We start from the raw sequence: 1033213 nt of genomic DNA on the forward strand, positions 1-1033213 counted from the left end.
AACCCTCATGATTTATACAACGTAGTGTTCTTGGCCTTGCTATATACATAGACCAATTCTACCAGCTTTTACATCCTTGTGGCTCCCTTCCCCCACTGCAGCCATTTAAGGAGGAGTTCTATTTGGGAAGATAGAACAAAGCTATCTTTATGCTGTGAACAGTGTAGGGCTCCCAGGGGTGGGGGAGGAGTGAAGAGGAAGGAATAATGAACAAGGAGGAGAAGGTGGTACTTAGTTCTTAAGTTTTACTCAGTAAGAATTCTTTCTGTGTCATATGGGAGGCATACCTAGAATTTTCAGTCTATCAACTCTTACCTAATGTCTTCAAACAGATCCTTGGGAGCACAGTCCTCGTTCTCAGGAAGCATATTCACCTAGTAATACATTAGCAGACATTAGGACCAGCATGGACTAGAAGGTCCACAGTTACACTGGGCTAAAATTAGGAATTCTTTTCCAGGAATGAAGTATTCTCATTTCCATTATTCTTTTGAGTGGAGTATAGGCGACAAGATGGTTTGGGGAAAGAGTCGGTGGTAGTAGATGTTGGTTGTGGATGGAAGATGTTAATGCTGGGAATTTTTTATTTCCAGTGCAAAAGTGCCTAAGATGTTCCTTCTGTGAACCCCATCATTCACATTTTTTGAAAAATGTTTTGAAAGGATTCTGCATAGCCCTATAATCTCAGTAGACATCTCAAGCTGGATTTCATTCCACTGAGTTTAGCTCAGTGGTCTGTTCAGTTCTTCTATATGTAAAGGGAATCAGTAGGGAAACAGCCTCTTCAAATGTTAGCTTTCAGACCCAGAAAAGTACAAATTCTCTGCAATCCAGCAAGCCTTAAAGTGAATGGAATTTCTTTGGTGAAGTGGGTTTTTTTTTTTTTTCCAGCTACAACTCTTTCTGGGGCTAATGCCTTACTCATGAAACTCCAGCTGTAGACCTCTCACAGTCCGTCTTGATGGTATGTGCTCACCTGGGCCGTTGGTCCTTAGTAGGTAGACGTTTCCTAATTTCTTATTCATTAAGACTTAACTGTCCCACATTCATTTTGGGAGATTAAATGGAAGTTAAAAGTTGTTAAGCATAATTCATTCCTGATAACAAGTTTTGAATCAATATGTTTATTTGGATACAGCAAAAACATAGTTCTCTCTTAGGCTTTGAGGACATCAGGAAATATTTAGAAGTTAATTCCTCTTCTAGAGAGCAATCAGGATAGCTGGGAATCAAAACTCACACTTTAAGTGATGAGTACTAATAAAGAAAACTTTAAACAGTGCATGCTAAGGATCAAATGAGTGTTACATTCAGTGAGCCCGGTAAGAATTAGTGGAGCCATGTGGCTGGAGCTGGTGTCATGAAGGCTTTCAATACCCCACCAAGGAACACATTCTTTCAGGTGACACTGAGCCTTGGTGCTGTGCTCCTGGTATGGCACAACCAAATACTGATGTATTTCACTCTCATACAAATCAAGACTAGTTTGACTAGCAGGAAATGGCTCATATCTATGCAGTCTAAAATAAAAACCATGAGCATAGCTTCATGAAAAATAATCTGGCTATCAGACTAGGCCTGGGCAACTGTTTTTGAGCTTTTTCAATAATATTTTTTTCCTGCTCATCAATTTCCTCCACTCACTAGCACCAAAATTATAAAAACTAATGGAATGAATATTTAAGTTTAAAATTTCTATCCATTAATTTAATTTGGTCTGAAGTTGGTGAAGAATGGGCACAGGGAAGGCTGTCATTTTTGGATTTTAGCAGTGAATTACGCTGGCCCAGCTCCTGAAACACAGGCATCCCCTGAAGCATACTTTTGGGACCATTTTCAAACTCAAGAAGTAGTCAGAGGTAGAATGTCAGGTACCATGGCAGGTTGAAGGAAGATGCCTTTTGGCACCTTTGTGATCCTCCTTCTCATCATTGTCATCATTTTCTAGCTGTTGTTCCTGAGTTCACTGATCTAAGTACTTTATATATGAATTCGTTTATTCTTCACAATGACTCTAAAGTCAGTATTTTAATCACCTCCTGTGATGGCTAATTTTATGTGTCAACTTGACTAGGCTAAGGGATGCCCAGATAGCGGTTTAGACATTATTTCTGGGTGTGTCTGGGGGGGTGTTTCTAGGACAGATTAGTGTTTGAATCAGACTGAGTAAAAAAGATAGTCTTTACCAATTTGGGTGGGCATCATCCAGTGAACGGAACAAAAAGGCAGAGAAAGGGCAGATTTGCTCTTTTCTTGAACTGAGGCATCCAGCTTCCACCCTCCAACATCAGCACTGCTGGTTCTCGGATGTTAGGACTTGCACTGAATGACACCAGCGTCTTTCCTGTTTCTCCAGCTTGCAGACTGCAGATGGTGGGACTTCCCAGCCTCCACGGTCTTGTGAACCAATTCCTATGATAAATCTCCTCTTGTCTCTTTCTGTATTTATTTATCTTGTTGGTTCTGTTTCTCTAGAGAACTCTAATCAGTACACCTCCATTTCACATGTGGGAACACCGAGGCGCAGAGAGTTAATGGCTTTCCCCAAGTCTCACAGCTGGTAGGGGGTAGAGCTGCTGTGCAAGCAGCGTCCTTAGTTGGGATGCGTGCCACCTCTGAGTAGATTGCTGACCAGCCCTTTGAGCTAAGTCCTCACCTTTGGGTTTAACTGAAGGAGCTGGACCAAGAGAAACCCAGTTTGGAGTTGGTTGGGGTTCCTGCCACTCAGAAGCATCAGAAAAGCCCCAGAAGAAGAGATCTCTCAAGCTCAGGGACAGCAGTGGCCACACAGGAGTGGCATGTTTTTGGACAGGTGTAAGATTTGTCAGGACAAACCAGATCTGCTCTGGTGCTTCCCTGGCATTTTTTTCTCCACTTCCAGTGTTTAAGGAAATTGAAACAGCTTATGGCAAGACTTGTTCTTTCCCAGGTCCTCTCAGCCTCCTGTGGAGTTAGTTGGAGGGGGCAGGTGTGGGCTTTACCACAGGGGAGAATAGATGTTGGAGAATGTGCCTGCTAGCCCCTTCTAGGAGAGGGAATTTCAGCTCCCTCTCATCACAGATGATAACTCTAGGAGACTCCCTTTTGCCCTCCCACTCCTGTGTCCTTTCTATCCTCTTGGCCACCTCCCTCTCCATCCTCCATCCCCCCCCCCCAGTATGGGACCCTTGGACACACTTATTGAAGGATATCATTATGGTTCATTAAGATTAAGAAACTGTGTTCCATCTTTCTCTTTTTTGTTTCCTGCCATCCTGAAGGTCCAGGCTAGCTCTCCTGGTGCATTCTGAAGATACTTAGATTAATGAGATAAACAGGAGTGGGGAGCCTTCATTAGGAGTCCTGGCCCTGGACCCATCTTTCTCTACAGATAAACCAGAGATTGCCGATTAGGAAGCGGGGAGGCGTGGGAGCTTTGAAGGCACTTGCCGGCTAGTTCTTTCTTCCCTATTTGGCTGTTGTTCAGGGTGTCTGGTCTCCCCTTCAGCAAAGATCCCTGGAGGAGTAGAGAGGGTGGTGACAGGAGCTGGACCTCAGTACTCTTTCCTGAACTTCTAGTATCAGGAGGACAATGTTAGGTAATGCTAAGCCTTCAATATTAGCGACTGAGACTGGCTGAGGGAAGAGAAGCAAAGCATATAGTCCCAATAGAGCCCACAAATGGACTGGTTGTACCTTTGTCAATATTGAATCAAGAGCCATAAAATATTTCATCTTCTCTAATCCAATAATCCTACTGCTGGAACTGTGTCCCAAGGAAAGAGTTCGATGGAAGACAAGATAATTATAAGTATACCTGGTGCCCAGATCTTAGTTTATTAATACTATTATCCACAAATAGGTACCAGAGCTCCTTGGAGAAATTGTTCACTCAGATCTGGGGCAGGGAGACCTCTCATTCTCAGCAAGTTAAATGATGCTCAGAGGATGAAGAGTTTGGGGTGGAGAGGTTGTGACTTCTGCTTTGAATTGAGTTTGAGGTACCTGGAAGATACAGCTGGAGATGTTCAATGGGGGCTACACAGAATTGGATGTGGGTGTAGATCCATGTAGACATGTAAATATAGACATCGTACAAATGGATAACAGGGCCAAATAGGTCCCTGCATCACTTTGCAGAAAAATTCTCTCTGGTACTTGTTGAACATGCATATTTCTGAGTCCCACCTTGGGAAGCAGGACAAACTGCATTTTAAGGTGTTCCCCAAATCACTTTTTATGCACATATCGGTCTAAGAAATACTTACTCAAAGGACTGTAAAAATGCAAGGAGCCGTAGTGAGACTGAGAAGACAGAGGAGCAAGGGGTAACCCTGGATAATGTGGCGTGCAGAGCCAAGAAACAGTGTTTTTCTCCAGAGCCCTGTGTGATGTTGCTGAGAGGGCAAGGGAATTTCTGCAAGCATAAATGTAAAAAAGGAAACCATAAAAGAACAGAAGAATGTATAGGTAAAGTTTCGCCTGATCATAAGATAGAGAACTTTGTAAACATAAAAGCAGAGGAAGAAAACAAAGTCTTGCCACATTTGACCACGCGAACGTTAGCTTCAGCATGTCAAAAAAATCATGAAAAACATTAATATGAGAAATAGGAAAATCTTGTAGCATATATGATCAAGTAAAGTAATATCATCAAAATGAAACTTGTAAAATCCATTCAGGAAACTAAGAATAGCCTAGTTAAAAAAAAATTGAGCAAACACATGAATAGGTAATTCCTAAAGGAAATGCAATTGTCAATATATATGAAAAAATGAATATAAAATACATAGTAAAACAAAAATGAAATGCCTTTAAGATTCCACATACAAATGAGATCATGCAATATTTGTCTTTCTTTGCCTGACTTATTTCACTTAGTATAATGCCCAAAATGCCATTTTTAACTCCTCAAATTGGCAAATATTTTTACCAAAAAGTATAGTAACGCTCTGACGTAGAGAATTAGGAAAATAAAGTTCCTGACTGTTAGTAAAGTATATTTGGTGCAATTTTTCTGAAAAGCATTTGGATTTATATATCAAAAGTTTGAAAATATTCCTTCCCTTCAAAAGCAATTCTGCTTCTAGGAACTTACCTTTTACAGTTATGTAAAAAGATGTTTTTAAAAGTGTAAGTGAAATTATAAACAGTAACTGACAATGTCAGTTGGAAGGCAATAGAGAGCAGTACGGACTGCAGTAAAGTGGAAAGCACAGGCCCTATCTCACAGGGTCAGCTGAGTTCCATGTGATTGATTACCCTGTGACCCAGTCAAACCTATTTATCGGCTACCAATTTACAACCTTTGCTGTAAAATTTTAGTTGGCAAGAAAATGTTTATAATTGTTATGTGAAAAAAGTAGGTTTTGCAGTAGTAAATGTGTAGTAGTAAATGTAGTATATCATAGTATGATATTGAATTGGATAATACATGTATGTGTTTGTGTGTGTGTTTGCATCTTAATATATGCACAGAAAAAAAGCCTAGAAGGAAATAAGCCAAAGTGTGGCTTTATGTAGGTCTTATGATCACAGGCTATTTTAATTTTTTCCTTAATATTTCTGCATTTTTAGTATTTTCCATAACAAATAGATACATATTACTTTTAAAAACAACCAAACAAACCAACAGTTTATTTTGGAAACACGTAGATTCAGTTTTCGATGCTTAGGATGTTCTTAAGCACAGATAAAGTCCTCTCTAGCAGTGGTATTGTTGGCTCCTGATCTGAAGCTGTGTCTGGTAGCCTGGTTGTTGTTGTTGTTGTTGTTGTTTTTATTATTCTGTCATTTTTTTAAATATTCACTGGCTTTTGGTAACCCTGTGCTCATCACCATTGCCAAGAAGTTAATGGAATTGTGAGCCAGTGAGAGCTTACCCATTCTAAGTTTTGGAAGAGTTCTATTTCTTCATAGTTAGAGATGTACGCTTTAGGAAGATAACTATATAAATATGTACTAGTGACCCCAGACCTGGCAATACTACATTAGTTTAAACCGCAAAAATCCATGCACTACACTTTAATTGTTCAAATGTCCTTACAAAAACAGTTATGAAAAAGTCGCTGTTCACACTGGTACGCAGGGCAGTCTTAAACATAGATATGTTGGCTGCTCCCCCCCCCAACCCCCCAGGACTGGAGAACAACGGCTGATTCACACTTTGAAAGTCAGGCCAACAAGTCTAGAGAAAGCAAATAGAGAGTTGCAAACCTATGAGCGCTTTTATTCCTTCTGCAGATTTACAGAGTGAAATGGATGACTTTGCAATTGTGAAGGGGAAAAAGAATAGAAAAGAAGAAAAGAATGTGTTGGCTTTGTCTGCCAGTGGTTTGAGTAGTAGAGGGTTTTTTTTTTTTTTTTTTTTTTTGGATGAAAAGTATGCTCTCAATGGGCGCTCCCAGTTGCCTGAGGCGGCCTCTGAAAGCTCCTCTTGTCAGAGGAATCCGGGATAGAAGGAGCTATTGTCTTCCCAATCTAAAGTTATCACTCTTGCCTTTACCCTTTCTTTTGGACCTTTTCGTGTTGGCTTTATCAGAATATTTTAATCCAGACTGTGGTGACTCGGTGTAATTTATCTCATTAAGCCTCTCCTGTTTTCTTCTGTTTACATGACTAATATTATTATGTTTTATGGAGCTTATGCCAACAAGCCGCTCCTTTGTCCCATTGTTTCAGCTCTCAGGCCAAAAATCAACAAACCAAGTTTTATCTTTCCAATTTCGGACCTCACCTACTTGTCATTCAGTTTGTACAGGTTACATGAAGAGCATGTTCCTTTGAAAACAAAGCAAGGCTTCATTTTTATGACCTAAAACCAAACAATTACCTTTCTCGAAAGGTTGGTCATCTCTTTTTATGAGTATAGACTGGCAAAGACTCACCTTATGAGGGAGGAAAAAAAGCAGATACTTCCTCGTGGGTTGAAAGCCCAAAGTCCCCCAGCAATAACGTCCTGCTCCCTAACTTGTGTTTCTTCCATAGTGTATAGAATAGCCACGAAGCAGAGAACCTGACCACTGGAAGACACCTGGTCAGGTTATCTCATCCAAAGCCCTGCCTTTCAGCAAGACCACACCCAAGCCAGACAGTTGGACCAGAGGAGAATCAGCCTTGCTGTTAAAGGCATATGAAGGAGAGCCTTCACTGAACCGCTCACATATTTGAAATATCATGTCAGAAAATTCCTTCTCTAAAAAAACTAGCCTCGTGGAAGCTTTAATTGTCATTTCCTCAATTACTCTTTCTCTTTTCCAGATTGAAAATGACCAAGTACCATCCTCAGGGAATCAACAACAATTTAATGGGCAATAACTTCCTACAAGACAGTGGTTCTCAAACATTAGCACACATCAGAATCGCCTGGAGGCTTATTAAAAACACAGATTGCTGGACCCCATCCCTCAGAGTTTCTGATTCCTGAGATGGAGGAAAGCTTGAGAGCTGGCATTTCTAGCAAGTTCCCAGGTGATGCTGATGCTGTCAGACCAGGAATCCCACTTAGAGAACTGCGGATTCCAGGCACTCTAAAGTAGAAAGATGAGGCTAATTAAGAGACAGAAACAAGTGGATTAACGGCAAGTTAAGTTAACTGCTACATAGAAGATGCTAAATGCCTATCAGATACATTCTTTGCTGTCAGAGTTCAGTGAAGGGCGGGGAGGCTGACCACGAGCAGTAGTTTAGGATGCTAGCCCTTAACACAGGGAACTGTGGGAGCACAGATGAGGAGCGCAGCGTCTGGGTATAGGCAGAGAAGAGGTCAGGAAGGCTACCCACAGACCTGGAGACCTGCAGCTTAATTGCTGAGTTGACTCTTAAAGAAGGGAAGGTATCCAGACAGAGCAGCCTAGGCAGGTGCTCTTCCAGCAGAAGGAACTTGGAGGAGACGTGGAGTTTTTGTAGAATAGCAAGTCATCCAATTTTCTTAGAGCGGAGACGGCAAAGAGGTGGTAATGACAGAACTGGAGAGGTAGGAAGGGGCTAGATCGAGAAGGAACATCAGAGCTGGTTTAAGGAGTCTAGCAGTATTCTAACACCATTAGTTGACATAGAATATAAAGAACAATTCAGTAAGGCTCCACAAACATCAGAGATGAAAAGAGAATAGAAAACACAGCTATCCCCAATCTTTGTACTTCCTTCTCTGTAACTAGGACTTCTCTAATGGGCTAACTCTGGTTTCCAGCTGATGTCAGGGCCTTGCTAACCCTCTAGCCTACGTGTAGACAAGATTCCCTTTCCTTCTAGTCTAGTCAAGATCTTTTATAGTTTCATAAAGGGAAATTTGTAAAGACACTAGGCAAATATAAAACCAGAGTGAACAATAAAGTTGGGCCTGGAGGCTTCTAGCTCCATCTTTCACTAGCTATACAGCCTTGAGCATATTCCTGAACATCTTGTGCCATAGTTTCTATATTCAAATAGAGACCCAGTTCCCTAACAAGATCCGCAAGATCTTACATGGTCTGGTCCCTACCTGCCTTTTTCAGTCTCATATCCACTCATATTTTCCACTCCAACTGCAGAAATCTTCTTTCAATCTTGTGTTTGTCATGCTCCCTTTGACCACAGGGCCTTTGCACATACTGTTTCCACTGTCTGCAATACTCTCGCCTCCCTCTTCAGTAATTACTACATTTAGATGTAAGGCTCATTCTTCCTAGAAAATCTTTCATCTTCCTAAATAGGTAAAATCCCTCCCAGTATAGGCTTTTTTAGTAGGAGGAACTTATTTGATAGCACTTAGTGTTATTTGTGTAATTGTTGGCTTAATGTTTCTCTTCTCCTAGACCAGGGGTCAGCAAACTATAGCCAGCTTTGGCCTGCAGCCTGTTTTTGTCAATAGAGTTTTATTGAAACTCAGCCACTTAATGACATATTATTTGTGGCCGCTTTTGGACCACAGCGGCAGAGTTGAGTAGTTGCCGCAGACTTTATGGCTCACAAAGCCTGAATAATTACTCTGGCCCTTTGCAGAAAAAATTTGCCAATTCCTGTACTTGACTATATTCTCCGTGAGAGCAGGTACAGGTCTGTTTTTGCTTACGTATCTTCACCTAGCACAGTGTGTGCTCCATGGAAGATGCACCGTAAATACAAAAATATTAGTAAATGCAAGAAGATGTTTTCAATGCCTATTTTACTGGAGTGTGGAAAGGGTTAAATAAGATACTATATGTAAAGAACCCAGCAATAGTGTGCCTGAAACACAGCAGCTGGTTGATAAATGGTGGCAGTTATTATTATTCTCAGTCTTTCCTTAGTACATTTTAGTCTTCTCTCTGGGTCTGGACCTCAGCTGTCCCCTGGCCCCAGGCTGAGTTGTGTTCCTGTCCTTCACCTGTCCTATATCTCTTGTCCTCAGGCCTTTGCTTCATGCATGAGAAAAGCATTTCTGTTTACATCCCCAGGATTCTTAGCAACGTCTTCACTCTAGAGATTTCTTTCTAGGATGTTCAGTCTGAAGCATATTATTCTCAAACCTTGTCATAGCCTTAGGGTGACCCTCCTTTAACCTGTCCCCTGGGGCTTAGTTTCACCAGGGTCATCTAACTGATAGGACTTTCATCTTATTTTATGGCCACCTCCTTCAGGGACAGCAGACAATTTCTTCTCTTCTAGTTTGACAGGAGAAGCTATAGGAGTGGAGGCTTGGGAGCTGAACCTTTGTGGTTTCAAGGTAGAAAGCTGTTCAGCCTGGACACAGGCCCACCTGGTGCAGGACCCAAAGGGAGGGGGTTTAGTAAAACCGGAGGTCAGCAAACTGTAACCTATGAGCCAAATCCAGCCCACCTCCCATTTTTCTGTGCCTCTCACGCTAAGAAGGATTTTTACCTTTTTAAATGGCTGGGGGGAAAATATCAAAAGAAGAATAATATTTTGTGATGCATGAAAACTATATGAAATTCAAATTTCAGTGCCCATAAATAAAGTCTTGCTGGAACACAGCTGTGCTCATTCAGTTACTTCTATAGCTGCTTTCACGTCACAACAGCAGAGTTGAGTAGATGGCATCACAGACAGTAAGCCAAAGATGTTTACTGACTACCCCTTTAGAGAAAAGATTTGCCAACCTCTGAGTTACACTTTTAGCTTGAGCGGTGACAGTGACTTCGATCTGAGCTCATCAGAGCGTGTTCTGTGTTCAGTGTTGCATGGCCTCTACAAACCCACTGGGTCCCATCCCAGGGTGCAGCTCAGGGTGCGGCTGGGAGAGAATGTGTTCATCAGATGGGTTAGTTGGAGGAATCATTCCTGAAGGAGGTGGGAAGGGACGAGATAAGAGAACACAACAGTCTGGTTCAATGCTGGTTTTGCCACTTAAAGCAGTGGGAGCTTGAGCCAGTATCTTACTTTCTCTAAGCAGCAGTTCTCATATTTTAAAATCTGAATAATTATACACTCAAATATATAGTGATGTAGTGAGTACCAAGTAAGCTAATACACACAACAATGCCTGTTGTGCAGTCAGCACTCAATAAATATTCACTCCTGTTACTACGTTTGGCTGGAGGACACCCGTGGAAGAGTTGGCTTTGGAGAGGAGAAAGCCATCTCAACTTAGTGCAGCGCGTAGAACAGAGTGGAAAAAATAGACATTGGAGACAGACAGACCTGGATATGTGTCACTGCTGTGTGATCCTAGGAAAGTTGATTAACTTCTCTGAGCTTCAGCCCCCCATCACCTCCTTTATGTAACTCATATGTCAAGTGGGACCTTCCTACTCTTTGATTTAGGTAACATTTCCTTAATGGAACCACCTGTCACCATCTCAGGTGAAACACATGGAGCTTCTGTTTCATCCTTTGCCAACAAGCCCATTGAGAAAATTCTTTCAGCATTCTCTCTGATTCTTTCATGAATTTAAATTTATTGGAGATTTGAAGTTACACTTCTGAGAGTGGGTCAGATTGTGGCTCACACAGTCTTTTTCTAAACCTCCTGCTCTCCTCTTGCCTCTACCTCCCTTTTTTCTAAAAGAATAAATTTTCTCTATCTCCTAGTAAGCAAAATAGGGATAATTATGACACTCTCACAAAGTGTTTGTGGGAATTAATCGAGGTAATGTATCTGCCAGCTCCTGGCATGCTGACAGCATCCCCACCCCTCTGGATTCTTTCTTTGGGATTTGAAGAAACAAAGAGAGAATTTGAGAGCGATTTTGAGGTGGGGGTGAGGGTTGATAAAGCAGCCAGGAAGGTCATCTCCTTGACCATTACCCTCCAGTGAAGTTGAAGAAGAGATTATTTGCCAAGAGAAACTGGGAGAGGTGGAGGGACTCGGGGCGGAAGCCAGACAAGTCTGGTTTATCTTGGAGCCCATCCAAAAGGGTTGAGTTAGTAAAACAGCAGTTCCTCTACATAAATCCTTCAGGTTCTTGAAAAATATTATTAAATCACTCCTGCATCATAAATAATCCTAATTTTATTAATCTTGCCTTTCAGGCCAAGGCGCAGCTCGTGCAGGGCCCCCTCTCCCGAGCATGCAGCTGAAAGGGGAAGGTCCCCGGGCAGGGGGGCCGCGCCCGCACTCTGGGCCGAGTGTGTTAGGTGGCCTGCAGTTTAAACTGGCCTTCCCTGATGTGTTCCAAGCGCTGTCAGAGTGGAGCCTTCTTAATCATCTTTCCTGAGGTGTAGGACTCAGAGTGGGAGGCTTACTGGCAAGTTTCTGCGTGCAGAGGCCTGGGAATTCTGTCGCTTGTCTCCTTGGACTTGTCTGATGTCCCGTTTGCATTAGTATTCTTTTTATTTTTAAACCGCAGAGGGTTTTGTTTTGTTTTGTTTTTTACTTCTTCCGAAAGAGCTGATAGATGGCCCTCTTCCATTTTGCTGTGGGCCAAGGATGCTTCTGCCCAGTGTTGTGAAAACAAATGGTTGTGATTAATCAATGCCAAGTTGTATCCTATACCTTAAGAGGCCCTTGCTATCCTCCCTAACTGCCCCTGCCCACCTCTCTCTCTCTCTCTCTCTCTTTCTCTCTCTTGCATTTTTCTAACTGAGAGACTCTCATAGTTTTCCTTTCAAAGCAAGAGTTGAAGAGTTAGCAATACCTGTCGCTATTATGTGGTGGTGTTTGGGGCTAAAAAAAAAACACTAGGAGTTCAGCAAGCAGGTTCAGTTCCTGTTAGTCCGCTGTGTGTCTTCTGACAGAGTCTTTACTAAGTGTTTTGGCTTTATGACTAAATGTCTTCCCCAAATATAAAAATAATTTGTGTCTGTGTGTAAAACATGGAGACACCAAAAAGTGCATAGAAATGTAAACAAAAACCGTGTGTTGAGTTCTTTCACCCTCGGATACCCCACTGCTAACAACCTGATGCATTTCCCGGGACTTTTGCTTTCTCTGCGGGTGTGGGTACATAGTTATCAAATGTAGTCCCATTGGACACACAGCTTTGAAGACTGCTTTTCTACTTACATTTATTTCATGAGCATTTTCTCATCAGTAAAAATTCATCAAAAGCAACCTTCTTAATGGCTGTATAGTATTTGTACTGCTTGCTGCCCCTGACTTAATCATTCTCAGATTGTTTCACACGTAGTCTGGGTCCAGTTTTCCACCATGTAAATAATGCTGCAGCAAGCTTCTTTGTACCTTGTCCTTGTATATCTGAAAATTGCCGTGGAAGGTACTCCTAGAAATAGGATTACTGGGAAAATAGAATCCTGGAACCTCACTTAAGTCTTCCCTGACTTTAGTCAGCCCAAGGGGTTTCACCTTGGATCACAAAGTGTTTAGTAACTAAAAAAACAATAGGACTGGCTAATTTTTGCCTATTGGTGGTTTCATGGCATGCAGCTTGGAGACAATATAATAAAACGATGTGTCATAATTATGATTTGGAGATAGTCCAAGGGGATAATAATAATAATAGCTAACATTTATTGGGTGGTTAATATGTGCTAGGCTCTGTTTGAAGTCTTCTACAGATATTAACTCATTTAATCTCACCACAACTCTGGGAAGTGTATGGTCTTATTATCCCCATTTTATAGATGGGAAAGCTGAAGCCACAGAGGCTTTAAACTACAAGGTAAGTGGCTGAGCTAGGATTCAGGTCCAAGCATTTTGGCTAGGAGTCCATGCCCTTACCCACTTGATGACCCTGCCTGGAAATAACCGAGTGGGTAAGATCCACAGCCCCCTCCTCCCCCCACATGCTAAGGCTGAAGTGCAGCTGGAAGGGAGTGGGGAGTCCACTGCGCACTGCTGAGTTACAGCCCTCCTTTCCCCAGCTCTCATTGCCCCATTCACTAGCTGTGCATCTGCCTGGGGGAGGACAGGAGAGAAACCAAGCTGCAAAGTGCCCGGTTCTGTATCTGAAAGGGAAGAGGAATGTATATCAGGGTGGTCTCAGGAAGCTGCTTATTCAGGAAGGGAGGAAAGAAATAAATGAAAATAACACAGCTTCAGGGTTTTGGCTTTTTTGTCTTGTTTTCGGTTTGGGTTTGGGCAATCATGAGCACATTAGGCCTCCCTAATAGAAACAGCGTATCCCTGACTGTTTTCACCAATTTGGTTTCAGTGGCTCCCAGTCATCTGCTGGTGCAGCGGCAGAAGTGAGCTGCAGAGTAGGAGATACTGGAGACGCCGGTGACCGTGAATCCTGGAGCAGGTAACTAATCATTTTTGATCCTGTCCACTGCTGAGCGCCTGGGTTACAAATGACCTCCAGGCAACTGTTCAACGTGGATGGTTCTAAAGGTACCTCGTTGTGGAGAGTGCTGCCTAGACTGGAGTTCTGATTAATGGCCCTTTTCTTTTGTCCCACCTCCTTATGCTTCCTTAAAATAACACTGGTGTTACAAAAGACTACACAGGGCATTTCTATTTAGGTGAGGTCAACCAGCGCTGGGGTGAAACAGAACACAGCCACCGCAGCAAAACACAAACACAGAGCAAATCTGTCCTGCTTCACCTGCGCACTGGCCAGGTTCCTCGTAGGGAAACCCAGCCAGAGGAGTTCCCTCTGTTCCCACTGGCTCAGGATTGAAATGTGGAAAATTTCTGAACACCAGCAGTGACCCAGGGCAGAAATGATTCCCCACAACCATTCATGGATGTCGCCGGCAGAGAAATCCTCCTACAGGTGTATGTCTCTGCAGTGGGGGACCCCAAACAGCCAGAAACTTGTTTTCAGTTTCTGCCCTGCCCGGATCTGGCACATAGAGGCATTCAACCAACGTATGCTGCTGAATTGCAGTGGGTTCTACTGAGTTGAAGTGGATAGAATAGTAAGAGGCAGAAATAGAGATGCTTTTTCCTTTTATTTCAAAATAAATTTAATTGCACTAATAATAAAGGTAGTAATGACAGTAAGAGTTACCATCGTTTCCTAGGGGCCAGGCCCTGTTACAAGCAGTCTCTCCTTCCCCAAGGGATAACCTCTATCTGACTTTTAACACCAGAGGTTACTTAGCGAAGGGAAATTTTTAATAGGGGGAACATTATCAAAGTTTACCCAGAGTCCTCAGTTTCCCTGAGTGCCTCTGGAATCTCTAGTTGGCTTAGTTGCAAAAAGAAGCCCTAACAGCTAAAAGGCAGTAAAGTAAGGAGTCAAGTTCACATTAGGAATTAGACCTCAAAAAGCAGAAATGAAATAAAAAAGATTAATCATTGAGTTCGGTCTCCTTGAGGTCTCATCAGCCTGATCTACTTCCTTTGTTGCTATAAGACCCTGCAGTGCCCTTTCACGTAATTGTGAGGATGCAGTGGAGAGGGGTGGGGGCAGGAGACTGGGGTACACCTACCTAAGCCAGTTTGTGAACAAACGAACAAGCAAGTTACGGGGAGTCCATGGTAGTGTTTCATGTACAACTAAAAACATCCAAAATGCCTTCTGCCTTCTAATATTGTGTGTGTGTGTGTGTGTGTGTGTGTGTAATATATAAAGAATTATATGAGGTATACTGTTATGTGTAGAAGTCTTGGAGCCCTCCTCCTGAGAATTCTCCCAGGAAGTTGGGGACTGGGAGTGGCAGCCATGCTCGTGCAATGTGGCCCTTCCCCCTGCTGATTGAAGGGACCAGTAGCAGACATTGGACTCAAGACCAGCCAGTTAGAACCTGTCTCCCTGGAATTTATCACTGGAATGAAAGGATGCTAGTTGGCACAGGGTGGTCTCTTAAACCAAGAGTGTACAACTCAAGAGCTGTGTTGCTGCACTATAGGCAGCACAAGCACACAACACCTAACTGTAGAGAGAAGGGAGCAGACGTGGGAGACAGATTAGGGTTATGAAGTAAGAGACCGGAGAAGAAGGCAGAAGGAGATGGAGAGGTGACACTGGAACAAAGTAGCTGTTTTGGCTTCTGCTGGTTTTTGTTTAGTTCCTAGTCAACCCCTTGTGAGACTCGGCTGTGTCTCTTCTTCTGGGGCACCATTGGCTACTCTTGAATGTTTATACTTCAACCTCCACTGTTTTGATAATGCTAACTTGAAGGGCTTCTGCTCCTTGTTGTTGCAGCAACTATAGCTGTGTAACAAAAACCACCCTCAAAATTTAGTGGCTTAAAATAAAGATACTTATTTTGCTTAAAAATCTGCATTCTGAGTAGGGTTTAGCATGGACCAGCTTTTTCCACTACCACTTGGTTTCAGCTGGGGCAGTTTGAAGGCCAGGGGCTGAAATTGTCTAACTCTTACCTGTGCCTGGCCTGGGAAGACTCAAGCAGTGGGGGACTGGAAGAAGTGGGACTATGTGGAAATCTCTCTATCCATGTTTAGTCTCTTTATCATGGTGGCTTCGAGGTAGATGGACTTTCCCCTGGAGGCTCAGGTCCCAGAGACAGAGGGCCAGGTGGAAACCATATTGTCATTTATGACCTAGCTTCCAAAGTCATGCAGTGTTATTTCCACCTCAGCCTGTTACTGGAGGCAGTTACAAAGAAGATCCACCCAAGCTCAGAGGGCCCTTGCCTCTCCATGAAGGAATGTTACCATCACATTGTGAGAACATGTGGCTGGAATGTATATTAATGTGGGCATCTTTAGAAAATAGAATCAGTCATACTTGTAAACAAAAGAACCTTGTTTAACACACAGAATAATCCTTAGAACTCAAAACATATCAGAGTTCCCAGAAAATCATCAGTGTTGTGATGGAGAATATGCTGATTGGTGGATACAATGAGAATTCTTTCTTTTTTTTTTTTTCCAATTCTGAATTAATGAACATCAAATTTATCCATAGGTGGTCTCACTGGGTTCTACCCCAGAAGCGGCATTTTCCAGGTGACTTGTCTCTTCAATTCAGGATCTTATCTTCTTTTTGCCATGTAATTAGGAGTGGATCAAGTTCAAATCCCTTGCTGTTTGTAGTGAAAGGTTTCTGGTCATTTGGTTTTTAAATGTCATTTGTAAGTACATCCTTTCTTGCTTGGTGAATGAGATTTTCCCTCCAACTGGACTCTTCTCATACTTTTTATAAATAATGATCTAGGTTTTCAGGGTCCAAAATATTCCAGAGCTGTAAAGCAGGCACGGCTGAAAGATGTGTTAACTCCTTCAGGCCTCCAAGGTGCTATTTCAGATCTTATTGCTTCATATTCCATAATGGAAGCTTGAGCCTTATTGATGGCTCTTCTCTTGATTGTGTGTGCAGGGTGAAGGCCAGGATTGAAAGAATTGGTGACCTGGAACAGGAAGCTGAATTAACTCTTTCCACAAGGCTTCAAAGAAGAGATTTTAGTCTTACAAACTCGAAAGCCTAAAAGATACTGAAGCTTCCAGAATAAATCAGTAACTAAGACAGTGTTATTAGATACAGTAATTACTGGAGTGCTAAAATCCTTGTTGATGTTGTCTGAAAATAGGTACATTCTATACTTAATTTATAGCAACATTTCCAATACTGTACTAAAATGAAGTTAACTATAAAAATATGCACATTCTATATGATTACATATAGAAAACTTCAAATTGTCATCTTTTTTATTATTGATAAAGGTCACTTGGGTTTGTGCAAAAATCTTCAATTTATGGGTTTGGCCTGCTATTTGTTATGTGGAATAGAAAGATAAGACCATTGATGGCAAGTTTTAAAAATTCTACCTATCATAAGTAAATATTTATGAATATAGGGGCAGCCTGAATAATAGGTATATTTTGGATTTTGTACAACTGGTAGTCTGATAAATATTTAACAGCCAGCTCTCCAGGGCCAGCATTTGCCAGTTTCTGTAGTGTAAATATTTCCACCATGGCTGATCTCACGCTACTAACATAGCATCACAGAATGCAGAATTGGGAGGAGATATGCTCAGTGGGCTCTTGTGAGCTATATGAGCCAGTCCTGCACACCACTGTTAACAATTTTGGGAAAGCTAGTTGGATGACTCCTGGATAAACCTTGTTATAATACTGAAGGGAAAAAAAAGACAAATTTTAGATGCAGCAGAGATATTTAATGCCATTGAATCTCTGTTTACTCTGCCACATTTCTCATTGACCAAAGGACTGGGAACAGAGATGAAAGTATTTAAAAGTTGGTAAGCAATTCTCCAGCTCTCTCTTCCCTTGCCACTGCACCACTGCAGTAGGGGAGGCACATAGTCCCAGTGATGCAGATACAAGATGGTAGAAACTGTATCAACATGGTTCCATGAATGTCTGTGGCGCTCAAACCCCATATACCAACATTGGATGGATTGCATGCTTCAGTTAGCAATTGATGCCCAACAAGCCATCCCATACAGAATGGCTTAAAGCAACAATTTATTGTTCTGTCTCACATTTCAGTGAGTTGGTTGGGCTCCACTGGGCAGTTCTGCTCTTCTTATTCAGGGTTTCATGTGATTATACTCAAATGGTGGCTGGGGCAGGAGTCCTTGGAAAGCTTGGCTGGTGCTGAACTGAGGATGGCTTCTTTGCTCAGGTCTGGCACCTAAGCACTCCTCCACAGGGAGTCTCATTCTCTAGCCATCTGCACAGGGCCTCTCTTTGCAGTAGGGTGGTCAGCCTTCTTATATCATGAGTGACTTCAATTGCAGAGGCTGTCAAGATCTCCTAAGGATTCTGTTACATTTTCTTGGTTAAAGTGAGTCATGGGATCCCTGTAGACAGAGTGGGAGGTGACTAGACAAGGGTGTGACTACAAGGAGGTAAGAGTCATTGGGAGCCCTCTTTGGAAACTAGCTGCCACATACCACAAGTAAAAAGTAAGCCTTTGTTATGTTAAGCCATTTAGATTTCAGGGTTAATTTGTTCCCTTGGCAAAACCTAATCTGACTAATCCAGAAATTGGTACTGTATTAGTGACGATAAGGTAGACTGTGGTGCAAAAATAAGCCTCCAAATCTTAGCAGCTTAACATATGGGCCTTTGGGGGTCTGATGGCTCTCCAGTGGTGACTCAGGGGTCTCGGTCACCAAGTGATGACTCAGGCCACTTGCATTTTGTTGGGACACCATCTGAAACCTTCCAGCACACCTGGGCAGGAGGAAAGAGGGCAAGAGGAACTCATGGCTGTTAAGTACCTACTGGCCAGGACTAGTCATATGCCTCTTGCCCCAACTGTAAGGAGGCTGGGAAGTTTAGAGGAACACATAGATATTTGGTGATTAGTAAATGTCTCTGTCATAAAGTTATATGGAGCTCTTTGCCTCTTTTGTTTTTCCTCCCTTCCCCTTACCTCATCCTCTATAAGAAATCTAAGAAAAAGAGAGAATGCAGAGTGGAGCGGGAGAAGGAAGGAAACATACCAGAAGGAATTTATAGGATGCAAAATACCACCACTAAACTATTAACAAAACTATTAACAAGTACTGCTAAACAAAATCTATTAACAGATAACTGTAATAGCAGAGGCTTGCACTGTGTTTTTAACTTTTTTTTTCCTTTTTAATCAGCAATGATAAGGAAGCTAAACCAGATTAAGTGCTATCTTATTGGAGATACAAAGGCAAACAAGGGGAAAGAAGTGATTGAAGAGCACTTCAGAAAGCTCGGTGCATTCAAATCAGCAGGGCCTGATTACTCACTTTCCAGGGCACTTAAGGAATTGGCAGTGTAATTGCAAGACCACCAGCCTTTATTTTAGAAAAGGAAGATTGGATGGGAGAAGGTCCTGACAAGTGGGATCTGCAGATGGAGTACATTTTTTTTTTTTTAAACAGGGAAAAGCACAACCATAGTAATTATAGACTATTCAGCTTATCTTGGATACTGGGGAAGATACAAGAACAAATCATCAAACAATTTGCAACCACCTAGAAGAGCACAAGGTACTGGGTAGTAATCAGCGTGATTTTGTGAAGTACAAATTATGCCAGGCCAATTTAATTTTACCAAGAGAGAGTGACAAGCCTAGCAGAAGAGGGGAAAGCAATACCTACAATTGGACTTTAGTAAGGTCTTTTTCATTTGTTTTCTTCTGTTTCTTTTTTGTTTTTGTTTTTAAATTCCATCTCATGACATTTTATACATCAGCTCTCCAAAAGGATGTTACCTGGGTCAACAATTGGGAGGGACCTACTCTGGATGAGGCACTCAGAATAGTAAAAACAAAGATTCAGCTCCAGGTTATCACAGTGATTAGTCATAGTTATTGTTATTTTAATCAGTTAATGTGGACAAAAAAGATGATGTTAGTGGTGGAGATGCTGAGATACAAATAACATTCTCCACTACTGAGGGAAAGTATGAGAAGAAACAGGAGATACAAAAACCAGTCTAAGAAACCCAACAGCTAAGTAATACTGAATCCAGAAAGGGAGAAAATGGTGAGAGAGAAATTACTAGAGAAATTGTATAAGAAAATTTCCCAGAAAAGGACATACATGTTTATAATAAAAAAGGCCACTAAGGCTCAACTACAATAGATGGGGAAAATAACCCACTTGGATACAACTTTGTAAAGTTTTAGAAGTCTGAGAATCAATAAAACTTATAAAAGTTTCCAGAGAGAAAAATTAGGCCACCTACAGAGGAATCAAAATTGAGCAGCCAAATTCTCATTAACATCTCTGGCTGCTAGAAGATAATAGAGTAGTCCTTTTGATTCTGAGGGAAATTGAGTTTAAAACTAATTTCCCTAGTCAGCCAATGTATCAGTCAACTGTGAGAGTAAAATATAGGCATTTCACATAAACCAGCACTTAGAAAGTTTACTTCCCAGGGCTCATTTCTTAAGAAGCTACTTGAATATATATTCCATCAGAACTAGAAGGTTATCCAAGTAAGAAGAAAGCAAAGGTCCTAATACAGAAAACGCAAGTAGAGTATGATACAAAATCTTCCATTTTGGAGCAGGAGAATGAAGAGCTTCAAAGGGAAGGACTCTGGGGCGAAAGGGAACTCCCTACATTTCATAGTGAGAGTGAGAGAACAAAAAAACAAAAACAAACAAACAAAAAATTTGAGTGTTCCGGTAGAGTATGTATTTCGACAATAAAAAAGAGAGGCAATTAAGAATTTCAGAAAAAACAAAAAGCTAACCGAGAATGTTATGGTCTAGTTTTGAAGAATAATAAAATGTATGATTTTCAGTAATTTATGTACTGTAAGAGAAAGACTAGTACATGGTACTCAAACAGTCTCCTTTGAGTAGATAAGGGGTTATGATGTTGCCTTCATAGAAAGGGAAATGGCAATTTGAAAATGCTCCTTAGCTTGGCAGTGCACAATGTTGCTGAAGTCTAAATAACGTTAAGTACTTCGGCTTTAAACTCTTATAGTCAACCTAAAGACTAACCTAAAGAGTAAAGAATATCTTGGTTATGTTGCAGAAATTTAAAATAAAAGGTAAACATGAATCTTCATAATGTAAAAGTATAGCTAACAGAAGATGGGAAGTGGAAAATGAAGGAAATATGAAGAGAACAGTATGGCTGAAACTCTCAGCGTCTATAATGAGAAGTCAAGATGCTCAAGTTTTTAGAATGAGAAATTGAGGCATAATGTAATATTCAAAGTTACAAGGGTAACCACAACAGAACTTTAAAATAATAATAAAACTACCCAAAACTAGGAGGAGTTGGGAGGAAGAGGGAGATAGCATAAATGAACTAAATGCTCATCTTTTGTAATGGAGGCCATTCATAACCAAGAAATTGAAAAGGGGAATCATTTTCCAAACATCCCATATATGGAATTCAAAGAGTGCATTCATGAGTTATTTTTCACAGGCATACATGTAAGGTAATGGGGCACAACCTCAGAGCACAGGTATCAACAGTCTTAGTTTAGGGACACATTATAGTGCTGATGATATTGCAACCATGGCCTTTTTTTTTTCTATTCCGTTATCCATCCCCAGTTATAAGATTATATTTGCAAACTTAAAGTCATACCTGCTTTAATGCTTTTTAAAATTTTCTCAGAATGATCTCTAATGTTTCACTGACTATTCCCTCCAAAATTAATAGCATGGTATTTGGCCATGTGGCCTCTTTATGGTATTTTATTACATCTAATTTCTGTTCTCAAAGAATACATTCTCAGAATTGGGGTTTGCTCCCACTGAATGAAAACTTCGATGACCTTGTTATAGAATAAAAACTATTTAAAAATTATAACTCTAAAAATTAAAATAATATAAAAGTCACTTGAATCACTTCTGGTTGTTCCCGTGCATTTAAGTAACAGCATGGTTCACAGGCTCCTGTTAAGTGATGGCAGATGCAAGTAGAACTCTGTTGTATCTTCATAATTGAGGTCCAGAAAATTCAGTCGTGTAATGTGTAGGGCCAACTTAGTACAGATAATGAAATGACCAATGTGAGCTGGCTGCAGGAGGACCAGAGCCATCACCAAACTCGTCATACCCAAATTTCCATTGTCAAGGCGTGTATAATTACAGGTTCCACTGTACTTCTGATTACTGGCTTGAGTGGCATGCCACATAGCCACAGAGATAAACACAGTTGCCATACGCCCTGCCTGCTAGCTTTAAATTGTGCAGTTCTTGATTACTCTTGGCAAGAGTTAAACGATTTCAAATTTTGCACAAAATTGGTACTTACCTAATAGGCCAATTACACTATTTCAAATATTCATTATTCTAATTTATTTAAAATATGAGTATATTGTAAAAGAGCAGTATTTACTTTTTTAAATTAGGGGAAGTCAGGGGGGTATTGAAAATTAGAAGAACCCAAAGCAGAAATCTTGAAAGGAATGTTCACAGGACTAGGGCTGGGGAGGAATCATCATAACTTCTCTGTATCATTTGATCTATACTGTTCAGTTTGTTGTAAGGGACATTTACTACTATAACATAGCAAGTATTAAAGTAAGTAAATTCATAAAAACAGTAACAGTTGCCTCTTCTAATATTTCTCAAAGACTGGACCATGAAATACTTGTTAAAAATACAGAATACCTGTTTCCAGACAGAATCCTAATGAATTTGATCCCTTCTACTGGGGCCCAGAAATCTGCATTCGGACCATTGGCTTAGACACGGATCTTACTAACAACTCACTTGTACATCTTCTTCAAGTGTATTTCAGGATTGAACTTCTTGTGAAACCATCACATGCTGTATTGCCTTCTGCAGTCTTAACCATCTCCCAGCATCCTTCCTTCCCTTCCTTTATCACTAGAATAAAGAAGAAACCAAAACGACCTCACTCACTCTTTCTCTCTTTTTGCATATGGTCTTATGTAGGGCAACGGTTCATTTTAAGATCGTTTAAGCTGTACCACCTCTTGAACATGAACAGCTAAGGAAATCTAAGTGGTAAAACTCATGACAATGACTGGTTTCTTCATTATGTACGGAGAAAGATTTTGAGACTGTCTTTGTATCTTCCTTAGGTGCTAATCACTTTTTTCTCCTTCCCAGGGCTGCAGGAATATTGATCTCAGTGTTGTTTTGACCATTAATGAATTATGAAGGCAATAAGCAGAGACACACACCTCCAGCCTCCTGGGAGCTTAACCTTCTGCTACAACGTTTGCATTTGTAAGTCAGCACCTGTGCAATCTATATTCTGACTATTTGTTATTCTCCTTTAATTACACGGTGGTGGTGGTCCATTTGTAGCCTGAGAGAAACCAACTGGAGAGTCAAAGAAATTATTAAAATATTGACTTTAAATTAAAGGGCCAAAAGGAAACATGGCTGGGTTTGTTCCTACTCATTCCAGTGTGATGGTTCAGGGACAGTTATTCCCTTTCACGTCAAGGGAAGTTGGGTCTAAAAAGTTAGTACAGAAATTCTACCTTAAAAGAATTTTTAACCTTAAGTATTTCCTGCGTCGCCAATATTTCTGTTAGCATTGGCTTTACCTCGTCTATCAAACACTGTTTTGTTTGGCAGGTGATACATTTTTACATCCTGTACTTCATACTTGGTCCTGATAAATCACTCAAGTTAGGGTTTGTTGGATGGTCAAGTTGTGGATGTTGTGGATGGTCAAGTCAGTCCCAGAAAACTTTTCCTTTTAGCATTTTGGTAACTTTTTATTTTGATACGATTTCAAATTTCTGTAAAAGTTTCAAGAATTGTACAAGACACCTCCATTTACCCTTTACTGAGATTTATGTTTATTTGTATCTTGACCATTCACTACCTCTCTTTTCTATGAATCTATGTATATTATACACTCTTTTTCTTTCCTGACCCATTTGAGAGTAAGTTGAAGACATTGTGCACCTTTACCCTGAAATTTTGGCATTTTCCTTAGAATAAGATTCTCTTTAATAACCAATGTTGTTAGCAAACTCAGGTATATTAATATGGATAATAAGCCACAGTCCAAATTTAAATTCATATTTTCTTAATTGTCCTAGTGATGTTGCAATAATTAGTTATAAGCTGATTTTTACCCCAGACCAGGATCCAATCCAGGATCATGCATTGTATTGAGTTGTAATACCTCTTTTGTTTTCTTTATTCTGGAAAAGTTTCTAAGCCTTTGTCTTCTGAACTTGACATTTTTTAAAGAGGGTACTCCTTTTATTTTGTCTTTCTTTCTATTTTTTTTTCCCCTTTGGAGAAGGCTCATCATTCTGGGTTTGACTGGGATGTCCTCATGTTTAGACTTGGGTTAGGTATTTTTTGGGCAGAGACACCATTGAAGTGAGGAAGTGTCCTTGTCAATGTGGCATATCTAGCATACCTGATGTCCGTTTGTGATGTTAACTTCCATCACTTGGTTCAGGTGCTTTCTCCACTGTAAAGTTACAGCTTTTCTCTTTAAAAATTGCATGTGTTTTGTGGGGAGATACCTTGAGACTGCGTCAATATCCTACTTACAAAATTTTCTCTGACTACTTTAGCACCAATTGATGAAGGAACTCCAACGTTTCTTCTAGACTTACTAGTTGGCATTTTGCTGTGAGGAAGAGCTTGCCTTCTCCCCATTTAATTTTTTTTTACTTATTTAAGTCTGAACTTACAGATTCCTATGTTATTCCTATGTTATTCCTATGTTATGTGAGTTACAATCTAGTACTGTCTTTTTTTATTTTGATGCTCAGATTTTTCCCAGATTTGGCTAGTGGGCAGCTCCGTCACCTGTTTGTCTTTTTGACGTATTTCCATGATGCTTCGAAACACTGCCTTACTTTCTATAGTAACTGGCTCATCTTGTATTTTTTTCTCTGCCTCCTCCCTAGAATTAACCATTTCTCCAATGAGCCCCCAAGTAAATTTTGGTAAGAAAATCAGATTTACCCTTTGTGCCTGCCCCTCCCCATTTCCCGTCACCTTTCAGCAACCTGTCCCATGTGTCCCTATTGTAACCATGAATTTTAGTATCTCTAGTTAGAGAGGAAATTCTGATAAATTTGTTTACCTTAAAATTGTTTGGGAATGACTGCATTACCTTTCTTAGAAATGTTTGTGTTTTCAAAGAGGAAACAAGTTAGAAAGCAATGCTCAATTTAAAAAAAAAATATATATATATATATAAATCATAGAATGTTACCGGTGAAGGAGACTTTAGATCACTGGGTCACAAACTCAGCCTCCTTCAGTGCCCTAGTAGTATGAACGTGCACGAAAGCCCAGTGGCGTCAGCAACAGAGTACAGACTGGGCTGAGCTGGAGGGTGCAAGCCCACCGAATGACATTTAAATTAAGATAAACAAACACTGAGCAGACCAAGCAAAATTTGTTTCTAATCCTTATTTGCTAGAGGACCTCCTGCTGATGACTTTTGTGTTAAAGTAAAACTAAACAGTGGTTTTAACACTGTGCCTGGAGGAGCTATCAAGATGCTTTATGGAACTTTCCTGGGGGTTCTGGAAACACTGTGGACCTCCCAATCCTCTTCAACCAGATTCACTTCCTTATTATCTGTTTGATGTGACAGGCGCCATGTGAGACTCTGTGTGAAGGAAGGGATCTGTGGATGTTGAAACAAGCTTGGAAAGCACTGATGTAGTCCAGCCACCTGATCATGCAGATTCTTGCAGATAAGCAGACTGAGGCCATCCAGGGACAACGGTTATTGCCGGGATCGTTAGTGGCAGAGTGAAGGCTGAAACCCAGACTTTCCGATGCTTGGTCCAAACTCTTTTCCCTGCACAAAGTTGCTTCACCTAATGAAGGAAAATCAGGTGCTAGTGAAGCAGGTTATCCTAATGTAGTACCCCACACACAGCAGGCTGTCTCTGAGTGAAGATGTTGATGTCCCTGGGTGACAGATCCGTTTGTATGCTCTGAAGACAAATATCCACCCTGTTCTAGAGCTCTAGAAAGTAAACATGTGAGTGAATATGCAGGTAGAAAATTCAGGTCATCAGACACCATAGTCACTGATTGACATGTTAAAATGATACTTTCATCCATAAGGAGATAATATTTCTAATAAATACACTGGTTAATGTTTCAAGTATATTCGTAAAACTCCTAGAAGATGTTCTGTTAATTGACAGAATATCAAAGAATATTTCCTTTTCTGTTCTTATGAAATCATCCATTTACTATGATAAAGTTTATTTCTCCAGTTAAAATTTATAAATTTTGAAGAAAATAGTAAGATTATTATAAATCATTACATAGACATCATAAATCATTTTAAAGACTACTGTTTTAGTTAATGTGGTATTCTACCGAAACTTCTAGTTTTATTACAGTATAATAATTAACAGCTGGCAAACTCTTACCTAAGGAATTTAGATTTTAAATTTTTAGCCTTTATCTATGCAGAACTGAAAACTGGAGTCATTATCTGAACGCTCTTGCTAGGCCAGTTCAAAATTCCTGCATCTCTTTTGTTTTTCAGTGAAACTGAACTTTATCTTCAATGGTCTGCTTTATTTTTCCCTGGGTGGTAAAAGTAGAAATAATATTTCTCCAAATTTTTAGAAGGAAAAGTATTTTAAAAATATATGTTAAATGTTGATACTTCTGACTGCTTCTAATATCCTGAGATGGTTAAAAGAGGACAAAGAGGGCTGGGAAACATTCAATTTAAAGTCTTTGCAAACTAGATTTAAAATAACGCTCATTTAAAATCTAAGATCAAATGTTCAAATATAATTTACTATTGGTAAATGCTATGTTGTTCTTGAAGCAAGCATTACGTCAACGTTTTGTGGATTATTTTCTTAAATTTTAGACTTGACCAATCATTACTTTCACTTTTTATTCTGTCATTATTCCCCTTTTTCTTATTTTGCAAGAGGAGAGTTTTTTTTTTTTAAAGGAAATACTAGACATAATGAATGAAAATGCAAACAGTCACATATTATTACTGAGCCTGACATAAACTGCATTGGCATTACTATCTTCTGCCTAATAAATACCTAAATATACATGCTTTCCTATTAAGATGTTTAAACTTGTGGATACTTATATTCTAATTAATGTTCGGATTTTTTTTTTCCTATCAAATAATTTATCATTGGATTTGTCACTTTGCTAAGCCAGTTTCTTATTGGATGTGTCCGTTTTCCTCTCTTTTTATTAATTTTTGTCACCCCAAGACTGTATGCATAATTACTCTGTTTCACCAAGACAGAGTTATTAAATGCTCACAGAGGTCATGGATGTATCCAGTTGTTTGTTATTCTTTCTTTCCTTTCGTTTCCTTTCTCTGCCTTGACGTTATCTTTACCTTTTAAGAAAGCAGGTAATAGGGAATAGACTTTGTAAAATATGATGCCTGCCTCATGAGACTGTTGGGGGAACTGAATGAGATGGTGGATATGGAAGCTCCTAGCTTCCACAGCGTGACATCAGTACTTACTTTTACTTTTTGGTCCTTTAAGGAATCTTTGACAAGCCTGACATGTCCTCAGAACTGCTCTTCTGGACAAAATTTCACATTCAGTGAAATGAAAGCCTGTAAGTAACTAAGTCCAGCTCTTGTAGGGGTTACATTTAAATTAATAACAGGTAGATTAAGAGTTTTGCCACAGGTGGGAGCCAGACAGTGTGGTGTGAAGGAAAGAGCCTTGGTCATGGGACAAGGACTGCGACTCAGTCACTGACCTGCCAGATGACCTTAGTCACTTTGCCTTTGGGCTTCAGTTTCTTCAGCTGTGTTAGAGTGTGAATGATCTCCAGGGTGCTTGTGGTTCTAAAACTTGATTCTACAAATGCAACACTTTAAAAAATGGATTTGTCCGTGTGGTGAAGAAAGTCCTGGAGGACATACAGCACCTCACTCGTGCTGGGAGTGCCTGGGTGATGGCGCGAGGGTGGCCTTCTTTCCTCCATCCCTTCCTCTTCTCTTCCTCATCTGCCTCCTTCCCTTCTTCCCCCCCTTCCTGGTCTTATTTTTCCTTCCAACAATTACTTATAGCACCTTCCATGAGTCAGCCATTATATCGAGGCCTTGGGATAGAATGATAAACAAGAATGTCTCAGTCTTGCATTTATGGAGCTAATAATCTTTTTATCTGTATCTTTTTTTCCATAAAAACTGTGAAACATTTAGAGAGCCTGAATGAACAGTACCTTGAACATCTGTATCCCCTAGATTTACCAACTGTTAACATTTTTCTCTCTCTCTGTGTGTATATACACAGATATGTATACATGTGTATACACACACACATTTTCCTAAACCATTTAAGAGTTGCAGACACTATGCTTCACCTCTAAGTAATTGAATGTACATCTCCAATAATCAGTGTACTCTCTTAAGTAACCATAATACTTTTACCACAGCTAACTTAGGTGAACCCCCACCCCCAAATTAGCACCAATCCTATAGAATTATATAATGCCTGTTCCATATTCAGATTTCTTTCTTTTTTTTTTAAATTTTGATGGGGAAGTAGTTAGGTCTCTTTATATATTTTTAGAGGAGATTCCAGGGATTGAACCCAGGACCTCAGGCATGCTAAGCGTGTGCTCTACCACTTGAGCTATACCCTCCCCCCAGATTTCTTTAATTATTCCCAAGAATGTCTTTTATTGCTCTCTTCACCAAATCTGGGTTTACCCATCCAGGTTCAGACATTTTGTTTGGTTTTCATACCTCAGTCTCTTTTAATGTAGAATTGTCCTTTATAAATGACATTTCTTTTTTTAATGACATTGACTTTTGTGCAAAGTCCAAGCACCTTGTCTTATAGAACATTCAGCATTCTGGATATCTCTGTTCCCTTATGGTATCATATGACTTATCTCTGTATTCCCTGTATTTATTGTAATCTAGAAGGTACGTTTGATTAGATTCATGTTAAAAGTTCTTGGCAAAAATATTTTACTGGTGGAATTGTGTCTCCAGTTGAAGTTTTCTAGAAAGATCATTTATGCTTATGATTAAGAAACAGAAATAAATTCAAATTTACATTATACAATACATTGAAATATAGTAGAAAAAGCGTGAGTTTGCTAGCAGAGGCCTGGATTTGAGTGCAGATTCTGTTCTCTCTAGCAACTTGACCAAATTAACTAACATAGTAATTGAGCTCTCTGCAAAAGACCAGAGAAGACAGTCACTGAAATGTGCATGTTTGTCCCTCTGCTCCACTCCTCACTATTTGTGTAAAACTGAGGCTCTTTTATACTATCCCTCATCCTTGCCACCCTTCTCACCCCCACCCCAGGCTTCAGTGCCACCAATTCTCTGTGCCAGATGTCCTTCCGTGAGAAATCTGAAAAATCTCTACCTTGCAGGGTTACTGTAAGAATGAAAGATTAGGAATAATATGTGTAGAGTACACCACACAGAGTCTGCCGCATTGTTATATGCTCAGTTCACCACCACTGTTACCGTTCCTACAGCAGTAATGTGTAAGGAAGGGAGAGAGAATTTGAAAAGGGCCAGGGAAGTGGTATAGTCCAGAAGAGAGGAATATCCAGTTTTTAAGTGATGACTTCTAAAACCTTCCAAGAGTGTTTGTGCTTATGCAGTGACCTCCATAAAAGTTCAGCTGGGATGGTGCTACGACACAGTAATCATTAACATTTATGCAGCCCTTTACAGTTTACAAAGCACATCCACATTCATTATTATGTTTGATATACACCCTCTTTCACGAAGATCAGCTGTGCTTCATGCTTCGCCCAAGGACACTGCGTAATCAGTAGGGGAGCTCAAATTAGGAGTTCTGATTGTAGAACAGACTTCTTTTGCTGAAAATTTGCAGCCTGGAACAGACACCAAATGTCTCCTTTCCAAAGACCTGACCAAGGGACTCTTTCCTTATGGTGTAGGTTACTGAAGTGCTTAGTTTAAAGTTCTTTGAGTCTATTTTAGACCTACAGCCCCTCATCTGTCATCTTTTATCTGCATTGGGTGACATTTCCTGTACTGTCGTGTGTTGTTACTCAGCCAGAATGCTTTAGTTATTTCTTGCACTTTGCCCTAACAGAGAGAAGTGCCAGTTAATGAATCTGCATTAACACCATCACATGCATATTAAAAATGCATTTGAACCCTTCAGCTGGACTAACTTCCTTCCTAGCATTGTATAGCATTGGGCAAATTAAAGGCTCATCCAAAAATTGGCTCTTGTGTTTTGAATTGTTGTTGACCTAGATATTTTTCACCTGGTCCTGGTTTTTTTTTTTTTCAATAAGAAAATTATTACTATTTTAAACAAAAACTGACTTCTTTTGTTTTGCAAACTAGAGTAGCAGAAAACATCTTTGAGGGGATGACTTATTCTTTATAATTCAGTCTGAGGCAGTTTCTAGTTTCTTTTGTGATTTCTTCTTAGCATCACAAGATATTTAGAGTTGTATTTCTTAATTTCCAAATATTTGTGAACTTTCTAGTTAACTTGTTGCTAATGATATCTATACTTCTGTTCATGTTGACATTTTAGCATAATTCTGTGGTGTCCAGGGAACAGGTGCTGAAAGATTTCAGTCTTGTGAAAGTAGCTGAGACCTGCTTTGCTGTCCAGCATACATCAGTTTTGTAAGTGCTCCAGGTGCACTTGAAGATGGAAATGTTTTCTGTAGCTGTTGGTAGGAATGGTTCTTGTATATCAGTTACATTATGTGTTAATCTTGTTCAAATCATCTGTTATTTACTGATTTGCTTATTTTTCGCTTGACTGTTTGCTTACTCTACTATTTCCCAAGAGAGGTGTGTTAAAAAAAATTCTCACTTAAAGTATGAATTCATTTCTTTCTTCAGTTTTTGCTATATATATTTTTTGGAGGCAAAGTTATTAGGTGCATACAAATTTAGAATACTCTGTCTTGTGAATGTAACCTTTTTCTCATAATGAAGTGTCCCTATTTGCCTCTAGGGATACTTTCTGCTTCAAAGTCTGCTTTGATACTAATATAGCTGTATGTGTTTCTTCTGATTAATATTTGCACCCTTTTTTTATTATCATTCTTTACTTTTTTCTATCTGATTATTCTCACTCTATTTAATATTTCATGTGTCTCTCCTTAATATTTTGCCATATTTCCTTAACACATTTTTGCTCATCTTTTAAAATTAAATTATGGACATTGTGACTTTAGCATATATTCTCCCCAATAATCACCTAATATCATCTAATACCCAGTCTATACTCAGATACTCGCAATTGTTCATAAGGTGACTTTTATAACTGTGTGGGTCAATTGCATTTGACTGTGTGGCTCTTGGTCTCTCAGAATCTAGAGTAAGCTAACTTAATTGATGCACAGTTATATCAAGAGTGACTGTAAGGAAATGAAACAGACATTTTAAAGGTTATCCTTTAATATATATATAAGAAATACAGTCAATACATCCCATTTATAATAATAATCTGAAAAACACAGAATGTAGAAATGAAAAAATAACAAATATTTTTATATCTTCCACCGATTGTGAGCATGGCTATCTTCCTGGTATATTTATCTATTTCTGATTTTTGAAGAAATCTTAGTCTGTTTCACATTATATGCTAATTATAGAGGCTGAGAAGTGAAATTTCTGAAGCTAAAGGTGTAACCTCTTTTAAGACTTTCCAGGAAAGTGTTCCAAATTTCAACAGTCCCCGGGTGCCTAAGCTTACTGCACTAGAAGGGATGTCCTCTTCAAAATGGACACCACATGGGTAATTAGTTATCATGGATATTTAGTTATTGTGGAAAATTAGCTATCATACACCTGTAATGGCTACTTGTCTTTTGCCCACCTGTGATAAAAACTGAAAATGCCAGATACTTTCCCAGCCTCCCTTGAAGCTAAGTCTTTGACATATAACCTGGGATAAACCAGTCAAATCGCCCTCTTTCAGACTTTGAGGTTGAAGCCATTTACGCAAAAAGAGCAGGCACAGTGGAGAATCCCTCCGGGGGATGTAGTGGCAGCTGCCGGGAGCAGGTCAGCATCTGATTCGCAGTGCTGAGGTAGTAGCTCAAGCCACGCGGTCCAGCATTCACTGGTGGTGGCAGCAGCGTCCTCACCAGAAGGGCTCTGGCAGGAGTTGGACTGTGGTCCTGGCCATTGTCTTATTCTTTCCCATTCTTTGAGCCTGGTTGTCCAGCTTTCCCTGATCCCCTGTCAAGTCCCCATATCCTTTAATAAATTACTTCTCTGTTGAAACCAGCCAGAGTCTGATTCTACTGCTTACAGAAAAGGAACTCGACTACATTTCCTTGCAGGGATTCTCCCGTGTAGGGCGGGACCTGTTTCAAATGGCAGGAGAGTCAGTGTGTGCACAAGGGAGGTCTGGAGGAAGAGAGAGTGCTCAGCAAGTTAACTTCTCAGGACTGGGAGTTGGGAAGAGTCTGGCTGAAACTGGGTCAATATGGGAAGGAGGGCAAGAGCAGCTTCTTAAGAAGGTAACATGTGTCATTCTTGGGCACTTGGTCCCACTGTCAGCAGCGTGATTGCAGGGCCAGTTCAGGAGCCCAGCCCCTATAAATGTGACACCAGAAATGTTAGGCCTCCAGATGGATAGTAAGCCAAGCGGCCTTGGTTGGGACCGACTGTGCACCTGAGACTCTAGGTGGGGTAAGGGACAATAGCAGATGAAGCTGTGCAGACTTGAAGTGGAAGCCGACAATTGCCATGGGAGGCCATGCCACCACTTTTGGAAATTCTCTTTGGCAGTTTATTTAGAATCAGTGTCTTTTTTTTCTTTTTCTTTAATTGAAGTATAATTGATTTACAATGTTGTATTAATTTCTGGTGTACAGCATAGTGATTCAATTGTGTGTATATATATATATATATTCCTTTTCATATGCTTTTTCATTATAAGCTATTACAAGGTATTGAATATACTTCCCATTGCTATACAGTAGAAATTTGTTGTTTATCTATTTTATATACAGTCGCTTGTATCTGCAAAACCTAAACTCCCAATTTATCCCTCCACTCTCTCTTCCCCCCTGGTAACCATACATTTGTTTTCTATGTCTGAGTCTGTTTCTGTTTTGTTAATAAGTTCATTTGTGTTTTTTTTTTTTTTAGATTCCACATGTAAGTAATATCATATGGTCTTTTTCTTTCTCTTTCTGGCTTATTTCACTTAGTATGACAATCTCCAGGTCCATCCATGTTGCTGCAAAGGGCATTATTTTATTCTTTTTTAGAACTAATTTTCAAGTAATACAACCAAAGCAGCCCATTTTACATAAGAGGTTGACTTTGTGTCTGATCAAAGCCAGTATTGCCCCAACTCAGTCACCTTTCCCACAGGGATAGGCTCAGAATTAAGTAAAAATTTAGATAAATTTTGGCCACGTTAAAAATCTGGAAAACCAAGATAGTAACCACTGGTGATATATATTTCCAAAGCTATACCAGTGCTTCTCATCAACCATCGTCTTTAAATCTGTCAACCACCCTGAAAGTAGGTATTAGTAACCTTCTTTTACAGGTGAAAGCAGAGGCTGAGGAGTGAATTACCAGACAAGACAGCATGTGAGTGGTAAAGTGAGAATTCAAACCCAGGCCTGGTTCATGCTAAAGCACATGCTCTTTCTGGAGGCGTGTTGCGGGAGGACCAGAAATACGTGAAACAATTTTAGCATTGCTGTTGTCTCCCCAGGAGACTGCTTTACAGGGACCAGTGCACACCTGACTCCATACAGTCCAGACAGTGGGTAGACTAACCCACAGGATTCCACCCAAAAGCTGCGAAATCTTTGATTAAGGGCTGAAAAACAGTGGAAAGTAATCAACGGTAGATCTGACTACAACTCAAGTTGTAAAACAGCGTCACTGATTTTCATACTCGGCAGAATTATTTTTAATGATAAAAAAATAATCATAATCCTCACTCTGCTACCTCAGTGACACATTGAAAAATTAGCCTTGCTTGTGAAGGGCATTCTTTCTGGGCACTTCTTTTGTTAAGGACCACACACACACATAATACTAAAAATCCAACCCTCTAGAGTTCGCTTGGCTAACAGCAGGCTGGTCTTCAGACTGCCGCGAATGCCCAGGAGAAAGGAGAAAGAAGGGGGGCCAATCACTTAGTGGCAGTGCTTTCACAGTTCCTCCCCACAAACAGACAGGGAGGGACTGTTGTGTAGGGGCTAGTGAGGGGCAGGTGGGGGGCCTGTGGTTGGGCTGGAGGCGGTGAGGATTTCAGATTTTCTTTTTTAAAATAATAGTCTGCTGCATGGGCATCAGCAGGTGGTAGGGTGGCACTTGTCCCACCAACCCAGTCATTGTAGAGTTGTCTCTGTGTCGTTTGGAGCTGGGTTGGGGGCCAGGGCAGGGGGTTGCTAGGCAGATCAAGTCTTAAATTGTCTTTGTTCACCTTGGGTCGTGCTCTGTTCTCTTTACCTCCCAATCACTGACGGGGTGGGAGTTGTTCATGTGGCACTGTGTTGTCTTAGGTTTTGCTAAAAACACCAACCACTGCCGCCACCACCACCACCAGTCAAACAAACAAAAACTGTCTGCTTCCCAGATCTGTCCCCCAGGGAAGATTCAAAGGCTGTTCTGAACCAGATGGGCACTGCTGTCTCTGCTCTCATCTGAATGTAGGCTTGGTGGTGAGAGGCAGGCAAGAGCCCAGCAGAGGGGTCTTCCATGCCGTTGCCTTCCTGCTAGTTGTTTCAGACGTTCCCAGCTCCAGCCAGACATCCTAGATGGTCTCTGCACAGCAGGCAAAAAAACCTCCTGTTTTGTAAAAATAACTCCTTTGATTTCCCCGAGCCTGGGACCCTACTTAGTTAGGGGCAGTGACCAAGAGACGAGTCATCTCTGGCCATCCTGGGGAGTGAGGAAGGGACCACCCGTGGCTTCCCAGCTGCACTGCCTGTGGAGCAGAGGCTTCAGAAGCAAAGGATTTAAAAAATATATATAATAATATTTTTTAAACAATGAAAAAAGACCTCTCTGAAAATCCTTGCTGTTTCCTACTGTCTCTTAGAGCAATTGCCCTTTCATTAGTGTGGTGTAACAATGTGGAGAGTTTTTTTTTCTCACTTTGATATCAGCCTAATTCTTGAGATTAAGCTTGTGGCAAGCCACCTACCACGAGGTAGCTGAGAGAGAGTTGTAACTGGGAATCACCACCTCTCAGCTATTAGACCTTTAGCTATTGTACATTTTCATGTCCATCCTTTGAGGAGTGAGACATTAATGTATTGTTTTATTACTCAGGGTTCCCTTGGTTGTTGGCAACCAAAATGCAAGTTGAACTTGGCTAGGAAAAAGAGAGGATTTATTGGCAGGATATTGGGATATTTTAAGTAACCGAAGGCAGGATTAGAAGTCAGTCTGCGGGAAAGACAAGGAAACAGGCAGAAATTTAATACAAAACAGTAAAATTAGGAGCTGAAGTGCTCCCAGGATTTTCCTCCTCAGTCTTCATCTCTGTTCCTCCTGGTTGTCCAGGTCCTTCTCTCTCAGTGTAGATCTTGAGTTTCACGATTGTCAGTTAGAACACCTAAGGGGCACTGACTTTATTTCTCAATTCCAGATAGAAAAATTTTAGGGAATGTGCTGATTGCCCTGGCTTGACTCAGGGACCCCAGCCTGGTCCAGTCAATTGTGTCAGTGGGTGGGGTTATCTCAGAATGCGGTGGCCCAACCCTCTTGAACCACATGTTTGGAGGGTGGAAAGGAGCAGTTCCAAGAAGGGAGTTTCTTTCTTGGAAGGAGAAGAGGAGGTTCTAGTCAAACAAAATAGCGAATACCTACTATGAATATATGTAATATACTTGCACATAGGTCTGTAAAGGATTCTTGATCTGATTTTGACCATCTTGGCAACCAGAGTTTTGATAAAAGCCAGAAATTAAAAACTTAACCCAGATACATATATATGGTAAGAACTATAGGATTCATTCATTCATTCGTTCATTCACTTTAACATAGGACTCCAAAGAAGACAAAATATTGAGAATGACTGGATTCACATTTCTAAAGAAAACCAAATACATAGTTTACACTCGTATTTACACACACTATTGTGTAAGAGACTTGAGTGAGTTTTTATGTTCACCTCTGGTTCCTCCTCCTGAAAGAAGCAGTGACCCCTGCAGATTCATGTGGCTGAGGGAATTTTCTGTGCTCCTCTGGACCAGATTCTCTCCTGCATGTTCTCCATTGTTTTTGTCTTCTTTGACGTCCACTATTTGCCTTGGGGCTCTTATTTCTGAGCTTTGCCTCTGCCAGTCTGCTGGAACAGCCATGTTCACTGTGGCCCCTTGGCCTGAGTGGGTTCTCCCCATATACTCTCACGGGGATCCACTGTCATCTGCTGAGGTGGCTCCCTCTCCAGGTGCTGATGGTGGGTGGAATATTTGAAGCCCCTTCAGCGAGGTGCACCTCCTCTTGACTGGTGTCTGGGGAGCACATAAATAGATGGCTCCTTTCCTCAGCTCCTCAGTGTCATCTTAAGCATGAAATGGCCCTCCTCCGCACCACCCATCTCCCTGACTCTCCCTGCCACGATATGTTGCCAGCAGCTTAGATATTAGTGTTCATTAATTCATGCCTAACATGCAGTGGCTTATACTAGGTGTTATTGAATGTCTAAAAATAGGCACGGAGCCTGGAAGTGAGAAGGGAAAATTGCAAAATGGCTAGGGGGAAAAATGATGGGACACAGAGCAGACCTTCTGATATTCTTCCCTGTGGTTATCCTTTGCTGGTTAAATAAGATTAACGTTCCTGGTGAACCAAGGGCAATTAGCTACTTCAGATGTTTTACTTTTTAGCCTTTTCTAAAATCCGTGTTACTTATTGAATTTAACAGAACTTTGCCTTGATTGGGGCCATTCGTATAAGAGGTTTGCTTTACATGTTTGCAGGCATGTTTGTGTGTTCGCATTTATCAAGTTTTGCCTATCAAATCAGGCAGCTCATTTCAGCAAATATACTTCCATGTAAACATGACCATAATCACGGCATCAGACTGTACTAAAACAAGCCCCCCAAATGGTCTTTAGGAGTAAAAGGTTCTGTGCTTTCTATTTATAGGAAGAATTTGGGGAAAGGGAGGAGAATTGGGGTTTATTTTTAAAATAGTGTAACCAAGTATCTGAATGAAATGCAGGATTGTAGGCTAGTATTTTCTAACTGTAACCTGAACACCTGACAGGGCAAAAAAGATTGCAGGATTCCTATCCACAATGATTGCTGAACAGCAAAGCTTTCAGCTTTTTTTTTTAATTGAAGTATAGTTGATTTACAATATTAGTTTCAGGTGTGCAGCATGGCAATTCAATATTTTAATAGATTATCTCCATTAAAAGTTATTACAAAATAATGACTATGACCTTTCTGCTTTTCTTTCCTCTTCTGCTTCCCCGGGATACCACTCCTTGTTAAGTGTTAGCCCACTGCTTCCTCTCATCCCTTGTTTTCTAGGAAACCTGGCTAAGGCATCTTCTAACATGCTGTCAACATGATTTCATTAATAGTCATATTACTGCGGTTTTATTTAATCTTTCTAACAAATCTATAAAATAAATAGCTGAGACCCACTCATTAGAAATGTCAGGACTGGAATGTGTATCCACAATTTTTGATTTTAAGTCAAGGACCTTTCTCGTCATCCACAGTCCTCAAATTAGGGTCTGAGGATCCTTGAAGTCTGCAGTTGTATTTTCAAGGGGCCTTGAGTTCTCTGCAAGAATTTAATTTTGTGTGTTCATTTTGATGGTAATAATAAATGACTATCAACATATTTTGGTTCCTTTGGATGATCAGCTTAATAGAGAGCTACCATGTGCTTTCAGGACCTGCATTTTTGTCTGTGTTTGAGATTTTGTTGGTGCCAGGGAGTGCCACTTGAATTGCTGGAGACAAATGATTTGGAAAATATGCGCGTGCGCGCACACACACACAGGCAGTTAATACATGAAGGTTGCGTTCTCACCAAGTGAAGGCCAGATGACTTCATCACAGGATGTATGGAGGATGGCTCTGCGTAGTTTAAATGGAGACAAGAGGTGGAAGCATTGAGTCATTACACAGTGTGTGGTCGACACACTGGACTCAGAGGAGCCTGCACATCATGGGGAGTGCCACATTCAGGTCACCAGTAGAGTGGCCATCTGCATGTGTCCCATTAGATTAAGATTGTTGGCTTGAATTTTGAGTCCTATATTTGTTGATCAGCAACTTGATTTTAATATTATTGTTGTATGATCTCTATGTGGACATTCTTTAAGTCTAGTTTCTCACTATATGAAGTTATTTTATAATTTGTTTATTGTCTTTTGTTTGTTTGTTTGTTTGTTTTACAACTGGGATATAAATGTCTGGAGAGCAAAGGCCTTACTTGTCTGATTTGCTTTTTCATGACAGTTGGAGCCTTGGGGATGGAAGGAATCTAGGGGGACCTTGTAGACCAAGTTGTGTCTAGGACATAACTCTAAGGAATTGTAGTATTTGAGAGGTGAATAATAGAGGGTAAGCTGGCAATGGAGACCTAAGGAACATCTAGGCAGAAAGAAGAGTAATATCATGGAAGATGCTGGAAGACAGTGTTTCAAAAAGGAGGTCAGAGTCAACAGTATAAACTGCTGCCTGGAAGATAAATATGTAAGTGTCTCTTGGCTGTGGTGACTTAGAAGACATTGGTGACCTTGGGAGAAGTATATTTTGTTGGAATGATGGGGTGGAAATCCGCCTGGAGTGGACAGAGAGAGGCATGAGAGAGGAAGAAGTTGAGGCAATAAATGTGAACAGCTCCACTCCTTCATGACACGTGGCTGTGAGAGATCCAAGGATGTAGCTCAGGTTGGACATGGAGATGAGGGAGGATTTTTTTTTTTAATGGAATATAGTTGAGCTGATTGACTGAAGCTAGAAAAGAAGTTGAAGTTGAAGGAAAAAGAGAGATGGGGATAATGGATGTCACCAAGTCTGTGAGACGCAAGAGGGATGGAGTCTGAAGACAGAAAGAAGTGGGCTTTAAAACGAGTAAGGCATCACTTCCGTTATGATAGGTGAGAAGGCAGGGTATTTACCCAACACCTGCTACTAGGAAACATCAAGGGGCTTGGTCCCCTTCCTGGAGAAGCTGTAGTCCAGTTGGAGTGGCAAGATGTTGCAAGAGAAAAGAATAATAACTCAGACTGATAAGCCTCCAGGCAATGAGTGCTGTAGCGTTTCACAGGAGAGCAGGATCAGCTCCGGATGCTGTGATCAAGGAAGTTTGCACAAGAAGTGGCATTTGATTTAGAACTTGAAAGCAGAGTAGGATCTTACTAGCTAGAGATACAAGTGTTGAGAGAAAATAAAGGAGAAGAAGGGTGCATTTCATGTAGAGGAACTGGCGTGAACAAAGGATTGAAGTAGTGTACTTCAATCAGTTTATCCTTCAGCAAAGAAACAGGAACTTCTTCCTTTTTTTTTTTTTTTGGATCTGTACTGTGATGGAACATGACAATTTAGAGGAAGAAAGAGACTTTAGAGATGATCCCATCTAATGTGCTTGTTTTTCTAGGTATGAAACCTGAGATACAGAGAAAGAGAAATGACTATTGAAAGTCACAAAACTCTTAAGTGAGAGGCTCCAGCTCACAAATGTAGTTTCCATAATAACATTATTATACATGCTGTAAGGGTAGAATACATTCAGTAAAACCATGCCTAATTTTATTGAATTCCATCAGAGGTGCAAGGGAGGTAAAGACCATAAGAACTTGAGTTTTTTGTTTTTTTTTTTTTTAAGAGATATAGTTACATAGTCATGGTGATTATAAGGATTCTAACACAATTTTGCTATGGAGACATTTCATTGTTACCTGCGTTAATAAAGAGATAAGAATCATTTGTTATTAGGAGATTAACTGACGATTGCTTTCATTTCACTAAACTTACTCTGGTCTCCTATTGCGTTGGACAAATTAAGCCCCAATTGGCCAAAAGTGTATTTGAAGAAAAATTTATGTCAACTCTAAGTATGTATTTATAATATAGGAAGAGGAGGGGCTATTAGTTTTTTATGGTAGCTGTAACAAATTACCATACACTTAGTGGCTTAACACAAGTATACTGTCTTACAGTTCTCAAGGTTGGAAGTCCAGCATAGGTCTCACTTGGCTAAAACCAAGGTTTTGGCAGAGCTGTGGTGCTTTGGGGAGACTCCAGAGTAGTAGCTGTTTTCTGGTTTTTCCAGTTTCTAGAGGCTACTTACATTCTTTGGTTTGTGGCATCCTTTCTCCGTATTCACAACCAGCAGCATCGCACCCCTCTGGCACTTCTCTTGTTATTGGAGAACTTGATCTTCCTCTGACCACACCTAGCAAAGATGTTCTCTGCCTTGAATGCCTGTGTGATTAGATTGGGCCCACCTGGTTAATCCAGGATTATCTCTTCATGTCAGGATCCCTAACCTTAATCACATCCGCATCCTTTGCCATGTAAAGTAACAGATTCACAGGTTCTGAGGTTAGACTGGGACATACTTGGGGGGAGGGGCATCATTTGGCCTACCACAAAGAAGAAGGAGGAAAAGAAATATTACAGATTATCAAAGAGATGACTTAGATAATTAGAGAGGAAAATGAGCATCAAGAGCCAGTATAAATCCACAAAATCATGGCAAATACCATTTTCTTATTTGTTGGAGTCACTGGGCAAATGGATGTGGGGATGCTGGGCACCAGTCTGTCAGCCTGGTTTCTCTCTTAGGATGTTCTTGTGGAAGGATGAAGGGATGTGTGTCAGATGTCAGTGCAGGAGTTCCATTCACAACTCATTAAACAGCCGATGAAAAGTGGGAATAGATGTAAAACCTGGATGAAGGCCCCCTGATGTGTCACGGGGCTTTGTGTCCTTGGTCCCTTTTTAGTCACAGCTTTGTCAGTCACTTGGATAAGGACTTAAAGGTCAAGTTTATCAAATCTGCGGGCAACACAATAGGATCAAAAGTTAGAGAAAATCTTAATAAACTGGGAAGAGATGATGAAAGCACATGAACCATAACAATAGTAAATGTGAAATCTTAAATTTCAGGGAGAAAATCAGTTAAATACAGGATGGATGGTACTAGGTTTGTACTAGTTTTATAAGGCAGGGAAAGAAAGAAAAACAATGAATGTGTCTGTGAAAGTAGAAGTAACATTCAAAGGCATCAATTAATGATTTTTGAGCATTTGCTATGTATTGGGTGCTGTCCTAGGGGCTTTACATATGTCATGCATTTTCACCCTAAAAAAAAAGGACAAACACCTTAGATCTGTCTCAGATAAATTTAGGGTTTGGAGATGTAAAGTGACTTGCCCAAGATTACAAAATTATCTATAAATACAAATTTTGAGTCTGACTCTAAAGCCATACTCATATAATAGAATCACAGGATTATTTTTTAAAAGCCAAGGAATTGTAATTGCGGAGTGGAAATACGGTGCCTAGATCATTACAGAAGAAATCTTGTATGTGTCTTCCAGTTTGAGCTTTTCACAGTAAGAGGGGACTTGATAAACTTGAATGTGCACAGACAAGTATGACCAGGGTGATGAGTAGCTTGGACACAAAGCCTACGAGGAGTGATGGAAAAAACTTAGTGTATTTTGCCTACAAGACACTTAGGCTGTGCTGGTTGGCACAAAAGTATAATTGCTCTCTAAAAATATTTGAAGACAGAACAGTTTTCTCTTCTGGAACTTGTGTGGAGGCAGATTTTATTCAAGAGAATTTATGTGAATGATTTATGACATGAAGTCAGCATTTAAGGACAGGCTTGGTGTGAGTTCTTTGGAAGTAGCAACGAAAGTACTTTCATATTTGGGGTTAAATGATGCTTGGCAGGTGCTCAATATGTGCGTGCTGAATGCGTTAACAAGTGATTTTTGTCAGGGACATATAAGAAATTAGTGACTTAAGAAGCAAGTTAGAGAGGTGGACTCTAGGGTTATTGCCAAGTTTGGGATTTTTCTTTGATTTGATTTGGTTTTAGATTGTCAACTTGAAATAAGAAACCCACAGCCCTGGGTCTTCTGCCTCTCTGCCTAACTGGTAAGTCATTGCAAAGTTCCAGTGGCCTGATTAACACTAAGTTCTAATGACCTGAATGTCAACATCAAAAGTATTGCATATTTGCATTACTAATAGGTCTTTTTCTAAACATGTTGACATTTTAATTGCTCTTGAGTAGCTTCCATTATTTTTTCCCTTGCATTTTGGCAAGATTGATGGGATAAATCATAGAAAAACAAATTAAATTTGCAATCTAGCCACTTTCTGTAAACAAGCTAGCAATGTAAGGGTCACTGAGGAGTCATAGCTATGACAATAGCTGCCTTGAGTCAAGTGGAATTGGTTTAGAGGATTCATTTAGAAAGTGAGCCATAAACTGTAGAGCAGTAAAGATGGCCAAGAGGATACGGACATGGAAGGAGATAGCACAGAACTAGGGCAGAGTCGGCAGTGGCCTATATTGTATACTTGAAGAGCCTCAAGAAAGGCTGTTGTCCAGCTTTAATGTGTTCAAAAATAATGTTGAGGCCATACATGTATATCAAAATGCCACCTTTAATAAACCAGATAACAAGATATATAAATGTTACTCACCTGTGGTCCCTGTGGAGTAGACAGCCGAATTTTCCCTAACATTCCTGTATTTCTTTTGCTCTGTTCTGATGCCCAGCTGCTGGACTCAAGTGAGGTTGATGTCACTGGGTTGGCAAGAGTGCAGTGCTTTTAGATCCACTTCCCCAACCCACCAGCATTTTATACCCAGTTGTTTGTAACTCCTGCCGTTATTAAGTCTCATAGAGTTCATTATAATGTGACACCATGTCATCACTGACACTTACAAGTGACACATTTGTATAGTCATTCAGCCCTTTGGAAGATGCCCCACTGAAATTTAATTTTGGTGATTCCCAAGTCATTTTCCCATTACAGTCATCCTAGCTACCAACTACTTAACTCTTAGGTAACTGAAATTGTTTTTTTTTCCTTAGGTGCCTGAAATTCTCACTATTAGAGTTGTTAGCTTTCAGAGAAGACTGTTTAGGAAAGATAATCTACTAAATCACTTGAATAGAGTTAGTTTATCAGATTAGTTTGGCTATCTTTACTTTCTTAGGATCCCCTGTGTATCACTCAGGGTCCCTTTAGGAAATGAATAGCATATTCAAGCTCGGCAATTGAGAAGAGTTGAAAGAAGGGGTTATTTACAGATTGTGTGTGCCTTAGGAACAGCCCATGCAGGTGACACATGGCTTCATTATCATACCTAGCCAGGATGGGGCGAGGGACAGTTCCTGGGACCTGGAGAGGTGGTAATGTATGAAGAGGCTCCCTGAGGGTTGCTGTCACATTTGGTGGAGGGATGAAGCAGGGAGCAAGCTGGAGAATAAATACCCAGCCTTCACTCTCCTCTCTCCTTCTATACACTGTTGGTCTCCCACATTGACTAAACCCAAACAAAACTAGAGGACAAGGAAGCCCACTGGAGTCATCCACAGAAGTAGGTCTCCTGGGGCAGGGTGGAGAGTGGATCTGGAGGGTCAACCGGAAGAGATCCAGGATAGTCTGTAGTGCAGTTGGTGTTCCCACTGTGCTCCACCTCCTTACAGTCATGGGTCCGTTGGGCCCTCCTGGCTGTGGTTTCTGCTCCTCCCTTCGCCCTGCAGCTGATGTCCACATAACCCCATCTGAATCTCCCACAGACACCTCCCCCTCAGCATGCCCTGAATGAACTCATCACACTCACCGTCTTTATGCCGTTTATTCAACCTGCACCTTCTCTTATGATCTGTCATAGTTAAGATATCACTAGCCTTGTGCCCAAATCGGAAGTCTAGGAATCCTTTTATACTACAGCCTTTCTCTCACCCCAACATCCCATCGCCAGTTCTGCTGATTTTGCCATCAAGATACTTCTCTGTCAAGGACAAGGCAGCTCTGCAGCTGAAGCAATCCCTGAAGAGGTTGACAGCTGAAGGCCGTCTGCTGACGGCACTTTCTGTAGCTAGAACAACACCTCTTTTCCTGAAGGGGGATGGAGCAGTGCATTGCAATGCTCACCACAGGCCAGATAGTTTTCTTGGCATTTCTAGAGTCTGCCGTCCTATGTAGGACCTGCAGACTGTGAGCGGGGACTGAGCAGTGGTTGTCCTTCTCAGTCAGGCTTGTGATCTCTGGTTCTCCCTGCTCCCTGCTCCGAGTGTGTGGAACACTGCCTGCTACATGTATTGACATTTCTGGTAGTCCTTAGGAGATTGCCACCCTGTTAGTGACTAACAAATGTTTGTTGAACTGAACAAAAATCAATATTGCTGAATTACACTTCTTAAGAACATTCATATATATTTATTTAATCCTTTAAAACAACCCTAGGAGTTAGATATACTGATCACCCCCATATTACAGATGAGGGAACTGAGTCCCAGAGTGGCTCAGTGACTTGCTCAGGATTATGACTTATGTCAACTGTTCTGATTTAAAACCTCATGCTCTTCCATGATGACATACAAAGGTCATGGGATGTTTCTGCTGGAAAGTGACTGGGTCTGACATGATTGGGACATAGATCTTGACTAGTCTTGGCTAGATGGGAAGAAAAAAATATCTTAACAAAACGCAGAATATTCAGGGAGAAAGAAATTGGAAAATTCCTAAGCTGGCAGCAAGGACTGGGAAGGGAGACTATTCTTTTAGGACCTTCTTTTCTCAGATGGTTTCAAAGGAGGAAAAACAATTAGAGCTGCAAGGGGGAGCAGGAGACAAGACAAGGTTGATGATCAAAGAGGAGAACAATGTAGGAAAATAGCAACATTTCAGACGCAGCGACACACACGCTGAAAATGTGTCAGCAGTGCGAGGTCACTGTTAACTGCCAAGAATAAGACTGAAATAGATTGTTAAATGAGAGTCAGTATTGTCAAGGCTGAGTTGTTTGCCTGCCTCAAAAGGACAAAATTCTGAGAGGTGGGATGAAAGAAAATTTATCCAATTGACTCTAAAATGGAAATATGATGGCTCCAGTGCTGGGTATGGATTAGAACTTTGTTTTTTCATTACACTAAACTTGAGTAGTCAAAACACTTTGGAAATAACATTTTTCTTCTCTACATAATTTTAAATGAAGCATTTGTTTTTTTCAAAAAGAAATGCCTTTTATTAAAAAGCTGGGAGACAAAATTCTTGTCTTCATCTCAAATAAAGCTATTTTAAAGTTCAATTATTATGGTTACAGAATACTCATTTCAGACAGAAGAGATTTAAGGTATAGGGATATAAATATGAAGAATATAAAAAACATACAATTTTCATCATTGTGAAAACCATATTATAAAGTCTCAGAGGTGACTTTTCTACTTTGTAGCTTGGAATCACACAGATTTTTCTTTAAGTTTGGAAACATAAGTGGAAACAGTATTGATAAAACTGGGAGTTTTGGTTGAAGAAGGCACAATTATTAAGTGGAAAATTACCAATGGCAATTTCCTTAGATTTCATTAGTTGAGGTAAATATATATGCTTAAATCATCTTTCACCATAGTGTCTATCTGTCTATCTACTTACCTATCTATTTTTAGGGATCAAATGACTGGTAATTGAGACACAGAAAACTATGACAAAAGGAGCAATATACATGGTTAATACCTGGATAAACAGAATATTTTTCCTACTTAAATTCTTTAAAATACTTACAACTCTTGAAGGCAAAAATTATAACATGTCTAACGGGGTTTTCAGTGTAAGTGGATATAATGTGTATGACAGTGGCAACATAAAAGGGAAAGGGACCTCATATGGTGGTAAATTTCTACATTTCACTTGAAGTGGTAAAATGTCAATTCTAAGTAAACTGAAGAGTTGGGTATATTATATTTACTAGAAAAAATTCTAAAATACTTATATAGCAAAATATAGCAAAAAGCCGGTAGGTAAAATAAAATGCTAAAAATATTTTTAAATCCAGTAAAAGTCAGAAAAGGGGAGACAGAGGAACAAAAACACAGAGAACAAACAGAAAACAAATAAATGGTAGACCTAAATCCAGCTAAATTAATGACTTCATTAATTGTAAATCCTCTAAACACATCAATTAAAAGACAGGTTAAAAATAATAATACAAGACCTAACTATAGAGTATAGGCAGGTTAAAAACAAAGTAATGCAAACATGTATACAATATAAATACTAATAAAAAGAAAAGTGGAGTGGCTTTATTAATATCAGATACAGCTTTCAGACCAAGGCAAAATACCGGAGACATTATATACTTATAAGAAATATCAGCTCATCAAGAAGATACAACAATCTTAAATATGTATGTACTAAAAACAGCTTCACAAGCACAATAAGAACTAACAAAATTATAGAAATGTACAGATCTGTTATACTTAGAGACCTCAAAATCCCTCCATAGTCAACACAAGTAGACAGAAAATCAGCAAGTATACGGAAGATCTGAACAACACTATCAACTATTTGACTGTGGTGGGACTCTCCACACAACAACAGAACATACATTCTTTTCAAGTACACAAGGAACATTCACCAAGATATACCATATCCCAGGCCATAAAACAAACCTTAGCAATTTTAAAAGAAATCATCTAAAGTATGTTTTTCGGGTCATAGCAGAATTAAACTGCAATTATAGAAAGATATCTGGAAAACTCCAAAATATTTGGAAACTAAAAATATACTTCTAAATAATTCATAGGTCAAAGAAATTTACTAGGAAATTATAAAATATTTTGAACTGAATGAAAACCAACATATTAGAATCTGTGGAATATAGCTAAAACAGTGTAGAGGAAAATTTATAGCACTAAAACTATAGAAAAAAAGAAAAATCTCAAAGTAGTCATCTAAGGCTTCATTTTAAGAAACTAAAAAAGGACAAACTAAATTCAAAGCTAGCAGAAAAAAGAAAATTATGAAGAACAGAAATCAATAAAATTGAAAAAAGACCAACATTCAAGAAAATTAATAAAACTAAAATTTAGTTTTTTGAAATGATAAAAAAAAAAAAGGTAAACCTTTGGCCAGGCTGACCAAGAAAAGGAAAGAGAAAAATGGCACAAATCACCAATATCCAAGAGAGGATATCACTACAAACCCTTGAGACACTGAAAGTATGATAAAGGAATGCTGTGAACAACTTTTGTGTCCATGGATATGACAACTTAGATGAAATGTACCAATTCCTTGAAAAACAAATTATGAAAGTCATGAAGAAATAAATTACCTGATAGTTTGATTTCTATGAGAGTTGACAAATTAAAATCATAAGATGAACTACATACCTATTAGAATTACTAAAATTAAAAGAACAACTGAAATACAAGGTCTTGATGAAGTCGTGGAACAACTGAAACATTTCTCTGAGAATGCAAAATGGTACAGCCACTGTGAAAAACAGTTTCTTGGCAGTTTCTTATAAAAGTAAACATACACTTATCATACGATCCAGCCTTTCCAATCTTGGGTATTTACCCTAGAGAACTGAACACTTAAATTCACACAGAAACTTGTACAAAGATGTTTATAGCAGCTTTATTCCAACTTGCTCAAATCTGAAACAACTTAAATGTACTTTAATGAGTGAACGGATAAACAAACTGTGGTACATCCATACAATAGAATACTGGTCAGCATGAAAAGAATGAATTATTTGATACATGCAACAACTTGGATAAGTCTCAGAGTCATTCTGCTAACTGAAAAAAGCCAAGTTCAAAAATTACATAAGGTGTGACTCCATTTATATGCCATCCTGGGTAAGCTGAAACTCTAGGGATGGAGATCCAAAGCAGTGGTTTTCTATGGTTAGTGGTGGGATGTTTGACTAAAAGCAGACAGCCTAAAGGAATGTTGTGTGTGTGTATGTGTAAAGGAACAGGTCTGTGTCTTGAGTCCGGTAATGGTTATATGACTATGCATTTGTCAAAATTTTTAGAAGTTTGCACATCAAATGAGTGAATTTTATTGTATGTAGATTAAAAAATAAAAATTTCAGAAGTGACAGTGTGGCGTCAAGTTAGAAGTCCACACGAATGCACTAAGCTGGGAGGAGAGGATCCATCCTCTGTGCCTCTTCCCCCAGTGAGGACTTCAGGTATTTCAGATAAGTATGTAGGTAGGTAATGGAGTGTGTGCTGTTGGAAGGGTTATACAGTAGAGGGTCATTAAAGAGTCTGGGCTAGAGAAAGCATTGATTAATTAGAGTGCATAGTGAGGGAGGACTCACATGTGTGAAAGAGGTAGTGTCTTACCTAATGGATGTCTTCATCTTTTTGGGGCTGCTATAACCAGATACCATAGACTGGGTGGCTTAAATGACAGAAATTTATTTCTCACTGTTTTAGAGGCTGGAAAGACCAAGATCAGGGTTCCAGCAGGTGCAGGGTCTGATGAAAGCGCTCTGTATCCTCACCTGGCAGAAAGGGAGTGAGGAAGCAAGCTCTCTCTTGTCTCTTCTTACAAGGCACTGAGCCCATCATAAGGGCTCCACTCTTCTGATTTGATTACCTCTCAAAGGCCCCCAACTCCAAATACCACCACAATAGGGATTAGGGTTTCAACATACGAATTTGGGGGGCAGAGATGGAATCATTTGGTGCATAGCCATGGACTTTCCTGAATTGCCCAAATTGGGTTTGCTTGTGTTAGTGATACCTGGCTAGTTCCCTTGGTCAGGTTCATGCTAAGTAGAAGAAAAGGGCTAGTAAACTTTCTGGAATTATGCACAGATACTGGCTGCACACAACCCACTGGAAACAAAGCAGGGGCAGTGTTCTAGCTACCTACTCAGTTACCTGTTTTTCTAGGCAATACCTGATATTCTTTAATTTGAGATGCACATTTTAGCATTAATGGAATTGGACTTCAGTCTTGCAGTAAATATAAAATTTAATGGAGTCTTTCTCCTTCTCTTCATTCTCTTTCCTCTTCTCCTTTTCTCCCCCTGGAAAACCTGTATTAAAGAGCTGGTGCATTGTACAGAAAATGGTGTCCTAGAATTGAGATAATGTATTTCCAATTGTTTGAAGTCCAAGTAGAAGTCTAGTGTTTCAGTTTAGTTCTCCCCACTTGGTTCCCAAAGTAGACTCGGATAATTTGCTCACCAGGACTGGAAGGAACCTTAATGGGTCTGTGCTCTGATACCCTCTCAGAGCTCAGCTCTCTTATCAGAGGTATGTCCTAATAAGATCCTGGGATGACTGAGCCTGCCAAAGGCCATGTGATGTGCTGGCGGATGCCAGGTTCCAGAAATGAGCACAGTGACCTTGATGGCGATACAATGTAACATCTCTTTGTTTCAAGTCTATACAGATTTATATTTGTGTAAATATAAATTTCAGAGAAAACTTCCATTTTGCCAGATAAGGTACACTGGTATACACACACACACACACACACACACACACACACACACACAGACACAGGTACACTGGTATGTGTATACATATATATATATTTTTTTAAACACAAAAAGTAAAAGCTACCATCTCATTGTAAATTAGAATAAAAGAACATTAACTCTAAGTCCCTGGAATATATTAAATAACTAATTACATCAAGAATAGTCTAGAAATTAGTCCTCTGGAACAATTGGCTTCATAGATTAACATGAGAGCTTATTTGCATATAGGCTGTAGACACATTTGAAAGAGAGAGTGTGTATGTATATGTAGCATATATGGTATATATAGTGTTTTAAAGAGGAAATACCATGTAGTTAATTCCTGTGGCCAAAGACATTTTGAATGTTTTTGCAACATTTGACAATCACTTCATCTTTGTAATACCATCTAAATTAGCATTTTTAAGAATCTCATATATTACTTAGCAAAAAAGGCCTAAGTGGTATTGAAAGAGACTGGAGGCAAATTAAGTTTCCTTTTGTCCAACTTTGTGTCACTTCCTGCCTCCATAAATAGGGAAAGCAAAATATCTGTGCTTCTTATTCATGTACATCTGCCAAACCAATTAACACCTCCTGAATGTTATCTTAATTGCATTTATTAACATAACATTAACATAGCAGGGAGATAACATTCAGGAGGTATTAATTGGTTTGGCAGGCACTCTTGAATGGGAAGCAGAGAGAAGGGCCCTTCTCAGTATCTCATGTGTGGGGTTTTTTTTTTGGTGGTGGAGAGGAAATGAGATTACATTGAAAGAGAGAAAATATATCTTAACCAAAATAGGAGCCACATCACAGGGTCACTTGATTCTCCTTTCTAAAAGCTGCAAAGAAGCATCTGCTCTACAGCCTGCCTGTTTGACAGTTTACCCAGATACCCTCTCTGCCCCATTGTCCCTGTGCATTTCTGGCTGAGAGGGCACAGATATGCTTCTTGGGGATGTGCTGAGCTACAGCCGTAAATTTTTACAGCACCTCCGCTGCTTTAAAAATAATTTGAATGTGGTCGTCTGATGAGAATTTAGTAGGGCTCCTACCCTTGTAGAAACACAGAACCATAGAGTGCTTTAACTAGACTTATCTCTTCATTAACTCGTTCAGTAGCACCTCCTGTAGCCCAGGGCTGTCAAATGCTGGGGTAAGTAGATGAATAAGACTCAATACCTGGCTCACGGTGTCTCACTGACACTGGAATTGGCCATGGAGACGATGATGGCAGGTGAATGATTCAGAATAGACACCCCATACATCTTTACTGAGTAAATGATTAATGAAATGTGATCATTGTGGTTTCCTTCTGGTGGTGATATGGACGGTGGGGAGTGTAGGGGTGTAGGGATATATGTATAAGGAGGCAAAACAGAAGACAGCAGATAATTATGATGAATTAAAATGAGGAGGGGCTAAACTAAGGCAGAAGCAACGAGGGATGGAAAGGAGCGCGTAGGTCAGGAGATCCACGTGATCCAGATGGCTGCTGTTATTTACTGAGGGTTTCCCTTGTGCCAGGCAGTGCTCTTAGCATTTGGTGTGAATTTCGTTTTCTCAAAAACCATATGAGATGGGCCTATTATTACAACCATTTTAAAGATGAGGAAGTTGATTGTGGGAGACTGAATAATGGCCTGCAAGCGATTCTGGGATTCATCCCCAGAATCTGTGAATATATTATGTTACATAGCAAAAGGGACTTTGCAGATGTAATTAGGTTAAGGATTTTGCAATGGGGAGATTATCTTGGATTATCTGTGTGGGCCTGAGGTAATCACAGGGCCTCTATCTGAATGGGGCAGAGGTGGAGCCAGAGTGAGAAGATAAAAGGACAAAAGCAGAAGTCACAGAAAATGCCACACTGGAGACTTTGAAGATGAAAGGGCCACAAGCCAAGGAATGTAGGTGGCCTGTAGTGGGGGTTCCCCTCACCCTCTGTGTAATGAGACTCCTTTCAGTTACCCATGTTCTCCATTTTCTTTCATTTTCATTTTCTTTGGAAAAGCACCTTGGCTACTTGTACAGTATTTTTCTTACTGAAAAACTGTTTCCCTCATTCCATTGCCATTTCCATGAAAGCTGTTTCTGTGTTGTTCACCGTTGACCCAATGCCTAACACTGTGCCTGACCAAAAATAGACTCAATAAATGTGTGTTAAAGGAATGTAGGGAGGGAAGAAGTTCTCAAACTTGCTCAAGGCGGTGTATTTCTGGGTTGTCAAGGTGTCTTCCGAGGGCCTTGATGCATTGAAATAGCAGACTTAGAGTCACCTTGTGACGTGGAAGTGTACCTGCCCAGATCTCCCTGCAGTGAAGAACCTGTTGACTCAGCTGCTGGAGATGTGTGCAGACCGCCTTAGTTTTAGCCCCTTCAGGGGTTACTTCACTTGCAGACAAGTGCCTTGCCCAAGGTTACACCCTTCTTGGGGTGGCCCGTATGCAGTGACTGATTTAGATGGGTATAAAGGCCTGGCCATTTCAGTCCAGCATGGGACAACTCTGGCAGGCCAGTTTAGCTTCAGAGTTCCTGGTGGAGTTGTCCAAGGTTGTCTTGGGGCCCACACTGTGCTGGATTTCTGCTTCACCCAATCCTGTTTCCACTTCCCTTCCACAAGTATTGATTCCAAGGACACTCCCTAATAAACCTCCTGTGCACTAAACTGTCTTAGAGCCTGCTTCCTGGAGACCCCAATCTCAGACAATCACTCAGCATAGAATTATTTTGAGCCAGGTAGTTATAAATAATCAGAAATGGAATCCAAAATTTAAGAAAAATGCATAGATCTTAATATTAAGGAAACTCTGTGCATGATAATGATCTTTTCACTGCATTAGGAAGACCAGTGTTACTAAAGATGTATCAGTCAAATCCCTTACATGCCAGTGCCCTCCCCACAAGAACGTGGTGTAACAGTCACTTCACTCTCCTATGTATCTCTTGAATTTGTCTCTTTAATCCATCACCCTCATCACTCTTTTGTTGTTGTTGTTGTTACGTAAATTAACCCACTTATTATAGGCTAGCAATGTTTCAAATGGTGGTGCTTCTACTAGTCCTTCAATTCCTTCAGTCTTCTGATGGCAGACTTTACTGTGATGGCAGAAGTGGTGTTGTAGGTCCAGGCACCACCAGCTACCTTTTTCATGCAGGAACCACAGTGCCAGATGCCCATGGCTCGTCTCTTCATCTTGGTTTTGCCGCAGAAGGAGCAAGTGTACTTTGCGTGCTGGCTGACTTCAATTTTCTTCACGATTTTCTGGAGGGAGGCACCATAACGGGTCCTGTATTTACCGACGATTCCGATCTTCTTGGTGCATTTGGCCATGTCGGACCAAACAAGACCGAGCCCAGACAGCCACCCTCATCACTCTTAATTCAAGCCACCCTTGATTTCTCTCTCGGTTTAATGAACAATTCTGAGTCCCATGTTTTGTCTTCCTCCCATTTTTCTCCATGCTGGAGTGGCCATTGCCCCACTTAATGCTCTTTAGTAACTCCCCATCACCCATAGCAGAAAGTCTAACTCCCAAAGATGACATCCAGAGTCCTCTCCAATTGGGCTTCTCCCAGTTTCTAGACTAATCTCTGCCATGCCCTAACCAGCCTCCCCCTTCACCACTGTCTCTGTTGTTTTGGTCCTGCCAGAGTTCTCTAAACTGTCCATGCTGGTGCATAGACCCATCATGACCTGAGTTCTCTTTAGAGCTCTAGCCTTGAGTTTTACCACCACTCCTTCTTTCTAGTCTCAGCCATACTGAGTGACATGCAGTTCATCAATATGCCTTGTTCTTGTTTGCCTCTGGGCTTTTGCACATGTTGTTTCCTCTGTCTGGACTATTTTTCCTTTCTCTGCCTACCCAGCTCCCAGGCCTTCTCCTTGCCAGGTTGATTTCTACTGACCCTTCTCTGATTCCCTGAGGGTGAATTTAGTGCCTCTCCTTTGTGCTCTCCTGGCACCCTGTGCTTGTCTTTTTGATAACAGATGTACCATCCATAATTGCCTCTAAACTTGACTATCTTAGCCACAAAACTAAACTCCTTATTCATAGCTGCGGACACAGCAATGAATACAGTGCACAACACACAGAAAGTACTTGGGAAATAATTTGTTGATGAATGAACTTGGGAAATATTTGTTGATGAATGAATGAAGAATCAAAGTTTCATGATAACCCTAATGCATAGGCAGGGTAAACATTTTTGGCCACATTTTAGGATATGGAAATTGAGGTTGACTTCACCAAGGTTATGTTGCATTCTGACTGCAGATCTAGTGCTACTTACTATAAATGCCTCAGTCCTTCATTCATCCCACATTATATCGTTTCACAACTTTTCCACAGATTTGAAGGCCTGCTGTGCGGCTCTGTGTTGGGCTCTATTATAGGTGTTGGATTGACATAGTCTCTCTTATAGAGCTGACATTCTGGAAGAAAAGATTATCAATCAACAGGTAACAAAACAGTGTTGAGTAGAGGTCAGTTCTGTGAAGGAAATGTGGTGATGTGGTAGAGTGGTGATGTGGAGAGTGGTTCTTTAGAAATGGAGGTCAGGCAGTGCTCCTTGAAGGGAGTGACATTTGAGTGAGACCTGAAAGATAAGGAGCCGGTCATGAGATAAGGAGCCGGTCATGAGACAAGGCAAGGGAGAAGGAAGAACCCTCCTGGCAAAAGGAAGAGCATGTGCAAAGCTCTGAAAAGGGGAAGAACTCTGTGTGTCCAAGGACCAGGAAGCAGGCCAGAATGGCATGATCATAGTGAGTAATGGGGAAAGTGATGAGAATAGCGTCAGTCTGGGTCATGTTGGGCTGGTAGATCCTGGCCAAGAGTTTGGAAATGGAAAGCAATGAAATATTTAAAGAGCAGGGATTGGCAGTTACTTAACCTGGACTGTGATAGAGCAGGAATCCTAATGATCCAGGAGATTTAGATGATGAGGATTTCAGGAGATAAAAATCCCAGGTAATTTGGAAAATATAGTCTCATAGGATAAGAGCTCTAGAATCAGTGTCAAACCAGTGATTCTTCGCTAGAGAAATTTCAGCTGCTTTTATAAACCATGATTGTGGTTTCTACCAGTACCTTCAGTGACTGCTGGACAGCTCTTTCATAATGTCCTGCAATTTAGGTCTAAAGATAGATCTGTTGACTTGCCCACCTACCCCACCATGCAGTGGTACCCTCCTTCTTTATTAATGATCCATTTAATTTCTTAAGTTATAGGCATCCTAAATGACAGCCCAGTAACAAAAACCCAGCTGACCGCCAAGTCCTGACATTTTCGACTACCCAAGTGTTTCTCAGATTCAGCTTCATCACCCTTGTCTGTCTTCAGATTCTCATCTGCTGTCACCAGGACTTTTGCAGCAACCTCCTAAATTATCATTAGTCATCTTCACCCCAGTCTCATTTCACACTACCAAATGCAAACTCTTTTATATTTGTTTTTTACCAAATGCAAACTCTTTTATATTTCATCTCCAATACAAAGGTAACACTCTGTTGTTAAATAGCCAGATCCTACCACTGAATGAAAATCCAGTGTGTATCCTTCTATACTTTCTTCTATGATTATATACCCATTTACATAAATTGGATTATAATATAGTCCTGTTTGGTGATTTGCCTTTTTATTTAGCAGATTGTGAGTATTTTTCTTAATTAATAAACACATAGCTACATCATTTTTGGTGGTTTTATATTATTCCATTATATGGATGTACTGTTATTTACTGAACTATTTTCCTTTTGAAAGCCATTCAGATTCTTTTGCATTCATGAATGATATTATATTGAACATATTTCTATATTTTTCTACTTGTATCTCTTTCTGTCTCACTTTCTTCAAAAGATTTACTTAATACAGAGCTCTTGATCACATATAATTTCTTTTAATATTGTTGTGGTTTCACAATGTATAATTGTTTTTAACTGGAAATTTTTTGGCATGAGGTGTGAAACAATGTTTTGAATTTTATGGTTCCTAAAATGGTTGACCAGCTTTCTCAATATTATTTACAATTTAATCCCACCTTTCTCCAATGATTCAAGGTGCCAACGCTGTCATACACTGAATTCTTTGGGTCTGTTTCTGAGCTATCTATTCTATTCATCAATCAGACCACACATTCTAGTGAAAATGTCCTGTTATTTTTAATCTAGTGGCTTTGAATAGGTTTTAATATTTGATAGGCCAAGTCCTCCTCTTTGCTCCTTATTTGTTTATTTACTTTCGTGTGTGGCAGAGGTTTACTATTTCTCCCACATTTTATTTTTCAAATAAAATTTAGCATCATTGGATCAAGTTTCAAAAAACACTTGTTGAGATTTTTATGTTGATTGTATTGAATTTATACATTATTTTGGAAGAATTTGCCATCTGCAGAACTATCCTTCTAAACTAAATCTGGTCTTATCATTATCCTGCTTAAAAAACCTATAATAGCTCCCCTAAAGGGAAAGTCATATTTTTTTGCATGACCTGTAACACATTTTTAAACTTTACATTTACATAATACATTTTGACCCCTGCGTAACTTCCCTTGTGCTTCAGAGATTGAGAAAATCTTTCATTACACTACCTCAAAAAATATGGAGTAGTCATTGGAATCTCAGCGTTAGGGCAGTTGGGGAGGTGGGTGGCAGAAAATGTACTGGCAGGTTGAAGATGTCATTTGGAAATCTATATTTACCTAATTTGCAGTTGTAACTGGAGCCAGGAGCTCCTAAACCTGATTGCATTTTGGCCTGGAAGTCCATCCAGGGGAAGATCATCAGTTCTAACGTACAAGCATTCCAAGAAAATGTGCGTGATCAAGGCTATCTTTCTCTTAAGTCTTGGGAAAACTGTGACTTTCTAAAGTTTGGCTCCAGCCTCTTGACATTGAAGAAGAAAATTCCACTAACTGCAGAATAAGTGATTTGGCTGCTTTGTGTTTAGCCTGTGGCTTAATCTCTAAACCCTGGCCCCAGTAAAAGTTTCTGTTGGCTCTGTTTATCTCTCCTCACCCTTCGTTGTTCTCCATGTGTTTCCCCGTTCTTTGCCACGTACAAATCTGGTGGTGGAGATCTGGGTCAGTGATAGTTGTGAGCGAGAGGGAAATGAGGGAACAGGCAGAGACATTAAGAAAACTAAGTTGGCAATGTTAAAACTGAGAGAAGACTTAACAGTCTTTTTAAAAATTTAATTTGTAAAGTTTAAAACTTATTTTTAGTTAATTAAATTTTCAACTGTCCTTGGAGACATATTATAACAAGTAAGAATTCAAATGAAAACACTCTTGTGGGATATAGATAATGATTTTTTAGACATCCAGCTAGATCTTGGATACTCACAGTGTACTTGTTTATATAAACCCTGTTAGCTGGAAAATCTTATAAAAATTCAGTCACAGTATTTGAGAATTGGATTTCGTGATTATCTTGTTAAAGTTGGGATATGAAATCAACTCCTTCATTGCCTTCAGCATTGGGAGAAGAGTAATTGCATGGGTCTTCAAACTCTAGAGACTTAATTTGGTCAGTCATTTCAGATTTCCAAAGAGTCTTATTGGAGAGGTGCTAAAATGGGTACAAAAGATAAGCTTGTGCTTTTTTCTTCCTTCAATTTTTTTTTTGCCTTTTATTTCCTAAAGTTGATATTGATATTGAGTAACAAAGTAATGAAAAGATGAACAGAACAAAAACAGGAATAAGAGAAGTTGGATGCAATTTATAAACTTGATCATCATCATTAAATAATCAAAAGCTTGGTATCATAGTCTGTATAAGTTGAAATTGAATTGCTGTTAAGTCAAAATGATGCCAAAAAGTTTATTGACCTTTATTTCCAATGTATGTTGTTTTCTGGATGTCCTACCTGTGTTTCTGCAAAGGGGATACTCCTGCTTCACAGTCACTTTTAAGATGAAGTTGTGAAGCTGTAAAACTATTAACTGCTAGGGGAATTGACATATCTTGGAGACTGATCTTTCAAAAGTCCAGAATATCTATTTCAGACCAGTGAAACTATGATCATAATTTATCAATTGTTTACCATAACAAGTAAAGGAAGAAATGGAAAGAGCACGTATAATACGGCTTTCATCCTTAGAAAATGTTATATACGCACCACAAGGCTGGTTTCCCCTTCTGAGTACAGAAGCTTAGTTATATAAGCACGAATGAAAAAAAAAAGTTAACCAAGCCATTTGGCTCTCCCAAGATCATGAATTATAGAGCAAGGGGTTCAAGGACACTGATTACCCATATAACCCTGCAGGGTGTTGAACTGAGCTTGGCTGGAGGTCCCAGCAGGGCAGCGGAGGACAGAAGGTAATGAGATGCCTGGGCAGTAGGGTAGCTCATCAGCTGCTCAGCTGAGAAGCCCTGGTGCCTGGATGAGGCCGATGTGACTCACTGATTCAACTCGAAGCAGGAAGAACAGTGAACGAGGAAGGGACTGAAGAGCAACAGAAGATGGTGGGAGACACACGAGATAAAAAGCAGTCTTCACAGAGGGTTTTATTTAACCAGGACTGAGAGTTAGAAATACATATGTATATGCCATTTGTCCACTTATTTGAAGGGACTTTCTAGTAGAAATTGGAAGGGAATTTCATGCAGTAGAACAAGTACATGCATAGACACACCAGTAAGTCATGCCCTTTGCATAGAGAAGATGCAAAGTTATCAACATTATAGAACCTGTACTCAAATGTAGAGACTTTTTTCCATTAATAAAAGAATATTTCAAATATACACTGAAGTAAAGAGGAAAGTGTACTCATTGCCCAGCTTCACCAATGATCAATTGTGTCTGTATAATCTTGGAGAAAATTCTTTTTGATGAAGGAAGTTGGCATGAGAAGAGACCTGGAAAACACACTCTGACGAGGGGGTGGCTGAAGCCCACGTTGTCGGCAGGGCTCCCTGAATCCCTCCAGGGTGACATTATTACAGCATTACTGTGTTACTTGCTAAATGAAAGATATTAGCTTTCTGGATAATCAGGTAATCAAAAAGTAGTTACTGCTTTGACTTTTTATTACAGGTTCTTCAGCCACTTAGATTTAAATTTTTTTAATATATCATTATTTTAAACACACATCATTATTTTAATTATATCCAATTAAATATACCTGCATCTCCTCAGCATGCATCATTATGTACTTTACTAAAAAGCACTTTAAATCAAATTGCATACCAACGTTCTTTATTATAATTTATGTGCACATATCTGAAACAGATATATATACATTTTGGAGATTAATTATCAAGAAGTTTGTTTAGACTTTCAGTAAATGTGAAACTTAAACTTCAGTTCACTTGGGTATTTATAATATGATGACATTATGTTACTGTTTCCTTATCTAAGGAGAGTATGAGTACATGAAGAGGAGTCATTACAGTTACCATACCATTCATACCATACTAAGTCCTTACAATTTTTTTCATTTTTTTTGGTTCCCCCTGAAACTCACTCTTTTTGGATTCTGCCAAATAGTGGACTGAAAGATTGTTTGTGACTCAGTCCCAGTCAGATGAAAACAATATTGCTGTTATTGGAATAGAAGAAAATATAGCCTTTAGTGACTGCTTTTAGCTCCTGTTGAAGAATCTTAGCTCTTTTTACCCAGTAGTCTGTCACTTTTTATATCTGCTTTTGCATCACTCAGAGCTCGACATAAGTTAGTCTTACTGCTGGTGTTTGACATATGATGGAGTAGTGCAAAGATCCTTAAACTAGAATTCAGCAGGCAGTTCTTATGTTCTAGCCAGCAGTCTGCTATCCACTGCTACCCTACCCCTCTGGCTGTTTGAAACAAACTGATCCACTAAATAAACTCAAGCGAAGTCCTGGTCTCTAGCGTTATTGGAGACAACCAGTTGGTCCAATTTGCTAGTGTCTTGATGAATTTCCATAGTCTAGATTCCAAATCTTGAATCCTTACTTTTCCCCAATCCATATTCCCTGGTTTGGGTGTATTTCTTTACTTCCTCCAGTATATGAACAAAAGCTTTCCTATACGGTTTCTGGATTAACTCATGTCTCAAGCCCTGGCACCTCTTATTTTCTCCAGGGAGGCTGCTTGATGTCAGAGCAGCTCTGCACTGTTCCCCACCGCCCTCCTTTAAGTGGGGGTTAGGAGTTAAAAACTGGATTACTCTGTGACCTACCTGAATGTATCAATTATGTTCTCTAATCTCAGCTTCATCCCAGCTGAGGGATCTGGGACTCAGTCATCTCTAAGGACCCTTTGGTAGCATCCTGTTTTGTTTGTTTGCCATATTTGCCGTATTTTTTTTAATATTATGCAATTATGTATGATCATTTTCTCATTGTAAAAGTTTTACACAGCACACACATACACAGAAAATGGTTACAGAGTCCCTTTAACTTTCCTGCCCCTCCCACCTACTCCCTTTTATAGCCAAAGATAACTGCCCATATTAACGTTCCTTGATTAGTTTGTCTAATAAAACTTTGCTTCCTCGTGGCCTTTTCTCAGCTATGATTTGTACATTCTATTTTGGATGCGGTTAGTCATTCACGAGGCTGTGCTGGTGAGAAACGGTGTGGGTGATCTAAAAGGCACAAGTGTTCAGCAGAAGATTTGAAATATGAAAAACGAATTGTTCTCCTTGGCTTGAATAAGAATTTGTGAAGTTAGTTCTCTCCTTTTCCAATGATAGGGAAATCGGGGTTGGGGAAAGGAGATGGTGGTGAGAAGAGTAGACAGAGGGGGAAAAATGTTCTGTCACCTTTCAGACACCAGTGTGTAAAACTCGTCATTCAGAGATTTTATTTTCTTCTTTGCAGTAGCCCATGAAACTTATGTGGTGAATGGTATTTTTTGGATTATGTTTTGTGATTCCAGTGACTAAATTTTCCATTGACTGGAGTGAATGATAACCTAGACTGTGGTAAAATTCTATATAAATAGATGTCTCCTTTAAAAAATGTTCTCTATTAAACTGATAAAATATGACAATTTCTAGTGGCAAATTATTATATTAACAAAAGAGTACTTTAGAGCAAAATTTAAAGAAATAGAAATACATTCGTATGCTCTGGTTCCCTTGTTAGTAGTGTTACCTATTATCAATAGCTATCGATAGTACTATTGTAGAAAATAGTTTTTACCTTACCCTGAATCAGATCCCTTCTAGAGTGAATGTAGTTTTAAGACTTCTTGGAAAGTGATCAGAATGGCATTTGAAGCTCTTGAAGTTTCCTTTATGTTGTTAGCCTCTTTGCTTTCACAGATGGTACTTAGAACTCATTCTTCATAAGCATTTATAAGAATGAATCCCATTTTTGGTTTCAGTTTCTTTGCTTCCTTGCCCCACGCAAAATCAGAGGAAAAGAAGACAGTTCCTATGTATATTAAGCATCAACTTCAGTAATTTCTGCTTGGTTAAGCAGACCAGTTTAACCCATTTTTTCTTTCATTAAAAAAAAAAATCAGTGACTAGTACACAATGCCAAAATACTAAAGATTATCCATTACTGAAAGCAAAAAATTTTGCACTTCAGATTCTATACTCAAGAAAAGTTGTGGTCCAATGAGAGGACAACATAAAGATTTGTTGATCATGACCACAGACCCTCTTTGAAAGTAATTCTCAAAATATACTGCTGTAAAACAACAAGAAAACCAAAATGAATACAGCAATGAAAAAGATCTAGACCAAAAAACACTAAAAGTATAGCTGAGTCTGAAGGACTATTGAGGCATATATAGAAACAGTTGCAGTAATGATATGTGACTGAGATCCCAACCCGTAAGTAGGAGATGCGGGAGTACAGGGGCAAGAGACTAGGAAACAAAGCTGGGGCCAGAACTGAAGGTGTCTTAAGAGTTTTGCCAGGAGAATAATCAGAGATACTGGGTATTTCTATACATTAAGATATATACATTTAAACGTGAATGTTAAAATTTCAAGGCAGTCCATAAGAATAATAGGAGAATATGTACTTTTTAAAACATTTTAAAAAGAAGGAAAAAATAGAACAACTAGATTAATTCCACAAAAGGCAGGGAACAGAAGAGACTGAATACAAAAGAATGATAAATAGAAAACTAAAAATAGATGGTCAGAAATAAGGCAAACATATAAGTGGTCACTTATAAATGTTACTTAATGTGACTTAATGGCTTAAATTTTCCTTTGCAACACAGACTTTAGACAACATGAAGGAAAAAAATCAATTTTGTGCTGTAAAGACATGTGACATCCCCAAAGAAAAATAATACAAAAAGTTTGCCAAGAATATGCAATAATCATGAAGTTGTGTGCAGGACAAAGTTATAAAATATAAAGGAAAGGAAAGGAAAAGAAAGAATAATGAAATAAAAAGAGAAATGAATAACTCATAGTCGTAGTGGGAGAATTTAATACAACTTTCTAAAAAATGAATAAATCCAGGAGACAATTTAAAACACATTTAATAATCCTACTGTAAAATATATAATTTGCACATTTTAAATATTTATAAACTTCATCAAATAGAAAATTTCATGGATGTAATCCATGAAACATACACAAATTTGACCATGTGTTAATCTACTAGAAAACCTCCATAAATTCCAAAGAGCAGAAATCATAGTTCATATTCTCTGAATAAAATGCAGTAAAATTATAATAATAAAAGGAGACTACTCTAGCCCTAATCTACCCGTTTCAAAAAAAAAAAAGGATGCACTCTTATAAATAACTCTTAAACAGGGAACAAAGACAGAAACTATTAACCATTTACACATAAACAAAAATAAAAGCTCTGGCAATCAACACTTGTTGACTATGGCTAAGGAAATTTTATAGCTATAATTCATTTATTAGAAAATAAGAGGGGATTAAAAACAGCAATTGAGAAAAGCAGCAGTAAAATAAATAAGAATGTATAAAAATAGAGATAATACATTAAATTAATGACATAGAAATAGGAATTAATGACATAGAAATAGGAAAAATAAACTTTGTCTATAAAACTGAAAGCCACTTCTTTGAAGTGATGTGTAAAGTAGATAAAACCTTTGATAAGTCTGATCAAGAAGAAAAGAGGAAAGGTGCAAATACAGTTTAGAAACAGGCAAAGAAGCCTTAACTACAGATTCAGAGGAAAGAGAAAAAAATATAAAAGTATAATGTATTTGACTTTGAAATAAATTCAGAATCTATTTGAAAAGAGAGGACTTTTATAGGTAAGTATAAATTACTAATATTATTTCAAGAGGTGGTAGAAAACCTAAAAAGAGCAATAATCATAGAAAAAATTGATGAGGTAACTTTAAAAAATCTACCCCCAAAAGATAAAAACTTTGACTATGTTATGGGCTTTAAATCTTCAAATACTTAAGAACTAGTTAGTCCCTACTATAAATAAATAGAAGGAGTTCATCCCAACTCAACTATCATTCTGTATAGTTGAGGTACCAAAACTGACGATGACTGTGCACATACACAAAATGACCACTTTCAGCCAATCTGCCTTGTGAACATAAATATAGAACTCTAAGTAAAATATTATCAAATTGAATTCATTGCCAAGTAGTATTAATCCCAGGAATGAAATAATGATTGAACACTAGGAAATCTATTAATCTATTTTACTACATTAAAAAGTTAAAGTTAAAAATACTACTCAGCCATAAAAAAGGATAAAATAATGCCATTTGCAGCAACACGGATGTACCTGGAGAATGTCATTCTAAGTAAAGTAAGACAGAAGGAGAAAGAAAAATACCATATGATATTACTCATATGTGAAATCTAAAAAAAGAGGACACTAATGAACTCATCTACAAAACAGAAACAGACTCGAAGACATAGTAAGCAATTATGGTTACTAGGGGAAAGGGAGTGGGAAGGGATAAATTTGGGAGTTTGAGATTTGCAAATGTTAGCCACTATATTTAAAAATAGATTAAAATTTTTTCTTCTGTATAGCACAGGAAACTATATTCATTATCTTATAACAACCTTTAATGAAAAACAATATGAAAACAAATATATACATGTGTATGCATGACTGGGACATTGTGCCGTACACCAGAAATTGACACATGGTAACTGACAGTACTTCAATTTAAGAAAAAAAAAGCTGAGTTGTAAAGGGATGTTAAAGGTTTGTCCAAGTTTCTTTACATAACTTTAAGTACACTGTATTAGTGCTAACTTTTGATTTTGAAAAAGTATGAAGAGATGCTTAAAGTATAAAAAATTACATTCTTCACCACTTGTAAACACATGAGGAATAAATATTTACTTGGGAATAAAAAGTGAGAGGAAAAACCATTGGTTCATCCCAGTAGTGCTAAAAAACATATATGTCAACAACAATTTGTGATTTAAAATAATTAAAACAAAATGACTTCTAGGCTAGTCAGAGAAAGAAACTTCCTTAACTTACTAGAGGGTGCCTACCAGAAATCTAAAGCAAATTCAAATATTTATGATAAAATAGAGCATAGAATTAAAAGGAGGAACAAAACAGGAAGGCTTGTCATCACTGCTCCTACTCAAAATTGTAATGGAGGTTCTAGCTGAAGCTTTTAGGTAAGAATAAGAAATAGCATATGAAGAAATGAGTAGGATTTTGGAAAGGAAAAGACAAAATATATCACTGTATTGTATAATCTGTTTACAAAGTCCAAAAAAATCAACTGAAACACATTAGAACACTTAAGAGTGTTTAGCAACGATTATCATATCAATTTATAAAAATCAAAGCTTATCTGGGTCTCCAGTTAAGTAATCAGAAGCAACATAAAAACCCTTCATACACAAAAGCAACAAAAACCATTATGAAATGTGCACAACTGTGTGAAGAAAAATATAAGATTTAACTGATGGACATAGAAACTCTCTCTAAATGTAAGAGAAATACTATATTTTTAAAATCTGGGAACACTTAATATTTAAAAGACATCAGTTCTCTCCAGGTAATCTATAATTCAGTGTAGTCCCAATCATAATTCCAGCATATTTTTTAATGTACTTAGATATACTGATTAAAACTTTTTTGAGGATGTTTTGCATTTGTCTTTATTTTGTTGTTATTAATATATCTCACGTATGTTTAAATTAATATTTATCTCTTTGATGTGTAGCAAAAGTTTTAAAAGAAAGAGAAAGTGTCCAATGTTAGCTATGAAGACTTTGAAAAAAGAACAATGAAGGAGGACTTGTTCCACCAGATATCAAAACATGACCTGCAGCCGTTGAAATGGGGTTGAAATGACTGGAGAAGAGATTGACAGATAAATTGTGACAGACGTTAGAGAGTCCAAAGCCCATGCAGGTATTTAGTGTACGGGGAGAGGTCACATTTCAGATTAGAGAGCAAAGTGTGGGCTATTTAATAAGTGGAAGTATACATCAATAGATATTTTGGCAGGACCTACTGAAATTAAAACCAGCCATTTCGTTCAGCGTAGTGTTTCCACCATGTGCACCAAATAGTAGACGCATGAATGTTTATGGCATTGTTGGTTATGATAGCCCCAAACTGAAATTTATGGACCATTTATATTCTTGAATGCTAAGTGGCAATTTAAAAGAATGATGAATGGAGAGTTCTGTCTACCAACCTGATTTTTCACACATAGCATTAAAAAAGAATCATAAAGTGGTAAAACCATGTATATATTTTAGTATATATAATTATACATTATAATTGTATATATTTATATGTTTATATAATACTTAAATATTTATGTACTTATATATAACTGAAAAGATATATATATCTCATAAAAAAGAATGGAAAGATACTAAGCTCTAGAGAGAATCCTGGAGATGAGGGAAGGGAGATTGTGGGGGATGGAAGGTGAACTTTCATTGCTGGTACTTACATAAACTTGCAGATAATTTGAAATGTATTGTTTACTGTATCCCTTTCATTTTAAAAACTTTTATGTTTTCAAACTTCTAATTTTGAAAATGGAAAAGTTATATTTCACTGGCTTATATTTGATGCAGTTTGTAGATGACATACCATTACAAGAGAGACATATATTTTTATTACGTGTTATGCTTATTATTTTTTCACTTGATAATCTGCACTGGTGGCTGATGTGGACATAGAACACTGGCTTCTGGGGCAGCTCCTAAGGGGCGGCATGTTCTCCCTCCAGGATCACTCTGGTTTGCTAGAAGACCATGTGCCCCATGACAAAGTGGAGGCAGAAGCACAGAGCATCCTGCCCTGGTGCTTTTGGAGACCTCCCTGGTCTACTGAACAGAAATTCCTTGCCATGAAGGTCAGCCCCTTGCTGTTTTGGTGTGGCAGAGGAAAATGTCACTGGACCTAAGAGCTTCTCTGAATTTCACATGCAGAGAATTGCATCTCTTTACCCTTCCATGTTTGCAAGATCTGTCATTCAAAGGAGGAAGTCAAATCGTCTGAAATAACTTGCTCCACAACCAGCCATGATGGTTATCAATGCTTTGTCCTCTTCCCTGGGATGATAAAAAATTTAAACTGACCAGTATACAATTCCCAAACCAATTTCTCTATTTCTCTCTTCCTCTCTTAAAAGATAGGCACCCATCCATTTCTGTCCACAAGTTGTAAAGCAAACAGTAATTTAACTTCAGATTTGTCAATATGAATACACAGAGCTTAAAAAACAGCCCTCCACCATCCCTGTCCCGTAGGGGAGCATTTCTGTTTTGGAGCAGAGACGTGCGACAGAAAGGGGGCTGCACTGGGAGGCAGAGGATTTGTGTTTGAGGCCTGCCCTCTAGGACCTTCTGTAACTTCTCCTAGGCCTCCCTTTGTGTCAGCTGTAAAATGGAGAGATTAGGAAAAACGGAGAAATTGGGGGTGTGGGGAGACAGGGAGAGGAGTATCGGCAGTGAAGGAGAAGGGACTTTGGAAGGTATAAGGCGGCAGGCCAGCATGAGACTTTATACAAGCCCAGTGCTCCTCCTCTTACACACACACACACACACACACACACACACACACACACACACACACACAGAGCTGCACACACACTTTGGATTTCTATTCTCTTTCATTTATGTTCCCTTTAAAGTAAGCATCTGAATCCCTCCTAACACAGGGAGCTCTGTTTTTTGTCACATGTACCCATTGATCCCACCAGCACCTGAGGCCTTCGATTTACTTCTACCTTCCAGGCAGCACCTGTTTTCTCCCAGGGGTGCATTTAGCTTGGTGTCGAAAGCACAGTGTGTTCCCTTTTTGTTAACTTAACCTTTGTGTTGTTTTTAAAGAGTCGGATTTGAAAGAACAGGGACCCTAGAAAGCCTGTGATATGTAAATATTTAGCCGGGCAGATAGGGATAGTAAGCATTTTCTCTCTTAACACAAAACATGATTTTATTTGCTAAAGCGGTAATCTTGTTTGATAATCCATCAGTTTTATTATCAGCTGTGTATTGAGACATAATGCCACCGGGAGATAATCAAGAACCTTCACCTGATGCTACGGGGTTGGTTACAGTGGCTGGAGGAGACAGAGTCTTCTGGAGGGGATTTTGTTACACATAGCCCTCTATTTAGTTTGATTTCCTCCAAGTGCTTTAACCATTCTGCTCCCAGCCTAGGTAAATAGGTCATCTAAAAACCTTCCAAGAAGAGGAGTCTTTGCAGGTATAGAACAGCTAAACCTGTCTCTTTACCAGGTTCCCTTAGTCATTGTTCCATGCTCAGTGAATGAAACAAAGGAAACAGAGATATGAAGGCATTCCATTGAAGACAGTATTTAAAAAACAAACAAATCAAACCTGGAAAAGTCCAGTTTGAAAACAGAACTTCCACCCCGCAGGGAACCTCAGGACCCCAGCTCTGAATACTAAGTCCAGTAAACTAGGCTAGTAAACTGAAATTTGAATGTAACCTTGATCTGCAGGACTCTCAAGGATGTAATGTAGGCTTTCTGAATCAGAGGCAACGCCCCTGTAGTGTATCCTCAGAGACCCTCCCGGCCAGGTCAGTTGGAATGTACAACCCCAGGGGGCAGAACTAGAGTTCTGGAAAAAGGCAATGTGACTTCTGACCCTGGTGGGTGGCAAGGAAGCATTCCTTTCCAGCACTCATCTTTGACAACCCCATTCTCCTCTGCCTTGAATTGATCTGCTTGGGCAGACCATGCAAAGCATCTCAACCTGAAAATCCAGTCCCCAAGTCAAAGGCCTGTGAGGTTACCTGGTTGATTTCTGGCTCCTGAAAACAGGCCTTGTGGCCCTACAGCGCCCTGCAGTTAGAACGTATTCTCACATATCATCCCATGCGAGCCTTTCCTGAATAAGCAGATGAAGAAACTGAGTTTCAAAAATGTAAGCGTCCTGCCCGAGTTGGTGATTTCTCCCCAACTTTTGTTCCTTTCTGATCTTCCTTTTCTCCTCCTCTTTCTCCTTGAAAGACATTTTCTTAAGAATGTAGATTCCAGCCAGATACGTGGTTTTAAATCTCTGGCTCTGCTGACCTTGGGCCGCTTACTTATTTTGGTATGCCTTGGTCCTCACCTGTGAAATGAGAATAACAACGCTTTTAACTTTGTATGGTTATTGGGAGGATAAAGCTGGTTGATACCAGTGTAGGGTTTAGAATAGCATCTGGCACATGCAGACATACAGTAACGTTTAGTTATTGTGGCTACTGCTGTTGCTGTTTCCTTCCACTCTCCTCTTTGTCCTTTTGTCAAACATTAATTGAATGTCTTCTCTCTGATGGGCATTGTGCTGGGCCGGGAAATGAGTAAGAGGGCGTCCCTTTTCCAGGAGACTCGCTGTTTACCACAAGATGGGCCATCAGATAAGCTCAGGGGATGGGCCACGTAGTAGAGGTGTGTCACAGCCTCCGTGTAATCACAGATGAGCTGCTGGGCACCCATGCTTGGCTGGGAGGGCCGCCTGAAAGAGAAGACCTGGCATTTGACTGGAACATTGGAGATGAAGATGTGTCCACGAGGCCAGCGGGCAGGCCGAGGGGCCGGCGTGCGGGGCTCCAGGGCTGTGAGAAAGAGCGCGGCTTGGGAACGAGAGGCTGTCCTAGTTAGCCAGGACTGCTGTAACCGCATAGCGCTCATGAGGAGGCTTACAGAACAGAAATGAGCGTTCTTACGGCCCTGGAGGCTAGATGTCCCGGGGTTGGCAGGTTCGTTTTCCTCTGAGGTGTCTCTCCTTGGCTTGACAGCCGCCTTCTTGCTCTATCCTCACATGGTCTTGTCTCTCTATCCTGATCTCTTTTTCTCATGAGGACACGAGTCATGTTGGATTAAGACCCGCTCCTATGACCTCATGTAGCATAATTACCTCTTTCCAGGCCCTGTCTCCAAACATAGTCACATTCTCAAGCACTGGGGGTTAGGGCACCCGCATATGAATTTTTAGGGGGGCACAATTCATCCCGTCACAGAAGTCATCTGCTAAGCATGGGTGGGGTCAGGTGTCCATGGATGAGTGTCAGGAACTGAAGCCAGAGTGGAAATGAAGCGATGCCCACATCTTGAAAAGCTTGGCTTCTCATCAGGCTGAGGAGGATGCCAGTGGGTGGAAATGGACCTTACCACCACATTTCGGCTCCCTCAGCCCCCTCCGGCTGCAGTGTGAAGGGCAGACATACTGGAAGGAGCCACACTGCGACATGTCGGAGGAGACACTGGCTCGAATTCCAGTTCTCTCCGGCCACCCTCCAAGGCTTGCAGGGCAGATACAGGGTGGCAGGGATTCCCCAGCATCAGGAAGGTCCCAAGAACAAAGATGTGCGGGTGTTGGGGGACAGGGGGTGGGGAAGATGGAGGCACTGTAGCCGAGAGTCTGCCGTGGGAGCAGCCCTTCTGCCGTATCAGCATCCGTCAAGGATTGCCAGGCTCATGCGAGTGAGTGAAGCAGCCCCCAAATAATGGATGAAGCAGGCTCTACTTTCTTCTTTTTACCCCAAAGGCCCCTCAAGTGTTCCTGACAGAACCACACATCTTACTCCTGTATTTTGTAAATGAGAGAACAGCCTCCCTTTCATCCTCCTGCCAGGTAGGAGCGCCCAGCAGCAACTTGCCGTTGACAGTCAGAGAATGAGATAATTACTCCTCTACATTTTTAGAATCCTGCTCAAACTCACACATGTCAGTGCAGAAAGAGATGCTGTGTTTCCTGTAGTTCCCGTGTGGCGCAGAGGCCTGAAACAGAGGCGTCTCCTTGGTTCCGTAGGAGCTGCTGGGGCACCCCACGTCTTCTCTCCAATCCTTGGGTTTTCTCTTGTAAAATGGGGATAATATATAAATGACTAGGACAGTGATGAGGATTCAGTGAGAAAATATATATACTTGAGCCCTTTGTGGGCCTTAAAGCTTTATGCAAATGTTAGTTTTTAGGATTAAAAAAAAGTTTCAAGGTGTTTCTCATTTGTCATTTTGGTAACTTGGTAGGAAAAGTAAACACTTTTTCTTCTAATTCCAGCTCTGTCCCTATGTGTCAGGGCCTTGAGCAAAGCATTCGCAAACCCTGCTTTGTCAAGTGGGAAGGGGTCTCTCTCCCTCTCCCTCACCCCCTCCCTCTCCCTCTCTCTCTCCGTCTCTCCTTCATTTCCTCTTCTCGCAGATGTAAAGATTCACTGGACAGGGTCCATGCTGTCTGCCAGGAAGATGGAACGTGTGAAGTATCATCTGGATGCGCTTGGTAAGTACTATATTCTCCTTCCTCTGCTTTTGACAAACAGAGTGACAGCCCATCGCTGTGTTTAAACAAGTTAATATGTATGTTCCCTGACATAAGGAAGCGCTCTAATCATGAAATACAGCTTGCATGTCATTTGGTTTTGAGATTTTATTGAGTACTACTAATCTTGACATATTTTGGTTGGCACCACATTCTCGGTGTAGTGGGTTAGCATGGAATAGTTTGCAGACTTTGTGAAACAAAATCTTCATTTAATGGTTTCGTTTGGCTACATTTTGAAAACAAAAACATAATGCACTTCTATTTTATAGGGTTTTTTTTTCAACCTGTGGATTTGGTTTGGTTTTGGTTTCCTTTTTCCTTTTTCTTTCTTTCTTTCTTTCTCTCTCTCTCTCTCTCTCTCTGCCTCTCTATCTTTCTCTGTCTTTTCCTCTCTTTTCGTGTTCCAACTGCTGCAACCTACAAAGAAAGCTCCAAAGAAAGGCGAGCTTGTGAACTGACCGAACTGTGAGCAGAAGAATCCGCTTTGTACTACCCAGTGTCAAAAATGTGTTTACACCCTGGCCTGAGGCTCTGAACTTTTTGCGTGTGAGTTCAGGGATTCAGAACATTTGAAGGCCACTATGCAGTGGAGTGACAGGTCTGCAGCTCCCCCATAGAAGCACCTGTACTAAATGTGCTGTAAGACTTCAGTCACCACCAGCCCTCGAAATCACTGAGCTCTGTGACATCATGCCCAGGCGGGAAGAGTCACCAGGCCTCTGGCAGGCGTCCTCCTCCCTGCCTTCCCTCTGCCCTGCCCCCCTAGTTCCTAACCCCAGGACAGTGTTTAGAAAGCAGAGCTGGGCTCAGGCAGCCCTCTCAATTACTTTGGCCAGAGCCTTCCTGAGTACATTTTGCTATCTCTTTGTGATGTAAACAGGGGCGCTCACAGTTGGCAGGGGATGTTCTTTCTGTTTTAATTATGCGAGGCATAATTATAGTCCCAGGGTCTGGAAGCAGCACAGAGTTCTTTGGAGAACTTCACAGAGATTTTTCTGTTATGACATAGTTTATCTGGGGGAAAAAAAAGTAGAGCAAAAGTCATTTCTAAAGAGGAAATAATAACACTATTCATGCTAGCGTTCCATTCCATATTGAGTAGATCACAAAATCAGAGGAGACTTTTTTTTGGCAGGGGGGTTGGGGGTGGGGAGAGGGTAGACTCAGAATGTTGAACTCATATAACGGTGGGAAAATCTGAATAAATACTGATGAGTGGATGCGGATGGAGAAGGATATAAAAATCAATGTTTTTACTTAGGAAAGCAATAATGAAGCATCCAGCTGTATCTGAGTGACTTTGTTAGTACCCTGGGCCCCGGGGATATGGAAAAAGATGTCACCATAGTAATAGTAATCTGGCCTGAACCTGACTCATAAAATTCCTTCTGCCCCCAGATGTTCAGTTAGAGGGCACTTCGTTACTCTGCTGATGTAGCGAGAAATCGCCCAACTGCCAAGGTAATGGAGAGAACAGCGACAGAGGTGGAGAGCTAGGGCTGTTTCTCTGTTATGAAACGTGTTTTTATAGGTAATTCTGATGTACGGTAGGTATTAAATAGAGCAACTGAAAGATGTTTTATTTTAGATTAGTGCTAGAGTGATATTTCCCCCATGGCACTAATAATTCGGCGGCTTTCACAAGCCCATCTCGCCTCTGAGTTCCTCTCAAGCTCTGTCTATTCCAGCATTAAGGGTGAGCCCTTGAATCAAAATTCCTGCCTTACAAAAGGCGAGAACCACCTTTACTGCCTGTGCTTGTGATATTTAGAAAAGAGGGATATGATACTACTTTTTTTTTGGCAGGGGAGAGGGGTGAGATGTCAATCTGTTCTGCTGCTACAATTTACAGATAGGGATATATATATATATATATATATATATATACAGGGGCAGCCGCAGGGGGAAAAAAATAGCATTTCAAGAATTTCAGGAATGGCGTTTTGTAATTGAGGTTATCATTTGAGACACTTTTCTGCGTGTATACTGGTTTGAAGTCCAGGGGACATACTGTTTCAGCCTGACATCTCAACTGTCTGCACCGCGGAGGACGCACAATTTTCGTCTAATTGTGTGCTGCTTGCATACTTCAAGGGCTGTCACAGGAACAATAATAAGAGGCCTGTTGTTGAAACCACATCGCTTCCATCACAGTGGGGGAAAAAAAGTAATAATAATGTCCCTGTGAGCTTAGCGCATTGTTAGGTTTGAGCCGGCCTAAATTACTTCATTCATGTTAACATTTAAGGAGATGAGGAACATATTGCATAAGAAGACAGAAGTTATTTTACATCTGTCCCTTCCCCCACTGCAATATTGGGGCACCCGCCTCTCCCCCACCTCCTTTTAGCTGGAATGTGGGTCCCCACTGCCACTCCCCCACCCCAACCCCTACCCCACTCTACTGGTTGGGTTTTTTGGGGTTTTTTTTTTTCAATTTGTTAAGATGCTAAAATCTGCTTTGTGTGATTTATGAAGGAACTTGAAGCGATTAGTTTCACAGTGCATGAAAATTCCTCAGGTTCAGGGGGGATGGCCAATCTGTTACACTGTTTGCCGTGGACTGGATGGGAGCATGAGCAGCTCGGAGCCATAAGGAGATTGTGTTGAGTTATTAAACACTTGTGGTAAAGCTGCTTATTGTTAATTCCCCGATGTCCTGCTGAAGCGATAGGATAAAATCAGATCGGATTAGATCAAAGAGCCTGGGAGCCAGCCTTTGGAGCAGATTCATTTAATCAATAAAGAGACCTCCTGAGCAAGGGGGAGAGAGAGCAGGGGCGGTCCTGGTCGCCCAGGAGATTAAGGTGGGGGTGGGGGCAGTGGTGGGAAAGAAACAACAATTTATATGTATTTATTTCCCTCTTTCCAAGGTGTAGTGCTCCTCTCAAACGTTTTAGCCACACTCACCAAAGGGTATGAACATTTCTTTAAGATTTCATTACTCTAATACTGCCTTACTCCTGTAATGCCCTGTAAACCTGGAGGTTATTTAAAAAGAAAAAAGAAAAAAACAAAACAACAAAACAACTTCTGTTCCATAAAAGGTATTTGCACAAAAGCAATTTAGGCTTAAATGATTCCCCAAGAAACATTAATCCCTTATGAGTTAATCTGCAAAATTTCCTATTGTCCCTTTGTGAGAAGAAATAATAGAGAAACACCAAGAGGCCAAAGTCTGTCCCCACCCCTCTCTTTGTATTTTCCCCATGCCCACCTCCCAACCCCACCAGTAATTATACAGCATTGTGCATTAGGAGGTATGATGCTGCGTCCTTCATCCACGATTAACACTCAAACCGATGCATATTCATTCATCTCCTAGCCTTACCAAACCCTGCTAAAATGAGGACTTGCCAAGAAGGAAGTGACACCCATTAGAAAGTTAACCACAGAAAACGAGAGAAAAAATGAAGGATGGAGCAAATTAAGGATGCAAGTCCCTCAATGGTTATTGGCCTTAATGGTGTTATAAAAATGATGTCGGCTTTTACCAGGAATAATTTATATTCTGAATTAAATAAGGATATGTATCTATAAATCCATTCTATAAAACTTAATTTTCCATCTAGATATGCTGATTACTTCAGGCCCGGCATACCTTTACCGGTTGTTAATTACCGCGGGATGGTTTAACACTATTTTCCAAATCAGCATGCATGCATAAAATGACTGCAATCCAATTTGACACATTATTAGTGATGATTATTGTCATAGATAAATTAGATTGAACAGAAAATAACCTTCATCCTTAGCATGTTTTAGCTCTCAGAATTAATGTGATTTGGTGAACACATATAAATAAAAATCTGATGAGTCCCTGCTGACTGCAGGGCCTGCTGGTGCTGAAGTGTATCAATTTCATGCAGATGATGAATTCCTTAAGCATTCAGTGATAATCATGCTTGATTTGACAAGACTTTCTCATGCTATTTTAGGGCCTTAATTTTCTGTGAAGTTCTGTCAAGTGCTCATCAAGCACCCACTTATCTCCATATCTTAACCTAGCAGCCAATCACAAGGTTGCCTAACAGTACAGCTACAGAGTGCAGCCCATTAATATTCGAGCCACGTGACTGTCCGAGGAGAGAAACCAATCAATGGCTGATTAACATTCAGGTCACATGACTCCCGAGGAGAGTAAATGAGTTACACAGTAAGACATCAAACAAATTTTCATCTTGAAAGAGTGATTGCTTTTTCTGCTGCTGTGATGTTTGTCAAATTCGCTTTAGCCTTGTCCAATTAAGCTCCATGAGCTGAATTAATAATGAAGAGATGTAAGCACCGTGCCAGCCGTGAGAGCTGTGAGTGGTGCCACGGAATAAGAACTGCTTAAAAAAAAAAAAATTCTTAGAATGATTGAAAAATCACATCTGGATAACTGGAATAATTGCTTTTGCAATCCTGATGCTGTTTTGTACTCTCCAGTGCCAAGTATGAACTGGAGTATGCTGGGATAGGGTACTTGTTTTGTGTTATACTTCAAAGATGAATGTGGTTTTGAGTTTAGAATGATTTTCAAGGCATTACGCAAATACATGTTAATTGGATTGTTTCTGACCCTGGTAATGAATTTCATTTGCACACTCAATTATGTTTTGGGGGCCTTCTAGAGATAGGATCTCTCAAGATTTTTAAACTCTCTGTAGAAGGGAAGGAAATTATTCTGTATTCTCATGTCCTGGGTGGAAGAAAGGACTAAACTAAGTATTTTAGAGAGAATTTGTGTGTGCTGTTTATTAACATTCACAGGTCAGTAAATTAAATTCACTGAATTATTTCAAAATGCACAGGTGAACCTAATGAGAATTCAGAAAAAGGCAGATGCTCTCTTCGTGTTGATAGCCAATGACAGCTTTCTTGTAATTTCAGGGAGAGTTCTATTCAATCACAAAGTCAATTGCATTTCAGCACAGATGCCCTACTAAATTCAGGTGACATGTTTAGAATAGAGACCCTCTGACTAATAAAGCTTTCATTCCTTCCCTGAAGGGAGTGAGACTTGACTAATGGTTTATTGGAATTATCAAAGAGTGTCAAATCCCACTTAATAAGTTCCAGCATGAAATTAGCCAAATTCCCAAAGGCCTTTCTAAAACAATATAGTCAAATAAAAGGTGTTGGGCGTGCTGGAAAGAGTGTTAAAACCAGTTACTTGGAAGTGACGAGAAATAAATCTAACTGTAGGCAGGAGGCAATGTTTATGTGTACAGTTAATAACCTTCTTAATGGGACTTCTTGGCTTGGTGATTCCCGGATGGGGAGGAGAGTGAGATGTGGAACACAGGATAGGCGAAGGGCCATAAGTCAATTCCCAGCACTGTTAGTCAAGGATGGAAATTGCAAAGAGAGAAGCAGTGAATTTAAAAGCCCCAGCAAGCAGAGTGGAGGGAGAGATGAGCTGTTCTAGGGGAGGAGGTGGATAGGGAATGATTGAGAGTCCAAGTTGGACCATCCTAATGGAATGAAAACCTACTTAGCCCTAAGGACACGGAGCTCCACCAATTCCCGGAGAGTGATTCCTTTCTGACTGTTCCTAACTAACGACTTAGAAAGTAATGTTATCCTTAATACGTTTGCAGGGTGTGTGGGGCTGGAAAGGGGGCATGTTCTAGAAATGTTTTGTTTTGACTTTTTTTTAAAGCAAAAGCAGAGATCCCAACCCCAAGGCTCAAACGGAATTTCAGATACCTGTGAAAACACAGCTCTGAGTTTGTATGAAAAGATCTCCGGTGCCCAGGGTAATGGAAGTTTAACGGATATTCTTTTCCGAAATATTTTACCCATGACTTGCTCTGCAGCAAACTGGCAGGCTGGAGCTCTGCTTGCATTCAGCCCACATGCGATGGAGCCGCTTCCTACAAGCACCCCACTTCCTGACACTTGAGAGCCCTGGAGTGGAAGGCGGCTCAGTGGCTGTAGAAGGCCCTGAATAAAAGCGTATTCCACTTTCTGCATAACTTTACATAATTAATAGTTTTCCATGCAAACTATTGTTTGCCTTAATTGTTGTTTCAACAGCTGTTTTCATTAAATTGTAAAGCCCGCTGTGTCTAATCCTTCGAGCCCACTATTGATAACAAGAACCGCTCTGAAGCTTGCTCTGGGGGAAGAGCTTGTTCCCTGCCAAGCTGGAAAACTGTCCTGAACTTACTTGAAAAATAAGGCCTACAGTGGGACTGGTTGTGTAGCTAATCCATTAGGCTTTTCAAAAGAGCCGTGCTCTGTACCCTTATGGCTAAATTGACCCAACAACCAATCAATGCCTTTATTTGCTGCGTGGCTGCCCCTGAAGAGTCTTAGAGCTGGTCCAACTCGTCATCAAAGCCTCCATCAGTACCGGGCCCTGATGACATAAATGGCCAAACTTTCAACGCGGCTGGCCGTGGTCCAGTCACACCATTTTGAAGATACAAAGAGGCTGTGTTGCGCGGTGGCATTCATTTTCTTGTTTACTTCCTCCAGAAACAAGAGCATCATCAGCACGCTCAGTGCATCGGATCAGACCGCGGAGTTGTTGACAGAAGCTTGGCGGGGCTCGCCAGCGCTCCACACGGAATGCTGGCTTCCTTCTCATACACCCCCTACCGTTTGTGTCTCTGCCAATTGTAGCACATCAGAGCGGCCATTGAGATAATGACCGTGAAGTCTCATGATACACTTTGATGAAGTGTAACATTTTTTAAAGGATTTTTGTCTGTGCCAAGATGATCGAGGCAGCTGACTAAAAATCGCCCCATCAAAATCAAGGCTGATTGATGAACAGCAGGCGGAGGCATGAGCCTCCCCAGAGAAGATGGGGGAATTTTGCAACCAAAGTGTCTTTCTTTCCGTGTCTACACGCAGCACAGATTTCTTTTTTAAAAAGTCATCTTTGTTTCAGATGAATTTATGTCAGTGGCTGATGCTTCAGCCGCCAACATTTTTTAATTCTTTTTTCTTCTGTCAACCTCTGAAAGATACAAGGAGTGATTCCTTTCTGACAGTTCTTACTAACGACTTAGAAAATGACGTTGTTAATAACCCGGTGTTGGTTGGGAAAAGCACATTGGGCATTTCAGGGCAATGCAGAAGTTTTCAGAGTCTGACCCTGGTGTAATGTTCAGGTAAGCTTGGATTTCTCTAGTTTAGCTGGAATTGAGGGTATCATACATAAAGATGGTTCTGAGCTAATGAAAACCAACATCAAGCCTGTGTTAAGAAAACAAAATTCAGTGGAGTAAATTTTAAAGATCTTACTGGCTTTATTCAACAATTCCTGAATGGGGCGGCATCTAATCTGGCAGATAGGAAGGAGCTCCAAGGGGCTGTACAACACGAAGGACTTTCGTAGGCAGACGGGAACAGAAACAAAGTAACTTCTTTAAGTTACAGGAGCAAAAGGCAGATTGGGGAACAGAAACAAAGTAACTTCTTTAAGTTACAGGAGCAAAAGGCAGATTGGTGGTGGCAGGGCTACTTTCCTGTAGGGGATGGCGGAGTCTGTCAGGCAGATGACCTCACTAGGGCTGATGAGTCAATTCCTGATTGACTGGTTTAAGATTCCGTCTCTGAGAGAGCCCCAGACTGTAATTAAATCTTGGTTTGGTGATGCAGGGGTTAGCATAAGCCACTCCATTTTGGGCTGTCATCTTGTTTTTAACAGTAGTAACATCGTATGCAAAGACTGTGAGCTTCTTTGGGAGAAAAATCATGTATTTAATATACTGCCCAGTCTGTCATGACTACCATTTATTGGATACTTGCTGTAACCCAGGGGTAGTATCAGGTGACTAAGATATACACAGATAGTGAGAATTTTCTCTTGGTGTCCATGATCTTCGTTTTACCATCCCCACTTAAGGTGAGGCAACTGAAGTCCAAATGAGGGACATGAGTCCTGGGGATGTTGAATAACTTGGCCAAGCCCAGAGACCATGTGCTTACTCACAAGGTGTGTTCTCTATGCCCCTGTGGTTCACTGCTTCTATTGTATACCTGATAGAGCTCATTAAACGGCACTCAGTGGGAGAAGAGGAAGCAGTTTGTGGTTGAATTGGTAAAGGCAACGAATAAAAGGGAGTTACGGTTTGCCATTTTCACGTCTCAGCTCTTCAGAAGGGCATTAGGTACATGGTGTCCTCTCATACCAGTTAACCAGCGCGTGCTCAGAAGCCAGGGCTGAGTGTGAGGGAAGCTGCGGGGATGTTCTGGCTGACCTCTGTCTGTCTGAAGTTTACCTTATCATTCAAGGTTACAGCACAGGACGGGTCCTACCCTTTGGAGGAAGTGTGGTTGGTGAGCTCTAGGACTTCTCAGAATGTCACAATTCAAGAGACACCTGTGCTTAAGCAAGTGCAGAAACCACAAGTGCAAAGGGGGTTACAGTTCAGTTACTTTTCGAATCTTTGTTTCTGCTTCTGGAGCAAGAATATTATGTCAGAGTAGGGTGAAGGGCGGTAAACTGGGGCAAGAGTGAGCGTAAAGGAAGTCAGGGGTAGGGGAATAATGATAAAGAATGCTTGTGTTTGAATGTGCAAATGAGATTCCCTTGGGCTTCTTTTAAATGTCTTCATACTGTTTCTGTAAGTACAATCAAATAAAAGGTGACAAAAGCTCAGACAACAGAACAAAGGCACCGAGCTAATTTTGTGCATACATTGCAAGGAATAAACTGCAGGGTTTCATTAACCCTCTTTCCAAAGAAAACGTAGTTCAGGAGTCGAGATAGACTCATCCCAGCTTGCACGCGATTTTACTAATTATTTAGACTTTAAAAAGAAACAGAACCCCAAATCCGGGTTTTGCAGAGAAGTTCTGGCAGCTAAATTTGGCCTCGTGAAAGAAAAAGGACCACAGAGGCTAAGAGAGGGCAGAAGTATGGGGAAGGCAGGTAGGAGTTACATACATCCATTTGCACATGGAATAATGGACCCAGAGGTGTTCAGAGAGTTCTTTCAGCCTTCCTTCCGTACCAGAGGATGGGCATATGCATTTTATAGAGGGCGAGTATTCTACTGGGAGAGTGGATCACAAACTCATTAGCTTATTTCATGTAGAAAGCACTCAGACTCCAAAGGAAGAGCGCTCTGGTCTGGTTTCTTTCAGGAACCCTTGAGTGAGGGAACCACAAAAATCCACCTGATTTTGAAGAAAACTCATACTATCTGTTTGAGCCCATCCCTTAACCTCAATTTCCTCATTTGTAAAATGATGGCTTTATATTCTCTGAATCCTTTCCACCACTAAAAGTGGATAGTTCGGGGATTCATTAAGTACAGGCTAATGCCTTTCATTTCCACTGATTCTAAGAGGATCTTGAAACTAATTGAATCAGTCCAAATTGACAAATAAAAAGATCTATTTGCTACTTTACAAAAAGACTACTACCCAAGCCAGAGTTTCTCAAAGCGTGGTCCCTGGACCAGGGACCAGCGTCGCCCGAAATGCAAATGATCAAGCCCCTCCCCCACCACGTGCTGAATTAGAAATGCTGGAAGTGGGGCTCAGCTGTTTGCATTTCAACAAGCCCTCCAGCTGATTTGGGTGCTTGCTCGGTTCCCAGACCACTTGCTCTAGCTGTCCTGGCTGCCTAAATTGCTTTTTTTGAGGTCTGTTTGAAACCTAGCTCCAGTTTTGCTTTCGTCAAGAAACCTTTCCAGCATCTCCCAAATGGAATTAAGTTCTTCTCCTCCTACTGTCTTGGAGTGTTTCCCTTCTACCGTTGTCAAGCTTCTTTGCATCTGCCGTTAACTGTACATTTGCATTTGTGTGTGCTTGGCCACGATGTGGAGCCTGGCAGGGTGTGGGAGGCAGCCTCTAAAATGGCCCACAGTGATCCTCATTTGTTTCCTTCCTCTTGGGTGTGGGTTGGTCTAATAAAACGTCTATGGCAGAAGTGATGGGATGTCAATTCCAAGATAAGGCTATAAAAAGACTGACACTCATCTTGGTCATGTGCTCTTGCTAGTCCTGCCTCCCTCCTCCTTTCTCTCTCTCACTGCCTCCTTCTCTCCCTCCTCTCCTCCTCCTCTCTCTCCTCCCTCGTCACCCCTTTCACCCAGCCCAGCCACCATGTAAACAAGCCCTGGCTCTCCCAGACTGCCCTGCCAGGGAGGCCCTGGAGAATGAGAGGCCACGTGGAGATGCGTGGAGCCAGCCCTGTGGAAAGGCACACGTAAGCCTGTAAGTGGATCCTCCCCGCGAGCTGAACCTCGAAGTGACTGAAGCTCCTGCAGACGCCTTGATCTGCAGTCTTCCGAATGACTCTGAGCTAGGACCACCCAGTTCAGCCTCTTCTGGATTCCTGAGCCACAGAAACTAGGAGGGAATAAGTTGCTGATTTTTGCAGTAATTTGTTGTGCAGCAAAGGATAACTAAAACGCAGGACTGGCGTATTTTTGTATTCTCCAAAGCGTATAATAGGATCCTTTGGTCATAAGAGGAGTTTATTACATGACTGTTGGAATCAGAGGAATGTTGCCTTGAGAAATTTTCAAGAGTAGTTGATTTCTAGGTTTGTAAGGGTTGTATTCACTGTAGGTCCCAGGGAAACTATGTCGGAATAAGTTATTGGAAAAAACCAAAAAGGGTGGAGGTTAGGGGAACCTCTAATGGAAAGAAGGGAAAAACGTGGTAAGTTTGAGGAAAACACAATTAAGCTTCCAGACAATTTGAGTTTTCCTGTGGTTGTGGTTTTCTACCTTGATAAAGTGAGTCTTTTAAAAAATAACCATTTGAAAAGAATTGAGGTCCAGCTACCCAAATAAATATGTACAGTATGATAAAGCCCAGAAGTGCCAAAGTGTCAGCCAGAGGCCACTATTTGAGGACCAAGTGCAACGTTGAAAAGTCTGCGTTTGCATTTGGCCGAGACAAGGACCCAAAGGACTCTGCCTCACATCTATTCTTTCCCCCAGTACATACCTTCTTCTCAACATCCTGACATTTATATTTTTTCTGTTTTTTATGGAGGTATAATTGATTTACAATATCATGAGTTTCAGGTATACAACATAGTGATTCACAACTTTTCAAGGTTATATTCCATTTATAGTTACTATAAAATATTGGCTGTATTCCCCGTGCCGTACAATATATGCTTGTGGCTTGTGTATTTTGTACATGGTGGTTTGTACCTCTTAGTCCCCTACTCCTGGCTTGCCATTCCCCACTCTCCCTCTCCTCACTGGTAACCACTAGTGTGTTGTCTATATCCTGACATTTATATTTTCTTTTCCATTATAGTTTATGACAAGCTATTGAATATAGTTCCCTATGCTACACAGTAGGACCTTGTTATTTATCTATTTTATATATGGTAGTTTGTATCTGCTAATCCCAAACTCTATCCCTCCCCCTCCCTTTCCCGTTTGGTTACTGTAAGTTTGGTTTCTATGTCTGTGAGTCTGTTTTTGTTTTGTAAATAAGTTAATTTGTATCATATTTTATTTTTTTTAATGGAAATATACACTTTATTTCTTTTCATGTCTATAAATGCACAGAAACCTCTCAGTTTTATTTTTTTTGTTGTTGTGTCAAATTCCAGTGTTCAGCACAATTTTTCAGTCATTCATGGACATATACACACTCATTGTCACATTTTTTTCTCTGTGATTTATCATAACATTTTGTGTATATTAGATTCCACATATAAGTGATGTCATATATATTTGTCTCCCTCCATCTGATCTATTTCGCTTAGTATGATAATCTCTAGGTCCATCCATGTTGCTGCAAATGGCATTATTTCATTCTTTTTATGGCTGAGTAGTATTCCATTGTATCTGTATCAACATTGCCTTGAATGATCTTCTGAAAGAAAGAGCAACAAATCTTGCTGGGATTTGGGTGTAGCTGGAGTTCTTTCTTCCTTCTTTTATGCAAAGTACATCTCTCAGCGTCACTCCGGTTTCTTTCTCCTTTCTTGTCTGAAGGAGGGCTGAGAGTACCTGAGGGGAAGGAGAGGTGGTTGAAGAGCAGCCCACCTGCTCACACAACCAGAAGCTTGCCCACAGAGCAATGCTCTGCTGTTCATGCCACCCTTCAGGATTAGGATCTGAAATGCTCCCTGGGTGTTCTTTAATGCTACTCCTAGCCCCTTCCACCACACACACACACACACACACACATGAGTGTAATGCTCTCCTCTGAAAGGTCTAATTTCAGAGAGAATGCAGCCACCTGGACCCAGCAGTGGGACATCCTTCTCCTGGTCCTTCAGGGCATAATGGAGACTGACCTTCTGGGAGATGGCTGATGGGGTGAGGAATGAAGACTTTGATTTCAAATGAGCTTGTTTGCACTTCCCTGGAGAAAAACCTTGGCTTGGATGACACCCAATGTAATACTTTTATTTGGTGTAAGTGCTAGAATTTTTCTTTTCGTTTTCTCATTTCCTGAACATGGGGCTTGCTTTTTGAGAATTTCTTTTTTCTTTCCACTGTTGTCATGTTTGGCTTCATTTTGAAGAGTACAAAACTAAGAGAAAGGCTTAGTTAAGTTTTATATATTAGCTTGGCTATTGCTTGTGTTACGCAACTAGGAAAAAGCCAACTAAAACTCTATAGTTTTGTGACTCAAGGCCCAACACTTGAGAAGAAGTGTCAGACGAAATTGTTCCTCTTATGATCTGAGGGGTGGCCCAAGCAGACTATTTTGAGTTTGGAGGGATCCTAAAGTTGTTGCTTTACAGAAACTGTGACCTTGCAGGAGAGATCCTTTGGGCTGTGCAACCTGCAGTTTCTTCCTTGTCCCTTTCTCCGCATGCCTACTTCACCCTTCCCAAGAGCTGTCTTCTCTGAGGGGCATTGGGCAGAAATGGCTGTCTCCTCTCACCTCTCCCGGGCTCTCCTCACTGAGAGAGGAAACATGGGATGATGAGCGCCCGGCATCCATTGGTCCCCATCACTCAGGTGCGAGAGCTCCTTGATGAGGTTGCTGCTCCGTGTGGCTAGTTCCTTGTGAGACCTCAGTGGATCGGAGTGACACCACATCTCAAAGGATGTGAGTTAAGTTAAATGACTGTTGCTCTGCAAATCTCACTCTCCCCTTGAGGATTTACCTAAGTCTCCATTTTTGAGGAAAGATGTAAAAACCATATTGGTCTCTGGTCCAAGTAGTTATCACTAAAATATACTTGTCAGATATAAAAAAATAATAGTTTGACCCCACTTCCTCCCTTGCGTCTGGGTCTCAGTTGGCCGAGCAGGCAAATCTTGGGTGACAGCCACCACCTTCTTTGGCTGCTCCAGCTCTGAAGGCTCATTCTAGCTCGTCAGCCTGCTTGTTCTAACCTAACTGCTTCCAATCTTGACTCCTTTGGTTCTGGAAATACTGAGCTGTGCTCTGTTGTCCCCTGTCCCAAATTTGTTCCTGCCAAGGAAGGTGTTGAGCATAGGGAGAGGCCACCCAGCTGTGGTTCGCGCTGATGGCATTGGAAGAGGGAGCGCTCCCAGCCCTGCCCCGACCCTCTGCTTATCCTTTTGTTGGCTTGGAAGACATTTGCCAGGGAAGAAAAGCCACGCATTCCTGGTATAATTTATAGGGCACTGTTAGGCAGATGGTATAAGTGGTTTATTTTTAAGGAGGTTATTACTGGTCACAAAACTTCAAGTCAGCTATTTGCGGGGAACCCTGATGAAGGAGGCCCCTGTTTGTGGCGTCCACCCTCCAGAGCATCTGACAGAGGGCTTACTGTGCTTTTGCACCCAACCACATTTAATCCTTTTATAAGACCCCTTTGTATGAGACGCCGTACCAGAGGAAATTAATGTAGGATATTGCAAACAGCTTTTAAGAATGTCTTTTCTATAGAAGAACTGTGTCGTTTTGAGAGCAAAGTGGGCTTTTTTCCCCTTGCATTGTTATGACTTGACATCTCCGATGTGGAATGTTTCCAGCCAGTTATGATAAGAAAAGGCTGGACTTTTCACTCTCCTGGAAACCACAGCAGAAGAAGGCTATTAGATTATCTATTCACTTAACTCTCCTCCTGTAAATATAAATGCATTTAATTTGGGGTCCCCCAAGTTTGGGGAAGAGAAGTGACAGCACTTAAAAATCAGGCAATGAAAAATTGAAGTTCAAGATGACAATGGCTAGTCACGTGGACAACAGAAGATAAACATGTGCCTTACAGAAAGGAAGATATTTTCTCACCCAGTAGTAAATTTCTGATTTTTAATTTCTGGGAATGAAAACAAATTTTTAAAATTAAAAACTGATATGAGATGCCAACGTTTTGGGTTTTTTGTTTTGTAAGTAGGGCATTGTGAAGAAAGTAACTACCATCTTAATTCATCATCTCATAAAATAAGGACAGTGTGATATAAAGAAGAAGTAAGACATAATCCCATAAAGAACCATTCTTTATTTCATAAAGCTGTCTCTGTGTAAAGTGTCACAACGCTGGTCTTTTGGGGTTTTGTTTCTTCCTTTCACAACAGACAGTGGACTTGCCCTTGTTGCCTGGCACCAGTTCAAGACCTGGTGCTGGGAACCCTGCTCTGGGCACTGGCATGCATCGGCTGTGAAGTCAGATGACCTGTGGTCAAGTCTATGCCTTGTTACGAGTGGGTGTGTGACATTGGGCAAGTTATTTCCCCAAGTTTCCATTTCTGCCTGTACACAGTGTGGATAAGAGTGATACCTACTCTTCATAAGGCTGCTGGGAGAATTACATGAGGTAAGGGAAAGTGACTTGGTGCATATTGAGTGTGCAGCACTTGGCAGCTGTCATCAAAGGGCTGCCATAGCCCTCTGGACCATTGTGAGGACAGAATACAGAGTTAAAGCAGAGATTTTAAAAGGCCTGACATTAGAGGAGCATGATTTGTTGTATGAACCTTGTCTTGTGGCAAAGGAGCCAGTATCCAACTGCAGAAATGTGAAATTGCCACATTCTCCTGTAGGTGAAATGCAGAGAATGGACTCAGTTCAGGTCTTTTTATGAAAGGTCTAATTCTTTTTTTATTGTCCCACAAAGTTAAACCTAGTAAAAACAAGTTTTAAAATATTTTTTTCCTCATTGAGAATTTCTTTACTAAAGCACTATTAACTAGCTTTTAAAAATCTGTATTTATTAATGGAAATACATTTCTTAATTATACCACTAATTACAATCTTATAGTAATTCCAAAGTCTAGGAGGCAGCTATTAACTGGAAATGCAACACAATTTAGAAAATAAACCACAGCAAAGTTCTGGAAGAATAAAAGTACTTTGCCACAAATGCTCTTGACCTTTTATCATTCCTTAAATGTCCGCTAACTTTCTTGAAGACTGGGTTTGTGTTGACTATTACTTTCATATTATCCACAGTTTCCAGCAGTGGTTGAACTGGATTGAATTCTAATCTTCTCAGAATTGATCTAAATATCGGTTTCCTTTGAAGTCAGTTTTAACTGTGCTTTTGGAATGGCAGAGGAGGATCAGGCCTGTTCTCCCAATTTTCCTGACCAGAGCCGCTCTTGGCATATTTTAATGTGCAACACCTGCCTTTTTGATTTTTAAAGGCATCCCAATGAGCCAAGAGTTTGGTTTGAACAGAGAAAGATAAGTGCTATATGATGTCACTTATATGTGGAACCTAAAAAAGCCAGACTCGTAAGAACAGAGAGTAGAATGATGTTACTGGGGCTGGGGATTAGGGAACCAGGCAGATGTTGTTTAAGAGTAAAATCTACAACTAGTAGATAAGTAGGTTCTGGAGATCTGATGCACAGCAGAGTGACTATAGTCAACAATGCTGGATTATGAACTTCAAAATTGCTAAGAGACTAGATCTTAATTTGTTCCCATTACAAAAAAGAAATGACAATTATGGGATGTGATAGAGGTGTTAGCTAACACTAAGGTAATCATTATATTGCAATATATAAATGTATCAAGTCAACATGTTGTACACCTTAAATGTATACAATATTATTTATCAACTGTATCTCCAAAAAATAAGAAAAAAATAAGAGTCTGGCTTGAAATCCATATGTGACATGGAAAAATGTGATTTTAACCTTTAAAGACAAAGGAATACCCTTTATCCTCCACTGTTCTAATTTCTTGGGGGGAAAAGATTAATTAATCGCAAGGGGGAGAAGTGTGCTGCCTGCAGTTATGTGGTATGTGTAAGAAAAGGCTAGGTCAAGTGCATAAATACATCTTCTTTTATAAAACAAGACATGACTTGAGCAGATAAAAGCAACAGTGGGAATCAGACCAGGGAAAGAAATCAACCCAGATGTCACTACTTTTTATTATGAAAGTAACAATAGCATGAAATCACTTTTCAAAAAATTTAGAAACAACCTGCACTTATTCTCAGTTAGGACTCATTACTGGTCCCTAGTTGAACTTTAAAAAGATTTAAGCTGAAAGAAACCAAGTATTCAGAATGTACCAGCGAAATTCTCCTTAATTTAATGATCAGAGAAGAATAGGATCAGAAGAAGGTTAGATGTAGATCAAATCCTTAAAAAAAAAAGAAAGAAAGAAAGAAAGAAAAAACTTAAAAGGCGACACATTGTCACATCAGCTGGGACTAGGTATACCACTGATTTCTTTCAACAGAATTGGGTAAATATTTGACCTCCAATGTCATTATGGTTAATGTATATTCTAGACCTCAGAGGACACTGAGATGGAAGCTTTGCTTTCTGATTGGCTCCCTAATAGCCTTTGCTTGCTTGGGAAAGACTGATAATATACTAAGTCCTTAACTTGGTGCAGTTCAACTCATAGCTGTTCAATAGATAAAACAATAATGATCTCATCTTTTGATGACTTAAGTTCATGTGATTTGTAAATCAGTACATAATAATAACGTCTGGGTTAACTATTAACTCTCAGAAAATACTCAGGGCTGATACCATTCCTTTAATTCTGAAAAGACTGAAAATTCTGGTGCACATACATGAATGCTCCATTAAATAAAAGTTGATGACAATTACACTAATGTTTCTAGGACTTGTGTCTCTCTTGAAGTTCCCTATAAGGATTCCACATACTCCCCTATGTGAAATTACTCATTTTGATAACTGAGAAGAAGAGGCACAGATGGTATTTCTGAGAATGGCATCAAAGCATTTAAAATGCTCATTGGCAGCATACCGCATATTTATATGTGAGTGGAAAGTCATCTTTTGGCTACATTAATGCTGCAAAAATAAACACACTTTGGTCTCTGATGCAAAGTTTAAAGTTCTCACGGCAATGTCTGTTTCTTCACTTTGCTTACCAGGTACAATAACATAGTCAACATTTATCTGTCAACTGCACGTATTGAACACCCACTGTGTGTTTAGCATCAGGTGCTATGGAGCCTTAGAGAGAAAGACATTCAAGGACTTTATAGTTTAATGGGGGAGAAGGAGAAACACAAATGTGTACATGTAAACAAGCAGAGCTGGAGATGTATAAACACATACACAATCCTGACCATCTGTGCAGAGACAGAGATGCAAACTGACTGGAAGGATGAAGGTGGGTGGGTGGGGGGAGCAGAGCAGAGCAGTGGAAAGGTGAGTCTTGTTTTGTCAGGGCTGCGTTGGGGTTTGGATGGAATGTGTTTTCCATTTCTCCCAAACTTGAGGAGTAATGTACATATGTGAACAGAATTTTTCATTCCATTTTTGGTGCAGCTGGGAGGGGTCTATGGAATTTGAGGAGGAAGTAGATTGAAGTGAGAGGAGTGCCCGGGGCCGTGGTTTTCAAAGTGTGGGCCTGACCATCAGCATCGCCAAGGCACTTGTTAGAAATACAGATTCTCAGCCTCCCCACCACCCTTCCACCACCACCAGACTTCCCGACTCAGAAGCTCTGGGAGCGGCCCAGCCGTCTGTGTTTCCACAAGGCTGCCAGGTGTTATGTGGCTCCCCCAAGTTGAGGACTGCTGCTCTATCAGGTGGTTTGGAGGCTGGAGCCAGAGTAGTATCCTTTAAAAACGGCAAGTCCAGAGGCCACTGTGTCCATAGGAAGAATCCAGAAGACAAAAGCAGCTGGTGAGGAGCAGCCGCAGGTGAAGGCCTCAAAGCTCACCAGCGAGAACTTCGCGAGGCTGTGTTTGAACCCCCTGAAATGTGTCAGAGCTGTGATTCTGAGCTAATGTCTTCAGAGAATTCTAACTTTTGCATTTCCTGACTTTTACGAGCATGCTGAGTGTTGTAATTCCGTAAGGCTCTTAAATGTAATTTCCTTTGCTTTTAAGGAAAAGTTGAGATGGTGGGGAGAGGGTTTATAAGGGTTGGGTGGTGGCTGGTAGTGAGATGGTAAAAACAGGGAAACTATTTTCTAAAGGAGTAAAGCTTCAGCAAAGTTATTCTGTAAAGACGTTGTATCCCTTTATTAAAACATGATCAAATAAATAAATAATAATAAAAGCTAGTATTTATATAGCTCTTACAATGTGCCAGGCATACTGTAAAGTATTTACATATATTGATTCATTAATCCTCACAGCAAATTCTGAGGTAGTGCCTGCCATTGTTCCCATGTGTTAAAAGAGGCAGCTGTAGCACAGAGAGGTTAAGACACTTGCTCAGGGTTACACAGCTAGAGCTGAGACGAGAACTCGTGTGTTCGGGCTGTGTTTCTAACCAGCACACTGTGTTATGCTGAAAGAACTTAAACACTGCATGACAACTGTTTCTATTTTGAAAGAGTGACTCATTGTTCTAAATTGTTTGGCATTTGAGGATTAGGCTTCAGGGCCTGATGACTTTCTTATTTAATTTTCTGGTTGGCCAGCCGAGTATTTCCTGAGTCTACCCAGTTCTCACAGAAGGTAGCCGAAGCTGACTTCTGGGCAGAGTCAATCAGTTACAAAAGAGAAGATTAGGCTCAGAGCCAGAGCAAGGCTTGGAAAGACTCTGGAACCCCTCAGCCCAGAAAAGTGTGGCCCAGCCTAAGCAGGCCCTGAGGGCTAGGAGCCCCTACAAGGCCGGGTTCCCCTTTGAGTGCATGGTGAGTGGGCTCCCTGGGGTGGACAAGGGTAGCAGGAGGAGAAAGGAAAGAGTCCATCAGTTTGCTGATAGCCTCTGGTCTTTTGTGGGTCATTCTCAGGACGAACATTTATGAGTAAAGAGCATGGGCCCCGGGGCTGGATGATGACCGGGGCTTGGTGGCTTCCCTTGCTAGATGTGGAAGCTTCCTGCGGTGCCTCCGTTTTCCTCACTTATAAAACGCAGATAATATTAGTTCTTGCCTTTGTGTTGTTGAGAAGATTGAACAGATGATACACTTCAAGTTCTTTAACAGTGCCTGGCACCGAGCAGGCACCGACTAGGTGTCAGTTCTTTTCCATGTTTACTGGCCTCCTGCTGCAGGCCCCACGCAGTTCTACGAGCTTTTGAAAACACCGATGGCCAAGTCCCGCTGTTTCTCACAACAACACTGACTTAGGTACCTCCCATTTTGCAGGTGAGGAAACTGAGTCTCACTGGAGTCATTTGCCCAAGGTGATACAAGCAGGGGTTGACACAGTGAGGCTCTACCTGAGGTGGGCCTGAGCCCACGGCTTGGTAGCACTGCCGTCCCCTCTCCCACGGGCAGCCATTGCCCTGACACACACCCTCACTGGATTGAAATCACTGGCTCTGGGCTCCTGGGGAAGCTGATACTGAATTGCTGCTTTGTTCACACTTTTTTAAAAGCTGGATTCGAAGCTGCTTTTAATAATTTTACTCAGACTTTTACCACTGTGGAAATCCGCTTTGTTGTCTTACGGCTATATCAGCACAGAAGTGTTTGATGGGGTCTGTGATTTGCTTGTGATTTTCTGGCCAGGCGCATGATTTGTGGTTTGAGTCACATGTGAATGAGACTTTCTCTGGGGGAGCGAATGTAGACACAGCAGCCACAGCCCTGACACTCCTCTCACCTGCCCTTGCACTGTCACTAACACGCGGACGTCATAAACTGGGAGCTCTCGCTCCTCTTTTTGGGGGGTGGGGGGATAGTTAGGTTTATTTATTTAAATGGAGGTACTGGGGGTTGAACCCAGGACTTTGTTCATACTAAGCACGTACTCTTCCACTGAGCTGTGCCTTCCCACCTGGGAGCTCTCCGTGCACTGTTTACATACAAAGGACTAGCTGGTCCAAGTCGGGAGAGAGGTCAGCTATGACCTCTGACCTCTTCCTAAGCCTGGGTTGCTATCAAGGTCATTGCCAGGCATGGCACCCAACCTTTTGTTGCTGCAAATTTAACTTGCTGTTCTCTGACTAGTTGTGCAACAAGTTTGGATTTCTTTAGAGGATTAATTTCTCCCCTTGGGGATTTACTGTGTCTGTGTCAGACAGGAATATTAGAGACCCCAAAATAGGTACCCTAGATGTGTTGTGAGAGAATGAGATTCAAGAGGCATATTAATGAGCGTTTAGCTTATATCTGTGCATGTTTTACTGCTATTTACACAGTAAATCTCTTGACTTTACAATATTTACTTTAAAGCGTACTGTATGCCAAGAAAATACAGAAGCAAGAAGCAAAACTCACAGTACCAATGACTACATAAGCCGAGAAATAGAGACTAGAGTTGACATTTGGATACCAAGTTGAAACATATAAAATTGCCAACATACAATATTTTTGGCCTATAAAAACAGAATGTTCCTGGGGAACAAAGGAGTTAAAATCAGGTGAGAAAAGAAAAGATTCAAAAATATCAAAATAAAAGCCCCCTCCCACCCTCCATATATTATTAAGACAGATGATAAACTATCTGAGGAATTTTAGCTGGAAAATTTAGCAAGTCTTTATTGGAGAGGGATGGGAAATCTTTTTACTTTGGGAAAGATAAATTTGATAAGACAAAATATCAGAGGAAAAATATTATTGGGGCACTGACTTAACCTATCCAAGTCTCAGTTTTCTCATCTGTAGAACTGGATGATTTAGTGTGAAGAGTCTGAGACTTAATGGACACTTGAAATAAGCATGGGATTTAGAAAGCAACTCTCCATGAGTCAGGATGCTCTGAAACCGATAGACAAAATTTTTTGGAGATGTATAGAAAAGGCAGATCACTCTGGTATTCGTATCTTTATTTATGTTTCCAAGGCCTGTTTAAGCTTAACATTAATCAGAAGCTTTCCTAAGTTGCTGTGTTCCAGCGGATTTTAGACATACACAGATCTTATGCCCATCATCAAAAAAAGGGGGGGGGGGAATCCACTTGTAGCTTTGATCACAAACAGGAGATGGTTCTTGTTACATCCCCCAGCACAGTGTGGCAAAAGGCATAGAACACACACCCTCACCCTCCTCAGAGGACACCTAGAAGGTACAGGGGACCATGGGCAAGAGGGAGCATTTTTGTGGGCAGTTAATGAGCCAATCAGAGAAGAGCATTTTACAGATGCTTTGGAGAGAACCAGTCTCCTTGGCAATATCTTGGCAATAATGTCCATTTTTTTTAGCAAATCCATCAATAAGGACTAAAGTCAGTTCTTCAAATAGGAATAAGATCCCCCTTCAAGGATATGGCATGATGTTAACAGGTACCATTTCCAGAATATCAAGAATATGTCAGGCACTCTTCCAAGTTTAAATCCATGAATTCTCTTGATCCTGATAACTCTGTGAGTTCAGTGCTGCTTACGCAGATGATAAAACTGAGGTACAGCTGGGATGTAAAGGTTAGCGGTCCACACAGAAATGGATTAGGATAGGAGAAGCTGGATAACCCAGGGAGAAGAGAAACTTAACAAGGACCAGAAGCATTCTTTTAGTTGAGAACAGTGGGAGGGACTGGATGGTTCTATCCTAGTCTATGTCTATGATTCATTTACTAGAACCATGATACTGTATGTCATTTGATTTTGTTCACACTCACACACACACATACGTGCAGTTCTTATTCTTAGCTACTCTGTCGTCTTCATAAATCCTAAAATAATGAGCCTTTCTTATATTCTAGTGGGAGGCAGATAACTGGACAGGTGGGGCCACACCTGATGTTGCGGTATCATTGCCAGGTTTGGTGTCCTTCCAACCTTGGTTAAAATCCCAGCTCCACTGTTCATCAGCTGTGTGACCCAAGTACATCACCTGATGTCACCTATATGTAAAATGGAATTAGCAACACCCACTTCACAGAGCTGCTGGGAGGCTTAAATGAGATCATATGTATAAAGTAGTTAGCACAGTACTAGCACACAGCCAACACGCAGGAAACTGTGACAACAGTAGCCGTTTCTAGAGCCATCTAACAAAGTAAGCCACCTCCTCTCACATTGCTCACTTTCCCAGGTTTAACTGTCTGTGACTCCCTATAAACTTGCTTATCTAGGTACCTCAGTGGACCCAACAGATAGAAATATATTTGAAGTCATGAACTTGTTCATTATCTTGCTAATTTTATAGGCCAAACAGGATCTATACTGATCCTGGGAATAAAGTGATAAAGGCAGTGCTGCTCAGCTCAGAGTTTTGTTGGGGCAGCTCTTCCCATAAGATGCCTCCACCAGATTTCCCTTTGCTTTTTCCACTCCTGTGCATGAAGCCAGAGCTATGTGTATTTTCGTTCCTGGTGTTCTCATATGTTGATTTTTTTTTCACCTACTAAAATGTAGTAAGCTTAAGAAAAGTTCAATTAAAATGAAACATAAATATTTTCTTTCTTACTGTGTCATTAAAAACTCTCCCCCTAACTCCTGAAGTTACTTGGCTTCCGCCCAAAGGAAACGTTTTCCCCTCTTGTCCCCCAGTGTTTAAAAGCATAGAGGAAACAGATCTGCTTAGTCTGTCTCGACAGGATCCTTGCATGGGGAGAGGAGCAAAGGTTTCAAAGGACTGGAAAATAGAGCACAAAGTAGAAAAGTAAGCCGAGAGCAAAAAGATGGAAATGAAAACTAAAAGTGGGGGAGAAGAGAATGATTTCATAGAACAAGCCTAGAATGGAGAATTTCTAGAAGAGAATATCTTACCTTGGGTTTCTGCATCGAAGGTATAAAGCTCACCATTAGGTGATGACCTTCTCCAAAACAGAGTCCAATACAGCAGAATTCCTGATTTTTTTATGGTGGATTCCAACATTGTTCAATATGGCTAGTACTTGAGGTTTACGTTATGAGGTGATAGAGCATATTCACCAGTAACACTAATATTTATTGAGCATTTACTGTGTGCTCTGAAGCTAATAAGGATTACTTTCTTTAATCCTTAAAAAGAATCTTATGAGCCAGATACAATTATAATCCCAATTTTAAAGACAGGGGGTTTAGGGAGATTACAATTAGTAGAGGGTGGGTCCTGGATTTAAATCCCAGCAGCTGGACTCCAGCACACGTGCCCTGTATCATGTTCGGGTGTCCACTCCATCTGGTCAGACACCTTTTCAGAGTTCTTCCTGCTGTAGCTTCTCTCCTCCCTCCTCCTTCTCCTCCTCTTAATCTTCTGCCTTCCCCTGTTTACATGGATTCCACAGATAGAGTCAGGTTCTATTTTGTCAGTGGTGAATCATCCAATTCTATTTCTTATCACAGGGTTAAGGTCTTCCCGGTCACCTTTCCAATAGTCACTAGTCCAGTGGAATGAGTATTAATCTCCAGAAAAAAATCAAACAGAGGGAACTGCTCCATCTAGAGTTCCATTTTGCAAGTAAGTTGTTTGTGATTTCCATGCAGTGCCCTTCCTCCCTTCCCCAGAAGCCTTCTCCTTGTCTAAACATGAAGCTTCTATTACAGGTTAGGCCTCAAATAAACTGATCTATGGTGGTGCTCACAGCGAGCGGCTTCCTGCCAATGTTGGGAGGGCAACACATTCCTTTTCATCTTCACTTTTCTAAACAAATGTATCTCTGTTTCCATCATTCTTTCTATATGCTGAACTAACTTTTTTTTCTTTCCTTTCCTTTCCTTCCTTCCTTCCTTTTGTCATTTAGCATGTCGATTTCTATCCTGCTCACTCGAAAGCAATGAAGTCAAAATTGAGGTGAGGATGGGCTATTGCTTTACACTGTGCTTGTTTGAATCAGCCCATCCTTACATTCATGCAGAACAATTGCATCCTGAAAAGTGACACAGAGGCAGCTGAAATCCAGATGAGTGTCTCTGATCTTCATCTCTTGAGGAGTTTGACATCTTTGTAAAGAGGACGCAGAGTTTTTTTTTTTTTAACTTTCAAAGTCTAATTCCAAATAAGATAAATCCCTGACCCTTAAAAGCAGTAGTTGCTAAAACCCTTAAAAGGGGTCAGACCAAAATGTTCCCAGAGCAGATTGGCTTCTTGTGGTTATGTACCATCATAATAGCTCTTCAGTTAGGAGATTTAGCACATTTGGTAGCTGTGTGATTTTGAGTAGTTAATTTCTATGTGGCTCAATTTCCTCATGTATAAAATGAGACTAATAAAAATAATGACCTCATAGGGTTGTCATGAGGAAGAAATTATAAATGTATCTTAAAACTTTAACATTGGAAGTTTCATATGGGTTACCTATTATTATCATTCATTTAAGATGCTAGACCTCCTCTTTCTTATTTTAGTAACATCAGTTTGCCACTCATACATTCTTCCTTTCTTCCTTCCTTTCTTCGAAACAAATGTATTTGTTTAGTACTTTGTGTGTGCCAGACACTATGCTAGGCTGAGGAAGACAACGAGAAGCAAAAAGAGATAAGTGTCCTTGCCTGTACGGACCTTTCAGTCCAGTGGGGAGGCCGGGTAGAAATTAAACAATCATACAAGATTATGGGAATGTCCTTTGATACGTTCTGTGAAGGGTTCACGTGCCGGTTGATGGTGTCAAGGAAACTTAAAACATGGGAATTTGGCTAAGCAGGGAGGAGAGGGTTGGTGTTCCTTACGTGTCCTTCAGGAGCTGATACGGGTTAAGAGCTAACAGGTGAGTAGGAGACAGCTTGGTAAAGCAGGGAGGGAGAAATGTTCCCGGTGGGGGGATCTGGGTGAGGAGAGCAGAAGGAGTGAGCAGGGAGGAAGGTGATGCAACAAGAAGACGGAAAAGGTGTGGGAGGCACAGAATCACAGAGTTCTCTCAGCCAAAGCCACCAGCTAAGTGTTCAGAGCAGTGGGGAGCCAGAGAAAACAGTTAAGCTAGGCTTTATGTGCATGTGTGGGGTATTTGGATTTTAGTGGCTTAATCTGCGTTTCCAAAAGAGTGCTGGGAATGAATTACCATGAATTAATACTGTGAATTAATGACTCACTATCAACTAATGTAAAGAAAGATTTGGGGGGCTCAACAGGATGCAAGAGACTAGTCAGAAGGTGAAGGCTATTGCAGAAAAAAAAAGGCTATTACAGTTGTCTATGAGGGCGATGACGTCAGCTCAGACTACGCTGGTGGTGGCTGGGTGGAATGGTGTGGATGGACGTGAGTGGTATGTGACAAGTGAAATTCTTGACATTTGGGAATGGATGAGGCTAGGGATGGGGGAGGAAGAGCTGGGTGCCACCGATGACTTCATTCATTCTAATGATATGGAACATTTTACCTTTTGTTTCCCTCCAGTGCCCAAGACGTATGGCTGGGTAGAATATGTGGGGTCATTTATAAAGCTGAAATTGTCAGCAGATCTGAAATATTTGAGCAAGGTCTCTTTAGGTGTGCTGATTAGCCAAAATAAAAGAGGAAGAGGACCTTCAACCCTTGCCTTTGTTCTGTTCCAGCTGCAGAAATCATTTTCGGACGTTCTGTGACTCGAGTAAACAACACGCCCTGTCACCTTATCCCTTTGACGGTCGGTCCCCGTCTGTGTTTTCACTGGAACATGATTCTCACTGACAGTAGAAAGTTCAGCACCCAGACCTGCAGCTGTGAAAATACTTGCTCCTCTCCAGAACTATTAGTACTTCTGAGAAACACGTCACCGTGCCAACCACTCACTGGTCCTGAAGTGACCCTGTTATTTTGGGAGGTAGTAAAGGAAATGATATTTTAAAAACCCCAAGTGGCACTCTCCTTGGGCATTGAAAGGTGTAAGTGATAAAACACTCACTCTGCTTAAAGACCAGAGGAGTAAACGGGGGCTGGATGCTCCCCAGACTCTTTCTATGTGTCAGCAAAATATATCTGAACTTGGTGAAATAACCCAGGACCGAAGTGTTCTCTCCAGTTGAGTAATTAGACAACAAGAAGCAGTCAATTTAGAAAAACCAACTATCTTCTTCTGTACCCGCTTTAGAATTTTTATTACAAACAAAACACAATCGTTAGGCAGACTTAAGAGCGTAGGAAGAAGACTGGTTGGTTTTGCACTGCTCTAAGTGGAGCCTGTGTTTTATTTATCTTTGTCTCCAAGCACATCCGCGGCGCTTGTCATGCAGTAGATACTCGGTGAATGTTGGTTGGATAACGGATTCGTTTGTTTTCGTGGGGTATTTGTATGGTATAGTGAGTCAGTCATTTCCGCCCCAGTCTGTAGAGATAGGTGCTGCCTGTGCTCCGTATTTATTTTGAACACTATTTTGCTATAAGGATATTCTAAAATGAAATAATAAGGAAATCAGCTTTAGTATAACTTTACATATACAGAAACACTTGCTGACCAGGTACAACTGTGGATGCTCTCCCTGGACAATGCTTTTGCAACTGAATTACACTCGAATGAGGTTGTTGATGTGGGAGGAAGGGAAAGTAAGACAAAACTCACAGCTTAATTTCTAGACCGGATTGCCATCTTAACAATGAGTTCCAGGTGCTTCTTGTATACCTAGCATAGGCACTGAAGAGTTACCAACGATTTGTGATTTGAAGCAACCCAGAGCAGGTCCAGTGGTTCCCCTGTCCTTTGAAGTGGTTGATCTGTCCTCTCGCTTGCTGTTCTTACTCTCCCACCATCAGCATCCTAGTCAGGGCCCCACGCCTTCTGATCTGTCCTGTTGGAACAGCCTCTTGACCTCTTTTCTCATATTACTCTAGTCTTGACTCCTTGTTGCTAGATTACTCTGTTAATGGCTCTCAAGTTGTGGTTCCCAGACCAGCAGCATTAGCATCGTCTGGGAGCGTGTTAGAAATGAAAATTCTTGGGCCTCACCCTCGACCTACTCAAAAAGAAACTGATCGCGGGGCCCAGCAATTTTGTTTTAACAAGTAGGTAATCTTTAGTGTGAGAACCAGTTCTCACATTGGAGTTCTGAGCATATCACCTCTTTGTTCAACACCCTTCATTGCCTTCCTTGTCAGCAACCATGTTAGCATGTATTTGTACGTTCTTCTGCAACAGAGCGACAGCTTCTGCCTCCTGATCCATGTGGCTGGAGGTGTAGTCCACACTGTAATTCAAATGAATTGCTTTTTCTTCCCTCTGCTCTCCTGCCTTCTTTCTCTGTCAATGTTGGTTCCTCTGCTAGGAATGCCCCCTTGCTTCCCTCTCCTTGTAGGAACCTTACTCATTCTTTGAAGGCCATTTAAAAATTAATATCTGTATAAGTAATTCATACCTGTGACTTTAAAATCAAATAGTCCTGCAGGGTTTATGGAGAAACATGACAAGCCCTACCCCACCCACCTTGCAGCCCCAATCCTTTCTATCCCCCTCGTCCCATTCCCCAGGGAAAACCATTTCAGCCACTTCTGTTTTAGTTCTTCTCCTGTTCACTTCTATTTATGTAACTAATATGCAACTACTTCTATTTGAAGGTAACTATACAATATTATCTATTAAAAGTGACTTTTGAATACCTAATATTAAATATTCCATTTAAAAGTAACTTTAAAATATTATCTTGCCATGGTAGATAAAATTTGAATAGATAACATTTGGCAGATAAAATTTGGTCAGCGCCCCATTCCCTTCTTCACTCTTCTCAGTGGATCCTCAATTAAATCTTGATTTCATGCCAATTTAATTTTGGGATGAAGGATGATTCTTTTCGTGGGATGTTTTCAGATACTGCTCTTCCCATGCTCCCATTGACTCTGCATCTTTCTTAGTACATGCCACATCCTTTCCTTGTATTACAACAGTGTCTATGTGTATGTGTCTCCCACCTTAACTAGGTTGTAACAACCAGGGAAATCTAACTTATCTTTGCTTTCTCTGCAACCTCCAGGGCAAAGCACAGGTCCTGGGATATAGTACACACTGAGTAAATGTGGCCAATTTAACCATAAAATAAAATATTTACCTGACCTTTGAAACTTGGTGGTGTGACAGCAGTACTAGGAATGATTCTTCTCTTTTCCATGTGTTTTTCTAACATGATTGTGGAGAATATTAAGCTGGAGTCAGGAGACTTGAGCCAGACCCGTCTTCTTGATGACTTCTAAGACTTGGGAAGGCATTGAATGGTTTTGCTTTCATTTTTTTTTTTCATCTGCAAAGTGGCAGCAATAATATCTATGGACAGAATTGTAGTGAGGACCAAATATAAAGAACACATGTTATCAAATATAAGGTATTCGATTGATCTGTTATATTTAAAACAAAAAAGCAACCCATTTTCTGTTGCACACAGGACTATAAAGAACATTAAGAACAACCTTTAAATGGAAAACTTTATTTTTAGATTATCCAGAGGGTCTTTCTTCTAAGATCAGCCTAATACTATTTTGGGGGGAAATTGTACTGTCATTGTCTGAAATTTGAAGCAAGAAAATACAAATGTTTCATACCCCTTATCTATTCTTACTTGTTGATGAGAAATCAGTATTACTGCCAACCTTTCAGGCTTTGAAGGGATTTCAAACTTTATCTTGATTTAATAGTTGGAAAAAAAAAATCAACCAAAGGCACATTTTCTAAGAGCTTGTCTGGTCCTACTCATTAGAAAAGTGTGAGCTACTGTTCTATCAAAACTAATTAAACCTTAAATGTATAACCAACTCTCAATTACCAAGGTTAATGGGACTACATGCATACATAATTATATCTTACATTTATATAGTGCTTTTAACTTCTTCAAAGCACTTTTCACCATATTGCATATATAACACAGATAGGTTTTTTTTTAATCCACAAATAAAGTAAAAAAAATCTTGGAATCAGTAATTTCAACTTTGTACCTTTCCAAAGCTATTAGAACCAGTAAAATTGTCTAATAGGACTTTCATTGCTCTAATCTCTTTTTGACCCCTCTGAACTAAAGGTGAGAAATAACTGAAAGGTCTGGAGGGATCTCCAGAGGAAAGGAAACCAAGGGCCTGGGCCATCCACAAGCTAGATCATTAGCGCCAGGGTAATTAAGAGTAATGGACTGTGTGTGTGACTATATCCAGAAGGTCCAGAAAGAGATGAAGAGGCGTAGGAAATGAAGCTTGAGTATCAGTACTTACAGGGCTCTTGTCATTGTCATTCACGCTACAAGCATTATTGAGCACCTACAGTATGCCACGTCCTTTCAACACAGAGGATGGATGTGGCAATGAACAACCCAGGCAGGACTGCTGTTGCCATGGAGGTGACCTTCTTGAAGACAGACAATAAATGAAGACATAAATAGACAAATCAGATAACTTCAGGTAGCACCAAGCACTGAGAAGTCCATAAACACTGGAATGTGGTAGGAGTGCTTTGAGGAGGCGATGCTGTTTTAGATAGGGTAGCCCTTCCGGTGTAGCTGAGGTGCGTCCTGCAAGAGGAGCCCACCCTGTGTAGGTCTGCTAACCAGAACGACGGAATAACTGAACTCACCAAGTTCAATGCTAGAGGGAGGCCCCATCAGTTCTGTGGTTATTCATTTTGTGTCCTTTTGTGGATATTCCTTAAGTCTTTCCAGGATGCCTGATTTTTTGCCTCTACAATGGAGGTTGCTAATACTGATCACCTTGACAGGGGTGCTCCGAGAAATAATAGGTAAACAGTTGTGAGGAGCTATATAAATGCTAAATAATGATCACAGTAATAACCTTTTATTAAAGTCAGCACCGTGATCGGCAGCTCACACTCGGATGCCCCGGCAAATGTGGAAATCGATGCGGCTGCTCCCTGTGCGCCCCAGCACCATCTTTTAAAATAGAAAAAATAAATGAGCCGATGATCATGATATTCAAAGTGGTTAGTGATCAAATAACTGTCTGGAGAGAAAGCTGGTGTGTAAAGTATAAAGTGGGAGTAGCAAGATAATGGCACATTCCAGCCCAGAGCAGGTAGGGGGAGTGTAACTGGATGCTTGCTGGTACACACGCCACCCGCTGCAGGCTGGTAATTCTAACCTCATCAGGACCAGGCACTGCCACCACCAAAAGCACTGGCAGACGGAAAGTGGGATGAGAAAGAGCCGGATCAGCAGCATCTCTGCCAGCAGCCCCATCTGGCCCTCTTGGCCTTGGTAAGCCTCCCCGGGGGAAGGACTGAGAAGCCAGCACCAAGGGGCCCTACCTTGGAAGGGCACCAAAGAAGCGGGGAGGGAGGGAGTGAGGCGGGGAACGGGCGTTGCATTTTTTCCTTTCTGGAGTGAAAGATCCGAAGACCGGGAAAGACTTCAGTTGTCTTCGCATCCCAGCCTCCCTGTGCAATTACAGATATGAATCCATCCCCCAGCTGCGCCCCTTCCTTCCCTTCAAACCGCTGCCCAGAATACAACATTCATACCACAAAATAAGGAATTCTTTTTTGTGGGCCCTGTCATCTTTCTGATATAATCGTGCATGTGCCCAAACTTTCTGTCCTGTCTCCCACCTCATATTGGCACACACATTGTGTGAAATGCACATGTGCACAAACACACATGCCCGCACAAGCACATGCACACGCATATACCCACCTGCACTGAAATCCTTTGTCAGGCCCTGGCTTGGCTCATACAGTGTCTATAGAGTGTAGGTCACATAGAAAAGTTTAAATCACTATTGCTGCTTCTCTGAAAAGCAGAAAAAGAGAGAAGACAATGAAAAAAATACCCACTTATTTTAATTAAGGCTGATACTTAGCACTTTGCTCCATAATGACTGAGCAAGTCACCCCCACCACGGGACCGGTGGAACCGAGGTGATCTCTGAGGTGCTAAGAGCTCCCAGTGTGTAGCTCACTTTTTGAGGTTTGACTAGAAATTAGCAAGGTTAAAAAGAATATGGCGAGGTAATCCTAGCCTTCACGAAATAATGGACTAAATTGGGGTGGGAGAGGATCAAGATCCTTACAAAAATGTAATGGATTTTAATCAAATGGAGAAAATTTTTAATGTTAAAACAATTGGGATATTAGACCGAAGTGGTCTTGTGGGCATGCTGTGTGGGACATAGTAAGAGTTCCGTAAGTTTTCTGTAGGTGAATAAGGCATTTCCATCCGCCAGTGTCTCAGGCTGCTCCAACCTGAACTCACTTATTTAAGCGTACCATTTCTTCAGGAGCTTTTTCCCAGAGTAATCAGTGGGGGAATCTAGGGAGAACTGTCCTCAGGACATGTGGTCATTTTCATGGCCAAATCAGCCTGGACTAAGCTGGTTCATTAGCAAGGTTACCTCAGTGGCTTCCAGATTTTGTCTGGTCATTGAGTTTAATGCCTTGTTGAGAGTGGAGTGTCGGTAAGGTGGGGGATAAAGTCAGGAGAGAAGGTATCTGCTGAGATCCTGTGCTTTTAAATGAAGCTAACTCACACTCAACCAAATCTAGTGTCAGACTCCAAGGAATGGTTCCCAGTTGTTGCCTTGGACTTTTTATTTCACTTTACTTTGTTGGGTTTTTTCACCCCCCAAGTCTCTGTTCCTGCTTTTATCTACCTCTCGACATTCTTGACTCCCTTGTGCTCCCAGCTCCGGGCTCTGTGCTCTCCTCTTTGGACTCGATGAGTAATTTTGGCTTTCCTACTTTTCACCTTTGGCATTCCTTTGAAAATGGGTTATGTTTATCTTCTGGCTCTTTCTCCTTTTGGCTGCTCAAAACTTTTGACCCTACACAGCCAAGTTTTGATCCCAGGACCTTTCCCTAGCTTTGACCTGTCTCAGGGATGGTATCCACGCTGGGCTTAACTCCTCTGGGGTGGGGAGGCATGGGCAAGAGGCAAGAGGAAGCAAAGAGCAAGCAAGGAAACAGGAAGACTGTCTGGCTCAACGTAAATTGTGCAGGGCACTGAGGCCTTGCTTGTTGTGCAATCTCTGCCTCCTTATTCCTCTGCTTTTTAAAAATTTCCTACTGTCTCTGACTCTTTCTATTTCAATTTTTATTAAGTTTCCGCCTTCTAATTGGCTGGTCCTCTTCTAGTATCCCTTTGTAGGACTTAAATGAGAATGAACGTAAGTGATATCCACTAGCCAAAATAAATTTGATAGCTGGGAGGAATGGCTGAATCCCGAGTGTCTTTATGGCACTTATCAATGCCATTTTACCATGCTAGTTGACAAACAGCTCTGGCTTTCCAGAGAGTCAGTTGATAGGTGAGTCAATAACTGTTGAATGAATGAAGGAATGCATACTAGTTGCATAGCATTGTATCAGGTTCTTTAAATAATACAAAGTATAAGACTTCGTCTTTGGCTTAAGAAGGACATCTTCTCATGTCCACTGACAAAAAGACTGTTTTGAAATATCACCAGGGGCCAGACCAGGTATACTATTTCTTCCGGAAAACAAGACGTCATCTCTTAATGCACAGCCAGCTTCGGGGCAAAAGGGTAAGAGAGCAAAGCACTGGGCAGGGCAGTAATAGACACCTGTGAGCTAACGAACTGTAGAATTTGAACATTTTATTGCTGTCAGTGGATTTTTAACGTTTCATCTTCAAGATGCATGAAAGATAGTAAGTAGAATGAAGTGAGCACCCAGAGAACCACCACCTGTGTCAAGTAATACAACTTTGATGCCACTTTGAAGCCTCCACTCTCCTGTCTCATATAATCATCTTTTACTTACGTTTCTTTATAATTTTACCATCTTTATGAACTGCCACAAAAAGTTTAGTTTTACCCAGTTTTGAAATCAAAGTAGATTCAAAAAAGAAAAACAACAACTTGCATGCACATTCAACATTGGGCATGAAAAAGAAAACGATTTTTAAAATAAGACTTTGAAGGGATCAAGACATTTACTCTGTTTTAGAATTGAAGTACAGTTGAACAACATAGTGATTCAATATTTTTGTAGATTATACTCCATTTAAGCTTATTACAAAATAATGGCCATATTTCCATGTGCTGTACAATATCGCCTTGGTGCTTATTTATTTTATACACAGTAGTTTGTATCTCTTAGTCCCCTACCTCTATCTTGCCTCTCACCTCTTCCCTCTCCCCACTGGTAACTGCTGATTTGTTCTCTATATCTGAGTCTGTTTCTGGTTTGTTATATCCATTCATTTGTTTTATTTTTTGGATTCCACATATAAAAGACATTTACTCTTCAGTTCACTTTTATGTTTGCTCTTGCTAGTCATTCTACTCCTTAATACTTCAAAGCTATTCTTCCCAAAGCTGCCTTTGGTCTTACACTAATTCTTTCCTGGACTCAGTGGAACTTTGAAGGATACTGAGCTCATCTTGGTGAAATGGATGTTGACATTCCATGATCATCACTGTAATTATTCCTAATTTGTACTTTGCTTCAAAAAGTCTCTTCCCCTGCCCCCTAAATCTTTACTTTTAAAATGGTATCTACAGCTTTAATTATACTTGACAATAAATTTCTTTCACCACAAAATCTGTTTGATCATGCACATACCCATCATTATCTTCAAATATCCTATTTTTAAAAAATCCATTTATATCTGGCTCCCAAAGAGTTATAATATTAGCAACGGTGTTTTTTTTTAACTGTTTCTGTAATTGCTGTTTGTACTTACTCCAAATCAGATTTGTACAAATGATTAAATGCTGATTGAATTATCTATCAAACTGCGGTGAAACAGTCCTGTAAACTACTGTATACTGAACAAATCTGCAGAGTAAATCTGAAATGGAACTTGGATTCCATAAGGAATCAAATCAGATGCTGCAGTGTTGACACATTTTTAGGGTCCAGAGTAATCCTGCTAATCGCACTTCCAAATTAATCAGCTAATGTCAGTCTCCGTGAAGAACAGGTCTTCTTGTGGATCCTGGTGAGGTAAGATTTGGGAAGGCAGAGGGCAGCAGGAAAAGCTCCTGGTGATAGGATCAGTTAGAGCAAAGGATAGAAGATAAAAATGAGAAGGCTGTTATTTGTAGATGATCTGGACCATAAGTGCCATAATTTTAAACTTATAATTTTGCCACACTGCTTTGGGAAACATTTTATTATTTATTCAGATTTTATGCTTTTATGTCATAAATGATGAGATATAGTCTCATTTTCCTGTGTGTTTGGATACAGTGAGAAGAAGAGCGCTCTGGCTGAATGAATAGGTTCGTGCAGGGGAGATCTGAGAAACAGTACTGGCAAGAAAGGTTAGGTCAGATTATGACAATCCTTAAAATGCTTATATTGGACTTTATCCTTCAGAAGTCATTTAGTGCTTTGTTTTTAAATTGGGAGCACCATGAGGAAAACAGTGTTTTTGATGGTTTCTAAGAGGATAAAGACTCGAGGCAGGGAGATTAGGTAAGATGATATAGCAATACTTCAGGCATTAAGAAGTAAAGTTGGACTAGGCCGGAGATGGTGGCAGTGGATTAAAAAGGAAGGGATGTGTGCAGCATTATAAGGGGGGAGGGACACAGCAAAGGCAGTGCTAAGAGGGAAGTTTATAGCGATACAGGCCTTCCTCAGAAAAGAAGAACAATCTCAAATAAACAAGTTAACCCACCACCTGAATCAATTAGAAAAAGAAGAACAAAAAGCCCCAAAAAGCAGCAGAAGGAAGGAAATAATAAAGATCAGAGAGGAATTAAATACAATAGAGATTAACAAGACCATAGAAAAAATCAACCAAACCAAAAGCTGGTTTTTTGAAAAAGTAAATAAAATCGACAAACCTCTGGCCAAACTCACAAAGAAGAAAAAAGAGAGAGCACAAATTAGCAAAATAAGAAAGGAAAATGGAGAAATTACAACAAACAAAATAGAAATACAGAATATCATACGAGAATATTATGAAAAACTATATGGAACCAAACTGGATAACCTAGAGGAGATGGACAAGTTTCTGGAAACATACTGTCCACCAAAACTGAATCAAGAAGAATCTGAACACTTGAACAATCCGATCACTAGAAAGGAAATAGAAATAGCAATTAAAAACCTCCCTACAAATAAAAGTCCAGGACCTGATGGCTTCACTGGGGAATTCTACCAAACATACAAAGAAGAACTCATACCAGTCCTTCTCAAACTCTTCCAGATGATTGAAAAGGAGGGAATACTCCCAAACTCTTTCTATGAAGCCACCATCACCCTGATACCAAAACCAGGCAAAGACACTACAAAAAAAGAGAATTATAGGCCAATATCACTGATGAACATAGACGCCAAAATCCTCACCAAAATTTTAGCAAATAGAATCCAACAACACATAAAAAAGATTATACATCATGACCAAGTGAGGTTCATCCCAGGGACACAAGGCTGGTTCAACATACGTAAATCAATAAGTGTAATACATCACATCAACAAGAGAAAGGACAAAAACCACATGATCATCTCAATCGACGCAGAAAAAGCATTTGATAAAATTCAACACCCATTTATGATAAAAACTCTCGCCAAAGTGGGTATAGAGGGAACATATCTCAACATAATAAAAGCTATATATGACAAACCTATAGCCAGCATAGTTCTCAACGGTGAAAAACTCAAAAGCTTCCCACTAAAATCTGGGACAAGACAAGGATGCCCACTATCACCACTCCTATTCAATATAGTCCTGGAAGTCCTAGCCACAGCAATCAGGCAAGAGAAAAAAATAAAAGGGATCCAAATTGGAAAAGAAGAGGTAAAAGTGTCATTATATGCTGATGACATGTTACTATATATAGAAAACCCTAAAAGGTCCACAAAAAAGCTACTAGAGCTGATCGAAGAATTCAGCAAGGTAGCAGGTTACAAAATTAATGTTCAAAAATCAGTTGCCTTTCTTTACACTAACGATAAATAAACAGAAAAAGAAAGTAAAGAAACAATCCCCTTTAAAATAGCACCCAAAGTAATAAAATATCTGGGAATAAATCTAACCAAGGAGGTGAAAGAATTATACACAGAAAACTATAAACCATTGATGAAGGAAATTAAAGAAGACTTTAAAAAATGGAAAGATATTCCATGCTCTTGGATTGGAAGAATCAATATTGTTAAAATGGTCACACTGCCCAAGGCAATCTACAGATTTAATGCAATCCCTATCCAATTACCCAGGACATATTTCACAGAACTAGAACAAATCATAATAAAATTTATATGGAACCATCAAAGACCTAGAATTGCTAAAGCATTACTGAAGAGAAAGAATGAGGCTGGAGGAATAAATCTCCCAGACGTCAGACAATACTATAGAGCTACAGTCATCAAGACAGCATGGTATTGGTACCAAAACAGACATATAGACCAATGGAACAGAATAGAGAGCCCAGAAATGAACCCACAAACTTTTGGTCAACTCATCTTCGACAAAGGAGGCAAGAATATACAATGGAATAAAGACAGTCTCTTCAGCAAATGGTGTTGGGAAAACTGGACAGCAGCATGTAAAACAATGAAGCTAGAACACACCCTTACACCATATACAAAAATCAACTCAAAATGGATTAAAGACTTAAACATAAGACAAGATACAATAAACCTCCTAGAGGAAAACATAGGCAAAACATTATCTGACATACATTTCAAAAATTTTCTCCTAGAAGAAATAAAAGCAAGAATAAACAAATGGGACCTAATGAAACTTACAAGCTTCTGCAGAGCAAAGGAAACCAGAAATAAAACAAGAAGAAAACCTACGGAATGGGAGAAAATTTTTGCAAGTGAAACTGACAAAGGCTTGATCTCCAAAATATATAAGCAGCTTATACAACTCAATAAGAAAAAATAAACAACCCAATCCAAAAATGGGCAGAAGACCTAAACAAGCAACTCTCCAAGGAAGACATACAAGTGATCAAAAAGCACATGAAAAAATGTTCAATATCACTAATTATCAGAGAAATGCAAATCAAAACTACAACGAGGTATCACCTCACACCAGTCAGAATGGCCGTCATTCAAAAATCCACAAATGACAAATGCTGGAGAGGCTGTGGGAGAAAGGAGAACCCTCCTACACTGCTGGTGGGAATGCAGTTTGGTGCAGCCACTATGGAAAACAGTGTGGAGATTCCTCAAAAGACTAGGAATAGACTTACCATATGACCCAGGAATCCCACTCCTGGTCTTGTACCCAGAAGGAAATCTACTTCAGGATGACACCTGCACCCCAATGTTCATAGCAGCACTATTTACAATAGCCAAAACATGGAAACAGCCTAAATGTCCATCAACAGGTGACTGGATAAAGAAGTGGTGGTATATTTATACAATGGAATACTACTCAGCCATAAAAACCGACAACATAATGCCATTTGCAGCAACATGGATGCTCCTAGAGAATGTCATTCTAAGTGAAGTAAGCCAGAAAGAGAAAGAAAAATACCATATGAGATCGCTTATATGTGGAATCTAAAAAACAAAAACAAACAAAAACAAAGCATAAATACAGGACAGAAATAGACTCATGGACAGAGAATACAGACTTGTGGTTACGGGGGGCGTAGAGGGTGGGAAGGGATAGACTGGGATTTCAAAATTGTAGAACAGATAAACAAGATTACACTGTATAGCACAGGGAAATATACACAAAATGTTATGATAAATCACAGAGAAAAAAATGTGACAATGAGTGTGTATATGTCCATGAATGACTGAAAAATTGTGCTGAACATGCTGAACACTGGAATTTGACACAACACTGTAAAATGATTATGAATCAATAAAAAAATGTAAAAACAAAATAAGGGGGGAGAATTTGGCTTCTTTGTCTTTTCAAACACTTGCGCTTAATACTGTTCATCTCCTTGATTTAATTTCCTTTCCCATTTACATTTTCCTTCTGTGTTGATAAACACGTTTTTCTTTACCATTTTTTATCTCTTCATTCCTTTGCCTGCATTAAAAAAAAATTCTCTTATTCCCTTCCTACATAGGATGATGACTACCCCAGTCAGGCAGATGTCAAATGAGAGATATGGGTAGAAATAACCACATGATTTATTAACTAATTAGAATATGTTGGTGCTTATAAAATATGTATATATATTAAATACATATATGTATGTTTACCTTTTATCTTCAGTTGAAAAGAAGGAAAGAAAGAGAAAAAAAGTAGAATGGGAAAATGAGAGATAGAAACTTCCATTTATTGACTCATTCAAGAAATGCTGTGTTTCCAGGGAAAGAGACAGCCAAAGAGATGGAGAAAATACAACAGAATAACTTATGTTATTGTAAGTTTATTATCTATTTCCCCTTTTCACTCAGTTGGGCAAAGTAGAGATGCCAGGATGGGTAGTCTCCTTCCCTCCCATTATGTGATGTTATTTCTCATATCAAAAGTTGGAGTCTAAATCGCTACTCTTAGGCCCTCACGACTGGCTCAACAAACAGGATGCAGTGGAAGTGTCCTTTCCAGACTTTTTAGGCTACGTTGTAAGAAGCCTGGGTCTTCTGAAACATTTGCTCTTGGGATGCTCCCTTTTGGAACCCAGCCACCACTTTGAGAGAAGCCCACATCACGTGGAAAGGCTACATGTAGATACTCCAGTTGGCAGCCCCAAGTAAGGTAATTGCCAGCATCCCCTGTAAGTCATGTGAGTGAACCATCTTAATGTCCAGCCCACCTGAGCCTGCAGATGATTGTGATCCCAGCTGACATCTGACCGCAATTCCTAGGAGACCCCAAACAGGGCTGCCTAGCCAGTCCCAGTCAAGCACAGAATAGTAAGAGACAAGAATAAAGTACTCTTTTAAGCTACTGTACTTTAGTGTGGTTGGTTATATAACAACAGAAAATTCTTTCATCCTTATTTGAGAAATGTATTATATCAACTGTTTGAAAGATTCATCATGCCATCCAGAATGCATGTATTTTTTTATTTAAAAAATTTTTTTAGGAATCACTTTATTAGTCATTAGCCATGAAAGTGGAATTTGAATTGATCTTGATCAGAAATCTTAGGAAATATTTAAGCAAATGCTTTAAGCACTATCATATTTTGAGTACTAGTTTAGGATTCAGTGACCTAGACTGGACAAGAATAATTGATTTGTAATGAGGAGATGGGGTTTAAATTCTGCCATTTATCACTGTGTGACCTAGGGCAAGCTATTTAATATCTCTGATTTCTAGTTTCCAACCCTACAGTGTATTTGAAAATATTTAATGTTACCTGAAAAAGCACAGATAGTCAGTGGATTTCTATTTCTTTCCTTCTTATGAAAATCTGCTCCTAAGTGCAACCATGTAGAAGCTTAACATATTATCATACTGCTTGCTAACATTGAATATTTTATTATTTATCAAATATTTCTCTTCATAAATATTTCATAGGCTTCCATAGTGTTACCTTTTAGTAGTGTGGGGGTACTTTTCCTGTGGGGTAACTTGTTTAATAGATTTTGGGGACTCACTCTGTTGCTAGATTCTCACACTTTTGTGGCAACCTTCTTTGGTTTTCAAGGACATGACTCTGTTTCACATCTTGAATGTGGTTCCCTACCCTAGTGCAAATGTTAATAAGTTAAGTGCATATCAAATAGAATTTTAATTTAGCTCATTATATGTTTATGTATTTAAATTTAAGAATCAAATTGATATAATTGGTAGCATTTGCTTTGATTTGAGATGCCAAGTGATTGAAAAATTTTTTAATTTAGAAGAGAATTACCTTGCTTATTTGAATTTATCATTTTTGCATAATTAGGATGAACTAATTTAATTTACAGTTATCCTTTTAAATGACTTAAATGATATCTGCTGAGATACTCAAGACCGCATGATTAGTGGAGTCATCCTGAATATTACTCAGTCTCATAGGGTTGGAAAGTACAAGTGCAACTAGTGAAGCTTGGAGATGGAAGTTGCAAGTTTGATCTTTCCTTCATTAATAGGTATTTTTTGTTTTGTTTCCCTCACCTTACTCTAGGCTGCTTTGTGTTTTCTAGGGAAACCACACTGTGCATTCAGTGATGGTTCTCCTTTTCTAACTCTGTTCTGATTTTATGTCATTTTCACTCGATGTTCAGCTCACATTTCAGTTATGCAAAGGGTAGGCTGATTAGTCACTTGGTGAGTTATGGTAAAAATCCCTAAGAGAATGCTTTTGATAGAGACTGTTTCCTTCAGTAAACACTTCTTTTTGATGATGCATTTTATTGAGCCTTTAAAAATTTTGGACACAAGAGTACTGACTGAAGTAGCTGGAACCTATAATGTTAGTATAGTGTTTTTCAAAAGGCAAGTCTTGACCCGTTAGTGGATTATAAAATAATTCTGGGGGTTGTGACAATCACTTACAAAATAATTAAACAGTGTAGAATAGATAATATTAGAATGCATTATGTGTAAAAATGGTAAGATTTCATGAAACTTTTATATTAGTTTGTAGGTGTGTGTGTGTGTGTGTATTTATACTGGTTTATGATAAAAATTATCCTGTATATTTTGTTGTGAGTTGCTGTCAAAAGAGTTTGAAAGCCACTGCCTTGGCTTTAAAACTATCTGAAGCAATTTTACAATATGGCAGTTTGAAATGAAGCCCCAACAAGATACTTGAAATATGAAACTATAGATAGCCTTTAGTTACATATTTTAAAGGGATTGGCAGGTTATTTTTACCTAAGAAGTCTAGTCCTGGCATCAGTGGGCATTTTTAAAAGGCCCAGGATTCAGTATCCCAATAAATGGTGGGAACCCAAGTTCTTCATCACTGGAAGGATCTGAGGTAACAGATTACTCCTGTAGTCCATGACACTGCTGTTGCCTTGCTGCAGGTGGCTGTTGGAAGTATTGTCTTCCCTAACCAGATTAGAAACACCTAGTTTCCCAAGGTCTCAGTCTGCCGGAATGATGGCATCACACTTCTCCCATTAGTGGGACCTGTACCTGCATGGAGAGCTGGAAAATTCTAACCCTTAACTCCCCTCTTTGCTGAAGCACCTCATGTTTCTTCCCAACTGGGTCTTGGGAAGCTGGCATGCAGCATTAAAAGTTGTGTTTTATCCATACTACGGGAATCTGTGTTTTTGTGTGAAGGTCTACTCCTTTGGAGGAGAGTTTCCATACCTGGAATTAGAAAATTAATCCTTAATTAGAGTAATGCAGTGTCACATTTTCAGTCTGCTAACGAGCTGTGGAGAGAGATGGCACATCTTTCTTCAGTTGATGGATGCCCCTTTTAGAGGATATGTGATCTCACCAGGGTTACTCAGCTGAGAACACACTTCTGAACCAAAAGAATCCTTAGGGCAGGTAGGGACCCCTTGCTTTTCTGGCTCTTGCCCCTTTAAGCCTCCCAACCTCTCGTTTTGCAGTCTACTTTCTCTTCCATTAAAATACTTGCTTATTAAACTCATTAGTGAAATCTACCCTTTCCCATCTGCTTATGGTTTAAAATTTTTTTTTCATAGAATACCCTGACCTAAATCCTCTGCTCTTCTTTTGACCTTACTGCTGCTGAATATCAACCGAACTCCTTTGTCACTGCCCTTCCCCCAATCTCCATCAAACGTTTCCTGTTATTCAGGTTTTTTTATATACACTCAAGAGACAGTCAGCAAAGATGGACTCAAGCTTTACAGGGGATCTTTTTCTCCCCCCACATGGGACATTTTCAAGACTAGGGGCTTTCTTCCATTCTTCTCAAGCAGCTTTCAGATGAATTAATGAAACAAAGTAGATAAGTTTGTTACCATCATTAGAATCTTTTTTTTCCCCAACATATATTTATTTATTTAAGTGGAAGTATAGTCAGTTTACAATGTTGTGTCCATTTCTGGTGTATGGCGTAATAGTTGTCATACATATATTTGTTTTCATATTCTTTTTCATTATAGGTTACTGCAGGGTATTGAAAACAGTTCCCTGTGCTATACAGTATAAACTTGTTGTTTATCTATTTTATATATAGTAGTTAGTATCTGCAAATCATTAGAATCTCATTCTAAAATATTCTCTAAAGCTCAAAATATGACATAAGGCAGATCCCTATTTAAGTAGAAGGGCCTTATTATAAAAACATCTTGAAGACCCTGAGATTATCTTTAAGAGTGATGCCATGAGAGGATGTGAGGCACAACCCAGTATTTAATTTAAATGAAAAGTGAGATGGTCTCCCAAAGCACTGGACTTGATTTTGTCCTGAGCCCCTCCTTAGTTTTAAATTCTCATAATCATAGAATATAGAGAAGGAATAAAGTTGGTGTTCATTCTGTCTCATTTTACAAATGAGGAAATCAACACTCAGGGGCACGAGGTCATTAAGATCATTCAGTTATTTATTTAGCTGGTTATTTGGACTAGGGTGGTTTCTGAAAGGATGCAGAAAAGTAGAAGCACTTGAGAGCTATTTAGGGACTGTAATAATCAGCACTGACTGGTTAGGGGCAGGCTGGGGGGTTGGATACTGAGGGAGAGGAAAGATTCAAAGATGGTGCTTGAGTCTTTAGTCTTGGCATCCATGCACATGGGAGGCATTCGTTTTGGAGGAGGACACACAGCAGGAAAAGTGTACATGCAGAGAAAGGTTGTGAGTTTAGTCTCGAAGTGTTGAGTTTTGGGTGTCTTTGGTAAAACCAAGACATTATGTTACAATTGAATATATACAGGAGGAAAACCATGAGACTGTTGGGTTATGAAAGTTTAGTGAAGAGAGTATTTCCAAGAGGAAGTCTTTATTATCCATAGCTGCTGTGAGGCCAAGTAAGACCAAGATGGAAAGGTGTTCATTAGGTTTAACTTGAAGGAAGTCATTGGTGACCTTGACAAGTTTCAGCGGCGCAATGGGGTTAGAAGCCAAACTGCAGAGGGCTGGGAAATGAGTGGGAGGTGAGGAAATTTTAGAAAAAGTGAGTATAAACAATGATCAAGAAGTTTGGGGCATGGGGAGAGGGTATAGCTCAGTGGCAGAGTGCATGCCTATCATGCATGAGGTCCAGTGTCCATTAAAGATAAATAAATAAGAACCTAAGTACCTGCCCACAAAAATTAAAAATTAATTAATTAAAAAAAAAAAGTTTGGGACCAGCAAAGGGAGAGTAGAAGTAGGGTAGTACTTGCAGGGGAAGATTTAGATGCAGGATTTTATTTGATATGGGAGAGGGTGGGCATGTTTAAGTGCTAATGGTAAGAGGCCAGTTTTTCCGCTGAAGTCATTTTTCTCTCCTCTGGCTCCTGCCTTCTATCTAAAGGGCTGTGTGGTTCCTGGAAATCTCAGAGCAGATCTTTTAGGAGCAACAGAATTATCTCTTGCTAATCCATTACCAACTAATTCTTAACAACCAACTTTTGTTATCAGTTCATAAGCCCACATTCCCCTCTGTTTTCCAGATGCTCACACTCACATTAGATAAAAACATCTCTCGCATTTGTTAATGAGGGTAAAGGGAGGAAAATGAATCCTCCCACGTTCCAAATTGACCTGTATGAATTCAAACTGAGAAATAAACATTTTAGACCAATTTTTAAAGATTTGAGGAAATTTATGATCAATATTGATCACAGATTTGGTCACTGACTTGTTTTATATTTACTTCACTATTATTTATTGACTGCTTAATATATAGCATGTGTTTGGCTTGAAACACCCAAAGATGACCTGAAAGTCTTAGTTTTTAAGTATTTTACAGTATGAAGATAAATTTCTGGGATTTATGACGATTTTCTTCATTTTTGGTACAATGCTTTCATCTGTGTTCAAACAGTGTTCTTTAAGGTACAGCTGAAACTTTTTACTGATATCCAACAAAAATTCCCTTTCTATTTCTAAAATAAGGACTTCTGTGTGATTGTTAGTAAGAGAGAGGGCCCTTCTTTCTACTGTAGGGGTTGAAGAGGCCAGATACCATCTCTCAACGACCACTGGCCTCTGAGATGTAGATAGTTCACCTAGAATCAGCAACAGGTTCCCTCACCAAAGCTGTTACACCCTGAGGGAGTGGTGGAAAGTCTCAGGGACATTGAGACCCATGCTTGACAATGGCATCCATGCTGAGTGCCCAGTGGTGACGGAGTCCATGGCATTGACCTAACCAGACTGCTCCGGGAGCCGACCCTCGCTGTATCCTCGGCTGTCCAGCCTCTCCTGGTTCCTGCCTCTACTCTGAGCCTGCTTCCTGTTGAGTCATTGAACTCTCTGAGACCCTTCTAAGAAATGTCTCTTCTGCTGGGGTTACCTGGAGGCAGTTTCTGTACTTTGCCGTCAAGAACCTTGACTGATTCAGAGGGTCACAGTGGAATAATAAAACAACCAACAAAAATGTATATGTATACTTAGCTAATATTTGTGGACTGCAGACATTGTGCTAAATGCTTTCAATGAGTTATGTCACCACATCATCAAAACAGCAGGATGAGGCAGGTATGTGGGTCTGTTCTTTTTAAGAATTGTTCCAAGGGCCTCCTCTGGTAAGAAAGCTTTTCTGACCTCCTTTCCCTCTTGCAAGTAGATTTGAGTCCTCCTTTGTGTCTAGTCTGTGTCCTCTAAAGAGGAGAGAATGTGTATGTAGGTATATACACTTATATATATATTCATATGTATACATATATATATACACACACATTAAATATATACCTATGTACACATTCTCTCTTTAAATATATTTCATACATCAAAGTATGTAAATATACATATTACAATATCTAATATAATGTGTAATATATAAAATGTAGTATATAATATATAATATATATTTTATTTCCTGGCCATTTATTAAGCTCTTACCATGCGTCAGATACAGTGCTTAGCCATTCACTCACATTATCTCATGTCATTCCCACCAGAACTTTATGGATTAGATTTATTAGCTATTTTACAAAAGAGGAAATGAGAACAAGAAAGGTTAAATAACTTTTTCAAGATGTTACCTATGAGCCGCAGAATGGAGATTTGAACACGGTCCATTTGTTGTGTTTTGAATTCCAGCGCCTCTGCTCTTAACACTCTACAAACTGCCTTCACTGCCTCCTTAGACTTACATGGAGCTGCTTCCGCCTTGTACTGGATTGAGGCAGAGTCTGCACTGCATTTGTCCTTTTTTTCCCCCTACTTACCTAATAGGGAAGACAAATCTCTGTTCTTCGTGACATCTCGCCCAGTCCTCTGTGCCGGGCGGACAGTTCCTGTTGATGATTCTCCTCTGTCCCAGTGAGCTATCTCAAGAATTCCTCTCCCCCTTTTCTACAGGAAGTCACTCCCAGTTGGTTAGAGATGAATCCTATTGCTATTCCTGGCCTAGAACAATGCCTCTCACGTAAAGGTACTTAGAAAACTGTTGTTAGAGTGTTACTATTTTTTTCATTTTACAGATGAAGAAATAATAATTAGAGTATTAAATAATAAGCACTCACCTGGGGATATTAGCGTCTACTTCATCAGGTTTTCGTGAGGATTCATTGAATGAATGCACATAAAACTCTTCAAATAGTGTGTTGGCACAAAGTAAGTTAGTTATTACTACTACCACTCGAAAGCGCACATGTTGTATCCATAGAGATAGGAGGGCAGCTGGTGGTTGCCAGGGGCTGGAGGGAGAGGATTGGGGTGTGACTACTTAAACGGTATGAGGTTTCCTTCTGGGGTGATGAAAATGTTTAGAACTGGATAAAGGTGGTGTTGGCACACGTTTGTGACTCTCCTAAATGCCACTGAGTTGTACACTTCCAAATGATTACTTTTATGTTGTATGAATTTGCCCCTAATTAGAAAAAAAAAAAAAAAAGAAGGCACAGAGGTTGTAATGGACAGCGCAGGCCCAGGGAGACCTGAGAGTGAGTGCTGCCCTCAGTGTGCTCCCCATGCCCCTTCCTCACCTCACCCCGTCCCAGCCCTGGTCACAGAGCCAGAATTTGGACCTACGCCTTTGGTCTAACTGAAGTGTTCCTTCCGCTTGAATATGTCGCTTTAGAAATCAGAGAAAGTCCATCCTCATGGGTGGACAGTTGTGATTTGTGTGCTGATAGTTGCAGCTGGAGGAGGAGTGTCCCCACCTCAGGCTGGAAAACAAGTAAATTCTTAAAGCCCTTTATAGTTTGCAAAGCAGTTTTAGAGAACAATGGGTGGCAAATAATAGGAACTTAACTGTACTTGAGTAACCCATCTAATGAGCTTAGTAACCATGACTCAAGGGGAGGGGTGGGCAGGAAGGGAACTCTTGTCAAGTTCATAGAAACTTCTCTTCCTGCACTGCGGGGCGGGGTGGGGGGGTCTGTCTTTACTGACTGCAAAGGAAATGCAAAGACTCCAGAATGGTGTCTATTAAAAACAAAGTGACATCATTCTCCTCCCTGGTCTGTAAGCAGCTCCACCGAGCTTGCTGCAGCATTAATGGGGCTGGTGACAGCCGCTTAGTCTAGGCTAAATAGACCTTGGGGTACAGTCATGACTTTGCCATAAGCGTGAAGCGACTGGGAGAGTCCTCGTGAAAACAAATAAAATCTCAGATCTTCCACAGCTAATCTCTTTGCAGTTTGCTTGATTTATAACTGTGTAAATGTGTTGTAGCAACAACCCATTTTGTAAAACAGCCACCTCATTGCTCATTAATAAACAGGAAGGTATTAATGAACAGCCAGCTCTCATTTCAAGGTAACTTGACATAGAGAACGTGGCTAAGAATTAAGTAGCAAAAGATGGTTTTAATTTATTCATGTTGTTCTTGTCTTTGTATTAAAGGGATTTTGAGGTGGCCTTGAACTGATTTCTGGGTCCAAGGGGAAGCCAGTGTCCAAGCGGGAAGCTCATATGGCCACTTGTAGCCCTGGCACCAGTGCACCAGTGGAGCAGAGGGGAAGGCACAGGGGTTACTTGTATTGCTTACAAAACCTTAAAGATATCTTGAAGAGCTTTCAGATTTTGTTTTTCTTTCTTTCAGGATAAACCTTCTCCCTCTAGCCCTGGAGATACAGAGATAAATGGCCTGGTTTTTGCCTCCCAGGTCTAACAGTCTAATGGGAAGATGGTCACTGAAAGAGCTAACTATTATGTAGGTGATAAAGACCATTTAAATAATAGATTAATAAATAATAAATTATTAAATAATAAATAATAAAGGATAAAGTTTGGGGACTAAGTACCAATTGAACTGTATTGGCAAGATTTGGTGTGGAGGATGCAGTGTGGGGCAAGATTAGTGGGTGGTTGAGAGAAGAGAGAACATTTAACCTGGGCCTTGAAGGATTTCCTTGAACAGTGGAGTGGTGGGAGGAGGTGTGTGTGTGTGCGTGTGTGTGTGTACACGTGTGGTGGAGACAGGAAAGTTTTTCAGAGCAGTGAGAGAACACTGAACTCTGCACTTAGTTGAGTTTAGAAAGAGAGAGTTGCATGGTTGGAATGTGGGAACCAGCTGGAGGGGTAGGTTGGGGAAATGAGTTGAACAAACCTTTCTTCCCTATTTCATCAGTGAGAAAAAACAAAGATGTGGAAAAGTTAGGCTCCCCACTTTAAGTTTACAAAGATAAGAATGCAGAGAGTAGTGGAAAAATGATGCCAAGGGAAAAAATGATCCTTTGAGATGCTTTAACAGGAACAAAGCTTTCTGTTTTCCTAGGAGTATAGATGATTTTATCGTGATTTTAGACTGCAGATGTCCGAGCAAAGATGTTAAGAGGTAGGACTTTGATGATCTGTGCTGCCGGGTCAGCAGGGGTGAGGTGGGCCTGTGGCTTGGGGCCTCTATTTGTGATCTTACAGAAGGTTGCTGTGTCTCTGGTTTTCATTTTCAGCTTTTTCATTTCCAGATTTATTTTGATGATTAACTTTTATCACATATTTAGGTGAATTTTAGGTGGATAACATTTGTGTTTAAATACATTCTCTCTACCTTTAAGCATGATTTCATTGGCCTGAGGTTAATTTTTTCTCCTTGAGGAATGTAATCCCATTTTTGCCAACAGACTCAATGGGGAGATTCTACTCTATCACCAGTTTTAAGTACTTTGAGCATTCTGTATTATCAGTTACAATGATTTTTGTCAAAATTTAGAAATTGAAATATGGGATATATGCTGAAAAGTCACCCGCTGCCAATCACAGTGAGCTTTCCCCCGTCTCCATCCTGTTCTGTGCTCTGCACTGGCTGGGCTTCCTTGCCTGCTGCTGTCCAAGGCACCAGCACTTCGGGGAGAAGCTCAGCTCCATCCCTCTCTGGGCTGGGGCCACCGCTCCCTCCCCTTCCCCCTGTAGGCCTGGGGATGCTAAGGCTCTCTCTGGTTGCTCCTCTTGGTGCTTCGCCACCTTTGGTTTGGTTGCTGCCTTAGCCCTGCTCGTATCTTTGCAAACTCCTCAATTGCTCTGAACACCCCGCATTTCCTGCATTATTTAGGTATGTTCACAGAAAGTATATTGAAGATGCATGTATGATAATTTGCATTTGTGTAGTAAGTTTATTATGTGAACTGAATTCATTGGGGGTACAATTAGGAAACAGCTTTTTTCTTTACATTAAAATGTAATGTAAAAAAAAATTTTTTTAATGTTCCCACAACTAACAGTGTGCTTTAGGACTTTTTCTTCCTCACTTCTTGAAAACGGCTTAGGCAGAGTGATGTTTGGCTATTATTGAAGACTTATATTTTCAAGTATTAGAGAATCTAATTCAACCTAAACAAACAAACAAAAACCACGCACAATGACTTTCCATCCTGCATACAGTTTAAAAGTTTTGCCCAAGTTCTCTGCCGTCTCTTCAGCTCATTTCTGACTCAAAGCTGAGATTTGGCAGTGGGAAAGATGGGCAGAGATCTATGCTTTCACTCTTTCCTCTTCTGTCCCACCAAACTCCAATATTGTGGATTTTCTTAAATATTCAGCTTGGGAGGAAGATGCCAGCCTCCCTTATTTGATAAGCTCTGGCTTCTCCAAGTTATTCACTTGAAAGCCTCCTCAGCTGGCTCCAGGCTGGGTGAAAACATCCTTCTCTCGTCTCTATAAATTTACCGTTGAAGAACTTCTTTCTAATGAATCTCAGTTTTCTCTTTCAGATGCTGCTGGGGAGGTAAGCAATGGATAAGTCTGCCCTCCTTTTAATAATTTCTGAGAGGACATGTCCCTAGAAGGACACTGTCATCTGTTTCAACAGCTTTGAGGTTTTAGCTAAAATTTCCTGGTTAGACATCAGGAAATGTCTAATCTCATATCCTGTTACATTTGTGTTATAAAAGACATATTAAGAAAAGAGAAAATGAATATGGACGGGAGGAAGAAGTGAGAAAAAGAAAAAAAATTAGTGAGAAAATAGAGGGAAACAAAAATAAGGGAAAGTTGAAGAGAAAGAAAAATCAAGAAACAAGACCCCTCACCTGGATGTCCGAAAATTCCTGCTGATGTCTTTCTTTGTATTAGCTGACTCTCAGGCTAACGTTGCCCTTGGATGCTGAAATATGATACTTTATTTGAAAAGAGTTCAGTGTAATGAAGTAAGTGATAATTTCACAGAGGAAAATAGGCATTTAAATGGAAGACTGTACTGAATTGCTCAAATTTATTTTTAATTGTAGCAGACATTAAAACTATCCCTGTAACATCCATTTCAGCTTCCTTGAATGACAACCATGAAGTTTAGGAGGGACGAACTTACCTTCAGATCCAGAGGAGGACCCTGCTTGATCTAAGCTGTCAGAATAACCCCATTTGCTTGTCGTAGTGATTGGTACAGGTTTAAGTCAATCAGAGCACAGCATTTTCGGTCCTACAGAGGTTGTATTAGGGCAGTCCAATAAGAGTGAAGCTTTGGACTTTTGTATGGTGATATTTCTGAAAACTGCCCTTGGCCTTTGTTCTGCCCTTGGATGTGAACACGGAACCACCATGAATGCTGCTGGCAGTCATTTTATGAGGCTAGCTCAAGAAAAAAAAGGCAACATTTGAAGACAGACAAAACTGAGAGAACTGCAGAAAAACTGAGCCAAAGCCTGGACCAAACCATGCCTGGGACCAAGCCAGGAAAAGTCCTATGGACTTTTCGGTTACAAGAGTCAGTAAATTCCCTGAATTTTTAAAGCCAATTGAATAGCTTTTCTGTTATTTGCCACAGAAATAATTTCGGTTGGTAACGCTTTTGTTGCATTTGAGTAATTTAAACTGAATTAAAACAAACACTCCTCATTAAAAGACAGTATACATTTATAGCTTCAGAATATTGAATACATTTACAGTTTCTATTACATGCACATTGTAAAAGATCAAAACAAAAATCCCAAAAGCTGAACCTCACTGCCTCATTCACAGGGAATAAGGGCTTTGGAATTTCAAGGCAAAAACACTTTAATATTAAAATTGTTTGAAGATAAAGGAAAAAATTATAGATGAGCTGCAGCTGAAATAATTTGAAAGAACAACAGCTATTTGGACATACATTTCTGCCAAGATAGGTAGGGCAGAAATGCAGAAAAACTGATACAGTTTAAAGTCTACTGTCTGCCAGTTACTTTCATATACGTGCTCACACTGAATTCTTACAGTAATCCTCTGAGATTGCTATTATCCTCTCCCGCACGTCCTCCCCCATTTTACATTTGTGGAAATAGCTCGGAAAGGAAAAGTAATTCGTTCAATATCATATAGTTATTTAGTATCAGAGTCAGGATTTGAGGCCAGATTATGCTCTTTCTACAGCCTCACTTTCCTTTATAAGACATAGCTGGAAACTACAGGGGTCTGTAATGCTAGCCAGGGTTGGAGCAACTTAGAATGCATTTAGTAGTTGCTTTGTGTGCTGGAGGTCTGTTACGTTGCAGACCCTAGGTTTTAGCTTTTTGGGTATTATCTAATTTACAAACAAGTCTGGCCTTTTGCCTTGCGAATAGCAAACACAAGGGAAGAATTGGATTCAGTAGTGTTTGCTTCCACATAACCTAGCCAAACATAGGACGCCTTATTCGGATGCACTGCTTCCTTCTCGTTTTCCTAAAAAGATTCATGAGCCCTCTGCCAATATGAAAAGTGTTGGGGGAAATGAGTTTCTGAATTGTCATTCTAGGAATTGCCTTTTGCAGCTGAAACTTCACCACTTAGTCAAGACTTCCCCTGCCATCTGCTCAGCTCCAAAACTGCTGCAGAGGTTGAGAGGATCTGCTTAAATTACAAAGAACCATATCTATGATAGAAATTCCATGCCATGAAATCTCTCATATTTCCAACCTGTCAAACACTGGCTCCAGAGGACCACACTTTTAGGATGACTGGGGTACTGTGGTCCTATCGCAAGGCATCAGGTCTTCAAAGGCAGCCTGTCATCACCAGGTCATCGCTCACAAAAATTCTTCAGAACGAACCTCATAATCCACACTTGCGAACTCATCTGGTCCCCAGCTCTGGGGCCAATCATGTCCAAGAGAATTTAAGGAAAGCACTATCAGTTTTGATGGCTTTTAATGTCATCTTAGTCTGTTGGTATATGTGAAAGTGACTTCCTAGGCACACAGCAGGCATTGTTCTTCACATCTAACTGTTAGAGACTCTTCTCCTGTTTTTGTGAGCAAACCTGTCTATGCCATTGTTCTAGAACCTATGTCCCAATCTTTTCTCCCTGTGCTCAAGCCATTTAGTTTAGTAAGGACTGAAGTTCTTTTGTTATCAATTCAGCCCTTGTAAAGGCCTGGGTAGGTCTTTGATACTTGCTTCCATGTCCCTCTAACATTTACTCCTTCATTTGTTCATTCATTCACTATGTCCATTTATTGGACCGTTTTTGCCAGTTCGTTAATGCTAGTCATGGCGATTCAAAGTGCCTTAGGTCGTGCTCCCTAGGAACAGAGACTGAGATGGGGATTCCTAGCAGGCCATACAGTCCTGAGGGAATGCTGTTAAGTTGGTAGGGAAACAGAACAGTGCAGGGGAGAAGCTAGGCAATGATGTGATTTCATGGGCCACTCTGGAGAGTGAATGGTACCATACAAGTTATTCTCCTCGTCAGCAAGAGCCCTGGGCTGCTGTACCCCTGCTGTCAGTCACTGGTTGGCTATGGACCACCCATGGAGGTGGGGATGGGTAGAGGCTCATGTGGACTCCCAGGCACCTCCAGACAGTCTTGGCAGGCAAGGACAGATCCTCTGGGAGACGTGGAGTGTGAGCCATGCACCCATGACATCTGGGGAATGAGTGCACTACAGTGACAAACTGGATCTGAGTGGAGCATCAGTAGTGTCTGCATCACAGTGATACCTGATATTTGGTCTGGTCTCTGAGTGACTCCATAGAAATGTGGCATTGTATAACAGCGTGGAGATGGAGTGATGGAGCTGTGCTCATAGGGAGCACATAGACCAAGCTAGGTGTGAGCATGTGGTGGGGATGGAGTAGAGGTAAGATTGAAGAGGAAAATTTCTTCGAGGAAAATTTCCCCAAGGCAATGATTCATAAATTGAGTCGTGAAGGGTAAGATGGATGATGGAAGAGGAAGGAAATTTCAGAGAGAGAATGCGTAAATGTTGGTGAATAGGGCTGCATGAGGACTTCTGTGTGCCTTAAGCATTTTGGCCTCTCCTGGGCCCCTTCCTCCATAAAAAATATTAAAAATTGTATTTTACAATTGCATTGATATAAATATCAATATCATCCAGGTTGGATTATATTATTTTTTCTTTAGGTTTTCAAAGAGATTGAAGCATTTTCATGATCCAGGGGGCACACTTTGAGAAGCACTGTTTTGTACTATGAGATATCAAAGCCACAATGTGAGTTACTTTTTATCTAATGTCTTTGATTCAACATAATTTTCTCCATTGTGGATATCCAGTTATTCTAGCACTATTTGTTGTAATGGCCATTCTTTTCTCACTTCTAATAGTTTCATTTTTTTAATAAATCAAATGTCCATATATACATGGGTTCTGAACATGACCTTCCTTTTTTTAATATAAATAATTCTTACTATCACCCACTGTAAACACTGTTTGAGAAATTCCACTCTAGACTAAAGGGCAAGAAACCCTGGAAAATCCCATGGATCATTTTGTGACTGGACATAGTATCTGTGAAATTTAGATATTTTAAAGCAATGCCCAGCATTTCCTGGGATCTGCATTTAGATATGTCTATTTGGTCTACCAAGTACAATTTCTGACATTTTTAGAAATCTGTCTACAGTTCATAATTGTAGTCACTTGGGGAGAAGCAAATGGATTTGCAGACCTGAGAAATCAACCCCTGTGCTAATGGAAGAAGTTCATGGACTTTCTTCCTTTTACACAGAGTCTAGTTTATCTTTTGAGCATAATTGGCTGAAAATTTCCTCCAGTAGCGTGTGCAGTTCTACCAATGATATGCTGACTGCAATTTTTCCTGTGCTAGCACAGTCATATTTTATTGCTTTATTGGAAACAAGAATCATTATCTTAATTACTAATTGAAGTTGATATTTTCTTGGACAGCCACATTCTTTACAGGTCAGTGGACAGTGCTGGGGAAAAGTCTGGTGAGCCTTCCTGAAGGTAGAGTAGGAGTTCCTTTTGAAAATGGCTCTCAAGCTTCCCTGAAATTAGAAATACCTGGAGGGTTGGTTAAATATTCAGAATTCCAGGTTTGTCTGTTGGGAATGCTGATTCGGAGGGGTTTGGGAATATATCCTTGGAATATGTATTTTAACAGCCACGTGATTGTTGTTATTAGGGAAGTACGGGAAACACTGCCCTAGGAAGTATGATTTTGAAGATGTGGTCAGAGACGGGGAATCCATGATTCCCAAATGTCCCCCTACATTCCTAGGAAGGTATCTCTTTCTCAGCACTTCTCCAACCTTTGTTCTGTACCTCCCACTAATAACCATTCAGTCCCAAGTGGGTGTGTGGTTCCTACCTCAGATTTAGCATATTCTCATCACTTCACCTCAGGCTACAATTCCCATTTGAAGTCTTTCCATACACTCTCAGTCACAGTGGTACCAAACTGTTTGCTCTTCCGTGCCTACCCAGAGCTCTTCAAACTTTTTGACCTTTTTCCCATTTCATTTTCTGCATGGAATGCCTTCTTTCACTATTTTGCACTTTTTTTTCTTCTTCAAGAACTCAAGTGTCACTTCCTTAGACGTCTTCTTCAGCTTCCCTAAGAGTTAATTCTTGCCTGTGTTCTCATAGCACTTTGGATTTCCCTGATCTATACTGCATGTTGTGCTGTGATTATCTGTTTCCTTGCCTGCCTCAGTAGACAGCATGGACAATGTCGTCATCTTTGTATTACAGTGCCTAGCAGAGTGCTGAGTACATTGTAGGGATTTTATAAATATTTGCTGAGTGAACTTTAGACTTTTAATAACTATATATGAAATGATTATTATCAAATAAAAAGATACAAATTTATTCAAGAAGTCCAGGTATTCATTCATTTATTCAGACAAATATCTATTGAACCACTCTTCTATACTAAGCATTCGTGATTCAGTGATAAACAAAAAACAGACATGATCTTTGCCTTCATGGTACTTTTAGTAGAGAGAAATATATAAATTAAATAATTATATAATGGATAAAAGATTTTCTACAACGAAAAATATGAGGATAGGCATATGGGGGCAATGAAAGCATATAATGGACAGTGGAGGGTAACAGCTGATCTGAGTGCTGATAGTGAAAGGACTTACCTGGGGAGAAAGGTCTTCCATCTTCCAGGCTCAGGAAAAAGCCTGAGCCTGGAAGAGGCTGGCCCTGGGGTAAGGGAGGGAGAATGGTAAGAATAAGGGACTGAAGGATGGATGGCATGTCTAGAGCAGAGGCAGCAAGTGGACTGATGGCCAGAGAAAAGGCTGTCACCTTGAGCATATGGCTTTTCATAGGCCTTTTAAAGTTCTGTCTTTATTTTAAATGCAGTGGGAAACCAGTAAAAAAACAGCAGTTTTGGTGAGTATTACTACATTTTTGTGGGGATTTATACAAATGATGATCTACTTTACTATTTATTTTTATTTTGACCATGTAGACTTCTTCAGGACAGGAAGCATATCTTGTATTTCTTTGTGTTCTTAGAATCTGGCTCTACACAGTGAATAGAGAGGGTGACCAAGAGATGTCTGCTTCTTGTTTTATTTCAGGTTCTTGAGAGTGAGGCATTATGTAAACACACTTAGAAAGAAACTTGGTTAATCACATTCATTGGCTAGCTTATCGTGACACAACGATTTGTGTTAAAATTGTGAAAAACATGTTTGATGTGATGAGTGGACAGCTGGTTGTCCACTACTGCCTTAATCAACAAAGACTGTCTCTTAAGTGTTTGAGAAACAAACAGTTAATTTCAAAAGACCTTTATTCCCATTTCCAATAAAGTTATTTTGTCACTCGTAATGCTGGAAGTTTTACCATTACAGAGTCGTTGCTGGGATCTTAAAGACCCTTTGGTCTTCAAGAGTCCTCTTTGAAAGTGTAAATAATGAATTGGGGATAAGAGATATATCAATATTTATCAACTGTTGTCTTTGGGATATTTTGATGGCAATTCAAATATAAAGGAAGTATATTTGTTGGGGACAGAGCAGGGGCATTGGTGATGTGGAAGTGAAGTTTGCCGTATGGCCAGGCCCTCAGTTTTACTTCCATTGTCACCGCTAGAAAGTAAGTCGTTTTGTGAATGCTGGCAATGATTGTGTTACTCACTGTAGCCAAATCTGTCTGGACTTTGGTTTCACAATAAAACAGAGAGTACTTTTCTCTGTAACCTCTCGGACACTGAAGTTTAATGATACCATGAGGGACGGTGCAATGAACTTGGGAGATAAGTTGCTCTGTCATACAAGCTGAGCCAGCGGCACTATCTACCTGAAGCCTTTGCGTTTCAATGAACTTCTCCTATCAGCTTTTCAGAAACAAGTTCTTTTTGTAAGGCCAGGATTTCATTGGAACATCCGTGTCCCTGATAGTAAAATAGTACTTTCTGATCTTCCATCAGATTTTCCAGACTTCTTTATGTGCCCCACTGCTCAATAAATTTCTAGTTCCTGGAGGGGACATGAATAAGAAAGGAAGCCTTTGTTGAGATTTTTGGGGTAAGGGTGGTTTTTTTCAGAATGTTCCATGATGATTCGAAAAATTAAGAACTCTATGCCTGACAGGGGCACATTTCCTCTGAACATATTCTATGAGACTTTTCTTATTTCCCTCTAGGACTTTCTCCACTCTGCCCTGTAGATTTCTACAACATCATTTTCATATTTAGCAATTGTTCCTCATGGAATGAATTATGACTATGGAAAATCTTATATTAAAAATATTTTAAAATAAAGCCATTCTGTTATTCAATGTAACTGCTTTATTTCCTCACATATTCATAGGAGACGCCATAGATCTTACTGGGAGTTTTAGGAAATTAAAAAATCACCACCAAGAAATAAGATTCTGATTACTCAAGTGACCACACTAACTAAAGACTGATCAACGCATTTTTTTTTTAATCCCTTCTTCTGAGAGATGCTCATCTCAGGTCCTGATTCATCTAATAGAGTCTAAGTCAGGGATCAGCAAACTATAGGCCAAATCTGACTAATAGACTTTTGCTATAAGTGAATTTTTACTGGAACATAGCCATACCCATCTATTTAAGCACTGTCTGTGCTGCTTTTGTGCTGCAACAGCAGAGTTAAGTAATGTATGGCTTGCAGAACTGAAAACATTTGCTATCTGTTCTTTTATAAAAATAAAAAAATTTGCCAAGCCTGGTCTAAGGTATGTGTTTGTATATTCTTTGACCATCAGTTAAGCTAAGAGCTCCTTGAAAGCACAGACCAAATATGATTTCTCTTTGTCCCTTCAGTGCCTATCACATTGTCTTGCTGGAAAGAAGTGGTCAAGTTCAGAATGAATGAAAGTAGACTAGTCCATCTGTGTAAATACTCATGCCCTCTGTTACTCCCTATCTTAAAGAATATGGGAACCATTGAAAAGTAGGCATAGGGAGATTTCCTATCAGGACAATTTTGGGTTGATTTTCAGGAAAATCTGTGTCAGTAGGGCAAACTCTGATCTCGGTGTCCCGCGAAGGGTTGCTGCTTGTCTCGTTCTAGCAGTTCAGGGGTGGGAAGGCAGGGATTAAAGGGAAGGACCAATGCAACTCTTCTGCCCCAAGAGAATTTTCATACCTGGTGATTTCCCCAAGTATTTATAAGGATGTCCCAGTGTCAGGTGCTGGGCAGCTCGGCCCAGGAATAGCTAAGTAGGAATGCTGGGGATACTTGTATTCCCCGCTCACTCATCCCAGCAGGTAGATTCTGGTTTGACATTTGGTATTATGTGAAAAAGCAGGTTTGGGGAAGCAAATGTAGCTTGCTTTCTATACTCTTTCTACCTTTGAATGCTCTTGATTGACTTTCCCTATATATGTAAATCTGAGAAATGCCTAAAATGTAAAGTAGTTTTTAAAGAAGTTCATAGGTCTGATACCTTGTTTGAGTAGGCATTGGAAAGGGTTCAGGAACATATTTTTGGCTAGTTTCCTTAATAATCAAGCCAGAGGTGACAAATATGTACTACATTTATTACCGTTTTGACCCCTTTTCACCCTTCTGTCAGATATCACTAATAGATCATGGTGTTCTTTCAGAGAGCGTCAGAATCCTTCTTAACATATTCCAAGAAGCTACCACTAATTAGCCATGTTTGGCATATGAGCTGAAACCTTACTTTCCAAAGCTGGTTTTACATATGTCTAAATGTGGGAATCTTATTTCTTCCTTAGCACCTCATCTAGTAATTTATCCAGGCCTTGAAGGTAGTAACTGGGGAGGCCTGGCTAACCAAGACCTTCTCAGCATATTGCAAACAAAGGTGTGAAGTGACCAGATGGAGTAAAGCAGAGTGTGCACTGAAAAGTCTCATGAAATGAATTTAGAATAATCAGGAGAAGCCAGATTTAGGTGGACATTGGCATCCAGGCGAAGACATTTGAATGAGTTCTGTAAAGTCAGTGTTCCCAAAGAATGGTTAAGGTTCTCCAGAGAAACAGAACCATAGCATAGAGTGTACACACACACACACACACACACAGAGACAGAAAGGGGGGCGAGGATTTATTTTAAAGGATTAGCTCATGTGATTTTGGAAGCTGGCAAGTTCAGCATCTGTAGCGCAGGCCAGCAGGCTGGAATTCCAGCAGGTCTTGGTGTGGAGGTCTTGAAGTGGAAGGCAGTCTGTACGCTGAATTCTTTCCTTTTTGGAGGACTTCAGTCTTTTCTCTGAGGTCCTTCAACTGACTGGATGAGGCCCCACACATTATGGAAATTCATCAGCTTTACTCAAAGTCTACTGATTTAAATGGTAATCACATCTTTAAAAAAAAACGCACCATAACTGTGACATTGACTGGTGTTTGACTAAACAGTGGGGCACCATAACCTAGCCACATTAACATGTTAAAATTAATTGTTGTAGTCTGCATAAGTAATTTTCAGTGGTAGACAGATTCATGTCTTAAAATTTGTATTATACATATTAATGTCATTTACCTGAAACTTCTGATTTCATAGAAACTATTGGTTAGAACAAAGCTAAATTCATTTAAGTAAAACTGAGTTTATTTAAAGAAAATTATTAAATAGATGTTGGGTACAAATGGTATATGGATATGGTGAGTATATGAAGGTTGTTTTGAAATGACTGGTATTAGAGAGTGGTAAACGGCAGAGAATTGCTGTACTCCTGAAACAAGGAAATGTCATAAGGAAACACGGTTTTTGAAAGATTAATTCTGTTGCCCTGAGCAAAAGCCATGGGTAGAAAAAAATTCATCAACAAATAATAAATGTGAAAAAATTCTCCTTTGCTGTAGTAGTAAAATAATGCATTTTCTCAATCTGCTTTTTTAAAAATTGCTTGTGCTAGTCTTTTTTTTTTTTAACAAATAGGAGTTTTAAATTATATGTAATCTGAGCAGTTGGTCTTTGTTTTATGATTTCTTAAAAGGATTTTAAGCTTAGGAAATCATTCTTGGTTTGAAATTCACAGACCTAATACACTGGGCATTTGGAAAAGGATGCTTTTTAATGTATCTGGGGTTTATTTTGTTATACACTATGAAAGATGGGTCTAAATGAATTTTATTTCCCTTAAATTCCTTCCCAGTTATTCCTGCACGAATTAACGAATAGTTCCTTCTTGGTGATGTCATTTTATCTTCTAGCAAATTCTTGTAAGGAACAAAATCAATTTCTGGACTATCTAGTCTGTGTTCTATATCTTTATGTTTTTTCTTCTTCAGTAGTATCTTATTTTAGTCATCATAGGCTTTTTTTTTTTTTTACACCATAGAGAGTTTATTTTACCTGTAAAAGGGCAGAGGTTAACATGTGGACAAAAGGGTAAAGCGTGGAGCTCGTGTGGGAGACTAAGACAGTGACCTGAGGCTGAGAGTAGTAAAGGTTGGTCGAGGGGAGCGTTGGAGGTGGTGATGAAGAGACAGATCAGATCTAGGACCTGTCCTGCAGGCAGAGACCATGAGACCTGTTGATGCCAAAATTTATGGGATATAGCCAAAGCTGTTATAAGAGAGGTTTCTCATAAAAAATACCTGCTTGTCTTCAAGAGTCTCCTGGAGAGGTGGGTGGCAGCTGGGGACACAGACACTGGCAGCAGCCACTATGGGAGCTCCCCCAACTATGTGGACACTGGTGCTGGTAGGTGCCACTGTGGAAGTTTCCCTCCAGCTCTGCCTTATATTTAAATGTCTAGTGTGGCTTGTTCCATTCTGTATTCTTCATTCAAACATTTCTTTGATAAGCATCAGCTTTTTCTTCCTGAGAACATCAGCATCTAGTCAGATTCTCCAAAATTTTCATAGAATGTTAATTGGATTTTGTGTAAATTATTATGAGGATTGTAATGAGTTTACGTGTAATTCATTTATGTATGAATTTATACCCATTTTCAATCAACTTTTGATGTTTGTGACGATATAACAGAAGTAAGATTAGAGTCAATGAATTAGTCTAAAATGATAACAAAGACATTTTATCTTAGCTGCCTCCTTCACTTGAGCAATTTAGATTGTATAAATAGCCAAATGAAATTTAATTCCCTTTCATTTTTGCACCTAAATATCTGGTGGAGATGTAATCCAACAATTAAGGATCCAACGTCTGGCCTCAGGGAGCAGAATAAAAGAAATAATGATGAACAATGTCAGTGAATGGATTTCCAAGGGTAATTCACATTTCAACTTTCATTTTAATTCCTTAGTATTTCAAATGGAAACCCATGATCCCTTTCCAGGAATTTTCACCTTGGGTGTTCAAGTTTTTTTTTCTCTCACTTCCTTTGCACTCTTCATGCTTGCGGTATCTGTACAGCAAATTCTTCTGGCCCTGGCTAATTCTTGGTACCCTTGGATCTTTCCTGACAGCAGAAAGCAGTGATCAGACAGGCTGAATGATTCAATGGAAATTTAATCTGATCCCATTTTAGCCACATGTAAGAAGCAATCTGCTGTGAACTAGAATTGTAATGCTGGAAATTATCTGATTCCTGCAGGCCTCTCTTCCTTCTCTGCCCTGGTGAATGACTGCTAAAGGAATTTAAAGCATGTAAAACATGATAAATGTTGATTTGTTGCCTGGCCATTGAACTGGACATCTTGCCTTCTTGCAGGTAAAACTAAGGGGTATCACAGATTCTAGATTTTATTTATAAGGGCAAAGCATTTACATTTATTTACTTAAGTTGCTTCTTGAGGCAGTACTGCCTTATTTCCTTTAAATTAGACTTCCAACTTTGAACCCAGTTTGAAAAGCAGAGCAAAATGAAACAACCACCAAAACAAAGGAACTTCTGTCAATAGAACACTTCAGCTGCAAAGACTGACAAGCTGAAGAATAGAGTTGATGAGACGGGATTGGTCAGTTCACTGATCTGAAGAAAAGGCATCCTCTATTTGTGCTGGCTAGGGAAGGCCAGTTACAACACAGAAAAGCTGAGAAATGGTAGGAGAAAGTGGAAAAACAAACAGGAAAAAAGTGAAAACCTGGTCATAAGAAAAGTAAGGTACAGAAGATATAGCAACTTTTAGAGTTGGTGATGCCAGTGTTTAAGAAGATTACCAATGTGACCACTGTTACATTGTTGGCCCCAGTGACCCACATCTGCCAATAGTTGCCTCTGTGTAGCACTCTCTCTTTGAACCTGAGCTGGGACTGGGACTGTTTTAACTAACTGGAAGTGGCAGAGTGATGCGGTATCAGTTCTTGGTCTAAGTCTGAAGAAGTTCTGCTCTTGTTTTCTTCAGAGCCATGAACTACCTTATAAGAATTCTGTTAGCTTCCTCAAGCTATGTGGCAAGGCCACTGGAAAAGCCACATAAGAGGGAGAGGCCCTGAGAGACAAGTCTGGCCATCCCAGTGTCCCAGCCAAGCCCAGGTCCCTGCTGACCTGCCAGCTGGATGAATCCACATGAGTAGCCATTGGTAAGATCAGCAGAAGAGTCTCACCCAGCTAAGCCCAGCCCAGACTGCAGAATTATGAGCAAACAATGTTAATTACTTTAAGCCACTAGGTTTTGGGGGAGGTTTGTTATACTGCAAAATATAGCTGTTGGTGTGATAATGAAGAGTCAGGGATCAAGATGCAGGGATTCTACTCTCTGAGACAGCATTGGGTAGACTGAAGATGCACGCCTGGGACCAAAGCAAGCTTGTTTCAAATCCTTACTGTGTCATTTTTTAGCTCTAGTGGCCTTGGGCAAGTTATTTAATCTTTCTGGGGCTCAGTCTTTTTATCTGTGAAATAAGAGAAAGATTTCTTCTCTCACAGATTAAGAAATGAAATGAGTGAAAGTTTGGCGCACAAATTAAGTACCCACCAAATCTTAGCTCTATTCCATTTCTTCCCTGTGGTTCCCTCACCCCTCGAGGGGATAAAGGTGATCCAAACTACATTAACTCTTTAGGGTAGCCCTGTGACCTGCTGAAGGCAGTTCTGTCATGGGTCAGTTTTGCACTGTGTCTATGTAGTTGATAAACAATTTTTGTATTTATAGGAAAAAGAAGTAAACTCCTAAATACAGGTGATGGATCTTTTTAATGATAGCAGGTCTTAGGGGGCATGGCTGGAGTCAGTGCACATTTGTGTCTGTGTCCCAGACCGCCTACACCTGCTCCTCTGCAGTACCACAGCTGGTTATTAGACTAAGCTGGGGTCATCAAGGGATATTAGAGTTACATTCAGCTTATTTTATTGCAGAAGGCATGAAGACATATAAGTCCATTCGGTTTTCACAGAAAAGCATTACTATCTCAGTTGTTTGTGAAGTTCACATAGGCAAAAATGGCAGATTTCGAGGTAGTAGTGGATTAAATTTGGTGTTAGTTGAGTCCTTGCCTTCATACTGAAAAGAAGTCCCATATTGAGTGTCTAAATTATGTGCAGACACCAAGTTTCCAAGCCTTCTGAGAGAAGACACACACATACAAACATACGCATGAAAGAAAGGATTAAGGAAAAAAGAAATAAACTTGCCCTGGCTTCAGTTTCCAATTTGTCAAATGAATGAGAAAGCCAGACTCAAAGGCTCTCCAAGGTCCCAGCTCTGAGCATTAGCAGACATCTCAAAGCCTGTGCGTATATTAGCCCTTGGTGGACAGTGAGATTAAAAACACAGGTTCCTCTCCAGCAAAACTTTAATTGCATAGCTTTAATTAGAAAAAGAATCAGAATACTCTTTCAGATTATGTTTTTTAAATTTTATTTTTAATTGTGTTTTTATTGTTTCCATTTTATTTTAAAAGAAAGATGAAAGCTGCTGTTTGCCAAATTGCTGCACACGTTTCCTTGCCATGCAACTGCCCTAGCAAGTTAACTTAAAACAATTTTCTAAAATGCATTTTTAATGAGAAACGTAGATCCCTGAAATTTGTCTTAAACATTTTTTTGTTCCTTCAGACCTCTTATAGGGCTCTAGAGTTTCCATACCTCTGTGCCAAGAGCATGGAAAAGGAATTTGGCTCAGCTTAGTAATTACCTTGTGTTAGTCTAGCTCAAAGTTGTTTTTGTCTTAATGGCTTAAGAGAGCCATTCGAATGCTTTGATTCTAGTAGTAAAAGTTCCAATGGGCAGGGTAGGTGAATGCTCATGTAATGTTTAGCCTATTAAAATGGCCATATCCAAAGCTTATGCAGAGTAAATTCTTACTAGATACTCTGAATAAGAGCAGGTCAGCATGGAAAAAAGCATGAGAAAATAAGAGAGCTAAAGTAGTCTGGGAGTGTCCTTCCTCTCTCCAAATTAGATCCCATGATTATGGTGGACATTTGTTTTTGCCCTCTTTCATGGCAAGAGGGAAGGATCTCCCTGAAGTCTCCCTGTGTGCTTCCAGAATGCTGACTCATCCCCAGACTTCACAGTGGAGCATGTCCATGAGACCACAGTTTCTCAAACTATCTGTGGTGAAAGACCAGTTTGCTTCCTCTCCCACAACCCCATCCACTGTGCACTGGTACTTGTATAAAATATAATAAAAATGAATTGCTGGAGAAGTGGCAAACAATGATATATAAAATATAGGCCTTGTTTTTTTATTATTAGATTTAATTATGCCATCAAATTGCAGTAAAAGTTTCTAACCATCCTGTTTCTATACTTATCTTGTTGCAGATGGTAACAAAAATGTGGAAACAGGCACTGGTCCACGGACCACACTTTGAGGAGCACTGACTTAGACTAGGCCAGTAACATTCTCTGGTTCCCGGTAATTATTTCAGGGGTGTTCTTACGACCTGAGCTGGTCCCATTCACTTGAATGTTGGGGCTTTAGTTGAGAAACTGGGACAACAATTCTGTTTTTCCTGGCTGGATACCATCTTGGGACTATAAGAGTCTTGGCTTGAGAATGAGTCAACACCGAGAAAGCAGAACTGAGGGATGGCGAGTCAGAAGCTGAATCTACTCTTGTATTGTGCAGAAATAGAAGCCAATAAATGAACTTTTTGCATAAGCTAGAATTCATCAGGTTTTCTATCATCTGCAAGAGGAAGAGTTTATATGATTCAGTGACTAATTTGTATTTTCCCCTCTGAGCTCTCTTTTGCTTGCCAGTCATCTTTCCAAAACAGATCTGGGCATGCCTTTCTTCTGGTTATGAAAACCTTAGCTTCCCATTGCCTTGGTACAAAGTTCAAGCTTCTTAAACTGTCATTCAGAATCTTTAACGGTTGAGTCTCCTTCTTTTTCAGCCTAATTTTTTTCTCCTGTCATCCTCAGACACATACATGCCTGATGCTTTAGTGTGACCAGACATGCACTTTTACATACGTTATAGGTTTGCTCATGTTCATTCACTTTGGCTGGATTGCACTTCCTCTTCCCACACCCTTTTCTGATTTTCTAAGAATTCTTGAGAACATAAGGTGTTCATTACTTTTAAATGTTAAGCATTATACATCACCATCATTCCTGCTGATTCAAAGCCTAATTTTGAGAGTGTTGGCAGGAGGGCAAATTGATGCACCGAGACATTTGATTAAAAACTACATTTAGACACTAAAGATCTCATTTCATAGGGAATCTGATATGGTTATATTACCACAATCTCAGAAAACAACAAGCTTAGACAAAGTGTGACTTTTAAGTTAATGTAAAAATGAATAAGCAAGGAATGATAAGTTATGTCCACACCAAAATGTGTACACACATGTTTTAGCAGCTTTATTCATAATAGCCATAAGTGGAAACAACCCAAATGTTCATCAACTGATCAATATATAAGCCAAATGTGGCATATCCCTACAATGGAATATTATTTACCATAAAAAGAAATGAAGTAGTGATACATATTACAATATAGGCAAACCTTGAAAACATTATGCTAAGTGAAAGAATCCAGATGTGAAAGGCCACATATTGTATAATTCCATTTACATGAATGTCCAGAATTGACAAATATGTAGAGGAAGTAGATTAGTGGTAACCTAGGGCTGAAGAGAATGAGATTGAAGGGTGAAGGCTAAGGGGAACAGAGTTTCTTTTTCAGAGTGATGAAAATGTTCTAAACCTTACTGTAGTGCTGGATGCACAACATTGTGAATATACTAAAAACCATCGAATTGTATGCTTTTAATGGGTGAATTGTATGGTATGTGAATTATGTCTCAGTAATGTGGTTTAAAAAGAAAAGAATTCATAGGACCTTTATTCATAGGTGCCCAAACTGGGAAGCAACAACTATGTCGAAGGTGAATGGATAAATCACCTGTGGTACATACATTCCAGGCAATGGAATAGTGTTTAGCTAAAAAGAAATGAACTATTAAGCCAGAAAAATACATGCAGGAACCTTAAATGCATATTACTAAGTGAAAGAAGCCAGTCTGAAAAGGCTACACTGCATGATTTCAACTATATGACATTCTGGAAAAGGCAAAACTCTGGACACAGTAAAAAAAAAAATGGTGGTTGCGAAATGATTGGGTTTGGAGGAGGATGGGGTGAATAGTCAGAGCACAGAGGATTTTTAGGGCAGCGAAACTACTCTATATGATACTGTAATGGTGGATACATGCCATTATACACTTGTCTCAACCCATGTAAACTATGATCTCTGGGTGGTAACGGTGTGTCAGTGTAAGTTTGATTGTAACAAATGTCCCTCCGTGGTGCTGGATATTGATAGTGGGGTAAGTGTGTGTGTGTGTGTGTGTGTGTGTGTGTGTGTGTGTGTGTGTGTGTGTGTGTGTGTGTGTGTGTGTCTCTGTCTGTATGTGTCTGTGTGTGTGTTTGTGTGTAGGGGTGTTAGAGGAGGTCAGATGACTTATGGAAACTCTGTGCTTTCTCCTCAGTTTTACTGTGAACCTTAAACTGGTCTAAAAAACAAAGTCTAAAGAAAGAAGAAAAGGAGGAGGAGGAGAAAGGGGAAGAGGAAGAGAAAGAGTGTCAAGGGGAGAAGAGAGAGGAGGAGGAGAACAACTTTGAAGCTTTCCTTGTCCCTCTCTAATCTCCCTCCTGGCAGAAGAATTAATTGCTCCTTTATCTATATTTTCATTGTCTTCTTATTCCTACTTTTTTTTTTTACAGTTTATGTCTATTTTAGTTGTTTCCAGGTCTCACTTACCGAACTATGAACTGCCTGAGGGTGAAGGCAGTGCCTTATTTTCTTGATATTTCTATTAGAAATACTATACAACAGAGTTCAGTAAAAGTGTGGTGTGTGAATGAAGAACGTCTTACAGCTACTGTTTTAAATGCAGTTTGAAAAGATTTTGCCCTAAGAATCCATTTTACTTCAGGCTTTTTGATACCTTAAAAATAGCTACCTCCATGTGGCTTATTTCTGGGACAGTGGCCAGGATGTGAATGAGAGAGCACTGAGGACATATGAGAATCCTAAACTAATGACTTATCTCCACTGAGTCGCTAATATTATCCTAGTGGAGCTGTTGGAAAATACTCCTCCTTGGGGATAATGTAACTCAGTGCAGCCTGAAATCCGGGACCAGGCTTCTGTGTGGTGGCGGTGAGAAGATCTCACGCTCCTAAAAGCTACCACTGCCACCTCCGGATGGCTGCCGGAAATGCTCTAGTGAGAGCTTTATCACAAGGCTTAAGGGTTAGATGTATGTAAAATGTGTGAAATGGGTTCCTGGGAGGGATGACATTTTCAACTTTTATTATTCACTTATACCTGAGTGAGAGTCATATGTAATGTTCTTGAAAGCAGGTTGTAAGAGGGCAATAGAGAAAACCTGTCAAGACACTAGTGCTAAGAATGAAAAGGAAAAGTTATCGAAGAGGTGATAGCATGCCAAAAATCGCTTTTCTTTACTTTTCAAATTTGGCAGCATTTAATGGACAACATGAATATTCTTAGTCATATAACTGATTTAATTTTAGAACCAGGGCATACTTTTAATTTTAAGAAGTCATTTATGTTGTTTGAAAGAGAAGCCTTGAGAATATAGGGAATTTAGAAGTCAGGGCTCTACGACTCGTTTGCTGAATGACCTAGGGAAGTCGCTTCCGCTTTCTGAGCCTCAGTTTTACTCACTGATAAATGGGCACAATGACACCTGTTGTCCTATTTACATTACAGGATGTTGGTAATCACTGAAATCACTAAGAGCAATATGCTTTATAAAGAGACAAATAAATTTATAGTTTATAGTTGATGTTAATTTGAGAAGGATAAGTGCTATGAGCCTCTCCTGCTGAACATCAGTGGAGTTTATTTGTGGTGGTACAAAAGGAAAAAAACAAAAGCCAAAAAAACTTGTATACTTAGTATCTTGTTTTTTCAAATTCTGAAGACGCTTCTACAAGTTTCTGAAAAGGAATCTTATTAACATTTGGGGAAAAGCCTTTTTATTGAAACTTCATGTAGGTTTTCAACGCAAGACACACAAATGTATGTAAGGATATCTAGCCAACACATGCCCTTTTAAAAGAGAAAAGCTGCTCTTTAACCATCTTCTCAAAGAATCATTAATTTGTATCAGAAAATTGGAGAGGGTAGGCATGCAGGGATGCCTTCCCAAGTTGCATAATATGTTTGAGCAGTTGTCACCCACAGCATCTGTCCCTTCTCTGATCTATTCCAGAGATCAACTGGCAATTCACAAATGCCGTGGGCCCTCTCCTGTGTGGTTATGTAACTCTTGACCTGGTAGGGCTGTTCCCTAAAACTGCACCATGAGGTCCTTCAGGACAGAGACTGCCACTTACAGGTACTTGTGTCTCCTAGTTTCCAGCAGTACATATTTATTAAATGAAAACTCAGCTGAGGCTGCAGATCAAGGCAGGAAGGAAGTGGTGCCTCTCGGCAGATTTTATCCTCAGGGCAGGTTACCTGTGCCTGCATAATTGAAAGAAGACTCTGCGGGCTTGAAGGTTGTCTTACGCTTTCACAGGAGATCAAGTAACTGTGCTAGGCCATGGGTGTCAAATAAACGGCATCACAGTATAAGAAAGATATGAGGCATTAGGAGACAGTTCAGGGGATGGCTGTCATGAGGATAAAGGGTTTAGAAAGGAAGATGTAGGAAGAGGGGAGGGAAATACTGGGATTATTTAAACCTGACAAGTGGAGCCTGAAAAACATGTGACAGGTAGCTGATTTTTGAACACATGTGGGGATGATTATATACAGCAGAGCTTTTTTTTGTGGTAGGGCACTCTGAGGAAAAGATTATATTTATAGGGCCTACAAGGATAATCAGGTAAGGCTAGATTCCACCCTACGGCTTTGACACTCCCAGGTCCCACCCTGCCACCAGAGACTTAGCTCAATGGAACCTATCCAGCCTTTGGGGACTGTTATGGACATTGTGTCCCCCCCGAATTCACATGTTGAAACCCTAATCCCAATATGATGATATTAGGAGATGGGGCCTTTGGGAGGTGACTAGGTCATGGCAGTGGAGCCTTCATGAATGGAATTAGTGCCTTTATAAGAGACCTCACAGAGCTCCCTTACTCTCTTTTTTTGCCATGTGAGGTTGCAGGGAGAAGATAGCTGTATGTGAACCAGGAAGTTGGACTCACCAGACACAGAATCTGCTGTGCTTTCATCCTGGACTTCCTACCCTCCAGAACTATGAGAAGTAAGCATTTGTTGTTTAAGTGACCCAGCCATGGTATTTTGTTACAGCAACCCAAACTGACTAGGGCAGGGATTTGTACACCTGTTAGAATATTGATGAAGAGTGCAGGGACTGTCTGTGTTTTAGGCAGAGTGAGAATTGGAGTCAAAATAAAAAATGAGAGACTGAAGAAAAATGAGAAAACACTTTATTCTTAGATTTGAAAATATCAGCTTGGTTTGTCAAAGGGCAGGCATGTGTGTGTGTGTGTGTCTCTCTCTCTCTCTAGGATGTCCTGAAAGTCTTTATGCAGTTTAAGCTTCATTCATTTCAGAAAAATTAGTGCCTCAGACTTATCCACAAGATTATTTGAAGGTTTAATTATTTACATTGATTTTATAGTGATTTTAGTTTAGTGAATGTTGAATAATGAATTACTCATTTTAATTATTTGAGTCAGCCCCTCTGGCTGAAGATGGTAAAGGCAGACTGAAACAAAAAGCAAAATTTGTTATTCAACATTCACAAAACTAAGAGTGAAAGAAGTTTAAGTTCTATATCTGGGTTCATGTAGGAAAAATATTCTATAGGAAAGATGGATTTCAGGATGTATATAATCCTGAGTGTGAATGTCTGGCCACAAGTGAAAATCCCAGACTGTATTTTAGACTTTCAGGGCAGTGGAACTGGTGAGACTCAAGGTCAAGTTCTCCAAACAGTAAAAGGGGACCCAGGTAACATCTAGGTTACAGATGGAACTAGCAGAAATTTTCATTAAAGTAAATATATGAAACAATGAAAGAAAGGGTGGAGTCGGAAAACAGGATGGCAGGGTAGGGCAGAGAGACCTAGAGGGCCCAGGATGGGTGGAGGGGTCTGCTGGGCTGGTGGGTGGGGGAGGGGCTGTGAGCACGCTACTTCATGTTGTCCCCTCCCCCGCCCTGCCCTCAGAAACCTTTGTGACTCTTCAGTGTTCTGTGATGCACTGATCTATAGTCAAGCGCCTGCACTCTCAGTGCTCAGAAACTTCAGGCAGCCTTGCGATTCAGACAATGGAATTCAGAAAATGGAATGTTCTCTCATTTTTGAACAGCCCTACGGACCCATGTCTGAGCTTTGGCTCAACATCCTTGGATATTGACCCCAACCTCACCATCCTGTGCAGCTTGGGGTTGCTCCTTCTATTCCTATGCTACCTGGTGGGGTTTCCATCTTTACCAGCCTTCTGCAAAACCAAAGACATCCGAAAGGTAAGTAACCCTGGATGAGCCCCCAGCAGATATCCTTTACTGTTGTTTCCATTTCTCAATGAGTTTGGGTGGCTCAGAGAGATACCTAAGATGTGCAGTCTGGGGACAGGACAGAACACCATCCTTCTAGGGAAATAGACCAGGCAGGGCTAGGGGTTCAGGAGGACTAAGGCTTCCATTTGAAGCCCACACACCGTCTGAGTGTTTCAGAGGATTCCAGGGTAAAATCCCAAACAGTAAGTTCCTGGCCCTGGGTTAGTGAGAGTTTGGGATCTCTGCAAGAGAACAGAGTTCCCCAGCACTTGATCATGAGTCACATTCCCATGTCAGGAATCTCTCCACCAAGCCTTCCTTTGTGTTGGGCTGATCAGGGCAGCAGTGCTGAGCCTCTGAACAGAGTCCGGAGGTAGGGCTCCAGGATACAGGGTCCTATCTGAGGGACACGGATGTGACTGTTGGCCTCAGATTCTCTGCCCTCCTTGAGCAGATGACTTCTGACTGAGAATATCAAGTGTGGGCCTTACAGACAAAAGTCTTTGAGTTTTTCAAGGAAGGAAAATGAATATCTGAGTGTCACAGAGGAGAGATAAATGAGTCTCAGCCCCTCATTCTTTTCTTTTTGTTCTCAGTGTCAGGGCAGAGCCAAGAGGAGAAGGAAAGGTGGAACATCGAAAGGTAAAATTCTGCCTATTCCACCTGATCTCTCCAAGGGTGACCCTTCCTGTCCTTTCCATGAGGTCCCATGTCCATGATCTCTGAGGACGTCACTTGCTAGATACAGTCCCTGTCAGAACCCAGAGCTCTCAGAGTAGAGGTTCATGGGAAGGCAGTTGGAGCCTGAGACACTTCTCAGATTCCCTGCTCTGCCCATCGCTGGGCTTCAAGCAGTAATGGACCTGGGCAATGGGTGTTTCCCAGCAGGTGGCCATGTGAGATGTTGAGAGTCAGAACTTCTGTGTCCTGGATGATCAGATTGCTCTCTGAGGCAACACTGATTTCTGTGCTTCACATGGTGATTTTGAGCATCACATGAGATAGTATATATGAAAGTACTTTTCAAATGAAGCAGCATACGTAGGTGAACTTTGTTAATATCACTGACCATTTGACCTCATCTACTAACCCTTGAGTCTCTCAGAGTGTAGTATCCCAAGAGTTTCCCATAAAGGGACTCCTATATAATACCTATTCTTCTACCTTCCTTACATATAATTCACTCTCCTGGTTCCTCAGGTTGGAGATGTCACCAGAGAGAAACAGAGGAGAAAACGAGGCTGATTTCTATTCTGAAAAGGTGACTAGTCTTTCCCCTTCTTTCCTGACCCCTCTTTAGCATGTTCTATGTAATTCCAGGGATTCAGTGCAGCCTGCTGTAGTCATAGGAAGGGGTAGCATAGGAGTAGGTATGTGAATAAAGACCTTCAGGTGAGTACAATTGAGCATATTGTGATGTCATGAATGTGGAGCGGTGTGAAGAGGCAGCAGGCATCAAGTGACGCCACCCCTGCCAAGTCAGCAGATCCTTTTCCCGTTGTTCTGGTCCTGGTTGCATCTTTGTACTTCCTGTCTCCTGCAGCCCCCTGGGCCGGCATGATGATACCACCCGCTTTCGTCAACTGTTATGTCCAGACCCCTTCTGTGAGGTGTGTAATAATGCAACGGCTGAGGTCAACTGGCTGCTGTACCCGGAGGCCCTGGAAGATGCTACTTCCTCTGCATCCCCTTTGGTTTCTACATCTCCTGTGACTGAGTCATCATTTACTCTGTCCCCTGCCTTCTCAGTAGTCCCTCTAGGAGACCTAGCACCAGCCTCCCTGTCTGAACCTTCCCCACTGCCCCCCTCTAGTCTCTCACCTAACCCAGTGACCCCCTTAGTTGACTTTTTTTCACCCTCACCTCTGGGTCACTCTCTGGCACCAGGGCCTTTTCCTTCTTTGGATTCTGAATTCCCAGTGGACTATTCCTCACCCCAACCCCTTGCGTTTCCCCCTCTCCTAGCACATGACACTCAGACAGCAGATCCTGTTGTCCCAGCAGAGGGCACGATGCCTCTGAATACCATCTTCTCTCTTGATCCCACCTTTTCCCAAGATATCAACTCCTTACCAGTTTTGTCCCAGGCAGTGAATCCCCCTGATTCATTTGCTTGTCATCATGCACCACCAACCCTGCCTGTTTCACCACAGCCAGACTGCACTTTAACTGTCACTCAGTCTAAATCGTTTGCCATCTTACTGAAGCCTATTCCCGAGAACTCACCTGCAGATAGCCCAGATGCACTGTCCACTTATGTCCCAACAATCAAAGGCATTGACCATTCAAGCCTGTCAGTCTCAAACTTCTGGTGGCAGGCTCATGCCAAAGACTTGTTCCCTTCGACCTTGGCACAATGTGATTTCAATCAGGAGTTTCTTGCTCTCCATTCTTCAGAGGCCTCTTTTGAGGGAGACCCTGCAGCCAACCTTGTAGAGCCTGGTAACCTCTCATTTCTCAGCCCTGATGTCCTGGCACTCCTGGAGAGACAAGTCCAAAAAAGGAGCAATTGCCTGACGTGGAAGGAAAAGGAAAAGGAAAAGGAAAAAGATTCTTTTCCAAAACAACTTAGCCCAAACTACCAACTAAATTCTCCAGGGAAAATGTTAGAATCAGTGGCTGATAAGCGTGACTCTGCCGTCTCCCTTCCTTTTTGGAGCAGCAGAGACAAACCAAAGGAGCTGCATGTGCCTCAGCAGTATCCTAAGACCTTAGAGGACCATTTACAGCAAAAACGTATCCAGCTCTTCTGGGGTCTTCCATCTCTGCACAGCGAGTCCTTGCCTTCTGCTGTTCGTGTCTCAGGTGATGGTTCCTCAATCTTTATTTTCAATGGAATCTCGAATACCTCCACAGGCCAAGAATCCCCACTACTTCCCCATCCCCTACCTTTGTCCTTGCCTGAGATTCAGCCTGAACCCTTGCCTCAAACTGTACCTGAGCCACAGCCCCTACCTCTCACTCAGGCCCAGCCCCAGGCCCAGTCTCAGTCCCCACTCCCAGTCATACCATCTAGTCCTTTACCCCAGATTAGGATCTGTGGAGTGTGTTTCCATAGACCTCAGAATGAATCGGAGTCTCTTGCCTCATCTGAAATTCAACACCTGGAATGGAACATATTGCAGAAACAACAGAAAAGTTTGTGGGGTTTACCCTCTGTGGTCCAAAGATCTCAAGAAGAGTTTTGTCCATCAGCTTCTGATGCTCCTCACTCCCGGCCCTCCCTGGCCCATGTTTCAGTCTCCATCCTTCCTGGAAAGTTTCCTCTCAGTGATGAACTTCGGAAGAAACTAGAGCATCACCTTCGGAAGAGGCTCATCCAACACCGGTGGGGCCTGCCTCGCAGAATCTACGACTCTGTGTCACTGATGATGCCTCCAAGAGAATTTTCAGAGATTTCTGAGTTAGAGAGCAATGATGGAGTTTCACTGATCTCTGTGTTTAAGGGTCAGAGTAGCAAAAATCTAAATGTTGGATTGAGCAAACCTGGAAGCTTCCATGAGAAGGACTCAGAAATGCTCCAGCTAGAGGAAGATGTGGGGAAGGATCAGGGACATAGCCAAGAGAATGGCCCAAAATATCATCTGTTGAATGACCCAAAGAGCTCTCCAGATAAGGATCTGGGGTATGACTCTGAGAAAGACCTAAACAGTCAGATGGAGAGTCCCTCAGAGAAAAATTCAAGGGAATTAGCAGGGAGTCTAAGTCAGAGACAACTTGAAAATGTCCTGAAAGTACATTTGAGCAAGAAGTTTGAGGAAATCAGTGAGGGCCGGCTCCCTGGGACTGTGCATAGTTCATGGCATGCTATTAAGCAGACATTGTTTCTTTCTGTGAAATCCCACACTCAAATAAAACAGAGAAGTTTGTCATCATCAGTGGATGAGAGCTACTCCCTGAATACCTGCCAGGATCTTTCCTTTGTTGATTCCAGTGCACACCAGATGCTGGAAACCCATATCAAAAGGTTTCGTATGAGGATGGTGTGGGGACTTCCCCCTAGGGTCGCTGAATCCATAGAGATCTTTAAATTGAAAGATGCCTCATCCCAGTCCTTGTCCCATTCCAACTTCCCTTCTTCGACCGATGTGATTTCTGAGGTGGACTCCAAATCTGGGGGCTTCAGGTCCTTTAGAGGAAGCTCTAAATCTCTTTATGGAGACATAGTGGAAACAACAAACTCAGCCTCTGTTCTGGATCATTCTCTCCCTGCCACCTCACCTGTGGACAAAGAAGGACAGAAGGTCCTGAGACAATCACGCTCTGAAATCAACCGTGGGCTTGCAGAGGATGTTCAGAGACTTAAGAATGCCAGACAGACTCCTCTACCTGTCACACACTGTGTCAGAGGGAAAGCAAGTCAGAAACAGGCTCTACTAGCCAACAGACACCCCCCAAAGCAGCCTGCAAAGCAAGCTGGGGCCAGAGATAAGCCACAGTGTCAGAGTGTGAGTTCCAGTGATAGAGCAGAAAAGCAACAGGGCAAAAACATGGAGAAGTCCCAGCCTGTTTCCATGCCCAAAGTGTCTAGGGAGATATTCAGGGCTGAGGAGCTCGAGACTCTTCAATTAAAAACTAATGGTATGTTGACAACCAGCAAGCCAGGAAGCTCCCAAATGATAAACCTGAATGAGAGTAAAGTAGAAACTACTGTGACCACCAAAAGCCCCCCACCAAAGCTAGCAGTTCCCCCGGATCCTAAATCATTAGACCTTAAAGAACAACTGTTTGGTGAGTTAAAATTTAAATTGGAGAACAGGGAACCTAGCCAGGCTCAAGGCCAAGCTACTGACATGTCCCTTGCTTCAGATAACTTGACTTACAAAGCCTCACTGACTCATACCCAGGGTGTCTCAGGTGGAGACATGGGCACTTCCCAGGTGCTGCATGTCCATTTAGGTGATAGAGGACTCGGGATGGAGCAGCAGCAGGAGACCTGGGTCCCTAAACATGTCTTAAGGAGGTGCCAGGATAAGAATTTCCCACCAACTGCAAAGAGAGTGAGCCCTCTGGGACCCAAAGCAGAAGAGCTTGGTGGAGGCGATGCAGGGCTTGGGACATCCCAACCTGAAAGTAAGAGTTTCCCTACTCAGGAGATGGCAGTTGAAGAGACAGTTGGGAGCAAGTCTTCCCAGACCCTATCACAGAAGGGACAGCCTCCTCCTGAAAGCCTTATCAAAAAAAGAATGAAGCATTTTTTGCAATGGCTTTATCCTGGGGTAAAATGCAAAAGGCAAGAAGATCCCCAGAAAAAAGTCAGCCCCATATTAACTGCCCAGAGCAGAGGCCTCGTTAAAAGTAAAGCTGCCTTTACAAGGACGACTGAAGCTCAGAAAATCATGACAGACATTGGGAAGTTCTTAGAGGAGAAACTGGGGTGTCAGCATGCAACTGATGTCACCTGCTCTCAAGAGCCCCTTCCTTCCCCAGTGCAGTTTGGGAAAACTCAGCAAAAGGCAGAAGTGCAGATCCGGGCAGAGCCCGTTCCGGGGCATCCTCTCAACTATGAGGCTCCCTCCTGTAAAGTGACAAATACCAAGTCTTGCCGTCAAGAAGCTATCTTTGCTGGTCCAAGTCATCCTCCAAGTGCTAGACGGATCAGAGACAAGAACAGACACCCCCAGAAAGTTGTGGCATTTAAGGACCAGCTATTGTGTCAGAAACGTCCCCCACCAGTGCCCCGTAGGGATCCTGTGCCCCATCTGAACCCCACCTGCAGGCATCAAGCTGGCCAGGGCCCTCCAGCTGCCGTCACCACTGCTGAAGGCACTGTGTTGAGGGATCTGTCTCTACTGTTCAGACAGAAAATGCTTCTCCAGGATTTCCATGGAGGAAAATTTCCCACTCCAAAATAATTCCTTCTTTGTGGAGAATATTCATTCTTCCCAATAAATGTTTCTCTAATATATCTTTTCTGTGTATGGTGTTGGGGGTATGCATTTGGGGTAACTCGGCTTGTTTGTAGGGGAAGGAGAGTTCAGTTCTTACTGCTTGCTTCCTTTGACTTTGGCTAAAAGGTGACCAGTGCCCTGGAGCTGTTGTTGAGAAATAGGTATCATGTGCCCTAAAAGCCCATTTCCTCCCTGATGAAGCTTGAGGAGACAGGCTTCCTCTCCTGCCTCTTAACTCAGCCTTAATGAAAATGCATAGCAGTCTACACTCCCCCTCACTGAATGTTTTATATCCTTTAGAGAAGGAGGGATGACAGGTCTTCTATGTCTGAAGAGGGTTAAGACAGGTATAATACTTTCTGAAAATAAAGCTGAAGAAACAACAGCTTAATCGTTATTTAGAACCCAGTGACCAGAGGCTCCTACAGGTGGCTGAACTCTGAATGGCACTGTTTGGGCAGGGGTTATTGCTGTACTGGGTCCTGGGCTGGTTGTGGTAAGGTCTAGGCACAGCATAGAAGCTGCTTAAGAATCTGTCATAAAGCTGAGTGTAAGGAAAAGATGCCTTAAAGTGAGTGGGATAGTAAGAAAAAGTGAAGGAAAGAACGTCCTTCCTGATGGAACAAAGGTTTATGCCTCATCATTCCCATATTGGGACCCTGTCCTGCTCCCCCGTTCCTCAGCCTGATCATGTCCTTGAGGCTGATCAGAACACTGCACACCACACCCATGCCTTACACCAAAAAGGAACGGGGGTATCCTTGAGTGCTAGAACAATATATCCAGGGATGTCATCGAGCATGGCATCCCCCTCTTTGAGGAAGGTGAACTTGGTGCTTTCCTTCTATCTATGTTTGATAGCAGTATACAAGATCTTGTGTACAGTTCACCTATCAGGATGGAGGGCGACCTTTGATATTAATATCCTTGGTGGAGGCATGGTAGACCTCCCCCAGAATACCTGCAGCTCATGAACCAGAGGTGAGTCCTAGACTATGCACTAGGGTTACAGATTTTTGAGGGCTCACCATGGGCCTGCTTTTTTTTTTTTTTTTTGACCAAAGCTGCACACATACCCATCCTTATAATTGAGGTCTAGACGGAAGGCAACTCCACTTGTACTGTCTGCGACTCAAAAATAGTGTGAGTGTCCTAGAGAGCACTTGAGGTAGTTCTTCCAAACAGACTTATGGATGCTGGCTGTTAAAACGACAACAACCACCAAAAAATAGATGACCACTATAGCCTTCTCTCCCTACTTTCATCTTCTTATCCAGAGTTAGGTCATTGATCCTACGTTATCTGACGCTTATGGTTGCAGAAGGCAGATTCTCTGGAGGCCCTGGGAGGGACAAAAGGTGGGATGGGGCCCAGGGTGGGGGACGTGAAGAGGTATACTAGGGAAATGCAAATCAAAGCTGCTAAGATAACACTTCACACACACAAGGAAGGCCAGAATCAAAAAGTCAGAGTAAAGCAAGTGTTGGTGAGAATTTGAAGAAACTGGAACCCTACTACATTGCTCATGGACATGAAAAATGGAGCAGCTGTTTTGGGAAACAGTCTGGCAGTATCTCAAAATGTTAAACATAGAGTTGCCATTATGACCCAGCAATTCCACTCCTAGGTACATACATGCAAGAGAAATGAAAACATATGTCCACACAAAAATTTGTAAACAAATGTTCATAGTGGTATTATTCATAACAGTTAAAAGGTGGAAACAACCCAAATATCCATCAGCTGATGAGTGGGTAAATAAAATACGATATATCCATACAGTATAATATTTTTGGCACTGATAAATGCTACAACATGGATGAACCTTGAAAACATTATGCTAAGTTAAAGAAGCCAGTTACAAATGACCATGTATGATTCCATTCATAGAAATGTCCAGAATAGGGAGCCCTAGAGAAGACAGAAAGTGGATTAGTAGTTGCTTAGGCCCGGGGGATGAGGGGGATAATAGCTAAAGTTTACGGGGTTTCTTTTTGAAGTCAGGAAAATGTTTTAAAAATTGACTCTAGTGAAGCAGATGTCTGTGAATATACTAAAAATCCTAGAATTATTTTAAATGGGTGAATTCTATGGTATGTGAACTATATTTCAATAAAGTGGTTAAAACAAGGAATTTAAAAAGAGTAAGCACTTCAAGATAACAAGAAGGAGAGAGGATACAACAAAAGATGTCAACACATTTTTGGAAGATGGAAATCTGGTGAAGGAGTGGTCGCTGACAAGCAGAGCAGACAAAGCACTGGAAAACCAGTTCACACCACAGAACCCCAGAAGATGAATGATGTGGTGGCACCAGATAAGAAAACAAATTGGGGGTCCTTTTTCATATTGTGAATAAGTTTGAAAGACCTTTTTTGTTTTTTAGGTGGTAGTTGCTATTCTCCAGCATTCTGTAAAACTGCTGAAATGTGCAGAGGATCCCAGATTCCTTGCCTGGGACAGAACCTGAGATAAATTTTATAGTTGGCATTAAACCCTTCTGGGGTCTGGATATGGTGGTGGTGGCAGCTGCAGGAATCAAAGCCAGAAATCTCAAAGGTTATGCACAATTCAGAACAGCAGTCAATATATTTTTTAAAATGTATTCATTTGAAAATAAACTTGTGGAAAAGTTGCATGGTTGGTAAAGCCATCTACCCTTTATCCAGACTTACCTATTGACACTTTGACCCATTTGCAATCTCTCTCCTGTCTCTTTATGTCTGTTTCTGTCTCCTTCAGTCCCTGCCTCCCTTTCCTCTCTATATGAATAAACACACATACACATATATATGAAAAATATGCATACATTCCTGAACATCTGAGAATACATTTCCTGTATCATGCACCTTCTCCTTGAGTATCATTGTGTATTTAAGAACAAGATTTTCTTACATACAGTAATTTATCCCCTTCAGTAAATTTAACAATGGCATAAAACTTTTAATTAATATCTCATTCATATTCCATTTTTGTCAATTTATTGAGTAATGTCCTTTGTGGCTTTTTAAAAAAACCTCCATTACAGGATTCAGTGTAGAATCACATATTGCATTTAGTTGACATGTGTCTTCTGTCTCCTTTAATCTGGATCAGTGTTTCTCAGTCTTTTTTTATAACAAGGCCATTTTTTTAAGAGTATATTTGATGTGTCATTTTTATAACCCCTACTCACCTGGAAAAATTTTTGGTGGAGCTTATCTTGCTCAGAGTTTAAAGGATGGTTTTACAGTCATGAAACATAAGAACCTTAGGGACAGTCAGGACTAGACTTTCTGTTAACAACAACAACAACAACAATACCAGAGATACAAAGATATGTAGAGGGATTTTTTCTGAACAGACACATCTCCTGCAGGCAAGGGAGGAGGGTATGTGAGATGGGGTGGGCTTTTCTTTTGGGTAGCAAAAATGGTGGAGCTGTGGATGCAGAAGACAGGCAGAGAAAGAGCTGTCATTACTGGTAAAGCTTCCTCATATGGGAGGGAAAGAATGGGGATGTCTGGGTCAAGACTGATTCATTGGAATCAGCAAGGGAATGCAGGCATGCAAAGCAAGGAAATGACACAGGGCTTAATTTCAGCAGTTTATAATCTAAATAATGAAGCTATAAGGGTTACAACTATTAAATGACTAGCTAGCATAAGGAAATAAAGTCAATACATATACACCAAATGTAACAACAAAAATGACTATTGTTTAAAAAGGTATAGCCATGCCAAAAGGAATTTTGGTGAAAAGTTAGCAAATAGATGGGGAAAAAAATCATAAAACTTTTCATGAAGAAGTAACCATACCTGTGATTCAAAAAAGCCAAAAGCTGTCTCTAAATGTAACTGCTCATTAGAAGTTATGCCAAAGAGAAACCTACTCCCTAAATCAAGATGAGTTTGGTCCTGCAGGTTGTGTCCTGCACAATAAAGGAAAAATGTTAAATGTTGTGGGGAGAGACAGGATTTGGCAGAAGAAAGGAGGAGCAGTGGGTTGAGACACTATGGGTGAAGGGAGCTAGATCTGAGGACCCTTGGGAGCTGAACAGCCTAAGTGGGATTTTTGGGGAAAAAGAAGTACTAAGATTTTTAAGTTGCTTGCCGTGGGTTCATGGGTGTGCCATGCCCATTTCCCTTTTCGTCATGCTTCCTGTTCACTGGTACAGGCTACTCTGTATTCTCATGCTTTTTGGTAATGTGGATTCTTTCTAGGAGATGTGGGACGGTGTGGGGCTGCTGCTGGGTATATTTCTGACTTCACACAGGTAAAAACATTATGTTTGAGAAGAAGCTGTAGTTGAGGGCAGAGTGGATCTTGAGGTGTAAATCCCTGGGCATAGCAGACTTTTAAAGCTTATGTGGGGTCCAAAGAGAGATCACCAAGCAGTAAAAGAGTCTCAGGTAATATCTGGGTAACAGATGGAATAAATAGAAAATTTCACTAAGGTAATATATGGTCTGGGTCTGGGGAATGTATGGAGGTGGAAGGTAAGTTAGAGGTATCTAAAGGGCCCTGGAGGGATGGACAGATATGGTGGACTAGGTGGTAGGGGAAGGGTTGTGGGTTCATCTCTCCTGTGTTGTCCCCTCCCCCACCCTCAAGAACCTTTGGAGTCTATGCTAAACCTCTGTGATGTGGGCCTAGAACTCTAGTCTAGAATGTGCACTCTCAATGCCCAGATGCCTGATGCAGCAATGCACTTCTGATGATTCAGACCATCTTCTTTCTGAGAAGCCTTATTACATCATGGCTGAGTTCCTGCTCAACTTCCTAGGTTTTCCCATCCTTGCCTTTGTGTGTGGGGTGGGGTTCCTTCTTCTTTCACTGTGCTACCTAAAGAGGAATTCATGTTTCCCAGTATTTTGGAAACAGCGAAACGTCAATCAGGTCAGTAAACCAAAGCCCCTCAAAGGTATTAAGTCTTTCTTTTCAAATTGATGCATTCAATCCTATCAGTTTCTTTCTAAGTACTGCTTTTGCTGTGTCTCACAAATTTCGACAAGTTGCATTCTAATTTTCATTTAGTTTAAAATATTTTTTCTCTTGAGATTTCTACCTTGACCCATGTGTTAGTAGCATGCTGTTTATTCTTCAAACATTTTGGCATTTCCAGCTATCCCTTTGTAATGATCTCTAGTTTAATTCCATTATGGTCTGAAAATGTACTTTATGATTTCTATTTTATGTGTTAAGGTGTGTTTTGTGGCCCAGAATGTGGTCTGTTTTGGTCAATGTTCCATGTGTACTTGGGAACAATTTGTATTCTATTGTTGAATGAAGTATTCTATAAATGCTAATTAGATCAAGTTGACTGATGGTGCTGTTCAGGTTATATCCTTACTGATTTTCTGTCTGCTGAATCTGTCCGTTTCTGATAGAGGAGTATTGAAGTCTCCAAAAGTAACAGTGGATTCATCTATTTCTCTTTGCAGTTGGGCCAGTTTTTGCTTTACATATTTTGACACTCTGTTGTTAGACAGTATACATGTTAAGAACTGTTGCATCTTCTTGGAGAATTAACCCTTTTGTTGTTATGTAATGCCCTACTTTATCCCTGATAATTTTCCGTGTTCTTAAGTCTACTTTGTGTAAAATTAATATAGTTCCTCTTGTGCTCTTTTGCTAGTGTTAGCATGGTACAGTTTTCTCTTTCCCTTTACTTTTAATCTATCTGTATCTTTATATTTAAAGTGAGCATTTATAGACAACTTTTCCCCCTCCCCTCTTTTTCTGCCTTTTCTGGTTTTAAACAAGCACTTTATATGATTCTATGCTCTCTCTTCTCTTAGCATATCGTTGTCTTCTTTAAAAAATATTTTAGTGGTTGCCCCAGAATTTGTAATATCCTTTTATAACTAATCTAAGTCCACTTTCCTATAACATATACCACTTCATAGGTAGTGCAGGTACCTTATAACAGAGTTCTCAATTCCACCCTCTTGTCCCTTGTAACATTGATGTCATTCATTTAACTTATCCATATATTGTAATCACCCAATACATCATCATTAATATTATTAGATCAATTGAGAATAAAAAATAAAAGTTTCATTTTACCTTCATCTATTCCTTCTCTCCCCTCTTTGTACGTAGATCCAAGTTATCATTTTCCTTCTCCCTGAAGAACTTCTTTTAACTTTTATTTCAGGGCAGGTCTGCTGCTGATGAATTCTCTGGTTTGTCTAAGAAAGTTTTTATTTCTCCTTCACTTTTGAAGGATAATTTCACTAGATATAAAGCTCTAGGATGGTGGTTTTTTTTTTTCCTTTCAACAGTTTAAATATTTTACTCTGTTCTCTTCTTGTTTGCATGGCTTATGACAAGCCCATAATTCTTATCCTTGTTCCTCTAGCAGTAGGATGTTTATTTTCCTCTGGATTCTTTTAAGAGTTTATCTTTCAGGTTCCTACAGCTTTAATAAAATATGTCCAGGTATAGACTTCCTTAGTATTTATACTGCTTGGTGTTCTCTGAGCTTCCACAATCTATGGTTAATCTATCATTAATTTTGGAAAATCTTAGGCCATTATTTCTTCAAATATTTCTTCTGCTCTGTTCTCTTCTTTTTGGTATTTCAATTACATGTATGTCACATATTTTGAAACTGTCTCACAATTCTTGGATATTCTGGGTTTAAATTTTTTTAAATTCTTTTTCTTCTCACATTTCAGTTTGTAAAGTTTCTATTGACATATATTCAAACTGACTTATTCCTTCCTTGGCCATAGGCAATCTACAGATGAGCCAATTAAAAGCATTCTTCATTTCTGTTAGTGTTTTTGGTTTCTAACATTTCCTTTTGATTCTTTCTTAGGGTTCCCCTTTCCTCTGTTTATTGTTAATCTGTTCTTGCATGTTTCTACTTTCTCTCTTAGAGCCCTTAGCATATAAGGTTATTTCGGATTCCATGTGTCATAATTCAAAAATCTGTGTCATATCTAAATGTCGATCTGATGCTTGCTTTATCTATTCAGACTGCTTTTTCTTGTCTTTTACCTTACCTTGCATTTTGTTGTTGTTGTTGAAAGCCAGACATGATGTACTGGGTAATAGGAACTGAAGTAAAGAGACCTTTAGTGTGAAATTTTCTGTTAATCTGTCTAGGTGTTGGGTTGTGTTTAATATTTACTGTAGCTGTAGGTCAGAGAATTCAACTTCCTGTAGTGTCCTTGTTTTAATCTCCCCCGGTGTCTTTAGGTTTCCCTAAATCTCCTCTTCATATAGAGCCTATGTCTTGCAGTTCTCTCAGCTATGATCCTCTATTATCATCCTGGAGCCCTGTTGATGTGTGATAGTAAGCGGCCGGGGAAGGGAATATTATTAAATGCCTTTTAGCGGGCATGTGTTCCTGGGTTTTGATGTTCATGAGCATTTCTAATTGTTTCCTCTCTTTCTTTCTTTTCACTCTTTAGAAGAGACAGGAAGGCTAGAGGGAGCTGGAGTTGGATAATTTCCCTTCTCCCACATGGGATAAGACTCTGGTTGTCTTTTCCTCTGCTGAGTAAGCTCCTGTTATGGAGAACATTCAGGGAATATTTCAAAATGCTTTCAGAATTGTTACCTTTTTTCCCATTCCTACACTCCCCCACCAGAAACATAAGCATTTTTCATGGCTCTTTACTTTGAGAATCTGGCAGGGTTCCTATAGGTAAAACCCATGAATATGTGGAGGTCCCCCTAATATAGTGACTCTAGGAGGTTCTCACTCTCGTGCTAGCCCACATGCATCCTCTACCAACTTGTCAAAGTGTCATTTTAAGTGTTCCTACCAGTTTTGGCTTCAGTGGCTTCTGCTCCAGGTAAGGTGACTTCAACTACAATTCTCTGCATTTATCCTCTCTGAAGATTTTGGAGAGTGGTTTGCTCTGCAGCCTCAATCCTCTAATGCTCCAAGGAAAGTCTGATTTTCAATTTGTTCAGCTTTTTGCTTCTTCTCAAGACTGCAGGGATGACTCCCAGGCTCTTTAAATGTTGGAGCTGGAAGCAGAAGTTACCCCTCAAAGGATGAATCTTTATTTTCGTATTCCTTTTCTAACATTTCTCAATGAGTTTGTTTGGGTCAGAGAGATACCTGAGTCGGGAAGTCCAAGGAGAGGACAGAACACCATCCTTCTAGGGAAATAGACCAGGCAGGGCTAGGGGTTCAGGAGGACTAAGGCTTCCATTTGAAGCCCGCACACCGTCTGAGTGTTTCAGAGGATTCCAGGGTAAAATCCCAAACAGTAAGTTCCTGGCCCTGGGTTAGTGAGAGTTTGGGATCTCTGCAAGAGAACAGAGTTCCCCAGCACTTGATCATGAGTCACATTCCCATGTCAGGAATCTCTCCACCAAGCCTTCCTTTGTGTTGGGCTGATCAGGGCAGCAGTGCTGAGCCTCTGAACAGAGTCCGGAGGTAGGGCTCCAGGATACAGGGTCCTATCTGAGGGACACGGATGTGACTGTTGGCCTCAGATTCTCTGCCCTCCTTGAGCAGATGACTTCTGAGAATATCAAGTGTGGACCTTACAGAAAAAAGTCTTTGAGTTTTTCAAGGAAGGAAAAATTGAAACATTTTAAACCTTTAAAATTGGTCGAAGGATAGAACACAAAGTTCTATTAATTAAAGTAGAGACTCATATTAACCATGGGTAATGAATATCTGAGTCTCCCAGAGAGGAGAGAGAAATGAGTCTCAGCCCCTCATTCTTTTCTTTTTGTTCTCAGCATCAGGGCAGAGCCAAGAGGAGAAGGAAAGGTGGAACATCGAAAGGTAAAGTTCTGCCTATTCCACCTGATCTCTCCAAGGGTGACCCTTCCTGTCCTTTCCATGAGGTCCCATGTCCATGATCTCTGAGGACGTCACTTGCTAGATACAGTCCCTGTCAGAACCCAGAGCTCTCAGAGTAGAGGCTCATGGGAAGGCAGTTGGAGCCTGAGACACTTCTCAGATTCCCTGCTCTGCCCGTTGCTGGGCTTGAAGCAGTGATGGACCTGGGCAATGGGTGTTTCCCAGCAGGTGGCCATGTGAGATGTTGAGAGTCAGAACTTCTGTGTCCTGACTTTGTAAAAGTCCTTTGACTTCCTGGATGATCAGATTCCTCTTTGAGGTAAATAACCATTGAGCTATGTTTCTCAAAGGGTGGTTCTGAATATCACATGGGATAACACTTATAAAAGCCCTTTGTGAATGATAAAGCAACATACATGTTTGAGCCTTGTTATTATTATCATTGACCATGTGATCCTGTATCCTAATTCTTGGGGCTCTCTAAGTCCAATCCACCAAGGGTCCCACTAAAGGACATTCTACTCAGCCTCCTGTAAGGTCTCTTTTTCATCACACTCCTGGTTTCTTAGGTTCAAGAGCTTGCCAGAGCGAAGCAGAGGAGGAAAGGAAGGTGCTTTCTCTTCTACAAAGGTGACTAAACATTACCTTGTTTCCTGTATCCCTCTTTTTAATGGAGTATTTGAATTTCTAGAGCCTCAGTGAAGCCTGGGATTGACATGGGAGAGAAAATCCTCAGATTCAGAATGGGAAAGCCTTGGAGAAAGGGATAAAAGATACACTGTGAGATTAAGGAAGTAAAAGAATGTGAAAGGATAGTATACACTGGGCAGCCATATTATTGCCAGAACTGCCAGGGTTTCATGTTTGTTCTGGTCCTGGCTGAAGCTTTGTACTTCCTGTCTCCTGCAGCCCCCTGGGCCGGCATGATGATACCACCCGCTTTCGTCAACTGTTATGTCCAGACCCCTTCTGTGAGGTGTGTAATAATGCAACGGCTGAGGTCAACTGGCTGCTGTACCCGGAGGCCCTGGAAGATGCTACTTCCTCTGCATCCCCTTTGGTTTCTACATCTCCTGTGACTGAGTCATCATTTACTCTGTCCCCTGCCTTCTCAGTAGTCCCTCTAGGAGACCTAGCACCAGCCTCCCTGTCTGAACCTTCCCCACTGCCCCACTCTAGTCTCTCACCTAACCCAATGACCCCCTTAGTTGACTTTTTTTCACCCTCACCTCTGGGTCACTCTCTGGCACCAGAGTCTTTTCCTTCCTTGGATTCTGAATTCCCAGTGGACTATTCCTCACCCCAACCCCTTGCGTTTCCCCCTCTCCTAACACATGACACTCAGACAGCAGATCCTGTTGTCCCAGCAGAGGGCACGATGCCTCTGAATACCATCTTCTCTCTTGATCCCACCTTTTCCCAAGATATCAACTCCTTACCAGTTTTGTCCCAGGCAGTGAATCCCCCTGATTCATTTGCTTGTCATCATGCACCACCAACCCTGCCTGTTTCACCACAGCCAGACTGCACTTTAACTGTCACTCAGTCTAAATCGTTTGCCATCTTACTGAAACCTGTTTTGGAGAAATCACCTCCAGATAGCCCTGCTGGGTTGTCCGCTTGTGTTCCAACAATCAGAGGCACTGATCATTCAAGTCTGTCAACTTCAGACTTCTCCTGGTGGCAGGCTCATGCCAACACCGTGTTTCTCCCCACATTATCACACTCTGATTTTCAGCGTGAGCCTGTTTCCTTCCATATACCAGAGACCTGTCTCTGGGGAGACTCTATTACCAAGCACATGGAGGCAATGAGCCATTCTTTCCTTGGCCTTAATATCCAGGAACTCTTGGAGAGACAAATAAAAAAGAAAATGGCCTTCCAGCATTTAGAGAAGAAAGAGAAGGAAGAGGCATCATTCTCAAAACAAATGTGGTCTGAGTACCAACAGACATCTTCAGAGAATTCACTGCAGTCGCTTGACACACAGGATAGTACAGCCCTCCAAGCTGGCTGGAATACTGAAAGCAAATCAGAGCAGCTGCACATTTGTCAGCAGCTCCCATATGTCAAGACTTTGGGGGAAAATTTGCCACAGAAATATCACCAGCTCTTCTGGGGTCTTCCCTCCTTGCACAGTGAGTCCCTAGTGGCTACTCTCCTGGTTTCTAGTCGTGGTTTCCCACTAGAGCCTCATTTCATCTTATTCAACGGAATCTATAATACTTCTGCAGTCAAAATGCAGGATCAAGAATCTTCGCCACTTCTTCATTCTCACCCCCGCCCCCTCCCCAGTGTACATCCGCAACCCTTGCCTCAAACTATGCCCCAATCCCAGCCCCTAATTTTCAGTCAGGTCTGGCCCCAGGTCCACCTTCAATCCCGACTCCCAATTCTACCGTCTTCCCCATCCCAGGTTGGGGACTGTGGAGTGTCTTTCCATAGATTCCAGAATGAGTCAGACTTTCACATTGCAACTGAAAATCAATACCTGGAACGGCATGTATTGCAGAAACAGAAGGGAAGTTTCTGCGGTTTAGTTCCTGTGCTCCAAAAATCTCAAGAAGCCACTTGTCCTCAAGCTCCCAACCTCCCATTAGTCAGCCGGTCTCCCCACACCTATGTACCAGTCTCCATCCTTCCTGGCCATTTTCATATTATCCCAGGAGAACCCCAGGAAAAATTGGAGCTCCATGTTCCAAGGAGACTAATTCCTCGCTGGTATCTCCAAGCCTGTAGGAATCTAGAGTCAACAACATTGACGGTGCCTCAGTGTAAATTAACAGAAGTACCTCAGCAGAAAAGCACACATGTTCACTTACAACTCTCTGAGCTTCAGGGCCAGAGTAGAAACGATGTAGGGAAAAGTCAGTTAGGTCTCCCAGGAAGTTTTCATGAGAGGGTTCCAACACAGTTTCAGCTAAGGAATGACATGAGGAAGAATCTTGGGTATATTTTAGAGAAGGGCCCAGAAGACAGCCCACAAAGGGTTTCAGGATGCTACCTAGTACACAATCTAAGGGCTGCCTTGGAGACAAAAAGTAACTGTGTGTGTCACTCAAGGAATCACCTGGGGAATGAATTATTAAATGTCTCAAGGAAGGACACAGACTGGAATCAAACAAAAACCATTCTTAGATTACATGTGAGCACGAAGTCTTGGCAGATCACTGCGGGTAGGATTCCTATAGGTGTGTGTCGTTCATGGCTGGCTGACGACAGTACATGGCCTCTTTCCGGGAGTTCTCAGACCAATATGGAAGACACAAATTCAAAAAACACAATGGTAGGTAAGGTCTACAGCCAGATTAGCACTCTAGAGCTTTCTTTTCTTGATCCCAATACCCTAAAAGTACTCGAAGCCCATATTTTAAGGTTTCGTGTGAGTCAGAGGTGGGGACTGCCTCTCAAGGTTCTTGAATCCATAAAATTCTATATATTGAGAGAAACCAAAACATGGCCTCTCCCCCAGTTTGACTTTCCCTCCTCAACCATCCATATTTCTGGGGTGGATTCCAAAGGTGAGGTTTCCAAGCTCCTTGAAGGAAGCTCTAAAACTTCTCAGGGAAGCAAGGTAAGAACTACAAATTCAGTCACCATGCTGGATCGTCCTCTCCCTGTTATCTCATCTGTGGGCAATGAAGGACAGGGGACTCTGCAACCATCACACTCTGATATCGACCAGAAGCTTGCAGGAAACATCCAGACAATTGAGCGTGGCAGACAGACTTTTCAGCTCCTCACACACAGAGACAAAGACAAAGTGAGTCAGAGGGAGACTGTACGAGACAACAGATGCACTTCAGAGGTGCCCATAAGGCAAGCTGGGGGTAGACATGAGCCAAGGGATGAGAATGTGAACTCCAGTGATAGAGTGGAAATGATTCAGGGCCAAAAGATGTGGGAGAAGAATTTAGAACATTCTTTCATGTCCAACATGCCCAGTGAGACATTCAAGGCCAAGAAGCTGTGTGCTCTTAAATCACGATCTTGTGACATCTTGACAACCAGCAAGTTGGAAAGCTCCCAAATGACAAATGTCAATACAAATAAAGTAGAAACTACTCTGACCACTCAATTTCCCTCACCAAAAATGTTTGTTCCTCAAGACTCTAAAGTATCAGACCTGCACAAACAGCTTTTCAGTGAGTTAAAGTTTAAACTGGAGAGTGAGAAGCATAGCCTGGCTCAACACTGTCCCACTGACATGCCCCTGACTTCAGACAGCTTGCCTTCCAAGTCTTCACTGACTCATGCCCAGGGTATCTCCAGTGGGGACACAGCGGCTTCCCAGGTGCTGCATGTCCACCTGGAGGACAGCGGGATCAGCACAGAGCAGTGGCGGGATCCCTCTAAGCACGTCTTATGGAAGTGCCCAGATAAGAGAGTGAGACCTCTGGGCTCCAAAGCAGGGGAATACAGAAGTGAGGATTCAGGAAAAGGGACATCTAAAGCCAGAAAGAAGAGCCACCCTGTTGAGAACCAAGAATTAAAGGACACTTCCCCATCTCTGTCACAGAATGAACAGCTTCCTCCTGAAAGTTACTTCAAAAAAAAGATGAGGCAATTTTTTCAGTGGATTGATTGTAAAAGAAAAATCAAAGACCAGGAAAGTCCCCAGCAAAAAGCCAAATTCATGTCAACCTCTGTGCAGCATCAAGACTCAGTTGAAAGTGCAGCTGTCTTTGTGAATTATGGGCCTCCTGAAGCTCAGGAGCTCATGACAGCCATTGGGAAGATCCTAGAGGAGAAACTGGCACATAGGTTCGAATCTGAGACCTCGGAGTTAAGTCAGCACAAGAAGGAACTTCAGACCCAGGGAGAACCTGACCAGGCACATCCTTTCAACTGTGGGGATCTCTCTGACTCACAGCAAGAGGAATGGGCAAGTACCAAGTCCTCTAACCAAGAAGATGTTTCTGCTGACCAGAGTTGTCTTACAAGTGTCAGACAGAACAGAGACAGGATCAGACATCACCAGAAAGTTGTGGCCTTTGAAGACCAGGTATTATGCCAGACTCAACCCTCTTCCCTGTCGTCCAGGGAGCCTGTACTCCATCCAAGCCCCACCTGCATGCACGAAGAATGCCAGGTCCCTTCGGCCACTCTCACCCCTGATAAAGGCACTGTGTTCAGAGATTTGAGTCTTCTATTCAAACCGAAATTGCTTCTCCAGCACTTCCAGGGAGAAAAAATTTCCCCATAGAACTCATTCAGTCCTTGAAAAAACTTGCAGATTTCATGATAACACATCTTCTGATGAGAACAATTTTTCTTTAGTATACAACCGAGAATATTGATCCTCCTCAATAAATGTTCCTTCTAATAGAGAAACATTAGCATTCTCTGTGTACTGCACTGGGGGCATGGGTTTCGGGTATCCTGGGACTTGTGTGTAGGGAAAGGAAGAGGTATAGTTCAGCTCATACTGATCTCCTCTCTTGGCTTCTAAAAGATGACCAGTTCCTTGCAGGGATCCTGACAGTGGCCTTCTCAGTTTTATCTTGGGGTCCTTTATTTGATCTTGCTCAGATGTCCTGTACTTAAAAAAACTTTATTTTTCTATAAAAAGTACAAAACCTTTACTCTAAAAATTTTCAGGCTTTTCCAAAATGAGAAAAACCCTTAAAGTCCAGAACTTGCCTCAAACTATCTCTTTACTCTAATCTCAAACTATCCTGCACTATATATAGCTATAGGGTGGGATGAGATACTCTGGCATAATATAACCAGAATTCACCTCTGTTGCCTCAGAGTTTTGGAGGATGTTTAGTCCTTACGGTTAGTGGTAGAGAGAAATCTTTTTCTTGGTCTCTTAGTGAGGAATAAATGTCACTTGCTCCTAAGAGCCCTTCTGTATCTTGTGAAGTTTGTGGTGATGGGCCATGTTTCCCATCCCTTACCTTACCCTAATGCAAGTGGGTAACACTTTGCCCTTCCCCTTCCTCTACCCTTACTGGAGCAGTAGGGAAGACTGAATTTGTAATTCTGAAAAGGACAAGGGATATGAATATTTTCCTGAAAATAGTGACTTACTTTCCTTTAGAAAAAGTTGCTGAGTCCAGAGTGTCTCACAGGTGGATGATCACTGAGTGGGGTGTGTATGGATGGGTTTTGCAGCTATGGACACTGGGCTGGCCAGGGCAGGGTCTAGGAACTGAGTGGGTCTGGTTGAAGAATCTGTTATACATGAGGTGCTAATCTGTCTGGAAGGTACATTTTGAATTCAACAATGAGGTCTCCCTGCTTGTACGAGCACCTAGAAGAACAGGAAGAGCTGCTCCTGAGAGAAATCTCTTCAGGATACTTAGCTTGATAGCACTATCCTCCCACAGTGCGATCTGTCCTTACTTTTTAATTCACAACACTTTTCACACCATGTGGAACATATCTGGCTTATTTATCTACCATCCCAGAGGACAGAGACAGCATTTACCTCATCACGGCGGCGACGGCGGCGAGTGTGCAGTGGAGCTCAGAAACCCCTGGAGAAACGGAAAAAGAAGGGATTTGTACCCAGTGTGCTCTGGGGATGGGATCCCGTTCAGGGGCGGGAATCCCGTTCAGGGGCGGGAATCACGTTCATGGGCGGGGCCTGAGAAGCAGTGGCATTTTGCTTTGTAATGGCGACCGCACCGGGCAGGTTGCTTGACGTTTCACCTCAGGCTACTGGCTCCTGTTTCTGTCGCTTCTGGAAGACAAAAGTCGAGGTTTAACTCAAAGGCAGGTTATAACGAAAGGTTTTGGATCCCTTCTGCCGTGCCTGAAGAGTCTTTGCCTCTGTCTGCCGTTTCCATTCCGGCCTGTGGGCCGCGCGGCCTCTCAGCCCCTGAGTGTGAGCCACCACACCAAGCCGCCTCGGAAGCCCTGGGGATCGGGCTGCGCCTGTCGGACATCCGCCCCCTTCGCGTGGTGGGCACTCAAGAAACTCTGTGGAGGTGATCTTAGTAACAAATTTAGTGCCAAATTTGACGACTGTTAAGGCTACACTTTCCACTGGCTGCCTGGGCTTGCACAAGTGACCCAAGTCTCAGATTTCGTCCATGATGTGCGGAGATGCTAGTATGTAGTAATGGATTGGCCCTGAGAACTGGAACAGACAAGAGTTTGAATGGTGTTAAGGGCTGATGTTAAGGAATGGGCTGGGGGCCCCGCTGCAGTTAACCACGTGGGCCTTGCCAGCCCCCAGAGAGCCCAGTGCCTTGGAAGTGGCACTTCTGCACAGGTCAGAAGGACGGTGAGACGTCAAGGTGCCAGTCCAAACGCTAAATTAACAAGTCACCTCTGATTCTCTGCAGGACCAGTGACTGAGAAGGATACTCACAGTCCTAGGGTGGTTGTTTTCAGAGGAGCCAACCAGAAATTTAATTCCCTCTAGGACTCATCAGTGAGTCTAATAAGAGTGGTTTGTTGGAGCCCCAGGTAAAAGCCTATCAAGGCATTAATGTCAGTGGACAGACAGGGTAGAGGCAGAATGATTTGTCACGCCCTGCAAGATCCAGGACAGCATAACATGAGGCTCTCCCGCAGAAAGGACTGCAAGCTTTTTAGGAAGCAGAAAATCTCAGGTAACATGCTTTAGTTGGAGGTATTGATACATTCATGGATTATTGTGGGCCTGCTGTACGTCCAGGTTCTGGGTTTATCAGTAATGGTAGCCATGTTTATCTTAAGAGGGAAGACAATCCTTTTTTTTGTGACTGTTTTCAGTATTAGAAAGTATTATTTAGTGAACTGGAAAGGTAAGGAAAAATAAAAGGAAGAATCTAATAGATTCCTGCCTTCAAAATAATTACTGCTAACATTTTGATGCATCTCTTTCCAGATTTTGCTATACCTATTTTTACATTGCTTAAATAATACCTGCTTTAAAAGAAAAACACCCACTATCATAAACATTTTTATGTTATTATAAAGTTTCATAAATAACATTTTTAATTATAACATCTTAAGTGCTACAATATTAAATTCTACTTTTTGTTGACATTTTGGTAGTTTCTAATTTTTTGAAATTTTAATATTTTGCTTTCCATATTTGGTAATAATTGTACTTGCTATTCCAGACAGCATTAAGATTTTCCTAAATATCTGATTAAGCCATGTTTCTGCCATAGGCTAAATGCTTTTTTCTTTCTCCAGCCTCTTTCAATGAGTAATCCACTCATGTGGTTAGCTATTTAAGTGCTAGATTCTCCTCTGAGTGTCAAGCCAGTGAAATATATATGCTAAACATCCTCAATGTAAAATCTAAATTTAATCCATTGTCTTCCTTTGTCCTCAACTTTCTCTCTCTTGTATCTTACCACCATCAATTAATAGTATCTGGGCACTCAAATATGACACACAGGAGCCATTCCATACTCCTCCCACTTCATTTTCCCTATCACTAGTCAGCTACTACATGGATGAACTGATAAAATGTGCAGGGCAGAGAAATCCTAGAGTTCTCACAGTAAACTACATCCCCTGCAAAAGATTGCAAGATTTTTCAGTTTAAGAGCTGAATTTTTGCAATCAATTTAAAAATATCTCATTCCAAAACAAAACAAATATCTTACTCCACGTCAAAGTTTCAATTTATTTATTTACTTACTTAATTATTTGCTTGCTATTTATATCAATATAGATTCTTGATTTCTATTTGATTCAATTCGGTTAATGTTTATTTTGGTGCCAAATTGTCACAAATTTAGCTAATTACTTCAATCTGATTTCTGTGTTCTTTTGATTTATTGCTATCATTTCCTTCGGACAAAAAATGATCTTTCAACCTCATTGTATATGTTTCCCTGCACCAGTTCTGGGTTCAGCTATTTCCCCCAAGTAACCCTGCTTTCTTTAGTGGGGAATGGTATTTACAAGACAAGGTCACAGTGTTAAATGTGCAATTTATTATCAGTGTGCTGCTGCTTCTAGGCCCTCTTAGTGGGCAGAGCTAGGGATATGTATATGCATATGTACACAAACACACATTCACATATTTAAATCTTAATTTATTTCTTTACATCTATATATGTTGAAAGTCATGAGTTCACCAGCACCTCCAGTTAAAATCCAGTACCATAGGGTTCATGCTAATTTTCTACCTGTCCATGTTTGTTTCTTTCTCCAACAATGAGAAATCTAATTCCATTATCCTTAATATATTTACTGTTCAATCAGTGTTCCTGTGTGTAAGCAATCTCTCATTGCCACCACTGTCTCCTTCATTTATGGTTGTCTTTTGCTATATCAGTATTCCTGGCATATAGACACCAACATCCTGTATTTCATTTTTATAATTTTGTCATTTCAATAATTTTAGAGATATATATATATATATATATCTCTATATATATCTCCATCCTGCACTCTACGGGAAAACACTTTACTTGTGATATATAACTTGTTGGGATTTTTTTTTTTAACTCAGATTAATCCTCTGGAGATTCATCTAGGCTGTTGTGTGTATCAATAGTTCGTTGTTTTTTTTTATGCTAAAAGATGCCTGGGAGTGGGATTGCTGGATCATATGATAACTCCATTTTTAGTTTTTTAACTAAAACTGCTGTTCCCCATAGTGGCTGCACTAATTCACACTCTCTCCAACAATAAAAGAGTATTCTCTTTTTTCCACATCCTCTTCAGCAGTTATTATTTGTAGATTTTTTGATGATGGTAATTCTGACCATTGTGACGTGATGCCTCACTATAGTTTTGATTTGCATTTCTCTAATAATTAGCGATATTGAGCATTTTTTCATGTGCCTATTGGCCATCTGTATGTCTTCTTTGGAGAAATGTTTGTTTAGTTCTTCTGCTCATTTTTTGATTGGGTTGTTTGGTTTTTTGACATTCAGTTATATGAGTTCTTTGTATACTTTGGATATTAACTCCTTATCGGATATATTGTTTGCAAATATCTTCTCCCATTCAACAGGTGGCCTTTTCATTTTGTTGATGGTTTTCTTTGCTGTGTTTTTTAGTTTGATGTAGGCCCATTTGTTTATTTTTGCTTTTGTTTCCTTGCTTGGGTTGTTTGTTCTTTAAATCAAACCTTATCTTCTCACATTTTCCCATATTTCTATAAGTAGCAACATCCTTCTTTGAGTTTTTGAAGTAAAAAAACTTTGGAGTTAGCTTTGACTTTTTCTCACTCTCATATCTATAGTTTGTCCATCATTAAATCTTTAATAATATATCCAGAATCTAATGATCTCTACCTGCTTCCTACTCAGTCACAGTGGTTCAAGTCACTGTCATCCCTTGCCTAAATTCTTCTGGTAGCCTCCCAATTGTCTTCCTACTTCCATACTTTCCTTACCATTTATTCTCCACCTTGAAGCCAGACTGATGTTATATATGTTATATCATGTTACTTCTCTGCTCAAAACTTCTAACAGCTTCTCTTTTTAACTCCTGGAAGTTTCTTGTGAAAGCCCAGTGGCCTCTGCATACCTTACATTTAACCTAACTTTCTTACACTTCTGTGATCTCATCCCCAACCTTCTTTCTTTCGTTTGTTCTACTCTAGCCATGCTCCTGGCCTTCTTGCTGTTATTTGAACATACTAATCATTTGCCTACCTCAGGGCCTTTGCATTTATTACTCTCTCAGGCTGCAACACCAGCTACCAATTGGCAGAGAGAAGTTTTAATTTTAAATGAAGTAGGTGTTTTGATTAATATGTAAGACTGGACATTATAATTACTGAGCCAGATTATTCTTGGCACTGCAAGTAACTTGAACGTCTAAGAAAATTATGGGACCTTCCCTCACTCAACATTTTCTTCAAAGAGCAAGAGGGAAAAATTGAGCCTGCAGATTGTATAAAGGGCCTATAAGGGAGAATGAATGGAGTTGTTGTTTGGAGTTTTGTTTGCTTGCATCCTATGGAGTGCTGTTTATTCAGTAATGGTTATCCTTCTATTGTGCTCTTTATCACAGTGGTTAGTAAACTGTTTTTTACAGGTCTGTCTCCCTTACTAGATTATGAGTTGAAGAAGAGAGGACCAGTGTTGTATTAATGCTGTTTATCTAAGACCCACCATGGTGCCTGACATAAAGCAACCATTTAGTGTTTGTTGAATGACACCACCCCCTAGACTCTCCAGCTTGCCACCTCAGTTCAAGGGTTGCCTGAATTCCAACATACTTTGAGTATCAAAAATTCAATATTTGATGATACAAAAGAGGCTGATTGATTGCTTACATATTTAAAGAGATTATACTACATTCTAAGATTTAGATACATTTACCATGATGAAAATTTAACATCACTCCATTCTGCACTCTACGGGAAAACACTTTACTTGTGATGTATCACAGGGTTGCCTTTATTCTTACCTTCTTGCTCAAGCTCTCAGCCACCTAATCTGTCTCCCCTGTTGCAGCAGGGCATGCGTGTGGCTTTTATGAACCCCAGTGTTTGGAATAAATGCTCAAAATAATCCCCTTCACTCTACATCTGGTATTGCTGTGATTCCTCTTTAAAGGCAAAGCCTGAATCCTTATTATTTAAAAGTTTGAAAGCATCTTCTGTATTCTTGTGGCAAATGCAAAAAATTTGACAATGTTTTAAAAGACTGTGGAGAAGGTCTGAGTTTTAGTATAAAAACTGCAGCATTATTGTCACTATGATCCAGAGATGAAAAGAGAAGCCACATGAACTTAATAATTTTCATGTGGATAATCATTTTCCAAACAAACTGTAGCCATGACTTAATCCCTCCTAGAAAGACAGGAGTATATCTTCAAACAAACTGCCTAAGCTGTTTGTTCACAGTTTGCTTTTTGATTCAGTAAGATGGATTATGAAGGGTAACAACCAGAGCTGTGACAGCTTTGGCTAAATCCCACCTGGCGTTCAATCCCTTTCTCCTTTAAAAAGCTCTCCAAGTTCATAATTCTACAAAAGGCTTAATCAAAGTCATTGGAGGAGTGCCTTGGCTTAAAGGTGGTGGGGAGCGGGGTGGATGAGGGATTTAATATGCCAATTTAAAAATCCATTGTTATTGAAAAATTCTTGGGTTGTTTTATTTGCCTAGCGAAAGCAACCCAAGTATGAATCCTATTTGAACAATGCCATACTTAGGGTGACAATGAAATGAAGTAAAAACATTTAAGGCCTATGCCACTGCTTTTTTTTTTAAATTAAAGTATAGTGAGTTTACAGTGTTGTGTCAATTTCTGATGCACAGCATAATGTTTCATATACATAAATATATTTCTTTTCATATTCATTTTCATTATAGGTTACAGCAAGATATTGAATATAGTTCCATGTGCTATACAGTAGAAACTTGTTGTCTATCTATTCTGTATATAGTAGTTAATATCTGTAAATCTCAAACTCCCAATTTATTCCTTCCCACGCATTTTACCCCTTGGCAACCATTAAGTTTGTTTTCTATGTCTGAATCTTTTTCTCTTTTGTAAATAAGTTCATTTGTGTCTTTTTTAAAGATTCCACTCATGAGTGATATCATATGGTATCTTTCTTTCTCCTTCTCACTTACTTCACTTAGAATGGCAATCTCCAGGCCCATCCATGTTGCTGCAAATGGCATTATTTTATTCTTTTTTATGGCTGAGTAGTATTTCATTGTATAAATATACCACAGCTTCTTTATCCAGTCATCTGTCGATGGATATGTAGGTTGTTTCCATATCTTGACTATTGTAAGTAGTGCTGCTATAAACATTGGAGTGCATGTATCTTTTTGAATTACAGATCCCTCTGGATATATGCCCAGGAGTGGGACTGTTGGAAATCTGACCAAGGGGGTGAGAGACTTATATATGGAGAACTACAAAACATTCATTAAGGAAATTAAAGTTGATTTAAAGAAATGGAAAGATACCCCATACTCCTAGATTGGAAGAATTAATATTGTTAAAATGGCCATACTGCCCAAAGCAATTTACAGATTTAATGCAATCCCTATCAAATTACCCAGGACATTTTTCACAGAATTAGAACAAATAATCCTAAAACTTACATGTAATTACAAAAGACCCAGAATTGACAAAGCAATACTGAAGAAAAAGAATGAAGCTAGAGGAATAACCCTCCCAGACTTCAAACAATACTACAGAGCTACAGTAATCAAAACCACATGGTACTGGCACAAAAACAAACATATGGACCAATGGAACAGAATAGAGAGCCCAGAAATAAACCCACACACTTAAGGTCAATCAATCTTTGATAAAGGAGGCAAGAATATACAATGGAGAAAAGACAGTGTCTTGAGCAAGTGATGCTGGGAAAACTAGACAGCTGTATGTAAATCAATGATTAGAACACTCCCTCACACCATACACAAAAATAAACTCAAAATGGCTTAAAGACTTAAACATAAGATGAGACTATAAGCCTCCTAGAAGAAAACAGGCAAAACATTTTCTGACATAAATCCTATCCCACTGCTTTTAGTGAGTCTTTCCTGGTGAGTGACAGCCCAGTGAACCTTCTTGGAGCACAGTGAGGCTGCCATTTTTCCTGGCCTCTAAACATTGTTTTTTCCATAGCACTTATCCACAGTCACATTATACATATAATACACATATGAAACTTCCTCCATCACATTTATCAGCCTATATCCATTGTACTATGGTTACTATCACCTTCATTCCCCTCATGCTGGCTAAAACTGTTGGTGGCAAAGAAAAGAAAAGTTATAATAGTCTTCCGTTGCATGGGAGAATTCCAGACAGAGGAGTTGAAAATACAGGACTAAATGTCTACTAAGTATTTTTCTTTCAGTTCTAGGATGCCATGCTAGATATCCCACAGTTCTTTAGTTCTTTTGTTAGAATAGGCAAATAAGTGTTAATTGTTTGAGGCCACCAGCTGTCTACTTTGGGATATCAACATATTCGTCAGTCTTTATCACTCATGAAGTGGGTAGCAGATAATTTGTCGTTAATCATTAAAAGGCTGACATTTAAGAATAAATTATTTAACAAATGGGAGCTAAATCAAAACCCTCCTTATTTACAGTAAAATCATTTTTCCTTTACTTGCATTGAAGCAGCAGAAGAAAGGGTAGAGTTGGCATGGAGAATTGTTGACAATGTCTATGGGAGTGCGACATTCCTGGGAGGACAAAATGTTAGGAAACACTAATTTCGGCCTCACAACCCTAAAAAAGTAGAAGCAATAGATAGTAAAATTAGATTACTTTATACACTTTGATTCCTTGTCACCATACTCTGTATGGAAAGTAATTGTGTACCTGATGCTACCTTCTTAGAGTTATCTTCGAGACTTGGTTACTAACGTATAACTACTTAGCATGCATTCGATCACATATACTAACAAGGAAGGAAAACAGTAAAAACTGTAAATCCAATCTTGCTATGAGAATGAACTTTGGATTTCAATGACTATATCAGACTTTATACCTGAGTTGTTAATAAGTGCCAACGTTATTTGCATCTAACTTCCTCTTCCTTTATCTGCATACTTATCATGGAAGTGCTAAGCAGGAGTACAGGGCCATAGGGGTTGTCAACGTATGGGAAATGGAAACAAATTTTTAAAATTTGGTGTTTGGTCCCTGGACCGTTTAAGAGTGGAAGTCTGTTAAAATGTTGATGTATGCATATGGTGTCATCTGTTTATAATATTCCAGTAACAACCTATCTGAGTCTCAGAGCTTGAAGTTTAACAAAAGCATGAAATGAGAATATGGAATTATATAAGTCTTTTTCCTTCTTTTGATCTTTGATGAGTGCTAAGTACAATAAACTTGAAGCTTTTTTTGCCTTTTGATTAAACAGTTTAATTATTGTATTAATATTTTCCTGTGGTTGCAGTGTTTTGCACATTTTGCACCATCACTTAAGGTCTTCTGGACCTAAGATTCAAGTACAAGTTGTTGAAATTACTACATTTTTTAACAATTGTTTAGGAATATATTAAAATATGACATAATCTTATTTATTTTATTATTTTATGTTCAGATACTTAGTGATGTCAGTTAGAAATTATGGTCTATATATACATTTATTTATCTTAACATATATAAATGCATTTATAAACAAACATTGAAAGCATATTTATTTCTAGTATATATAAACACATATTTGTTTTTTAGTCTGTACATATATAAAATTTATTTTCACTGTATATGTATGTAGTCACAAATATTTTCCAGTGGCATTTGAAATGAAATTTTGATTTTTCACTCAGTTTTTTTCTTAAATTGAATAGTATAATTGATTAAGTAATCAGCTTTAATCATTTTGTGTATGAAATGAATGTTTTCTGCTTTTACCTTGTAGATACTTTTATGGTAACTACGATTTAGGGATGGGGAAGCAGTAAGGAGTTCCCAGAATGAAGGTTTTAGCTCCCTGAAGAAAAAGAACTCTGAAGAAATGTAGTGACAATTGTTTGGCACTAGCCTAACACAAGCAGGTTTTAACATGCAAATCCTGTTTTGTTGCTCTTGTTTTCCTCGTACCCAAACAAAACCCAGATAGTCATTTTCACTCCACCCACATCTGCTCAAAATGGGCTCTTATTCAATAGAGAAAATAAAGACACTTTTTAAATTTATTTTTGAGTCTGAGTTCTGTAGAAATACTCAGGTTGAAAACAGGGGGAGGAAAACAAATATTTGTTAAATGGTAAGCCTATGTCTAACATTATATTAAATGATATGATATAAAAGAAAAGTGCTAATAGTTCTATAAACAGGAACCTATAGATAAGGCACATGTAAGAGGCAATTAATAAACATGGCACTGTTTTCTACAGGATTGGCATTATGCAAAATTTGGGGTTATGGACCCCTTGAAAATCTTTTAATAGAATAATACATAGTTACACAAAATTTGTATGCAGTTTTACAGGGACAGGGAGTCTAAGAATATATAGAATAGAGAGCAGGACAGTGATTTTAGGTTGTTTCTTCATTATTTATTTTGAGAAATCCTAGATAAGGACATTTACTACTTCTGTTCTTTCACAGTGCCATTTGTCTCACCTTAGATGTTCGTAGTTATAAATTAACATTTATTTGTGTGATTATTTGCTTAATATCTGTCTTTATCTTGACTGTAAGCTCAGTGGCAGAAATATCCTCACTCACTGTTTCACTCCCTGTGATGAGCACATTCCTGGTACATAGTAATCACACAAATATTGTTTTTGAAAGGTGGGAAGTTTTGAAGGCCACAGAGGCAGGTAAGAGGCATCTTGGGTGAGTAGAAATAGCAGGCTTAAATAGTGGTGTGGAATAAGCACAGTTGATGAGAAAATTAGCATTGCTTGTAGATATTGGGTATTGCAGAAAACATGGTGTGACCAGTTATGAAACAGTTTGACCAAGATGTTGGGTTGGATTCTCCATAAGCAGACCCTGTGATGAGGATTTGTGTGCAAGTGATTTCTTAGAGAAGTACTCCCAGGAGAAATGAGTAAAGGAGTGAAGGGGAGGGGAAGAAGCCAAGTAATAGTGTGTGTGTTTTTTTTAAGCAAAGTCCCAGTTTCAGCCTGAACCTGCCAGGAAGTTCTGAAGTGTAAATTACACCTCAGAATATGTCCAAATCCAGGCAAGGAAGCTAGGCATTCACACTCCCACATTATTTAGGCATCGACTACTGGTTACTCCAGGGGTTGGTTGTAAACTTCCAGGCCCTTCCTGTTTTCTCTGCAGGAGCAGGGACAAAGTAGCTCTAGTAGCTCAAGAGCGGTCATTGGAAGAGAGTAGCATGTGGTGATAGCCATTAGAAGCTAGTCACACCAAAGCTAAGGGATGAACACACAGAAGGGTCAAAAGGGTCAGAAAGCCTGTGGGCAGAGTACCTGCAATGTCTGCTACAGGAGTTCTAGCTTGACTTAATAGGCAAGAAAGATTCATCACAGTGGTTCCCAAATCTTGCTGCACATTAGAAACACCAGAGGAACTTTTAAAGAAAAATTAATGACTTGCTCTGTCCCAGATGAATTAAATCAGAACCTCTTAAGGTAGAACTTTGGCATCAATGCTTTTTTAAAAAGCTCTTCTCCTGGAATCAAAGGATTGGATTACAGACTCCTGGGCAAGGATGTGACAGGATGGAAGTAGTATTTTAGGGAGATAAATAGGCAGAATTTTATAGGCTGGGTTAAGGGGGAAAAACTAGAGGAGACAGAGTTTCAGCAAAAGATGATGATATGGACTGTGATGAAAATGGAGCTAACAGAACAAATTTGAGAAAAATTTAAGGAAAAATCCAGGAGATTTAATAACTGAATGTGAGGGCTTAAAGAGATGGAGGAGTCAAAGGTGGCTTGAAAATTTCCAGGCTGGGAATTTGGCTTTGAAGCAGTGTTCTTTGAAGTACTATGATGTTCAGACTGTGTGGAAGATTATATTAGCATAGCCTTTTTACATTTTTGCTTGGAGAAGGAAAGGTGCTTATTATTAATAAGGAAGCTTGTCTTTGGGCCTAGATTTTTCTTTGGTCAAAACTTAGACATTCTACTCTTTCAGACTAAAAATGATTGTTTAAATCATTATGATCCATAATATAATGAATATTATCTCATGTGGCCTGAGAATTTTGTTCCCATGGAACTTGGAGCTTGGGTATTTAGAAATGATGTTCATAATTCTTTCGTGTTCTGCTAGCATCAATATTCCTGTTGACAGGTTTGGCACTGGTTACTTCTGCTATTAATACTGCTAAATATATAATTTTATAGTCATCGATCTTTTCTTATATCTTAGTCATAAATTGTAACCCTTGATATAACATATAACTAGATATATCTTTAACATTTTATGCTTTTCATAATGTGATAAGGTCTTTCCTGTGTTTGTGGAGTAATAGAAACAACTTTTCTCTCTTGACACAATAATTATGTAAGCAATTAAAGTTTACATATATTGCCTTACTTGTGTAATATTTCTTTACATATAGAAAGCAAAATATGGTCATTTTGTATAATACTTTCTTAACATATCACATGAAGAATCCAGTAAGATAGTTAAAAAAAAAAGTACTATTAGCCTCATTTCAGAGATGTAAAAGTTAAGGCCAGTAGAAGTAAAGTGACTTGCCCATGGTTGCTTAGTACAGACGGTTGTGGGAGAGAAGCATAAAGTCAGGACTTTTGTTCTCAGCTCTAAAAAGCGGTTCTTCTGAATTCTGCTTTTCCTAGATAGTGATCATTCATATTTGGATATCTCACTGCTAGATATGAGCTATGACTCTTAATTTAGAGAAGCAGCAGTGGCAACAACAACAAGTATCAATTTGATATTACCTATTAGATGCCAGATACTGTGCTTGGAATTTTACAAACATTTCTCTAATCCTTTTAATAATACTATGTGGTAGGTAAATAATAACTTCATTTTGCAAATAAGAAAACTGAAACTTAGAGTGATTTTTTTTTAACAAATAAAAACAGTTGTACTTACTAGGCATTACAGTTCAGAGGGTAGAAAGGAAAAATGTATTCTAATTTTAAACTTTGTACTACAAACAAATATTTATGGAAACCATACTCTTCAAATAGCTTTCTTTACGCATGCCTAATGTTTACTTAGAAAGATTGCTATTTGATTAGTTTCTAATCATAGGGTTTTTAGAATCATTTCTTTGTATTTCCCCTAAGGCTCCTGTTAGTTTTTGAAGTCTGAATATTTTTAGATAATAAAGTAATATTTGTGACTAGTTGTAGAGGACATCTGTGGCTAAAGGTTATGTCTGTTCAACATATGTATCATCCTAGCTTTATTTTTTTGGTTCCTTCTGGGAACTTCCTCTCTAGCACTCTATTCCTGCTACTGGGATGTAAACAGACCTAGTTTGGCCTATCAGATTATTTCATTCACTAAGCCTTAGTGATTGATTCTTTTGAGGATGGGCAAGTAGGGCTGTGTAATAAAGAATATGGCCTCAGCTCAAAGACAAGTCTGGCCTTTGTCTCCAGTTTCTAGGAGGTAACCTCCAAACCTTTGGAATTTCCTGCCAGGAGTGTCTTTATTAGTCGTGGTGGGCTCCTCAGACCATGTGATGTCAGACTGACCTCTGGGAAGTATGTGGGCTGGAGATTGAGCTAAACCACGTAGGTAATTATTCAATCAATCAATGCCTACATATTACAAGTCCAGTGTAAACCCTGGGCATGGAAGCTTGGGTGAGCTTCCTTAGCTGGCAGTACTCTTTGAGTATTGTCATATATTGATGCTAGAAAGAATGTATGAGGATGATGAAAGCTTTGCATCTGGAACCCTTCCAGACTTTGCTCTATACATGTTTTCCTTTGGCTGATTGTAATTTGTATCCTTTTGCTATAATGAAAGGATAATAATAAATCTGATGTTTTCCTGAGTCTTGTGAGTTGTTCTAGTGAACCATCAAACCTGTGGGTGGTCACGGAAACTATTCTGAATTTGTAACTAGTTAATCTGAAGTGAGGGTATCCTTTTGGGACTCCTGAACTTGGGGCTGATGTCTGAAGTGAGAGAAATCTTGAGATTGTCCCCTCTGATTTTGCACAAGCTGTCAGAGGTCTTGGGCATACTTGGCAGTCTGGAGGACTGTGCCCTTAACCTCAAGTTTGACCATCTATGGGTAAGGTCAAACAGAGTACTGCCCAGGATTGATACATGGACAGATAGGGAAGTTCTATTTCTGGAAATGTTAAGCTGGAAAGATGTAGTTGTCTTGTTGGTGGCCATGTTGACTACCATAAAATCATGAAGTGGAGAAAGAAAGTGTGCTCTGATAATGTGGTTTCAGCCCACTGATTTCTCTGTGTCAGATGCTGTATGTATCCATGACTTTCTGGTTCAGTAAATCATTAAATTTCCTTTTTGCTTAAATTAGTTTGCAGTCTAAGAGTTTGTCAAACAGCTGTTCTTGGGACCCAGTGTTTTTCCTGGAGGATCACAAAGCTCCTCATGTATTGCTGAATGAAATTTTGATCAGGAATCTCCTTGTTATCATGTAACCCTGTTAATCACTTAGGATTTTGTTTCAAATATAATTTATACTTTATTTGTTAAAGAAGAAACCTTGTCTTTATGAAAACATTTTATTAGTGAATGCCCAAGTTTATCCCCCTGAATTATATTATCTAATTGTGTTTTTTGGTATGGAAATTGAGAATAAGGGGGAAAATACAAAATCAGAATGATTCTGGAAATTTACTTTTAAAATATTCTTTGTTGAGCAAAGGAAATAACTAGTAAAAGTTTGATGTTCTGGGTGCACAGACTTGAGTTTGGGAGCAAGTTCTTTTGGATTAAAATTTTACGATGCATACATTTCCATATACAGAAATTAGCCCATTAACAAATCTACATAGAATTTATTCAAGTATAGATTATATACATATACACAAATTTTAAAATAGTGATTGAATTTGTCCCATTAGAAAGTGATAAATACTTACTTTAGAAAATGGAAAAAAATTAAAATATTCATTTAAGATACATTTTTAGCACCTATTATATATGAGACATTCTCAAAAGATTTCAGTGAACAAGACAGATGTCTTTTTGCTCTCATGGAGATTAAATTTTCGTGGTATACAAGAAAACAAAAATTACCCATAATCCTACTGTCTGAAAGGACATGATTAATATTTTTGTGTATTTCCAACATATGTGCTTATGTGTAGTGCAGTTGGAATAATGCTCTGCATACAGTCTTAGATTCTGCTTTTTACCTTTAGCTTTTTGTCTTTAATTTTACCTTAAGTTATTTAACATTCTTCAAAAACATTATTTTTCATGGCTACTAATATTGTAAATCATATTTTTTTACCTTTTAAAAAATCTTTTTAAAAATGGTCACACTGTGATCAGTAGTTTTGTCTACACACATTTGTCTAGACCATGATAATTTCATTGATACATTCTTGAAGTGAAATGAATGGTTAAAAAGACAGAAATATCTTAAAGTTTCACTTTAATAAATCTGAATTTTCCTCTACAACGAATGTAGTATGTTAGATTCCTACCAAAGAAGAGTTAGAAAATGCTTGTTTCATTTCACTTTTGCCATCAGGAACTATTGATGTACATTTCTTGCTAGCATCGTTTTACACTTTTGTTTTTTGTTAAAGGATATTACTGTGCAGTATAACTTCTAACTAGTTGTTTCAGACATATAGGTAATCAAGTGATATTTTCTTGTGCAGTGTCCTTTCTCCAGCAATGATGTTGGTTTTGGACAGCAATTAAACTCACAAGATACAATAGACTTCACCCATCTTTAAGTTAATCTAACATTAGGAAAAGATACAGATAGACAAGAAAACAACATGCACAACAACATCATAGAAGAGGGTTTATGATTTTCAGGCATAGATTTCAATATTTCAATTACTTGAAATGATATATGCATAGTGATAAGAGGTGAGGCTGTGTGGTAGACTATCTTAACTTTTATATAGAGTCCATTCTCCAGGGAAGCTGCATCTCATCGATATAGATTTCTCACTATAATTTCAACAGTGAGGTGCTTGGTTGGCACAAATTTTTAGCTGAAGATTATTATTTATCTGCAGTCACTGTAGATATACTCCTCACAATTCCTTGAGTTAGTGGTTGCCATCCATGAGGCTAGATGAAAGGAACCAGCTGTTAACTCTTTCCTTTAATCCTGTATCTAGAATTTTTATTAAACAGTCTTTGTAATTCTAAGACTGTTAGATTTTATTATCTTGTGTATGTCTGTGTTTTGTAGGTGAATAGTTGTTTTGTGTACAATTTATGAAAAAAGGTGTATTGTTAAGGCTATAGTCTCTGGAAGCAATGTGCCTGGAGCAAATCCCAATTTCTGCCTTTACTTAAGTTACTTGAATTCCCCTTGCTCTACCTGTAAAATGAAGATAGTAATAGCATTTACATCATAGAGTTGTTTTATGAATTAAGTGAGTTAATGTATGTAAGGCAATTAATTCCTGGCACCTAATGACTGTAGTAGATACGATTTTATATTCTTGCTCAACAGTTGTAGCTCTTATTTCTACTTAATGTCTTAGTGCAAGGTTAGTTTCCATAACAATTTAAGACAGTGATTTTCAATAATAAGCATCTTTGCTCCTAATTCTTGTAGAGAACTCGTCAGTGCTCATTGTTAAATAAGTTCATTGTTACGTTTAAAACATAGGTTGGTAACAGCAAAATATCAAATCAGATTTCTCTGCCTCAGCCAAAATAAAGGTCTTTTTTTTTTTTTTTTTTTGCTTTCCCAGACATGGGGTTAGCAAGAGAAAGATGACAATTGGGCAACAGCTAAGTGATTCTCTGTGATAAGGTAGTATGTAAATGAGGTCAAATTAACAGAAAAAAATGTAAAATGAAAGTTATTATTGTTATTATTCCTCTGAACCATGTAGAGTAAGTATATTTGTTAGATTGGTTTTGGCTGCAAGTAACAGAAACATCAACATACTGGCTAAACTATATCACTATAAACAAAAAACACTGCTTTCCTAGCACTACTGTTCACTGCATACTTAGATTGGTTTCCCTCATAGTCTGATGATGGCTTCTAGTCATAACACTGTACATATTCACATTGGGCAAATGAGAGAAGTCAATTTCTTGTGACCCTTTTACGAGTGAGAAATTTACTTTCCTAGTAAATTAAGATTTACCTAACCTGAACCAATCATCGACCAAAAGGAAGAAATTGGCCTAAATTAATCAGGGTCCAAATTATTCAAGAAAGTAAGATGTAATCAGTGTTAGGAAGTCAACCACAGTGATCACTGCCAAGAGAATCCACATATGCCTAATTAAAAACAAAGTTTAAAAAAACTATATGTTTATTTATTTTGATCAAATATGCTTCTGATATCTAATGAAACTTAAAAATAAACTTGGTGAAAATTTTAATATGTTTCTAATATTAAACCATCCTTATCATCTTGGGATAAATTCTATTTGGTCATAGTGGTGGTTCATACATAAATCAGTTACATTTCTTCTTTTAGTGTTTCTCGTAGGATCTATATTAATGAATGAAATTGATCAACTTGTGTATATGCTTGCTGTTTATATTTTTCATAGCTTTACTGAGATATGCTATATATCTCTCTCTAATATATTCAAATGCTATATAATCTATCCATTTGAAGTGTACAGTTCTATAACATATTAAATTCACAGTTATACATCACTTATCACAATCAATTTTGGAACATTTTCTTACCTTATAAAGAACCCACTTACCTCTAGCTGTCACCCTCCATCCTGACCCCTCTATCCTAGGCAACTACTAATTTATTTTAAAAATTTATGTAAGATTTACTCTCTTAGCAACTTTTAATGTTTCAGTACAATATTATTAACTATATTCACCATCCCCATAGCTTATTTACTTTATAACTGGAAGTTTGTACCTTTGAATCCCTTTAACCCGCTTCACCTACTCCCTACCTATCACTTCTGGCAGCCACCAATCTGTTCCCTATGTCTATGAGCTTGGTTTGTTTTTCCTTTTAGATTCCTTCATAAGAGTGAGATTATACAGTATTTCTCTCCTTTGTTTGACTTATTTCGCTTGGCATAATGCCTTTAGCTGCTGCCACATGGCCCAAAGCACCGTCCCCTCTAACCATAAATAATATTATTAGCATAGACTATGTGCCATGACCCAAGGACCCCACGTAAACAAAGACACTTCTGTCAGGCAGGGATATGCCAGAGGTTTGGAGGTTACCTTCTAGGAGTTGGGGGCAAAAGGCAAGACCTTTCTAAGGACAAGGTTAATCCTTTACTGTGCACCATGTATAGCTGAAAATCTATGTAAGATTTTTGTTTCTTAAGTTAATTTTGCTCATATTTTCCCAGATAATTTTGTGTTTTGTCAACTTTTTCAAATTTTTGGTGAAATGTGGTCTTAGGTATTTTCTTATGTATTTTGTCTTTCTCTTTTTTTTAAAAAAATCAATTTTCTCATTTCTAAGCTTCAAATTTGTATTTTTAAGTAATGTTTCTTAATGAAATTTGTCAGTTTTAAAATTGTTCTTTCCTTAGATGTAAAAAAGTTAATTCAACTGTTCCTATAGTAACTTATTCATTATTTTTATGTTTATTTTTAAATATCTGCTGTTTCTTAAGTTTATTTTACTGTTATATAACTCTGAAATTCTTTTCAATTATCAGTAATTGTGCCTCAGATAAGCCTCATTGGCTATAATACTGCCACTTTACAAAGCTGAGAAATTCCAATTTTATGCCTTATTTATCCTTTTTCTTATTCAATAATAAAATTCTTCATGATTATGAAATGTTCTAGAATATCATACATGTTTTTTCAAAATTTTAATCTTGTTTTAATTAAACTATTAAAATTTTGAGGTAATTGTAGATTCACATGCAGTTGTAAGAAATAATATGGAGAGATCTCCCGTGTATACTTTGTTGAGTTTGACTCAATGGTAATATCTTGTAAAACTGTAGTACAGTATCACAACCAGGATATTGACATAGATACATTCAATATACAGAACATTTTCATCACCACAAGGGTGTCTCATGTTGCCTATTTATATACACACCCACTTCCATCTTGTTCAGCACCCTTAGCTCCTAGCAACTACTATAATTTCTGTAATTTTGTCATTTCAAGAATGTTATATAAATGGAGTTGTATAATATGTAACATTTTGGAATTGATTTTTTTTCACTCCTCTTAATTCTGTAGTGATTCATCCAAGATGTTGTGTGTATTAATTGTTTGTTCCTTTTTATTGCTGAGTAGTATTCCATGGCCAATGAGCCACAGTTTGTTTAACCATTCACCTTTTGAAAAACATTTCAGTTGTTTCCAGTTTTGAGCTATAAACTACTATGAACATTTGTGTATAGTTTTTTGTGTGAACATAGCCTTCATTTCTCTGGGATAAATCCCCAGGAATGCAGTTGGTAGGTTGTATCATAGTTAAGTGTTATTTTTTAAAATCCTTCCCCCCACTTTTTTTTCAGGATGTCTGTACCATTTTATGTTTCTGCCAGCAATGTGTTAGTGATCCGGCTGCTCTGTATTCTTGTCAGCATTTGGTGTCGTCACTGTTTTTTCTGATAGTTGTATAGTGATAGCTTGTTGTGATTTTAATTTTCTTTTTAAAAAATTTTTTTTCTGGGGGGAGGTAATTAGGTTATTTTATTAGTATTAGTATTAGTATTAGTATTTTAGAGGAGGTACTGGGGATTGAACCCAGGACCTCATGCATGCTAAGTATGTGCTCTACCACTTGAGCTATACCCTCCCTCCTGTGATTTTAATTTTCATTTCCTGAATGACTAGTAATGTTGAACATCTTTTCAGGTGCTTATTTGCCATCTGTGTCTCTCTTTTGTGAAATGTTTCTTCATGTCCTTTGCCCAAGTTCTAATTGGATTATTTAATTTTTTACTATTGAGTTTTCTGAGTTCTTTATATATTTCAGATACACATCCTATTGTTACATATGTAGTTTGCAAATATTTTCATTCAATCTGTATCTTGTCTTTTCATCCTCTCAGTAGGTTCTTTTGCAGAACAAAAGCTTTTTAACTTTAATGAAGTTCTACTTTTTTTTTCTGTTACAGATCATACCCTTTGTGTCAAATGTATGAACTCTTTGCCTATCTTTAGATTCCACAGACTTTCTCCTATGTGTTTTTCCCAAAACCTTTATAGTTTTATATTTTACATTTGAGTCTGTGATCCATTTTGAGTAAGATTTTATGTAAGGTGTGAGATTAGGTTGAAGTTCTGATTTTTTTGCTTGTTTCGTTTGGTTTTGTTTTTCACTCATGAATGTCCATTTGCTCCAGCACCATTTGTTGTTGAAAGACTGTTTTTTTACTCCATTGAATTGTTCTTATACTTTGTCAAAATCAATTGGACATATCTGTGTGGGTCTATTTCTGGGTACTCTATTCTGTGCCATTTATCCATGTCTCTTCCTCCAGCAGTACCACACATAGTCTTGAATATTGTATATACACACACACACACACACATTTACATAATACATATGTATATATATGCACATGCATATATACAGTTGACCCTTGAACAACACAGGTTTAAATTGCGCTGGTCCACTACACAGTAAATACGTACTGCATTACTACATGATCTGCAGTTAGTCGGATCTGAGGATGAGGAACCAGATATAGAGGGCCAATTATCAAGTTATACACAGACTTTCAACTGCACGGGGATCGGCACCCTTAACCACTACATTGTTTAGGGTCAATTGTACATACACACACACACACACACACACACACACACATATAAATTGTGTAACAAAATCTGCGATCAGATAGATTGATCGCTATCACTTTATTCTTCTTTTTCATAATTGTTTTAGCTATTCTAGTTCTTTAACCTTTCCATATGTATTTTAGAATAATATTGTCTAGAAGATATCTTGCTTGGATTTTGATAGAAATTGTGTTATGCAAGTGTATCAAGTCAGAGAGAAATAACATCTTTACTACAGTGAGCTTCTAATCCATGAACATGTTATGTTTTTATTTATTCAGATATCCTTTGAATTTTTTCATTAGTGTTTTGTAGTTTTCAGCATTACAGAGCCTGTGCTTTTTCTTGAGCAGTTGTAAATAAAATTCTAATTTTGGGATTCATATGCTCATTGCTAGTGGAAATACCAAAAAATGTTTATTTTGTATCCTGTGACCTTGCTAAACTCATTTATTCATTCTAGGAGTTTTTTTTTTTTTTTCGGTTCCTTGGTATTGTCTGTGTATACAATCATATCTTCTGCAAACATAGATAATTTATTTCTTCCTTTCTGATTTGTATTCATTGTTTTTGCTTACTGTACTGGTTGGAATTTCCTTTACTATGTTGAGTAAGAGTAAGGTATATGGACATCCTTTATTCCTACTTTTTTTTTAAATTGAAGTATAGTCGGTTGCAGTGTGTCAATTTCTGGTGTACTTAAAATGTTTCAGTCATACATATACATATATGTAAAATTGTTTTTATATTCTTTTTCATTATAGGTTACTACAAGATATTGAATATTCTGTATAGCACTATACAGAAAAAATTTGTTTTTATGTATTTTATATATAGTAGTTAGTATTTGCACATCTTGAACTCCCAATTTATCCCTTCTCACCCCCTTTCCCCCCAGTGACCATAAGTTTGTTTACTATGTCTGTGAGTCTGTTTCTGTTTTGTAGTTAAGTTCATTAGTGTCTTCTTTTTCTTTTTCTTTTCCTTTTTTTTGTTAGATTCCACATATGAGTGATGTCATGTAGCATTTTTCTTTCTTTTTCTGACTTAATTCACTTAGAATGATGATCTCCAGATCCATCCATGTTGCTGCAAATGGCATTATTTTATTCTTTTTAATGGCTGAGTAGTATTCTATTATATGGATATACCACTGCAGCTTCTTTATCCAGTCATCTGTCAATGGACATTTAGGTTGTTTTCATGTCTTCTCTATTGTATATAGTGCTGCTATGAACACTGGGGTGCATATATTTTTTGAATTTGAGTTTCGTTTCTCGGTATATGCCCAGGAGTGGGATTGCTGGATCATATGGTAGGTCAATTTTTAGTTTTTTGAGGAATCTCCATACTGTTTTCCACAGTGGCTGCACCAAACTGCATTCCCACCAGCAGTCTAGGAGGGTTCCCGTTTCTCCACACCCTCTCCAGCATTAATTTTTTGTGGACTTTTTAATGATGGCCATTCTGACTGGTGTGAGGTAATATCTCATTATAGTTTTGATTTGCATTTCTCTGATAATTAGTGATACTAAGCATTTTTCATGTGCCTATTGTCATTTGTACGTCTTCATTGGAGAATTGCTTGTTTAGGTCTTCTGCCCATTTTTGGATTGGGCTTTTTTTTTTTTTCTTATTAAGTTGTATGAGCTGTTTTTTGTATTCTGAAAGTTAAATCTTTATCAGTCGCATCATTTGCAAATATTTTCTCCCATTTCATAGGTTGTTGTTTTGTTTTGCTTATGGTTTCCTTTGCTGTACAAAAGCTTATAAATTTAATTAGGTCTCAGTTTTTAATTTTTGCTTTTACTTCTAATGCCTGGGTAGACTGCCCTAGGAGAACATTGCTAAGATAAATGTCAGAGGATGTTTTGCCTATGTTTTCTTCTAGGAGATTTATTGTGTCTTGTCTTATATTTAAGTCTTCAAGCCATTTTGAGTTTATTTTTGTGTATGGTGTGTGGGCATGTTCTAACTCCATTGATTTACGTGCTGCTGTCCAGTTTTCCCAATACCACTTGCTGAAGAGACTGTCTTTTCTCCATTGTGTATTCTTGCCTCCTTTGTCAAAAATAATTGACTATAGGTCTGTGGGTTTATTTCTAGGCTCTATTTCATTGATTTTGCTAGTAGTTTTATTGTTTTCTTTCTGTGGTTGCTTTGAAGTTTCCTTTGCTCTTCTTTTTCTGGGTTCTTGGGTTGGGAATTTAGATTGTTGATTTGGACATTTTCTCTTTTTTGATGTGTGCATTTAGTACTGTAAATTTCCCTCTTAGCAGTGCTTTAGTTTTGTCTCATAAATTTTGAGACATTTTAATTTTCTTACATTCAGTTTCTTTTTTATTATTCCCCTTGAGATTTCCTTTCTAACCCACAGTTTATCCAGCTGTATGTTATTTAAATTACAAGTGTTTAGAGATTTTTCTTGTTATCTTTCTTTTATTGATTTCCAGTTTGATTCTGTTGTGGTTGGAGAATACACTCAATATGATTTCAGTTATTTTAAATTTGTTGTAGTTTATTTTATGGTCCTGGACATAGTTTATATTAGTACATGTACTGTGAATACTTGGAAAGGATGGATAGTCTGTCTTGGTTGGGTAGAATGTTCATCAAGTCCTATTTGTTGATGGTGTTGGTGAGTTCTTTTGTATCCTTGCTGCTTTTCTGTCTAGTTGTTCTGTCAATTACTGAGAGAGGAGTGCTGAAGTCTTCAGCTATAATTGTACATTTTTCTATTTCTTTTTCAGTTCTAACAGTTTTTGCTTTACATATATTGCAGCTCTGTTGTTTGGTAATACACATTTAAGATTGCTAATCTTCTTGGTGGATTAATCCTTATATCATTATATAATGTTTTTCCCTATTTCTGGTAATTTTTTTGCTCTGAAGAAAGATAATATTTATTTGATATTAGTGTAGCCCTCTGTTTTCTTTAGATTAATATTTGCCCATTATATCTTTTTTTTGTCCTTTTACTTTCAACCTGCCTATATTGTTATATTTGAAGTGAACTTCTTACAGATCGCATATAGTTGGGACATGTTTTTTAATCTGTCCTAATCTCTGTCTTTTAATTGATGTATTTAGACCATTTACATTAACATAATTTTAATATATTAGGACTTAAGTCTGCTGTTTTACTTTTTTCCCTTATTCTTTCTTTTTTCCCCTCCTTTTTCTTTTTCCTGTCTTCCTTTGTTACTTAAAATATTTTGAGAATTTCATTTTGATTTATTTATGGTGTTTTTGTTTTGTCTTTTGGTGCTGTAAACATGATATTTATAGTGGTTTTTGAGTGTATCTTTCTACATAGCTTTTTAATGGTTGTTCTAGCTGGTACATTACCTATACATAATTATCAGTCTAGTGGTGTGATTATTTATACTAGTTAAAAAACTAGTTTCCATGAAGTGTGGAAACCTTATCTCCGTTTAATCTCCTTTTGCCCTTCACCATTTATAATAAATACTAAATACTTCTTGTACATACATTTAGAACCATATCAGGTAGTGTTTCAATTTTGTTTCAATCATCAAATATACTTTAGGAGACTCAAGGGGAGAAGGAAAGTCAATTTTATATATCAATATTTTTACTTAGTCTTTCAGGAAGACATTCCTGATGTTTCATGATTCCTACTTTAATCATTCAGTTTCATTTAGATAATGTCTTTTTAGCCATTTTTTAAAGGGTATATCTGCTGGCAACAAATTCTCTTAGTTTTCTTTCCTTTGAGAATATATTTATTTTCCTTTCATTCCTGAAGGATATTTTCACTGAATATAAGATTCAGATTTCAGAGCTATTTTGATACTTGAAAAAATGTACCACTTCCTTGTGGGCTCCATAGTTTGTGATAAGAAATCCACTGTCATTCAGATTGTTTTCCCCCTATAGTTAAGGTGCCGTTTCCCAGTTGCTTTGAAGACTTTTGTTTTGTCTTTAGTTTTCAGAAGTTTAACTGTGTTTTGTCTTGATACGGATTTCTTTTGGCATTTACTGTTTTTCAGATTCTTCAGCTCCAAATTTGGGATATTTGAAGCAATAGGAAAACCAAGGGAACTCAGCATCATGTCTTTCCTTCAATCCTGTGGTCCCTATCTAGTCTGCCTTCTATTCTCTATTTTCCAGAGTGCTTTTTATATTTCTTTTGTATGAAACACAACCAGTATTTTTTAGTAGTACTTATTAGCAAGCAAACTAGGGAAAAGTATACATGTTCCCCGAAGTGGAAGTCTACTGGCTTCATTTCAATAATTCTTTTCTTTTTTTAATTTCTTCTTGGAAAGTAATATCTAATCTAGTATTTGTCAACACAGTATATGTGAAGATAGATTTTTTAATTGTCTACTTGAAAGTTGACTAAACCCACATCTAACTGCAGATGGGTACATATATTTAGTTTGCAGCATAAATTCTAGAGTCTAGATTGTAGGCATTTACCAAATTGGTTCTAACTAAACCATGATAGTAACATCTCTTAGCCCCAAGTCTGATTCTCTGGCAATCTGAGTTAATAAAGTATGTATTAGTCTCCTAACCATAATTTATAATGGGCTTTTCTAGTCTTTTCTCTAACACATAAAACTATGGGGTTATACCAGGATATAATATGTGACTTCTGATCCTTATGTACTCTTTGCCTTCTCTGTTCTCAAACTTTTTGGGTGTTGCAGGATGTAAAAAGATGTTGAGGAGTGTGAGAAGGGAAAGTGCAAACATTATTATGGTTTTATCATATCTTCTTCCACTCAGTTGAGAAGTAGTTAATTATTTTTTCTGGTTGGTTGTAAGTATGTCTCTCTAAGCCAGAGGGTCAGAGAATGAGTGAGAAAGAAAATTCTTCACCCTTCAGGTGGGACATCCTTGTTTTCAGAGTGATGCATGGATCAGTCATTGCCTGCTTTGCTCATTTCAGCTCCATTGGTTTAATAGTTAAAGGAAATTCCCTCCAAATTTAGACAATAGTTAGTCAGTTTTTAGTGTTGCTGTTTTTAATCTCTTTTTTCTGGGTCTTTATAGGTATTTTAGGAAAAGAGACGGCAGCCAGCCAGATGCCATTTAAAACTAAAATCTCCCAGACTAAGTCTTAAGGGAAATTTAAAAGTAAGTCAAGTGAAAGCATGTTTAAAAAAATTGAATTGAACAATTAAGTTGCTAAAATAATCTCTTCATTTAACAACCAGTGACATACAAAAATAATTTTATTGTTTGAGGTTTTAAACCTTTTCAAATCTTTGAATCAACCTCCTCTTGGTACTTGAACAGGGGCCATCTGCTGATCTGTAACTGAGCCAGTTTTTGCATTTGGGCCTAAATTTAATACTTAATTTCAGTAGATGAAACATGCAGATGTTCATAAGCAACAAATCATTTGTAGATTTCTATTTTAACACTTGCCTGAAACTTAGATTTATTTATTAACAGTCAATTACATAGATTTCTTAAAGATACTTGCTTTTAATTACCTACACTATTCTGTCATTTTAACGAGGAGGTCAGTTGAGTAGGCTAGAGGTATCAGTTAGCTATTGCTACGTTAAAAAATAATTCCAGTGTAGAGGCTTAGAACAGCAACTAGAAGCTTAGAACAGCTAAGTCTATAACTCAGCTGGGTGGTTTCTGCTAATTTGAACTGGACTTGGTGAGGCTCACTCATGTGTCTGCTGTCAGCTGTGAATTGGCTATTTGACTTTGCTAATCTTGGCTCTGTTCTCTCATATGGCTGGGGCCTCTCCTGGGTCACTGAACTGATTTATCTCTGCTCCATGTGGCTCATCCTCCAGCAGGCTAGCCCAGGTATGTTCTTGTGATGAAGGGGATGTGTGGGGTAGAGCACAGAAAGTGTACCATATTTCTGGAGGCCTAGATTTGGAGCTGGTAGAAATACATCTTTCTTTGCATTTTATCAGCTAAGCAAGTCACAGGAATTGACAAAATAGACTGTCTGTTGATGAATTACAAAGTAACATTTAAAATATTGTAGATATAGGGAGGGGTAAATAATTATGGCCATTATACTCAATCCACTATTTTAGAAAAGGGTGGGATTGGGACTAGGACCCTGTTTCATGCCTCCAGACCAGGTTTCTATTTATTGTACTAGCTTTCTTTTGACTTGCCCATTCAATGAGTCTGAATGTTTATAAGGGAAAAAACATTTGTGCCTTCGGCTATGTCTTAGTCCTCAAGTGTTGATCTAGGTAGCTGTGATGAGATGAATTCACATTCTTTTTATTTATTGAGTACTTAGTAGTTCTTCACAAGATCAGGTTCAGAGAATCTGAAGAAAATAGATTTTATACAGTTGGAAATGTCTGTTGTTTTCCAAATGATATCAGTATTGTGAATCTTCTGAAGGTTAAGAAGAACTTTTTGTATTGCTTTACCTGTTTATTCCTTTTGACTGTAAGTCTCAGGGAATCAGAGTGATAACATCAGGATTGTATTACTCTAGTTATCAGTCTTAAGTTTACGTCACATCTTATATCCTATAAAAATTATTACTATTTGTGAGTGCTTCTTTTTGGAAAACAAAGTTATAGGGTAACATATAAAACTTCAAGGTATGTTTTACCTCATGTTGAAATTTTATCAGAGCCCACTCACCCCTTGTATTGTCCTTGCCTTTGTGGATCTGGAGGTAGATTAAAAAAAAAGATAAAACTGTTACGGAGTTGTGGCAGCTTCAAGCTGTCCTGTTTGTTTGTCCCCAGATCTTTCTATGTCAGTTCCAAAAATCCCCTCCTGCCAAAATTAGGCTTGGAAAAATAACATATTTCGTATATGACATATGTTTGAAATTAGTGGGAAATGCAGCCAAGATTTGGAAATTAACAAGGAAAAAGTTATTTCTGAAAACATTTGGGAGCCAAAGAAGAGTGTTTGGCTTAAAACATTAGGGCATTTTATTGTTTAGTAAATTAAATAATTTTTTTAAATCCCAGAAGGAAAAACATAACGTTTCTTTTTTTGTGTGTAAGAATAATTCTTATTTAAAAACTCTTTGTCACAAATTAAGTAAGTAGTCCAAAGCTACCATATGTAGGATAACTAATATTCTAATAAGCTGTTAGATCTTTTTCTGTATAAACTTTTTTGAAATCAAGTGCATCAATTTTCTCATACGTGAAAGGGATTTCTGTTAATCTGCTACCTGCAAATATGCAGGAATAGTTGAAGGGATCAGAACAAACCTTCCCTCTCTAATGCAGAGCACTGCGTAGACCTAACTTCTTGGTAAGTACATTATCATATCTATGCTGAATGTAGAATTGTCTTCTTTGTCAACTTTTCTGCTTAAATTAATCTAATTCAAGGCAAGGAAATTTCACTAGGCATTGTCTGTACAAGGCAGTGAGATGCTAAGGAGAAATATTAGAAAATTTACAAACCGTGGTCCCTGACCACTGGAAACTCAAAACATAGTTGAGAAGAACAGAGTTTCTTAAGTGGCAGGTATTGTTCTTGCCAGGGCCCTATTTATAGGAACTTTCATTCCTTTAGAATCTTACAGCAGTTTATAAGAAGATAAAGGCCTATCTGGATTAAGAATCTCAGAATTGATTTTTGATTCCATGATTCCAAGCTGGACTCATAGAAATGAGGCCATATGTGTTTTCAAGCTCCTCAGAATTACACATTTTTTTTTTACATTTTTTATTGATTCATAATCATTTTACAGTGTTGTGTCACATTCCAGTGTTCAGCACAATTTTCCAGTCATTCATGGACATATACACACTCATTGAGAATTACACATTTTGAATAGGCTTTTATAAAGTAGAGAAAAAAATCTGTTTTGTCATTATAGTGTTTTGCCACATCTTCCTAGTTTGTCTCTCCCCATCATTATAAGATGGGATATTATCAAGGAATTATCAGCCTGGCAGTATGACCTTTGCCCCTGAAATAGAGATGTTTGTTTTTGGAGGTTGCTTCCTAACTCTTTTTTGTTAGCTCTTAGCATCCTGTGACTTTGAGATGAATGCAGAAATAGGCTAGACAACTCACTATAATTATGTAGATATTAAATGTCAACTTGGGAAAAGGTGAGCTGTTTTCAACCAACAAGAGTGCTGGTTTAATAGATAAGGAAATTCAAGACGCTAAAGACTGTTGTCTAATTTTGTAGCACAATGAAGAAGAAATACTGAGTGCAGAGCTTTACCAATCACTTTAGTAGGGTATCCCATAGAGGGCCTACAGTTTTTACTGATGACACACTATTACCAGAGAGTAGTGAGTGGAATTTACAAACTGGATCAGCTAGTTACCATTGTATGACATTCATCAGGCTCCTTAACTCTGAGTTCCTTCATCTGTAAAATAGAGCTAATAAAAATAATTTTCTTTCAGAATTCTTCTCAGGACTAAGTGAGAAATTACATTGAAGATTGCAGAACACTATATATTAGTTGTTTTCATAATACATGCAATACCTAGAAAAAATGTGCAAAAAATAGAAGAGCTCAAAGGCCAGACTTAGCCAGTGTTTCCTCTGAGATGGCTATGGACAGTATCTTTTGCTCATAAATATCCCAACTCTCAAAGAGCTTTCTGTCTTATAGGAATACTAATTGAATAATATGAAAAGCTGAAGTTCCTGATGGAAAGTGATGTGAGAACATTACAAGCAAAGATTTCAAGCATTTAGAGAAGCAAAGTCATTGGAGAGGGCTTCTTTGTGAGGCAATACTTTGGCAGGTAATTTGAAGGTAGACTTCTAAGTACTGGATGGATTTCAACAGGTGAGGATGCCAATGGGAGGTAGAAGGACATTCCAGACACAGGGATGGATATGAATAGAGTTGTTGAGCATAGACTCCTTTAAAAGTCAGAAGAAACAACATTATGGTTTGTGATCATAGCAGTCCTGCAATCCCTTGTTTGGGAATTCTAGGAGTGGGTTATAGGTAGGAGGGAAGGAAAGAATGAAGGTGCAAGAAGAGAAGCAAATGTGATAAGAAGCGAGAGGAGTAGGGGCCCAAGAGTTTGGGTAAGACTGCCAAATTATAAAATAAAGATCAAAATAACTTTAAAAAACAAAGATGAGTCTATCTGTTTGTCAAGCAGAGAACACACACCTTTGAAGAAATTCACTGAAGTGGACACAGAGGGCAAGGTGTGTTATAAAGAGGGTTTCATGTGGTTATGCCAAGGATTGAAAACTAGTGCTCTGGGTAGGATAGAATTTTCTTTGGTCTATGCTTTTTGTCGGTCATTTTGCTGTTAAAATGTCTCCCAAGCATAGTGCTGAAATGCTGTCTAGTGTCCTTAAGCACAAGAAGGCTGTGATGTGCCTTATGGAGAAAGTACATATGTTAGATGAGTTTTGTTCAGGCATAAGTTATATTGCTGTTGGCCATGAGTTCAACATTAGTGAATCGACAGTATTGTATATATTAAATGAGGTGTCTTTAAACAGTAACACACATAAAACAAGGTTAGATATTAATTGGTTGACAATAATGCTCACAGGAACCTAATCCTGTATTTCACTTAGGGGCAATGATGTAATATTTACTAGTTTAGTATTTGTGGTGACTGTATAGAACATAATTACCGCAACTAATGAGAATGGAATATATTTTCTCTCATTCTGTGAATCGCTTTTACATTTTTCTGATGGTGTGCTTTAAAGCATAATTGGTTTTAATTTTGATGAAGTCCAATATGTTTTTTTCTTTTATTGCTCACGCTTTTGCTGTCAAATCTACGAATCCTTTGCCAAATCCATGGTTATAAAGATTTACCCCCATGTTTTCTTCTAAGAGTTTTTTTTTTTTTTTTGCTAGTTCTTTTTTTTTTTCCACATTTTTTTCTCTGTGATTTATCATAACATTTTGTGTATATTTCCCTGTGCTATACAGTGTAATCTTGTTTATCTGTTCTACAATTTTGAAATCCCAGTCTATCCCTTCCCACCCTCTACCCCGCCCCCCCCCCGTAACCACAAGTCTGTATTCTCTGTCCATGAGTCTATTTCTGTCCTGTATTTATGCTTTGTTTTTGTTTGTTTGTTTCTTCTAAGAGTTTTATACTTTTAGCTTCTACATTTAGATATTTGATCCATTTTGAGTATGTGGTGTGAAGTAAGGATTCAGTTTCATTCTTTTGCATGTGGCTGTCCAGTTGTTCCACACCTTTTATTTGAAAAGACTATTGTTTTTCCATGGAATGGTCTTGGCACTGTTGCTGAGAATCAGTTGACCATAAATGTAAGGGTTTATTTCTGAACTCTCTATTCTCTTCTATTGATCTGTGTGTCTGTTCTTATGCCAGTGCCATTTGGTCTTTTTGTCTAGTTTACTGTTGCTTTTTAGTGAGTTTTGAAATCAGGAATTGCAAGTCCTCCTACTTTGTTCTTCTTATTTAAGATTGTTTTGGCTGTCCTGGGTCCCTTGAAATTCCATATGAAAATTTTAGAATCAACTTGTCAATTTTTATAAAGAAGTCAACTGGGATTCTGGTGGGGATTGCAATGAATCTGTAAATCAGCTTAGAAGAATATTAATGTCTTAAGAAAGTTGTCTTCCTATTTATGAAAATGGGATATTTTCTCCATATATATATAATTATACATATATATGTAATATATGTAATATATGTATAATTATATATATATAATGTTTTGGGGGTTTTAGTATATAAGTTTTGCACTTCTTAAATTTATTCCTAAGTATTTAAAAAATCTATTTCCCATTTGTTTATTGCAGTCCATTCATTCTTAATTGTTTATAATCTCTTAATCATGCACTTTTGTTCTATGCCTCTTAGACCTTCATAAATACTGTTCTCTCTGCCTGGAAGTTCTCCCCACCCCAAGTCTCATTGTTGAATTTTTACGTATCATTCAAGACTTAGTTCTTTCCCTATAAAGGATTCTATGATCCTTTCCACTACCTTTCTTTTAAAAAAAAGGTCAAAGGATTTAGAAGTTGATTATGTTTTTTTTTTAAATCAAATATGAGTATTAAGGTAGCCTAGCTCAGTGGTTAAAGGCATGGATTCTTTCATCAGACACATCTGGGTCCAAATCCCACTTATACTATCACCTTTGATTTTGGAAAGTTACTGGACCTCACTGACCCTCAATTTTCTTATCTTAAGATGAGTGCAAGGTATGTATCTTTTTGTATCAATTCCCTTACTTTACAAGCTGTTGAGAGTGTTATATGTGTTAATACAGAAAAAGTTCTTAGAACAGTTCCTGGCTCATAGTGAATGTTAATTATTTTTATCTACCCGGTTCTAAAACCCATGCTTTTTTCACCAGTCCATACTGTTCACATAAACTGTGCTTGATAACTATTTTTTACTGGAAAAGCGATGGTGATGGTGATGATAGCAGTTATGATGGCAGATGTTTCAGCTGAAACTCAGTCCTGAAGGAGAACATCAAGTGCATTTCTTTTCTAATTAAAGTATCAGGAAAAGACCCAATTACCTCATCATAAGCCAAATGTCAAGCTTTTCTAGCGATCCTCTGAGAGTTGCCTTATTGGAAATGACTGCCCTTTCATTAAATACACCTTTATGCCACAGTTTCTTGATTTTCTTTTTTATTGTCAGCTGTGGTGAGAATTCAAGTGGCTATTACAAGCCAGTAAAATCTGCAGAGCATAAATGTTTTGAGGTCTAGTAATATTCACTTTCCGTGAATATTTTATCACCTAGTAGAACCATGGACACAATGAGATTAAAACATGTGATAATGATTTAAGTAAGGAGCCATAGATGTAAGAGTCTTAAAATAGTCTCAAGAGCATGTAATTTGAAAGTGCACTGGAAAATATGCCTTTTCATAAAGGAAATCAAATTTCTTTCATTGTTTAATAATCATCTCATTTTTTCAGTAAACCTAAGACTTCTAAAGATTCTTCTCTGTCCCTGTTCAAAAAAGCAAGTTGCTGCAAAAATTATAACTGATTAAGTTCATTTATAAAATACATTTGATTTACACTGACTGTGTGTGATTTATACCAAAAGCTGTCAAAAATGACTTTGACACTTTTTTGGACAGCAAATGACAAAAATGTGCCAAAAGGGGTCTTATTATTACATGCTACAAACATTATGCAAAATGTACTGAAGAGATGACCTAAAACACCTTTGTTTTTGGAAGCAAATTTCAAAATAGCATGTGCAATGTATTCATGAATTCAGTAAATAAATTTAGGTAAACATTTGTCCACCATTTTTTTAATTCACAATTTTTTAAAAAACTAGGGCACAAGTTTTATACCTTTGTAGTTGTCTAGAGCCCTGTGGGCTATAAATTACAGATTGCATTTGTGCAAAACAGTTGAGTTTATACTATCCTAGAGTACCACACCACTAGGAGCATGATTCTTGTAAGTAGTATAACCAATGTAAGTGGCTTTTATACCCCTGAGATGTATTCACTCCCTCCTCTGGTTCTCATGCTCACTCATGTACCAGTTTGCCCCTTTAGGCCCCTACTTTCCTTTCTCTCAAGATATTCTTATTCATCTGGACATCATTTCCTATGACATTTTAAATTTTCTTGTCCAAAGGCTCATTTTACAATGATCAGGTTAAGTCACTTCTCAACAAGTGTTTGTGTACCTTATGCTATTTCTTATTAGGGTGTTAATGGCAGTGAAGAACTAGATCATTAGGTTTTGCCTTATATTTATTATTGCACCCTGGAACAAACTCTGGAGTTTCTATGATGCAGATTTCTTGCATTTGTTCATTTATTCATTCATTCAATCAGTCTCCCATCACAAATACTTACTGTTGTGTACCCTATACCAGGTATTTCTGCAAGGCTCTGAAGACATGTTGATAAATGAGAGAAAACCTTTTTTGTTTACTTTGTTAGTTATTTACCTGTAGGGGTCTGTTTTCCTACTAGACTGTACATATTAGGAAGGCAGAGACCATATTTGTTTTGTTCCTTCTGTGTCCTGCCCTGAGAATGTCACCTAATAAATGATTTCTAGGTTGAATGAGTTGACAGTCCGTGGAGAATTACTCAATTTTATGCATTTTAAGGAACTAAAAAAGGAAAACAGTTACTCTGTAATTTATTAAGAAGGGCAGATTGGGCCTAAAATAAAAATAATCTTACACACTTTCACTTGTTAAACTGCACAGTTATCTTTGGTACAAAACTTGAAAAAGAATATTAGAGCTGGGAGTATCTTAGTAATTAACTAGGAAAATCCATCCCTCCCTTTCGAGTGAGGCTAGAAAAATTGAGGAGATCCATGCAATAGATCTGAGACTTAACACAGGTTTTAAGAGTGTCAGATCTTTGATCATCTTATTACTATGACACTGTGTGAGGGTCACCTCACACTGTCTGAGGGCACCTCATACAGTGATTCTGTATTTTATACTTTAGCCTTTAGACATCAAGGTGAAATTATATCAACCTAGATAAAGATCTTAACCCTGGAGAAATTTGCTTAAGCAAATCAGGATAATCAAATGCGGCAGATGTTAGTTGGCATCACATTTCAGGAAAAAATAACTTGAGCTGGCTGAGTCCTAGAGCTTTATACTTGTCTTTTACATGAAAATGTTGCATGAAAATGTGTTGGGGCTTTGACATGTGTGGCAACCAGTTCTCAAAAGAGTGAGTCACACCTCCTCCTACTCTGCAACTGTCAGAGCTGGCTTCCCGCAAAAGATTGGAAACACTGCAGTCATGTGGCTTTGCTTGCTGGAAGAGAAGAGGCCATAAGCACTAGAGAAAAGTCAAGAAGGATATGGGACAAAATGAGGGTAAAAATGGAACCCCACAGAAAAAGGCTTACCATTGAACATAGAATCTAGGAAGGAATGAGGCTAATATAGAGCATTTTCTAAGATCTGTCAGCTTTGATTCCAGCAAAGAGGAAATGGAAATGCAATCCTGAAAATGCTTGGTAGAGAGAAAGGATTTTAGAGTGGGTGTATTAGCCAAAGAAATTTGTTTGTAGGCCAATAAGAGAGAATAGGAATGGGGCAGGTAGATTGATTCTAGACAGAACACTGGGAAACAAGGTAGAACACCTCTTAGGGAATAGTGCTTTGGGTTGGCTTTCACTGGATGGTTTCTTGGGAGTGCCTGGCCATCACTCTGTCAGGCAGAAACAATGAACTCATTCCACTCTTGCTGCTTGTGGGGCATACTGCTAGGCTACTGTCACCAGGTTCCTCACTGGTTCTAGGGTAGGGTTATGATGGGTACTCATGCCAAATAGCTGAGATATGGCTAAGGTAGTATGAAAGCTGGCTATATAGCACAAATAATAATTTTGAAACATTTTGGAGTGAGGTTTCCATGGCTATTGTTTAAGAGGTCATCTGAGTTAAGATCTTGGGGGAAAGTGTGAATTTTTAAAAACTATGCACAGAGGGATAAATTTGTATATATAGGTAGAAGCAAGTAGTAATGATAGCCTAACTGCCATGGAGTAAAGTGGATGAGGTAATGGAAGAGGAGTAAACAATTAGGAGGCAACTGCTACTCATATTCAGAGGCAGCTGAACAGTAACTCAGGCAGAAGCATGTATTTTTGAGTAGAGGTGGCACATATATATGATTTTCCATATGAGGAAGGAGCCAGAATTATGAGACTGGGCACATAACATAAAGGTAATAATTCATCACACTTGTGTAGACTTTTGATATTTACAGTTGTTTTCATATGCTTTCTCCATTCTTCCTTGTGCAAAACATATGAATAGGTATTATTTTATTCCTGTTTCACAAATGAGGATATTGAGCCTCAGAGTCATATATTATCATCCAAGGCCATGCAAATACTGAGTCAGGGATTAAGCTCAGGTCTTTTGACCCCAAATTCTGAGTGTTCTCTCAGATTTTACAGGTTCACTCAGTGAAGTCTAAGCATTGCTCTGGGTGGTCTTGCCTAGGGCCATTGCTATCTTGGTCACCACTGTGCAAGTGCCTAGTCTGATGCTTGGCATGTGGCAAGCACTCAGTACATGTGCTTAAGGGAAGAATAAACAAACAAATGGTGAAAGAAATGCAAAAGATGTTTAGTGATGATGTGAGTTAGACATTCGTTCTAGTAAACTCCAGTCCTAGAAATAATGCCTTTTTATCAGCCACCACTGTTGGCTACCTGACCCTTTTCTTTTCAATTACAATGAGAAAGAAAACATAAGGGCATGAACAACTAATTTAAAGTTCAGCTAGTACCTGCGTCAAATTTGGGGCTAAATGTTAGCCTAAATTAAACCACATCATGGATCAACTTAATCTGTTCTATGTTAAACACCACCAATACAGAATAGTTGTGCTTTTTTTTCTCCTTCCCCCAACCCAGTGAAGTAGAGTGATAGTTCTACTTATTTTACTAATGCTTTTCTCCTACTTTATTTGCATTAAATACTCCTTAATGTTATTGTATAATAATACACATACTTTTGGCATTTTTAAATTGTTTTGAAATCTACTTAGGAAAAGGAAGCTTGTTTTCTGCTTCTTTATTTCTCCACAATTCTGAATACAATACTAAGCACTTAATTAACTCTTAATAAGTACCTGCTGATGGCATCGTTATATGAAAAGGAAGTGAATTATTGTCCTTAATTTTGTTCTTGTCTGTCATTGCATAAAAGTTCTACATGCCTTAGAAGTATGACTTTGTCTGTTATGGGAGAAACCTGGTTTTCTTATCAGACACAACTAGGTTTTCATCCCTTCCCATGACTTATAATACTCAGAGCCTCAGTTTTGTTATCTGTAAATGGAAATAATACTTTCTATTTTATAGAATAGTTATGGTAATTACAGGAACTAATGAGAAAGCACTAGACTACTGTATAACATATAACAATCATTTCATCTTCCTTCTACTCCATGCTTAAGTAATATTCTATGTGAAAGACCAGTTTTAATTAACCTTAGCTTCCACATTTATAAGATGTATAGTTGTGGACAAGCAACTTGACTTCTTCAAATTTAGTTTTCTGTAAAATAAGATCAAGAGAGAGGATCAGACATAATAGTTAAATGAGAATTTTTTAACTGTAAATTCTATACAAATGAAAGGTATTTACTACTATCCATATTTTACTGACCATGATGAGGCAGTAAGAAAGGAGATTGTGTTTTGAGTTTTCCTGAGTAGAAGAAACTTGCTCCCAATGAATTGAAAGACTCTCCAACCTAACTCATTTTTAGGACACCTGGCCTCAAAGTAGAGTATTATCCTTTACCTCTTGTTCACAGTGTCTAAGTACGACGGAATTATAGTTGTACATTTTTTAATAGAAATATTAAGTATAATATTGTCAGTTGATTGCAGCTTATGCCAGTCTTTTTTGCTGCTAGGTATACTTTCAGTCTATTGACCTAATCCTAGAATCACTTTTTCTCTCCCTCTTACTGTATCTTCTAAAAATGATTTTTGTAGTAAAAATGACTTTTGATTATAGTAATAAATACATTATAAGAGCTAATAGACATCAAACATGTTATAAAACACATATATTTGTAAGCTTTAACTTCAAGAATGGAATGAACAACATTCAGAACAGTCATTCATAAGAAACATGAAAAGAAGGTGAATACATAATGCATATTTCCTTAAGGCATTACAGGAAGACCTGTATATGGTGCTAATGCAAGGTTAGTATTAGGCTTATCTCCGTTTTTTAACTTAAATGGCAGCATGAATATTTGGCTTCCGTTCATTGAACCTCCAGAACTTCCTTAGCAAGATTTATTTTTTCACATGAGGGTATTAATCAAGACAAATTCCATCACAACTTTTGCCACACATTTCTTGCCATGTGCTGTGTAGTTAGTTTATCCAGAGCCTACTTCAAAGGATTATAATTTCAGCATTTCATCACTTCAACATTTCATCTATCATTCTGGCAATATTTGATGCCTCTTTTATCCTTCAGTTTTTTTCCCCCATATAAACTATTAATATATATGAAAATGCATGTCTCTCTCTTAGACTCTCATTACCATCTTGCCTGCACTGCTAGTTTTGCATGCAGCTTGCAGTAAATTCAGTATGAATGGTCTAAGTAAGTTATGGAAAAGCCAAATGTGATTGGACAGATTCATAAAATGTAGTCAGGTTGTACACTAGTGAATATATATTTCTTTCTCCTTCCTCTATACCCACACACAAGGCAGTGTGTTTGCATATATACATGTTCTATGAGAGAAGTCTTGGCCACACATAAATAAGTTGATAAAGTCCAGGAGTCACATAGCACTTACCAGACATTGAGTTGCAGCTCATGAATCAGCTAGAGCAAGCTATAAATAAATGGCCATGGGCTCATTACTGTGCTGGTTATGGGCCTTTTCCAATGATTGGTTTTTAATCTAAAAATAGGGACCAGTGGGCTGTTTCAAATATTTCATGTCAAGGGAGTAAATGTCCATAATCAGCTTCCTCCTTTTTTTCTTCTTGAATCAGGACTCACTGTTAATATATAATGGCTAGGAAAAATCTCTTCAGGATTTCTGGGTTGTAAATTCACCTTAGATGCCAGAGCACAAAGCCTTATGTGACCCTGAATTAATGATTTATCATTCCTTTGTCTCTGTTTACTAATTTTGTGAAATGAATTTGCAATCTTGTCATAATGTCATAAAATTAATCTCAGCTAATTAGCTGGTTGGTTTATTTTCTGGGAGCCCATTCCATTTTTCATGATTCTTAACTTCTGCTTTCTCAGTGTGCAGTGTATTTCTCAGAACTCTTTTGGTTGCAAGTGACAGAAATGCAGTTTCAAGAGGTTTAAACAGGGACTTGATTGACTTACTTTCTTCCTTCATCTGATGGTGCTCCAACCAAGAGCAGGGCTTTGGAAAGCAGTCATGTGATCTTCCTTCCTTCCCCTTCCTTTCCTTTTTTCCTTTCCTTTCCTTTCCTTTCCTTTCCTTTCCTTTCCTTTCCTTTCCTTTCCTTTCCTTTCCTTTCCTTTCCTTTCCTTTCCTTTCCTTTCCTTTCCTTTCCTTTCCTTTCTTTCTTCTTTTTTAAAAAGGAAATTCTTACTTCATAGTTCTCTTGAAATTTACCATTTCTGAGTTCTGCCAGGTCTTCTTGGTGGTTCTCCAGAGCTTTATCCTAGAATACCCAGGATGTCTAAACCTTTTATATGGGAACTTTCAGACAGAGGAAGCAGACAGCAATGGGGGAAAGATTTTCCTTGCTTCCTTCTGTGGGAGGAAACAAACCATTTTTCCTTCTTCTAACAAGGCCCCTGTTGGTCTTGAATCAGTTAAGCTTATTAGACATGGTCTGTAAGGGACTAAAAGTAGGACTCTTTCTCCGTTTTTTAGAATGATACACCAAAATTCTAAGAGATATTTCAGCTCCATCAGATTATGTGGTTACACAGTTTATCCCTTCAGGATTATATTTACTGGTTACTTTGTTTCCAAAGGAGTTCTAAAAATAGGATGAAAACATTAATTTTGGTGACCAGTGTGCTTTTATACTCCCCATTACACTCTTTTCTTTCCCATACCATTTTCAGGTTCAGTTATAATTTTGTCTGGTTTATGATGACAGATTGACAGATGGAGAATGGGCCACATGCTTTTCTTCTAGGACTCAGTATCTGTTGTCAACAAAGAGAAGATCTCCGCTTCCTTCTTATAGCTGCTAGTGTTATGATGTCTTTAACAAATGTCCTTTCATTGCCTTTTGGTTAGGAGTCGCCATTTATATCCCCAGCCAGGGAATCTTTCTAGTATGGATAACTTCTCTTAGAGTTGTTTCATACCCACCCTTCAGCCTACAGCTGCTTCACATTTGGACTTTATATCTGAGACCAGATGGTCTCAGGTGTGATTTGCTTCATCTTAGGTTTCCTTATGTAACTGAGGCCTTTACATTAATCTAAGTAGGGATTCAGTTATGTCTAGGGAATGTCTAATGAACTGGTGGGGCAGCCTGCCAGGAGACTGTTTGGATGGGTCACTTTGCATGAGATTTTTCTTTTTGTTTGTTTGTTTGTTTGTTTTCTTTTTGGGGGGGGGCTAGAAAAGACTGAAGAAGTATATATTTGAGATAGAAACCTAGGGAATGAGAGAATGAGGACTATAGCACAAAGTCTTTTTTTTTTTTTTTTCAGATTGATCCCTAGGCCTGGCCTCATGGATATTTGTCTAAGCATTGTGGAGAGAAAGAGGCAGAGAAGGAGAGAGAGAAAATAGAGAGAGAGGGGAAGAGAATTGATTTTAAAGAATACTTGACCATAGAACAATACTAAGTTTGGACTATTTTGATGTACTGTCATCTCTTTATTTACTATTTTTTAGAGACACATGCTTTGTATAATCACAGGTATTTGGGAATATTGATGTATAGTGGACTTGCATTTAGTCAACTTTTGATTTTCTGTATAGAAGATAAGCTGTGTATGCTCCAAGAAATATTTTCTAGTTCCTAGGAATTTTTTTGAGGTAAACCACATATCTAAGATCTTCACATAACTGGGATTTGGGGAGAAAGGGGTTATTTTGCTCTTTTCCCTGTGATATGAGTCAGGACCTTTGTCTTTATCATCTACCTAAATTCTTTCCTTTGGAGGGGAACTATTAAAAAAAAAAACTGATGGCAAAACTCCATAGCTTCATGAACTTTATCTAATTTACAGTATTTAATACCACTCACTAGAAGTGCTTGATTTGTTTCACAAACAAATCTGTACTAACCCATCTCATAGCAGCTCTTTTCCAAAACATTCTTGGGTTCTGATTTAGTCAGCCTATTAAGTAAGTCACATTTGCAGCCTGACCACTGTTTTACAATCTTAGCAATGTCATCTTCATTATTTATTTACTATGGAAGCTCCAAGAGAACATGATATTTTTGCTGTGGTTGCCTGGAGTTTGTGTTTGGACACAGTGAACTGGTTTCTACTTCATTGGCTGTGACTTGCATTTATGTGAATTTTTTTCGTTAGATATTCCAAAGATTTATATAAACACAGCCAAGACAAAGCCTTCCTTTCTTAAAGGACATCCTCTAGGAATAGTAATATTTATGCTTTAGCTCATTCCCCTCTCTTCCTTGGTAGTATGCTGACAGCCATGAGAAATGTGTTTTCTTTAGAAGGATCAGATGTCATTCTTCTCAAGTCATCAGAGTCACCTCCTGCAGAACTTTGGCTAGTTTGCTTACCTTGAATTTCCCATTGATATTTTATTTAACTATAACTAGGTCAAGCAAAGCTGACGGGGTCTAGACAGGACTTCATATTTTCCCCTCCTTGGCATGCCTACTTTAAAAGTTTTTATTAACAGGTATTTCTAAGTCTTCTCCTGTCTCTTCCAACCTCAGATCATATATGTCTTTTGAGAGATATAAAAATAAATAGAAGTAATGAAAAAAAAATTTTGTAAAGTTTGGAAGTCATCAAACACAGAGAGTTTGACACAAGAAACCAAAAACCAGTCTTCCTATATTCAGAGATTTTTGCTTATAATAAAATGTGGCTTCCTGTTTGTAAGACTAATCCAAGCATGTGAAAATCAACTTGTTATCAGAGGTCTCTTACCAAACTGTGTTTTGGGTGATGTAAATTTAAGTGATTGAAAGATAGAGTCATAGATATACTTAGTTAAATACGGGACTGGAATATTGAAATATTCTTTGGTGAAATATATTTGAACAAACTGTTCCTAGAGAAATATACATCATTCTAGCAAACCCTAATAGATATTAAAACTATTAACATATTTTATTTCTTTATGTGTTTCATTTTATTTTGAAACACAATACTCTGATTTTTTTCAGATTCATTACTTAATGTGTTGAGTAATCAAACTTCTGCAAGAACAACTTATTGTTCATTACAAATGCAGGTTTTGGAAGGAGATTCTTTTAAAGTTTGTCCCTGTGCAGACTCAAAGCAAATAAAATACTTGAAGTTCAAAATAGGGTACATATATTTAACATTACATGTACAAATTCTATGTTCAATGTAAAAAATATTATATAAATAAATGCTTCAAAATGCATCTGATAGTCAATAATCATAAATTAACCAGTTTGGTTTTCATGTGCTGCCTTTATATTCCTAGGCTGGAGTGATCTTAGGGAAACCATACCCAGCTGACCTGTGGAAAATAACACATCTAAGCATTTTACAGAAAATAGATGACCTTCTAGGGGCAGGCAAAGGACTCTTGGGATGTTGGGAGAAGTCATCATGTCTGGATAATCAGGTAACATGTCTTAGTGTTTAATTCTTTTATTTTAAAATCACATTCATTGAGATATAATTCACATGCCGTAAGATTTACCCAAAGTGTACAATTCGCTGTTTTTTAATATATTCACAAGATTATGCAACTCTCACCAGAATGTAATTTTAGAGTATTTTCATCCTCCCTTAAAGAAATCCTGTACTCATTAGCAGTCATTTGCCATTGTCTCATACTTCCTTTTACCATCCTTAAGCAACATTAATCTACTCTCTGTCTTCATAGATTTGCTTATTCTGGACCTTTCATATAAATGGAAGTATACAATAAATGGCCTTTTCTGATGCTTTCCAGGTTCATCTGTGCTGTAGCATGTATCAGCACTTCATTTTTATTGCTGAATAATATTCCATGGTATAGATACACCACGATTTATTTATTCATTCATCAGTTGATGGACATTTGGATTGTTTCCACCTTTTGGCTATTATGAATAGTACTTATATAAACATTCATGTACTGATTTGTATTTGAACATCCAGTTTTAATTCTAACATCACCTGTTTTTGTAAATAAGGTCTTATGGAAACGTACCCACACCCGAGGCATGGAGACACTCTTAGTTCCAAATAAAGTCAGTCCCTTCAAGCAGAGCTCTTTGACCTTATGGCCTGCCTTTCTACCTGGCCAGAACCCCAGAGCTACTGTGCTGGAGCTAGGGCCAGGGACCTGCTTTTCTAGAGTGGCCCCTTCTCTCTACCCTCTCTGTAAGTGAAGACTGGTAGCAACCCTTGGTATTATTGAATGGAATCGCCATCATATGGATGAACTAGGGTGAGGCAGTTGTTGCTCCAGTACCTTTGGCCTGCCTAGAATAGAGCTTCTACCCTAAGAGTAGGGACTGGTTGGAAAAATAACCTGGTCTTCTTGTCTGTCCTACCTGGAAAAGATCTTCTACAACACATGGTTGAGGGTCATGAGAAATACCAGCAGCCTGCTTAGCATGAAACTGTATCCTCAGACTAGGAGCTGGGGGAGAGAGAGTCTTTATCTTCTTGGGAGCACATGCCTGGTGTAGACCTTCTGTATAACCTGGAGGTGGAGGGTGGTATGAGTGCATAATGGAGTGAGTTGGGGCTCAAACCCCATAGACTTGCTGTTCTTACTAAAATTTAATATATTTCTTGAATGAATATTTCTTCATTTGCTTTATGCCCTTAGGGCAATTTCCAGGGCTTTTATATAATTTCTTTTTATAATTTTCACTAGTTGAGTTATTTGCTGATGAGTGGGTCTCCTGAGCTCCTTACTTCACCATTCTGGAATTCCTGCCTCTCTCATTTATATTTAAGTGTAAATATTCAAGTAATTCTGACAAAATGGTAATACTTACATATTTTACTCATCATAACTTTTTTGGTTTCCAGTGATTTTTCTTTTTTATTATTTTTTTATATGTTTTGACACATGGAGCCTGAAGAGTTTAAATTTACCTGTCCTGTTGTAGGGCAGGTTCACTTTAGGCATGTGTGTTTGCCAAGACAGCATTCTTAGTATTCGTTTACCTGTACTTAGTCTTTTTGAGAGAAAACATGACAATTCTACAATTATTTCTCCCCATATGCATCATTTGATTCTGAATAATAACCGATTATTTCTTTAATGGCAAGTGATAATCTGTGCTTTTCTATGAAAGATAACATACTATTTTTTCCCCTAAAAAGACTGAAAAGCAAAAATAAAATGATACACTTGTAGTGGAAATTTCTTCTCACTGCTTTAGTATGAGATAAAAGAAAATAAAAATGTCATGGCTAGGAAAAACAAGATAAATTATGATTAGTAACATTATTTGAAAATGTAAATGGCATGGGGAAATAAATTGTATGACAGGATCTGGCATAGTTAGTCCATGACAGAATCTTTGGAAAAAACACAGACCACTGAGAAATGATTTTCAGAATGTTTGCTTACTGACTTCATTTTGAGTGTATACCTTCTATAAGACCCTAAAATCATAATCCCTCAAAATCATCTTTACTGTTCCTGGTTCTACATAGCAGCTCCTAGAAATGGGCCTTAGAAGTGTCTAGATTATAACATGCAGGCTATTACTATGTATGTGATATTTTTTTCCAGGTACTTTAGTGATTCTATATTTGTAGATTCCCTCCTCCATGAAATGATGAAAACAGTGATTTTGTAACCACAATTCCCCAAGAACCCTTGTTTTTGTGGACCTGAGAATCTGTGCTTAGGCAGTCAACCACCATCCCAAACAGGCTATGCAAATAACATTTGCTCTGCTCTTCCATATGAGGTTATTGCCCATTTCTTTTACTGTACTGGAATAAAAGTGTATTTCTGCCCATGAACTTTTTTTTTTAGAGTGAATGTATTCTAGTATTCTCTTAATACTTTTAACCTTTCCTAGGAATAATTTCAAAAATATTTGGAAAAAGTTTATCCTTTTCCATCTCCAATCATGAACCTTGTTGCAGAGATAAAGCTGTTTATGAATCACCTTTGGAGAGGATTTGCAAATGCCAGTGTCTAGTGGAGCTGGTGACTACAGCAAGAAGAGTTCTAGAATCTCCCTTGGTTCCGGACTTAAAAGGGGTTTAGAATCACGGAAGGTAAAGGAAAGGTAGTAGCTGGAGTTCCAATAATTTTTGTTTTGATTGTGTTACTGCACCCTCTTCAGTGTTCTTCCCCAACTGGGAATGCCTGTATATTGAATAATTACTGTGTGCAAGATAGTGTATCTCTGTATATGTGCATTCTAAATATACTATTTTATTGCATTCTTAAAGGTAGCTGTGAGGAAGGCATTGCTTTTCCTTTAGGAGAAGTAGCCTGACCATAGCCATACAGAGAAGTAGTAGTAGAGCTGGACCTTAATTCAGACGTCTTATTCCAAATTGATACTCTCTTCACTGAGCATAGAACAAGAGTGGAGGGTGAGGACAAGGGCATCCGTGGGATGTAGGAGAGGCAAATGGGAGGAGAGGGATCACACAGATTCCAGAACGTGAATGAGGAGGAGATAATATAAGCATGAAGAAGAGGAGAGGGTCTTTCCCTTTTTTATTTCTTTGGCATGAAATGCACTTCGCATAGAATCTAAAATTTTAACTTTCTGAATCACTAGAAAGCAAAGATTTAAGTTTACTAGTACTGATATTTCTTGTTGATTTAATGAAGGTTTTCATCCTTTTGGGTTATGAATGTTACAAAAGTTCACCAGACTTTGTTTTTAAAACATCTTTTTAACCTAAAATTGGGAAGTACAGATGGTTTGGGGAATCTTCTTTGTACTTTACTGGTGTAAAAAAGAAAAATCATTAAAATTATGTGTACATAGTGAAGAAAACTAATAGAATAGAAGAGTTTTCATTATTCCAACTGTTCCCACCCCAGTCTCCTGCAGAGCAGTCTGTTTTTCATTTTATACATCTAAGTAAATATATATTAACCGTAAATTCTTGAGTTTTCATCATTTATCTGTATTCTTCTTACCATGACAGGTACTAGATAATATATGATGCTTGAGATCCCTTATTTTATCTCCCACCTTTATTTTTCCATTTTCTTTTGTTAATAATTATATCTTATTCAGCTATGTTACCTTTGTAGCCACACATTTTCATATAACCTTTATTTATTTGTCTTAGTTCTTTCTTTTGTTAATGTTAGACAGTATCTCTTGACTCCTTGATTTATATGGTGAATGTATTAACGCCCTACCTGTCCTTCCACCTGTCTTTCCTCTTTCTATCTCCCAGCTTCTGATAGCTCCATTTTCACAAGACTATTAACATTTTCATTTCCTTCTATAGCTATTGTTAAATCATGCATACTTTTTGAGTGATTCTAGATGTTGAAAATTAATAAATATCATTAAAATTTTGTTTTAACTTATAATGACTAATATTAATTGAGTGCTTACAGTGTATTGGGGACCATTCTAATTGCTTTACATATAATAAGTCAAATTTATTTACATGTATATTTACATATATTAATCCTCACACCACATTATGAAGTAGATAATATATTTTACTAATATTTTGAAGTTATGGAAACTGAGGCATTGGGAAGTTAACTAATCTAGTCAAGTTAAATAGCTAAAAGTGGTGAAGCCAGGATTTGCATCAGTGTACTCTTGCTTTGGAGTGCATTTCTGCTTGAATTAGCTTTTGCCATTTACCAAATCACACCAAAATTTCAGCAACTAAAACAGCAGCCATTTGTTTAACTTACGATTCTAAGGTCCAAAAGTTTGTGGTAGCCTTAACTGTGCAGTTCTTCGGGTTTGGCTGGTTCATTCCAGTTATCTATAGGCAGTGAGGTAGCCCTGCTTCTGGAAGTTAGATGGATGTTGGTTGGGGCCAAGAGGATGACTAGACCATGTGTGTTTTATCACCCAGCAGGCTAGTTTGGTCTTGTTCACATGACAGCTGGTGGGGTTTGGGGGTGGGGAGAGGAGAGAGAGAGAAAGAAAGAGAGAGAGGAGAAGACAAGGCCTAGGCTTAGAAATGGTACACTGTCATTTCTGCTGCATTCTATTGGCAAAAGAAGTCACACAATCAGTCCAGATACACGAGGAAAGGAAATAGACTCCACCTATTATTGGGAGTTCCTGAAAAGTTAGTTACAGTGGTATGCTTACAGAGAAAGGTGGATAATTGTGACCATTATTGCATTCTACCACAATTCCTTTGACCATCAGATATACTGCTGTCTATTATATAAGTATGATTCACTGGAAAGCCAATATGTACTATGATTACATTTCATTCTCTACAATTCTAGTGTCATCATGTAACATGGAAAAGTAGAATTTTAAAAAAGAGACCTTTCTTAGACTCAATCAATTGCTTAATTATTATATTATGTTTTAATTTGTTTTATACTAGGCCATTTCCTGTGTGTTTTTTCCTGGGGTTTATGATTGTCATCTCCCTCTTAAGACATACATACTTACTTTTATTTACTTTTTCTAATGCTTATAATCCATTCCATGTTTTCCTGTAGATATTCCTGGATCCAAATTATTCTGGTTATAATTTGCAGATTGCTTTGTAGGCTGTCATCCTGGGATTTCTTTTCATGCATTTTTATGGTTTGTTGTTTGTTCTTTATATCTTACATCTCCTTTCTTGGTTTTCACTCTTGTTTTGCTAGGGGATATCTTCAAGAAGCTTCTGCAGAATACATGTAAGTTTTCTAAGGCCTACATGTCAGAAAATGGATATATTTCCCTTTTACATTTACCTGAAAATTTGGCAGGGTGTAGTTTTCCAGGATCAAAATATTTTCCTTCAGTATTCTGAAAATCTTGCACAGCTGTCTTCTGGCTTCTATTACTTCTAATGGAACCTAATGGCAGCATAACTCTCTTGTTCCTTTGTAGGTTCTCTATTTTCTTTGTTCTTTCTTTTTCAGACATTGGGTTTCTGAAATTTCACAGAGATGTTTTTAAGCATGGATCTTCTGTTAATATCTGTGGGATCCTTAAATTTTAAATCTCAAGCTCTGGGGAGTTTTCATTTTTTAGTATTTTGATAATAATTGTCCTTTAGTTTTTTCTGTTCACTCTAGAATTCCTATTAGTCAAATGTTTGACTTCTTAGATTTATTCTCTCTATTTTTAAAATCTCTCTCTCTCTTTTGTTCCACATTCTGGAAGACTTCCTCAGCTTTATCTTCTTAGCTTCTGATTGAATTTTTAATTTTTTAATGATATTTAAAATTTTAAGAGTGTTTTCTCCTTTCCGATTTTTTCTTTGCATTTTGTTCTTTCATAGATCATATCTTCTTGAACATTTCTGAATATATTTGTGACAAATTAAAAAAAATTTAAATCAGTTTTTTCCAGGTTCAATTTTTCCATTTATTTACTTTGGCCTTCTTTTTCATGTGGTTAGTTTTCTTTAAGTGACCTCTGATTTCTGAGTATCTGTTCATTTGTTAGAATGAGGAAATAGGTGGGTCCTCTGTGAGCTCTGTGTCTACAGGGAATACTTGTCAACTAGCAGGCTTAGTTCTCATGTGAGTGAGTGGGAAGCTTATTGTCCCATATGAAGCTGTAAGAGGAGTGAAGGGTTAATCATTCATATATAGAAACCTGGTATTCATCAGTTTTATTCAACCAACTTCCAAGTTCCATCCAGTCATCTACGGATTTATAATTTTATAGTAACTCCAGGATTCTATTCTCTCCACCATTGAAATCCCCTCCACAAATATGTCTAGTCTTCAGCTTTCTTCTTTCTGTTTCATCTAGTGACATTCTTTTCTCTTCTATCTTAGATATTTGTTGAAGTTTACTCCCCCTAAACATGTTATTTTTTAGATTTATACCTCTGTTATTTCTTCAACGTAATTTTAGTAGGTTCTGGAAAGGGAAGAGGAGGAAACGTGTAACCTCAATTAAATATTTTCACCCAGAAGTTTTCTCCATACCTTACTTCTGGCTTTATATACTCTGCCCAGGAGGAATATCCATTCTTCTTTAACTGATGAAGGGATCTTCTTTATGTGATAATATCTATATTTGCTGTATTTTCAGCTAAAAACTCTTAAAGATGTTGTTTATGGTTAGCATCTACTGGGATAGAAATGAAATGCTCATATTGGTGTATTAATATACTATCCAGATGTCACTATATTATGGAATATGGTAGGATTGTTATATTCCTCTCTCCCAGCTGTCCTGGGATTATCTGATATATGGGACAGGAACTCTTACCATACATGCATATAAATATGCTTAATTAACATAGACAGATTTCTTGTCAGTGGTTGGTATATTAATCTGGCAAATCCTCCTTCTCCCATCCTGCCAAATTTTTGATTCCTTGAAAGTCTGCCAATCTAGTTCTTAATGGCTCTAAATATGGGGAACCCTTCGTTTAGACTTCTTTGAAACAGTGACCTATCTTCTTTTTGCTCTCATTGTAATTCTTTTGGAATGTTCTATCTCTTGTTCTCCCCTGTTTGAAACCCTAGAAAGTCACTCCCTTCCTCAGTGGGTAGATTGCCTGGTTTACTCTCATATTACAGATCATATTTTATTGAGCTGTCTTTGAATTTTCCAGGGTATATGGTTTGCATATCCTCACCTTCTTTTCCTCTCTCTCCTGGATATACATCTAGCTCTGTGACTTCACCATCAGCCAAAGTGTCCCTTAGACTCCACCTGAGAGTTTTCACATACACTTTCCCTGTGTCACTTCTCCCCATGTATGGTGAGGAGGTGTTTTCTTTGTTGTTTATAGCAGCCTCTCAGAAACACAGATTATATAAACAAGAAAGGACCTTAGAAATCATTTGGACTTTCACTGTCAGAAATCTTAGATCATTCTGAGGGGGAATCAAGATGTAGAATTAATATTTTTAAAAGTCTAAAGTAATTTCATTCTATTAATTTTACATATACTCATTCAAGAATATAGATTGAATTGTACTGAATCTTTATATACTAAGTGTATAATGGTGGTCAAAGAACGTATATGGGTTCTGTTTGTATATTAATAAAATAATCACACAAATAAGTATAAAATTGCACAAGAACTATTATGTAAAGTCAGTGCCATGAGAATCTATCATGGTCTTGGAGGTTAGGGGAGAGACTGTTAGGAAGTGATACTTGGCTGTGGGAGAAGTTTCATGATTACATTTGCATAAAAAAAGACTATTCAGATTGGCTCTGTTGGATGGAGGGTCAGAAAGGCTGTGAGAAGAATAGTCCAGATGAGATATGATCGTTCGGATGGCAACACTGGAAATGGCGAGAAGGGGAAGAATGTGAGAGCTACTTAGAAGTAAAATCAACACGACCTGATGATTTGTTAAATGGTGTCAAAGTGGGAGAGAAAGAAAGGTGTCGAGGATAATTTAAAGGCTTGAGCATGTAGATAATGGTCCATTCACCGGGGTGGGTAACACAGGATGTGAAGGCCAAGTCTGGCAGGGAAGGAGAAGAGATCATGTGTTGAATAATGGACATGCTGAATTTGAGGAACTGTTTCAACTTCTAAGTGAAAATATCATGTAGAGATTTAGTTATAAATAGACAATTAAAGCTGTGGTTCTGGTCAGGGTCCTAATTAGCTATTTAGAAAAGTCACCTAAAGGTAGAGAATTTTCCTAGGTCATATCAACTAGTGAGTGACAGAGCTGGCGTTAGAACCCAGATAACCTAATTTATAGCAGCAAGTTTTCTGGTATGATCCCCATAATTCTCTATCCAGAGGTATTCCTTTACACACCTTTCTCTTAACTTGCAATCTCTCATGATCTATATTTTAGTCACATTTTTTGTTCTCAAAACTCAAGGTTCATTTTTTAATAAAAAATAGAATTAATATTTTTAAAGAAGTTTTGGATTCACAGAAAAACTGAGCAGAAACTACATAGAATTTCCATATAACCCCCTACCCCCACACATTCACAACCTCTTCCGCTATCAACATCCTGCACCACAGTGGTACATTTTATAATTGAAGAACCTGCATTGACACAGTATTATCACCCAAGGTAAATACTTTACATTAAGATTCACACATTGCATTGTACGTTATATTGATTTGGGGATATGTCTAATGACATGTATCCACTATTATAATATCATAAAAAAGTGTTTACTGCCCTAAAGTTCCTCTGTGCTTTACCTATTCATGTCTCTTTCCTTCCTAATCACTGGCAACCACTGATTTTTTACTATAGTTTTACCTTTTTCAGAATGTTATATAGTTCAAATCATACAGTATGTAGCCTTTTCAGATTGGTTTCTTTCACTTAGCAATATTCATTTAAGGTTCTTCCATGCCTTTTCATGGCATGATAGCTTGTTTCTTTTCAGCACTGAATAATATTCCATTGTCTGGATGTACCACAATTGATTTATCCATTCACCTGCCGAAGGACATTTTAGTTGCTTCCAAGTTTTGGCAATTAGAATAAGCTGCTATAATTATCAAAGTGAAGATTTCTGTGTGGACATAAATTTTTAACTCCTTTGGGTAAATACTGAAGAGCATGATTGCTGGATGGTATGATGAAAATATGTTTAGTTTTGTAAGAAACTGTCAGACTGTTTTCCATAGTGGCTGTACCTTTTTGCATTTCCACTGGCAATGAATGAAAGTTTCTATCTCTCCACATGTTCCCCACTTCGTGTCAGTGTTCTGGGTTTTGGCCATTCTAATAAGTATGAAGTGGTATCTCACTCTTGTTCTGGTTAGCGTTTGTCTAATGACATTTGATGTTGGGCATCTTTTCATATGCTTATTTGTCATCTGTATATCTTCTTTGATAAGATGACTGGTAAGGTTTCTGGTCCATTTTTTAATCAGGTTGTCTGTTTTCTTATTGTTGAATTTTAAGAGTTCTTTGTAACTTTGGATAACAGTTCTTTATCAGAGATGTCTTTTGTAAATATTTCTCTTAGTCTGTGGCTTGTCACCTCATTCTTTTGACATTGCCTTTCACATCAAGGCTTGTATTCGATGTAGTTTTATGTTCTGTGCTGTCTGTTGTATTTTTCTGTGGTGGCTCCACACATACTTGAACCTATGCCTCAATGTTTATACACAACCAGCACATATTTCAAAGTCCTTTATTTATTCAACATTCATTCAAAAACATTTATTAAGTGCTTTCTAGATGTCAAGTATTGTTAGGGATAGAAGATAAGTTCTCTGCTGTTTGTATACTGTTCAGTGGGAGAAGACAGAAAATAAGTAAACCAATAAGTAAATAAGATACTTTATAGCTAGTATATACAAATCCTAAAAAAATGAAATGGGTATTATAATGTGGAGCGTGAGATTGGCAGAGCTAATTATATAGACTAGGCATCTCGCCTTTTCAAGGAAGTGACTTTAAGCTGAAGTTTTGGAAGAAGAGATTTCCAAGGCAGAGAGAACATAATCCAAAGACTCTGAAGGATTTAGTATGCTGAAGAATCAGAAAGCAAGCCTGTCTGGCCAGAGTGCAGAGATTAGGGGTCAGAGTATGAGGGAAGACTGTGCAGGGTCTTGAAGACTATGATTGGGAGTTTGGATTTTATTCTAACTGTATTTGGAAGCTACTGGAGTATTTTAAGTTGGGGATTGACATGATCTGCTTTCCCTTCCATCTGGCATTTTCTTCATGTGCTTTTTAAGGCACCTAACATTCAGCTTTTCCATCAGTTTTCTGAGTCAGTATTTCAAATAACTATTCTCTGGATAGTGCCTGTCATATTTGGAAAATAACATTAGAGAAAGAACTTTTAAGAAGGGGCTTAAGTCAAAGCTAAAAGACAAAGAGGCTGGGGAAGCACATTTTAAAAAGCCAAAGGTAAAAGCCTGGAGAGCAGCATTCAGTGTATGTGGTTCATGGTGTTTGGAAAACTGTCACATTACAGAGAGCTAGAGGGATCTAATAGTTATATATAATGAACTCATATTTTAGGGGTTCAAATCCCAGATCTAATGCTTTTTAGGTGTATGACCTTGGACAAGTTACTTCTCTGTAAAATGGGGATAAAAAATAACTTTTTTATAGTGCTGCTTTGAGGATTAAATTATCAATACAAGTGAAGCACTTAGAACAATGCCTGTTACTTAATAACATTAAGTATTAGCTATTATAATCATCATCCTCACTTTACAGATGAAAAAACTTGACAGTCGAACAACTAATGTTACCCAGGAAGTTAATGAAAGAGTCAGATCCTGAGACCACGTCTTTTAAGAAGCTCTGTTAGAGATAAGTGTTTCAAGAATAATTTGAATAATTTGTCTTGGTTAAATTTAAAAAAATAATTAAAAATAATAATTTACCTCTATTTAGTCCAAAGTTTTATCTAAATCAGCAGTTTCCCTTTTTAAAAAAAAATTTCAAGATGCTTTAACATTCTTAAAAATTATTGAGGACTCCAAAAGAACTTTTGTTTGTGTGGGTTATGTCTATTAGTATTTACCATATTAGAAATTAAAGCTGACAAATTTAAGAAAGTTTACTCATTAATTCATTTTGAAAAACCAAAAATAAACCTATTACAAGCTATCATAAATAACATATTTTTTATGAAAAATAACTATTTTTCAAAGCCAAAAATATTTAGTGAGAAAGTGAAATTATTTTACATTTTTTGCAAATCTCTGATGTGTGGCACAATGAGAGCTAGATTCTCATATTTGCTTCTGCATTCAATCTGTTGCAGATTTATCTTTCTGGAAAACTCCAGTGTACATGTATTTCATTATTTATGAAAGTGGTTTTGACTTGACAGACTCTATCATAGTCTTGGATACCTCCAGAGGTTCTCAAACCTCTGATCTAGATAAAAGTGAAGATTTGATATGGGAAAGATACAAATCCTTCATAATTCCCAAAACTTCCCTTAGAGGTCGAAACTCAATGGCCAAGAGCAAACCTTTCCCAGAAACAAACACCAAAATCAAACATTTGTTGCCTTGCATAAGATTAATGACTCCAGTTATGTATCATTACAACAAATGCCCACAGCCACCCCAAAATATTCATTGCTTTATCTAATTATGTATTATTGTCTCTCTTAACACCTCCCTGAAAATTATATGTCTGAAAGAGCTTAAGTGAAATAGAGATGGTGCTCAATTGCTCTGAAGTAAATTAGTAAGTAAAGAGCACGTCCTTTGAATTCACAGGAAAAATGAGAAATATTCCATGCACTCACATGTCTTCCTTTTTGTCCTTCCAAGCTTCCTGACCCTCATGAGTGTTGTATTAGTTTGCTTTGTGATGGGAGTTGGGTAACTACATGGCTCCTTTCTGCAGTTTATGGGGATAGAGCAGGTATTTGAAACATAATTTCTACTTGATAATGACCTATAAAGAATTCAGTTCTCTTTTTATCCATTAGATCCTTACAGTTCTAAAGACTGTTTATTACACTGAATTTAGAGAAAGAAAATTATTATTATTTTGTATATATATGTTTTTATTGAAGTATAGTCAGTTTACAATGTGTCAATTTCTGATATACAGCATAATACTTAAGTCATTCATGAGTGTATATATATTTGTTTTCATGTTTTTTTCACCATAAGTTACTATAGGATATTGAATATAGTTCCTGTGTTATACAGTGTAAGCTTGTTATTTATGGTATTTTATGAGAATCGTGTATTTCAAAGCAAGAGACACTCTGCCAGAGTTCAGTAGGTGTTCTGTACGATTCATTGGGTTTGTAGATGTAATTCTTGGTATGTGTGGGAGAGGACATACTGTGAGTCTCTCTACTCCACCATCTTGGCACCTCCCCCCAACAAAATGATCAAGTAAATTATTTTTAATTAACGAGCAAAGCATTGATTTTTTAGGCTACTACATAGAAAAATCTTTGAATGAACCATTTCCTGTAATGCAGTTTATTTTGTTGAAGTTTGAGTACTTGTGGACTCTTCAACAGGCCAAGTATTTTATTTCTTCAGATGAAGCTTGAAGTCCCACATCCACCCTGTCATCTGTAATGCATTCATTTACTCATTTGACATTTGTTGTCTAGTTGCTATGCCAGGCATAGTGGTAGATACTGGTGACTTAAAGATGAATTAAAAATTTATATATTTGAGAAATTCAGGAGATAAATATATAAGTATATTATTTAAATAGATATGATAAAACACTGCAATAGAGACATGAACATAGTACTTTGGGAGACTGATTCTACCTGGGTGATTTGTGAAAAGTTATTGGATAGGAGGTCTGGATAGGAGGTCTGGATAGGAGGTACAGGCTTTCAAGGCAGGCAAAGGAAAGGCATTGTTAACAAAGGGAACAGGAGGGGTGGAGGAGGCTTGGAGTTGTGAAAAAGCATGAGTTGTACAGGGAATGATGAAAAGTTCCATGAGACTGGAATGTGGGGTGCACATGAATGGAGGTGAGGCAAGGCTGGAAAGGAAGGCTGTGGTCACACTATGGCAGGTCCTAGGGGCTGAAAAAAGGGGATTTACACTTTACCCCTTAAGCCATAAGGAACCCTCAGTGGGCTGTTTTCTGCTGAGATGTATATTTTAGAAAAATTTCTCTGGTAGTGAATGGGCTGGAAGGTGAATAAGTTAGGGAGTAGAAGCAATGGTCCAAGTGATATAAGATGATTTCTGTCACTAAGATATTCACTGTGGGAACAGAAGGAAGGCAATGAGGACAGAATTGAGAAGCATTTAGAAACTAGAATCAACTCATGGAGACTGAATGCGGAGAACGAGCGTGACAGTATTAAGGACAACTTGTAGGAAACTGAACTGATGAGTTAAAGTTAGAATGCTTACTAACCAGATTCAGAAAACTGGAATAACAATAGGAGGTGGTAGAAATGATGATAATTAATTTTAAACATGCTGAATTTGACCCACCTGCGGTTGTCTAGGTGGCACTTGGAAATACAGATCTCAAAAAGGAGTTGGAAGAAGTTTGTTTTCCTTCTAGAAATTTCTGGACATGCTCAGTCTATAGTATATATTAAGTTGACGACAAACCTTTTGCTGTCATTTCTTGGATGTCTTGTGTCTGCAGCTAGAAGTAAAAATTTCAAAGCTTCCAAATATTTTGGTCCCCAGTAGTAAGCTTTTAAAGGACAGGGATGATGAATGAGTTCTAGCTCTTCTGTTAACCACCCACCCTGCCTGATAGAGAGCGAGGCACAAATTGGGAAAAAAAACCCCGAAAACCTAAAGACTTCCTTTAAGGTCTGAAGACAGAAATAGAGACTGAAGACAATAAAGAATATTTTAGAAGAGTGAGCAATTAAAGATATTCAGGGAATTTATAAAAAGAAACAAAATCCCTCATAAAGATTCTTAGTGAGAAGTGGGAAGGAAAATGGAATCCAGAAGATATGAGGAAAGATGAGGAATATGGACAGTGGTTTTCTTAATATTTTTGATACTAACACTGATTGAAAGAACAGTGGTTGCTAGGAGGGAAGTTTTTTAGAAGTGAATTTTTAAAACGTAAAATATTTGTAATATTACATAGAGAAAACCTAAACAAAGACGTCATTGAGGATTAATAAGATGATTGAACTTGATGATTTCAGAAAAAAAAATCTTGGTTTTTAAACAGACACTAAATCTACAAAGGTGTTTTTATACTCCATAAAGAGAGGATAATGACTACTGATTGTCTGAAGGGTAAATTCTTACTGTACAGAGATAGATACAAGCTCTATGGAATATACTAGGGTTTTTTTTTTTTTTTTTGCTTTTGTTGTGATGATGACTGTGATAAGTTTTTTATTTGTTTGTTTTATTTTATTTTCAGGCTGTTTTCTATCTCCTGTCCATATATCATAACCACAACTATAGCTATTTTGTAAAATTGCTTTCTTTATTATAGACACTGGTTTGCTTCAGAAACCGTTAAAATCTAAGTTCTGATCAGCTTTGGGGAACACAGTCTTTAGGTGATTCCTATCTGATCCATGTCATTTCTTTAACTTTGTTTAGCTACTATTACTATTCAAGCATAAATAGCTTAACAGAACCTGACAGATGAATGAGATGGTTTCATATCTCTTTTAAATAAAAATCTTGCTAAGGCTTGCACCTGGGGAAAGGCTAGTGAGATTAAAATCACTGACTCTTTAACCTCGCTTTGCTCTGTCAAGCATAAGAGGGGGAGGAGCTAGAAAGCCTTGACAAGGAGAGCTTAAGCCCTGTTTCCTAATTATAGATGTTTCTTCCAACATCAGAGGTGAAAATCCAAATACGTTGCAATTTATTAGAGGCTAAATCCCACTTAAATAAAGGACCATTTAATTCAAAGAAGTTTAGAAGACTTTTTTTTTAGCCAGATACCTACATATTATATTCTTATATTCCTGAAGAATCAAAGATTTTGGATGTGGAGCTGCACTTTGCCATTTTTTCCCTTACTTGAATCTTTTTTGGTGTGTATGTGAATGTGTTATCTATATCTATATCTGTATCTATATCTATGTCTGAATATGCATCCACAATTTCAGCATAAAGGACAGATTCCTGATGATCAGCACTCTTCACTCCTAGTTACTATAACATATATAAATTTTATAGCTTTCATCCTGCCATTTCAATGAATAAGAAATATGATCACAGGGCAACTGGAGTTAATAACCAATTTTAGGAGAATATCGCTTAAATGGTTTCTCAATTATGTTCCAATGAGTTCCTTGTGTTGATAAAATGAAAGCCTCCTTAACAGTAGATTTCATGTTGTAAAGTTGAGTTGAAGTTTGAGGATTCTTTCTATCATTTAACATTTAATGGTGCTCAATTTTCCCTACTCATATTTTTGACATAGTGCTTCATGTTTCATCTGTCATAGATACTTTCCTAGTTGGGCCTCTGAGCCAAATGAACTCCACCTATTAAATTTTGTGGTGTACAGTTCAACTGTTCTTTTATTTAGTAGGTCATTATTAATTTAACAAATCTGGTCCTACTCCCTTTCACTCTGGTACCATAGGTGGAGGAAGGATTCCCATACTATTGACAAAGATTTTTTTTGTCATATGAGTGCCACACAAGCAGCTCTGCAGCCAGAATTCTCAGTAGCCAAATATAAAGCCTTCTAATTAGAAGTATGTGATGCTATAATGAAAACATTATCGAACCAGCTGTACTGTGTGTACAGATTTTCTGTTTTTATTCATGTGTGTGCATCTATTACAAACATAGCACAAATAGAATATAAAAATAAGTTAACACTCACAGCCAAACCTGTTAAATTTAGTTCAACAAATTGTATGAAACCCTCCATCTGTTTGCTACATTATCCTCACAATGATAATAAGCAAGGCAGATTTGCTAACTGAGTTTTATAGAGAGAATGGCTTGTTCAGAAATATAGAATAAGCTCCTCTAAATGAAACCAAACCAAGTAGAATTATTTTCTTTTCTGTGGCTTTGAGTGTTTATGTTGTGATATTACATTTACACAGATGTTATTGTTCATCTGTTGTGCCGAAGGATGATTTTGAAGCTCTTGGTATCAATAATTATTGCTTTGGCCAGTATGAATGTTCCAACAGAGCGAACAAGTATGAGGAGCAGATCTTATGATTTCTTTAGTAATGGTCATGAGTTGTTTTCTGCCTTTTGTACCTTTTCTCTACGATTTGCTCTTGGTACTGCAGATACATTTATGTTTTCAACAATACAGAAGGGCCACAAAGGTCTTTATCATGTAATAATTTGTAAATTAAATAATATTCACATTATAGGATTGTTGAAGGCTACTTGAGACAAAGAAGTTCCTAGCATGAATGCTAATTTCTTAGCTGATAAAGAACTTTGCTTGCTTCCCAGCACTCACATCTCTGTTAGTGGTAACTGGGAATAATTGGAGACATCTGAGAAAACCCATGACATGTCTTTCTAGAAAGTCAAAATTCTTCTGACTATAGTCTTGTGAACAGCTAACATAGTTCTCAGACATCTCCCTCATGATAATTTTTAAAACGTTTTTCACTTTAAATGAACAATTAGCTAGCTCCATTATGTGTGGAGCCACCTCTGTGCTGGGTATATAGGGACCAAAGATGAATGAATCATACAGTCTGTGTAGGTTCAAATGTTTGTTCGGAGCTCTGGGCACACTTTCATTCCATAAACATTGACTTCTCTTTCAATTTTTAGATGTTTTGATTATGTACCTGGAAAAACCTTAACACTTGTCAAGAAGGCATAGCTATGTATGTCACACATCTAACACTGTTCATTGTTTTCATCATTTTAAAATTTATTACTGTTAGCTTTTTTATTACATAAATAGTATTGGAGACATTCCATGGAAATAAGAACTATATGGGACCAAAGAGTTTTCATTGGACACTATCTTCATTACTGAACCAGTGTTCCTAAGTTCTCAGGAGTTAGGGCACGTTTCTCTCTTGCATCAAAATTCTAGTAGTATGTCCCCCACCATCCCACCCATCATAACCACGGGAATGCTTGTCTTCAGGTTTTCATCCCTCACAAATCTGAGAATTCCTAAGGAACACGTACATGTTCTTCAAATCCCATTCTGGGGGATGTTTGCTGCCCTAGCCTCTGTTCTGGCTTTCTCAAGTCACATTTGGAGGTCTTGTGGCAAGCTTCTCCAAGCTGCTGCCCCTTTCCCTTTTTCCTCTGTTCCACATGTGAACACAAGCCTGCCATCTGACTTTCTGTAGCGCAATTATAATTAGACTCCAACATTTTGCAAACTTTGCTGAAGGACTGCAGATAACTTAGGACAACACAGAAAAGCTTTTAAACTGTACACTGCATATTATAACTCTTAGACTTAACTGGACATATTTCTCTACAAGGTGCTGTCTACTGGTTTTCCTTCTTCTTAGCCCCAAATGAGTGGCCATGTTCACCTTCGTAACAGGAATGAGTACCTTTGGCTAGGTTTTTTTCTATTCAGAATCCTGACACCCAACTTTCTCTTGGGCTAACTGAGAAGAAAAAAAAATTTTCTCTTTATTTCCAGACTCTGGTTCATGGCCCAATAGATTCATAACCTCATTCTTGGTGCAACATTTCTTCCATTTAAGAAAGCCTTTTATATTATTAGGTAGAAGAGTTTAGCATCTGGTTTTTTCAACCCACTTATTTCCGAAAAGCAAGACTTACAAGCTCAGCTATCTTTGGAACCTGTTAAATATAAATGGGCGAGGTAGGCTGGATATAAGAAAAAGTATACTGTCATCCATTTTTTCTTGAAATAAATGGGTGGGCCTCTGGGTATATCTCTTATTATTCAACCTTTAATAGAATAAAGTATAAGAAGTATTAATCTTGAATGTGATTACAGTTGTCATTTGACACATATAGTAAATAGGGAAAGAAAGATATGACTGGTAGATGGAAAGCACATACTACATCTTTGGATGGCTTGGTGACTCAGCTTCAGTTGATTATAGTAGGAGAGAGCATGGTGTCAGTGTCCCCAACTCTTCCAGTGTTTCTGAGAGATACCAGAAATCTATACTTCTGTGTGATAACTGCTTATTAAAATGCTGCTACTTTTTAATTGTTGAATTTCAAAATTTAAAAAATGGTAGGAGATTCAGTGGTATATATTTCAATTAAATGTATTGGCAGGCCAGATCTGACTTAAGGCTGCCATCTTGCAACCTCTGTTGAAAAGAATTTGGGACTTCACCTTTGAAAAACCAGAAGGGCAAAAGGTCAATGAAACCTTTTGTTTTGGTTTTGCCAAGTTATCTACTCATAAATAGTGTTTTTATTCTCCTTTGAAGCAATAGGAACAAACAGCTGTGGCATTATAATAGCATTTTGTTTCTGCTGCATAGACAAGATGAAGATTTTGGAAAGAATGGTGGTTTACCTGAAAATGCTTATTAATACGGTAGTAAGAACCAGTGTGGAACACCAGAAAGGACATGAGGAGTTTGAAATGAGACAGATCTGGGCTTAAATTCAGCTCTGACATTGAGGTGTAACTTGGTATAAAAGGCAAACTCTATGACTCATCTTTCTTATTTGTAAAACGAGGATAATAAAGCTTACCTTAAAACTTGGAGCAAGGCCAGATAATTTATACAAATGACTGGTTCATAGTAAGCATTAAAAAATCACTTCCTTCCTTTTCACCCCTGATTTGTTTGTTGTTTGTTTTTTTTAAAATTAATGTCCATTTTATTAATGGCATTTACCTTAGTTTCAATGCCAGGACTCTTAAGTTTGCTTTCTTTCCGTGTAAGTTTTACAAATGTGTAGAAGTGGGATGGCTATCTCAACAAGTTCCAATGAATTATTAGTTAAATCAAATAGCAGACTTTCTAGTCTCTTGCCCAGGATCAGTTATGGCACTTCCCCAGTACATTTTGTCATATTCCGAGTATTGAGTTAATCCATCGCACTGTGCTCACTTGATGTCTAATGGGTAGTCCTGCTGACATAACCTTAGCAACCTTATTCTGCATCCAGAGCAGCCAAGGAGCACCTCCACCAGTTATACATTTAATTGTTTTCCTAGTTGCATGCATTTCTCTGTTGCATTGTCTGCTGTTTATATCATTCCTAGTGAAATTTTGGGCAGAAAGGCTGCCATCTTTTTTCCTCTTTGCTTGTCACTATTGGTTTGTATGAGTTAGCACAAAGCAATCTGGAGGAAGCACAGGTTGGGTATCAGGAACTCTGTGTTCTTGTACCAGAAGGTCTGACATCAGCTGTATGCCATTAGGCAAATCACCTGATTTCTTGGGTGCTAGGTTATCTCTTTTGTAAATCAGAGTTAATAGCTTTTGCCTTGCTTATCTCTCTGGATTGTCACAAGATAATAGACACGAGGAATTTCATTGTACAAATGTAATGTGATTGAAAAATAAAGGTCATCATTTTAGACTTTTAAGGAATAGAGCAGAGGTTCTCAAACTTTGCTGTAGTTTTATAATTGTCTGGGGAGCTTTAAAAACTCCCCATGCCCAAACACAGCTGTTAAATAGTCATTAAATCAGACCCTGAGGATGGCAGCAGGCATTGATATTTTTCTAAACTCCCCAGGTGATCCAGTGGGCAGCCAAATTTGATAACTAGTGCTTTAGCGTCTTGTTCTTAGAGTGTGGTCCCTGGACCAACAGTTTTCAGTATCACCCGAGAGCTTGTTATAATTGCAGAATGTCAGGCCCATTCTAAACCTAATGACTTAGAATCTGCATTTTAACAAGATCTTCAGGTTATTCATATGCATATTGAAATTTGAGAAGCAATGCTTTAGAGGTTATTTCATGTGTTTTATTTTTCAGTTGAAGAAATCTAGAGATGTTAAGAGATTTATAGAGGATCACAATTCTAGCTAGTGAAGCCAGGACTAGAATTCAGGTTTCTTGAATTTTAAATCTGTATTTACCCCACGCTCTGGATGTGGATGAGCATTATTCTCCATATGGAAGAAAAAGATATAGATAAATTGTCATTTAGTGTGTACACTCTGACTCTACTTTGAGTCGTTTTCAGATGTGGTTAATGGATTTGCTTCTTATCTTCCCAGACCCATGACCTTTAAGAATGATGTTCATGAAATGGAGAAACTGACTGAAAGTTACACTTAGATTGTTTTGAATATTTTGGGAGAGAATGAAGCAATTGTCAATTTGATTGTGCTTGTTATAGAGTTCCTCACTAAAATCTCCCACTCCCAAGCGCAGATTCTAGTAAAAAATATTTTAAAAAAAGACTTTTCTGTTCTTTATTAGCTGATGGATTAGTCTCAAAAGACCATGGCATGGGATAGTAATACTAATGTGGCATGTTTAATAAAAAATTTTTTTAGTTACAAACTTGAAGCTTTTGGAAAGGGGAAAAACTTGGGAATTTCAGGATGTGAGTAGCTCTGTAAGTGGCTGATGAAGATTCTGAAGGTAGAGTTTGTACTGGGCTCTGTGCTCTAACTGATCTAGCCAGAGTGTAAAGGAAGCTGGAGAGAAAATGCGGGCTGGGTTGTTGTTCATCTGTCCAATCAGACACCATGTGGATATAGCAGATATATGCCATGCACATTGAGATGTGCTATTTTAAATTTCCTGGGGCAGTACTTGTTGGAGACAAGCAGTATGTTGGACTCATCAGGCTTCTTAGTAATATGTACCTAGCCCTCTTCTCCTCTCTACACCTGCTGTGCTGCTGATTATACTGTAAATAATGGCAGCTTTGCCTTGGGAGGTTATGGATACGCTACAGATGGGGGCAACCCATATATGAAGGTGTATAAATTTCAAATTGCTAGTTGCAGCTCCTTGCAAGGTGGGCCATGGGGAGCTGGAGGGAGAGAACCCCAGTGGGAGTGACACCCAAAGCCACAATAATTTCTGATGATTAACCTCCCATTTTTCACATCAGCTATTATGTGTGTTTTCAGGATCATAGACAAAATGACTGCTTTGCTGTATAGAAAGTCTGGTACTGTAAAAATATCTAATTTTCCTGACAAGATATCGTAATACCTCTAGTAACACTACTTGTAGCTAAAACTTCCCTATCTTTCCCCGTCCTCCTATTTTTTCCCTCTATTTGATGTCCCTTCATTTCATTCATTAATTGCCAAGGGACATCAGCCTAAAGTAAGGATGTTGAGTAGTATGATAGCAGCAGCAGGCCTCAGAGCTTCTTGTCCCCGTGGTAAGAAATGTGTGTGTGTAAGGAAAAAAAAAGACAGCAACTTCAACCACGTAAACTTCTTCCTGAAGATTTATTCTAATTAAAATAGGTCATCTGGTAAATTAAAAAAAAAGAAAAAAGAAATATATATGTGTATCTAGTTGAGAGGATTCCTGGAGACCGAGAATGGTGTTATTAGAACTAACGTGCATTTAGAAAACCCTAATCAAATGGATGTAAGGACTAAGGCAAGTAATATAAATGAGTGACTGGGTCAAGAGAAAGCAGTAAGTAATAGGGATGAGGTGGCCTGGATAGCACCCAGTCTGTTTTAGCAAGCCACCAGCCAGCTCCACCAATTGTTCCTATAGGGAGTGACAGCACAGTGCTGTGAGATCTTCTTCTTTTTAAAGAGAAGCTGAAAATTCTAATTTTATGTGATACTTTTTGATATTTAAATGTTCATAATTAACTGAAGTTTCATTTTAGTACTATGGATGCTAAAACTATGCAGTCCAAAAACCTTATCTGGGGGCTAGATTTGGGCCTGTGAAGCAGCAGTTTGCAAGCTTGATTTAGTCTGATGTTCTTATTTTATAGAAGAAAAGGGAGTCCAAGCTCATGGCATTGGTGAGGTGCAGAGCTGAGAAGAGTGCAGGTCAGGAGGCTTCGCATTTCTTTCACTTTTCAAAATACGTACAGTAGGATTTATGTGTCAGGTACTGAGCTGGGTCCGGGTTGGGTTACAGACATGGCTCCAGCCCTCAATGAGCTCACAGTCTAGCAGAGGTGACAGACAAGCAAACAAATAACTATAATTCCTTGGGTATGTGCAACAAAGAAATAGCTTCAACATGCAGAAGCAACATCAGGAGGGACAAGTATGTTTTGTCTGAAGAAAGAATGGCATGGGGTGTAGAGTAGGGGATGGGTCTCTAGAAAAAGTGATACCTGAGTTGGGTATTGACACTTAAATACTTTAGTATTAGTTATGGTTTTTGTTTGTTGCTGTCTCTTTTATGTTGTTTTAACAGTTGGTTTAGTACTGTGATACTGATAAATTTGGGGAGGCAAAAATCAATAATAAATTATCCTCTATTGGCCTTTTGACTTAAAGCTCATATATACCATCCTACATGAACTTCAGAAATTTGGGGGGATAAAAGAATAGACAGGGATTAATTCCATTTTGTAGATGAGGAAATTTTGGCCCTGGATCACTACATAGTAGGGCAGAGGCAGAACTGGGCAGAATGGAAGTCTTTCTTGTTTGGAGTTGGTGCTGTTCAGACTCTAGGTCCTGACTTAGTGTGGGCCACTTGGTCTGGGCATACACTATCCATCCTATGCCGCAAACCCACAGGAGTCTTTGCCTCAGCTGTCCAGCGAAACTGCGAAGTCTGAGAGCATAATTCCTATGCCAGTGGTCACAACTTCCAGTTTTAAGAGTGCTACTGTGAGGTCCAGTTCTTTCCCGTTTTTGTGCTAAAAAGCTGAGGAGACATTTTCTGAGTTCTTGTTAATAATAACAATGATGCCTATACAATTCTTTCTTGTAAATAGGATTTGAAGAGTCACCTTACTACTCAATGGAGATAAGGTATAGACAAAGTTTTGGGAAGGCTCAGATTCAGAGTTCAGAAACACTCAGGCTTCCCTTGTTTGATGATGCAGCTGGTGCATTGCACAAAGGGATCTGGGCAAGGGGTTGTCAAATGGGAGATGCAATCTAAGCCTTGTTCCTCTCCACAAGTTGTTGGCCGATAAGGCTGTGTGCATTGGAGATGGGGGTCAGGATAAAGAAGGCTGAGGGATGGTAGGGGTCCTAATTTTCACAAAGGCTCAGCATAGGCTGGCAGAGACCTTGGGAATGCTGTGGGGTAGGGTTGAGCTCACAAAAGCAACTTCAAATTTACAACAGTTTATCTTAGAAATTCTTTGGAATAGGGCTCAACCTTTCAGAAGAAAATTTAATTGGAAAAATAGGGCACTTATATTTAATGTTCACTGCATGTTTACAATAATGTGGGTATTTCAATATCTTTATCTATATATATCATCCAGCTCAACCATCCCAGGAAGTCTGAAAGATGAGCATCTTCAAATCCATTTTCCAAAAAAAAAAAAAAGTACTTCTTTTCTCAGTCTCAGAGAGGTTCTTTTACTTGCCAAAGGTCACACATATGGTTACTAAATTGTGGAACTGAGATAGAATTTAGGTCTGGCTAAGTTCAAAGAACAGATCATAAGAAACCTAAGTTATAGAAATAAATTTTCTGTATAATGGAGAAGACTTTATTTCATTTCATGGTTTCATTTTGTGTGTATGTGTGTGTGTGCATGTGCGTGTGCACATGTGTGCACATGGATATTTATGATATGGTGAGATGGCAACAGAATAAGAGAGGTGGAAGAAAGAACCAGATGAGTGAAATTTACCTCTAGACAAATTTACTGTGTTGGCTAGTCACCTTCAGTTTGCCTGCATTAATGGAGGTAGAGTCTCAGGGAAAATCTCAAAAGTGGATAAATGAAATTATTTGTATTTGGTATTGAGTGTGAGTGTGTATAATGGTTTAGAAAATTACAAAACAAATAAAGAGACCATTTAGTCAATATTCAACTTGGGAGGAATAGGAAAGCTGTGCATTTTATCAACATTGCTAAATAACATCTCTCTATTTCCATCTCCCACATAGCAATGTCTCATAGTCAGGTGCTAGTTATCCTCACAAAATGAACTGGCTTATCCCTCTTAATTTGCTTTTTGACTTTTTCAAAACTTCCTGGAGGAGTTAAGGTAATTAAATAGCTTGATGTACGTGAGGAAATTTCCAGCCTTCATTTCCAATTTCTGTTAGACTTTAGTCTACGTTTAGGAATAAGAAAGACTTCCAACTAATTCAATCTAACATACTTTTTTTTATTCAACACCTAACATGTGCAAAGAATTGTGCTGACTTCTGGGGAATGCACATATGCAAATGTCACAGGCAGATATGCAACTAATTACATTGTGGTTGGACTGTACAAAACAGGCCCAGGCCATACCAGTTGGAAATTCTGGGAAATTAAATAATTTGATATCCTTAAAATAAATATTTAAAAAATATTTTTTAAAAATATCATTTAGCAGAGAGAGGATTATTACTAGCCAGGATTTTTTCTTTTCTATTCAAGTTTACCATCAGCTTTGATGAGCAAGATTAATTTATATGTTACCATGGTGGCGTTTTATTCCAGTGGAAGCCCCCTTTATAAATTATTGTTTTGGGCCACCACCCAACTGGCCCAAACCTTTATTCTGCTTTCCAGAGAAATGGGAATGGGGCTTATAGAGACAGGGGAAGGAGACAGAAGACGGAAAGACTAATTCTGACTGGGGACTGAGCCAGGCCTCAGACAATGAATTAACATTCTGAAAGCTGGGAAACTCAGGGCCAGGGGAAGATGGGTCTGTCAGGAAGAGAGGGCAGCAGGGACAAAGGCAGGCCCAATCAAGCTAAGGTTCTAGGACTACAAACTGAAAGCAAGATTTAGATAGTCTCTTGCTAACTACAGAGATAGTCCTGATGAACTCTTTCTGACAGATTCAAAGGTTTTATTTAAACTGTGATACAATTCTGTTCTTGAAGGGAAAAGGGTTGACATTGAGATAAAGTGGGTGAGGGCTAGGCTGGAGTGTTTCTCTTATTGGTAGTCATGGTCATTTCCTTTAGAGTATGCCTGTTCTTAAGCATAATTGTTCTGGGCCAGCTTTCAGATTTTCCCAACTGCCCTTCGCCTTGCTTTTCTTAAAATCTTTTCTTGAAAGGAAGTGACATTTGATGGCCCTCTGTTAGTTTTGTTTCATGTTGCTGATTTAGGAAGTGGCAGATTTTAAGATTATTGAGTTTGCTATCTCTTATGACAATTATACTAATTGGACTAATATAGGAAGTTAATCAAAGGGCAGGGAAAGTACCAGGCCTGAGGGCCTGGAAGAAGTGAGATGATGTCTGTTGGGTTTGCTTGAAGTAGACGCTTTCCATGTAGAGACTGCTAGGAACCTCAGAGAAGTTCAGCCTCTAGGCTGAAAAGATGCCTGGAGTTTGGGAATGCAGACATAAGGAGAGGCTCCCATTTTAGTCTCTTGGCAGTCACCTTTAGGAACAAACAAATATTTGTAACATCTCTTGGTTAAGCATTAATGGAACCACAGTTTTAGCCTTATACCCTGGCCACAGGTACAACACAGACACAGTAACTGAGGATATTTAGAGAAGAGGGCATTTAAAGAGGAGACTATTTAGAGAGCGGGATTATATGAGGAGTTTTATCCCAACTATGTGGGAGTTGAGAAGTTTTGTTCAGTCACCTAATTTTCTATCATTTTTTATATTTTTAGGACATTTTATTAGCTCAGTATTTTTTCAAAGGGTATTTGGTAGAACAATAAGTGGTATTTTTTTAAATAAAAAGTTCTGCAGCAAATAAGTTTGGGTTAAAAAAGTTAAACAATTTTTTTTAAAGTACAGGACTTAATCAGAGCTTTGAATATAGTAACGTGCTTTTTGAGTTTATAAGAAGAGTATATGGCATTCATTGTTTCCTATTTTATAATAAACCAAGATCCAATAGACACAACATGCAAAGTATTGCTTGAGACCATAATTGACACATACTTTCTTAGAGAAGCTATTTCACTGCCAAACTGTAGTTTTGAAATAAGCAGATTGACAATGAGAGCACTTAGGATCATATGAAGACCAAGTGAGATTTTTCAAACTATAAAGTGCTGGACACTGTTAGTTAGTATTAGCCTACAAAATTTATTGCTCAAAAGTAGAACATTCTAGAATTATTATTCAGTGCTGTAAAATTTGAATGGTATTCCCACTGTGTCTTATTGATTACAAAAAACAAAAAGGTAAGAGTGGAATTTAAAGACTACCAGTGCAAGTTTGAGCACCAAGCCATAGAGTTCTGTTTTTTCCATAAATTTAATAAAGGAGGTGCTCTAAACTGTTTCAAGATAAAGTTTATTTAATATAGGAAAATATTAAGTCTTCTGGGCTGGAAATAACTTATAGGTATTACATTATAGCAGGTTTTAACAGTAGAATTTTAGGGAAACAGAAATACTAAGAAGTTCAGATGTTACCATACAATCAAACTCACCAATCCAGAGATTGCAGAAGATGCATCTGTATAAATTGAAGGAATATAGCATAATTGGACAATGAAAAAGAGAAATAAAAGAGAACCCCTAATCTCCCTGATTATTAGTGTGAAATATTGTGTGTTTAAGCTATTTTAGACTGGGGATTGGATCTTACATCATCTTGTAGTGTTTGTTCTTCCACCACCTGGGCTAGTGCTAAGCAGCTTCTATCAATCAAATTAAAGGACAGATTTGATACCATGTCTGCATTCCTGGAGATACATGGTTTAAATTAGATTACTATTAAGTGGGTTTATACCTAGTTGTCAATGAGATTTCTAATGATTCAGTGTCAATATAAGAGTATTTATTAGCTGAATGAAACTCCACTGAAACTCCACAGTAGTCAATCTTTAGGCAACTCAGTGGAGATCCATTCAGACTAATTCACTTAAAGAAGGGAAAAGAAGCTCAATATCAAGAAGATAAATTCTTCACTGTTTTTGAGTAAGTATGTAAGAAAAAGTAGCTGAGTATAAAACATCCCATACTGATGATGGGCAACAAAGCTGATTGTTACCAAATCAAAACACTTAAGATACAGTTAATGGAGGTCTTTGTCTGTAAAGGTGAACTTCTGAGGCCTTTGAATATATTATTTGCCCAGAATATTGATAACTCTGTCTAGAGCTGCATTCATTTATCTGGGCCTTTTTTATATTAGGCTAGGGTAAAGCTTATATTTTATTTATCTTTGTTTGTATAGCTAATATGCTCCCACGTCATTGTCCCCACTGGCACTGTGGTGCTATGTGTAAAATCAAATAACCTGGCTTTTGGAATCAATTAGGTCTTTATTGGGCTATTCTCTGCATTTGGGGGATACTATAATGAAATTAGATGATTAGGAAATGAACACTGTCCAGAGCTGCATCATCTAGTATGCTAGCCACTGGCCATATGTGTCTATTTAAATTTGTATATAAATTAATTAAAGTAAAAATTTTAGTTCCTCAGCCTCACTGGCCAAATTTTAAATGATAAGTGGTCACATGTGGCTAGTTGCTACTGTATTGGACAACAGAGATATAGAACATTTCCATCATTGCAGGAAGTTCTATTGGACAGTGCTGTTCTAGAGACTAGCAATGTAACTGTCGAGATGAAACTGTGTGTGTGATTATTTGAGTTATTTAGCCTCAAGAAGAGGTATCTGTTATAGAGGGTAAATTAATAGTCATTGGCTATATGAAGAGCTATGGTAATCATCTTGTAACTTCAGAAATGAACAATAAATTAAGCTCAGGTAAAATTGTAGCAGGAAGGATTTAGATTAGACTCTGAAGTTCTTCAAGCCTATAAGGATTAGGAAGCCCTGGAATCAACTGAATATGCAGAATGTGCCGATGTTTTCTGGGTTGTTGATAAAAATGTGTAAAACAGTAATTTCTAACATTTTAATGTCAAAAATGTTCATATGTATGGATGCTATTCTTTTATAAAAAGTTAATTTAAAAAATTCAATATTGGTGTCCCCTGCCCCCAAACCTGTCTGTTTGAGAAACCATCTGAGGAAGAAAACTGCTGTAAAATCAGTAATGCTTTGATATTAGTATCTAAATACAGTTAAAAATGGTATTTTGTATTTTGTGTGAGACATACTGTTTAGTTAGCCCCAGCTAATATTTGCTCTCGTGTAGATTCCTTGGCCTCTTAATAATTCTGAGCCCTGCCACCCAGAGGCCTGTGGTTCATGCCTTTGGACCACTGGTGCACACATTCACCTCAGAGCAGATTAAGGGGAGTTAGATTGGAGGCTATAGGCAGAGGCAAATGACTTTTTAGTGCTCTTTCTGGACCTCAACTTGATGATTAATTACTTCTGCTCATATGTTTGAGTTTTGCTACTTTTTTTTTTTCTGGCCTGTATCCAGATTTTTATCAATTCAATCTGAAATGAAATTTTTCATTTGATTTAAAATCAGGCCATTGTAGGCTTTTGGAAGCTCAGTGATATCTTCTCATGTCTTATCTTTAGTACCCTGAAAGATCATTTTATTAAATATAAAGCCAGATGATCTCCTTTATCTAGGATGCCCATTGGAAATAAGCAATGCGTACACATTCTACATCCAGGAGGACCTTCAGTTATGAACATTTAAGCATGAAAATGTTGAGTTCCCTTTTCAGTCATACAATCTTGAATTCCTTGAGAATGTGATCTTTCTTTCTTTCTTTCTTTCTTTCTTTCTTTCTTTCTTTCTTTCTTTCTTTCTGCCTGCCTGCCTTCCTTCCTTCCTTCCTTCCTTCCTTCCTTCCTTTCTTCCTTTCTTTCCATTCATTCATCACATATGTCTGTGAAATCTTACTGAAAAGAATTAGCCCTTAGGAGAAAAGGTATTTGGATTATTGATTTGTGCTCATCAGCCTAGGATGGGGAGTTCGGGACCGTTGGTCACAACTATGGGAAACTTGGCCATCCTATGTGTAATCCCATGTGGACAACGAAATCTGTTGGGGAAGCAATTACGAGCATTAATTTTCTTTTAATCGTGCTTTATTCTGGTGGCAGGCAAACATTCAACAGTTTAGCTGAGGCAGCCTGCATCATGGTTCAGTGAAACCCTAAGTCCCTTCAGTTGCTTTAAGAACAATGTTTTTTTCAGAAGTGCCAGAGGCAGTGTTTAGAAATAAACATTCAGGTCATCTAAGCTATAGAAATAGCCCTGTCTATAACTGAAGATGAAACATTTCTTTTCCTATGGCTCTGGTCTAGTCTAGGAAAAGGGAAATTCTTTTACAAATTGGAGGCAAAGACTTGCTACTGATGAAGACACATCATCTTTTAAGTTTTTAGGGTCCATAAATTCTTAAAAATAGGGAAGAAAAAATATTTTAAATATAGTGCAGTTTAAGGAGCACTTACTGAATATCAGCTCTTTACCAGACACTTGGGATATGACATTCTTTAATGGGAAAGCCAAACAAGTCAACATGCATTTATAACATAGTGCAATAAGTTTGGTGTTAGAGTGGTACAGATATTTCCATAGTAGCACAGAGGAGAGACATCCAACCCTCTTGTGTTAATGAGTGGGGTTAGGATTAGGTAAATCTTCCTAGAAGATACAGTATCTAAGCTAAATCATGAATGATTTTTTTCAATGGTAAGGAGATAGAGTTGGGAGAAATTGAGGTCATAAGGTGTATATAGTATGTGTGCAGAGGGCTACAAAGAGTTCTGTTCTGGTAGAATATAAATAGCAAATTATTACATATCAGGAGGTTTAGAAACAAACTAAATCTCAGCAAATTTTCCTTGAATGTCACATGATTATCTCTTTGCTCTTACCTCAATATCCCAAAGGGAGATGACTGAAGTAAAATACGTACATATGCATATATGCACACAGTTTTCAAATATAAGGAAAGTGGGTGCTTTGAAACCAATAAAGACAGAATTTGAAAGAGGCTTAGTTGAGGTCAGAATTAAAGCCATCAGCCAAGAAACCAGAACTTCTATCTTGTCAGAGACAAAAAGAGCAAAGAAAAAAGTTTCAAGTTCTGATCAACTCTTAAAAACCAGATCCCCCCCCATACTCCTCTAATGGCCTAACATGTATTTATGGGCTTATTGGTTATTGATTATTGATTTTGATGATTGTGATGATTGGAACCAGAATAATTGATCCCTCAATTAGTAGAGGACAAGCTTTGCTCTTTTGATGATGAGGGTCTCCAGAGCAGATAGCTAACCATATCCATATTCAGCCTCATTTAGAGCTTGCTGCTTGCTGGGCTCAACTAACATAGTGTTGGCTTGAAACACTCTTCTCCCCCTGGAAAAATAAAAATAAAAGATATTCTTTATGTAAATAAAATGCCATCCTGTTGCTTAAAGGATTCAGGCATTTTAGTCCTTCATTAACCAACTCTGAAATATGGGTCCTACCACATCTGTAGGGGGTCCTAAGCTTTTCTAAGGCTATTTTTGGATTTTGAACAAATTTAATAATTTCTACTGTATGAATGTCTGGTTGTTTTTAAAACCTTAGGATTAGAAAAATATATCACTTTAATTTTACTCTGTTTTAGTCAAAGACTGAGATATTCATACTAGTCAGAAAAGAACATTTCCCAAAAGCAACAGAGTTTTACAAAGCCATGGATAATTTTTATTTTCTTTCTCAACACAGCATGAGGAGAATTGGAAAACTCATATGAGAACTGATAAAGAGTACAAAGAATGTTCTTCGTTTCTTGGCAAAAGAAGCTTCTGTCCCAAATGCTGTAGTTGAGAGAAACATAAATCCACCCCCAAAAGAGCCAAAATCATATTTGGATTCAAGTGGGAAACCACTTTCCTGGTTATGCTTGGGTGGCATCCTTTGGCTGGTTCATGTAACACTCCCCACAGTGGAAGGCTTATGAGTTCCTCTAAGTGGGTTGAATATGCTATGTCTTTTCATTCAAGGAAACTCAATCCACATATTTTACAGAAGCAAGAGGTTGTCCTTTGAGACTGCTTGGGAAAGAATGTCTTGTGGTGAATATCAAGCCACCTGAACAAACATGAGCACAGTACGGGTCTCCCCACAAGGGCTTTCTCAGGATGGAAGGTGGAGAAGCCACTGTTTTCATCTCTAGAAAAGCTGAGAGGAGTTTACTTTCTTAAGAGAGATATGGCTCCATCTGGGCCTGACTTGTACCCTGTTTAAATCTTTGGAGGGAAAGAGGTGGCAGTCATGTACACTAGATCTGCTATTATGAGTCACAGAGACTTACTTCAGGAGGGATTGCAATGCCAGATTTAGGAATGAGCCCATAGACTCTTGTTAATTTCTCGCCAGCCCCATTTTTGTTGCCAGAGAGGAAAAGGAATGGGGAAAGTATAATGGACTATTGCTGGGAGGGAAAGAATACAGACTACTGTTTATTTGTACAACTGTGAAAAACCAAAGAAGAAGCAGGCATGAAACACCACAAACTTTTATAATTGGGAGACTTCTTGGGTTAATATACTTTTATGCTTAAGATAATTGTGGCATTTGTCCATAGGCCTTCAAATGGAACAACACTCTAATTCTCTAGGAAACAATACTTTTAGTTTGGGGTTGGTGCTGCTTCATGGAACCACATTACGTGAGAAGGTCCTTATAATAAGTTAATAAAAGCCTCCCCCCCCCCAGAAGATATCCACTTCCTAATCCCTGTATAGTATAAATGTTAAGTTTATTAGGAAAAAGAATCTTTGCAGATATGATAAAGTTAAAGATCTTGATATGAGATTATCCTGAATATCTGTGTGGGCCCAAATGCCATTATAAGTGTCCTTACAGGAGAGAGGCATAGGGAGATTATACAGACAGGAGGGGAGGAGGCAATGTGACCACAGAGACAGAGATTGAAGTGATAGGACAAAAGCCACTGGAAGAGGCAAGAAATGGATTCTGCCTTAGAAACTCCAGAGGGAGGAAGACCCTACCAAAATCTTGATTTTGGGGCCAGTGATACTGATTTTAGACTTCTGGCCTCCAGAACTGTAAGAGAATACATCTCTGGCATTTCAGGCCACCAAGTTTGTGCTTTTTTTAAAATTTTTTATGTAAACAACAACCATAGGAAACTAATACGGTCCTAGAATCAGATCATTGACAAATTACTGAGAATTCAGGGCCGTTGATGTGGAAATGTGTCATAAACTAGGGAGAAAAGCAATTCTTCAGGAGTTGGTCATCCTGTTCTCCTAGAGCCCAATATCAGGGGCAATAGGCCAGCAGAGAAAACTGGAAGAACTGAGTGAGAAGAGAAGTGGTGGGGTACAGCTAAGGAATAGGACAGGATCATGAGAGTACTGGATTTTGGCAGCCTGTGTGAGTAGTTTGGTCTGTCCCTGTAGGACTGGGAGAAGGTTCTGATGTCACATGCTATCATCTCTAGACACTGGATTCATAGGTCCTTGTGGAATACAAAATAATGCCGTCTTTCCTTGATTGCCACCAAAAGGAACAGTGCAGCAACAGGATAAGAGGGAATTTGATGTGCCTGAAATACTCATAGTTCTTTTACTTTCTATTGTCCAAACCCTGTCCTCACTATCTTCCTCTATCCCCACTGCTAGAGAAGAGTGAAGGAAGCAACTTTGATGCTTGAAGACAATTTGGGCTGAAACCACTTCATCCATAAAGTGAGCCCATGACTCTTAGGTTGCTTGCATATTTTCCTCTGCTACTTTCATTCATTTTCTGTTTCCCTCACTTCATGTGGTTTATTGCTACATTAGAGGAGCTGATAGAGAATATGAAAACGAATATATGTATATTCATGTATGACTGAAGCATTGTGCTGTACACCAGAAATTGACACAACAATGCAAACTGACTATACTTCAATAAAAAAAAGTAAAAAAAATTTTTTTAATGTATTATACAGCACTCTGAGTTGTTTTAAGAGAAGACATAATATTTATATCTATCATCTATCCATTGATTATGTATCTATCTATAATGAAGTCCTAATGAAAATGAAATCCTTTAGACAAACTAACGTAGGGATTGTTATAAGTTTGGAAGGGTCTCAGAGACACAGTTTTGGGAACAAAGAAACTGAAATGAGTGAGGCTTACCACCTCCCATACTGTGAGGGTACAATCTAAAGTGTGTGTTTCAGCTCTCCCACTTTGATTTATTCGTTTACTCTTTGTTCTTTCACTTATTCATTGATTTAAGCACCTACTAAGTGCAAGTAGTGTGCCAAATGTGTGGGCTGCAAAGCCTGAGAAGCTGCCATTCTGTCCTTGAAGGCTGTGACCTGGTGGCCTGCTCAGCTTTTTCTTTTTAAATTAGAATTTGCATGCTTTCTCTATTTTACCATAGACCTCGTCTCTCCCAATGTTCACATTGATGGCTTTATACATTTACATTACCTGCCTGATCCCTGAAGACAACAGAGTTTTAGAAACCTGCCTTGAATTTTATTTGGAAAGAACAGTCTCAGGGGGCTACCCTCATTTCAGACTTTAATTCTTGAATCATTGTCAACCTTCTATGGTAACTGGAGACATGGAGTCTGGGAACCAAGACTAGAATGAGTGAGTTGATGGGAAAGGCCTGTGCACTGACTAAATGAGGATATGGCAGCAGAACTGTATATCCTGGTTGGAGACGAGCCTGGGAACAAAAACTCAGAGTGCTGCAAAGTCTGATTTGGGGTCCTGAGAGAAAAACATGATTCCTTAAGGGAGAATGGGAGTCAATACTTACTCTCTTAGGAGTGTAAGAACTCCAAGGACAGAAAACTAATCCAGATCCCAGATGGGTGGCACTGGCATGGTCACCTGGTAACTACAAGGACAATAAAGAGCCAATTCCTGAGGATTATTCATGACCTGAGCCAAGTTGGCAAAAACTTGGCCCTGTCAGGTGACACTCCGCAGAATATTCTGGGTGTAAGGAAAGATGACTGATATGTATGAGAATTTAGGTTTGAACCAATGTTGTTCTTGTTATAATCAGTGGCTGGAACAGTACCTGGCACATGGTAGGTATTCAATAAAATATTTATTGAATTGAGTCATTTTGTACACTTGAGGTGGGTGAGTTGGAGGTAGATGAGGCAGGGCTGTGGTTTGGAGCTCATGGAATTCTTTTCTCCTTTTTTTTTTTTTTTTTTTAAACAAGCATTTACTTCTAAAAGACAGAAGGGCCAAGGTGGGTAACTTAGTCTATTGTTGTCCCAGACTTTTTGGGTGCAAAGACAAGCACTGGCTTAACTTCTTTGACCTTCAGTTCCTCTATGTGTCATGCTGGCTAAGAGGAAGTTACTTAAGAAGGCTGCTGCAAACTGTGACTTTCAGCGAAAACATTGGAGGTTGGGGTAGGTGAAATGGGTGAAAGTAGTCAAAAGGTACAGACTTTCAGTTATAAAATAAATGAGTCCTGAGGATGTTATATACAGCATGGTGACTATAGTTAATAATACTGTATTGTATATTTGAAAATTGCTAACAGAGTAGATCTTAAAAGTTCTCATCACAAGAAAAAAATAATTTGTAACTGTATTTGGTGATGATGTGAACTAGACTTATTGCAGTGATCACTTAGCAATATACTCATGTATTGAATCATTTGTTGTACACCTGGAACTAATATAATGTTATATGTTAATTATATCTCAATAAAATAAATAAAAAATAAAAATCAGTTCTCCAGGAATGTGCAGCATACTTACAAAACCTGTCTTAGTTATAGTATTAGAGATTTATGAGTATTAGAGGCTTGTACTTGGGAAATAGTGTTTCTGGTATCTGATTTTCTAACTCCCAACAACTAAAAAATAGAAGAAAGTAGCTCTACATGTTACCCAGATTAAGTGTAATTCAGTGTAATTTACTGAACAGTAGTGGTGGAGGCCAGGACAAAACTGGTTGCAGAACTACCCTCAGGTAGCTCAGAATCTATAGTTCTGAACTATCCATCTAACTGTGGTATGGAGTAAGTATTATAACAGAAATATGACCTGTGGAAATAAAATAGACAAATAAATAAAAGGAGCTGTCCGGAGAGAGCTGACTGACTATGTTTTGGAACACAGTCAGTGTGTTTATATAAGGTGGTATTATCTTGGAAAAACATGTCAGAATCTGGCCTTTGGCTTCTTGAAAATGTTTCTCAGACTGATTTTAAACAAATCTACAGGACTACTCTATAAACCCAGAATGGCAAACTAATTTTTTGTAATGAGGATCCTAATGTCTTAGAAAACTAAACCTACTTTTGTAAAAAAAAAAAGAAAGAAAAAAAAGAAAGAAAGAAAAAAATAGTAAACATTACATGTGTACTTTATAAGGACAACAAAAATTGCCTCAGTTGGAAACCTAATAGAAAACAAGTTAGAGTTTAGAACTGTCTATCTAGTTATTACCTCTAGGTTTTGATAGATCAGGCCCATCAAGAAATAACCACCATCTATATAATGATGGCAATAATAACAAAGATAATAAATATTAGTAGTAACAACAACCACTCATAATATGGAGAGCTTTCTCTAAGCTAATTGCTATGTTAAGCTCATACCCGCATTCATCACTGTGTTTAAATGTTACAGGAACCTTGAAAGTTAGGAGTAGTTGTTCATCTTCAATAAATATGGAAACTGAGACTCAAGAGTAATTAAAGAACTTGTCAAAGGCTACAGAGCTAGTAAAATACAGCCAGGTCATAAATGCAGGTCAGTGTTTTCCAGATATATGGTTCCTACCCTTTATCACTTTCCTTTGCCACCCCATATGCGTAGGCAGGGAGAAGTTGATAGCATTTTTTGGTGTGTGTGTCACATAATTTATATAGGGTTGTATAGGATTGTCTAAGCCTCAAGACAGCTTTGTACGGTAGATAGCATAGTGGAAATAAATAGTATTTTCACTTAACAGAGAAGGAATCTGTGTCTCAGAGAGGCAGTGTAATTTCCCTAGAGTCCCAACAGGCCTGGGATTAGAGCTCATGTCACCTTGACTCCAAAGTCACCCTCTTTTCATTATACTAATAGATTTTCTACCTATTGAGCATCTTCTCTGTGCTAGGCATCTTCTCTGTGCTAGATGATTTTTTTTTTTGCAATCATCACTAATTCTTACAAATACTCCATAGGGAAGATATTTTGAGATCCATTTTGTTAATGGGGAAGCTGTTCAGAGAGTTTAAGTACATGGCCTGTCATCAAAAGTTAATAAACACAGTTATGCAACATTGTAAATCATTTTTACTTCAATTAAAAATTCTTTTTAAAAGTTAATAGACACAGATCTGGCACAATCCCTGAAGCCTCCCATGTAGCCATATAAAGTGATTACATATATGACATGATTTGAAAGGTACTGAGGAGTCTCTTATACAGTTTTCACTCTCCCCCTATGCTTGCTGCAAGGATCATAATTCCACCATTAGACATTTATTTGTGCTAAGTAATTTCTCCCTGGTGTCAAGAGTTGCTATGGAGATTCTGATGGAGAGACAGAGAAAGGGGTCTTTTTGGAATATGGGGTCCAACTTTCAGAGTACTAGCCTGAATGGGGAGCCCCAAAGGGGAGCTCTAGAAAGCCAGAGGCCAGCAGAAGGCATGGCAATGTTGTGGGAAAGTGTGAAAGTATCTGACTCTGCCAGTGGGGCATATTGGAGGTCATGTTGGTTAGAGCAGTGATTCTCAAACAGGAGAGTCATCTGGAGGGCTTCTTAAGACAGAGAATGGGGAGCGCCACAGATTTCTGATTCAGCAGGTCAAGGTTGGTGTCTAGGAATTTGCCTATCTAACAAATTCCCAGATGAATCTGAGGTTGCTTGTTTAGGGACTGCACTCTGAGAACCATGGTTCCATAGCTTGTTGCTGAGAATCATGAAGTAGAGTGGAATCTGGAGGGCAGAAATGCCTGGCACTATGGTGTTTGGTCATCTTCTGCTTGGTAATGTGTACAAGAGGCAGTAGAGGAAGAGACATTGGGGAGCAAGAAGCCAATAGGAATTTAAGAATGTCTTTGCATTAGCACCAGATGTTTTACATTATCTCTCATTTTTTAGTTTGTAAACAGCAAGACAAAAAATCTGTAAGGAAGACACAGTTAATATTGCTTCTATGAGCATATATTCAAACAAAACAAAACCAGATAGAATTGGCATTTATTGTGTGTATTAGAAATAACTCAGAAGCAACATACACACTCCTGAGAAGAAATGAAACATTCATCTATTAATTGAAAAAAATCCCAAATTCTTCCTTTTGTATATAGTCTACAAGGTAGCCTAAAAAGTCACAAAATGGACCTCAATGATAATGCATTTGTATAGAAACATAGATTAATTTTCTGTTCAATTATATCATCTAAATTTAGCAGAACTTTAATTTGGTCCTAAATTTCAAACACTTTGCTTGACCATGTGAATTTAATGTACAAACAGGTGGCTCAGAAGTCTTGGCTGTTTATTTCCTGACTCCCAGGAGTCATGTGCTTAATAACTGATGATGTGTGGTGAATTTTCAGTGAATACTTCTGGGTGGACTGTTCTGACTTGCAACTCAGAGAGAAGCTGGAACAGAAAGCAAAGGAGAAGGTTGCAAATCCCTTAATGAAATTTTTAATAAAAGCAGCTTTGAATGCATGCCTTTTCAAATCATTGCATCAGAACATTTTTGAAAGTCGACATAACTGATCAAGAGAGTGAGTAGTAAGAATGCAAAAAGAGCACAATTAAAGAGAGAAGCACACCTGGGTACAAGTGAGGGCCAGAAAGTAGCTTTGAACCAGGATCAGGAAATTTTCGTGGTGGTCAGTTCTCATGGAGATTTTTGGGATGCCTATCTTTCAGTTCCTTAACCTTGAAGAGTAAAAAGTGTGTGGTAGAACTTTGTACTTACCACTGTCATGTCACACACCAGTCTATCCCTAGAGTTTTCATACTGAGAAGAAGAAAATTTTGTGCAAGTATATTACAGGGCCAGCCTTTTGCCAGGAGCACAATGGGAATTAGGAAGTAAGCTGTGTGTAGGTACTTCTTGAGAGCTCAGTGGCCAACCTCACTTCCCTCCCAGTTTGTCTTTGCTGTCCACTCCACTTAGAGTCTCTTTTGCAGATGGCACTGAGGTCACCTGATGGACTTCATTATTGCTGGTCAAATGTCAGGCTCTCCCAGTCAAAAGGAATGATGAAAAGATGTCAGGGGTCTATTGGACAGATAACTGTGATACCTGGACCCCTAAACTGCTCTCACATCTCACAATGAGAAAGGCAGTGGTCTTGTCTGAAGTGAGTGTTAACAGCCACTTTCTTTCCTTTCCTTTCTTTAAAAAATAAGTATTGTTTTTAAGACTGCCTCAGAGCTGGGACTCAGGTATGCACTGACATTAAAGGTCCTCATGATATTCCCTAAAAATGTAATTAAAATAAAAAATCAGGGGTGGCAAGCCCACTGAATGAGAAAGATAGTGAGGGCAGGCACAATTGTCTTCTTAACAATTATTTGCAGGTATCATTAATAAATTCCCCTCTGAAGCAGCAATCAAGCCAATTCTTCCCTTTGGCAAAATGTTTAACTGCTACACAGAAACAGCTGTAATCAGACCAAGATTAAAACAGAGGGAGGCTTACTTTATATTGCTCCTTCCTCTTGTAGTTTTTGAACAAGCTTATGTGGTTCTAGGCAAGTAGGTTTCCCAACAGTCCTGTGTATATGCCCCTCAGGAGTCCTCATTCATTGACATATTTATTATATGTGCGGTGGAAAGTTTCCTCTTGCCCCATTTTTGAATCTTTTATGTTTTATGAAAAACAGAATGAAATACCCTCTCTGTATGTTTACACTGAATGTGTGTGTAGGGGGGTGTTTCTCAAAAGAACCCACTGAGATGTAATTCATTGCAGATTGTTTTACGGGGGAGGGAAAATAAAGGGGATGAGGAGAAGAAAAGATTTTTTTTTCCAAAAAAGGATTTTGTGGCTTTTGGCACTGTTAATAATTTGTGTGGAAAAATAATGTTTTCTTGTGTGTTTAATCCTGTGCCAAGGCAGCTGCCGGTGCAGTAGCATTCTGCAACAAATTAGAGGGCAGTTAAAGCGAGATTTTCCACCTTCAAGAACAAAGCAAGGCCAGTTAGCATGAGGACAGCTTGTTCTAGTTGCTAATGTGCTTAAAAACTTGCTGCACATAATTTGAAACAGCTTTTGTGTGAGGATGCTGTGGCTCTGGTTTCTGAGGTCTAGTTCTAATTCCAAATCAAATGGAAGCAGCTGAATTAGAAAATGACAAGTTATGCAGTGACATCGTCTGCCCAGCCTACAAAGATAATTTTTTTCATCATTGCTATTGATATGAAAGTTAATTCCCCTCAATATTAAAATATTTAATGGATGACAGCTGTCTGAAATATGAAGCCTGCAGCCCCTATTTACCGAAGGAGTGCTCTCAATAACTATGTGGCGGCTCTAACACACTTACAAATTATTTAAAGATGTATTACCTTGGCTGGTAAGGAAGCAGATGTTAAAAAGATTCAGGGCCTCCTTAAAAGTTGATCTGAATCTCAAGAGTTTTAATCAATGTAGCTTTTTATTTCACTGGCTTGGAATTAAATGGGATTCCTAGGTTGAAATTCATTGGAAAAGAGCATGCTGTAGTCCAAATACCTTTCAGTGCCTAGAATTTAAAACTTTCATTTGTAACTCCGGTAGGCTGTAGAGAATTAAATCTAGGTGGGAGAGAAACAGAAGACGGCAGATTTTTCAGTTGGAGTTTTTGCCTACTTAAGCACGGGCTGGGCACAGCTGTAGTGTTGAGGTTTCAGACCCTGTGTGAGCAAGGAATGAAGATTCAGTTCCTAATTCACATTCATCAGGATGAATATTAAGTTCTTCTTAAAGGCCAAGTGCACTGCTGACACCCTCACTAATAGGATTTCAAATGCAATAATTGTAGCTATCCTAAAAAATATTAATGAAGGACATTATGGTCCAAAGAAGGCCTTGAAGAGATCTCAGAGGTCAAAACCTCTTGGGAGAGTGGAAGAAAAATGGAAAAAACTCTGGAATAAAAATAAGAGAATTTTGGCTAAAATAAATTAAATAGCAGAATTTTATTCAAAGGAAGCTTGGGAAATGTATCTTTCATCTCCATTATACCATTAGCACCTGGGGTTAGAAAATTATATATATATGTATATATATATACACACACACAAACACATACATACTTTTCTGCTTCTCTGGATTCATTTTCTTTTAGGGAAAATGTAAATTGACCACATATTTAGTATTTATAAACATTTATTTATCTCTAGTTGAACTGAGGTAAACCAGAAATTAGAAATTAGAATAGAAAAAGTGGATTGCACTTTTTAACATACAGGAAAAATGAGTAGCTGCTTATTTGGCAAAGAGCTGCTGTGTGTGGTTGTACGGGTTATACACTGGACAGTTGAAGAGGGTACTGTTCAGATTGTAGTCTCTGTGAATGGTATCAAAGAGTTATGTAGTGTAAAATTTGTATGGCCACCTATGGTCGTACCTGAATTGGTGTGATTTTAAGACACATGGACAGACTCATCTGTCCAAATCCTCCCCTGTGGATAATTCAAAGTACCTGATTACCTTGTACAAATAACTTTATAAGGATAAGATTTAAATAGTTTATATCAGGGATAGTAGGTAGTAAGGATCGTACTTTGACGAGCTAACACATTAACTTCCCCAGACTCTCTTTTTGGTAAAAGAGACAATATCATTGTCTCCATTAGGACTCAGGATGCTAAAAGAAAGGAACACAGGAAAGGTCAGTTTTGATGGTGAAATAAGAAAATATTAGAAGTGTAAGGAGCTATTTGGTCTAGGAAGAAACATATATGGTATCCTAGGCAGCAAAGAAAGAGTTTGAGAGCATTGATGACCTGGGTTGAAATGATATAGAAAGAAGGAGTAAAAGCTTGGCATATTTCAGTATTTTTCATAGGGCTATCCTAATTGAAGGAACAAGTATTTATTTAAAATTTCCAATTATTTCTGCTTAGTAGGAAAAGGTCTGAAGAAATATTTTAAAATAATTTATCTTCTTATCCATTTCCACAAAAATCTTCTGCTTTTCAAAAAATACTTTTTGGGCACTTCTTACTGGAGAGATGTGATGGAACATGCAATGAATGGTACATGTTGTAGTTCCTGATCTCAGCTTGCTAACATTTAAGTAAAAAACATAATGTAAGCTAAACATGTTGACACCAACATAAAGAGTTCTGAGGATTTAAAGAAGGTTGAGATCACATATGATTGGGAAGAAGATCAAGGAAAATTTTCTGGTGAAGGTGCTGTATTAGATGGGCTTCAGTGGACAACACAGATAGTCACTGGGGAGTAGAGCTGAATTCCACAGCTCTGAAAGTCCTGAGAATTGTAAGAATTTAGGTGGGCTGAAAAATTTTCTGATATCTTAACATTAAGTTTGATTAGAATTCCGTTTGACTTGCTCATGTTCTTATGCTAGCTATTTTTGTTACTGTTAGGAGAGAAGTAGTTTAAAAAATGTAATGACAAGGGATAAGGGTAATTTCAGCATAAGATATTTTGTGATATAACCTGAATTGTCCATTTCTTCTCAGGAAAATATAGTTACATCTTTTCCAACCACTTTCATGTTGAGTCTTTAGCCACCTGAACTTCATCAGCAACATCATTCTGAATAAACAACACACAAGCTGTCTTTAGTTATTTTTGATTTATTTTGTTTTATTCAATCCTGATGAGACCCTTTGAGATACTTACTGTGTGGAACATAACTCTGAGTTATCCTGCTGAGGGGTGAGGTAGTTGGAGTAGTTATTTACCAACTCCTGTCTCTGATGGGTTACTCCAGACAGTAATTTCCTGGGGCTTCCTGAACTGGTGAGATATGCTCCAGGGGCCAGATAATTCCTCCAGGCAGAGAGTTGTAGGAAGCCAGTGGCTTGGAAGGAGAGTATCCACAGGTGATCTCTTGGAGGACTGATGGGATATAGGAGAGGCAACAACAGTATCAGCGATGGTGTAATCCTTATAAAAAAGAAAAAGAAAAACACAAAGAATAGAATTTTGTGGTCAGTGAGGAGTTGAGTGGAGTAAAATAAGTTTCTTTACCATTAGACTTCTCAGTAATTTTAATATTCATTATGAATATTCTAAAAGGAATTATGCAGGTTTTATCAAGTTTACTTGAACATGGAACACTTTTTTTTTTAAAGGAAACATTTTGAAAGACTAATTCATGGAAGATATTTTGTAAATATTTGTAAATATTTTGTAAATATCTTATTCCTGCAATTACGTAGTGTCTCTATGTTCAGGTTACCCTCCTAGACCCTAGATGGGACTAGAGAGATGTAGAAGTAAATCTGACTTGAATCTTGCTTTTAGTTTGCTTATTAGGGAAGATAAGATATGTATGACAATTATCACCCAATGTAAATTAGTAAGGGATGGATGAGATATGGGACACTGAAGGAAAGAAAGATTATTTCTAGCTGGGACATCCTTCCTGGATGCAGTGGCATTGATCTGAACCTTGAATTTATGGTGGGCTTGGGAAATTTTAAGCGACAAGATAATAACAAGTTATTCTAGGCTAAGGAAGCAGCATAAGCAAAGGGCATGGAGGCTGGAATTAAGGGAGAATAGTGTTGAAAAAGTCTTTTTTTGTAGATGCTCTTAAAGTCTACAAAAAGTAGACATGAACTAGAAGGCATGACCAACACATTATCTAAAACTTCTCTCAGTAATGAAGTGTGTGTGTGTGTGTGCATACATTACACACAGACAACAATTATGAAGTTTCTGAAGAACCTTTCCATGTTGAAATATAACCTTGTGCTCTTGGTTAGTGAATCTAGAAAATAGTTTAAAATGTCACAGACCTGTCTGGTTTTCTATAAACAATTCCCATGGGATCTTTTACCACTCTGATTACATCTGGATCTGTTGCAGCTGCTGTTTCAACCCTGCAGAGGGCTTCCCTCCACAGAAAACCACAAATTCCAGAAACTACTGCACTGTACAATCTGTTCATTTAACTCTAAAACTGAAAAACATTGCTTCTACCCCTTCAACTTAAGCAAGTTCTTTCAAATACTTAGGTGACTACTTGTAATGAAAGGCCAAGGTGATTCATTCAGTTCTCATGTCAAACAGAGGATGAATGATGTATTGCAGTGAAGCTCTCTGCTCCTGGTAAAACAATTCAAAACATGTCTAATTATATTGTTAAAAATATACCAAAAATTTCAAGGAAAAATCTTATTAAGACTACTTTTCATTTTTCAAATGTTACCTTCTAATCCTTGTTCAGATGTGTACATATTTTTCTTGTTACCATAAAGTGATTCCAATTTTATATTCTTATTATAGTACCCTATTTTTTATGTTTCTCCATCTTCTTTTTAATTTTTATTGAAGCATCTATCTTTAAAGAATGATTTGATTGCATTTGAAAAAATTATAAGTGCTCCTTATAAAAATGTTAGTCAAAATTGAAAGCTATGAGAAAATAAAAAAAACCCTCAAAATTTCACATCTGAAAACAACTATCATTACATTTATTATACATACTGACATTGTGTTTTAGCAAGAAAGGCTGAAAGTGAGGTAATTGCTGACCTTTAGGTAAACCTCCCTTTAATACAAATATGGGCTTCCTAAAGTGTTCCTTTAACATTTATCATCAAAGCAGCATTGATAGACTATAAAAGATTGGAGTATTTTTTTTATTCTGTCTTTAAAGATGAGAAAATTAAACTTTCCATTTCCCCCTCTTACTTTTATCATTTTATTTTTATATTATTATTTTGATATCATCAAGTTATAGTTGCATTCTGTTCTGTAACCATAATTTTCACAGTCCTGAGTTTTTTCTTTTGGTTCACCTCTTTGTTAATTGGATAAAGGGCCCTTGAGTTTTATATACCTGAGCTTTTTCATGCTGCCCAATACAGTAACTACTAGCCATACGTGGCTGTTGAATACTTGAAATGTGACTAGTGTGATGAAAGAACTGGATTTTAAATTTAATTTAATCTTAATTTAATTAATTAATTTAAATGTGAATAGCTACTTGTGGCTAGTGGCTACCATACTGGATAACAACTCTGTCTTTAATGCTTTAGCATATTTTCATACCTTTTATATCTTAATATCGAATGTATAAAATCTTGGAATACAGTTTTCCTTAGAATTGTTTAAGCATTAAGTGTTGCTATGAAAAATTCTGAGACTGTTCTGATGTTTTCTTCCTTATTTGACAATATTTTACATTTTGAAAGATCCTAGGGGCAGGCAGAGGAGGCTGCCTAGAGCTATTATAGTGGGCAGGATCTGTTATATTTTTAACTATTTTCCATATTTACCAACCAATACTAATAAAAAGGTTGCATGTCCTCATGGATATGTCAACATAGAAAGTTATTATATCTACAAGTTACTGGTTATTATCCCAGTTTCACCAAAGAGAAACTTAGAGAAGTTAAATAATGTTTCTAATGTTATACTGACAGTAAATGGCAGAAATAGGATATAAATCCAAGTCTGTTACTGCTTTTCTAACCCCCTAGTGATTTAACTTTTTAACAGCAAAAATTCTTTCCTAAAAATGAAATTTTGTGTAGGATTTTAAAATGTAACTATTTAAAATTGCTTATAATTCTACAATATATTTTAAATTCCAAATTTAAAACATTAACTAGTAAAAAGCCAATCCATGAGAATAATGAGGCTGTTTTAATCACCACCAAAATTTGAACTCTAAGTTCATGACTAATATTTATAGCTGTATATTACCCAGCATCCAACTTATTTCCATCTGGTTTGGTTTGCCCTGTCATGGAATTTATGACTCATACAGACACATAGTTGTAATGGTCACTCTTTTTTTTAGTGGCATGCATTTGACTCAGGACATTCCTCAAACTGGATCCAGAAACTGAAAAGAGAAGCAATAGAAAATGTTTGGGTTTAAAGTTGAATCATAACCACATCTAATAAGTACTTGCATTTCTTAAATTCAATAGAAAGGTCAGCCCAAAACTTGCAGGAAACATCAAAGCTTTCTGTAATATGCTCCATGTCCCTAAATCAGTTATAATTGATTAAGTGACTACTGCGATATGCCAATGCGCTTGAGCCAAATAGACATGTGTGAGTCCTTCCTGGTACATGACTGAGTATGGTACATCCCATGATATATTAGGTACTTACCTGGGTGCTTTTTACATGAATAAATTTTTTTAAAAGATGGGTATTGACCTATAACTTTTCTGATTTATAGTAAATTTATAAGTTCACAACATGCATAAAGCTAATAATGGAGACTCTCTTTTGCTACATGTAAAAAGTAAAAAATGAATTAACCTGGAATCATGAGTTAAATTTTTGTGATCTTCAGTGTCATGTAACCTGATAATTACATATTAAGTTCTGCATCTTATTTTTCTTCACAGTTTAAATTATTTAAAATGAGTAAAAAATCTATTTGTACCAAGTAACCCACAACATACTGTTCAATACAGTTGACTTAATTTTGTAGCCTCACTATCAAGCCTCATAGGCCTTCATAGTTCTGAATATTTATATCTAGGTAGCATCTATCAAAAATATTGCCACAAGCTTTTATGATTTTGTTTCTGAACTCACTATTCATTTTCTTTCTTTTGTGGCCAAGGTAAAAAAGGTAGCCCCCTTGGACCTCCTTGCTCTGACTTGGCAAAGAGATAAGAAGGAGCATTCTTCCTGGTCCATATCTTGTAGACCTTGGAGCAAGCGGTGTGTGTGTGTGTGTTATAAAAAGCTGGCATAATGACAGGGGCCAGTGGCCCAGAAAATGGTCTAGGCTGATTATACTGTATATTAACAAAAATCTTGTGTAAAGATCCTTAGCTGGGAGGGGTGCCCAAATTTTTTTTTAACTAGCATGAATAAACTTTTGGCAACTCTGGAAAGGAATTCCAGAAGTGGACATTTCTCTTGTCTGACTTTTTATTTAGTTGAAATTCCATGCTTCTGTGCTTCTTCATCTGATTTCTAATCTGTGGCTGTTTCTTATCTCCTTTACTAAAGTAAGACAAATCTATGCAATCAGAGGAAACAGGAATCAGATGTGTGCAGACAGTAGAATTTGAAGTATGCAGAAGACAAATCACACACCCTAATTTCATGTATGTGTATGGGAGAAGGCTTGCTATTCTAAATTTAGAAACAGCCCAAGTATTCGTCCAGATTATGAAGTCTTTTTTCAAAATATGGAAAGAGTAAGTTATTGAGGTGGGGCACCTAAAGAGAGTTAATATCCCTTAAAGATGTCTCGCATGTGCAATCTGAGATATGAGATAGATTCATTCATTGAATGAATGAAGATAGGGACCTTAGAGGAACTGTAGTTCACCATCTTCATTGACCGATGGTGAGAGTGAGGCCCAGGGAGTTGCAATGGATTCTCCAAGGCCATAGCCTAAGTTAGTGCCAAATCAACTCTCACTTAAGTACTTACCATTTAGGCAGACATTACCCTTCACTCTGCAAAGTAGACATAGTCCCTGTGCTCAAGCTGCTGATTATATAGTGTGGGAGCAGACACTTGAAGAGAAGTTTTACTACAGAGTGCTAAGGATGGAATAGATTTTCCTAAAGTGATTTTTTTCCGCTTTCTTTATTCTCCTAAGGACCTACTGCTATAACTGGTTCTACATCTATAATTACCAGCCAATATTTATATGCATGGTTATTTTACTCCTCTGAAATCCTGTTTAAGGTAGGTACTATTACTTGCCTCCTTTTATGGATAAGTAAACTAAGGCTAAGGAAAACAACCTGCTTGTCTGCAACAGTTTTATTGTACAACATCCTAAGATAAAAGCATGTGACTACCTCAAATCAAGCAAACAAATGAAAACTGTAAAGATAATGAGAAGATAAGCCACAGACTTGGAGAAAATATTTGCAAAACACAACTGATAACAGACTATTTAAATAGACAAAGAACTCTTCAAACTCAACAATAAGAAAATGAACATCTCAATTAAAAATGGATAAAAGACCTGAATAGACACTTCACCAAAAAAGATAGCAGATAAACATGTGAAAAACATGCTCAATATCATATGTTATAAGAGAATTACCAATTAAAAACAATGGCATACCACTACATAGCTTTTAGAATGGCGAGCATTCCAAACACCAAGTGCTGGAAAGCATGTGGAGCAATAGGAACTCTCATTCATTGATGCTGAGAAAGCAAAATGATACAGACACTGTGGAAGACAGTTCATTTTCTTGTGAAACTATGATCCAGCCATCACACTCCTTGGTAATACCCGAAGAAGTTGAAAACTTACGTCCATGAAAAAACTTGCACATGGATGTTTATAGCAGCTTTACTCATAATTTCCCAAACTTGGAAGCAACCAAGATATCCCTTAGTAGGTGAATGAATAAATAAACTAGTACACCCAGACAATGGAATATTATTCAGCACTAAAAAGAAACAATCTATCAATCCATGAAAAGCCATGGAAAAAACTATTCTGTATAATACTGAAATGGTGGGTACATGCCATTGTACATTTGCCGAAACCCATAGAATGTATAAGAGCAAGCATGAACCCTAATGTGAACTATGGACTATGTGTGATGCTGTCCCAGTGTAGGTAACAAATATACCACTCTGGTGGGAGATGTTGGTAGTGGGGAGGTTGTGCATGTATGTGTGTAGGGAGTATGTGGGTACTCTCAATACATTTCATTCAATTTTGCTATAAACCTAAAACCTCCGTAGAAAATAGTCTATTAAAATACTGTTAACTTCTTTGTCCAGATTGATCAAGATTCATTGAGAAGGTTAGCTTATCAAGCAACTGGCCCCAGATCCAGTGTTTTCTTTTGATCCACGTTGGTGGGTAACATTTTATTCAGTAGAGCTCTAGGTATCCTTTAGCCTTCTTATCTGGAGAAGAAACTAAGGAAAAAAGCCCTCAACCAAGAAGAAAAAGTTTATGTACCTTAAACATTTTTTAACGTCGTAAACTCTCACTGTATTAAACTTAGTTATTTGAAATGTATTGAGTTTTTTTTAACATTTTTATTAATTTATAATCATTTTACAATGTTGTGTCAAATTCCAGTGTAGAGCACAATTTTTCAGTTATACATGAACATATATGTATATATTCATTGTCACATTTTTTTCCTCTGTGAGCTACCATAAGATCTTGTGTATATTTCCCTGTGCTATACAGTATAATCTTGTTTATCTATTCTACAATTTTGAAATCCCGTCTATCCCTTCCCACTGTCTGCCCCCTTGGCAACCACAAGTTTGTATTCTATGTCTATGAGTCTGTTTCTGTCCTGTATTTATGCTTTGTTTGTTTTTGTTTTCTTTTTTTTAGATTCCACATATGAGTGATCTCATGTAGTATTTTTCTTTCTCTTTCTGTCTTACTTCACTTAGAATGACATTCTCCAGGAGCATCCATGTTGCTGCAAATGGCGTATGTTGTCGTTTTTTATGGCTGAGTAGTATTCCATTGTATAAATATACCACCTTTTCTTTATCCAGTCATCTGTTGATGGACATTAAGGCTGTCTCCACATCTTGGCTATTGTAAATAGTGCTGCCTTGAACATTGGGGTGCAGGTGTCATCCTGAAGTAGATTTCCTTCTGGATATATGCCCAGGAGCAGGATTCCTGGGTCATACAGTAAGTCTATTACCAGTCTTTTGAGGAATCTCTATACTGTTTTCCACAGTGGCTGCACCAAACTGCATTCCCACCAGCAGTCTAGGAGGGTTCCCCTTTCTCCACAGCCTCTCCAACATTTGTCATTTGTGGATTTTTGAATGATGGCCATTCTGACGGGTGTGAGGTGATACCTCATTGTAGTTTTGATTTGCATTTCTCTGATAATTAGTGATATTGAGCATTTTTTCATGTGCCTATTGATCATTTGTATGTATTCCTTGGAGAACTGCTTGTTTAGGTCTTTTGCCCATTTTTGGATTGGGTTGTTTGGTTGTTTCTTATTAAGTCTATGAGCTGCTTATCTATTCTGGAGATCAATCCTTTGTTGGTTTCATTTGCAAAAATATTCTCCCATTCCGTAGGTTGTATTTTTGTTTTACTTATGGTTTCCTTTGCTGTGCAGAAGCTTGTAAGTTTCATCAGGTCCCATTTGTTTATTCTTGCTTTTATTTCTATTGCTTGAGTAGACTGTTCTAGGAGAACATTTTTGAGATGGATGTGAGATAATGTTTTGCCTGTGTTTTCTTCTAGGAGGTTTATTGTATCTTGTCTTATGATACAATTTGTCTTTGATCCATTTTGAGTTTATTTTTGTGTATGGTGTAAGGGAGTGTTCTTGCTTCATTGCTTTACATGCTGCTGTCCAGTTTGAAATGTATTGTTAATGGCCATTTCCCTCCCACATTTGAGGGTGGGCAGATTGTTACTAGGTTACGCTGACTTTGAACAGGGTATATATTATGAGAAGGCCCCACTGAGCTTATTATTAATCCCTGTATATAATAGGAAACAAAGCAAAACACAACCCTGACCCTTTGTTTCCTGTTTGCATTATTGTTTGTTGTGGTGTGCCACTGCCTGACCTGATGTAAATGCCAAGTTCACAGCCCCTTCTTTGAATTTAACACTGCGGCCATAAATTGTTTGTCCATTTATAAATAAAATAAAATGTGGGAGATGATGGAGCTTGAGAGAGCACATTGTCTGAAATTCTTGGATCTCATTCTGAGCACAGATGTGCCAAAGCTGTTTGGCAAAGTATAAACTGAACTGGATTAGGGCTGTTCACAGCCCTCTAGGGGCAGGTGGGCTGCTTACTTGGCTGCGATGGCCTCAGAGCCTTAGAAAATGGCAATTCCCTGAGACTTTTCATGTTTTCTCCTGAAACATTACTCTCTTCCTGGTTCTCTAGTATAACAACTAGGGTTGATTTGGAATAGCCAGGAGTATTACTGATTGGAAAAAAAAAACAACTTAGAAAGTATCATATTCAGACAGTGCATAAAGAGGCAACTTCTGTCTTCTCTATAGGGATATGTAAAGAGAAGGCAAAATTTATTTTTCATTAAAGTTTACTCTTCCAATTTTATTCACTTTGGAAATGCTAAGAGGCTTTTGCAGATTAAATTTCACATTGGATGTGCTACTTCTTTCTGTTAGTGTTTTTTCCCATGGAAATAGAACAGGACATGCAACTTTATGAGTGAGTGCTAATTGGTCATTGAACAAGAAAGGTGTAGAAGTGACTTGAGAGATAATCTTGTGTCCTGGAAAGTGTGGTAGTGTCTGGAGCCCTGGATGCTGCTTCCATTTCTGCTACTAATTAGTGTTCTGAACTGAGTGAGACACTTCAATTTCACACCCTCTGATACCTCTTTTGTGAAATCTAGGAAGAGAGGAAGATTGAGTAGTGTTAGCATATGGTCACCAAGGTTCCTCCTGGTTCTGACTTTTTATAGTTCTGTGAATATGAACTGGGACATGGGAGGGTGAGGGTCAGCTTTGGATGTTCTTCTTTGAACAATTTTCTTCATGATTTCCTGTCACCTTTGTGACAGGGGGTCTACAAGAGCTGTTGACCTTCCTCTGTCTGCCTTCTACTACCGAACAGACCACATGAGAATGCTGACTCTCCAGCCCTTCATTGGTTGATATTTTGTAGTTTAAAAAGCAGTTCTGCATATATGACCCTCTCAAAAATCCTCTGATATGGGTACTGTTATTGTCCAGCACTTAGAAGTGGGAAAACTATCTTAGAGACAAAGCATGCTTGCCCAAACCATATAGAATCATTCCAGGCTGTCATGAACTGGTAGTTAAGTCTAGCCTTGGGAGTAGAAAAGACTGGGGGTTTTTTTGATTTGTTTTGTTTTGTTTTTTAAGAAAAGACTGTTTTTGAATCCTGACTCTGCCATTTATTCTTTGTGTAATCTTGGGCAAACTACTTTATCTCAGTTTCTGCTTTTATTCAAGGGCGATCTTAATACTCAAAAGAATATTTTAATGTAATGTGTGTGAGGAGGGGGCAAAGCAGTATTTTTATATAATGTACGAAAAATGCTTTGCACAATACCATCCATGGAGTAAATTCTTAAAAATGATAGCTCTGATTATTATTTTATTTTTGAGTAGAGGCACCAGGCCTTCTGATTCATGATCTTTCTACTATACTAGCATCAATTGGTAGTAGAGACATTTTTATAATCTTGATCACATTAATGTCTGGAGATCAGTTTCTCTAAAGAGTGTTAATTTATGGCCAAGAAGGTCCTGTGTGAATCAGGACCTGCTGGGAGGGCTGCATTTGCCTGCTTCTTTTTTTTTTTTTTTTACATTTTTATTGATTCATAATCATTTTACAGTGTTGTGTCAAATTCCAGTGTTCAGCCCAATTTTTCAGTCATACATGGACATATACACACTCATTGTCACATTTTTTTCTCTGTGATTTATCATAAAATTTTGTGTATATTTCCCTGTGCTATACAGTGTAATCTTGTTTATCTGTTCTACAATTTTGAAATCCCAGTCTATCCCTTCCCACCCTCTACCCCGCCCCCCCCCCCCCGGTAACCACAAGTCTGTATTCTCTGTCCATGAGTCTATTTCTGTCCTGTATTTATGCTTTGTTTTTGTTTGTTTGTTTGTTTTTGTTTTTTAGATTCCACATATGAGCGATCTCATATGGTATTTTTCTTTCTCTTTCTGGCTTACTTCACTTAGAATGACATTCTCTAGGAGCATCCATGTTGCTGCAAATGGCATTATGTTGTCGGTTTTTATGGCTGAGTAGTATTCCATTGTATAAATATACCACCTCTTCTTTATCCAGTCACCTGTTGATGGACATTTAGGCTGTTTCCATGTTTTGGCTATTGTAAATAGTGCTGCTATGAACATTGGGGTGCAGGTGTCATCCTGAAGTAGATTTCCTTCTGGGTACAAGCCCAGGAGTGGGATTCCTGGGTCATATGGTAAGTCTATTCCTAGTCTTTTGAGGAATCGCCACACTGTTTTCCATAGTGGCTGCACCAAACTGCATTCCCACCAGCAGTGTAGGAGGGTTCCCCTTTCTCCACAGCCTCTCCAGCATTTGTCATTTGTGGATTTTTGAATGACGGCCATTCTGACTGGTGTGAGGTGATACCTCATTGTAGTTTTGATTTGCATTTCTCTGATAATTAGTGATATTGAACATTTTTTCATGTGTTTTTTGATCATTTGTATGTCTTCCTTGGAGAATTGCTTGTTTAGGTCTTCTGCCCATTTTTGGATTGGGTTGTTTATTTTTTTCTTATTGAGTCGTATGAGCTGCTTATCTATTCTGGAGATCAATCCTTTGTTGGTTTCACTTGCAAAAATTTTCTCCCATTCTGTAGGTTTTCTTCTTGTTTTATTTCTGGTTTCCTTTGCTCTGCAGAAGCTTGTAAGTTTCATTAGGCCCCATTTGTTTATTCTTGCTTTTATTTCTTCTAGGAGAAAATTTTTGAAATGTATGTCAGATAATGTTTTGCCTATGTTTTCCTCTAGGAGGTTTATTGTATCTTGTCTTATATTTAAGTCTTTAATCCATTTTGAGTTGATTTTTGTATATGGTGTAAGGGTGTGTTCTAGCTTCATTGTTTTACATGCTGCTGTCCAGTTTTCCCAACACCATTTGCTGAAGAGACTGTCTTTATTCCATTGTATATTCTTGCCTCCTTTGTCGAAGATGAGTTGACCAAAAGTTTGTGGGTTCATTTCTGGGCTCTCTATTCTGTTCCATTGGTCTATATGTCTGTTTTGGTGCCTGCTTCTTAATGAAGTGAAAATGAGCCATAGGTCAGCAGCCTTAAAGAACTGGAACCACCTTTTCCATACTCCTCAAGGAAAACAAAAGCAAAGAAATAAACCCCCCATTTTTAAAAAACTTATTCTTATAAAAATAACATAGCTTATTTTAAATATTTTTGGAATGATAGTGTAAATAAGGAAGAAATTAAAACATATTGCATATACTTATATCCCTGATAAGCAAATACTGCTCACCTAATGGTATAATTTATTTGTTTTCCTTGCAGAGCATTATTGTTATTTTCATTCTTGTTGGTCACAGTTACTATCAGCTGTAGGTATAATAAGTGTCCTAAAAATATGGGCTTTAGCTCTTGCTAATCTAGTTACTAGTGACCTTTTCATCTTGAAGGAATGAAGGAAGGTAGGAAACATAGTGCTGGATGGCTATCTTGGCATTTTTTTTTTTAAGGTTTAAATTTTCTTTCAAAAGGAAAATCCATAAAATCTGAAAATGAAGCTCAGGTCTTAGAGTTGGAAACCTGGTTCCCACCTGTTATTGATACTCTGCTACCCTAGAGAGGACACTTATTTCCTCTGAGTCTCAGTTTTTCAATCTAAAAATCATAGAACTGGGTCTAAGACTTCCCAAAGATTTATTATTAATTCCTAAAGTCTCCTGATGTGTGACTTCAAAAAATGGTGCTTATCAACCTCACAGGTCTGATTAGATTTCACTTCTGTGTGGCTGTAGATGCCTTTGCTATTCTCCAAGTCCTAGATACCAAAGGCAACCTTATGGATACTTCATCAGTTTGCCTTTGTCACAAAATATGGCGTATGAAAACATGTCAAACTGTGTCTAATACACCAAGTATTTATTCTTACAGACCTGTGTCAATTGAGGGTTGACTGAAAGAAGCTGATCTTACTAGCAGGGTAGCTCGGTGGCTCTTGGCTAAACTCATTCAGATGTCTGGGGGTCAATTGGCTAATGTAAGCTGGGCTCAGCTGGGCAGTTAGACCTTGCTCCCAAAGTCTCCCACCCTTTTGCTGGAGCCAGACAGCTAGCAGGGGCACGTAACAAGAGGCACAAGCAAGAAGGCCAGCCAGGCAAGGGCTTTTTAAGCATTTGGTCACAACACACCTGCTAACATTTCGTTGGCCAAAGCAAGTTACATGGTCAAACCCAAAACCAAAGGGTAAGGAAATATACTTTGCCTCTCTAGTATAGAAAGAACTGAAAAATAAAATTGTATAAAGAAGGTGGATATCAGGAGGGCTGAAGAATTGGACCACTGATACAATCTGCTTGGTATTATCTTTCTTTTGGAATAATGAAGCTACACTATTGCCTCTCTGACACATTTGCACTGGTTGGTCTCAGGAAGAAATTTTCTGCACCTGATACCTGTCTCTTAGGAAATGGAAAAATTCTCTTCCTTGAGATTAATTTTTCCTGCTAATTAGGTATCTAGGATTGCATAGATCAATGCTGCTCAAAGTGTGGTTTGAGGGCTGGCTGAATCAGCAACAGCTAGGAGCTTACTGGAGCAAATTCCTGGGCCTCATCTCCTACCTACTGAATCAGAAACTCTTAGGGTGGGGCCTAGGAATCTGCATGTGACAAGCTCCCCAAGCAATTCTTACGTTTACTAAAGTCTGAGAACGACTAGAATAGATCAACTCAAATCTTTGCTGTAGTGTTCCTGGTAGCCTTATCTCTATGTGACTGTGCCTTCTCTTGCTTTACTGAGGTGCCATCATTTATTACCTGACCCTGCTATTAGGTATTCAGGATAACAGTTAATATCCCAAAGTAGCAGCCTTCTTAACTGAACCTGAGGCCAAAATGGGCTTCCTGATACTTCTATCCCACCCTAAGTCTGGATTCCTAGAACAGTATGTGTGGGAAAGAACAGATCAGACCACACTGAGACTTCATATCAAGCATAGAGAATGCAGAAACAGGAGGTCATAGGCATATGCAAATCTTAATTTTTAACTCTGCCCGATTGATACATATGTGCCAGTAGACATCACATTTGTGCTATCTCACTAATTACATGAATCATTCAACTTCATAGCTAGAGGTGAAGAGAATAAAAGTCTGCTTCTCAATAATTCTAAAGGAGTGAAAGTCATATTACATGTGGCTGAAAAATTATTGGAGAGGTAGGTAGAAGAGTGTGGTTCCCCTCTGTCAGAGAAGCTCCTGGTTGAGACTGTATCAATCTTCTTAGTGGTTTTCTGACTCTTCCAAGATGAGAAGTTTCATGGCTTGTTTTTTATTTATTAATTAATGTAATTATATTATCTATTGAAAAATGTTATATAAAATGATATATGTGATAATATAATGTACTATAATATAATACCTAAAGAAAGATAATGCTTTCTCTGTCTCATCTCACTTTGATATAGCAGAACTTAGTTTGCAAGGTTTAGCATCAGCACTTAGCATTCATAAGATGAAAATTTCTAAAGTGCCATAACTCAGCACAACTGTATGTTAACTGTACACATTGTGTATCATGGGGAAAGAAACAAAAAGAAATAAAGGGAAAGTGGGTAATTGCTCACGTGATACAGGAAGATATTATCCTGTCAATTCCTTCCTGGAACTGTATGCATCATATCCTGTGTTTGTGATATGGCACAGGGAGTCATTGCTAACAATGAATAACATTACTAGGATGACAGCAGTTTAAGTGCAGAAGAAATCTGAACTGAGTTCTAACATACCAGGCAGACACACAACATGAAAAATGTATAATGCATCACCATGGCTGGTTGTGTCTGTGGTGGTTAAGATACTGATACTGATTGAGAGGCTCATCTGTTCATTTGATTGTCTTATGGTTTGAATCTCTCTGAAGAGTTGAGGGTGGTGGAAAGAGCTAGTTTGCTGTGATTGATGGTGCAGAGAAGGGGATTTTGTCTGCTTCTCATGTATATGTAAGCAATAAGCTTCTCTGAGATTGCATTGACTTTATTATTAGAGATAATAAATGGATGAATTCTAAAAAGTAAGAGGGAATGCAAAAGCCTTGAAAGCTTTGAAAGTTGCTGTGTTAACACAAAGCCAGATACTGATACTTTTGCCAGTGTTGCATCACTGTTTATTTGATAATTTGATCCTTTATTCAAGAAAAATGGGGTCATAATTGATTCTTCACTTTTCTCTCACACCCAAATCCATGGAACCTGCCATCTTTCCATTCTCAACTCAAAACTCAAGTCCCAGCTCTGTTACTAACTAATTGTGTGACTTTGTTCAAGGCACTTAACCTTTCTGAGTCTTTGTTTCCTTCCCTCAAAATATAGGAATGAGGCTAAAGGATTTTTAAAGACATTGCAAACCTATAATTTGATCGTTACTCTGTGTATTACTATCTAAAAATAAGATTTATTTTCCTATAAGTGGAGTTTATTCTTTTAATTACCATAAATTTTAGAAATATCCCTATTTTTGATAGGAATTTTTATTTAAAACATTTCACACTTCCCTTACTTCTTAAGCAGAAATTTGAACATAATTTGACTTTATCTTGCTGTTTTAGGATCATTAATATATGATTCCCTATTGCACTGTCTTCTTACATAGTATTAACTTTAAGTGCCATTGAATTATGCATTTTATTTGCCCCTATGCTAAATGGTTCCAGACTGCTATCATTTCAAATTCTCTTGCATGACTTCATATATTTTTCCTTGGTACCAAGTTGTTAATTGGTACTTCATACTGCTTCATTGTATAGACCCTCCTCTTCCAGTCTCACAGTTTTCAACTTGCTGACTGTAAGGTATCATGGACTGGGAAGAGAGACTTATGGTTAAAGTAATAGCAGTTACAGAACCATTTAATCACAGTACCAAAGTACAGGGTGAAGGAGTTGAAGGAAGACTGAGGTTCAAGTCGTACTAACTCCTATATGCTTTGGTATCCTCATCTGCTAAATGGGGATAATAATAGTATGCACACCAAGGGTCATAAGATACTGCTTACAACAAGCTAGGGTACTACCTGGTGGTACTAAACACTAACACATTTTAGCAATGACAATCAATAATGATACCTATGTTTATTAAATGATCACTATGTTACAGTTACTGTACCAGGCACTTTATATAGATCAACTCATTTAGTCCTCACAAAACCCCATGAGGTTGTATCTCACATTATTTCCATTTTATCTATTAGGAAATAAAGATTAGAGATATGAAGTAACTTGCCCCACATTGTGTATTTGGTTCACCAAAGTTACACACCGGGCTGGCCATCACATGCAGGGAAGGTGCTTTTTCCACCACTCAGTATCTTCAGCCAGGATTCTGCAGGGCTGGTGGATCCTCCTTGATCTTTTATTCTCCTCAGGGCTAGTTGCTCTCTTTCCACTGCTAAACACCTGCAGTGATAATGTAGTTGCCAGTTTAAAACTCGGAATTGTCACTTGACAGTGAGATGCTCAAAGCAGGGTCTGTGTTTAGTCGCGTCTCTAACCTCAGGAGTAGAAAATTGTCCAGTTTATGCCAAAAGTTCTGAGTGGGATGGAACTTTTAAGTTAAAGTCAGTTTCCATATTTTTTTTCCTATGTTCTAAAAAATTACTTCAAATATCTTCAGTTCTTGGCATTACAAGAGATTGAGGAAAGTTGGGATCCCAGAAAGAAAGCTCAATTAGGAAGCAATGTTGTTCACATTTTTCACTGTGGGATCCCACTGTTGCTCCTAGAGGACAATGAATAATTCTCGGAGTAAGAGAATGTCTCAGACAGCTGTTTTCCAGGCTTTGGTCTTGATCCTTTGGCCAGGGAGGAGAAGAAAGGGGGAGAGGGAAAATTTGAAAGCCTCTGTTCAAGAATGTATCATATTTTAGAATTGCTATGCAGAATGCCATGTGAGCCCCAGGTGTTACAATGTAGAATAGTTTACATCTGGACTTGACTGACAGCAAGATATGGTTAACTATTTTAGGGGGTGAAAATTCCTCTTGGTATATCAGTCCAGAGCCTGATAACATTCTCTACCTGCCCTTTCTGTTGGAAAGCTAAAGAAGCAGAAAGGAGGCTGATCCTACTTGCTCCCTGTAGGGAGTTGCAAATAGAGAATGAAATAGGCAACATTAACTGTAATATAGTGAGCTTTGAGGAGTGATATGCTCAGTTATTCCCCCCTTCTCTTTCTGTTCTCCCCTTTCTTTTTTCCTCCCTTCCTCCCCCACTCTCTTACTGTCTCTTCTGTCCCTCCCTCTTACTTTCTCCCCAAAAATAATTAAATGCAAAAGCTGCTAGAGTACAGTGACAAGTTACAAATTTAAACCCACAAGAGTCAGGAACTGTGGAGCTGGAAGTCCTTAGGGAGACGTTAACTTTGCCACTTTTATATCATTATAGTAAGCTATTCATTTAATAGTCTAATTTGTAATCACAAATAGCCTGGGAAATTTTGCTACGCCAGCCTCTGGCTTCAGTTTTCCTGACTTGGTTGGTGATTTTGGACATTGTAACCTTCAGAAATGCATATTTTTAGCATTTAGCAGTGCATATCACTGGCAGACTAAGTTACTTATTACCCACATTCTTCTCAGCTCTGTATCCTTCCTGATATGTAATAAACTTGGCAAATTAATGAGGACACATCTATAAAGATAAGATTAAATAACCCCAATTGTGCCATTCCCATTTGTTTAACTGATGTGTGGTATAATGAAGGCATATTTTTACCTAGAGGATAGTCGCAGGGAGTCATAACTTAACCATTGTTAAAGATTTTGTTTAGAATTAGTCCCTAAAAGATCCTTTGTCCATTGAGCGCACTAAGGGCCCCAATTAATGTGTCCCTACTCTTTGTCCTGTGATTTTATAGCTCCTTCTCACTCTGACAGTGGACTTGATCATGTGATTTACTCTGAGTAGTGATTTGCTTTGGCAAATGTGACTCAAGCAGAGGCTTGAAAAACACTTGAGATTTCCACCTGTTCTCTAGAGAACGTGCCTGAGCTAGTCTTCTGAATTTATTAAAGAGCCAGTCATCTCAGCTAAGGCCACCTAGACAAGCCAGCTCCCAGCCCATACTGAGCCTGGCCAAGACCACCCAAGCCTGACTCAGGTCAGCAGAATCACCCAGTCAATCTGTAGACTCAGAACAAGTAATAAGGTAGTATCTTAAGTCAAGTATCTTTGGCACATTTGGAACACAGTATTATTATGACAAGAGATAACCAATACACCTCTCTGTAAACTTTTTAACATTGGAAAATGAGTTGAGGAGTATACTTAACTCACTTCTTTAAAGCAGTTTCTTTGAGGTTATGAGCCTCCTGTGGTGGAGTCAAAACTTCTGTCATTAATTCCTTACACTGTTGTTCTACAACTTCTGATCACATGTTGCATTACCCTATTATATTTCTGCTATCTCATGAGAAGAGAATTGCCATTCAAAAACACCTAGCAGGAGCTCTGCTTCCCACAGTCTGTCCCCCAGACCCCCACCTTCTGTTTTCATTCTCTCACTTTTGAGATTTGGCGGCAGCTCTATGAGTCCTAGATACTTTCATGAATGAGGTCATCAATTCCCCATCTGAAAATGTGTTAAAGGCAAAAGCATTTCCCGGCACACACCAGTAAGGAAGAAAGCCCTGTAAGATGCAGCATTCCACTTGACAGTGTATCTTGCAAGGCTTCATCAACAACCCACAATTACTGCTAAGAAGCACCCTATCTCTTTGGAATGAGGACAAATTGTCTCCTCTCAGCCTGATTCAAAAGTCCCAAAGCACTGGATTTATACACCAAAAAATTCATTTCTGACTACAGAAGATTTTAATGATTTTTATTACGTGCCTCACAATCTGTTCCTAAATCTGTTCCCATGTAATTTACATTCACCAGTTAATCACTGATATTAAGGACCTCTGTATGGGACATTAAAGATGATAATGGGGAAATAGCTCCATCAGAATGATCAACTTTCATGAAAATGTAAGTTGAGGATGTCTGATTAAGTATACTAGATTCATTGTTGTGTATATTATCTGAGTCAGGGGAAAACCCCAGCTTGGACAAAAGTAAACATCATTTTTAATAACCAATAGTAGATAGCAATTGGAAATCTATGGCAAGTCTCTTTATTCATTTATTTATTTATTTTTGATTGAAGTACTGTCATTGTAAAATGTGTCAATTTCTGGTGTACAGCACAATGTGCCAGTCATGCATATACATACATACATTTGTTTTCATAATTTTCCATTAAAGGTTATTACAAGTTATTAAACATAGTTCCCTGTGCTATACAGAAGAAACTTTTTTAAAATCTATTTTTGTATATAGTGGCTAACATTTGTAAATCTCAAACTCCCAAATTTATCCCTTCCCATGCCTCTTTTCCTGGTAACCATAAGATTGTTTACTATGCGAGTCTATTTCTGTTTTGTAGATGAGTTCATAGTGTTCCCCTGTATACATATACCATAACTTCTTTATCCAATCATCTGTCGATAGACATTTAGGCTGTTTCCATGTCTTGGTTATTGTATATAGTTCTGCTTTGAACATTGGGGTGCATGTATCTTTTTGAGTTAGAGTTCCCTCTAGATATATACCCAGAAGTGGGATTGCTGGATCATATGGTAGCTCTATTTTGAATTTTTTGAGGAATTTCCATACTGTTTTTCCATAATGGCTGCAGCAAACTATATTCCCACTGACAGTGTAGGAGGGTTCCCCTTTTTCCACACCCTCTCCAGCATTTATTGTTCACTCACTTTTGAATGATAGCCATTCTGACTGGTGTGAGGTGATGCCTCATTATAGTTTTGATTTGCATTTCTCTGATAATTAGTGATATTGAGCATTTTTTCATGTGCCTATTGGCCATTTGTATGTCTTCACTGGAGAATTGTTTGTTTAGGTCTTCTGTCAGTTTTTGGATTGGGTTGTTTGTTTTTTTCTTATTAAGTTGTATGAGCTATTTATATATTCTGGAAGTTAAATCTTTCTCAGTTGCATCATTTGCAAATATTTTCTCTCATTCCATAAGTTGCCTTTTTGTTTGGCTTATGGTTTCCTTTGCTGTGCAAAGGCTTATAAGTTTAATTAGGTCCCATTTGTTAATTTTTGCTCTTATTTCTAATGCGTGGGTAGACTGCCCTAGGAGAACATTGCTAAGATTCTTGCCTCCTTTGTCAAAGATTAATACTGTGGGCTTATTCCTGGGCTCTCTATTCTGTTCCATTGATCCATATGTCTGTTTTTGTACTAGTACCATGCTGTTTTGGTTACTGTAGCTCTATAGTATTGTCTGAAGTCTAAGAGGGTTATTCCTCCAGCTTCATTCTTTTTCTTCAGTAATGCTTTTGCAATTCTGGATCATTTGTGATTCCATATAAAATTTAGGATTATTTGTTCTAATTCTGTGAAAAATGTTCTAATTCTGTGAAAAATGTCCTGGGTAATTTGATAGGGATTGCATTAAATCTGTAGATTGCCTTGGACAGTATGGTCATTTTAACAATATTAATTCTTCCAATACAAGAACATGGGCTTCATAGAATGAGTTTGGCAGTACTCCCTCCTTTTCAATCTTTGGAAGAGTTTGAGAAGGAACTGTATGAGTTCTTCTTTGTATGTTTGGTAGAATTTCCCAGTGATGCCATCTGGTCCTGGACTTTTGTTTGCAGGGAAGTTTTTTTTAATTGCTGATTCTATTTTGTTACTAGTGATTGGTCTGTTCAAGTGGTCTGTGTCTTCTTGATTCAGTCTTGGTGGACTGAAAGTTTCCAGAAACTTGTCCATTTCTTCTAGGTTATCCAATTTGTTTCCATATAGTTGTTCATAGTATTCTCTTATGATATTTTGTATTTTTGTAGTATTGGTTGTAATTTCTCCATTTTCCTTTCTTATTTTGTTTATTTGTACTCTTTCTCTTTTCTTCTTGGTGAGCCTGGTCAGAGGTTTGTCAATTTTGTTTACTCTTTCAAAAAACCAGCTCTTGGTTTGATGGATTTTTTCTACTTTTTAATCTCTATTTTATTTATTTCCTCCCTGATCTTTATTATTTCCTTCTTTTGCTGACTTTTGGTTTTGTTTGCTCTTCTTTTTCTGATTCTTTTAGGTGATAGGTTAGGTTGTTTACTTGAGGTTGTTCTTTTTTGAGGAAAGCCTGTATTACTATGAACTTCCCTCTTAGGACTGCTTTTGCTCCATCCCATAGATTTTGTGTGGTTGTGTTTTCATTGTCATTTGTCTCAAAGTATTTTTTAATTTCTTCTTTGATTTCTTTATTGACCCCCTGGTTTTTTTTAGTAGCATGTTGTTTAATCTCCATGCTGTCCTTTTTTTCTTCTTTGTTTTTCTATGGTGATTTCTAGTTTCATGGCATTGTGTCAAAAAAAAAGATACCTGAAATAATTTCTATCCTCTTCAATTTACTGGGGCTTCCTTTGTGCCCTAGTACATTATTATCCTAGAAAATGTTCCATGCCCACTTGAAAGGAATGTATACTCTGTTTTTTGGGGATGTAATATCCTAAAAATATCAACCAAGTCCAACTATTCTAATTGTCATTTAGTTTATTCATTGATGTATTGATTTTCTGTCTGGAGGATCTGTCCAATGATGTTAATGGAGTGTTAAAGACTCCTAGTATGATGGTGTTCCCATTAATTTCTCCCTTTATGGGTGTTAGTATTTGCTTTATGTATTTAAGTGCTCCTATATTGAGTGCATATGTGTTAACAAGTGTAATATCCTCATCTTGAATTGCTCCTTTAATCATTGTATAGTGTCCTTCTTTAGCTTTCTTTATAGCCTTTGTTTTAAAGTTTATTTTGTCTGAAATCAGTATTGCTACTCCTGCTTTCTTGTCAGTTTCTATTTGCATGAAATATCTTTTTCCATCCTCTCACTTTCAATCTATGCGTGTCCTTCTCCCTAAATTGGGCCTCTTGTTTGCAGCATATTGTATGTAGGTTCTTGTTTTATTATCCAATCTACAACTCTGTCTTTTGAATGGAGCATTTATTTAGTCCATTGACATTTACAGCAATTATTGATAGATGAGTGTGTATTGCCATTTTGAAGTTTTCCAGTTGATTTCGTATTTCCTCTTTGCTCCTTTCTTTTTCTTTTTGTGATTTGATAATTTTCTTTTGTATTATCTTGGTTTCTTTTTGGTTTTGGTGAAGAGTCACCCTGTTTTTCAAGTATATTAACCCATTACTATATCTGTTTGCTTTAAACTGATAGTCATGTAAGTTCAAACACATCCTAAAAAGAATGAAAAATGAAAAAAACTGTATTCCCTTGCTCCCCTCTTCCACCTTTAATGATTTTGATGTTCTCTTTTACATCTTCATGTTATTCTGTTGCAACTCATTGTAGTTATCACCCTTCCAGTTATGATTTTCTCCTTTCTATAACATCCTGCTTTTTTCTATTTAGAGTAGACCTTTAAATATTTCTTTTAGCATAGGTTTAGTATTACTAAATTATTTTAGTTTTTGCTTGTCTGTGAAATTCTGTATCTCTCCTTCTATTCTAAAGGATAGCCTTGCTGGATAAAGTATCCTAGGTTGCAGCTTTTTCTCATTTAGATCTTTGAATATATCTTGCCACTCTCTTCTGGCCTGCAGTGTTTGTGTAGAAAAATCAGCTGAAAACCTTATGGGGGTTCCCTTGTAACTAACTCTTTGTTTTTGTCTTGCTGCCTTTAGAATCATTTCTTTATCTTTAATGTTGGCCATCTTAATTATAATATGTCTTGGTATATGTCTATTTGGATTCTTCTTGTTTGGAACCGACTGTGCTTCCTGTACTTGGATATCTGATTCCTTCTTTAGGTTTGGGAAGTTTTCAGTTATGATTTCTTCAAATACCTTTTGAATCCCCTTTGCTCTTTCTTCTCCTTCTGGAACCCTTATTATGTGTAGGTTGGCACATTTTATATTTTCTCATAGGTCCCTTATAATGCTTTCATTGATTTTTACTTGCTTTTCTGTATTCTGTTCTGATTGGGTGGATTCTGTTATCCTGTCTTCTAGGTCACTTATTCATTCCTCTGTATTGTCTAGTCTGATTTTGACTGCCTTTAGCTCAGCTCTTATCTCAGCCATTGGTTTTCTGTTTTTAATTGGCTCCTTTTTATAGTTTCAATTTCCTTTTTAAAGTCTTCTCTGTCGCTATTAGTTCCTTCAGTGCTTTGATCACTCCCTTTTTGAAGTCATGATCTAGTAGACTATTCAGGTCTATTTCACTGATCATTGTTTCAGGGGGTTTCTTTTGTTATTTTAACTGGGAGTCATTCCTCTGCTTCTTCATTTTACTTATATCTCTCTGGTACTATGGATTATGGAGTGTCAGTTGTCTACTGTGGTCTTGAAGGGATTTTTCTCTTTTTTTTAAAGAAGATGAGTACTTGTGTAGACTGTCCACCCCTAATAATTTTGTTGTGAGGTCTGTTTTCAGTATGGGTGGTTGCCGTGTCCTTCTTCCATGTGTGTTGGCTGCTACCCCTTTGATTGGGGGTTTTGCCCATGTTGTGGTGACCAGAGCCTGCTCTGGTTGTTCAGTGGGCCTCCTTTTTGTTCTGTGGTTGTCACATCCCTGACAGGGGCTGGGTCTGTTCCCCTTTTGAGAAACAGAGGCTTCCAGACCAATTTGTGAGCTGTGGTGTGTAGTAGGTGGGATTGGAGCTCTTTTTTTTTGAGACCCTTTTTTTTAATATATATTTTTATTGAAGTATAGTCAGTTTACAATGTTGTGTCAATTTCTGGTGTACAGCACAGTACTTCAGTCATATAGGAACATACATATATTCATTTTCATATTCTTATTCACCATAAGTTAATACAAGATATTGAATATAGTTTCCAGTGCTATACAGTATAAACTTGTTTATCTATTTTATGTATATTAGTTAGTATCTGCAAATCTCAAACTCCCAATTTACCCCTTCCCACCCCTTCCCCCTGGTAACCATAAGTTTTTTTCCTATGTCTGTGAGTCTGTTTCTATTTCGTAAATACATTTGTTTGTCTTTTTTTTCCCTTAGATTCCACATATAAGTGATATCATATGGTATTTTTCTTTCTCTTTCTGGCTTACTTCACTTAGAATGATGATCTCCAGGCCAATCTATGTTGCTGCAAATGGCATTATTTTATTCTTTTTTATGGCTCAGTAGTATTCCATTGTATAAATATACTACAACTTCTTTATCCAGTCATCTGTCAATGGACATTTAGGTTGTTTCCATGTCTTGACTATTGTAAATAGTGCTGCTATGAACATTGGGGTGTCTTACTGAATTAAGGTTTCTTCTGGATATATGCCCAGGAGTGGGATTGTTGGATCATATGGTAGCTCTGTTTTTAGTTTTTTGAGGAATGTCCATAGTGTTTTCCATACCAGCTGTACCAAACTATATTCCCACCAATAGTGTAGGAGGGTTCCCTTTTCTCCACACCCTCTCCAGCATTTATCAAAACACTGATTTAGGAAGTTAAAGATGACTTAAAGAAATGGAAAGACATCCCATGTTCTTGAATTGGAAGAATTAGTATTGTTAAAATGACCATCCAACCAAAGCAATCTACAGATTTAATGAAATCTCTGTCAAGTTACCCAGGACATTTTTTTTTCGCAGATTTAGAACAAATAATTGTAAAGTTTATATGGAACCACAGAAGACTTAGAATTGCCAAAGCAATACTAAAGAAAAAGAATGAAGCTGGAGGAATAAGCCCCCCAGACTTCAGACAATACTACAGAGCTACAGTAATCAAAACAGCATGGTATTGGCACAAAAACAGACATATGGATCAATGGAACAGAACAGAGAGCCCAGAAATAAACCACAAGCTTTTGGTCAATTAATCTTCGACAAAGGAGGCAAGAACATACAATGAAGTAAAGACAGTCTCTTCAGCAAATGGTGCTGGGAAAACTGGACAGCTGCGTGTAAATTTATGAAGTTAGAATACTCCCTCACACCATACACAAAAATAAACTCAAAATGGCTTAAAGACTTAAACATAAGACAAGACACCATAAACCTCTTAGAAGAAAACATAAACAAAACATTCTGTGACATAAATCTTAGCAATGTTCTACTAGGGAAATCTACCCAAGCAATAGAAATAAAAGCAAAAATAAACATATGGGACCTAATTAAACTTATAAACTTTTGCACACCAAAGGCAACCATAAGCAAAACAAAAAGCAACCTACAGAGTAGGAGAAAATATTTGCAAAAGATGAGACTGATAAGGGCTTAATCTCCAGAATATATAAACAGCTCATACAACTTAATAAGAAAAAACAAACAAACAAACAGACCTATCCAAAAATGGGCAGAAGACCTAAACAAGCAATTCTCCAGTGAAGACATACAAATGGCCAGTAGGCACATGAAAAAATGCTAAGTATAGGTAATTATCAGAGAAATGCAAATTAAAACTACAATGAGGTATCACCTTAACACCAGTCAGAATGGCTGTCATTCAAAAGTCCACAAATGATAAATGGAGCTTTTTAAATACTCTTTGTTGGCTCTGCCCTTATTCTCATGTTAGCCATGGATATGTCAGTGCTCTGCTCTGATGTCCCCCAGGTTCTCTGCCCTCAGGAGTATCAGTGCAGTTCTGTCGACTTCTGGGTAGCACACCTGAATTGTGGCACACTATCAGTTCAGTGCCCTCCCCAGTGCCAGATGCTACCCCTGCGCCTGCCCTGCTGCACAAACTCTGCTCTGTCATTCCAGAGGCTTCGGGTCACACCACCTGGTCAGCGCCATTCTTGGCGCCTGCCAGCGCACAGTAGGTGGGCTTGCAGAAAAGGCTGCACTAGCCATTGCCCCTGCTGTGTGCCAGAACTCTGCTCCTTGCTCGTTTGTCTTAGAGGCGTGGGTCCACAAAGGTACCTGCAGAGCAAAGATGTCCCCTCTGCTTGGGGCTATGAACCAATCTCAATCCCGCCTATGAAGTTACAACCCCCTGGGTATGGATTCAGGTTTCAACCCCACCTCTGCCTGGGAGCCAAGCAACAGCGAATTTGGTGGCTATGGCTGAGCCCTGCCTCTCTTTTCCTCAGTGCACGAGAGGTGGTGCCACAGGTTTGCGGTGCCAAAGGCTACAGCCCAGCTGCTTTGTGTCCCTCCTCTCAATATGCACCAGCAATGTTGCTTGCTTGCTTGCTTGCTTTCTTCCTTTCTTTCTTTTTTTTTTTTTTAATGGGGGACCCAGGCTATTCTGTTCTATATACACTCCCAGCCACAGTGCCTGAGGCTGTCTGTGCGCAATAGGCCCCAGTTTTCTACCTGGGTAGCCATTCCCGGTCCACCCCCGCCGGCTCACATCTAGGGCTGGGGGGGTAACAAGGACTCTTTGTGCTTGTTTCACTTTGTTTCGTCGGCCAAGGGCTGTGGTGCACAGGTCTGAGCCTTGGAGGTTCCCCCTCAAGTCCCTGCTGACCTCTCTGTTGGCGAGGGGGAGTCCCAGTGTAAGAGCACTATCTCTCCTTTGCTGCTCCCTCCCTCCCACACTAATTTTCTTCTTTTTCTCCTCCCCCCTCCTTTTCCTCCTACCAGATTTGTAACTAATTTTGTCTTTTAAAGAAGGCGATGTTCTGTCAAAGTTCAGTAGATGTTGTGAGTGAATAGGTGGGTCCATGAGTGTCTCTCTTGGTGTATTCATGGAAAAGGGTGAGCTAAGAGTGTCCTTCTACTCCGCCATCTTGGCCATTTTCCTGATAAGTCTCTGTTTAGATAGAAGTCATCTTTCTTCTATTAGCCAAGAGTGTAAATACTTGAAGTTTAACATTGTTTATAAAACCATGAAAGTGCTCCAAAAGATGAGTGTGTAAGGTGCTTTGGCCTTTGGCTGGGGAGGTTGCTAAATGCCAGACACAGGTAGGCTAAGGAGGAAAGAGTGGCCCATGGACAGGTTTGGAAGTATGTTCCTACAAAATATAGGAGTTTTGTGTTGTCTGATTGAACTTTATATATATATATATTTTTTTTTTCTTGCTACCAAATCATTAACTGGTACTTCCTACTGCTTCATTGTGCCTCCTTTCCTCTTTGTCTCTCAACTTTGTATTTGCTGACTGTAAGGTGGCATGGGCTAGGAAGAGAGGCCTATGGGTTTGTGCCCACACAGAGCTGACAGGTGGGGTGTAGATTTAGCCAGACCTGTGTTCAAATTTACTCTTCACTGTTCATTAGTTGCATGACCTGGGATGGCTCAGAATTTTAAGAATCTCATTTGTAAAATGGTAAAATAGGAAAGTAACAGCTAATATGGTTTCTTATAAGGATTAAATAAAGTAATACATGTGTATGTGGGGGTGGGGTCTGGAACAGTGTAGGCATTTGATAAATATTCAAGTCCCATCTTACCTCTGCCTTCCCTTGTGTTCTAACATTTAAAGAAATTCATAGTATGCTATGACAGGGAAGATTGGAAGCATGGGATATTTTTTTAGTACTCAGAATCCTTAGGGCAGCTCTATATGAAGCCAGTAGCTAGCTAATGAAGCCTGATTTCTAGGGCATTTGGCTTTTATGGCTGACTGACTTGGTAACTGAATTATTCAAAGATTTTCATAATATGTTTGAATTTCTTACATCCATTCAGTGGCTAATGATTCCTAGCCAGGCCTGGGGCCTCAGTTGAGAGAGAAAAACAGCTCTGTTTGAAAGAGGAGGCTTTTTTTTTTTTTTAAGTTTAAGAAAATGATTATAATACCCTGATGGATACCTGCAAGTATTAGTTTGGGATTTATTGAAATTGGATGATTGGACAGTGACAGTGATTCTAGACAAAAAGCCTTGGAGAGAGGTTGGTCTCTTCACTTATTTGACTTGTTTACACAGGGATTCTAAGAGCTGATGATCACAAGACTAGTGTATTTTCAGTCTTCAAGAGGAAGAGTTATGCTGGTCATTTTTAAGCCAGAAAGCACAGTCTGGACCTTTTCCACTTGTCTAACCTCCCACTAATGCCATTACTTTGTATTACCATTAAGGTTAAAAATGTCATCTATAAAGATTTATTGATTTAGGATGTTTCTGTTATAGGCTGTTATCCCTTGTGCTGAGCTCTGGACTACCCATCAGTCACCAGGAGGTGCTCCTTAGAGTCCTCTAAAGTGTTATGTGCCTGTTTTTAAATACAAATATATATAAGATACTCCTGGGGTTATCTCCAGAGACTGTGCAACTTAAAAATAACCCTATTTAATGTGGACCCTCCTGGATCCACATTAAAAATATAGTAAGGAGAAATTGTTTCTAACTTTGTATGGGTAACATTTTTCTATTTTAATAAGAAGGAATAGTGAATTATATATGTTATCAAGAAAGAAGCTATTCCCTTCTCTATCTTAATGATTTTTTTCTCCCTATCAGAAATGGTTAGAGATGCAAAACAGCTCCCCCTTCCCAAAGTCTTACCTTTTAAATTCTGGCATACTCTTATACCAAAAATAACTCATTGTTTCCATTGGTGGGCCAGTTGGCCAAATAGGAAAAAATCTGTCTGTAGATACTTTCCTATTTATAGGAAGGATGAGGGAAAGGGAAGTTCCCAGAATGACAGTATATATATATGGTTAACCATTAATTGAATTGATGAATAGCTTCACCTCTGTAATTCAGGTGCTTTGTTAGTAAAACATTTATACCAGTCTGTGACTTATTCCTCTCCAAAATGCTGATTTCTCCTATGGCCCTGTCCTCCAAAAATTGTTGGTTTCTTGGAATTTAAAAAAATTTTGTATTTATTATGTCTGTTCTCAGTGGTATTATCTGTCCTGAGCTACAATGTTTTCCAGATTGTTTCTCTTTCCCAAGAAATGTATTTTGGGAACCACTTCATTGCAAGAGAATGTCAAAGAGAAACATGTGTGCCATCTAAGTGGCTTCTACCCTGTGAGACTTGGACTTTGAAAGTGAGGAGCTATGGACCAAGGCCAAATGTTTGTAAACTTCCTAAGTACTGGATCAGTAACATGCTTCTACATGGATGTTTTGTTCTTTGTTTTTGAATGTGTGTCTGTGGTTATTCTGAAGAATAGACACATGTGCTTAAGGTTATCGCTGAGTTCTTAATTGCTTTTTGCCAGTGTGTGTTTTACTAAAAGTACACCTATTACATGCAATTTATTAAGTAAAAGTGAAGCTCTCATGTTTGAAATGTTGGGCAGCCCCTACCCGAGAAAGAAAAAAGTGGAGGTAATTATATTTAGAAAGTCACCTAGAGTAAATCGAGAGAGAGAGAAAAGAGGTTTGTATAAAGACTAATGAACTGAAACAGGAAAAATAAGAGAACCAGGCTTATGAAATGGGAATAACCAAAATAAGCTGGTAAACTGATTAGAGTTTTAGTTATCTACTACTATGTAAAAATTACCCTGAAACTTAGTGGCCTTATCTCCTTTAATTCTGTGGGTTGACTGTGCTGAGAATGGCTATATTCATTTGAGCACCAAACTGGGATGAACATCTAAGATGGCTCCCTCACAAGTCTATTTTGGCAGGGACAGCTGAACTGCTGGGCCTTTCTTGTTCTTTGTTATCTTAGAGTATCACCCTCTACCTGTGCTCTCTCCAATAGGGTGACCAGACTTTATATATGGTGGCCCAGGGTTCCCTAAAGAACAAAAATGGAAGCTTCCAGGTCTTCTCAAAGTTTAGGTCAATTACTGGCACAGTATTGCTTCCTTCACTTTCTGTTGGTTAAAGCAACTTCCTTCACATTCTGTTGGTTAAAGCAAATCATAGGCCAACCCACATTCATTGTAGGAGAGGACTATGAAAGAGGAGTAAATACCTGTAGGCAAGGTTTATTGGGAACCATTTTGTAAACTAGATACCACACCCAGTTATAGTCATATCAAAAAAACAATGTGGCTAGGGGGATGTTTTTGCTGGCCCTAGAGCAACCAGACACTCACATATCTAGTAGTGACTAGACTCTTAACCTTAATTTGCTACTGCTAGTAATATTTTTTAACAGCCAATACATTTTTTACATCATTTCTTCAAGGAGCATCTGACTGAACCAGTATATATGCCTGTGCCCTAACTGTCAGGGAGCAGGGAGAGGGATTGTGTCCATCTTGATGATTTCTGTTGTAGAAAGCAGAGACTGCCTTTTTTAAGACTTGGGTGACACGATGTCCTGGCTTGCCTGGAGCAATCCTGGTAGATGTTGATTGTTCCAGCATGGTTATTAACTTGTCTCTTTAACTCTTAGCTTTTCAACGTGGATGATAAATCATCTGTTCATCCTATGGCCAAGATCCACACAATGGAGGATTCTCTGAAACAGGGATGCGGATTCAGATTGTAGGCAGCCAAAAAATAAAATAGGCCCATTCTTGCCCTTTTTTGGCTGTCTGAAATCCATATACACTATTCTTCCTGCACTTACACCCTAAAAATACAAATACATCCACTTAACAATGAATCTAACTCTTCCTTGTAGAACTGGCAATATAGCCCATCTTTACATATAAGGCTCTGAGTCTTGTCAGTTGCTTCATCCTGCTTCAAACTTAGAATCTCTAGGGGTTGTCCATGCTTCCTCTTAGCTCTGTCCTGATCCTCCTTCTATTTTCCACAAGGAATAAACTATAAAGTTAACTATTTCCACATGGACAGAGAATACAGACTTGTGGTTACCGGGGGCGGGGGGTAGAGGGTGGGAAGGGATAGACTGGGATTTCAAAATTGTAGAAAAGATAAACAAGATTACACTGTATAGCACAGGGAAATATACACAAAATGTTATGATAAATCACAGAGAAAAAAATGTGACAATGAGTGTGTATATGTCCATGAATGAAAAATTGTGCTGAACACTGGAATTTGACACAACACTGTAAAATGATTATGAATCAATAAAAAATGTAAAAAAAAAATAAAGTTAACTATTTCCAACACAGTCCATATACAATAGTTAGGGAAAAGGGAGAGCAAAGTAAAAAGAAAATGAGTTAAAATGTGTAAGTATGAATATGACATAACAAAGAGGGAAGAAGACATATTAGAGGCTACACTGCTTATATCTGCAAGTGGCACTTTACCCTGGACTTTCAGTCCTGGGTTATGAATACTCTCTGACTGTCCTTTCATATTCACCTCCCTCCCTAGAGACTCAAAGTATGAGGCAAGATTGGTGGAGCCTACATAATGAGCAAATGCCTGAACTGCCACAGAGAGAGCAGTATCTTGCCTTACTTTCTGTCCAGTGGTGGAAGGCAAGGTACTGCTTTGTGTAAGACTTACATAATAGTGGATGCTCCCTGGATAGGAAAGGGAACAAATGTTTATCACACTCTTTCATCTAACACTTTATTGAAAGTTGATTAAAAGGAGATCGATAGGAAGGGGTGAGGTAGTGGCTCTAACTTTTTAAACTTGGTATCTAGGGGAATTTGCAGGCCAATTATTAGCTGAGGTCTGGGGCTACTGTCTTGGATAAGACAAGATGTCTTTGCCAGGGGAGGAGAGTCTTTGCAAGGGCAAGAAATGTGAGAAGTGTGATAAAGTAAGGGAGGAGGCAGTACGAGCCAGGCTGGGAAAACAGAGGCAAGGAGTGTTTTGAGGGGTGTGGATCAGCAGAGTGTTTAGAGAATGATGTGGATGTTAGGGGATATGTCATAGAATCAGGGTATATCTCTCCTTCAGTTTAATAACTTCCCCTCTGAGCCAGGCTGAGGGCAAGGTGAGAGTATTGGCTGGTGCCAAGAAAAAGTGGAGGAAAACATGGGTCAGATTCTTGTAATGGGTTGAAAAATGATCTTAACACCTAGTGGAAGTCCCTGGTATTGAATCATGAAAACTGAGTCCTAGTCTAAGCCTGCTTCAGATTGAATATGTTATCATGGATAATGCTTATTTCTTAATTCATAAACTAAGGGATTTAGATCAGATCAGTGAGTGCAACATGGAGCCTCCAAATTACAAGAGATCCTCAATTATAGAATTGAGGTGGGGGGAAGTCAGGCAGAAGTCATTTTATTATCTACAGTATGGATTCATAAGTTAAATAAAAGGTTAATTCTGGTTGACAGACATTAAATGTGGTGAGAAATGCTATGGGGGAAGTATCCTGTGCTATGTAAATACACTGTGGGAGACAACCTATTTCAAGGGTCTGGAAAGGCCTCGTGGAGGAAGTGATGCTTAAATAAAAGAAGAAACCAAAAATGGAGCACGTTCAGTTACGGTTAGAAAAAATTCTGTTGTATAGCATGACAAAAATCAACATATTTGGAGAGTAGTATTTCTCTGTAAGTGTCCTAGTTCTAACTGAGGAAACAAGGTTGTTTGAGAGAAGTTTTTTGCTGGTGAAGAAATGCTGCACAAACTATGCAGGAACTTGGATAGCTCTTGAGACTTGGTGATTTTTTCCAGTTCCTGTCTTCTTTAATGAACCACAGTCCCCACTTATGAACAGAGCACTTCAGCCCTGAGGTGTAGCCCATACAGAAATGTACCTTGATTTTGGACTTTGAAGGCATTACAAAATAATTGTTTTAAATAGCTCTCATTAAGGTTAGTATATGGCCCTGTGCCTTTCTGTTATACCTATGGTAGTGAAGGATGGTTTTAGATGTATAAGTATAGTTATTCCAGAAAGCATGATGAATCAGTCACTGATTTTATTAGAACTTCAAGAACTTTGGCATAGAAAATAGACCTTCCTTTGCCTTCTTCCTGCTGCCACTTCAATGAAATTTATTTTATCTTGGATATTTTGCTGCTGAAACTTGGTGAAGATTCTGTGATTTGTCCATTTGAGGTACTATTATAGTAAGGTTGCTATAGGAAAATACTCTTCCTTCCCATTAATTATTGTTTAGCTTTTGTTGAGGAGAAAAGATTCAATAATTATTAATCCTGGTCTCCCAAATTCACATCTTTCCTACAAATCTATTCTTGAATACAATCCTATGTGACTAGGGAAAAAAGACACTTCCTGTGTCTCTCCTATAAAACTAAAAAGCCCAAAGTATCAAAGAAAAACATTTCATGTTTTTATTAAATGCTAACTACTTTTGGTTTTATGTCTCTGTATTTTTACAGTATTGAATACCCATTATCTTTTCTCTTCTGTTCAAATCTCTTTCCTGACTTTATGCATTTTGAACACTCTGGATCAGCTGTGACCAGTATTTCCCATTTTGTTTGTCAGGGCAGTAATAAGTGCCTGTATCATACTTCACTGCCCAAACTGTGGACTTTCTGCTCAGAGGGACAAGCAAGCATAATGATACCCATCTGGGAGGGAGCTTAAAATAATGCCCATGCGTCATTTTGCAGTTAGGAATCTGGATATGGCTAATGGGGTGTTATCAATCAGGAGATAAAATTAAAATCCTACATTAGGAACTGCTCCTGTCAGAAAGAGTGGATTTTCTAACAGCTGTTTTCTATTAGACGCTATTGTGTTCTTTAGCAGTAAATTACATAGATCAGAAATGTACGGTTGGTTAACAGTTTCCCCAAGTGAGGTTGTAAATGAGCCTGTTGTCCCCTTAACTAAGATATTGCAGGAAGGAAAGGAAGCTCTAAGCAGAGTCTTGGTGAACTTCATGGGGGCAGTTTTCTACCCCACCTTAGATGCTAAATAGTTCTCTCAGAAGGGAACAAATATATTTTTGTGATCCTAGTAGGGAAGTGACCTTTTGAACGCTGAAAGAAATGATATTAAAACTTTTACCTGGCTAGTGTCTCCTAACAACCTGCATTTGATTGGTTCCAGAATTCATTAAATCTTAAGAGGGGAAAATTAGCTGGGGGTGGGGTAGAGGGAGGAGAGAGAGAGGAAAACACTGTATCCAGCAAGCACCAAGTGTCTTAGCTCCAAATGAAGATAAGTTGTTTGAAATGAACAGCTAAGAGGCAATCGGTGCATTCTCCTGCTCATTGCTGCTCAGTAAATTAGACTTAGCGTGCTCAAAGCCTGCTTCTATACTGATGTTCTTGCCTTGTGGAAAATACGTGCTTCCTCCCCATCCCTTTTTTTTTTCTGTCTCTAACAGATGACAGTAATAATGAGAACTAAAATCACTCAAGTCAGCATATGAAAAGGAACTGTCTATTTAAAAAAATAAAAAGACATCTCTCAGCCATCTGCTGAGGTACAATAATGTTTTGTAACAGGTTTTGGAAAGCACATCAAAAGGCTTCATCTGTGCTTGTCCTTTCCAGTTAGTGAAGATATAGTTGTGTCTCTCCTGTCTGATGTGGATTCTTGAATCATGTAATTATTTCTAATTTATCTCTAAAATTAAGCATCTCAAATACAATTTTAATTGGGATTTCATTAGGTACTTATTATACCATGTGTCAAATAATAGTTGATTATTCTGTGCATGGATATAGAATCTGAAAAAGACAGTAGGAGAATGATGGGTACCTCTGAAAGCTGATAGTGCTCAATAAATATGTCTTAAAAATGATCAGTTGATATATAATTAACATAAGTAATTACTGCAATTAAACTCTGTTTATGGAACCCTGCTGTGTTGTTTCCCATCCTAAGCTTAAACATGATTGTTGTTCTTTTGCCCAAATAAAAATAATATAATGAGAGAAAAACAGAATAAATACAGACCTGGATAACAGAGAGAGGAAGATATTTTCCCTTTATTAGAGAAGGATAGCATGAAGAGAAAAATTTCCTTTCATAAGGAAAAGGTATATAAGGCTTTAAAAATACTCTTTTCACCTAAATGAATTAGGCACATTCAATGCACAGAGAAGTACAGGAATAACTTTGAGATACTGTGGGTTTGGTTCCAGGCCACTGCACAAAAGTATATATCGTGATAAAGCAAGTCATATGAATTTTCTGGTTTCCCAGTACATATAAAAGTTACCTTTACGCTATACTTGAGTCAGTATAACAAAGTGTGCAATAACATTATGTCTAAAAAAATGTACATACCTTAATTTAAAAATATTTTATTGCTAAAAAATGCCAAACCAATTACAATAATAACATCAAATATTACTGATCACAGATCACCATAACAAATATAATAATAATAAAAAAGTTTCAAATATTTTGAGAATTACCAAAATGTGACACAGAGACATGAAGTTAGCAAATTCTGTTGGAAAAATGGCACCAATAGACTTGCCCAATGAAGAGATGCCACAAACCTTCTATTTGTAAAAGAATGCACTATGTGCAAAACTCAGTAGAGTGAAGCCCAATAAAATATGGTATGCTTGTAATAGGCCTAGGAGGTGGGGTAAAACTATATGGATCTAGCTGAGGGAAGAAGAGAGAGATTACTGATCTGAAAGGCTTGACAGTGACAAACTAGGTTGGTCACAGACACCTCATCATGTGGTTGCTGTTTTAATTTGTCTCTATATCCTCAGCACTTAGGACAGTAGTGAGTACAGATGGTCCTGTACTTATGATGGTTCAACTTACAATTTTTAAACTTTATGACTGTGAAAGTGATATACCTTTAGTAGAAACTGTACTTCCAATTTTGAATATTGATCTTTTCTGGTCTAGCCATATGCAGTTCCATACTCTCTGATGATGCTGACAGCTAGCCATAGCTCCCAGTCAGCCATACCAATATGAGAGTAAATAACTGATACATTTACAGTCATTCTCTACTCTGTTTTTTAGTTTCAGTGTAGTACTCAGTAAATTACATGAGATATATGTTATAAAATAGGCTTTGTGTTAGATGCTTTTGCCCAACTGTAGTATGATGTAAGTGTTCTAGGCATGTTAAAGGTAGGCTAGGCTAAGCTATGATGCTCAGTAAGGTAGGTGTATTAAATGCATTTTTGACTTAACAGTATTTTCAACTTACGGTGAGTTCATCAGGATATAACCCCATCATAAGTCGAGGAAGATCTGTACTTAAAATAATACAATGTTACCTGGGTAAGACTAGATCAGGTCTGCCTTGAGTGACAATGAACATGAGTGGTTTATAGGAGGGTGATGGAAAAGCAAATAAAGAGAAAAAAAAATTAACAGACTCAACTAAATGTGTTCCCATGATCAAAATAAGCATTTCTAAGTTCTGCTTCTGGGCAAGATGGGCCAACAGATACTGAGTTTACTCTCCTACCTGGATCAACTTGAAAAAATAACAGACAAAATAAATGAAACAATGGTTTCAAGACATTGAACGTTAAGCAATAAAGGACAATTTCCTGAGAGATGAGAAGTAGTTGCAGAAGGCCATATTATTGCCCCAGCTTGTGGCCTAGAGAGAGTTTTCACTTTGTGGCACAGTGAGGAAGAACTCAGGAAAAGCTGGGTAGTCTCCCTGAGTTAAGAAGACAGAGCTAGGAATCTAGGGAAATCAAGGCAGCTAGAGTTTGCAGGGCAGGGGACAAAAGGAGAATCTGTATAGAGAAAGAACTTCAGAGGTCTGCAGCTCTCCTTTGAGGCTTCAGCTGAATAATTGTCAGTACATGCTATTGAGGAAACTTCTGAGGCCATGGAAAGCACCATCTGAAAAAATCAGAAGGAATAATCACTAGACAAACATAGGGCTGGGTATAGTTCCTGTTTTATCAACTAAAATAGTTCCTCTTATTACTTACCCTAGAAAAGGTGAGAATGTAAGGTCATTGGATAGTATATTAGAAAGGTTTTAATTCAATAATGTGGCAAAAGTAGCTGTAGACTAAATTCTGCTCTGTTCCCACATAACAAAATTCAAAAGAAAGACCCAAGAGGATCATATCTTACTTCAGACTGCTATGACAAAAATACCATAAACTGGATGGCTTAAACAACAAACATTTATTTATCACAGTTCTGAAGGCTGGGGAGTTCAAGATCACAGTATGATCAGATTTAGTGTCTGATGAGAGCTATCTTTCTGGTTCACAGATGGCTGTCTTCTCACTATTTCCTCAAATAGCAGAATGAGAGAATTCTTTGAAGTTTCTATTTTATAAGGGCACTATTCCCATTCACAGGGCTCCATTCTCATGATCTAATCACCCCTAAAGCCTCCAGCTCCAAATTCTATCACATTGGAGGTTTGGATTACAGTTTACAAAGTTTAGGGACATAAATGGTTCAGTCCATAAGAGATCAGATTGTTTCCAATCAACTTAATTGTTTCTGAGAACAAAGCTGAAGACTGTATAGAGGAACACAAAAATATCTAGCACCTAACGAGGTAAAATTCACAATGTTTGGCATCCAAATAAGATTACTAATTATGCAAAGAAGCAGGGAAATATGACCCATAATAAACAGAAAAGTTGATCATTTGAGAAGCCTAATTTATCTTATTGCAAAGTGAGAAAAGAGGCAAATCCGCTCCCTAAAAACAAGTATAAAACTGGACAGTGTTGTCAAAAACAAACATTTCATGACTCCTGACATCAACCAAAGGAAAAAAAACAAATTGAGATGCACTTATTCATGAAAAACTGCTGAACTTCAGATAAGTATAGTGGGAATCAATCACATTCTTGCCTGGAGTTTCTTCCATATTTCCTAGTTTGGTTGGTATGGTAATTTTACTATGTGAGGCAGACTGTGAAGGCGAGTAGTTTTGCTACCAGAAGGGACTCCGTTGATTTTGAGTGGAAGGTGAGAAATCTACCATTAACAGTGTTCTCAGTAAAAATAATGATTATGGCAGCTTGTAAATGAGGAAGGCCAACAACTTCTCATTAGAATTGTAGTCCATTTGGGAAAAGCAACAGGTCAATGGACTAACCAGAAATTAAAATGAGAGATCTTAGATATGAGATAGCGGTAGATATCTCCACACATTCTGGGCTGCTTTCATTCTGCATGCACATGTGAGACCAAAGAGAGTCCCACATATCCAAATATCCCTGGCTAATTGAGAGACTATACACCTGTGCAGAGTAGATGCAAGAGGACCCAGAAGAAAATTAACACTGGGGTAGGACAGAAAATCTTGGAGCTTGGAATGAACCCACACACAGAACCAGTAATAAACAATTGAAAGCTTATTGGCTAAAAGTGATTGAGTATAACCCCTGATGAATCATTGGCTGACTGTGCAGCTATACAGACACGGGGATGATCTCAAGGAAACCAAACTTAAAAATAAAACAAGAATTTTAAAAATTATTTAGAAGAGACACCAGGGGCTGCACATGGTGGGGGAAACCAACTCCATAGATTTACAGTACGTAAATTTATAAAATAAGTAAACACAAAAAGGTCACCACCAACAGCAAGTCTCAGGGAAAATATCAGAATCTAGAATTACTATAAAACATTATCTAAAATGTCCAATTTTCAACAAAAATAATGAAACATTCAAAGAAACAAGAAAAGGTGACCCATACTCAGGGGGAAAAAAGCAGTCAACAGAAACTAAATAGGTCCAGATGTTGTATTTATCAGAGAAAGCTTTCAAAGCAGCTGTTACAAATATGTTCAAAGAATTACAGGAAACCATGCTTAAAAATTAAGTGAAAGTATAACAAGACATACTAATTAGAAATACCAGTAAAGAGATACAAAATGTAAAAGAGAACTAAATGGAAAATTTGGAGTTGAATAACTGAGGAAAAGTGCATGATATGGGCTCAGCAGAATATTTGAGAAGAGTCAGCAGACTTTAAGTAGGTTAGTAGAAATTATCCAATCTGAAGAACAGAGAGAACAAAGATTGAAGAAAAATGAACAGAGCTCCAGAGATCTATGAATCAAAAGCAAGTTAACCAATACAAATATAATGGGACTTCCAGAGGGAGAAGAGAGAGACGAAGGGGTAGAATAATGGCAGAAAACTTCAAAAACACAACTCTAGAGATCCAAAAAGCTCAAAAAATACCAAATAGGATAAACACAAAGAGATATATACCTAGTCACATCTTAGTCACACTGAAAGGCAAAGACAGAGGAAATCTTGAAAGTAGCAAGAGCAAAAAGCCTCATCAAATACAAGGGAACCTTGATAAGATTAACAACTGTTTTCTCATAAAAAATAATAAAGGCCATGAGGCAGTGAAATGATACATTCAAAATGCTAAAATAAAAAAAAACTTATCAACCAAGAATTCTATGTCAAGGAAAACTATCCTTCAGAAATGAAAATGAAAGAAAAAGTACTTTCTTACATCAGTAAAGGCTGAGAGAATTTGTTACTAGCAGATTTGTCTTATAAAAAATACTAAAGGAAGTCCTTTAGATGGAAAGGAATAACATTAAATTGGTAACTCAAAGCCACAAGAATAAATAAAGAGCATTAAAATATTTAAATATGTGGGTAAATATAAAATGGCATAAATATATTTTTTCTTTTCTTTAATTCTTTAAAAAGTATTAGAGTATATAAAGCAATCATTATAACTGTAATGTTGGGTTTATAACATACACAGGTATTATATATGTCATATATTATAATATATGTCATTATTATTACAAAAATGGAAAATGCAATGAAGTTTCTGCATTTTACCAGAATTAAGTTAGTATTAGTTTGAAGTAAATTGTGATAATATACATATTATAATATCTAGAACAACCACTAAGAAAAAAACTAGAAATATATAGTAAGAAAAAAATCAACTGATGGACTTCTGCTTTTGCAGAATATACAGGAATGTATAAAAGAAACAGGGACCAGATTTACCCTGCCACTCGAAATAACCAAGGAAAAAAACCCTACCCAGTCTAAATGATTGAAACAATGATTTTCAAGACAGTGAACATCAGGAAGGAAGAATTATAATAGAGTATGAGCAAAATTTTGAGGGTAATGGATATGATATGTTTATTATCCTGATTGTGGTGGTGGTTTCACTTATGTATATATATTCAAATCTTATCAAAGTGTCTAACTTAAATATATGCAGTATATTATATGTCAGTAATATCTAACTAAATTATTAAAAAGCATGTATGCAAATGATGAATCCTTAAATTTAAAACACATATACACAAACATGTACAGTACATACACAACTTTTTGGGGGGAGATTATAAAATTAATCCATGTTAACTTGAAATTCTCCTTATGGAACACTTTTCCATTATTTGGAAGTAATTTTGAAAATATTTGGAAAGTGGATACTTTGAAAGATATGGAAAAGTAGATGCAGATTATATCCTGGTAAGTTTAGCCTTTAAATCTATGAATATATTTTAAAATATCACAAAATATAATTTGAAAAGAAAATACTATATAATAACTCCACTGGCTTTATAAAGAATAAACTCTCTCAAAATCACCTAATTTCCTCTTTCAACAGAATAATATATGGAGGAAGAAGGAAGGACTGGCCTAATTGCAATATATTTCAGGTAAGAGTCAGTGCTGGCTATGGTGATTGAGGTTGGGGAATAGATTAAAGAAGGATTGGAAGAAAAAGAATTTCCATGGCGTAGTATCTAATTGTAGTTCTGGAAGTTAATAAGAAGGATTCAAAGGATTCTGAGCTCTCTATCTTGGATGATTGGACAGGTGTGTTGTCATGAGATGAAATAGGGATTATCAGACAAGCACGAGGTTTGAGGGAGGAAAGAGATAATGATTTTGGTCTTCACATTACATAGGGATTTTCTTTTGCATTATTTATTTGAGAAATATATAGGCATTAGTTTTTCAGATTTTTCCTCTGAAAATGTTCATTTAGAAATGACTTTGTACATAAAAGGGTGTTTTGCCAGATCCTGAAACTTTGGTTCTCTTTTGTAACAGTGATGGAGATTGATGATCTGTAATTGTACAGATCAATCTGTAATTGATTTAGTAATCAATCAGTCAGCATATATTTATTGAGACTTTCTCTATGCCAGAAATAGTGCCAAGTTCAAAAAAGTGAGAAATACAGACAATGTTGCTACCTTCATAGACCCTTTTCCTGGAGACTTGGAAATTGCGGAAGTATCATTCTGAATGTTAAAATGGAACACTTCCATCCTTGATTTTACAGTCACTGTTTAGAGATGGAGACAAGTAGTTTGGGGGCAAGATCCAGGAATACAGAATTGAGGTGCCTCATGTGGTCAAAGATGTAACTCATTGGGGCATATGACAGCTCTGATTCTGCTTCACTCAGCTTCAGGCTTTGCTTCATTAAATTCAGGAAAATGCCTAGATTTCCTAATTACAGAAGGCAGGGGAGAGTATGTGGAAATTCTGGGTACACTGAGCATTTGCTTTAGAATCAAATTATGGCATAAATGCTACCACAAAACCAGGCTGTAGTTACAGCAATTACAGTGACAGTTCTTTGAAAGACAGAATGAATGTGGTGCTCTCTGGTTCTCTGCAGTAAGTTTTTCCTCCACATTACTGACTTGCTATTTGTTTGATATGAATGGTATCAATGTTAAATTTGTGTTAAATTTTTTTTCAATTAGTGAGACACTCAGTTCTAAAGGATTTTCTCTGAGACCTTCTTGAATTTCTTTAATTAAACATCCACCCATGCTCCATATTCTGGGGAAAGAAAGGTGGTGTCATTATTTTAAATAATCTAACACTCATTACTTCCTTGGAAAATTTAATAGCACAGGGGCAATTATTACAATATTGCTTCTGTACATTTTTGACTCAGTAATTTAGAGAGTAAACTATTGCTTTAAATAGAGTTCATCTAACATTTAAATTAGATAAAGCAGGTTTTATTTATTTATTAAGTGCTAATTATTTCAGACATATTTTGGTTGCTTTAAGAGTGATATATGATTACCAAAAATCAGTCAGCCTACAATAAATGTTGAAAACAATATATTAGCTTTGAATTTATCAATGCTTTTTTAGCTATCCTGAATTTAAAGGCATTTAAAAAAATGAAATTTTGTGGCAGGTTTTTAATACTTGAAAACCACAGTGATACTTGGCAGCAGTGAGAGGGTCACATAGATGTGTAACTCTGAGAGTTAGTTGTAGTATAAGTTTTGAGGTTTAGGTCATAAGTTCAAGCCAAGGTCAACTTTATAATGACCAGTGTTGATTACTATTGTTGGTGCTTGAAATGATTGGATGGTCTCAAAGTAACTTTTCTATTTCTTTTTTTAACCTATTTTTAAGTAAAATATTCTACCTGAAAAATATTAAAAAGCCACTTATTTTTTCATTATTTAAAGATCACAACTGTAACTTGGAGAAAAATAGAATAAATAAGAATCATTTATTTGTTCCTATTTGAGAATTTTAAATACTACAATTATTTAGACCCAACTTTTATTTAAATACTACAATTATTTAGGCCCAACAGTCTACATCATAGGGAAGGGAAATACACCTAAAATTACTTCAGAAACTGTTATAATTTCATCCTAGTCTCTTTTGAATTTAGGGGTGTAAGGATGCATGAGTACAGCCTGGAAACCAATGTTTGGCCTCTTAAAGCATTAGCCACTATTTAAATCAGAATTGGCACCTGAGTTGTTTGGGACTTGACTCATTATTGACAGGAAAAAAACATATGCATAGTCACAACAAGTAGGGTGGCCACTCATGGCTGCACAGGTTATTCAGTCAACAATTCCAGGGGAGCTGTTCACACAGACTGGTAATGGCATCCTCTGGAGTTGTTCATTGCTGTTCAGTGTTGAACCTCTATAACTCTAACCAGTGGCTTTTACAAGGTTTTCATCTTGTGTGTTATTTCATTTCTGTCTATTTAGTTTTCTCTGCCTGAATTTATTCAGAGATTCATAATCTATTATTTAGCATTATTACACACTAGCTAATTATTTTCACCCCCATTGCTTCATTGGTATGAATGATCTGATTTCAGTTTTTTTACACAATGCCTCAGATAGTGAAAGTACTCTTCACCTACCAAAATACCACCCCGACTCCCCGCAACACACACATACTGGTATGGGTACACCAAAAGTAATGTTAGTATTTCTGGAACAGACATTAATATTTAAAACAGGGCTTCATTCAATAGAATTGTTTTGTTTTCTTCCTTCTATCATTTTTTTCTCTTCTGGTGTGTAAGAAGTTTATGGCAACTGAGTAGCTAAATATTGATTTGAAATCACTAGGTTATTATACAACTGAAATCATAGAAGACAGAATTTCAGAAATACTAACCTACACCTAACCTTTTTTCATTCAATATGCTTACATTCCTAGTGTTTAAAGTTGCAGCTCCCCAAATTAGCATATGACAGTTCACTTGGAGTTTCTTTTTAAACCCATGGTTTCTAAAGATTCTCTCATTTTAACACATCTTTATAATTGCATAATTTGTTTAGCTCCAAGTAGGAATTTTTGTGTCTACCTTGGGTGATTATTTGTTATTTGCACAGTTATAAGAGATACAGACCTAAAGAAAAGCACATGAAACCGTTTATTGTCAATCTCAGTCAGTTCTCAGGGCTTGAAACCCACTCAGAGTTATTTATTTCCTTGCACTTTCCCAGGTCAACTTTCTGTATAAGTTCCTCCCATAAACTGTAACGTTAGTTATTCTCGTAATGATTGGTTTAGTCTTTTATATCATAATTTCTGTTATTCCTTTTTCCATTTGTCTAGGGTTATAGGTAGTACTTTGCTTCTTGGTTTTCTTGGCTATAAATTACAGATTTTCCTCCTGAGACTCAGGAGAAATTACACTTGTGTTCTTTTTCAATCTTCTTTAAATATGTCTACTCTGCTTCGGTGTTGTATGATTGATTTATCATTGCTTCCAACTGATACTACTCCAGTTCAACAAAACCATTCCCTTAGCTTTGCTGAGTTCATTGTTGGATTCATACTTTTATCAACTGGGAGAGATGCTGGGAGGCTCGACTGTGAATGCAGTGCTTGGTCTGTGTGGAATTGCACTAAGCCTTCTAGAGAGTGCAGTTTTTCTAGAAATTGTGTGTGTGTGTGTGTGTGGTTGATTGAGGCAAACCAGCAATATCACAAATAAAACACCAATTTCAGTATGAGAGTTGAGAAGGCAATATGACTAAAGTCCATGTCAGTTATCATATTTACTGTATCATTACTGTGAAATTTACTGGTATAGGATGTATTTGAGAGAAATTCATAGGCCTGTACCAGATGTCATAATATAACAAGGAAGAATTTGAGGAAGTTAAGGTAGGGGAGATGGTCACATTAGAGCAGGAGCCTAGCTTGTCATTCCAGTTCCAGCCATACCAATACTTTCTCTCAAATTCTTTATCCTTCTGTCTTTTGAATATCCCTTTTGAAAGCTAACTGTTGTTGGGAATAGTTTGGGCTCTGGCAGCTGAACTAGTTTAAGTGGGGGCAACAGGTTAAACTGGGGAAGGTGAAGGTTGTACTTTTACAAACCATTGTCTCTCACAAAACTCTATGTCTAGTACTGACATGTCTTTTAATTTATAGTCGTCTATCTCCACATGCCTCCTGGGCATCTTCGCATGGATAAATGCCACCTCAAACTCAACGTGTTGAAAATAGCTCACTATGTTCTTTTCCCACTCAACTTTTCCTTTATTTCCCTGTTTCTGTAAATGATATAATAATTTTTTATACACATTGAGGATGAAAACTTGTCACATGTAACCCCTCCTTATCTTTCAATCACCATATCCATGCTATTGAAAGTCCTAGAGATTCTCTTAAAACATTCCTTCCATTGCATGTTTTACATTTCCCTTGCCAGCTCTTTATTTCAAGTCCTTAATACTTCTCGTGCAGACTCTTTTAAAAGTTAGGTAAAGAGTATCAACCCTCATTTGCCTATTTCCCTTCCAATCCATAATACTCAAATAGGCAGATTAATCTACTTTACTAAAACGTGGCTATTTTTCTACAACTCTTTTTAAAAAACATTTAAAGACAACAATTGCCTACCAAATTGTCAGTTTCCCCATCTTGCATTTTAGACCTCCAAAATAAAATTGCAGCTTACTCTTCTAGTTATATCTTGTATTTCTTCCTTATGTCAATCTTGTGTTTTAGCTAAAACAGACACTTTGGAATGGTTGAGAGACTGATTATGTAGGAATAAAAAGAAAATGGAACAAGAGGAAATGGAGGCAGTGGCTAGAGCTAGAGTATAAAACCAAGTTCATATATATTATATTAGCACATTTTACTTATCATCTATTAAATACAAAAACTTATTTACAAAGCAGAAACAGACTCACAGATGTAGAAAACAAACTTGTGGTTACCAGGGGAGAAGAGGGTGGGAAGGGATAAATTGGGAGTTTGAGATTTGCAGATACTAACTACTATATATAAAATAGGTAAACAATAAGTTTATACTGTATAGCACAGGGAACTATATTCAATATCTTGTAGTAACCTATAATGAAAAAGAATATGAAAATGAATATATGTATGTATATATATGACTGAACTATTATGCTATATACTGGCCATTGACACAACATTGTAAACTGACTATACTTCAATAAAAAATTATGTGCTAGTAGATACTATGTGATAAGAGAATATGAAACAATATAAGGTAGATTTTCTACCCATGAAGAATTTATATTTTAATTAATGATATAAGATCATATGAAATGTTAAATAATAATAAAATAGTTAAGTTGACAAGAGATGTCCTAATACAAAGCATAATTGCTTGCTTGATGAATTTTACAATTTCTATAAATTTTAAAGGACATAGGATCAGCTTGGGCTGAATGAGCTTTATAGAACCGATAGGACTTGAATGTTTCAGAAGCAGCATATTTTGATTTGAGTAAAGAGTAAGAATAAAGGATTGGTACGATAAAGCAGGAAAGGCAGATAGGAACTCTCAGAATAACTGTGTGGGGCCACAGATTTTCAGCTAGTTACATGGCCATGGATGGGGTACTGAGTGAGAGCTAGGACTTACCTTGTTGTTCATCCTTAGGTATTTCATTTTTGGTTATTGCAAATAGGCTTTTTTCCTATTTTATATCTTCTATCTGATTGTATAAATGCAGACTATTGATTTCTATCCATTTGGCCCTTCTTGTCTGCAGGCTCTGCATCTGCAGAGTCAACCACCTGTTAATCAGAAGTATTAAAAAAAAAAACCCATAAATTTCCAGAAAGCAAAACTTGTATTTGCCAAATGCCAGCAACTATTTACATAGCATTTATATTATATTAGGTATTATAAGTAATCAAGAGATGATTTAAAGTATGTAGGAGGATGTACGTAGGTTATATGCAAATACTATACCATTTTATATAAAGGATTTGAGCATCTACGGAGTTTGGTATCTAGGGGGAGGGTCCTAGAACCAAATACCCATGGACACCAAGGGATGACTCTGTATTAATTCTGTAACTAGCTATTTTGCAAATTTTTTATTGTAAATAATAATTCTGAGATTTTACTTTAAAATATTAGTCATCACTTCAGTATACATTCATAGAAGGGTTTTTAGTAAATTCTGATTCATTCACAAATATTCATTGAATGTCCACTATATGACAGGGAATCTTCATAGCCCTAGATATCAAGGCCATCATTAGCAGAAGGGTTTTTTGGTGAGAATTATCTTCTTCAAAAGATTTTTCTTAAGGAAAATTTTCATCATATCCTGATTTTATTGAGATATACTGCCTGTGCTGGATAAGTTTGGTAGTAAACCTGTAAATCTTTATCTACAAATTGAATCACGTCTTCTTGGATGTGGTACCATTGTGTAGTGGATAACCTGCATGTGCAAATACAGCAGCCAAGGAAAGAGCTATGAATAAGATAGTCAAGGATTCTGCTCTTACAGGGCTTAAGCTTCTGCTGAGGAGATATGTTTTGGGCCAGTACAGTGAACTTGTAGGGGTCATGGAATATATTCCTAAAATCATCTTTATTTTTGTCTCCTGATGTCTCTTTAAACCTACTTAACAGAGGTCATCTTTTCCCTGACTTCTTCCTGAACCCTCTGGCAGTCCTATGACCTTTCTTATCACACTCAGGTAATAAAATGTTTTAGTCATTATAAGCTGAGATCATAGTCTCAGCTTATATCTTCTCCATGTTCCCTAGGTGGAAACCCCATCTGAGAGTGTGATTGGCTTCCTCTTTTTCTGTTGTTCCACTTACAAGTTAGTTGCTGTTCTGACTCCACCAGCATTGGAGCATTGAGATGGAGGAGAGGAAGTGGGGTCATGAAATATTTACCTGACTGATACTGTTGTGAGACAGCTTCTTTTCTACCTGTGGCCCATTTCTCACACATTCTTTTTTCTGACAAACTGGGAGTTTGGGCTGATCTTCATAGTTACCTCTGTCATCAGAGCAGCCAACAGCCAGTCTGTAATCTACTAGGTTTCTCAGATGACAGTCAGACCCAATTCATTCATCACTCAAAATCTAAGGGTCACATATCAAACTCCAAGAGCTTCAGTTGAAGTCTCTTGCACTAGGCTTAGGTTTGGGAAGCAGTGTTTCCACACATACATATCTCTTCCTTGGGGGTCCAGGAGAAGGAATAATCATAGTTCACCTCTCAATAAAATAATCCTCACAAAATCCTCTCTCTCCGTTCTTTCATTTTTTAATTTCATTGTTTTAAGTCTATCATCTTATCTTTTGCTACTAAAAACGTGGTCTATGGACCAGCAGTATCAATATTGCTGTGAGCTTATTAGAATGTAGAATCTTGTGTCCACCCAAGACCTGCCGAATCAGAATTTGCATTTTAACAAGATCTCCAGGTGATTTACATGCACATTCAAGTTTGAGAAGCACTGATCTAATCTATTCTTAGTCTCTTATTTTACGGTTTCCTTTGGTAATCTTCCTTATACTGCATGTAGATATATAGTATCTATCATATCTTGGTGCCTCAATGGAAACTTAAAATTTACCATCTTGTTATATAAACAATAAGCAAAAACATTAAAAAAAATCAGATTGGGATAACATCTATGAAGAAAATGTATAAGGGTAATTCTTATGAATTGATTTGTGCCTCTCTCCCCTAAATTCACATCTTGAAGTCTTTATCCCTGCTATCTTATTTGGAAATAGGGTCATTGTAGATGTATTAGATAAAGATGAATTCACACTGGGGAAGAGTGGGCTTCTAATTCATTATAACTAGTGTCCTTATAAAAAGGGGAAGATTTGGACACAGACTCACACCCAAGGAGCAAATCATGTGGAGATGAAGGTTCAGATCAGGGGTTCAGATCAGGGCAATGCTTCTACAAGCCAAAGAATGCCAAAGCTTGCCCACACACTGCCAAAATCTGGGAAAAAAGCATGAAACAGATTTTTTTCTCACAGTGCTCAAAAGGAATCAGTCTTGCTGACGCCTTGATCCTAGACTTCTAGCCTCCAAAACTGTGAGACGGTAAATTTCTGTTGGTTAAGTCACCCAGTTTGGGATAGTTTGTTATGACAAACCTAGCGTGCCGTGTGACTAGCACCACAGTGAGTTAGAGCTGGGAGGGAACACAGGAGTTGATCACAGTTCACAGAGGGAGGTCAAGGAACGGGGCAGGGCAGGGGTTAAGTTAAGGCTCACTCAGAAGAGAGGGAGAACCAAAAGTAGAATCTGCTTCTTCTAATTCCCAAAGGCATGCGGCTTCTGCTGGTCCCACTGCAGACTCCTTTAGAACCTTTGTGGGCAGTGGATACATATTTGTTGATGTGACAACATCAAAATATTGTCTTGCTTTGGAAAATGTACAGTGAAGGGGAAAAGGCAGTTTCTGGTAAATGGAAGTAATTCTCAGTGGGCTGAATTCTTACACAGTTAGTGCTAAGGAATTTTGCTTAAGTAGTGAGAATGAAAACATATTGAAACAAATAACCCAGGTTTTCCATTGTAGTTCCAGAAGATGATAATTTGGCTTGTTATTAATATTCTCCACTTGATTGCTTCTTTCTTTTGTGCTGAAGATGAAAGTGCCCTGTGGTCCTACTCAAGCAGCTGTTCATTAATTTGCAGACAGGGCTGGAGGAGTGACCACTGTAGTGCAAAGCCTAGCAGGCTGGGGACATATGGGGTATTGGTGGGAAGTCCAGGGATACACCAGCAAAAGTGTGAGGCAGGCAGAGTTCCCTTTGCATGCCCTCTGTGTTCTCTTTTCTGCAGATACCTCACCTCTTTAAGAAGGAAATTAGTTTTTAATACCATGCATATTCACATTGAATTCTCACAACACAACTTAATATAAGTATTTTTATCTCTAGTTTCCCAAACAGGTCTTTGGGGCTTAGAGCTAAGTCACTCACTTTATGGAACATCATAAAGTTAGCATCGTTTTTTGAGGATGTGTACTCTTCCAGACAGGCTGCCTAGGCTCAAATTCCAGCTTTATTCATTACAAACTCTAGGACCTTGAGCAATTACTTAAACCTATTTGTACCTACATTTTCCCATCTGTAAAGTGAAGGTAATAATGCTAATAGTTCTTATGTCCTGGAGTTGTTGAGAAGATTAAATGGATCACTGTGTATAGTATTTGAAATATCACCTGATATATGAGGATGATGTAGGAGGAGCATGAACCCAGATCTATTTGACTTCAAGACCTGTGCTCTTTCCACTGTGCACAAGCTACTTCTCTCAGCTGCCCTCATGACATTTGTCTACTCTTCAGATCTTTCTCTACTTTTCCTCCCACCAAACTTGCCTCCTCTGAATTCCAGTTCCTCATGAACTACCAGGGGTTTGACTTATTTGATAAATCTCTGGAGGCTAAGGTGTTAATGAGTGCTCCTGGCTTGATGGTGTGCTTTGTGGTATGGTGGCTATTTTAGTTGTGCAGACTTGGAATGGGATATCTTATAAAATAGAGGTTGGACAGTCAGTAGTAGAGGGACTGGACAGAGGATATATGAGCTGGGGGAGGATTGACTCTACTTTTCTATGAAAAGGGAAGACCAGTATGGGAAATGCAGCCATTACAGTGGACCCTGGAAGCCAGACCTTTGTGCCATCAGGGCTTTGTTTACCTCTCAGATCTCACCATTTGTTAGAGACCTTTTTCACTTACACATATAATAGCCAGACCTGGTTGGGGGAGGAGAAGAGCAAGACTTGCAAATAAAGCTGGATTCAGAATCCTTGTAGAAACTGATTTACTCTTTCAGTAGTTTTTTTGTTGTCTCAGCCATTCAAGGTTTCTATTCTTGGATTAACATATTTTGGGGGTAGTTTTCTCAAGCAAAACTGATAATTTATTTTAAATTTATTTTAAAATTTATCTCAATCTATTCTTCAAGAGTAGATGTTTGAATTTTAGTTTGCCAAGTAAACAATTCCTTGTTCAAAAGATTGTTTCTGCCTACATCTTACCAGTTTAGAGAAAATTTTGAACGCAAACCCAGCCTGACCTCCTATAATGGTGCAAGGAGAGTGCACTGGAAAGAAAAATCAGGGCAGGAATCAGAAAAGACACAAAATGAGTAGCATCATCTGCTGCTAAAAACTGAACTAAGAAAGGGAATAGGCAAAAGAGCCACAGATCTTTTTAGGAAACAAAGCTTGTGTGTGTGTGTGTGTGTGTGTGTGTGTGTGTGCGCGCGCGCATGTGCACGTGCACGCACAAGCATGCATGAGCATGCTGCATGCTTTATTTCTGTTGACAGATGGGTTTTAGCTACCAAACTTGGAAGAAATGTAGGCAGTAAATAAGTTTTCCCATTTCATGACAGACTTTATCATGAAAGATGATTCTAAATGTAAACACATCGGGTAAAATGCCACTTAGAGGGAATTTAATAAACATACTAATTTAGACCTCAGCAAGAGAGCACCTAAATATCAAACATAATGATATACCACAAATCAAATATTCAGGATATCTTTTTTAATCTAAGAGGAAACAGAACTCTTTATTCTAATCTTGCTGTAAAGCCTTTGGCTTCCTAAAGTATGTGATCTTGTTAAATTAAAGGATTAAAGTGAATGCATCCTTACTTTGGTATGTACTTACAACTAAATAAATAACATGCTTGTTATGACTGCAAACAAAATGAATTAAGTGAAACAAGACAGACAGCATGGACTTGCTGATGTCTTTGTTTTTGGCAGCCTCTAATCCTGGAAACAGGAAGATACTGAAATGAATAAACATTCCTTGCCTATGTGAGCTCCCAAGTGGTTAAGTCTAAGCCCGGATTCGTGCTAAGAAGTTCAGAAACTGAAGCATCTGGAGACCTTGCATATGTATAAAGGAAATCTCTCCTTCCATTGTCTTCTCTGTTTCCTGCTTATCTGAAAACCATTAATGCTTTAGCATTTGGGGCCCTCAAGTAGAGTAGGGGAGATGGGGGTAGAGAAGAAAAATTTCTCATTAGATGCTTTTGAAGAATTGTCCCCTTTGAACAGCTGTCCCAGTTTAGTCTCCATCAGCTGTCACTGAACCTTGCAAAAAAGAAAAGGAGACCTGGTGCTTTCAGTGAAACCCCGTTCCCCACAACATTTAACCCAGGGGCCACAGATGTGTCCCCTTTCTTTACAGAATGTGGTCCTGAACCAAATATGCTAGCAGTTAAACAGCCCACGAACACACCACAAATATTTGTTTATTGGGAATCAAAATGTGGAGTGGGCTACAAAACTGGGGGCTGGATTATTAAGACCAGATTGGTGCTGCTTGGGTAAATATCACCAGTGGTACAATATTGAAAAGATTGGGAAGTCATCAACCAGCCCTTCAGAACTGAAACATGTGATTTAACCACAAGCTATACTTTATGAAATCTTAAACTGTAACACGAAGAGTGCCCTAATTTAATCCATGTGGGCTCCATGTTTGATGTCAACAGACTTTTCTTTTTAAACCATTTGGGGAATGCAGCAGAGTCTTTAGTCTTTAATAAAATCTGGGCTGTTTCCTCCTAAGTCACTTATCTTGAGGGATTAATTATTTTATTTTATGATTGATATTCCATGGATTCCATGGGTTTTCCTGTACCTTTTTATGCATATCCTCTTTGCAAAGGACAATTAACTATAAATGCTAAAACATTATTCTCCCACAGTTATAATGGATGTGGAAGTAGATCCTGGGGCAAACAGTGCTTCTCTTTCACTGAGGAGCATGTAAGAGACAGAATGAAGACAATAGTTTCTGTCATAAGTCATATACATGATACTTGCTTCATACAGAGGCTACTTGTGGACATTACAGATACGCACATATTATAGAAAAGCCTCTCCTAAGCAACTCTTCTTTAAACTTATTTGAGACATGACTTAGGGGCTGGAGTTTCCTCTTGAATTAGATCCACAAAATATTTTTTTCACCAGAATGAAATTGTCTCAACATGATTATAAGTTGTTTTTTTCTACCAGATGGACAGCTAGTTAACCCTCCACTTTTTAAAAAATACTGTGACCATTAGCTGAAAATACTAGTTGGGCACATTTCACAAGTGTGTCTTTTTAAAGGCTCGTATCACTAAAATTTCTGAGATGGTGGCCTTAGTCCAGACTGGAATAGTTGAAGATGATAGAGTGTCTTCCTGCAAGTAGTTCTGAGGATTGGTATGTTGATAAAAACAGGGATAACATAACTAGCAACATCATATGAGGATTTGTTAGAAATGCAGTCCAACTCAAAGGCTTCTCCCCAGACCTACTAAATCAGAATATGCATTTTACTAAGAATCCTAGGTGATTCCTAGGTACATTTAAATTTGAGAAGCACTACTTTAGAGGGTTTTGGGGCATGGTTATAGAACGCCTTAATTAGCTGAGCTGATTCTTTAAAAAGTACCCCATAGAAGGGATATTTCCTTTCCTGGATTCTGAAACATCAGAGACAAAGAATTAGCATCAGGTTTATGTGTATACATAAAACCATATTTCTAACTAAATAGTGAAGGATGGTGTTAGGTGCCAAACAAGAATAAGAAGAGCCACTTATCATCTCTCTAAAAGCCTGAAGTTGACTACAGTAAGAAAAGAAGTAGATTGGGGGTATTCTTGCCTCAATTTTATAACAACTTCAAAGTTGAACTCTGCTCTTCACCTTTGAACAGTTAAATTTTCTGGACCAGAGGATCCTTACAGTTTAAAGTTTTTCTTCTAAAAGCAAACAGGAGAGGACCTTTTTCCTGGGGCCAGGCCTTTAACAGCTTAAAACTACTTTGGTTCATAGTATGTAAGAAAACACACATACTACATATTTAATCTTCAATCCAAATTATACAATATGATTGTATATACTAACTTTGACATTTGTCTTGTATAAGAAAATGGAATGTACTCTCATCAGATACTTTTCTGACTTTTAATTTATTGAAAATAAACATAAAGTCACAAGGTCAAATATACAAGCTATAAAGATAAAAAACAAAAACAAAAACCTTTCTCCTTACTTCTTCAGGCTCCTCTTCCAATACTGAAAACTTAATTATGGTTAACAGTTTTTCAATATCCTTCCAGAAAAGTTATTTTATTTTTCATTTGTCTCATTCTCTCTTTCTTTCCCACTTTCTCCCTCCTTCGCTCTCCCCTCTCTCTGATTTTAATGATTTTAAATGTATACAATAGAATTATATCTTACCGATTTTATAGTGCTTTGCTTTATTCACACAATTTGTTTTGCATAACTTTCTGTGTCATCACCCTCAGATAAACCTCATTTTATTTTATTTGGAAATAATTTCAAATTCACAGAAAAGTTGCAAGAATGCAATTGTCCCTGGGTATCCGCCAGGAATAAATTTCAGGGGCCCTATGTGGATAGCAAAATCCGCGTTTGCTCAAGTCCCTTGTATAAAATGGCTGGTATAATGAATACAGTTGGCCCTCCACATCCATAGGTTTCACATCCCCAGATTCAACCAACCCGGATCCCATGGTTGAATCTGTGGACATAAAGATAGGAAAGCCAACTGTAGTACATTATACCCTTTACCCAGATTCACTTAATTGTTAACATTCTACCTCATTTGACTTCTGATTTGAACTCTCTGTTGCTCTGTATCTTTATCTCTGACTCTGTCTTTCTGTATATGTATGTATTTAAAGTTTCTTCATGTCTTTTAATGACTTGATAGCTCCTTAACCTTTTTAGAGTGAGTAATATTCTATTGTCTGGATATAACAAAGTTTACACTTATACCTACTGAAGGAAATATTGGTTTCTTCCAATATTTGGTAATTGTGAATAAAGCTGCTGTAAAACTCTGTGTGCAAGTTTTTATGTGGTCATACATTTTCAGCTCGTTTGGGTAAATACCAAGGAGTGCTGTTGTTGAACTGTATGATAAGAATATGTTTAGGTTTGTAAGAGACTGCTAATCTTTCAAAGTGACTATACCATTTTGCATTCCCATCACCAACAAAAGAGTTCCTGTTGTTCCATATTCCTGTCAGCATCTGGTATTATCAATGTTTTGGATTTTGGCTACTCTAATAGATATTTGGTAATATTTATTACTGTTTTAATTTGCAGTTTCCTAATGACATTTGATGTTAAACATGTGTTTATATGCTTATTTGCCATCTGTATTCCTTCTTCGGTGAGGTGTTTATTCAGGTTTTTGTTTTGTTTTTGTTTTTTGCCCATTTTTAATTGGGTTGTTCATTTTTAATTTTTGAGTTTTAAGAGTTATTTGTATATTTTCAGCAATAGTACTTTATCAAACATGTATTTCGCAAATATTTTCTCCCAGTCTGTAGCTTGTCTTCTCATTCCCTTGATATTATTCTATTTATATATTGCTGAGTTTGATTTGCTAACTTTTTTGAGGGGTTTTGCATCTGTGTTCATGAATGGATATTAGTATGCAGTTTTCTTTTCTTTTGATGTCTTTGTTATTAGTGTAATACTTGCTTCATAAATGAGTTAGAAAGTGTTCCTTCTTTTTCTATTCTTTTGGAAGAGATTTTGTAGAATTAATATTATTTACTTTCTTGATTGTTTGAATGTTTCACCAGTGAAACCAACTGGGCCTAGAGTTTTCTTGTTTGAAATGTTTTTACTGTGAATACAGTTCACTTAGTAAATATAAGACTACTCAGTTATTGATATCATCTGAATGAATTTTCTTTTTTGTCTGATTAAGACTCTGTATTTTTTTTTTTCTTCAGCTCCACTGATTTCTGCTCTTATCTCTACAATTTTCTCCCTTCTGTGTGGTTTGGGTTTGCTTTGCTCTCCTTTCTCTGGTTCATAAGGTAGAATTCTAGGTTATTCATTTGAAAACTTTTTTCTTTTTTAATATAAAAATTTGATGCTGTAGATTTTCCTCTTAAATATTGTTTTAGCTATATCTCACAAATTTTGATATATTGCATTTTAATTTCTATTTTCCATTCAAATTATTTTTTAAAGTTGCGTTGATAGTTCTGTTTTGATCCAAGGGTTATTTGTAAATATGCAGTTTAATTTCCAAATAATTGGGGCTTTTCCAGATATTTTTCTCTTATTGATTTCTAATTTAATTCAGTTATGGTCTAAGAATATTCTTTGTATAGTTGATATTGTTTTCAATTTGGCAAGGTTTATTTTATGGCTCAGAATATAATTTATCTTTGTCAGCATTCCGTGTATACTTGAGAAGAATGTGTATTGTGCTGTTTGATGGCATGTTCTCTAAATATCAATTAGACTAAATTGGTGATAACATTGTTCAGGTTATCTAGATCCTTATTGATTTTCTGCCTTCTTAGTGTATCAGTTACTGAGAGGAATGGTGAAGTATCAAGTTATAATTGTGGACATATCTATTTCACTTTTCAATTCTATCATCTTTTGCTTTATTTTGAAGCTGTATTGCTATATTTTGAAGCTGTATTGCTTAATATATACAATATAGGATTGTTATGTCTTCTTGGAGAGCTGTTCCCTTTATTATTAGGTAATGCCTCCCTTTATCCTTGATTATATTCTTTGTTCTGAAGTTTACTTTGTCTGTTAGTATTATAGCTATTCCAGCTTTCTTTTGGCTAATATTTATATATTCCTTTCTATCCTTTTAATTTTACTTTATCTATATCTTTATGTGTAAAGTGAGTTTCTTTTAGATATCATATAGATGGATATTATTTTCAATATGATACCTCTTAATTGGTTTGTTTAGACCATTCCCATATATGTGATATTTTTAAAAATTGAGATATAGTCAGTTTACAATGTTGTATTAATTCCTGTGTATAGCATAGTGATTTAGTTATATGTATATATATTCCCTTCATATTGTTTTTCATTATAGGTTTACAAGATATTGAATATAGTTCCCTGTGCTACACAGTAGGACCGTATTGTTTATCTATTTTATATATAGTAGTTAGTATCTTCAAATCCTGAACTCCCACTTTATCCCTCCACTCCCCCCACCCTACCACCAGTAACCATAAGTTTGTTTTCTGTGTCTGTGAGTCTATTTCTGTTTTGTAAATAAGTTAATTTATGTCATTTTTTTAGATTCCATGTATGAGTGATAGCATATGGTATTTTTCTTTCTCTTTCTGGCTTTCTTCACTTAATATGACATCTCCAGGTCCATCCATGTTGCAACAAATGGCATTATTTTATTGTTTTTTATGGCTGAGTAGTGTTCTGTTGTGTGTGTGTGATATATATATATATCACAACTTCTTTATCCGTCATGTGTTGGTAGACATTTAGGTAGTTTCCATGTCTTGCCTATTGTAAATAGTGCTGCTTTGAACATTGGTTGCATGTATCTTTTTGAATTAGAGTTCCCTCCGGGTATATGCCCTGGAGTAAGATGTCTGGATCATTGGGTAAGTCTATTTTCAGTTTTTAAAGGAATTTCCATACCATTTTCCATAATGGCTGCACCAAACTACATTCCCACCAACAATGTAGGTGGGCTCCCTTTTCTCCATACCCTCTCTAGCATTTACCACTTGCTGACTTTTTAATGATGGCCATTCTGCCCAGTGTGATGTGACACCTCATTGTGGTTTAGATTTGCGTTTTTTTGATAATTAGTGATATTGAGCATTTTTTCATGTGCCTGTTGGCCATTTGTTTATCTTCATTGGAGAAATGTTGGGTTAGGTCTTCTGCCCATTTTTGGATTGGGTTGTTTGTTTTTTTGTTATTGAGTTTTATGAGCTATTTGTATATTCTGAAAGTAAGCTCTTATCAGTCACACTATTTGCAAATATTTTCTCCCATTCTGTAGGTTTTCTTGTTTTATTTATGGTTTCCTTTGCTCTACAAAAGACTGTAAGTTTAAGTAGGTCCCATTTGTTTATTCATTTACTTATTTATTTTATTGATATGGTTGGACTGAAATCTACCAACTTGAGATCTATTTTCTATTTGTTCCTTTGGTCATTTATTTCTTTTTTTCTCTTTTTCTTTCTTCTCTTAGATTGATTAAGCATGTATTATTCCATTTTATCTTCTCTAATGAGTTATTATTTATAGCTCCTTAAAATTCTTTTAGCAATTACACTCAGGTTTACAATATACATCTCTAATTAATTAGAATCTACCTTTTAATATTTTAATGCAATTTCATTTGTAGTATAAGAATCTTACCACAGTACATTTTCAGTTCCTCCATCTAATTCTCTGTAGTACTGTTGTGCTACATTTTACTTTTATACATTCTGTAAACACATAATTCATTGCTACTATTTTTTTTTGTTTTCCACAGTTATATTTTAGACCAATTAAAACAGGAAAAATGAATTTTATTTTGTTCTATTTCAAGTACAGTTTATTTTTTTGTGTATATACAAGTTTCTGTCTTGCATCATTTCTTCTGTAATGTTTTTCCCCAATACTATTAAGAAATTGACACATAACTGGATAAGTGCAAATGTACAGTGTGGTGATTTGATACACATGTTATTGCAATCTGATAACTACAGTAACGTTAACAAATCCATCACCTCGCATAAATACTATTTTTTTTTTGGAGTCAGAACAATTATTATTCTCTTAGCAACTTTCAATTATATATTACAATATTGTTAACTATAATCACCATGCTATATATTAAGTTCATAGAACTTATTCATCTTATAACTGCAAGTTTGTACCTTTTAATGAAAATCTCTCTATTTCCCCCACCCTCCAGGCCCTGGTAACAACCATTATATTCTCTATGAGTTTGGCTTTTTTATATGCTATATATATAAGTATATTTGTATTTCTGTGTCTGATTTATTTCACTTAGCGTAATACCCTCAAGTCTATCTATATTATTGCAACTGGTGAGATTTACTTCCTTTTAAAATCTGAATGTTTTCTTTATCCAATCATCCACTGATGGACACTTAGGTTGTTTCTACATGTTGGTTATTGTTAATAACAGTGCAGTGAACATGGGGATGCAGATATCTCTTTGAGACAGTAATTTCATTGCCTTTGGATATATACCCAGATGTGAGATTGCTGGATCATATGGTAGTTCTATTTTTAATATTTTGAGAAATGTCCATACTGTTTTCTATAGAATGTACCAGTTTATATTCCCACCAGTAGTGCACAAGGGTTCCCTTTTTTCCAAATCCTTGCCAACTCTTATTATGTCTTGTGTTTTTGATAATAGCTATTCTAATAGGTGTGAGATATCTCATTTTGGTTTTGATTTGCAGTTCCTTGATGATTAGTGATGTTGAATATCTTTTTTTATACCTGTTGGCCATCTGTATGTCTTCTTTGGAAAAATATCTATTCAGGTTCCCTGCTATTTATTAATTGGGTTAATAGGCTTGTGTGTGTGTGTGTGTGTGTGCTATTGAGTTATATGAGTTCCTTATAACCCCTTATCTGATATGTTTTGCAAATATTTTGTCCCATTCCGTAGGTTGCCTCTTCAGTTTGTTGATTGTTTCTTCTGCTGTGCAAAAGCTTTTCATTTGATGTAGTCTCACTTGTTGATTTTTGTTTTTGTTTTTTGTCCTTTGGTGTCATTCAGAAAAATCATTGCCAAGACCAACATCAAGGAGCTTCTTCTCGTGAATTTTCTTCTAGGAGTTTTATAATTTTAGGTCATATAGTTGCTCTTTAATCCATTTCAAATTAATTTTTATGTGTGGCATAAGATAGTAGATCAATTTCTTTCTTTTGCATATGGATATCCAGTTTTCCAAACATCACTTATTAAGACTATCCTTTCTCCATTGAATCTTTGTGGCTCTCTTATCAAATATTAGTTAACCATCTATGCATGGGTATATTTCTGGGCTTTTGATTCTCTTCATTGTTCTATATGTCTGTTTTTATCCCAGCATCATACTATTTTGGTTATTGTAGCTTTGTAGTGTAGTTTGAAATCAGGAAGTGTGATAGAAGAGCTTTGCTCTTCTTTCTCAGGACTTCTTTGACTGTTTGTAGTCTTTTGTGGTTCCATACAAATTTTAGGATATTTTTTTCTTTTTCTGTGAAACTTACCATTGGAATTTTCATAAGTATTGCATTGAATTTATACATAGGTTTGGGCCATATAGATAGCTTTATGCCATTTTAACAATATTTTTCTAATCAATGAACACAAAATATGTGTTCATTTATTGTGTTTTCTTTATTTCCTTTATCAATGTCTTATAATTTTCAGTATACAAATCTTTCACCTCTTTAGTTATTCTTAGTTATTTTATTGTTTTTTTGTTACTGTAAATGGAATTGTTTCTTACTTCTTTCTCAGATGGTTCATTGTTAATGTATAGAAATGCAACTGATTTTTGTGGGTTGATTTTGTATCCTTCAATTTTACTGCATTTCTTGATTAGTTATACCAGTTTTTTTGGTGGTGTTTTTAGGATTTTTATATAAGATGATGATATCTGCAAGTAAAGACAATTTACTTTCTCCTTTCTGATCTGATGCCTTTATTTTTTGTCTTACCTAATTGCTCTGGCTAGGACTTTCAGTAGTATATTGATAGGAGTGGTGAAAGTGGGCACCCTTGTCTTGTTCTTGATTTTAGAGAAAAAACTTTTAGCTTTTCATTATTGAGTATGATATATGCTGTGGGCTTGTGATATACAGCCTTTATTAGTTGAGGTATATTCCTTCTATACCCAATTAGCTAAGAACTTTTATCATTATAGGGGGTTGAATTTTGTCAAATACATTTTCTGCATCTATTGAGATAATTATATGATTTTTATCCCTCCTTTTATTAATGTGCTGTATCACACTTATTAATTTGCTTATGTTGAACTGTCTTTGCATCCACGGATAAATCCCATTTGATCACGATGGATGATCCTTTTAATGTACTGTTGAATTTGGCTTGCTAGTATTTTATTGGGAATGTTTGCGTCTATATTCATCGGGGATCTTGGACTGTAATTTTCTTTTCTTGTAGTGTCCTTATCTGGCTTTGGTACCAAGGTAATGCTGGCTTTGTAAAATAAATCTGGAAGTGTGCCCTTCTCCTTGATTTTTTGGAAGAGTTTGAGAAGTATTGGCATTAATTATTTAAATGTTTGAAAGAATTCATCAGTGAAACCACCTGGTCCTGGGATTTTGTTTGTTGGGAGGTTTTTAATAACTGATTCAGTCTCCTAGTTGTTATTGGTTTGTTTGAATTTTCTGTTTCTTCATGATTCACTCTTGGTAGGTTGTATATTTCTAGGAATTTATTTCCCCTAGTTTATCTAATTTGTTAGCACGTAACTATAGTTATAGCCTCTTACGATCCTTTGTATTTCTGTGGTGTCAATTGTAATGTCTCTTTCATTTTTAATTTTCTTTATTTAACTCTTCTTTCTTTCTTTTTTTCTTGGTTAGTCCAGCTAAATGTTTGCCAGTTTTGTTTTATCCTTTCAGAAAAACCAACTTTTTGTTTCATTAATTTTTCTATTGTCTTCCTAGTGTCTATTTTATTTGTTTCTGCTTGAATTTTTATTATTTACTTCCTTCTGCTAACTTTGGGCTTAGATGGCTTTTTTTTTTTTTTTTTTTTTTTGCCTCTTAAGTGTAGGTATTTATCAGTATAAATGCCTGGCTTAGAATTGCTTTTGTTGTATCCCATACTTTTTGGTATGTTCTGATTTCACTTACATTTGTTTCAAGGTACTTTTTGATCTCCTGTTTGATTTCTTCTTTGACCCATTGATTGTTCAGGAGTGTGTGGTTTAATTGAAAAGCATTTGTGATTATTGTTTCCAGTTTTCTTCTGTTACTGATTTCTAGTTTTATACCATTGTTGTCAAGGAAGATACTTGATATATTTTCAGTCTTGTCAAATTTGTTAAGGGTTCCTTTGTGGCCCAACACATATTTTGTCCTGTAGAATGTTCCATATGTACTTGAGAAGATGTGTATTCTGGTGCTGTTGAATGAAATATTCTATAAATGTCTGTTAGATCACTTCAGTCTATAGTGTTATTTAGGTCTTCTCTTTACTTATTAATTTTCTGTCCTGATGATCTACTTAATGTTGAAATTGGGGTGTTCAAGTCCCATGCTTTTATTATATTGCTGTTTATTTCTCCCTTAATTTCTGTTAATATTTGCTTTAACTTTTTAGGTACTCCAATGTTGGCTGCATACATATTTGCAGTTGTTATATCCTTTTGATGAATTGATGCCTTTATCACTTATATCATTATACATGACCTTCTTTGTCTCTTGTAACCAGTTTTGACTGAAAATCAATTTTTTCTGATATAAGTGTAGACAGTTCTGCTGTCTTTTGGTTATCATTTGCATGGAATATCTTTTTCCATCTCTTCACTTTCAGCCTGTGTGTGTTCTAAAAAGCTAAAGCAAGTCTTTTGTAGGCAGAATATAGTTGGATTTTGTATTTTCATCCATTCAACCACTCTTTGTCTTTTTTGGAGAAATTGATCCATTTATGTTTAAAGTAATTATTGATAAATAAGGACTTATTATTGTCACTTTGTTGTTTTCTGGTTATTTTTTTAAAAAGTCCATTTATTCCTTTCTTTCTTGCTGTCTTTGTAATTTTTTGTGGGGTGGGTGGTATGCTTTAATTCTTTTCTTTTTATCTTTTGTGTAGCCACAATAGGGTTTTCCTTTCTGGAACCTCGAGGCCAACATAAAATGCTTTATAGATATAAAAACTACTTTAAGCTGATGACAACTTACTTTCAAACTCATACTAAAGCTCTATCCTTTTACTTCTCCTCTTCTATATTTTATGCTATTGATGTCACACTTTATACATTTTTATATTGTGCATCCTTTAGTAAATTATTGCAGCTATAGTTATTAATACTATTTAAAAATTTTTATATGAGAAATAAAAGTGCTTTACACACCACCAGTATATTATTAAGGCATTCCAAGTTTGACTATATATTTACCTTTACCAATGCAGTTTGTACTTTTATATATTTTCTTATTGTTACTTTGTGTTCTTTTATTTCACCTTGAAGAAACTCCCTTTAGCATTTCTTGTGAGGCAGGTCTAGTGGCCATGAACTTCTTTAGGTTTTGTTTATCTGGGGATGTCTTTATCTCTTATTTATTTCTGAAGGACAGTTTTTTAAGGTATATTATTCTTGGCAATTTTTTTATTTTGAGCACTTTAAATATATTATCTCACTGCCTTCTGACCAGCAGAAAAATATGCTGATAACTTTATGGTAGGAGGAATGGATGCATCCCCTCTATATGATAAATTGTTTTTCTCTTGTTAATGTCAAATTTTTCTATTTTTGACTGTTAACATCTTTATTATAATGTGTATTAGAATAATCTTCTTTGGGTTGATCTTAGTTGGGGTCCTTTGAGCTTCATGTACTTGATTGTCCTTATTTTTCCCAAGATTTGGGACATTTTCAGGTATTATTTCTTTAACTAAATTTTCTATAGCTTTGTCTTCTTTGGGGACTCCTATGATGGGAATGTTGGTCCATTTCATTGTGTCTCATATTTCACGTAGGCTTTCTTCATTTTTTTTCCATTCTTTTTTCTTTTTGTTTCTCTATCTGTTCAAGTTCAGTGATTCTTTCTTCTGCACAATCAAATCTGTTTTTGAAGCTCTTTATTGAACTGTTCAGTCTCGTCATTGTTTTGTTCAGCTCTAGGATTTCTGTTTGTTTTTTTCTTATGGTTTCTGTTTATTAAACTTCATTGACATTTTGTTCATGTATTGTTTTCCTAATTTTATTTGTTTGTCTATGTTCTCTTGCATTTCACTGAGTTTCTTTAAGATTATTATTTTGAATTCTTTGTCAGGCAAATCATAAATCTTCATTTCTTTAGAGTTGATTACCAGAGCTATATTAGTTTTCTTTGCTGTCATATTTGCCTGCTTCTTTATGATCCATGTAGCCTTGCATTGATCTCTGTGCCTTTGAAATCTATTTTTTAAATCCTGGTTTTGGGAGGTGAAGATCTTCTCTTTTTGGTTCCCTGGGTTGGTAGAATTACCTTCAGAATCTTAGTTTTGCTGGTTTGGCACTGGTTCTGAGGCTGTCACAAGTTCGTGGTGGCATCTGTGGCTAGTAGGTTTGTTACTAGGGGCTCTGGTTGATGTGGATATTGTCTGGTCCTTGGGTGGATTGGACTGCCTTTAGAACCTTGTTCAGTAGGTGGTACTTGGACAACGGTTTGCTTCAGGATCCACAGTTGGGTTCCCAATCATTGGGCCTATTACCAAGTACATGAACAGGTGTGGGTTCTGGCAGATTCCTAGAAGGGGTCCTGCCTAGTCACTGGATTGATCTCTGGATAGGCTGGGCTGATCTTGGACCATGGCTGAGAGGGATTGGGACCAAATCTCAGGGCTATTTCAGGTTCCACAACCAAGACTGAGGTCTCCAGACTTGGCTCTGGAGCCATGGATGAGCATGTCTCCCTTTCAGGCCCCTGTATGGGCTTAACTGCTTCCTGACCATGGCTGGAGGGGCTGGAGCCAAGAACAAGACGCTTTCCAGATCCCAGAGTTTCCCACTGGGTACCTGGGCCAGCAGTGCTGCTTGTAGACTGTGATTGAATGGAGCTAGAGACGAGCATAGGGCCCTTTAGTGATTTTTAGCAGCATGGACAGGAGTTTCTCCTGCTTGATCCCTGTGTTCACAGAACTACTCAAGGAGTGCAGCTGAGAGGGGCTGGAACTGAGTATTGGGACCTTTAGGATCACTGGGAGCACAGACAGTAGTGTTTCCCACTGAGACCTGGGATGCTCAGGACTATAGACAGACTCTAGCTGTGAAGAGGTTGAAGCCTAGTATAGGGCCTTTTATGAATCTTCCAGGTTACAGATGGGATTGTTCCCCACCAGATACCTTGACCTGCAGGACTATTGGCAAACTGTGGTTATGAGGGGCATGGAACCAATTATAAGGCCCTTTCAGGATCTCTGGGGGCACAGATGGAAGAGTCTCTTGTCATGTACCTATGCCAGCAGGACTGTTCACAAAATGTGGCTGGAATGCACTGGGGCCCAGTTTTGGGCCCTTTTAGAATCTATAGTCTGACCACCTTTGGTAGCCTTGTTTCCAGGTGCTTCCAGACTGTGACTGAGAGGATCTGGTTCATGAGCTACTTCGGGGTCCACAGCTGGGACCACATTCTGTATGCCTGTTACCTAATGCTTGGGGTAGGTGTAATTTCTGCTGGGTCCCTTGGTGTATGATGCTTGTGACAGGACCAAGCCAAATGGGGTCCTTGTCCTCAGCAGGTAGAGATTTTTCTGGATCTATAGTTGAGGCCATGGGCAGTGAGTCAGCTGCTTGGGTGTGAACCTGCCTTTTCAACATGGCTCTTCTCAGTCTTGGACTTAACTATGGTTTCACAATCTCCTACCTGGATTCCAGCACTCCGAGAAAGGCACTTTTGTGTGTGAATGGATGCCAAATTGTTTTTCAGAGGGGATGCAAGAGGAGGACATCTTATTTGGCCATCTTGCTGACATCACTCTCATTATTTCTTGTAGAGTAAGTTGACTGGCAGTAAATTCCTATAGTTTGTACCTGTCTGTGAAAATTATTATTTCTTCATTTTTGAAAGTTATTTTTGCTGAGGATTGAATTTTGAGTTGACAATTTCATGTTTCAATATTTTAAAGATACTGTATAATTATTTTCTAGCTTACATAGTTTCTGAAGAGAAATCTATTGTTTATATCTTTTTTCCTTTCCATGTAATTTTTCTTTTTTTCTTCCTTTAAAGTTATCTCTTTGTTTTGATTTTAGCAATTAAAAAATTTTTTTTCTATGTGTTTTGGGTCTATGGTTTGGTGTTTATCATTAATCCTGAAAAATTCTTTGTTACCGTTTTTCAAATATTTCCCCTGTTCTATTCTCTCTCTTTTCTCCTTCTGGGGCTATAATTACATGTACATTAAACCTTTTGTTGTCCTACAGCTTTTGAATGGTCCATCCTTTTTAATTCTCTTTTTGTCTCTTTGTATTTCTGTTTGGATAACTCTTTTTGACCTATTTTCTAGTTCACTGATTCTTTAGTCGCCTGTGTTGACTCTGCTTATGAGCCCATTGAAGACATTCTTGTTCCCTCATACTATGCTTTTGATTTCACACCGTCCTTTGATTCTTTCTTATAGTTTCCACCTATGTGCTAAAATTACCCATCTGATCTTAGCTATTGTCCATCTATTCCATTAGACCTTTTAATGTATTAATTCATAGTAATTTAAAATTTTATGTCAGACATTTAACATCTTTGTCATATCTAACTCTGGTTACGATGATCACTTTGTCTTTTGGGAGTGGTTTGTTTCGTACATTTTTATATGCCTTGTCCTTTTTTGTTGGAAGCTGAATATCTTATGTAGGATATTAGAGATGGAGGTAAACAATTTTTATCCTTTGAAATGAGTATGCATCTCCTTTAGCCAGGCCTTTAGTACCAGGATTTGTGTTAATCTAATTAAGAGTTGGATATTCTCCATTGTTTAATTTAAGCCTCAGTCTAGGCAGTCACTGTGTCCCTATATCTTGGGGATGTGGCCTTGTCATTGGTCCTGCCCCTCTCCCAGTGATGTTCTGAACCTTGCAGGTATTGCTACTCCTCCCTCAGGTGTCTCAGTTTATTTCCTGTTATCTTCCCCCAATTTCAGTGGGATTTTAGTAATTTACTAATTGGGATAATGCTTTTTTCCCTTTTCCCCACAGATTATAACTTTTTTTCTCTTCCTCCTTCTTTTCTTTTTATTTTTGTAGGTAAGAAAAGAGAGAAGGGTCTGGACCAATTCTTGCCTATCCTTCAGTGACTGCTGTTATCCTTTTTTAGTTCTAAACTAGAAGGGAGACATTTTCAGGATTCTCCCAGTTGTTTCTGTGAGTGTTCAGTGAGGTTTGTCAGTGGGGAAAGAATTTAAATTTCCTGCCACTTAAGCCTTAACCCTCTCATCAATGTACTGTTGGCCTCCAGAAATTTGCCTGTCTCTCTAGTTGAACTCTTCTTACTGGTGTTTAGCTTCCACATTAATTAAATTAGATTAACTTCTTACTGACATTTGACCTAGCTAAGTTACTGCTCATATCTTCTCTCTCCCTATAGACTCCTCTTTCTCCCTAGATTCTGGGCCATTGGTTGCTCCTTGATATTAGCACATTGATAGATTCAAGAATAGTCATGAGTTTTTCTCCAGTTTTTTTTTTTTCACTAAAATGCTAGGAGCAACGTTCTTTCCTGCTTTTCTATGTCTCCAAGCAGAGATTGGATATCTACTGTTGTTTCAAAAATTTATATTTTCAAAAAGAATCAACATAGGACAGACTGTGCATGTTCCAAAGGCAACCTTCCACTGTCAGTAGGAGCTGAAGTAGAGAATGAGGAAAGCAGATAGTGAGTACAGTCACACTCACATAGGTGTACAAAGATTGGATAGTGTGTTCTGAAATACCAAAGTAAAAAATATATGCAGCACTAATTCTTTCTTTGAGGGCTATTCTTAGAAATTAGTGTTTTGCAACCATGTTGACAGAAGCCACAAAGGAGGTAGGACTTTATCATTGGCTTCCCAGTCTACATTATTTATGATTCAGTATTTTTCTGCTTTATTTTCTGATCTCTAAATTATCATCAAACTCTAAATAATAAATGCTATTTATTGTTGTTCATTAATTCGTCTGTCTTTCAAAATCAAACATGAACCCTTTAACATAATTTAACATAACCCTTTAATTAAACATAATGTTAATGAAGAGAGATCCCAAGATATGGAGGCAGTAGAAGGAAGGATGGAAGATTCATTCAGAAATACATATACTTTTACACAGCAAGAATACTTCTCAAATACTGAGTGAATCTGAATCATTATTAACTAAGAACTGGTGTGTTGTTGGCTAGTTGAGGAAAGACTGGCCCAGGAACCGGGAAACTGGAGTTTCCTTCTCTGTGTAACTTAAAGCAAGTTAGTTAATATTTCTAGATCTCGGTTATCCCAAATATCAAATAAAGGGAGGGTCGGTTGGATAAAAAGGTCTTTAACATTCCTCTTACGCTAATGATTGTTGGAGTATAGATTGTGTTTCCTGATAGCTGATACCTTTCCAAAGCATGCGTGGATACCCATAATAGGTTATTAACTACAATTCATTTATGGCTCCAGGAGCTCTGCCAGATTCCTAGTCTCTCCCATATCAGGGTCTCCTACCTCATGACTCACCTGGTAGCGCATTAGGTATTTTCAGCTCTCAGGACATATTATTTTAAGGCCCTGTATATCTGGCTCTCATGGCAGTAAAAATATTCCTGAGATGTCAACATCATTGTCTCAAAAACCTCAGGTTGTCCCTAACCACTGGGTATGAACCACTTATACCTATGTTCTTGGTCGATGCAGGAAGGTTCTTCCTGAAGTTAGACTCTCACTTAGTTCAGAAGCCAGCTGAAGCTGAATTCCTTACAATTGTGAAGAACCTACCTCTAGTGGTACTGAAAGTGCACTGGAATTACTTCACTGCCTCAAGCCTTTGGGATAAAAAGACTGTTGGAGCACATATGTCCACATGACATAATAGTTTCTAGGTACCCAAATCAAACATATAGAATTACAAAGAAACCTTATTTAAGCACTTTCAAAGGAAAGTGAACCCTCTTTCCATGCTCTGAAACCAGATAACATAATCTCAACTATAGAAACACAAGGACTGGGTTGTATTATCTGCAGACCCAAAGGATAATATTAGAGGCTATGCAAGGTAAATATGTACGAGCTATTTGCTAAACTTGAGGAAAGTGAGTGCTCTTCGCAGGAGAAGGCCAGAAGAGCAGGCATCACTGTGGAGAGGGGGAGGAGTTGGTTTTGCTGTAGATACTCATAGTAGAATCAGGAAGGCAGCAGAGAGGCAGCATCTTGTTAGGAAGCAAAGAGAAAACTGTAGTCTTTGATTCATGCAATGAGTGCTCAAGTTTCAAAGCTTTGCCAAATTTATATAGAAATATGGACTCCCTTGAAAGAAAAGCTGAATAAGTGGCAACATTCTAGCTCGACTTACAAAAGGTATTATTTCATGTGTCTTGTTTGGAGTGGGGCTGCTGGACATTCTGTTGAGAACGTTTAAGAAGTTGTGGTGGGTTTAGGAGGCTCCACTGGGTTGAGTGTGAAGAAGTTAATGATCAGTTAGTAATGCCTGCCATGAGTCTAGGATAGAGACCCTGATTCCTAGATCACTGAGTGTCTCTGAGAAGGTTGCATTTCATTATTGAAGGAAAGCTTGGTACATTCTTGTAAGCCAGCTAGAGGTGAAAAATCTGTTTTAAGAAATCTTAAATAGTCAGAGATTTTATCTTACCTGTACCACTGAAATTTTTCAATGCTCAAGTTCATTTTACCTTCTTGATATCTGATAAACTTTTAAAATCAAGTTCCTTGCCCACCACCACACAATTTTAAAATGTGCTTTCTCTTTTTATTCTTCTCTTTAGGCTTGATTGTAGAAAACCTTATAAAATACCCATTTGATACAGCCTTCTCTTACTTTTTTAGCTGCTGTACTAATTTGACTGTGAGTTCCTTATTCACCTGGGTAATATAAAGCTTTGTATCTGCAGAGAAAAAGGTGAGAACTAGACTCAGCAGAAAATAGCAGAGAAAACAATAGAATGTTTGCCTTGCTGTCTTGATATCCATCAAGCCAGAAAATTGCACCAGGGCCACACCTGTTGTTTTGAAGATGAGAGGAAGACTATTGTTTTAGCAGTTCAGACCACTTCCTGGAGTAGTGTTCAGTGGTTAGGGAGAACCTGAGGTTTTTGAGACAATAATACTGACATCTCAGAAATATTTTTAGTGGCATGGGAGCCAGTTAGACAGTGCTTTACAACAATATCCCCAGACATCTCAATCTCTCTTTATTCCTTGAGTTTCTGTAGTAGTTTTTTTATCCCACCCTGTTTGCCACTGCCGTTTTCACTCATCTATGCCTTCATTTGCCTCATCATTTCCAATGGTCTATTTGCTTATTTTTCTTTCTTTTGGCATGAAATTTCCCCTCATGGATAGTTGCAATTCCCTAATTGCATATGCCCAGTTTATCTGTCTGGATTTTTTTTTGTATGTGTGATGTTTTATCTAGTTGCCTATCCTAATGTTGCCTGTCATTTTCCTTCCCTAAATTGATTACTCTATTACCATCATTCTTAACCTTTATTGTACAGAAAAATTCACCAGAGATGCTAGTTAAAATACAGGTTTCTAGACCTTTCCCCTAAAGAGTCTAATTTACTAGGTCTGATGGGGAGCCTAAGAATCTGTATTCTTAACAGATCATTCAGGTAATTTTGATGCAAGCTGATCAGAACTCCAGCATTAGACTTTGAGAAATATTGCTCTTTAATATCTAAATTATTTTAGAAAACTTAAATTATACATATAAAATCAGATAAAACATTACAGCCACCTTGAGTCAGTGTGAAAACTCAAAATGCAAAACTTTGACTACACTTCAGCTCTCTCATCCCAATGTACCCCACTGAGTCCAGAACCCCAAATATCAATGCCTTCTCTTACCTCAACCAACATTATACCAGCCAACCTTAAGATCCTGTTCCATTGTTGTAACTGGCTATCTCAAATTTCAGCTCTCCAGTTTTTCTTGAAATTACTTGATAGCTCTGTGAAATAGTACTATGGGATCTGATTTCAAAAACATTACTTCTAAGCTTTAAATACCATTTACTGTTCACATATAATAAGGAAAAAAAAGAAAATGTATTTCTAAAAGCTGCCCTCATTGCCCTCCCAAAATGTTTGTTATTCTTATCAAAGTTCCAAAGATGGGAAAGGCCTAATTCAAAGCTAAAAGACAGCAGAGCAGTGGTACGGGTCTGGCAGGAGCTATAGACATTGTAGAGAGTACCTGAGGTAAGTCCCCCTATTAATATGTTACTTCAGCATGACAGATAAGTAGAGTGAAAAAAGTAGGTCATTAGTCATGAATAAACTAGTGGACAAAATTCTAAGTCAATGATCAGATCTTAGCTTTATCTCTGCCATTCTAATTAATCCCTTGAAAAGATTTTAATGCTTTCTGTTCTCATTTGTTGGTTCACAAACAGAGCAAAGAACATTTCTGTGTAGAGATATGGCTCTTTAGGAATTTGATATTTAATAGACAGATATTTGATAGTCATAATGATAGCAGTAAAAATAGCTATAATTAGTTTAACAAGAAAATAAATTGTCAACACTACTTGCCAATTATGAAACTATTATCTGCAGTTCTTTTAAAACTATACTTTAGTTCAAAAACATGTTTAGAACTCTGTTTTAAAAAAATTATTTTCATTATTTGATGGGCAGCCTAAGTTCAAAAATTTAGAAGCTATAATTCTCATAAATCTCCTAGAAGCAATTTTATTATACTAGTGGGCTTTTGATTTTAAAAGGTGTTGAACTCAATATTTATTGAATCAGTGTAATCTGTTATATAGTAAAATATTGGTAGTGTGCTCATGTGCCCCAAATATCATTTGGAGGCAGCATTTTTTTAGACTTGATCATGGAAATAAAAGAAGAAAATACTTTAAGAAATTAGGGTATAACAATTCACAATGAACAAATTAGTATAAATTAAGTAAGGAAAGTAAGGAAATTAAGGAAGATATTAGAAGGTTTTTACTTAATGGAACTAGTAATCCTTGAATATACTGCATGTCACCCTATCTGATCTCCTCTCCCATGGCACTTATCTCAAGGAGATTGTAATTATTTGTCTGCATGTCTGTTCATGCATTAGATAGCAAGTTCTCTGAAGGGAGGCACCATGCCTTATTCATCTGTACCTCTTAATGACTACTGCAATGTGTAGCATATGGAAGATAGTAATAAGTCTTTATTGATGAATAAATGGATCTAGGGGCACATGGGAGAATGAATAGAAAATAAGTCTAAGGAATAGAATATAAGATGTGAAGGGGAAATTATTAGATTGGCAATAAGAACTTTCTTTAAGTCAAATTAAATTACAAATTCTAAAAACCCTGTAGTCTGGAAGCTAAGAGTAGATAAAGGGTCTGGAATTTCCAGGAAAAGCAATATATTGTACAGAAGGTAAATTTTCTCAATATGAAATGATTTCTTTTATATCATATCATTGCATGATAATTTGGCTGGTGGTGGATTTTAATCTGAAAATAATTTTTCCTCAGAAATATAAAGTTACTGCACCGTATGTTGTAAAAATCGGATTCCGGTCTGATTCTCATTTCTTTGTTGGTTGCATTTTCTCTCTGGAAACCTTAAGGTTCTTCTCCTTATTCTGAATATTTGGAAATGTCATGGTGATGTGCCCAAGTAGATATCTTTTGTTGTGCTGTCTACTGTTGTGCCCTTGCATTTTGAGGACTTGAGTCCTTAAGTTCTAGAAAAGCACCTTGATTGAGTTCTTACTTGATTTTTCTCACTTTCATTTTCTCTATACTCTCTATCTGTGACACCTATCATTTGAACTTTAGACTCATAGGCTCGTTAGATTCTCTCTAATATTTTCAGTCTTTCGGATCTACATTGAGTGATTTATTTTACTCTACTAATATTTTTGGCAATCATATTCTTTATTTTGAAGAGCCTGTTTTTCCTCCATGATTGTTTCATTTTCATAGAATACGAATCATGTTTTATATGTGGTTTTTCAAATATCTGAAAGTGCTAATTCAATTTCTTAAAAAAACCCAACTATCCTTAATTCCTTGAGTTGTCTGTTTCTGGTCCATTTCTCTCTCTCTCTCTCTCTCTCTCTCACTTTCTTTCTTTCTCGCTGTAAGAAAGTGAGGCAGTATAAGATTATTAGGAGATTATATACTGGTGACAATATCAACTAGAATGTCAACTTCTCTTTGGAATGATGGCCTGGAAGAAGATTGATACACTGGGATTCCTCTACATGAATGAATGTGGAGATCTTTTCTTTAGTCATCCAATATCTCTAAGAAGGTCTCTAACTTTTTTATATTGAACCCTATTTAGAAAAAAAAAGCATTCTCCTTTGTGTCTCCTCTACTCTCAATGCTCTACTACAACACTACTTCATTTCTAACACCAGATGTTTGAATTTTCCATACATCAAGTAATTCTGCCACACCAACTGGGTATTTTATAATTTAACTCAATTCTGACACTCTCTACCTTGAGGTAGCATCATACGCCACAGGTTAAAGATTTAGTCCCACAAGATGCTTAACTCATCACTTCAGACGCCAATCACAAGTTTAGGTTGTCACCTGTGCTTCTGACCCACTCTACTGGCTGTACCAGCTATAAATTGGAGGTTCCTATGACCCCTACCTTAGGTTCAATTAATTTGCTAAGACAGCTCACAAAACTCAGAAAAACAGTTTACTTTCTGGATTACCAAGTTATTACAAAAGACATTAAAGGGTAAAAATGAACAGCCAATGAAGAGATACCTAGGACAAGGTGCAGGAGGGTCCCAAGCACAGGAGCTTCTGTCTCTGGAGTTTGGGATTTGCCACCCTCCTAGCACATGAATGTGGTCTTGTTTACTAACCTGGAAGCTCTCAAACCCCGTAGTTCAGGAATTTTTATGGAGGCTTCATGAAGCAGGCAACTTGATTAAATCATTGACTGTTGGTGACTGATTCGATCTCCAGCCTTTCACCCCTTCCTGGAGGTGAGGAGGAGGGGTTTGGGGGGTCAGAGGGCAAGGCTGAAAGTTTCAACTCTCTAATCAGTTAGTTTCCCTGGCAGCCAGCCTCCAGCTCAAGTTACCTAGAGGCTTTCTGAAAGTCACTTCATTAACATAAACTTAGGTGTGGTTGAAAGTGCTTGTTATGAATAACAAAAGACAACTTTATGGCTGCTCTAATCATTTAGGAAATTACAAGGGTTTTAGGAGCTCTTTGCCTAAAACAGGGATGAAGACCAAATATATATTTCTTACTATAAATCACAATATCATAAACCCCAGTTTATGTTGTATGTGGGAATGAGATGTGGCTGTTGAGTATTTCATATAGAAATCTTCAGTTAATCTTCTGTTTTTATTTCTGTATCTCAGTTCTGTGCTCACTCATCCCTCCTTCACAAACGTAGTATGTATATTTCTAAGAGCAGAGCCTCTTTGTGGTTCTCTTGGATCAGAGACAGAATCCACCGCTGGATTGTTCTTCATACATTGTCCAGTTTGTGGCTTCCCTTCACCTCTTCCAGTATTCCTTCAACTGCTTCGATTATATTCCATAAATTTGTTGAGAACTCTTATTTGCTATTGGCCCTTCTATTTTCTTTATCATTGAAGGTTTAACCTAAATTGTTTTCCTTTAATAATAATTTAAGCGAACTTTCAGGAGAAGAGAGGAGATAAACATCTGTTGTATATCCATTATCTTTAACCTGGAATGATGGTTTCTAGATAAATGTGCTTGATGATAGAATTGGAAAGCACTATGTGCTATGCGGCCTTTTCCCTTTGGATATCCATGAAGTACATTTGCATATTAGTAGGGAGGAGAAGTCCTTCTAGAAATAAACATGTTTAGCTATGACTAACCCAGTGTTTCCCAGATTCATTTTTTACCATGGAATGCTTTTTGTGAAGAAAACCTATTAAAATCTTGCTGAACTCAGTGTTCCACAAATGATAATTTAAGAACTTATGCTCTAGCTAAGCAACTAAATAGATTAGCAATAAGAAAAAGATAATCTAAATAATTAGAACAACTAATTTTGGAGCTAGAAGGGATTATAGAGAACACCCCCACCCACCATTCTCCTCCTTTCTGACAGATGAGAAAACTAAGTTTTATAAAGTCTGATCACTTGCTCAATATCATAACTTACTTTATTCTGCCAAATATGAATCTCTTTCTTCTCTCTGAACAAGGCCATGCTTTGATTATTTGATAACAGTGATTTGTAAGCTGTAGGACACCATGAGATAGAGCCTATTAATACCCATCCTTTGCAGTGTTAGATGTAATCATTATGCTGTTTACCTGGAGGTGGGATTCTTAATTCAAACAAACTATCTCAGAGCCCCAAGCTGGTGTAGAGTGAGCTTGCTTGGCAGTAGGGCAGGTAGCAAGAGTTTCTACCGACGGCTTTTGTTCCAGCCTCTGCAGGGCTAGCAAATAACTGTCTATAGAGTTGTTTCAAAGAAGACTATTTCTACCTGTCATCATCAGTTGTCCTGTCTTCTTCCTCTTCCTCTCCCTCCTCAACTTTCTCCTCCTTTCTCCTACTTCTTCACCCCTCCTCTTCCCCCTTTTCCTTTTCCTTTTCTCTTCCCCAAACCCTCATTCTCCTTTGTACCTTCCTTTCCTCCTAATCCTTCTTTATTTGAGACACTGATGGAAGAATTTTTCTATATTCTTTCATAGAAACTTAGAACAGTCAACTGAGATTTTTAAAGGGATGAAGTGCTACTTGATGGGGGATTTGTAAGCATTATAGGTAGCCTTTTTCTTGGAAGGGACACAGAGATCTTGGCATACTTTGCTTAAAAACAATAGTCATTATCTATTAATTCTGTGTAGTTTTCTTTAGAATGAAAATCGTTTTGTGGATGTATTGCAGGCCTCAGGTTGTATAGAAAGGGAGATTTTCTTGAGGCTATCCATATTACATAAGGGTTATAAAACATGTTTGAATCCTAGTCAGGATGTTCACCCAGGTTTCCCAAATCTCAGTCTAGTTTACTTTCTCTACCTTATATTGCTTTTTGTATTTCTTAAATTCCTAGGAAATTAAAGTGCATTTGCCCAAATTACCCAAGCATTATAACCTCTTTTTTGTTTTAATTTAGGCTTAGTGGTAGGATAATGTTCCTGCCGTGATCTCTTGGGGTTTTGTATGTTTTAAAATCTTGGAGACAAAAACTTATCTTAGTTGTATATTCATTTATCAAGAAGGCACTTTTCTAGGTGCTGGTATTATAACAATAAACAAAACACAATAATATTCCTGTTCAAGGAGTTTATATTCTGGTGGGGTGTTGATAGAGAGATATACAATGAATAAATATACAAATTAATATGTAGTTTAATATGATGAATTGGTATGTTTTATGAAGAAAAATAAGTTAGGATAAGGGAATGAATATAAATGGATGTGCTGGAGGGTATGGTTAGACTTGTTATAGTGTATGATGTGGCTGAACATAGCTGCTTTTTTGGATAAGGTAGATAGAAAAACTCCAGTGAAATGAAATTTAAGCAGAAACTTGAATGAGGTGAGAGAATGAGCCATGCAGATCTTTGGAGGAGGAGGGTTCTGGGCAAAAGAACTGCAGTGCAAAGGCCCTGAGATGGGAATATGTTTTGATATGTTTGAGTATTAGCAAAGAAAGTGGTTTGAACTGTAGTGGAATATACAAAATGGAGAGTGGTATAAGATGGGCTTAGGAGGTAGAAGGGATGAAGCTCATGTATGGCCTTGAAAGCTAGGGTAAGGTCATCAGAATTTTCCCCCCATCCTAAGGGAGTTGAGAAGCCATTGGAAGGTTTGAGCTTAGCAATGCCATGATCAGATTTACTTTTTAAAATACCCCTCTAGCTCCTATGAGAAAACCAGAATGCAGGGGAGCAGGAATGAATGCAGTGGACCAATGAGGAGGTTGTCACAGTAATTTAGGTGACAGGTGATGGTGGCTTGGCCAGGTCATGGAGGAGGAGTTCTATATTAGGGGCACATTTTAAAGGAAATCCAGTAACATTTGCTGATATTTTGGATATGAATTGTTAGAGAAAGAGAGGAGTCAAGGACAGTTGCAGGGTGTTTTGCGTGAGGTACTAGATAATTACATTGAGATGAGTAAAGCAAAAAGTCACTTCTTAACACATTAAGTTTGAGATAACTGTAACAATACAGATACCAATACAGAAGGCTACAGAATTCTGGAGTTCAGGCAGGAGGTCAGTGCTAGAGATACATTTGGAAGTATTCAGAGTATTGATAGTATATAAAGTCCTGAAACTGAATGAGATCATCTAAAGAATGAGTGAGATAAGAAGGAGAAGCTGTGCAGTGACTGGGCTGGGGCACTCCAGCAATTTTAAGGTCAAGTAGGTGAGGAGGAGCCAGCAAGACATGAGGAATGATTGGACAGGGAGGTGGGAGAGAAACCAGGGAGGGGTCATCTCCCAGAAGTCAAGAGAACTCTGAGCTTATGTATAATCTTGGAGTGACCTTTGGTACAATTGATGTAGTCCTTTCTTTGTTGTAAATACCACCTTGTGTTTAAGTGTCAAGTTTGTGGTTCCGAATGAACTATTTCTCCTGGTAGTCAGGGTCTTTTATAGTCCTCTCCCACATAGGCTCTGGAGTTAGCTAACTTGATATTAGTAAGTGTCATGCAAGCAAAGGTTTGATAAACACATTTACATGAGGTTTGTCCTTTGGGAACACTTGCTCGGGATCCAGCTTACATGTAAAGATGTTCCAGCCAAGGTACTAGACATATAAATAAAGTCATTTTGGATGTTCCAGCTCTAGTTGCTATTTGACTGGAACTGCATGAATGACCTCAGCATGACCTGCTGAAGATTCTCCCAGCTGAGCCCCAGTTATTCCACAGATTTGTCAGCAGTTATAATGATTATTGTTTTAAGCTACCAACTTGTGTTTTGGTATGCAGCAATAGGTAAACGAAGCAGCATGTAAGTACATATTGATTTAGTGTTTGCAGCAACATTGGTATATCTGAATATGACTATATATGTTCCTGTTTTGTATTTCTTAAATCAGTATTTTTAGTGAGGTTGAATCATATATGTTTAACTGCCTTTGTTTACCATCCACCCTTGTGTTACCTATATAAATATGTGAATATGGATCAAGATATAAGTTTTAGTGGAGTTGGCTCTAGAAAGAAGTTGTGTGTTGATTGTGTTTTCTGCTGAATTGATAGAATTTCCTTTCCCTCTGCCTCCCACTAATTCCCTTCTCCTTATCCCTCTGCCACTAGAGCCCCACCTCCCAATTTGGCTTTCTCACCAAAGAGTTCTTTCATCTTAGAGGTTATTTAATTCTTTTTTTGGTTTTGGTTTTGTTATACAAAGAATAAGAATTTTTTTTAAACCCTACTTACCTGGCATAGTTGTTTTTTTTTTAATGTTAAAATGAAATACAGGCAAGTTACAAACAACTTACTTTTTAAAAGTGAATGTGTAAGTTTTTGAAAACCTAAAATTTCCCTCTTATAGAAACAGTGTTATAATTTGGGGGGTTACTGTTTAAAATGTCTTTTCTCTTGGTCAACCAGTATTTTGATCATTCATTCATCATTTAACATATTTTGAGACTTTCCAACTCTCTTGGTCCAGTGCTAGGTACTGGTGAAGCAAAAAGAGAGATATTATGGCCCCTGCATTTATGAAATCTTAGAGTAATCAGACATCAACCAACTAACCAACTATGGAATTAATTATTTGATGATAATGATGATAAGTACCATGAAAGAGGAGCTCAGAGAGCTGTGAGCTTGCATAGTGGTAGATCTGACCTGCTCTGGGGGTCAGTGGGGTCTTCCAAGGCTATTGTATCTGAGATTTGAATGAAAAGGCAAGAAAATTCAGATCTGAAAATCTCAAGAGAGTGAGGCTCTGGACACGTGTGGGGATACAAGATAATGAGAGCAGAGAAACAAAGGGATTTTTAAACAGTGTTATGTGGTTATCTAAGATTTGATAGTCTTCCATGTTCACCTAAAGATGCAAACACAATTAGAATTACTTTTTAATTGCTTGATGCTTCATTGGATGTGAATCCTTTCCTTTCTTAGGCCACCTGAGCTCCCATCCAACATTAAAATGCCTGTAGTCACACTAAGGTTTTCTCACAACCTGTGAGAAATGGTAAGTGATCATTACTTCTGGTTTTGGGGGCTTGGGGTTGAAGAATCAAAACTTTAATCTTTTACCATATGCTCTCTACTTTTGGAATTTTGAAGATCTTACCTTGGCCATGTGTTACTTTTATACTTTTATAATTATTTTTAAAGGCAATCTTGTTACATTATTGAGAAAGGGTTGGAAAGAGAATTTGGGGAGTTCTTTTGGGGAACTCTTATTCCAAGGAGGATAGCTTAGACTAAGAAGTGGAAAAAGAGAACAATGAGTGGTGTTATTGAGGAACATGTAGGAAGCGAAATCCACAAAAGCCTGGTGGAAGTGTCAGAAGGAAAACACACCAAAGATAACTGGTATGTTTCTGGGGTGCACAGTTGGATGAATGGTGGTATCAGCCACAGACATGGAGAAGGTTGGACAAGGCAGAGAGAGCAGAGATAGCTGAGTTCAGTTCCTTTCTTGCTGGCATTCCTGCTTTTGGTTACGAGCATCCCATATGTTCCAAGGGGCTATCATTCTGTGATAGGTAAATTAAATGAATCTAAGAATAAAAGAGTGGCTCATGTAGAATATAAGAATAGTCAGCTGGAAGCTTCCAAGTAGGAACATTGTGTCACAGTGAGGGCATTTTTAAAGTTGATGTTTTAGCACGGACATGCATATTTTCTTTAAAGTGTCGTTGCATATATACATAGCTTGTAGTTACACTGGGAGATTTATAATGTAACTTTAACTAAATTTTAAGCCTCTTATGGAAAAGAGCCTTGTTTTAGACATCCATATATAGTGGCATCTTGTCCCGAAGAGGTCATCCCAGGAAAATTCACTTAAAGATTAGACTGAACAAATGAAAAAAATCTATGAAGAATTATATCATATGAGACAGTAGTGAGAAGAAGATGGGGTTCTTTATGAACTTTTGGGGAGAATACAGATTGCTTCTTAATAGTACATGGTCAAAAAAAAAACCCCTGAATAATTCTGATATCTGTCACGTTAGGAATTGTCTATAATTTAGGCAAATTAAATCAAAGAATCTGGGTTCATTACCTACAGCCTTACATACTATATTATAATGCACACAGAGATAGAAAAATGTAACAAAATTTAATTATGTTTTCTATGCATTTCTGTGAAAAATAAAGATAGAATTTCAGGTTGTGCAGAACGTTCGCCCATATTCTCCAGTCCAGACTGACATAAATCCACATAGAGAATCTGCGTTCTTACTTTTGGAGCTGAGGCTAGGAAGGAAAACTCTTCTTGTGTGCTGTATCACTGTATTTAACACTGGCATGCATCATGGAGATAATTCTCAAATTTACACTCTGGAGTGCTAAAGAGGGGTAGAGCAGGATACTTGTAGTAGTTAAATTTTATCTCGACATGTTTTGAAATGGCTCTGAAAATGTGCTATGACTTTGTTTTGGTCATTAATGATAGATGTCTCTGACTAAGCATTTGTTCTTTTCATCCTGTGGTTGATTATATTAAAACAGAATTTGAGTGATATGGGGAAGGATGCTTTTCTTCTGTTTGTGGTTCTAGAGGGTTTCTGTTGCACACTGTGCAGGGGCTGCAAAGGAAATCATACAGGTTTGAAACAAAAGGAACTTCAAATGTAGTGCGAATAAGAGAAACAGAAAAGAAAGAGTCAGTGTTAATCAAACATGTCTGAAAAAGTCCCCTACATTTTGACTGAGCATAATATCTATGTCTAGATAGTAAAAGAAGGTGAAATAATACAGTGCTATTATTTTTTTAATTTAAAATTTTAAATAGAAGTAGTTTTTAATTATAAATGTTATACATGTTCAAGATTAAAAATTCAACTATTAGTTGAATTTAAGGTAAAAATTTAAAAAAATTTGACTCTAGGTCTATACCGTAGGCAATTGTCTAGAATTTCTTGTATTTAGTTATTTTTAATGCAAAATATACCTATATACATAGTAGAGGATTCTTTTTCTGGGAGGCTATCAGAAATACTCAACAGTGAAATTCATGAAAGTCTTACTTTTTTGAAAAATCTGCAATTAAATGATGGAAGAATGCTAGGCTCAGATTTGTTACTATTACCTTGTAATGGAGTGATCTACTGGATTGAAATGATCTATCAGTGATATCAGAGACCCCAAGCTATAAGATGTAGATCACATGTTATATATCACAGGTGTCGACTGAAATAAATGCGCGCCTAAAAGTTGAGAGTTATGTTTTATTTGACGGGAGGACTCGAGCTGGGATGACAGCCTCAGATCACTCTGAGGGACTGCTCCAAAGAGGTAAAGGAGGAGCTAGGATATATAGGAGCTTTGCAACAAAGACTAGGTAGTTGGAACAATAAAAGATTACTTGTTATCTAAAGAAAACCAGGCATCTCAAGTCAAAGAATTTAGCGCTTTTCTATGTATGGGAGGAAGCAAACATTTGGGCTCATTGAATTCATTCCTTTGAGAAGCACCTAGCTATCTAGGGCCAATATCTTGTCCTTTATTATTCTGAGTCTGCTCAGAGTGCACCATTGTGAGTGGCTGCAGAGGCTGGGCTGCAGGCTTGTCTTTACTGGGGGGTGGCGGCAGCTGCTAATGACTTGATGGTTTCAGCATTCTTTGTTTACTGATACAGTTGGCAGTAATTTTCGTTCACACAGGGGAAATGGTTATAGCAACACTAGCAACCTTGCTTATAATGCATGAGTTGCCACACTTTTCAGTCATTTATATGTGTTGGTAGGTTAGTCAAATTGCAATTCAGTCACTTATATATGAGCAGGATTGCTATCTCTCTTCTGACATTCTTAGGTAAGTTTTATACCATAGTTAAAATTTTTTCAGATTTTTAGAAAGGCAGAATAGTATACATACCATATATTTTGTAACATCCACAGAGGAATTGGGCCAAAATCATGTAATCAAATACATTAATATTTCTTCAGTGAAATGTAAGAATAGGATTTGCTGTCAAATTATGAAGCAACTTTCAAGTTTCAGAACATTTTGTATTTCAGAATTGTGGACTAGTGAGGTATCGTATTCTTTAATCCTGATAATGAAAAGAAAAATTAAGAACACATCCAAAAGATGTTGGCACTAGACTCAATCTGTTTTTCAAAAAGTGTGTTCTTTTGGAGTTAAATGTGAACTCCAAAAATACCATTATCTAGCATAGGTCATGTCTTATTCATTCAGGTAAATTACTGTATGAATATACAAAATAGTAGATAAACACAAAATGGGTAAATTCAGAAGCGTGTAGTGAGTAACTGACCTGGTAGAGAATTTGAGTAGCACAGAGGAAGATCTTTTTTAAACAACAGAAGCTACTCATGATGGAGTAGCTTGAGGTATTATCTGGAAATTAAAGAAGTTCCTTCTGTGAGGATTTTTGGGTAAGAACATTGAAGTTCTTAATGGAGAATTTTCTTAACTCTGCTTTTATAACTTAGACCTAGTGTGGCACATGTTTAAATGGAATGTCTCATATAAATCTGAAGCTTGCTTTTACACTTCAAGTAGCTATTTAGATACCTGGTCTCTATTGTATGATCCTCTGATTTGAACATAGTTCGTCTTTCATTTCCATCCGGTTTCCATGACTCAAACCCTTATATTAGGCCAGAATGTGGTAATAGAGGCAATTATGCCATTGAGTATGTGGCCCAGCTTTCAGATTAACATTTCACACCTGGGTATCATTATTCTTTTCTGTATCAATTTATTATTTAAGGACTTACTATTTGAAAGCCCTTGTAGCACATAAGCAATTAGAGTAGCTGAGAATCTGTCTGTATTAAATGTATTTATTTTGCTTTCCCTAGCTTTTTATGCCAGAATAATTAAATCCCCTTCTAATGTGTCAGCAGCAGACTGTTTTGAAAGTGACAGCACTCTTTCCTCTCCTCAGTAAGAAAAGAACCACAGAGACCTGGTAGATAAATAATAAACTTTAAAAAAAGGAAAGAGAAAACTGAACACATATTAGTTGAGAGGATATTCCCCCTTCCACCAATAAGCAGCAATTAGTGAATATATCTGATTTATTATTATCTTTTCAAAACTGAGTTTACAAATGCTGTTTTGTTGCCTGCATAAGAAACAGCTTACTCCTTGGAAATGAATATTTCATGTAACAAGTTTGTCTAATGTACTGTGTGAGTAACAAGATATTATACTGAGGGTATAAAAATGAAGTGACCTATTCCATAGGACACTTTTGGGAGAAGGAAATGGATTGGCTTGACCTCACGGGAATACTTATTTGCATATGCTTCAATGCAGTGAGCACTTTGCAAATTTTGAGTCTTACCATGTGGCTGTTGTAGCAGAAAAGCTAGTCTCTTTCTGAAGAGTATATTTACATATGATAGCTTAACAGCTTTTCCCTTTGTTCCTAGAAGATTAAGTCTCAGTCCTAGGAGAAAATAAATTAAAGGTGATTCCTTACAATTTGAAAAAAGTATAATTTGAAGATAAGGGCAAACTCTGAAATGCAGCTTTTACTTCCAAAAGCTCAGGCTAAGAAATCCTGTTTTTCTCTATACATGCCAGCAGAACTGTCCTTGATTCTTGGTTGTGGATGTGTCACTAGAAGCCCCGTGCGGTTGCAATAACTCATCAAAATCTTCCCCAACTATTGTTTGTCTACCTAGTGAAATTCACTCTTCAGCATTGCACTCCTTTGGTTTAGGTTTGGACCCTTTGTTTAAAATTCAGATTTTCATGGTGGGTAGATGGAGGAGCACAGAGATGAGTGCTTTCCAAACAATAGTGATTACCTTAGATAGTACATAGGGAAAAGGCTCTGGGCTTAAAAGAAGATTAGGAAAATGCAAAGTGCACACTTTTGGAGGGTCACAGTACATATTAGCACATTAAAAGACCCTTAATCTGTAGGGGAAAAATCCTTTTTTTCCCAAGTGTTTCAAAATATTTGATCTTGGGATCTTCCCCCCTTCCCCATGTAATACCCCATGTAATGTAAAATTATAGTCCTTGGAACTAGTATCCCCTGGAATACATTTTGGGATATTATACAATTTTCTGGGTAGTATCTTAGAATTATTTACTGATTGATCAAGGATATTCATTTTAGATAATTTCCTTGGAATTCTACATAGTGCTGGCTCCCATTAGACTGGCCATCCAGGGACTATAGAATTCTCTGTTTCACTGTAAGGGAGCAAATAGATGGGACCTGGAGGCACTGGTCCTAGGTCACTAATCAGGAACCTGACTGAATGACATTTTCAGTTTTGCTTATACTTTGACAAATGTTATCTAGAGAAACCTTTGCTAAATTTTTGTCAGAATCCATATTCCACAAGAGCACTTCCAGTTCTTTGGGATAACATTGTTTTTACCTTTTTACCAAACTTTGTCTCCTTAAATATTCTGAGAGACAAAAATGATGTTTAGAAATAGCACGCAGAAACAGGAGGATTACATTTTAAAAATCTCACATAGGTTTTCTTATGTAGATATTTGTCATTATTTTCTGCTGATGTTGACTCAGTTGTTGTTTATTTCTCTGATTTTTTTTCTTTCAAATCCTGGAAAAGAAGGTAAATAACACTGCAGCAATTTTCGTATTAACTGAAGTAAAGGGACCAGCAAAGTTCATCTGTATTTTGTGATTTGTTTTGCAAAGGTACTTAAAAATAATAATTTTTCCCAGTTGTTGCTAATTAGGCCTGCAGTAGATGCAGAGTCCTTCCACAATAGCAGGTTAAACAATATTGTACTTTTGAAAGAAATTAGGGAATTGAGGACTCAAATTGGCAACATAACAAAAGCCTATTATCTCTGAGGAAATTTGTGCTATTGATTCTAACTAAAAGTAAAAATTGTACACACTGGGATACCAGGAGAACCGTTTAAAAACACATTGGGGTGGTGGTGGTGATGGTGTATATTTATTCATGATATAAAATTATAGAGTGTAATACTTTGGAAACACCTGTGATTTTTCTTGACTATTTTAGTTAAAAACTGCCGTTGACAACACTGTTGTTCTCTGAGCAAGTTATTTATTATATTGTTAAAATATAATACAGTTGTGGCATGCTCTTAAGGCATCTATTCCCCCAAAACAAACAAATTACGCTTAGAGAGTTCTTTCTAGCACATGTCTGGGATTTAACTTCTTTACCTCTTTAACCAGTAAAATTAGACTAAGCTGTATCCATCAAATGACACATAGAATCAAACGAGTTGAATATGTAAACAGTGATACCCTCCTCTACCCATCACTTCTAAATGAATGCAAGTGAGCATTTCAAGAAAAATAATGTGGGCCACATGAGCAGTGTTTCCTTTTAGGTCCAGAATATGTTTGTAGGATACCAAGCATCTATGGAAATTTAAAATGTGGTCATGTAGTTAGATACTAGAAATCATTAGCCCTGTTAGGACAGACATAGAGTCCTTCGCTCACGATTGTATTCCCAGCATGCAGCACTGTGCCTGGTAGGTAGTAAATGTTTATGGAATGGCTAGGTCAGAGGATGGATGGATGAATGGAATATTGGATGTCTCCTGTTTTATGTCTGATATTTGGCGTTGTATAAACACAAGAAGAGTATGGTTTCAAATGGATGAATTGGTATTACGGGGTGCCTGCCGACCAAAGAAATACCTTCCAGACTACTGAAATCTTTTTCATTTGGAGAAAAAATGAAGAAAGCCCTAAAGATAGGGCTCTAAAGAAAATATGGGATGCATGGGACATGCTTATACTAAAAAATTATTTATTGTTGATCTGAAATTCAAATTTAACCAGGCATCCCCTGTTTTTATTGCCAGTTCTGCCAATCCTACATAGAAAGAAGGGTGCTGCTAGTGTCCAATTCGTTTCTATAGAAAACTCTTTTGGAGCTCCATCCAGATCGCCTTGAGTCACTCTGTGTACTCATCCCCCAGCTTTTCCAGGGTTTGCCGCTAACTGTTGGCACCAGATTGCCCTTGAGCGCTGGCTCCTCCTTGGTCTTTAGGACATTTCCTCCAGGATCAGGGTGTGTCAGACTCCGAAAGGAAACCTCAGCCTTGTTTAGCTTCTTCCTCTGCCCTGTCCCGCTTTTCCCACTGCCTTACTGCCTTCTCCTATCAGTACCTCCTTGATAAATCAGCTGCAGGCTCAGGACCTTGTTCAAGGAGACTTGATCTAAGACATTTTCTTAGACTACTTACCTCTATGTAGAAAAAAAGAACTGCCACCCAAAACAGGCAATCTAGATCTTTAAAAGTTTTCCTAGTTGAAAGAAGTTTTTTCTTTTCACCGAGATTTAAATAATAAGCGAGTACTCTACTTACAGCGTGTGATCCTAAGGAGCAGCAGTAGAACTCCCCTCACTGAACAGGCTGTGGTGAAGATACAGTAGCCTGTAGGAACTCTCTTTGTCAGGGAAGACTCAGAACTACAGCCCAGATGGAATTGGGCTAACTTGACAGGGCTGTAGTATGGACTCCCCTGAAGATGAAAAATGTGATGTGATAGGTGAGCTTGTTTATGGAAACTTTCCTCCGGTATGATATTTTTACAAATACCCACTTTAGTCTTACTTTTTTTTTCTGGAAAGATTTGTGGATTGAGGTTGTATCATCTTGTTCCCAGAATGAAACTGGATTACCATCTAATTTACATAGTCCAGAGATTCTTGGCTTGGTATGTTCTGGTGAAGAGCTGTATTTATTTTTTATTTTTGCATAGTAAATTATTCCAAAATTTAGCAGCTTAACACAAAAAGCATCTATGATCTCACACGTTTTCTGATGGTCAGGAAAGTGGGAGTTGTTTAGCTGGGCTTCTGGCTCAGGGCCTTTAGTGAGGTTGCAGTTAAGCTGTCGGCCAGGGCCGTAGTCTCTGAAGACTTGACTGGGGCTGACAGATCCAATTCTGAGCTCATTCACATGGCTGTTGGCAAAAGGCTTCAGTTCTTTACCATGTGGGCCTCTCATAAGGCTACCCACCACATGACTTCCCCTAGAGTGAGTGATCTGAGACAGAGCAAGAGAAAGAGAGCGAGCACACACAAGCACCCAAGGTGGAAGCAGCAGTATTTTATAACCTAATCTCGGAAGTGACATATCATAACTTCTACCATATTCTATTCATTAGAAATAAGTTACAAAGTCCAACTCATCCTCAAGGGGAGGAGAATTAAGCTACACTTCTTAAAGGGAGGAGTAGTAGAGAATGTTTGGATATATTTTTAAAACTACCACATGAGCTGTTCCCCAGAGTAACATTACTTGAATGGATCCTTTTCATTCAACACATATTTAAAGAATACATATTATATACCAATCTAAGAACCTGAGACAAGAAGATGAACAAGACAAACTGACAAAGCTTCTACCATTAAGATACTCACAGCCCACTGGAATGGCGAACTCCGTATCATCACACTACTGCTATGGGAACACACTTCAGAGAAGAGGTTCTCAATCCTGGCTACACAATAAATAGAATCACCTGGAGAGCATTTTAAATATACTGACCTCTGACCCCACACAGACCATTGAACCAGAATTATTGGATGGGGCCCAAGCATCAGAATTATTAGATGGGGCCCAAGCATCAGTATTTAAAATTTCTTTTCAGATGATTATAATATGGGACCAGGTTGAAAATTCTGCTTAAATTTTAGTTCAAAATTTACTCAGGCACTAAACTATAGTGTGACTTAATTTGAGTTCCTCTAGAAGCTGACCCCATGACAAGGATTTTAGTACATGTAACTTATTGGGATGTGATTATAGAAAACATTGACAAAAGAATGAGGAAGTGAAGCAGGCGAAGCAAGTAAGTCAATATACATGCTTTAGCAAGCAAGTTACCGCTACGGTAGGGAGTGCGGGTCACTCCTCAGTATTTGGCCCATCCCTCTCACTGTCAGGGGCAGGAAGGAGGAATATTTGACTACCATTTCCATCAGTCAGTGATTGAGGCTGCTTCCTGGCAGAGTCACAAGTGATTGTAGCTGAAAGCAGTCAGGTTACTGTCTGAGGGAATGGTGAGGACTAAGAGGGTATTTGAAGGGTACCGAAAATTGTCTGGTATACTCCTTAACTTTTTAATTTGTAAAACATGTTTACTGATACCTCCTTTGTGAAGTATTTGTCTACATTAAATGAGATAATTAACAGATATAAAGTACCTAGTACAGTGGATAGGGCATAATAAGACTTCAGTAAATCTTGGAGGGGTGAATAAGAATTTTTATGTAATTTAGAAGTTTTATGAGTAACAGATATGAAGATATGAAGATGAACCAGGACACTTAAGTCAAGTACAGGCATACCTTGTTTTATTGAGTATCACAGATACTGCTTTTTTTTTTTTTTTAAAACAACTTGAAGGCTTGTGACAGCTGTGTGTTGAATAGGTCTACTGATGTCATTTTTCCAACAGCATTTGCTCTCTTCATGTCTCTGTCTCGTTTTGGTAATTTTTGCAATATTTCAAACTTTGTCATTATTATTATATTTCTTATGGTGATCTATGATCAGTGATCTTTGATGTTACTATTGTAATTGTTTTGGGGTGCCATGAGCTGTGCCCATATAAGACAGCAAACTTAATTGATAAATATGTGTGTTATTGCTCCACCGACCAGCTGTTCCCCTGTCTCTCTTCCTCTCCTCGGGCCTCCCTATTACCTGAGATACAACAATATTGAAATTAGGCCAATTAATAATCCTACAATGGCCTCTAAGTATTCAAGTAAAAGGAAATGTCATGTATAACTTTTTAAATCAAAAGTTAGAAATGATTAAGCTTAGTGAGGAAGGCATGTTGAAAGCCAAGATAGGCCAAAAGCTAGACCTCTTGAACCAAATGGCTATCCAAGTTGTGAATACAAAGGAAAAATTCTTGAAGAAAGTTATAAGTGCTACTCTACCAAACACATGAATGATAAGAAAGCTAAACAGCCTTATTGCTGATACGGAGAAACTTTTAGTGATCTGGATAGAAGGTCAAACCAGCTACAACATTCTCTTAAACCAAAATGTATGCCAAAGCCCAAACTCTGTTCATTTATGTGAAGGCCATACTTACCTGGCAGGGGAGATACCATAATCACAATTCTGTGAAGGCCAAGAGAAGTGAGGAAGCTGCAGAAGAATAGTTTGAACATAGCAGAGGTTGGTTTGTTGGTTCATGAGGTTTGAGGGGAAAAGCCATCTCTGTAACATAGAAGTATGATGTAAAGCTGCAAGAGTTAATGTAGAAGCCGCAGCAAGTCATCCAGAAGATTTAGCTAAGATAATTAATGAACATGGCTACACTTAACAACAGATTTTCAATGTAGATAAAACAGCCTTTTATTGGAAGAAGATGCCATCTAGGACTTTCATATCTAGAGACAAGAAGTCAATGCTAGGCTTCAAAGCTTCAAAGGATAGGCTGACTCTCATGTTAGTTGCTAATGCAGCTGATGACTTTAAGTTGAAGCCAGTGCTCATGGACTGTTCTGAAAATCCTAGTGCCCTTATGAATTATGCTCAATCTGCACTGCCTGTGCTCTATCAATGGAACAATAAAGCCTGGATGACAGCACATCTGTTTACAAACTGGTTGACTGAATATATTAAGCCCATTGTGAAGAACTACTGCTCAGAAAAAAAAGAGTCTTTCAGAATATTACTGCTCACTGACAATGCACCTGTTCACCCAAGAGCTCTGATGAAGATGTACAATGAGATTAATATTGTTTTTATGTCTGTTAACACAACATCCATTCTGCAGTCCATGGGTCAAGATGTCATTTTGACTTTTAAGTCTTATTATTTAAGATAGAATTTGTAAGGCTATAGTTACTGGAGACAGTGATTCCTCTGATGGATCTGGGAAAAGTTAATTGAAAACCTCTGGAAAGGATTCACCACTCTAGATGCCGTTAAGAACATTTTTGATTCATGGGAAGTGATTCAAATATCAACATTAATAGGGATTTGGAAGAAGTTGATTCCAACTCTCATGGATGACTTTTAGGGGTTTAAGACCATAGTGGAGGAAGTAACTATAGATGTGGTAGAAATAGCAAAAGATCTAGAAGTGGAGCCTGAAGATGGGACTAAATTTTTGCAATCTAATGGTAAAACTTGAATGAATAAGGAGTTGCTTCTTACTGATAAGCAAAGAACATGGTTTCTTGGTATGGAATCTACTCCTGGTAAAGATGCAGTGAAGTTTGGTGAAATGACACAAAGAATTTAGAATATTACATAAACTTAGCTAATAAAGCAGTGTGAGAATTTGAGAGGATTGACTCCAATTTTTAAAGAAGTTCTACCATGGGTTAAATGCTATCAAACAGCATGGCATGTTACAGAAAAATTGTTCGTGAAAAGGAAAGTCAATGGTGTGGCAAACTTCATTGTTGTTTTATTTTAAGAAATTGCCACAGCCATTCCAACCTTCAGCAGCCACTACCCTTATCAGTCAGCAGCCATCAACATCAAGGCAATAACCAGCAAAAAGATTATGACACACTAAAGGCTCAGATGATGGTTAGCATTTTTCAGCAATAAAGTATTTTTAATTAAGATGTATACATTTTTATAGACATAATGCTATTGCACACTTAATAGACTACATATACTACCCTATATAGTGTAAATATAACTTTTTTATGTACTGGGAAACCAAAAAATTGTATAAGTTAATTTATTGCAATATTTGCTTTACTGCAGTGGTCTGGAACTAAATCCGTAGTATCTCTGAGGTATACCTCTAAGTGCTAATTCTATATTGTTTAAGGTAGGTCCAGAAACTAAGTGGGTGTGAGCACTCATAAACAGCAAATAACAAGGATAAATAGTTATGTTTGGGACAGAATTTTGTCTTTAGATATAGGCAGGTCTGGGTCCAAAACTTGGCACCAAAGTTTATTAGCAGTTTGGCCTTGAAGAAATCACTTAATCTTTCTGATCCTCATTTGTAAAGAGGGAATAATACTGGTAGCTACCCTAGAGAATTGCTGTTGGAAAGAGATGAAATAAAATCTATGAAGGGTATATAGCATAATGCCTGGCCTATTATAAATATTTAGTGACTAATGGATCCCTGTCCTGTGCTTGGAATCTTACTCGCATTAATACTACTTTTTTGCTAACTCTAAGCTCTGACTCACAGAAAATTTGGCAACTTGCAGAGTATTTCTGAGAATCCCCAAACTTGTAACTTACATGTATCCAGTAGTCTTACTGCTATTATGGCCAGGCATACAAGGACTCCCAGACAATGACCTTGACTTAATAGTAAAAATCTGTTAAGATGAGAATGTTGGGGCAAACACAGTGGAAACAACTTTCCTTTTTGCTGGTTTTCCTTCCCTCGTTCCTTTTTTTATTTCTTTATTCCTTCCTTCCTTTCTTAAATCCTGCTTGGTGTTCTCTGTAGAGTTGTGATTTGGTGTCTGTCTTTACTTTTCAAAAATTCTCAAATATTTCCTCTACCTTGTTCTATTATCTCATTTGGGGATTCTAATTACATTTGTGGTAGGCGGTTTGATACTGTTCCTCAGCTCTTGAATCCTTTGATTGTTTTTCTACTCTTTTTTTCTATGTGTTTCATTTTGGGTACTTTCTATTGACTTACTTTCCAATACACTGATATGTTTTTTCCCCTTGACTGTGTCAAAACTAATGGTGAAACTGGCATTCTTAATCTCTCTTACTGTGTTTTTCATTTCTAGCATTTCTATTTGATTTTTTCCCAATAGCTTCCATTTCTCTGTTGAAATTACCCATCTGATCTTTCATGTAGTCCACCTTTTCTATTAGTGACTTTACCATATTAATTATAATTATTTTAAATTCCTTGTATGATAGTTCCAATATCTCTCTATATTTGTACCTGATTATGCTAGTTGCTTTGATAGTGTGTTATTTTTGCTTTTTTAATTTGCCTTATGTATGTTTTTTGTTGTTGTTGAAAGCCAAAAAACTTATGTAGAACAATAGAAACATAGTTTTTATGCTTGGAAATGGGCACATCTTTTATTCCCCTTTAATATGGAAATGGGAGTAGTTGAACTAAGTTTGTTTTTTGTGGCTATGATTACTTAGTGTACCACAGGCTACAGATTTCTCTGGCATTGTCTTGTGTGTTTAAACTGGGGACTAACCAGAAGTTTTTCTTAATATTTGCTCCATTCTTAGTTTTAGGTCTTCCCTTTGTACTGTGTCTCAGACATGTCCTCTTTTCACGTTCTTGCCCCTTCCAGCAGGACACCAGGGTTACTTGTTATTCAACACTTGTTAGTCTGGTTGTGGGAGAGAGATGAGAGGAGCATTGTCTATTATGATTAAGCCTCGGTGTTAGGCAGGTACTGTGTCTCTGAGTCCCAGAGGTATGGCTTTCTAAGGACTCCTGTCCCATTTCCAGCTGTAGGTCTAGGCTAAGCCTGTATTCCTGTCTCTTTACTATGGATAAAGGTATTTTTTGTTTACTTCACCTAGCAGAAATGGGTTTTCATCAGGGTCCTAATGGTGACAGTGTTTATCGCTCTTTCTGTAGCAATCTAAGGCTTTGGTTCTGTAGGGGAGACTGGGAAAAAGAATCTGACTGCTGTTCTCCTCCTCAAGTCTGCACCATGAGGAATTCTCTCTCCAGACTCTCTCCAATCTTTTAGTGAAGTTTGTGGCAAAAACCTTGTTAGCGGGTGTAAAATACTCTCATATCTACAGCCTCTAGGACATCTGTATTCTCTCATGAGGCCATATTTGGCCTTTATCAATTTATTAAATGCTTTTGTTGAATTCTTCCTAGTATCTGGCTGCATTTTCCTTAGGTAATAAGCAAGTGTTGGTGTCCTGACTTTCCTCGAAGTCTCCTGTCTTTCCTTAAATTTCCAGTTAGCTGGTTGCCCTGAAGTCTCAGCTCTGTGATTAGTTCAAGTGAAGTTATGAGTTTTCAAATTCTTCAGTTTTTTTGTTTTGTTTTTCTGAGGGTAGGAGCATGTTCTATCCAGCTTCCTAAATCCCAAGCAGGAGTTAGAAGTCCCATGCATCTCCCAGGGTCACTTTTTACCTTGTTGATAAGAGGTGGAACCAGGATACAAGTCAGTTGACTCTAGGCTCCATATTTTAAACTACAATGCAGCTGAGTTGCTTTACCTTGATGACAGTGAAGCATCACCAGCACTTTTTATTGGCTGGTGATACTTTAATGTGTGCTGTCTAATACAGTAGTCACTAACCACATGTGACTATTTAAATTTAAATGTAATTAAAGTTAAATAAAATTAAAAATTCATTTCCTTACTTACACTAGCCATACTTCAAGTGTTAATTAGCCACATGTTCTAGTGGCAGCCATCTTGTACAGCACAGATTAGAGCATTTCCATCACTTTAGAAAGTTCTGTTGATCAGCTCTGCTCTAGATACTCATGACAACATGACAGTCTCTTGAAATAAGAGAGAAAAACCCACCTCTCCTTCCTCTGGGGTATGCTTAAACCAAAAGTATTACAGAATTTATTGAAATGGTTTGTTCATTTGATGAACATAAGTCTTTCTCTTTGGCCACCCATATGCTACCAGGGTATGGGCACAACAGAATGGATTTCCAGGAAGGCTGAAACATTGTTCTTGAATCTACTAGCTGCTTATAACATTAGGCCACTTTGATGTACTGTGACTTTTCTCCCATCAATATAAATTCTCTTTGAGGGGCCCCATCATCCCTGACTGAAATTTGGTTTTCTTCAGGTTTCCAGCAGTCAGTCAGATACATGGATATACACATCTATCTGTGTTTCATATACACATGAAACACATTTGTATTGGTCTGTATTGCAACTGTGCTCTGAAGTCAAGTAATTTTACCAATAGCCTCATTAGCTGACATGCAAATCAGTGGACCCATACAGGCCCTGAGGAGCCTTTTTCCTAACCCCACTCAAATACCAAGACTACTATTATAACTAGATATCATCTAAAATGTGACAGTCTGTTCACTCAAGCTTTCTCAACTAAGATTTTGTTAAGGGTTCTTATAACACATATACCTTTAATTTCACCTCTGAAAGTTAGAAAGCAACACAGAACTTGGAATTTCCATTGAATGCTTTTATCACTACCTAACTGTTGATAAGCTCAGCTGATTTAAAAACTTGCTTGTGCTTAGGTCTCTTTTTCATTGTATCACCATCTGCTTTAGATATTTTTCTTTTTCTCAAAGCCTCCATATCTTTTGTGCAAAATAATAATAATGATAGCAGATATATAGATAGCACTCAGTATAGGCATATACCTATTTACTACTCAGCACAGGTCTCCAAGAGAGATACAATTAATATCATTCCTTTTTCTAGGTTCGGAAAACTGAGGCATGGAGAGGTTAAGGTTTGCACTGTTAATATGGTAAAGCAGGGATTTGAATCAAGGTTGTTTGGTTCTTGTCTAGAGGCCAGGCATTTAACCTAAATGCTAATTATCTAAAGTTACTAATTACCTGCTTAACATTTCCCTGTTTTTCTTTAGGACTAATTGCTCTGAGCATCTTCCCTACTAAAGGAAACTACTAGCCGTGTTTTCCTATCTAGGATGTTCCTGGTCTGTTAGTCAATTACTCCCACTTTTGCTCTGACCACTTAGCTTTCACACATCACTCAGAAAATACTTTCCCTAGGTCTACCCTCTGACTCTCTTTCATTTCTGTTGTTGCCATGCTCCAGATGTTTCTTTTACTGGATTTTTCTTTTTTGTTGTTGTTTAAAGAAACTAATTCCCAATATCTCCAAAACACACTCCTCTTCTTAATACCTTAAACCCTCAAACTAAATAGAATTATGGTGTTTTTTTCCAAAGTAGGGAAGGTGTTTTTTTCTTTCCATATATATAAAAAGGTAAAAATATAATCATGTAATTAAAGTAATATTAGTTTTCATATCTTAGCTAAAAAACTTGAATGCTATGATTGAGGATAAATTATTCATCTGTGTATTCAATTCTCTCAATTCTGACACCCATAAAATAAATTCTTTTCTAACCCATCATTTTCCATCTCTCCCTTCCACCACCTCTAGTTTTTGTACATCACACACTTTGGTTGCATTAGAAATAACCTTTAGAGGTTATTTCTAATAAGATTATTTAAGTGCAATATTTATTATGTTAGCAATATAATGTATAATAATAATGTGACCTAATGAAGAAAAATGGCGCAAGTAAGCTGTAGTCATACATTGCCTTTTAAAATGAATAAATACTAAGAGAATTGAGGTGCTAAGCATGGTGGTTTATACTTACCGAGTATGTGCACTTGGTGACATTGCCTTCTAATACATATTGAGGCTGGATTAGTTACTGTGCTGTGTCGTTTATCTAAACATGATTTGTGACCTTAAACTTGCCGTTTGTTCTCATCCAAGCTCACCTTAGGAGCCAAATTTAATATGTTTTTTTCCCTAGTACTATTGCTTACAGAAACCCATATTCTCTGACATTTAGAAAACACTGTTGCCCACAAAAGCCATTAACATCTAAAGAGATTAAATTAAAATTCATTAAAAGGCCTCACACATCCCTGAGACATTCTTATTTTAAGGTTTCAGTTTAAGGGGAACTTTTCCCAAATTCCTGATAAGTTTTTTTTAATCTTTTAAGAGTTAAACCTATCTAAACCCAGTGTTTCTTCCCCTCTTCTTCTTCCTAATAGATGCTGAAATAGCAGCCCAATTGGGAAATTTGATTAATTGTACAGATAGAAATTCTGATATTAAAAAATGCCCTTATTAATCAAAGTATAGCTGGGAAACTAGTCTCCATTTTCTTCTCTTACTTTTGGCTGAGAGGAGCCATTGAGCTAAGAACCAAAGGCTAATATCTCAACTATTAATCTACTTACTTTTTAAAACAATTCTGAAAGTATTGTGTATTCACTTTTGCCAAATAATTCCTGTAGGATTTGCCTAGGCCATTAAAATGTCAAAAAATAAAAACCACCAAAACAGATCAAGTTAAATATTTATATCTTTATTCATATAGAAGTGGACCTAAGATCATATTTGAAGAATGTAATAATCACATCAGCTAAAACCAATAGGAGATTGAAGAAGAAATTTAGATTAGACCAAGTAGAGACATCATTTAGGTGACATTTAGGTGATGTTATATCCTAGGATCAGAATGGGAGTGTGAAATATGTGCAGTAAACAATCTGGCTAGAAATGCTGTCTCTGCCACAAACATATAAATAGCTCTCTTGTTCTAGGGGTCAGAGAATTCGAGTGAGAAGAATAATACTCTTTTACTAAAGGGCACTGGTTGTAATTCAGAAGATTTTAATATTAAAATATGCACTCGGAATCAGATCTGCATTCAAATTCCGTCTGTCTTTTCTAATTGTTCAACTTTTCTAATAGTGCAACATTCCTAATGACTTTAGTTTCATAATCTGTGAAGTGGGGATGAAAATACTACCCACTTCATGTGGCTCTTGTGTAGAGTGCTTTACTTACTGCCTGGCACTTGGCAAACATACCATAATGGTGACTGCTATAATAATAACATTAATGGTCATAGCAATTATAACAATAGTAATGTATATCACTATTAAAATCCTAAGGTGAAAGAATTACTCATTTTCTTTTTTTTAAGTGTATCAAGATTTTCTTACTCTGCAGGACTCTATCAGCTGGAGTCCTTTGCAGTGCTAGGATAGTTCTACCATCATTAGCCAAGAAAGGAGCAAATGGGGAATTAACTCTTGGGACTGTACTGGACCATCATCAACTCCTAAATTGGTGCCCTTTAATAAAATTTCTATCATTGAATGTATATTCTGCCAGACTCAGTTTTCATGCCCTCATTTTGGGAACTTTAAAAAAATTTAAATTAAAGTCTGGTTGGTTGTTTTTTGTTTTGTTTGTTTTAAATCAAGGAACCAAAATGATCGAAAGGCAAAAAGGCTTTCCTCCCTGTTTCTGGTTCTCTTGTCCTGAAAATATCCTTTCCTACTCTTTTCTCCCATAATCCTTTCTGTCTTTTAAATCTTAATTAAAGACTTACTCCCTTTAAGAAGCCTTTCAGTCTACACAGTTGGATTACATGTCTCTTTTCTGATTGACTATACCAGTGCACTTATACCCTAGATCTTAACCATTTTTGCATTTGTATACCTCTCTCTTTAAATTGTGAGTTCTTTGAGGGCAGAGTATTTAATATGTATATCTCTTGTAGACTGCAGGTTCTTAATAGACATTTGTGGAATTTAAAAATGTTAGAGTGAAAATAAAGGTGAAGCAGAAACCAAAATAGCCAATAAACATACTGATGTTTATTGATGAAAAGGTCAGTATCATTTCTCATTAGAGAAATGCAAATTTAAGCCCAATGAGATACCCATGCACACCTCCCAGAATAGCTAAAATGAAAAAGACTGACCATATCAGGTTTTAGATAGGATGTAGGGCAACTGAAGCTTTTATATACTGCTGGTGGGAGTGTAAATTGGTTTGGCCACTTGGGACAACTATTTGGCAGTACCTGTTAAAGCTAAACATATATCTAAGTGTCTAAGTAATGATTCAGCAATCTTACTTCTAGGTATATACCCAAGAGGAATGAATGAAAAGACAGTCCGAGAATGTTCATAATATCTTTATTAATAATAGTCCCCAAATGGAAGTACTACAAATGTTCATCAGTAGTAGGATGGATAAAAAGACAATGGTATATTCTGACAACAGCAGAAAAAAAAATGAACTCCTTATATACTCAGCAACATGGATTACTCTTAAAAACACTATGTTGAGTGCAAGAAGCAAGGCACAAAAGAATAAATATTATAGGATTTTATTTATATGATGTTCAAGAACAGGACAAAGTAATATATAGTAATAACTGTGATAAAGTTAAAATCATGACTACCTTTAGAGAAAGAGTGTAGACAGGGGACAGGGTTGGAGGAAACCTTTGGATGTTTTTTTCTGTTTTTGTAAATAAGCTCATTTGTATCATTTATTAGGATGCCACTTATAAGTGATATCATATATTTTTCTTTCCCTGTCTGACTTACTTCACTTAGTGTACATATATGGGTAGATTGCCTATCTCTACTTCACTTAGTTCTTCTTCTGGAATTTTATCTTCTTCCTTCTTTTGGAACATGTTCCTCTATTGCCTCGTTGTGCCTAATTTACTGTTTTTATTTCTGTGTATCTGGTAGATTGCTTACATTCCTGACATTGGAGAAGTGGCCTTTTGTAGGGCATGTATCACATGCCCCAGCAACTCACTCCCCTCTTGTCACCAGAGCTTTATGCCCAAGTGGGCTGCATGGTTCCTCCTGTTTTGTGGGCTGACTACTCTTGGCCATCTGGTAGGCTTGTTTGGCCCCCAGTCTGGTTGGTTGCCAAGCCTTGTGCAGAGGCTACTGGCCACTGGTTGGCAGGGCTGGGTCACAAGGCAACTGGCTATAGAACCCTGGGGGGCCGTGGGGCTAGTGCTGGCCCACTAGCAGGCAGAGCTGGATCCAGGGTCTTGCTACAGAGCCCCTGGGTCCCAGAGCTGGTGTTGGACTGCTGGTGGATGGGGCTAGTTCCTGACACAGCTGACTGAGGAGTTGAGGGTGTCCTAAAGCTTATGTTGGCCTACTAGTGGGCAGAGTCAGAGCCCAGCCAGTCCCAGGGCTGGTGGGTAAGTATTTTCCAGGGGCTATATCAGGCTCACTTGTGGGTAAAGTTAGGGCCCAGCTTATCTCAGGGCAGGATCTGGCCTGATGGTGGGATGGCTGGGTCCACAAACTGTGGGGTTGCATTTGTCTTGCAGTTGGCATCCACCCACTGGTGGGTTAAGCTGGTCTGGAGGTTTGAGCAGGCTAGCTCGTGGACACTGCTAGCTAATGCCTGCCCACTGGTGGATGGAGCTGTGTCTCAGTTTCTCTGGCTGCAGGACCCTAGAGGTCCCTGGTCTAGTCCTTGCACATTGGTGTGTGAGGTCAGTTCCTTGTCCCTCTGGTGGGTCTTTGGAGGTGGCCATGGGGTCAGAGGTCTTAAGACAGCCTGTCTGATTGTGAGTTGGGCTCTGTCACCACCCAGCTATTATTTGGCCTGAGGTGTTCCAGTACTAGTGCCTACAGGTTGTTGGGCAGGGGCAGGGGCAGGGGCAGGGCTGGGTCCTGTGGCTAATAAGCTAGAGGGAGGATTCCAAAATGCCACTTTCCAGCAGCAGTGTCCACATGGTAGAATGAGATCCCCAGAATGGCTGTTGCCAGTGTCTGTGTCCCCAGGGTAAGCTGTAGTTACTTCTTGCTTCTCCAGGAGTCTCTCCAGATTAGCAGGTACATCTCATTCAGGCTTCTTTCAGATTACTGCTTCTGCTCTGGGTCTTGGGTCGCATGAGATTTTCTGTGCACCCTTTAAATGTGGAGTCTCTATTTCCCCCAGCCCTCTGGGAGTCCCAAAAGTAAACTCTGTTCAAAGCCAAATGTTCTGGAGGCTTGTCTTCCCTCAGACCCCTCACTTCTTTGGGAGAATCTTTACAATTTTAATTATTCTCTCATTTGTGGGTCGCCCACCCAGAGGTGTGGCACTTGGCTATATCACAGCTCCACCCCTCCTATTCATCTCATTTAGTTTCTCCTTTATATACTTAGTTGTAGAAGATCTTTTTTGGTAGGTTACAGCCTTTTTAATTGATAGCTCTTCTGTAAATAGTTGTAATTTTGGTATGCCCTTAAGAGGAAGTGAACACAGCATCTTTCTGCTCCATCATCTTGGCCTATCTCCCAGATAACATTATCTTGCTTGAGAAAATCCTTTGAAATCCACAAGAAAATCATTAGAACTAATGAGTACAGAAAAGTTGTAGGATTCAAGCTCAATACACAAATATTACTTGTAATTATTTTACTCCAGCTGTGAACAATCTGAAAATGAAATTATAAAGACAATTCCATTTGCAACAGTATCAGAAAGAATAAAATATTTAGGAATAAATTTAACAAAAAAGTGTAAGATTTTTGTACATCAAAAATCTGTAAAACATAATTTTCAGAACTTAAAAAGGGCCTAAATCAATGGAAAGACCCATGTTCATGGATTGGAAAACTTAATAGTTCTAGATGGTTATAGCCCTGAAATTCATGTATAGATTCAATGCAATCTTTGTCAAAATCTTAGCTGTCTTTTTTTCATAAATTGACAAGCAGACTTTAAAATTTATATGAAAATGCAAGGGACCCAGAATAACTTGAAAATCTTGAAAAAGAATCTTGAAAAAGAAGAGTAGAATTGAAGGACTCACATTTCTTGATTTCAAAATTTACTACAAAGCTACAGTAATCAAGAGTAGGTAGCTCTGGCATAAAGAAAGACATAGATGAATGGACTAGAATTGACAGTCCAGAAATAAACTGTTACATTTATGTTCAGTTGATTTTTGACAAGGGTACCAAGACAATTCAATGGAGAAATAATATTCTTTTTAATAAGTGGTAATGCAAAAAGTATGTCTTTGGACCCCAACTTTATACCACATACAAAAATTAACTCTAAAATGGGTCAGACACCTAAATGTGAGAGCTAAAATTATCGAAGTTTTAGAAGACTTAGACATAAATATCTCTGACATTGGGTTGGGTAGTGGTTTCCTGGACATGAGACCAAGCACATAAGCACAGAATGGGTGAAAATATTTGTAAATCAATCATATACCTGATAACAGACTTGTATCCAGAATATATAAAGAAGTCTCACAACTCAACAATAAAAGAATAAATAACCCAATTTAAAATGATCAAAGTAACTGAATAGACATATTTTCAATGAAGATATACAGTTGGCCAATAATCACATGGAAAGATACTGAACATTGTTAGTCATCAAGGAAATGAAAATTAAAACCCCAATGTGATATTTCACAGCTACTGGGATGTTTATAATAAAAATAATAGGTAATAACAAGTGTTGTCAAGGTTGTGGAGAAACTGTAGCCCTTATATATTGCTGCTGAGAATGTAAAATGGTGCACCTGCTTTGCAGAACAGTCTGGTAATTCATGAAAATGTAAAACATAAAGTTTGACCCAGTAATTCCACTTTTAGATATAAACTCAAGTTAGTTGAAACATGTCTACACAAAAACTGGTACACAAGTGATTACAGAAGCATTATCTGTAATACCCAAAAAGTGGAAATGATTCAGTTGTCTGTCAACTGAAGAATGAATACATAAAATGTGGCTTAGCCATATAATGAAATATTATTCAGCCATGAAAACAAATGCAACAACATGATGAATCATGGAAACATGCTAAGTGAAAGAAGCCATTCACAAAAGGCTACATTTTGTATGAATTCATTAGTATCAAATGTCTAGAATATAAAAATCCATAGAGATGGAGAATAGATTGGTGGCGATTGCCTAGGGCTTTGGACTGGGGAGAACTGCTAATGTTACAGGTTTCTTCTTGGAAGATGAAGAAGTTCTAAAACTGATGTGGACAACTCTGTGGATCTGCCACAAACCACTGAATTTTCAGTTTGAATGGGTGAACTGGATGGTATGTGAATTATATCTCAGTAATGCAGTTTTAAAAAGCAAGTGGACAAAGCATTTGAATAGAATAGGCATTTCCAAAGAAGATATACAATGGCCAATAAGCACATGAAAAGGTACTAAACATCATTTGTCATTAGGGAAATGTAGATCAAACCACAATAAAATACTTCTTCGTAACTACTAAGATGTCTGTAATCAAATAGATGATCAATAAGAAGTATTGGTGAGCATGTGGAGATTGTGGAAACTTCCTACTTGGCTGCTGGAAATGTAAAATGGTGCAGCTACTATGGAAAATAGTTGGTAGTTTCTCAATAATCTGAGCATAGATCTACCACATGATCCAATAATTCCACTCATAGATACATACCCAAATTAATGGAAAACCTAACTCTATGCAGAAACTTGTATATGAATGTTCATGGCAGCATTATTCATAATAGTTAAAAGTACAAAGGACCCCCAATTGGCCAATAACTGAAAAATGGATAGGTAAAATGTAGTTTATTCATACAATGGAATATTGTTCAGTCATAAAAAGAAGTAAAGTACTGATACATGTTACAACATGGATGAATCTTGAAAACCTTATGCTAAGTGAAAGATGCCAGACACAAAAGGCTGCATATTATATGATTCCTTTTACATGAAATGTCCAAGGTAAACACATTCATAGAGACAGAAAGTAGATTAGTTGGTTTCTAGGTGCTGGGGGCATGGGGGATGAGTAAAGGTTGCTAATGCTTACAGAGGTTTCTTTTTGAAGTGATGAAAATGTTCTGGAATTGGATATTGGTTATAATTGCACTTTATATGTATGCTAAACCCCACTGAATTGTAGACTTAACAGGGTGAATTTTACAGTGTATTTCAACAACAACCGCCAAAACAAACACACTTTAAAAACACAACCTGCTGCTGGCATAGCTTGAAGCCACCAGCCTGTATCTATCTAGATCAAAATCTGAATTCTAGCCTGTGTGTAAAGAGTTCTCAGTATAATTGACTGTAGTAAAATAGTGCACTAATAAATAATGTTCTTTTGGGTGGCAGGGTGCCTGAAGTGTCCAGCACAGTCTAATTGTGTTCTGCCAGTGAGTTGGCAGAAGAGAGTATGAGGGCAGAGTATATTATGGTTCAGGTTTTTTATTTTTTAATTTTTTTTAGTTTTCAATTATTTAATAATAGTCATGGCATTTCTGATATCTCCTTGTTCAAGGAGTGTGGCATGAAGAATGATTGAAAGTTTGCCCAGTGAATGTCTTTCCAAGTAATTGCTATCCCTAAAAGTGTTGTACTTTTTTTCTTTTCTTTTCTTTTCTTTTCTTTTCTTTTCTTTTCTTTTCTTTTCTTTTCTTTTCTTTTCTTTCTTTTCTTTTCTTTTCTTTTCTCTTCTCTTCTCTTCTCTTCTCTTCTCTTCTCTTCTTCTTTCTTTCTTTCTTTCTTTCTTTCTTTCTTTCTTTCTTTCTTTCTTTCTTTCTTTCTTTCTTTCTTTCTTTCTTTCAGAATTTTTTTTACTGAAAACACAGCAAGGGAAGTGGGAAATCATACAAAACCTAGTTTGAGGTACTTAAATTTTGATCTAAATTTTTGAATTTTGTTAAAGTTTTGTTACATTACAAACTGTTGAAGCATATTTGTTTTTAGCTTTATTTCTGGAATTAATTTAGAGAATTATGAATTTTCCTCAACAGCCAATCAACAGAACCACCAGGTATCCAATGAACAAGGTTCTGGAGGGAACACATGTAGCAGCAAAAAAAGGAACTGAGTCCTGGTCTGCCAGTTTAGCTGCCTATTTGAAAAGAATATCTGTTAAGCCCTCTACTTGAAAGCAGTTATTATGCTTACAGTGGAAACTTGGAATATGCATTGCAGAGCCCACTTTAAAAAAATCCATTAGAAGTTACTATTCACATTCAGTATTATATACATCACTTATTACTTGGCAGTCATAGGAAGGATCATCCCAATGGTAAATTTGATATATAGGATGGCCTTAAGTATTTGTCTTTATTGCATTTAGTAGACATTTTCAAACCTGTGATTTTATGCAGTTTGAGACATAGAATAGGATTCACTTATTGTTATTTTTTAAATTGTTTAAAAAAACTAATGTTAGTTGAATTTCATTTATAAATGTAAAAGTAAGAGAAACATTAGTCTAGGATTTCAGGCTGAAAATGAACTTGAAATCCTAGGCTGAACAAATAAATAGGGATAACATTAGTGGGTAATTTCTAGTCAGGAATCTCTGTCCTTTGTGAGAAATTCAAGACAACAACTGCTAGTTTCTCTAAATGCAGCCCATTCATTGCAGCCTACAAAGCCCCTGAGATAATGTCAGGCTTTTTCTTTTCCTTGGAATAATAAAAAATTTCCCCAAAGGAAAGGAAAAAAATGTGGCTCAAAATGAAATTGAAGTCTCCATTCAAACCCTTGCATGTAGTACCTTTCAGCTTATCATTTTACCTATTTTTTCACCAAATGACAGTTTTAATAGCTTAGAATCAACTCACCTGATTTACCAGTGGTGTGTGAAGCTGTAGAATCATAAAATGAATCTAAGAATCGTAGGATTTGAGGGAGGGGATTAATAATGCTTTAAGGGTTAACCAAAAACAAACAAACAAAAAAACTAAACCACCCAGAAAAATTTAGTTTTCTCTTTGAAAAATTACCTCAAATAAATTCAATTTATGAGCATTTAAAATTTTTTTGATAATTGTGTGAAAGGCTAAAACAATTTTTGATAACCGTTGTTATTCAAACTAGGTGGAAATATCCAACAAAATGCAGAGGGATTACTATTCTCAGGAATAGTAATGCAACTAATATGGGAGATTAGATGTCAGTAGTTAGTTACATTATCATGTTAAATATTTCTTACTTTTCTCATGTTTTGAGCCACTTAATATTAAAGTGGCAAGGTGCTAATAAAGCATAAAATCAGAACAAATGCAAAGCCAAAGAGTCAGAGTGAGGAAAACCAAGTTGTTGCCAACATAAAATTCCTAACAGGAAAGAGGCTTTTGTCACACATCACTTAGAGACCTTTCTGACATACACTTGCTATTTTCTCTAAAATTGTATTCCTACTATTTTGTTTCTAGAGTTTTCCATTATGTAAACCCCACCTTCTGCTTAAATTATTGTGCTATTGGAAATATTTTTAATCTTGAAAATTTTTCTTAAATTTCTAGATTATGGTAAAAGGGTATTATTTTTGCCAATCTCAAATGCCAGAATCAAATAGAAATAGATCAGGCTTGGGATGTTCAATTAAACAGATAATGGTCTTAACATATTCTTCCCAGAGAAGACTGATGGCAAAACCATCTTTTCTTTTCTGCTCGCACCTCACTAAACTTTCTCCCTTTTAAAAGTATTCTCTTGGGGAGATTTACTTTTCACATCGGAACTTTTGCCATAGAGATTTACCATTTCCTAAATGCTCTCATCTATTAAAGTCATTTTAATGTTTCCTTCTTCAACATTATGAAATAGGTATTATCCTCATTTTACACATTGGAAACGAAGACCTAAAAGGTTAATTGAATTGCTCAGGATCACATAGTAATTGACATCCTTGCGATTTAATTCTTTAGGCATGATACTAACTTACCTGAAATATTGACTGTAGTGTAGATCTTTACAATTTTCAAGCAGCAATATAATCTCTTGGTTCCTCTTATTCGTTCCCTTTCTTTCTTGTCCAGTTTCTTTGAATTCTCAGCTTTCACCCATGTCACATTTCCATTTATTGCTTCTTCTGCTTTTATCATTAAACAAACTCTTTCTACTATTGCTTTGATTACTTCATCCAGGCAATTTGGCTTCATAATTTCTGTACAGAGTGTTAAGAGAGCAAACCTCAGGGTTCTGAGTTTGGTCAAATACATTGCTTTTTGTTTTCATCTCTTCTAAAATCCTCTTTGTTCAAATCTACTGAGATTCTTCAAAATCCAGTGGCTTTTTGCTTTTGTACCACAGGGAAACTTCCCCTTTACAGCATCTAGGTGGTTTCCCCTCTAAAAAGGATGCATCTTTCAGGATTCTGCCATGGACCTGTGCTTACAAGTCTCTCCCCATTCCCAATCTCAGGTAATATTTTCCTCTGCCTTCCTGCTTTAAAAAGGAGCTTCTCTCTAGTCTCCCTCCAGGATGCCTACCTAGCTTTCAAAATGTATTGAAGATTAAAAATTGTTTTCACTAGAATAATAGATTCACATATTTTTAAAGCAGTTATTTTTTCAAAAATTTATGAAGAGAAACAAGAAGTCCTTATTTCCATCCCTTCCTCCCCCCTCAAAAACTATTTCTTCTTTTATTCACCTAGATATTTCTAACTAAGTGATAAGTACTGCTATTTTCTGAATTATCAATATTTGGGTACTGTATACTAACTTCTGATATGATAGTTTAGCATTTATCTCTTTTCATTATTCTTCTAATTTCTCTGTTTCCATTATCCTATTACACTCTTCTACCACAACTTCGGTTAAATCAATTGTTAGTATTTCTAATATTATTACCTTGTAAGTATTGTACATTGCATAGCTAGGGAATATTCTGTGACTTCTTTTACTTTAAGGTACTTTTTGTGGTTAAAAATTTTCTCAAATATTTATTTATTTAATTCTCTATGAATCTATTGCTACTTTTTGCAAATAGCTCAATAGTTGTTGCAATGGTAAAAATATTTCTACATGCCAAAATATCAAATAATATATTGGTTAATTTTTTTTCCCAAGAACCCTCCTTTGACATCCCTCTGATTTATTCCAATCTAGTCTTTCATATTCTCCTTTTGTCAGAAAAATAGCTGTCATTCTGGGACATTCTTCTACTACCCTCCTGTATTTCAATCCCTGTTTCCTGGATTTCATTTAGGTAACTTTCCCATATTCTATAGCATATCCTTCAGAAGCCTTCTAATAAAAGGTGCATCAAAATTATTATTATTAGTTGAGTAAAAGGTACACTCAAATTATTATTATTCCTTGCACGTCTAAAAATGTTGATTGGTAATTTGGCTACATAGGGAATTCTAGCTTGAAAATAATTTTCCCTTAGAACTTAAAAATACAGCTTTATCACATTGTAGATACTATTGGTGTTACTAAGTTTAATGCAAGTCAATTCCTTTTCATATATATATATATATAATATATGAAACTTTTTATGACTTTTGCTTTATTCATGATGTTGTGACATTTCATGATGATGTACTTTGATACTTTTTCCATTCAATGTTCTGGGCTTTTTTAGTAGGCCTGTATGATTTGAAGTGCATGTCTTTCAGTTCTGGGAAATTTTCTTATATTGTTTATAGTATTCAGCCATTTTTTTCCTTTTCTCTCTTTTTGGAACTACTCTTAGTGAGAAGGTAAAACTCCTGAATGAATTCTCCAATTTCTGTTATGTTTCTCATTTTTCCCAGCTCTACTTTTTATTTTATTATCTGAGAGATTTTTCTCAACTTTGTCTTCCAACACTTATAACATTAACATGTTTATTTTGGTTAGTGTATTTTTAACTTATAAGAACTCTTGTTCTCCCAGTATCTCTGCTTTTCTGTTTTACATACCATGCGGTTATTGTTTTATAGACGTAATATTTCTTTTTATTATCTGAATATTTGAAAAGTTTTTTAAAATCTCACTTTTTTATTTAAAAATTTTAAAAATCTTTCTTTCATGTTGGAGCTTTTCCTCAAACACTTGGTGAAACATCAGTGTCAGTGAACAAAAGCATCAGAAAAGTAAAATTAATGGGCTGCTGTATTTGTCAGAATCTTCTCATTTGTGCTTTAGAGAAACTCAATTTAAACTAGGTCAAGAAAAAAGAGAAATCTTTTCTCATACACAATCATAAAACACAAAGCAGTCTTCAGATGTGGTTGGATTCACAGCTAATACAATGTTGTTACAATTATCTCTTTTTTTGTTGTGGTGGGGTCACCTCTTCTTCTACCACATGAAAGAAAAGAGGGAAAGAGGAGGGGTTCTCTTATCAAAAGAAGATTGTAAGCAAAAGGAGTACTTGAAAGAGAAAAACCATAACTGTCCCCTCAAGCCTCTTAGAATGACAGCATGGGAGACTCAGGACACTAAAAGAATCACTTTATTTTATAGATGAGTTATTATTGCCCCCAATAACAGAGCAAAATCTATTCCTATCTTGGTCTATGTTCTGTGATTCTCCCACATACCTCACTGAATAACATCTACTCCTCTCCCCTATCCAAATGTGTTTGAGATGTGTCCTAAAAGACAGTGTAGGCTTGACCCAGAAATTCTTTGACAGTGCTTCTCAAACTTTAATGAGCATGTAAGTCTTTGGAATTCTTGTTTAAATGAAGGTGCTGATTCAGTAGGTTGTAGTTGGGGTCTGAAATTCCATTCTTCTGAAAGCTCCCAGGTAATATTGATGCTCTTGGTTGTTGGATCACATTTTGAATAGCAAGATTTAAAGGCATTTGGTTTAGCTTCTCAAGTTGCCATTGGTTAGAAACTTTTCAAGAAAATCTGAAATTTAACCTTGGCTACAGGATGCTTTCTTAAGCTTCAAGACCAAATTAAGTCCTTCATGGCTTAGAACTTTATGTAGGTAGGCTTATGCTTCCAGGATGAATAAATTCCACTGACCACAGTGAAAAACCAAGAGTGGAAAAAAAATAAGACTTTCTGAGAGAGATAGACATTTTATAACATTCCAGTACCTCAGGCTTTCTCTGCTTCTGTATGGGCATAGACCTCAGAGGAAGTCTCTAGTCTATAAATGTGACTGCAAATGAATGTTAGATCGGCCAAAATCAATCTCCTGCCTAACAGATGCTAGCAAAATGGTTATTTTTATACAATCTGAAATTTATGAAGTAATCAGAAAAGCAGATAAGAATTAAACCATAGGCTCAATATCTGATAAGTGAATTGCCCCATCATGAGGGCACGAGTATATTTGCAAGTAGTAGGAAATCTACGTCATCCTGTGGCAGGGGTCCCTAGTTTATACACATCTTTTGTTATTATTGAATACCATTGAGTTGTATTTCAGTTCTACAGTATTGTTACTCTCAATTTTAGCTATGTGTTTTTCTCTGAAATAAGAACAGAAACTTGAATAATGACAGCATGTATTTTTTTAACTGAAGTCCCCCAAGTCTTTTCCATATCCTTATACATCTCTTAGAACGCATGTTTAACCATTCCTCACATCCCTGAAATCTTTAAATAATAAAAATGACAGCACTGCTGTGTGTAATTTTGCACCAGAAACAATCCCAGCTTTGACTGAGAAGTATGAAATGAGCACAAGGCTGGGGACTAGGGGAACCCAAGTGCTAAACCTGGCTCTGATATAACCTTCTTCAGGAACTGGGGCAAATGCTTAGCTCAATTGCCCCCAACTGATATGGTCAGGAGGCTAATAATACTTAATCTGCCTTTCCCAGAGAGAATTAATTAACTGGCAAAGCACTTTAGGTGGAATAGGGGAATGAAATGCCTATAAATACCCAAAATACTACCTTTAAGTTCTGTGAGAATGTGTTCACTAGACCTCATCACCCCCAAGACTGGTTTGCAAGTTTGTGTCCAGTGAATAATTGCTAAAATTTGAAACAGCAGTCAACATATTATATTAGAATTACAATAATGAGTATATTTATACTTTGAATGCATATTTATGTAAACCACAGGGTTATTATGAACACTTGTGATATCCTTTCACAATTCATTGATTTATACATGGAACCAACCTTAAAATTTGGTTATGTCCATTTTACAGAAAAGGAAGATAAGACACAGGTAGATTAATTGACTTAGCCAGAGTTATAGAGTATTTATGCTTTATGCCAGAGGCAGGACAAGAAAAAGAAAATAGAAAAAAAAGAAGAGAGCATTTGTTGAGGGTCTCCTAACTGCCAGATATCCTGCTAGGATTCTTTACATAAATGAATTAATTTAATGCTCACAGTAAATCTTTAGGGTATTATCCATATTGGTTTTATTTTGTCCAAGTTGTCACAATTAGCAAATGTAAGAGCTGAAGTGTATGTCTTGTTGGTTGAAAGAGCATGTTTTGCTTCTTTATTTCATTATACCTAACTATCTCTCTAAAACAGGATTGCCAATGGTTGAAGAATCTATGTTTCAGTGGCAAGGGGCCCAGTGAATCTGAACCCAGTCCTCCTAGATGTGTTCCAGAACCTTGAATGGAGAGTCCCTTTTCCCATAGCAGGTCCCATGCTCTCCATTCTAGTTGGTTCTGGTTTTCAGGTACAGTTATGCAGCATCATGATGTTCCCATTACCACCTATTATTCCTTAATTTGTCTGCCCTTCATCTGTCAACTTCTCCCAAAATTCTTTTTGAAATTTCCCAAAATATATCTTTGAACTTCTCTTTTTCTTGGACATTCCTGAAACTTTTCCCAGGTTTTAGAGACCCTCCTCCCCCTTATAAATAAACTTTATAGAGTTTATTCAGTGTTTCTTAACTGGTAGAGAGTAACTATCACATTTGTAAGATTATGAATGAACCAGATATTCTACAGAGAGAACACAGAACCTATAATGACATTCTCTGCTTTCCACAAACCACACTGCAGTGTAATCTATATCTTACCAACATATTTATGAAAACGTGGTATCAGAAAACTCAACCCAAGTGCAGAGGCTTAACTATTTCAAAGCCTATAATCCATTAATGGGTGTATTTCACTAATTCTAACTGGTAACTTTTTAGTAGTGTTGTAGGCCCTTGTCAGTCAGTTATAGAAAATCAGTTTTCCATGTAAGAGCCTTTGTTTGTGTTTAGAAGCTAAGAAAAATTTAATTTGTCCTCTGAATCTCTTTTTACGAAACTTCATATATGAAGCACGTGTGCTCCATGGTATTCTTGGTTGTATATATTCTCAGACTTATTAAGAAGGTTTATAAAATTATGTGATCAATGGAATTGGATTTTTTGTTGTCTCTTAAGATAAATGTATTGGCAATATTGAGCTTATTAAGAGGATAACAGTCTTGAAAATGGCATATAAAAGTTAGAATCATGACTCATAAACTTGGGACATAATATATATATATATATATATATATATATATATATATATATATATATATATATATATATATTCACTAACCATTTAGCGTAACAATTAGTTTGTTAAGTAAAACTCCACTTAGATTTCATGTTTGTAAACCAAAGGGAAGTAGTTTGAGGAACCTCAGTCAGGACAATCTGTTTACAAACTAGCTATTTCTATCAGTTTTTCTATATATCATCATCATGGAGCCTTTTTAATTAAGGAAAGTGGAGGTTTGTTATGAATTAATCAGTGAATCTGAGCTATGTCTCATAGCAATTCTGAATATTCAGAAAAATATTCAAAAATGGACAAACACAGTCCATTTGGTTGTTAGGACAATCCAGAAATTTAGAATCTTCCAAACTGACTGCTTAGAAAGCGACAAATTCACAAGTTAAATACATAGCTCATTCATTTCTTGCTTTGGTTACACTAACAGAGCAAATATGTTTGAGACTGAGTGTTTGGGGGTTTTGCACTCCTGGATTACTATATCATTTACCTATGACTGTCCACCAGCTCAGCCCAAAATATAATGGTTTAAAACAACCCACCATTTCTTTGCTCATGAATCTGTGGGTTGGCAAGTAGGGCTAGGCTCAGCTGAGATAGCTTGGCTCTGTACCACTATGTTTTGAGCTAAACTCAGTCTTGTATTTGGGCCATGGCTGGGGAAGCTCAGGCTGCTCTCTGTATGCGCTCCCATCCTCCAGGAGGCTAGCCCATGCTTTTCTATATAGTAGTAGAAAAGCAAGAAGAGAGCATAAGCCCCAATGCACAAGCCTTTATCTAGCTTCTGCTCACATCATATTTGCTGATATCTCATTGGCCAAACAAGTCACATGGCTCAGCAAAGTCATTGTGGGAGAAGACTAAACAGGGAACAGATATGGAGATGAATAATTCTCTAGAATCATGTAGAATGTAATAACAATTGACCACAATTACTAACACAAAGATCCATGGAGCCATTTCATCTTTTAGAAAATGAATATTAGATCAGATCAGGTGTGGGAAAACCATGGCCTGTGGAACAAACCTAACCTGCCACCTGTTTTTGTAAATTCTATTGAAACACAGCCATACCCATTCATTTATATATTGTCTATGGTTCTTTTGTGCCACAGTGGCAGAGTTGAGTAATTACTGCAAAGATAATATGGTCCACAGAGCCTTAAATATTTACTCTCTGGACCTTTACAGAAAATGTTCACCAACTCTGAATTAGATAATTGACCTTTTTTTTTCTATCTCTAAACTGTAAAGCAACAGGATTTCAACAGAATACTTTTTACAGTGTTACTGAGCTCTTCATCAAGATGGTAGAGTAGAAAGAGCCTGAACTCATCTCCTCCCATGGACACATGTAAACTACAACTACATGTAGACCATTTTTCTCTAAGAACAAACTGAAGACTAGCAGAATATCTCTTCTACAGTTAAAAGAAAAAAACCATTGGGATATGTAGGAGGGGCAAATATGTAATACAGTCAGGACCCATACTCCTAATGCAGAGACCCACAAACAGAAGGGGATATCACAAACTTGGAGGTCTTCCCTGAGGAGTGAAGGATTTAGCTCCATACTGGGAACCCCGGCCCTGGGGTCTGACACCAGGAATATGAACACCCATTACTGGCTTTGAAAACCAGTGGAGTTTACTTCCAGGAGAGCCTGAGGGAGAGTCTCAGGAAACTGAGACTCAATACTTAAAGAGGTTATGCATAAACTCACTCTGTCTGAATCCCAGCACAGAGGTAGCAATTTGGAAAGCGCCTGCTGCTCTAGCTTACCTGCCAACACTGCCCCAGCAACACCCGCTGGCCTGCATCTAGATCAAGCTCCAGCCCTCATGCCAAGGTGGTGGACTCCTGTTGCACCCTGAGAAAATCCCGGGTCCATGCCCAGCTCAAACTCCAGCCCCCCTGCCAAGGCAACAGCCCCCAGTGCAACCCAGGAAAAGCCCTGGTTGACATCTGCTCCAGCTCTGGGGACATGTGGTTTTCATAAGGATATTCCTACACAGGGTCACACCTTCAAGACTTGGGGAGGTCACTGTTTCACATAATTCATAGAAACAAATACAGAAAGTCAAACAAAATGAAAAGACAAAGGAATTTGTTCAAAATGAAAGAAAAGATAACCCTCCCTAAAAACCCTAATGAAATGGAGATGAGTGATTTACCTGGTAAAGAGTTCAAAGAAATGGTCATAAAAATTCTTACTGAATTTGGCAGAAAAATGGAGAAACACAGTGAGAACTTCAACAGAGAGTTAGAAAATATGGAAAACAAACAAACAAACAAATCATAGATGAAGAATACAACACCTGAAATGAAAAATGCGCTATAGGGAATCAATAGTAGATTAAACATAATAGAATAATACATAAGCAACCTGGGAGATAGATAGTAGAAATCACCTAATTAGAAAAGCAAAAAGGAAAAAGAATTTTTAAAAATGAGGATAGTTTAGGGACCTCTGGGACAGCATCAAGCATACTAACATTCATATTATAGGAATCCCAGAAGGAGAAGAGACAAAGTGGGAGAAAACTTATTTGATGAAATAATGACTGAAAACTTTCCTATCCTAGAAAAGAAAAATATTCAGGTCCAGAAGGTATAGAGAGTTCCAAACAAGATGAACCCAAAGTGATTACCAAGACATATTCCAATTAAAATAGCAAAAGTTAAAGATAAAGGGAAAAATTTAAAGGCAGCAAAGGAAAAATGAGTCACATACAGGATAACCCCAAGAAGGCTATTAACCAATTTTTCAGAAGAAACTTTGCAGACCAGAAAGCAGTACCATGATATACTTAAAATACTGAGAGGTAAAAACCTACAATTAAGGGTACACTACCTGGCAGGATTATTATTCAGAATTGAAGACTGAAGGAGAGACAAAGAGTTTCTCAGATAAACAAAAATTGAAAAAGTTAATTACCACTAAATCTGCCTTATAAGAAATATTAAGGGATCTTCTTTAAGTGAAAAAGAAAGGGCCATACCTAAAAATAAGAATATATATGAAAGAAAAAAAATGTCACTAAGATATGGTAAAGGCAGTGGCTCAACCACTTAAAAAGCTACTAGAAAGGTTAGAAGACAAAAGACATAAAATCAACTATGAGTGAAAAGTTACAATGAAAAGTTAAGGGATACACAAAATAACAAGATGTAGAATATGACCTCAAAAACATGAAGTGGGGAGTAAAAAATGTAGAGCTTTTAGAATATGTTCAAACTTAAGTGAACATTAGCTTAAAACAAATAGCTATGTATATAGGTTGATACATATGAACCTTATGCTGACTGCAAACCAAAAGCCTATAATAGATAACATAAAAAAAGAGAAACTAACTGAAACATAAAACTAAAGAAAATACTAAACCACAGGAGAAGAAACTAAAAGGAGAAAGGAACAGAGAAGAACTAAAAAAAAAAAAAAAAAAAAAAAAAAAAAAAAAAAAAAAAACCAAAACCAAACAAACAAAAAACCCACCATAAAATAATGAACAAAATGGCAGTAAGTGCTTAGCCGTTAATAATCACTTTAAATGTAAATGCAATTAACACTCCAATCAAAAGACACAGGCCAGCTGAATGGATGGGGAAAAAAAAAAGACCCATCTATATGCTGCATACAACAGATTTACTTCAGAGCTCCAGACTGGAAGCAAGAGGATGGAAAAAGATATTCCATGTAAATGGAAATGAAAAAAGCTGGGGTAGCAATACTCATATAAGAAAAAGACTTTACAACAAAGACCATAACAAAAGACAAAGAAGGACATTACATAATGATAAAGGGGTCAATCCAAGAAGAGGATATAACACTTGTAAATTTATGTGCCACCAACAGAGGAGCACCTAAACACATAAAGCAAATATGACAGGCACCTAAATACATAAACCAAATATTGACGGACGTAAAGGGGAAATTTGACAGTAATACAATACAGTAGGGAACTTTAATATCCCACTTACATTAATATATAGATCAGGCAGAAAATCAATAAGGAAACACTGGCCTCAAACAACACATTAGACTGGAATGCCCAAATAGATGTCTATAAAACAGTCCAATCAAAAACATGAGGCTCTTCTGCCGTGGCAGCCATAGGAGAGAGGCAGCCATGGCTTTGTGTTACCCCATGGCCGTGGGCCTCATCGAAGGCCACAAGGTGACCAAGAACGTGAGCAAGCTGAGGCACAGCCGCTGCTGTGGACGCCTCACCAAGCACACCAGGTTCATGCGGGACATGATCCAGGAGGTGTGTGGCCTCGCCTCTTATGAGCAGCAGGCCATGGAGCTGCTCCAAGGACAAGCAGGCCCTTAAGTTCATCGAGAAATGAGTGGGACACACATCTCTGCCAAGAGAAAGAGAGAGCTGAGCAGCGTCCTGGCCACCATGAGGAAAGCGGCTGCTGAGAAGGACTGAGCCCCTCCCATCTTCACATAATAAAACATTTTCAGAAAAAAAAAAAAAAAGCAAAGCAACCACCAAAAAAACTCCATGAGAATATAAATTCTTTTCAAGTGCACCTGAAACATTCTCCAGGATAGGTCACATACTGAAACACAAAACAAATTCTCAATAAATTTAAGAAGATTGAAATCATATCAAGCATCTTTTCTAACCACAATGGTATGATACTAGACATTAATTATAGGGAGAAAACGTGGAGACTAAAAAACATGCTATTAAAAAAAAACAATGGAACAATGAAAAAATCAAAGAGGAAATCAAAAAGTACCTTGAGACAAATGAAAGTAGAAATACAACATTCCAAAATCTTTGGGATGCAGCAAAAGCAGGTCTAAGAAGAAAGTTCACAGAGACACATGCCTAGCTCAAGAAACAAGAAAAATCTCAAATAAGCAACCTAACTTTACACCTGAAGGAATTAGAAAAAGAACAAGCAAAGCTCAAAGTTAGTAAAAGGAAGGTAATAATAAAGAACAGAATGGAAATAAATGAAACAGGGATTTTTTTTAAAAAAAGGAAAAAAATTAATGAAACTAAGAGCTGGTTCTTTGAAAAGATAAACAAAATTGACAAACCTGTAGCCAGACACATCAAGAAAAAAAGAGAGTCTAAATAAAATTAGAAATGAAAGAGGAGAAATTACAACTGATATCACAGAAATATAATCATAGGATAATACTATGAACAGTTATACACCAACAAATTAGGCAACCTATCTAGGAATGGATAAATTCCTAGAAACATACAGTCTTCTAAAGACAGAGTCAGTAAGAAATAGAAAACCTGAACAGACTGAATACTAGTAATGAGATTGAATCAGTAACCAAAAAATTCCCAGCAAAGTTCAAGACCATATGGCTTCATGAATGAATTCTATCAAGTGATTAAAGAAGAGTTAGCACCTATTCTCAAATATTCCAAAAGATTTAAGAGGAGAGAATGCTTCCAACTTATTCTACAAAGCCAACATCAAGCTGATACCAAAACTAGACAAAGAAAAAAAGAAAACTACAAAAAAAGAAAACTATAGGCCAGTATATACACCTGACGAACATGAATATAGATGTAAAAATTCTCAGCAAAATATTAGCAAACTAAACTTTAAAATACACTAAGAGGATTATCGTTTATCTGTGATACATTATGATGGTTCAATATCTGTAAATCAATGTGATACACCACCACATTAACAAAAGGAAGGACAAAAATTACTTGATTATCTCAATAGATGCAGAAAAAGCATTTAACAAAATTCAAAATCCATTCATGATTTAAAAACAAACCTCTCAACAAAGTAGTATAGAGGGAACATATCTCAACATAAAAAAGGCCATATGTGATGGGTAAAATTTAAAATATAGCCATGGCTAACATCATGCTGAATGGAGAAAATCTGAAAACTTTCCTTCTAAGATGAGGAAAAGGACAGGATGCCCACTCTTGCCACTGTTATTCACCATAGTGTTGGAAATACTAGCCACAACAGTCAGACAAGGAAAAGAGATAAAGGGCATCCAAATGGAAAAGGAGGAAGTAAAACTCACTTTCACTATTTACAGATAATATGATGCTGTATATAGAAAATCTTTAAAAACCCACCCAAAACTATTAGAAGTAATAAATAAATCTGGTACAGTTGTAAGATACAAAATAAACAGAAATCTGTTGCATTTCTTTATACTAATAATGAACTATCAGAAAGAGAAATTAAGAAAAAAATTCCATTTACATTTACATCAAAAAGTATAAAACACCTAGGAATAGATTTAACCAAGGAAGAAAAAGACTATAAGGCATTGATAAAAGAAATTAAAGATGAAACAAAGAAATGGAAAGATACACCATGCTCATGGGTCAGAATAATTAATATTGTTAAAATGTCCATAGTACCCAAAGCAGTCTACAGATTCAGTGCAATCCCTGTCAAAGTACCCATATTATTGTTTACAGAATTAGAAAAAATAATTCTAAAATTTGTATAAAACCACTAAAGATCCCAAATAGCCAAAGCAATCCTGAGAAAGAAGAACAAAGCTGGAAGTACGATATTCACCCTGACTTCAAATTGTATTACAAGACTATAGAAATCAAGCCATTATGGCACTGGCACAAAAAAAGACACATAGATCAATGAAACAGAATACAGAGCCCAGGAATAAACCCATGCGTATATGGTCAATTAGTTTACAACCAAGGAGGCAAGAATACACAGTGGGGAAAGGGGCAGTCTCTTCAATAGTGTTGGGAAAGCTGGACAGCTACTTGTAAAAAAAAAGTGAAACTAGACCATTTTGTTACATGATGCACAAAAATAAACTCAAAGTGAATTAAACACTTAAAAATAAGATCTGAAACTGTAAAACTAGAAGAAAACATAGGCAGTTTGCTCTTTGACATCAGTCTTAGCAATGTATTTTTGGATCTGTCTCCTCAGGCAAAAAAAGCAAAAACAAACAAATTTGACCACAGCGAACTAAAAAGCTCTTGCATAGCAAACGAAACCATCAACAAAAAGAAAAGGGCAATCTACTGAATGAGAGCAGATATTTGCAAATGCTATGTTTGATAAGAGGTTAATATTGAAAATATATAAAGAACGTATACAACTCATAATAAAAAATCTGATATAAAAATGGGTAGAGGACCTGAATAGATGTTTTTCCAAAGAAGACATACAGATGGCCAACAGATGCATGAAAAGATGCTCAGTATCACTAATCAATAGGGTAACGCACATCAAAACTGCAATGAGATATCACTTTGCACAAATCAGAATGGTTAGTATCAAAACAACAACAAGTAACAAGTGTTGGTGAGGATGTGGAGGAAAGGGAACCCTCTTGCACTGCTGGCAGGCATGTAAATTGATATAGTCACTATGGGAAACAGTATGAAGGTTCCTCATAAAATTAAAAATAGAACAACCATGAAATTCAGCAATTTATGCAAAGAAAATGAACACTAATTTGAAAAGATATATGCACTCCAGTGTTCATAGCAGCATTATTTATGATAGTCAAAATCTGAAGCAACCTAACTGTCCATAAACAGAGGAGTGGATAAAGAAGATATGAGATATACATCCTCTTGGAATGGAATGGAATACTACTGAGCCATAAAAACAATGAAATCTTGGCATTTGTGACAACATGGATGGACCTGTAGAGTATTATGCTTACTAAAATAAGTCAGACAAAGACAAATACTGTATTTTTACTTATATGTGGAACCTGGAATACAAAACAAATGACCAAATATAACAAAACAGAAACAGTCTTGTAAGTACAGAGAACAAACTAGTGGTTGCCAGGCGGGAGTAGGGTGAGAAGATGGACAAAATAGGTGAAGAAGATTAAGAAGTCCATACTACCAGTTATAAAATAAGCCATGGGGGTGTAATGTATAGTACAGAGAAAATAGTTAATAATATTTTAATAACTTTATATGGTGCATAATGTATAAAAATATCAAATCATTATGTTGTACATCTGAAACTAATATAATATTGTAAGTCATCTATACTTTGATTAAATCAGTCAATCAATAAAGTATACCTGAGTTTCAGAGGTTAAAATTGAAGCGTCTTAGGAAATCAAAATCTAGAATGGGAAAAACTATATTCCCAGCCAGGACCTGAAATCATGGCTCTTTCCCTAGGAATGGAGAATATTTAAAAGATATTACCAAGAAAGGCTGTGGGATATTTAGAGAGAAAGATAAAGAACTAATCCTTTCCCTGTGTGTATGTATTGTATGTACGTATTATCTTTGTGTATGTATGTATATTTTAAATTTTATTGACTAGCACAGAAAGCCAATTCATAAGTGAATTAATCCTCTCCTCCGTCATCCCAATTTGAAGAGTTTCTAATGCTTACAAAATTACACAGGACATAACTGAAGCCAGAAGACACTGCCAAGTAATCTCACTAGATTCTATATTACAAGAATAAAGAGCTGTTAGAAAAAGTGAGATATCCATACAGGCATTTATATAACTAGCTTTTTGTTGTTGTCTGTATATTCTTAGTTTCAACTGGAGATATTTCATATGCAAGAGAAATAATTTTTCATATACATAAAGCAAGCATAATATAATTTAGTATAGTATATAATATATGTAATAGTATATAGAATAGTATGGAATAATACATATACACACACAGCCTAATAAACAGATAGATAGATAATGTAGTAATAACATAATGTTACCAGACCATAAACATTTCCCCAGCCCTTTCTCATGCTTACTACCATCATTATAAATGTGTATCTACACACACAGCCTAATAAACAGATAGACAGATAATGTAGTAATAACATAATGTTACCAGACCATAAACATTTCCCCAGCCCTTTCTCATGCTTACTACCATCATTATAAATGTGTATCTAATGATAGTCTGTGAGAAAAAACTGGTTTTGTAATGTATAATCTTTATATATTATGGAAATTTTCCATTGAATGTCACTTCAGATATCTTTGACTCTACCTATTTCTGTCAAGCTTGGAGTCTTGGGCAACTATAATTTGCTTAACACTATGTATAATAGGTTAATATTTGATGCTAGGCTAATGTCAACATTAGGCTGAGGAACTGTTCAATAATCAAGGGTCAACAGAATCAGAAAAGCAGAAAACACATACTTTAAATGTGACCTTCGACCCATGACTATTTTATTAATCTTAAAATTTTAATAATTAACATCATTAAAGTTTAGTATGGAGTTTGATTTAATTCGATGTTGCTATTGCCGTCATGATTAAATTTGTTAGAGTATGTAAAGTGTTTAAAAGAGTGCCAGATACATAATGTTTGCTGTTATTATTATTTAGTTTGCAGTGGACTTTAGTCTTGTCATTTCATGTTGACTATATTCAGTATTACTGTGTTTATATATATATACACTTGTTGAGTTTAATATGTGTACACATAGATACATACATACGTACCCCACCCTATAAAAATATAAAAACTCAGAGAAATAAGGCTAAGAGTTAAGTCAAAAAGATGAAGTGAGGCTAAAAAAGGAGAGAGGTGGGACTATATAGCTCAGTGGTAGAGTGTGTGCTTAGCAGGGGCAAGGTCCTGGATTCAATCCCCAATACCTCCATTTAAAAAAAAAAGGTAAATAAAAATAAAAATAAAAAAGGAGAAACAATGTATCATTGCATCTGGAAGAACTACAGGCAGGGTGGAACATACACAAGGAACTAATGTTGTAAATACTGAATATTTGTGGATGTCCTGTATTGTGAATGGATGTAAAAATGAACACGTGGCTTAAAAACAGGTTTGGCAAAATTGAGCATAGAATTTTTCTATCAGTTTTTTTAAAAGGCTTTATTTTTAGAGCAGTTTTAGGTTTACAGAAAAATTACTCATTAAGTATAGAGAATTGCCATATACCTCTTATCACTTTACCTTAACCCCACAGTTTCACCTATTATTACGTGTTGCATTAGTGTGGTGCTTCTGTTACAATTAATGAACCAATACTGATACAGTTTTATTAACAGAAGCTCATAATTTACATTAGACTTCACTCTTGGTGTTGTACATTCTATAGGTTTTGACAAATTTGTAATGTTATATATCCACCATTACAGTATCATACTGATTAGTTTCTCTGCCCTAAAAATGCCCAGTACTCCATCTATGCATTCCTATCCCTTCCCTCTGAGTCCCTGACAACCACTGAAATTTTTACTGTCTCCATATTTTTGCCTTTTCCAGAATGTCATATAGTTGGACTCCTACAATATGTATACTTTTCAGACTGGCTTCTTTTACTTAGTAATATGCATTTAAATTTCTTCCATGTTTTTAATGGCTTGATAGCTCATTTCATTTTAGCACTGCATAGTATGCCATTACATGGATATACCACAGTTTGTTTATCCATTCACCTCATGAAGGATATGCGGTTGTTTCAAAGTTTTGGCAATAATGAGTAAAGCTGCTATAAACATTTATGTGTGATTTTTGAGTGTACGATTCAATTCACTTCTAAGAGTGTGGTTTCTGGATCTTATGGCAAACCTATGTTTAGCTCTGTAGGAAACTGCCAAACTATCTTCCAAAGTGGCCGTATCATTTTGCCTTCCTGCCAGCAATGAATGAGAGTTCCTGTTAATATCCTCACCAGCATTTGTTGTCAATGTCTTGTATTTTAGTGATTCTAATAAGTTTAATTTTCAATTCCCAAAGAAATATGATGTTGAGCATCTTTCCTTATGCTTTTTTTTTTTGCCATTTGTGTATCTTCTTAGATCAGGTGTCTATTCGGGTCTTTTGCCATTTTTTTTAATTGTATTGGTTTTTTACTGTTGAGTTTTAATAGTTCTTTGTATATTTTGGATACAAATCCTTTATCAGGTATATGTTTTGCAAATATTTTCTCCCAGTCTGTGGCTTGTCTTTTCTTTTTGTTAACAATGTCTTGCACAGAGCAGAGGTTTTTAATTTTAAGAAGTCCAATTTGTCAATTTTTTCTTTTATGGATCATGCATTTGATGTTGTATCAAAAAAATCATCAGCAAATTGGTCACCTAGATTTATTTCTGTGTTGTCTCCTGAAAGTTTCCTGATAGTTTTTTAGGAAATTATCCTTTCAGTGCAAAAACCTTGCTTCCTTAATGCTTTCCTCTCGTCATATAATGGCTTTTTCCCTGCTTCTATTTACTTATCTAGAGAAATCTTAACCATTCTTCAAAGAGTCAGTTCAAGGCTCACATCCTTTAAAGCTTGCCCTGACTACATCAGACCACTTTGATCTCATTCTTCTTTGAACTCCTAAAGCTATGGTAATCTACACTACATTGTTTGGTACTGTATTATACTCTGTTTAGTGCTATTTAAGAAATTATTTCCATGTGTTAACCATACCTTACAGGCAAGAGAAGTTGGAAATTATGCATTCTTTATAACCACCAGCAAACTTAGTATGGGTTAGACCCCAAGCGGATTCTCAAAAATGTGCCTGGAATCAGGAAGCTGCAAAGTGAAATAGTTAAAAGCCTGAGTTTTGAAGTCACACTGACAAAATCTTATTTCACCTATGTTACTGATGCCTGTTATGATCTTTGGCAAACAACTTACCAGTCCTCCCTGACTTGAGTATGTTTATCTGTAAAGAGAAGGATAAGATAATACCTACCTAATATGTTTGATGTAGATATGAACAGGAGATAAGTGCAGGTAAGGATCTTAGCAGGCATTCTGACACATAGCATGTGCTCTGTGTTGCTGTTATTATAATATTCTTTGTATAAGTAAAGTAGACTGACTAGAGTATGAATGAACTAGGTTAGTTATAATGAAGATGTAAATATAAAATACTTTGTAACCTCTATGTGTCATTACTACTTTTAATATTATTAAGCTTAAAGGTCCATGTTGTATAGAAGAATATTCAGCTGAACTAAGAATCCTGGAAAACCCATTTCGTATCCTGACTTCACCTTTGTTCTTCCAAATTGGATCCAGCTTTCATAATTGCCACCATATATTCAACTTAGTAATCACATTTACTAGCTCTGTAATCCTGGGACAGCTATGTTCCTCCTTCCATTCTCCTCCCTAGAACTGTCTCCTCCTATTAAAAACCTATCAAAAACAATCTCTCAAAATTGTTGTAAGGGTTAAAAGATTATTATGTGAAAGTAGCACAATGTGTCACATTTTGTGGCTGTTCAATAAAAATTACATTTTGATTTCCTCACAGTGGGTGTCCTTTAAAATATCTTCATAAAATTCTCCCTTATACTCCATCTTCCACACAGTTGTCAAAATGGGCTACGAAGTGCCAGATAGGCTGAGCTGCTTCTACTTCCATGGCTTCCTGCTGTTGGCCCTATCACAGTACCTTGCAGCTGGAGACTTCAGCTCCTCTCTTCCAGTATGGTCTCAACTTCTGCTACTCTGTCTCATGTTAATAATATGAAGTTTCAATAATTTCTGCTTTCCATGTTCTATTCTTCCCTGGTTTTATACATGGCTAATTCTTTGAGACTCAGTTTACTTATCACCTCACCCAGGAAGATCCTTGGTACATATCTTCTTGCCACCAAGCTGGTATAAATCTGTGTTTTCCCTTTGTACCCTTCATTACTTGTAGGTCTTCTTCCCAGAACTGTAATCTACTCAAAGACCATGATGATGTCCTTAGTATATAACATCTAGTAGGTGTTTGTTAGTGAAGAATAGTTCTTTATTGAATTCTTTTAAAAAATATGTCTTAATACAGTGTCTTGTATGTTCTAGTCACCTTATAAATTTAATGAATGAACAATGAGTAAATATATGAACTAATACCCAAGTAAATGTGAAGATGAAAATTTTACCTGAGGACAGGATTCAGAGGACTCTCGAGATTTTCACAACTCTGTTTTTATATAAAAGATCCACATAGTACCAATATGGTAGCCACTTTAACATTAAACATACAACAGAATAAGTATATGCAATAATTATATGGCTATATAAATTTGGGGCTATAATTCTATCTTCAACAAAAGCTCTAGAATGTGTAACTTCTTAGGATTAGACAACATGTTTTATGTAAATAAAATTATATTTTTATATGTCTACTCAATGAGAAGAACTCTAAAGTGCTTCATAAACATTTATCTCACATACTGTATGCTGTTAGTTCCTTTTCTATATAACTTGAAATTTGTTAAAGTATCCACTCCCTAATAGCTTATGTCATTCAGGGATCATTATCTCCAGCTCCAGGGGTGGACTTAGATGAGTCTAAACTGGCCAATATATTCTCAACACCTTTTGCCATAATTGGTCCTAGAGACCAAATATATGTCTATCTACATGTGATATTCCCCTGGGGACTGCTAGTGATGAGCATATGACCTTAGTAGCTAAGTCAAGCTAGAGGCAGCCCCTTTTTCTCCTTAGTTGAGGGGAGGTTTTCTCTCTCGCGCATGCTAAACAGAAATGAGAAAGAACAGAGCCTTCCTTGTTTGATCTTAGAACCTTGAGGGGAACCAACACTATGGATTGCAGAATAGAGAGGTGAAAAGACTCTGCATACTTGACATTACTGAGTGTCTGCATAGGCCAGATAATTTTGCTTATTGTTTAAAATCATTTTGAGACAGATTGCCTATCACTTGCAACTAAGAGCATCCTAATTGGTACCTATTTATAACTTTTTTATGCTTCATATAAACTAAGATATAAAATAGTCTCTTTCTGATTTAGCAGTGAATTGGTTATAAAACCATAACCAACTCCCTATGGAATGAGGGCCTAACTTACAGGTATGTGTGTGAAATTTAATCACAGAACATCAAATTCTCCCCTGAAAGTGGGAGCCATTGTTAAATCAGCAGTCCACTGACCTTAAGGGAAGAAGTGTAAAGAGGAGGCTTTGCACGTGAAGGTGATAAGAGGAATCACTAGTGGAGAGGAGAGAGTGATACATCTTTTCTGGTAGCCAAAAAAGCTGAATGTAGTCTGTCTTGAGGTCATTTCACTTTTTCTCTGGATTGTCTAATGGTAGCTGAGAGCAAAATGTCTCCCTTAGGATATAACCTCCCATAAGCTGAGGAGCCAAGCATTAACATGAGGGAGAGAGAGCAGGAAAGAAAGACTGTGTGCTTTCCTGGAGCTGTTAATAATATACTGGACAAGGGCAATAAATAATTGATAGTTGTCACCTTGCTGCTTCTTGGTTATTCATGGGCTTCAAGATGGTCCTTTATCTTAGTGCCATCTAATCGTGTTACATCACATGCATTCCTTGTCGCCAGCATTAATATGTCTGCCAGTGACATGTGCTGCACACTGGCTTTTCAGAGCTATCACAAACTACTGATCTGCACCAATAAAGAGCAATGTAATTGTCACTGGTAGACAGAAATATTACCACCAGACAGAATAGTGTAAATAATACAAAAAATAACCCCCAACACCAATGACAAATCTCCATAATTAGGGAGAAGACTCTTCCATCACATCTGCTGTACGACTCCCCTGAACGAGAATTGCTATAATCTGGAGGGAAGCAGGCTCAATTCAATCAGGCTGAGCACCTGCACTCCTTTGATTATGTGCATTGCAGAGACAGAGTAGATGTGGATTCTGGAGCAAAGCAATGGGAGACTGCAAGTGAGTGTTTTAGATTTTTGTTCCTGATACCTTTACATACACCTGCAGAGGCACCACAGAAACCCAGCAGTGATTGCCTTCATTGGCAGTGTGGCTGCATTAACCCTCATATGGCAATTCCCAAATTTTGATTATAGGCAGAGTGAGAGTACCAAGTACAGAGGGAATAAATTCAGAAAGAAAGAGGAGGCAAAATATGTGCTTTAGCTGGCAGCTAAAACTATCTATACATTACATAGCTCATTTTATTCTCAAAGTGTTCAAGGGAACATTACCTAATGAATTCTTTTTATCAGATGCTGCAAGATCCCCCATGCACCTGTGGCAAACACGATCCATTCCTCCTTCTCCTTGCCAACAGAATCCCAATTTTGAAGAGGATGGCAGAATGCCCAGCTGAAGAGTAACTTCCTCAGCCTTCCTTGTAGCTAGGAGAGGAAGTGGCAGAGTTCTGGCCAATGAGACATGAGTGGAGGACTGTTGGAGATTTTTGGGATTTTTGTTTTCCTAATCAAAGGGACAGATGTTGCTGGAGCTACTGTTTTCCTTTCCATCATCTCCCTGCCTTGAATGCCTGATGTTAAAGCAGCTCCAAGTACAGATCAAGAGATGCACAGACGCAGCCCTGACCTCAGCGAGCCATGAATTAATGCCAGCAGTCACCTAACTCTAGGTTTCTTATTTGAGGAAAAAACCCTCTATTTTACTTTATTTTATTTTATTTTATTTTATTTTTTAGTTTACATGGGTGATGTTTTGTATTGTTACTTTCTAATGCTCACATTCCTACCCAGATCACCCAATCTAAAAAGTCCTTGCTACATGCCCAATAGTAAGACAAAACAGAAGTTAAAAAATTCTTTTAAAAGTCACATGGAGAAATCAAAAGAGGCAGTAAGGAATACAGCAATAAAACTAGCAACTATTGAGGAGGTACTCTGTGCTAAGCACTTTTGTAGGGCCGTTACATGCACCAACTCATTCAGTTCTCACAGCAACCATATGAAGTGGATACTTTATATACCCATTTAATAAATGGAGCAGAGGCATATTAAGGTCAAGCAGCTTGCCTGAAGGCCTACATCTAAGAGGGGATGAAGCCAAGACTCCAGGTTCCAGAGTCTAGGCTTTTAACTACCAAATTTTCTGGCTTACATTTTCCATTTCATAAAAGGAGAAAACCAAGTCAAAGTTTTAATTGATGAATCCATGGTTACATAAGGCTCTTTTTTGACATACATTTTTGATGTGTCTTGAGTATTACTAGGAAAGATTCTTTTGTGAGATATGATTTCAGGCAATTTTTGCTTGTGTAGTATTTTGGTTTTCAAAAGCTGAAAACAAAAATTTAATCTATCCATCCATCCATCATATGGAGATTACTATGGCAACTGTCTGTGCTGCATCTAACATATTTGCATTGATATGTATTGAACTTGCCCAGTTCTTGAACTATGGCATTTAAAACAACATGTTCTTTAAATTTGGATCACCACAAAGTGGATTTGAAATCCAGCTATATTTCTGTTAGGTTTTGTTTTGTTTTGTTTTCTCCAAAGGCTAGTACATCTGTTTGTTTATTCATTAATTATCATTGAAAATGAGATAATGCATGTCAAAATATTTTGGAAACCATCAAATAAAAATACATATAAATTTAAATAGTTATTATGTTATAGAGGTATTTTGGAGAATTAAGAAGCCTGAATTTTTCTTCTGGCTGTGTCTCCTTAATTACTGTGTGACATGGGGTGAGTTCACGTATCCTTTCTGGGTATTGTTGACTTGACTTTTGTTCTCTGAGTCAATGAAACTCCCTTGTTCTATGTACCAACCAAAAAATAAAAGTAAGCTGAGAACATTAGTCTTGTGTTTGGAGGCACTCGTACAGGACCTCATCCTTCCTTGTTTGTATCCATCTTGCTTTTATTTGATCTCATCTAACTCCAAATCCAAATGTGAATGATTCCATATTTAATTTCTGTTTTCAACATGAGTTCATATTTATTGAATGCTTGGCCTGTATCAGGCACAGTGGGCAATGCTTTGCTTGTACTATCTCATTTAACATATGCTAGAACTAGGAAATTTACCTATAGGCAGTCATATGACTGGACTGATTTTTTACCTCTGGTTCAGACTGGCTAGTGCCTGTGTTCTTCTGGTTGCTAATATTTTTCATATCATCCACACCACAGCTTTAGCAAAGCAGGTACAATTCTTATTTCTAATTTAGAGAGAAGGAGACACATCACTATTTGAGTAATAGATATCTTATCAAATTGTATTTTTTTTTCTTTTAGTATGCCTTGTAATTTTTTTGTCCAAAACAGGAGGACATGATGTAGTGGGTAAAAACACTGAGATAAATAGGCCTTTTCGGAGGTTTTATATTTTTCTGGCTAGGGGTTAGGCTGTGTTTACTGTTTACTCTAGCTATTATGTGAGAGGTTAAAATTTCCTCTGTTGTCTTTGTTTTTGTCTCCCCTGTTGTCTTTGAATTTCTCTAGAGACTTCTTAAAAATTGGGAATGGTTTGGGATGCATGGTTCTTTCATTGTTTTGCAGGGTCCCAAGTTGATATGAATAAGGTAAAATGGACAGGGAAGAATTCTATAGTTCTTTGGTTAGGTTTTAGTCTTTTAATGAGCCTGTGCCCCTAAGCTGTGATTTTCACAAGCACTTCTCAGTTTTGTTTTGTTTTTTCCTCTTTTGCTAGGACAGGAAGGTTAGGGAAACTGTAGTTGAGTATTTCCCTTCCCCCAGGATGATTAGTCTTTGGATAAATTCCCAGTTGAGTAGGCTCGGGTAAAGAAGTTTCTCTTGAGGGCAGGCCTTATTAAAGAGAATGCTCTGGGCATACTTCAAAATGACTGTTTTTCCCCTCCTCTTACTAGAAGCAAGAGGATTTTTCTCGAGTCTTCACTGTGAGAGGAAACTGGTAGGGCTTGTGGAGATACACTCATGAAAGTGTGGAGTTCCCCATTAAAGCTGGACCTCCCTGAGTTTTAAATTCTCAAACTTGTCAACTTTGAAACTCCAGCAATTAATTAATTACTGTTTAGGTTTTTCTTCTCTGGCACTGGTTTCTGATCTGGTAAATAGTGATTCTCTGTATCTGCCTGTTTGTCTCTTCAATTTTTGGGCAGTGTTAGCCCTGGGACCTCAGTTCTCTTATAAATCTCTTATAAATCTAAAAAGAGTTGATTTTTAGGTTTTTTTTTTCAGCTTTTTCCTTGTTATGTGGTTGGGAGTGATAAATTCCAACTCTTTACATGCTAGACAGATTGAAAACTAGAAGTTTCCACAGTTTAGACTATAGCTGATAAAAGTGCCACAAAATAAGAGAATATAAAGAAATTTTTATATTGGCCCTCTAGAAAAAAACACAAACAAAACCAAAAATGCCAATACCATAAGGATAAATTGAAAAAGCCCAACTTTTAAAAACCCCAATAAGTGTGTTAAGATCATCTACACACAGATTCTTAAAGAACCAAAGAATATATTTTAATAAGGAAGGAATATGATATACAAAACAATAAAAATAAACTTTCAAGCTCATTCTGATCACTGATGACTTAAAAAACAACAGGTTTTCCAAATTGTTGGAATAATAGAAACTTATAATAATAGAAATTATTATTACTATTATTAATTATATCTAATATTATTAATAATAGAAACTTTTAGATTAGTCCTGTTCTACCTATTCAAACATATTTCCATGATTCTCCAATATACACTCTCTTCCCATCACACAGAACTCCTCCCCATCTTCTTCTTATCCCCATCTGCCATGCCTATTGTCACCAATTCATTCTGTTCCTTTACCTTGAATAACTTATTTCCCTCTGAATTTCTTATCTATACTCATACCTCAAGGTTCAGGTCAAGTTCTGCCTCCTCTATTTGATGCTGAATCATTTCCATCCCTGCAGATGAAGTGAACGCTTCTTGAGTTTAGGAACCATGATTGATTGATTGATTGATAAATATTGTAAGACTTGTCTACCAATATCATAAAATGGGAGCAGTTGTCTAGTTTTCCTTCTGTGACTAAAATCCGACATAGAGACCTCAACCAAATGAGTTAGATATTTGCCTGCCTCAATATTTGGTCAGATTGACTTTAGGCTAGTTGAAATTTAAAGTACCATAGTGATTGTTAAAATGCAGTGTCGGCTAACATATTGCTTCTTAAACACACCCTTTTGACTACAAACATTTACATTAATATTTGTGAGAATGAATTACTCTCCTTTGAATGGGCAATTGGCAACAGATTAAAAACTTCTTCCAGAGAATGACTCAGTTCTTTTTTATATGAGTTGAAGGATTTGAACTGCTCTCAAAACTAAAAGAATACCCACCTATGGCCACATGGTAAGAAAACAAATATTCAAGTGCACATATACAGAGTATTTTTTAAGCTTGAAATCCACATTAAGCCACACACACACACACACAATTAAAAGCTTGTTCATATTTGTAATCACTTTATATTATCTACATATTTAGATGACTGTTTGAAAATGTGGGTGTCTTTTTCTTAATTAAAGAGATGCAGAGTGAAAATCAACCACATAAGCCAACATTGAACTATCTATTTTATCCTTACTTCTCAGGAGTAGATAATGCCCCAAACTGTCTCTCTCTGGCTTTTCATGATTTTAATGAGTAATTTCTTAGACCTATGGGCAATTGTAAGATGGGATGTAGTGGGTTGATAGGATGCCAGTGTGATTACTGATTCTAATGTTTAAGTTATTTATTGATGTGATGTCACCACAGAGGTGCTGACCTCACCACCCTGGCATCCACATTGTTCCTCTTTATTGACTTTTCTACTGCAGTTGTGCATATTTACCTCGATGTTAATAGAGTTTTAATCGAGAGGTCTCAAGGTCATGGACTGTTCTTGCATTGTTGTCTGGAGTCTTTGATTCAGGATTTCCTTCTGTATTCTTGAAAGACTTCATTTTCCCCCAGACATCTCCATTACCAGCCTCCTTTCCCCTACATGCAGTATTGTAAGGCTGTAGGATTCTCATCAAGAAAAGAAGTGTCTGCTTATTTCCTGCTTTGCCGAACTAAAGATGTTAGTATTATTGTTAAAGGATGCTTGATTTACAAAGAAGGTTTACTACTGCACTGCCAGCTTTAATGTTTATTGGCTACTTGATCAATCACTAAGAAAGGAGATAAAGCACTTTTGAAGGTTGGGTCAATAGAAAAACAAACAAACAAACAAAAGTGGTATCAGTTAATATGTGGCTTCACAAATATGTCAAATCAACTCATAACTCTTTCAAGAGAACATCTGTTAAACAAATCAAGATTAACATATATTCAGAGTAATGTCCATTGCTTTAGTGAGAAAATGACTTTCTAACTTATTAACATTTTCTAGTTCAGTCTGAGAATTTATCTATATTTTCTTTCTGTCTTTCTTCCTTTCCTTCATTTTCCATATGCAGCCTCTAATTATACACATTAAGTTTTATTTCAGTAAATAAAATTTTAACAAGCCCTTGAGAATAAAATGTCAGAGAGAGCTTAGAAAATTAAAATTTTGCCTAAGATAGTTTGGGTCAAGTCTACTGGAAATAATTATGCACAATGCCAGCACAAGTTTAAATGATCTTTTATCCGGCAATGATTGTTTAGAAATTTGAGAATTGCTTTTCTTTACACTGATTAAATCAGAATTAAAACTTAAATAATTCTTAATGGGCTAATATATGGAGCAACTCTGTGGTTAAGCCCAGTATGGCATAGTGTTTTTGAGTGTGCCTTTATAGGCATGATGTCTATGCATGTAGCTACGAAGCTAAATTTTATGGGTTCAAATCTTGGCATTACCCTTTATAAACTGTATAAGTTGGGCAAATTACTTAACTTCTTTGTGCCTCAGTTTTTTCATTTGTTATATAGGATAGATGACAACTTATACCAGAGGACTATTCTAAGGACTCATGGACTAATATCTATAAATTACTTAGAGCAGTGCTGGGAATATAGTAAATACTCAATAAATATTAGCTTAAAAATCACCATATCATAGATCAGTATGCTTTTGAAGACTTTCTGTTTTTCCTTTGGTACAGTTAGTAACTGCGAATCTTTAAAATATATTTGGACTTTGCTAGCTGACAATTTCTATGACAATACTTCATATCATTATAAATTGTGATCCTATATTGTGAAATATAGAAGGCACATAAAAGCTTAAAATTTATAGGGCTATCTCAGGTACCTATCAGTAATACTATAGACAGCATAGTACATTAAAGTGACAGCAAGCTTCCCTGTCTCTATAGTAACCATAGAATTCAAAGTTGTCTAAATTTTTTAAAAATCTACTTACTAGTATTCATAGAACTGTATATGTGGTATTGTGGCAGGTCATTTTAGTAGAATAAAAGGTCTTTATAAGAACTTTCATGGATAAAAAGGCAAAAACTACTCTAGATACTAAACATTTTTGTATAAGTTGAAAATATACTTTCTGCAAAAAGCCGATTGCTGTATTTTGAATCTTAAGATCAGAAGCTTGAGTTTGCTTTCTGGGTCTACCTGTATCCATAAACCTATCTAAATGTCTGTTTTTCTTGTCTGTACAATGGAGATAATAATACCTGGTTTTTGAGACTAAAAATAGATGATGTGTGTGAAAGCACTGTTCATATTATAGTGCTCATTAGAGCACTGTATGGTTTCAGTGTTTCCAAGACAATAAAGTTCTAATGTAAATTATTTAGTGCTCCATAAAAAAGGAATCCTGTCGTCAGATTAGTTTAGGAAAAACTGTGTACTTGTAGCAGCTGCTGTTAGAGATCTGCACATATTCCTAGGCCTTCCCACTTCTATGCTGGGCTTGACTTCTCACTGCCTGTTTTTGGAAGTGCCCAGAATTCATACCTACTAGAACAAGTCCATTCCAGTACCTGACAGCAGTGGGTGTATAAAATGAGAGATTTCCTGCCCCTCAGATGTGGTAGTTCTACAGTGTAGATCCTGCCTTGTGTCCCTGAAGTTCCCTGTGGAATTATGCTCCAGTTGTCCTCAGTACAACTGTTTTAACACTACACTCTTAATTGGCTGCCTTCTCTTCCTTTCTCACTTTCCTATTCCCTACCTGTGATTTCTGCATCTCCCCAAAATGCCACTAGTATTCGAATATCTTCTTAGGATCTGCTTCTGAGACAAACCATGACAATAGAATAGCTTCCCTTGTGGAAATTCACAATTACTTTTGCTTATTAAAGACATTGAGAAGCCCAGAAAGACTGATCTTTCACAGTGTCTTAGTCTTTCCAGCCTTTAAAATCATTTGTCAAGGGAGGAGTTTGGATCATATCAGTGGTCATTTTTAGCAGTATTGAACCCTTTAAAGACTGAAATCTCATGTGGAGTTGCAAATTACAAAAATTAAAATCCTTTATCATATATATAACATTACTTTATGCTTATAATTTATAAAACTAATTTGTTATAAAGAAATCAATGAGAACAACCTAGCTATTTGGACTAACTTCTATATTTAAAATTGGGGGTTTGAATGATAATCAAAGTCTTTTATCAACATCATCACCCAGTTTATTTCTGCATTTTGTTTGTTTCCACAGTATTGCAGTCATAAAATTAGATACTTACAAGTAGTAACTATTAAATGGTTTGCTTTGCAATTTCAGAAGTGTTTTCAGTTGAACTGAATCAAAACCTTAAAAGAGGTGTGGTAGAAGCTGTTAGCACCAAAGATAAATCAATGACAATGTATAAAAACTACTTACACACTGTCATTGGTAAATGTCCAATTAAGAGGAAATTCATACTCGTGCATCTAAATATTCACTTTTATATAGGGAAATATTTTTTCAATATCCTTTATAGCAGTAAAAAGATGTTTAAAATGGTAATTTATTACATTTTAGATACTTAAATGCCTGCCTTTGTCAGAAAGTCACAAATTTTCAACCAGTAAAATTTATAGGTTTATTTTGCTTGGCATATTAAGATAAAAGATTTAGTTTGTTTCATTACTGACAGTGTATCTGTAGTTGTGAGCACCGTGACATCGTAATCCTTACAAACCAAACTGAACTTATCCCATCTATTAAAATTATCAGGTAGTGGAATCATATTATGTTTGAAATTTATTTGTTTAATGAGGTTTATTTTATAAACAAACAAATGCATTCTCATTTAAAATATTCATACAATAACTACTACTGTTTTGGTCCAGAACAGCCAATAAAATTTAATATAAAAGGCAAACTATACTATTCTCTGCCACTATAATTACAAACAGTTCCCAAACTATGAAATATAAAGTGCACATACTTTGTGTGGCTTGTCCAACTCTATTTTGGGATACCCTGGCATTGTTCTAGCATTGGGGTCATCTGCACAACACATATTTGAACCTTTTTAATAGGAGCCTTAGCTTCTGTGTGTTTTGTTTGTGCCATCCTTTTTGACTATCATTACAGATCTCATGTCACTTTTCACATTGATACTATGGCAAAAATGTGTCTAAGTGCTTAAATTTTTCTTTTCCTATTGTGTGTGTGTAGTGTTTGTACAAAGCTACAAATCTATCTTCTGTTTTCCTCCATGAACTTATTAAAAATGAGTAAGAGCTCTGAAATATCTTTATTCTTGGCCACTGATTTGTAAAGAAATACACTAATGGGGACTTTAATTCTTCATGTACTTTTTTGAATTTTGGCCTGGATTTTACTTTTCATATAAGGATACTAATTATATTATTCAGCCCTCTGTCCCCAACATAACATGCATTGGAATGCCAACACAGCAGACTTAAATAAACTCCACCTAGATTACCTCGATGCTGTATATACTTCTTCATGTGCAGTGGGATTTCTTACTTTGAATGATTATTTAAGTGCATTTTCATTGTCAGATTTTAGTTTTGCTTGTGTGTCTACCCAGGCACATCTACAAAACATACCCACGAAGTCCTTGGGTTCCACAGGAACAGTTTAAGATCTCTTTCTTATGAGGAATTAGAAATGGAATTGAAAGTCAGGATTTCCTGGGTGATCACTTTCACCCTTGCTGTTCAGAGACTACATTTGGTTTTTTGGGTCAGATGTAGAAAGTTTTGCCACAGGCTCGTCATCTGTGAAATGGAATTAATAAATCAAATACAGAGAGCAGCAAATAAAGGCCTTATATAGTGCCCTTTGAAGCCACAAAGGAACCATCTATAATTTTTATAGATTAGGGGACAGAGATGGCTAGATTGTTTGGAGGGTCTGCAAAAGTTACCCAGTACCAATTTCGGTAATAGAGTTCTGAAATAAAATCTATTTATTTATGTGTGTATTCAGCAAATATTTGTTATTTATGCCATGCCCTGTCTAGGCTCTGAAAATACAATTGAGAACAAGATAGTCACCCTTCTTCCCCTCTCAGATCTTACATTCTTCAATGTTATGATAAGGAAATGCAAACTACTATGGGAGCATATAGGAGGAGAAAGTGACATGATCCAGTTGGTCAAGGTGACAGGGAAGATTATTTCAAGTGGATCAGGATATTTACACCATGAAATTTTATTCACAGCAGTTGGGATCCATATGTTAGAAGCAATTTTTCTCAGATATAAGGAAAGAATCACTATAGATCTTGGTAGAGTCAAGGGTTTTGATGTCAGCACTGTGTCTGGGTTCACTTATGTTATTAACTCAAAACTAAGTTCTACGTTAAGGACTGATAATATCAGTGGCTCTTGGAGATAACTTAGACCTGTATTTCAAATGCAGATCCCAATCACTGTCTACTTTCCATATACTCTGAAAATGAGTGATTGTGAAATAACTATGACTGTACCACAACAGTCACCCTAGAGACAGAGATCTGCTGCATAATAGTTTTAGTACAAAAAGATCTTTACTTCTTCTATCAGAAGACAAATAGGCTTTCCCAGAATGAGTTGTTTCAGGTTCAGGCTATGAGGGACATTATGAATCAGAAAACTGGCTTTGGAAAGAAGTCTTCAGTAAATATTTAATCTGTGTGATGCTGATGGCACTGGTAGTAATTTTTCTCTCACTTTATTAATCAGGATTTAAATATGTAATAAAATGTCTTACCTTACTCCTTCCAATTTCTGGTCTTATAATTTTAGACTTAATTCTTGATGCTTTCTGATTGTCATTAATCAGTTTTTTTTAAAAGCCCACATGACTTCCTATTTATGAAAGAGATCATCACATGCTGTGGTTTGGTCCTTAGTATGAGTTCCCTAATGGACTACTTTAGGCTGTCAGGGTGAAAATGAGGGCAGAGGTGCTTTGTGGTGGTGTTCCAGTGGAGGAGAGGGGGAGAAAAAGTGAGTGGGTGGGTACTTGAGACTCATTTTCACTTACTTTGAGTTTATCCTGGGGTGAGGCTTGGATATGGGGTATTTTAAAGCTCAGCTTTCAGATCTTGTAATTACTGCTGGAAAAATTTGCATATGCCCAGATTACAAAAAGAATGATGAGGGGGAGTAGCAGAAGAAAAAAATGGTCAGAGAGTAAAGACATTTTTGAGCATTTCTGTGCTCAATCAATCCACTGCCCACATTTTAAAGATGAGAAAACTGAGGCCAACAAAATAGATATGTGTTTATTCTTGAAATCAGAAATCAGAATCAAAAGTCTGTTGTTTATCTTGAATCACCAATTGACTTTCCTTCCCTTTTCCCTTCTTCTGAAAACATTAGAGAAATCATTTGTTGAATTAATCTAACCTTGGGTAAATAGCTGTGAATCTCCCATTGTGTGTGGTCTCCAGGAATCTTACCATTTCTGGGTCTCTAGGTTATGCAGTGAGTGAATGTTTGTATGTGTGTATGTGGGGGTGGGAGTGTTAATGGTTGATAGCCACACACATGTGTTTAGAAAATCCAAAGTGCATTTGGCCCTAAGCAGTTTCCTCCTCACCTTGTTTCTAAACCCATGTGTATTTCAAGAGAATCTTAATCCATATGTTCCCGATTTACTTTCACTAAGTCATCTGCATGTTGTTGGTAAGAGTCCTTTGATGTCTACAAAGACTTATGAGCAATTTTTATGGCCTCTCTGAGCCTTTGTTCTTTCAAGAGGCAAGATGTGCTTTGCCTGCATGGATGGTGCTCTCATTGTTAACAATCAAAAAGTTTTCTAAAATTTGGAAAGGAGGAAGAGTGAATCCTAACCTTGACCAAAGGCCAATTCTTTTTCCCAATGCCAAAAACTATAGAGAAAAAGATCTTGTCTGACTCAAGAAAGGAATATGCTGTCAACATTCCAGCATCCCTTTATTTTGTGCCTTGATCCTTCTGTGTTCAGGCAAATCAATTCCTCTTGACTTGTTGGATAGGATAGTTTATTAAAATATTAATTTGTGCTCATTATTCTTTCATTTATTTTCCTTTCCTCATCTCACACAGGCAGTCAGGTCCTTAATAATTCCCTGCCTCAGAGAATTTTTTTTTTTTGTAGTACTGAGAGCAGAATCCTAAACTTACTAAAGTCATTCTGTAGGTACCCTATTAAAGTTATTATTATGGGCTTCAGAGAGTAAGAGAGGGAATTATCTTCCAAGGCAGGGAGTTCAGGGAGGTAATTCTTTTGATTGACATGGCAAAAGAGAATGATTTGGTCCTTCTGAATTGGGGCTCATGTCTTACTCCTGGCAAAGTCTTGGGTAGATGACAAAATTTCAGAAGTGATGGCCAACTAAAACACTGGGAACTGTATATACCCTGAGTTCAGGCGTTCCAAATCTAGTCCAGTTACCTACATTCAATGCAAGGTGGAGAAGCAGCTAAGCTGCCTATGACCTACAGGAACCATACAGGCTGGGTCACTCGGCGTCTTCGTAGTAACCAGTGTAGAACAGTGTGAAAATTTTCTGATGTTAAGCAAGACCCTGGGACTTTTCCTCTTGGGATAGGTAATCATAACTGACACTGTATTTCCTTCAGTAGGATGAAGCTGAAGTCAGATTTAAAACAATATAAAGAAAATGTGGGCGTATGATAATTCTGGATTACCTGAGTTTGTGTACTAAGATTCATTCTGCTATGCTTACCTATTTTTATTTTAGAGTACCATAAATATTAATCCACAACAATTCTAGGTGATGATATCCTGTGTCAGGTTCTGGAGTTGGGGAAGTGGTCAATGATATAAAAGAAGCTTCCATCTCTGTCAAGTTGCTTACAACTGAACTGTAAGCTGTCACACTGGTTTTTATTAACTTTTAAAGAATGCCTTAATAAATTCTAAGCACTGTACTAATTGAGTTAAGTAGATTATCTTTTTAAATCTTTGCAACAATTCTACAAGGCAGAAACTTTTATAATCCCCATTTACAGATAAGGAAGCTGATGTTTAGAAAGATGGCAACTTGGCCAATATCATACTGGTAGTAAATAATCAAGCTAGAACCTGATGAAAGTGTTTGATTCTAGTTTCCTATAAAATAGTTCATATAATTAAGTGTGGGGTTAAAAAGAGAGACTGACCAAGTTCAGAAAGAGGCATCAGTGAAAGCTGAAGTGATCAGGGCTAGGCTCAGGAAGAGGTAGAATTTAAAATAAGTCATAGAATAGTAAGATTACAATATAACTCAGAAATCATTTAATCTGTTTCCTGCCCTTTACAGATACGGAAACTGAGCCTGCATACATTGACTAAATTTAGATAAGCAGAGGGGAAAGGCAGAACAACATGACTGAAGGTATGCATGCAGGAGCGATTTTAGTATAGTCATTTTTCTAGTAAGAAATCAAGCCACAGGACAGCAGAAAGTGATGTGGGGAGAAAAGGAAGTTACAGTGGGTATCAGGAGAGTGTGGAGTGCAGAAATTGTAGAGATCTGTGAATTCTAGGTTATAACTCTGAACTTTATCTCAAAGTATATATCCTATCTTAGTATCTTGAATGTTTGTTTAAAAGACCTATCTCTGGATACTGTGCCATATCTAAATCAGACATTTTATCTTGATAGGGGCTGGGCTTCCTCATTTGCCACAGGCCACCCCTCTACCCCCGCTGCATCTCAGTGATTCAGATATTCACTGAAGTTAGAGGGCTTTTTCTGTAGACAGTGGGGATTAGGTGCTTAACAGACACTGGAGATTGCAGAACAGAGAAGAGGTCTATGAGGATTTATTAGGTTGTAGAACATGGACTGGATACCAGAGAGATTAGCCCAGATATGGATGTTAGTCACAATACAGCACAGGGCTTATCATCATGGAAAGAATCTTCAGTGGCTGTGGGAACAAATGGGAACAACTGAATAAGGCTTAATTTGAACAAAGAACTAATAGACTTGGTGACCAGTTAGGTTAGAGTGATCAAATCAATCACTAATCCTGTCATCTCTCCCTCATAAATAGTTCTCAACTACTTACAGGTTTCTCTGTCTTCACATCTCATGCTGTTATTGCCCCTGCCTTCTTGTAGTTTCCCCGACTTAATCCTTGTCCCATCCCTCCTACCATCCATTACCTACTATTGTGAGAGTGATCATTCTAAAATGCAGAATGTGCCATGTCACTGTTCTACTTAACAGTGTTTAATAGTTCCCTATTGCTCTCGGAATAGCTTAAATTTCTTTATAAAGCATACAGGGCCCTTCAGGGTCTTGTCTCTATTGCTTGTAAACTCCTTACTCTCTTACCACTCTCTGCTCCTGCTCGTCTCAGCTGTACTAAACTTGGATCATGTCCTTTTTACAGCCCTGAATCTTTGCACATGCTCTGCTGTCTTTTTCTAGAACAGTTTCCCTTTCCTCTTCTCTGGTGAGCTTAGGTTTCATATCCTCTTGGAAGCCTTTCTTGACCACCACTGTCCTGCCCAGACTGGATTAGGACTCCCGCTTATGTGCTACTGTTGTACTTTACTTTTCATTTACGGTGCAAGCTTCTTGAGGGAAGGCCACGTCTGATTTAGGGTTGTAACCCAGCATCTAGCACAGAGCTTGGCTCATGGTAGGTCCTCATGACATGTTTGTTGAATAAATGAACATACGATGATTGAAAAAGAGGGAAGAGCCGAGAATGTTACTAAGGTTTCACACCCGATTACCTGAAGGAGTGGTAATGTCAGAGCATTCATTTACCTCTTCAAGAACTCCCACCTCAACCTTAAGGAGACACAGGGTCCTTTTCTTTCTCAGGACAGAAACAATAATGACCATCATTCCGAGATGTAATATATTATAATGGAATCGATTTCCTTGACACTTAGAAGTGGACAGCAATCCCTATTGGGCAAAAAATGATCAGACTGTGCATAACAAGATGAGAACTAGTATTTATCAACTCTGTATTGGAGCAGTCACATTAAGACAGAAGGTATGCAGTTGTTTGTTAAATGGCGGGTTTTGCCATTTAAAAGGGACCTTTGTTCCACTGTGAGAGGGAGAGACAAGAAACAGGGTGTCTTGATCCTGGGGAGAAGCAGCAACCTACTTTGTGTGTTGACTTTCTGTTTGTGAGATATATAGTCAGCATTTCTAATGAATCTGCTGGAAGCGGCTGGAATATTATGATTTATAGCACCTTCCCACTCTCTATCATAGCATTTTATTAGATGGATGGGAAGCTGGTAGTAATGAGGTTAGGAATGAGAAAACATCCATCAAGCTCTGCTACATCTTCTCAGGAAAGACAACACACTATCTCATATGTCACAGGCAGTGATCTAGGTCACGATGATATAAAATGCGTGATTAAAACCAAGCATTTGACACTAGATAATAGGCATCTAGTTAAAAAATAGCTCTAGTGTTCCTGACTTTTAATTAAACCCAACTCGTAAATATGCACTGTGGTAAATATACTGCAGAATGGGGCTTGTTTATATTCAGCCACATAACAATTACCTCTAGAATGGGTGCTTTATTTCACTACATGGTGTTATTAGTCAGGCGATGGACTGAAATACAAATGTTAAGCCAGTGATGTCAGAGAGTCATGCCACAGCAGTGCCACCACTCGACTCCTGCTCTTCCCTCCCACCTGCCCTGGTTTTCCTGCCTTCCTCTCACCCTCTCCACCAGAGTTATCAATCTAAAATAAAACACATTTAATCATTTCCAGCAATCTCTCACAGTACCTTTTATTGCATCAGTAATGACTGGAAGAGAGAAGATCTTTTAAATACATAACCTTGGCATTCAGTAAATCTGCCCTGTTATTAGGTTTATTCTTTGACAGAAGATTTATTTATGAGAAAGTTTTCTTTTTTAAATACCAAGTCCAGTACTAGAATAATAATAAAAAATCAAATGAGGAAGTGTTAGGAAACAGACTAAGCAGATTTGTTTTTTTTCATTTCATTGGGTATTTGGAAATTCTTGGATGATAATATGGATCATGGACTGAGCACTGGTCTAAGATCTAGATTTAACTCTGACATTAATTCATTTTCTGACATATATTGCCTCTTAGCCATGCAACTTTGGTGAGTGTTCACATTTGGAAAGGGAGTTTAGGTAAGACCTTTTCCATGATCTCTTCCCCTCTGGTGGTCTATGAATCTGTTAAATCAATGTATCTCAAACTCAAATGTCATAGAAATCTCTAGATCTTGTTAAAATGCGGATTCTGATTCAACAGGTGTGGAGTGGGGCCAGTAATTCTGTATTTCCGACAAACTCCCAGTGAATGTTGATGCTGCCGGTCTATGGACCACACTTTGAATAGCAAGATGTTAAAATACAAGGATCCTTTCTCACCATTGCAAGCTTTAAAGCTCTGGGTCTTTTTTCTCTCTCCCAGTATACTTATTTATTATTTATGTAGTGCCTATCAGTAGAACACCTACCTCCTTTGAGCAGCATACTTATTGTTAGAACTGCTTTCTTTTGGCTAATGGTTTTATGCTAAGATCACTTCTGAATATGCAACTACCCTCATGGAGTTCAGTCCAATTCAGTTAATATTTCTCCAGTGTCACAATCTAATTTAGTAACCCATTCCTGTGATCAGACAACTCCCTATCAGAATGATTCTTAATCCCTTTAGATCCCACATGTTCACATTTAAGCTCTTCTTCCTTTCTCTGATCTCAGAGGAGATGAGGAACAGCTGATCACCTGTGGAAGTAATTTATCCTAAATTGGCATGGACAGACCACGTGCCTCAGAGCAAGAACATTCCTAATAAACAGGAAGCCAAACAGGCAAGCTTCTCCCCCAAGACTTGTGTCTCCCGAGAGCCAGGGAGCAAAAGATTTCATACCCAGGGCAGTTAAGCAGTTAACCAGCCACAAGCAGCTGTGAATGCATTGGTCTGAGTGCCTGTGTGCATTTGGAAGAAGGAGAGTTTCCTCTTGCATGCAATTTAACTTATTATTTTATTTGCTTTTAATATGAAGATCAGACCTCTATTCTCTCTCCTTTATTTTCATTCAGTTTTGATGTGATTGTTGTAATTATGTGTCAGCTATTACCAAGCACATTCTAATTACTCCATTTATTGCTAGAATTGCTGTTACTACATACTGTTTTGTTCATTAGTGAACTCTGGGGGGACTTCCTTGTATATGTCACAGCTTAAAGACAGTCGGATTTTACATGTTATGTGATGCTTAAAAATCATTGTTATTTTTAACAGATCCACAAAATTAATGTGTGATTTTCAGTTGGGTTTTCTTGACTAATGCGGTTCAGCATTTCCCATTTCTGAACGTGTTGTTGCTAGGAAAAACAACAATCTCAGTATTTGACAGGACTACAAAAAGGGAAAAGTTATGAATCAATATTTTGCTTTCAACTCTTAAAGGTAGCACCGTTGTGTTTTAATTTTCAAATCATTAAACTCCTGTATTGATTTTTTGTTTCAACTGCATGAATTGGTAGGCTTTGTGATTCTAAACCCAGCTCCTCTATTGACTTATATTGTCAAGCAACTGGTCAGAGTTGAGCCTCCCTTTATCCACCTGTAAAAGAGTGTTAACAGAGATATCTTTATATCCTAATGATTTTGTAAATTTAACAGATTGTTTTATATGTGAGAGAGTCAGTATCCCCAAATCTTGGGAAAGCAAAGGCTATTAAATTCAACAGATTTTTATCTGTTACATAATATATTACAAAGTAAGTGTAACAGAAAACATAATACCTATAAAAGATGAAAGTGGCTCTGACAAATGAAAGCCTCTACTGAAACAAAAGGATTTATTATAATCCAGAAAAATATATTCAGTGAGAGAAACCTCTAGGCATTTTCTGAAGAAATGGTTAAATTTAAGTATAAAGACATCCTGGAAGTATCTCACCAGAGATAATAAAGTACTTTCAGATGTGTTTCAGACTTTTACTCTACAACAGTGTTAATGACAGGAGACTATGGAGTTAAGGTTTCATGAGAAAAAGGTTCTAATCCAATAATTTCAAACCAGTCAAACTGTCTTCATAAGGAAAAGAAAAGTACCAAAGAGGCAATAAGTGAAAAAGTAGTTCAGACATGTACATTTCCGGGAGGTGGGGGTGGAGGTAAATAACCAAACATTTATAGCAGTCAGCTGAGAGATGAATTGAAAACAAACCATTTAAATATAGGGAAATCACACTTTGAGGAAACCAGAAATAAATTTAAAACTAGGTACATTTACCATTATAATAATTTGTCATTAACAGTCACAAAAGAAAATATGAATATTAAAATTAAGTAATGAAAGAGAAGATATAAAATGTGAAAAAATGTGACTTACAGGGTCAATTATATAAATTAAAACAGAAAATAGTTGGAAAAAGTTAGAAAGGATTAGTTTCCTTATTTCACATAAGGGAGTCAATGGATACTGGTAATTAGAGAATTATCAACTATGCTTAGAAAAAAACTTTGACTTGAAAAAAGATTGATAACATAAGTTATTAAAGAAAAAAGACTTCAGAAATGTCAAAAAATGAGGAACAGAAAGAGTAAAACAAAACAAAAATCATTTATTATTCAAGAAAATAGATGAAACTAGGTAAAATAACACTATTAAAATGACTGGGATAGAAAAAATCAGCTCTATGCTTTATATAAAAACTTTACTTAGAATAAAATTACAGGGAAAGTTAAAGATAATGGCTGTGTACAGTTAATAGGCAAATGCAAAAGAATAAAGCAGTTGACATTAAATTAATATTAGTGTGGATTTCAAGGCATTATTTCATTAAACGAGTATAAATGCAAGGCAAAAAAACGTTGTCTTATTACTCTACATTAAAAAACTGACATAATCTACAATGAAGTATGGATGTCACGAACTTTGATAAATAACTTATAGTTTAAAATGTAAATAAAAACTATTAGAAATGCAAAGAGATGCTGACAAAAATATTACCATATTACTTTTGGAATGGAATCTATTTAAGTTCTTGATGGATGAAGTAGGAAAAATCCAACTAAGAAAATAGAGGATGGATAATAAAACAATAATATCGATTTAATAGAAACATATCTAACTCAACAACTTACATAAATAAAATATATTTTCTTTTGCATTGTCCTAAATATTTTTACAAAATTGAGCATGTGTTATACAACAAAGTCTCAAAAAATTTCTCAAATCATAAATTTTGTAAGACTGAATTAACCTGGCCAAAATGCAATGTAAGTATTAACAACATCAATAATAAAGAATACAAACAAACAAAAAAGAAAATTTAGGCATTTAAGAGACTTTCTTAAATATGTTATAGTCAAGAATATGTAAAAAATGAAATTACATACTTATTAGAAAATTAAAATAATAAGTTTTTTTACATAATATTTCCTGATAAGTAGAAAAATTATAATCCAGAAGTAAATTTTAAAAATTTGACGCATAGAGTAAAGGGAAACAAAATAGTAGCAAAGTGAATTGCTAAGAATAAATTTAAGAATTAACAACTATAAAAGAAAAAAAGGAAATAAATTCAAGAAGTGATTCTTTAAGGAAAAAATATTGATGGCCCCTGACTAGCAAGATAAAGGTAAATGAAGGAAAAACACTCAAATACACACAATTTGCAATTGATAATTTCCTCAAAACTTTCTTCATTTGGATTACATAATACCCACTATACTGAATTTCCTTCTAGCTCCCTAGACACCCTGTTGTTTCCTTTGAAATTTGCTTTTCCACTATGAATTCCAAATATTGGAGCTGCCCACAGAGAATCCTTAGCCCTCTTCTCCCAAGGCTTTGAATAGCATTCACTTATTGGTGATTTCCAAACTTACGGTTCCACTCCGAATCTGTCCTTCTATTTTGAATTTCTTCTTGGAGATGTGACAGGTATTTCACCTTCAGCAGATGTAAAATTGAAGTCTTGGTTGCCCCTTTTCCCTCAAATATATTCATCAGCTCTTCTTCCCTATCTCGATAAATGGCAGTGCTATCTCTCATGTTCACAGGCCAGAAATCTCAGGCTTTATAAAGTTTTACCTTTTTGTTTCTCTTTTTTAAGCAAGTTCTATCAATTCCCCTTCCATATTATGTAAGTCAATACATTATCTTCACTCCTCAGCCCCATGCTGGTCCAAGTTGTGAGTCTTTCACCTGGATTATTGCACCAGCATCCTTACTAGCCTCACTTCCACATGTGTCTCCTCTGCACTGTTCTTCTCTCAGCAGTGACAGAGGGTCAGCTTTTTAATAAACACATATTCAGAATTCTTTGATGGATTGCCAGTGCAGGTAAAATAATATCTAGTCCACACAGAAGTTTGTACAAGAATGTTTATATCAGCTTAATAAATAAATGCCAAAACTCGGAAGCAACTAAGATGTCCTTTAGACAATGGAATCTACTTAAGTAATAAAAAGAAATGAACTATCAAACCATGGAAAGACATGAAAGAACCTTAAATCCAGTCTGAAAAGGCTACCTATTGAATGATTCCAACTATATGACATTTCTGGAAAGGTAAAACTATGGAGACAGTAAAAAGATCAGTAGTTGCCAGAGCCTCAGAGGAAGGAAGGGTGGGAGCAATGGATAGAGGGAGTACAGGAAATTTTGAGAGTGGTGATACTATCCTTTATGATATTGTAATGGTAAATACATGCCATTATACATTTTCCAAAACCTATAGAATGTACAACACAAAGAGTGAACCCTAATGTAAACTATGGATGTTAATAACAGCGTATCATAATTTATTCCTAACTGCCAAAACAAATGTACCACACTAATGTAAGATGATAATAATAGGGGAAACTGGTTGGGGTGGATGATGTGAGGTGGCAAAGTGGGAGAGTGAATGAGGGTGGAAGGAAAAGAGATTATAAAGGAGCTTTCTGAACTTGCTGCTTAATTTTTGTATAATCTGAAAACTAAGGAGTAATATCTAGTAATTTAAAAAATTTATCTAAACTCTTTACTATGATCCACAAAAATGCTTATTATAAATTATCCTATTCTTGGATATGGATGACTGAATTATTCTCCGTTTTACATAAAGAACTTGGCAAAATCAGTTATAATTTCTCCCTTTGATTGGATTGCCAGTACCTAATCTCCTTAATAGAAATTCCCCAGCAGCCATTGAAAGACCTGCATTACCTGCCGAGTTCTCCAAAAGCTTCTCAGGGCCCTCTCCATATCACTCCCTGTGTTTCAGCTATCTTATACTTCTTTCAGTACCTCAAACACAGCAGGATCTATTCTGCATTGGAATATTTTGGGACTTTTCCTTCTTTTTCTTCATAGACCTGGTTTTTCCTACTCTTCCAGGATTGGATTTAAATGTCACCCCACAGTGAGGTCTTGCTATACTCCTCTATCTTAACCCTGTAGACCTGTCCCAATTATTTTCTATTATTGTATTTTATTACCTTCATAACACTTATAAAAATTTGTAATTACTTATTTGCTTACTTGTTTACCATTATTCTTCCCCATTAGACTGTTTAATCCTAAAGGACCTGAAACCATGTATGCTTTGTTGGTCAGTAATTAGTGAGTGCTTGGAGTAGTGTCAGGCACAAAGCAGAGGGTCAACAATGGGGCAGTTGGTGGAGAAAATGGTTCTAAGATCAGATACGGAGTGAATGTCATGAACAACTTTTTATTCTAATTAATTTGACAAACTTTATAAAATGGACAATTTACTAGGAAAATATGAATTTCTGAAAATAATTCAAAAGAGAATAGAAAATCTGAATATTCATGGAATAAATTGAGAAGATTGTTTAAAAACTAATTCTGTAGAGGATACCAGGCTAAGAATATTTTAAGGGTGATTTTCCCCAAACCTTCAAGAAAAAAGCAATTCCTATATTATTTAAAATGTTATTGAACTTAGAGAAAGATTAATTGATCCCCAATTTATTTTGTGAATTGTAAAATATAGCTAGTTCACATAAGAATAAAGATTCAAAAACCCTAAATAAATAATGGCAACTCAAATACAGAGTGTATTAAAATAATGTGCTATGAACATTTTATTAAGCTTAGAAAAAGATGGATTTATCCCCGGTTCATTTTATGAATTACAAAATTAGCTAGCTCGCTTAAGAATAAAGATTCAAAAACCCTAAATAATAGCAACTCAAATACAGTATTATACTAAAATATGAACATGTTGGCTTTATCACAGGCGTGCAGAGAAATTTTAAAAGTAGAACATTTATTAAAACAATTTATCATATCAAGAGATCAAAGAAAGTGGAAAAATTATGTGATCATCTCAACTGATGCTAAAAAGACATTTAAGAAATTCAACTTCAGTATATGAAGAAAAGTTTTGTAAAGTACAAATACAAAGCTGTATGTTTAGAGTGATAAGAACTGTTGTAAACCTGAAGTAAATATTTGAACTAAATGTCAAAAATTTAGAAAATATATAGTAATACTTGAGAGTACCTTTTACCTCTGTAAGTCTCAATTTCCATATCTATAAAATAGAGATAAATGATAGAATTTGTTTTTTGGAGTTATTATAATTATATCATGTATTTGTAAATAGATTTACACAATACCTAGCACAGTAATATAAATTAAATTTGTGTTTATTTCCCTTCTTTATCACGAAAATATTAACCTTAGTTTCATTTTGTATGATGACTATGTAGAAGCCTAGGGCAACTTACAAGTAAAGAACTGCAGCAAGATGGTGCAGAAAAAAGTGTGATATTAGATTTTGTGTTATGAGAGCTCAGATAGCAAAGTTAAGGAAGACAGGTCTTGCTGGGATCTAGAGGGTCACATTCCCAAGTTTCAACACTGAATGGCCTTGTGATAAATCCATGACCTTGGAAAAGCTGATGCCAGTGGACTAGAGAAAAAACTGTCATAAAGGTTACTCTGAGAGAGTCCAAAGAGCTGAATCTCTCACTTACCTGGCCCCGTTTTACATGGAGTGTACCATGAGACCTCATTTGGCCAGGCTTTCTGAAAATCAAAAGTCATTTACCTTGCCTTGAGATATTGCCTGATAGTCATCCTCTTAGGGTTTGAGGTAATTTTGTGTCAATTGATGCTTTGAAATCTCATACTCCAGTTGATTCAGTTCTCTAGGGAAGATGCTTCTATGATATATCCCAGGATGCTGGTTAACTCTAAGAGGACTAGTGAATACACTATCAAGTTAGGGAATGGAATAGGTCCCATTCTAAGATTTTTAGGTTTGAGGCTGGTCTAGGGCATGTTGAACTCGGGATGATGGGTAGTTGACACTTTTGTGACAAATGTTATATGCCTGTTAATAATACAAGCGCACATTATAATTATTACTGTTTAGTTTTGTCTATTAAAGTTTCTTCTATGTTATTTTTATTATATTTTATATTATTATTTTAAACTATATTTGGACATATAATTATTTTTAAGTAGTAAAGTTACCTAGAAAAATCTTAAAGTATTGACTGTAAAGCCCTGAGGACTAACACTGGGAACAGAGTTCAATAAGAGGACTTCTCACAAAATACATATACATAAATTCACATAGTTCTTATAGATTACCAATGACCACTTATAAAATATAAAGGGAGAAATACCATTCAGAATAGCAATGTAAATTTAAGCTTAAAACAAAATCTGGAAGGTATACCTAAAAAATTCTATAAAACATTTACTGACAGACTTAAAAAATTAAACTATTGGAAAGGCCTACCCTGTTCTCAGATAATCAAGGTTTGAAAAACGTCAGAGTTCCCCAAATGTATCATAAATTATATAATGCAAATAGTGCATTGCATTTTTGGCTGTATTTGATAAAATGATTTTGAAATTATGAGATATAACCAGCTATAATAACAAATAAAGAAACATTAATCTAAAAAGAATAATATATTTGATATTTGCACTACCAAATATTAAAATGATTGATTAGATTATAACAATTAAAACAGTGTGCTGAAAATAGATCTATGAAACAAAGTAAAAATCTAGAAATAGACTTAATTGTATGTTAAATACAGCATAGTATGCAGAAATTACATGAAAAATGATGCTGGAAATTTTAATTAGTAAGGAAAACAAAAAAATTAAACCATATATTATATTATATAATGAAATAGATTTAAATTTTACATAGTTTATATAATAAAAAAGAATAAAATAATGCCAGAAAAGCTATTCTGATTAGATTTGGCAGCTGGTAAATCTCAAGGTATCCCATGCTTTCTGGCTCTGGGATGCATAAAATGTGAAAAGAGAATTCACAAAGGAAATACTTAAAGCCAGTAAATATATACAAAACTTTCAGACACTTTTGGTGCAAGTTAAAACAATAGTGAGATGCTATTTTTCATTTCTGACTGGCAAAGATTAAAAATATATATTACTCATTGATGGGGAATGGGAAATGTGATCTTTGATTGCAGATGGAACTGTAGTTTGGTATAAACTTTTTGGATAGTAATTTGAAAATCTATCTTGTCTCTTTAAAATGTCTATACACTTTGACTTAGAAGCTCTACTTTTCCAAATTTATCTTTAGAAAATACCCATAGATTTACTCAGAACTTTATGTGAGCAAATAGTCATTATAGCCTAATGTTAAAAATAATTAACTAAATGTTTAACAAAGTGCTAATTGTTATGTCTATGAGAATAATATCTATCTATTAAAAATAATGCTAGAAAAGTATTTTATTTACATGAGAAATACTCATTAGAGAATATTAAGTGGAAGTATATATCACCATAGAAAAATACTGAAATAAAATATCTCAAAATGTTAGTTGTAATTAACTCTCAATTGTGGATATATAGGTGGCTTCGAGTATATATTTTATATGTTTATGTAGTTTCCAATTTTTTAAATAATAATCATGTATAATTTTATAATAGCAAAAATTAATAAATGTTCTTATTCAAAAGATAAATAAAAGACAGTATAATAAAGCTAGAAAACTTAAAAAATGGTAATAATAATACTAATTTTTTTCTCCTAGCATCCAAAACTATTATTGTTGAAATTCATTTTTCATTATAAGAAAGCATAAAGAAGGAAAATATAGGCCAAAAGAAATCAGTATTGGAAGAAATATGAAAATCTGTTTCAGCTTTTTCTGAGGGTTTTTTTTTAGTGATTATTGTAGGTGGGAAATATGGATAATTTATTTAGAAGGAAATGTATTTTATGAAAAATAATACTAGAACTGACAAAATTTTATAATTATAAGCGCTAAAGACATATCCCTGTCTCACCCACTCTTAATTTATCATGAATGTACAGATTTCAGACCTAACTTTTCACTAAAGACAATATGTGAAAATTCCAGCATAATAAAGTAAAAGTAAATCACCTAGACTCAAGATTCTCAAACTTTAGTGAGTATGTGCTCGTCTAGGGGATGTTATTAAAATGCAAATTATGATTCAATTGTTCTGGATGGGGCATGAGATGCTGCATTTTCAGTAAGTTCCTAGGTGATGCCCTTGCTACTGGTCTGTGAGCCACACCTAAAGTAGCAAGAGCTTTCCTTACTCCTTGCTCTGCAACTTACTCGCTTTTGCCACCTTTCTCTATGTAAAACTGAGACTAAAATTTCAGCCTTTTTAGATAGGGTTGGAGTGAAATTAATTTTTTTGTTTGAAACAGTGAATTTCAAAATATTTGTTAAATTTAAAGTCTTACACAACAGCATTCCCAGTACTCTACATAATTGTTTTGTGGAGGCATTGTTTTGTTTTGTTTTTTTAAGTCACCAAAAAAGATTTGTCCTCCTCCTGTGTTATTATTAAAACAATAGCAAAAAAGAAGTCAAATTGTCAGTAAGCAACTTTGATATTGTCGGTTGCCTTTTTTTAGTGACCTATAGAATTATTTTTCCATATATGTCCTAGACCATTGTAATACATGTGACATTTGGCCACTAAATGAGTTAGGACAACAGTTGCCTATTATGTTTGTTTTTATTTAGATGGGAACAGTCCTGCAACCAGTGGCTTCCAGTGGGTGACTACCCTTAGCAAAGCTTATTAGTTGTTTTCTGTACTTAAAAAAGTGATACAAATATACCACCAATAGCACTAAGTGAAAACGTCCTCCTTGTTGTGAAGAGGAAGCAAAATGAGAAGAGAAATAAGTTATTGAAAACACTTTCTTTTCATGAGTTGTAGGAACTGAACTGAAATAATTTTGCAATGTGAACACTTTTCTCCACATTAAGCAGCAACTTCTTTCACTGTAATCTCTTGCCTTCTCAGCCAACCAGTCACCTCTTTCCACAAATATCCCTAAATAAATAAGCATAGCATGTGTTTCTTCAAGGACTTTTTTTTTCAATAGCTATAGAAAATGAAGATTAATAGTGTATAGAGAACACGAACAACCAACATCTTTGTCATGGATCTTTTGCTCTCGTCTTCAAAGTTGTCACTTAGTGCTTAATTAGAGGACTGAGGGAAATCCGTAGTTTTCCTGACTAGCTAAATTCTTAACAAAAAGTCTCAGCTTACTTTTAGAACTCAGTAATTATCCAACAGAATATGTAATTGTGTTATTTAAGTAAAAACCTTTACATTTCATTAAAAAATATAATACAAAAATTAATAACCTACTGAGGTTTATTTACCACTCAGCTTAAGAAATAAACTACTACTAGTATTGTTGAAGCTCCATGTGTTTCATAGTACATGTATTTTTCTACAACATTCTTTTTTTTCTAACAGTACATTTGTATGATTTACCTGTGTCTCCAGTTCATTCATTTTTACTTCTATAAAGTATTCCATTATATGAATATACCACAATGTAGTGATCTAGTCACTTATTGATGCACATTTAGATTGTGTATTCATCAGGATGGAATATAGTAGGCTACACTCAAACCCCAGTGGCCTAAAATAAAACATTTCATTTTTATTGGTTTGAATTTTGCTTATGCTACATGTCCTATGCTACCCAGCCTGGGTAGGACCTAAGCTGACAGGACCTCCACCACCTGCAGTGTTATGTTAATACAGTAGGGGAAATCACTGAGGTAAATCATATATAGTCTCTTAAAAGCTCTCACCCAGAATTGACCCAAGTTCCTTCTGTTCAGATTTTTTTGACCATAGGAAGTCACATGGTCACACTTTATTTCAAAGGAGTAGGTTAGAACTCTGTAATCCTGCCATGTACCCTCAAAGAGGAGATTCATAAATTAGCCAACAGCTCTATGATAACTGCAAGTTGTTTTCAAAGTTTTTCTTGCTGACAATCCTGATATGAATATAGATGAACTTAATTTCATGTGCACATGTGTAAAGTTCCTCAAGGCTGTACACTTGAAAGAGGAACCACTAGGTCATGACACTATAAACATTTCAGCTTTACCAGAAATTATCAGGATGCTTTCCAGCGTAGTACCAGTTTACACTCCCACCAGCAGTGTATAAAAGTTATCTGTGTGCTGTATCCTCACCAGCATCTTCAGACTATTTTCTGTCATTCTGATAGTTATGAGATGGCACTTGTGTAATATCCATTTATCTTATTACTAAAGGGTTGAAGTATCTTTTTGGATGTTTATTAGTCATTTAGGTTTGCTTTTCTGTGATTTGAATATTCAAGTACTTTGTCCATTTTTCTTTGTCCATTATTTTTTATATTAGTAGTTTATTGGGGTGTATCAGTTAGTTTTAAATACTAACCCCTTGTGATTATTGGTGTTGCAAATATTTTTCTCTAGTTAGTGGTTTCTTTTGATGCGTTTAAGTATTCTATTTTATTGTAGCCAAATTTATAAAAAAGTTCCCCTAATTTTGTGAATTCTTTGTGTGGGTCTATGTCTATGTATGTATGCCTTAAAAAATTCTTATCATTCTGATATTGTAAAGATATTTTCCCTATTTTATTTAAATAATATGTAGTTTTTCTTCTACATTTAGGTCCTTATTCTGCCTGGGATTAATATTTTTGTGTATGATGTGAGGTAGGGATCTAGTTTTGTATTTTTATATGATTAGTCTATTATCTTAGCAAAATTTAAGAACAGTGCAACCTATTTCATTAATCAGCATTGTTTTGAAATATATGTTTGATACATGTGTGGCGATCTTTTAGGCTTTTTATTTTGTTCCATTTGTTTATTTCTCTAAATCTTTACCAATACCACTCTGTCTTACTACTTTAGCTTCATAATGTCTTGATATTTGGTAACAAGTGTAGATTTTTTATACTCCTTCAAGAGGGCATGTACTCTGTCCCAGGTACTTTGCAATATACTGGAGCTATAAAATTGGAAAAAATCTCCCTCTCTCCAGGAACTTAGAGAGAATCCTTTGAGATAATCTTCCTGGTGAACAGATGGACAACACAAATATTAATACTGTAACATATGTATGTAATAAGTGCTCTAGACACTTTTTACCTGAAATAGGAGAAAAGCAGAAGCTATGTGTTCAGAATTCCTTTGAATTTAGATCAGAAATTTCCAAATCTGTTCCCAATAAATTTTAGCCTTCTCTGTAAAATCAAGGGTTGGGTTTGAGTGTGTTGAAGATGGACCTGAGACCATAATTAAGGTATGTCTGATCTAGAGGTGAAGAGGATGTTTTTAGGAAGTGAATTTTGCATCCAGTAAAGTCAGTTTGTCACAAAGATTTCATTCAAGATCCATTTGCTGATCTTTTGACATTTGGTGGCTTTTGCTCCACAATCTTGCATCCTTCACCATGGTGAACCCACAGTGCAAGGCTCTGAAAGAGTGGTTATTTCTATGCCTGAATAGAATTAGACCTATAGAATTAAATAATTTATATGAAAGGAATACAAAACTCAAATTTCATTTGGTTGAATGTAACTAGAGTTGCTGCCTAAGACACTAACAGAATGATAGACTACATCAATGATGTCACATTATCTCAACTAAGGGAGGTAATGGTTCTAATCTCCCTCTTTGTACAGATACACCTGTAGTTTTGTGTCCACTTCTATGTTCTACCCTTTAAGAGGAACAAAGGTAAACTGGTATATTCTTGGAAGGGAGTTCCAGATAAGTGTGGACTAAAAACTCAGTGAATGGTAAATGTGGAGGAATGGGATTGTTTTGATTGGAGTGGTGGAGTGGTGGTGGAGGGGGCTATCTTTAGAAATGTGTCTCTAAATGGCACCAGTAAGAGGAATGGACCATGCCTGAAGGAGGTTATTTCTTGCTAGCAGTGTTCAAGGATGGATTCACTAGCTGATCTGTTAAAGGAAGTTTTATAGAAGGGATTCAATGCAGTGGTGTTTTGTCAAAATAACTTTTGTGGTTGCATATATTTCTTGAGACATTATATTTTTAAATTTATTTTTTAATCCATATTCCCTTGATGAGTAAATGGTACTGTATTTTGAAAGTCTTATTATATTTTATTTTTACTTTTGCCCTGTATTATGAATAATAACACAGTTAAGTGTCCCCCAGTCTCATAGATATGTGACTATAACCTCAATCTAACCTACTAATTTCATGCTTGTCATGCATTGATTACCAGTACTCACCAGCCAACCTGTTCAGGGCTGCAAAAAGCAAACTAGGATATGTGATTGCAATTTGATTATATTACTGAGCTTATGTTTCTCCAAATAATAGTTTTAGAAACAAGGAAGAGCAGTGGAAGTAGAGAGTGAAGTCTTTGGGTTAGGGACCACATCTTGTTTGTCCTACCATTTATGTCTGTTGCTTAGCATATTGCCTGGAAAATGAAAGTGCACAATTAACATTGATTTAATTTAAAGAACTGCTATTTCTCAATAATCATAGAAACTGTCCATGTCATCTGTAGTAAAGATGACTCTAGATTCATGTTCATAAATTTGTTCTTTGTGTACAAATTTCATATAGTCAACACTTTATTGTAAACTGCAGGGAACTGGGAAGCAGTATTAGGTGCTGGAAGAAAATAGATTCAGAAGTCAAAGGTTTTGTTTGAGCATGTGATAAACACATTATAAATACTTTACAACTCTACAAAACAAAACATATCTTTATCCAGAGTGTAGGTGCATTCATGAGATACAGCAAAAAGGAATGATTAGAAATCATTGTTTTAATAGCCTTTAATTTCTGACTTTTGACAGTCAATTCCTCTTTACTCCAAAGGATAATACCAGTAATTTATATTTTGAATTAAATATTATTTTAAATGACTTTCAAGCTAATAATTAAGGTCTACTCTGATGACTTTGAAAATCAAGTTTTACCCACCTTGCCACACTTGGGAAGTGTGGCTTTCAAAAAAATTTGGACATAAAGTCCTCTTTTTTGGAGTTTACTGACAAAAATCATTAATGAAGGCAGGTATTCCTGTTAGTGTCTAGTGACATAAGTTAAGTGTTCTTGATTTCATTATGGGGCAAGAATAGTTCTTTGCAAAGAATAAGTAAATTCCTACAGCGGGTGCAAATTTCTTTCTTCATGCCACCATGGTCCTCACAGCAAGAGTGATTTATTATATTGGATTATATTATCTGACTCTTTTTTCAAAGGAATAAGTCACATGCTTCTATTACTCTGATAATATGTAAGCAACTATGACCACTGTTGAGTGCTTTCTCAGCTACATCTTTTATACTGTGCCAATTAAGCAGAAGGTGGGGAATGTTGGCAGGGGGATTTAAATGTCTCATCTAAAGGTCAACACCTAACAACAGGACAGCATTTATCCTGAATTGGACTGTAGAGTCAGCACTAGGTTTGAGCCCAGTTGCTATTGGGGGACTTAAATATACAGTCCTCCAAATGAGAGCAGGTGGTGTCAAAGGAGCTATACTTGTGTTCACGATATGTCCTAAAATAGCTTTAAGATTCTCCATGACCTCATTTTGCCATGCTGGCTTGCTTACGAGTGTGTTTTTGGGTGGTGTTAATGTTCTAGCGTTAGCCATTATAATTTATGGACTGACATAGTATCATTAACACTGAGCATGGATTGTACTCAGTAGCCAAGGCATAACTTTTTCCCCTCTATTTTTCCTGCAGCTGGCCAGTGTTTTGTAACCAGGGCACCAACTCTGGAGCCAGTTGGTAACTTTAGATGTTTGATTGGGTGTGCAGTTGGCATCACAGACATGGTTAACCAAGGATAATATTAGAGTATGCGTGACAGTTTCAAGATTTCATACTGTTAGACAGAAGTAGTTTTAGCACAAGGTGAAACCAGATAACTGTATCTGTAGTAAGATTTTATTTAATAAGAATGTTTTATGCAAGGTAAAAGTAGCTGTGACTATATAGTGAATGAGTTAGTAATTTTTTAAATTAAAATTCTACTTTTTAAATCAAAGTTAGCCATGTATATGGTATTTGTAAAAAAATTAATGTTGTAAGACTTACAGTCCCTTGACCTCCCTCTTCTTCTCTGCCTTAAGTCTCACTTCCAAGGGCAACTATTTTCCATTCTTTTTGTTGTTTCTTCAGGTATTTGCTATCATATTTCTAAATAACACGGTTATACTTGTGGTTCTTGATTCTTCTGTTTTAGAAATTATAGATTGCATTTTTATTATGAAAGATGAATATTTAACTTTTAAACCCCTTTGCCCCCAACATAGACTTTTCCCTTCCTCCTCTCCTCTTTGTCACAAATTCTGATGAAATCATTATTAGATATTTTTCTCATGATGACTATATAAATCATTGGTTTCCAATGAGTACAGAAATAGTCATTAAGAATGAATAGTCATAAAGAGATTATAATAATTTAGGTTAAGGGGTTTGATGCTGTCAAAGTGATGCCCTGATACTACTGTAGAGACAGAACAATACACAGAACATAAAGAAATTAGCTGCTTCCTGGGCCTAAATGGAACAAAGCAATAGCATAAAGACATGTGCCTACAAAGAGAAATCAAAGGTGGATGCTCTGCTGGAGACCTAGGTGACTCTAGACACTTTTGTTTTAGTTTTATAATATCTATAGAATCTAAAGCTTGCTGCTTAAAATGGTCTCTGACCATTTATTTATGACTCAGTCTGAGTCCACGAAGCAATTTCTTCTCCAGTTGTTAGCAAACAGGGAGGAATGGTGAAGTCAGCTATTGATTGAACTTCAGGCATCAGTTAAAGACTGGCACTGGCTGGAACTATTACATCCTTGGATAACATTTTGTTATTGGAAACTAGAGAGAGACTGAAGAGTTGAAATTAAACATTACAAATGTTCACAAGGTTACAATAATCCAGGGCAGAGGTCAAGGTGGATATGTCATCAACGTGCATTATAAATAGCAAACCCTCCACAATTTTAAGGTGTATATTGTGTATATCTGTAAAAACTCCTTGGGATAGCATTATGGACTCTTAACAGTACTCTCACGAGCACATAACATAATCCCTATCCCATGCTAAGAAATAAATAATAGTGGTTTGTTCAAGTCTCAGCCATTTGGGTATAACTGTGTAGGGTGTAGTTTAATTTACTCTAGAGAAGCAGGTCTTATTCAGGCTCCATCCTTTCATTAGGGCTGTTGCTTACCTGGTGTGCCCACTGGAGATGTGAGACCCTTGGTGGTAATTGTCCTCTGTATCATCCGAACAAGGTAACTATACCGAAAAGGCTCTTTTACTTGGAACATTATATTGACGATAGAAATGGTAAGTCAAGAATGAGTGAACACACAGGAGTGAATTATAGCGTGAAATACTTTACTTTAGCAGATATATACATAACAAGAAGCTACAAGTTATATACAAAGTGGTTTGGATATTTAATTTATCCCTACTCTTAAGGGAATTGGTGAAATACTTACCTAGATTACATTAAGAAAAATCTTTGATTCATTTAGATCTTTTTCTTCTTTCTTTATCCTTTTCTTACCTTATTTGTGATTTTTTTAATTTATGCCCTATATTGGTCCACATCCTGCATCTATTTGTCATTATTCAAGTTTAGATATTAAGCACTGAATCATAATCTGCCTATGTCTTTAGGTAAATATTTTATTTAATAGCTTTTTAAAATAATTCAATGTTGTGTTGAAACCCTAGAAAATGAAGAAGAACCAGATGATCAAACAGAAAAAAAAATCATAATCCTCCTGCCCTAGAAAAAGCTCGTTTAACACATTGGTGTAGGTACTTCCCTTCCCTTTCTTTATATGTGCAGGTTATTTGTATATGTGGATGAAAAACTGGAATCATACTACTTTGTAGTTTGCTTTTCTTTTCTTAGCATTTGGCCATTATCAGAAATTGTCTTTAATAGTATTAATGGTCTCGGGTGCATTTTGTCTGTTTGTATGAATATGCAACAGTCTTGAGTAATAAATTCATACTGATGTGACTTCAGTGTATTTCCACTTTTTTTTTGTCATTGTACCTCTAGCCTCTGCTATTCTTATTCCTGTGTATTATTGCACAGCTTGGGCAAAACTGAGAATGAAGAGGTTTGCCGTTCTCTCTCTAATGTACAGGCAGCAAAATAGGCTATGATTCCTAGGTACCCTGCATGCATGTCTCCATTCTCTCTCTCTCTAAGTCTCACTCTCTCACTCTTGCTCTCTCACTCATTCTCCTTACGATAAGGTGGTAGGAGGACTATAAGTATCTCCCAGGATGCGTTTAGAAAGAGTAAAACTTCCTGGTTGGGTTTTATTTAAGAGCCCCCCATCCCCTTTGCATAACTATTATTAGCTTTTGAATGGTGATTTAACTATTTCAAGCCCAGACATGTATATTGTTCTCATGCTTACAAGACTGGCCTCCATGGCAGTTTGGTGCAGCCACTATGGAAAACAGGGTGGAGATTCCTCAAAAGACTAGGAATAGACTTACCATATGACCCAGGAATCCCACTCTTGGGCTTGTATCCAGAAGGAAATCTACTTCAGGATGACACCTGCACCCCAATGTTCATAGCAGCACTATTTACAATAGCCAAAACATGGAAACAGCCTAAATGTCCATCAACAGGTGACTGGATAAAGAAGTGGTGGTATATTTATACAATGGAGTACTACTCAGCCATAAAAACCGACAACATAATGCCATTTGCAGCAACATGGATGCTCCTAGAGAATGTCATTCTAAGTGAAGTAAGCCAGAAAGAGAAAGAAAAATACCATATGAGATCACTCATATGTGGAATCTAAAAAACAAAAACAAAAACAAACAAACAAACAAACAAAAACAAAGTATAAATACAGGACAGAAATAGACTCATGGACAGAGAATACAGACTTGTGGTTACCCGGGGGGGGTAGAGGGTGGGAAGGGATAGACTGGGATTTCAAAATTGTAGAATAGATAAACAAGATTACACTGTATAGCACAGGGAAATATACACAAAATGTTATGATAAATCACAGAGAAAAAAATGTGACAATGAGTGTGTATATGTCCATGAATGACTGAAAAATTGTGCTGAACACTGGAATTTGACACAACATTGTAAAATGATTATAAATCAATAAAAAATGTTAAAAAAAAAAAGACTGGCCTCTATGGGCTACAACCTTTCCTTATCAACAGTGGATTGTAGTGAATCTGCAAGGAGACACTTATAAGGTTCAAGGGTTGGAGGATGCTGTGGAAGCAAGATAGTGTAGTGAACAACCAGCCTGCCAGGACATTTTCAGGCTAGTTATTGCCTCTCAACCTCTATTTTGTCATCTGGAAAATGAGTATAATCATAAGCAATTATCAGGTTTTATGAAGATTAAAAAGGAAAATGTATTTATTGCAAACTTAGCACAGTGTCTTGTACAGAGTATTGATGATAGCATTGTTATGTTGTTCTGGTGAAACTGCAGATGGCAAGAGATATGCTGGTGCTGTGTTGAGGAGCACAGCCAGATGGACTAAGCCAGATGGAAAAGGATCCTTAAAACAGATCTTCCAGAGTCTTTATTTGCCTACCCTCCTTCATACATCTTGGAAAAAGCAGGTCTTTTTGATTCCAGTATTTTCCCTGTCCCGAGAGCCAATAGATACTGATGAAAAGAAAAAAAAATCACTAACTGCCTGAAAACTGAGAGTGCTCCTGAGAGGCCAACATTTGTTGGAGCTTTCCCAGAAGATCAGTATTCATTTCTTCTACTTCCCACCATCCCCAGACCCCCCTACCAGCTTTAATTTTATTTTGTTATTAACAAGTAAGGCTTTGTTCACGAACAAAGCAGATATGGGCTTGGTCTTAACTGATTTGTTTAACCCTCACTTAAAATTATTGCTTTTTGCAACCCAGGGCATTTCTGGTATTTGAACAGGAAAAATTCTGAGCAAATGAATCAAACAGAACATTGTCTTAAAATGGTTCTTTATTACCAATGAGCTAGCTGACAAGCATAGAGTGGCATGAAAACTGGGGTTATATTCCTGACCAAGGTTGCCACATTTAATTACTCAAAAGTGTCATCAGCACAATGTTATAAATGAAGATACTCATTATAAATCTAAGTAGTAATTTCAAATGGTAAAATGTTTCAAGTCCCATAAAAGGAGCATAAATATACCTTATGCATTGACTATCCAAGGGATCTTTATGAACTACAAAGTGTACATATATCATATAAAGTAACATGCTGTTATAACTTCGGCCTAGCTCAAATTAATATGTTTGCTATAACAAATACTAACATTTATGTTACAATTTTAAGTTCAAATTCATTGGGAGACATTATCTGAATGATCAAAATAGTTTTCAAAGCTATCAAAGGAATTTGATCATTTTTAAAATAAATACATTTTTTTCACAGCAAGTAGAAGCATTTGGAATCATTTCATTGACCTTAAAGCTGCTCTCAAATTTTAGATGTTGATTTTTTTTTTAAGAGGCATTGAGTATCTAAATATTTCAAGGGCTCTCCAAGGATTTTCACTGTGAGAGTTTGAAGAGCAGCAGTCTCTTAAATCCGGCCCTTCTGTTCATCTTTCTCTCTTCTCTCAGCAACTATAAGGGCAGAATGGAATAAGAAAAGAAGTCACAGAAAGGCCTCTGAAGCAATAGGAAAGATGGGATTGGGGAAGTCAGTCATACCTCTTTGCTCTTCAGGTTGGAAGTATGTATTGACTGATCTATGTATCTGTATATCTGTCTAGATATATAACAATATGAAACTCTGAGGCTGAGATACATATACATACACACACATATCTATATACATGTGACATATCATATGTTATATGTATGTGTGTGTTTTTGTGTGTATGGATATATTATATACACATACAAACATACACATATATCATGTGATATGTCATATATATGTGTGTGTATCTATCTATAATATGTATATGTATATATGGGTGTGTGCCCATCTGGCAGGATTGCTGTCTTTTTCAGACTTAGTTGTCTTCTGGTTTTATACCATGTTGCAGAAACTCTATAAGCAGGTGTCACTGAAAAGTAAAAAATGTTGTGACAGATCAGTTAATGCCTATTCTATTACTTGCTAACTCTTTGAACTTAAGGATATCATTAATCTATTGAGCATGCATTTATTCATCTATGTAGTTGAACTCATAATACAAACTTTTTAAGGTTAGAGTGAGGATTACATAAAATAATACATTAAAAAGTACATAGCACCGAAACTGGTCATGATAGACAAATGGTCAAAAAAAGTTGTTGTTGTAATTAACTTTTCTATTATGACTACTTCCATTACTAATAGTAAAGTTGAATTAAGTGGAATTTATCAGGCAAAATGTTGACTAAAAGGGACTGACTTTATTATGGTTTAAATATTTACTTACATTACTCAAGTTTCTTGACACTAGGCATGCAGAGTAATTACTATTTATTTATAAATATACTTCTAACCTGAGTCCTAAATTAGAATTTTTTCCCTAAGCAGTTACTCTAATCCACATTGGTAAGGATAAGCAAAGTCAATATGGATGAGCAGAAAGGAGTTAGACCATCAGAGCCTAATCTTTTTAGCTTTTGACTATACTCAGCCCTTAAATATCTTAGGGGAGAGGCTAGGAAGGAGGGAGAGATATTCCAGAGGTTGCCTAAGAAGAGTCTGGAAAGAATTGTAGTCTCACTTGTTCTGATGTTTATTAAAATATCACAAAAATCCTCCTCCTACTTTAATCTTGACTAAGAGAATGTCACGAAATTGGCAACAAATTAATCAAGTCAACTCTCTATTTGTCCACTTGGGTGCGTATTGCAGGCAGGTGAGAAAGTGGAAGATTCAATGACATACACCTTTTTTGAAAGTGTAATATCAACTAGATGTTGGAAAGAAAATACAATATATACCCTGGCATTACTAGTCAATGTCCATCTAATTATAAGAGCTTCAGGAACCTGGTGTTCTATTTGACTTCAAACATGTTAAAGTCTCAAGTCATTCAACCTGGTGTAATGTTTTCTGAGGATTTGGTCAGATCATTTTCTTGCCTCAAATATTTAATTGAACCAGTTGTGGGTAATGAGGTCTACTTCTTGACAACTCACAAGTAGTTTTCACACTGAGTTATCCTTAATCATAAGTTATATGTCGTCTTTGGCCTTCAGCACAGGCAGATTGGAATTTAGTGGGACAGTCCGTGAAAATACTGGCCCACAAAAATGTCTTGACTGTTTCACAACAGGCTGCTTTTCAGAACACTTCATTCAGGCCCTATGTCAATGTAAATATTAGAAGACTTGGGAGAGTTTGCAATCTTTTGGCCTGTGCTTAAATTATTATTTTAACCCTTCCTTTTCCTGAGTGCTACTGATGGAAAATTTTAGTTCATTTGTTTGTTTTTCTTGTTGTTTTCCTAAAGATATCCCCACTTACTAGAAAAGGAAACCTAACAAAATGATACAAAACACAACACAATTCAACAACAAAAAACAGTGTGTAATCCATTGGCATACTTTGGAGGTATGATTTATTAATTTTTTTAATCTCAGAAAAACATTAGCACTATTGCCTGGCTATAGAGTCCTGTAAAAGCCCTAGGCTTGCTGTGAGCAAGCTTTTTCTTTTATAAAGGAAAGGAGATTACAGCAAAGAATACCAGTTGGAGAAAAAGGATAGTTGGAGAAATCTTTTAAAATAATTTGCATATGAATAATCCCCAGGGATGTTATTTAGGTATAAGAGTATAGCAATTTCTCCAAAATGAAAGCAAATCCAAAAAGGGAAGTATAATTTTTATAGATTGAGTTTGAGAGGAAGTAAAATAGGAAAGGAAAGATGAAGACACTGATTCCTTTATAAATAAATCTTAGATGCTTGGATAGTAAACACATCAGTAGCAATTCTGTGTTTTTTTCCTTCAGCCATGCATGGTGCTGTTTTGGATGCATTGTGTTTCTTTCCTGATACTGTCAGTCCCAGTTCAAACCTTCATATCCCAGATTGCCTGTCTCACATTGACTATGTATTAGAATTGCCTTATGTCACACACTCTATGCAATTTAAAGAAAGATTTTCATTGTGGAACACACATGAAAAAAACAAAATATTTCTGTGAAAAGCAATTTGCTTTGCTAGGCTTGCCTGTATTCCCAGTACAATTACTGTAGATTATATGAGTTTGAAAATGAGCTTTCTTCCTTGCAGCCCACTCCTACCATTGTTTGATTCTCCCATGAAGTCATAATTCTCTGTTTGTGCAGTAAGCCTGTTACCATGGAGATTAATATGATGTTACAAATTTGCTATTATTTATGACTTCATTGTAAGATGGATCCGAATGAGAAATTAATCTCTGATTTCTTCACCAAATATTTGGTGAGTCATATGAGAACAGGTGAAGGCATTTCAGCTTTCATTTCTTAATTGGGAAGTGAAAGTGCTTTTACTGGTGAAAAATAAAAATATCTAAGAAAAAATAATTTTTTATTAAATAAAGATCTTGAAGAAAAGTTGAAATGTTAAATACTAGGATAAAATATATATTCTATTTACATAATATCTTCTGAGAGCTACAAAATAAGCTCCACCTTGAGAAGCCTAGCTTGTCAGTGTCATTCTCTGAACAAGTTTTTCTTTGATACTGCCATGTTTACTTTCTTAGCAAAGGAAAGCTAAACAGTGAGCACTCTGGTGCATAAGCCCCTCAACCATTGAGATATTGAATTCTGATCTTTAATAAACCAACATTGATTTACTTCACTGCTTCTGTTTGCTTAGCTAAGCTCCATTGGCATAGGAAAAGGCACATATAATTTAATCAGATTGCTTTTTTTTCCCCATTTGATTTTTTATTAGTGCACAAAGCAGGCTCCAAGCATTTGAAATTTATTTTTACCAGTAAAATGTCATTCTTCTCTCTTGGAGGAGAAGTTTGAAATTACAGTTAATTTCATTCCTCACTCTCCATACATATAAATGTAAAATGCAACCAAAGATCTTATTTTTGAGTGTAAAATTTATTTTTCTTTCTTGACATCAGTGTTGACTCTTGAAGAATCCATTATAACATCTAAACAGGTTGAGCTTTGAGATTTCCAGGTTTCAGATGCCAGTAAACAATTCAGTATCTTCAACATTTTTAGTTAGCAACAGTTTGTTTTGTTAGAACTAAATTTTTCCTGATCATCTTGGTTGTCCATTAATAGATGAAAAATAAACTTGTAATGGTTAAGTGATTTGTCAGAGGTCAGGAGGCTGATTGATTGACAATTTCAGGTTACGCCCAGGGAGATTGAGAATTTAATTTTAGATTATCAATGTTACTTGAAAAATACTCTTATTTCTTCTTTTAAGTTTATTTCAGAATTAGAGTGTTAAAACTCACTTGCTGAAATATAAAGGTTAATGTGAATCATATTTTTCATATCTAACTTTTGTTTTTTTTTAAAACGCTGGGTATTTAGAGTTTTCAAGTGAAGGTCCTAGTTATTTCTGTGGGAAAGAAGTCAATGAATTATTTTAGAGTGTGAGTGGGATTCATGAAATAGCTTGTGATGTTGCACTTTGAGAGTCCTAGAAGCACATAGACTTGCCAGCTTTATTAGAGAATGACGAGGTCGAAAAGCTGTGAATAGTTTTTCTGCACAACACACTTGTTTTTTTCTGACTCCCTAGTGTAAGGTTAAAAAATTTAGTAGTATTACTTAGATTTATGAAATTAATCTAACCAACCTTTATACATTTTTTGGATATAATTCTTCCAAATTATACTGAACTAGAGGTATTTCTCCATTAATGGAATATATTCTTTTCTTATCTCCCGAAGTTTGAAGAGTGGGGAAGAGTTCTTCTCTCTGTTGCTTAATGCAGACAAGGAAGCATTTTTCCTTTAGCCAGATGACAGCCACCTCCTTACTGTGTGGAGAACTAAGCTTGAGTGGATGGAAGGCAGCATATATGGCAGAATGGAGAGATACAATCTGTCTGGGGCCCTGATGAATGTATTAAAGTGCTAAGTTAAACAGTCCTAGAACCCGAACTACTTTTGGACATACTTTTATATGAGATAATAGATATCCTTAATAGTGTACTGATCAGTTTAAGTGTCTACCACATCTGCCCAGCCCCATCTGCCTCTCAGGCTTCAACCACTGCCCTGATTCCTGGCCAGAGTGAAGATGAGGCTGTGGCAAAGGTTCTATTATGTCTTCCATGTCTGGAATTCCAATGCACAAGGTCAACCCAACTGGACCCACTAATCACAGGCTTTCTTCCCTAGTATCTGCCTAGAGGGGTAATAACACAACCCATATATGAGAAGGTGTTAGACAAAAGATGAGAAAGAGCTGGTAGATAGATTGCTGGCCTGTCCCCACTGTACGGACTACTTAAAGAGTAGTGGTTCGATATAGCAAACACCCCACATGATTAAGCAAATCAGTTATGTTTTTATAAGGCTGTGGACAGCTGGGTAATGTGCCACCTCCTAATACTCTTCCTCCTGTGTGCTTTGTTCAATTTCCCACTCACTCTTGCTTCCCTGGGATTGTATTTCCTAAACTGAATAAAATTTTAAGCAGATAAACTTCCTCTTGGGTTCTCTTTTCTAGGAAACTAAGGCCAGAGATTCCCTTAGAACCCTCGTATCAGAAGTCCTAGACAGCAGACCCTCAGGGTGTTGGAGTGCCTGCCTAGCAGAGGGCAATAGGGGTCAGGTTGCTGCTGGTGTGATGGGGGTCATCGTAATCTCTGTCATGCATGTCCTCACAATTGCTGAAGTTTCTGTTGGTGGTGAACTAAGATGAGGTGCAGAGGCAAGTCATTGGAAATGAAATGGCTACTGCAGTTGATTAAGAAAGCAGAAAATAATGTAAAACTTATGGCATGAGGCAGCTGCTTTTGATGGCATTGGGGGCCTTACAAAAAGAAAGTGATATAGTTAGGTCAAATAATTATTTATATAAGGTATGCTGTGAATGCCAGAGGAAGTCTCTAGTGGCCCTAAAGAAGACTAGCTAAAAACAAAGAAACCAACAAAGTAGAGAAAAAAAAAAAACAGGCTAGGGATCTAATTATAAATGTGACAGACACCTAAAAGGAAACAAAATTAAAATCTGTCCTTTCTCCTCTGTCAAAGTCAGGGCTCTGATAAAGAAAGAGTAAGATACTGAGGCTAGCAGTTTAAGTGGGTAAGCTCAGGAAACTTGAATCCTTTTGCTTCTCTGAATCGCTGGTCATAAGAAGCAGCCCCTTTTCTCTTTCTAGAGGAGAATGGCCTCACAATACCTGGAGATGGCAATGTTTTTACATAAAGCAGTTATCTAGCAAGATGATGTTTGTTCTCCTTGCTGTCCATTACTCCTGCTCTCGTTTAGGCAGCTAACCCAAGTTATTCTACAGCTAATATTTACCGGGAGGCAGTAGGGGTGAGAGATGGGAGGAGTAAGTCCCAGTGGGCTCACTGGATCCACTGAAACTCTCGCTTCTCATTCAAGTGGCTCCTCAGAGGAGGTAATAACATAATCTAGAAATGAGAAGAAGTTAATTTACCATGGAGTGAACTTTAATCAATGAGAGATAGGAAATGGCAAACAAATGTCTGTTCCATTCTCCCCTGGATGGATTGCTTGTGATGCAGTGGCTTCACGTGGCAAAAATCGTGCACAACTGAGCACACTAGCTGTGTTTTCAAGAAAACAGAAAATTTGTGTTTGGGTGAAGCACTTCCACCTCCCAATTAAGAAATAAAAGCTGAAATGCCTTCACCTGTTTTAATGTGACTCACCAAATATTTGGTAAAGAAATCAGAGAAACACTATGGATAGTGACTAGAATATTGCTTGCTTTTTATAACACAACAACGATAATAATAATAACCCTGAAAGTGTTGAGTGCAAGGCTGACACCTACCACCACAAAGGAAAATGGAAGCTTTTCATTCTGTTTCTAGATATATATTAATTTACTGACTCATAGCCCATTGGTTGAAGGAAAAAATGGGTTTCCTTTAAAAGGACTCTGCAATTCTGCCAAAATATATGTGGAAAAATATTTTTCTGATTATTTCCCAGAGAGTAACTCCTTTTTTTGAAAGAGGATATCAGACTCTTAAAGGATTGTTAACTATGAGGTCTGTGTAGACACTTATACCAGGAGACCTGAAATGTTATCACGGCCTGACTAGGGTGAAGACTAGGAAGGCCACATGACAAATGAAATTTTCTGGATCTATTGGTTTTGAAGATCCATTCTGTGATTATTTTCTCAGGCCAGGAGAATATAATTGGAGTAGATATACTATACATAGGAGCTGTCAGAACCCTTACATTGGTTTCCTGACTTATATAGGAAGCATTGTGAAAGCCCCTAAAATTGTCCCAACACCTGTCATACAGCCATAGCAATAAATTGGAAGTAATACTGGTCTTGGAATGAATTGCAGAGATTAGTACCATTATCGAAGACTTGGAGAATGTAGCAGTGGTGATCCACGTTTCATTCCCTTACCTGAACTCTGCAAAAAGCGGATGGAACATGACAGCAGATAGTGGAGTACCATAAACTTAGCCAGGTGGCACCTCTAATCGAAGCTACCAGGCTGAATGTGGTATCTATTCTGAAGCAGATAAGCACTGCCTCTGTTATTTACTATGTGGTTATTGATTTGGAGAATGCTTTCTTCTTAACTGACATTGGTCAATTACAGGTACAACTTCACATAGTAAGGACAGCAGTACACTGACACTGTCCTTAGGGCTCAATTAACTCTCCTGATTTCTTTCATAAAGGGCTTTGATCACTGTGTCTGTCAGTGTTCATTTAAAGGACAAAAACCATATGTTAACATAAAGAATCGTTAACCTACTACACGATAACTGAAAAGGCAAAAGGACCATGAAGTATCACAAAAGTAGCAACTATAGGAAGCACTTATTACTCCTAGAGTGATAGTAAAATGGAAGACATAGGGATTATTAAAATCTGGAGGCTTGAACAAGGGACTCACACCTCAAAGAGGGGCCTTGCTTGGCTGGTATAAGTGTTTAGCAGCTCAGTGGAAGGACCTTGAGGAGCTGGGATTTAGACCTGTGAGAAGGGGGTCCCAGCTGATGTGCTAAGTATGAAAGGGCATGATAAGGCTGGTGCTACCTATGTGGAAAAACTGCAAAGTGGAACTAGCTCCTGATACTGGAAACAGCTATGAACAAGGTGAACCATGGACATGAGAGTAAAACGTATCATACTACCAAAGAACTCCCAAAGAGGATGGTCTCAACAATAGGTGAATAAAATGATACTTCCTGAGAATACTAACCAGCCTCTCTCCATGGCCACCTCATCATCACGCGATGAGATCACATATAGAGAAAACATGGTGTCAGGGCTGGAGGCTATTCATGGATTCAGTAGCATAAACTCTTTCACCAAAGATGATATAGCTGCTGCCACTGCTGATTAGCCAAACTGAGAGTAAAAGAAACTGCTACTCTGTGGGTATAGCCCTTTGAGATATCTGCTTTATATAGAGCTATCTTATTAGAACAACCCCCCTCTTGAGCTGGTCCTAGGCTTTGTCTCCTGTTCCCAGAACTCTACTTCGTCTTTCATTTTTCCCTCTTTTCCACTCCTTCCTTCCTTCCTCTTCCTCCCTCTCATCCTCCTCCTCCTTCATTTTCTTTCTACTTTCTTTCTCCCTTTGCTTCCTTATCATTCACTGTATCTTTATTTTTAAATTCCCCATGCCTTTTATAAAACACACATATCTGGACCTTGGCAATAGATTTCTCTGTCACTCTTTCTTTATGCTGTGGTTGTGCATTTTTTTTTTCTAGTGCTCTAATATTTGGAATTGATCCACAGATTGGAAAACCTTTTACCCAACTCTCAGGATATGTTGGGGACAATTATAATATAAAAATTAAGAGAATCATTGGAAAGGAAGTCTCCTTCCTGGAAAGTAAATATCAGCAAAAAATTCATCAACTAAAGGCTACAATAGAGTACAGAAAAGCAGTTGCGTATGTTGCAGTATTTCCTTCCTGTTTGTGGCTTATAAATTCATTTTCTTCATGATATTGCTGGATAAATGGCAGTTGTTAATTTTATAAATCTCCTCCTTTATGGTTATCTCATTCTGTGCTCTGTTTAAAAAAATCATCATCCTAAGTTCCTAAAGATATATTTCTTTATAGTTTTCTGAAAAGATTTATGGTTTTATCTTTCACATTTAGTTATTTAGTCTACTCAGAATTTAATTTTATTTTTTATTCAGGTCCAGGTTCCAATAAATTTTCAGCAACACTTATTGAATGTTTCAGCAACACTTACTGAGTAGTTCCTCTTTTTCCCCGATTATTTACAATACTAGCTCTTTTCCTGGGATATCTAGTTTATTTGATTGATCTTACACTAATTACAAATGTTCAGTTTTTACAGTTTTATTATAATTCTTGATACCTGGGGAGAGCCAGTCCCTCAAACATGTTTTTCTTCTTCAGTAGTATTTCTACAAATTCCCTCTTTCTCTAACAAATTCAACTTCGCCATTTTACAAACTTTTTTCTTTAGTTATATGTCATTCTTTTATTCATTTATTAATTTTTAATTGAAGTATAGTTGATTTATAATATTGTGTTAGTTTCCCAACTATCTCAGGATATGTTAGGGACAATTATAAAAATTAAGAGAATCATCATGTAGTATGCAGTAAAGTGATTCAGTGTATATCTGTATTTTTTTTTTATTCTTTTCCATTGTAGTTTGTTACAAAATATTGGATATAATTCCCTGTGCTATACAGTAAATCCTTGTTGTTTACCTGTTTTATATATGGTCGTCTATATCTGTTAATCCCATACTCCCAATTTACCCCTCCCCACCTCCCCTTTGGTAATCATAAGTTTGTTTTCTATGTCTCAAATCTGTTTTTGTTTTGTAAATAAATTTATTTGTACTATTTTTTAGATTCCACATATAAGTAGTATCATATATTTGTCTTTGTCTGACTTCACTTAGTATGATAATCTCTAGGTCCATCTATGTTACTGCAAAGGGCATTATTTCACTCTTTTTTATAATTGAGTAATATTTCTCTTATTCATTTAAATATTGAATATACTTATTTTTATATTATGAGCCTGATATTTTCCATTTCTAGAGTCTTCTTGTTTGTGTTGGCTCTCTTTTTGTAACTTCTTTCCCTGTGAGTTTTGAGATTTTTGAATCTGAACTACTATTAAGGGGAACTCTATCTGCATTGCTCCTATGAGCAATGGTATGTTCATCCAGAGGATTTGCTTCTGCCAAAAGCCCAGAGCTACCAGTAATCCAGGACAAATTTAACATAAGTCTTGGTTTAAAGTTGTTGGGCTTATCCTGAAGATATAGCTGTCTCATGATTATGAATTTTCAAAGGAGACTTTCATTCCACCCAGAGCCAAGGCTGAGAATGGAAATCTTTCTTGTCTTTTTCTAAGGGTCTTATTTGTTTCTGTTCTACTGCTACAACATGGGTATAGCCCTTTGGGATAACTCCTCTTGTAGCTGTGTCTTTCTAGAACTCCCATCTGGAGCTGGTCCTACACTTTGTCTCTTGTTCCCACACTCTACTTACTTATTCATCAAAACAGAAACTCAGTGTACCCAGGACTGAGTACATGTGCTCAGCATGAAAACTGCTTTGATTTATTGTCTCTTCAGATTCTGGTTTTACCTCATTATTGACCTTTGAAATTTCCCTTTCTTGCCAACTCAGTAATTTAAAATGTCTTTCCTTCCTCTCTTTTTTCTTTCTATATTTTTTCCAGCATTTTTGTTGTTTCTAGAACAGAGGACTTAGTCTACCATGTTTCAAAATGGAAATCTCTACAAGATCAATTTTTAATAAATGTGAAAGGATAACTTCAAGGTTATAGACACACACATTATCAGCTCTGCCACTTACTATCAGATTGCCCTGACCATGTGATCCAATCTTTTGGTTATTCTGTTTCTTCTCTGTAAAATATGCTCTTCTGTCAGGGTTGTTGTGAGAATTCAAAGAAGTTGTGGGGGTGGCAGCACTAAGTATTGGACTAACTGACATATGTTGGGCTTTCATAAATTGTTGTAAACCTAAGTATGATGAACTCTATACCTTTCCAAATCCATATATATAAGGATTCTTATATGAATCACAGAAATATAAAGAGATAATCAGGTAGAATATACTGTGGCTTGTAAAACAGCAGCAGCAATACTAGAATTTGAAAATAAGGGTTTCTCTTTAAAATGATGACTGTTAAACTGAACCACTGGAAATTAATGGAAATCTCCACAATAAATATACATTTAAGACAAGTTTTATAATTCGAAGATAGATTCTATTGCTAAGACAACTCTGGAAACAGAGGAGAACTTGTCCTGTTAAAAAATATACAAAATTTCTATATTTGTATAAAAAATATACAAAATATACAAGCACCTAATAGCTCTGTGATGAAGTGTTAGCAGAAACTAATAGCAGTGGCTGTAGATTTCCCACCCAAAAACTTGGTTGCTTTTATAAATTCTTGCTAGTGTACCAACTGTGTAGAAGATTGAGCATAAATTTAGTGTACTCCAATATTTTTAGCCTCCAGATTGTTTTTTAAAATATTTATTTATTTGCTTACTAGTTTACTAAATTCTCTTAAGTTTTTCCTCTCTATTTAAAAGTAAGAACATTTTAATGATCACTGATTAGTTCTGGAGCAGTTAATATGCTGTTAATTGCAAAATATACCTTTAGGAGAAAATTGTTTTGGTTTCCTGATCGATAAAGCTTAATAGTGTCTTGACACAAAATAATTACATATATATGTAGAATACAAATTAAAAAGTATGCAGTTATTTTGAAAAAAATTAGCTAGGTAGTTTTGAGTTCCTTTAGTTTCATATTATTAGCTCTAGAGAAAGACAGAATTTGACTCATTGTAACCAGAATGATCTAGCTACATGTCTGTTTTCTAGCAATATTGAGTAAGTCTTAGTTAAAAAGATATGTCTATCTAGCTTTATTGGTTTCTGCATTAGCAGTGCATCAGAACTGTTTTTATAATGATTTCCCACTTAGAAATTAATGAAGTATATTCAATGCAGCCTTATGAGTAGCTTTCTTATATTTCAAGAAATATGCTTATTTACCAGAATACCATTATCTTCTATTGTATAGTGGTCCCAATATGCACAAAACCCATATTATTTTTGGCAATGCTAATGAATACAAAAAACTCTCATATATAGTTTTTCTTATTTCTGCTAAGTAAAAACTGAAGTTAAAGAGCAAGGATTTAATGAGCTAGGTGTTGTGCTACATAAAAATAATAACCATAAATATAAATAAATTAGTAATGCTTACTGAGAGCTCGCTAAGTATCAGGCACTTTACTAAGTGGTCTCTATATTATATTGTTTAAAACAACTGCCTATGAAGTAGATACAATTATTGCCATATGAGGAAACTAAAGCACACTGAAGTTTGATAATATATTTAAGATCATATAGCTTGTAAGTGGCAGAGCCAAAATTTACCCTCATACAGTCTCTCCTAGTCTCAACTTCTTAGCTCCTCCACTATATGTTATTCCATATATATACTCACACACATATATGTATATATATATAGAGAGAGAGAGAGAGAACAATCTTTAACTCTAAGTTACACAAAAGGAGCTAACTTAGAAGTAGTGAAGTAACTTGCCTAAGGCTAATTAGCAGACACTAGAGAACTGGGTTGGACTTTCAGTTTTCTTCCTTCTATAGCATCAAGCCTCATTTATCACATAGTGACATGAATTACAAATTGCATGCTCAAGTCTCAGTTTATGATGTTAGTTTGGTCTTTAAAATGTTTTGGAGTAAGTTATAAAAACTGCTATTTCCCTGGCAACTTGAAGGAGATTTTGTGTGTGCGTTTATGTAGTTTTAACTGTGATTATTAATTGATGCTTCTTTTCCAAGTGTGGAAGTTACCAGCTGTTAACCCTTCAGATATAAACTTTTATGTATAAACATTGCCTGATGTTCTATTTCAGGCTGATTAAAGTTAGCTGCAGTAAGGTTTGTATGATAACTCTGAAGCTTCTAATATATGAACTTAATTATAACAAAAGACTATTTGTAAAGGTTCAGGTATGAATGTTTCTTTCACATCATCCAAGTAAGAGCTCTTAAGTGATTGTTCTTAATGAGAGTTCCAGAGTGAGCAGTTGCTTCTAATAACTTCTATGGCCTGATTTTGTTTGCCTAGAATAGGTCACAAAAGAGAAATTAAAGGGCACTGCATAATCTCTGAAAATCTTCTTCAGATTTTACTAAGATTTATCTGGCAGAAAGGCTAACATTCTAATGTCATTTTGGGAAGTTGTATACAAAGCCTGATGTTTAAGAATTGGAGGGTGAGGAATTACCACTTACCACTTTTGTGATTCTGATCAAGTCAGAGAATCTTCTAAAGTCTTGTTTTCCCATCTAGAATTCTTGTTGTTCCTCTATATGGATGCTGTTGAAGGTATTGCATAAGGTAATATATATGGAAGCATTTCATAAGTGATTAAGTGCTATACAAATAATAAGAGCATGGGTAATGCAAGAGCAATACTAGTTTGGTGCTGTGAATTTTGGAGTGATTTGTTTATTTCAGTCCTTAAATAGGTATTTCAGTATCATTCTTTAAGCTACAGAAAAATAAAGAAAAAAAGATATAGAAAAGTAGACTTGTGTAGATTGAGAAACTCATTGTATTTCAAGTAAAAATCCTTACCATATTAAAGTTAATCATGGGTCTCTTAGTCAATTACTGATTCTAGAAAGAATGGGGGAAGAAGGCTTAGAACAATACACTAGTGTTTCCTCCATCTATGAAAGGATGAAGGAAAGACTTTTTTGTGTCTCACTCTAACTTACTTAATTGTCATTTATATAAATGGCAAAGTTCTGTTTCAAAACAAACTGCAATCTTCAGCTGAACTTGGCCTAATGTGTCTTTTTGATTTGGCTGGAGAGTGACCATTATCTTTATTTTTAATAACAAATTATAAATTCTATCCTTTTACTTCAAATGTAAAAATCTTGATGTTTTCTTGGGTGCCTTTTTCATGAACATAGCTGATGTATAGACAAAAGTAAAAAGAATTTTCAAGAAACTAAAATGTCAGATTTCCCTACAGACTAGCTGACTAGTTTCTTTTTGGCAACGACCTTGCTGTAAATCTTAACCCTGCTATTGAATCCACTATCTTCCTCTCATGGGAAGTGCGCTGATGGGAAATCCAGATACAATTAAAATAGTGTTTCTTGAAGGGCAAGCTAGAAGTGTCACAAAAATGAATCACAAATAGGTATTGGCATTACATTGGAATGGGCACATATCTGGAGGAATTTAACCTCCTCAAGTCCAGGACTGTCTCTAGGCATTGTAAAAGGCTTTGGCATAATTCTTCAGTCAAAATTCACTCTTAGTCAATCTTGTGTGAAAATTGCATACCTTTAGTAGTTTGGACAGAGCAAAGATATTACCAAAACATGCAATATATGAGGCTTTGAATTTAATATAAATTACTCCTAAGGAAAAACCACTGGCCTTAATTGCTGGAGAATAAGGCTAGTTCTGACTTTAGCTGGATTTCCATATGACTTAAAGTAGCAACTTAAATTCTCTGTGCCCTGGTTTTCTAACCTGAAAAATGAGAGTTTGGATTCCCTGCCCCCTTTCTTCTGTGATGATACCATTTATGTTTATAACATGCTCCATTTAGTACCATTTCTTATTCCATACAGTGATTCTTAATAGGAGTGCTCTCTGTCCTCACCAGGTTGAGAATCACTAGATAATCTCTAACATCACTCAGAACTCTTAAATTCTTTGTGTCCCAACTCCAGAAAAGTTGAGAGCTCAATGAAATGTTCCTTAAGCAAATACTTATCTTTCATATTACTTTCATCTAAGAATGATTAGTGCTTTTCTGAGAAGTATGTTTCTGTTGTTAAATCACCATTTGGTTGTATTAGAATAGCTTAATTTTCTCTTTAGGATGTCAGATACAGGCACCAGAAGTCAGCTTTAAGGGTTCCTTCTGTATAATGTCAGCAATTTTGGATCTATAGAGCTGATTCTCCACATGAATTGGTATGAGAAATAGCTTATTCACGGCCTAAATTAGCATTGAGAAATTTCTACATTTATATAGTGGGATGCAGGGAACGTGTAAGAGGACATTATAAACTTTCATTAAAGAGTTATTTTAGCCAGTACTTTAATTTACATTTTTAAAAGTATTTTAATTTTGGGGGGTGGAATTTGCAGTGAAAATACTGTTGTTAAAATAAGTGATTTCATTACTAAGTCCGTCTAATCATAATTGTAAGCTATTGGTTGAATGTCCGTAAATGAATTCTAATTACTGCTGTGAAAAGAGGAGGGAAACAGAGCTATGTTGTCATTCATTGGGTATCTTTACATGAAAGGGTACTTGGGAAGTGAGCCAGCACTGCTCCACTGCCATTAAAAGAAAGCAGTCAGTTTGACTTTGTCATTCAGAAAGAAGAAATCATTGGGCTTTAAGATTTGCCTTGCCTGTTGTAGACTGAGGTGCGCTTACCCTTCCCTTCTCCATCTCCCACACTCTTAACATTTCCACGGAAAGAAGAAATTTGCACTCTCCAGAAGGGATGAAAATGGAAGGAACCCCTTTGGCCTCTTTTTTTATACACTTGCATTCATTTCTTTTAGGAGACAAAAGGAGCAATTTCCCTGAAGAGTGGTATCTGGAGATGTGTTTGTTTTCTCTCATTTAGAGCAACTTGGCTTCAGGAGTCTGGGCTCTGTTTTAGGTGCCCAGTGAGTGGATCAGAGTCCATGTTAGTCTCGGTTTCTACTCTCAGGGCCCAGTGGGTGTAAGGCTGCAATTCTGATTAAGTGGGTCTACTCTGTAGACCTTCGTTCTTCTTTAAATAGATCTCTGAAAGTCCAGACTATGGGATGAGAGTGAGAGAGAGGGGAAAATATTAAGAGGCCACAGTTTGGTCACATGTCTAAGTAACACAGATTATGTCTTAATTTCCATCAGTCTGATTCCTTATTTCTCAACTGTTTTGAAATTTAGATGGGATGTTAAGAGTGTGAACAATTATCATTCTTAAAACCTAATAACCTCTTTTACTAAGTTATGAACAAGAGATAAGTGATTATTATTACAGATGTTTACATTTTTTGTTTTGAATATATGCATTAATCCATTTTAACTTTTTGTTTTATTAAGACTTTACTTTTTTAGAGCAGTTTTATGTTTATGACAAAATTGGAAGGAAGGTACAAAGATTTCTCACATATGTCCTACATCTTCATCTGCATATCCTCCCCCTTTATCAACATCACTCACATTTTTTACCAAGGAGGAACCTACACTGAAACATCATAATTGTAATCACCCGTATCCATAGTTTCCTTTAAGTGTTGTACATTCTGAGTTTGGACAAAAGTATAATGACATACACATATTATAATACCATATAGAGTATTTTCACTGCCTTAAAAATCATCTGTGCTCTGCCTGTTCATCTCCCTTGCAACACTTCTGGCTACCACTGATATTTTTATTGTCTCCATAGCTCTTCCAGAATAGTATATAGTTGGAACTGTACAGTATGTAATCTTTTCAGGTTGACTTCTTTCATATAGTATTATACGTTTAAATTCCCTCCATGTATTTTCATAGCTTGTACCACAGCTGATTTATTTGTTCACTTACTGAAGGACTTCTGGTTGCTTCCAAGTGTTTGCAATTGTGAATAAAGCTGCTGTAAACATTCATGTACAGGTTTTTGTGCAGACAGAAGTTTTCAACTCTTTTGAGTAAATGCCAAAGAGCATGATTGCTAGACTGTTTGGTAAGAGAGTATGTTTAGTTTTGTAAGAAACTGCCGAACTGTCTTCCAAAGAGGCTGTACCGTTTTGTATTCCCACTGAATGAGAGATTCTGTTGCCCCACATCTTTGCCAGCACTTGATGTTTTCAGTGTTCTGGATTTTGGTTATTCAAATAGGTGTGTAGTAGTATCTTGTTTTAATTTGCATTTCCCTGATGACATAAGATATGGAGTATCTTTTCATATGTTTATTTGCCATCTGTATATCATCTTTGATGAGGTATGTTTTAAGGTCTTTGGCCTGTTTTTAAATCAAGTTCTTTGTTTTGTTATTGTTGAATTTAAAGAGTTCTCTGTATATTTAGTATATTTATCAGGTGTGTCTTTTGCAAATATTTTCGCCCAGTTTGTGGCTTGTCTTTTCATTCTCTGGATTTTCCTTCTCTCTTCTGCTTTTTCACAGAGCAGAAGTTTTTAATTTTAGTGAAGCCGAGGTATCAATTATTTCTTTTATGGATTAGGTTTTGGTTTTATATCTAAAAAAGCATCACCTTGCCCAAGGTCATTTAGGTTTTCTCCCATGTTATCTTCTAGGAGTTTCATAGTTTTACACTTTACATTTAGTTCTGTGATCAATATTGAGTTAATTTTTAAGAAGGATGTAAAGTGTGTGTGTAGCTAATTTTTTTGGGCCTATGCATGTTCAGTTATTCCAGCACCATTTGTTAAGAGACTGTTTTTATTCCATTGTATTGCTTTTTCTTCTTTGTCAAAGATAAGTTGACTGTATTTACAGGGATCTATTTCTGGGCTTTCTCTTCTCTTCCACTGTTTTACTTGTTTATCCTTTCTCTATTACCACTGTCTTGATTCTGTAGCTTTACAGTAAATCTTGAAGTTGAATTGTGTCAGTCCTTCAGCTTTATTCTTTTCAGTCAATATTGTGTTGGCTGTTCTGGTCTTTTGCCCCTGCATGTAAACTTTAGAATCTATCCATTGTAGACATCCATAAAATAACTTGCTGGGATTTTTATTGGGATTGCATTGAATCTATAGATCAAGTTGGAAAGAGCTGAGATCTTGACAAAATTGAGTTTTCCTAAGTATGAGCATAGGGTATACCTTCATTTATTTAGCTCTTCTCTGACTGTATTTCTTTCAGTCCTTTTTCTTGCCTTATTGCATTAGCAAGCACTTGTAGTACAGTGTTTAAACAGAAAGGCAAGAAGGGACATCTTTGCCTTGTACCTGATCTTAGTGGAAAAGCTTATAGAGTCTCTCACCATTAAATATGACATTAGCTATAGGGGTTTTTGTAGCTAGTCCTTGCCAAGTTGAGGAAGTTTTCCTCTATTCCTAGTTGACTGAGAGGTTTTTTTAAGCATGAGTGAGTATTGGATTATGTCAGACACTTTTTCTGCATTTATTGATATGACCGTGTGATTTTACTTTTTTAGTCTATTGGTGTGATGGATTATGTTGATATTCTTATTGAAGTATAGTTCGATTTACAGTGTTATATTAGTTTCAAGTATACAATATTGTGATTCAGTATTCTTACAGATTATACTTCACTAAAAGTTATTACAGGATAATGGCTGTAATTCCCTGTGCTATACAATATATCCTCATTGCTTATCTATTTTACACATAGTAGTTTATATCTCTTAATCTCATACCTTTAATTTGCCCCTTCCCCTTTGGTAACCACTAATTTGTTTTCTGTATCTGTAAGTGTGTTTCTGTTTTGCATATACATTCATTTGTATTATTTTTTAGATTCCACATACAAGTAATATCATACAGTGTTTATCTTTCTCTGTCTGACTTACTTCACTAAGCATAATATTCTCTAGGTCAGTCCACATTGCTACAAATGACAGAATTCCATTTTTGTTTATGACCGAGTAATATTTCATTGTATATATCTATCCCACATCTTTATCTGTTGATGGACACCTGGGGTGCTTCCTTATCTTGGCTAGTATAAATAGTGCTGCTGTGAACATTGAAGCACATGTATCTTTTCGAATTAGTGTTTCCATTTTTAAAAAAATATATACACAGCAGTGGAATTGCTGGATCATATGGTAGTTCTGTTTTTAGTTTTTTGAGAAATTTTCATATTGTTTTCCACAGTAGCTGCACCAATTTCCATTCCCACCAGTAGCATACAAGTGTCCCCGTTTTTGCACATCCTTTCCAACATTTGTTATTTATAGATTTTTTGATGATAGCTATTCTGACAGGTATGAGGTGATATCTCTTGTTGTTTTGATTTGCATTTCTCTGATAATTAGCAACGTTGAGCATCTTTTCACGTGCCTGTTAGTCATCTGTATGTCTAGGAAAATGTCTATTCATGTCTTCTGTCCATTTTTAAAATTGTTTTTCTGATATGAGTTGTGTGAACTGTTTGTATATTTTGGGTATTAACCCCTTGTCAATCATATCATTTGTAAATATTTCTTCTTATTCTGCAGGTTGTCTTTTCCTTTTCTCTGTGATTTCCTTTGCTGTGCAAAAGCTTTTAAGTTTAAGTAGGTCCCATTTGTTTATTGTTGCTTTTATTTCTTTTGCCTTAGGAAGCAGATCCAAAAAAAAATTACTACAATTTATGTCAAAGAATATTCTTTCTATATTCTCTTCTTGGAAATTCATGGTTTCGGGTCTTACATTTAGATGTTTAATCCATTTTGAGTTTGTTGGGAAGGATAAAAATCACATAATCATCTCAATAGACATAGAAATAACATCTGACAAAATTCAACATCCATTTCATGATAAAAACTCTCATCAAAGTGGGTGTAGAGGGAACATATCTCAACATAATCAGGACCATTTATAATAAACCAACAGTTACATCATACTCAGTGGTGGAAAGCTGAAAGCTTTTCCTCTAATTCAGGATTGAGACAAGGATGCCCACTCTCACCACTTCTATTTAATATAGTATTGGAAGTTCTAGCCACAGCAGTCAGACAAGACGAATAAATAAATGGCATCTAGATTGGAAGTGAAGATGTAAAACTGTCACTACTTGCAGGTGACATGATACTTTATATAGAAAATCCTAAAGTCTCCACTCCAAAACTACTAGAACTAACAAATGAATTCAGCAAAGTTGCAGGATACAAGATTAATATACAGAAATCCATTGCTAAATTACATCATAAAGAGTGAATGCCTAGGAATAAACTTATCCAAGGAAGTGAAAAATATATACTCTTAAAAATATAAAACATTTATGAAAGAAATTGAAGATGATACAAATAAAGGATAGCTCATGCTTTTACATTGCAAGAATTAATATTGTTTAAATGGCCATACTACCCAAAGCAATCTATACATTTATTGAAATCCCTGTGAAAATGACCATGATGTTTTTCACCAAACTTGAACAAATAATCCTAAAATTCATATGGAATAACAAAAGACCCCTAATTGCCAAAGCAATCTTTAGAAAAAAAAAAAAACATGCTCCCAGTCTTCAGACTATAGTACAAAGCTACAGCAATCAAAACAGCTTGATACTGGCACAAAAACAGACACATAGATTAGTGGAAGAGGATAGAGAGCCTAGAAGTAAACCCATGTACCTATGGTCAATTAACCTATGACAAAGGAAGGAAGAATATACAATGGAGAAAAGACAGTCTCTTCAACAAGTAGTTTCTAGTTGGGGAAATTGGACTGCTACATGTAAAACAATGAGATTAGAACATTTCCTTACATTAATTGATTTTTTGTTTATTTTTTAATATTTTATTTATTATTATATTATTTAATTGTTTTATTGTGGTAGAGGAGAGGTAATTAGGTTTGTTTATTTTTAAAGGAGGTCCTGGGGATTTAACCCAGGACCTGGCGCATGCTAAACATGCACTCTACCACTTGAGCTATACCTTCCCCCCTTATTAATTGATTTTTGAATGTTGAACCAGCTTTGTATACGTGAGATATATCCCACTTGGTTGTGTATAATTCTTTTTATATTTTTTGGATTTGATTTCTAATACATGGTTGAGGATTTCTGCATCTATGTTCATGAATGATATTGGTCTGTAGTTTTCTTTTCATGTCTTTATCTGGTTTTCACATTGGTGTAATGCTCTCCTTAAAGGATGAGTTAGGAAGTATTCCTTTTGCTTCTATCCTCAGAAGATATTGTAGTGAATTGGTATTCTTCCTTAAATGTTTGGAAGAATTCATTAGTGAACCCATCTGGACGAGGTGCACTCTGTTTAGAAGGTAATTAATTATTGATTCAATTTCATTAATGCAAATAGGGCTATTCAGATCATCTGTTTCTTCTTGTGTGACTTTTGGCAGATTGTATCTTTCTAGGAATTGGTTCATCTAGGCTATCAAAGTTGTGGGTATAGTGTTTTTCATAGTATGTCTAGTCCTTTTAAAATTAAAATCTGTATGATTTTTGGTAATGTTCCTGTTTCTGATAATTAGTAATTTGTGTCTTCTTTCTTATTTTCTTAGTTAACCTGTCTAGAGGCTAATCAATTTTATTGATCTTTTCAAAGTAGCAGCTTTTAGTTTAATTGATTTTTCTCTGTTGATTTCCCGTTTTTGATTCCATTGATTTTTTCATTGAATTATCATCAATTTACGATTTTGTGTTAATTTCTGTTGTATACCATAATGATTCATTTATCTGCCTATCTATCTATCTATCTATTCCTTTTCATCTTCTTTTTCATTATAGGTCATTACAAGGTACTGAATATAGTTCCTGTGCTATATAGTAGGACCTTGTTGTTTATCAGATTTTATATATAGCAGTTAGTATCTACAAATCTCGAACTCCCTATTTATCCCTCCCCATCCCCTTTCCCCCTGGTAACCATAAGTTTGTTTTCTATGTCTGTGAGTTTGTCTCTGTTTCATAAATAAGTTTATTTGTGTCCCCCCCCCCCTTTTTTTTAGGTTCCACATATAAGTGATATATGGTATTTTTTTTTCTCTTTCTGGCTTACTTCACTTAGTATGACAATCTCCAGGTCATCCATGTTGCTGCAAATAGCATTATTTTATTCTTTTTTATGGCTGAGTGGTATTCCATTACACACACACACATATAAATATCTGTGAGATGTGTGTGTGTGTATGTCTATATATACCACAACTTTATCCAATCTTATCGGTTGATGCTTCCATGTCTTGGCTATTGTAAGTAGTGCTGCTATGAACATTGGGGTGCTTGTATCTTTTTCAATTAGAGTTTCCATTGATTTCTGCTCAAATTCTTATTATTTCTTTTTTTCTGCTTATTCTGACTTTAATTTGCTCTTCTTTTTCCAGTTTCCTATGGTGGAAGACTGGATAACTAAATTCAGTTCTTTCTTCTTTTCTAATATATGCGTTCACTGCTAAAAATTTCCCTCTAAACACTCTTACTATATGCCGCAAATTTTGATAAGTTGTGTTTTAATTTTCATTTAATTAAAATATTTTTGAATTTCTCCTGAGATTTGTTTTTTGATTCACATGTTATTTTGAACCCTGTTGTTTAATTTCCATTTGGGGGTATTGTCTAGCTGTCTTTCTGTTATTAATTTCTAGTTTAATTTCATTGTGGTCTGTGAGGAGACATTGTATGATTTCTATTCTTTTAAATTTGTTACGTTGTATTTTATGGTCCAGAATATGGTCTATCTTGGTGAATGTTCCATGTCAGCTTGAGAAAAATGTGAATTATGTTTTTGTTGGGTGGAGTAGTCTATAGATGTCAATTATATATGGTTGATTGATGGTGTTGTTGAATTCTACTATGTCCTTACTGAATTTCTCTCTGGTTGATCTGTCCATTTCGTGAGAAGAGTGTTGAAGTCACCAACAGTGATAGTGGATTTATCTATTTTTCCTTACAGCTCTATCAGTTTCTGCCTCATGTAGTTTGATGCTGTTTTGTTGGGTGCACCATGTTACAAATTGTTATATCTTCTTGGAGAATTGACCTCTTATCATTATGTAATGCCCTTCTTTATCCCTGATAATTTTCCTTCCTTTAAAAATTTTCTCTGTCTGAAATTAATATAGCTACTCCTACTTTATTTTGATTAGTATTAATATATTTTTCTCCATCCATTTACTTTTAATCTGTACATGTCTTTGTATTTAAGGTGGCAAGAGGGATGTTCTCTGATCATCATCATTAGCCTGATGGTCTGTAGAAACACAGAATGTCATAAGTGTCTCTCTCTCTCTCAATATATGTATTTACCAATGCAGGGGGCAGATGTGGTGCTTCCACTGGAATTGACAGATGTCTTTTTTGTGTGAAAGTTCTAAATGCCACTTTTCAAATTTCACTGACTGCAGCAAGTCATGTGGCCATGTCTAATCTGAAAGGAGGTGAGGAAATCCAATCACCAAGGCCTAGAAGGAGGAGTACTGGAATATTTATGAACATCCCTAATGACTATCACAGAAAGCCTCTCTAAGGAGGTGACATTTTAGTTGAGACCTTATCAGCAAGAATGGGTCAGTCAAACATAGATGTAGGCAGTGATTTTTAGCCCTTGCATCCTGCTGAAATCACCATGGACAGTAATATGTGCTTTCAGGCATTAATTCAATTATCTCACAGTAATTCTGAGATTCTGTTTTTATCTTTATTTTACAGAAAAAGAAACTGAGGTGGAGTGAGGTTATATTACTTTCATCAGGTCAAAGAAATAATAAGTAGAGGAGTCAGGATTTGCAGTCTGACTCCAGTACCCACAATTTTAACAGCTCTAATATAGTCCCTGTTTAAATTATGTAAATTATGGCCTTATATATAACTAAATGAAAATTAGTTATATGCTACTCTCTTGTACTCACCATCTCTTCCCCTGCCTCAGATGTGTATGAATGTGTGTGTTTGTGCGTGTGCCCACATATGTGCTTACTTGCATGCACACACTCCAACCCTGAATAAGCTGGACTGCTTTGTGTCATGACTATACTAGTTTGCTCTACTCCAGAAACACTGGTCTCCTTCTTATCCCTTGGATCCTCAAAATACCTTTCAACCTCAAAACCTTTTCACTGACTCTTCCCTCTGTTTAGAAACCATATCCCCCAGATATTGAAATGATTCACTCCCTCACTTTCTTCAACATTTTTGTTCAAACATCACCACTTCAGGGACACCCACCATACTGTTTAAAATTATAACTCTCCCTCTGGACTCCATATCTCTCTTACCTGCTTTATTTTTCTTCATAGTATTTATTTCCATCTAAACAAATATATTTTATTTATTTGGTATGTTTATTTTCTATCGTCATGTACTAGGCTCTAAGACACTGCAAACTACATTAGGACAAGAATTCTTTTTCCTGTTTTTATCCTTAATATAGCCCCAGGGCCTAGAAGAGAGCTAGCACATAATAGAAACTTACTCAACATTGGTTACCTGAATGCCTTGTGAGAACTCAGACCCAAGAGTTGGCCAAGGAGGGTAAATGAGATTGGATGCCACAGTCTTGCCACAGCATATGGAGGCTCAGTGGAATGCCTATCTGGGAGATATGGCATGATGTGGAGTGTGCTTCTTATTAGGGGGACTTTGTAGGGCTATTTCCATTCCAAAGAGTACATAAGCAAACCTGATCAGCACTCATTACAGCCAAGGAGAGGAATATAATCCTGACCAGCCAAGAAGGAAACCTTTATTTTTCCTCTTTGTCTCACCCTTGCCTAACTCCTGAGACATCAACACAGGGAAGGGGGAAAGTGAAGGAGGTTGGATGGATGGGTGGGACAGACAAAGAGCTGACTATCCTCCACTCAACTTCAGTCTACTAGAGTCATAGTCAGTCCTACCCTGGAGGCAGAGAGAAATTTGAATCAAATATGAGATTGAAATTTAATACTGAACAGGATGGTATCTTCCAACACTGAAATAAGTAATAAGATTTTTCTAATAATCAAAATTCACTGAAAAATTGTGAAATCTGCCACAGTTTCATTAAGGGAGTCAGTACACTGAATGAAAGTCTGTTTCTGCATAGCTGACTTGGAGGAATGTATTGAAAAAACCATAAAACACTTTATTGTTTATTATTATCCCATTAGAGAAGGTAGAAATTAAGGCTTAGAAAGTTAAATGATAATTTAAGATCACATCACAGAAAGTATTAGCTGGGATTAAATATCAGGTTTTGCTGGGTCCAACATCTGTTCTTTACTATTGAGCATGTTTTCTCACCTGCAATGAGATGGAAGGGAAAAACAAAGGAAAACACACACCACCTACATGCACACGCACATCTTCTGCTCAAGCCATTTTACATTGTTCTTATGAAAGTGATAAATGTAAATTGTCTCACCATGGGAACTTTCTTAAGCAGTTTGATATCCCCAAAGTTATGCAACTGGAATATTATGAAGCAGCATCAAGAAAATATTGATGTAATTGGGTGGAAACTGGTTACACTCACTCCTTCATGTAGTTTCCCTCCCCCCCCTTTTTTTCCCAAAGTAACATTCAATTAATAACTAGCATTCAGTTAAAAGCTGGAATTACTTCATTAGCTTAGCCAAATTATCTTTTTATGCTGGTGATAAATAAGCAGCTATTAGCAATGATTCACATTAGTTCCATGGTTTAAAACAGCTAATTTCCTCCTGGATGCTTTATAACACTCACACCGATACTTTTGTTCAGTGTGTTTGTATTACAGTTCTTGTACTAACAAAGTCACCCTCTTCTGTTGAACAAGACTATAAATTTCTCTTCTCTGCAAGCCTAGACTTGGTGGAAGATTAGAGCCAGGTATTTTGTGTTTAGATTTCTGGGTTGGTTCAAAGTCCTAGGGTGAGATACGGAAGACAGACTAGCTGTTTCAAACATTGGATAAAATTTCAAGGACACATATAGTGCATGTAGGGGAGGCAGTCATGCTGTGGAGGAAGGGGTGGAAGGTCCCACAATCTTGTTTCCTCTTTCTGTTATCCCTTCTCTTGTCCTTTGCCTTATCCTTCCATTGTTTCAGCAAAAACTCAAATAGGCTCAAAATGGACTGTGATAGCTTCTTTTTAAAGTTTAATATGTCATCTCTGGAATGTAATCATCTTGCCTTTGGTGCTTAACCACCAGTAAAATGACTGGCCCTGAGAGTTTTACCTCATTTCCTATCAGAGCTTAAGCTGATGTTCAGTTAGTTATCAAACTCAGCGTATGGTTGTTTTATCTATAGAACATTGAAAATGATCCTTACACAAGTGTGTACAAATGTATCAGGAGGAAATCAGCAAATAAAATTTAATTGGAGGAACCATTCTTCTGTGTTGATTGGTGGCTTTGTGTTCATTATATCAAGTTCAGAGGTTAAATTCTTATATGTGACTATGCTGTTTACTGTTACTTTATAGATTTACACTCGTGATATTCTTCCTTAATAACTGAAATATATTTGGCATCAGTTGAACAGTGGTCTCATGGTCAGATTCTTAGAAATTTCTCAACGGAAATAGTCCATACTTTAAATTTAATTTTGCTTTTCTATAAAAACAACTGGTTTTTAAGCAGCTAAATATAATTCTAGTTTTAAAAAATACATTTAAGAAGAATTTTAGAGGAAACTCTTAAGGAAATAAATGCTTGGATGTAATTTAGTACTTCTTACTAAACCATTACTGTTAAATATAACCTGGGTTTCCTCCTGGTAGTAGTGGTAGTGTTTTCTTTAATTCATAGAAATAGGAATCATCTGCTGTTCAAAAAGAATTAGTTTAAGTCTTGCCTGGCTGTAGTATTTAAGGTTAGTCACTCATTGAGTACCTACCATGTACTAGCCCTTCTGCTGCTGCTTTAAAAAAACCCTTAGTATGTGCATTGGGTAATAAATGTTTATAATGGAATGGGATAAATGGTCCTTTAAAGTCTGTGGCATTCCAGAGGGTGAGGTGACTTGTGATTACGTTGGAACTTGGGGGATGCTAGACAATGAATCAGAGAGAAGAGCATGCTAGGCAAAAGGAGCAACATAAAAGGCAAGCCAGGAAAGTAAAATAAAAATTATGTGGGAATGCCATAATCTAGGATAGAAACTGAGGAGAAAAGTCTAGAGTTATACAGATGGCAGGCTAATTGGGGATATATTTTCAAGGTTATAGAGGATCATTCTGAAATATTTATAACCAATGGACAACCATTAATAGGTCTACAGATGCCCTGGAATGATCCTCTCTGACCTTGACAATGCCGTAGTACTGCTATGTAACAAACCCCAAACTAAGTGAGCATCTTGCTCATGCCTCTGCAGATCAGTTACAGTTCACCTGACGTAGATGAATACAGTTGGGCTTGATGCCACAGTGTCCCATCTTCCTTGGACTAGCAGCTACCAGAGGCATTTTCTTCTCATGGCAAAAGGCCAGGGCACAAGAGAGCAAGCCCAGTGTTCGTGAACATTTTGAGCTTTTTTCCATGCCATGTCCAACCCATTAGCCAAAGCAGATTACATGGCCAAGGCTCCAGTCAAGGGGTAAAAGGTATATTCTACCTATGTGAAGCCATGACATAGGTATGGAAGTATGAAGCTGTTACAGGAGAGTGAAATATTGAGATCAATCTACAGTACTCTGTATGGCTATTTTTGTTACCCTTGGAACTAAGATCCCATTTTTGCACTGAATAAATTTATTTTTCTGGTTAACCATAAAGGGTGATGAAGGGCTATCAGAAAGGAAGCCTCCAATTGACCCTGATCCAGCACATGTGTGTGATGTTGCTGAATTTGTGTGAATGTGTGTTTTTCAGTAAATAGGTGTCTAAGTTGATTGGGCATGTTCCTTGTAGGCATCCCACTCATCAGAAATCCAGCAGCCATAGCTACAGTCCCTTTCTTCCACTGCTGTAGTAAATCTTAATATCTTCCCTAGAAATCAGCCAATTCCAAGGTATTGATTGGCCTTGATTCTGTTTAACTTATGAGAACAATCAAATTCCTCTCTTGAAGTGATACAGTATCTGCAGTTCCTAGGAAAGAAAGACTAAATAAATGTCACAGAAAGGAAGTGGCAGGAGGCAGTGTCTGCTTCAGTCCATAAAAGCTGTGTGTGTCTTTCTGTCCATCTCCACTGTCGGCTGGGATGCTTGCACCTCGGTGGTTTAAAGGTTTTCCACGGTAGTCTCTTTTTGCTATCTCTTGCATTCCTTCCCATAAGGTAGTCAGTTTACAGTAATAGCTAGGAATGAAGCTCTGCTTCAGGCAGGAAAGGTTAAACATTTTTAAAATGCAAACCAGATAAATTTTTAAAAACCTCAAAATAGTCTTGGTGCCACATCGCCTCTATGCCATCCTCAGCCATTCTCTTAACAAAAGACGCTCCTCTCTTATGCAAGCTTCTCATTTGTCAGAGGAGAGATTTCCCTGTCTCCTCAGCGGCACACTCTGTATAATTTAAGGTGACTCACTGTACAGGAAAGTTCACCTTCCATTAGCATGTTTTCTTTAGTAAGCACTCTCTTGCAAGTGCTGTAGTGTAAACATGAGTGCCTACGAATATGAACATTTATTAAATAGCGCTGATGAATATTTCAATACCTCGGGGAGAGCAATTCACAGCTCAATCATTCAGCCTGTTTTAAGTGCAGCACAGGACAATTCCACTACATCTTCCATTAATATTTAATTGCCCATTTTATTCTGTTTACCTTTTTGGTTAATATATAATTTAAAACCCTTCTACTAAAAAGGGGGGAAAAGAGAACAGCTGTTCATCTGCTTTTAACAAATCTCTGGTGAGAGCTTTTATCTCATTTAAAATTCATTGCAAAGAGTTTTTATTTAATATCAGTAACACAAAACCTCAGGTATTAAAAGTAAAACTTGCAAGCGACTCTCATGCAAAAAGCCTAGCTGGTGACTTGGTTTGATTACACATCCATTCCTGAGTGGCAGGCATTGACAGGAAACGTCTGAATTGCCAGCAGTGGCGCCATGTGTCACGTCGTCATGAAATAGAATCACAGTAACTCGACCTGACACATTCTGACAACATGTCGGAAAGTTGTTATGCACCCTGCAGAAAGTGAGTCCTGTCATCTCAGCAATGCAGATTTTACTGACGGGATAAAACACTTCTCTGCTTGCTAAAGGGCAAGGGAGTCAAATATGTGCGTGGCCTCCAGGAGCCAGGGAATTCCTGATGCACTAACCATTTGTTTCTCCTAGGCCCTCCCTTGGTTGATGCTATTGGCTTCTCTTTTTGCTGTGCCCAGTCCCAGGGCCTATCTCTTGTCATTTTAGCTTTTCTTTCTTCCCAGTTGTTTGTCCCAAGTCTGCCCCTAAACCCTACCTGGTGGCAGGGATCCTGACATTTACTGACATATCTCCGTGTCATTGGGGGCTTCCTAGACTTCTCAGGCCAGCCAGTAAAACCAACCCCACATCCACTCCAGTGACAGTCACCCTATCCCTTCATCCTCAGTCACCCGGAATCAACTGCTTTCCAGGACAGTGAGCTGCAAAATCTCCTGTTTTTCCTGCTCTACTTGATTTCTGTAGCAGATTCATTCCTTCCTGTCTACTGAGCTATGGTCTGTTTAAGTATTCCCTGCATGGCCAAACCGGCAGCAGCAGGAACCTCAAAATACCATCACCACTGTTGATTTAATTCAGTTCTGAAATTTCTTTTCTAGGGTGGATTTCTCTTATCTGCTTTACATCACTTTATTACTGCTTTCCTGAGTCTCGTGTTCAGTTTGGTTCACTTTCTCCTTCTGACTCTGTTAATAGAATCTCTTACATAACACTTCCCTTCACTCATTTATTCATTCACAAATATTTATTGAGCATCTGAGCCAGGCATTGTTTAATGTGCTGGAAATATAGGAATATAGTAGGGTGTGAAGGAGAGAGAGGGAGAGAGGAGAGGGACAGAGAAAGACAGAGACAGAGAGAGACAGAGATTTTACCTGACTTTATGTAGCTTACATTATTTGAAGAGGAGTCACTGATCTTGAACTCTACTGATGGTGAACACAGGCACAGTGGCACTCCACCTTTGCCCTGGATTCTGGGATGCCTCTCTGTATGTGCCCAGAATGCCTTAAGATTCAGCTTAAAAAGGAAAGATATTAAATACTGTTATAGATTTTTTGCAAAGTCATCCCCAATTGTTCACCACTCCCTGTTTCAACACCCTCTGAAGCTTATCTTAGTCACCCATATGTTGAATCTGGGCTGTCCTGTGACTTGCTTTGTCCAGTAGAATTTGAGTTAAGGTAGTAGTGTGCCAGTTCTGAGTCTAGGCTTTAAAGACCTGTTTGCTTCTGTTTTCATTTGGACACTGCCTCTGCCTGGACTAGCTTGCAGGAGAACAAGAGGCCAGATGGAGCAGAGATGAGATATCCCGCTGAGACTACCCTGTATTAGTAAACAGTCAGTCAGCCCCTATGTATGGGAGGGAGCCCAACCAAGGTCAGCAGAGTGTCTCTCCAATACATAGCTGACCGCAGATGTATGAGTGATCCCAGCTGAGACAAGCAGAACCACACTGAGAAGAAGGCCAAAAGGCTAGCCCTCCCAGATACTTGTGGGCAACAAAAATACATAACGTTTTAGGCCATTTCACATAGGGGTGTTTTGGTATGCTTTAATAGCTAACTGATAAACATATTCTCTGAACTTCTTCTATGATCCAGTTAGGTGAGATATGCAGTCCTTTATCCTGTGGCAAACCCCACTCCATCAGATCTTAGGATTTCATAATTTAGGTTTATTTAAAATTTTTTTCAAGTTTCAGAGCCAGCAGTTGGATCAAATCCCTTAACAATTGAGCTTAGACCACAGTAAGCCAGAAATGAAATGAGAACCAAAGGCTAAAAGGACAGGAAAGATATGGTTTAAATTTATTGGAAGGGAGAATTGGATAACTGTTTGGATTGATTTATATCTCATCAGAAAGGGCTCACATATCTCTGGGTGTAGTCATTTACCAGCTTGAGTGGAAAAACTGATGCCATGATGTAACTGTACATAGCTTAAATTGTGGTTGCAACTCACATTTCCATCCTTCCTCCCCCATTATCCTCTGTATTAATTCAATCACAGAAGTTAGGTGGGTGGTAGGGAGACCTATTAAGTCATCATGCTTTTCCCCAAGAGCCGTATCTGAATTTCTACCCATAGTATATTTTCAGATCCTTTCTTCAATAAAGTTGAAAATGGCTTGAGCAATGGTCCACCCTAAAAGCTTTAACTGGAAGTATATTCTTTAAGCACTTTACTGGAAAAGAAATTAATGCAGAAAAAATAATTGGAGCTTTGTTTGACCAAAACCCACACAAGCAAGGACATTCAGTGCAATGGTCAGAGTTTTCTTTCCTCTCTGCTCCTTTTTTTGCTTTGTGATCTGCTACGGAGGTATCAGATACCTCTTGCTTGGGCCTGGGTTGGGTATGATTCAGGGACTACCTGAATTACATGGCTCATTCCAATTTCTTAGATATAGCCAAATCCTCAAAAGTTTATCAAGATCATAAATCCAGATGATATGCAAGAAGGGTAATTTGAATCAGAGAGAATCACAATATTGCATCTTGTTACAGCTGAGCCCATGTAGTCATCTTATAGTTTGCCAATTATGGCTTTAAGGAGTCTCAAATCCTAGGTTATTGCCCTAGTGTCATTGCTTCAACTTTATACATATAGAATATTCTTCTTCTGAAAATATTAAAGTGGAATAAGGGAATCCATTATGGAGTGGAGATGAGTGGATTTTCATAGGTCTCTGCAACAGCTGGTGTGAACTCTAGTTGGGAAGACTCAGGTATGAATCCATCTATGAATAAAATGATCTTGGTTAAGGTTACCTAAATATTTGAAACCTCAATTTTCTTATTTTTAAAATGAAGAGAATAAGGTATTTTCCCTAGAATTGTTATTAGGATCAAATGAGATAACATATATAAAAGGAGATAGACCAAGTATGTTCTGCCTTATGTTTATAAGGGTTATGAATTTAAAAAGTACTCTGTTATCAAATAATTGTGGGAAACAATGTCAAGTGAAATTAAACAGTTTTCTATACTGTAAGATTTCTCAGTGTTTTTAATATACTAGTAGTCAGAGTAAATCTGATTTCCTAACTTTATTTGACTGTGGTACTATAATACCAGAAGTAAAGGTATTGTGCAGAAAATAGCAAATGTCCAGAAATGTTAATTTCTTTCCTTGTTCTCTTTATCATGAATAGTGGTATTCATGTGGCTTGAATCCCAGTGGCTTGGTAAGATCTGAGAGAGAGAGCTTTTTCTAATTCTCTCCATCCCTTTCTACATAAGACGACCAGATCAAACCTGCTTATCCCTTCAAACATAAAAATGGGTCATCATTCTCTCCCAGATAATGTTTGTTAGCATTCAAAAAAGGCCCATGATTAAAAGATTCAAATAATACTGAATGATAGATATAAAAAGTAAAATCCCCACTATATACCAATTAGAAAGACCAAAATCCAAAATACTGACAATACCAAATGCTGACAAAATTGGGAGCAACAGGAACTCTCACTCATTGCTGGTAGGAATGCAAAATAGTGCACTCACTTTGAAAGATAGTTTAGTAGTTTTGGACAAAACTGAACATACTTTTATCATATGATCCAGTAATCACGCTCCTTGATTTTTACCTAGATGAGTTGAAAACTTATGTCCGCACAAAAACCTGCACACAGAGGTTTATAGCAACTTTATTCATAATTGTCAACACTTGGAAGCAACCAGGATGTCTACCAGTAGGTAAATGGATAAATAAACTGTGGTGCATCCAGATAATGGAGTACTATTCAACACTAAAAAGAAATGATCTGTCAAGCCATGAGAAGACATGGAGGAACCAATCTTAAAAGCTACATACTGCATAATTTGAGCTATATGATATTCTGGAAAAGGCAAAACTATGGGACGATAAAAGATCAGTGTTTGCTAGGGGTTGGAAGGAACTGAAGATTTAGACTCTTTTCATATGAACATTGTTCATTTGCATTTATTTCCTTCTGTGTGCTCATCCTTTGCTCATTTTTCCAATGAGCTACTCTTTTTTAAAAAAAAATAAATATTTGTATAAGCTCTTTGTAAGTTAAGAAAATTATCTCTATATTTAACATTATATAAGTTTGAGGAAAATATTTTTACAGCATACACATATTATAAAATGTTTCTTATTTTACCATTATCTTTTGTTTTTACCTCATAGAAATTAAAAATTTTTATACTGCTAAATTTATTATTCTTTTCCTTTTATGTGTTTTTAATCATATTGCTGGTCAGAAGACCTTCCGTATTCTATGATTGTAATTTTATTTCTACTTTTGCTGTGAATGTTTAAAGATTCATTTTTTTCCCATTTAAATCTTTAATATAGCTGGAATTAATTTTGGTATAAAGAATAAAAGAAGTATTCAGCTTTTATTTTCCAAACAGCATTACAGTTGCTTTAACCTCATTTATAGGTAATCCTGCTTTTCTCTATTGATAAAAAATACCACATTTAAATTAATTTTGCACATGTATTTGGTTTTATATCTGAATTCTCTATTCTGTTAGTTTGTATACTCCTATTCACAACAATTCTTATCATTTTCCTAGACTGGGTTTCCCAGGAATGAAACAAACATTTTAATAGAATAGCTATGTTTTATATTTATCATAAGATTAAAATTTTAAGCCTAAGAATTTCCTATTTAAATATTTAGTCTTAATTATTAAATTGGGAAATCGTGTGTGTATGTGTGTGACAGAGATAGAGAGAGGGTGAGACGGAGAGACAGAGAGACAGAGAGAAGATTGTCATTTCATTGATACAAATACTTTAACACTTGCAGTTAAAAGGAAAGAATAGTAAAACTGGTTATTTTCATACATTCCAAGCCTTAGTAATTAACAGGGTAATTTGTCAGTTTGCTATAATTCTAAAACTTAAAGTAAAAATAAAAAGTAATGTAAATTATCTAAAATAAATAATATTTTCTTTCACAAACTGGAAATAGCAAAGTCAATGTAATTTACAAAATTATCCTCCTAAAATTTCTGGGTAGTGAGCCAGTCTTACTCTCATTTATAGATGGATGGGAAAAGGTAAAAAGAGTGAAATCTGATTAAAACAAAAAATGAATCCATATAAGGACTGGAAACAAAGTCCCAAAGAAATGAGTACTCTCTCTCTATATCTTCATTGAGAGAAAAAAAGTCTGGACACTTGTTTGACTTACATTCTTTATTGTTGCTGTTAACAAGAAAGAAATTTAGAGACTGTAGTTGACAGTGAGACTTGGAAGAGCATGTTAAAATTTCAACAAAGCTTCCTCAAGTGGCTTAATTTTACTTCCGGCATTCAACTGCAGGTAAAACAATCCCTTTCAGATGATTAAATCAGAGAAATTTTAGATAAATCCAACTGAAACTTCAGAACTTTGGGGTAGGGCCAAGAATAACCACTTTATCTTTGTTTAGTTGCAGTTATAACTGTGATTTTTTTGTTGTTGTTGTTGTTGTTGTTGTTTTTTACCATTTTCAGATAGGAACTTGGGAGTAGATTCTAATCTAATAGCTCATTTCATATACCAAAAAGGCATAGTATATATGTTATTTCCTTTCTGATTGCATCTTTCCTAAATGTTCTTCTTCTACCAAAATTAAATTGCCTGTTTGGTTGTTGCCTTTCTCGAAGCAGAGGATAATTCCATGCAGGTATTATAGTCACTATCTAAGCTCCTTGCTTTTTATGAAAATGACACAAATTCAGAAATGAATCTCTTTAAAACCTTGGCTCTTTCTTTCCTATTTCCCTCTGACGCTTCTTGTCTGGATTTATCAGATGAAAGATACTCTATCTTTATCAGCAGTACCGCTATTATCTACCCACTTCCGAATTCTCATGCTTTCAGTGAAAGAAATCTGATCCCCAAATGGGAGAAATCTCTAGTCTTTTATATTTGTAAAGACAGCTGCAAGTAATTGTTTAGTGTCTCTGTTATTTCCTTTTTCATTGTCTCTAATTTCCCCTGTTATTATTATAAATACACACAATTTTTCCTTGATGTTTGTCCTCTTAAAAACACATAGTGCTTACAAAACATTAAAAAAAGTTCTTGGTTATAATGTTCTAATTATGCTTACTATTTAATTTTCATCCTTTAATTTTTTAATTACTTGTTTCAGTTTTCCCCTTTATAAACCAGACTTTTTCCTTTTACCTTATAATGACTGATGTTTTTTTTTTTCCTTTCACAACATGGATTATTTAATATTCAGAAGAAAGGTACAAACGCTGCTCTTATTTTATCTTAACTTCAGCAGTTTTTGTCTTAATTCAATCCCCTCTTGACCCTTGGAAGCCTCCTTCCAAGTGACCAGCAAAAGCACTAGAGTTCCGAGGCTCTAGAGGAGCTCCTTGTCCTTCTCATTCATCTCCACCAGCCTGAGTATGCTGAGTGTGCTGGCTTTGGCCAAAACTTAGCAAGACCAGCATTGCCACATACTCACATTCTTCTATCTGGGGGCTCACTCTGGCTTGCTTAGTTCTGGAGGTGCTTGCTCTGAGCAAGATTCTCCATAACTCTTGCAGTAAGTAGTTTTGTAAATCTTGTGCTTCATTTGAAACACTAGACATATCTTACAGGTTGAATAGTTCAGTTTGGTTCAAGGTGTGCTAGGGAAGCACTGTGTGTCCCAGATTGTTAACACCCTTGGCACTTCTTCACTTTCCAACACCTACGTGACAGATGAAGAAGTAGAAATCTCAAAGAAGAAGAGATGTAGAGACCTTCCAATAAGTCAGTCTTGATATTTTAGCAACATGCTTCTGCTTGTAGTCCCCTACTCTACAAAGCTGTGGGTGTCTACTTTGCAGCCTTTTTCCATATGACACCCCTCTGTTAGTAATGTCCTTCCTCCCTTAACATTTCACTGAGCTCCTACTCATTTTCTGTTTAAAGACAATTTTCATTTTTATCAAATATACATATACTTACTTGAAAAGATCAGCTACTTCTACCGGGTATGTTAAGGCCAATTACAGTCTCTGCTCTCCTTTTCCTAATTCTCCCTACCTAGAGGCAATCACTTTCCTCTCTTTTGCCTTATTCTTTTGATGTTTGTATTTTAGGCAGTATTTGTTGACATCCCAGTAAGGAAGGTAAGAATTTGGCTTTCCCTTCTGCACCCTATGCTCTAATATTTATGATATCAATGGTAAATTCTTATGGTGCCAATACGGTAAAATTCTAGTTTAGGTTGGTAAATTTAGTATGTGCATTATTATTATATAATTTAGATCTGACTCATGTAGTAAACTATGATCATTTTCCTTAACTGTGCACCTGTTTTTTTTCCTCCTGTATATAATAATTTCCCTTTTTCCTTTGCTTATTTTTCTATATACTTTATAGAAGCCAATCCTGAACATGGTGCCAGTTGCCTAAATTGCCTCTCAATACTTTCGTTCACATCTGCTGTCCTAACAATTTCATCTTCTGCAGTGATCTCTCCCAGAACATTCTGACCTCCTTCAGTCTGCACAAGTTGCCCTCCATACCTGGTGCACAGCTGTTACTTTCAGATTCTCATTTGCCACCATCTTGGGGATTCTCTTTGCTGCTCATCTATGTTGGATCCCCTGCTCTTGTTTCAAGGTTGCTTTAGCCTCTCTTATTACTCTGAGGACACTAAAGACAATTTTTTGACACTTTCTTCTTTTTGCATAATCTGTTTTCTCCAAGTTGTAATTTTTTTCTGTTTATTTCCCTAGAATATTTAATAGTCCTGGATGTCTGCTCATATTTAAGAGTAGGGGAATATAACTTATTGGAAGCCCTGAGCACGTGAGTGGGATAAATTGACAGTAGTATCATTGCAGGGTGATCTGGCTCAGTTGGTGTGGGAGAACTCTTGATTTCAGTATCTTTTTGTCTTTTCTCATTGGCTAAACAGTTTCTCCAGAAGAGACTCTTGCAATCTCCTGCCTGGAGGGTGAAGCCCCAACAGTCAACATTTGGAAGCTGAATGGAGGAAGCAAACCAGAGTATGTAAGTATTTCCCATTTTTAATAACGCATACTTTGGTTCCTCCCTGTTTAGAGACTCCCTATTTTATCCTTTCCAGAAAGTAAATCTGTTTTCTTCAGGGTAGGATGGTATAGAATGGTGATGGGTTGGGGCTGGAGAGACAACTTTCTTCAACAGCTTTAAGCTAGTTTTCCTTTTACTAGCCCATCCATACTCCTCACCCCATTTGAGATGATGTTGCCAGTTACTGGACTTACTAAGGATCTTGGCTTCCTGCATTGATGGCATAGGAATGCTCTTTCTCAGGTCTTTTTAGTTACCACTCAGCCAGCTCTTTTCCAGCCTCCAAATTTTGTTATTGTCTTCCCTCCTTTCCCTCCTTTTTATAAATTGAGGTGTAGTATAAATACAGAAAGGCACATAAGTTATAAATGTGTGGCCTCATAAATTTTGACAAAGTAAACACACTCACGTTAACTACTGCCTAGATCAAATTGTAAAACATTACAACACCTGGGAAGCCTTCCCGTCACTCCCTGCATCTACCCAAAGGTAACCACTTTTCTGCATTCTATGACCTTTGTCAGTTTAAGTAGTTTGAGCGGTTTTTGAATTTTAGATAAATTTCATCATTTAATACATACTCCTTTGGCTTTATTTGTTCATCATAATGTTTGTAAGATTCAACAATATTTTGAGTAATTATAGTCCTTTTTGTGAAATACTACAATTTCTTTATGTGTTTTCATGCCGATGGATATTTGGGTTGTCTTCAGTTTGGGGCTATTGTGAATAATGCTGCTTTGAATATTGCTGTATATCTTTTTGGGGAATACATATATGAATTTCTTTGTATATATAGTCAGAAGTGAAATTGTTGGATCATAGAGTGTGCATTTGTTCTACTTTGGTAGGTACAACTAAAAATTTTTTCTGAAGTTTTTGTAACAATTTATGCCCCTATGAGTGATATAAGACAGTTCCAGTTGCTCCATGTTCTCCCCAGCTCTTCATATTAAATATCAGTCCTTTCAGTTTTTGCTACTCTATGTGTGTTGTGATAGCTCATTGTAGTTTTAATTTACATTTTTCTGATGACTAATTATGTCAAGACCTTTTTATATGTTTATTTGCTACCATCATTTCTTAAGTGCCTTCTCACATTCTTTAGAAGAATTTTTTTAATTGATCTGTTTTTTCATATATACTAAGCAATCTTGAATTCATTGTAATATACTATCCATCTTTATAAAACTGGACTCAATTTGCTAACATTTTAATTAGGATTTTGTGTCAGTACTCCAGAGAGAGATTTGACAATTTTATGGTCTTGTTTTGTTCTTGTCAGATTTTGATATCAGCTTTATCCTGGGCTAGGAAGTGTTTCTTCTTTTTTATCTCTTGAGTTTGTATAAAATAGGTGTTATTTATTTATAAGTATTAGGAAGAATTTTTATTACAGATTCAGTTTCTTTCAGAAATACATAATTATTCATATTTTTTCTTTTTTGTGTCAGTAATTAGCTTTGTTTTGTGGGAATTTATTGATTTCATCTAAATTTTCAAATTTATTGGCATAAAGTTTTTTATACTATCCCCTTATTATTTTTTTAATTCTGTAGGAACTGTAATGATGCCCCATTTTTATTTCTGTTGGTTCTTTTCTACTTTTTTTCTTTCTTATCTTCACTCTTGATAAGATGTTTATAAATGTTATTATCCTTTTCAAATAATCAAACTTTTGGTTTCTTGACCTTTTCTATTATATGTTTATTTTCTTCTTTATTTGTTTCTTCTTTTATCCTTATTATTGTCTTTCTTCTACTTTTAGGGTTATTTAATGTACTATTCTTTTTATAACTTCTTAGGGAGGTAATTTAGGTAATAGATTTTAAGGATTTTTTTTTTTACATCCTAATACAGGATTTAGGTTCATTCTGTGGGCTTTTATATATATATATTTTTTATAAATTTTTGTTTAGTTCAAAGTATTTTCTTTTCAGTTGGTTTCTTCTTTAACATATGGGCTATTTATAAGTATACTACATAAGTTCTAAACATTTGGTGACTTTCTACTTATCTTTCTGCAATTAATTTCTAATTTAATTGCATTATAATCAGAAAACACAATACAGCCATAGTAAGCCTTTGCAAAATTAGTTGTTATGTCAGTGTGTGACAATGGTTATTATTTAACTGTGATCTGCCCCTACTTTGTTCATTACTCCTTCATTTTGACAGCTGTGAGGACTTGGGTAAGTCACTTTACTTCTCTCGGGCTTAGTTTCATGAACTTTGAAATAAAAAGATAACAGGTCTAAAATTCCCTTCATAGCTCAAATATTCTATTATTCTAGGTTTTCTTTTATCCTCTTAACTAGAATTCAGCAACATGATAGTAAAAAGGAATCCATAGAACAAACTTCATTGTTTGTTCACACACCAATTAGTTGTAATTGGCAAAATAATTACCATTTCACCAAAACATGGATTGAATTTTGTTTAATTAAGAATAAGGCATATACTTACATTTTTTCAAATGGGGTATAGTAGTTAATAATGTTTGCAGCTCCTGCTTTTGAAGGTGTGCCTCATTTCATGAGAGATCATGAAAGAAAACATTGAAATACCCCCAAGAAAGCTACAATCTTATCATGGAGAACCTGAGGAAATCTTAGGAAATTGCAAGAGGAAAATGATTCTATCACAAATTTTAGCTTCCGGTTAGAGTGTTCTCTTCCAAATGCAGCTTGCTCTTGACACTTCTCCCAGTTTCCCCCACCCTAAACCCCAACTCCTGACAACCAGTTTTCTGCTCTGTGATGTCTTCCAATTGTTATCTAGAGTCCTGGTTGACTTATGAACGTTCCAAAGTGGTTTAACCTGGGAGAATCTTGGACACAGAAAGGCTTGGGTTCCATGTCAATAAATAAAATACTAGACCTTTCTGAGATTGGCCCAATGATTGGTCCTATATGCAAAAACATTTTGTTTTCTTAAGAGAGAGCTTATTTTTTCCCTTAGTGGAAGACAAAGAAGTTTTAAGCTTAAAATTTTCTGATATTTCTTATCACCAACCTCAAAACAGGATAATGAATAATTTCTAAGAGTTTTCTCACCAAGGGGCATACTTACCCTTAAAAACTACACTTCAGTTGTTTATGGCTTCAGGATTGATTTCCTGAACTCCTTCTAGCCTGCCTGTCCACAGTGGCATAAAGCTCTATTTACCTTTGGTATCTACTTTGTTTCTAGTCTCCTATCTTCTTTCCTGAACTTAACATTATGAACTGTACCTTTCTTCCCTGGTCTACCTTTGCCTGGGACTTAAAATGTCATTTTCCCTTGTCTATGCTCTGTGGCTCTGGTCAGTAAAACCACCTCCATCATTAACATTGGTTGCTGGAGCACATCTTTCCAACTGTTCATTTCAAAGTCCATGAAACTAAGTCCCAAGGAAGTAAAGAATCTCACCTTTTAGGACCTCTTCTCTCCCAGGAGAAGAACTTAGCCACAAATACATCTGTCTTCCTACTGGCATTTTTTATAGTTTAAATGGAAGAAAGTTTAAGAGGAAGAACCTAGAGGAAAATGAGGCTGGTTTCCTTTACTTTTATGGTCCAAAGCTAGCTACCACCATGCACCATTAATTTAAATTCTGGAGTTTAAGAATCTGTGACTCCTTGTCAAATTCTTTTAACTTACTCTAGGGATTCTTATCCTCAGTATTAGGAATATTTTTCTGCCTAGGTAATTTGAGAATATAAATAACAATAGCAACAACAACAGCAAAACCTTTATAACATTTATTGAAAACTAGCTATGGTTCTAATCACACACATACACACACACACACACACACACACATATATATTCTCTTATTTAACACAACATAATAAGCTAGGTCTTATCATAGTCCTCATTTGCAAGAAGAGAAAACTGAGGTTTAGAGAGGTAAATAAATTGCCTAAGGTCACATAGCTAGTATATATTGAAACTTATAATAACATTCAGGTCTGCCTGATTCCAAAGCCCAGCTTTTAATCATCAGGAAGTTTACCTTTTTCTTTGCTCTATGGTTTAACATTACAAAATGATTTCTGAGATTTGTGGTTCAGCTTTCTATTAATGCCAAATTAGATAGTTTGCAATAAAAAAGCTTTCTGTTTTGGTAGGATATGATCAAGAATGTCTAAGCAGTAATAACATTGTACACCTGGTACAGTGTTTTGCTATATGGGACACATTTTCAGTATTGACCCTCTACTGATCCTATACGGATGCCTCCTAGAAAGATGAAAAGATTGATTTTTAGAGAAATCATGGAATTTGCCCAAGGTCACATGAGAATGGCAGAATTAAAACATGGGGCACAGTCTTTTGACAACTATGTCATTCTTCCTAACAGACGATGCTATGTTACTGCTTACCAGAATGACTCCAAAGCATCTCTGAGATGGAGTTTCAGCTGTGTGCTACAATTAGTACTTTCTGGAGATGATTAGAGGAATCAATCATAAGAACATTTCCAACATTTTATACACAGTAGAATTCTAGCTGCCATTCATGATCTTATGCTTCAAGAGGGAAACTGATATCCTATAGGATTTCATAAAGAACTCTCCTCTTAGTCACCAGGAGAAAGAGAACCTCTGCTGTCTTTATACCCACTATTCCTACCACATCCCCTGCACATTATTAGAAAGTCAGCCTTCTACAGGCTTCCAATTACAGCACCTTCTGGTGTAGCATTTGGTTCTACTCCACCGAATCTATGGTAACTTCTATGTCACAGATTTCATATTTTGTCTAGTGTGATATGTTGAATTGCACTGTCAAATAATTTTAGTAGCATTTTATGTCTGTTGGGAACACATCAGTTTTCCCAACTGTTGCAGCAGGGCGGTGTGATTTCTTGAGTCCTTTGATTAAAAGGAAAACTTTTTTTGGTGATTCCACTTGAGGCTCAACAGACAGTGCCAGCTCCTCAGTAGAACCCAGGCAGTTAAAGACTCAAATGCAGCATTTATTAGCTCTGCTTAAGCAAGTATCAGAGATCAAGATACCAGAGCAGAGTTTCATTTGGCATTTAAATTCTAATCAAGATCATCCTAACAATTAGGCTTGTATGATTGTCAAAAACAACAGCAAGGGCAAATCCTTAACAAATGACTGATTATAAAGTGAAATTGTTACTCGAATTTTCTAGATATGGAAGTAAAGCTGTCTGCAAACTCTTAAAGACAGGAAAGGAAAGAGCTGGATACTCTGTTAAACATTTTGCGTGTTATACAATTTTCAGTAATGGGCTAGTAAACCAGGCTGCTGGGGGGGAAAAAAAGAAAGCCTTGATTTATAGTTTTTGTCAATTTCTATGGCAAATATTCTCACCATGGCTGATTTCAGGCTACCAACATGATGTCAATGCATGGAGAATTTAAGAGAGATGCACACATTTATTTCTCAGGAGCTGTAACAGTCAGTTATAGCACACCACTGAATCCTCACAGTAACTAACTCTGAGGTAGGTGTTATTATCAGAGATGTTAAGTCACAGTGCATGGGAAATTGTGGCAGTTGAAATTGAAACTGGACTATCTGGAGTTCTATACTTTTTTTTTTTTTTTTGCTGTATTCTACTATGCTGAAAAAAAAGTGTATATAGAGAGCCTTCCCTGTGCCAAGTATTGGAAGACACATGGCCCTGGTAATACCTAAAAATAATGAAGAAGAAATGCATGACGCCTCTAAACTTGGCTTTATGTTTATTCTCTACCCACCCAAATGGGAAATGTAAAAGAAGTTTTCAGGATTTCTAAGCAATTTACAATAGAGATTTACGGAATTCAAAAATGCAATGTAGTGGAAAGAAAACATCTGATGTATCTTCTAGGTTTTTTGTTTGTTTGTTTGTTTTTCGTTTTTTGGTGTGTACATACTTAAGTTACTGCTTAAAATAGTTGGGAACAGAATCATGGTCCATAATATTCTTGAAATGGGGAAGAATTAAACATAATTATGTCTCCTCTTCCCTGCTATTCTTCTAAAGAAACCTGAGCCCATTCTGCTTTTCTAGTTTGTCTCAGGAAGAATTTGATAATGCCACAGGATCATATAAGACAACAAAAAAATGGGCCCATTCTCAAATCCCACCCAAGGTGATCAAAGGTGTTTCATTTTATTTTGATTGATTTCTCATCTGTTTCTATTCTCTGTTTAATTGGAAAGAATTGGCAGAGAGTACTTAGTGTCTAAACCTATTAGAATCAATTCCAAATTTTGTTTACCAAACTCAGATGGATACTCAAGACTCATACTCTTAAAGATGCCTGCTATGCCTTACTTCTTCTAATTAGGTTACCTAGAATAAGTGATTTTTCTAAAATTGTGCTAAAGTAGAGTTTCACAAGAATTTACAACATTGTCTGGTAGATGCTCATAGAGGTTTTAATGCCTCAGTAGCCTGAAAGAATGAAAGGACCTCTCCAAATAGCTAATTTACCACCTGCCTAACGCTGTGTCCCTTACAGTTACACAGTCAGTTGAAATAGAGCTAATTACCTCTTTGCTTACAGTCCCTGGTCAAACTGATTCCATCCCTAGGCTATTAAAGCATTGTGGAGAGACAGGCTTAGAGGCTCATAGAATTGAAACTGTTAATGAAAAATTATGATGTCTCAAAATGACTGCTGGACTATCTGGATTCTGAAAAGAAATTCTAGGAAATGCAGAGGTTTATGTGTGGACAGCGTGTGGGAGGCAAATAGGGAAATGTCTCTCCTGCATGTCTTCATTTCCTGATTCTGACTGCGTGTCTTGGCTGACCTTTGGTAACAAGGTCAAGAGACACCAGAGGCTACTCTCTTTGGAGTCAGTCAGAGTTAATGAGGAAGGAGACACCATACCTTTTCTTAGAGCCCTAGTGAAAAGCTCTCCCAAAACCCTACTGTTCCTCATGTGGGCTGACCAGCTCCAGCTATAGTGGAGGTAACATATCAAGATGAATAAGGATGTGGAGAATGTGGACTCTGGAATCAGAGTGCTTAAGTTCAAATTCAAGAGTTCTTGAGTTCAATTCCAGCTTGGACAGCTCATTTAACCTCTTTGTGCCTAAGTTTTATCATCCGAAAAATGGAGATAGTAGTAATACCCAAGTCACAGACTTGTGTGCAGTATGCTTAGATGTAAATGCTACATCAGTGCTCACCCAAATAACACTCCCCAAACTGGGTGCTGTAGCACATGATGTCAATGTGCTGGCTGTATCTTCCTGGCATTCACTCTGCATGCTGAAGACTGCTATGGCAAGCACCAGCCAGAGGTCTGTTTTCTGGTCACAGGTTGGCTTGCATGAAGGAAGACCTAGACGTTCTGAAAAGATAATGCTCCTGGAACAAGCCCCACACCAGTGACAAAAAGGATGTTGGTGGATAAATACTCAGCTTCCTTGTCCTTCAGTTGAGATCATTCTGGAGTGTGTTCTACACTGTCTCCTAAAAGTCCGCAGGGAGATTAAGCTCCAGTTGCCCACTGTGGTAACTGGTTTGATAACATATCCTTTCCTGACTTTCTTCTCTCTGTCTCTCTCTTTCTTTCCCCTAGCCCTCTTTCCCTTCCTCCTCCCTCCTTGGCTTCTTTCCTTTTTTGTCTCACTATTTTACTTCCCTAATGTTGTTTCCTGGGATCACCTCCCGAATAAACTACTTGCAATTGAATCCTTTACTCAGGGTCTGTTTCTGGGGGAACCTAAATCAAGACAGGGGTCTTGGCTTTGTTGATGTATTATAAATAGCTATTGAATTGAGTACATTGCTTTTAAGAATTTCATTGAGATAATATACTTTCTTTAGAATCTCCAATAGGCATGAAGGTTTTTATGTTCTATATTTCATATACACAGATTTCTTTTTTAAATGGGCAAAAGTTCCGGAGTTAGAGACAGGACCTAAGCTACTCTTGAATAATTAGATAAATGCATTTTTTAAAATTCTTAGTTTTATCATGTGATAGTAATATATATCTCACATTGTACATAAAATAATTCTGCAAAGACTACATTTATTATATCACCAGCAGTCTTCTCAATGAGGCTTTGTTTTGTTCTTAGAATTTTTGCCACTTGACAAAGATTCCTCATATGAAATTCTGCAAGGTATAAGTATATTTATTAATATTAAAAAATATTCTCGCCATCTTATTACAGCCTACCTTCTGTTACTTAATTTTGATTAATATTTTAATTTAAACTTTTCAACAATCTTATTGTCCTTCCATTTTGGCAGCTGCCTGATGACCTAGATATAGTTTGGGTGTCTTATAACAAGCAGGGCAATGGATTTTTGGGCTGTGTACCCCAGATTCTGGCCTCTAGATCTAAGTTGCAAACTACATGAGACATTTTGATTAATTATGTTAAGAATATTTACTTTTCCATTATGCAAACAGTTCATGTGCTGTTTGACTAATGTTTATGCCAAGTATGAGTTTACCAAACTACTGAGCCACAGGCAAATTCAAACCATATAGCTTTTTTTCTTGTGACTCAAAAATAATGAAAAAGAAATGCATAGCCATGAAAAATAAGGAACATTACATTGCTTTTTGTATTAGCTAGTTTAGAAAGCACTGATCACTAAGAAGTTAAACTACTTACAATTAACTTATAAAGTTAAAAAGCAAAGCATAATTATTTTGAAATTTTTCCAAAATAGCAAGAAAAGAGTAACAGGGAGGGAATGGTCTGTATTCCCACCATTGAGGGAGAACAACAATTGCTACTTTGATGTATTTCCTTCCTATTTTACGTGTATATATATATATTTATTTTACGTGTATAAATATATATATTTATAATGCTGATTGTATCATGTAATATGTATTTCACCATAACAAATCTATTTGGGCATGTGTCTGGGGATATTCAGTGGGTGTGTCTCATGGCCAAGCACTTTCTCCCAGGTTCTCACTTGCTTTTTGGCTGCCCTGACACTGCTGGGCTGCTTCTCTCCTTCCGCTCTGGTTTCCTGCTCCCAGCTGCGCTGCTAACTGCAAACCTCTCAGAATGCTGCCCTCAGGCAGCTATGTGCCTGAGTTTTGTCACTTTGGTACCAAGGCCACAGCCTGGAGACTCAGCTTCTTTGGGCAGACTGATGTGCTCTCATCCCCGGTACTGGATCAATTTAGGGATCTAACTGTACACAGGCTTCACTGTAGCTGTGGGACCCTCATTCCGCTTCAGTTGTCCCTGTTGTAACAGTGCCAACAGTGCTGCTCTGTTAGTGGTTTTCCCTCTCATTGAGAAGAATGGTGGGAATCCTCTGGCCTAATAATTGTGACTGGGGTGACATGCCAATATAGATAGGCATGTGGATTTGTAAGTGATTAATTAGAATAATAAAAGGATGTGGCTATGTTTATACCTCCAAACTGGTGAAGCAAGTTACTGTTACTCAAGCATTTTCCATGTTATTACAAACTTTAATGCCTGCCTAACGGTGTACTGAGAGAATATACCACATCTTATTTTCTCATTTCTCCATTATTGAACATTAAGGTCTTTTGCATTTCTGACAGAATCTAGTATTAGTGCAACAGTAGTAGGAATATATTTTCTGAGTATTAAAAATATTCGGCTAGAGTGTGAAATAAGCCATTTAGAATACAAACATTATTCATTGGAACATGATGAATTTAGCCTTCTTGTCTTCTTGTGTTCAAGGGGCACTAGGAATCTTTGCCAAGGGTGGGGCATGATAGGGAGAGGGGCTTAGAGAACCAAGAGTGCAGTCCATGCTTGAGTTCCATCTTTTCCAGGGCACCTTTGATCCAAAGGAGGGTCAGGGGTAGTATTGTCTACTGGGTGGAAGGTCCACATCCATTAGATGTAAGAGGCCTTGACTCTCCCAAGTGAGTCCCTAGCAACAAGCAGGGCCTAATACACTATAAGTGCTTAGTATGTATTTTGTGAGTGTTTGAATGGATGAATATTTCCACTAAGCACTCAGGGAACAGATTACAAGACTATGTAAGCATTCCAGAATTAAAGGATCAAATTTGTACAAACTCGCCATGTAATTTTGAAAGTGCTATTTAACCTCTGGAAGTTCATTTTCTTGTATAAAAAATTGGTAATGATAACTGCATTTACCTGTATAAAAAGTATGATATTGTAATACAAATAGGTCCACGTGGTTCCTTTTCATATGATGTTATGAAACAAGATGTTATTATTCCTGATAGTGGTTATGTGAACTACACCTGGGTGTAAGAAACAACAACAACAACAACAGCAACAACAAAATGAAACAAAACACCACTAAGATTCCAGAGGAAATAATCATTATAGTTCATGGCCATGAATGATACCTGTAGTAAATAAGGGACTACTGTAGGCCTGTATTTCTGAGTGCACATTATTACTTTTACTTGACTGTCCTCCAGCTTCCATTCATTTGAGAACTGTGGCAAAGTGAGACCAAACTGGAGAGTTTGGGGAACTGTAGAATGGGTTTTGTTTTGCCTTGTTTCCAGAAGACATTTTCCATTGTGCTCTGGGAACATGGTGGCCTGTGGAGTAATTCATCCAATCAGGCCCCAGCTACCTCGTTTTGAAAGAGGGGCCCACTAGGAGCAGCTGCCCTGAGAATCTTGACTCTGTGTCCATCTTTTTTAAAGTTTATTTATATTTTGAGTAGATACTAGGAAATGCAATTTCTGCTACAACATGGAGAGTGAATTTAAAAGTTCTGTTTTTGTGGGCGTTAAAAGGAAACTGTTTAGTTGAACAAGGAGATAAAGCTCAGGACACAAGATAAGTGGTGATAAAAACAGTATCTTAAAAGGGATTAGCCCTCTACGATCAACAAAAAGCAATTAACATATATTATCACATTCAAATCTCAGTACAGTCCCTTGGGACAAGTTGAAGAAGAACTATTATCCTTCTTTTAAAATTTAGGAAACTGAGACTCAAAAAGTTTGGGGGCCACATCCATGGCATTAGAACTCCTAACTGAGGACTAGAGTGTGGGTTTTCTCACTCTCCTACCACTTCTCCATGCTGCTGTTAAAGGTGCCAGAATCTTGGAATCTTTATGTCTTTCTCTCCTGAGTCATTCAATCATAGTTCCATAATATCTTTGCAAAAGAAATGAATGTCCCTTCTGAAACTCAGTGCAGTTAACATATTTATGTCATCAGTACAGCTCCATCTACAAACTCTTACAAATAACATGAAAGTTTGAGGCATTTCTTTCCTTTCTTTTTTCGCTGCCCTTTTCCTTTATGCATGTCCAGAGGGTATTCTTTCTATAACACCATTTCCTAGGGGAAAGGAGCATAGAAATTCTTGTTTTTCATCAAAGCTAATAGTCTGACTGCTTTTTATTTAAATTAAAAAAAGAAAAAATGCAAAAATCCTTTCTCTAGACTTGACAGGTTATCCCAACTCTCTCTCATATATGCTCAGAGATTTTAAAGTTTTCTCTTATATTTTCTGGCCACAAGGCTTCTTGATAAAAAATTGCAATAAGAGAAAGGTCTGTTCCCTTTTGGAATGCTCCCCACACAGAAAGCCTGGGAGAAAAGTTGTAGCATATGTTGGAGACCCCAGCTTCTAAAAGCTGGGCCAGAATAGGCAGCATGCAATAGGAAAAGGTGATTCTCTCTACTTTCAGGCTTTGGTTCCTTTCTTAATGAACTCCATTCTTGTGGCCAGGAAAAGCAAATAGATTTGGTCCTGAAGCAGATGCTGCTCAGACTTCCTGGTTGTCAGAGCAGAAGTGAGAAAGCAAAATAAAGGGAGACAAAATAAAAGAGTGTGTGTGTTGGGTGCACACACATGCACACGTGCATGGGCACACGGGGATAAAGAGTCAAAAGTTCAAAACCCTTATAATCTGCAAAACAAAGCACATCTTCAGTTTCAAGTAAGAATGAAGAAAACTGAGTCTATTTCTAGAGCAGGGGCCAATAAACTTTTTCTGTAAAGAGCCATATAATAGTATTTTAGAGTTGGTGGTAGACAGACATCGTCTCTATCTCAAATATTCAACTCTGCTGTTTAGCACAAAACAGCCTTAGAGTACACAGAAACAAATGAGCATGGCTATGTTCCAATAAAACTTTATTTATGGACACTTAAATTTGAACTTATATAACTTTCACATGTCATAAAATATTTTTATTTTGATTTTTTTCCAAACAATTTAAAAATGCAAAAGCCATTCTTAGCTTGTGGACAGTACAAAAACAGACAATGAACCAGATTTGGCCCATGGAGCTCTAGAGGAAGGGTAATACTAGTATAGGGGTGGTGTGAAAATGTGGAAGAAATTTCTTTTTATCCTTCTGTAAGTAGCCAATAGATGAGCACATTTCCCCATGTGCCTCCTCATCCTTCTTATGCAGAATGAAAAATTACAAAACTTAGGTCGATTATAGTCTCATCTCTTCGAAATTTACTTAATTCTGAAATTTCAGCAGGGCCATGCCAGAATTTACCAATGAGCATTTATTGAAAATTTAGTTGCATAGCCAGCTTTATATGTAAGGCATATAGGCTACAAATATTTTAGAGAAATCTGGTGATCAAAGGAAGAATATCTTATTTCAAGATAGTATTTATTTTGAAAGAACCAGCCTCTCAGATGGAATTGTCCCAAAAGTCCATTCCAATATACCATTATGTTAATTTTCTGCTTTATGGTACAGTGAAACTGTCCTCTTAATACTGAAGACATAGACACGCTTGTAATCAAATAAAATTAAGTAATGATAAATAAAATAAAATAATGATAAATATGTCACAGTGTTCCCCATATGTGTGAGAAAACAATCTGTGTTTCTAACTGAATTCTAAAAAAGAAATAACTCCTTATGAAAGCAAAGCATTTCTGATGAGGGGAACATAAGTGCACATCTATGAATCTTTAAGGTATTTCCCCCACCCCCTCGCTTCCTGTCCTTACTTTAATCATGTCTGTAACTATGGGGACTCAGATTTAGTTGTGGTATAATTTGAAAAGAATGTTTTATTATGACCATAAACAAAATCTTTCCACTTAATCATCACTGTGAATCCCAGATATGGGCAATAACATAAACATTTACTTGTGGACATGAGAATCATCTGGATCTCTGCTTTTCAAGTGTCATCTGTAGACCAGGAGTATCAGCATCACCTAGAAGCTTGTTGGAAATGCAGAGTGTCAGGCTCTACCCCAACCTCACTGAATCAAAAATCCATATTTTAACAAAATCTTCATATAGTTAATATGCACATGAATGGTAAAGAGGCATTCAGCTTTAGGAATGGTTTTCAGCCTTGGCTATAAGTTAGAATTCCCTGTGGAGCTTCTAGAAATCCCAGTGTTCAGTCTCCATCCCAGACAATCAAATCAGAACATCTGGAGGTGAGACCTACACATCAGTACTTTTTAAAGCTCCCTACGTGATTCCAACACACAGGGAAGTCTGAGCACCCCTGGGCTAAGTGATGAACCAAAATATCACTGCTCTAAGGATAAGAAGAGACTTCTTTGATTATCAAGTGGAAACAAGGGCCCCAGAACTAGAAGACTTATTAGAAGTGTTAAGAAAGTTCAGCTTGTTATTATGTATTTAAAGAGTGGCTTTAGGAACAGTTTCATTGTGTGAGGGATGAAATAGCAGCACATCACACACCAGGCAACAGGGTCACCTACTCAATTTCTTTACTCTTTTTAGCCATTAAGTCTTTGCCCAACATCTTTAACTGATTCTATCCTGTCACTGAGATACCATCTGATCTTAACAAAGCTTTATGAAATGGATCTCATAGAATAATGATTGTTAATCATATTTTCTTGTTGAGGATGAGGATAAATTACTGGTATGTGAGTTTTGGTAGCATTAGTTTTTACTGGAAACTGATCATGGAGGTGTCCTGTCTGTAGCTTAGAACTGGAACCTGAGGAAACAGATGCCATTCAAAAACCCTCTCTGTCCTTGGATCAGTGAGAGACCCATCAGATAAATTCTCAGGGCACAAGTGTAAGGGCTGCTGTATGTAAGAGGAAAAGGCATTATACAGCATCTAATGTGATATCACATTGTCAAGGTACCAGAAATGATCAATTCAGTTTACTGATTTGGTGTCCCCTCCCCATTACTACTATCAGTTGTTATGCCTTTAAATAATAATGGTTAAGTTATGCCTCTAAAGAGACAGAGCCCTCATAATGAGATAAAATGTTCAGGTTACTAAATAGTTAACTAAAGCAAACAAAATTAATGATTAAGTTCTAGTAAAGGTCTGTTGGGTGCTGGTACTTACAGATTCTCTCTGAGGAGAAGTCTGCCTAGAGTCCAACAGATTTTGAGTTGGGTCCTCTTCTTCCTACTTGTTACTAATTATGCATCATCTTTGGACTCCCCCAACCCCCATCTCATCCTAGTGTTTTAGGTTCCTGGTACTAGAGTTTATCTCCTAATTGCAGGGTTCTAAGTTTCAGCTTGCCATTGCTCCACACAACCCATCTACTTTATTTCTGTAGCTCCAGCTATTTCTGTGCTTAATTGCTAATTTCACAGACCTGTGGAACACTGGAAGTGCAATTATCCTCCAGTGTAGTTGCCTTCTGCAAAAATTGCCTCCCACAAAACTCCTACCAAAATTGTGTCCTGTTTGTTACTACCTGTGAATGTATGGATGCCTTTTCAGTTCTATAGATAAGTATTTTACAAACTTCTTTGACTTTAGAGAAGAACAAGTTATCTCTATAATTAGAACACCCCCTTTAATTGTAAGCCTTTTTATGATGGTTATTTCAGGTGCCCCATTAATCTGACATCCCTCCTGGGTATAGCAGTTGATGTTAAAAGTGGTCTGGTTGGTATCACTTGGGAGCTTTTGTCTGTTTAAATATTTCATGTTCACTTATTAAAAAGTTAACACACATTAAATAGCTCCTCAATTCTTTAGTGTCACTTGAATACAGATACTACAATACCAAATACCCTCTTCAGCATTCAGTTATGCAATAATTGATTTACTTCATAAGTATGAACAAAAGGGCCTACTCTGTGTGAGGTAGTATCCCAGATTGTTCTGTGAGGAGTTAAAAGGTTCAGAAAGTGTTTCCTGTTCTCTTGGAGCCCATGGGTAAGAAAAGCAACACAAATAATTATCCCAAATCACATACTGTTGGTGACTAAAACTAACAAGCAGTAAGTGCTATGGGAGTTTCTGAGAAAAGGAAGGGCAAGATCACATAGGGAAAAAAATTTCAGCAAAGGCTTTGTGAAGGAGATGGCTTTGGAGATAAATCTTGAAGATAGGTAGTTGTCAACAGGAAGTTCTCAGGACAAATGGAAAAGGAGTTAACAAACATGCTCTCTCTAAATGCATGAACATTCATGCAAGAATATTTATCACATGGAAACGGCTATTACTTCCTTCATCCAAAACCCCGTGTGATCTCATAGCTAAGCGCTATATGCTTGGTAATAATGTAAGGCAGCAAAATGTTCCTGATATCTTTTGACTGAGGTAGAAAGGAGATGCTCATCAAAAGTGAAAGGAATCATCAAGGGCTCACATCCCTGTCACAGAGAAAACCAACTAGAGCAATTGAATTAAGCCTAGTTGTCCTGATTTGAAATCTATTAAGCATGCCCTCAGATTTTTTTGTATCTTTTAATTTGAATTTGCAGAGTTACTCCCACATGAAGAAATCAGGGACAAATCAAAAGGAGTTTTGGTCATTGTTGATAAATATTCTAATTAAATCCTTCATTGATGACTGCCAAGAGTCAGCAGCAGGTGGTAACAGTTCCTTTGTAATCATTATAATTGTTTGAAATAATTCAGCGTTCTGTTCCAGGATGGTTTTTGGAGAAGAGGCCTAAGAGAGACAGTGCAGATGGGCCTGATTTAAACAGTATTCTTGTTAAAAGTGCATATTATATTTGCTGGTTAAGTTATTGCAAATTTAAATACTTAGTAGATCAAACTAATCATTTGTTGCAAAATAATAATAGCCACAGATGTTCTCCCTTTAATTTTAAGAGTGAAAATATCATATTCACTTAGTTATGCATATCTGACATGACATATTTCCTTTCTTTCACACTCAGGGTCTCTGATGTCACAGTGTTTCTTTATCATTATGAATAGACATCTTCTTGGGCTTTTTTCTTCTTTTAAATTTATGGAACATATGCACTATCCACTTCACCCAAAGCTATAGAATAATGACGCTATTATTGTAGCCATCTGTCTCTTCACATCAGTGTCTTCTGTGGTTTTATAGTCCAGTTTTAGGGCTCTGTAAGAAACAATATTGGTTAACATTAATAACTGCCTTCATCTGACAATTTACATCTCTATTTGGAGACAGCTCCTGAAAGCATCTTTCCCAGCTAAGGGTGCAGGGCATTGAGGGCAGGGAGGGGCGGCTGTCTTGAGGGAAAAGGAGGCAGAGCCGCCTATTTTGCTCCACTTGACGGACGCCCAAAGGAAAAGGTGAGTCAGTCTCCCACTTGCTATTATAACTCTGCATTTTCAGTTTTCCACCTTGACAGGCAGTAACAGTTCCAGCCAATGCTAATTTGGGTAACATCTAAAAGGCTTGCCTGACAAGGCAGATTCAAATTATGAAGCAAACCCCTCACATACTGAGACCTTGTTAGCTAGATTAGTGGCGGATTGGCTCCTCATGACAGCTTGTTTGCTAGAGGTGAGCTATCTGCATTTCCAGTGCAGGCAGGTTATATCATCATTTAAAGAAAAAAAATAAAGATGTCGTTTTTCTTGTTTGTCACGGAGTTCATGTAATATTCCCTCTCGATTTTTTCATTGTTGACTTCAGAAAGAAATAGCAGCAAGTGTGTACCTTTGAGTGCGACAGCTAATTTTGTTATGGATGAACAGAGTATTGTGACAAAACAGTGGCACAGCTGTCATAACAGCTGTCACACATTAATCATGACAGTGACAAATAGCATAATTACCTTATCTGGAATTCCTAGCATGAACACTCAGTATGCCCCACTGCCGAGCGAGCATATCACGCATGGTTTAATTAAAAAGACATCAATACAGGTTAGTTAGACAAGGGCTAGAAGACATTGATCCAAAATGAAAATAAAATTATTTATAGGTTAGTGTTTAGGGACACCCAAAGACCAATTACTTAGCCGACATGATAATTTGAATCTATTTCCCTAACTGGCCTTTCTCAATGTGTAGATCACGTGGTAAATTGGCTGCTCTTCCCCAAACCAGCAGCCCTTCCTCCGTGAAACATTTGATCCCCTCTTTTTCCAGCCTCAGCATGGGTCCTTGGGAGCCATCTTGATGTGCTGTTAATTGATTGAAGGGACTCTGTTGATAAATATGTGACTACCAGTAAACAAGTTGCAGCTTACATTTTAGTTAACTTGCTTTTTCAGGTCAGATACTGAGCAGGAGAATGAAATTAAATTGAGTGATTTTTGTTTTATTTGGAAATTCTTCTTAAGTAAAGAATATAGGCAGGTGAGTCTGAGTTTAAGGCTAGAAATGACAGTCTCTTACATGTGCTGTTTTAACATGTATGCCTGTATTCATGTGCATATACGTGTCACATCAATATGTATAAATATGCACACATGCCAAATGTATGTATATTTTTGCCCCCCTGGTATTTTAAGCTTGACAATTTATTGAATTTACTGATTGAATTCCTGGGAGCTGGTTCTTGAATTGCTCTGAAGCTGCCTCGATGAAATATTAATGAATCAATTTCCATAGACATGGACTCATTATCTTGCTGGATGCCATTGGAAAACACAGTCCTGCCTGCGGTGTCCTTCCACCTGCCTGTGACAGGATTTGATTTTCTCTCACTCTTTTTTTAATTAAATAAAAAAATTGCTATCAGGAAATTTTTGATAACTTTAGAACAGACATTTCCATTTCTCTTGATAGGCACCTAAATGGAGGTGAGCCGTTTAAAATAAATTTATGTACCACTTAAGTGATATATTGAAAAGTGGGTCCTGGAAATTTTAAAAAAAGGTGGCCAGTATAGTTATATGGTCTCTGTAATGCCCTTTGGAAAGGAGGAAACTGCCATTCTCAGAATAATCTACTTTGGGAAATGTCTGCACTTAGGAAGCTGGGCGAAAACCATCCAATTGTTTACAATATTATCAACTTTAGAAAATGTTACTAAACACAAATACTTGTCACACTAATTTAGGACTGATGGAATATAGATGGAATTATTCAGACTGTGTCTACAAAATGCCAAAACAGCTGGTTAGAACATGAAAAATTCAGGCAAGCAGTGATTATCTATACACAATATAAATAGGTGGTTTTAGGTACTTGGTTTTTTTCCCCTGAAATCAACTAGTTTCAAGTCAATCCAGGGATATAATAAAGCACATTAAACTACAATTATACCAAACAGAAAGTTTTTAGCTTCCTTTCTTCACCTTCATTCTGTTCCAGTAAAGATTATTAATGCCTGCTTTGGGTACCATCAACACCCACTTTATAGAACTCTAAAAAATCCACTCGTAAATGGTTGCCAACAGTGTCAGATAAAGACTAGGATTATGTTCTGGAATTCAATGACTTTCACCATTCTGATTTAGAACCAGAAGTATATCTGAATGTCATGTGATCTAGGGACAATATTACCATTTCAACACATACATATTATATGGCCTGAGAAAATATTACTGTTTCAACACATACATTCTTTTAGGGAAGAGGTGAAAGCACAAGCCTGACCAAGGCAATCTCAATACAAGGCAAGAAAAAAGTATTTTATCTTTGTTGAGAGAAACCCTGGCTCCCACGACCTGATCCCATTTTGGTCTAAGCCTTGGGGAGCCCACTAGGCTCCCATTCTCTCTTAGCTGACCTGTTTCTGCACTCCAGATCTGAGGACTGCCTCAAAGTAGCTCCTGGCTTGAAACAGTTTGATGAAAGCTATGAAAAAAACACAAAGGCACCTACACATAGCATTTTTGCATATCATGTCAAGGTACCCATTAAGGTGGGCAGCCCATGTGTGGACCCTCAGTAATAAATCCCTCCTTAAGTACAAACAAGGTCAGAAATGACCTGGAACTACTCTCAGAGGCTGGACACCATTCTAGATCTTTAGTCTCAGGGTTGGGCTCCTATTGAAACTTGAGGCAGAAACAAGTTTCTTGAGAATGAACCTAAGATTCACTTACTCCACTGAGAGATATTCAAGGAGATTTTAATGAGAAAGAATCAATTTTAGGTCAAGTCATAAAAGTGACAGGAAAATAAAAGCAGTTTTAGTCTTCCTTGATCAAGCCTTTTAGATGGAACCTCCCTCCCTCTTTTCACTGTCTGTGGTCCTTTTTGTTTTAGGGCATGTATTTTCTATAGTACATTGCTGCTTTTTATGTGGTGTCATCTCTCTTAAGCTCTTTGAAGATTCTTTCTGTGTCTAATTCTCCTTTTTCTTCCTTGTGGCACCTAGGATTGTACCTACATGTTGTAATTGCTTAATAAATATGCACATAATGAATAACAATGTGTTGGCTGTAATAATTAAAACAAAGGCTTGGGTTTGCTCTGAAACGTTCAGGTTGTTTCTTGAATTTTAGCATACATAATGCTTGACTGAAAACTCTAAGAAGGTTAAAGTGTTTATTTTTAAAACAAATTTTCTTCCACATTCTCTTTGTAGAATGGTTTCATTCCACCCCACTCCCGCCCCCTCCTTCCTTCTAGTATAAGAACTGGCCTTTTACCCAAAGGGTGTGTTGATTTCCATTGGTTCAAATGGAGTGGGATATTGATCCACTGGCTAGGATACCAACCCTTTTTTTTTTCTCTCTCTCAAATTTTCACATTTCTGATCTTTCCTGACCTTTCCTGACCTTGAGGGACCTTGTGTATATTACACATAACAATGTTTTACATATAGTATAATACAAGGTTCCCAATTGTTCTTTGCCTTCTAAACTTGCTCCACACACTACCTAATGAAATTCAGCAGGCTGGCCTTATCTATCTTGAGAAAACTGATACAAGCAAAATTTTGTCTCTCTGCACCCCATCACCCCCTGGATTTGTAACCAGGTCTTTTACCCTCTGTGCCTCAGAATATTTCAGTAACACTTCCTGTGTCCAACAGTGACAATCAGCAGCTTTTCCACGTAAGTACTAGCAGCAGCAGTTGTGTTTTATCTCCCTGACTAAGAGGTTTCCTATTTATCTTCCCTGAGGTGGTGCCCGTGTGGCTGTCCTGATATTGAGCAGCTGGACAGATTACACCCTGGAGCCACATCTGTGGACACATAGATCAACACCATTTTCATTGCCTTAGTACCCAAGAAGTTTATCTTCTGTCAGTGAGATTTACTGCTTTCTTCATGAATTGTTAAGACTTTCTCTCCTCCCCATGTTTCCTTTCCTCCTCCACCTTATTTGGTTTCAAACTAAATTAGCATAATCTGATCTGGATTGTTAACAGCTGGTTTGTTAGTTTTTATTTCCTGTTGTTATTAACAAGGATTTCCAGTAAGGCTTCTGTAGAGGAATCTTGACTGGTAAAATATATTAAAATAAAATTATTAAAATAAATGCAATATATTAATATATTATATATTTTAAAATAACATAAATATTTTGCATAGCAAGAAAATGACTTTAATTGGTAAGTGTATATCTAATAGGGTTGGTTTTACTTGCTATGTCTAAATGGACAGTAAAGACACTGCTTTGGACATTGTTCACAGGATGAAATATTTTTGCTGATATTGCTTCAGCTGTTAGGATATAATCCCTCAAATTTGTGTTAGAGTTTTTTAGTTTACAATACACTTTCACTAGTGCTTTCTCCCCTGATCCTCAATAGAGCCCTGAAAGGTAAAAGAGGCTTTATATTATACTTTGAGTTTTATAGATGAGAAAACTCAAAGTTCAAATAGATAAGAAAATCACAAAGTCAGCTGTGAAGCCAAGACTCAAATCTAGGAAATTGTATTTGCATTTCAACTTCTCCCCACTTAACTTCAATGCCACCTCCAAATAATTCTCCTTATGACTGTCAATTTGACTTTCTCAGGTTTTCTCTTACCTGTACTAAAATCTGATACCTTTCCCATCTCCAAAAGTCTATGACTTGCTGACAAGATTCTAGCAAAAGATTTAAGGGGTTATGCAAGTTATCTATCCACTTATCTAAACTGTAAAGTAAAACAGAGGGAAAAAAAGGGAGACAGTCCTTTGGAGTATTGATTACTTAAATGTTTTCTCATCTGCCTGCATATTTGAATTACGTGAGGAACTTTAAAAATAAATAATGATGTCTGGATTCAACCTCCAGAGAGTCTGGTTTAATTGCTCAATGCCCAGACATAGGATTTTTTTTAAGTTCCCCAGATGATTCTAATATGCATCAAGTGTTGAAAACCACTGAGGAAATTCCTTCTCTTCACCCCTTTTAGGATCCATCCCTATTTTTCCCCACAAAATTTGAGAAACACCATGATTTTTCAAATAAAATTAGAGTTCTGCATCTTGGACAACATAGATGGTGATACTCCAAAATTTAGAATCTAAATGAATGTATATGTCTGTGTATGTGTGTTTGCTTTGGCTACTCTAGGAGAAGGAGAATAATCATGGAGAATGCTGTTGCGGAAGGAAATCATGGGCTAGAGACATTTTGTGGCATAAATTTATAGCCACTAGAATGTTGCCCCCACCCACTGGCAGTGATTGGTCTATTTTGGTCACTACTCTTTCCCTAGCAGGTTGAACAATGCTAGGCATATAGCAAGTACTCAATAAATATTACCGATGCATATTTCCCCAACATCTCCCTCACTCATTCTAAACTGGAGCTTAAAGGAACCCCTTAAAGTTTCCCTATGTTAGAGGAATCCCAGTTTGGGTGCCTATTCTCAAACCGTTTGTCCATTTGGAAGACTTGCCTCCCCATCTCTTTCTCAAGTCTAAGTCTTATCATTCTTTAAGGCCTAGCTTTAGTGAACTTTTCTTCCACAAGTCTTTCCTATTGTTCTCTGAGCTATTAAGCAATTATATTTCACTCGCACTACTACTTACCACTCTTATCTTATATATATTATAGTTATTTATATGTTTTCACTTTTCTTCTAATCTTGATAAATTTTATATTTGCATCCCTCTCACTACACATAGAAAGCTCTCAATAAATATTTGCTTGGATGAATCTATGTTGCCTCTGATACGTTAGATTCATATGTTACACAATGACGAGAGGTTAAATAGCATATGATGCTTGATTTCATTTCATGCTTTGTATTTTTAAAAGTATTTCCACATACAGTATCTTATTTGCTCCTCAACACAACTCTAGGGAGTGAAACAGATGGATGTTGTAAATTTAAATGAAAAGAAACTGAGGCATGATGATGTTAAATGATCTTTTCAGTCAAGGGTACACCCATCAAAGGCAGAATGTGGATGGAGTGGCTAAGTTTCCAGCTCCTAGTCCACACAGCCGCAGTGTGTTTTTTTTACCAAATTGGGTGTGCTAACTAGCATATTTTGCTTTTGTTAACTAAATATTAAGTACCATAAGTCCACACCTCCAGCCCAGTTATAAAAACCTAAGTTCACATCTCAGGTAAGAAGTGGAGAGTGTCTGTTTTATTTGTGATAAAAATCTCTGTGCTTTTAGGCAGAATGCAATTCAGGCAGGCAGTTCTTTTTGTCCTTATTGATATTTTGCACATTATGTTCTTGTTTCAGTGTGTCATGGCTTATTTATTTTACTTTTCATGTACCCTTCACTTTGTTCAGTAGATCAAAATCATACTAGAAAGCAGGATGCATGTTTATAACATTCTGAGTAGATGAATAGCCAAGCTGTGAGAAGTGCCCCATTGAAAAGAACCAGTAGAAAAGCAATGAGAACCCAATGGTATGTGGCTTCCCAGTTGGTTTTCTGTGTGTGTTAGTTTAGAACATTTAAACTCTTGCCCTTACCTATTCAGCAGTTTCTAAACACCAATCAACAGCATGAACCTAGGGTGCAGGGATTTCCTTTATTCATATATTTTAGTCAGGGGAATCATTGAGAATCCATATTAAATGACCCGAGATTTTGTTTTTTCATAAGTATATAACACATGCATCAATGAAAACATCAAATCTAATCATGTGCGCAAGACTCACCATTGATTTATCCAAAATGGAACTAAGCAATAGATTTTGACAACACAGGGGGTATAAATAGTTCTTCTTAATATGATTTAAATTTGATTATTACATATTTTTAATGATAATTTGTGAGCATTTTGTTCAGTTTCAAGTGCATTTATTTTCCAGGGGTAGAAATAGAACATTGTCAAATACTCTGGAATGAAATAAAATTGTTTTTCGGTTTCTGTAAGATGTAGTTACATTGAGAGTTGTGCTTGACTGTAAGGGATAAAATAGTCTCATGATACATTTTTCCATTTACATAAATATAGTTCAGGGAATATTACTAATGAAGTGGATGTGGGGTCACCTAGTCACCTTAGGAAAAGGTTACTACTTTATTTTAAGTAGCCCATCAATCATTATGAATTAATGTCGTATTCCAGGTGAAAGTACTAATCATAATAAATTCATTTTGTATTCATGAGGGTGTCAAATGTACACCCATAGGAGTCCCATGTCATTTGTCAGTATGGAAAAAAAATTTAAATATGACCTATTCACAATCTCTTTGCTGTAGGGCTTATACCCAATTACATGTTGTGGTACTGATGGACATGTGATGTGAGTGGGGGAAAGCTGGAAACTTCACTAAGATTATTGGAAATGGAATGAAACCTGTGTCAGGAATAATGACATTGGGCTGCTGGCTGACATTTCCATGTCCTCCAAGGGATGCCAAAGGGTCAAGAGGGTGCCTGAGGGTAGGTTATGAGTGGGAATTCATGAGCCCGCAACAGAACTGCCTAATTTAATTCACTGCTTCCAAATTCTATGCCCATTTCCCATTCGAGACAATAACTTGGCATCATTATTACCATCACTTTATCCATTACAAAAGCAACATAAGAACCTTTTCTGGGTGGTTTCTAGACACTAATAATTCAACAGGGCGTTGAGATGGTGCGGGAAGGTCTTTTCCTCTTGAAAAGGAGAGAAACCCTCCTTCTTTCCTCTTCTCATTAAGGAGTAATAGAAGTGGCATATGGGTGAAAGAGTAAATGTCTAACATCAATTGGAAATGTGTCTCTATTGGATGGAATTAATGTGTTAAATGGCCTGTTTATATTATTTCATTATTGTTATTATTGTTGCTGATATTATTATCTCCATTTTAGAGAAGAAAATTAGGCATAGTTGGCTCAGTAACTTACTACTGTTATATAGCCCAAAGTGGTGGAGTCACTGTTTGAACCACTATTCTGCCTGTCTGTGATAATAGTACCTACTACAAGCAATTGTTTTGAAAACTAAGTGAGGCTAGGGGTGTAAATTTCTCAGGAGAGTGTTTAATTAACATTAGCTAATATGATTAATTGTATGGGTTGGAGTAAATCTTCCCCCAAACCCAACCTCATTGGGCCTGAATTTTTCCTCTGCAAAGAAGAAAAGACATTAAACTCACGGCTCCCTTTTTAGTTTGCTATGATTGGCTCTGGTACCAAGATAGCAATTTGTCGTAGTCACGGATCTACCTCTCCTCAAGAGGCTCTTACTGCCACTGCCACCATTGCTCAGCTATTTCTGGATCCTCTGATGTTCAAGTCCCATGTCTAGAACTAAATAGTTCTCTGCACTTTCTATTACTCCTTAGAGGTGGTAAATGGAGACAGCTGGTGCTGCTCTGAGGCCTCTGAACCCCAGAGGACTTCACCTCTCACTAAGTTCCTCTATTTTTGGTACCAGGAAAGAATCCTCTTGCACAGCATTTTTACCGTCAGGCCTAAATGGTTGATTTGGATACCATGGAACTCGTTTCTCTCATTTCATCACACTTTCTCTTCCTTTCTACCAACAACTCTCTTTGATGAAACAGAGACAGTCTTGTATCAGAAGAGTAAGACTCAAAAACAATGGAGCTTCAGAACTTCACACTGCTAATCCTAGGAACCCTTTTATGTTCACTCCCCTTCCAAAGATTTAATAGTAGAGAACTAACCTGAGGCAGTCTGTGTGTAAGAGTTCATTTCTCTGGCAAAAATGTCCTATGAAGTATTAGATCAAATGAGAGGAAGTACAGCTCAAAGGACTTGTCAAATGGCTAGATGTATGATTATCAGTTCTTTTTAAACTTCAGCTTTGCCACTGAAATTTCTAAGTGGCCTTGGTCAAGATATGTATTCATGCTGTTTTCCAACAAGGTAGAAATGACTCCCACTCACATTTATGAATATTCAAATCCCATTTTATACTCAACTGGCCTCCCCTGGACTGTCTTCTTGGTTTAGTCTATACCTAATAATTTAAATCTTTAATCATATTCTGATTTTATTTATTATTATTGTCTAGTATTCTATATTGCAAGTTCCTAAAAAGTATAGCATATGTCTTAATTTAAAAAGCAATCTGGTGTGATGCAGAGAACACTGAATTTTCTCCCAAGGGTAGTGTAAAAGTTGTCAAATGGGGAAGTTACTTCATCAGTAGGTAATAAATTGCAGGGATTTTTGATCGACACCTATCTGGGGAGACTGGAGTGTGACGTTTATGCAACATGTTTTGAGTAACTTTTTTTGAGGGATGTAGGCATTGCCTTTGATGAGACAGTGTATCCAACACATTGTTCATTCTCTTTATGATATGTAAATGTCTAATGCTCAAAGAGAATGCTGGTGAAAGGGGCTCTGTAAACAGTTCCATGTATTTATGAAAAGAAGATAAAACAGAGAGGAATGAGATATCTCATTCAAGCCAATGCTTAAACTCTATGGACTAGCTCAAGCAAGAACAGTTTTTATAAAATTTCTCCTTTACTCATTTCATATAAAGATCCCCTTTACTCATAAACTCTAAGAACCAGATTTATTGATAATAAAAATCTTCAGTATGTCTTAAAGCATCCAATTTTTTGTAAGATTACTGATTTTTTAAAAAACTAATACCTCAGAGCATCAGTTCTTACCTTTAGGGGAGTTACATATTGTACTAATCAGGCACGAAAGGCAAAGGATATCCTCCTCTGTAGCTTTAGGTGAAGATATTTTAATGAAGACAGTATCTAAAAGGCATGGGCATGATTAAAGTGACCAACAACAGAGGGTGACGCATCTTGAGACTAGCAACAATGGAAAGCCACTACCACTTCTAAGTCTGAATGGGCAAATGGAAGGAATGATGTTTCCAGAAATGGGAAGGTGGGTATGCCCAATAGGAATTGTGATCATAGAGGAATGCTGCCACTGCCAAGGTCATTCAGAACTGAGGAACTGAAATCTTGGAGATAAGCATGGCATAAAGAAGTGTCATATACTTCATGGTTCTGAATTCTTAAGTAACATAGAGAAAGAGGCTAAGAAACTAAGCAGAAAACTACTGAAAAACAGAGAGGAATATTTAGCAGTTTCATGGTTTTGAGGAAATAAAAATTTAAGTTCAGCATCTGTCAGGCACAGTTGGGCCCCTAAAGAACTATATCCCAAGAATATATCCTAGGAACTATATCCTAAAAATAAGAACTATATCCTAAGAATATATCCTAAGAATAAGTGTGAACCAGAAGTAGACCAAGGTTTATAAAAACGGCAACCCAGTCTTGACTCCTGACTAGATTAAGGTAATTATCCAGAGAGTAGAGTAAAAGCTCACTGGAGTAAGATAAAATCATCTAGAACCTCTACAATTATTAATACAAAATATTTAGCATTCAAGAAAATTACCACGCATTCCAAAAAGGAACTCAAGAGAAAAGGCAACTGAACAATTTATTGGTGTTACCAAATACACACATTTAAATAACTTAAGATTAAAATGCTGGAAAAAAAATGACAAAGTGGAATATGCATCAAAGAAATGGAACTTACTAAAAACCAAATGACAACTATAGAATTGAAAAATGCAATAATAAAATTTAAGAACCTAATGATAAGTTTAATAGCAGTTTGGAATAATTTGAAAAAGAAAGCATTACTTAGTGAGAATAGATCATTAGAAAATACTCAGACTGAAGCATGGAGAGGAATAAAGAATGAAAACTATAGAAAAATAGTAAGAGACATATGAGACACGATAAAAATGTCTAACATAGATATAATTTGAGTCCTAGAAGAGGAGAAGGGGAATAGGCAGAAGCAATATATAAGGGAGATAATTGGCTGAGAATTTTCCAAATCTGATGAAGACACCTAAGCCACCAATTTAAAAAGTACTACGAATCCAAACCAAAATAAATACAAATAAAACTACACCTACCACATCTTATTGAAATTATTGAAGACTAAAGGCAAAGAGATGATATCAATGGCAACTAGAGGGGAAAGAGGCACATAACTTTAAAAGAAACAACAATAAGACTGTTCACTGACTTTTTAACAGAAACAGTGGAAGCTGAAAAATAATGTGATGGTTATCTTTGACATGCTGGGGAAATACATTCTGCCAACCTAGAATTTTATACTCATTGAAAATGATAGCAACATAAAGATATTTACAAACACACAAAACTGAAATTTTTAACCTCTTGATTGAAATACAAAAGGAGATCTTCAAGAAGAAAATTTCAAATTGAAACAGAAAAAAAGGGATGAAGAGTAAGAGAAAGTGAAAATATGTGGACAGGTGTACATTAATATCATTTGAACAGAACAACACTACTGTCATTTGGGGGTCTAAGTCTATTGCAAAATTAAAATACATGACAACATTAAAGAAAAGGGTAGGGGGACAAATGGAGTTGAAATGTTCCAAGACTCTGACATTGTCTGGGAACTGGTAAAATTAATAATTTATATTAGACTGACATAAATGAAAGCTATGTGTCAATCTGTAGAGAAGCCATTACAGTAATAGTGAAAGATTGTATTATAATTATGTAATTATTAGATGAGGAAAATTGAATAACAAAAATATGGATTAATCCAGTAGAAGAAAAGCAAGGAAAGAGTATAAAAGAATATAAAATATGTGGACAAATAGAAAAAAAATAATAAGATGATAGATACTAACCTAAATATATCTGTAATTATAGTAAATGTAATATAAGTATTTTTCAAATTGAGTTAAACAATGTTGCTTATAAGAGGCATAGCTTAAATATAATGACACTATATGATGGAAAGTAAAAGAATGGAAAGATATATACCATGCAAACAGTAACCAAAAGAAAATAAAGTGTAACCATATCAGAATCCAAAAGGTAGATTTTAGTATAAGAAGCGTAACTATAGATAAAGAGAGACATTTAACGTTGATAAAAATTTAATAGAACAGGAAGATAGAATTTTAAATTTATATGCACCAAGTAACATTCCCAAAATATATAAAGCAAGAAATGACAGAACCGTAGAGACCAAACCACAGTTAAAGAGACTTTAACACATCTCTCTCATAAATTAATGAAATAATCAATAAAAATGAGTAATGATATAAAAAATTTGAAATTTGAATAGATGTTTGTTCTGCTCTCTATATAACCAATATAAAAAAAATATTCATCGTATTTTGACCTGCATAACATGGCTAAAATATTAGTCTGGGCATGTCTTTATAGAAGAAATCCTTTTGCCAAAAAATTTGAGGTTTCCCACATTAATGAACCAAACCATTGAAAGGCTTCATATTGAAGTTTTCCTTGATATAACCTTTTAGTGAGCCTATATTTTAGAAAATAGCAGTGAAAAATCTTGTCTCTCTCTTTGTTGGTTGTTAAATATAAATACTTCATTATCATGGGAAAACAGGAGAAATTTCAGAATAAATGATGACTACCCTCAGGTACTACTTCTTGTCTCTATACACTACCACAGTATTGTGTGGCACATATACATACTGATTATCTCATTTATCATTTATGTTTACTTGCATTTTGATGATACATATAATATGATAATTTTTTAGCACTGTGTAAGTAATACCTTGAAATGTTCTGGGTTTGAATTTTGTTTGCTATTTGGTTATTATTGTTTTTAATCATCATTATAATTATTATTATCATTATTATGCTTCCTACATAACAGATGAAGTGTCAGGAAAGCACATATTTGGGCTTAATGACAGAGAATATATTCTTTGTTCAAGAAGATATTTAAATTAGTGGCAATTAGAGTGAATGGTATATGTCATAGGTTCAACGTTTAAGTGACTCTTAACCTTGGTTTTATGATACCCTAGCATACCTCCAATTAGCTTAACAGATATGAAGACCTGTTTAAAAATTCCCAAAGATAATTTATGTTAAGCTTATTTTAATTAAATAAATAACACTCAGCATGTTTACAGTAGCTGACACAAGATGGGAGGATTATGAATTTTAGGAAACAATGACAGGGTTTAATACACTAATAAAAGTAACATTATTTACAAAACAAGGGAAAATAATGAGCTTATCTTCTTTATCCTTCTAGAATCCTCCCCTCCATTTCTGAGTGTAATATAAAGAAATGCTTAATACAGTATCATTCAACATAATTAAGCCTCACGAAGGCTAACAAGGTATACATTTTCTGAGTAAGACTATCATTGAGGGATACATTTACTTGATAATAATAAAACCAAGATTGTGATTCAAAGGAAATTAGAAATATATCAAGGTATGAAATATTACTCTTACTAAAGAAAAGAAGAGAGCATCACTTTACAAAATTATCAGTCATTTTGCAGAAAAAATTGGTCTCCATATTAAAAATTAAATTCATGATTTAGTAAGCTGACTTTAAACTACAAGAATACATTCTCTCTGATGTGACTGGAATTTATCCAGATATTTGATTAATTCTTTATCCAAATGGTGTTTAAAGGTTTTCAAATATACTTTTATATTTCTTGCAAACTCAAATATCCATTATCCCTTAAATATTTCTGAATAAAGGATATATTATGTATTTTTCATTGTGAAACATTTATCCATATTTACCTGGCAGTTTAGTTTTTTGCTATCTGAACCACACACCATTGAGATGACACAGATTTAAACTGCAACAAAAAAATTAAACACCATTAATGAAAAATTTCTGATACTTTAGTGAGTAAAATGCAATAAATTCTAAATATGTTTCTTGCTTTATATGTGATTTAAAAAAAACTCATAATGTTAGAAGCTACATAATTAAGGCAGTACTCTAACATTCTTAGAGATTATCTAAGCCAGATGTCAGTAAACTTTTTCAGTGTAGGGCCAGATAGTAAATACTTTTGGCTTTGCGGGGCACTCCATTTCTTTTGCAGCTACTGAATTCTATCATTGCAGCACAAAAGCAGAAATAGACATTACATAAATGAATGGGCAGGTCTGTGTTCCAATAAAACATTATTTACAAGAACAGGCAGAGGGCTGTATTTGGTCTGTGGGTCATATTTTGCCAACTCCTTAAAGTTAATAACATTGGTCAGTTAATCATTAATTACTTACTATATATGCCATGCCCTGTGCTAGGCATAGAGATATAGAACTGTATCTGACTTGGTTCCTGCCCTCAAGGAGCTTTTAAACTGGTAAGAGTACGTATACATGTAAGTAAGTAAGTGTAACATATTGTTTTGGGTAGCATGACAAATATATATAGCATAGAAGGGAGAGACAGAGACAGAGAGAAAGAGAATTCTTGATTTAGGAGCATGGTGAAAACTTTTTCAAGTCCCCAAAAATTGAATGGCACTTTGGGAAGAGAAAATTGTATACAAGTTACAGAAGCATGAAAGAGTTTAGAAAGTTTGAATACTGAATAATGATTTAGTATAGCTGAGGCATAGAATGGAAAGTGGCGCACAGTAAAAATGAAGATAGAAAGATTGGTGGTCTCCAGGCTTCTTAAAGCCTCTGCTAAGGACACTGGATTTTTCGCTAGGATGGAGGGAAGATGAAAGTGTTTTAACTGAGAAGAAAGATGATTTTATTTGCATTTTGGAAAGATACTCCTGGCCGTGTTGGGAATGATGCATGAGAAAAAGCAAGACTCGGGCAAGGAAACCAAGTTGTGGAGTATATATAGTGGTACAAACCCTAATTATAAGGGTTTGAATCAAGATGAGATCACTATGTGCACAGTGTTTTGTTTGGTATATTTTCCTGCCAGGTCTTATATTTGTCAGAGAAGGAAGCGTTAATACACAAAGTGATTGAAATCTGTCTAGGATTATTTAAAGGAAATACCTTACTGTCAAATGTTATAAAATATTAATGAAAATGTGTCCAAGATTACCTGGTTAGTGTATTACAGTATTTCTAACACTTAGGGAATAATAAAACGTGGTTTCTAATCTCAGTTTTACCACTTAGAGTCAGATATGTTGAGGCACACTTCTTAATCTGAGCCTCAGTTTCTCTTTTGAATAAAATTAACTTTTCTATTTTCTTTTCAAGATTTTTTTTTGAAAAATACCTTTCCTTCCAGGATCATAGAGAAAAATACATTAATGATTATAAAATCACTTTCAAACTATCATTTTATCATTCAATGGTAAGTTATTATTACAATATGAAGAAAGCACTGGAGGAAATTGATTACTGTTGATTCCCTCATCTACAACAGATAGGACAGAGATGAGACTGCTAATGTGTTGGCAGAAATCCACACCTTTCACAATTTTAGCCAGCTCAAAAAACCAGACCTATGGAAAAGGAAGCCCAGAGGAACCCATGAGATTAATGATCCTTGTGAAATGGCCCACCCTATGCTTTCAGACTCCTAGCATTTTATATGTGTGAGTGCACGCCTGCATGCACTCCCACACATCACACAGATGCATAGTCCATTTAAAATCTCATCCTTCACGCTCAGTCTTATTATTAATGCTACTTGCAATCTCCATGGATGCAACTTAAATGTTAGATATGTACCTAGAATATCAACATTTTCTTTCCTTTTTTGCCTCTGCAAAAAAAAAAAGTCTCTATTTGACCCAGCTCCCCTAGTACACACACAGATACACACACAACTACAACATACACAGTATAGCACACACACAAAATACAAATAAATTCATACAGAACACTTAATGCACACAACACACAAATACATGTAACACACAAATATGTGTAACACACATAGTCAACACATAGTCAGTGATTATACTATACATGCGAAATACATGGCTACCACATAGACAAATGCATAACACAAAATACACACACAGATAATATACTATGTACCATATATAAAATACATATAATATACACAAAGCCATAGACATTACCCAGAAAGAAATAACCACTAGGCATAGAAGACTTCTCAGTAGCAACAACAGAATTGAAATAACAGTGGAATAATATGTTAAAAGGATGAGAGGTAATAACTGAAACTAAAATTATGAACACAACAAAACTGTCTTTTAGGACTGAGAAAATAATAGATATTTTTCTGAGAAACTATAGTAGTTTACTATGAACAAATCTTTTCTAAAGGAACTTCAAAGGATGTACTTCAGGGTGAATAATAATGACATAAGAAAAAGTTTCAGACGTAGTAAGGGATAACATTGCAAAGAAATTGGTAAACACATAGTTAAAGGTAAATATTTTCAATATTTTTAAGATTAAAAAGAGAAGTATTGGACAAAATATTGGACTATGTAGATAGATAGTATATTCAAAAGTACTACAATTCTTTTGGAGATACATTAAATCAATATATTTATTTACTTTTGAATCCATTGAGATATATGTGTGTGTGTGTATATATATATATATATATATATATATATATATATATACATACATATTTATAATGTATAAATTTCAAGGGTAAAGGAACAAATTAGAAACAGATCATTTGATTTCTAATCCAGTGGAAGGAACACATGGGGAAACAAATCAAAAAAATAATTAATTCCCCCAAAATAGGTGAAAACCAAAAACATGGGAAAAATTGACAAATGGAAAGTATAACACACGATACTAAAAGCAAGTTTTATCATATCAGTAACCCTAATAAGTGTGAGTGGAACAAAATCACTAGTTAGAAGAGATTGTCCCACTGGAAAACAAGAGCTATATCTGAAACATAATAATATGGAACAGGTGAAAGTAAAAGGATACCAGCTTAAAATAAAGGAGAACATACAAAAAAGTTGTGATAGTTATATTTCTTTCATTTTAATGTATTTAAAGACACATTGCATGAAGACAAAGGGGCTCTCCACATAGTACTGAATTCACTTTCCAGGAGAATAAGATAAGTCTCAATGTCTTGAAACTAATAATACAGCTTAAAAATATAGAAATAAAAAATCTTACAGGAAGACGGGGAGAAAAATCTGTCATCATTTTTGGAAAAGTTTAACAAAACTTTCTCAAATCTTCATAGGTCAAATAGACAGAAACAAGTAAAGATGTGGAAGAGATGAGCAACATAAGTACCAAGCTTCATTTAATAGCCATCTATAGAACCCTGCACCTAGCAGGATTATGTGTGAGTTTTCTTTTTTCTCAATCACATGTAGAACTTTTATCAGCTTTGACTATGTATTAGCCATAGATAAGTCTCCAAAGAATAGAATCGTGTTCTGTGATCATAGTGTAATTAAGTTGGAAATCTATAAGAAAAAGATAAAATTAAAAAAAAATTTGAAATTGTAAAACATCTATAAATAATGTAGGAGACAAAAGCAATCATATTGAAACATTTTAAGTACTTCTAACTGAATTATACAAAAATTGTATTCAAAACTTGTAGGATGTAAGTGAAGAGAAACTTGGAAACATATAGTGTCAAATGCCTATATTTGTAGAGAAGAATGGCTACAAATTAATAAGATTAGCATCTAATTAAGACATCTAAAAGAATAACAACACAATTTTAGATGAATGTAACTATCAACATCTTTGTTTTTCCCTTCATAAAATCATACACGAGGAACAAAGGGAATTCCAATCCTATTCTTACACACACACACACACACACAAAAAAAAAATTAAGACATTTTGTTAAAAAGTAGGAAACATAATTCATACAATAAAAACCATATAAAAGCTGAAATTGTGCAGAAACCACATAGGGGAAGTAAAGAGAAATAGCATATTCAGTGAAGTTCCAGTGGCAAAAGTATCAACAAAAAATATAATTCGAGAAGGTAAGGAGCCTCTTTGTAAAGCAAAATCTTTCCCTGACCATTTTTTTTTCCCAAAAATGGGGATAGGAAATGTCCTGATTACAGCTCAGGGGCAGAGGACTGAATAGTTTATATCCAAAAAACTTAGGAAATAAGGCTATGCAAATTGTCATACAAAGTGGCCAAATGTGGGGGAAGCAATCTATGCAAAAAAGGTAGTGAGTTGTGGAAGGCAACCTTGGCCTCTTCCCACTCCTTACAGTGAAATCTAACTCACTCAATGACAAGTAAGAAAAGGGTATTGGCACATTGTCAAGAAAAAGATACTATAAGGCAAAAATAAGCATATAAATAAAATGGAAAAATACAGTATCTATCATCTGCCTACAGTACAACTAGAAAAAATATTACCAAGGAGGCTATAGAAATTGTGATTAAACCATTCCGTGTTAAATCACAGGAAGGTGAAATGTATAAACTAAAGCAAAAATTAGTGATACAATAAAAGATGAAACACAAACTGGCAGAACTCAGGAAAGAAGGAAAAGGAACAGTTAGGTAGGTAAATTTGATGGTAGGAAGCATTGTACCAGTTGCATCTCTTAGTAAAAATAATATATTTGAGTACAGAAAGTAAAGTATGAAATAAGTCATCTTGGAGATGAGGAGAGTGATCAGTACAGGACAATCAGCACTTATTTGCATAGTTTTTACCGATCAGTCCCTATTACACCCATGGAGCAGGCCAAGAGTTAAGTTTAACAGGGTTGGTCTTTTCTAGGCAAAGATGAAGGAAGTAGAAAAGGGAAAAGATAGAAAAATGTATGTAAGGTAATGAGTACTATACTGCCTGGAAGGAGAGTAATGAAGGACTGGTTCAGTACATTTTGAAAAGTCTGATGAACATAGTTGTAGGTACGTCCTGGAGTTAGAAGCAAGGAAGGAATGGAGAGGAGTATTTATTGCCTAATTTTATATAAGCAGATTCTCTTTCTTTTTTTTTCAGCTATAGCACTTATTTTGCTTTTGTTTGTTTGTTTTATTTTTTTTAATTGAAGTATAGTCAGTTACAATGTGTCAATTTCTGGTATACAGCATAATGTCGCAATCATACATATATATATGTATATATAATGTTTTCATATTCTTTATCATTAAAGGTTATTACAGGATACTGGATACAGTTCCTTATGCTATACAGAAAAAAATTGTTTTTTTAATCTATTTTTATATTTAATAGTTAATATTTGCAAATCTCGGACTCCCGAACTTATCCTTTCCCACTCCCTTTCCCCCAGTAACCATAGATTGTTTACTATATTCGCAAGTCTGCTTCTGTTTTATAGGTGAGTTCATTAGTGTCTTCTTCTTTTTTTTTTTTCAGATTCCACATATGAGTGATGTCATATGGTATATTTCTTTCTCTTTCTGGCTTACTACAAGCAGATTTTCTACCCTGTTATTGAGTCTTGGCCAGAAGCTATTAGCTTAGATAGGATCAAAACTTTTAAAGTGAGGTTAATAGTTACTACCATGTTGTCTCAGACTTTTAACAAGGAAAGAGAGCTGACTGTGTGTGGGAGGACTGGAAAATGACCTTTGCAGATAAATATGATTTGGAATAAGGATACAAGGCTTGTAGTAAGATTGAACACATATTAGCAAAGCTTAATGTATTAAAAATGTTTCCAGTAAGAGAGTGTGGAGAAAAGGGAACCCTCCAGTATTGCTGGTGGGAACGTAATTTGGTACAGCCTCTATGGAAGACAGTATGTCAAGTTCTTAAAAAACTAAAAATATAGTTATCATATGACCCAGCAATCCCACTCCTGGGCATATATCTGGAGAAAACTCCAATTCGAAAAGATACATGCACCCCAATGTTCTTAGCAGCACTATTTACAATAGCCAAGACATGGAAGCAACCTAAATGTCTATCAACAGATGATTGGATAAAGAAGATGTTACAATAGAATACTACTCAGCCATAAAAAAGAATGAAATAGTGCCATTTGCAGCAACGTGGATGGACCTAGAGATTATCATACTAAGTGAAGTAAGTTAGACAAAGACAAATATAATATATCACTTATATGTGGAATCCAAAATATGAGACAAATGAACTTATTTACAAAACAGAAACAGACTCACAGGCATAGAAAACAAACTTATGGTTACCAAAAGGGAATGGGTGTGGGGAGGGCTAAATTAGGAGTTTAGAATTAGCAGATACAAGCTGCTATATATAAAATAGATAAACATTAAGGTCGTATGATATATCACAGGGAACTATATTCAATATCTTGTAATAACCTATAATGAAAAACAATATGAAAAATAATATGTATATACATATATATGACTGAATCAATATACTGTACACCATAAACTAACACAGCATTGTAAATCAACTATACTTCAATTTAAAAAAAAGAAAAATGTTTCCAGTATGGATGGAGGTTCTATAGGCTTAAGCAACTACTACAAGCACAGAATTTCATCAATGTTCTAAAATTAATGACTCTGAGAAATCAGTGGAGACACTTTCTCTGTGTTAGAGTCACATGGAATGCTTCCCAAGACTACTCACTTTGAAATCCTAGCAGAATACTTTTAAATTGTTGTATATTGTTTAATACAAATAAAGTTACGTTAAGAAGCATAAAAAATTAAGACTTATGATCCTACCTCCAACTTATGAAATAGACTTTACTAGTAAAATTGAAGCTACCTCTATAGCCTGCCCTGAAATATGACCATTATTCTGTACTTTGTGTTTACTGTTTCCTCCATTTGAAAATATAGTTTTTCACTTGATTGTATCTTTACCGTATATTATTTGTTTACCTTCATTTGAGTGGTTATACCATGTGCATTTTTCTGTTGCTTGCTTCTTTTGCTCAGCATTTTGTTTGTGAGATTATTTCATTACACTGAATTCATATATGCTCGCTGCTGTATAATGTTGCATAATAATGTCGAACATTTACTTTCTTCCTATTATAATGGATGAATTGTCTTGCTTCTAAGAGCCATCTCCTGTTTCTTCTCTATTACTCAAGGACTTTGCTTCTACAATTATCCTGTCTTTTTGCCTTCATCACTATTTTTTTCTCTACTAAGCATTTCCATCAACTTACAAACATGCATAAATATCTGTCTTTAAAAAAATCATAGCTCAAGTTCCCCTCCAGCTATTATCCCATGACTCTGCTCCTCTTTTGGCAAAACTGCTGAAAAGACATGTCTAACTACATTATCTCCACTTTATCTCCTGCTCTCTCCTAAGCCACTCCAATCAGGCCTTTGTCCTTATTACCCCATCAATCAAGGTTTTCACTATTCTAAACAGGATTTTCATTTTTTCTGATGCCAGTGATCAATTATTTGTTCCCATCTTTTCAATCTATTATCAGCATTAGGCACAGTTAGTGACTCCCATCCCTACCCCTTCTTCAGAGCAGTTCTGACTGCTTCAATGCATTCCAGACTTTTCTATCCTAGCTGTTCTTCACAGTCCTCTCCTGGATGTTTAGGAAGCATATTAAAATTAACATGACCACAGCATAAGTCTTGATTTTCACCATTAAGCCTTCCTTCTCCACCTTTAGTATTCCTTATCTTAGAAAAGAGCATCACTGTTCAACTATTTGCTCATGCCAAAAATCTAAGATTATGTTGTACTCTATTCTTTTGTTCATTTTCCACATCTAATACCTTCAAAGTATTGTCAGATTCTGATTTCCTCCTCCCCCTGCATCAGCCACCTTGCCCAAGCCACCATTGCAAGGTCTCCGACCTGGCCTGCATTTCATCTTGGCACTCCGCAGTCAAGTCTTCACAAACCAAGTGAACTTGGTTCTGGTGATCAGGTTCTGTTTCTTCTGTGCTCAGCAAGAAAAAATGCTAGACTCCTTAGCAGGGCCTACAAGGATTTATGTAACTGGCTCCCTACATATCTCTTCAACCTCTTCTCTGGGCCCATCTCCTTCCTTATTGCACTGTAGACACATGGTTTTCTTGTCTTCCACAAACACACCAAGGTTATTCCCACATGCTGGTTTTTTTCCCCCTCTGGAACACTCTTCCAAAGAACTTTACATGGCCCACCCCTTACCTCTTTCACATATGCTCAAATGTCACATCTTCAGAGAGACTTTCTCTGCTTACTCTATCTAAAAATCTACCCTCTGTCACATTTGATTCCCTTACATCTTTCCTCATAGAATGTATTTACTACATAACACTATTACTACTATATTACATTTTTACTAGTTTATTATCTACCTCTCTAACCAGCATGTAAATGCTGTGAAAGCAGGAACTTTTATTGTTCTCCACTGAATACCCACAACCTAGAACCTGGTGGAAACATAGGCTCTTCCACATTAGTTCATTTATTTTAGTAAGCCTCATTACCATCTTATTATAATTAATAAGGTCATTCAGAGTTAGCATATTCCAGGCGGTAAGAGTTTAAGCTATATGTATTCAGTTTTATTCCTGAATCTTTTTGGTCAGTCCGTCTTCTAGTGACACACTGGTCATTGTGTATGTGCACTTGAAAGATCCATTCTTACAATTCAGCTTATAGGTCATACCTTTTCAGGAACTCTTTTACTTACTCAAAATTTCCAATGTTCACTCATATATAATATATGCACACACACAAATGTACACTTTAAATAAAATTACATGCTTAGAACAATTAAGGCAGGAATATATATATCTACTCCTACATCAGAGGTAATAGCTAATTAGCTAATAGCTAATATGTATTGTGCATTTAGTATGTATTGAGCACTCAGTGTGTGCCAGGCATTATTATAAGCACTTTATCTATGATTATTTATTTAATCTTCACTAAAATCCATGAGGTCCTATTATCTATATTTACTACTAAGGAGACTGAGGCTGGAGAAGTGAAGAAACTTGCCCAAAGTTTTAAGATCTATATTATGACCTTTTGTGTCTATAAATGGTGTGACATAAGCATCTGCAGCTTTCATCCAGGATACAGGGCAACAAATGTGCCAGTTTTCAAGGACAAGTAAATTCATTAAAAATGTGTTCATCCAGATCCTTCTGAGCTGCACTTCTCTCTATGACACTCTCCCACCTCCGTCCCCACCCCTCTTCAAACTCCTTGTGTGGAACTCTCAAGGCTCTGTCTCTTCATGATAAATCCTTTATCAATCCAACATTTTTTTTTTACCTTTCCCTTATGGAATGTATGAGACTCCTCTTTCATGTCCTTAACTAGAACATCAGTGAGATCCTCTGTTCCACTCTGTGCATTATTTTCACACCCTTCTTGGAGAAGCCTTTACCACTGCCAAGCAGTGTGACCTCGAGCAATTTATTTAACTTCTCAGGGATGTTTCCTTAACACTGTGAAAGAAAGAGTGGATTAGATGAACTGATAAAGCACCATAACCTTAAGGCTCTTATTTTTTTATTTTGATAATATATAAAACATATAGAAAAGTTGTAATAATAATGTGAAGAAATCTCAGATACCAATATTCATTACCCCAAATCTTTAATATTAGCATTTTACTACATTTGCTTTATATCTATCTATATTTTTTCTAAAATTTTTAAAGAGTAGGTTATAGACATGATGCCCTTTTACTCATTAAGTAACAAGAATTTCTTTCACATTATCACAGCATAATTATAAATACCAGGAAATTAGCACAGATATAAAACTATTATGTATTCTTTAGTCACTTCAAGGATCTTTTTATTTTAAATCAAGTGATTGAAAGTTGATTGTTTCTTCTATTGTGCTCCCAACAGGGATGATTTTTAAACCTCCCAGCCTCTCAACAAGACCTTAATATCATCCCTCTTTTCTGTGAATTTTATTTCATAGTGATATTCCCTATAACCATCTGGGTTCTTGGTTACAAGTCACTCAAACTATTTTTGCCTATCTTCAGTAAAATATCAAAGTAAAAAGGGGAGTGTAAGAAATATCTTAGGCCCCATAGGATCAGTAAAAGACCAGAGAACCAAAACGTAAGAATATGCAGGAAACAAGGATAGCTACCCAGACAGAACCACAGCTAGCTTCTTACCACAAGTGCATCTGCTGAGATGTGGTCTTTGGAACCACTGTTCTCATTAACGTCACTGTCACCACTGTCATCAGCATCACTGCTCTGGCAATGATTTGACCACCCACCATCCCATGTCTTTGCATCACACACCCAGGATTCTAGTTCTCAGTTTCATTGTTCATGTTTAGGCTATGTGTTCATTTTCTGGCTTTAATTGTTAGGGAAGAGGCCATAGTGGAAGATTGGTCTGACCAATACCTATCTCCAAAGACCATACATGAAGTAGCAGAGTGCCAGCTTCCTATAACCTAGTTAGTTGCCTTATAGGGTATTCCAGGAAGGGAGAAGTTGAGGAATGGTGTGCCTATAGATTCATTAACAAGAAAAAATGTACAGCTCAAATTAAATTGGACATGTGAATATTTTCTACCTAGATTTTCGAGACTTAAGTAAAATCCAAATATGATCACAGATAACATCTACCCCAAAAATCATAAATGCAAATGCTCATGGCAATCAAATATTTATCTCAAAAGAATAATCCATTTGCTTAGAGAGGAAATTTACTTCAGAAAAGAGGTTTGCTTGTGCAGATAGTTTTAATATATATGAGCAGCATTGCCTCCCCTATAGTTACCCCTCTAGCACAAGAAAAGTAAAATGGACTCACTGAAGATTTATTACAGTTGAGTTTAAATGTACAAATGAAACATCTGACCCAGTCAGCAATGATGTCCATTAGTTGATTTATGTAATATTTCAGGGGAGTAATATCTTGAACATTAAATAAATAAATTGAAAAGATTTCATGAAACCATGAATTCTAAAGAACCCGACCAACCTCTCGTGGCCTCTTTGAACCAAAAGACCACATATAAAAAAATTAATGGGACAAAGAAATTGGAAAGGAAGGGAAATTACTACATGTAACCACAACTGGGGACAGATTGTATCACAAGATTATTAGAATTTGGAAGAAAACATTATTATTTTTAAAATTGAATTGGATTATTTATTACAGTTCTAAAAAGTATTGAACATGAGGAAGATTCCTAGCAAACATTAGATTATACTAGGAAATAATGTATATGAGGAGTGTCTCAGAGATAAATCTCTATATACACATTACAAATATTAAATTTTTCTTCTTGTAGCTCCAATCTGATAAGAATTGCTCTTATATTTTATAAATAGCAAGTACCGTAATGCTACTTCCTTACCTTTGTAGATAGGTGCAGTAATGTTTTTCAGAACTGACAATAGTGGCAGCACTTCCTGAATCTGGCCAAGTTGGTGACCATTGTGAGGGAATTTGAATACCAGAACAGAAGAACTCTCCTGTGGGCAAGTGTGGCTTCTGTATTTAGTTGTAGGGTTTCAGCTAATTAACTCCTTCCACCCCTGTTTTGCCTGTCAAAATCTTGTTCAGCCAAAGTTTCGTTTCCTCTAGGAAGCCTCTCCGAATGCCCTAAGTGGATTTTTTCTACACATGCCCCAGGCTTCCCTTGTACTTTTTGATATAAATGTATCATGGTGGTATGTATCATGGTATAAATCATGGTGGTTTTGTTTTGTCCTACACGAATAGAGCATTATGGGTATCTATGTTCTCTATAGATAATAATTTCTTGGAAGGCAAATACTGCATACACACACACACACACACACATACATACGAGGAGAGAGAGAGAAATAGCAGGCTCCATCTTCATGTAAAGTCTGCACGTTCTTTAAATTGTAATAGAAATGCATGTTTTTTCCACTCTTGCCCTTCTCACCAGAAAAAACCCAAATTGCCTCACAGGTCATAGTAACTATGTAATCCTGATCTAAGCTTCTTATGCTTTAAGATATACTATGGTCCACAAGGATCCAAGAAGCCAAACAGATTTACTTCCTGCCATTCCTTGGATATTAGTGATATAAATTGCACCTCTGCTCCTTGTATCCTGGGTGTGTGGAAAATGCAATCTAATATGAAAACCTGGGCACAGTTTTACAACACTGCAGAAGCAAGTCTAGTTTCCTGAGAGTATTGAATAAAGAAGAGGGAGAGAATTTAAACTGGTGTCGGAGAGTCTTGTAAAATGAGAGGTCTTTTAAATGAGAATGGGACAAGTTCATTAAAACAAAACCACTTCAAGCCACATGGCTCCAAACACTGCAGAATGAATATATATCTGGATAGAAAATCCAGATGGTTTCCGAAGCTTTTGTCTTAGATTTCTGTTTTTAGGCCCTAAAGAAATGTAAAGTCTTTTATAATACTCAGACCAAATAAAACCACTCTGGGCATCATTTTGTACTTAGAATTCATGGCAGAAAAAGAATACAATAAGTGTATCCTGCTTATTTGCTAAGAAGCACAACTAGCATCGCCCAATTACCTAAACACTTAATTGAAGACAATTAAGTTTTTAGTTAAAAGAGGAGAAAGTTATTTCCCTCTTTAATACTGTTAGATGTTTTTTATAAGTGTGACTAATTGGAAAATTTTAACACTGAAAGTATCCTATGAATTTTTGGTAGTAATTATGGTGTGAAGGTCTGACCTTTTCAGCATTCTTATATGCTGTGCCTTGAGATCCTTGAAGGTTAATGCTGTACATCACTGGTCTCATAAAGCATTGCTGGAAGATTTGAGGGCAGAATTTGTGCACGGGTATTTCTCATTCTTGTAGGTTTAAAGGCTTTGAGTGAGTTTTCCTTCTGATGCTGGTCTCAACTGATTATGTCTACTGGCAAGCGAAGCAAAAATATGTTATTCACATACTTTTCTGGAGGCGGACCCCAGGAGATGCTGGTCCTACTTGGACCAGTCTTTCTCTTCCTTCCAGTGTTGTTGCTCTGATATATTGGGAACCGTGCCTAGGGGCTACCCTTCCAGTGTCTTATTCCTGCCCCCTGCCTATTGGATGTATGTGATAAAACTGGTGGTCTGGAAACATTTGGAGTAAAGCTTTGTGTCTACTCAGCCAAGCTGTTTTATGCCATTCTAATGTGAAAGCAAGCTTAAGTTTGCATTTTGTTTTGTAAATGTAATAATTCTGTAAATCCAAAGCTGGAAGTACTCCTAGGTTTAGACAGAGAACAAAGCTGGACATATGCATCTAATTAAGCTAAAATTCTACCCACAATTTAAGCCTGGAATTTATTCTTTTTTTAGATGAGCAGGGGGAAATTTTTGTCAGTATTTTGAACCCTCAGTAAGGCAAAATTTACATCAAATGTTTAGAAGATAAATAACCTTAAGTATAATTTTGCACATAAACATTGTTATAAGGGCAATAATATTTATGGGAAGGGGGTGTGGAAAAATTCAAGATGTGTATTTTTTCACCATGTTAAATTTTAAAACTATATAAGTAAGTTTTATAAAGAATACTAAAGACTAGATTCCTCTTTCATTGATTTAACTTCAAAATTGGGTGAGGTTGAGTACAACTACATTTAAGAGGCATTTCACATTAATTTGGTGCTTTGTCTTTCAGTTTACTGAGGAGTCAATTCAGTTTCACAAATCATGGAGGCAGATTAAGCTCAATGAGTTCATGCTGACCTAACAGTCAAGGCTTTTGAGTTTCACCTGTAACTAGTTTCTGTACTTCTTATTGTGGTCATAGTATGTTCAGCTGGGAAGGAGCCGTATCTGAATGTAGTGAAGATTTTATTTTTCTTTTAAGATAGAGTACTTTAACCACCAAGTATGTGCCCACTGAATTGCTTTGAGGTTTGTTCTTTATATACTATATGGAACTGTGGGGAAAGGAGTTTCTATTGACTTGAGCTAGCAAAACTGATATTTTAATTCAAATAGAGCAATCACCTGGGAAACTGGCAAATTTGGACCACAGCCCTTACCCCAGCCTTGTTTTCTTTCTTCTCTCTCCCTCACTATAAATTAACAAATAATTGACATCCACTTAAAGCTTGCTGCCTTTTTAATTGAAAGCAGTGTGTAACCCTATTTCAGTTATGTATTTGAAAATAGAGGAATAGTTTAGTTTTTTTAAAATGAGGAGGATTTGGAAGAGGCCTTTACATCTGTAACACTAAGTTAATTAAACCTCAAATTGTTATGTAAAACATTTTCTCAAATTGCCTTCACAAAACGGCAGGTTTATTTTAACAAGTGTTTAATTGTAAATAACAACACCAAAACAACCACTACAGTGTTTTATGTTGTTTTATATTTTATGGTGCTTAGGGAAAAAAAACATTAAAGTAACTTTGCAAAAAACATGATGAATCTATACCAGGAGGATGAAATTACAGAACTTGAAACATACGGGCTTGTTAAACTCTTTCTCCTTAACTCACTCATCACTCAGGAAGCTGCCTTGATCGCAATCTAAAATTGACCATTTCAGGAAAAGCAAACCTCAGCCTTCTCCAGAGGGTCCAATCTGGGTTGTGGTTGCTATTTTACTACCAGTAATTTTAAATCTTCTTGGAAACATTACCTTTCTAATTTACTGTAAATTTTGATGGATCTGTGAAACCACACTTGAGCTGTTGGTAAACAAGATAGCTAAGTCAAGTATGGATTGAGAGGAATACAAGCAATACTAAATAAAACTAAAAAAACCTGTAGGGTGAACCTGGAAATCATCTGGCTTCACATTTTTTCATGAATTGCAATCCATCAGAAAGTCAATCTAGGCTTTGTTTTGTATTTTGTTTCATGTTTATCTATGGACCCTTCAGCAAGTTATAATAGGACCTAATGCTACCAGAAAGTCATAAATAGTGACACCTTAAGAGAAAATAAGATCTCATATTCACCCCTCAGAAATGCAGGAACCCTGGGGAGCTGTTCAGAGAGACCAAGTAGGCAAAGTGGAAGCATTTGTCAAAGTATGTTTCTTCTTAAATAAGGATCAGTCTCATGATCTCCTGTAAGAAGTTGGAACACTGATTATTCTCTAGGGCTGTTCTGACTTTACAAAGCAAACTGCCCATATTAGGGCAGTTCTTGGTCATTAAAAATGAACTAAGTCTCATCACTGTGACTGGGAAGGACCAGCTGAGTTTCCCGTGATTGGCTTTATAATGGAAAGTCTAAGTTTAAGAGGGCTCAAAAATCTCAACAGGTGTTTGTTAAGCATATATTGAGAGACATTCAATAAGCTTGGAAAATATGGAGATGTTATTGGACAGTATAGCAGCCATTATCACTGATTTTTTTTTCCACATAGGGGAACAACACTAGAATATGTTTTATTAAAATATAGAAAAAACAAATAATAACAAAAAAGAAATAGATCCTTCTTGACTATAGAACTTTAACAGAGGAGGTTTTTAAAAAATCCCTTTTCAATATATAGTTAGCAATTAGTTATAGAGACTTCTAGTTAAAAGTGGAAAATGGAATACATGCATTTAATTTCACTCCTTCCTAACTTTCCACTGTCAGTGGTAAAGATATATATCTTTAAAACTATAAACTCACGATGATAAAGTAAAAAGAGAAGAGGCATGTTTAAAGATAAAATTCAGATAGATAAGTGGTGTAATGTAGCTGATCGGAGAAAATGAAATCCTAAACTGTCAATGGGGAAGGGGAAAATCTGATTTATACCAAAAAATCTCTAGTATTCTCAGAAATTTGTAATGCCAGGTAATTCTGGATTTGGGAGGTGAAGGTGGAGCTGCAAAAAAAAGGAGGATTAGTTGAAAGACTATTTAAGGTAAATAAGCCCCAAGACTCTCTTCCCCAATGTGAGCAAAGGACTAGAGGCTTTTTCTCTGGAGAAGTAAAACAGAAGGTCTCTGCACTGGAACACACCAGACATAGTTGGGGGTAATGTTTTATACTAAACAAGAGGATTAAGTAAATGTTATGAGCTTTGGGATTTGTTTAACAAAATGACTTAACTTTACCATTCTGCAGTGAAATCCATAGTCAATGAGCCTTTACCCATGAACACAGAACTTCCAATCAGCTTCTTATGCCCTTTTCTTTAATAGGAGCAGACTGTAAAAGATAACCAAACATTTGAGGAAAATATCTGATATAAATGGCAATAATCAGAACAAGTAGACTAAAGCAGCAAAGAGAAAACAATATGCAGGGAGAATGAAATTAAAACCAACAATGAAGTTTATTAATATTGCTTATTATAGACAGAAGATTAAAATTATAGAAGATGAAATACTATATTTTAAGGAAAATTCAGAGGACAAAAAACATTTGGAGACTTAAAATGGCAGAAATAAAAAGAGCAAAAATAATTAGAAGGACAAAGTGAAGAATTTTCTAGAAAACAGAGAAAAAGCAGATAAGAAATGAAAGAATGAGAGAAAGGGAAAGACGACCAACCTACAAGTTCCAATAGCTGAGTAACAGAAATTCCAGAAGAGAGAGTAGAGACAATGAAATGCAGAAAATCATTAAACAAATTATTCAATATTGTTTTCCTAGAACTTAAGTCATGAGTTTCCAGAAAGAATGGACACATAGTGCCTTGAAAATAGGTGAAAATGGTACCATACCAAGGCCACTGTATCACTGTAAAATTTTAGAATATGTTGGATAAAAAGAAGAGTCAAGTGAATTCCAGAGATAAACAAGCAAAAACAGATACACAATAATCAAGAATCAGACTGACTTCAGACCTCTTAACCTAACATTGGATGGTAGAAGATAATAAAACAATACTTTTAAAATTCTGAGGAAAAGTGACTTCTGATTTAGCATTCTGTACCTAGCAAGTTAGCAGTTAAATGTAGAGGTAGAATAAATTCATTTCATGACAGATACAATCTCAAAAATTTACCTTCCAAAAATTATTGAAGTTATGGAATTATGTGCTTGACAAAAACAAGTGAGTAAACCCAAAACAATAAACACATGAAATCCAGAAGACGTAAGAGATGGGCAAATACAGTCCCCTGAGAAAGGATGAAATAAAACTCCTAAAAGGCTAGCTATACAGAAGGTCTAGAGAGCAACCAGTGCAGACTGGAGCTGATCAGAGGCTCTTTAAGAGATTTATTTAAGCAGGTGATATTGATCAAACACCTAACAAGTTTGAACATATGAGAATTTTTCAACCAGAGGAGAGTCTGGGTGTATTAATGGTAAGTGTTTATAAACCTAAGAAAATGAAAAAAAGTTATTATATTCAGGAAAAAGAAATAACAACAACAGCAAAAATTAGGAATTTAGATGTGAAAAATGTAAAAGTAATTATACCACGTGGCTCAACTGTGCATAGCAGTTGCAAAGTCATAATAATGTAAGCACTGGGTCAAAGTTATGACTTGATTTTATTGTGATGAATGGGGCTGAGGACTTGTACACATGTGTCAAGGCTATGGGCTGAAATAAAGCTGCCTCAAAAGTATTGTCAGTAAATCAAGGCAAAACAGAAAAAACTGTAGTAGTATAATATGTTAATTATTTTAAAATATGAAGAGAAGTGTCAAAAGAATAAGCTAAAAATTTTAAAATGTTTCTGGTGAGTGGGAATTTAGGGGAAGGGGGTTGGCTGGAGGTCTGTTTTTCCATATATGTTTTAGCATGTAATTAACTACTTGATTCCAACCATGTGTGCATACAACTTAAATATATTATATCAAAGAATTTACCAACAATTTTGCTAATGACAGATTCATCATGAACTGTTCCAAATTTGCTTTAAAATCTACCATGATTTGCCTTAAAAGTTGCAGTAGTTTTAATAATAAATTTTTCATCAATACTAATGTTATAATGTTACTTGGTTAATAAAGTTATTCTCCTTTTTTGCAGGAAAATATTTTTATCTATTTATAACTGAAATTGCTAATAGATAATCGTGATCATCTAGGCTTGTTATTAAAAACTAGAAATAACAGCATTATTATATGAAAATAAATGCCATAAATCATCACACAATCTGAAGCCACAAATACAGATCCATTTATTCACATTTTAGATATAATCAGATATATCATACCTTGAAGATTTAGAGTTCAAGAATTCTAATTTCTTCTTTATAAACAAGGCTACATATATGTTGTATAAACAATGAGTGTCTGTGAAAAACAACTAAAATCTGTCAGACACTGTGATAAGGCTTTAGATGAGAAACTAAAGCTTTAAGTAGCTCAAGACATCCAAATGCACCACACTAATCAGTAGCCATGCCAAGATACAGCTGTTCCTCCAGAGATAGAGTCTTTATGGCACTAAGAAGTCAAACTTCTCATTACCCCCTTCTTCTGGAACCTTGCCCTTAATGTCAGTTAACTGTGACAATATTATTTTGAACACAGTCCCTTTAGGTAAATGGTCACAGTCTTGCCTACCTAAATAAAGGCTTCCACCAAATTAATATAATTCTTATGTAATACAACATGGGTTTGAACTGTGCAGATCCACTTCTACTTGTATTTTTTTCAATGGTAAATACTACGTTACTATATGATGCCACACTGGCTGAATCCTTAGATGCAGAACCCTGGATATGGAGGAACCATGAAAATGGAGGACAGACTATAATTGTATAGGTAGATTTTTTACTGTGGAGAGGTTGGAACAATGCTCTTGCATTGCTCAAGGGGCAACTATACAATATAATTCATTTACATTGTCTTTCCTCTAAAACCCTAAGCCCTTCCAATATGGCTTTTTATACCAGTATGATTCTCATAACGTAGGTAGACACCAGTCTCATCTATATCTGGTATCTCATTTTTGTTATACTGTTTAACCCGGAGAGTGAAACTTTTAAAAGCTAAGTCTGAGGAATTGATAGGAATTTATGAATATAATAAAAGTGGCCTTAACCAAATCCAGTGATTTTTCTTTGTCCAGACACTCAACTTGATTGTTCCTATATTTTGATTCATTCATCCAACACATTTATTGAATGAATACAATGTGAAAAATGCTAGCCTAAGTACTAGTGATGGTCTGATTGGTAAGTTTCATTACTAAGAGAGGAGTGAAATAATTGTTTATTGAATTCCCTCTGTGTGCTATGCATCTTATATATGTTATCTAATTTAATCTGTATGAATGGCTGTAAGGTAGGTATCATTTGTTTTAAAAAGAAGAAAATGTTGGCTCCAAGATGTTGACTTCCCTAAAGTCACAGAGCTAGTAAGGGGAGAAAAAGGGATTTCTACCTAATAGTGTCTGATGTGCATTTTACTTATTGAATATTCAGTGCTAGGTTTTGTAATTATTAAAAGTTAAAGCTACAACAATGTGAATATACTTACTACTTAACCATTTAAAAGTTTTTAAATGGTTAAGATGGTAAAAAAAAATCAAATTATATGTTTATATATGTGCAGTATATTGTATATTAGTTACATTTCAATAAAGCTAAATATAGGAAATCATTGTTTTATTTTTATAGTCCCTGTAATTTAATTTAGTTCATGTGCCTTATATGTGGATAATTTAGGAACTATTTAGAAAACTATTAGATTATTTCAGAGGCAAATAACAAAGCACAGAACATCAGAAGTACAACATGATGATAATTTTGTCTCTTAATTGTTGTCTCTTACTTTGCAAATGAATAACTTAAAAATACTGAGAATTTAGCAATTATTTACCAAAAGATCTTAAGAAGATGTTAATCATCCATTAAAATGACATAGAAATTCTTGAAAGGATGTGGGCCATTAGGGATTGAAAGAATGAAAACAAAGAAGTGGATGGATGTTTTTTAACTGAGGATAGAATAAATTACTCTCTGGGGGAATGACATCACTTGGATAAGATTACCCAAATGATTAAAGGGTTGGAAAATGTCCCATTGGGAAAAGTCTAAACCATCTGAGATAGCTTAGTGTAAAGAATGGAAACTATGAGATTATACATTAGTGAATAGTTTTTGAGTTTAAAAGAGGGTATCATTTAGAGAATTTTTCTGCCTTAAAAAGTCTGGGCAAAGAATTAGCTGATGATATAGCAAAAAGAGTATTTGCTAAATATGATGGAGGTTATTAAAAACTGAATTAACTTACCAAGCAATGTTGCAGGCTGTCTTCAAAGGAAGTTGTTACAAACATACTTTTTTCAGCCATCTGGAATGGTTTCTATGTGATACTACAGAACACCATGTGATGCGAAATAAATCAGGGTTCCCCTTAAGTACCCTTCCAGCTTTCTAATTTAAGGCTCAATATGAACTTTCCACTTTGCTTCCTTTTGCAGAGCTCTGCACCTGATGAGTCGAGCAGTGCTGTGTAAGGTACCAGATTTAGATGTGACTGCCAGTGGTCCTCTGAGCCCTTGCTGCTCACAGTGTGATCCAAACGCAGCAGCATCTATATCAAATGGGAGCTAATATGCAGGGTGGCAGGCTCACTGCAGACCTCTTGAGTCAGAATCTGTCTTTTAAAAAGATCCCAGGTACTGCATATGTACACTGAAGTTTGAGAAGCATTGGTCCAGTCCATTCTTTCTATCCCCAGAATAAACTCTTTGCCTTTTTCCTGAGCAGGTTTCTTTCCAAATTGTCCCAAAAGGTAATATAGAAGGAAAAAAGTTCTCCCTTGATTCAAACGATTTTAGTGATGAATATGTATTGATTTTTATTGTCCAGTTTCTATTTTATTGAGAAAGTTATTCTCCAGAGAACCAAAAAAGGAGACTCAAAGTAGTCTTACTCAAAGGCATTAAAAAAAAAATCACTTGGCCACCAGACTTTCCACAATAAAATGGGACAATTATTTAACATTGTGAAGAAACTGAGGCTTGGTATAATAGTTTCTATTTCATAGAAATCTAAAGGCACTATTTGTCTCTCTTTCTCCTTTGTTTCTCTCCCAAACAACACCCTCCACCTTGTGCTTTCATGCACTCTCTCTCTCTCTCATTGCATGTTCTTTGTGTGCCTATGTGTGCACAGCTGTGTTTGAACAACTAAAAACTTTGGAAATTTTTGCTGTTTTAACTTCAGCATTCTGATTTTATTTAAATCAAGATGGAAAGCAAGCTCTTTAGTCTTGAAGCCCAATAGAAATTAAACCGAAAAAGTAAAGCTTTGTAAAATATGGTGCAAATCAACCACAAACATTTCAAAGGCCAGCACTATTAAGACAACATGGAAGTGTCTCTTAATTCCATAGCACAGGGAATTGTAGCCATTATCTTGTAATAACTTTTAAAGGAGTATAATCTGTAAAAATACTGAATCACTGAGCTGTACACCTGAAAATAATATAATATTGTAAATTGACTATACTTTAAAAAGACAACATGGGGAGAGAGTATAGCTCAGTGGTAGAGTGTGTGCTTAGCATGCACAAGGTCCTGGGTTCAATCCCCAGTACCTCCATTAAAATAAATAAATGAGTAAACATAATTACCTCCCCCTAAAAAATTAAAATTAAAAATTTTTAAAAGGCAACAGTGGAAGTGGGGGAAACAACTGGATGACATTATGGAGTACAATGAAAATCAACTGTATTAAGAGGGTAGGGAGTTTTACAAATATTATCCAGATTTTAAGCTTTTGTGAGGAAAACAAAAGATGTGTCTTGGTTTTAATTTTTCCATTCAGCCTTCCCAAATTTATTATGAAAATTTATTTTAATCATTTCTATTTCCCACCTCTTCTCCATATAGTCTATGTAAAAGAAAATTACTTTAGGTGACATTATGCTCTGCTCTCCCTCCCCCTTACTTGTCCCAGAGCCCTTGTAAAGAGAGAAGGATTAGACTGAAGGAAAATGAAATATTTGATGGTAAGCATCATTCTAAAGACAGCATGTAATGCAGTTTAAAATATGGAACATTCTCCCTAAATTAATTTAGAAGATGATTACCACTAGAGTGGCCAAGTTAACTCAAACTCCTTTAGGCCAATTTGTTTTCTCTGAATGAAGCATGAACTCTCTAGAATGGGAAGTTTGTTGTAATTTTAAAGTGTTTAAATTTTTTATTTAAATATCTAAGGCTTTACTGTAAGCCCTTCTGTTTCTACAAGTGACCTTTCTTTTTCTTCAGTTTATAAACTAACAGATAAGAAATACCTCCCATATTATGCTGTGCATTTGTCTTGTGCTTCTGCAGTAATTAGTGAGGTTTCTGGTTGAATTATGCTATTTAACATCTATTATTAACTATAACCACATCTATTGCCTCATAAGAATATCATTACAAAGGAAAGCTGTGCAAATGAGAAGCATTTCTTTGTAAACCCTAATAAGTGTACAATGTGTGTGTAAATATTTACTTTTCCGTAATTCTCTCACTGTTTAATTGTGACTCTGCATTCAGCCATTTTAATTAGGTTGAATTTCCAACCCTTTAACATTTAGATATTTAAGTTTAATGATCTGTTGATGAAGTTTTCTTGCTTTTAATATATACTACATGTTCAAGAAGCTCTGTCTGTGCATCACCAAAGCTTTAAACAGGAATTAGGTGAAAGGAAAGTTAGTGATGCAGTTAGAATCCATTCTGGGAGCACTGTGGCCACTGGAAATTTCAGTGACCTGCCAAAGTATTTCTTTAAAATTATTACACTACCTGTCAAAAATAGGAAATATACTAAACTTGACATCAGTACATTTATGAGGAGTTTGAATCACATTCCTTATCTTCCTTGTCTTTAGGTAGAAAAGAAACAGTTGAATTGGGGGCAAGAACTGGAGCTTCAGTCACCTGGCTGGGATAAAACAGAAACAAGTTAGTGGATAAGAAGAGTCCCTCTTTGAGCATTGGGAGCCCTGCCAGAGGAGTAAGTGTTCAGTTAAGTCTATGTGATTTCCCACTTCAGTGTCCAAGGAGTGCCCTGTGTTTAATGTTGGGGTGGGGACAGATATGGGTAGAGAATATCTACTCTAGACCTTGAGTATTCTGCTTCTTAGGAGTGGAAATAGAGGTGGTTTGAGGCTTTCTGAATTATTCTGCGGTGATGATGATGGTGATGGTGGTGGTAGTGGTGGTGGTGGTGGTATTGTGAAGAGGGTTAGGAGTCCAGGGTGGAGAGGATCTGATTTAGAGCAGAACATGTGCTTGCATCCTTGGTGAGCTGTAGCTGAGCCCTTTACCATCTTTTGAGATAACAGCAACAACAATAATAGCAATAGAATCTAACACATATGCATCACTTAATATGTATGTGTCGGGCACTCTTTTAAGCACTCTCCATATATTCACTCTCTTAATACCCATAACAAACTGATGAGATAAGTTTTATCATCATCAACATCACTGTCATCATCATCACTATCATCATCACCATCATAATCATCATCATCATGCCTGTTTTTCAGATCAGGGAAGAGGCACAGACTGGTTAAATAACTTGCCCAAGGTCACAGATTCCAGTCTTGGGTGCCTGGCTCCAGGGTCTGTGCTCATAAACACTGCTGTCTACTGTCTCCCTTGATGACCGTGTCAATGACTCATATTACTTATTGAGACATTACCATGTTCCACACCCTGCATTAAGGCTTTTTAATATATTTTCTCATTAAACCCTTATAATAACACTGTAAGGTGGGTATGGTTTTGTTTAATTTATAGGTGTGAAGATGACAGTGGGTAAGCTAGAGAACTATCTTTTGTACTGTGACCCAAGCCTACAGCTTGTTTTTGATTGCAACAAGATTGGGTCTCCAAACCTTTCTTTAGAGAATGGCCTCTTATGTGTGGGAGCTTGAGAGGAAGTGCCCTGTTATACACAGTGAGTGTAACACTGGTATCTTAGGCTAAGGTGGCCACAGGGCAGAGCTTGGAAATAGATTCTCTGCCTACAGGGTCCAAAGGAGCAGTGTGGACAACTGCCCAGGGGAGGATATTGAATTTCCAAGTACTTCCCCAGGACAGAAAGAACTTAAGCAAAGACCAAGTTATCCTGATTATAGTAATAGAGTTTGGATCCAGCAATTTACATTTGGTTTTAATTGTTTTTGCAGTTGGTAACCACATGTCCTTTAAATTCTGGAAAAACACTTTAAACAGTTATATTGTTGAGTTATTTGTAATATTATCACCCTTTCCCCACCCTTATTCTTATGCAGAGAAAACCAGACATAGTATTTGGTGATGGGCCCTGGGAAGGAAAGGAGAAGAAAGCCAGGAAAATAGAGTAAGACCAAGCACTACAAAGTGAAAGTGGAGAACATCCAGCTAGCTTTCTCCCAGACCCTTGAAGCAAGAATAAATAGCTGAAGTTATGGACAGAACCACTTCTGTGGTCAAACCTGCCACAGTTCCTGGGGGGAAACTCAGTAGGTAAGAATGGAAGAACTTATCTGTTGATAGAGGGTCTAAGCTCTTTAAGGCAAGCAGAGAGTTGACACAGACAGAAGAGTATATTCTTGTGAGGCAGAAGAGGAAGGAGGGTGCTGAAAAGGTTATTGCAAGCAGTGATGGCCAGGATGACCAGAAGGGGTTCACAATGGAAACAAAAATTTGGAAGTAGTCTCCAAGCTCAGTTCACTAGTATATTGAATTTTTCGTAGTCCAACAGAAGCTAGACTTCCAGATACTGTCTATGTCTGAGCTCCAATCTAGATCACTAAGGACAGTGTGAGTCCTTTGGGTCCTTTCTCTTTTTGGAGAAGAGTACAAAAAGGATCTGCAGAAAAAATATCTTGGTCTTGACAACTGTTGAGGTGGTAGAGTGAGGGAAAGAGATTAAAAGGTCAAATAATTGCACATTTATGTAGCTAGAAGAAAAGTAAGAGGAGGGAGCTTATGTTGGCAAGGAGATAGCATGTTCTGATTTGTATATGGTAAATTTAATGAGTCTCAAATTGTGTGGTTTCTCTTCCCAACTAATTTACATGTACCTTCTAATCCAGTCTGATCTTATCATGCTGATGTTCTAGCTGTAAACATGAAGGGACAATTATGATTTCTGTTGCCTAGGCCAGCCAGGTGCTGATCACCAAGAAAAGGGAAGCAGTACGCAATCTGATGCAAGACTTCAGACATTAGCCTCTTAGCTACAGCATCTTTAAAGCACTTCTTTTATGAATCATTAAAATTCAAGGCCAGTCTATACAGTTAGCTTCTATTACCACATCAAAGTTGCAGGTTCATTAAGTTGGAAAACCTGACAACTCTGTCCTGCAAAAATTTCTGTTCTTAAGAGGAAAATTCAAACCTCTTACTTTCTCATCACTTGAACCATTCAGCAAGGCCCTCAAAGATCATTAATATCAACTTCACAACCTCATTTCCTCTCCTAAACAGATATCATCTTAACAGGCTTCTCTTTGGCCATCACTAGTACTGGTGCTTATATTTATATAGCTCTATTAAAATATTAGCTTAGTGCTTATGCATTATTTCTGGATCCACACAGCATCATTTAGCAGAAACAGTCTAACAGGAGTGGTGAGTAATGTTCCAATTTTAAAAATCAGAATTCTGAGGTTCAATTGAGACCCAGTGGCCCCACAAGACCACTTGTAGGTGGCATAACTAGGTCTGAAATTGGTTTTCTGATCCATGCACTGATGATTTTTTTCACTTTGCTACTTTTGGACTCAACTCCAAAGCTCAAGAACCATTAAAACTGTAAAGACAAAGGCAACCTTCTGTCTCTCTGGAAGAAGATGCACAGTTCCCAAATTAACTCAGATATAATGTAGGAAGACTTCCACTCATCCTAGAGGTGAGGAAGTTTTTACACTTCATCCAGAGAGATTGAACAACACTAGACTCCACTAACAGCTCTTCATAACTTCTCCACAAATCATGTGAGCCTGTTTCTAAGAATACTTATATCTGGCTGTCACACTTGATTTCCTCCTCTCATGGGTAAAGTGGCTTTCTTTTGTAATCCTCAAATCACTTTGCTTCCCACTCTTAGAAGTCATGAGCAGGGCAGTTATAGCCCTATGACATAACTTAAGGTTGAGAACCACAGGGTGGTAATGTGGTACTTCTTACAGTTTCATGAGTACTATTCTTGGGCCTGGGAATTTCATTGACCTGAAAATATCATTTAAGAATAGCTGACAACCTTAATTTAACCTTAATTTAACCTCCTTGCCCAATTGTGGAAACTTCATATAACAAATAACAAATTCTAGGGACTTGCCAGTAGGATGATTTTTACAAAGCTTAGTTGTTCTCAACAACTATTACAGTGGGTTCCCTCCTTCTTCTTCATTAAATGAGACCTAGAACTAGATTTCCTATGAGTGCTCCCAATAATGGAGTCAGAAAAATAAAAGATCCCATGAATGGCCTCTCTGTACCATCAGGTAAGAATAAAAAAATATATATGTTTTTTGAGTGGTTAATTTTCTGTTCCTCTGGAGATCAATGTCTATTTACATTTACTTATCTCAAGAGATCAGGGCTAGAATTTTCTAGAGGGCCAGGATTAGAGGTCAGGAAGTTACATAGTTATATTCAGAAACTTCTGAGAAAAGCGTTGACATTTTTGTATTAAGGGCACTTTCAAAGGCTACTGAGAAATCTTATCCTAACTAATCAATATGATGGGAGATCTATTGGCTCTGACAGACTCATTGCTAAAATGTGTTCCATTGCTGAAAGTTTGGACATGTCATTTCCTCCTAAGAACTTTTCATATCTTCTTATCATCTATAGGATTAAACTTAACTCCGTAACATTTTAGTAATCTGGGCTTCATCCATCTGTTCTCCTGAATCTCTTGTCATTGACTTTCCTCAACCTCTTGTATCTAACAATTTATAATTCTCTGAATACTCTAAACTTCATAGGCCTCCCTATATATTCTTGTGCTGTACATTCTGCCTGAAATGACTCTCTCTTCACCTTGGTTAAGTGGAAAACATGGACCCTTGTTTCTAAATGCAATTCAAATGACACCTGCTTTGTGAAGTTTTCCCTTCCTTTCCCAGGTGATGTAGAGGTTTCCACTCCTATGCCCTGTGGTATCTTGTACACAGTGCTTACCCTTATCATCATCATCATCACCACCACTACCATCATACTATATTGAATTTGTCTCTTTCATGGCTGTCTGCATACCAGAATACAACTTCCCTGAGAGCAGATACCATGTAAGAAAATTAATGATTGCATCCTATTCCCACAGTGCTTTACTCTATATATGGGCTCAAATGTGGGAGAGTATAGATAGCAAATGAATCTCATGTGCATTTTTCTTTCAGTGAAAGATTTTGTGCCTTTAGTAAATCTTTTCTCTTTGATGTAAGCTTTAACTTTTTAACTTGAGATGTAGGTTGAACCCAAAGCAGGTTATGAACTGTTGTGGTTCTTCTCTTATACTTTACCTACACTTCCTATCATGCTCCTGTCCCTATTCCTCCCTATCCATGCCAACTCCCCCCAGAGTGAGAACAGTTAAAACTATCTTTATAACCTCAGAGCAAAAATCAGAACCAGTTAAGACTTCATAAACCTACCCCCCAAAACAAAAAATACAGATGAGAGCACGTGTATAGATATATAGATCCTAAATATATTTTAAAAATCATTTTCTTTGTTTCCCTCTCTCTTGCATTTTTGGAATTGGTCCAAACTTCTTTTTAGAATACCTTGATCTTTAAGTCCCCAAATAAGTCTAAAACTTGTCTTGCTTCAATCTGTTGCTGTTTCCTTTTTCATGACATTATAAGAATCAACTAAATTTTCAAGAGTCCAGAATGTTGCAGCTGAAGAAGGGCTTTCATATTTGAAGAAAGCATAATCAAAATTCCTTCCCCATATGCTACCTTTTCAACAGGGCTGTTTTTTCATCCTTAGAAATTTATAGTGTCAGAATTCCTCAAAGAAGTTAAGAGTTGACAATTAAACCCAGAATGATCTTATAACTGCATTTCAGAGGAATTGCCTCTTGTCCAGATTCCACTCTAGGGTCCCTGGATTCTCCCACACTCAATTCTCTGCCATAGACCTGGCCCAAGCTTAAAAGAATTACTGTTCAAAAAGGACACAAGTTTCTATTTTCATCCAATTCAACATGTGGTCTTAGATGCATATTGCAGAGCAGGGTTTTTTTTTTTCCTTATGATATTTAAAATTTTCTTGATACCATCTGGAGACAGGTTTTCTTTAACGATGTCAGTCTTGTCTCACATTTCTCTAGTTCTTGTTCCCTTTCTAGCTGTCTTCCAATATTTCTTGGTTGTGATTGGAGAGACTTTTCCGTGTGCACACGTCCATTTGGTGAGCTCTTCCTCAGGCTGTATGAGGCAGGGGTGGAGTTGCAGGTAGATTTCATCTCCTTCAGCAGTTTCCCCACTCAGCCCTACATCTTCCAGCTCACACCACCTAGGTATCCCTCTGTTCTACTTGCCTCTTCTCAGGCTCTTCTCTGTATGTCCTGGGACCATATCTACTTTCACCTTGGTATCTTGAAACTGTTATGCTTCTTGAAGGGCAAGCAGCTCATACAGCTAACTGGGAAAACATAACTGTATGTCAATAAATACTTGAACGAGAGAAAGAGTGAATGACAATTACCAACTATGCTTTTCTTTCGCTGGGCTGTTTGCTCTAACTTTTTCTGTTTCCTGAAAGGAAATACTATGTCTAGATTTACTAAATCCTTTCTCTTGCATTTTTTTTTCATTTTTCACCTTTTTTTCTGGTAAAGTAGCTTTGGCTGGTAGTCAGGACAAATTCTTTCGTATAAAAGAGGTGCTGATGTTGAAACAAATATATGTAGCTCCAAGTAGGCAGCCTGAGTGTGGACTGATTCAACATCGAAGTGCTCTATATCTATAAAATTAGCTCATTAGAAGGCTTTTATCTTGAGGCTGTAATACCTCTAATTAGCATAACTTTGAAGTCTTTCTTCTATGAAGCTGCCCATGTAAGTGATTCTTAGTCTTTGTGTGTCATCTTTTAGCCATGGCTTTGTTAAAGCAAGCTAACTTAAGCTTAGTCATAATTACAAAACTTTTGGGGAGTATAGCAAGATACTTTGATATTTCCACTTTACTGTCCGAAAAGAGTGAGGGAAGATGAGCTCATTATGAGGGAATGAATGTCAGTGGCCTTAACAAGATGTTACCACTAGCGTTCTCTGGATATTGCACATCACTTGGCCCTGGAAATTATGAAATTAATTTTAAGAAGTCCACCTTTCAAGAGAATCCTTTGGCTTGTACATGGGCTTTCCTGTCTCTGAATTCAGGGCACAGAATTTTCTACACATAAGCATTCAAGCAGGAGCCTTAGACCTTGGGGCAAGTTTGGCCTGTGACTTCTGTCTGTGCTTCTTTTTACGTGGTCTTAATCCGGAGCACCTGGCAATGTGGATGCGGTTCCCTGGAGTTGGGGAGTTGCAAAGACTTAAAGTAGTTGCAGAAACTAAAGCCAGGTATGGCTTCCTTGCTTATCTCCTGTTATCTTTATGGCTGGAACAGTTAACCTCAATGAGAAGTGCAAGACTCCTCCCATCTTGGTATCCATTGCTGGAGCTTGGAACATATTTTCATATAGAAATAATAAAGAGAGGTGTGTGGTTGGAATAACGCTGTTATTGCTTCCCACCACTTGAACTTAGGCCCTTTGTGGATGAGACCAGGACTCAAGCTTCCAGTGATTATATGCCTGCAGGACTATACAGCTTAAAAGCTGGGGATGTAACTCATTTATACAAATATAAATCAGGGTCTGGTCAAAACAGAAATAAAAGTTCTTATTGTTGGTTATACAAGAATTACCCAACCATGCAATTCTTCTGTGCCAAGCTAAAACTTAATACTTAGAACTGGAGATAATTGCCTGAACATTACTCACCAAGGTTGGAAGAAGTATTATATTCTTTTCAGCATTTAGTACAAGAGCTGGGTAATACAAGAAAAAATTACTGAAACTTTAGGAGGAAGCAATTAAAATAAGGTTGCAAGAAGGAGGGAATGTTCTCTCACTGCGGGGGAGTTAGATTTGAAACTCTTCTGCTATAATTTCAGCCTCAGTCAGCCTCCTTGACAATTTTGTAGGCAGACATAAATTCCTTTCAAACTTGTACCTTTTATCATCTAGTTATTAACGAGGAAAAGGTAGATTTTTTAAAAGTTATCCTCTAGAATCTATGGAAATAGACAATAGCCTGTTGACTATTTTCCTGTTTCTGTTGTGGTCCCTATTTACCTTCACAAGTAAATTGAAGAGGGAGAAAACATGCAGCTGGATTTTCCAAAATCAGTTTCGTACCATAAAGGTTGAGGAGAAAACCTCAGGAAAAATCCATCCACTAGAGAGAGAATAGTTCTGTTTATTAATTCTCTATTTATTGAGTGCCAGCCCTGGATCTGAGATGCAAAGCCAGACATGGCTCCACCAATCCCGTGGGGTGGGAGAGGTATAATTACATATTGAAACAAAAGCTGGAAAAGAAGTTTCACAATGTTCACAGTATGAGTGCATATAGCAGGGGAGCTGACCTGGCATAGTGATCCAGAGGCATCTTTGAAGAAGCCAGCATCTCGAGGAAGGATAAGAATTAATGAGGGGAAAAGGAGTAGAGTGGGAAGAAATTCCACAGTGACACACAAAGTTTAGTGTGAGAGAGTGGAACCCAGAGGGGAGAGTGAAGGAAGTGTGAGTACACAGAGGAAGTAGGTGGTAGGGGAAAAAGAGCCAGGAGACCAACCATGAAAGGCTTTCTAAACCCCATTACAGATTTAAACTTTATTCTAAAACAAATGGTATGGGGTTACATGGTGGTGGTTGGTGATCTGATCACATTTACATTTTCAGTGCTATCTCTGGCTGGAGAACGGAAAAGAGAGAGAGAGAAATGCCAGAGAGAAAAAGAGAGAGAATATAGTGATATTAGAGACAGAGAGAAAATGGAAAAACTCAAGGTATATTTAGTAAATAAACTCAGTGTCATTAGCGAATGGGTTTAATATAAAAGGCAAAGTGACGTGTAGGTGTTGGATTTTAGATTTGAGTGGATGGTAGTGCCACTGGTATAGAAAATAATGTAAAATTCCCAGGTTTGTGGATAGGAAATTTTCATGATTTCTGTTTTGGACATGCTGAATTTTAGGTTACTTTGAGATGTGGTAGGAGATATAACAGGTTTTAAAATGTAATAAAATTGATTCAGATATATAGAAAACATTTGGCTTCTTTATTTTCTATGATTGATTCTTTCTTCCTCATAAACTCTCACCTCACCTAGTAGCAGAAGTGCTGGAGTACTTTAACTTGACAGTTAATGTATTTCAGTTCCTCTTCTGGTTAAAATAGTATCTTTTATTTTCCTCAGTCTCTTTGGAGTAAATTCAGTCTTACAGATTTCTGCTCCCCTTCCTGTACTTCCTAAGGTGGTATCTGGGTATGGTGTTCAGAGGGGTTTATGTGAGGTGGTGACAATGGACAAAGGAGTTTGGAACTCACACTAATCTCTGGTTCTCACTGGGATTTTGCCTCAGGGGTGACCGGTCAAGTCCAGGCTGTGGACTGATGCTGCATTCCCATTAGCCATTGGGGACATGACACAGGCATCCGGTTCAAAAGTAAACTGAACTGCCATACATTCTCTGACTCTTAGGATAAATTACTTTGTTTTTTCCTTTACCATAGCACCTTTCAAATTTTTCTACTTTCAAATGTTAGATTGTATTCTGATTTCTCCCAAATCTTTCCACCACCCGTCAGAAAATTTATGAAGGGAGGGACTTGGTCACTTTCTTCTTTGCATCTGAACCCTGAGCACAGTGCCTGACATACAAATAGGCAAAGAATAATTATTGAATTGAATGGGATCTCTGACCTCCCAAAGCTTGCTAATACCAGTTTGAGCTGCCAAAATTATTTCTATTTGTTTTTTCTTTTTTTTCTTTTTTTTTTTTTTTAGCCACAAAACCAAGTTTATTATGCTGACTGGTATGAAGGAGAAATAAGGCAGTCTGAGTGAAAGAAGACTTCTTATGATATTGAAAACTTTTTCTAAGTCTCCTTCTTTGTCTCCTCTTGAAATAGTTACCCCGTCTTTTACAAGTGCTGGAAGCAATCCTTGTCCAGTTTAGTTTAGAAGAGGCCAGGCTTAAGAATAGCCATGTCTCAATGGCATTTTGAGCCTTGTGCTGGTGGGTCAGGATGTAGAAAGGAACTGGGTGGAAATGGGTCATCTGAGGTACAAAAAGGAAAAGATACTCACCGCCTTTTGGTTTTCCACTCCATACCTGTGCATAGACATTCCTGTGTTGTTAATTGTAAAAGCAAGATAAAAGAGACACAAAACATAAAGCTACTAAAGAAACCCACACCCTCTCTACCTTAATTGCTACCACTTCAAGTTCTCACCTCCTAACAAGCTCTGGAAATAATGAAACACTGAATCCCACTCAGTTATGGGAAAAACTTCACAGATTAACTAGACGGAAGGTTCTAGAGTCTAGAATTTAGACCAGCCTAGAGCAGGGTCCATGCTTTTTCTGTTCACTGAAGTGTCCCCAGAACATGACTGTGCTTGATGCAATGGGAGCTCAATACATCTTTGTTGAATAAATGAATGAAATTTCTCTCTTTGAAATAAGAAAACTATAGTTGAAAAAGGCAGAGTGACTTGCCTAGGGTCACATCACTTATAAGTAGTAGATCAGGAGAGGAACCCTCATCTCCTGGTGTCTCATTTGCTGCACTTTATACTACACAGAAATATTTCCTGCAGCTTAAACCACAGAAGTACTCACCCTTGAGTGCTGTAATAGGTTTCTAGAATTTATTTAAACCGTAAAAAAATCAGGATGAATGGTTGTTTTGGTTCACTTAACGGATCAGATATCCAGGAATGCCAAAAGCATATTTATTTACTCACAGGTAGCAAAAACACCATATAATTCTTTTTGTGGTTGTCCAGTCAATGTAAATTTTTTTCTGTTCCAGTAAAGTGTACATTGATTAGAAATTATTGTGGAAAAAAGACCACCACTCAAACAGAGGTTCTGAACTAGGCAAGATGTATGAACCCCCAAGTACCTGTTATGGTGCTGTGAAAATGTATGCCCTCCCTTTATTTATTTTTTTAAAAGATTTGTTCCATGCAGAAACGGAAGCTCTCTCCTGTGGTTATATTCAGCTGGTAAATGATCTAAGAGGAAAGACAAGGTAAATAATCTTAAGTGTTTGGAAATACAAGAATCAGACATCACACCGTATGTGTGATAGGAGGTTACATTTTTAAATATTAGTGAATAAATCTAACTTTCCTTTATCCCTTTGCTATGTCCTACTTATTCAAATTGGTCTGTACCATGGATTGGGATTAAAATCCCTGAGTTAAATATTAGGATAATAAAGCACTAACCTTTCTTATATCTAAGTTTATATGCATAGAACATTCAGGACGACTCTATTTTTAATTTAGTATTGAATCATTGCATCTTTGCTTCGGCTGCACTTTTTGAAAAGGTGCTCTTTCCTGGGGCTCCTTGGAAGTAGAATCTCCACAGACTCTATTAAACATTCAGGGCCAATAATTGTTGTTCCTCATAGGGGAGAGAATTTCCTCCAGCAACGAAAAGAATAATGTTCCAGGATTTTATTAAAACAATCCTCGGGAAATACCTTCAATTCCATCACCTTGTTAGGCAACATCACCTGCTTTACTATCTGTGTTGTTTCTATGCAATGAAACTTGAAAACCAAGCAGATGTATACCTTCCTGATCTTTCTGTGCCAACTATCTTCTTGTAAATAAGTGTATTTTTAGTGGAAATAGAGAAAGAGAAGAGAGAAAAGAAACTCTAAACTACGTTTCTTTCTTAAACAAATAATCTCATAATTTTAAAGTCCTAGATAATATCAAAAGAAGCACAGGCTCAGTGTAGTCATTTATGCTGCTTTAAATAGCTCTCTACTTTTACACAAGTTCCAATTTTTTTCTGACTCCTGCCACGTTTCTGATATCACCCAGCCATGAGCACCGCTGCCTTGCAGGCATGCCACATGGAGGGAGCAGAGCTGAAATTAGACGCAACAAACGGCATAGTCTCTTATTCATGGACTCAATAAAAGTGCTTCCTTGGGGAGATATTATATTTCCATCTTTAAGTCTGAGAGTTTGGGCACCCAAAAGTGATTGTCAGCAGCCCAGTCAGAGCAAATTTAACCTTGCTCTGAACTCTGGTGGAGCTCCAGCGGGACTGTCATGAAAATGTCGACTTTTGGCTCTGAGTCTCCAGCTCCAAATAAGGTCTGGAGAGCCAAAGAAAACAGTCATAGCCTGAGTTAAGAAATGAAGAGAGAAAGGGGCCAGCAACTTCATCTAAAGGACCCTATAGCTCAGCAAACACAATGGGAGCCGAAGAATTGGAAGCAAGGCCTCTCCCGTGTGCTCTGCACCTCCTAATGCCTCTGTTTCTTCTGTAAAATGAGCATCATCAACACCCTTTCTAATTGTGGTCCTCAGGCTAACAGCATAGGCAGCACCAGGGAGCCTTATTAGAAAAGCAGCATCTCAGGCTCCACCCTGGAGTTACTGAGTCAGAATCTGCATTTTAGCAGGATCTTCAGATGATTCCTTTGCACATTAAAGCTGGATATGCTCTAGAGTGAAAGGCCCAGGTCCAAATGCCCAGCAGCAAATCCATGGTGGTAGACCCTCTTTTAAATACAAAGACTATGACTGTGAAGTAAGCCTGTCACTCAGATTGGGAGCACTTCACAGCCTTGATCTGCATAAACTAGATCAGTGAGCATTCACTGAGCTCTTCCAAGGCAAGGGAACCCCCACTGAAGGCTGACTACCAGAGTACCCTCAGGGGTTTGAAATAAGACTATAAAGATGAGATAAGCAGAGAAAAAAAATCTATATATATATATACACACACATACAGGCACACAGGAATACAGCCCAGAGGCACTATTAAAACTGAGTTTGCAAATCTATCTTGGGAAGGAACAGGATAACAGAGACTGTTCTGGGAGTTCTGTTTGCATAAATGTTGAGTCCTTTGGAGCTTTATGCAAAGTGGGATTTGGGACTTTTACCAAATCCCTATTCGCCTAAAGTACAAAGTTCAGATACTGTCAGAAGGGCAAAGTTGTTATCCATCCTCTGGGAGAAGAGTCTGATGGAGACTGGAAATTCACCTTAGCTGTGACACTCAGGAGATCCAAGTCCTGCCCATAATTTACCCCCATAAGACTAAGGAGACGTGTGGCACCATCATGGGACAAACCTTTTCTTCTCTTTTAATGCTACTCTGGGGCCCTCTCACCAGTTCCTTGAAGGCTGATGCCACCTTGTCACTGCTCTTCCAGGGCTCAGCAAGAACCAGAAGGCTGATAACAAAAAGAAATTTGAGTTTTCCATCTGCCTAGAGTTCTCCAGGGAAGCAGGAGTTACCAGGGCACTCCAGAAGCCACAGGCAAGAGAGGTACTTGGCATAGCTAGATATAGTTGATGAAGTAGCTGCTAAAAGCCCTGGAGAGCCATTTTTGGACAGGTTTAGGCTCTTGACAAGAGACATCAGCTATAGGAAATGATGCTGAAAGTCTTTACGCAAAATCCCTGCTGATGGAGGTTGCTGCCACCCAACGCAGACACCACAGTACTGGACTCTTGTCAGGCACTTTGTTATATACACTGTAAGGGAGTTCTTAGTATCTGCATTTGACATTTGAGGAAGCTGTGGCTCAAAGAGGTCAAATAGTTTGTACCCAGTTGAACCAGGATCAGATTTGAATCCGGGTCTCCCAGGCTCCAAAGCCCGTGCTCCTTTTGTTGTGCTGTGAACCTCACTTGGGTAGATGGGACTTGCCAACAAGAAGCAAGGCAGGGCTTTGCAGGGAGTCATTAGTTGCCCAGATCTGTACACTGGGAAAAGCGGATAAGAATGCCAAGGTGGTGGAATTTTCCCGTTTGGACCTCTGCAGCCCATCCCATTTGTGGCCTACAGAGAGCATTTGGCTTTCCATGACCATCCCTTTCTCTCTGTCCTGCCAGATACTTTACAGCTCTTGGATGGGAAGAAGCATTAACCTGGATGGGAGAGTTTTATGGGCTGCAGCAAGCTTCACAGACAAGCAATCAATGCAGTCATGTGGGGCCTTCACTCATAAGGGCCCCACATTTGGGTTTTAATGTTCTACCATTGCTGTTTTGAAATTCTTAATAATTTTATCTTTGAACTTACGTTGTGTAAGTGAAGTCTGGTGGGACAGTGGAGCATGTGCTTAGGGCTTGGAACCTTGGCTCATACCAGTCCCTCTTCAAGCCTCCTGCCTACCTGGGATGGGTTAGCTGTTGTCTGCTCCCTGCCTTCTGACTTCCTAGGCCCTGCCCAGTGCCCACCCACCCCCATGACCCATTCTTCACACAGAAATTCAGGTACCCACTGAGTCCTGTGTGGAGACTGGAAGCCTTGGGAGTTGACTGGCAGCCATGGGTTGGAGCAGTGCACCTGTAGAAGGGAGATCTTGACTTGCCTACCTCTGGCTGAGGCCCTACATATTCTTTTTGCACTGAGCCCTGCAAAATATGAAGCCAGCCTTGGGCTGCAGTGTTCTAGGGTTGGAACTCAAAGTGACTATCAATTCAGTACATACAGGCAGGGGGTCTCTCCCTTCCTTCCCAGAGGGCTGAGGGGAAGCCGTCTCAGCCATCTTTCTTTCTCCTTCCTTGTCCTGCCACACGGCTCCCAGGACTAGGACCACTGCCCTGTTTATATTAGGTCAGCTGGACACCAGGCTATAAGAGCAAACTTTCTCTTACTCTTCTTTTCTCCTCTAGTTCTAGCTTCTCAGGCTTTGACAGGTGAATTCTGGATCAGCCTTAACATAGTGGTACAATCTGACATGAGGGTTTACATATGTTAGGGGTGGAATAGATGTAGCAATTCTCTAGAAGTGCTTTCCTTCAAGGTGGTTTGGGTCCATTTAACTGAAGTAAAAAGAGCCTTCCCACATGGCCCAACTCACAGGTGTCTGGGGTTAAAGTCCTGCAGATAATGGATTGTTATTTTTCTTTAGTTTTTTGTGAATGTATTTCCCTTAGGGAACTTGTCAACAAGAGAAAGCCCTGAGCCAAGACAGTATTCGTATACTGTTGATCTCTGGCCAAACATCATATTAATACCATTCCAATAATACCTAATTTTACTCCAAGTCAAGTGATGAGAGGAGGGGTAAAGACAGAAATTTGTGATCTTTCAGTTAGGTCTCTTTAGTGACAAAACAATACATTTTTCTTTCAAGAATCTTTAGAGACCAAGTACATTGCTAAAGGAAGCTTTAGCTACTTTAAGTTATAATTCAACCACAAAATCCCAACATGGTAGAATGAATGATCAGGAAAGAATTAGGAAGTAATACAGACAACATTCAAGCAAGGTCACACTGTCACTTATAACTAATAGTCACATTTTTGATACAGGCGACAATTAAATTATAAAGCCATAACTCTTGAGGACTTCAAGCAGCATCAGAGATTATACATTTAAAAACCCTCAATTTTCAAATTAAGAAACTGAGGGTCTAAGAGGTGAAAGACTTATGTACTCCCATTCAGGAAATCATTGTAATAATTGGTATTTAGATCCCTGTCTCCAGCAACTGAGACCCTGATCTTTTCTAATATAATTTATCCATAGAGGTTTATTAACCATGTTGGATAATTATGTCTAACAAAGGTAAAACTATATCCAATGTGAGATGACCATTTCTTATAAAATTTTATAAATTAAGACTAATCTTTTAACAAAGTATAATGGAGAAGTGTGTATGTATATATGTGTGTGTGTGTGTGTGTGAGAGAGAGAGAGAGAGAGAAGGGGCGTATACACACATGCTCATGCACACGCACACATAACTGTGCCCTGCTTTATTACATGAGCATTCTTTACCAGTAGGTGGAATGAGACAATAGTCTTCATGGCAAGATTTGGGGATTTTGGAAGGACTCCATATTACCTCTGTAAAACATATCACCACAGATAAAGAAATACCTAAAATTCTAAAATTAGAGACTCAATCCCATGAACAAAGCAAAAGAGAGCTCTGGCCTGGTAAGTTTAGTCAGTTCAAGCATGAGACCCACAAACCTAAGAGGGCAAAAGGGCCTTACCAGTCTCGTAGTCTAATCTTTGTCTTACACAGGACTTCATTATATCAACCTCAGGGGAGTAGTAGCCTGTTCTATAAGAAAATATCCACCCATCCATGCAACCAACCATCCCTGCTATTTGTTTATTCATTCATTCATTCATTTAGTGAATATTTTTGAGTCCCTTTACCCTACCAGCGTGTCAGATATTATCTCTTACCTGTAACAAACTCACCCTCTTTATTCTATTTAGATTTTCCCATTCAGAAGCATTTTTGTGAGATTTGGAAGGCAGGAGAGAAGGAGAAAGCATTATTTTCTATGGCAGAAAGTGCACAGGCACTGGCAGATGGAAGAGGGACACTGGGTTTCACCACCATGCTCTTGAAGATCATCCATTTTTGTGCCACAAGCAGCTGAGATTTTTGGTAGGAGCTTCCCTACACTTCTGGTACTTCTAGACTTCCTCAAAGCCAGCAGAGGCCTCCCTGACCTTAGCTCACCAGCCACCCCAATGGCTGGGAAAGCTTCTAATTCCCTGTATTAAATCTGTTATGTTCAAAACACCTATAGTTGCTTCTCTTTTCCTGAAAAATCCTGACAGAAACAGCCAAGTACCAGGCAATGAACAAAAGATACAAAGCTGAATCCACCTGCTTCATTCTCAGAAGGCTTTCCTCCTATTGAATAGCATCCTGTCTCTCTCGTATGTACATTGGTCCTTTTCCTGCCCTAGGTAGGAACGCGTAGTATATCTTGTTCATCCATTTATGTCTCAGTTCAGGTTAGCCTTCTTGAGAGCAAGTGTCCACATGGAAGAGAGAAAAAGGTAAGAACATGGGTGCATGATTGAGGGTAGAAAGACAAAATGTGTTCCTTTATAATTTTCCTGACTCTTAGAACATAAAGGTGTATTTTATCCTTGAAGAGGCTTGGATAAATCCCATTGGCTTCAGTGAAAGTTATATATCTTTAGCAGGACAAGGGATCAGGATAGAAGGTCTTAGGAAACCTCACTCATCAATGTGATAGCTCTAGGGAATCCCTCTTCTAGTGAGCTGTGCATGCAAGGCTCCTCATTTTTGCCTCTAATAATCACCAAGGAGATGACTTTAGGTGCACTTTTGTTCTCTAAGATCTTTTCTCTTCTTTACCAGTTTGCTAATGAGGAAAGATGCCATGAACTCAAAAGGGGCCTTTGCATTCCACAGGAACTATTCCATAGCTGAGTCATGAACCAACCTTGAGCTTGACTACTCTATCCTTCTTAAGCTGCTGGAAAACTTTGTGGCTATGAGCTGCGTTGGTCATTTTTCATAGTGGCCAATTCTTGGCAGTTTGCTTGATGGGAAGAGAAGTGGAATTAGGTGGATATTACTTTATAAGAATTAAACTCTTTTAAGCATAAAGTTATGCTCAAGGAGGCTCTGAATCTTCTATATTTATTATCCCAGAGAAAACTAATACTTACTTAACACTTATTCAGATCTTATTTTTCAGTGTGTTTGTGTTATAGATACGGGGTTTCTAAAGAATCTGTTACCCAAGCAATAAGTTCAGTGTGTATACATGTGGTAGTTACACTATGCTCCCTAGTAGTATGTAATACTTAATGGAATTGACAAACCATGGAGCCAGTTGTATGGTAAACACTGTTGTGATTTAAAAGGGTCTCAGTCTAATCAGGCAGTAGATGTTGTAAAGAGTGTAGTCTGTGCTGTTCCTCAAACTTCTTGTTGTAATAAAGACAACCTAGATAACGTTGGTTGGGGTTGGAATATAATGAGAGAGATGAAAGATGGTTCAAAGATTCTGTCCAATGCTGAGTTTCTATGACTGCATGCTCTCTTTGTGTGCTGTGAAGGGGTAGCAGTTAAATGCTGTAAGGGAGTAGCCGAGAAAGTACCATGGAAACCTGGAGGAAACATTGATAAACTGGCACTAAGATCACTACGAGCTATGAAATAGTATCTGAGGAAGAGGAGATTACCATGATAAGGGAAAACTTCACACAGTAGATGGCACATGGAGAATCTTTATTTTATCCATTGAATTAGAAAATCATTAAGTGGGTGAAAATCATTAAGTGGGTGCTGGTGAATCTTCCTGAGTTAAAGCAAAGCCTGTGGAATTTTAGCCGTTCCATATAGAGCAGTGCAACTTCAGGACCTGACTTACCTGTAGGAGTTAACCTGTGTACAATGCCAAATGTCCCCACGTAGTCTCTGTGGAGACCTCGTGTCCACTTTAGGATATCTAGGGTCACCACTTTTTCTGCTACAGCACACACTTCTGTTGCCTCTAGATTTCCCATATGATCCCCTCTGCCTCTCATCTCTCATGACACTGGATTTCCCCAAACTAGCAAGACAGCTCAAAGACTTCTTTGCTGATAATGACTGAGACTCTTCTAGAAATGAATTTGAATATTTAAGAGAGCCTCACTGTGTTGTTCAGGAAGAGAGGGCGATAACATGCTGGATAGGGACTCCTGGAGATAGAACTTGGGTAACTGCTAATTAAGTTGCTGTTTTTGAAATTTTATTGAACAACTACTGCTTCTTGGGCACAATGGTGACCAAGCCCTCAAGGAACTTAAGTCTAGTAAAAGAAAGAAAAAACTAAGAATAGTATTTTAGTCCAATGTTGTAAGCATTGCAATATAGTACTGCATATGCCTGGATTATGGTGGGAACCCAGAGAGCCCACATAACTCAACTGGTAGGTGGGTGGGCTAGGAAGGAGTCAGAAAAAGCTTCCTATATGAGACAACGCATGAGCTCAGTCAGAAGTGATGTACCAGAGTTACATGAATAGGGAAGGGAAGGATGCGCACACCAGTGAGAATAGGATGACTGAAGCCTATGAAGTTTACAATAGCAACAGTTGTGTTTGAATTGTGTGTCTATGTGTGTGTCGTGTGAACAGAGTGGCTTGGTGTATTAAATAAATAAATACACAAAATACAAAATAAAATTGGAGGAGTACCATATTAAGGGTTAATTTGGCCTTAGTGGTCTATCCTGGGAACATAACCACCCAAGATAGTCAAATAAGTCTGGGAAAGGTATCTAATGTCCATCAAGTCAATTTATGAAGGAGATTGTGAGTGTATCAGGTGGATAAGTTGGGGCTCCCTGTGCAGCGTTATTTCCCACACATCTCCTGGCAAGGGGCCCTGGCAAATAGCAACAATAAAAGCTTCACATCTTTCAGTCAATATGTAATGGAATAATGTAATTCCGTCCGTGAATGACTTGGGAATCATACCGTCTTGCCAAAGATGGGGAGACTGATGCCCCCAGCCGAACTAAAGTCTGTGTGTCAAGGAAGGCTTGGTGACCTGCTCTTGTGGTTTTCTCTGGGTTGTGGAATTATTCCTGTTTTTCTCCCCTCTTGGTTTTAACAGGTGCCTGAGAAATACTCTGACTCTCAGGGCTTTGTAGGAAGAAAAAAAAACAGATTTAATGTTATTCTAAGTCTTTAGACACATTTACACATCCTTCATCTGCTTGGGAGGGAAGAAATTCAGATTTCAATAACAAAAATTGTACAGATCTTCCTTGAGGCAACAGAAAATGCATGTGATAAGGGAATAGCCATGAAGTGCAAAGGAGCATTTAGGTCTTAGCGCTTATCGACTGGAGCTGCAAAGAAGATGTGAAGGATGTGTGAAAAATCCCAAATAAAAGAGCTCGAGTAACATACAATATGGATAAGAAAATGTGCTTTAAAGGAAATGCAACTGTCACAAATGAACATGGTGGGGGTGGAAAAGAAAGGGGCTGAGGGAGGAGAAGAGTATGACAAGAATGAAGATAAGCAACAGTCTCTTCTAGGAAGCTTGGCTCAGAGAAACAGTATTCTGTTCTGCAATTATTGGTGTGCATTTCATTTATTCAAAATACGATTTAAAATGCAAGCAACCTGAATTAGATCTGCTCTACCCCTCCACCTTGCCATCAGTGAGGCAGATTTCAATCTTACAAGAACTGAAAGCTGTAATCAATGTGAAAGCTGATCAGAACAGCTGCGACATGCTGTCCTGAGAGGAGGCTGGGGACCACAAAACCCTGCAGTTCCCTGTCAGGCTGGGGCACGGCATGTTGCGCCACAATCACATCCAGGGTAGAGATTTGATGAGAAGTATATTAAATGTGTGTTGCTGCTCATGAAGACCTTCTGGGATGAAGTACTGCATGTGTTTTGGGTTGGTTTACAGCCAGTCTGGTGGACTTGTGCGGCACATTGTGAAATGTCACTTTTCTATTTAAACTCTGAAAGGGCATTGGTTTCACATGTTTACCAGTTGTCAGTTTCATGCTATTCTACAGCATAAGCCCATCTGACTTGTAGCATGTACCCTGTGTAGCAGCTATATATAACAGCCCTTAGAGGAGTGCCTGCCCAAGTGTCTGCAGTGATCTTAAAGACATTTTAAAGTTCCTCTCTCCCTCTTCCTGTCCACAGTATTTAAACCATAGGCCTAGAAGATGTAAGGAGTGGCTGATTATGTGTTCCATCATTTTAGGGTGTGTATTTTTATGAGATTTCAGCAATTGGGATTCGTGTCAAATCAGAGAAATTTCCATCAACCCACGCACTTGGCTTTGGGAAACACAGTCTGGGCAAAAGGACTATCTTGGCCAACAATAAGCCTCCGCAGACATAGGCCACATCTCACCTCCTCACATGATAGACACCTTTTGATACTAGGGCTCCCTTGCTCAGGACTCCCACCTGCTCCCTGGCACCCATCCCACTAGCACCCCCGGCATGACTCAGCCACTTTGTCACCTCCAGCACTGAGCACTGACATGGTCACTCTTCTTGTCTCTTACACAACTTGGTGATCCCACTAGCCTCTACTACAGACTTCTGTGATACTCTCTGCCAGGAATGATGTCCCCATATGGGGACACACATCTCAGTTTACTTGGAGTCTAGGAACTCCTGCAACTGGACACTGTCTACACTGGAAGCTTAGTACTACATTTCTCTCTGCTGTGTGCACAGGACTAAAGGAAGTTTCCTGACCTTGAATGTATGTTCTTAGTATAGACATGGGAGTTTTTTTAGTAGCACTTAATTCACAAATATTTATTGTACTCTTATATGCACCAGACACTGTTAGGGTTATAGAATGTAACTGAGGCATGACTGCTATTCCTGCAGTGTAGTAGAGAAGAAGAAGGGTACAATTCAAAGAGTGTTGCTGTCAGTTTACTATCCTAAGAGATAAACCTCTAAGGAAAAAGGAGCATAGAAAAGGGAGCCATCATTCCCAGCAAAGAGTATCACAGAAGTCTCTAGAAGAGGCAGTTTTAAGATAGGCCTTGGAGGATGGATGGAAATTCCAGAGGAGAAACAGAAAAGAATGTGCATTAAGGTAGCAGAAACAGGGCAGACAAGAGCATGAATACAGGACATATTTAAGTAATAACAATTGGGATAATTTTGCTGGAGCAAGGGCTACACACGGAGGAGATGAGACAGGAAAGATAAATTTGGAACATGTGTCCTGAAACACATTGAGCCAGACAGAAACACTATCAAAGCATGAGTGCTTAACTATTAGTGGTGATAGGATGTATCAGTGGTTCTTAGCTGCTGATGATTTTACCCCCCAGAGACATTTGTTAAGGTCTCTAGACAGTTTTGGTTGTCATAACTGGGTGGAAAGAGGGAGTAGAATCTGGTGGGTAGAGTCCAGGCTGTTGCTAAAATCCTACAGTGCCTTCTACAACAAAGAATTATCTGTCCCTGCCTGTCAGTGGTGCTGAGGTCGAGGAGCGCTGAGATGGGATGAAGGGGGATTTGACTGCTGAAAGGGGAAACACAGGTTAAGGCACTATTGAAAGGAAGGAGGATCTCAACGGGGTAGTGGCAATAAAAATAGAAAAGGAGAGACAGCTGTACCAAATATTTAAAAGTAGAATCAGCAAAAAGTTGGCAACGAATTGCCTGTGGTGAGGAGGAAGGAAAGAATAAAAAGAGAATCCAAGACTTTGAACTGGTTTCTTTTTTTCTTTTTGGGGGGGAGAAAGTTTAGGATCTTCACAGAAATGAAGAAGTCAATGAGAACTGTCTGGTAGGAAAAAGCAATATATCCTTTTGTCTAACAACGTAGAATTAGAATGATATAAATCTCAGTTCAAATCCCAACTTTTCCATTTACTAGTCGTATGGTTTGCACACATTTCTTTAGCTCCCTGGGGCTATTTTCTCATTAATACAATAACAATAATACCATCTCCCTCACAGGTCACCATGAAAATAAATCAGATAATGTTTGTAGAACACACTGCCAAACTTACAGTTTTGCTCCACAAATATAGCTGTTGTTCTGCTACTGCTGCTCTTGTTAAGTATTGTCCAGCCTGGAGAGATGTCAAATGCTATTTGAGAAAAACTGTAACTACATAGCTACCTTTGATTAACACTGATTTCCAAAAAAGCCAAAGCCACTGGTTTCAGTGATTTGGAAGACATTTCAGCAGGTAACCTGGCTCACATGAAATCTACCATGTCCTTGGACTGGAGAAACAATATAGAAGTGGCCTATAGTGGTATGTCTATGGTTTCTGATGTAACTCTTGGCAACAACAGCTCTACTTGAAGAAATGAAGATCAGAGGGTGTTGTAGAGACTTTAAACTCCACTTGCATGGCCTAATGATGCCAGAAGACTCATCAGATTAGTGTATATTAAGTACCTGCTCTAAACAAACACACTGGGAGAAGCATAGCACTCACTACATTGTTTGTACCATGAATAACAAGAAATAACAATTTAATCATAAATATTTCGTTGTGGTCAATGAGAAGCAAAGACGGCACTTAAAATCATATGAAAAGTAATTGGACTTGACTTCAGTCTTTGAAAATGTGGTAGACTTGAAAGTTTTTCTTTGATGTAAAAATACTGCTATATTAAAATCATTTGTTATTTGAAATGTATAATATATACCATTTTTGGTCTTGCTAGTTGACTTATTATTTCTTAAGAAAAATGTGCTCTCATTTTCTGTCAGTCATACATACATGTGTCACCGTGAGTTTAAGAGGAAGAGTACATCTCATGAAAGGAAACTTCTGCAATACGCCTTTGAGGGTTTTACAGTGCTCCCTCACAATGACCTGGGAAAAGTGAAAGTGTTTTCAGCAGCTATAATGATCAGGGTAACATACGGACTTCTAAGAGTGTTTGGATTAGGTGGCCCTTTTTCAAAATCTGCATTTGTTTTCTTCTTTTAATGTCTGTCTTCTGCCGCTGTTCCCCAAGATTTTATGCATGTGTTGGTTGTATTATAAAGTGTCTTTATATAAAGATTTTTAGGTGCTACGCAGAAAATGGATCTTCAGTATAATAAAACAGAGGAATTATCAAACCAGAAAAAAAAGAAGAGAAGAAATAGGTGGAAAAGGGTAACAAGGGGAAAAAGAAGTACTAGGTAAATGGAAAGAGTAGGTAAGAGGAAATCAAATAGCTAAGTGGTTGGGTGAAAGTGCCTATTATCTCCAAGACAAACTAAATTGTTCTGAAGGTGTTGAGGACACGCCACAGATCCTTTCAGTTCTTCTAAGAACAGTGTTCCCTCTTCACTTTCATCATCTTTTATTAGTTATTGTGATATACGTGTCTGTGCAACTGTTTACGGGTACCCACTGTTTCTCAAAGTTCACTTTTCGGCACTTTGCTATGACCAAGGACCTACATTAGTACCTGTTTTCGCTAACCAAAAGGAATCCAAAGAGGATTTCTCTTTTATTGAAATAGGCTAAAAATGAAAATAGCATTCAGTGTTTGTTTTGCAGCTAGTTGATATAGAGGCAGTGCGCACCCCGAGCTCCTTCCCTGGAAACAACGTTCGGCATCTCAGCCTCAAGCTGCCATAGCTTTGAACTGTGTCTCTGAGCATCTGTGCTTTATCTCAATTTATTTGGTGCATCTGTTAGCAAGATGGATCCTCAGGTAACTGATTCTTTGCTTTACACCATTTTGGCTTATGAAAGGATTCGTAAGAAAACTCTACTTTTGGATTGTAGGGGAAACCTATAATTCTTTAAGGCTTAATTGAGTACAGAGAGTACTTGGAAAGGTATGGTTTGAAGTCATAACTAAATTAGGAGGAGTTTTTTCATCTTTTTCACAGTTACATAAAAATGAGTAAACAGATACTTTTTTTTTCCATTAACAATCCTTAACCATGGAACTAACATTTGCCAAAGAAAACTCTTACTGAGAATTTGGGAAATACTGTTCAGCTATTTCTTCCTAAAAATCTTCTACAGAAGGTGACACATTCTTTTTGTTACAAAACATCATCTCCTTTGCAGCTCCAGTGCATTGGACATTGTGTGCAATGTGGCATGTAATAGATAGTCAATAATTTTTTTGAAGAAATAAATGAATTAATTCAAAATTAGGCTTTTAGACTTGTCAAGGCAGGCATCTCCCAATATTTTAAGCCCCTCGTGAAAACAATTCTTGGTTGTATATTCACACATCTGAGAATCTATATATGCATATGTATGCACATTTATGCATATGTATTCCTATAATTATATGCATGCACACATATTCTGGACTTCTTTTGAAAGCTTTATGTGTGATGATACACTGTATATAAAGTGTGTCTTTATGTTGCTACCATTCAAGGCATGTATATCAACTGTACATATGTTGCGCCATATGGCAGAACTTCAATACCCATCTCTCAGCTTTATTCTTAGAGTCACTAAGAGATGCCTCCTGAGATAAGACAGCCTTAAAAATAGGTCAGAGACCTCAGGAGTCATTTTTTCAATGGTAAATCACATCGTGGGGGAAAAGGCTGAAAGTGGGAAATACCCTTGCTAATAATAAGCTAGCTTTCATAAGCAAAATTCAAGCGAGATTCTCTTCCCTGACATACTACCTTTACAAATACCTTTCCTACAGCCTCTTACTTGTTGATATGACCCAAGGATTCATATTTTTAAATCTTCTAGAATCAGGGTGGGTGTAAATTTGAAGGGTCCACAGATTCCTAGTTTTATTAACTATGTAACATTAGGCAAATAGATTGAATATTTTGTCTTTAATACAAGCATATATAAAGGAAAGTGTATTTACGGCTATCTTAATATTACTTTAGTTCATACTTCAAGAAAACTAAGTTTAAAGAAAACCATGCTAAGTGGCCACTTACTGATTCATTTCTTAAACTAATCATTTAGCATTATAATATATTCACCACTGATAGGTTGCTGCAAGTTTTGTTTCATTCCATTTCAAAACTACCTTACTATGTAGATATTACTATTCTGATTTCACAGATGAGTAAACTAAAGTGAGGGACATTAGAAATTAACTAAGCTTACTCAGCTAGTAAGAAGCAGAGATGGTGTTCAATAAATATTTTTTAATGAGTAAATGAATTAAATAATAAGGTTGCTTGGAAAGCATCTTCCAATTTACCTGATTCTTAAGACTAATGTCTGTCTGGTACATTGTAGTGATAAAGCAAGGAAAATATGGGATTTGGGAGGAAAAGACTTCAATCTATGAGATAGGTACAGGGGGATGTCAGGATGATGCCTGCGCAACAGATGTAGAAAGAATCAAGTCCAGACTGAAGCAAGAGGATCAAAATATCTAGAAGGAATGTCTTTAAGAAAACAAAAGGAACTTATCACCTGATGTAAGGCCAGGAGTCAGCGAACTATGGCCTAGGTCAAATCTGGCTCCTTACTTATTTTTTTAAATAAAGTTTTATTGGACTAGCCCCATGTCCACTCACTTAAGTTGCTAAAATGTTAGAGTTGAGTAGTTACGACAGAGACCATGTGGCCCACAAAGCCTAAACTGTTTACTCTGGCCATTTATAGGAAAAAATTTCCCTATTGCTGTATTAGATTATTGAAAAAAGTTTTGCACTCTTGGAATGTATTAAAGATAGATATTTGGAAAACACAGAACAATTATTAACACTAGAGAAAATTAAAAGTTGAACAAGAGAGATACTAACTATGGATATTCATTTAAAATTGTGATATATTTATAATAAAAAGTTGGTGTGTGTGTATATCTGGGAGTGGTTATGGAAAGAAGCTGATGAAATAATTATTTTCCCACAGTAGGAAATTGAAAGATAGTGTTTAAAATAGAAAAAAAAGGAAGGACATTATTTAGAAATATAGAGGTACATTTCAGGAGAAAATGCTGAAAATGTTCCTTTAAAACCAAGAATAGGGGATAAGAATTGGTAGGTCAGCAAACAGCTGTTTTGTAATATTATTTAATTATGTAAATTACTCACCACTTTGCTCAAAATAAAAATCAAATTAAATGTATGGCAAATGGTTTTAGAGAATCATTAAAATGCACTGAACCTCAATAGTGGTGAATTATTTGAATCTTGGTATGCAGTTTGTTTTAGCAAACATTTATATTGGAAGGGCCTGTCTCATAAAAAGAAAACAAAGGACACACAAAGCATTGCTAAGGGCTTAAGGTGTGGCTCAAATGACACAATTAAGCTGAAGAATCGCCGAATTGACAGCATTCAGTCCAAGGCGAGCTCCCCATACACATGTTCTAACATATGGTAAGCTTTCAATCTCTTATCTCTCAACACTGTTTTTCATCATCAGAGTCATCAAGGGGCTGTTTTATATAAGAAGGATCTACTAAAATGGGCCACAGACTTGGTGGCTAGGAATCAATCCATTTTTTTTTTAACATGGAAAAAGCATATGATTCAGTATTCTGTAAACAAACAAAACAAACACAGTTCCCATACTCTTTGAATATATGAAACAATTATTTAAGTAACGTGTCACTTTTTATATTTTGAGAATATTACATCTGTATTTTCTTCTGTATCTTTCGTATTTTTGGTTTATGTAGCCAATATTCTTGATCAGGGAACAGGATCATTCATTTTAGTTTATCTGGTTTTAAAAAATAAAAATGGCTAAATTAAAACATACATTAGTCTCATCACAGGTGAAAATTAGTCACCATTATCTGCCAGGTTTATGATTTTTCACAGTGAGCCTGATCAAAAGGAAATCATATATAAAGAGCTGTGAATCTTCCTGTGTGAAGAATATACATTTGGAAATAAGTGTGTGTGTGTAAATCTGTATGCATGTATATACATATATATGCATATACATGTGAACATATGGACGTACACACACACATACATATATATATACAGTGTGGGGGGGTCTAAGAAGATTTGAATAAATGGCTTCTTTTACTGACATATGATGCCAACCTTAATTTAATATTTCTATTAAAAATGTTTTCAGCAATAAATCAATGTGCAGAAAAAAAATAACAAATAAGTGAAATTGGAATTTCTTTTTCTAAACCCCACATGAAGTTGGTCTAATGTTGTGAGCTTACTGGTAGAAAAGGAATCTGAATTGGAGTCCCCACAGGACTTTCAAAAGGTCAGAATAACACCTGACTTTTCATATGTGTTGTGCCTGGACTTTGTTACTCTGGTGAAATGTCTTTGTAGCACAACAAACTCCAGTAGTTCATCTTGAAATCTGCAGAGGGGATCACAATGCTGTTCACCAGAGTGAATGATGGTCTTGCTACTTATCTTGCTTGACACTTCCAAAGGACTCATCCAAGCATTCATTTCTAGGGATGATTTGCTCCATTTTGCCTTTTTTTTTCTTTTCTGAAAGAGTGAACCAAAAGAGAGCCCCATATGTAATATCATATACCCACCTCCTCAGCTTGGGGAGGGTCCACCATTCATTAATCGGACCACTGTGAGGGCCTGCATTTGTCTTCCATGCACAGATATGTATAGCAAGTTGCAAAACATTCTCTTTTTACTCACAATCAACTGCAAAGAACAGATTTTCTTTTTGGCAAAATGTCCTTACGTTTTCTGCGTGTTTTGCTGTCATTGTTCAGGTGCTAAAAAGTAGTAAATGTGTCACCTAATAACTGCTTGTGTAAAGGTGTCAGGAACTCAGAAACTAACAATGAACAGTCAGGCAGGATGGATGTTTTGCCTTGTCATAGGGAGACTAGTTCAAAAGTGTCATAGGGAGACTAGTTCAAAAGTGGGAATGTATTTGCCAATATAATCTACACTTTCAAATACCCATTGTTTACCTAAACTTTGTAGGCATATGCTCAGTGGAGGGCATAAAAAAGACATTTACAGAGCTCATTGAAAGCTGGCTTTCAGCAGCTCTTGCCACGGCAAAAGGAACATATTAATCACATTGGTGATCATAATGCTTTCTGCACAGGGACAGTGGATGGGTTTGACTGAACTCCAGGGTAAATAGCAGAAAATATTAAGCTTGCTGAAGACTTAGCTGCAAGCCTGTTCTCTGCTCCAGTGTAGAGGGAGTTTCCAAGTCCTACCCGAAGCTTTGTTTACCTGGGGTATATAATGGAAAATTCTAGTTCTATAACTTGTTGATTCAGTGAAGCAATGGACCTGACATTCTAATCAACCATTTGTTTATTGGGTATTCATAGCATGTGAGAATGGATGATTGTACAGTAGATCAAAACAGACCCCTGTTCCAACTTTTTAAGTCCTTTGTACCTTGTAGCATTCAAGGTACAAGACAATTGCCAAAATAGTAGTTGTGTCCTCCCAAGGCAGATGTTCACCTTAACAATATATGTAGTTTTTAATTCGGAAACTTAGGAGAGCATCAAAAGGCTGCTTGGAGAATTAAACCCACATTATGAAATGATGTAGTTACACTTTACTAACAAGAAACTTAAATGTAAATATTTGCCATAAATATCAGATTATGCACAATGTGGTTCATGTTAACTAAGCATCCTCCATGTTAAGGAGCTGGAGAAGCTCTGACACCAGGATGATGAGAGAATGTGTGATCCTGGTTCCTAACCCAGTCTGGTCTAAATCCACCTTTCAAGACATCCTAGTTCTCCATGACTCTGCATTTAACCACTTTACCTGCTTCTGTGTCACACTCTGGACGATGTTGGATGGTAACATCAGAGAAGTTAGTAAGATACCTACTCCCTCTGTCAGCAGCTGCTTAGGGTAAAGAGCTTTTCTGCCTCATTTACACCAAGCTTCACAATTATATTTCTGTTGCAATCACTAGTTTTGTTCCTGACTAAGAATCCATGTAAAATTGAAAGGGCAAAGGAAGAGTGACTTATGAATACCTTCAAATGCCAGGAACTCTTACTTCTCTTAAAATGAAATATTATCTATTTTCTTGTGGTATTGGGTGACTCCAGCTCATTACACATGCTCGTTAAGTCTTCGGTCAATGAGTGAATGAATGAATGTTTCTTAGCAGATTATTCATTTCCCTTTTGGCTGTGTTCTCTTTCACTTCAGGTATTTCCAATGCTCTGTAATACTGAGATAAAAGACTTTGTACTTGCCTATTCCTCTAAGGCCTCTACTATTTATGCACTCTTTGCTCACTTCCTTTAATTACACAAAAGCATTGTGCTGGATAATTTGAGGGGTATGATGAAAACATCTAAACCATGAGCTTGTCAGTATTCAAGATATTTAAAATGTGTCAGGAAAGCAAACCTCATATGACAAAGGCAATGAAAATAAAATGAGAAGCGTCACTCTTCCTGATTTCAAATTATATTACAAAGTTATAGTAATCAAAGCAGTATGGTACTCTGCAGTTCTGGCATAAAAATAGGCATATAGACTAATGGAACAGATATAAACCCATCCATATATGGTCAACTAATCTTTGACAAGAGTTTCAAAAACACATGATGGGGGAAGGATAGTCTCTTTGGTGTTAGGAAAACTGGATATCTGCATGCAAAAGAATGAAACTGGACCCCTATCTTATACCACTCACACAAACTAACTCAAACTGGATTATGACTTAAATGTAAGACCTGAAATTGTAAAACTCCTAGAAGAAAACAGAAACATCCTTGATACTGATTGGTCTTGGCAATAATTTTTTTGGATATGGTACCCAAAGCATAGGCAATAAAAGTAAAAATAAATAAGAGGGATATATCAAACTAAAAAGTGTCTGGACAACAAAAGAAACAATCAGTAAAATGAAAAAGCAACCTATGGAAAGGGAGAAGATATTTGCAAACCATGTATCTGACAAGAGGTTGGTATCTGAAATATATAAGGAAATTAATAGCAAAAAACAAGATTAAAAAACAAATGATTTTGATTAAAAAACATTTAATCTGATCAAAAAATGAACAAGGGAGCTGAACAGGCATTTTTGCAAAGAAGACATACAGATAGCCAATAGGTACATGAAAATGTACTCAACAAAGAGCTTATAATGAGATAAAAATACAGAGATTAAATTTCATGAATTCAAAGCTGATAGTAACTTCTCATCTGTACAGAATAAAACAGAAAGGACTTACTATCAGCTGCAAGCATTACGGAAGTCTAATACAGGCTCCTTCTCTAAACTCGCTTACTACCACTCTACCTGGTGCTCACTCCTGGATGTCTTTAACACTCACCAGGCATCCTTCCCTCCCGGCACATTTATATTTCTGGCTTCCTCTACCTAGAATGCTCTTCTCCCAGTTATCTGCATGGCTTGCACCTCACTTAATTCAGTACTGCTCAAGTGTCCCCTCACCAAAGAGCCTTGGTCTGACCATCCTATCTGAAATAACAACTGCTAGCCACCCTGTTCTTTTGCCATGCGTTATGTTTTCCCCCGATTTGTCTGCTTATTGTCTGTCTCCTCTCCCTAAAATGTAACTCCTATGACAGCAGACTTAGTGCCTAGCACATAACAGAGACTCAAAAAAAATTTACTGGATGAAAAAGTAGAATATTAAAAAATAAGCAGAGCTAGATCTGAAAGGTGAATTCTGAAGTATGAAAGCATTTTAATGAAAAGTCGTAGTTTGTAAAGGTTTGTCTTGCAGTGGCATGCAGAGTGGATGGAATGGGAGATATCCAAAAAGCAGGACGGCTAATTAGGTAGCCTAGGTTGAGTGAGCCTGGCCTGGGAGAGAAGCTTTGGAGCAAAGAGGAATGTTCGTTGCAATCAGGCCTAGTAACCACCAGGTAACCACTAGTAGGTCTGAGTCTCTTGGCATTTTCCCTGGATATTCTGTGTCAGCTTTTTCCCTTCTAAAAGATTAGTGACCTTTCAACAATCCCAGGTTATCTGAAGGTATTCCCCTTTCCTCCAATGTCGTTATGCACCATACAGCTACAGAATTGTTCCATTAAATGCCTATCTTTAATCATGAAATTTGCATGCAGAATGCACTCAGCTCATCTGGAATGAACTCCAAAGGCTAGAGTGAGCACTTAGCAAGTTAGGCAATCATAAGCTTTAAGAATTATGTTGAGTTGCATTATGCATATTTGAGTTCACTTCCGGAATACAATTTAAATCTTCACCCTCAGACTAAGATATACCCTCTTCAGACCTTGTGCCTAGCAAGCAGTCTCAGATCTGAGCTTCCCTGGATGACAGTAAACCAAAGTTCCTAACAGGTAATCAGAGGATGTGGAAGGTGGTGCTGAAAATGCTCTCTTCGTATCTCTGGTACCTTGAGCTAGCTCAGCATGCAGCCATTTTCACCACTAGGCCTAAAGAAGGATTGTGAGTTTGTTATACCGTAATTCCAGCTTCGCCTTATAAAATGCTTTGTTTTAAGCTTGCTTGAAAGCAGCACAGTGCAAGTAGATTATTCATTTGCTATCTGTACCTCACTGAATTTTCTTTTTAACAGAGTGTTAGTTTGGCCTTCTGTGAGGTGTTTCTTTTTTCATAAATAAAAGGCACAAGGAAAGAAGTATGACTACCTGACAATGTGAAAAGCACCCCAAGTGGATTCTGCAGATGAGCTAGAAATGACAGGTGAACACTGTCTTAAAGTCACCCCAGGGGATTCTCTCTCTGATGTGAAGGAAACAGCAGGGTCCATCCTTTCTGATTTAGTCTTTGACAGGCTGCTTTTCTGACAGTGGCTGCAACGTACTAAGTGCTGGATTGGGAAAAGGATAATGGCTGAAGGGCGCCATTTGCCAATGGCAAGGGAAAGAAGGGAGTCTGAGGAGCTAACAAAATGAAATATGTGAGAGGTTAAATTAGGAAAATCTCTCTAAAAGCAGACTTGCACTTACCTTTGCAACATCAGAAATTTCACCCTGGTGATAATGTTTTGGGAATGAATGAAAAGACTGAATTATCATGCATCTCTTTGTAGATACAGTTTTAGTTAAGAACTAACACCCTCTGACAGATACGAACTTTGGGGGTTAAACAGTGGGAGTTAACACACCTTTAGTAGGTTGACAAACAATAAAAACAGTTATTTACCTGTGAGTGTCTATGTTTTTAAACTTTTTAATTCTGCCTGTGGAGAAGTAAGAATATAAGAATCAAGATTTTCCCCAAATGCTCAGGAAAAATGATGTTTCACACCAAGGAAGTGTAGGAACAGAATTTAACACAGTTGTTAGAAATGCATATACACTGACTACTTACCTCAAAAACAAAAATTCTAGGACAGAAATATAGACATCAAAGTGGCAATGGAAAGATGGCTATAATTCTAATTTGTATCTAATGTCTTTTCAAGGGCAATCTAGAGACAGCAAAAGAATAGATTTGCCCCTTTGATTATCTTAGGTCAAGATTTTGAGACACAGCTCCCATTCTATTTCTTTTCTATAGATTCAAAACTCAAAGTTACCTTAATACCTTGAATGAATTTATTTAACCCAGGGCACACAATTTATTCTTAGAAAACAATGTACTTAGGTTTCTTCAACATAGCTGTTAGTTAACTTACTATTTTATTGGTTATGTCTTTTTTTACCCCATAGTTTTCCTTCAAATGGGAATCAGTGAACTAGATGATATATTTAAGTGCACAGCCAGCAGATGGTCAGGCTGAGATGAGAACATATGGTTGAATATATTGTTTGGTTCAATCTTGCATTGGCACAAAAAGCATATTTGTCTTAATATTCCCCTTTAGCACCTGGATAAAGAGGGTAAAAGATTTCCCTTGATTCTAGGAAATATCTATGACCATCAGTAGAAGAACTTTACTACTCCGCATCTAAAAAAAAAAACACTGGCATTGGACATTTAAAAAAACTAACCACTAAGAAAGCCTAGCATAAAGACTTTCCTCTCCTTTTAAAAGTCAACTTTATTGAGGTATACTTTACATGTAATAAAATTTACCAATTTTAAGTACTTCAGTTTCAAAGAATTTTGACAAATGTATAGTCATGTAACCACCTCTTAAGTCAAGATATGGAACAGTTCTATTATCCCAAGAAGTTTTTTTATTCCCCTTTTCAGTCAATTCCTTCCCATTATTTTAGCCTCTGTCGGCCTATGAAGTGCTTTCTGTCATTATAGTTTTGCCTTTTCTGAAATTATATATAAACAGAAATCATACCATATGTAGTCTTTTGAATCTGGCTTCTTTCACAAAACAGAATGTTTCTGAGATCCATCCATGCTGTTATCTCTTTTTATTGCTAGATAATTTTCCATTGTATGGATATACAACAGTTTGTTTATATATTCACAAGTTGATGGACCTTTGGGTTGTTTCCAGTTTTAAGCTGTAATACTGATATGAACATGCACTTACAAATATTTGTGACTAAATTTATTTTTCAGTTTCCTTGGATATATATGTAGGAGTGAACTTGGTGGGTTGCATTAAATGTCTTTCTCTTTTTGATTTTGAGGGTCTTTAAAAATTGAGGTGAAATTCACATAACACAAAATTAACCATTCTAAAATAAACAAATCATTAACATTTACTACATTTATCATGCAACTAAATGTATATATAATGCACATATGTTATATATGTTTATATAACAACAAACTCCCTTAGCTTCATATTATTCAGCAAGAAACAAATGTTTATTATCACAAACCACCAAATTTTAGGAATGTTTGTTAAGCAGCATTATTAAAGCAAAACCTTATGCAAAGATTGGTAGTAAGAATAGGATGTAGCCATAACATCAACCTAAAATATGTGGCATTGTCTTTGGAATAAGGAAACTGTTGAAACGAGCCTGGAAATGGCAACTCATGTCATTTGCAGGGTAAACATTTGGTAAATCTGTCTTCTAATGAACTTGTGGCATTGGGCATGGAAATTTTGAGACAGACAATTGATAGGATGAACTGACTGCTACTTGTTTTATTTGATAAGGTGCCTCAAGAAAAAGAGGAACTCAGGATAAAAATATTTGAAAGGAAATGTAGAATGCTTAGAAAATCTAGAATTTTTAAGGCTGAAAAGTGAAACTCAAGTCTGCACCAGTTGAAGGTAAAATTAAGCAATATTATGAGTTTAAAAGACCTTTCCTCATGGCAAAAACCAAACTGGGGGTTGGTTTTAAAGACAGCCTCACAACAAAGACGAAATAAGGATGTGGCTGCAACACTTCCGGTAAAGAACTCTGAACAACTTAAGATAGGGCTCAGTAGATCATTACAGTTGGACAAAATATTCCTATAAAGGAGACTAAGTATAAATATAATCCCACTGAAGGAGGATACAGTGAAAGGACCTCTAATCTAGAGAGAGAGGGAGAGAAAGACATGCCCCCAAAAGAATTATGGATGTAACATTTGGCATATAGGGCTGACTGATCAAACTCATAGATTTTAAAAAGGGGGTAGGGTGGGTTTCAGAAAGCTGTATTGACAAAAGTATATCAGCCTGGATTTTAAAATAAGCAATGAAAAAGAACATTGGGATTACAACTTTATACAAGCTGGAAACAGGCTGAGAATGTTGTTCAAGTTCTAAAAAAGGCGTATCGTCTGATGGTCTTTTCAGATGTGGCGAAGGATAATAAGAGGGTGGATCCAAGAACCATGGAGAGCAATAGACTAGGAACTTACTCCTAGGAACTGAATCTAGGGCCTAATCAGGACATATTTACTGCCTTCAGTGGGATTTTGGTAACTTCTACGTAACTCTTAGCTAACTCCTAAGAAACTGTTAGCCTACTCCTAAGAAAAGTTATTTTCTTTTCCAAATTGGGGTGTTAATTGTGATTACCCTGCCTTTTTTCATCATTGTATATGTATGTATAGAAGATGGCATGTCATTTTAATTTATAAGTCTCTAGGTCATGAGTTGCTACATTTTGGCCTGAGATAGATACTGTCATAAGATCCGGGAGTTTAACCTTGATTGAATGTGACTCTTGAGGCATCAATGACTTGCATTTGGGAGGGAAACTGTGACAACACGGAAGATTTTGTTATATTGCAGGGGTCAGAAAATTATAGCTCACAAGTTGCCTAGTACACAGCCATACCTTTTGTGATGCTCTTTAATATCTGGTGTTTTTAGAAAACATTTGCAGGCCTGTGGTGTATTGTATTATTTGTAAAAAAAAAAAAAAAATCCTTCTCTACCCTCTTTTCCCCCCTAGTTAATGCCATATGGGCAGATTTACTTCCCTGACTCACTGACTTTTAATTTGACCATGTCTTGCTTTGGCCAGTTGAACGTGGGTGGGAGAGAGTGTGCACCAGTTCTAAGATGAAGCCTTAAGAACATTTCTGTTCACATTTCTGTTCACCTCTTGTGTTTTGACCATCCACCATGACAGAACGTAAACTGAGTAACTGCAGAGCCCAAAATGAGAAAATAAACAGAGTGTATTTCAACCCAAACCACAAGTGGGACCAAGCTCAAATGATCCCAGCTAAGCTCAGCAGAGTTCCAACTGACCTTCAGGAAGATCCATGATATAAAGAAAATTATTTATTCCTGTAAGCCACTATGGTAGAATAAAAAATAAACACTTGATCCTTGTCCCCAGTTTCTGGGGAGCACAGAGCTCCTAAAACTCTTGGAATTTTCTGTCTTTTGCTTGCTAATTGTATGATTCATAGGGGTGCCCTGGATAGCTTCAGAGTGGGTCTGGTCACCAGAAAAACCAACCATGAGATTAGAGGATTAGAACTTTCAGCCCCAGTCCCCAACCTCTGGGGAGGGGAGAGAGGCTAGAAATAGAATTCAATTACCAATGACCAGTGATATAATCAATCATGCTGACATACAGAAACCTCCATAAAACTACTAAACAATGAGATTTGGAAAGTTTCCAGGTTGGTGAACACATTGATGTGCTGGGAGGGTGGCACACTGCCCTGATACCTTGCCCTATGCCTCTCTTTCATTTGGCTACTCCTGAGTCGTCTCTTTTATAATAAACTGGTAATCATAAGCAAAGCACTTCCTGATTTCTGTAAGTCAGATCACAAACCTAAGGAGGAGGGGTTATAGGAACCACCAAATTTGTAGTCTTCTATGCAAAAGTGGGGGTAGCCTGGGCACCCCATTTGTGGCTGGTATTTGAAGTGAGGGCAGTCTTGTGGGACAGAACGCTTAACCTGTGAGATCTGCCGTAGCTCCAGAAGTTAATGCCCTAATTGAATTGAATTGTTGCATACCCAATTGGTATCAGAGAATTGTGGAGAAACAGAATGTATTTGGTGAGAGCAGAAAAAGAACATGCACTGAATTTGGGGGGTGCTACATGGTATTATTATAATGTAAACCTGACAAATACATAAACTATTTATCACATAGAATTTCAAAAAAAAGAGCTATGTATTGAAACAAAACATTTGGCTAACTAATCATAAGTTTAGGCATAAATTTCTAGTGTTTTTAATGTGACTCCAATGTACATAGATTTATGCAAAGCTAGCTGATGCTTAGTCCAAAAAGGCAAAATTATGGGAGCTCCTAAGAAGCTTTATTTCACATAGCTAAGATTCAGTGATGGAAATGTTTTGTAGGAATAATGAAACTGAAAACAATTTTTGACATTTCTATCCTAGAATGACTAAAACTTACGACAGTCTTGTTAAGTGCTTTTATTTTTTAAGGAATGAAGGGACTTGGCAAGCACTAGATGTTAGAGCAGGTAAAGCTTACAGAATAGGGAAAAGACAAACTTTATTTCTAATTTATGCTTAAGGTATAAGACATAAGCCATGGTATTTTATATGGAACCCCACTGTATTTGGCAGATAATCATCTTAATTTTCTTTACTTTGATTTTTTTTTGTTGCTTTTCTTCCTGTGAGATCAATTTTTCTGAGATATTAAAAGTTTTTCATAGACTCTTAGGGACATTTTCATAGGTAACTGCTAGTGTCCAAAGCCAGGTCTAGCAGAGTTCAAGCCTAACTGGAAGAAATCATAACTGCAAATGACTCTGGGCTATGATTATCCAATCTCAGGTATACTGTTCTGTGGCATAGCCATTTATATCCCTGTGATAACTGGTTCAAGAGAATTTTCTAGACACAGAAATTTCCTTTAAAGTCAGTATTCTCAGCAGAAATTGAAAATTCTATGCAATTTCCAAAAATCCATTGGAAGAAACAGGAATGACAAAGTCAAGTTTATCTTTTCCAAAAATACCTCAAAACAGTTTGTTCCATACAGAACGGAATTTCCTATAAATTTGGTATGTCATGGACTCTATTTAAGGCATCATTAAATAATGAAAAATCAAAATGGCATATTAAAAAGTGGCTTTACCCAAATAATTGTGACATGTCTTAATAGCATTCTTAAGTATTTGGGCTGGATATTATATGTCTCAAGAGTGAGGCTTCTGAATATTTTATGTGTTCTTTATAGGATAACATTGCATATGACACGAAATACATTTAAGTATAAGGATTAGTGACAAGTAACAAGTGACTTTTGGTTTTGGAAACACATCCCACCTTACTTAGTCCATGAATAGATGTACTAAAAGGTCTGAGTGAAGATGGTTCACATCTAATCACACTTTTGTATTTCAAAATTTTGAATGGGTTTTGTATCCAAAAGCTACTTAAGATTGAATTTATGAACAATGTTTTTTACTCTTCAGATTCTATGGAAACTTCTTTGCTCCCTTAATTAGGTCTTGATCTTTTGTTTGAACGGCCTGCCAGTGGTTTTTTTAATCCCTTTTTCTGCTCTTTGAAATGGTTCTCTTAATCTCATACTTCTTTGGCTTAGGCCAACCCCTTGTGGGTTCCTTTGGAGAATAAATTCCAGTCCCCATTGCAGTGGCTGCTCACAATCAGAAGAGTTGGGCCTCAGTTTAGACATCTGAATCCTTCTTGAGCAGTATTGCTCAGTGACATCTACTGTAGGGGTGCCCCCTAGTAGCCACTCTTCTGTGACCCAAGAATTCAGTATTTGCAAGAAGTTTGTGAGAACCAAAACTGAAATTTAAATCAGTTAGGTTCATTTTCTTCTTCAGAAATCCAGAGATTTCTGCAGATTGAATCTAAGGCACCATTGTTATTTCCTTGCCACAGTTAGTGGGCTTGGGTTGGCTTAATTCAGCCTGGGTCAACCATTAGCTCCACTGTAGTCTTACAGCCATGTCCCTAGCACCCCCTCTAGGTTCTATGCAGGGCACTGACAACTGGCCCTCTATGCCTTTGCATGGAGGGAGATTATTGACTCTTATTTCCAGAGACATGTTGGGATTTTAGAGACCCTAAGGGTAATGGCCAAAGAGAGCCTCTTCTCCCATTTGAATCTCAATGCTGTGTAGACCCACCTGTGTGCAAAAGGGAGGCCTGAGATCTTTATCTTGTGTCTGCCCTGACAGCAGTTTTCTCCATCTGCTGTGAGACACAGCCTGCTTATCAGAAGGGAGGCAAGACCCAGCTAGTTTTTGTAGATTTTAAGCAGGTAAGGGGTGATTTTTTACCTTAAAAAAGTTTTAATTTGATAGTTTAAAACTGGCATACAGTCTCCATGGCCAGAGGCTACTTTATTCCTCTGACATAGATGACTGAGAAGCCTTGGAACATAAATATATGCAATAAGCCAGTAATTCTGCCTGCCTTTCTGCTGCTCCTACAGGGTATCTCAGTGCTGGCAAACAGAAGGGTAATGGGAATTAGAAGGAGGGGAAAAACAGCAATAAAAATATAAATCAAAGAAAGAAGGAAATCCATTTGCTCCTTGGCAGCAGAGACAGTGCTCGGCTAATCCTTGCTGAGTGCAATCCAATACTCCTTTATATAATCCTGTGCCGGTGGAAGAAAATTAAAGTTTAATGCAATAACGGCTGACACAAATCATTTTTGTTGCCCAGAAGCAGATTAAAGAATAGTTAAAATCATACAAATCTAATTTCTTTTTTGTTGTTGTTGCTTTATTCTGTAACATCTTGATGCTTTAATCCCTAGCATCAGTTTTTGATTATTAAACATATATTACCAACATAAGAAAGATTGTGGGAAAACAGTGACAGCCAGGAAATGATTTGTGCTCAAATGGTACATGTTAAAGCTCTTTCAAAATCCATAAATTTTTTATAGTTTCATAGAGGTCTGTGCCTTTAATCAATCTGTGTCAAGGGAATTTTAAAATAAGCATAAAGGTAATGGAATGCTATCAATCATAATTGGGACTGGAAAGAACCATCACAGTCCATCAGCTATCACTCTTGCATTGCGTGTGTGTGTGTGTGTGTGTGTGTGGTGCACACATGCATGTCAGAATGGTGCATTACCATTCTCTATTTTTGATTACTGCCATCAATGGGATAATTAGAGAATCTTGTAAGAGGACCATGTCTACCTATAAAGATAGATGTGAATTTTAAAAGACAACTTAATTGTGGCTACAATTTCCCTCTTTCCCTGCTCCCTGTCTTTGCAGAGACAGTGACTTACTTCATCAGAACAAAAGTGTTTTTATAAATAAAACTCCTACACCTTGTAACCTATATAAAATATCCCTTCCTAGATATAGTTGCTACAAAGGGTTTAGAATTTCCCTGCTCTACCCAAAGACCCAGGACCAACACAGTGAAAGGCAAACTCACACAGGTTTCTTCAAAACAAAATTTTGATGGGATGGGGCAGAAAATTTTTTTGCCAAAACTTCTGCTGGACTTAAGTAAAACTTTTGCTTTGATGCCATGGGTTTCCAGTAACACTCTCTAAGTGTTTTCCATAGAAAGTTCTAACATCATCTGTATTCCATTTCATGAGAACTTTGTGGTTAATAGGCATTATCTATATTTAGCTTATAGTGTCAGCAAGAGGTTTCCAAGGAAAGAGAATTCTGGATACATGGTTCCTATTAGTAGAATTTTTTTCTCTCCCTTTGACCTGAATCTTTTTATGTGTGTGTGTGTGTGTGTGTTTTAACTTTTATGATGGGAAGTTTCAAACACAAAATCAGAAAGTATAGTATCCCTCAACTTAATTATCCAGTAAGTCCAATTCCAGTGGATCTATACCTTTACCCATTCTTCCCCACCCCTGATTATTATGAAATTAATCTCTGATATCATATCATTTAATCAATAAGTATTTCAGCATATATCTCTAAATATAAGGATTCCTTTCAAAATATAGCCAAAAAGCATCATAGCAACTCAGAAATTACCAGTAATTTTAAAATACCATTAAGTATTCATTGTTCAAGTTTCCATGATTATCTCATAAATGTTATTTTTTATTTGATCAAATAAGAATTGAAAGAATGTTTCCAACTGCAAATGATTGATATGCTTCAAATACTTTTCATCTATAAGTTTCACCGTTTATTATATTTTAACCGCTCCCTCTCTCATTCTCTCTTCTTTTTAATACTTGTACAAACATCTGAATTTCACTGATTGGACCACTTGGTGTTATTTAACATGTACTTCTCCTTGGTATTTCTCATAACTTGGTTGTTAGGTCAATAGGCTTGATCTGTTCCAGAACAGATCCTCCTGGTTCAGTCCTCTTACTAGTTCAAATATTGATGAAGTTTGATGGAAGGTACTTTTGGGCCAGTCCTAAATTGGGTTTAGACACAATCATTCAATGGCCATGCCAGAAATAATTACAAACATTGGAGGCTTTGTATGGAAGGGTTTGTTTCAGAAAAGCCATACTGGGTTCCAGTACTCAGTGGTTGTCCTATATTACTCATTTCTTATTCCCCTCACCTAAGAACACTGTAAGCCCATTTTTCACTAAATTTATAGACACTTAGAATTTTGGATCTGGATATGATAATAGAAATTCTAATCTATCCTAAAATATTTACTTTTAATAGGACACTGTGGCCAAGAGAGAACATGTAACTTGTGCAAGATTGTATGACTTTTTGACACAAGCTTACTCTGAAATTCCCACCTTTACTAAATCCAGAGTTTGGCTTCAGTTCTATGAACTCTGTATCTTCTGCAATGTATTGTACACACTTTCATAGGGCCAAAATTTCATTCAGGGTGCCTTGCAACTTAGTGATCATTCTCCTATGGGAATATTATTGGTATAACAGGATTCAGTATTATTCTCCAATGAATTAGGTGATACAAATTGAATTTATTATTAAAGTTGAAAAACAAAACTCTATAAGCAAACGTATATGGTCAAAAATTTACTTGTCCCTCCATCATCAGGGACATTTAAAAAATCAGCGGTACTGTTGCATCACGTAGATACTAACAAAGCCTTGTGATTTATCATATTTAAAACTAAAACCCTTTTTTTTTTTTTGCCACCCATATCTAGATGGCTTGAGCTTTGAGAGTGGACCATTTCTGGTGGTAATGCTGACAATTTATGCTCAGCTGGTTCATAAACACAAGTGAAATGTGACTTCAACAAGTATAAAAAAAGAGCTTCAATTGATTAAATGCCTATTATATGCCATGCACTGTACCAGATTCTTTACACACTTGGTTTAAATTCACAGATGAAATGACTGTAAGAGGTATGTTTTTGGTGTTGTTATGATTAACATTTTATGTGTGAAGAATTGAGCCTTACAGAGTTTAGGCAGAGTTGCCTGAGCTTACACAGCTAATAAATGGAAATGCTAGGATTTAACCAGAGTTGTCTAAGTCCAGATCATATGGTTTTCTGCCGTGATACACTGCCTCTGTGATGGTGGGACTTTGAGTCAGAAGATATAGCTCTGCCTCTAATTATCTGTGATAAAACTGAGCAAATCACTTGCTCTTTGAACCTCAGGTTTATCATTTCTGAAAATAGATTAAAGAAAGAAATTATATTTGTCATTAGAGTCAAAGGGCTGGTATATGTGAATAACGCTTTAAAGATGGTAACGTGTTATACAAATGCCCGTCATTCTAATTTACCTCCTTATCTCTATCACACTCATGACAATCATTTTGCCTGGGTGAGTGATTAGAGGATTAGAAAAAAAATGAGAATCTCTGTCTCAAAATCTGGGTTGACTTCCCAAGTCAGTAACCCCTGAGAGTACTTGTGAATCTGGTGCAGAAGTTTGTATGGTTTTGCATAGAATGTGCAGTGGGTAGAGAAGCACTGATCAGATTCCCATTTAAGAAATGATTTGTTGGTCAGTTTCTGGGAGTGCTGTTGACAGTCAACAGCCAGCTCTCAGCCTCTATAGGATTGCCCCAGCTGCAGAAACCTGTGTCACCCAATAGTAAATCTTCTCCGGACCAGCCCAAATACAATGCCTAGTTGTAGCAAGGAAAGAAAGCCCAGCCATTCAGTCCATTGTAGGATCCTTTTATGCATGTACAATCCAGAACTACCATGTGGTTAGACAAGGTTTTGTGGGTCTGCACACAGTTTGACTTCTCTCTTAGATCAATCCTGCTTTCTCCTTCTCCCTTCCACAGGTATGCATCCCTAGTCATACCTAATCAATATCTGGCATGCTGTACACCATTTCATTGTCACCTTTCACAGAAACTAAACTGTGACAGACATGTATTTCCAGAAATATTTTCTTTTCATGTTGCATTCTAGGAACACAAACTATAATATGCCTGCCTATTACAAACAAAGTCTTTTTCGAATGTAATTCCTTTAGACTTCTAATAAAGTGCAATGTGTTTAAAAAAATGGCAAATACTTTCCAGTTTGGGTAGGGCATTTGGGGACTACTTTCTTTGGATAACTTGAATAGAAATCAAAAAAAATTTTACTGCTGTTTGCTGCAATGCCTGAATGTATCGACTGGATATCATCAGTAACAATGCCCACAACACCCAGAGCACGTCATCATTCAGTTCTTCCTTTCTTGAGAAAAGAGGAAAGGGTCTTTGTTGGTAGATTTAATATTTTACTTGAGGTTGTTTGGATTTGACTCTAAGAATTATAGTATTGTGACTGAGAACCAAGCAGTGAAGGTGATGATTTCCAAATACAGTGGAGGAAATGAAACGTAGGAAAACGATAGAATTAGAACCAGGCTAGAACCTTGTTGGTGCTCCAAAATGTGCCTAAAATCAGGTAGATGGGATTAAAGAGAAAGAAATCATTGCACAAAATAAGGAAAAGAGATTATGCTAATAAAATATGGTTGGAAAGTGTATATTCTACTTTATTTATTTCTTAAATACAGAAGTTTATTCATTTATTTGTTTCTAAATACAGAAAAAAAAATATTATAAGGAAGGAATGGCTTCTTATTTCACCATCACCTTTTTTCCTAGCCAAAAAAAAAAAAGAAAAGTAAAAGAAAAACTTTGTAGAACAGCAATTATAAAAAGCAAATTTTAAAAACTCAGAGTAAAGACAGCCATATTAAGAAAAGGAAAAGCTTACCTTTCCTTTAAGCATCTGTCCCTTAAAGAAGCAATCTTTTTGGGAAAAAAATTAGACATATATCATTGTGTATGTGCATTTATGTGTTTAGCTATCTGTATTTGTATGTGTGTATGTATATATAAATATGTATATATTATTTTTTCTGATTATATTACTAAAACAAACTACCCCAAAATTTAGTGGTTTAAAACAACAATAATTTTATTATATCTTCTGATTGTGTTTATTAGGAATTTGAGCAGGGCTCAGCTAGGTAATTCTTCTGCTCCACATGGCATTGATTGGGCTTCTAGGAAATCTTAAGTTGGTGGCTGATCTGGTCTGATGTGCCCTCTTACGTGGCAGCTCAGGGATTTCAGTGATCAGGACAGAAGGCAGAATTGGAATAGGGTTACTCTGTGTTCTCTATTGGTTAGCACAGTCACAGCTAGCCCAAATTGAAGAGGAGGGAAATAAGATCTCACTTATTGATGGCTGAGTGTTAAAATTGCCATTTGAATTTATTTTAACTGAGTATTATATATATTATGTACCTATTATATACCTATGTATATGTACATTCTGTATTCATTGATGCATTTATTTATATTCCACAAAAAATGCATATAAAAAGATCAGGCATTCAGTATTCATACAACCAAAGAGTATGTATGATGTAGGATAAACTATCAGAAGTAAAATTCCTCTCGATTTTATAAGGTATCATAGAACTATAACTTCTTATTTTAGAGTATAAGCCTCAATTACTCTTCATGACATTAAAGGAACATACAGTTCAGGACTTGAGATTGAACTCTGCCTAAATGTGGAAGCATTTTCTGCCTGCAACTATAGAAGACGCCTATTAAACTACTCATCTTATTATTCTGGATGTATTGATCATTAACACAAAGCAAACAACAGAACACGAATAAAGAAAAGTCTCATTATTGATTTTAAGGATTCTTTTCTGTTCCATTTGCTTTTCATTTTTTTAGCATGCTGTTACATGATACTCCTACAGTTTGGCTCTAGGGAAACTGTGATAAATCACAAACAGTAAGTCTCAAGTCAGTATTTACTAATTTAGGCAGTAAGTTGGCGTGTCTTAGCTAGCTGTAAGGGAATTATCGGAGGTGAGAGTATAAGAGAATAAATTCTGTGTAAAAGTGAATTGAGTTTTTCCTCCCTCTCTTATAAATCTACTCTAAGTCTTAAGTACTGCCCCTCCTCTTCACTCCTTCAGGTCATTCTAAATGGTAACTGAGCTGTACAGGACTAATGGGACTGCCTGATGACAATTTAGAGAACTGTCTCTTCCTTATTGTGACCTTTCTTCCCCATCCTTATCATCAGAGAGGGGGTTGTGTGTACTCAAAACTTCTCTTCTTGTCTCTAACCTCAATGACTCACTCCCTGAATCACACACAGACAATACATATAGTTTTGTCCATCCTCTTCCTCTTTCATTCCTTCTCACTGTCTTAGTTCCATTTGTTCATAAACACAGCAGATATACAGAGAGCTTTCCATATTTGTATGAAAGACAATGCACACATTTTAAAGGAAAATCATTTATATTCAAAGAAAGCACTGTTTTTAAACTCTGATGAACTATATAGAAAAACAGTATTTCTAAGCTCTATTGCACAGACTTCATGGCTTTATCAGATAAATGGACTACTACCATGATTTAATAATAAAATGTATGCTACTACCAATGTACTTGAAAAGTAATGAGGCCACCCTCACTCATTCATCAGCAGATATTTATTTGAATGCCTCTTACACACTGGCTACTGTTTTAGGAACTTGGGGGTATAATACTGAAGAAGCAGACATAGTTCTCAAAAAACTTATATTCTATTGTTTATGTGCATGTAGTTGGCTAGTCAAGGAGAGCATTAAGCTTCTTTCTTAATCTCTGTCCAGGGCATTTAGGTTCTAATCACAATGGCCAGCCAGCATTCACAAGGCCTCAAATGTCATCATTTGGTCTAATCATGGCCTGGGATTCTGAGGTACAACCCACATGCCTCTGTATTGTCTTTTGCTTCTGAAAACATTTCAGATTTTATATTTTTCTAAACAACATTTGGTGGACAACTTTGCATGTGTCTCTTGTGTTTCTGCACATCTTATGAGTGAGGCATTTCCTGCCCTTTGTTTCAGATTGTCTCTTCAAGGATATTTATATAGAGAAGAACCTTAGCCAATAGGGATCCAATGTCTCCCTCAGTAGCAGAGGACAGGCATGCTTCCTGTCCAGTATAATAAAGATGATGTCTCCCTCTGGAGTAAAGGGCAGGCACGCTTATTGCTCATTATAAAAGATTCAAGTTCCCTAAGTTCAGGGTTCCTTTCTCATAATGCAACCCTCTGTGTGTGCAGGTGTCTTCTGGCTTTCTTCATATTCCCCTATGAGAATTTGGCTTCATGGAATTGCTGCAGAAATGCTCTAGGCAAGAATACTCTAGCTACTGCAATTGCTGTGAGTTATAAGCTGTCCTTCATCTATGACCCAGGAGTCTTATATCTCCTGCCATCATCCATGAAATTTGGCAGGATAACTTGTTAGCTTGAAAATATGTAAAAATCTCAGACCCTTCACCGTTCTCGAAGGCAACTTTGCCAAAGAAACGATATTGAAATGAATGCTATTCCAAAGGTGTTACCAGTAAATGATTAGTCACTACTCCAGAGTTTAATAGAGAATGAAGCAGGGAGAAGTAGGGGTGATGTTCCCTACCTTCCAGTTCTTGAGAAGTGTTCCCATATGTATGCTCCACACTCAGAGAGGAGAGTGGAGTCATAGCTCTGAGGACTAAAGTAAAATGTTGATATAGTTCCTTTGGCACTATTCTTTTTTGGATTGACTATCACCATGTACATTTTAATAAAATAGGTTCTCTAGTTTGATGCCTTCTTGAACACAAGTTATTCAACATGATTACAGCTTTCTGCAGAATGCAAGCCCCTCATTACTAACATAACTTACTACATTAAATGAGTGCTGTACTCTGGCTGCATTTCAGATGCCTTGGGAGCTGACAGTGAACTCTGCTGTCTCCTTCCGAGGTGTTGAGGGGCCACTTCACCAGAATGTGGTCTTATTCTTTTGCTACTTCCAACCTACAGACCCAGGTTTGTAGATCAATCAACTGAAGTTCATACAAACCCTGGGCCTCATTCTAACATAAAGAGGAGGGTGGCCTCTCCACATAGTAAATTGCACTAGCTTTGTGTCTGTTTGGCATCTCCCCGGGACTTTCACACTTTGGGCTGTATCTGACAGAGAGACGCGGTGGGTGTGATGTGGTACTCTCTTCATTTTCTAGATGCCTGACTCTCTTTTCCAAGTTTTACAAATGGCCTTGTGTATCATTTTTTATTAACCATAGAGTGAATCACTTTTCTGTGTATGCTCTGTTGTCTTTTTGGCAATGGGTATACCAATCATGTACTAATTACTAACTGATTTATTTTCTAAATGATGAGACTACTGATTTCTTCAGATTGTGTTTATTTTATTTCATTATTTATTTTACTAATAGCAATTATATAAATTATATTAGTGTATTATATTAATTACATTTTATATAATATATATTATATATTTTATGAAATATTCATTTATTATTTATATAACATATACAAAATAAAATGACACATGTAAAATAACATTTCTACCATATATACAACATATAACTAAAGATAATATGTATATATTTATATAAATTCAGATCACAAATATCTGTATATAAAATAATTATACATGAATATTTGCCTAGATAGATAGCAAGATGGATAGGAAGGTAGGTTTTGTTGTAGTGACAAATTTGCTTCCAAATCTCACTGACTTAAATCACAAATAGTTATTTATTATTCACACTCTGTGTCTAAAATGATTGATGAGAGATCCTCTTCTGCACAGCTTCTTGGGTTTCTAGGTTGAGCCATCTTGTGATTCTGCCGTATCCACATATGGCTTTCCGGGTGGGCAGTTAAAGAGAAGAAAGTCTGGAGAACTTGCATCTTCTCTTAATTGCCTCTGACCTGCATGGCACATGGAACTGCCACTCAAACTATTGGCCAAATCTAATTATGTGGCCCTCTGTTAACTGCGAAGGAACTAGGAAATATAGGGAAGCACATGAGATATTTGGTGGGCATTACTGCATCTGCCACAGTAATAACTACCAGAGCTGCCTGAGCAGTAGAGCAGTCTGCACGCCTATCTTTGGTATGGCGAGGATGTGTGTTTCCTATGGCATTGCAGTAAGTAGCTCAGCTTGAGTCTTTTTCCTATAAATCCCAGGAGGGATGCTCACCAGACAAGGTGACCCCAGAAGCAAGAAGGCCATGCAATACTGCTAGGAGTGGGAACTAAGGGGAGTGAAAATAGAATCATGAAATGGGAATTTGTTAGTTCCTAGAACTAACAAATCTGCCTCATGAGAGTCAGCATTTCGACACCTACCACATGGATGACATTGAAGCCAGGCAGTGTCTGCCAGAGAAGCAGGGGCAAACGGCAAGAAAGAACTGCAGTCCCATGTCCAATTAATTGACAGGCCCATGTCCTTTGCTCCCTTATTCATTCTCTTGACACCTGACATGAGTGGAGTAGGGCTTTGTAAAGAAGAGAACAAATGACCCCAGACCAAACCCATTTCCCAACCAATCCTGACTGCAAGATGCAGGTAGAGGGGATGAGCAGAAAAGCACATGCATGCATGCACACACACACACACACACACACACACACACACACACACACACTCTTTAGTGTTCTAAAGCTAAAGCCTCCTTGGCCATGGGGAAAGGAACACTTTAAATCAGATAAAGTATAGAATTTTAAACTAGACAGAACTCTTATTATGGTTGCCTGCATAGGCAGATGGACCACCCACCAAAAATTTAGTTGTGATTTTGAGTGATGACAGCAAACAAAAACACACACCAAGAAGGTGTGAAAAGATTTATTACTTACATAATTGAGGTCCCTGAAGGGAACAGGGCAGGTGCCTCAAACAGGTTCAAAATGTCCAGAGAACCAGGAAGGGAGACGGGCCTGGGTTTTTATTGTGGTTAGGGACTGTGGTTGGGTGAGAGTTCACCCATATATGTGCAGGTAGGGGCTGGTGTGATTTGACTCTCCCTCCCAGGTGCCACAGCAGAAAGCGCCCAGGCTTTCTTATCCACTTGCCCAGATGTGGGACACAAAGGGAAGAGTGAAGGTAAGCTTAAAATCTGTCACAAGCATCAAACATCAACAAATGGAGTCAGAATCCTCACTGCTACTCAGTAACTGAAAGTGATGGGGTATTGTGGAATCTCCCTGAGGCATTCACTGGTTGAGGGTCAGAGGAAAGGTGATATTTTGCAGCTGAAGAAAGGAAAGATGAGAATGCACATGTCACGTCCCCTCTGTGGCAGAATGACCCCTGGAATAGATTGAGACACAAAAGGCTGGCTGCCAGTTCTCATTGCAGACTTAGTCTATAGGTCAGTGCATGTCCTTGTTCCTATTGCTACTTAAGTGAGTTCACAAAGTTGAAGAGATCCTAAAAACTACTGTGTTCTTATTAAAGTGGAGCATCACCATATCAGCACCTGTCTGACCAAACCAGGACAGGAATGACCAGTGCGTAGGACTTGGGTATAAGGCCTCCATTGACCAGCCTCAAGGTGATGCCCTCCCACTAAAGCGTCAGATGTGATGTAGTCCTAGGGTTCGTGGAAAGCTGGCACATTAGGCCAGTGGCTGAGAGGTGAAAGACATCAGGGTATCTGCAAGCACGTTATGAACCAATGGCACATTTCTTCATAAGCGTTAGTGTCATCCTCAAATAAATTACTTAATTTAACATTTAATTAGCCATGTAGAATAGTTAAAAGGCTCACAGTGGAATTATTTTAAAGAAAACCTAGGTTAGAAGAGAGGAGATACTTCGGAAGGGGAAAAAGCCTGTATTATAAAATACAGTGTCTTCTTTTTTCCAAAGCGTTCAAAGGTTATTCCCCATAACCTTAACTTAAAACCTTCAGGTTTTTGGATTAAAGTGAAGTTTTATAAAAGCACTGTATTAAAGCAGGGATTCTTCCACCCCACTTCTTTTGTGATATATATATGTGATATATATGATATATATATATATATAGCAGTGGTTTTGAGAACATACGAACTGGCCGTAAGAATTCGTCTGGGTTTTGTTCCACTTAGTTGATTCTATTTTGGACCAGCTGTGAAGAGGGCATAATTTGTTGGTTAATACTCAGCTCATTGTGGTTGTTTGGTGAAACTGTCGGTGTCCTTTCCTCTTTGTCTAACAGCACCCTGTTTATACCACCATTAACGCACAATTCACATGCTATTGCCCCTTCAGAAATACATCTTCCCCCAAACAAGACTGAGCTTCTAGGAGGCAGAGAGGAAATGTTTTCTAAGGTTGAATTTCACCAATTAGGACAAGGATTATTTGTTGAACAAATGTAAGAATTAATGAGTGAATGAATGCATAGATACATAAATGCATGAATGTGATAATTACATAAAGGAGTTCAAAATAATTATGAAACAGGCAGAGGACCAAAGTCAGTCAGTAGTTCTTTTTCAAAGAGAGCTTATATGACCATTATTCCCAAAGAGTTGCTAACACATCCAACACCATAAAAATCTGAGCAGTAAAACTTACATATAATGAAGGGGCCGTAAAAACCTCTGAAGATCTTTAGTGAAAAGCAGCTGCTAAAACATTCTTAACAGAGAGAACATCCTAAGAGAGAAGTGGTAAAGCATGCCATATATGTAACCAAAAAACACATATGTGTCATATGAGAAAGCTTTTCAAGTAGAAACTTGTTAAACATTTGTACTATACTTTTTACTCATTTATTAACTTGGATTCCTGCCTAACACGGCCGTATTTCTCTTCTTTGAAGAGTTTTATGCTTGTCTATCTATTTATCTGAATATCTATGTTCATACCACGTTTGTTTTTTGTTTTCTGGGCTGTTTTTTTAACTCTATATAGTGTCTCCTCTACCACATCACACACATTGGTATTTAATAAAGATTATTTGAGCATGAAAATTTGATTACTGGCAAATGGCAGTTGAATATTCAATAGAAGATGACATCTTTGCATTTAGATGTACATTCGTTTTTAAAATGCTAACCAGAAATAGTTGGGGGGGGAAAACTTTAAAGAATGAGCTATCATGTTTCTAGGTTATGTCGGCAATAATTCTCTACTATATTAGTTCCTTCAAAGGTGAATGGTTTTTGATTATGATATAACCTTAACTTGCCATCTGTTATGAAACGGTGTATGAAGCTTAAACTTAGGCTTTTCAGCTTCACAAATTCTCTAACAATTATGAACTCTTACTGACTCCATAATTAAGTCTAGACAAGGTTAACAATCACCTGTCATTCTGTTCATGTAATTGTTCATCTGTGAACCTCACAAATTCTTGTAATTGTGATATTTGCTTTGAAAAACAAACATTCTTATAACCTTTCAGGGAGTGATAAATCCTATGACAAATCAGGAAGACTTTTGGGGCTTTCCAAACCATCTAATTCAACTCTCTGACCAATTCCTGGAACAGAACCCCAAGTTGAAGAACATAAAGATTAAGGAACTTTTTCAAGATCAACTCTGTGTGGGGTAGATTTGGGGTTAGAACTCATGTATTTATAATCCATAATTCTTGGCAGTGTCCCACACAGGTTGAACGGGAAGATATTTTATAAACGAAGATGAAATTTACCCATGGCAAAGCATTGAAGGGCTATGCTTATATGAAGCAATATTCTTGTGATTATGCTGTTATATGACTTTTACACAGTCAGATAATTTACAGAAACTTGCTGCTGTGGGCAGCAACTGCCATTGCTATATATGATTTGCTGAGTGTTTTTCTTAGTAAAATATATACTTTGATTACCAGATAAATTGTCAGTATCTTATGAATTATATGCTCATATATAGTTCTTATGAACTGTAACTTATTTTCCACATAGTGCTCAGTAGTGACCAGGAATTTAATAATAGTCACAGGTGTTTGCCTCTGATATGAGGAGCTTTTACTTTTGGAAATGTTAGACCTACTGCCATTAATAAGGAAGCCCTTCTTAGTTCAGCCCAGCTCAACTCAGCTCAGGATCTCTCTCTCTCTCTGTGTCTCTCTCTCTTCCCTTCCCTCCTCCCCTCCCTCCCTCTCTTTTAGTAGAGGCTCAACTAGTGGCAGGTGGAAAGAAATTCTAATACAGAAATGTTTGACCCCAAACTCTGTGCTCTTAGCCAGTTTTCTGTACTGCCATCCACATGACCTGCTCCGCCAGCCTCACCGGGCCAGCCTGAGCTAACAGCCACCTCCAGTAGCCTGGTGCATACAACTCAGGATCCTTGCTCAAATGCACCACAACCTAGGACTCTCTCTGATCCTGTCCCCATCATGCAGAGTGGGAGACAGAAAGCTTCTTGTCATGAGTGTTCAACATTTCCTTGATCTTCAAGATTATTTTCCCCCTGAATGAAAGCCTTCTGGAATCAAATTTTCAGAGTCACCAGCAAGCAACTCTGGTTCTCTAAAATATGTTCTTTCATGATGAAAAGCCCCCTTTACCACTGAGACCTTCCCTTCCCACATATACTAAATACAATCCAGTTTAATGAGAACAGGTCTCGCCAATCACAGGTCATAAGTGAATAAGTCTTTACACTGGGTGCATCTGACATATTAGAAATTATTCTCAGAGGAGGGTTATCAATTTAAAATGTACAATTTGCGGAGATATACTGCTGGTTCTACTGCTGAGCTGTTCTTTCTGACACAGTCAAATGTGTCTTTCCAAAGAACAGGGCTTCACATTGCAGGTCAGGGCATGGATATGTGAGGTCAGAGAATAATCAAAAAGCCGCCCCGTGATGCAGCCTTTCATTCTCTCATTTGGTCATTGTCTTCCCCTTTCAGCCTTTCAGAAGAAGAAAAATATTATTCCTATATCAGTGTCTAAAAGAATTACATTGGGCCCATTTAGACAGGAATTCCAGCAGTTCGGAGTTTTCTTGCCACTATATATTTTTTAAATACTATTTTTATTCTGGAATTCCTTCCTACCTATCTCCTTTTCCTCACCCCCTTTTCTTTCATTGTTTATTCCTCTTCTCCTTTGTTTCCTCACTCGTTTCTTCCTTTTGCAAACTTGTACTGTGTTATCGCCTATATTCTAATCCCTAAGGAGATGCTGGCTTACCCCTGCCTTCATGTGGGACTGCTTATGGGTAACACATGGTGTCACAGGAAGAAAGGGAGAGAATGGGGAGGCTTCAGAGCAGTGGTTCCCAATCACAGCTCCAATTAGAATCACTTGGGAACTTAAAAAACAAATTGCTAGGGATAAACCCCAACATCAAATCAGAATTTCTGCAAAATGGTGGCTGGGTGTTTTCTCAGGATTCAGAACCACTGCGTTCAATGGAGAATGGGAAAGGAAAGAGGAGTTCGAGAAACAGGGTAAGCGAACCTTCTGGTGTTTCCTACTTGCCTATATTTCCTGCAGGTGGCCTAATAGCCTTTTAGATCAGGAGAAACTAGCAACACAAATATCAGTTGGCTTTCCTAAAGTTAACAAGGCAAAATATCTTTAATTCTTCTACCAATTTACACTGTGGTGATTACAAAGCAATCTATTGTCCTTTGGGAATGCGGGTTACAGGGTCCCTGAGCTGGCTGACCTCTGCTATGGTGATTGTCCTCTATATGAGTAAGCAAGGCTCACCTGACATCTCTTAACCCAGGCAGCCCACTTGCTTTCTGGAATGGTAACTTCTGTTTCATGAATTTCAAATTGTAAGGACTAAGCTTCATAGGGAAAAGCAAGTGTTGGAGACTTGAAGGGAAAGCAGTTTTCCCTTAAATGGGTAACAGAACTCCAGGTATCGGTCAGAAAATATTTGCACAATAGAGTGTCCAGCCCATTTTATGGAGGAAATTAAGGCAGCGTTTAAGTGACCCCCCCAAACCATTCTAAGTCTTCCTAAGACTCAGATCTCCACTTTTCGTGTCTCTGTTTTGGTGCCGTGATGCCTAGTTATGGAACAAACCATGTTTTTAATACACTACAAGTATCAACCATGAGAATGGAGAAGGCAGTCTCCATTAACAGGAAAAAATGTATTTATTTAACCCGTATATATTGGAACACAGAGACCATTAAGCTTAAGTCAGAGTATAACTAGGAGGGCAAAAAGCATGATTTTGGACTTGAGGAAGCAAAGTAATTGCTCGGCTCCAAGGAAGGAATGGAAGGAAGGAAGGAACGAAAGGAAAGGAAAAAAAGCAGTAGTAGGTAGTTTTGTGGACTGGCAACAACCCCAAGGTGTTTTGTGGATCTACATTGATATGATAATGACCACAGTTCTCAAATCATAGAGTGGGTAGTGCCAGCACAGTAGAGCCATGGTTGCAAATGAAACACAAGTAGAGGCAAACAGACACATTCCTTAAGGGGATACACGAGGTATTAGCTGAGAAGCTATGTGCTTTGTTCGGTAATGGAAATTATTGGGTATGGCTGAGTTACAGTCGAGACTATGAAATGCCCTTGCTATTTTCAGGCAGGGTACAGGATGTAGGAGAGAAGGGGAAGGGAAGAGATGTGACAAAGAGTGGCTAATGTGCAGATCTCTTGGCTGTAATAAATTCACAGTGCCAGTTTCTGTGGAATTGGTTTTGTTCTTGGTTGAGCAGATAATACAGATGACATAGGTAAGCACTAGAGGAAGATGCTTGCAGATGTGATTTTAATGTCCTGCTTGGGGGACCGACTGTTTAAAGGTCTTGGCTCTTTCCAGCCTGAATTGGGTTGCTCTGATGATGTTCAAGGTCAAGTAATCCAGAACATATTGATGTTGACTTTCATTGATCTCTGTAAATGTCTTACTGGGGCTATAAGGCAAGATCACACTTCAACTGGCACACGTGAAGTTTTCCATCATGGAAGTGGGTATTCCTATTGTCAGTAAACTGGGAATAGATAATTACTAGGGCAGGAACATGGCTTGAAATAAATCATTAATCATGAAAAAGAAAGATACTCCTTCTTTTTCTGGACTCTGCCATGGATGGTCTTAGACTACAAAGCCTAAGTACTCAAAATATTCCTTTGAAATGGGTGAACTGATCTCAACTGGGTGGAAAGAATGTATAGGCTAGAAAGAAAGTGATTTTTTGGGTGAACCAGAACATTTTCTTTTCGTAATACTTGCTGTTTAATTAAATCATTTAAAATCTTACAATCTGGTCTTAAAACTACTGTGGAGCATTAAGGAAAGAGCTTGCTTAATGCATGGAACTGTGACGACAAATGGAGATGTGCAATCCCCCCTCTAAAGACAGAGTGGTGATAGCAGAAACAGACATTTTTTACAGGATGTCCATACCCAGCAGAAGGTTGGTCTTGTCACAAGGGAACAGTGAGAGCAGAAATAGAGGACATGAGCCAAGAGATATGAGGGCCCTGAATCTGAACAACAAGGAAGCAGCAGTGGGAACTCTCCAAAAGAACTGGTAGGCAGTGTGCAAGCAATGGCTCTGAGTAATTATAAATTGGAGTATGCATGGAAATATAACTCAATTAGAGCCAAACCCGTGAAGTTTCTACTCTGATTGGCAAATATCCTTATAAGATGATCCAGGAACCAAGCAAGTACTCTGAATACACTGCCAAACATTGTCATCTGCTGTCCTTACAAGCCAGGCCTGGTAATAAAAACTGCTAACAAACCTGTATTACATGCTTTTTATGTGCCACATAGAGTGCTAACACTTTAAAATTCTTATGATAACATTTTAAGTTTTAAATCATGAGCCTTTTTTTGTCTGTGAGGAACCCGAGGCTTTAAAAGGTTAAAAAAATTGCCCAAGATCAACAGCTGGTAAGTGGTGGAGCTGGGAATCAAACAGGCATGACTTGTTCTAAAGCCTGAGCTCTTGACCACCATGCTATGCTGTCTATTAAGGCACGAGGGTAGCGGGGAGGGGAGGAGAAAGATGGATGGAACTAATACAATACAATGCCACAATTTTAGGACATATCATCATTGTAATCACATTTTAGGGCAAAGAAAGAAATAAAATTTAAAGTGTTTCAATTACAAGATACCCCCTGCTTTCCGAAATATTAAAGTGAGAAAAATGAATTTCATCGAATGTGGGACATATGGTATATTAAGCGCTTCCCATATTTCAAAGCCTTTGCATTTTATTTAATTTTCATAATGATTCTCAAGGAAGTAAATGACTCACTCAAAGTTGTATAACTGGTCAGTGATAGCAACAGAATTTAAACCCATATCTGAGTATTAACTTAATATTTAGAAGGTACAGAGCCTCCATTCATATTTTTTTTCTCCTTTGAAAGAATCCCATGGCTCCACACTTGAAAAAAATGTTCTTAGCCGTGGTCTCTGTAATTGCTGCTCCTGAAAGCAATGTAGGTGAGAGTTCTACAGTCACCTTCAGACGTTTTGGATGCATTAGAGAAAATGATAATAGCTTCTGCAATTTACCTAGTAACCACCACTTTTAGGAGCTTTCCTTTAGAGACAAGTTACTTATGCGATTTTCAGCCAGTTTGCTTTGGAACCTAACACTGAGGTTGTTCAAGGGATCATACGTGAAGAGTTATTATTACTTACCTAGAGAAGATATACATATATTTCAATGTGCCAGTTTGCTTCAATGTGTAATACTCTTGCTGGGGTATATAGACATAGGAAACTCAAGAAATGCTTTTGGAAAAAATAATTTAACTTAAATTGGTATTTATTACCCTTATGGTTAAAAGAGTTAAATGTAACTTCTTAGAAGTTGCTTACTTGTAATGACTGCATTATCTTAAATACAAGGAGTCTTGTCACACGGAGTAACAGAATTCTGGAAAATTTAATTGCCACGGAAGAGTACTTATTATAGAAAGTCCAAATGGATTGTTGAAAACTGACTACATCATATATGTATGTATGTGTGTATGTATGTATGTATATACACACACATGCATCTACATGTACATAGATATAAACACATACCCACACATACATATACACACAGAGGAAACATTTGAACTCCAAAAAAGGTAGTGGATATTAAAGTCTCCCTAGATAAATACATGCATACCATATCACAGTCATAAACACATGAACTCATATGTATACACATGCATATACATGCACACCCCCATCAAAAAATAGTCCTGAAAAATTGACTGTAAATTAAAATTTTTATTTAAATTGATTTAATTAATTTGATGAGCCAATATTTAATTGAATGACTTCTCATTTTAAATTTTTCTTGCCCTCCCTTCTGTTTTAGTTTTTAAATTTTTAAAAATTTTATTTGAAATATTTTAATTGAGATATAACTGACAAAATGACTTCTTTTTTAAAATGTTAAAATTCTTTGGGCAATTTATATGATTTACAAATAGAAGTGTATGTTTAGTCTTCTCAGAGCAAGGAATCCGTATTTTAAATATATACATGTATTACATTTGTTCCATCAATGTCAGTCACTCACGAATATTTATTTATTCCTATATACCGACCACTCTGCCAGGTATTGGAGGAGCTTTGTGTGTGTGTGTGTGTGTGTGTGTGTGTCTATATATATATATATATATATATATAGACACACACAGAATTAAGGTATGAATTTGTAATGAGAAACTTATTGAAATAATAAAAATTCTTTCGTCTCCCAGCAGTCTAGTGGTCCTTGGGAAGCTATTAACTACATATGGAACTGAGCTCTCCTGGGCACTGTTAGCCCAATCTGTCCTTAATCTCAGTCCTTTTGTCTAGCCCAGACATTTATACTTGACTCCCACGTTCAAATTCAATTCCATAGCTAGATAGTCCAATATATTCGCTTTAAAGTCCACCCTCCAACTTCAAAGTCAAGACAGATTGAGAACATTATTCCAAGCAGAAAAATACATGTTTGAATCTTTAAATTTTTTATTGCTACTTGTGACTGCATAGGAAATTTAAGGATAGGTGAACTAAAGACACCTGATGAAGAATGCTTCAATGCAGTTTAGCCATCACTTCTCTGTGTGTTCCAGATTGTATGCTTTTGAAAATCCTTCAACAGTTAAGTAATACCAAGAAATTGGCCCCCTCAAGCAATAAATTACTTTGATATTCATCACAACACAACAACAAACTGGCTGTCAAGTTTGGCAACCATTTGAAAAGAGACGGGCCTCTTCTCTGAACTCTGAATGGAAACATTATTTTCCCTCCACTAGAAGCCATCATCACTCTTTCACCATAAGGAAGGTCACACCATCTTTCACAGAAGATTTGCCTGCTTGTAATTACTGCCTGCAGCGTACAGACAAATGCAATCTTTTAAAATGCTAACTGTGTTATACTTATACCCAAGGGATCCTAGGTACAAATGTAACACGGCCTCACCAGTTTGTCTTAGCGAGACCTTACAGTGCTGATTGAAAACAGCTGAACTAAATCAACAGTTACCTTGAGCCAGGGGCCTTTGGAGAGCAATTAGAGTCAAGGCTTGGGTTTTGAACCCAATATGCTCTGTCAGTCTCAATGATTTGTGTTTGTTGTACTCAGTCTCATTTCCTGCATGAAATATGAGGCCGTATAAAGAGGAAAAATTCCCAAGATTAAAAAATATTTGACCTCAGTGCATTTGTGAGCATAGAAGTACACATGTCTAAATGACCATTTGGGTTTGTAGTACAAAGTTCTATTGATGTTGGCAGCCCGAGCTTCCCAGTCTCAAAGCCACATGAATGGTTTCGAGTTTCAGCCAAAAAATGTTTTCCACATGCTTTAGTGTGGGCCAATTTACACAGTAGATTTTGTGGAGACTGTGGCCAAGCGCTTCATAAAGGGCTGCCTTCTCTGGGATCAGGGAAACCACAACAGACACATTGCTAATGCAATCTAATTATCTGCTTGAATATTTTTCCAGATGTATCCAATGTCTAAAAATACTGCAATAAAAAAGGTATTATTTGGCTCTCTCAACTGAAACAGTGGCATAAAGAACCTGTTTGTCTAGAGGGAAAGTTATGACATTCTACTTCAATGACTGCATTTAAATCAGTCGAACAAAACAGTACCCACAGGGTGGGCCTTGCTTTCTGTTTGAATGAGGCTTCTAAACTGAGACCTTAGTATAAGAGCTCATTCTTTTATATAAAGGGGTGACCCTCTCACTTATAAGTTAATTCCTCTCATTTGTGGTTTCCTAATTTGATTGAGGTTGGTTAGTGTAATTCATGACAAAGATATCCCATGCTTTTTCTACTCAGCTCGTGGTACGCCTCACCCGACAGGACAGCAGACCGTTTCCTTCCTGTCAGAGGAAAAAAATCATTTGACTAATAAGTTGAGATTTTTACCCTGTCCCCTTACAAAAACTGGCTGCTCTGAAGGTCTTAATGTTTCCCTTTTGTTTTCCTTTGGCAGAATTTATTTTGGTATAGCAAGCCCCATACTTCAGCCTCGTTTCCTTTGTGTCATTTGGATCTCAGCTTGTCCAGCAGATACATGATGTTATGCCAGGTTATTGTTCAAGTTGTTGGCAACAATGCTCATTCCTAACACATCCAGCGGCCTGGGAGAACACAAGCACATTCAGTAGGAGTTTGTTGAACTAAATTGAGAGGTCAGTTTCACCAACCCATGTCAGTACATACCCTTGTTTTAACAGAGACTTTAAAATGAACTCTAACATTTGGAATAAATAACCAAGGCTAAACAAAACACACACACACATTTTTCCAAGAAACTGAAAAAGTTACGAAAAAATTTTATCTTTGGCGTTTTTTTCAAGCCTCCTTCTAGCAAAAAGGGCTGGAGGGGCGATGCATTCTGCATTACACCTTTCAGGAAGTAATAAATCAGAGGCAAGACATACCTTCACGGCTTTAAATGGTCTCAGTCACAACCACAAAACCACTTTGCCAGCTTCTCTCATTCCCATACTGCACCAATGGGTGAGCAGAGATACCCAACACGGAGATATCTTTAGTTACACGCTGAAGTTGTGGCTGAAACTAAAAAAGAAGAAAGCAGGGTGCCAAGAACTTCTGTGAGCTAATGGTGAGCAAGCAAGTCTCCCCAGGCTGGTTCATTCCATTTTCCTTAATTGAGCTCTTCTCCTTGCAATAAAAGTTTTCACTGATTGATTTATCTCTGTTGTTTCTTGAGAAATCTTGAAACCGTATCTTCATTCACTCCATTGTTGTTGTTTTTTATTTTTTTTCCCCCTCAGCTGGGATATGGTTTCAAATTATGTTCATAGTTCCCTAAAAGATGTCCTTAGGGAATGAAGTCACTTGGGTTTTCCAATTAGAAAAAATAAACGGTTTCATTCCTCTGGCAATCCTTTTTTGTTATATGACCCCTCCCCCCATAGCAATATATGATTATCTTATTTCCGTGTATCATCAGGATGTTCTCAGGGAAGTTGGAGGCAGGCAAGAGATGGAATGAGAGGCTACTCACTTTGGTAAATAGAGAACATTTTATTTAAAAGTGGAGTTTGTTTCAAATGTTTATTTATAATTCAGTTGTTTGAAATTCAGTTTGTGAATTCTTATAGAAGGAATGTTATAAACAGGCGCTAGGTTCTCACGAAGATTTTTTTAACCCATAACGAAGCCTGTAATATATTCAAAGTATTGTATTAGGATAAAAGGTCTTCGGTTTATGAAAAAATAGTTAAAGAAGACACTTTAGATGATACAAACTTTATGTAACACTTCATGAAGTGGACAGTCTCCTTTCAGAGAACTGCAAAATGGGGTGGAAGGCAGGAAGCTTTTATAGGATAAAGAATAAGGAAAAGAGAGACAAATAGAAAATACCTGATTGGTTGGGGCCACGTAGTCAACCTTATTTGGGATGAGAAGGCCCAGAGTTGGCTTGGGATTTGGGGATTGGCTGACTGGATATACTGCATTTCTGAGCAAGAGGCAGATTTACAGAGACACAGACATTATCTAACTTGCATTTGCTAATGTGGCACTCCAGGCAGGAGCAGCTCCATCTCTGGACTGGAAAGTTATTTCAACAGTTTCAAGATGCAAACCTGTATCCCATTTATATAGGAGTCTTGGGGCATGAGACCAAAGAGTAAGGGAATAAGAAGGGAAAAAAAGTTTCTTCTGGCATTCCTGGTTGGGTTATCCCAAGCAACATTTTGGAAGAGACAAAGCTGATTTGGCACCCTTTTCCAAAAACTCATAATTTTTCTCTTACTTTTTCACAATAATTTTTCAGGTCTTAGTTGTTTCATGTTCTCTTAGACTTTTTTTTTTAAATTGTGAAACCCTCCTTTCCTGTTGTCTTAAGTGTAGAGCCAGTTATGTACAGTTTTTCACTTACCTTGATCCAAACAGTTTGGTTTCATCAGAAGGAATGCCTAGTGACCAAAATAATTTGTGCTAGAAAGGAAAGGATCAATATGGTAGAGTAAGAGGACATGGAGCTTATCTTCCTCCATGAACACATCAAAAATACATCTATATGTGGAACAATTCTCACTAGAAACTAACTGGAAACTGGCAGAAGGACTCTGATACAACCAAGGCTTTAATAAACATACACATAATCATGTAGGAAGGGAAGAAAAATGATCAGATAGAGATCTCTGGGAGGGGAATCATAGGAAAAGGGAGTATACGAGGGGAGTGAGCAGTGAAAGCCACAGGTTGAGTGCCCCAGTCCTGGGGTCCTACTTGGGGGAGATGAGCCCCCTTGGCTGGTTGGAGGACTTGCTGGGCTAACGGTGGATGATGGGAAGCCTGGACTCCACTCCTGAAGAGCACATGCATGCTGACCTGCCCCCGGGGCAAAACAGCAGATTCACAGATATAGAAAATATCTGTGGTTAACAGTGGTGGTTAACAGTGGGCAGACAGAAGGCAGGAGGGGCAAGATAGGGGTAAGGGATTAAGAAATATAAACTACTATGTACAAAATAGTATATATTTTAGAGCACAGGGAATTGTAGGCATTATCCTGTAATAACTTTAAATGGAGTATAATCTGTAAAAATATTGAGTCACTATGCCTGCTGTACACCTGAAACTAATATGCTATTGTAACCGAGCAGGATCCTATAGAACCTTCCTTGGACAGACTCCTCCCCCATCTCCTTTGCTGTAGCTCCTCTCTAAAGCACCCAGATAATAGTATTTCATGCATATTCCCTGAGTTTTTCAAATGCTAAAAACCACCACCAAATGGAAGAAATTAACTGCTTTAGGATCATGAGCACGTAGCCCCCAGACATTCTGGCACCTAAAGATTGATCACAATTAACCAATCTGAGAATTGTGCACAGCTGATCACATACCTTGGTATCCCCCTCCCCGACTCGGCCTTTAAAAAGGCTCACCTGAAACTGTTCTCTGAGTTCTGGGTTTTTGGGCCCAGGAGCGATCCGTTCCCGTCGCGCAGCCCTGCAGTAAAACTTCCACTGCTCGGGGCTCGTGGTTTTCAGTACCATTTGGCCTCAGTGTGCTTCAGACACAGGAACTTGTGCTCGATGACAAAATTGTAAATCAACTATACTTTAATATATAAAACCGTACTGAGGTAGGAATAACTTCTTAATAATCTCATGCTATTTGTGTTTTTAGGAAGTGTGCAAATTAATCCCAGATGATCTTTAATTTGTTCATTTCAGGCAATGAGATAAAAGTGAAAAAATGCAACAACTTCGGAAAAATAAGATTTGGTGTCTGGATCCCAACTCAGAGGCGGGGCCGGCCCAGCTGGCAGCTTTGCTCTTGAGGTAAGCGTTCCGACTTTTCACATATGAATCTCACCTTAAAGTTCTGCATTGCCAAGAAGGGAGTTTTTTAGGGAAGCTGTTCCCATCTCTGAGTTCCTTTATCTGCTGTGTTATTAGTACATAGGACAACTGTGAGCCCAAGACTGACTATAGCAGAAAGTAAGGTGGAGCTCTGAGATCTAAATTTCAGTTTTAGAAAACGCTGGCCATAACCTTCATCATTGTTTTGGGCAGAGCCATGATATATATATATATTTTATTAATTTGTCATAGAACAAGCTAAGAAATAAATCACTTTGAACTGAATTGCTAGGAACTAGACTTCCATGGGTCCTAAAATTGGCTCTTTTGGTTTTGAAAGTTTTGGTTTTGGTTTTCATGGTTTTAAAGATTGTAACGTGATACGAAGCAATGCCTCCCAAAGTGTAATCCATAAATCATTTGTGTCCTCCGGTGGGTTTTCAGCAAATTGTTTAGAAATTTCAGAAGAAAGAGTTTTTTTAAAAAACTTTGCTTACAGATATTTAACAAATTTAAAACGCAAGATTAAATTTAATTCTCACTGAGGTCTGCTATGTTCTTAGGTAGTCATTAGTAACCTGAAGGTAGCCCACAGGTTGCAAGGATTTTGATAATGAGGACTTAGCCTCCAATCAATAAATTGGCTGCAGTGCGTTCAGGTTAATTTATTTTCACATAATTACCACGTTACTGTTCACATTTGTTATATTTGCCTCTTTTTAAATTGTTACTATTGGGGTTTATTATTAGATTTCTAATTTTATTAAAGAAATAATAACATAAAAGTTTATGCAAATATGAAGATAGTTGTAAAAGTAGAGACAGAAATACAACACCACCATTACCATCTTTAGTGACCAGGTTTCAGAGTGAATGCAGAATATGATTACATATGTGCTGAGACAAGGGAAAAGCAGCCAGATATAAAAAGTGAAAAAAGGAAATCCAAAACTAAACAATGGAAAATTTTATTTAAAAAGACTAGCAATCATTTAATCCTGGTGTATAGTAAATTGACTTTTATAAAAAAACTTGGTTAAATAGTGGCATGAAGCCATCAAATCTTTTCATATAAGTATTATGTACCTCTCTGGTTTTAAAAATGATTTTTTCCTGTAGAAATATTTTCCAGTTTTAAGTTGCTAGATTTTATTGCTAAAGAAAATGGGGATATCAAAACTACAGAGGCATAATTCAGAAGTTGCATTCCTTGTGGCAAAAACAGGTATAGGTGCAAGTCATATTTTTTCAAGACAGCTGGTAAAACTAGCTAAAAGTTAGTAACAAATAATGAGTTCAAATGGAAAGCATAGGTACTGGCAAAATTTCCCTATCCTATGACACTTGTACATCATGGAACATTAATGGCATGTACTGTTTGTGGTCTGGGAGATAATTTTGCTTTTAAGTTGGCAAAACTACCAGTGAACAAAGTATGAATCAGGTCTTTGTGAATGTGTGACATGTACATAGAGAAGTGCTTGATGGTGTTTTTTGTTCTGTTAATCATTCAAATCTATACTTTGAGGACATTATTAGTCTGTCATTGGTGTTTTTCTGAAGCATGAGGTACATGGGGAAAAGAGTATTGGTGCTGTTACTAATAAGGTATCATGGCTGATGATCAACAATATGCCTCCTTATCTTGGTTTTGTGTTGAAGGAAATACAGAAATTGTGGGTATAATCAGATGGTGTATGTCTTTTTAGCTTAGTCTGAAAAACGAGATTATTCTTTTCCATACTGAAGTATATATGCTGAGTCCCAAGAGGAAATTCTCATAACTTTTAAAATGCTGAAATACAAATAGAGAAAGGTGCATAGCACATAAATGTACAATATAATGAGTCATTAGAAAGTGAACACCCTTCTAACCACTATCTAAGTAAAGAAATAGAATCTTGCTGACTCTGAAGAAGCACCTCTCTGCCCCTGGGTATCCCTTCTCAATCACATTTCCTTATGCCTTTTAGATTAAAAAACACTATCTTGATATGTATGATAATTCTTTCCTTGATATTCCTTAACTTCTATTGCTTTTGTATATAGCCTTAAATAAGATGGCTAATACTGACTGGTTTTAAACTTTATATAAGTGCATTATTTAAAAAAGTTTTCTTTCATTAAACAATATCTTTAAGATTCAATCCATTTGTTGTACAGAGCTCTAGTTTAATTGTGGTACAAAATTCCACAATTAAACTAGAGCTCTGTACAGCTTTACTTGTGGTACAAATTTACATTATATTAACAACCACAGTTTATTTACCCATCCTAACATCCTTACTTCCTGATGGTTGTTTTCAGCTATTGCAACAATTTCTGCCATGAACTTTCTTTTACGTGTTTCCTGACACACATGTGAATGTATTTCTCTAGGTATGTGCCCAGGAATGTAATGTTTGGTATTGTTTGGTCATAAGATACTGTTTTGTCAATATGGGTGTATGGGTAAGGACAATACTTTTTGAAAGTGGTTGAACCAGTTTTTATTCATATCAGCTCTGAGAATTTCTTGGTCTGTATCTTCAGCAACACTTGGCATTGTCAGACTTTTAAATTTGCCCACACTCATAGATATGTAGAAGGACATCATTGTGGTGTTAATTTGCATTTCAAGATGGAAATTATCAAGACAAATCCTTGAAATAATAAGTAAAATTTTAAATGTCTTCATAAAATTGATAATACCAGTAAAAATCTTTTCTATTTGAAATGGTTCATTCAAGTGACATAACTCAGTATATTCTCTAGTAGATTGAAACTATTATTTTAAAGTTGAAATGTCATCACTTTTAATGTTAACTATAACAGTGATATTTATCTGTTACAAAGGTAGTATCTGTTATTTTGATACTTTCTCAACACTTGATATTTTGCTTCATTTGTTAGAGAAATAAGTTAATGATTAATTTACTTCTTTTGAAAATGACATTCAAATAACAGAATATAAACACTTTCCAGATGTTGATATAGCTAAAGGATAGGGATAATAATCCTTTTACTTATGTTGCAGTTTGAAACTTTGAAGCCTCCAGTTTGTGTTCTGCTCACTGACCTCATTGGTAAAAGAGGACTGAAAATTGTATTCAGAGAATTCTTTCCATGTTTTTGGTTCAATGTGTAATAGAAATATCTCAAATTCTCTGACAGAATCTTCAAACGAATGCTAGCATTCTCAATGATGCAAAGAATAGTCTAGCATAGTAAATATAAATACTAAAAAAAGAAAACTAGGTACAGAACTTATGATTTGAAGTAAAAGAGTAATGTTTCTCTTTGTGGAGGATGCCAAACAAAACCATCCCAATCTTCAATAAGAAATGATACATTAATGATAATTATATCTTATATATCATGCTTTATATTTGTTTAAATTATTAAGATGACTTTTCAGAAAAAATCAATAATTATAATTATTCAGAAACATGATTAATTGGTCTATTGATGATTAAAATTTGATAGTCACTGGCACTTTATTTTATACCAGTGTTTAATAGCTGATGACAAGGATTCTAGGACTGACTTGCAGTTCAGTTTACTGACAATCTAGGGGAATCAATGCTTCTAAATTTCCATTTCTTGATCTGGAAAGTAGATATCACTACAGCTGCCCTAAATTCCTCATACTGTTTTGTCTAAATGAGATAATACAAAATTATATGTTAAGGACCATTCTGCTGCCAATTATGATGGAATACCTGGCATCTGAATAATTGTCCTATAAGAAAACTTTGAAAGTTGGGTAAAGTGAAACAATAAAAACAATTTAAAAAAATTTTTGAAGGCATTGGAGAACAACCAAAATAGCCAGGACATGAATGCTAAGATTCTAGAGAGAAGAGAATCATAGAAAAATGAGACCTACATTTTGTAGGCAACGTCCCCTCAAGGCATTTTGTGACCACTAATCAATACTTGAACAGGGCAAGATACTGAGAAATAGGTATAAAGTAACTACTAAGCTAATGAGAGATTATCACAGCTTCAGTATTTCCTAAAGAGGAGGAGCTCTAATAAACACCCTAGGATTTTAGCAGAGAACCCTGAAAGCCTGCTCCCTAAGAATAATAGGAAACCAGAAATAGACTAGCCTTTACTTAATCACGGCAGTATACCTCTATTCCGTGTGCCTGAGAGATGAAACCTAAACCCTCTCTGGAGGAGGTAGCATCACCCAGCAAAACTATGTAATTCATACACATCATTTAGCATTCACTCAGAAATTACTAAGCATGCCTAGAAACATAACCAAACCTACAAAAATCAAAAGAAAATAGAAACAATTGCAAAAATTATCCAGTTGTTGAAACTGACAGATATGAACTTTAAAATTATGACTGTATTCAAGAAAAAGGGGATGGGGATGGTAGATAATTTCACAGTAAATTAAATGAATTATAAAGATTTTTTATAGTTTCTTAACAGCAGATTAGACAAACATAAAAAGAATTAATAAACTAGAAGATAGGTTAGTAGAAAATATATAGATTGAAGCAAAGAGAGAGAGAAAAGATACTTTGAAAACCATAGGAGATATATAGGACACAGTGAAAAGACTGAACTTCTGTGTAGTTGGTATCCAGAAAGAAAACTGATACAGAATGGGAGGGAAGTTTCTTTAAAAAGATCATGGCCTAGAACTATCCAAAATTATTGGATGGCCCACTGAATCAAGAATATCTATAAATCAAAAACAAGGCAAAATCAGAGAACATCATAGTAAATCTGCTGAAAGACAAAGATAAAAAGTAAATCCTAAAAGCATCCATAGGATAAAAAGATACATTACCTTCAAAGGAACATTAAACTGATGGCTGAATTTTCAATAATATGATTTCTTAAGCGTTTGTAAGAATTCACCAAAGGATCTCCCAAGGCATGAAATATTCTTTGTGAAAAAGGTTTAAATTTATAGTAAATTTATCACAAATATAAGAAAAATTAGATTTTCTGTTCCTTCTGTCAATTTTGATAGTTAATTTTTAAAAAGGAATTTGTTCGTTTCTTCTAAATTTTAAAATTATTAGCACAGTATTTAAAATCATATAATGTAGAAATAAAACTGCCATTTGTAGATAGCATGATTGTGCTCATAGAAAATTATCAAAATGATCTATATATAAAGCACTGGGATTAATAAATTTAGTAAGGTAATTGGCTACAAGATCAATATATAAAAATCTATTATACTAACAACAACAAAAAATTTAATGAAATTTTTAAATGACATCATTTACTCTAAGAGCAAAACAAATGATTTAGGAAAAATATATCAAGAAAGCTGTATAAGACCTCTAAAAATAAAAACCTTAGAAAACATTGCTATGAGAAATTAAAGCCTAAACAAATGGTGGCTATATCGTGTTCATGGATTGGAAGATTCAAAATTGAAGAATGTTGATACTGTAGACTCAATAAATTATAGTCTATGGAGGGAGTGGTGGAAACTGATATACTTATTTTTGAACAAGTTTTGCAGAATAAGGACAAAATGAGAGTACTTATATTTCCAAATACCAAACCTTATTATAAAGTTAAAGTAACTAACTTATTGGTGTTGTATTGGTGTGGGAAAAGACACAAATAGAATATAGTAGAGGAACCAGAGAGAGAACCTACGTTTAAAGTCACCTAATTCATCATTGCAATGTAGTGGGGAAAGATTGCTCTTTCCAGTAAATGGTGTTGGATCAGTTGAATATCCATAGAGATTTTTAAAAAGAACTTTTACTTCGTATTTCACACTGCACATAAAACCATTTTCCAGTGGATCAAAGACATAAATGTGAAACATAGAATAATAAAATTTCAAAAGATAAGAGATGTTGGGGTGTGCAAACAATGTTTTAAAGACACAGAGACTCTAGGTGAAATAAACAGGATTGATAAATTCTTCATTAAATGTAAGAACAGATACCACTAAGAAAGTGAAAATACAAGCCACAGAGTAGCGTTACAGTCACAACAACAGAGGAAAGTTTACAAACTAACAAGAAAAAAAATCAGAAAACTTAATTTTAAAATGACAAAAGACTTAGACTGACATTTCATAAACAGATAATAAGCATATGAAAGGGTGATCAGCATCATTAGTTATCAGGATAAAGCAAATTATAGATCAAAGTTCATGGAAGGGCAAAGAAGGAGCACTCAAAGTTCAGCTAAAGGAGAAAACAGTGGAATCTCTGAATGGCATAACCTACAGAGGGGGATGTCTCTCACACTGCATTGCATGACCTTCAATGGCAGTGACAGTAATTTACTAATCTCGGCACACCCACGTGTGTAGCATAGCTGCTGGCACACAGTAATAATTTAAGCTGATATGTATTCAGGGCTTACTCTAAGCCAGGCTCTGTACTAGATTTCTTACATGTATAATCTCAGTTTAATTCTCATCAAAACTTGTGAGGTAGCTATGATTTTGTCCCCATTTTAAAGTTGATAAAATTGAAGTTCACAGAAACTACCTAACTTAACAGTCACCCAGGTTGTGAGTGACGGACTTTAGATGCAAGTCCCAGCCATTGTGAATCTTGAGCATGCCCACAACCATTGTATCATACTTCTAAGAAAGATGTTGGGTATATGAGTCAGGACTCTTTATCTCTGTGCTGTAGAATTGAAAACTATTTATTAAATTTAAATTCTGGAATTTCTTCTCTCTAGGCTATGAGCTCCCTGAGACAAGGATACTATTTTATTCATTTATGGCTCTCCATTGTCTAGCAAAGTGCCTGGCTCATAAATAATAATTTTAATAAAGGTTTGTTCAGTGGGGTAGCTTGATTTGCCATGGTTGTAGGTTTACTGTAGGATTCATCCATTTCTTCACACTCATTTGTAAGTGAAATAGAAGTTGCCTCTATACTGTATAGCACAGGCAACTATATTCAATATCTTGTAGTAACCTATAATGAAAAATAATATGAAAAGGAATATATATGTATATGTATGACCAAAACATGCTGTACACCAGAGATCGACACAACATTGTAAACTGACTATGCTTCAATAATAAAAAATTACCTCTAATAGTAAACTTCATAAAGTAATAAGAATTTTCATCAAAGACTTCTGATGCAAATTATGGAAACGGTGATATTTGCTAGATCAGAAATTAACAACTGGTTCAGAAAAAAACAAAAACTGGAAAGAAGTGTCCTAGTGATTACTCGAGAACATAATTAAAGATATTTTTATACAGTCTGTAGAGTAACAGCAAACTCTAGGATTCTGAACAAAATTCCTCCATTCTATTACCACATTTTCCACTTTCTCATTGGAGTAATGGTTTCTTAATCCACTGTTTTTGTGTTTCCTGGACACTCTCCTTGTGTTCTGAAGATAAGCTGTCAACACAATCCCAGAGTCTTTTGGAAAGGAAAGAACGCTCAGGGATACTACCTCTGCCTAGAGCTCTGCCAGGAGACACATGCCCGAAAAATGTCCCCTTTTCCACCAAAGCTTTGTACTTGGAGAAGAACCAATTTTCCTTGCTTTTGGAATGCATAAGATATACAGAGATGCCTGGATGAGGAACCTAACGTATCATCCCAGGAATACTTAGTCTTTGGTTTGGTAAAACATCATCACTGGAGGTGGTAACAGCTGTGTAACAATTTATGGGTGTGGCATGGGGGTCTGGCAGCCGCTTTTATTTTTTCCCTTTCTAGAGGCTTATTTCCTTTGAGTCACTTTTTGATTGTCATGGATTTATTTTCTGTTGTATATTCATTTCAAAGATGTTGGGTAATTTTTTTTCAAAATTCATGGAAACAAAGATTCATAGTTCTGGTGGAAAAGGATGTTTAACATCTGTCAGAACCTATGTTGCTGCACATTTTTATGGCACATATTTGACTTTCTAAAAAGTTATGTAATGTCCATGGTAATGCATAGAAATCTCTAAATTATCAGTGCTCAATGGTTGGACCATTGATGAGTAAAATTTAAATGTACTTGAAGATTCCGATTACCCTTCACCCTATCAGTGTGATCATTTTCAATGAAACCTATGTCATTTATTTAAGATGAGACTGTTGCAAAAAGAGGAAAATATAACCTGAAGGAAGAATTGGTAGTTTTCTAGTATTAACAGATATGGAGCATGATTTCAGGTGACATTCTAGACTTTCATCTCAGGCAGCCAGTAGGATCTCAGAATAGGATTTGTGCTGTCCACTTCTAGCTGTGGAGTTATTGTAGGAGAGTCATGTATTTTTTAAAATAATACTTGCTTATAAGTAGCTTACTGAATTGTTTTCTGAAATTCTGTACAAAAATTCAAAATATTTTCTACCTTAGTAGGCCTGTTTATTAGTAACAATTTATAAGAATAATAAATTCATGGGATTTCTTTTTTTCATGATAAATGTAGGCTTAATGTGAGAAAGGGGCTAGGAAAACCTAGCTAACAACCCCTCACCACCACCACCACATTGTGAGTTAGGTCAAGTTCACTTTGGGCATCCTTTCATTCTTTCTTTGAGTTACTCAGTAACAGTTAAGATTTTTTGGTTGCAAGCAATAGAAAAGACCCTAATAAATTAAAAAGAACTGATTAGGATATAAACATAAGGGATAACACAAGGAAGTGATAATAAAAAATCCCCTTAGATGAATATGAGGAACCAGCAAAGCATGAGAAAACTTTGGTGAACCACCAAGGAAAGAACAAGTACCAGGGAAGCGCAAATGGTCTGTGTATCAGCAACTAAGGAAGAATGTTTAGGGAACAGTTGATTGCTGAGGCTGAGGCAGTTCCAACTCTTCATCGTTGGTTTGTGATCTGTGAGAAGAGATCTGGACAGGATCACCTGTCACCCATTGACTAGGGGAAGGCAGGAAATCTTGACTGACCTACTGAATCAATCAGCTATTGCAGTGTAGCAAACCATTCTGAAACTCAGTGGCTTGAAATCATACTTCCTCAGGCATCTGCATACAGGCTGGGGATCAGCTGATCTAAGCTGGGTTCATCTCTGTGGCTCTGCTTAAAGATGTGGGTCAGGTGGTGAAGGTGTGCTCCATACTTGTTCTTTTGGGGCTCAGATGAGGTGCAGCAGCTGCATGGGGGTGCTCTTCCCATAGCCAAGTACAAGAGTGTGAGCTCCACTGTACAGGCGAAGATGAAGTCTCTACTTACATCACTTCTATTAATATTGCATTGGCCAAAACAAATCATGTGGTCAAGCCCAAGTTCAAGCAGTAAGAAAGTACCCCTGTGGAAGTGATGGCAGAATTAACTAAGAACAGAAACAGCTAGAGGAAGGGATGAAGAAAGGGAACCAGTAATTAAACTGGGGTAATTAGCTAAGAATTAAAGAGATAATTATCCTAAAAGAAATCAATGTTTTTATATATATAAAAAAAAGGACTCTTGGTAGCAAAAAGGAAATGAGCCCAACAGATATCTAATTCCTGAACGGCCTTGCCGTCACCTGGCTCTTGTGAACTGCAGCTTTATGCGGCTCCTCTCATTGCACCTTCATACACAAATAAGACTCTGATAATCAACAAAATAATCTTACAGCAGGAATCTGACCAGTACCTTAAGATTCAAGCAGAAGTGGTCAGATAATAGCTAAATAACACACCTACTTTTAGGAACGACCTTGCAAGTGAGTGTAATTTTAATACATTAAGACAGAAAAATCACCTAGGAGAAGGAATTATTGCCTGTTACTTGTACTCAGACCTGTGAGCAACCAAGCAGCTGATAAACTAATCCAAAGCAACAAGTTCAGCTCTTCTGGCTCTTTCTGTGGCCCAGGTCAGCACTAGCTCCTTCTGAAGCTCATTCGTGGACGGCAGTGGGTGTTACTATTCTATGCTTTACATTACCTGGGAAGTGCTAATGGAACTTAAGCATAAGACTTTAATGAATCAAATGGTCCCCTAATGCTGGTCCTCAGATCTAGGCTGGGATAGCTACATTAAATCATATATTCAGATTCTAGGGCTCTAGTCTTCAGGCTAATTAAGTATATCAGTTTTGAAACCCTAGACCAAAATATTTTTCTTCTGACACTCCAAAATTCTCCAAGTGATTCCAAGATTTAACGAGGTTTAGAATCTACATAGTCTAGTGCTTTAAGTATGAAAAAAACCTGATATCCAGAGTGGATGATAGTATGATTTTCTGTCCAGTGTCATACAGCTGGTTTGTCTATATGTCAGAACTTGAACCATTATTTGATCTACTCTACAATCTTCTAGCCGGTGTTTTTTTCCCCTCTATACTCTTCTGCATTTCTGGAGAGTGAACACCATCCCTTCCCCATCCCCAGGCTCATTAATTCTTTCACCCTGAAGCACATGTTTTCATTTTTATGTAGACTTAGACTTAATTGCTCATGGGTTGACCTATTCAATTAGTCTTTAGTTACTAGAAAAGTGCACTAAGACCATTTTTAACTGAAACCTCTGAATCCCTTTGTCATATAGGCACAAAGTACGAGCCTTGGGGTCACTGTGATAAGGGAGACAGCAGCAGGTCTGTGGAAAAGACCTCCAGAGCAAAATCATCAACCCTCAGTGGAATGTGAATTGAAAGCCAAGAACTGTTAATAAAAAGAAAAAGATGAAAAGTAGAGGGAAGTGGGGAGTGAGCATGAGGTGAGAATTCAGAGGGCTTGACATCGGCCGGGCAGCCGGTCTCTCGGCAGGTCAGCACACACAGACTGGCATGCAGGATAAGATAGAGGTGAGAGACAGTCACCCAAAAGGAAGAAAGATGGTCTTCGGGAAGGGAAGATACGCTTAAAATTAAACACAGGGGAGGAAAAGGGTGTTTACAGTTTTCTGAGATGAGATTCAAGGCTGAAGTCATAGTTTGGCAGCCAAACCAACAAAATTTGGTTTCCCTCTGAAAGATTTATGTCTTCTAAAGTTGAGAAATATGTCTGGCTGCCAATATTTCATAAAGCAACAGAGAAAGAAATACTACCTACTTTAGTGTTTGGCTTGGGACTTTTCACCTTTGTTTGGGAAGATATTTTTCATTTTGAAAGAGAACAGTTCATGTCAGCTTCCTATGAAGATTTCAAAGGTCTTTGCCTAAATTATCTGGTGGTTCATAAATGTTTTACTTACACATATGCAAATATTTTAAGTGGTGAGTTAAACTTGTTGATGTACATTAAACGAACCTATAAAATTCATAACCTTTCTGTTCCAAAAGTCTTTGAGATAACATCGCCTTTAAAGAGAAAGAAAAGAAATGTAATCAGGCCCTTTGGGAATTTCACGGAGTGGTGGGGAGCAACAAATCTCAAAGCCAACTCTGCTATTTGCTATTTGTGTGACCTTGAGAAGTCACTCAACCCCACCGTGCCACAGGTTGATTCCTTATCTGTGAACTGGAGATAATAAAAGAATCTACTTCATAGGACTGTCGAGAGGATTAAATTACTTAAGCCCTTAGAACAATGCTTGGCACTCAAAAAGGATTAATTGTTATTATTACATATTGTGGAATTTTTCTGAGCTATCCCCATTTCAAATATTCTCTTACTGCAATTCTTTTTCATGAACAATCCTAAAAATGCCAACAAGCTACATTTTCAGATTATTCTTCCCCCTTGAAAGTGGCAGAAAATTCCTTTATCAGATTGAGTGTCTTTATTTGAGGTTCAGAAAACATGGTCATGTGGAGAAGGCACACAGGTTTTGAAACAATGGGGAGAGGAACATTTCCTGCAACCCTCTCCAGCTGCAAACGATGTCAGCCCCACTATTGTAACCCTTGAACTACCAACTCTTTGTATATATCCATTTAGGGTTTTATGTCCCTGTTTATTCATTTACTGGGACATTTCCCCTGGCATGGTCATCCGCATGCTCTAGCCACAATTTCCCCCACAGCCTGTCTGCAGTTTATCTTTCCTTCTCCTGTCTTTCACTTCTTTCTTCTCCCATTACTTCTCCAGAGTCTTCTTTTCTTCTTTCTTTCCCATCTTTTCTTCCTCCCTCCTTTCCTTACTTCCAAAAGTCTCTGGGTCCCTGCTGTCCTCCAGGCACTACCATTTTCTTTCCAGTTCCTCAATGTTAACCTCTATTCAGGTATGATCAGACAGATGTCAAGTTCTCTGCTTCACCTTCTCTTTAAATCTTCCTTTATGCTCTCAGTGCCCTTATCATCCAACTCTTCTGCTACGTTCTGCCTCTAGTTCTTTCTCAACAGTCTTCACTATTACAGAGGCCACACAGACAAGTAATGGAGTTGATAGATGGGACTTGAACAAAAGCTATGCAGTCTAAGTTCTCCTTTTGGTTCTTTCATTTGCCATCCGAGTGACCTTGGGCAAGGCACTTAGCAGCTGAGCTTCAGTCTCCACATATGTGCACTCTGCTATCAAGCTCATATGAGGAAGCATAAGTCAAGCAGTATGCTCAAGTGCCATGTTTTGCTGTTTATTTAATGTCACGGTTGCCCCATCATTCCTGGCAGTCCAGATATCCTACTCACTTTCAACGTACAGAGTTGGTGATTTCCACTTTTAACCCTATAATTATTCTTGTTCATAATTATTATACCTCTGACTCCCTTTCCCCCAACCTCAACTTCTCTTTCTTCCCTCACATACTGTTTATGACAGTCGTTTCATATCACTCAGTTTGCCACACATGACAATCTGCTTCTTATTCCATGACCCCTCATGTGCTGTTCTTGCTGCTTTCCCTGTGGTGATTATTTATAGCACTTCAAAACCCAGCACAGATAACTTTTCTTATGTGAAATCCTCTCTGTGAGTGACATACATCTGTTGCTGTATGTGTCATTTCAGTTAGACATTGTTTGTGTTTATATTTGTCACACCCGCTAAACTTTGAGCTTCTTGGCAGAGGCCTTGGTATCCTCAAGTCCTAGCAGTGTCTGGCACATTATATGTCTCAGAGACTTTTGTTGAATTGAAATGTAAGTTCAAGATACTTTTTTTCTGATCATGTGTGTACAGACTTACACTGGTTTTGGAGTTATACAGCTTGGTTATTGGCTGATCAGCTATAGATATTGGCTGTTTAACCTCCAAGACAGCCAGTTTTCTTATGTGTAAATGGGGGACAGCGACAACTCCTATTTATTGAATGTTCAAACTTTGCCGGAACTCTGTATTTGCTCAATTCCCTTTTTTCATTTAATTCTTAAAATTATCTGTGATGTACTTACTGTTACCATTTAATAAATGAGAAAGCTAAGGCTGGATAACTAAAATAATCTCATAACTAGAATCTTTGCTTCCACTCTCACTGTCCTTCTGTCCACTTTGTTAGAGTATCAAGAGTAATCTTTTGAAATTATCAAACATATAATGTTATGTTATTTGCAAAAGTAGCTCTAGTGGTTTGATTGCATTTAGGAAAAAATCTAAATGTCTTCTCATACTCGTAAGTCTCACACATGATCCAGTCTCTAATTATCTCTCTGATTTCATCATGCAGTACTTTTCCCCCACTTTCACAACACTCAGACACTGGCTAATGCTTTGGCTGGAACAGGTAAGCTCTTTCCCACCACAGGGCCTTTGCATGCTTTTCTTCTTCTGGAAGCACTCTTCCAGCAGTTCCTTACATAGCTGACTCCTCATTCATCTTATCTCAAATGTCACTTCCTTAAAGTAGTTTTACCTGAAACCCAAACCCATTTAGCCCCAGTCCCATTACTTTACATTTAATTACCCTATTTTATCTTCCTCAGAGCACTTACCACAATCTAAAATCATCTGCTCTATTACTTGTCTCCCAAGCTCTTAGTGCTTAGCAAAGCAGTTTCAGTACACATTTGTTATAAGAATGGATGGTCCAAAGTCAACTAACCAAGAGGGATGGGACTGAGATTTGAACCCAGACTGCCTGACTCTAAAACCTATATACTTAACCACTATATTCTTTCCCTGCCTCGGCCATAGGGTTATTGGGAAGAAACATTGGCCAAAATGGGAGACATGCTTTGTAAACTCCAAGAGTTAGGTCAATATGAAGTAGCAGAGTTATGGCATTCTGTCTTTCATTGTCCTCTGCTGGCGTCACACACATTCAGACTGTTTAGTCTCAAGAGATACTGTCATCACCAGTGTTAGGGAAGAAAGGCCATTGGCTATAAAGAGTCTTGCTGATTCTCCTTTGACAATTGTTGGTGACATCTGTGAGAAATGTTCTCCTCTTTCACTTCTACTCTTGGCCATCCCCTTGCTAATGCTATCCTTATCTTCTACACTGTTGACCTTACCTTCTTTGTTGCCATTAAGGGAAAATTTACTAAAATCTTCCATTTGTTTTTCATTAATCAATTTAATACATTCTATTTCCATGGAGATTTTAGGCCTCTGTTCAGTCCCCAACAAGCCACATTCCTACAGAGAGCTTAACAAAAATCCAAACTAGAGCTAGAATGAACAGTGCAGAGTCCTAACCTTAAGGCTTCCCCTTCCATTACAGATGAGAAAGAAAATAGAAGCATATAGATTAGTTCCCTGAAATCAACAAACTAATCACACAGCTACTTAATGGCAAAGCCAGAATAAAAACCTGGTCCCCAAGTGCTTCCTTTCTAAAACCTGTTAGGTTTATTTGTTTATAGTTTTGGTTAGAATATCATTATATAAATTTCCAGTATGATTGTGATGTAATGAAGAAAACAATTTTTACATCCACCCAAAGTAAGTGGTTATTCTATGGTACACAAATAAAGTAACAACCCATATAGTTTATTTTTGTAAAAACTCTCAAATTTCAAAAGCAAGTAATTAGTTTTGATATCAGTGACATAAATTAATGTCCCTTCACTATATTCCTTTGAACTCTTGTTATAATCAATATCATTTTAGGATTTTCTAAGGTCAAAAGTCTCTAGAACAATCTAGTCTTAGACACTTGAATAATTCTGCTATTTCCAAAGCAGAATATGGAATATTCCTTTAAAACCTATAAATTGCAAAAGTTAAATATTTATTTTTAAGTTATGAGTATTTTTAGAAATACATAGATTCTTCATGCTTTGAAACTTTAGGCTCTGGGCTACTGGTTTCTTGTCTTACAAGGATGAAAAACTTAAATGAAGACAATATAGTCAAAGCACAGAATATTACTCTTTAGAAACACAACTGTTTATCAGTTAGATCATATAAAATAAAAACAAGATTTGTTAAGTTTTTCTTATCTGAGTGTCTAAATCATCTTTCTCTTATTCAAAGAAAACAAATGGTAGAGACTGAAAAGGAAGAAGACAAAATTCTCTGGCCTTCCAAGGTGTTCTTTCTGGTACAGGTATAACATCTTAGCTTACGCACACCTACCATGCTTTCCACAAATGCTCAAGAAAGTTTTGAACTTTACCAAGTTCTTTCTTTAAAAATTTTCTTTTTACTTTTTCCTATAATTTTTAGTAAATGAAGCTAGTTTCTCCTCTCTATAGGAAATAGATTATTATGTTTGAGTCATAGATCATTGCTATTACTAGTACATAATTCTGTTTGGAGCATACTCATGCCCTAGAAATTTTCCAAGTTTACAGTGTCTACTTGAATTTTTCCAGAGAACATTTGTCATTTCATTCAAGAGCAGGCCTATGGGTAATCATTTAATCAAAACTACTGCAGTGATTGCTACTTGTACAGAAAATTATAAAGCTTCAGCGGGAGTAAAACCATGATTGCCAAGTCTAAATGGGCACTGCCTCTTTGTTAAGTCTTGGGTAATAATGAGTCCACATTCTTAAATTGGTGGAAATTGAAGATAATCATTCTTTGGTCAGAACCACATTTCCTAACTTTCGTTTCCTCTATTTTATCTACACAAAAATACGTAATGAAAATTAATAGTAGGCACATAAAGAGAATATCTAATTATGATTCAAACATTTAAAGAAAAGTCTCATTCTAACTTTGGGGCCTCTGATTTATATATATATATATAAATACACACACATAGAAATCACAAGGCCAAAAAAATTTAAAAAACATTGAATAGTATTTTTTACACTTCATCATGATTTCATATACGTCAACCGTCAAGTGAAAAAACATACTGAGATGATAGTTTTTGAGATATTCAATCTTACTATGTGAACAAGAGCTTATTGGGAGGCAGATTAGTATGGAAAAAAACTGCTCTTCTGGAAAGAAGCTTTGTTTTGAGTTTGAAACTATTAATTATGCTTTTGTATACATAATTGTCTTACTTTCGTCGTCTCTAATGGACATAAGGTTTAGTACATTGCTAACTATAGAGATGACCCCTCCGTGAATAGTTGGATATGTAACTGGAGAAAGTAAACACAGTTCCTTAAAGGGGAATACAGGGAGGTCATACTCTGCAAAAAGATTGTAAGAAAGACAGTTTTAGCTTACTATTTATTTTCTTTTCCAGTAGAATTCTTTTAAAAATGAACTCAACTTTTAGGTTAGAAGTTGACTTTCTCAAATGCTGATATAAAAAACAGGCCCAAATTGGTACCACAAAAGAGAAATTCAGCTCTCGTTTATGGTTAATTAAATGGTGGGTGACACAGGATTGAAGCTGGATCTTGTAGCAGCAGAATATATTTTCTGTTTGGAAGTAAAGCATACAAGATTCTGCTGCTATCTCACACTGGCAATAAAGACAGAAAGCTTTAAATCTGTGGCCTCTCTTTAAGAGTGGTGAAAGACGACATGAGTGGGTAGCTTTTGGAGGGGCTAACTCACCCTGAGATGATCCGAGTGTGTTGACAGAATCTCACTAACTCGCTGCCCCGAGACCAGCAATAAACAAGGCTTCCCATAGACCATGTTTAACCGCCGTAAGAAAGGATTTGTTTCTTGACAGGAAATCGCCCTAAAAAGTTTCTTGTCCAAGTTTAAATATAGTTCTTCAGGTTTTAAGGACAAACTGCTAAAATTTGTTTGCTATGAATTTCCTTACAGCAGTAAGGAGGCTGTCTGTATCCACCATATCCAGGATGGGAATACCTTTATTTGATCTGTGGAGTTAAAAGCTGGAGGAACAGACTAAAACTTACCCTGAACTTGGGCAGCAGGGGAACCAAGCCGATTAGAGGGCAGGGACCTGCAGTTCAGCTAAGTTGAAGACCTATTTGTCAGGAATACAATTCACTCAGACCAGAAAATTATATCTGGGGAGAACAGCTAAATCAGAAAGGGACAGGTAAGGACTGTAGAGCTAGACATTAAAATCAGACATGAAATCATCAAAAAGAGAAAAGAAAATCGAAGTACCATAGCACAGTAGTTGAGAGTCAAACAGCACGATTCAGACCCCAGCTTTGCCTCTTTCTGCCTGTAAGACTTTGGACAACTATGGTTATATTATTTGCTTAAAATATTAGAAACTCGTGTCTACTGGGTCCTTCCTTCAGAGCCTTCTCTGCAGGAGGAGTCCCTCATATACCCACTAATATCAGAGTTGCTTGGACAATAAAATATGAGCAGAAATAATGAAAATTGTGTCTAAATAGAGGATTTAAGTTTCAATGCATGATTTTTTCTTTATTCTTTTCCCTCTGCTATGGGAAGGACAAGTTGCAATTATACAGTTTCTCCAACTTCCTTATCTTTACCTCCTGCTCCTTCAGTCTGGATCCCAGAATAAAGAAGACTTGTAGGGGGAGCCACAGCCAAATCACAGACCTACACCTGACATTTATCACGAGTCTGTACTGTTAGCCATTAAAATTCGGGGTAGTTTGTCATGACAGCATAACCTGGCGAAAAGTGACTTATAAGGCAAATTGTGTAAGTCTCTCTGTACCTCAGATTCCTCATCTGTAAAATCAGGATAAGGTTATCTTAAAGAGAAAATGGGATGATATTTGAATATTTAGTGTTTTCTTAGCAGTATCTAGCAAGTAGTGGCCATTGTTATAATTCCAGAGGCCTGGGCTTGGAATCTGTGAAATAAAGGATCAGGAATCCAGAAGAAGGACTAGGCAGGAATTGATGAAAACCACAGGGTCAAAGGTCTGCACAATTAAATGTTGGAATGTAGCTGGAGGCATGCATAACAGACTGCAGGGTATGGAGTAGAGGAGCAGCAAGGGTGTCACTTGATGATGAGCCAGCTGTCCTCTACGGCACATGTTTTGTAGCAACTCTTGATGAAGACCAAGGTCATCTGAGAGCATAGGCAAATGCAGGCTATGTGGTGGGACAAATATGTACATGGCATAGTGGGAAGTTAGTGACATGAGGTTTACATGAGGCAAATTCTTTCAAAATAGACTTTATTTGTTCTCAAACAGGTTTTTTTCAGTCTTATTTGAATACATTATGGTTATGTGTAAAATTCCACTATGACAACATTTTCTCCTTGTGGATAGTTTTTATACAAGCTACATCACCTGCGTGTCTAAAATTGATTTTAAAAGAGAAAATGGACTAGCAGTTCTGAACAAATTTTTAATGTTAATACTTAACCTACTTACACTGATGAATTTGGCTGGTTTGGACAGTAGTGATGAAAAAGCATCATGTTTGCTGCTGATGCTACATCAGGTGTGTGGGTTTCTTCCCATAGATGTTTAGAGGAGGAAACTGATCAACTACTTTCCCTGATGCTGGACAACTGATATAGGACAACGAGCAAGTCTCACTGGATCTAACATGTTTTAGTGGGGAGATTACCACTAGAATGGGCTTATGGAGCCAGGGGGCAAAAGCCATGAGTCCAAACCAATCATTCATTGAAAGTGTTTCAGTGGTTTTCAATACTAGCCTTACATTAGAATCACACTACTTCCAATTAAAAAAAAAAAAAAAAACTCTGGGTGGGGACTAGAAATCACCAATAGGAAGCAAACGAAACTCCTCAGGTGGTTCTAGTGTGCATCCAGAGTTTTTTGAGCAGGAATTTATTTTCTTCATTATATTGTTCAAAATAATGGCTTTAGTCTCTATTCTTTTATGTTTAGTCATCAGGCATCATCACAGCCTTTTTTTTTCTCTGTTTGCTTTTGTTCTGTTAATTGAGGTATAGTTGATTTACAATGTTGTGTTAGTTTCTGTTACACAGCATAGTGATTCAGTGATACATACATATATTCTTTTTCATATTCTTTTTCATTATAGGTTGTTAAAATATATTGAATATAGTTCTCTATGCTATATAGTAGGATCTTGTTGTTTATCTGTTTTATATATAGTAGTGTATATCTGTTAGCTCCAAACTCCTAATTTATCTCTCCCCGCTCTGTCCCCTTTGATAACCATGTCTGTTTTCTATGTCAGTTTCTGTTTGTAAATAAGTTTATTTGTGTCATGTTTTAGATTCCACATACAAGTGATATCATTGATATTTGTCTTTCCCTGACTTACTCCACTTAGTATGATAATCTCTAGGTCCATCCATGTTGCTGCAAACGGCATTATTTCATTCTTTATGATCAGAGCCATTTTCTTGATAACACAGGTATGACTTTGGAAATACGACTTTACCCAGTAATTTAGCAAGCCAATTACAATATTTGGTTTAGGAGAATTTACCTGGTCTTGATCAAATTAATGCAACAAAATAGATCACAAAGTCATAAAGTACTTATTAAGAAAATAATTTCTGCTCATATAAACATTCAATTGGACTATTTGTTTTAGCTTTAGTTCCTTACTACAATATATACCACACCAAAAAAGCACACAATTAGACAGTTTCTCCAACTCCCTTATCTTTACCTCCTGCTATAATCTGAATGCTTGTGTCCCCTTAAAATTTATATATTGAAATCCTAATGCCCAATGGGAAGATCATAAAGGTAGAGACCTTATGAGTGGGATTAGTGTTCTTCGAAAAAAGATCCCATGGAAATTCCTTGCCTCTTCTACCAGGTAAGGACACAGCAAGAGATTTGCAGTCTATAAGCCAGAAGAGGGCCTTTACTAGAAGCAGATCATGCAGCCACTCTGATCTAGGGCTTCCGGCTTCCAGAACTGTAAGAAGTTAATTTCTATTGTTTCTAAGCCACCAAGTTTGTGGTGTTTTTGTTAGCAATCTGAATGAACTAAGACGCTTCCAAAGATTTGTTTCACATCATCAGAACTGTACCTGAAGTTACTTTGACAAGTGACTCTTCCAGGCTTCCCTGCCCCACCCTGCATTCCCTCAGCTGATGGTGATAGAGATGTAAATTAACAAAACGGAAAGATTTTTCTCTTAGGGATCCCTGGGGTCTTAACATGCCTGAACATTTCAGGCAGGCCTCTGAGGTAGAACCACCAGGTCCATTTACTTGAGTCAACTCGCCTGAGGATGTTGTTGGTAGGAGTAGGAAAGAGCTGGAGTAAGGGTGTTTACTATCATTGCTGTAACACATTACCATTAAATGTAGTGGCTTAAAAACAACACAGATTTATTATGCCATAGTTGTGGAAGTCAGAAGTTTAAAATGGGGGTCACTGGGCTAAAACTAAGGTATTGGCAAAACTGCATTCCTTTCAGAGGCTCTAGGAGAGAATCCATTTCTTAACCTTTTCCAGCTTCTTTTTATTTTTTCCTTTTAAAAAATCAGGATTTAATCACGATTATCATGATAATGACAAAATAAGGTTAAGTTGAAATATAGCGTGACAAACCTTTTGAACAAATTAGCAACATAAATATTCTCTTGCCACCTTTCTTCATTTTACGAGAAGCTGTCCAGCGTTAGGAAGCTTAGTCCTTTGCAATCTCAAAGGGTCTTTTTCTATAACTGAAAAGTCTCTCACTCTCTTCAGTTTCATGGTATTGAAATTTGGCCTCTAAATTTTCCAGCTTCTAGAGGCTGCCAATATTCCTTGGCTCGTGGAGCTCTTCTATATCTGAAGCCAGCAATTATATCACTCCAATGTCTACTTTCAACTTTGCATCGCCTTATCTAATTCTGATTCTCCTGCCTCCTTTTTCCATGTGTAATAGCCCATCCAGATAATCATGGATCATCTCCCTATTTTAAGGTCAATTCATTAGCAACCTTAATTCTTTCGTGCCACACAATATAACATATTCACATGTTCTAGGGTTACGACATAGACATTTTGGGGGCCCATTATTTTGCCTACAGCATAGAGATAGAGAAAAGATGAGAGAAGACAAGAATTGATCTTAGAGCTTATTCCTTTTTTAAGTCACTATGAGTCACCCCTCGGTGGTTGTAAATGATAGTAGGAAGAAAGGAAAGACAAAGCACTGCACTCTGAGATGCATGGATTCAAAAGTAATACTGCTTTCATTCCAGTCATGTTGAGGGAGGGGCACAGAGTGGGGAAATATGTTTCTACTTCTTCAGGGAATGTAGTTAGAAACCTGAAGACCTCCACAGGCTGGACTGCCATCTCTGATTCATGGATCATCGATACCCTGTAGGGGCAGTGGACCAGCAGGGGCTGCACAGTAGTGGAATAGTGGGCCCCTGAATCAGTGACAAGATACTTAACTGGTTTTTACAAGCATTGGGGCAGCTTAGCCCTAGACCACACCGGGAAGCACTAGGAAATAAAGCAAGAACATCAACTATATTTCTTTACAAAACACTTCTGGAACCGTCCAGAAATAACTGCAAGACCATTTCCGGGGGCTCAAAGACAAAAACAAAACAAAGAATAGGCAGAGCTAAAGCTGTAAAACAGGATTTATTATGTTAATATGGTCCCATTTTTCACAGCATACTTCAGCATCCAGAAGAAACAGATTATGTTCAGGAGATGGAGCCTCAAATAGATGGCTAGAGAAAAGAAATAGCTTTCATTTCAGTAGAATAATGCCAGTTTGTGATTCAAGGGCTACCTCTGGTAATCTGTACCTCTGATTTTGATTTCATTTTAATTTAATGTTAACTGACAATTTAACTCTCACCTCACTGACCAGATGCTCGATTTACTGACATATATCAATCTTATGGGTTTCAATTTGGCAGTAATTTCTTGACTTTTTTTTTCAGAATTAAGGTCTTATACCTATGGTTCTGTGCCTGGGGCATTTCAAGGAGTTTGAATGTCCTGGTGGGTGCTGTGGTGGCCTGCCCAAATACCCTCTTTAGGACCAGCTTCTATGTTAGTATTTGCTGCTTCACCTTGCACTTTTTATGTTAGAGAGACAATTTCTTTACTTAAACCTTATGAACTAACCTCTGCCAGCTTCAGACTTTTCTGCTGCAGCTTCTTCATCTCTCTCAGCCTTCACAGAACTAAAAAGATTGTTAGGACCTCTGAATTAGGCTTTGGTTTAAGGGATTGTTGTGGTTGGTTTGATCTTCTAGCCAGACCACTAAAACTATCTCCATATCAGCAATAAAGCTGTTATGCCTTCTTACTGTTTGTGTGTTCAATGGAGTTACACTTTGAATTTCCTTCAAGAACTTTTTCTTTGCATTCACAACTTGGCTAATTCTTTGGCTCAAGAGGTCTAGATTTCGGCCTATCATGGCTTTATATATGCCTTCCTCATTAAGCTTAATTTCTAGCTTTTGATTTAAAATGAGAGATGTATGACTCTTCCTTTCACTTGAATACTTAGAGGCCACTGTAGGGTTATTAATTGGCCTAAGTGCAATACTGTTGTGTCTCAGGGTATGGGGAGGCCTGAGGAGAGGGACAGAGACAGAGGAATGGCCTGTCGGCAAAACAGTTGGAACACAAGCAACATATATCATATGCTGGAACTCTTTCTTCATTGGAAAGGATAAATTATTACATCGTGTACTAGTAACAGGGAAGCAGAATCTCTGGTAGACCTCTTCTGGTTCTGGAAGCAGAATATTTTACATTTTGCAATATGGCTTTGACTCATATAGTGGGTGACATGAAGTACTGCCAATTTTGAGTGGGACTCAGAGTAGAAAAGGGGTTTGCAGCCAGTCCATCTGGATACCAGCAGCCCTGCCTCTTAGGCCACAGGATCTGGTAAATCCTTTGGAATTAGAAGTATTTATGGTAGAAAAAGAAGCTATGTGGAGTTTATGGCTAGTCTCAGTGGAAGAATCATAACATAGACAGCTAGAGGTCTGGAACAAGGCCACATCATATGCAGCTGAGAATCATGCCTAATTCGAAACACACCTTTTAGTGTGCAGTAGAAATGGAGCCTCTGACCAAGTGAAATTGTGGCTAAAACTGCTCATCATGAGCTAAATTTTATCAGACTAATAAATGTATAGTATTAGGCATGATCAGCAGCAAATCTTTGTAAAACAATATTGTACCTGGGACTGGGTAGCAGTAGGGCTGAAGGGCCTAAGTAAGCCATGTGAGTAGGTGCTTTATAATCCTATGTAATACGCCAGTTTTATTACTGCCTCTGTCAGCTCACGTCTATGACCACATTAGGGGAGGGTCTCTTCTGTTATAGTTGGTCAAAAAGGAAAATAGTCAAATTTGGTTCTCAGATGAGTGGTTTTACCTAATGAAAATGAACAACTGCTGCACTCTAGCCCCATTCAGGAGTGACCCTGAAAGACAGTGGTGAGAGAAAATCTTCCCACGGCTAGAGCTTTGGGTGATTTCCTGGGTTACCCACTTGGTATTTCCTGTTTAATTGATTTACAGTCTTCATTAATTTTTTCTGTTTGCTTACTTTTAATTTAATTTCCTCATCTTTTTTATGTTTCTCAAAATGGAAGCTTTTATTATTGACTTGAAAACTTCCTTTTTTTTTTTAAACTAATATAAACACTTAACGTTATAACTGTCCCTTTAGGCACTACTTTAGCTGCATCTTAAAAATTTTGATATATATGATTTCATTTTCATTCAGTTCAAAATCCTTTTGAACTTCCCTTTTGATTTTTTTCATGACCCATGACTTACAGAAAACTATACTTAGTTTCCAAATATTTTGGGGTTTTCCAAATGTCTTTCTGTTGTTGATTTCTATAATTTACTGTAGACAGATAATATACATTGTATGACTTCAATTCTCTTAAATTTATTGAGACTTATTTTACGACTCACAATCAACTTGATTAGTTGGTTCCATGGGTACTCTGCTGTTAATGAAGTGTTCAGTAAATGTTTCATTAAGTCAAGTAGCTTACATAGTTCTTCAAGTCTTCCATACTAATTTTATGTCTCCTTGTTCTATCAGTTATGTGAGAGGAGCATTGACATCTCCAGCTATTATTGTGGGTTTGTATATTTATCCTTTCAATTCTCATCTTTTGCTTCATGTATTTTGAGAAATTATTAGGTTCTCTTGATGAATTTATCCTTCCATATTTATGCAGTATTCCTATAAATCTAGTCATTTTCCTTGCTCTAAAGTGTTCTTTGATATTAATATATATAAAGTTAGTTAATCTTTCTTTCAATTAGTGTTTGCATGAAATATCTTTTCCCATCCTATCTCTTTGAACCTATCTGTCTTTATATTTAAAATGGGTATCTTTTAGATAGCATGTAGTGGTATTGTGTTTTATTCAATATGACAGTTTTTGTCTTCTAATGAAGTTTTAAACTATTTAATTATTGATATGGATTGATATAATACTACCTTTTTTCTTTTTGTCTTCTATTCTTAACTGGTCTTTATTACTTTTGATCTTCTTTTTGACTCATTTTGGATTAGTTGATATTTTTCATTGATGATTCCATTTTATCTCTACTCTTGAGTTATATCTCTTTGGGTTTTATTGTTGCTATTGTTTTTAATTTTGTTTTGTTTTTAGTATGGGTTGTTTTAGGGTTTAAAATACCCATCTTTAATTTATCATAACCTACCTTCAAACTGCTTCACATATAATGTCAGAAACCTGTAACAATAAACTTTCAATCCCTCCACCATTTGTGTTATGAGTATACATTTTATGTCTACATGTATTCTAAACCCCACAATCCAGTGTTATTATTCTTGATTTAAACAACTATTAACTTTTAAAGATAGTAAAATGAGAACAAATTTCACTTACACTTATTCACAAATTTACCATATGGGGCACTGTTTATTTCTTTATGTAGATCTAAATTCTGATATGATATAATTTTCTTCTGTCTAAAAAAATATTGTTAACATTTTTTGTACTGTAGATAGAATGATGAATTCTTTCAGATTTGTTTGTCTGAAACAGTTGTATTTTGACCTCAGTTCTGAAGATGTTTTCACTGGGTAAAGAATTTTAGATTGACTGTTTTTTCCTTCAGTGCTTAGATTTCACTATACTGTCTTTTGGCTTGCATGATTTCTAATAAAAATCTGCTGTTATTCTTATTTTTGTTCGTCTGTGTGAATGTCTTTTTTCAGCTACTTTTTAAAATTAACTTTTTAAAAACTCATTTTAGATTTACAGAATAGTTACAGAGATAGTACAGAGTTCTTCTTGTGCATCTTACACCTAGTTTTGCTTTACTGTTAACATTACTATGGTACATTTGTCACACTAATGAACCCATATTGATTCATAACTATTAACTAAACTTTACACTTATTCAGGTTTCATTAGTTTTCCCCTAATGTCTTATTTTCCATAATCTATCCACAATAGTACCTTATGTATAGTCATCATGACTTCTTAGCTTCCCCTGGATTATAGCAATTTCTTAAACTTTCCTTGTTTTTAGTTACCTTAAGTAGTACTTACTGGTCAGGATCTTTTGTGGAATGTTCCTCAATTTGGGTTTGTCTGATGAGTTTATTATTATGGTTATGGGGCTACGGTTTTTTGAGGGGAAGACAAATGAGGTACATGCCACTGTTATCACATCTTACCCAAGGTACCTGCTGTGAACATGACTTATCCCTAATGATGTTAACCTTGATCACCCCACCGAAGTAATATTTGCCTGATTTCTCTGCTATGAAATTACTCCTTTCTCTCTTTTCCAAACTGTACTCTTTAGAAGCAAGTCACTAAGCATAGCCAATACTTAAGGGGTGGATAATTAAATGCCACCCCCTGGAGGGGGCAGCAGCTACATAGATTATTTGGAATTCTTCTGTACAAGATATTTGCTATTCTGTTACATTTATTTATCCAATCATGTATTTATATAAATATGGATTCATGGATATTTAATTTAGTTTGGGTTATAATTCAAAACTACAACATTCATTTTGTAACTCAAATCATTCCAGCTCTTGCTATTGGGAGCTTTTTCAGATTGACTCCTGTGTCCCTTTAGCATACGCCAATTATTTTTTTAATACTTATGACAGCCCTCAGCATTTTTTTTTATTCTTTATTCTCCTTGGAGTTCACTGAGATTCTAGGGTCTTTGGGTATATTAGTTTCCTAGGGCTACCTTAACAAATTACCACAATGAGCATGGCTTAAAACTGCAGAAATTTAGTCTTTCACAGTTATGGAGCCTAGAAGCCCAAAATCAAGGTGTTGGCAGGGCCATACTCCCTTCAAAGGCTACAGAAGATTCCTTTCTTGGCTCTTCTAGGTTCTGGTGGTTACCAGAAAGCTTTAATGTTTCTCACCTTAGATAATCACTGTAGTCTCTGCCTCCATCTTCACGTAGCCTTCACACCTGCATCTGTGTGCAAACTTCCCCCTTTGTATAAGGACATAGTCAAGGATTAGGATACATCCTAAAACAGTATGACTTCATCTTAATTTGTTTACATCTGTCAAGACTGTATTTCCAAATTAGGTCACATTCACAGGTTCTGGGTGGACATGAATTTGAAGGACGGAACACTTGAAAAAGTTTGGCCATTATTTTTTCAGTATTTTTTCTGCCTCTCTCCTCCTTCTGATACTCCAATTATATAAATGTTAGACTACTTGATACTCTCTCAGGTTACTAATACTCTTCTTTTTCCTTTTTTGCACTTTTTTTGTACTTCATTTCATTTTTATATCTTGAAGTTCACGATCTTTTACTTTACAATGTCCAATCTACTTTTAACCCCATCCAGTGGATTTTTCCCCCCAAATGTCAAGTATTTTCTATTTCACAATGCTCACTTTTTTCATCTATTTTCTTAAACACATTGAATGTATTTATTGTAGCTATTTTAATGTCTTTGACTTCTACTTACTTCCTTTTTAATGTTTGTTTCTATTGTTTGATTTTTTTTTTTTTGTCTCCTGGTTTTGTATCAATTTTCCTCCATTGAGAAATGCATGATTCTTGATTGAATGCCAGATACTGTGAACTTTTCATTGCTCTTTGCTAAATTTGGGTGCTTTCTTTTAAGTCATATTGGATTTTGTTCTGGCATGAAATCAAGTTACTTGGATCCTTTCAAGTCTTTGTTTTGAACATTGTTAGGGCAGGTCCAGAGCAACTTTCTGGTCCTCATCATTATACATTGCACAAAACTATATGATGACATTCATGTTTGCAGTCACCTTAGATTAATATATTTATTCTAATTTTCTAACAGAAGGCAATAAATATCTTAGGAATGAATGTGCTCATTTTTAATAGTGGTAGAGCTATTACCAATGAGGAAACATTCATATCTTTTAAGGCCCTCAGTCTCTTTTCCATCTTGGGAGATTTCAAGATATTTCTTATAGTTATCTCTTATCCTTGCTTCCTTGGGTCAGCACCTGACTGAAAAATGTTGAACCAGGTTGAAAATGTTCATTTGCACTTCTGTTTTTTGATTCAGTAGCTATAAGAAGCACTCAACTTAGTGATTTGGTAACTGAAAAATTCCAGGCTACCGCAGAGCAGAGTCTCCCAAAGACCCGTAGCCTGTGCTCAATATCTTTTACGCATAGCCTCCTCCCCTAAAAGGGTTACTCTGCACCAACAGTGCTTGGAAATTATGGACATGCGTTGAGTCACTGCACCATAAGTCTAGGGCGGAGTTCAGTTCCCCTGACTGGTGGGATGACTTAGTGAAAAGATCATGGACTTTGAGGCTGAAAAGACATAGTTTCAAATCCTGGGTCTGACATCTACTAGCAAGGTATATGGCCTAATTAATTTATTTAATATCTCCAAAGCTGTTTCTTCATCTGATAAATGAAGATAAGTGCCTCACAGAACTGAGATATCTAAATGAGGTAACACATAGACTATACAGCTCTTGATAGATGAGCAATAAATGCTATTTCCCGTTCATCTTCCAACATAAGTATACATGGGCTAAGTTGGCCATCAAAAAGTTGTTCAAGTCATAAAATAATACAGAATAAAAAAGTGTCACATTTTTTTGGTCCAACTCAACATCTGTAGTGCTACTATTTCCCCAATAGCATCCACATCAATCAGCATCTAGTCTCAAGTTAAACATTCCAGTGATAGGAATTCCCCCTCCCTTCTGAGACAGGAAGCCATTGGAAAATTCTATTGAAAAAAGAAATCAATCACAGTAAGTAGAACTCAACTATTGGTCCTGGCTTTGCTTCCTGTAACCCTGTGAAACAATGCTAATCTCTCGTCCAGAGGATCCCTCCGAATATTTGAATAAAACTATTAGGATCCTTTTGAGTTATCTCTTTAATGCACAGAATATTTGTACTCCCTTAACCTGTGCATGTGATACAATATTGAGCTGTGTCACCATGGTGTTGAAACTCTCCAATTTGCCTTTGAGTTTCCATTATCATTTCTGTGTACCCAGTGCTGTCTTGTTATTAATTTCCTAGAAATCCCCTCTACCCCTACACACACAGACACACACACACACCCCCACCCTCTGACATTCCCACCTTAGTATCATCCCATTACAGACATCTCTCCTGTTCCCCTTTATTAAAACTGACCTAGATCATTTCTCATCCTCTTAAACTCTGAGATAAGAGTATTGACACATTTATAAATATTTGCACCTTGATAATCTTCAGTTTCTTACCTAAGGGAATGAGTAATCTGGGAATTTTAAAGACAGTGAGAAATTCAGTAAAGGAGGCCCTACCACCCATGATACTTCCTGGCATCTACCTCTTACATGGACCTCTGTGTGTTTAATTTCAATAACCTGTCTCTGTCTTGCAACTATTTCCATGAGCCTATCTCTGTGCTTGTGTTGGGACGCTAGCAGGCAAGAGGGAGACAAAGGTATCTACTAAAGGAAGGCACCATGATTACTTTTGGTTAAAGAGGAGATTTCAAGTAGAACTCTCAGAATGTTACTAAAACAGGAAGCCAATGAATATACCTTTATCCCAAAAGCCTATAAATAGGTGTTGGCATTAAAGTAACTTCCTAACTTGATCTAGTGATTGTCATCAACATTTCTTCTAAGGATCAAACTAATATAATGTGGGTTAAATAGTATCGACCTTAAATACTTTTTAATCCCATTGATTTCCCTCATTCTTGCTTTTAAGTTTACATTTTAGAGTGACAGTTAAAGGTGCATGCACTTAAGAGCATTTAATTTTTTTAATATTAGGGGTCAACTGTATAAAAAATGGTGCAAAATGTAACAAATGAAAAGGAAAGCATGCTTGGTATTTTAAAAGTGAGTGACAACATATGGCAGAGGGATGCAGGGGTGGTAGGAGTAATCTGAGCTATTAAAGACAGCTTAGGCTATGAATGAAGAGCACAGACTGAAATAGTAAGTTGCAGTGACCCTGTGCATTTAAATTGATTTGCCAGCCTGAACAGTCTTTAGGAGCTGAAACTGGTTGATGTTCAGATGCTGTCTACACTGGGTCCAAATCATGAAACTTAGTATCCATGTGCAGCTATATGCAAGGCAGATCAGGACTTAGCTTTGTGCTCCATTTTAGCGCACTTTCACCCTAGACCTCCAAGCATCTTAGAAACATTGCTTCATTCATCCCTGTAACATTCCATTTGGGGAATTAAGTTACAAATATTATGGGGCCTGTTCTATGCTTGAGAAAACTGGATTACAGGAAGGTTAAGTGGTCTGCTGAAGGTCAGAAATTGGTAATAGAGATCAAGAGCAGACTGGAGGGGACCCAGTAACAGTTCCCAGGATACCTCAGCAGTGTCACTACAAAATATTTTCAGTGATTACGTTATTCCCCAGGGCAGTGAATTCACAAGTGCTAATAGGAAGCTTCTATGAGGCAGTTGTACAGGCAGTATTTTTTCTCTAGGGGACAGATACTGTGCTGTTACTTTAGACCCTTCTCCTCCATTTTCAAAGAGGCAGAATTAATGACCAAATTAGTCTAACACTGGATACACCTCACATTTAAAGTCACACATGCCACCTTGCAATAGAGATATCCAGATTTCAGAAACACTCTTGATGAAGTTTGTTGCAATGTAAGAAAACTCTTGGGCTTTCCGAAGCCACAGCCTAGATACAGTTTCTTTTCCTTCAAAGAGGAAACTTGAGAGGAAATGTTTAGAATACCTTCACAATCAGTCCTTTCTACAGACAAGTTTTGACTTGAGAAACTTCAAAGTGTTGTCCTTAGTCTGTGGTTATCCTCATCTGTCAGTTTCAAGTGAATGGGATTGAGGCATTTTTGTGGTTTCTTATACTTTAACTTTCTTACTAACTGGCAGTCCAGTGGCTTCACAAGAAGGCGAGGAAATGGGAAGGAAATTTGGAATTGTGCAGCTACTCTCTTGGTGTGAGGCCTATACCTCTGATGGTAGCCACACTTGCCTCACTTGGGGAGTAGCAAGTTTAAGGCTTTTTGAGTCTGTTTTCAAGGGTGAAAAGAAGATAAGAAATTATCTGCAGATTTCTGATCCAGTAATTTGCAAAGTAGGTGACACTATTTTCCAAGATTTTAAACTTTTGATGTGAGCCAAATTTTTGATGTGTCTGTAGCTTTCTGGACAATATATGGCACATCATAAACTTCTTTTCAAATATGAGAAATATTTTATTTCCTGAACCACTCAAGAATATGTAGTTTCTTTGAAAATATTGCTACCTTGAATGTTTACAATATTATTCATATAAGAAAATCCACAATTACTGTTCATTAAGCAGCATGCTACCTAACTGTACAAAATATGTATATGGGTATAAATTATATGTGTAAAGTATGTATGTATATAAAGTACATATTTAAAGTACTTAAAGTATACACACACATGAAATCTCATTTAATAGTTATAATAACTCTTCATTATAATTACTGTTATTCTTATTTTACCTTTGACAAAAGGAGACTCTAATAGACTCGTGGTCTGACAGCTATACATTGCTGACAGAATTGTCTGACATCAGAACAAGAGGTTAAATTTAAAACAAACAAAAAAGAAATATGCTATCTATGTACTCCCCTATATAATCTGGAGAGAGAAAAGTACTAGGAAAGAAAAGTCGTTATCTAATTATACTGTCAGATAATCTATATGGTTGCCTAGAGCAGTTAGGCCCAATTTTCTGATGAAGACTCTGAGGCCTACAAGAACACAAATTGTTGCCTGTGAATTGTTTAAAATCAACCAGGAGCTCAATAGTAGCTTCCAGATTGTGGGAATCTGCTATGTGCCTTTCTTTATTGCCTAAATTCACTGAGAGAAGGTCACGTTGTTCAGGCCATAATCCCTAGAATCAGGGTAGAATTTTCTTAGAATATGCCGTTTGTATTCCAGCAGTAAGATGGTGTAAAATATCATCATCCATGTTGACATACACCAGGAGTGGGCCTGGGAGGTGCACAAATATCCATGGAAAACGTAGCCATAGGGTCATAATTGGTGGGTCAGAAATGTCAAAAACATGTAAACAGTAGCATTTAAACTTTGCACACAGTTCAGGAAACATTTTCCGCCTCCTTAATCTTTAGGGCTTTGGAACTAGGGGGTTGAATGACTTCTTAGGTCAAAATATGACTCCTCTATTCCTCTAAGTTTCATTACAAACTCAGAGTCATCTCAAGCTAGAACTCTTCATTTATTTGACAGGCCAGTGTGTCTCCTCTGTGTCCACTCACCTGTGGACAGGCTGGTATAGTCACTAAACATCTCCCTATATAGTAAGTAGGTAGGTAGGTAGGCTGGTAGGTAGGTAGATAGATGAGATGATCGGTTGATAGGTAGGTAGGTAGGTCAGTCACACTTCACGCTTCTGAATCTAATATTGAGTTGCTGCAACATGGTTTTTCTAGCCCAATAGACTCTTAACTTCTAATGCATTTTCTCATTTCACTCATTGGTCCACTCACAGCAAGATTCCCATAGTGAGAAGGTTTCAGAAATCCCAGTTTACCACCATTTGGATTATCTACATTTCACCTGGCTTCTCCACTCAAATGTATTTTTAGGCCAAGAGCCCAGCAGTGTTATTCTTTTAATTTTATATGCCCACAGAGCTGAAACATTTGAAGTGCAAGTGTGGGACCGTGTACTTTTCAATTAGATGTTGGCACATACAAACACTCACAGATACTAACTGGCACAGACCAACTACCATTCACTTAACTTAATGGATATCCTCTAATGGCATGGCCAGTGGCAGAGCAATGTTGGAGCCCCGAGAAATGTAGAAGCATTGGAAATTATAGTCCACAGCATGACAAGAAGTCCTTTAGAAAGGTTTTGCACAATTAGCTTATTTCAGAAATGAAGAATGCAAGTTGGATTAATCTGCCAAATTTTGGCAAGACATTGATACCAATTGCCTTTTGTCACTATTTATTTACCTCTGTTTCCTTAGATATGGAGGAGCAGAAAAAAGGTTGGCTTCTTATAGGAGTCCATGAGTATTTGTACTAGAGGCTTTTTACTTGAGAAAAAACAGGATGGTGAGTCCTGCTTCCCTCTTTTCCTCTTGCATTCTGTGAATTTTCAAACTTTAAGTCCCCTTTTTCACATACGAAGTTTCTCATTAAATATGCTAGGTCTGTGCTCAGATTGAGATTTCTTTGGGGCTTGTAACTACAAATCAAAATTTTTATCTATTGGGATTATTATTTGCAAATACTAGTAGTCATTTTTATAGTCTACAACTATGGGTGTTACTGTTCCCTTTCCATCTTATAATTTCAACTAAATCGAGCAATGAAAATTTTATAGTGCATCCCTAATTGTGCACCAGACTGGAACTGCTCATACAAATTCCAAGCAATTATAAGGCTTTCTGGGAAACATTGGCAGCAAACACTGGATTAAATGTTTATAACTGCAAGCCAGATGGGAAACTGTGATAAGGAAAATCTCATGGAAACTTACTTTTTTTCCCAAACCACAACACTATTTTAAATTAACCTGGCCAAGGGGAAGCACTTTCACACTGTTGACAAATAGTTTTTGGTAAGTAATAGCAGTTAAATTGTGGGAATAATTTTACAAAGACATAACCCTTTGTGTCAACTGTGACTGACGTTACAAAAAGATACCACATAGACAGAGTTGGTGACTGGGACTCCAAGGATATATTAGAGAATGCAAGTTTTAAAAGTGGCTGCTTTAACATTAAGATATGCTCTATATTATACTGAAGTTGGAAAAAAATTACATGGCAGTATTTAGCTGTACTTGAAAATGTTTGCATGGAGACCATGGTGCACATAGTCATCTTACTCATGCTAAAAATACTTTCACTTTTTGAGAACTCAGAGTTAAGGCTGCCATTTTTTCAGATAAAAATCTCTTAATGGAATTGGGCAATAAGTGTCTCCCACCCACTTGAGCTCATGCTTGCTTCCTCTAATGTGATTTAAATGATCTGAAAGTTACAGAGGTAGATTTATAGGGAATAATAACACCGAAGTTTCAAGTTCCCTCTTGCATAAGCACCTTACCCAGAAAGATTCAATGTGTTCACATTCTCATTTATTTTTTAAATTTTTAAATTTTTGTGAGGGAAGATATTTTAACTATAATTGCTTAAGACTACTGTCTCTTTCCACTCTTATTTTTCCCTCCCTCACATTTCCCCCTTGTTGGATGATATTAGAGCATCCATGAGCACATTTGAATTATGGCTGAGTGAAAGTTATATTTGGGAGACATTTTTGGGGTTTAGTTGGATATATTATGTGAGATATGGTCAACTCTGGGTATAGTTAAGTTAATGCTACTCTCTGAGCTTAGAAATGGCTTCTGAGACCAGTGTCCCACCCACTATATTTAGTCACTTGACCTGGAATCATGAAAGTACAGGCCAGAAACACTATTAATGCATCTTACCATGCCTGATGTGCCCTAGTGGAGGAGAAACAAGGTTTGAATTCGTGCAGCATGGAGCTAGTCTTTGGAACATTTTTCCAATCAACAAATGTGTTAAAGATATTTAGATTTAAAACATGACTCTAATGACTTTTTAAGAACTCTAAGTTATATCTTCCAGGAACTGGAAAAAGAGCACAAACATAAGCAAACTGCAAAAATCTACTGAAAAAGTTAGTCAGGCTCAAAGACAACCCTTTAACTACTATTTGGAAAGATGTTAGAGTATTTAAGTGAAAGAGAAGAGACATTACAGATTTCCAGTTTGGTTCAGGTAGATGGCATTGAAGGAAATACATGGCATATATAAAGTGAAGATGTGTTGGTCGGGCAACTCAGAAAGGAAGAAGGAAAGATGAGCAACGGCTGGCTTTATTCAGGGATATTGCTTTGTATAATTTACTACATGATACCTCTCACAAAGGGTAGAGCTGCAGATCCTTTAAAGACTCTTAGAAAGTCATCTAATATAGATCCCCACCGTTTACAACAGAGGTACTTAATTTTCTCTACCCCCAACAACCTAACTGACTTGCCCTGGATTGCCTAACTAACAGAGCCAAGGGTTTTTGTTGTGTTTCCTCAGCACTCTTTTGGCTAAATTACCAAGACCAACGATAGTATTATTATTTGAAATAAATATTTGTTCTCTAAAGCCATCTCTATATTAATTCAGACCCTTAAAGTTACTTCTGGTGTTCGCTATGCTGTGCCCTCATATTTTTCAGATTTTATTCCAAGGTTGAAATCTCTAATCCTCATTCTTCGTTTCTACTTTGTTGTTTACTTTCATTTTCCCTTCGTATTGTTGAAACATTCTAGAGATATAATTGCATACAGAGAATAAGTCTTTTAAGAAGGAATTGAATTCTTCCCATTCCAGGAACTGTTTGAGTGCACTATTAAGGAAGCTAGATAAAGCCTTTTAGATTTGGCCCTTGATAAAAGCAAGCAAATTCCACATACGCTATCTCTTTTATAAGTGCCTAGAATATGTTAGAAACTTAATATTTATTTGATAATAAGAATCATGGGATCTCCATCACGTGACTCCACACTGCCTTTATAGTTACTAGTTATCAATAGTCATATATGCTAAATGACTGTATTTTGACCCTGGATGGATAAAAATGAGGTTGAGCTGAGCTATTTCCAAATGGCGAAAAGGCCAATTCTCAGTGCATCTAGAAAAAAAGTAATATTAATAGGTTAAACATGTATGGCAATGTAAGTTTTTGTCTTTTAAAAATTATCTCAAATAATCATTTTACAAACTTAATAAAAGTAAGTCAAATAGGGGTTATTAACATTTTCAGTTGAAGAAATTAAGGTACAGAGACATCAAATGATGAGCTCAAGGTCACATATCACAGTAAGGACATAATTGGGGTCAAGCCCCAGATGCTGACCTTGGTCCCATGGCTTTTTTCCTTCCTAATACCATCCATCTTTTCCAAACTACATATCACAGTCCCTATACCCTCTCCCACATCTACTCTAAAAAAAAGGAAGTAGTTTCCTTGGTTTCTAATACTGTTGAGGACTTTTTATTTTGTTGTTTAATGAGTGGCCTCGTGCCTCTTTATAATAACTAAACAATGACAACAAAGCTCACTTCCACATCAAGGGATTTTGTGAGTAAATAATACGTAACTGTGAGGAATCTTTGAATCAACCTAAATGTTTCTGTAAAACTTGAGAGACAACATGGACAGAAGTTATAATACTTGCAACCATGAAATTCATGCACTTGGAATCAAAGAGCAAATGCCTGTGGATTCACAACATAACCAATAATTGTAATGATTTAAAAAGTATCCAAAAAGTAAAACCTATTGTATATAATAAGTCTATTATATTTATTAGCTTCTTGGTTAACATGTCTAGAGGCTAATGATAGTGGTAACTCAAAGCTACCATATGATAATTTATTTTACTTTACATTTCTAGATAAAACAGCAAAATCATACTTATTAAAAACACTACATCACTTTAACCTTCATTACCTCTCACATGAAGTTTGCCCAGAATCATTATCTGACGTGAGTCCAGGGCCTCTGAGAAGAAAGCCAATAGCAAAGGGACAGAAGCTGTGAGGAAATCTGGGATGACTGTGTAAGCAGGTCTTAATGGCTGTTCTTTGGCCTAATTTACAAAGTCTTCTTGCTACACTTTTAAATTCTGATGTTTCAGACACAAAATGAAAATGGTGCCACAACCAAATCATGGATGCAAGTCCAAATGCTATGTAATTGCTCCATCACCCCTAGGAGATGTTCTGATTAAAATAAGTCACATTGACCTTGGATGACATGGCCTAAGGGGCAGTTATTCCCCAAGGGACTTAATTAAATGCAATTAGACCAGTGAGAATACATTTAACGAGGCCCCTTGTGATACCTATGTTTCCAATTTATTTTTCCAGCAACTTTCACTAACGGTTTGATTCACTCAGAATCCATCAATAGATAATGATTGGACACTCACTCCTGCAAGGTGATGATGGGATATGTGGATTCCACAACTCAAAAATTAGAGAGAAAAGACACATGACAAGTTAAACAGTCATGCAAGATTGCAAGTGTTTATGGGCCAAATAAGTGTGCGAGAAAGAACAAAAGATAGAGGGAAAGTCTCTCACTGTGGGTTGGAAGCAGACCACAGATGGCCTTAGTGAAAACTTGGAGGACTTAGGATGTGGATGAGGATACCTCTGAATCATGGAACTCTTGGCAAGCTTGGAAAATGTTTTCGAAATCATCTTGTTGTATAACCTCATCTTGCAGTGAGTACTCTGGAGCTCTTACTAGGTTAGCTGGCTTACTCAAAACCATGCCACCGATATTTTGGGGAAGAAGAGCAATATGAGCCAGCTGAGTGATACAGATGCATGAGGTATATTTTGGGGATGAAATGTTGACCAGTTAAGATAAATAGTACAGGTAAATATTGGTTGAAAAGATAGGTTTGGGCTTGTTTATAAAATGCCATGTTTGGAGTTCAGAATTTATTTTGTCAACAAAGAGGAATGTAGACATGTACTTGAATTGTGGGGTTTTATAATTTAAGTAGTGTTTTCCAGAAGATTAATCTGGTAGTTGTGTTCCAGATGAATAGAAAATAGGGACTGACACAGGCCTGGACCAGGCCAATAATAATTATAACAGGAGCATCAGGTAGGAACAATGATCTCTAGTGATGATAGGAGAAATAAAGAGCATTGCACAAGTGATTCTGGGCAAGGGAGGAACAGTACCAAGTATGACTCCAGGGTTTTAAGCAAGGATGTAAGGAGAAAGCAGGCAGTGGAGGCTGTCAGAGATAGGAACAGGGTTGAAAGCTGGAGGGTCAAGGAGACACTGAGAGGAAAAGGGGTGGTCCAGGACCAGAGAGTTCTGGGAAGGCCCAGGAGTTTATAGTCAGGAATGAGCTAGTGTCCAGATGAACAGTTTGGAACTGAAGTGAACTTGGGCACTTCAGGTCCAAGCAAAGCCATGGAATTAGCAGACTGTCAGGGGCCAGGAGGGCTCAGATACTGAAGGGAAAGGTATAGCCGGCCCAGACCAATGGTCAAATGCAAGGAATTTGGAAGGAACATAATCCAGACCTGCAGCCTAGGCAGCAGCAAACAAGGAGAGTCTGGTGAGCAGGGAAGTCTGGTGAGGATTTAGGCAAGAGATCACAGTGTGAATGTGCAGCATTAAGGAATCATTGTCTGCCTTTGGTGGAGCACCAATATCAAAGGGTTCCCTTAGGGCATCTGCAAATCTGTAAGAGCACTAAGAAAGGGGAAAAAAAAAGAGAGAAGAAAGTGAAATTTTAAAAATATATGGAAGTAATCATCACAGGAAAAAAAAAAAGGACACTGTAGGATTTTTTACATTACATATATACACATTTACTACTAACTAGTAAATATACATACATTTGTATCTGTTTTTTACCAGCTAGTACTGTTTTTATTTTTCATTATATGGGGGCAGGGAATGCGTATGGAAGCAGAACATGAAGTTGTCAGTGAGGCTAAATGTACTTATCTGATTTCTTCTGAATACTGAGGAAACCTCTGCTCCAACCAAAACATTGCTTAGATGTCTCCTTCTATGTTAATAAGGGACTGCCTTACCCCAGAATTGCTGTAGAAGTAGGATCAGGTGCACTATTGCTTAAAAGAGTAGAGTGGAGACGGAATTTACCCAGATTTGATTTAGTTTTTGGAAAAAAAAAAAAAGGGAGGGGGCAATATCAGGAGATAGAGCTGGTTTCCAGGAGAAATGATAAGTTTGCACTTCATGGTGCTGATGGGGAGCTGACACAGAACATTGAAGGAAAAGTTTCTACTAGCCAGTTGACAGAGGATAAGAGCTAGAAATGTCAATTTTAGAGCCATGCACAGAACTGATAAATGAAAGTCAGCAGGGGAGGCATTGTTGCTTGTCAACAGTAGTCACATCAGCTGTTATTTACATGAAATTGTTTCTGTTACCTCCATTTTGAAGGTGCTGACTCATTTCGCATAAATAAAAGCATGACCGACTGTGGTAGGCTTTGACTTCAGCTGGACTTGATCATTATTGGGTGGACATTTAGGGAAGTTTGTGAATTGCAGATACATCTGGAGGTATGGCATGGATTTAAAGAAACCTGCTGCAGGCCAGAGCCAGGCCAGAGCTGAGTGGCTGGCTGGCTGGCTGTCAGCACCCCTGGACACTTGCTTAATAAAGCAGGGTTTATAGCTCCATCAGTCACTTGAGACTGACCCAAGTAAGCCTTTGAAAAATTAGGGGAAATATGGCTGAAAAGATTCTCTTGAGGTTTCAGTTATTTTCTGGTTGCTGTCATAGCATCCTTATCCTGGCCTTTCACATGGCATTCTGGAACTTATACCCCTATTTCATCCTAAACTACAGAGCCAAAATGAAAGTAAAAAATGAGATCAAGCCAAACCAAAGTATTCTGTGGGGAAAACTGCTTTTGAATAAAGGTTCTTCTTTGTTTACATACATTGGTTTATAAAATGTCAGAATTTAGAATATAGTGGCCAAATTCTTCAGGTACTCCTTTTTTTCACTGAGCCAGCTTTAGTGCCATTAACCATGGGTGAATAATGGGGTGGGTATGACACCGTTAACGCAGAGACAGGTCTGGGTCCATTGGCTTGGTGATAGCAAGGATGAGTGTGTTCCATGCCAGCTCTGTTGAAACGCACCCAATTTTAGAATGACAATTTAATATAAGCAGCTAAACATGGACTTAGTCCAACCTCAAATGTCCTACTAAAACTGTGTGATGGCTCATAAAGATAGCTCTGTCTCTAGGAATTTTATGGACTAAAGCAGTGTGTTGAAGTGATAAATAGCACCCCCAATACCTCCATTAAGAGCTATGTCTGTAGTGCTTTGGACCACCATGCAGTGAAGAGAAATGGCCAACTGAGGGGAATTAACTATGAAGCCTATATTCTCCTCCTTCTGGTTCTACAGACATGGCTCCATTTTTTTTTAATCTAAAAATGGATTAAAAGTTCTAATAACCAATTGAAGGAAAAGAATATTGTGGTGCTCCATTGTTGTAAGAACACATTTTCTACTGTGTCATTAATGTCCCTTCTGTAATAATTCATGATCACTGATGTGTTCATTCAGAATGTACTGCCATGCACACATACTTTCTAAACATCGTTAAATTTAATTTCAAATAATGAGAATTATATGACACTTTGGGTTTCCTTTTTGCACTACTTTCTAGGGAGTTAAGAGCTAAATTCAATGCTGAATTCCTTATACCAAGCATTAGATACAGTGATCTTCTGCCTTCTTTATGTGTTGGCCCTCTTTTAAAGAATATCTGTTATAAGTATATTTTGGCAAGTTTTTAACCTCTCAATATTTGGAGGGCAGTTATGTGGGGGTATAAAATTAAAGAAGAGCAAGAATTATGATCAGCTCTCCATTGCCCATGCTGCATGCTCATTACGTGAACTATTTTTCCCATCACAGTCTAGCTTCATTGGTGGGTAATATTAATGCTCAGTGTCTGTCTTGCCACTGAGCTTACTGTGGGCTGCTGTTTCTATTTATCATACTCCAAACTAGACGGGAGTGGATTTAGGATGGAAGGTAGAGGGGGTGAGGTAAAGGAGGATCAAGGAAAGAATGAACAAGTGGGTGAGAATAAAAGTATGTTTCAGTAATTTTTATCAAAGACTTTGAATTTTTTTTCTTTGCAATTTTATACATCTCCCCACCATTAGCTTTAATGGCAGTGCTATGGGGTCACAGAAAGAATAAGGACATACAAAATTTTGACCATATGAAAGACCCATTGAGGCAAATACTAAAATTATCTTGTAGGTAATAAATGTTTTGACTTAATGTTTGGTCTTAGATACTGAAATGTTTTATTCTATCCAATCCTTTTGCTCTTTGCAATTTAGGGACCGATATAATGCGTTTTGGGCTATCTCAAAATATCATCAGCTATGGGATATATCACTGTTAATGAAATCATAAGGGTCCCAACAAAACAAACTCCTGGATTGGGCTTATCTAATGATTTAGGATAGAAATTTCTCAGAGAAATTATGAATGAGTTTATTCTATGAGAGGAAAAAAATGCCAAAATATGCTAGTTCCTTGGGATTCCTGAGAACTAAAATCTTATTCATGTTCTCAGGAAGAACCCACATTCTTCTGCTAAAATTTAAAGTTATAAATTGTAGCTGTATTGCCATGACTTGGTAACATCTCTTACACAGAATGAATAAGGTGATAGTCGAGAAACTAATTTTATATTTCAAAATATGTGTACACTAAGGAATAGCAAGTTATCACATCCTTAACTTAATAGCAACTTCCACTTTTTATAAGACTGATAGGAGAAACCCAATGAGAAAGGACTGATGGAGTATTGATGCTCATGTCAATAGTTGCATTTCTTTTTCATTGAGAGTTTCTTAATCTCTCCATTGCTGGAACACTGTAATCCCTCCCTCCTGAGGTCTATAACAGACTGAGTCTAGCTGGGACTGCAGGAGCTTTTCATTCTGATTGAATTAACCTTTCCAATTCATCACAGAAGTAGCCCCAATTTCCATTAATTTGGCCATTTTATAGACTAAACTGACTGATTTAAGCATTTGTTTCAGGGTCACTTAAAATGTGTAACTGTGATATCCACGATATCTGTAAATTCAATAGGTCTTATTGAAATCTAATGTTTGAATACAAAAATGCCCATTGCTAAGGTACACAGGAAACTGATATAAGGCCAATTTATTTTTCCATTCATTTTTTATTCACTTATTCAACAAATACTTTTTGAATACTTACTGAGCTTTCAACTGTGAACTTACAACTCTGAACCTGTCAAACTTACTATGCCCTGTATCCCTAGAGCTCATGGCTAGGGGCTGGTGGGTGACTACCATGTCACAGTGTCCTCAGTGCAAAGTAAGGAGTTAGTCCAGAGCGCCCTGGGAGGACATGGGTGGGTCATCTCACCTGTACTGAAAAAAGGGGTCAGGGCAGAGAACAGACAAGGCTTCCCAGAGGAAATGACCAAAGCAACTGGAAGGGATAATGGGGAGAGACTGATACAATTAGAGAGAACAAATACATGATCTATTTTCCACTGTATCAAAAGAAAAGAAGAAAAAGATGAGCGTGGAACATTTGTGATTTCCATGGCAGGAATCTGTGAGAATTCTCATCCAATGGTTTCTATTTTCTTTGTGAAGCAAGACACAGGGGGACAATTATATCCTCAGAGTGTGGAAGAAAAGTGGGGAAATACAGGGAGGGAGGGTTGTGTAAGGGAAGTAGAAGGTTTAAGTAAAGTAAGTTTGAAATGTTGTTAGAAAGAACCAGAAGGAGAAAACACCTTAGGAAAATATAATAGGATTGTTTGGATCATGGAGGAGCCAGTTAAGACTAGAGATCATGACCTTTTAGAGGCATCATTTCCTGTAGTTCTGTGATGTTGACCAGCAGGACTCCACTGCCCAGGTGTAGATACAGAGGAAATGGAGAGATGGATGACTAAGGGTGAGTGTTAAAATAATCACAGGCAAAGAGTGAGTTTGGAGACATAAACCATGCAATCTCAGTTGAATAGGAAAAGCAGTGAAGTCTGGGTAAGGCCGGTAGAGGGCTTCAAGGCATTATGAGTCTCAGCACGGTCAAAGAACAGATCTAAAGAGTGACTTATTAAGAGGGTGAAAGATAAGAATTGGTGGGGGCAGCATACGAACTTACAGTTGATAGGGGAGCTGTTCTAGATGACAACACAGTACAATGTGTCTGAGGGAACAGATGGCTGATGTGAAGTAGAGGTAAGGATCTCTGGAAGAGGAGCCCTGGGTGTCAGGGGAGACATGCACACAGGTGTGGGAGTTGCACAGGAAGATGTTGGGATGTGAGGCATGATGGAAAACCATGAACCATGGGTTAGACTCACTAATGTACTGACAGCAGGATGATAAGCATCTCACAGAGCAGAGTTTTTTAAAAAATACTGGGGGAATTGTAACATGGGGATCTGGGTGGAACACCAATCCTACCTCTCTGCCCCAAGCTGGGAAAATGAGTAGCTTCTGCTAGAAAATGTATCAGAAACTTACTCTTGTCCTTAGGAGAGAGCCTTAGGGAAGAAATGTGCCAAGTTAAGGATTTAGACACCAAAAGGTACCATAACTTGCCCAGAGCCACCAAACAAGACATTATCAGGGTTTTACCTGTATCCTTTGGTACTTACAGTTCTAGTATTTGCCAGGGGCTTCCTACTGAAAGTACCTGCAACTCTCTTCCAAGAGCTTTTTATGGCTGTGGGAACGTGTTCCCCCTGCCATCTTACCCAGGGCAAACAGCTTAGGTGGGGCTACTTATGCCACCAGAATCAACCCTTAAAAATGGTGGAAGGAGATGATGAATACATACCCCAGGTTCCTTTGTCTTCAAACAGGACAATTCTAAGATATGTTCTATACAGTTTACTCATGTTCCCAGAGGGACCAAGCTACAGTTGTCCACACCTGTTTAATTAGGCATCCTACACTGGTCTCCTTCTCATGCCTGTCTCATGTGTCCACTCTCTTAGCTTCCTGGGATTGAGGTTGCCAGATAAAATGCAAGATTCCCAACTACATCTGAATTTCATATAAACAATAACTGATTTTATTTTGTAGTGTAAGTATGTCCCAAGTACTACAAGAGACATAACTTAAACTAAAAAATTTGGTGTTTAGTTGACATTCAAATATAGCTAGGCTCCTGTATTTTTATTTGCTAAATCTGACAGCCCTATCTGGGATCGCCTTCCAACTAGTCTGCTTGTATTCATACCCTTGCCTCAGGGTATACTTCTGATAGAGCCCAGACTAAAGTAGCCAACAACTCTCCTGGAGGGATAAACTTTGAAGACGAAAAGAACAAACTTCAGAAGCAACGTTCAAATCAGGCTGAAATTATAAAGAGCTTTTGCTCTACTGCCAGCTATAAGCTAAAGTTACCAGGAAAAGGCTAAAAAACAGCCTCAGTGTTTAGCCTGATTTGTAGAAGCCATCACCTCATCAGTAAAGCACCTGTTATCCAGTCACCTTTATTAAACTGAATGCCAAGTATCATTAGTACAGCAATGCTGTGATGATACTCTGGTCATTCCATCACCAAATGTCCTAAATGTCTATCATTGGAGAGCAGCCTCTGTTTAAATAAAATAACAGAAGTGAATAGGAGAAGGGAAGACTATGCATCCCTGGCACTCTCCTTGACCCAGCCACTTCGTAGCAATAAATTGGGCTGGACTGCATCAACCCTGGAAGTCCCAGATACATTATCATTAATGAACTTCCAAATGAGACTGTTTGTTAGTAATTAAAATCCCAAGTGTTTACTTGTTGCTTTTCCTCCTCAGAGACCCGTCTGCAAATTCTGGGTAGGAACTACTTCACCCATCCACACAACAACATTGCGAACAATTTCCAAGCTGATATTTACCAAGCTCTGATTCCTTATTCCCAGAAAAGCCTCCAACCCTTGATGGAGGTGTGGTTTTATTTTTCATCAGTGTGAAAATAAGCCTTCCAGAGAATCTACATCTCCCCCACATGCCTGGTCTTTTTTTCATCTTGAATTACAGTAGTAGAAATTAAGTTTGTGTATTACTTTTGTTCATGTACAGTGAATACAAATCGTTGGTGCTAATGGGAGGTTGTGTTCAGTTCAGGTGTAAGCCTTGTTCAAGTATTGAACAAAACTGTTGGTTTATGAATGTGGGATAACTTCTCTGAATATTTAAAATGATGTTCCATCAGTGCTATCTATGTTGGACATTCACACACTGTCAGTATTTCAATGTAATATGGGCTCTTTCATCTCAGCAATAGATAGCACCAATCTACAGCAGTATCAGCAAACCTAAGGGCTGCCGATAGCACTTGAGGCACCGGAGAATGCCGGTGAACTTCACTTTAAAGAAAATGATTCTCCCTTTTCCATGCATTCTGCAGACTTCCTTTGATTTCCACATTGAGCCTATTGACTTCAAAGTGTTCTTTCAGGATCACTCAGAAGGCCAGAGAGGCTCATCTGTGTCCTGATTTCTTGACTTTGCTCCATGCTCAGCGCTTGTTTGAAATCTGTAGGGTACTGTCTAGAAGAAGCTCAATAGGTGGCAGAGAAAGACAAGTGTCTGGCCTCAAACCTCCTTCCGGAATGATTACAAAACCAAGTAGAATCTGGGGAACCAGTTATCATCTTGCCAATGAGTCATCTTCTGAAAATGAGTACTTATATCCAACATGGCAGGAGAATGGCTACAAAGGAAGGCACATTGTATAGGGAGTTCACATCTCTCTCCTCTGCCTGGGTAAGTGCCACCATTTTGAAATTTCAGGAAACTGGACCTGTACCAGAGTTTGAAGGAAAATAATCTCCCAATTCACAAATTATTAAATTGCTTGAATATAAATGAGAGATCAGGGAGAGTGAAGATAGCTATCTTCATTTGTTTTCCTCACACATTCCTGATCATAGTTCAGGATCTTCCCTATGGAATGGATGAATGACAGGCATCCTGCCCACGAGAGCACTGAGGGTTCTAAAAGGATGCACAGAATTGCACTGAGCCTCTCCTATCTGCCTCTTTCCAAGGTCAGCATCGTTCTAATAATAAGGACCAGATGGTTTTTTTTTAATCAATGTGCAATTCAGGCCAAATAAGTAATTTTGTGAGGCCAGTCTGAAGAACCATAGTCCTTCTGTCCCCTTTCCTTGGTCCATGTGGCTGATCTTACAATATAGTTGATCATGACATAGTAACACAGTTTGATCGCATGGTGGGCCACAGTGACAAGGCATCCCAGGCTTTGCATCACCCACAACAGAGGGCTCAGTGCCCAGTCACCTGTCTCCAGTGCAGCTTTGTAATTAATTTCACTCAACTACTAAACACATTCTGAGTGATTTTACATCATTTAGTGTCCAGACGATGCTTAGATGTCATAAGATCAAATGGATGAAACATACAAAGTTTCACACAAAATGAGAATTAATCATTCTGTGGGATGAGCTCTTTGGTTTCATGAAATTCAACAGTCCATGTTTAGAATTACTTTTTCTTCATCACGTGAAACCTAGCTGGGCATATCAATGTTTGCCAAGATGAAAAGTTTTTTCAGTGCTAATGTCTCGGACCACCATTTGTATCCTTTATGCTGTCTCACCTGATTACGATTTTGGAAAGACTTAAGTTGAAAAATAAGAATTCACAGGCATCTCCCCCAAAGCTTTCTGGACCCCCATGTGAGCCACTTGCCACTGTTTGTAGGGTGCTCCTCAAAGTGTGGTGGGAGCCTCTTGCTGTGCAGTTTTTCCAAAGACTGGGTCAAGGGCCATGTCATTTTAATCTGGAGAATGACTCTTTTGAGCAAGTCCCAGATAAAGTTAGTGATTTACGAAAGCTTTTATCAGTCTCCTGATGGCTTTTACAGAATGGAACACTACATGACCCATGTGATTTGTTTTCATTTACAAAGGTGCAGAGGCTTTGAATTTAAAAATGGAACGTTTTCTTCTTGTGCCAAATGTAAACAATTTAACATCTATTTCCCATCCAGCTATTTTACCAGTTCAAAAGAGTTTATATGAATCTTATCTGTATTATATTTCCTGCTGATTGGCAGTGCCTCCTACTTCAGCTGGGAAGCCAAAAATGTGCTGGCTCAGATTTGAACAGGAAAGGAATAACAAAGAAAACTGGGAAATAAATGTAATGAGTGGTTACGTGGTGCTGAAAACTATACTTATCGTTTCTTACTCTCGCAGAGTTGGTGCTGCCATATTGATTTATGCCTGGGAAGTCTTTTATGGAAACACACAACAAAAGCTTCAGATTATTTTGTCAACAAGAAAACACAGTTTACCTTATCTTCAAAGTGCCCACCTATTCCTGATTTGAGCATTTCCATATTCCTTGCTTGCTGAGATCTCTGTGAGCCCAGGAGGAGATTTGCATTGGATACAGTAATTTACCATAAAAGATAAAAGCCCCCGGAATGTCACAGAGTTGGTTTTCAAGGCCAGTGGAATAATTCTGTGGGGACCACAAGGAGTCTAGGGAATGAAAAGTATTGTGGCTCTTCGATGCCAGCTTAGAGTCAGTTTACTGAGCCCCTGAGACATTTTTTTTCCAGAATGTAAAAGACATTTATTAGGCTTATTGTTAGAAGATCTTAACTCTCTCCCTCTCACATTCAAGGCCTGCACAATTGGAAAGGAGGGGAAGGAAAGAACGAAAACAGCTGTCTAGTTGTTTCCTAGTGGAGTATCATGTTTATATGTCCTAATAACACACTATGAACTGAGGTAAAATGCTAGATCATAAACTTGGGCCCTATTATAAGGAGGAATGGGAAGAGTTATGGTTTTTGTTCAAAAATTAAACATTAATTTTCTTCAAGATTACATAGGCAACAATTTCTCTTTTTTTTATTGAAGTATGGTCGATTTACAATGCTGTGTTAGTCTCCAGTGTTGAGCATGGTGTTCAGTTATATACACACACATACATGTACATTCTTTTCCATATTCTTTTTCATTATAGATTACTACAAGATATTGGATATAGTTCCCTGTGCTATACCATAGGACTTTGTTTATCTATTTTATGTATAGTAGTTAGTATCTGCAAATCCCAAACCCCCAATTTATCCCTCAGTGCATATTCCCTTTCCCCCCAGTAACCATAAGTTTGTTTTCTATGTCTGTGAATCTATTTCTGTTTCATAAATAAGTTCATTTGTGTCATTTTTCAGGTTCCACATATAGGTGATATCATATTTGTCTTTATCTGTCTGACTTACTTGACTTAATATGTTTATCTCCAGGTCCATCCATATTGCTGCAAATGTAATTATTTCATTCTTTTTTATAGTTGAGTAGTATTCCATTGTATATGTATACCACAACTTTTTCATCCATTCATCTGTTGATGGACATTTAGGTTACATGAGCAATAACTTCTATTAAAGACCTTCTTCCAGCTGCCCTTTCTAGAAATCTCATTTGCCATTGGCTTTCCTGCCCCCACATTCCCTTGCACTCCTCATCCTACATTCCACCCGTGATTTCTACTCCACTCCCAAACCTCAGTTTAACTGGACTTACCAAGTATGTGGGGAGTGTGTTATTTTCCAACAAATACCTGACTTTCCTGTCAGTCAGCACTATAACTATCACTACCATCTAACAGTTGGACGCATGTATTAAAGATAAGACATAATGTAAGGTAATTTTCATACTGAATAAAGAGGGATAGATGGGGCTATGCTTTCTTTTTTTTTTTTTTTTTACATTTTTATTGATTCATAATCATTTTACAGTGTTGTGTCAAATTCCAGTGTTCAGCACAATTTTTCAGTCATTCATGGACATATACACACTCATTGTCACATTTTTTTCTCTGTGATTTATCATAACATTTTGTGTATATTTCCCTGTGCTATACAGTGTAATCTTGTTTATCTGTTCTACAATTTTGAAATCCTAGTCTGTCCCTTCCCACCCTCTACCCCGCCCCCCCCCCCGGTAACCACAAGTCTGTATTCTCTGTCCATGAGTCTATTTCTGTCCTGTATTTATGCTTTGTGTTTGTTTGTTTGTTTGTTTTTGTTTTTTAGATTCCACATATGAGCGATCTCATATGATATTTTTCTTTCTCTTTCTGGCTTACTTCACTTAGAATGACATTCTCTAGGAGCATCCATGTTGCTGCAAATGGCATTATGTTGTCGGTTTTTATGGCTGAGTAGTATTCCATTGTATAAATATACCACCTCTTCTTTATCCAGTCACCTGTTGATGGACATTTAGGTTGTTTCCATGTTTTGGCTATTGTAAATAGTGCTGCTATGAACATTGGGGTGCAGGTGTCATCCTGAAGTAGATTTCCTTCTGGGTACAAGCCCAGGAGTGGGATTTCTGGGTCATATGGTAAGTCTATTCCTAGTCTTTTGAGGAATTTCCACACTGTTTTCCATAGTGATAGTGGCTGCACCAAACTGCATTCCCACCAGCAGTGTAGGAGGGTTCCCCTTTCTCCACAGCCTCTCCAGCATTTGTCATTTTTGGATTTTTGAATGATGGCCATTCTGACTGGTGTGAGGTGATACCTCATTGTAGTTTTGACTTGCATTTCTCTGATAATTAGTGATACTGAACATTTTTTCATGTGTTTTTTGATCATTTGTATGTCTTCCTTGGAGAATTGCTTGTTTAGGTCTTCTGCCCATTTTTGGATTGGGTTGTTTATTTTTTTCTTATTGAGTCGTATGAGCTGCTTATATATTTTGGAGATCAAGCCTTTGTCGGTTTCACTTGCAAAAATTTTCTCCCATTCCGTAGGTTTTCTTCTTGTTTTATTTCTGGTTTCCTTTGCTGTGCAGAAGCTTGTAAGTTTCATTAGGTCCCATTTGTTTATTCTTGCTTTTATTTCTTCTAGGAGAAAATTTTTGAAATGTATGTCAGATAATGTTTTGCCTATGTTTTCCTCTAGGAGGTTTATTGTATCTTGTCTTATGTTTAAGTCTTTAATCCATTTTGAGTTGATTTTTGTATATGGTGTAAGGGAGTGTTCTAGCTTCATTGTTTTACATGCTGCTGTCCAGTTTTCCCAACACCATTTGCTGAAGAGACTGTCTTTATTCCATTGTATATTCCTGCCTCCTTTGTCGAAGATGAGTTGACCAAAAGTTTGTGGGTTCATTTCTGGGCTCTCTATTCTGTTCCATTGGTCTATATGTCTGTTTTGGTACCAATACCATGCTGTCTTGATGACTGTAGCTCTATAGTATTGTCTGAAGTCTGGGAGAGTTATTCCTCCAGCCTCTTTCTTTCTCTTCAGTAATGCTTTAGCAATTCTAGGTCTTTGATGGTTCCATATCAATTTTATTATGATTTGTTCTAGTTCTGTGAAATATGTCCTGGGTAATTGGATAGGGATTGCATTAAATCTGTAGATTGCCTTGGGCAGTGTGACCATTTTAACAATATTGATTCTTCCAATCCAAGAGCATGGAATATCTTTCCATTTTTTAAAGTCTTCTTTAATTTCCTTCATCAATGGTTTATAGTTTTCTGTGTATAATTCTTTTGCCTCCTTGGTTAGATTTATTCCCAGATATTTTATTACTTTGGGTGCTATTTTAAAGGGGATTGTTTCTTTACTTTCTTTTTCTGTTGATTTATCGTTAGTGTAAAGAAAGGCAACTGATTTTTGAACATTAATTTTGTAACCTGCTACCTTGCTGAATTCTTCGATCAGCTCTAGTAGCTTTTTTGTGGACCTTTTAGGGTTTTCTATATATAGTAACATGTCGTCAGCATATAATGACACTTTTACCTCTTCTTTTCCAATTTGGATCCCTTTTATTCCTTTCTCTTGCCTGATTGCTGTGGCTAGGACTTCCAGGACTATATTGAATAGGAGTGGTGATAGTGGGCATCCTTGTCTTGTCCCAGATTTTAGTGGGAAGCTTTTGAGTTTTTCACCATTGAGAACTATGCTGGCTGTAGGTTTGTCATATATAGCTTTTATTATGTTGAGATATGTTCCCTCTATACCCACTTTGGCGAGAGTTTTTATCATAAATGGGTGTTGAATTTTATCAAATGCTTTTTCTGCATCGATTGAGATGATCATGTGGTTTTTGTCCTTTCTCTTGTTGATGTGATGTATTACATTGATTGATTTGCGTATGTTGAACCAGCCTTGTGTCCCTGGGATGAACCCCACTTGGTCATGATGTATAATCTTTTTTATGTGTTGTTGGATTCTATTTGCTAAAATTTTGGTGAGGATTTTGGCGTCTATGTTCATCAGTGATATTGGCCTATAATTCTCTTTTTTTGTAGTGTCTTTGCCTGGTTTTGGTATCAGGGTGATGGTGGCTTCATAGAATGAGTTTGGGAGTATTCCTTCCTTTTCAATCGTCTGGAAGAGTTTGAGAAGGACTGGTATGAGTTCTTCTTTGTATGTTTGGTAGAATTCCCCAGTGAAGCCATCCGGTCCTGGACTTTTATTTGTAGGGAGGTTTTTAATTGCTATTTCTATTTCCTTTCTAGTGATCGGATTGTTCAAGTGTTCAGTTTCTTCTTGATTCAGTTTTGGTGGACAGTATGTTTCCAGAAACTTGTCCATCTCCTCTAGGTTATCCAGTTTGGTTCCATATAGTTTTTCATAGTATTCTCATATGATATTCTGTATTTCTATTTTGTTTGTTGTAATTTCTCCATTTTCCTTTCTTATTTTGCTAATTTGTGCTCTCTCTTTTTTCTTCTTTGTGAGTTTGGCAGGAGGTTTGTCGATTTTATTTACTTTTTCAAAAAACCAGCTTTTGGTTTGGTTGATTTTTTCTATGGTCTTGTTAATCTCTATTGTATTTAATTCCTCTCTGATCTTTATTATTTCCTTCCTTCTGCTGCTTTTTGGAGCTTTTTGTTCTTCTTTTTCTAATTGATTTAGGTGGTGGGTTAACTTGTTTATTTGAGATTGTTCTTCTTTTTTGAGAAAGGCCTGTATCGCTATAAACTTCCCTCTTAGCACTGCCTTTGCTGTGTCCCATAGGTTTTCAGTGGTTGTGCTTTCATTATCATTTGTCTCAAGGTATTTTTTAATTTCAGCTTTGATTTCCTCATTGATCCATTGTTTTTTCAATAACATATTGTTTAATCTCCATGCTTTTCTTTTTTTCTCCTTTGTTTCTCTGTTGTTGATTTCCAGTTTCATGGCATTGTGGTCAGTAAAGATGCTTGAGATAATTTCTATCTTCTTAAATTTGTTGAGGTTTCTTTTGTGTCCAAGTACATGATCGATCCTGGAAAATGTTCCATGTGCACTTGAAAAGAATGTATATTCTATTTTTTGGGGGTGTAAAGCTCTGAAAATATCCACCAAATCTAGTTTTTCTATTGTAGTATTTAATTTCTCTGTTGCCTTGTTTATTTTCTGTCTGGAAGATCTGTCTAGTGATGTTAATGCAGTGTTAAAATCTCCAACTATGATTGTATTCCCATCAATATCCCCCTTTATCTCTGTTAGTAATTCTTGTATGTACTTAGGTGCTCCTATATTGGGTGCATATATATTAACGAGTGTAATATCTTCATCTTGTATCACTCCTTTAATCATTATAAAATGTCCTTCTTTATCTTTCTTTATGGCCTTTGTTTTAAAGTCTATTTTGTCTGAAATCAGTACTGCAACACCTGCTTTTTTGGCTTTTCCATTTGCATGGAATATCCTTTTCCATCCTTTCACTCTCAATCTATATGTGTCCTTCTCCCTAAAGTGGGTCTCTTGTATGCAGCATATTGAAGGTTCTTGCTTTATTATCCACTCTGCCACTCTATGTCTTTTGACTGGAGCATTTAGTCCATTAACATTTACAGTAATTAATGATAGATGTGTGTTTATTGCCATTTTGAACTTATCTTTGCAGTTGAATTGGTATATCCTCTTTGTTCCTTTCTTCTTCCTTTTGTGGTTTGGTAATTTTCCTTTGTATTATCATGGATTTTATTTAATTTTTGTGACTCCCTTGTAAATTTTTGACTTGTGGTTACCCTTTTTTGTAAATCTATTAACCTATACCCGTTCTTAATAAACTGATAATAACATGATCTCAAACCCATCCTACTGTTAAAAAAATTTTAAAAAGAAAGAAAAAAAATTCTATATTTCCCTGCCTCCCTCTCCCACTTTCAGTGATTTGTATGTCTTCTTTTATAATTTCGTGTTTTCTTTATTTGTAATTCATGAGTTATCACCTTTCCAGTTGTACGTTTCTCATTTCTGTAGCATCCTGCTGCTTTTCTATTTAGAATAGCCCTTTCAATATTTCTTTTAGCATGGGTTTAGTGTTGCTAAACTCCTGCAGCTTTTTTTTGTCTGTGAAACTCTTTATTTCTCCTTCTATCCTAAAGGATAGCCTTGCTGGATAAAGTATCCTAGGCTGCATCTTTTTTTCATTCAGGGCTTTGAATATATCTTGCCACTCCCTTCTGGCCTGTAGTGTTTGTGTAGAGAAATCAGCTGAGAGCCTTATGGGGGTTCCCTTGTAGTTCACTCTTTGCTTTTCTCTTGCTGCCTTTAGAATCATTTCTTTATCCTTGACTCTGGCCATCTTGATTATGATATGTCTTGGTGTGGGTCTATTTGGGTTCTTCCTGTTTGGGACCCTCTGAGCTTCCTGTACTTGTATATCTGATTCCTTCTTTAAGTTTGGGAAGTTTTCAGTCATGATTTCTTCAAAAACCTTTTTAATTCCCTTTGATTCTTCTTCCCCTTCTGGGACCCCTATTATGCGAAGATTGGGACGCTTTATATTATCCCATAGGTCCCTTATGCTATTATCATTATTTTTTATTTGCTTATCTTGTAGTTCTTCTGAATGGGTGCTTTCTGTTGCCCTGTCTTCTAGATCACTAATTCGTTCCTCTGCATTAACTAGTCGGCTTTGCACAGCTGTTAGATCATTCCTCATCTCTGTCATTGAGGTTTCCCATTTTGCTTGGCTCTTCTTTATAGCTTCAATTTCATTTTTGACATATTTTATTTCTCTAAGCATTATCTGTTTTAATTCCTTCAGCAATTTGATCACTCCTTTTTTGAAATCTTGATCTAGTAGGCTATCGATGTCTATTTCATTGAGCTTTCTTTCAGGGGATTCCTCTTGTTCTTTTAATTGGGAAAGGTTTCTCTGCTTCTTCATCTTGCTCATACCTCTCTGGCACTGTGGTTTATGGAGTATCAGTTGTCTATTTTGGATCTTAAGGATTTTATCTATCTAATGCCTATTTAGGAATAGAACTTAGGAAAAAAAAAGAAAAAAGAAAAAAAAAGAGAAAGAATAAGAGAGAGAGAGAAAGATTTTTAAAAGAAGGGAGAAAGAGGGTTTGAAAACAATGTATAATGAATAATAGAAGAGCGGGTTGAAGCAGAGTATTAATCGGGTGGAGACGTCCTTTTAAAACCTTTAAAAAAAAAAAAAGGGGGTGGGGAGATGAATATATGTGTTTGAAGCCTGTGTCTAATCAATAACAGGACATCAAAACCCAAGAGAAATAGAAATGAATTAAGAAGTAAAAATTAAAAGAGTAATTGAAAATAGAACAGGTAAAAACAGATTAAAACAAAACAAAAACAAAAAACAAAAAAACGAAACAAAACAAAAATCCAAAAAAAAAAAAAAAAAAGGGGGTTGTCGGTGTTCTCCTGGAGTGTGTGTGCTTTTAATGTGATGTCCTTCTGTCTTCGTCCTGTTTTGGAAGCTCAGCTTGTTTTCATAGGCCCTCCGTTGGCGCCCTCTTCCGTGCTGCTCCCAGCACCTGTAGGCAAGCAGATCGTGCCTCCTCCTAACATGGGGTCAGATGCAGCTCTCCTCTGCTGCGGGCGGGCGGGTCACTGCCCCTCCGGATGCCGCAGTCAGATGTTGCAGACTGGCCAGGCAGGAGGGCGGGTCGTGCCCCTTCCCAGCACCTCGGTCAGGGGTTGTGTTCCTGCCCGACAGGCGGGGGGCCGCTCTCCCCCTGCCTGCGCCGCCGGTAGCTCCGCTGCTCTGTGCGGCTGCGCGCTCTGCGCCGGCGCTCCGCCCTGGCCGGCGCTCCGCCCTGGTCGCGCTCCGCGGGTGGGCTCGGGGAAGACCAAGGGGCAGCCTAGTCCCTGATCCGAGCCAAGACCCAGCTCCTTGTTTGTCCTTGTGGAGCAAGTTCTCTGAGGGACCAGGATGGAAGGATCCTATCTGCCCCGGGCTGTAGGCCCGTCTCAGTCTGGCCCTTGAGGCTGCTAAGCCCTTCGGTGCGGATGCAGGTTTAGCCCCCGCCCCCGCCTGGGTGCTAAGCGCCGGAGAATATGGCGGCTCTGCCTGGGCCCCGCCCCTCCTCCCCTGAAAAGTTTCCGCGGGTTTTCAGAGATGGGGGTATGCACCCTTCCCCCGAGAGCACATCAACCTTGCTGTTTTATGGAGGGCCCAGGTTGTTCTGTCCTGTACACCCACAGCCACGGCGCTCAGCCCCTTGCCATCCCACGGAGCTGCCTCCGTGCAGCCGCCCCCGTCCTCCGCCCGGCTTGTGCAGCCTGGCCCTGCCTGCCGCTGCCGGCCCGCATCTCAGGCTGGGCGTCGGGGGGATGCTCTGTGCCCGTTTAACTTAGTTCTGTCAGACAAGGGCTGCTCTGTACAGATCCGAGCCCCGGATGCTCCCACTCCGTCCCGCTGGCCTCTCAGTTGGAGAGGGGAGACCCAGCGAGCGAGTCCTCCTTTGCCGCTCCCTCCCCGCGGGACCCGTCCCGCGCTGCTTTGCCTTTTGTTCTTTCTTTTTTCCTTTTCTCCTACCAGATTTTTGGCGTCTTTATCTTTTGAAGAGGGCGATGATCTGTTGGAGTTCCGCAGGTGCTCTGGTTGGCTGAGTGGGTCTGTAGATGTGGGTCTTGGTGTATTTGTGGGAGAGGGTGACTTACAAGCGTCCTTCTACTCTGCCATCTTGCCCGGAAGTCGGGGCTATGCTTTCTGAGGGTCTCTAGGCAAGATGTATTTGGCAGAAGGAGCATTACAGGAGTCTAGGATCTAATCCTTGTGTAAGATGTGAAACCTCTCTGAGTATTTTATTCATCAATCGAATGGGGACACAGAGCCTGATAACTTGAAAAGTCCCTCATTCTTGAAAAGTTTTTTAAGCTTTTAAGCTTTGTGTTTCCTGAAAGCTGACTATGTCCCTGAAAATTAGTTCCTGACATTAGATGCTCTTGCTATGAGGATCACAAGGTATTTTACTAGAATACACATTTACCAATCTTTATATTAAATCTTACATTTGTTGAGTGCTCTTGGTTCACTAAACAGCTTGGTTCACCTACCAGCTGAATTCTCACTCATTAGCCAACACACCAGTGTCATGGGTAACAGCACCAGCTGCCACATGTGGTATAGTAACATTCTAAAGAGCAAATGGGATGGTGCATATAATGGCAAAATAATTGGAAAGCCAAAGCTCACCAGCCAGAAATTGTAATGGACTTTGTTTAACAGAAGTTTCGTAGTTACTACTTTTCTTTACACCCTGATTCATGCCTCCTTTTTTTTTTCTCTCTGTATGAAGAAATATACTGATTTCCTGTCCCTGTATTTACATATGGTTTCCATTAAAGGTCATCAGTTATTTGGACAATGATAACAAAATATTTCATTAAAAAGTAATCTCCAAATACTGAGCAACTGCAGAGGTGGAATTCCCATTAAGTTATTTAATGATATGCAGCATTATGCAGTTAAAATTGAAGGAGGAGACATACCATTTCCCCAGCCTAAAAAAAAAAAACCTAGGCTCAGATAGGACACCTTGAGATATGATGTTTTAGAAAGGGACAAGTTTATTTAAAAGAATGTGTATATTTTGCTTCTACCGAGATACTAGTCCGAGAGCAATAGTGCCTGGCTCAAATTAGATGCTCAAAGAACATCTGTTAAAGCAATTAATGGATGAATGAATAAGTTGACTTCATGTTAACATGTATTATACTGGTCACTGACTAATGGGTTGTGGTTATTGTGTAACCTGTTTCACCAAAGATGGAGAAACAGTATTAGCGGATCTTGTATTATCTCTTTCTTTACCTGAGTGTTTTCTTCCCCAAGGGAAAACAATTAGGCTTATTAGATACACACACTATTTAGGCATTTGAGATTTGAAACTATACAAGGCTCTGTCCTAAAGTGTCAGCCCATTAGATAATCAAATGCCTCATTCACATCTGCTGTAGACAACCATTAAGTTCCTTTATGCCAGGCACTGACTGGACTGGTCCTTGGGCTTATCACTCAGTTTTCCTTGATATAAATGAGGGAATAGAGCCCACATGACCTCCTGGCTCCCTCATGGCGTTAATATCCTATGGGTCTGTGAAAACAACAACTTTGCTCACAGCATGAACTTTGTTCACTGTAATATGCAATGGATAAAGGTGATAGCGTTTATCAGTGGTTATCTTTGAGTCATGCTATTACTGGTAATTTTTAATTTATTTAAGGTTTTCTTTGTCGGAACTTTTTTACAATGAACATATGTGATTTTATAATCATATGAAACAAAACAGTCTTCTCCATTTTGAGAAAATAAAGGAAGAAAAATAAAAAGCAACAACAATAAAATATTAGTTTCTATATCCAGGTCTAGGACCATGTTTTTCAGACTTTAACCCACACATTTCTAGACCCCATCCTGGAGATTCTGATTCCATAACTCAGGATGGAGCCTGAGAATTTGCACTTTAACAAGCTCCAGGATCTTACTTTGAGGAACCTGGGTCTAACAGTGCTACATCATGTGGATATGGTTCTTGGCTTATATTAGGAACTGAGTCAATCCTACCAAAAATTCTTCCTTATCTTTGACTATCACAGTTAAAAGGAAAAATTTCTGCATCAAAATCTATTTAACCAAAGAGGCATCTAGGGCTAAAGAATTGTCAGAAGGCTTGGCTCCACTGGAAAAAGTGTGGTTCCACTCCAAACAGGACTTGAATAAACCCAGAATGATCAAATCAGCTTGCCATCCCAGAGTTTAATATATTTGGACCTGGTCCGCCAGGACCCTCCAAAACTGTGCACTAAGAAAACACAGACTGATATCTAAAGTCAGGGATAAATTGATGGGGCAGTGGCTTGAAACAGGGTTTTTTTACCTGGGGCTTTGGTACTAGAACATGCTCTCAGTAACAAAATTATGGGTCATCCCTCAGCAGTGGATTAGCTGGTCAGTGAACTGAACTGACTATTTCATCACCGGATTTTATTTGAAATGTCAAAAAAAAGAAAAAAGAGAAAGAGAGAAACTAATGTCTCCTCAGAGCTGTCAATATTAACGTATTAAGAGTTAAATCCTGTGTGAATTATATGTATAATAACTAAAAGCATAACATCTGAAAACGAATACCAAGTTAACTATCATTTTGCTGAGTTGACCACATTGCTGAGGTCTAAATGACAGAAGAAAAGTAAAATGGATCTTCCAACCACAAAATGCCATCAATTTATAAGTCTTCATTTACAGAAGCAGCAATGTTGTTTATTATTTATTCAGTGCTGGTTATGAACAGAATGTTTGTGTCCCCCACAAAGTTCATATATTGAAGCCCTAACCCTCTATGTGGTAGTATTTGGAGATGGGGCCTTTGGGAAATAATTAGGGTGAGATTAGTTCATGAGGGCAGAGTCCTCACAATGGGATTAGAAGAAAGGGAAAAGATCAATCGCTTTCTCTCACCATGAGCAGACACTGAGAAAAGGCCACGCGAGGGCATAGGGAGAAATTGGCCGTCTGCAAGTCAGAAAAAGGGCTGTCACCAGGAACCAAATCAGACAGCAGCTTGATCTTGAACTTTCCAGACTGCAGAACATTGAGAAATAAATTTCTGATAATTAAGCCACCCAGTCTATGGTATTTTCTAATTAATTGCATTACCTGATTTAGCCATCCCCACATGGTCACTTTGAACAAGAGGCTCCAAAGCATCAGAATCTTTGAATGTTTTCCAGGTCAGTGTCACTTTGGCAGAAGTGCCCTTTTGTATTTTGCTATATGCTGACAGCTAGAGAATTTGGTTACATATTTCATTTGTGTGCATGCTCATTTGGGAGATAGAAGGGTGTATTTGTAAGTATGTGTGCCTGAGGATAGTGGCTCCTTGGACCCAATTTATTCAGTGGCTAATTCCCTCCCTTTTTTCCTTTAAATGATTCTCTGTTTCCACATTATTCCAGAAGGGGGAGAAGAGGGGTAAAGGAAGAAGGAGAAAGGAGGGAAAAATAACCAAGAATGAAAAAAAAAGTAAGAGGAGAGAAAGTGATGGAAAGAGCAAACAGGGGAACAGGATTTAAAAAGGAAGAAATGGGGTGACTCTGAGAGGCCTTGCTTTCCCCAGCCCTGCTGTCTGCTCTTTTTCCAAATTCCTAGGCTACGGCCAGACCCGTCCTCCATGCCTCTTCTATCCATCCCCTGACCCTCTGCATGAAAGCAGAAGCTTTCACCTCATTCTGAGTTCCGCACCCAGCCTCCAGACAGAATCAGAAATAAAAGAAAACTTCCAGTTCCCACCATTAGTATTGCACCAAGAGGCTAATTAAAGAAAACACACAAATCTACAAGGAATTTCTGACACTTTCCAGTTCTTTAAAATGTGAATGATGAGTGCGCAGCTCCTTACAACCCTTCATGAGGCGACCCACCACTTCTCCCTCCCATCTCTGGAGATGTCCTTAAATTTATGCAGAATGAACAACAGCAGCCCCCTTCAAATTGAATTCAAAACTGCCCATTACACATCACCCCATTATGCATTCCATTCTTTGCAGGGTTTTATTTTGAGGATGTACATTGCCAAGGAAAGAGGCCTTTAGGGTACAGTATATTTCAAAACACAATTAAAATAAACTCTTCAAGTGGAAATGCAAAAAGCATTTGTATTCTATTAAAGCCTTTGGCCTTATCAACTGCAGAGCACTCCGTAACAAGGTCATTAGTAACCAGCCTCTCACAATGGGCAACAGGCATCAGCTGCACAAAAACAAACAGGGGCCCCAAACACCACAATAACTTCCTGTACCTGCTCTTGTTTGCTTGCTGAGTCCTCGAACTTTGGGAGTTGCTGAAATACATAAAAGCGTAACAGCTTGAGTCAATATTTGCCAGCCTAAGCGAGTGATTTTATTTAGTGAGATGACTGAACCCCTTTGAATAAATACATTTCCTTGCAGGCAGGAGAACCACCCCAGAGCAGACAGGCACTAGGGGAGGGGCTAACGGCAGAACTAGTTCCGCTCTTGGGGTGGGGGTGGGGCTCTGAGACTTCAGAGGGTCTTTCTCTGGCCCCTTTCCTGCAATTCTCTGCATCCTAGGGCAAGGGGTCCAGCCCCAGTGGCATGGGGTCCAGTCCAGGGGCAAGGCAAAACTCCCCCCTCTAGGCTGCACTCTCTTCTAGAAGGGTGGTTCTCATCACAGCCGCCTGGAGTGCTTGATCAAACACTCATGGCCAGGCCCAGTGTTGCTGATTCAGTATGTCTGAGAATATGTGTTTCTAACAAATTCTCAGGTGACGCTGATGCTGATGGTTCTGGGTCCATGCCTTGAGAACCACTGGTCTAGACCACCTCTGCAATAGCAGTAGAACATTAGCCAGATATGTAATTTGGAATTTCCCAGTATCCATATTTAAAAAAGCAAAAAGAAACAGGTGAAATTAAGTTTAATAATATATTTAAAATATTATTTCAAAGCATAGTCAATACAAAAATTATTAATGATATACTTTATGTTCTTTTTTTTTTTGGTACCAAGTCTTCAAATTCTAGGATGTATTTTACACTTGTAGCACATCTCAGTTCAGACTAGCTGGATTTCAAGGGCTTAGTAGCCATATGTGGGATGTGGTCATTGTGTTGCACGGAGCAGTTCTAGACCATGCTCTGGGTAAACAGGACGCAGGAATTCCCAGACCTACAGTCATAAGCTACCTCCAGGGCCTGAGTGTCCTCACAAGTGTGCATCTTGCTGGTTGAGTAGAGTACATATCCCCAGGCTCAAGGGTGACTCTCCCTGAAGAGTGCAGGTTGAGGAGGTGAAGTGTATTGGAGTAAACTTGGACATAAGGACTAGGGCATCTGTATCTACGAACAAGAGGCCCCTTGAGGTGTGGGACATACTTGGAGTAGGGAGAGAAATGGGGCAAGTGGGCTGTGTGTGTATGAGAGGTGAGATGATTGATTCTATTCTGGGCTCCCTTCAGTTACAGAACAGTTTGCTCCCCACGCTACACTCTGAACGGATTTTGCAGAGAGTTCTGGTTGTCACTGCATCTGTATGGTCTCACCTGTCTTCAGGACAATTAGCTTTTTGGGTCTGGAGCTCTCCCAGAGCACTGCTCATAAAACGGAGATGCCTCATATGCCTTCCTGCTGCAGGGCTCGCCTTCCTGGCTTTTCTCCTTTCTTTTACAAGTGGCTTGGGGTCTGACTTGAAGGAGTGATCATAAAGAGAATGATTACTTTTACACTGGCTGCAATGAAGAGAGGATTCTGTGAGGAGGGATTTATATGTGGAAATCAATACCCGTATTGGAGGGCATCCCCTTCTGCCCATGTAAGTGCTGCTCACAGGGTCAAGAGCTGGAATTAACCTGGATCCTTTTTTATTAGTATTATTTTTAATAAAGCTGCTTTACGATACACTCTGATGTGAGCTCCCACTCTGCAACGGCACCAATGTGAAGGGAAAGAACACACAGTTGCATTTAAGAATTATTTCTTGTCCCAGGGGGTACCACTCCCCATGCCCACGTCCCTCACCCTTCAAGTCTCAAGAGAGAGATGAGTGAAATTAAGCCTTTTATGAGCATAAACTGATACCAACATAAAAGAGAATGAGCTCATTGCCCTGGTTTTATAGGTTGTTTAATTTGTGAGGTACAATAATGAAAATCAGCTTTTGTAGGTATGGCTGTACTGAATGCTTACTGGAAGCCATACTGCATGCTTGGTGCTTTGCTTACCTTATTTAATTCTTTCAACAATTCCATAAGATGAAGAAATGGAGACCTGGGATGGATAAAAACCCCAAGGAAGGTAAAAGAGGTTGACAGCCTTCCTCCTACCAAACTCTTTGGACTCCCCAGTCTGTGCCGTTTGCTGAATTAGACTGAACTGATGACTGCTCCTTACTTGCTAGAACGTGTCAGAAGTCTCACATGCCAGTGTACCTTATTCCAGCAAACCGGCATTCCTTCTGTTACGATGTACAAAGAAATTGCTTTTGTGATAACTCTAGAGTCAGTCCTTGAATCCTGTTTTTCTCACACCTCATAACCAGTTCATCAGTAAATCCTGTTCGCTTACATTAAGTATATACCAGGCCCTAAGAATGCTGGGCCACCTCCATCAGTCATCCACTTCCAGGCTCGTCTGCCTGCAAACTGTTCTCCACACTGTGGCCAGAGTGATACTTGAAGTTAGGTTGTGCAAGTCTATGTTTAAAATCCTGCTATGCCTTCCATCTCATTCAGAATAAAAGCCAAATTCCATGCAATGGCCTATAAGGCCCTACATGTTCTTTACACACACACACACACACACACACACACACACACACACTCTCTCTCTCTCTCTCTCTCTCTCTCTCTCTCTCCCCCCCCACCCCATTTCATCTTTTGCCACTTTCCTCCTTGCTCAGACCTCTCCAGCTACATCGTCTCATTGTAGTTCTTCAAAGTCGCCAAGCACCCTCCTGCCTCCAGGCCTTTGCACTGATTTTTCCCTCTGCCTGGAACACTTTTTCCACAGTTGATAAAATAGGTCACTCCCTCATGTCCATCTGGGGTATACCCAAGTGTTTTTATCAGAGAGAATTCTGCCCTGACTACCTTATAAAAATAGCAATCTCTCAATCCTTATCATCATCTCTGAGCTACATTCTCTCCAGCATTTCCCACTGCCCAACATATTAAATATTTATTCACTTGTTTGCTGTCTCAGTCTTTCCTGCCCTCCACCCTCCTCATAAAAATATAAGCTCCATAGAGGCTATTTTGGTCACTACCCAAACAGTTTCTGAAATAGCTTCTGACAGGCAGGAGGTGCTCTGTATGAATAAATGACAACCATATGGGTGCCACCAGATATGAGAGAAGGGGCAATAAAATGAACTTTAGGACAGCCTTTGGGTACCCAGACAATAAAAGCTTCCCCACTAGGAACCAGTCCTGACAAAACTCCTCAAATGCAAACCCAGAAGGAGGTTTCAGCACCACTTTGAACTAGAAGTCAACACTTACTCTGTCTGATGCCACTTTATAAGCTTTTGTCCCTGGCATCCATGGCATCTGAATAAAGCAAGAGCACTGTAGTTAATAACTCAAGTTGCTTCTCATGATCCTTTGCATTTCTCAGATCTCAGAGGACAAGTTGGCATCAGGGTGGGCAGGCGTGCTCACTCAGCAGTGTGGCTGTAAGCCTCCACTCTTTCCCTGGGCAATGCTGTCTCATCTGCCCGAATCCTCTGGGGGCAGAGATGTATGTAAAGAAGACCAATTGGCAGTTTGTAGACGTAACCAAGTCCTTGTGCTGGATGGTTCCTTCAAGGTGACGCTGTATACCTTGAGCTGAGTGGATTCATGGATTAGGCATTGAAGCATAAAGCAGAACTTGGAAAAGTTGATCTGCTACTCAGGGGACAATCTGAACAGGGTTCAATATATAATTCAGCTCTTGCTCTTCTACCCAATGTGGACCCAGCAGCCCTAGAGATGATAATGTTGGGGAAAGCTCAACCCTTCAGAAGGGAGCACTGACCAGTCCAAATTGGTACTTGCCAGCTGGTGAACTGGTGAATGAGTCTTAAGAGCTAACCTGCACAGAGTCAGTCCAGGCAGTGTGGTAATTTCCATCTCTATTGAAACTTTTCTGGCTTTGAGGATCTTGCCATACCTGGCTGGGCTATCTTTGTTGGTTCAAATAGCAGTAATTTCTAAATCTCCATATCATCTTGTTTGGTGTGGCACAGTCCCACTGCAGGTATGTGTGCCTCATGAGCCTGAAGCAACAGCCTGTATCAGAAAAGCCTGGGAGGATGGCTCCAGCCTCCTAGAAATATTTCAGTGGCTGGCTGCCATAGCAGAATAGTTCACAAGGAAAATGTATTCTGGGAGTCTACTGGAACGCTCAGCTGACAAGAGCCCTGTTGAGATGATGTTCATTCTCCTGGGAGCTTTTCTGTTTACATGTACCTTTACTCATCTTTCAACTGAATTGGAAAGCTGAATGGAAACTGCAGTGTTTGAGAACCCAAAATGGATTTTGATGCTTAAAGGGACTTTCATGCAGTGAAACCCAGAGTTAACAATCTTCACTTGCAGGCTAGTTCTAAAACCCTGGAATTTGGGAGTTGCCTGGGACTGTAGAGATTGATTCCTGCACAGTCCAGTATGGTAATTGCTAGCCACATTTGTCCATTTATATCAAAGTGTAAAATGATTTGAAAGACAGTGGCCAAGATAGTGGAGTAGGAAGACCTTGAGCTCAACTCCTCCCATGGACACATCAAAATTATGCATTATTTACAGAACAACTGTCAATGAGAAGAACCTGAAGAGTAGCAGAAAAGATCTTATACAACTAGAGATATAAGGAAGGAATCACAGCAAGATGGGTAGGAGGGCCAGGAAAGTGGTACAGTCCCGACCCATACCCCCAGGTAGGCGACCCACAAATGGCAAGATAACAAATAATGACTACTAACTAGCTTTCACATGGCAGAAACTGTTTTCAGCTATCCTGTGATTCAATACTTGCACTACAACCTAAGGTGTCAGGGTTGAGCATGCTATGGTTTTATAGTTAATGATTCTCCACACAAAGAAACCTAAAAATTCCTACTAAGCCCAGAACATGTCTACATACAAGAATTTCTCTCCAGTCATTTGACAATGTCCCTAGGCGCTGTATGAATCTCACATTTAAGCCAAAGGATCTCAAGTTAATACTACATTTTCCAGGGTTGATGTGGACCTGAGGAAATTTCTAGAGCTCCTCAAGGTCAGGGACAGTACCTTATTCATCTGTATCACCATCACTCAACACTGTGCCTGGAACACCGTGTGTTCAGCTGACGTCTGTGGAGAGAAAGAAAGGAGGGAGGGAGGAAAAGAAAAGAGTGGTATCTTTAAAAATCCCATCTAGACTCTCAAGTGGAAGAGGAGCATATATCATGGAGAAATTTAATTATTCTAATTTGGTACTCTTTCTTCATATGGCTAAAGGCAACCATACCTCTGAGGTGTACACCTCATTTTTGTCTGCTCAGCACCCCTCATGTTAAGAGAACCTGTCTCTTTCTTTAGCTATTACTTCCCTTCAGGCCATGTGCTTCATCTGGAATTGAGCCTACTCCACTTAGGAGGGACACTAGATCTGGGCTTGGCCAAAGAGATTAGTGGAAGCACAACTAATTAGAAGAATCCCTAGAGATGTCAAGAAGAAACTTACTGCTGGTGTTTCTAAGTTGGAGGAAGCTAATCCTGGAACTGTTACTAGCCATCTTTGACCCCTCACTGGTCCTCTCTGTGGAAAAAAAAAGCATAGACAAAGATGGAGAAAGACAGATGCTTTGTGTCATAGTTTGGACATCTAAATCCAGTCTTGAACTTTTCAGTTACCTGAACCAGTAAATTATTACCCGCCAACCCCGTTGTGAGCCTGTTTTAGTTTGGTTTATGTTACTTAGAATAGAGTCAAAATTAATATAAACACCAATTCTAAAAATCACTTTTGAAAAATTACCACCATGACCTTTGCAGCCATTAACAGAATGATGACTTCCCAAGGCTAAAAAAATGCCCTGGAAAGTACAGCTTTTCTCAGATTTCCAGGCTCCTTCCTGATAGGGATCCATTTCCAGATAGGTGTCCTCTGATCCCCACACACTGTCTCCTCTGCTTTACCCCACTGTCAAGCTCACAAACCACTCATTCACAATGCTCTGTGCCCACATTCTACACTGACCTTTTCCTAACCTTTAGTTTTCCAAACCCATGCCATGAACCAGTGCATTCCAGGAGCAAACAATGAGAAACAAAGATTTATATGGCACAGCACAGTGTGTTTCATATTTCATACCTGGTCTGTCATGGCACTTACCTGCACACAAAGTTGGATAACTCATGTGCGAGTTGGCAACAGCAGCCTTCAGTGAGTTATGTTTCCTGCTCTACCTCAAGAAGATGGACAGCTTGGTAGACACTAGCTCTCACATGCTCAGAAATCTTCAGATATACTCTTGAGTTTTTTCTGTGGGAAAAAGAAAAGTAGCCTTACCAGGAAATGATGGCTCACAGGAACACACCGTATGATGATCTGATAGCAAAGGACAAGCTAGCAGCCTGCCAGTGTAGGTCCAAAAGCCTATTTGGGTCCCCATTGCAAAAGAAGGTACAGATACACAATGATACTAAGTGGTAAAACTAGAATTTGCCCAAATCCAAGGCCCCAATTCTTTCCATTATACTTTGTATATCTCCAGGTGTTTTATAACCATGCACTATGGAGGGCAAAGCAAGTAGAAACTGACATTTTGGTTAAATAGATACTGTGTAGCTTGTATGCCAGTTCTCAGTTTTGTAAAATAAAATGAAAGACTTAACAGATAACAGAGCAAACAAAAGCAGGCCTCATGTTTATGGCTTCACATTATTATTCTTCTGTTATTAATCAAACTATCTATTTGGTACTCTCAGGTCACCTTGTGTTTTGCTTTCTTACGTTTTTAGTCTCTAATATAATTTTCACATGCTTGTTTCAGAAAGTTGAGAGACCCAGTCTAATTCTGGGATAGCGAAGGACTATGATGAATCATGCCTACCACCTGGGATGAAAAAAGTTACATATCCTGGGGTCATTTACATATCTTCCTTAGGTGTCTGGAAGGAGAAGTAATGGTAATGGATTGAAGAACTTTTAGGGCCCAGATTGTGACTCTCAGGATGTAAAGGACTAGGGTGTGGTTACATTCCTAACACCATGACTCTCTTCTTTTGCATTACCCAGTGCACTTGAATTTTCTTCACTTTTATTAAGCATTCTTACAGATTGTAAGACTCTTGAGGTCAGGGACTGTGAAGGTTTTCTTTAGCACAGTGTCCCAGGGCCTAACTAGTTAGTACACAGTGTCTGGCCAGTGGTAGGCACTTAAAAGTTGTTGGAATGAATGTGTGTTTAAGACACAGAGCACTGTATGTTTCATTAAGAAGTACTGGTATGTTCTCCTCTCCACTGCTTGAAAGTTAGAGAATTAAAGTTAAGAAAAAGGTCAACACTTAACTCTGAGCTCGGTCTTACTTTGAAGACTGTATTCCTCACTCAGGGGAGTACAAAGCAAAATCAAATCAAAGCTGCCTTACACCTTGAATAGAGAAATAGGAAGGAGGTGGTTTTCCCTCAGGGTTTTCCTGGCAGGACCTGTTCTCCAGAGATGTATGTCCAGTGAGGGAGAGAAGGAGTTTGGAGACCCAGGTAGTTCCTTCCACTCCTGGGTCACTCCCATCTCCAGGATGATGCAGGGATAACAACGTAAATGATGGTTAACAGAGCTACCATAAGGAGTGGTCACTTCCCAGCAGTAGTGGCAGAGGAGAGAGCACCCTCTGGAGGCTCCCAGACAGAAGTGCAATATCTGTGCTCTGGCCTTTTTCCAGAGGGTGACCATATCTGAAAATAGCTTCAGGTCAAGGATTTCATCAGTTTCTGGAAGAAAGATATGCCTGGGGCAAGCAAGGTAGCTATTATGGCAACAATAGCGTTCTGCATTTGCCACACTCTACATGGCCAGAGGGGCTGGCTGGAAGGTCAGTACAGGCAGCTCTTTCCTCTCATGAATGAAGAACAGGAAGCTGCAGACAGTAGCTTTACTCTCTGGGAGCAAGTTCATGATCTGGAACTTCAGTAGTCCTCTGTTCCCCCACTGAATAGAGGATTCTGTTCCTTGATCCAACCAGAGATTAGTTAGTTATCCTGCCATCAGAATATTTGCTGCATTTGCCTTCGGGGTACATCTTACAAGTAAGCTGCTTGTCAGAATGTTTAACAGGGTAAGGAGTGGGGATACCAATAAGCTTACAAGAAATGGATGTATGACTGTGTTGTACCTTCTCGCTAATGAATTGTGGAAATATGGCAGAATTCCTTTTTAAGACTTGATGTTATCAATAAATACAATCTGTGAGGAGGCATTAGTTCCATCTATTTATGACATTTGGAGGCCACTGATATATACGAAAGTAACTAAAAAAATTTTGAATGGGCAAACTAGCTTAGATCAAGTCTGCAAAAACCCCACCCTCATTTTTTCAACTTTAAACACCAACTCTCCAGCTTAGTAGTTCTGTGGTTATGATCAAGTCACTTAACACTATCTCAGCCATTTGTATACTCATTTATTTATCCATGTAGCTTTTCTCTTTCACCATGTATTTACTGAGACCCTAGTATGTACTAGTAGGTGTTACGAAAGTCTCATAATACCGACTTCACAGTGATTCTAAATAATAAGTGAGGTAATTTAGAAAAGCTCCTAAGTTTGTTTTGTGTCTGTGAGTCACTTTCTGTTTTGTAAACAAGTTTATTGTGTCATTTTTTCAGATTCCACATATAAGTTATATCATACGGTATTTTTCTTTCTTTTTGTGGCTTGCTTAGTATGACAATCTCCGTGTCCATCCATATTGCTACAAATGGCATTGTTGTATTTTTTATGTCTGAGTAGTATTCCATTGTATAAATATACCACAACTTCTTTATCCAGTCATCTGTCAATGGACATTTAGGTTGCTTCCATATCTTGGTTATTGTAAATAGTGCTGCTGTGAACATTAGGGTGCATGTATCTTTTAGATTTAGAATTTTCTCCAGCTATATGCCCATGAGTGGGATTGCTGGATCATAGGGTAAGTCTATTTTCAATTTTTTAAGGAATCTCCATACTGTTTTCCATAATGGCTACACCAAACTACATTCCCACCAGCAGAGTAGAAGGGTTCCCTTTTCTCCACACCCTCTCCAGCAGTAATGGACTTTTTAATGTTGGCCATTCTGACTGGTGTTACCAGAGGGAAAGCGGAGGGTGGAGGAGTAAAATGGAAGTTCAGGATTTGCAGATAGTAACTACTATATATAAAATAGATAAATAACAAGATCCTACTGTATAGCAGAGGAAACTATATTCAATATCTTGTAATAGCCTATAATGAATAAGAATATGAGAAGGAATATGTAACTATGTATAGCTGGATCACTGTGCTGTACACCAGAAATTAACACAACATTGTAAACCAACTATACTTCAATTTAAAAAGGAAAGAAAAGAAAAACTAGTACAGAGGGATAGTTGATAAATTTCTACTATATATGAATTTGGGAACAAAACATATTAGAAGATTAGGGAGAGAAAATCCTGTTTCAGGATCCAGCTAGGTGCATAAATCTTGTATACTGTTGCTAAAGACTTTATAATTATATTTTTTTTCTCAACAATAGAATGGAAATGTAGTCTAAGTAATTGCCCAAAGGTCAGGTAAAATGATGTTTAAAATCAGCATCCCCTCAGGAGCAAATACTTCCCTACTTTTGCTTTGGAGTCAAGTCCATAATGTGAACCATATCCAGATAGAGCCTTCCTATAAAGACAGCCACCCCCTAGGTAGCATGCTGAGAGGTCCTGTAACCTCAGGTTTACAGGAGGACTTCCTAGGTAGCCTCTGTGAAACAGTCCTGAGTGACTGTGCACACATAGTACTTTGTATACACCCTGTTCCACAAAGACTATCCTCCTACCTCTCCCTAATCTCTGCGGTAGGTAGTCAGTTTACACCACATAGATGATCGACAAGTGCTGGTAGGCTACCTGAAGAAATTTTTTTTTTTTTTTTTTTGCTCTCTCTACTTTGAAAACTTAGAATGAAACTGGGATAGAAATTTTCAAAGTACCAGGAAGTGGGCAGATATCCTAGAGCCACAATGAAAAGTCAGAAAATTCTTATTGGCTGCTTTGCTTGGTGAATCAATGGGGGTTAATTAAATGCCTATTGAGAGTGGAGAATTTGGTGTGTTTTATAAGGCTGAATAATCCTCTAGTGAGGCAAAGTGAAGATTTTTCTTATAGAAAGCTGCTGACTAATGTGAAGTGGATGAACTCTTTGGAAGAGCCTTGAGCAAATGCAGCTGGTATGCAAGTGAGGAGCCATTTATTAACCAGCACCCTGGGGGCCCTGGTGAGGGGTGATAAATTTAGGGCAACTCTGCATTTTTCTTACTCTGCTTTCCCAACATTCAGGCCTTGCACCATTGTTGAAAATAATAAGAAGTATTAGAGAATTTTCTATTGTAATCAGTTTCCACATAATCTTGCACTGTGTAAAAGTAGAGACAATATTCTTTAAGCCAAAAGCTTTGTATTCTTCTTTGACTTCATAGTGAATCTTTAGACATACATCCCTCACTCTGCTTTCTGTCTCACCTGGCCTGGTTGGGTGCCCCTGTGAACATAGATAACTTTAGATCTTTGCCTTCTCTTCTTCAATGGAACTTGGTTTTCTTAGAAGATAAAGGAGAATGCTTCCAGGACCCATGACTCTTCTTATCATTTCTTTTTGTCTTTGAACGATGGCTTGAAAGGAAGATACTTTATTAAATGCAAAGTGAAGGAAAATTTCTTGATCAAATTCTGCAGATTTTTTTGTCCTTTTTAGAAGTCTACATGTATAAAATTCTGCTAACGATCTTTGAAAGACATTTTCAAGGAGAGGGAATTATGAGAACATTTGACTTTAAAACTCATTTTTGAGAGGTTAAGAAGAATGTGGCTCCATACAGACAGAGTTTAGTAGGAATAGAATAAAGTCATCTTCATTCATTTAGAGAAATATAATCAAAGAGAGTTTAAAAAACAATAGAAGGGAGGGTCCAATATTTACCAATTTTAAAAGTTAGTAGTATGTTTAAAGGCAAACTCCAGGTTTACTATGAGTGGGGTAAAGAGCTAATTATGAAGTAATTGGTATCAATTTAATACCAACAATGCTGATAAGAATTGGAATGCCACAACTACAAGAGCTCGTCTCTGCTGTTAAAAAAAAAAAAAAAACTTAGCAAATTCAAACAAGGAACTGCCATTCCAACACATTAATTTTTTTTAAATTATGGAAGCCATTGTACTTCAATTTTGAAAAAAATTGTGTAAGCCATTTTTAAGTCAGTTTTTAAAGTCTAAAAAATTTGAAGTTCACCTATGGAAATAAGAATTCATCTAGTCTAGATGCAATGGACAAGAACATTAGCTCCAAAAGTGACTTCTTAAAATTGTGCTGCAAACTTTTCAAGTGATGTCAAAAAATGGTGGAGTAGGAATCTCTTACTCTCCTACAAAAATATTTTAAAAATAAGAAGAAATGTCTGAACCAACCTTGTCCAAACTCTGAAAAATAGTCAAAGGTTTTCAGCTACCAAACCAATGACAAATTTTTAAAAAGCCGTCTTGAAAAGGGTAGTTAAGTTTTGTTGTACTTTGACTCACCCTTGCCCTGACAAAACCACTCCCTCTCTGTCATGCCAGTGGCTTTGGTCTTTAAGCATCAGCATCCTGATTCCCAATTCCCTACCTCAAACCAGAAGAAGCAGAGCAGAACTTGTTTGTGAATTTTTATGCATGTCTGGTCTAACTTAGTCTGAGAGATATGCAAAGGACTGATGTAAGGTGTTTATCTCTGTTTCACCCACCCAGGAAAAAGTGGTAAGGCAGGAAAAGTGGTAAGCATTGCTCATAAAAGCTTACAAATACACACATGCCAGAAGCGTGAGATTACACATGGAGACATATAATAGACTATCTACATCCTGGAGGTGAAGCTAGGGTGAGACTTTTCAGGGAATTAAGACACTCAAAGCAGCCATGTATATAGAAGAATTTAAAAAGTCATGCACATGCCCAGGCAAGATGCATGCTCAAGAAATACTTGAGAGGACCTTAAGCTTTTACTTCAGGATTATCTCTGAACTTAGAATAAACCTAGCTAAGCTTTGAAGGATTGTGCCAGAACAAACCCAATCTGCAAAGAATAGAAGAGTTCCTGGCATTCAAGGAAATATTTTTCAGAACGTTAGCTGAACATGGAGACTTCAATGATTGCACATGACAAAGAACAGTCTTTGTTTGTAATAAAATAGCTTGAAGTAAGGGAGAGGGGGTTATAGCTCAAGTGGTAGAGTGCATATTTAGCATGCACGAAGTCCTAGGTTCAATCCCCAGTACCTCCTCTAAAAAAATAAATAAGTAAATCTAATTACCTACCCCAAAAGAAGGAAAAATTAAATTTTTTTAAATAAATAAAATAGCTTGGAAAACTCTTACAAAAATGGAACACTACAGCCTTCAGCAATTTTAAAAACCTAGGGAAGTGGAAGGATCTGATTTCCAGGGTTTTCCATGTTATAGTAGTCAAATGCCCAATTTTCAACAACAACAACAAAAATCACAAGGCATTCAAGGAAACAGAAACATGTGGAGCATTCAATGTTCAAAATAAATTGACATAAATTATCCTGAGGAGACCAAGTAATAAGACTTACAAAACAAAGACTTTAAAAGAGTTGTCTTAATTATGCACAAAAAGCTAAAGAAAAACATACACAAAAAATTAAATGATATCAGGAAAGCAATGTATAAATGAAATAAGAATATCAACAAAGAGAAAGAAATTATTAAAAGAAATCAAACAAACTCTGGGGCTAAAATGTATAATAACTGAGATGAAAATTTTACTAGAGGAGTTCACTAGCAGGTTTGAAAAGGAAGAAGATATAATCAGCTAAGTTGAAGATAGGAAAATTGGAATTATTATGTCTGAGAACAGAAAAAAAAAGAATAAAGAAAAATGAATACAGCCTTGGGGAATCATAGGACAGCATCAAATGGACCAACATACGTACTCTGGGAATTCCAGAGAAAAAGAGAGAAAAAGACAGAAAGAATATTTGAAGAAATAATGAGAAAAACTTAACAAGTTGGATGATAGACATGAATCTACAAACCCAAGAAGCTCAATGAACTCCAAGAATGATAAACTTAGAGACTGACAATGAAATAATTATGGTTAACCTGTCAAAACTAAAAAGAAAGGAGAGAATCCTAAAAGCAGTAAGAGATAAGAAACTCATCACAAAAGAGATCCTCAATAAGATTATCAAATGATTTCTTATCAGAAACCTTGGAGTCCAGAAGATATATTTACAGTGCTGACAAGAAAAAAAAAAAAACCTGCCAATCAAGAATGCTATATCTAGCAAAAGTATCCTTCAAAATGAGTGAGAATTAAGAAATCTCCAGATAAGCAAAAGCTGAGGGAGTGCATTGTCACTTGGCATGCCTTATAAGAAATGCTTTTTAGGAAATGAAATGATGCTAGACAGTAACTTGAAGCCATGTGAAGAAATAAAAATCTTCAATAAAGGTAAATTCATAGGCAAATATAAAAGCCAGTGTTATTGTAATTTTGGTTTGTAGCTCCACTTTTTATTTTATACAGTACTGATAAACAAATGTTTAAAAACAATTATAAATTTGTGTTATTGGGCAAAGAATACATAAAGATGTAATCTGTGACATCAATAACCTAAAGGACAGGGGGTGGAACTGTACATAAGTAGAGTTTTCTGTGCAATTGAAGTTATGCTCGTCTCAGTTTAAATTATATTCTTATAACTTAGGATTTTATATATAAGACCATGATAACTACAATGAAAATATCTATAGAATATGCGTGAGTAGCAATGAGGGCATCAAAGCATGTTACTACAAAATATCAACTAGACACAAAGGAAGGCAGTAATGGAGGAAGTGAGGTGGGGGAGCTATAAGACGTACAGAAAGCAAATAATAAAATGACAATAGTAAATCCTTTCCTATCAGTAATTATTTTCAGTGTAAATGGATTAAGCTCTTCAGTGAAAAGGCAGAAATTGGTGGAATGGATAGAAAACATAATTCAACTATATGCTGTCTGTAAGAGACTCATTTAGATCTAAAGACACAAATAAGTTAAAAGTGAAAGGATGGATGCTACTTGCAAATAGTAACCGAAAGAACTGAAGTGGCTACACTAACATCAGGCAAAATAGATTTTAAGTTAAAAACTGTTATAGACAAAGGATATTGTATATTAATAAAGAGGGGAACTCATTAAGAAGATACAATAATTACAAACATACATACATATGTATCAAGCAACAGAGCCCCCCAAAATATGACAGAATTAAAGAGAGAAATAGACAGTTTTACAATAATAGTTAGAAATATAAATACCCCACATTTTATAATGGATAGAACAACTAAACTGAAGGTCAGTAAGAAAATAGAGAAATTGAAAAACACAATAAACCAATGAGACCTAACATATACATAGACTGCTCCATCTAATAACAGCAGAATACACATTATTCTCAAATGCACATAAACACTCTCTAAGATGGACCATATGTTAGGCCACAAAACAGATCTTAGTCAATTTTTGAAGATGGAAAGCATACAAAAAATCTTTTCCAATCATGATGAAATTAAACTAGAAATCAATAGCAGAAGAAACTGGAAAACTTCCAGATACATGGAAAATAACAACATACTATAAAACAATAGTTCAAAGAAGAAGCCACAAGGGCAAATAGAAAGACAAAAGCTTTAGACAAATGAAAATGGAAACACAAAATACCAAAACTTATGGAATACAGGGAAAGCAGTGCTAAGAGGAAAATGTATAGCTGTAAAAGCATACACTAAAAAAGAAAGCTCTCAGAAGGAACCCTACTTCAGGATGACACCTGCACCCCAGTGTTCATAGCAGCACTATTTACAATAGCCAAAACATGGAAACAGCCTAAATGTCCATCAACAGGTGACTGGATAAAGAAGATATGGTATATTTATACAATGGAATACTACTCAGCCATAAAAACCGATGACATAATGCCATTTGTAGCAACATGGATGCTCCTGGAGAATGTCATTCTAGTAAGTGAAGTAAGCCAGAAAGAGAAAGAAAAATACCATATGAAATCGCTCATATGTGGAATCTAAAAAATAAAAACACAAACAAACAAACAAAAACAAAGCATAAATACAGGACAGAAATAGACTCATAGACAGAGAATACAGACTTGTGGTTGCCAGGGGGGTGGAGGATGGGAAGAGATAGACTGGGATTTCAAAATTGTAGAACAGATAAACAAGATTACACTGTATAGCACAGGGAAATATACACAAAATGTTATGATAAATCACAGAGAAAAAAATGTGACAATGAGTGTGTATATTTCCATGAATGACTGAAAAATTGTGCTGAACACTGGAATTTGACACAACATTGTAAAATGATTATAAATCAATAAAAAATGTTAAAAAAAGAATAAAGAATAAAAGACTTAGTAATAAATTTAATCAAAGAAGCAAAAGACTTGTACACTGAAAACTACAAAACTTGGCTGAAAGAAAAACAGGACAAGTGAAAAGACATATTGTGTTTATAGATTAAAACACTTACTATAGTTAAGGGCAATAATACCCACCCCCGCCAAATCTACAGATTCAATGCAATCTCTATCAAAAGCCCAATGATGTTTTTGAAGAAATAGAAAAACCCATCCTCAAATTCATATGGAATCTTAAGAGGCCTAGAATAGCCAAAATAACTTGGAAAAGGAGAACAGAGTTGGAGGACTCATACTTCCTGATTTGAAAACTTACTGGAAAGCCACAATAAGCAAAATAGTATGGTGCTGACATAAGAATAGGTATATAGACCAATGTAATAGAGTAAATAGCCCAGAAATAAACCCTAACAAGTGGGTAAGTTGATTTTTGACAAGAGTTCCAAGATGATTGAATGAGGAAAAGGCAGTCTTTTCAACAAATGTGCTAGAAAAACTGGATACCCACACGCAAAAGAATGAACTTGGACCCTTAACTTTCTACCATATACAAAAAATAATTCAAAATTATCAAAGAAGTCAATAATTAAAAATATAAATTTCTTATAAAGATGTCCCTGTTTTCTTCTAACATTTGATTTGGCGATGATTTCATGAATACAACACCAAAAGCACAGATAACAAAAGAAGAAAGAGATAAATTAGACTTCATCAGAATTACTTTTGTTTATCAAAGGACATTATCAAGAGAGTGAAAAAGACAACCCACAGAATGAGGGAAAATATTTTCAGATCATATATTTGATAAGGGATTAACAACCAGAATATATTAAAGAACTACAAGAACAAATAACCCAGTTCAAAAATGTACAAAGGACTTGAACAGTCATTTCTCCACAGAAGATATGCTCATGGCCAGTAAGCACATATTCAACATCACTAGCCATTAGGGAAATGCAAATCAAAAATACAGTGAGATACTACTTGACATTTTTTTAGGATGGCTATTATCAAAAAATGAAAATAACAAGAGTTGGCGAGATGAGAGAAATTTTTATAACCCTTATGCATTGCTGGTGGGAGTGATGCAGCACTCTAAAAAACAATATAGCAATTCCTCAAAACATTTAGCTTAGAATTATCATTTGATCCAGCAATTCCATTTCTTGATATATTACCCAATGGAATTGTAAGCAGGGACTCAGACACCTGTACCTGAGTGTTCACAGCAGCATTATCCACAATAGCCAAAAATTAGAAACCGCCCAAATGTCCATATCCATTAAAAGATGAATGGATAAACAAAATAATACACCGATAGGAATACAACTCAGTCATAAAAAGGAAAGAAATTCTGATGCATGCTACACAACATAGGGAAACCTTGAAAACATTCTAAGTGAAATAAGCCAGACATAAAAGGACAAATGTTGTATATTTCCACTTATATGAGGCACCTAGAATAGGGAAATTTGTACAGACAGAAAATAGAATCTTATCATGGGCTGGGAGGAGGGAGGAATGGGAGTTATTATTCAGTGAGTACAGAGTTTTTTTGGTATAATGAAAAAGTTCTGGAAATGGATAGTGATGACAGTTGCACAACATTGTGAATGTGCTTACCACCACTTAATTGTAGATTTTTTAAACGGTTAAAATAATACTTTTTCTGTTGTGTATATTTTAACCACAATTTTTAAAAAGTAAAAAAGAGTTTAAGACTCTCTCTTCAAATGGGTATTACACATTTTCTGACACCAACTGAGCCTGGGCTACAGGTACCCCCTTTGTATTTTGACATCTCCCTATACGTCCAGTCATAAAATGTGTGACACTGTATTTTAATCTCTTGTTTTGTTCTCTTAACTAGATTATAAGTTCTGTGATAGAGGAGACCATGTCTCACTTGGGATAAAAAATAATGTCTAATTTACAGGATGGTTGTGAATATAAGATAAAATACTGAATGTGAAAATATGTAGTAAACTGAACTGCTGTACAAAATTTCTAGTGGCAGTAGTGATACAGGGTGGTGACAGCAGGGTTGTGTGCAGTGATGATGGCAGTGATTGTGGTTAAAGATCAGCTAGGTGGCAGTCCTTGCTATGTAAACATGTGAACAACAGACATCTGCAAGAACATTCTTGAGTTTCAGAATTGTGAAATGTTCTGTCAGGTACAGAAGTCCTTGCCCTAAAAAACCTGGAAATATCATTTGAAGAATAATATTCAACTGCGTGAAACATCAGTATATGTTTTGTAGAAGAAGAAAATAAATTATACTATGAACTCCAGTTTGCTGCAGGACTTGCATCCATATGGCTTTATAGAAGAGGTAGGGTTTCCTTTGAAACAGGGGATGGATATTCCCATTGTTCCCCTGGGTGCAGGGGAAAAAGGGGGTTTTCAGAATGAATTGGGAAGCTTAAATAAGGGAGACACTAAGGGGAGAATGTTGCAGCAGGTATGCTTCAAGGTCTGTCCACCTAAAAGCAGTAGTATTCCCAGGGACACTGCATGTTCCAGGGTCCACTGCCTGCTCTGCACAGCATTCCCATGGAGACTTCTTTGATCTGGTTCCAAGGACTCAGTTGGTTTTATGCCTGAAACAAAACAGCAGACCCTAGTCATCTCTCTATACTCAGGTGGATGATATTACCCATTACCTCTCTGGGCAGGGTTTGCATTCCAGAAGCTCATTTCTTGATCAGTAGAGAAATAAGAAAACAAGGGATTCAGAAAACGTTTTTCCCTCAGAAACAGTTTTACAATTCCCAGTCTTCCTTCATGGAAAGTGTATAGAATCTAGCCAATATGGTTTATCGCTGGTGATTTGGGGGGAATAACTCACAGATTCCATTTAGGATTTTGTGTCATTTCTCTTCCCAAATCAGGAGGAGTGATGATGGCAGCAGAACACTTCCAGGTTTTGCCTAGTCTTCCCATCCTCCACAGCACTCTGATTCTTCTCTGTTTAATGACACCACCAAGAATCTTGGGAGTCTCATGAGACTCTCAGGCAACGAGTGGTTTCCAGGTCACTCCTTCCATTTTTTATTTGCTTCCCGGGAATTGTCCTGCTGGCTTCTCTTTTGCCCCTGCTATTCATGATTTCAAATCATAAGCTTCCCTCTCAGACCATAGGCAGGGCCTGCTTCTCCCTTCTTCAATTCTCTGAAGATGACACACAGTCCTTTGCTAAGAGCTCTGTTCTTACCACATGGAAAAGCAGAAGGCAGGGGAATGGAAAACAGGAAGGCATAATAGTCTCAACAAGTTACTTAATGAATACCATCTTCTTTAAACATGGATTTATAAATGGAGCCAGTCCTTGTGGACATTTTCTAGGTTTCAACTCTACCTGTGCCAGGCTCAGCCAGAAAAACTCATTGCTTTTTCTCTTTTCCCTGGGGAGAAACTTAGCACCCTTTGTATTAAATGCTCTGTATCTGCATTGCCTCTGACTCATGCCTCTTTGCATTTTCTTTGTCCTCTAAGTGACACTGAGAAGGACTCTGCCTTAGAAGTACCTCTGAGGAAGAGTTGGCAATAATCGTCATCATTAGAGCTGCCATTATCTGATTGACTATCTACTATGCTAGGAACTGTAGTAGGCTCAAACTTGTAACAGATTAAACTGATGAGTGCATGCGCCACGTAACAGGCACAGCCTTTTACACATACTGTATCATTTAATAGTCCATCAACTTCATGATGCAAGAATCTTTAATCCTTCTCTGCATATGAGGTAATTGAGGGTTAGAGGGTAAAGTGGCTTGTCCAAAATTCCATAGTACCCATTCTTCCCAAGTCCAGGGCCCATTCTCTTCCCTCCGGACAGGGCAGGGGCTCTGGGCTCTCTCTTTCAAGCCTGTTGCTCTTCATCAGGAAGTCATCTAAAAGAAGGCATCACAGCTCTGTACCTATGGTAACAGCTAATTCTTCCCTCCTTTTTCTCTGCCCAGACTCAACCCCAACCCCATCCCAGTCACATGGTAGGTCCCACCAACAGTCCCTCTGCCAAATACTGACACAAAAATGGAGAGAAGTGTAGGCCAAGACTGTGTTGGTGGGGGGGTTTATCTGGTTACAGATGGGTCTAGTAATTGGGGTAAAGGGGAGAGAAAGGAAGGGGGGATCCCTGGTGCCATTGGGTTAAAAGGAGATGGACTTCTCACGGTGCCCTGGCTGCCACGGCAAGAGTCATGGGATCAAATGGAGATAGAAGGTGTAGAAGCTTTTTAAACTCTCAAGTGACATAGAGGTATGATAATACCATATATGCCTTATTTTCTTAATTTTAAAATGTTTTTCATATTTCAAGGTTTCTGAAAAAAAATGCATCTTGTAATTAATAAATACATGAATTTTGTTAGGATATTTCTTCCCCCACCACCAAAAGGTGCTTTTAATTCAGAGGTGGGTTTTATAATGGAGGGCTTCTTAGAATTCAGGACATTGCACGTAAGTTAGTTTGATTTTCCCAAGTGAAGGGCTAGAGATGATACCGAGATTGTTCTTTGCTCAAGAAGAGTACATGGCCCTACCTGAGCTATATAGTATGGGGAAGTCTCTCACTATTGCTACTGTAATTTCAAGCAGGGGAAGAGAAACTGAAGATGGGGACAAATTGTATAACAGGACAAGGCAGGGCAGGATGAGGCTCACCTCAGCGCTAATACTTACTAGGCTTAGGACAGAAGCAGAAATGGAAACCCCTATTTCATCCCCCCCCCATCTCCTCTCACTCTCGCTCAGTCCTGTAAATGAAGAATCTTCACATATATGTTTGACCCCACAGGCCTACACATACAAACTATATCCATCTGACCCCAATTTATCACCATTTATCCCCTTCTAGCCTAAGTGTGCTGCATCAGTGGCATGGTCCACACTTGAATAGATCTGGGGAAGGGATTCACACATGACCTAGAAGCATGCTTATGGCCCGTTGGGCAGGGAACTCCAGAGTCCTAGTACTGGGAGCATTTTTTAGGTTCTAGACTCTAGAAGGGGGGTTAAGTGGGCATATCCCCTTGACCTTGAGAATTTAGAGACAGCACAGCCAGAAGACAGTCTTTACTTCTGACACCAACTGCAAGTTCATTGGTTCCCAAGACCACCTGTGGTTTTGTTAATTCACTAGAAGTCATACAACTCACTGAAAGCTGTTGTACTAATGGTTATAGTTTATTACATGGAAATAATACATATTAAAAGGGAAGAAACACATGGGATAGGGTCCAGTAAGGTTTCAAATGCAAAACTTCCAGTTGTCATTTCCCAGGGGAGTCATGGGCAGCATTAATTCCACTCAGTACCCATCTGTGACAATATGCAGAGAATTGCCAACCAGTATTGCCACCGAGCCTTGGTGTCCAGAATTTTTACTGGGGCTCAGTCATATTTATGGTTGACTTCCTATGTGCCTGAGTTTAGTCTCAAGTTCGTCCAGAGGCTGAGCTGATACTTCTAGTTTCCATCTCCATTGGAGGTAGAGAAGCTACCATGAGGCCCAAATTCCTTTTACTAAGTCACATTGCTAGGCTGTCTAGTTGGCTCAAGGGTCCCAGTTAAACCATGACACTTTCTCAAGATTACCACCCAGGATACCAGGTTGAAGGTTAAAGCTTTCCTTGGGCAAGAGTAAGTCTTTATTACAAAGCCCGACACTTCTGGATCATGGGGAGCAGGGTTACCAGAAAAGATAGGACATTTGAATTTGAATTTTAGATAAACAATGAACAATATTTTAGTATAAGTATGTCCCAAATACTATATTGGGTATACTTATACTAAAAAAATTATTTGTTGTTTACCTGACATCAGAACTTAACTGGGTATCTTATATTTTTATTGGTTAACTCTGGAAACTCCATTAGGCAGGAACAAGACTGAAGGGGGGCCAGAATAGTGCCCTTTCGAGCATGGGCCTCCCAGCAGTCTAAGGGCTAACCTGGGCAGCATATTCACATCTTTCCTGCATACTAAAGCAGAGTTGAAGATAGACAGGGGCCAGTTCCAGGGTCTGTAACCAAAAATGACAATTCAGAGCAGAAAGACCTGAGAACATAGCTGTGGTCAAAAGTAGCATCATGACAAGGAGTAAAGGACCAGAGTAAGGCTCCGCTCCAGACACAGCAGGCTGCCAGAAGCCCGTTATCATAAGTCAGTTCTGTATATCCCAGGCTCACCCCTGCCAACAAACTAAAGCCTGAGTCTGACTCCACAGATTGAGATATACCTGGTTTCCACCCCAATTTTACTACTGATTAGCTGTTATTTCTTTGAAACTGCAATTTCCTCTTCTACAAATTGAGAATACGTTTCATGAATTTGTTGGAGAGAAACTGAGCTAATTTATGTAAAGCACCTTGCATGTATAACTCCTTAAGAAAATTTACTTCCTTTCCCAGTCCATTTTTTTGGATTGATTTATTTTATTATGAAAATATCTAATTTTAAGACACCAGTAAGAGAAACTAATGAAATGGACTGAATTGCTTGAAAGAGAACACTCACAAACATCAAGAAAACCATAACCATATGAAAAAAAGTCATTAACATCCCACACATAATTGTGTTTCTTAGAAACCACTCCCCAAAACACCAACCATTTAATATTGTTTGTGCTGTGTCCTTCGTTCCCAAGCAAGAGATGAATTCGGAAAGTTCACATGTTCTTCATCAAGAGTAATCTTCAGCCTCAAAGGGAAAGATCTCAGAAGCATTTGAGTTAATACATTTCTTTCACTAATGTAACCAAAATATTCCAATGTTTTCCCTTAATACTCTCAATTTACAACTAGCAGACAGATGCTTCTTCTCAAAGGCCTTCATAAATCTTCCCATATGAGATGAAAATGAAAGATTTATTCTTGCCCATCTTTTAATTTTACTCAACACTCAATGAGTTATTCTTACAGCTGGCATTTCAAATGTATTAGTAGAATTTATCACTCAAAGACTTATGCAGGGACTAAATTACACTAATGAATTGACTATGAATTTGAAGCCTAACATGAAGCCAAATATTTTCTGGCTTCATTTCTGTATCTCAGCAAACGGCTTAATTTGCTCCCTACTTATCCATTACTGCTAAATTGTCTTGCTATTATTGTAGTAAATGGCTGCAAACCCTGGCTTGCCCTCAGGCTCAGGCTGAATGGAGTGAAATGAGGACATTTAGACAGGAAAGGTAGAAACCTGCCATCCACTCATTTTTGCTGAGCTAGAGGTGGCAGGAGGGGATCATAGTCCAACCCACCTTTTTCAGTACTTCTCACGGTCACAGACAATTCTTAACAACTGGCATTTCCAATGTATTAATGGAACTTATCACTGAAAGGCTTATGAAAAGGTTAAATTACACTAATGAACTGACTTTGCATTTGAAGTAGAACATGAGGCCAAATATGTTCTGGCTTAGGATTTTTTGTAGACCAACATAAAACATATGCTTGATATGTATATAAGTCCAAAGGGAAGGTGATATTCAAACTTTTGGAGGAGGTTGCTTTTTTCTTCAGTGGGCTTGAGTTGGCTCAAACTACTCAGCAAACTACTTAATTTTCTTCCTACTCACCCATTATCACCAAATTGTCTTGCTATTATATCAGTGCTTGCTAGCAGTGTTATAGTTAAGAGTCTGGGCGTGTTTTCATTATAAGTGCCTACTTTCTGAGATTCAAGCTACATAGGGAACTATGCAAATCTTACGTGTCCTTCAAACTTTGTTGGAGTTGCTCCAGGCTTAGAGTTTTCCTTTTGTGCACGTTAAAAATTGAGGGAGAGGGACCAGGTATTTTCCGAAACAGTTGACTTTTTGTTCACCTCCAGCTATAGGCTAGCTTTAATTTTAGATGGCAATTTTGTGGGTGTTTACTTTAGCACCTTCCCATCTTCTTTCCCATTTTTATTGCTCTTTTGTACAAGGGCTCTTACACCTCATGTATGACTATGAAGATTTCGTTCCCAAATAATCACTGAACAAGATTTAATTACTAAAAAGCGTAAGAGAATTTTTTTTCAGGTTCCACCTGTGAAACACAAATGAGCAAGTGAAACATAGTGTACTCTGTACTTGTAATGTATCCTGTACTTCTGTGGGAAACTCAGCTGTTTCTCACGGAAATGTAATGGGGCTGAATAAATGATCATGTGTAGCAAAAAGATGAAAATCTTTGGAATTTAGAATTAAGTCTGGAGAGACAGAAAACCAGAAAAAGTGACCTTTCATCTGTGCTCAAATTTCTGGATGTGCCAAGACATTGTGAATCTCTGTTCCTGTATTGTTGCCTCTCATGCTATAGTAGGCCTGACAGACTCCTCAGTGCTGCTAGGCAGCCCATCACCAAACCCAATCCTGTTTGTGGACACGTGGGCTTAGCTGTTCCCGTCCCCTTTCTCTGCAAAGCAAGCCGAGCCGAGATCTCCCAGATAGAGTATAAAACCCAAGTCTTCCCCAGCTTCCGCAGAACAACTTCCCTTCAAGCTAAAGGCTGGAAGATAGGGGCTGCATCATCACAGATACGCCTCATTGTGAGACTCTGAAGCTTGGATCCAGCTTCTCACTCCGGCTCAGCTCTCACAGAACTCGTATTTTAGTGGGGTGTTTTGAAAGTATTTCCTAATCTTTCTCAGTCAGATACATATTCTTGACCTTTTTTAGCTGCAGTAGAACACATTCAGGCCCATCTCTCTTCTGCTAATTGCCCTTAATTCAACCATCAGATCATTCACCCCCTCACAAAAACCTCACATAAAAGCCACCTTCCCTTCTCTTTAATCATCCTCTGTGTTGAAAATTGTTAAGGAGAAATGAGAAAACCGATTAACCTGTGATGTAAAGAGGCTCTCTTCACATAATGTCAAGGGGCAAGTTGTCCTAGAAGGGAAGCAAGGTCTTCTTCGTGTTGCCTGGACCATTCTTTAGCTGTGTGTGAGGCTCTGGACTTCCACTGATTTCTCTCTGAACATGCCTCAAGACACTGGAAATTATTCTGTTTAGAATTCACCAGCAAGAAGACACCTATGAATCTACCCAACCAATTGATTTTCCTGTTGATAAACTTGACTCTCAGAATAACCTCACAATTCCGATTACTCCAGAATCCCAGCACAGGGCATGTTGCATCTTTTGTACCCCCCAGATATTCAGTACTGCTTCAGCTTCACCTTCAGCTGAGAGACCTTCCCAGCACTCACAGCAGCTTCACCTTGCACATGAAGATGATGGAAGTTCCTACTCACGCACTCTATTTTTCGCTAACATATCCTGTTTTGCCTTCTTTTTTTTTCCATAGAAGGGAACATACCTTTTCCTTCATTAAGTTAAATTAAACAAATGGTATATAGTGCGTCAAACTCAAGTGCAAAATGATTTCACATTTACAAGTAACAAAAATGAAAATCAGTACACAGCCATGTTTGTGGAGTCCTCTGGCACAAGGAGAAAGCTCCCAAATTCATAATTTCTCAGAGGTGCTGGCTGAGTAGAGGCATTCAGAGTAAACCGAGGCTAAGGAAGCCCAATTGCCTGCTTTTTAATAATTCTAAGTGCATTTTAAAATTGTCATTCCTTGCAAGAGTCTACCTACGCTTTGGAATATTTCCAGAGTAGAAGAAAAACTATATTATTTGGGCCTGTTTAATCCTCATAATTTGGATCCTTACCTTTTTGGGAAACTGAATCATGTCATTTCTGATTCTGATCTACATAACAGTTGGAGAAAATCCCAAAAGTATATGAAGCAGAGAAAAGCCAGAGAGTCAGAGGTTATCACCTCTGTCATCAGTGAACTCTCCTTTAAAGTCTAACTAGATTTTTTTTTTCAAGGCATGTTTACTCTGCATTTTGAAGATGTATTGGATGGAAAGGCTACCAACTGCCTATCATGTTAGCCACTTTTACATTTGAAAATAATATTTTTATATTCACAGTCAGGTATGAAATAGCATCCCGTAATTTTAATGGCAGGTTATACCAAGGAGTCACACTAAGGTAAAAGATATTATGCCACAGTAGACCAACATAAAACATATGCTTGGTATGTATATAAGTCCAAAGGGAAGGTGATATTCAAACTTTTGGAGGAGGTTGCTTTTTTCTTCAGTGGGCTTGAGTTGGCTCCCTGGGAAATTATGGCCATGTTGTGTATGCATTGATGGTGGAATATTCTGAACCATGTGTTGGGAAAAGCAAAGCCTTCCTACTTCAGGTCTTCTCCAGGCAAGTATGTTAACCCATCCAAAGAGTATATATACACATATGCACATACGTACATACATGGCTGCCTATATGAGCAGCTTAGAGGTTTTTGGAGGGATGGATGATTGGCTAAAAGTTCAGGATACTACAGTTAGATGAATTAGAAGATTAAGGGAGGCATTCCTTCAGGAATACCCTTCTCCAGATTCCCCATACAGGACCTTAAAATTCCTGGTCCTATGTCTTTGCTCCCACCCTTTCTTCTCTCTTGATTTCTCTTCCCTTCTCTCTTTGAACCAGTCTTGCAGAACCCAGACCAAAGGCCACTTCTTAATTTCCCATCCTCTCTCAAGTCTGGAGTATTTCCTGCCTCCACTGGATATTCATAGTATCTACTATGAATATAAAGAGACCATAAAGAAACATTGAAAAGAAGTAATATTGGGTGATTGATTATGAGGAGAGACTTTTAAGACGTAAAGATCTGGCCTTTAAGTCTTGTTCTACCTCTGACTATTACTGTTGTGTGACACCTGGAAAATTCCTTAATCTGTCTAAGCCTTGGTTTCCTCTTCTGTAAAAATGAGAAAGATAATACCAATCTCATGTTGTTGTTGATAAAATCAAATGAGATAATACATATAAAGCATTTAGCCAAGTGTCTGGTCTATAGAGAATATGCAGTAAATGTGGACTGTTGTTATTGCATCAAAGCACCTATGGCTTCCTTCCTAATTTCTATATATAGCTCTCCATCCACCTAAGGCTCCCACATTAGACTCATAGTTCACCTAGACTGGGCATCAGGTCTTCTGCACCTTTGTCTTCTCCAGAGACTCTAGGACAATGCCTTGCACTAACTACTTTTGTTTAATAGATGAATGGTGGAGATTTTGAGCTAACTTACATTTGGCTCTTGAAAGCCACAGTCTCCTCATATTATCCTGGTGAAGCAGTAGGAAATAGGCATCATGTTTTAAAATGCCAGGGAGGAGACCAAAGAACCACAGTGGTCAAGCGGTGGGACTGAGCACCTTCCAGAAGACAATGACATATACTTATTTGTTGATCTATGAGCCCTCAAAAGATAAAAATAAAAGCAAGATAGAATCTCAATAGCAAAGGCTGTACTGAATCTGAACACCAAACTGTCAGTCAAACTGGTTGAATCAGTGGAACAACCATTTGAAAAATGTCACCATTTTGTATGAAACTTCTGGTTGTGATGGAATTAGCCATTATAAGAATTAGTTGTTAGTCAGCCCTTGGGTACCCATAAATTAGGCTCAGTTTGAGCTTTTGGATTAATTGCTAAAGCTAAATTCCTCAGCAAAATCTTCTCATTATTTCAAATTCTGAGCATGGGCAAAAAGTGCATGTAATTTAACAAAAATAAGTACATACTTGAGCTATTTTACTTACAGATCATATTAGGTGATGGCCATTTCATAGTTTTTATGTATAAGATGGTGTTAAAATTCTACCTTACTAGGTCTTCAGGCCTCAGAGGAGTCTCACCTCAGTGGAATGTGAAAACTTAATTTTTCTCAGTATTTAACATTCATAGGACTTGTAAAAAACATACCATAGTACTATGACTTTTAATTTCCTTGTGGCTTATGTAAATAGGAGGCCGTCTACCGCTGAGTATGTGTGAGGTTTTTCCTTCACTCTATCTCTCTCTAAGAGAATTGTTTTTGAAAAATCATCTTTAATTTAGAGAAGCGTTACACATAAAAGAAGTTTATACACTGCCATCTGCTAAAAAGTGTCAGAAGGCTCCCCGTGGTGAAGCTCGCAGCATCCTGTGGTTTTCAACTCATTACTTGAGGGATTCAGCGAGGTTTCTCCTAAACACTGTCAAGGCTTTGCTGAACATTTGGCAGCACTGAGATTACTTTAAGCAGCTCATTTTGGTTATAGCCTGAAAAGACTTCCTGTTTTTATGAGGTAGTCTTCTTTCTAAGGGGCGGAGTTGGAGGAGGGGACCTGCCACTCCAGAAGACGGAATGAGCCCTTGTCCCAGACATAGTGAAGGAGTTCTGAAAAGTGAGGTATCCTGTTCCAAAAGACATCACTCAGGGACAGGATTCCTACTCCTTGGTAAGGAACTCTACTCAAGTGAAAGGTGAACAGAGTGGAAGTTAGACCTACTAGTTCCATTTCCTGATTTTTACCATCAACATCTGCTTTAATGGGAAGATGATAGACTGAGTCACCACCTGGGCCTGTGTGCTTGTGTACACACATACAGGCATATGCATTCAGACACAGAGCTAGAATAATCTTCCTTGAACATAACTTTTCCCATCTTGTTCAAAATCCTCAACGATACAAGCCTTCAAATCAATATCCCTCAAGTCATTCAATCAACTTTTTCTCAATTTACTCCCAAACCCCCACCCTACTCCCACCTCCCACCCCACTGCCCCAGTTCTTACCGTCATCTCATTATTCCCAAACATGGTAGCTCTGCTCGGCACCCACCTAATCCATCTGTGCATATGCCCATTGCTATGCATCTCATGCCTATTTATTTCATAATGCGGTCATATTCACATTATTAAACCTGCAAATCCTTTCAGAAAATGGAATTGTAGATGGAAATCGATTATGTAAAACTGGCAAAAGCAGAGCTGTTGTGTTTAAACAGGAGTGGAGTCCTCTTTTCTCTGCCTCCCCAGGTCCCCCTTGCCCTCCTTGCCATTTTGCAGGGATACTTGAGTCACTTCTGTGAAGGTTTAGGTTGTACCAAACACATTTGAAAATGACTGGTCTAATGTCTTTCTTCAGCAGTCTTTTCACCAACCAGCACACTGTGGAGAATGGGAGACTTGATACCAAACTCCCCAAGGACAAGATAGCTTCCCTGTATCCCTCCTACTCATCTCCAACCCCGGCAGCATGCCCAGAGGCTAGTGTAGCAGTAGTGCCCACCGAATAAAGAGCTGTAGAAGTTCCTCTGCCTCTGAGCTTTCCATTTACACACTTCATGGATGTGAACAATGTGAGGCACCAAAAGCATGACTCTTCCTGTCACCTGCTAGTCGTGTTTAGATATTTAAATCTTGACCACTGTCTTGATTTTGAAGTGTCTTGTTGTCAATGAATGCAAAAGCATGTTGAATTGTACTTTTCAATTCCCCTGTGAACATCTGGAGTCCAAAGCTGAAGACAAAGACATCAACAACCCCACATTTTAAAGAGAGCCACCAACAATTAGGGGTTGGGGCTTACTAAGAGTCAGCTTAAAAATGCTGGGTGCTAAAACCCCATCCTTTATTCCAGCTTCTGTTTTCCTACATACAATGTATGCAGAAGGCTGGAGGAGGAGCGGAAAGAGAAAATACTGAGAATCTGATTGGTAGCGACAGCCTTGCTGTCCTACAATGTTTTGTGTTAAGAAGTTTTCTGTGCTTTCTTAAAGCCAAGTGTGAGGGGTCCTCCAAGAAAGCACTTGTACCAAATAGGGGGCACTTACAAGGACGAGACCCCATACATCATTCTCCTTTTGGACATGGCTCAGATAGTGGACTTGATGCTCTGCCCCTTATTTCAGTGAACTCGAGAAACCTGAATAAAAAAGGGGCAGGATGAAGAGAAGAGAAAGTAGAGGAGTAGCCTGGCTTCTCACTGTTGGGATTTGCAAGGGGGCCTGGATTTCCTCTGGGTTTAGTGGGCACTGAGAGGGTATTTGCACTGGGGCCATCTTGCTAGGCAAGAAGTCTGACAGCCAGGCAATGGAACCCCAGAAGCAAGCAGGGGAAGTACTGTCAATAACAGGAGCTTGTTGGTGGGTGGAAGGTAGAGGAAGACATGGAGGTGGAGTTGGATCCCCAACTCCAGTAGGGAGCTGCAGTGAGGAGGCCCAAAGAGCTCTGCAAGAACTCACTCATGTACCTTACGTATTTGGGTGACTGCATACTGAGGCCTTCCATAACCAGCTGGTGATGGCCAGAGAAGCAGGAACCCACAGGGAAAGGGCCACAGTCATGGATGGTTGAGTCAAGAAGTGGTTATTCTTTCTCTCCTCACACTCCTTCTATACTTCCTCATTATAGGAATCAGGTCTCCATAGGGGAAGTGCAGGTTCAAGTTCAAATTAGGGCTATGTTAAGTGGTAGAAGTAGCATTAAGTTTAGGGGAGGAAATAAGATGAAATTGAAATATAAGAGGAGAATTATAAGCTGGACTTAGATGAAAGGGCCTGGAAAGTTACCAGTATTCTCAAAATGTTGTTAAGGGATGTTCAGGGCATTTGGATAGAACCTGGTTAAGTAGTGGTTGGAAAATTAAAGTGTTCAAGTTATTATCGCCACAGAGTTAAGGCTGCTTGATAAAAAGTTACTTACATTCATTTAGAGTGAAAAGAAGGAAGCCAAATCGTAAACATTTCTCTATAAAAATTTTAAGAGAACTCCAAAGGAACGAAAATCTAAATTTAGCATTCCCACAGGCTGTCAGTCTTAACAACCTATATGTACACATTGGTCATCTATATATTGTCACTTTGTACTCATGTAAAAATGGCCTTCTTGAAAGTTAACTTGTTAATTAACATTACTTTTAAACTAGTTTTTATTTATAAAAATGTAAATTTAATTATATATTTGTATAGTTTTATAATTTTACAAGTTGTAAATCACAAATCCCAATAGCCCAGATAGCATAAAGCAAAGAGGTAAAGGCCTATTCTGCCACATGTTCACTGTCTGTAGGTAGCCATTGTTTACAGTTTCTTGCTTATCTTTCCAGAATTTCCCCATGCCTCTATGAGCATGTAAATGTACGGATATGTGTCTTTGTTTTAACAAAAGTGGCATTTACCAGAAATGGTCTTTTACAACTTGCTTTTTTTTTAAATTAAAATTGTCTTAGACATGCCTTTATGTCAGTACACATAGATTCACATCATTCCTTTTTTAAGAATTTTTTAAATTGAAGTATAGTCAGCTTACAGTGTGTCAATTTCTGCTGTACAGCATGTTTCAGTCATACATCTATATACATATATTCATGTTCATATTCTTTTTCATTATAGGTTACTACAAGATAAATAGTTCCCTGTGCTATGCAGAAGAAATTTGTTTTTTTTAATCTATTTTATATGTGGTAGTTAGCATTTGCAAATATCAAACTCCCAATTTATCCCTTCCCACCCCCAGATTCATTCCTTTTAAGCACTATGTAATATTCCACACTTTATTTTTTGCCTCATACTTTAACCATTTCTCCATTAATGGGCTTCTAGCTCAATTATAATTTTTTAAAATATCCTATCACATAATAAATCAATGATTGTCCTGAAACACATTTGTCTACTTCTAAAAGAAGAGACTCATTTAATTGTAAATTTACAAATGGATGTTACAGTAATATTAATTGGAATGCACAATCTGAAGTATTACATGATATTAAAATACTCAGTAACCAGAGAAGATTAAATTATGCTAAATATAGTTGATACTTTTAAGTAATTTTAAAACATTACATTCTAACCCTCAATGTTGGCAGTTATAGGTGGTAAAAGCAACTAGACTTCTTATTTAACCAGTAAACCACACAGCACCGTGTCTGATAACAGAATGTACTGAGTGTATACACTCACCTTCTCAACCAGAGATATGGTGAGAATTAATAGGGTAATATATACAATCTCTTTGTGAGGGGTGATTGCAGAAGCTAACATAAACAGTGTGACTATTTCCTTTCTGGTTCACTCAGGCTCCGTAGATGACAAAGCAAAGACAGGGCTACAAGGTTTATCTTCCATTTGTTTGTCATTCTTCAAAGTAATCTCAACCTTTTCCAGTTTATCAGAGGCCAGAATATCTTCTGTTTTAACAAACCAGGGTAAAGGGCAGAGAAGGCTACCACTGAGGTGTGTCTGAGCTGTCTTTAATATCTGAGAGAGTGTAATTTTTCCCCCTAAGATAAATGTTTCTGTCAGCATGAAACTCCTCTTCTGGTTTGAAGCCACTCACTGCCATGTTACTACTGCCCCTGCCCCCACTCAATGTGGCTGCCCACCCTCGACTTAGACCAGCCCCTGCCAGAAGCCCCATCCATCCTTGGAAGATAATTGTGTCTGAAAGCGGGGTTTATCCCAGAGCTGTTTATACTTAGTAGTGTAAGTTGAAAAACCTCATAACAGAAGCCCCTCTTCTGAGAGGTGTGTCTGTGTGAGTGTACGTGTATGTATAAAAAGACATTTTAGTTTTCAATAAACTGTTTACTGTTCAAACATTAAATAAATGTAGAACTGTTTTAATCAGCTGAACAAATATTTAATGTACACTCCAGTATAAGAGCTGTGTTTAAAAATATCTTTTATATTGCTAAGACACAGGGAATTTATGGAAACCAGTGACCTGAAAGGTAAAACAAACATTCAGGGGGGAAAAATGAAGTATATAATTTTAAATTTAAACTTATCTCTCCCCTGTTTTATTAACATCCAATGGTATTTTACGTGTGTGTGTGTGGGTGTGTGGGTGCGCGCGCGCACGCATGTGTTTTAAGTCCTGGAAGTGCTGGTTGGATTATAAATATATTATCTAGAACAGCTTAGTAGTTGGGTGACTACCAAATTAATTTCCAGTAAATTGTTATGAGATGGTGAAACATGGCAAAGTTCACGTTCTGCCCAGGACTGTGTTTCTTGGTGAAGCAAATGTTTGTTTGCTCTTTAGGTTCCAAACACTGGAGGTCATTCATGACAGTAGTAGCTGGGTTTCTGTCCACAGCTGTTCACAGGGATTGTCTAAAACTCCAACAGGAAATGCTAAATTCTTGGAAAACATTTAATCCTCAGTAGAGTCTGTGTAAATATCATAGAGAATTGGCAGAAGGTGTATAGTTTTAGAAAAATAGCCTCTTACAAAGATACATGGGAAACACGTTTAATGAAATGGATGCCATCTTTACACTAATTGCATTTTTAGTTGTATTTGCAAAGAAGAGTTAAATAAAAAATAGGGATCTTAAACTGGCCACAATTTTTTTTGATGTCTTTTATTATTTTTTTATCTTTTTATTTATTTTTTTATTGGGGGGGTAATTAGGTTTGTTTGTTTTATTTATTTACTTTTAATGGAGGTACCAGGAATTGAACCCAGGACTTCATGCATGCTAAGCACAGGCTCTACCACTAAGCTGGACTCTACCTGTGAGCTATACCCTCCCCCATCATACTTTTTAGCTCTTACCATCCTACTAATTTAGTTTGGTGAACAGACCTCTAATTGAGGGCATCTTCTCTGCCTGAATTGATTCAGAGCTAAAAATTGTAAGGGATAGGCAGTACTTGATTGTTTGGGCCTTTATTTCTCTTAGCATTTGGTGATAGTTTAGATGTAGCAGTGCTCGGAAGCCGTGTTATTACATGGCCACAAACTCATCTGCTGTTCCATTCAAATAGTACACTGGCCCCACGTCATCAAAAGAATTTTTAACAGCAGATTTCTGCCCAATTAGTTGGATTATCAATGTTATCAGTTCTATTTAGCATTAGAAAATTTAAAATAGCAGGTTTATTGGCTTTCAAATACATGTCTTTCTCAAAGCAGGTATAGCTTCTGAGTTTCTTTCTGGTTTATAACAGATATTCATTAAATGAAAAACTTGAAGTTTTTGAGTAATTTTGGGACATGGCACTATCCACATGTTTAAGAAAGTTTCCTGCCATTGATGCAAAAAGAAATGCTTCAATTTTACTTGGAATCCAAGTCATCTCTGGCTCCATCTAGCTCAGTGACAATTCATCGTTCCGTCCATAATCACTGATAAAGTCATCTTGTTTCTGAGAAGATTGGGAAAATAGCACTTCAGAGCCTAGGTTCAGCTGTTCACAACCATAATGAAGAGGAACTGGAAGCTGAGAATTAAAAAGAGAAGAAAGGAAAGGAAGCTACTTAGCAATCAGAAGAAACAGTGTTTATGAGATCATTAGAAACCCATTTGAAGTGCTTTTTCCTAACTAGCTTTAGCAAAAAGGAAGTTGTCAACGTAAGTCAATGAATATAACCCTATATCCACATGGCTATGAAGTAATTAATGCACCTTAATGCCATAATGAAATGGTTGGGAATTCTAAAAGGCCTTTTTCAGATTTGGGGCTCTCTTTCCATGAGGGGGCTTTGATGTCTGTGCTGCCAGGCAAAGCTGGCTCTTGTGTCAACAGCAAGATGGTGTGCTTGGCAACGGATCCACAGGCATAAGGCAAATATATCTGCCCTCCTTCTCGGAGGCGACTGAAATAACTACTGTATTTGATTGAGCTGAGAAAAATAGGAAATTAGAATGTTTGCTTATTTTGCTTCAGGTAGAGCTTTGGCTGTAGCAATCTCTGAAGCATATGAAAAATGTATGGTATTTCCTACTGCATTTTTAGACATACAATACATAAATACAGAGATAGCAATGAAAGGGTCTCCATATTGATGTGGCTTCATTCAGGCTATTTTTCTCTCACTCTTACCTTGCTATACGTGATTTGAGGGTATGGTATTAACCTACCGTCATACTGAGGGACTTAATTCGGGCTTATTTTCCTTCTACATCCTAGCTTTCTATACCTGATGTGTGGGTACCGTATTAACATACCATTCACATAATAAGGGCTTACCTGGACAGAGTAAGAAACTTAAAGGTAGATTTCCATGTGCTCTTCAGACCCTGGAATTTTACATTCCAGCCTGGAGAATGGAATTCGATTCTATTCAGTATTTACATTAACAATGTCCTGGTTCTAAAATTCATTGCAAAACAACAGCTTCTTCAGGTTTTCCCTCTACCCTGCTGTTTTATTTAGTGTTATCATTTAACTTTCTCTCCATATTACACGCCATAATAAGACAGCCTATTCGTATATTAACAGCTATTATCCATTGTCCTGCTATTTCCCTTGGTTTCTTACTTTTAATGAGGTTTGGACTTAAGGTGATCCAAGTGCGAAGGGGTGGGGAATATAAACAGGAGCTGTTGTGCCTTCAGGCACGCTCACATCACCCAGCTGATGGTCTTGACTTGTAGGCAGGGAGATAGGCTTATCCTGGAAACCAAGTGACTCTCCAGAGTCTCCCAGAAAATGAAGCCCATGGTGTCCACTGTGCAAGCAGGAAGCACTGGGCATCTTAACCTTACACACTCAGAAGGCAGAGCAGTTGCTCTGGAGTGGAGACTAAGAGAGAACAGGTTTAGCTGCCATCACCACTTCTTACTTTATAATTCAGCATATTACAGATAAAGATATTCTTCCCAATGTTCCAGGCATTCCTGCAACAAGCTTGGGACGCTGTGTGAATCACCACAGTTTCCCAGGAATGTCCCAGGAGGCCCCCCCACTCAGGAGGCCACCTCATTTGTCCCTTCCGAGGTCCTGGAGATTCAGAGCTGCACACTCCACTGCCTGTGGTCAGGTTTACTCCAGAGAAGCCCTGCTGTCCAAACAGAGTGGGTTTCTGGTCAGAAACAAGCATTGCCACATGCTGGTAAACACAAGCAGTTCACCCCACAGAGCCCCTTTCTTGTGAAGGGCAGTGCAAATCCCAGGGTCAGCGGTCAGGAGGAATATCACCAAACAAACGGAAGCTGTGTTTGCTCCTCCATGAAACATGAGCAGCTCATGTCTCCAGGAGGATTTACTGTAGCATGTCCAAAATAAACGGACATGGGTGAGTGGGTAAGGGTGGGGTGGCGTTCCTACTTCAAAGTCATCCCAGCTGCTCCTGGAGAAAGAGACTCCTTCAGGATCTCTCCTCACAAGACAGGACTTAGGAGCTTGCCATTTCTGGATTAACTGTCTTTATCTATTTGAAACTGAAAGAGACAGCACTTCTGTTTGTTTTTTGTTGATGTTAAACAGATGCGTGGGCCTATTACAGCCACACAGGTCTAGTTCACTATGAAGCAGTGATAGAAACATAGTTGCTGTTGGACCGATGTGAAGAGAATGGATTTGCTTATGATTTTGCTTAAGTGTTCAACATTTTCATTTGATTTAATGCCCAGTGTCCCCAACAGGTCAAACTACACCTACCTACCCTTGGCTCTTTTCAGAAGCCAAGAGGTCTCCTCAACAGAGGAGAACACAGCCTCCAGAAATTCACTATTATTTCAAGATCAGCTATTACTGTAGATAAGATCGAGCCTGCAAGTATTTATTTTTTCAAACCACGATTAGGCTGTGAAACAAAAGAACTGGGGGAAGGAAAGGATGAAGAAAAGCAGATGTTGGGTCTATCTTTATTTCTTTATTTTTAAAGTTTGAACTTCATTTGAACCAGTTTGGATCCTCTGGACTCTCCAATGGCTGGGCATCATGATAAGCAAGCCTGTCCCCCACGTCAGAAAATCCTAATGTTTTCTAAGTGTATGTTTTACAGCTCTGCCTTCAGGGTAAGGTGCGATGAAAACTGAATCAAGGGCATTTTTAAAATGTTGGTAGAATTTTAATTTTTTTTTCCTTTGTGTAAAATAAGATTTTTGCTGGCATGAGAGTCTCAGGTATTTTTTAGAAGTGACTAGGGTATAAAATGTAAATAGATTAAATTAGTGCTATGGTAAAAACTCTGACTCAAAAGCCTCTATGAAGTTTTCACAGATAACATTACCTAAGAATCTTTTCCTTGGGAGAGACATAATTCCCAGAGGACACACAAAACTGCCGCGGACATATTCCATCAGGTGGAGAGCAACTGGTGCCCGGTTTATCAATGCTTACGTGGAAAATCATTTGATAACCCCAACTCTAAAGACTTAAATCTGCCTGAAGATTCCAGGAACAGACATTAAAACAGGACAGGCTTTCAGAGTCAGGGAGATACAGTCTGGTCCAGTCTTGGGACCCCTTAAAGCCACTGATCTCCTATTGCACTGAGTAGGAGAGTCTATCTGACGAAAATTAAGAGTTAATTTCTACAAGTTACTTCCCCAAACTCCACCTCTTGCCAGATGATATCTTCATCCACATGGAGACAATTGTATTACCAAGTACCCAGGTTTTGCTACAAAGATCTGGACACAATTGGGGGACCACGTTAGGTAGAAGCTGTGTGTGTCCCAAGTGGCAAAGTCAGCTTCTTACAAAACTAAAAAGCAGCACTCTTAATAGGTTATGAAATTTTTCACTTAACAGAACACCGTGTATTTAGGTTTGTTTGCTTGTTTGCTTTGCACATTCTTCAAGACCTGCGATTTCAATCACCTAGCTGTTTTCCACCAATAAATACTGTAATGATGGATACACAGTGGAAACCAATCATTTGACAAAATGGAATGTGCCAATTTGAACACACACATACAATTGTTCTTTTCCAGGTAACTGATCTTATGCTGAAATGGCTAAACTTTCAAAAATCTTTTTCTTTGTCTCATTAGATGCTTGCTCAAAGGGAAAAACTATACAATATTGGATCTGGAGCCCAATTTTGAACTAAATAAATATGTAACAATTAAACTAAATGAAGGCATAAACAATGTTCAGTTATTTTTAAAAGTTAACATATCATTTTGGACAAATTACAGTATCATAATATGTCACGATTTTCATGAGAGCATTAAATTAATACATGAATGAAACCACATATTTGAAAATTGTGATCATCTGAGGCTTTGCTAGGGGAATTCCACTTGATAACATGATCCATCCTCTTAATTTACAGCCACTCAGGATGTACTAATGAAAGGCTAACATTCATTAATTCATTCAGCACACAGGAGAGTCAAGTTAGACACCAGGTGCTGTAAAGAAGCTTGCAATCAGGTGGGGAAAGTGGGCAGGTAAACATTAATTATATGTGAGGTGATCAGTCCCCCAAAAGGTCTGTAAAAGATATTATGAAAACATAGAAAGGAGGAATCAGAGAAGGCTTTGCAGAGGAGGTGCTCTCTGAGCTCAAGTGTGAGGGACAAGTAAATCTTAAACAAAATAATTACATAATACCAACCACATTGGCAGGTTCACTGCATGGATACAGTTAATGTAAATTCTCTTGTTCTCTCTCCGAAAATTCTTTTCAGTTGTGGATTTTTATTGTTAAAATATCTCTAAATCTCTTCAACTTCAACCTTGCTAGTTACATTCTATAATTAAAATTCCCCCCATAACCAATACAACAATTGAGACACAATTATATTAAATATTTAATGTTCACTTGGTTCATTCATAAATGCCTATTGTTTAGAAAGATCTTCATGATTCCAGTCTCTCCTATGCATGCTTTAGATACCTGATATATTGTACTTGGTTCTGGGTACCAAATTATACTATTTTAGAGTCATGAGTGAACATAAGTCTATAGAGAGGATAATGACAACACTGGAATTTCAAGCTTTGCAGATAAGAGTCAATTGAAAGAACTGTGTATGTTTAGCCTAAAATAAAAAGAAAACTATTTAGCTGCTGCTTATGATTTAAAATCCATCATATGGAAGACAGCTTTGACTTACTCTGAACTCTGAATGTAATGTTTCCTGGTGATACACTCAAGACCAGGTAATAGAAGTTGCAAGCTGATAAAATTTGGCTCAGTTTAGGGAAGGATTTTCTAATGTTCAAATACTCCTCATGAAGCTTAAGGCAGACCACAATCTAATGGGAACTTGTTGAGTTATATTCAAATGTCATGCTATTAGTTGGACGAATACATAGAAAAGTCTGTTTTACTGTTCACATTCTCTAATTCTGTGATATCTAATATGAACTAGATTGTGGGTTTTTTGTTTTTATTTAGCTTAATTTTTCCCCAGACTAACAGATGATTCATGAAAAATATCAGATAAGTCATTCTTTGAAATTTTGCACTACAAATCATGTATATAATACCCCATCAAGCATAGAAAAATAGAAGCATGTTGATAACTTGACTAATCACTTCTTAATATTTGTAGTGCAAATGAAGGCAAAAAAAATCCTCTTGATATATTGACAGCCTTTGAAAATACCTCATAGGTTTGCAATAGAAGCAGGGCCCTTGCAAAGATCAGAAGGCAATGTCCTACAGTGAGAAAATTGATACCATGAAACAGCAATTCTCTTTGAAGCTCAGAGAAGAGGTCTGCTGAGGAAAGTTAAACACACAAAAGTCAAGATTTGCTAACTGTGGGAAAAAAATGTCAGCATCTGAAATCACTTCAAGCGAAAGAGTAATTTCTAGCAGTGGTAAATTGTTGAGTGGCCCAAAGAGAACTAATGAAACCATGCTTTCCTCCCCAAATCTCCTGTTTTGCTCTTATAACAACAACTTAGTAGGATCAGAGGACCTAAGGGGTCAAAGGGCACTTGTCTAAACATCTGTGGAGTTCACTGGACATGTTATCATTGGAAATTACCCAATGACATGGTGTGGACTGTGGACAGAATTTGTGGGCTTAGTTTCATGGAGATAGTCAAACACTAACAGCAACTGAAATTAAACTTCACAAACATGCGTTTTTGAAGGAGCTTATTAGTCTGAGATTTCACTTACTAAATCATCTGGACATACACGCCTGATCTAGGCCCCTCTCTCTACCCTCAACCCTGCAAACACACCCAAATCTTTTTTTTTCTTTACGTGACATAAAATTAACCATTTTAAAGTGAAAAATTCACCGGCATTTAGTACATTCACAGCATTGAGTAACCACCATCTTTATTTAGCTCTCAAACATTTTCCTCACCCCAAAAAGAAAGTTTTTTCCCATTAAGTAGTCATTTCCTATCTCCCTTCCTTTCCCAGCCCCTGGCAACTGCCACTCTGTTTTCAGTCTCTACAAATTTGCCTATTCTGGAGATTTCATATAAATGGAATAATATAATATATGACCTTCTGTGTCTGCTTCTTTGATGTAGCTAAGTTTTATAAAGAAAAAGAGTCTATATTTTTTACCATGATATTTTTGTGGTTCAAAAATCTTACTTTGGATGTCAATAACTATACTCCTTGTTTGTACAGCTCTCTGCAAAGTGTATTTCCTCCCTCATATCTCATGTGATTTGATCCTCCAAACATCAGATATATTAGGCAGTGATGACCTTATTACCATTTTACAGATGATAATACTGAGACAAGGAGAACTGATCCAGCATTGCACATTATTATAATTATCTGATGTAGTCCAGTCTTCTTGTTCCACTGCCTTTTCTAGAGAACTGCACGTTTCCTGTCAGAGTTCTTACACACACAGAACACTTACTAACATCTATATTTTTAAAATCTCAAAAGCATATTTTAAATGAATAGAATCAATGAAAATAGTGTTTGGATACATTATTACAACTTACACTCAATAGAGAGATGTTTTTGACACATAGTATTTACATATGACTAGAAATAAACTGAGCACGTAAGACCAGATTCTTTTTTTTTTTTTATTGAAGTATAGTTGATTTACAATGTTGTGTTAGTTTCTGGTGCACAGCAAAGTGATTCAGTTATGCATGTATATCTATTCTTTTTCAGATTATTTTCCATTATAGGTTATTATAAGATATTAAATATAGTTCCCTGTACTATGCAGTAGGTCCTTGGTAATTATCTGTTTTATATATACTAGTGTGTTTCTGTAAATCCCAAACTCCTAATTTATCCCTCCCCACTAATTTACCCTTTGGTAACCATAAGTTTGTTTTCCATGTCTCTGTAATCTCTTTCTGTAAGTTCATTTGCATCATTTTTGTAGATTTCACATATAAGCAATATCATGTATTTTCTTTCTCTGTCCGACTTACTTCACTTAGTATGATAATCTCTATGTCCATCCATGTTACTGCAAATGGCATTATTTCGTTCCTTTTTATGGCTGAGTAGTATTCCATTGTGTACATATACCACATCTTCTTTATCTAGTTGTCTGTTGATGGACATTTAGGTTGCTTCCGTGTCTTGACTATTGTAAATAGTGCTTCTGTGAACATTGGGGTACATGAATCTTTTCAAATTACAGTTTTCTCCAGATACATGTCCAGGTATGTGATTGCTGGATCTTACGGTAACTCTGTTTTTAGTTTTTTTTAAGAGCCTCCATACTGTTCTCCATAGTGGCTGCACCAAACTACATTCCCATCAACAGTGTAGGAGGGTTCCTTTTTCTGCACTTCCTCTCCAGTATTTATTTATTTGTACACTTTCTGATGATGGCCATTCTAACTGGTGTGAGATGATACCTCATTGTAGTTTTGATTTGCATTTCTCTAATAATTAGTGATCTTGAGCATAAGACCAGATTCTGTCCCAAGTCCAAATCTCTATTTGGAGTCACTTGAAAGCCAGTTCAACCCCACATCTCTGGCCGTGGATGGTATCTAAGTCTTAGCTCTGTTGTCTGTACAGTAAGAAGATTGAATATAAATGACCCCTAAGGCCTCTTCCAGATCAAAATTCAGGAATCCTCAACTAAACCCCAAATCAAACTCAATACCAAATTCATCAGCTCCATTTACACAAGGCTAGTACAACTATTTGAAAAGTGAATCAATCAAAAGTCTTATTTATACCTAATGCCAAGAGCCATTCCTTCTTGCTAAAAATTTTTTTCAAGAAATTGAGAAAGTTCTTTATCAAACTAGTTATCCCACCCAGATTTGATTGACTAAATGATTTCTATATAAATAGGCAATGTTTAAAGAGGTCTTAGTAATTTGGTGATGGCCAGGTTCTTGTCTTTCTGGTGTAGAACAATATTTCAGACATTTCTCTATACTTAAGCTCCTCTTTCCATGGTGGAACTGCCCACAATTATCACGTTTGAAATTTGCCATCAAATCAGGACTGCCAAACAGCGTTTTTAGCATGTTCATAGACATGTTTTTTTCAACCTGGTGCTCAGACCCAAGCATTTATTTGCTATCAGCCAGAAATTAACATCTGAATCTTGTTATGCCCTTTCTATAGATTTTCCTTAGTCAGGTTTAATTTTTAACTGTGGCTTCCGCAATTCACCCAAATTTAGCAGGGCGACACTGCCATCTAGAGACCAGAATTTGCGTTCCAACATCCTGGTCCTCAGTGAGCTTGCTCTTTAACAGAAGTAGCAATCTGCCAAATGAAGAAGCTCCAGCTTGCTTTGGCAAGGTGGAAGGCGCCCCCTGAATCTAGGAAAGAGAGGCCAGAGCAAGGAGCTTGAGGTGGTCCGGTTCTGAAAGTCTTCCAGTTACTGAAGGTTGGGTGACCAGAGGAGACATTAATGACAGTGAGTGGGCAGAATCCTGCCCACCCTGGAGCAGGAGTGAGTCTTCTTTAACTTGCTGTTATAACAGAATCCCATTTGCTGGAAGTGGAAACTGCATTGCAGGCCAGATAAGATTTTCCAACTTGCAGCATCAGCCAGAAAGGAAAGAGTCCTTCTGTAGGGCAGTGAAAGCTGCAAAAGTCCTTCATTTTATGTAAGAATCGAGTCTTTATAGTCCTCATAAAAACTCAAACCTGACTTTCATTTTTCTGCTTGAGCATAACTTGTTTCTATATCCTGGGCACACTTGGTATCAGCTTTTGAGTATTGTTCCTGCATCTTAGAAGGACCAGTAGTCTCTGTATTTATGAAATTTAGATCTGAAGAACATATTGTTTCTAGTGTTTCCATGGGAAGTGTGTGGTTTAGAAATCCCTCCCCCCTCCTTCTCCCCAAAGCTGTCCTTCAGGGCCCTGTGCTAAGGCCATCTGTTCCATCAGACAGCCCTTTGATGGATGTGAAGAGGCTGGCTGGAGAGGTGCAGAGCTGAGACTGAAGTGGCTGAGAATTAATTAACTGCATATCCATTTGGTAACTGAGCCCAGAAGTTCAGCTACGGGAATGTTTTATAAATCAAAAACAACACCTATTATAGTTAGCCTCAAAATCATAGGCCACAAGAGCTCCTTCTTTGCTGATAATTAAGTGGTCGTCTGTCCAACAGAAGGTCACCCAGGAGTCTTTCAGTTCATGATGAGAACGGCTGAAAAAATGTATACTATCTTGAAAGTTTTTTTTATAAACATAGGATGATACACATCCAAAGTTCCAGTGAGGTCATATTTGGCTAGATCTCACATATTTTAGGAACATTTAAAGCCAAAAATACGTATGTTGCAGGTATTAAGCTAGGTCTGGAAAACAGACACTTCAGTATGGTGTGGTAGAAAAAACTTGAGTTTTAGAGTCCAAGCAACTGAGCATTGAATCTGTGCTTTCATTCATTAGAGACCCTGGGAAAGCTTCAGTTTTCTCATCTATAACTGGGGGAAATGACATGAAGAGTTATTATGAGGATTAAACAGAATAACATCTGAAAGCACCCCACACATAGTAGATGCGTGACAAATGCTCATATTATTTCTTTAAAATCTTGCATCTGCCTTCTTTACCCCAGTGGTGCTCTGCAGCTGGAAACAGGATGTTAATAATAATACTGGGTCTGATAATTCTGCTTCATCCCTAGAATGCTAGATCTTCTAAAGCCATGCTTCTTAAGCTTGAATGTGCATATGAAACTCATGGAGATCTTGTTAAAACACAGATTCTGATTCTGATTCTGATTCAGTAGGTCTGGCAAGGGGCCTGAGATTCTGCATTCCTAACAATCTCCCAGGGGATGCTGCTGGTCTGCGGGCCACATTTTGAGTAGCAAGCCTCTAAACCAGGGGTTGTCAAACTATTTCCTGCCCCTTGGTAAACTTCTTGTGTTTGTAAATAAAGTTTTATTGGAACACAGCTACCCCATTTATTTACATAACGTCTCGGGCTGCTTTCCAGCTACAATGGCAGAATTTACTCTGGCCCCTAGAGTTTATTGACCCCTCTTCTAAACCATTCTCTTTCTTGTTCCAGACAAATAAATGACATCAGTCATTGGCAGAAGCACATGGGAGAGGACTGGGAGAGGGATTAGAGGGCAGAATAAGAGGGAGGGTAGCTATTTGTACCAGCTTCCTATTGCTGCTGTGATAAGCTGCCACAAAACTAGTGACTTAAAACAACACATTTTATTGTCTTTTGGTTGGGAGTCTAACAAGAGGCCTCACTGAGCTAAAACAAGACATCAGTAGGGCTGAATTCTTTTCTGGAGGTCCTAGGGGAAACTATTTTCTTGCCTTTTCCACCTCCTGGAGGCTGCCTGCATTCTTTCGGTCAAGGGCCTTTGCTCCATCTTCAAAGTCAGCAATATTGTGTCTCTTTGACTCTTCTACTGTCATCACACATCTCTGACCACAACTGGGACCACAATCCTGCTTTTAATGATCCATATTGTTAAATTAAGCCCACCCAGACCTAGATAATCCAGCTAAATCTTCCCATCTCAAAGTCCTTAACTTCATCACCCTTTCCATGTGAAACAACATATTCAGAGTTTCCAAGGATTAGGGTATAAACACCTTTGGAGATTCTGCCAAACACACTATCTCAAAGCACATTCTTCAAAATGACACTTTTCTAATTATTTCTCTGTGTCATATGTTATCATGGTAGTCTTTACATTCTGATGAGAAGATGTTAGACCAAGGCCATATGACTGAAAGACCATGAAAAACATGTAAAGAAGGTAGTTAAAGGGTTTATTTTATGTGCTTCTTTTCCCACCAAACAGGAGTGCAGGCTCACTACTTAAGGATACCTTGTACATCTGGGCAGGCGGTACAGTGTTCAAATGCAAAGGAAGCCCTGAAGTTGCTCAGTCCACAAACTACACAAACTTACATGGCAGCCCTGCTTTCTGTATCCCAGCCACCTACGCCTGAGATCAGAATTTTTCTATACCTCTATCTATTGCCCATGACTAAACTGAATCTTTGATAGTATTTTCTTTAGGTCACACTGTTCATTTTAAAAATGCCCACATTAATGTCTTGTGATAAAATTAATCACTCTGATGAATTAAAATCAACCTGCCAAAAAAGTGTAGGAAAATATGCCTTTATAGCTATGGAGTGAGACCACTTGAGTAGCAAGAAGCTTTAAAAAAACAAACTCCAGTCACTCAACCTAGTACCCAAACACTGTCATTTCCACAGTATGATTAAGCAACCCAGAACCCAAGATTATAAGAAAGTGGGGAAATAGTGACTTCTGGCACTGGGCAAGAAAGCAGGGAATGGAATAAAAGGAAGTGAAAAGAACTCTCACAGGAATGCTTTTCAGTTGCACCTGAAGCTCAACGAGGAAGGTTCCAAACATGAATCACTGACAACTGCCTGCTAGGCTATTATGCTTAATCCTTCACATTGTGACTATGTCATGGTACTCCATAAACAAGCTTATTCCATAAGGCTTTCTTACTCTCCTTAGCTCATTCTCTTCCACAGTGCCAGAAATAAAATAACAGGTAAGTGACCAAAAAAATAAATGACCAATCACCGTATAAGATTGCGTTTTGCTAAAGGTCAGGACAAATTATCATGAAATCCTTAAAGATGCAGTTACGTGGTTGCTGGGGACAAAAGATTTCCTTTCAGAAGAGCTTCTTAGAAGCAAAGGCTGCCGTGTTTCAGTCCTCAGAGAACTTTTAGTTAATGACTCTTGCCTTTTCTCCTACTGGCTCTGCTTATTAAAAGGAGAATGCACTCTGGAGTGTGTGCTGTCAGAATGAACAGCAGGGTCAGTCACTAATCCCAAATTGTGTGCCCCCAGGATGTCTGCTACAGAATCAGGAAATGCTTACATTTGATTAACCTTCCAGGTAGAGAAAGGGAGGCAGCCAGGGGTCTGCAGCTACATGACATGGTATAATAGTAGTTTTAAAATATGGCATTCCTAGGAGATGCAAGAAAAGTCACAGCACAGGGTGCTGACTTAGTGTAACGAGTAAAGATTGTGTCTATACGATAGCAAGCAAGCCTTTGGGGGAAGTACATCCCCAACCTGGGCTTTCACTTTCTTCAAAATGTTTGTAACAATACAATGATCCCTTATGTCTGAGTGATGCTGTATGGAGTGCAGAATGCTTCAAGGGCACCACTCCCACTTGATCTTCACCACTGTCCATTGAGGAGAACTTTCCCAATTCAAACAAACAAACCCTCCTAATTAGCTGTCAATGCACTGTTTCCTTGCCCTGGCCTTTTCTTTAACAATTTCTTCAGGTATAAACAATGAAGAGGGAAGAAACATTGGGTAGGGAAGGAGGATATTGGGGTGACTAGGGAATGATAAAACCACGTAGCTTAGAAAGGCATTTCCTGAAAATGTTGGTCAAAGAAAGTATAAAGTCACATCTATTTCTGGGGTTCTGGGTACAATAACCAAAAAAACCCCAAAAAACAAAAAACTATCAAGTTTATGGAAATAGTTTAATCCTATTGTTAAATATCACATTATTTAGCAATCAAGTCTAAAGTTAGAGCCTGACATTTTTGTGAATGAGGTCCAGACCAGCGTCACCCCCAGACACCCAGCAATAGATGCTGCTACGAGATGACAACGGACTAATCAGAGGCAGCTCTTTAGTCCCTCAAGAAAAGTGTGCTTTTGTCTTTATAGCCCCTTAGCCCTTGACGCCATAGCCGTAATTGTCCTTTGTTCAGTTCAGATAACATATTCACCCTGCAGTCTTCCCGACAACCTTGTCTGTTCCGTCTGTTCTAGTGTGCCAGGCATGATTACCATGTTATAAGTCATCTGTGTGCTTTACACGCTCTCTTACCTAATGGATGATGAGTTCCAAGTCACCAGGGGTGGAGTGAAACACCTAACACTTTGTAGGTACTTGTATTATGTCTGCTGAATAAATGAACAAGTGGAATCAGGAAAGCTAGAAGAGTTACCATGAAATAGTCAAGCCCAGTGGCACCTAGGTTTGATCCAACACATGTTGGGAAACTTATGAAATATATATTTACACTGGGCATTTTTCACACACAATCGTTCCTGACTCTTTAACCCAAGAGTTGTCATTAGCTTGAAGTGATCATTTTAACACAGACCTGATGTCGATGACTTAGGTAATACATATTTTCATAAATGTTTACTCCAGCCAGTTGTGCCTGATTTATAAAATAGGACTTATTCATTATGAAAAAAAAAATCTGATGAAAGGCATAGCAGCTTAAAAGTCCGCAGTTGCCTCTCCTGCTCACATTTCACAGATTTATACCAATGAAGTATATATCCCAGTAATTCCTTTTCCACTTTAGAGTCAAAAGCACCTTGGGTTTTCTACGACTGGGCTCCTTAATCCAGTAAGGCTGTGAATTCTCAACCACTTACCAGCAGTGTCTTAAACTTGTGACAACAGATGAAAATTCACTCCTTTCTACTTTGTTCACGCAGTTCAAGCACACAATGTTTAAAGCCACTCTTAGCCACAGAAAGAATAATGTCCCTTACTGATGCTGGATTTGATTTTCTAAACCTAATGACAAAAGCGTCTGATTACAAACCAAACCTTCATGCAAGAACCCAGCAAGAATCAGTCTTCTTTTAAAAGTTGCAAATTCCTTTGTGCAAGAACCTTAGTTTCATAAATATGCCCCAGTAGACTTTGTTCTAGACAGAAAGCAATCGTGATAAGAAATAGTAGTGGACACTTTGCGTGAGTTGCGGTAGTAATTTCAAATGGAAATACAGCATGAATTCTTTGGAAGGGAGAACTTGCTGGTATGTTAACTTCTCAGTTGTCAGAGGGTATTTCTGGACGTTTGTCTTTATCTCTAATTTTCTGCACAGCTATTTGTTACCCTAATAATACTGTGTTTCATGGCTGCTCTCCATTAGCCAGTGCTATAGTTTTATGAGCCATGCAGAGAAAGTGGAGGAGTTGCTCAGCCCCCTTGGTAGTATTGTTTCATTGTTGTTAGTTTTCAAAGGAATTCAAACCTTTGTTCAGGCGAAGTGGAAAGGGGGGAGTGTTTTATTATTGGCCAACCGCGAAATGTAGCAGTTAGCTGGACTCATATCATGTCTTAAGTTTGCAAGAGATGATAAAAAAGCAGTCTTAGCTATCCAGATAACTAGGAAATCTTCATGACTTATTTCTCAAAAGAAAGAACAGGAGAAAATATAAGCACGTGGAAGAGTATTGTTCCTTTCCTTTGCCTTTTTTTTTTTTAAAGCCTTGAAATAGGTTTTAAAATATTTTATGAGGTCACACTAAAAAAAGAGTAATTGGAAGAAAAATTCTGCTTGTCTAAGCGAAGAGCACATTTGTAGCGGTAGGGTAAATGTTTTATCGATTGAGAAGCTGGGAAACTCAAGTCATTACTCACCATGGGCTAAAGAATAATTGCTAATGCTCTGGCGGAAAGATTAAAAACAGTTTCTGGAAGTATTTCTTACAATGATCAATGGTGTATCATCCCAGGCCATTGGATCTTCAATAACATTTTTCCCTTTTGGGATACAATCAATTTTTATAATATGATTCATTTGCCAGTGGGCATGCTTTCTTCATACGATGAAAAGGCACTTATGCATCTTATATTGTTGAAAAGTAATCTTATCCAGCCAAAGATCAGGTTGTGGTATATAGAAGACTCACTGGAATCCATCTCTATTTTAAATGGGTTTGGGAAATCATCTGGGGTGGGGAAGTAGGGCATAGGGGAGACAGTTGTTAGCCTCTTTGTTATTGCTTTGTTAACCCTTTGAGAATGCATTTAGCACACTCCAACAGCGGTCAAGATCATTATAACAGGAGGGTAGTGATTGAGGGGGTTATTTTAGATTTCAGCTTACACCACAGTGAGTTTGACTCATTTGCAACACTAATTACCCTGGCGGAGCGCTCAGGTCAGGGGTTGCCTTACAGCTGTCTACTGGCTGCACACATCTGACAAGGTCTTCAGCATCCTGCAGCAGAGCTCAACTTTGGTCCACTGCTGCTGAACCCATCAATTTATCTCTGCTTTAATGAATAACAGCTTTAGTTATGAGAGGATGTGCTCACTCCAAAATTTCTCCCAGGAGAGAAAGTGCTGAGAGCTTGGGCACAGGAACTTTCAGGCTCCACTTTGCTATTGGTCTTGCGATGGGGGAAATGCATGGTCCCATCACCAGGATCTGCCAAACATAGAGGCCGAACAAAAGAGTAATAGAGCCAAGCTCGGGAAGGGTGACATGCACTCCAACCAGGAATTTTCTTTGAATCTGAGAACAGTGGCTTCTGTGAGATTACACAAAGGTTAATCCACTTTCTGCCTATTCCAAATTCTCCTCACTCAGTTCCCTGGCTCTGCATCCAAGGAATTGAACATTCAAAATCAAAATTAAAATAAAATAAACAAAACAAAATTTTGAAAACATGGTTTAGATTGTCTGCATTTCAAATATTTCCTTGTTTGATGGTGAGATCATGCCCAAGCTGATTTCCTGACCAGAAATAATTGTTTTTATTTGAATGTTTAGCATTGTGTAGACACTATTTTCATTTTTGTTCATTTCTAGTCTATTTGTTTAGTGAAGCAAGTCTTTAGGTTTCCTATCTCTTCTTTTTTCCTTATTTTCAAAGGAAAAAATACTTAATCTTAAGAAAAATAAAAATTTTAAAAAGTCACCCATCTAGAATGATTGAGATTTTACAAAATTAAAAAAGCCCTTGTTGTCCTTAATAATGTCACTTCAAGACTGATCTTCCTGAAAGGAAAATTTAAATCACTCTTCTTATCATCATAAAAGTTAAATTTACTGGGTGCTTATTTTGGGCCAGGTACTAAGTAGAAGCTATATATACACATTTCTAACAACTGCTCTATGAGGTTGGCTAGTATTATTATCTACACTTTCTATAAAAGAGGAAATTGAGACCGAAAGAGGTTAATTAACTAACCATTACTATGGCCATAAAGCTAGGTCAGGGTGGGGCTAAGAATGGAACCAGGTCAGTTACTCTGAAGACAGGGCTCTTAGCTACCTTATTATGCTTCATGTTCATAAATCTTACTGGCTTCCAATTTGCTGAGAGTATGAGTGTACTCATACAGGTTAATTTCCACATCTAAATCTAGCATCAAAGGCCTTCCCTCATCTAGTCCCAGTGGTAACTGATACTCTGTGAATCTTACTTTTCTGCCACAATGCTCTTCTTGCTCTTTGGTCTGCTTAAGCCTATTATCTTTCCTCTTTTACAGCTTCACTTCTGCTATTGCAAATATCACGTCCCAAACTGACCCTGCCAGAAGTTCTTTCTCACTAGTCTGAATTCCTGCTTCAGTTGTTTTGTACTACTCGGAGTTTTTATTTCTACTCATATTATAGTCATTTAAATGTCATGTATTTTATTGCATACTTGCATCACTCTTGGTGCCTAGCACCATGCAAGAGTCACAATAAGGTCTACATTAAAGTGTGCTAAATGAATGAAGAAAAAGCATACATAGCAATGTCAGTCCACCAGGAATAACTGATACTCTATTGGGAACATCTGCTTAAACCGTTTAAACCATTTCTAGGTGAACAAATCATTCCCATAATGAAACTTCAGGTTATGTTTTAATCAGATCTTGGTCTTTGAATAGTATGTTAGTTTCCCAAGGCTGCCATAACAAAATAAACAGACTGGTAGGCTTAAATAAGAAAAACTTAGTTTCTCACAATTCTTGAGGCTAGTGGTCCAAGATCAAGGTGTTGGCAAGTTTACTTTCTTCTTAGGCCCCTATTCTTGGCTTATTATAGATGGCCATCTTCTCTCTGTGTCCTCACATATTCTTTTCTCTATGCACATACATCCCTGGTGTCTTTTTGTATGTCCAAATTTCCTCTTCTGATAAAGACACCAGTCAGATTTGATTAGGATCCTTAGGATCCACCATAACAGCTTCATTTTAACTTAGTCACCTCTTCAAAGGCCCTGTCTCTAAACACAGTCACACTCTGAGGTACTGGGGGTTAGGGCTTCAGCATAAGAATTTTGAGACATAATTCACCCCATAACAGATAGTTTAGGCGGGAGATAGAAGGCAATATATTAGGATGAAAGCATTAATAAGTCTTAAAAACGGTTACTTCCGAAACTGGCTGACATCCTTAAAAACACAAATTCTTTAGAATCCCTGATCCTATAACACAGGCCTAGCTTTAAAGAGTGGGCCACTTTGTTCGATGGTGAATCTGTCAGCAAATTTTTTAATGCCTGAATTATATAATTTAAAGTGAACAAAGTGAAAACCCAAGGCGATTTCAATTATAGGGCAATTCATCAACTATAAGGAAGAGTCTTGGAACACGGACTGAGTTATGGTGAGCCGAGCAGGGTATGCAAAATTCCTCCTCCAATATAAACTTAAGAGAGTCTCTGCAGGATGGTATAACAAAGCATGGCTATTTCCATAATTGCATTTGCTCCAGCTCTTGGGCCAGCACACTTTTGATGCTCCAACGAAGTAGAAAAGAGCTCATAGATTTTCAAGGCTGCAACCCAAGCCAGAGGTATGCTGTTAACAGTTCAAGACAGGGGAAAATTGTAATATATGGCCTCCAAATTTATACTCTTCCTGACCCAGGTAATGAAACATGAACCACACATCCAGCTTGTGATAAAGTAGTGCTCACTTGGGCAGTGAGAGAGTGCAGGTAGGTATTCATTTCTCTGGCTGCCATCCTAAGTTGTCCTTGACTGGCAAGGTTTTCACATTAACCCTTTTCTCAGAGGATTCTGAGGAAACTGGCTCCTGGCAATGAAGTCTTATTACACTCACCACCCATTCTTCAGGTTTCCATTTGGTTGTAATTATCTCAGTGCTGTGTTTCTGTGTGCTATTGCTGCTGTTACAATGATACCATCTTGTTGAGTGATTACAAATAGCCCGATGAAGAGAGGAAGACAATTTCCGCAATATATTCTGTCAGCCTCCAGTAAGCAAAAAGCAGGCTGTCAAAATTTCACATCTCATAGCTGCGCCTGACCCTCTGAGTGACCCTGGATTGAATTGCTCTCCCTCTTTGCACATTACATGATAACATGGGAAATTCACTGACCCACTTTTTTAGAATTAAGAGAATGATGACTGCAAAGTGATATATAAAGGAAAGCTTTAGAAATACTAGGTAACCATGACCATCATTAATGGAGTTATGCCCCTAAAATATTATTTAATGGACCCGAAGAAAGAGGTCATGGTGGGTGAAGGAGTTGAGAAAAGGAGAGAGAGGAAGAGAAAGAGCATAGCTTGAAGATGGATGTCAGCAATGCTGATCCAAACCTTCAGAAATCTGTCCCTCTTGATACAAGTTTGATTCAGCATAAACACTTTCCTGTAGTGAGAGCTTTAAAGTGGAACACAAGACTTAGCACCAAGGAAGGATGCAGGTTGTGTGTGTGTATGTTGTAAGTAGGGTGAAGGATGGTGTGACTTTTGGGAAGAGTTTGGGATCATTCTCTGAAGGAGGAAAACTGAAAGGAGGGCCCCCATGCTGGGCACCTCATGAGAGAGTAATGAATGAGATCTCTTCATGGAAAGGGGCACTAGTGCAAAAAGAAAATGAATGAAACCAGTGACAGTCCAAAATATGAAGGAGCAGTTCAGTCCTCTGGGAGGAGAAAGGTTGTGATTTTGAAGTGAGTCCACTGGCTTAGCCTCTGGGAGGCTGCTTGTCCAGGGCCCATCTTCAAGGGATGGCATATGGGAACCCACAACCCTACCTGGGGTGGCACAGAGGCAGCAGAGCTAGAACTGCAGTTGGGCATCACACCAGAAACCTGGGAGAACAACAGACCATGAAAGGTTGGGGCAGATTTCAGACTCATTCTTTGTCCCCTGACACAAAAGCCAAAGGGAGGCCTGAGGGGAAAGGAAAATGAACAACAAAAAAAGAGCAGAAAGTCTGTGGTAGGTAGAATGAGCTTTGTCACCATCTGTGCCCCCCAGCTATACCCTCAGAAGAAAGTCATGTTAGAATCCACTTAGCACAGGGCTGATCAAGAGACCCAAAGCCACTAAGAAAAATGAGTGGTATCACATAAAGTTTATTGAACATGAAGGCACAAAATCAGGGTTTAATTCAGCTATGTGGCTTCTCTGAGCCTCAGGCTATTCATGTGAAAATGGTAATAATAAGAATTGCCTCATAAGGTTTTGAAATTATATAAATGAAAGCATAATACAAATATTTGTTGAGCACCTATTATGTGCCTGGAACTGAATATGAACTGCCAATTCAACTGGGAATAAGAAAGGCAAAGTCTTGGACCTAATAGGGTTCAGAAGCTTACACTGGAGTCAGGGTACATGCCAGTTAGTGCTCACAGACACTTATTTGCTTAGCCTCAACCTAATTGTGAGGGGACTGTGGGAGTGGGTTCTGACAATATGATGTAAGTGGGTATGATGTGAGGGGACTGAGGTCTAACAATGTGATATAGGTGGATATCGTATGAGGGGACTTTGGACCAACAATGGGATGGAGGTAGATGTGATGTGAGGCACTGCTAGGCTTGACCCTCAGAAAACATTCTGCATGACCATATAACACTCTTTTCTCTTCCATGGTGATCATGGAAGCCACATGTTCCAAATCATACAGCTTAAAGTACAAAAGAGCTGCCTGACCTGCATTTGAAAATGGTGGGAGCCAAAAATAAACTTTATTGTATTGAGCCACTGAGGTTATAGGATTTATCAACGACCATAGCCTAGCCTGGTCTATCTCGCTGGGGAACCTGAGTGCTGCCAACATGGCCTGCCATGTGAGTGAGCTTAGAAGTGGATCCCCCTCTAGTTGAGTCCTGAGATTCCTGTAACCCTGGCTGACACCTTAATTGTAGACTAGTGAGAGACCCTTATCCAGAGGTACCCAACTAGACTGTGATCAGATTCCTGACCCACAGAAACTAAAAGATAACAAATATTTTGTTGTTTTAAGACTAAGTGGTGGGATGATTTGTTACACAAAAAATAGATAAACAGTACACACCCATGTGTGTATCAGTAAGACTGGATAAACAAACTGTTCTGTCCATAAAATAGACTGCTACTCATCAATATACAAGAATGAAATATTGAACTACAACATGGATGAGTCTCAAAATCTTCAATGATTAGAAGCAAGGAAAAAAGGTTCTGTATATAAAGGTTCTACTATATAAAATCTAGAAAAGGCAAACTATTCTATAGGAGAAGAAAATAGATCAGTGGCTGCTTGGGAATGGTGGAGAGAGGAGGGGAGGTGGAAGAGGAAGGAGGGAGGGGGTGGGTAAGGGTTGCAAAGGGTCATGAGGAAACTTTTGGCAGTGATGGCTGTGTTTACTACCTTGATTGTGGTGATCATTTTGCAAGTGTAAACATGTCAAAACTTATCAAATTGTACCCTCAAAATATACACAGTTTATTCTATGTTAATTATAATTCAATAGAGCTGTTAAAAAAAAATACCTTCATCCAGCTATACGACTCTAAAATGATAGGCTTTGTTTGAAGAAGTGATTTTTGTTTTAGCACCTTGAAAATCCAGCGGTGTGCTCTTCCCCCAGCCTTGCATTTGCACAAAACTGCACCCTCATAACCTTGTCTATGTATTAACTCTCCTCAGTCTCCCTGTTTAAGAAACATTGTCAAATACAACACCTACTTCTTTTCAAAATAATGACCTGTTAATAGTGATCATCTCTCCTCTGGTCCAGATTTGTGGGCATTTCATTTAGTCTTCAGCTTTGACCTTTCTTTTTAAGCTCTACCCCTGAGGCAAGACCACAGGCTCTTAGGCTTGTGCACTGTCAGCCCAAACACAGGCTAAGAAAGCCTGTCAAAGGGTAGACAAATGAGTATACGTCCAACCAAGTTTATTAGCAGTGTAAAGAGGAATCAAGACTGCTTCCTGTATGTGGTGCGGCCTACAAGGGGGAAAAAAAAAAACTTCAGAAATCTCAGCCTAAACAGGCAGGAGGTCCAAATCTCAGCTTTTCAGACCTTTTTAAAGGTGGCTTGTTGGTTGATTTGCCACAATCAACCTGAAGAGCTTAGTTTATTTCTACTCTTCCCCTAGTCATTTCTTTAACTTACCCACTCCTTTGCCAACTATCTGGAGAGTCACCAGTCTCTATGACAGAAGCCTACCTGACTTGGTCATGAAGTATGAATCTAGCTACAATTCTGATATGACCTTAATGCCTTCCAAATCAGATAATCAAGCAGTTGAAACTTTGAATAGCTGACTAAGCTTACAGAAGCCGTAACTTAGAAGATACTCAATGAATTTTATAATTAATTAATTGATCACTTGACTTAAGCCGAACTGACAATCATTCACTTATTTTAATGATTTCCTGAAAAGAGAAATTACATTTTTTGTAGGATTTACTAAAGAAATGGTACCAAATAACATTTTTATTAATGAATATACACAAATAAACGTAGACATAACAGTTTACAAAATGATAATTTAATTATATACTTTTTAACATGAGAGTCACATTACAGGGTTGTCAACAAACCCTGTTATATCTCATTTTTGGAAGAGACTTGCTGGGAGTCCCTTGAATATTTTGAGATGACCAGGGTTACTGGATATGCCTTTCTGATCCTGTCAAATTCTTTTCTCCAATTTGGAGAGAGAGAACTGTGGACAGGGTATATCAAACCCATCAATGGCTTTCCCCTCACCTCTTATTCTCTCCAGATATCCACCTTATTTGTTTCCTCTTCTTTCCTTTCTCTTGTCATCTAACACCACAGCAACTCTTTAGCCCTTCAGGATAGGTGATACATGTTTATTACAAGGCTGAGGCAGGGCTGTGGCAGGACAGAGGCAAAATGTACAACCCCATGCTTTTTCCTAGATCATAGTCTCACTTGAAAACCAGAGAATGAATATAATCTCAGAACCGAATGGGAATTAAGGGATAAGGATTTGATGAGCCAGACAGCAGAAAGTCTACTAGAATAGCACATGTGGATAAGAGGTGGGGCTCTGAAGTTTGAATCAAATTTGATGAGAAGAGACTGTGACATCAGTCCCTACGAAAGAAAAACTGAAGGGCTGCTGCTCCATGCTGGGGTAAATTATGGAGAGAAATAGATGAAATCTGAATCACAGCTCCATTACTAAAAGCTATGTGACCTCACTGTCTCAATTTCCTCATCTATAAAATGAAGACAGTATTTACCTCATAAAATCTACTCATTCCCCAAATCTGACATGTTGTAAATAATTAAAGTGTACACATTTTTAAAGAATAGTCCCCAACACGTAATAACTGCTTAGAAAATGATGCAGTATTTCTGAAGTGTTTTCCAAAATGTACTAAGAGAAAAATATATTTTGTGGGGCATTACTAGGAATTATATGAAAAATAGTTCTGTGGTCAAATTAATTATAATATACTAAGTTAAATAATTTTAATTTTTAATTTTTAAACTTCTAGAAGTATTTAATAGGCTTTTATTAGAGAGATATTATATTTGGTATTTCCCAAATTTTTTGGACCAAAGGACCATTTTGACTAATTCTATGGAATGCTCATTGATAGTGGTTAATTACCTGATCTGAAGAGAAAGAATTTACTTAGGGATATCAGCAAATGAGTAAGTTTAGCTTCAGTGAGTGTGTTTTCTTCTAGAAAACAAGCTAGTTTTAATTTTAGTTAATATGTATTTTGTATTTGTATTTTAAAGTCTAATGCTACTTTATTACATAGTTGTATTATGTAATAAAGTGAAATAAATATTAGAGACATCATAATCTTCCCAATGCTCAAGGCTTCTAAAAAGGTCTTAATCCAGCTCAGTTGTTTGAGAAAAACTGGTTTACTATGTCTTGAATCTACTTCCATAGAATTAGTAAATAAGAGAACCTAGTAGATAAAAGAGAACCTAGTAGATAAAAGACGTAGGAGTTAAAGAACTCAGAGCAGTAATGGATTTTTATAGTAATAAAGGGCCAATTCATTAAGAAAACATAGCAATTCAAAATGTATGCACACCCCCAAACCTGGAAGGCAGGGCTGCCTCCCTAAGTGGGCTCAGAGAGGAATTTTTTCTCTTGATGAATCATACCTTGAATCACCCATTCATGATTTATATGATATTTAGATAAGGATTTAGACTTATAGTTGATGCTGGAATGTGTTAAGACTTTTGAAGCTATTGAAATGGGGTGAATGCACTTGGCATTTAAGAAGTACCATGTGAATTTTAGGGAACCAGAGGGAAGAGTATTATAGGTTGGATTGTATATCCCTAAAATTTATATGTTGAAGTCCTAACCCCTGGTATCTCAGAATGGGTCTTTATTTAAAGACAGGGTCTTTAAAGAGATAATTAAAATTAAATGAGGTCATTGGGATGGGTCTTAATCTAATATGACTTGGTGTCTTTATAAGAAGAGGAGATTAAGACACAGACACACACAAAGGGAAGAACACATAAGGGCAGAGGGAGAAGGCAGCTGTCCAAGGAGAGAGACTTTAAAAGAGCCAACCCTGCTAACATCATGATTTTAGATGTTTAAACTCTAGAGCTGTGAGGAAATAAATTTCTGTTAAATCACTCAGTTTGTAGTACTTTGTTATGGCAGTGCTAGTAAAATAATGCAAATCCAAAGTACGGGAAGTAAAACTGACAGAACTGAAAATAAAAACAGACAAATCCACACTGATAGTTGTAGATTTCAACACTACTCTTTTGGTAATAGAATTGGTTGACAGAAATCAGTAAGAATATGGAAGAACTAAATAATACTACCAAGCAACTAGATGTAATTTACATTTATACAGTAATTTGTCATTGTGATTGTATATTGACATATATAACATGCTACCAAACAGTAGCAGAATACATATTCTTTTTTAAGTGCATATGGAATATTCACTACCATAGACCATACTGTAGATCACAAAATAAATATTTATACATTTCAAAGAACTGAAATCACAAAGAGTATGTTTTCTGGTCATAATGGAATTAAACTAGAAATCAAAAGCAGATAACAGGAAAGTCTACAAACTGGCACTTAAACAATATGCTTCTAAATAATCCATGGGTCAAAGAAGAAATTTCAAAGGAAATTGGAAAATATTTTTAACTAAATGAAAATAAAAATACAATGTATCAAAATTTGTAGAATACAGCTAACTCAGTAATCAGAAGATATTTTTAGTAGCATTAAATGTTTGTATTACAAAAAAAAACCCAAAATCTCTGATCAACAATCTAAGCTTCTACACTGTCTCAAAAAAGCAAATTAAACCCAAAGCAAGTGCAAGGAAAGAAACAAAATTAGCAAAAAGAGATCTATAAAGTTAAAAACAACAACAAAATATTAGAGAAAACTAATGAAACTAAAATCTTGTCTTTAAAAAACAAATTGATAAACTTTTAGCAACAGAGTCAAAGAAAAAGAGAGAAGGTACAAATTACCATTAACAGGAATGATACAGAAGATATTTCTATAGATCATAATGGCTTTAAAAGGATAATATGGGAAGACAACGCTACACACATAATTCAACAAGTTAGATGAAATGGACTAATTAACTCCTCCAAAACCATAAAGGAGCAAAACTCTGAGGATGAAGTAGATTAAAGTCCTTAACTATTAAAGAATCTGAATTTTTTAGTTAAAATATCTCAAGAAAAGAAATCTAAACACTGGAATTTGACACAACACTATAAAATGATTATGAATCAATAAAAAATGTAAAAAAAAAAAAGAAATCTACAGACCCAGATTATTTTACTAGTGAATCCTACTAAAACATTTTAAATTCTAAACAATATTGTTCAGAAAATAAGAGTCAGAAATATTTTGCGAACAATCTTTCCCAGGCCAGCATGATTCTGACACTAACATCAGACAAAATTCTTCAAGAAAAGCACTATGTAGACCAATATCCCTCATGATCATAGATGCAAAAAACAATCCTCAACAAAATCTTACTAAATTGAATTCAGTAATACATAAAAATAATGATAATCTATTTTTTAAAAAGTAGGACTTGTCCCAGGAATACAAGACTGGTTCAATATTTGAAAATCACTCAAGGTAATCCACTAAAATCCCATTCCAAAGGGGAAAATCCACTTGATCCTATTAATAGAGTACAACAAAGTTTGATCTAATTTAACATTCATTCAGGGTAAAAACTTCAGCAACTAGGAATAGAAAGGAACTTTTACACCCTGATAAAAGGCATCTACAAAAGCCTTACAGCTAAGATCACACTTAATGGTGAGAGACTGCTTTCTTCCAAGATCAGGAATAAAGTAAGGGTATCCACTCTCACTACCCCAATGAACATCATACCAAAAGGACTTTCCATTGCAAAAAGGCAATAAAAATCAATAAAAGGTAGACATTTCAGAAAGGAAAAATTAAATCTGCCCCTATTCATAGATGACATGATTGTCTATGTAGAAAATCTCACAGAATCTACCAAAAAAAAAAAAATCTAAAACTTAAAATGAGTTTAGCAAGCTCATAGGCTACACAGTCAATACAGACACAAAACTTCCTTCATATTTCTGTATACTAACAATGTACAGAAACTGAAATCTTGAAAATGGACATTTATAGTATCTCTAAAAAATTAAATACATAGTTATAAAACAAACAAAACGCGATCAGGATCTGTATGCTGAAAACTATAAAGTGCTAATGAAAGAATTAAAAAATCTAAATAAATGGAGACTTGCTATGTTTATAGATTGGAAATCTCACCTGTGACCCAAGTAGATCTATAGATTTAATGAATGTAATTCCAGTCAAAATCCCAGCAGGATTCTTGGAAGATAGAAACAAACTGATTCTAAGATTTATATACAAAAGGAAAAGGAAGTGAAGTAGCTAAATCAATTTTGAAAAAGAAAAGTTGGAGTAATCACACTATCCCATTTTATAAATTTCTCATAAACAGCAATAATCAGTGCAGTATTACCCAAGAGATAAACACATAGATCATTGGAACAGAATAAAGAATTCAAAAATATACCCACACAAATATAGCCATTTGATTTTCAGCAGAGATGCAAAAGCAATTCAGTGTTCAACAAATGGCATTGAACATCCATATGCGAAAGGAAAGAAAAAAGAATCTTGATCTAAAACTCAGTTTTTATTAAAAAGTTAACTCCAAAAAGATCATAGATGTAAATTTAGAGATTAAATTAAAATGCTTTTAAAAACAGAGGCTATTTTCATGATCTGCAGGTAGGCAAAGAGTTTTTATATGCAGCACCAAAAATGTGATCTATATATAGAAGAAAAATTTGATAAATGGGACTTATTAAAATTTAAAACTTTTCATCTATGACAAATATTGTTACAAGAATTAAAAGATAAGCTACAGACAGGGCTAAAATATTTGCCATTCACATACCTGAAAAAAACATGTATCTAGAATATATAAAGAACTCCCCAAACTCAACAGTAAGGAAACAAACAATCCAACTGAAAAATATGTAAAAGATTTTAACAGGTAGCAAAGGGATATAGAGATGGAAAATAAGCACATGGGAAGATGTTTAGTATCATTAGCCACTAAGGAAATTGAGATAAAAATCATAATGATGTATTCCTATACATCTGTTAGAATGATTAAAATAAGTAATACTAGTAATACCAAATGCTATTGAGGATGGGGAGCAACTGGAAATTTTGTACATTGATATGGTGATACAAAATAGCACAACCACTATGCAAAACAGTTTGACACTTTCTTATAAAATTAAATTAAATGTATTTACTTATTTATGTAATAAATTCATTTATTAAATGACCTAGGGATCTTACTCCTGGGTATTCTCTACAGAGATATGAAATGTGTGCTCACACAAAAACCTGTAAATGAATGATTGTAACAGCTGTACTCTTAATAATGAAAAACTAGAAATTAGTTGTGTCCCTTAATAAGCTGTGGCACATCCAGATAATAGAATACCATCCAGCAGTATAAAAGAAACTGTTGATGTACACACTAAGACATTGTGCTGAGTGACAGAAGCCAAATTCTAAAGGTTACAAACTGTATGATTCTATTTATAAGACATTGTGGAAAAGACAAAATTATAGTAGAGAACAGATCAGTGTTTTTTAGGAGATAGTGGTGGGGGAAAGGTGGGGTCATAAAATTCATCTAGTTTGAGGATAGGATTTTTTCTTATTACTAATTTCCAATGTACATGAAATGTTCTATTCTTCTTCTGGGGGCCTAGAATTTTGTATTCTTGGGAATAACAAGAACAAACAAATACCTGATTCTATTTTTTGGTCATGTTTTTCCTTCCATAATTACAGTGAACATAAAGGGTGAGCTTGTTGAATACGGAAAGATCAAAGGTAGGACGACATAATAGCAGTGATACTCATTTACTAATGAACAAACAGAAATTTGGATAGGCTGTCAGCTAGCCCAAGGTCACAGAGAGTAAATGGCAAAAGTATATTCAGATTTGAATCATTTATTTTATGTTCTATAACTTCTGCATTGTAGTATTTCAATGAGATGGGAAGTTTTGTCGGAAAGAAGAGATCTGTTGGGGTAAAAAAAGCAGGTGGGGCCACATTATGACTTTTGTGGGCTTTGGGCACTTTTGCCTTCATGGACTCCTTCTTCCATAATAATATTAAACATTACTTTCAGTGTAACTTTAAATGTTTCAACTTTTCCCCTATTTTAGATAAAATATAATAGATTTTCAAGGGCACTAAAATGTTCATTTTCTCTAAATTTTCATTTGAAGAAAGTTAAACTTTTTCTTTGACTCTAAGAGTTTCTGTCTCCTGATTTTTTTTAATTAAAATGTTTTTGTGGCCCCCAAAATGTATCAGGGTCCCTGGTAATGTGCCTACTACACCTAATGGATAAATTGCCCATGCAAAGCAATCTAAACATCGGAAAAATTCTTTAAGTTTCTTAGAAGGAGGACATGATAGTAACATGATGAAAATGACACTTCTGCCTCCACTCAGCTCAATGATGATCTTCAGGAAAAGAGTTAACACCTAGTTACCATATCACTAAGCAAATGCAGAGTCTGTGGATCTTTAAATTTTCTTTTCAATAAAACAACTCAAACTAATTTCCTTCATCCACACCCAAATGGTATAAATTGCCAAGTGATGGTGAAGCGAGAACAGATAATGAAGGGAGAAGTTGCTAGGTTTCTGGGAAACTGTCAATCAATTGCACAGCTTCCTTTCTTCATTGTTGTAGCTGCTGGACCAACTGAGTTCCCAGAGCTGCAGCAATCAGCAGTGGCTGGGTGGGCAGATCATTACTTGCATCCCCTACCAGGTAGAATGACATTGACATTTTCCACTTGCAGACATCTCTGCTGTTTATCAAGAGGCCCTCCTGTTCCCACCTCTGAGAAATGTTACCAGGAATTACCCTTTGGTCATACCTCTCAAATATTGTGATTTTATTTATTCTGCAGTTCTCTGTAGTCATTTCCTCTATTGCCGTCCATATGTATGCCTTTATTCTTTGTGTTCTTTCTGTCTCAAATACTGTTTTCCCTCTTCCGTTTATCAGCCCCCTGGTCAACCTTCAAGACCAGGCTCTAAAGCCATCTATTCTATGGCTGCTGATTCTTGCTCTCAGAATTAATACCTCTTTTCCTTCCATGGAAATTCTAGTTATAGTTATCTCTGCCTCTGTTGTACAACATGCAATTGTTGAGTTTTAAGATGGAGTCAGAGTTCTGTCATTAGGTTCATCAATGCTGTAATCCTTTCCATCGGCTCTCCCAGGTATCTCAGTTTGAAAGATATGAAAGATGCAAGCATTAGACATCTACAGAGCTAATGCATGTTGCCAAGCACTTCAGACAATCCTCAATTTCTCTGAAATGTTGGACTTCAAAGAACCTGTTAAGGATTCAGGAAGCAGCCACTGAGTTAAGTCCCTATGTATTAGATCAAGTAGTTCGTTAGAAACCACCAGTGACACCTAAAAGCAAGATCCCAAGTTACCTTTGATCACAAGTCCTCAGTAGTTGCCAGTGTGCTCAGGAAGAAATGCCTTATACTTTTCCAAGTCCAAGCTCTCAGTGGGATTATTTATACAGGCCCTACTTCCTATCATTTCATCACTCCAACTTCCTTCATGATTTAACATTTAAAACTACCATTTCCCAAATGTTTACTGTTTCAGATACATTTGGTTCTTGCATACATTGTGTCTCTTTTCCTTTTAAAAAATTCCATAAGATGGATATCATTATTACTGCCTAATAATGACCAAATAAATTCTGATTGGACTAAAACTACTCAAGATGACTAGGTATATTCTGCACAGTTGGTTGTCACACCACATCACTTTTCTCTAGCCAGTCTACAGCAAAAAAAATGAAGCAGTAGAGATGGTAGGGGTTGGAGGATGGGGGCCGTCTACTCCAAGTGGCTAAAGTGTCTACGCTTGTGCTATGTCACATGTCTGACAAGTGCTTTGTACAAGGTAGGTGCCCAAGAAATGTTGGGGCTGCTGTTACTGCTTAATATTTATATGAGCTCTTGAAAATCTTAAAAATAAAAGGCCAAAGAGGAGTTGTGCTTTGAGTTCTACAAAAGGAGGCTTGAAATTTGGAGGCAAGAAAACTAGAAATGAATGATACGTTCAGAAGTTTAGGCCTAAAACTCATCAACCTTGAACTTCAGCACACTCCGAGGAGGCTCCATATAACTGAGCTTTTCTACTGTATGTACTTACTGCTCTTCCTTTCTGATAAGATACAGAGGAAAGAAGAGGTAAAATTAACTTCACAACCATTTGAAATTGTTGGGATATAGGAAGAAGAGCAATAAAACATATTTTTATGATACTCTTTTGATGTTTGGGACCTACTCCTTTCCTGAATATCTGTATCTGGGAGTGAATTAAGGGGATAATGGAAAGGACTCAGACATATCACATCAAAAGAATGCAAAGCAAGGCAGAGAACAGCCTTTCTATTTTCAAGTTTTGAGAGCTGCAGAGCCTCAGAACACCCCATAAGCTTCCCATCCAGCGGCCTCTGTGGTGTCGGAATGGGTGAGAATTAGAACTGACACACAGTGGAAAGTTTCCGTGGCTCCCATCTTGGCCTTCAAAGACGATGTAGAGCTTCTTCAGCACATGCGTGGGTCCGCCCCACAGCCTGAGAAAAGCCCTCTTAAAAACGAGGCTTCATATAATTAAAAAGGCCCAGAGTTGGACTGTCAAATATTTGAGTTGTGACTTGATATTGCTGCTTAAGTCAGATATTTCACCTTGGTATAATCACATCACACATCTCCATTGACTCACCTGTAGACCTCGAATTTCTGACACATATAATGCTGATAACCAACCTAACCACAGTGTTGTGAAGATTCCGTGGGATAATATATGTAGCTTCCTTTGCAGGCTGTAAAAGATCTATTCAATATTTACTTCTTATTCTTAATTATATTTGAAATTGAAGATAAAACTAAGACAATGGTAATTAAAGAGCTCACAAACAAGGACAAACTTAGCATTCACTTTGGACTTAGACATAAAACAACCTTTCTAAAATGTGCTTTTATTCTATGTAGACATTGATTTATCATAAATTATTCATTATGTCTTTGGGGCTTATTTAATCAGACAGAGACAATCAGAAAATGTGTAGGTCTAAGTGACTTTAGATATGTGCCCACAGGTTCACAGATTATTTTTGCTGCCTGAGACAAAAAATCCTGGCAGGGGGCTGGGAGTACTGGACCAGCAGGATTTCTCTTTTTCTCTCCTTTTCCTTCCTCCATCTTTTCTCCCCTGGAAGGTCTATGAATACCATTTTCTTATAGTATTTTGTACCGTTTCTGGGCCTCAATAGGCCTCAATAAAACATGGTTCCTACAGAATTAAACTTCAAAGGCAGATCATACAGAAAAGTTTCATGCAGCTTTTCAGACATAAAGAAAAAAATCATAGATTCTGTCAAATTTGGAGTCAGAATTAATTTTTCATAGACGAAGCATGATCTATTTAAAGCAACCAATTTAGATGGACAAGACATTTTCTCAATCCTATTTAAGAAACCTCTGCTAGAGATCTTCAGTAAGAGTACTTATAAACTGAAAAAAGGGGGACTCTAGAATAACCAAGATGCTTGCTTATTTCACATTCTAAAAATTGCTTCCAAAGCATCGTTTCTGCAATGAGCATTTCAGAATGATTTTTCCTGTCTTCTTTCACAAACAGCTCATATACAATATTTTCTCTCCTCACATCCTTTTAAATAATACACCAAATTAAGTGTAGCCAGACTCTAACTGGGGAGCACTTTGATTCCTTGGGTGGATATGGCAACAACGTAACTGCGCTCAGTGCTTAGGGAAAGGTTTCCATATTTTAGCATCCTGAAATTCTAGAAACAAGTCAAGCTGTGTATTTTTGCCAAATTGGAGCTTACGGAAACACTTCAGGGAGTGATTTGGGTTGTAAAATGTGCTCAGGATACTAAGTTCTTTGACTGGTTATAACCGAGTGATCTCCCTAATGAAGAAAACAGATGTAAAGTAAAGCAGCAGCAGTGACAGGGACTACGGTATGGTTAGCCTAGCAAGAAAACATACATGGAATGTGAACACACTTATTCGTATTTCAAACACAAATGCAAACTGACACTCCATGGCCCCAAGGGCCAGATTCATTCATTGGTCCCAAGAGTTCTAGGTTCCATTTTCTCCTTTGTCCGATCGGTTTTGGAGGTACTGTTAATTGCTCCCTTCCCCAAGAAGTTGACCGAATGTCCTTATATATATGTCTGTCATCTTAGAAGTTGGGACATAATGTGTTTATGATAGAAATATAGACGTAACTCTTAGTGGCAAGCCACAAGTGGAAATTCCTAAACTCTTTGCTTAGTTTAACCTTGAATGGGATGTCAAATCTGAAAGGCAGGGCACAAGGGCAGTCATTCTCTAGACAAGTATTCTGAACAGATTGGCTAGAACCCAAGTTCTTTAGAAGTCAATAAATATTAATTAGGATTTGTGTGTGTCAGCACCTATAATACAGTATATTATGTCATTTGAACATCTGCAGCCCAAATAATCTTTTCTATTCATTCCAGAGGACGCCCACTATAAAGGGCTGTAAACATTTCTTAAGAAAAACAAACTAAAAAGCTAATCTTTCAATGGGCTGCTCTGAATTTCTGTATTTTGTGTTATTAGAGGTCCTGTATTCAATATATTTGGCTGATAATGCAGGTTAGAATGAAATAAAATTGACTTAATATCTTTGCCTTAAAGTGATGGAATGAGACTTGGACCATGTGACTTCTAGCTTCCCCTGCTCAAGCCGTACCAGGTTTTTCCATGGCAAAGTGAAGACTGGGGAGAAGAATGAATTGACTTAAGGCTGCGGGGGTTGCAGGTCTCTCTGACATTGTGGAGGTTAAGGAGTGCATATCCTTTCAGTTTATGGATACAACACATACAAAATCTCTTCTGGGAAAAAAGTTGATAAGCTGAATGGATTGGTCAGTGGTACCCTCTACCTCAACCTTCCAATTATGTGTTACTTATTCATATCACAGGTTATAAGTGGCACATATTTCAATATGGTATTTTTGTTTTGATTTGCTCTGGACAGAGTATAAGAATGTTGGTCACTACAAAGCCAGGGGTAAAGTTCTGAGAGCCACCGATAAATTATTCCAGGACTCTGCCATATTGGAAAACCAGTTCAGAGGAAGCTCTGGAAGGAAACTTTCCTCCCTCCATATTGCAGAGAGGACAAGGGGCATCCTCTCAAGTCCAAAACAGAGTAGTTGAATGGAGGGGGTTCTCACACACCCCATCTCTCAACCTTTAGTCATATGTTCTGGATATAGAGACTTGTTGACAAAGTCTGTTCTTTGGCTAACATTTTTTCTATTCATTTATAATCATAGGATGGTTAGTATCATAGGATGATTATATTCAGGATGACTCCTGCCTTAGAGCCTGACTCAGGATATCACTTATATGGGTCTCAGCAATTAATAGGAGTTGAGCTGGCAGCAGAAATGGAGTGGAAGAAGAATAGGGAAGGGAGGTAAACCAGCTTGCTGGGGCAGATGATCTTTAACTTTCACCGAGGAGGCCACATGCCTCCTTTAGAAAAGTGGCAACTTTTAAAATATTGATTGGTTTGTTTATGTATGTTTCTGTGTATTTTATTTACATTGATAGACTTTATTTTTAGAGCAGCCTTAAGTTTAGAGAAAGATTCAGCAGAGAATACAGATACTTCCCAATGCCCCCCACCCCTTGCTCACCTCCCACCCCTTGCCACTGTTTCACCTATTATTAATATCTTTCATTAGTATGGTATATTTGTTACAGTTGATGAATGAATATTGATACATTATTATTAACTGGAGCCATGGTTTACATTAGGGTTTACTCTGTGTTGTACACTTCTACCATAGTATCATACAGAATAGTTTTACTACTCTAAAATCATCTATGCTCTGCCTACTCATCTCTCCTGCTTTCCTACCTCTGGCAATCACTGATCTTTTTACTATCTCCATAGTTTTGTCTTCTCTAGAATATTATATAGTTGGAATCACATAGTATGCAGCCTTTTGAAACTTTTCAAGCTTCTTCCTCTTAGTGTGTGCATTTAAAGTTCCTCCATTTCTTTGTGTGTGTGTGTGTGTGTGTGTGTGTGTGTGTGTGTGTGGCTTGATAGTTCATTTATTTTTATCACTGAATAATAGTCTACTTTATGGATGTACACAGTTTGTGTATCCATTCACCTATTGAAGAACATCTTGGGTGCTTCCAAGTTTTGGTAACATTTTTGTGCCAGTTTCTATGTGTTTGTATTTTCAAATTATATGTTTTTAACTCATTTAGGTCACTGTCAAGGAGCATGATTGTGGGATTGTATAGTAACTGTACTATGATTGTTCCTTTTGTGTTATCACCAGCGATGAAAGAAAGTTCCTGTTGCTCCAGGTCCTTGCCAGCATTCGATGTTGTCAGGGTTTCAGATTTTAGCCATTCTAATAGGTGTGTAGTGGTATCTCATTGTCATCTTAATTTGCATGTCTTTGATGGCATACGATGTTGAGCATCTATTCATATGTTTATTTGCCATTTGTATATCCTCCTTGGCAAGGTGTTTGTTCAGATTATTCATCCATTTTTTAACTGGATTTTTTTTCTTATTGTTGAGTTTTAAGAGTTCTTTGTTTATTTTGGATACAAGTTTTTTTCATCAGATATGTGTTTTGCAGATATTTTCTCCAGTGTAGCTTGTTTTCATTTTCTTAACAATGTCTTCTGTAGAACAGAAGTTTTTAGTTTTTAATTTGACTTTAATGAAGTTCAACATATCAAGTTTTCTTTCACGGACCTTTTTTGGTGCTGTATCTAAAAACTCATTGTGAAGGTCATCTAGAGTTTCTCCTGTGTAATCTTCTAGAAGTTTTAGTTTCATGTTTTCCATTAGGTCTGTGAGCTGTTTTGAGAATTTTTTAGGATGTAAGGTCTGTGTATAAATTCTTTTGTTGTTGTTCTTTTATGTTTCTTTGTTTTTTAGTTTATTTTGTTTTTCCTGTGGACATCCAATTGTTTTAGCACCATTTGTTGAAACATCTATTGTTTTTTATTGGATTGCATTTTTTCATTTGTCAAAGATTAGTTGACCATACTTGTGTGGTTTATTTCTGGGCTCTATGTTCCATTGATCTATCTGTCTATTCTTGTGCCAGTACCACACTATCTTGATTACTATAGCTTTATATTAAGTCTTGAAGTAAGATAGTGTCAGCCCTCCAACTTTGTTCATCTTCAGTATTATGTTGGCCATTGTGAATCTTTTCCCTTTCTGTATAACCTTGTTCGTGAGGGTTTTTCATGTAAATTTAGGATACAACCTAAAAAGTCTAAAGATCACTAATCAAAATGAAAGCATGTACTTCTGCTTTTACATATAACAGAGTAAACATCATGGTGATCATTTAGAAATAAAAATGATTTATTTGCCACAAACTCAAACGAGTTTTTCCAGGAGCCCCTATCTTATGAGCTATGTTGCTAAGGAATGCTAAATTTCTCTTTCTTGCTATTTGAATGTCCCATTTGTCAGTTCAGGGAACAGAAGATCAGAAGGAATTTCCAACACTCATACTATAGAATGTATAAAATGATGGGCCCTGTTATGTTTCCTACATTTTTCTTGAATGATATGGAAAATGGTACATTCCAAAGGCTAACAACTAGTAGTAAAGATAGGACTTTATTCCTCCTACATATTAAGCACAAGGGAATTTGAGATACTTCTTTATCTAAGTTCAGTCTTTTGGGTCTTAGTATGTTACCTTTGACTTTTCAGGTACAAACTCAAGATTCTCTGTAGATTCATAGTAATTTGGGCACTATTGGAGAACAGACATTATGGGGACTATCTGTATTAGGACCAAAAATGAATTCAAGTTTTTGAGAGTTAGTACCTGTAGTCAATTAAATCATTCATTATTTATTCTCTAATGTCTTCTATCAGTTCTTAGAGCCTTCTTTACTATTGCATTACCTGACTAAATTCACAGAACTGCTCCCTTTCCTTCTTTCAGAGGATATCTCCCAAAATCTTACTCTGTTCTAAAAACACTTTGTGAGCACCTTTTTTCATTGACAGGCATGTTCCATATTTATTTAGCTGCTTCTCTTTCCTTCATGCCTGTACAAATGGTATTAACTCTGTTAAAATTTGTAGGACAAGGATGGATGTGTTAACTTGATCCCATATGAGGGTACATTAAAAGCAAAATTCCAGAAGAGAATAGCATAGCATAACAATCATTAATAGGCATGAGCACAATCAGTGTGTCTTCAGTGGGCGTCCATGGTCATGCTGTAGGCATTTGATCACCACATAGTGGTGTATTGGGCTTTCAGTCACAGTTGATTGGAAAGAACCAGTAGACACACACACACACACACAGTGTAAAGTTAAACTGTCTTCCCCCATAAACTGTCTCAGCAGGGAACATCCTTCATTGCTCATTCTTCTCATTTTCTAAAGAATGTGAGTCCCACCCAATGGAAGTTCTGTTTTGGAGTGACTCATCTCTTTCAGTAACATTACCAGCATTTCCACTTTGTTCCAGTTAACAAGATGCAGTCCCCAGAATAATTTAATGCCCTCCTACTAATTGCCAAGGCTAATAGAGGAACTGCTACAACTCTTCAAATGCTTTTCATTTACATGTTGATTTCTCACTTCCCACTTGGGAGAGGTGTGTTTGGTTCTAACTGCTTTTGATCTAATGGTTCTGTAGTCTGACCTACTTTCATTTTTCTTACTGCTGACATTTATTTTATTTTCTTTATTTAAGGGCAGAAAATAACAGAAGAGGTAATCAGCATGCATTTAGGTCATTGTAAGTGTCCCAGTTACATTTGCATTTTTCTGCTTAAAGTCTATTTCTGCCTTTGAATGATTTAAGATATTTGGACAAGGGGAAAAATAACCCTTCCTTCCCATAAATCCATAGTGAGAACAAAGAGAATACATAATCCACCTGCCTTCATTCAGGACCATGTAAGTTACAACAGCTGCAGTCATAGATTTTGTCTGGCTTCCAGAAACCATCCCTTTGGGACCAAAATCCAAGTAAGACAGGGAGCCTCCCATGACCCCAAAGCACTAGAGGCTTCGAAGGACCCAGGGGGCAGAAGCCTACCTTTTTGATTACTGAGTTTCAAGGCAGTGTGTGAAATTCCTCCCACGTAGGAGAGGTGATATCCAAGGGAGGAATCCCAGAGCTCTGTCTGTCTCTCTTACTGTGGGTAATAGCACGAGCATTACGCTTCAAGGGTCATTTACATATGTCAGGAATCAGAATGAGGATGGTAAAGACCTGCAAAATGATTAAGTAGCAGTAAGGACAGTGAATCTAAGAAGGCAAAATAGTGCCAGAAATCAGTATTTGGGATAGATACTGGAGACAGACGGGAACCACGGTGATGAGTTTAGTAATTTATGGGCTCCAGAGAGTGGGAGGAGCTCATCTGTGCCACCAGTTAGAGGACTCACATTAATTTCTTAGTTGTGGTTTTCTTTTACTCTGCAAGGATTCAGAGTGCAGCATTTCCCAAACTGCATTCTACGTCGTGTTAGTTGCTAGTAAGGCTAATACTTGTTTGTGTGGTCAAATAAGTTCAGGGCATGCTGATTTACAGAAATTTTGCTACTCTTGTTTTGTTGTTAATTTACAGTTTCTCTGAGTATTTAATATGGAAATGCATGTTGTGACTCTCCAAAAGAAAAGAAAAGTACTAAATATATTTCAAACTATTGACCAAGGAATCCCTCTACGGAAAAATACTGTTTTTAATCTTTATTGCAATAATATATGCATATGGTCACAAAATCAGATATTGCAAACGAAATGGTCACGACCATCGCAGTCTCTGACCTCCCATTTCTGGTCAGTATATTTCTGCTCTAATAGGAAACTTTCTTTAACCAGGTCTGTTTTAAGATTTTCTGGTGATTATCCAATTTTTCTAAATAATACATTTAGTTATTTATTGAGTTATCGACCTTAGAAATGAACTTTTGACCATCTGCATTGCAAGCTGGGAATTTTTATTAGTTCACTTACACCATGCATCCACTCTCTCTTCACTCTCTTTTTAAAATAGTGGTATAATTATTTTTAGTTACATTAATCATGACCTTTGTAACTTTAAATGAATACACACAAAAGTATTTCTTAATGCAATCCATTTTTTTGTTTCTTTTATTTCAAAGTAATTTTAGACTTAGAGAAGTGTTGCAAAGATAGCACAGAGAGATTTCATATACCCTTCACCCAGGATCCCCACATTGTTAACATCATATATGACCATGGTGCACTTATCAAAATAAAGAATCTCACACTAGTACAACATTATTAACTAAATGAGAGGTTTTGTTTTTCTCTTGGTGCATCCTTTTTCTGTTTCTTTCATGATTTAATCATAGATACCACATTGTATTTAGTCAACTTTTCTCCTAACTCTCCTCCAATCTGTAAGAGTTTCTTAGTTTCCTTGTCTGTCATAACCTCAAAACTTTCAAAGAGTAGTGGTCAGGTTTTTGTCTAATATTATATCATGATTGTACTGAAGTTATGGGTTTGGGGGAAGAATACCACAGGGCTACCCTTCTCATCATATCAGGGGTACATGATATCAACATGACTTATTACTGGTGATGTTAACCTGAATCACTTGGATAAGGGGCCATCAGCAAGGTTTCTCGACTGTTAATTACCATTTTTCCCTTTCCATGGTGCTATTCATTAGAAGTGAGTCACTGAGTGCAACTGTACTCACAGGTGAAAGAATTAAGCTCCAGTTCTTGCTGTCATGGATTTCAAAGAGTTGTGGGTTTATGCTCAAGTCACCACAAAAAAATAATAGCTTGGTGGGGAAGATACTTTGAGACTATGCAAATATTGCCTTAAGGATTCTCCCACTAATTTAGAATTTGTCAGTGGATCTTGCCCGCAGTAATTATTATTGTGGTTTTTCTAATGGTAATTTTCTATTTCCCTCATTCCTTTTACATTTATAAATTGGAACTCTTCTGTAAGGAAGCCTTTCCCTCTCTTCTATTTAGTCATTTATGTATGTATGTATTCAAACATTATTTATATTAGTATGGGCTCATGGATATTTATTTTTTTTCTTTCAGTTATAATAAAATAATATAATTTATTTTCTCACTTAAGCTGTTCCAGCTTTTAACCATGGGCAGTTTTTTCAAGTTAACACACATCCTTTTGACTTGCCCCATCTTTTTTTTTTAGGACTTCTTTACTTTCTGGCACTACAAGATAGTGAAAACTCACTTTCCCTACTCCAGCCCTAGAATCAGCTGTTTCTCCCAAGTTTTCCCTGGCTCCTTTTATTAAAGAATGGCATTTAGAAACAAATATCTGAGCACTAGACGTACTCATTGTAAATGAAGTATCATGGCTTGTGGTCCCTTTCTGTGAACAAAGCTAGGAAGTAAAGTATGCACACTAACCTACGTGTATACAAATAACTAATTTTTTTTACCTATCAGTATATGTTGTGTGTGTGTGCGCGCTTATAAACATGAGTTCATGCTAATATCTCAAACTCTAATCTGTCACTATAGGTTTCTTTCTAGCATTTCCAGCTTGCTTATTTGTAAATCGTTTCTCTGACAGTAAAAATGACTGGGGTCTCATAATCTGAAATGTACTTACTTATTTATTAAATCTAGTGTACAGATACAGTACTTCAGAATTGCTAAGTTATATTCCTGTAAGAAATAAATTTATGAAGTATAATATAGTTTTGGGTACAGTTCTTTTTTTCCTTTAAGCTTAGAAAATCTAACCATTTCTGTTTTTCAAAATTATTTGGCTTCTTTCTTCCCCATTCCCTTCAACGAGTTTATGCCATAAAAATTAATGTACAGTGCTATGGACTGTGGTAAACTCATGTGTCCACCATCACAGTACCAGGTAGAGAAGTTACATTGCCCTAAAAATTGCCTTGTGTGACCCATTTGGAGTCTACCTCTCTCCTAGTCCCAATTCCTGGCAACTACTGACCTGTTTTCCATCCTTATAGTTTTGTCTTTTCCAGAATGTTATATAATTTGAATCATACAGTATGTGGACTTTGGGATCTGGCTTCTTTCACTTAGCAATACACTTATAATTCATTCTTTTTGTTGAATGAATTAATAGTTTGTTTCTATTTATTGCTGAGTAATATTCCATTGTATGGGTGCATCTAGTTTGTTTACCCACTGAAGGACATCTGGGTTGCTTCCAGTTTTGACCATTATGAAAACAGGTTTTTGTATGAACATAAAATTATAATTCACTTAAGAGTGTGACTACTTAGTCATATGGTTAAGTGTGTGTTTATTAAAAACTGCCAAATTTTTCTAAAATGGCTGTACTATTTTGCATTTCTATTATCAATGAATGAGAGTTCCTGTTACTCCTCATTGTCTCCAGCACCTGATATGGTCAGGATTTTGGGGAGGCGGGGGGAGGGATGCTTTTGCTTTTAATTTTAACTATTGTAAGAATTATGTACTCGTATTTTATTATAGTTTTAATTTGTTTTTCCTTAAAGAAATAGCCAGTAAAGCTACCTGGGCATAGAGTATTCTTTTATGGAAGGTTATTAATTACTTATTCAACTTATCTAATAAATAGAGGACTATTCAGGTTATCTATTTCCTCTTAACTGACTTTTCATAGTTTGTGTCTTTCAAGGAATTGGTCCGTTTTACTATAGCACTTACGGTCAGAGATGTATTCTTACTAGTCTCTTGTAAATCTTTCAGTCTGTGTCAGTAGTGATGTCCTCTCTTCCTTACCTCATTCTTCTCTTTTGTGTCTCCTCTCTTTTGTTTCCTGGTCATTCTGGCTAGAGATTTACTCATTTTAATCATTTTCTCAAGAACCAGCTCTGAGTTTTATTGATTTTCTCTATTGTTTTCTCTGTTTTCAGTTTTACTTATTTCTGTACTAACCTTTATTATTTACTTCTTTCTGCTGTTTTTGGTTTAATTTCTCTTTTTTCTCTAGTTTCTTAAGTTGGTAACTTAGGTTGCTGATTTTTAGATCTTTTTAGTTTTCTAATATAAGCATTTAATTCTCTAAGTTTCCCTCTAGCACTGTTTTACTTGTATCATACTAAATTTTATATGTTTTATTTCCATTTTAATTGAGTGCAAAATATATTTTAAACATTTCCCCTTGAGTTCTTATTGGACCCATAAGTAATTTAGAATTATATTGCTTAATTTTAAAGTATTTGTAAACATTTTCTGTATCTTCTTGTTATTGATTATGTGTTTAATTTTGTTATGGACTAAGATATTTTGTACTATTTAACTCATTTTAAAATTGTTAAGATTTCCTTTATGGTTAAGTATGTGGTTTATCTTGGTGAATGTTTCATGTGTTCTTGAGAAGAATGTGTATTCTGCTGTTGTTGGGTGAAAGATTCCATAAATGTCAAATAAGTCACATTGGTTGATAGTGTTGTTCTTTTCATCTTTCGCCTTAATTATTTCCTGCCTCCTTCTTCAATTAATTATGGAGAAGAGAGTGTTGAAGTCTCCCAACTATAGTTATGGATTGTCGATTTCTTCTTTCAAATCTATCAGTTTTTGCCTCGTGTGTTTTGAAGCTCTGTTATTAAGTGCACGTAGATTTAGAATTTGTACTGCTTATTGAAAAATTGCCCTTTTTATCTTTATGTAATATCTCTTTATATCCCTGGTAGCATTCTTGTTCTAAAGTCTTCTTTGCCTGAAATGAGCTACTCCACCTTTGTTTTAGTTACCATTTATATAGTATACTTTTCTCCATCCTTTTAAACTTTTGGGCTTTTATTTATATTTAGAGTGAATTTTTGTAGATAATATATAGTTAAGTCTTGGTTTTTCATCAGTCTCACAATTTCTGTCTTTTAAATGGTTTGTTTATATAATTCACATTAAAGCATTATTGCTTTAACATCTCCACTCTTTTTTTTCCCTTTTTCTTATTTTCTCTTTTGTTAATTGAGGATCTTTATGATTTCATTTCATTTTCTCTCTTGATTTATTACTTACACTTTTTTCTACCTCCTTTCTAAATTTAGATATGCATTTATTTTTATGTTCATAATGCTGACAACATTGTGTTCAAAAATCATAATTCTGAAAGTCTCATACTTTGCCCATAGGTTGAGCCTAAATTTTATATTTACAACACAATGGCTGTGTAATGTTCACTGGAGAATCATAAATTGTGCTATGATTACATTTCTTTCTTTTCAATTCAAATACATAATCCTCTACAGTACTCAAAGAAAAATGTTCAGAAGGTTTCCCATTTCTTACATGCCAGTAACTCTTCAAAAGCATGCTGCATTTTGCTTTATATTTGAACCATGTCTTTCTCAGATTTATTCATTGTTTACAGTGTTTTTTATTGATGTGCTTTCTCTCTTTGCATGAAGGTGACACATATGCAATATTTACCATATTCTTTACTTTTCCAGAGTTTACATCTTTTTTCTGCTGGTAGAATCCATTGAGCTAGTTTCCTTGAAGCCTACTCATTTCTCATTGCAATTTGGACTGTGACTTTTTTGCATAGTATGTTGTTCTTTCTTGAGTATCAAGTTATCTTTTTTTTTCTTGTTCTCTGCCTCTGTCATATTTAAATTGATTTCACTGATTCATTATTAAAGAGTCCTCCATTCTCCTCCTCAAATTTGGACTGATTTCTTCCTAGGCCTATTGGGGAATCTTTTACTGCTCTCCTAGTATATAATAACTGTTTCTTGAATCCTATAACTTCCTCCTTCTAGGGCTACCTCTTTGCTGGAACATATCCTTAGGTACCCTCATAGGAAAATGCTTTAGGAGGAGTAAGGGTCAACTTTGTATATTGTACATGGCTGAAAACTGTCTTTACTCTGATCTCAAAAAAAGAAAAAAAAAACTAATGATTTGAATATGTAGAGATACAAGTTTAAAATAATTTCACCATTACAAATTAAAAGGCATTGCTCCAATTTGGTCATTGAGAATTTTTATACTCTGATTATTGATTCTTTGAGATGATCAGTTTTTGCTCCCTGGAAGCTTGTATGATCTTTACTTTTTTTTTTTTCCCCTATACTGAAATTTCACATTGATAGTCTAACAAGTATCTTACTTGGCACTCAGGCCTTTCCCAAACTAGTCATTCAGATGTTGTATCTCTTGGGTTGACCTTAAATATATTTTCCTTTCTCTCACATTTAATGGTTGTCTTTTGTTTTACAGTTTAGGGGAATAGAATATACTTACTCTATCTTGAATAACATTTTACTTTAACAACCATATTTTTAGTTATAAAAATCTCATATTACCTAATTGTTCCAGTTTGATAGTATTTCCTTGATTTGGAGGTTCATATCTTCTCAGTTTTCTTGAATACAGCAACAAGAGAGGTGCTCAGTTTTAGTTATTCTTGGCTGCTTGGTTTTTGCCCATTTAAGTTCATTTCTGTGTTCTAAGTCATGGATCAGTTTTCTACTTGTTTATGATCCATAACTTTTCTGTTTTAGGCTGTTCTCAAATGTTTGATTAAAATTGGTTCTTTAGTCATACATAACAATAAGGCAATAGGAAGATTGGCTGGGAGCCCTGTGTTATTGGGAAAAGTTTTATATCTGCCAGAGTTGGTTTTAAGATAAGTAAGGTAGGATGGGCTCTGCAAATGGCAGAAAATGAAGGACTTTATTTTGGGGCTCAGTTATTCACACTGGCTGCTCTATAATCATCCAAGACAATTTGTTCAACTCATTTGGGATGAAATCTATCTGAGGTTCATTTGGTCCAAGATTTAAATACCTGGCTGCCAGCCTTCTGTAACTCAATATGGGGTGGTTTATTGTTTTGTATAGCCTCTGATTAATTATCCCCTATGGTTTTAGATCCACCTTTCACTCATGCCCCATTGTACTTGAAAATTTAAGTTAGAAGCTTCGTCAGTGTTCTGCTGGGGGAAAGCAGCTGCCTTATTCTTGGGGACTTTTGTTTGTATGTTTTAGCCTCTGGTTTCTACTTCTTAGCTTCATCAATTGAAAATTCCATCCTTTTCCATCTTCTGGAAATTTGATGGAATTTCTTGTCCTATATTATGCCCATTCCCTTCCCATTATCTTTATTATTTGGGGTTTATACCAATTTTTTTTTAATTTTGTTGTATTAGGATCTTGTGAGGTAGAAGGGATAAGTGCAGTTATTCAGTCTGCTAACTTGGTCTGCTCACAGGCTTTTGCAACAAGTATAAACATTCTCCAAAAAAAGCTTAAGGAGAAGATACTGATACCTGCAAAAATTGATGTGATGGAAAACAAACATTTAGCTGGGATTTCAAGAAACAAGAGATCTATCTTTGATGGAGAAATTACTCCTTTGCACTTGAGTTGTTTCCTCATAAATTAGGGTGTTTTCCTCATTACTGCCTGTGAGAGTACATGACTCTTATCCTTTTCCATGATGATCACTGTGGTGAAATAGGAAGAACATGGATTTTGTGTTAGGTGGACTTGACTTTGAATCCTGACTTTTGTTCCTAAGGATATTGGGGATTATCTATATCTCATTAGGTATCAGTTTCTCAATTTCTTAATGATATTCATCTCTACCGTCTTCAGAAAGGATATACACACATATACATGTAAAAATGAATACAAAAGCGACAAAATGAATATAAATAAGTATATCATTTGGATTTAATATAAAATTTTACTAGATTACAGTGGCACTTTGTTATACTGTTGTGCTAATTAGTCTCTGGTTGCCTCCCTAGATCCATTCTTTAGACTTTCTGCCCAGCTTTGAGTCCTGAATAGGCTGCATAGATCATTTCTCAGGCACTCCGGCTGTATAAATTTGAGATTAGAGGACAAAAAGAAGGTGACATGAGGAAGTTGTGGGAAGAGGTTCTTTCCTGCTTCCTCACTGGATGGCAAGTGCTTTCCTCCACAAGTTAAAGTCCCACTCCTGAAGCCCCTCCTCCACTGCCCCAGACTGACCTGGGCTTCATTAACTCTATCTCACCCTTTGACCCTTATGACGTAAAGAGATAGTAATAGCTTCCTGTGATGCTTGTCTCTGGGTGTCTCATCCTTTGCTTTTTTCACTTAAACCCCCACCCCCCCGCCATAACTAGAACCTCGTTAGTGTCTCTTCATTTGGACTATCTGGGTGAATTCTGTTTCCTCTCTAGATCTTGGTTGATATAATTGGTGACTAAACATCTTATAAAGCAAGGTTCCAGCACATTTCCCGAAGAGAACAAGGATGGAGAGACAGATGAGGAAGGTGTCTTCTTTCTTTTCTGGGTGAAAGCCTGGATCCTGTGACGTTTTCAAAGACCAGCAGTTTTCTTGGGCATCTTTCCAGCTCTCATTTCACTCCTATTATTTAATCAGATTTATGTAATGAAGATTTTCCCAAGCATCCAGCTGTAGCCCTCCTCTTTGTGCAATCAGGCTGATAGCAGAAGTGCCATTAGATGGTCTCGGGGGAGTAGGAGGATGATGTTAAGCTCTTTGATAATCTGCTTCAGCCTTCACCTTTGAAACGAAGATTCAACATTTGCTCAACCAACGCAAGTCCCTCCAAAACACCAATATCCTGTTTTCAACTTTTAAACCAACTGCCGAGTCTAAGCTCCTCCTGTGTAGAAATGCTTGAGCTACCCCTGCCATTATGTCTTCTCTTTCCTGCCCCACATTAATCAGTGACCTGTAACATCATCAGCAAGACCCTGGAATAGGTAATGTACCTGCCTGGTGTCCTGGTGTTCTAAGGCCAGTACCTTCTACATACATCAGAACTCAAATGCAAATGAAGTTGTTAGGCATTGTATGAAGTAAATTAATCAGAAAGGTCCTTGTCTTCTATAAACTGAAGATATAGGATGCAAATATAAATCAATAAACCTTGAATTAAATACTGGTAAAGTTACTGTCATTTGATGAGTTCATTTGGTAGGACAGAAGAAACTGCTTGTCAAATATAATTACCACCATTCTCCTAAGAAGCAGAGGCCTCCTCAAAGAGAACTGAAATGTTCTTTGAATGCAAGAGGGAGGGAACCTACCAAACTGGGTGGCAATATTCGTCAAGGCTAAAAGTACATGTAGGGTTAAAACTAGAGGCTGATATAAGAGGAAGAGTCAGTTGTCTGAAATGGAAGGAGCAAAACAACAACAACAATTTTTAAAACTACATTGGCAAATAAACACAAGGCATGATCTTGAACACTGATGTTTTATATTTTAAGGTTTTAAACAAAACTTTTAAAAGAATATGACATACTTTCAAGTAACATAGCAAAATGTTTTTTAAGCAGGGTCTTTATAATCCTGAATTCCATGTTATTTAAATGTAATGACATGATGGCATAGTTGAGACCGAACTACCACCCACTGCTTTTGTCTTCCCCTCTGTAGCCTATCCATAAGTCTATGAAATTTTATTATAAAACTCAATGTGTGAAGGAAATATGGACCAATCTATGAAACATTTCTCTGGGGAAATACTGTAATGAAGACAAATTGATAAGTCTTAAAATAAAGAATAGTATTTTCCAAACCCCATATTTTTGTTTTAGTTATATATTTATATATGTACTTATTTTTCAGTATTTCAGGGAAATTTTTAAGGCACTTAAAAGTGTGTCATAAAAATTACCCCACTTATTGCTGCCCAAATTTTATATACAATGACATTATATCCTATTTTCTTAAATTATTTTTAGATAAAAGAAATAAACTATTACAGGCAAAATGAAGTTCACTGGCATTCCCTTTTCACTCCTATTCAACTTCCTTTCTCCACAAATTTGATATCTACCTTTCTTGTTCATACTTAGTTTGCTGTTTTATTATTTTTTTAGCTTTTATGCACTTGTATATGAAAGTAAAGAATAAATATAAATATTTTCTTTTTTAAACATACTGTACATATATTTCTGCACATTTCTTTATGCATCATTTTGAGTACTGTTCATGTTGATCTGATACACTTTACAGTTATTTTAACTGATAAATTTTAATACAGATACAATTCCATCATGTTTTATTTCCACATTCTTCTGTTGCCATGAACAACTTTGTGCACACAGCATTGTCCACAGGTGAAAGAATCTCTCTGCAGTATTTACCTAGATAGGAGATTGCTGAACCATGCTATGCACATTTTCAGTTTTGCTGGAAACTGCTAGGTTGCCCCACAATGTGGTTGTGCTAATGAACATGCCCTCCATCAGAATATGAGAATTCCAGAGATACCACGTTCTCTCCAACCTTTGAGATTGTAAAGCACCTTAATTTTTGCCAAGCTAACTGACGTGAAATACAATCCCATGGTTGTTTTAATTTATGGTTTCCTGATTTCTAGCAAAGTTGAGTATATTTTCACAGGTTTATTTCCCATGTGCTTCCTCCTCTGTGCATTGCCATTTCATGCTTGTCTTTTTCTAATAGATTGCAAAACTTTTTGTATATTTTCTGGATACTAATCTGTTTGCCTATCTTCTGTGGTACAAATATCTTACTGTAATCTTTTAGCTGTGATTCTCGTTCCTTTCATCCTACAGAAGTTTTCAGTCTTTACACAGTCATATTACCAGTTTTACCTTTAAGGTTAATGGCTTACATGTGTCACTAAAGAAATTGTTTCTTAATATGTCTTTTGGTCATGAAGATATTCTCTAAAATTTAATTTGCAACAGTTTTATTTTTCCAATTTAGATTTTTATTGCACCTTGAACTGATTTTCATTCATGAGATGATAAGTAATCTGATTTTTCTTCCATATAGTAAGTAACAGGTCCTAATTCCACTTATGCAGCAGTGCTTTATCTCTCATTGAGTTGGAATGCCACTTCCATCATCTAAGAATTTCCAAATACCCGTGGGTCTTTCCTGGCTCTTCCATCTTTCTTGTTGATCTAATTCAACACTTAATGACACTGTGTCATTTTCACATTACCTTAATATTATTGCCTTATTATTAATCTTGAAATCAGATAGGACAATTCCTTCTTATTCTTTTTTTTTTTTCTCGGTCTTAGATATTCTTGGGCCTACACACCTCTACGTGAATTTAGGCATCGGTTTTTCAATTTTGACAAAACAATCCTGTTGGGATTTGAATTTGATTAGCATTTTTAGGTTAGTTTGGATTCTTCCCATATTTTATATCTGTTTTAAGTATCTCCACATCAAATAGAACAGACATTCAGGAAAATACTAGAGGTTAACCAACCCATAGATATACTGTGATTAAATTATAAATTTAAATTCATTTTAGCTATGATAATGCTGAAGAGAAAAAGTGGAATCTTTTTTGTATAGAACAGATTTTTTGCAGCTATTTTAACAGTCTGGCAAAATTGAACATGTGCTCTCAAATATCTCCATCATCTTAAACTTGTCAATGAAATGTAAACCAAGTCAGAATAATTATTTGATCAATATTTGGAATAAAATAATGATTAAACAGTATATGCATACCGAACAACTACTTTAGTCTTAGCAGTAAGCTCAAGTCTACAATGCACGGAAAGTAGTTTCAGAATTGCTAGCCTATACCACTGTGAAAAAACAAACCTGCATTCTGTACAGTTCTTTGTTTATGGACTGGGAATGTAAAGTCAAAACATTGTGCTTTAAAATTACTTGCTTTTTTTCCTCCTTTGGTGTGGTTATGTTAGTCATGGAAAATACAGTAGGGATTTTTTTAATGTTCATATTCCATTTTATGTTTTCTCTCATCCTTGTTCATTTAATTTAGTTATTTTTTGTTTTTTTAACATTAACATGATTCCATTAATTCTGTACCAAAAATTATATTCAGGGAAATGTCACCCTCTATCCGTTTCTCCCCACTCCTACTTATTCCTTCTAACAATCGCATTACAGTTGACTGTTGAATAGTGTAGGGGTGTGGGAGTTTAGGGGTGCAGACCTAACATGCAGTCAAAAATCGGAATATTATAGTTACTCCAAACCACTGAACCAACTGCTAATTTTGTAGTACAGTAGTATTTACTATGGTTAAAAAAAACAAAAACAAAAAACTGCATATAAGTGGGCCCATACAATTAAAATCTGTGTTATTCAAGGTTCAGCGGTACTTTATCCTCAGTCTGTTTCTTTTTGCAGAAATAAGTAGGAAGATGTTATTTAGTTATTTCTAACACAAAAGGAAACTTAGCATATATCTCTTTTGCTCTTTAATATTTTCACTTACTAATATATCTTGGAAATTATTCATATCAGTTCAGATAGGTCTTTTTCATTCTTTTTCATCTGTTGAATATTATTCTATTTTGAGGATAAACCATAGCTTATTCAACTAATCTCCAATATTAAGTGTTTAAAATATTCCCCCTAATTTGTCATTATAAATAATGCTGCAAAGAATAATTTTGTGCATATGAATTTTTGTGTTACTGGAGAAGTATCTTCAGAGTAAATTTACAGGAATGGGCTACTTGGTCAAAAAGCAAACACATATGTAGTTTCCCTAATAACTAATAAATTTTCCTTCACATTATATTCCCACCAGCAATGCATGAGAGTTCCAATTTTCCCACAGATGCACCTCTGATAGGTGAGAAGTGGTACCTCAATGTAGTTTTAATTTGTATTTATCTTGTTATAAGTGAAGAGACTTTCTTCATAAAGTTGTTACTCAGAAGTTGTTCGTATCTTATTCATCTGAACTCACATGGCCATTCCTAGCTGCAACAGAGATGGGGAAATATAGTGTCTAGCTGGATAGCCATGGATCAGCCAAATCTTGGTCAGTTATGGGATCAATTACTGAAAGTAAGAAAAGTATTAGAGGATAACAAGAGATAATTGGCAGTGTCCCTGACACAAGTTCACTAATTGGTAGCCATAGGTCTAGCAGATATATATTATACTTCTAAGGAGTTAGTTGCTTATAATGTAATCACTTGAGCTATTCCTATTTAATACACATTCTCTTAATAATAGTTTTTAAAACATGGTTAAGAAATAATAACTTCCTCTCCAAAAGATGAGAGTTGGGTGGTTAAAATTATAACATAGCTCAGAAGTGTTATGATAAGATGAAGTAGAAAATTCTAAGAAAACACATAAAAAATATGCTTAAACCAATCTGGGGAGGTTAGGGAAGACCTTCCTGAAGAAATCAAGTTTAAGGAGAAACATTACAAGTTGTTTCCAGGAAGAGAAACAGGTGGGAAAAGTAGGAATGGAGAATCTCTGGGAGAAGGATCTGAATGTTCAAAGGCCTGGAGTTGGTGTAGAGCATAGTTCAGTAAGCAAGTGTCAACCAGTGTGGGCAGCAAGGGGAGAGTGAGAGACGGCCTGGAGAGGGACACTAGGGCAGATCACCAGTTACTCTCTGGGCTTTGCCAGGAAGTTTGCATTATATCATTCTGTGTAGGACAGTGGAGAGCCATGGAAGGGTTGTAAGCATGAGAGATACAAGTCAGATTGTTGATTTAGAAAGATAATTTCATATAGAGGATATGTTACAGAGGGGCAAGCCTGGGCTAGGAATACCAGAGAGAGAAGTTTATGAAAGCATTGATTTCTATCCATCTTACTAATGGCTACCAAAGATTCTTAGGTTAATTATGAGTAAATTGGTTGAAATCAGAAGTCTTGTAAACCAGAATGAGGAATATCATGTTGGGGAGGAGGGTTGGGCCGATTTTCTGGAACTACTTTCACAGCCATGCAAAATTCTGTGTTAATGTCCTGTTTCTATGAAGGGTATTCCAATAAAATGGAGGAAAATAATATATTTTGGGTCAAATATAAGGTTATTTAAAAATATTATTCCTATCACCAAAGCACTCAAAATAACAGAAACCAGTGGAAAAAGGGAAATTTCAGAATCTGAGTTCATTAAAGGAATCTTCCAAAGGACAACCATCTTATTGCAATATAGATTTAAATCAACTGATCTGTCTTACGGTGTGAATTTTTAATTAAGGCCAAATGTATGTTCTCAAGATAAGTGGAGAATTTCAGCAATTATTTAGTTATTCGAGGCAAATTAGCTTCTCTTCTTGAAAACACACAGTTTATCAAGACAAAATATTGGGTTTATTGCTTGTATTACCTGATAATTGCCTCACTTTCCTCTTTCATTTGATACCTGCTGATACAACCTCAAAGTCCTTCACAAAGCACAAAAGTTAATGACATCAAATACTTCTCTTTGAAATTCATTGCTGCTGTATTTATAAGCATAACTCATTCATTGGTTCTTCTGGGGGTAAAAAGGAAGGGGGAAACAGCTTACTGTCTTTAGAAGCTGACGTATGCTTATAGTGTCTCAGGGGCAATTTGACCAAAAAATAATGTTCAGACATTCCTCATCCTGAGCATTGTAGATAATTATCTCAATTTTTCAAACAGTCAACCATCCCTAGCCCCTTTACCCTTTAATCTGCTGCAGTGTGACAGAAATGGCTGGTATATGTCAAGCCCATATCACTTAAAATTATTCCTCTAACACATTTGAAAGGGAGAATCATTGCTTTACGTGGTGTTAGGAAACTCTGGCCATCTCTTTTGTTATCCAAAGTTTAATCTTTCTAAAAATGGATAAAGAGAGCAATTTTTTAACATTTTTTATTGATTTATAATCATTTTACAATGTTGTGTCAAATTCCAGTGTTCAGCACAATTTTTCAGTCATTCATGGACTTATACATACTCATTGTCACATTTTTTTCTCTGTGATTTATCATAACATTTTGTGTATATTAAAGAGAGCAATTTTTGATAAATTAGTCTACACTTCTTCCAGTAATGAGATAACTACGGTTCCATCTGCAGTGTGTCAAGAAAGGTAGGAGCCAGGAGTTCTTGTACAGTTTTTTCCTAAAGTTAAACCAATACATTAAAATTCTTACCATCCAGTCTTATGAATTACATATTAGTTGGGCTGAAAGTTTAAAACTTTGTCTCTAATTCTAACAGTTATCATTTCACACCAGTTTTATGCACAGAGCATTTTGACTGTTTTAGGTATCTTTCTTCGTCATGAGTTACCACGAGTTTAGAGGTGCTAGAGTAGGGTGCAGGGAGGTTGAAATACTTTCTTCGTATTCTGGAGGCTGGTATAGGTGATACTTATGATTCTGTCATGTTGGAAGAGTCAGTGGTTTGAACACTATCTACAAATGAAGATTTTTAGATGTTTGTGTGATTTACAAGCATGCGTTTATTTTTTCTAAATGTTTTATTGTATTGTCAATTGATTGATGCTAGAGTGGTTTGAATCAGCAGCAACTGACTGACCCCCATTAGTAATTCAGTAGCAACAAGAAAAAAATACTTACCCTCTTTAGTAAATTCCTACTTAAATGTTTGATGACTTCAAAATATGATTGAATCCTCTTTCAAGGTTACAATTAGACTGGTCAATCCCCACTAAATCTTTAACATCAAATGTAGTATCAGATATCCTTGTGCTGCTCTACTATTCTCAGCCTCTCTTGCAGTTGGATTGGAGCAGGGTGATTTTGCTGAAGCCAGTAAATGTGAGTGGAAGTGATGAAAGCTACTTCCAGGCCTGGATGTAAAGAAAAAAAATCCACTTGATCTTCTGCATCCCTCTTCTCTTGCCATTGTATCTTGCCATACGCTTATATATCTTATGCCAAAAAACTACTGCAGAACTTAGTGACTTAAGCAGTCTTACTTTCTGTGGATCAGGAATTTAAATGTAAATTACCTGGTTGCCTCTGGATTAGTCTCTCAGAAGATTATGTTCAGGATTTCAGCAGGGGTTGCAGTTATCTTAAGGCTCAACTTAAGGAGGATCTGCTTCTAAGTTCACTCATGTGCCTGATGGTAGGACTGAGGGCATCACTGAACCTTGGCTAGAGAATCAGTTCTTTGCTATGTGGGCCACTCCATAGGGCTACACACTGATGGCAGCTGGTTTCTCCCAGAGTGAGGACTCCAAGACAGTGGGGAAGAGAGAGAGAACAGGATAAGTAAGACAGATGTAATAGTCTTTTATAATCTAATCTCTAAGGAGTGTGCACATAGGGACAGGCTGGTAAAAGAATACAAATTTTCAGTTAGAAGATGAATAAGGTGTGGGGATCTAGTGTATAACATGGTGATAAGACAATTGTATTCTATAATTGGAATTTGCTAAGAGAGTAGAACTTAAATGTTCTCACACACACAAGAAAGCAAACATGTGAGTTGATGGATGTGTTAATTAAGTCGGCAGTGGGAATCCTTTCACAATGTATGTGTACATCAACTCATCACATTGTATACTTTAAATACATTACAATTTTATTTGTCAAATATACCTCAGTGAAGCTGAAAAAAAAAATGGAATCAGCTTGGATTCTCAATTCTATGCTAATTGGGAAAATGTGAAGGAAATCTTCCTACTCCACATTAGATTGTGATATGAGCAAGTAATCAACTGTTGCATTAAGCCCCTGACATTTCAGAATTCATTTGTTTTAGGAGCATTATGTGAAGTTAGCCTGACTAATGCATCAGCTTTCAGTTCCTGGTTCCCTGAGTATATTTATTGTTTTACAAAACATTTTTTTCAAGAGCCCATTCCCATTTTGATCATTGTCATGATCATTAACAAACTAGTATTGTATTCTTGGTCTGTGTTGGTCTTTTTGTAAGTGCTGAGGGTAAAAGGTGGCAACAAGTTACATTTCTTCTATAAGATCGGAAAGTTCGAGGCACGGGCTGGGATGTATTCATTCAAAAATGTTAACTTTATATGCATTTTTATGTACTCTACATTTTCCTTTCTATACCCTATAGGGTAGGGTAGTACCCTATGGGGTACTCAGAGTAGGTGAAAATTAATCTTATTAAAATAATGTACTTAGAATCCAAGAAAATATTTGCTGAATTATCTCTGCCCCCAGCCTTATTTCCCCTTATTGTTTATCTGCTACTCATCCTTAAAGTTTTGGTTTAGGTAACAAATTTTTAAGGACACTGTCTGCAAACTGCCAAAACTGATATGTCCTTTCAGAGTGCCATGTGCTATTTCTTCTTGTAGCTCTTATCATACTCTATGGCAATAGCCTATTTGCTTGTATGACATCCCTAGAGTGTAATGACTTGGAAGCATTTCTGTTTTCCCAGCACTTAGTATGTGGTACATAGTACACAGCATATAGTAGGGATGCAATCATTCTTTAATAGAAGAATAAATGAATCAATAACATGAATAGTAGAGACATTAAAGCTTCTAGTAAAGCTTTAGTGAAGATCTCAAAGATAAGGACATTGAAACACTCCAAATCTGACCAATTGATGATTTCCTTGACCAGGCTGAAGAGATAGAACTTTTCTGGTCAATCAGGATGAGTAAAAGGGGTTTACATCTCTATAATCCAAACAATAGAGGAAACAGGTTGAATGAGAGAAGAGTGGTAAATATTAGCTATTAAGTAGCATTCAAAAAATGAAAACCAAAGCAATACAACATGGAGCACTGTGCTGCACAAGACAGAACAGATACACGTGTAGAGATTTTCACCTAGGAAGAGATACTTCCCAATCTATGGTGGAAAAACTATTTCTGAATTTAAAAGTGTTGCATATACAGGCCCCACTTTTGGGGATGTATGTGAAAAGTCCACAATAGGCAAATCCATAGAGACAAAAAGTAGATTCCTGGTTGTCAGGGCACGGGGGAAGGGAATGGGGAGTGACTGCTAACAGGTATGGCATTTTTTGAGGGGGAGGAAGATGAAAATGTTCTGAAATTAGATAATTCTGATAGTTGTGCTACCCTGTGAATATAAATGTAATACACTTAAAATGGTGAATCTTATGGTATGTGAATATATCTCAGTACAAAAAGTTATTGAAGCACAAGATAATAGATGGTAAATAACACAAGTTTCTAATGTTATTCTAAAATATTTTATAGTTTTTATGTAGTTAAAATGAAAATACCCGAGTTAATACCAGAGACTAAAATGTTCACTGGCAATCATTCTAATAGTTAAACTAGTTATAGCAAGCTCTGGATTATTTGCTATAATATTATAATCTATTTTCAGGCCTGGACTTTTAAATTATATCCTGTCTTCAAAAATGGATACTTAAAGGAATTGTGCACATAATATTTTATTATAGTTGGTTATTTTTCAGAGATGTTAGTTGGTTCTCCTTTATCCTAAACTTTTTCTCCTATCCTACCTTTCAACCATTGAGAATTGCTTTTTTTTGAAAAGAAAAGTATTTTGTGGTATCCGCCTTCATTTTCTCTTCTCTTTGGAATATTAAGTTTTTTTAAAATGGATTTTGCTACACAATGTTGAGCACAGTCATTTCAGCTGAGTTTCAGAACTCTATGAAATCTCCAGTCACTCATAAAGATGAGAGGCCTCTGTCGGTGACCTGTTTATTAAGCATCCCAACTATCACCTGAGAAAACTCAGTTCTTTTCCTTTAAACCTTTGAAACCTGGAACCACAAACAGAAATTCTATTAAAATATGTTGTGAAAACAATTGATCTTTTCAATGTAGCATCAAACTTAAAATACACTTCAAGTTTGTGTATTTAAACAAATGTTCCCATTAAAAGAGACAGAGGAACTAGAAGGCAAAACAAAAATCCACTGACTACATCTGAAACACAACTAGGTGGTAAGTTATCCCCATGAACCCCTAAATATGAGCAGGTAGGGGGAAAGGAGCACCACAGGATCTACAAAATCAACATAACATCAGCATCTGTGTGAGAGGAAACCCAACAGATTTAAGAATGCACAACCCCAACATAGCTAGCAGACATCCCTTGGAAGGTGCAGCTAGCTAATTTAATACCAGCATTTGAAAGTGGGAGGGATTTTTGTACGTTTCGTAGTATACGTAATACTAAAGAAGCTACCAACAACAACAACAACAACAAAAAACCCTATAGTATGGAATTGGAATTGGAAAAATCAGCATAAACCCAAGATGTATTTTATATGTGGATAATGTACGTTCTAGATCTGCTCCCTGAAAGGGCCTAGAAATACTGAGCAACTCAGTAGCAATGAACCTCCACAAATTTTTTACTCCAAATAACGTTTTTCACTGAAAGAAAATAAGTCACATCAGAGAAATGTCTAACTTCATGTTCAGAGCAGGAAATATACAAAATAAGCCTAGGAATATACAAAATAAACCCAGATGGATAACAAGGAAGTTACCACTGTGTCAAAAGGACTTGGGAACCAACCTGAGGGAGGGAAGGAAGGAAGGAGAAAATAACTAACTGCTAGTAAACCAACCAACTTGTTTTTTGCCAACTAGTAAATAAAGGAGAAAAATAAACTATTTTTCTTATCATTCCTAAATGGACTGTTATACCAGATAAACAAATAGTAGATGAAGGAAAGCTTCTCTTTTTTTTTTAACATTTTTTTATTGAGTTATAGTCATTTTACAGTGTTGTGTCAAATTCCAGTGTAGAGCACAATTTTTCAGTTATACATGAACATACATATATTCATTGTCACATTTTTTTTCACTGTGAGCTACCACAAGGTCTTGTATATATTTCCCTGTGCTATACAGTATAATCTTGTTTATCTATTCTGCATATGCCTGTCAGTATCTACAAATTTTGAAATCTGTCTGTCCCTTCCCACTCCCCACCCCTTTGGCAACCACAAGTTCACAAGTTTGTATTCTATGTCTATGAGTCTGTTTCTGGTTTTTTTTTTAACATTTTTTTATTGATTTATAATCATTTTACAATGCTGTGTCAAATTCCAGTGTAAAGCACAATTTTTCAGTTACACATGAACACACATACATTCACTGTCACATTTTTTTCTCTGTGAGCTACCATAAGATCTTGTGTATATTTCCCTGTGCTATACAGTATAATTTTGTTTATCTATTCTACAATTTTGAAATCCCATCTATCCCTTCCCACCCTCTGCCCCCTTGGCAACCACAAGTTTGTATTCTATGTCTATGAGTCTGTGTTTTGTATTTATGCTTTGTTTGTTTGTTTTTGTTTTTGTTTTTGTTTTTGTTTTAGATTCCACATATGAGCAATCTCATATGGTATTTTTCTTTCTCTTTCTGGCTTACTTCACTTAGAGTGACATTCTCCAGGGACATCCATGTTGCTGCAAATGGCGTTATGTTGTCATTTTTATGGCTGAGTAGTATTCCATTGTATAAATATTCCACATCTTCTTTATCTAGTCATCTGTTGAAGGACATTTAGGCTGTTTCCATGCCTTGGCTATTGTAAATACTGCTGCTATGGAAAGCTTCTCTTTATAAAAGTATTCGAGCTAACAGATGAAAAGGGGTAATAGAATTTGGGTATCACTATTTTGAAAACCCAAATTAATAAATATATCTGGGCATTAATCATAAATAGCTGTTAACATCACGAAATGACATCATATACTTTCTGATAAGAGAACTCAACATCACCTGTGAAGTGACTGCCAAAAAAATCAAACCTAAATATGATTATGCCTCTAGATCCAACTACCAATTTACAGGAAATTTAGAGGATAGAGGAACATGCTAAATGATACCAGCAATATGCAGTCAGTGACACTCAAGAATGTAGAAACCTACCGAACAGCCAAACCAATTTATTTGATAAATTATTTATAAGAAGACAAAGATGAAAGGATTATCAATTTATTGAAAGAGACTAAAAAAAATCTCTTAATAGCAACATGTGGACTTTATATTAATTCAGATCAACTAAAAAAATATATTCCTGAAGGACATGGAAATTGGAACATTGAATATTTGATAATATTAGAAAAATTTTCACATCTTTACTGTGGTCATAATGATAATATGATTGGGTGTCTGTGTGTGTGTAATAGAGCCCTTATGTTTTAGAGATACATTTGGAAATATTGAAAGATGAAATGGTATCTGACATTTGCTTCAAAATAATATGGGGGAGGGAATTGGATAGAGGTAGAGAGAAGTAAAGGGGTTAGCCATAAGTTGAAAGAATGATTAAATCTAGGTGGTGGTACATGGGAGTTTTTAATAGTATTTTTCTACTTCTCTATGTTATAATGTGATAAATGAATATAATGTGTAATAAAATATATTTTGAGGAAAAAGGAATATGAAAGAGAAATTCATTATGTATCAGAGTATGCATCAATGCTATGATAAAACTTTGTTATATACAAATTGCTATTGAAAATATTCAGTAGCTAAAGCCACTAAAGTAAGCACTAGAACATGTGACTATGAACTAGTTAGAAAATTCCGTTACTCATTTTTTTCCCTAAACACTGCTGGTCCTGGCCTGGATCTGGAAAACTGACTTTTAGTTTTATCTCCTCCTGAATATCTGCGTGAACCTAAGTATTCTACCTACTGATCTGTGCTAAGCAAGGAACTGGAGGGCTCACCAATGCAATGAACCAACCTCTAGTTGAATAAATAATTTTATTTGTACTCATCCCACCAAAAACTGGAGGAAAAATGATCAAAACTGAGTTAGCAACAATTAAATTAAAAGCAAGGATTATAACAATTATGTTCATTGCTGTATTCCCAAGTCTCATTACAAATGCATAGCACATAATAGATATCCTAAAAGCAGTGAATGAATGAAAGAATGGAAGGATGGATGGATGAATTTTATATAAGTTGATGACATGTAACTTTAAATAAATCCCAATGTAGTCATCTTAGACTGTGAATATTTGCATCTAAATTTCAGTAATTTTCAGGCTACAGTTATATTTTTCTGTTGTCTAGATTAGTAGTTCTCAAAGTTTAGCATCCATGAGAATCACTTGGAAAACTTGTAAATAGATTTCTGAGTCCCATACCAAATTCTTGAATTTGCCTTACATACAAGTTTTCAGGTGATGCTAATGCTGCCAGTCTATGGAACACACTTGAAGTAGTGTTATTAAAGCCAGATTTTGTCACCAACCACCATTACCAGAATTATCTGGAGAACTTCATAAATATTTAGATTTCCACGACTCTTCTGACACTTACTGAATCAGGATTTCTGAGAGTGAGTCTCAGAAATACGAATTTTAAGAAGCTCCTGGACTCGTTCTTATGCATACTCAAGTCTGAGAATGGCCTAGACTAGTGCTGTCCAGTAGAACTCTGGAACAATGGAGATGTTCTATATCTGCACTGTCCAGCACAGTAGCCATAAGCCACATGCAGCTATGAAACATTTGAAATGTGGCTACTCTGACTGAGAAGCTGAATTTTTTATTTTACTTTAATTAATTTAAACTTACATGTAAATTGCCGGTTGGGGCTAGTAGTTACCATATTAGATCATGAAAGCCTTGATTTTCAAACTTTTCTTCTTAAAACTAGAGTTTCCTTCAGTCATGGGAGAAGTGGGGACCCAGAGTATGATGTTCCTAGAATCTCCCACTGTTTTCTCCTAGAGCGATTCCCCCTTGGTGACCCTGGGCTTTCCCTTGATATTTTGGTCTCTGTACCAACTGGAGCCTATGCCCATCCAGGGACATCCTTAAAGCTCCTGTGAAAGATAACTCAGAATGCTCTGACAAATTTTTGAATGAATGGCACATCATTAGGTTTATGGAATATTTACTTATCTGCCAAACAGTTACGCTTTGGGTCCATTTTAATGCAGCTTCTCAAGGAATTCCCAGTATGCTCACTAACTTATTATCTCGTTAATCCTTGTAATGACTTTCTGAGCAGGAAAAAGGATTCAAGTAATTATCCCCATTTCACATGTAGAGAAACTGACTCTTAAAGGAAATGAGCAACTTCTGAAGTCTTCCAGCAACTCCCTTATGGGATATTATCTTTTTTTTTTTTCTTGGTACTTATTCTCTGAAAGTAATTAAGGTTCTTACACTCAAGGACACCTCAGTAGTACTTTAAAAAGCAATTTGCTTTCTTTGGCACTTAACTGTCCATGAAGATGGAAACTGGACACAAACATCCTAGAATTAAAGGACAGATCATATTCCTAGGCCTTCCAGAATTTCATGTCACAACTTATAGGCTGTCGAATGAATGAATGAATATAAATATTTATTTATTTAGCACAGAGAGGTCCAAATAGGCATAACAACATACATCCTAATTATACCTTTTTCTTTTAAGAATCATAATCAGGGTAGGAAGATTGTGTTTTGGGTGGGGTAGGAGATGGGAGATCAGAGATAGGATAATAAGAATCTCTCTCCAAATGACAAATCTCAGGTCCTCCCCAGGTGATTTGGTTTCATAGTAAGATTTATGCCTAGAGCACCAGCCTCAACTAGATAGATTGAGACAAGGCCATAGGCCATCACGAAGTCAAAGGCATGAAATAGTAATTAGCTACAAGTAGCCCAAAGAAACTCGAAAATGCTGTCAAAGTCCAAAATTTGCAAAGCCAGCTGCAGCTTTGCTTTACACAGTGTCATTTGAGTTACCTACACAAAGCCTAAAAGAACGTAAAGCAAAAATCTCATGGATGGGTTTGCCCTGCTGGAAGGAGGGAAGACTCCCAATGGCTTGCTCACTTTCTTTAAAGCAGATCTTCCTCTCAGTAAGGATAGATTCCGGTGGATGTTAGAGGGCAGGGAAGGGGGGAGAGGAGGAGGAGACAAGTGCCTGAAATTGGGAGAGCGTCTCTGTGTTTAAAATGGAGAACACCTCCAGGAGGAGAGGCCCTGGGTAGACTTTATTCACTTAATAGACTTTAAGTGCCTGAGGACACAGTACAAACTTGTATCACATTATCAGACAGGCCCCCTCACGGCATCAGTGTCGGCAGAGACTCATGAATATGTAAATACTATATGTATCTTGGAAACATGCTTGACAAGAGAATAGCTAAAATGAACTGATTCTAGTTATAAGCCCATCAGCCTGCCATTCTTTATGTTTGAACAGGCAGGCTATTGCTAGGTGACAGATCATTAAGGCTATCTACTCAGTCAGCGGAAATGAAGAAATAATTTGTTCCTAATAACCTTCAGATGACCTCCCAGGCAAAAGGGAGTCTTTAAAGTGCTGTCTCTGCCGATACATGTCAGGCGGCACGTGGGGTTCTTCTGGCCCCGCAGTCAGAGCTGGGTGGCTGGTGAAACAGATTAATAAACACCTACTGACAGGGACATATCGGGAAAAGATCTCATCACCTGCCATTATTGGGTTGATGAATAATTCAGAGCTCTCCATCAGGGGTGGGAATTTCAGGCTGTGCTGAGTTCTACACTCACAGGGATGGGAGAAGCATGAAGGTGCTGATTGCCAGATTAAATGGGAGCCTAGGAGCTACACTTGTGTCCCAGACTGTGCAGGCATCAAGGCGAGTGGTGGAAAGGTATGGAAAGAAGAGTTGCCTCTTCAGGAGGTGACCAGTAGGGTTTAGGGCCAAAGAGCCAGCAGGAACCTTCTCAGAGACACCTGACTGTTGTGAGAAGTTTGGTGGCCAGGGAAGGCCCCCGGCACTTGCTTATGTATCACCATTGTTGGCGAAGAGGGCGTGGCCATTGTTTCTTTACCTTGCTGGTGGATTCCAAAGGAACAGATAGGTCAGTCTCTCTGGTGTGCGCCTCACTCCTTGGGAACTTAATCTTTTCCCCATTCCTAATTTCTCCTTATCTGTGAGAAAATATTTGTTCTGCATATGTAATCACTGTAACAGCTTTGGGGCCAGATGGGCTTCTATGGGGATATCATGACAGTCTCTAACTACCAGCTGTGTGATCCAGACCATGCTATATGACCGCATGGGGACTCAGTTTTCCCAGCTGTAAAGTGGGCTCAATGATATCTGATTCAGACAGTTATTGTGAAGTTGAAAAACAAGTACACATGGATAGGTCCTTGCAGAGGGCTAGCACCGAGCAAATGCCCACTTTTACTAGAGACATATACTGGTTGCCTTCATCTACCCATCTATACCAGAGACAAGGCAGGAAACAGACAGTACCACCAAATTTGGTCTTTCAGGAGAGAAAGGCACCAATTCCATACATGCTGGCAGGTTTAGCAAAGCAACTAGGGATAGTGGCATGCTGCAGTCCAACAACAGCAGGGATTCCTTAGCCCCTCTGTGTCTGAAGGGGCAGGAGAAGGAAGCCAGCCATTTAGGACAAGAGATTTGCTGCTGACAGCGCTTTCTATAGAAGGTCCCAACCAACCACGGTGAGCTGGCAAGTAGGGATACAGGACAGATGTCTCCACTGCACTCTGCTCCTGCCTTCCAGTCCCTGCCAGGCGCGCCCTTTCACCAAACCCAGCTAGATGCCAGGCAAGAAGCCTGTTGATGGGTCCTTAAAAGTTAGCTGCCTGGGGCACAGATCAAGGTGAAGAAAGGTGGGAATTGAATCTGGAGGGACAAATGGAAGAGATTCAACAGATCGCCCAGCTGATCTGATTGTCAGCACTTCTCTGTCTGTGGTGCCTTTTGATGTGTGTGGAGTGAATTAAAAGCAAAGCAAAAGAAAGGGCATACCTATGCATTTTAGCACCTTACAGACTAGACTAGTTGGGGGTGGAAGGAAAGGAAGAGAAAGAGAAAAAGAGAGGGAGAATTGGAGATTATAGTGGAATCAGGAAATTTTAGGTCATCACTTAAATCATTCATATCCTTTACTAAGTCACTTCTTCACCTCCTGGTTCTGTCACCCATGAAATAAAAACTGTGCTACTTAATATTACAGATCACTCCTAAGATGGAGTGATTGACCTAAAGCATGATAATAGGGTAGCTCCATCAATGCTTTCCCCTCCCCATTCTCAAATAGGTAATGGCATGGAAGACAAAGATTGTCATTCCTTGAGACTCAGAGTCATACAACATCCCCTGAACTTGAACTTGATTTAGAGCTCATTGTGCTAAAACCCTTTTGGTGAAATGTACACATTATTCAGAGCCTAATCATTCCAATCCAACACAATTTGAGTTTTCCTGGGCTGGAGCTTTTTGACTTTGGTCAAGAGATAGGAGAAAATGTGATGTCCTTTTCCTAGAAGATAAACTCAGAAAAGCCTCTGGCCAGAACACTAAAAAGAGTTATAGACTTTTCTGAGAGTCAGTAAGCTCAAATGAAACATCGTTTTAAAGACTCATGTTAAGTGGCTTAGAGATAAAGTGCATTTTGAAAAACATTTGGTTTCAAGAAACAGAGTGAAAGTTAGGAAGCATTTGGTAATTGAGGGGCTGAGAAGAAACTAGAGCAGGCAGAGAAGTGACCAGAGCTGGGAAGGAGACAGAGCAGGCACAGCAGGGATGACCCTAAATAAGGTACAGTAGAGACTCTGGACCATCTGAATTTCCATCCTTCTAGATCATTCTCTTTCCTAAGCATTAAGAATACCTCTGGTTCTACTGCATTTTTTACATATCCTTTAGAAATTGCATGCTAAAGGAAGAAGTGGCTCTTTGGTCATTTGATTCTAGAACCAATATGGAATTCATTCATTTACCCATTCATTCATTCATTCATTCATTCATATTTTTAAGAAATATTTATTGAGGACTTATTAGATTCCAGGAAGTCTTCTAGAGATATATTTATAACTGACATTGATAACCATAACCAGGGGAAGTCCCTGAATGATTAAGAATAGCCTGCCATGAGAGAGTCAGCAGAGAGAGCATCCCAGGCAGATAGAGGGATGCAAAGGCCCTGGAAGTCTGACCAAGTTTGGCCTGTGTGAGGAGCGTGAAGGGTGATGCAGAGGAGGGTGGTGAGTCCAGCTAGTAAAGTCTGAGACTGGAGAGGAAGGAAGCGAGCAGGCCACAGGGCTTTGGGGTGCTCACAACCACATCTGCGAACTCCAAAGAATGGGAAAAAGCACTTTGCAACGGGAGATTCAGCAGCTTGTTGAGTTCAATCTTTACGTGCTGACCTTGCTCCGTAAGGCAGCAGATGGAAACAACAGGGCAAGCGTGTCCAATGATATTAAGGTGCCTCAGGGATTCAGTTAAGCCACAGCAGAGCTGCCCAGGGTACATCTCCTCTGCTTCCTCTCTTCATTATCCAACATATTTGCATTTCTTCTTACAGTTTTGATAGGGAAATGTATAAAAGGCCATGTTTTACCAACACATTCTGCTGAGGCTTCACTGTATAACAGGCAGCTCTAATTTTAAAAAGGGACACAACAGACTAACTGGCCAGAAGCAGGCAGCCCATCCACATGTGAGGGGGCTGGAGGAGCATCCTCGTCCAGGAATGGACATGGGTCCTCAGCACCTAAACTAGTCACATGGCCTTTCTCTTCTGTGTGGCCTGTTTTCACCCTTGGAGTGGAAACTTGGAGAGAATATCGCAGTGCTTTCCAGCCTTTGGTTTCTCTTGTGAGTTAATTTCTAGTATCTGTAAGAATATGGTTTCTTTTCTGCATACAGAAAGGGAAAGGGCCAGTCTCCTTTAGAAACTTGTCTGGATATGAATAAATGTTATTTGTGGGCAAGTTCCACTGATCATTTCAGCCCCCATTTTTGGCTGTATTCTCCTCTATGTTGTTCATTATTTGAAGGTTATCTGTTGGTTGTTGTTTTTCCAGTAAATCGCCTCTGGGCTCTGCCATGTGGTGGAAACTTTTTTCAAATGCAGGCCCACTAGCATAATCAGTAGCCATTACTGCTTAAAGCAAGTCAGTTACTGATGTAAACAGTTAAACTTGTAAGTGACAAAGAAACTAAGCTAAAGAAAGCAGAGTGGGGGGGAGGGGGAAGGAAAGATGATTTATAAAGAATGTTACAATGGAAAACTGTTGTTTTGTTTCTTCTTTCCTTCCCTACATCTTTAAATGTAGAATGATGAAGAGTTTCTTATACCAATAGGATTAAGACATCTGCTGGGAAGGAAAGTGACACCAGGCCTAGAGCCTGGGAAAGTAAATCCTAATCAGGGTGACCATATGTTCTGGTTTGCCTGGGAAAGTCCAAGTTTCCACCTGTTCTTCTGTTACAGTTACTAACAGTGTTGTCCCTTTGCTTTCAAAAGTGTCCTATTTGGATGGTAAATTATACAGTGGCCCTAGCCCTAATTCTGCCTGTTCCCACTAAGTAGGTACATGTCTCTGGATAAATCCCTTACCTCTCTGGACTTGGTTTCTCAAGAGTTTGGATGAAATTGTAACTAAGGTGCTCTTTATCCCAATATTCTATGTTCCATTAAGGTTAAAAGAAGAAAATGTAGTGTTTGAAGGATTAGGAATGTGCATGCTTTTCATTATAAACAATATCACTTATTTCTGAGGAGAAAGTTTGCCTCTTGGTTTAGCACAACTGCCTCTGCCTTACCTAACAGCGTTTGTTAATGATGATTGGAAAGATTACTCTATATAGGCGCTACACTAAATATCTTAAATGCATTATCTTATTTAATCCTAACAAAACTATTATTTCTATTTTATATGGACTGATAGTCACTTCAAACTGTCTTTCAAATCTAATTGTATCTGACTGTAAAACAATGTTTTCAACCTCCATGCCATCTCTAGGATGTTTTGAGCAAAAACAGCAAAGAAAGTACCTAATGTATCAGTCAGGATAGGCTAAGGTGTGCTGTAGTAACAAACAGTCCACAATCTTACTGGCTCAAAACATTTCCCAGTCATGTTACATGTCCTTCAGGGGTTACCTGAGGGCACTGCTCTGTCCTGTTCTCTCTCCGGGACCCAGGTTGATTGAGCAGCCACCATCTGCACTGTAGCCACATTGGTAGAAGAAAAGCAGTATGGCAGACTGCACACTGGCTCTTAAAGCTTCATCCAAAGGAAACTGCATCACTTCTGTTCACAGTTCATTGAACTCAACTTCAACTCAAGTCATATGACTACCCCGAGCTGCAAGAGAGCAGGAAGTAAAATCCTACAATGGACCAGGAAGAACAGGAGCATTTGACAAAAAGTAGTAGTGACTACCACATCAAGGTATTTCTAGAACAAAAGCTCTAAAGTCCCTCTCACAGCTTTTAAATTCTCTAAGTTTCAGTCCCCTAAGTAAAATTCATAGAACTCAGTGTGCATTTTGACTCTGTTTCTCTAATGCTTTATTAACCCCTTTGTTAACCACAAATTTACTAGCTCATCTCTGCTAAAAACATTCTTTCTATCTAAATAAGCAGGTAGAATGATAGGGATATAAACTACTCCTAATCCACTTACGTCCCTCCTCTCTCTCAGGTCTTAGCTGTATCTAGTATACAACCAAGAGATGACAGTTCAGTGAAGGGAAAGGTGTGTTTACCTCAGGAAAGAGTGTCTTTATGACACTGATCTGCTCTGATGAATCCACTAATGTGAAATTTCTGACCCAATAGGCAGTGATTGCACAGCTCTGAGACTCCTCTCATTATTCATGAAATATGTGCCGTGCAGTGTCAGAGCTCTCCCTGCAGACCTGCCGCCAAGCAATTACTCATTTCCATCAGTTAGCTTTTTTATTATTATTATTTTTCAGTGTGTGTCTATATATTCACTACACTTCAAGAAGCAAAGCACAGTCCCAGAATGAAAATGATGCTTGTCTTGTTTGATTTTAAATAGAAAAGCACTTTAAGTCCTTAAAAATTGATGTTGTTTTAAACTTTACAGCAAGCAAGAGGGGAAACTGGTAGCTGCAGAAATAAATGGAGAGCAATCAGGAGCATTTCCACTGTTATACATATTTGCTACCCAAGAGCTGCTGGAGGGACTGTCTTACATGTTCTGATTTATTTTTCTGACTCCCTCCCCACACACCCGTGGGAGCCCTTAAAAGGAACAATGAACCAGAAATGGCGACAGAGCTCTGGTTGAGGTCCTTTGCCAGCGGCAGGAGTATTCATGTGCAGTGGCCCGTGCTTGGAAAAAGGACAGGCTCCAGGAGCCATATCCCCTTCCCTTCACAATGTTTGCTTGTACAGTCCTGGCAGATATAGTCTAATGTAAGAGAATGGCTGCCTTCTGCTGCTGTGTGATAAAATCTGTGCAGAGCACTTGTATCCCAGTGGACATCACACTTGAGGAATATTCCAACACTAGAAATTGTACCAGAAGAGTTTTCGAACTGATGGCATTAATTAAACAAAAGAAGCCCTCAATCCTAGGCTTCAATCTTCCTTTATGGGTAGTCTTCTGAGATTCTGTGGTCAGTTGCAATGATGGCCCTAGTTCTTCAAAGCCCCCATATCCACCCTTTCTCACTTGAATTTGTGGTTTTTCATTAAAAAGGCATAGACCCTTCCCTCATCCCTTGAATGTGAGCCAGTCTTATGATTTCCTTGGCCAATAATTGTGCAGAAGTGATGGCAGGCCAATTTTGAGCCTCTGGTTTCAAAGTCCTTGCATTTTGCCACTCAACCTTTCTTGCATCCTTGCTATCACCATGGAAACATGCCCTTACTAGCCTCCTGGAAGGAGAGAACACGGAGCCCTACTTGTCCCAATCAATGCCAGACAGAATAGCTGACAGCCAGCTGACCCCTAGACACATGAACAAGCCCAGCCAAGATCAGCAGAGCTACCTAGCCAAAACCCAGCTGACCCTAGACACCTGAGAAATATGTGTCTATGTTTATTATTATAAGGTCTTGTGACTGTTATACACGTTACATAAATAACTCAAATCCCATCAGAAAACTATGACTCTCTTTTTCCCCTGTCCCAACCTCACTCATATTTTATTTATTTTGGTCTTTCAATTTTCTTCAGTTTCTTCATTCTATTTCACATATTATTATTAAGTACATATCACTGTGCTGGGCAACATAATTAATACAGAGACTGGTGAATCAGGGAACTTTCTCTCAAGGAGCTCTCATTCTAACACAGCAATTCTCTATTTTTTATCTTGACTTAGTTAATGGATGGCATTAATATGTGTAAGACGCTCTGAAGAGCCAACCTGGAGTTATGAGCAATTTCTGGTGCATTTTCTCTTTATCTACCCACATCTTCCATACCTAAGACATTGTGTTTGAATATAGTGAGTCAAAGAAGCACTAAAAGATTTGAAACATACCATAGATGTCACCTTGAATCATTTGTATGTTGTTATTTTACCTACCGTTAGTTGTAAATTATGTACAACACACTTCATTGCTGATTGCTACATCCTGGGTTTGGATATCACAGAGGAGAACAAGTGGCCCAATGAAAGGAAAATGCTGACATCCCAGGTATTAACTGCAATCCAAAGCATATTGAAAGAAGGGCTTAGCAGAAATACAAGCAGCAGACTATGAGGGGACACAGAACGGAACAATACATTCCGCCTGGGGCACACAGGGACGCTTCCCAGAAGAGTTGACATCTGATCTAAACCAGGGTTTTGACAGAGATTAAATCACTTCATTAGTAAAAAGCACTCTTTATCCTATCTCCCCCCAGATGTCCCCCAATCCTTTTGACTGGGCTCGTTCGAGGCTGAAATTTCAATCAGAGCAAAGAACTGTACATTATTGCCATGCCTTACTAAGATAGGTGATGAGAAGGTGACACCTGGAATCTGGAGCTCTGAGTCCAGCTTCCCTATTACTGTGTCTCCCCCAGAAGGATGATCTAGGAGTCAGCCTCCCTCACTTGTATTTCCAGACAAAAGGGTAAGTCTGGCCAGATCCACCAGTTCTCTCTCTGATTAATGACAGAGTTGGAACAAATACGGCTTTCTTCTCCCTGGGCTAGTGTTCTTTCCAATTTATTGAGTGTTTGATGGTCTTTAGAAGTCCCTTCTAACCTTGGCTTCTGAATCATGTTTTCTTTTGGGTCTTGCCTGCCAGTCTACAGGAAGGATTTCTAGACACCATCCCCACCCCACCCCACTCCCCACTCCTACTTTGAGAACCAAATCACAGGAGTCAAAGCTGCTCTTTACAGAGACCTTTGGGATTCTAGAGGGCTCTAGTTTAAGAAAAACTCTTTCCCTGTTTCCTCTTCCCATGTCTATCCTAGAAAACTGTGATCTTTCAGTTTCCCTCTATGACACAGGTTTCCAAAGTGGTTTCCTCATTATGTGATGGCACAGGAAGGGGAAACAGCCCCCCACTGGAAGTAGGTATCAAAATGAGAGCAGTCAAGTTCTACTGAACAGTACTGCATAAAGGTGGAGGCCTGGAAAGGTGCATTCTTTCATGTAGTTTGAGAAAAACAGAGCTTCACTGGCAGATGGGGAGTGTATATGGAGCTTTTGCTCCCTCTCGGAAAACCACAGTGCAGTCTTTTAAGGTTTAAGAGCAAAGCTAGGCTATCCTGTGCAGTTAACAGTTCTTTTAGGAAACAGCTGCTGGCTTGATGCTTGGTCATAATAAAGATTGAATGCTTGATAATAGGCTATAGACTTACAGAATACCTTGTTACCATGATGGCATTCTACAAAGCAGTGCTTCAGACCAGGGAATCCATGAGCATTGATTGATATACCAAGCCATAAAGTTGGGCAGGCACAGAAGCACTCCATCAAGTGGGAACGCTACACTTGAGACTCCCCATGAGCATGTGGCTCAGATGTTCATGGTTCCTACTCTTGCTGCATTTCCTTCTTTATCTCAAACCCCACTACCACCACCACCAGGAAGTTCCCTATGACCAGCTGACCAAGAAAGAAAAAATTCAGGTTTGCTTTATAAATGGTTCTGCATGAAAGGCTGGCAGCATCTAAAAGTAGATGGTTGCTACACAGCCTCTCTTAGGAGCTGCCTGAGGATGGTGGTGAGGGGACATCCTGCCAACAGGCAGAACTTTTAAGCAGTGTACCTGGTTATTCATTTTTGCCTAGAAGGAGAGAGAGGTATGGAACTATATGGATTCAAGGGCACTGACTCATGATTTTGTTGGGTGATTAGGGATTTGAAGGAATACCTCTTAAAAATTAGTTGAAGGAGGTATGGGGAGAAATAAGTGGATAGATCTCTCAGAATAGGCAAACTCTGAAAAGATCTTTCTTTGTGTCTCACAAAAGAGAGATTTAATGATCAAGTGAGCAAGACAATCTATTCTGTGGATGTTGGTTGACCTCTTTCTGAAGAGACACCATCCTTGTCCATTGGGCTAATAAAAATAGTGGCCATGTCAGCAGGGATGAAGGTTATACATGGGCTCAGCAACATGAACTTCCACTCACCAAGCCTACAGCCCCTGCTCCAGGCCCACCTCCCATCACCAGCTGTGTGTCTGCTAGAGACAACAGCTTCCCAAGGGTATCTCCTTGAGCTCCCACTTAGTTGTCCCAGTTTGGTGGTAGGATATGCTGGGCTTCTCACATTTCTCTTTAAGCGCTGACTTCAGAAGATTGCCAGTGGGCATCAGGAGGATGTATTAATAATTCTTTCTCTGATCTTTCAACATCCACTTCCAGATCTTCATTTCCCCAGCAGGGGGCCACATTTGCCTAGGGTCTAATTTCCATAATAAAACCCCTATGCCCGTAACACTCATGAGAGCTTTGCTTCCCTGACTGAACCCAGACTGGTAAAAGGGGATTAGGGGATGGAAGTGTAGACCATACAGTTCATTCAGTTAAGCCCCTTTAAGATCACTAGCTTTTCAGGACATGACTCTTACAGTGCAGTTTGTCCAGTCTGGAAGGTGAGGAGTAAGATGGAGTGGAATTATGCATAGAAAGAAAAAGACTGAAAGGAAATACCCCAAATCTAAAATAATGTTAAAGCCTTTCTTTCTCTTTCTGAAGAAAATTGAAAGATCAAAGACCAAAAACATGATTTATGTTTTCCTTTTCTTCCTACTGCTATTTAATTTCCAAATTTTTATAAGAAATATATATGATCTATTACTTGATTAGTGAAAAACTAATGAATTTTATTTTGAATAAAATCAGGGAATTTAAAAAGTACAGATCACTTGGTGACATATACACGCACTCAGACATGATACAAAATCCATTTGTTGAATAGAGTTGAATTAATCAGTTAGCACCCAGTGTAGACCAAAACAAGTTTCCTAGTTCCAAAAACACCCCAGCTATCAGAACCCTAAACAGTAATAAGAGACTAAGTGAGTGTGTTTGTGAGGTTTCTTCAGCTACAGGAGGAGGCTTTATAAAGCTCATGATATGGTGGTTTATTGTAAGAACACATGAGGCATTAAAATTGCTGGAATTTCTAATCACCCCAGATTTTATGGAGGCACAGAGTACAAGAACCCTTGGAGCCTGAACCTGGGTTGAGGCTCACCTGGCTTGGAAACAAGTCTTGGGAACTTGGAAGAACGTTAAAGGTCTTTATTCAAACATTTTGCTAACAGATGATTCAGCTTCTTCCTGTGTTTTCTTAGTGTGTACTCACTATTAAAGAAAATTAGATCATTTATAAGAATAATTTAAAAATCAATCTCCTTCTTTGTGTATCACAAGTATTTTTATATTAGCAATGGGGAGTATGGTGGAGATTGAAGGAAAGTAAACTGAGGTTTGAGGTTGATATTAATAATAAAACAGCCTGGAAACTGGGTGAAAAGACAAAAGTCACTGAGGCAGAGAAGCCAACTAGGATGCTAGTGTAATAATCTAGACAAAAAACAATGTAAACCAACTCAAGAAACTGGCAAGTAGAACCAAAAATTATGTTGGATAGACTAATGAAAGTATCACATTAGCAGAGTTAGAAACCTATTTGTTTAACTAATGAAAAGCCGTATTTTATTGGCAGAGAGCAAAGAAAGGTTGACCTTGCTTTTAGTCAGACATAATGTGGGATTTTCAATCCTACAAATTTGTTAATTATAGATTTCTTCCTATCCATCTGACAAGGCAACCTGATAATTCCTGGTCATATGATTGCTACATTTGAATGAGGGAAGAGCACTGTTCACTGCAGATTAGGCTGTGCTGCAGGAACAGATAACCCACAAATCTCACAGGCTCAAAACCACAAAGATAATGTCTCACTCACATACGGGGCCATCATGGTCAGCAGAAGGCACTGTCCTGTAGCAGCCTGGCTCTAGGATGAGGCTGAAAGCTCAGCCACCATCTGCCACCACTTGCCCTTCACTGTGATAGAGGGAAGGAGACAGTAGCCAGTCACATACCAGCTCATAAAGCATCTGTCTGGAGTAGAACGTTGTAGTTCACTAGCCAAAGTAAATCATGTGGCCCCACTCAACTTCTAGGGAGTAAAGAATTGCGATCCTACTGTGTGTCCAGTCAGAACCAGAAATATTTCTGTGAACAACGCTAACGTTTACCCTGTTGGTAATGGCTTCTTCATTAGCAGTGTGATCTCGGCTGCCTTGAATCTCATGAACGACCTAGAGATCAGGAAAAAGGTTTCAAAGTCAGACCCCACCCGCAGCAGCAAGTGGTGATGCTATTACTTCCCACAAGCTTAGTTAGGAGGCCCTTAGGTCTTCTCTGTTTATATAGCTGCAAACACCCAAGACACTTCCTGACAGATTATGGATGTGGAGTACAGTAATAGCCTTAGTAGAATTTCCGTTCTGGTTTCTCTCTTGTCAGGAATCTTCCCTGCGGTCTACCTAGGGCCTTCCGAGCTGTACCCTGGGTTTGTTCTTCACCTTCCGCCCTGCTGTGTTCAGTGACTGTTAAGCAGCTGTCCTCTCCCGCTGCAAGGAGGGCTGTGCGTCCACAAGGCATTGTTAGTGCAGCAGCATATGCCAGTGGAGCACTTGGGAAGCGGGCAAGATGGAAAACAGGGGGACTTAATTGAATTAGAAGCACACACGCTGAATAGTCTGGTCTACAATCTTTACAGCCCCCTCTCTGCTAGAGAAAACCTGCCTGCTCACGTGATCTGCTAGCATTTGGGATTTATACTCTGTGCCTTCTACTAAATCCAATAGTCATCTCTTATTCTCTTGCATCCTCACATTCTATAAAGGAAAGGAAAAGATGGTCTTTTGCAATAGTTCTGTGGTCCTTGCCAGAAAAAGACAAAAGGAGTAATTCTGAGAATGAATGAGGCCCTTAGGGCATCCCCCACGCTGAGTTCACCTTGCATTGAAAGCCTGCCAGCCCCTTAGGTAAGGGTTCCCACATTTTCCTGATGATAAGAAGCAACCAGGGTGTTGGTTAAAATACAGATTGCCCAGCCTGCCGGGGGGAAGATATGAATCAGAAGGTCTGGATAGGGCCCAGAAATCTTATTTTAAAAACACTTGAGGTCAGTCTTATTTTCAAGAAGTTTGGGAAACACTGGCCAGCATTTGTTCCTTTCCTCTTACAATACTTGAATGTTTTTCAGCTTCGCCAAACAAAGCTGCAAGGCTGAAGAATGATACCCCCCAAACCTTTCTCAAATAACCTCAACCCATCTGCTCTCTCCTATTATAAAAAATTTCATGATTATAAATCAATAAAAAATGTTAAAAAAAATTTCAGCCTCTAGTTAGATCATAGTGAGTGCACTTTCATATACTTTTATATAGTGCTGGGCTATTGTCTCCGGCTGTTTCACTATGCATGTTTACTTTCTCCCTAAAAGTATAAATTCCTGAAGGTCAAGGCTGGTGCCTCTACTTTGTTTTGTCTTCCTTTCCCTCCTCACACATCCTCTCTCTCTCTCTCCCTCTCTTTCTCTCATTTGTTTACCTATCTCCCCATTAGAACATAAACTCCATGAGAGCTTGCAGCCTTCCTCCTCCACAACATTTAGAACTGTGCCCAGCATATATTAGATGCTCCAAATAAGTGAATCTTGGCTTGTGGGTCAAATTAATAAGAAAGTTTTAAACAAGTCTGAGACATCTCAGATGTTACAAGATCGCTGCTCTCTTGACTGATTTATCCATATGATGATTCCCTTTTTTCCTCCTTTTGTCCTGCTGTTTCCTCTGCCTATACTATCCTAAAGAGCATTAACCTAACCTAATGGATAGAGAAACTTAAGCCCAGACCGAATATAAGTGGTGTGCGGTTTTGATTTTTGTCAGCCCACAGTCTGTGGGTCTAATCAGAGTTTGGGACTTTTGCTGGGACTTTGGGAAACACCGTCTCTAGTCCTGCTGAGGTTTCTAGCTGGAGAACATGACAACAGCCTGGAGTTTGTGGGGGCTCTCCGGTGGAGAGTGCCTGCCTGAGGCTGAAATCAACACAGAGGACAGGATGAAGTGCTGACCAGAGAAGGAGAAAGTCATGGTGACCTGGGAACATGAGCCATGGGAACAGGGCAGGGCTGCACTTGCTGCTTTACACCTTGCAGGCATCTTGCACGTGGCCTGCGTGTCAGGCGCAGCCACTGTACTCAGGGTGGGCTGGGTAAATAAGAAGAGGGCTTCATTTGCAGGGAACGTGCTGCCCAGGGGCTCCCCCTACGCATGACCAGGCTTACCCTGTCCTCCTTTACCAACAGCATTCAGAGGCTTTCCTAAGTGCACTTCTATGCTTTTTTTTTTTTTAATGAAAGCATAGTTGATTTACTCTGTTGTCTTAGTTTCTAATGTATAGTAAAGTGATTCAGTTACACATATGTATATTCTTTTTCAGATCCTTTTTCATTATAAGTAATTATAAAATATTGAATATAGTTCACTGTGCTATACAGTAGACCTTGTTTCCCAAACTCCTAATTTATCCCTCCCTACCCTTTCCCCTTTGGTAACCGTAAGTTTGTTTTCTATGTCTGTGAGTCTATTTCCATTTTGTAAATAAGTTCATTTGTGTCATTTTTTTTTAGATTCCACATATAAGTGATATCATATGGCATTTGTCTTCATCTGTCTGACTTTACTTAGTATGATAATCTGTAGGTCCATCCATGTTGCCACTATTTCATTCTCTTACGGCTGAGCAATATTGCATTGTATATATACACCACAACTTCTTTATCCAGTCATCTGTCAATAGACACTTAGTTTGCTTCCATGTCTTGGTTATTGTAAACAGTGCTGCTATGAACATTGAGGTGTATGTGTCTTTTCAAATTAAGAGTTTTCATGTTTTCTCAGGAGTGGGATTGCTGGATCATATGGTAACTCTGTGTTTAGTTTTTTTAAGGAACCTCCATACTGTTCTCCACAGTGGCTGTACCAATTTATATTTCTACCAGCAGGGTAGGAGGGTTCCCTTTCTCCCATACCCTTTCCAGCATTTATTATTTGTAGACTTTCTGATGATGGCTTAATTTCCAAAATATACAAACAGCTCATACAGCTCAATATCAAAAAACAAACAACCCAGTCGAAAAATGGGCAGAAGACCTAAATAGACATTTCTTCAAAGAAGACATCCAGATGCACAAAGGCACATAAAAAGATGCTCAACATCACTAGTTATTAGAGAAATGCAAATCAAAACTACAATGAGAAATGCAAATCAAAACTGCACTTCCGCTCTTGTTTTATATACTCTGCAGTCACACTACCGTGCCATCTGCAGTAGACTAGTTTCCATGCTAATGTGTGAGCTGCAACTTGAGGACCAGAGCTGAATTTTCCACGGGTTGTACCCCCACACCTAGCACAGTGCCTGGAGATGCTCCATGCACAATACACATTGGTTACATGATTCAGAGTGTGCATATAGTAGATCACAGGGTTCAATTCTGAGTTTCTTGACCTGAAAACACAAGGGACATGCCTCTAACAAAAATCAGAGCTATCAAGGGAAAAATGCTTCTTGCTTTCTCAACCTTGCTGGGCAGAGAAGAATTGACTATTCACTGAAGTTGTTGGCCCTGCTCCCTCTCTGCGCAGATGACAGCCTCCAGCCCATTTGTGAGGAAACAAGCCATTGAGAGGCAGACAGCAGCCCACACTCCTGCCAGCTGGGCTGTTTCTCCTCAGGCCTCTAAGAGACAGAGAGAGATGGGGCGTGACAGAGAGCCAGGACCGCTGCTCTGCTCACTGGAGGATGCCCAAGGCAGCCGGAATGACCCACTGCACACTGTGGGAAGCAGAAGGAGAGTTTCAGCCCCAAAAAGGAGAGGACAAGAGGACAGAGATAAGAGTAGAGATTTTTGTTTTGGTTTTGTTTTTAGCATCTGTGCCAGAGGAAACTGACAGCAACCATCCCTCTGTGAGTATGTGGAGATCCCACTGGATGGAAATGCAGGTTGAGGCACCAGCACCTGGCTCCTTTATTTTTTCTTTTCTTTCCTTTTTTTCCCCTCATGTATTAACACTCCCCTCCAATTCTTACAAAAATTTAGTAAAAATAGCTGTTTTCATTAGAGAAGCATTTTGAAGAGACCAATCAATCAGAAAGCCACTTTTCTGTATCTTGGCTATTGTGAATACTGCTGCAGTGAACATGGCAGCACATATATCTCATTTACTTTGGCTGTATATCCAGAAGTGAAATTGCTGGATCACATAGTGGTTTTATTTTTAATTTTTGAGGCATCTACATACAGTTTTTCATAATGGCTCTACCAATTTATATTCCCACCAACAGCATGCAAAGGTTTCCTTTGTGTCCATTGATGGATGAATAGATACAGAAATTTTGAGATAATATACACACAAACACACACACAATGAAATATTACTCAATCTTAATAAGGAAGGAGATACTGCCATTTGTGGCTATATGGTTGAACTTAGAGGACATCATACTAGGTGAAATAAACCAGACACAAAAAATAAAAACTACATGATCTCACTTACATTTAGAATTTAAAAATCCCAACCTCACAGAACCAGAGAGTAGAGTAGTGGCTACCAGGGGCTGTGGGGGTGAGAAAAATGAAGAAATGCTGGTCAAAGGGTGTGAAGCTTCAGTCACGTACAATGAATAAGTCTAGAGGTCTAGTGTATAGCATGAAGACTAGTGTTAATAATGTCATACTAAATACTGGAAATTTACTGAGAAAGTAGATCTCAGGTGCTTCCACCACACACACACAAAACAGTAACTCTGTGAGGAGGTAGATATGTTAATTCGCTTCACTGTGGCGGTCATTTAGCTATGTATATGTATAGCAAAACACCAGGTTGTGTACCTTAAAATATAAAAATTTTATTAAGGAAAAAGAGGCCACTTTTCCTTACTAACCAATTCTATTACTAAGTAGAATTTCTGTAAGATTTTTCTTCACAGAAGTAGAGGCTGACTTTACCCTCTACTTCACAGAAACCCTCCTTTCACATCATCACATTACCTCATATCTTCTTCTTGCCTTGGCTGCCTTTTCTTCTTTGGACTCATGTTGAAATCATGTCCAAAGTATAGATAACAAGTTACAACCAAGATTGTGGTCATGAAACAAATATTGCACCTAAAAATAAATGCCAGCAAACACAGTTCAGGCAATTGGATGAACATTTCTTTCCTCTCGAAAAATATTTTGATGAATAAGATCCCTTCTTGGGCCAACATTACTCTCACATTCTTTCATCATCTTCTCAGCTCTGCTAGACTCCCTCCTTTTTACTGTCTGTCTTGAGGGCAAACTCTAATCAAAGTTTATATGCAGTAAATCAAGATGGAAGAAGATTCCTAAGATAAGGAGAAGCCGGAGTCCACAGTGCTAGAGAAAGAGATAAATAACACTTGTGCAAATACAGCTAGCTACTGAACAGCTCCTCTGATCCAGCTCTTGAGGGAGGGAAGATGAGTAGGATTCCTATCAAGTGTGCCCAGTAGTTAAAGACCTAGTGTCTTATTCACTTCTTTGGAAAATACGCTTACAAAATAGAAGCAGAATCCCAAAGGGAACTCTCATGTGCTTTGTGAATGTTAACAATTTTCTAATCACTGATATGATGTTCAGGTAATGGCTTCTATTAACACAACAAGTTTTGCAACATGCCCTACATTTATTTGATGCCTCTTGGTATTTCCATCTCCTGACAGTGATGAAAAAGAATCCCGTATCTTTCTTGATATTTTGAGGTAATTATTCCCAGTTGCTATAATACAAACAGATTTGGCTCCAATGGAAATCCCATTAATAGTGACAACCTGATATTTACTACCATTTGATCTCAGAAACAAGAATACTGCATGATATATCTACTGTTAAGTGCTTTATAATAGTCAGTTGTTAATAGATAGTGTACAAAGTGACATTGACAATTGTGACGTTGTGTATTCCAGAGACATAGACTAAAGTTAGACGTGACCTCTGAAACAAATGGCCAGTTTAGGTGATACACTCAGGTCTCTCAGGTGGCTGAGTGGAAAACAATGAAAGGCATTGCTGCTGCTGTTTAGCATCATTTATATCACCCTTTCCTTCCCCTATAAAATTTTTTCCTTAAATATTTTAGCATGTAGCATTGGCTACAGTTTGTATTTCACAATCTGACAAATACAAATATCAATAGTAAGCTGAAAATTTATCGTATTTTGTATCATTTTTTATTTTTAGCTTTCGTTACTATTGATGACGATAATAATAAGTTTTAGGCAATTATATATCATAACATTAATCCTCATAAAACATGACTGACTAGGTATATCAGTGTAATAGATGACAACATGGAAACAAAAGAGGTTTAGAAAGGCTAGAGACAGGGATGTGTCAGAGCTGACCCACACCAGCCTCCAAGAACTAATTGCACATCTCTCCCAACTTTGCATTCAATGACATCACATGGTAGCTTAAAATTAACTGGCCACCATGAATAGCTTAAAATTGGCCACCATGAAAGTATTTACACCATGGAAATTATCAAACACTACAAATCAGGGTACCCCCGCCCCTAAAAGCTGGTTGCTAAACATTAAACGAGTGCACCGCTGGTTACGTAACTAATAAGCAGCTGAGCTGAGAACTGTTCTGTCTGACTCCAGGCTGGATGGAAGCCATGGCCCAAAAAATCAGGAGACTTTTGTTCTAGTTCTACATTAGTCATGGATTTTATGTCCTTAAGCAAATCCCTTCCTGTGTCAACACCGCATTTTATCATCTATAGCATCCAGCTCTTAAATCTCTAAATAACAAATAAAAGTATAAAGAATTATTAAAGGGCGCTATCAACATATTCTTCTCTAGTAAGAAGAATTCTGAGCTTTGATAGTCACCTTCCCCCACTAGGGAAGAAGAATGTTTATGTCATAGAACTGAAGAGAAGGCAGTCTTCCTCCTCACCCCGCTATCTAATTCTCCTTCCCCTGTTCTCTTTGGTTAAGGCTCTCTTCAGAAGCAGATTCTGAGATAAGGATTCACATGCAAGTGATTTGTTATGGAAGTGCTCTCCGAGAAGCCATGGGAAGCAGACTAGGGATAGGGAAGAAGCCAAGTAAAATGTCCACAAATAATGTAGGAACTATTGTCCCATTATATCCACTAGGAAACTGAGGCACCAGTTAAGCGGCAGGTCCAATTAGAGGAACTGTACCAACTCATGTTTGAAATAATACCTCATTACATGGAGACTAGCTTTGAATATGAATAGTTTGAGATATTACTTTGTGTTGCATCTAAACAGCCACATCCCAAGACAGTGCTCACTGGATTTTTGTTTTTTTGAGTTTTATCTATTACATCCTGCAAACCTGTATTTTAAAAATCATTTTTCTGTTTGCTCCTTTTATTTTAAAGTGTAATCCCAGTTATTTGAGGGAATGAAAAATTCTAGAGTGAAATAGTTAATAACAGTTTTTAATAATCATTACTCATAAAATCTCAAGTGGCTTTGGTGGGCATCTGGTCGTCATTAAGAAGATTGAATTTATCAGACAAGTCATTTTGCTTAATTAGGTGGCTAACTGGCAGGGCCTTTCATACTGAAAAAGCATTAAAATCATCTGCAGAAGCTTCAAGAAGTCCTTGATTGGACCGTTTTGTCATTGTTTTACTGACTATCATTAAATTCCCACTTGCAATCCTTGGGAGTTAATTCAGATTCCAGAATACAGCACAAAATTCAGATAACCAGCTAGCCGACTTAAACTGAGGGCAACTTAACTAAAAATAATAAAGTGAATCAATATCTCAGGTCCTACTTTCCATAGAGGAATTCATGCTTTGGTGTGATGCTTGCTTTAAGCATGGCAAATTCCTTACACCCACAAGTCTAAATCTTAGAACAAGTGTAGCCTAATAATTTAAGAATGGCCAGTTAGCAAGTTCCAAGTCATCTTTAGGTCGAGGAGGGGCTTCAGAGGTTACAAAAGATGTTTTAATTGGACAAACACCAACTGTTCTTTCATGCATAAACTAATAAGCTACAATTTAGTGATATGTTATTTTCATATATATCAAAAAAGAAAAAATGTAAAATCCTGGTCTCAAAGTTTTTAAAAAAAAATTCATCTAAACTATTTTAAAAGAGATTAAGAGATTAGACCTATGGTAAATGTGTACGGTAAAGTGATTTACATGGAAAATGCTAGGGCAAAAAACCTGAAGTGATCCGACTTCAGCAATACTAGGGGTTCTGACACTTTAATAGGCAGTTCAAGCCTTTCTCTTTGGCTGATGTCCTTTTACCTTATCCCTGGATAGGAAGCTGAATTCTAGTCTTTGAATTCAGATATCCCCCAAGAATCCAGTAGAGGCTGCCCACAGCTCGTATGTATAATGACTCTTCGAGGGAGGAGGAAACAGTAATAATTGGATCCCATGAGCCTCTATTTACAACAGTCAAGGAATGAAGGATAAGCTGATTGAGCTGTGTGGCCAGGTAGCCAGATTTGGAAACATCACTTGACAAAAAAACAACCAGAGAAACAAGGAGAGTCGGCCCCTATCGCACAGCAGTGGCTATGAGTGTGCGTGCACACTCCCCATCCAGGGTGGAGAAATTCCAGGCAGTTTTACAACCTGCTAATGCTTGCTTATGGTGAAGAAAGATGTTATAACCTACTCGCTAGACAGATTTTTTTCTTAAAGTCTGTGACCTGCTGAAGTCACAAACCAGCTGACCTGCTTTCACAGTAAATTATCTTATCCTCTCCATAAGCTGAACTGGTTTTTTTTTTTAATTTCAGTATTTCCCTCATCATTTTTCCCTTCCCATAAACAAAGTTGACTGGAGTCTTGCAGAGGTCAAATTTTAAAGCTTTCCTATGTAATTAATTTATGTGCAAAGACAACATGGTCCTGGCAAAATGGGAGATTTTCATAGATTTTACCAAATCATAAGAACCTAATTTATTTTTAAATGGCAGGTAGATTAGATAGCAGGATAGGCTTTGGCACATGACAATCTTATTAATGGAAAAGAAACCACAAAACCCATGGGTCTTGGTTCAGAATATCCTCTGTGTTCTTAGTCTTTTATCAGAAGATCCAAGTAGGATGAGCTAGGAGCCCCAGTCTCTCATTCAAACTGTCACCGACTACTTGTGTATTTGGGCAGGTTGGAAGTATTTTGGTTTTCAGGTTTCTTGATTTATAAAATGTTGGTGTTGGAATGCAGAGGGATTCATTCTTGGTGGAGCATCTATTTTTTATTGCCCATAGTCTGTAGTAAACTAGGACGCTCCCTGCAGAAGGTGATTTTGTTTAAATAAGAATTTAGAAAGAGAAATTTGGTAGCAATGTCAAATACCAACCACAGAAGCGTGATTATGAAGTGTGATAAAGAGAAGTAATCATCGTAAACACCATTTACTGAGCATCTCCCACAGGCTATGAGATCTGTCAAGGGCTTCCACAGGCTTTATCTGTGTAATGGAGCTGATAGACTATTATTTAAAACCCATAAGGACTTCAACCATTTCTGCCTTCTCAGATGGCATAATTCATATCATGGGAAGTGGGTTGTTCTCTCTACTCTTTCTTTCCCATTTCAGAGATTGATCGAGGAGGAGACATGGAAAGATTGACAGTTCAAAGTCTCTTCCAGAGTTGCAAAGATAAGACTGGTTTAGAGGTATTCATGAATCACTCAGTAAGTTTGATAGGCCTCCACTCAAGTGGAAGGAAGGATAATAAGATAAGATAAAGTATCTTCCCAGAAGTTTCATCCAGTTTTGAGGGAGTCAAAAAAAAGTGGGGTGAGAGGGCAATATAAGGAGCATATAGAGCCAAAAAGTTTACCAAGCCATGTAGATATGTAAAGTCCCCTCACCTGTACAACCTGTGAGCTGAAGGGCTCAAGTTCTAGAAGTCAGAATGGAGCCCATGTAGAAGACAGACATTAGACGTGAGAAATTGGTGAGATTCAGCAGAAACTGCACCCTAGACACAGAATCGACACAGGATAGTAGCACTCCATGGAGTTTCCAAGAGTCTTGAAGGCTTTGCCCTTCACACACAACAAAGAATGGGAGCATAGCATTTCTTTTTAAATCTAAAAGTACAAGGAGACCTCAAACAACCTGGAGATACTTCACCCTCACATCTTACAGCCACCCAGTAATGTACACATGGTTATCCTCATATCTTTCGATTCTCCAGGAGTCCAAGGAAGAGACCAACACTGTGGTTCTCTAGAAAAACAAAGAGGTTTGAGGGCTCTTGATTGTTCCTCATGATGTCAGTCAAAAAACCACAATCTTGGGGAAACAGCATCTAGGATTATTGTTTGGGAGAGAGGTGACATGATGGTGGTCCCTACCATTACTTCCCAAAATCAGGGGGGTTAATAGAAACAAGATAGGAAGTTCTCCCTTTACTGGGAATTAGAGAGTGGGATTTCAGATGACCATTTTTAAGGTGTTTCTCACTCCTATGACTTTCTGACCTGAGCAACACAGTTCTATCTGTGGTAACTGGGTGCAGAGTATCTGTGGGCTACATTTTGGTCCTTCCAGGGTCCCCACAAACATCTGAAGAGAGGAGGTTTTTGGGTTGATTATAAAACCAAAACAGTACTCCAAGAAAAACTTTCCCTCAGATTTCTGTAGTATTCCTTTTTAATTAGTTTGCTTTTGTACAAGGTTTTTTAAAAATAAAAGTAAATTAAGTAAATTAACACTTTCAGAGGATTCATGAACCCATCAGATACATTTTTCTTCCCATGGTGTCAGTACTAAATGTCATCCTGGTGCCTTTAGATGTATTACATCTCAAATGGAGGATCAAAGCAAACCTTCCAATTAGTTCCTCAACATGATTCTGCGTAGAATCAATTCTAGCATTGAAGTTTCTGTGCTTATAAAACTCTTCACCATGTACAGGGATGAAAAGGCTGGTAAGATAGGAAAAGGTTTGTCTGGGCCCTTATACATTTTGCTTTTTCCATTTTGTTTGGAATATGTGGTCAGAATTCAGGATGAATTCTGTGTCGTTGGCATGGAATAAAATTAACCAGCCCATTATGGGCCCAAAGCTGCCACTTAGTATTAATGATTTTTACCTACTGAATTGTCTGCTTTCTAAGGCCTAAGAACATCTGATGAGGCAGACTGATGAATAAAACTACATTCTCTTATGAAAAGAAATAGGCAAAATGAAACCAGTGTCATTTATGCTAGAATCCTAGGGTTATAGATGAAATGAAGATTTTTTTTTCTAATCATAAAAGTGTTAGAAGCTTACCACAGAAAAATTGAGAAAAACAGTTTTTAAAAATCTAAAGCTATCTATTTTACAGTAACATTTTAGTACATTTTTATGTGTTTTTCATATATTTGAGATCATGATTTATATGCAATTGAGTATACTGTTTTTTTTAACATACCATTTAAATGAATCATGGTATAAGCTCTCCCTAAAGGTAATTTTAAGTGACAAAATAAATTCCTTATTGTGTAGGTAAAGCATGTTGTATGTGGATGGCCTATGTTGAGTATTTAAGCTATTTTAATTATTTTTTACTAAGTGAAACTGATAACACGGGGTTACATTGAATAGCGTCAACTATAAAATCTAATGTTTCTTTCTAAGTTCGTGATAAAAGTTATTTAATGTAGTTACAGTGCTCTTTCCACAGAAATATTAGGAGGAAAGCAGGCAGGCATGGTGTTCCTTTTGAGGCACGGCAATCATACCTTTTGAACATGTATGTTCGTGCTTTGCGTATGACCCTGGTCAGAGCAAGCAAAACAAGAAAACCGTGTTCTCTCTGCTGTAAACAAGAGAGATGACCCAGGGGGTGAGAAGAAGCTCCAGCTCCAACAACACATTGCTGTTCCCAGTCTCTGAGCTCATAAATAGTCTCTTTTCTGCTGTGTCCATTCTACACATTACTGTTTCCAACTAGATTCTAGTACAGTTGTGGCCATATGGCCCAGATATCGGTGTGTCTTTTGGCCTACCCAGGTCTTGAAAGGCCACGGCCACTTCTCTGACTTCTTTAATTAAGAAGGGACTTCAACCGTCTTCTCCAACCTATCAACGGTTCCATAGCTGTTACACTTCGGGGGCTGTGGGAGCTGGTAGTTACTTTTCCTCATAGACGACAAAATCTATTTACAGGTGACTGTTTTCCTTTCTCACTTTACTTATTTTCTCCCGTGCTACTTTCTGGTTGATGGGTCATTCCTCTCCCAACTCTCCCAACACAGTCTCAGATGTTTTGTTTTCTTCTTCTCAGATCCTTTTGTTAAATCTTTTAATGGATTAACTATGAAGGGAAGTCTTTGCCTTACTACTGACTCCACCAGAATCTCAGAAGTCTCCCTGAGTCACAGAAGGGGACCCAGACAGTTAGGACTTAGAAGGCCAGCAATTCAAAGGCGGAAGGCCAAAAGCCTTGCCTTAGCACCGAAATGTTGCTCTGCTAATGTGTATCTCATGCCCAGTATTTCTTATTAATAAGGTACTAAATAAGGGGCAATCCGGTGTTTCCATTGCCAAAAGAGAACATCTTTCTTAATTAATCAATGTAAATGGGCTTTACTGGAAAATAGAAGGGAAGTGTTTCTAGAACTCAGGATATAATGTTACCTCAGGGAATACCATGCCCTCTTTTTATTTTAAAGTGGAAAAATTTTTTTAAATACAGAGACATTCAGTCTGGACTGGCTGAGAGAGAGAGTTCACAAATAATTGCAGAACAGGTGCTTTTTTGTAAACTCAGGACTTTTGTTTCCAGTTCACTTTTGCTACAATTCATTTGCATTCAGTCTGGTGGGAGCTCAGATCAAGCAGATTATCAGGGTGAAGCAATTTATGAAACAAGAAACAACTTACAGTCAAACTCCACTTCTTCCTTGTTTCTATTTATCTTTTCCTCATGGACTGACGCAATTATCACTCAGCCAGGGACTAACATAAATATTGATCAAAACAGCAACACCACAGGATTACTGCTTGGCTTGGCTTCACTTCAATTTGCTTCTCCGTAGTGTCTTTCCTCATGCAGAGGTTAACTCTTCTCTCATTTCTAAGTTCCTTTTTGCTTCAGTTTTTCTCTCAGGACAATCTAATTTACAATCGACCCAACTGGACTGACCCAAAGCCACCTAATTTTCCCACCAATGTCACATAATCTGTTGTTGAATGTACACATTTATACGTGATTATACACTATGTAAACCAAAGGAGTTGACTTAATTAAGGAAAATCAGGAGGAGCTAGTTTTTCAAAACATGGGCTGAGCACTTGCATTTGTCATCTCTCTTTTCTATAAATTCATAACAGCAACTCCTGAGAGGGGCAGGAGCCAGCATGGAGATGTCTGCAGACAAGAGACTGAGGAAATTCTTGATATAAGGGACCTGTAGAAATGTGAATCAGATTGGCATCAGATTTTTTTCCATCAGAATAAATACAAGCTTAAGGCAGTAATTGTGTCCTTCAAACTTTGTAAGTAAAATGATTTAGGGCCTATAAGTTGAAACCTAGCCAATTTTTAGATGGATACTGAGGGTAAAATGACATTTTTTTCTGTAGGACAACATCTTAAAATGTCACTTCTCTGGAACTCTTTTTGAAGAGAATACTTTGAGTTGATGAACCCCAGGAGCATGAGAAGAAATAGGATCAAGAAACCACTGAAACTGACACAACATTGTAAACTGACTATAACGCAATTAAAGAAAAGAAAAGAAAGAAACCACTGAGATAACTCACAAGCCCCATGAAGAGAAAGCCCAGGAGGGTGGCCTGGGGCCAGTCAGTCCCAACGAAAGTAGAAGCAGACAAAATCACCACAGGGTTAGTTTGCTGAAGAGTTAGGAATTTTTGAAAGCTTTTTTTTTTTAATGTTTTTTTCAACTTTTCTGAGATATACTTAACATACAAAAAGTTGAGCATATTTAATGTATACATTTTGATGTATACATTTTGGAATATGTTTACACCCATAACACCATCATCTCCACAAACAAGGTAATAAACTCATCTGTCACCTCCAAAAGATTTCATGTGTTCCCTTGCTGTGGGTATATGGAGGTGGGGGTAAGAACATGTAGCATGAGATCTACACTCTTGACAAGCTTTGAAGTGCCCAGTACCGGTAGTATTATCAGCTGTAGGCACCATGTTGTACAGCAGATCTCTGGAACTTACTCATCTTGCATAACCGTAACTTTAGATCCATTGACAACAATGTGCCATTCCCTGCTCCTCATCCCCTGGAAACCACCATTCTATTTCCTGCTTCTCTGAGTTGGACTCTTTTAGATATCTCATATGAGTGAAATCAGGCAGTTATTTGACCTTCTGTGACTGACTTAGCATAAAATCTTCCTGGCCTATTCGTGTTGTTGCAAATAGTAGGATTGCCTCTTCTGAAGCCTTTCTTTTGCTCCAGCCTATTTGATTGGGTGAGCTTTCCATTCAGTGCAATCCCCTGGGGTGTTTGCTGACTTCTACTCTTCCCTTCTACTGTCTTGGTCTGAAATACTTTGTCATGGCAGTTTTGCCACAGCAGGGGGGAGGACAGGACATGAGTTCAAACAAATAGAAAAGCCAGTAAACAGTGCTAATGGGAAGCCCATTTATTTTTTCCTTTATAAAATGGTAGGAGTGAATGCAGGGGCAAGATGCTGGGGGATAAAAAGAACAAATATTAAGCTTTCAAAAAGGGAACAAAAATTCCCTGAAAATCAACTATTTAATGATTTAAGTATTTGGCAAGTTGACCATCACATTAGATCAGTAAGTCAGTACGTTCCAACTAAAATATCCTCAAGAAAAAAAAAAGGATTTTAGGAAAAAACAAAATGAATAAGAAATGAGGTTACTTAGGGATATGATGAGAAAGGTATATGTATCATCCCCCAAGAAAAAAAGCAAAGCAATCAGAAACTCCAGGGGAGGAAAATGCTGTATAAGAAAACTATAGAGCCAATATGAATCTGAAATTCAGCATGGTTTTCAACAATATATGCAGTTAAAAAAAAGTTAAAAAAAAAAGAAAGGAAAGGAAAATCCATTTGATCTTCACATAAGGAACATTCTTGGTTGACTGGCATGAGGTGAGGGATGGGGTGACACTTGGACCATTAAAGGAGGAAATTCAGTAACAGCACACCATTAGAAAATGCAAAAAGCAGAGGGAATGAGCTTTAAGTATGATCAGGACATGCCTCTTCTTGCTGCTTTTCCTTTGTCTGTCAGCTGAACTTTAAGTTCCTCCTCAACTGCAAGATGACTGCCTATATCAAGGAAGCCTCCTGCTTCTTGTTCTTAATTGTCGGAAGACGAGAGGGGCTTCTTACAGTCAATGAGCTTTGAGCTCACTGGACCATATCTGACCAGTCCTCCTGACCAGATACCATGTGCTGATTGGTTTCGATATGAATTGTCTGAATAGAACAGAAGTTACTTGGGTGAGGACAAGTCTACCCAAACCACAGGCTGCTGTGCCATGAGGGAGGGGCAGAATGGGTTTTGGGGAGGCAGACACAACTTGCAACATACCCTCCTATTCTTTCAATAGCTTTATAAAATTTTGTAGAGATTTGCCTTTCCCTTCAATTTACCTTCAGGGTTTAGAACTGCAACTGTACAACAGTTGAGTCAACCATGTATGGCTGTTCATATTTACATTTTGATTAATCAAAATTAAATCCAATTAAAACTGGTTCCTCAGCTGCATTAGCCATATTTCAAGTCCTCAAGAGCCAAGCATGGCTAGTGCTACCATATAGGACAACGTGGATTATAGATACTTCCATCAGCACACAAGTGCTAGCAGACAGTACTAAGTTGGAGCGTAAGAGGCTCTGACTTGAGGATGCTTATTTTCTGTGGAGTATCCTCCTTAGATATGCTTTAGCCATGACCACAGTATTTGTTTCCTCCCCCAAATTTGCAGCATACACGAGATTCAGGTTTTTTAGCTCTGGTTAATATTTCTTCCTTTTGTACTTGCTGTTTCAAAGGAAAGCTTCCGTGGATGACTGGACAGAGATGAAGAAGACTAGGTGTTGAGCCTTTCAGCATCCCTTTCTGGTTTTCCCCTTACCCAAAATTTTCCCTTACATGCCCCTCCCTCTAGATTGTGCTCCATCCCATGATTTCCTTCCTCAAGCAATAGCTGATGCTCCATGGTGGCTACCATATAACTGAAGTTTTCAAGGTGCATATTCTCATAGATTGAAATTGAGAAATTGATCTTAATGTGTTTAAGTGTGTGAGTAGTGGTTGGAGACCTGGCACAAACATGATGCAGAATTGAGTTTTTAACAAAGAAATGATTCAATGATAATTGAGTAAGCTAAATTTAGTAACTAATTGCTCATATGATTTTGTTTTCTGATTAGAAACAAACTTCTTGGAGTGTCTGAGTGATCTCATCCTTCTGGAATACGCAAGATGGAGCTGAAGATGGTGTAGGGTAAGCTGAATTCTTCAATGTTTCTATTTCCACAGGCAAAAGGAAAAAGCTTTTGGAATAGTAAGTAATACGGAGAGGGGAGTAGAGTGATTTAAAGGTTTACCAGTATTTTTAAAAATCTTCTAAGAATTAATGAGATGATAACATAACTATTACAGAGCACTTAACGTGTACCAGGTACTGCTTTAACTTTTTTACCTATAATATTCCATTTACTATTTCCAACAAATCTATGAGATGATTAGTACTATTTTCCCATTTCACCGATAAGGAAATTGAAGGGGTGAGAGGTTAATCAATTTTCTGTACGATCACAAGGCTATGAGATAACCCTATGTAAGTGAGCCAGAGTTGTGATTCAGAGCCAGCCAGGCAGCCTCTGTGGCTTACTCGCCATGCACTGGCTGGAGGAAGCCATCCAAAATTCACAGCACCAGCAGCTGCACTGTGTCTTACCCCGAACTTTAAATCTTTGCTCTACCTGCTTAATAGAAAGAAAACAGACAGGAAATTCTAGGGATAGTTGGTTGGTTTTATGAATCCCACAAAGCTGAAAAGATTCTAAATAGTAAAAGTTTGCCTAAGAGTAGAAAGTCAAAGTTAAGTAGCAATTGATTAAGCAGAAATTAGGGGTAAAATCTATTCAACATTTATTTAAACATCTTTATTAATTTAAACCTTGAGCTGTGTGAATTGACTTAAATTTGTCCTACAACAATAATTAGAGATTGGCAATTATTGTCAAAGAATCTTATTTTCTGGAAGAGAAAGAAATTGACTGAATCATATGCTTGTCGTGGGGTTTACTAACATAGTGATTCTCAACCCTTGGCTTCCCAGTAGAATCTTGGAGAAGCTTAAAAACTTCTACTGCTTCAATCTACCCCCCCCCACACACACACACCCAGTGTGTGTGTGCCTATAGCATTTCTTATAAATGACTCAGCTGAACATCTATCTAAAGGGACCTCCATTCATGTCTTTGAATGGGGTGTAAACTGCTTTTGGCAAATTAGACACTTAGCACTGCATGAGCCAAGTCATGCAGTGACTTACCTTGGTGAAGGTAAATCTATGTTTGTGAGTCGACACATAGCTTCCATCCCTGCTGCCGTAGCCACTCTGGTCCATAAGGACCCTTGAGCAAGCACTGAGTGGCTGTGACAAAAGACTGACTGATAGCCACTGAGAATATAATTTTATCCACCTGGTTATTAAGAATCCTCTCTATAGTGATTTCCTTTTGGTGGACATTCATATGGAGCATAAACATCCTCACAATCTGTGCTCATTTGGTAAGGTCATGACTACCCACAGGTCAGGCGTTTGGTCTATGAGAGCTGGAGTATTCCTCTTCCGTGGGTCCGGCAATACTCTAATAGGCTGCTTATCTGGTGGTGTTTCTAGAAACACTGCTATAAATAACCCTTTGCCAAATATCTCTGCAGGCTAAAAAACTTCTGATTACTGATACATGTTTGCTGCCCCTCATGGTAGATGTGCCACCTTGTCTCTGGTGATTAGGTACTGCTGTTGGTCTCTGCCACTCTGGATTCTCCTCATCCCCATTGAAATCAAGGAGCTTATATGTACAGGTATGCCTAGCCTGCAAAACAGAGTAGCGTAGAACCTTTCAAGGATCCAGGTGCTCCTTCTGGTAATGCATTTCTAAATGCTTAGTGAAAGGGGTGCCTTCTGCGGTTTCTCATGGATCATAGTTTGGGGGTGGGGGGCTCACACATGACAAATTCAATCTGCCATTTGGATTTTCTCCAAAGCCTTTGAATTCTCTCCTCTGTAACGTGACAGGGAAGCTCTGGAATCTCAGTTTCTTTAAAACTATATATTTACCATGGAATCCAACTTTCTGCCCACCAACTAATTAACTATTAGTTACCCAAAGCTGCATGACCTAACACAACAAATCCAAAATCTCTAGTAAGTGTACCATATCAACAAAATTCAGCCCAATCCAATGTTACATTCTGTCATCCTTGGTCTAAGACCCTTAGACTCCATTTCCATGTATTTTCTACAGGTTTCTCCTGGTGCATATTAGGAAAGTCTTAAAATTATTTTGATATGTAAACTATCTCCTCCTGGGCCATAGTATATTCCTGTTTCCTATAGCCTGGTTGTATCTGACTCTAGCTATAAGTCTTGTAGCAACAAGAGGTGGTTGTGCTGTGTCTTGAGAACAAGACATCTTTCCCCAGTGAGGTTACCAGAGGCTTTTCATGTGAAGGAGAGCTAGTTTCCTCAGACATTGGAAAGCAAGCTATTTCCACTGATAAGTAAAGCTCAGAATAAACTTGGGGGTCAAAATTACCAGTTTTTTATGAACCCAACCATATATCCTAATTTCCAAGATTCAGGGTCTCACTATTTTCTGATCTACATCCTCACTTTCTTATAGGAAACCTTACAAGACTCTGAATAAAACTGTTGTAGTTCAGCAACCTGTGCAACTAAATTTTGTGTTTGATTTTCAGCAATATTAACTCTGAGGCTGTAAGAATCAGAGGGTGTTTAGGGCTATCATAGAAGCTCTGGTTCTCAAACTGTGACTTGAGCTGAATGTTAAGAGACCTGGGACTCTCATGTTCTTTCTGCGTGTACTCAAGTGCACTCAAAAATATCCACCCCACTCCACAGTCTTTGCAGTTGTCCCTGCATGCCATGGGTTACTGGTATCCCATTTCCTATTGGCAAAGGGCTAAGCATTGTAGTCAAGCCAAAGGGCACAAACAGGCCAATCCCAAAACCGTATCTTTTCAATTCTATATTCTGGAGCCACTCTCCTTATCAATCTATATCAGTCAAAGTTCAAACAGAAGATAGAAGTCACACGGTAAACAGGGAAAGTTTAATACAAATAATTGTTACCTGTAACAGAGGTGTAACTATAAAGGGGTAAAGAAAACAAAAAAATGCCCTTGGCTGAGCAAGAGCACACAAGAAAAGAGCAAACTCAGAAGAGGAGGTGCTCCTCTCCAAGTCTGGAATTCAGACCTTGGAGAAGGTATAAGATAAGGATGCAGTTTCATTCTTTTGCATATGGATATCTAATATTCCCATTGTCATTTATTAAAGAAACTGTCCTTTCCCCATTGTATATTCTTGGTGTTTTTGTTGAAAATTAATTGACCATAAATATGAGTTTATTTCTGGGTGCTCTCTTCTGTTTCATTGGTCTCTGTGTCTGTTTTTTGGCAGTACTGTACTGTTTCTTTAATCATAGCTTTGTAATGTAGTTTGAGGGAAGGAAATATGATGCCTACAGCTTTGTTCTTTCTCAGGATTGCTCTGGATATTCAGGAGTTTTCAGGGGTGTGATTTTACACCAATTTTAGGGTTATTTTTCCTATCTGTGAAATAGACATTGGAATTTTGATAGGGATTGTATTGAATCTATAGATTACTTTGGGAAGTATGGACATTTTAACAGTATTACTTTTCCAATTCATAAACATGAATATCTTTATTTATGATTTACTCAATTTCTTTCACCTCCTTAGTTAAATTTACATCTAAATATTTTATTCTTTTTGATGCAATTATAAATGGGATTGCTTAATTTCTTTTTGATAGTTGTTAATTTACAGAAATTCAACTAATTTTTATATTGATTTTGTCTCCTTCAACTTTACAAAACTCATTTATTACTTCTAAAAGATTTTTGATGGGAGTCTTCAGGGTTTTATATATATAATATGTCATCAGCAAACAGTTTTACTTCTTCTCTGTTTCAGATGTCTTTTATTTCTTTTTCTTGTCTAATTGCCTTGGCTAAAACTTCTATTATTATATTGAATAAAAGTGATGAGATGAGTGCTCTTATCTTGTTCCTGATCTTAACGGAAAAGCTTTTAGCTTTTCATCATTGAGTATGATGTGAGCTGTGGGCTTGTTACATATGGTCTTTATTATATTGAGGTACATTTCTTCTATAACCAATCTGTTAAAACAGTTTTTATTGTAAGTGAGTATCAAATTTTGTCAAATGCTTTTTCTGCATCTAATTAGATAATCATGTGATTTTTTGGCTTCATTTTGTTCATGTATTATATCACATTTATTAATTTGTATATATGAAAACATCCTTGCATCCAAAGAATAAATCTCACTTTATCATGGCATATTTTCCTTTGAATGTATTGTTGAATTTGGTTTACTAATACTTTGTTGAGGATTTTTGCATCTAGATTCATAAGGAATTTTGGCCTTTTTTTTTTTTTTCCTTTTCTTTTCTTGTAGTATCCTATTGTCCTTGTCTGGCTTTGATATCAGGGTAATGCTGGCCTTGTAAAATGAGTTTGGAAGTGTTTTCTCCTGTTCTGTTTTTGTTTTTTGGAAGAGTTTGAGAAGATTGGTATTAATTCTTAATTAAATGTTTAGTTGAATTCACCAGTGAGCCCATCTGGCCCTAGAATTTTCTTTGTTTAAGGGTTTTTGATTTCTGATTCAGTCTCCTAACTAGTAATTGTTCTGTTCAGATTTTCTGTTTATTCATGACTTAGTCTATAGGTTGTATGTTTCTAGGAGTTTATTTCTTAAAGGTTATCTACTTTGTTAGCATATAATTTTCATAGTAGTTTCTTATGATCCTTAGTATTTCTGTAGTATCAGTTGTAATATTTCTTCTTTCATCTCTGGTTTTATTTTTTTAGTCTTACTTCTTTTTCCTTAGTTAGCCTAGCTAAAAGATTGTCAGTTTTATTTATCTTTTTAAAAAACAGCTCTTGCTTTTATTGATCTTCTCCATTGCCTTTCTAGTCTCTACTCACTTATTTCATTTTATTTGCTTCCTTCTACTAACTTTGGGCTTAGTTTGTTCTTCTTTTTCTAATTCCTTGAGGTGTAAGTTAGGTTGTTTATTTGAAATCTGTCTTTCTTCTTAATGTAGGAGTTCATCACTATAAAATTTCCTCTTAGAACTGCCTTGCTGCATCCCATAAGTTTTGGTATTCTGTGTATCCATTTTCATTTGTCTCAAGATATTCTTTGATTTCTCTTTTTTTTTTCTTTGACCCATTGGTTGATAAGGAGTATGTTGTTTAATATCCACATATTTGTGAATTTTCCACTTTTCTTCTTGTAATTTATTTCTAGTTTCACACCATTGTGGTCCATGAAGATGCTTTATATGATTTCAATCTTCTTAAATTTTTAAGACTTTTTTTTGTGGCCTAACATGTGATCTGTCCTGGAGGATGTTCCATATGTTCCAAGAATATATATTCTGCTGCTGTTGTGTAGAATTTCATATATGCATACACACACACACACACACACACACACACACACACACACACACACACACACACACACACACACATACATATTTGTGAGGTCCATCTGGTAACCTTAGCCAGCAGTTTGTGAAGTATGAAGTCACACCCTTTCCAAGGAAGACTGGGGGATAGGTGTTTTTGCCTACTTTCACTACACTGAGTCCTGAGACCTTAGCTGTGACAAGTGCTTACATGCTCTTTAACAGCTGCTTCTTTGTTATAGAAGGGACTCAGCCAGGTGATTTGGGTACCTGTCCCTTGGGTGGTAGCCTCAAAAGTTGGCGCACAAAAGAAATTGCAGTCCAAATCCTTCAATCCTCAGGGAGAAGCTGAAAGTAGGGGTTCCTTCCTGATTGTATGGCACTGTGCCAGGGTGGGGTTTATGGCAAGAGTGTGTCTCAGCCTTTCCTACCTGTTTTGATGTGGGGTTTTTCTATCACCTGATACATAAGAGTCAAACAGCTCACTTCTGGATTTCTCTCAGAAGGAATTGCTTCATGTGACTGCACTCAGTGCATCCATGGGAGGAGAGAAATTCAGGAGCCTCCTTTATCATCATCTGGTCTGGATTCCCCTGGGTTACCTCAAGCACTTTAAGGGACTAGAAATCTAAGAAGCAATGATTTCATCAAAATATAAAAATTGATGTCAACATATTAGTTGTAAGGGCACCACATATATTGTGTTCTTTAATCCTGATGACTCCCCAGAAACAAGTATTTTAGAGATAAGAAAACTGAGGTCTAGGAAGGATAAATGACTTGCCCAGGTTAGTAAGTTGCAGAACTTAGCTTAAAAGCCAGTTTATCTCCTTTAAGGCTTAATATTTTTCTACTTTGTTGCCTCTTAATAACAATTAAAATTTGTTAAAATACTTACTTAGCACCTAAATAAAACGTCTTCACAGCCTGTATGGGGAAATTACATCAACTGTCTATAAAACTGGAACAAATAAGACCTCGATATGAGAGGAGGATATAACTATATAAGCAATTAACTTATGGCCTGTTTTATCCACTGTACTATAACAACCTTCCATTTCTTTCTTTTTTTTTCCTTCTCCTTCTTTCTTTTTTATTGGCTCATAAAGTCTAAGTACATAATGCACAAAATATAATTTCTCTAACAATATTTATGGCCTCCTTCCTTCTGAGTAGTTTTCTAATTGTAACAGGGTCAGCTTCAATATGCCATATGGAAACTTAATTGAAAATGAGTGGATAATCTAGACCACTAAAAGGTCAATCCAGTAAGAAGAGAAAAATAGGTCAAGTTAATAATCTAGCATCAATAAGAATTACTGTCTTTTTACTTTCTACACATTTATACTAGTCTTTCATAAGCATTGGCTCTGGTTGTGAGAATTGCAAAGATCTTGCCTTTAAAGTGTTTTGAAAAGTAAACCAGTGAAGAACTTTGAGGCTGTCTGCTTTTCTTCTAGGAAAGTGTTAATTAAATTTGATAGTATTATTAAAAATGATATTAGTTGAAACAGTGTATTATCAAGTGTAATTCCAATACAATAAAAAATATTAATGAAGCATATGTCTTTTGAGTTTGCCTACTTGTTGTGCTGTATAATGTTGGGCTAGGAAGAATCAAGACCTGTGATTTACAACTAAACAAAAAAGTTTTTCCAACAATAGACACCATAAACTCAGAAACTGGAGACCTAGTACCTAGAATGACCCCCTGCAAACTCCTCCCCTCATCTCCTTTCACAGTCCCTAGTAAGTTTGTACGCACATACTTCTACACAGTCCTTGGGCTTCAAAAAAAGCAACTAGCTCAGCCCTTTTTCCTTTGATGAGGAAATGCATCCAAAGATGTTAAAGTCTAAAATCGCACAGTTTTTCACAGACAGAGGCAGGCACAGGGTCTAATACCTAAACTGCCATTCTTTGGACTCCATGCAGCAACTCCCTCAACCAGTTCCTCCTTAAACAAAAGGAAGGATAATGTTTGGAGGCTCCGTTTACATCAGCATTTTCAAGTCACTCACTTTGAGGAAAAGTTGCAGAATCATCTTTCCCGAAAAATGAAACATATTGATGAGATGCCCACCTGATCAGAATCAGAAAGGAGTTTATATTTTTCAGAACTTGTTCCCTCTCCTGTAGCACACTTCTCCTACTGCCACTTATGCAGGTATAATTTAGTTGAAGCTTTAAAGTAATTGTTTTACTAAAGAGTCCTGTTATTTTGAGTGGGATATGTATCAACCAAATTTATAATTCATTTTAAAATACCAACTTTGTTAAAAAATGATTTCCTTTCAATAAACTGCATTCATTTAAAGAATAAAATGTGATGAGTTTTGACATACACCAGTGAGCTGCCACCATTACCATATACAAACATTGCCATCAGCTCCAAAAGACTCGTTAGGCTCCTTTATTTTTTTAACTTATATTTATTCAATTTTATTTATTAAACTATAGCTGAGTTACAATATTGTGTTAGTTTCAGGTGTACATCTTCAGATTCTCTTTCATTATAGGTTATTATAAGATATTAAATATAGTTCCACATACTATGCAGTAAATCCTTGTTGTTTTATCTATTTCATATATAGTGGTGTGTATCTGTTAATCCAACACTCCTAATTTACCCCTCTTCTTCCCCTTTCCCCTTTGGTAACCATAAGTTTGTTTTCTCTGTCTGTGAGTCTGTTTCTGTTTTGTAAATAAGCTGATTTGTATTACTTTCTTTTAGAGTCTACTTATAAGTAATATCATACAGTATTTGTCTTTCTCTGCCTGACTTTCTTCACTTAGTATGATAATCTCTAGTTCCAACCATGTTGCTGAAAATGGCAGTATTTTATTTTTTATGGCTGAGTAATTCTCTTCTCTATCCATTCATCTGTTCATGGACATTGAGTTTGGGTTCATGTCTTGGCTATTGTGAGTGGTGCTGCTGTGAACACCGGGATACATGTATCTTTTCAAATTCTCAGGCTCCTTTATAACTCATCTTTCCTCTAGCACACAGCTCCAGGCAATGCTTGGTCTGCTCTTTGTGACTCTAGCTTAATTTGCATTTTCTAGATTTTCATATTCTCTGTAGGCGTCTGTGTCTGACTTTTTCCATCCACACTGACAGTTTTTTTCCTTCTGAGTAGTATTCCATTGTATGAATATAGTACATTTGATTTATGTATTTGATTCTTGACGGACAGTTGGTTTGCTTAAAATTTGGGGCCATTATTAATAAAGCTTCCCTGAATATCCACATATGAGTAAATTGTAAACAAATATTTTATTACTCTTCTGTAAATACCTTGGAGTAGAATGGTTGGGTTGTATAGTGGATGTATGCTTATTATTTTTAAGAGCTGTCAAAATTTTTTCCAAAGTGGTTTTCAATTTTATACTCCACCAGTGGCATATGAACATTCCAACTGCTCCACATCTTTGCCAATACTTGGTATCATTGGTCTTTTAAATTTTAACAAGTTTAACGAGTGTATATTGGTATCTTTTGGTCTTTATTATCATTTCCTCAGTGATTAATAATGTTAAGCATATATTTATGTGTTTGGCAGTTTGGACATCTTTTTTTTTTTGTCTGTTCAAATTATGGAGTTTTTTGTCTCATTATTAAATTGTAGAAGTTCTTTATAAATTCAGGATACAAATTTTTTTTTAGGTATCTGCTTTGTGAATATTTTCTCCTGTTAAGAGTTCTCACTCTTGATGCCATGGAACGACTAATGGTTCCTATAACCCATTTTTGAGGCATATTATATGGCTGGTAAAGCAAAAGGAAAAAAGTTAACAATGCATTATTCCATAATTTAATTTTAAAGTATACATTATTCACTTATCAGCAGTGATTACCTTCTCCTCAGCCCAGGCTGTAAACTATGTACTTCACAGTCTGATTCTTCTCTGGAAAATAGTACTTTATAGTTAATGCACAGGGATTTTCTTGACACTAATATCCTTGCTATTTTAATGTCTAGTTTAACACACATGGACATGCACACACACATAAACACAAGCACACACAGAGTGCAATTAAATGACCCCAAACCATAACTGCCTGTTAGGTAAATTTGCTTTTCTTGCGGAAATACTTGCTTAACAACAGTCTTGCCATTAGCCCACAAAACAGGCACAAATATTTATTAGAAAAACAAAGTAGAATCAGCTCGTCCCCAGCAAGAGATGCTGAGCTTCAAGGTTGAACTCAGAAGAGCTTTTACAACCAATTGATACAGCTCTGAAAATGGAGTTTTCCACTGGTAATGCTGAGAGACCCTTGAGTACAGAACTAAGCTCTGTGGTGATAAACATCTGACATTTTCATTTGCAAGTGTTCATGTTTCATTTTAGATAATGTTCCCCCTATTTACTTCTTCAGCAGTAATGCATCAAATATCCTACAGTGTAATCTTTCTCTCAGCACTTATCAATGAACTATGAAATAGTATTAAATAGAATTAATTAGAAGTTTTAATGAATCATGTCTGTCCTCATTTATTATACAATGTAATTTTCAAGGAGTGATTAATTACCAGTTACAGATGAGTGAATGGTTAATGTAGTTTGTTAACCTTACTAAGGAGTGACTGTACACAGCAAGCTGCTTCTCCTCTGTTTATTAGCACGTGGCTTTGTACTACCGTCAGTTTAAGCAACTGAAAAGGTTTTAGTGACTTTGCAATTAATATGCACTGTCAGCTAATAATTTACCCCCTTATTTTCTTTCCTATACATCATATGAACATTGTTGAGATTGAGGGTTAGAATTTAGCTATCGTCATTTTGAAGTGTTTCTGTATAGCTGCTAATGTGCCCATAGCCTGTCCATCTGAGCTGCATGATTATTTTAAGTAGATCCTATTTAATACAAGGTAGGTTGTTTGAAATGAGTCTCCCTGCGTATTTTCTTGAAGAATATACCAATTTACCACATTATTACTGTCATTATCTAAATAGTGTTAGCTGGTTGCCTTTCATTTTCAATTTTCTTACATGTGCCTTTCAGAAACTGAATAATGCCTCAGCTGACAAAAATACGGTGGCTAAATACAAAATACCTTTGGGGACAGGAAGTTACTGAGATGAGCGTATGGGAATGCCACAAGGGTCTTTGCTTTCCCAACAGACAGACTCAAAAAAGAATGGCATCCTTGGGATGAATCCCCATCTTAAAACATTCTAGTCTGTTTCTTCTTTAAAGGACTTTTTGCTATGGTTGTAGGAAGGTGGAAAACCCTCATGGCATGCCTCCCACACCACCACCTCCATTTGCTAGCTGAAGCGTAGAGATTCATTTTTGCTGTGCAAAGCAGACACTAGTGTTTTCTGTTTGGAATCTAAGGGAGTTTGGTAGTTCTTTGGAGGCCCAGTTTACTTCAACTGGAAAAATAACAATACTTAACTTATATTTGTGTAATATTTAACTATGACTAAAAGATGTTAACTGACTTACCCAGCACCCCTCAAGCAGTGAATAGATGAGAAAAACAGTCATTAATTTAATAGCTATTTGTTGAGCACCCAGTATGAGATGCCTACTGCTGTTTTGGGTAAGACAAAGCCCTTTTCTGGGACCTTAGATATCAGTATAGGATACAAAAAATAACCAAATGAAGAGAGTGGTTAAGTTCTGTGAAGAAAATTAAAAAGGAAAGAGGGTAGAGAGAAACGGGGCATGAGGAAGGTTAGTTTAGAAAAAGTGGTCAGAGAAACTCTCCTTGAAGAAATATATCAGAACAAAACTGACTGATAAGAGTCAGTTATAGGAAGAGAAATTCCAGGCAGAGAGAACAGCAAATCCAAAGGTCATGAGCCCTTTGGTGCATTTGAGGAAGATCAAGAGACCAATGTGAGCAGAGACAAAATGTAGCTAGAAAGAGATGATGGCGTAGCAATACACAGGTCAGAGATCTTCTAGTCTGTTCCCCTGGAGGTATTAGCAAAGATTTTGGATTTAAACTCGAGATAATGGGTTCTGAAAGGGCTTTTCTGATTCAATTCTGCCCAGAATTTTTTGGACATGAGAAATGGAAAACAGTGTTCTAGAACATCAGGTAGCATTTTAATCTTCATTTATCATTATAAGGAAGAAAAGTAGAAAAAAAGAATTTCCCTGAGAGCCTAGAATTTGAAGCTAAAATTAAATAGTATATTGGTAGTATCCTATCTTCATTAGAGAACTCAACTTCCAGACAAGCAATGCTCTTGGCAGTCAAGGACTATGTCTTATGCACTTTTTATTCTGTTCTACACACAAATCAATGTGTCATGTTTCCAATCAGTGCTCTCTGAAATGAACTGAATGGCCTGATACTTACTGCTCTGCCCAGTCCATGTCTGAAAAGTCCTGATAGAAGGGGCCATGGTATTTGAAATCACTGTAACAGAACAGAAGGATCCAGAAATCAGGACTCACTTAGCACTTGGCTTCACAGTATATACTATTGATTCAGGCATCCAATTTGTCTGTAGTGGGGTATTGCTAATCCCTGAAGCAAGTGTGTAATAATGCACTTATTTTGAAAGCATTTTCTTTGCTTAAGTCTACACTTCCTCACCTACTTCCCCAAGTAAAATTGTGAGGATGCACAAATGTTAATTTTTAAAGGAGTGCTATGGAAAATCTATTCCTTCTACCACTCTCCACAGACTCTGAGAGGTGATGGGCTCAGATGAAGGAGCAACACCATTTTACGTCATAGCAATAGGATTCTGCTCAGGGATCTCAATACCATAAACTTTCAAGAGCCAAGAATTTTTATTAGGAAAATTTTTTTACTGATCCATTTTAAAGTGCACACCTTTACAATCAGAAAAGCAAATGTAAGAGAGGAAAAGAACTTTTCTCACTACTCTCTTAGGTTCAGTGACTGGGGCCTGCAGTGTTCATTACCTTGATGTGGTGATGGTTTCAAAGGTATATGTTTATGTCTACTCTATTCTGCTAATAGATTGGAAGGTAAATTTCAATGTAATAAGCACAATACATGGGCACAAACTTCTGTTGCCTAGTAGTTGACATAACTAAAAGGGAAGAAAAAAATTTTAATTACAAGATACTATGCAAGTGCTAAACTGTATGGTACATTATATAAACATATATTAAGTTCTCAGAAGAAACAGAAGTTAGAATCAAAGTTTGAAGAGAAAGTTTGCTGGTCAGTTCACAATTAAATTTTTGATAGACTTTACATTTTAGAGCAGTTTTGGTTCACAGAGGAATTGAACAGAAAAGTAGAGTTCCCACATACCCCCTGTTCTCCCCAACACACACAACCTCCTCCACTATCAATATCTGACACCAGAATGAGACATTTGTTACCACTCTGGTGAATCAACCAGATGACCCCAGAGCTCATAATTTACATTAGGGTTCACTCTTGATGATGTCCATTTTGATGGGTCTGGACAGACGTACAATGGCATGTCTCCACTGTGTTGTCCTCTGGAATATTGTCACTGCCCTAAACCTTCTTCGTGTTCTGCCTGTTTATACCTCCTTCCCTCCAACCCCTTGCAACCACGATCTTTTTACTCTCTCCATGTGGATCTACTTTTTCAACTGTAAATTTTCTGGAGTTTACAGATCAAGTATTTCTATGAAAACTTAGCATTCAATTTGAAGTGTGTTTTAAGAGTACAATACAAATCAGATTTTAAAGACTTAGCATGAAAAAAATGTAAAGCATCTCAATTTTTCGTATTGATTACATGTTGAAATAATAACACTTTGGCTATATGGAATGAAATAAAATATGTTCTTGAAGTTAATTTTATTTATTTATTGTTACATTTTTAATGTGGCTACAACATTTTTAAAAAGTATATGTGGCTTACATTATATGACTGGACAGTGTTCCTTTGGACTTATGATAGCTGAACTCCAGAAATATCATTAACTAGATCAAGCCTTTCCCAGACATTATAAGTAAACTACCTTCCACTCTATTTCATTAAGTTAATATTGATAAAAATTTAAGAAATGTGCCTGAATGAATATGAATCACTATTGACTAAGATTAAATCATCATAGGTTGATATGTGGATTTAGTAAAGCAATATAGGGGAGTTACACATTTTAACCATAAACATATACCTTAAGTCCCCATTTTTATGTGATACCCATGGATCTTATAACCACATGGCCCGATTTTGCCCATAAACATCACCCCTCACATTCCCCTCAGCTCTTTAGTGTATACCTTTCTCCACATGGGCCTTTGATCTAAAAACAAATGCTAGAATTTTCTGGAAAAAAAAAAAGGAAGTAGGCAGGTAGAACTAGTTTTTTCTTTTTATCCTGAGTTGACAGCCTTTTCTCTTCTTTCTACTGATCATATGTTAAATATGAAATCATAAGGAAAGAGGGAGAAGAAAGCACCTCAGAGGGTTTTTGGAGAGAGAACAAGTGGAAGGTTATACACCTGCACTCTCTCCTTTTCTTAGCTGTTAGATTCACTGATGCTCAAAGGGGGAAATAGCACTTAAAAGTGCTGTATTGGTACTCATGCTCAATCCACAAGTCCCCTCTCTTATCTGTGCTTCTGCAGTGCTGGGAGGTGGAGGGAGAAGCAGGAACAGAGTCTTTAAAAGTGTTCTTTTCATGCTCACTCAACTCTCTCAGTTCTTAGATCCCATATGTCATGCGGAAGGACATGAAAATCTTTGACTGAATTCTGAATGGCACGTTATCGTTTCTGCTTCAGCACACATTCTTAGAACAGCTTGGTTTTGGTCTCTAAGTTAGATGATTTTCATTAGATATTTGGATTTATCTACAGTAAAGTAACAAGAGCATTTGTAAGTAGGTGCTGGGGTTTGGCTGTCCACAAATAAGGAGCTAGGTTGTGTATCTCATAGTTTTTAAAAGAGCTAAGAGGGATGTGTGACAAGTATTTAATATCTAATGCCTCCTTTCCTATCTGAGTGGAAGGATGGCATGGTATTCTCTACTTGCAAGTTCTATTTTAAAGAAATTAAAGATCTGAAGAATTGTAAAGAGCATCTGAAGAATGAACTGAAGGCACCTCTGATTTTAAAGTTCTGTCAAATTGAGAAGTCACTTCCTGTCTGTCCAACACACCATGTTCATTCTCACTTCACAATGGTTCCTTCTGTCTGGAATCCTCTTCCTGGTGCATGTCTATGACTTGTCATCCACTCCTCTTCATCCTTCACATTTCAAATGAAATGCCATTTTCTCATAAAGGCTGAGTATAGTAAAGTATAAAGTCAAAATTAAAATAATGATTGGAATTCTTATTTCTTAAAACCAATGAAAGCAGTAAGATGCTGGGCGAAAGTAATAAGTTTAATCATCTATAAATTCCCTGACCTTCAGGGTAACTTGAAGGTACCCCTTTATTACACTTGCAAATTACCCTACACTTCTTCATAGCACACAGCACAATTATAATTATCTGTTCAATATCTGTCTCAGTGACCAGACTACAGATAAAAAGCAAAGAGGCTGTCAACTCAGAATAAAAATAAGCTTCATGAGGGAAAATGTTGTTCTGGACTTTATTCCCAACACCCAGCCTAGTTCCTGGCATATAGTAGGCACTGAATAAAGATTTATTGAGTGAATTAATAAATAAATGCAAGAATGAAGAGGCTATACTTCATGTTCGTAAGTAATGCTTTACCAGAAAGGACATTTTGGGAAATAGACCACAAGCCTGTACATACAGAATGATAGAAATCAATGAATAGAATATCTCACTCACTTTTCAGTATAAAGTGCTTTAATATCAAAAGTCTGTACTTGTTCCTAACCAACTGCCGACATGTGGTACTGTAAATGAGCTAGATCATCATCTGTATAGCAAAGTGTAATAAACAAAACTCTATAAAGTTAATAAATCAGTTGTGTGAGGGTATGTATATGTGTTTAGGATATAATATTAACATCAAAAGGAAAAAAGCAGCAGCAGTGATTAAAAGCAGTTGATTCTGGGGAGTAGATCTCAGGGTGCTTCAAAGTGACTTTGTTTGGAAGTTCTTTTGTATTATTTTTAACCATATTTTATATTTTATTAAAAAACCCCAAAATCTCTCCTTATCAATTTTCTAATAACTCAGACTCAATAATCAGTCACTCACTTCCCACTTAGTATTTGTTGCTTTATGATGCTAAATTTCATATTTTCCACACTAAATTACAAGGTTCTTGACACCACATTCACAGCATACACATCTTTATACTCCTCATGATATATATTGCAACATGTTCTACATAGTATATAATAATACCTGTTGATTGATTAATGAATATTGAAAGTTACTGTTTTTTTAATTGAGTTATAGTCAGTTTACAATGTTGTGTCAATTTCCAGTGTAGAGCACAATTTTTCGGGTATATGTGAACATACACATTTTCACTGTCACATTCCCTTTTGCTGTGAGCTACCACAAGATCTTGTATATATTTCCCTGTGCTATATAGTATAATCTTGTTTATCTGTTCTATATATGCCTGTCAATATCTGCAAATTTTGAACTCCCAGTCTGTCCATTTTTAAGTCAAATGAGTCATGTTTCTAATTTAATTTTCATTTATTTTTCACACTCCCTAAAGAAACTCATTTTTGCAAACAACCTCACAACTTTGGGTATAATCATAGCTATTTTCCAGTTAAATGTATTTGTAAAAGCATATCATGATGATAGAGGAGTTAATATATGACTTTCCATATAGGAACACTGAATGTTGCTGTTCCAGGCCAGCAACATGATGACATTTACAGGTGAACATCTGATGACCCTACATGATAACCCAATGTCAGTAAGAATAATAATAACAACAACAACAACAACAATGCTATAGAACTTTTGAGGACATTGCAATGATTATCCATGAAATGGTTTACTTGAGAATAGTATGAAGTCAAAATTAAAATAATGACTGGGGTTCTTATAAATTTTTAACACTAGTAAGTAGCAGCAAAAGACTGGGAGAAAGTAATAAAGTTTTTTTTTAATTGAAGTATAGTCAATTTACAATGTGTTAATTTCTGGTGTACAGCATAGTGATTCAGTTATACATATATATTCCTTTTCATTATAGGCTATACAAGGTATTGAATATAGTTCCCTGTGCTATACAGTAGGACCTTGTTTATCTGTACTGTATATAGTAGTCTGTATCTACTAATCCCAAACTCCTCATTTATCCCTCCTCCCTTTCCCCTTTGATAACCATAAGTTTGTTTTTTATGTTTGTGATCTATTTCTGTTTTGTAAATAAGTTCATTTGTATTTTATTTTAGATTCCACATATAAGTGATATCACACGATATTTGTCTTTCTCTGACTTACTTCACTTAGTATGTTAACTTCTAGGTCCATCCATGTTGCTGCAAATGGCATTATTTTATTCTTTTTTATGACTGAATAGTATTCTGGTGTGTGTGTGTGCGCGCACATGTACGTGTGTACATGTGTACCTGTGTACCACAACTTCTTTATCTAATCATCTGTTGATGGATATTTAGGTTGCTTCCATGTCTTGGTTATTGTATATAGTGCCGCTATGAACATTGGAGTAGGTGTATCTTCTCAAATTGGAGTTTTCTCCAGATACATGCCCAGGAGTGGGATTACTGGGTCATAGGGTAGGTCTATTTTTAGTTTTTTAAGGACTCTCCATACTGTTTTCAATAGTGGCTGTACCAAATTACATTCCCACCAACAGTGTAGGAGGTTCCCTTTTCTCCATACCCTCCCCAGCGTTTAAGTGATAAAGTTTTAATCATCTATAAATTGAAAGAAATGTCTCTATGGTCATACTATTTGTTGCCTTTTAGAATTATAGTATAATATAATCATACAATCCCAGGGTTGAAGAACCAGAAATGGTCATTTTTCCAATTTCCCATCCAGTGCATCTTAACTTTTTTGCTAAAACAGTCCAATAAATAGTCATCCTGCATGGTTAAACATTCTCTCTGAAAGAGATTAATGTTAATTCTAAAATGTTGTAAGTTTTGGAAATTTTTCCCTTATACTGAGGCAAAAAAAAAAAATCTCTATGTAAAACTTCAATGGGTTGGTATGACCCATTAAGGCCATCCAGAATGAATCCAACACTCATTTCCTGTTAGATATTTATACACATTTGAAGAGTGGTTTTTGCACTTCTTTGTCTTCTCTTTCCTCTTCAACTAGACAGGATGTGAATCTCCTCCCAGTACTGGAGCCTCCCCTTAGAAACCACATCTACTTGTTTGTATTCCTTAAGTTACTGCTGCATTTCTGTCTCCAGGGATCTCTCTTACTTTGGGTTAAATTTTAGAGAGAAACATAGAAAGACCTGGAAAATCAAATATACAGGTCCTGGTAATAGAAGGAAGTGTATTAGAAATCTAAACATTTGTTCTGGGAAGGAAGTCCTAATATGAGGCCATAGTTTCCAAGGTCAGGTGTTTGGAACAAACCCAAGAAAACTTTTACCGTTCATCCACCTACTAGTATGTCTGGGGGAGGGAGTTAAATTTTAAGTCCTACATCATAGCAGCTCTGAATCACTCTCCAGAATTGTGGATATAGGATCTCTAGCAGCAGGAGGCAGAACAGACCGGCTCTGTTTACACTTCTTTTTCTTAGTCTTTGCCATTTTAATAGCTTAATTGTTGCTGCCCTTATTGCAAGACTTAGTTCTGAGGTACCGTGTAGCCTTGCTCATTTTTATTCTACATGGATGCAACTATTGACCTTCAGTGTCTGTTCTCCAGACTTTGATAGCCAGTGACCTTGTCAGAAACATCACCTCTGCCCCCTGTCTAACTGACATTTTTGCAAATGCATTGGGCCCGGGGTCTTCTTAATAAGTTTTCTTTCCATTATTTCATTAATAGCTGGATTTCATTACATTACTCTTTTCACTTCAAGGCAAAGGGATTTCTCATCAAAATAAGAACAATATTTTGAGTGCTCATAGAAAACTGAGCTTAAGAGTTCTATGAAATTACATTTTTTTTTTTACTCTGCTCATATCATCATTATTCTTACCCTGAAGGTAATCAGTGTGAAAACTGTCAAAAATCTTCGCTTTTGCAGTTTCCAGCCTTCCAAAATTATGGTCTTCCATTCAGGACATCTGAAAGCAAGGGATTCAAATTTAGAACCTTCTAGCTTTAGAAAATGCAAAGGATTATAGGGAAAAACTCAGTTGTTCCTTGGACTTCCATTTCTTATTCTGTTAGAAGCATCTCAGCTATCCTCTCAAAATTGAAAGCTTACAGGTCATTAAAATGGGTAAGAAAGAAGATATGAGCATTCATAGAAAACTTGGGCTAAACCAAAAGTGGAAGTCAAATTGAAAAGTGACATTGATGTCTTTCTTGCTATGACTAAATTAAGCTCTAAAATTTTATTATTCCCAAGTCACCGTCTATGTTCACATCCATTTTATTACAGCCACATTCTAGGTAATTGTCAAATTCCAACTTGGCTTAATTTCTAAGTTGCCAGGGAGTTACATGAAATTTCAACCTAACACCAGGTACTTGGGAAAGGCAGAGCTATCTTTGCCTGTGATAAGGAGAAAAGTGTAGAGAAAAACTTAGAAAAACTTCTGCACTACTGCCCTGCTTAGTATTGTGACAGCAAACAGTGCTGACCATCAAGAACATCAACACAAATCTTAGATCTGTTTCTCAGAATGTTCCTTCAAAAGTCTGCACCCATTTTACTGGGGAAGTTTATTTTTTTTAAAAAAATGTAAATGTCTTGTGTCCCTTCAGATAAAAAAACAACAACAAAACCCCAAACCTTCAAATGTCTGACATTATGCAAAATTTCACCGTGAAATCCTAGTCTTACAGGTCCCTTTATAGACCTGGTCATTTACTACATTTTTCCTTCTCTATATTTAATTTTCAATATTTCAGGAAATGATTTATCCCCACTCTCTTCACATACACGTTTCAAAGTCCCCACACAGGCTGCTATGCAGATAACAATGCAGATGTCGATGGCTTCCCTTAAAAGATCTCAAAATGCAATCTATCAAAAGGCACATGCCCTGGGTTTTAGAGAGGGTGTTTCACTTCATGCTGATGAAATTGTATACTGTAATTCCTGACCCAGATTAGCATCACAAAGTCTATAATGTATTCCTTCCTACTCTCATCTTCTGCACGTTCAAGTATTTTCCACTTACTTTGCAATCTGCAATCCACTCCCTTTCCATTGCATCTTATTGTTGTTTGCTTCTTTCTGTTTCTTGAAAATAAAAAGAACAATTGTTGATTGAAGTAATAAATCTCCCATAAAATAGAGACATCCTAACTGATCTTCACCATCGGCATTACAATTCTGACTTGTGATTCAACCCTACTGCTTAAGAGTCACTTCTGTCAGTTTCTAAGTTAGCATAATTCAGCATTTGAGTTCACAGGAAGTTATAAAATACCCAGAAGAACTTAACATCTATACATCTGTATGGTGTCTGAAATGATGCTTTTGCAGACTGATCAAAAAGAACGAAACCTTACCACTTCCTCAAGCCCCAGTCATCCTACCCTGCAACTCAAAGTCTGCACTGCATGTAAGCAGTGAAGTCAGAATTTGCTCAAAAATGTCTGCCCACAAACCTGACACCCCTTTAGAGGCATTCCTTGGAGTTAAGACATTATCGCAATTTATTCAGGTTCCTTTTACACTGCAAATAAAGAGAGGAGATGGCTCAGAAGGTCACATGTTAGCATGCTATCAGATTAGCTTGTTGTCATCTTGAGATAGAGGAAGTGAGGCAGTAGACTGGGTGATTTTAATAGGGTACCAAAGCACAGAACATAGTTTATAAACTCTGAAGAAATGGACACTTACAAATTCCCAACACATCTAGCGTATCATTGGTCTTTATTTGTTGAACAATACTTAGTGCTGAGAGCACCAAAAAGCAAACTGAAATTATTTAATGTGTCTGCCAAGGCTGGCTCTTCTGACCTTGGCTTCCTCTGCTCAGTGACCTCTGACCTCAGCTTACTGCCTGTTTCTGTGTTGGTTATTGTCTTCACATTTCCTCCTTGTGTTCTATGTGGGTGAGTTTAGATCTCCTAAAGTTTGGTTTCTGACCATCTTATCCTGGAGATAAAGAAAGAAGAGCAGATATTAGCCTTGGTGTGCTTGTGAGAGTGGTAGGAAGGAGGGAGTTCTGGAAATATTATCTATGATCCTCTCACTTTGAAAAAAGGAAGTAAAAATCACTCACAATAAGCTTAGGTTTAGATATTGAGTGGTTTTGATTTAGTGTGTATGGTACTTAATAGAGGCAAAAATAATTTTGTTCAGATCAGTACACTGCAATTTGGCATTTTTTTTAAATCTAGTATTATTTAATCTTTACTGCTTAATCTTTTAATAGTCAATCTAATATGATTTAATTAAGTTAAAGCAGATGGTCCATTAACGAAGTGCCAACTCTTTACAGGGGCCTTAGGAATTAATAAACCAATAAAAGGAAGCGTCACTGTCAGTGCACCAATGGGCAGCCAATTGTGTTCCGATTGGAGGAGTAAGGTGTGGGTGCAAAGGAGAGAGGAAAGAAGGATGTTATTTAACATTAAGTAAGGACTACATCTCATATCAGGGGATGAAAGGAACTGCTATAGGCAGCAAGTCCTTCTCAGAGGAGATGCTGAGACTCCACTAACCCATTTGTCTTTGTATTTTTGTTTGGTTGGTTGTTTTGTTTTTGCAAGTATTGTAAGAGTTTAATTTTCTTTAGTGATAGTTTTATTTTTTCAAGGTTTATTGAGGTATAACTGACAAATAAAAATTATAAATATTTAAGATGTGCAGTGTGATGGTTTGATATATACTGTTAAATGATTATAATCAAGTTAACACATCCATCAATTCACATAGGTACCTTTTTTGATGTGATAACAGTTATGATGTACTGTCTCAGCAAATTTCAATTATACAATACAGTAGTATCAACTACAGTCACCATGTGATACATTAGATCCTCAGATCTTACTCAGTTTACAACTGAAAGTTTGTATCCTTTTAACGTCTACCCTGCCCCTGGCAACTGGAATGCAATGTTTGTTTTTATCTGTATGGCTTAATTTACTTAGCATAAATGCCCTACAGGTTTCTCCATGTTGTTGCACATGGCAGGATTTCCTTCTTTTTTAAAGAATAATTATCTGTCTGTCATCTATCTATCACGTTTTCTTTATCCATTCATCCACTAACCAAAACTTAGATTATTTCCATACCTTGGCTGCTGTGAATAATGCTGCAATAAATATGGGAGTGCAGATACCTCTTTGAGATAATGATTTGTGGGGTTTTTTGCATATATACTCAGAACTGGCATTGCTAGATCTTACAGTAGTTCTAGTCTTAATTTCCTGAGGGAACTCCATACTGTTTTCTTGGTGGCTACGCCAGTTTACCTTCTGACCAACAGTGTACAGGAGTTCCTTTTTCTCCACATCCTCACCAGCATTTGCTATTTCTTATCTTTTTGATCATATATTTCCAAACAGGTGTGAGCTGATATGCCACTGTGGTTTTGATTTGCATTTCTTTGATGATTAGTGATATTGGGCACCTTTTCACGTACCCACTGACTGTTTGCATGTCTTCTTTAGAAAAATGTTTATTCAAGTCCTTTGCCCATTTTTGTTTTTATGCTATTGAGTTATATAAGTTCCTTGTATATTTTGGATTTTAACCCCTTATTGAGTATGTGGTTTGAAAATCTTTTCTCCCATTCCATAGGTTGCCTTTTCATTTCATTGATGGTTTCCTTTGTTATGGAGAAATTTTTTAGTTTGATAGAGTCCCACCTGTCTATTTTTGCTTTTGCTGCCTAAGCTTTTGGTGTCAAATCCCCAAAATCATTGCCAAGACTAATGTCCAAGAGCTTTTCCCTCTCTTTTATTGTAGGCATTTTATGGCTTCAGGTCTTACATTTAAGTTTCTAATCCATTTTGAGTTGAGTTCTGTATGTGGTATAATATAGGGGTTTAGCTTTTATTCTTTTGCAGATGGATATTCAGTTTTACCAGAACCATTTATTGAAGAGACTGTCCTTTCCCCATTGTGTGTTCTTGGCTCTCTTGTTATAGAGTAGCTGACTATATATTCTTGGGTTTATTTCTGGGTGCTCTATTCTGTTTCGTTGGTCTATGTGTCTCTCTTTATGCAGTACCACACTGTTTTGATTATTATAGCTTTGTAATACAGTTTGAAAACAGGGTGTGTATTGTCTCTAGTTTTGTTCTTCTTTCTCAAGATTGCTTTGGCCATCAAGGGTCCTTTGTGGTTCTATACAAAATTTAGGATCGTTTTTCCTATTTCTGTGAAAAAATGCCATTGTAATTTTGATAGGGATTGCACTGAATCTGTAGATCAATTTGTAACCCATTTTTCTTTGAATGGACAGAAGAGTGGGATTAGATAAAGCTAGTCAAAAAGTGGCTGGAGGGACATCTCCCAAAGTAGTTCCATTGCTATCCACATTTGTTCTAGGGAAGATAATGCAAGGATCCTGAGATTACCTCATCTGCTTAACATCCTTCCTGGGTTAGAATATGAGAGAAGAGAAATTTCCCCAAATGTATCATTTCCTTCTTTGTCCAGAAGAACAACAACGATAATAAAACATGTTTTACTGAGTAGATACTTTGTGATAGGGACTGTGGTAACATTTACATGGATTATCTCTTTTACTTTCCCACATGTTGTAAAGGAGGTATTATTTTTACCTCATACAGTTAAAGAAACTGAGGCTTAGAGGGAGGTTAAGTATCTTACACAAGGTAACAGCTGCTAAATGCTGAGGCTAATATTTGAATTTAGGTACTACTGAATCCAGAGGTTGCATACGTAACTCCTGCACAGCACCACCATTCAGTAGACCCTCCTCCTCCATTTTTTAAATTTCAGGTCTCATGTGTTTTATTTGGTTCATCTATAAAAGTGGAGCAGAGAGAGCTAGAATGGGCTGTTCGTTCCTGAAGTTGCCTTAGCAGTCAGGCAGAATCAATATGTCCTGCAGGACGGTATCTCTCAGTCTACAGATCTTAGTGGGAAGGGCTAACCCACCAGCATACTTGGACACAATGGACTTTGAGAAAGGGAGTAGAGTGTAGCCCATCCCAGAGCTCATCAATGCACCTCAGTTTCTGCACATGAGAGAGGAATCGACAGTCAGCCCATCTGACTGGATACAGGAGTAGGTAGAGACTGAAGCCTCAAAAGGCAGGCTCATTATATTATCCTTCTCAGCTTTCCCTGTGTCTGAATCAGCTTTTCCAGGACAGTTTAGAGTGCTAGAAATGGGAGTCAATGGGAGACTGACTTTTTAAATGAGATTTTAAAACCAGGGTGTTTGGTATTAACATTCAACCTATATAATATTAAATCCTTGCCAAGAAATAGCAGGCAATATTTTTACTTTTGTTTTTAGAGTTCTTGCTCCAAGATCAGTGCCCTGCATATACGATATTACCAGAGAGGCCTTTCTAAAGGATCTTAGCTCTCACTTGCTTAAAATCCTTCCAGACCTGCTGATTTTAGTTAAAACTCCTGCCAAGGCTCACAAAGCCTTCCTCTCACTATTGATTTACACAGCTCCACACTGTGTGCCATGTACACTACTTGCAAATTCCAGAACATGCCTTACCCTCTCACTCTTGTGGGCCTGCATTCCATACTGATCCTTCTGCCCCCAAAATGGTCCCTCAACTGTTTACATCGCCAATTCCATTCAACTCAGCTGAAAATATCCATTTGTATCTCCTCTCCCTGGTTCAGTTCTCTGAGTCATCTTACCCAGAGTGAATGAAAAGTATGTGCTAGTATTCTCACCACTGACTACAGCAGAGCAGGTAGTCAAGAGCTCAGTTCTGCAGTCACATAGCAAGGTTTAAACTGTCTGTTAACCACTTAATAGCCGAGTCCATTTAAAGTATTTATATGCCCCCCTCTGCCTCAGTTTACTTATCTATAAGATGGATATTAATAGTACCACATTAGAAGATTACTGTAAAGATTGAATGCAACATCATAAGTAAAAAAACTTAGCACAGTACCCAAATCATTATAAATTTTCCACAGATGTTAATAATCACCAGTTGGTAACACTACATAGTTTTGGCATATTTACTGTCATATCTGTCACTGAACTGTGAGCAATTTGAGGTGAGGAACCAGTCTTTTGTCTCTATTTTCTCTTGGGCTTAGTACACAATGGGTGCTTTGTAAATGTCTGTTAAATAGCATGAAAATCAAAAATCATAAAGCTGACTGATGAATGAATAAGATGCTCATGCCTAAACATACCAATTATTAAATTACTGTGCTAAACACGTCTAGGGTTCTTTAAAATTATCCAAAGGAGGGCCCACCTGTTGGAAGTTTGACTTGATATTCTGAGCATAGGTCACATCCATAACATGGAAGTATGAGAAAGTGGCCTCTTTATTAAAACAGTATAAATTCATCTGATGTGGAAACAAAGAATAGCTTCAGGATTAGAGCTTCTAGGTGGAAAGAGATCATTATAAGCCTGGTCCTCAATTCTATTACACTCTTCCCAGCTCTCTGTAAGATTGTTTCTGCTGCCACCAACCAGCACGTAGGACCTCCCCCAAAATAATAATAATAATAATCCCACCCCCTCTTGTAAACCTTACCTCAGATATGGACTGAAATCTCATTCTTTGCACACTCTCACAATAGCTGTCCCAAACTGCCAAGAACATAAAAGCTACCAAGTTTCTCCAGTACAGGTTTAGGATGACAAGACTAAGAAGCGCTGGTGTCCCAGTGCCCGTTCAGCATCCCATAGAAGCTACAGTGGACTGGTTCATCCGTTCAATAACTCTAATTTCCACCTACGCTGCAGAAGTTAGAAAGATACAAACAACGTTTCCCAGATGGGAATTGGGTTGCAAATGCAAAATAGGTTCTCTATTCACTAGCACTGAAGTAAGTGGGGAGAAGGTGGAGAGAGGGGATGGTTTCGACAGTGTCCATTTTGCCAGCAAGACTAAAGCTCTGTCAGACATGTGCGGCCTCCCTCAGCCCTGGACCGCAGCTGGAGCACGGTGCTCCTGGAGCCAGGACTGGGCTGCTGATGCCCAATGTCCCGGCTGTCTTAGGGCAAAAAAGCAGCCATGACTAGGGTGTGTTATTTCTGTTGTGCCGAAAATCACTACTGTGAGGCCCAGTCTAGAGCCCGCTCCCTCTAGCCCAACCACAATTTTGTAAAAACCTAAGTCCTGGTATTAAATTCTTTCTTGCTTAAAATAACTAGAATAATACTGATACAATCCCCTTGGCAGCCTTCCTTTGCAGCTTTGTTGTTGCTGTGGTCATTTTATCCTCTAGCTGGTAACTCCCCTTTTCCTGGCTCCCCATCCTCCTCCCTCCAGCCCTTCCCGTCTTTTACTAGAAACTGATTTAACCATGTTGCCTTTCTTCAGAAGGAAGTTAGAGTCCACGGCCATAACTCTTGCTTCTCAATTCCCTCCAGGTTACAAACCACCCCACTCAGTTTGCTTTCCAGCCCAAAGGTTCAGCTTCTCATTAGAGAGGACACTATTCTTTACAAGTGAAGAACTTACCGCAGTGAGGGCTTCTGCATCCATTCACTTTGGGGAAAATGTTCCCTTTTCCTCGTGTCAAATAGTTTCACGCACCACAAATCCCTCGTAGAAGAATACCCCCAGGAACGCAAACCTGGAGAGGATCCCAAGAACACAGACGCAGGAACAAACAGATCCTGGGAGTGAGCACACATGAAACTGCAGGATGGACACAGGAATAGAGCCCCAGCTTTCATAGTTTACAGTGTGTTTACCCTTAAACACTGAAAAAGAGGCCTTTGCTTCCTCTTTACGTTCCACTCCTCTCACTCCTTTCTTAAGAGATGAGTTTCACCCTCTTCCGCTAAGATCACATTTTGATCTTATTAAACAGTTACACACCCAGGTTGTGAGCACTTTGAGATCGATCACTGACTTACCCATCTTTCCACCCTCAGCACATAGCATGGGCCCGGCCCAAGTTACCATACACGTTCCAGCAACAATTCTGTGACACCAACTGGATGTCTTACAACTCAATTATATTCCTTTTTTTTTTAATTGAAGTATAGTTGATACAACTAAACTATACTCTGAAACTACCTACCAGAGTGAGCACAGACCCCACAGGTTAAGGACTCAGTCCTGTAAAACTGTCCCCACTTCAGATGCCAGGAACTAGCCTCTGGTGTCCCCAGGCTACTTGCAGTTCTTCCCAGTTGGCTACAAATTTGGGGGTTCTCACATCACCTTTTTGGTTTTATAATTCACTAGAATGACTTACAGAACTCACTGAAAGCACTACACTTACAATTACCCTTTTATTATAAAAGTTATAACTTAAGAACAGACAAATGGAAGAGGTGAACAGGACGAGGTCTGGGGAAGAGAGGTGCAGCGCTTCCATCCCTGTGGGGCCCCAGGCTGTGCCGCCCTCCTGGTACACTGATGAATATGTTCATAAAGCTGGAAGCTCTCTGAGCCTCACTTTTCGGAGTTTTTATTGAGGTTTCACTAGGTGGACATCAGTGATTAAATCATAGTCGTATGTCTGAATTCAGCCTTCAGTTCCACTTTTCTCCACGGAGGTTGGTGGAGGCGGAAGGGTTGCTGAAAGTTCCAATAATGTGCTTAGTCCTTCTGGGCATGGTCGGCCCCTCCCTGGAAACTGTCCAGGAGCCCACCATGAATCACCTGAACAGAAACTCAGGTATGGTGGAAAGGGGCTTGTAAAGACTAACAACAGACACTCCTATCAGGACAATTCCAAGTGTTTTTGGAGCTCTGTGCCAGGAACCAGGGACAAAGACTGGTTATATTCTTTATTATATCACATCATCTGAGGTGCGTTGGCCAAACAGTTGAGCTGGCTTCCTCCAGCATCCTGTTAATCATTTTATAAAAATTAAATGAAGATGTCTTTAATTCTAGGATCACAGTTCTCCCACTGGAAGTAATGACGTTTAAGCTCTTCCTTGACTATTCATTTAAAACACAGATTAAATAATCCCCAGTTAACAGCCTGAATTTAAGTCTCTTTTAACTACAGGTGATAGGAAATGAATTCTGCCACACCAGATGGGCATCTGAGGCTTCAGCATATTAACTACTAACATTTTTATATTACCTTCGAAGTTGCTATTATAGGGATATCAGATTCCATTACGGCCCAGAACCTGGGTGTATATACTATCCTGCAAACCAGAGTAAATATCAGAAACTTTGAGTTTTACCAAGGTATACACACAGTAGAATAAAACAGTTCTTTCTGCAGTGTTGTTTTTAACAATGAAAATGGAGTAAGAGGACAGAGATGTACAGTTACTACGTTTCAGGGCTTATGCTACTTTGAAACTAGAAGAAAGAAAAGCTGCAGGGAAGGTTTGCTTTTGTTTGTAAGGAAAATATTGGCTACACAGATTAGATATATAGATGGACGGATGAGATTTGCATTTGTATGTCCATATATGGGCACATGTATAAATGCATGTACTTGAATACACAGGGAGTCGGTGAGCTATCTGTGCAGAGGGATAAACAGCAAGTATTTCAGGCTCTGTGGGCCACACGGTCTGTCGCGATCACTCAGCACCGCCACTGCAATGGGATCACAAACATCACATAAAGGAGTGGTTGTGGCTGTGTTCTAATAAAACTTTATTTGTGAACACTGAAATTTGGGGTTTATATAATTTTCATGTCACAAAGTAATATTCTTTTAATTTTCTTCAACTCTTGCAAAATGTAAAAATCACTTTTGCCTTCAGGCCATACAAAAAGAGGCGCGGCCATAGGCAACAGAGGTTAATCTCCTGATGATATCTCTTTGCTCAGGTTGCATGATCTGAGCGAAACTGTGTCAGCTTAGGACTCTAACAAGTGAGTTATTTGAATTCTGTTGGCTGTTAAAAGAAATCCTTATAAATAATATTATCCTTCGATCTCTCCAGCCCACTCTCCGACCCGGCTTCCCTCTCTCCCTCCTCTGTCCCTGTCTCATCCTTGGAAGACAATATGGGTTTAATGGAAAATGTGCCCCAGATACTTCCCATGCTGACTGTTCATGCTATTAATATCAAGGTAACATAGCTGGTGACAGCTCTTGATTGATTCATAATTCATGTTCCCATTAAAGGATATCTGATCAGATGAGCTATACGTATTTCACTCTGAATATGCTAACGTTGTCAGCTGATATCAAAATAAAACCACAACTTATTTCTTTTTTGACTGAGGAAATTCAGGGAGAAAAAATGCCTCTGTTGGGGGCAGGTGGGAAATCCCAAAGTCTGGAAAACACCTCTGACTCTGAAAAATCAAATCCTGTTCCAGTCGAAATCAGACTGCCTCTTAGAGATTCTGCCCAAGTCAGTAGTGGGTGTCCTATGGCAACATGAAGGTATTTCTTATGCGCCAGCTTTATAGTTTCAAAAGATAGCCTTCCTTTACAAACATATTTCAGGAAGTGGTGGTATTAAAGCAATTTTTAAAACTCTCTGTTTAAGTGAATAGGTTCATCAATCAGAAAGCCCAAAGGAAGGTAGGGGAAAAAAGGGGCAACTTTTTTTTCCATTGTTATTAAAGCAAGAGAAATAATATCTGAGCCCTGAGGCTCAATTTGTGAAGAGCCTGATCCACGGGACTCCTGTTCAAGGTAGGCAGCTGCTGAGACACTTCAAAAGATCGTCTTTATTGCAGAACAATTGCCTGACCCAGTTTCCTGGTCAGCAACATGCTTTTGTAGAAACTTCAGGAACTGATGAAAAAGCTCAGCCAAGTTAGCATGTGTACTTTCATCTGAGGCTATCGAGAGGGGAAATATGAAAAGGTTTCCAGGTCCCTTGGATTTAGCACTGTCAGGGTTACTGACACAGAAGCAAAGAATAAAACAAAAGATATGAGCATGTTTTAAAAGGCGCTGTCTGACTTCTTGGCAAATGTGCTTGCTATTAGGGTTGGCAGAACACTGAGGTCATTCTGTATTCTTAGTCTTCTGCCTATCAAAATATTTTGATGTCATAGTAAAATCCTACTGTAGAGTACATTTTGACCATTGACTAAAGATTCACTGCCTTGATATAAAAAGATATTCTCCCACCCAGTGTTATGTTTCCTTGAGAAACAACAATTCTTGGTGCCTAAGCATCTAAACAATATTTAATTTGGAATCCCAACATGCATCATAAAACTAACATAAAGAGCAACAATGTATGTTTTAATGATTTCAGAGGGGAAAACGCATTTCCACAAATGGTTCTAAGTTAAGCTCCATTCATTGAATGCTGGAAAATATGACATCTTTAAGCAAAGAGCTCTTCAGCTTTTTATTTTAAGCATCTGTGTACTTATATTTATCAGTAAAAAGAATCTTTCAAAAGAGCTATTCCATTTTAGAATTTCCTCATCCAGTTTTTTCTTTCTTTAGGTTCATTTTGGAGAATTCCATTTTAATTCATTTTGAGTCTTACTTGTGGTACTAGTTTCCTGGGGCTGCTATAATAAAGTGCCAAAAATAAAGTGACTTAAAACAACAGAAATCTATAGTCTCATAGTCCTCGAAGCTAGAGATCCAAAACTGAGCAGTCCGCAGGGCCATCCATGCTCCCTCTGATGGCTCAAGGGGAAGAATACTTTGTCTTCTAGCTTCCAGTGTCTTCTACCAATCCTTGCTGTTTCTGGATTTGTAAACTGATCACTCCATTCCCATGGCTGTCTTTCTCCCTGTGTGTCTTTACATGGTCTTCCCTCTGTGCACATCTATCTCTGTGTCCAAATTTCCCCCCCTTTTAAGGACACCAGTCATATCGGATTAGGACCTATCTTAATGACCTCATTTTAACTTGATTACCTTGATAAAAACCCTATTTCCAAATAAGGTCACATTCTGAGGTACAGAGGCTTGGAACTTCAACATATCTTTGTGGGAAGGGGACACAATTAATCCATGATATATTTATTGTTATATATTTAATAATAATTTCATTATTTATTTATAAAGTGGGGCTAAGAAAATTCAACAGCAACAAAAACAGTGATACGACTCCTAAATCATTTCCAGTTGCCTGAGGTCCTCACAACTTGGGATGTCTGTCCACAAATGCAGCTTGGTCCAGCCCATCCCAGGCTTAACTGCAGGATGGGAGCAGGTCTGGATCTTTTTCTAGCAGGACTTTTCCTGAAAGGTTCCTAATAAAATATCTGGGCCATCATTCTGACCCTCTGTTAGAATTCACTTCAAGGCCCTCCAGGTCCCACTAGCCACAGTGATTCTCCAAATGAGCAAGCACCAATAGAGCAGAGAAGTCCAAACTGTAGTTACTCAACAGCCCCTCTGATGGACCATCACTCCTGGCTGGTGCTGTGGCATTGGGAGAGAGGATAGCTCACAGACCCATTAAGCCTTCAGCATTTGAGTGTTTGGAAAATTTGTTTCAAACAGATAAATGGCAGAGCCTAAAGAAGTCGTTCTCAATTTGAATCACCTGCTGAGATCTTAAAAAAAGAAAATCTGGTGGCTGGTTCTCACTCCCATGGTTGTAGCTGAATCAGGTTTCTGTGCAGCCAGAGCACCAGCATTTTAAAAGCTCTCCATGCGTTACTAGTGTGCAGCCAAAGGTGAGAACAGATGATACAGCTCAGCACTCATCAGACATTCATGTGTCTAGGAATCACCCGGGGATCTCGTTAAAATGCAGATTCTGCTTCCACAGGTCTGGGGTGGGGCTTCAGATTCTGCATCTCCAACAGGCTCCCAAGGGCTGGTAGTGCTGTTGACCACTGATCACACTGAGCAGCCAGGGTCTAGAGAGCTAGTTCCCAAAGGAGTAACCAGCAGAGCAATAAAAAATACCAATGCCTGGGTTTTACCTTCAGATGGAATTGGCCATGAGTGCTGTGTGAGCCTCGGGGCTTTTAAAAGCTTTGCATGTGATTCTGAAGTGCAGCCCAGGCTGAGAACCACTGCTGTTGAGAAAAGGCAGAAACAGTCTTCAGGTGTTTCTGCAAATCCAACAGTGTGGGCAAGTGGGCTGCACTGGGCGTCATCTTCAGTGGCGGTGTCAGCAACCAAACATCTCTCTCCTCACTCCTCCAATGCTGTAAGCACACATGTAGCCACACTCAGCAAGGGTAGGTCACAGTAGTGAGTCATTCTGAAGTACTAAGGCATCCTGTATAATCCTCCTGTTCTAGCTTTAGGTTTCCACCTGATATTCACTCTCCTCCTACCACTGCTGTGTGATCAGAAGCACACAGGATGTTCCGTGATGTCAGGCACTCTCCTTGAGTCATCCCCAGGGTCCATTAATGACTGCCTTTCTTTTCCATGTCCCAGCTTTCCCCATAGAAAGAGCTGGTCCTATAGATGCTCTGCAAAAGGAGAGAAAAAGACTGGACCAAACTTCCAAGGAGGGTGGCACCTAATGGGGAGGCTCACTTGCTGGGAGCATAATTTGGGGAGGTATCCAAGGATGAGAGGGAAAACCAAGGAGAAAGGAGAAAAAAGAAGAGTCTAGTGTCATTTTCCAATTAGATGTGTTTATGGGTGGGTAAGTGAGGGGAACATCCTTCTCATTCTCCATGGAAAGTCTTGAATAGAATCGATAGGGCTCTCAAATGTGACTGGATTCAGTGCTACTAGAGTCTAACTTTGGGGTTCGTGCAGCATCAAAACAAAGGCTGCACAAGGAACCAGGCAAATGCGCATCATGAATTTTTAAGGACAGGTGATAGAGGATCAGCAGGCAGATGCGAGAAAGCAGACAAGGCTGCTTCTGGAGGATGGTGTTCAAGGAGGTTAATTAAATCTCATTTTATCTTGGTCAGCCAAGGCCTTTCTTAGTTCATCCTGAGAGCTGAGACAAGCTTTTGTAACAGCAGTCAGAACTGTTGGAGCAGACCCTGATCCCAAGTGAGGAAGGCTGAATACCGCCCCCACCACCCTCACCAGCACCACCAGGATGACATGGCCATATATATCCGGTATTAGTTTCTGCAGGTTGTCCCAGAATCCGATGTGGCTTGGCATTTTAACACTCTCAATGTGACTGAGTGTGGACAAGAAATGGCCACTCTATTCAACTGGTAACCTTTATGTTATAGTTTAAGTGTGTCCCCTCAGAATTCACCTGTTGAAGTCTTTAACCCCTAGTACCTCAAAATATGACTATGTTGGGGACAGGGTCTTTACAGAGGTGATTAAGTTACAGTAAGGCTGTTAGGGCGGGCCCTAAACCAGCCTGTCTATATCTTTATAAGGGGACATTTGGACATACTAAGAAATACCAGAAATGTATGAGTACAGAAGAGAGACATACAAGGACACAGCAAAAAGTTAGCCATCTGCCAGCCAAGGAGAGAAGCCTCAGCAAAAACAAAAACAAACTTGCTGACACCTTGATATTGGACTTCTAGCCTCCAGAATTGTGAGAAAATACGTTTCCATTGTTTAAGCCACCCAGCCTGTGGCTAACTGTATGTTTCTTATATGGAAGAAGTAGTAATTGGAGTTCCACTAAGGATGTAAATTTCGCCTGGGTTGGCTGGGAGCACAGTCCTTGGTGTATTCATCAGATATCACTGTATGAAAGAACCACAAAAATTCCAGTGGCATAAAAAAATAAATAAATATTTCACACTCACACATTAGCAGACTGGCTGGAGTTTGGCTTATCTTGCCTGAACTCCATTTGACCCAGCTACAGGCTGCAAGTTAGAATCAGGTGTGGCATTTTTCCAGCACCAGCATCCACTTGGGGCTTGTTCTCCTCATGGTGATGGCAGCAGAGAGCAGACCAACCATACTAGCACATTTTAAGCCTATGCTTGAGTCATATCCACAAACATCCCATTGGTCAAAGTAGTCCACAAGGTGAAGCTCAAAGTCAAGGATGGGCAAATATATTCCACTCACCACCAAGCCATGGTAATGGCATGAATGTACAGTTCTATTTAAAGGGGAGTGAAGAATTAATTTTTTGATCTACCACCTTAGGTTCCAGCCACATATTTTTAGTGTTCAAGTGGACACGGCATTCATTGGTCTTAATAAATGAATTTTAGGGGCTTACCAACAATCACATCTAGAATAATTATCTCAGATAACTTTCTGTGAAGCAGTCATTTCTCATTGCTGAGCCTTAGTTTCTTTAAAAAAAAAATAGAAGTCCATTAACTAGATTGGCAGTTAAAACACAGCAACCACTTGGCCCACATAGTACCTTGTTTGTTTAATTAGCTGCAAATATTTAAAGGGATTTTATCTTAAAATTCAGTTTTTCCTAATAAATTATTGAATCTGACAACAAACATCAAAGCAACAATCACCAGAAGTGGAGCTGCATCTGCCCCTCTAGATGTGTGCCCTCTTTTGATGCCACAGTCCCCACCAGTCACCTTCTCTCATTGAGATAATGTACTTATCTCCTACCAGTATTTGAGTCTGGACTCACATTCTAGAGTATCCAGCTACAACATTCTGAGATACTAAATTGAGACAAGATATACTCCTAATACAAACTCATTCCCAATATTGGCTGTTCATATAGTCTCTGTATTTGTCAGTGTTTTAGTCTGGGGACAGTTTCTAACAACTTTTGCCTTGCACTTAGGAATCTGTTCTTCACCTTCCTTATTCAAAATCAGAAGAAAATGCCTTCTGAGTCACAAATGTTCCAGGTTTCCATGTAGGGATGTTCTCTTAAGGTTTGAAAGTCATGTGATGCTAAAAGCACTCTGTTCTGGGACTGGTTGGGAGCTCACCCTGAATAGAAACACAGAGAGAGATCTTTTCAGAGCTCTTCCCTTCCCACACGGCTTCCTCAATCCATCAGCAGTTTTGTCAAAAGAATCGCATTCAACCAGCTGCCCTACTGTTAAAAGCAGCTTGTCTGGGGATGGCTACAGGGACGTGTGGGCTTTCAGGCATGCTCTGCTACCCAGCACTTTATCACAGTAAGCACAGCCCTTTGAGGGCATCCCTCACAGAGGAGCCCCTCAGAGAAGAGGCATCAGAACTTGGAAATAAAATCTCAGGCAGGAATGGGCAGTCTGTGGTAAGAACTGAGATTTAAAGGCAGGTGATTTTGTTATTATTGTTATTTATTGGTTTGGGCTGGGCAGCTGACCCAGAAAAGAGAAAGGAGGGAGTCCCAGTGTAAACTGAGCAGGACCCTATTGTCAACAGTGACCATCTGATATCTGTAATGGTGTTTGTAACTGTATAAACTTTTCTCATGCTCTTGCTGACCAGGGTTAGGCTGGAAAGGAGGGAGGCTTGGGCAGTCTGCCCAACTCCCTTGTGATGCTGTGTGCAGGGATCATGCTTAGTGCCCTGCTCTTGACCCCAGTGCTCTCCTCTTGACCCCTTGTGATTTCCTTGTATCCTGTTGTTTGAGCTGCACACTTCAGCCTGCAGCAGGAGGTCCCAGACCTCAGCCCACTTAAAAGGCTAAAAGCATTTATCAACCTGACTTTAAACTGCACAAGAGTTTCTCTAGAGCTCTTTTCCATAGAGCCCTTTCCTATGCATCCTTTGTTCTAGGTACAAGAATATTAAGAGGGTCCTAAAACTAGAGGTGAATTTCATACCTAGCAGAAGGAAGGGGATCACTGCATCTACAAAAAGAAGAATAGCTTTGCAACAATCTGTTACCCGCCCCCCCACACACACCCACCATGTGATCTTTATGGAAACTAGCCCCACCCCTTGAACTCTTGAACTTTTACTATAAAACCCCTTGCCGTCTCTCCCTAGCAGGCTCACAGTCTTAGAGGCATTAGCCCACAGTGACCTCTCCCTAGCAAAGAAAGAAAGCTGCCCTTTCTACTTCATCTGAAACTCTGTCTTCCAGTCTCAATTCAGTAAGTGGGGTACAGAGGCCATGTTTTGGCAACACCAACAGCAATATGTGAGAGGGGGCATGAAGACAGAGAAAGTAGGAGAGATTCAGAGTACCATGGAAAGCAGGTTGAAGACTGAGAATCTGTCTTTCTCTCCTTTAACCCATTTGAGCACCTCTATGACTCTTATGTGAGGGCACCCTTCCGGGAGCTAGAAAGAACATTCACATTTTCAGTCTTTTTGTGGTTAAATATGATATTCATGGATTTTACCATCTCATTTAATCTTTTGTAATATCTCATCTTGTTAATTTGTTACTCCTAGAAAAATCATGTCATGTTTTTGACTGGACTCAGACTTTGAGGTAGAAGCTCTCAGAAAGGACAGCCCTGTCTCTTGGCAATCTGTTCCTGGCATTTTTCTTCAGCTTCCTTCATTCCCTTGGCCAAAAGTGTATCATATTCTGCAGGCTTATCCTTTGTTTGCTTAGCACTCTGCCTCTTCAGAGAGATACACTGATGTTTGTGTTTGTTGCAGGACACATGGAGTAACAGGACACTGAAGTCTTGAGCACTTTGGTCCTGGGTTTCTTACCTTCTTTGTTCAGGGGCTTCCTTACAAGACACTAGTGGGCATCACTTGCTTCAGAGAGATTGAAAATTTTCAGTTCTGCCAGGTCTTTTTGGCCCCAGGTCACAAGGCACGGTAGTATCAGTCCAGGAACATCTTTTTTTTTTTTTTTAATAACCAAATTGAGACCACTCAGACTGGCATTTACAATGCAACCTTGAACAGATTCATGCTCCTTTCTCCAGTTCTCTTTGGTCTATAACATGAATGTCCCTTACTCAGTGGCAGACAGACACAGCTGTAGTCAAGACAGCCTGCTTGATGGAGAAACCTTGTTTGCTGTTCCCGTTACTAATCTGGATCACACAGTCCTTCCACTCTGCAACGAGTATCAATAGCAATTTTTGAGTCCATATTCTTCTCATAAAGGTATGAAGTTTGCATTCATCATCCACTTCTGACAGCCAGTAGCCAGGAAGTAGCTGATGCTGAAGCAGCTGATAGTCTCCAAGACCATATGAAAAGAAGCTTACCTCAATTAGTCTTTCCACAGGCCTTTATTGTGCATCATTATCCTGTTCAATATATGAAAAACAGAAGCAGAGAGATTTTTCTCAAAATCATTTATCCCATAAACATTAGAAGTAAGATTTGAAACTCTGTCTCTACTGCCCTATAACATGCTCCTGCCTCTGCACAAAATATCTGTCTTGAGATAAATAGGTAGGGTTGAAACTAAGGCAAAAACTGTTAAAACACTTCCTGAAATTCACATAGCTACTAAATAGCAAAGCTAGGATTTGAAGCCAGTCTTTCTGACTCCAGGTCCTAAATTCTTCAGCACTTGGATGACTGGGATTTCTAAATCTTCCCATGTAGGCAGGTAGAAGTCTGGAGCTTAAATATATTCTGGGAAGGTGATTATATAAATCTATTATCTATTGAAAGAAAATAAAGGAAGAACTATTGATCTTCCTAATTAAAATGAATCCTATTGGCATGCATGGCCCTCAGTATGCAGGTACAGATTAGGGAAAGAACCAGGAGCCTCTGATCACTTCAGCCTTGTTTGCAGGCATTGAGGACCTGATGCTTTGATGCAGACAGGGATACTGAGCTTAGGAGACACATCTGGGTCTGATACCTGGTGAATGAAAGCAAGCAGGCTATTCCAGTGCAGTAGAGTGGAGGGTTCAGGGTCTAGTAAGATCAGAAACCAAGAATTAGAGTGAAAATAAAGCAGATTTGATGACAGTAACCAAAGTTGGATAGAATTATCTCCATATTGATTTGTACACATTGTGTCTCCTACTTTGTGGATGAAGAAATTGGGTTTCAGAGACTTTAGACATCCTGTCCAGTGCCAGAGTCAGAATGTGACAGAACCAAAACTCAAGTCCCAAAATGCCTGGGTCCTCAAGTAGCAAGATGAGGGCAAGGAACTTTCAGGAGTGGGAGGGTTTGGGTGAATCTGGGTTATTAGGAAATTTACCAAGGCTCAGTGAAGGCAGAGGGCCAGGTGCCCTCAGCATGGCCTGACAGAGGAAATGCTCCAAACCCAGCATCCCACAGGCACATTCTGAGAGAGGAGAGAACACTTGTTTTTAAATGAAGCCATTTAAACTTCATAATGTGAAGACAGGAGAACAAAGCGGTGAGTTAAAAGCTTTCCTATCTTATTAGAAATGCTCAAATAAACTATTCAGGCAAAGGAAAGAAGGAAGAAAGGAAGGAAGAGAGAGAAGGGAGGAAGAGACGAAAGAAGGAAAGGCGGGGGAGGTAACAGGAAGGGAAAGGAGGATGAAAGGGGAAAAATGAAGGCAGAAAGGAAGAGATGGAGGGAGAGAGAAAAAGGGTGGAGGAATAAAGGAGTTAAAGGAAAAAAGAGAATTTTAAAAGACATGGGATCCACCACAAATTAGAGCCCTCAGCAGTGAATCTACAGACAGCTGTCACTGATGTTTTTTTTTTTTCAGATAATGAAATTAAATACACCCTTTTATCTTCTGTGCCCCTGTAGATCACGAGTTCTGAAAATCATGGTCTACAGTACATATGCAATTTTGATAATTCTCCAAGGACTTAGAACAGTACTGTGCATTTAGTGGGTGTTGAATAAATGAAAGGTTGACGTTGACTGATGGTCTCTTCCCTAAAGGAAATTGATCTCCAATTCAAATCTCCAACATAACACCAAGCAAGGTTAATCTTCATATCCCCACAGACGGAGACTAATGGGAGAGACCTCAGTAGGCAGAAGGGCATCAGGAAACCAAACTGGGAAATGATAGCTATTGTCACTGAGGGAATTGCTAAAAGTGGATGTCACTCATGGCCCCCTGCTCCAATGTCTGAACATTCTTCCCCATAGGTATCAATAGGCTGGTGAAAGTACACTGATACAAATGAAATAGGCATGTAAAGAAAGTTTAAACAAATTCCTGGGAACTGACTTTAGCAAGTTGGTCATACACAACTTAGTTATTTGCTTTTGAAAAATGGTAGTTGCTGAAATGCTGAAGGTAGGTGAAGGACAATTCCTCCTTTTCACGCTCAAACCGAATCTCAAACAAAACGCTGCCATACACATAGACAAGTATTAAATAAATATACCTCAGCAAGGTGGACCAGGACTTCGTAAACAAACATTTACTAGCAAGCTGACACTAAGCAGTTCATACAACCTACGTACTACATTTAAAGTCTTAATCCTCTGTCCTTTCAGGCACTTCTGAATATTTTAGCCAGTCCACGTATCTTAAGTACCAATCATTTCTCCAGTGAGAGCCCATCTGTAGTATCTAATATGATGCTGACTAGAAGTTGCTAGTTTCTCCAGTAAGAATGCATTTCAGATCTTCATTATGCTGTTAACAAGACTACTGGTGTAGATGAATGATAAGGGGGAAAAACATGCCTTTAAGAGTTATCCTTGAAGTGTGGCCTTTGTTGTCTAATGTTAACCACCCCTGAATTGTGAATTCCTATCCATAGCAACTGCCCCTTTGAATAGTAAAATCAGCGCATACGTTTATATTATACTAGCCTTGTGTTGAGTGTTTTAAGGTATATAATAAGCAAATAACAAAAAGATAAACCATATTTTTAAACAACTTTTCTCTTTAAAAATATGAATAACTGGTAAATGAAATACATTCCAATTTATACGCTAAGTACATTCAATATTCTCTTCTTGAATATGAGCAAATAGAAATAGAATAGTTTATATGATTTATATAAATACAAGAAGGCCCAGCCACTCCGAGACAATTTCATACCCCGCACTATGACCAATTTACTATTTGGAGCAGCCGCTGTCCTGCTTGCCTTTTCAGCTGCAGGAACACACATCAGCGGGAGTCACTCTACTTCCTAGCTTCTAGGTGTTTGGCTCAAACCCCGATTCCAAAGGTCAAGATCAGTCCGTTACCCTCCATAAAACTTCAGTACCTTCCCGGAGCCTTTCAGACTTAGGTCCCCCCAGGCTCTGACAAGTACATGAAGCCTGATGCCTGGACTTCGTGTAGTTCAGCTCCCATGTGTCCCAAACGTTTTTCTCATCATCTTGACCCTAATATGGAAGTTAGCTCCTCTTAGGTAATTTTCAGAATATGCACACCTGCACTCACTCAGTCACTGCCTCACTCAGTGACTCCCTCCTTGAGTGTCTTTACTCAAGGTTTGGCAAAATTGAGAGCTTTGTGCCACAAAATAGAAAAATCTAAAATTGAACAGAATACTACTTATTTTAGCCATTCTTCCACACAGACTGAGGTTCCACATCTGGTTACTTATTCGTGCTCTGCCACGGTGGCGTTACTGGTTTCATGACATAGTTACATTATTTTGTAGAGTAGGGTTAGCTACTTTCCTTCAAAGTCTGCCCTCACCCCCGTGCTTTCAAATTTTGTACCATTGGGTGATTTTTCCAGCAACACAAGACATTTCGGAATTAGAAGGAACAACAAACAGCAAAGACAGTCACCATAATGGCCATTTTAAAGCTGTATTATGTGTAAGAAACGAGTATCAGGACCCCTCAGGTCATAGGATAATTATCAAGAAATTTCTAATACAGCTTTTCTACCTTACAGTCTCAGAGTCATTTACATAAGAACTGTTATCCAGCAAGGGTCATTTCTTTGCTTTTCTTTCCTAATGATGTTATTATATTTCCCACGTCTCGTTTTGTGATATATAACCTTTCTTCAGGTTTCTAGAGAAGAAAAGATCGTTTTATTTCCTACATGCTGGAGATCTTATTCTCCCGGAGACAACTTTTCTCATTCTATGTGACTCTCTGAAGATGAAAAACTGACCCTTTGAGATTATAAACATAATCCACAGATATGTTTATGTTCCCCCTGAGGCCTGAATTCTAAGGTGACAGAGAAAGAGGCTGACATATTTATTATCGATAAACTTCTCATGTTTGTTCCCTTTATTATTATAAAAAAGATAAATCTGGGGTCTATCTGCCTATTCAAATGCAAATTAGAGAAATGTGGGCCCTAGTGTCTTCTGATGCCTGAGTCCCATGGAAATCAGAGAGCCTGAACCCAGGAAGCAAGGGCAAGTGTGTCTGCCGCCAAAGCAGCCCTGTCCAGGTGCACGTGAGAAGTGGGGCGCGTGGGCTGCCTAGAACGGTGTTCTTGTCCATGTAGGAATATGGCTTATGAAGGATAAGCAGCAGTAAAATAGCAAATCCATAGGAGCAGTACTTCTCAAGCTTTAATGTGGAAAGGAATTTCCTGGGATCTTACTGAGTTACAGGTTCTGGCTCAGCAGGTTGAGGGCAGGGCTGAGGTTCTGCCCTTCTAACCAGCTCCCAGGCGATGTCAGTGCTGCTGGTCCAAGACAAGCGGCAAGATGTCAGAGACAAGTGAAATTCTCACACGGACTCTAGAGGACATTCTAGACACAAGATATCTTGAATTTTATTTCAAGATATCTTGAATTTTATTTCGTTACTAAGAACCTCAAAAGGTACGTACACACACACACACACACACACATTTTAATGTCTGGATAAAGTCATACTATTTTAAATTTCTTTTTGTGAAAGTAGATAGCATACATAAGTGAGTAACTTATGCTTCGTGGATTTTTCACAAAGCCATTTAACCACCAACCAGACCAAGAAAGAGACTATTGCCAGCATCCCAGATGCCTCCTCATACCCATATCTGAATCACTACTCTTCCCTTCTTCCTTCTCGAACCATCCTGACTCCTATAAGCAATGATTAGTTTTGTCTGCTGTAAACTTCATATAACCAAAATCACGCAGTAAGTAATCTAAATAGTTTCTAACTTCATCCTCCATTATGTTTGTGATATTCATCCACATTACTGTATATAGTTTGCTGTTTTTTCATTCCTCTCTACCAGGGTCAGCAAACTTTTTCTTTGAAGAGCCAGAGAGTAAATATTTTCAGCTTTGGCTGCTGGAAGGACTCCAGCAAAACGACTCAACTCTGCTACTGGAGTGCGAAAGCAACCCTGGGTGATACAAGGACAAATAGAGCTGGCTCTGTTCCAATTAAGCTTTATTTACAAAAGCAAGCACAGGTCAGATTTGACCTGTGGGTCATAGTTTACAGACCCTGGCTCTATTGCAGGATTTATCACAATTTATTTCTCCATTTTCTTTTTAATGAGTATATTCATTTTCTATTGCTGCTATAATAAGTGATCACAAATTCAGCAACTTAAAACAACACAAATTTATTATCGCCCAGTTCTGTAGGCCAGAAGTCCACTAGTTCCTTTCTTCCAGATCCCACAAGGCTGACATCACATGGTTGGCTGGCCTAGGATCTTACCCAGAGTCTCTAGGAAAGAAATTGCTTCCTACCCATTCTGGTGGTTGACAGAAGACAGTTCCTTGGAGTTGTAGGACTGAGGTCCCTGTTTCCTTGTTGGCCATCAACTGGAAGCTTCCTTTAGCTCCTCCAGGTCTCTCATTAGTCCCTGCACATGGCCCTTCAATCTCAGAGCCAGCAGCAACACATCAAATACTTCTCACACTTGGACTCTCTCTTCTACAAGCTTCATTGTTTTGTTTCACATTTAAAAGTACAGTCTTCCTCACTGGATGTGAGGAAGTGTTGAAGAATCATTCTTCCATGTGGATATCCACTACTCATTGTTAATACTAGTCTTTCTCTACTGCTCTGTGGTGTCAAATTCTCATCAATCAGTGGCCATGTATATGTGAATTTATGTTTGGACTACTTGTTCCATTGATCTAGTTCTCTATCCTTACACTATTAATGACTGTAGCTTTATTATAAGCGATCTGATAGTGAAAGTCTTTGCATTTTGTTCTTCAAGACTGTGCGTCTGACAAAATTTGGCCTGAGACTGATTTTGATTGGCACATGCTACCTGGTAGGGAGGTTGTAAGGATGGCCTCTATCTGCCTCTAACCACTGAAACTACCAAAGCTTACTGTAAAGAACCTAGGATTCACTGTATGGATTACTTGACTATGGTCAATTTGCTATGCATTGCTAGGGAATTTTTTAATTTATCCTGAAGGCAAATAGGAGGCAGTAAAACAATTTAAGCAAGGAGTTAGAATTTTTTATTGCTTTTTAATAAAGAAGTTAGATGGGAACAACATGGATGAGTATCACGGTTAAATCTTGTTTTAAACAAAAATACTAACAATCATAGAAGAAGAAGGGTATTTACTGAAGTTTATTGAAGTGGTCAGAGCTCAAGATGACAGGGCCCTGAGATAGGCCTGTGACAATGGTGGTATAGAGAAAGTGGTAGATGTGAGAAAGATTAAAAGGATGCTACTTGGAGATTAATTATACCTGGGGTGTTGACTCCATTGATAAGGGGACATAGGTATCTAGTGATGCTACTGACAAAGAATTCAGGAGAAATTATGTATAAAGATAATGGGTTGGATATTGAGTATGTTGAGATTAAGTTGCCTGCAACCTATCTAAATGGAAACATTTATCAGAGAGAAATACAGGCTGGTGCTCAACAGAGAAATCAAAGCTGGAAATAGATTTAGGGGAGTTTTCTACATTTAGATGATAATTGGAGCTACGATTGAATCAGATCATCCAGGGAATGTATACAAAACAAGAATAAAAGTATTGTGGATGGAGTCTTGGTGAACTGCACCATCCATAGGGCATGCTAAAAGAGAGAGAGACAATGATGTAGAAATAGGAAGGGAATCAGAAACAAACAATAATCTCTCTTAGACCTACCTCATGTTACAACTAACTCTTCAATAATAGAATTACTGTCATCTCAAAATTAGAACTGCTCTCCTTAAAATATATAATACTGCACAGAAAAATACTGATCTGATCATTGTCCTCTTCCATAAGAGTCCATTAAAATAGTGTTTTCTATAGTCGAAGCATTACCTATAATGTTAATCAAATCAAATCACCACACCAGAGAATAAATTGAGTAGGAAGGCATTCATAATGATAATAATTATCATGATGCAGTGATGTAGCCTTATTTAATTTTAATTGAAAACAGGTAATGACAGAATTAGAAGGGGGAAAGTCTCAGCTCGAATCATGTGTTCAGGATTACCAAGAATAGAGGAAAATTTCCTTGGAACATGGAGATAGTTAAGGTGAGATCATTAAGCTGGGAGGAAGTTGGTATCCCTGTCTTCAATCCAGGGTTCTATCTGCATGCATTGGTAGATGCTGGATATTTCCAGCTTCTGATGACAAGGTTGGGAGTTCCCAGTGATCTCCCTGCAGTTTCCTAGCAAGGCCTATACGATGAAATGCCTATAATGTGGATGGAAGTGAAAAGCAAGGCAGGCTGGGACAGGAAAGCCACTCTGCTAGGCCAGCTGTCCTCAACCTGTGAAGAGTCTGTTGTGGTCCCTGAGCACCACAAGCAAAGGCCATCAGTTCACGGGTTCCATGTTCATTTCATCCAGTAAAGAGGTTGCTTCATCCACAGGGCAGCAAAACAATATAAAATTAGAGGAGGGAATCAAATCAATAGTCAGTTCATCAGGAGACCATATGTGTTCTCTTTTGAGCTGTTAGCAGGTGCACTGGGTGAATACAGATAAGTTGATAAATGGCTGATTCGATAGACTGGTAGCAAACACATGCTTTGCCAGAGATGACTTTTTAAATCACCATACATCAAACAGACAGTGTCAGCCTTTGAGGATAAACCTGTGAAGCCTTGTTGTGCTCTTTGAACTGCCTCTGAGACCAGAGACTGAAAAGGGGCCTGAGTATTCCTCTGAATCCATCGGGAGGATTGAAAGCTTCAAAGAGGAGAAGCCATCATATCCAAGGGGAAATACATTGATTGAAGGAACCAGTGTGAAATAGTCTTTAATAATTACCAGAAAGCTGGAATCGACTGGTGTTTTGCTGAGCTATATTTTATCTTTATTGGATTAACTGTGACACAGTAGGTTATGTCAAAGGGAATCTGCATGAATATTAAAAGTAAATGTGGTGTGAATAATAGATAACTTACATTAGATGCACCAGCATGCTGTAATTTTTATTCACCTACATAATTAGATTAAAACAAATCTGCTGAATAAAATACATTGTCTTACTATAATCCAGTTTGAAAACACCCAAAAGTTATGGCCATAAGGATGTCTTCTGGTATTTTACATATAAATACATAATTCACCCTAAGAAATGTTTTCCCAAAGGTTCCTGGTAGTTACAAGAGTAGGTGATTGTGAACATTAATATTCTTATTGGTCTAGTAAGAAATACCTTTTAGGTCAAATTAAGACTCCTACAATGTTGATACCAAAATAAAACCACCAACATGTAACTTTATGTTCATCTCTAGGGAATTAGCTGCATTTCTCTTGGGGCTGGGAAAACTGACATTAAGATTTTTATGGTAGATTTCAGTCCCCCCCGCCCCCATCTCCAAGCTGTATCTTTTCATCTCCCACCATCATCCTCCCAGATGCTGTTTGCCACTGCTGAAGAAACTCAGCTAGAATCTATTGTAATAGGAGGTGGGTTCCAACACTACTTCCACCCAACTATGGATGCTGGGGACTCCCCCATCCACCTTTCTCTACTCCTGGAGGCTTCTGAATATTGAAAAAGGCTTCTGGGATATTGAAAAAGAGAGTTCCATGTAGGGAAGTTTGAATGTGGCTCAGCAAAGTCTATAGGAGGCATGGACATCACTTCTGCTGGACGATATACACAGGCAATACACTGGCAGGTACAGGCGGAGGGCTCCCCGCAGAGGGCCATGTTGTTTATGAGGCAGGTGATGAGTGGGGTGTACTCTCATGTTGATGAATGGGCTCCCGGTCCTAGCTGATACCCTACTGCTCTCTGGTCCTGGCAAGAGATGGTATTGAGCTCTTTCTGCTGATGCTGCTTTCCCCCACCATCCAGCTCTTCTTCCCCTTTCTCAGCCCAAAGCACCTTGGCTACAGTGGCCACATGCCCTGATTTGCCTGGGTCATGTCCTGACTTGCTTATTTGGTCCCAGCATAATGAATAATAATGCCCCCCGCTTTCTACTGATGTATAGTCAGTTTACAATGTTGTGGTAGTTTCTGGTGTACAACATAATAGTTCAGTCATACATATACATACACATTTGTTTTCATATTCTTTTTCATTATAGGTTACTTCAAGATATTGAATATAGTTCCCTGTGCTATAAACCTGTTGTTTATCCATTTTGGATATAACAGTATCTGCAAATCTCGAACTCCCAATTTATCTCTTCCCACCCTCTTTCCCTTCTGATAACCATAAGTTTGTTTTCTATGTCTGTGAGTCTGTTTCTGTTTTGTAAATAAGTTCATTTGTCTTTTTTTTTTTTAAGATTCCACATATAAGTGATATCGTATGGTATTTTTCTTTCTCTTTCTGGCTTACTTCACTTAGAATGACAATCTCCAGTTCCATCTGTGCTGCTGCAAATGGTATAATAAGGCTCTTTTTCACTCTCAACAGTGACCCATTTGGACATTAAGTTATGTGGTCTCCCTAATCTTGTCCAGTCTTGCTGGGGAGGGAGTTCATTGTCTGCAATCCATTGTTACAGCACAAACTCGATTCCTTGCCTCCTCTTGGGCATTATGCTTTGGGGGTCTTAAGAGCTTTTTTTTTTCTCCCTCTCTTCACAAAATCAGCTCTTGAAAATGGAAAGTTTGGCTGTCCAAGTAGATTTCTGAGGCTGGCATCACATTATTTTGGAAGTCCAAGATGGAACATTAACTTGCTTTCCTTTCTCTTTATATTTCTGCCACTCTAATTCTCCTTGAGGCAATGTAGACGGCTGATGACTGGAAGTGTCATATACAGCAAAGTCCAGAAAAGAAACCCCAAGGATTTATATGAAAAGTTATTTTCTCACCATTTTCCCACTTCCAAGTCTCCATTTTCAACTTGCAACCTCAAGATATTCTTGTCACACCTTCTGTGCCTGGTGTAAGTTTTGTGGAAAAAAATAATCATCGCTATTAATTTTTGAGTATTTACCAGCATCCAGCACTCAGGCTGCCTCCTGCACTTGCAGCAGTCCGTAGGGAGTGTATTATCATCATTATCCTGTTTAACAGATGTGGCCACTAGCACCTAGAAGTTAATTCACCTGTACAAGCTCGTAAGTGGTCGAGTCAGTGGTTACACCAGGGCAATGTGAATCCAGACTCATGCACTTAAAACAAAAAGCACTCCTAAAGACACAAAGCTTGCAGATCTATAACTTGGCAGATTAATCAAAATGCAGTATAAATGTCTATTCCTGAGAGGGAGGAGGGTATGGTAAATGCTGCCAGAAGCCCGTTTTCACTTGTGTAGTTTCCCCCAAATGACCCTCAAATCCTCCTAAGAGCAGCTTCCAAGGGAGCCTTCGCTGATCTTCTGACAGGATTGCCCAAAAGCCTTCCCCCTAGGAATTGCTCTCTTCTCGTAACGATTCACATCTGTGTGCCTGCCAGCTCAGAGACAAGCCCCCTGCATGGAAAGGGTCAGCGGAGGCGGCTGTTTGGTTAAAAGCAGCAGCAAGCCCCTCCCTCCACAGGCAGGGTGTACCGTGGCACCTGAGCTCCACCTACTGTGCTTCTTGAGGTTGCTTTAAACCCCAGAGCCCAGCCGGCCCAGAACCAGGACCCACTCTGCTCCCAGGGGCCTGCAGTCAGCTCTGAGGACCACACTCCGTGAACAGCCATCAGGGAGGCTGCCAAGACCAGACAGGCTGCCTTCTCTCACAGCTTCTCACAGGAAGTGAAAGAGCTGAAGGCAACCATGACAGAGGTAGAATCTGCAAATGTAAATAGATGTATTTAAAAGGATGCCTAAAAACAGATGAATATGTTCTAGAAATCTAATTCACCATGTATATGCATCAGAGCAGAAATCATTTAAGCTAGTCTCTCATGAGAGTTGATGTAGAACATAAATAGAATCACTAGCCATTATGAATGTCGAGCGCTTTGGGACTGTCAGAGCAATCACACTGAAATTACCCCAGCGATATCTAATCTCCATCATGTAGTCAATATGTGCGTGGACCTATGTTGATAAGATGGAATCAGTATCTCCAATGGAAGGCTGTTTTTCCCTGATCGAGTTAGGTGTTTTTCAGTGATGGATGAGGTCAAACCGTGACCAGCAGGATTTGTCAGACTTAACACAGATGTTCCTACATGTGGTGTTTGGGTTGCGATTCTCATTTGTGGCTTTTATTGTTCCCGTCTCAACATTTCACCACAGTGGCAGATGTTTCCTGAGAGTGCACCCCTTGTATTGCTTTACATCACTTTGCAGAATACTGGGTCAGGCCTTCTCATGAGGTTACAGCTAGTGAATCTTGTATATTTTTTTTCCCTTGATTAATGTAATGTATGCCTGTAGTGGAAAATCAAACAGAATAGACTGGCGTATAAAATACAGTGAGAGTCTGTCATCTCACAACTTCCCACTCCTCTCTCCAAGGGCAATCGTGTTTACTTCTGTCTCTAGGTTTTTTTGAGAGTTAGACATGGATCTGAATAATTTTTTTAGGGCTAAGTTTTGATATGCATACTTTATATCAGTTTAACTTCCTGATATGATTGAAAAGGATACCCTCTAATGTCTCCCACACCTTCTTTCCCTTCTCTCAATTTTTAATGGTTGCAGCAGTATTTTTAGTGTTCCTAATAGTTACTTTTGAAACTGCAAATGAAATATGTAGCCCTTGATTTAATGTTTTATACATTTTAAAAAATACAGATTGAATCCTCAAATCTGTAAAAATAAGAATTTTAAGTGCATTTATCCTTCCCACTCCCTCTCACTCCATCCTCCCACCTCCCAATCTATTTTAAACATTTAATAATTGCAGTTCTTGGTTTGACTACAGGTTAATTGCAAAAGTTTATAACCAGTAAATATCCTAGCATGATGGTAACTATATAAATATTGCTATTGTGAAGTCCAAGAACATGCTAGAGTTAAACGTCTTTGTCTATACTTCCTATGACATCACATTTTCCTCCATCATTTGAATCACAATGATCCTACTATATTTGAAGTCACTGGTCAAATTTCTCCTTTCTCTAACAATAAATCAAAACCATTGTTAGTTGGGTTTTTTTGTATTTGGGCCATGAGTTGTATTTTTTCCCTGGCATTTCTTGTTACCTTTCTTTTTTTTTATAGTTGAAAGAAAAATTTATACCTTCATATGCCAAATGTTTTGCAAACTTTCCTCCTTTACTTGATATACATCCCTATCTTTTGAAGATAGTTGATCCCACTGGATCCCACTAACCCCTTGTTCTAATTTGGACTTTCTTCTTTGTATGCCAACTACTTCAGCTACTATCTTAGTATTTCATTTTATTGAATTCATGATTTTAACAAGTTCCCTCCTTTGGGTGCTGGAGTATATCCTCAGGTAATTTTTTCAGATATGGTAAATATGAAGTAAACTTCCATTGTTCTTGCATGTTCAGACTGATTTGGTTTTGTTCGGAATGTGACTCAACGTGGGTAGGGTTTTTTTTTGTTGTTGTTCAATTTTTGGGTGTTTTTTGTTTTGTTTTTTTTTAAATTCATCCTCCTTGTTGGTTACTGGACTCTTTACTGCAGAGATTCCTCGCTCTCCACAGCTTAAGACTTTTTTCTCTCTTATTTCTTTAATATTTTCCTCTACATTCCCTCTGATTTCTCTCTCTCTGGATATCCTATTAGAAAGAGGTTTGAACTCCTGGACCAAGCTCTGTATCTTTTACTATTCCCCTAGTATTTTCTTTTTCTTTTTCTTTTTGCTCTACATTCTGGAATCTTCCAAATTTTCTGTTAAATGTGTAATAATGGCAATCATTTTTTCCAAGAGTATTGTGTCTTCTCTTATTGTTCATTTCTTAGCAACTTATTCTTGTTTTATAGGTGACATCCCATTTTGATTCTCTGAGGAAAACCAATCACATTTTTCAAGTTTTTTTAATTGAAATATTTATTGAGATAATTGGGATTCATATGCAGTTGTAAGAAATAATACACAGAAATCCCAAGCATACTTTACTCAGCCCCCCCACCAAATTGGCAAAACTACAGCATAATATCACAATCAGGATATTGACAATCTCCTGATCTTATTGAGATTTCCCTAATGTTACTTGGACTCATTTATGTGTACATGTGTGTATTTAGTTCTATACAACTTCATCATTTTTGCAGGTTTGTGTATCCTTTACCATAGCCAAGGTACTGAGTAGTTCTATTACCACAAGGATCCTTCGTGTTGCCTTTTTATAACCTCCCACTACCCTTCCAACTCCCTTCATCTCCACTTGACAACCATTAATCTGTTCTCTATTTCAAAAATTTTGTCATTTTAAAATGCTGTATACATTAAATCATATGTTTGGTAACTTGGGGATTTGCTTTTTTTCCACTTGGATGATTTTCCAGATAATTCACACTAAGTTGTTATGTATATTAATATCTTGTTCCTTTTTATTTTTGAGGGGTATTCCACAATGTGTGTGTAACACAGTTTAACTACTTAACCAGCTGAAGAACATCTGGGCTGTTTCCAGTTTTTGGCTATTATGAATAAAGCTGCTATGAAGGTTCACTTACAGATTTTGTGTGAGCGTACATGTTTATTTCTTTGGGATAAATACCCAAGAGCACAATTGCTGGGTCGTATGATGTTTGCATATTTGGTTTCATAAGGAACTCTTGCCACTATTACAAACTAGCTGTGTTATTAAACGTTCCCACCACCAATGTACAACGGATCTGGTTTCTCCACATCTTCACCAGCATTCTAGGTTGTCATTATTTTCTTATTTTAGCCACTGTGAAATGTGTGTAGTGATGTCTCATTGTACTTTTAATCTGCATTTCCTTCATAGCTATTGAGTATCTTTTCATATGCTTATTTACCATTTGTATATCCTTGTCAGTGAAATGTCTCTATATATCTTCCACCCATTTTCTCACTGGGTTCTTTGTTTTTTTCTGCTAAGTTTTGGGAGTTCTAGACTATAAAAAGAACTAGACTATTAGTTTTTATTAGATATGTGGTTTACAAAAATTTTCTCCCAATCTGTAGATTGCCTTTCCAGCCTCCTTACATGAGCTTTGGCAGAGCAAAAATTTTAATTTTGATGAATTCTAATTTATCAATTTTTTCCTTTTCTCTCTTTTCATGCTTTTGGTGTCACGTATAAGAAATCTGTGCCTATCCTTAGATCCTGAAGATTATAACCTATGTTTTTATTTTCTAAAACTTTTATAGACTTACATTTTACAATTGAGTCTATGATTCATTTGAGTTAGTTTTTGTAAAAGGTATGAGGTTTTAGTCAAGGTTTAATTTTTTTGCCTACAAATGTCCAATTGGTTCAGTGCCATTTGTTGAAAAGGCTCTCCCTCTTTTACTGAATTACTCTTGGTTCTTTGCCAAAAGCAATTTGGCATATTTGTGTGGGTCTATTTCTGGGTGCTCTTTTCTGTTCCATTGATTGTCGATACCATGATGTCTTGGTTTTGTAGCTATATACTAAGCCTTAATATGTGATGAAGTGACTCCTCCTACTTTTTCCTTCTTCGTCAAGGTTGTTTTAGCTATGCTGGGGCTTGTGCCTTTCCATATAAATTTTAGAACAAGCCTGTCTCTGTGTATAGAAAGCCTGACAGATCAATCTGGGGAGAACTGACATCTTTACTATGTCAAGTCTTCCAGTTCATGAGCGCTGCATGTCTCTCCATTTATTTAGGTCTTCCTTGATTTCTTTTATCAGCATTTTGTAATTTTCAGCACACAGATCCTATATGTTAAGTAAAAAGGACAATACCATTTACAACCACTTCAGAGAAATTGAAATATTTAGATGTACACTTAAGTTTCTACATGTTTCTTGTAGTATGTAGAAATGGGATTGATTTTGTGTGTGTTGATCTTGTGTACTGTGACCTTGCTGAACTTAGTTATTAGTTCTAGTTGTTCTTTTATAGATTCTTTGAAATTATACATATAGACTATCATGTCATCTACAAAAAGAGACAATTTTATCTCTTTCTTTCCAATCTGTATACCTTTTACTTCATCTTGTTTCATTACAATAGTTAGAACTTCCAGTACTATGTTGAATAAGAATGGTAAGAGAACATCTTTGCCTATTCTTTATCTTAGAAGGAAAACATTGTCTCTGGCCATATTAATTCTAGATTTTTTTATAAATATTTTTTATCAAGCTGAGGTAGTTCCCCTCTGTTCCTAACTTACTAAAAAATTTATATTAATAATGTGCACTGAATTTTGATAAATGTTTTTTCTGCCTTAATTGAGGTGATCATAGTCTTCTCCTTATTTAGAGAGTATAAGATCGCTCATACCACCAGGAAATATTTCTTCCATAAAGAGTTAGTTAAACACACAGAACTCCCTAAAATAAGGATGGCTGTGTGCTTTGGTTTGCCCAGAGCAGTTCTAGATTATATATATATCATCCTGATAAGACTATTAAGTCTGTACACTTTCATTCTCAAAAGTCTCTTAGTCATCCACCTATAATTGCTATACTTTAGTTCTAGTTTTGTCCCTGAAACTATAAGAGATTCTCACTGTATGAGGATAATCAGTACCCAAAATAGACGACCACTTAAAAGAAATCCACTTCAAGTGGGAACTAAAATCTCATGGTGAAAAGTGAAAAAAGTGTTTTGACTGGGCCAGCACTTTGAAAATGAAGCTTAAAACTATAGAAAAAAAGGGTATTTATCTTTTACCACTAATAAAATTTAGCTGAGAATTGCATCTATAAGCTAGAATTAGTTTTTCTTAGGAAGCAAAAAAAGGTCTAGAGATATAATAAACATACTATCAATATTTCATATCTTTTATAATATTAAAGTTTCTCTTAATCCTTTATCATACTAATTATTCTTGCTTGAAGTACCAATAGAGCCATCTTTGCAAGCTTATCTTCTTTATTCTTCATTTGAACTGCCGTGTTTTTCAGTGACTTTGAATTGAATCTGGTAGTTCTTCAAAATCACTTTCATCAACTGTATGAAATCCTGCATAGTTTACAAGATAATTTGCAAATTTCCCATGCAGTAAGCTTCATTGATTTCCACTGTATTGTTAACAATCAATCGACATCAGACAATGTGGAAAAATAAAAGAAAAAAATTTTTGATGAGATAGGTAGGTTACACATCTGTATTGAGCAGTAAAAGTGTTTTATGTCTGCCCTTTTGAAACTGTGGGAATTTGATTAAAATTCAGATGTGTGCTCTGTCAGGCAGTATGTATACAGAACTGAATATATATTCCTTCACATCAGCAAACAGCTCAAAAAGCAAAAAGATGAATTGAAAGATAAGGATCTAGATAGGCAAAATGCAACGGGATCTACAGGTAATAAGAAATTCCCTAGTGGGTGGGATATTTGTTGAATGAGTAGAGTTGGTCATGCAAAAATGTGGGTAGGGAAGAAAGCATCAGACAGAGGGGGCAAATGACCTGTGTGAAGTTCAAAGATGAAGATAGCAGGGCACCTTCTGAAAAGTGTATTGAAAATTTTTCAAAAATGGATGGAGCACTGCATACAAATCAACAGTGCCAAGGAATGGGACTAGAGAGGTTGTCAAGACCAAACATTGACTGGCCCAGTAAGTGCAACAGAATAAAACCAAGCTATTGTGGCTGAAATTGAATTGAGAAAGATTGCACTGAAAAGAACTGAGAAGGAACAGCCCACCCAATCAGTATTGCCCTAATTACCAACCCTAAACTATGATACTGAGGTACTTTCTTAAAATTCTGTAGCTCAGTGCTTTTTCATGGTATAGATTATGCTGCTTTTTCATACTTGCAATAGACAGTTATGTTGGCTTAACAAGAAAGAGCTTTTATGGATATAAACTCATGCAAAACAAGACAAATGGATAAATAGACATACAGAGACAGATAGACAAAAAAGGCAGACGGAAAGATAGACAGTTTTTGCACACAAAAGATTTCCAAGTACTTACTCTACTTTGCATTCTTTTATTTTAACACGAGTAGAGTGCATTACAGTCTTTGACTATTTCCAATTCTTATCTCCAACCAAGATGGCCTCAAACCTACGGAAGTTATTTTGGCTAAAGTTTTCATATAGTAGGGCCATAGTTAGCCAAGAACAGAAGACATTTAAAATATGACCTTGAATATGACTGATTATAAAATATTATATGAAAGAAACCCTTACAAATCATAACTTTGACTTATCCTGTCTTTTGAGAAAATGAGAAAAAGCCTTTTTTCATTATAAAATTATACAAATCTCAGAAAATAACCTACCTTGTGTAATTAAATATCTTAGGTCAAATTCCCTTGAAGCATGCTCTGTGACAGAGATTTTAAATATGTGTGATCAATTGAGGGAGTTCTCTTGAGAAAATATCCTGTAAGGGAGGGAGTGAAGCAGGATAGAGAAAGGGTAAGAACTGAGTAAGGATGTGGAACATAAACTGTACACAGAGCTGTATTCCCTAGAGGCAAGTCCTTATCACTCAGCTATCAGCTATGGCCCTTCCTTGGGATGGAGCTGATACTTAAGAACCTATCAAATAAAAGCAATTTCTGCAGTGTAGACAGTCATCTATGAGCTGTTACAGCCAACATTCATAATGGCCTGCTAAAAAGGATTGGGTGGGGCACCAAAACAATGTCTAACACAGTTCACCCCATGGACTACACAAATTCACTTATTTCTCACATTCCATTCAGTCTATCCAGTACCCAAGCACACCTCCTCCAGGATTCTATGGTCATAATCCCTGGGGGAATTTTTAAGAGGGAATTTGGGGGTCAAACTATACAGTACTTGGTGTTACAATTAGACCCTGATCATAACTGGCATTACTATTTCCATCCTTTACCATCAATTGCAGACTCTTGGCTCTTATTTCTGGTACTTTAGGTAGCTTATCTGATGGGAGGACCCAGCTCCTCTTCACTAAGGGATCTCAGGCCTTTGTAAGGTCATGGTTGCTGTAACTGCGCATTTACAGTTAGGCATCTCTTGGTATTCTTATTCTCAGTTTAAGTGAATTACCTTAATACCAAACATATTCTTCCCTGCCCCACTTTGTAGCAGCATTCCTACCTCTTACAATGCTCAGAGAAGATTCTCACTGCCAGTCTGGTAATTTTTTTCTGTGCCTACTGGTCTGCTACTTGCATGAGTGACCACATAACAGCCTTAACTTTAAACTGAGTGAGAGAGATTCCAGCTGTGTCCTCTGGTGGAGTACCTCCCCAGCTAAGAACTAGGACCATCAGACTGGCAGTATGAAGCTGTGAGAAAGCACAAATACCCCCAGGTCGCTGAGGGTAATGACGAGCAGGCCGCTTCTGCTTTCACCTTGTGGTTCCCAGTCCCACGTAACAGTCGCCCCTCCACTTGTGCGGCGTTCTGAGAGCCACCTGGAGTTAGACGTAGTGCTGGGAACATTGGGAGGGTGAGTGTCTTAGACTAGTCCCTCTAGAACGGAGCCTGAGTAAAGGATCTGAAAGTAAGAGGCTTATTTGGGTGATGATTACAGGAAGGCCTAAAATAGGGAAGAGCAGGAAACCAAACATGCATTAATGAACAAGTTACTGCTGTTGGCAACTTTGAATCAATCCCAATACCAACCTTTGGAGAGACTGTGGAATACATCTCTGAGTTTTCTGCCTGAGAAGCTAGGGAGTCACAGTATTTATTCTCCAGCTCCCCTCAATAATGGCTGAGGGCTCCTCTTCATTTTGCCCTCCAAGTGGGTGAGAGAGAGCCCTCAGGTGGAGAGTTATAGAAGTTAGCAGTAAGACACTGTTGGCAAGTATGGAAACAGTGAATGCTGAGGGGATATCGTAGGGGCACCAACAGAATTTATTGCAGGTAGGTGTCCACTGCCCAGTGAAACAGGGGCTTGTAAGAAAGAGATACTTAGCCTTAAGGGGAAAGAAAGTTACATTTCTTATATACTGGATTTTGTGGACGAACATTTATATACCTTACAATTGCATTCATAGTTCACTTTGATATGGGAAAATGACTGATCTGGAGCTGAGAATTTTCAATATGACTCCTGGTGGGCCTCGTTTTCTCCCTTGGTAAAATGCAAGCACCTAATTCCAAGGAGTTTAGTTTCTGTAAAAAGCATTACAGTTCTGGGGTAAGAGGACTATAAAATGACACCATAAAAATTGACAGATCTCAATTTGCTGGTAAAGAAGTACAAATGGGACATATCAGAACTGCATTAGCCAAGACCTTATAATTACAGATATTTAATAAAATTAATGGCCAATAATCCAAAATTTTAAAAGCACATGTACAATGGAATAAGAGCAGTGTACATTTTAGACTTCTAAAGAAATTATGGACTGATGATTTCTGCAGCAATCTTACGACAAAACTACCCCAGACTCACAGACATTCTGAACTCTACAGTAAACCAGATACAGAATCTTCCATGTTTCAGGGTACAACCATAATTTTAAATTACTTATTTGAGTGGAATACGCACAAAGAGCTTCAACAAAGACAACAGGATGGTATCGTAGAAGGACTATAAGGCTTTAGTCAGAAGATCTGGGTTTTGGTCTTACCTTCAGCACTTTTTTAAGCCTCACTGAGCCTATTTCCTGAAAGAAATAACAATACCTTTCTATATATTACTGCAAGATTATAATAACTGAGATTATATATAAAAGTACTTTGTAAGCCACATATGTTAACATGATTATATTTCAATGATAAAAGTGCAGAGCAGAGACAACCAGATCCAACAAATAAAAATACCAGATCATGCAATTAGAAAGCAAAGATAGATGCTAGGTAGTAAAAGTAAAAGTAATTTTGTATAAGACTACTGAAAAAAAATGAAATTTTGTCTGAATCACCATGGTAGTGACTTATATTCCTTACATTTATCCAGTCCTCTCCCCTCCTGGACACGTGAGAGGAACTGGACAGAGCTACAAGACTAGTTCCAACACAGTATGTTACCAGAAGTGCTGACTGACTCTGTTGGGCTAAAGCTTCAATTGCCAATGCAAAGCTCTCCAGCATTCTCTTCCCCTACCAAGGTGACTGAGGAGGCCTCAGCTGAGATACTGGAACAAAAAGATCAAAGCCACCTGGTAACTGAGTTGCTAGATGGAGGAACACTGCCCTGGAGGGTAACTTGGACTCACAATAGAGTTTGCTTATTGATTTTTGTTACTACAGCATACATAACTCAGCCTGTCCCGACTAGTATAATCACTGAGATCACTGTCAGGGACTTCTGTGTTTCTACACATGACACAACCACAGAGCTCTGAAGATGCTGAACTTGAGGCATCTGAATCGCATATATGCTGTTAACCAAGAGAACTTTTTTTGTATTATTCAAGCCCTTCAATTCACTAACCTGAATTAGGCTGCATCTTCACAATGCTATAAAAATTGGTTGGTCTAGTAAATCCAGAAGAAATAAAAGTTACTTTCCTTCACTCATGAGTGTGCTTTCACAGACATGTTTACAGAGTCACTGCTAAATTTTTCCACTATGCCAAATTTATTTTATATTATTTATTAAATGCGCAGTATAATGCACCTGGCTAATTGCAATGTGGTTTCCAATACAAGAGGATGGAGATGATTTTGTCATTATTTATTTATGATCTTACATTCTTCTAAAAGGATTTGGGATACAAATGATGAATTATTCTCCAAATGCCTTAACTGGTCTTATTCCATAGCAAACCAAATTGCTATGAACCAATCACAGAAGACCTGAAATTAAGTATAATGGCATTGGATCCATCCATTTATAAATACTGTAAAATATGGAGTGTGTACAAATAGAATGAGCATCCAGAAAGATTTAACCACAAAATCTCCATGACTTTGGGCAAACTTATTTATGTTCTGTTACCATTTCTATAGCTATACAATTGAGAATGTTATAGATTGGGTCATTTCAAACATACTGTATTGGGAGAGACAGGTAGCAGTGGAGAAAGGGAGCTAATATAGGGAAGAAGAAAACATTCCAAAGGACATTCTGCTTATTAGAAAAGAGACTTGCAAAGTAAAATCAAAAAGAACATTTCATTTTAAATTGTAGTGCTTCATCAAGTAGATATTTGGTTTTTAATTTGTCTTATTTTTTAAAGAACTGACTGGAAAAGAGTGAGGGGTTAGGGGGTGGGTTTCTGAAAGGGACAGTTTGTTTCCTACATGGCTTTGGATCTGCTCTTTTAAATACAAATTAACGTCCCTAACCTTTGAGGTATGTGGTTTGGTAGTTTGGAGTTTTGTTTCTGATCCCCCACTAATGTAGTGGTTGTCAGAGTGTGGTGCCTGGACCAGCAGCAGTGGCAGCATCTGGGGACTTTTTAGAAATGTAGACTCAGCCCCACAGCATCGACCGCCTTGCCCACCCCAAATTCTTGCGTCAGTCTGCTAGAGCAAGTCCTGCCGGTGCTTCTGACACAGGCTGAAGTTTGAGAAACACTGGACAAAAGGGCCTTTTCTTAGATATGGCAAAAAAAACACCCTGATTCATCAAATGTATACTAGCATTCAGAGATCAGATATAAACTGACCATCTTTAAGGCCTTTTCTAACATTGAGAATCTATATATTCTGATTCTCTTAGATTAAGATCTGGCACCCTAAATTTCAAAACGGAGCCAGTTTCTATGTTTAAGTAATAAACCTTTGAAAATATGCAATTTATATTGGAAGTGCTGACACAATCTTAATAATAGCATTGCGAATGGTAATGCTATAATTAAGCTTCGATCTCCTTTGGAAAAAAAAAGGGAAAGAGAACGTGAAGAAGGAGGTTACTGTTCAATGAACTTCTCTGTCATTTGCTGCAGTGATTCTTAATTGTGTCTCATTATGGCAAGATGATCATTACTCTACTTGTCTGTCTGATTTAGAGACCACTAAAAGTGTCTTGTAACTCGCAGCCGTCTCCCTTGCAACAGTCCTTTGCCTCTCACCCTCATTACTCAGAATCTGTCCAATTATTTGTCATTAAAGTAATAAAAAGGTCTGCAGCAGAAAATGTGGGAGGTAACTGTTGGAGGCCTGCCCGGGGAGGAAGAAGAAATGCAAACTGTTTTCAAGGCACTGGGAAGGTGACATCGTTAATTAAGTGTCAGGGAATATGCAAATCAGCCCAATTCTCAAGAGACTGTAATAAAACTGAGAAAACATTATTATCACTGCAAGTAAGAGAAGGCCGTGTTACCCCATCTGGAAGACTCTCATTTTCTGGTGGAGACTCAAGCCAGGAGGGGAGGGGGCTGGGAAGGAATGAAGAAGGTGGGGTTGTTCAGGACCAGTGAGTGTGCTCAGGCTGTTAGAGTTCAGAATTAAGGTGTCAACACGGAGGGCCAGTGGATTACAACTTTTAATGAGGGATGTTTGTCTAATCACAGGATTTGCACACCCAATTTCCTCTGCAAAATGACTTACAACTCATCAGCAGGCAGTGTTTTTGTAGGTTAAAAGAAGGGGAGAGAAATTGAGGGGGAGGCTGACAGCTGGCATAGTAGGCATCTTGGGTGTTTTCTGAAGGCGGTAATGAAGCAAAACACTTGAAGGTATGTAGACACTTGCTTATTAAAAATACACTGAGTACCCACAGAGGCCTCTGGGCCTTTGCTCAAGCTGAAACCTCTGCTTGGAATGCCATTTCTCTACTCCTCCTACACCTTGTTACTCAGGCTGACTCATTCATTACCTTTTGAAGTTCATAGTGTCAATTCCTTGTGAAATCTATCCAGTGTGCTTGCTATGCAAATACAACTTCAAGGCAGGTTCTCTTGCTTTCTCATTCTATTCAGGTTGCAGATATTTGTAAAAAAAAACAAACAAAACAAAACAAAACAAAACAAAAAAACCTTCTTATATGGAGATATGGGAGTCACCTGACCCTAGAATTTCCCAGGCTGACTTTCATTTGATCACAAGGAAATGAGTCTTCCTCAATAACCTTTAGAAAAAGACGTCTTGTATATTGCATTAGTTAGCAACTGCTGCTTAACATACCATCCTGAAACTTAGATGCTTAATTATTATTCAGGAGTCTATACGTCAGGTGGGCTTACTCATGAGGTTTCATCACCTGGAAGCTGGATTAGGGGGTCTGCGATTGGGTAGGCTGACTCCCTCATATATTTGGGTGTCTCCTGGCTCCATATTGGCCTAGAAAGGCCTTAGTTTGGACAGTTGGAATCTTCTTGCTGGGGTCTCCAGTCCTTCAGTAGGTAAGCGTATGCTTGTTCACAAGCTGCTGACAGGGTCCTGAGAGAGAGTGGAAGTATTCAAGAGAATAAGGCATAGGCTGGGCACTAGTGTACTCTCACTTGGAACCATTTTATTAGCCAAAGGATTATTCTAGAATCAGAGGGTGGGAAATTCTCTCCACCACTTGATGGGAAGAGCTATAGTGTCACACTTCAAAGGGCTTGGCAACAGGCAGTATTGAAGAACTGAAGTACTCAATTCTCATTTGTGGCCGTGGCCAGAGCTGACTATTCTGTACTGTATGGATCTTTATGCCAGGAACACTTCCTCCCAACCACAGACTGAATTTCCTGAGATTGCTGCAACAAATTACAGTAACCTAACAAATTTAAAAAATGTAAATTTATTCTTTCACAGTTCTAGAGGCTAGAAGCCTAAAATCCTTCTCTTCTGTCTCTTATAAGGTCATTTCTCATTGAATTTAGGGCTCACCTGTATAATGCAAGATGATATTCTCATTTTAAGATCCTTAATTTAATTGTATCTACAAAATAAGGTATAACATTCACAGATTCTGGGGATTAGGACTAGACATATCTTTTTGGAATTCACTATAAGCCCACTACAATCTACCCTCTGGCCTCACGCAGAATATTCACATCACTTCCACATGCAAAATACATTCACCTCATCCCCAGTCTCCCAAAGTCTCAACCCATTAAAGGCATCAATTCAAATCCAAATTCTCAATGAATATCATCACCTCTAAAGTCCCAAATCTCATCATTAAAATCTTCTAAATTATATAAGGGTATGACTCAGGTATGAGCCATCCTGAGGCAAAACTCCTCTCTATCCATGGACCTGTGAAATTAGAACACAAGTCACCTGCTTCCAAAATATAATGGTGGGACAGACATATACATTCTCATTCCAGAAAGCAGAAAATGAAAGGAATAAAGGGATCATAAGTCCCAAGCAATTCTGAAATCCAGAAGGGCAAATTCCATTAAGTTTCAAGGACTGGGAATAATCCTCTGTTGCTCAAGGCTCTATCATCTGGGCCAGTGGCTCCACCCTCTAGGCTGGAAGCAGCTCGGTTGGCCTCTGAACTTACACAGCACAGCAGGCCTCTGCCTCTGGGCACGTGGCTCTACTTTTGAAGGCATTCTTCTTTCTCCACCCCTGCTACTACTACTATTTCTTCCTCTTCGTGAAAAGTAGCATATATTGACCACTATGAGCTGAACAGCTCTATCATTTTGTTTCTTTCCTGTTCAGTTTTGGAAGTCCATCTTAGTGCTTTCACTTCTTCCTATATTTATCACCTTCAGTTCAAGCTGGCAGGATATCTGCTGATACAATATTCTCAAAAACCTTGTGAGTTTCCTGTATATCACAAGGATCCACTTCATTAGACAAGAGGCTTCTCCACAGATCTTTCCTGGATAACCTCATCTCTACTACTGGCTTTTGATGAGATGGTTGACTGGGTCTTTGAATCACATGTGCCTAATCTTTTCAGCAAAAGACATCCAGCCACATCCTTGGCCTTCCCTCCAGAGCACATTTTCCTAACAGTGATTCTCTTAAGTGTAGCATCTTTTGCAATGGGGATATGCTGAGAGTTTCCCAAACAGTCAAGTGCTGGTTTATTTTTGCTTAACAGTTTCTACTTCTGTTTCTCTCTTTTCCTCTTATACTCCTCTGTAAGCAGCAAGAAGAAACCAAGCCACACCATCAATACTTCATTTGGAAACCTCCCCCGTAAAGTATTCAGGTTCATTGCTTAAACGTTCTGTGTTCTACACAACTGTAGACTACAGTCCAACCATGTTTCATTACCATATAACAAGGATTGCCTTTCCTCTAGTTTCCAATTTTCCCTCTGAGCCCTCACTGATGGAATCTTTAACATCCAAACTTCCACCAACAGTCTATTCATGGCAATCTAGGCTTTTCTTCTTATCATGAAACTCAAAATTTTTCCAGCCTCTATACAGTACCAATTCCAAAGCCACTTCTGCGTTTTTTAGGTGTTTATTATAGCAGCTACCCAGTCCTAGTGCCAAAATCTGTATTCATTTTCTGAGGCTGCTTAACAAACTGCCACTAACTAGATAGCTTAAAACAACAGAAGTTTACTCTCTGACAGTTCTGGAGGCTAGAAGTTCAAAATCTAACAGTCATGGTCCCTCCAGCGTATCTTGCAAAGAATACATTCCTTGCCTTTTCCAGCTTCTGGTAGCTCCAGGCATTTCTTAACTTGTGACCACATCACTCCAATTTCTATCTCCGTGGTCACTTGTCACTGGATTTGGAGCCCAACCATATAATCTATGATGATGTCCTGCTCTCAAGATCCTTAACTTAATTTGAAAAGACCCTTTGTTTCACACAAGGTAACATTTACAAGTTCTGAGGGTTAGGACATGGACATATCTTTTTCACCATTCAGCCCACCACACCTGCCATCACCTTATTACTGTAGCTGATTCAGTTGTGAGACTAGAAATAGCACCCCTCCTCCCTCTATTACAAGGGAAAGCAGAAGCCTGGGGAAATGATGGATGGCAAGACTCTGAACCAGGACTGCAAATGCTGTGGTTGCCCATTCCGTGTCCTCTCCCATTCCTGCCCTATTTCAGTCAGTGGTTTCAAGTGGGAAATTAAATGGGGGAGCATGCTTGTAGAGAACTGTACAGCAGTGTTCTGAGAACTCGGAAAGCATGGGCACTGACTAACTCTGGAAGTATTAAATCTGGTCACACATGCCTCAGTTCTCACTAACCTTTGTGAATTCCTCTTTAGTTATCTACTGTTCTATAACGAATCAATCCAAAACTTAACATCTTAAGTAATATTCTCTCTCATTATTCTGGGAGTTGCCTACACGGGTCTTCTATTTCATTTGGCATTGGTAGGGGTACTAGGATGTTGGAAAATCCAGACGGCCTAACTCGTATGGTTGGCAGTTGATACTGGCTCCTGGCTGGAGCTCAGTTAGGGCTGTGGCTCGAGGCCATGGTTCTCCATTGGGTGGGCCTCTCTGGTGGTGGTTTGGGCTTCATTATAGCATGCTGACTTGATTCCAAGAAGGATCATCTCAAGAGAAAGGAAGAATCTGACAGTTCTTTTAAGGCTTGAGCTTAGAAATATTAGACTATCAGTTTGACAGATTTCTATTTCTCAAGGCAGTCAGATGACCAACCCTTATTTAAAGGAAAGAGAAATATATTCCAATTCATGATGGAAGTACATCACGAACATATAGAAACTGGAGGGTTGACAACTATCTTTGGAGGCCAGTTACCACAACCTTCCTTCCTCTCATTCACCAGCAGTAGTACCATTAGGGTCTCAACAGCATGTCTGGCTAAGTGGGTAAGTGAGAGCTAAAATTCAACTCACGCTCCCCTTGCCAAAGACCACTTACCTTGGCTAGAGCAGGGCTCAATCCACTCATGGGAAGGGATGCCTTTTCCACATCTGCCCTATGGAATAACTGTAGCTTTGTCTACGAGCAGACCCATCAGCTGGCACTGTAATTTCCACTGTCATCACTCAACAAAACCAACATTGCTAGCACAGGGATTTTGTAATAGAGCCAAAAGGATATTGATCTTAAGATTGGAAGTCCTTTGTTTTAGACTGGCATCTGCTACTAACTAGCTAAGTTGACCTAGACAGGTCACTTAACTCTCTGCAATGAAGTTTCTTCATCTGTAGAATAGAGATAATGATAATTCTTGCCCTTTATTACTCTTAAGTGTGGTAGGGGTCAAGTGACATATATATAAGACTACTATGGAAAATATGTGAGTCTTTATCTTAAAAGTATGCTCCCTCCCACCTACTTTTGCTGATGCCAATTCCCCACCTTGGTTTAGAACCTGGAGCACAAAGGGCTATGAAACATTGGCCCAAAGAAATCTGTCTAATGAGAGGAAATGAGTAAGAATAAGACATCTTTTGTGATGACAAGAAGTTCTTATTGGAACAAAGATCATCAGATATCACCTCTCTACCTCAGTTGCTAAGTTGTCTCAACTATGAAACATGACGAGCTAAGAAACAGTCCTAGTTTCTACATCATCTTGTCTTTATTTTCCCCAAGGCCCTCCAGGAGGAAGAATGTTACCTGCCTACTTTAAGTAAGTGCAATCCATGCTGAAAACACAGGACACTAGGTAAATGAAAGATAATTACCAAGCGCATATTGACATTATGTAAAACACTCTGGCATTTTTCTGTGCTGCAATCCATTGAACTGTATCGCCCTGATGACCAGATAATGAATACAGTCTATTTATGAAAGCACTGTGTGTTTAATGCTCACATTCTACACCTCCTCAGTACCTAGGCAATGACAAGTGTGCACACAAGATGGGTCTGAATGCACCAGATTGTTCATTTTTATAGTTAACTAGTATGCTTTTTAGACTGATACCTCCAAGAATCATTTTTACACAAAAAGAATTAATCTGCAGAGTGGCCTTATTATACAGTTGCACATTAGAATGAATACAGATGCCAACAGATAGCTACAGTTATCCCTGGGGAGAAGGAGTAGAATTTATCCAGCATCCAGCATCATCTTAATGTAACAAGACAGAGCCTGATACGACAGCATTTTACCTCTATTATTAATAATAAGCTGCTACTTATTATATGCTAAAATCTGTGACAAGTGCATAGCATATATATTTACTTATTTAACTCTCCCCCAAACCTTAGAAGGTCGGTATCACTATCCAGTTTTATAGATGAAGAACTTGAGGCTACAGAGGTCACTGAGCCTGTCCAATGTCACCCAGATGATAAGTGCTGGAACAAGGGTTCAAATCCAGGTCTCATTACCTCCAAACCCCTTGCTGTTATACAGCCTATTATGCAGTACTGGCTTCTAGAAAATAACATTAGTTTTCCTGTAAGCTTCTTATGGATTTGCAGGCTTAATGGCCTTTGGACCAAAGGAAGTAATGAATCCCCTTCCGTTTTATCACTCCACATCTCACCTTTCATCTGAGTTTCAGTAAATAAGTCTGTGTGACTTAGACTTTCTAAACTCAAAGTGAAGAAAGTTCTTCCGAGACGTGGAGGGCGTCTCACAGGTGCCAGCCCATCTGAGTAGCCTTTGTTTAGACCACTCAGGCCCCCTCTGGGAGTGGACTCAGTCATGTGCAATGTCCCAGAACAAACAAATCCAACTCCAAAAGCTTTGGCAAATTGCTGCTAATTTTACTAACTTTTATGGTAAGGGAGAATTAACATCACATATCAGACTTGGCCATAAGCTAACAGAACAATTTTATTAGACATCTTTGTTTCCCAAGAGTTCCCTCCCCTTTATCACCCGGTTTATAACTACTTCTCCCTTTTTCTCTACAATCTCCTCAAATGCCCTTTATCGATTTAGTTCTTCTCTCAGTTTGAGCACCCAGTTCAGTAACATAGGACTTCATTAGAAAGGAAAGTTGGCTAGTTAACAACAACTTTGATTTTTTTTTCTCTCTCCTATAAATTAGTGACAATGGCAAGGCCTTCCAAAAGGGACATTTACATTTTTGAGTGCATGCTATATATCTGGATGCTTTTATGTAAGTGAAGAACTAAAAATTAAAATGCAAGATTAATATTACTTTTCTCATTTGTACAGAAGATGGAATTTGAGTCCTGGAGAAGTTAACTGACTTGTACATGTCCATACAGTTAATAAGCTGAAGAACCGGGTAAGGGCTTGAGCCACTAAATTTTGCTTATCCCTCACAGATGGCTTGGCACAAAGTCCCTTATAGATACTCAAAATATTAATTGAATAAATTTATACTCAGTGCAAATGAATTTATACCTGTACTAGGGTACTGCGATCAAGACCATCACTTCTCTAACTAGATGAGTGCTTAAAGACAATAAGAAAAACTGCCATCACAAGGGACAAGTCATTTGGTAAAGTCAAACTCCTTTGAAAGCCTCTGGGAGCCATAATTACAAGAGAAAGAAGTAGATAAGTTACACATTTCCAGAATAAACAGAAAATCGTAGCTAATTTCTAACACTCCTGACATCACTGACAAAGGGACAAGTTCTGTTTCTCTTCTTAGGATACTGAAATAAGAGTTTTGAAACTTAACTAAGGTAGTGTGGCAGAGAATGTCATGTGTTCCTGGATGGGTATTGTCTTTTCCTTGTGGGAGGACAGACAGGCAGTAGTTCTCAGCCTCCCATGTGACTGACTTCTGGCCAATAGACTGTGGGCAGCAGTGATAATTGGCCCTTCCAGGTCTGACCCATGGACACCTCCTATACGGGCCTCCACTTTCTTGCACTTTCTCTTGGAAGATTCCAAGGATGGAAGAGCCATAAGATGGAGAGACCCTAGGGATACCCTTGAACATCTTAGCTTGTGTTTCCCTCCAAGCACAGCCTCAGAAAGGGACTTAAGTACTAATAGTTTATGGGGACAGTGATGCCAGAAAGCACGATGAGAAAGCAGAGATAGTGAGACAGTGGGTGAAGGAGGCTATTAAAGAGGTGAGGTGTTCAGGTCACTGGAGTGGGAAAAGGGGCTAAGTTTCTTAGCGAGATTTCTTGAGAGGCCTGCAAAATGCCACCTGGAATTTTTTGCCCAAAGGTTGGGAGTGGAGAGCATCTGTGCATCAGCTCATAGATGCTGTCCTCCCGTAGACCAAGAGCTGCCCTCCAGGGCATTAACCCCCCTGCTGTTCTAAACTGCACAAGTACTAGGGTTGAGTGAGCCCCTCCAACACTCACACACACACACACCCACCTCAAGGACCAGGCAATTCAAAGATACCCAGGGAGAGGACGTGGAGCATGATGCATGCTGGAGCAAGGACAGTCCCTACGTATCATAGTTGGCCATTCGAGGGGAGGTCCCAAGTATGTGGGTTGGGGCCTGCAAGGTGTCTGCTGAGAGACAGTGTGGAGCAGAGCAACCCCTCTGCCACCAACCCAGCCCACACTGAACTATAACATGAATGAAAAAGAAGCTTTTACTGGGTCAAGTCTCTGCATTTTAGGGCTTTGGTTTGCTTTGGCTTGTCTTGTTCTAAGTGTCTAGGTTACCCTGATAAATACAGATGGGAGAGTGGGCCATCTAGAACCTATGAAATTTTTGGTTTTGTCTTAACCATGATGGATTTTTAATCACCATTATTGGTTAGAGACTCAGATACCTTAGAGGTAAACCATGATAAAGTGAAAATTATTTTCCTAAGCCTTATTTGCAAATTGAAAATGCAATATAAATCGTAATGAAACAAATTTTCACTTTTTAAATAATGAAGTTTTTATGGCATAACAATATTCACACTATTTAAGAAGGGTAGCAAAGTAGTTGCATACTATACAACGGATATTATGGGAAGTCTAAACTGGTAAACTTTTCTATTGGATTAATGTGTATTAAGGATACATACCAAGAATTTTCTAAAATTTCCTAAGTTTGTATTTTTAGACTGCAAAGCTGCCTAACTAATCTGTTTATTTGGGTCTTGCCTTACCCAGGAAAGTATTCAAAACTACTCCTTTGAGCCTTCCAGGAAGAATTTCCTAAAGAAATAGTTATAAATTCAGACAAAGATTTAAGGCATAAGGAAAAAAAGTCCTATTATTTATAATAGCATATAATTGAAAATTAACTGAATGTCCAACAATTGGTGATTAACTAGATAGAGTATGGCATTTCCATGTAATGGACTGTTACATGCTCATCATAATTCATGACTTCAAAAATATTAAGTGTCATTGGGAAGTGTTCATGTATAAAATTATGTGAAAAAAGATACAAATTTGAATGTGCAGTATAGTATGTAACACAAAATATACACACATAAATTAAAACATTAACACTATATCAACATTGTAACAATATACCTGCTAGCAATAGGATCATAGCTAATTTTAATTTTATTGCTTTGCTTTATTTCCTAAATTTGCTATTAAGAGTATATACTTCCTTTACTATTGTAAACTTATTAAAATGTTTTAAATTGCATTTTCCAAATGCATTTTGTATACATAATGATGAGTCTGCTTTGGGTACAATCCAGGTGTGTTGGAAGAGTTGCCCTGAGACCCATGGAGCCTTTTGCTAGCAAACCTTGCAACAGGTGGACAAGGCTGTGTAGGGCATGTTATATATAGCATTTAATTAGGGCAAATGTGCTTAAATAGGAATGTGATCATGTTGTTCTACCACTAAAAATTCCATGGTTCCCCTACTGCCTTCAGAACAAAGCTCCGATCCTTTAGTGTGGCACCTGAGACCTTCTCTGAACCAGCTCTTGCCTGCTTCCACAGCTGACCTCTTGTCCTCTTGCCCACAGGCACCACTCTCCAGCCATAGGGATTTCCTGGCAGTTTGGGCAACACATAGCACTACCTGTGGTCTTAATGCCTTCAGACGGCTGTTTGTTATTCTTGGAAGGGATTAGGAATGAGTGAGCAAAATGTGTGAGAGAAAGAAGGAAGAAAAGCCAGAATAGGGGTATATTATCATGGTTACTGCTGTGAGCAAGAGACTCAATTCACTGGTACCTACTAAGAAGCCTACAGAAAGGCTCCCAGACTTCTCTATTCAAAGGATGAGAGTTACCAGCATTTATCCATCCATCAATTCCCACCTTCTTTTGGCTAACAGTTGCCTCTAAGGCATTAACTCCCTTACATGTTTGAAATGCATACACACTAAGGATGCCTCCGTCCCCCTGAATCCCCTTGACTTACTATGAAATGAATCTTGAATGTAAACAGGAGTATCTTTGGAAAGACTCTTCTGATCACCTTCCACACCAAACTCCTGAATCTCCCTTAGATACCCCTACTCCGAGTAACGTTAGCATAATGCTCTCCTGCAACTAAAATAGCATCAATCATGCAGTCTGTAATCATAAGCCTTCTCTCCCATTACTGTTGCAACAATAACAGGAAGCAGATTTTTCCTTCCATTTCTGTGCTTCTGCACACAATGTTTCTCTACCTGCACACGATCTGCCAGTAGCGGGCACCAATAGATGTCAGTCATATGTGTGCAGCAGGTAGTGATATACTGTTAACTAAGCATAAACATTATGCCAGTATCCTTTGTATTGTCTTTAGGTCTCCAACCGAGTCGTTCTCCTGAGCCAACTCTCACCAACCGCTACTCCAACACTATATCTCACTGAAATCTCAGGTAAGCTGCAGAAATCAGAGCTCTATGAAAGCCTGTTATCATTTCTTAAGCCAAGAAGATAAACCAAACCCTAAAGAGAACTTAGGCAGTACATCACATCACAGTAATATTTATGTGCCAAATCAGCCCTCTTTGCAGCTTTACAGTTCACGTGTCCTTTCTGCCAACTTAGATTTGCTCTCTCAGTCAAACTTGGCTTCGGACCTCATCATTAGTGGTCCCTTGAGATCCCCAAATCCTCAGTTCTGACGTTCACAGGATACTTTTTCTTGTTTTTTAACCTGCTGGCTCTCTAAAAATCCCCACCCTAAAAACAGGCTATGATTTACTTCATCTTCCTCAATATGCTTTACATATCCCATTTTATTCATTAAGAAATGCCAAGGGGTACTTTTCATGACATGTTAATTTTTTACTTGTACAATGGCACAAAGACAAAAACATAAATAATAATACTTTTTTACCAACAGTTATTCAGTCATATTCTAAGCAAAGTTTGTTAAGTATCTCTATCATAATTCTTAACAGGATCCTCCTGTTCCCCATTTCTACTACATAGCACATGTAGTCCACACTGTATATATAACATATTATGTATATATAATACATACTGTATGCAAAAGTAGTTAAAGAATATTAATTTGAAAAGGTAACAAATTACTAGCCTTCCCAGGATATCCACAGGTGTCTGTCAGTCTGATTCTGGCTTCTGGGTGTACCATATTTTTGGTTGATTTGTGCTTCTTCTATACAAAGGCACACACAATCACCCTGTAATCTCAGATACCTTATACATAGCCCCTTATGACTTATAGGGGAGCAATTGGAAACATTAAACAGCCGCAGAATTCTTGAGCGAATTAGACCAAATTTGGAACCACTGAATGCTAATGATTTTCGTTAAGTCATTAAACATTCTTTTCTCACAAACTGATACAGGAGACATTTTGTAGTCTAGAGCTGAGGTCAGTAAAGCTTTTGTGTTAAAAGATCACAGTAAATATTTTACACTTTGTGATCCATATGATTCATCTCAGCTACTCAACTCTGCTGTCATAGTGCAAAGACCCCCCACCGACACCATGTAAACAGATGGGGAGGTTGTGTTCCAATACAACTTTATCTATAAAAACAGATGGTGGGCCAGATTTGGCCCATAGGCTGTGGTTTGCCAATCCCTAGTCTAGATAAATAGATGCTATTCTCAAAAATCTAAGACGTTCAAAGTAAGTCTACCATCTTAATAATTAAGCTCTTATTCACCACGCCGACAACAGCACAACCATTTCTTTTATTAAAGCCAAATTACAAAAGGGACCCCCTGCTCTGGGGTAGAGTGGTCCAAAATGCAGCACTGAGGCAGCTTGACTCTTGCTGAGTCCCACTGATCTGAGTGCAGGTTTTGTTCGGTTCAGTTTTCAGCAGTACCCCCAGTAACTCACAGCAGAGTATGCTAAATAAGAAATCTAATTATGCTCAAATAATCAGAATCTATATACTTTGCTTCAAAGTAACAGGAAGAAGCTAATTTGATATCCTAATATAATACAGCAAGACAAACTTCCTGTATCAGAGACTCCATGGTAATCCTGATGGAAGGCTCCAATTTGACACCTTCTTAAAGGAGAAGGAGGTGATCCTCTTGGAAAAATACAACCAGCAGATATGTATCTGCCCACTTCTACTTTGTCCTGTCCAGGTCTTTGCTTGCTAAAACTGGATTTGTACTGATTAGAGGCTTAGAGGTTAGTTTTCGGAGAATTCAAGATAGACTTTTTCCTTGTAAGATTGCATAGTGACCTTTATCTCCTATTCAGAGTTTAGTTTCACTTGAAGAAAAGAAAATTAAACTATGACTCAGAGGAACCTGAGTGCATGAAAAAGTTATTACCAAAGGACTGGAGACCAGCAAAATGGAGTGCTGGAAGACTTAGTTACCTGGAAGTAAACCCCAGCCATTCATGTGCTCCCTCACTGGGCTGCTCCTCCAGGCCACGTGCTTCCACTGTAGAAAGTCACTGGCATCAGTCCTACTTAATGATCTTTTAGATCAATTCATAATGATAATTAAAGTAAGCTACCCATAAAAATTAAAGAGAAATAATGCATTTGACTCTATTAGCATAAGTAGTTTTTACATTTATATTCTAAGCTAAGGGGTTTTAACCTTTCTGTGCTATGGACCTATTCAGCAGTCTGCTGATGACTTTGGGTCCCTTATCAGAGTAAGGTTATTGAATTCACAAATTAAGTTATATGAATACAATACATGTGAGTACAAAATAAACCAAACTTACTGAAATACAGTGGTCAAAATGTTTTAATGTCTCTTTTTTCTGCTGTCTCCATTTTTTCATCTCTACCTCTTCACTTCCTCGTCATTCCTCTGTTCCCTGAGTAAACAGGAATTGAGGAACCAAAAGGCAAACTTTTAAAGAAGCCAAGAATGCCTTTCTAGGATTCCAAGTAACTCTGAATCTGAGGAATCCAGCCAGCTAAGAAAACACTAGACTTCTTTCACTTAATCCAGTTCTAGGTAAACCATGGACTCGCCTCATCCTTGAAATGGAATGTGTCTACCTAGTACAGACAGTGGGCATTACTTTCTGACTGTAGCATTATTCTTCCAACCCCCCCTCCCCACATCTGGGGACTCCTATCCATCATTTGGATCTCAGTTTGGATAATATACCACTTCTGAGAACTTTCAGTCACTCCCAGGGTTCTGGGCAAGAATATCATACTTTGCACACCAATTGTACACTGAACACCAAAGAACTCAGCAAGCCATTCAATACCTGCAATTTCCTATTTACATTTTAACATTTCTTTTTCCTACACTGACTTCCTCTCAGTGCCTGGTACAAAACCTTGAATACACAGGGACTCAGAGTTTTGTTGGAAAAAAAAAATCCTAACAATGCATGTCTCCAGCACCACCTTTATTACCATTTTTTGCTATTATACCAAACCTGGACATTGCCCAAGAAAGCTCTGCAGTTGGATGCTGTAAGGCACCTCTTCTAGATTAATGAATAAGTTGAAAAATTTCTAGTTGAATCGCCAAGGTTTTCTTTTCACCAAAAGACATGTGTTAGAATTTTCATAGAAGCACTACTTATAATAGCCACAAACTGACATTACCCAAATGCCCAACAAAGGTAGAATGGATGAGTAAGTTATGATATATTTATATACCAGAAAAGTAGAAGGCAATGAGAATAAAGAAACTACATGGAAAGGTATGGATGAATCACATAATACAAATCTGAGTGAAAGAAACCAGTAAAAAAAAAAAATCTACTTAGTAGCTGATTTCATTAAAAACAGGTGAAATGGGAATCATTTTTTCAACAAATGGTGCTACGACAACTAGATATCCACATGCAAAACAATAAATTTGGACTCCTACGTCATACCATATACAAAACTTACATCAACATAGATCAAAGACATAGAGGCATAAATATTCATGACCTTAGATTAGGCAGTGGTTTTTTTTTAACACAATATCAAAAGCACAACAGCAGAAGGAAAACATAAATTGGACATCATCAAAATTTAAAAAATGTTTGTGCTTCAATGGCCATCAAGAAAATGAAAAGATAGCCGCAAAATGAAAGAAAAGTTTTTAAAATCATATATTTGATGAGATAGCTGGAATGCATAACAAGCACTTACAACTCAGTGATAAGAAGACAACTGAAATTAAAAGTGGGCAAAGGATCTGAATAAACAGTTTTCCAAAGAAGATACAAATAGCCAATAAACACATGAAAAGATGCAATGTTATAAGCCACTGGGGAAATGAAAGTCAATACCACAATAAGATACCATTTCACACCCGTGAAGATGGCTGTAATTGAAAAGATAGACAATCACAGGACATAGAGAAATCAGAATTCTTCCACACTGTAGGTGGGAATGTAAAATGGTGCCCCTACTCTGGAAAACAGTTTGGTGGTTCCTCAAACGTTTAAACATAGGGTTACCCTGGGATCAATCCAGCAATTCCACTCCTAGGAATATACCCAAGGAAAATGAAAACATATGTCCACACAAAAACTCGTACAGAAGTCTTATTTGTAGCAGCACTATTCATAAAATCAAAAAAATATGAAAATAACCCAAATGTTCGTTCACATGAATATTTTTAAATGTGGTAGATCTATACAATGGAATATTATTCAGCAATAAAAGAAAAGAAGTGTTGATACATTCTACAACATGGATGAACTTTTAAAACGTTATGCTAAATGAAATAAGCCAGTCACAAAGGACCACATTATGAATGAATTTTGAAAATTCACTGGTATGTTTATCATTTTTAAACCTTTTAGTGTCTGTGTTTTAATAATTTTTAATCTGAAAAAAAATCCAATTCAGGGTGGTAGGTAGGAAAATGTTCCCAACTATCCACATCCTAATCATGGGAAACTGGGATGTGTTGTCTTCTGTGACAAAAGGAATTGGGAGTCACAGATGGAATTAAGGTTCTTAATAAGCTGATCTTAAAATAGGGAGATAATCCTGGATTACTTGTGTGGCCTAAATGTAATCACAAGGTTCTTAAAAGTGGAAGACGGAGGCAGAAGAACAGCCAGTGTTGTGATAGGACGTGAGAAGACTTCACCCTGCCATTGCTGGCTTTGAGGATGGAGGAAAGAGTCACACGTCAAAGGATATGGCAGCTTCTAGAAGCTGGAAAAGGCAAGGATATGAACGTAACTTAGAGCCTACGGAAAGGAATGCAGCCTGGTAGACACCTTAATTTTTAGTCCAGCGAAACTCACCATACTTCTGACCTTCAGAACTGTAAAAATGAGTGATCAATCTGTGTTGTTTAAACCCCTAAGTTTGTGGTTATTTGTTTCAGTAGCCATAGAAAATTAATACACTGAGAGGCATCAATTTCTAAATACCTATTAAATCAGAATTGGGTAGAGGTTTTTTTAAAGATAGCCTTCAGAAAAATAAAGACAGCCACAGAAAAATTACAAAACAAAAATCATATTCTCTAATGAGGCAGAATAATCTTACACGTGGGCACAGACCCAGCATTGACGTTAAACTCTCCTGTGTCTCATCTGTGACCAGTGACAGCAGATCCCAGTAAAGGAAAGAACCGATGGCTAATGTGTCCCCAGATGACACACACCCTGGCAGGTGGCCAGCTTAAAAAGGTGTTAAGGAGTAAGCAGATAAATCTGATTAGCTATAAAAAGAAGTAGCGGCAGTAAGTAAGAGGAATGAATGGGAAAGTCTCAAAAGTCCTCGAACCTATGACTTACGATGTTCAATTGAGCATTGCTCTCCAATTTTGTTCAAATTTCAAAGCTAAAATACCTGGCAAGATTTTTAATAGTCCGACTCTGTTCCCAAACCACAAATGCCAAATTGAAAGGAAAATAGGACGGATAATTCTTGGAGCTAAAGTATATTTTAAAAATTCACTCATTTCACCTTTGCATATGCAAAAGTGTGACCTGATTACAAAACGAGCCTTAAAGTATGGTAAGAAAAGGTAGTAAGATGACAGTCACGAAAATGACTGTTACCACGATCTTAAATATATTCAAACAATGTTCCTGAAACTATAAAACTTAGAAAACATGACCCCTGACCCATTTCCTTTCCATTTAAATAGGAAATATTCAAATCACCCAGAAGAATAAAACTCCCTCTCAATCTGTCACAAAACTCAAAAAGAAAATGTGTGAGTACAGGCCTGGGCACAGCCACCTCCTTGATTTTAACAGGTCTGACCTTGTCCCTCTTCCCCTCTTCTTTTAAGAGAAATAACACTGTTTTTCCCCTATTCAAATTACAATATTCTTCACACTCTGAAAGTGTTCCCCTGGTTCAAGGCACAATATTCAACTGTAAAATCAATTTCTGGATCCAGGGAGTCACATTCCTAATGCTACCATTCCATGATTCCATGAGAGATCAATTCCTGAGACTCTGGGCAGAGATCACAGCCAGCAGTCCTGGTATCATAAACTTCCCAACCGTGTCAAATCCCAAAACTGGAAGGAGGAAAGAGGGCCTCTGCGCTCCTTCCTGAAGCTCATCTGAGCCCTTTCTTAGTCGGTCTTAGAGATGTAAATTGCCTCCCTCTGTGTACTCTTTAATTTTCTCTCCTCATATTCAACATGAAGAGGGACTTGAGAAGGTTAACTGAAGAAGGTTAACCCGCACACTACATGCATTACCCATTGCCCTTTTCTGATTTCAAATTAAGTATATAATTAGTGAAAAAGGAAATCCATGCCTTCTGGTGATGAGAAATTAGGAAATCAATAGGTGGTTGCCTCTGCAGAGACTCAGGGGAATTTGGGGTCGTCAGTTGGGGCTGCCAGTTATAATATCTGAAATGGTATCGTAGGCATCCTCTTCAGGCCTCAAAGCACTGAACAGATGCCCCACTTCTGGGCTGTCTGGCTCTGAAGATTTGCCAAGAGAAATGAAAAGATAAAACGGATCTGTGAAAATGTAGGTAACCAAGTAAAAGCAATAAAATGGCTTTTAATCCTGCCAGAAAGCTTAGAAAACAAAAGATTTATACACATTTCTTCATTGCTAAAATGAAGAGAAATTGTTTTCTCTTCCTTTCCCCAGCAACTGCCTCAGATGATGCATTCCTTCAAGCGCCATCTACTACTTCCTCTAGGAAGTTGTTACACGGCTGCCCTCTTAGGCGTTGGAGGATATATAGCACTTTTTACCTTTAATTGTGTGTTGCCTTGATTTTATAGCCTGCTCGCACCACCCGGCCTTCTTCATTGCTGTTCAGGGGATGGATGCATTTATTGATGTACGAAGCTCTCTCTGTTCATAAACTCCTGCATGTGGGGACTTGAATCAACCTTTCTGTGTATATTTTTTCAGTGACACTATGCTTTTCTAAACACTAGTAACCCACAGTCAACTGAAGAAATAAACAGTTAGGTTCATGTATTTGTATTCAGTCTATTTCCTGCATTGCAAGGTGCCATGCAGCATACGGTTTCAGCATGACATAAATAGACCATTGTTGTACTCATTCACTTAGGTTTGCGAACAGCAGAATCCCAGAACTGTTTTGTTCCATTCCAAGCCTCAATTATTGCTTCTGGAGAAATACACTATTTAATTAGCACCACTGGATTTTCCCCCACAAGACAGATGTAATGCCTCATGTAGCAATAGTATTTTGAAATTGTGTTATAATTTGTGCAATGGAAAATTAACCTAGATTGAGATCACAGGTGTTCTTTTGAGGTATTTTTAACCTGGGTTCTTTAAAGTTAAACATAACTGCTATTGCTTTCTCTTTCGAATAGCTTACCAGGAAAGGCACCTCCTTCAGATCTAGCTGTGTTTAAAAGGAGGGGCTTTGGAGTGAGCTGGTCTTCGATTCTACTTTTGACTCATTCTACATCAGCCCTGCGGACCTTGATTTCACTGCCTTTAAAAGAATTATTTTTCCTACATTTTAAAGTGTTTAAAACATTAAAGGACAGAACAGAACGTGCTTTGCCGCCAGCCTGACTCATGTTCCACCTCAAGTCTCAGATTTATCTAGCAAGCCTTTCATGACCTGCAGCCCCGGCCCAGATCTCCATCTACGCACTCCCAGTACACAGGCTATTTGCCTTATCATCCTGTTCTGTATTGTTTGTACATGTGTCTGAATCTATTTCCCACCACTTTCCCTCCTCTTCCTCTCACCCTTCCACACACTGCTGACTATAAGCTTGCTGGGAGCAGAACTAGATGTATGTTTGTCACAGCTTGTGATAATTGTTGCTGCTATTCACCTCATATGACCATATATTTGCCTCTCTGGGCACATGGTGGGATTGAACTTCCTGACACCTTGTGTGTAGAGTGGGCCCATGTGACCATCTGACCAATGAATCATCAATAGATGTGATGAGAGTCACTTTCAGGACAGTATTTAGCTGCTGATTTGATACATGACAAGGTCTTTTTCCTTCAGTGAATGGCAACACTGAAGATGGTGCCTACCTGATGACTCGAGAGGGCCAGCCTGAGGGACTACAAAATACAATGAGCAAAGCCCTCCACTGGTCTATGATGGACACACAGAATGAATGCTATATAAACCTATGTTCATTTATGTTACTAAGATTTTGAGGTTATCTGTTATTTTTGCATAACTCAACTCATCCTGACTGATGCACACATGTATCCCAAATCTTTGATACAGTGAGTAGCCATAGTAGACTCTTTATCAACTCTTAGTACATACTGTTCCCCATCAAACTTAGTGCTGCTAACCAGGATATATACTCATTCACATGGTTATGATACAGCATCCTTGCTTTCTATGTATTCTACGTTCTCTTGAACTTGGGGGATTTTTGAAGCTACAAGAATGAAACTCCCATCCCCCACTATTTAAGCATGGCCAGGCCTCCAGTAATCATTATCTGTAGATAATGTCTTATGTGGCCTGCCTTCGATCTTGCATCAACAAAGCATATTGGGCAAAAAAGTCGTGCTAAGACAGCTGTAAGATGAACTGCCAGCTGCCTCTGCTGAAATAAACTAATTAATTTTCTAATATTTATACAGTGGAAGGGGACCTCCTGGCCAGAGTTAAGAAACAAATTCACTAGTGTCACCAGCAAGAACTGAATAATGTATCTTTTACAAAAACACAGCCTATCACGTGTATAAATTTTTCTTGTCTATGGCCTGTTGATTCAGAGACCCTCATGAGTCTTTAAGTTCTTGATTATTTGAGATTTTTGAAGAGTAAATATTGTTAATGGTGGAAACAGCATTTTTTCTTTCCTCTTCTACATTTTTATAGACCAACATATGGACAAATAAATGGAACACTATATCCAGGCAAGAGGCCTTTGAACTGAGGTTCAGACTAGCAGATAAGGGCAGAAAGTGAAGAAAATAAGACAAGGGATGAAAGGAAGACTGAAAGTTCAGGAAGAAAAGAGGGGAAAAAATAGCTTCAGGAGAAAATAATATAAAAAGAAAAAAATGGCTTTGGGAAACCAAAACAGATAGCAGGAAACAAAGTATAGAAATTATTAAGCAAATGAGCAGTGAGGTGGAGAAGGAAAGGAGACACGTCCCTTAAAAGTGAACTATGTTGGAAGCATCAGTTCATTGTGAACAAATAGGTCAGATAAACAAAGTACAGAAAAGAAAACCACACAACTTGAAGGTCAGTTCTCAATGACAGAGCAAAGAGGAAAGAAGAGATAAGTATTATAATAATTGATAGTAACAACCTAGTTAGAATGGTAATTAAGACAGAGGTGAAAAGAATTTTGCATTAGTTGTACTGAGAATTTGCTCAGTTATTTGGTCTCAACCAGTGTAAACCTAACCCCAGGCTGTAGTTATCCCTCCACTACAGCTACCACATAAATTCAGGGTTCAGGCATCACATAAATACATCTTTGTTATTTTGTACTGAGGATGAATGTCTTGCCCATGAACTTGGAATTCTTGAAGTTCACTGTTTGCTGACAGACCTAAATTCTAGCTAAGCTAAAGAATCAATTGGGGAAATGAAAAACATAGCAGGATGCAATAAGGACCACGTATGTAACATTTGGCTGCTATATCTTGTTTCTCACTTTTGCCCACTTTTTAAAGACCCATGAGCATTTTTAGGAAAATAAAACCACCAGGTTATTTGGGAAATACTCAAACTTGTGACATTTACTAGCAGAGAGAGGAGGAGGAAAAGAAATGAGACGGGTTGATGATGGCATCAGTTACATGTGCTCCCCTTGAGGTGCTCCAAGAAGGGAAGCTGTTCAGCCATAAAACAAAGACAGTTCATTGTTCTGCATGACTATTCCTGAATAGACCAAAGCATTTTTCAAAATCTTTCAAAGCTTCAAAAGGAAGGAGGAAAAGTTCTTAGAAAACTCAGTCACATTGAATCAGAAAATACATGAAGCTGGAATAAAACTAAAGAAGTCTTTGATGCCACACAAAAGGTGTTCAGAATAGAGTACTGAGCAGGATAACCAGTCTCAGACCTTAAATGGTAGAAATGGTAGAAGATTCGATTGGCTTAACCATCCATATCTGTTACTTTTAACAAGAAATTAAAACTATTTTTTCAAAAATTTCTATTCACTTAAAAAAATTGTATATATAATATACGCACAAATATGTATACACCTATACACATGTATATGTATACACACACAGATATACACACACATGCATGTGTGTATGTATGCATCGTGTATATTATATATGTATACGTGTATACACATACATTACTTTGTGTATATGTGTGTGTGCATACATATACACACACACATGTATGTGTGATTTCTGTGTGTGTTTATTTTTCCAAATAGAGTCACTATTTCAAAGAGTTGTTCTTCCAGGACTGAATAACATATTTTACCAGAAAGGAACATTCCGGCAAAGGTTAAATTTAGACTTCACGAAAGGAGTTTTGGTGATGTAAGCTTCCTACAGACAAGAACATTTGGGACCTGGCACCCAGTAGGTACACAATAATCATTTGCTGACCGAACTATAAAGTTACGAAGGGAAGGAGTCATTATTATAGTTCTAAGCAGGGTATGTAGTAAAGGACTTGAGGGACTCCAGAAACCGTTGTTTGCTATTCTTACTATCTTCTGGTAAAAAACAATTGCCATAATTTCTAGATTACAAAGGAAAACCATACACCAGCAAAGAGAAGAGAAAAATCATAGGTTCAAAACTCTCATAGCAATAAAGTCTAGAGGTGCGATTTCTAACACCCCTACTCCAGCCACATGATAGAAATGTTACAAGAAGGAATTAGAGGGAACGGACCTCACATCTCCAGGGCTGAGCAAGCTAAGGCTATACCATTCACTTAAAGCAAAATCTGCTAATTTTGACTCTCAAAGAGGATGTTACAGTTTACAGAGCCCCATTTGGAAACAACAGAAGCTAGAAGTCAGTGAAGCAAAAATTTTAAAGTACTGGAAAGATCGTCAACTCTAACTTCTATACCCAGACAAAATATATTTCAAAAAACAAACATGAAATAAAGATTTTTGCAGATGTACAAAAAGTGAACAAATTCATCCCCACAGAGGAATCCATAAAGTCAACAGTTAAAAGCTGGTTGGACCCTTCAGTTCTATTGCAGAGGTATAAATGAATCCATCACTAGCAAACTTGCACTGCAAGAAATGTTAAAGGAAGTCCTTCCACTGAAGGATAATTATATTGGCTGGATCTACACGACAGAATGAAAAGCACCAGAGTGATAACCATACGGAGCCCTGCTGTGTCCTGTGTCAAATTTTTCCCACCACCATCTCTTCAGGAAAGACATTCCATGAGGATCACTGGAGGACAAGGAGACAATGTTACAGATACAAATACATTTACTTATCAAAGCTCATGAAAGTTGGAAGATAGATTTTGACACCTTCCCAGGGGGCATGGAGAATGGGTATTTCCTGACATGATGGGTCAAATGGAGGACATACTGCATAATTTTTCTCTGAGATCTGTAATTATAAATCTGCTGAACCATATGACACACTACGTCATGACAGAACTCCTCCCTTTCTTCCCCATCGTTCATCAAGGTGTATGGATTCCAACTCGAGCATCCCTCTGTAACATCGCTCCTCCCCTTCCCTGACACTGATCCAAGTCACACTTCATCCCCTTCTCCATAGGCTGCCACAGGTTGTGGTCTCTCACCTAGTCTCTCTCCACTCAAGTCCACACTCACTGATGGCACCAATGAGCAGCTTGGAAAGGACAGAGCCTTTTAAAGGAATGGTGTTCTATTCATTTTTGTTTGCAAACCATTTTCGTTCTTCCCTAAAGCCCTCTGGGAACTGGTAGCATGAGAGACACAGGTTAATATAGTAGGATTTCAGTTTGAGAAAAACTTCCATAAAAGAGGCATTCAAACATACAAAAAGGAAACAAAATTGAGTGACATGGTTTTACGAGCTGAAAAGTGCCCCCCTCCCCAAATCCACATGTTGAAGCGCTAATCCCTAGTATCTCAGACTGTGACTGTATCTGGAGATAGGGCCTTTAAAGAAGTAATTAAGTTAAAATGAAGTCATATGGGTGGGTCCTAATCTAATGTGACTGCTGTCTTTGTAAGAAGAGGAAATTTGGACACGTTCATGTGCATACATAGACCCGGAGAGGACCATCTGGGGACACAGCAAGAAGGTGGACGTCTGCAAACCAAGGAGAGAGTCCTTAGAAGAAATCAGCCTTGCTGACACCTTGATTTTGGACTTCAGATTCCAGAACTGTGAGAAAATGCATTTCTGTTGTTAAAGCCACAAAAAAAGTTACAAAGCCACATCATACAGAAAATATTGGACAGTGCAGGAAGGGGCAGACTCATGGAAGAGACAAGAGAAAGACTTCACAAAAATCCCAGAAGGGAACTTGTTGTTCCACCTTTTTGAGTAAAAAGCTAAGTACTTTTGCCTTAAAGGAACAAAAAGATGGTCCAGTATCATTCTGCAATAAGATGTTAGGGGGACATCAGGTACATTTGTGAATAATGAAATGGGGCCAACTCATGACAATGAATCAAAGACAGTGTGCCACAACATGCCCAGTGTTCCAATTAGAGACCACTCCCTGGGCGATGGGTAAGGTGAAGTCAGAATGAGAATCAGAGGATCTGGGCTGCATCATGGACCTCAAAAGGGAGCCAGGATTCTACAGATTCAGATGGGGGCTAAGGATGCTATTTTAGGCAGAATGGACAGAATGAGAAAAGGCAATCAAGTTAGGGATACCTTTGCCCTGTGCTGAAAGCTGTGTGAATGATCAGTTCTTTTGGACCTTACTCACCACTTGAGATGGGAGTCAGCAGAGATAAGGCTAGAAAAGCAGGTCAGGGCTTATTCTGAATGACTTCAGTGCGGAGATGATTAATTTATTAATTGGTAAGGAAAAGTCAAGCCACTGAAAGTTCTCACTGACAAACTCTTAGTCCTTATGCCAATAACTAGACTGAGAGTAATATACCTGGGACCTATCTATATTAGTTTTATCTATATAATTACCTGGAACTACTCTCAACTAAAAGTGTTAAATTTAGAATTAACCAAGGGTAATGTGTGATGACAGTATCCTAGGCTGTGAAAATAAATCTGTGGAATATGAACACACATACGGAGAGTTTTTAAATGGATTAATTTTCATTGCAAATGAACATGTGTTATAGTATTACTGCTCATCTAAATTCTACAAGTCATTTTAATATAACAGAAACTAATTGACCCTAGTTGCCTGTGAAGGTATAAATTGGCACAGGGAGTGGCCATGTCACAGATGTGTCATCTTTTCTGCCCCCAACCCCATGTAAGAAGGTACAGTTACACTGCTAAATGATCAAAGAATGAATGACTTTTTCCAGGAAGATACACAAAATGTTAATTTTATATAGTCTAAGATGTATGAGGCTCATAAAGTATCTTCATTTTCTCAAAATAGAGCTCTTAAAGTCAAACATAGGATGGTGAATTCTAAACCTGCTTAGAGCACTGATGCCCTCATGTGGGAAAAAAACGGTTCACACAAATTTCAACCTCTTGGACATGTGGGGAAACTACGTAATAACACGAGAGGAAGAAATGGTTCATTCATGAAATGGTTATTGATGCATGTTTGGAATTTTCTTTTTCTCAGTGTTCTTTAGGCATCTTTGTTTAGTGTTAGAGGCCACTAGAAATCAGCAAGAAATACATGGGGTGGCAGTAAGTCATTTTCTTATAATAATATGTACAAAAATTTTTCAGCTAATTTCTAGTTAATATAAAAAGATATTAAAGCTTTTGATAAACAGTACAAAATATGTACCCTGAGGTACCCTGAGGTGCTCTATTCATTACATCGGTTTAATATTATCAGTGAGAGATGCTGATCTCTGGATGCAGGACTATATATGGGCACAAAAGCATTACAGACCTCAAGCCACGCCACAGCCTAAAGTTTCTGAACCCTAGTATCCCAGGAGAAAATCTGCTTGGATTAAGAAACTTCGCCCTAAAATTCAACCTGTTCTCTTCACTGTGCCAAAAGTACTACCCTGATTTGCTTCATTGTCATGTACCCACATTTAGGAGGACTGGAGGAAAATGGTGCAACAATGAAACCCAAGAAGAGGCACTTGGGGGAGTAGGAGGAAACCCAGAATATTTTTATTCACCCTATTTTGTTACATATCTGCCCACCTAGTTATATTCCCCAGTATGGAAAGATCCAAAATATCACACCATCTTTGCAGGCAGACGCTCTTCCCTAGGCCAGCCCTCACAGACTCAGACAGAACTCTGAAAGGGTCATCAGAGGGTGTACAACCAAGTGGAAGTTCACAGCCTGATGCCCTGCTGCTTCAGGTGCACGCCATCTTTGGTCTGATCACAGGGTTGTTCTACGGTCACACATTGAACTGTGAAGTATCAGTGCTGTCAGCTTCCCTGTCCTGTGTCCCTTTCCCTGTTTCATAATCTCCCTTCCTACCCTCTGCCAGTTCCCTGTGCCCTCGCCATGGAAAACATGCGGCCCATCAATGACAAACTGCTGCAGAGGGATTTATTTCACAACACATTCATTGGTCACTTAGAAACAGATGTCAGAGGCCCTGTGCACCAAGGTGTGTGTAGACTCCTTTGGCGAATGTACTGGAACTGAAAAATAATGCGTACCGTGAGTATACGTGTGGCGCTATGTAGAATAGGTCATGGAAGGCCAGTGCCGCATTAATAAGGTTTAGATTTTGTTCCTCTCCTTTATATGCAGTAGGCCCCCAGAATTCCTCACCATGCTCTGATGATACATCAGTCTTTCTACATCCTATTATCTTCTCTTCCCTACTTCAACTGATTAATTCCAATTTGTTCTTCAAGACTCAACTAAAACGCCCCTGCATCAGTTATCACTATATAGAGTTAACCCTTCATTGTACAGAACACCATTCACTATATGGAACATCCCTTCCTCTTTGGTCTCACAGCACATTGTTCAAGTTTTTTTCAATCTCTGGAGCTTAGAGCAGTGTCTGTTGAAAAATAGGCACCAGTTTTTCTAGGCAGAAAGGAACAGAAAGAATGGAAAAGATAGAGGAGTTCTCGCTCCAGGAGAGAGTATGTGGTACTTTGCTTAGTATCTGAGGAACCAAAGTTTCATTTCCTATGAAAGGGATTTCAAGCTTCAAAGAGAAGGTGGGGTAGCTTCATGAAAGAAGCATCATCTTCTTTCATGTCCTGTAGCTCCCACAGCATAGCACTCAAGTCCCTTGATCTAAGCAAGACTGGCTCTTTCGTTTTTAATTTTCCTCAAATTTTTGTGAGCCTTTTGTGTTTACACAGAGTCCTTTTTATGTGTCACATTTGCCTCTCTTTTCCCTCAGATCCATTCTCTGTCTTTCCCTGCTCTGGTCTGAACTCTAGGGGGCTAATACCTCAAAATTACATTTTCAGTTGGGTCCAGCCAATGGGAGACAACAGCGGGAGGTATATGCAAGAGAGGAAGAAAAATGCCAGGGTGCTTCTCTCTCACTCTGCCTTGGGCACTGTATCCAGAGGTGGCTGTGTCTCCTCCATGGTCCCTGCTTCTCCTGAGCTGTACACATGCGTTTCCAGCTCTCCACACATGAGCTTTGCCGGCTCCCAGATTCTGATAACACCACTGCCACCATCTCTGTCTTCCCATCTCTAGCAGTGAGAGCAATTCCCTGCAGTTGCCGTTCCCGCCTGTTGGCTCTGCCATCAATTCAAAGACTTCTGTTACAAGTTCCCCGTGGTAATGTCCATCTAATAAACCACCTGGTATAGACTCTGTTTTCCTGCCTGATGCACTGTGCTAGGGCTCTTGATGTATGCTTTGAAATATTGTAGACATCTTCAAATCAAATGGGAACACAGAGCACTTTATTCACCGTTCTCTGTACAGAGCACAGGACTACAGAAACATAGCGGGACGTGTATCAGACGGAAGAGCACCCTGAGCATTCTTCTGTAGAGGGTCTAGATTAGGTACTGGACCAAGGTGGGGGGAATAAAAAAGATATAATTTGTGATAGGATTAAGGAATAAGACAAAAGGAAAATATTTACAAATATAAATACATATTTTTAAAATATCCTCTCATGTCCTATAGGACAACAAGTGAGAAAGTGGGACATAGAGAAAAGGCAGAAACAAACTTCATTCATGCAGAAACTCATAATGACCCCATCCTCCTGCACAACTTTAGAGAACATTAGCTTATTTCAATACAAATTGGACCAAATGATGAAGGAACTCCAGAACCATCACAGACCTTTCCCGCTTTGTCACATAGTGCAGTGGAGCAGGGCACAAATGAGGAAGGAAGCCCTTTTTGTGTTTCACATTTACCTGTTTGCCTTCAGACTCCAGGGCAGAGATTCAACTGGGGTGGGATGGGGGCTGAGCCTATTACTGCATAGAGGCTGCATACCAGATGGAGAAAAACCAACTTAGAGTTTCCGCCAGCCCTTGTCTCAATTGGCAGTTAAGTGAGGGAAGGAGAAAAAAACCCACAGCAGACACTGTGCCCTATTTCATTCCTCACAATTGGGTTTTTAGCTGAAGGGCGGAGTCTGGAAAAGAATGTAATTTGCAGCTGCATACCAGGGGTGACTGAAAAGCTCAAGCACAAAATGAAAAGCTCAAAGGCTTTGGGGACTCATTCTAACTCAAATCATTACCAGAATTGCCATCCAATTCAGGAGTAGTGGAACAAAGCCAATCAGAATGACAGAATATTTTTTCTGTTAAATAAAACTTCAACATCTCGTTCCACAGGTTTTATTTTTTTATATAACTATATTATCGTTATTTCTTATATCTTATAAGCATTTTTATCTGAAGAGTCATTCCCCCATCATTAAAGCAATCCTTTTTCTCTTATATTTTTGAAATTATTTTGGGTCCATAATTGGTCTTTGTTTTCTTTTGCAGACACACCAAATACACGTTAGATTTTTACATTTTGTTTGTTATAATCTATAATTTCCTCCAAAATTTCTTGTATTTCTTTTATCTTCTTCCTGCTTTTCTTTCAGATTCTGTTGTGTGTCCCCCCTTTGCTGATTTACATTTCTGCCATATAGAGATCCTATTAAATTAATTTTAATTTAATTTAAAACAAGGAGGTCATTAAATAGAGGTAGCTTTAATGCCATGATGCCTACATAAGCAAACCAAAATTCTAAGCCAGTAAAGGCCTCAAGGTTACAAAATTGAAGCCTAAAGACAGCTAATCACAAACAGCCGCCTAGGCTTTAAGCTGTAGCCAATCAGTAATTGCTTTGCTTTGCTTTGCTTTGCTTTGCTTTGCTTCTGCCTCTTGTCTATCAAAGTCCCTCCTGGATCTCCTGTCAGTGGAGTGCTCCTAACCACTTCCAGTTTGGCACTGCCCAATTCAAACTGAAAAATGTTCAAATGACTCCTTAAAATTTTCAGTACGTCTCAGATTATCTTTTAGCAATCCTGTATTGCTTCTAATTCACTCTGAAGAAGTTGTGCAATGCAACAATTTTCTTTACTTCTCCCTCTCTTTTCAGTTCCCTTTACATCTCATTCTGCTGTCTTTTAGCTATAGGAAGTTTTATGTTTCTTTGTTATTATTTTCTGGTTAGTCGTCTTTGAAGAAATTATATTTTTTCTGGCCCTGCTATTATAAATTCTAACAAAATAGGAAGCTAAAAATATTTCTTTAAGTTGATATACCCTGAAAAAAGTTTACTAAAAGCAAAAATAAGGGAATAATATTTGCTACTATTATTTCACATTTTTATGGCATTTCTAGCCAATGCAATTAAATAAGAAAAAGAAAATGTTATTTAATTTTGGAGAAGAGACCACAAATTTTGTATTATTCCCAAATTACATTATTATATTTCTAGAAAACCCCAAAAGAAGCATCCAAAAAAGTAACACAAAAAGAATTTGGTAAGATGTTCAATTACAAAGAGATTATAGAATCATTGTATATAACTCCGCAATGCACTGAATATGCCCAATTAGGATATTTAAGGAATTCTGAGAGGAATTATCATTATTTCAATCAGAATTTAATAGTAGGTGAAAGAAAAAAGAACTTTAAACAATAAAAAGAATTTGTTGATTGATGTATCCAGAATGTACAAAGGTAAAGCAGACTTCAAATGATGTTCAATACAGTGGCACAGTGTTAACAAATAGCTTGTTTCTATCTGTTGGTCTTTTGTTTTCTTTTATGTCCTAATAGGAAAGATCACCCTTCCTCCAACCACTAAACTAAAGTTCTGGGCTTCTTTTTAATTGGATCACCTTAGGCCATGAACCTATCAACAAGTCATTGTGACTAAGGACATTTCATGTATTAATTGGGTTTGGCCTGGATTATGTGGCCATCCTGAACCTGTCGTTGTAGCAATAGGTAGAATTATCCACCTCTGGGTTTGGGGATGGGGGCAATCCCACCCAAACCTGCTCATTCTTAATTGGGTAGGATGTAAGGGATGTTAAGAAGGCAACCACAATTGATGATGACAATGTGACAACGATGACAACGACGACACTGACAGTAGCAATAGTAATAACAGCCAAAATGTACTGCACTTTTTAACATGGACCAGTCACCGTGCTCACCTCATTCTTATCAGATTTTAATGTATTAACCTCATTTGTTCTTGTGTAAACTATGCAATATTATTCACATAAAGTGATTATTACCTAATAATAATAAAAATTATTATCATGAAAGGAATAGTAATAGTAAGATAATAGTCATAATAGAAGTTATAAGAGTAACGTTAACATTAGCAGCATTGATACTCAATAGCACTGGGTAAATAGGTACTATTATTCTCCTAATTTTCTAGAGGAGGTAACTAACACTTTAAAAAGGTACGTAGAGGTTTAACATTAAGTACAGAGCTAAAATTCCAATGTGGGTTTATCTAGCTCAAAATTCAGCTCTAAAAGAAATATATAGGATTTATATGAAAAAAAATCAAGAAACATGGCTTAGAAACAAAAGAATGCCAAGATTAATGGAAAGCTTTACCTTGTTCTTGAAAAGAAATACTCTATATTGAAAAGATTAATATATGCTTTTGCTGCAATCACAATGGAATTCCCAGTGGGAATGTAGGGGGTGGGGTTAGTGTTTTGCTTAAGGAATGAAGGCAGAGATAATACTGCTTACAGAATATTTCATTTACTCCCTTAGACACCCAGCTCCCCTGCATTCAGGCAAAGACTAGGTGACTAGTACTAGACCTGTGCTGTCCCATACCACAGCTACTAGCCACATGTGGCTTAATTGAAAACTGAGTTAGTTTTTTCCCGAAACTTAAAATTCAATTCCTCAGTCATATTAGCCACATTTCAAGTGTTCACATTTTATTAGCTGCACATGGCTGATGGCTACTGTATTGGACAGTGCAGATTATAGAACATTTCCATTATAGTAGAAAGTTCTGTTGGACGAATCATTCTCGATAATGAGTTGTGAGAGGAGGAAACACGTACCTCTTCAACACATGCACAATTCTTCAGCTCTTTCTCCCTACTCTGATGCCTGGGAGCTGAGGAGACCACATGTTCTAGGAAATGTAGCTATAAAGTGTGGGCACTTCAGTCAGCCTGAGCACTTGAGAAACTCTGCAGAGCACATCTGTTCCCCTGCCCGATTCACACCAACCTATGTGGTACGTACACTCTGAGTAAGAAAAAAACTTTTGTTGTGTTAACTTGCTGACATTCAGAAGTTGTTTGCTACCATAGTTTAATATACCCGATTACGAGTAAAACTTAGGTGGCAAGTAGTAGTGACAGATACTTGAAGGAGGATAGAATACTTGACAAACTGATTCAAAAATTCAAACGTAATAATTAGTATAAAAACCACTTAGGAAAACTCTGAAAAAGATAAAGAGCAAATTTCTGCTATTATAGATATCACAATATAAGTTACAACAATTGAGAGTGGAGGAATAGGCAGACAGATCAATGAACGAGAATGGATGTGAAAATAAATGAAAATTTAGTATGAACTAAAGGTCTCATTTCTAATTACCTGTGTTCATTCCTGTCTCCCTGTGTGCTAACCAGAGTCTTAGACTTTGAGATGGAGGCACTTTCTCTATTTTTCTCAGTAGACTTGCCCCTGATAGAGCCATCTAGTAGTTGGGTCCACTAACACAATGTGCCTTTATGATTTTATAATCCCTCGGTCCCATCCTCAGTGAAGTCTATCTCCATCCTGTTTTCTAGTTAATTGTAATTGCCTGAGGCATTCTACTAACTTATTGTCTGTTAACATTTCTAATTCCTCAGAGTCCTACCCATAAGGCCAATCCTTTCTTATCAGCCTCACAGTTCATATATTTTGAATGAAGATGGAATTTATACTTCACTTAGCACAATCCTCTATGAAACTTACAAACTTATATTTCACCCACTTAAATCTGAATCCTTCTGTCTGTGGTTGCTCACTTCTCTATACTGCTGAAATAGTTACAATCTATAGAAAACATGCTCTATATTTCATTAATCTCATTAACAATGTATGATGTCTAAATCTGATTTTTTTCTCTCCAACTATTCCTTTACTCATAAGCGCACACATACCTAATATAATAAATATTATATACTGAGTCCCCATTGCCAAGTAAAATTATGCCCACAATCTCAGTAATGATGTTGGTCATCAGTTTCCTCTGGCATATTCTATTCAAATCTGACATCATCTGTAATTTACTTATATTTTTCTGTCCAAATAATACCTGACTGTCCACCTGTCTTTATTTTTCCAGTGTTCTATAGAGGTAAACAAAATTCTTGGATTTTCACGTTCTCTGTACACCAAAATAAGTACTAGATATATCAATTTGAATATTAAAAAATAATAAAACACCAGAGTCATCAGAAGAATAAGTTAGATAATATTTTTATCATCTAGTGAGAGGTCTTTCCACCTGTGACCTAACACTCAAAACAGTAAAGGAAAACACTGATAAATTTGTGTAAATTTAAAATACATGAACATCAGCGAAAATAACAACCAAAAAATAACCTCCATAAACACGTTTTAGTATATAAAAATTAAGCCAAAAGTAAAAATGAGGATGCTTTTTTAATATATATGAGAAAGTTGACATATTGTCAGAAAAACAAAAGGGAAAACAGAAAAAAGACAATCACTTCAGTAGAAATTCCAGACAAAGGATATGAATAGCCAAGTCATAAAAGAAGATACACAAATGACAACAAATATATATATATAAAGATATTCAAACACCCAGGTCACCATGGAAATGCAAATTTTAAAATGCTGAGGTATTATTCTCAGATTCCCCCACAACATTAGAATATTAAACAAATGACTGAAATTCAGGATAGGGGCAGGGTGCAGTGAAAAAGATAATTCACACTGGTGATAGGAATGTAAGATGTTAAAATTTTGAAAAGGACAGTTTTTAAACTATGTTTTAAAGTTTTAGAGAGCCTTCCATTAGATGTAATAATCATAGTACTTGAAACTGACAGCAAGAAGAAGTCCCAGAAGTGTGCAGAAGCCTTATTTACTCTGGCAGAAATCTGGAACCATTCCATCTGTACAGCAAGAGAAGCCTGGTTAAAAAGCTGGTAGCAAACACCTACAATGCAGTATTTTTCAGGCACCCAAAGTGATGATGCATATCTATATTCGTTTACATAGGAAAAAAAAGGCCCAAAACATACTATTGAGAAAAAGAAGTTGGTTATATATCTGCATGTATCTATGAACCCATTTCTGTAAAATTAAATATGTGTATGTATGTGTAAAAAGATGAATGAAAGAACGTTAAAGTAGTAATTATTATCTTTGGTAGGTGAAATTTCAGATGATTTTCACTTTCTCCTTTGTACTTTTCTGGATTTTTTTTTTCAAGTTTACCATGTATCTATGTCTGTGTCTGCTATAATACAAATCATTCATGTAAATAAAAATAAGAACAAAGATAATTATAAATATTATATAGCAACCTAGAAAATGTTTATGATATTTTATGAGAAAAAAATCACAATAAAGTGACAATTGCATTATGACTGCATCTTCAAAACAGATGGTCTTACTGACAAGGAATAGTAAAGAGTAAGAAAAAAAGAAAATAAACGATTTGTTGTTGAATTGATACAGTTGATTTTTCTTATAAAAAATGTCAGCTATTGTTATGTTTCTCACTCAATAAATACATTTTATGAAATTTAAGTACTTAATAGAATAGGTAGAACCAAGACAGGAAGAAAGTTGGTTTGGTTGGTGAAAAAGAAAAGTGGTCAGAATAGAGTTGCAAACTGCAGGAAATTTGGAAGAAATGTGGCATGCTTATAAACTGTTTAACCCCCACCACACCCCCAAATCAATCTATAAGGAAATTTCTTCCTGGGGATATTGTGAATAGCATTGATAAAGAGCTGAAATAGTAAAAGAAAATACCAACTAATTTGGTAACCTTTATCTACACCTCTATATATTCCCAATAATGATGACCAGAGAGAAAATGATGTAGATGCTCATTTAAATTTATGTCAACACTAAACCTAGCCTTGATCTCACAGAGTTTCCTACAAATTAGTTATAACTCACTATGAATTTTTCCAGTCTAATTAAACAAACCTTGCCAGATCAGCCCCTTCTTTTGTCCACACCTGGGAATTATATTAATGAATTATCCACTGAATGTCCACACATTATCTAACAATGTGATGAATGCTTTATGGTCAGAGGCCCCTTGGATGGAAGGAAGACCTTCCAGGATCTTGCTGAAAAAATAATCCTGGGGTTTAACAGGCACAGCCCTCAAAAAGAAGGCTTTGTGCTGGGCATAGCAATTTCTGCCCATTTCTTATGAGCCTAGGAGTGTCTCTGAAGATTGATCAGAAGGAATCTCAGGCTCCTGACCCAGAAAGATGCTCCTGGTTTCATCGGGACCTAATGAAGCACCACTGTGAGATGACAGCAAAACATTTATCTCTGACAACTCAGCCTTTTGCCTCCAAAGGGAAAAATCAGGAAAACACAGAATATTAGCTTTGGAAACAATGAGAGACCATACAGCCATCACAGCCCCAGCAGCTGCCTCAAGGGCAACTGTTAGGGGGAACTTCTTGTAATTTTTGGTGGGTGATTGAGGCAGATTGACAGGAGCTTTCTGCTCTCTCACTGCTCCCATCAAAGCAGCCAAACTGCACCTGTTTCATATGTTGGACTTCCCACAGGGCTTGGTTTGAGGTGTGGGGGAAAATTGTGAAGACTTGAAATTAGACCAAAAGATGACTGGGCATCTGCAGTGAAACACAAGGCACTGTGGAACGCAGCCTCTGAGTTATCTATTCTATGAGGACTCTGGGCCTTTCCTTATCTTAGAGCTACTTTACAACTTCCTAAGTTATAGATAACTGATACTCATGCAAATTTTTCCACAGACATGCATATTCTATCCAGTGGACGGACAACTGACCTATTCTCCCAAAAAGGCCAGTTTCGCATCTATTTATAAATTAATTTCTGCATTTCTGATTCAGCTATAAAAGTATGGTATTTATAATTTATTGAACCAGTAATAACATATTACTGGTTTTCTCATTACTTAATGAGTTAAATAAACTCTTTGACATGTATTCAATTTATATTTATATGAAACTCATGATTTTACAACTTTAAAAAACACTTAACAAAAAAAAAAAAAAAAAAGAACTGCATCCAGCCCAAATCCCCTCTTTTCATATATGAAGGAACTGAGGCCCAGAGAGATAAAGTGTTGAGCAGATACCAGCTAAACTTTTCTCACCAAAGAAATCCTCCTTATTAAATGAACAAAATGAACACACAATGCTGTTTACTCACTCATGCTTTCGAGTGACTGTTAGCCAATCTCCACCTTTTATGATGTGTAGATGCCAACACTGAGGCTGAATTACTAGTGAAAGATGCTAGAATCATACAGAGTTTAATTCCCAACTCTTCAATTTCTAAGCGTATGACTCAGGCAATTACCTTTTTTTTTGGCCTCAGTTTCCTTATCTGGAAAATGGGGACAATAATAGGACATATTTTCCTCTCAGAATTGGTATAGCATTAAGCAGAATAATGCTTATCATGCTCTTGGAACCAAGCCTGGAACATTAAAGGTATTCTACAAAGTTGTATGCTGTTATCACCCTTGCTAGCTGAAGGCACAGTTGCTTATAGTGGAATTATCATCTTGAAGTGCACTAATATAAAATACAGGGATACCTGGATTTATTCCTTAGGTGTCACTTTGAAAAGTTTGAGACAGAACTCAATGTATAACACTTTCATTTATTTTAATGCTGTTAATATACCTCTTGTTTAATTATGCAGAGAATTATTTGATAATATTAAAAATAATTCTGTGGCACTTATAACTACCTCCTTTGATTTATTATTGGAATTTAATAGTTTTAAGACAGACCCCATCTATATATAGATACATTGTTATTAGCTGTAAACAACACTTCTAGTGACAGCTATATATGGTTAACACTACGGACTATCTGGCCAAATAGATTCTGGTATAATTTGGCAATAATTCTGTAAAAATCAAAAATATTTTAATATTATTAATGCAAGTTTATTTAACAAATAATAAGGAATAATATACTCTCACCTGTCACATATGATTGTGACATTTAATCATTACCAATTACATCTTTCTCAACAGCATTTTACTCAACACTTTAGGATTCCCTTACAAGCACTGAACACAGTATTTGGACAGAGTAGGTGTTCAGTGAATATTGATAAATAATCTATAAACTACTGTACATTGTATTTTATGTCCTACTGATAACGATATGCACCTGTGACCTTAAAATAAGACTAGGTGATCATTTGCACAGGGAAAGCTCCTGCTTCATTTTTAGTTCTTTCATTATTCTCCCCTCTAAGCTCCCTTTCCCTCTGCTGTTTGAGGATGCTCTATAATTAGGAGCCAGCCAGGCATCAACTACTTCCTCTGGGCAAGTTTGTGCCTTAACACCTCTCAGTGACCTTCCATGCTAATTAAACTACGTGTGAGAATAAAGAACATTGGTACTTAACTGAAATAAAAAGCAATTAAGTGGAAACATTTGGAGATGATTGTATGTTAATAAGAAATCTTAATCAATGTGTATACCTATGAGACTAACAGAAGCACCTTTGAAGAATTCACATTTTCTAATCAAACAAAATACAAACTTCCTTGTTTCCTTAGATGTACACAGGCTCATAAAGGTCTTTCATTTGTTTCACAGACAGAAGGAAAAATTACTGTCTGTATTATGCTCTTTGTACTTTTCTGGAAATCACTGAAATATTCCTGAAGCAAAGTTTACTTTCTCTAACATCTTAATCTGAATTTTATTCAAGAAATCTAAGCTTGGGTTTTTTTAGCCTTCTAAATCTTGTAAGCACATTAGTAATTTGTATTAAAAGAGCATAAATAAAACAGATTAAATGCAGAAAGTTTAGATCAGGAATGAGCAAACCAGTCACTGGCCAAATTTGGTCATGCCTCTTTCTGTATAGCCCAACAGCTATGAATGGTTTTTACCTTTTTAAACAGTTATGGAAAACAAAACAGAAGACTGTGAGACACGGACCACACATAACACACAGAGCCTAAAATATTTACTACGGAGCCCTTTACAAAAAAAGTTGGCCATCCTTTCATTTAGATGATAGCCTGAGCTAGAATTATTAGTACGACCCACGTACATAAAACCATGCTAATTAAAAATAGGATGGGAGTTAATATCTAAATTAAGAAAGTTAAATTTTAGTTTAATTTACCCCTTAAATAATTAATTCAATAAATATTTGTTCCATTCCAACAATGTTCCAAGGGACGTTCACACAATTAGTTCACTTGCTTCTCACGAATGCCTGATGCTGCCCTCCTTCCCCCTGTTTTCATATGAATACTCAGAACCAGGACTAGTTTCGTGCATTGCCCTACATCACCCACGACTCGAGCTGATGCATCTCTGAGTCCAAAGACTGAAAGATTCTCATTGTATCACACCAGCACTGTTACTGTAAAGAGGATGCAGGAATGCTTTTAATAATGACCACAGTGTTGAAGAAACTCTTTTGATTAATAGGTAAAAATTATTTGAATTAAATGTTAAATTTCGGAATTAAATGAAATGAATGAAAACTATTTGTTTATTAAATAAGACATTTTCCACAAGTTTTATACACTCTGAATTGTCTTTTCAAATATTTTCTTTCTCCTATTCCCCAGACATGTGGGATTTACTTCATTTGACAAGGTTCAAATTAATATATTCTCTGAATTATCCAGTCCAAATTAGTGAGGTTGCTCACATCAACCACAAGGACTTCAGCATGCTTTATACAGTCTATTCAGGGCATGTGATTCTGTGTAGAGTAACTACAACAGAGCTTCTGACCCATAAACAAAAGTTTTTTCAGCTACAAATATATGAAAAGAGGACTTAGGAACAATCAAATTTATGAGATTTCTGCAGTAGCTCTGCTAGAGAATTTTGCAAATGCTATGATTTTAGAAAAAAAATTTCTTGGAATTAATGATTATCCAATTAAAGGAAGATTTATTTGTTGGCAGAAGAAAGTCAACAGAGTGCTAACTTTGCCCAGATAAACTGGGGGTGGTTGGAGTACGGGCTCTAGATTAGTTGGTTTGCATATAAAAGACACAGTTGTTTGCTATCTCTAGGAATTAACCAACCCTGAGAGGCGCAGTCTTCTTCAGAGTCAGCAAGGCTCCAATATGTCAAAGCATCAAAATACAGGAACAAAAGACATGAAAAACACAGTATACGCTTATAGTGGCAGTTGCCTTTCTCAAGTACTGATGTTCTGCTAACTCAGCTCACGAAGAAGAGTAAGATTCACTTCAGTTACCTGTGATGAGAGGTGCATATAGACTCATGCTCAAGGAACAACAACAACAAAAAAAAGCAATCTGTGTTCCCGTTGAGTAAACATTATACTTGTAATGGCATCAGTGATATCTCACTCACTAATTCAGTGCTGTTTATAAAATCTCTAAAATACAATGTTGATGGCAGTAGTATTTCAATTAATAACTCTAAAATTCCAAGTTTATTTTTAAGCAGCTGTGGCTTGTTATACGAATAATTATTTCCTCAGAAAAAAAATTGTATCAGAAGCGTATTTTTTAAATACACCACATTGTACAGATTATCCTCATTGTTTGTTTTTACTGAATTCTCTACCCCAACTATAAACACATTTGTCATTTGGGCAGTGCTCAACAGTGTTCAAACTAACAAACTTCCTTCTCAAATACAACCGCCCGTGGGGGCAGATTTTGCGGTGTGGGAGTCTGCTAGTTCCAGGTCTATTAAGACAAGTGTTCATGCCGTACAATCTTGTTTTCCTAAAAAGTCGGCAATTAAACTAAGCAATTTCAGAACTGTATAATTTATTAGTTCAAAACCAAAGTATATATCATAACAATCAACCCCAAATTATAAGGAATTTTATTCCAATTATTAGGTTGGTTTTTGTTTTTGTTTTTGTTTTTGTTTTTGTTTTTGTTTTTACAAAGAGTACAATATGTTTCCATAATACGATAAACTCCACTTGCCCATCTGCTGCCTAAAAACTGTAACACATATTTTGTACTCCCCTCTAGGTCAGGCATTATGTCTTAAATCCTACTCTTCTGTTTCACACACAGCAAACACACACCCTTCTGGCTTCTTAGCGGCAGCCAAAATTGTGATGTTTACAAGTTTACTATCTTGTAAACCCAATGAGGCGGTTAGAAAAGAAAAAAATACAGTTCCTGGCCAAATATCTCCAGGAATCTAGCTAAAGGAAATGTTAATTATTAAGGCACTTTGTCCTAATAGCAAGGAAGAGCTAAATTCCAGGCAATAACCATGGCCTCTTCCTGTAATCCACTCACATCACAAAAAAAAACAACTCCTAAGAATTAAGAAGGATTTTTAGTTTAAAATTTTGTTATGAATACTACTCAACAGAAACAAAGCCCAAGTATAGTAAGCCTTCATTCAAGACGTGCTACACAATCTGCCAGGCCTAGAGCAAAATGAAGTTGAGGGGCCCCTGCCTAGACTCACATGCAGGCGGACATCATCAGAGACCCCTGCAAATCCCCAGTGAAATACTTCTCACTGCCTTTCACCAGGCCTGTCCCTGAAACAGACACAATGAAACTATTTCCCCATCTCGTTTTTCTTACATCAATATCTAGTATTTGCATGAACCCCTTCCTATCCCCATGTTAGCCACTGGCAAATTAGCATTTTATCTTTAATTTATCCAAAATATCTATTTTGCACAGGAGAACAATGTCTTTGTAGGTCTTTTCACACCAGTCATGAGAACTAGCAGTTGGTTCACATTTCAGGGCCAGTCACAAAGCTGCATGGCCCTTTATTTCATGGACAAGTGGATGGGTTTGGGGAAGCAGGACTGAAGGTACCTCTGAAATAAGCGCAACTGTTCTACGTAAAAGGGGGAGAAGAATTTGATGTGTGAGGAGTCATTTAGGAAGGCTAGAGCAAAGAGAAGAGAAGGGGGAGAAGATGCAGGAAACAAACTTTGTGATGTGCAGTATGATTCTTTTTCTTAACTCCCAGAATTATCAACAAGATTTGTGTGATTGGGTATTTGTGAAACTCAGAAGAAAAAAGGGTGGAATGCCATCCTGGATCTCTGTGACACAGAATAGTGGCCACTATTGCAAAAGAAACAGAAGGATGACTAAAGAATCTTGAGAGCTTGAGGATCTTCAGAGATTAGTCGAACTCTTGAAAGGAAGAGCAGGGGGTACTTTGGGCTTCCACAGGCCATGAAACTAGGGAACTAGAGCCACATTTTCTAGTTGTGGAGGCAACGGGTGTTCTGAGCTCCCAAGTGACTCACGTTAATGATAATGAGAGCTTTATTGTGTGCCAGCCCTCATGGTCAGTACTCCCATCCATCAGCTCTTCTAATCATTCCCACAATCCTATAAAAGTATTATTTTAGAGATGATGAAAATAAGATACAAAGAGGTTACAGAATTTTCTCAGGATCAGACACTTACTAAGTATTGGAACTAGGAGTAGAATAGGTAATAATCTTCCAAAACCAATCACTATTCTAAAACTCTATCTCATGTACTGTCCCAGGTGGTCCACAAAAGTAGACACTATCATTCAGAACTTATAAGTAAGGGAACTTAAGTCAGAAATGAAACATTTAGTAACTTAGCCAAGGGAATCTCATCAGTGTCAGAATCAAGATTAAACTAGATGTGGTTTTTCCACATTTTTGCTTTTCCTCTAACCCCTTTTGGCTCATCTGGACATAGAACTTAGGTTAAAAAAAATTAACCTCAAAATGGCTTAAAGATTTAAATATAAGACACTATAAACCTCCTAGAAGAAAACATAGGCAAAACATCTTCTGACATAAATCTTAGCAATGCTCTCCTGGGGCAGTCTACCCAGGCAATAGAAATGAAAGCAAAAATAAACAAATGGGACTTAATTAAACTTCTAAGCTTTTGCACAGCAAAGGAAACCATAAACAGACAAAAAAAGACACCTACGGAAGGGAGGAAATATTTGCAAATGATGGGACTGCCAAGGGCTTAATCTCCAGAATATACAAACAGCTCATTCATAACAAAAACACAAACAACCCAATCCAAAAATGGGCAGACCTGAACAAGCAATTCCCCAATGAGGACATACAAACGGCCAATAGGCACATGAGAAAATGCTCAGTATCACTAATTATCAGAGAAATGCAAATCATAACTACAATGAGGTCTCATCTCACACCAGAATGGCCATCATGTTAAAAGTCCACAAACAATAAATGCTGGAGAGGCTGTGGAGAAAAGGGAACCCTCCTACACTGTTGGTGGGAATGTAGTTTGGTGCAGCCATAATGGAAAACAGTATGGAGCGTCCTCAAAAACCTAAAAACAGATTTACCAAATGATCCAGCAACCCCACTCCTCGGCATATATCCAGAGGAAGCTCTAATTGGAAAAGGTACATGCACCCCAATGTTCAGAGCAGCACTATTTACAATAGCCAAGACATGGAAGCAACCTAAATGTCCATCGACAGATGACGGAATAAAGAAGTTGTAGTATATGTATACAATGGAATACTACTCAGCCATAAAAAGAATGAAATAATGCCATTTGTAGCAACATGGATGGGCCTGGAGATCTTCATACTAAGTGAAGTAAGCCAGAAAGAGAAAGAAAAACAGTATATATCACTTATATGTGGAATCTAAAAAAAAAGAAGACACAAATGAACTTATTTATAAACAGACTCACAGACATAGGAAGATTTTCAGATAGTAAATCGATTAACAATAAGCTTATATTGTATAGCACAGGGAACTATATTCAATATCTTATAGTAACCTATAATGAAAAAGAATGTGAAAAGGAATATATGTATGTTCATGCATGACTGAAACATTATGCTGTACACCAAAAACTGACACAACATTGTAAACTGACTACACTTCAATTTAAAAAACTGGGGAGGCGGGGAGAACTTAGGTTCAGATTCTAGCCCTGTCCTTCACTGTCTATGTAACCTGAGCAAATCGATTAACCTGCTGGATTCTTAGTCTTCTCATCTGCAATGTTGCAATTATAACTACTGTGAAGTATTTCTAATGGGATGTAAAATAACACATGTGAGCTGGAGTGCATTATGCAAGTATATAGTATATTTGCTGCTGTTGTTTCAGAATGAGAGGACAGCATTTCCCATGATGCTTTTCACTCCCCCATTGCTCAGTGTTCACTAAGGAGAGAAGGAAAAGATATATCTTTTTGAACAAAGTTAATTTCATCCCACAGCTTTTGATTATTCATCCCTCTGAGTGATCCAGTCTCATTACATTCAGTCATCTGCTCTAAATGCTTGGCAGGCATCCAAACAGTTATTTGTTCAACTCAATAATCTAAGTTTATTGTCTTAAATAAATCACACCTGACAAATAACTCATGCTTCAAAATGATCTTTAAAAGTGGGTGCTAAAGTGACACTGTCAATTTCAAAAATTGCAGATGATGTTAAGGCTTTTAACAAAACAACTTAAAAGCTTGACATTTTAATTTATTGCCATACTGCTTCCTGTAACTGTACTTTGATTGGTTTCCACAACTTACTAGGCAGTAATTTTTTTCATGTGAAATGCAATTTACACTTTTAGAAGAGATGAGCTATCAGTGGTGTAGGCATAAGCAAGGTAAATATAAAGCATTGGCTTCTTGAGGAGCCAATGCTTTACTTCATTTACTTTTCACGTTTTTAAAATGTTAATACCAGAGGCCACAAATGTGTAAAAAGCTGGATGTATTTAATTTCCATATAAGATACTGGAAACTCATTTGTATAATTTTAGAACCACAATGAGAAGTGTGAAAAATAAATTTCTCATTATATGTTATCAAAATGAAAGAAAAGCAGATTAATAATATGAATTATCACAAATACTGGACTTCAGAAGCTACCCTAGGAACAGATAAAGTAATGAAATAATGCAATGCCTAATCAATATATTTGAATAATGTAAGATTAAAATCAATTAATAAGTAATCAGAAGATGTTTATCATTTCAATCAAGTCAAAGTTATTGTGTTTTAATGGAGAAAAGTATTGGCATGAATAACCCAGAAGAATATATCATAAAAACAATTTATATTAAATATATGAGTACTTTGCTCTTTAATTGGATGTAAGTTCTGGGAGCAACTCAATTTTCTGTATTTGTGATATTACAACTAAATAATGGATATATGCTGAAAATATCCAATTAAGGAGAATTGGTAAAACTGACACATTTCCATTGTTTCTCCCAGCTCACTACTTAGCTTCCTCTTTGACAATAGGACAGACAACACAACATGATTAATCCAAAGAACTAGCCTAAAACTAACCTGGCTTCTTTCCCTGACTGCAACCACTTCCTCACCTGGTCAGAAGAAGTCAATATAAAACTAGGTAACTTAGTTTAAACTATTCTCCCTCTGTTCTGTCCTCAAATAGTCTTCATCCTTATGTCCAGAAAAGACAGAAAGAAAGCAGATTAAGTATCAATGTAAATACATTGGAAACAAGATATGCTGTAGTTCATGTGCCAGCAGATAATTGGGAACAGAATGCTTTGTGATTAAATATACCACATCCCATATAAACATAATATTATGTTTCAGTAACCATAATTTTGGAATACAGTAACTAGTTACAAAAATAGAGACTTAAGTTACTTAGAAACTTAACAATGTTGAACTTTTCTGTCAGGATTCAGATTGTGATAAATTGACTTAAAATTTGTTTTATCAGTTAAAAATAAAATATTATCAAAACAGGTTTTTCAAATGTTTTGCCCATCAGCATTTGCCTCTAATAATCAAAGTACCACACTGTTAAGGGCTTATATCATAAAAAATAACATTTCAGTGTTATTTTGAATACCATGTATTGACTTTAACTTGTTTTTCACAGTCAGTCACTTAACAGGGATGCCTACATTTCTTTAGAAGGAATTAGAAGGAATAAATGCATTTCTTCCACATAGGAATATTTCAGGTCATCTTTAAGAAGTCAAACTTTAGCAGATGACACAGTTATCTGGTACTTTAGGGACTGTCTACCCAGAAAATTCAGGTAATTTAGACAAAGATATGGGTTTCTTCTTGTTAAACTTGAAATTACAGGGTCAGCTGAGTGCAAGGTCCTAAAGGCATCAGCTAATTAAGCAATGCTCTACTGCTTTGGGGCTGTTTAGAGATTGCATTTAAAAAGTAACCCATGGGACGATTGAAAAGGAGGGAATACTCCCAAACTCATTCTATGAAGCCACCATCACCCTGATACCAAAACCAGGCAAAGACACTACAAAAAAAGAGAACTATAGGCCAATATCACTGATGAACATAGACGCCAAAATCCTCACCAAAATTTTAGCAAATAGAATCCAACAACACATAAAAAAGATTATACATCATGACCAAGTGGGGTTCATCCCAGGGACACAAGGCTGGTTCAACATACGCAAATCAATCAGTGTAATACATCACATCAACAAGAGAAAGGACAAAAACAACATGATCATCTCAATCGATGCAGAAAAAGCATTTGACAAAATTCAACACCCATTTATGATAAAAACTCTCGCCAAAGTGGGTATAGAGGGAACATATCTCAACATAATAAAAGCTATATATGACAAACCTACAGCCAGCATAGTTCTCAATGGTGAAAAACTCAAAAGCTTCCCACTAAAATCTGGGACAAGACAAGGATGCCCACTATCACCACTCCTATTCAACATAGTCCTGGAAGTCCTAGCCACAGCAGTCAGGCAAGAGAAAGAAAGAAAAGGGATCCAAATTGGAAAAGAAGAGGTAAAAGTGTCATTATATGCTGACGACATGTTACTATATATAGAAAACCCTAAAAGGTCCACACAAAAGCTACTAGAGCTGATTGAAGAATTCAGCAAGGTAGCAGGTTACAAAATTAACGTTCAAAAATCAGTTGCATTTCTTTACACTAACGATAAGTCAACAGAAAAAGAAAGTAAAGAAACAATCCCCTTTAAAATAGCACCCAAAGTAATAAAATATCTGGGAATAAATCTAACCAAGGAGGTGAAAGAATTATACACAGAAAACTATAAACCATTGATGAAGGAAATTAAAGAAGACTTTAAAAAATGGAAAGATATTCCATGCTCTTGGATTGGAAGAATCAATATTGTTAAAATGGTCACACTGCCCAAGGCAATCTACAGATTTAATGCAATCCCTATCCAATTACCCAGGACATATTTCACAGAACTAGAACAAATCATAATAAAATTTATATGGAACCATCAAAGACCTAGAATTGCTAAAGCATTACTGAAGAGAAAGAAAGAGGCTGGAGGAATAACTCTCCCAGACATCAGACAATACTATAGAGCTACAGTCATCAAGACAGCATGGTATTGGTACCAAAACAGACATATAGACCAATGGAACAGAATAGAGAGCCCAGAAATGAACCCACAAACTTTTGGTCAACTCATCTTTGACAAAGGAGGCAAGAATATACAATGGAATAAAGACAGTCTCTTCAGCAAATGGTGTTGGGAAAACTGGACAGCAGCATGTAAAACAATGAAGCTAGAACACACACTTACACCATATACAAAAATCAACTCAAAATGGATTAAAGACTTAAACATAAGACAAGATACAATAAACCTCCTAGAGGAAAACATAGGCAAAACATTATCTGACATACATTTCAAAAATTTTCTCCTAGAAGAAATAAAAGCAAGAATAAACAAATGGGACCTAATGAAACTTACAAGCTTCTGCAGAGCAAAGGAAACCAGAAATAAAACAAGAAGAAAACCTACGGAATGGGAGAAAATTTTTGCAAGTGAAACCGACAAAGGCTTGATCTCCAAAATATATAAGCAGCTCATACGACTCAATAAGAAAAAGATAAACAACCCAATCCAAAAATGGGCAGAAGACCTAAACAAGCAATTCTCCAAGGAAGACATACAAATGATCAAAAAGCACATGAAAAAATGTTCAATATCACTAATTATCAGAGAAATGCAAATCAAAACTACAATGAGGTATCACCTCACACCAGTCAGAATGGCCGTCATTCAAAAATCCAAAAATGACAAATGCTGGAGAGGCTGTGGAGAAAGGGGAACCCTCCTACACTGCTAGTGGGAATGCAGTTTGGTGCAGCCACTATGGAAAACAGTGTGGAGATTCCTCAAAAGACTAGGAATAGACTTACCATATGACCCAGGAATCCCACTCCTGGTCTTTTTTTTTTTTTTAACATTTTTATTGATTCATAATCATTTTACAGTGTTGTGTCAAATTCCAGTGTTCAGCCCAATTTTTCAGTCATACATGGACATATACACACTCATTGTCACATTTTTTTCTCTGTGATTTATCATAACATTTTGTGTATATTTCCCTGTGCTATACAGTGTAATCTTGTTTATCTGTTCTACAATTTTGAAATCCCAGTCTATCCCTTCCCACCCTCTACCCCCCCCCGCCAGTCACTCCTGGTCTTGTATCCAGAAGGAAATCTACTTCAGGATGACACCTGCACTCCAATGTTCATAGCAGCACTATTTACAATAGCCAAAACATGGAAACAGCCTAAATGTCCATCAATAGGTGACTGGATAAAGAAGATGTGGTATATTTATACAATGGAATACTACTCAGCCATAAAAACCGACAACATAACGCCATTTGCAGCAACATGGATGCTCCTAGAGAATGTCATTCTAAGTGAAGTAAGCCAGAAAGAGAAAGAAAAATACCACATGAGATCGCTCATATGTGGAATCTAAAGACTCATGGACAGAGAATACAGACTTGTGGTTACCAGGGGGGTAGAGGGTGGGAAGGGATAGACTGGGATTTCAAAATTGTAGAATAGATAAACAAGATTACACTGTATAGCACAGGGAAATATACACAAAATGTTATGATAAATCACAGAGAAAAAAATGTGACAATGAGTGTGTATATGTCTATGAATGACTGAAAAATTGTGCTGAACACTGGAATTTGACACAACATTGTAAAATGATTATAAATCAATAAAAAATGTTAAAAAAAAGCGCAAAGGAACACTCTAGACCTTCATAAGTACCATGTTCAACTGTGTACAATTCCACGCCTAATGAGATACTCAGCTAATAAAAGTGACATTATGAAAGATGAAAAAAAAATAAGTAACCCATGGGTCAAACAGTGTAGAACTACACATACACCTGAGTGTGCGCCCCCCCCACACACACACACACAAGTAGATAAGTGCACATAAAGAATGGTGAAAAATGAGTAAGATCTGGAATCTGGTTAATAGAATTGTATTAATGTTAATTACCTCATGTTGATATTATACTGCAGTTATATAAGATGTCACTGATTAAGAGAACATAGCTGAAGGGTACATGGGACACTCTATGGACTATTTTTGTAACTTCCTATGAGTAGACAATTATTAAAAAATAAGTTTTTAAAACACCTTTATTGTGTTATGGTTCCTATACAGTAAACTACATATATTTCAGATGTACAATTTGATGAATTTTGATAGATGTACACACCCATGAAACCACCACCACAATCAAGACAGCTAACATTTCCATCACTCCCCAAGAGGTGCAATTTTTGAACTCCCAATTTATCCCTTCCCACTCCCTGTGTCCCCTGGTAGCCGTAAGTTTGTTTTCTATCTCTGTGAGTCTGTTTCTGTTTTGTAAGTTCATTTATGTCCTTTTTCTTTTTTCAGATTTCACAAGTAAGCAGTATCACATGGCATTTTTCTTTCTCTTTCTGGCTTGCTTCATGGATGATGATCTCCAGGTCCATCCATGCTGCTGCAAATGGCATTATTTCATTCTTTTTTATGGCTGAGTAGTATTCCACTGTAAATATATGCCACATCTTCTTTATCCATTTCTTCAGGTATATGCCCAGGAGTCAGATTTCCAGATCATATGGTAAGTCTATTTTTAGTTTTTTTAAGGAACCTCCAAACTGTCCTCCTTAGCAGCTGCAGCAATTTACATTCCCACCAACAGTGTAGGAGGGTTCCTTTTAATCCACATCCTCTCCAGCATTTATCATTTGTAGACTTTTTATGATGGCCATTCTGGCTAGTGTGAGGTGATATCTCATTGTAGTTTTGATCTGCATTTCTCTAACAATTAGTGATGTTCAGCATCTTTTCATGTGCTTGTCGGCCATCTGGATGTCTTCTTTGGAGAGATGTCTATTTAGGTCTTCTGCCTATTATTGATTGGGTTGCCTTTTTTTTTGATATTAAGGTGTATGAGCTGTTTGTATATTTTTGAAATTAGTCCCTTGTCGGCTGCATTATTTGCAAATATTTTCTCCCATTCTGTAGGTTGTCTTTTTGTTTTGTTGATGGTATCCTTAGCTGGGAAAAAGCTTTTAAGTTTAATTAGATCTCATTTGTTTATTCTTACTTTTATTTCCATTACTCTAGGAGCTGGTTCAAAAAATATACTGCTGTGATTTATGTCCAAGAGTGTTCTGCCTATGTTTTCCTCTAGGAGTTTAATAGTATCTGGTCTTACACATTTAGGTCTTTAATCCATTTTGAGTTTATCTTTGTATATGGTGTTAGAGAATGTTCTAGTTTCAGTCTGTTACAGGTAGCTGTCCAGCTTTTCCAGCACCACTTATTGAAGAGACTATCTTTTCTTCATTATATATTCTTGTCTCCTTTGTCGAAGATTAATTGACTGCAGATGTGTGGGTTTATTTCTGGACTTTCTGTCCTGTTCCATTGATCTATGTGTCTGTTTTTGTGCCAGTACCATATTGTTTTGATGGCTGTAGCTTTGTAGTAATGAGCATGAGATCAGGTCTCTCCAGCAAGTGGACCAGGCGACTGTGGGATATTTGACTCAGCCTGTCTAGCCTCACATCCACAACATCCCATCATGCCTTAGAACTAAGCAAATTTTACCCAGAGAAAATCAGCCAAGTACTTAGGCATCCTTTAGATTCTAGTCCTAATGTCACTCCACATAAAAATATTTGCTGGTTTCTCTTTCTTCCACTAGAGCTTCTATGCCTATGCCAAGCTCAACCTGCCCCCAGACCTGGTAAATGCTCCTAAGCATGCACACCTCAGCTTATCCAAAAGGTGCTCTTCAAACAACTCAACTTAAAAAATGGGCAATATTGCTAATACCAGAGACACGCAAATCAAAACTACAATGAGGTATCACCTCACACTGGTCAGAATGGCCATCATGTAAAAGTCCATAAATGATAAATGCTGGAGAGGGTGTGGAGAACAGGGAACCCTCCTATACTGTTGGTGGGAATGTAGTTTGGTGTAGCCATTGTGGAAAGTAGTATGGGAATTCCTTAAAAAACTGGAAACAGACTTACCCTATGATCCAGCAATCTGACTCCTGGCCATATACCTGGAGGAAATTCTAATTTGAAAAGATACCTGCACCCCAATGTTCACAGCAGCACTATTTACAACAGCCAAGACATGGAAACAACCTAAATGTCCATTGACAGATGACTGGATAAAGAAGTTATGGTTACATATACAATGAAATGCTACTCAGCCATAAAAAAAATAAAACAATGCCATTTGCAGTAACATGGATAGACCTGGAAATTATACTAAGTGAGGTAAGGCAGAAAAAGAAAGAAAAATACCATATGACATAACTTACATGTGGAATATAAAAAAAAAGGATACAAATGAACTTATTTATAAAATAGAAAGAGACTCACAGACATAAAAAACAAACTTATGGTTACCAAGCGGGGAAAGGGATGGGGGGAGGGGGGTAAATTGGGGGTTTGATTTGTAGATATTAACTACTATATATAAAATAGATAAACAACAAGGTCTAACTGTATAGTCCAGGGAACTGTATTTAATACTTTGTAATGGCCTATAATGAAAAAGAATATGAAAAGGAATATATATATATATATAGATAGATGTAGATATAGATGAATCACAATGCTGTACAACAGAAATTAATACATTGTTAAAAAAAAAGGGAGCAGAAGCCTTGAAGAGACATGTCTCAAATAAAGATATATATAAATGGCCAACAAGTACATGAAAAGATTTGCAAGATCTTTAGACCTTAGAGAAAAGCAAATCTAAACCACAGAATGATATCACCTCACACCTATTAGGATGTCTGTTATCAGAAATACAAGAGATTACAAATGATGAGGATGTGGAGAAACTGGAACCCTTCTACATGGCTGATAGGAATGTAAAATGGTTTAGCCACTGTAGAAAACAGTTTGGTGGTTCCTCAAAAAATTAATATAGGATTACCAGCACTTTCACTCCTAGGTATACAGCCAAAGGAATTGAAAACAGGTGCTCACACAAATACATGTACATGTGTGTTCATAGCAGCACTATTCATAACAGCTGAAATATGGAAACAGCCCAAATATCCATCAACAAATGAATGGATAACAAATTGTAGTATATATATGGAATATAGTTCAGCCCTAAAAAAGAATGAAGTACTGATATATACTACAGTGCAAGTAGACCTTGAAATATTATGCTAAGTCAAAGAAGTCAAATACAAAAAGACAAACATATAATTCCATTTATATGAAATACCCAGAAGAAGTAAATCCATAGAGACAGAGCACAGACTGGTTGCTTCCAGGGGCTGCAGGGAAGAGAAGAATGAGAAACGGTATCTGGATGGCCATGGGATTGTCTTTGGAGATGATGAAAATGTTTCGGAACGAGGTAGAGACGGCACAACATTGCAAGTGTACTAAATGCCGGCACACTGTTCATTTTTAAATGTTTACTTTTATGCTTTCTGAATTTCACCTTTACAAAACAAAGATTTCTTTCTCCAGGGCAGTTTAGTTCATGTACCTCTATGCTTCATTAACTCTACAGTGTCTTTTAAAAAATGATTTTAAAATTTCCCCACACCTTTCTCGTTGTTACAGTGAAAAGAATGGCCTCCCCAGAAGTAAACACCTACACATTACATTTTAAAATATTTATATTCACTGATGACTTCCTGGAGTTATTTTGTTGATTTACTTACTTCCTTCTTTGTTATTTGCCTGTGATAATCCTTTACCCCCACACCCAGACCCCTCTTCAGACGCTCTCAGAGCTGGGACCTTGTCTGTTTTCCTCACTGCTCTATCCGTACATCTAGCACAAGGCTTAATTCACAGCAGGCGCTCAGGAAATCCTTCCTGAACAAGTAGAATGTTTGTAGGAGAAACAGTGTCATTCTCTTTTAACATTAGTTTATATAAAACTCTCATTTATCTTTGTCCCTGAGATAGGTCTGTGATTGCTGCGGCAGGGGGAGTTATAGTTCTATTGTCTCTAGAGCAAAAATCAAGGGGGAAGGATAGAGGATATTTTTTTCAAATCCAGGACACAAAATGGTTTATAAAGAGAGATTCAATGACACCAAAGATTCACACAAGAAACAAGTAAGCTGAACAGCTATCAAATGCAGCAGCAGCAAAGGCGATTTGCTATTGTAACCCTGGAGTATCTAAGATCCTTGCAACCTGGTGTTGACGAGACACCAATAGGAAGGGGCAGAAATTAAAGCGGTCAGAGCAGGTGCCTCCTTGTCAAGCAGTTCTTGAGATCAGAAGGTGATAGAAAATATTTGCTTACCCGATCTCAACTGACTAACCATGTTCTGAAGTACCAGAAAAAGACCTTCCCAATCAATGAACCCACTCTGAGCAGTGGCTTTCAAGGGCTTCACAGTTCTCCTTTAGCTCAAACTGTGACATGAACCAGCACCGATGATATTCACCCAGCCTTGCTTCATAAAATGTTCTCGCCAAACTTAGATCCACGTCAAGCGTGCAAGCTTTTAGGCTCCCAACCAACCCTGACAATTTTGGAATCTCAGTAACAAGTTCCACTGACGTGGTGGGAAACTGGACTTAATATTTCTAAACAAATAGGACTTAGCAGGCAAGAAAATGGATAATGAGTCTTCTCAGAAATCAAATAGCTCTTCTGGAAAATGAAAACCACTTGCATGGATTAAAATTCCCCTTAAATAAATGTACAATAAAAAATTAAAATTCGATTTCCTGGTGTTTACTTGTTTCTCTATCTTGTACATTCAATGAAAGCTTAACCAGGAAGCTAAGAATTTGAAACGTGTCTTTACATATTCCAAAATTTGATTTCTATGTAGCTTGTACTAAATTTTTTATTTTCTTATCCTTTTAGGTACATATTCGGCCATTCCCCATGCCAAATTCACTCATTTCAGGTTTCTTGTACCACAAATACCTAGCAACACATTTAGAGTGGTCTGTAAACAGATTTCATATGATTATTCCAATCAGTAATTACTTGTTTAGAATATATGTGTGTGCATTGCCTTATATGTAGTGTTTCATATGTGAAGTACCTATACTGAGATCAAATGAAAATACATACTAAAGCGTGACAAGAATATGTTTACCTTACTACCTTAATACCATTCTTGTTGGAGTCTTTCTTAATTCTTGATACAGCTGGGATTCTGACACACTGATAACATACACGACCATTATATAAATTCAATTCAATGAGACTAAGTTCAATTTTTGCATAAGCTATAGGCCTGACATTCAATAAGCCCTGGGAATCAAAATAATAAAAATAAAAATAAATTATAAAAAAATAATAAATGATTTAGCTTAGTTTTTCCCTTTTCTCAAGCCACATTTAATTGCTTTCCAAAATGACACCAAAGTCTTGATATCCACAGATCTGTTTTATAGGTCATCTCAAAACATTCTCCAAAATAAAGTCCTTTCCTAACTCTGGTGTGGTATTTTCCCTTTAACTCCCAGTTTTGCCTTCACTGTGTTAGACCTTATCTTCACTGTGTTAGAAAAAGAGGTACTGATTTTATCTACAGCTTCAAAAAGCAGCAATCGTAGAGCCCTTCAGTTTAAGTTTAACCCCCCTGGCACACATTCCTCATTTTGTATCTGAATGGTCTCTGCATGTATATGCATTTGCTAGAAACTGATCACAAACTGAGTATTTCTGGTGGCCGCTGATAGAGACAGGTAACAAAATTATCCTTTTCCTCCATTATAGGACATTAGGTCTCTGGCCAAAGATACCTACATACACCAAGATCAGAGCCTCAGACTGACATCAGCTCCTAAGCACAGCTTTGGGCAGTTTCCCTGACATCCAGGGGTTGGAGAAACGCTCAGGGAGGCATTTCCACTTCAGGTTGTTTCTGGGTGAGCAGGTGCTGTAGAGCAGATGTTGGTGGGTACACCCTCCACCCACAGGGCCACCAAGAGGCCCCTGGGACAGAAGAAACAACCATTTCTGCAGAAGAACATGGCATGGTGGGGGGCTCACTGACTCAGTGCAGAAATTTCCTCAGTTGAACACTGTGGTTAGTAAAAGCCTCTCTCATAAAAAGTTAACTCACTTCATAGGTGATGGGGTACTTGCTTCTTGGGTGCCAAAAACTACAGAATACAGTCCTGAGCTCTCTAGTCGTGGGCCTGCAGATGGTGTGAGCTGCTGGAAATTACCTCCCTTTAAACACATTCTGGTTTTCTTTGTGCCTTCAGTTCATCTAGGGAAACTGTTGCCTTCTCAGTTCACATTTTTTTTTTTAAATGAGATGGATCCAGAAACAACTCCTGCTCCCCCTCCCAAGTTTGAACTTTTTCTTATAATTTCATTTCCATAAGCTCTTTCCCTCCTTTCTGATAATTCACTTTTTGTGACTCTTTACATCTTCCCACACAGAAACAGCAGGATGTTTGATAATCAGGTGCTTCTCCAGATTTCCCTGGAGGTATTGGGTAATGTATGTTGTATTATCTGTCTAAAACTGGAAAAAATATGAATCCCAAGAGTTGAGGATCAGCAGAGGCTTCTGCCGGCCTATTTTAGCCATGAAGCCTGAGCAGTAAGTAAACCTCTTCTGTGTCCACTGAAGTGGGAGTTGTTTATCACTTGTCCCACCCTAGGAGACAGGGTTCTCAATCCAAAAAGCTTAATTTGTCAGAAAGGTGCCCCTTTTCATACATTATTAATTCATATAAATTAAACTGTATCTGTTAAACAGGATAAAGTTTAAATCCATCTGTAAGTTATTCTTATTAAATAAACCTTTAAATGAGTTACTTGAGATATCCTGATCCAAATTACTTTGAACTAAAACAGTACATGATTTTCTTCTAATTCCAAGCAGGATTCCCCAGATCATGTATTACTGGGAATGAGATTTAAAGCTGAGTCCATAGTCCCAACAGTTCCTTGCAGCCTGGTTTCTACGATGCTGCACTTTGAAGAGTGACAGGGCAGAGGCTGCCTTTGGCTTTTACAGTGGCCTCTAATCTAAGAGGGATGTAATGGAAGGTGAACCCCAGAGCTCAAACATCAGTATGGTTGAATCCTAACAATTTTCACTTCAGTAATCTCCCAATGTGGTGCAGTAATTCTTAAGAAAATTACTACCTGCCTCCGCTTACAGTGCACAGAAAATATTCAGTAGCAGGAGGATTCAAAAAAGGCTCTCTGGGTAAAAATTTCACTGCTAGCACAAGAGCTATTTGTTAGGAAACACTGTCATTGTTCAAGTTTAACTATTTCCTTTTAAAAGCTACTACCCTGAATTAGGGTTCCAGCTTCAAACTGCTTGATCAGGGAGACAAGGTATGTGGGAAGGAAGGTTCTTTGTACAAAGTGAAGAACTGTGACATCAGAGAAAGGGGTGGTTTCAAGGCTCAGAAATATTGGCCTACCAGTTTCCTTTCCGCTGAAATCCCCACCACCAGAGTCAGGATCTCATGTGTGACATCAGCTCCTCAGCCCTAAGTTAGTTGTGATGGGGAATGCCAAATATATATATATAAGACAAATTTTAATTAGGTATGAAAAGTCATGGAATAATTCATAACTGCACCATTTTACTGCTAGGAATTTATTCAAATAAAATAATCACATATGTGCACAAAGATTTTTCTATCAGGATGTTAATCACAGTTTTTTCTTTTTAATAAAATCACTGAAAAAGTAGGTATAATCTAAATGTCCAAGAACAGGAAATAATTTAAGTTCATTCCGATAAAAAACAAATGAGTCAACAAGTCAAGGCTTTGGAGCCACATGTAATAGGGTCGGAATGACAGCTTCACTCTTGACTAGTTCAATCCTGGGCAAGATACCTAACTTCTCTAAGAACTATTCTCTCATCTGTAAAATGGGGATAGCACTTTATAAAAAAGAAATCTGGGGGAAGCAAATTATATAATTTAGTTATACTACCCAGAACAGACTCTAACATAAAGTAAGTACTCATCACATAATTAATAGTTATCATTGTTGTAACAATAAAACTGGATACAAGTATTAAAGTTACATTGTAGAAGAATATTTTGCTGTAAGAAAACAGAATTTATGGTTAAATCCGAAAAACTAGTAACAAAATAGAATATGGTGAATAACATTAATTTGTTTTAAATATAAACAATTACCTGTGTGGGCATAAAATAACAGAAAAGATACAACATACTCTAATAGTGTTTACACCTAGTGATAGAATTATGAATGACTTCTGTTTTTTTTTCTTTTTTTTAAGAGTTTTGCTTCAATGATTAGTTTATGTGTTGCAAACTGAGTAAACATGTTTTTGTAAATATGTAAAAGATAACTGCTGCCGTTAAAAAATAATAGCAATGTGCTTTAAGAAGAGGGAGAGTAATATACAAAAATAAGTTGCATTTCTTTACACTAACAATGAATTAGCAAGAAAAGTAAGTAAAGAAACAATCCCTTTTAAAATCACATCGAAAACAATAAAACACTTAGGAATAAATCTGACCAAGGAAGTGAAAGACTTATACATGGAGAACTACAAAACACTGATTAAGGAAATTAAAGATGATTCAAGGAAATGGAAAGATATCCCATGCTCTTGGATTGGAAGAATCAACATCATTAAAATGACTATACTGCCTAAGGCAGTCTACAGATTTAATGCAATCCCTATCAAATTACCCAGGATACTTTTCACAGAACTAGAACAAACAATCCTAAAATTTATATGAAATCACAAAAGACCCATAATTGCCAAAGCAATACTGCAGAAAAAGAACGAAGCTGGAAGAATAACCCTCCTAGACTTCAGACAACAGTACAGAGCTACAGTAATCAAAACAGCATAGTATTGGCAGAAAAACAGACATATGGCTCAATGGAACAGAACAGAGCTCAGAATTAAATCTACAGACCTATGGTCGAGTAATCTTCAACAAAGGAGGCAAGACTATACAGTGGAGAATGACAGTCTCTTTAGCAAGTGGTGTTGGGAACATTGGACAACTGTATGTAAATCAATGAAGTTAGAACACTCCCTCACACCATACACAAAAATAAACTCAAAATAGCTTGAAGACATAAACATAAAACAAGACACTATAAACCTCCTAGAAGAAAACACAGGCAAAACTTTATCTGACATAAATCTTAGCAATGTTCTCCTAGGGCAATCTACCCAGGCAATAGAAATAAAAGTAAAAATAAACAAATGGGACCTAATTAAACTTACAAGCTTTTGCACAGCAAAGGAAGCCATAAACAAAACAAAATGACAACCTACAGAATAGGAGAAAATATTTGCAAATGATTCAACCAACAAGGGCTTAATTTCCAGAATATATAAACAGCTCATACAACTTAATAAGAAAAAAAAAAAATGAGAAGACCTAAATAAGCAATTCTCCAATGAAGACATACAAATGGCCAATAGGTACATGAAAAAATGCCCAATATCCCTAATTATCAGAGAAATGTAAATCAAAACTACAATGAGTTATCAACAAACAATAAATGCTGGAGATGGTGTGGAGAAAAGGGTACCCTCCTACACTGTTGGTAGGAATGTAGTCTGGCGCAACCATTATGGAAAATAGTCTGGTGATTACTCAAAAAACTAGAAGTAGACTTACCATATGATCCAGCAATCCCATTCCTGGGCATATATCCAGAAGGAACTCTAATTTGAAAAGATACATGCATCCCAATGTTCATAGCAGGACTATATACAATAGCCAAGACATGGAAGCAACCTAAATGTCCATCAACAGATGACTGGATAAAGAAGCTGTGGTATATTTATACGATGGAATACTACTCAGTTATAAAAAAGAATAAAATGATGCCATTTGCATCAACATGTATGGACCTGAAGATCATCATTTTAAATGAAGAAAGCCAGAAAGAGAAAGAAAAATACCGTATCATTCACATGTGGAATCTTAAAAAAAAAAAAAAGGACACTATAAATTCATCTACAAACAGAAACAGACTCACAGACATAGTAAACAATCTCATGGTTACTGGGGAAAGGGAGTGGGAAGGGATAAATTTGGGAGTTTGAGATTTGCAAATGTTAGTCACTATATATAAAAATAGGTTTAAAAAAAGAAGAGGGAGAGATTGCTTCCAGCTGGGGGCTAGGGAAAGCTAAGGAAGAACATCGCACATGAAATGATCCCCAGGATATATGCGGGATTTGGTCAGGCGTGGACTAGGAAGACACTTCTGAGGGAAAAGAAGAAAAAGAAGGGAAATGCAAACGGTATAAATGTTTGAGGCTTGTTTAGGGATCAACTCACAAAGTTCAGTTTGCATAAAGTACAGGAGAGGGTTTCCAACATCCAGATCAGAAAGAATTTGAAGGCCGAGGCTAAGAATCTGGGCTTTGTCCTAAGTCCAGCAAAAGGTTAATAGTGGCTGTGGAAAGGAGAAAAGAGAACTGTACTCAAATAAGTGAAGGGAGAGTCTCATGTCTTAACCCTCTTCAGATAATCCCAGTGTGATTTTAGTGTGTTAAAAGCTTTGCCAAGTTGTACCATTAAGAGATAGAAAAATAAACCATATTTAACTTTGTTTAACCAGTATTTGTAGACAGGGCAGAACCCTGTTTACCTCTATGCCACCCAAAGAATGAAGAGCATGAAGAGCGATGAACTTCAATAAAGAGAAGGAGAGAAGGTTCAGAGTCCCGGAGTCCTGTCCCTGTGGGAAAACCATCAGTGAAATGTTTCAGAGAGGCTTTTAGGACGCCAAGAAGCAGAATGTTGGAAAGGAGCACACCAAGGGATGGAAGGGAGAAAGCAAAAGACAGACGTCATCTCCTTCCCAGTCCTGCCTGAGCTGACCTCGCCTGCAATGTAACAACCGGAAGGCTGTCATGAGGAATCAGTGGGAAACCTCATGGCATGAGATGCAATGGAAGGTGTCAAGGCAGTGAGTTTTGCAAGAAGCAGACGCTTAGTTCCCAGCCTAACCCACCCTTTACTGTCCCTCATTAAACACAGTGAAGAAAAGGAAGGTCAGCAGCTCTCTGGCTGCTGACCAAGTGAAAAGGAGCAGCTGTGACGTCCACTTAGCTTTCCATGCCTCTTTCCAACCCCCCCTTCACATCATTACCTTTATCGGCATGGCACTTTTCATACAAGCCATTTCATTAATAAACTTAACAACTCCATTGAAGCAGGTGGAGCAGACATCCCCAGTTCACACATGAAGATTATTCAAGTAAAGACTGTAATGAATATAGTCCTAGGGAGTCCTCTATCACATATCACAATTTAATCACAAAGTTTTAGAAGCATTTGCTAAATATGATTAATAAATACCAACAATTATAAACATACAACATAAATATACAGAGATGCTAACAAATATTACTTAAATGATAAGTAACTGTTAGATGAAAAATGCCAGTATTACATCTGTAAAATGTTCAAAAACAGAGTGGAAAATATCCAGGAAAGTTTGGCAGACAATGGACATAATCAGAGAAAATGCGTGCAAATCAATTGACTTCTAAAATGTGCTTAATTGTATTTTAAGTAACAAAAGGCACAGTAAAAAGGTCTGCTCTATAGTTATCCCAAATTGCTGAAATACTTTATACATTTCAGTTTTTTTTAATTACAGCACATAAAACTGTTCTAACAAATCATCTGTTGTTTTTTTTTCTCATTGTATGACTAGACAGGATCCAAATCTATTTTAGTGACGAAAGAGGGGAAAGTGATCTGAGAAACAACAAAGCAGACTCTTGCATCCCACGCAATTTCCTTCTCTAGCGATAAACATCAAGTTATCAGCCTGGTTCATAAACTAGAGAAATTGCATAGGTCCTCAAAGATTTTTTGTTGAACGTGTTTTGTAGAATCAAGTTGAGGCAGTGTTCTGACTAAGTCATGAGGGTAAACAGAGTTTAGAGTTTGATTTGCTAAATTATTAGATAATTGCTTCTTGTTCTACAGAAATTATGAAGTAAACTGAACTGCAGCCAATTACAAATTAAATTTTGCCAAACCCACTTCCAAAACTCTGTATGTACTGGTCCAGGGCAAGTGACTAGAAACTAGAAACACTTTGGCAATGCTAAAAGACAGGCAAATCAAATTTATTAGTCCTCATCATAAGCAAATTAAGCACATTTTGCAATAATTTTTATAAAGAACCTACTATAGTTTAACGGACACTTCAGGCTATGAATAATTATCTAACTTCAGGTATTTAAGACAAAGACAGTGGAAAGTTCTCCATAACTGCAATGAGACTCAGAAGTCTAGATTTCTTCTAATGTCTAGATTTTGTGTGTGTGTACACATGCACAGGTGTATGAAGAAATGGAGACAGGTAAGGAGAAAGGAACAGAAACTGGCAAATAGGTGGCAACAACAGAGATGGCAATTCTATTTATTTTCCTTCAAGATACTAAAAACCAGTTCAGAAGCATTGTTAACTGATTACTCATTATTCTAAATTTACTCGATTAATACTTGAAAACAGTTTCTTAGCTGGAATCTTACAGTATTCAGTTTTGCCTGAGTTCATAGAATCTCATGAGGCTTTAAAAACTCATTAGCTAATAGAATTGCTCTAGATCTGGAGGCTCACTAATAAAATAAAATTCTCTAGTGTTTAACTAGCAAATTGTACTTGATAATTGGTTCTTTGTAAATTGCACTTTGATGGACCTTGATCACAGCATATTTGATGGAGGGGAAATATATATAAATCAATTAAAAATTCAGTGTCTATATACTTATACCATGAAGTAGCTGAAATACTGTTTCCCAGACACATTAACTGTTTAAATACAACAGGGCTAAACAGGACTCAAACTTGCATCTTATGCAAAAGTTTGTCCTTTAAATATTTGGATGTCATGTATTTCTTTTCTTAATTTATACTTGAATAATTTATATCTTCAATACTTTGGTAAAGAGCCAAATCCAGTGGACTGGATCACCTTGAATAAAGTGAACCTAATGAGATTTTTTGCTGAACTGGAAGGAATAAAGCAACAGTTTTGCTACTGTAGGAAACTCAGTGTAATCAAAACATGATTCCCACCAACCTGGAAAGTTTTTCTCTTTGACCTCGACTGTTTAAGAAATAAAGGCATTTCTGTTTCTTACAATGCATTCTATTTTAACTTGATTGATTTATACAGATTTATCACCAAATACTGTCATTAATCTGAATATTAAAAATAAAATCGTTTGATGCTGAAAACGGAGAGAGTATTCCTCTGGAACACAGACACTTAACAAAATTCATTATCCTAATTTCCAAGTGATTTAAGGAAATCTTAGAAAGAGCAATAAAACTTATGGCAAAATCCTATACTTAAGAAAACTTGGCATGATTTTCTCTCATTTACTGACATATGTGAAAATTTATACTTTAATAGTTATCTATATACATGTATACACACATGTATATACATGTATTTACAATAATCAAATGTACTTGCACTAATTTACTAGCATAAAATATTAGTGTATTTTTTAAAATTTGGCCGTTGCAAAGCTTTGTCAGAGAAAATAACCAGACAACTGTAACATTTGTTTTTTGTTTTTATTTCTTGTGCACAGGTGACAGTAGTAGGTATAGTTTGGGAAACGAAGGGTGATGAAATGGAGGCATTTGATATGTACACTGAATTCAATTCAACAAGTATTTATTAAATGCCATCCATAATTAATGTAGCAATAAGCTTCACTGCTGTGGAATATATGAAGGAGATTATACAGAGATTGGCTATGCAAAGATACTTACGGAAATAAACCATTTTGACATTTAGAATGGCTATAGTTTTACCTAAACTCACAATTACTCTCTGCGTTTCTTACATACAGTGAAACCACACATATATTGACAAGTGAGTTTAGATCATTTTGTCTGATCTTGGTTCTATATCCTTACACCAATACTATGTTACATAGATTTACTACAATCTTATAATAATGTTTTGTTATCTGATATGGCAGGTCCCTGTTATTATTCTTATTCAAAATGATCTTACATACAGTTAAACATCTACCCTTTCATATGAATCTTAAAATTCTGTTCACAACTTCAGTGCAAAAAAATTATTTGGGAATTTTGATTGGAATTGCACTGCATTTATAGAATAGTTTGTAAATATTAAATATTTCACCCTGAATGTGGTATATACTTCTCCATATATTTGGGTTTTATTTTGTGTTCTTCAATAAGATGTTATAATTTACTCATGAAGTCTCATATGTAGCTGTAAGAAGATATCTTATGATCTCTGAAAGGTTTAAGGTGGTGCTTAATAGATCATTTCAGCTGGATAAAAGGGCTTCTACAAGTCTTAAGTTCCTTGTCCCAAAATAGCTTGAAATACCCAAAGCAACAGTAACTGAGTCTAGATCGATAGAAATGTCTCAAAAAGAACTGTAGATGTGGTCTGTCACATAGAGTGAAATAGAATCCAAATATGTTGAAAACCCACAGTCTGAGGCAACTTTAGGCAAAAGAGTTACCATCTTGTGGTAAAAGTGACTTGGGCTGTTCACAACGAAAAAAGGGCCTCTGGGCTCCCAGTTTCCTACAGGCAGGAAGATGGTTGAAAAACATTATTGGTCAAAGGGTATATTCTCTAATGTCCTCTTCAGAAGTGGGCAAGGACATTCATGGAAAAGGAAGATGTTCCAGAGAGCAAAGACAAACCATGGAGAATAGTGGACTGAGAACCTAGATCAGGAAGCAGACTGGAGCCTGATTAAGGAACAGTTTCTGTCCCAGAATAGAAAGACCTGCCAGTATTTGACCAGTGGAATTTCAAAATTTCTAAGGACCAGTGTCAAAGTGCCTCATGATCTCTTTTCCAAATGTGAGGGTTTGGTTGGTTATGTTTTACCTGTTTCATTATTATATGTTGGATGTATGGTGGTAAATAATTTATCATTTTAGCTCAAAGATTTTTGAATCAATAGGAGTCACATCTGGACCTGATAAAAATGATATTCTGGACTTGGAGCTCACTGCGTTGATTGGATACTTTTGGTGTATCTGAGATAAAGATAAGAATATTTTGCATTCAGACAAGATGGGAAAATTTGTGGTCATAAGAGCGGACAGTGGTAGGTTGTATTGATGGTTTCCATTCTTTATCCTCTGAGTATCCCTACGATTTTATCAAGTAACTGCAATACCTTGACTCCACGTGTGGGGTGATCTACTCCATTTCTTTTCACTGGGCACAGCCATTTGACTTGTTTTGGCCAATGAAATATTAGCAGATGTGACATAAACAGCAGCTAGAAAAAAGCTTACTAAGTGAAGCTTGCTGTCTTATGTCTGCTATAACCACAAGAACAAGTTCAAGCTAGCCTGCTGGTGAGAAATACATGGAGCTGAGGTGAGTTGCCTCAGATATGGAAAATGCCTGATAAATTTGTCTAATTCCCCTACTAGGCATTAAGGTATTAAGGTAAAGACCTAGTTGAAACAATCATTGAATTTCCTACCTACCAAGTATCTCAGACACTTTTTAAAGTAAATTAAATTTTAGTTTGTTTAGTAAAGTAATAATTGTAGAAAATGTGGATTATACTGGGTTGAACTATCATTCAGAAGAGCCTCTAAGAGTCAGTTCCATGGCAAAACAAACAAAAATAAAGTTGCTACAAGCCAGAGACTATTAGAGCCATGACAGAATGTGTAACTGTGGGTGCTCCAAAGGAGAAAAGGTAATAGCAGAGAAATGAAAAAAAGAAAATCGGTAGATACTATAGAACTATCTATAGAACTATACAGTATTTGAAATAAAAGTTTTAATGGATGAGCTTAACAGTGTATTGAAGATAAAACAAGAAAATCTGAACAAACTGAAGACACATCAGTAGCAACTGTCCAAACTGAAGAAAAAAGGGACCAACGATACAGGAAAATAAACACTGCTTCAGTAACTATCAGACAATATCAAATGGGCTAAAGTATGTGTAACTGGAGACCCAGAAAAAGAAGAAGGTGATAATGGAGCAAAAAATAAGTTACGGAAAATTAATGGACATAAATTTCTTAAATTTGATTAAAGAAAAAAAAAACACTGACTTAAAGATCCAACAAGTTCATCTAATTTTGTGCAGAATAGATGCAAAGAACGCAACTCCTAACCCTGTATCAGTGAAACTTCTGAAAAACATTTTTGAAAAATAGAAAAGTCATGAAAGCATCCAAAGTTTAAAAGGTACAAGACATAGAGAAGAATAATGTTAATGATGTTTGACATCTTGTCAGAATACACAGAGAAATGAAGAGACAATGAAGCAACTTCTTTGATATTCTGAAAGAAAAAGTTTCAACCCAGATACTATATAGAAATAAAATATTCTTCATTTGTTACCAGCATGTCTGCACTACAGAAAAAAAAAATTCAAAGGATATTTTTCTAACTTAAGGGAATAAAGCAGAAGGAAACCTAGACCTGTGAGACATACTGAAAAAGAAATGCTAAATAAGTGAGCAAATTAAAAGTGTGGGGTTTTTTTAATTCTTGGAATTTCCTTAAAAGATTAAAGTAAAAATAATATTTTAAGCTGCAATCAGTAATTCATGTAGAAATTAAATAAATTAAAATGTAAACATAAAAGCACAAAGTAGGGAGCAAATAAATGGAATTATACTATTGTTAGGATATTACATTATGGACAGTGAAGTGCTACTTTGAAAGTAGAAATGGAAAGTGACAGGTATAAAATGCAAAAGGATACACTATTAACACTAAATAGATTTTTGATAAGTTAAGGTTATGTATTGTTAGTACATACTTAGTGCAGCCACTAAAGAAAATAATCAAAATGATTATACTTATAAAGCCAACAGAGGACATAAATTGAAATACAAAAAGAAAAAAAAAGTATTCCAAAATTATATTCTCTAATTTGTATTCCATAATTTGAAATTACAAAAAAAAAACTGATGAAGCCAAACTTTGGCAGGAAAGGATGACCAGAGAAACAAAAACAAAAAACAGTAAAATAGCACACTTAAACTCATCAATATCAAAAAATACATTAAATGTAAATATACTAAACATTCCAATTAAAGTGGAGAAACTTTCAGACTGGATAACAAAGCAAGACCCAACGATATGCTCCCAAGAAAATAAATAAATAAATTTTAAATTTAAAGACACAGACAGAGTGAAAATAAAAGGATGGAAAAATACGTAGCATGAAACCAGGATGTATAAAAAGCTGGCATACTATATTAGTATAGGAAGGAGTAGACTTCAAGACCAAGAATATTTCATAATGATGAAAGGGACAATTCATCAGTAAGAAATAATATTCCTAAATGTATATATACCTAAATAATGAGCTTCTAAATATATGAAAAAAAACTAAAGGGAAAAATCAAAATGTCCAGAATCATACTTGTAGATATTTAACAGCTTTCTCTTCATAACTGATAGAACAAGTAGACAAAAACTCAAAGGATACTGACGATCTGAACAACAGGATCAGCTAACCTGATCTGACATTTATAGAACACAATCCCAGCACCTGCAGTGCATACAATTATTTTCAAGTGTTCATGGAATGCTCACTGACACAGACCATAGGCTAGCTCATGAAAGAAGTCTCAGTAAATTCCAAAGATGGAAATCTTGAGAGCATGTCCTATGACAACAATGGAATTAAATTCAAAATCAAGTTATATATAGTAAAATCCAAAATATTTTGTAATTAAGTAACAGAACACTAAATAAGCCATGGACCAAACAGGAAATCATTACAGAAATTACAAAATATTTTACAAAAAATAACAATAAAATCACAACATTTCAAAATTTGTGAGATGAAGCTAAAACATATATAAGAGAAACATCATAGTCTTAAAATAGAAACTTTATAATCTTAAAAGACTATATTAGAAATATAAAGTTTAAAATAAATGATTTACATGTATATTTTAGAAAAATAAAAGCAAATTAAACCAAAAATAATTAGAAGAAAAATCACAATAAATTTAAGAATAGAAATCAATGAAATTAAAACAAACAAACAATAAAGGAAATAACATAGGCAAAGCTGGTTCTCTGAAATAAGGAAACTGATATAAACCTTTAAATATTAATCAAGAAAGAGAAGATAAATTCAGTGTCAGTAATAAAAGATGGGCTATCACTATAGATTGTAATTATACTAAAAAGATAATAAATGAATAAAATAAACAGCTTTATGTCAATAAACTTAATAACTTAGATCAAATGAACATATTATTTGAAAAGTACTATTTACCAAAGCTAGCTCAAGAATAAATAAAATGGCAAATTGCCATATATTTATTAAGGGCATTGAATTTATAATAAAAAGAAAAATTAGTCCAATAAACAAAATCCAGAGCTAGATGGTTCTACTACTGAATTTTATCAAACATTTAAGGAGGAAATAGCACCAATTTTACACAAGATCTTTCACATATTAGAGAAGGGAATGCTTCCCAATTCATTATATGAAAACAGTACAGCTCTGACAACAAAACCAGACAAAGATATCAGAAGAAAATAATAGACCATTATCCAACAAGAACATTTATGCAAAAATTCTCAGCAAAATCTTTGCAAATAGAATTCAGCAATATATATATATATATACCAAAGATGATAGTACTTCATGACTAAGTGGGGTTTATCCTATGAATGCAAGTTTATTTAAACTTAAGGAAATTAATCAGTGTTGTTCACCATTTTGACAGAACAAAGGAGAATAATCAAATGAATATCTCAGTACTTTCAGAAAAAGCACTGGAAACATTCATACATTTATAATAAAAACTCAGCAAACCAGAAATGGGAATTTTCTTAACTTGATACAGGGCAAACATAAAAACAGCTAATCATATTTAATGATCAGATACTGAACACCAAGAGCAGGAATAAGGCAAAAATACTCACTCTCGTGTTTCTATTTAATATTGTACTAGCAGTTCAGCCAGTGCAATGAGACAAGAAATAGAAAAGTCATAAAGAATGAAAAGAAGTAAAACCATCTGTATTGTCAAATGTTTATCTCATTGAAACTACCAAGGAATCCACAAAAAAATTACTAGAATTAATAAGCAAATCTAGCAAGATCACAAAATACAAGATAAGTATGTATGAAAATCAGTTATAAATTGGATATTATCCAAATTTAAGACCTCTTCAAGAGAAATTGTTAAGAAAATAAAAAGCCATGCCACATTCACTAGAATAAAATAATCACAAAATATATATGCATATAACACAAATATGGACAAAAGACTTTTACAGATATTTTACAAAAGAAGATATAACATAGCAATAAGCACATGAAATGATGCACAATCATTAGTCATCATAACCACATTAGAACCAAAAGTGAGATACCACTAGAGTGACCAAAACTGAAAGCATGAAAATTCTAAGTATTGACAAGGATATGGAGCAACTGAATTTTTATACATTCCTAGCGGGATTATAAAATGGTACAACCACTTTAGAAAGGAGTTCAGCAGTTTTTATAAAGTTAAATACACATTTATCACATGATTTGGCAGTTACACTTCTAGGTATTTACCCAAGAGAAATTAAAATATATGTCTACCCCCCCCCAACAAAAAATGTTCAAGAATGTTCACAACAGTTTTGTTCACACGGGCCCCAAAGAGAAAATAACCCAAGTGTACATCAACAAGGGAACGGATAAAAACATCATAGAATGATCATACAGTGGCATCATAGTCAACAATAAAAAGAAGAAATTACTGTTATAAGCAGTGACATGGGTGATTTTCTAAAACATGTTGAACAGAAGAGGTCAGACAAGTTCTAGAATAGGCAAAACCAGTTCTAGTGAAAGAAAATCAATGACTGGTGCCAAGAGGGAAGAGTTATTGAGTGCAAAGGGACACAAGGGAACTTTCTGGAACCATAGAAATGTATATCACAGGTGGTGTGATGGTAATCCGGGTGTATACATTTGTCAAGACTCACTGAATTATTCACTTAAATGTATATATATGTATATAAATTATAGCTCAAAAGAATGGAAAGAATCACTCTGGAGAGTATGTTAACAATAGAGGGCAAGGGCAGAAGGGAAAACATCACGAGGTACCCACAGTAAGTTTACCTCTTTGTTTGGGGAAAGGGAAATGTTCCTGTAACTGCAATAATGACTCCATCCCCAGATAAAGACTGATGAGAATAAAAGCCATTTCAAGAACTCAATCCAGCCCTTGGTAGAAGAGGCATTTTTAATTTGAAATAAGGAAGCAGACGTTAAAGGGTAACGGGGGCCCAGTCTTATTCCAGTAGGCACCCGAGTAGAAGCAAGGAAGAGGCAAATAATATTCAGAGCATAAATATGACCCATTGGTTTCATGGGAGTAGAAGGCTATTTCCTGCTTCAGAGTTATGAGGCTGTACAAGCATATTTTCTTTTTTCAATATGAGTTAGACTGAATTGTTCTGGAGAGTGTTTGTTATTGGGAGAGGAGTGAACATATGTATTGAATTTTAAAGAAACAGATATCCTTGCAACTCAAGCTGGGCGACCCCTGGGCACTGGGGGACCTCCCACCTGGGGACCACTGTGGTCCTGCATCAGAGTTTTTCCTGCTTCCACTCGATCCCTCTTCTGCGACTAGCAAGAGTTTTTAGGCACCACTGATCCTTCCTCCCAAAGTCCAGACGTGGGATAAGGAATATTGCCAAGTATTTGGTCTCCTATGGGTGGGCATGAAGATCCCAGGAAGGTGGGTTAGGATTGTCAGAAGATAAACTCTTTCAGTAAAAAGACATAAACCTTGGTCAGAGGAGCAGGTTAACAAATGGCTTGACTTCTCAGGCGGCTCTCTTTGGTCTCCCAGGCAAGACATGTAGCAAGAACTTTAAACTTGACCACCTTGTGTTATAATTCCCATTGCAAAGTGCTACAAACCTTCAGTGAATATGTAAATTTCTGCAAAGCCTGATGTGGCAATCTTGGGGAAGCTAAAGGCAAGTCATAAATTCAGTAAATTGCCAGAAGCTATATAACTAGTATCTGTCCACATAGAGTCAGGATTAAAATTCAAGTCTCTATGATTTGGAAATAATAAAGCAAAAGAGAAAAAAAGCCACAGAATGGGAAAGAGAAATGAACCAAAACTCACATAGCAGAGAGTGCAGCAGGAGGAGGATGGACAGTTTCTGCGGTATTAGCCCAGCACCACACTGAAACCTCATTCTTCTTCCACACGGTAATTAGCTAATTAGCTAGCAGTCACTGCTCTTCTGTGAGATCCTTCACTCTGAAATCCTCAGACTAGCTGAAGCCTCTTTTTTTCTAGAGTCTTAATATTTGGCTCCAGATACTAGCATAGGTATCATCTTCACCTAGAGATTTGTCAGAAATGTACATTCTCACATCCACCCCTAAAGCAGAAACTCCGAAACTCTGGGGGAGGGATTCTACAAATGCATTTTTAATTAATTTTGCTTTGTTTTGGCTTAAAACAACCAAGATTTGTTATCTGACAGTCTATCAGTTAGAATTCCAAAATATGTCTCACTTGGCTAAAATCAAGGTGTCAGTAGAGCTAAGCTTTCTGGAGATCCTAGGAAAGAATCTGTTTCCCTGCTTTTTCCAGCTGCTAGAAGCCACCTGCTTTCCTTGACTCACAGTCCCTTCCTCCATCTTCACAGGCAGCGGCAGTGAATCAGGTCCTTCTCACATACCACCACTCTGACCTCCTCTTCTGCCTCCCTCTTCTGCTTTTAAGGAGACTTGTGATTACACTGGGCCAATCCAGGAGAATCTCCTTATTTTAAGGTCAACTGATTAGCAACCTTAATTCCATCTGCAACTTTAAGTTGGCTTTGCCATGAGTATTCACAGGTGTCAGGATCAGGACAGGGACCTCTTCAGCAGCTGTGCATAACTAGCCTGCGGGTGTTGCTGACTGCTCGAGAGTCTGAGAGCCAGCACTCTAGGCCACAGGATTCTCCAAATCACATGATCAGAGCCCCAGGTTCCAGAATCTGAAAGAAACTAGACCATAGCTAAAAGGCCTGTGTACAAATGATCATTTTATCAGGGTGAAATCACAACCACCAGAGACTGCAATGAACTTTTCCAAGCTACAGAAGCTTGTCACCTTCAGAAATATCATCATTAAGGACCTGGATGATATTCAAGAACTAATATAAATTACTAAGACTCTATTAAATAAGCCAGGCCTGTGGAGTTGTTCTGCTACATGAGTGAGCATTTTTCACTTTAATGATTAGGCTGAAAAGGAAAGGAACCAGCTCTCCTATCCAGATAGGCTAACTGAGAGGTCTTTCCTCTGATACTTCTATGTCTGTGAAAAAAAGCCTCACACTGGTTCTTGGGTCCTTGCATGCTCCTTTATCCCCCAATCTCAGCAGCAGCAGAATTTGGATACACGAGTACAGATGGAGATCACTGATAGCAGTCTGTCCTGGTGAAAACATTTTGCCCAAGATGCTGTGCACATTTCCTTGACGAGATTTTCACATTAAATTTTTTTGTACTTTTCCTCCTCTTTCCCTCCAAACTTGAACCTGACCTCATGTTCACCTTGATATTTAGTTGATGCTGACTGGCTTATTTTCTTCCTTTCTTTCTTTAATATGCAGTGTTCGTAAGAATGCATTTTAAGAATTACACGTGGGCAAAAAGGTTAGTTGAGCCAAATTAAACCAAATTACAGTAAGTAACAAAAGAGGAAATAAAATATTTCATTAAAATGATACATTCTTATTAGGTATTATCATGTATTTATTTTAATATAGGGCTTCCCATATATCAGAAGTGTGTTATTGCTCTGCATATTTAGGGTAGGAAAGTAATGAAAATAATATTTCATTCTGTAATAGTAAAGTAGTTTTATGGGCAAAATTTGAATGGAAAGCAGTAAAATCAAAAAGTAAACCTGATAATCTCTAAAATAAGGTTAGGCTGGGTGAGGCTGGGAGAGAGGCTGCTTGAAAGAGGTGTGGAAGGAAATAGGTAACAGGGAGAGAAAATAAATTCCCATTTCTTGGCAGTAGGCCTGAGTCTGTGAGGGCTGAAGAAGCCGGGTGCTCTGTGCTGTACTGACCCAGGGTTCACTTCCATGGGGGAAGCAAGAAATAATGGAACCCCATGGTCAAGATAGTCACCACTGTTCCTCGGCTGTAGATGGAAAATGTGCTAAAATAAAGCAAGAAGTGTAACCATCTTTAGGAATGATGGGTATGACAGCCAGAAACTCCAGACAAAATTAAGGTACTGCAATAAATTCACCCCAATCAAAGGTATCAAGGCAAAGCCCATTTCTCCTCCTCAAACTCTGAGGGTTTTTTTCCCCTCTGTGCACTTTGGAATGGCCTGGAAAGTCTCTCCCTCTGGGGTGGTGCCTGACGATTTCTCTTTACTCGTGAGTTGAAACCAAAGAGTACACACTTAAAATAGTTAAAAGAAATCATGATACACACATATTTAAGGTGTTTAGGAATTATGGGATGTGTGAGACACACATACAATGTCTCTGTATCTTAACTAAAATCGAGGAGCATGTGAATTCCACTTTTAAGCACAGAGAAGTTATACTACCTTCATTTGTTCACTTTAAACGACCAGAATATAATTCATGATGAAGTTGCTATGAAGAAGGAAGGAGGATAGATTAACCTTTCGGTGCCACACCTGGTCTCCGGATTTCCCAATGTGTTAATGAATTTCCTGAGATGGGAGCGTCAGACCTGCTGGCAGTACATTAATCTGAGGTAGCACGAAGCAATACATCCTCCAAACTCAAAGGTGGGTGAACCAATTTAGAAAATGTTAAATCAAATCCAAGCCATTCCCTAAAGACAGTACCAACCTGCAAAGCCCAAAGACATCTGGAAAAGTCACCCCAGCACAGCTTACTCAGTTGCTGCTGAGTTTCTAGCCTCCTTTCTTCAGTTGTATCCAGAAAATAAGGCATATGACCCTACGCCTCTCTGAAATTCCTTCAGGATAGAGGATCTTGTCAGGGAAACTATAAAGGTAACAACAAGCTCTTTCTCAAATGCACCCGCCTATAGGTCAGCACCTATTCTGTTCAGTATTTCTGTGGAGATACAGGTTTTTTAAATAACAGGAGTGGCAACAGAGATACATACATGCTTTTTAAAAAGGTTCTTTGTCATTAGGAGTAACACACTGAGGGTGAGAATCTATTGGGAAGTAAGCATTTTAAAAGTAAACAAATTTTAGATCTTTTTTTCTGGTAGAGTTCAAAAATGTTTTTCAGATGGGCTGGTAAGAATGATAAGCAGATAAGGAGACAGCACAAAGGAATCTCATTCTAAAAGACTTTTACTAGACTTAACCATCTGAGGCCAAATCCAGTGTGGGAAAACTGAAAGTCCACTTGGGCTACGTTTTGGAAGAGTCAGATTTGGGGATGCTTCACGGAAACCCAGAGGTGTCTATAGAGCAGGGACGGAAGAATGACAGGATCCTGGGGATTTCAGGTTCAGATCTATGTGTATAAACCGAGGGCATGGAAAGAATGACAGAGAAGCTGAAGATGGTCCAGGGAAGAAGAAACCGAGATGTAGCCCCCAACCCTGGCACTGCTGAGGAGCCTAGACAGCAAGCTCAGTGGAATCTGTCCTCTTCCAAATGACATCGTTGCTCCACTCACTCACTCCCTGGGCAGGGGGAAGGGGAAGGCAGTTTCTCTTTGTTACTCTATTCCTAAAACTGAGTGGTTTACGGGGTGTACATCAGGGGTTTGATAAATGTGCAAACTGAGTCAATATGACAACCACCCAACATAGTCTGAAACGATATATGGTGGGATCAGATCCCCAAAATTTAATCTTGGTGTTTCCTTTGGTTTCCTGCCCCTCTTTGCCCTAACACGTATACACTGAGGGCCTGGCTTTCTCCAGGAGCCCACGTGGACTGACAAAAGTTACCCACTGTGAGAGCTGCAATAGACCATAAGACTGTAACTTTAATTTTAGAGGATGCTGTCAAATTACTTGCCAAAAAAGTCTGTAGCAATTCACATTTCAGAAGTTTATGAGTATACATGTTTCCCTACTTTCCCACCTAAAATTATTATTCTCATTCATTTTAGTTTTTGACAATCAGATAGGTATAAAGGGAAAGTTAACGGCTGCTTTAATTTATACTTTACTCACTGCTGGTGAACATGAGCATGTTCTTACATATTTATTGGCCTTTTGTATTTGTTCGTTTGTAAGTTACTTATTCATTTTTAACCTATTTTTCTATTACACTGTCTCTTTTGTTTGTTTTTACCAATTTGTAAAAGACCATTAAACATGATAGATGTTAGCTCTGTCACATCTGTTCTAAATTTGTTCCCTTTGTAAGGGAACCACAGAACTGACCCGACAGGGAGCAATACACCCAGCACACGTGCCAGCAACTTGCTTTGCTCTAACCACTGTCGCCGTCTCCCTGCTCAGGAAGCACACTTCTCTCTTTTCCCCTGGACATAATAAGAAAGCACATCGTCCTGACCACAATTAAGATCTGAGGGTCCCCTGTCCTAGAATGAAACTGAACATGAGGCTGGCAGAGCAGGCAGACAGAATTAAACCAGTGCCTGAAACACTCCTGACGCCTGTGGATCCTCTGCATTTCCTGTTAGATGAAATAACAACTACCCAGACCATTTAAGCTTGTTCGAGTCAGGATTTCTGAGCTGTGGAAAGTACCCTAAGAGATGTGGAGGTCATCATGTTGTGTTATCTTTGTTCATGTGAGATCTATAAAAACATTTTCAATGTGTCTATGACAATACATCAACTGACCTAAGAAACCACCCATTCTTACTTAGATTTTCCAACTTATGTCAGAAGCAGCAAGTAGAATTCTCTTATGGTGGTTCTCTATCGTCCAGTTTTTTCAAGTATTATTTAAATCATCGGTGCAGTTCTTTCAAACAGAAACACACACACTGCTGTTTCTGTTGAAATGGTGAAGAAAAGTCTAGAGTTTCACACTGCTCAGACTTCTTGGTGGACCCAAAAGCATGGCGGTTTCACAGGATGCCACGTGAGAAGCATTGCTGTAATGCCACCACTACAGTCTCAAGAGTAAACTGAAGCTCAGAAAGTCATGTTACAATTTGTTTTAATTCTATTTTGCAGATTTTTTTAAAATTTGTGTTTAGATACGTACATGGTTCAAACACCAAAAATATGAAATGTTATTCAGTAAAACATATCTTTACCTCCTCACCCCACTTACCCAGTTCCCTGTCTTGCCACAGTGTTGTTAGAAGTTTAATATTCCTATTTCCAGATAATCTGTAAATTAATCTATGAATATAGAAATTATACATACTACACACACACAGATTCACACACATCTATTTTTTAGTTTTAGAAAACAGTAGCTTACTATATGCATGTATGTATGTATGTGTACATGCACACATATGTATGTGTATGTGTGTATATATTTTTATTTCCCTACCATAATTCTTCCCCTGACAATGTATACCAGTGACCTTTCTACATTAATCTCTAGATAGCTTTTTCATATTATAGTAACACAATGTCCCATTACAAGTATATAGCATGACTAATTTAATCAGTCCCTTGTTGATGGCATTAAGATGTTTCTATATTTCTATTACAAATAATGCTGCTGTGAATAATCTTGTACAGATGTCATTTTGAACATGTTTGTATCTACAGGATACACGCTGAGGTGTGGAATTTGTGGGTGACAGGGTAAATACATTTGTAAGTTTGATATATACTGCCAAATCTGTCTCTACAGTAATTGCACTAATTTGCATTCCCTCCAGTAAGGAAGGTATGTTTCCTCCATTGCCTCACCAGTATCGTGTGTTATCAAATTTTTAGATTTTTGCCAATACTATAGGGAAAGATGGCAACTTTGGTTTTTATTTCTATTTTTCTTTTTATGAATCAGATGGTGCATCACCGCATATGTGTAAAAGCCATTTGGAAGTCATCTTCTGTGAACTTTCTGTTCTCCTTCTCTGCCTGTTTTACTTTTGGCTTGTTGCTCTTTTTTTAACCAATTTCTAAAAACTCTGTATTTGGGAAATTAACCACCTATCAGTGATGTGATTTGCAAATATTATCCTTGATTTGTCATTTGTATTTTTGACTTTCAGCATTTTTGCCATGCAGAATATTATGTTTTACTTTGTACACAAATTAAATTTGTTTACAAATCTTTTACAGCCTTTTCATTTTGTGCCAGCCAGGAAGGACTTAACCACTCCAAACTGAATAGAATTCTCTCTTGCTTTCTTTCTATTACTGTTATGGGTTTCACTTTTCAAACTTACTTTAACAATTTTGCAATTTTCATGCTAAATATTGTAAAATATACTAGGATCTTCACCTATTCCAATATTATTTCCCTTCTGGTCTGTCTTTTCCACATTAACTTGAGATTAAACCTTCATGACACATAAGGAGTCCATTTCTTGATTTCTGTTTCATAGCACTGGTCTGCCTGACTATTCATTTTCCAGTGTCATCCTGTTTAATACCTCGAGTAATGTGGCCTGTTTTTCATGTGATAGCTCTGGTTCCCCTTCTTGCTTTTCTTTTATAGAGTTTTTGGTTATTCTCAGATGAAATGGACCAATTCCTTGAAAGACAATCTATAAAAAACTGCCACGAGGTGAAATAGATTTTCTGAATAGGCCTGTATCTATTATATAAGTTGAATCAATAATTAATTACTTTTCAAAACAGAAAAGTGCCAGATCCAGATGGTTTCACAGGTGAATTCCACCACAAATTTAAGGGAAAAAAAATTATACCAATTCTCTACAATCTTTTCCAGATTATAGAAGCAGAGGGAACAGTTCTATGAGGCCAGCATTACCCTAATACCAGAATCAGATCAAGAAATTACAAGAAAACTACAGACCAATAGCGCTCACAAGCACAGACTTGTGCACACAAAATCCTCCACAAAACTTTTGCAAATTGAATCCAACAACATATGGACCATAATCAAGTGGGATTTATTCCAAATATCAAAGGCTGGTTCAGCATTCAGAAACCAGTACGTGTAATCCACCACATCAATAGGCTAGAGATGAGAAAATCATGTTATATCAATAGGTGCAGGAAAAGCATTTTGACAAAATTCTACATGTATTCTCAGCAAACTAGGAATAGGGTCCCACCTGGTCTCCACTGACAGCACAGTGGGGGTGGCCTCGCTGTCACTGGATGGAGGTAAAAGTCTTGACTCTCGCTCAATGAGGCTTCCTCTGACAGCACCCCAGCAGGGAGGCAGAGAATATCTCCTGGGGGGATGGAAGTCCCAGATCCCTGTTTGGTCTTCTCTTACACCCAGCCAGGAGTAGGCGGGCAGTTTTGGATGCTCAGATCAGGCTGGTGAGTTTGGAAATCCAGGGTCTTCTCTCTGTCTTTGCCAGCACTGGCGGGTGGGGGTTGCGGGTGGACATAGTTCTTCTCTATGATGGTGGCTGGAGTAGAGAGGTTATTATCTAAAAGTTTTCCATCTCGTTAGGTTATACACTTCTTCACCCTTTAGCAAGAGCGAGTAGGCTTCTGTGGGGCCTTATTTTATCTGGCATTTTGGGGTTACCAGTTCTTTGCTCCAAGTCAGGAAAAAAAAAAAAGAAAAGAAAAGAAACCCAGAGCTCTCACCACTGGGATGGTTCCAAGATCCTCATCCAGACAGCCTTCTTCACTCCACCTCTCAGAAGCCTTCTGGTGTGTTTTATGTATAATAGCCAGAGTGTTCTGTGGGACTCAGTGAAAAGAACAGGGAAAAGAACTACATCTACCACATCTTCCAAGAATCAGAAACCTTCCCAGGTATTCGAAAATCTGCTGCAAATACAAAATGTAATACTTTAATGACTGCTAACAATGTTTTGCATATATATAGAAGCCATTGATGTGTACATGTTAATTTTTAACTCACCCACTCACTGAACTTTTTTAGTTGTTTCTCTTATTTTTTCTAGCTATACAAATATATTGGCAGAGATTTTTCTGCTTTTTCCAATTTTTATATCTTTTTTTCTTTTTTAGTTCCATGAGAAGGCACCGTATGACAGCATTAACTAATGGTGGTGACATTCTATCTTTGTCTTCTTCTTCACTCTTAGAGAGAATACTTTGTTACTACCTAAGCATGATGCTAGATTTGGGCTGGGACATTATTATGATCTTGAGTGCTTTTAATAAGAATGCTTTTGATGTCAAATGACTTTACAGATATAATATTTTCTCTTTATAATATTTATATAATAAATTATATTCATAGAATTCCTAATATTGAATCATCCTTGCATTTTTAGAATAAACACCATTTGGACTCAATGTATTTTTTAACATTCTACTAGATTCTATTTGCTAATATTTTATTTAGCATTTTATATCAATATTTATAACTGAGGTGGTTCTTCAGTTTTCATTTTTAAACATTCTTAGTCTAAAGAATTGGCATTGACATAATGCTTGCTTCATTAAAATAATTTGCAAGTTTTCTTCATTTTTTATTTTCTGGAACAATTTTTTTAAAAATTGGAATCTCTGCTTATTAATGGCTTTGATAGATTTCATCTATGAAACCATCAGGTACAGTAATTTGGGAAAAGAACCGTTTGTCAAGTTCCCTTACATCCTTCCACAAAATTCAGTTTGTTTAGATTTTATAGTCTCATCTAGGTATGTTTTGATAAATTATATTTCACTTAAAAATGATCTATTTTGTCTATATTTTTATATTTGTTTTCTTAGAATCAAATTCATTTCCTATGATCCCTTGAATTGCCTTATTATCTGAGTTATTTATGCTTGTGTTTTCTGCCCTTTATTTTTTAAAAAACATGACTGGTAGGTTCAGTTTTTTTCAGACACTCTGCTTTTAGTTTTGCGTATTACATATTTTTTCCTGTCTTCAAGAGGTTTTGTTGTTGTTGTTATCGTCTATTTAATTTTCTCCTTCTTTTTTCCTTTGGTTCATTTTGTTGTTTCTTTTCTGATTTTTTGAATCAAATATTTCATACTTTATTTTCATTAATACTAGTTTTATTGATGTTAACATTTAAGTCAGTATATTCTTCTTGGAACAGTTTAGCTGTATCCTATGATATTTTTACTATCATTATTTTATAGCTGCTCCACAATTTTTGACTTGTACCTCCTCCTTCAATGAAAATTGTTTAAGGTTTAGGGGTATTTTCCCCTAATTTTCTAAAGGTAGGGTCGTTATCTTCTCTATTTTTGCTACTTTCCCACTTTAGTATGTTATCAGGGTGTCTGTACTATTTCTAATTTTATAGGAAATCATAAAAATATTTTGTGGCCAAGAATATAGGGCCAACCCCATAGTCTTTTACGCCAATCCCAGGGACATTTGGGGGAAAAAAAATCACACAGTCTCCAATTTTTAAAGTATGTGTATTATTCCACTCAGGCTGCCATAACAAAATACCATAGACTGAGTGGCTTACACAACAGAGATTAATTTTCTCACAGTTCTGGAGCCTGCAAAGTCCAAGATCAAGGTTCTGGCACAGCTTGGTTTCTGGTAAGGCTTACAGGGGACTTTCCTATGAGTGCAGAAGAGGGAAAGACTTCTCTCTTCTTCTTGTAAAAGTTGCCAATCCTATTGTTTTAGGGCCCCACCTTTATGACCTCATTTAACCTTAATTACCTCCTACAGGCGCTATCTCCAAATATAGTCACACTGTGGGGTTAGTGGCTTCAACATATGAACTTAGAGGGAGCACAATTCAGTCCACTGCATCATATAAAAAATCAAATCTATCCTATTGACTTGTTATTTTTGACTGTTTTGTAATAAAAATAGACACAAACATGTAGGTTCAAGTTTCCTTTATTTCAGGCAAGACTTGTTTAATTACGTCTTAGGTTTTGTTATTATATCATTTTTTTCCTTAATGGTGATGCTTTTGTTTTGGGTCCCCTTTTCCTATCCTCTTGATCTACATATTTTTAATCCTTTTAAAATTCTCTTTAATTCATATTTCAATTATTTCCTTTTTTTCAGTTCTCCTTTCTATGTATCTTCATGTGTTTTCTACAATGCATGTCAGACTAGCCTTCTTTCAATTTTGTTTTCTTCTGTGATAGTTTCTTCTACTTATTTCCTGAATTCTACTAGCTCATACATATTTCTTCTCATTGTCTCATCATTTCTTCCCTGAGTTTTTGCTTTGATTTGTGTGTGTGTGTGTGTGTGTGTGTGTGTGTGTGTGTGTGTGGTTTTACTTCCAACAAGCAACTGGATCATAAGGTTTTTCGTTCATGTTGAAATATTTATTCATAGTTTTCATCTATCCCAGGGTAACATTTTTCTGGTGAATACTGTTTGCCAATAAATATTACTGCTAATTTCTATTTTTTATAATATCTTTTTACAGGTGCTGTGCAAGTTCTTTTTTTGCTGCTCATTGTTAAATGAGTTGGGATTTTATGGACCAACTATTTTCAAGGAATTTCTGTCCATGGGGAGGAGCCACACACTTGCATTTCACATAGCAGAAGGCTTTCTCTTCAGCTGCCACAAAGCAACACAGCTTTTTGCAAATAACTGGTCTGTAGGGTTTTGCTTGTAACAGAGTATCTTCTGCTTCTCTGAACCTAATTGCTTCTCCAGGGTGTGGTCTCTCTCCCATCTCCATCTCTGTCTCTAACATCTCTCTCCTCTGCTTCTCCAGATCATGCCCAATGTCTCTTGAATGAAACTAAACTGATATTGACACCTTTTACAAATTATTTCTCATTCTCTTGTCTAGGTTCTCAGACAATGGAGTTTGGGTTTTAATTTTTACATCTCTCTGTTGCTTGCTTTTGTTTGGTTCCCTGGAGAAGATGGAGATTGCCCAGTCTATGGAGTGTTCATCCTACAAAGCTTCCACTAGAAATTATGCCATCTGTAGTCAGAAGAGGTTGCATAGATTATGCAAACCAGTCACTCAGTTGATGCCTGAACAGAGCCCTGCTTTATTCATTTCTATAGCTTTGGCCCTACAGAAACGTGACAGCTCAGGGTATGCCTGGGCTTGGTGCAGCTGAGAGAGCCCCAAGCCAGGAATATATATAACAGACCTGGTAGTTAATCTTTCCTCTGCCACTGTCCAAAGCAAAGCAAGACAATTTTCTGTGCGGGCCTCCAATTCTCCAACTGAACTGGGTAGATGATCACCATTAACCCTTCTCTTTGAAAGGCCAGCAGTTTTTGTAAATATTAGGACACATTTGTAACTACATCAGACTTCAGGATATAATATTCTATACTTTAAGGGTTAAATTATATACTAAAAATAAATGATTTATACTAAGCCAGACTTCTGAAAGAGTCCTCAGCCACAACATCTCCTTCCCTTCCTTTTATCTCGTTAGGCTCAAACTTTTTCAACTTGGCTTTTCTAACAAACATAATTTGGAAGTGTGGGGAGATGTTTTCCCTCTTCCCTATAATAGGCATTTTAATTATTAAATGCTTTTCCAAGTAAAATTTTGAGAGCACAAGCCATGCCACTACCTAATAATTTAATTTGGGAAACAAATTATATGTAATTTCCCTGACAGTCTGAAATCTGTAAATACTAAAAGAGAGTCAAGTCATTGAGCAGCATGATAATTAATGTTGATAATAAAATAATTATATTTTACATTGGAAATGTCTAAAAATTCACTGTAATTCTTAATATCTCTTTCTGCTTAGTGACATTAGAAAAATAAAACGTTTGCTTCACTTCAAAAACAACCGAATTTTTTCTTAGTGATTAAATTCCACTGAAGAACTCATGATTCTTAGGCAAAATCTACAAAAAGAACTGTCTTTATTATTAAAACTGCTGAAGATAAGTCAGTTGTAAATGCTCTAAGTCAAAATGTGTCTCTCCCAATGTAACTTAGAGATTTGGAGAGGTGTTTTAAGTCCAGTCACCAGGGGACAATTTAGTAAGTGTACATGACCTAGGCATCAGTCACTATGTCCTGCTAACACCCAGTTTACATCTGGTTACCATCCTATTGGCCTCAAATATGATTTGTTAGGAAATAAAAGACTGTTTACTTTTCTTTTGTTTTTGATAAATAAAACGCTATCTTGGATTCTCCTCACAAAAACAGCTTTTCAAAAATGAAAATACACTTGGTAAGTATTCTTATCATGACTAAAAAACCTAGCCAAAAATCAGAAATGCAGATTTTCTCAGCCTGCCTCGCCTATCATTCCTTTTAAAAATTCAACTTAAAGTAATCTGTTCGACTGGTTTGCTTGACAAAGCAGATGTGTAATACAAACGTACCACATCAGAGTTCCTCAACACTGTTTCTAGTGCTTTCAAGGTGTACAGACTGAATGTGTCCCCCCAAATTCAGATGTTGGTATCTTACCCTACAATGTGATGGTATTAGGAGACGGGGTCCTTGGGGTGATTAGATCATGACAATGGAGCCACCACAAACGGGATTAATGCCTTTGCAACAGAGACCCCAGAGAGCTCCCTTGCTCTTTTCTGCTATGTGAGGACACAGCAAGAAGACGGTTGTCTATAAACCAGGAAGCCACCTCTCCGTAACGGACACTGAATCTCCCGGCACTGTGATCTTGGACTTCCCAGCCTCCAGAACTGTGAGAAATAAATGTCTCTTTCTCAAGCCACCCAGTCTATGGTATTTTTGTTATAGCAGCCCAAACAGACTAAGACACAAAGTAAATATAATCATCCCATTTTACAGATGTGGAACTCAATAACCAAAGAGACAAGGCAGCAGACAGGAGTAATGGAGTGCAGATTTTACTCGAGAGCTGCCTGACTTGACTCTCAGCCCCTGATCTTTCTACCCACCATCGTATGCACACTTTCAGCACTCCCCTAGGAGAGCTGGGAAACACCGTGTCCCGCACTGCAGTGCCACAACTGGAATGCCACAGTTAACATGCCGTTGGAAAGGGGACCTGATGAATCACATACATTTCTGCCAAAAGTGATAGATGCCGCTTCCTCTCATGTTTAACTCACCAAAGCAAGTCACACAATCACACTTAATTCCCATGTGTTCAGAAAGAGGAGAGGTGGAAATACTTGGTAGGCATCACTGATATCCGTGGCATCTAGTCTGGAGGTTGGATCTGTGGTTAATGAGGCTAATGATGTCAGCCCGTACTTAACGTTGAAGGACTATGAACTCCATGTCCTAGGACATCTGGAACCACTGAAGTTTTTGAGCAAGACCATGGCACTAACGGATTGAGCGGCAGTCTGAATTCACTTCGTAGACACGGGCTGCCAGACTCCGGGACTTGCTCTTCAATTACGCACCAAAACCAGCCCCATTCCTGCTTTTCCTCGCTCACCAAAGCAGAACTTGCAGCCTGCTTCCTCAGGCCAGCTTCTCCCTCCCAAGAACCACAGAAGGAGATGATCTTTTAACATTACAAGGAGAGACAATTATCTGGCACAGGGTGAAGAGTCCTGCTGACACCACTTCTGGTGAATTGCATTCGTGTGCGGCAGGAAGGTGATCGAAGGCTCTCGAAGGAGAGCAGCCTGCCCCCGGGAACAGGTACAGTCACGGCCTGCGTAATTGAACTTGTTCGTTTTATTTAGTGGCAAAACCTTAGAAGCCACCTCTCTGACAAGCATACAAACACACGCAGAGACACAAAGGTGTAAGCCTTTCCTGTGACTTATCTTGTTATTACAGACACAGATTCCAAGCTTTACGCCCATCACAGCAGAAGGTGTTGTGCCCATTTTTTCAAGTCTAGACAACTTGTAGCAATGTTGCTGTCACTTTATGTACTTTAAGACTGACATTATTTACAATCTGCCTCTACGTATGGTTCTTTTACAATGTCTAAGACAGAACCATGTAGAATTAGATGGTTAGTACTATGAGTCAGTGTATATATACACACGATTATATATGGCAAAGGATTTGTATGCAGAATATATAAAAAATTATACAACTCAAAAAAGTTGTTAAATACAATAAAAATGGACAAAAGACTTATACACTCCCCAAGGAAGATGTAGAAGAGCCAAGAAGTACATGAAAAATGCTCAGTATCATTAGTTATCAGGGAAATGTAAATTAAAACTGTAAGATCCAGTCATATCCACTAGAATAGATAAAATTTAAAAGATTGGCAATATTAATTGTTGCCAAGGATGTGGAATAACTGGAATTTTCATCCCCTGCTGGCAAGAGTATAAAACTGCACAGTTGCTCTAGAAATGGTGGCAGTTTCTGATAAAATTATACTTATAACCAACCTGTCATTGAAACATTTCACTCTCAAGTGATTACCTTAGTGATGTGAATACATCCATTCACAAAAAGACATGCACAAGAATATTCCACCCGCTTCATTCTAAATAGTCAAAAACTGGAAACAACCTCAATGCAAATGACGATATAATTATACAATGGAAAACTACTCAGCAGTGTGAAAGAGTAAACAATTGCTTCTTTGGACAACATGCTTGAATCTGAAAAACATTACACTAAAAGAAAGAAGTTGAACACAGAAGTTCATACTGTATGATTCTATTTATGTAAAGTCCTAAAATAAGCAAAGTTAAAGTATGGCAATAGAACTTTCAACAGTTACCTACGGGTGGAAGGAGCGAGTATTGACTGGAGGATAAAAGGGACTTTTCTAGGGTAATGAAAAGGTTCAAGATCTTGATTAGCATATTCAATAGAAGGAAATATGCATTTGGGAAATCACTGCACCCTGCAATTAATATCTGTGCATTTCACTATATGTTGCTTTTACCTCAAAATAATTAAAATAGTTCAATAACCTGATCTGAATAATGACAGCTGGGATTTCTCAGAAAACCATTAACCCTGATATATCTGCCATATTTAGTCCTGTCTATTTTGGAAATTTTCAACATACAGCATGGTAAAAATATAGGGATCACAAAATTGAAAGTCTGCAATAGACAATAGCCAACATAAATCAATGAAATATGGCTCCAGCCAGTATTTGCTTCTTGGAGTTGCTGACCCAGAGTTGCCAGATTTCCTGGTTTTTCCAAAAAAAAAAAAAAAAGAAATCTATTCATTTATGTTAAATACGTTAATGTTTATATTTTGGCAATTAATTTTTTAAAATGTTGACACTAAGCACACCGAACATTATGTTACATCTATATGTTAAATAACATAAAATCATACTAGTTTTCTCAGCCCTACCTTGACTCCAGCCATCTCACTAGAGCATTGCTTTCTGAGATCAAAGGAAGCCTGAGGAAATAATCATTGCTCAGAAGCTAAACGGTAAGACATGCTTCCTTAATCCAGTCAAGTCGAAGTCCTTTCTGGTTGGTAATGGAGGGAGGATATCATCCCTCTTATCTTTCAACATGTTCTTTTCTCTTGCTAATTTCCTGTCACCTAGGAGGCACTCTTCACAGTTGAAATTTATGCCATGTTACACACACATGTACACACCCCCCAAAAATAGCTAAGGCTAAGGCTTAAATCTCTAAACCCAGCTTTGCTAAAGTTTCTGCAGGAAAAAGAAGATACAAAAAGATAACCTATTTGTGAGATTTAGTTACCTGAACCTATTCTGTTATCTTCAGCTTATGATGCCCTGCAGACCAAGGCATCTTTGACTAAATCCTAGTTTGTCCCCACAAATCAAAGGTAGGTGGATCCCACACCCCAGTTTTCTTGGGATAGTCCTGTTGTGGGTCTATTTTCTTGGCATAATTATTAGCTTCCTTTAACTCTCAGAGTTGTCCTGGTTTGAAAGATTAAATTTTATGGTCACCCTAGTCAAAGAGGACCTTAAAGCTGGAATAATAATTGCATGTAGACTTTAAAGCCTATGACCAAGAGGGAGGCAAAGTTTAAGTTCTTGCCTTATTCATGGCTCACCTTTTAAATGCCAGTTCCCTATCGAAAGAACCTATAAATAACAACAACAAAAAAATTCCACTTCACTTCTGAAATAATTTTAAGATCCATAATAAAGAAAATAAATTAAGTATTGAAATCAATGGACATGTGGTCTGCCCTTGCAAGGCACTGTAAGAAAGAAAAGATTATCTGAATCCCCAAATCCTTGATTTTAACATGACTGTAGTACACAGAATTTAACAGTATAAATAATAGATTTGGGAAGAAGACTTGATGGTGTAAAAGCAAGTTCTCTAACAGAAGGAAATGGAGTTGATACAACGGGGGAGGAGAAGTAGGGGAAAGAGGGTGTACTGGTGTCTTTGAGAAAGGATATGTTAGACCTGCAAAGTCAAGATTCTGGGTGAAGTTAGTTTAAGGTTTGTGAAGACCTTATATGTGTTTGGGGAGATACCAGGTCAGAGGGTACTTTGCCCCATATCTCAGGGCAGAGCTGAAGGGGAGCTACAGGCCTTAGAGAGAAACCCTGTACCCATTATGGTGTTAGAGCTGTAGACTGTCAAAGGCTGAGTAAGAGATCCAAGCAGGCAGGAAAGGCAATCTTTAAAGACTTAGACAACCCAAGTAGTCTGAACAGAACATCAGAAAATCTCTAGGACCTCATTTTTCTCCTTCTTTCTCCATGCAGACTAATTCATGGAAAATGCTTCTTGTGGACCACCAGCCCACTAAGTTCTCTGACACATCAGGTGTGTTAGCATCATGGCAGTAGATATTGCAGCCTCCAAGCTAGATAACTTCCCCATCTTCTCCATCTAAATTCTGCAGCACAGATGTAAAAGGTGATGTCTTTTGGGAAATACGTACATGTGCCTATATAACGGCATGCCTTGAAAGAAAAGGTGTGCACCAAAATCAGGGTTCATCTCTGAATGTTGGGATTAAATGTGTATTTTTTTGCATGGAACTTGATTACTTTTTCCATCAGATAAAAAAGCGTTTTTTAGTATCGCACTAAGTGGTTGATAGGTGTAATATGAAATACAAAATTCTTTTTACAAATGTGAAAACTGGTTACCTCTTACGTCTGTAATTTGAAAACCCATTATATTCACAAAAATCCAAAGTCTCACAACATTTCTTGGAGAAGAATTAATTGAAACAACAGGAAGTGTTGCTCTAACACTTGATTATTTTTACAACACACACTAGACTGTCTTCACCAACACCAAGCCTTAGGAGGCATTACTCTAAATAATTACTATCATGTCTCAATTGTTGGTCTTGTTTAAGGAAATTCATAGAGTGCTCTGAATTTCCTCTCTCTGGTTATAGGTTGATATATTAAATTGTTCATTATATATGTTCATTATATTTTTAAAAAGCAAAGGAAAAAAGAAAATCTCTAGGACCCCACAAGAGGGGCTCATACCTGGCTGAGAGGTGGCTTGTAGACCAGCAAGACCTCATGAGAGGTTCAGAAAGGAAACAGATGGCCTGATATGTTAGCCAGAGGCCCTGGCCGATGGGTAATCACGGTGAATACCAGTCAGTGATAGAGGACAATGAGCAAGTGACTGAGGTGAGACACATCTCTGTGGGTCCCAGCAGGGGACAGAGGACAATCATGGACCAAGAGCCCTTTCCCCAACACCATGAAGCCCCAAAGCCCCTGGGAACCTAGCTGCTATGACAGGGAGAAGGAGCAGAAGCGAGAACACTGGTTTTGATGATTTTATCTTTTAAAGTCTGGGAAACAAAGTTGACTGAGTTTATCTGGAATCAGGGTGTTAAGTTTTCTGCTTTCAAGTGCAAAAGAGGTGTGAAACAGAAGCCGAGTTTTATTTGCGCACCCCTGAGTCTGTGGCCTGTGAAATTCATACCGTCTACACTGTACTTCCCCAGGTGCCCTATGGCTTTTTGTTGTTGCTTTCCACCCGAGATCATCACAAGCATAAAAATCTTAAGGAAAAGCGAGTTTGGTGACTAGACTACATGAAATAAAAACATATTTCCAGTCCCTAGAACACTCAAAGAAGCCATAAATCTGACCTCTGTGTAGCATTTCAAGTAGCGAACTCATTACCCATAAGAATGTTCCCACAATCAGGAAATCTAATTTTTGTCATTTGTTTCAAACTCTGCCTCCACCAAAACTTCAACCTGAACTGCCAAGAATAACAAAATTGACAGATTTGTAATTCAACTCTCCATTTCCCCTTCCTGTTTGTTTGATGGATGTGTAGATTAGCAGTGAAATGGCCCAAGACTAGCAAGAAAATGAGGGGAAAATATCTGGTCGTGGTCTCGTAACAGAATGTTACCACTATAACTTGCCCACCTCCTGCATCTGTATCTTGGCTTTAAACATGTGCAGATGCACAGCCAAGTACACACTCATAAAAACACACACTCTATGAAAACACCCTATTGTCCTGTCTGATAATTTTAAATCAAATCCATCCTTAACTTTAAAATAGGAATACATTCTTTATACCTTTAACTGTTTTAATTTGCATTGGTCCACTTGTATTTTTTAAAAATCTCAGGGAGATTCTTCTGAAGAATTGTCCTTGGCCTCCAAAACCCTTTTCAACTGTGCCCCCATACTTTTCTCATAAACATGACAGGTAGAACCACTTCCAAGCCCTTTACCATCACACAACCACCTCTCATCCTTTGGAGATCTCCCCTCCAATTAGCCAACTTCTCTCTTTTCAAACACCCAAGTCAAGCACCAGCCTCAGACCTTAGCCTTTGCCCTGGACGTGATGATGGCTCTCCCTCATCTCAGCCCCATGCACGGGCCCACTCCACTTGAGCAAATCGCCTGCCCCGTAGCCAGATCTCACTCACCGTAACCTCCGGACACTGCTCCCCTCCAAGGTCTCCACTTTCAGTCATTTCTTTCCCCAGATGATAGCTCATCTCCTTCCATTTTTTCTAATTTCCACACTTTCAATGACTGTTTTTCATGATCATTATGATCACAGGCATGCAAGGACCCTCTTCTGGACTCACCTGACACTCTAACTGGCCTGGACCCAATGGCAAGTCATTTCATCACAGTCACAATCACTGATATTCTTCCATCCTACCTTCACTGACACTCCAATCTTTTGCTTTCCCTCCTAATATAGCCCCAATCACCCACCACCAAGCCCTTTGTGAAACACACCTCTGCAAATGAGCTTTACTAACCTGACGTGAGTTCCCAATGCTGCTTGGGGATCCTTTTGTCCCCTGCTGGATCTTTCTCCCATTTCTTGAGCATGATATCAAAACTCCTTTGTTCTAAACCTCCACACCCAAACCCATCCAGGATCCTTCAATTTCACCCAACCGATTCATAGGACAGAAGATTTTTCAACTTTCAACTTCCCTCTACCTGATCTCAAAATATTTCTCTATTTTGCTCCTTGATTCCATCTCTTTGCCCCAGAATTTTTCCCTCTCCATTTTGCATTTTCATTCTCTCTCTCTCCGAGCTCATTCAACTAAGGAAAGCATCACGCTCCATCTTCCAACATCCTAAAACACTTCTTCCACTCTGACCAGAGTCAGATTATCATTCCACGTCTCTCTCCTCTTCCTTTTTACCCTCTCTTTTCAGTAACAATTTATTGAACAAGTATTCTAATTCCATTCCCCTCACTGGCTTCCCACTCACTTCTTAACTCTTACCATCTAGGACCAGCTTTCCCTTCTCAGTGACCATGTCTCAGTGCCAACCTCCCCGCCTTTTGTAACACTTGACACTGCTAACCCTGGCCTCATGGAAACTTCTCCCTTGCCTCCCCGGAATCTGGCCCTCCTCCTACCCCTCTGATGAATCTCGGCCCCATTTTTAGCTCTACTTTCTCACCCTGCTCCCCAAGTGTAGGCAACTTCAAAACTGTCCTCGGCCCAGGGATTTTCTTTCTTTACATACTTTGCTTCAGTGATTGCCTCACTCTTAACATTTTCAATAGCCTCCCAGACATCTTCATTTGAATATCCCATTTAGATCTCAAAATCAGTAGTTGCAAAAGTGAACACATCTTCTTTCCCCTTACCCCAGAATGTTCTAGTTTTTAATACTCTTTACTATCCTTTAAGTCACACAGAACTAAACCTCCAAGTAGTTACCAAGCCATACATCCCTCACCTTTTGCTTCCACATCCAGGCTTTGTCTAACAGCCAGTATCTTCCAAATTTTATGTCTCTATCTGAAGTCACACTTGTAATGACTCACTTTATATTTCAGTTCAAACTCTTGGGACCACACATTGTGGCTATTAGACTAGCTCAACTGCCTCCCCTCTTATCTCTTCTTTCTCTGAATCATCCCAGATACTGCTGTTGGACTCATCTTTTTAAAAGCATGGCTCTAACAATACAGTTTCTCCTACTCAAAATGGGTCAATGGGATCCCACTGTCAACCACATACCTTCCTTTCTGGTGTTCAAGGACTTCTACAATATGGCCCCAGCCTGTTTTCAAGTCATATATTCTACTTGTCCTCATGTTCTAATCATTTGAAGCTGAAAGAAAAATACTGATAGGTTAAAACTGAAAAATGTCTTTTCCTCCTCCTTTATATGCCCTTTGTACTAATGTTTCCTTTATCATTTTAAATTACCTACTTAAATGTCTGTCTATTCTAGTAAACTATTTTATCCTTAATCTCCTGCTGTTCTGTGAGTGGATTTGGATGAAGGAGGAAGACAAACATATTTTTCAAGAAGCCAATACTCTTTGTTCTTAAATAGCATTAGAACGATTGGGTTTAAAAAAAAAAACTCTAACACAACATCAGCACTACATAAATGATATTTATTATTACAGCTATGACTTAGCCTAAATTAAGCTCTTCACAATTCTGTAGATTAAGCTTAACTTTTACAAACGCATAGCACTGCAAAGAATTCTTGTCCATAACTTCCCATAACTTGAGTCCCCTCAAGCCAGTTTTAAATCCATTTGCAAATTCATTTCCAATATTTCTAATCCATAAATGCATCTGTTCATTGGATTCCCCTTTAAATTGGACTTAACATCTTACTAGTTTCCTCAATTAATTAATGAGTTAAACAATGTCTTTGAGAGTCATACATTTTATATCTATATGAGAGATGTACTTACCTCTTTTTGAAATGCATTCTTTAACAGGTACTTTCATCACCCTGACTACAACTACCACCAGGAAAGAAGGGTGTCAAATCTGCCTGCCACCTACAGAGAACATTAGTGGTCACTCTGGAATTACAAACATAAAGCCTTGCTTAGCCTACTGGCACACATTGTGTTTGCGTGTAAAGGAGCTTCTATACCCACCTTCATCTTTCCTTGGAGGTTATGGCATCAAGTTACCTTGGGGGTAAATACAATATTTAGGAAGGCCCTAGCAACCCCGTGAAGGCTACATGAATTAGCACACACTATTTCTGAAGTCTCTGATATGTGCCAAGGGAGTGTCTTAAGCCCTGGGAAATATCCGGTTCAATATAAGGAAAGATTTTACAGGTAAGGAAAACTGAATAGCAATAATAAAAAATGAGTCTTGCCAAAACCAACCAAAAAGCAAGTCAGTGTGAGAAATGGGGGTGTGGGGGAGGCATCTGTGGCAGGGAAGGCCCAGAACCAGTGGAGTCTTGCTGAGTGTCCAGGCCACATGCTCTACCTGAGCCATCCCATAGTCTCACTGAATTTAGCAAAAGACAGACCCCCACGTGGGGGAGCATCCATCTTTCCCGGAATGGAAATCTGCTGAGAAGGGCAGCTGCTGCAACTGAGCAGAAAACTAAGAAGTCTCACTCTTTCAAGCCTGAGCAAAGGACAGTCTAGATTCAAGGGCTTCCCATTTGTCAGTCAATCCATTATCACTTCCATCCCTGCCCTGAGAAGCTGGGGGACAGGGGAGATCTCAGCATATGTCCCCTGTATGTCTCCAGCATTTCCTAAATATTTGGCCAGAAATGAATATAAGAGAGTGCCGTGTATTGGCCACTTAACCACCTTAATCCTGACCCTATTAGGACAACAGCGCTCTGGGTACAGCCCACACACATGCCCCGTTCTAGCCTCGGACAGCCGCCAAGGATGCTGTCAGCAAGTCCGATTTTAGAATTATCCCAGAACAATAAAAATCTGATTCTTCTCCCATTGTGTGTCTCCCAAAGTCACTTAATTCCCCCCTTTTCCCATTAATTCACATTATAAAAACATTGTTCTAGTTTAGGTGGAATTTTTTTCCTGCCTCATTACACCTGCCTTTTTTTTTGGACTTCCCTCTGCTATATCTGCAAGGAGTACACACCACCTCCCTTGCAGCCTCTCTGCTTTTAGCAATAATTTGCACATAATGGAACAGCCAGAGGGGGTTTGATCAATGACCTCTGTCTCGGAGATGCTGTTCCCAGGGAAACACATCTGCCAACATAAAGTATTGGAGCAATCACAGCTCAGTGAACGCAGTAATAAGCAACTGTTACTCTGGCGCCATCAGTCATGTTCAGTTACAGACCTGAAAGGAAATGGCACCTCAGGGAGCAATGTCCTTCCATAAATTTGGGCAACAATGAAGAATGATTTGCAATCAAGTAATAAAAGGCCCAAAAAAGGTCCACCATGCATACTAACATCCAGTACAGCTGACAAAGGAAATAAAAAACCTTGGCATTGTTTGCTCGTTATGTAAACTATACAGCTGTCCAAGCAATTAAGATATGATTTTGGGAATTCTCTCGTAAAAATTTGCTAACAGTGCTTCCACTTGTGAAAGTGACATTCTTCTTTATCAGTAAAGTGCATTTCATTAAGGTAATGCAATTTCATCAAGCTTAATAGTAGGAATTGCTTAACCTTATGGCAAGAGTACGTAAACAACATAAAATTAATGCTGCTCTCATGTGGGGGAGTAGATTTGCATTGATGACAGCGCTGATCTAGTAATAAAGAAAGCCCATGGGATAGCTTTCGTGTCCAGGGGCTCTAGGGGCAAACAGCTGCTCCCTAACTCACACAGTGCCGGCAACCAAACAGTTAAATGTTAACCTTCCTGCACAGTACTGAGCTAGAAGGAAGGAAACTACTGAGAATCGGCTAGGAAAGGGGCTGACTTTAGGACAAAACAAGGCACCGATCTTACTGAGAAGGAGCACAGGCCTGCTAAGTCAGCAAGAGAAATGAAAAGGAAAGCAACATTCCTAGCCAAAGCTGAGTGGCCCCGGCCCTAGAGACAAGCAGCCCCTTCATCCCACTGTCTGCCCATAGCCACTGTACTGAAGGTCTTCTCTGGAAACTGGGTAGTGGCTGGTAAAAGGAAGACCTCTCCAAGAAGAGTTCCATACCCACTCTTCATTTCCACCAATTCAGGCTAAGCCACATTTCCCCCTCACAAAGCAAATGTGATCACAGAGTTCCCACAGGAGAGCTAGTACTTGAAAATCATTGTCAATAGAAGAGCAAGCCCTTCATCTTCTATACAGAGTCCAAAACATGGTTATCCTTGAAAAGTTTCAGCCTTCTCAGTTTATGCTTTCATCAGAATTGTTCATGATAAATACAAGTGATTCACTTCAAATCTCCTCCTCCAATCTTTCATCCACAGCAAAGTAGTGGAAGAGAAAAAGAAAAGCAAGTAGTCTAGATTATTTCCAGATTATACAGTTAACCACCAAGTGACTGCATTTCACCCCACAAGCAAGCCCACTCCTAATCAACTAAATGCAGTCACTGCTCACTGTGGACTGATTTCCAGACGTGAGAAAGATGGAGCCCCCGCATTCCAGGAGCCAGTGGCCTGATAAGGAAGACAGGCATGCAAATAAAAAGTGAGATGGCTGAATGAAATAAGCAGTACTTTGATTCGGTATCAGAAGTAGAAGACAGTATGGGTTTAATTTTGACTGTGGGGACACAGAGAACAAACATATAGTTACCACGGGGTCAAGGGAGTGGGAAGGGATGAAATGGGAATTCAAAACTTGCACCTCTTGCGGAGTAATGGAAATGTTAGCTATCTTGATTGTGGTAGTGGTTTCATTGGTGTATACATCAAAATTCATCAAGTTGTACATTTGAAATATATGTCATTTACTGTACAGGAACCATCCCACAATAAAAGTGTTAAAAATAACATTAATTTTGACTGTGGGGTGGGATTGTGAATCTTCACGAACAGGGGAGCACTGGTTGATGTGCAGGCCCTCCAGAGTAGGACTCCATCGTCAGGTCCTTTGAGGAGAGGGTAGAGACTGAATGAGATGCATTGACAGATGTGGCTGGACTAAGAGCTTACAGCCAGACCAGACTTTACAGACAGAAAGTCTTCAATGACTCTGGGTTCTTTGAGAGTCGGATTCAAATATTCAAATGAGATAATCAAGAAAAGTTTAATGATGGAATATTTACAAAAGTGTGGGCAAGATTAAGGGAAACTAACAAGGGATAGAGAAATATTCTACGGCTACCAAGAGCAGGGAGACCTTTTGACCATGGAGAATACTGAAGATGGAGATTCAGAAACCTAAAGAGAAAGTGGTGGCGACAGCTATAGACTTGGGTCTCCTGGAGTGAACTATGGTCTTAGCCCAACAAGGAGGAATGCAAAGGAACAAATACTTTGACGTCTCTCTCTCTCCCAAAGGCAAACCCAGCCAGAAGCTAGAAAGCAAGGGAGCCCACTGATTCAGTCAATAAAAGTCAGCCCCAACGACAGAGAACAGGAGAAGAATGGAGAGTTGATCTAGAGAGGCGAACAGTAAATATGTAGCAAAGCCTAAACACCATGATAAGAAATTTAGACACGGTTAAACCGTTTTGGTTATAGTTCTGGGAATAATTCTATGTCAGTAGGACTGTAAGAGCCTCATTTTAGATTATGAGCTTTTTAAAAGCTAGGACTGTGTGTTTATCACTGTTTTACCCCCTGCATTTTGCATCGGCAGGCACAGGTAGCAATGTGAGAAATAAGTGACTAGCAATTAAACAAGATTGATATTGTCAAGCCTCAACTGCCACAAGGAATTGTTGCTTATGGTCTTTGGAAACCCACAAGCATCCCTCAACAAGAACCATAGCAGTAAATGGATGGCAAAATGCGTGGCGTGCTACTTTTGAGATTAATACAACTTCAGGTCAGCCTTGAGTATATGGACCAAATCCTGAACGAGTTTGGAGTTTCACAACAGCCACACATCACCTATGGCAAAAGGAAATCTGAATATGAGGGGCCACCAAAACATTAAACTCTATTCTATGGCGTGCTTAATGTATATTGGGTCCACAGAGAGGATAAAAGCACACCACATTGGCCTCCTCTGTCTGCAGAGAGCTGGAGACATGGGTCACTCTTTCCTGGGGGTGCAAAGGGGAGAATGAGGGTAGCAGCCTTGTTGTACAAAGAGCGCAGGGCTTGCATGAGCAGACCCAGTGTTGAAGTCCAGATATACTGCGTATGACTAATACGACCATCAGTTCTCTGAACCTCACTGAGCTAGAGCTGTTCATAGGTCAGGTCAGGATAATTCCTAAACCCCAGGATTATTGTGGGTGTAAAAGAGATACCAAGTGGGAAAGTGGCTTATAAATTGCCACACAGTGTACAAGTAGAAGGTATTTTTCTGGCTAGTGCTTCCTCGAATTCAACAATATTCAGTCTCTGAAAATGGATCTACTCTCAGCAACTTTCAAATATACAACAGAGTATTAGTAACTATAGTCACCTTGCTGTACATTACATCCACAGGACTTCTTTATCTATTTACCCTTATTTATTTTACCACTGGAAGTCTGTACCTTCTGACCTCCTTCATCCATTTCACCCACTCACCCATCCCCTATCCTGGTCTTTGGAAACCACCATTCTGTTCTCTGTACTTAGGAGCTCAATTTGTCTTTGTTTTTTTTTTTTCAGATTCCACATACAAGTGATATAATGTAGTATTTGTCTTTGGCCGACTTATTTCAATGCCTTCAAGGTCCATCCATGTTGTTGCAAATGGCAAGATTTTATTCTTTTTTATGGCTGAAATACACACACACACACAAACACAAACACTTATCTATTCATCCATCAACGGACACTTAGGTTATTTCCGTATCTTGACTATGTAAACAATGCTGCAATGAGTATGGGGGTGCTGATATCTTTTTGAGTTAGTGTTTTTGTTTTCTTTAGATAAATAGAAGGATAAATTCTCTTCTCCTCATATACTTCCACCCCATGGCAATAGCAGTCAGCCTTTGATAATGGCCAAATCTGTTGGATTTACTTTCTTCTTCGCATCTGTCTTTAAGATGCAGAATAATGTAGCTTTAATAACATGCTCCCTGGAGCCAGATGGCCTGGGTTCTAATCCTGTCTCTGCCATTGCAAGCTGCATGAACATAGGGAAGTTATGTAACCTTCTTATGCCTTGATTTCCTCATATATAAAATGGGAATAGTAAGAGTACCAACCTCACAGAGTATAACAACCCCCGGCACACGGCTTTACAAGTATTTTTAGTTAAAAAAAAAACTGCTTGTGATTTCAAAAAATAAACAAACCTATTTGACAGTTTTCTGGATCTCTGTGGACAATTCTTTTATTTCTAAATAAGAACTCAGAGACCTCCTTTCTAAATGAGAAGTTTTATGCATAGTTCTCCAGACATGTTGCTTTCAAAATCTAATGTTGCTTCTAAATTTGTTCGTGGACTTTTAATGACCACCATGGAAAATTCTTTCACCAAATCCACCATCAAGTCTGTCAACAGACCTAGACTCCAGGCTAGGATCTCTGCCATATGAAATTGGGTCATTAACCACTTGACATGTATGAGAAATTCACTTAACTTCCTTGCATTTCAATGTCCCCAAATACAGTAATACTCCAAGAGGAAGTGCTGGGATTTGGAAACAAAACTATTAGTGTTTAAGGATTAGGGCATGCATAGAGGTGTTCAGAGATGCCAATGGGGTTTTGGAATTCCTTCATAAAAAATCAGGAAGATATTTCTGCAAAGCCCAGATCTGCTAGGTAGAATCACTAATTCAGCCTTATGATGCCCGGAAGTTTCTCTGGGCTTACACTTCAAAAAGGATGAGTGATATGGGGTGGACAGAAGGATGAGGAAAATGGCCTATGAGAGCAATTTTACTCCAAGGCCATCAGACCCTCCTTCGTGTCTCAACAAGCAATGAGAAATCACTCGCTATGAGACAGATATCGTGATACCCCGACAGGGGATCCCTACAAATTAAGAAGACAGAGAAGATACCAAGAAAACTGTAACCGCCTTTAAGGATGGAAGCACTGATGTGGAAGGATGTTACAGCCCAAAGCTGAGGTTACCTGCTCACTCAGGAGAGCAGCACTTCAGACAACTCTCTCCACAGGCTCTTACTTCTGGGCAGCTCCAGTCCTCTTAGAAGCAACTGTGATGTAATAGAAAGGACACTGGACAAAGACTCAGAAGACTGATTTGAGGCAAATCTCGTAAATTCACATAATAGAAAAGGTATTTGTGAGAAAATCTGGAGTGTAGAAAACCTGGATGGATGGGCTTGGCCATGAAAGCTCTGCATCTGCTTTTCTCACAGATCCACCCGAGGGTCTGTGACCCCTGCTGGCCCAGCTTTTTTCAGAGCAATCGATAATGTTAATATTCTCATAGCTTAATCATAGATGAGAGGCACAGAGATGGGGCAGTCACAGGTATGGGCATTAGGACCTGGACATGTTTGGGGGACCATTACCCTTCTACACCAGTAGGGTATGGGGACACTTAACATCTAGGGTGAAGGGGACACAACATTTCACAAAAGTTGGCAGGGCACCCCTCGGGGGCTCCTCCTGCAAGTCAGGCTACACCCACTCAATGCCCCTCCTACACAAGGGGATGCCAAAGGGCTCTCCCATTCCCACAGTCAGGACACTCAGAACTCATAGCCAGAAACACCGAGGCAAAACAGAAGGATTCAGTGAGATGGATGACCCACAGACGATAAATCAGAAAACTAGACTTAGGAACACACAGTGAACTAGCACCCACAGGAACTAACTTAAAGACCATCTCCTAGGAAACGACATTAGACAAGAGAACTGGGAACAAAGACTACCCCACAAGGTGCCAGATTAAAGCTAATCCCCCCAGAACACTGTGTAAGTTTTATCACCTGATGCCGTAGTCAACAAAACTATACAGTGATCACTGGTACCAAATCCATGCAGGGCCATCACAGAGCCAGAACTCAATACCCTGCACATAACGGATGCCCAACAAGCCTAAGAAGGATGCTGAATGAATACTGTTCAGGGGCCCTTTCTCTCATAATTACACAATTGATTATGTTTTATATGGGATATTTTTAAACTTCTAAAAATGGGAACTTGATTTTTAATGAAGATCGGTGGCCACTGTGATGAAACATGCTATGTGTCAACAAAGTTATATATTCACATCGTGGGATGATGCGTGCATGTGTCTGGGTATGATATTTCATAATGCCATTATTAGGAACCAAGGAATGCCTAAATCGTGCTCTGCTCTATAATCAAGGACAAACATGCCCGTGTACAGACCAGAAGTTTTAAGAAGACACACCTACAGAGGGCAGACAGGCAAGAAACGCAGGATTCAGTGAGCACAGAAAGCAAAGTTGCAAAGTGTTTATTTCACAACCAGACAGAGCTGGTCTCCAATAGCAATTACTTCACAAGGTTGTCAAAAGGATACACAACCGCTTAAAATGCTCTGTTAACCAACTAAAATAGCCAACAGAACACCTCCCTGGACTCTGTAAACAATATTAAACAATTTCCTTTACCCAGACCAGGAGGGGGTGTTGTCTGAGGTCCTCCCCAAACATTCCATAATTCTAAAAAGTAAAGAGTTCCCTCCAAGTGGAAGCCAGCGGAGTTACAAGGGAAGCTATAAGACAGGTGATTAATTCTTTTAAAAGCAGGAAACAGACAAATCTAGGGGAAAACAATCCAATCTGTATTGCCTAATGGCCCACCACAAAAACAGTAGTGATCTATTATATGGGAGTAGAAGTGGAAAATAATGAAACTTGTTTTAATTATGACAGTATAATTTCTACAAGGTAATAAAGACCATCAGATAAAACAATTATTGAGGTACAGTGCATGCATGCGTGTGCACACACACGATACCGCTAATTTATAGAAACGATACAGCAGTAAGAATTATACTTTTGTTGTTTGAGGGGGGAGACATTTAAAGTGGGGATTTCTTCTCCTGTAATTTCACAATTCAGGACATTTACAGTCTAGGTTCTGAGATGAAGGTTTTAAATCATGGTCAACGCTGTTATAAATTTCTCTAGGCCATTTAAGCCATAAAATAAGATTGAATATTTGGGGGAAATCTGCCACTAAAGATCAAAATCTTCCTGGTCTGCATATCAAATGAAAGAAGCTGAATGAGGAGGGCTTTTATTAGTAAAAATTTGCCCCCAAACCCTTCATTCATTCACAATTTTTTAGCTCCTATTCTGTTTACTGAATTGAATTAAATCAAAAGGTTGATGTCTTTTCTCTCTACAGTATTTGCAATTTCCCCTCACCGTGTGTTTTTGTCAGAGACAGGCCGGAGTGTAGAAAACTGTGGCCACTTTTCTTAGACATTTGATCTTTTAACAATACAGATTATTTTCCACAAGACTGCCCTTTAGGGTACAATGCGGTGTTTTCAATTAATTTGATACCTACAGAAATTTGGGAACTGTCTGCTGTTCCCCTATGACTAGAGAGCAAAGCTTTTAAACAGGAACACTCTCCTGCTAAGACCCCATTTCTTATTATAGTGCCTAATGTTCCCAGCCTTTGATGTGTCATTAGTTTTTCTTCCCTAAACACATAGCTGTATACAAAGTACAGCGTTTACAAACTTTTTTAATATATATATATATATTTTTTTTAGTTTCACCAGTAACTCATCACCTAGCTGCTCCATGAAAACTGGCTTATTGTGAAAGAAAACAAAACCAAAAATCACAACAAAAACCAAAACCAGAAATAGTGGTTTAGAAGAGGCTGTCTCAAAGCCTAGAGTTTAACACACACACACACACACACACACACACACACACACACATAAACAAACAAAACAATTAATACATCAGAGAATTCTGCCAGGGTTTTGTAGCATTACAGGATTTCTCAGCTATAAAGAAACATATTGCATGTTTAGAGCACAGCCCATCCTTCACTGCTTCAGTTGTTTCCTTTTGTTTACAAGTCCCTGCCATCCTTCTTTGTGAATTGAATGCTAAACTATCTCTGGAGAGATGTTATATTGCTTACAGAATGCTCCAGCAGATGGTGCTTCCTGTTGCAACAGAAGGCTGTGATTATACCTGAACTCTTCAAGAACTCTAACATCGAGAAACAAGATAAATGAAAGTCTCGAAAAGTTTTCTCCCTTCCCTCACCAGCATCTAGATTCTCAACCACCCCCTGGCCCTCCTGTCACTTTACCAAATAGAAGCAACTCCCCCCCCCCATCCCACCTCCTCCAAAACAAGGAAACCCTCTCTTTCTTTTTTTTTTAATGGCTTATGTATCCTATCAGCAGAGTTGGTTTAAGAATTACTGAGAGTATTGCTGATTCAGATGCCTGGTCACTGTGCATTTGGATATTTGAACGACCCATTATAAACAATGAAGAAAAGAGAATAGGTCTTCATCAGGAAGTGTCTATAAAAATAAATTGAAATACAGAGAAGGCCACCTGCTGCCAAAAGTTCAGGGCTACAGAGAAATTTATCTCCACACATTTTGAGAGAAATTGTTCTTTTCGAAAGACTCTTAGACACATCCTTCGCAGTAATGCCGTCACCTCTGAAGCTGAACAGCACTTCCTGGGGAGTCTCAAGGACCTGTCACTTTAATCCTTGAACCTCTTTTCTAAGTTTTTCTCTTTCTAAATGTCTTTCATCCATTTCCTGCCATGATCCGTCCAGATGACTCTCCAAAGCAAAGGGTTATTCCTGATTTGTCTTATTCTGCCTCTGTATACAGAGGAAAAATGGCACAATATAATAGAAGCAAGAGGGGAGCAACTACATGCACACACAGTTGCTTCATAAACGTGAATTGGAAGACAGCAGACTTCTCTTAAGATCTCTGCTCTGACACCCAGCACCCTGAAGCTTCAAGCCCTTTCTTTGTATCATCCCCCAGCCTCGCTTTCCATTGCCCCAGTGATGAGCCAGTAAACCAAAACCCCTCCCCTCCTGTAATGCTTACTCTCACGTACGATGGAAGGTAAAGAGTCAGGCAGGCAGTAGCTAAAGTGAAATCCAAACTTCTGAGGAAATTCACAACGTGGAATTTCAGAGCTGGAGACTATTTGAACAGTCATCTAATTCAAATCCTTCATTTGAGAGGGGAAATTAAACCCAAAACTTTTACTGATTTGCCCAATGCCACAGATAAAGCCAAGACCATCCTAGAACTTGAGTCTAGTTATTAAAACATATATCAGCCCTGGTCTTAAGTATGCAAATCTCATAAGCACTGGAATAAGCAAAACATTAAAAATTTCAGCTGATCTCTGGGTTTGCCCATCAATACACGTGGACACAATCTAAAGCACGGGTGGTTGTAAAATCAACTGAGTGACATCACTACCTGTTCTGCATCTGAACATCACTGTCCAGATCAGGTACTAGGAATACAAGGACAGTCTATACTTATGTATTTATTTTTACACAGAGTAACCATTTTATTAACATTCTAATGTATCTATTTCTAGTATTTTCTAAACTTAGGCACACACTTTCTGTTGTAAAATTGGGATTACATTAATATATTGTCTATACCCTTTCTTTTCCCCCTTAGCAGTAGTATACTGTAAGCATTTCCCACATCTTAAAAATTTTACTCAACTCTATTGAAGTATAATTGGCAAATAAAAATTATGCATATTTAAGGTGTCCAATGTGATGATTTGATACATCTAAACATTTTGAAAATGATTACCACAGTCAAGCTAAGTAACACATCCACGTCTATCAGGCCCCCTGCCTACTTTTTTAACCGATTATTTTGTTATTTGCTACAAGGCTGTATGAGTTCCTTATATTATTTTAGATATTAACCCTTATCAGATACAGGGATAACCGGTTTAGATCCTCCTGTTGTCCTCATGGGGCTTACATCCAGCAGGGGAGACAGAAAATAAACTAGAAAACAAGCAAGACAATTTCTGGTAATGGTAAGTGTCACCAAAAAAAAATGAAATTGTGTCAGAATGATCGGGGAATAGGACAAAGGGAGCACTGACCCTCTGAGCTGGAGTACAAAGGGAATCCTCCATGAGGGGCTGACCCTGCAGCTAAGGGGATGACAAGACGGAGCTGCCCACACAAAGACCTGGAAAGGAGACAGGCCAAGAGTCATTTCCTCACCCATCTTCCAGAGAGACTGCAATTTGTGGAGCAAGCATGCAAACCACCCCGCCCAAACTGTCTGCTCTTTCCCCAAATTTTAAATATATGTATAATGCACATATATATATATCATGTGACACACATCAACTTTCAATTGTTTGAACTATCTCCACCACCACTGTCCAAGAAAAAGAAAATGTGAGGTATATACATGCTTTGAAATTTTCTAGCCACATTAAAAACTCCAAGGAAGGAAGTAAAATTAATATTAATCAGTTTATTTAAGCTGATATATCTAAAGTATTAATATTTTAAAATATAACAATATAAAATTATTAATGAAATACTTTTTACCTTTTTTTTCAAGTAAGTCTCCAAAATCCAATGTGACTTTTATACTTGAAGCAATCTCAGTTTAGACTAACTGTATTTCAAGGACTCAATAGCCATGTCTGGGTAGTGGCCACCACGGTGGCACAGGTCTATAGAGTTTGCATAATACTATGTCTAAAAGTTAGATTTTAGCTAATACATTTCTTAGCTAATGAGAAAAAAGCTGAAACACGAAATGTCTGTGCTTTTTTTACTTCTGCTTCTCCCAATATGTCCTGGCCTTAAGCCAACCCATGGTTTAATACCATACTGAGAGTATTCAGAAATTAAATCTTTTATTATTTTGTTATCCAAAATTTTGCCTCCTCCTTACCCTTTCATTATCATTATAAAGTAAAAGGCTTTACATTTCTGCTCCCGCGCATTTTAAATCTTCCACCCCCCACAAACATACAGGCCCAGTGTGTGCGTGCTGTCGAGCAGATTCTGTGCCATCAGCGTCTGAGCCAATAAAAAGGAAGTTTATTAATAACAAAAGGCAACATGGCAGATGGGAGAGTCTGGGTTCATCCAACTTGGAAACTAAAGACCAAAAGAAATGTCTTATGGGGCATATTGGAAAAATGTCTCCAAACTACACCAGCTGACTTCCTTCTGTTCCCTGGTTCACCTGGGCTGCTGACGGAATACAAAAACTCTAGAGATGCACGTTGGTGAGAAAGAGCTCAGGCTAAACCCTCTGTATTCATCCCAACTGCAGGAGTCTAGAACAAAAACTGTTAAATGCTCCTGGAATGAAGAAGAAAGGGTGTTGAAGACTAATGACAAAGAGAAAGAGTAACAAAGAAAGAGCAAGAGAAATGAGGGGAAATAAGAAGAAGGGATATAGAGGAGTTACGAGCTATGAATTAAGAAGAAAATACATCTCTGATTTCATCCAGGAAAAAAAGTGATCTTTCCAGTACCACCACCTGGTGATTCAGGGGGCCCGCCCCAAGCCCTGGGACTTAGAGGCCCCCAACCTGCAGGCTTTCAGCTGTCACAACCCTCCAAGGGAAATAGCCTGTGGGTCTAAAAGGACAGCCCACCTGAGGCCTGTCCCCCTTCTTTCTTCTAGGTCATGCTGCGTATACTCAGGTGCCCAGAAATCCCTGCCAGTAAGACCCTGACTTGCCTGCGGGGCTTGTGAGGGCCTTTTCTTGTGTCTATTCTTGTGGTGATGCACTGGGCCACTTCAGGAATGGCCAAAGAGCAACTGTTTGGGTGGAGAAATGAAAGGGGGCCTGACAAGTGCAGGTGGGGGTGTCCCTGAGCAAGCACTCAGAGCAGCTCAGCGTTTGGGAGGGAGTCAAAAGCGGGAAGGGTTGGGATCCTCTTGTTCTGGGCCCACAAACGTTAGAGCCTGGTGGTCTTTTCCACATAAGACAGTCTGTTCAGTCACATGGTAATTCTCCTTTCCACACTAGGTGAAAATATGGTTAGATCCTCCTATAATCTTCCTACTCTTAGAGGAAGGGTCTTTCATTTACAGCACCTTATAATTAGTGGTCACCTACCTGGGTCTGCTAGTTTTGACTTTAATACACCATGTAAAGAGTGGGCACCAATGCCCTCACTTTTCCATTCACTGTTAAGTGTAGAGTTGATGCAGACAGGGGGAACCAAGCCAGGAAGCATACCTGATTTCAGAGAATAAAATCATAATCAAAGAGCTATCCAAAGTCTACATGAGCTCAATCACAGCAGTCAACATAATGCATAGCTCCACTCAGAATGGAGCTGGAGGGGAAGAAAAGTCAGGAGGTTTTGTGGCAAAGCTGTAGGAACCACTTAAGAGATTCAGAAAGAGAAAGAGCTATCTGAATCAGACTGAGAAAGCTTAAAGACCATTTTTATTTGGTGAGTTACTTTGGCTTTGGGGATACAAAGGTAATCAGAAAAAGATGGAGCCTTGGTGATTTAAGCATATGGAGTTCTGAGACATACATTCATTTTAGGGGTTTTTTTTTCTCCCACATTTTTGTAAAATTTATCCCAGCAATTGCTTTCTTGATGGAGACATGAATTATGCTTCCTGAATAGTGATGAGTAAATTTAAAAGGGTTCAGGGCTGAATGCATGAATACTCAGACAGTCGGCTTCTTCTTCCTAACTCATAATTCCAGCCTTCCCAGCCATTAAAATCAAATGGATAAGCCTGTAAGAATAGGCTTGCATAAAATATAGTCCAGACTTCAGTCCAATTTGGCTTGGGCCAGGTATTTCAAAAAACAGCAGTATAAAAGAAAGAATCAAGAAAAAAAAGAGAACTTCAAAAATACCCCAAGTTTAAGTTAAAATTATTGGTTAAAATTTTTTTAAGTAGGCCTGTTAATTTCTAAGAAACAGTAGTTAATTTGATCTGCATGATGTTTAGTTTGAAACAAGTATTATTCTGCTTTACTTTCACTCAGTTATTTTTTTCTCCTTCAAGTCTCATATGCAATACAGAAAATACTGCATATGAAGTATTGTAGCATATGAAGTATACACTACAGTACAGCAGTGTATTGTACCACTATGCACTAGCGGTACAAAGGAAATGAGAGACACCAACCTTTGTAAACATGAACTTGAGATTTTTAAACCAGTTGACATTCAATCCAAATTGTTCTCATCTACCAGTGACAATGAGTTCACCACTTACTGGCAGCCTAAGAGCAAAAATTGAGTATCATTTGTGACCTGTCTTTTAAATTTTCTGGTAGTGTATGTTCTCGTATGTGTATACACTTACCTCTACAATCACGTTTGTGTTTCCTTGTTTCCCTCTTAGAGTAAACTTCCCAAGAAGGCAGACACACATGACTGCAATCAGAGGGCATTAGGAATTCTCCTTCTTTTCTTTACACCAACATGAAGATTGTTTCCATCAATCACTAGGGGCCCAGGCCATCTAACTGGACTCGAGTTCCATCTATATACACACTCCAGGTCACTAACAGGAGATAAATGGGTATTACGTATGTGTGAAATGACTGACTCGTCAGAAAGAGGAGAGAATTCTTGATGTAGAGAACAGGGACAGAATTAAGCAGGTATTACACACTTCACAGAGTTTATTTGGTTTCATTTTGCAGTATCTACAGTTAGTCACATAGGGAGAAAGGAATAAAAGAGGAGTGTGAGTTAGGTGTTTAAATTTGTTCAAGTATTACAGTAATGAGTTCCACAATTTACCCAAAAAAGGACAGTAAAACACTGATCTAATAGCACAGCAAGCCCCATTAGTCACTGTGGGGAAAGCAAAGTGCTTTAATTCCTTCCAAACTGTCAAGAAGACAGGGAGAGATGGAGCGCTTAAAAGTGCCTTTGTCAGGGATGATATTGTTATCCAACCTAGAAATAAAGGTGCCGCTGGGCTGGGGGCACATAAAAAAAAGATCCTTTCTTTGTACATCATGTTATCCCTTCCCAATCGGGACGCTCTTAGTTTCCTGCAGCTGCGATAACAAATTACCACAAACTTGGTGGCATAAAACAACATACATTTATTTCTTCCCCATTCTGGAGACCACAAGTTCTAAGTCATTGTCACAGGACTAAAATCAAGGTGTCAGCAGGGCCATGCTCACTCCAGAGGCTCTAGGGGAGAATCTGTTTCTTGCCCCTTGCTGCTGCCAGGCACTGTCGGTACTCCCTGGCTAGGGCTGCACCACTCCAGCCTATGCCCTCGTGGTCACATTGCCATCGCCTCCTCTCTTCCGTGTGTGTGTGCGCTCTTATTCGAACACGTGTGACTGCATGTAGGGCCCCCTAAGATTATACAGGATAACTCGCTCATCTCAAGATCCTTAATGAATCACATTTGCAAAGAACTTTCCCCCTCTTTTTTTGATCCCTCTTTCCTCGAAACATAGCTCTTCCATTTGCCCACACCCCTCCCCCTGACCTCCCTCTCGAGGGTGAGTCTGCACTGCACACGCTCCTGGGATACTCCTCCCCCTCTCAGAACTCATAAACTTTCGTAGATTTTGAACTGACATCGCCAACTGACGCTCCTCAAGTTCTCATGCAGTGACTCCCAAGTATCTTCCAGAAAGCCTGACAAAATGCAGATTCCTGGGTCCCCGTCTGGGTTTTTAGCTCAGTAGATCTGGAGAGGAACCCAGGAAGTTCCACCTTACAAGCACACAAGTGATTCCAATTCATGCAGTTTGTAAGCCAGGGTTTGAGAAATGCTGTTGCCTTGTGAACCCAATGCGATGCTTCTCCACCACCAAAAACTAAACATAAAAAGCAAACACAGACTTGCCAGACTTTGATGTTCCTGTTTCCCTTAGTGGCATTACCATACTTCCAGGCATCTAAGAAGATACCTTTGATTCTCTCCCTTGCCCCCACTGGACCCAGATTCCAATCCACATCTAGGCAATTCCATCGAACACTCTCTAGGACACCTCCTGCAGACTACAGAATCATAGGACTCTGGAGAGGGAAGGCCCCAAGAGGTAATTTGCCATTCCAGACCTTTCAACCGTCAGGACCTTGACGCCTAGAGAGGTTATATCAGAAGATGCAAAGCCCCTGAAGATACCTCCGGGGGGCGAGGGACTGGAGGGAGAGGGTTCATAAAACAGACATTACAGTTCAGTTTTTCTGAAAGATCAGAATCTCCAGATCCCAACCCTTTGGATCTAAATCCCCAGCTCTGCCACCTGCCAGCTGCATGACACATGGCATAGAGAAGTAACCTAAGTTCTCTGTGCCACCATTGCAAAATGGGGATAGTAATAGTTCCTACTTCAATGGTTTGCTGTGAGGATTAATTGGTCAACATATAGAAAGTGTGTAGAACAATATAGAGATAATGCTAGTTAAGTGTTCGCTACAATTATTATTATAAAAGCCATCAAGAGTACCCCCCTAAATTAAAGCTTCACTTCTGTTTCCAACACCTGTCTGAACTCTACAGTTTTGCATCACACATGTACTGATTAGCTCTACAGAATGTCATCTGACTCAGAAAAAGGTTGAGGACTCCCACGTGTCACAATTTTTAGAGAAATGAAGACCATGCAAGCCACAGGTGTCCAAAAACTGAGGTGGAGACCCAGCATTTGTCTGAAAGTAAAGGTTATCTCTGACATACTATATAGCTGGCGTGCAGCTTTTGTTATAAAATATTTATTGGCACCACAAAATGCTGTAGGCATTGCACAAAATATAAAATAACAGTCTCTCCAGGCCCTAATTGATTATGGGCCATATATTTTTAAGGAAAGATGCTACTGAGTTACTTAACAGAGAATAAAAGATTCCAGGCTTTTAGGCAAAGGAAAAAATCGTACAGTCTTAAGGGACAGCAGTATTTATGGTGTGTTTAGGGGTGTGCTGTGTTTCTTCTTCAGCGGCACCGAGTTTAAACAGCCCACAGCCTTCATACAAAGCATGAGTGGTGCTGGTCTTTACACGGACCCAAGCATGTCTTCCAATTATGGGATTATTGCATAGACTAAAGATCTCTCTTCTTTGAGGTTAGGCACTGGGGTATGAGATGACACTGTATGTTACAAATATCAGACCACAGCCAAAGGACCATAAAATTTTCACTTATGTTAGCATGGGATGGGTTGGAGGGAAGGAAAAGTTGCAAATGAAATAAAATATTTGAAAATGAGTTTTCATTTGGGGAGTCTTAAAGTCAAAATACTTTAACTCATTGTATCATTACTACCCTGTTCTTTAACTGTCCTTTTCCATTACTATCCTTTTTCTTTCCTCTAAAAGCAGGAAATGCCCATAAGATGAAATTCTGTGCAAATGATACAATAAGACACAGAACAAGACATTCAAGGCTTAATTTTTAAAAAATAAAATCCCATGTCTTTTTCTACTAGGCTTCTGAACATATGGGTAAACAGGGCTGTTTTTATGTATCCTAAAGAGACAAGAATTTCCAAAGTCAGAGAAAAATTCTTAGTTGACAACCTAGCCATTCAAAAATGTGTATAGGCATGTGTTCTACAGTCTTTAAAATAGTGAGTGCTAAGAAGAAATAAATGAGGAGAGGAATGCTTAATATAAAATAGTCTCACCAGATTAAAATACTCTCACCTTTCTTCCCTTTTCCTTTTCTATTTTATCTTGCGTTCAGTAGAAGTTCACACAGTGACACCTAGTGCAACTGGTATGGCTATGACAGCCTGGAAGAGTGAGAAAGACAGGCTGCCTTGCAAACTCTAGGTTTAATTTCAGCTAAAATAATTTCAGCTAATTCATAAAGCTGAAAGGCTTGCCTTTCGTCTCAGATCCCAATGTGCATGCATATCCTAATTATCATTTGAATCTATTTAAAAATGTATCATGCTTATGGACCATAATTCCAGCTCAGTTCATTTCCTAACAGTTAGAGATGCTGGATCATTAATATCCATAATGAAGCAGAACTGCAATTAGGGGACTCAGCAAAAAAAAAAAAAAAAAAAAAAAAAGACGCTTGCCAAGATGAGCTCGGCAGTTTTTGAGCTGCTCTTCCTAAGCATTTCTCTAGCATTTTTTACCTTAAAGATCTCCTAGCCTCGATTCCTCGTCTGTTAACAAGAGACCTACCAGACACCTGCAGGCGCTGCATGTCACTTTTTGCAAAGCATCTTTCTTAAGATGTTCCAGTCAAATGATCTCCAACTCATATGACCTTCTATAACAGAACGATCCAGTAATGCCTTCAGCTGGGTTAGATGCTCTTCAAGCGTCAAGAGTATGCTTCCCAACCTTGGCATTTCCCAAATACCCACGTACAGTGCCTCACATGCAGTGAGTGCTCAATTAACTGTTGCTGAAGATTTTCCTTTTTTTCCTCTCTCTACTAAGAGCTGCCTCTTAAACTTTTAATTTCTCCCAGTCCTATCCTTCAGTGTCACCCATGTGCATCATTTTCTACAAATACTCTTTGGAGACTGGGTAAGAGCTAAGGGAGAATCCAATGATGAAAGTGAACTCCCTTCTGAGAAATATATTGCACACACGTAGGCTTAACCTCTGCAGTTGGACAGGGGCGTCTGTCAAAGCCGTAGTACTTACTCCAACCAAGGGTCTACAGATGCAACATGAGGCAGTGTTCCCAAAACCTCCCAGAATACAGGAGTAGGGCTGCCTGAGAATTTTTTTTTTAATTCGCTCTTACTAGCAGTAAGTTTGAGTCCGTAAGCTAAGTTGCCCCAAGATGTATCAATAAACTCAAAATACCATGCCATTTGACTAAATAATTAAACATCTAAGAACATACTCTAAATAAACAAAGACATACATAAAAATACATCTACTCAGTACAGTATGATTCATAACAGCAAAATTAAAAGGTTACAACTTAAATATCACGGGAGTGATTCACTAAATTAGTGTAGCTGACTGTCTACCCTAGGGTCCTGCTCCAAGTCCCCTGCCCACCCCTCCCACTGAGTTCAGCAGCTGTTGCTCCAGAATTCCCAGCATGCTAGCAGCTTCCTCTTGTGGGTGCCCGTGTGTTTTCCTTTTCATCTGAGGGCTGTCTTTGGCACCACAGAAGGGCCAGGAGTCAACGCTCCCAGGAGTCACTTCAAGAAATGCGGGATGAGAGACCATGGATGTACCACGTGGCGTCTCAGTGGGCCTCCAGTGGGAGTGTACCCCCGATGATCCTGTAGTAAACCTCTCACTAATGTACTGCTCCCTTTCCTGCCTCACTTTCCCCATTAATCAATAGTGGTGGCTGGGGTTGGCTCCAAATAAACTACCAAGTCCTTGTCTCAAGCTGGAGAGCCCAAGGTAAGACAGTTAGGCTATATGCATAAATTCATATGCAGTAATAAAAACGAATGTCCATGTGCCAGGTTGGCGCTGGTTCCAGTGCTCAAGTTGGTGACCATGCCTATGACTGAAAACCGAAGGTACAATACACCCTGATATTCTAAAGGGACCACAGAGCAGCCACATGAAGTCAGAGGTCAGACATCATCTCCTTTGATTTATTCAAAGGCAGCAAAATCAGCCCTTCTCCTCCCAACCTCTCCCTTCCCAATGTCTCTCTGAAGACCCTGCGGAGGCTGGGAGTAATCCTGAGCCCTTGGAGAGGTGCTGAGTTCATGCTGAGACGCTCTCTCAACTCCTCCTGTGGGAGACTTCTTCATCCCCAAAACCAAGAGAGGAAGCACAAAGAAAGGCCTGTAAGGGCTGCAGGATATACTGAAAGAGGGAGAAGAATCTTGCTTCCCTGAGGAAGCTTGCCAAGGTGCAGCAGCCTGCACCCAATCCAATGTTAGTGAGAATTAGTGGGAGTGTCTGATGTTTGCCCTCTTACACTCTGGACATGACAGGCACAGGAAGTGGTGCCCCATCTGGTGGGGAGATTTCTGAAGGAGGGGGTGCCCCCTAGGGGAGCCAACACTTTAAAGCCTGAAGGGCCCAAGGTGCAACTTTTCAGGGAAGCCAGCAGGGCAGGTCCACCACATGCCGTTCCCTGTGGCCTTGGAGTATGCAGGAGTCACCCTCTGCAATTCCCAGGGCTCCTCATGAAGGGGGTCAAGCTTTGGGGAGGGATTGGACTCTTGGGAGATAAGAGGCTTATCCAAGAGAAGGTACCAGAGTCCTGAATGGCTCACAGGCCCATGCAGAAGCTAAACACAGCTGTCCCTCTAAGGCGGCCCCCAGGATGCAGGGGGTCGCAATGAAGCTGACCACTACCCCAAGGAAGCCACATATAGCCCCCCACCCACATACCTGAGACCAGTTACTCCCTGCCCCCAGTACCGGAGGTGACAGACTGAGAACCAGGAGGGAAAATGATGAAAGCCCATCATTCTCCCCACCTCCTGCCCCCAGCATCAAGTCAAAAAGCTATCCTGTTCTGAGATGAAATAAGCCAGGCTTTGAGACTCCAAGTATTAAAATGAACAGGACTCACTCCCCCTTAAAGATCCAAAACCAGGACTGCTGTAGAAGGAGAAAGCAACGGGAAAGTTGGAGAATCTGAGCCGGATGTCATTAAGAGCCAACACCCCAGGAGGAAAGGAATGTAAGTTGAAAACAGTGACTGGGAAGCTGAAACCGCGTCACATGTAGACCCCAAAAAACTGACTCTTCAATAAACAAGTCTCCTTAATGAAAAATTCTCAATGATATCACAAGATAGTGATATATATAGCAAAATATTAAGTGAAAAAGGGTATAATATGACATGAAGGATATGGACAGATAGATCAGTAGATACATAGACAGACAGGAGGTAGACAGATCTGTAAAGGAAATACACTCACAATGTTAATCAAAGTTATCTCTGAGAGGTGGCAGTACCGGTGATTTTATTTTCTTTATAATGAACTCTATTCCTATAAATTTCTTAAGGCAAGAACTTCTGAAATTGTAACTTCTGAAATTAAAAAAGAAAAACAATGTTGTTCTAGAAGGATATAAAAACAAAAAAAAAATAAATGCCAAGTATGGTCTTCTTTTAAAAATATAAACTTCAGCCCCTGCTCCTGACCCTACCTGCAAACTGGTCCCTGCCCAGGACTAATGACTGACCACCAGCTGCTAACACCCTTGAATAACACTCCTATCCTCTGCTCATCTTTCAAGTATCAGAAAAATAGAACTCCAACCCGGACCACAATTCTATTACTCAATGACATGAGTTAAATAAAAGGTTAAAAACAATAAATTAGTGGGAAAAGAGCATTAAAGGAAAACTCCTTAACCTTATATTCCACTATATGAATCACATTTTGTTATTACAGACAGTCCTGGAAAGGAGGGAGGAATTGGACAGCAGGCGATCTGGGGAAGACCACCATTGGATAGTATGTTTCAGTCCATTGTGTTCCAAACACAAATTTTCTTTGTTTTTTTAGAGAAAAACTTGGGACCCTGAATTCCTTAATCCTAGATAAGACATTGCAATGGAACAACACAGTGGTTCTGGACACTGCTCTGGAACAAGGTCAGTCTGGGTTTTGATTCAAACTCTGCCACTTCTTGGCTGTGTGACTTCAGGTAAATTACTTAACCTCTCCGTGCCTTGGTTTCCTTATTTATGAGATGGGGCTAATAATGGTATCTACTCAGGGTTGTCGAGAGGTTCAAATAAATTGGCACATGTAAAGTTCTTGGAAGAGTGCCTGATGCTCGCAGACATGCTACCAATGAGACTCATGAGTGTAATTAAACCACAGACTCCTGTTAGTAAATGACAGCTTTCATTCATTCAAGAGTATATCATCCAAACAACAAACTTCCAGGTTCTTCTTTAGGAAGTTCCACAATTTTAGCACCTTTACCAGAAAGAAAGATCAGAAGTCACAGGTTCTAGTGTCACATAAATGGTCACTGTCATTGTCATACAAGTGAAGTCACCATTTAGCTGTGCTTCAGTATCCTCATCTCAAAAGAGTAAAATGACAATCACCATTTGCACCCCCAATTTCACAAGGTTATTAAGAGCAGCAAATGAAAAAAGGTATGTGAAAAAACTTTGAAAAAGTAAAAAGCACCATATAATACAAGTAATTAATTTTAATTAGGCCAATAATTAAAATACGACTATAAGACACGACATGATCCTTCCTAGTCCTTGGGAAGACTAGGTTTAAAACCTTAATTATGTCTGGATTTCATCACTCCATGCTCCCCTAGGTTATTACTGCTATTGACAACTACGAGTTGAGTATATATCAGTATTCTACATGCTTCAGTGTGGTAGCCACTAGCCACATGTGGCCATTGAGCATACAAAATGTGGCCAGTCTAAATTAAGTGCTGTACGTGTAAGACACACACCAGATTTTGAAGGCAGTATGAAAGAATGTAAAATATCTCAGTAAGTTTTATATAGGCTATATGTCGATTGTTTTTTGTTGATTAACATGTTATATTGATTACATGTTAGATATATTGAGTTAAACCAAATATATTAATTTCATGTGTTTTTTTTTTACTTTTTATTTATTGAGTAGAGTAGATGTACACTATTATATTAGCTTCAGGTGTACAGCAGAGTGATTCAGTATTTTTATAAGTTATAGGATTATTTATGCATAAAATAGATAAGCAACAAGAATATATTGTACAGCACAGGGAATTACAGCCCCTATTTTAAAATAACTTTAAATGGAGTATAACTTTCTACTTTTTCACTGTGGCCACTAGGAAAATTTTAATCACATATTTGGCTCACATTATGTTTCTATTGGGAAGTGCAGCCTTAGACAACAACAGATCCATTTGTGAGAATGACTTGGAAATACAATTCCACTAAACAAAGTACCTGGAGGCACGAGAGATGCGAAACAGTGGGACTTCCGTTTTTGTGCTACATCTTCCCTTTGCCACAAGTTGCCTGAACATCAAAGCATACCAGTACGGTAAATAAAAATTCTAGCGGGCCAAAAAGAAACGTTAAATCATATGACCTTTTTTAGACAAAGAGTTGCTGTGAAAGCATCACAACCAAAATCACAAGTGTGCACTTGTTCCATGTAAGTGCCTGTGTGAGCCTTAAGATGGACCACAGAGCCCCCAGGTGAGTCCAATGTTTGCCTCAATTGCTGTAAAGCGTGCCTGAACAAAGGGGAACATGTGAGCCAGACATTCAGGGGCTACAAAACTCACAAGCCCCTGTGATGCCTTTCATAGACAGTGTGGTCTAAGAGATGGCAACTTCATAGAACAGAATGAGGGGACACATGCCATGTGTTGAGTTCTAAAAGAACACTTCAGAAGGACGAAACAGAGCGCAGGAAAGGCCCTTTCTCACCTCTTCTGTTCTGCATACACCAACATTTCTGGAGTTCCTTCAAACACGGAGGAAAAAGAACATAAAAATAGTTTGGCTTTAGCCAACAAAGACCTTGGAGCTAAACAGTCAGCTGCTTCTCCATTTTGGATAGTTTGTGTTTGGTGTTGGCCACCTGAGTTCAAGGCACGGCTAATAATTACGCTGGAGAGGGCTTGGCTGCTTGCAATGGATGCATTTTGAGGCCAACTGTATGATGCACCAAAGAGAAAAAGAGAAGATGTTTCATACAATATGAATCAATTTAAAGTATATTTAGTTTTCCATTGGTTTCCATTAAAGCAGGGCACCCAGAATTAGTAATTAATGTTGATTTCCAAATATTGGAAGTTGGATGGGAAGAATTCAACAATTAAATGAGAAGGAAATAATCCCATACAGACCTATTCTGAGCAGAAAAAAAATAAAATAGTACACAGAGCAATTACAAATATAGACTCAGAAAAATGTGTGTTTTAAATGTTCAGTCTCAATAGCCAATTCTTAAATATTTATCAAGGCAATGTCCTTCTTGCTCATAAGGAAACGGATGATAAAATTTGAAAAGAAGTTAATTATAACTACAAGTATTTGGGATTCAAACAAAAAAAAACGACTATTAAGAGATAGATCTCATCCTCAAAACATTGAAGATAAAAGTTCTGTGAATATCTTTTGAAGAAATTCCAAGTGAGTATCGTTCAGTGCTCTTCTATCTTACATTCTTAGGTTCACATGAAAAGCAGATAAAAATAAATTGCAAATCCTACAGTACACAGGATGTCAAACATAGCACTTGCAAGGACATCACTAATAAGGAGAAAGACTATGAGGAATTCATTTGAATTCATTTTTAACTGATAAGCTATTCAGCTATTGAGCCAGCCAGTTTGTCTGTTTGCCATATTTTTTTTTCCCAGAGTTTGTTCAGGATGTTGGCAGGAATGGTAAATAGGTTTCATCATAGAGGCTACCCAAGCTCCGTGTTGAGAAGAACTCTGAGGTCATGTCTGTGCTCAGGCTCAACGGGAAGGAGTGCTGCCACTGATTAGTGATGTCTGACTGGGAGAGGCAGTGCTACCCTCCTGCCACATCTTTGCTTTCCCTACAGTGGAAAGTGTAGCTGTGGACACACCCTTCCTACCTACCACTCTGCTCCATGCCAGTTCATCTAGAAGAGATCATTTCACAAGCTACTGATCACAGAATCAGATTGCTGTACCCCAAAAAAGCAGAGTGTCGGAGATGTTAATTCCTGAGCTCATCTACCCCTACTTCTCTGACCCGCTCTTCTTCACAAAGTTACTTGTACTTGGTCATTATCCCTCCTTTAAGGGCACATTAATCTCTTCCACTTCCAAAACAGAAAGTTTTTCTCCAACATATGAAAATTTCTTTGCTGTGTATAAACTATGGGATGACAGAAATTCTGCAAAAGCAAAGCTCTTCTGCACCAAAAAGAAAAGTCCCCATTACCACCAAAAGCAACACATAATGTTCTCCTCTCAAATTATTCAGACCTAGTTGTTTTACTTAATTAATGCCAACCCTGCCCTTTCTCTCACTACCATCTGCCAGGAGGCATCTCCTAGGCAGAAAGGTCATGGTGCTTAGCGTGACACAGACACCAGGGTTTAGGCAGGATCCCAGCTTCCCTCCACCAAGTCACTCACCTCTCCAGCATCAGCTATCGCTGTCAATATCAGACAGTCACGTATCATCAATTAGGGGTGGCGAAAGCTCAACAACTTCTGAGCTTGCCTTAAAAAGAAAAGTATGTAGATGCTTGTACACATTTGGCAAAACTCAACTAAAATCCGTATGAAGGAAAGCACATCTTTTCCAATTAGAATTAACGCAAAGAGCAAAGCCATAGGTTGAGCCACACGGAATTGCCGTTTTTCTACACCAATGACAGTCAATTACTAGCAATTCCATATGGCTCAAACTAACAGAGTACAGACGACTGTCTGCACCAGTATTGGCACATACTTAACTAGGACTTGAACTGTGAGTGTGTAACCAGAGACATGTAACACGATAACCAAATATCTTACTGCAGAAACATTTCAGACTGTGGCAATTGCCTAATGAAAGGAAATGTACTTCTATGAATTGAATACCTATTCCAAATTCTGCCGTGGGTGTCCAGTGATATCCCTGTTCTAATGGAAGAGACAGATGCGTCATGAGGGATCTGCAGAAGGGAAGCCAGGGTTCACAGGAATATATCAGAGATCCACTCAGCCTCTACTGGAGGGGTCCAAGCAGACTCTTGGAGGAGGCAGCATCCTGGCTGGGTTTTCAAGGGTGAGTCAGGAGAGCCAAACTTAAGTCCAAGAGTCAGCACAGTGAGAGAAGGGGGTGGTGAGAACAGGGTCAGCTTCTAGCAGTCCTGCTTCCAAAAGAGTTTGGCACAAAATGTTTCCATTCACAGCATCTCTGGCTTATTCCTCCTACTCTGATTCATTATAACCCTGTCTTTTCCAGCTTTAACTCGGGCCAGTGGTCGCAATGAGTAAACAGCAATATTAAAATACCATCAGGAAAGATTCATCATCCTCAGCTTCTAATTGGGGAGGAAAAATCTTTTGAAGCTTCGTAATTGTTTCTACTTAGTCTGGGGACCCATGTCATATGAATTGACTAGATAAATACTTCGGGTACTCAATCTTGCTACAAATATTCTAATCCCTTCCAGTTCCATTCAAATTGTGCCTGATATCTGGTCACTCAGAATAATATAAAACAGTCCTAAAATTCACTTTCAGGAAAAAAAAAAAGTGCAAGGCATAAATCCACTCCTGCACTAACCTTCTCGTGCGGGGTTGCCATTTGAGAGTGCCCAGTTGGCATTCCATTCTCCCAGCCAGTGGAGCCCACTCTCTTGCTAATTTAGCTGCAGGTCAGCCCTCACTCTACTTTAGGACAGCATTAGGGAATTGTCTTCTCTGGCTGGGAAAGACCACTGGAATCCGGAGAAGGAAAACAAAGGGCGCACTCCTCAGAGAAGCTGCCAAACACTCAGATTTTTCATGTTGAATTACGTCTGTCACCCTGAGATGTGTTGCTGGCCTCTCCCACCCCCTCTGCAGCCATCAAACCCGCCCCACACAGAATCCACAGTGAGCATTCAACTGCTGCAACCCCAGGGAGAAAATCCAATACTTTCTCTACGTCTCATTATTAAAGCAAAAATGGAACAGTAATTGCTCAATTCAGCTTACATAAGAAACTCAGTGAATTACATTGCCATGAATTTGAGGGGAAAAAAAATCCAAACATTAGCATCTCTGGGACTGAGAGGGCAGCAACAGAGGCTCCCTGGGCAGAATGGCAGGTCTTCGCACCTGGAGCCCAGGATGGAGTCTGAGCGGTCATGGCAGGATCTCCTCCGCTCCCTTTCCTTCTCACGCAGTTCCCTTTGCAATTTTTCTCAGTCTTTGGGACCCTGATCAAGGAGCAGATAGTTCTACTTTGTCAGCTAAACTGAGCTAAAAATACTGCAAGCTAAGATGTATACGCCCTCCTCCTTTTAGCTAAAGATCTTATTTGGGTGAGGAGTATGGAATTTGAGGAAGTAATGGGCAGAGCATTTACGGCATTTCCCAACTGGGAAACTTCCAAAAATCTTTTGACTGATGCATATAACACACATAGAGAAGAGCACCGGTCATATGTGCACAGTGACTACTCCTGTGGAACCTGCACCCAGATTAAAATCAGAACAGAACCCCCTCCCTGGGACCCCGTCCTGCTCCTCCTCACAGCCAGGGTAATCACTCTCCTGCCTGCTAATACCACTGGTTCATTCGACCTCCAACTAGGATACTTAAGAGGCCCAGTTATTATGCTGGGACAACAGGCATAAAAACCAAGTTCTCTGTGACAAACCCAGATGTACATTACTGTAAATACTAGTCACATTCGGTCTGTTTCCCAAGACACTTTGTACTGACCCCCCATTCCAATACTTGTCACATTCTGCATTATTTGCTAAATATGTAACCAACTCCCTGCTACTAGAGGTCAATGTTAATTCTCTTTTTTTTTTTTCCTCCCAGGACCATTCAGTGACTGTCTCATGCCGCCAGATGAAGGATCCAACAAGCACTTGGGTTTCCAAATTCCTCATCCTTCATTATCAGGTTGGGCAGAGAATGTACCGTTTTACCTCCAACCTGCCCCGATAATGACATTTTCTGGAGGAAGCTTTTGCCTGAGGAAAGTCTCCTGTCAGCCAAGAGTCTGCCTGGCCCCCTCCTGTATGACCTGTGGCTTTCAGCTAGTCCTGCCCATTCTCTGTACATGCCTTCCCCAGCCCCCCAGCTCTGTGTGTGTTTTGAGTGTCAGAGGCTCTCTCCTTCACTGCCAGGCTCCTCTAAGGCTCCAGGCTTCAACCTTCAGTGTCCATCTTCGTCAGACCCGCATGGCCCAGTTTTAGGAAGAATTTTAAGTCAGTTTAGAAAGAATCCCCACCCTCCATACCTGACAACCCTCAGTATCTGACCAAATTCCGCATCCCCCACCCTTGGTCCCTGACCACCTGGCCAGCCTTCAGCAAGAATCCTGTTCAGTCTATTTAGCCACAATGCCCCTTCCTCCTGATGTTTCCTCTTAGCAATTTTCCATCCATCGTCCCCGACCCTGCTCCTCAGCTGTAAATCCTATCTTGTCCACGCTGTCCTTGGAACTGAGCCCAGCTCTAAACTGAGGTCTCTTTTCCTCGACTGCAGTCATTCCTGAGTAAAATCTGTTTCTGTGCTTTAACTATCGTCCAACTCTGGTTTTCTTTGGGAGGGAGGGCATATACCGTGCACACATGTGTGGGTTTCTCTTTTTTTGGTTTTGCCACCACTGCTCTGGGTCAAAAACAAAAGATTCCTTTCGAGCCCCCACCTCCTCCGTTCCTTGCACCCACCATTTGACCCGCAGGCAAATGAAGCCATTCAAATATTTGTTCATCATGTCATCTGTTCCCATTCGACCTTGCAATTCCTGTCATGCCCCGCATGTCAGTTTGAAGCATAACGTCATTAATACCACCAGTGCACTAATGGATGCTTCACACATGAACGCATTAATGAAATGTGTTATTGTTTTGCCTCACAGGACATTAACAATCTACCTCACGCTGCGTCCCGAAGCCCCGCGGAGCTGCTGAAAACCACTAGCTATCAAATGAACCCTCAGTTCCGCCTCAGTAACTTTAAGTTCAAGTTTATCACTGAAGTGTCACTCATGTGAGAAGAAAATACAAGCCTCCGAGGGCTTTGGGGCCCAGCTTCAATTACCATAAAGGGTAACAGGCAGGATGGGGTTGGGGGAGCCCACGCCACATGGAAACAAATGCCGTCAAAATGAAACACGAAAGATCTGGGTGTCACTGGGATGATGGGTTTCTTGTTTCTCCCCTTTGTCTATGGGCTGATGGTTTGAATAATGAAGACGGTGCTAGTTTTCTTTCTCGTGCATGCCAGCACAGGAGGTCTGCTTTTCCGACAGCACAGCTGACACATTAAGAGGGATTAAAGTTTCTGTACACAGGCAATGTTTAAATTAGCTTCCTTAAGCCCCAAAGAAATCTTTCCAGCTGATTTGCAAAATGAACCCCAGCACGGCCTGCAGCCACCCTGCACTGGTGGCCTAAACAGAGCCTCGGGACTCTGTTTGGCCAGCTGTTTTGCAAAATCGGAAGAAAAGGAAAGGTAATTCCCTTTCAAAGTTCCCTCAGCCAGTTATTTCTGCTGTAATTAAAATTGAAAGCTTTCCCCAACAGGTTCTCAGAGGCTCTCCCAGAGAAACAGATTTCTCTTTTCCTGTATAATTAAGCACAAATTGTAAGGTGCAGGGCTTTGCCACAGAGGAGGGATGGATGGTCAGAGGTGTTCCATGCAAGGCTGGGGGACGCTCTTGTGTTTGGTTAGCTGTTAGGAAATGCTAATTGCCTTTTCTCTTGCCATTAGGCACTAATCCCTGCTGTGCCAGAAATTTTTTGCAGGCCAGGGCCAGAAAGGTGAAGGGAGATGGCCAGCACAAATGCCACACACAGAATCACCTGCGCCAGGAAACTGCTGCTCCGCCAGGAAAGCGATTGTTTACCCAGCGTTTGTGCCAACAACACACGTCCCACAACTCCTTTTATTCTCGTCCTTGGGAGCAGGCTTAACAGTAGGTACTAAATTCAGTCTCTGAATGTCTCAGCTCACTAAGCGTGTACCCTCCACATAAGCTTCCCAGGGCAATTAAGCATCTAATCAAAAACTCCTGGCTCAGGAACAAAAGTCAAGGCTTAACTCTTTCCTGGGCTGCTGACTGCAAGGAGATCTTTGTTGCCTGCCAGTCAGAGCCACGGACGTGCCTCCCCACATCTACTCCTCTGAAGGGGAGACAGCCCACAGCATGCTCCCGACCCCACAGCACAGCCTTTCTGAACAGCTCAGGGAGGGCAATGTGCATTCCTTCTGCTTCTCACAACAAAATGGGCTGGACCCACATCTCCCTAAACACCTCTACCTTCGCAGTTCGCATCCCAGAAATGCCCTTTACTTTTAAAGAACCAGTAGGTCGGAATTGTGACCACAGATGACAATTTTTCTGCTATTTTATTTCATCCCTATGCAAAGAGCCCCTAGAGTGGCCCTCCAACTGCCTGTCCTCCTGGTGTTGACACCCTGTATGATCAGCCCCTCCATCTGAGCATGGGCAGGATCTGTGACTTTTTTCTAAACTGAGTATGGCAAAGGTGAAAGGGTTTTGCTGATGTTATGAAGGTCCCAAGTCAAAAGAGTAAATCAAAAGGGAGATTATCCTGGGTAGCCTTAATCAAGTGAAACCTCATGAAAGAAGGACTGGGCCTTCCTTCTACAGGTCAGAGACCCTCCTTGCCCGCCCAACAAAGTAAGCCACCATGTTGAAGAAGCCCACAGGGAGGAACTGCATGGCCTCTAGGACTGGGGTGGCCACCAATGACAGCCAGGCCACCAGTCATGGAGCAACCGGGAAATGAATTCTGCCCACAACCTAAAAGAGCACAGGAGTGGATTTCTCCCCAAGCCAATGTCCAGATGAAAATGAGGTCTGCCTGTTTATCAGAGCCTGGTGAGCCCCTAAGCAGAGGACCCAGTGCCTGGACTCCTGACCCATAAAACCTGTGTTGTGTTAAAGCCACTAATTTGCTACCCAACAAACAAGTAACTAAGCCAATTCCTAAGCATTCAGAGCCAACATTTTTAAATGACTGGTGATTCAGTTGTATTGCAGCCATGGTCCTCATCATCAGTATCTTTAAATCACCAGCCAATTAATATTCAATTAATTGCCCCTATTCAATGCATTGCCCCTTGGGTCCATGGTACATATTTTTTGAGATCACTGGTTGAGATATTCTGTCAACCATTTCTTCTCATACCTTTTTTTGTCACTGAGACAGCCCATATTGCAAAGAAAAATTTTAGAGTGAGTGGAAAACTACACTAAACAAAGAGACGGGTCGGCGGTGCACTTGGCACCAAGTATCTGCCTCTCATTTCAACGGCGTTTGGACAAACAGACCCAAGAACGCCCCTTCCTCTAGCCTCAGACCACCCTCCAACCTGTCTTCCAGTCGCAACCTTCGGAACCAGCCATTCAGCTACCCGGCCTGCGGGACCAGCCAACACCATTTTTTGAGCTTAGACCCTTATTACCAACCAACCATGAGCTCCCAGATTCGTCAGAATTATTCCGCCGAGGTGGAGGCACCGTCAACCGCCAGGTCAACATGCGTGCGGGCCTCTTACTCCTACCTCTCTCTGGGCTTCTATTTCCACCGCTTCGATGTGGCTCTGGAGGGCGTGGGTTCTTTTTTCCAAGAATGGGCCGAGGAGAAGCTCAACGGTGCCAAGTGTCTCTTGAAAATGCAAAACCAGCACTGCAGCCGTGCCCTCTTCCATGACGTGCAGAAGCCATCCGGAGAAGAGGGGTAAAACCCAGGAAGCCGCCATTCCCGTGGAGCGGAACCCGAGCAAGGCCCTTCTAGACCAGCATGCCCTGCGCTCTGCCCACGCAGACCCCGCCTCTCTGACTTCCGGGAGAGCCACTTCCTGTGTGAGCAGGTGAAACTCGTCAAGAAGACGCCGAGAACCTCCTGGGTGAGCAGGTGAAACTCATAAAGAAGATGGCAAGCGCCTGACTTACCTCCACAAGCTGGCTGGTCCCCAGGCTGGGCTGGGCAAGTATCTCTTCAAAAAGCTCACCCTCGAGCACGACTAGGAGCCTCTGAACACAGTGGCCTTTGAGGAGCCCCTCTGGTCAGGGCTTCTGCCAGAAGCCTCTCTCTGCAGCCACTAGGCAGCTTTTTTTTTTCTTTTTTTTTGTAATTGAAGTATAGTCAGTTTACAATGTTGTGTCAATTTCTGGTGTACAGCATAATGCTTCAGCCATACATGAACACACATCTATTCATTTTCATATTCTTTTTCACTGCAAGTTACTACAAGATATTGAATATAGTTCCCTGTGCTATACACTGTGAACTTGTTTACCTATTTTATATATATGTTAGTATCTGCAAACCTTGAACTCCAATTTATCCTTTCCCACCCCTTTTTCCCCTAGTAACCATAAGTTTGTTTTTGATGTCTGAGTCTGTTTTGTAAATAAGTTCGTTTATTTATTTATATATACATATTTTTAGATTCCACATATAAGTGATATCATATGGTATTTTTCTTTCTCTTTCTGTCTTACTTCACACAGAATGACAATCTCCAGGTCCATCCATGTTGCTGCACATGGAATTATTTTATTTTATTTTATTTTTTAGGCAGCCTTTTAACTACCCTGGAGCCTTCTCCCAAGCCTTGGACCAAAAAGAAACACAACGCTTTTTGCAGGGAAAAAAAAATATATGGGTCCTATGCTCAACATACAAATATTGCAAAGATACATTCTTTTTCTTTCAATCAAGATTGAACATGCACAAGAGAAAAATCATATTTTATTCCTGTTTGTCTTAAGCCTCATGTAGTCTTCAGTTCATAAACTTCCAGAAAACTTTCAAAGTTCTCAACAAATACGTTTTGCAGATCATTTTAGAAATCAACATATACCAACAGGATTTTGTTTTCCCCATGGGGTTTGACAGACTGCATCTATTTATATAGAGGAGCAGGCCAAGAAGGACCAGGATACTTTAAAGACTCCATACACCAGATATGAAGAATTATTATCAAGTGATACTTTATAGTATATTATAAAGTGTGATATTGGCACAATGATTTAAAAAATAATAAACCAACAGAATAAAAAGAGGTGCCCAATACAGGTCCATTCGTGTATTGATATCTGGGGGATATGACATTACAAATCAGAGGGAAACAATGTCCTATAGAGTAAATGGTATCCCATAAAAGGTTCCCAATATAGGGGTGGGGGACAACTAAATTCCTAAATGAAGATGTCTTCAGTTTTATTTAATTACCAAACAATAAAAGAAAAAGAGGCAAATAAAGGTACCAACCAACATTTTTAAACTGTAACACAGTAAATAGTTATATAAATCATGTGACTTCATTGTATTTTTGCAATCATTTCTTTATCACTTTAAAATAATCTGGGGTTTAGTAGGGCTGACTAGCATTTTTAAAAAAAATACATTACCGCCTATGATTCAGCTCTTAAACACATATGCTTAATTTTCTATTAAGAAATAGTTTTAACATTCCCTTTGGCCTAACAGAAGCCAAACAGGGGATTTTTTCAAAATCATAGGATTGTGGAGATTGGATGAGAGTATGAATGAAATGAGATTGATCATGAATCAATAAGTTCTGAAGCAAAACAGTGGGCATCTAGGGATTTATTGTACTGTTCTCTCCACTTTGGTGTATGTTTGAAATTTTCCATAACTAAGAAAGTTTAAAAAAAAGGAAAAGAAAAAGAGTGTCTGGTAAGCATCTCAAGTAAGAAAGAGTTATTCAGAACTTGTGTGCTATTATTTTCAGAAAATATTGCATATATATCACGCATATATCTATGGGCATAATAAAAATATATGTGCATGAAACTTTGTGTTATACACACATACATATAACACAACTTTTTGGAGCAGACAAGCCTGCATTCTTATACCTTCATGTTACAGGTGAAGATCCTGATCTCTCATAAGTGGTTATCTTCTGTTTGCCCCTCCAGGACCCCTCTCCACCCTTCTCCGGTGACCTGCCAGGGTGAGGTTTCCAGGATCCCAGCCCCTGTAGGTTCTGACTGGGTCTGGACAATGGAGAGCATCGAAGAAATGTGAGGAAGGGAGGAGGAAGGTGAGGTCAAGGGATTTGTTTCCCTGGCTTTCTCCCCACTAGACAGTCTCAAAGTGAGCTGAGTACGACTCTCCACTGAAGGTTACTGTACCTGTCAAGAAGGCCAATTCCACAAGACCTTTCTCTGCTGGGTTCCCAAAACTGATCCCTCTTTTGTTGCCTTCGGACACAGGTTGTTTCAGCTCAGCTGCTGCTTTCCCCAGATTCCTGCACAAGCCCTTGTATGGGGTTGTACTCACACCTCTGTAATAGTTTAGTGTGCCATCTGTTTTCTATGAGGGTCCTAGTTACCACGCTCTTCATTAAACAATAGATGGCATATAGATATTCCAAACAGAGATGGGGAGATTATTGTACACTCCATGAACAAATATTTCCGATGCTGCAGTTATGTCCTGGGTGATTCCCAAGCTGGACACAGCATTTATAGGCATAAAGAAAAAGAGAGATGTGGACTTGAGGGTATCAACTAGATACTCACTAGTTCACAAACCAGTTCCCTTTGCTAACAGACACGGAGGGAACTGAGAAGACAGTCCTTTCTCTGAAAAGCCCAAATTGTGAGAGTAACTCCACTCTTCTAACTTTCCCCATATCCAAATCTAGACTCAGTGCTATACCACATCACATAGCACATCAAATATTGCACTATAATTACCTGAGTACAGGTATTTATCTCCTCCAGTGGGCTGTGAGCAATTCAAGGAAAAGAGTCTGTCTTATTCAACCTTACATCCTCACCATCCGGCATAGTGCCTGGCACACAACAGACACATGGTAAACATTAACTGAATGAATAAATGAGTACCAGTGGGGCCAGTGTGCTCCATAGCAGGGCTCTAAACAGAGGGTCTTTTCACCTTCTAGTCACCATCTGGCTTCCCAAAGCAGCACCAAATCCTAACGTGACCTTGGTACCATGGAATAAAGAACCTTTCTCATCTGCATCACTCCCATCTGCCTGGCTACAGCCAACATACGGTCCTGAGGCTGAGACACACCTTCATTTGTTAGAAGGGGGAGGGGGAGCAGATGGTAAATGAATGTACTAAAGCTCATTAATTCCTAATGGAGGCTTCCTCCTGGATGTAATTAGAACAAAAAGAAGGAAGAGCCAAAGGAGGAGTGTTTGGGAAATAAAGTAGGCAGCTGGAAGAGGTTTATGAAAGGTATAAACCCTCAGGGAGCTTTCCATTAGAGAGGATAATACCCACACTTCACAGCAGCATGGTTCTCCACAGCCAGCAAAACACGTCTGTGAACACGGTTTCAGTGGAGTCTCAGGAAATGATTGTGAGACACAGAGGAGAGTTTTTAGTTTTCCAATTATGTAGATAAAGAAAGTGGTGCTCAGAGAAGTTAAGTGACCTGCCCTGAGTAACATGACTGGAGAGTAATAGAATAAGGACGGATTTAAAATATTATGACACTGAATTGGGTCTCCATCCTCTGTGGCTGTGAATGGAGAGCAACCTTCAGACCAGTTTCTAAAAAGCAAGTGACAGTCCACCCAGCTCAGCTACTTCACACCATACTCTTCTCTTACTGGCGTATTACCAACCACTTAAAGATGTCCAGTTCCCTTCTACTTCTGATTGCCAAGAAGGACACAGAGGTTCTTAGGAGCCTAGCATTTTTATTTATGTCCCCGTAGAAAACAGAATCTACCTCAAGCCAAGAGAGAAGGGTACTCTTCCTATTAGATTCAGTTAATATGACTCCATTTCTTCCCACTGTTCCCGACACAAAATAAATATTCAAATATACAGTTGCATAGAAATTGAGAATTACATATAGTACTTTGATCTTATAGAAAGTGTGCAGCATAAATCTGAGATACCAGCATTAAATGCAGAGACTTTATTTCTAAGGGCTGCTAAGCCTGGGTGTTCATATTCAATGTTGGTCTATTCCAAAAGAAGTAAATTACTTGAAAATTGACTCTTTGCATCAAAGTAAACATGCCCCTTGAAGCCTTCTTCCTCTCTCAAAGGTACACAGCTGACTTAGTTCAGAAGTGAGTGGAAAAGAGTAAGAAAGATGTTCTATTTAACCAGCATCAATTGCTTATAGATATCCTGTTCTCAAAATCTTTCCCCCAACCAAGGAAGCATTCAGCCAACATTTTTATTGGACCAATGCCCAGATTGCTTCATTAATTCATGCAACTACCTTTGTTGGAGTGCTCCAGGCATTACTGCTCATGAGTCCTACAGAGCGCAGATATATTTCCAGAAATACTGTCATTTGTATTACATATGGCTTTAAAGTATCTTCATAAATTACACCTTCAAAGCAAACTGCAGAGCACTGAAGTCTTTTGCTACGTCATCTCAGTTTCACCAGACCCATTGCCTTTTATCTACATATGCAATGAAAATAAATTGGTTTTAGTGAGCTTGGTCCTTTGGTTTCATCAACTTCATCATAGGGTATTTTTGATGATGTATGATCTTTAAATCTATAATGGTATCTTTCTGCTCTGTGGGTTTCATTGGTTCAAACTTGTCTTCCAATTATGCTTTCCTGAGATGTATAACAGCTAAGACGGGGCTTCCAGGCTGTGGTTTATTTCTGGTATTGTATCTATTAAGTAACCAAATTTGAAAAACAACAAAAATTGTGCTTTGACTTCATATACATTAGACCATTTAGCATGAAACCTGTCCAACTTCAGAGGTTTTGGCAACAGAAATATAGTCACCTATTAAATTAGTTACCTTGTCCTAAAAAGTGGTCAGTAGCCCAACATGGTAATAAGAAATCTCTTTCTCAAAATAATTACCATTTTATTTCAAACTGATTATAAAATAAGTACTGTTTTCTACCCAAAATTCCCATGAAATCTTTTAGTAAGTATTCTTGTTTCATATTAGGAGTTTAAATGAATAAAGCATTATTCACATAAAGGAAAGAAGTACTTTGATCTACTACACTATTTTCGAAAGGAAAGTAAAACCACAACGTATTATGACACCCTGGACTGAAGATGATCTGGGACACAAAAAGCCTTGAGCAAAACTTCTCTCCTTTGTGGAGAGAAAGCAACAATGTCATTCAGCTATTTACATACGGCCCAGCTACTAATGAGGAACTGTTTTCTGCTTGCCATGAAGAAAAAGGTGAACTTTATGAATAAATATCACTGGGAGTCATTACCACCTGTATACACAGGTAACAGGTAGCTGATAAGAAAATAGTGTAAGAAGCAAAATGGACCTGTAGCAGGGAAATCTGTCTTAAGGTATGATTGGGGTAAAAGATTAACTGTAGGTAGATACTTGTGTTGCCTGGCAAAGCCCTTTAAGTTCCAAGATGAGGAAAGCTCTTTCATATAGATGTGGGGCTTTCCATGAGAGGTCTAGAACGTTCTAGAATTAACATGATCTTGGACACATGGGAGTTGAACCTACTCTTAGAGATTTTAAGAAAAGAGGAACTTCAGCTTCCTGCCTTAACCATGTGGCTTCTGTCTCTTTTATACAGCTGTAATTATCAGGCTTAAAATTCAGCCCAAGTCCACCCTTTCTTTTGCAGCATTCATTTATTTACTCAATAATTATATATTGAGCACCTCTCATATTCCAGGCACAACTTTAGGAGCTGGGATTCAGGAGGGAGCAAAAGACATCAAAATTCTTCCTCTTGTGGTCTTTATTATTCTAGCAATAAACCGTTCAATCCTCAGTAACATCCTGATTTCTTGTATGAAATTGGGTCAACTTCTTTGATCAAAGCTAGTTTTGTTAGAATTTAATTCCTTCAACAAAAAAACTCAGCTACACGAAAACCAGCATTAGGTTTACACTCACAATTTGACAGCATTTGGGGCGGGTGCTTCTCTATTATTTGTCATTCTCCTGTTTCCTAGAAGTGTACCCTGAACTGAAGAACAGCTTTCCTCCATCCTGGAAGGGGCAACCCCAGTTCAAACCCATCTGCATCCTTGAAGGGACACAGGAGGAATATGAAGGAAGAGGGGTCCTAGCCATCCATATGGCTCACTCAACACTGGGGAGAAATGGAACTGCCTTTACATCAAGTTTCCTAGGAAGGATATAGGGAAAGCTGTACCACAAATACTATTTCAGCTAATGTAATGATTGCTACTACTACCACTGTGCTTTGATGTCATATACATTAGAATACTTAGTCCTCACAGCAAGCCCATGAGGAACAGATGAGAAAACAGGCTGAAAAAGGCAAGCGACTTGCCTACAATGAAGAGCTCTGGCAAACTGGTGGTGCTGGATTCATACTTGGGTCTGTATGATTTCAAGGGCCCCTCTCTTATAAAAAAAAACAAACTCTGATGTTATTTATCTAATAAAACCACAGAAAGGAATTATTAAACTTAAACCATCATTATTTCACAACCTACAGAATGACATTACCCCCAAGATGAAGAGGATACAGGTTTTGAATATCACCCATGCATTTTCAGTTCCTTCTCTGAATCTTAGCTACCATAATAATTAAAAGCATTGTTTTGAGCATTGTGTTATGTCCATCCTCATATAATAAGACCACTCTTGCCTGTATTGATTAAAATTTAAAAGACAGAAGTGTTCGGTGCAGATATCTAGTTGTATACCTTGGACCGAGAAGCTTCAGGTGCTTTCACACTTGAAGATGAAGAAATCTCCAATATGAAGGAAGTTCACTTTGGTTTGATCCAGGAAGAACAAAGATTCACAGTTCTGAGAATAAAGAAAGAATCAGACCTTATCAGGACATTTGGTTCTAATTAACCAGTAACAAAATTGTTCTACAGTGCAACTGTGTAAAATTAGCTGAATCATTTGAGCTAGAGAAGGTCAAAAAACAACGATTACAATCAAGATATGGTGATTACTGCATATATTTCAATGCGTGGGAGTGAGCTTTCCTTCATTTTCTTTTTCTCATTAAAATTAAAATGTTAACGAATGTAAGTTTGGTAAGTGAACAAGATAATTTAACAGTATTTTGATAATGAAGCACATTCCTTGTAAAACATAAATCCTTGGATACTTAGTCTCTCAATTCCCTTTCTTCTATCTCCACAAGGCTGTCTCTGTCTAGACTGAGTCGTGCCTTTGCTCAATAAAACAAAACAAAACACAAATCATCTAGTGGTAGCAATCTGAATGAAGACCTGGCCCAGAGGACCAAAAAATGCCCCTTGACTGAAAACAGTAGGACATTATGATCTAAATTACTCATTTGGCATTTACCATAAATCTCTGAGTAACATTAGTTATCTTTTCAGATAAAACTCAATAAAAATTTGCTGACTATATTCCATGTGCAAAGCATGGTACTAGATATTAAGAATGAGGGGGTAAATAGAAAATCAGGCTAGCTCCTCTGAAATCTATCACTGAAGAAAATGATATATGCAAATAATTCTGACATCAAGCAGTAATTTCAGGGATAGAGAGAAAAATGGTATAGTTTTGAAGAGCAATGCTAACTTGATGTGATTATATTTTATACTTTCTAATTTCTTATAAACCCTTGAAAACCAGAAATCTGTATTTTCCAAAACCTTGCATATATAGGTGTTTTAATCAGCTGTCTTTTTTAGCGAAGAACAGACATTGGGTACATCTAAAATATAGGTGTTGCCTAATATCAGCTGCAGGCACAATTGGGTCAGGCTTTTTGAACAGGACATAAGAATGTCTTTCTGCATTCCTTGGATCTGGTTTTCTGTATATTGGCTTCATTCTTCAAAGATCCTCTAATAGTGGGATTAAAAATAACCCCAGAAATATTGCACCTGGAGAGTAATCCTGGCAGAAAGAGAGCTTCTCTCCCCACCAATGTTTGTCAAAAGTCATGGAATTCATTCCTAAAGGAGTGTTTTAGGTTGTGTGTCCATCACCACAGAAGTCGCTGGGGCCAGATGAATGGAATACACTGACTGGCCAGTCTGAGTCACATGCCCACCTCTGGAGCTCGTGAGGGATCCAAAGCTCACGACTGAGAGCTATATGGGGAGATTTCCCAGAGGGAAACCTAAATGTAGTTACCATTGGAAAAGAAAATGTCTTCTAGGCAAGACAAACATCATGTGCCCATCATAAAAAGTACTCAGCAAATACTTGTTAATTGATGTATTGATTAGTAAGCCTGGAATAAGTGAGACGATGATAGATCCGATGTGTGAAGGGAAACACAGCCAAGATAAATTGTGAAATGAAGCTACAGAGGTGGACAGTAGCCTGCCTGGATAAGTCAACAAAACGGAGCTGATCTTCACTGTCTGCACTGTGTGAGAAGGATTAACTGGGTCTGTAATCAGTAAACAACCCTGAGAGTTTGCTCAAGTTAAGTTCTGCCTTCTGTGATATGAAAATGGTATCACAGGTACCAGAAGATGAACATGGCTACTGTGATGGCCAGGACACAAGAAAAGAAAAATAAATAAAATGAAATAGAAATCTTAAAATCACTCTGTGGATCCCAACAGATACAGTTATGAAAACCAGACTATTTATTAATCAAGCTTTTGTGTATCACTTTAAAGGATTTCCCTAAAAAAGCTACGAGAAAAAGGTCACTCTTATTTGAACTATAGGATGATCTGAATTGGCAACGATACACCAACACTTCAAAAAAACAAACAAATAAAAAATCAAGAAGAGGTAAAGTAATCAATATACGCGGATGATATGATACTATATGTAGAAAACCCTAAAGACTCCGCACAAAAACGATTCGGGTTGATGAAAGAATTCAGCAAGGGACACTCATGCTCCCGCAGGCCTCTTCCCGGGCTGACTTTGCGCCGCCTCGCGCCCTAGCGCGCGAGGTGCAGTGACGTGCAGCCCGGCGCCACCCGGCAGGCCCCAGCCGTTTGGGGGCCCGAGACTCTTACAATGGCAGAGCAGCTTTCTCCAGGAAAGACGACGGACCAGGTGTGCTCCTGCCTTTTCAAAACGCCTGGGCGAAAAGGGGCTACAGGCCGCAGAAAACGCCCGACCTGCGGCCGAGAGTCCGGAGACGGCGACAGCAGCAGCGACGAAGGCAGCACCGTGGTTCGCCCGGAAAAGAAGCGGGAGACCCACAATCCGATGACGCAGACGACCCGTGTTAGCGGTAAACGGAAGGCGGCCTACGGCGACCTCAGTAGCGAGGAGGAGGAGAGGGGGGAGAACAAGCCCGAGAGTCCCGGCGTGGTCTACAAGTCCACTCACTCCGCGAAACCCGTGGGGCCAGAAGACATGGGGGCGACTGCTGTCTCCGAGCTAGACACAGAGAAGGAGCGAGACGCACAAGCCATCTTTGAGCGCAGCCGGAAGATCCAGGAGGAGCTGGGGGGCAAGGACGACGACAAGATCTACCGGGGAATCAATAATTATCAGAAATACATGAAGCCCAGGGATACGTCTACGAGCCATGCGTCCTCTGGGATGCTGAGGAAGGGCCCCGTCCGAGCTCCCGAGCATTTACGTGCCACGGTGCGCTGGGATTACCAGCCCGACATTTGTAAGGACTACAAGGAAACTGGCTTTTGTGGCTTCGGAGACAGCTGCAAATTCCTCCATGACCGTTCAGATTACAAGCATGGGTGGCAGATCGAACGTGAGCTTGATGAGGGTCGCTATGGTGTCTATGAGGACGAAAACTATGAAGTGGGAAGCGATGAGGAGGAAATACCAGTTAAGTGTTTCATCTGTCGCCAGACCTTCCAAAACCCAGTTGTCACCAAGTGCAGGCATTATTTCTGCGAGAGCTGTGCACTGCAGCATTTCCGCACCACCCAACGCTGCTACGTCTGTGACCAGCAGACCAATGGTGTCTTCAATCCAGCGAAAGAACTGATTGCTAAACTGGAGAAGCATCGAGCAGCAGAAAAGGGTGGTGCTTCCGATTTCCCAGAAGACCCTGATGAGGGTCCAATTCCCATTATTTAGTTTTCCATTATTATCAAATCTCAAAATAAATGTTCTGTTGTTTTGGAAATCTTAAAAAAAGAATTCGGCAAGGTGGCAGGATACAAGATTAACATACAGAAATCAGTAGCATTTCTTTACTGTATAAATGAAATATCAGAAAAGGAAAGTAAAGAAACAATCTCTTTTAAAATTGCATCCAAAAAACTAAAATACTTAGGAATAATCTGACCAAGGAAGTGAAAGACATATGCAGAGAGCTACAAAACACTGACTAAGGAAATTAAAGATGACTTAAAGAAATGGAATGATATCCCATGTTCTTGGATTAGAAGAATTAGTATTGTTAAAATGGCCATACTACCCAAAGAAATCTACAAATTTAATACAATCCCTATCAAACTTCCCAGGACACTTACCACAGAACTAAAACAAATAATCCTAAAATTTATATGGAATCACAAAAGACCCAGAATTGCCAAAGCAATACTGAAGTAAAGAATGAAGCTGGAAGAATAACCCTCCTAGACTTCAGACAATACTACAGAGCTACAGTAATCAAAACAGCATAGTATTGAAACAAAAACAAACATATGGATCAATGGAACAGAATAGGGAGCTCAGAAATAAACCCAGAAACTTTTGGTCAATTAATCTTTGACAAAGGAGGCAAGAATATACAATGGATTAAAGACAGTCTCCTCAGCAAACAGTGTTGGCATAACTGGACGGCTACATGTAATGAAGTTGGAATACTCCCTCACACCATACACAAAAATAAACTCAAAATGGCTTAAAGACTTAAACATAAGACAAGACACTATAAACCTCTCAGAAGAAAACATAAATAAATAAATCTTAGCAATGTTCTCCTAGGGCAATCTACCCAGGCAATAGAAATAGAAGCAAAAATAAACAAATGGGACCTAATTAAACTTACAAGCTTTTGCACAGCAAAGGAAGCCATAAACAAAACAAAAAGACAACCTAAGAATAGGAGAAAATATTTGCAAATGATTCAACCAACAAGGGCTTAATTTCTAGAATATATAAACAACTCATACAACTTAATAAGAAAAACACACACACACACACACCCAAAAATGGTCAGAAGACCTAAACAAGCAATTCTCCAATGAAGACATACAAATGGCCAATAGATACATGAAAAAATGCTCAATATTGCTAATTATCAAAGAAATGTACATCAAAACTACAATGAATTATCAACAAATGATAAATGCTGGAGAGGGTGTGGAGAAAAGGGTACCCTCCTACGTTGTTGGTAGGAATGTAGTTTGGTGTAGCCATTATGGAAAATAGTCTGGAGATTCCTCAAAAAACTAGAAGTAGACTTACCATGTGATCCAGTAATCCCACTCCTGGGCATATATCCAGAGGGAACCTTAATTCAAAAAGATATGTGTGTGCCAGTGTTCATAGCAGCACTATTTACAATAGCCAAGACATGGAAATAGCCTAAATGTCCATCAACAGATGACTAGATAAAGAAGTTGTGGTATATTCAAACAATGAAATACTACTCAGCCATAAAAAATAATGAAACAATGCCATTTGCAGCAACATGGATGGAACTGGAGATTGTCATTCTAAGTGAAGTAAACCATAAAGAAAAAGAAAAATACCACGTGGTATCTATCACTTATATGTGGAATCTGAAAAAAAGACAAATGAACTTATTTACAAAACAGAAACAGACTTATAGACACAGAAAACAAACTTATGGTTACCCGAGGGGAAAGTGTGGAAAGGGATAAATTGGGAGTTCAAGATTTGCAGACACTAATATATATATATCTCTCTAACAGATAAACAACAAGATTATACTGTATAGCACAGGAAACTATATTCAATATCTTGTAGTAACCTATGGTGAAAAAGAATATGAAAACGAATATATGTATGTTCATGTATAACTGAAGCAGTATGCTGTACATCAGAAATTGACACATTGTAAACTGACTATACTTCAATAAAATAGATATACTTAAAAAATCAATTCATCTTGTAAAGACTATGCCTATAAAAAGACACAAACTTTGATAATGGAGTATATTTGTAAGGTAGAGAAACCTTTGAAAATGTGTAAAAATGTGTCAATGCTTTTTTCTTAAATGACTTAATTTTTATTATCATATTACCTTAAACAAATTTTAATTAATGCATTAAAAGCTTTGAGTGATTATTACTTTACCCAACCAGGAACTAGAATAAGTTTCAAGAAGACTTCAAGTCCAGCCATGTGCCTACAGGAAAAGCTACACCTACAGTATCACAGACAAAAGGCCTCACATGTCAATCTCAGCATCTCACAATTCATGCCACTTGCCCAACTCCTTGCAAACGTCCATTTTTACGTGGCAATGATTCATTTAAAATAATTAGAAACCTGTCATTTTTCACTTATTAATGCAGAAACAATTTTTAGTTCCTACAAACACTGTGCCAGAAAGGAGGATACAAAAATGAACAAAATATGTCTCCTGCTCCTAAGGCACTCATGGACTAAAGACACCCAGGTGAGCAAAAACCTCCACACAGTATGAGGCACAATGGGACAGAAGGACATGCAAGGTAAGAGAGCTACAAACTCTATTTGTACTTGATCATGCTCAGGATTTGCAGATACTAACTACTATATATAAAACAGATGAACAACAAGGTCCTACTGTGTAGCACAGCGAACTATATCCAGTATCTTGTAATAACCTATAATGAAAAAGAGTATGAAAAGTTATACATATATATGTATAACTGAATCACTATGCTGTACACTAGAAATTAACATATCATAAATCGACTATACTTTTATATAAAAACAATTAAATATACATATATAAATTGTGATATTTAAGGTTAAAAAAAAAAGTTAGTCATCCCAAAATAATTCTGAGTACGTTATCTCCAAAGCTTTATACGTCCCTAATTTCTCCATCATTTCCACTCTTAGGAATTCCCAAAGTGTACAAAAAACAGTGTGTTCTATGTGGAAAGACTGCTACAGGCCAGTAATTAACAGCGATTTACTAACATGATACCCAACCCGAGAAACCACTCTTTGCCATGACACATTTTTCAAAATATGAGGAGCAGTAGGGCTGAAATGAATCTAGTCATGAACAAAAACAAAATGATTGAATGGAAACAGTTTGTATAAAAGCATACACTTGACATTTCCACTAGAGACATCCCGATTAAGAGGCTGTCTATCAAGGTAAATCAATTTGAAAGTTGTGCCTGCCTTCTCCACCCTCAAGAAATGATTTGCAGGTTTTCTTGGCCTTTCATTTGGTTTGACTATTATTTCACATTTTACTTGTAATTCTTCTTACGGAACACTAAGAACATTTATTTGTTCTTTGGTCAGGTTTATTGAGGTATAATTTACAGCCAGAAAATTCATCCTTTCTAGAATACAGTTCTAGTAGTTTTGACAAATGGATATAGTCATGCAACCACCACCATAATGAAGACAGAGAACAGTTCCAGCATCCTGAAATATTTTCCCTGCCCCTTGGAAGTCAACCTCTAGCCCCTTGGCAACCACTATAAGTTTTCTGTCCCCATAGTTTTACTTTGTCCAGAAAGTCATATAAATGTAATCAGTAAGTACATAATCTTCTTAATTTGGCTACTTTCACTTTGCACAAGGGAAGTGAGATTCATCCATGTTGTGTCAGTCATTCAGGAAATGTGGACTGGGATGTTGTCCTTCAGGGTTTCCTTATTTTTCAAAGCCAAAGTCCCTATGCAAAACCTGGGTCTCTTGCCATTTACAGCTTTGCCCACGGTTAAGAAGGGACAAATATTTTATTTTGGCTGTTCATTTCTTAGCATACCAGGGAAAGAATAAAAACACTCTCAGGGGATAACCATAATCTGTGGTTATTACAGGCACTAAGTCATATGTTCATAAGACCCATATCTTTGTTAGTTAAATGATTGGGCACTAAAATTAATTGGGAGACTCAAGGCAGAGCTTGGGTGTGGTTTTCCTAGTGTTTTCATTATTGTGATAGCTGTGGCATACTTGTTTGTGACTTAATGACGCCATACATTCGTTTTCTTACCTAGCCCATCTTTTGCAAAATTGAATTATTGTTGAGGCAAAGGAATAAAGAAGTTAGACCTCTTACCAGGAGAGAATGGATAGAGGTCCCTGTTACCCAAATTTTAGTCATTCAAGTGCCACCTTCATAACTGTGCCTCCACCTGCAAATTACCCCCCATATCATTATTTATTTAACAATTATATGGCTCACAGTTTTACTGAGATACATTTATTTTCAAAAGGAAACTTATTCCTAACTATTTTTAATAGCAGTCCCTTACCATAAATAGAACTATGAAAAATAGCCAGCAATATACAATTCTTCCTATATGAGTCAATGCACCACCCCAAATCATCCTGAGGTCTTGAGTGTCACCAGTGGGGCCCATATACACACCCACATTTGCTTTTAGAAACACAGCGATGTTAGTAGCTGTCCCATGCCTTAAATGCTTTCTCCTTGCCCATGTATTCTGTGTATACTCAAGGCAAAGAGTCAGCTTAGAGTTGTAGTAAAGCATTAAAAACTACTTAAAATTACAATGTGCAGTATGTCTTTCCACCTATATCAGGCATTGGAAGACTATTGCCTATTTGCCAAACAGGTTATCAAGACTGATTTCTATGGAAATATGAACCAGATATACTTTCTTCCTCTTCTCTTCAAAGTGGCCCTTCTGAGCAAGACCAAGGCCAGTGTGATTCAGTAACACCCACCTTTGTTAGGTTACAGTTGGCATATGGGGTCTGTTTCTCCTTACGCTAGACTGAAAAAGGAAACAGAACCTTGGTTCCAAAAGACTTTAAGAGTTTATTCACCAATTCATATCTTTGGGCTAGTATTGTCATATATTTGATGGTCACTCTAGGAATCTACGTAGATAATCATCACATTTTTTAAGGAAATACATTACTGAAATTTCTTCTGACCCATGGGCACTATGCTCTTTGACAAGACAGTTGACCTTCACGATGTTAATCATCTCATCTGTTTGAAAGGGACTAAAATGTTTGTTCTGCTTCCTGTTTAATAAAGCTATCAAAAGGATTAATGAGAGAAAACCTCTAGAATACGCCAAGCTCCTTCCAAAAAGGCAGCAGTAAAACAGCAGGTGCCTCCTGTGAACATACATTTGTCTTCTTCCTGTAAACTCATCCTGAAGGACATCAGGCTTCCAGCTTATATTTAATTGGCTGATTATGTTGTCACTCTTGAGCTCCTTGCCAAGTTACAGGGAAGAGTTTTCTTGGAAACTGTAGTTCCCCAACTTTCTCCAGCTATGCAGTTTAATTACATCTTGCAAAATGACAACAGAGCTCATAATTAGCCTGGAGATTAATTACTGCTGAATCAGTCCAAACACCACAGCTACCAAATTCAACACAGGTGCTTAGATGAAGAGAAAAGAGTTTTCTCAACACCCAACAGAAGGTGGACATGGAAGACGTGCTTTATGACTCTCTTCCCATGAGCTTAAACATACACCCTGTGCAAAATGCCTTGTGTCGTTATAGCCAGGATGCCCCCAAGTATTTTAAAAAGAGTCAGACTCAAAATAATTTGCAAATATTGATACCATTTATTGGTATGTGCAGTAACTGGGGCATACCTTCTTTCTATGCAAATTTCTGCAACCCTTTTCCCTCCTCATTTTATCGAGGAGTCTAAAAATCCTACATCGTTCATCTACTGATTCCAAACTATGAATGAAACAGTGATATAGTGAAAATTTAAAAAGCAAGCAAAAAATCTTGCTGTACCTTGTGTTCATCTTGTGACCTCTAAAAGTGTCTATGAGTCCATAGGGTGGGTGCTATACTCCGGGCACAGTGATAAATGCATTGTCAGATCAAAGGCTTGTAAGCCAACAACCACCCAATGGAACCTTCTATTTTCTGAGAATCACTGAAAGAGGAAAAGTCTAGATTAGCTAGGTAGAGAAAGGAAGGAGTTGATCTTTAACAAATGCTACCCATCTCTTATTCTTCTCCACCTACAAGTCACTTGAGGTATATCTAAATATAAACACACCTAGGATCCAACAAAGACAAATTAAATCCCCAAGTGATTCTAACATACAGCCAAAGTTGAGAACGGCTGGTCTGGAGTAACAAAAAGGCTGGCCAGATGGTATAATTGCTTAAGACTCGAGGAATGGACAGAACCAGGTAATGAAGAAGGAAGAAGTCTGCCAGAAAGAAAAAGTTACAAATTGGAATTCTGAAAGCTCATATCCAAAAGAAGTTAAAGGTGTGGCAACTGACCAACGCTTGATTCTTGAACCATGTCAGAAACAAGCAAACTGTTCCCTAATTAGAAGCCGGTATGATCATGCGGAAGAAGCACTTTTAAATGGGTTTGTGGGATGCTTGTTTCCTGGTTTGATTTTCTGTTTGCTTCTTTGTGTGTTTGGAGGAGCTGGAGTTTTTTGTTGGGAATTTTAAAAAAATAATCCTAACATTGACTAAAAAGAAGAACTGTGTTCATACAAGCCAAAGGGAAATCCTTGGAAAGGAAGGAGGATGTAAAATCTGGAGAAGGCCTCGTGGAAAGATTCAAGTAAGCGAAATGTGTACAAATGCACAGGCCTGGTGCTCGGCCCGAGCTGACACCGGGACTGAGGGGAGCGGCTGCAAAGCCATTTGCTTGCACAAGACGGGAGGAGAGAGTACACGGCTGCCAGGAGAGGAACGTTGTCAGAGCGACTTCGGAACGAGCCCCGCCTGCCCTGCGGCACTGGGAGGCCCGACCACTGTGCAAGCAGCCGCACCGCCATCTGTACAGCGCTGCTCCTCGGTGCCGGCCAAGCCCGAGCTGCACCCCGGCCCCGGCCCCCGCCCCCGCCCGGGAGAGGCGGCGCGGGGAGCGCCCCACAGCACAGCTCTGTCCGCGGGAGCCGGGCGTGGAAGGGCCACGAGGGGACCTCCTGGGCCAGCCTCTGTGTGCGTCCACACACGGTAGGAACCGGTGCTCAGGGAGGATGTGTCCGCTTTACTCTCAGGTTGGCTCGGTGCAGCCGTGATTTGCAACCTGTAGACACGTGCTCAAGGCTCAATTCTACACCCTACATCCTGGGTGACTACCGGCAAATCATTTCATTTCCGTGACTCCAATGTCCTCATTTTGTAAATGGAGGTAATGCAGAATTTTAGGATTCACCTAGTCTAACCATATCATTTCACAGCTAAAGTTTCTGCATGAACACAAAGTCTCATTCCTCTTAGGCAAACGCCTAGGGGTGTGCTTGCTGAGCCGAATGATCAGGATACATTTAACTTTATATAAAATTGCCAAGCTGTTTTCCAGAGCTGCTGTACAATTTTGAATTCCCACCAGCAATGGATAAGACTTCTTGTTGCTCTACATACTCACAAGCATTTGGTATTCTCAACATTTTAATTTTAGCCATTTTAGTGTATAATAAGAATACATTACTTTTAAATAATTCAAAAATGGAAAAGAATTGAACAGCATTGGCAAGTATAAAACAAATAGATTATCCCCTAAGCTGCTGGTAGGCAGAAATACAAGTAAGAACTGTTTTGGAAAATCCATTCACACATTAAATATTTCTTAATCATCTAGTATGTGTCTGCTGGACTCCTCGTATCCATGTTTCAGAGCCTGAGGAATGTTCATGTACTTTATGATTTTATTCCTCATTTTGTCATCCCCATTTTCTATTTATTTATATAGATTGGTTTTTGTCACACAACACTAAAATGTAATTTTTAAAAAGTAGAGTTCAAAAAAGCTAACGTATTTAAATCTAAATTATTATTTATATAATTTGTTATTTGGGAAAACACTGTCCTCCACAGATACACAAGGTAAAAGGGAGTCCAGAGAGAGTGTACTCGGTTACAGAATTTTACCTCTTTTTTCCACCCTGAATCTATCTTTGTTCCGTCACCTATCAAAAGCACCAGAACAGGAGGAAGAGTTAGTTTATTCCCTACAAATGCCTTGTGAGTGCTTGACAATGAGAAATTAATTAGAGAAGATATAAGAGCCAACTGATTTTCTGGCTGCCAATTGTCCACTTTGCAGATTACTTGTGGAAGCCAGAAAGAAAATAGAAAAAAGGCAAAGACATGTGCCTGGGCTGGAAGGCAGCGAGGGGCTGCCCAGGAATTCAATTACAATAATCCCTGCTGGCTCAGGACCTCCCTGCATCTAGCCACATCCTTCTTGCCAAACCTGGGCCACAGGGGCCAAGCGACTCTGAGTGTGACACATTAGCATCCCAAGGACCTCTTTCTCTTGATTGCGTATAGGCTGTCAACAGCATCTTCAATGGTACAGCGAGAGCAGATGCAACAAAGTCAGTTTTGTACATGAAAATTCTTATTACAAAAAGACTGACCAACATGGCCCCAGACTGAAGGAAAATCAGGTAAAGAAATTATTCTCAGGAATTGCATTTACCCAAGGAAAATTTTATCTTTAGGGACAGACATGCATTTCTCCCCAGGGTGGTCTCGTGTGGGTTCCTGACCACAAGTCTCCTAAAACAGGTGAAATTTAACTAACTGGTTAGAAATGCTTTTCATAATTCCTTTGCGTAGGGTCCTAATCATAGAGGCCTAGAATTTTCAGTTTGGTTGAATATGTAATTTTATATTTTAGTTCAGATTTCACCAAGACTGAAGGCTTAGAGAAGGGAGGTGATAAAAACATCAGAGCAGAATCATGACCAGGAGGAAAGTTTTCAGATATCCAGTTTACCGCATGGGCCAAATTTATTTACTCTACATATTTGTTCTGCCTCTTCAAGGAGAGCTATTCACACTTATTGCTTTCGGAGGTTACTGCCATCATCACTGACAAATGGTGTTTTTAATGACATTTTCTTACAGAAATACCCTTCAAGAAAGGAGAAGAAACAGGAAGAGGAGGAAAATCTTCAAAATGCACATGAAAAACCCCTGCAAAGTAGATGAGGAAAACAGTTTTTCATTAAAGCTGGTTTTGAGCATAAATAGCTCATTCTTAATGAGATCCAGCTGATCTTAAATATTTTACAATTTCACCGCATTTTAACTGAATCCTAGTATTCCTGTCACAATGGATCAAGATGCATAATACAGCTACAAATTAAGTTCAATTCCTCAATAAATTTCTAAAGAGTGAAATTCAGCCACAATACTTCAACTGTCACTATTTATCCAAGAATGACTGGTGTGGACTTGGCCTTCAAAGTGAGCAAGAATAAAAAGGATCCAAGAAAATGGATGAAATTTCTGGAAGCAAAGATAAGTAATGGATTTTCTATTTCTAGGGAGCTCATTTCTTAGCTGTATAAAAGAACATTTAAGTTACGACTACTCCAAATCCTACCTGATTTTCATGTTATCGCCCATATTTAAGTCAGGAGCACCTAAAAATTGTACATCCGACCAACGTGATCTGTTCCAGCAGAGTGATTGCCAATGCTGGTTAAATCCTCCAGGTTCAGCTGCCTCTCCTTCAAGTACCTGAATGGATACTTTTACTTCACGACTTTATAAATAATAATCATAACTAATAATGATCAAGCCCTAACTATGTGTCAGGCGCTCTTTTAAGCAAATAATATGTACAAATTCATTTCATTCTCAAACAAACCTATGAGGTGAGTACTACTGTTATCCCCATTTTACAGCTGAAGAAACTGAGGCAAGTGAGGCTAAGATACAGGTTGTCCAAGTCACACGGCATGTAAAAGCTGGGAAATGAGTCCATGCTTGTGAGGAAACCAAGCCCATTTATGAACAAATTATGTTGAATTTAGTCAAGAGTTAATTTAAATGTACATTGAAATACATAAGAATACACAGTAAATTACAAAGAATTAACATAGATAACCATGGCCTGGATTTTTTGTTAACTCCACCTCACTACAAAAGCTATCAGCAAAAAGTGATTCGAAAGAGGAAGACAAATATCATATGACATCAGTTATATGTGGAATCTAAAAAATGACACAAACTTATTTACAAAATTGGAAACAGACTCACAGATAGAGAAAGCAAACTTATGGTTACCAGGGGGAAAACGGTGGGGAGGGATAAATTGGGAGTTTAGGGTTTGCAGACACTACTATATATAAAATAGATAAACAGCAAGGTCCTACTGTGTAGCACAGGGAACTATATTCAATATCTTGTAGTAACCTATAATGAAAAAGAATATATATTTTAAAAACCTGTATTTAGGTTTCATAAAATTCACTGTTAAAAAAGTCAGTTCACACATCTAAGTAGTTTCAACCATATTAAATGTTTTCCAATAACTAAAAAAAAAAAAAAAGTGATGAGAAGCAGATCTTTATCCTGGACCACATCCTGTCTTGCTCCCTAATGCTGAGTGTTTCTTCTGCTTCCAGTAGCTCCAAGTCTGACACTTAACGATGCTGCCCTTGTCTGGACCACTCAGTGCCTTTTTCCATAACAAGTAAATGTATTGCAAAGCGTTTTAACTCCCTTCTACTATTGCACCATTTCAGACCTTAAAGCAGAGAGCTTTCTTGCCTTAACTGTAAAAATTTCTACCTCTTTGCTCCTGTCTTCACCAGCACTGAATGTGTAGTTCCTTCCACCAGCACGCCCTCTGCACATGCCTTCTGAGAACCTGTGAAGGTCCCCTGGGTTGCATGGGTCTCCCTGGCTTTGACAGCGTGCAGTTCAAGGGCTGTCCACAAACCAGAGCTTCCTGAACTCTAATGCTCACGTGAGTCACCTGCAGATCACACGAAAATGCAAATTATGACTCAGCATCTCTGGGGTAAGGGCTGCGATTCTGTGTTTCTAACAAGCTTCCAGGAGATGCTTATGCTGCTTCAAAGACCACACTGCAAGCAGCAAGGTGACAGACTTGCCATCTCTTCCTCACCAGTTCCTTTTATCCCACTGTTAACACCCTGGTACCATTCCATTTCCCTCCCCAGCTACAGTACCTGTGCTACAGCATTTTCACATGCATCAGGGGTTTTTTTTCCTGTTTCTATGGTCAGCAACATGTATGTTTCTCTGTTCTCCTGAGGATATATTTGGCCAAATCATCTAGAGGTTTTCTCAAGGTTGTAATTCAGGGCAACAGAAAGAGTGAGAAAAACATCACCAGTGTTACCCTTAGAAATATTTAATTCATAAACAGGCTGTGAAGTTGCCCTTTCCTCGGTTCATATTTATTCTCCTCCAGCAGCTGAAAGTCTAACTTAGGGGGAAATGGAGAAGAGATGAGAGGGGGGCTTTTGCCCAAGAGGGCTTGCATCAGTTAAGTACCAAAGTAATTCCTGCACCTGAGAAATTCCTACTCCTTGTTTTAGCCCAGTTTTAATAAAAGAAAGACTCAACAATGGTTTATATTACCCGACATTGCCTTTAATTTCATCAAGCTCCAATATGCAGACTTGCCACATTTACGCTAAACTGCGTTTTCTCCTGAAGTTCATTTGTGAAGGCAGCTGCTGGGGCTTTAATCATCTTTGCCTCAATCTTTCATTTCTAACACACTGTGAGCGATAATGGCTCTCCCAGGCACCCCCTGTGAACCAGGCAAATTCTCTTCACGTCACTCCCAGGGAGTCGGTGGTAGAGAAAGCATCTACTAATTAAGAACTGAAAGGCCATTTCAAATGCTCTGGCTATAAAGACTTAGCATTTCACATTCACGGAGGGCCACCTCCAAAGGTAAGGTCCTCTGACCTGCTGGACCAGGCTATATTTCTCTGAGCTTGGGAACAGCAGGCAAACTCTTGGCATTTCAGAAGTTCTGTTGAAATCTTCAGTAATGAAATGCTGCTCACGTTTGGGAGCACAAAGCCCTTAGAATAACCTTGTCAGTATTAAGCAGATCATGGGAGTTCAAATCTCAATCATTGAGGCCCCATTGTCTCAAGAAGCACTTCGAAAAAACCCTGACAATGTTTTATGCCTCCAGGATAATTCTTTTAGCATTGATGCTACTGAAAAAGTCCATTTCCTATGATTTTCTCTAAAAACCTGTAGGCAGCAAGCTCATCCCTTTTGCATGATTTGAAGAGTGTTTGAAACTCAGTCTAGAAAAGTTCAGGTTCAAGGTGGCAACAGTGAAAGATCCTGAACTCACCTCCTCCCTATCATAAGACTCACTGAGCCTGCAGCCACATGCGGAACATTTTTCTCTTAAAAGAAAGCTAAAGTCTGGCTGCGTGATCACTACACATCTGGCAAACAAGAAGAAAACCACATGGGAGCAGGCATACTATCTTGACATACGCCCCACCCCCGACACAGCCGGAGAAAACTCAAAACCCAGAGCTTCTCCCAAGAAGGAAAGGGTTCAAATCCTACAATGGGCACCTCAACTTTTAGTCACTGCAACTGAGAGATGAGCCCCCAAAAGTCCTAGCTTTGAAAATCAGCAGGGCTCACATCCTGAGACCCACAAGATCATAGCGATCTGAGAGACAGCTCTTAAAGGGCCTGCCTGCTCGGATTTACCCATCCCTGGGCCCAGCTCAGAGGCACCAGATCAAGCCCAGACTGAGGATGAAGGAGGATCACCTGCTTATATAAAGTGCTGACCCGAAGGGCAGGCACCTAATTTAACACACACATCTAGGGGCCTGCTGGAACCCTCTCCAGGGATGGAGACTGGTGGGGCCATCTTCACAATCTCCCTTTGCTGTGCTCCAGAGCACCAGTATCTCCCAGAAAGGAGAGATGCACCTAGTGAGTGTAAGAGACAGTGTGAGACTTCAGGGCTGAGCACTCTAGTGGTGTCTCGGGTTTCCACTTGCTCTCTTGTGTTCCAGCAATTTGCCTTATGAAGAGTAGACCCTGGACAGCTGCTGGCCAAGGAGGATGAGAAACTCACGGAGCAGACCCAGACGCAACCCGAACCACAGCCCATAGCCTGGAACCCAGAGTCCAGCCTCACCTAGTCTGAATGCAACAGGACCACCAGGACTAGCAGGCCCCTAGATGTGTGTGTTAAATTAGGTGAGCAAATTTGAGGCATGCTTGAAATGCAACACTGTTGCAGAAATGGCTGAGACATAAACTCCACACCCCATCCCACACCTAAGATATATAGGGTCCCCCATTCCAAGTGGCTGAATCCTTGGACTATGATTGGAATGGATTTCTGATCTACCTAAAACAGTCTGGAAGCATTTTTTAAAATTTATGCAACGGTGGGTAATGCCTGACTACTTTAATTCGACAGCAAAAACTTGCAGAGTGATACTGAAATTTACTGTATGATTTACTTATTTCCACTTTGTGCCAGTATATAAATTCTCTTCATCTCTCCATTGCCAGCTCATCACGAGATTACATGATCACTTAACACATCAGTTTTTCAAAGGGGACAATTTCAATTACGTGCCTCCCAACGTTGTCATTTAAGAAAGAAACATAAGAGGCGGCAAAATCCTAGGCTAGATGTTCCTATGGAAAAACTAATGATTACCTCCAAAGTCCACGTTTCCTTAATTATAGCATCACTTTCAGTAGTTAAAGCTTTGTCAGCCATCTCTGAGCTTGGTAGGTCTCTGTATTTATTGGGGGAAGGCATTTGTATCATTCAAAACTGGCATGTTGTACAAGGGGAGGTTACTATCAAAGCAGAATGACAGATTGCACTGCAGTCTTCCTTTTTAAAATAACAAATTCTCCCAAAAGAGAGAAAGTAAATAGAAGGGCAAGTCATTTCTATCATTACATTATTTCCAAATTCTGCACTCTTGGGAGACCCAAAAAGAATCCACTCTACAGAGTGTATACTTGAAGATGAAGCAGCTTGACTGCCAGTCCTGATGATTGCATAAATTATTGACAACTCTCCACAATGAAAAGATCCAATTCCATGCTGTTTTGAAACAATGTCTTTTTTTTTTTTTTGCAGCACCCAGATAAGATGTAACAAATAATTTCAGCTAGTGCTTTTTGGGCTGGATGTGACAAGCTCTGACCTAAATGAAAGAAATACTCCTGTTTTCTGTGATTATTTCTCCTCTTAATGATAAAATAAATCTAATCTAAACCTTTTACAAGATGCGCTATTAAGCCGGACTCTATACTGCTCTATAAACTTTAGAGGGTTGGCTCTTGGGGCTGGGAGGTGGGGAGGAGGTGGGAGTGAGTGAAAAAGAGAGACAGGAAACACATCCTACTGAGAATGATTGGGATGAAGAAATTATCCAGTCTTTCCTGTTAGAACCAGGTGACCCTGTCACTCAACTGACCTATATTTTCTTCCCATATTTGTGAAGGGAGTGAGAATAGAGAGAAATATTTGCCAGGGAAAGGATTCTAGCAAAAGTAATATTAGATAGTACAGTTCAACGGAAAATGGTATCAGCCTGGGGCTGAGTTTTGGTCCCAGCTTCACCACTAATTTTCCCTGTAGCTTTGGAAATGCCCCAGCCCCTCTGGCTCTCCATTTTATCACCTATAAAATGGACAATCTCTACCACCCTCCAATGAATGTACAAAACTAGCACAAAAAGACTTACAGACAGTGCTGTACAAAGAATATTATTCTAGCTAAGTGATGCTCACCAAAAGAAAAATGTGTCTACCTCTCTACTAGCACTGATGATTCAATCTTCTATTTTTAGTAAAAAGTCCTAACGTAATATTGGCCAAAAGGCAAATGGGTCATTCTAAATGTTTCTAGCTAACTTTTATTAGAATCAATTTTTCAGGGGCAGACATCAAGCAAGTTTTATAATCTGTCTCAATTTACCTTTTCAGAGTCATTATCCCACACTGTCCACCATCCTTCTAGTTACAACAAGCCACCATCTGCCTCCACTGGTACATTTCATGCTAGTTTCTCTGCCTAGAACCCTTCTGCATTCTAGCCCTTGACAAAATATCTGTGGAGGGGACCCCTCATCCCCCACCCCACATACTCCCAAAATGTGTTTCTTCTGTCTAAACTTTCCCCTCTCCCCAAATTCTTCCCCAGCTTCTCCTGCAGTATTCTCTTTCACCTTCTTCAAGGACACACCAAACCAGCCCTCCCTCAGGACACACCAAACTAGCCCCCTCACCACCCACCCCAGAATGAGAGAGCCCATTCTACACCCTCTGTACAGAACTGCCTTTGATGGAGGCTTCACAGATGTAGTCTGGAAGGAAGAGTATGTCCTTCTTGGGGGGAAGGGTGTGATGAACTCCACTCATCTCTCTACACCAGCATTACTGGGGTGGAGGCAGTGGTTCCTCTAACTGCAAATGCATCTGGTCTCCATCACAAGTCATCACGTTCTGAAGGCCACCTGGGCCTGTGTATCTGAAGACTGCTCTCTCTACTCACCCCAACATAGGAAGCAACTAATAAGACTGCTTTTATAGGTTTATCTCCAAGCCAATGCCCAGGTAACTTCCCCTGGTCATGTTATCCTGAAAGTGTTCTTGCTGCTTTCCTGGCTCAGTTTTCACTTGACAGAAGCCCGTATTAACTCCTGGAGACAACGAAGATGCTGACTGGAACACAGGTCATGCCATCTCTCCCATCACCAAACTTCTGCCCTTGTCACGGGGGTGGGAGCTTCAGTTCATTCCACCAATGAAGAATGTGTGTGTTTCATATGGAAGCAGATACTAAAGTTACTTTGTGTATAAACAAATCCCCCCAAAGACCTAAAACAGAGGGGGGAAACCCCCAAAACCTGCTTGTGCATTCTCACAAGTATATTTGATGAACTGAGAGTCCCAGTGGAGCAGCAAGGGTGTGAGGGTCTCAGGAGAGTCTGGAAAATGTGACTCACCTTATTTGACTTTCTTCCCATTGAATTAATAGAGGATTAATTTAGATTTCTAAAAACATAATTGAAATGTTCTTATGCATAGAATGATCTGCTAGAAACAAATTCATCGCTACATCATGCAAGTCTGAGATAGGCAAATCTAAAACCTTTCTATAGGCCCTGTGCACACTTTCACAAAAGAACAAAGCAGATGAACAGATTGTTTTTTTCTCATAGAAGGGAAACGGATTGTTTACACACAGGCATTTTATAAGTCCTACATTCTTCACAGACATGCAAATCTAGGCTCAATGATGAGGGGTTAATTATTTTATTTTGTTAATACCCCCATTATATATTTATTTTCCTAACTTTGTAATTTTGTTTCTTTTCTTTCGACTGTAAAAATCAAATCTTTGAAATCCCAAAATACCAGAATCTGTAAACATCCTGGATTTTCTGAACTTGTTTTTAATGCACAACAATAGAACAAATCTGAGATAAAACCCTCCCACCCAGGCTTGACTGTTAACAACTTTGCCACTGTCCCAACGTGTGACTCGGGGCACATCACTTACCCTCTCGGTGCCGTGTTCCTTCATCTGGAAAATGAAGGTACCGTAATAAGGGCTCACTGCCTCCCGGGGCTGCAAGGAAGAATCATGATTAATTCATTTCCCACACTCAAAACCAGAATGGTACAGCACAGTAATAAAACAGAAGCAAGGAAGACACAGGTGTTTTGGATTCTTAAGTTGACGAGCTAAAATATTACTTAGCTTTCAGATGCACTGGAAGACACATTGCAAATCATGGGTGTTATTTACTTTTAGACTAGAAAGAAGATTCTCATGGAGCATTGGGTGGGCTCTCTGGGGCATCTTGGGACCGCACGTCCATGGCCATGTCATCATGCCCCGACTGCCTGAGCTCCGGAAAGACACTGTCTAGCTAGTCTTTCGTTTTCCCCATCACCAAAATGATGAGTTGAGTTTGCTGTCCCTAAGTTCCTGCCAAGCCAGACATTCAAGGATTTCTATCGGCGGGAGGCGTCTATTCTTTCTTTACAAAAACAGCAATAGAAATTGCTTCATTTTCCCCTACAGCTCATTTTTTGGTGGTCAGATTTCCCATGGTAGACCAGAATGACTTCTATATACTAAGTTGGGAAACAAAGCAAACATTTACTTTGTTCTTCTCATTATAAAATAAACTCCACAATAAAATTATATGGAAATGCGTTTAGAAAGACAGTAACCCTTTATCTTCTCTTGTGAAAACACTTTGGTTACAGTTTCTTGCATAGTTTTCTAAGAAGACAAACATGTATTATTTTTACTATTAGTATTTTAATGAAAACAGATTTAAACTATATATCCTTATTACAAAATTGTCTTTGTGTTTAGAAATCCTTCTTGTCTTGGTCAGCAAGTATAAATCTGTCTCATTCTTTCTCATCAATTGCATTAGATTCCTCTATGAGTCTGTGCCATAATATGGGCATCCTTCTGATAAATATTTTTTGTCTAATTTTCCCCAATCACAAATTTCCTGTTCAGAAAACACATGGTATCTTTGTACATGTCAATGACTCTCACAGAAAAATTAAATGAAGATAGGAGCTTGCAATCATATTTTAGGTTGTGTTTTACTTTATTAATAAACCAACATGTCAGTATCCACCATCCAGTCAAACGGGGCACAACACACTGTCCTTGAAGGCAAATGAGGGGTGCACAGAAAGTAGGTTATTATCCATGATAAAACCTTAGTTAGCCATTTGCCTCAAAGTGATTATATCTTTTTTAAATGTCTGCCTCTTTTGTTTGCTATAAATATTCATTTCGATACATAAAATATACTAAGCAGCATTTTGTCTGCATCCCATCAAGCAAATTCATTGAGGCGTAGGGGCTGGATAAGCAGTGGAGCAGAAGACCGTGCTATTACATGGATAAATGCTCCGGAATTACCGAAGCAAGACAAAAACAATCATGGGAACATGAATTTTGGAATATGCGGAAGCAACCATGTTTCGGGGGGACAGGAAGAGTAAGGGGATCGCTCATAAACAGGAAAAGCACAGATGCCATGACATTCCATAAAACTGAGCGTGTTTAGTCCGCTTCAGATGAATTGTTACCGTGTTGGTCTCTGCCTATCAGATATTTAAAATTCATCAGGAAGCCATGGTCAGTTAACAGACCTCCACGATGGAACGATTTATAAGATGATTTTCTTTTAATCACCCAGAGGTCTAATAGGGTGGTTGGCCTGCTTCCCTAATAAAATTTAAATAGCTTTGCCTCGGGTCAAAGTGAAGTCGGCCATCCTACAAGGAGTTCATCTGTGACATCCGTGAGAGCTGCCCAGTCTCAAGAGACTATCTGAAATGACTGCCTCTGTCGGAAAATAAATAATCACAGAGAGAGTGAGAGGCATTGCGAGCAGCAGTTTCCTAGCCAAAACAAATTTCAATCTGTAGTCTGTGTCTTTACCTTTTTAATGCCTGAGAGAGCAGCACAACCTCCTGCTGTATCCTCCTGGTCTGCCCACATCATGACGCCTCCCTCACCCACTGCAGAGGTCAGAGGTTCCCTGTGGAAGGACCACAGCCAGAGGCCAGCAGCTCAGGACCCCTCTGCAGGCCCCATTCCTACCCTTGGGCGATGGCCTTGAATCTCCAGCGGTGCTGCGGCCTCCCTCCCATCCCTACCCCTCTGCTTCGTCTGTGCCTTCATTGTACTTCCTGCTTGGCTTTTAGTAGTGTCTTCAGCCTTGAATTCTAAGGGATTAATCCCTCAGGCCCACTCCCCAAATGCTGAGCCCAGATCCCAGGGCCTAAGGCCCTCAGCTGGGAGGAGAACCTACACAGTTTATACGCTTTTCACTGGCATTCACACATGGCACACGTGCACACGGGTACACACACGTCCACACACGTGTTCACAAATGTATCTAACCATGTATAGCTGAGCTTGCCCAGTTTTACAAGTAAAGCTCAAAAGGCTTCCCAGGGCTTGGCTTCTCTCCCCCTGTATCCTAGATCCATCTTCTCGTTGTGGGTGACCTTGCCATGCGCCCGGCAGTAAGGTGAGACCGCCGCGGCAGCTCTAGTCATTCCAGTATGTACAGTAAAGTTGAAAAGTAATGGCCCAAACTTAACTCTCAGCTTACACATACGGAACCTGGGATGAGGCAGATGAAGATCTTTGCCTGAAGTCATACAACCACAACGTGAGAAGTAGAATCCAGGTGCCTTGTCATTCGTGGGAGGCTTTACACCAGGCTGACACTACTTTACATGATGAACTTTTCAACCGATCATACCTATACTTTTAATTATGTGTCTGTTATTAAAACACATGCATCAGGATAGAGGCCTGGATTCAAAGCTGAACTCCAGCATTTTTTACCTTAGAAATTGGGGAAGTTATCTGACTGCTGTGAAATGCTGTTTCTCAGCTACCTACCTTATAGAATTATTACTGGAATTGAAAAAGATAGGCAGCAATGTATATTACATATGTTAAAAACTTAATCAGTATTTTGAGCACGTAGAGCTTAAAAATATTATTTTTATCATTTTTTTTTACAGACTAACTTTTCCCATCCATTTATTCTTTTCATCTCTATCTTCTCAGGCATCAGCAATACAAAGATGGATAAAAATGGGTGCCTGCCACCAAGGAGACTATATTCTATCAGAGGGGACAGAGTAGCAACAAAGTGGGCTGTGACAAATGCAGAGCCATCAACATGAGCACAGTGGCACCAAAGCACAGAGAAGAAGCAATTAATTTGGCCTAGAAACAGACAACAGGCTCCTCAGGAAAAAAATCACAGAGCCTGTGCCCGGAGTGGGGCCTGGGAGTTCATCAAGGTATTCAATTACAGTTAGATTTTGAGGAAGTAACATGTGCGTGGTGTTGACGGTTGAGGGCATTCAAAAGCAAGTAATATAGCGGCCCCAACAGCATCAGAGACCCATAAAGCACAAAAAAGTGACGGCTGATGGAGGCTGTGAGGCTCACCCAATATCTCCCACTGCCTTGCCGTTAAGTGGGGCCCGGGAACTAGTCGTGAGCAATAAAGCAGGGGTAGAAGTGATGTGCGTCCGTTCCAGAGCAGAGCGGGGAAGAGAAGGCCCAAGGACACACATTGCATTTGGTGCAGTTACCAGATGGTCAACCTCTTGTGACCCCTTGGTGAGAGTCCCCTGCTGCCCAAGTTACTCATGCTGTGTGGCTGAGAAACACACTTTGGTCGTGGTAAATCGCTTCAGCTTGGGGGTTGCTTGTTATCATAGCATAACCCAAGAACACCGGGCTCACGTGGGATGGTAATGTTCATGCAGGGTGACTCCTCACTTTAAGGTGAAGGAAACCGTGGCTTCAGAAGGGGTGAAGGGGGTGGGGACTGGCCTCAGATAAAGTGAGGGGTAGGGGTTGTTACTAAACCTATCAAAGTATCTTACTAAGCAGCACTTTCTAATCATATTTTCTCTGCTCACACAACAGTATTTTTCAGAATTTTATCTTGAAATCCTACTAAGGACTCACACTCCCTCATGGCCAATGAAACCACCATACGTCACTGGGTCATACTGCATGTGAGCGTTAGAAAAACAGGCATGAATTGCCTTAAGCAAAGCAAATGCACCTGTGTATCTTTGCATGCTGCTTCAAAGCCACTCAACCATCTAAGGTAAAAACTTCTTAGGATTAAATAGGCTGCAGAGTTGAAGCCTAGAGAGTGTCATTTTTTAACCTCTAGCAAATTTTCACAGCCCAGTGGCAAACTCCTCCCAGCCAACATTTCTAACGGGAGGCTGACAGACTTCTAACTGAAGCAGTTCCGATATGCCACTATAATAACCTACTTCTTTTGATTGCATTTATTTTTAATGATTATTTTCCCTGCATGCCAATCCAACCTGTGCTGCTAACTCAGGAAGGGGGCAGGGGAGGAAGCCAGGACGCAGAACGTTGTCTTGGGCTGCACTGCCATCTAGAGGTGCTGCTGAGGAACTGACGCACAGCTCCTGAGAGAGCAGTGGCCGCAGATGAGTTAGAAGGGGACCTTTGTCTCGCTGCATGGGGCTGGCTAAAATAACTGAAATGATTCCCTCAGTTCCACTTAAACAAAATACTTCTAAAATACAGAATCATAAAAAGTATAATAATTTTTCACTGAACACTCCCACGGTGGCCTTAAGGGAGATCCTTTACAGAACCGGTTCTGAGGGGCTCTTGGAAAATGCTTTTTTCTCGGCACAATTCTTTTTACTACAACAGTTAGATCTGACTTTCAGCTTGAACTGAACTGTGGGAAAATCATTTAGAAATGAATTGTTACAAAAGTCTGAGTAGGTCCATGTGGTTGGAACTACACTCAGATTGCAAAAATTAAATTTATTTGACAGTGATTCAGGCTCAAATCAGAAGCCTGGAAGCATTGTGGGGATGGAAAAAGGACATGGCTGCTGATGACTTGTTGAGTCCTGAAGTTCTGCAAGTGACAGAATTTGACAGGTATATTCCGAATTGTCATTATTTTAAGGGCAAACTCATAATTCTGTTGTTGTTGACAAGGTCTTTGTCTCCTCGGACGTCAGCTTGTACACAAATGCAAGCCATTTCAAATAAACATGAAATTTGTATTTCATGAGGACGTTATTTCCAAATGATCAGTACAGTGAACACACAAGTTCAGGTAAAAGATAATTTAGGCGGGCTTTTGGAGAGGTAATGATTTAGTCAACATTACTAATGGTACCTGAGATAAAAGAGGGGCAAAAATCTCAGACAAGTCATTCAAGAGCTTGGGGATTTTCAGCTGCAACCTCTTTATGACATTTTGAGCCAATGACGACAGGCTCCCCTCTGAATTTAAGGAGCAAATGCACATTCAGTAACAAACCCCAGACTGTGTCTACAGACTGTGGCTACCTTTGTTTGCATCATTCCTCTGAAATCAAAAAACCTAGAGTTTTGATGTTGAAAAGACAACAGAGCAAAGTCACAAAAAAGAAAAAAAATAGATATTTTGCAGCACAAAAATCCTATTACCCCTGCAAGTACAAGATTCAAAATTAGGCAAATTAACAATTCCACTCAGTGGAAGATGGTTATTTTCAAAAGGGCAAAACTTAGCACAAGTAAAATAACTGTTTACATTTTTGAGTACTTACCATGGTTCCGGAGCTACCTTAGTGTTTTACTCAGTCCTCAAACAACCCTGTGTGGTGGATACTATCAGGTCCCCATTTTACAGATGAGGACAGTGAGGTCTAGAGACCTCACTGCCAACATAAAGGTGGAGCCTAGATCAAAACCCAGGTAGTCAGTCTGTCTCCAGAATGTGTACTTTTAAATACCATGCTGTTAAGCTGTCTCATTCAAGAACATTTTCTGCAGGATAACATAAGAAATGGACTGCTTTTTCCTTTGTGGTTGTTCAAGATGGTGCCTCCACCTGATGAAGTTGCCTCCCTGGGGACTGTCCCTGCTGCCATCTCCAGACTTCCTGTCCTGCTCAGATGCCATTCACGTCAGACCACCTTCCTCAAAACAGAGACCATAAACCCTGCCAGTGTTCAGGACCTAGTGATTTTTTCTCCTGGATCCTTTTCCGGTTGGAGCTGAGCAGGCCCATTCCTCAGTCACCCCTCCCAGGAGGAATTTTCTTTTCTGACCTAGTGTCCCAGTGTGCCTTCCCCTCCCAGGCCTTGGACGAAGGTGACTCTTCTAAAGTCAATTCATATACTGTGTCTGAGGTAGGTGTTCGATAAATGTTTGAATAGGATCAATGGAGGTATTTCCGAAGCTTAATCAAGTCAGACGCATTTTCAATATTGATGGGGTTCCCAGCAGCTCTTCTGACTCACCCAGGATCCCTGATGGCTATAGACAGAAAGTGGTCGATACCCTACAGGCATTCACTGTTCTCCCCAAGATGCCCTCTGAAAAAATTAGAACAATGAAAAGCCTCAATGATAAGGATTTTACTGGTTCCAAAAAAAATCAGCCAAGGAAAATAAGACTTATCTGCAATGTCATTAAACTAAATGCCTCCTTACTGTACCTCCTTTCCAGGGAGGGGGAAGGGTAGTCATTTAACTGTAACTCCCAGAAGCTGACACTGTTTAAGCAACATGTTCAATCAGTTTAACTATTAAGTCTCGTGCTATCAGGATATGATAAAATCTAAATTATCCATGGGGTTAGGGAAAAGGAAAGTAGAGGAAAATGAAATTCCCAGGCACACCCCTAATATTCATCCCATTGGACCGTCACTTCTGTTTCTCTGGTTCAGAAGTATTGAATGAATGAATGAACGAATCAACAAATCAACCAATGAAGAAACATGTGAGTGAAGACACCAAGATCTCCTGGGCCAATCAGAGGTAAAATGTCACCACAGGCAGCCCTAGTAGTACATTCATACAATGGACGACCACATAGACAGTCCCCTCCTTGTGCCTAGGCAGTGTCTGCTTCTAGGAGATGCATGTTCCTAGTGACCTGGCTGCCTGGCCAGGAGCTGGTAGGCTCCAGCAGGCTGAGCTCTGCAGAGCCAGAAAGCATTCATGGCATCATGCCCGAGAGAGTGCACCAGAGATGGAAGCCAGAGGAATCTGTCTGAAATGGGTTGTCAGAACAAAGTAGGCTGGTGGTGGGTTACTGGGAGTCAAGAGAGAGCCAAGGTGAGAATCCAAGAGGCCAGTGAGCCAAGGAAGATAGGCCGAGCAGATTCACACAGATGGGCAGGAGGGCTGTTTGTGCCAGTACGGGGTCCACGAGTATTTTATTTGTTTGGCTGGGCTTTATTTATGCTCTGTGGGGTTTTTTAAATTTTTTTAACACCTTTATTGTGGTATGGTTCCTGTATAGTAAACTACACTATTTCAGATGTATAGTTTGGTGAATTTTGATAGATGTATACATCATTGAAACCACTACCACAATCAAGATAGCTAACATTTCCATCACTCCCCAAGAGGTGCAATTTTTGAATTCCCAATTTATCCCTTCCCACCCCTTTAACCCCTGGTAACCGTAAGTTTGTTCTCTGTGTCTGTGAGTCTGTTTCTGCTTTGTAGATAAGTTCATTTGTGTCCCTTTTAAAAGGTAATACTGTACATGGAGCAAATCTCAAAAGGTTCCGAAGAGTATTCCAAATGGCAATCTCGTTCTGACTCTTCTCTCCCAGTTCCCCAGTTTTCCTCTTCTGAATTTCTTCTGGATCCTTCCCCAGGTAAGCACATATATAAGCACATATGTATCTACATTCTATATATCACAAGCCGTATCATATTACACTTACTAGTCTGTATCTTTCTTTTACATTTATCAATACTTCTTAAAAATGGTTCTGTTACAGTATATGTAGAGCCAGTTCATCTTGATGGCTGCATAATATTCCATCATACAGACACACCACTATTTACTTGTCCTGTTTTTTTAAATGTATATTTTGTTCCTGTGCAAACTTTGCTGTAGCAGATAATGCTGCAATGATACACATTTTGGATGTGTGTGAAAAAATCTGTAAAAGTGAAACAGGGGGGTTAATAAAGAATAAGTGCATTTTAAATTAGGTATTGCCAAATTATTCTCCAAAGAGGTGATACCAATTAATATCCCAAACTATGAGTATGCCTGTTTCCCCAAGCACTTGCCAACCAATAGTAAAAGTGAGACAGTATAATTGTTTTAACCTGTATTTTTCTTATAATGAGTGATGCTGCACAAAATTCACATGATAAAAATTGAGAGTTTAGGATTTCTTGGCATCTCATGTGTTAGAGAGGATTAGACCCATTTTGCAGGCTGTGTGGTCAATGGGGCCCACACACTGGGACCCGAGAGACTTGGATTTGGAGTTCGATATGAGGTCCTGTCGATGGAGCACCTCCTATGCGCCAACATACTTGCTCCTCATGACAAGCAGAAATTTGCTCTTCCAAGTGCTATTATTGAGCTGAGAAAAGCTGGTTACATGGTTTTTCTAAAGCCACAGGATTGATAAAGGGAAGAGCTAGGATTTCCATCCAAATCAGCTGTATCCACATTCTGCGCTCTTTCTCGGTCCTGGCCGTACAACTGCTAACTTGGAGCAAAAAGACCAGCAGATCTGAAGTTAGGAACCCGAGGTATGTCAATCTGCTACTCACTAGCTATGACCTTGGGTAAGTGATAAACCTCTTGCGGGGAGGAGGATGTCAGCTTTCTCAAAGAATTTGTCAAAAAGCTGGAGTCGTTACCTTCAAGCCCTTTCAGGTCTTAGCCTATCGGACCTGTAACATGGCAAAAATTCAGATGCCCCAGAGGTAAAAGAAAAGCAGAAGCCCTGGCTTATGCAACTGCACCATCCTCCTCTCCTAAAAGTTCAGAGTGGATTATCTTAAAAACTTCATTTAGAAACAAACCACCATTCTCAACTTTATCCCAAGTGCCATCAGCACCGGTAAAGGAAACATCTTCCCTCTTTCATTCATCTCCTTAGAAGAGTTCCTCAATCACTTTTGTCTTTTTCTCTTTTCTTCTCTCTCTGCCCAGACAGGGAGTCACATTATGCTTAGAAACCACGACTGAAGACAAATTTTCTTCATTTGCGCGTGGATCCTTAAAACTTTGAAGGCTTATGACTCCTTTTTTTGTTGTTGTTTCTTCATGTACTTCTCCCATCTGGCTTCTTGAATTCCCTGGAGAGGCTCTCACATCCTTGCTCTGTCTGTCCCGAGCACTGAGCATCGGGAAGCCAGCAGCAGCCTTCACCCTCTTCCTGGCAGTACAAACAGGCAGGTCAGAAAAGCAAAAGCAGAGTGTGCCCCCGGCCCCCCGCCACCCCCTGTGGATCTGGGCCACCCAGGCCCAGGAAATCCCACTAGAGAAGGTCAGCATGATTGTTATGGAAAAGTGCTTCAAGGAGGAAAACTGCAAATGAACGGCTCACAGTTGTCTGACTCCCCGACGTCACTGCTACATACCCTGTTCATTGATGGTGTACACAGGGGACTGGACAACAGCCCAGCAAAGAGCTAGAAAGAAGGTCCACTTTGACCACAGACTAGGTGTTGAGCAACATGCAAAGCACTTAATGTTCTTTACCTTTTCATCTAAATCGCTCTTAATATAGGTAAGATAGATGAGGAAAGAAAACTCAAAATAAGTTATGTAAATTACTCGAGGGCACAGCTAGGAAGAGGCAGAGGTGGAATTCAAGGTGGGTCTGTCAGATCTCTAAGGCCATGCTCTCCAGGCAATGCTGTACCCAGTGACTTCTGCCCCAGCTCCCGAGGACTCCTAGGTCCCAGTCAGTCCTCGTCTAAAGCAGGAATTCTCAATAGGGCAGTACTGGCCCCAGGTGGGAGAAACTGCTTCTTGAAGAGGAAGAGGGGATCTTACTTTTTAAATACACAAAGCATAGACATGCCTACAGCCTATAAACAGATTTCTAAGATATTGGTGGTATTAAAATTTCATGTGGGAGGCAACTAGGAAAACATGCCTAAATGACTCTTTAGTGAAATGATAATGGAAAAAAAAAGTTGAGGAACACTGACCTAGACATATCCCTGACACAGGTCTTCGGTGCCTTCAACTGTAGCATGCTGCCTCCTGTCCGGCCAATTTGGCTGTTTCCATTAGACATATAAACTTCAAAATCAAGGGCTGCTAAAATTAAATTATCCATTAGTGAGCAGCTGATCTTAAAATCGAAGCAGCCCATAGTTACCTTACAAAGTGTAGGTTGGGAAGTATTCAAGTCAGGCTCTATCAAGGTGCGAGCACCACTGGGCGGGTACAAACCACCTCCTCATCCCACTGTGACTGTTCCTTGCTGCTCCCTCCCACGCCAGACTTTCCACTGTCTCTTCCTCCGTCTTCCTCTTCTCTTTATGTTCTCCAAAGTCCACACACCAAATGGTTGGAACCGGGCTTCGGAGGACAAGATCAGCCTGGGTAAGTTCACTGTCACAAAAAGCAGAGCCACTGTGGGTCCCCTCCTTTCTTGTTACCAGGTCAACTCTTTATATGAAATAAGAGCTGGGGAAATGTCACAGCTTAATTCAAGCCAAGATGGTAGGAATTTACTGTGTATGAGAGGGACGATGGAGAAACGCACCATGATGTGGGTCCTTGGGAACTAGTGATCTCTGCACCACATTTTCGCCTTGAATCTCAGCTAGAATTTATTTTCAGACAGAACTATCTTACTCCCTTCTATTTGATTTCTTCAGTCTTCTGCCTCTTGGCTAAGAACCCCAAAATAATTCAAAACAGAACCCTAGATATTATAGTTGTTCTTCAGTAATTTAGAATTCTGGCCTCAGTTCTCCGAGCCTGATTTCAGTTATTGCCTAATTCTAAAAACTTATTTTTTTTCTGGGAGAGGAGGTAATTTGGTTTGTTTGTTTGTTTGTTTATTTAATGAAGGTACTGGGGATAGAACCCAGGACCTCGTGCATGCTAAGCATGCACTCTGCCACTGAGCTATACCCTCCTCCATCTAAAGACAGTAACATTTCCTCTCCCCATGGTGTTTCCTGCTATCACGTCCTGCATTGGAAGTGTAACATATGGATGTCACTTGTCCTTGACTGCTATTCTGAGAAGTGGACATCGCTCTGAATGGGGGGATCACCAAGGTTCCTAACTGAGCTGCTAGACTGTGAGTCAGGTAAACAATTGGTATATGCACCTATTTGGTTCTCTCTTCCACACCATGCATGCTACTCCAAGCTTCTGGCTGTAGAAGACATTCTAGAAATGCCTGGGGTCTGTATTTGTTTCCTAGGCCAACTGTAACAAATTACCACAAACTAAGTGGCTTAAAACAAGTCAAATTTATTCACTGTCAGTTTTGGAGGCTGGAAATCGAAAAGCAAGGAGTTGGTAGGGCCAGGCTCTCTCTAAAGGCTCTGAGGGTGAACGTATTCCATGCCTTCCTCTTAGTTTCTGGTGTTGCTGGGGATCCTTGGCGTCCCTCAACTCTGTAGCTGCAGCACTGTAATCTCAGACTCCGTCACCACATGCTATTCTCCCTTCTGCTGTCTCTCTGCCTTCTCCTCTCCTCTTCTGATAAGGACGCTAGTCACACTCGATTAGGGATCACCCTAGCCAGGTATGACCTCATCTTAATTTAAATACATCCACAAAGACCCTCTTTCCAAGTAAGGCCACACTCACCAATAGTAAAGTTTAGGGTTTCAACATATCTTTGGGGATGCGGGGGGGAGGATGCAAGTCAACCCACAACAGTGATTTAATGGAAAACATGAGTGAGTTAAGTACATGAAGAAAGAAAGAAAGAAAGAAAGAAAGAAAGAAAGAAAGAAAGAAAGAAAGAAAGAAAGAAAGAAAGAAAGAAAGAAAGAAAGGAAGGAAGGAAGGAAGGAAGAAAGAAAGGGAGAAAGAAAGGGAGAAAGGGAGAAAGAAAAAAGAAAGAGAGGGAGAAAGGAAAGAAAAAAGGAAAAAACTGGGTTTTTCACAAGATACATATGATACTTTTATAAGTATAATATCAGAAGGAAAAAAGCCATCTCAACTAAGTTTTCTAAATTTATGTTCTGATGAGTCATTATGTGATTTGTATTCCTTTATGTAATTGACACACATGAATAGCTCTTTGCCCCTAAGACCAGTTATTAATTTCCTAAGTCTTTTGCCTACTTGGTTGCTTATTTAAAAAAAAAAACAAACCTAACAGATAGTGAGTGCTTTGCATTAAATATTCCAAGTGTCTTAGATTAAGGTCTTGTTTATTCATGTGTTTTGAGGGAAAGAATGTTACTTCTTGCCTCACAAGGGAGTCACTAGTGACCAGGCCATATGCCTCTGGTTGTCTTTCTTTCCTTCTGTGCCTTGAAACAAAACCCCCTAACCCCTTGTGCCTTTACCTCTGCACTCAACAGAAATGGAAAGATGGAAGGAAGGAAGGAAGGAAGGAAGGAAGGAAGGAAGGAAGGAAGGAAGGAAGGAAGGAAGGAAGGAAGGAAGGAAGGAAGGAAAGAAGGAAGGAAGGAAGGAAAGAAGGAAGGGGATGACAGCCAGCCCTCTCTCTTGGTTCCCAGTCCTGCAAAGCAAAAGGAACTGTGTTGGCTTGAAGACAGAGACCCGGGCTCAGGGTCTAGCTCTGAAACCATGCAGACAGTCACAGGCCACCTCTAAATACCAGTTACCTCACCAATTAAATACAAGATGCTTAGAACTGATAATCTCTAAAATTCCCCTTGTCACAGGCATTCATTCTATCCCAGGTGTGCACTCCCTGGATTAGGTCCATGGAGAGGAGAGTGTTTCTTCTGCTTACCAGCCAGGTGGGAAATCATGAACTGGTTCTTGGGAGAACTTGAGAGCTTCCAACACTCAAGACTTGGGGAGACAAACCCTACAGAAACCATAGTCGTTCTAAAACAAAAACTGCGAGAGACCTGGCCTGCCCCAGGGAAAAAGCCATTGAGATGACTGTCTTGAATCTGAATCAGAGCCCTGGACATATTACAATCTTAACCGTCCTTCCAAGGAGTCAAGACAATAGAAAGAAAAATGTTTCCTATAATTTTTTAAGGTATACAGAAAAATCACTATGTCATGAAATAATTTATTCTCCAAAATCACTTAGACTCAGTCAATTTGGGGGCTCTTTAAGACACACGTTGTCTGAGACAGGATGTGTGGAAAGTCTCAAACAGACCTAGGTTTGAATCTTACCTCTGCCATTTATAAAGGCATTCAATCAATTTAGCTAAGTCACTCACCTTGGTTAAGCCTGTCTCCTCATCCGTTAAAGCAGGATTTATTGCAAGGATACCATGAGAAAATATGTTGAATGCATGTAGGACACAGTAAACACTTAGGAAATACTAGTTTTTCTGACTAAAATAAGAAATGTATATCCTTTCTGTGTCTTGCCCGAATCTAAGCTACCCATAAGCCTGGCTGATGCTCTGTTGGTAGCCTCTGTCACATATCCAGAACCCTTTATGGCAAAGCATTTGCCCAAGGTCAGTTGTACATGCTGTGATGTGTATTTTTAGTAATTCATCTGTGTATTTGCCGGCACTGAAATTCCACTGAGTCTACAATCTCCGGAGTTATAAACTCCTCAAGGGACTATATTCATTTACAGCCATTTGAATAGCCTCTAAAATGATAAAAGGCACAGAGTACACATTAACCCAGTGGCTGGCAGGGACACCTCCAGGAACCCACATTCTCCCAGCCACTACACAGCTGGAATTTATCAATGGTTCCATTTTCCCCAGTTGCTGAGGACATGGCCTCTTTTGTGATCTTGTCAACTAAATGATATGTTCTTCAGGAATAAGGAGCATATCTTTTTTTGATTTTCTTTCTGCCCAGCCTTTCAGAGAGTACTTCCTCTAATCAACGCTAGATAAGTGTTTAGTTTGCCCACTGTATGTCAAGTTGTGGTCATTTAGATAAACTTAATGTTTGAAATGATAAATGCTCATTTTCTAGTTTCAAAAAGCACTTCTGAATTTTTAAAAATCACCTCATATTCAAAAATAAAAAGGTCTCAAATGGCTGTGTGCTTATTTAGTTTCTCAAAATTAGATTAAAAGGCAAATTATTAAAGACTAAAGCATTCTTCCTTTTTTAAATTTTGATCACCTAATAACTTAGAAATTGTGAAAAGTTTTTAAAAAGTGGTTCAAAATTATTGTGACATTGCAGTAGACAGAATAATGGCCCGTCAAAGTATTAATCCACAGAAACTCTAAATATGTTACCTTATCAGCAAAAGGATCTTGGCAGATGTGATTAATGCTCTTGAGATGGAGAGGATGTCCTGGATTATTTAGGTCATCTCAACGAAATCACAAGTGTCCTTAGAAGGGAAAGGGTGAGGGAGGAGAGTCAGAAGCACAGAAAGACGTGAAGGCAGAAAAGGAAGTTAGAATGACATCATTGCCCGAGGATATGGGGGAAGGACACCATTCCTCGAGCTAGGGGATGCAGGCAGCCTCTAACAAGCTGGAAAAGACAAGGAACGGACTCTCCCTAGAGTCTCCAGAAGAAATGGCATCCTGCCAACACCTTGATTTTAGTCCATAAGACCCATTTTGTATTTGCGGCCTCCAAAACTGTAAGATAATATGTTTATGCTGTTTTAAGTCATAGAGTTTAGGGTAATTTGTCAGATCAAGTAGAAAAAGAAGACATAATATATATAACATACTAATTACTGGGGAGATATCAAAATTAAGAGATGTTACATGTAAACAAACTAGAAAGATGAATGGATTAATTGCATTTACATTCTTTTTTATTTTAAGTCTTAGTAGAAGATACTCTTATCAAAAGGCCTTGGGAAACACAGAATCAAGGAGAACCCAGTGCAGATTACAGATGGATAAGCAGAAACCAAGCAAGGGAAGCTAGGCCCTCGGGAGTGCAGCCAGGGCCACGCCCCAGAGGATCTGCAGTCCAACCAAGATGTAGCCACTGAGGCACCTCCTCTACCACCACTGTGGTGTAAGTGACGTAATAACTACCTTCAAGTCTGTATCACTGCTTAGAGACAGGTGCTAAGACTACGTTAGATACCTACAGCCTAGGCTTTAGGGGATGGGAGAGGAAATATTTGCTCCTTTAAGTCTCTCTCAAGATCCATGGAGTTCTGCTTCCCACCAACATTCATGGCATGGGATTCTCCCTACAGAAGACGAGAACTTAGATGCTGGTAGAGCAGCAAGTGACAAATGTCTATGACAAGGTCTAACAACTGAATTATCCAGTATAGTATTTAATCAAGACATTTAAAATCCTGTTGTCAAGACCCCTTTGTCTGCCATGATGAAAAACACAGCCAAGCAATTTAAAATTTTTTTGAGTGAAATTCAAATGTCTCAATTAGAGAATGTTTGAAAACTGTGTTCCATGTAACACTAATCTTGCTCCTCCCTCCCTCCCCCACCTCTCTCATTTGATAGTTCCACAGGGTCTCCCACCAAGAGGTAAAAACAGAATACTCCTACGAGGTAGAATGAACAGCTAATCCAGGCAGCAGAGCAGGAAGGGAAGGAAGCAGGAACTTCATCAGCACATGGAGGCGAGGACAAGAGAGCACAGATGAGAATCGGGTCAGGCTGCCCAGCATTCTGTCCTCAGATAAAAAGATGGTGCTGTGGCACTTTGTGATGACAGCTCTCTTAAGTCACCCTGCTCCACTCTGGACCAGTATCCTTCTGCAGCCGGCAGAGTCTCTCATCCTGGGCTCTCCCTTCACTGTCTTTCTAGGGATTGGACGTCAGACCATTCCTGTGCTGAATCTCTTACTCCCTATATTCTGTGTCACTTAGTCTTCCTTTGTTGGAGCGAGTTCTCCAAGAGCTTCTTTTAAAAGTGTGTATCGTGTATGAGAGAGAAGGTTTTCTGAGACCTTGAATATCTGGAAAACATCATTATTACTGACATTTTATCAATAGTTTGGCTAGGTATAGAATTAAAATTTAGAAATAATTTTCCTTCAGAAATTAGAAGGCATGGCTTCATTGCCCTTTGCTTCTGGCATTCTTTGGAAATGTGCACAGCCATTCTAATTCTTGTTTCCTGATTTTCTTTCTTCTTCTCTCTGGAAACTTGGAGAATTTTTTTCACTAGGCATAGGGCCCTAATGATGGTACACTCTATTTACATCCATTTCCTGGGTTCTAGGTCGGCCCTTTCAATCTAGCAACTCATGTCTTTCAGTTCCGGAAATTTGCCTTGAGTTATTTATTTATGACATCCTGCTTTCTCTGTTGCTGCCTTCTGGAACAGCTATTTTTGGATATTGGACTTCCTTCCTCTCTTGGTTTCTCTTTCTTTGTGCTTTTCTTTCTGGAAGACTCCTTGAATCTGTCTTCCAAACTCTATATGGTTTACTTTTTTTAACTTCTGCTGTGATGTTTTAATTTCTAAGAGCTGATATTTGCTCTCTGAATGATCCTTATTGATAGTATTTTGTTCTTGTTTCATGGCTGCAATAGTTTTATCTAAATCTCTAAATATATCAATGATAGCATTTTTTTTCTATTTCCTCAAGTTGATATTTTTCTATTTTGTTTGGTCTCCACTTTCCATATTAGCACCTTTCCACAAAAATCCAGTGATCTTTTTAAAACCTTGGTTCAAAGCTCTGAGTGCTAAGAGCGACTTACCAGCTTTGAACTTTACTGTGTCACCTCTTTTTTCCCAATGAAGAAGCTGGAGTATACAGGGTTATGCCCCTTGTTCACAGTTACTGACTAGTGGTTCACAAGGCCAGGTTCAAACCAGGCAGGCTGGTTGCAGAGCTCAGATCAGTGGCCACTAAAATATGCTGCCTCTATTCATACTGTCCTTGACCATTGGGTATGTGTGTCTCTGTGTATGTGCACCTGCAGAAATTCTGCAAATCCTGCCTTAAACAGTTAATTCTTCAAAACACTGTGTACAGCAGAAGAACGGCAGTGGTAGACAATAGGACTATAACTCAGGGTGTAGTCTAGGTGAACAAGTATGAGGGCAGTAAGATGCTGACCAGTTAGAAAGGGTGCAGCTCCAGTAAGAGGAGGCAACCTCATCCTGGCTTGGGGTTGAGAGCGGAAACTTCCTGAAGGGAGTGATGCTTAAGCTAGAGCAGAAGGATGAGCAGGAGTTAGCTAGGCCAGGATGGTGGAGAGAGGGAGGGAGGAGGAGGGAGAGAGAAGGATGGGTGTCAGAGAAAGAGACCAACCCCTGAGGTCATGAGGATGGCCAGAGCACACCCTGAAATTTTTCTACAAAGCCTCACTACTCCTGGCCATCACAGCCCAAGCTGGTCAACAGGCCAAGACCACACTTCTGTACCACAGCACCACCCACTTTGTGTTCCTTCTTTGCTCCCCTCAGCCAGCTGCCCAGTCCAGAAAAGACAAGGCTTTTAGAGGCACAGTTTCATGCAGGCATATCCTAAAACTAAAATTACTTCAGCGATGCCTGCAGCAAAGCTGAAGGGAACACCCAGAAGGCCAAAGCAAGCATGCTTTATTGAATTTACAATGCAGAAAATATTTGTAGTTCCTTAGACACTCACATTGCTATAAAAATGATACTTTATGGGATAATTATTAATGGTTTGAAGAGAAATAAACAGTATAAACGAAATATAGCTGATATTATGAAAATGTAAACCATGTAAATTAAAATCATAAAACAATTATTCAATACTCAGAGGCCTACTTAATATATACCTATGAAATTTCTTACACACACATACAATAAAAGCACACAAAAACCATCACTCTGAAACCGATCACTGTACAAATAGGAAAATAAATCTTTATCTTTAACCTCGATTTTATCTTCAGCAAGAGGGTTGGGTGGTTTGGCTCATGCAAATCACATTTTGTATTAAATAATCAAATGTCACACATGTCATATAAAGCAGCAAGTGGAAAAAATAAATTATGAAAATGCACGAGGCTAAAAGTTAACAGTGAAAAATGTCTCCATATCCAATGTTCTTTTCCATGACAAAACTAAAATATTATCCAATGTGCCAGGATACATAAAAGAGAGTGTAATATAATTGTGATTTTAAAAGCTCTCAAAGGGAAAACTGAGCCAAGATGAGTTACACGCATAGAACAATGCAAATAAATGGATCAAATGAAGTCTAAGTTAAAGACGTTAGATAATTTCGTTCTTACCAAAAATATTCTTTAAATTTGAGAACACCTTCATGAAATCAAATGTTTGTCATAATCTTGATTTCCTAGCAAGGCAACCGAAAGAGGTATAAGTAGCTTTTCTTTAAATAAGATTGCTATCCGGAGCTTTAAGTCTCTAATTTGGATTTAGCTGCAAAAATATTCATCCAGGTTCAAATAAAAAGGACTGCTTTGTCTACCAGAGGCACTTGTGTAATCTAATCAACTGGGGTGTACTGGCCGTACAACCCCGAAGCAAAGACTCAGATGGCAGTTCTGTATCAAAGGTATACTCACATACAGATTTTAAGACAAGTACAGACACTCTGGGGGAAAATAAATAAAGCCAACATGTATACTAACACAGTTTTGTGCAACTGCACCAAAAACCTAAACATGATCACCACATATCAACACATAGGTGTCAGGTCCATTCTAACCTGGGCTCTGTAGATGCCACCTAGGCAAACAGCAGTCTCACCATGGCACAGAAATAACCACCACTCCCTCCCCAGTTCATCTGGACAATTCCCTACCAGTAACTCATTCTTTTTGGTCAAAAATGTAACCTTTTTTTTTTTTTCTGGGACCAAAAACCAGGAAACAGGAATCCATGATAGAGTTGTAGAGCTACTGAGGACAGAACCAACTTTCCAGTTCAAAAATAAAAAAGACCTCATCAGCAGAGAAGGCATGTTTTGAAAAGCTAAATGATGATGTGGCTACGTATAATCTGTGTGTAACATACCTGGTCAACATTCATTTAAAAAATAATAAAGAAATTTCCCACAGCTGTGTGCAAAGAGGCACAAAAGAACTTGGCCATGACTGGAAGCAGAGTTTGCTACGTCTATAGATTATTATTCATTAGGGAAGCAAGATGATAAGAGAAGCAAACAGAAAGATAGGTGAGATCGGGTAGTGAGGGACAATTAGCCATCGGCTAAGGTGCTTGGATTCTATGCTGTAGGTAGGACACCCATTTGGGGATGCAAACAAGAAAGCATTAACTGGATCTTTACTTATAAAGATTACCCTGAACTGATGTTGGAGAAACTCTGAGGCAGAAACTTAGGTGCCTCCTGCACTAACTGCGGTAAGAAATCCTCAGGCTTGAAGCAGAACAGAGAGAGAGGGAATATAGGCAGATTCAAGAAAGATGACAGAGAGGTCACTGAATCAGTAAGGCCCCAGAATCCACTCTAGGTAGATGATGGAGAAAGAGAAGAATGAATCAAGACTGATTCTGGGTTACTATTTTTTAATTATAATGTTGGTAGTTTCCTGAGAAAGAGAACGTAGAATGAGGAACAATTTTAAAGAAAAATTAACATAGTAGGATTCGGATATGTTGGGTCAGCCATGCCTATGGAATTTCCGTTTGTTGGTGGATGGGAACATGGTCATGGGATTTTTTTTTAATGGGGATTACAAATACAGAAATTGGAAGTCAGCAGGTAGACATAGTTCTAGAAACCATGGGAGTGGAAGACATTAGGCAGAAAGAGAGTTAAGAGGAAGAAAGTGCAGAGTAGAATCCTGAGATTACCAACATTTAAAAGGCAAGCCAGAGATTCAGACTAGTGAAAAGTTCCAGTTTTGCCACTTAGTAACTGTGTCATCTGGAGCAAGTGGATTAAGCATTCTATTTCTCAATTTTCTTATCTGTACAATGGGTATAGTAATCACAGCATCCTCACAAGACAACTCACATCTTTCCCTTCTGGGAGCATCAACAGGCCTCTATCAGCTACATATCACATAGCTGCCTGGTCATATATTTTGCTTCCTTTTGTTTTTGCTATTGTTAAATTTTATGGCCTGATATCTCTACAAGCCTTTCATGCTGAGCACTCATAATAATGCAGACATTATTGAACCCAAAAGCAAATATTAATGGGAGAAAAATATAGTAATCAAAACAGTGTGGTACTGGCACAAAAACAGGCATGGATCAATGGAACAGAATAGAGAGCCCAGAAATAAATCCACACACTTACAGTCAATTAATCTTCAACAAAGGAGGCCAGACTATACAATGGAGAAAGACAGTCTCTTCAGCAACTGGTGCTGTGAAAGCTGGACAGCCACATGTAAATCAGCAAAATTAGAACACTCCCTTGCACCATACAAAAAAATAAACTCAAAATGGCTCAAAGACTTACATATAAGACAAGAAACTATAAACCTCTTAGAAGAAAACATAGGCAAAACTTTATCTGACATAAATCTTAGCAATGTTCTCTTAGGGCAGTCTACCCAGGCAACAGAAATAAAAGCAAAAATAAACAAATCGGCCTAATTAAACTTGTAAGCTTTTGCACAACAAAGGAAACCATAAGCAAAACAAAAAGACAACCTACGGAATGGGAGAAAATATTTGCAAATGATGCAACCAACAAGAATATATAAACAGCTCATATAACTTAATAACAAAAAAACAAACAAACAACCCCATCCAAAAATGGGCAGGAGACCTATGCAAGCAATTCTTCAGTGAAGACATACAAATGGCCAATAGGCACATGAAAAAAATGCTTAACATCACTAATTATCAGAGAAATTCAAGTCAAGACTACAATAAGGCATCACCTCACACTGGTCAGAATGGCCATCATTAAAAAGTCCACAAACGCTAAATGTTGGAGAGGGTGTGGAGAAAAGGGAACCTTCCTACACCACTGGTGGAAATGTAGTTTGGTGAAGCCATTATGGAAAATAATATGGAGATTCCTCAAAAAACTAAAAATACCATATGATCCAGCAACCCCATTCCTGGGCATATATTCAGAGGGAACTCTAATTCAAAAAGATATGCACCCCAATGTTCATAGCAGCACTATTTACAATAGCCAAGACATGGAAACAACCTAAATGTCCATCGACAGATGACTGGATAAAGAAGCTGTGCTATATTTATACAATGGAATACTACTCAGCCATAAAAAAGAATAAAATAATCACATTTACAGCAACATAGATGAATCTGGAGATTGTCATTCTAAGTGAAGTAAGCCAGAAAGAGAAAGAAAAATACCATATGATATCACTTATATGTGGAATCTTGAAAAAAGAAAAGAAAAAGACACAAATGAACTTATTTACAAAATAGAAAGAGACTCACAGACATAGAAAACCAACTCATGGTTACCAGGGGGAAAGAGAGTAGGAGGGATAAAATGAGAGTTTGAGATTTGCAGATACTAAGTAGTATATATAAAATAAACAAGTTTATACTGTATAGCACAGGGGACTATATTCAATATCTTGTAGCACCCTATAATGAAAAAGAATATGAAAAGGAATATATATGTATATACGTAACTGAAACATGCTGCGCACCAGAAATTGACACAACATTGTAATCTGACTATACTTTAATTTTAAAAAAGAAGGTACCCATTATTGGTCACCTGGTCTTCAGTTTCTTTAACCTACCAAAAATGCAAGCACATCCCACTTTAAGAAAATCAGGAAGCTATAATTCCAAACATCTAAAACAGGTTTAAGACTGGGAAAATTAAATTACTTCACCAAAAAATACCATATGCTTAACAACTGCATTTTAAATGACTTGGTCTTATAGAGAGATTTATACCCAATGGGCTCAGTCAGCAATGGCACTGAAATGATACATCAGCCTGAGCTTTTTGTGTTTTTCTCAAATTTCAGGCTACTGATCAACTTAATGCCTGTTGAACTTGAATTTATTGCAAAATGTTTAAAGCCTGTGGCTCTAGTGATGGCAAATTTACTTACCGATAGGCAATGGTTGGGATGAATGTCCTATCAGCCCTACAGGCTAACTGCATTTCAAGGAGAAACTTTTCTTGGGATTGAGAGACTTTCCAAGAAAAAGTAGAGGAGTTCAGGTTGTTAACCAAACATTTGTGACCTACCTTCAAAAATGAATTCTGTTTCAGACAGTGCAAATCCATAAACTCTTCTAGTTCAAGTTTTATGACATGACATGGTATGAAAGGGACAATGCTGGGAATTATTTTATGAGGCCCAAATCAAGAACTTAATGTTCTGCATTAATACATAACATTCTAAAGGCTGAATAACTTTTGTTAAGTGGTCAGTTTTCCTGTGGAACCTATACCATTTTCATGTAAAACTTGGGTACTCTGACAAGCAGATCTGATGGCACAGTATAAAGCAAATTAAAGTCTTTACATGGTTGTTTGTTTTTAATTTGCATATTTAACACATCGTTAACTAACCCAGAGACCTCAAACCAGGCTATAATGCAGTAACAACTTAAAAATCCCTCCATTAGTGATTCACAAGAAGTGACCTTGCTATCAAAATGCTTCTGCAAACAGGTGTTAAGAAAGGAAACACAAGCCTGGGTGGAAGCTACACTGTAAACAGGGAGGCTGCCAGGCTAACCCAACACGCCTGCAGGAGCAGACGGGGAAAAGGCATGGACAGCTGATACAATAAAGAGAATCAAATTCTACTTAATAATTTAAGAAGCTGCAGACTACATAGGTACTTGAACACATGTTTAAAATCTAATGCCAGAAAGTATTTTCTTATAAAGAAAGGTTTGAAAGAGGTAGGGATGTTAGATTATGTCCACAAAAAAATCTCCCTAATCATACAGAATTGTTCCATATCTGTACCTAATTTATAAACGTGAAATTAAGTTATCCCTCAGACGTCAAAGTTTACTATTTCTTAATTGCATTCTTTCTGGAAATATATTAAAATAGAAATAAAAAAATAAAGAGAATCATTTCTGTACTCTGGGTGTGACCATGGCGATTTGGAGTCATATAACTGTAATATGACTCCACGGGACACTTCAGAGTTAAATAGTGATTATGTTATCCAGTGGAGTCCAGGCTGTTATACATATAATTATAGACAGTCAGGACTAGACAGGGCCTTAGGGATCATCTCCTTCAGTCCTCTCCCTCACTTTACAGGTTACAGGTGCTTGAAGAAGACAGGGACCTAGTCAAGACTCACGGCTGTTCTGGGTAGATTTCAGATTGGACTTTGAGCCTCCTGACACTATAGTCCTCCACCATGTTGAGCAGAAGCTGAGTCTGCCCTGTACCACCCTTTCCTGCTCAGCCAGGGCAGCAATTCAGCACCCCTGCCTAAGGCTAAGGTAGCACTGAGCCCCTTACTGTACTAAAGTTAAGATTCTCATAAAACTCACAAATGATCAGGAAAAGAACTACCTGCCTAAAGTTACGTGTTTGCTTTGCCAGCAATTAAAGATTGCTGGCTTACTCGTCATCTAATTAGTGACGCGCATGAATGGATGATCGAGATTCCCACTGTCCCTACCTACTATCCAGCGAAACCACAGCCAAGGGAATGGGCTTGGTGGAATCAGCGGGGAAAGAAGACCCTGTTGAGCTTGACTCTAGTCTGGCACGGTGAAGAGACATGAGAGGTGTAGAATAAGTGGGAGACCCCCGGCGCCCCACCCTTTCCCCGCGAGGGGGGCGGGGCGGGGTCCGCCAGCCTTGCGGGCCTCCGGTGAAATACCACTACTCTGATCGTTTTTTCACTGACCCGGTGAGGCGGGGGGTGGAAAAAAAAAAAGATTGCTGGCTTAGATTTTGTTAAAGCACATTTTTATTTTTTCTCTTTCTTTTTTGGATATTTAATTCCTTTAGACCTGCCAAGAATCATCTTTTCATTTGTGGAAGAAAGCTAGACAGAAGAAATAAATCTAACAGAAAGCATTATAATTTCCTAAGAATACTTCAAAGATTAAAATACTCACAGTTAAATCCAAGTTCCTCATTGATGCAATTTTCATTGTAATCCACATCCCAAAATGTTATTTATTATTAACACCAGTGCCTTAGCTTAATCATTACATGGGTAATAATTTTTTAAAAGTGCTTACAACTGGCAGGATAAAGAATTTGCATTGCTGAGTTTTTTTTTCCCCTTTACCTTGGAAAATGTCATTCATAATAGATAGTTACATTCATAATAGTCTCTTGAGTTACATTCATAATAGTCTCTTGTGGCTAAAATCTGGCTCCTGGAAGTGATTCATACACATCAACTATTAGCTTTGGGGTGACATTTTGCAGAAATGTCAACAACACCTCAGATGCACCTGCTTTGTTTGGCAATAAAGGTATGCTGCCACTGTTCATGGTGAATAAGCAGCAGTACGAGTTTTTATGAAAACTATGTTTAATTGTTTCTCCAACCACTACTGAAAGACAAGACAGTGTTTTCCAATGGAGATTCATGTTATGGTCAAGAAATTTGACACAGGCAACAGCTATGTGAAAATTCAATCCTACATCCAGTTTTTCAAATATAAGGCTAAACTTCACTGAGCAAGATGGAGAACAGCTTCCACTATATTTGAACCATCTTTGGCATGTATTTCACAAAATAATGCCCCATTGGTCTGTAAAATGCATACATACACCATTAAGTGAAGACTTTTAATTAGGTTTCCTGGAATGTTAGCTTTTAAAACCAATAAAATAAAACAAAAATATTCCCCTGTTGAGTAGGCTAAAACCAATAGCTAAGAAATTGGGTTCAAAGTTTCAATACTTTAAAAAAAAAAAAAAAGGTTTGGGCCTAGTTATTCCAGAAACAGCTCCTCATCAGAGGATTTTTATTTTGCATCCAAAAAAAAATCTCATAATACAAAATTTTGTGTTTTAAGGTTCTTATTTCCAAGAGTCACACATGATACCAAATGTTCTCTATCAAATAATTTGAGAGAGAGAGAAAAATGATAGCTTAAGGTAACCACTAAGGAATTAAATGTCCATCAAAAGCCCGTCTCCTTTTGGCCAGCAACTACTACATCCCCGCTTTACCTTATCATCTTTTCCTATCAAGATTCAGCTGCCTCTGTGTTGCTAAAACCAGTGGACATTTTCTGGGGTCTATTATTCAGCCCCCCAAGTGGTTACGCATACTGTCATCAATCATATCGCTCTCCTGCTTCAAACCCTTCAGTGCTTCCCATCCCTCTCAAGAATGGTGAAATGCTTACCCGGCTGACAAGGCCTAGCTGGTATGTGGCCCCAGCCAACCCCCCCCCCAGTCTTACCTGCCACCACTCTCCCTCACTCACAACACTCAAGTTACCCTGGCTGTCCCTCCGTTTCCCCAGTACTCCAAATTCCCTCCCACCCCAGGACCTTTGCACATGCTGTTTCCATTACCTAGGTAATCCCCTGACCCCATTAGGTAATCCTCCCTTGAAGTAAAGATTAAGCGTTTCCTAACTGAAAATTTAATATTAGGTCTTCCTATCATAAAACCTCTTAATTGACTATACTTCAATAAAAAAGTAATTAATTCATTTTTTAAAAAACTCTTGGTGTATGTATTTTTCTGGCATAGCAATTGCCACAACTGTAACTGATGAAGTTATTTTTGCGTGTCCTTGTCTAACAAGCTGGAGACAATCTCCCTTAGGAAAGGAGAATTGTTGGGGGAGGGGGCTGGGTGTAGGTTATATGATCCTATGTGGGATAAGGGGGGGAGGGGGGAGCAGCTCTGGAGCAGGGAAGAGGGAAGAACTAAACAAGAGGGAAGTACTACTATGAAACCCTTACTTGTGAGCCCCAAATCCATAGAAAAGCTTTTTTAAAATACCCAAAATGAATATATTTTTGGTAGAAACGGATAGTGCTGCTGCTGCGTTTCACAGCCCGGATGTTATGAGGTAAAAGCGAGACTCCTTTGAGGATGCAGAAGGATGGAGGTCATGAGATGCATAATAAGTCAGCAAACCTTGGGAAATCTGAGAAATCAAGAGGGATTGAACGTGGGGAGGGAATAGAACAGGCATGAGATCTCTAGGGGGACATGTAGATTACATGGGTTTAATGACTGTCTCCCGCAGACAGTAAAATTCGACAAAAACGGAGTTTGAAAGTTCCGCATTTGCTGCTATTCAGTTTATAACAAAAGCAAAATACGAAGGCCCTGAAGGTCAACATTTTTCTTGTAAGGACTCAATGGGCAATCATTCACAGTAGCAGATTCTCAGGATAATGCTCCCAAACCAGCACAGCGCTCGGCCACACGCCCGGCATTCACAGCGGGGCTGGCCCGCAGGATAAGACATAAGAGGTGGAGTTAAGTTTGAGACCCCGCCCCTCCCACCACCTGGCCGCGCTCACTGGCTGTGGGAAATCCAGGCAGGTGCTGGTCCACTTTGATCCGCGTCAAGAAATGAGCCTCAAAAACAATGAAATTGTATTCCACTTCCTTTCTCTTCAGACCATCTTCCTCTAACCGAACGCACCAGAGTGGAGTAAAAGCGAAGGGGAGAAGGACGTGAAAGGCCCTCCCCAGAACTAGACGCCCCACCCATTAACCTGTTAAGTAATTGTGTCCTGGGCAGAACGGCTCCAGATCCAAGCCGGCGTCATATGGAAGCCGTTAACCACAAATTCGCTGAAGTAAGCCAAGAATCCGAGTGTCTAAATGACTTCTCAAAGTCACACAGGTGGAAACCAGCACCTCCTTCAAGTCTTGACGCACATAATCACCTTCTGGTGAGGCTAACCCGGCCACATTACCTGCAGCCCACTGCCTCCCCGTGAAACCTTTTACCACACCCTCTTTTTGTTTTTATAACATTTATCACTTTCTATCACTCTATGTATTTTATTTATTTATGTTTGTCACGTGTTACGTCTCCCCTATGGGAGTACAAGCTCCAGGAGGGTGGGCTCTTTGTTTTACGAATGGATACACTGCCAGCACTAGCCCAGCACCCACACAAAGCAGGTATGCCCGATGTATTTTTGAAATGTGTTAAAGGTCAGGAAAAGAGCTCATGTCTCAAGTGTCTCCATTCAACTTTTACCCAAATATTCAATCAATCAATTCTTCATAACAGGTAAGGAAATGGCCATAATTTTATCAAAAGATTTTGTAACCCAGTGGTTTTCAATCGACGCATATTCATTATTCATTCAGCGGGTCCATTCACCATGGACATCCTATTGCTTCTCAATCTGCTGCCCTGTCCCAAGCATCTCACCATTGATTTCTACTCACATTTCTAGTGGCCATATAAATCGTCCTGATACAATTTCCTCAACAACAACAAAAAAAGGTAAGCCAAGGCGAAGGTTCAGCAGAACAAATGAAAGTCAAAGCCCAAGTGGCGTCTAATTTTTCCTCCATAACAAATTCAAGAATTCGTCACCTTGAATATAGTTGTCTTCCTTTTCAGACCCTGCGAAAGGTAATACAAATAGCTAAGAAGATCACTTACCACGTGGAGGTGCTTATTTAGCAAATTATGGCACTGGGGCCCCACACAGGCCACAGCTGGTCACTAGGGGCTATTTCAACCCTACGACTGACCCTGCCTTTTGTGCCTCCTTTTTGTGAGTATAATCCAAAGTCTTAAAATGAAGACCAAGTCCAACAGTTTCAATAATAAAAGATCTTGTTACAGATCTCAAATACCTGTGGGTATGAGTTAGTTGCGATTATTCGTCATTCACTGAACTCACTGATCAAACCCAGGGAGGTCCATCTGTTCCCCAAAACAGATGCCTCTGCTCTATGCACTACCTACCCTGGAGGTCCTTTCTTGACATTCAAAGATTTTATTTTTCTTAATCTGCTGCTCACTCTGGTGTCTTATCAAAGGAGCACCCAGTGTTGAATCAAGAGATCCAACTTCCCTTTCTACCCCTAATCTCTAAATAACTAAAAATCAGTGTTATACACTTTCTATGCCTCAGGTTTCTCATAGAAGGTACGAATATCATTACATCTCTTACTTTCTTTCTCAGATATGTTACAGACATGAACATAACACGTGGAAAATTTTGTGAAATAAAATACTTCATAAATGTCAATACACTTTCACTGTATTTATAATAATTTTAAGTCATGCTATTTCAGTTGAACAAAATGCACATTTATTTATCATTGTCTGAGTCTTACTGCCAATTTCAATCAGTCATTTTTTACATGACTTCTTTGGTTAGAAAGAGAACATTCATTCTGGTGTTTTACAGGGTATGAAATAGGCCCAATTGAAGAATTTAGAGGCTAATGTGAGATCAGACAGCAATCAGTTCTTTGTTCAGCCACCACTGCACTTAACGCCTAAAAAATTATAGATAATAGATCTACTTGAAAAATCTTATTAGCCACTAGTTTTGTTTTGTTTTTTTGAAGAGAGTATGCTGAGCTATGGCTTGAGCTGTAGTTTTATGGTGATTAATAACTTTTGGTAGCACACTGACTCTGGTCAAAGTCATTTCCTGCTTTAAGAAAGCATTTACCATGAAACCAAAGGATATGAAAGCTCTGCAGATGAAATATACCATCTTATTTGACCAAAGGAAAGCACAGATAGTTACCACAAGTTTAAAATACAGTGGGGTGAGAAGTATAGCTCAGCGGTAAAGCATGTGCTTAGCATGCACAAGGTCCTGGGTTCAATCCCCAGTACCTCCATTTTAAAAAAAATTAAAATTAAAATACCAATTGGTATTTCAGTGGTTCCCAGGGATATGTAAAGACCCAAATCACTACCAGAAAGAATAAAGTTGAGAAGACAGTTTGTATAGAATGTGGACATGGCACAAGCTCACACCCAGGTGATGCTTCACCTACATGTCTAGTACAGACGGAGGCCCCTATTACACATCCAGTCACACTACACGCCCAACCCCATCACCCCCTTGTTTGTGAGAGCTGCTGCTCCTTCGTGGTTGCCTGAATTTTCACTTGCTGCCAATGGGGTTCTGATTTTATCTAAAAGAAAACCCAGGAACTTTTTTACCCCCACAAGTTCACTTTAGCAGTGTCCTTGGCTCTGTGGGAACTTGCCCAGCTATTGAGGACGAGATCAATACTGCCAAGTGCCAACGGGAACCCGCCTCTCAATCCAGTCCTCCTGACAGCCTGGAGTGGCTTCTCCTCAAGCTCACTTTGACAGGGAAGAGAAACAGCATTTTCCGAGACAGCCTGTAACTCTCCCGTATACTTTTTTTGTTTCTCTGTTTTGATTTCTTACCTCAACCATATCTACCCATTCCCGTACATTAAGAAAGCTTTTCTTGCGAGTGACATCGTACAACAGCAAAACACCATGTGCTCTACTGAAGTAAGACTTGGTGGTACTTCTGAATCAGGAAAAGAGAAAAGTAATGGTTCTAATCAGGCAGGCAGTTCGGTGCTGCCTCATTCTTCATCTCTTTTATGCTCACTTTTTTCTCATCTTCTAAAATAAGCCCCAATTGAGAAGAATCTAATGGTGACCTATTACTGTGAAGTAGCCATCCCAAGGGCTAGAATGATCTGGAGAAAGGTAACAGGGTAAGAACCTAGGCTAGTGATTTAGAAGAGCCAATCATCTTCTCCACCAAACAATCCCAGGAATGTCTACAAACCCCAAAGCATAACCAGGACAAGGTTGAGAGCATAATTTTCTAAAAATTTCAGCCTCAGCAACAAGCTGCCAGATCCCATGTGTGGGGCACAGAGAAGGATGGAAAGAGGGGCACACCAGAGAAAAGTTATTTTGGGGGTGGTGGGGAGGGAGTACTGTGGGTAGAAGAAAAACTAACCACAAGGCACACACATGGGGTGAGGGGGCTCACCAGGGGAAGAGCACACCGCCACTTACACGTCCTAACTCTAAACCACGCGTAGTCCTTTACAGGATCTCAAATACGGCCATGGCAACCACACATATTTTTAAACAGTTTGTCTATGCAAACCTCTGCAGAACCCAAACATCATGAAAAGCACTTGCCTCTCCTGACCAGCGTATCCCAGAGCTGCAGGACTGGTCGCTCTCCACCTACGATGAGAGTTTTCGTTTGAAAATCAACTCCTGAAAAGGAACAGAAGAGAACATGGAGGGCACAATGTAAATAACTCCACTGGTTCTTTTTAACTCTCGAGCCCTCTTTAGATGAGACAAGAGCCAGTAAGCCAAAGTTCAGCGAAGAAGAGAGGGATGAACCTGACCTTCAAGGAGACTGCCTTTCACACACTAATTATAAGTCAGACCACACACATGTGCGTGGATGCATGTCTGCAGGCTGGCTGACTTGGGGAAGGATTTATCCTACAGACTAAGGGAACATCTGTGTTCTATTTGTCCATGTAATTAGATGGACTCATATCTGTGTGTGTGTATATGCACATAAATATGCCTACGCGTATATGCAAATATGCAGGTATATATGTGTGTGTAGGTATATGTATATATGTACATGTATATGATTTGTATGTATGCCATGCTCTCTAGCAACCAAACCAAATATTGTAGTCTTATTTGGAATCAAATTGAAGTGAACTTTCAATTCTGTTATCTTGAAGGGTATAACAGAGAACCATACATTTACAAAGACACCCACTGTGAAGAGGGCAATCAATCTGTTCTAACATTTCTAGCTATCAAAATAAGAACTCTTTAGATGAAGGAGAAAAATAAATGATAACCTGAGTATCTTCAACTCCTTTTTCTAATCATTATGCAAATTTGGGAAATCAGGACACTACTTTTTCCTTGTTCTGAGAGATACTAATCATGTATTCCGTTGTGAAGGAGGAGAGGGGCCATACACCTGGTGATGATTTTGACCATAATGGCAAACTGGCCACCAGTAAGACTGATCAACATCAGATGATACCTGATCAGAAAGGCTTCCCCTGGGCACCTGTGTAAAAGTGCACCTCTCTCCCAAACCTCATTTTTTTAATTTGCTTTTCATCCATTTCCCTTCTTTGGGATGTAAGTTCTTTGTGGGCTGGGATTTAGTTGACTTTGTTTATTGTGTATCTGTAGTGCCTACGACATTATGTGACCCACAGGAAGGCTCAGGAAATGCTTGCTGCCTAAATGAATCTGTCTTCTTTGGCTCTAAATTTGGCTTGGTTGATTGCACTGGGTAAGTAGATACCTAAGTCCTTTGTTAGTCTTCCTTTCCCCAATTTAGGCCTTAGACAAAACAGAGAAGGATTATTCTATAGACAAGGACACATACACACACACACACACACACACACACCCCTACCTATATACATATGTACTATACAGAGAGAAAGGGAGAGATCTGTGTATATAAAATCCCTAAGGAAAACAGAATCAAGCTAAAGAAGGTCATTTTCCCATTATCCACTGAAAAAAAGGAACCACATCCAGGGTGACACTTGGATTTCCCTAAAATTCTTTCTTGCAAAGTCTCATGAAGAAACTGGACTTCCCCCCACTGCAGCGTCCCGGGCAAGCACAATCTTGTGAGCCTTCTGGGAGCCGGAAGATTCATGATTATCATCCACCATGTCTGTCCAGGGGAAGAAAGCCACAGAGGATGACAAGGTAGAGCCAGTGTTCTTTCTAGTAAGTTATACGGCATGAAAATGAACAGTGTTCATGAATAAAAGAGTCTCTGAAACCACCTACCTATAGTGAAAATGCCGACATGGACTTTCTTGAGGTGCTAAGGACGCTGCCTTCACTAGCAGACCCCTGGGGCTTCCAGTCCAGGAAGGAAGCCATGCCTTCTGAGTCATACATCTCTTCATCCCTTATAAAAGGAATCTGTTTTTTTTAAGTCACCTGTTAAAAAACAAAGTCTTTTGTTACCCATACACATTGCATAGTGAAGAGAAGAAAAATATGAACCTGAATCTACAGTCAATGCTGTTATGGAACAGAGCAGCCACAAAAGGAAATCTGTGCACATTTTCCCTAACTTGGTAGAGAAAAACATTCTCCTATGTTCACGAGTATGACCTTTAAAACAATGCCCCTGGCAGATAAAACTCAAACATACACGTATTTCTACTGAAGATCAGGCCTAGGAGAGCAGTGGTTTTGGGGCTTATGTCTGTGCCTGAAGCATCATCCCCACGGCTCTCCTGAGTGCCTTGCGACCTCTGAAATCCCCTCCAGTGCTTGTACTCCACCTCCCAGTCATACTGGTTGGAATCTCTGAGGGTAGACAAGCTGCTGTCGATGCAGCTCTCGGGCAGGCTGTCAACGTCACAATTCATCCTCCGCATGGAACCACAGAGGGCCAGCAAGTCACAGTCCTCATCCATGTAGGAAGAGCGGGATGACAAGGGAGAGGACCGCTGTACCTGAGGGCTGGCGATGCTCAAAAATGACACACCAATGGAATCAAGAGGACCAATATTCTTGTCCTTGCACAGAGCCACAATGAGTCCATGATTAAGCCTCAGGGGAAATAAAATGCTCAGAGCAATATCACTTCATTCTATGCAACAATCATTAAGATAAAGACATTTAAATCGAACATTTAATAAATAAAGCTATTTTTTAAAAAATCACCTCCTTTATTTCCTGATACAAAAAGAATTAGAATGCCCAGGAGGTAAGTGCAATCAATCTCAAGTTGTGTTAAGAAAAATGTATAAAGAGGCGGGATCAAGATGACAGATGTGGGGCTCAACTCCTCCCACAAATACATTAAAAACACATCTACATGTGGAACAATTCTCACAGAATCCCTATGGAAGTCTGGCAGAAGCAAAGCTACAAGAAAAGCTACAATTACACAAGCAAAGCTACAAGAAAAATCTCCACATAACTGAGTAAGCCAAAAAAAAAAAAAGAATTGGACAGGACCTGCGCCCCCAGGAGAGAGCTTTGAAAGAGGAAAGGTCTCCTTACCCAGAGAAGCCCCTTCACCAGTGGGGAGATCAGCTCGGACAGACAGGGAGCTTCAGAGGCTGGGAGGACAGCACAGGAGCAGCTTTGAGACAGGCAGAACACAGAGAAGCCGGCCCAGAGGAGCCCAGCAGTCTTCAGTCTGCGGGTGCATGCGGGGCCTGGGGCCTGAGGCTCCAGTTTCAGAGAACAGACTCAGGAGAGAACTGGGGCTGGTGCATGGAGACAGCCTGATGGGGCTGGAGTTGGGTACAGGCTGAAACTGGGAGTGTGTGCAAAGCAACCCGTGTCCTCCACAAAGCCCCCACTATTAACTCAAAAAGAAATAAAAGGGAACCAAATTGGAAGAGAAGAGATAAAATTATCACAGTATGCAGATGACATGATGCTATATACAGAAAACCCTAAAGATTCCACACAAAAACTACTAGGACTGATCAACAAATTCAGTCAGGGAGCAGGACACGAGATTAACATACAGAAATCTGTTGCATCTCTTTACACTAACAAGGAAATGTCAGAAAAGGAAAGTAAAAAAACAATCCCTTTTAAAGTCATATCAAAAAATTAAATGCTTAGGAATAAACCTGATCAAGACGGTAAAAGACTTATACATGGAGAACTACAAAATATTGAGTAGGGAAATTAAAGATGATTAAAGAAATGGAAGGATATCTCAAGCTCTTGGATTAGAATAATTAATATTGTTAAAATGGCCTTACTGCCCAAAACAATCTACAAATTTAATGCATTCCCTATCAAAGTACTCATGACAATTTTCACTAGAAAAATATAATTCTAGAAACTAGAAAAACTAGAAAAAAATAATTCTAAAATTTATATGGAATCTCAAAAGACCCAGAATTGCCAAAGCAATACTGAAGCAAAAGAATGAATTGGAGTCATAACCCTCCCAGACTTCAGACAACACTACGGAGCTACAGTAATCTAAACAACATGATCTTGGCACAAAAACAGACATATGGGTCAATGGAACAGATCAGAGAGCCCAGAAATAAACCCATATATCTACGGTCAATTAATCTTCAACAAAAGAGGCAAAAATATACAATAGAAAAACAGTCTCTTAGGCAAGAGGTGTTGGGAAAGCTGGACAGCTGCATATAAATCAATGAAGTTAGAACACTCCCTCACGCCATACACAAAAGTATACTCAAAATGGCTTAAAAACTTAAATGTAAGATAGGACACCATAAAATTCCTAGAACAGAAGCCACAAGTTTCTACTGTATAGCACAGGAAACTATATTCAATAGTTAGTAATTATCTATAATGAAAAAAGAATATATGTATGTGTATATATGTATGACTGAAACTAGCACAATATCATAAATCAACTATACTTCAATTAAATAATAATAATGATACATTTGTAAACTTCTGTATAGTTCTTTATAGCCTTCGACATGCTTTCACAAAAATCATCTCTTACTCTGCAGAGCAGCCCCATCAGGCAGACAGGAAGTCTGGTATAAGTGAGAAAGTACCGACTGCGTAAAGACAGAAAGACAGCCCATTGCTTACTAGCTGAGTGACTTTGAACAAGTAATTGAACCTGGAACTCAGTGTTCTCCTCTGTAAAAACAGGGAATTTGTATTTTCCTCAGAGAAAATTTGAAAATTTGATTTTTTTAATTATGAAAAAGAGCTAGTAAACTACAGAGTCAATAAAATATCAGTTATTATGGTTAGACAGAACAGTTTATTATTAATCCCCTTTACAGATGAGAAGCTAGTGATTAGAAAGATGAAGCCAATTGTCCCAGGTGTTCCAGGCAGAAATTGCCATGGTCTTGATAAGGACTCTGGTCTTATCACTCCTGACTCTGTTCAGTGCCTATTTGGTCTTCATCATATTCCATATCAGGGCAAGAAACTATGTGTCTCCTCTTGTAAACATTCTCTTGGTCTAAAGATTCAGGATGACATGTAAATAAGTAAAGACAGTGACTAGGAGAATCTGTGGCTCTAGCATAAAGTAAAGGATTTGTCCATTCAAATTCTGTAATATAAGCATAGTACGTATGGTCTAATGACCTCTGGAAATCAGATATAAGGTTGACATTGACAATAATTTTCCAAGAAGGATACTAGGGAGAATTCTTGATAATTCCGGAGGCTTAAATTGCAATAACCCACAAATGCAGTTAATTGTCACTTAATCTCATTCAGTATAAACACTGGAAGGAGCATTAAAAGTTAGCATATAATAACAACCAGAAAAGCAAAGTGATGTGCCCAGATTCACAATGTCACTTTCAGGGATGATTATTTTTTTAAGTACGCATTTTCATGTTAGCTAAGATATTTCCATTAGTTGTGGAGGCAATCTGCATGCAGGAAGTGAATTCAGTACGGTGCCAACGTGTACTAGCAGGCGAGAGCCTACTGACTTTAAGTATTTCTTCCCAAACTCTGCATTCAATGAGGTCAACCTGGTAGCCTGAAGTCAGTAATGGTGGGAGTATTTACACCATGGAAATCGTCAAAAGCTACACATGCCTCCTCCCCTTCTCCCCTCTCCAGAGCCTGTGGTCAAGCATCCACCAGGACACCACTGAGTGCGATGAAGCCTCCTCAGCAGAAACCAATCAGAGCACGGGCCAAAACCAGTCACCCTCTGCTTTCACCTTGGCAGGTTCTCTCCCACTTCTTGCTGATCAGGGATCCTCTAGATCTGGAACCTTCCACAGAGAATGGCAGAAGGGCACCCCAGGAGGTCAGGGGCTGAAGCTCTCATGACTCCAAGTATCTGCTTAACTGAATTTATTTCTCTTAACAAATTATGGAATTTTATAGCCTATGTTCAGTATTCAAATAAAATTTTAACTTTACAACCAGTGGAACTGAGTGAAATAAGACCTAAATAATAGAGAATATACTGAGTTTGTGGATTATTCATTATTATTAAGATGCCAGTTCTCCCCTCCAACTGATCTACAGATGCAGTGAAGTTCAATCAAACCCCCAGCAGGTTTTTTGTTTGTTTTGGGCTTTGTTTTGTTTTGTTTTGGAAACTGACAAGCTGATTCTATGGAGATTGACCTGAAACAGTGAAAACAACTTAGAGAAAGAAAAAAGTTAAAGAACTAATACTTGATTTCAAGACTTACCAATAAAGCCATAGTCATCAATACAGAATAATACTGGCATAAAGACAGACAAATCAATCAATGGAACAGAACGGAGGGCCCAGAAATAAATCCAACACAAATACAGAAAACTGATTTTGAACAAAGGCAATTCAGCAGAAAGCAGTCTTTGCAACAAATGGGCTGGAACAAATAGATATGCACATGCAAAAAATACATAAACTTTCATCCATACCTTGCAAAATGGGTCACAAATGTGAAACCTAAAACAATAAAACTTACAGAAGAAACATAGGAGAAAATCTTTGCAATCTTGGGTTAGACAAAGATTTCTTAAATACCAAGAGCATGATTCATGAAAGGAAAAACTGACAATTTTGACTTCATGCAAACAATTTCTACTCTTCTAAAGACACTGTTAGGACTGGGAACTATATTCAATATCTTGCAGTAACTGACAGCAAAAAAGAACATGAAAATGAACCTATGCATGTTCATATATGACTGTACACCAGAAATTGACACAACATTGTAAACTGACTATACTTCAATACAAATATATATACATTTTTAAAAGACACTCTTAGGAGAATGAGAAGACAGGTCACAACCTGGAATAAAATATTTACAGATCAGAATATCTAAAGAATTCTCAAAACTCAGCATAGGAAAACAAATGACTTGATTTTAAAAATAAGCAAAAGATTTTAACAGACACTTCCCCATAGAGGACATACAACAATTGCCTGACAAGGAGGGTCAAAGAAGGGAGGTGCAACACAGGGGCATGAGAAATGAGGAATCCAACAGTATGTGAACTACCTTGGCTGTGGTGATGGTTTCTCGGTATATACACGTATCCAATCTTATCATATTCTACACTTAGAGTATGTACAGTTTATTGCCCTTAAGCTTCAATAAAGCTAATAAAGCTGTTACAATATGTTTTTAAGAACCGCAAGTGAAACAATGGGATAAACACTACATGTACAAGAGGAGTCAAGGTCAGGAAGAGATGAACGGGGCTAGGGGACTAGGGGAGGGCATTGAGGAGAGGGGAAGACTTTCTCTGAGCTTTCTAGAATTTAGGAAAGTGGAAAGGAGTTACCAAGGTAGAGAAAATAGCTGGAGTGAAAGCAGAGCAATGAACCTGGCTAGAGCCATGGGGTGAGGAACTGGGTGTGGGGGGCCGAGATGAGTCACGCTTACTGGACGGATCTGCAGGAAAATCTTCACTCGGCCTGGGCCTGGACGTGTTATTCAAGAGAGACTAGGAGACTGGAACGAACTGGCAACTAGGTGTCATCCCAGAGCCAGAGCTGCTCAGGTGGCAGCGGTGTGCTGGGGTTTCAGAGACCATGTCCAGGCAGGGACTCACCATCCACTTACGCTATCACCATGGAAGAAAGATGCTGTGGATGCCATGTATTTGCCACCCCTGTACCAAAGCCAAGGAAAACAAGGAGGATGTTATAATTAACAAAGCATTAAGTTATAAGGGGCGGGGCCACGGTCGGGGTGCATGACAACCAATTTGGGAAGTGCTTAGCTGGAAGGCTCAATGAGGTTTGATGGCAGGATAACACACGTGCAGGATAAGTGTTTGATGAACGAATGAGTGCACAGATGAAATGGATGGAAAGGAGAAAGGCAGAAAAAACAGGATTTTACTGTTTCTAGACTAGAAAAATGCTAACAAAAGAATGGGATAACTATTGAACTGAAGCTGGCCCATGGACTCTGAATCATTCAACTGCTGGACAAAACATCCAAACAGTTGTTAAACATGTTATCACAAGATAAGACAACAAAGAGTCACAAAGGCACACATGCGGTAAAGCCGTTTAAGGTGAAGCATCTGAAAGAAGACACGGTACACAAAACAACGGAAAAGAGCAGAATGGCAACGTCCACGGTGCCCCCACCACACCACAGGACCGCAGGCACCGCGCTGTGCACGCACACAGGTCATCAGACTTGACCCTCCTTAAAGCAGGTAGTGGCACTGTCCCACTCCACAGCTGGAACAAAGGCTCAGAGGTTAGCTTATTTTTCCAGGACCACTTAACCTAGGCAAGGGCAGGACCAGGAGGCAAAATAAGGTCTATCCGATGCCAATAGCCAGGCCCTTCTCACTCAAATTTTCTGCCTCTCAAAGTTAACCGGGCAAATGAATAGGAAAAAAATGGGGGGGGGGTGGAATTCAACCTAATATTAGCTATTCAAAGAAATAGGTCTATTTTCTGTTTTCAGTAAACATTAATCTCTCAAATATATTTCATAAGGAAAAAAGATAATTATTTGGCCTATGGAAATCACTGAAAGTAGCAGCCAATCAACTGTGAGAGTTCCTATACCAATGACTAAAAGTATATTCCATTATAAAACAGCGAAGTCTGCAGAGAGAATTTTAACTTTGGCCGCCTGGACTTGCTGCACCCCGAGGATGCCAGGTGTCCAGCCCAGAGAAGGTGCTAAGAGGATTCACTGCATGAATGTGCCCAGCCACAAACTCCTGTCTTCCCCGTCTTGTGCTCTGCAGCCTGAATCCTCTGATGCATTTCCCCTTCCAACTCACTCCACTGCATGGCTGCCTTGTCCTGGGCTCTGCAGTTCTAGAGGAGGCATACCTTTTCATTATACTCTAGGGCTTGGAACATGAAGAGAAAACTCTGACCTCAGCTATTACAAGCTCTCTCTATTTTACAGATGAGGAGAAACATACCATTTAAAATAATATTCCCCATTCCTGCCACATCATAAAATGAGATTGGCAATCTGACCAGTTAGGTGTAAAGAGACATAGAAACTAGATATTGAACAAATGGAATAGAGTAGATAAAATGGTATTAAACTAGATTGTTCCAAAGAACAGAGAAAGATACCAAATTGCTGAGAGGCTCTCAATAAATTCTCAAAATCTTTTTAGGTGCTATGACTGAGCTACAACCCTAGGCAAAAAAACAAACAAACAAACAAACAAAAAAACAACTCCATGGCAAAGACATGGTTAGATATAATTTTTAAATTTTATTATATGGAACGCACAATGCTATATAGTTAGAAGGCAAATAAAGAGATCTCAAAAGTTATTTCTAATCAGTTTCCTAAAGTTCTAGAATGTAGATACAGTTACCTTTTAGAAAATTCCTGTTTCTTTTTTTTTAATTGAAGTATAGTTGGTTTACAATGTTGTGTTAATTTCTGGTGTTCAGCACACGGATTCAGAGATATATAGATATATAGATATATATATCTTCTATTTGTTTTATTAATGTGATCAGTAAATACATTTCTATGGAAACAGAGCATACTGATTAGCCAAAATGTTGGAAATAAGTAAACTTCCTTGAGAAGAGTTCCAGACAGTTTTATGCAGCAATTGTCTCACATGGTGACATGTGTCACTTAACAATGGCTGAAGCTTCAGATTAAGCCCCCCCCAAAATACTTTTTTCTCTCTCAGCTCTGTGTCCAATTATCTAAATGTTCACATGCATACATCTTGCCTACTCAACTAGGTTGTAAGTGACTTAAAAGCCCCCATGAGACTCATAGAGTCTCATTTGGACCAACAGCATGGTGTTAATAAAAGGAGAAACAGTACCTAAATAGAAGACCTCCCATCTTCCAGTCCCATGGCTTCCACTGCACCATCCTACTTGCTTTCAACTTAATTTACTTCCTCCCAGCACAATCTGAGAATGCATTAACTTAATTTCTACCTAAGGTTCCAGACAAGCACTGATGGGTGCAGAGAAGACTCCAAAGTAATGTTTTGAAGGACTTTTCATTTTCTGCTCCTATTTACTTGGCCACTGTTACATCTTCTTTGGAGAAATGTCTTTCAGGTCTTCTGCCCATTTTTCATTGGTTTTGTTTGTTTGTTTTGTTTTTTGAGCTGTATGAGCTGTTTGTATATTTTAGAAGTTAAGCCCTTGTCAGTCACATCATTTACAAATATTTTCTCCCAGTCCATAGGTTGTCTTTTCATTTTATTTACAGTTTCCACTGTGCAAAAGCTTACAAGTTTAATTAGGTCCCATTTGTTTACTTTAGCTTTTATTTCTATTGCCTCAGGAGACTAACCTAAGGAAACATTGCTATGAGTTATGTCAGAAAATGTTTTGCCTATGTTTTCTTTTAGGAGATTTATGGTGTCCTGTCTTAATTTAAGTCTTTAAGCCATTTGAGTTTATTTTTGTGTATGGTATGAGAGAGTGTTCTAACTTCATTGATTTACATGCAGCTCTCCAGGTTTCCCAACATCACTTGCCTAAGAGACTTTTTCCATTGTATATTCTTGTCTCCTTTGTCGAAGATTAATTGACTGCAGATGTGTGGGTTTATTTCTGGACTTTCTGTCCTGTTCCATTGAGCTACATGTCTGTTTTGGTGCCAATACCATACTGTTTTGTTGACTGTAGCTCTGTAGTAATGAGCATGAGATCAGGTCTCTCTATCAAGTGGACCATGAGACTGTGAGATATTTGACTCAGCCTGTCTAGCCTCCCATCCACAACACCCCATCATGCCTTAGAACTAAGCAAATTTTACCCAGAGAAAATCAGCCACATACTTAGGCATCCTTTAGATTCTAGTTCATAATACCACTCCACATAAAAATATTTGCTGGTTTCTCTTTCTTCCAGCAGATCTTCTATGCTTATGGCAAGCTCAACCTGTCCTCAGACCTGGTAAATGCCCCTAGGCATGCACATCTCAGCTCATCCAAAAGGTGCTCTTCAAACAACTCAACTTAAAAAATGGGCAATATTGCTAATACCAGAGACACGCAAATCAAAACTACAATGAGATATCACCTCACACTGGTCAGAATGGCCATCATGTAAAAGTCCATAAATGATAAATGCTGGAGAGGGTGTGGAGAACAGGGAACCCTCCTATACTGTTGGTGGGAATGTAGTTTGGCACAGCCATTATGGAAAACAGTATGGAGAGTCCTCAAAAAACTGAAAATAGACTTACCATATGATCCAGCAATCCCATTCCTGGGCATGTACCCAGAAAAACAATATAATTTGAAAAGACACATGCACCCCAGTGTTCATAGCAGCACTATTTACAATAGCCAAGACATGGAAACAACCTAAATGTCCATCAACAGAGGACTGGATAAAGAAGCTGTAGTATACTTATACAACGGAATATTATTCAGCCATAAAAAAGAATGAAATAATGCCATTTGCAACAACATGGATGGACCTGGAGATCGTCATTCTAAGTGAAGTAAGCCAGAAAGAGAAAGAAAAATGCCATGCGATTAGTTTATATGTGGAATCTAAAAAAAAGGACACAAATGAATTTATTTACAAAACAGAAACAGACTCACAGACATAGAGAACAAACTTATGGTTACCAGGGGCTAAAGGGATTGGGAAATGGATAATTTGGGAATTTGAAAATTGCACCTCTTGTGGAGTGATGGAAATGTTAGCTAACTTAATTGTTGTGGTTTCATGGGTATATACAACTATCAAAATTCATCAAATTGCACATCTTAAATACGTGTAGTTTACTTTACTGTAGGAAACATACCACAATAAAACGTTAAAAATATAAAATAAAATGTAAAAAAAAAATAAAAAATGAAAATATGGTTGCAGCCCCCAAAAAAATTTTTTTTTAATTTGTCAACATTTATCCTCCACCACAGTGGATTAGAGTGATATCATTAATCACATGACCCAGAAGACACAAATCTCCTGAAGAAGCACCAGCATCTACATCTTTTAAATTTATATTCTGCACCAAAATAAAGTGGAATGTAAAAGGCCTACAATTCTGAAGCATCTAAGGATGGGAAAAAGTCAAGAGTCATAAATGGAGAGAGTTTACTTGACATGCTTTGTCTTATAAAAGCTAAGAAACTTGTCAAAGTGTCAAAGAAAGTACTTGCAAGGGAGATAAAAACAGAGGACTTGTGACAATCATGGGCTGACATATTTACAAAAGTCAATGTGTACACGTGTCAATACCAAAAAAAATAGGATTGAGAAGATCCTCCATTTATTAGAATTTGCTCTAAGCTTATCACAGAATTTGTTCTTGAAGTGCTCTTCAGCCAGTGTACAGGGAAGACTTTTCTTAATTAAAAACATTATGACCTAAGGACAAGAGTCAATTGCTGATGTCAACAATTTCGAACTGAATAATCAAAAAGTGTAACTCTATAGAAGATTACAAGCAATTTTATGGGGGAAAAAGCATACTAAGATCACATTAAAAAAAAGATATATTCTTCAGAAAAATATTAGAGATAGATATGAAAAAGCAATTTATTAAAATATTTAAATATTTTCTAAAACTAACTACTCTGCCTATGTAGCTTTTAAATGTTCACATAATTGATATAAAGATTTTCTTTGTGCTAAGGTACATGAATGTTTCATATATGTTAGAAATAATTGTATTTTTATTTATTTTCAACAAATTTTAAATAGAACTACTTTATGGACCACATATATAATAAAGGCAATTTGTCAGAAAATAAAAGAATATTTCAATAAAATTGGATAATTTTAAGTATGTCAGTTCCTCTAATTTTGGTCACAAGAAAATTCTGGTTTGGAGAACCAATTCTACAGTTGCTCTGCTTTCCTATGTTATTTCCTTCAACTTTCTCATCTTCTAAACACTCTCAGGTATTCACTGTCCTCAAATATTTTACACAGTGTCCAACACACAAGATACACATTTTCAACAAAGACAAATATGTTATATCTTGGTTGATTTTACATCGTCTCATCCCTTAACTAATTTTTTTTCAATTTTTGAGACTGAAAGAGTCAGGAGCCCAGAAATGAACCCACAAACTTTTGGTCAACTCATCTTCGACAAAGGAGGCAAGAATATACAATGGAATAAAGACAGTCTCTTCAGCAAATGGTGTTGGGAAAACTGGACAGCAGCATGTAAAACAATGAAGCTAGAACACACCCTTACACCATATACAAAAATCAACTCAAAATGGATTAAAGACTTAAACATAAGACAAGATACAATAAACCTCCTAGAGGAAAACATAGGCAAAACATTATCTGACATACATTTCAAAAATTTTCTCCTAGAAGAAATAAAAGCAAGAATAAACAAATGGGACCTAATGAAACTTACAAGCTTCTGCACAGCAAAGGAAACCAGAAATAAAACAAGAAGAAAACCTACGGAATGGGAGAAAATTTTTGCAAGTGAAACCGACAAAGGCTTGATCTCCAAAATATATAAGCAGCTCATACGACTCAATAAGAAAAAAATAAACAACCCAATCCAAAAATGGGCAGAAGACCTAAACAAGCAATTCTCCAAGGAAGACATACAAATGATCAAAAAGCACATGAAAAAATGTTCAATATCACTAATTATCAGAGAAATGCAAATCAAAACTACAATGAGGTATCACCTCACACCAGTCAGAATGGCCGTCATTCAAAAATCCAAAAATGACAAATGCTGGAGAGGCTGTGGAGAAAGGGGAACCCTCCTACACTGCTAGTGGGAATGCAGTTTGGTGCAGCCACTATGGAAAACAGTGTGGAGATTCCTCAAAAGACTAGGAATAGACTTACCATATGACCCAGGAATCCCACTCCTGGGCTTGTACCCAGAAGGAAATCTACTTCAGGACGACACCTGCACCCCAATGTTCATAGCAGCACTATTTACAATAGCCAAAACATGGAAACAACCTAAATGTCCATCAACAGGTGACTGGATAAAGAAGATGTGGTATATTTATACAATGGAATACTACTCAGCCATAAAAACCGACAACATAATGCCATTTGCAGCAACATGAATGCTCCTAGAGAATGTCATTCTAAGTGAAGTAAGCCAGAAAGAGAAAAAAAAATACCATATGAGATCGCTAATATGTGGAATCTAAAAAACAAAAACAAACAAACAAACAAAAACAAAGCATAAATACAGGACAGAAATAGACTCATGGACAGAGAATACAGACTTGTGGTTACCGGGTTGGGGGGCGGGGTAGAGGGTGGGAAGGGATAGACTGGGGTTTCAAAATTGTAGAATAGATAAACAAGATTACACTGTATAGCACAGGGAAATATACACAAAATGTTATGATAAATCACAGAGAAAAAAATGTGACAATGAGTGTGTATATGTCCATGAATGACTGAAAAATTGTGCTGAACACTGGAATTTGACACAACACTGTAAAATGATTATGAATCAATAAAAAATGTAAATAAAAAAACAAAAAAAAAAACAAAAAAAAAGAGTCAGGAAACAGCTTTATCCCTCCACAGTCAAAGTATATTTTAATACTCGCCTATGATCAAAACCAAAACTTTTTGCACTTCCTCTCTGGAAATCAAACCCTGCACATGAGGCAAGCCTCTCCCAAAAAGTTGCCTCTTCCCTGAAGCCTGCCCTGACTGATCGAACCACAAGAAATCCTTCCCCTGTCACATTTTATCTGAAGCTCTGTGTACTGAGTTTTCTATGGACGTTTTATCTTCCCAGTTACCCTAGCAGTCTCCATATTCCTTGCAGCACCCAGAGATCTGACCGGCAACAGATCCGTGTTAATGAATGAATGAGGCCAGAACCTGGGGAAAGAGGACACTGGCGGGAAACAAAGTGGAGAAGGCGGAGCTTTGTACTGGATGTGAGGCAGGCTAAGGACACAGCCACAGGGAAGTCAAAAGAAAGAGTGATGAGGAGGGGGCAGATGACCCTTGCCCAGCACAGGGTCAGGAACGAGACAAACTGTGGGAAATGTGATTGCCAAATTGAAAAGGGTCAATCCCCTTCTGAATACAGTGAGAAAGGAGAGCGTCTAGAGAGCACACCAGACTGCATCTAAAACCTACAGGCAAGAGCATACACTCCCCTTCAACCCACTGGCTGCCTCCTTCTTCGTTTATTTTTCCCCTTTCTCCTTCCACAGTTTCTAACAGGGGAGGTGCCCAATATTTCTTACCTAACCTACACTAAGAAAGCTGAGAAGAGTCAAAAATCATCACCTGAAGAAACTGTCTTGCGGGATTTGCAACTAATGTTCTGATGCACAGAGGCCCCTTCGTCTTCTTCCACCTCAGATTTGTGTTTTTAATGGGTTGAGATTGCTGAAATCGCAACTCCTGCTGAATGGCTAAAACAATGTTGGGGATCCTAAATATATTCCAATAATAAACTGGGATGCATTTTTAACAAAAGATTATTTATGTTTAAGTTTATAAATACTATTATACATCTGTGAGTTCCAAAAACACAAATTAAGTCACATGATTTAATGTCCATGAACACAGACTTAACATATTGCATTACAAAGATAACCCACCATCAGCTCCTACGGAAGAGGATTTGCTTGTCTTTCTAAAACCTCCCAGTGACTTCTTCCCCTGCCTCCATAGGTCAACTAAACATTTTATTTTTTTAACACTTTTATTGTGGTATGATTTCTGTACAGTAAACTACACGTTTCAGATGTTCAATTTGATGAGTTCCAATGAAACCACCACCACAATCAAGACAGCTAACATTTCCATCACTCCCAAGAGGTCCCAGTGACTTCTTAATGTACTACAGAACCGTGAGTATCAGTAAAGGATTCATTTTTCTCTCCCAAAATTAGCATTTTCTGGGATATAAGTGCATTCCATCTGTTCACTCAGCAGCAAACATATTTCCTGAATTCATATTTAATATATATAACACCTAATACTAACTACTGAATGACTGGCATTTAAATTATTGCTATTGTGTAAGGAGAATTGTTAGCTTGAACAGTTAAATCTTGACCTTATGCTCGAGCACATAAGATCCTGGCACAAAATCTTTTAGAGATTGTACACAAGCTGCTCTGGCCTTCTCAAAAGTCTTTCTCAAAGATTACAAGAGTTTCCTCTGAAAAATCATGTAATTAAATGAGAATTTCGTTTCTATGACATCTTTGAACTATCTGAAAACTTAGTGTCTGTTTAGTTACTATAAAAAATACATCATAAGAAGATTTTTTAATCTACTTTTAATTTTGAGTCATTGGTTTTTATCTGCCTACCTTGCTACCTAATCATCAAACAAAAAGACAAACCAATAATAATGGTTTTCCAGTCTCTCCTGTTTATGCAGAGACAGACCAAAAAATATCCAACTAGAGCAAAATTAACTACGGAGATTTCTTTCCTGAACGTATTTCCTCTTTAAAATAAAATATTTTTGACATCTTTCATTTCAACATTTCAACAGTTAAAACCCTTTGAGAGGTTCCTGGTCTCATTCGATAATACCTGGGGTGTATTTTCCACAAGGCAGAAGTTTCCTGAGATGCACTCCACTGCTCATCAGCTTTGGACTTCATTGCTTCCCCAGCAACCTGCAGGAAAGTTTAATTACTTTTTCATTTGATTTTCTGAAGAACCAAAGGGTGATTTTCTGGAATGTGATTTTAAAAAGAAGGTAGCCAAGAATCCTATTAAAATCTGACTTTTTCACATTACATCAGGATCAGGTGCCCTGAAAACTAGTCTGCTTTTATGCTCCCAGAGCCACAGACCACTCAGACAGCAAACCTTCAGATCTGCAGACTCTATCTCCTGAAGGAATCTGACCTCAGCCCCTCAGGAGAGCAAAGAAAAGAAAAACCACTCTTCCTTAATTGAGTCATCATGTCAGCTCACTGGCTCATCAGATAAGGAAAAAGCACTTTCAGTCAGCTGTGTATTTACATCTCTCTCCATTTACATTTTTCATCCCAAACCTTTACTCTGCTCTGGTTTCCAGTTCTGGTTCCCTGAGGTATGAGCTGTCCTCTCTCACCTGTGTGGCTAACATCCCTCCTGGGGTGTACAACTGGCCTAAAAGCTACTAAACAAAATGGAAATAAATGCTGAATGGTTTCTTTAAATGCAAGTGGTGCTAAAGAAGGAACTATAATAAAGTTATTACAATAATCTGCATGAATGGACAAGGAGAACCCACAAAGCAGTAGTGTATGTTTATCTCCATGTATAGTTTTTGTAACATTCCCCCAAAACTCAAAAAAAAAAAGCATTAAAAGTAATTTCAACAACCAACGATGGAGTGGGGGCCCAAGATCTAAGTGCAAGCCCAAATCCTGCCAGACTCCTGTGGCTTCATCACAGCCTAAGACCACGCCCCCTATGGCTAGATGCCTACTTCTCACATGTATTCATAATAATAAAAATCCATGTTTTGTGCTTCTCTTTCTAAATGGCATCATTTCTACAAAGATAATTTAGAACTACAGTGTCTACTTTGGGGAACTTCCAAAATGAACAAAAAGGGGAAAGGACTTAAAATATACATAAAAATGAAAAAGGAATAAAATCACCAAAAAAAATAATAATAATAATTTCAAAATGAAGGCAGCACTCCAGCCATCTGAAACTCATGTATCTGGCACCATGAAGAAACCAAAAAAGACTGAAGGTCAGGAAAGAATGAACAGCAGCCTGTGAGACACCCCTCCTTGGCAAAGGAATAACCTGCATGCAAAAGGGGATTTAAAACACAATTCTAGTATATCTGATCCTTTTGTTCTCTGAATTTTCACTAAACGAAGGTACCCAGGAAAGAAAGAAGACCTAACAGTACTAAGTTGCAACCTGGCAGCCTGACAGCAAGAACAGACAATGCACACAGGAACTGAAAAAGGCAAGCTGAGCATCCCCACAAATCCTGGGGACGTCACTATAGCCCAGGATGAAAATCAGCTTCATAATGATGACCTGTGTTGGTAAGGAAAGTGGGAGTCATTTTTCAAACAGTTATTAAAAGTAAGGCATTGAGTGAGTCCACATGCTTAACAAAAGACATGTGACACACTGCCCATCACGGCACAGTATGTGATAGACAAAAGGTAGAAATGACCCAAATGGCCATGAATAGAAACATGGATAAACTGTGCTATCTTCACACAATGAATCCTCTACAGCAATGGAAATGACACATCTACAGCTACAAGCCCACGAGCTTAATGTTCAGTGCAAGAAGCCAAACCCATGTAGTAAGGAAAAGAACCGGCCAGAGGTCCTGACTAGGGTCAGGGAGGGGCTGCAGGGACTGCAAGGAGCAGCGGGGCTTCTGGGTACCAGGCTGTTTCTTGACATGGATGCTAAATATGCAAGCTTTCCATCTGGGAAGATTCAGCAAGCTGAACACCAAGCTCTGAGCCCTTTCCTGCATGTGTGTGTGTCTCTGAAGAGTGCATTCACAAAATGTCACACAATGTACTTGGTAAAGTCTAAATTTCTTATCTTCATGGTACATTCAATCATGAACACTTGACAGTTCAGATTTCAAGTCACCAGAGGCAACCCCAGGCAAAACTGAAAGCACATGGTGATGTTTATCTTTTCCACTTCAGTTCCACAGTCTCTTGCTGGGGCTTTTCCACCTTTTTAAAAGCAACTCCCAACCAAATGTGGCCAAATCCCAAACCCTCATTTCTCATTTCCTCGGCAGAGTTTAATACATGCACAAATCTCCCAGGGATCCTCCTAAAATGCAGAGGCTTCAGTGGGTCCACAGTGGGGCCTGGAGTCTGCAGGTCTAGAAAAGCCCCCAGGTGTTGCCCATGCTGCTGGGCTGAGGCCTCGAGCTGCAAAGCCTGAGACAAGACATTCTGTAAAGTCAGAGTCAGCTGAGCTCCCGGGAGCTGAGAGATGCCTCGTCCCAGGAATATGAGCGTGGAACTCACAGCTTTCTTACGGCTGAGTTTTAGGAACCATCTCTGGTAGAACGTCCTGGGCTTCCCTCTGCCTCTCAAATTGCACCCCTGTTAGCAACCACCAACTCAGGGACAAAAACTAGTAGTTGGGGACAGTGAAGTTAGAACCTGTTCCTACTCTCGGGAGTTCTGTACTCTTTCTCATTAAAACGTCAGACTTGGACTTCTGGGCAGAGTGCCTTTCCCATCCATAGCATTTGCAGCAGGGAGGGGGAGTGGGGGAGGAGACAAGCAGAGAGCATGCAAGCAGGCAGTTGGCCTGGGAAAGTGCTGGCATGATGTGCCCCATGGCTGAGGCTGCTTAAATCCAGGATGCCTTTTCCACGAGGGGTTCAGTGTGGGGTCACGGATATTCTGATGAAGAGTTAGGTTGTAGGGTGAGAATGGAGGGGCAGACACCAGGGTGAATAAGCGCTCATCTCCCCAGGGGGTGCATCTCAGAGCCATGAACACAGGTAGGACAAGCCTCTTCTTGGTAGAGAGAAATATGTTAATGACTTTAAAGTCGCCCCAGAAGTTGGTATGTGGTTTTGAAATGTTTAGGCATTTGGAAGGGGTACAAGAAGCATATAACATATGTGTAGGGATTTTTCCAGATTCAAATAAATATTTGAACATTTCCTGGTGCATATTTTATAAGATGGAAACAGAAAAAAAAAATCCTCTCTGATCTCTCCAAAACTGATTCCCATAACATTAGGAATCTCAAAAACAGAGTATCTGAAAAACATTTTTTTAGTAGCTGCAATGGTTAATTTTACATGTCAACTTGGCTAGGCTGCGGTGCTCAAATATCTGGTCCTACGTGTCTGGACGGTGCTGCGAAGGTCCCCTGTACATGAGATGAGCATTTCAATCAGTTAGACTTTGAGTAAAGCAGATTACCCGCCACAATGTGGGCCTGCCTCATCTAATCAGTTGAAGATCTTTACATGAAGACTGACCACCCCTAAGGAAGAGGGACTTCTGCCAGCCCACCCTGCAGATTACAGACTTGCCAGCCTCCACAGTCATGTGAGCCAATTCCTTAAAATAAATCCACCCACCAACCCCACCCGTCCACCTCTATACACACACACACTCACATCTTATTGGTTCTGTTTCTCTGGGGAACCCTGACTAACACAACGATTTATATCATTGTACTTTCATTGCGGTTAATCACATAAACAAACGTACTGCTTCACAGTGAATACCCCCAAGCATTGCTTAAAAGACTTGAGTAAGATTATTCAATTTACTTAGTTGAATAAATTGAATCCAATAAGAACTGAATTCTTATTCAGCTGCTGAATAAGAACTTCAATTTTAAATATCATTCTACAGAGTGGGTCGCTTTTTAAGGCCCAAGTGCTCACCTCTAACAAAACATTTAATTCTCACCAGGTTCATTAGGATTGTGACAATCTGTCTACTAGATGTGAGGACTTTCGTGGACAGATTTTTATCAGCCTGAAGACAGTTTATTCACTGTAGTCTTTGAGGAAAGAGGCCATGCATTATCTTTTCAGACCAATATAAAACCTCTGGATCTGTACACACAGTATCAAACTAGCCCTATTTCTGGCTTGGTATCTTGCTTTCACCTCCCATGAATCGGTGCTCAAGACTAGGGCTGCTCTGCCACACTACATGTTCCTACAGCATCAGTGAGCTCGCCCCCGAGGTCAACAGGTTTTTTGAGTGCCTATTTTTTTGTTACTGTTTTTTTGAGTATTCTGGTTGCAAAGCTGTATAGATATGGAGAGATCCACCCCATCCCTACTTTTGTTTCATATGTCCTGCTTGTGTTTGCAGAATATAAGGTTTTTCCAGCATGTATGTACTAGAGCAGAAATGCATGCCCTGTAATTTATCGTTAATATCCCCAAGCTAACCACCTGTGCCAAACTGAAGTACATGCTACGCCACCAGATCCCCAAGGAGGAAAAGAAAAAGTATTTGCATCACAAACACTAGTTTATAGCACGACCATCAGAAAACATGGCATATGAACATCCTAACACATGGATTTTTCCAAGCAAATATCGGTTGACACCTCAGAAATTCGTCCACCTCAGCCACAGCGGACTGTAACTCTATTCTATAGAAGGAAGAATTATGAGGTGACTGGGTCACATCAGGCGGTGGAACTCTGCAGCCACCCTGCGCAAGGAGATAGGTAACAAGTCAGCACATCCTGCCCCATCTTTCCCGGACCCCTCCACCTCGGGACCAGGCAGCCCCAAGAGGGGTTCAGATTTCAGAATGAATAACTCATTTGCTCCTTTTTGTTTCCTATTCAGACATTAAAAAAAAAAACACTCTAGGTCAGAGATACCATTATACAAGGCCACTTGGGCATGCTCCGTAATCGTGTGGTTTAAATGATGACAAGCGGGTATCATGGCTGAACATTCCCCAAAATGTCCCAAAAATAAATTTTTAAAAAATTGAAATTGAAGAGCATGGTTGCCCTCAGCATGTGTGTGGTGGGAAGGGGCTCTCAGAATGTGTCATTATCTCCAGTGTTTCTGCATTGGTCACCTAAAAACAACAGGTGTGAATACAGTTAAGGGACAGATCCTGTATTTAGGACTGATCCAAAAAGATACAAGACACAGAGCTTTTGTGGCTATCCAAATGTCTTATCTCTGTAAAAAAAGAATTTCCGTGTTTTCATGATGTTTGCTTTTCCTGTGGTTAAGAAACATATAACATGAAATTTACCTTCTTCGCAAACTTTTAAGTAGACGGCATTGTTGACCATGTGCACATTATTGATCTCCGGAGCTTTTTCATGTTGAATGACTAAAACCCTAGAACCCACTGAACAGCAACTCTTCATTTTCCAATCCCCCAACCCCTGGCAACCACTGGTTAAGAGTCAGCCACTTTAGATACCTCACATAAGTGGAATTATACATTATCTCTCCTTCTGTGAGTGGCTTATTTCACTTAGCCCCATGTCCTCAAGGTCCATCCATGTTGTCACATACTGCAGAAATTCCTTCTTTTTTTTTAAAGTCGAGTGACATTCCATTGCATGTATAAACCCCATTTTCTTTATTCATTCCTCTGTCAATGGACACTTAAGCTGTTTCCACCTCATGGCTATTGTGAATAGTCTGCAATGACCATGGAGGGGCAGATACCTCTTCAAGATCCTAATTTCAATTCTTTTGGATATATGTGCAGAAGTGGGATTCCCGGGTCATACGGTAGTTCTAGTTTTAATGTATTTGAGGAACTTCCTTACTCTTTGCCTCAGTGGCTACACCACTTTACATTCCCAACAACAATGTAAAAGGCTCCAATTTCTCCACATTTTTACTGGCACTTATTACTTTCTGTGTTTTTTTTTATAACAGCCATCCTATCTTAACAGCTATGAGGTGATATCTCATTGTGGTTTTGACCTGCATTTCTCTGATGATTAGTGATGTTGAGCATCTTTTTATCCCCATATAAATGTTTCTCCCTGAAGGATAAAATATTCTAACAATGAAAGGAAATACCACTGTGGTACCAGAAAATATGACCTCTCATCACCAAATCCCCTCACTTTTCATCAGAAATCATTCCATTCCAATTGATTTTTTTTTTACATGTCTTAAAACTGGGACAGACAAGTACATCCAGCTTCAAATGAAGAGAAAGAAAGACAGCAGGCCCCAAGGTGTTCTGGGCAGCTCAATGCTTTCAGAGCTCAGCCCTCCTCCCCCAAGGACACACCCATCAGGGCAGCATAACCTGGAGGTAGAAAACATCTTACAGCAACAACTGCTGAGCCTGAACAAGGTAACTCTGAAAAGCACAAGAACATCCAAGAGCAAAAAAAAAGAATAAAGACAGACTATCTTCAAGTCAAAGCACTAACCCACAAACTTGGAAGTGGAAGAAAGCAATGATTAAAGATCTAAATTAGGGAGCCATGGGACCACATGCTCACAACCACAAGGATCTTCAAAGCAAGATCACACTTGACCCTTGGATTTACCAGGGCACAGGCAGGAAACAGGGGTTGCAAACTGGAAACAGTTTCTTTACCATCTCCATGCTTTGACCTTCACAGAGTATGCAAAATTGGAAATTTCTACTTAAAATCTGGATTTTTCACCATCCTTTATAAGCTGGCATTGCTGGCAACTCTGGGCCTACATCCTGCACCCTAACATCTGTCCATCCCTCCAGCAGATAAAGCAGAGGCTGGTACTGGGCCCCAACTCCACTCTGCTGGGTCAGTGTTACCTGCCTGGCCCCGGAGTCTCTGAGTTTGTGAGCCTCCCTCCGTGACATCAGTCACAGCCCATGGGATGGGAAAAGATGGTAATCTGGAGATAATTTGACTAAGACCCAGAATCTCTCTTGCTGGAACTGTAACACCACCACACAGAATAAATGGAGACAACTTCTCTATTGAAGAGAGGAAGAAACTCCCTGAATTTAGTTGGCCTGCTTGATTTCTGACCCCCAGTGAGAGCTGGACCCAGACCATCACCTTGTGACTCCTTCCGTTCATTACACTCCATCACTTCTGGAGAGAGAGGAACTGGCCAAGAAACTGTGATTTTTGACTGATATGATTTTCAAGCACCCAGTTCCCAGCGCAGTCCCAGGTACGTGTGGGTATCAAAAAAAAACTTTTTAAATAAAAAAATGAATGAATGACATAAGAAAAGGGCAAGAAGAGTTCCCTCTGTGGACAAATGACAAAGCTGATCCTTAAGACCGGAGCGATTTAAGATGAAATTTTTCCACAATATTATGCCCTCAATTTAAATGACCAACAAGATCAATATGCAATGAGAAATGGAGAAACTAATATTTTCAATCTTACATAGTTCTTGAGGCATTCAAGTCCTTTTAGAACAGTATTTCTCACACTTGATTAACATATAGACCTTCTTAAAAGAAAGTACCTCCTACAGATTCCAGAGTTGACATAAATACCATGTTACTTAACTATGAACAAACATAAACCAGATATAAACTCCTCATCCTTATCGCTCAAAAACATTTATGTGACCAACACACATTTGCAAAATCAGTGGAATGAGATTTAGCAACATTCATTAATTCTGACAAGGGATGCGCCTCTACAGAAACTGCATCCCCACAGCCACTGTCAGTGGTAGAGTGCATGCTCAGCATGCATGAGGTCACGGGTTCGATCCCCAGTACCTCCATTAAATAAAAAATAATAATCATAATAAATAAGTAAATAAACCTAATTACTCCCCCCAAAAAAACAGAACAAGCCCCAATATATTACAGTGTAAAATGAACAAATACATGATTTTTTTAAGATAAAAACTCAAAACTTCAAAGTTCCTGCTCACAGGGAGTCTATCAGGCTATGCCCACAACACATGGCGTTTCCTGCAAATAACTCTCTTGCCTTTACAAGCTCTTTGAGGAAATTTTTGAGAAATGTTTCACCCACACTTTGAATTTCTTGATGGCATGAACCACATCTCCTCCTTCTCTTTGTCTCCAGGGACCTACGACAGTACATAAGACAGTGCCTGGAAGAAAACAGGCATTCAGTAATGTTTGCAGAATTAATTTGGCTGAAATAATGGCAATGGCATTGTCAGTAACAAAAGATTGCTATCACATTTAAATGGGAGGCAGAGAAGGGGAACAGCTGTATGAGGAGGTGGAATGGAAGCCACCCAACTTACCAAAGCAGTTCATGTTCATTCAGAACAGTTCAATCAGATGAAGCAACTCAGTTTAGCCCTTTTCCACTTGAACAGAAGGTAAATACTGTACTTGTCAATCTCACATTAGTCAGGGGTGTGGCTTAGGACACAAGTCTACCAGGTGACACCAATGCTATTAAATTTAATAACTTCAAGAATTGGAAGGGCATCCTGGTAATAATAATGTTACCAATAATATTAAGTCCTGGTTTGTATGCTGACCCTAACTAAGAAGGTCATTTTGATCATTTAAAGGTTAAGTGTCAACTATTTGCTACTGAGATTTAACAACACTGAAAATAGTTCAGTGTGCATGTGTATGTGTGTGTGTATAAAATATGACGTGGGCTCACCTTTCCTTATTCCTAATACTGCTACCTTTTTCAACTAGCTGGACCCCAACCAAGTTACAGATAAAAGATGATTCAAAGTTCATGACTGAAGCTGTCCCATGGGGACCATCCCTCCGCCCCCTCCCGCACACCCAGCAGTCTAGTGCCATGTCTCCTCCGTAGCTCCGGGATCTTAGATATCAGCTGAACATTCGTTTTCTCCTTAGTTAAATTTCCTGGGTTTTTGTGATGATCAATGGATTTTAAAGAAAAAATAAAAACAACACAAAAATGGGGTGGGGGTATAGGGCTTATAGCAAAGTTTAAATTTTTCTACTTCCCTTCTGGAGACACTGCATTTTCACTCATTTGAAAATAATAGAAAAGATGGTCATTACACCCACTTTCCTATACAATCCCTCTTATACTGCAATCAGTCACGTTCCATGCCCAGTATCCCCCAAACTTTCCAAACTGGGGGGAGAAGCTTGGCAGAGGAGGAAGTGAGGACTCCAGCCTTACAGGTCTAAGCAGTGAAGGGGTGAGCCAGCCCACTGCTGCCTTCCAGGGCTATTTCCTTTTCTGGGTCTTTTGTCTCAGATATGTGAACTGCCAACCAAAACGATGCTTTCAGATCTTCCTAATAATGACAGCCAGAAATCCATAAAATTTCAATGAAAATCCAGAGAGCAGAAAAACATTTTATAGAATTAACATACTATAGTGCCTGAGGAAGAAGTCAAAATAGCTCAAGAAACACCATGACTCCAGGCAGAGACAGATGCAAATTAAACTCAATAAAACCTGAGTATCTTCCCCTCCATGCCGGAAACCTGCAGGCATCCCCTTTTCGCCTGAGAATTAAGATAAGTAACTTGATGTTGAAGTTATGTTATTTCTGTCAGAGCCAGAAGAGTAGAGAGTTTATCATATGGTTTTATCATTTTATTTTGTGGTACAAAAAGCGAGTTTTTCAATTCACAACATCTTGAATCAAATGCTTCTCTTTTATTAACTGGGCAAGTCCCTTAACGTCTTTGGGTATAAATTTCTCCATCAATCAGATAAGAAAGTCTACGCCCTCAAGATTATTTTGAAAATTATACGAAAGAACTTGTGAAATATCTAGCACACAGTTGGCATCAAAGAATATTTGCGTGCAGCAATAAGATGCACAACAATGTCTTGGTTTCTACACAGTAGCAGGAAAACAATAAATACAAAAACCACTATAGAGAAAGCCAAACTGGCTAACGAACGGTCCGGGTCAAAGCTCAGGGTGGCCGCTTGGTGCATCCTCGGGGCCTAGAGTAGGAGGTTAGATTCAATTATGCCGTGGAGGTGCGGGGAGCGCTCCTAAACCCGTGTCACGGAAGAATCTCCGCACACTGCGGATTCCACTTTGGCCAGTGTTTACTAAGTGCCCTTTGCAGGGCTCATATATGAGCAAGTAAAACTTTCTCCCCAGATTCTGACTCTGAACGCATCCCCTTTCCTAACTCTAGGGGACCTCATCTTGAAATAATTAAAGTGAGTCGATGAACGGAGAAAAGCAACTCAGAGTGCGCAAGGTCCCGCAGTGTAAGAGGAAGACACGGCAGTGCCCCAGAGAGGACAGGAAACACATCCACCACCTCCCGCCCTCCAAACCTCACACGCACCTGCCACGCACCTGCCACGCACCTGGGGATGAACTTGGCCTCGAACCCAAGCCGCGCCTGGACTGGAAGTACTGTCAAGCTCAGCTGGGGCACGCCAGGTCCCAGGGGGCGGCCAGAGCCGCCGCCGCCGCGTCCTGGTCGCCCTCGTCCTCCTCGCCGTCCCCGGGTGTCGGACACAGCCTGGGCCGCGGCGGACTCTGGCTCCCGGGGCCCCTGGCCCCAGAGCCGTCCCCCGCGGCGGGCCCCGCCGAAGCCGCGCGCGAACTCCGGGAAGGTGATGTGATGGCGCCGTCGCGGTCGGCGTGGAGCCGCTGGAACACGGGCTCGGCGTCCGCCCGCAGCACGCGCAGCTCTGCGCACAGTCTGCTCAACTCCTCGCGCTCCAGGCGCCCCGAGCTGTTTGCGTCGCAGGCGACGAAGGCGGAGCGCAGCAGAGCCAGTTCCCTCATGTCCCCGCCCACCTCCATCCTGCCTGACGGGGATGACCGAGAGGGCTTCGGGCGCAACGGGGCGCGCAGCCCACCTCGGCTGGCCGCACCGACAGCGGGGAGTCTGAGGCCACATGCTGCCCCAAGGAGCTGCGGCGAGTTCGGCCAATCTGCCTGGTTCCGCCACACACCCGAATGTCCAGGCGGTGCGAGGCGCCTGGCTGGGTCGGGACAGCACGCTGCGACGCGGCTCCTCGCGCTGATCCCGGACGGGCTCTGCCAGCCCAGAAGCGGTGACAGCGCGCCCCTGGCCGCGCGCACCGTGCAGCAGCGGCCGCCGGCGATTCAGCGCCCCAAGCGGCCGCGAGCACCTTCCAGCGGGGCCGGAATCCGTCCAGCCTGGGAGGAGCGCCCTGCTCGGTTTCCCACGCGTCCCAGAGCCCCGCTGTGCTTTCCGTGCAGGGCTCTGGAGCCTGGGTTTGGGGCCCTAGGAGTTGGGAAAAGGGGAAAAGGAAGGTGGGGGTAGGATTCCAAACTGTTTAGTTATGTGTATTTTATTCTTTTCTGATTGAGGAAAATGGTAAACTTTTCTCACAGACCAAAGTACAAGATTTAGCACAATACCCCATTCTGATTTTGCTTCATGTTCGTCCAACATTAGGTCCAACTAGTTAATGCTCATTAGCAATCACATAGATTTTCCAGATCTTCAAATCCAAATAATTTTCTCAGTTCTTGTCTCCTCAACCTGCGAGAAAAATTAACCAACATCCTTGGCAGGCAGCAATTTTAAACAAGGACTGAGGTAGTTTTTTTTTTTCTTTAAACAAATCTTATGGAAATTATACATGTGTTACCCTTTGATCTCACTTATTTCAACAATGCTTTAGTACTGGCTGCATAATGGGTATATGATCTTTAAAATTCATCCATTTTAATTTTTTTTTAATCTTGTCTTATTTTCAAGAGACCCTCACTCTGCCTTTGACTTATGTCTATGTTCCCTTTGGATCCTCATAGCCTGTGAAAATGCATATGGGTGATTTTTACTTTACTCACATCAGTTCCCTCCACTTTTTAGGCTTTTGTATGGTTCCATTTCTTTCAGTTATGGCTCTCTATTCCATTTATTCTCATTCTGGATTCTCTTTATTGCTTATTACTTCGTTTTTAATATAATAAAAATAGAGGATTTGACTGACATTTCCTCAAGCTGGTGTTCTTAAACAGAAAGCTAAGTGCTAAACATCTGAGAAACTGTTTCTTCTTGAATAGTACAATAAATAAGGGCAACACTCTCAGCCCCCATCGAGCTGTAAATACCACTGATAATCGCCATCTGTAAATTTAACTGGTAAATTACGACAGGCAGTCTATTGAGAGGCCCCGGTCTTAGCAATTTAATTGCTAAATGAATATAGTTCTGTACAAGTAGATAGTTCTATACAACGAAATGAATTTTTTATTAGTGCAATATAAATTGTTATTGATCTTGGGTTTATGTGATTTCCTGTTTATTTTAAAGATTGATTTTTCCATTTAAAGTAAAAAGTGGCTAGCTTGGTAATGCCTTTAAAGCTTTACAAGTGTACTTATTAAGCTGAATCTTTGAAGTATTATTATCATTATTCTGTCAGCAATTAAGAAACATCTGTATTTTTCAAAGTAGATTAGCTAATATTTTTCACTGCTTAGGCAGAAGTGCTTTCTTGAAGACTGTTCATGCAGCTTAACTCCCTCTAAACTTTGCACTCAACTCTAAATTCTTATATTCTTTGATAAGCCTCTTCATGAAGAATCAAGAAACCTGGATTATTTCAAATGTCTTGTGTGTACACATCTTCTCATTTCCACTGACTTTAATTTACTCCAGACCTCCTATAACCTTTCATTGCACTTACCACAATGCAACAAACACCTAGTGATTTATAACAGCAGCCATTTTATTTGCATAATTTCATTGCCGTCAATCAGGTAGGTGGTTTTCCTGCTGGCTTGCCTGAGATCATATAGTCATGGTAGCTTTATTGTGGCTGCATGGTCTTAGAGTGCCTCACTTATATGTCTGGAAGTTGGTCCTGGCTGTTAGCTGGACATGTACTGGCTTTGTCACGTAGTGGCAGTGTTCCAAGAGAGTAAGTCCCTATGCACAAATGCTCTTCCAGCCTCAGCTTGTGTCATGTTTGTTGATGCTCCAATGATCAAAGCAAGTCACATGGCCAAGCCCAAAGTCATTGGGGGAGGGGATTATACAAGGTTGGATACAGGGAGATGTACTCTATTGGATACCCTTACTGTAACAATTTACCATACCTAGCTTCTAATACATTTGCTCAGGCTCCTGTCCTGTCAACCTCCTGGACAGCCCTTTGTAAACACCAATTATTCTCTCACTCTGGAGGTCAGTGCTTCTCAGTCAGGGGTAATTTGTTCCTCACAGGAGACATTTGGTAATATCTGGAGACATTTTTGGTTGTCACAATTTGAAAAGGAGTAGATGCTACTAGTATCTAGCAGGCAGAGGCCAGGGATGCTGTTAAACATCTGATGATGCACAGGCCCAGTGCCCAGAACAAAAAATTAACTGGTTGAACATGTCAATAGCCCTGAGGTTGAGAATGCCTGCACCCTAGCCAATCAACCCCCAGGGGTGCCCCAACAAAAAAAGAGCCAAGGCTAAGCTCTTCATCTGGACATCTGAAATCCTCTAAAACCTGGTCCCACCTTATATATCCAAACATTTCTCCCTTTAGCCTCCATCAGGACTCTGTCACCCAAATATGCCACATTTAATTACATTATTAACTCGATAGCTCCTTATTATCATGACAAAATGTAAATATCAAACATCTTTTAGCTTTTTTCTCTTCTGCCTAACCAAACCATTTCCCAGCCTCAGGGGAAGAGTTGGATCCTGCTTTTCCTACCAAAGTTTCCGCAATTTCATTGTGACCTGTCACTTACAAGGACAAAGCTTAACATGTATTAGGTCAGCTCAGGCCACAGGAATGCTTTCTTCTTTTCTTTTTTAGTCTTTTTCACTACTTTATTTTTCATGTTAAAACTCTGATTCATCTGGAATTTGTTTTGGGTCTGGTGTGAGTTGTAGACTCAACTTTATTTTTTTCTGAATTTCTTCTTGGCTTTCTCCACAGTTTATTCAACATCTCTTTTCCATGAACTGGACTTTCTAGTCTGTTCTATTGAGGAATCATTCACATTTTGAAAGGACTCTTTAGCTTATAAAAAGATTACTAAAGGAGTCCTGTTAGGTGGCCTTGTGTGTTTTTAAGTGTTTAAAGTACCTCACAAGGTACTAAGGAATGTTTTTGAATACCCCCAGCAATATATGCAGAGGAAAGCCAAGTTATATAAACTGTCTCTACATTTTTAACAATTAGAGGGAAGAGAGGAGAAGAAAGAAATAGGAGGCATTTCTTTTCTATCTTAGCATCCAGAAACAGCTAGTGAGAAATTGGAGATAACAGAGCAGCCTTTGAGAGCCAGTGAATTGTTAGGTAAGGAGTGTGTACCTTTTTAGAAAAGGCATGGGGGGAGGGTATAGCTCAGTGGTAGAGCCCATGCCTAGCATGCACAAGGTCCTGGGTTCAATCCCCTGTACTTCCAAGGAAAAAAATAGATAACTAAATCTAATTACCGCCCCCCACCCTGCAAAAAAAAAGCCCACATATAGAAAAGGCATGACTTTAGAAAAATCAGCTTGCTTTGTGGCTGCTCAAGGATTTTAAAAATCAGAGATAATCTTGTTAGAGCCTGTTTTCTCAAAAGAGTGAGAAGATACTATTGTGATCAAATACATTTTTAAAACACAAATAAATTTGGAAAAGAATCCTCCTGTGTCGGTTCTTGGATGAGATAAAGACAGCTGTTTATACTGTTTAATCTAATTATTTCCTAAATGTATTTGACTATGGAAGCCTTTAGTTTTGGGTTTGGGTTTGTTTTTGTTTCCACAGAGTTAGTGCCTTTGAGAACATACTTTGGGAAATCTCATGATAGACAATGATTAGGATAATGAGTCATTATCCTTTTATAATGAGAAATTATCCTTTTCAGTACATCATAAATTGACCTAACTTTCTGTAACAAGGAATGAGCACCACCCCTTAACCTCCTCTTCACCCAGTAAATGGGAAAGGCTTTTAATGGAAGCCTATTATAATCTACTCTATAGTAGTCCCTGCAGGTACAAAAGCCTTCCTCAGAGCCTGACTTAACACTGAAGTTATTCTGCCCCAGAAAAATCTGATAAGCCTGTTAAGATAGAACTAGATATCCAAGTAATGGCATTCCACTGAAGGACCAATTAGTACATTCAAGAACTCTCTCAAACACAGCCCCAAAAGATCTTGTGTCTTAGTTTTCTCATGAGTATCTACTCAGGGGTTACTATTCCTAAAGAACTTATAGTAAATTTTTGAAAATTTTACAAAAAACAATGTGTCAGCAAATTTACATCATAGTGATGTACTTACTCTTTAAATAAATATGAAGAAAGAAAATAATGTCCATGAACCCAGAAAGTGGCCAATATGAACATGGTATCATATTTGCATCAGATCCATTTTTTTAGAAGATAGAGAATTATGGACCCAGTTGAAACTCCTCTTCAATTACATATTATTTCTGTAATCAATATATAGCATTGTTGTATGTGCGTATGTGCTGGCAGTCAGACTCTGGTAAATCTTTCATTGTAAAAAAAAAAAAATTACATACCTCTATAATGCTCCAAACAGTATCAAACACCATTTCACATACCAGAGCAGAGTCGGCATTCAGTACTAGAACTGAATGAGAAGTGTTGAGTTTCAAACTTCTGATTACGTGATAACCAAGCTCATCTCCTTTCCCCACAATGGTGAATCATGTGTCTCATACAGCTTGCACCTCTCAGTCAAGACAAAAGTTTGCATTCCACATTATATATGCAGGAAATAGAGAAAAAGATTGAATACAGTGAAAAATATCCATCTCAGTTCAACTTCTGGATACCAAAACAAAGCCAACTGTATTAAGCAGAATTCTACAATGGTCCCCACATTCCCACTCCTTAATGTACATGCTCAGTATAATCCTCTCCTTTTCAAAGTGACCAGGCCATGTGAATAGGATGGGACAGTCACTCTTGTAACTACATTATGTTATGTAAGACTCTGAGCAGCCTAGAGTGAGATTCTCCTGCTGGTCTTGAAGAAATAGCTGCCATATTGTGAGAGGGCCCCATACCTAGGACTTGAGAGGTTAGATTTAACATAATTAATTGTGTCTTTTCCAGAATTTCATGTAAATAGAATCATACAGCATGTACTGTAATGTGCCTAGCTTCTTTTGCTCCACATACGCATTTTCAGATTAATTCATATTGTTGTATATTTCAGGAATTCATTCCTTTCTAGTAACAAGTAGGGTTATATTATACATATATACCACAGTGTATTTATCCATTATTTTGTTGATTGGCATTTGGAGAATTTCCAGGCTTTGGCTATTGTGAATAAAAGTCTTTGTGTGAAGGAACATATGTGTCCATTTCTCTTGGGTAAATTCCTAGTAATGAGATTGCTGGATCACATGGTAGGTAATGTTTAGCTTTAGAAGCAACTGACTAAGTGCTTTCCAAGGTGATTGGAATTACACATTCCTACCAGCAACAAAGAAAAAAAAAATCACACAGCTAGTAGAACTAGGATTCAAACTCAGATGTCCTGGTACAAGTTAGCTGCATGTTTCCCTCCATAGCTCCATAGTGCATGTACCAAATGTCGTCTTGCTCTGCTCATCCCCTCAGATCCCCAGAGCATTTCCATCCAACAATTGGCCCCTGTGTCACTTGTTGGAGAACAGCCTTTAGGCTGCTAGAGTTTGCTTTGCCTGTGTGTCCAGAGAGTCATAGGTGCCTGGCAATTTGTATCTCCTCTGGAAGCAGACCTTGAACAATGGATAGTGTTCAAGCTCCCTTGCTCTCTATGTAGAACAACTCTGAGTTGACTTGCATAATCTTCAGCAGTGGGACTGAGACAGTCAGCTGCTGGGTGACATTGCTTGATGTCAGTATTACCTGTCACTTGTCCTACTTCCCTTCCCAGTTCTACCTCCCCTATTCCCCTAACCTTCCACATCCACGGGAATCCTCATCTTAGGGTATGGGTAACCCAGCCAAAGGCAGTGCACAACTCTTTCCTTGGCATGAAATATTCTCTACAGAGACTCAAGTCTAAGAGTGTGGCATTGTCTTCAGTTTGTGAAAGGACTCCACAGAATACATGGGCTACCTAGAAGCCGCTGCAGTGTCCTGACACAAGTCCTGCAGCAATCAATGCATTTGACATGGCTGTAAATAAAACTGGGATATATACAATTAAATATCTGTGAGTTATAAGGGAGAAAATATTCCTTCCAGAGTTATCCAACTTATTCTTCTCTCATAATACATTCTTCAGTGACTGGAGAAAAGTAGATTGCCGTGTACCAATCAGTAATCTCAGGTAAAAGTTTAAGTGCATTACAAATAAATAATAGAAACAAGCAAGAAAATACAAATATTTAAAATTTCATACTTTTTAAATTTATCATTATTTGGGCAGGAAGGGGTAAAGATGTTTGGCATATAAAAATGCATTATTTTTGTATGAGATGCCAAAATTTCATGTGCATTTACCCCTTGATTAGCTATCTCAATCTAAATTCAAAAATAATTTATACCCTAATTTAATTGGGAAATTTTCTGTTCATATTTAACCAAGTATATTTTCAAAGTTTTTGTTGCTAGAAATTCTATTTTCCTAAAAACATTGGCAGGTACGGGCAGACATGTCATGAAATACTCTTTTGTAAGCTTCTTTTATTTTGCACAGGTCAGAAGTAATGGTGCAGCCGTAAAGACAGAGAATCTTCAACCTAAAAAAAGGAAAAGACAGGCCATAGATTATGTGGAGTGGATACAGGTGAGCCTAGATTCTACGTGTGATAAAGGAATGAAAAGTCCTTAAAGTAACCTTGACTTGTACTTCACATTTTTCAAAGGCAAGCAATACCATCAAACTTGAGAATCATAGATATATTTTTTAAATCTGTCACATAAGTGAAGCAATAGTGAGAATGTCTGAAGTTAAAGACTAGCTGTGTTCCAATGGTAAGGATGCTAGACCCTGCTGTGAGAGAGACTCACTGGGCACACATAAAGTTTTACTGGAACACAGTCATGACCATTCACTTTCATGCTACAAGAGCACAACTGAGCAGCTGCAAGAGACAGGTGACCTGCAGAGCCTATTTTTTCTGACCCCTTACAGAAAAAGTTTGCTAACCCTGCTCTATATGAAGAAGTAAAAGAAGGTAATGCAATGCCAAAGAATCTCCTTATTTTCAAACCATTCTTTCACCCTGAAGGTAGCTCCAGTGCCTCTAAAAATTCTTCAAACCCAGTAAAAAACATAATAATTCAACTTACAGGGAAAGAATTAAGGTCATCACAAGGGACTGGTGATAGGATGAAGGAAGAAAGTGGAAATTCAATTAACGGTAACTTAATTAACATTTTTTAAAATAAGAAAATATCGACTCACCAGAACCTTGTGCAATTTTGTCTGGTTGTTAAGTTTTTTGGCTCCTCAGTAATTTAGAAGAATCCTATGATAAATTCTGCTTAGAATGTATTAATTTTGCCTTTAATGAAGAATTGCCTAGCCTCCTTTTAGAAGGCAAAGAGGACCATGGTTTTATGGTGTTTCCCAACTAATTTCCCTGCCAGTGATTTCAACTTATGTTTAGTGTTAAACTGCGGTACTCAGTTTGACCTCAATTCCATTTCTGCTCTTTCTCAAGCTGGTTTCTGATTAAAATTTTTCTGTATCATTTTGAATTCCTCAGTTGCGTGTGTTGTGTGGTCATGAGTGTTTTTAACCATAGAAAGTCCCAAAGCCTTTTTGAAAGTAGGCAGGGTTTAATAAATTATAAATAATTATATACAACAATTAGGCAGCTATGTTCATTTTAATGTTGGTGATATTGGAATGATAATTACATCAATATTTCCTTGTTATCTATTTACTAATTATTTTAGAGCTGCCCAGGACACACTCAACTTTTTCCTAGATATGTATTCTAACAATAGGCAGATCATATTCTAAGACCACAATGGATGTTTTCCAGGGAAGCCTATGAATTTTATTTCAAATATTCAAAAATTACTTTTAGCTCTTGGGAATGCAAATGTGTACATTGTTAGATCAGAGATACATTTATATTCACCCAAAATAATGGAGAAATGTACATTCTTGGGTGGCCTGAAAGTTGTTCCCAATTCTGTAATATGAAGAGATGTTAAAATATTAATCCCTTTTTTGAGACCAAAAAAAGATTAAACTCCTGTTCCCAGAAGTACAAAATGAGACAAACTAGATCAGTCAGAAGGAGATCTATGAAACTCTAAAGCCATTCCTATTCCTCTGGAAAGCGTCATATAATTCAGAATTCAAAGAATGAGATATTCAAATAAGGCTCTTTTCACCAATACCCAAGAGTCTCAGCTTAGCAATGAACTAGGACATTTATTTTTTACTAATGTAGTAATTGGAAATACAGAATCAGGATTTCTGTGTTGTTATACGTGTTCCTTACTTTGCAAGTCTTTAATGTTATAGAAGATGAGTGAATAAAATTAAGTTAGCTTAAAAAAAAATAAAAAGTAAGCAGTCACGTTTGCACCATACAATGAGATAGAACTCTTGCCCACCAACACATTTGTTGAGAATGCCATACCTTTAGAAATGATTTCTTAAAACAATGTAGATTTAATTATGTCTTTTAAGCTCTCAATTCATGTCTTCCAGTAATAAATTATCAGTTAATTTTTATAAGAGATTTACAATTGGCAAAAGGAATTTCTTCAGACTATTCCAATATTTTGTTTTGAAGCCTAAAAAGTTCCAGGGCCCCATATAGAAGTATTTGTTCCATGTATTCCCTTATTTGTTCTACGGATTCCCCCATTTCATGAAAGATTATTACAAAAATCTTAGATTTCATTCAAAGAGCTCAGGTTTCACAGAGTGGACTAGGACTAATAAAATAATTCTTGAAGTATGGGACACTTAAATGGTAACTTCAACTCTGGTTACTCCCGAACTGTTTTTATTTCCTTAGGGTGTATAATTCTAGTAAATGGTGTTCCGAGGACAGAGTCCAAAATAACTGAAAGGTATTTCACTTAACTTCTTCCAAATATTTTTTCTGAATTTTTTTATGAATTCCAGAGTAAAGGAAATAACATATTTTCTGTTATTTGAGAGGTCATGAAAAATTGGTTTAGCCTTTTTCTTTTTTTTTTTTTTTGTCCTTTTTTTCAAGGCTTAGGTATATTTATTTGTTTTCAAAATCTACTTAGGCCAACCCCACCCCAGGCACTGGGCAGCCCAGGAAGATGGAGAGTAGGAGCTGGGACCAAGGGAAGGGAGGCCACAAATTGTCAGTGGCAAGTCACCTTGGTTTAGTCTTAAAGAAGATGCCAGAAGCTGTTTTCTGGGAAATATTTAATGATTGCTAGAACTCTGTTAATAAAACGGAAACAACCATGAGGATTTATAAACAAGCACAAACCAACGCACAGCTAACATCAAGTTTCCTCTTCACTTCATGATGACATTTAAGACTGAAAAAGACACAAGTGGGCAAAATCAACATTTTCTTACCATCTATAGTTTTTACAGTTTTTTAACCACATTCCAGGTGACAAGCTTGCAGAAACTGAATTTCACACATTCCAAACTAGTATGACCATAATTAGCCAATGAACAAACCCTGGAAAGGAAAAGGGGACAAAAAGTTATTAGAATAGTTTGTGAAGTGTACTTTTTATGAAGTTTACAAAAATTCAGCCCTCATATTTTCTGTGGCCCTGCCTATCCACTAACCCCACCCCATCCCTCCTCACCTACTGGTCCTGCCTTCCCAATCAAGCTGAGGCTGCAAATGAAACTTCCTGAAACACAATGAACACACCTAATAAAATTTCCAGACCCATAAAAATCGAGCAGAAAAGTAAAGTTGACAGGGGCAATAATCTAAAGGCGTCAGACTTTCATTTTCAGATTCTTAGAAAAATGGTAAAAGTAGATAAATCCAGATAATTGTTACAGTATTATCATTTGGATGTGTATTTAATAATAATGAAGTAAAAGTAATCATTATCTTAATATCTGGCACCAGAATTACTCCCAGAAGGGAACCATCTTTGTTTGGAAAAACACCTTGATACACTCTTGCAGGAGAAAAGACTCTGCAGAATAACATGTGATAGTTCTGCCACTTTTCATAGACAGGATGGATATTTCTTTCTCCTGACAAGTGAATAAGGAAGACAATGGAGAGGAGAGAGAAGACAGAAAGATGGAGAGAGGCTGGAGCCAGCAAGGTACAGGCTGTCAAGGAGCCAGCGGAATGACTTGTGAAAGTGTTGTAAGCCCTTCCTAGGGTTCCTGAAACATTTTTACTGAAAATTTTGCTCACAAATGAACTAGAAGAGGCTGAGTCAACACTGACCGTGTGAGAGGAAGCAGGAGCCCAAGAGGCAAGAGAAGACAGGAGGGAACATGAGCGCGTAAGTCTCACCCCAGAATTTGTCAAAATTGTGGGCATGGAATTTTGATAACCTTAAGCAAATGTTTACCTAGATCTCAGGAGTCAAAAAGCCTCTTCCAGGACACAGGATTGCTGTATAACCTAAATCACTAGTTCTCAGAGCATCCTCCTAGACCAGCAGCATCAGCATCACCTGGAAAGGTGTTAGAAATCTGGGGAACTTCACCCCTCACCCACTGGATCAGAAACTCCGTAGGTGGGGCTCAACAGTCTAGCAAGTCTTCCAGGTGATCCTCATGCACATAAACTCTGAGAAACACTGACCTGGAAAAGTGGCTCCCAGCCTTGGCCACATATTAGTTTCACCTGTGACATGATTAAAACACACCAACGCCAGAAAGTCACTCTCGATGATTCTACCAACATAAACCAATTATACTTCTAAGAAACAAATTCTTGAAAGTAAGTCTATAGGTAGAAACATCAAAAATCTCTACTAATTAACATTTTTAATTGGCCTTCTGTTTGGACTTCCTAAAAATAATAATTCTGACTTAACAAAATCCATGCTAAATATTGTATGGATGCCCTTCAAAAGCATTGTTTCTTCTGTGCATTGCAAACTCTTCTGTTGGGCTAGTTACTAGGTTTCAATACAAAAACTGGGGGACTTAGGAAGACAGGTGAGAGGGGAGAATAGCAGAAAGTGAAGGAAACAGGAGGAAGGAGGTTTGCGGCAAACATGTTTCCACATCCCTAGGGCTACTGCATAGATGGACAGTCATCAATCTCAGAAGAGCATAAACGGAAACATAAGATAGCTCCACACAGATATGGCCATGCCAACATTAAAAGCAAAGTAACTTTCTAATTTAAATCCTAAGTATTATCATCTTTGCTCCCCAGATAGTACATGTGGCCTGTGCACACTATCAAAGATGACCCAGATTAGAGATTTTGAACATTTCACATAGGATGCCATGGAGGGTGCTTCTAAATGTTAACACGGGCAAGGAAAAGCTTCCACGGACTTTCCCTAAAATAACTGTCCAAGTTCCCATAATGGTGAGAGCACACATATCTAGTAAGAAATCTATGCCTTTCAATTAAAAAACATACACACACAAAACTCTCATTTCTGCCATCTTTAAAATGCACATTTTCTCTAATTTCAAATTAATAACAGAAAACTTGGAGGTACTTTAAATTTCACGTTATTATCCATAAATACTGAAATTCTGATATCTCACTGGGTTCCAGTGAGTGATTAAGCTGGTGCCATTGAAGAAATGTCTTCCCTGTACTAATAATGAAAATTCAAAATTCTTCATAATGGGTTTACTCAAGCCAAGTAATACTAATAAATGTTTTCTTTTTTAAAAAAAATATGCTTATTAACAAAAGAAATAGACACCTTTCCTTAAATCAGTAGCATGAGCTTTTATGTACAACAAATATTACTTATTTGGAATAAAGAAAAACTTAATACCATTATAAACAAATAATAATTCCTAATGCTTACAGAGTGCTTTCTTTGTGCCAGGGCCCTAAATTCTTTCCTAGGTTAATTCACTTAATCCCCATAATGATTCTAAGGTAGCTGCTATTATTTTCATCATCATGTTGCTGATGAGGAAACTAAAGCACAGAGAGATACAAGTGACTTACACTAAGGTCACACAGCTAATAAAATACCTGGGGTTTGGACCCAGGAATTGGGTTCCAGAGTCCACACTCTAAAATCAGTCCTGCCTCTCAGATGAGCCAAATGATTCATATTACTTGCACAAGAATGAAATGAGTCTATCCTAAACATTTTAGTTAGAAATCATAATGCTTCACGCAGAAAAGTGACCTGCCTCTCACGCCTGATGGTTTATTAGTAAATGAATAGACATGACTCTGTTTTTGTATAATTGTTCTTATCCATTTCTGGCAGAACCTAGATGAAAATACAAAAACCTCATGCACCACAGGATGCAGACACAGGTTTCCACTGAGTGTTTTAATGAGCACAAGAATGGTGTTTCATGTTTTCTTCTAGGAAAACAAATTTGCTCATGTGAGAAATGCGATGTAAGGGCAGGTTTTATATTGCTGTAACATGTCTCAAATTCTTCAACCACCATTGGAACTTCCCATCACTATCACTTTCAGACTAGAACATTCTTTTCTCTCATAAATGAGTAAATCCTGCTAAAATTAACCAGGCTCTGCTCAAGAGGTACCACTGCTCCAAGAGTTGTAGTAAAACAATGAGACACCGGCGAATCCAAGCGCCTGTCATCTATTTCCCTACTTGATCACCTCTCTATAAATTAAACTACTGAAGTACTGGCTGGGGTGCGATAAACAATGCACTGTAACTGGTTCTGGATTCACATCTGAATCGATCGAATGTTTTCTTTAAGACATGGGAGTTAAATATAAATGGAAGATACCGAGGAAGCCTGAAGCAGATAATCCTCTAAGAGAGTGCCAGGAAAGCCCATTAAAAAAAATGGAGATGTTGCCATAGTTACCAGCAGCCACGCAGCCTAAAATCTCAATGTCAGAAGGAAATTGAAAATGCAGCAAAATAAGCTCTTAAGTCAAGGGGTCATTCTCTCCTCTGTACTTTAATTAGTGTCATCCTGGCCTTTGGAAACAAGCCAGAATGGAAAAAAAAAAGTGTCTTCAATTCTTCCTGCTGGCAACGTTCTATCCTTATGAAGCTCTCTCTCTGGAGCCTCTGTTGCGTATCAGTGTAGTTAGAGACACAGCCTCCTTCTGCAATGAAGATGACCTTCTAATTAGGGAACTGACTGACCTGCCTATCACTCAGCGAAGCCCACCACCATCATTAACCCAGGAAAACTATCGTGCCAGCTGAATCACCCTTTTGTCAGTTCCCAATCACCCAAGGGAGCTACTTTTGTCCAACAGACAAAATCAGTAGTAAAACTCTAGTAGTGTCTTATCATTAGCCCCAGCATACCCTATACTCACTTTTTTCTTCATTATATTTTGATAAGACATTTATAAGTGAAATTCAAATATATATAGCAAGCTGATCAAAGGGACTATAATCACAATCTTGACAAAAGACAAAAAGAAAGGCAGGGAAAGAGAGAATTTCCATCTGCAACAGGGCTTAAACATAAATAACAAAGTGGGCCTAAATTAAAATCAGGCTTTAAGGCTATTATGAAGTAAATTTACCATGTCTTCTGTCCTGTTTACTTTGATTGTTTGATTTTTCTCCTATAAAAGTGTGTAGGGCTCTGAGAAGTTTACTTGGTCTACCAACTGCTATATCAGTGATGGAGATCATGGATAGAAGTATAATTAGAAAGAGGGATGACATTTGTGAAGTAGCAAACAGGAGGGGAAACACATCAATTTGTAAATCTAAAAGAAGTTTGTGAGCCCAGTGATCTGTAAGTATAGTACTGTGTATCCATAGCAAGTATCTGTGGTAAATGAGTGGAAAACACCTGAGTAGTTTTAATTTATGTCTATTCAATATGACCTGATTTTTTCCCCAATCAAATCCATTTCTAGACCCTGTATTTGATATACACACAGTTTCACAGGAAGAAGTTGAGTACAATCACTTTCTTTCTTCTAGAACATCAACAGGTCACAACCTAAATGGCACCTTAGAGCAGATGAATTCCATAAAGAGCTTAGTGTGTGACTCTCCCCAACTGATAAGTGATTATCTCATGTATTATCTTTAGTCAGAGATTTTCAAGTTTAAGAACTTGATGTGCTTATCACTGTGACACATTTTAAAGCGTGTATATTCTGTAGATACTCATATATTCTACCTTAAAATGTACTCATTATATCAAGAAAACCCAAGAGAATTAACTGAAAACTTTTTCATAAAATAATATACTTGGACAAATTCCTATAAAATATTTTAAAGACCAAGCATTAATACCATAATATGTCTAAAGAAGATGTACAAGTCTATGAAACAAGATGTATGGTTAAATAGTAAAAGGGACAAAAAAATCCATACGTACCCACACACAAAATAGAAAACAAACCAAGAAATGCAAAATGCCATTAAGAATATTTTAAAAATTTAATGTCAAGAATCATCAGCAAATATAGCACAGGGGACTATGTTCAATATCTTATAATAATCTTTAATAAAAAATATGAAATGATTTAATATGTGTATGTATATGCATGACATTGTGCTGTATACCAGAAATGGACACATTGTAACTCATGGTATTTTAATTAAAAAAAATTTTTTTAAAAAGAATCATTGGCCAAACAAATTAAAATAACACACCCTCTACATAATGTTGGCTATATATCTAAGAGAGAACCAAATTTTCCAACGATGTGCCAAAATAGGCATTTCCATACATTATTATTGGAAGAATAAACTGTACAGCTTTTCTGGGGGCAATTTAGCAATATTCACTTGAAATTCTTAAAAATGTTTATTTTGTAACTTTTGAACTAGTAATTCTATTTCTAGGGATTTATGCCAATTAAATAATCAAAAATGTAAATATTTGTGTGTAAGGATTTTTTACTGCTATATTTCTCATGAGTGAAAGTGGAAGCAATCTATATATTCTATATGTTCAACAACAGAACAATATTTAAATAAATTGTATCAAATTTCTATAATAGAACAGCAAGCAAGCATCAAAATAATGTTTTTGAAAAATGATGGATAATGAGAACATAGTACAAGTTTAGATGGAAAGGAGACAGATACAAAACTATATTTACAGGATTATCTCTATTTAAGTGTATTGTAATAATGCCTCATCTTAATTTCATTATAATAAACTAAAAATGTTTCATTTGATTATGAAGATCCCAAGTCAGTGGTTGACAATTTTTCTTAAAGGTCAGATTGTAAATAGTTTAGGCTTTGTAGGTTTTAATTTGTATTTTAATTTGTATTTGATCACAGGCTAAGAGGTAAAATCAAAAACATAATAGAGGTTCTTATATAACCATTTAAAACATAACCATTTAAATCATTTTTAGCTTGTAGGCCATTTTAAGAAATAGGCAGCTGACTACAATTTTCCAATCTCCATCCTACATTTACAAACTTGCGAAGTTCTCAAGTCACTTTCTGGTTTAAAATGTCCTATACGGTAGGTGGGAATATTAATACCTGCCCCGTGCACCTCACAGGATTGCGACAAGAACCTGACGTATAAGGGCTTAGGCAGCAACTGTCTAGAGGTTATCAACATCCTACTCAGTAAGTGGGGATAATAATACCAGCCCTGAACACTTCTCAGTGTGTATTAGCTACCTGCTGCATGACAAATTACCCCTCAAAACTTAGCACTTTAAAACAATAACTATGTATTATCCTTGTTACTCTGGGTCAAGAATCTAGGTATGACTTGGCTGAGTGGTTCTGGCTCAAGGTGCCTCACAGGACTGCAGTCAAGCTGTTGTTGGGAGGGCTGTGGTCTCATCTAAAGGCTCAACTGTGGGGAAGCTTGCTTCCAGGCTCACTCACACTGTTGTTAGCAGGCAGACCTCAGTTCCACAATGGCTGTTGGCCAGAGAACTTAGTTCCTCACCATGTGGACTCTATAGAGACTGCCTGAGTATTCTTATGATATGACAGCTGGTTCCCCCAGAGGAAGTGATGAGAGACAGATAGACAAAGATCTGCCCTAGATGGAAGCCAGGATAGTCTTTTATCACCTAATCTCATTTGTGAGATACCATCTCTTCTGTTGTATTCTATTAGTCACACAGCCCAATGATAATGCAATTTCAGAAGGGACTATATAGGGTGTGAATACCAGGTGCTGGGGATCATTGGGAGCTATCCTGGGAGCTGGGTACCAATAAGAGTAACTGTGACAGAATATTTGGAGTCACTTAAAACAGGTACTTTGTCACATCCCTTAACTTGCTTGGGGTCCAGGAACCCAATAGGAAAGAAGTAGATAAACCTGACTATCAGGGGGTGGGTATTTCAGTAGAAGCCAGATTATAGGGAGAAAAAGCAGGAACACTGAAGACAAAAATCAAAAAGTCATTCTGCTATGGACTGAATCATGTCCCTCCAAAATACCTATGTTGAAACCCTAACTCCCAATGAGATGATATTTGAAGATGAGGTCTTTGGGAGGTAAATTGTATTAGATGAGATCACAAAGATGAGGCCTTCATGATAGGATTAGTGCCCCTACAAAAAAAGACACCCGAGCACCGGGGTTTCTCTCCCCCACCCCACCCGTCTGTCTCTCTCCCCATCAAGTGAGAAAACAGCACAAAGGCAGCCATCTGCAACCCAAGAAGAGAGCTCTCACCAGAACAGAATGCTGTCACCCTGATCTTGAACTTCCCAGCCTCTAAAACGGTGAGAAATAAATTTCATGGCTTTGTTGTACCCAGTCTACAGTACTTTGTTATGGCAGCCCAAGCAGACTATTCACACCCTGAGTTAGAGTAGTTTAGCCTACGTGAGACTGTGCCAGGCAGCAGTTGTTCTGGGTACACCATTTCTTGGCTTTCTGGAGTTGAGATGGATTTGACATAAAACAAAAAGTGTTTCCAGAAACTCCAAAAGATGGTCAAACTGAAAGAGCTATATCATTAGGAATGCAATGAAGCCAAATGAAATGACTTTTTAAAAGCTATACCCAAGAAATGGAAGGTTTCCCCAAGCATTTAGAGAAAGAAGTAAGTGACAGAGGCCCAGAAAATGCCATCAAGGAATGGCAGGGAGAAAGCTCAGAGCGGCTGCAATCCTGAATAGTTTGGCTTCATTTTGGGTGTCCCAACAGACATGGTGGTGGCCATATCCACATGGCAAGTGGAAACAGCAGAAAAAAGGCAGAGAAATGGCATGAGCAGCCAGAGCAGAAAGACAGCAGAGACAAGGGCAGCTGCTGGGATCTGCAGAGAGATGGACACATCACTGGGTCTTATTTTGTGAGACACAAAATGTAGAGGAGTCGGAGTGCAGCCATTTGGTAGTGGGAGTTACAAATTCAGCAGACTTAGTAAGTGGGCAATCAGTTACAGGAAATTTTCCTGGGAGACATCAGCTAGCAGAATATTGGGGACATTAAGATGTTACTTCATTATCTGGTTCCCCAGGCAATGTCCAAATAAACGCATCAAGTTTGCAGAGGAGGCATTGCTCTGTGATTTAAAAATGACAGCTGACTGAGAAAATACAGAAAAGCCTTGAAAAAGCAAGTCTAGTTAACCTAAATGCACAGCTGTGTCATTTTATGGAGGTGCCAAGAGCCCTATTCACCTTAATATCCTGCAAAACCTCATCCAGTGGTAAGTGGCATCACAATAATGATCTTCTGACACAATTACCTTATTCTTTGTCTATAAATGTATGGGATTGTATTAAATGACTATGGAAATATTTATATAAAAGAATTCATCTCAGGAATTATTTTTATGATTTTAAAAACTGAGATATAGTTCACATCTCATAAAATACACCATTTTAAAGTATACAATAAAGTAGTTTTTAGTATATTCAAAGAGTTGTACAACCATCACCACTGTTTAATTCCAGGACATTTCATCGTCACAAGAAGAAACCCCATATCCGTTGTCAGTCACTTTCAATTCCAAACTATCCCCATCCCCAGGCAAAGACTAATCTACTCTCTGTCTCTGTAGCTTGACCTATTCTGGGCATTTCTTATAAATAGAATTATACAATATGTGGCCTTTTGTGACTGGCTTCTTTCACTTAGCATAATGTTTTTAAGGTCTACCCACGTTGTGGCATGTATCATTACTTCAATCTTTTTATGGCTGAATAATATTCCATTGTATGAATATATCACATTTTGTTCATCCATTCATCAACTGATGGGCATTTAGGTTATCTTGACTTTTTGGCTATTATGAGTAATGCTACTACAAATATTCATGTATGAGTTTTTGTGTGAATGTATGTTTTTAATTCTAGGTGTGAAATTCCTGGATCATATGGTAACATCAAGCTTAACTTTTGAGGAATTGCAAACTATTTTCCAAAGCAGCTGCACCATTTTCCAGCAATGTATAAGCATTAAAATTTCTCCATACCCTCATTAATGTTTGTTATTTTATTTTCCATTTATTATTATTATTACCATCCTAGAAGATGTGAAGTGATATCTTATTGTGATTTTGAGATGCATTTCCCAAATGGCTAATGACTTTGAGTATCTTCTTATGCTTATTGTCCATTTATATGTCTCATTTGGAGAAAAGTCTTTCTGAATCTTTCACTCATTTTTAAGTTGAGTTTATCAGATTTATCACTTGTATTCTGTGGGCTGTCTTTTCACTTTCTTGATAGTGTTGTTATGGTCTGAATATTTGTTTCCATCCAAAATTCATATGTTGAAATCTTAGCCCCTAAAGATGATGGTATTAGTACACAGGGCCTTTGGGAGGCAATTAATTAATGAGGGTGGAGTCCTCATGAATGGGATCAGTCTTGTAAAAGGGATCCCACAGAGCTCCCTAGCTCCTTCCACTATGTGAGGATACAAGAAGTCTGTGATGGGGAAGACAGCCCTCACCCAACCATGCTGGCAACTTGATCTCAGAACTCCAGTCTCCATAACTCCATAACAAAGCAATGATTATCTATTGTTTATAAGCTACCCAGTCTGACATTTTGTTATCACAGCTCCAATTGGCTGAGACACAGTCATCCCAAAGGTTTTTAATTTTGATGAAGTTTAATTTTTTTTGGTTGCTTGTACTTGAGTTTTCATATCTAAGAAACCATTGCTTAGTCCAATATCATGAAGATTTACACCTTTGCTTTTTTCTAAGGGTTTATAGATTTAGGTATTACATTTTCTTCTTTCATCCATTTTGAGTTACTTTTGTATATGGTGTGAGATAGGGGTCCAAAGAAGAAATTATGGTGAAAATTAGAAAATACTGTAAGATCAATGAAAATGCAAACACAACATACCAAAACTTATGGGATGCAGTGAAAGCAGGGCTCAGAAGAAAATTTATAGCTGTATCTACATTAAAAAAGATGAACTCAAACCAATACTCTCACCTTCTACTTTAAGCAACTAGGAAAGAAGGCCAACAAGTACATGAAAAGATGTTCAGTATCACCAATCATCAAGGAAGTGCAAATCAAAATCACTAGGAGATACCACCTCACACCTGTCTGAATGGCATTGTCAAAAAGACCACAAATAACAAATGTTGATCAGGATATGGGGAAAAGGGAACCCTAGTACATGTTTGGTGGAAATGTAAACTGGTGCAGTCACTATGGAAAACAGTATGGAGGTTCCTTAAAAAACTAAAAATAGAACTACCATATGATCCAGCAATTCTACTCCTGAGTATGTATCCAAAAAATACAAAGACACTAATTTGAAAAGATACATGTATCTCAATGTTCATAGCAGCATTATTTACAATTGCCAAGATACAGAAGTAACCTAAGTGTCCATCAACAGATGAACAGAGAAAGAAGATCTGATTAGATAGATAGAAAGATAGATAGATACTACAGAATTTATTCAGCTATAAAAATAATGAAAATTTGCCATTTGCAACAACATAGATGAATCTGGAGGGTATTATGCTAAGTGAAATAAGTCAGACAAAGAAAGACAAATACTGCATGTTATCACTTAAATATGGAATCCAAAAAAATAAATGAGTGTATATAGCAAAACAGAAATAGACTCACACATATAGAGAATAAACTAGTGGTTACCAGTGGGAAGAGTGATGGGGAAGAGGCAAAATAAGAGTAGGGGGTTAAGAGATACAGACTATTATGTATAAAATAAATAAGATACAGGGATATATTGTACAGCACAGGAAATATAGCCAAAATTTTGTAATAACTTTGAATGGAGTATAATCAATACTCTATTTTCAAGGTGACCACGGAGCTGGGGAAGAGGGGATGGGAACTGGATAAATTAAACACTGCAAAGTTCACTGTTCCTACAGAGATTCAGCTGTTTTGTTTTGTTTTGTATAAATGTATCTGGAGTTGCATCAAGTCAGAGTTCTGAAAAAGTTGATTCTGACAACTGTTACCAGTTTTTTCATTGCCTTGATGGAGGAGCACATTTTTGAAGTTTCTTTAAATGGTTCAGTTATACCTGATTACACATTGCTGTTTGAACAATGGTTCTGGCTAATAAACATTACTTACAAGAATGACATACACCCTGACAATGATACTTATAATTGCTTGTTTCTTACACTGTACATTTGACTTTACTTAACACTAGTGGAGGTAACCCAGTGCCCAAGCATAAGTGAGAATCTCCCTCAGATGGGTAAATGTAGGGCCCTTTGAAATGACCAAAGCAGCCTCCATCAGAAGAGTGGTCTATTAGTTCCAATATCCTGGGGAGGAGGGATTATGATTTGAGAGTTTGGAAGGAAATGCTGACTAGGGAGAAAAGAAAGACAGTTCAGGAATCATGATTGACAGGTGTCAGAACCAGCTGTAATCAGTCAACTAATAACCTGGGAGGTAGCTGTGTAAGGGAATTGAAGGAACTAAACACCAATAGGTACAATCTTGAGATCCCAGTCTTGGGAAACACTGCATAGAACGGAGGAATTGAGACCATTCTCCCTCAAAGAACCCAGCTGATTTCACTGGAGATCCTGTTCCCTAAGTATCACTGCAGCAGGGGACCCTGGAATCTATTGAACCATGAAGGATGGGTCTGCAGCATCTCCCCCTTGTGGCAGCAGGAAGCAAGGGCAGTGGTGAACTCACAAGCCTCCAGTCTCCTTACTTGGGTAAAGCTGGATAGACCCTCCTTCTCTTTTGACTGTGTAAGCCTCCAGGATCCCAGTATAATTTAACGAAGAGGCAGAGGAAAGAAGAAGAAAAGAGATTTCCTATAAATGAGACAGAAATTGCTTAAATGAGCAATTAATTAGAAAAGTAAATAATTATCATATTTTAATTCTATGTTTGTATAGTAGTTCATACCAGCCTATACATAATGTATCATTTGTATATAGCCCTCTTGGTAAACAACTTTCCCTTCAGTTGACTGAATAAATCTCCATCCATAGTTTCATTTAATATCTATAGAGATTCCTTTTGGTCTACCATATCATAATCCATATTATAGAGTCACAAGTGCCCTTAAAATGATAAACTGAAAGGGATAATTAAAAGCATGATTCATTTTCTTAAAGCCACTGGATAAATAATGGATAATCTGTAAAACTCCTACCCTCTTATGCTTGTCCCTGTGGAGTATAGGTCCAGATACTTGAGCTGGGGGCGGCTTCTTGCCAACACATGGATTTGATTCCTGCATTGGTTACCTGTGAGCATCCACTCACTTCAAGATAGCTATAGAGTTTAATTAGAAAGGATTTAGTTGGGGCTTTTCACAAACTGTCATACTCTGTTACCCTTCTCCTAGCTAGCAGGACAAGAGTTGGTGCGCTTCTATGTGGAGAAATATTACTTTCATATTTAATTAACTAGATGAGTGGAGAGGAGAGGCCATTTCAATGTAATTTGCTGCTACAAAGAAACACATAACAATGCACTTCAAATCACATTGTGCATTTCCCCAAGTCTCCATTTCCTAAATAGAGAAAGGGCTCTGTCTTCTATGCTCCCCACATCTACTTGGTTAAGTACTGAGCTCAAAGTATCTAAACAAGTTTAGCCTTATCTAGATTTTCATAGAATGTTCTGATCATGAAAGTTATTTTTAAAAAGGTGTCTGAGCACAGGTAACTATATTCAATATCTTGTAATAACCTCTAATGAAAAAGAATATGAAAACAAATATATGTATGCACATGCATGGCTGGGACACTGCTGTATACCAGAAATTGACACATTGTAACTGACTGCACTTCGACTTAAAATTTTTAATTTAATTTAAAAAATAAAAAAGGTGTTAAAGATAATATAAACGAGATTTCCATGATCAAATTTCAAGCAAAACTCAAGTGTTTTTGCTGCTTTCATTTAAGTATTTTTAAGTCTGAAAATCAAGAAATAAAATAGACTTTTCTAAATGAAAAGCTGTTCGAGAAATCACTGTCAAATCTTTGCAAGAGCAAAAATAGCTTCAGCTTTCAGAATGGAATGAAAGATGCTCAACACCACTAATCATCAAAGAAATGCAAATCAAAACCACAATAGTATATCACCTCACACCTGTCGGAATGGCTATTATCAAAAAGACAACAAACAACCAGTGTTGGTGAGGATATGGAGAAAAGGGAACACTTATGCACTGTTAGTGAGAATATAAACTGGTATAGCCACTATAGAAAACAGTATGGAGATTTCTCAAAAAATTAAAAATAGAACTATCACATGATTCAGCAGTTCCACTCCTGAATATCTATCCAAAGACAATGAAAAAACACTAATTAGAAAACATACATGCACCTCTATGTTCACTGTAGCATTATTTACAATAGCCAAGATATGGAAACAATTTAAGTCCTATCAATAGATGAATGCATAAAGAAGATATTTTATATATATATATATAAATATAGAAATACAAATATCTTCTTATATATATATAGTGCTAGAATCTACACACACACACACACACACACACACACACACACACACACACACACACACACAATGGAATATTACCCAGCTATAAAGAAGAATGCCATTTTGCCACTTGTGACAACATGGATGGACCTAGAAGGCATTATGCTAAGTGAAATAAGTCAGATAGAGAAAGACAAACACTGTATGATTTCACTTATATGTGGAATCTTAAAAACAAAGAAAATGAATAAATACAACAAAACAGGAATACAGTTACAGATACAGAGAACAAACAGGTGGTTGCCAGAGGGGAGTGGGTGAGAGGAGGAGAGAAATAGATGAGGGAGATTAAGAATTACAAACTTCCAACTGCAAAATAAATGAGTCACAGTTATGAAATGTACAGTCAATGATTTTTTTTTAAAAAAATAAGTTACAGAGTAGGCAAATTAGGAAGTAGCTCTTCATTTTACAGATAATTCTAGGCAAAGTTCCTAAATATAACAAGCTTTTACTATGCATTCAAAATGAGATTTGGTTCACAAAATCTCAATTGACACATAATTTACAGTGATGTAGCCTTCCTTCATAGCCTGGTCTCAGCCCAGTCATTAAGTCAACATAAATTTACAGAGCACTGATCACATGCCAGGAACTGTGCTTTGTCTCATGACCAACACCTAGAGGCCCAAAGACCTTCTGGGACTGGGCTCCAAATTTATGCTCTTGCATGTCTATTTTACTGCTAGAATCTACAGAATCCCCATATGAATATATAAATCAGAGAGTCACGGAAGTGCTTATTCCATACTGTGTTTAGATTAACTAAGGAACCTCAAATACAATAGTAATACAGCATTTACTAAACTAGACTCAAATAATTTAAGCAATAGGCTCTTCCCTTGTACAGCATCCCTCATCTTATTTAGGATATCTAGTCATCTAACATGGCAAACATAATACTAATTTAGGAGCTCTTCATGGATTAGAAGTGAATGTCTAGAAATTGAATAAGATTAAGCTATTGTTGCTGTGTGAGTTTGCTGTTCTGAGTGAAAAGAGACTGAGAATGAGAATTTATTTCTTTCCAGAAATTTTGAGTTTGTGAAAGACTTCCCCAAACATATATAAATACACCACAAAGCAAGCTAAGAGCAGCAGACTGCTGACGTTTAAGGGAGAATTCTTTTCAAGGACATGACATTTTGATTAAAAAGAAGAAGAAATAAAGTATTGTTCCCTCATTACTTTATTCAGAGCAGTGTTCAAGGCAAGAACACTTCAGAGCCCAAGATGAATCTAGTAAAAGAGAAAACTGAGAACATAAAAATTTTAATTCAATTGCTATGTCAGAACATCTTTCACTGGCTTCCAATCAACCAGTATCAAAAGGCATGACAACAATCTATTCTCAGCCAGAAGTACTGTCCACTCCAAATTCACAGACTTGCAATCAACATTCAGTTTGTGAAAATCAGCCTTTTCCATTGTTATATTACCTTTTGGCTAATCATATCTGAGGGAGAAGTCAGACTCCCTTCTCCTTCCACAAAGATGGAAGCCAAGTGGGATACAGTGGGGGACAACTAGCAAACTAGGGTCCAGGCTTACTAGCTTTGTGATCTGTATTATTTCTCTTTCAACTCTTAGAGCCTCAGTGACGCTATCTGTAAACTGGGGACAGTGCTACTTCTCACACAGGGAAGATGGGAAGCTGATGAAACAATGTGTGTAACAAGTGCCTTGTACAGTTCCTGGAACATGGAAGGGGCTCAATAAATAATAACTATTATTATCATCATTATCTCTTACTTGTTCAATAGTTTTACTAAATTATTGTAAATATTAGCTCAGTTAGAAAAGTGGTAAAAAAAAATCCAGCTAATAGGTTGACTTTTAGATCTATTAACTATTTTATAACTTAATAGCAATGTTTCCTTGGGGAAGCAGTTTCAAATATTTCTTCTTTTGAGTAGAAGAAATAATCCAATGTCCAAACCCTTTCTATCACACAGGATTCTTTCCCCCCTAAAATGCACATTTCAGAGCATTTCTTCATGATGATGTGGGAAAAGACACAGATGAAAGCATTATTAGTATTATGTTCTGAAAACATAGGAACATGGAAACCAATGGAAAATCATTCTGAGTCCAAGAAATCTCACTATTTTGAGGGCAGCAATATTAAGCACAGTTAATTCTCCTAAGTTCTCCTGACCAGCTGGGCTCAGAAACTTTGGGGACTCTCCCAATCAATGTTCAGGGTCCAAAGGTGTGGACATTGCAGGGCAGGGGGCCCATATGTTTTGTGATAAGAGCAAGGCAGCCAAATGCTCATATTTTGTGGAGACTAAGGAAGGAGGAAAAAAATCAGTGAAATACCATACTGTGCTCCCTGATAGTAATGATAACATGAAATGAATTGGTAAATTTGATCAACAGATAAACCAAATTCACTAAGCATGGTGTCCTCAGCAAATCCAAGACAGCTGTTTCTCCTTGTTCACAGTAGTTATGTTCTATGAAACTACTGCAAACACAGATCAGCAAATACTCAATCACTGCTCCTAGGCGAAATACAAGGATAGGTTCCAGGGTGCATCTGGTCATAACACGTTTGTCAACTGATCAATCCATAACTTTATGTGTATTTTTATGTAAAGACACCTTATTTAATATATATTATTGATTCATCAACATTGAACTCATGGCCAACAGCACTGTAATTAATGCCTGAACAAAGCTACTTTGACACCTATTTTGTCTAACAGGGACGGGGCAGCCTTCTTGCCCTCGGGAATACTACACAGCACTCCAGTACTATGTTTGGGGGCCATTTTAAACAGTAAGATCACTAATGAAGAGCAAAAAATGTGAAAAACATGACACTAATGGGCCAAGAAAAGAACATGTCTTTGCAGTGTGAGAGCTGAAAAAAGAAGGCAGAGCCACACCCTGCTGGATCTCAGCTGAGACCGTGCACGTGGGCTACTCAAATTTGTCATTGCTCTGCACGTGCCCACAAGTGGCCAGGAAAACACCACGAGTATTGATTTTGAAGTTACAAATAAATTTCAACAAGTAGGAAAGTTTTCAAATATGGAATTCACAAATAATGAGGATCAACAGTATCAACACAGTAAAATCAGCAATAACATATATGGTCAAAGGCAGTTTACAGTAGAAGCAGCCTACTTTCGTTTGTGCTAGAGACACTGAAATTACAGGGTAGCCATGATCAATGGCAGTGGAGGTTTATCAAAAATTTTGCACATTTCTTACAAACTGATAATGCACAAGAATATGGAACCATCCCTCACCCTCAAATTACAAGACATGTAAAACCTGACGGATTGTTTTAAAGCGTTAAGGCTTGTGGGTATTAGTGTTTCTGTTCTAATGTTTCACACATACTTGTCTGACTTTAGTTACTACTTGCATGTGTTTTTGGAGCCTGCTCCTTTAAGGTCACAATAAGGGCACAGGGACGATAGTAAGTCTGCTTGGTATAAGACTGCAAGCCCATGAGTTGTTTCTGAAGGAATCAGAAAACTCCTACCAGCCCCTCTTTTTGTATGACCTTCAGTTGAGTAATTGTCTAAGGCAATAGCTCTCCAAACGTGGCTCCTGACCAGCAGTAACTTGTTAGAAATGCAAATACCTGGGGCCCACCCCATAACCTCTGAAGGTGGGGCCCAGCGATCTGTGGATTTAACAAGCCCCCCTCCCCCCAGGTGATTCTCATGCCTCTTTAGTTTGAGAATCACTGACCTCAGGAGTCTTCCTTAACATGCCCAGGTCACTTCAGTAGTTGGCACAGGCACATGGATCCTGAAGCCATGATTACATCTTGGATAAGTGAATTCATTATTGAATAACCATGTATTTCCCAGAACCAGTACAAAATAATAAAATACCTCTTTAAACTGACAACATACTTTTAGGACATTATGTCAAAAGCAGTTCATTCTATAATTAATGAGTTATTGTGAAGTGTTTTAACACATGAATTGCTATGTATTGCCCCATCCATCTAGATAGGTTAATTTGAGTTAAGGATTTTTTTAAAGGCAATAAGAGAGTGAGTATTCAGTATTTGTATGTTGTGTGTTTATGGGTGTTTGTGACTATATTTGTGTGTATGTAGGCAAAAGTTAGGAAAACCTAGCATATTATACAGTGTAAGGATTATCATGAAATATGACATAAACCATTATAAAAACTTTTTTCATAAGGGAATAATTAATTTCCCAGTTATCAAAATAAATATTTGTTATATTGATTGTGCTACAGCCAAGTAACTTATAGTCCTCTAAAACTTGTTATTGTGAGATATGATAATAGAAGTCAGATTTTACCAAATATTATCAGCATAAGTAAAATAATGTGTACCATACTGTCAAAAGTCCTTCAACATTTTGCAGCCTATGTTCTCAGGACAAGTCTTTTACCTCTCTGAAGTTTAGTTTCTTCATATGTAAAATGAAGGTGTTGGATTTAGAAGGGTCTGTGGTGTCTGATCTACAATTCTACCTGAGATGCAAACTGAGCTGAAAATTTAAGAGTTAGCTTGAAAACAAGAGGCTCAGAAGAGGAAACACCTGAAGCAGAGTCAGGTACTGAGAGTCTCAGATATAGCCCCTCACTGTAGACTATTGCAAGACTGGATGGGACATGCAGGACCAGCAGGGATGGGGGCCTAAGGGAAGAAACACTGGGGAGGCACCCATATCAGGGTGTGAGGGAACACTGCTTTCCTGTAGTCCTAGGGGAATGTTTTTGAGGTGATAGTCATACCTAAAAAAATATGTAATTGCCTGCGGCATTTAGCCCATCTTGGGAAGCCAGCAAAATAACCGAATGATTGATTATTACCATTCAATTATGATGTCTTTACATGCTGTTGACCTCATTGCCTGTCCCCTATTGCTATTCTTTTAGAGTTTGATCTCCAACCCAGTTACCTGACCCAGAACTGTCACCTGCTTCCAACTAAGCTTGTCAGATCTTCCAGCAGCAAGCCTTGGTATTAAGCCCCAGAAATTTTACTCAGATTTTACCATCTTGTTTTAAAATGTAGGTTTTATTACTATTCAGGTATGGCCATCAGGAGATGACTGTCATTGAAAAGAGAGTTTGTTACACTCATAATTCCCAAGACGAGGAGGCATGCCATACCACACTGGGCCACAAGGAGAAGTACCAGGGTCCAGCGGCAAAATAATGAGGGGGAAATGTGGGGAAGAGCCTTTATTGTGGCTTCTATTGGAAGGAACAGGTGAGAATAAGCAGGTTTAGGATTGGCTGCATTGAATAATTTTGGTGGGCTCTAGGGCATAGGGGCTATCCCTAGTTGTCAGGTACCTGGCCCTGGGGTAATTAGGACTGGCAGATAGTGGTCCGGAGCGTAAGACCCAGGTAAAGGAGGTGGTTGGGGAATATGGGCATTGGATTGGTCAGTTTGCATACAAAAGGCACACTTGCAAGTGAGTCCTTTACTATCTCTAGGAACTGGAGCTCTGGGAACAGCAGTTTCTCCAGGGTCAGCGAAACCCCAGATATCAAAACATCAGAATAAAAAGACATGTTTAATACACATCTCGAATGGCCACTTTCCTCTGGCTATGCTCACACTCTTTAGTTGGTCCACAGGTATCACAAGACCAAAAGAATGGAACCTCTGCCCAGAGCAGTTGAGGTCAAATACCCAAGGAATAGCCTTTTACTTACTTGGTCTGGTCATTATCTGCTACAGAGTGTAAAATTGATTTAAATATTTATAAGACCCAGATTTGAAACCCACTGCCCCTGAGAGTGCATTTAACCACTCAAAACCTCTGTTTTTTTCAATCTGCTCAATACTGATGATAATATCTATTATATTGTTGTGATAGACAAATGAAATAAGGCAGTCAAGAATTATAAAGCACTGTTTTAGCATGTATAGGTATTTTAACAGCATAAAAATAGATTGACAGAGGTAAATTCTAAAATGTTTATGGATAAAATAATATATGTGGGACTTGCTTTAAATTATCCCAGCAAACAAACAAAAAGGTGGAGGAGACCAAAAAAAAATGGGTAATTATTGACACTGGGTGATATACATGGGAATTCATTATAGTTCTTCTGTGTATTCATGATTACTTTCTCAATAAAAATTTTAATATGTAATTTGAGAGACAGAGAAGAGAAGTATTAGCCATCATTGGAAATTGATATTATATTAAAACCCAAACTCAATTGTATAATATTTATTTTTGCTATCATGATTCAAAAGCCCATCCTCTTTCCATAGACTCCAGGATTGCTAAGGTTACTTGATCTTTTTTCAATGGTTCCATATATCTCCAGGTTAAAATTGACTTAGGTTAATCAAATTCTTCTTATAATCCATTTGTGTTAAGCAATGGAATTCCTAATGGTAAAACTAGAATCAACATGTTATGACTATGTTATGATGAGAGGTCCTATCCAATTAGGGAATTTCCCTAATCAAAGGCCCTTCACTCTCAAGAGAGCTTCACTGAATAGTGATGGAGGTTGCTTAATTAATGAGGTTAAAACATCCTTCAGAAACAAGGTCAAGATGACATTTCTATCTGTGCCAAGTTGATAAAAAAAAAAAAATCCTCCAGACACAGCACTCAGAAGTGTTGGTGTGACAATTCCTGTAACACTTATCAATAGAAAGAAAAGGAAAATATATTGATCTTAATGGTATCAATGGATTTTTCTTTAGGCACATTCTAGGTATTAGATTTACATAAGTATTTCCATAAAGTTTCCATAAAGTGACAAACTTTTTGCTAGAGAAAACTTTTCCCAAATTTATTATTCTTGTTTGAAGAAATAAGAATCCTTTAAATAAAAAATAATTGTGAACCATCATAACTATAAAACAATCAACAGAGGAAATTTTAGAAGAAGCAACCCTCTTCTTTTCATGATATCTGTAAAGCCTCTGGGAGATTGCAAGAAACTGTGTGATGAAAGGAGATGAACTATAGAAAAGGTCCTTTAATCAAAATGCTGTATGCAGAGCACTTGATAATCAGTGTGTCTGCTAAAGGAAAGAAGAGAGGATGCATCTACGTGACTATACTTGGTGGTATCAGTCCCTTCAAACTACAAAGAAATACTTCCTTTTTCTTCCCATAAAAAGAAATCTCAATGACAAGTCCTGAAAAACTCTTAGCTTCATCTGACCAAATTCTGCATTTCCCAAATGATTAAATTCTTGATAGACGCCATCACCTGTCAAACCCCTCATTTAATTTTGTGTACTTCAATATAGTTACAATGATTAAAATGTTGTCAGCTCTCTAAAAACATTTAAGTGCCCAAACTAGTATAACAGGATATTCAGAAAATGTAAAATAAAGCAAGTCACATTATTTAAGACTTGCCCACTACCGAGACTAATTTGCCTTGGACAAAAGACCTCTTTACATCCTTCCTACACTTTCAACCTTCACTTGAGTGCCAAGTGTAAACAACAGTTCGGCTAAAAGGAAGAAATGAAAGCCTCACATTTATTCAATGTCTATCTTGTTCCAGGTAAATGGGTATCATAATTTTCATTGTTAACAGGGAGGAAAATGGGGTTCAGGGGCTGTTATGTAGTTTACTTTAGCTTGAGCATCTGTAATATGCTAAGCTGCAACATTTCATGCCCTTTCTACCTCTTTTTGCTACTTCCAAGGCCAAACTGAGCTTCACATTACCAGCTAACTGTTCAGAATATCTGCCACTTCCACCCAATCTCGAAGAGTCACAAAGCTAAATGAGAGAAATAGACTCCTGCACTGGGGAACACCATGTTAAAAGTGAAAAAATAAAGAATGGAGGGAAGCCACCATCAAGGCTAGAGAACAGCATGATCCTTCAACCTCCCCCACTCAGGGTCACTGAAACTGACAAGGGTTACACTTTGCCTCTCACTCCCCAAGCTTATTTTTCAAATCTTAACTCCTCTCAATGAGTTTTTTATTTCCACTTGGTAAACCAATTAGTCTAACAGAAATTATTAACCCCCAATAAAACTCTCTTTTCTCAGTCTAAATTGTGAAGAAACCATGAGAAAAACTGTTTTTATAAAAGTAAAATGTATGGCATTTTATGGCATCATGTGCTTGACTGACAGTATCTTGAAAATTGTTCTAAAAGCTGTAAACACTATGGAAGTGCATGACTGCATTTCTACAGATCCCAGCCAACATAGGACATGCAAGTATGATAGTAGGATATAAAATCTGAAACCAATCATAACCAGGAATCTTGGTTATAAGGTTGAAAGCCCTGTCTGCAGGGCTGCAGCATAGAAGAGCCCTCAAGGCCAAACGATTGCAGAAATAGCAGCTCTCCAGACCAACATCTTCTAAGGAAAGTCACATCTATACCTAGACATCTATACGTGACTTCTCTTAGAAGTCCATTGCCCATTCCCTCCTCTTTTCAAAGAGATTAACTGAATACTCACCTTGCATTTTCACCAGGAATACCCAAAGAATACATCTCTGGCCATCCATTCTCTCTCCTCCACCTTTACCCCTTCTGCTTGGTACTTCCGGGCCATTGGCACAGCCCACCCATGCCCTACTCCATCTAAACTCTTGAGCTGAGCTCTATGGATATACTGTTCCATACACCAAATTCTCTACGAATTTACTTGTTTCTTTGCTTAATCCCTCTACCTTCCCTTAAAGGAGACCCCGCTACAAATACTTTCCCACATCTCCCACAAGTGGAGACTGTTCATTTTCTCACTGTCATGTAGCTCAAAGTCAGGACAGGGAGTTTTTGTCCTCTGTGCTTCCCATCATCACTTGCCAACAATTACCACTTCCCTCACATCATGCATGACAGCCTCTCCCTTTCCTCCTAGCTGTCATTTACCACCCTTGCAGTTAGACATCAATTTCCCTTGGCCCTCAGTCACCACCTTTCATGAAAGACTTTAGTATACAATCACTGTCTTCCTCTTAACCCTAAGTCCTGCTAGTATCCTGGGTGACATCAGCAGCCAACTCCATGACCCACCTAACACCTTGACCTTGGGTTCTTGACCTCATAACTTGTGACCTTCTCTGCATACCATCAGCCACCCACTCCATTAGTATGGCCTTGGACCTTGTCGTACCCTTAAACTACTAACTAGAGCATCCTTCATTTAGACCTAAACTTCTTTTCCTCTCAGCTTATAACTACTTTTCTACCTACTCCCACTGAGACTATCTTCTACCTCATCAGGACCTTCAAATACCTGTCTTCTTTACTTTCACTCCTACCATCAGCCTTCTGATTTCTTCATTTTATTCTCTTTTTTCCCCAAGGGCCAGATGTCCCAAGTTTATTTACATATGAAATGTGTTTAGCACAGTTATGATGGATAGTACCTAACACCTGACAGCAGCAAGACCTTTTGGGGAATCACTGTTGACTATAGAATATCATGTAAGTATCTATATGTACACAAAAGACTCACTTTATTCTCTCATTGCTTAAATTTCATGATCTACCATTTCACTGATAATCTAGCCAGTGTCCCAAAGCCCTGTCTCACTTGTCTGTCGTATTCAGAATCCACATAAATTGCCATCCATGATCTCTGGCCTTGCACTGGAGCAAGGCACACAATATACTTAATTTTAAACAAATGATCAACAACTTGTTACATTTGTCTGGCCAACACACTACACTCTCTGAAATGGCTTTCAAACCTATGCCTCTCTTCTCTAGACATGTCCTTATAGCTTCAGCTTCCTCTTCCTCATAGCCAATGACCTTGCCTCCTACCTTATGCTTAACTCTCCACTACCATATCGTTCCACATATTTTTTCATCTTTCTCCACTCCTCTTACATTGGTTGAGCATTTCTCTTCCTTTCAAAAGCCAATTTCTAATCTTTGGATCCCATCATCTCCAGCCTTTTCCAGAACCTTATGCTGTCATCTATACTTTTTCCATCTTATATATACAACCATTCTGTCTCAAGTGGATTCTTCTCACCAGAATATGAATATGTTCGAGTCTCATCAATGAAAAACCAAAAAGTTCCTTTGACCTCACGTTCTTATCCAGTCATCACTTTATCTTTCTTTCCTGCCCTTCTAGACAAATTTTCTATTTTCTATCTCCATTTTCTTATTTCCCATTCATTCATCATTTCATGCCAATGTGGTTTTACACTCTGTCGCTCCCCCAAACAATTCTCATGAAGGTCACTGAGTGTTAGTAGCTAAATCCAACAAACACAGATTTTATATACTTTAGCTAGCACTGGACACTGTTAACCACTGCCTATTTCTTAAAATGTTTTATTCTTTTTATTTATTAAAAAAAATAATCCGACCTTCTTCTGGTTTTCCTCATATCTCTTTCCTCCTCATTCTCTTCTGATTATTGACTATTGGAGCTCCTCAAGGCTAAAGGCAAGACCCTCTTCTCCCCTCACACTGTAATCTCTCTGGATGTCAGCCATGGCCTAGCTTCTCCACCTTACATCTCCAGGCAGCTCCTGCTCTGAGCTCTAGAGTCCTATATCCTTATACCTACTCAACATCTCCATATATATATCCCAAAGCACTTCAAACTTGAATACACTCAAATTTTTCCTCCTCAAATAACATTAACTTCCAAGTTTTCATAGAAGCATTATTTGCAATAAGCCAAAATTGGAAAACATAAATGTCCATCAACAATAGACCTGATAAATGCAAAAAATGCGGTATATCAATGCAATAAAACAGTATATATTAATTAAAATTCAATGTACCATAATCATATGCGTTAACATCAGTGCATCTCACAAACAATATTAAACAAAAGCAGCAAATCACAAAATAATATAAACAGAATGATTTCAATGATAATAATTTTTAAAGAGTCAAAATTAAGCTATTTTTAAGAATGTATACATATGTGGTAAAACTATAAATGAAAACAGAATGATGTACTGGATGACTATTTATTAAATAAATTGAATCCAATGATGATATCCTCAAAAAAAAAAAAACAAGATGATTATTCTCACAAAGGTCAGGCCAATGATGGTCTCAATTACAGAGGGAAAGTGATGTGCACAGAGAGTTTATATACAACAGATGATATGCTACTTCTTAAGATAGTTGCTAAACACATGAGTGATTTCCAATTAGTCTATACTTCACAATTATCTTTTAAATTGTATATTACAAGTATCATTCTATATATAAGGAATTTTTCAACTATACATAATTTTTTTAACATAGAACTAAGAGACTTTGTACTGGAAATGTTATTTATGTAAATATCTAAAAACAGGGCTTTGGGACTTAATTATAAGACAAGACACAATAAATCTCCTAGAAGAAAACATAGGCAAAACATCCTCTGACATAAATCTTAGCAGTGTTCTCCTAGTGCAGTTTACCCAGGCAATAGAAATAAGAGCAAAAATAAACAAATGGGACCTAATTAAACTTATAAGCTTTTGCACAGCAAAGGAAACCATAAGCAAAACAAAACGACAAACTACAGAATGGGAGAAAATATTTGCAAATGATGTGACTGACAAAGGCTTAATCTCCAGAATAGATAAACAGCTCATACAACTTAATAACAAAAAGACAAACAACCCAATCCAAAAATGGGCAGAGGACCTAAACAAGCAATGGGTGGAAGTGACAGCCATACATGCTTACTTCCAGAAAAGCCTGAAGAAACACACACAGGTGTGAAAGCACACAGTACCTCCAGGGAAAATGAGATAGCTGGTGCACAAAAGGAAACAGCACCAGAAATTAAGCATTCACCTGTTTACTGGTGAGTAATTGAGTTACACTAATCAATCATTTTCTTACCGTATTTGCATGCAGGAGAAAAATCCAGCCTCAGAGTGGTGAGGATGTAAACCCTAACTTATATAAATATAACATTTATTCAATCATACACTTTAAGTTAGAATCATAAGGATAATCTGTTATTTTTAATTGTTTTCTTTTTGAGCAAATAGATTTCAATCCTAGAAATTAAGACTAGAAATGCTGATGAAAATCAAGCCCATGATATTCTGTGTAAAAATCTGTACATATCTGTGTCATAAGTATTTATAAAAATGTAAGAGGATTTGGCTTATGAAAATGACAGATTATCCTTGTGATTCTCTCACATGGTACAGGAAGCAGCATCTCCATGGGGTTTATTCCTGTGCCCATCCTGTTTGCTGCCCTCCCTGCATGGGCTGCAGTGAGAAGGTACAAAAACAAAGCAGCCACACTCCCTATTCGCTAGGACCTTAGTGTTTAATGGGAGAAGTGATTTTGTGGAGAAGCCATTCTTCTCCACTGCAGGTCATCAGTTGCCTGGAATTCTTACTATAGAATTCTGAAATGCTCTCTACAGAGACCAAGAGGAGGGCTTACAAGGTCAAAGCCATTCACCATGACAATATGGTCTCTCAGAGGGCAAAGGCGAACTCCAAAGTTCTCAAGTAAGCACTGAAATGTTCCTAGCATCTAACACCAATTCTGGAGAAGTAATTACTTGATTTTGCGCCCTGCCATGAGAGTTTTCTGATTTTATCTCTTAGCCTGGGGGGGCTGGAAGGTGGGGCTCATGCTAGGGTTATAGGATGAGATGAGCAAGGCTTCACCCCACTACAATATCATGCATGAGTCATAGGCTCTGACCCTGCCTGCTCTCAGCTCTTGACTTTGCTGAGAACTGAGAATCCTGAAGGCCTTGGTTGCAGATCATCTCTCTGCCTCCAGCCCTTTATCGCAAAGCTTGGTCAGCACTATGAATTTATGCTTTTCTAGGGCAGGTAGCCTGTGGGGTGCCATGGGAAGGACCTGCTCCACTTAAGCCAGGATGTGCACACATTAATCTCGGCTTCCCATCTGGCGCTGCTGTGACCCTTCTGAGTCAATTCCCTTCATTCTGGACCTCCTTCTCATCTTGCTCTGTGGCTCTTGGCCCAGCTCCCACCAGACAGGGAAGATGTGCCTGCTCCAAGACTTCCTATGATCTTTGGGGATGCTTTAGGAAAACACCTGGAGGGGGTGGCTCAGCACACCTGGGCCTTGTGACTCCTCGCCCTGGAGACCACAACAGGGGCTGGGCCCACACCCCTTAGGCACAGAATCAACATTCAGAGGAGGGACACATTCATGCTTCCTCTCACCTGGGCTTCTCTGCATCCTACTAGCAGTGGACACTTTGTGCTAAGTGCTGGTTCCTATCAGAGGAAGAGATTCCTGCCCCCACCTCCTCATTTGATAGTAAGTGGAGTCATCCTGGGTTTCCTCAGGAAACAGGGAGGCGGGGGCATCCCACAGGCCCCCACACCACATCATGAGGAAGCCACAGCACTTCCCGCCCTTACTGCGGCTCTCAGCTCCTCTGTGGTAGGTCAGAAGGTGGGAATGCAGAGGTGCCACCTTCTGGGAGAAATGAGGTGTCCAGAACAGAGGTCCCTCCCATCCACTCAGGGCAGCCTCTCTGTCTTTCTGCTTCCTAGCTCTGTCCTCCCACCCTCAAACTCCCTCATCCCTGGCTGAACACCAGGGTGCCATACCCGCCCCTCTTCTCAGTCTTAAGCCCCATCCTCTTCATACTCCATTCATCTAGAGCTTTCTCTACCATCCCTGCCCCCGATATTCCAAGAACACCTGCTTCACACTTGTGATCACCAACTTCAAATATTTTTTCTGCCCACCTGGGCTCACATGCTGCTACTGACTTCTTAGGCCCTAATAAAAAACCTTCCCATGGTAACTTCCAGAATTCTTTCTCTCTGGCTTTGGCTCTCATTGTCGCCCCTCTCCCAGCCACAGTCCTTCCCTGTTACTCATTCACCCCCTTAGGTATCTGCCCTGCTCTCTTAATTGTAGGGAAACCATTCTTCTCATGATACACACAGCCCCTCCTCATTATTGTCACCTCTCTTCTCACCACCAGTGAAGTGTTTGTGCTTTTAGCCAAGGCCAACCCCTCAACCCAGGGACTCACTCTTGTTACTTTGCACCATGACATTGTTCTAGAGTTCTCCCTTTCTCTCCTGTAACATCAATTTTATCCCTTTTAAAGGGATCTTTTCCATTGACATCCAACATGCTATATTTACCTTTAAAAAACTCTCTTGATGCTATTTCCTCATATTCTGCATCTCTGTGGAACAAAACTTTCTAAAGCAGTTGATTATACTTGCTATTGCCAATTGCTCCTCCTCTCTCTCTCTCAAACCCACTCCAGTCATACCTTTACCTCTGTCTCTCACCTGGGTCTATTCTTCTCAAGGCCAAGAATGATCTTTGTGTTGTTAATATAATTTAACTGTGAGTCCTCACCTTACTTGGCTGATCAGCAACTTTTTTGCAGTTGGTCACTTTCTCCTTGAAATACTTCTCCCTCTTGGCTTCCAGTATGCCACACTCTCCTGATTTTCCTGTCTCACTGGCTACTACTTCTCAGTCTCTGCTTCTTGGTTCCTACTTTCCCTTCCAATTTCTTAATGTTGGGATGTCCCAGAGCCTGGTCATTTATAATCACTGCCTTAGTGATCTTATCCAGTCCCACGGTTTTACATTTTCTTTCTTCCTTTCTTTCCTTCTTCCTTTTTTCGTTTTCCTTCTTTTCTTTTCTGTATTTCTTTTTCTTCTCCTTCTTCATCATCTAATCTATATATCTTTCTAATTTTCTTTCTTTTTCTTCCTTTTTTCTTTCTATTTCTTTCTCCTCCTTCATCACCATCATCTGACCTATATATCTTTCTATCCAATTATCTACAGCCAGGACCTTCCCTGAGGTCCATCCAGCTTCTGCTGAGAATAGACTGTTGGAACTATAGCCTCAAGCAGAAGCTGGGAGATTAGTTATGATGCCACTGCAGTAATCATAGCAGCAGAGTGCTAGAGAAGTGGTCATGTTCTGAATTCATTTCAGAAGGCAGAGACAACAGGATGTATTGGATGTGGACGGTTAGGGAAAAAGTGTCAAGGATGACACCAAATTTTTTGTCCTAAACTGGAAAGATGGAGTTGCCATTAACTAATGATGTGAATAATGTGATTGGAGCAATGTTTTGTAAGTGTAATTAGATGACAGTTGGGTGCAGGGAATCAGGAGTCCACTGTTCTATAGTTTGAGGTGAATATTGAACATTCAAGTATATATGTTGAGTAGACCAATTTGGGCATGTGAGACAGTCCCATGAAATCATGAGCTCCACTGTACAAATCCAGTGTCTTTATTGTGTTTCCTATAGTAAGTAAGCAAATATTTTAATTAAATGTAAGGGGTTTTTGTAACTTTTTTTTCTTCTAGTTTTGAGATATAATTGACATACAGTACTGTGTAAGTTTAAGGTGTATGGCATAATCAAAGTT

The 1033213-nt window shown here is 38.0% G+C and overlaps 5 protein-coding genes, 4 long non-coding RNA genes and 4 pseudogenes across 14 annotated transcripts; 6 read left to right on the plus strand and 7 right to left on the minus strand.

Annotated features, from left to right (window-relative positions):
* The first annotated feature begins 206 nt into the window (after positions 1–206).
* Positions 207–145446, plus strand: LOC107033502 (spermatogenesis-associated protein 31D4). Of its 4 annotated transcripts, XM_072959652.1 has the most exons (12): positions 207–224; positions 892–964; positions 13512–13601; positions 22773–22892; positions 27152–27227; positions 69637–69714; positions 130228–130344; positions 138180–138278; positions 139351–139507; positions 140137–140182; positions 140741–140801; positions 141084–145446. In XM_072959652.1, exons 7-12 carry the CDS (start codon positions 130295–130297, stop codon positions 145393–145395), a joined length of 4725 nt encoding a protein of 1574 aa, XP_072815753.1. In that variant the 5' UTR covers positions 207–224; positions 892–964; positions 13512–13601; positions 22773–22892; positions 27152–27227; positions 69637–69714; positions 130228–130294; the 3' UTR covers positions 145396–145446. The 4 variants fall into 4 exon arrangements, with proteins under 4 accessions (XP_072815753.1, XP_072815754.1, XP_072815755.1 ...); XM_072959653.1 differs by lacking the exon at positions 69637–69714; XM_072959654.1 differs by lacking the exons at positions 27152–27227; positions 69637–69714.
* On the minus strand, positions 52076–52433 carry LOC102526430 (large ribosomal subunit protein eL43-like). The gene has a single exon (XM_006204150.4). The coding sequence runs from the start codon at positions 52407–52409 to the stop codon at positions 52134–52136; it is 276 nt and encodes a 91-aa protein (XP_006204212.2). The 5' UTR covers positions 52410–52433; the 3' UTR covers positions 52076–52133.
* Positions 138449–161000, minus strand: LOC140696068 (uncharacterized). 3 transcript variants are annotated; one of them, XR_012072063.1, is made up of 5 exons: positions 160850–161000; positions 160626–160674; positions 154835–154942; positions 153192–153399; positions 138449–142020 (listed from the first exon to the last, which is right to left on the minus strand). It is a non-coding gene; the product is annotated as an uncharacterized lncRNA (long non-coding RNA). The 3 variants fall into 3 exon arrangements; XR_012072061.1 differs by lacking the exons at positions 153192–153399; positions 154835–154942; positions 160626–160674; positions 160850–161000 and adding exons at positions 142694–142915; positions 143445–143759 and having other exon boundaries at positions 138449–141143; positions 141767–142020; XR_012072060.1 differs by lacking the exons at positions 153192–153399; positions 154835–154942; positions 160626–160674; positions 160850–161000 and adding exons at positions 142694–142915; positions 143445–143759.
* Positions 150095–159523, plus strand: LOC116280307 (spermatogenesis-associated protein 31D3-like). The gene is made up of 4 exons (XM_031677234.2): positions 150095–150309; positions 154126–154171; positions 154759–154819; positions 155099–159523. Exons 1-4 carry the CDS (start codon positions 150109–150111, stop codon positions 159393–159395), a joined length of 4605 nt encoding a protein of 1534 aa, XP_031533094.2. The 5' UTR covers positions 150095–150108; the 3' UTR covers positions 159396–159523.
* A 17271-nt stretch (positions 161001–178271) lies between the features above and the next one.
* Positions 178272–178353, minus strand: LOC140696237 (U4 spliceosomal RNA; annotated as a pseudogene).
* Positions 178354–282438: 104085 nt separating this feature from the next.
* LOC140696067 (uncharacterized) lies at positions 282439–809828 on the plus strand. Its single transcript, XR_012072059.1, has 9 exons — positions 282439–282493; positions 438028–438122; positions 490923–491047; positions 552610–552717; positions 733282–733355; positions 796970–797042; positions 798512–798584; positions 801976–802051; positions 809377–809828. It is a non-coding gene; the product is annotated as an uncharacterized lncRNA (long non-coding RNA).
* On the plus strand, positions 354464–356302 carry LOC102526177 (large ribosomal subunit protein eL36-like; annotated as a pseudogene).
* On the minus strand, positions 454116–454970 carry LOC140695862 (uncharacterized). Its single transcript, XR_012071692.1, has 2 exons — positions 454765–454970; positions 454116–454408 (listed from the first exon to the last, which is right to left on the minus strand). It is a non-coding gene; the product is annotated as an uncharacterized lncRNA (long non-coding RNA).
* Positions 747697–752892, minus strand: LOC140696069 (uncharacterized). Its single transcript, XR_012072064.1, has 3 exons — positions 752804–752892; positions 751651–751738; positions 747697–747848 (listed from the first exon to the last, which is right to left on the minus strand). It is a non-coding gene; the product is annotated as an uncharacterized lncRNA (long non-coding RNA).
* LOC102537806 (small ribosomal subunit protein eS6-like) lies at positions 768886–911438 on the minus strand (annotated as a pseudogene).
* Positions 911152–911707, plus strand: LOC102525927 (ferritin light chain-like; annotated as a pseudogene).
* An 8785-nt stretch (positions 911708–920492) lies between these two features.
* On the plus strand, positions 920493–923658 carry LOC102525679 (E3 ubiquitin-protein ligase RNF113A-like). Its single transcript, XM_006204149.3, has one exon. The coding sequence runs from the start codon at positions 920622–920624 to the stop codon at positions 921657–921659; it is 1038 nt and encodes a 345-aa protein (XP_006204211.1). The 5' UTR covers positions 920493–920621; the 3' UTR covers positions 921660–923658.
* A 43134-nt stretch (positions 923659–966792) lies between these two features.
* Positions 966793–994767, minus strand: LOC102537555 (ras and EF-hand domain-containing protein). The gene is given in 10 exon segments (XM_072958998.1): positions 966793–966873; positions 967136–967244; positions 967873–967959; positions 969273–969337; positions 969340–969416; positions 969532–969673; positions 969961–970231; positions 994394–994461; positions 994463–994579; positions 994582–994767. Coding segments are annotated over 10 exon segments (1203 nt in total).
* Between the last annotated feature and the right edge of the window lie 38446 nt (positions 994768–1033213).

Source organism: Vicugna pacos, chromosome 4, assembly GCF_048564905.1.
Source record: "Vicugna pacos chromosome 4, VicPac4, whole genome shotgun sequence".
In the NCBI taxonomy this organism is placed as follows: Eukaryota; Metazoa; Chordata; class Mammalia; order Artiodactyla; family Camelidae; genus Vicugna; species Vicugna pacos.

Coding starts and splice junctions, on each gene's coding strand:
- LOC102526430 (XM_006204150.4), bottom strand. CDS start 52,409: ATGGCCAAATGCACCAAGAAGATCGGAATCGTCGGTAAATACAGGACC.
- LOC107033502 (XM_072959652.1), top strand. CDS start 130,295: ATGTTGATTTGTTGCCTGGCCATTGAACTGGACATCTTGCCTTCTTGC. Junction 138,279..139,350: donor ACCCTCCAGAACTATGAGAA/GTAAGCATTTGT, acceptor ATTTTTGAACAG/CCCTACGGACCCATGTCTGA. Junction 140,183..140,740: donor GAAAGGTGGAACATCGAAAG/GTAAAATTCTGC, acceptor CTGGTTCCTCAG/GTTGGAGATGTCACCAGAGA.
- LOC116280307 (XM_031677234.2), top strand. CDS start 150,109: ATGCAGCAATGCACTTCTGATGATTCAGACCATCTTCTTTCTGAGAAG. Junction 150,310..154,125: donor AACAGCGAAACGTCAATCAG/GTCAGTAAACCA, acceptor TTTTGTTCTCAG/CATCAGGGCAGAGCCAAGAG. Junction 154,172..154,758: donor GAAAGGTGGAACATCGAAAG/GTAAAGTTCTGC, acceptor CTGGTTTCTTAG/GTTCAAGAGCTTGCCAGAGC.
- LOC102525679 (XM_006204149.3), top strand. CDS start 920,622: ATGGCAGAGCAGCTTTCTCCAGGAAAGACGACGGACCAGGTGTGCTCC.